Source organism: Ranitomeya imitator, chromosome 4 (genome assembly GCF_032444005.1).
Source record: "Ranitomeya imitator isolate aRanImi1 chromosome 4, aRanImi1.pri, whole genome shotgun sequence".
NCBI lineage: Eukaryota > Metazoa > Chordata > Amphibia > Anura > Dendrobatidae > Ranitomeya > Ranitomeya imitator.
Genome location: NC_091285.1, coordinates 252,955,302 through 254,108,734, shown reverse-complemented (window position 1 = coordinate 254,108,734; position 1,153,433 = coordinate 252,955,302). Strand labels below are relative to the sequence as shown.

At 44.1% G+C, this 1,153,433-nt stretch overlaps 2 protein-coding genes across 8 annotated transcripts; one reads left to right on the top strand and one right to left on the bottom strand.

Moving 5' to 3' along the window:
* Nucleotides 1–106,731: 106,731 nt before the first annotated feature.
* On the bottom strand, nt 106,732–234,640 carry USP15 (ubiquitin specific peptidase 15). 6 transcript variants are annotated; one of them, XM_069764510.1, is made up of 22 exons: nt 234,487–234,624; nt 216,306–216,433; nt 214,027–214,157; nt 176,472–176,598; nt 168,234–168,379; nt 167,317–167,375; nt 161,486–161,572; nt 157,779–157,923; nt 156,404–156,577; nt 153,444–153,602; nt 149,377–149,601; nt 148,661–148,744; nt 148,476–148,570; nt 144,932–145,123; nt 144,646–144,761; nt 140,428–140,700; nt 135,285–135,355; nt 130,227–130,342; nt 125,074–125,223; nt 121,712–121,815; nt 110,512–110,600; nt 106,732–109,881 (listed from the first exon to the last, which is right to left on the bottom strand). In XM_069764510.1, exons 1-22 carry the CDS (start codon nt 234,573–234,575, stop codon nt 109,696–109,698), a joined length of 2,946 nt encoding a protein of 981 aa, XP_069620611.1. In that variant the 5' UTR covers nt 234,576–234,624; the 3' UTR covers nt 106,732–109,695. The 6 variants fall into 6 exon arrangements, 5 of the variants coding, with proteins under 5 accessions (XP_069620611.1, XP_069620607.1, XP_069620608.1 ...); XM_069764506.1 differs by lacking the exon at nt 161,486–161,572 and having other exon boundaries at nt 214,027–214,169; XM_069764507.1 differs by lacking the exon at nt 161,486–161,572.
* Nucleotides 234,641–334,897: 100,257 nt separating this feature from the next.
* Nucleotides 334,898–857,938, top strand: TAFA2 (TAFA chemokine like family member 2). Of its 2 annotated transcripts, none has more exons than XM_069764505.1 (6): nt 334,898–335,663; nt 692,830–692,884; nt 738,462–738,568; nt 825,231–825,383; nt 833,980–834,104; nt 856,319–857,938. In XM_069764505.1, exons 3-6 carry the CDS (start codon nt 738,463–738,465, stop codon nt 856,328–856,330), a joined length of 396 nt encoding a protein of 131 aa, XP_069620606.1. In that variant the 5' UTR covers nt 334,898–335,663; nt 692,830–692,884; nt 738,462; the 3' UTR covers nt 856,331–857,938. The 2 variants fall into 2 exon arrangements, with proteins under 2 accessions (XP_069620606.1, XP_069620605.1); XM_069764504.1 differs by having other exon boundaries at nt 334,964–335,663; nt 738,446–738,568.
* The last annotated feature ends 295,495 nt before the right edge of the window (nt 857,939–1,153,433 follow it).

Here is a 1,153,433-nt window from a genome sequence, read left to right as displayed (position 1 = left end):
ACAGTAAGGAGCATCATGTGTGGCTATTATACAGTAGTGAGCATCATGTGTGGCTATTATACAGTTTTGAGCATCATGTGTGGCCATTATACAGTGTGGAGCATCATGTAGAGCCATTATACAGTATGGAGCATCATGTGTTGCCTTTATACAGTATGGAGCACTGTGTGGCTAATATCCAGTATGGAGCACTGTGTGGCCATTATACAGTATGGAGCATCATATGTGGCCATTATACAGGATGGAGCATCATGTGTGGCTATTATACAGTATTGAGCATCATGTGTGGCCATTATACAGTGTGGAGCATCATGTAGAGCCATTATACAGTATGGAGCATCATGTGTTGCCTTTATACAGTATGGAGCACTGTGTGGCCAATATACAGTATGGAGCACTGTGTGGCCATTATACAGGATGGAGCATCATGTGTGGCTATTATCCAGTATCAGTGATCGCACATCAGAGGGGAGAGAAATAGAGTCCCCCGAGCCCCCCACGGTACCTATTAGTCCAGGTGATATCCCCCGGTCCTCGGTCCCTGATCCCCAGCCCACAGCTCCCGGCCCCCCTTCTTCTTCTCTGCTGGAAGAGAATGGCGGGCACATGCACAGTGCGCCCACCAAGATCTGCCAGCAGACACCCAGCAACCAGAGAGAATTTTCTCATTGGCTGCTGGGTTTTGATTACTGTGATATGTCCTATCACAATGATCAAAACCCCTAATATTTGATAAATATGGCAGCACTTGGGCTGTACCTCTCTCTTCTCTCCTTGTAGTTGTTTTGGGAGAGAAGAGAGAGACTACATTTCAAGTGCTGCCCTGTCAGTGATCAAAAACATAATTTCTGCATCCGCCAGCATCCCATTTACCCACCCCCGTTCTCCGTAATCCCTGCATCATCAGCAGAGGATTATAAAAAAAAATTATAATTTTTTTTTTCTAATAATTTTTTTAAAAATTTTTAGGGTTAGGGTTACGCATATTAGGGTTAGGGTTGCGCATCTTAGGATTACGCATATTAGGTTTAGGGTTACGCATATTAGGGTTAGGGTTACGCATATTAGGGTTACGCATATTAGGGTTAGGGTTACGCATATTAGGGTTACGCATATTAGGATTAGGGTTACGCATCTTAGGGTTACGCATATTAGGTTTAGGGTTACGCATATTAGGGTTAGGGTTACACATTAGGGTTAGGGTTACACATATTAGGGTTAGCAGAGGAAATAAATAAAATGGCCCGCAGAACTTTCAGCGCGGAGCAAGCTTACAGCCTGCTTTGCTCCGGCAGTGAAACAGAATCTGCCTCTGAAGCTGAGCAGCTTTCAGACAGTGATGACGACTCTTCCTCCACGGGATCCCCCAGCCCGGTCGTAGCGGAGTCGGTCGTCACTGCTGAAGCTTCAGAGGCAGGACCAAGTACCGCAGTCCCCCCACCGCTGTGGTATAATGACACCTCATTTTCCCCTCAAATTTCCCCTTTTTCTGCAGTCCCTGGAATAACAGTAGATGTCGCCAATTTTACCCCCCTTGATTTTTTTCAAATTTTTATTAGCCCCGAAGTCCTGCAATTAATCGTCCACCAAACAAACCTATATGCCCGGCAATATATTTCACAAAAAACCACTGCCTTTCATTCCCGTTCCTAGATCCCCACAAATGTCCCCGAAATAAAAAAATTCTTAGGCCTCACCTTGAATATGGGTTTAGTAAAAAAAAAAACACACTCCGATCTTACTGGGCAACAAAAGCTATCCACAGCACCCCTGTATTTGCAGCCGTCATGCCCAGATTCCGTTACGAAGCCCTGATGAGATTCCTCCACTTCAGTGACAATTCCCAAGCCCCCCCAAGAACTGACCCCAACTATGATCGGCTAAATAAACTGAGACCCCTAATTTCCCTCCTAAAAACTTAATTTCTAAATTCCTATACCCCAGAGCAAAATGTGGCAGTAGACGATTCCTTGATGAGCTACAAGGGCCATCTGTCATTCCACCAATTTATTCCCTCCAAGAGAGCCAAATACGGCATAAAATTATACAAAACTTGAGAGAGCTCATCAGGGTACACGTCCACCTTCCTAATTTATGAAGGTAGGGACCGCCAAATAAACCCCCCAAACTGCCCCCAGACAATTGGTATCCCAGGCAAAATTGTCTGGGAGCTAATGATGCCCTTTCTCCATCAAGGGTACCACGTGTATACTGACAACTACTACACGAGCATCCCCCTATACAAATCCCTCCATGATGCAAATACAGGGGCCTGTGGGACAGTCAGGAAAAATAGAGTGGGGTTTCCGTCACAGTTGGTGTCCAGACATTTGGAGAGGGGGGCGTCATTCTCACTCGCAAGTGACCAACTTCTTGCAGTGAAGTGGAAAGACAGGAAGGACGTCTACATGCTTTCCACACTGCATGTGGACACCACTGTGACGGTCAGAGAGAGGGGTGCCACCAGGGACAAGGAAAAACCAGTCTGCGTCACAGACTATAACAAATATATGGGTGGCTTAGACTTGTCAGACCAGGTTCTGCAACCATACCTGGTCAAGAGGAAGACAAGGGCCTGGTACAAAAAGGTGGCAATCTACCTTTTTCAAACTGCCACATATAACAGCTTTGTCCTGTATAAAAAGTCCCAAGGACCACTTACGTTCCTGCACTTTCAGGAAAAAGTTGTAGAGAGCCTCATATTTGAGTCAATGGCACCGGGGGAAACCTTCGAATCTGAGGATTCCCGGAGACTTGCAGAACGCCATTTTCCTCACCCTGTCCCTGTCGCTCCCACCCAAAGGTATCCTCAAAAAAGTTGCCGAGTTTGCAGAAAGCATGGCAGACAGAGTGATTCCCGATTCTATTGCCCCCACATGCCCATCCCAACCAGGCCTTTGTATCTCCCCCTGTTTTGAGACCTACCACACCACCTACAATTATTAGTTTTTGTTTTTTTTTCAATAATTTTTATTTTCTGCTTAGTGGCTCCAGTAGAACAATTTGGAACAATTGATGAAGAATATTTTAATTAGTAGATCCCATTTTACCCCATTTCACAATTAATTCCAGAACTTGATCAATCCCATGCCAAACTACTATCCCAACAAATTCTCATCCACGTACCCACGTCTGTACGCTCTAGAGTGTGGACCCTGCAAATGTTCTTGCAAAGTCAGGACATTTGAAAATTCTAGGACTCGATCAATCCCATACCAAACTACTATTCCAACAAATTCTCATCCACGTACCCACGTCAATAAGCGTTAAAATGTGGACCCCAGAAATGATCTTGAAAAGTGAGATCATCTGAAAATGAATTCTAGGATTTGATTACTCACAAACATTTTTGACCATTTATCTAACTTTGACTGTTTTTACGACTGTCTTGCTACACAAAACTTCCATTTATATTACTTATATTTATGTTGATGATACGGGCATGATCATTTTATGGTAGGATTTCTAAAAAATTAGGAAGTTCCTTACTTATACACTATGGGCTTTACTTTATGGTTCTTGCCGAACCTCTGGTACCAACCAGACAATACTTTCTATAGAGAACTGGTTGTTTTGTGCCTATAGCGGTTCTGACCTTGGCGGGTGGGAGCTTGTTATGGTGTACCACGTCTATTGGCACATTCGTCTCTCATATAGGGATTGATGGAGCTAAAAGGATGTTGTACGACCAGTCTCTGAAAGTGTCTGCCATTCTAGTCCTGATGGTGTTCTTTCATCTTTGGAACAAACTCCGCTTTGCCACATAGTTGGCTGCATTTTCCTCCACATTTTGCCCTTCATTCCAGTACAGTTTATTCTTCCTGCTACAATATACGCAAATGCGGGACAACTGTTTTGTTAGCAAGACCAATTTTATAATCAGCCAATGTGTTTTAGGAGCATGCCTCCCTCTGTGAGTAATAATTCCTGGAAGGATTTTCTTGCTTGCTCAATGTCTCTAGAAGCTTTGAATGGGTCCTGGATCTTCAATTTCACCCTAAAGACCAAATGGTGTGCCATCTATTATAGACACTGCTTTGTCACCAGTACTCACATTGGTGTCATATTGGATATATTTCTGAACACTTAAAGACTATGAATGTTATGAACTGGTGATTCAGAACGACAATGGACCTGGTGAATACGAGCACAGAAAATGACCTGATAGTTGCTAATCACATAGGACGAGCTCTGAGACGTGGGAACTCTGCTGACCGCAATCCCTAATCCTATCACACCACACTAGAGGTAGCCGTGGAGCGCTCCTGACCAGACCTAGGCGCCTCGGGCACAGCCTGAGAAACTAGCTAGCCCTGAAGATAGAAAAATAAGCCTACCTTGCCTCAGAGAAATTCCCCAAAGGAAAAGGCAGCCCCCCACATATAATGACTGTGAGTAAAGATGAAAATACAAACACAGAGATGAAATAGATTTTAGCAAAGTGAGGCCCGACTTACTGAATAGACCGAGGATAGGAAAGATAGCTTTGCGGTCAGCACAAAAACCTACAAACAACCACGCAGAGGGCGCAAAAAGACCCTCCGCACCGACTAACGGTACGGAGGTGCTCCCTCTGCGTCCCAGAGCTTCCAGCAAGCAAAACAACCAATATAGCAAGCTGGACAGAAAAAATAGCAAACAAAAATAATACAAGCAGAACTTAGCTTATGCAGGGCAGACAGGCCACAAGAACGATCCAGGAGAGAGCAAGACCAATACTGGAACATTGACTGGAGGCCAGGAACAAAGAAATAGGTGGAGTTAAATAGAGCAGCACCTAACGACTTAACCTCGTCACCTGAGGAAGGAAACTCAGAAGCCGCAGCCCCACTCACATCCACCAAAGGAAGCTCATGGACAGAACCAGCCGCAGTACCACTCATGACCACAGGAGGGAGCCTGACCACAGAATTCACAACAGTACCCCCCCTTGAGGAGGGGTCACCGAACCCTCACCAGAGCCCCCAGGCCGACCAGGATGAGCCAAATGAAAGGCACGAACCAGATCGGCAGCATGAACATCAGAGGCAAAGACCCAGGAATTATCTTCCTGACCATAACCCTTCCACTTAACCAGGTACTGGAGTTTCCGTCTCGAAATTCGAGAATCCAAAATCTTCTCCACTATATACTCCAACTCCCCCTCAACCAAGACTGGGGCAGGAGGATCAACGGATGGAACCACAGGTGCCACGTATCTCCGCAACAATGACCTATGGAATACATTATGGATGGAAAAAGAAGCTGGAAGGGTCAAACGAAAAGACACAGGATTAAGAACCTCAGAAATCCTATACGGACCAATGAAACGAGGCTAAAACTTAGGAGAGGAAACTTTCATAGGAATATAACGAGACGACAACCAAACCAAATCCCCAACACGAAGTCGGGGACCCACACAGCGCCTGCGGTTAGCGAAACGTTGAGCCTTCTCCTGGGACACCACAGTATCCACACCAGGACAGTCCGAAGACTTAACCTGCCCTGAAGAGAAACGAGGATGGAAACCAGAATTGCAGAAAAACGGCGAAACCAAAGTAGCCGAGCTGGCCCGATTATTAAGGGCGAACTCAGCCAAAGGCAAAAAGGACACCCAATCATCCTGATCAGCAGAAACAAAACATCTCAGATATGTTTCCAAGGTCTGATTGGTTCGTTCAGTTTGGCCATTTGTCTGAGGATGGAAAGCCGAGGAAAAAGACAAATCAATGCCCATCCTAGCACAAAAGGCTCGCCAAAACCTCGAAACAAACTGGGAACCTCTGTCAGAAACGTTCTCCGGAATGCCATGTAAACGAACCACATGCTGGAAAAACAATGGCACCAAATCAGAGGAGGAGGGCAACTTAGACAAGGGTACCAAATGGACCATCTTAGAGAAGCGATCACAAACCACCCAAATGACCGACATCTTTTGAGAGATGGGGAGATCCGAAATAAAATCCATAGAGATATGTGTCCAGGGCCTCTTCGGGACCGGCAAGGGCAAAAGCAACCCACTGGCACGAGAACAGCAGGGCTTAGCCCGAGCACAAATCCCACAGGACTGCACAAACGAATGCAGATCCCGCGACAGAGACGGCCACCAAAAGGATCTAGCCACCAAATCTCTGGTACCAAAGATTCCAGGATGACCAGCCAACACCGAACAATGAACCTCAGAGATAACTCTACTCGTCCATTTGTCAGGGACAAACAGTTTCTCCGTTGGGCAACGGTCAGGTCTATTAGCCTGAAATTTTTGCAGCACCCGCCGCAAATCAGGGGAGATGGCAGACAAAATTACCCCCTCTTTGAGAATACCCGCCGGCTCAGGCAACCCCGGAGAGTCGGGCACAAAACTCCTAGACAGGGCATCCGCCTTCACATTTTTAGAGCCCGGAAGGTACGAAACCACAAAGTCAAAACGGGAGAAAAACAGCGACCAACGAGCCTGTCTAGGATTCAACCGTTTGGCAGACTCGAGATAAGTCAAGTTCTTGTGATCAGTCAAGACCACCACGCGATGCTTAGCTCCTTCAAGCCAATGACGCCACTCCTCGAATGCCCACTTCATGGCCAGCAACTCTCGATTGCCAACATCATAATTACGCTCAGCAGGCGAAAACTTCCTGGAAAAGAAGGCACATGGTTTCATCACCGAGCCATGAGAACTTCTTTGCGACAAAACAGCTCCTGCTCCAATTTCACAAGCATCCACCTCGACCTGGAACGGGAGCGAAACATCTGGCTGGCACAACACAGGGGCAGAAGAAAAACGACGCTTCAACTCCTGAAAAGCTTCCACAGCAGCAGAAGACCAATTGACCACATCAGCACCCTTCTTGGTTAAATCAGTCAACGGTTTAGCAATACTAGAAAAATTATTGATGAAGCGACGATAAAAATTAGCAAAGCCCAGGAACTTTTGCAGACTCTTCAGAGATGTCGGCTGAGTCCAATCATAAATGGCCCGAACCTTAACAGGGTCCATCTCGATAGTAGAAGGGGAAAAAATGAAACCCAAAAATGAAACCTTCTGAACACCAAAGAGACACTTTGACCCCTTCACAAACAAAGAATTCGCACGCAGGACCTGGAACACCATTCTAACCTGCTTCACGTGCGACTCCCAATCATCCGAGAAGACCAAAATATCATCCAAGTATACAATCAGGAATTTATCCAGCTACTCTCGGAAGATGTCATGCATAAAGGACTGAAATACTGATGGAGCATTGGAAAGCCCGAATGGCATAACCAGGTACTCAAAATGGCCCTCGGGCGTATTAAATGCTGTTTTCCATTCATCGCCCTGTTTAATACGCACAAGATTATACGCACCACGAAGATCTATCTTGGTGAACCAACTAGCCCCCTTAATCCGAGCAAACAAATCAGACAGCAGCGGCAAGGGGTACTGAAATTTGACTGTGATTTTATTTAGAAGGCGGTAATCAATACAAGGTCTCAACGAACCATCCTTCTTGGCCACAAAAAAGAACCCTGCCCCCAATGGCGACGACGACGGGCGAATATGACCCTTCTCCAAGGATTCCTTTACGTAACTCCGCATAGCGGCGTGCTCAGGTACAGACAAATTAAACAGTCGACCTTTAGGAAACTTACTACCAGGAATCAAATCGATAGCACAATCACAATCCCTATGCGGAGGTAGGGCATTGGACTTGGGCTCATCAAATACATCCCGGTAATCTGACAAGAACTCTGGGACCTCAGAAGGGGTGGATGATGAAATAGACAGAAATGGAACATCACCATGTACCCCCTGACAACCCCAGCTGGACACAGACATAGATTTCCAATTCAATACTGGGTTATGGACTTGTAGCCATGGCAACCCCAACACAACCACATCATGCAGATTCTGCAACACCAAAAAGCGAATATCCTCCTGATGCGCAGGAGCCATGCACATGGTCAGTTGGGTCCAATACTGAGGCTTATTCTTGGCCAAAGGCGTAGCATCAATTCCTCTCAATGGAATAGGATGCTGCAAGGGCTCCAAGAAAAACCCACAGCGCCTAGCAAACTCCAAGTCCATCAAATTCAGGGCAGCGCCTGAATCCACAAATGCCATGACAGAATAGGATGACAAAGAGCAGATCAAAGTAACAGACAAAAGAAATTTCGACTGTACCGTACCAATGGTGGCAGACCTAGCGAACCGCTTAGTGCGCTTAGGACAATCGGAGATAGCATGAGTGGAATCACCACAGTAAAAACATAGCCCATTCTGACGTCTGTGTTCTAGCCGTTCAGCTCTGGTCAAAGTCCTATTACATTGCATAGGCTAAGGTTTATGCTCAGATAATACCGCCAAATGGTGCACAGTTTTACGCTCACGTAAGCGTCGATCGATCTGAATGGCCAAAGACATAGACTCATTCAGACCAGCAGGCATAGGAAATCCCACCATGACATCCTTAAGGGCTTCAGAGAGACCCCTTCTGAAAATTGCTGCCAGAGCACATTCATTCCATTGAGTGAGCACAGACCACTTCCTAAACTTCTGACAATATATCTCTACCTCATCCTGACCCTGACACAGAGCCAGCAAGATCTTCTCTGCCTGATCCACTGAATTAGGTTCATCATAAAGCAACCCGAGCGCCAGAAAAAACGCATCAATATCACATAATGCAGGATCTCCTGGCGCAAGGGAAAATGCCCAGTCTTGAGGGTCGCCACGTAATAAAGAAATAATGATCTTTACTTGATAAACTGGGTCACCAGAGGAGCGGGGTTTCAAAGCCAGAAATAGTTTACAATTAATTTTGAAATTCAGAAACTTAGCTCTATCTCCAGAAAATAACTCAGGAATAGGAATTTTAGGTTCTAACATAGGATTCTGAACCACCAAATCTTGAATGTTCTGTACACTTATAGCGAGATTATCCATCAAAGAGGACAGACCCTGAATGTCCATGTCTACACCTGTGTTCTGAACCACCCTGATGTAAAGGGGAAAAGAAAGACAAAACACAGTGCAAAGAAAAAAAAATGGTCTCAGAACTTCTCTTTTCCCTCTATTGAGAAGCATTAGTACTTTGGGCCTCCAGTACTGTTATGAACTGGTGATTCAGAACCACAATGGACCTGGTGAATACGAGCACAGAAAATGACCTGATAGTTGCTAATCACATAGGACGAGCTCTGAGACGTGGGAACTCTGCTGACCGCAATCCCTAATCCTATCACACCACACTAGAGGTAGCCGTGGAGCGCTCCTAACCAGACCTAGGCGCCTCGGGCACAGCCTGAGAAACTAGCTAGCCCTGAAGATAGAAAAATAAGCCTACCTTGCCTCAGAGAAATTCCCCAATGGAAAAGGCAGCCCCCCACATATAATGACTGTGAGTAAAGATGAAAATACAAACACAGAGAAGAAATAGATTTTAGCAAAGTGAGGCCCGACTTACTGAATAGACCACGGATAGGAAAGATAGCTTTGCGGTCAGCACAAAAACCTACAAACAACCACGCATAGGGCGCAAAAAGACCCTCCGCACCGACTAACGGTACGGAGGTGCTCCCTCTGCGTCCCAGAGCTTCCAGCAAGCAAAACAACCAATATAGCAAGCTGGACAGAAAAAATAGCAAACAAAAGTAATACAAGCAGAACTTAGCTTATGCAGGGCAGACAGGCCACAAGAACGATCCAGGAGAGAGCAAGACCAATACTGGAACATTGACTGGAGGCCAGGAACAAAGAACTAGGTGGAGTTAAATAGAGCAGCACCTAACGACTTAACCTCGTCACCTGAGGAAGGAAACTCAGAAGCCGCAGCCCCACTCACATCCACCAAAGGAAGCTCATGGACAGAACCAGCCGCAGTACCACTCATGACCACAGGAGGGAGCCTGACCACAGAATTCACAACATATGAAATAAAATTTGAGGTGTGTTCCTCAGAACTTGCAAAAAAGAATCATAAAAAAGACAGTGAAAAAAATGCAAATTGTAAATGTTCAAGCTTGTGTTGCATCAACTGCATAAAAAATGGTGGCATCAAACTACTCATTACCTCCCTAGATAAATAGATTAGAGGGTACAATTTATGAAAAAAAGACATTTATGGGGGATTTCTGTTGCTCTTGAACCATGCAGGCTCTGCCAGTATAACAATCTATTTCAGATAAAGTCAAATTTGTCACATTGTGCCCCTTTCTGTCCAAGCCCTGCCATTTGTCCAAACAGAACTTTTTGACTACATATGGGATAATGGGTAAAGAATTGTGGGGTCCACTTTTTGATGTTATTTCTGAAAAAAGTGAGAAATTCAGGTCTAAAACAAGATTTTCGTGGAAAAAAATGAATTTTTTCAATATGACGACCTAATGTTATCAAACTATGTGTCGTACATGTGGGTTCAAATTGCTCAATATATCCCTGATTAAAATCTTTGAGGGGTGTAGTTTCCAAAATGGGGTCAGTTGTGGGGGGTTTCTGCTGTTAGGCACATCTACAAACCCAAAATGGCGTCCGCTCTCACAATTAAGAAATTAAAAAGTCAAACGGCACTCCTTCCCTTCCGAGCTCCACAGTGTGCCCAAACAGAGGTTTACCCCCACATATGGCATATCGACATACTTAGGACAAATTGCACAACAACTTTTGGGGTCCAATTTCTCTTGCTACCCTTGGGAAAATAAAATATTGGGGGTGAAAAGATCATTTTTGTGAGAAAAAAAAAGATTTTTAATTTTTTCGGCTCTACGTTATAAACTTGTGTGAAGTACTTGGGGGTTCAAAGTGTTGACCACACACCTAGATAAGTTCCTTAGGGGATCTAGTTTCTAAAATGGGGTCACTTGTTGGGGGTTTCCACTGTTTAGGCACATCAGTGGCTCTCCAAACGCGACATGGTGTCCGATCTCAATTCCAGGGAATTCTGTGTTGAAAAAGTCAAATGGCGCTCCTTCCCTTCTGAGCTCTCCTGTGCACCCAAACAATGGTTCACCCCCACGTATGGGGTATCAACATACTCAGGACAAATTGCACAACAACTTTTGGGGTCCAATTTCTCTTGCTACCCTTGGGAAAATAAAAAATTGGGGGTAAAAAGATCATTTTTGTGAAAAAAAATGATTTTCAATTTTTTCGGCTCTACGTTATAAACTTGTGTGAGGCACTTGGGGGTTCAAAGTGTTAGCCACACACCTAGATAAGTTCCTTGTGGGGTCTAGTTTACAAAATGGCGTCACTTGTGTGGGGTTTCCACTGTTTAGGCACATCAGCGGCTCTCCAAATGCGACATGGTGTCCGATCTCAATTTTAGGGAATTCTGTGTTGAAAAAGTCAAATGGCGCTCCTTCCCTTCTGAGCTCTACTGTGCACCCAAACAATGGTTCACCCCCACATACGGGTATCGACATACTCAGCACAAATTGAACAACAACTTTTGGGGTCCAATTTCTCTTGCTACCCTTGGGAAAATAAAAAAATTGGGGTTGTAAAAATCATTTTTGTGAAAAAAATATGATTTATAATTTTTTCAGCTCTACGTTATAAACTTGTGTGAAGCACTTGGGGGTTCAAAGTGTTGACCACACACCTAGATAAGTTCCTTAGGGGGTCTAGTTTCCAAAATGGGGTCACTTTTGGGGGGTATCCACTGTATAGGCACATCAGCGACTCTCCAAATGCGACATGGTGTCCGATCTCAATTCCAGGGAATTCTGTATTGAAAAAGTCAAATGGCGCTCCTTCCCTTCTGAGCTCTACTGTGCACCCAAACAATGGTTCACCCCCACATACGGGTAACGACATTCTCAGGACAAATTGCACAACTTTTGAGGTCCAATTTCTCTTGCTACCCTTGGTAAAATAAAAAATTGGGGGTGAAAAGATCATTTTTGTGAAAAAAATATGATTTATAATTTTTTTGGCTCTACGTTATAAACTTGTGTGAAGCACTTGGGGGTTCACAGTGTTGACCACACACCTAGATAAGTTCCTTGGGGGGTCTAGTTTCCAAAATGGGGTCAGTTGTGGGGGGTTTCCACTGTTTAGGCACATCAGCGACTCTCCAAACGCGACATGGTGTCCGATCACAATTCCAGGGAATTCTGTGTTGAGAAAGTTAAATGGCGCTCCTTCCCTTCTGAGCTCTGCTGTGCACCCAAACCGTGGTCCCCCCTACATATGGGGTATCGGCATTCTCCGGACAAATTGCACAACAAATTTTGTGGTTCATTTTCTCTTTTTACACTTGTGAAAATAAAAAAAATTGGTTCTGAAGTAAAATGTTTGTGAAAAAACGTTAAATGTTAATTTTTTCCTTCCACATTGCTTCAGTTCCTGTGCAGCAACTGAAGGGTTAATAAAGTTCTTGAATGTGGTTTTGTGCCCCTTGAGGGGTGCAGTTTTTAGAATGGTATCATTTTTGGTCATTTCCTGCCATATAGACCCCTAAAAATGACTTCAAATGTGAGGTGGTCCCTAAAAAAATGGTTTTGTAAATTTTGCTGTAAAAATAAGAAATTGCTGGTCAAAGTTTAACCCTTATAACTCCCTAATAAAAAAAATTTTGTTTCCAAAATTGTGGTTATGTAAAGTAGACATATGGGAAATGTTATTTTTTTGACCATTTTGTGTGACATATCTCTCTGATGTAACAGCATAAAAATTCAAAGTTTGAAAATTGCAAAATTTTCAAAATTTGCGCCATATTTCCATTTTTTTAATAAATAAATGCAAGTAATATTGAAGAAATGTTACCACTATCATGAAGTACAATATGTCACGGAAAAACATTCTCAGAATCAGCAGGATCCGTTGAAGCGTTTCCAAGTTATAACCTCATAAAGGGACAGTGGTCAGAATTGTAAAAATAGGCTCGGTCATTAAGTACCAAATTGGCTCTGTCACTAAGGGGTTAATACAGTCTGTTATGTCACCCTGAGGCCTGGTGTATCTGTGATGGAAAAATCATTGTTTCACAGGCATAAGTGCATAGTTCTCTGTGCTAGCCTTGTTCTACTGTTTCTATTTTTTATTTGTTTTTTAAATTCACCAAAAACCAAAGACATATTTAATAAAGTCTGTTATGTCAGGCTGAGGACTGGTGTTTCTGTGTTTGAAAAATCGTATTTCCCTAGGCATAAGTAGCATAGTTCTGTGTGCTAGCCTGGTTCTACTGTTTTTTTTTTTTTTAATTCACCAAAATGCCCAAAATTTTTTAATACAGTCTGTTTTGTAAGGCTGAGGCCTGGTGTTTCTGTGTTTGAAAAATCGTAGCTTTGCAGGCATACTGATCAGATATAATTTAGCTCCAAATAAATACATTTGTGTTGAACTTTTGAAATAGCGCAGTAGTCCATTTAAAATGGGCAAGGCAAGGGGCAAGGGATGGGGAAGTGGATGTGATGCTGATGGTGCATGCAGAGGACGAGGATGTGGCCAAGCTGAAAGTGGGCCACAACAAAGACCCACATCTTCTCGCTCGACCTTCCTGTCCTGTAGTTTCTACGGGACCGCAGCACACCACTATTGAAGCCAGAGCAGTGTGAAATGGTTGTTGGTTCGATAGCGGATAATGCTTCCAGTCACTTAGCCACAACCACCACCACCATGTCTTCCACACTGTCAAGTGAGAGTAGCTGTGAGTGTGGACCGGATATTCCTCTCCCTGATCCTCCTTCCTCCCACCATGCTGAGTGCCATGAGACAACTGATCCCACACTTGGATACTCCGAAAAGCTGTTCAGTTTTCCCTTTCAAGATTCCGAACTCTCAGCCTGTCAACTTGAAGTGGGGCCAGATGAGATTGCATGTAGCGATGCCCAAAGCTTTGAACAGCCACGGTCACGCAAAGGCGATAGTGGGTATGTGTCACAAGAGGTGGATGATGATGAGGCACAATTGCCAGAAAGTCAGGAGGAGGAGCAGGGTGCAGATGTGGAAGACGAGGTGGTGGATGACATAGTGACTGACCCAACCTGGCAGGAGGACATGCATAGCGAGGACAGCAGCACCCATGGGGAAGTAGGCATATCACCCCAACAGGTAGGAAGAAGCAGTGTGATGGCCACAGACAGAAGGCGCGTATCCGTTCCCTGTAACACCAACATGAGGGAAGATGCCATTCCAACTGTTAGATCTTCCCGAGTCTGGTTATTTTTAAAGACTCTGCCGATAACCCCAAACAGGCCATTTGCAGCACCTGCCATGCCCGCATCAGCAGGGGTAGCAAAACAACGAGCTTGACTACCACCAGCATGATCAGGCACATGGCAGCAAAGCAACCGACTTTGTGGGCCGAACCCCAGGCTACAGGAACACTGCCTGCAGGTGACACCACTGCTTCTTCCACTGTTTTGCGTAGAAGCCAATCCCCAGTCCACCGTGCATGTGAAGATGCCTCTAGCCTTGCACCTGTTATTGCCCACAGTCAAGCAGCACCATCATCAAGCCCGTCCTTGTCCCAGCACAGCCTTCAGTTGTCTATACTCCGGTCATTGGAACGCCAGCAGAAATACCCAGCCAACGCCCCACAAGCCACAGTTCTAAATTCTAACATTTCTCTTCTGCTTGCGCTCGAAATGTTGCCTTTTAGGCTCGTTGAGATGGAAGCTTTCCACAACCTGATAGTGGCGGCCGTCCCAAGGTACTCGGTCCCCAGTCACCACTTTTTCTCACAGTGTGCCATACCGGCATTACACCAGCATGTGTCCCGCAACATTACCCATTCCCGCAGCAATGCTGTTACTTGGAAAGTCCACCTAACCACTGACACGTGGAGAAGTGCTTGTGGGCAGGAACGGTACATCTCAATGATGGCACACTGGGCTAACATAGTGGAAGCCGGGACCCAGTCAGATTTTGGGATGGAACACATCCTCCCCACGCCGAGGATTGCTGGCCCTATGTCAATCAGGGTTGCCCCCACAGTCTATAGCTCCTGCACCTCCTCCTTCTCTTCTGCCTCCATCTCTGAAATCAACACATCAGTCAGAAATTGGAAGCACTGCAGCACTGCCTCAGCCAAGCAGCAACAGGCTGTGCTGAAGCTAATCTGCATAGGTGACAAACCGCACAATGCAGAAAAGTTGTGGACAGCGCTGAAAGAGCAGTCAGATATTTGGATGACACCGCTGAACCTACAGCCAGGCATGGTCATGTGTGACAATGGCTGGAACCTAGTGGAGGCTCTGAGGCAAGGTGAGATCACACACGTACCTTGCCTGGCCCATGTGCTTAACCTCGTGGTTCAACGTTTTCTGAAAAGCTGCCGGGTGCGGTCAGATCTGCTAGTGAAAGTACACCGTCTGTTTGCCCATTTTAGAAAGTAATCTACAGCTTCAGCCACCCTTGCCGTGCTTCAGCAGCGTTTGCAGCTTCCGGCTCACGAACTGGTGTGTGATGTCCCCACGCACTGGAACTCTATGCTGCATATGTTGGAAAGGATTTGTGAGCAGAAGAGGGCAGTTGTTGACTACCAACATCAACAAGGCCGTTGATATTCAGTTCAGACTCCACACATAAGACATATGTACCATCCTCCAAAACTTTGAGGACTGCACCAAGATGGTGAGTGGAAATGGCGCCATAATTAGCGTCACCATCCTGCTTTTCATTGCATTCTGAAAACCTCTCTGCTCACAATTAAAGAGGATGCATTGCAGGCAGATCACGAGGATATGGATCAAGGAACAATGCAGGGGGATTACACTCACCCCAGCTCATGTCTTCCCAACGTGGATTGGTAGGCAATGAGGAGGAGGAGGAAGAACAGGAGCTACTTTCATGCACAATAGATGGTACTACAAGCATAGCTATCATAGCATCTGTTCAGTGGGGATGACCTGAGAACAGGGAGGAGGAGGATGAGGATGAGGAGGAGGAGGACAGCATGGTTAGTCGTCCTGTTGGTGAGGACTCGGAAGTCTTGCCTGTCAGCAGTCTGGCACCCATGGCTGACTTTATGTTGCGCTGCATTTCATGTGACATACAGTATTACATATTACATGGGTATCCATGCTTTTGTATGTCTTCTTGCTTTTTGGTTTCGTAAGCGTTTCACGTGACCCTCGCATTATAAAACTTTTTGGGGACACTCATTACTGGATGGTGACACTTCTAGACCCACGCTACAAGGAGAATTTTCAATCTCTTCTGCTAGAGGCAGAGAGGTGTACTAAAATGTTGCAGTACCAGAGGGGCCTTGTAGCGGAATTACTTAGAAAATTCCCATGTGAGAACGCTGGCAGCAGACGTCAGAGTTTGTTGTAGAACCAACGGGTCCAAGCGAGGGAGACAGAAGTACAATCCAGCTCAGGCAGGGGAAAAATGGCAAAGTTTTGGGACAGTTTTCTCAGACCTTCCCATCGTGCCGGCACAGAGGCAAGGGGTGCTGTCACAAGAAGTGCAGTGTTTAGGAAGATGCAAAGGGAGTACCTTGCAGATCGTACAAACGTCCTCCGGGATTCCTCTGTGTCTTTTAATTATTGGGTATCCAAGCTGGACACATGGCATGAACTGGCTCTCTATGGCTTGGAGGTCTTGGCCTGCGCTGCTGCTAGCGTTCTGTCAGAGCGGGTTTTTAGTGCCGCTGGTGGAATCATTACAGATAAACACATCCACCTGTCAACTGAAAATGCTGACAGGCTGACTCTTATAAAAATGAACAAGGGCTGGATTAGGCAAGACTTCTGTACACCACCAAGTGAAAACAGTGAAATATAACCTCTAATACATTTTCTGTTTTGGGGAGGTATATTCTCATGCACCTCTTCACAACTACATATGGGTATACACTTCCAGATTTGGTCTGTTTGTTGTTATCCTCCTCCTTATCATCATCCTCATCATCCACAACTAGTAGAACACCCGGATGAATGGATTCTGTGATGCCAAAGTCACAAATTTTTGTTATGCAAGGGTGTTTTTATGATGCCCGTTACTAATTGGAAACCAAAAAGATTTAATTCCAAAGGGGAAATGTCATAAAAAAGATATGTAAGTCTATTATTCCCATTTGTTCTTACATTTTCCATTTTCCCTATCTCTGGTCAGTCCTCTAATGAGGTAGTGTATACCTCTACAATAGAAAATTATCCAAAGACTTTTATACTTGGCCTAGGACAACTCATAAAGTCTCATGGATTCAAATACCAGCTTTATGCTGATGACACTCAGATCTACCTTTCTGGCTCAGATGTCAACTCCATGCTGTCCAGAATCCTGGAGTGTCTATCAGCCATATCCTCCTTCTACTCCTGTCGCTTCCTCAAACTCAATGTGGACCAATCTGAACTCATCATCTTTCCTCCATCTCATAGATCTTCCTTACCTGACCTATCTATCGCAATGAACAACGGGCCTACCTGATAATACCCTTGCACCTCTCCAGTCCATCCTTAACTCTGCTACCCGATCAATTAATCTCTCTCCTCGCTACTCCTTTGCTTCCCCCCTCTGCAAATCTCTTCACTGGCTCCCATTCCCTCAGTGTATCCAGTTCAAATTACTAATACTGAGCTACAAAGCCATCCATAACCTGTCTCCTCCATATATCTCTGAACTAATCTCCTCCACACTTATTCGCTCCTCACCCAACCGCCTCCAAGACATCTCCCGAATATCCCCCATCCTCTGGAATTCTTTACCCCAACACGTCTGACCATCAACCACACTCGGATCCTTCAGACGGAACCTGAAAACCCACCTATTCAAGAAAGCCTACAGCCTGCAATGACCCTAATGCCTCCCCACCACTACCGAAGCTACCGCCTCACCAACAGCGGAGCTCCTGCAACCCTCATCCTATTGTCTCCATCCCCACCATCCTGCAGAATGCAAGCCCGCAAGGGCAGGGTCCTCGCCCCTCTGTATCAGTCTTTAATTGTTAGTTTGCTTACTGTAAGTGACATCTGTAATTTGTATGTAACCCCTTCTGATTTACAACACCATGGAATCAATGGTGCTATATAAATAAATAATAATAATATTATATTTTTATTTATAGCCATGTCTGTGAGCTGTTGCTAGGGACAAACATATGTCATTGGACACATTCTGGAGTCAAATCTATGAACCTGTGTTCGCCCCTCCCTTTTGTTATTTACTTTCATCGGTGGATTCACATTTTGTATTTATTTGTTTGATTTCATTTTGATTTATATATATGTCTCCTCATTCTCTACCTCTAGATCACCAGGCTTAAAGTCTTCTGTGCTGCTACAGGCAGTCCAAGTTTTGGCAAGGGTGTCCCATAGTATATTTTGTGTCTAGGAGACACACTCCTTTACATTGGGCCTAGATTTAATGAGGCCTTCAGCAATGTCTCCTCATTCTCCACCACTAGATCACCATGCTGAAAGTGTTCTGTGCTGCTATAGGCAGTCCATTTTTTGGCAAGGGTGTCTATGATGCCAATAGTATATTTTCAAAAAATGTATCCCCCTTGGAGAAATGTTTGTCAGCCCATGCACTGCGTGTATGGGCATTACAAGTCTAGGAGACACAGTCCTTTACATTGGGTCTAATTTTTAATGAGGCCTTCAGCAATGTCTCCTCATTCACCACCACTTGATCATCACGCTGAACGTGTTCTGTGCTGCTAGTGCAGCGCCCCAGAGACCTGGTCGTTGCAGTATGACACTCTGCCACTAAGGGGAGTGATGGTACGTCTGATGGCACAAAGAGTTCTCCTGACCAGGTATCACCAGAACACATTACACTTCACACTCCGGCCACTAGGGGGAGAAAAAGGCTTTATTTATTGGGCCACTCCTCACACTGGTAAAACTAGGGGTTGGGGAGGAAGTTAGTCAGAAGCTGACTGGGTTGGATTCAGGTAACATCCTGTGGCAGGGGGTGTTGCAGGGAGAAGACACAGGGGGGTCCCTGTCAGGCGTGGGAACCTGGCAGGTGCCTAGCGAACAGAGCAGAGCGTTACGGAACGTGTTTTGAATTCTGCTCCTGGGTTCCCTCTAGTGGTTGTTGATGGGAATGCAGTTGTCTCTGACTCGCAGTCCTGGCCAGGTGTATCGAATAATTACAATTCTGACTGGGATATTTAGGTGTGCAGGATCCTTTAGCCCTTGCCAGTCCTCAATGTTCCTTGTGAAGTGTTGGATCTCTTTCTGGCTTCTCCTGCTTGCTGCCAAATTCAGCAAAGATAAGTGTTTTGTTTTTGTATCTGTGGCACACTGCTGTGTGCTTGTTTCAGTTTTATTCCTGCTCTGTTTGTAGGATTCACTGGAGTTGCAGATGTACGCTCCTACATCTTTAGTTAGATGTAGGAAGTTTTTTGTATATTCTGCTGTGGATTTTTTTAATACTGACCGCACAGAACTCTGTCCTATCCTGTCCTATCTAGCTAGAGTGGCCTCCTGTGTTAAATCCTGTTTTTCTGCCTGTGTATGTTTTTTCCTCTCTGACTCACCGCCAATATTTGTGGGGGGCTGTCTATCCTTTGGGGATTTTCTCTGAGGCAAGATAGTATTCCGATTTCCATCTTTAGGGGTATTTAGTCCTCCGGCTGTGACGAGGTGTCTAGGTTTGTTAGGTACACTCCACGGCTACTCCTAGTTGCGGTGTTAAGTTCAGGACTGCGGTCAGTATAGTGGCCACTTTCTCCAGTGAAAGTTCTCATGCAGCTCCAAGGTCACCGGATCATAACAGGAACCACGCCTGCACTATCTTGCGGCAGTATCCTAAGGAAGAGACACGAAGGGAAGGATATTGTGGAACAGTGTAAACAAGATCAAGCACAAAGGAGTACCAGTAGGAGTCATGCCGTGAGACCGAGGCAACATCCTACTGAGGCACGTAGCCGGTGGCCAGAACACCGCGGGATTAACTGACTCTAGGCCTTACTTCGAACTCCGCAGGACAGTTAATTATAAGTTGGCTGTCTACCTTAAATTTCCTAAGAAGACATAGGGGGCAACAGTGGGAGAGGGGCATCTCTAGGGTCCCGGAAGACCTCCAGGCCTTCCCGTCATACGGGTGCGTCCTAGCCATAACATACCTGGGGGACGAGAAACTAGTAACATCTGGAACTAAAAAGAGAGAGAGCTGTAGAGAACGAACGAACGAGAACAGCAGTTGTGAGGACTATTCCGAATGCTCAGCAGGGTAGGACTACAACACACAGGCGCTAGTGGTAGGCAACGATTTCCATCTGCGAATGAAACTCTGGATGTGCCCATCGGACCGGCCGGTCTCTGATAGCCCTGTTAAATGTGCTCTTTATTGAGGATCCTGAAGTCTTCAGTAAAGAGGTAAAGAGACTGCAACCTTGTGTCCTCGTTATTGACTGCACCTCACACCATTACCATCTACCTTACTGGGAAGCCCTGGGGACATACTTCACCTGTGGGAAGGTATACCATCCAGCTGCCATTCCATCACCCCACCGGACCCCACAGCAGCGTCGGTCACCCTGACCGAACACCACAGGTGGCGTCACGAACCCCTGACAGACTGCATCACCTTTATTGGACGCCCCTTAGCAGGGTCGCGGACCGGGTCTAGCCACCGTGACAGCCTCAGAACCGAACCAGAGAGGCCCGGTACTGAGAACTCGTGGCCCTGTGTCTGGGGGCGCTCTAACTTGGCGTCACGAACAGGATCCTACTTAAGCCTGGGAAGCAGGTCATGTGTGCCTTGGAACTGTGATTGAAACGTGTTGGACTGTGATTTATTGCAAGGACTGTGTATTGCTATCTGCCGCAAGATTCCCGCCAAAACTGCCACCATTATAGCGCCACGAGGAGCGCAAGAGAAGAAGAAGGGCGTGGAAGTGGGCGTGAGTAAGCTGGAGAGCGCGAAAGATAATGGCCGCCCAGTCTAAGTATTGTTGTATCCTTAGGGCGGGCCCGTCAGCCGCTGAGGTCCGCCTTCTCATCCTTTATGGAGGGTGGGGACAGTGGGGACGGAGCCGCCCCCGAAAAAGAGCCCGGGAAAAAGATCCAGAGGAGGGGACGAAGATGGTGACTTCCAGGCCACCACATGGAGACGACCCAGCCAGGCGCAGGCCTGTACCACCCGCAGCGACCCTGGAGTCACCGCCACTGCAGAGATCGACCGCTGTGGAGCTGCCTGAGTGAAAACCCGGCGGACGGATGCCTGAAGGCTGGGTGGCCGCCGCTGAGGCTCGGTGGCTGGCGCGCTGCCTGGAGGCCCATGCTCGGGTGAGTTCCCGGTTGGGCCACCCGACGGAGATTCGTCTCTCCCCCGTGTCCCCTCCTCTACCCACTCCGGCCGCGTCAGGTCCCTACACCCAACCAGGGAGTCGCGCTCCGCAGGAGCCGAACCTGAGGGTCCTGACGGTGAAAGAGCACCAGCGACACCTAGTGGCGGCATGGAGGAAACAGCCTCGACCTGTGACCATGATAGACCTCACAGAAGAGGAGAAAGTCCCACCGTCACAGTGGGGAGTGGTGGTGTTCTATAACCCCAAGGAGGAGAGGGGGGTCATACAGGAGATTGGAGAGCCCTCGCAGGTCCGTGTCGATTGGAACGAGGTGGAGCCCTGCTATGGAACGGTTGAGGAGGACCGTGACCTGAGACCTGGGGATGCTGTGACTTACACCTGGTGGCGGAGGGAGACCGGCTGGGTGGCCAGGGGTGTCCAGCGATGCGCAGTCCTACAGGTTGCCGCTGAGGTTCCAGAGGGAGAAGCCCATGCTGCGGACCACCAGACTGACCAGGCCCCGCATGCGACTGTGGGTCCCACCCGTTCTCAACGGAGAGGAGTGATCTGCAAGGTAAGACCACAACCTTCCCAGAACTAAACCTCGAAACCCCGACATATGTACATAGTTAACTGTTTCCTGTTCGCTGCTTTAAACCCGTCCAGGGTTAACTCCTAGGGATCCCTTTGTTTACCCGGGATCCCTCTTCTTTTTGTTTGTTTATCATTGTTTCCAAAGACTGCGGGATCATGGACGGTGAATGATTCAAAACTGTTTTGTATATAGTTTGCACCTTCTTAAAGGTGCTCCCTACTGGTTTTACAAGCGAAAGAAGACTTTGCGAAGATAATGCTGGACATGACGCAGAAGGTCTTGCTTTCGGTGGACTTGCAGACAGAGAGAATCTGCACTATTTTCTAGAGACTTGGTTCCCTCATAAAGGGAATGTTGACATGAAACGTTAATAATGTTGAAAGTTGGTAAAGTTTGATAATGTTAATAAAGATTGAGGACAGAAAAGCTTGAAGTGAACCCGTGGGGGTTAGAGAGAGAGAGAGTCCTCCTGAGAACCGGAGAATGATGGTCGGTACAATCACAGTAGGCCCAGCCAAGGAGCTAGGCGGTCCTGCATTGGGGAAGCTAGAACGGAAAGAAAAGTTGAGTTATTTATATAGTACTTTACAGTAGGCCTTTAGTGGGTTCAGCTTATACGCCCTTAAAGCAAAGTTAAATTATTGTTCAGAGTTTGCACTTGGTAGAATACCTGGCTGGGTACTGAGAGTTATTTATAGTCAGAATGTTATTTAAAAATATTTAACCTTGTTTTTGTTTGTAACGTTCAAGTGTCCTCACCTCCCATAAAGGGAAGCATTATTCTAATTACCTGTTTTAAGCATTTCAAAATTTTGTATGTCTTTTGCTGCAATCTATTGTTGTTCTTCTTCCCAGTCCAGGAGTACTGGATTTAACCGGGGGGGAGTGCAGCACCCCAGAGACCTGGTCGTTGCAGTATGACGCTCTGCCACTAAGGGGAGTGATGGTACGTCTGATGGCACTAAGGAGTTCTCCTGACCAGGTATCACCAGAACACATTACACTTCACACTCCGGCCACTAGGGGGAGAAAAAGGCTTTATTTATTGGGCCACTCCTCACACTGGTAAAACTAGGGGTTGGGGAGGAAGTTAGTCAGAAGCTGACTGGGTTGGATTCAGGCAACATCCTGTGGCAGGGGGTGTTGCAGGGAGAAGACACAGGGGGGTCCCTGTCAGGCGTGGGAACCTGGCAGGTGCCTAGCGAACAGAGCAGAGCGTTACGGAACGTGTTGTGAATTCTGCTCCTGGGTTCCCTCTAGTGGTTGTTGATGGGAATGCAGTTGTCTCTGACTCGCAGTCCTGGCCAGGTGTATCGAATAATTACAATTCTGACTGGGATATTTAGGTGTGCAGGATCCTTTAGCCCTTGCCAGTCCTCAATGTTCCTTGTGAAGTGTTGGATCTCTTTCTGGCTTCTCCTGCTTGCTGCCAAATTCAGCAAAGATAAGTGTTTTGTTTTTGTATCTGTGGCACACTGCTGTGTGCTTGTTTCAGTTTTATTCCTGCTCTGTTTGTAGGATTCACTGGAGTTGCAGATGTACGCTCCTACATCTTTAGTTAGATGTAGGAAGTTTTTTGTATATTCTGCTGTGGATTTTTTTAATACTGACCGCACAGAACTCTGTCCTATCCTGTCCTATCTAGCTAGAGTGGCCTCCTGTGTTAAATCCTGTTTTTCTGCCTGTGTATGTTTTTTCCTCTCTGACTCACCGCCAATATTTGTGGGGGGCTGTCTATCCTTTGGGGATTTTCTCTGAGGCAAGATAGTATTCCCATTTCCATCTTTAGGGGTATTTAGTCCTCCGGCTGTGACGAGGTGTCTAGGTTTGTTAGGTACACTCCACGGCTACTTCTAGTTGCGGTGTTAAGTTCAGGATTGCGGTCAGTATAGTGGCCACTTTCTCCAGTGAAAGTTCTCATGCAGCTCCAAGGTCACCGGATCATAACAGGAACCACGCCTGCACTATCTTGCGGCAGTATCCTAAGGAAGAGACACGAAGGGAAGGATATTGTGGAACAGTGTAAATGAGATCAAGCACAAAGGAGTACCAGTAGGAGTCGTGCCGTGAGACCGAGGCAACAGCCTACTGAGGCACGTAGCTGGTGGCCGGAACACCGCGGGAGTAACTGACTCTAGGCCTTACTTCGAACTCCGCAGGACAGTTAATTATAGGTTGGCTGTCTACCTTAAATTTCCTACAAAGAAATAGGGGGCAACAGTGGGAGAGGGGCGTCTCTAGGGTCCCGGACGACCTCCAGGCCTTCCCGTCATAGGGGTGCGTCCTAGCCATAACATACCTGGGGGACGAGAAACTAGTAACGTCTGGAACTAAAGAGAGAGAGAGCTGTAGAGAACGAACGAGAACAGCAGTTGTGAGGACTATTCCGAATGCTCAGCAGGGTAGGACTACAACACACAGGCACTAGTGGTAGGCAACGATTTCCATCTGCAAAGGAAACTTTGGATGTGCCCATCGGACCGGCCGGTCTCTGATAGCCCTGTTAAACATGCTCTGGATTGAGGATCCTGAAGTCTTCAGTAAAGAGGTAAAGAGACTGCAACCTTGTGTCCTCGTTAGTGACTGCACCTCACACCATTACTATCTACCTTACTGGGAAGCCCTGGGGACATACTTCACCTGTGGGAAGGTATACCATCCAGCTGCCATTCCATCACCCCAGCGGACCCCACAGCAGCGTCGGTCACCCTGACCGAACACCACAGGTGGCGTCACGAACCCCTGACAGACTGCATCACCTTTATTGGATGCCCCTTAGCAGGGTCGCGGACCGGGTTTAGCCACCGTGACAGCCTCAGAACCGAACCAGAGAGGCCCAGTACCGAGAACTCGTGTCCCTGTGTCTGGGGGCGCTCTACTATAGGCAGTCCATTTTTTGGCAAGGGTGTCTATGATACCCATAGTATATTTTTTAAACATGTATCCCCCTTGGGGAAATGTTTGTCAGCCCATGCACTGCATGTATGGGCATTACAAGTCTAGGAGACACAGTCCTTTACATTGGGCCTAGTTTTTAATGAAGCCTTCAGCAATGTCTCCTCATTCTCCACCACTAGATCACCAGGCTTAACGTCTTCTGTGCCTCTACAGGCAGTCCATTTTTTGGCAAGGGTGTCTATGATTGCCATAGTATATTTTTAAAAAATATATCCCCCTTGGGGAAATGTTTGTCAGCCCATGCACTGTGTGTATGGGCATTACAAGTCTAGGAGACCCACTTCTTTAAATTGGGCCTAGTTTTTAATGAGACCTTCCTTCACCTCTCATCATTTTCCACCACTAGATCACCTGAGTTGACATGTTCCATGCTGTTACAGACAGTCAATTTTTTGGCAAGGGTGTCTATGATGCCCATAGTATATTTCTAAGAAATGTAACCCCCATGGGGAATTGTTTGTCAGCCCATGCACTTAGTATATGGGCATTACGAGTCTAGGAGACCAGCTCATCTGTAATGGGACTTTTTTTTTAATGAGGCCCTCCTCCATGTTTCTTCCAAGGGGTGATTGGTGTGCGTGCAAATTTGGGTCAAGGTGGACATTGCATTCAATGCATAAGGAAACAGTATGGCAGGACCAACTGAAGAATGTGAAGTGGGTTTTCATGTGGCCATCCAGTACGTATAAGTTCAAAGGCTTATTGGGGTGCATATTTACCTCTATACAAGTCACTAGTTCGACCACACGTAGAATACTGTGCACAGTTCTGGTCTCCGGTGTATAAGAAAGACATAGCTGAACTGGAGCGGGTGCAGAGAAGAGCGACCAAGGTTATTAGAGGACTGGGGGGTCTGCAATACCAAGGTAGGTTATTACACTTGGGGCTATTTAGTTCGGAAAGATGAAGGCTAAGGGGTGATCTTATTTTAGTGTATAAATATATGAGGGGACAGAACAAAGACCTTTCTGATGATCTTTTTAATCATAGACCTGAGACAGGGACAAGGGGGCATCCTCTACGTCTGGAGGAAAGAAGGTTTAAACATAATAACAGACGCGGATTCTTTACTGTAAGAGCAGTGAGACTATGGAACTCTCTGCCGTATGATGTTGCAATAAGTGATTCATTACTAAAATTTAAGAGGGGACTGGATGCCTTTCTTGAAAAGTATAATGTTACAGGTTATATATTCTAGATTCCTTGATAGGGCGTTGATCCAGGGAACTAGTCTGATTGCCGTTTGTGGAGGCGGGAAGGAATTTTTTCCCCAATATGGAGCTTACTCTTTGCCACATGATTTTTTTTTGCCTTCCTCTGGAACAATATGTTAGGGCATGTTAGGTTAGGCTATGGGTTGAACTAGATGGACTTAAAGTCTTCCTTCAACCTTAATAACTATGTTACTATGTTACTATGTATATGACTTGTTAGCAGGGCAGGCCTTGCATTCAATGAAACATTTTATCAGGAGACCCTCCTGTACCTCTCATGAAAGGGGTATAGGGGTGCTTTGTAACTCTTGGCAGCCCAGCCTCTCACTGCATAGGCAATACCAGCATAGGAGACCCACTGTTTAATAATGGCCCTTTAAGAATATTAATGCCGCCTGATGCTCTTCTAAAAATAGGCTTTGTGACTTTAAGAGTCCCTCCTTCAGAAATGAAACAAGATGTGTCTGATTATGTGTCACACACCACATGGCCAGCTAGGGTTGTTAAATGTTACAATGACATTTCCCAGTGAATGCATTTGTATTGGTTGAAAGCAATGTTAAAGTTGAAAAATGCATAAAAAACGTTATGTGTGAACATAGCCCAAGCGGTGGAGGAACATTTTGGTCTGGGGTAAATTATTTTGCCTTATATACAAGTCATTGGCCTGGAAAGGATGTACCTTAACATATTTCCCGGCAAAATCCATTTTGGTTTCGTTTTTGTATGTTTTTGGGTGCACCAGTAAAAATGGCGTAAAAATCTGATAACATTGCTTACAGCTGTTACCTAGGAGTCAGAAATGTATCCAGGGGCGATCCCCATGATGTTCCTGTGTCATTTGAACTGTGTTTCCATCATTTTCTGAAGTTTTTAGACCTTAAAAGGACCCTCAGGGAGGATCGCGGTAAAAATACTCAGGTTTCCCATAGACTTACATTGGGCTCGTTGCTCGAGTCGAGTAATCTAATATATAATTGCCTAGAATACTACTTCCTGCAATTTGTGCCAACTTCCGTGGCTTTGTCCGGAGCTAATGTCCGGAGCTAATGTCCGGAGCTAATGTCCGGAGATTAATTGCCTAGAATACTACTTCCTGCAATTTGTGCCAACTTCCGTGGCTTTGTCCGGAGCTAATGTCCGGAGCTAATGTCCGGAGCTAATGTGCGGAGATAATGTCCGGAGCTAATGTCCGGAGCTAATGTCCGGAGCTAATGTCCGGAGCTAATGTCCGGAGATAAGTGACGTCAACAGTGTCCAGTGTCTGATTGGTTGCCGCCTGCTGCGAGCGACCAATCAGAAACGTGCCGTACTGTGACACACTCCGCCCGCCATTTTGGTGTGATTTTTGAATTTTTACCTCACAGCAAGTTTCTACTGCGTTGAGGCGGGCCCAGTGACGTTGCTCTTTAAGCTCCTGCCGAATTTCGTCAAAAAAATGATAATACCATTTACCAAAACTATATATATTTAGTTGTGAAGTGGTTCAGTGACATTTTCACACCAATTTTGAACTTTTGTTTGGTGTTTTCTCCATATACTGCCTATTATTTTTGTTCTTTCTTACTATTATTTATTAATTGTATTATTCTTACATTTGAATATATAAAGTATATATGGATTCTAGACTCCCGATTCTTTAGAATCGGGCTGCCATCTAGTAATAATAATAATAATTTTTATTTATATAGCGCCAACATATTCCGCAGCACTTTACAATTAAGCGAAGACATGTACAGACAATAAATTCAGTACAAGTTAAGACAATTTAAACAGTGACATTAGGGGTGAGGTCCCTGCTCGCAAGCTTACAATCTACATGGAAATGGGGGGACACAATAGGTGAAAAGTGCTTGTTATTTCAGGTCTGGTAATTATAATAAATAGGGATTTTCATATAAAGCTGCATGATCCGGTCATCAGCCCATGTGTTTAAGTGCGATAGTCAAGTATCAAATGCAGTTATCGTGTGCATGGAGGGTGTGGAGACAGATGAATAGTAGGGTGCAGATTCACATGCAGATAATATTTGGAAGGAGGGAACAGGATAAAGTTAGTTTACTGAGTAGTTGATGTGGTAGGCTTGTTTGTAGAGATGGGTTGTTAAAGCGCACTTGAATAGGTCGGGTCTAGGTATCAGTCTGATCGTCTGGGGAAGTACATTTCAGAGAGCTGGCGCAGCACAAGAGAAGTCTTGGAGACGGAGGTGCGAGGTTCGGATTACGGGGGATGTTAGTCTTAGGTGATTTATAGAACGGAGGGCACGTGTAGGGCGATAGACGGAGATGAGAGAGGGGATATAAGGCGGTGCAGAACTGTGGAGAGCTTTGTGGGTGAGAGAGACGAGTTTATACTGGACCCTGTAGCAAATGGGTAGCCAGTGTAATGACTGGCACAAAAAGGAGACATCGGTGAAGCGGCTGGACAGAAATATGACCCTGGCTGCCGCATTCAAGATGGATTGGAGAGGAGAAAGTTTGGAAAGAGGGACACCGATCAGAAGAGAGTTGCAGTAGTCCAGACGAGAATGAATAAGAGCGACAGTAAGAGTCTTAGCAGTTTCAAAGGTGAGAAAAGGTCGGATTCTGGAGATGTTTTTAAGATGCAGGTGACAGGAGCGAGTGAGTGATCAGATATAGGGAGTATAGTAAAGTTCGGTGTCGAATATGACCCCAAGACAGCGGGCATGCTGCTTGGGAGTTATGTTTGAACCCTCCAGGGTAATTTCGATGTTGGGTAGAGTAAGGTTAGTAGAAGGGAGAAACACAAGTAGTTCCGTTTTGGAGAGATTTAGTTTCAGATAGAGGGAGGACATGGTGTTAGAGACAGCAGACAGACAATCCTTGGTATTTTGAATTAGGGTAGGGGTGATGTCAGGGGAAGAAGTGTATAATTGGGTGTCATCAGCATAGAGATGATACTGGAACCAAAATCTGCCGATTGTTTGTCCAATAGGGGCCGTGTAAAGAGAGAAGAGGAGGGGGCCTAGGACTGAGCCTTGCGGAACTCCGATAGTAAGGGGACGAGGAGAGGAAGAGGAGCCGGCAAAAGATATAGTGAAGGAGCAGTCAGAGAGGTAGGAGGAGAACCAGGAGAGGGCTGTGTCCTTGAGGCCTATGGAGCGGAGCATAGTATGAAGGAGCTGGTGATCCACAGTATCAAATATGGCAGATAGATCCAGGAGAATCAGCAGAGAGCAATGACCTTTGGATTTAGCTGTTATTAGATCATTAGAGACTTTAGTGAGGGCAGTTTCAGTGGAGTGTAAAGAGCGGAAACCAGATTGTAAGGGGTCAAGAAGAGAGTTATCCGAGTACCCGAAGCATTCCAATTTGCACGACCCGAGCAACGAGCACCCGAGCATTTTAGTGCTCGCTCATCACTTGTGACCATGCTACCCTTGCTATAAATTATTTAAGGGTGTTTATGATGCGCACGTTAACAATTTTTAGAAGCTTACATCGAACGTTATTTTATATATATGTATACTTCCCAGAGGTAAATGTTTTTCAGTCCATGCGCTTAGTATATGGGCATTACCAGTCTAGGATACCCACTCTTTAATAATGGGAAAAAATGTTTTATGTGCCCTCCACTACGTCTCTTCCAAGGGATATTGGAGTGCCTCCTTCTAATTTTTGGTATCCCTTACACTTATTGCATACACTTTACCACTGTAGGAGATCTTCTCCTTAGTAATGGGAAAAAATGCTTTTCTGAGGATCCACCTTCTAGTTAAGGGAATTTTTTTTTACACCAAATGAGCCAATGGGTTCTATTAGTATATGATCCAGTGCCTTGTTGTCGGCTGTCAGATGGTTGTCACATAGGGAGTTCTCACACTGCATACAGGATTTCACAGCTCAGAAAGGAGACTTTGTACAGTAAGTACAGAAGATCCTGGTCTCCTCAGTATGAAGCTGAGTAGATGCAAAACGCTCCGCTATAGTCCTCAGCAGGGTTGATGAAATAGCAGTCCTTGATGTTGCTACATTAAACTAATCGCTTTTTTCAGGGCTAATTCAAATAAATTCTATTCTGTTATAATAATACCGCTGTTATCTGCACTTCGTCTACAGTGAGGTGTGGCAATAGTGATGGTGTATGATAGGCCATTTAGTTAGGGATTATTGCCTTATAAATTATAATCCTTGCTGCTGCTTTTTTCCATGGACTCATTGACCAATTCATGTTTTTTACGGTGATCTGTACTCAGAAATTCATCAAAGTTACCAGTGTTACCTGCATTCCTCCAGAGTTTGTTCCTGCCACATAGAACAAAAAATCTTTTCAGGGCCAGTTCAAATCCCTTCTATATTCTACAATAATACCACTCTTATCTGTACTTCATCTACGTTGAGGTGTTGCAGTAAGTATAGTATATGACAAGTATCTAGTCAGGGAATATTGCCTGATATATTTTAAACCTTGCTGTTGCTTCCTTCCATGGACTCATTGATTGATTCATGCTTTTATGATAATTTGTACTCAAAAGTTCATCAAAGCTGGCAGTGTAACTTGCGTTCCTTCACAGTTTGTTGCTGCCATGTATAAGAAAAAATATTTTCAGTGCTGGTTCAAATCCCTTTTTATATTCTACAATAATGCCTCTCTTATATGCAATTTGTCTACGGTGAGGTGTTGCAGTAGGGATAGCGTATGACAGGCATCTAGTCAGGGATGATTACCTTAAAAATTCTAAGCATTGCTACTGCTTTTTTTTCCACCGACTCATTTACCAAATCATGTTTTGTATGGTGTTCTGTACTCAGAAATTCATCAAAGCATGCAAAATTAACTGATTTAATATGTCCATTCATAGTATCTGTATGTAAGAGGTAATGGTGGGACACTTTACGCTACTGGAGTTGGAATTACCACTTCTGAACTCTTGAGTGCTTTGTTTCCATCTGTTTCTTTAAATATATTTGGTGTTATTTTCCAACTGGTAGACCGATAGCATAGGATGCAAACCCAACTTTCAGACCTCGGGCCCTACATTGCAACCCAAAAATCTTTGAGAATCTTCACAATTTATGATGCCTTACACACAGTCAAGGCACCCAAGGCCAGAGGCAGAAAAACAACTCCTAAATTTCTTTGAACGTCCACCATGTTTGACTATAACTACTATATTTTATTTGTAGGCCTCATTTCATTTACAGTAAACAGTAGAATGATGTGTTTAACCAAAAAAACTCTATCTTGAGCTCATCTGTCCACAAGACACATGCTGGCCCTCTAAAAATAGTGGGGGCCGCCTGCTGTCCCTCTATAAATTGTGAGAGCCAGCTGCTGGCCCTCCAAGTTTCAAACTTTACAGTATTATTACGAAAAAGAAAATTTCCCCACCTCAGATGCATAAATTATATTGCAATAGCAATATACAGCTATTCAAAGCATAACCATCTGTTGGCCCTCCAAAAATGTTTAGTGAGGTCTGGCTGCTGGCCCTCTAAAATTAGAGTGAGGGCTGACTGATGGCTCTCTGACAATAGTAAGGTCTGCATGAGGGCCCTCTGCAAATAGTGATGGCTGCCTAATGGCCCTGAAAAAAAAATTGTGGCTTTCAGTGTCCCTCCTTCATAAATTATGCAGGATGTGTCTGATCATGTCTCACGTACCACATAGATGGATAAGATATTGAAATGATAAAATTATATTTCCTGTAGAATGTTTGTTTTTCTCACTGTTGAAAGCAAAGCAAACATGCAAAAATGCAGCAAAAACATTACCTATGAACTATGAACTATGAACTGACTACTACTTAGTCAAGGTGTGAAGGAGTATTTTTTTTAGATTTTTTTTTTACTTAAATACAAGCCATTATCCTGGAAAGAATGTTTCTTAAATTTTTTTCCAGTCAAACCCATTTTAATTGCGGTTTTGTATGTTTCGTTGTCAGTCTGTAAGAGTGGTGTAATGCGCTGAGAACATTGTTCCCAGCAGCGAGCTGGAATTCAGAGATGCTTCCAGGGGTCTTCCCTATGCTGTTCCCATGCCATTTCAGTGCTGTTTCCATTGTTTTCAGCAATTTTTAGACCCCCCCTTCAGACTTGAAATGAGCGAACCTTTCAAGGTTCAGTCCGATTGGCGAACGTCCCGATGTTCGCCAAACGGTTCGACGAACATACCCAAAACCAATTAACTTCAATGGGAAACAAACCACACACAGACAACATCTTCAGGAGGGGCAAAAAGCTGCCAAAACAGCTAAAAATTAAGGGTAGACAACAGGAAAAGTGGCATAAATTGACCCATCAATTACGCTATATATAAATATTTGAGATATATATTTTTTTTTCAAATTGATTTGGGTTCCCCTGTATTTTACTAACCAGCCAGGCAAAACTGACAGATGGGGGTTGGTATTTTCAGGCTAGTAAGAGGACATGGATATTGCCCTCCCCAGCATAAAAATATCAGCCTGCAGCAGCCAAGAAAAGGTGCATTAGATGCAACAATTCTGTCTCTTTGCCCGGCACTTCACACTTACCCTGTGGCAGGTGGGGTTCATATTTGTGGGTTTGATATCACCTTTGTATTGTCTGGTGACATCAAGCGCATGGCTTAGTAATGGAGAAGCATCTGTAAGATGCCTATCCATTACTAATCCTATAGTTATATTGTAAATAAACACATACCCAGAATAAAGTTCTTTAATTGAAAAAATGACACAAATTCCTTTAATTAATCTAAATTAAACCATACTCACTTCATCACTCATTTAACTGAAGTCATCATCTCATGTAATAAAACTAAAATAAAAAACAACCATATCCCTCACCTGCCTGTCGTTCTGTCCCACACTGTAATTCTCTTTCCCAGAATATTAACTTCAGCCCCCAGCCGTTGGCTTTTCCTCTGCTGATTGTGAAAATTACAGGGGACGCCCACGCGTTCTTTTTCAATTACTTTTTGAATTGTCAGCAAGAACAGTAAGTTCATAGCGTCTGTTTCTCTTGCTCTGCAAGTGCCAGTGACAGACTGATGAACAGCCGCGAGTCTGGGATTCAACAGTTCGATACGGGAGCTACTGTGAAACCCAGTGGCTTGAACTCAGGTAACCTTTACCAGAGTTCAAACCACCGGGTCTCCCGGCAGCTGTGAGGCTCGGAAGCCTCATATGAAACTTTGAGACACATTTTAAGATTACTGAAGTTTCCAGCTGTTTGAACATCTGAAGTCTGTAAACTGAGCTTACCTTGGGTGTGTATTTCATTATACTTGTTAATAAATAAAAAACAAAACAAAAAAAACGAGCGGGGTCTCCCATAATTTTCATAAACAGCTGGGGGAAAGCAGACGGCTGGGGGCTGAAGTTAATATTCTGGGAAAGAGACAATATTCATAAAGTTTCCTAGGATATTAAAATCAGCTCAAAGCTGTACACTTAGCCTTTCCAGGTTGTTAAAATGAGGGACCCCCACGAAAAATCATGTAGGGTCTCCCTATATTTACTAACCAGCAAAGACTAGGCACACAGCTGCGGGCTGATATTAATAACCTAGGAAGGGGACAAGGACTAAAAACACCAGCTCTCAGCCATCACAGAAATGGCGCATCCATAAGATGTGCCAAATCTGGCACTTAGCCTTGCTCTTCCCACTTGCCCTGATGCGGTGGCAAGTGGGGTGATAGTTGGAGGGTTGATGTCACCTTTGTATTGTCAGGTGACATCAAGCCCGGAGGTTAGTAATGGAGAGGCATCTATAAGACGCCCCCATTACTAGCCCCATTACTAGCCCCATTACGAGTCCTATTTATTAAAAAAAATACACCCAGAATAAAGTCCTTAAATTGAAAGAATGACACAGACTTCTTTAATTAATCTAAATTAAAGCATAATCATGTGAACTTCTATGACCTCACTGATGTCACCACGAGCATGAGAAAGTTTTCATTTCTCATGCTTGCGGTGCCATCAGAAAGGTCTTGGGAGTTCACAGCCAATGAACTCAGTTCAACTCACTGACATCAGCACCGTTTCAACTTTTCCCATGGCAATCGCACTGATGTCAGTGAGTTGAACTGAGTACTAAATCAGCAGTTTGACCCCAGATATAGAGAGAGCCCATGAGTTCATGTCTTTTCAGTCTCTGCCCTCCCAGCCTGACTAACTGTGGCAGCTTGTATTGAGCAGTGTGAGAATTCAACAGCAGGGAGGAGAGACACTGAGGAACTGTCAATCAGATATTGTGGCCAGATATATAGTTTAACCTTTCAAAATGGATTTTACAACTATTCTGAGAATGGTTATCAAAGTAAATAGTGAATAATGGTATGCGGCTTGTATTGTTAAAGTCGGTGATTGATCTACTTACATTTTATGTTTAAAAACAAATAATATGCACTGCCCTGTGAGCTAAATACATCAGCCAATGCTTTACAAATATATTTGACAGTTATCTGCAAGTTGTAATGTATCCAAACAATTGGTGATAACTTACAGATCGGTGAGGGTCCGACCACTCGTACTGTCACTGATCAGCAGAACAGGGAATTTATCCCCAATGGGGTTCTTTATCAAATGGAGCAGCAGGTCAGATGCCCGACTGATGATCCATTAATTCTCTATGGAGCTGCCGGAAAAAGCTGAGCATAGTGATTGACACGCCAAGAGAGGAGTAAAAAGAGCTGTGGTCAGACATGTGCTGCTCCATTCTAACAGGTTACAAGTTCAGCTAATTGGTACAGGTCCCAGCTGTAGGACCGCAATCCTATAATATAATTGCCTAGAATACTACTTCCTGCAATTTGTGCCAACTTCCGTGGCTTTGTCCGGAGCTAATGTCCGGAGCTAATGTCCGGAGCTAATGTCCGGAGCTAATGTCCGGAGATTAATTGCCTAGAATACTACTTCCTGCAATTTGTGCCAACTTCCGTGGCTTTGTCCGGAGCTAATGTCCGGAGCTAATGTCCGGAGCTAATGTGCGGAGATAATGTCCGGAGCTAATGTCCGGAGCTAATGTCCGGAGCTAATGTCCGGAGATAAGTGACGTCAACAGTGTCCAGTGTCTGATTGGTTGCCGCCTGCTGCGAGCGACCAATCAGAAACATGCCGTACTGTGACACACTCCGCCCGCCATTTTGGTGTGATTTTTGAATTTTTACCTCACAGCAAGTTTCTACTGCGTGGAGGCGGGCCCAGTGACGTTGCTCTTCAAGCTCCTGCCGAATTTCGTCAAAAAAATGATAATACCATTTACCAAAACTATATATATTTAGTTGTGAAGTGGTTCAGTGACATTTTCACACCAATTTTGAACTTTTGTTTGGTGTTTTCTCCATATACTGCCTATTATTCACTGACTGTTATACTGAGAGACTGCCGTTTATTAACCTCTTCTTTGCCACATTGGGTATATTGCTCTATTATTTGCCACATAAGGACATTGTCCATTATTGCCCAGCAATTTCTCTGCAATATAAACTGCCTATTTATTAATATCTGCATTCCTGCAAAGAACTATTGCCTATTATTAACTGGCTATTTTCCTACTACCTGACACTGCCTCTTATTAACCTGTTGTTTGCCACCACCACGCTTAAAGCTGTTTAGCTTAGCCAACATGAGCTCTAATAGTAAGGATACTAATGACATAGAGCTAACAAGAATTGTCAAGAGCTGGTGAGTGCAGCCATTTTTTGTTCTTTCTTACTATTATTTATTAATTGTATTATTCTTACATTTGAATAAATAAAGTATATATGGATTCTAGACTCCCGATTCTTTAGAATCGGGCTGCCATCTAGTTTAATAATAAGTAATTACCAAATCTATGAATTGATGATTAGGAGTTGAGATGTAACTAAAAAACGCCTTTCCATTACAATGAAAATTCATGATGCTACTTTTGCATGTTATAAATATAGCTTATAGATTGGTTTATCAAAAGCTACAAATTATGTAGTATTTAAAATGAATGAACTACTTCTAGGTATCAAGCAAAGTTTGTGTATGCAGTTCACAATATACAAACATCCAAGCTTTATACAAGATACAGTGGGGCAAAAAAGTATTTAGTCAGTCAGCAATAGTGCAAGTTCCACCACTTAAAAAGATGAGAGGCGTCTGTAATTTACATCATAGGTAGACCTCAACTATGGGAGACAAACTGAGAAAAAAAAAATCCAGAAAATCACATTGTCTGTTTTTTTAACATTTTATTTGCATATTATGGTGGAAAATAAGTATTTGGTCAGAAACAAAATTTCATCTCAATCCTTTGTAATATATCCTTTGTTGGCAATGCCAGAGGTCAAACGTTATCTGTAAGTCTTCACAAGTTTGCCACACACTGTTGTTGGTATGTTGGCCCATTCCTCCATGCAGATCTCCTCTAGAGCAGTGATGTTTTTGGCTTTTCTCTTGGCAACACGGACTTTCAACTCCCTCCAAAGGTTTTCTATAGGGTTGAGATCTGGAGACTGGCTAGGCCACTCCAGGACCTTGAAATGCTTCTTACGAAGCCACTCCTTCGTTGCCCTGGCGGTGTGCTTTGGATCATTGTCATGTTGAAAGACCCAGCCACGTTTCATCTTCAATGCCCTTGCTGATGGAAGGAGGTTTGCACTCAAAATCTCACGATACATGGTCCCATTCATTCTTTCATGTACCCGGATCAGTCGTCCTGGCCCCTTTGCAGAGAAACAGCCCCAAAGCATGATGTTTCCACCACCATGCTTTACAGTAGGTATGGTGTTTGATGGATGCAACTCAGTATTCTTTTTCCTCCAAACACGACAAGTTGTGTTTCTACCAAACAGTTCCAGTTTGGTTGCATCAGACCATAGGACATTCTCCCAAAACTCCTCTGGATCATCCAAATGCTCTCTAGCAAACTTCAGACGGGCCCGGACATGTACTGGCTTAAGCAGTGGGACACGTCTGGCACTGCAGGATCTGAGTCCATGGTGGCGTAGTGTGTTACTTATGGTAGGCCTTGTTACATTGATCCCAGCTCTCTGCAGTTCATTCACTAGGTCCCCCCGCGTGGTTCTGGGATTTTTTCTCACCGTTCTTGTGATCATTCTGACCCCACGGGGTGGGATTTTGCGTGGAGCCCCAGATCGAGGGAGATTATCAGTGGTCTTGTATGTCTTCCATTTTCTAATTATTGCTCCCACTGTTGATTTCTTCACTCCAAACTGGTTGGCTATTGCAGATTCAGTCTTCCCAGCCTGGTGCAGGGCTACAATTTTGTTTCTGGTGTCCTTTGACAGCTCTTTGGTCTTCACCATAGTGGAGTTTGGAGTCAGACTGTTTGAGGGTGTGCACAGGTGTCTTTTTATACTGATAACAAGTTTAAACAGGTGCCATTACTACAGGTAATGAGTGGAGGAAAGAGGAGACTCTTAAAGAAGAAGTTACAGGTCTGTGAGAGCCAGAAATCTTGATTGTTTGTTTCTGACCAAATACTTATTTTCCACCATAATATGCAAAAAAAAATGATAAAAAAACAGACAATGTGATTTTCTGGATTTTTTTTTCTCAGTTTGTCTCCCATAGTTGAGGTCTACCTATGATGTAAATTACAGACGCCTCTCATCTTTTTAAGTGGTGGAACTTGCACTTTTGCTGACTGACTAAATACTTTTTTGCCCCACTGTATGATTTAACCCCTTTCTGACATTAGATGTACTATCCCGTCGAGGTGGTATGGGCCTGTATGACCACCGACGGGATAGTACATCATCACCGATCAGCGGCTGATCGCAGCCGGGTGTCAGCTGACTATCACAGCTGACATCGGGCACTATGTGCCAGGAGCGGTCACAGACAATCACATTAACCTCCGGAACACTGCGATCAAACATGATCGCAGCGTTCTGGCGGCATAGGGAAGCATAGCGCAGGGAGGGGGCTCCCTGTGTGCTTCCCTGAGGCCCTCGGAGCAACGCGATGTGATTGCGTTGCTCCAAGCATCTTCTCTGTCCTCCTCCTTGCAAGCTCCGGACCCAAGATGGCCGCGGGGCTCATTCCGGGTCCTGCAGGGAGGTGACTTGCAAGCCCCTGCTCAGAGCAGGCGCCGGCAAGCCTCCTGCAGTGCCTGTCAGATCGCTGCTCTGACACAGTGCATTGCAGTGTCAGATCAGTGATCTAACACTATATAGTCTTGTCCCCCCCTGGGACAAAGTAAACAAGTAAAAAAAAATATTTACATGTGTAAAAAAAAAAATCCTAAATAAATAAAAAAATATTGTTCCAATAAATACATTTCTTTATGTAAATAAAGAAAAAAACAATAAAAATACACATATTTAGTATCACCGCATCCGTAACAACCCGATCTATAAAACGGTCTCACTAGTTAACCCCTTCAGTGAACAGCATAAAAAAAAATTAGGCAAAAAACAATGCTTTATCATCATACCACCGAACAAAAAGTGGAATAACACGCGATCAAAAAGACGGATATAAATAAACATTGTACTGCCGAAAACACCATCTTGTCCCCCAAAAAGAGCCAAGATACAGCGTCATCAGCGAAAAAATAAAAAGTTATAGCTCTCAGAATAAAGACACGCAAAAATAATTATTTTTACTATAAAATAGTTTTTATTGTATAAAAGCGCCAAAACATAAAAAATATATAAATGAGGTATCGCTGTAATCGCACTGAACCGAAGAATAAAACTGCTTTATCAATTTTACCAAGCGTGGAACGGTATAAACACCCCCCAAAAGAAATTCATGAATTGCTGGTTTTTGTTCATTCTGCTTAAGAAAAATCAGAATAAAAAAGCGATCAAAAAATGTCATGTGCCCGAAAATGATACCAATAAAAACATCAACTCGTCCCGCAAAAAACAAGACCTCACATGACTCTGTGGACCAAAACATGGAAAAATTATAGCTCTCAGAATGTGGTAACGCAAAAAATATTTTTTGCAATAAAAAGCGTCTTTTAGCCTGTGACAGCTGCCAAACATAAAAACCCGCTATAAATAGTAAATCAAACCTCCCATTATCACTGCCTTAGTTAGGAAAAAATAATAAAATTAAAAAAATTATTTATTTCCATTTTTATTTGGGGTTAGGGTTGGAGTTAGAATTGGGAGGTTTCCACTGTTTAGGCACACCTTGGGCTCTGCAAACGCAACATGACGTCCGATCTCAATCCATACAATTCTGCATTGAAAAAGTAAAAAGGTACTCCTTCCCTGCTGAGCTCTGCCATGTGCCCAAATAGTGGTTTACCCCCACATATGGGGTATCAATGTACTCAGGACAAATCATAAAACAACTTTTGGGGTCCAATTTTTCCTGTTACCCATGGGAAAATAAAAAAATTGGGGGCGAAAAATCATTTTTATGAAAAAAATAAGATTTTTTTATTTTACGGCCCTCTATTATAAACTTCTGTGAAGCACTTGGGGGTTCAAAGTGCTTACCACACATCTAGATAAGTTCCTTAGGGGGTCTACGTTCCAAAATGCCATGAGCCTAAACAGTGGTTTGCCCCCACATATGGGGTATCGGCGTACTCAGGACAAATTGTGCAACAACTTTTGGGGTCCAATTTCTCCTGTTATCCTTGGTAAAATAAAACAAAATGGATCAGAAGTAATTTTTTTGCGAAAAAAAGTTAAATGTTCATTTTTTTTAAACATTCCAAACATTCCTGTGAAACACCTGAAGGGTTAATAAACTTCTTGAATGTGGTTTTGAGCACCTTGAGGGGTGCAGTTTTTAGAATGGTGTCACTTTTGCATATCTTCTATCTTCTGGTCCCTAAAAAAAAATAACCCTTACAACTCCCTAATAAAAAAAAATGTTGGTTCCAAAATTGTGCTGATGTAAAGTAGACATGTGAGAAATGTTACTTATTAAGCATTTTGTGTGACATATCTCTGTGATTTAAGGAATGAAAATTCAAAGTTGGAAAATTGCAAAATGTTTGCCAAATTTCCATTTTTTTCACAAATAAACTCAAATAATGTCAAGGAAATTTTACCACTAACATGAAGTACAATATGTCACGAGAAAACAATGTCAGAATCACCGGGATCCGTTGAAGCGTTCCAGAGTTATAACCTCTTGAAAGGACAGTGGTCAGAATTGTAAAAATTGGCCCGGTCATTAACATGCAAACTACCCTTGGGGGTAAAGGGGTTAAGCATATTGGCAACTTGGTATATTATTACTAAATTTTGTGGAACTTCTCCTTGAGCCAGAACTGACCTTGTTGGATTTTTTGGCACTAACCTGGGCAGGACTTAAAATGTGATTTAATTGTGCAAACAAATATTGACATACTGGGCAATTAAAGAGCCCTGCTTACATGGTGATCGCCATATTTTACTTAGTTTATGGGGCATTAAACATAAGAATACAGGATGTGACTTCTATAAACTGCAACATGTTCAGGAATTGGTCTTAAAGGGTTTATTCGACTAAAAACATTAATCACCCATACTTATAATAAATATAATAGAAACTATATGTGAATTCCCTGGGTGCAAGGAGCGATAATGCACATAATGACTAGTACTCCATTTACAACTATGGGACTAAGGTCATGTTCAAATTAGCATCTTTTCCAAAGCCAAACTTACAGCCTCATAATGTGGCCAGCTATCAGTCCAGGCACTGCGGTTCATATACGTACTATGAAATATGCCTGTCTGAACCTGGCATAAGGCAGACAGGATCAATGATTGATATACTAAATATCCCTTGCCCAAATGTTGACCTGCTGTTGTACCATCTTGGAGCATGAAATCCTTTAAGTGGCTCATACTGCTTTTTTTTGTAGGCTAAAAAGAGCTCTGATGGCTTCAACAGTGGTAGTCTTCTGCCACCAAACATTTTTGAAAAAATAAAATAGGAATGTGATATTTAAGGGTTCTCTTAGTGGTGTAGAAGATCTATTACATTTTTAGAAGATTACATTGGAAAATCAGAGCTGCCACTGTGTTTCCAGACTCAAAATGTAAATTTTACAGTTTGACCCAATGCCACGAGCTAATGAGCAAATAAATACAATGTCGATTGCTGTGGCAGTATGGAAAAATGCATCACTGACCATTTCAAATAAAGCAAAGGACAATGGAACCACTTCACTGCCTTTCTTTTCATGCTTCTAGTGCATAACTAAAAATGTCTAAGTCACTTGGAAAAAACAAAAGACAATCTGGTGTCTTGGACCTGTTCCTGGAAATAATGATATCATAGTCAAGTTGCCTTCCTTCTGCTGGCTCTGGAAAAATATCAGAAGCGGGAAGGATACGTTTTACAAGCATGACATTCTGCGTGCTCGATAAAGAATATGATGTATGAAACTTAATGGCAGCTATTATTGTGCTATCTATGCCATCTACACAACACAATATGTGACTCTGTACTCAATTCACTCCTTCTCATGTGCCTTCACCCTAGCAAAGCATACAGATCCACACAATGCAAGCCAATTCATCTGTCAGTATGTTATTAAATTGTGGAGGATCAGAGGAATACTAAAAAGTCCATGCGATTATGGCTGACAAAAGCACGCACTTTCTTTACCAGATTATAACCCTTGGCCCCAAAAAACAGAGGAAACCACAGTGATGCCATGCCACAGTCATCTCTATGACTGAATGCTTTTGGTGATTTCTCAAAAATACCATTAAAGTCAGTTATCTACAGTATTTGCAGCAGTAGTGGACACAGACAGGAGAAGGCCCTTGTACATGAAAAATATATGAGCGCTTTACAGTCCAATAGTTCATCATAATGCAGAATTCCATGGATACAGGTAATTAAAATATTGTGTTGAACTATTTAATGTCAATGATAGGGAAGAAAGTCACCAGAGTGTATATGAAAATAGTATATTGTACACAATTACATTCACAGACATTTGCTGTACATATATACACACATTCAGTGTACTGTATACATTCACCCATGCGCACATATCCTGTACACCCATATACACATGTACTGCACACAAATGTAAGGGATGTGCCGGGATTGTGCACACATCCCTTATATTCTCATGATGTTGTTTATATGTGCATTACTGCTGTGTATTTACATTTACTGGTTAGTAGGGAAAGTGAGTTACCTCAGATTGACCATTAGACGGAGGTAGTGAGCATAATATAGGATAAATAGTGTAAATAGTTAACTGTAGGAGGGGTCACTTTGGTTAGAGGAGGATAGCTTCCTGGTTGTAGTCAAAGGAGCCTGGGCACCCACAAAGTGTAGAAGGGCTTATATGCCCAGGAGCCGGTTAGATACTCTGCAATGTTGGTGCTTAAGCTTAATGCCCAGCCATCCAGCACCTTCATTACCAGCTTGGTCAGAAACATGTCAGCATCAGCAGCTACTAGACAAAGGCTATATTTTACAGTGGACACGACAGGAAAGATGGGCAGGTCGCTTGCCATGTGGCAGATGATTGCGTGGGCTGATGCCCTCGGAGCTGAGGCGAAGCAGCTGTTGAGGGAACTCCCACATGAGGCAAGGAATCTGGACAGGGAAGACACTATAATGTCGTATGAGACGGTAGGACCCAGGCTCAAGCCGTGTGAGGAGGAAAGAAAGAGAAAGCTGAAGTAACGTATATTGTTAAACCCAATGTATCTGTTGTAATGGAACTGGATGACCGTTCATTCCTCAACCAAGAATCTGCAAAAACCCTAGTCCATGCCCTCATCATCTCTCGCCTTGAGTACTGCAACCTCCTGCTCTGTGGCCTCCCCTCGAACACTCTTGCACCCCTCCAATCTATTCTAAACTCAGCTGCCCGACTAATGCACCTGTCCCCCCACTATTCCCCAGCTTCTCCTCTCTGTCAATCCCTTCACTGGCTCCCCATTGCCCAGAGACTCCAGTACAAAACCCTAACCATGACGTACAAAGCCATCCACAACCTACCTCCTCCATACATCTGTGACCTCGTCTCCCGGTACTTACCTACATGTAACCTCCGATCCTCACAAGATCTCCTTCTCTACTCCCCTCTTATCTCCTCTTCCCACAATCATATACAAGATTTCTCTCGCGTATCACCCCTACTCTGGAACCCTCTACCCCAACATATCAGACTCTCACCTACCATCGAAACCTTCAAAAAGAACCTGAAGACCTACCTCTTCCTGCAAGCCTATAACCAGCAGTAACCACCGATCGACCAAACCACTGCAGACCAGCTCTACCCTCACCTACTGTATTCTCACCCATCCCTTGTAGATTGTGAGCCCTCGCGGGCAGGGTCCTCTCTCCTGCTGTACCAGTTATGACTTGTATTGTTTAAGATTATTGTACTTGTTTTTATTATGTACACCCCTCCTTACATGTAAAGCACCATGGAATAAATGGCGCTATAACAATAAATAATAATAATAATAATGAGCTACAAAGAAACGAAAGTAAACTGTTGTGTTTTATAGTTAAACTTGGACTGTGTCTCAGTTATTCCCAAAGGGACTGGAGCAGTCTCTCTGGCGCCGAACGGGAGTTCAGCCTGTGCGGAGAATGGAACAGCAGGTGAGCTGTTAAAGGGACATGATGTTTATGTAGAGGGAGGCCAGGGCCTGGAAAGCCTAAAGGTACCGTTACACTAAACGACTTACCAACGATCACGACCAGCGATACGACCTGGCCGTGATCGTTGGTAAGTCATTGTCTGGTCGCTGGGGAGCTGTCACACAGACAGCTCTCTCCAGCGACCAATGATCAGGGGAAAGACTTCGGCATCGTTGAAACTGTCTTCAACGATGCCGAAGTCCCCGGGTAACCAGAGTAAATATCGGGTTACTAAGCGCATCCCTGGTTACCATTGTAAAAGTAAAAAAAAAAAAAAAAACAGTACATACTCCCATTCCGATGTCTTTCACGTCCCCCGCCGTCAGCTTCCCGCACTGACTGTGTCAGCGCCGGCCGTAAAGCAGAGCACAGCGGTCCTAGATGCAGAAAGATGCAGAGAGCTACATTTTAGTTGCTTAATCAGCATTCATATGTGAATTAATCACAATATTCCATATATATTTAGATAACCAATAACAGAGGAGCTAGACAATATGGTAATGAATTAACCACCCCTTTCTATATGCAATTATAAATCCATGTATGTACAATAAATCATCAGTATTGATGGAATGTTTTTCTGTCACAATGGTGTACAGTCCATTCTTGATGAGCGCTCAAAATACTCAGTCTTATTGGGAACGGCCGCAGAACACACAGGGATAGATTTATCCAAACCAAATTTCCATAACAGTGGCTCTTGAATCAATGACTCCAGCAGCAGTCCACTGTGAATGTCCCCCAAATTTTCGAATGGCCATTTCTTAACAATGCTTTCAAAGCTGCAGTTATCCCGGTTGCTTGTGCACCTTTTTCTACCACACTTTTTCCTTCCACTCAACTTTCCATTAATATGCTTGGATACATACAGCACTCTTTAAACAGTCAGATTCTGTAGCAATGACCTTTTGTGGTGTTTTCTCCTTGTGGAGTGTGTCAATGACTGCCTTCTGGACATGTGTCAAGTTAGCAGTCTTCCCGATGATTGTGGAGCCTACTAAAACAGACTAAGGAAACTTTTAAAATGCTTAGGAAGCTTTTGCAGGTGTTTTTTGATAATTATTCTAATTTACTGAGATAATTACTTTTGGGTTTTCATTGGCTGTAAGCCATAGTCATCAATATTAACAGAAATAAACACTTGAAATAGATCACTCTGTTTGTAATGACTCTATATAATATGATTTTCACTTTTTGCATTGAAGAACTGAAATAAATTAACTTTTTGATAATATTGTAATTTTGTGACAAGCCCCTGTATCATGATGGAGAAAACACTTATGGCTTTCTCATCAGGAAAGCAACCTTTGCAACACATATCTCCCTTCACGTACGGTACCAGTGACCCTGTCACATATCCCCACCTCTGCCAAAAGCCGGGGACTTTGACATTTTCAGACACTAAACAGGGAATTCGGGAGAGGTCATCTGCATTCCCGTGTATCTTCCCAGGCCTATGTTCTATGTGGAACCTGAAATCTTGGAGGCCAAAGAACTACCTAGTCACCCAGGCATTCTTACCCTTTTTACATAGTAACATAGTAACATAGTTAGTAAGGCCGAAAAAAGACATTTGTCCATCCAGTTCAGCCTATATTCCATCATAATAAATCCCCAGATCTACGTCCTTCTACAGAACCTAATAATTGTATGATACAATATTGTTCTGCTCCAGGAAGACATCCAGGCCTCTCTTGAACTCCTTGACTGAGTTCGCCATCACCACCTCCTCAGGCAAGCAATTCCAGATTCTCACCACCCTAACAGTAAAGAATCCTCTTCTATGTTGGTGGAAAAACCTTCTCTCCTCCAGACGCAAAGAATGCCCCCTTGTGCCTGTCACCTTCCTTGGTATAAACAGATCCTCAGCGAGATATTTGTATTGTCCCCTTATATACTTATACATGGTTATTAGATCGCCCCTCAGTCGTCTTTTTTCTAGACTAAATAATCCTAATTTCGCTAATCTATCTGGGTATTGTAGTTCTCCCATCCCCTTTATTAATTTTGTTGCCCTCCTTTGTACTCTCTCTAGTTCCATTTTCTCCCTTAACCATCTCAGAGGGGCATGATTGGACACGAGTTTGAACTGCTGGCCAAGTAGATAATTCCTCAATGTATCCACTGTCCATTTTATGGCTAGACACTCTTTCTCCACAATGGCGTAATTTTTTTCGCATGATGAGAGCTTCCAGCTCAGATACAGGATGGGATACTCTTCCCCATTTATTTCCTGAGAAAGCACGGCTCGCAAACCGACATCTGAGGCATCCGTCTGGACCACAAACTCTTTGCTGAAGTCTGGTGTAACCAGAACCAAATGTTTACACAGAGCCTGCTTCAGCTCCTGGAGCACCATCTCTGTGTCAGCAGTTCATTTAACTATGGTCGACTTTGTACCTTTGAGAAGATCCATCAATGGTGCGGCGATCATAGCAAAACTTATGAACCGCCAGTAATAGCCCACTATTCCAAGAAATGCCCTTACTTGCTTCTTGGAAAGTAGTTGCGGCCACTCCTCAATCGCCTCGATCTTATTTATCTGCGGTTTAGTTTCGTGTTTTCTGAGGACATAGCCTAGATACTTGGCCCCTTCCTTCCCTATGGCACACTTTTTCGGATTTATAGTGAACTCTACACTTTTTAAAGCATCCAGAACCAACCGTACCTTTGGCAGGTGACTAACCCAGTCAGGGCTAAAGACCACAATGTCATCGAGGTACGCTGCGGCATACTTCTTATGCAGAGCCAGGATCCGATCCATCACCCTATGGAAGGTGGCTGGGGACCCCAGTGGACCGAAGGGCATCCTGGTGTATTGAAAACACCCATCAGACGTCAAGAAAACTGTCTTCTTCTTTGCCATTTGGGACATGGGGATCTGCTAATAGCCCTTCATCAGGTCCACGTTTGTAATGTACCTCGCAGGTCCAAGTCTCTCAATGAGTTCATCCACACGAGGCATTGGGTAAGCATCAAAACTAGAGACTTCATTCAGCCTGCAGTAGTTGTTACAAAACCTTCACTCACTGTTGGGTTTTGGAATGAGGTTCATGGGACTTGACCATAGACTTTTAGACTCCTCTATCACCTCGAGGTCTAGCATCCTCTTCACCTCATTTGATATCACTTCTCACCGTGCTTGCGGAATTCTATAGGGCTTGAGGTTTACCCTTACATGCATAAATATAAAGATATTGGCCTGCACTCTGTATTAGGTCGGGGTGCTGGTGCGACAGACCATAGGTCTCATGTCAATATAGTGTAAAATCCACCGCACTCCCTTATGTGGAATATCTTTAGAACAGAAATGTAACTCTTTTGAAATTTGCTAATTTATTCAAGTAAATCAATAACATCGGATCAAACATAAGGCAATTGTTACAAATTGTGCATGCGACTCAGAATGCCATTTTGAGTCGCATACACAATTTGTAACAATTGCCTTATGTTTGATCCGATGTTATTGATTTACTTGAATAAATTAGCAAATTTCAAAAGAGTTACATTTCTGTTCTAAAGATATTCCACATAAGGGAGTGCGGTGGATATTACCCTTACATGCAGTTCTGTCAACATGTCATGCTCCACCACCTGCGTATGCCCCGGCAACCAGGAGAATAGGTCACAGTTCCTCAGCAACAGCTCCCTACACTGTTGAGTCTGGGCTGGCGTCAGAGTCTCTGCAATGGTGACATCATCCACTGTGGCTTTCGGACTGGCTCCCAGGCAAGGGGTGTCCAGCGATTCTCAGTCTCACCAGGGTTTGAGCAAGTTCACATGGTAGACCTGGTACAACTTCCTTTGTCCCAGCTGATGTACCTTGTAATTAACTTTGCCCAGTTTTTCCACCACCTCATATGGGCCTTGCCACTTGGCTAGGAACTTGCTCTTCATGGTGGGCACAAGCAGTAACATGCGGTCCACGGACTGGAACTGCCTCAGCCTCGCTGATCGGTTATACACCCTTGACTGTGCCTCCTGTGCCTGGTGAAGATGCTCCTTCACGATAGGCATCACTTTCACCATTCTCTCCTGCAGCTGGGCGACATGCTCTATGATGCTCTGGTGTGGCATGGCCTCGGCTTCCGACATTACAGGGCATGATTGCCGCCCCTCTCCAGGCTGATAGTCCACAATGCAGGCTGGGTAGGCATAATACGAGCAGCACCTGGCCAGCCTACAATCCATCTGTTCGGAATACATAGGATAATGGGCTGCTATGTGTCCAGGACCGTGACACCGCCAGCAGATCAGGTCTTTATGAGCAGCCCTTGGTAGCCCCTCAGTGGCTCCTGGGGACCTCGTACTCCCCCCAGTTGTGGCACTGTTACCCCTCTTGGGTACCCCAGTTTGGAGATGTACCACCCCCCGTCTTCCTTTTGGACCTCTTGAACACCTGGTACCTTTCTACGAGGCCCACCAGAGATCTCCCTGGGCAACCCAAGTCTGCACCGGGCTGGGGAGCGAGTGAATAAACCGGTCTATTACCACCCACTCGACCACAGTCAAAAATGTATCCACATCATCCTCTGGGGTCACCTTTTGCATGGCTTGTCTTACTGCTTTCCGGATGCAGAAGTCATTACCTTGATGTGGGGGAGGTGCGGTTTTTCTGCTGCGGACATCTCCCACCAGGAGTTCCATCTGCCTTTGTTGTTGTTGAAGTTAGTGTTTCAGTAGTTTATTAGTCTCCTGCTGTATCTGGTGCTGCTGCTGTTGGCTCAAAATCAGGTGCTTGATTAGCTCCTCCATTTTGTCTGACAGCTGTTCCATCCCTGTAGCCACCATCACCCAGGACATACGGTTTATCCACCGCTGCTACCCATGTTCCTGCAATGTTGCCCGCATCCGAAACACCACTTGTGGAAGATTGATTCACTTAGCTGCTCCTCGAGGTAGACAAGGGCACATGTGTGGTTAAAGTCTCTGGGTGGTTTATTGCATCATAAACCAAAAGCCCAAACTGGTAACAGAAAAACAGCCTTTCTGGCTCAAATGAAAATATAAAGTTCACATAACATCCTGCCCAGTACCTCTGGGAAAACACATATAGCAACTCTTGCAGAAGCTGCAAGTCTGGAGGCATCCTCTCCTCCACAAAAAGCAGACAGAGGAAAAAAACTGGCTGGATATTTAACTCCCTCCAGCCACACCCTGGAGGTGGAGATATGGTGGGTAGGTGTCCTGCCCATCTCTGACCTACCCACCATGACAGCTAGGCCCAAATATTGACTGGATTGCTCTCAGCACATATCATGCTGGAGAAAACACTTATGGCTTTCACATCACGCAGGAAAGCAACCTTTGCGACACCTATCTCCCCTCACGTACTGCACCAGTGACCCTGTCACAACACACATACACATGTACTGTACACACATGCACACATTTCCTGTACACACTCATACACATGTATTGGACACACACATACACATGTACTATACACACATATCCTGTACACACATACATAAGTACTGTACACACATGCACACATATCCTGCACACACACATACACATGAACACATACTGTATATCCTGTACACACATACACATGTACTGGACACACATGCACATATCCTATGCACACATACCTATGTACTGTAAACACAAACACACATATCCTGTACACACATACACAGGGGCTCTTTCCCTGTCCCTAATGCTAGGGGCGCCCTAGCTTGCCCTGTTCCCTGGATTACATCTGATGGTGAATACACCAGGGCAACGTACCTTGCCTTATCTCCTGAATCCGCCCTCAGTCTGTACCCTTCCTCCACCCAGGGAAGAGGAGAATTGTAGTGTACCGTAAAACATCAACCAGACTAACAAGTTAATACGAACAGGGATAACAAAAAATACCAAACATACAAATGTACTCACTCAGACAAGAGCGGAATGCTCCGGGGAGTGGAGGATGGGGCTAAACCAAAGTAGGAGAGAAAGAGTAATTATCACACACTCAAAACCTAGCAACAGTCACAGATAAATCCACCAAACACCTTCTCCAATAACAACCAACAACCTCCAGCCATGCAGCATAAGCTACTCTGACAATGAGTGCTAGCTAGGGTCCAGTTTATATAGGAGATGGGAGTAGCTAACAGTGCACAGCTGAGAGCCTTAACACTCAAGAAGCTCACAACTGAGCAGATTAACCCCTGCACTGCTAAAATAATTTTACACCATTTAATATGAAGTTGAAGTGCTTCTAGTCAGTGCAGGAATAGGAGAAATCAGACGCTGCGGTCTTCTGGGTCCTCTGTTGTGAATTCTGTTTTCGAACTCCCTCCTGTGGTCATGAATGGTACTTCGGCGAGTTCTGTCCATGGACTCCCTCTGGTGGCTGTGAGTGGAGCTGCTGCTTCTGAGGTTCCTTCCACAGGTGACGTAGTTTATTCTTTGTCTGGCTGTTCTATTTAACTCCACTCAGATCGTTACTCCATGCCAGCTGTCAATGTTCTTGTACTGGTTCAGTTCGCTCTTGGATCTTTCTGGTGACCTGTCTACTCCAGCAGAAGCTAAGTCCCTGCTAGTTAATTATTTGTTCATTGTTTCCTTGTCCAGTTGGCTATCATGATTTTGTCTTGCTAGCTGGAAGCTCTGGGATGCAGAGTGGCACCTCCGCACCGTGAGTTGGTGTGGAGGTCTTTTTGCACACTCTGCGTGGTCTTTTGTAGTTTTTTTTGTGCTGACCGCAAAGATACTAAACAGACTGAGGATAGGAAAGGTAAGTCTGGCCTCCCTTTGCTGAAACCTGTTTCATTTCTGTGTTTGTGACTTTCATCTTAACTCACAGTCAATATATGTGGGGGGCTGCCTTTTCCTTTGGGGAATTTCTCTGAGGCAAGGTAGGCTTTATTTTCTATCTTTAGGGCTAGTTAGCTCTTAGGCTGTGAAGAGGCGTCTAGGTCGTGTTAGGTACGCTCCACGGCTATTTCTAGTTGTGTGATAGGATTAGGGGTTGCGGTCAGCAGAGCTCCCACTTCCCAGAGCTTGTCCTGTGTGAGTTTAACCATCAGGTCGTTCCTGGTGCTCCTAACCACCAGGTCCATAACAGTACAGCTGGCCCAAAGTATTAATGCATCTCAATAGAGGGATAAGAGGAGTTCTGAGACCATTTTTTTTCTCTGCAGTGTGTTTTGTCTTTCTTTTCCCCTTAACCTCTGGGTGGTTCAGGACACAGGTGTAGATATGGACATTCAAGGTCTGTCCTCTTGTGTGGATCATCTCACTGCAAGGGTACAAAACATTCAAGATTTTGTGGTTCAGAATCCGATGTTAGAGCCTAGAATTCCAATTCCTGATTTGTTTTCTGGGGATAGATCTAAATTCCTGAATTTCAAAAATAATTGTAAACTGTTTCTAGCTTTGAAACCCCGCTCCTCTGGTGACCCCGTTCAACAAGTAAAAATCATTATTTCTTTGTTGCGTGGTGACCCTCAAGACTGGGCATTTTCCCTTGCGCCAGGAGATCCTGCATTGCGTGATGTAGATGCGTTTTTTCTGGCGCTTGGATTGCTTTATGATGAACCAAATTCAGTGGATCAGGCAGAGAAAATCTTGCTGGCTTTGTGTCAGGGTCAGGATGAAGCGGAGGTGTACTGTCAGAAGTTTAGAAAGTGGTCTGTGCTTACTCAGTGGAATGAGTGTGCCCTGGCGGCAATTTTCAGAAAGGGTCTTTCTGAAGCACTTAAGGATGTCATGGTGGGATTTCCCACGCCTGCTGGTCTGAACGATTCTATGTCCTTGGCCATATCAGATCGATCGGCGCTTGTGTGAGCGCAAAGCTGTGCACCATTTGGCGGTATTTTCTGAGCATAGGCCTGAGCCTATGCAATGTGATAGGACTTTGACCAGAGCGGAACGGCAAGAACACAGACGTCGGAATGGGCTGTGTTTTTACTGTGGTGATTCCACTCATGCTATCTCCGATTGTCCTAAGTGCACTAAGCGGTTCGCTATGGTGCCACCATTGGTACGGTACAGTCTAAATTTCTTTTGTCCGTTACTCTGATTTGCTCTCTGTCGTCCTATTCGGTTATGGCATTTGTGGATTCAGGTGCTGCCCTGAATTTGATGGACTTGGAGTTTGGAAAGCGCTGTGGTTTTTTCTTGGAGCCCTTGCAGTATCCTATTCCATTGAGAGGAATTGATGCTACGCCTTTGGCCAAGAATAAGCCTCAGTACTGGACTCAATTGACCATGTGCATGGCTCCTGCACATCAGGAGGATATTCGTTTTTTGGTGTTGCATAATCTGCATGATGTGGTCGTTTTGGGGTTGCCATGGCTACAGGTCCATAATCCAGTATTGGATTAGAAATCTATGTCTGTGTCCGGCTGGGGTTGTCAGGGGGTACATGGTGATGTTCCATTGCTGTCAATTTCGCCTTCCACTCCTTCTGAAGTCCCTGAGTTTTTGTCAGATTACCGGGATGTATTTGAAGAGCCCAAATCCGGTGCCTTACCTCCTCATAGGGATTGCGATTGTGCTATTAATTTGATTCCTGGTAGTAAGTTTCCTAAGGGCCGACTGTTTAATTTATCTGTGCCAGAGCACGCCGCTATGCGGAGTTATATAAAGGAATCCTTGGAGAAAGGTCATATTCGCCCGTCGTCATCACCGTTGGGAGCAGGGTTCTTTTTTGTGGCCAAGAAGGATGGCTCTTTGAGACCTTGTTGATTACCGCCTTCTTAATAAGATCACAGTCAAATTTCAGTACCCTTTGCCGCTGCTGTCTGCTTTGTTTGCTCGGATTAAGGGGGCTAGTTGGTTCACCAAAATAGATCTTCGAGGGGCGTATAAACTTGTGCGAATTAAACAGGGTGATGAATGGAAAACAGCATTTAATACGCCCGAGGGCCATTTTGAGTACCTGGTTATGCCATTCGGGCTTTCTAATGCTCCATCTGTGTTTCAGTCCTTTATGCATGACATCTTCCGAGAGTACCTGGATAGATTCATGATTGTATATTTGGATGATATTTTGGTCTTTTCGGATGATTGGGAGTCGCATGTGAAGCAGGTCAGAATGGTGTTCCAGGTCCTTCGTGCGAATTCCTTGTTTGTGAAGGGGTCGAAATGTCTCTTTGGGGTTCAGAAGGTTTAATTTTTGGGTTTAATTTTTTTCCCTTCTACTATCGAGATGGACCCTGTTAAAGTTCAGGCCATTTATGATTGGACTCAGCCGACATCTGTGAAGAGCCTGCAGAAGTTCCTGGGCTTTGCTAATTTTTACCGTCTCTTCATCGCTAATTTTTCTAGTGTTGCTAAACCGTTGACTGATTTGACCAAGAAAGGTGCTGATGTGGTCAATTGGTCCTCGGCGGCTGTAGAGGCTTTTCAGGAGTTGAAGCGTCGTTTTTCTTCTGCCCCTGTGTTGTGCCAGCCAGATGTTTCGCTCCCGTTTCAGGTTGAGGTTGATGCTTCTGAGATTGGAGCAAGGGCTGTTTTGTCGCAAAGAAGTTCTGATGGCTCAGTGATGAAACCATGTGACTTCTTTTCTAGAAAATTCTCGCCTGCTGAGCGCAATTATGATGTTGGCAATCGAGAGTTGTTGGCCATGAAGTGGGCATTCGAGGAGTGGCGACATTGGCTTGAAGGAGCCAAGCATCGCGTGGTGGTCTTGACGGATCACAAGAATTTGACTTATCTCGAGTCTGCCAAACGGTTAAATCCTAGATAGGCTCGATGGTCGCTGTTTTTCTCCCGTTTTGATTTTGTGGTTTCGTACCTTCCAGGCTCTAAGAATGTGAAGGCTGATGCCCTGTCAAGGAGTTTTGTGCCTGACTCTCCGGGTGTTCCTGAGCCGGCGGGTATTCTCAAAGAGGGGGTAATTTTGTCTGCCATCTCCCCTGATTTGCGGCGCGTGCTGCAGAAGTTTCAGGCTGATAGACCTGACCGTTGTCCAGTGGAGAAACTGTTTGTCCCTGATAGATGGACTATTAGAGTTATCTCTGAGGTTCATTGTTCGGTGTTGGCGGGTCATCCTGGAATCTTTGGTACCAGAGATTTGGTGGCTAGATCCTTTTGGTGGCCTTCTTTGTCACGGAATGTGCGTTCTTTTGTGCAGTCCTGTGGGACTTGTGCTCGGGCTAATCCCTGCTGTTCTCGTGCCAGTGGGTTGCTTTTGCCCTTGCCGGTCCCGAAGAGGCCCTGGACGCATATTTCCATGGATTTTATTTCAGATCTCCCTGTCTCTCAAAGGATGTCGGTCATTTGGGTGGTTTGTGATCGCTTCTCTAAGATGGTCCATTTGGTACCCTTGTCTAAATTGCCTTCCTCCTATGATTTGGTGCCATTGTTTTTCCAGCATGTGGTTCGTTTGCATGGCATTCCGGAGAACATCGTCTCGGACAGAGGTTCTCAGTTTGTTTCGAGGTTTTGGCGGTCCTTTTGTGCTAAGATGGGCATTGATTTGTCTTTTTCTTCGGCTTTCCATCCTCAGACAAATGGCCAAACCGAACGAACTAATCAGACTTTGGAGACATATCTGAGATGCTATGTTTCTGCTGATCAGGATGATTGGGTGTCCTTCTTGCCTTTGGCTGAGTTCGCCCTTAACCCCTTAATCCCATATGACGTACTATCCCGTCCAGGTGACCTGGGACTTAATTCCCAGTGACGGGATAGTACGTCATATGCGATCGGCCGCGCTCACGGGGGGAGCGCGGCCGGGTGTCAGCTGACTATCGCAGCTGACATCCGGCACTATGTGCCAGGAGCGGTCACAAACCGCTCCCGGCACATTAACCCCCGGCACACCGTGATCAAACATGATCGCGATGTGCCGGCGGTACAGGGAAGCATCGCGCAGGGAGGGGGCTCCCTGTGGGCTTCCCTGAGACGATCGGTACACGGTGATGTACTCACCGTGTACCGAGCGTCTTCTCCCTGCAGTCCCCGGATCCAAAATGGCCGCGAGGCTGCATCCGGGTCCTGCAGGGAGCACTTCCGGGTCGCATGCAGGCACTTGGTAATGCTGCAGCGATGAATGAGATCGCCGATGTTACAGAGTGCTGTGCAAACTGTAAGATCGGCGATCTGTGATGTCCCCCCCTGGGACAAAGTAAAAAAGTTAAAAAAAAAAACTTCCACATGTGTAAAAAAAAAAAAAAAATTACTAAATAAATAAAAAAATAAATAAATATTATTCCCATAAATACATTTCTTTATCTAAAAAAACCCCCCCAAAAACAATAAAAGTACGCAAATTTAGTATCGCCGCGTCCGTAATGACCCGACCTATAAAACTGTCCCACTAGTTAACCCCTTCAGTGAACACCGTAAGAAAAAAAAAAAAACGAGCCAAAAAACAACGCTTTATTATCATACCGCCGAACAAAAAGTGGAATAACACGCGATCAAAAAGACGGATATAAATAAGCATGATACCGCTGAAAACGTCATCTTGTCCCGCAAAAAACGAGCTGCCACAATGCATAATAAGCAAAAAATAAAAAGTTATAGTCCTGAGAATAAAGCGATGCCAAAATAATTATTTTTTCTATAAAATAGCTTTTATCGTATAAAAGCGCCAAAACATAAAAAAATGATATAAATGAGGTATCGCTGTAATCGTACTGACCCAACGAATAAAACTGCTTCATCCACTCTACCAAACGCGGAACGGTATAAATGCCTCCCCCAAAAGAAATTCATGAATAGCTGGTTTTTGGTCATTCTGCCTCACAAAAATCGGAATAAAAAGTGATCAAAAACTGTCATGTGTCCAAAAATGTTACCAATAAAAACGTCAACTCGTCCCGCAAAAAACAAGACCTCACATGACTCTGTGAACCAAAATATGGAAAAATTATAGGTCTCAAAATGTGGAGACGCAAAAACTTTTTTGCTATAAAAACGCGTATTTTAGTGTGTGACGGCTGCCAATCATAAAAATCTGATATAAAAAACGCTATAAAAGTAAATCAAACCCCCCTTCATCACCCCCTTAGTTAGGGAAAAATAATAAAATTAAAAAAATGTATTTATTTCCATTTTCCCATCAGGGCTAGGGTTAGGGCTAGGGTTAGGGCTAGGGTTAGGGTTGGGGCTAGGGTTAGGGCTAGAGTTAGGGCTAGGGTTAGGGCTAGGGTTAGGGCTAGGGTTGTGGTTGGGGCTAGGGTTAGGGTTAGGGCTAGGGTTAGGGCTAGGGTTGGGGCTAGGGTTGGGGCTAGGGTTGGGGTTAGGGTTGGGGCTAGGGTTAGGGCTAGGGTTGGGGCTAGGGTTAGGGTTGGGGTTAGGGTTGGAGCTAAAGTTAGGGTTAGGGTTGGGGCTAAAGTTAGGGTTAGGGTTGGGGCTAAAGTTAGGGTTAGGGTTGGGGCTAAAGTTAGGGTTAGGGTTTGGATTATATTTACGGTTGGGATTAGGGTTGGGATTAGAATTAGGGGTGTGTCAGGGTTAGGGGTGTGATTAGGGTTACCGTTGGGATTAGGGTTAGGGGTGTGTTAGGGTTAGGGTTTCAGGTAGAATTGGGGAGTTTCCACTGTTCAGGCACATCAGGGGCTCTCCAAACGCGACATGGCGTCCGATCTCAATTCCAGCCAATTCTGCATTGAAAAAGTAAAACAGTGCTCCTTCCCTTCCGAGCTCTCCAGTGCGCCCAAACAGGGGTTTACCCCAACATATGGGGTATCAGCGTACTCAGGACAAATTAGACAACAACTTTTGGGGTCCAAGTTCTCTTGTTATCCTTGGGAAAATAAAAATGTGGGGGGCTAAAAATCATTTTTGTGGGAAAAATAAGATTTTTTTTATTTTTGCGGCTCTGCGTTGTAAACTGCAGTGAAACACTTGGGGGTTCAAAGTTCTCACAACACATCTAGATAGGTTCCTTGGGAGGTCTAGTTTCCAATATGGGGTCACTTGTGGGGGGTTTGTACTGTTTGGGTACATCAGGGGCTCTGCAAATGCAACGTGACGCCTGCAGACCAATCCATCTAAGTCTGTATTCCAAATGGCGCTCTTCCCCTTCCGAGCTCGGCCATGCGCCCAAACAGTGCTTCCCCCCACATATAGGGTATCAGCGTACTCAGGACAAATTGGACAACAACTTTTGGGGTCCAATTTATCCTGTTACCCTTGTGAAAATACAAAACTGGGGACTAAAAAATCATTTTTGTGAAAAAAAAAAGAATTTTATTTTCACGGCTCTGCGTTATAAACTGTAGTGAAACACTTGGGGGCTCAAAGCTCTCAAAACACATCTAGGTAAGTTCCTTAGGGGGTCTACTTTCCAAAATGGTGTCACTTTTGGGTGGTTTCAATGTTTAGGCACATCAGGGGCTCTCCAAACGCAACATGGCGTCCCATCTCAATTCCAGTCAATTTTGCATTGAAAAGTCAAATGGCACTCCTTCCCTTCCGAGCTCTGCCATGCGCCCAAACAATGGTTTATCCCCACATATGGGGTATCAACGTACTCAGGACAAATTGTACAACAACTTTTGGGGTCCATTTTCTCCTGTTACCCTTGGTAAAATAAAACAAATTGGAGCTGAAATAAATTTTGTGTGAAAAAAAGTTAAATGTTTATTTTTATTTAAACATTCCAAAAATTCCTGTAAAACACCTGAAGGGTTAATAAACTTCTTGAATGTGGTTTTCAGCACCTTGAGGGGTGCAGTTTTTAGAATGGTGTCACACTTGGGTATTTTCTATCATATAGACCCCTCAAAATGACTTCAAATGAGATGTGGTCCCTAAAAAAAAAATGGTGTTGCAAAAATGAGAAATTGCTGGTCAACTTTTAACCCTTATAACTCCCTAACAAAAAAAAATTTTGGTTCCAAAATTGTGCTGATGTAAAGTAGACATGTGGGAAATGTTACTTATTAAGTATTTTGCATGACATGTCTCTGTAATTTAAGGGTATAAAAATTCAAAGTTGGAAAATTGCGAAATTTTCAAAATTTTCGCCAAATTTCCATTTTTTTCACAAATAAACGCAAGTTATATCGAATAAATTTTACCACTACCATGAAGTACAATACGTCACGAGAAAACAATGTCAGAATCGCCAAGATCCGTTGAAGCGTTCCAGAGTTATAACCTCATAAAGGGACAGTGGTCAGAATTGTAAAAATTGGCCCGGTCATTAACGTGCAAACCACCCTCGGGGCTTAAGGGGTTAATAATTGGGCAAGCTCGGCTACCTTGGTTTCGCCTTTTTTCTGTAATTCTGGTTTCCATCCTCGTTTCTCTTCAGGGCAGGTTGAGCCTTCGGACTGTCCTGGTGTGGATACGGTGGTGGACAGGTTGAAGCAGATTTGGACTCATGTGGTGGACAATTTGACATTGTCCCAGGAGAAGGCTCAATGTTTCGCTAACCGCCGGCTCTGTGTTGGTCCCCGACTTCGTGTTGGGGATTTGGTTTGGTTGTCATCTCGTCATGTTCCTATGAAGGTTTCCTCTCCTAAGTTTAAGCCTCGTTTCATTGGTCCGTATAAGATATCTGAAGTTCTTAATCCTGTGTCATTTCGTTTGGACCTTCCAGCTTCTTTTGCCATCCATAATGTGTTCCATAGGTCGTTATTGCGGAGATACGTGGTGCCTATGGTTCCCTCCGTTGATCCTCCTGCCCCGGTGTTGGTCGAGGGGGAGTTGGAGTATGTGGTGGAGAAGATTTTGGATTCTCGTATTTCGAGACGGAAACTCCAGTACCTGGTCAAGTGGAAGGGTTATGGTCAGGAAGATAATTCCTGGGTTTTTGCCTCTGATGTTCATGCTGCCGATCTAGTTCGTGCCTTTCATTTGGCTCGTCCTGATCGGCCTGGGGGCTCTGGTGAGGGTTCGGTGACCCCTCCTCAAGTGGGGGGGGTACTGTTGTGAATTCTGTTATCGAACTCCCTCCTGTGGTCATGAATGGTACTTCGGCGAGTTCTGTCCATGGACTCCCTCTGGTGGCTGTGGGTGAAGCTGCTGCTTCTGAGGTTCCTTCCACAGGTGACGTAGTTTATTCTTTGGCTGGCTGTTCTATTTAACTCCACTCAGATCGTTACTCCATGCCAGCTGTCAATGTTCTTGTACTGGTTCAGTTCGCTCTTGGATCTTTCTGGTGACCTGTCTACTCCAGCAGAAGCTAAGTCCCTGCTAGTTAATTATTTGTTTATTGTTTCCTTGTCCAGTTGGCTATCATGATTTTGTCTTGCTAGCTGGAAGCTCTGGGATGCAGAGTGGCACCTCCGCACCGTGAGTCGGTGCAGAGGTCTTTTTGCACACTCTGCGTGGTCTTTTGTAGTTTTTTTTGTGCTGACCGCAAAGATACTAAACAGACTGAGGATAGGAAAGGTAAGTCTGGCCTCCCTTTGCTGAAACCTGTTTCATTTCTGTGTTTGTGACTTTCATCTTAACTCACAGTCAATATATGTGGGGGGCTGCCTTTTCCTTTGGGGAATTTCTCTGAGGCAAGGTAGGCTTTATTTTCTATCTTTAGGGCTAGTTAGCTCTTAGGCTGTGAGGAGGCGTCTAGGTCGTGTTAGGTACGCTCCACGGCTATTTCTAGTTGTGTGATAGGATTAGGGGTTGCGGTCAGCAGAGCTCCCACTTCCCAGAGCTTGTCCTGTGTGAGTTTAACCATCAGGTCGTTCTGGGTGCTCCTAACCACCAGGTCCATAACAGTCCTCTCTGTCGCAGTAAACCTGTGACACATGTACTGTACACATATGCACACATATCCTGTACACACACACATACACATGTACTGGATACTCATGCACATATTTGCACATACAAATATCACATGTACTGGACACACATGAACATTCTGTTTACAAACTTTTAATGTACACTCATAGACCGGCATCTATATGCATCCTATAATCCTATACTTTGCTGATGAGCAACCGAAATCGTATTAGTTCTTGGGCCAGAGGCTTTATTAAAGTGTAACTAAACTTTGGGGCCTTTTTATATTTTGTAGATCTTTTAAGGGTATTCTCAAGTTTAAATGTTTAAAATATATTCCTTATCCATGGGATGGCAGATAACTTCCCAATCGTTGCGGGTTCGACCACTGAGAGTTACACTGATTCTAAGAAATGGAGCACTGAAGGGCCTCATGTAGATGGAGCGGTGGTCGTTATGTGCTCTGCTTCTCCATTCATTCTTAATAAAACTGGTCAGCATTCCCACATGATTGAATAGAGTTACAATGTTTAGTGATCGACCATGATCAATTCACATGGGATTCTTCAGGACCCTGGTTCTCGGAAACTGATTGGGTCCCAGTGGTCGGGCCCCAACGGTCAGGATATTATCCCCTATCCAATGAATACAGGATAAGTTCCAAAGTTCCAAATTTTAGTATACCCCTTTAAATGTTCTGCAGTCCTAGAGACTCCTAGTATTCACGCAAAATACTGTTTACAATCATGCAGCTCAAAAGACTGAAGCTCTACGCTCTTGCCTGAGCACATACATATATATATTTCCAGACCCGTAGGCAGATTCATTAAAATCAGCGTTTTTCACGCCAGCCTTGATGAGGAGCATGTTGGAGTCAGATTCATTAAGAAGCACATGCAAGTATCATGCATCTCACCTCAAATCTTACTCCAGTCAGGGACTAGAGTAAGATGTGTGGCGTAAGGAATGAATTTGACTAGTGGGGGAATTTCACCGCAGCCTCGCGTTGTGCCAAAAGTTTGCATCTTTTTTTGATAAATGTTTACAACAGAATTCTGACATATAAAATTTGATGAATAGACGATAGACCCCCATAAAAAAAGGTAGTGCCCCCTTGACTTAAGAAACATATTGTGACATTTGCACATAAACCTAAGACCACCCTTCGCAAAAACGTAAAAGGTATACACAAACAAAAATTAAAAACAAAGATCGTGAAATGGGATTCTGCCAAGCCATGTAAAAAAAATGCTAAGAGTCAGAATGTAGAGGGTGCGCTGTGGGGTCATAAAACAAGTATTAAAGGGTCACATTTAGAATGTTCTCTGTGTATGAACACATCAAAGCCATTCATATAAAATATTACTAAGATCAAGACTAGAAAAATATATTGCCTTACAGCTATTGTAAATATAGTTTTTTTTTACATTTGCAGAAATGTAATAACATAGAGTCTGAATCTCCTCACACAATCTTATGACCTACCCTTTGAACTACAGCCTGGGAACATTTTACTGGATACTGTACAAGTTTAGTCGGTGAAGTTTAGTGGAATGGCAGGCAGCTCCTACCAAAATAAGACGATTGTGAACTTATTAATATCTCAACACAGATACAATTGATACAAAAACTTTGAGCTTATTTTACTGAATAAGAATGCAAAATATTTACTGTATTATTGTTACCTTGCAATGAATGCCACATTTATTAAAACGGACATATAATCAGCAAAAAATGTGTCAACCACAGATACCCACAGGCTAAAAATGTATCCTATGTACACAAAGTCGCATCAGTACGGCACAAAATAGCAAACACCACTGAGGTCATTGGCCAGAGATTGCTAGCTATCATTACTACCATTACAAACTACCATTACTAGAGGGCAGACTTCAGAGGCCGCTGAGGCACCGGAAGCAGAGGCAAAAAAGCGGCAGGGAAATGATATCACTATTTTAAAGAGTAACAAGAATTTTTTTCTAATAAATTTTGTCCACTAAATTTTGTCCACCATTGAAAATGTGCAAATCACTTTATTAAGGAATTTGGAAGTCACACTCATGCATTATTTTTAGACGAATACAGAGAAATCTCCTAATAAGGTGATTTGAAAAGTTCAAAAAATATTAAACACAGCTTAAAGAGTGGCTAAAGGGTTTTTTGACAGAAAACACATTTTGCTAGAAAATTGTCAATTTAGTAGACTGATTATATAGATGGGATTCTGTCAAAGAGATCAGTATTCATATTGCGATAGATTTACTAATCGAAATGCAGCAGTCTCTTGTTCACATTGAGCCAGAAGGCTGGTGCTTGTGTCTGGTGTCACACTTATAAAGTGCTTTGGAGCTCAACATTTTAAGATGCACCACATTGTACTTATTTGTGGGTGCAAACAAAACATTGGTCTAAAGTAGGTCAAAAAAGGGGTGATATAAATTGACTGATCTAATACTGAAGACAAAAGAAGTGTTGAAGTAAGATGAGGTTATTCACACTGCTGTTGGCCATGTCTTTCTGATCTAATTTTGAAGATACCAGAGGTGCTGAGGTAAGAAGAGGCTTCTCACACTGCTGTTCACTACATCTTTCTGATCTAATACTGGAGTGGAGATACTAGAGGTGCTGAGGTAAAAGAGGCTTCTAACACTGCTGTCCGCCATGTCTTTCTAATCTAATACTGGAGATACCATAGGTGCTGAGGACAGAAGAGGTTTCTCACACTGCTGTCCGTCATGTCTTTCTGATCTAATTTTGAAGATACCAGAGGTGCTGAGGAAAAAAGTGGCATTTCATACTGCTGTCCGCCATGTCTTTCTGATCTAATACTGGAGATACAAGAGGTGCTGAGGTAAGAAGAGGTTTCTCACACTGCTGTTCACTCAGAGGTGCTGAGGTAAGAAGAGACTGCTCACACTACTGTCCACCCTGTCTTTTTGATCTAATACTGGAGATACCAGGTGTGCTGAGGAAAGAAGAGGCTTCTCACACCACTGTCCACACTGTCTGTCTAATCTAATACTGGAGATACTAGAGGTGCTGAGGTAAAAAGAGGCTTCTCACACTGCTGTCCGCCATGTCTTTCTGATCTAATACTGGAGATACCAGAGGTGCTGAGGAAAGAAGAGGCTTCTCACACTGCTGTCCACCATGTCTTTCTGGTCTAATACTGGAGATACTAGATGTGCTAAGGTATTAAGAGGCATCTCCCACTGCTGTCCGCCATGTCTTTATGATCTAATGCTGGAGATACCAGGGGTGCTGAGGTAAGAAGAGGCTTCTCACACTGCTGTTCACTACGTCTTTCTGATCTAATACTGGAGATACTAGAGGTGGTGAGGTAAGAAGAGGCTGCTCACACTACTGTCCACCCTGTCTTTTTGACCTAATACTGAAGATACCAGCTGTGCTGAGGTAAGAAGAGGCTGCTCTCACTGCTGTACACTATGTCTTTCAGAATGCTGAATGGCTGCAGTGACCTGGAGAAGGCCTAACGGACGTGGTATGAGCTATTTTGAAGTCTCATCAGCAGAGCTTTCTACTGAACATGATCACAGACACCTATGCAATTAACATTCCAGGACAGGTTTGGATGTACTACAGTCGTTATCTTCCTATAGAAAACAAATATGATTTGCTAATCACAGGTATTTCATATTTATTTATTTATAGGGGCATTCTTTTTTTTCTATTCCCGTGGGAACACTTGTAAAGCGGTATTCAGCAGTAAGAAAAAACAGCAGCGACACAGAGCTGTGTGAACACAGCCTAACAGAGCACAATACCTGCAGGTAATTTTTTGAGCTGCTTGAAGCCGTCTTTCATAATAATAATAATAATAATAGGAATAATAATAACAATGATAGTAATTCACTTTTGGGGGATCCAAGGTGAAGACATGGAGTGCTTCTGAGTCAGCCAGTGTTAATTTGGTAGTGGTATTGCTTTCTGCCCCTTATGCAACTTGGGTACTGCCCATTGGTATACCTCTTATTTGCGTTACAACACATGCATAGCAACTCATGTTTTTTGCTCTGTGTCATTCTGCCCAGTTGATCTGTAAGCTGGTTGTTTGAATGTAATAGCACAGACAATGAGGAGACAGTGGTACTTAGCCAACATTATTTGACTAACACAGAAGGGAGATCTACTGTATTTATAAGTATATATATACCGTATATACTCGAGTATAAGCCGAGATTTTCAGCCCACTTTTTTGGGCTGAAAGTCCCCCTCTCGGCTTATACTCGAGTCATACCCAGGGGTCGGCAGGGGACGGGGAGCGGGGCTGTCTAATTATACTCCCCTACTCCTGGCGCGGTCCCTGCACGTCCCTGCTTCTTCCAGCGCTGCAGCTTTTTCCTGTAGTGAGCGGTCACATGGTACCATTCATTACAGTAATGAATATGCGGCTCCACCTCCCATTACTGTAATGAGCGGTAACGGTGACCGCTCACTACAGGAAGAAAATGCGGCGCCGGGGAACAGACATACAGGGACGGCGCCAGGAGCAGGTAAGTGACGGAGGCAGTGCGCGATATTCACCTGCTCCTCGTTCCACCGTCGGCGCCGCTGTGTCTTCCGCAGTGATGCTCGGGTCAGAGGGCGCGGTGACGTGATTAGTGCGCGCCGCCCTCTTCCTGAACGTCGGTGCAGAGGATGGGGAAGACACAGCGGCGGTCAGTGGTGGAACGGGAAAGGTGAGTATAGCAAGTGCCGGGGGACTGAGAGGTGAGTATGTCACCTGAGAGGTGAGCATTATATGGGGGCAAATATATGTATGGGGCATCTTATGGGGTCATAATCAACATTTGTGGAGCATTATATGGGGCAAATATCTGTATGGAGCATCTTATGGGGCCATGTGCTGCATTATATGGGGCAATTATCTGTATGGAGCATCTTATGGGGCCATAATACACATTTGTGGAGCACTATACGGGGCAAATGTCTGTATGGAGCATCTTATGGGGTCATAATCAACATTTGTGCAGCATTATATGGGGCATATTTTAATATTAAGCATCTTATGGAGCCCATCATAAACAGTATGGAGCATTATATGGGGCTCCTGATTCAATATGGATATTCAAAAACACTTAAACTACTGATGTCTCAATTAATTTTACTTTTATTGGTATCTATTTTTATTTTTGAAATTTACCAGTAGCTGCTGCATTTTCCACCCTAGGCTTATCTATCGAGTCATTAAGTTTTCCCAGTTTTTGTGGCAAAATTAGGGGGGTCGGTTTATACTCGGGTCTGCTTATACTCGAGTGTATACGGTATATATATATATATATATATATATATATATGCAGTATATGCAGTATATATACAGTACAGACCAAAAGTTTGGACACACCTCATTTAAAGATTTTTCTGTATTTTCATGACTATGAAAATTGTAAATTCACACTAAAGGCATCAAAACTATGAATTAACACATGTGGAATTATGTACTTCACAAAAAAAGTGGAAAACAGCTGAAAATATGTCTTATAATCTAGGTTCTTCAAAGTAGCCACCTTTTGCTTTGATGACAGCTTTGCACACTCTTGGCATTCTCTTGATGAGCTTCAAGAGGTAGTCACCGGAAATGGTCTTCCAACAATCTTGAAGGAGTTCCCAGAGATGATTAGCACTTGTTGGCCCTTTTGCCTTCACTCTGCGGTCCAGCTCACCCCAAACCATCTTGATTGGGTTCAGGTCTGGTGACTGTGGAGGCCAGGTCATCTGGCGTAGCACCCCATCACTCTCCTTCTTCGTCAAATAGCCCTTACACTGCCTTGAGGTGTGTTTGGGGTCATTGTCCTGTTGAAAAATAAATGATAGTCCAACTAAATGCAAACCAGATGGAATAGCATGCTGCTGCAAGATGCTGTGGTAGCCATGCTGGTTCAGTATGCCTTCAATTTTGAATAAATCTGCAACAGTGTCACCAGCAAAGCACCCCCACCATCTCCTACATGCTTCATGGTGGGAACCAGGCATGTAGAGTCCATCCGTTCACCTTTTCTGCATCGCACAAAGACACGGTGGTTGGAACCAAAGATCACAAATTTGGACTCATCAGACCAAAGCTCAGATTTCCACTGGCCTAATGTCCATTCCTTGTGTTCTTTACCCCAAACAAGTCTCTTCTGCTTGTTGCCTGTCCTTAGCAGTGGTTTCCTAGCAGCTATTTTACCACGAAGGCCTGCTGCACAAAGTCTCCTCTTAACAGTTGTTGTAGAGATGTGTCTGCTGCTAGAACTCTGTGTGGCATTGACCTGGTCTCTAATCTGAGCTGCTGTTAACCTATGATTTCTGAGGCTGGTGACTTGGATAAACTTATCCTCAGAAGCAGAGGTGACTCTTGGTCTTCCTTTCCTGGGGCGGTCCTCATGTGAGCCAGTTTCTTTGTAGTGCTTGATGGTTTTTGCAACTGCACTTGGGGAGACTTTCAAAGTTTTCCCAATTTTTCAGACTGACTGACCTTCATTTCTTAAAGTAATGATGGACACTCATTATTCTTTACTTAGCTGCTTTTTTCTTGCCATAATACAAATTCTAACAGTCTATTCAGTAGGACTATCAGCTGTGTATCCACCAGACTTCTGCATAACACAACTGATGGTCCCAGCACCATTTATAAGGCAAGAAATCCCACTTATTAAACCTGACAGGGCACACCTGTGAAGTGAAAACCATTCCCGGTGACTACCTCTTGAAGCTCATCAAGAGAATGCCAAGAGTGTGCAAAGCAGTCATCAAAGCAAAAGGTGGCTACATTGAAGAACCTAGAATATAAGACATAATTTCAGATGTTTCACACTTTTTTGTTAAGTATATAATTCTACATGTGGTAATTTATAGTTTTGATGCCTTCAGTGTGAATTTACAATTTTCATAGTCAAAGAAAAATCTTTAAATGAGAAGGTGTGTCCAAACTTTAGGTCTGTACTGTATATATATATGTATATATATATATATATATACATATATATATATACATATACCCACACATATATAAACACACACAAATAAGCACTATATGGCAAGTTACAGTAACAGGGTCAGTAGAGTATATTATGACACAGCAATGCGACTAAATACAATATTTATGCGGTGTTCTATTACATACACTGTTCTTGTTATCTAGCAGTTAAACAACTGTTAATGCCTTTATGTCTCAACATAATGCACGACACTCTCAGCAAAAGGTCTGTCCCCAGTTTCTGTAAACACTGGCTCAGACGTCCTTGTTGCTTGCATGGGTGCCCTCTGTTCTGGGGGCTTAGCTACAGTATTTCACACTTCCGGCACTTCTGGCAATCTTCTTCCACCACATGGTATAGATGAGGCCAATACACAAGCTGCTGCAGTCATTAGAAGGTCCTCTCTGTTCCAAAGTGTGTGCCCCTCTCACGGGCCTCTTTTGCCACACTAGGCACCATTCTTTCCATGATCACTACTTGCCATGTAGCTCCAAACTCCCTGGGCAACAATATCCACCAGTACAACAGGCCATTCTGCAAACAGAGCTGCTCCCATTGTTGTAGCATCTGTAAGGCATCAATGGACAAAGCTACTCTCTCCTCCCTGTTAGGCTTCTGGCATAGGGTCACTTACTTCCGTAGCTCTGATAGTTCTATGGCTGACTGCCGAAGCTGAATGGATTGCCCCCAGACACAGGGCCACGGGTTCTCGGTACCGGGCCTTTCTGGTTCGGTTCTGAGGCTGTCACGGTGACTAGGCCCGGTTCAGCAACTGTGCTAAGGGGCGTCCAATGGAGGTGGTGGTACAGTCTGTCAGGAGTTCGTGACGCCACCTGTGGTGTTCGGTCAGGGTGACCGATGCTGCTGTGGGGTCCGCTGGGGTGATGGAATGGCAGCTGAATGGTATAACTTCCCACAGGTGAAGTGTGTCCCCAGGGCTTCCCAGCTAAGGTGGATGGTGATGGTGTGAGGTGCAGGCAATAACAAGGACACAGGGTTGCAGTCTCTTTACCTCTTTACTGAAGACTTCAGGATCCTCAATCCAGAGCACGTTTAACAGGGCTATCAGAGACCGGCCGGTCCGATGGGCACATCCAGAGTTTCCTTCGCAGATGGAAATCGTTGCCTACCACTAGCGCCTGTGTGTTGTAGTCCTACCCTGCTGAGCATTCGGAATAGTCCTCACAACTGCTGTTCTCGTTCGTTCGTTCTCTACAGCTCTCTCTCTCTTCAGTTCCAGATGTTACTAGTTTCTCGTCCCCCAGTGTGTTTTGGCTAGGACGCACCCATATGACAGGAAGGCTTGGAGGTCTTCCGGGACCCTAGAGACGCCCCTCTCCCAATGTTGCCCCCTATGTCTTCTTAGGAAATTCAAGGTAGACAGCCAACCTATAATTAACTGTCCGGCGGAGTTTGAAGTAAGGCTTGAAGTCAGTAACTCCTACGGTGTTCCAGCCACCAACTACGCGCCTCAGTAAGATGTTGCCTCTCTCTCTCGGGACGACTCTTACTGGCTCTCCTTTGTGCTTGATCTTGTTTACACTGTTCCACAATATCCTTCCCTTTGTGTCTCTCTCCTGGATACCGCCGCAGGGTGTGCAGGCGCGGTTCCGTTACGTTCTGTTCTGTTCGCTAGGCACCTGCCAGGTTCCCACGCCTGACAGGGACCCCCTGTGCCTTCTCCCTGCAACACCCCCTGCCTTTTTCTCCCCCTAGTGGCCGGAGTGTGAAGTGTAATGTGTTCTGGTGATACCTGGTCAGGAGAACTCCTTAGTGCCATCAGACGTACCGCCACTCTCCTTAGCGGCAGAGTGCCATACTGCAACGACCAGGTCTCTGGGGCGCTGCATGAACCCATTCATCTCTTGGGCGTCCCAGCACTCGATTTGGTCAGTGTATTTCTTCCAATCCTATAGAGGTCACAAGAGCTGTCGAAAAGCATCTGAAATGGGGGGGTTTCATTACCTTCCAACTCTTCGTCCACAACCCGGGCAAGTCGTTCACGGGCCACTCTGGATAGTGCACCCACGTGGTGTTTTCAGCCTTCGCTCAATAAGCTATCTTGTACACCGATACTTGCACATCCTGAAGATCCACCATTGTTCCAATGCTCCCAGCTTTGCATTTTCTAAATGTGCAAGTGGGATGTTGTCAGTCCGCACATTAACTTCAGACCCTGATAGATACTTTGCAAGCTTTTCAGTCATGGCCCACACCACACAATTCTAGTTTAAGAATCTGATCGCTCTCAGACCCTTATGTGGTGATGGTGGCTATAAGCTCACCTAGCAATCACACGACCTGTCCTGTTATAGGTTCTGCCTTGTCTCGACCCGGCCAGGCCTTTTATAATTAGTACCTGTTACACAGGTGTCACCTGACCTGGTGTCATCATCAAAACTCTTCCTGTGAGAACATGGTTTCCAACTATTAGCTTCCTACTGCTGTAATTCTTTTATTTTTAATTTTGCCCTTGACCAGCAGATGGCGATGTTCACTTGCAGTTACACAGCTAAGCTTCACCTCTACTCTTCTCTTGTTCACTTCTTTGCACGTCTGCCTCCATGTAGGTGGCTAATTACCCAAGTCACAAGCTATTCCTTGGAAACGGGCTCTGTTACTTATGTTTTTTGCATTCTACTATTTTGTCCGAAGCAGCTGTTTCCATGTGCTATTTCCACTACTAAAGAGTTATTACTTATTACCCAGGTCATAAGTTATCCACAGGAAACGGGCATTGCAGAGCCCCATCTTGGTTGCCGAAATGCATATACTTAACTTCTGATCCATTCATGGTCTATAGTACTTCCAGAGAAAGAAGAGTACAATGCTCACCCATTTCTGGCAGTCCCATAGACAATGAACAGAATGGAGGTCGAGCTTGTGCACCTCCAAATCATTAAAAACAGAGCTTTGTATAACCCGATTCCTGGGATCTAAAGCCCCATTCTCAGGATTGCTGGTGGTCTCAGCAGACATCTTGAGATTAGGGGAACAGCACTTTACACATGACACTGCCAATAAACACTACTTACAATTTATATTTACATATATTGTAAACTATATATAAGATTAATTAACCTTATAAAACCATTGCTTTACTTAACTTTTACTGTTCTGAAGAAAAATTCTGTATTATCCTGTCTTTATGGCTCTATTTGTTTCCAGTTGGAAATAAGAAACTTGTTCATCTATAATATAGTATGAAATTTATTTGTTTCTTTGTCAGAAGACTACAGGGTTGGACATTTATATGGATACACCTAAATAAAATGGGAATGGTTGGTGATATCAATTTCCTGTTTGTGGCACATTAGTATATGGGAGGGGGAAAACTTTTCAAGATGGGTGGTCACCATAGTGGCCATTTTGGATCCAACTTTTTTTTCCCAATGGGAAGATGGTCATGTGAAACATCAAACTTATTGAGAATTTCACAAAAAAACAACAATGGTGTGCTTGGTTTTATTACTTTATTTTTTCATGAGTTATTTACAAGTTTATGACCACTTATAAAATGTGTTCCAAGTGCTGCCCATTGTGTTGGATTGTCAATGCAACCCTCTTCTCCCACTCTTGACACACTGATAGCAACACTGCAGAAGAAATGCTAGCACAGGCTTCCAATATCCATTGTTTCAGATGCTGCACATCTCGTATCTTCACAGCATAGACAATTGCCTTCAGATGACCCCAAAGATAAAAGTCTAAGGGGGTCAGATTGAGAGACCTTGGTGGCCATTCAACTGGCCCACGACGACCAATCCACTTTCCAGGAAGCTTCATGTAGGAATGCTCGGAACTGACACCCATAATGTGGTGGTGCACTATCTTGCTGAAAAGTCTCAGGGAACGTGCCATCTTCAGGGAATGTGCCATCTTCAGGGAACGTGCCATCTTCAGTGCATCTTCAGCCACTGATGTTTCTTCATTAGTAACAGTTTTCTTGCATCCACATTTTGGCAAATCCAACACTGAACCTGTTTCCCCAAATTTGGCAAACAGTTTGCTAACTGTGGCATGGGAGATGGGTGATCTCGTAGGGTGTCTTGCATTGAAATCTGCTGTAATGACCCGGGTACTGCATTCACCAGACATCAACACAATGTCTATCCTCTCCTCACGTGTTAACCTCTGCGACATGTCAATGGCTGTAAACAAAGAGAAATTTGTAAGTAACTCATGAAAGAATAAAGTTATTTTAAAACCAAGCACACCATTGTTTTTTTTGTGAAATTCCTAATAAGTTTGATGTGTCACATGACCCTCTTCCCACTGAAAAAAATAAAGTTGGATCCAAAATGGCCAACTTCACAATGGCCACCATGGTCACCACCCATCTTGAAAAGTTTTCCCCCTCCCATATACTAATGTGCCACAAACAGGAAGTTGATATCACCAACCATTCGCATTTCATTTAGGTGTATCCATATAAATGGCCCACTCTGTCTTTAAAGTTGGGGTGGGCTTCAAAAATTTAAAATCAATGTAGCAGAGTCTGTTTAGTCATTAAGTCAGGGATTACACAGTGTGACGTGACAGTCAATCTTAGGGAAGTCCAAAACATCTATGCAACTCGTCTGTGACTTGCCATCACCCAATTATTGCAGGTGTTGAAGGCAGTGACTCTGCAGCGCTATCACATATGAAATGGAAGGCATTCTTCAAATAATTTTTTTGCACTCCTATTCCACATTACTTACAGGAATCAGTGAGCCCAAACAGGCCGTATAAACTAAGTAGCTCTTACAAAAATCTCACCTTTAATGCTCGAACCATAGTCTCAATTATGCAGAAACTGAAGTTTAATCATACATGCTGATTAGAGTGCTGTGTACTCCTTTGGTGGGGCACCATCCCACCCTATAGTTTTACATGCCCCCTCCACCTCTATTCCTAGTGAGTGAAAGCACTAGCTTGCTCCGGCCTTCTCTGCGGACAGTGCATGTTCCAGACAAACCAAAGCTGTCAATCATCAGTGAGGACTAGTGAGACGAGCACATGCAGAGAGGGCTTAGCACATCTATAGATCAATGTCAGAAAATGGATCGCTGCCAGATCTGTTACAGACCTTAAGCTTCACAATTATGATCGATGGAATAACAACACATCCATATAATGCAAAATCACAGAATCTTCTTTATTAGAATAGGAATCAATTAAAAATGTAAAAGCAAAAAATTGATTCCTGTGATATCCATGATTTACATGCTTCTGACTACTGTTTCACTCTTAGGGCAGAGACAGACTGCCATATTTCTCCTGCGAGAATCGCATCGCACTTCACGGACTGGGCCCGCACCTCCGCTGACCTGAGCAGGACAGCGTGATGGATTACGATGCAGCTGTCAAGCTCAGTCAGGAGAGCCGACAGCCAGTACCAGGTTTACGATGCAATTCTCGCAGGAGAAATAAGGCAGTGTGTCTCTGCCCGTAGTCGTAGTCTATACTGGATTATCAAGAGAATTTATATAAAATAAAAAAGTAGTGTGTGCATACGCAATAAATTGCGGTTGTAGCATTTAAGAGCAGACAGACAAGAACCATATATGGGCCCTTTGCAGTCCAATAGCTCATCATAATGCACATTACCACCTGTTTTGGAGTTGAAAGTGGCCCCTTTACCTCTCGGCCCTGAATGTATGCCCCTGATAGCATATACAGGTCCTTCTCAAAAAATTAGCATATAGTGTTAAATTTCATTATTTACCATAATGTAATGATTACAATTAAACTTTCATATATTATAGATTCATTATCCACCAACTGAAATTTGTCAGGTCTTTTATTGTTTTAATACTGATGATTTTGGCATACAACTCCTGATAACCCAAAAAACCTGTCTCAATAAATTAGCATATTTCACCCATCCAATCAAATAAAAGTGTTTTTTAATATCAAACAAAAAAACCAACAAATAATAATGTTCAGTTATGCACTCAATACTTGGTCGGGAATCCTTTGGCAGAAATGACTGCTTCAATGCGGCGTGGCATGGAGGCAATCAGCCTGTGACACTGCTGAGATGTTATGGAGGCCCAGGATGCTTCAATAGCGGCCTTAAGCTCATCCAGAGTGTTGGGTCTTGCGTCTCTCAACTTTCTCTTCACAATATCCCACAGATTCTCTATGGGGTTCAGGTCAGGAGAGTTGGCAGGCCAATTGAGCACAGTAATACCATGGTCAGTAAACCATTTACCAGTGGTTTTGGCACTGTGAGCAGGTGCCAGGTCGTGCTGAAAAATGAAATCTTCATCTCCATAAAGCATTTCAGCCGATGGAAGCATGAAGTGCTCCAAAATCTCCTGATAGCTAACTGCATTGACCCTGCCCTTGATGAAACACAGTGGACCAACACCAGCAGCTGACATGGCACCCCACACCATCACAGACTGTGGGTACTTGACACTGGACTTCAGGCATTTTGGCATTTCGTTCTCCCCAGTCTTCCTCCAGACTCTGGCACCTTGATTTCCGAATGACATGCAAAATTTGCTTTCATCAGAAAAAAGTACTTGGGACCACTTAGCGACAGTCCAGTGCTGCTTCTCTGTAGCCCAGGTCAGGCGCCTCTGCCGCTGTTTATGGTTCAAAAGTGGCTTTACCTGGGGAATGCGGCACCTGTAGCCCATTTCCTGCACACGCCTGTGCACGGTGGCTCTGGATGTTTCCACACCAGACTCAGTCCACTGCTTCCTCAGGTTCCCCAAGGTCTGGAATTGGTCCTTCTCCACAATCTTCCTCAGGGTCCGGTCTCCTCTTCTCGTTGTACAGCGTTTTCTGCCACATTGTTTCCTTCCAACAGACTTACCATTGAGGTGCCTTGATACAGCACTCTGGGAACAGCTTATTTGTTGAGAAATTTCTTTCTGGGTCTTACCCTCTTGCTTGAGGGTGTCAATGATGGCCTTCTTGACATCTGTCAGGTCGCTAGTCTTACCCATGATGGGGGTTTTGAGTAATGAACCAGGCAGGGAGTTTATAAAAGCCTCAGGTATCTTTTGCATGTGTTTAGAGTTAATTAGTTGATTCAGAAGATTAGGGTAATAGGTCGTTTAGAGAACCTTTTCTTGATATGCTAATTTATTGAGACAGGTTTTTTGGGTTATCAGGAGTTGTATGCCAAAATCATCAGTATTAAAACAATAAAAGACCTGACAAATTTCAGTTGGTGGATAATGAATCTATAATATATGAAAGTTTAATTGTAATCATTATATTATGGTAAATAATGAAATTTAACACTATATGCTAATTTTTTGAGAAGGACCTGTATCTGCACATGCATGTTAATATATAGATGTCAGACCTAATTTAGAAAATCATAACATTAGGTTGTGCGATATAACGGCAATCTATTTAATGTTCTTCCCTTAAAAAATGTAGCTGTCACGTAAGAACTGTGGGTGATTTGTAAACTCTTTTAACTTTCAATTCCATGAAAGTAAATGAATGGACATTTCCATCATGCCTCTCAATGACTTGTTTGACAGCTCTGGAGTATGATGAATTTTTTTACCAATATTAGACGTATGCTCTGCAATCTTTTTTTTTGCGAATGGTGCAACCTACACATCTTAACCCATGGGTATTGCAATTCATACAGTAATGGGGCATGGTGCGTGTTGGAGTTGATATATTGTTGAATCTTGTGGTCCAAGCCATGTGGCACAATGAAAGTTTTCTTTTTCTCTGTTGCAAAACAAACACTGCATCTATTACGTCAACATTTATAAAATTCTTTGAGTGCCTTCCATGTGTCAGTAGTGTTTTTAAAGCATACAAACTAGGTGACAGAGTATTACCAAGTGATTTACCTTTTGTCACAACAGAATGGCAACTTTTACCATCAATCTCTTGTAAAAGGGTTGTCCACTACTTCGACAGCACCTTCCCACATAAAAAAGAAACGCGTTCTACTCTGGTTCACTTTGGGTACAAAACTTATCCATTCAAGTAAAAGAGTCAGTGACTAAGTGAATTTATCCATTCTCTGTTCCTTTTTACAGGAGAGTTTATGGTGAAACCTACATTGATTTTTTTTTTTTTTTTGGGGGGGGGCATTTAAACATAAACGAAAACTAGATGAAAAATAAATCCAGCACACTGATGGAAAATGGTCCATTTTTACAGCCATGACAAAAAAAATTCAATGATGTATGAATAAGACTGGTGCTTGGGACATTACTTTAAGTGCTGACATCCTATCTATGGATGACAGCAGTCAAGGAGTCAGGACCCCAGCAATAATGTCACATACTTAGCAGTGAAGTGTATAGGTCTTCTGACAGATTCCGTGTTCCTACCTAAAGGGAAATGTCGTTCCAGTGTCAGGCTAAAACTGCACAAATGCCTCCAAAACCAAAAGTGGTGCTTGTGTAAATCTGTGCAGAAACGGAAGGAAGATAAAAGTAAAAAAAAGGGGAAAAAAGTTTTCCGGCACTTTCGAACCTCCTCCTAACCTACCGGCATCACTGATGCCTCTTCTGGTTAGCAGCCCGATACATCGTTAATTTTTTGCTCGGGTCTGAGTTATTTTCCCACACATGGAAGCAAAAGTAGCACGTAGCAGCTTGCCAATCCTTTGTCCTGTTAGGTTGTATATCCTTTTAGCTTTTTAAATTTAATCAAATAAAAACCCCAAAGTCACAGAATTTTATATTGTTTCTGTTGTACTGTCATGCAATGTCTTCTAATGTTTCCACACTTGTCTAGCACTTTGTCTTGCCATGCACCTGAAATATAAAGTAATCTTTCCAACACTCATCTAAGATTCAGATGCAGGTTTAACTTAGTTGTGTTTGAGAAATGATTGACTTATGCTTACTTTAAATAGAAAAGGGACATACCAGAATAGATTTTATCCCACTCACTTTTTAAAATAATGTGCCATCTGGCAGAAGATAAAACTTGTCCATCGACTGTCAGCTCCTTCAGGTTATCGCTAGCTTCCACACATCTATTCTGGGAACACTAGTGTAACCCATTGCTGTCCATGGGTCAACTCAGATTCATGATAAAAGGTTACAACTTCAGGATAAGTAACAAAACAAGAAAACACAAATAGCAGAAGTCAAGGCATGTGGGCAGTTACAGTTTTTAAACAACTGGAGGGCAGATGTTTGTCCAGATGGAACTTTCCCTAGAGATAGCAATTGACTATCATGGATCACAGGTAGGGACGAGCGACCCCGAATTGAAAAATTCAGGGGTTCGTGCCGGACAAACCGCAAATGTGGCCTTTTTCCTAATGTCCGTTTTCCTTTTTGGGTTTGCCATTCTAATAAAGCTTTTTGAAAGGCTGCAGCAGAGCCAATCAACAAGCTTTTAGACTGTGGGCACTTCCAGAGCCATTACAGCCATGCCAAGTATTGGCATTGTTGTGATTGGCCGGCGCAGCACATGACCCGGCCTGAATAAAGGTGAGATCATGATTGCTGCTGCCATTATGTTCTCATTAGTGTAGGGATAGGACACGTCTGGAGTGAGGGACAGATAATGACTGCGCACTCAACAAAAAAAACGCTGTATGTATTCTGCAACCCATATCTCTGTTAATGCTGTGCCAGTACTGTGCTAAAAGCCGCTGTGTGTACTTTGCAAACCCGTCTGTGGGAGTACTGTCCTTTAAGCCACTGTGTGTACTCTGCACCATCTCATCTGTGGGCGTACTCTCCCTTAAGCTGCTGTGTGTACTCTACACCCATACCTGTGGGAGTACTGTTCTTTAAGACACTGTGTGTACTCTGCACCATCTCACCTGTGGGCGTACTCTCCCTTAAGCCGCTGTGTGTACTCTGCACCCCTTGCCTGTGGGAGTACTGTCCTTTAAGCCACTGTGTGTACTCTGCACCCCTTTCCTGTGGGCATACTGTCCTTTAAGCTGCTGTGTGTACTCAACACCCCTTGCCAGTGGGAGTACTGTCTCTAGGCTGCTGTGTGTACTTTAGACCCATATCTGTGGGAGTATTGTCCTTTAACCCCTTCATGACCTTGGGATTTTCCGTTTTTCCGTGTTCGTTTTTCGCTCCCCTCCTTCCCAGAGCCATAACTTTTTTATTTTTCCGTCAATTTGGCCATGTGAGGGCTTATTTTTTTGCGGGACGAGTTGTACTTTTGAAAAAGATCATTGGTTTTACCATGTCATGTACTAGAAAACAGGAAAAAAATTCCAAGTGCGGTGAAATTGCAAAAAAAGTGCAATCCCATACTTGTTTTTTGCTTGGCTTTTTTGCTAGGTTCACTAAATGCTAAAACTGACCTGCAATTATGATTCTCCAGGTCATTACGAGTTCATAGACACCTAACATGACTGGGTTATTTTTTATCTAAGTGGTGAAAAAAAATTCCAAACTTTGCTAAAAAAAAATAAAAAAAAAATGCCATTTTCCGATACTCGTAGCATCTCCATTTTTCGTTATCTGGGGTCGGTTGAGGGCTTATTTTTTGCATGCCCAGCTGGCGTTTTTAATGATAGCATTTTGGTGCAGATACGTTCTTTTGATCGTCCGTTATTGCATTTTAATTCAATGTCGTGGCGACCAAAAAAACATAATTCTGGGGCTTCGATTTTTTTTTCTCGCTACGCAGTTTAGCAATCAAGTTAATGCTTTTTTTTATTGATAGATCGGGCGATTCTGAACGCGGTGATACCAAATATGTGTAGGTTCGATTTTTTTTTATTGATTTATTTTGAATGGGGCGAAAGGGGGGTGATTTAAACTTTTATATATTTTTTTTTTTTTCACATTTTTTTTACTTTTTTTTAACTTTTGCCATGCTTCAATAGCCTCCATGGGAGGCTAGAAGCAGGCACAACGCGATCGCCTCTGCTACATAGCAGCGATCTGATGTTCGCTGCTATGTATCAGAAATGCAGGTGTGCTGTGAGCGCCAACCACAGGGTGGCTCTCACAGCTACCGGCGATCAGTAACCATAGAGGTCTTAAAGACCTCTATGGTTACTATTCAGAAGCATCGCCGACCTCTGATCATGTGACGGGGATCGGCGATGTGATCATCTCCGGCTGCCCGGCCGGAAGCGGTAGTTAAATGCCGCTGTCTGCGTTTGACAGCGGCCTTTAACTAGTTAATAGGCGCGGGCAGATCGCGATTCTGCCCGCGCCTATTACGGGCACATGTCAGCTGTTTAAACAGCTGACATGTCCCGGCTTTGATGCGGGCTCACCGCCGGAGCCCGCATCAAAGCGGGGCTTCTGACCTCGGACGTACTATCCCGTCCGAGGTCAGAAAGGGGTTAAGCCGCTGTGTGTACTCTGTATCCCCCGCTTGTTAGAGTTCTGTCCTTTAAGCAGCTATCTGTACTCTGCACCCCCCTCCTGTGGGACTATTGTCCTTTAAGCCACGGTGTATACTCTGCACCCTCCCACCTGTGGGAGTACTGTCCTTTAAGCCACTGTGTGTACTCTGCACCCTCCCGCCTGTGGGAGTACTGTCCTTTAAGCTGCTGTGTGTACTCCTGTGGGAGTAGTGTTAATTTAAGCCTCTATGTGTTTTTTATTAGTCTCGGAAATAAATAATTGGCATCAGCCGTCTTGTTGCCATTTATAGGCCAAAAGAATTAAATTTATAGCACTGTTGCAAATAAATCTGCTCTTCTGCCATCTCTTTGTGATTAGTGTTTAGAAAATCAACTGCCAAAAATGAGAACTACAAGTAAGAGACGTGGGCGTGATGGTGCTGGTGTAGTTGCTAATTGTTCTGGTTGTGTAGCTGATGTAGGTAGAAGATGTTGTCATTCTGTACCTTCTACGTGCCCAAATACAACTCTGTTGTACGCAGGTGACAGGGCGTTATACATCCTTTCGTAGGCCCGAATACCGCTGCACGAATCTTGAGGCTACAAGATGTTGAAAAGATGTTAGATTGGATGGTTGAAAGTGGCTCCAGTTCCTTTGCATTATCTTCCATCCTGTCCAGTGCAAAAAGTGCACACTTGACACCTGAAGACCATGATCATCCGGCTTCCACCTCACCCCTTTGCAAATCAGCCAAGCAGTCTGAGCCCCAAGTCATACAGCAGTCTCTTCTGCGGTTTGATTACTCTGCTGGCTGGGGTTCTGTGGCCTATCCACCTGCCCCTGCTCCAGAAGTGGAAGAGACTGAGTACACTGATGTCCAACCACTTGTTAGGTTCAATGATGAGTACGTGGGAGGGATAGTGCATATGTTCAGTGGACAACTGCAGCACATGTCAGATGATGATGAAACTCAGTTGTCAACTGCAGCATCTTTATGCAGTGTGCAGGAGGACAGGGTTGAGAACTCAGTGGAAGATGATGCGGGGGGTGATGAGGTTCTAGACCCAACATAGAGGGGAGGACATCCTAGTGATGTGCTTGGAGGAAGAGGAGGTGGCCATGCTCCCACACAAGTACAGCAAAAGAGGGAGCAGGATGCAAAGGCACAGCGGGCAGCCCCTAGCCAGTACATAGGCTGCTAGTGCCCACTGATATAAGCACACCAAAGACAGCTCAAAAGAGCTCCCTGGCGTGGTATTTCTTCAAGGAATGCGCTGCCGACAAGTGACAAGTGGTTTACACTGTGTGCTGTCAGACCCTGGAGCGAGGCATAAATGTCCAGAACCTGACCACCACCTGTATGACAAGGCATCTGAATTCCAAGCACAAGATGCAGTAGAGTACACACCTTGAAAAGCATGACAGATCTGAGCTTCCTCCTGCTCCGTCTTCTGTTTGCAGTCTCAGCCTCTTCCTCCAGATCACGATCAACAGGGCTACCTGCCTCCCCGCAAAGAGATGATGTGACAGCATCACCATCACCAATGTCAAAGAGCTTCTCCCCATCATCTCATGGAAGTGTTCAGCTTTCTATCCCCAAAATTCTAATGAGAAAGAGGAGATACCAACCTAGCCACTCACAAGCCATGGTCCTGAATGATTGCATATCCAAAATAATGGCCTTTGAAATGCTACCGTTTCAGCTGGTGGCGACTTACAGTTTTAAAAACTGATGTCGCTGGCTGTCCCACTGTATGTTGTTCCCAGCCGCCACTACTTTTCCAGGCAGGCCATCCCTTCTTCTCCCCCACTGCATCATCTTCTTAGGCTAGCAGCTGATTTCAGCATTCAAGCGACAGGAAGGGCATAATGTCACTGTCTTGCCCACAGTCCAGTCCCATATACTCCGATTTTAGCTGCTGGTCTCTGACTGACCAGCAGAATGTATTGCGGTGCAAGGATCCGACAAGGACATGCGCTACAATACACTTCAGCTGGGTGTGTGTCCAAGGATGGAGATCCAGCTGAAGTAAGGGCTGGCATCGCTGGGTTCCTCACCCGCCGGCCTTGGTCCACTGATACGGAACCGTGATGGCACACATGCCCACAGTGTCAGAGAGCAGACCATCAGCTCCACAAGTCCTACAATATAAAAAATGGAAACTATGTATATTTATTTGCCTTAGAATTACTGATACTTAATAATATCTGTATGAAGAAAAGTCCAGATCATGTCCTTTCCATATATAATTTTATCAAAAGTCCCAATACAATCTTGTGCCCACCTCAAAATAATCATTATATTCCAAAAAATTCTCAGTATGTATATAGGGAAATAAAAAGAGGCATAAGCAATCGGTTCAAATTCATTAAAAATATCTCTTTAATAGATCAAATTAAAATATATAACATGTACATAACAGGGGAATACTCAAAATACATATAGCTGGGAACAAAGATCCAAACTAAATGGAGCCACAATACTAATAGCAGTCCTATCCAATAGCAGCAAACAATCAGCACTGTAAAATAACATATAACTCTAACTGGTGAAAGAGTGTATTGCACATATTCCGTTACCATGGAACTAAATTCCTAAAGTGCTATTCATGCGGTCCTATCTAATAGCAGCAAACAATCAATAACTAGTGAAAGAGTGTATTGCACATACTCCATTACCATGGAACTAAATTCCTAAGGTGCTAAGTATAATCCAAATTAAATGGTCCGCACTATCTTACAAAGTGCATTGTGCATTCACAATATATATATATATATATATATATATTTTGTGGGAATATAGCTCATCAGGGATCTCTGCTTTGGCCCAAGCAGGTGGCTATGGAGTCACAACGAACAATAGCAGGCTAGCGAGTTCCACACAGGTATGTGTCAGGTGTATTTATTGTACACATTTGCCGTACAATGTTACACGTGCCAAACATAAAATAAAATGTCTAAGGCCGTCTGGCCACTAACTGCAAAATAAACCTATACAACAAGAAAGAAGTTTGTGCAACCTTACTGTGTCAGCTTCCCAGACCAGCAGATGAGAGACTGAGATCCCAGCAGTTCCTTGATTATATCAGCTGAAGCAAAAGCTGGATCTTATGTGTGGAAGGGAAGCACCAGAGCTTTCAGGCTGATCACTAAAGAAACCAGGACCGGATTACAGAGAAATAAACAGCTTCACAATCAATACCGTGATACATATGAAATGAAACGGGGAGAAACATATCTGTTTTCTAGTACTTCTCCCCTTGGCACCTCACAATATATATGTATATATACAGGTCCTTCTCAAAAAATTAGCATATAGTGTTAAATTTCATTATTTACCATAATGTAATGATTACAATTAAACTTTCATATATTATAGATTCATTATCCACCAACTGAAATTTGTCAGGTCTTTTATTGTTTTAATACTGATGATTTTGGCATACAACTCCTGATAACCCAAAAAACCTGTCTCAATAAATTAGCATATTTCACCCATCCAATCAAATAAAAGTGTTTTTTAATAACAAACAAAAAAACCAACAAATAATAATGTTCAGTTATGCACTCAATACTTGGTCGGGAATCCTTTGGCAGAAATGACTGCTTCAATGCGGCGTGGCATGGAGGCAATCAGCCTGTGACACTGCTGAGATGTTATGGAGGCCCAGGATGCTTCAATAGCGGCCTTAAGCTCATCCAGAGTGTTGGGTCTTGCGTCTCTCAACTTTCTCTTCACAATATCCCACAGATTCTCTATGGGGTTCAGGTCAGGAGAGTTGGCAGGCCAATTGAGCACAGTAATACCATGGTCAGTAAACCATTTACCAGTGGTTTTGGCACTGTGAGCAGGTGCCAGGTCGTGCTGAAAAATGAAATCTTCATCTCCATAAAGCATTTCAGCTGATGGAAGCATGAAGTGCTCCAAAATCTCCTGATAGCTAGCTGCATTGACCCTGCCCTTGATGAAATACAGTGGACCAACACCAGCAGCTGACATGGCACCCCACACCATCACTGACTGTGGGTACTTGACACTGGACTTCAGGCATTTTGGCATTTCCTTCTCCCCAGTCTTCCTCCAGACTCTGGCACCTTGATTTCCGAATGACATGCAAAATTTGCTTTCATCAGAAAAAAGTACTTGGGACCACTTAGCGACAGTCCAGTGCTGCTTCTCTGTAGCCCAGGTCAGGCGCCTCTGCCGCTGTTTATGGTTCAAAAGTGGCTTTACCTGGGGAATGCGGCACCTGTAGCCCATTTCCTGCACACGCCTGTGCACGGTGGCTCTGGATGTTTCCACACCAGACTCAGTCCACTGCTTCCTCAGGTTCCCCAAGGTCTGGAATCGGTCCTTCTCCACAATCTTCCTCAGGGTCCGGTCTCCTCTTCTCGTTGTACAGCGTTTTCTGCCACATTGTTTCCTTCCAACAGACTTACCATTGAGGTGCCTTGATACAGCACTCTGGGAACAGCCTATTTGTTGAGAAATTTCTTTCTGGGTCTTACCCTCTTGCTTGAGGGTGTCAATGATGGCCTTCTTGACATCTGTCAGGTCGCTAGTCTTACCCATGATGGGGGTTTTGAGTAATGAACCAGGCAGGGAGTTTATAAAAGCCTCAGGTATCTTTTGCATGTGTTTAGAGTTAATTAGTTGATTCAGAAGATTAGGGTAATAGGTCGTTTAGAGAACCTTTTCTTGATATGCTAATTTATTGAGACAGGTTTTTTGGGTTATCAGGAGTTGTATGCCAAAATCATCAGTATTAAAACAATAAAAGACCTGACAAATTTCAGTTGGTGGATAATGAATCTATAATATATGAAAGTTTAATTGTAATCATTACATTATGGTAAATAATGAAATTTAACACTATATGCTAATTTTTTGAGAAGGACCTGTATATATATATATATATATATATATATAAACGCTGATGTCTGCAGTGCAAGTACAATTCATAAGCTTACATAACTACTTCTCCTGGAGTGGAACATTCCACAGCAACCCCGACAGCGCCGTTTCGCCTGACTGGCTTCCTCAAATAGAGGGCCTTTCCATATATAGATGTATGGAAAAAAGTAAGCCCTGATTGCTGCTCTGGGTCCTATGTGGAGAGGCCCAGGTTAGATTACTCCACGTGAGCCCCATTATAATTGGTGGTGTGAATCTGCACAGGACTCCCCATCTCCAGACCATGCAATGCAGGCAAAGATATATGCTTTCAAGGATTTGCTGTTTTTTTTCTCTAAATAGAAGACGATGAGGAAGTATTGAGATCAAGATGTAACAATTAGAACCAGTATTGGGCTGGTATATGGCATAATACACATTCTCTTCACCCTGAGTTTAGCTGGGAGTCTCGCAGCAGGTCTGGAGAGCATGGTCTGTACTCAGATTGTAAAGATGTATATGTGAAAGCAACCTCAGAAATGGAGGCTAAGAAAGAGAGGAACAGGTGCAGAATGCCTAAGCTAGTTGTACTAACTGTTGTCAGCCTCTCAGTACTATAGTCTACACTGGTGGTCTCTTCTCTGACATGCAAGGGATAGCATAACAAAAAACTGTAATGCATGCGCATGACCCAGCTGTCACGGCGTCACTCAGCGCCGCCGCTCCGCCACGCGCTCGCCGACATACTTACCCTCTCTGGCGCGCTCCTCATGCAGGCACGTGTTCTTCCTTCTTCTCCTGATTCACCGCAGCTTCCTGGTGTCTGTCGGTTGCGCATGCACACTCCATCTCCCTCTGCGCATGCGCTATTCCTCTTTGATATGCTGGCGCGCCGTTTCTCCTCTCTTTGACCCTGGAGGACCCTGACCCGGAAGTCCTTCTGCGTCTCTTCTCTTTAAGGTAACTCCTTGCTCTGCTCCATGCCTGATTGTTATTTGTCCTCATTTGACCCAGGTCACTCTGTACCTTGCTCTGTCCTGTGCATTCGCCATACCTTGCTCTGTCCTGTGCGTCCATCATACCCTGCCTGTCCTGTGCGTCCATCATACCCTGTCTGTCCTGTGTTTCCGCCATACCCTGCCTGTCCTGTGTTTCCGTCATATCCAGACCGTCCTGGGCCTCCACCATTTCCTGTCTGTCCTGGGCATTCGCCATAACCTGCCTGTCCTGTGTTTCCGCCATACCCTGCCTGTCCTGTGTTTCTGCTATATCCAGTCTGTCCTGAGCGTCCGCCATATCAACCAATTCTTAGTCTCAGTCATTGCTAGTCTGTCCTGTGTCTCCGTTATATCCAGTTCTGCGTCTTTTCCGCTCCTACTTCTTGTCCCTGGGTATCAGCTTCTGCGGCAATAGTCTCCCTCGGGCCTGCCCCTAACACTCCCTGTATTGGGGGTGGTCCACCTGGCCAGCTCACCCTTGGGAGGTTTTTTGTCATGGTTCTGCGGGATCACCTTAGGAGTTCCAAAAGAGCTGACACCGACTTTACTTCTGGTATATAGGTACTCTTTGGCCTCTCCCTACTAATTCTCATTACAGTAATTTGCTCAGCAGGGTAGAGAGAAATAAGCATGCGCAGGAGTGTGATTGGAGGCCACTGGGTGGATGAGGTAGGACGCATCATCCACATGAAGAAAGTGGGTGGATGGAGATTGTGACGAGACAGGAGGTGCCGGAGCAAGACCAGTGACTCTCATCGGACCGTATTGGGGTATAAAAAAGGTATTTTTTGTCCAGAGGGGGAGTGGGGCTTACATACTAGAATACTGTAAAAGAGTCATTAAAGCTGGAAGACAAATTTACATTGGGAAGACCTGGTGAAAGGTCATAGAATCATAGAATGTTAGAGTTGGAAGGGACCTCCGGGTCATCTGGTCCAGCCCCCTGCTCAAAGCAGGATTCACTAAACCATCCCAGACAGATGACTGTCCAGCTTCTGTTTGAAGACTTCCATTGAAGGAGAACTCACCACCTCTCGTGGCAGCCTGTTCCACTCATTGATCACCCTGTCAGAAAGTTTTTTCTAATATCTAATCTGTGTCTCCTCCCATTCAGTTTCATCCCATTGCTTCTAGTCTTTCCTTGTGCAAATGAAACTAAAGATGATCCTTCTACAATGTGACAACTGTTGAGATATTTGTAGACAGATATAAAGTCTCCTCTCAGTCTTCTTTTTTGCAAGCTAAACATTCCCAAATCCTGTAAACGTTCCTTATAGGACGTGGTTTGCAGACCGGTCACCATTCTGGTCGCTCTTCTCTGAACTTGCTCCAGTTTGTTGATGTATTTTTTAAATTGTGCCTAAAACTGGACACAGTATTCCAGATGAGGTCTGACCAAAGAGGAGTAGAGGGCAATAATGACTTTGCGTGATCTAGGCTGTATGCTTCTGTTAATACATCCCAGAATTGTATTTACCCTTTTTGCTGCTGCATCACACTGTTGACCGATGTTCAGTCTGTGATCTATTAGTATACCCAAATCTTTTTCACATGTGCTGTTGCTTAGCCCAATTCCTCCCATTCTGTATATGCTTTCTTCATTTTTATTGCCCAGATGTAGTACTTTGCATTTTTCCTGTTAAAAATCATTCTGTTAGTTGCTGCCCACTGCTCCAGTTTCTTTATATCTTTTTGAATCCTCTCTCTCTTCTCTAGTATTAACTATCCCTCCTAGCTTTGTGTCATCAGCAAATTTAATCAGTTTACCCTCAATTCCTTCATCTAAATCATTGATAAAGATGTTGAACAATATAGGGCCCAGGACAGAGCCTAGTAGGTACCCTACTTGAGACATTCTTCCAACTGGATGTGCAGCCATTTACGACCACTCTTTGTGTCCGATCACTAAGCGAGTTATGAATCCACCTAACAGTTGCCTTGTCCATTCCATACTTAGTCAGTTTTTCAATAAGGATTATGTGAGATATTTTGTCAAATGCTTTGCTGAAGTCAAGATATGCTATATCTACAGCATTTCCCTGATCCACCCAGTCAGTGATTCTGTCATAGACAGAAATTAAATTAGTCTGACATGACCTTTTACTTACAAACCCATGCTGACTCTGTTTAATCACTTCATTCTTATCCAGGTACTTACATACATGTTGTTTAATAATTTGTTCAAAGATCTTTCCTGGTATAGACGTCAGATTCACCGGCCTATAGTTCCCTGGGTCCACCTTCTTCTCCTTTTTGAAGATAGGAACAACATTTGCTCTTCTCCAGTCTCCAAGAATTTGACTTCTCCTGTTCTCCAAGAATTTCAAAGATTATGGAGAGTGGTTCAAAAATTTCTTCTGCAATCTCCTTCAGTACTCTCGGGTGTAATTCATCTGGACCCGGAGACTTGAATTCATTTATGTTAGGCTGGTTTCACACTTGCGTTTCAAAACGCATGCATTTAAAAAAAAAACGCATGGTGAAAAAACACATGTAAACGCGTGCAAACGCTGCGTTTTTTTTGACGCATGCGTTTTTGCATGTGGTGAAAAAAACGCGGCGTTTTGTGCATTTACATACGTTTTTCATGCGTTTGCGTTTTTTAAACGCATGCTGAGAAATGTGTTACAGCTGCCAATCATCAAAATAAAGTAAAAAACCCACTATAAACAGAAATAATTAGGGTTAGGGTTAGGGGTAGGGTTAGGGATCATAACCCTAACCCTAACGGGATCCTAACCCTAACCCTACCCCTAACCCTAAAGGGATCCTAACCCTAACCCTAAAGGGATTAGAGTTAGGGGTAGGGTTAGGGATCATAACCCTAACCCTAACGGGATCCTAACCCTAACCCTACCCCTAACCCTAAAGGGATCCTAACCCTAACCCTAAAGGGATTAGGGTTAGGGTTAGGGGTAGGGTTAGGATCCATTTATCACTTTTATGGTGGGGGGTGGCATATCAGTGTGTTTTCTGTTTTTTTTAAATAAAAACGCATGCGTTTTTAATGCAAACAAACCCATGTGCTTAAAAACGCATGCGTTTACATAGACCTCAATAGGTTTTTTTGCCGTGAAAAAACGCATGCATTTTTTTGCGGCAAAAAAAAGCCGAAAAAAATACTACATGTTGCATTTCTGCAACACAACGCATGCAGAGAAAAAACGCATGCGTTGCAAAAACGCGTCAAAACGCATGCAAAACATGCATGCGTTTTTAATGTTAAATATAGGGGGGAAAACGCATGTCTGGAATGGTGGCCCAAAAAAAGGTGACAAAGCCTTAGCTTCAATATCGTCATAAGCTTCGACTCAAGTTTGCAAAAAAGTACGAAACTGGACAGTAGAAAATTGGAAACGGGGGATTTGGAGTGAGGAGACGAAAGTCAATAGACTAGGCTCTGATAGGTGAAAATGGGTCTGGAAGAAAAGGGGCTAACAGATTGAGAAATTGAAGAAACTGTCAAGTTTGGTGGAGAAAGCCTGATGATATAGGGTTGTTTCACAGCCAAATGCGTTAGATACATGACTAAGATCGATGTTGGTCTCAATGCTGAACTATATGCAAGTATCCTACAAGATGAGTTATTGCGTACACTCGGGTACTATGGGTATGAAAAGGATGACATAATGTTCCAGCATGACTGAAGAATAAGCTGTACCAACTTTGGGAACGCGTAGAAGAGACCTGAAATCAGATTTCGGTCGAGACATGTTTGAATCTGATCGAGAGCATGCCCAGGCAGTACTGAAAGCCAAATGGGGAAATATAAAACACTTACTAAATTATTTAAAAACTAGATGGTGGCCCGATTCTAACGTATCGGGTATTCTAGAATATGTAGGTAGCATATAGCACAGGCTACGTACTATACTGCACAGTGACTTAGTATATAACACAACCGACGTAGTATATAACAGGGCGATGTAGTATGTAACACAGCGTACGTAGTACATAGCACAGCTATGTAGTATATAACACAGCCACGTAGTATATAGCAGAGCCACGTAGTATATAGCAGAGCCACGTCATATATTATAGTATATTGCACTGCCACGTAGTATATAACAGCCACGTAGCATATTGCACAGTCGACGTAGTATATAACAGAACCGACACAGCCACATAGTATATTGCACAGAGCACGTAGTATATTGGACAGTCACGTTGTATATTGCCCAGCGACATAGTATATAGCATAAAGATGTAGTATATAACAGAGCCCACGCAGTATGTAACACAGCCCACGTAGTATATAGCAATGTGGCCACTATATGCGTGGTTAAAAAAAGACTTAAAATAAAAAATAAACATATACTCACCTTCCGAGGGCCCCTTAAAGTCCTGGCGCCTGTGCGCTGTGCACGCGGTAGCTTCCGTTCCCAGGGTTAGTATGAGCGCAGGACCTGTGATAACATTGCGGTCACATGACCATGACGTCACGGCAGGTCCTTCTTGCATAGCATCCTTGGCACCGGAACCTGCCGCTTGCACTGCCGAGGACAGCAGGCGACGTCGGAGGGTGAGAATAACCTTTTTTTAATTATTAATATTTTTATCATTAGATCGTTTTACTATTGATGCTGCATATGCAGCATCAATAGTAAAAAGTTGGTCACACAGGGTTAATAGTTGCGTTAGCGGAGTGCATTACACCGCGGTCCGTTAACTCTGGCATTAACCCTGTGTGACCGCTCAGCGCTGACTGCAGGGCAGTAAAGCAGCGGCCATTTCGCTGCCAGACTCTGGCCATCGCTGATTGGTCATGGCAATGGTCGTGGGCGTTTTGCCACGACCAATCAGCGACTTGGATTTCCATAACAAACAGAGGCCGCGACCAATGAATATCCGTGACAGACAGACAGAAGGAAAGACAGACAGACGGAAGTGACCCTTAGACAATTATATAGTAGATAAAATTTAGATTTTAGGAGCAAAACAGTAACAATGCACTGACATGACAAGAATCTGCAAAACTAATCATATGCTAAATAGTTGCAAGTCAAATATATGTATAAGATATTCAGGATGATTGTCTATAAAATGATGGTAGACTCACGTTTGAAGCAGTAGTGGATGGTGAGATATGGAGCATGAAATTCAAAAGGTCAATTCATTATTACCCTATTGATCATCAGTGTAAATAAAATTAAACACTATAAACATATAATTATACAATCCATATTTGGATTTCTTATTTTGTCTCTGGCTCCCTTTGGTAGTTCTAATAATCATAAATAATGACCAATCGTGAATATCTCCATATGTTGTATAAAACAGTATTGTGTATTCATATTTCAATCACTTCTAACTGATGTGACAGTAAAAAAAATTGGCTTATTTCTCCAAACCTCCTGGGTGAAGCCTTTTATTTGCAAATGTCACTTCCGCGGTTCGATATTTTTGGTCTTAGTAGTGATGCGCTGGTATAATAAATTATATTTTAGAGGATATATGGTCAGAACAGGCTGGGATTTGTTTTTGTCTGGTTGCTGACAACAAATCAAAACAAGAGATTCCACATGTTAGCGCGCTGGTGTGAACATGAAATATGTTGAGACCATTGGCCAAATGCATTAACAAGAGGTCGAGAGGCACCTTCTTTATTCATGCTTTCTTTTTATATATTGTGAAACTATAATTTCATCTTGATGTGGATCTTGGGCAATAATTTTACTTGTAGGTCCACCAATCTGTTGGTTTAGGCATCCCATAAACTGTTTATACTCTTAAGATAAGATCCCTTGTAGAGGAGATAACTGTAGGCTGAAATCATTATTGTGTCTGTAAAGGTACCATCACACTGAACGATATCGCTAGCGATCCGTGACGTTGCAGCGTCCTCGCTAGCGATATCGTTCAGTTTTGACAGGCAGCAGCGATCAGGATCCTGCTGTGCCATCATTGGTCAGAGCAGAAAGTCCAGAACTTTATTTCGTTGCTGGACTTCCCGCAGACATCGCTGAATCGGCATGTGTGACGCCGTTTCAGCGATGTCTTCACTGGTAACCAGGGTAAACATCGGGTTACTAAGCGCAGGGCCGCGCTTAGTGACCCGATGTTTACCCTGGTTACCAGCGTAAACGTAAAAAAAAAAAACACTACATACTTACATTCCGCTGTCTGTCCTCCGGCGCTGTGCTTCTCTGCACTGTGAGCGCCGGCCAGCCGGAAAGCAGAGCACAGCGGTGACGTCACCGCTGTGCTTTCCGGCTGGCGCTCACAGTCAGTGCAGAGAAGCACAGCGCTGGGGGACAGACACCGGACGGTAAGTATGTAGTGTTTTTTTTTTTTTTACGTTTATGCTGGTAACCAGGGTAAACATCGGGTTACTAAGCGCGGCCCTGCGCTTAGTAACCCGATGTTTACCCTGGTTACCAGGGGACCGGCATCGTTGGTCACTGGAGAGCTGTCTGTGTGACAGCTCTCCAGCGACCAAACAGCGACGCTGCAGCGATCGGGATCGTTGTCTGGATCGCTGCAGCATCGCTAAATGTGACGGTACCTTAAAGGGACACTGTCAATCTTCAGCCATGGAGGCGGGGTTTTTGGGTGTTTGATTCACCCTTTCCTTACCCGCTGGCTGCATGCTGGCTGCAATGTTGGATTGAAGTTCATTCTCTGTCCTCCATAGGACACGCCTGTACAAGGCAAGATTGCACTGTGCAGGCATGTACTACGGAGGACAGAGAATGAACTTCAATCCAATATTGCAGCCAGCGGGAAAGGAAAGGGTGAATCAAACACCCAAAAACCCCGCCTCCATGGCTGAAGATTGTTCCCTCCAAATTCAGGTGACAGTGTCCCTTTAAGTGGTTTATTCTCTGCTATCTATTAACCCCTTAGCCCCCAAGGGTGGTTTGCATGTTAACCCATTATCTACCAATGTCCTTTTTTTGGGACGCCTAATCTTTAGCTTCTAGCAACTAAGATTTTATAATTTTTATTAGGTACAATTTTTTGTGTTGTGTTTGTAAAATGAATGTTTTCAAAATAGGAAATCATGTCATTGTCATTTTTAATTGAATATTGGGACGCCCTTTTCTGAAAAATCTGTACTTGTAAAAATTTTAATTTGGCAAGTAATAGGTTAATGGCCAATTTTTACAATTCTGACCACTGTCCCTTTATGAGGTTATAACTCTAGAACACTTGCATGGATCCTGGTGATTCTGACATTGTTTTCTCGTGACATATTGTACTTCATGTTAGTGGTAAAATTTCCTTGATATTACTTGCGTTTATTTGTGAAAAAAACAGAAATTTGGTGAAAACTTTTAAAATTTTGCAATTTTCCAACTTTGAATTTTCATGCCCTTAAATCACAGAGATATGTCACACCAAAAATTTTTTTTGTTAAGAAGTTATAAGGGCTAAAAGTTGACCAGCGATTTCTCATTATTACAACACCATTTTTTTTAGGGACCACATCACATTTAAAGTCACTTTGAGGGGTCTATATGATAGAAAATACCCAACAGTGACACCATTCTAAAAATTGCACCCCTCAAAGTGCCCAAAACCACATTCAAGAGGTTTATTAACCCTTCATGTGCATCATAGGAATTTTTGGAATGTTTAAAAAAAAAAATGAACATTTAACTTTTTTTCACAAAAAATTTATTTCAGATCCAAAAAAATTGGACCCTAAAGGTTGTTGTGCAATTTGTCCTGAGTACGCTGATACCCCATATGTTGGGGTAAACCACTGTTTGGGTGCATGGCAGAGCTCGGAATGGAAGGAGCGCCGTTTGACTTTTCAATGGAAAAGTGACTGGAATTGAGATTAGATGCCATGTCACATTTGGATGTGCCTAAACAGTGGAAACCTCACTATTCTAACTTCAACCCTAACCCCAACACACCTCTAACCCTAATCCCAACCCTAACCATAAACACACCCCTAACCTGAACATTCCCCTAAACCTAATTCCAACCCTAATCACACCCCTAACCACAACAAACCCTTAACCCCAACCACCCCTAACCCTAATCCCAACCCTAACCATAACCCTAACTAGATCCCTAACCCTGACACACCCCTAACCCTAATCCCAACCCTAATCCCTACCATAAACGTAATCCAAACCCTAATCCATTCTCTAGCCCCAATCCTAACCTTAACTTTAGCCCCATCCCTAACCCTAACTTTAGCCCCAACCCTAACCCTTAATTTAGCCCCAACCCTAACTTTAGCCCCAACCCTAATGGGAAAACAGAAATAAATACATTTTTTATTTTATTATTTTTCCCTAACTAAGGGGGTGATGAAGGGGGGTTTGATTTACTATTTATAGCGGGTTTTTATAGCGGGTTTTTGTTTGGCAGCCGTCACACTAAAAGACGCTTTTTATTGGAAAAAATATCTTTTGCGTTACCACATTATGAGAGCTATAATTTTTCCATATTTTGGTCCACAGAGTCCTGTGAGGTCTTGTTTTTTGGCGGACGAATTGTCGTTTTTATTGGCACCATTTTCGGGCACATGACACTTTTTGATCCCTTTTTATTACGATTTTTGGGGGGCAGAATGAACAAAAACCAGCAATTCAGGAATTTTTTGGGGGGGCGTTTGTACCATTCCACGTGTGGTAAAATTGATAATGCAGTTTTATTCTTCGGGTCAGTACGATTACAGCGATACCTCATTTATATCTTTTCTATGTTTTGGCGCTTTTACACAATAAAAACTATTTTATATAAAAAATAATTATTTTTGCATCGCTTTATTCTGAGGGCTATAACTTTTTTATTTTTTTGCTGATGATGCTGTATAGTGGCTCGTTTTTGCGGGACAAGATGATGATTTCAGAGGTATTGTGATCATTTATATCCGTCTTTTTGATTATGTGTTATTCCACTTTTTGTTCGGCGGTATGATGATAAAGCATTGGTTTTTGCCTCGTTTTTTTTTTTGTTACGGTGTTCACTGAAGGGGTTAACTAGTGGGACAGTTTTACAGGTCAGGTCGTTACGGACGCGGCAATACTAAATATGTGTACTTTTATTTTTTTTTACACAAAAATGTATTTGTTGGAACAATATTTAAAAAAAATATGTGACTGCTCCTGGCACATAGTGCCGGATGTCAGCTGTGATAATCAGCTGACACCCGGCCGCGCTATCCACGTGAGCGCAGCTTATTGTGTATGACGTACTTTCCCGTCCATGGGAATTAAGTTCCAGGTCACATGGACGGGGTAGTACCTCCGATGGCAGAAAGGGGTTAAAACAAATATGAACACTTACTGAAGCAATAAAAAACATTTATTTCTACAAATCTTTTCCACTTCTGGCATAGAAGAATTGGATTTTATAAAAATGAAGTCTTGGGGTATTGAAGCATATTAAACTGATGGCAGCTTCCACTACAATTGGTTTGACCAACATTAATGAAGAATATTGGCTCATTTTAAAGGGAATCTGTCAACAGGTTTTTGCCGCTTAATTTATGAGCAGTATAAGGTCTTGCTGTAGATTTGATAAAATCAGCAGGAGATAAATACTAGAGGACTACTAAACCTGCTGTGATGTGTTCCTCATGTATAACCCACCCCCATCACTGACTGGCAGCTTTCTGCCTATGCACAGTATGCACAGAGGCATTCAGAAGAACTGGTAGATCTGTCGCAGAAAAAACAGTGATTTCATAAAAACTGTAACAAGCAGTAAGTGATATGATATGTTGAGCTACAGTAGCAAACACCTGCTGACAGATTCTCAATAAAGTGACGTTTGACTTTGTAACCAATATTCTTTTTGTTCCATATGCATCTACACTTACTTAGAGGTCTCCATTATAAAAACAACACCCTCCCCTCCCCCACCCCTCAAAAAAAAATCCTGTATTATCTCATCGCAAAGCTACCGTAATTTGCCACATATTCAACTCTTACATCTTAACTTAACAAAATATATTTAAGTCATGTTCATTTCACTCTGCCGATGAATACTTTAAATGCACAACCGTATCCATTTAACAGACACAGCGTGAGGTTTTAATGATGTGTCCGGTAAATTGATGCCACTATAGCCTATGGGCGATGAATGCACTGGTATGCATCAGTTTTCCACATCCATCACCCTTTGGATGTAATTACACACTTTTAACTGTAGAGTCATGAAAAGCTATTGAAAAGTTCATGACGTTTCCATTTAATGCATACATGTGACAGATCCATACAATGGCATGTGTCACTCATATATGTCGAAATGAGAGAGGGGTAGAAAAAAAGAATTATGGTTATGTGGTTTCTCTGTGATTGATTTACAACAAATGGAATTTTTGTTAGTGTTTTCGTGAAACTAAAATATAAGAGTCGAGAAGGTGCCATTCTCTTCAAGTCTGTAAATATGCAAATTGCCTCTTCTGAGAAAAAGAGGACTTAAACTCTATAGCGCCACCTGTTGGAAGTAGCGATCCTACAAGTCACAATCAACCCTCTAACGAGTCGTGCAATTGACTTAGGATAAAAGCCAAACCAGTATCTCAATGGAACGGCACAAGCCAGTGCCAGCTCCAGGTTTGAGTAACGTTGCTGTCTCATTTGGTCTTCTTCCCCTGTCGAATTGTAAATTAAAAGGTGGCTGCATGATCATGCAAAAGATCCTTTACTTGCAACAAATATTATAGCTACATTTTGGTTCATGAGCGTAGCAGAGTCTTTTTGCTTCAAAAAAAGTTATGCTACTATTATAGGCTAAAACATTACACAATAGGTTGAAAAATCAAGGATTTTTTTCATGATATCAACGTATTGTCTACCAGTCTGTAAAATTGTACAGTAATGATAGATCTTGGCAGAACTAAAATTTCAGTTTTGTTTCTTTAATGTTTTGTTTTATGACTTTTCCTGTATCTAAACTTCAATATGATGGAAAATTCAAAATACCAAGACTTTCTCTGCTATACTGATCAGCTGAACAGAGTAAGGCTATGTGCACACGTCAGGATTTTCTGCAGAATTTTCCTGAACAAATCCGGACTTGTTCTGCAGGAAATCCGCATGCGTTTTTTTAGTGTTTTTTTCCGGAGCTTCCCAATGCATTAAATAGCGGGAAAAATGCAATAAATCCGCAAAATTAATGAACATGCAGCTTTTTTTTACTGCGATGCGTTTTTTCGCAGAAAAAAAACGCATCATGTGCACAAAAAATTGCAGAATGCATGAAAAATGATGGGATGCTTATGTATGCATTTTTTTAAGCGTTTTTCCTGCGGAAAACGGCTGAAAAAACGTGAAAAAAATCCTGAACGTGTGCACATAGCCTAAGACGTGTTTCCTTGCATCAGTCAGTATGCATGTTAGGTTCCTCGTTATATGTCTTTGGTTAAATATGCTCAAATGACCCATCATGAGTCTGCAAAAATACTGTCTTGCTAAGTCTTATAGTTACAGATCATTTCCATGAAATGAAAAAATTCCCAAAGCATATAAAACATTGAAAAGATCCCATATAACATACCCTAGCTATGAACTTATTTAATACTGCCACATCCTGGAGAACATGAAAAAGACAGCTAACAAGTAAAGTACATAACGATGCAAAATCCTTATAAACTGCACCAGGGTCGGACTGGGGTGCTAAGGGCCCACCAGTAACTGACTTTGGGGGCCCATATTTCACTTGCATACAAATATTACTACCCTCGTTCACAAATTTACCTATATCTCTATATAATAATAAACTGGGCAGGTTGGATAATGAATGATGAGATGCTGCTTTTTTATGTACAGAGAGAATCAATTGAATTATGCCAAATAATGCCCATATAGTGGGGTTGGGAATACCAGATTTGCACAGGGGCCCACCCGGGGATTCCCCTGTTACCCTATGGGCCAGTCCGAGCCTGAACTGCACTGACTGCAGATCAGTAACTGAATAATTACACATGACAGATTTATTATAAATTTTTCTAAAACAAATTCAGAGAGAAATGCACATGTTCCAGGAATAACTCCAATAATAACCAATCTACCAAACAAAACAGCATAGAATCAGTAAAGGACAAAAAAGGTTATCCTCAGCAGCCAAACTGATTCCAGATAGCACAGCTAAATGGTAAAATCTAAAGGTTAGTATACATTCATAGTACTGCCCCACCAATCACGTGAATTATCATAGAAAAAGTGATGGCACTAAGTATGTGGATTTGCAGCCACTTGTTCTTGGTCCAAGAATGGAGACAACACCTTTCAGAAATGTTGCCAAGATGATTAGCTGATTGTCATGGGTCTGGCTTCCAGTCCAAGTAGACCACAGCCAGACAGACATTATCTCTGTTGTGGCCACTGAACAAATTGGCCAATTCATGAGAGCTCACCAGCCACGACAAGGTATGCAATTGAAATCTGAAGTTTACATACACTATATAAAAAGACACATATGAATGTTTTTCTCAATATCTGACATGAAATCAGAATGCAACTTTCAGGTTTAGGTCAATTAGGATTACCATAATTATTAATATTTGCCAAATGCCAGAATAATGAGAGAGAGAGAGAATGTTTTAAGGCATTTTTACTACTTATTGCAAAGTCAAAAGTTTATATACATTTCATTAGTATTTGGTACCATTGTCATTAAAGTGAATGACTTGGGTCCAACGTTTTCGATATCCTTCCACAAGCTTCTCACAATAGTTGGTCAGAATTTGGGCCCATTCCTTCTGAAATAATCTTCTTTTCTCATGATGCCATCTATTTTATGAAGTGCACCAGTCTCTCCTGCAACAAAACATCCCTACAATGTGATGCTGCCACCACCGTGTTTCACAGTTGGGATGGTGCTCTTAGGCTTCCAAGCTTCTCCCTTTTTCCTCCAAACGTAACAATGGTCATTATGCCCAAAAAGCTTAATTTTTAGTTTAATCGGACCACAGGACATGTCTCCAAAAATTAAGGTCTTTGTTTCTGTGTGCATTTGCAAACATTAATCTGGCTAGTTTATGTTTCTTTTGGAGTAATGGCTTCTTCCTGGTAGAGTGGCCTTTCAGCCCATGTTGATAAAGTACTCATTTCACTGTGCATATTGACAGTCTTACCAGCTTCTGCCATCATCTTCACAAGGTCTTTTGTCTTTAGGTTGATATGCACATGTCGGACCAAAGCACGTTCATCTCTGGGGCACATAACCCATCTCCTTCCTGAGCGGTATAATGGCTCAACATTCCTGTCTTGTTTGTATTTGCGTATAATTGTTTGTACAGATGAACGAGGCACCTTCAGATATCTAGAAATTGTACCCAATGATGAGCCAGACTTGTGCAAGTCTACAATTCTCTTCCTGATATCTTGGCTGATTTTTTTAGACTTTCCCATGATGCTACAGAAAAAAAGCAGTGTGTCTCAAGTGTGCATTAAAATACATCAACGGGTGTGTCTCCAATTAACTAGATGTTGCCAAAAACCTATCAGAAGCTTCCAAACACAAGACATCATCATATGGGCAATACAGAATTGTTTAAAGGCCTAGTAATCTTAGTGAAATACTGAGAAAAATATTCATGCGTCTTTTTATATAGTCTATGTAAACTTCTGGTTTCAACTGTACCTTTCTTTGATGCAACCCTAACGTAATTTTTACCAAACATATCTCTATTGGGCTATAAGCCTACAAATATAAAGGGCAGAAAGGAACCAGAACTGGCTAAAAACAGCCTTAGGCCAGAGTCACACTTGCGAGAAACTTGCACTAGTATCGCGTCTCAATACCAGACACTGCCGCGGGCACTCGGGACCGGAGTGTGCGGCTGCATGCATTTCTATGCAGCTGAACGCTCCGGTCCAAGTGACGACAGCAGTGCTGGATATTGAGACGTGAGACTCGTGCGAGTTTCTCGCAAGTGTGACCCCGGCCTTAGGCTAATGTGAGGCGTGCTCAGTCAGAAAAGTAGGCATTCAAAATCTTGCCATCCAGTATTGGGGCTGCTAATCCACCATCTGGACTATCCTGCGTTGCAACCTTTCATTAATTTGTTTTGCCGTCCGCATCCAGGGTGATTAGCTACAGTGCAATGAGTTGTAAACGTCTTGATTATGTTGCACACCGTGGACAAAGGAACATCAGGATTTCAGGAGATGGACTTGTAACCTTGAGACTGTTGATGTTTTTCAACAATTTTGGTTTTAAAGTCCACAGACAGTTCTCTTCTCTTTCTGTTCTCCATGCTTAGTGTGGCACAGAAGGACACACAATGCAAAAATTTAATCAACTTCTCCCCTTTTTGGCTATGTGCACACGTCAGGTTTTTTTCCTGACAAAATCCTGAGATTTCTGCCAGAAAACCGCGTTTTTTTTGCGCGGATTTCTCGCGGAATTTGCGCGGATTTTTTGCGTTTTTTTTTTTTCCCGGAATGTCATTTTTGCTATGAAAACCGCAAAAAATCCGCAAAAAGAATGAGCATGTCCGTTCTTTTTGCGGAATGCGTTTTTTTTTGCGGAAAAAAAACGCTAACATATGCACAAAAAATGCGGAATGCATTCTAAAAGATAGGATGCATAATGTTAGCTTTTTTTTACCGGATTTATAGCGTTTTTATTGCGAAATTCCGCAAAAAAAACGCAAAAAATCCGGACGTGTGCACATACCCTTTATCTGGTTTCAGGTGGGATTTTCATATTGCCCACACCTGTTTCTTGCCACAGGTGAGTTTCAATGAGAATCACATACTGTTGCCAAAAATCTGTCTTGCCCAGTTGGGGTTTTTGTATGATGTTATGTCCAATTTGCCTTTATTCCTCTGTTTTTTTTGTGTTGTTCCAATACACACAAAGTAAAAAAAAACATGTTTAATTGCAATAATTTCCATAATTTATTTATTGGAACAATTTCAAGGGTGCCAATACTTTTGGTTATGACAGTGTATGTGTATAATATACGTATATTACATGACACAACCAAATCAGTTCTCTCAAGTGCCTTTGAGTGCCATATGTATTTTTTGGAAATCTAGCAACCTCATATTTTATTTACAACAGAACATACAGTAGAACACGTATCACAGGTTGAAAATAAGATTTTTTCCATTTCATTTGAAAAAATTAACTAATTTAGTTATTGTTAGCAGCAAATCACATTTCAAAAAAGTGGTGTCAGAGCCAGGTCTACCATTCTATAGCATCCCATCTTCTATTCAGAACAGTCTGTAAGCTACTCTTATGTAAAGAGACTAATCGCTTGAGTTTTGTTAGATGATTGTTGTCCAATTCTTGTCTGATGTACAATTCCAGCTGTTCAACAGTCCTGGGTCTTTGCTAGATGTTTTGTTTCAAAATGCGCGAAATGTTTTCTTCTGGTGAGAGGTCTAGACTGCAGGGAACAGGTCCATCACCCGAACACTTCTGTGAAGCCATGTTGTTGTGATGGATGCGTATGTGGTTTGGCATCATCTTGTTGTAATATGCAAGGCCTTCCCTAAAAATATATGTTGACTGGATTTGAATATTGTTTTTTTATAATGCTTAACACTGAAAGTAGCTTGATAAGATGTGTAAGCTGCCAATGCCATCAGAGGTGCAGGCTTTGAATGGTGTGTCAATAAACTCGATGGTCTCTCATGTCCGAAAGGTCAGTTTCCATAAAAAAAATTCTAACAGGTAAGGTAAGTAACAGGACAGGTAAGCTAGTCTCAGAGCTGATAGGAAGGTGGATGGAGAGAAATGCCTGGCGATCCTGGAGTAAAACGTGTTAGAGGCTGCAAAGGAGGAGACAGGTGAGTAGGTTCACCTTACAGCAGGACAAATACCCTGACCATACTACTACCAGAGCTACCATGGAATGGTTTGGATCAAAACATATTCGGTGTGTTTGAATGGCTCAAAGTTCAGACCTAAATTCTAGAATCTGTGTAAAGACTTGAAAATTGCGGTTCACAGACGATCTCCATCTAATCTCAATGAGCTTGAGTTAGTTTGCAAGGGATAATGGAGAAAAAAAACAGACTCTATATGTACAAAACTGGTAAAAACTTACCCCAAAGAAGTTGCAGCAAAAGGTGGTCCTACAGAGTATTGATTCAGGGAGGCTGAATATAAATGCAAGTCACAATTTTCAGATTTATATTTTTAAAATATTTATAAAACCATGCATCATTTCCTTTACATTTCACAAATAAATAAAATACATTTAAAGTTTGTGGGTGTAACATGAAAAAGTTGACGGGGTATGAACACTTTCATTGAACTCGATTTGTCAAAAAGAAATAGATGGACAGACTCAATTCCCAATTGCTGAAAATGGTTTTCTCCCCATGTTTACTTCCTCCATCTTGGTTTTAGAGGCAGTTTCTTTCAAATTTACAGGCGATTCACACCTCCAGTGCATTCTATCCACATCAGTCCCTCTCTTCTCCCCTCGCCTATGTATAGATCACATGCTCCACGCACATTCGTAAAACACTCAAAACCATCCTCTCTCACTGTAGACACACTCCCAAAACACTTTGGAGTAGCATGTAAGAACCTCCCTTACATTAAAAGTTTCTTTATTTTAAATTCTCTAAACCTTCTGGCTCTCACTGAAACCTGGATCAAACAGTCGAACACTACCTCTCCTGCTGCTTTCTTGTATGGGGGTGCTATATTTTTATCAAACAAGCTGGATGTGTAGGCCTGCTTCTTTCTTCAAATTGTTTCTTTCAGGACATTCTCCGCAGTACTCTTACTTGTTGTTCTCTTTTGAGGTCCGTAATATCAGTCTCTTCCACCTTCTCCCCAGGAGTGGCAGTTCTGTACTGCACTCCAGGTCAACCACACCAATTCCTGAATCACTTTGCAATCTGGCTTCTATATATTCTATTCTGTGTCATATCCATATTCATCAAAAGGGACTTTAAAATCCCCAGTGATAATCCAATATCTTCTTCTGGAGCTCATCTTCTATATATCAAACCTATTCTCCAAGTTATTGTCAACTTATTAAATGGAATCGGTCATGTAAAAAACCTATTAACCAGCAGATATTGGGTTAATCTGCAGGTTAATAGTGCTGGGAACCTGTCCAGCACTAAGAGCACCGCTGCCAGAAGAGAAATGAACTTTATTCCTCTGGGCAGACTCGGCTTTCAGTTATAGGGGCTGGCTGGCGCTTTTCCAGTCACTGATCAGCACATAGTGAGTAGTTGTAACCGTGCTTCTGGCACTGATTGACAGACAGCTCTAATGCTGAGCATGGCAATACACTGGAACTGGACTTGTTCAGGCTCTGCTCCTTGTATGACTTTACTTTCTCTCCTCTTTTGCTCTCTCACCACAGATTCGGCGGGCGCACTGCGCATGCGCCCGCCATTTTGCAAGATGGCGGCACCCAGGGAGAAGACGGCCAGACGGACAACGGGAGGCCGGGTAAGCATAAGGGGGGGAGATTAGGGCGGGGGGGGCATCGGAGCACGGGGGGGGGGGGCATCGGAGCACGGGGGGTGGGCATCGGAGCATGGGGGGGTGGGATCGGGGCAGCCACACTCCGCCCACGCACTTCCGCCCGCTTCCCCGCACTTCCTGCTGCAGCGGTTCGGCACCACAAACCGCAATAAAAACCGCAGATATATTTTTGATCTGCGGGTTTTACTGCGGGTTTGACCTCACAATGGAGGTCTATGGGTGCAGAACCGCTGCGGCTCCGAAAAAAGAAGTGACATGGTACTTCTTTTTTACCGCGGCTATTCAGCGCGGCTTTTTTTCCAGATTCCCGCATCATGTGCACAGTGGTTCCTGTTTTCCATAGGGTACATTGTACTGTACCCTGCATGGAAAACAGCTGCGGAACCGCAGCAGCAAAAACGCTGCGGTTCCGCAGAAAAAAACGCACTGTGTGAACATGGCCTAATACATTCTATGTTTATACTTAAAACATACAACCATACACATCACTTTGTCAAGCAAGCCTACCTCACCACACTCATCACCTTACTATCAAATTATCCTAAACAACTCTTTGAAACTTCAATCCATCCTTATTCCTAAAGTGCAGGTTTCCATCACAAAATCTCAGAGTTTTGGCCACTTATTTAAAAAAAATGACAATATCCACTCTCCCAAACGCTTAGTAGCATGAATCTCCTTCCCTCCCATACTTCATCCAGTTCACTTTCTACATTGGATCTAGTCACAGAATAAGTTACCAGGCTCATTGCATCTTCTTGCTCTACTCTCTGCACCAGTGACCTTTTCCCCTAAAACCTCCTTCAGTCCATCTCCTGGCCATCACTACCCGAACTAAAATATTTAGCTTCTCTCTTTCTTCTAGTATGTTTCTTTTCAGTCTCAAACTTGCGGTCATAATGCATTACTTGAAACAACAACAAAGGAAATCTCTTGACCCATCCTGTTGTGCCAATTACAGATGTCTTTAATCTTCCCTTTAACTCTAAGGCCATGTGCACACGTTCAGTATTTTTCGCGTTTTTCGCTATAAAAACGTGATAAAAACGCGAAAAAAACGCTTACATATGCCTCCTATTAATTTACAGTGTATTCCGCATTTCTAGTGCAAATGTTGCTTTTTTTTCCGCGAAAAAAATCGCATTGCGGAAAAAAAAGCAACATATTCATTAAAAATGTGGAATTGCGGGGATTCCGCACACCTAGGAGTGCATTGATCTGCTTACTTTCCGCATGGGGCTGTGCACACCATGCGGGAAGTAAGCAGATTATGTGCGGTTGGTACCCAGGGTGGAGGAGAGGAGACTCCTCCACGGACTGGGCACCATATAATTAGTAAAAAAAAAAAAAAAAGAATTAAAATAAAAAATAGTCATATACTTACCCTCTGATGGCCCCGGAGTCTTCCCGCCTCTCAGCGGTGCCGCTTCTGTTCCTATAGATGGTCTGTGTGAAGGACCTGCGATGACGTCGCGGTCCTGTGATTGGTCGCGTGACCGCTCACGTGACCGCGACGTCATCGAAGGTCCTGCACACACACACCATCTATAGGAATGGACGCCGCTGAGATCGGCTGTCTGCAGGGTGAGTATAACCATTTTTTAAATTATTTTTAAACATTCTATCTTTTACTATAGATGCGGCATAGGCAGCATCTATAGTAAAAAGTTGGTCACACTTGTCAAACACTATGTTTGACAAGTGTGAACTACCTGTCAGTCAGTTTTCCAAGCGATGCTACAGATCGCTTGGAAAACTAGCATTCTGCAAGCTAATTACGCTTGCAAAATGCTAAAAAAAACGTGAAAAAAAAACGCAAAAAAAAAAAAAGCGGATTTCTTGCAGAAAATTTCCGGTTTTCTTCAGGAAATTTCTGCAAGAAATCCTGATGTGTGCACATACCCTAAAGGCTTGGGTTACTCATCTAATCGGTTATCTTTCAGATAACTCTTTTTGACCCTTTACAATACAGTTTCTGCTCTTTACACACTACAGAACTGTCCATTACTAAAGTCTCTAATGATCTACTAATAGCTAAATCTAATGGTCAGTACTCACTTCTCCAGCTCTCTGAAGCATTTGACACTCTGGATCACCAACTCATCCTCACTATTCTATCTATCGGTCTCATGGATACAGCTTTTTCTTGGTTCTCGTCCTACCTCTCTGACTGCTTCTTGAGTGTATAATTTTCTGGCACTTCTTTCTATCCTCTTTTTCTTACTATTGGGGTTATTAAAGGTCCAGTTTTAAAGGGGTTGTCCAGTCCAAATCAATAAGTTTGTAGTAACTCTGCGTGACTGCAGACTTATGAATCCCCCCAGTGCACGCACTGGGTGCTGCGGGGATTCACCGCTTTCTGACCGGGGACTGGAGGGTATGTTTGAGTTAAACATACTGCTGGCCAGTGGGCATGGTCTCACTTCCATACAGTTGCATGGAGCAAGGCCCCACCTTTTTTTTTAGTCGTTCATGCCCACTGGACAGTCTTGTCACTAGATGGGGCACGGCTATGCCCACTAGACAAGCCTTGACCAGGGGTATGTAAAATGCATACAATGGCATGTAAAAGTTTGGGCACTCCTGGTTAAAATTACTGTTATTTTGAACAGTTAAGCAAGTTGAAGATAAAATTATCTCTAAAAGGCCTAAAGTTAACGATAACACATTTCTTTTGTATTTTAGGCAAAAAAAAATTATATTGTCATCTTTTACATTTTAAAAATTACAAAAGGGAAAATTGGCCGATGCAAAAGTTTGGAGAATTATGTGCTCAGATAGCTTTGACCTGTTAGGATTATCGTTTATTCACTATCATTGTTAGGAAAGGCCAAGTGATGCATGTTTACCAGCTTTATAAAATCCCAGTCTGCTCTAACTTTGTGCTAGCAAAGAGCTGCCTTGCACTCTTAAAATAAAAATGATGAAGGCCCACAAAGTAGGAGATGGCCATAAGAAGATGGCAAAGCGTTTTCAAGTTGCTCTTTACTCAGTTCGAAATTTAATTAGGAATGGCAGTTTGCAGGAACAGTGGAGGTCGAGATAAGGTCTGGAAGATCGAGCAAAATTTCAGTGATAACTGCTCGCAGCATTGTTAGAAAGGCAAATTAGAACCCCCACTTGACTGCAAAAGACCTTCAAAAAGAGTTAGCAGACTCTGAATGTGTGCTACATTGTTCTGTTGTTCAGAGACACCTGCACAAATATGGCCTTTGCGGAAGAGTCATCATAAGAAAACCTCTCCTGTATACTCACCATAAAATGCAGCATGAGAAGTATGCAAGAGAACAAATAAACAAGCCTGATATGTTTTGGAAACAAGTCCTGTGGACCGATGAGGTTAAAATAGAACTCTTTGGCCACAATGATCAAAGGTATGTGTGGAGGAAAAAGGGCACAGAATTTCATAAAAAACATCTCGCCAACCATTAGGCAAGGGGGTGGATCGATCATGCTTTGGGGTTGAGTTGCAGCCAATGGCAGGGGGAACATTTCACAGGTAGTAGGAAGTGGCTTCTTTGTGCCAGTCAGTACCCATCCACTCCAGAATCCAGTACAAAACTACTACCCTCATCCACAAAGCACTCCATGGCTCAGCACCACCCTACATCTCCTCTCTGGTCTCAGTCTACCACCCTACCCGTGCCCTCCGCTCTGCTAGTGACCTGAGGTTAGCATCCTCAATAATCAGAACCTCCCACTCCCGTCTCCAAGACTTTACACGTGCTGCGCCGATTCTTTGGAATGCACTACCCAGGTTAATACGATTAATCCCCACAGTTTTAAGCGTGCCCTAAAAACTCATTTGTTCAGATTGGCCTACCGCCTCAACGCATTAACCTAACTATCCCTGTGTGGCCCATTAAAAAAAACAAAACAAAAAAACTTAAACCATAATCAGGTTCCTCGCATCATGTTCTCATACACTTTATACTGTTAATAGACTCTGTCTGTACTGCTACATACTTAGGCTGTTAACTGGTACATGCAGCTTTACATGAACACCTGAGCCTTACACTATGGCTGGTCCGAATAACTAAAGCAATTGTTACCATCCACCTCTGGTGTCTCCCCTTTTCCCCATAGTTTGTAAGCTTGCGAGCAGGGCCCTCATTCCTCTTGGTATCTATTTTGAACTGTGATTTCTGTTATGCTGTAATGTCTATTGTCTGTACAAGTCCCTTCTATAATTTGTAAAGCGCTGTGGAATATGTTGGCGCTATATACCGTAAATAAAATTATTAATATTATTATTATAACAATGGATTCAATGAAATTTCAACAAATTTCTTAATGCAAACATAACACCATCTGTAAAAAAGCTGAAGTTGAAAAGAGGATGGCTTCTACAAATGGATAATGATCCTAAACACACGTCAAAATCCACAACAGACTACCTCAAAAGGTGCAAGCTGAAGGTTTTACAATTGCCCTCACAGTCCCCTGATCTGAACATCACTAAAAATCTGTGGATAGACCTCAAAATAGCAGTACATGCAAGATGACCCAGGAATCTCACATAACTGGAAGAATTTTCCAAGGAAGAATGGAAGAAAATCCATCAAACAAAAATTGAAAAAATCTTGGCTGGCTGCAAGAAGCGTTTACAAGCTTTGATGCGTGCAAAAGCGGGTGCTACTAGGTACTAACCATGCAGGGTGCACAAACTTTTGCATCGGCCAATTTATCTTTTTGTAATTTTTAAAATGTAAAAGATGAAAATGTTTAGATTTTTTTTTGCGTAAAATACAAAACAAATGGGTCATCTTAAACTTTAGGCCTTTTGGAGAGCATTTCACTGTCCACTTGCTTAACTTTTTATAATAACAATTTTGACAAGGGGTGCCCAAAATTTTACACGCGACTGTACATACCCTCTGGCCCAGGGCCAGAAACCGACGAATCTCCGCAGCGCAGTGCGTGCGTGCTCTGGGGTGATTCATAAGTCTACAGTCACACAGAGAGACTGCAAACTTATCGATTTGGATCTGACATCCCCTTTAAGTACTCTTCTCTTTACTTTCTACATAGCTCCAACTGGAAAACCTAACAGCAGATTTCGATTTCAGTACCAGCTGTATGTGGATGACATCCACTGACATCTTCTCATGACTTCACTCCTACACTAACACTATTACTAAAAACCAGTGATTGTCAGCTGTCTCTAACTTAATGTGCTCCGTGTATTTGCAACGGAACTTCTTGTGTTTCTTCCCTATAAGAACCTACCTAAACATGAAATTTCCATTTCCGTGTGTAGTACTACTATGACTTCCCAGCAGCCCACTCGCTATCCTAGGACATGTGACTCAAATCTTTCATGTCACCTGCACCTCAAAAACATTTCCAGAATCTGTCCTTTTCTTATCTTTCAAACTGCAAAGTCTCGCATCTTCCTAGATTGCACTGATAGCTGAGAATCACTACTACTCAATCTTCCGCTCACTAAACTCTCCCCTTTCCAATCTATTTTGAGTGCAAAAGTCAGGCACATATTTCTGCTCAGCTGCTACACTGATGTGTCCACACTGTCATTTATTACACTGGTTGCCCATCCACTACATAATACAAATTTAACGAATGATCCTCACCCACTAAACCCAAAGTTTTTCAGTACTCTACATCCCCTCCCTCATCTCGACCACCCTACTCGTGCTCTCCATTCTGACACTGATCTATGGCTAACAACCCCTCTAATTCGAACCTTCCCCTCTTGCTTACAAGACTCTACTCACGCTGCAACAGTTTTCTGGAATCCGCTACCCCGGATAGTATGAGTAATTCTCAGTGTCCAAGCAGTTGATTAAAGCAGTAATAACTATGAATCATGATATTTATCCTGTGAGACCTAAATCAAGGAATGTGTAATTGGTATATGTATTATCTAACAATAATAATGCATACCTGGCCATTGTAATCTATTTTGCACCTGTATCTCCGTGAGAAAAGATTTTATTAGATTCTTCTATGTTTAATAAAGGTAAATAATATTTTATAAATACTTGGCAGTTGACTTCCCTTTATCTGTAGGATTAAATATAAAATAAAAGGTATGCTTTCATTTTGGTCATGTACTTGAGAATAACATTTTCCTAGAATGTAAAATCCCATCCACGGTATATCGAAAATAAATAAGAACTCAGACTACATAAGGCCTTCAACAACTTTATTTAAATTTATATAAATAAATTAATCATGCACATTTTAAATGTAAACCCAAGTGAACGTAAAGTGCAGACAAACCCGTAACCTTCGTCATGCAGAAGGTTAACATTTGACATTATAAAATGAAAAACAAAAGCAGCTTTAAAATACCAGGATATAATCACATCAGCTTTAATATCGAGCTAGGAAGCAAAGCCAAACCCTTAAGTCTCCTGGTCTTATACATTTATCTGTATTCTTAATGCTAATGTATAAATAAAATAATTTACCAAAATGTGCACTCACAGAGTGAACTCGTATTTACAATACACAATTTAAAACCTATTGTAGTTTTATTACATTGGTTCAAGTGAAGAACGTTATACTTTTTCGTTTTTTTCTTCTAACTCTTTTTCTCAACTAGTTTTCCTCTGCCGGGACAGTGAAGAAATTTGTCAGGTAGTAGATATGTAAAGCATGTCCCACCATTTACAGAGTCCTCTCGTAGGCAGTGTACAAAACAACGATACATTCTTCAAACAAGATAACAGGTAAAGCAGCAAAAACAACTTGTCTTACAAAATGTTCAATGTTTTCTAGGTTTGCTTGTTTTGGCATCCTGGACCCTTGAATGCAGTTAGCCAACAGTAAATCCAAGGCTTGTTTGCAATATACACAGTACAAGTTCGGATAGTTGAACATGCAAATGTCAGTTTTCCTTATCTTTTAGAACAATTTACCCTTTGAGATGAGTTGTAAGGCCATGGTGACTTAAGAGGGAGCACACGAACTTCCACAAACCTACCTTGGATAAAGTCATACATTGTCAAAGTCAAAAGGAACTAAAAAAAAAAATATCATCCCATTAAAGATTATTCCAGAGTCATTGTCAGCGGCACAAAGTGCCATTGTAAATGGTCTTTTTTTTACATTTACAATGTACAACCAAGAGCTCAAATATTCCTCTAAATGAAATATATTGGATGGGTCGAGGTTACAACACAACAGCTGACTGGCAGAAGCTCCGAAAATGTACCAGTTTTAAGCAAATATAACAGGAATTCAACAAGTAACAGGGGAAACTTACATTCAATCCAACCTATTTCATGACACAGCATTGTGAACTCCAACACACAGCTTTAAATAAACCCCAAACTAGATCTTAAAAGGCTAAAACACCTTTGCTATCCCCCATTTCATTATTCAGATGGTGGTTTACACCAATTCCAGAGTGATTCAAAGACATTAACTAAATATATAGTGGAAATAACTGACCTATATATCAAGCAGAACCTCTAAAGAAAAAAAAAACATCAAAAGTGGCTCTAGTTTTGAAAGTAAAGAAAAAAAACCTATCTAGAAATAAACACTAGAGAAAAAAAATATATGGCTCTTCCTACCCTCAAGGGCTCAGCAGATCACATGCCGCCCTCGTAGCATCCAGCCCGGCGAGCCTCTGCTCGCAGCATCCAGCCCGGCGAGCCTCTGCTCGCAGCATCCAGCCCGGCGAGCCTCTGCTCGCAGCATCCAGCCCGGCGAGCCTCTGCTCGCAGCATCCAGCCCGGCGAGCCTCTGCTCCTAGCATCCAGCCCGGCGAGCCTCTGCTCCTAGCATCCAGCCCGGCGAGCCTCTGCTCCTAGCATCCAGCCCGGCGAGCCTCTGCTCCTAGCATCCAGCCCGGCGAGCCTCTGCTCCTAGCATCCAGCCCGGCGAGCCTCTGCTCCTAGCATCCAGCCCGGCGAGCCTCTGCTCCTAGCATCCAGCCCGGCGAGCCTCTGCTCCTAGCATCCAGCCCGGCGAGCCTCTGCTCCTAGCATCCAGCCCGGCGAGCCTCTGCTCCTAGCATCCAGCCCGGCGAGCCTCTGCTCCTAGCATCCAGCCCGGCGAGCCTCTGCTCCTAGCATCCAGCCCGGCGAGCCTCTGCTCGTAGCATCCAGCCCGGGGAGCCTCTGCTCGTAGCATCCAGCCCGGCGAGCCTCTGCTCGTAGCATCCAGCCCTGCGAGCCTTTGCTCGTAGCATCCAGTCCTGCGAGCCTCTGCTCGTAGCATCCAGCCCGGCGAGCCTCTGCTCGTAGCATCCAGCCCGGCGAGCCTCTGCTCGTAGCATCCAGCCCGGCGAGCCTCTGCTCGTAGCATCCAGCCCGGCGAGCCTCTGCTCGTAGCATCCAGCCCGGCGAGCCTCTGCTCGCAGCATCCAGCCCGGCGAGCCTCTGCTCCTAGCATCCAGCCCGGCGAGCCTCTGCTCCTAGCATCCAGCCCGGCGAGCCTCTGCTCCTAGCATCCAGCCCGGCGAGCCTCTGCTCCTAGCATCCAGCCCGGCGAGCCTCTGCTCCTAGCATCCAGCCCGGCGAGCCTCTGCTCCTAGCATCCAGCCCTGCGAGCCTTTGCTCGTAGCATCCAGTCCTGCGAGCCTCTGCTCGTAGCATCCAGCCCGGCGAGCCTCTGCTCGTAGCATCCAGCCCGGCGAGCCTCTGCTCGTAGCATCCAGCCCGGCGAGCCTCTGCTCGTAGCATCCAGCCCGGCGAGCCTCTGCTCGTAGCATCCAGCCCGGCGAACCTCTGCTCGTAGCATCCAGTCCTGCGAGCCTTTGCTCGTAGCATCCAGCCCTGCGACCCTTTGCTCGTAGCATCCAGCCCGGCGAGCCTTTGAGGATTTAAGAGATGTCATAACAGCATAAACTAGTAACAGCAGCAAACATTACTTTTTTTTGTAGCTCCGTAGGTCACAGAAATAAATCTACATGGAGCAGAGATTGTTCCGTCATAGTATCTACTGCACTGTTCTGTCATTGAACATTGCAATAAAGGGTTGAAAAAATAAAATCCGCAAAACCACACAAAAAGTTTACATTTTCCCAGCTGTGATTCACCTTTTTATTTATAAAAAAAAAAAAAAAAAAAAACAACAACGGTGGCTTTTTACTAAAAGTGATTGCCATTGCCATGGATGTGATCACCGGCCCCTTTAAGTTAGTTGGTATGCATACAGTTTTCATTCTCTACGTCGTTTTCATTCTCATTCGTCTCCTCGTCGCTCTCCAGTGCGACTCCAGTGGCGGCTGAAGCACTTTGCTTGACTTCTCTGTCTAGAGGAAAGAAGCCAGTCCCGCTAATGGTATCTTGCCGTTGATAGAAAAGAACGTATGCTGCTTTGGACTATGCAAATAAAAAACAAACAATTTTTAGAATATACCACGGTCTTAAAGGAGTTTTCCCGTGTTTAAATATTATATTTCTCAGTTACATCATGCAACACAACACGTAAGCATTTCTGGTACTGGTAGTACTGGTCAGAAGAAGCTTCCTCTACTAGCCCAGTTTTTCTTAAAGGGAATCTGTCAGCAGGCTTTTGCTATGTAATCTGAGCACAGCATGAGGTAAGGGTTAGAACACTGAACTCAACGATGTGTCATATGTCAGGCTGTGTGGTGTTGTCTACTTACAATGAAAGTTTTATCACCTGGTGATTATCAATGCTGTGAATAACTGGCAAAGGGGCTCTCATCCAATTCTGCCCCTTCTGTGATGAGCAGCTCATAGGCAATGTACATAGAGAGCCTGGTGTGGGCAGGGTTAGCTTTCTCAACACTGCTACATTGCTAAATCCAAATACTCTGTGTCAGGACTGCTGCACCCAGTAAACTAAGTGATACATCGTTGGATTCAGAGTCTCTTTCTCTGACAGATTCCCTTTAAGTGACCCGCACAAAAGCAGGAATGGGCATTGGACACATTAGGTAAATGCTTATGAGCATGCAGAAATTAGTTTGTGCACACAATACTCACCACTATCTGGTCTTCAGATGCAGTAGAAACACTGCTGTCATCAAAATAATACCATTTCCCATCATCTTTATTTTTTGCAAAAGCGGTGTCTAGAAAAAAAGTAAAATAAGTTAATTTCCCCCATTTTCAGGATTATCCTTTATGTCTGGGAGATAGTATTTCCATGTTATTCATAGGGTTTAAGACTTGGGAGAATTAAAGGGGTTGTCCACAAACCTTGCTATACTCACCTTTCCCAGGTCCACCGTTTCTGGTATTTGGCATTGGCTGCAGGGTTGTCCTCATATTAACAGCGAGTGAGCTCAGCGGCTCTGAATGGGATATTCAACACTGGCAGAGTCGCTAAGCTCAAGCACTGGTTGCCACGCTCTTGACATGCAGTCTTCGCCACAGCCAATGCCAGACACCTGGACCAGGTAGACATAGTAACATAGTAACATAGTTAGTAAGGCCGAAAAAAGACATTTGTCCATCCAGTTCAGCCTATATTCCATCATAATAAATCCCCAGATCTACGTCCTTCTACAGAACCTAATAATTGTATGATACAATATTGTTCTGCTCCAGGAAGACATCCAGGCCTCTCTTGAACCCCTCGACTGAGTTCGCCATCACCACCTCCTCAGGCAAGCAATTCCAGATTCTCACTGCCCTAACAGTAAAGAATCCTCTTCTATGTTGGTGGAAAAACCTTCTCTCCTCCAGACGCAAAGAATGCCCCCTTGTGCCCGTCACCTTCCTTGGTATAAACAGATCCTCAGCGAGATATTTGTATTGTCCCCTTATATACTTATACATGGTTATTAGATCGCCCCTCAGTCGTCTTTTTTCTAGACTAAATAATCCTAATTTCGCTAATCTATCTGGGTATTGTAGTTCTCCCATCCCCTTTATTAATTTTGTTGCCCTCCTTTGTACTCTCTCTAGTTCCATTATATCCTTCCTGAGCACCGGTGCCCAAAACTGGACACAGTACTCCATGTGCGGTCTAACTAGGGATTTGTACAGAGGCAGTATAATGCTCTCATCATGTGTATCCAGACCTCTTTTAATGCACCCCATGATCCTGTTTGCCTTGGCAGCTGCTGCCTGGCACTGGCTGCTCCAGGTAAGATTTACCCAGTGGTTTCCCGTTCAGTGTGTAATGGTGATATTGATTCCTTCTTCCCATGTGTATAACCTTACATTTATCATTGTTAAACCTCATCTGCCACCTTTCAGCCCAAGTTTCCAACTTATCCAGATCCATCTATAGCAGAATACTATCTTCTCTTGTATTAACTGCTTTACATAGTTTTGTATCATCTGCAAATATCGATATTTTACTGTGTAAACCTTCTACCACATCATTAATGAATATGTTGAAGAGAACAGGTCCCAATACCGACCCCTGCGGTACCCCACTGGTCACAGCGACCCAGTTAGAGACTATACCATTTATAACCACCCTCTGCTTTCTATCACTAAGCCAGTTACTAACCCATTTACACACATTTTCCCCCAGACCAAGCATTCTCATTTTGTGTACCAACCTAGACCTATGGAAGGTAAGTACAGCAAGGTTTGGTTATTTTTTAACAATCTGCAGCTGGGGCTGAACACTTTCTGAAAGAGGACAAACCCTTTAAGTAAGTAGATTCACTGTGAATTTCATCTTCTGCATTGCAAAAAATGTAAATTGTACTTTCTGCCCACACATTTAAAGGTCTGCAGCGTGCTCAGAATTCGGTGTGGATTTCTGCTAAATGTGGATTGCATTGTGAAAACCACATCCATTTGCATTCTTAAAGAAAACCTCTCACCCCCCCAGGGCGTTTTTAAGTAGAGAGCCACCTTCAGCAGCATTATGGCTGCATTCCGTGAAGGTGGCTCTTATGTTTAGCATCCCTAGGAATGCTGAAATAATCACTTTTATAAACTGCCCACCATACCTCTATTGTATCCAGGAGGTGTTTTCTCCCCCCGTGTCAACCGCCTCAGAGCCGTCAATCATCCCCCTGTGTCCTCCGAGCAATGCCTCCTCGTGACATCACCGGCGAATTCGTGTAGCGGAGGCCCCAGATCCGGCCTCACAGAGTTTTATGATGTACTAGATGGTGGCCCAATTCTAACGCATCGGGTATTCTAGAATATGCATGTCCACGTAGAATATAGCACAGCCACGTAGTATATTGCCCAGTTACGTACTATATTGCCCAGCCACGTAGTATATTGCCCAGCCACGTAGTATATTGCCCAGCCACGTAGTATATTGCCCAGCCACGTAGTATAATGCACAGTTCAAAGAGACAAACGGCACCAGGACTCAACAATGCAGTATTGGGAGTGCTGAATCAAATACACGTCTTTAGACCCACAGCGTGCGGTATCCATGCAGTACTGGAGCGTGGTGCTCAGCATCAATAGCCATAACAGCACAGTAAAACTTTGCACAAGAAAGTAGAAGAATGCGGCACTCACCCAGGTTGCGAAGTGAATATCTTTAATCTGTCTTTAATTCATGTACAGACCTTGCATAAAAGACAAGCGGAGACGTCGAGGGTGCGAAGAGAGTGAGCTGGTCGACGGCCGTTTCGCACAATTAGTGCTTCCACGTGTACATGGACCCGTGGAAGCACCAATTGTGTGAAACAGCCGTCGTCCAGCTCACTCTCCCGCACCCTCGACGTCTCCGCTTGTCTTTTATGCAAGGTCTGTACATGGATTAAAGACAGATTAAAGATATTCACTTCGCAACCTGGGTGAGTGCCGCATTCTTCCACTTTCTTGTGCAAAGTTTTACTGTGCTAGTATATTGCACAGCCCACGTAGTATAAAGCACAGCCCATGTAGTATATTGCACATCCCACGTAGTATATTGCCCAGCCCACGTAGTATATTGCCCAGCCCACAGATTATATAGCAGTGTGGGCATCATGTCCATGCTAAAAAAAAAATAATTAAAATAAAAAATAGTTATATACTCACCTTCCGGAGCCCCCGGATCCAAGCGAAGCGGTTACCGACGCCGAGTCCTCGCATAGGCAGCATCAATAGTAAAACGTTGGTCACACAGGGTTAATAGCAGAGTTAACCAAGTGCGTTACACCGCGGCATAGCGTGGTCGGTTAACGCTGCCATTAACCCTGTTTGAGCGGTGACCAGAGGGAAGTATGGAGGGGGCACTGACTGTGGGAAGGAAGGAGCGGCCATGTTGCCGCCGGACTGTGCCCGTCGCTGATTGGTTGTGGCTGTTTTGCCTCGACCAATCAGCGACTTGGATTTCCATGATAGACAGAGGCCGCGGCCAATGAATATCTGTGACAGACAGACAGAAGTGACCCTTAGACAATTATATAATAGATTCACACTGCGGGGCTGGGAATCTGGCGCCTGCGCAGTGGAGCGGGTCACCGTACTCCACTGAAGATAGTACCGAAGTCTCGCGAGATTTGTGAAGTCTGGCGAGACTTCGGCACTATCGTCAATGGGGCAATATCCTGATGTAAGTTCCCAGAGAGCGCGCACGGCGCATGCCTGAGAAATAATTGCAGAGCGCAGGCGTCCGGCATGTATTTTGAACACAGGAGCGCAGTGCCCGAAAGACACAGGGGGATAATTGACGGCTCTGAGGCGGTTGACAAGGGGGAGAACACACACCTCCTGGACACAATAGAGGTATGGCAGGCAATTTATAAAAGTGAATATTTCAGTATTCCTAGGGATGCTAAACATAAGAGCCACCTTCACAGAATGCAGCCTTAGTGCTGCTGAAGGTGGCTCTTTTACTTAAAGATGCCCGGGGGGGGGTGGGGGGGGTGGGGGGGGAAGGAGGGGGGACAGGTTCCCTTTTAGCAAATTGCTGCGGTTTTGTGAGTGGAATCCATAGCACAATTCCGCCACATCTAAACACAGCCATACTGTAAAAGTTGATGTAATTAAAACCTAACCCATGTGAGGCAGTGAGAGGGATCATATGCAAGGGTCGATATGTGTCCCCCAGGATGCGGAAGGAGTCCTATTAAGCCTGCTTGAGTGCCTTGTGTTCTCAGCAGGACACCTGTGAGTATCAAGGCAAAATAAAAGAAAGTGTGGATTGGGTCCAAGTAGTGACTCAGTCAGATTCTTAGGAACACCAGTTAAGGGCTTTTATTTTTAGAGGGATTTGCAGGTTTGGTAGTGGGACGAATCCCTCTCTCCACGTCGGGTTTTGGAAGTGACTCTATGGCCACGGTTCCATTTAAATCTGTCAGTTTTGCTTTGTGTGTGTCAGTTTGGAGTTTGGAAGCTGCAGAGCAGGTGGCTCTGGGCAACCCAGGACTGTGAGGAGCTAACAGAGCCAGGGACTTCCAGGCGGCTGATGCACCCAAGAGACATGGAGGTGTTATTGTCCACAGCAACAGGTTCTGAGTTCTCGACTGTGTTTACGGAAACCCGGTTGCGATCATTCCTTTGTGTGAGTTTTTTTTGGACATAACACATTTGCTTTGAAAATCCTGCGGTCCCTGCCTGTCTCACTGCACCTACCCCGCTGCACTACATATGGTGGAGAATGCAGACAGTGTGAACTGAGGCATACCCAAAGCCCGATGCATGTCAGTAATTAAGCCTGCAATGCTACAGCTGAAGCCTGCCGAGAAGATGGAGGAAATACTCAAGCAGTTGGCCCTCACGCAGCAGCAGCTGCAAGAACAGCAGCTGCAGTTTCAGCGGCAACAAGAGCAACACCAGCAGCTTCAGCACCAAAGGCAGCAGGAGCAGCAGCAATGGCAGCAGGAGCAGCAGCAACAGCAGCAGCACAATCATCATCATCAGCTGCTGTATCAGCAGCAGCAGCAGAAGAGTAATGAGCTGATTCTACAGCAGATTGCGGCCCTGAGAGGCTCCATCACCAGCAACACCGGTCCATTCTGAGGCCCAGTACAAGGTTCAATCAGCACTGAGGACGATGAGTCCCGAGGACGATTTGGAGACTTTCATCACCGTAATCGAGCGCACAGCAGGGCGAGAGAGCTTGCCGATGTCCCAGTGGGCTGAAGTGGTGGCTCCCTTCCTGACGGGAGATGCCCAGAAGGCCTACTTGGATCTCAGTTGGGATGATGCCCTGGACTATGAGAAACAGAGGTGAGATCCTACACCCGACTGAGGGTTAATACGTATGTACGGGCCCAATGAGTGTTTCAGTGGTCCTTTGCAGAGTCTGGCCCCGCCAGGTCTGACTTACAGCAGCTGGTAAATGGCTGCAGCCTGAGACCTTAACCCCCTACCAGATGGTAGAGAGGGTGGTCGATCGGCTAGCAAGAACTCTACCAGCCGCTATTCAGCGTTGGATGGACCAGGGGGTTTCTGGCACCTTAGACCAGGTGGTCAGTCTGATTGAGCGGTATACGGCCACTAAGGACTTTATGCGGGACTCTGCTCCTCTATGGTTATCACATCAGGCCCCGCCAGCTCACGAGCCTGGGAAAGGTCCCCGACCCTCTGCTGGGGCCAAACAAGACCGAGCCCATACTGGGGGTATCCCGATGTGAGAGTAACAAGGGTCCCATTTCCCCTAAACTGGCCCCGAGGTCCAGTCGTGCCACAGCTATTAAGTGTTGGCAGTGCCAAGGGCCAGAACATGTGGCTGCCAACTGCCCCCTGACAGCTGAACTTCTGGACTGCGGTTATACTCGCCGTATGTCAATGTACACCCAGGCAGTTTTCAATGTGGATCAATTCGTCCCAGTGGGTGAACCACATCTGTGCCACGCGTGCGTCAACGGACACCAGGCCGAGGCCCTCCTGGACTCAGGGAGCCTAGTGACACTTGTGCATGGGTCATTAATCTCAGGCTTAGAACCCACTGGGAAAAATGTGGATGTTGTGTATATACATGGTGAACTCCACGAGTACCCAACAGTGGAGGTCTCATTTGTTACGCCTTGCGGGGAGATTACACATGTGGTAGGGGCAGTGAAGACCCTTCCTTATGGGGCTGTCCTGTGAAGGGATTTGCCCCTCTTCTGGTCTCTGTGGAAAAATAAAATTAACCCTCCCAGGGTAAATGTTATTGCAGGCATGGAACCCAAAGTTCTCGAGTCAGGGATACCTGCCATAGGGGTCGCCAACCTAGGGACAGAGTGTAACCCCGATAGGATTCCCTTAAGATATTGGCAGGAGAGGTCGAGGAGACCCCATCGATCCCCGAGCTGGAAGTGTCCCCTGGTATGTTTCGGACAGCTCAGCTCCAGGATCCCACTCTGACCCGGGCACGGAAAAGAATAATCGTGGTAAATGGGGTGGCTCAGCAGCCAGGTGCTGAGACGGCGTTCCCACGTATATAGATCAACTAGGAGTTACTATACAGGGTTGATAAAATCCAGGACGAGGTGGTAGAACAACTAGTAGTGCTCCGATCCTACCGTCGGTGCTCAAAATGGCTCACACGAATATGCTGGGAGGGAACTTGGAGGACAAAAAGAAGCAGGAGTGCATATTGCAGTGTTTTTTTTTTTGCCTGGAATCTACACTGAGGTGCAAAAATTCTGCGAAATGTGTCCTGAGTGCCAACTAACCTCACCCACCACAAACTACCGGAATTAGTTTGTATCTCTATCCATTAAAGAGGTACCTTTCGAGCATATTGCGATGGATCTTGTAGGGCCGAGTGTAAAATCCACCCGGGGCCACCAACACATATTAGTGGTCGTAGACTACGCCACCTGGTACCTGGAGGCCATTCCACTTCGGCACACATCGGCTGAGCTTATCGCCCAGGAGTTGATTGGGCTGTTCTGTCGCCTTGGGCTACCGAAGGAGATCCTTACTGATCAGGGGACTCCTTTTATGTCCAAGGTGATGAAGGAACTGTGCAAGCTTCTCAAAACAAAACAGTTGTGCACGTCGGTGTATCACTCCCAGACCAATGGACTTATTGAGTGCTTCAACAAAACTATCAAGTCCATGTTGAAGAAGGTAGTTTCCATGGATGGAAGGGATTGGGACATGTTGTTGCCCTACTTGATGTTCGCCATTCGCAAGATACCGCAGACTTCCAGGGGATTTTCACCCTTTGAGCTACTGTATGTCAGGCATCCTAGGGGTCTGATGGACATAGCCAAAGAGATGTCAGAGCAGGAACCTACGCCACATAAGAGTGTAATTGAGAATGTGGCCAATATGCAGGACCGGATTGCAGCTGTTACGCCTATAGTGAAAGAGTATTTGGTGGACACCCAGGCAGCGCAGAGCCGCTTATATAACAAAAAGTCCACGGTACACTCCTTTAAAGCAGTATATCGGGTTTTCGTCTTGTTACCCATCACCCAAAAACAAGCTTATGGCCACGTGGCAAGGGCCATATGAAGTTCGGGAAAAAGTGGGGGAAGTGAACTACCGAGTTTACCAGCCCGGGAAAAGAACACCCAAACAGTTTTATCATGTAAATCTGTTGAAAGCGTGGAAGAGTGGGAGTGTATGCCTATGCATGCGACTCAGATATCGGCGAAGATGGAGGCCAAGAGAGAGGTAAAGATAGACGACACTCTAGCAACAGCAGCGTCGAGAGGTACGGAAATTAGTTCAAGAGAATATGGATGCATTCTCTGAACTACCTGGCCGTACCTCAGCCATCCAGCATGACATTGTCACTGAGCCTCACGTAAGAGTGCGAATGAAACCGTACGGTTTTAAATAATTTTGCAGATTGGCACATAGAGAATGTGATTGGATAGCTATTGTAATGTCACCATTTCCCCTATCCTCTTCCCTTCCCTAATCCCCATAACATTATGTTAATCATTAAGAATTTACTGTCAATAAGATGTAATGCTCAACACAATTTGTAAATAAATAAAAATGTATGTTTAACCCCTTAGTGACCGAGCCAAATTTTTGAAATCTGACCAGTGTCACTTTATGTGGTAATAACTCTGCAACGCTTCAACAAATCCCAGTGATTTTGAGATTGTTTTTTCGTGACACATTATACTTTATGATAATGGTAAATTTAGTTCAACATTTTTTGTGTTTATTTATAAAAAATATAAAAAATTTGAGAAAAATGTTAAAAAATTAGCAATTTTCTAAATTTGAATGATTATCCCTTTAATCCAGATAGTCATACAACAGCAAACCATTAATAAATAACATTTCCCACATGTCGGCTTTACATCAGCACCATTTGTAAAATGTTATTTTATTTTGTTACCATTTTAGGAGGTTTAAAAATGTAGCAGCAATTTTTCATTTTTTCAAAGAAATTTACCACATTTTTTTTTTTAGGGACTTATCCATGTTTGAAGTGACTTTAGGGGTCCCATATATTGGGAAACCCCCAAACGTGATGCCATTTTAAAAACAGCACCCCCTAACATATTGAAAACTGCTGTCAGGTAGTTTATTAACCCTTCAGGTGCTTTACAGGAATTAATGCAAAGTGGCATGACAGAAATGAAAATGTGTATTTTTACCACCTAAATGTTGCTAACTTCTAAACAGATTACTATAGCCGTCAGACTCTAAGGCCGCTATTTGGTCATGAATTGCCATCGCAAACATCAGGACAACAAAATCATGATCTGAGGGCACCAATTGGGATAAAGAAGAAGCCCCCACACTCTGTTAACCATTTGTAATGATGTAGTCACTATTGACAGCAGCATCTAAGGGGTTAAACAGATTTAGAAGGTGCAAATACTGATCGTGGCTGATACAGCAAGTTGTCAGCTATAGTGTACAACCAACAGATGCTGGATTGTCATCTGTATGGGGAGGCTATTCTCTTATATCTCAGGTCAGTTAAAAGACGTATTGGCGGTCATTAAGGGGTTAAGAAACCTTACCGTTTGCCTGAGGCCCGGAGACAAGCCATCGCGAGGGAGGTAAGATAAACGCTCCAGTAGGAGTAAGTGAGAAGTCCCAGAGTGACTAGAGTAGCCCCACTGTGCTTACACCGAAGCCATACGGATCACTACGGTTCTGTAATGACTTCCGTAAATTGAATGAGGTGTCGAAGTTCAGCCTTTATCCAATGCCCCGGGTGGACGAGCTGATTGAGTGACTGGACAGGCCCAGTATTTTACCACACGGAATCTGATCAAGGGTTACTGGCAGGTACCTCTCACGGAGTCAGCAAAAGAGACGACCGCCTTTATAATACCGGAAGGTCTGTACCACTATGTCATCTTGCCCTTTGGACTACATGGGGCACCTGCCACATTCCTGAGGCTGATGGACATAGCACGTGCTAGAACGCTATCGGAAGTATGCGTCAGCATACTTGGATGACATCATCATCTTTAGTACTGATTGGCAAACCCACATGTCACGGGTACAAGCGGTAGTGAATTCGCTCAGAGCCGTGGGCTTGACGGCAAATCCCAAGAAATCTGTGATAGGGCTCGAGGAAGCCCGGAACAGGATACGTGATAGGCCGTGGGGTTACCAAACCCCAAACAAATAAAATACAGGCCATACAGAACTGGCCCTGACTTGTTACCGGCAGACGGGCAAGAGCATTTCTCGGCATCGTTGGGTTTTACCAGAGGTTTATACATAACTTCTCTGGGAGAACACCACCCCTGACCAATCTCCTCAAGAAAAAGAAATCAGTCATGGTGCGGTGGCACCCTCAAGCGGAGGAAGCCTACCAGTCTATGAAGGTGGCGCTGTGCGGACAGCCTGTCCTCATCATCCCCAACTTCAAGAGAGACTTCGTCGTGCGCACGGACGCCTCTAATCATGGCTCAGGAGTGTTCCTGTCGCAGGTGAACGGAGAAGGACATCCGGTCACCTACCAAGTTGGAAAAATTATAGTGTAGTGGAGAAGGAGTCCCAACACTATTATTTGCTCAGTCGACCGTTTCACTTGGTGACATCATTCACCCTTGGTCTGGATGAGAAATGCCAAGGAGAGGAATGCTCGTGTGACTCCTGTCTGCAAAATTTAAATTTCATCGAGGAACATCATGCAGGTAAGGCACAAGGGAATGCAGATGCCCTGTCATGGGCACCCTGTATGGTGACAAGTGTTCAACCCCACAAGTTTGAACAGAGTGGGGGGATATGTGAGGCAGTGAGGGGGATCATATGCAAGGGTTGATATGTCCCCCAGGATGTGAACGGAGTCTTATTAAACCCGCTGGAGTGCCTTGTGTTCACGGCAGGATGCCTACGAATCACAAGGCTAAAAAAGAATGTGGATTGGGTCCAAGTAGTTGACCCAGTCAGGTTCTTAGGAAATCCCGTTAAGGGCTTTTATTTTTAGAGGGATTTGCAAGTTTGGCAGTGGGAAGAATCCCTCTCTCCACGCTGGGCTTTGGAAGTGGCTCCATGGCCACGGTTCCATTTAATTGTGTCAGTTTGGAGTTTGGAAGTTGCAGAACAGGTGGCTCTGTGCAATCCAGGACTGTGTGAGGCAACACAGAGCCAGGGAACTCAAGGCGGGTGACGCACCCAAAAGGCACGGCGGTGTTATTGTCCACAGCAACGGGTTCTGAGTTCTGGACTGTGTTTAGGGAAACCTGGCTGCAACCTGGAGGACATCATTCCTTCGTGAGAGTTTTTTTTAGGACATTAAAGACAATTGCTTTGAACTTTCCTGTGGCCTCTGTCTATCTGTCGCACTGAACCTACCCCGCTGCACTACACCCATGAAAATCAAAGAAAATATTGCTTCACTGTCCTCTTGTGATTCTTGGTATCAGTGATACACAACAGCTAAGCAGGAGAGAAAATCTTGCAGAATAAAACTGATGTAATACTGAATACCTTTTACAATGTATGAAAAAGTATTTCTGTTATATAGTGTATATAACCCAATTATTTTTATGAGAAATACATTTTTCATCTGTATAAATAAAACCACACATAACCGCTAGTGTGTGCAACATGGAGGCTTGGTGTGCTAATGGTGGCAGTGTGATTGAAGCTTCAGGCATTTATGAGATATACATATGAAAGCTTAAAAAAAAATCCATGGCGTGCTACATTGGCCACTGTATAATGCCATATGGTGCACCATATGCCAGCATACAGTGCCCCAGGCTTCATAGCACGGAGCCAAAGGCACTGTGTGTACGCCATACAGCTTCCAGGCACACCGTTCTGCCATATGTACAGGATCAGTCAGCAAGTGATGTATTACAAGATGCTGTAACTTTCTGCTAAGCTTCTGCATTTCCTACAATGTACTATTTCAGTTTAATCAATGGCGACAATATAAAGGTCTGTGACTTACAATGCCCGCCTCCCATTCCTCCATAGTGGTTTGATACAGCAATTAAGTTGTAGCAAGAGGGGCCAGCGTTTGGATTGATGAGGAATTTTGACATGTCCAAATCACTGTTGAGGAGAAATTAAAAAAGAAAAAGTAAAATATATGAGTACAAAACTGTAGGGAACCGTGAACGAAGGGCAGCACGGTAGCTCTTTGCAGCGATGTGGCTCCTTGGTTCATATCCCACCAAGGACAAAATCTACATGGAGTTTGTATGTTCTCTCCGTATTTGTGTGGGTTTCCTCTTGGTACACTTGTTTCCTCCAAAAACATAGTGATGGGGAATTTAGACTGTGAGCCCCATTGAGGACAGAGATGATAATGTATGTAAAACGCTGGGAATATGATGGCAGTATAGAAGTGAGCATAATACAATTTATACTCGAGTATAAGCGGAGTTTTCCAGCACATTTTTAGTGCTGAAAAAGCCCCCTCAGCTTATACTCGAGTTAGGGTCCCAGAAGACTGAGGGGGAGTAGCAGCAATGGGGAAGCGGGTGACAGGAGGCAGGCGCTCACTCCTGTGCCCCCAGCTAAAGAGAGATGAATAGTCACTGCGCAGACAGTGAATATTAATTTCTCTGTAATAGCGGAGGGCGCAGTGTCAACAGCAGCCGCCGACTTCCAGCAGCTGCTCAGCGATCACGTGTGTCGGCTACTTAAGGGAATGAATATTCACTGCAAGCGATTGCCCCGCCGCTGTAGCTGGTGGCATTGGAACAAGACGCTGCGAGGGAGCGCAGGGACGTTAAGTAGGATGGTTAATTTTTTTATGCTTTTCTGATGGGGGCCATGCATACCAGGAAAGGGATGAAGAGCCATGCATACCAGGATAGGGATGAGGAGGAAATGCACACCAAGATACGAATGAGGAGGCCATGCATGCCAGGATAGGGATGAGGAGCCATGCATACCAGGATAGGGATGAGGAGCCATGCATACCAGGATAGGGATGAGGAGCCATGCATGCCAGGATAGGGATGATGAGGCCATGCATACAATGATGGGGATGAGGAGCCATGCATACCAGGATAGGGATGAGATGGCCATGCATACAAGGATGGGGATGAGTAGCCATGCATACCAGGATAGGGATGAGGAGGCCATGCATACCAGGATAGGGATGAAGAGCCATGCATACCAGGATAGGGATGAAGAGCCATGCATACAAGGATGGGGATGAGGAGCCACGCATACAAGGATGGGGATGAGGAGCCACGCATACAAGGATAGGGATGAAGAGCCATGCATACAAGGATAAGGATGAGGAGGCCATGCATACCAGGATAGGGATGAGGAGACCATGCATACAAGGATGGTGATGAGGAGCCATGCATACAAGGATGGGCATGAGGAGCCATGCATACCAGGATAGGGATGAGGAGGCCATGCATACCAGGATAGGGATGAGGAGGCCATGCATACCAGGATAGGGATGAGGAGCCATGCATACCAGGATAGGGATGAAGAGCCATGCATAACAAGGATGGGGATGAGGAGCCATGCATACCAGGATAGGGATGAGGAGGCCATGCATACCAGGATAGGGATGAGGAGCCATGCATACAAGATATGGATGAGGAGCCATGCATACCAGGATAGAGATGAGATGGCCATGCATACAAGGATGGGCATGAGGAGCCATGCATACCAGGATAGGGATGAGGAGGCCATGCATACCAGGATAGGGATGAGGAGGCCATGCATACCAGGATAGGGATGAGGAGCCATGCATACCAGGATAGGGATGAAGAGCCATGCATACAAGGATGGGGATGAGGAGCCATGCATACCAGGGTAGGGATGAGGAGGCCATGCATACCAGGATAGGGATGAGGAGCCATGCATACCAGAATAGGGATGAAGAGCCATGCATACAAGGATGGGGATGAGGAGCCATGCATACAAGGATGGGGATGAGGAGGCCATGCATACAAGGATGGGGATGAGGAGGCCATGCATACAAGGATGGGGATGAGGAGGCCATGCATACAAGGATGGGGATGAGGAGCCATGCATACCAGGATGGTGATGAGGAGCCATGCATACAAGGATGGGCATGAGGAGCCATGCATACCAGGATAGGGATGAGGAGACCATGCATACAAGGATGGTGATGAGGAGCCATGCATACAAGGATGGGCATGAGGAGCCATGCATACCAGGATAGGGATGAGGAGGCCGTGCATACCAGGATAGGGATGAGGAGGCCATGCATACCAGGATAGGGATGAGGAGCCATGCATACCAGGATAGGGATGAAGAGCCATGCATAACAAGGATGGGGATGAGGAGCCATGCATACCAGGATAGAGATGAGATGGCCATGCATACAAGGATGGGCATGAGGAGCCATGCATACCAGGATAGGGATGAGGAGGCCATGCATACCAGGATAGGGATGAGGAGGCCATGCATACCAGGATAGGGATGAGGAGCCATGCATACCAGGATAGGGATGAAGAGCCATGCATACAAGGATGGGGATGAGGAGCCATGCATACCAGGGTAGGGATGAGGAGGCCATGCATACCAGGATAGGGATGAGGAGCCATGCATACCAGAATAGGGATGAAGAGCCATGCATACAAGGATGGGGATGAGGAGCCATGCATACAAGGATGGGGATGAGGAGGCCATGCATACAAGGATGGGGATGAGGAGGCCATGCATACAAGGATGGGGATGAGGAGGCCATGCATACAAGGATGGGGATGAGGAGCCATGCATACCAGGATAGGGATGAAGAGCCACGCATACAAGGATAGGGATGAGGAGCCATGCATACAAGGATCCATGGGGATGAGGAGGCCATGCATACAAGGATGGGAATGAGGGGACAATGCATACCAGGCTTATACTTGAGTCAATAAGTTTTCCCAGGTTTTACACAGCAAGCAAGTTATAGGCTACAGAAGTAAAATGGACCTAGAAATAAACATCTAGTGGAGGTGGTATAATGGCTATAGGAAAGTGATACTAGTGCTGCTTGTTTCTTAAGGCCCCTGCTCACATTACATAAAAGTTGGCAATTTTTGCAGGATCAGCTGATGATCTAATATGGATGGGGGCCTCCAGATTCTTCTCCGGACAGATGATGAATTTCAGTGACTGATGCCAGACAAGTCTGTCAGCATCTCTTTTATAGAGAACACAGGAGAACTCGGCAGAATAGAGCATTACTGTATATGGGGGAACTGGGAAAGAAAGCTGATGCCCGACCAACATCCAGTTAACAGCTATCTAATGCGTATGCCCAAGGCTATAGATATGGTAGTAAGAATCCATTATTAATCATCCACAAAACATTTCAATGGATCTTACCTTACAGGAAAATCAACTAATGTGTCCAGTTTATCCCTCATGTATCTACTATACGAAAAGCGTTTCAAGTGCACCACAAGAACAGGAGGCAAAGACCAGAGATCTAATTTTTTGGTTGCTTGCTGATGTTCCTTGCAATTTGGACAATACCTGTTAAAAAAAAAAAAAAAAAGATTACATTCCACTTCTTCCACAATATGCCAGAATAATCTACACAGAGGTTACAAATACTGGCAGATCCCCAGGCCTAACATGTGGTAAATAGTGGTATGTGAGCTCTCAAAGGATGAAGCAGGACTAGGTCTAAATTCTTCAGAGATGGTGAGCGGAGTGCAAACTATGTCCTAGGAGGAACGGTTAAAGGATCTGGGAATGTTTAGTTAGAAAAAAAAGAAGGCTAATAGGAGACTTAATAGTTTTCTACAAATATCTGAAGGGATGTCACAGTGTAGAGGGATCATCATTATTCTCATTTGCTCATGGAAACACGAGAAGAAATGGAATGAAACTGAAAGGGAGAAGATACAGATTAGATATTAGAAAAACTTTCTGACAGTGAGGGTGATCAATGAGTGGAACAGGCTGCCACAAGAGGTGGTGAGTTCTCCTTCAATGGAAGTCTTCAAAGACAGACATGTCTGGGATGGTTTAGTGAATCCTGCATTGAGCAGGGGGTTGGACATGATGACACTGGAGGTCCCTTCCAACTCTAACATTCTATGGGTCTATGATTCTATGATTCTTCATCAAAATTGGAATAGTGACTAAATGATATAGGACATAAGCATTAGAATAATAAAATGACCAGACATTTTCAGGTTATTACATTTTCAATGCTATGAACTTTTTTATGGAGTCCTAAAACTATTTTCATGTCAAATTATATCAGTGTAGTCTATGATACAATTCACTTGGGTAAACACAATTTACAAAAATATACAGTGACGGGCTAAATAAAAAAAATAAAAAGTAAAAAGGGCACAGAATAGTCAGCCTAATTTGGAAAAAAAGAAGATACTGTTACCTATATTAATGGCGATAATGCACATTGCCAAAGGGATCCACATTCCTGCAGGAGCACAACAAGGTCTTGATGACCTCTTCTAGCATTACACGGGCTCCCGCACACATTCCTCTACAAAGAACCAACAAGCCCTAGAATTCATAAATCCGCTATCATAGAGCAAAGGCTGATCTAAGGCCATGCTCACACGTTCAGTACTTGGTCAGTATTTCACATCAGTATGTGTAAGCCAAAACCAGGAGTGGGTGATAAATACAGAAGTGGTGCATATGTTTCTATTATACTTTTCCTCTAATTGTTCTACTCCTACTTTACATCAATACTGATGTAAAATACTGAACGTGTGAACGTCGCCAAAGGATGAGAGGAGACGCGCAAAATGTTCTTTTAATGCTTGCGAAATGCATCCAGAACCACTAGATCAGCGGTCCTCAGGCTGCCGCCTGAGAGAAGACATACTGATAGGGGATTTAGATTGTGAGCCCCATTGGGGACAGCGTTGATAATGTATATAAAGGGCTGTGGAATATGATAGCGCTATATAAGCAAAGCATAATAAATCAATAATAATGGTTAGAGTTGTAGTTCTGCAGCTACTTAAAAGCTGCAGGTTGGGGCAGCAGTGTTTTTCAGTCTAAGTCACGCCACCCCAAATAAAAATATGGACCATCTCAATCCTACGCCAACGTACTAAACTGCCAGAATAACTTATTTTTAAGTTTGGCAGCTTTGAAAATCCATGCATAAAGAAACCACAAATAATGAAACAAAAATAAAAAAAAAAAAAACACAAGAAAAAATTATTGTCCAGGTGAAAGCTCAGTTTTTACTCAATTGATACGACCATACAGTGCCTACTCAGTCCCCCATATAGTGCTCAACTAATATCCACTACACAGTTGTTTCCGAATTATAAAGGAACCCGTCATCCGATGCCCAAATGAATCAGATTCTGGCTTTGTGGGATCAGTCTCTCCCATCTAAGAGACCGGGGCGGGGAAAAGGGCAGGACGGGATACAGTTTCAGGACGGGTTTTCAAAGTAGAGCATAAAGAGCTGCAATAATGCATATAGGTTCCGATTCAGGCGGCCCATGGTTCGTAAGGATGAATCAGGCCACATGTTTGTTCCCTTTAATGTTGCCACTCAGTATCTAAATAATGCCGTAATCCACTAGTGTTCATGGTGCAATTAATGTGGATATTAATTTGTCAATTTATAATGATATAATATAATTATACACAATGGGAGAAATTTTGCAAGCTAAACTCATGGCAAAAACTTTTTTTCCATGACTTACACCATATTTATTATGAGTTTTAGACATTGTTTGTACCTTGCATGTCTAGGGATGTGGCCTCGCTGAAAGAAGGTGTGGTTTATCAGGAAAGTGGACATGGACTTGCGTGCAACACTGTGTCCCAAAAAATGCACCAAAATCGCAATGCAAAATTTCAACGCAAAATTAGGTAACCAATAGGTGGGGGAAACCTAGAGTAGAAAACCAAAAAATCTGAGAGATTTACAAAACCGCATATTCTACTTTGGTAAATCTGAGCCGAGAAAAAAGAAGAAAAATAAGCAGCCATATAGTCCCATAAAATATAAACTTTATTAAACAGCATTAAAAATCACCAAATCAAATACAATGATGCAAACAGGGGAATAAACGTGCGTTCCAATGACTATAGCTAACGGGCCAGATCACCAACAAAGCCCTACAATAACATAGTATTAAGCCTCATTATGATAGATATCCATAGCTGCAAAACAAATATTGGACAAGTGCCACAGCTTTAGTAAAAATGATGTCAGCCATCAGGCATAGAGACATACCTAATATGTGCAGGATAGAGAGGTGACCAAGCCCGACCCCAACGCGCGTTTCGGAGCAAGCAGCTCCTTCATTAGGTGTTGAAGGAGCTGCTTGCTCCGAAAAGTGCGTCGGGGTCGGTCACCTATTTATCCTGCACATAATAGGTATGTATCCATGACTGATGGCTGACATCATTTTTACTAAATTTGTGGCATTTGTCCAATATTTGTTTTGCAGCTATGGATATCTATCATAATGAGGCTTAATACTATGTTATAGAAGGGCTTTGTTGGTGATCTGGCCCGTTAGCTATGGTCATTGGAACGCATGTTTATTCCCCTGTGTGCATCATTGTATTTGATTTGGTGGTTTTTAATGCTGTTTAATAAAGTTTATATTTTATGGGACTATATGGCTGCTTATTTTTCTTCTTTTTTCTTGGCTATAATTGTTGCCAGCTGGTCTCTATAAGTCCTCCATGCATGTTTGCTATCTCATATCTCTATTGTGGCAAATTTTACATATTTAGATATATTTAACATGCTTGCTTCAATACTATTATATTTGGTAAATCTGGCAGATTATCAGACTGTCCAGTCGTATTTTGCACTAAGTGGCAGATATTATTGGTATATCTGCTGCTATGGCTCCACAGGTAATGGTATATATATTTGATCAGTAGGAGTCTGATGGTAGAATCCCCAGAATTGTAAGAACATTTTCACAGAGGTCACTTATTCTAAGAACATGTTCACTGATTCTTTCACGATTTACGAAAATATTTATTTTAAAGTCAATAAAGAGTGTTAAAACTTTCTTGGCTGTTTCGGTTACTCCATATTAAGGCATAGATCAAGTGTGGCCATAGACGAAAATCAGGAGTTGAAAACCACTGATACAAAGTAGGACACATGCATAGTGTACCATTAAAGAGCCATTTATTTCATACCCATTTTTGAGGTCTGTTTAAACCATGATTGAAAGACTTGGACATGGCTTCAGTGACGTAGTAATAGTCCAATCTAAAAAATGTTACGGCATCGTCTTACAACAAATGAGGATCCCTATCAGACTCTTAAGGCAAGTATCGTGGGCACCCAATAAATGCTACCCGACCACCCACATTTCACAATTTTGTTTCCGCATTGTATTTTCTTGCATGCATTCTGTCCAGTCTAACTATTCGCTCAGTTTATTACAATCTCTGAGAGCAAAGTCCATTTCCAGTGGGGGAAACTATTTCAGACACATCTGTGCCAAGTTCCAATGACGGGCCTGACAATAATAAGGTGGACAATTCTCTCCCGATGTCCTTTTGTTATTCCAGCAAAGCTTTTAGAGACAGGATGTTGGACAGAACCACAAAGCTTTGTGACCTTCCTCCACAGTGGGATACATCGTCATTATATTAATTAGAAACTTCAAAGACATACTGCTTCTATGCAGGGGAAAAAGTACTTAAAAGTGGATTACTATAGGAAACAGTGAACGGAAATCTTTAAAAGAAAAAATAGGAAAGGAAAAAATACAGTGTTCCCATTTCCAAAGAACAGATCTGAATAGTTCTAAAAGAAATAGACTTCGACTTTGTGTACAGAAGCATTTCAAGGATGTTCTCCCCATGACTGCACCCTCATCTAATTGTCACACTGTACTTTTATACCTGCTGTATATACTGTAAGGAAATCCAAGTACACACTCGGAGAGACTGAACTGAACAGTCATCATCTTCATTATGAATGTGCAACAGGAGCTGTCTAATCATCATCATGTTTGGCATGAAAGTCTGCAGGTACTGTATGTGACTGCAAATTTGTGAAACCTCACGGCACTCTCTTAGGAGCCGACGGTGAGACCGGGCAAGTCAACTGACCTCAAGTATGCGATATGCACACTTTCGGCCACATTCCGACTAAACGTGCATGTCCCCTTCCTCAATACACTTGCATTAGGTGAGGCTACGGGCGTCTAGTCGGAATGTGGCCTAGAGTATGCAGATTGCATACTTGCAGTGACATGACCTCCCGCAGCTGCCTGCACGAGAGAACCCAAACAACGTGCACTGTACACGAAGTGTGGAATTAACATGGCGTGATTGCAGACTATCGCGCCAAACCTGGACAACCAGTTTAAGAGTTTCTGCCCCTCACTTGGAGAACTTGTGTAGTACATTCCAAGTGGGTTCATCATACAGGAGGTGTGATCCGATATGCAGCACACTGATAAACATTGCTAAATAATGAAGACTAGACCGTCTTAGCCAAAGTATTCTTCCATGCCACAAACGATCCCTTTTAACCCTGTTAAACCTACCATGGATCCTCAGCACCCAGTTTTTCCTTTGTGGTAAAAAGTTCAATGCAATCTTTTAATTTCATGAAGGACTTTTTCTGGGGAGTGAAATCCACACTTTCGTGCTTTTCAAAGTCCTGAAAAATATAAAGCAAATGGGATCCCACATCATAAAAGTTCACAAAAGCTTTTGTGTTTATTATTTTGAACAGTAATTATAATTTTAAAAAAAGGGGTCTGTAACGATCTCCTAATGAGCAGGTTGTATATATATATGTATGTATGTATGTATGTATGTATGTATGTATGTATGTATGTATGACACACACACACACACACACAGTGGGGCAAAAAAGTATTTAGTCAGTCAGCAATAGTGCAAGTTCCACCACTTAAAAAGATGAGAGGCGTCTGTAATTTACATCATAGGTAGACCTCAACTATGGGAGACAAACTGAGAAAAAAAATCCAGAAAATCACATTGTCTGTTTTTTTAACATTTTATTTGCATATTATGGTGGAAAATAAGTATTTGGTCAGAAACAAAATTTCATCTCAATACTTTGTAATATATCCTTTGTTGGCAATGACAGAGGTCAAACGTTTTCTGTAAGTCTTCACAAGGTTGCCACACACTGTTGTTGGTATGTTGGCCCATTCCTCCATGCAGATCTCCTCTAGAGCAGTGATGTTTTTGGCTTTTCGCTTGGCAATACGGACTTTCAACTCCCTCCAAAGGTTTTCTATAGGGTTGAGATCTGGAGACTGGCTAGGCCACTCCAGGACCTTGAAATGCTTCTTACGAAGCCACTCCTTCGTTGCCCTGGCGGTGTGCTTTGGATCATTGTCATGTTGAAAGACCCAGCCACGTTTCATCTTCAATGCCCTTGCTGATGGAAGGAGGTTTGCACTCAAAATCTCACGATACATGGCCCCATTCATTCTTTCATGTACCCGGATCAGTCGTCCTGGCCCCTTTGCAGAGAAACAGCCCCAAAGCATGATGTTTCCACCACCATGCTTTACAGTAGGTATGGTGTTTGATGGATGCAACTCAGTATTCTTTTTCCTCCAAAAACGACAAGTTGTGTTTCTACCAAACAGTTCCAGTTTGGTTTCATCAGACCATAGGACATTCTCCCAAAACTCCTCTGGATCATCCAAATGCTCTCTAGCAAACTTCAGACGGGCTCGGACATGTACTGGCTTAAGCAGTGGGACACGTCTGGCACTGCAGGATCTGAGTCCATGGTGGCGTAGTGTGTTACTTATGGTAGGCCTTGTTACATTGGTCCCAGCTCTCTGCAGTTCATTCACTAGGTCCCCCTGCGTGGTTCTGGGATTTTTGCTCACCGTTCTTGTGATCATTCTGACCCCACGGGGTGGGATTTTGCGTGGAGCCCCAGATCGAGGGAGATTATCAGTGGTCTTGTATGTCTTCCATTTTCTAATTATTGCTCCCACTGTTGATTTCTTCACTCCAAGCTGGTTGGCTATTGCAGATTCAGTCTTCCCAGCCTGGTGCAGGGCTACAATTTTGTTTCTGGTGTCCTTTGACAGCTCTTTGGTCTTCACCATAGTGGAGTTTGGAGTCAGACTGTTTGAGGGTGTGCACGGGTGTCTTTTTATACTGATAACAAGTTTAAACAGGTGCCATTACTACAGGTAATGAGTGGAGGGAAGAGGAGACTCTCAAAGAAGAAGTTACAGGTCTGTGAGAGCCAGAAATCTTGATTGTTTGTTTCTGACCAAATACTTATTTTCCACCATAATATGCAAATAAAATGTTAAAAAAAACAGACAATGTGATTTTCTGGATTTTTTTTTCTCAGTTTGTCTCCCATAGTTGAGGTCTACCTATGATGTAAATTACAGACGCCTCTCATCTTTTTAAGTGGTGGAACTTGCACTATTGCTGACTGACTAAATACTTTCTTGCCACACTGTGTGTATAGTGTGTATAATATATATATATATACATATACATATACACACACACATACACACACACTGTGTGCAGAATTATCAGGCAAGGTGTATTTTCATCACATGATACTTTTTATACATGTTGTCCTACTCCAAGCTGTTCAGGCTTGAGAGCCAACTACCAATAAAGTAAATTAGGTGATGTGCATCTCTGTAATGAGGAGGAGTGTCGTCTAATGACATCAAAACCCTATATAAGGTGTGCTTAATTGTTAGGCAACTTCTTTTCCTTTGGTAAAATGGGTCAGAAGAGAGATTTGATGGGTTCTGAAAAGTCCAAAATTGTGAGATGTCTTGCAGAGGGATGCAGCAGTCTTGAAATTGCCAAACTTTTGAAGCGTGATCACCGAACAATCAAGCGTTTCATGCCAAATAGCCAACAGGGTCGCAAGAAGCGTGTTGGGCAAAGAAAGGCGCAAAATAACTGCCCATGAATTGAGGAAAATCAAGCGTGAAACTACCAAGATGCCATTTGTCACCAGTTTTGCCATATTTCAGAGCTTCAACGTTACTGGAGTAACAAAAAGCACAAGGTGTGCGATACTCAGGGACATGGCCAAGGTAAGGAAGGCTGAAAAACGACCAACGAACGAGAAACATAAGACAGGGCCAAGAACTATCTTAAGACTGACTTTTCAAAGGTTTTATGGACTGATGAAATGAGATTGACTCTTGATGGCCCAGATGGATGGGCCAGAGGCTGGATCAGTAAAGGGCAGAGAGCTCCACTCTGACTCAGACGCCAGCAAGGTAGAGGTGGGGTACTGGTATGGGATGGTATCATCAAAGATGAACTTGTGGGACCTTTTCGGGTTGAGGATGGAGTGAAGCTCATCTCCCAGACCTACAGCCAGTTTCTGGAAGACAACTTCTTCAAGCAGTGGTACAGGAAGAAGTCGGTATCGTTAAAAAAAAAACATGATTTTCATGCAGGACAATGCTCCATCACATGCCTCCAACTACTCCACAGCGTGGCTGGCCAGTAAACGTCTCAAAGAAGAAAAAATAATGACATGGCCCCTTTGTTCACCTGATCTGAACCACCACAGAGAACCTGTGGTCCCTCATAAAATGTGAGATCTACAGGGAGGGAAAACAGTACACCTCTCGGAACAGTGTCTGGAGGCTGTGGTGGCTGCTGCACGCAATGTTGATCGTAAACAGATCAAGCAACTGACAATCTATGGATGGAAGGCTGCTGAGTGTAACCATACAGAAAGGTGGTTATATTGGTCACTAATTTTTGGAGGTTTTGGTTTTGCATGCCAGAAATGTTTATTTCTAAATTTTGTGCAGTTATATTGGTTTACCTGGTGAAAATAAACAAGTGAGATGGGAATATATTTGGTTTTTATTAAGTTGCCTAATAATTCTGCACAGTGATAGTTACCTGCACAAACAGATATCCTCCTAAGATCGCCAAATCTAAAAAAAAACCACTCCAACTTCCAAAACTATTAAGCTTTGATATTTATGAATCTTTTGGGTTGATTGAGAACATAGTTGTTGATCAATAATAAAAATAATCCTCTAAAATACAACTTGCCTAATAATTCTACACACAGTGTATATATTGTAGTGATGTATCCCAATATGCCTGATAATAGGCCTTACTGAAAGTCCTAAGCTCTCAGCATAAGGTCGAGTTCAGACAAAAAAAAACAGGTGTGCCTGTGGCCACCAGAAACTTTATGCACACACACACCAATGGTGTGAAATTAACCACAACATTCAGCAGTACGGTCCATTTTACAGAACAGACCAGTGCATATCAATAGCACGCCCCTCTGTGGATGAGCACAGGAGCTGCACATAGAGTCACTCACATCCACAACTTGCAGGCATGACTGGCCCAAGTTTTAGCTAGGTCGTCTGAATCTGGCCTACCCATCTGAGAGCAGCATAATGTTATTTTGATAAAATCCCAGTTCTAAGTGCTGCAGATCTAGCAGTTATCTGACTGCTGAGCTCTATATAGCCCCGCCCCCACCACTGAGTGACACCATTCTGCCCATGTACACTGACAGCTGCCAAACAGTGGTGGGGGCGGGGTTATACAGAGCTCATGAGTATGGAGGGCTACATGGCAGCAGGTTTACTAGTCCTTGAGTTATAATCGCCTGCTGATAAAACAGTGATTTTATCAAACTTACAGAAAGCAGCCCAGAAAGGGATACCTTTCTTGACATCTGTCTCTACATTGTGCTGCTCTCAGATTAGGTGGCAAAAACCTGGTGACAGATTCCCTTTAAATGATAAACCCAGGCCTAGGTTTAAAATTCTTTAAAACAAAAAAATACAGAACACATAGAAACATTCTTTCCAGGAAAACAGTCTTAACTTATTTATGGCATAACACAATAGAAAATATCTTTCAGCATTACATGGAATGTAATTATATTACGCACCTACTGGAGTATGGTGGAAGGCATTAGCGGCAGCAGTTGTCATTTTGGCCAATACTAGTGTCTAATATACAACCATATAATGTTAGCATATCATACAACCGGCCCGAACCCTTAAAGGAATTGTCGTGCCTTATGACATCCGTGATAGGCCATCAATATGGGAATGGTGAAGGTCCAACTGATCAGCTGTTTTCTGTCTGGGGCTGGCCAAATCTAAATAGGTAATAGAGACTCAGCTGAGATCTAGTCTCTCGGATAGGAGCTGGTGTGCAGTTCTTGGTGAACGGAGCCATGCTGTTCTGATTTCGCTCACTGAATCTACTCAACCTGAAAACAGCTGATCGGTGGGGAAGCCGGCTGACAGGCGCCCACCAATCTGATATTGAATATGCAGGAAACAAAAAGCCTGGAAAGGCCAAAGCGTTACAAAATGTTTCAACACCCAATGAATTGGAGCCCCAAATACATGCATTAAAAAAAAATGTCCCCAGAGGTGGACAAACCCTTTAACCACATATAATAAACAATAAAGGGGATCTAAAAATGTTGTAAAGCTCATTTATACCAAATAACCAACAGAGCTGCCATCTAATTTGTTGGGCATCACCTTCAATTTACTTTCATTAACAAACAGACCCTTCCAGACATAATGGAGTAACATACGGTCCTACAGGGGAACACTTACCTCTGCGGCATTCTCATCAAAGTACTTTTTCTTCATTTTGGGATCCCAGTCCAGTGCAAGGTAAGAGCTTTCTATGATAACAACAGATAGTGAGTCCATTATACAGATCTTTCTACATGTAAGGCATGTATGACCAATAACTATACGTCAGCAATATATAAACGAGCTCTCACTAAGTATCTTACAGCAGGGTAAAAAGACTCCTCTCTACATTTCTAAGGAGTATTTATGGGGCTAGGAGAAGTATATAATTTGCAAACTTTTACATTTGTAATACTGACGAATACATAATGTTAAGATCGGAATATTAAGGCATGGAAACATGGCATCTCAGGACGATGGTTCCATGCGTAAATAGAGAATCATTATATACCATACAAAGACTAGATGTCATACTTAGAATGAATATGGACGGAAGCAGGCGGGGCGTCCTCACAAATATAACGGTAAACCGGCGCAGCTTGGAACAGAAGCAGATGGGGTGTCCTCATAATTAGAACGGTAAACCAGCACTGTTTGGGACAGATGCAAGCAGGGCGTCCTCACAAACACAACCGTAAACTGGCGCTGATTGGGATGGAAGCAAATGGGACGTTGTCATACACTGCGGCCTGTTGTATTCTATCAAACAGCTTTATAGTATTCCATATCCAGTTAGGATATGATCTGGTGGGTTCTCCCATTACAAAATATGATGGTATATCAACAGGATAGGTCAAGTCGATCAGATCTATAGCCATAGAATAGAAAAATCCCTTAAAGTTGTGCAGCAATTAAATCCACTCTACATAGGTCTGTTTATAACCTTATATACCCTGCAATATTTTAGCCCCAATGTTCCTTTCATACCGTCAGCTAGACACAAACCAGACAGAGTAGTCACTACATACAGTGATGCACAAAGACATTTTTCCAACACACATGGATGCACTCATACGCACATTCATCACACACATGGACACACTACTCTCTACATTCACCACACATACCTACATTCATCACACACATGGACGCACACATACCTACATTCACTACAAACGCACACATACCCACATGCACCACACATACAGCTTTGGCAAAAATTAAGAGACCACTGCACAGCTTTATAAAAATCACCATCTCTACATGTCTGACAGCCACTCCATTCCAGTGTCAGTTCAATTCCCACCAGAGTACGCCTCATTCTACTTAATGTGCTTCTGATTAGGAGATCACCTGAACCAAATCTTATTTAGCAATGGAAAGTATAGAAAACCCTGCTGTGGTCTTCACAATCCTCTTACAATAGGACAAGCTGGATGGCAAAACAAGTACTAGTAATATCCCAAAAGTAATAGGAATGAAAAAATAACTTAACCGTGCCAAATGAGTTGAAAAGAAAAGTCTTAAGTGACGAAAAGAAGGGCTCAATTTTGGCTTTACTAGCAGACGGACACTGCGCGTCATGTTGCCTCCATCCTTAAAATTTCTAAGACGGCAGTCCATTACAACAAGGTCAAGCAGCAGACATCGGGAACAACAAAGCTACAGACTGTCAGAGTGCGAAAACGACTGACCGTAAAATACCTTTGATATGACTTGCGCTTATTTGTTAAAAAAATTGGACATTTGGCAAAAATGTTGAAAATTTCGCAATTTTCAAACTTTTGATTTTTATGCCCTTAAATCAGTCATATCGCACAAAATAGTTAATAAATAACATTTCACATGTCTACTTTACATCAGTACAATTTTTGAAACATTTTTTTTTTTTTCATAGGAAGTTATAAGGGTTAAAAATTGACCAGCGATTCCTCATTTTTCCAACAAAATTTACAAAACCATTTTTTAGGGACCACCTCACATTTGAAGTGAGTTTACAGGGTCAATATGATGGAAAATACCCAAAAGTGACAGCATTCCGAAAACTGCACCCCTCAAAGTGCTCAAAACCACATCCAAGAAGTTACATGCTTCACAGGGACTGAAGCAATGTGGAAGGAAAAAATGAACATTTAGGGTATGTGCACACGTAGAATGGTCCACTGTGGATTTTTCCCGCAACAGATTTGATAAATCCGCAGTGCAAAACCGCTGCGGTTTTTACTGCGGATTTATCGCGTTTTCTATTGCGGATTCCTGCAGTTCTGCAGTTTTCTATTGGAGCAGATGTAAAAACGCTGCGGATTCCACAAAAAGAATTGACATGCTGTGGAAATAAAACGCTGCGTTTCCGCGCATTTTTTTCCGCAGCATGGGCACAGCGTTTTTGGTTTCCCATAGGTTTACATTGTACTGTAAACTCATGGGAAACTGATGCGGATCCGCAGCTGCGCAAACGCTGCGGATCCGCAGCAAAATCCGCATCGTGTGCACATACCCTTAACTTTTTTTTACAAACATTTTACTTCAGAACCAATTTTTTTTATTTTCACAAGTGTAAAAAGAGAAAATGAACCACAAAATGTGTTGTACAATTTCTCCGGAATACGCTGATACCCCATATGTGGGGGTAAACTACTGTTTGGGCGCATGGCAGAGCTCGGAAGGAAAGGAGGGCCGTTAGACTTTTCAATGCAGAATTGGCTGGAATTGAGATCAGATGCCATGTTGCGTTTGGAGAGCCCCTGATGTGCCTAAACAGTGGAAACCCCCCACAAGTGACCCCATTTTGGAAACTAAACCCCCCAAGGAACTTATCTAGATGTGTGGTGAGCACTTTGAACCCCCAAATGTTTCACTAAAGTTTACAATGTAGAAGGGTAAGAGGAGAAATTGGACCCCAAAAATTGTTTTCCAATTTGCTGTGAGTACGCTGGTACCCCATATCTGGGAGAAAACTACTGTATGGGCACACGTTGGGGCTCGGAAGGGAAGTAGTGACGTTTTGGAATGCAGACTTTGATGGGATGGTCTGCGGGCGTCATATTGCGTTTGCAGGCCCCTGATGCTCCTAAACAGTAGCAACCCCCCACAAGTGACCCCATTTTGGACCATCCAAGGAACTTATCTAGATGTGTGGTGAGCACTTTGAACCCCCAAGTGCTTCACAGAAGTTTATAACGTAGAGCCATGAAAATAAAAAAATTATATTTTTTCCACAAAAATGTTTTCACCCCCAATTTTTTTATTTCCCCAATGGTAATAGGAGTAATTATTCCCCCAAAGTTGTTTTGCAATTTGTCCTGAGTATGCAGATACCTCATAAGTGGGGGGGGGGGTAAACCACTGTTTGGGCACACGGCAGAGCTCGGAAGGGAAGGAGCACCGTTTGACTTTTTCAACGCAGAAGTGGCTGGAATTGAGATCGGACGCCATGTCGCGTTTGGAGAGCCCCTGATGTACCTAAACAGGTGAAACCCCCCCAATTCTAATCCCAACCCTAACCCCAACACACCCCTAACTCTAATCCCAACCATAACGCTAACCACAACCCTAACATCAAAACACCCCAAACCTAATCATAACCCCAACACACCTCTAACCCTAATCCCAACCCTAACCCTAATTTTAGCTCCAACCCTAACTTTAGCCCCAATCCTAACCCTAATTTTAGCCCAACCATAACCATAACTTTAGTCCCAACCCCAACTTTAGCCTAACCCTAACTTTAGCCTAACACTAACCCTAACTATAGCACTAACCCTACCCTGCTTTATCAGTTTTTTATTTTATAACAAGATCGCTGACTGGCACAGCTGTTGGCAGCAGCACTTGTCACACTACTTCTCCTCTAATCTCTCACTGACAGGAGATCAGAGGAGAAACAGCGTTATTATGAGGCAGATCGCTTGGGAGTTTGTTGCTACAACAAACTTTCCCCAGTGATTTGCCTCATTGGCTGGTGTGATGCTACCGTCATCCGGACCTGTACCAATCAGGTCTCGATGAGGTCGGGGGTTATAGGAGGCATCGTGCACCAGAATCCCCACATCATAAAGGTATGTGGGGGGTCCCGGTGAGCACAAAACCGCTGACCGTAGACAAATGTCGGCGCTAGCAGGGCTTTGTGCATTTATCTAACGTCGGCAGTCACAAAGTGGTTAATTGTTTCCAGAGCTGTATCTACATTCATCACACACAAAACGCACACATAGACACATTCCCCACACGCACATGGACATACTCCTATCTACATTCACCACACACATATGGATTGCACACATACCGACATTCACAACGCACATTGGAGCACTGATCGCTAAATTCAGCACACCAGCATGGATGCACAAATATCTACATACACCACACACCTACAGTACCTACATTCACTACACGCATGCCTACATTGACGCACCGCTACGAATATTCATCACACACATGGCTGCACTAGCAAATATTCACCACATACATCGATGCACAAACACAATCACCACAGACATGAATGCTTTTATACAGATGCTCCCCATGATCAATAACAGTGGTGGAACCCCTCAGCCCTCCACTGTCTGCAGTGACAGACCAGTAAACCGTCCATAAGTGAAAGATGCAGACCCTGGCACCTCAGCTAGCATTTTGCTGACTGTAGTAAACAGCTGAAGGCCCCAACCACCATAACGACCGTGACCATGGCATATTTATCCAGGGTTTGGACTAGATGACAAATCAGCCTCTTCCACAGTCAACAGTGATAATAATTAGAAGGAAAATGGGGGTCACAGATGCACCTAAGCTCAGTCCCAGCATGCTCAATCTCAGCCTGCAGGAGTGGTGGGATCAATAAATCCCCCCATATATATGGGATTAGACGGGTACAGTTTATAGTATCTCTAAGCCAAAGCTCACTGCTAGGAAGCAATGCTTTAAGGAACAGGTTAAGGAGCCAGTCTCATAGTTTGGGAAGTTTCAGGCATCTCCCACCCACCCCTGATATATTCGCCCGTGAAGCGCACTAGACAGGAGAATACAGGGGCGAGGAGTTTGGGTAGCACAACACACTGTATTACGCAGCAGAGGAAAGTCATTCCTCTATTATAAATAGGAGCTGTTTGACAGTCCACAATTATCATCACGAATAAAAAGCTTTTATAAAAACGGATTTCCTCTTTTGAATACCGGCCGCAGTACTAAAGAGGAAAACACCCTGCACAAACAAGGATGACTCCTATGCAGGAGTTAACTGCAACCACTGCGTAATACTGAAAAAAAAAAACACGGAACTTACCATCTAGCCTGAGTTGTCTGTCATCAAATCTGATGTATCGAGTGTCATCTTTGATATAACTGATGTCCGCGTTGCCCAAGTTAGTAAACTGGAATGTAAACAGGCGTTTTTTCTGCCCCGTGGCCGATTGTCCTTTGCAGGTGTCTTCGCACAATCCATTTTCGGAGTCATTATCTCCTCCCACAGAGTCTTCTGACTGACTGTTCTCATTCTCTGAAGGAAGCTCCTGATCCTGGCTAGACTCGTCATCGGGTTCATCAGTTTCCATTTCACCTTGGAAAACATTCACGGTTTGATCACAATACTGATAACATGGCCCTTTGTACTGAGTACACGACAAAACATGGGAGTATTCAGACGAAGGAAAAGCTGTGCAGTGTACAACTAATAATAATAATCGGCAATGACTACAGCATTCTACATTGCATTTAGCTATAACATTTATCGAAAATAAAGACAGATGTAGATTAAAAAAAAAACAAACATAAAAAGTCCTGGAAACATTAAGCTATGAAAGGTAAATGGCTCATCAATTTGTTTGGGTGCCTCATGACTTGTATTACGCTCTTTTCTCACAGAGAAACCCAACATACTGGGGGCTTCACTAAACAGCACACGTTATGTGACAACTGAACACCTACCTAAGCTGACTGAGCACATTCATATCACCTTTCATACTACTATGCTATGGATTCTCACACATACTGTCACGTTTTAACCTGCTCCAAGCAGAAGGTCCCTCAGTGGGCCCAGGAGCATCCACATGCTTGTTTATCTCAGGGCACTTGTTAGATACCCCAAGTTGTATTCTGACAATTGATTGAAAATGCAATCAGAAAAAAAAATACCACTGAAATAACAGGTTTATAAAGGGAAATATTTCAATAAAAACGACATCTAAATATTGTAGTTTGACAAGTGCTTAAAAGGAATCATGTGCGTCATTAGATTCATCTCACCAATCAGCAATCTTAAGGTACCGTCACACAACGATATCGTTAACGATATCGTTGCTTTTTGTGACGTAGCAACGATATCGTTAACGAAATCGTTATGTGTGACAGCGACCAACGATCAGGCCCCTGCTGGGAGATCGTTGGTCGCTGGGGAAAGTCCAGCACTTTATTTTGTCGCTGGATCTCCCGCTGACATCGCTGAATCGGCGTGTGTGATGCCGATTCAGCGATGTCTTCACTGGTAACCAGGGTAAACATCGGGTTACTAAGTGCAGGGCCGCGCTTAGTAACCCGATGTTTACCCTGGTTACCGTTGTAAATGTAAAAAAACAAACACTACATACTTACATTCCCGGTGTCTGGTCATGTCCCTCGCCTTCAGCCTCCCGCACTGCCTGGTGAGCGCCGGCCAGCCGTAAAGTACAGCACAGCGGTGACGTCACCGCTGTACTTTTCGGCCGGCGCTCAGTCAGTGCGGGAAGCTGAAGGCGAGGCACATGACCAGACACCGGGAATGTAAGTATGTAATGTTTGTTTTTTTACATTTACAACGGTAACCAGGGTAAACATCGGGTTACTAAGCGCGGCCCTGCGCTTAGTAACCCGATGTTTACCCTGGTTACCCGGGGACTTCGGGATCGTTGGTCGCTGGAGAGCTGTCTGTGTGACAGCTCTCCAGCGACCAAACAGCGACGCTGCAGCGATCGACCGTTGTCGGTATCGCTGCAGCGTCGCTTAGTGTGATGGTACCTTTAGGCTATGTGCACACTTTGCAGATTTCACTGCGGATTTTTCCGCAGTGGAATTCCAAAATCCGCAGTGAAAACCCGTCACGGTTTTTAATGCGGATTTATCGCGGTTTTTACTGCGGTTTCTTCTGTGGATTTTCATCTGCAGTTTCCTATTGGAGCAGGTGAAAATTCGCAGAAAAGAAGTGACATGCTGCGGAACGTAAACCGCAGTGTTTCCGCGCGTTTTTTTCCGCAGCATGTGCACTGCGTTTTTTGTTTCCCATAGGTTTACATTGTACTGTAAACTCATGGGAAACTGCTGCAGATCCGCAGCAAAATCCTCAAAGTGTGAATATAGCCTTACTCTACAAACAGATTGCAGGTCTTATGCTCCTGATCTGGTGTGCAAGGGTTCATTCAGTGGGTGCATTCAGTTGACAGCGAACGAAAAGGGTTATTGCACCTTAGTCCCATAAATAACTCAAAGACTCCCCTCCAGACTCATACATACTTCTAAGCAGGGGTGGGATTCTGAGCTGCTTCGTCCCATGCAGTTGTTAAAATAACAGCCAGATCCCAAAATCAGTTGCTGGCTAAATTGTAATCTGCTGCTCTCAAGGCAGTCTTTTATTGGCAGCAGTATAGACCACCTTTAACATGGCCGAAACCTCTTCCTTAATGGCGGCATGAATGCTCTTGCTCAGCTGCGACTCAACATTCCTTCATGTAATCATTCCGTCTGCGTGCCACCACCAGAGACCTAAAGTTCTGCCTCAGCGTGCCAAAAAGAGCCCTCTACTACCACCAGAGACCTAAAGTTCTGTCTCAGCATGCCACAAAGAGCCCTCTACCGCCAGAGACCTAAAATTCTGCCTCAGTGTGCCACAAAGAGCCCTCTACTACCACTAGAGACGTAAAGTTCTGCCTCAGCGTACCACAAAGAGCCCTCTACCATCAGAGACCTAAACTTCTGCCTCAGTGTGCCACAAAGAGCCTTCTACTACCACCAATGACCTAAAGCTCTGTCTCAGCGGCACAAGGAATGTCAAGTAGCTGCATGGGAGGTGCAGAGAAAAAAAAGAGAAAACAAGAATGATTTCAGAATAATTTTTGAGATATATACCGGTATATGTACGAATGCGTGCGTGTGTGTCAAGTTAATTGGATACTTCGTGACTATTCGTTCCAGTATTATTCTCTCTCCACAGACCCTATCTCATATAAACAGTGCTTGTGTATATGCTTGTAGAATATATACTGTATGACAGACCTTGACATTGTACTGATCCATGGGCCTTACTGACAGCCAAAGGGTGGATTCAATAGCGTCCCACACTATGCAGCCGCCTCCTTCCTGGCATCTACAATTAATTTATTCTAATTCACAGTACACTGTGGGAAGTTATAGGGACATCAAGCTGTGCCGTAACGGACATGTATGGGGACATCACACTGTATATAAGGTTTTTATGGGGGGCTGTGTGGAGATATACTGCATGAGGGCATCATACAGTGTGGTGGGCTGTGTGGGAACATCATACGGTGTGAGGGTACATTGAACAGTGACAGTGTAAGAGGGTTTGTGGGGACATCATTTTGTGCTGTGAGCTGTTGATTATGGTTCAAAGGCTGAGTAACAGGAGCAGAATAATTTGCCACTTTCTATAAACTTTATAAAAAGCAGTAAATTAGATGGGACATTTTATAAGTATTAACAGTAGCAGCGAGTCACCAGACTTAATTCTGCTCAAGATTAAGTGCTAAAAATTTATCTAAAACATTAATATAAAAACAATAATAATACTGAGCAAAAATAAACTAGGTCGGTTGGATTGGCCCTCCACAACAATCATGGTCTTCGGTGTGGGCCCTTGGGAATATAAATACCTGACCCCTTCTTAAGGATGTATATGTGAAACATGTAGATGGTGTGTGTATGTGTAGTGATGTAGTTTTTATGTATAAAGTTGTGTATAAGCGATTTGTGTGTAACATATTGTACTATATATATATATATATATATATATATATATATATATATATATATATATATATATATATATATATATACACATATATATATATACACACACACATACATATACACACACACATCTATAGCTATGTATCTATATATCCATCTAATCAATCTATATATATATTTATATATATCCATATAGAATACATGTGTAGATTTATACATGTCGGATGTATGTGTCTTTATGTGCACCTAATAACAGCAGATTCTTTGTATTTGTGTCCTGACACTGCATACCTTTTTGTTCCTCAATTTTGGAAAAAAAAAATTTGAATATTTGAATCCCATCCCTACTTCTGGAAACCTGGTCATGTTACATGATGAACACCACGGGCATTCACTCTAGAATTTATTTTACAATCATTCCAGAAATGTAGTAATAGTAAGTCATGGAAATGACAAGAAATGTATCCATGAATCCCGTACATTCCCAGTGGCGTTTGTCGGCTTCCTTTCTTAGTGACAGTTGTGTCCCTTCATTGACATTACTTACTTGGGGAACCCTCTTCATGGATACCATTTGGGCCATTGCCGTTTATGGTATGTTCTTTATTACAGTGTAAAGGGCCATCACTTTCCTCACTGTCGTTTGTGATTTTTACATATCGGCTACACACAGTAGAAAATAAAAGGAGAAAGTAAAGTCACACACGAGAAGTAATAGATCGCCACATCTACATAGTCCATCCACAGCACAGCACAAGAGATGGATATTTGGAAACAAGACAGCACTACATAAATCTGCTTAAAAAACGAGGTCTGTTTCTTGGAATACATACCACATCCTCACTAAGAGCAAGTTATACAGCTTATCTTCAGTGATGTTTCTAGGCACGGTTAGAAGAAAAGGTTGGCCAAACAACGTTGATCCATGGTGATGGCTGTAACTGGTATGACGGAACTTCTCTCGGAGATAAATAGGAATTATCACCTGCTCTGTTTCTTCTGTCCTGTTGATGGACGTTTCAAATCTATAAGAATAAAGTATACAGTTACATACAGATATATAATGTATACAGGATTAGCAGCTCACCAAGATGAAGACCTCGGTTCTAAGCAGGAGTTCAGACGGAGGGTGCCGTATCCGCTGGTCATAGCAGCCATGTTCAGAAGGAAAAAAAAAAAAAAAAAAAGATTCCATTGGGACAATCCAATCCGATAATAAAACTATTCTTTATTGGAGAAGTTTAAAAAAGTTTAAAAAGTCCCCGAAGCCTATTAGGGCCGATGGAATCTCATTTTTTCTTCTGCTTTCTGTACACCGTTTACAAGCAGTTAGCATATACTGTGCATTAGGCAGCCCCCGACTTCAGATCTACCTTTTGAGGAGGTCACGCAAAAAAGTCCATGTGAAGAGGGCCATCGGGGACTTTCCTTGGGTCGTTCACTGACACTTTACTATGGGGGAGCACCTCATACTATCTACTGTTGTCGTGGGTTAACTGCCTTTTGATAAGTGATACACACATGTAGCTAGAGGTCAATTGCCATGAAAGGGCTGTCAGTATTATTTATCACCCCAGCCAATCAGCTGAATGAAGGGACCATGGTATCAGAATCGTTCCCCTCTCCCTCCCTCCCAAGAATAAGCTAAATGAAGAAACCATAGCATCAACATCGTTCCCCTCTCCCTCCCAAGAATAAGCTGAATGAAGGGACCATGGCATCAGCATCGTTCCCCTCTCCCTCCCAAGAATAAGCTGAATGAAGGGACCATGGCATCAGCATCGTTCCCCTCTCCCTCCCTCCCCAAGAATAAGCTGAATGAAGGGACCATGGCATCAGCATCGTTCCCCTCTCCCTCCCTCCCCAAGAATAAGCTGAATGAAGGGACCATGGCATCAGCATCGTTCCCCTCTCCCTCCCAAGAATAAGCTGAATGAAGGGACCATTGCATGAGCATCGTTCCCCTCTCCCTCCCAAGAATAAGCTGAATGAAGGGACCATTGCATGAGCATCGTTCCCCTCTCCCTCCCAAGAATAAGCTGAATGAAGGGACCATGGCATCAGCATCGTTCCCCTCCCCCTCACAAGAATAAGCTGAATGAAGGGACCATAGCATCAGCATCGTCCCCCTCTCCCTCCCAAGAATAAGCGGAATGAAGGGACCATGGCATTAGCATCGTTCCCCTCTCTCTCCCTTGCCCCCTCCCAAGAATAAGCTGAATGAAGGGACCATGGCATCAGCATCGTCCCCCTCTCCTTCCCTCTCCAAGAATAAGCTGAATGAAGGGACCATGGCATCAGCATCGTTCCCCTCTCCCTCCCTCCCCAAGAATAAGCTGAATGAAGGGACCATGGCATCAGCATCGTTCCCCTCTCCTTCCCAAGAATAAGCTGAATGAAGGGACCATGGCATCAGCATCGTTCCCCTCTCCCTCCCTCCCCAAAAATAAGCTGAATGAAGGGACCATGGCATCAGCATCGTTCACATCTCCCTACCAAGAATAAGCTGAATGAAGGGACCATGGCATCAGCATCGTTCCCCTCTCCCTCCCTCCCCAAGAATAAGCTGAATGAAGGGACCATGGCATCAACATCGTTCCCCTCTCCCTCCCAAGAATAAGCTGAATGAAGGGACCATGGCATCAGCATCATTCCCCTCCCTCCTCCCAAGAATAAGCTGAATGAAGGGACCATGGCATCAAAATTGTTCCCCTCTCCCTCCCTCCCAAGAATAAGCTGAATGAAGGGATCATGGCATCAGCATCGTTCCCCTCTCCCTCCCAAAAATAATATGAATGAAGGGAACATGGCACCAGCATTGTTCCCCCTCTCCCTCCCAAGAATAAGCTGAATGAAGGGACCATGGTATCAGCATCGTTCCCCTCTCCCTCCCAAAAATAATATGAATGAAGGGACCATGGCATCAGCATCGTTCCCCTCTCCCTCCCTCCCCAAGAATAAGCTGAATGAAGGGACCATGGCATCAGCATCGTTCCCCTCTCCCTCCCTCCCCAAGAATAAGCTGAATGAAGGGACCATGGCATCAGCATCGTTCCCCTCTCCCTCCCAAGAATAAGCTGAATGAAGGGACCATTGCATGAGCATCGTTCCCCTCTCCCTCCCAAGAATAAGCTGAATGAAGGGACCATGGCATTAGCATCGATCCCTTCCCCCTCACAAGAATAAGCTGAATGAAGGGACCATAGCATCAGCATCGTCCCCCTCTCCCTCCCAAGAATAAGCGGAATGAAGGGACCATGGCATTAGCATTGTTCCCCTCTCTCTCCCTTGCCCCCTCCCAAGAATAAGCTGAATGAAGGGACCATGGCATCAGAATTGTTCCCCTCTCCCTCCCTCCCAAGAATAAGCTGAATGAAGGGACCATGGCATCAGAATCGTTCCCCTCTCCCTCCCTCCCCAAGAATAAGCTGAATGAAGGGACCATGGTATCAGCATCGTTCCACTCTCCTCTCCTTCCCTCCTCCCAAGAATAAGCTGAATGAAGGGACCATGGCCTCAGAATCGTTTCCCTCTCCCTCCCTCGAATAAGCTGAATGAGAAACCATAGCATCAGCATTGTCCCCCTCTCCCTCCCAAGAATAAGATGAATGAAGGGACCATGGCATCAGCATCGTCCCCCTCTCCCTCCCAAGAATAAGATGAATGAAGGGATCATGGCATCAGCATCGTCCCCCTCCCCCTTCCAAGAATAAGCTGAATGAAGGGACTGTGGAGTCAGAATTATTTTTATCCCCCCTTCCAGCCAATGAATGAATGGACCATGGCTTTAGCATTGTCCCCCTCTCTCTACCCCAGCAATAAGCTGAATAAAGGGTCTGTGGGGTCAGCATTGTTTACTCATCACATCCTGGCCAATCAGCTGAAAAAAGGGACCATGGCATGGGCATTTTTACCCCCCTCCTGTCCAACCAGCTGAACGAAAGGACAGTGGTGTCAGCATGATTTTCCACTCCCTGCTAATCCCCTGAATGAAGGAGCCATGGCATCAGCACCGTGCCCCTCTCCTCCTCCACCACCACCAATAAGCGGAATGAAGGGACTGTGACACAAGCATTATTTAACCCTCTCTGCTAATCAGCTGAATAAAGCCACCGTGGCGTCAGCATTGTTTTCCATGGCTTGGTGTCATACATGGTTCTGCAACTGTACTTGAACCAAGCTCTGACAACCATTTTTACCACGCTGTGCTTTCATAAACAACAAAGACGAACATGCGGTTTTGAAATTATGATGGCTTATCCCATGTATAGAATTCTGGAAATTCTATTATCTTTTATTTGGTTTCTTATACTTCTGTTACATTTTACACTTCGCTCTGGGTACACGTCACTTCTCAGATGATACTCATAAACCTACACATAGATGTCATCCCGCTCCATAATGCTACTCAAGTTTTCATCCATAGCAAATATCCTGTGAAATCGATGATTGTAAATATCTGTGACTACCATCTGAAAAGAAAAACAAAACAAAAAACGTTCAGTCAGTTCCTTAAGAAGATGAAGAAAGCACAGGACAATCCTTCACAATACAGACTGTACCTTCTCTGGAGGAATATCAGATAGAGAAGAAAGGGCTGTGCAAAGGTCCATAATGTTTCCAATCTTTGGAACAACTACTTTGTACTAAAAGAAAAAAATACAAAAAAATAAAACTCTTTAATAAAATATTTATCCTTTTGTAATATATTGATTGTAATTAACCTCTTAAAGGGGTTTTTCCCCAGGAACATAGTACACTTTAATCAGCAGATCTTGGAATAATAATAATCTCCACAATTGGATGTGTTTACATAAAATGTCCCTGTGCTGAGATAATCTTATAAATGTTCCCCTGCTGTGTACTGTGTAATGGCCGTGTCTGACCGTACAGGGACATGGTCTGATCATACCACAGCTCCTGGGCAGGGGAGGAAGCAAAAGATCATTTTTTTTCTTTTTATATATATATCCATTCGGACTTGAACTCAATGATGAATTTTCAATAAAGCCCTCTCTTTAATTGCATAAGATCTATATCCCGCCACATAGCACCAGAAAACTCTCCTGATTTCCGACCATAAATTCATTAAAGACCATTATAATTCAGACAATTAAAAAAAAAAAAAAAAAAAGTTCATGCAGCGGAAAACAAAAATATTCTCATATGCTGAAGTGAAAAGAGTTCTGCAAAATGACCATGAAAAAAGGTACTGATGCATCACCAGGATACTGAACGGCTAGGGCTCTCAGTCCAGTTACTGTGTCTTGTATCTTACCTGCATAGGTTTGGCAAGAGGGTCCATTCTAACAAGGTATACTTCCAGCGTGCGCTCTTTTTTCATCGGTAGTGGAAGTGTTAAGTAACAAAAAGGATCAAACGTCACAGAAATTTTAGCACATTCAGGACAAACTAAGGTGGACTTAAATAAACCATGAAATATATCAACAATAATGGAGTCATTTCTTTTTATATGGTTCTCCCAGGCCTCTTCAGCAACTACCTGTAATACAAGAACATCTAGTGTAAGGGTTAAAACAGAGTAAAAGTCATATGCTTTCCAGGTAAATATGTATACATACAGTACAGACCAAAAGTTTGGACACACCTTCTCATTTAAAGATTTTTCTGTATTTTCAGGACTATGAAAATTGTACTTTCACACTGAAGGCATCACAACTATGAATTAACACATGTGGAATTATATACTTAACAGAAAAGAGTGAAACAACTGAAATTATGTCTTATATACTAGGTTCTTCACAGTAGCCACCTTTTGCTTTGTTGAGTGCTTTACACACTCTTGGCATTTTCTTGATGAGCTTCAAGAGGTAGTCACAGGGAATGGTCTTCCAACAATCTTGAAGGAGTTCCCAGAGATGCTTAGCACTTGTTGGCCCTTTTGCCTTCACTCTGCGGTCCAGCTCACCCCAACCATCTTGATTGGGTTCAGGTCTGGTGATTGTGGAGGCCAGGTCATCTGGCGTAGCACCCCATCACTCTCCTTCTTGGTCAAATAGCCCTTACACAGCCTGGAGGTGTGTTTGGGGTCATTGTCCTTTTGAAAAATAAGTGATCGTCCAACGCAAACCGGATGGAATAGCATGCCGCTGCAAGATGATGTGGTAGCCATACTGGTTCAGTATGCCTTCAATTTTGAATAAATCCCCAACAGTGTCACCAGCAAAGCACCCCCACACCATCACACCTCCTCCTCCATGCTTCACGGTGGGAACCAGGCATGTAGAGTCCAACAGTTTATCTTTTCTGCGTCGCACAAAGACACGATGGTTGGAACCAAAGATCTCAAATTTGGACTCATCAGACCAAAGCACAGATTTCCACTGGTCTAATGTCCATTTCTTGTGTTCTTTAGCCCAAACAAGTCTCTTCTGCTTGTTGCCTGTCCTTAGCAGTGGTTTCCTAGCAGCTATTTTACCATGAAGGCCTGCTGCACAAAGTCTCCTCTTAACAATTGTTGCAGAGATGTGTCTGCTGCTAGAACGCTGTGTGGCATTGACCTGGTCTCTAATCTGAGCTGCTGTTAACCTGCGCTTTCTGAGGCTGGTGACTTGGATAAACTTAACCTCAGAAGCAGAGGTGACTCTTGGTCTTCCTTTCCTGGGGCAGTTCTCATGTGAGCCAGTTTCTTTGTAGCGCTTGATGGTTTTTGCCACTGCACTTGGGAACAGTTTCAAAGTTTTTCCAATTTTGCGGACTGACTAACCTTCATTGCTTAAAGTAATGATGGCCACATGTTTTTCTTTACTTAGCTGCTTTTTTCTTGCCATACTACAAATTCTAACAGTCTATTCAGTAGGACTATCAGCTCTGTATCCACCAGACTTCTGCACAACACAACTGATGGTCCCAACCCCATTTATAAGGCAAGAAATCCCACTTATTAAACCTGACAGGGCACACCTGTGAAGTGAAAACCATTCCCGGTGACTACCTCTTGAAGCTCATCAAGAGAATGCCAACAGTGTGCAATGCAGTAATCAAAGCAAAAGGTGGCTACTTTGAAGAACCTAGAATATAAGATATAATTTCAGTTGTTTCACACTTTTTTGTTAAGCATATAATTCCACATGTGTAAATTCAGTTTTGATGCCTTCAGTGTGAATGTACAATTTTCATAGTCGTGAAAATACAGAAAAATCTCTAAATAAGGTGTGTCCAAACTTTTGTTCTGTACTGTATGTCACAGGCTTTTAATGCAGGAAAGAAACATAGCTTTGTACCATGTTAGCCAGTAGGTAGAGAAATATTAAGATTTCAGAGTCCTCATTAGTTGATACCTTTAATGGCTAACTGGAAAGTTGGTAACAAATAGCAGCTTTCGAGACTACTATGCCTGGTGAAGAGACCTGAGTAGTCTTGAAAGCTGCTATTTGTTACCATCTTTCGAGTTAGCCATTAAAAAGGTATCAACCACTGAAGACTCAATTCTTAAGGCTTTTAATGGACATTTTATCCAAATAAGCTTGGTCAATGGTAATGAAAACGTGTACCCTGATGTCAAACAACCTGATCCACTTATTTTTGCATTGTTTTTTTTTTTATTTTACTTATATAGCACCAATGTTTCTGCAGCTCTACACAAAATTGCGTTCAATAGTGTTCACTAATAAATTAAATTTGTAATTAAAAGGAGTTTTTGACAGATTTTTTTTTTTTACTGCATGGACTGATTAAACATATACCATACGGTACTTCTTTTCCTGCGTCCCCGCAGATGCAACTTGGCTGTTCTAAGGAATCTCAGCACCACAGCAGCAGTAATTGGATTCAGCAGTGCTGTGATTTCCAAACAGTGGTGAAGAGCCGATGGAGTCTTTAGTGGCTCGCGTAGATCCGCAGTAGCGCTAGAAGGTGAGTAAGTCTCTGTTCATTCGTTTTAATCAATCCATGACTTAAAAAAATATTATATAATATTATTATTAATTTACTTTTAGGCAACCCATTTACAGCAGAAAAAGTAGTAGTCTTAGCCATTTTTTTCCCTAATCCCTACAAAATGTGTGCAATGTAACGCAAGAGTCACAGCTCTGTTGTCAGGTGTCCCTGGACCATAGGCGCCCTAGCTAGCCCTGTTGGTGAAAACGGTGGGGCCACATACCTTGCCTTAGCTCCTGATTCCACCCTCAGTCTGTACCCTTCCACCACCCAGAGAAGAGGGGAGTAGTAGTGTACTGTAATACACCAACCAGACTAACAAGGTAATACAAACAGGGATAAAGGAAAACCAAACATACAAATATACTCAGGCAAACAACAGAAGAATGTACCATGGAGTGGAGGATGGGGTTAAACCAATGTAGGAGAAGAAAAGGAATCATCCCACACCAAGCAAAAGTCAAAGATCCACCAAACACTTTCTCCAAAAACAACTACCTACAACCACCAGCCATGCAGCATAATCTAGCTCTGACAATGAATGCTAGCTGGAACCCAAATTATATAGGATATGGAGTGGCCAACAGTGAACAGCTGAGAGCATTAATGCAGGAAAGCTTCCAGGAGCTCTCCACTCAGCAGATTAACCCCTGCACTGCTAAAAGAAACCTGCACCGTTTACTATGAAGGTGAAGTGCTTCTAATCAGCGCAGCAGTAGGAGAATTAAACCGTGACATCAAGTACTTACAGACTGCCGTCTCCCCGTTTCTAGAGCCACCTCAGTCCTCTCCCATACCACATGAACGCTCTTCAGATTTGCCAGTTCACACTATGTGCTGCGATGTTTCTTTTGCAATGTACGCCTTTGAGAACCAAAACAAGGCTCGATAGACTCACATTGAGAAAACGACTTTTGCTCCACAGAAACTCCAGAGTGAGCTTGCTAGTTTGATTTCAGGTCACGTGGGCCAGAAGAGGACCAGAATGGTGCTGGAAACTTGAGATGTCTGTGATCTTCTTTAACCTATTCAGATGTTTTCTAGAGGATGAGAAGATCCACACAAAAAACCTTAAGAGAACACACTAACTCCTTGCAGATGTTCATGGTTTAAACCCCAAACTTCTGCACTTTAAAGGGAACCGGTCACATCAGATAATGATTACCTACAGATCTAGGGATAATCTACAGGCTAGTAGTGTTAGAAAGGTGCCCAGCAGCCTTACTAAAAAGCGACGCTCCCGGGAGAAAATGAACTTTATGCCTCACAGGAGTCTGACAGCTTTCAGTCCTGTATTGGTGACAGCATGGCTTCAATCACCGCTCAGTATACTGTCAGCACGCCTCGTCACCATGACTGACAGCTGGCTCTCCACTGCTGCACTGCAGAATAGGCTGTCACTCCATGTTACAGCACTTAGTGATGGAATCCACAAGAGACAAATACCTTGTCTGGCCTCCCATCTGCATCCTTGAGTTGGATATAAGGCTTCTTTCGAATTCGATTTAAATCTTCATGTAAGCCATCTAATAAGAAAGCGAGTAGTTCTTGGCAATCTTGCTGCTGATACCCAGAGAATTGAGGTGCAAATCGGCCTACCTGAGTCTGCAAGATTGAAAAAGAATGATTTCTGCTACCGGTAAGAGAGGGGAATACATGTGACTAAACTTACAGCCCATTAACAGAGTAGTGGAAGCAGTTTGCACGGTGTCTAAAACGTGGAGCAGTATCGATTAGACTTATACAATACATGCATTTGTCCAGCAAAGTAAACTGGCAGATAGTATGTAGAACAGATAATAATGAGCAAACTTTAAGGTTAAAGGTTAATTGTTCTTTTCAGAATAAGTTGTCATTTGTGTACATAAGGTAAAAACACTACTTCTGACTATTCTAGATCTTGTATCCTACATTTTCACCACCAGTTATCACCTCTGCATGCACCATTTCTAATTTGAAATCCGACGTGAGCTGTTCCATACACAGCACAGCACACAGAGAAGGACTCCTTCTCTCCATTCATTATTAACAAACAGACAAGCTGCATCAGTATGGAGAAAATTATACAGGTACTAAGCTTTGTGGATGTTAATCATGCTTTGGAGTGAGGTAAAAGACTTGTAAGAAAGCTCAACATGATTTTTGTGTACCCTGTACATGGGCAGAAAGTTTCCAATAAGCGGTGGGGTTATACAGAGTTCATGAATATGATTGACTGCATGGCAGCAGGTCTACTAGTACTCCAGTGATAATCTCCTGCTGATAAAATAAAGATTTTGTGAAAATTACTCTAAGCAGTCTCGTAAGTGACACGCCGCTGGAATCAGGGTTTCTGCCTCTGCATCATGCTGCTCTCAAGTTAGGTGACAAAAAACGTGAAGACAGATTCCCTTTAATATGGTATGCTGCAGCTGCAAGGTACATCCCCGACAAAGATTGACGTGCAACGCACGTTGGGTGCATTTTCTTGATAGGTGAGGTCTGTCAGACGCAACTGTGCATTACTAGAGCTATCTGATAACATTACTTTTAGTTTGCCTCACTTTGTATATTAATTTTACTGTATTTAATCATTAATAAAATACATATTGTTTGTGTGTTGAGCCTTGCGCAATCTTGGTATAAGTATTCAAGGTGCAACACTATTTGAGCGCTATTGTAACACAAAGACGATTCAGCACTGAATTTGCAACTCTATTAGGCTATGTGCACACGTTCAGTATTTCTTGCAGAAATTTCCGGAGCAAAACCGGACATTTTCTGCAAGAAATCCGCATGCGTTTTCTTCGCGGTTTAGACGCGTTTTTTGACGCGCTTTTGCGCATTTTTGATGCTTTTTTTCCGGAGCTTCATAATGCATTAAATAGTAGGAAAAACGCGAATAATCCACAAAATTAATGAACATGCTGCGTTTTTTACCGCAATGCTTTTTTTGCGGAAAAAAACGCATCATGTGCACAAGAATTGCGGAATGCATTCTAAATGATGGGATGCATAATGTATGCGTTTTTATAGGGAAAAAGCCTTAGTGATTTCCCACACAGGCAATTTTCTGGATTTTTTTTCCCCTCCACTTCTTTCAAGAGCCCTAGCTTGTTTATTTTTCCATAAGCATCAACCGTATAGTGCTTATTTTTTGCAAAATGAGCTGTGATTTTGAGTGACACCACCTACGTAACAATGCAATATACTGGAAAACGGGGGAAAAATTGCAGATTCGTAAATATATATTCGCTTGTATCACCATTTCCCTGAGACTTGCAACGTTTTCTTTTTATGGTCGATGGGGCAGTGCGAGGGCTTGTTTTTTTGTGTGACGAGCAGTTTTTTATTGATACATTGGGTACATAGATGCAATGTTTTAATCTCTTCAAGCATTTTTTTGCAGTGCTGCGGAGGGCAAAGACTGCAACTCTGATGCTTTGTTTATTTTTTTTCTCTAGTTTTGTGGACACAGCAACACAAAGTGTATTTTTTTATGGTAAAAATAATTCATATCATAAAATATAGTAAAACACAATTTTTTTTAATACTACATTTTAATGGGGCAAAAGGTGGCTTATTAAGAATTTCTAAACTTTTTTTTCATTCTCCCTATGAACTTTGACCTGCGATCATATGATTGATTTATGTAAAACAGATGGACTGCAGTATGTAGGTAAAATCATGGTCTCCTATGACCTCCTAGCTCCTCCATTACATGTGCACAAATATGGCAGCCAAGGGGGCCTTCAACGAGACCTTGGCTTCCATTGGCAGCACTTTATGTTATCACAAGGCTTGGTAGGGGGACAATGGGTGCCGGGAACAGCGCACCCATCGGGGTAGTGCCTTAATTGACAGCAGCATTCAAAGGGCTAATAGAAGGGACAAGAGCTTAGCTCAGATTGCTGGTGACACAATCAGATGTCAGCTCTGTAGTACAGCCGGCATCTGCTGTATATGGTGTGGGCCCCGCTTCTGAGCTCACTCCATACACTCTCACCCGGCGTTTCACATAGAAGTATGTCACATGTTGGGGAAGGGTTGAAGGACCGCCTTTTTGGTGAGTTTTCGACGTTGCAGATTTTCATTACCATTAGTAAAACAGGTTACAGTCATTGTTTTGTAATGTACCTCATCAAAAAATTATCAAAAACTCATTGTGGGTGCAAAACAAAAGTAAAAAAAAACATCTTTGAAATTGTGCATAATTCAAACATTGCGTGATAATTTGATGAATTTGGTATAAAATCTGCCAGGGCAAAAAGAAATCGAGATTAAGTAAAAGAAAAAAAAAGACAAAACGCAAATGATGAATTGTGGTGAAGGTGTATTAGAAGTTACTGTATGCAAAGAGCGTAAGTGCACGACTCTACATCCGTATCTCAATAGCCATTTACATTTGGTATTTTGGAGAAACTAACCTTGAATGCTCGGGGAGTTACGTAGCTGTATTTCCCTGACCACATTTGCTTGATGAGCTCTGCATAAGACTTGGCAATTTCTCCTCTCATTCCTAAGGGGTTGTCCAGGTTCAGCTCATCTTGATACTTATCATTAAGGAAGTACTCTGTTAGTGGCGGGGTATTGCTCAAACACTGGGGAAAAGGGACATGATGAGGTCAATTCACACAGCTGATACATGTATTATTACAAGTGAATGGCTACTGAACACAACGGACTGTTTAAATGGAATCTGACGAGCCAATCAGGCGAATGCCACTGGACGACTCTAGCCCAGACTTTCTGCTTCTGCGGAAGAGGGTCCAGCAGGTAAGGTTTCTCCTTGTGGAGAGTAACAAGCCAAGCCTGGTATGTCAGAGTGGGGGGACTTAGAAGCCATGCATGCTCCTCTGGAAAATTAAATATGCAAATTGTTTCTTCAGAGAGGAAGAGAACTAAAACTCTAGTGCCACCTATTGGAAGCAGCGATCCCAAAAGTCAATACCGACTCGTTAATGAGCCTCGCAATGAGACTAAGGATTAAAGCCTAATCAAAAACTCAATTTGCAGACACAGTGTTTGGGGTGTTGACCCTCATCAGTGCAAAGTATGAGATCTGATTTGGCTCGGTGAAAGGCTCTGGACTGGGGTCGAATGGGAAAAGTTTCTCCTTGTGGAGAGTGACAAACCAGGCCTGGCATGTCAGAGTGAGGAGACTTACAAGCCATGCAATGCTCCTCTGGGAAATTACTGTAAATGGTTTCTTGAGGGAAGAAGATAACTAGAACTCTAGTGACCACTGCTTCCAATAGGTGGTGTATAGTTCTAGTCCTCTCTGAAGAGACAATTTGCACATTTAGCTTCTGCGGAAGCAGGATGTATAACGCCTTACATTTGTCTTCCAAAAGAATAGGCATTCATAAATTGCATGTAGAGGCTCGGGCTGAAAGAGGGGGAGACGCACCTCTCTTTCCCAACTCGTAAAAGGGGTGCTTAACAAGGAGCCCATATGTTTGTGCCTCTCTCATACATGTGTTATACAATCATACACAGAGTGTGTCTTTCTGGTACTTTGGAGAACAGTCGCAGTATGACGAATTACCGATACGTTGTCAAACTGTACCGATCAAATTCTTGTGCCTACAGATCAACCACAAGGACAATTTCAAACTTTTACCGATACCCTTGGGTCCATCCCGCCACCACTTCCACTTCTTTGCAGTTTGTTACATTTTATTATCCCGATTCATAGACAGTGGATGTGCCCTAATAGCCGAAATCCAAGCCGAAAATGCCTTTCCCAGGTAAGCACTAGTGATATTATCCGATATTAAGATGAAGCGACCGATATTTTACCTGGATTGCAGAATTCATAAAACAAGTGTTCCCCAGGTTACTTAGGCCACAAAGTCCTGGCTGCTCGTTGTGTCTTCCCGGCTCAGAGTACTCATAGTTCTTGTAGGCAGCATATGAAGGCAGGCAATAGTTGGAATTTTTCACACTGGAAAAAAGAAACAACAAATACATTGCTACATGCAAATGGATTTAGGTCATCAGGAATCCTAATAATTTCTCCTAGAACATTTTATATACCCAGAAATGTGTGTAGATTCACTGCTCCCTCGGTTTTCTACAGGCACATGCAATTTTAAACATTTAATATCAAAACATATCCAGCAGCATCTGATCACTGCACCTCATGAGCAATGCTCTGGGTGTGGGTGTTCTGGTTTGCACAGTTTTACTATTCAATATTGGCTAATTAATTACAGAGGATCCAGCGAAATTCCTAGGACTGCGGATGTATCTCAGAGCCCATGCCATAAGAACAAGGACTATTTATAGCCATTCCTAAGGACAGTGTGATCTGGAGTGTACAAGCCCATAACCGAAAAGACCAAGGAAGGATGCGGAAACGTGTCCTAGTAAGGTCATCTATACAGTGTGGCCCGGCGGGGAAGCTTTCCAGAGCGCACGGCTTATCTCATCACAACATTCTTACATACATCATGACGAAGCATTAAAAATGCAGACAGAAATACACTGTACAAAATAATGGCAGCGAAGAGTGAGAGACAAGGACTCACTGCAAAAAAATGAATAATCCAAAAATATTATTCAGCTACATAAATCGTAAGACTCAAAAATAATAGTGTCTGGGGAAATGGTGGAAGAGAATGAGGGAAAGGACAACTAAAGGGTTAAAATCGATAAGTCTGCAGTCATTCCGTGAATCTGCAGTCATTCTGTGTGACTGCAGACTTATGAATCCCCCCAGTGTCAGACCCAGGACCGGAGGGTATGTATGAGTTACACATACCCCCCGGTCAGAGGGCACTGCCTCTCTCCATACACTTGTATTGAACAGAGGCCGCGCTCTGTCTAGTGATGCAACCGACCAGTGGGCGTGGCCAACTAGAGGGGCGGCCTCAGCCCAATACAAGTGTATGAAAGCAAGGCCACGCCCACTGGCCATGGGTATGTATAATTCATACTCGCAGTGTGCAGTGCAGGGGGATTAGGTCTGCAGTCAAACAGAGTGTATGCAGCATTATTGATTTGAACCGAACAACCCCTTTAAACGCCACCTTATCTATAGTAGTAACACACTAAAATCATATCAGCCTTCAGCTTTATGTGTATCAGAAATGCACATCTGCTATGAGCGCCGGCCACAGGATGGCGCTCATAGCAGATCAGCAATGACAACCACATGAGTCTCCTGCAGACCCCTGCCAAGAGATTATCAATGGCATTTAACATGTTAACAGCCGCGGGTGGATTGCAATTACACCCGAAGCTGTAAGGGGCACATGACAGCTGATGGAATCAGCTGTCATGTTACGGGAAATATGCGGGCTCAGCGCCAGAACCCGCATCAAAGGTGGATAGATGATGTATATAGGTCATATGTCATGAAGGGGTAATACTAATTCCAGTTTCCTCGCCTCTGACTCATTTCCCATTACACACTGCCCTGGCACAGTCTCAGGTTCAATAAGGAGACTTCTAATATCCCATTTATGATGCCATGGGCGCAAGCAACAAACTATTAGCACAAAGGTATTTTAAAGATGAAGCTTTGGACACTGAAAAGATGGACAAATATGTATAAAATACACATGACGCAAATATAAGATGTGTGCAAGCCTAGTCATCGGTATTCCTAGCTAGGCAGTAGATTACTGGAGGAATAGTCTGCTGGAAATGACTAGCAAATGCAAGTGGTCACACGCTTTGAAGTAAAGCATCAATGGTGCTATATAAAATAATAATAATAATAATAATAAAGAGCACAAGCAACAAAACCAATAGACATGCTGGTGCAAATCATGGCATTTTCAGTACTTTTGAAAAATAAAATCTACAGCACACACATGCAGAATATTGCATATTCTGGTTATTATGAAATTGGCAAAGGAAGATTAGACAGGAATTTACACCTTTTCATTCATTGGAGAACTAAACTATTTGGATGTGGAGCTTTGTTTCCTTTGCATCTTAGAACGCCAGAAACATACAGGGATCATAACAAGTTATGTTTTATACCAAACCCAGTGACGGCCATTGGCCAAGTTACAAGATGCTCCCACTTTCGGCTGGCTCCCTACAGTCTCAATAAGAAACCCACCTGCTCACATTGGCCTGTGCAATAGTACCAGACTGTTTCCACCTGGGAGCTGTGCACCTGAATACAGCTGCGCTTGTATCTGAAGGTCTTTATTTTTAGTCTATTTAGGGCTTCTGTTCAGTGGAAAATATATTATATTATTGGGTGGGTTCATGAGCTCAGGCTTAGAAATGTCGTTTTTAAATCCAAAGCCAAGTATGGCTTCACAATGGAAGTCTCAGCCTTCCTTTAATGGTGGGATACCATCGGATACTGGTTTTGGATTAAAAAAAACTACATCAAAAACCTTAAAGAGGAAATGAAAAGTCTGCAGTCACTCTATTTGACTAAAAACTTGCGAATCATGACAGTGTGCGATTCCCCTGTATTCCCCATGCGGGTGGGCACTCACGTGACTGCATGTATGCCATTTACGTTCTTGCAGTCACACACCGACTAGACTCCTGCACTTCTCAATGTGTTAGCAGATAAGTCTAGTAGGCATGTGACAAATGGCATAGATATAGTCATGTGACAGTGGGAAAACAGTAATCGTGACACCCGCACATAGCGCACTGTCACAATTCAGCAGTCAAATTGTGTGAATACAGAGCTTTAATTTCAGCCTGGACAGCCCCATCAACATGGTAACTCACCCTAAGAGAGTTGTCCAGCTAGAAAATAGAACTTACTAATATACTTTTAATAGCAAACCTCCACCGATGTCCTGCGGCCAGCACCTTAACAGGGTCCCAGCAGCTTAATTTCCACATTTGCTTCACAAAGGGATATAAGTTACTGCCCCACTCTCTCTTGGTGACATGTTTAAAGGGGACATCAACTTTTTGCATTGAAACAGCCCACTTACAGAACGTCAAACAGAAAGAGGGGTGGGAAAGCGCTTTGCCTATGCCATAACGAATGCAGAAGAGGAGGTTCTGGGACAGCAAGACAAACATAGAACTTTGATAATTAAGCCATTAGTAAATTGTTGTCATTTTAATCTAGCGGGAGAACCCCTTTAAAATTAGCACATTTGTATTTTTGAATCAGTGAAAATACACAGTTAAATAAAAAGTGATCTGATGGGCTGCTCTGGGATGACGGAGAACATGAGCGGTAGATGGAACCTTACCGTTGACTATACAAGACCACCTCTAACAAAAGGTAGCGCTTTACTTCAAAGAAATATTGTGAGATTGATTTCTCGAAGGCGATATAGTTAGTTGCTTTAATTAGAAAAACTTTGATCCGAGTATTACCTGTGTTATATGTAAAAATTAAGACACACAGATCGATACATAATCATGCAAGGCATTAGAGAGATCAGGCCTAAATTGTGGAGCAAAAAACCTAGATGAAGAGGAGGAAAACTTGACTTGCAGTAAGTAAAGGGAGCTTGGGACAAGTCATGATTTATTTAGGACGACACACTCCAGGACACACGGCTTACTTTCTGGTGCTGAAGTTGCTATAATTATTTGACAGAGATGGAGCAGATATCTTTGGTAAAGCTGAACATTGTGGTGTACCTGTAGACCTTCAAAACATGGAGACAGTGAGGAGCAATGGTGGGTTATGACAGTGGAGAAGTGAAAATCGTGAAGCACACACACAAGACCAATAATATTTGTTTTGGATTCTAGATAAAGACAGTGTTGGGATAATAGGATAAGAAGCTAATCTAGGAAAGTCCTAAGGGTACCGTCACACTATACGATTTACCTACGATCACGACCAGCGATATGACCTGGCCGTGATCGTAGGTAAATCGTAGTGTGGTCGCTGGGGAGCTGTCACACAGACAGCTCTCCATCGACCAACGATGCAGAGGTCCCTGGGTAACCAGGGTAAACATCGGGTAACTAAGCGCAGGACCGCGCTTAGTTACCCGATGTTTACCCTGGTTACAAGCGTAAAACTAAAAAAAAACAAACAGCACATACTTACATTCTGGTGTCCGTCAGGTCCCTTGCAGTCTCTGCTTCCCGCACTGTGACTGCCGGCCGTAAAGTGAAAGTGAAAGCACAGCCGCTGTGCTCTGCCTTCACTTTACGGCCGGCAGTCACAGTGCTGGAAGCAGACGGCAAGGGACCTGACGGACACCAGAATGTAAGTATGTGCTGTTTGTTTTTTTTTAGTTTAACGCTTGTAACCAGGGTAAACATCGGGTAACTAAGCGCGGTCCTGCGCTTAGTTACCCGATGTTTACCCTGGTTACAAGCGAACGCATCGCTGGATCGCATCGCTAGATCGCTAGATCGGTGTCACACACACCGATCTAGCGATGACAGCGGGAGATCCAGCGATGAAAGAAAGTTCTAAACGATCTGCTACGACGTACGATTCTCAGCAGGATCCCTGATCGCTGCTGCGTGTCAGACACAGCGATATCGTAACGATATCGCTGGAACGTCACGAATCGTACCGTCGTAGCGATCGAAATGTTATAGTGTGACGGTACCCTAACACAGAACCTTTCAGTGCGAGTACATAGAGGTAGAATTATCTACGGTGGGGCAAAAAAGTATTTAGTCAGTCAGCAATAGTGCAAGTTCCACCACTTAAAAAGATGAGAGGCATCTGTAATTTACATCATAGGTAGACCTCAACTATGGGAGACAAACTGAGAAAAAAAAATCCAGGAAATCACATTGTCTGTTTTTTTAACATTTTATTTGCATATTATGGTGGAAAATAAGTATTTGGTCAGAAACAAACAATCAAGATTTCTGGCTCTCACAGACCTGTAACTTCTTCTTTAAGAGTCTCCTCTTTCCTCCACTCATTACCTGTAGTAATGGCACCTGTTTAAACTTGTTATCAGTATAAAAAGACACCTGTGCACCCCCTCAAACTGTCTGACTCCAAACTCCACTATGGTGAAGACCAAAGAGCTGTCAAAGGACACCAGAAACAAAATTGTAGCCCTGCACCAGGCTGGGAAGACTGAATATGCAATAGCCAACCAGCTTGGAGTGAAGAAATCAACAGTGGGAGCAATAATTAGAAAATGGAAGACATACAAGACCACTGATAATCTCCCTTGATCTGGGGCTCCACGCAAAATCCCACCCCGTGGGGTCAGAATGATCACAAGAACGGTGAGCAAAAATCCCAGAACCACGCAGGGGAACCTAGTGAATGAACTGCAGAGAGCTGGGACCAATGTAACAAGGCCTACCATAAGTAACACACTACGCCACCATGGACTCAGATCCTGCAGTGCCAGACGTGTCCCACTGCTTAAGCCAGTACATGTCCGGGCCCGTCTGAAGCTTGCTAGAGAGCATTTGGATGATCCAGAGGAGTTTTGGGAGAATGTCCTATGGTCTGATGAAACCAAACTGGAACTGTTTGGTAGAAACACAACTTGTCGTGTTTGGAGGAAAAAGAATACTGAGTCGCATCCATCAAACACCATACCTACTGTAAAGCATGGTGGTGGAAACATCATGCTTTGGGGCTGTTTCTCTGCAAAGGGGCCTGGACGACTGATCCAGGTACATGAAAGAATGAATGGGGCCATGTATCGTGAGATTTTGAGTGCAAACCTCCTTCCATCAGCAAGGGCATTGAAGATGAAACGTGGCTGGGTCTTTCAACATGACAATGATCCAAAGCACACCACCGGGGCAACGAAGGAGTGGCTTCGTAAGAAGCATTTCAAGGTCCTGGAGTGGCCTAGCCAGTCTCCAGATCTCAACCCTATAGAAAAACTTTGGAGGGAGTTGAAAGTCCGTGTTGCCAAGCGAAAAGCCAAAAACATCACTGCTCTAGAGGAGATCTGCATGGAGGAATGGGCCAACATACCAACAACAGTGTGTGGCAACCTTGTGAAGACTTACAGAAAACGTTTGACCTCTGTCATTGCCAACAAAGGATATATTACAAAGTATTGAGATGAAATTTTGTTTCTGACCAAATACTTATTTTCCACCATAATATGCAAATAAAATGTTAAAAAAACAGACAATGTGATTTTCTGGATTTTTTTTTCTCAGTTTGTCTCCCATAGTTGAGGTCTACCTATGATGTAAATTACAGACGCCTCTCATCTTTTTAAGTGGTGGAACTTGCACTATTGCTGACTGACTAAATACTTTTTTGCCCCACTGTATATGGTGGGGAGTATGATATGCATGTGTGTAAGTATTATACAAGAAATACAGTTAAGTTTGTGGGTGTAACGTGGAAAAACTCACAGGGTACAAATACTTTTTCAAGGCACTGCAAATTACTTGTTATTAACCCGTTTCCGACATCGAGCGATGTCTGACACCTTCCCTTTGAGGTGCGCTCCGGCAGTGAGACCACATATTTTCCAGGCACACGCCAGTTATTTGGAACAGCTGACATGTGCCGCTAACAGCTGCGGGAGGAATCGCAATCCTCCCACGTCTGTTTACCTGCTAAATGCTGCTGTCAGACTGACAGTGGCATTTAACACACGCTTCTGACAAGTGCGCTGGAAATCCCACCCATTAGTGACCACTGTCACGTGATCGCAGGTCACCGATGGGTCAGCATGACAACCAGAGCTCTCTAGCCGACCTCTATGGTTGTCACTGCCGCACTGCTATGAGCCCGTGGTCGGTGCTCATAGCAAGTGAGAAATTCAGCTACTTACAGGTGATCTGGTCATCGCCTGTATGTAGCAGAGCAGGTCAGGTTATGGCAGCTTTTAGCCTCCCATGGAGACTATTGAAGCATGACAAAAGTAAAAAAAAGTTTTTAAAAATATAAAAAAAAATAGAAAAATATATAAAAGTTCAAATCACCATTCTCCCCATTCAAAACAAAACAATAAAAAAATCAAATATACACATATTTGGTATTAAAACGTTCAGAATCACCTGATCTATCAATTTAAAAAAAAGAATTAACCCGATCGCTAAAAGGCGTTACTAGAAAAAGTCAAAAAGCCAGATTTACGTTTTTTTGGTTACCGCAACATTGCATTAAAATGCAATAATGGGCGATCAAAAGATTGTATCTGTGCCAAAATGGCATCATTAAAAATGTCAGCTCGGCGCGCAAAAATGAGCCCTCACCCAACCCGAGATCACGATAAATGGAGAAACTACGGGTATCGGAAAATGGCATTTTTTTTTATTTTTTTTTTTAACAAACGTAATTTTTTTTCATAACCTGGAGAATCATAATGACCGGTCAGTCATAGCATTTAGTGAACCTAGCAAAAAAGCTAAACAAAAAATAAGTGTGGGATTGCACTTTTTTTGCAAATTCACTGCACTTGGAATTCTTTTCCCATTTTCCAGTACACGACATGGTAAAACCAATGGTGTTGTGTTATACAAAAGTACACCTCGTCCCGCAAAACAAAAAAAGAGACCTCACATGGCCATATTGATGGAAAAATAAAAAAAAGTTATGGCTCTCGAAAGGAGGGTAGCGAAAAACGAAAATACCTCCGGTCATGAAGGATTTAAAAATCCTCTTAGTTCAGAAGGAAAAGATGTTTATTTACAGTTTGTTGCCTAGGTTACCAACCACTGTTGCAGTCTAGCTGAAGTGACCGAACATGTGCAGTGCTTACAAGCGCTTTTCTATAGAGCTTGTAACCACTGCTCTAAAGCTGGGTATGGATCACTGCTTGCTCCCGACCAGGCCAGCTTCAGTGCTCCACGGACACTGCAGAGGCAAAGCTGCCCTTTATAGTAACATTGGAGAAGCAAGAGTTTGGGCCAGCTGGAATGATACATCTGGTTGGAATTGTCAATCAGGTGTGAATCTGAATAAAGAACATAAGACTTCCCCCATTATCCCTTCCTGGCCAGTTGATTTTCAGTTTTTGTGTTCTCATTATTTCCTCCCCTTCTTCCAAGAGCCATAACTTTTTTTTATTTTTATGTCCTCATGGCCACTTAAGGGCTTGATTTTTACAGGTCGAGTTCTAGTTTTGAATGGCACCAATCATTTTCCTATTACAGGGTTAAAGTGGTATTCCCATCTCCAAGATACTATCCCAATATGTAGTAGGTCTAATAATAATATTAGCAAATAGTATATAGTTCTTCTGATTCGCTATGACTCTTTCCTAATGTACAGGCATTGCAGGACCTTAGGTATCCATGGTTATGACCACTGATATTGTGACAGCGAATTGCTAGTGGTCGTAAACATGTATAGGCAGATGATCGCAAGAGCCAGAGGGAATGATTGAAACAAGCTCAGAAGCTGAACTTCTAAGTCAAGAACCCGACATATGGCTTAATAGTATGTCATATGCCAGGGAGGAGATGATTAAAGTAATACTGAAATACTTATATTAAAAGATATAAATTTTTTTCGTTATTTACAATTATTTACAGATTTCTTTCAAAACTACTATCCATCTGATTATAATAATATCTAATATATTAAATTGTCAGGGCAATTGATGTGCGCCATTGGAAAAAAAAAATTAAAAATCAAATGTGAATTGCTTAAAGCGATTGTCTCCTTTCAGATTGGTGCCTCCTAATGTATTTTGTTAAAAACTAAAACTGCACTTCCGTGGGTCCACTGGTAAGCCTCCACTGCTGCTTCCGGTATCTGGCATTGACTGCGGCACTGACAACAGGCAATTAGTGAGCTTGGCGGCTGTGTCCGTGTAGACTGAATGCCCCCTTCAGAGCCGCTGAGCTCCCTGATTGGCTGGTGAACGGTCAATGTGACACCCATGCCGCAGCCAATGCCAGATACCGGGAGCAGTGGCCAAGACACGCACTTTGACCCCGGGAAGGCGAGTACAGAGAGGTTAAAAAGTGTCTGAAAGGGAACAACCCCTTTAATGGGAATGTACCATCTACATTTTTTTACATAATCAATACCAGATAGTAGGACCTATTCTTTTTTTATTATAGATTTTATTTTCCGTACATGGGTCACCTCTAGTCTGAGCTTCTGTTATTTTGAGATATGTTTTACAACAGCTAAGTGAGTCATAAAAGGCACTAAATGGGGTTGGCAACATTTTAGGATTATTTTATTTGCATAACAAATAAGAGAATTAAAAAAAATGAACATTAAAAAAAAATATTTACCATAAAAATGTTTAGTAAGTTTCACACTAGTTTATTTTCTGAGGATACAATCACTTTAAACAGTATAGACTATAAACAGTTCTTTTTACGTAACCGTGAGCTTCCGTTGTGACTCCCCTGTTGCTTTTCATTTTTAGTTACGTTAATTTTTATTCGACATATATGCAGTTAAACATATTTAATGAAAAACAAACAAACAAAAAAAAAAAGACTAGAAAAAAAAAAAGCAACTTACTTCGGCACTGAACCTCTTGGCCACTGACCGTCTTGGTTTCTCTGTTCAATTACCAGCATCTGTGCAAAAAAAAAAAAAAATAGAAAAACAGAAGTTAATCTTAAAAGCTTAGACTTAAAAAGTGCGTTCCCCAAAGTGGCTGCTACGCTGAGCACCGGCATTGCATCGTGGCCATTCAAATGAATGGCACTCCTTTCAGTGCAGGGACTAGACAGCAGTGGTGGACGGTCTCCTTGGCAACAAGATGTAAGAAAAAGTAGTGATGATATCTTTAGAATGGCTGAAAATTATAACAAGAACATTAAATTGCAAAACTGTTTTTACAATGCCATCTTAAAATACCGCCTCTTAGAAGGTAGGAGTGCCCCTTTAAAAAAGGTTTTAACTTTTAAACAAAACGAAAAATAAACACTCAACTAGATAAAAGATCAGTGTCCCGAACAAAGACCCCCTTCCTTTTCTTTTGTACTATCAAAACAGGATAATAGTTAGTCCAGATTATTTTGCCATTTTATTGTTGGGAGTATTATCACTGTATTTTCAGAAATCATAAGTACCCACTAATATAAGGACTTGTTCACACATTGTGCTTTTTCTGTGCATTAAGCAAAGCAAAAAACGCAGCATTTTACAGTACTGACAAAATGAATGAGATTTCTGAAATCTCATGCTGATTATTTTTTCCTTGCAGATTTGAAGCAATTTTCTAAACCTGCAGCCTATCAATTCTTTCAACTTTTTCACTCATTCAAATTATTGAAAAAAAAACCACATCAAAAGAAGAATGCAAAAACGCACGCATTTCACAGTGTTTTTCCTGTTACCACTGAGTTACAAGATGCTAGAATCTGCCTTTCCTTAATTATCAGCAGAAAACTATCCCGGGTAGGAGAACACATGGCAGGTCAGTACTCTACCTGTCCTTGATACAAGCCAGCGTCCTGTATAGTGCTCTCGGGTTTATTTAGAGGTTCAAACGTATTGCTCATATATTTGTTCCACAGTCTGGTCTCTTTTTCATCTGGAATAGTGAAGATTTTTCTCATCTCCTTTTCAATCATATCTGAATGTAGTAATAAAAGAATTTAGAGAATAAATAAGACGTAATTCACGAGGATATTAATAGCTTCATGCTGATCAGTGATACACATAGCGTTATGAATGAGCATTTACAAATATCTGTTAGACATACTAGGTCTAAATATGCTAACCTAAGAATGTATGTCTCCTTCACCAGAAAGTTTTTCTCCATTTTCTATGTCAACTGCAAATTCGAAAACAAGTAAAATCTGAATAGCTTTAGGGTAAGTTCACACAGGGCGTTTTTGCTGCGTATTTTTGCTGCGTTTTTATACGCTAATTTTCAGCTGCTTTTTAAGGTACCAGCAAAGCCTACGAGATTTCAGAAATCTCATGCACACACATTGGTTTTTTGCTTGATCAGTATTTTGTGCTTTGCTGTGTTTTTTTTACATAGAGCATGTCACTTCTTTGAGCGTTTTTGCTGCATTTTTTAACCCATTAACATGAATTTGTTAAAATGGTGTTGAAAAAAAACACAGCAAAAACGCAGGTATCATTATTTGCTGCGTTTTTGCTGCTGAAAATCCAAGGACATTAGCATGGACAAAGAAAAAAAAAATGCACCAAAAACACATTAAAAAAAACTCACCAAAACCGCAAATACGCCACGAAAAACACCCCAAAAACGCACCTAAACCTGCGTTTTTGACGCAGCTTCTTTCCTGCCAAGATGATCAGGTTTTGATGCAGAAAAAAAAAAAGCAGCAAAAACGTCCTGTGTGAACTTACCCTTAGTTTATTAACTAAAAATAAAATAATTGCAGGATAAACTCCTAAAGTGTAACAAATAAGTCATTTTCCATTACAGAAATGTTTTACTACAGAAAAATAATTAAGACAATGTGCATAGATGTCCATAAATTAAGTTCTGTGTAATAATGAGAAATGACACAGGGAAAGAGTACTGAACACATGAAGAAAGAGGTGCAAAAAGCCATGACACCTGCTGAGATCTATCAGTAATAAGCAATCCTGCCACGTAGTGAAAAATAATATCATCTGGTTCAACTGATGGCCTATAAAAAGATGTCTCATTACCTAGGGGCGCATAAGAAACATTTCATGATGGGTAAAACCAGTGAGCTGTCTCAAGACCTTCACAACCTTATTGTTTGAAAACATATTGATGTCATTGGTTAGAACAACTCTTCTAAAAAAGAATTTCTATACTATTGAAGGTTCCAGTTAGCACTATTGAGGCCATAATCCGGAAGTGTAAAACAACAGTTTCACCATAAACCGGGCATGTCCAGGAGCTGCCTGCAAGATTTTAGACAGAAGAGTGAAAAGAATTATCAGAAGAGTTACCCAAAAACCAAGGACCATCTGTGGAGAGCTATAGAAAGATCTGGAATCAGTAGGTACAATTGCTTCAAAGAAAACTAAAAGTAATGCACTCAACCTGTATGCACACACACCACACAAAACTCCACTGTTGAACAAAAAGCATGTTCAAGAACTTTTAAAGTTTACTCAATAACATTTAGAGGTGAGACCTATGCTGTTTAGGTTATAAGGACCAATATGTATGCAACATTTAGACAAGCCTGTGAAATACTGCGAAAATATAGCCTGGTCAAATTAAACCAAAATTGAACTCTTTGGATGCCATAATACACCTCATGTTTGGAGGCCAAAAGACACTGAATATCACCCCAAAAACACCACTCCAACCGTAAAATTTGGAGGTAGGAACATCATGATCTGGGGCTGTTTTCAGCATAAGGCACTGGCAAACTTAATATAATTGAAGAAAGAATGAATCTACAAATGTACAGAGATGTTGATAAAAATCTGACGACATCTACCAGGATGATGAAGATGAAACGCGTGTGGGCATTTCAGCAAGACAATGATCCCAAACACATAGGCAACGAAACTCAATTGGTTTCAGAGAAGAAAAAAAAAATAGAGCTTCTAGAATAGTGCAGCCAATCATCTGACCTGAATCCAAAAGAAAATTAATGGAAGGAACTAAAGCTCAGAGTTCGTATAAGGAACCAACAAACCTTGAGAATTTTGAAGTGTTTGTGTGGAAAAAATGGGCCAAAATCACACCTGAGCAATGCATGGCACTAGTTTCTCCATACAGGAGGCATTTTGAAGTGGTCATCACCAACAAAGGCTTTTGTACGAAGTATTAAATACATTTCAGTAAGCGCGTTCAATACTTTTTCTCATTATTACACAATGTAATTTAAGGAAATCTATGGTTCAATTTCTTTGCCTGTGTTAAATGGATGTTTCGTTTACGAATTTGGTGAGAATTTCATGTCAATAGCACCATTAGAAATATATTTACTTAGAAAATTGTTGACGTGTTCAATACTTATTTCGTCTGTAGTGTTTTGCTCCTTCCACCTTGAATAAACAGGAATCAAAAGTGATCAAAAAAGTCTTTGGCAGCACAAAATGGTACCAATGAAAATTACGAGTTGTCATCAAGCCCTCCAAACAACATCCACAGAAAAGAAGCGGATTCGTAGGCCACGTTCACCTCCTACCTGACGGCATCGGTGGCCCTTCATCTGATTAGCCGTTATCACTTCACACGTGCAACAATAAATTATCACCAGGCTAGCTAATCAAAAGAAGAGCCACGGATATATTTGGATTATGAAATGCACTTTTTAGGAAGAACAAAATCTTGCTAAAAAAGAAATGTATGTGTTATAGTCAGGTGGCAGCTTCCAATGATTGAGGAGGGCCCTAACACAATGTCCTTCCCCATCACTGAGATCTATGCAGCGGTGCAGCTCTATCCTCCAGCCCAACAATGATCAGTCTGACTGGTGCATGGCAGGAAAACAAACAACTAGGTCCTGTGAATTAGTAAAGCTGCAAAGATGCGGCAGTCTTGAGTAACTGAAGGACTATTCAGTGACCAGCCACATGCCTGAAAGAATTTCAAAATGTTGCAATGCAGCAGAGGTGTGCATTTGAGAGTAGAGATGTAGCAGAGCTGTGCGCGTCTATATACAGCAGAGTGTGAATGTACTGCATATGCAGCAGTGTTGTGTACGGGTGCATTGCAAAGAGTGTACATAATGTGCATTGTGTAACACTATATGTGTATAACAGAAATACTGCAAAGTAACACAAATAGAACAATCACCCCCCTAGTGTATGAAAATTACCGATATTGAGCCTTCCACGTCTTAAAACTTCTCTGGTGTTGTAAAAGTGAACCTGTTGGGTCCACCATGCCCCCAGAGCCACCGACACTTGTGTCTGCATATATAAAACACCCTGCCTAACTGCCTCTGTATTACATACATAAACTGGTATTTACAGGTCCTTCTCAAAAAATTAGCATATAGTGTTAAATTTCATTATTTACCATAATGTAATGATTACAATTAAACTTTCATATATTATAGATTCATTATCCACCAACTGAAATTTGTCAGGTCTTTTATTGTTTTAATACTGATGATTTTGGCATACAACTCCTGATAACCCAAAAAACCTGTCTCAATAAATTAGCATATTTCACCCATCCAATCAAATAAAAGTGTTTTTTAATAACAAACAAAAAAACCATCAAATAATAATGTTCAGTTATGCACTCAATACTTGGTCGGGAATCCTTTGGCAGAAATGACTGCTTCAATGCGGCGTGGCATGGAGGCAATCAGCCTGTGACACTGCTGAGATGTTATGGAGGCCCAGGATGCTTCAATAGCGGCCTTAAGCTCATCCAGAGTGTTGGGTCTTGCGTCTCTCAACTTTCTCTTCACAATATCCCACAGATTCTCTATGGGGTTCAGGTCAGGAGAGTTGGCAGGCCAATTGAGCACAGTAATACCATGGTCAGTAAACCATTTACCAGTGGTTTTGGCACTGTGAGCAGGTGCCAGGTCGTGCTGAAAAATGAAATCTTCATCTCCATAAAGCATTTCAGCCGATGGAAGCATGAAGTGCTCCAAAATCTCCTGATAGCTAGCTGCATTGACCCTGCCCTTGATGAAACACAGTGGACCAACACCAGCAGCTGACATGGCACCCCACACCATCACTGACTGTGGGTACTTGACACTGGACTTCAGGCATTTTGGCATTTCCTTCTCCCCAGTCTTCCTCCAGACTCTGGCACCTTGATTTCCGAATGACATGCAAAATTTGCTTTCATCAGAAAAAAGTACTTGGGACCACTTAGCAACAGTCCAGTGCTGCTTCTCTGTAGCCCAGGTCAGGCGCCTCTGCCGCTGTTTATGGTTCAAAAGTGGCTTTACCTGGGGAATGCGGCACCTGTAGCCCATTTCCTGCACACGCCTGTGCACGGTGGCTCTGGATGTTTCCACTTCTCCACAATCTTCCTCAGGGTCCGGTCTCCTCTTCTCGTTGTACAGCGTTTTCTGCCACATTGTTTCCTTCCAACAGACTTACCATTGAGGTGCCTTGATACAGCACTCTGGGAACAGCCTATTTGTTGAGAAATTTCTTTCTGGGTCTTACCCTCTTGCTTGAGGGTGTCAATGATGGCCTTCTTGACATCTGTCAGGTCGCTAGTCTTACCCATGATGGGGGTTTTGAGTAATGAACCAGGCAGGGAGTTTATAAAAGCCTCAGGTATCTTTTGCATGTGTTTAGAGTTAATTAGTTGATTCAGAAGATTAGGGTAATAGGTCGTTTAGAGAACCTTGTCTTTAATGCTAATTTATTGAGACAGGTTTTTTGGGTTATCAGGAGTTGTATGCCAAAATCATCAGTATTAAAACAATAAAAGACCTGACAAATTTCAGTTGGTGGATAATGAATCTATAATATATGAAAGTTTAATTGTAATCATTACATTATGGTAAATAATGAAATTTAACACTATATGCTAATTTTTTGAGAAGGACCTGTAGAAAAAGTATTTTCTCAAGTTAGTTTACGATACGTAAATGAGGCCTTTGTCTAGTCAAGGGGCCACTAGTTTTCCCATTCTAGTTGGCCCACTTAGTATGTTATCACGCCACAGTGGGAATGATAACATGGTTAACGAGCGCCTGCATCATTGCAAGCGCTATACTACTTACCGAAACTTCCAATCATGCGCAGTGTGCCTGTCTGACACTGGGACGTGTACACCTGTCTTCAGAGCATCAATGAGGAGAGAGAAAGAAGCCGTGCGCATGCGTGAGATAAGTATAGCACTGGCGCACAGGGGCGTGATAACATGCTAAATGGGCTGATTAGTCTGGGGACACTAACGGCCCCTCCACTAGAAAAAAAAGCCTATTTACATATATCATACATATGTATCATGAATGGACTTGAGAAATACTTTCCAAAGATCTGTTTATGTATGTACAGTCATGGCCAAAATTTTTGAGAATGACACCAAAATTATATTTTCACATGATCTGCTGCCCTCTGGTTTTTATTAGTGTTTGTCTGATGTTTATATCACATACAGAAATATAATTGCAATCATATTATGAGTACCAATAGGTTATACTGACAGTTAGAATGAGTTAATGCAGCAAGTCAATATTTGCAGTGTTGACCCTTCTTCTTCAAGACCTCTGCAATTCTCCCTGGCATGCTCTCAATCAACTTCTGGACCAAATCCTGACTGATAGCAGTCCATTCTTGCATAATCAATGCTTGCATTTTGCCAGAATTTGTTGGTTTTTGTTTGTCCACCCGTCTCTTGATGATTGACCACAAGTTCTCAATGGGATTAAGATCTGGGGAGTTTCCAGGCCATGGACCCAAAATCTCTATGTTTTGTTCCATGAGCCATTTAGTTATCACCTTTGCTTTATGGCAAGGTGCTCCATCATGCTGGAAAAGGCATTGTTGGGCGCCAAACTGCTCTTGGACGGTTGGGAGAAGTTGCTCTTGGAGGACATTCTGGTACCATTCTTTATTCATGGCTGTGTTTTTAGGCAAGACTGTGAGTGAGCCGATTCCCTTGGCTGAGAAGCAACCCCACACATGAATGGTTTCAGGATGCTTTACAGTTGGCATGAGACAAGACTGGTGGTATCGCTCACCTCTTCTTCTCCGAATAAGCCGTTTTCCAGATGTCCCAAACAATCGAAAAGGGGATTCATCAGAGAAAATGACTTTGCCCCAGTCCACTCCCTGTACCTTTTGCAGAATATCAGTCGGTCCCTGATGTTTTTTCTGGAGAGAAGTGGCTTCTTTGCTGCCCTCCTTGAAACTAGGCCTTGCTCAAAGAGTCTCCGCCTCACAGTGCGTGCAGAAGCACTCACACCAGCATGCTGCCATTCCTGAGCAAGCTCGGCACTGCGGGTAGTCCGATCCCGCAGCTGAAACAGTTTTAAGATACGGTCCTGGCGCTTGCTGGTCTTTCTTGGGTGCCCTGGAGCCTTTTTGACAACAATGGAAGCTCTCTCCTTGAAGTTCTTGATGATGCGATAGATTGTTGACTGAGGTGCAATCTATGTAGCTGCGATACTCTTCCCTGTTAGGCCATTTTTGTGCAGTGCAATGATGGCTGCATGTGTTTCTTTAGAGATAACCATGGTTAACTGAAGAGAAACAATGATACCAAGCACCAGCCTCCTTTTAAAGTGTCCAGTGATGTCATTCTTACTTAATCACGATTGATTGATCGCCAGCCCTGTCCTCATCAACACCCACACCTGTGTTAATGGATCAATCACTAAAACGATGTTAGCTGCTCCTTTTAAGGCAGGACTGCAATGATGTTGAAATGTGTTTTGGGGGTTAAAGTTCATTTTCTGGGCAAATATTGACTTTGCAAGTACAGTAATTGCTGTTAAGCTGATCACTCTGACATTCAGGAGTATATGCAAATTGCCATTAGAAAAAAATGAAGCAGTAGACTTTGGAAAAATTAATATTTGTCTCATTCTCAAAATTTTTGTCCATGACTGTACTGTAAGGCCATGTTCACACGATCCTTTTTTTCATGCGGAATTGCCGCGATTTTCCCGCTGCGGGTCCGCAGCTGTTTTCCATGCAGGGTACATTACATTGTACCCTATGGAAAACAGGAACTGCTGTGCCCACAATGCGGAAAATAAAAAAAAAAGCCGCGCTGAATAGCTGCGGGAAAAAAGAAGTACCATGTCACTTCTTTTTTCGGAGCCGCAGCGGTTCTGCACCCATTGACCTCCATTGTGAGGTCAAACCCGCAGTAAAACCCGCAGATGAAAAAAATATCTGCGGGTTTTACTGCGGTTTGTGGTGCAGAACCGCTGCAGCAGGAAGTGCGGGGAAGCGGGCGGAAGTGCGTGGGCGGAGTGTGGCTGCCCCCCCGTGCTCCGATCCCGCCCCCCCGTGCTCCAATCCCACCGCCCCGTGCTCCGATGCCCCCCAGTGCTCCGATGCCCCCCCCGTGCCCTAATCTCCCCCCCTTATACTTACCCGGCGTCCCGGTGTCCGTCTTCTCCCTGGGCGCCGCCATCTTGCAAAATGGCGGGCGCATGCGCAGTGCGCCCGCCGAATCTGCCGGTCGGTAGATTCATTCCAAAGTGCATTTTGATCACTGAGATATAATCTCTCAGTGATCAAAATAAAAAAAAAATAGTAAATGACACCCCCCCCCTTTGTCACCCCCATAGGTAGGGACAATAAAAAAAAATTAAGAATTTTTTTTTTTTTCCACTAAGGTTAGAATAGGGTTAGGGGTAGGGTTAGGGTTAGGGGTAGGGTTAGGGTATTTTCAGCCATTTTAACCCTAAAAAACTTCCTAGAAAACACACAGACTCTGCATAGAAAACTGCATAAAAAAAGGATAAAAAAAAGGATCAAAAAACACATCAAAAAAGGACAAAAAAAGGACCTGTGTTTTCTGCCAAGAGCTGCAGTTTTTTAAAAAACAGTCCTGAAAAAAAAAGGATGGAAATCAGGAACGTGTGAACATACCCTAATACAGGGGCTGTCATGCAGAAGATTTATATATGCAGACACAACTGCCGGTGGTTCTGGGGGCGCGGGGGACCTGACCGGTTCCCTTTAATTAGTAAAAAATGTTTTTTTCCCGCCCATTTTCTACAGTCTAAACCTAGGGGGGGATTTTATAGTTCAAAGAATGCAGTAACTCGGTCAATTAAATTGCAGTCAAGCAAATATGAAAAAAGGCATACCTATAGTGTCAGCTTTACTAAATCTTCTTGTTACCACATTGTTCATATTCCCATTCTCACACAGCTTTAATTCAGTTAGGTAAACTTCGACTTTACAGTGCTTTACAAACATACCCTGTTCAACGACCTGGAAATGGAAACCCACAGGAAAGGTCAGTATAGTATGTAGCAAATACAAGAGGAACTCAACAGGAAATTAAAGGGAAACAGTCAGGTCCCCAACCCAACAGCATTCACCTGTGTATGGTCAAACTCCCTCCCTAACTAGCAGTTAAATGCTTTAAAAAAAAGCATTTAAAACCTCGCTTTTCTTATGCTAATGAGGGCTTTGACTAGCCGTTGGGACAATCTTTGCCTCAGACTAGTCAGCCCTCTTTCCATGTTATCACGCCCACATGGGGGTGATAACCTAATTTGCAAGAAATCAAATCTAGTACATCGCACGCTCATTCCAACAGCGTCACTGTGTCTCTGAAGAGGAGTGTACACTTCCTGGCATCACAGGCGAGCCCTGCATATGACCAGAAGGTCAGAAGATGGCTTCCAGTCATGCTCAGTGCGCCTCTGATGCCAGCATGCATACACCCAGCTACAGAGATGCAGTGACACTGCCCAAATGAGTGTTGCGCATGCGCTAGATTTGCATACGCTGGCGAAGAGGCTGCTTGTGCAAATTAAGTTATCACGCCCACAGGGGTGTGATGACATTGAAAGTGGGCTGACTAGTCTTGGGCAACAAAGGCTCCATCGATTAGTCAAAGCCCTCATTAGCATAGGACACAGGGACATTATAGTTAACAGGGACATTATAAATGCTTTTTTTTTTTTTTTTTAAAGCATTTATGTAACTGAATTATGTTATACGTTATAAAGGGCCAATCAGGTAGAGAGTTTAATCATACACCGGTGAATGAGGTTGGGTTGGAGGCCATGGGGGAACGGATAGGTTCCCTTTAATGTTTTATACAATAAAGGGTTTTTTCACAACATCCTTATATTAAAATATAGACTAATCGGGGTCTTAAAAAAAAAAAGTCTGTAGTAAGCATGCACACACGCCTAGGAAACTGCGATGTAAAATCTCATAGATTCGGGTTAAAAAGGTTAAAGTGAAACAAAAAGTGGCTTACAAGGGTTGTTGTGCCTTTGGGTACACGTCTGCAGTCACTGAGTGCACACTGTGAGGCTTCTCCTGTGCCAGGAGCACGGAAGCATGTACCCGCAAGCATGTGATTAACTAGAAGTGGGCAGCCTTGTTTAAAACAAGTGAATCGAGTGAGACCGGACACGTCAAGCCGCAATGTGGCTGTAGTATGCAAATTGCATACCTGTGATTACATGCTCACGGGGCCGGCCCAGAGATTCCCCACAGTGAGCAGTTTGCATACTGTAGTGATTCACAAGCGTACAGTCTCAGAGTGACTGCAGACTTGGACCCTAAGGCCGGACAACTCATGTTACACTGCTTGTACACAGATTGCACCCCTTTACAGTAAAAAGGATGATATAAGCATTCATGACTCAAAATATACTATATCCAGGGGTAAGATTGTCTTATCCGCAAAATACGGTACCAACAGGATTATAAAATGCACCCCGAATTTTGAGGAGAAAAATAAGGAAAGAAAACTTTAAAAAAAAAATGGTGGTGCTTCTTATAATCCATGCGTCTTATTGCTTACTGAGGGTGGTGGCTGCGGTGAAGCGGGGTCCCAGGGTCGCTGCTGAAGGAGGCAAGAGTGGAGCGTTGCTACATGCCACAGGGTGAGATGAGGGGGTCTACGGATGTGCGCCGCTGCAGGTGAGATCTCATCCCCCGAGATCTTGGTGCCAAGATTTCCATCTGTGCATGCCCCTCCCCCGGTAGCCATTTTCCCGCAGTCAACCGCATAGTGAACCATGTAAGTGCGGGGGTTCTGGTCTTTCACAAAAAGTCAGCAGAGCCCCTGCACCACCGAACACCCACAGCGCACACATCCGAACACCCCTTCATCCCAGCCTGCGGCCTGCAGAAACGCTACGCTCTTAGATGGTTTCCTCTGTTGAACAGAAATCTTCAAGTCTGACCACAGATTCTCAATTGGATTAAGGTCTAGTCCACTCCAAAACATTTACACGTTTCCCTTAAACCACTCGAGTTACTTTAGCAGTATGCTTGGGGTCATAGTCTTGTTGGAATGTGAACCTCTGCCCAGTCTCAAATCACTGACAGACTGAAACAGGTTTTGCTCAAGAATATCCTGGTATTTCACACCATCAATCTTCGCCTTGACTCAGACCATTTTCCCTACCGAAAAACATCCCCAGAGCATGATGCTGCCACCACCACGTTTCACTGTGGGGATGGCGTTTTTGAGGTAATGAGCTGTGTTGATTTGGCACCAAATACAGTGTTTACCTTGGTGGCCAAAAAGTTTAATTTTGGTCTCATCTAACCACAGCGCCTTCCTCCATAGATTTGGGGAGTCTCCCACATCTATTAGCAAACTCAAAACAAGCCTTACAATATTTCATAAAGGCCACCTCTAATGGAGTGTATGGCTTATTGTGGTCATATGGACAGATACTCCAATTTCTGTTTAGGAACTCTGCAGCTCCTTCAGGATTACCTTTGGTATCTGTGCTGCCTCTCTGATTAATACGCTCCTTGCCCGGGCTGAGAGTTTTGGTGGTCGGCACTCTCTTGAGAGGTTTGTGGTGGTACCATGTTCTTTCCATCTGATAATGATTTGATAGTGCTCCGGGGGTTCATTAGAGATTGGGATATTATTATTATTATTACTTCTTTTAATAACCCAACCCTGACTTGTACTTCTCAACAAATGTGTGCCTGGCTTGTTTGGAGATCTCCTTGGTCTTCATGGTGTCTGGTTAGTGATGCCTCTAGCTTCATGGCATTGCAGCCCCTGTGACCTTTCAGAAAAGTTGTGTATATACACGGACAGACCATGTAACACTTAGATTGCACACAGATGGACTTTATTTCACCAAGTATGTGACTTATGAAGGGAATTGCTTGCACCAGAAACTTTTAGGGACTTCATAGCAAAAGGGGTGAATAGATATGCACATGAAAATGTTTAGTTACTTGATCCCCTAAATTAATACCTATATTTTTCTCACTTCAACTTAGACTATTTAATGCGGATACATCACACACAAATCAGATTACAACCAGTGTTTAAATATTTTTGTAATGTAAAAAAAAAAAATTAGGTAAAAAGTCATGGGGTGAACACTTTTGCAAGCTACTATATAATGTTATATTTTTCTCATTAGAAAAAAATAAATAAGGCAATATTTTTAATTTTGGCCTGGAAGTTATCCACCAGTGATGCCTTGATATGAGCAAAATCATGATGGCGACACTCTGGTAGAAAGAAAGCTTGAGAAAATCTGCTGTAACATAGTACTGGGACATCAGCAAAGAGACAACATTCAGCAATAATTTAGTCCATGGACTTTCAAACTGGATGAAAGAGCAGATACAAATGGTTGGTTCAATTTGTAAAATTGTTCATCTACAGTGCTTCTTCAGCATAGATCAGAGATTGTAAAAGGTTATGTCCATAAAAAAAATAAAAAATGAAACAGATTTTTTTAAATTTATGCTTAACTCCACCAATGCCTCCCCTTTCATCCGTTTCTTGGATCTCCATTTCTAAACTACGGTGTTCTTATGGTGTTGCATAAACAACAATATGTATGAAGGGGGCAGGCTGATTGTTCATTTCAACAGCGGAGTCAGCAAACTTTTCTAAGCAATGACGGAGAAGAGAGTGGCTTAGCTATTGAAACACGCAGCCAGTCCTCTTGATACAAAGCAACAATGATCTTGCGTTGAATTAAAAAAAACCAAAAAAAACACAGCCCTGGGTGAAAGGGAAGAGCTTTTCTGAAAGAAGCAAAATGAACAAGTTGTATATTGCAAACACAACAAATCTAAATAGCTTTCTTATAGTGGTCAACCTCTTTATTTAATAGAAGACCCATGTGTGCTAAGATAGATCTTTAGAAAAACAAAAAACTGAGCTGGAGTATGACTTGAAAGCATGCATGATATAAAAGCATGTTCACACTGGCCATAGAAACAAACAAAACCAAAGAAAAGCAATGTGTGCATATACATATACCCTAATAAAAATAAATAATTTTAAAAGCAAGTGCATTAAATAATTAACATAGGGTATTTAGTAAACACTGTTTTTGTTAAAAAAAAAAAAAAAAAAAAAAAAAAAAAAAGTATAAGGGTATGTGTCCACGTTCAGGATTGCATCAGGATTTTCCATCAGTTTTTGTAAGCCAAAACCAGGAGTGGGTGATAAATACAGAAGTGGTGCATATGTTTCTATTATACTTTTCCGCTAATTGTTCCACTCCTGGTTTTGGCTTACAAATACTGATGAAAAATCCTGACCAAATCCTGATGCAATCCTGAACGTGGACACATACCCTAAAACTGTCCCACTGCGACAAGGTATACCCAATTGGGACAGTACCTACAACTGGGACAGTACAAATAGGGTGTGGCCCCCTTTTCACTGAGCTGGGCAGTTCATATGTAGTCCCTCCAAACCTGGGTGTCCGGTTGGGACCCTGTGACTGCCACTATTCACACTAGGTAGGTTTTAACATTAGAGAGTGTAGTTACTGTCCCAATTGGGTACACCTTGTCGCGGTGGAACAGCTTTATTCTTCTTTTTTTAAAAAAAAATCAAAAACAGAGTTTACTAAATACTCGATGTTAATTTAATGCACTTGCTTTTTCACTTATTTATTTTGGTTAGGGTATATGAACATATTGTCTTTTCTTTGGTTATGTAAGATCGATCTTTGTAGCACATATTATGAATATTTTAATATCATATCGTATAAAATGTGAACGGAAAATGGAGATGAGGACCAGATAACCAAGAGCAGCTCCATTCCCAGTGCTTCATTGGCAATGGACTCGGCCTCGCACACCACTGAATTACCTTTTGAAATAAAATGTATTATGTGTCCAGGATAAAAAAAAACCCATCACAATTAACTGGGGCGATATCCTGAGACACAAAAATACACAAAGAAAATGGGAGACGTTTATTAGCATCCTGGATAGGACCTGTGCACAGTATATACCATATGGGAATAAACATACTAGAAATAGGAGGAAACCAATATGGCTAAATAGAGCTGTAAGGGGCCCAATAAGTGACAAAAAGAAAGCATTTAGAGAATTAAAGGAAGTAGGTAGTGAGGGGGCATTAAATAAATACAAAAAATTAAATAAATTCTGTAGAAAGCAAATCAAGGCAGCAAAGATTGAGACAGAGAGACTCATTGCCAGAGAGAGTAAAAATAATCCAAAATATTATTTAACTACATAAATAGTAAGAAACTAAAAAATGATAGTATCAAAATACAACAAGAGCCGGAGAAACAACACGCCGAGTGGCACTATCCTCGATGGCTTAAAACATCTGACAGGCTGTGTCAACAGATCCGACAAATAGAAGCACAACTCCAACGAATCCTGACTTCGGGTGCTCCTCAGAAAAAAACAGTGTTCATTACGATCCAATACAAGAAATGAGGGCACTCACCAGTCTTCACCGTGATTCGTACTTTATTAATAGATTCAACTTGTTAAAAATCCATGGCCGAAGTTGAATGAGCCGTAGCTCGTGTGAGCAGGGGGGGTCAGGACGACGATCGTTTCGCGCTGTGCTTGCGCTGTTGAAGCGCAAGCACAGCGCGAAACGATCGTCGTCCTGACCCCCCCTGCTCACACGAGCTACGGCTCATTCAACTCCGGCCATGGATTTTTAACAAGTTGTATCTATTAATAAAGTACGAATCACGGTGAAGACTGGTGAGTGCCCTCATTTCTTGTATTGGATCGTAAAAAATGATAGTGTTGGCCCCCTTAAAAATAGTCTGGGTGAAATGGTGGATGAGGATGAGGAAAAAGCCAATATGCTAAATGACTTTTTTTCATCAGTATTTACACAAGAAAATCCCATGGCAGACAAAATGACTAGTGATAAAAATTCCCCATTAAATGTCACCTGCTTAACCCAGCAGGAAGTGCGGCGGTGTCTAAAAATCACTAAAATTGACAAATCTCTGGGCCCGGATGGGATACAATTCAATTCAATTCAAATGAGCTTTATTGGCAGGACTAAGTACATGTTAGCATTGCCAAAGCATATGGTAAAAATACGGGGGTGGGGGAGGGAGGCATATAGAGGTCCAGGGTATATCAAATTCCTTTTAGAGGATAGGGGATGTTTCCAGGGTGGGGTATAGGAGTCCATGACATATCAGGCTCTTCAGTCGGGGGGATAGGGATATGTCCAGTGTTGGGGTACGGGAGTCCGTGAGATATCAGGCTCCTCTTAGTTTGTGGCAGGCACTGACATATTACGCTGCTATGTCCACTGCACTTTCCTCTTCCCCCAGTATTATCGGTAGTTTCTCTTCCTCCTCCTTGGAGGTGAAGTCTGGGAGGAGATCAGACAGTCTCTTGAAGTGAGTGTCCCTCACTGCGGAGTATTTGGGGCACCTCAGCAGGACGTGGGCCTCATCCTCCACGGCCTCCTGGGGGCACTGCTGGCAGAGTCTGCTCTCTCGGGGCTTGTAGTTCTGTCGGTGCTGCCCGGATTCGATGAGTAGGCTGTGGGCGCTCAGTCTGTACCGGCTCAGGATCTGTCGATCTTTAGGGTTTTCTAGTTTCTATAGATATGGGGCCAGTTTGTACTCCCTCTGTAGATTCCGGTATATTGTCAGTTTCTGGGATTTGTTTATGTTGTTCCTCCAGATGCTGAGATATTCCTCTTTGACTTTGTGTACCATTTTCTGGATTTCACCTTTTGTCAGGCCATGGAGGTTGATGGCTTGGTCAGACTGGCTTTGGGTACATTTTGTTGGGAGGCTTCCTGGTGTAGGAGGGCTTTGTGATGGTAGGAGCTGGGACTGCTACTTTGTAGATGAGCCTTGAATGACAGTGCCTTCTTTATTGCGATGTGTAGTGGGAATCTGCCCAGCTCTGCTCGGCAGGCGCTATTTGATGTGCTCCGATGGACTTGGAGAAGATGCTTGCAGAACTCTAGGTGGAATATTTCTGTCGGCCCAGCGTCCCACTTTGACCAGTTTGGGTATGAGACTGGGCCCCAGACCTCACTACCGTATAGAAGGATTGGGGCAATGATGGAGTCAAAATTTTTTAGCCATACGGTTACTGGTGCCTTGAGGTGGTACAGACGCCTTCTGATGGCATAGAAGGCTTTGGACGCCTTGTATTTTAATAACTCTATGGCTTGCTTGAAGCTCCCTGACTGGCTGAGTTCTAGGCCCAGGTAGGTGTACCTGTTGGTTTCAGTAAGTGGACGGTTGTCTATCATAAAGGTAGGATTGCCAGTGGGTTTCTGCTTTCTTTTCTGGAACACCATGATATTAGTTTTTTTTTCTTGTTGATTGGCAGTGCCCATGTGCTGCTGAAGGTCTCTAGGATTTTCAGATGATCTTGGAGGCCTTTCTCAGTTGGTGATAACAGCACGAGGTCATCTGCATACAGCAGAAATTTCACCAGGGTGTCAGATGGGATACACCCCCGGGTACTGCAGGAATTAAGTACAGACATTGATAGACCATTATTTTTAATCTTTAAAGACTCCATAATAACAGGGTCTGTACCACAGGACTGGCGTATGGCAAATGTGGTGCCAATATTCAAAAAGGGGACAAAAACTGAACTTGGAAATTATAGGCCAGTAAGCTTAACCTCTACTGTGGGTAAAATCCTGGAGAGCATTCTAAGGGATGATATACTGGAGTATCTGAAGAGGAATAACCTCATGACCCAGTATCAGCACGGGTTTACTAGAGACCGTTCATGTCAGACTAATTTGATCAGTTTCTATAAAGAGGTAAGTTCCGGACTGGACCAAGGGAACCCAGTGGACGTAGTGTATATGGACTTTTCAAAAGCTTTTGATACGGTGCCACACAAAAGGTTGATACATAAAATGAGAATAATGGGGATAGGGGAAAATATGTGTAAGTGGGTTGAGAGCTGGCTCAGGGATAGGAAACAAAGGGTGGTTATTAATGGAGCACACTCGGACTCGGTAGCGGTTAGCAGTGCGGTACCACAGGGGTCAGTATTGGGCGCTCTTCTTTTTAACATATTTATTAATGACCTTGTAGGGGGCATTCAGAGTAGAATTTCAATATTTGCAGATGACACTAAACTCTGCAGGGTAATCAATACAGAGGAGGACAACTTTATATTACAGGATGATTTATGTAAACTAGAAGCTTGAAGGGAACCTGTCACCCCGTTTTTTGAGATTGAGCTATAAATACTGTTAAATAGGGCCTGCGCTGTGTGTTCCTATAGTGTATGTAGTGTAACCCGATTCCCCACCTATGCTGAGAAATAACTTACCAAAGTCGCCGTTTTCGCCTGTCAATCAGGCTGGTCAGGTCGGGAGGGCGTGGTGACATCGCTGGTTCTTCCTCAGCTTTACGTTGGTGGCGTAGTGGTGAACAAGCAGCGCGCGATCTGCGCTGTAATCCCTTGCATCGGTGGGGGCGGCGCGTGCGCAGATCGAGTGCTCTGCTGCACGGGGCTTCAGGAAAATGGCCGCGGGATGCCGCGCGTGCGCATTAGAGATCGCGGCGGCCATTTTCCCAAAGCCGAGTTTGCATCTCGGCTTTGGGAAAATGGCCGCCGCGATCTCTAATGCGCACGCGCGGCATCCCGCGGCCATTTTCCTGAAGCCCCGTGCAGCAGAGCACTCGATCTGCGCACGCGCGGCCCCAGGAAGATGGCCGCCCCCACCGACGAAAGGGATGACAGCGCAGATCGCGCGCTGCTTGTTCACCACAAACACCAAGAAAAAGATGTCATGCTATGTAAAGGGGACCACCAAGAGGTAACAATAATATATAAATGAATACTTTATCATAGCGGCCAAAAACACAAAACAACACACTACAATTAAAAACATTTAAAACAGAAGTAACAACATAGATTCCTCTAGGGAACCTCCCCCTGGACACATAATGTATAATACAATAAGAATACAGAATAACAAAATAGTCATTAGATCACGGGTACCGCTGCTCTAAGTACATATTTGGACAAATGGTAAAGCTAAGCATAGCACGTCAATACAGTGTAAAGATGAAATAGAGGACATATACCTGGCCCAGCTCGCAGCACACAATGATAGGTTCTATTGAAAACCCCAAATACCACATAATATACCCATGTAAGCGAGTAGTAACTAATATAAAAATGTACAATTAGCAAATATAACCCTTATTAAGAGGTAGTGACCAAGGGTTAGGTATAATAGCTACATAATATCTATGACCAATAAGGTATAACAATTAGAGTCCCCTCACAGATATGTCGGGTAGATTGTCAATCAAGAGGTGATCAGCCTCTGATACAAAAACAAACTAAAGCTAAATTAGCATTTGTCCCATATACGAAAGGACCTTAGAGAATATGATAGTAACCCTCAGCCTGAATGTATATATGTCAATCGAGCACACTGGTGCTGTTCCTGGGAAGTGTCCGGAATAAATATACAGCCCCAATACACAATGTGTGCAGTATATACCAAAAGAGGCCCACTAAATGGGGCAAGGTGCTGAAAGTATAGAGCAGCTATACCAATAGAGCATGACCAGAATACCCATCCCTATGGAAGTCCAGGGGGCAAGAGCCCAACGCGTGTCGCCACCGGAGTGGCTTCGTCAGGAGCAGGTGCCATACTGTGTGGCCGCCGACTATTTATACAGATCCACGCTTACCCTAATGAAAACATCCCCGTCAGCTGTGGATAGACGACAAGAGATTACACAGTGTGGCAGGGAGCATCCGCATACACAGCGCCGGAAGCGGCGCCGCACATACGTACATCCGGGAGTGCCAACATGGCCGCGAGGGCGCTAAGTGCGCATGCCCGGGCCCCATATCCCAGAATGGCCAAAGCAGAGCACTGGAGAGCACCAACATGGCTACACAAGGTGCAAATGCGCACGCGCAAGTAAGATACTCCGCCCCCCCACACACATGCAATGGAGAGGGACGTATGTCCAGGTATATAATACACAAAAGAGAGTGACGATGCCCAGAAATCACACCATAACATTGTGGTAGTACCCCACTAAAGGTGACAAGGGTACTGCAAATTTAACAATATTTCCTAATACCAAAAAATAGTAATGAAAAAATAAATTAAAAATAATGAATAACAAATACATAGTAATGCGCAACAGTATATACAGATGGTCATAGGAATACTGCAATATTGACAATGGTTCCTGATATCAAAAATTGACACTGAAAAATACATGGTAATAAGCAAAGGCTTATATATGTATAGTTGTAGATATACTACAAGGATGCTGCCATGTTTGCAGTACTTCCTAATATCTAAGGCAATAATGGAAAGAACATAATGATGAGGAAGATATATACATGGTTATAAAGGTACAGATGGATGTATCACAGTAACGTATAGGGATACAGGAGCCAAAGTCTCTCATATCACTCCCCGTCCAGTATAAGCCAGAATGGGGTACAAGATATATGCCTAAAAGGCAGAAAGAAAGAGGTTCACCCTATCATTCCCTTACAGCCGGACAAGGATCCTACCCAACGCATATATCCACCTATAGATCATACAGCGGATGTTCACCTCCACTCCAAAAAAGCGTCCCATAGGGGCATAATGTGAGGAGGAGAACAAAAAAGGGGAGGGGAGGGGCAAAACCACAAGGCAGTTAACAAAATAGACAAAATAGTATTTAATGCCCACAATAGACACAATGGAAGGCACTCAAATGATGAACCCATTATCAATGTCCGCACATATCATAAAGCCACTTCCAAATAAAGTACCATTATTCTTTGAGAGGACCCGGCTCCCCCGGTGGTGACAACTATATCTCCCACCGATGGTGCCAATACCGGTCAAAGTTGTCCTAATCAATTGACCACAGGGATACCTGGGGGAAACCAAAGGAACCAGTAGAAATAATACCCCTAGATGTGAAGAGTTATATATACAGGCATGCGAGCTGGTGCCAGGCCATGATAGAGAGGTACAAGACCAAAAAATGCCCATAACCGATAAACATTATCAACAATCCTCCCATATACAAATCACACCACATATTCAAAAATAGAACATGGTTGAAAATGGGCAGCAAACATCCTGCTCATAGTTGTTTGTAGAAGCCGGTGAAGAGAAACTCTTCATTGAGTCCCCTCGGTGTCATGCTCTGTAGATCGCAGATCCATTTTGTTTCACAACACAAAAGCCGCTTGACAATGTCTCCACCCCTTATACTCAGATGTATTCCTTCCAGTCCCATAACTTTGAAGTTAGAGGTTTTACATTGGTGATAGTCCAAAAAATGCGCCGCCACAGAGGATAGAGTCTTATTTTTCGCCCGGTCCCTTACTGCCGTGGAGATGCTTGAAAGGTGCTGTTGCATTCTCCTCCTTAGCTCCTGCGTGGTCTGCCCCACGTATACCTTTGGACAGTCACAGAAGATAGCATACACCAGATTCTTGGATCTACAATTGAAGAATTCCTTCGGCTGTATTCGAAAAGGGACTGTGGAGATAGAGAAGCCATCTTGTGAAATCATAAATTGGCAGATGTTACATCCCCCACAGGGATAAGACCCAAAAGTTCTAATCCCTCGATTAAGCCTCACAACTGGGCGCTGATAATGGCTATGACAGAGGTCATCCCTAAGATTCTTTGCCCTTCTTGCCACCATACAGGGTGAGTTGGAAACCACTGGTGGAATTCGCTTATCAGTCGTAAGGATACCCCAATTGCGATTTAACAGGTTTCGTATATCTGCCCACTGGTTATTAAAGGTGGTAATGAGGGCTAGGGGGCGTGTAGACCCACGTACCTTTTTTTCAAATAGATGCTTCCGATCCTGTTGGTGGGCATGTTGGAAAGCCCCAGAAATGAGTCTCTGAGGGTACCCTCTTTTCTTGAAGCGGGCAGATAAATCCTTTGCTTGATATCTGAATTCTTCATCGGTGCTGCAATTTCTTCTAACACGAAGAAATTGGCCCTTAGGGATGCCTTTTCTAAGATGGAACGGGTGGAAACTGGTGAAATGAAGAAGACTATTGGTAGCTGTAGTTTTTCGATGCAGTCCACTTACTATCCTCGAGTCCATAACCGAGAGTCTCAAATCCAAGAAGTCAATGCTGGTTGCTGAAATCACAGATGTTAGTTTGATATTTAAACTATTTACATTGAGATCCCCAATAAATTGGTTACACTCATCAGCAGATCCAATCCATATCATCAGGATGTCATCGATATACCTTTGCCAGGTATGTACCATGGACTTGAACAAATGATGTTGATAGACTACTGTCTCCTCCCACCAACCTAAAAATAGGTTGGCGTAGGCAGGGGCACAGCGAGCCCCCATGGCAGTGCCTGACACCTGTCTGAAAAATCTCCTATCAAAGACAAAATAATTTTTGTCCAAGATAAAATATAACAGTCTGAGGATGAATCTATCATGTTCTGCAGATCTCTCTGTTGATTTTTCCAAAAAGAAAGAAACCGCCTGCATACCTGATTGGTGTGCGATGCTGGTGTACAGGGATTCCACGTCCATACTAATCAGCAAGGTATTCGCGGGGATTTCACATTCCTCCAGACGCCGCAACAGGTGGGTGGAGTCTCTGGTAAAAGATTTCAGGGAGGTGACCATTGGCTGCAAGAAATGGTCAACATAGATACATGGACGCTCAAAAATACTGCCTATCCCAGAGACTATAGGCCTACCTGGAGGTTCTACAAGAGACTTGTGGATTTTCGGCAGGGCATAGAAGGTGGGGATAGTTGGTACCGGTGTTATGAGAAAATCCGCTTCCTTTTTGGTCACCACATGATCCCGAAGAGCCCCTTTAATAATGCCGTCAAGCTGACTCTTAAAGAAGCCAGTCGGATCTGAGGGTAGAATAGTATAACAGTTGTCATTGTTAAGCTGTCTCATTATTTCCTTGAGGTATTGTTCATGTGGGCACAAGACCACATTTCCCCCTTTGTCCGCTTCGCGTACCACAAATTCTTTGTTTTTCTTTAGATCCTGAAGTGCCTTGAGCTCTTCTCTACTGAGATTGTTCGCCTTATGGGGATCAGATCTTAAGTTCTCAATATCACGACACATCTTGTCAAAAAATATCTGAACTGCAGGAAATAAAGAAAAAGACGGAGTCGCCTGCGATGGAAGACGTCTGGTGAATCTACCCCCAGGGTGCGAGGTTTCATTCTCTTGCAAAAGTTCCAAAAGGTCTTGAAAGACCTGTCTCTCATTGTCAGAAAAAGTATCCAATAACGAAGGCTGATGGTAAAGAAGCCTAAAAGTGAGTTGACGACAAAAGAGGTAAAGGTCCTTCACCAATACAAATTTATTTAGAGTGTTCATTGGTGAGAACGAAAGACCTCTAGAGAGAACCTTGGTTTCAGGTATCGACAGTACATATGATGACAGGTTGACAATTTGTAGATTACCTGCTTGGGCCACATCCAGTGTATTACCAGTTATCTCCTCCTGTTGAGTCTCGTCTCCCTCCTGTATGTTGGCGACCAGTTCCTGTATCCTCTGCCTTTTCTTTTGTTCAGTCCTTGTTTTTCTACGACCCCTCCGACTGCGCCTTCTCCGTCGCTGGGGTCTGAAGATAAAAAATCGCTGGAAGACATCTCTGGGCCCACTTGACTCTCAGGTATCCTATTGAGATCATCTAGGAGGGGTCTTTTATTCCCCCGGTGAGACCACCTGTAGGCTCTCCCATTGTTGAAATCAGATTTATCCCTATGGAATTTGTTCCTTTTACGGGTAATGATCTCCTTCTCAAAGGTATCAATTAGATTTTTTAGTTTCAATTGAAAGGGGTTTACTAGAGCATCCCTATCAAAGTCAGTGAGCCTGTTTTCACAGGTCTTGATTTCGCTCTTGATTTTGTTCAATAAAGTTTGGTCATGTTCTATGAGCATGTCTATCAAAATGGTGGAACATTTAGCCAAGCCAATCTCCCAAATGCCACGAAAATCCGGGGCAGCCTCCCAAGCCGGGAAGATCTGTACCCGTAATCCCCGTGGTATAAGGTTGGCTTTTTTGTATTCTTCAAGGCTCCTAATGTTCCACCATGTTTTTGTTAAAGACTTATGTAAGCCCAGAATTTTAGAAGTCAGATTATGAAAATCCGTATCCTTGCCAACATCTCCAGCTATGGCATTTGAATCATTATCAAACAGACCCAGAGCCCTATTGCTCCATGCCGTCTCCCTACTAGACAGATCCATATCGGGTAGCGAAAAAGTAAACTTTCTATAATACGCAATTAAACCAAAAATTAGCTCAATGTGATGTGCCACTACTCCGGAAAAAGGAGGAACAAGAGCCCCCTACAGAGACAATTTGTACAACAAAGAAATGGAGGGCACCATCCAATATAATAACACAAGGTTGGGGTTCAACCCAAAGCACGACCTATAGTAAGATCCATAAACACCAAGAAAAAGATGTCATGCTATGTAAAGGGGACCACCAAGAGGTAACAATAATATATAAATGAATACTTTATCATAGCGGCCAAAAACACAAAACAACACACTACAATTAAAAACATTTAAAACAGAAGTAACAACATAGATTCCTCTAGGGAACCTCCCCCTGGACACATAATGTATAATACAATAAGAATACAGAATAACAAAATAGTCATTAGATCACGGGTACCGCTGCTCTAAGTACATATTTGGACAAATGGTAAAGCTAAGCATAGCACGTCAATACAGTGTAAAGATGAAATAGAGGACATATACCTGGCCCAGCTCGCAGCACACAATGATAGGTTCTATTGAAAACCCCAAATACCACATAATATACCCATGTAAGCGAGTAGTAACTAATATAAAAATGTACAATTAGCAAATATAACCCTTATTAAGAGGTAGTGACCAAGGGTTAGGTATAATAGCTACATAATATCTATGACCAATAAGGTATAACAATTAGAGTCCCCTCACAGATATGTCGGGTAGATTGTCAATCAAGAGGTGATCAGCCTCTGATACAAAAACAAACTAAAGCTAAATTAGCATTTGTCCCATATACGAAAGGACCTTAGAGAATATGATAGTAACCCTCAGCCTGAATGTATATATGTCAATCGAGCACACTGGTGCTGTTCCTGGGAAGTGTCCGGAATAAATATACAGCCCCAATACACAATGTGTGCAGTATATACCAAAAGAGGCCCACTAAATGGGGCAAGGTGCTGAAAGTATAGAGCAGCTATACCAATAGAGCATGACCAGAATACCCATCCCTATGGAAGTCCAGGGGGCAAGAGCCCAACGCGTGTCACCACCGGAGTGGCTTCGTCAGGAGCAGGTGCCATACTGTGTGGCCGCCGACTATTTATACAGATCCACGCTTACCCTAATGAAAACATCCCCGTCAGCTGTGGATAGACGACAAGAGATTACACAGTGCTTGTTCACCACTACGCCACTACGCCACCAACGTAAAGCTGAGGAAGAACCAGCGATGTCACCACGCCCTCCCGACCTGACCAGCCTGATTGACAGGCGAAAACGGCGACTTTGGTAAGTTATTTCTCAGCATAGGTGGGGAATCGGGGTACACTACATACACTATAGGAACACACAGCGCAGGCCCTATTTAACAGTATTTATAGCTCAATCTCAAAAAACGGGGTGACAGGTTCCCTTTGAGCTTTAAATGGGGATAAATGTGAGGTCATGCACTTGGGTAGAAGTAACAAGATGTATAATTATGTGCTTAATTCTAAAACTCTGGGCAAAACCGTCAATGAAAAAGACCTGGGTGAATGGGTGGATGACAAACTCATATTCAGTGGCCAGTGTCAGGCAGCTGCTACAAAGGCAAATAAAATAATGGGATGCATTAAAAGAGGCATAGATGCTCATGAGGAGAACATCATTTTACCTCTATACAAGATACTAGTTCGACCACACTTAGAATACTGTGCACAGTTCTGGTCTCCGGTGTATAAGAAGGACATAGCTGAACTGGAGCAGGTGCAGAGAAAAGCGACCAAGGTTATTAGAGGACTTGGGGGGGTCTGCAATACCAAGATAGGTTATTACACTTGGGGCTATTTAGTTTGGAAAAACGAAGACTAAGGTGTTATGATCTGGTGGCCTAGGAACAGCATGTGACGTACTCTGGAGAAGGTGGTACCTGTACTGACCGCAGACCCTGAACTTAGCACCGCAACTAGAAGTAGCCGTGGGATGTACCTAACACTCCCTAGACACCACGACACAGCCTAAGGACTAACTTCCCCTAAAGATAGAAACGGGAAAACTATCTTGCCTCAGAGAAAATCCCCAAAGGATAGACAGCCCCCCACAAATATTGACTGTGAGAGGAGAGGGAAACGACATATGCAGACTGAAATCAGGATTTAGCAAAGGAGGCCTTTCTAGCTAAAAAGAAACAAAAGGACAGAGAACTATGCGGTCAGTATTAAAATACTAGAAAATATTCACCACAGAAAATACAAAACTCCACATCTGACTAAAGACATGGAGGGTATATCTGCATCTCCAGAGATACAGCTTGGCTCCAAAAAATCCTAACACAGACAAAGCTGGACAAGACAAAACATGAAAATGCACAGAACTATAAGGCCCACAGCATGTGGACAGCAAAAACAAAGCCAGAACTTATCTTTGTTGAAAAGAACAGCACACAGGAGAGACCAGTCAGGGATGTGAATCCTCCAAAAACAATGGACAACTGGCACTGACTAAAGGATCAAGCAAGACTAAATAGCCCAGTCCAAATTGCAATTTGTCCAAGTGGACACACCTGATAAATGCTGCGATCCAAAGACAGCAGCACTACCACTCATAACCACCGGAGGGAGCCCAAGAGCAGAATTCACAACACTAAGGAGTGATCTTATTTTAATGTATAAATATATGAGGGGACAGTACAAAGACCCAAAGACCTTTCTGATGATCTTTTTAATCATAGACCTGAAACAGGGACTAGGGGGCATCCTCTACGTTTGGAGGAAAAAAGGTTTAAGCATAATAACAGACGTGGATTCTTTACTGTAAGAGCAGGGAGACTATGGAACTCTCTGCCGTATGATGTTATAATGAGTGATTCATTACTTAAATTTAAGAGGGGACTGGATACCTTTCTTGAAAAGTATAATGTTACAGGGTATATACACTAGATTCCTTGATAGGGCGTTGATCCAGGGAACTAGTCTGATTGCCGTATGTGGAGTCAGGAAGGAATTTTTTTTCCCCCAAGGTAGAGCTTACTCTTTGCCACCTGGGTTTTTTTTTGCCTTCCTCTGGATCACCATGTTAGGGCATGTTAGGTTAGGCTATGGGTTGAACTAGATGGACTTAAAGTCTTCCTTCAACCTTAATAACTATGTAACAATAACACAGCAGATGTGTGGCTTTTCGATATAGTATTATTCGGGCAGTACACCAATAGTAAAGATGAAAACACAGCAGAATGGAAATATACGGAGATTTTGAGGCTTAGAACATGTTCACTATTCTTGTTAAAAGGGAACCTGTCTGATGGTCTGTGGTGCCTAAATCACCAACCGCATGAATCGGACACCGGCTGAATTATGACAGTGATGTATGGCTAAAGGTACTTTCACACTAAGCGAGGTCGCTAGCGAGATCGCTGCTGAGTCACAAGTTTTGTGACGCAACAGCGACCTCAGTAGCGATCTCGCTATGTTTGACACGTAGCAGCGACCAGGCCCCTGCTGTGAGATCGCTGGTCGTGTCAGAATGGCCTGGACCTTTTTTTGATCATTGAGGTCCCGCTGGGTAGCACACATCGCTGTGTTTGACACCTTACCAACGACCTCATTGACGACTCAGACACCGACACATAGGCGTGCATTTGCGTTGCCTTTTCCGCACCTCTCCGCTCCGATTGGTGGTCGCTACTGCGTTCTGATTGGCGGTCATGCCTTCAACAGAAGGCGACATAGTAGCGCTTCCATCCTAGGTGTCAGAAGAACCGTTGAAGAATAGATAAATCGAAGAGGAGTCGCAGGCCGGAGAACTCTACAACGATCTGCAAACCACCACGCGGTCAGGAACAAAGGACGGAAGGGCTATTGTGTCGCCTCATAAGGCAAGGCCGCCACCAATCAGAACGCAGTAGCGACCACCAATCGGAACTGAATGGGCGCGGAAAAGGCAACGCAAATGCACGCCTGTGTGACTACGTCGTCACACAGGACGTCCCTCATCGAGGTTTGAATCGGCATAATAGCTGCCATGTGACAGGGTCACAACGACCAACGACATCATTGTACAGGTCGCCGCATCGCTGCTGCGTCGTTGGGAAGATCTCACTGTTTGACATCTCACCAGTGACCACATAGCGACGCAGCAACGATCTCTGACAGGTCGTATCGTTGTCGGGATCGCTTTAGCGTCGCTAAGTGTGATGGGGCCTTAACTCTGAAATGCTGCTGTATTTCTCTTTGAAAAGCCGGCCGTGGACTAGGTGTCTCGAATGACTACACTGTGTTCCAAATTATTATGCACATTGGATTTAAGTGTCATAAAGATTTAATTGTTTTGTTTTTCAAATAAACTTGTGTATGGTATTGTGTCTCAGGGCTCAATAGATAACTGAAATCAATCTTAAGGCCCCTTCACATTAAGCGACGCTGCAGCGATACCGACAACGATCCGGATCGCTGCAGCGTCGCTGTTTGGTCGCTGGAGAGCTGTCACACAGACAGCTCTCCAGCGACCAACGATGCCGAGGTCCCCGGTAACCAGGGTAAACATCGGGTTACTAAGCGCAGGGCCGCGCTTAGTAACCCGATGTTTACCCTGGTTACCAGCGTAAAAGTAAAAAAAAACAAACACTACATACCTACCGCTGTCTGTCCCCGGCGCTCTGCTTCTCTGCACTCCTCCTGCACTAACTGTGAGCACAGCGGCCGGAAAGCAGAGCGGTGACGTCACTGCTGTGCTTTCCGGCTGACCAACGCTCACAGCCAGTACAGGAGGAGTGCAGAGAAGCAGAGCGCCGAGGACAGACAGCGGTAGGTAAGTATGTAGTGTTTTTTTTTTTTTACTTTTACGCTGGTAAGCAGGGTAAACATCGGGTTACTAAGCGCGGCCCTGCGCTTAGTTACCCGATGTTTACCCTGGTTACCAGTGAAGACGTCGCTGGATCGGTGTCACACACGCCGATCCAGCGATGTCCGCGGGAGATCCAGCGACGAAATAAAGTTCTGGACTTTGTTCAGCGACCAACGATCTCCCAGCAGGGGCCTGATCGTTGGTCGCTGTCACACAACGATTTCCTTAACGATATCGTTACTACGTCACAAAAAGCAACGATATCGTTAACGATATCGTTATGTGTGAAGGTACCTTTAAACACATGTGATAATTAGTTTTCCAGGTGATTCTAATTAAAGGAAACTAATTAAAAATGATGTTCCACATTATAAGCAGGCCAAAGATTGCAAGCAATATGAAAAATAAAAAAGATCTCTCTGCTGCTGAAAAGCGTTAAATAGTGCAATGCCTTGGACAAGGTATGAAAACATTAGATACTTCACAAAAACTTTGTGATCATCATACTGTGAAGAGATTTGTGACTGAAACAGAGCACAGACAGAGTTCATGCAGATAAAGGCATAATGAGGAAGGTTTCTGCCAGACAAGTTCATTGGATTAAGAGAGCAGCTGCCAAAATACCATTACAAAGCAGCAAACAGTTATTTGAAGCTGCTGGTGCCTCTGGAGTCCCTCGAACCTCAAGGTGTATGATCCTTCAAAGGCTTGCTGTGGTGTATAAACCTACTATTCGGCCACCCCTAAACAGTGTTCATGAGCAGAAACGGTTGCAGTGGGCCCAGACATACATGAAGACTAATTTTCAAACAGTCTTGTTTACTGATGAGTGTCGAGCAACCTTGGATGGTCCAGATGGATGGAGTAGTGGATGGTTGGTGGATGGCCACCATGTCGCAACAAGGCTGCGACGTCAGCAAGGAGGTGGAGAAATAATGTTTTGGGCCGGAATCATGGGGAAACAGTTGGTGGGGCCCTTTAAAGGGCCACTGTCACCCCCCTCCAGCCATTATAAACTAAAAGAGCCACCTTGGGCAGCAGTAATGCTGCATTCTAACAAGGTGGCTCTTTTAGTTTTTTGTTCATGTATTCCCAAAATAAAGCGCTTTGAAATTTATCCAAAATACCTCCCTTTGTCCATGGAGGCGGGTCCTCACTCCCCAGCTTGAACCGGTACTCTGCCGTCACTCCAATCTTCAGGGGCTTTCGGCGCCGCCCCCTCCGCGCTGTTTTCGCTTCAAAACCTGCGCCTGCGCTGTGTACAAACGTGTGGAGCAGGCGCAGTAAGCTGCGTGTGTCAGCCTGTCACCCAGGTCCCCCGCCTTACAGCGTCTGTATATTCAGCTGATCGTGCCTAATACTAGCAAGCGCCGGGAAAGAATTGCTAGGAGGAGGCACGATCAGCTGAATATACAGACGCTGTAAGGCGGGGGGACCTGGGTGACAGGCTGACACACGCAGTGCGCATGCCCAGGAATCCTAGCCCCGCACTGTGCATAATGCATAACACACTGCGGGGCTGGGATTCCCAAGGTGGGTGGCTGCACTGCCCGCACAGGCGCAGTCTGTAAGCCTGGCTGGCACGTCAGACGGCCAGAGCTTACTGCGCCTGCCCCACACAGTTGTACACAGCGCAGGCGCAGGTTTTGAAGCGAAAACAGCACGGAGGGGGCGGCGCCGAAAGCCCCTGAAGACTGGAGTGACGGCAGAGTACCGGTTCAAGCTGGGGAGTGAGGACCCGCCTCCATGGACAAAGACGTATTTTGGATAAATTTCAAAGCGCTTTATTTTGGGAATACATGAACAAAAAACTAAAAGAGCCACCTTGTTAGAATGCAGCATTACTGCTGCCCAAGGTGGCTCTTTTAATTTATAACGGCTGGAGGGGGGTGACAGTGACCCTTTAAGGTTCCTGAAGATGTGAAAATGTCCTCTGTAAAGTAAATAGCGTTTCTGACTGACAACTTTCTTCCATGGTCTAAAAGCAGAAACGTGCCTTCAGGAGCAAAGTCATCTTTATGCATGACAATGCCCCATCTCATGCTGCAAAGAATGCCTCTGAGTCATTGGCTGCTATGGGCATAAAAGAAGATAAACTCATGGTGTGGCCACCATCTTCCCCTGACCTCAACCCTATAGAAAACCTTTGGAGTATCATCCAGCACAAGATCTATGAGGGTGGGAGGTCATTCACATCAAAACAGCAGCTCTGGGAGGCGATTCTGACTTCATGCAAAGACGTACAAGCAGAAACTCTCCAAAAACTCAAGGATGCAAGAATTGTGAAGGTGATATCAAAGAAGGGTTCCTATGTTAACCTATAACTTGGCCTGTTAGGATGTTTTGGAGTTAAATGGCTTTTTTGTTCAGTGAATGTGACCTCCTAATGCTGCAAATTCCACAAATGAGCATTTTCAGTTCTTTAAAACATATCAAATGTATAGAAATTCTACTGTGCCTAATAATTTGGAACAGTGCATTTTGAGTTTTTATTCATTTTGGAGATTATACTGTTATCATTGGGAGGTTTCTTCAATAAAATTTGATGTATACTCTAACGGGTGATGACTTTTATTAGACTGACTGTCATTTGCACCGACCATTTAGGAAAATCCGAGAAAAAGGTCATCTGCATAATAATTTGGAACATAGTGTAGTCTGAATGAGACAAGTCCACGATAGTGTCTCCTTATTCCAAGGCAGGTTCTGGAGGCTTCTTTTTGCACCAAAGCAGGTCCCCGACTGCTTCTGTGCCATGTGTGACCTGTCAACCTTAGGGGGTGGAGAAGCCGCTGAGAATGGTCCTAAGTTGTCCTCAACCACCTTGTGTACTCAGGTAGGCCATTCAACCCAAGCCATTTCTGAAATGCCACAGCGTTTCAGACTAAAACAAACAAGGATGCAATAATGCAACCAGGGGCTCATTCACGCTGCCTATAATGGGTGGGAGCGAGCATGAATCTATAACCTATGCTGGAATAACATATAACTAAAAAGTGTCTATAGGGAAGCCGTACTGCCACACCCATAAGGAGTTAACTTTACTTTGTATGGAAACGGTTAAATTCCTTTAACCCCTTAGTGACCGAGCCAAATTTTTGAAATCTGACCAGTGTCACTTTATGTGGTAATAACTCTGCAACGCTTCAACAAATCCCAGTGATTTTGAGATTGTTTTTTCGTGACACATTATACTTTATGATAATGGTAAATTTTGGTCAACATTTTTTGTGTTTATTTATAAAAAATATCAAAAATTTGAGAAAAATGTTAAAAAATTAGCAATTTTCTAAATTTGAATGATTATCCCTTTAATCCAGATAGTCATACAACAGCAAACCATTAATAAATAACATTTCCCACATGTCTTCTTTACATCAGCACCATTTGTAAAATGTTATTTTATTTTGGTAGCATTTTAGGAGGTTTAAAAATGTAGCAGCAATTTTTCATTTTTTCAAAGAAATTTACAAAATTTATTTTTTTAGGGACTTATCCATGTTTGAAGTGACTTTAGGGGTCCTATATATTGGGAAACCCACAAACGTGGTACCATTTTAAAAACAGCACCCCAAAACATATTGAAAACTGCTGTCAGGTAGTTTATTAACCCTTCAGGTGCTTTACAGGAATTAATGCAAAGTGGTATGACAGAAATGAAAATGTGTATTTTTACCACCTAAGTGTTGCTAACTTCTAAACAGATTACTATAGCCGGCAGACTCTAAGGCCACTATTTGGTCATGAATTGCCATGGCAAACATCAGGACCACAAAATCATGATCTGAGGGCACCAATTGTGACAAAGAAGAAGCCCCCACACTCTGTTAACCATTTATAATGATGTAGTCACTATTGACAGCAGCATCTAAGGGCTTAAACAGATTTAGATGGTGCAAATACTGATTGTGGCTGGTACAGCAAGTTGTCAGCTATAGTGTACAAACGACAGATGCTGGATTGTCACCTGTATGGGGAGGCTATTCTCTTATATCTCAGGTCAGTTAAAAGACGTATTGGCGGTCATTAAGGGGTTAATCTGATGGTTTTACAGGAACAGAAGTACAAACAGTGAACTATTAGGGCTTGTTCACATGTTGAGTTTTTGCAGTGTATTTTTTTCAATTCACATAAAAAATGCAGCGTTTTACAGTCCCAGCCTAAAAAATGGAATTTCCAAAATGTTATCCACATGCTGCCTTTTTACACCTTGCAATTTTAAACCGTCAATGCATTTGTCAAATCTGCACAATTCAAATTCTGCAAAAAGCGTTGTTTTTCACCCATTCAAATGAATTCCTTGAAAAGCGCAACTAAAAACTCAATGAAACACAACAACTAAATACGCATTCAAAAAATTTATTTTTTTTCTGTTAATTTTTTTTCATGTTCTCTGAACATGCTTGCTATAGTAAAGACAATTCTCAAACATCTTTTCATTTGTAACAAATGGAAGATTTGTGGTCTGTATCCGCACTGCAAGGTGATGAAGAAACATCCAATGCCGGAGACAATGAAAAAAAGGTTTGTTTTTTTAAAAAAATTTCTATGGGTTTCGATGTGTAGCCCAGCCCACTACTTCTTCAGGAAACAAAAACCAAAGACCTTTGCACGTAGACCACAGGAATCAACACGTTACGCAAGTTGTCAACTTGACATTCCTCAGCCGACCTTTTGGAAGATTCTGCGACTATGGCAGAAACCATATCGTATACACCTATAGCAACATTAACAGCCAGCCAATCAAGGCATCCGATCCGAATTATGTGCATTATTGAAGGCAACATTGGAAGATGACAAATTCACTTCCTGGCCTAGTCTTCAGTGTCGAGGCAAGCTCCCACTTAAGTGGAAAGGTGAACCGTCACAATGTTCGAATATGGGGAAGGAACATCCCAATCCCACTGAGGAAACCAAAAGAGAATCTCTGAAAGGTGCAATCTCTGTGCAATCTCAAAAACAAAAGGTGTACGGACCCTTTCTTTTGCTGAAGAGACTGTGACGGGTACATTGTACCTCAAATTACAGTCAAGGTTGTATCCACAACTGATAACTGATTCCAGAAACTTTACTTTCCAACAAGACGGAGCTCCATCCTACTGGCATTTAGAGGGTAATTATTGGCTATATATCTGGGCTGTGCCCTTAATTACATCCCCGTGCTTTTCGTTTTGCCTGCATTTACCATACATTTTATAGGAGGAATAACAGAGGAATGGCACAATGTAGAATTGTAAGAAAATACTATTCTTAATTCATCAGAAGGAATGTTTAGTAGAGCTGAAGGTGGTTTGAAATGTTACATTTTTGGTTGTCATGTTGAAAATTCTCCGCCCTTACCAGTTAGTTTTATATTGTCTATACTTTATCTATAAGGATGTTACCAAGCTTCTTCACTGATCAAGCCTAGCCGCCGTGTGGATCACTTGGGAGCCATCAATACTCATCAGTTCATTATTCAATCTGACTATAGAGTTCATAATTTATGGGCTATACATTGTTCAAGAGCAGCGCAGTCATCATACTATGTTACCGTTTATAACAACATAGTAGAATAAACTATTAGCCCAAACATAGTGTGTATTTGGTGCTGTATTTAGAGGGGGAATAGTGGTAGAGTGAATGTGTTCGGATAAGGTGTTATCCGAGCATGCCCGTGTGCTAACCGTTTCTTTGGCATGCTCGGGAAAACAAATTTGAATCCCTGCGCCTGCATGTCTCGCGGCTGTTTGCCTAACAAACAGGCAATCCATGAATGTGCCGAAGCCGAACAGCTACGAGACATGGAGCCGCAGGGATTCAAACTTATCTCTAATAACATATTTTTCGAGCACTCCGAAGTCACTCGGTTCCCACACGAGCATGCTCGGATAACACCTTCGCTTATCACTAGGGGGGAACACTCCTCATGCTCTGTTGCTGCTGTGTAGCCACCGAGCATACGTATGGCAGCCATCAATCACTGCTGAGTGAGAGACCAGAGAACACTGCCTGATGAATACAGTACACTTCTAAGCATATTCGGCTCTATTACCTGTGCAGACCTGTCTCCGGATGACAGAGCCATTCTAGCTGTCTCGTTAGTCTCCAACCTGGGGCTCTCTCCAGCTACAGTCAAGCTCCAAGTCCCGGCACGTCAGGACAGTCTGCAGCTTTCACATTATTTTGAACATGTATTTTCAGAATAAGATCAAACTACAGACCTGTGATGTAGATGTGTAAGATATATGCATCCCTCTCGCACCTAATCTGCGGACTAATATGGGCATATGGGCAACAGTATTCAGAAGACCAGTCAAGTTATTTTCTCTATCGCCTTTCATTGGGGGACACAGGAACCATGGGTGTATGCTGCTGCCACTAGGAGGCTGACACTATGCAAATAAAAAAGTTAGCTCCTCCTCTGCAGTGTACACCCTACCGACAGGAAGTAGGATATTCAGTTTAGCTTAGTGTCAGTAGGAGGTGGACACGGGTCTTTCATTAGACCCTTATCTACCTCAATGTGCGTCGTTTCTTTTCAGGTTTTTCCGGAGGGATACAGGGTGAACAGTCACACCTGTACTCCCACAATACGGACTATGAGTACGGCATGTACTGCCACCCCGTATCCTCATAGATCCCTCACCAGGACCAAGATCCTAGCACACAAGCGTGCTTAGAAGTCCGGTCCTGGCTCCGTCCCCCACCCACTCGCCCACCAGAGCCTGTCTGTTGCGGAGACGAGGACGTCCATCAGCTCCCTGGACGTCTCATTCCTCTTCAGGTTAGTAACGACGTGGGATATTTAAGGCCCTAAGGAGGTTGGTTGCAACATCGGAAGCAATTTTCCCTTCGCCCGTTTCATTCAAGACTTCTTCAGCAGGCTATCCTATCACAGGGGACAGGTCTGTCTTTTCCCTGCATCGTCCGATCCGGCTTTCTCCCGGGTCAAACGGTTCCTCGACTGGTGGCCGAGGTCACTTCTCTTATCCCAGAGTAGATCCTTCACAGCATATCCTTCCTTCCAGTTCCATGGCAGGTGGTGACGACGGACGCCAGCCCGCTCGGCGGAGGCGCGGGGCTTTCTCCCCTGTTCTTTCAGGGTTGTTGGTCGGCGCAGGAGTCCTCTTGGCCGATCAATGTCCTCGAGTTCCGAATCATCTTTCTGTCTTTCCTTCACTGGGTAAGGATTCTCAGCAGCCTGCCAATTCGAATCCAGACAGACAATGACACAGCAGTGGCATATGTCTACCACCAGGGGTGGACTCGGCATTCCCTGGCCTCGGCCGAGATTCCAGGATCCTCCTTTGGACAGAGGCAACTGTCCTGGTGAGCTCCGCAGTGCATGTCCCCGGCATGGACTTTTAGGCCGCCGACTTCCTCGGCCGCGAGGGCCTCGCGGCAAGGGAATGGTACTTCAGGAGGTTTCCTATCGGATTGCCCTTCGATGGGGGACTCCAGAGGTGGACCTCATGGTGTCCCGATTGAACAGGAAGGTCCCTCGGGTCAGCCCAGGGTCCCGTGATCCTCACAGTGGTGTTGTCACTCTGGCCATTCCTTGGTCGCAGTTCGTGCTCCCCTATCGGTTCCCACGCCTTCCCTTGCTTTCCAAGCTGTCGAAAAAGATCAAGGCGGGATAGGTGGCGGTCATTCTGATCGTCCTGGATTGGCCCAGGAGGTCTTGGTCTGCAGACATCGTCAATCTTCTCGCGGACACCCCTGGTGCCTTCCAAACAGACCCGATCTGCTGTCTCTGGGTCCGATCTGCCACCCGAATTTTCGGTCGCTCAGTTTAACGGTGTGGCTGTGGACTCCACAGTTCTAAGAGCGTCTGGCCTTTCGGCCCAGATGAGCCACTCTATAATCCAGGCTGGGAAGCCTTCGTCTTCTTGCAGGATTTACTATCCTACCTGGAGGGCATACTTTCGTTGATGCGAGTCCAACCGCTTTTGACCTATGTCCTATTTCCCTGCCTTCCATTTGGTTTTCCTTCAGGCAGGACTGGATTCGGGCTTCGCTTTCAGTTCCCTAAAGGGCCAGGTTCCTGCGCTTTTCTTCCCTTTAAGAAGGCATTATCTTCTCAGCCACAGGTTACGACCTTCCTTCAAGGAGTAGCCCACACTGTCCCTCCGTATAGGGCCTCTGTGGATTCATGGGTTTTAAAGGTTGTGTTGGTTGTTCTTACGGGTTCCCCCTTTGAGCCTCTCAGGGAGTTTTCCCTGTCAGTTCTATCTCGGAAGGTGGCTTTTCTCAGGTGCATCTCTTCGATCCGCCGCGTTTTCGAGTTGGCGGCCATTTCTTGCCGACCTCCTTTCTTGATTTTCCACCAGGACAAGGTGGTCCCAGGCCTCCGCCTTCCTTCCTTCCTTTCTTTCTTGAGGTGGTTTTCATCTTTCCACCTCAACGAGGACGTCGTTCTACCTTTCCTTTGTCCAGCTCCAACTCATCCTCTGGAGCGATCGTTGAACAGGCTGGGCCTCGTCAGGGCAGTGAGGATCTCCCTGGCTAGCACAGCCGCTTTCCGAAAGATGGATTCTCTTTTCGCCATCCCTGATGGCGTGCGTAGAGGCCTGCCGGTTTCCAAGGCGACTATTGCTCGCTCTATCAGAACGGCAACTTTGGAAGCTTACCGGGTCAAGAACAAGAGTGCCCCCTCCTGAGATAAGGCTCACTCTACCCGGGCAGTCGGCGCTTCCAGTGCGGTACGTCACGGGGCTTTTGCCGACGGCTTTGCAAAGCGGCAACCTGGTCTTCCATCCACACGTTTCGCCGAACTACGGCGGACTCCAGCCTGGGCAGAAGGATCCTGCAGGCAGCAGTGGTGAGTCCTCGGACCTGATGGAAGTCTTTTTCCCACCCCAGGGACTGCTTTGGGACGTCCCATGGTTCCTGTGTCCCCCAATGAAAGGCGATAGAGAAAACAGGATTTTTGGTTGCTTACCGTAAAATCTGTTTCTCGGAGCCTTCATTGGGGGACACAGCACCCTCCCAAGTTGAACAGCTCTGTTTACTGTATACGTTTGAGTTCTTTGAACACTCTTTGAGTGTTTGAAACTGTTAATCTATGGAGCGCCGTGGAATTTGTTGGCGCTATGTAGATAAAGTTTATTATTATATTATTCTCTCTTTTTTACATGTTGCTTCTCCTACTGCTTTCTCACTAACTGAATATCCTACTTCCTGTCGGTAGGGTGTACACTGCAGAGGAGGAGCTAACATTTTTTATTTGCATAGTGTCAGCCTCCTAGTGGCAGCAGCATACACCCATGGTTCCTGTGTCCCCCAATAAGGCACCGAGAAACAGATTTTACGGTAAGCAACCAAAAATCCTGTTTTTGCACTGTAGCAGACAGAAGACGGACAGCCCAGGATTATAGCGGCAGGGAGAACACTGAAGAATAATGTAGAGAGAAAGCATTAAGCTACTTACTGGTAGCGGCATTTTTCGGAGGCCCATGACAGCACTACGAGAGAGGGGATCCGCCCTTCAGGAACAGGAAACCTACAGATACAAAAGGGCGGTACCTCTCCCCATGCATCAGTTGTATATTAGAGCCTGAGAGGACTACCGCGGTTAGTAGCACACAAATATACATTATATACAGTTTATGTACAAAAATAATCCATCATATTGAACTATATACTACACGTGAGATCTATCTATCTCATTATATATACTATAGGAAGTGCAACCCCCACGTGAATAGGGAGGGAACTAAGGGTGCTGTCATGGGCCTCCGAAAAATGCCGCTACCAGTAAGTAGCTTAATGCTTTATTCGGACTCCCATGACAGCACTACGAGAGAATTACAGAGATGTAAACTACCTTAGGGAGGGACTATAGCCTGCAGCACTCTTAACCCGAAGGTGAGATCAGAAGAGAACCCCAAGTCCAACCTATAGTGTTTGAAAAAGGTGGAAGGGGATGACCACGTAGCCGCCTTACATATCTGGTCGATGGAGACTCCAGATCTCTCAGCCCAGGATGCAGCCATGGCCCGAGTGGAATGTGCCCTCAGATTCTGCGGAACAGGACCTCCACCTGCAGTATAAGCCAGAGAGATAGCCTCCCTAATCCACTTTGCTAACGTGCACTTTGACACTCTAAGACCTTTCCTGGGACCTTGGAAGGATAGAAACAACGCCTCCTCTCTCTTCCAAGCATCAGTGACTGATATATATTCTAAGAGACATCTCCTAACATCTAACGTATGGAGTAACTCCTCTTTGGAATTTGAAGGATTAGGGAGAAATGATGGTAGAACTATCTCCTGAGATCTATGAAAATCTGAGACCACTTTAGGTAAATAAGCTGGATCTGGTCTGAGGACTACTCTGTCCTGTAGAAACTCTGTATAGGGGGAGAGCCTAGAAAGAGCCTGTATGTCTCCTACCCTACGAGCAGATGTAATTGCCACCAAGAATGCTGTTTTGAGGGATAGTAATTTAAGTGAGGCTGAATGTAAGGGCTCAAACGGTTCTTTAGTCAAGGCTGAGAGGACTAGGTTGAGATCCCAAGGCATTGACCTATTCCTGTGTATAGGTCTGGATCTACTAGCTGCTTTGATGAACCTTGATACCCAATAATTACCAGCAATGTTACAAGAAAATAGAGCCCCCAGGGCTGAGACTTGTACTTTTAGAGTACTTGTGGATAGATTTAGCTCTAGCCCCCTCTGCAGGAATTCTAGAATCTGGTTAATTGGTAAACCCTCTTCGATATTAAAATTTGAAGAGGCCAGAAACTTCCTCCAAGTTCTAGAGTAGATTTTAGTTGTTATGAGTTTTCTACTCTTCATAAGGGTATCAATGAGATTTGGAGAAAATCCTCTGTTTTTTAACAGTGACCTCTCAAAGACCATGCCGTCAAATGGAGACCCTTCACTTGTGGATGGTTGATCGGACCTTGATGAAGTAAGTCCGGAATGTCCGGCAGTACCCAGGGGTCTTCCACCGACATGGTCCTGAGCCAGGAGAACCAAGCCCTTCGGGGCCAGAACGGAGCGATCAGTATGATTCTCGCTTGATCCTCCCTTATCTTTCTGAACACCAGAGGCAACAGGTTTAGCGGGGGAAACGCATAAGCCAACCGGAAATCCCATCTGATCAGGAAGGCATCCACTGCCAGCGGATATTCCCTGGGATTTAAGGAACAGAATTTTTTCACTTTCCTGTTGTCCTTGTTGGCAAATAAGTCCACCTCTGGATGACCCCACCTGCGAACAATCTGGTTGAAGATCTTTGTGTTCAGAGACCATTCTCCTTGTCTTAAGGTGTTTCGACTTAGAAAGTCCGCCCTTATATTTTCCTTCCCTTTTATATGTACTGCTGTTAAAGATAGAAAATGGTTTTCCGCTATCTGGAGCAGGCGGTCCGCTATTTCCATCAGGGACTCGGAGCGTGTTCCACCTTGGTGATTCACGTAGGCAACTGCCACCTGATTGTCGGAGAGGATTTTGACATGGTGACCCTGTAGATACACGAGGAGTTCCTTAATTGAGAATTCAATTGCCATCAACTCCTGATTGGAAGAGGCCGATGTCTGGGAGTCCCATAGACCCTGGACTACAACGTCACCCATGTGTGCCCCCCACCCCGTGGGGCTGGCGTCTGTTGTGATTACCCGAGTCACCTGAGTCACCCAGGGAACTCCTGCTGACAGATTGTCTTCCTCTAGCCACCATCTAAGAGATGCAAGAACCCCTGAACTCAATGTCATCTGACCCTGCAAGGAACCCTGTAAGACTCTATCATAATGTAGTACGTTAAACTGTAAAGGCCTGGAGTGGAATTGGGCCCAACGGACGGCGGGGATACAGGAAGTTAGGGAACCTAACAAAGACATAGCCTGTCTAAGGGTCATGGATGGTTTATTAATTGCTTTTAACACCTGTTGTTGGATATGAAGTTATTTATCAGGTGGAAGACAGCATTGTTGAGACTCGGAATTTAACAGCAGCCCTAGGAACCTCTGGGTCTTTAGGGGTTGCAAACGGGACTTATCGTAATTTACGATCCAGCCCAGATTTTCCAGTTTAAATATAGCTGTTTTAACCTGAGCCAGGCAATGGTCTACTGAGTTCCCCACTATTAGGAAATCATCCAGATACGGGACAATGAGGATATCGGATTCACGTAAGTGCGCCATAACCTCCGCAACTACTTTAGTAAATACCCGGGGAGACGCTGAGAGGCCGAAGGGAAGGGCTCTAAATTGAAAATGGCGAACAATACCTCCCATAGACACCGCCACACGTAGAAACCTATGAAAGTTTTCGTGGATAGGAACATGATAGTATGCATCCTTTAAGTCCACAACTACCATGAAGCAGTGTTTAAACAACATCTTTATTGCAGAACTGATTGACTCCATTTTAAACGTGGTGTTAACCAGGTATTCATTAAGGGATTTGAGATTGATAATAGTCCTGAACGACTTGTCTGGTTTTTGAATCAGAAAAAGAGGAGAGTAGAATCCTCTTCCTCTTTCTGACTCCGGAACCTCAATCAGTACATTTTTACGGCATAAAGTCATGACCTCTGACTCTAGGGCCGTCTGCTCAATAGTGGAGGAACGCAAGGGGGTTAGCATAAATTTATCCCGAGGCCAGTGAACAAATTCCAATTTTAGGCCTTCCGATATAATACCTCGGACCCAGTCACTATCCGTGATGTTAGTCCATGCAGAAGAGAAGGTTGACAATCTCCCTCCCACAGGGATTGCTAGTCATTGGTCTGGTTTCTTACGTTCTTTTGAGGAACGGCGAAACATGTAACCCGTACCTTTCCTGCGTCTATCCTCCCATCTAAAATTTTCTCTAGAGGGTGAGGACGCGCGCTTCCTTCCACGACCAAATCTCCTCCTGTTGAATGGACGCCGGTAAGAAGCTGATGACAAATTAGGGAATTTTTTCTTATCATCCCCAGCCTTTTCGAGCAGCTCATCCAAAGTTGGCCCAAAGAGATATTCCCCTTTACATGGGATAGCGCATAACTTGGATCTTGACTGGATATCCCCCGACCAACACTTCAACCATAAGGCTCTACGAGCCGCGTTGGAGAGTCCTGCTGCTCTGGCTGCCATTCTGACCGAGTCCACCGATGCATCCGACAGGAAAGCCGCAGCATCCTGAATCACTGGAAGCGCACCTAGAATAGAATTCCTGGAAGCGCCTTCTTTAAGCTGGAATTCCAACTGTTCCAGCCAGACCACCAGGGATCTGGCTGTACAAGTCGCAGCCACTGCTGGCCTCAAAGATCCGGCTGCCATCTCCCAGGTACCTTTAAGGAAGGTATCCGCCTTCCTGTCAAGGGGGTCTTTAAGGGAACCCATGTCCTCGAAAGGTAATACTGCTTTCTTAGATGCTTTCGCCACCGCAGCATCTAATTTAGGGCCTTGTCCCAGGTATCCACAGCCGCATCCTCAAAGGGATACCTGCGCTTTAAAGCCGGTGGCAAAGAACCTTTCTTCTCCGGTTTTTTCCATTCCCGGAGAATCAGGTCTTGAATTTTATCATTCACCGGGAAAGATCTGCGTTTGTGTTCCAAGCCGCTGAACATTAGCTCCTGACGGGAAGGCTGAGTCTTAGGCTCTTCTAGGCCCATCGTGCCTCTGACCGATTTGACTAGTTTATCCACCCGGTCTAGAGGCAGACAGAATCGGCCAGAGTCCTCTTCTGATGACGAGGAAGAGAGAATCGAGCCATAAGAACCCTCCTCTTTATCTTCCTCCAAAGAGTCTGAGATCACTGAAGCTCTTTGTTTTGAACTTCCCGCCTGGGACAAAGACCGCAGGGATTCCTTAACTTCCATACGGATCATCTCCTTTAGACTAGCCGTAGAAGCAGATTCTTCCGCTACCTAGGGGAGGACAATAAGGGAGATACCATCTATCTAGCCTGATGTCACTCAACCCCTCCACTCCTGTAGACCTCACCGTCTGTTGTATACAGGAGGCACACAATTTTTTAGGGTAGGAATCTGGTAAAGGAACTTCACATAGGGCACACTCCTTATGTTTCGACTTTGCACTTCTCTTCCCCTAGAATGACAAAGTATAAGGGGCCCGCGTCACTGAGTGAACATTCACGTAGATCACTTACCAGTGTACGCCAAAGAAAAAGGTACCGGAACACGAGGGGGCTCCTTGCCAGTCGAAGCTCTAGATCCTTGCCTGGACGAGCTTTTACGGCTGGACTGGTCACTTCTGATATGCTCCTTTCCCACGGCTTCCTGCCGCACTTTATCCAGAAGCTGAGGCTGCTGCTGACCATCATCTGCCATGATGAGACTGTGGCCAAAAGCAGGGTTCTATCGCCAACACCTGCTTATATCCCCTGTATTCCGGTCAGCAGGCCACCTGGCGTGTTCCCCATTGGTTCCTGATGATCAGGCTGCAGCTGGGATGTTAGCGGTGGTAATGCAGAAGAAACCGGCGACCGGACCATGGGCGCCGCCATTTTGGAAAAGACCGCGCATGCGCAGCCCCCCGCAAACTGGAAGCGCCTGCCGGCTCCACCCCCCGGCGCCCCAGCGTTCCGGAAACGCTCAGTGAGCGATGCAGGACGCCGGGAATGCCCAGCAGTGCTCCGGACAGCGCTCCACTTCCGACGCCGCAACTGTACCACCGCACCTCACCGCCGCCGCCTGACCCAGGGGGGGGAAATGAAACATACCAACGCCGGCTTCCGGAGACAAGGAATCCTCCGGACCCTGCTCCCTGCTGCCAACGCCACTGACGTGCAGTCCAGCCTGGACCACCGTGGCGTCTCCAGGACTTTCCGCACCGGTCGAGGTAGGAGACCCCCCCGCTACCAGATTCGACCGGCCGGCCTGGGCTCCTTACGAGATGAAATCTGTAGGATCCTGTCCCTCCAGGAACAGGAAACCAACTGATGCATGGGGAGAGGTACCGCCCTTTTGTATCTGTAGGTTTCCTGTTCCTGAAGGGCGGATCCCCTCTCTCGTAGTGCTGTCATGGGAGTCCGAATAAATATACATTGTAGGTACATACACTGCATTGTATTCCCAAGATAGTAAGTTATTCCAGGACCACAGAATTGGAGATAACGGAATGATCACTGGTGGACCGGCCGCAGGGTTCTCCACCCATCCACTGAAAAGGGGTCTGCAATGTGAGAACAATGCTCTGCAGGGCATGTCTTGAAAGGAGCGGAGGTGGGCATACTCAAACTCCACGCCAGTCATCATTATAATAAATAGGGGTTTTCATATTAAACTGCATGATCCGGTCATCAGTCAGTATATGTCTAAGTACAGTTACCGAGTGCATGGAGACGGATTTATAGGAGGGACCAGACGCTGAGGAAATTTTAAAAAGTGGGAACAGGAAAGAGTTAGATTAGTGAAGTGAGGTAATAGACTGGTCTAAAGGGATGTGCTTAAAAATGTGGGGGCTAGGTATTAGCCATATTGTCTGGACAGTCAATTCTAGAAAACTGGTGCAGCACAAGAGTATTATGGAGTATGTTAGTCTAAGAACAGTTGCAGAAGGAAGAGCACAGGTAGGGTGATAGACAAGGATGAGAGAGAAGGCATAGCGTGGTGCAGAACTGTAGAGAACTTTGTGGGCAAGACATAAGTTTGTATTGCATTCTGTAGCGAATGGGCAACCAATGTAATGACTGGCACAAGGTAGAGGCATTGGTGTAATGGCTGGACAGAAAAACAAACCTGGCTAGTGCATTCAAGAGGGGTTAGAAAAGAACAAGTTGGGTTAGAGGTATACTCATCAGTATAGAGTTACAGTAGTCCAGAAGAGTGAGTAAGAGCGACAGTAAAAGTGTTTTCATTTTAAAAAGGTGAGAAAAAGTCGGATTCTGGAGATGTTTTTAAGATGCAGGTAACATGAGTGAGTGAGCAATTGGATATACGGAAGAAAGGAAAGTTCTGTGTAATATATAACTCCAAGACCGAAAACATGCTGCTTGAAAGTTATGGTTGAACCAGCCAAGGCATTTTCAATATCGGGTGTAGGTAGGTTACCAGAGGGAGGAAAGAAGAGATGTTACATTTTGGAGAAATTCATGATGTTAGAGACAGCAGAGAATACAAAATACCAGGGATTGTCAAAGTTAATGGTGATGTCAGGTGAAGAGGTGCATAATTGGATGTCAACATAGAAATGATACTGGAACTCAAATCTGCTGATTGTCTGTCCAAAAACAGCAGTGTATATAGAGGCGGAGGGGCCTAAGACTATACCCTGAGGAACCCCAACAGTAAGGGGAAGAAGAGCCAGCAAAAAGATACAGTGAAGGAGCGATCTGAAAGGCAGGAAGAGAACCTGTAGAGAACGGTGCCCTTGAGGCCAATAACGTGGAACAAAGTGAGGAGGAGCTGGTGATCCATAGTGTCAAATGCTGCTGAGAGATCAAGGAGAATCACCCGGGAGTAGTGGCCATTAAATTTAGCTGTTAGTAGATTGTTAGAGACTTTAGTAAGGGCAGTTTCAGTAGTGTAAAAAGCAGAAACCAGATTGTAAATGTTCACAAAGAGCGTCAACAGAGATAGAGGATTAAAGGAGAGTGGACAAAGCGTTCCAGGAGTTTAAAGATGATGAGAGGATTAAAGATAAAACTGTAGTTAGCAGTGCAGTTATGGTTAAGAGATTTTTTTTTTTTTTTTTAGTAAATTGATAATACCGGCATGTTTTAATGAAGAGAGAAAGGCACTAGAAGAAAGAGAAAGGTTAATTTTAGTTAGATGGGCAAGGTATAGGGTCAGTGGCGCAGGTTGGAAGGCGAGAAGAAGCATAGAGCCTGGTAACTTCTTCTTACGTAACAGGTGGAAAGCGAGCTTGAGGTGCGGGAGGGAAGGTGATCCAGGTTCTGAGCAGATTCTACAAAAATGTCCTGAAGGATATGGTTGATTATTTCTAAGAAAATAGGGGCCAGATTATCAGTGCTGAGGTTGGTAACAGAGGTCTGAACTTTAGGGCTCAGGAGGGAGTGAAAAGTTTAAAAGTCGTTTTGGATTGTCAGCTAGTGATGTAATAATGATGATAAGGTAAAAACACACTTGTTTGGACAGGTGGAAAGCACAAGTAAATGTTTTGCATGAACTTATAGTGGATGAAGTCTTGTGCTGAAAGTGATATTCTCCACTGACGCTAGGCACACCTTGCGCAATGCTGGAGAAAACTTGTTTGCAGCGTGTGCCAGGGTTGGATCGTTTTGTGTATAGCAGGTGCTGCTTCATCCAGAGCTCTCTGCAATGTATTATTATAATGTAACAATGCTGAGTCTAGACAGGAGAGGAAAGAGATTGGAGCTAAAGATGATGGTAGATTGTTCATAAGCTGCTTGATATTGATGGCACCTTTATTTTTCTGTATGTGCGCTAAGTGAGGGTGTCCTGAGAGATGAATCAGTTCTTGACAGAGAAAAAGTTGTGGTCACAGTGCAGGAAAGGGGAATTAGTCAAGTCATACACTGAGCTGAGCCTGGAGAAGACCAGGTCCAGAATATTCCCATCCTAATGAAAGGCCGAAGGAGGAGGTGAAAGAAAAAAAAGGAAAGATGAGTGGCAGATGAAGAGAGTGGATTATACCAATTGCTTGTAAGCAAACTAAAAACCTTTTTGAAAAAAAAATCTGACATACCTACATATCTAAGCTAAAGCTGAATACGCCCTGATCTAAAAGTAAAGCAAGGGAAATGCAAGTTGGCTATAAAGACTCTTCTGTACCATTCGCCTTTTGACTTTCCTTTTTATTTGACACACTTTCAATGGAATTTTCAAAAAGTGTTTGTTTTTCTTCCATTATCCATCTCTCGAGGTTGATTCTATTTTTTAACTGGATGTTACCTGCAAACGTGCACGACACTCAAGGATGACAGACGCGTGCTATTCTAAATGTGGAGTGAGCTGCCCATACTTTTGTCTTGGAGCACAACTGAATTGAAAGCTAGGATCTTACATGAGAAGGTAGCTGTCACAATTGGCAAAAGTTGCCCTGAAATGTACATTATGTGCCACTCAAATTCCTATGGTGGAACTACTAAATCTTCATGTAACCCAGGCAATCGTCTTGCTCAGCAAAAGCAGGGGTGACGTGCAAGTGTGAAAGATTTGGACATGGACAATTGCAACGGAGAAGTAATTGGGTTTCGTAATGAAGGATACAGACAGAAGTAAACACAACAGAATAGAAAAATTGCTAGGGCCAAGCTCCAGAAAGTGTTGGAACTGTGGCCAAAGGAAAGTTAGAGTAGTACTTGGCAACAAAGACTATAAGATTAAGGGTGAACTGCCGGTAGAAGTTCTAGACCAACGTTGGCCCTTCACAGCCCAGCATACTAGCTTAGCTTACTCTGGTGCCATGTGATGGAATATAAAACAGAAATGAAATACTGCACCTTGCGAGCTATGGGTTCCTGATTCTCCATAACGGTGTACCAGCTGACCAGCTTGTTCCAGCCCTCGGTAGGCAACAGAATGTAATCAAGTTCATCAATAAGATGCTCCTTGAGAGACTGCGTATCAGTGTCTGTGAAAGAGACTGTCAGTATTTAACCATGAGAAACCAAACCGGTAACAGATTATAAATATATACAGTGGGTATGGAAAGTATTCAGACCCCCTTAAAAGTTTTCACTTTTTGTTTCATTGCAGCCATTTGGTAAATTCAAAAAAGTTCTTTTTTTTCCACATTAATGTACGGTACACTTTGCACCCCATCTTGACTTGAAAAAAAAAAAAAACAAATGTAGAAATTTTTGCAAATTTATTTAAAAAGAAAAACTGAAATATCACATGGTCATAAGTATTCAGGCCCTTTGCTCAGTATTAAGTAGAAGCACCCTTTTGAGCTAGTACAGCCATGAGTCTTCTTGGGAATGATGCAACAAGTTTTTCACACCTGGATTTGGGGATCCTCTGCCATTCTTCCTTGCAGATCCTCTCCAGTTCTGTCAGGTTGGATGGTGAACGTTGGTGGACAGCCATTTTTAGGTCTCTCCAGAGATGCTCAATTGGGTTTAGGTCAGGGCTCTGGTTGGGCCAGTGAAGAATGGTCACAGAGCTGTTCTGAATCCATTCCTTTGTTATTTTATCTGTGTGCTTAGGGTCATTGCCTTGATGGAAGGTGAACCTTCAGCCAAGTCTGAGGTCCAGAGCACTCTGGAAGAGATTTTCATCCAGAATATCCCTGTACTTGGCCGCATTCATGCTTAATTCAATGACAACCAGTCATCCTGTCCCTGCAACTGAAAAACATTCCCATAGCATGATGCTGCCACCACCATGTTTCACTGTTGGGATTGTATTGGGCAGGTGATGAGCAGTGCATGGTTTTCTCCACACATACCGATTAAAATGATCACCAAAAAGGTCTAGCTTCATCTCATCAGACCAGAGAATTTTATTTGTCATAGCCTTGGAGTCCTTCATGTGCTTTTTAGCAAACTATGCAGGCTTTCATATGTTTTTCACTGAGGAGAGGCTTCCATCAGGCCACTCTGCCATAAAGGCCCGACTGGGGGAGGGCTACAGTGATAGTTGACTTTGTGGAACTTTCTCCCATCTCAGCCACAGTGATCTTGGGGTTCTTCTTTACCTCTCTCACCAAGGCTCTTCTCCCACGATTGCTCAGTTTGGCTGGATGGCCAGGTCTAGGCAGAATTCTGGTGGTCCCAAACTTCTTCCAGTTAAGGATTATGGAGGCCACTGTGCTCTTAGGAACCTTGAGTACTGCAGAAATTCTTTTGTAACCTTGGCCAGATCTGTGCCTTGCCACAATTCTGTCTCTGAGCTCCTTGGCTAGTTCCTTTGACCTCAGGATTCTCATTTGGTCTGACATGCACTGTGAGCTGTGAGGTCTTATATAGACAGGTGTGTGCCTTTCCAAATCAAGTCCTATCAGTTTAATTAAACACAGCTGGACTCCAATGAAGGAATAGAACCTTCTCAAGGAGGATCACAAGGGAATGGACAGCATGTGACTTAAATATGAGTGTCTGAGCAAAGGGTCTGAATATGTATGACCATGAAAAAATGTCTACATTTCTTTTTTTTTTTTTTTCAGTCACGATGGGGTGCAGAGTGTACATTAATGAGAAAAAAATGAACTTTTTTGAATTGTCCAAATGGCTGCAATGAAACGTGTGAAAAATTTAAACAGGTCTGAATACTTTCCGTACTCACTGTATATACACACACATACACAAACTAACAATCCGAAAACTTCATGTATTACATTAATTTATATCACGAGAGAAGCCGATACTGCACGCTATGGGATGAAGAGTTTTAGTATATTTTCATTAAAAAAGTATTTTGCAAAAGATCCCAGAGACACCTATACAGTAACATGCTATTGCCATTAGCTTCCATTGTGAAAAAAAAAATAAGACTTCTGGAAAAGTGAATCCTGATGTGCATTTCTATTCTGTTAAATACACAGGAAAAAAAACAGTATTCATACGTATGTCAGCCTGTATTCCGATGTCAATGCAAGTCTATGACAATGCTACTGTAAAGACCTTCATTTTTTGCAGTATACTTTGGAAAGAAGCCAACGAGCAAGTATCAATATTGCAAGCACATGGTGCAATATTCTAATATATATGCACACAAACACACATATAATATGTATATGGCTAGGTATTGTCTCACATATTCAAAAATAGGGAATGACCTTTAAGGAGTCCAGAATTATCAATAGGACCTGGATACACATTCTGATCTCCCATCTGGTACTTGTCCCAGCTGTCAAACCCCACATATTTCTTCCACTGCTTGAACCAGCGACTATCAATCAAGTACCTAAAATTATAAAAGAATACAAAATAAAAGTTGGAGCAAATAATAAATCAGATGGGCTACAGTGGAAAAGAACATTAAAAATAAACCACTTGACATGATAAAAAGTTCTCTAGAAATGTTAAAATGTAAAAGCAATAAAACTTACTAATGTACTTTAATCCTGAATACTGCCCTTTGGTCTGATGTCAGTGAGCTGGCTGTCTGGCTCAGTTCATAAACTAAGCCAGCCCCCTTCTAAGTCTCTGCAAAAGACCCAGAAACTATAATACAAATATTACCATTGCAGCACACTTAATTATGAAAATGGATAGAACATAATGAAGAGGTTAGTTATGCACGTTATCCAACAACTTAAAGAAACTAGGATTTGGAAGTCTGCATCACAAAATCAGAGTCCTGCACCTATAAAAAGCATTAGCTGAGATTACATTAAATACCACTAGAAGATCACACAGTATCCGCCTTCCCTGGGCTTTGCCTTAACACCTTCTCTAAAGTCTTCTTACAGTATCTTGATTTGCATATAGGGAATCTGTCAGTAGAATCAACCCTCCTAAACCAATTATGTGGGCTTCAGGTCATAGAAAGCTGAATAAAATGATACCTTGATAGCTGCAATCCGATGTCTTATTACAGAGAAAGTCATGTTTTTCTGATATGCAAATGAGCTGTTAAGATCTATGGGCTGGACACAGATCTCCCCGAGTATCTGCTTCCACAGCTTATTTTATATGAAAAGGGACGTTACCAATGTGAGAAACATAGAGAGCAGACTGTCAGTCATTACAAGTCTCACACTGGTAATGTCTTCTTTCATTTAAAACAAGCTCTGGAGGCAGATTCTCATGGAGATCAGTGTCCGGCCCATAGTCTTGAACAGCTCATTTACACATTAAATATGGACATTTCTCTGGAACAAGACATCAGATCACAGATCCCAAGAAAGCATTTTTTGCAGTTTCCTATGACCTATATGTCCCTACAGACAGCTTAGGAGGGTTGATCCTAATCACAGATGCCCTTTAAAGGAAACCTGTCAGCAGGGTTATGCACAGTAACCTACAGGCACTGTCAGGTCGACGTCGTTATACTGATTAAAATAATTCCTTGGTTGATGAAATCCGTCTTGTGGTTGTTTCTTAATCTTTATTTTCAGTTTTGAGTTAATGATATGCTCGTGCTCCGATGCGGCCTCTGGGGGACTTCATGTGGTGCTCTGATTATGTATTCAGGTGTATGGCTTCTGACGGGTCACTGATCCCTCACTGACCTGCCCCCTATTTTGCATAATGAATATTTTTGATAGTTTGGAAAAAAACCTTTTGTAGTGACCCATCAGAAGCCATACTGATGAAAACCTAATCAGAGCACCACGAAGACCCCCACAAACCGCCCTGGGGCACGAGCATATCATTAACTCAAAACTGATGTCAAAGGGAAGAGGGAAATCTAGTATAATGAGAGAGGAGGCAGTCTTATCTTCTGGGCATAATATGCTCCATAGCCTGGAAGATCAAAATGAAAAAAATATATTTTTAATCAACAAGGCATACAGGTATGACTAGTGTCAGCTTCATACAACCTGTATGACCAGAATATTAGCTAAAAAACGCTCAAAAAGGGAGATAGATACCCTTTGAAGTGAATCTAAATTTCCATTATGTACATCTACAATATAATTGTCTAAGTGTCACTTCCGTCTGTCCCTCTGTCTGTCACGGATATTCATTGGTCGCGGCCTCTGTCAGTCATGGAAATCCAAGTCGCTGATTGGTCGTAGCAAAACAGCTACGACCAATCAGCGACGGGCACAGTCTGGAATAAAATGGCCGCTCCTTCCTCCCCTCCGGTCACAGCTCCCGCTCCGTACTCCCCTCCGGTCACAGCGCCCGCTCCGTACTCCCCTCTGGTCACAGCGCCCGCTCCGTACTCCCCTCCGGTCACAGCGCCCGCTCCGTACTCCCCTCCGGTCACAGCGAAATCTGAAGCATCTCAATCTCAATCGTGGTAATGCATTTTTTTCTGGATTTTCCTCATAGATTTAAAGGAAGTGCAGAAAATCTGTAGGTAAAAATGTAAATGCATTTTTATTGCGTTTCCACTGCAGAAAGACAAGAAAAAAAAATGTGCGAGCCACACTCATTGAATAATCTGTATGAATACTAGGATAGGGAGCAAACGGGAAGTTTCTAAAATCTAGTATTCTTTAAATCTTGACCAACCAAAAAGACAAAAAAAAAAATACTGCAGCTGAAAAATGCAGAAAGTGTAGGTGCACATGACCGCTTTCGCTTAGTCCAATTATTCTGATCAGAATGGTGTAACTTATTCTTGTAGGTGGAGAGATAAAATGACGTTTCTCCACCCTCTCCATTGTCAGTCCATGAAAATCACAGCAGGCATGGCAGTCAGTATATGGAGGATTCCATTCGCTTGTGTGAACTAGGCCTTGTCCAGCCCATTTTGATGTTCCCTATTCAGGATGTTCATCACTAAGGCTAGTTTCACACTAGCTTTCGGCAGGGCTGCGGACTGCCTCCGTTAAGCCCCGCCCACTGCCGCGCCTCTTCCTTCAGCTCCGCCTGCGGCTGCATGTATCCCCTATTTTTAACACTAGGTACGCAGGCCATGCGGATGCCTCTGCATGCGTCGCTTTCACGCCGCGCCAACCGCAACAAGAGGCGCGGCAGTGGGCGGGGCCTCACAGAGGACGTCCGCAGCCCTCGGCAGACCTGCCGAACGCTAGTGTGAAACTAGCAGAACTATGCCACGAAAAGCTCTCAATCTGGAGCACAGAGTATCTTTATTCATTACACATGCAGCCCCTTGATGACAATGTGATACTTCATTTCTCCTGCATTAACCCCTTTACCCCCAAGGGTGGTTTGCACGCTAATGACGGGCCAATTTTTACAATTCTGACCACTGTCCCTTTATGAGGTTATAACTCTGGAACGCTTCAACGGATCCCAGTGAATCTGACATTGTTTTCTCGTGACATATTGTACTTCATGACAATGGTAAAAATTCTTTGATAGTACCTGCGTTTATTTGTGAAAAAAACGGAAATTTGGCGAAAATTATGAAAATTTCGCAATTTTCCAACTTTGAATTTTTATGCAATTAAATCACAGAGATATGTCACACAAAATACTTAATAAGTAACATTTCCCACATGTCTACTTTACATCAGCACAATTTTGGAACCAAAATTTTTTTTTGTTAGAGAGTTATAAGGGTGAAAAGTTGACCAGCAATTTCTCATTTCTACAACACCATTTTTTTTTAGGGACCACATCTCATTTGAAGTCATTTTGAGGGGTCTATATGATAGAAAATACCCAAGTGTGACACCATTCTAAAAACTGCACCCCTCAAGGTGCTCAAAACCACATTCAAGAAGTTTATTAACCCTTCTGGTGCTTTACAGGAATTTTTTGAATGTTTAAATAAAAATGAACATTTAACTTTTTTTCACAAAAAATTTAATTCAGCTCCAATTTGTTTTATTTTACCAAGGGTAACAGGAGAAAATGGACCCCAAACGTTGTTGTACAATTTGTCCTGAAAACAGGAACACATGGGCTACTTGCACAGTGAACAAGTCTGTATGATCATGTTCACACACCACCAAGAAACCTGAAGACACAAAAGAGAATAGTAAAACCAAAAACACTCAGTTTGAAAAAATGTTGCAGTAATCCGCAAGTGCTAGTAAAAGATGTAAAAAACAGGGTATTTGGTTGATACGTTTTTTGCAAAAAATGTATACTAAGCTGCTCTACCAATCTTCACGGTATACCCTTATCAGAGCAGTCCTAACTAATGTATGCAATCCCTATCTGATGTATTTAAAAACCTGATCATCTGTATATAACCTGTGTGAACAGGGTTCAGAGAGGAAAAATCCATGTGTGCATACAGGGTAGAACAGCTTTTGTGCAGATAGCCCAAGAGGAGTGGTGGAACTCCCCAGTCTTGTTGCAGTAATCCGCAAGTGCTAGTAAAAGATGTAAAAAACAGGGTATTTGGTTGATACGTTTTTACCCTGTTTTTTACATCTTTTACTAGCACTTGCGGATTACTGCAACATTTTTTTAAACTGAGTGTTTTTGGTTTTACTATTCTCTTTTGTGTCTTCAGGTTTCTTGGTGGTGTGTGAACATGATCATACAGACTTGTTCACTGTGCAAGTAGCCCATGTGTTCCTGTTTCCATAATTGTTCTCTTGTGTCTACAAGACTGGGGAGTTCCACCACTCCTCTTGGGCTATCTGCACAAAAGCTGTTCTACCCTGTATGCACACATGGATTTTTCCTCTCTGAACCCTGTTCACACAGGTTATATACAGATGATCAGGTTTTTAAATACATCAGATAGGGATTGCATACATTAGTTAGGACTGCTCTGATAAGGGTATACCGTGAAGATTGGTAGAGCAGCTTAGTATACATTTTTTGCAAAAAACGTATCAACCAAATACCCTGTTTTTTACATCTTTTACTAGCACTTGCGGATTATTGCAACATTTTTTCAAACTGAGTGTTTTTGGTTTTACTATTCTCTTTTGTGTCTTCAATTTGTCCTGAGTACGCTGATACTCCATATGTGGGGGTAAACCACTGTTTGGGCAGATGGGAGAGCTCGGAAGGGAAGGAGCGCCGTTTGACTTTTCAATGCAAAATTTACAGGAATTGAGATGGGACGCCATGTTGCGTTTGGAGAGCCACTGATGTGCCTAAACATTGAAACCCCCCACAAGTGACACCATTTTGGAAAGTAGACCCCCTAAGGAACTTATCTAGAGGTGTGGTGCGCACTTTGACCCACCCAGTGCTTCACATAAGTTTATAATGCAGAACCGTAAAAATAAAAAATCATATTTTTTCACAAAAATTATCTTTTCGCCCACAATTTTTTATTTTTCCAAGGGTAAGAGAAGAAATTGGACCCCAAAAGTTGTTGTACAATTTGTCCTGAGTACGCTGATACCCCATATGTGGGGGTAAACGACTGTTTGGGCGGATGGGAGAGCTCGGAAAGGAAGGAGCGTCGTTTGACTTTTCAATGCAAAATTGACAGGAATTGAGATGAGACGCCATGTTGCGTTTGCAGAGCCCCTAATGTACCTAAATAGTAGAAACCCCTCACAAGTGACACCATTTTGGAAACTAGACCCCCTAAGGAACTTATCTAGATGTGTGGTGAGCGCTTTGACCCACCAAGGGCTTCACAGAAGTTTATAATGGAGAGCCGTAAAAATAAAACAAAAAATTTTTCCCACAAAAATTATTTTTTAGCCCCTAGTTTTGTATTTTCCCGAGGGTAACAGGAGAAATTGGACCCCAAAATTTGTTGTCCAATTTGTCCTGAGTGCGCTGATACCCCATATGTGGGGGGGAACCACTGTTTGGGCGCATGGGAGGGCTCGGAAGGGAAGGAGCTCCATTTGGAATGCAGACTTAGATGGAATGGTCTGCAGGTGTCACATTGCATTTGCAGAGCCCCTAATGTACCTAAACAGTAGAAACCCCCCACAAGTGACACCATTTTGGAAACTAGACCGCCTAAGGAACTCATCTAGATGTGTTGTGAGAGCTTTGAACCCCCAAGTGTTTCACTACAGTTTGTAACGCAGAGCCGTGAAAATTAAAAAAAAAATCTTTCCCCCCAAAATTATTTTTTAGCCCCGTTTTGTATTTTCCCAAGGGTAACAGGAGAAATTGGACCCCAACAGTTGTTGTCCTATTTGTCCTGAGTACGCTGATACCCCATATGTTGGGGTAAACCCCTGTTTGGGCACACGGGCGAGCTCGGAAGGGAAGAAGCACTGTTTTACTTTTTCAACGCAGAATTGGCTGGAATGGAGATCGGACGCCATGTCGCTTTTGGAGAGCCCCTGATGTGCCTAAACAGTGGAAACCCCCCAATTATAACTGAAACCCTAATCCAAACACTCCCCTAACCCTAATTCCAATGGTAACCCTAACCACACCTCTAACCCAGACACACCCCTAACCCTAATCCCAACCCTATTCCCAACTGTAAATGTAATCTAAACCCTAACTAACTTTAGCCCCAACCCAAACTGTAGCCCTAGCCCTAACCCTAGCCCTAACCCTAACGGGAAAATGGAAATAAATACATTTTTTTAATTTTTCCCTAATTAAGGGGGTGATGAAGGGGGGTTTGATTTACTTTTATAGCGGGTTTTTTAGCGGATTTTTATGATTGGCAGCCGTCACACACTGAAAGACGCTTTTTATTGCAAAAAATATTTTTTGCGTTACCACATTTTGAGAGCTATAATTTTTCCATATTTTGGTCCACAGAGTCATTTGAGGTCTTGTTTTTTGCGGGACGAGTTGACGTTTTTATTGGTAACATTTTCGGGCACGTGACATTTTTTGATCGCTTTTTATTCCAATTTTTGTGAGACAGAATGACCAAAAACCAGCTATTCATGAATTTCTTTTGGGGGAGGCGTTTATACCGTTCCGCGTTTGGTAAAATTGATAAAGCAGTTTTATTCTTCGGGTCAGTACGATTACAGCGATATCTCATTTATATCATTTTTTTATGTTTTGGCGCTTTTATACGATAAAAACTATTTTATAGAAAAAAATTATTTTGGCATCGCTTTATTCTCAGGACTATAACTTTTTTATTTTTTTGCTGCTGATGCTGTATGGCGGCTCGTTTTTTGCGGGACAAGATGACGCTTTCAGCGGTACCCTGGTTATTTATATCTGTCCTTTTGATCGTGTGTTATTCCACTTTTTGTTCGGCGGTATGATAATAAAGCGTCGTTTTTTGCCTCTTTTTTTTTTCTTACGGTGTTTACTGAAGGGGTTAACTAGTGGGCCAGTTTTATAGGTCGGGCCGTTACGGACGCGGTGATACTAAATATATGTACTTTTATTGTTTTTTTTTATTTAAAGAAATGTATTTATGGGAATAATATTTTTTTTTTTTCATTATTTAGGAATATTTTTTTTTATTACACATTTGGAAAAATTTTTTTTAACTTTTTTACTTTGTCCCAAAGGGGACATCACAGATCGGTGATCTGACAGTTTGCACAGCACTCTGTCAGATCACCGATCTGATAGCAGTGCAGGCTGCTTCACAGTGCCTGCTCTGAGCAGGCTCTGTGAAGCCACCTCCCTCCCTGCAGGACCCGGATCCGCGGCCATCTTAGATCCGGGCCTGGAACAAGCAGGGAGGGAGGTAAGACCCTCGCAGCAACGCGATCACATCGCGTTGCTGCGGGGGGCTCAGGGAAGCATCTTCTTCATCATCTTTGATCGCGGTGTGCCAGGGGTTAATGTGCTGGGGGCGGTCCGTGACCGCTCCTGGCACATAGTGCCGGATGTCAGCTGCGATAGGCAGCTGACACCCGGCCGCGATCGGCCGCGCTCCCCCCGTGAGCGCCGCCGATCGCGCTGGACGTACTATCCCGTCCGTGGTCATGGGGGCCCACCCCACCTCGACGGGATAGAACGTCCCATGTCAGAAAGGGGTTAAAGGGAACCTGTCACCAGTTTTGTCCTGTGTCTACTAAAACTAGGACATTAATCAGCGCTAATGCTGCAGCCCATCAATGGTCTCCATCCCTCCTCCCGACTGCTGATAACCGTCCTACTGCTGGAGGGGCAGAGGGGCCCGGGAGGAGGGGCGGAGGGGCCCGGGAGGAGGGGCGGAGGGGCCCGGGAGGAGGGGCGGAGGGGCCCGGGAGGAGGGACGGAGATCGCAGATACCATCCCTATCGGACAGGATTAACATACAGTGCGGGAGAACTTCAAAAGGTGTTTTTTGGGAGGTATACAGGGGGCTATATTACCATTGATGGACTGCAGCACAGGCGCTGATTATGATTTAGCATTGCGTCGGGCCGAGATTCCGACGCTAGCGTTTGATGTGCCGCACAATGGGTGCAGCGGATGCATTTATCCGGCGCATCCACTGCGCCATTGTGAGGTGCGGGGAGGTGGGGGCGGAGTTCCGGCCGCGCATGCGCGGTCGGAAAAAGCGGTCCGTCGGCAGCAAAAACCGTTACATTTAACGTTTTTTGCTCCCGGCGGTCCGCCACAACACGGCGCAACCGTCGCACAACGATTGCGACATGTTTCAATACGTCGGTAATGTTACTCCATGGGGCAAAAACGCATCCTGCAAACAACTTTGCAGGATGCGTTTTTTCCCCTAAACGACGCGTTGCGACGTATTCAAAAAAACGCCAGTGTGAAAGTAGCCTAACACAGGAGAAAACTGATTACAGGTTCCCTTTAAAGCTATGGGGAAACTAAACACTGCATAGACCATAATGAGGGAGGTGCGCACATGTTGATACGTTCTGATAAGAGTGGTTGTCACTAGGCACCTGGCTTTGAGTAACAGTTCTCAACAAATCTATAAGAACTCTAATGGCATTCACAGCACAAAACATTTCACAATAACCGTCCCGAGAACAGCATGACATTCCTTGACTTGAGAGCCCACATCATCTTAGGGTATGTGCACACGTAGGAAAAGAGGTGCAGAATTTTCTGCACAAAATTCGCATCTCCTGGCAGAATCCGCAGCTGCGGATTTGCTGCGTTTTTATGCGGAATTGATGCGGATTTTCTGCGGTTTTTGCCACTGCGGAATTTTAACATGGAGCGGTGCCGAAACGCTGCAGATCCGTACAAAAGAAGTGACATGCACTTCTTTGAAATCCGCAGCAATTCCACACTGATTTTTCTGCACAGCTTTTTTTTTTAGACTAACATTATACTGTACATCACAGTGCGGAACCGCAGCGAATCCGCATCGTGTGCACATAGCCTTACAGCTATAAAAGAACCAGGATTTCTACCTAACGAATAGTAGAACCAGAAAAATCTCATTTGCATAAGTAAAAATGTTTTATCCCGCTGAACACACGCTAACGGTACCACTGGATGAAGTACAGGCGCAGGACCTGAGCCATCACTTCTGGGTGCTGGCTCCATTATACAGCTGATGCTCTAATCTATCAGCTGGGATCAGAGGTAACTCCAATCCCGGCCATTAACCCTTTGATGACAGTGCCACTGATGACTGTGGCATCAGTACGACATTCAGTATGCGAGGAAAAACCTGTCTACTACTTCAACGCTTACACGCAATTCATGATGGGAATCAGATTTTCTAAATCGTGAAGTTAAAATTTCAGTAACTTCCTTATTAGAACCCAAGTACATTAACCTCTGGGAAATGCCAAAGACATTGTCACTGGCCGTGACACGTGTAGCTTTACATATTTACTCACTGAAAGAATATTACCATCATTTGACTAGTAAAGTTGGGGAAACTATTACCAACCCCGGTAACCGCCACGATTGACAGAACAAGGCACTTTTATATCAGAATTTCCAACTCTTTATTCATTGCTGCATAAGTAGGCAAATTCTAGAGGACCGGCCATCCCATTTGAGTATAGTATGTGAAATCCCTGCTTTACAGTCCAACTTTTTTCAGTCTTCTCTGGGTTGCAGGAATTTTCACCTCTCCCTCCCAGAGGCGGACAATCACAACTCGGCAGCGTGCAAGACTGCAGGATCAGCTGCGATTGAGGGGTGAAAGAGCATGCTCGCAGAGAAAAACTCTGAAGAAAAGGACAGTTGCACTATAAGCAGAAATTTCACATACTGAGTTCCAAAAGCAACAAACGTAAATATCTCTGCAATGGAACAATGCAGTGCGAAAGTGGAGAAGAGTGGCGGAATCAGGGAAGCTCAAGGTTTTTTTTTTTACAAGATGTTTAACTATTTTGTTGAGCAAGTGACAAGTGCTCTATAAATAATAAAAACATACAAAAGCTAAAATTTGCCATAAAACAACCAAAGTCGTTAATCCATTTGGCACTGAAAATATAGCCATAGCTCTGTAAGTAGTAACGTGTTCCATTCTTGTTTCTGAACTTCAATCTTAAAAGACAATCTGTCAGTAGGATCAACCCTCCTCCTAAAGCCGTCTATATGGGCACCTTGATATCTGCGATTCATGTTTTTCTTATATGTAAATGAGCTGTTTAAACCTATGGGCCAGACACTGATCTGCATGAGGATCTGCCTCCAGAGATGATGATAAATGAAAGGGGACGATACCAGTGTGAGACATGTAATGACTGACAGTCTGCTCTCCTGATCTACAGGACTTACTCTGGTAACTCCCCTTTCATTTACAAGCTCTGGAGGCAGATCCTCATGCAGATCAGTGTCTGGCCCATAGGTTTAAACAGCTCATTTACATATAAGAAAAACATGAATTGCGGATATGTAAATGAGCTGTTTAAACCTATAGGCCAGACACTGATCTGCATGACGATCAGTGTCCGGCCCTGAACAGCTCATTCACAGATATGAAAACATGGATTTCTCTGGAATAAGACATCAGATCGCAGATATCAAGGTATCATTTTATTCAGCTTTCTATGACCTACATGCACACAGATGGCTTAAGAGCTAAATCCTTCTGAAAGATTCCCTAATCAAAGAGCAATAACCACAAAGCGGGCAGAATTAATTCCATACATGTAAACTGGTCATTAAATTCTTCTACTTTACACTGCAGACTGGTCCCCAGAGGATACAAACATGTTTCTAATTCGAGAGGTTGGTTATATATGGCAGCTAGTGCTGTGAAGCTGAACTGATAAGAGCTTATCTCTTCTGTAAGTGACAGCAGCCGCATGCAATGTGCTGCACATGGCCAAGAGCAGGACTGGTAAAATAATGCAGGACACAGAAAAACCGGACGAAATTAGCACTATATAGGTTCAGCTACTACAATGTACTCACTACATTACTATGGTGTCCAGGGACCAGAAAATACAGATTTGAGTTTTAAAAAAACCTTTAAAGGCGTTATCCAGTTTCAGAAAACCCATCTCCAGTGTGCAAAGAACTACTTTACAGATTCTCTCCAAGTCCAGCGCTGAGTTTCGTCCGTTTCTTCTAGTGTACTATAGTGATGAGCGAACGTGCTGGGATAAGGTGTTATCTGAGCATGCATGAGTGCTACCTGAGTGACTTCAGAGCACCTCTCCCCACACCTGCATGTCTCTTGGCTGCCACAACACATGCGGGGATTGCCTGTGTGTTAGGAAATCCTGCATGTGTGCGGCGCTGACGAACAACAGAGAGACACGCAGGTGCGGGGACTTGAGCATGCCGAAGTCACCCGGTTAGTACCTGAGCATGTTCGCCCCTCACTACTAGTAAACCTTCTGCATGGTTATACAGGCCTCCATATTCATGAACTCTACATAACCTCACCGCCACCAATTATTGGCAGCTTTCTGCCTATGCACAGTGAACATAGAAAGATGTCAATCAGGGGTGGTGGTTAGGTTATACAGAGCTCAGCATTCAGAGAATGGGTAGATTTGCTGCAGATAAAACAGATTTCTTCAAAACTGCAGCCAGCAGCCCAGTAAGTGTCTGCCCCTACATCAAGGTCTCTGCCCCTACATCATATTGCTGTAAGATGAGTGGCAATAACCTGGTGACAGGTTCCCTAATAAAAGGGAGCCGGACAGCTGAGGTATGCTGCTGCTGAAATGGCAATTACAGGGAAATACACCCTATAAAATCAGGCATTGTACTCCCTCTCTATATTAGAGATAGAGGAATGCACGGAATGTATGAAAGCAGACAGAGGAAGATATCAAGTGTGCCCAGCCAGAGTAATCGCACCCATGTTATGCCTCTGCCTGCCTATAATTGCCAGTTCACGATGGGAATATTTATGGGTTATATGTGCTGGCACGGGATATTTGTCCTGATATATCTACGGCTCAGCTGTATGGGATATTTTGATACTACACATCATCTGTTCTTCACAGTTATGGGACTCTGCTCCCCTTAGCCTGTTATATGTAGTGTTTTTTTGCTATATGACCTATTTTAATTGTCATATTTTGTATGGCAGCCTGTCCTTTTGTGCGATATCTCTTTTTGTGGACATCAGCTTCATGGGCATTGCAGGGATTAATAGTTTAGGAGGGTCCATGTGGACTATTGATCTTGGCCATCTATTTCAGGCGCTTGGCCATGGGAGAAACCACTGACTTATGTTTCTAGCTTGGATGATACTGATTATATGTCATAGCAAAGTTGCACTTTGAGTAAAGGAATCTATAAATTGATGATCCATGATCAGTCAGATGAGACAAAGCGCTGGACTGACCCTCACACAGGATTTGGGGGTGCTGCTTGCTGCGCTAAGAATTTCGGAGAAAATGATCTAGGCATGGCACTTAGGGAAGAAATCCAGTCATGGCCATTAGCTGTGCCAGCTACAGTACTTGTAGGAACTTGCTGGTATGCGAGGACAGTGAGCTTACTATATTGTGGTTACCCTTATGCCAGGACAGAGCCCCACGGCATTGTGCTTCTCTGAGGCACAGCGCTCTCGCCTACTGCAGAAGGTGTATATACATTTGGGCTAATCAGGTTATGTTAAATATCATTTAAAGCTGTGTTTGATATCCAACATAACCGATAGGTGCAGTCTAAAGCCCCTTTCACACGTCCGTTTATTTCTGGTACCGGTGATATCAGTGTGTGTACGTGTGGCAACCGTGTGCCGCATCAGTACCACATGGACGGCTGCCAGGGAACAAGCACTACAGTAAGCGCTGTTCCTCGGCAGCTGGTGCTGAAGCCGGCTGTCATCATTCTCACCTGCACTGCCGGCGAGCAGAGGAGGATGATGAGCGTTATATTAAAGTCCGAACGACAGCAGGTGATGGCTTTTGGGACTGTTACCCTATCATCCGACACCTGCTGTCGCTAATACATACCAGTGACAGTAGTATTCCACAGCCGCCAGCTGCGATTGTTCGGAAATAAATGAATGAAAAACCCGACGTGGGATTCCCACTATTTTATTGAACCAACCAGACAAAACTCACAGCAGGGTGCTGCAACCCCCAGCTGTTAGCTTCTGCAAGGTTGGTCACCAAGAATAGACGGGTCACCACGCTGTTTTTTTAAATTTAAATGAATAATTAAAAAAAAACGTCATGCTCTCCCCCATTTTTGACAACCAGCCTTGCTATAGCTCACAGCTGGGGGGGCTGCTATTCTCAGGCTGGTAAAGGGCCATTGATATAGGCCCCCCAGCCTAAAAACAGCTGCCCGCAGATGCACAGAAAAGGGGCATCTATTAGATGGGCCTTTTCTGGCACTTTGCCTGGCTCTTCCCACTTGCCCAGTAGCAGTGGCAAGTAGGGTAATATTTGTGGGGTTGATGTCACCTTTTCAGGTGACATCAAGCCCACGGCTTAGTAATGGAGAGGCGTCTATAAGACACCTATCCGTTACTAATCTTATAGTTGTAATGTTAAATAAAGACACGGCCAGAATAAAGTCTTTTATTTGAAAAAAATTACACAGAAACCTTTAATGTTCTAAATTAAACCATACTTAGTGCCACACAATTCCCCAATGCCCTCAATCTCCTGTAATAGAAGTAAAATAATAAACCAACAATATACCATACCTGTCTGTCGTCGTATCCCACGCCATAATCCATATCTGGAGGATATACAGCTTTCAATCAGGACGGTGCCAAGATACGACAGTCTTGGCTGAAAAACCACTGGTGAATGAGATGCTGAGATCGCAGCATCATTCACCAGCAGTGACGTCATCACCGTCTTTTTCCCACGATCCAGAGGTCACCTTAGTTCAACCTGGCCTTGATGATGTCACCAGCATCACCAGTGGGTTTTCAGCCAAGACTGTCACATCTTGGCAAAGTCCTGGTTAAAAACTGTATATCACCTAGATATGGATCACGGCGTGGGACACAATGACAGACATGTATGGTATATTGTTGGTTTATTATTTTACTTTTATTACAGGAGATCGAGGGCATTGGGGAATTAAGTGTGGCAGTAAGTATGGTTTAATTTAGAACATTAAAGGTGTCTGTGTACTTTTTTCAAATAAAAGACTTTATTCTGGCTGAGTCTTTATTTAACATTACATCTATAAGATTAGTAATGGATAGGTGTCTTATAGACGCCTCTCCATTACTAAGCTGTGGGCTTGATGTCACCTGAAAGGTGACATCAACACCACAAATATTACCCCACTTGCCACCACTACAGGGCAAGTGGGAAGAGCTGGGAAAAGCACCAGAAAAGGCGCATATAATAGATGCACCTTTTCTGGGCAGCTGCAGGCTGCTGTTTTTAGGCTGGGGGGGGGCTATATCAATTGCCCCTTCCCAGCCTGAGAATAGCAGCGCCCAGCTGGGAGCTTTAGCAAGGCTGGTTGTCAAAAATGGGGGAGGCCCCACGCCGTTTTTTTAAATTATTTAATTAAAAAAACAGCATGGGGACCCCTCTATTCTTGATATCCAACCTTGCAGAAGCTGACAGCTAGGGGTTGCAACCCCCAGCTGTGAGTTTTGTCTGGTTGGTTCAATAAAATAGGGGGGGGGGACCCATGTCGGGTTTTACATTCATTTATTTCCGAACGATCACAGCCGGCGGCTGTGGAATACCCCGATCATCCGCACCTACTGTCACTGTTATTAGCGGCAGCAGGAGTGAGATGATAGGGGTAACAGTCCCAAAAGCCCCCAACTGCTGTCGTTCGAACCTTAACATATCATCATCATCCTCCTCTGCTCGCCAGCAGAGCAGGGGAGAATGTTCAGAGTCAGCTTCAGCACCTGCCGCCGAGGAACAGCCCTTACAGTACAGGACATCAACGTGTGTTCTCCGTGTGCACGTGGGCGGGACGTTTTGCCGTCTGTGCTGACGCTATAAAACGGACATGTCAGCATGTTTTGCCCACGGACACATGGTCCGTGGAAATACACTGATATGTGCACAGACCCATTCATTTGAATGGGTCTACGTGTGAAAACTGTCACCACACGTACCAGAGGCACTGATGTGTGAAAAGGCCTTAAAGGGATTGTTCAGAATATATATAAGTGACAGTTTAAAAAAGCAAAAAGTTGCAATATGTTTGTTGCACTCTGGTTTGCCCTAAAGTTTTGTGACTTTGTAAAGAAAACTGGCATAAAGTGCTTGATGAATACCGTATTATTTTAAAGTAAAATAATGTTTTCTCTAAGCTGTAGTCATAATACTGAAATGACATAACTCATTCATTGCTGTATTACACAGGGATGTGTGGGTCACTGTACCAGTATCAACAGTTAAAGCCACTGAGAACTGGTGACAGTGATAACATGACATTATGGTAGGTGTGTGATGTATGTAGTACATGGTGACAGCAGTTTAAGTGAGCTGTAGTACCAGGATAGCAGGTGTATTCAAGTGTGACAGCGGTGTAGGTGAGCTGTATTACTGGGGTGGGGTGACAGCTGTAGCCTTTGGTGACAGCAGTATGGGTGAGCTGTAGTACAGAGGTGACTGGTGTAGCCTTTGGTGACAGGAGTGATGGTGAGCTAAAGTACCGGGGTGACCATTGTAATCTATGGAGAGAGTAGTGTAGGATTGGGTGAGCTGTAGTCTATTGTGACAGCAGTGTAGGTGTGGGTTAGCTGTAGTACTGGGGGTGACAGCAGAGCTGGTGAGGTATAGTAGCAGGGTGACAGGTGTAGTCTACGGTGACAGCAGTGTAGGTGTGGGTTAGTAGTCTATGGTGACAGCAGTGTAGGAGTGAGTGAGCTGTAGTACAGAGTTTCTGCAGTGTAGGAGTGGGCAGGCTGTAGTACTGGGGTGACAGATGTAGTCTATGGTGACAGTAAAGTAAGAATGGGTGAGCTGTAGTATCGAGTTTCAGCAGTGTAGGAATGGGTGAGCTGTAGCACCGGGGTGACAGGTGTAGTGTATGGTGACAGCACTGTAGGAGTGGGTGAGCTGTAGTGCAGGGGTGACAGGTGTAGTGTATGGTGACAGCAGTGTAGGAGTGGGTGAGCTGTAGCGCTGGGGTAACAGGTGTAGCGTATGGTGACAGCAGTGTAGGAGTGGGTGACAGGTGTAGCGTATGGTGACAGCAGTGTAGGAGTGGGTGAGCTGTAGTACCGGGGTGACAGGTGTAGTGTATGGTGACAGCAGAGTAGGAGTGGGTGAGCTGTAGCGCAGGGGTGACAGGTGTAGCGTATGGTGACAGCAGTGTAGGAGTGGGTGATCTGTAGTACCGGGGTGACAGGTGTAGCGTATGGTGACAGCAGTGTAGGAGTGAGTGATCTGTAGTACCGGGGTGACAGGTGTAGCGTATGGTGACAGCAGTGTAGGAGTGAGTGACAGGTGTAGTGTATGGTGAGTGACAGCAGTGTAGGAGTGGGTGAGCTGTAGTGCAGGGTGATAGGTGTAGTCTATGGTGAAAGCAGAGTAGGAGTGGGTGAGCTGTAGTACCGGGGTGACAGGTGTAGTGTATGGTGACAGCAGTGTAGGAGTGGGTGAGCTGTAGTACCAGGGTGACAGGTGTAGCGTATGGTGACAGCAGTGTAGGAGTGGGTGAGCTGTAGCGCAGGGGTGACAGGTGTAGCGTATGGTGACAGCAGTAGTGTATGGTGACAGCAGTGTAGGAGTGGGTGATCTGTAGTGCAGGGGTGACAGCAGTGTAGGAGTGGGTGACAGGTGTAGTGTATGGTGACAGCAGTGTAGGAGTGGGTGACAGGTGTAGTGTATGGTGACAGCAGTGTAGGAGTGGGTGACAGGTGTAGTGTATGGTGACAGCAGTGTAGGAGTGGGTGACAGGTGTAGTGTATGGTGACAGCAGTAACATAGTAACATAGTTAGTAAGGCCGAAAAAAGACATTTGTCCATCCAGTTCAGCCTATATTCCATCATAAGTGTAGGAGTGGGTGACAGGTGTAGTGTATGGTGACAGCAGTGTAGGAGTGGGTGACAGGTGTAGTGTATGGTGACAGCAGTGTAGGAGTGGGTGACAGGTGTAGTGTATGGTGACAGCAGTGTAGGAGTGGGTGAGTTGTAGTGCAGGGGTGACAGGTGTAGTCCATGGTGACAGCAGTGTAGGAGTGGGTGACAGGTGTAGTCTATGGTGACAGCAGTGTAGGAGTGGGTGACAGGTGTAGTCTATGGTGACAGCAGTGTAGGAGTGGGTGACAGGTGTAGCATATGGTGACAGCAGTGTAGGAGTGGGTGACAGGTGTAGCATATGGTGACAGCAGTGTAGGAGTGGGTGACAGGTGTAGTCTATGGTGACAGCAGTGTAGGAGTGGGTGACAGGTGTAGCATATGGTGACAGCAGTGTAGGAGTGGGTGACAGGTGTATTCTATGGTGACAGCAGTGTAGGAGTGGGTGACAGGTGTAGTCTATGGTGACAGCAGTGTAGGAGTGGGTGACAGGTGTAGTCTATGGTGACAGCAGTGTAGGAGTGGGTGACAGGTGTAGCATATGGTGACAGCAGTGTAGGAGTGGGTGACAGGTGTAGTCTATGGTGACAGCAGTGTAGGAGTGGGTGACAGGTGTAGTCTATGGTGACAGCAGTGTAGGAGTGGGTGACAGGTGTAGTCTATGGTGACAGCAGTGTAGGAGTGGGTGACAGGTGTAGTCTATGGTGACAGCAGTGTAGGAGTGGGTGACAGGTGTAGCATATGGTGACAGCAGTGTAGGAGTGGGTTAGCTGTAGCGCAGGGGTGACAGGTGTAGTCTATGGTGACAGCAGCGCAGGGAAGGGGTGACAGCAGGGCAGCGCAGGGGTGACAGCAGGGCAGCGCAGGGGTGACAGCAATGTAGCGTATGGTGACAGGTGTAGCGTATGGTGACAGCAGTGTAAGAGTTGGCAGCTGCGGCATGTGACGGGTGTAACACACCGTGGCAGGCTGTAGTGACAGTCCCGCAGGCCTCTCGGCACAGTGTAGGGCACTGACGGCGGACAGGCACCGGCTGCCCCAGGCCGCGGCACGGGATACAGAAGAGTGACAATGAACAGGTGACCCCGGTGCCGGCATGATACAGATGTTTTCTCTATCACTCACGACCCGTCCTGGACACCCACGCCCCCGGCAGCGCGTCGCCCCTCATTGTGCACCTTCCCGGGCCCCTGCACCCTTGAGCGCCTCTTACCAGGTGTCCCCTCTCCGAAGCGGGGTCTTCAGCAGCGCGGACACTTCGGATCTCTGAGTCTCCAGATCAACCACTCCGCCCTCCGCCATCTTCCTGCACTGACAGCTGCGCGCTGCATCCTGGGACTGACGTCACTGCTGGGAAGTAGGGGAACTTGGGAAGCGTCGACAGCGGCTGCGTGCGCCTGGGAAACGCTGCAGCCAATCATTGGAGACGCGAGCTGTAACCCCCAGGGCAGGGCACGGGGGAAGCTGATGGCTGCAGCTCACCCGTGTGTGGGCACATAGCTGTGCCCGGCAGCACCAGGGCTAGCAGTGAGGGATGGGCGCTGCTGTGTGGGCGGCACTGTACCGACAGGAATGAGCCGTACAGCCGGGTGTGGCGGGCAATAACAAACATTTTTAGATGAGTTATTATTCTGTCATTAAGCCTTAATGACCTGTATAGTTTTCTTTCTTCCCGTTACTTCTGAGGGTTTGTTTGCAGGGTGAGAAGCAGTTGTGAGTGACAACATTCACCTCACCTGTCACTGGGGGCACGCTGTCCGGTCACTCAGAGCTCACACTTGTTTTTGACCAACTTTTGTCTTTTGGATCCTAAAATGACCCCAGTTTTTCTCCACCATAATAATAACTTTTTCATGTTCAGGATCCCCTCTCCCCCCCTTTGTCTCTAAAACCATGCAGCATGCACATACAATGGAAAAGTATGCGAAAGATAACCTGAATGCAGAGGCGTAGATAGGGCTTTGGTTCAAGGGGGCGAAGCTTCTGAGTGGGCCCCTAACCAGGTAACCTTGATTACAACTGGGGGACGCGCCCTAATACTGGAGGAGAACCTCAGCAGATGACCGCGCTGTTACTGAAGATAATCTCTATACAAAGACCAATATGGATATTACCGCCATATGGTGACTAGATATTGGTAGATATTAGTTCTGCAGAACAGTTACAGATGGTGACTTACCGCTGACGTTCTTTCTGATTGGGGTTGTTCTCTTTTTCCGTCTGGCCCAAACCGACATGACAACTTCTCCAGCTGCAATAGGCACATTTATTCACATTTCAGGCACCGTCCCCATCCTCAACCTGCACAAACGCTTCATCCTACTGATACCTCAATACTGAGCCACTGTTGCTGTATGTGTCCTTATTAGTGCACCAGCTGTGTGGTTTTGTGCCCTCTACATGGTAAAACAGGCCTCTAGAATACATTAATGCCGTGTGCAAGTGCCCTAGAAAACAACCCACATTTTTCCCCATACAAGGTAATAATGGCCTCTGTGTGCATCTTTGACAGTCACAATAACCAGATTGCCCCTATAACAATAAGTGCCCACTTTACATTTAATAATGTTCAGTCTACCCAAGTACAGCTCCCCTCTACACAGTATGATGCTCCACTATACACAGTATAATGACCCCACTCAGTATACTGACCCCTTAGTAGCCCCCAAACTGTTCGATGACTCCAACACCCTATGATGGCCCCCACACTGTATGATGGCCCACTAAATAGCCTCAAGATAGTATAATGGACCCATAGTCCTCCATATAGTATACTGCACTCCTTATAGACCTCTATATAGTATAATACACTCCCCATAGGCCTCTATATAGAATACTTCACTCCCCATAGGCTTCTGTATAGTATAAAGCACTCCCCATAGGCCTCTATGTAGTATAATACACTCCCCATAGACCTCCATATAGTATAATGCATTCCCCATAGGCTTACATATAGTATAATGCACTCCCCATATGCCTATATATACTGTAGTATAATGCATTGCCCATAGGCCTCCATATAGTATAATGCACTCCCCATATGCCTATATATACTGTAGTATTATGCATTGCGCCTAGGCTTCCATATAGTTTAATGCGCTCCCCATAGCCCTCCATATAGTATAATGCACTCCCCATTGGCCTATGTATACTGTAGTATAATGCACTCTCCAAAGGCCTCCATCTATTATATAATTGTCTAAGGGTCACTTCCTTCTTTCTGTCCGTCTTTCTGTCATGGATATTCATTGGTCACGGCCTCTGTCTGTCATGGAATCCAAGTCGCTGATTGGTCGTGGCAAAACGCCCACGACCATTGTCACGACCAATCACCGATGGGCGCAGTCCGGCGGCAACATGGCCTCTCCTTCCTCCCCACAGTCAGTGACCGCTCTATACTCCCCTCCAGTCAGCGCTCACACAGGGTTAATGGCAGCGCTAATGGACAGCGTTGTGCCGCGGTGTAACGCACTCCATTAACGCTGCTATTAACCCTGTGTGACCAACTTTTTTACTATTGATGCTGCCTATACAGCATCAATAGTAAAAAGATCTAATGTTAAAAATAATACAAAAAATAAAAAATCATCATATACTCACCTCGCGAGACCGCTACGTCATCATCTCGCGAGACCGCAATGCACTCTTGAGACCGGAGCGAGCGAGGAGCGTCGGTAAACGCTTCCAGGGTCCAACGGAAGGTGAGTATATAACAATTTTTTATTTTAAATCTTTTTTTTAACTGGGATATGATGCCCACATTGCTATATACTACGTGGACTGTGCAATATACTACGCGGGCTGGGCAATGTACTACGCGGGCTGGGCAATATACTACGCGCGCTGGGCAATATACTGCGCGGGCTGTGCAGTATACTACGCACGCTGTGCAATATACTAAGCGGGCTGGGCAATATGCTACGTGGGCTGTGCAATATACTACACACGCTGGGCAATATACTATGTGGCTGGGCAATATAGTACGTGGCTGGGCAATATAATATGTGGCTGGGCAATATACTACGTGGCTGGGCAATATACTATGTGGCTGGGAAATATAGTACGAAATTGGGCAATATAGTATGTGGCTCGGCAATATAGTACGTGACTGGGCAATATAGTATGTGGCTGGGCAATATAGTACGTGACTAGGCAATATAGTACATGACTGGGCAATATACTATGTGGCGGGGCAATATAGTACGTGGCTGGGCAATATACTATGTGGCTGGGAAATATAGTACGAGACTGGGCAATATATTATGTGGCTCGGCAATATAGTACGTGACTGGGCAATATAGTATGTGGCTGGGCAATATAGTACGTGACTGGGCAATATAATACATGACTGGGCAATATACTATGTGGCTGGGCAATATACTACGTGGCTGGGCAATATACTTCGTAGCTGGGGAATATAGTACGTGACTGGGCAATATACTACGTGACTGGGCAATATAGTACGTGACTGGGCAATATACTACGTGGCTGGGCAATATACTACATGGCTGGGCAATATACTACATGGCTGGGCAATATACTACATGGCTGGGCAATATACTACGTGGCTGGGCAATATACTACGTGGCTGGGCAATAAACTACATGGCTGGGCAATATACTACGTGGGCTGTGCAATTTACTACGTGGACATGCATATTCTAGAATACCCGATGTTAAGGACCGGCGGAACGCACCAAGTATAGATGATATGAAACTAGGTGCGTTCGCAGTCCGATGTCCACCGTGCAGGTAAAGACCCTGCTGCTAGTAAGACGGACTATATGGCAGTACTAAGTATACACACATGGGTTAACTTCACCCTGCGTGAAGGAAGCGATCCTGTTGCGTCACAGGACCGCAGTACCGCACATAGAGCGCGAGCAAGAAGTCAGCGAACTCAACCCCTACTCAGGATTGAAGTCCGATTAGACACTTGCTGGCACAACACCACAACTGGGTGTGTAAGGAAACTAATAAATAGAATATAAAGGCACGAGAGTGCGTGCGGTGCCGCACTGACGGACGCCACTAACCACCCAGGCTTGGGTAAGGAAAGCGCAGAGGAAGCGCACGGCGCCGTACTGGCGGACACAGCAACTGGACGCTGTGATGTGTGTTACGTGCAGATGGCTAGTCGGGCGCTAGATAGCTACCATCATCCGCGAGCAGTCAACAACACTAGGGAGGGATACTTAGGAGCTTTCATCCATCGACATACATCCATCTACACACACACATTATCAAGACAATACTAGCGCATGGCCGTGCGGTCATGCGCAGTTTATATAGTTGCAGCATGTTTAGGACCTTCCAAGGAAGGACCAATGGAGTGCTGCAGCACCTGAGCATGTGACCTTGGATCTCCACTGAGAGATCTCGCCCTGGGCATGCTCAGAGTGCAAAGCACTAGGGCAGCACGGTGGCGCACGGTGGCGCAGTGGTTAGCACAGCAGCCTTGCAGCGCTGGGGTCCTGGGTTCTAATCCCACCCAGGACAACATCTGCAAAGAGTTTGTATGTTCTCTCCGTGTTTGCGTGGGTTTCCTCCGGGCACTCCGGTTTCCTCCCATATTCCAAAGACATACTGATAGGAATTCTAGATTGTGAGCCCAATCGGGGACAGTGATGATAATGTGTGCAACCTGTAAAGCGCTGCGGAATATGTTAGCGCTATATAAAAAAAAAAAAATAAAAATAAAGAAAGCAGGATTTAGTCCTAGCAGCTACAAGGACCTTAGCTGCAGTATCTGATCATGTGACCCTCGATCTCCACTGAGAGATCTTACTCTGGGCATGCTCAGAATGTAAAAAGCAGGACTTAGCCCCAGAAACGTCCGCTCGCCGCTGCCCAGCACTGACTTCAATGGGAGAAGCAGGAAATGCAGCAGTAACTCTAAGCACAGAGTCAGACTGAGCGAGACACTGGGATCGACGTCTCTGCTGAGCAAGCTCCACTGCGGCAGGAGAAGAATGGGAGACCGCAGTGGAGATGGCCCGAGATTCCCCCTGTGCAGAGGCAGGATCTCGACCTCCAACACCCAATACGTTAGAATCGGACCACCATCTAGTTTAATATAATGCAATACTCACCAGTCACCTATCCTCGTTCTAATCAACCTCCTTTTGCCCCATTCAAATTAAAACAATAACAAAAATAATTAAAAAAATATACATATTTGATATCACTGCTTTCAGAAATATCCAATCTATCAAAATATAAACTAAATTAATCTGAACAGTAAACACCGTAACAAGAAAAAAAATCGAAAAGCCAGAATTACGTTTTTTTGGTCACCACAACATTGGAATACAATGCAATAACAGGCGATCAAAAGACTATATCGACACCAAAATGGTATCGATAAAAATGTAAGCTCATCCAGATTCCAAAAAATGGAGATGCTACGCGTGTTGGAATATGGCAGCATTTTTTTTTTTTCCTTACAAACTTTGGATTTTTTTCACCACTCAAAAAAGAACCTAGACATGTTTGGTATCTGCAAACTCATAATGACATGGAGAATCATAATGGCAGGTCAGTTTTAGAATTTAGTGAAGTTCACCGCACTTGTAATTTTGTTCCCGTTTTCACACTATATGTTAAAACCAGTGGTGTCGTTCAAAAGTACAACTCGTCCTGCAAAAAAACAAGCCTTCACATGGCAATATTGACTGAAAAATAACAAAGTTTTGGCTCTGGGAAGAAGGGGAGCAAAAAATGAAAACTGAAAATCTCAAGTTCGTGAAGGCGTTAAAATAGAAGTGTACACTTCTATGTAGAAGATCGTTGGGTACAGCCGGGACCAGCTGCTTCGAAAGCATCACCAAACCAGGGATTCAAGCTTCAGGAGGCTAATTTGCATATTCCAGGTGCCTTCTGGGAGAAGCGAAGTCTCCCTAAGCTAGAAGATCGTTGGGTACAGCCGGGACCAGCTGCTTCGAAAGCATCACCAAACCAGGGATTCAAGCTTCAGGAGGCTAATTTGCATATTCCAGGTGCCTTCTGGGAGAAGCGAAGTCTCCCTAAGCTAGAAGATCGTTGGGTACAGCCGGGACCAGCTGCTTCGAAAGCATCACCAAACCAGGGATTCAAGCTTCAGGAGGCTAATTTGCATATTCCAGGTGCCTTCTGGGAGAAGCGAAGTCTCCCTAAGCTAGAAGATCGTTGGGTACAGCCGGGACCAGCTGCTTCGAAAGCATCACCAAACCAGGGATTCAAGCTTCAGGAGGCTAATTTGCATATTCCAGGTGCCTTCTGGGAGAAGCGAAGTCTCCCTAAGCTAGAAGATCGTTGGGTACAGCCGGGACCAGCTGCTTCGAAAGCATCACCAAACCAGGGATTCAAGCTTCAGGAGGCTAATTTGCATATTCCAGGTGCCTTCTGGGAGAAGCGAAGTCTCCCTAAGCTAGAAGATCGTTGGGTACAGCCGGGACCAGCTGCTTCGAAAGCATCACCAAACCAGGGATTCAAGCTTCAGGAGGCTAATTTGCATATTCCAGGTGCCTTCTGGGAGAAGCGAAGTCTCCCTAAGCTAGAAGATCGTTGGGTACAGCCGGGACCAGCTGCTTCGAAAGCATCACCAAACCAGGGATTCAAGCTTCAGGAGGCTAATTTGCATATTCCAGGTGCCTTCTGGGAGAAGCGAAGTCTCCCTAAGCTAGAAGATCGTTGGGTACAGCCGGGACCAGCTGCTTCGAAAGCATCACCAAACCAGGGATTCAAGCTTCAGGAGGCTAATTTGCATATTCCAGGTGCCTTCTGGGAGAAGCGAAGTCTCCCTAAGCTAGAAGATCGTTGGGTACAGCCGGGACCAGCTGCTTCGAAAGCATCACCAAACCAGGGATTCAAGCTTCAGGAGGCTAATTTGCATATTCCAGGTGCCTTCTGGGAGAAGCGAAGTCTCCCTAAGCTAGAAGATCGTTGGGTACAGCCGGGACCAGCTGCTTCGAAAGCATCACCAAACCAGGGATTCAAGCTTCAGGAGGCTAATTTGCATATTCCAGGTGCCTTCTGGGAGAAGCGAAGTCTCCCTAAGCTAGAAGATCGTTGGGTACAGCCGGGACCAGCTGCTTCGAAAGCATCACCAAATTTTTGCCTGTAGGACATTATTGCAAGAGAGCTTGGCTGAGTAGATTACATAAGAAGGAAAACACACAGCAAGTCAGCAGGATCTAGGAGCAACATGGCAGATGTGACAACCTACATGGTGAGCTGCAGCATGTGCTACATGTTCACAGATCGACCAGAAGAAGAATCCAATTTCACCTGTCAGAAGTGTAGACTAGTGGCCCTTTTAGAAGAAAAGGTGCGGGGTCTGGAAGAAAGAATAGCAACTTTGAAACTCATCAAAGAGAATGAAGACTTTCTAGACAGAACAGAAGCATCTCTACTGGTCACAGAAGGTGCAAAAAGTGTCAGAGAACCTCCAAAAGCAGATGAGTGGAAGCATGTGACCAAAAGAAGCAAGAAGACCGTGGAGAAATCACCAACCACACAACTGAAGAACCGATATCAAATCTTTGTAGAGGATGAAGATGGCACACCTAAGAATGAAGCAATACCAGCAAGCAAAAAAGAAAAGGGCACACAGCAACAAGTGACAGCAAAAAGTACAGCCAAGAAGCAACGAAGAGTGGTGGTGGTGGGAGACTCACTACTGAGAGGCACCGAAGCAGCCATCTGCAGACCGGACATAACTGCAAGAGAAGTATGCTGCCTTCCAGGTGCGATGATCAAGGATGTGACCGATAGGATACCAAAGCTCTTCAGCTCCAAGGACGTCCACCCATTTCTTCTGATACATGTTGGCACCAATGACACGGCAAGGAAGGACCTACCGACAATCTGCAAGGACTTTGAAGAGTTGGGGAAGAAAGTAAAGGAACTGGATGCACAGGTAGTTTTTTCTTCTATCCTTCCAGTAGACGGGCATGGCACCAGGAGATGGAACAGGATCCTTGATGCAAACAACTGGCTAAGACGATGGTGCAGACAACAAGGATTTGGATTCCTGGACCACGGTGTGAATTACTGGTATGATGGACTCCTCGCCAGAGACGGACTACACCTCAACAAACCTGGGAAACACACATTCGCCAGAAGACTCGCTACACTCATCAGGAGGGCGTTAAACTAGAAGAAGAGGGGACGGGAAGAAAAACATTAGACTCGAACAAAGACGACCCAGGAAAACATACTCAGAAGGGAGGTAAGAACATTTCTAAAACAATCCACAGTGAGGAGATTGGAACAAAACAAAATCCTCTAAACTGCATGCTCGCAAACGCCAGAAGCCTGACAAACAAGATGGAAGAACTAGAAGCAGAAATATCTACAGGTAACTTTGACATAGTGGGAATAACCGAGACATGGTTAGATGAAAGCTATGACTGGGCAGTTAACTTACAGGGTTACAGTCTGTTTAGAAAGGATCGTAAAAATCGGAGAGGAGGAGGGGTTTGTCTCTATGTAAAGTCTTGTCTAAAGTCCACTTTAAGGGAGGATATTAGCGAAGGGAATGAGGATGTCGAGTCCATATGGGTTGAAATTCATGGAGGGAAAAATGGTAACAAAATTCTCATTGGGGTCTGTTACAAACCCCCAAATATAACAGAAAGCATGGAAAGTCTACTTCTAAAGCAGATAGATGAAGCTGCAACCCATAATGAGGTCCTGGTTATGGGGGACTTTAACTACCCGGATATTAACTGGGAAACAGAAACCTGTGAAACCCATAAAGGCAACAGGTTTCTGCTAATAACCAAGAAAAATTATCTTTCACAATTGGTGCAGAATCCAACCAGAGGAGCAGCACTTTTAGACCTAATACTATCTAATAGACCTGACAGAATAACAAATCTGCAGGTGGTTGGGCATTTACGAAATAGCGACCACAATATTGTGCAGTTTCACCTGTCTTTCACTAGGGGGACTTGTCAGGGAGTCACAAAAACATTGAACTTTAGGAAGGCAAAGTTTGAACAGCTTAGAGATGCCCTTAATCTGGTAGACTGGGACAATATCCTCAGAAATGAGAATACAGATAATAAATGGGAAATGTTTAAGAACATCCTAAATAGGCAGTGTAAGCGGTTTATACCTTGTGGGAATAAAAGGACTAGAAATAGGAAAAACCCAATGTGGCTAAACAAAGAAGTAAGACAGGCAATTAACAGTAAAAAGAAAGCATTTGCACTACTAAAGCAGGATGGCACCATTGAAGCTCTAAAAAACTATAGGGAGAAAAATACTTTATCTAAAAAACTAATTAAAGCTGCCAAAAAGGAAACAGAGAAGCACATTGCTAAGGAGAGTAAAACTAATCCCAAACTGTTCTTCAACTATATCAATAGTAAAAGAATAAAAACTGAAAATGTAGGCCCCTTAAAAAATAGTGAGGAAAGAATGGTTGTAGATGACGAGGAAAAAGCTAACATATTAAACACCTTCTTCTCCACGGTATTCACGGTGGAAAATGAAATGCTAGGTGAAATCCCAAGAAACAATGAAAACCCTATATTAAGGGTCACCAATCTAACCCAAGAAGAGGTGCGAAACCGGCTAAATAAGATTAAAATAGATAAATCTCCGGGTCCGGATGGCATACACCCACGAGTACTAAGAGAACTAAGTAATGTAATAGATAAACCATTATTTCTTATTTTTAGTGACTCTATAGCGACGGGGTCTGTTCCGCAGGACTGGCGCATAGCAAATGTGGTGCCAATATTCAAAAAGGGCTCTAAAAGTGAACCTGGAAATTATAGGCCAGTAAGTCTAACCTCTATTGTTGGTAAAATATTTGAAGGGTTTCTGAGGGATGTTATTCTGGATTATCTCAATGAGAATAACTGTTTAACTCCATATCAGCATGGGTTTATGAGAAATCGCTCCTGTCAAACCAATCTAATCAGTTTTTATGAAGAGGTAAGCTATAGACTGGACCACGGTGAGTCATTGGACGTGGTATATCTCGATTTTTCCAAAGCGTTTGATACCGTGCCGCACAAGAGGTTGGTACACAAAATGAGAATGCTTGGTCTGGGGGAAAATGTGTGTAAATGGGTTAGTAACTGGCTTAGTGATAGAAAGCAGAGGGTGGTTATAAATGGTATAGTCTCTAACTGGGTCGCTGTGACCAGTGGGGTACCGCAGGGGTCAGTATTGGGACCTGTTCTCTTCAACATATTCATTAATGATCTGGTAGAAGGTTTACACAGTAAAATATCGATATTTGCAGATGATACAAAACTATGTAAAGCAGTTAATACAAGAGAAGATAGTATTCTGCTACATATGGATCTGGATAAGTTGGAAACTTGGGCTGAAAGGTGGCAGATGAGGTTTAACAATGATAAATGTAAGGTTATACACATGGGAAGAGGGAATCAATATCACCATTACACACTGAACGGGAAACCACTGGGTAAATCTGACAGGGAGAAGGACTTGGGGATCCTAGTTAATGATAAACTTACCTGGAGCAGCCAGTGCCAGGCAGCAGCTGCCAAGGCAAACAGGATCATGGGGTGCATTAAAAGAGGTCTGGATACACATGATGAGAGCATTATACTGCCTCTGTACAAATCCCTAGTTAGACCGCACATGGAGTACTGTGTCCAGTTTTGGGCACCGGTGCTCAGGAAGGATATAATGGAACTAGAGAGAGTACAAAGGAGGGCAACAAAATTAATAAAGGGGATGGGAGAACTACAATACCCAGATAGATTAGCGAAATTAGGATTATTTAGTCTAGAAAAAAGACGACTGAGGGGCGATCTAATAACCATGTATAAGTATATAAGGGGACAATACAAATATCTCGCTGAGGATCTGTTTATACCAAGGAAGGTGACGGGCACAAGGGGGCATTCTTTGCGTCTGGAGGAGAGAAGGTTTTTCCACCAACATAGAAGAGGATTCTTTACTGTTAGGGCAGTGAGAATCTGGAATTGCTTGCCTGAGGAGGTGGTGATGGCGAACTCAGTCGAGGGGTTCAAGAGAGGCCTGGATGTCTTCCTGGAGCAGAACAATATTGTATCATACAATTATTAGGTTCTGTAGAAGGACGTAGATCTGGGTATTTATTATGATGGAATATAGGCTGAACTGGATGGACAAATGTCTTTTTTCGGCCTTACTAACTATGTTACTATGTTACTATGTTACTTAGGCCGGTGTCAAACTTGCAAGTGCAATGCAAGAAACTCACCTCAATACCTGGCACTGCCACCAGAACTCGTGACCAGAGTGTGCGGCTGCATGTATTTCTATGCTGCTGAGTGCTTCGGTCCCGAGTGTGTTCGGCAGTGCCGGGTATTGAGGTGAAAGACTCGCGCAAGTTTCTCGCATTGTTACAAGTGTGACACCGGCCTTATAGCTTTTCCTGGAGTGCTCAATCTGTGGATAATCTCACATGATGCGCCAACAATAGTCAGCCATCATATGTACAGTACATCCCTTCTACTTTGATACCATCCTTCAAATTGTGGTGGAATCATTTACTATGTTCGTCATTAACTGCAACCTAGGTTTTTAGGGAAGTTAGTAAGAAGCTATACAGAATGCAAGCAAGAATTTTGTAGCTTTCCAAGGGTTTCTGGACAATTTTGGTGTAATTGCTTGTGTATTTGTAGAGAGATGGACAAGGGAAACAGAGTAACTGTAAGCTAACTCTGCCATCTGCTAGATAAAACTGAAAGTGAAAGTAAAAAATAAATAATTGTGTTAGCAGGAACCAAGAAGGAAGTACATGGTCCTCAGGGAATGAGTTTAAACAACACCACCAGGTCAGGTGACACCTGTGTCTCAATGACTAAACATAAAAGGCCTGGCCAGGCCGAGAAAAAGCAGTTGGTGCCAAGAGTAGTTACAGTTGGTCCTGCTGTAACTCCAGCAGCCGTTACAGTTGGCCGCAGTCATGTGTATTAGCAAAGCACAGACTCAAATGACGATGGTCAAGCACTGAAGATGAGAGCTACGCCAGTCAAGCTCTAAACTCCATCTGTCGACGGTCATGCATTGAAGACTCAAACAACGCCGGTCAAGGCTCCCGACCCAGATGACCCTGGTCAACAGCCAAGGACCAGCCCCCATTTATATGGACAAAGGAAACATTCATTGGCGGTCAAGAACTGTAGAGGTCCTGAGGACATCCAACCAGAGATCCGAACCTGGGAAGAGCTTCTTTGCAGTAGTCTTTGCTGACTGGTTCCTCACTGGGAAAGCTTCTGGCCATCCTGAGAACACGACCACAAGGGCATATTCAAATCCTCCACTTGGCGGCATCTTGATGTGGTCTATCTGGATCCTCTGGAAGGGGTACAGTGGTCAGGCAAGTTGATGTGTGAGAACTTTCTCCATTCTTCCAGGGTTGCATTTGCCGCAGGTCAGACAGCTGCTAGTGAATTTGGCTGTTAGGGTGGAGATCCCTGGAGCGAACCAGTAGGCATCTATCAGATCATTCATCTGTGTCTTTGATCTGTGTGTGTGCCCATTGAACCACCATAGGGTACATGCTTCAGGGTAAACAGGGTTTGTAGTCCATTGAGTATACCCTTCCTTCGTCATGTGTTGCTCCCTTCCGCATCCAGCATTCCTTCTTGCCCTTTTGGGGCTTGCGCTTGCAGCTTTTTAAGCAGAATCCCAGGATGCCATCTGGTTAGGTTTCTTGTCTTCAGTCGTCATGTAGTAGCCGTCTGGCTCTACGACCTCTCCCACTTCTCCATATTGTCTTCCTTGAGCTGCCATATCCGCCATGTTATTACCCCATGCCTCTACTGTGTTCAATTTTCCATGTGCTTTGACTTTGCCACCATTTTTGGAAGTTGGAGTGCGTCCAGCAGGTCCTCGATGGCTCCATGATGCTTCATGGTTGTTCCACTTGCTGTGATGAAGTCCCTTGCAGCCTAGATTGGTCCAAAGTCGTGTGCTATGCCATGCGAGTACCTTGAACCGGTATACATGTTCGCAGTCTTGCCTTCTGCAATCTGACAGGCCTTCGTCAGCACTTTCAGTTCTGCTTCCTGGGCTCACAGAGTAGGCGTCAGACTTCTGGATCACAGGATCTCTTGATTGCTGGTCACTGCACATCCCGTGTGGACTCTTCCTTCATCATCTGCAAATCTGGAGCCATCTACGCAGAGGATCAACTCTGGGTTGGCCAGTGGCACTTCTGCCACATTGGGTAGTCCTGCTGTTTCCTGTTGCATGATACTGAAGCAATCATGGTCATCCGTCCAGAGCAAATCCAGATCCCTGCGGAAGGTATCATGCAGATTTTGATCAGACTTATGATCTGAAGGTCCATATCTGTATCCCCCCTTGGGAGTGGGAGTAGAGTGGACGGGTTGAGGACTGTGCATCTGGAGATGTTGACATCGGGCAGGAGTGGAGAGAACTGGATGCAAAGATGCCTGGCGGTGGAGAGATGTTTTGGCTGGGTTTGGTTGAGGATTGCTGAGATGTCATGCGGAGCCAGGATTTCCAATGGATATCCAAGAATGATGTCAGCAGTCTTGTCCAGGAGGGCATGTGCTGCAAATGCTGCTCTCATGCAGGAAGGGCTTCCCTTGTAACTGGATCCAAGCAAGCTGAAAGTAGCCCAAAGGTCTGTGCTTTCCCCCCTGAAGCTGCATCAGGACTCCAGTAGCAAGGCCTTCTTTTTCCATCAGGCAGAGACGGGATGGCTTCTCGTAGTCAGGTATAGTGATAAAACTCGGCACACACCAATAAGTTGCAGTGAAATAAAGGTGGGGTTTATTAAATGAGGTTGAGTACATACAGTAGACGTTTCGGTCTAATCAATAGACCTTCATCAATGTACTGAAACAGAATATGACAAAATATAAGTAAACAAAGTATATACAAAAATTGGAGGGTCACTTCATAATCGTAGGTACAGAAACAATGTTTTACAACTGGAATTGCCGGAGTATAAGCAAGGTAGATGTTACACCCACAGGGCATGGGGAAATATAGTGGACTCACTAGACCACTGATAGAGCAGTGGTAGCTGTATACCCGGTACACAAGAGACAGGAGAATGGCTTCAAAATGCAAAAGTATTTAATTAAATGAAGTTTTAAACAAACAGAAAGAGGTGCCTGAGAGAAGAACCCTCTGGACCACAACAATGAACCGGGCAAGGTGTACCCCTATACAGGGATTCCCCCGTCACAACACCAGATGGCCTAAATGCCGCAGTACCCGGACCAGAGAGACGACCCGTACAGACCATATAAACAAGACGGTGGAATTCAGGCTCTATCAGTGAAGAGGATCCTGGAAGCTCTGTGTAGTTTCGGAAAGGCTGATCCAGCCGGCAACAATATCTGGATAGTTCTGCGAGGAGGAGCTCAGTCAGCCTGGAGTGGAAACTGGGGAGTCCAGAAGGATCCAGAATAGTGAACTGCCAGCGGAGGATACTGAGGAGACAGAGGGATTAGAAAACCAAAAGTAAACTACACTTTGCAGAGCACAGCAGAGTGTGGACTGAGCAGAGGGCCATAAACAATAGAATGAACACATGGGAGAGCATAATAGCACAGAGAGCCTTAATAGAGAACAGGTGCTCTGCTGTTATAAGTATGTGCAGGAAGCGGGGCGCGCCTCCAAAGAGCATTTCCAGGAGACCTGCCAAGAGGATGCAGGTTCTTAGCAGAGAAAGGAGCCGCTGATCGACTGGAGCCACGGACAGCGTGAGTAGTACCAGTGGAGCTGTGTGAAAGGTGCCGGTCTCCCTTCACAGCAGAGACCGAACCTGCAGCTGAGGGCATGATAGTAGAAAACATCAAAATATTGCAGCAGCAAGGAATAAGGCCATGAGGACATACAACAGAATGGCCCAGATAGATGTATACATGATCAATTCGTTAACGTATGTTTGCTAAAAAGAAAATTGAACCGCACCTACCCTCACTTAGTTTGTTAATAGGGTACACCCCTACAGAGGGATCCCACTAATACTGTGAGGGACATGATTCAACACACACTCAGAAAATATACGAATCTGGGCGTTCTGGATCAAAAAACGGGTGAATACTTAACTAAACAACACCCCATCACTCCTGTCTTTTATGTGCTCCCTAAGATCCACAAACACTTGGACAATCCACCGGGGAGACCCATTGTCGCCTCCACAGAGTCAAATTTCCATATATGTAGAAAAAATCTTAACGCCCCTCATCAAACAAACTACCTCTTTCCTATTAGATACAGGAGCCTTTTTGAACCTCATTGAAAACATAAAAACCATTCCCAAGGGAGCATATCTAGTGACATTCGATGTCAAGGACTTATATACTTCCATACCACACTCACAAGGGATAAAAATCAGTCAGGAAACTGCTCGAAGCATCAAACAGGACCCCAGAACAGGTGAATTTAGTGTTTGATTTACTTACCATAGTACTCACGCAAAATTTTTTTCTTTTTGAGGACAATTTTTACTTACAGGTACTGGGCACAGCAATGGGCTCGAATGCTGCGCCCCCTTATGCAAATAGCTACATGGTAGATTATGAAGACAGCATTATCTACATCAATGACCTCTTCCGCACACATGCTATACTGTGGAAGAGGTACATTGATGACATTTTCTGCATCTGGGACGGCCCACTTGACACTTTGCAAACCTTCAATTTTCTAAAAACCTCTTGGCCTGGCCTAGACTTTACCATGACATACAGTCTGGAACAGGTCAATTTCTTGGATACTTTGGTAGTGAGAAATGACATAGGTGAGTTGTTTACAGACATCTACTCAAAACCTACAGATAGAAACAGCCTGCTTCACTACCAGAGCTTTCATCCAACTAGGATGAAAGATTCCATACCTAAGTCACAATTCAAAAGGGTACATAAAATTGTCTCCAGACAGGATCTACGCACAAAACGCCTTGATGAGATGCGACTGAAATTTGTAGAGAGGGGCTATCCCCCCATGTTTTGAACCCTACAGAAACCACCAGTGCCACACAGTCTAAGTCCAAACAGGAGAATTGTATCCCTTTTGTCCACAGTTACCATCCCATGGCCTACCTAATACACAAGTCAATACGGCGACATTGGCACATCCTCGGTACAGCCCATCCACAGGTAAAGGAATTTAACTACCCTTTCCTTCCTTGCTTCAGAAGACCAAGCAACATTAGGGACAGATTGATTAAAGCTGACATAGGTCCCTCACGGACACCGAAACAACGGTTTCTGATTAATCCAAAGTTTGGTACCTTCCCCTGTCTAAGATGCACACAATGCAATAATATACAACGGGGCGGAGTTTACCATCATCCCTTCACGGGTAAAGAATATACGGTCAACGGATACTACACATGTGACTCAGCCTTCGTAATTTACCTTATAAAATGCCCATGTGGTCTCGGTTATGTGGGTGAAACCACACAACCCATACGAGATCGCATTTCGAAGCATAAGTCCACAATTAGGTGTAAGAACCTCCTCTTACCCGTCCCCAATCATTTCGCTACCCACGGACATACCGTAGCACAATTAAGATTTTAAATCATTGATGCAGTGGCACAACCACGCAGGGGAGGGGACAGGATTCGCCTCCTTAAGAAACGGGAAGCTTACTGGATACATGAACTCCAGACATTAGCCCCACGAGGCCTGAACAGGGAATATGATATCCAGTCGTTTCTACCATAACTGATTCAATTACTACGTTCGTCCTATGTTATGCTTTTTCTATAGCTATTTTTCCGTGCATTTTATTCTGTTTAACAATTGCCTGGTTACTAGGAACATGTTATGTTTGCACATTATACTAACATATTTGTGCCTTCCTTCACAGAACCACCTCTACTAAGGTTTACTACTGCACTATCCTTAGGATCTGCCCGCAGGATCACGTCTCCACTGCTCCTATCCCTTATAACAGCACCAGCGCCTGAGGATACACAATTCAAAGTACACTTCCTCCCAGTGCGCATGCACGCTAGGTGGAACGCACTTCCGGCCGCACACGCTAAGGAACACAGAGGACGCTATAAGAGGCACACCACCTGGGCACCCGGACACACTGGACAAGCGGTGGATACTGCGTCCACGGTCCACAGACACAGGTCTCTTCTCTCTTTGGTAAGTCCACCTTAGCTCACGTCCAGTTCCTACGTCACTTAGTCGGCACTGACAGACGCTTCATTTACTGTACCACTCTCTTTAACCTTACAGCGGTCTGCTCCCTCTCAACCTGCAGGAGCTATTCCTCCTTTACAGGGTATGTGTAATACGATCCCACTAAAGCACTTTAGTCCATGCAGGGAGCACATACCACATTTTCCCTCCTCCTTTCTTTTAGGACTTCTTGTCCACCACATTCATTGGGGCACCCTATTAACAAACTGAGTGAGGGTAGGTGCAGTTCAATTTTCTTTTTAGAAAACATACGTTAATGAATTCATCATGTATACATCTATCTGAGCCATTCTGTTGTATGTCCTCATGGCCTTATTCCTTGCTGCTGCAATATTTTGATGTTTTCTACCTTGCTTATACTCCGGCAATTCCAGTTGTAAAACATTGTTTCTGTACCTACGATTATAAAGTGACCCTCCAATTTTTGTATATACTTTGTTTACTTATATTTTGTCATATTCTGTTTCAGTACATTGATGAAGGTCTATTGATTAGACCGAAACGTCTACTGTATGTACTCAACCTCATTTAACCCTAGAACGCATGACATTAAAAATATACATATTAACGTATTGAGGGCCTTTTAGGCCCCCATGCACATAATGTAGAAAAACACACTTCAATAACTTTCACAAGTTTATTTCAAAATTGCTCAATAAAATATGAATAGTGGACAAAATTTTAATTATAGTTTTTCACAGAAAACACCCAAAAATCTTTTTTTCCCCAAATTTCACACAAAGACATGAAAACACACAAAAACGCATAGAAATCTATAGCAAACTAGCTGCAGCTACATTTTTATTCTACCTTTCTTTTCTATTAGCACGGTGGCGCAGTGGTTAGCACAGCAGCCTTGCAGCTCTGCAGTCCTGGGTTCAGGCCCCACTAAGGACAACATCTGCAAAGAGTTTGTATGTTCTCTCCGTGTTTGCGTGGGTTTCCTCCGGGTACTCCGGTTTCCTCCCACATTCCAAAGACATACTGACAGGGAATTTAGATTGTGAGCCCCAATGGGGACAGCAATGATAATGTGTGTAAAGCGCTGCGGAATATGTTAGCGCTATATAAAAATAAAGATTATTATTATTATTACTATTATATTAGTCTTCCAAACAATTCTGACATGTTATTTTTTCAGAAGTTTTGTGCAATTTTTGATAAATGTGTTCCAGATATAACTGATAGGGGCTAATTTGTCTGTTTCAAACCTCGCTGCACGAGTTCGCTTATCATCAAAGCGAATGATTCTTCTAATTTCCTCATATCTGCCCACTGACATTGTCGCCTTATAGTGTGGATCAGAAAGTGGGTCCAGAAATAATTCTCGTATTGGGACATCATACGATTTTTAAAGGCACAGATGATTGGCCTCGGGGAGACTAAAACATCCAACACCGCGGAGACACCATCACGTGTTTCTCAACACAGTGATTCCAGAACACTGCCCCCATTGTCATGATCCCAATGGCAGGGGATCACAAAAGGATAAGCACAAAAGCAAAACAAGCTCTAGGGTGATGGAACCTGAGCTGACCGCGATACTGAACCTAACACACAACTAGCTGTAGCCGGGGAACGTGCCTACGATGATTCTAGACGTCTCGCGCCAGCCGAAGAACTAACTTCCCCTATTAGAAGAAACACAGACCTCTCTTGCCTCCAGAGAAACACCCCACAGAAATAGCAGCCCCCCACATGTAATAACGGTGAAATGAGAGGAAAGCACATACGTAGTTATGAAAACAGATTCAGCAAAATGAGGCCCGCTAAAGCTAGATAGCAGAGGATACAAAAGTGAACTGCGCGGTCAGCGAAAAACCCTTCAAAAAACCATCCTGAAATTACTTGAACTCATGTGCCAACTCATGGAACATGAGGAGTAATTTCAGCCCACAAGAGCAACCAGCAACAAGAAATCACATATCTGCAAGCTGGACAAGACAAAAATAAAGCAAAACGTGGAACAGGAAAATCAAAACTTAGCTTGTCCTGAAGATTACAGAAGCGGGTAGCAGAGGTAAAAAGACACACTGATTACATTGATAGCCGGCAAGGAAATGACAAGAAAGCCAGGCTAAATAGGAAACTCCCATATCCTGATGGAACAGGTGGACACCAGAGACCGCAGAGAACACAAGTCACCCAGTACCACCAGTAACCACCAGAGGGAGCCCAAAAACAGAACTCACAACAGTACCCCCCCCTTGAGGAGGGGTCACCGAACCCTCACGAGAACCACCAGGGCGACCAGGATGAGCCCTATGAAATGCACGGACCAAATCGGCAGCATGAACATCAGAGGCAACCACCCAAGAATTATCCTCCTGACCATAACCCTTCCACTTGACCAAATACTGGAGCTTCCGTCTGGAAACACGAGAATCCAAGATCTTCTCCACAACATACTCCAATTATCCCTCCACCAGCACCGGAGCAGGAGGCTCAAGCGAAGGAACAACAGGTACCTCATACTTCCGCAACAACGACCGATGGAACACATTATGAATAGCAAACGATGCCGGGAGATCCAAACGAAACGACACAGGGTTAAGAATTTCCAAGATCCTATAGGGACCGATGAACTGAGGCTTGAACTTAGGAGAAGAGACCTTCATAGGAACAAAACGAGAAGACAACCACACCAAGTCCCCAACACGAAGACGAGGACCCACGCGGCGACGGCGATTAGCAAAATGCTGAGCTCTCTCCTGGGACAACTTCAAATTGTCCACCACATGACTCCAAATCTGATGCAACCTATCCACCACCATGTCCACTCCAGGACAATCAGAAGGCTCCACCTGACCAGAGGAAAAACGAGGATGAAACCCCGAATTACAAAAGAAAGGAGAAACCAAGGTAGCAGAACTAGCCCGATTATTAAGGGCAAATTCGGCAAGCGGCAAAAAGGTAACCCAGTCATCTTGATCAGCAGAAACAAAACACCTTAAATAAGTTTCTAAGGTCTGATTAGTTCGTTCAGTCTGGCCATTCGTCTGGGGATGGAATGCAGACGAAAAGGACAAATCAATGCCCATCTTAGCACAGAACGTCCGCCAAAATCTAAACACAAACTGGGATCCCCTGTCAGAAACGATGTTCTCCGGAATACCATGCAAATGAACCACGTTTTGAAAAAACAGAGGGACCAACTCAGAGGAGGAAGGTAACTTAGGCAAGGGTACAAGATGAACCATCTTAGAAAAGCGGTCACACACAACCCAGATGACGGACATTTTTTGAGAGACAGGAAGATCCGAAATAAAGTCCATGGAAATGTGCGTCCAAGGCCTCTTTGGGATAGGCAAAGGTGACAACAATCCACTGGCCCGAGAACAGCAAGGCTAAGCCCGAGCGCAAACTTCACAAGACTGCACAAAAGAACGCACATCCCTCGACAAGGAAGGCCACCAAAAAGACCTGGCCACCAAGTCTCTAGTACCAAATATTCCAGGATGACCTGCCAACGCAGAAGAATGGACCTCGGAGATGACTCTACTGGTCCAACTATCCGGAACAAACAGTCTTTCAGGCGGACAACGATCAGGTTTATCCGCCTGAAACTCCTGCAAAGCACGTCGCAAGTCTGGAGAGACAGCCGACAAAATCACCCCATCCCTCAGGATACCAGTAGGCTCAGAATTTCCAGGGGAGTCAGGCACAAAACTCCTAGAAAGAGCATCCGCCTTCACATTCTTTGAACCTGGCAGGTATGAAACCACAAAATTGAAACGGGAGAAAAACAGTGACCAACGAGCCTGTCTAGGATTCAGACGCTTGGCAGACTTAAGGTACATCAGATTTTTGTGATCAGTAAAGACCACCACACGATGTCTAGCACCCTCAAGCCAATGACGCCACTCCTCAAATGCCCACTTCATGGCCAAAAGCTTCCGATTACCAACATCATAATTCCGTTCAGCGGGCGAAAATTTTCTAGAAAAGAACGCACATGGCTTCATCACTGAGCCATCAGAACTTCTCTGCGACAAAACCGCCCCCGCTCCAATCTCGGAAGCATCAACCTCAACCTGAAAAGGAAGCGACGCATCTGGCTGACGCAACACAGGAGCGGAAGAAAACCGGCGCTTAAGTTCCTGAAAGGCCTCCACAGCCGCAGGAGACCAATCCGCAACATCAGCACCCTTCTTAGTCAAATCCGTCAAAGGTTTAACAACACTAGAAAAATTAGCTATGAAACGACGATAAAAATTAGCAAAGCCCAAGAACTTCTGTAGACTCTTAAGAGATGTAGGCTGCGTCCAGTCACAAATAGCCTGAACCTTGACGGGATCCATCTCAATAGTAGAAGGGGAAAAAATATACCCCAAAAAAGAAATCTTCTGGACTCCAAAGAGACACTTTGAACCCTTTACAAACAAAGAATTGGCCCGCAGGACCTGAAACACCTTCCTGACCTGCTGAACATGGGACTCCCAGTCATCAGAAAAAACCAAAACATCATCCAAATACACGATCATAAATTTATCCAGATATTCACGGAAAATATCGTGCATAAAGGACTGGAAGACAGAAGGAGCATTAGAAAATCCAAAAGGCATCACCAAATACTCGAAATGGCCCTCAGGCGTATTAAATGCGGTTTTCCACTCATCACCCTGCTTTATCCGCACAAGATTATACGCACCCCGAAGATCAATCTTAGTGAACCATCTAGCCCCCTTAATGCGAGCGAACAAATCAGTCAACAATGGCAAAGGATACTGATATTTGACTGTAATCTTATTCAAAAGACGAAAATCTATACAAGGCCTCAAGGAACCATCTTTCTTGGCCACGAAAAAAAAACCTGCTCCCAAAGGGGACAAAGATGGACGGATATGTCCCTTTTCCAAGGACTCCTTAACATAATTCCGCATAGCAGCATGCTCTGGCACTGACAGATTGAACAAACGACGTTTAGGAAACTTACTGCCAGGAATCAAATCTATAGCACAATCGCAATCCCTGTGAGGAGGAAGCGAACTGAGCTTAGGCTCCTCAAAAACATCCCGATAATCAGACAAAAATACAGGAACCTCAGAAGGAGTAGATGAAGCGATAGAAATCGGAGGTGCATCATCATGAACCCCCTGACATCCCCAGCTTAACACAGACATTGTTTTCCAGTCCAGGACTGGGTTATGAGTTTGTAACCATGGCAGACCAAGCACTAAGACATCATGTAAATTATACAGTACCAGGAAGCGAATCACCTCCTGATGAACGGGAGTCATACGCATGGTCACTTGTGTCCAGTACTGAGGTTTATTCATAGCCAAAGGTGTAGAGTCAATTCCTTTCAAAGGAATAGGAACTTCCAGAGGCTCCAGACTAAACCCACAGCGATTGGCAAATGACCAATCCATAAGACTCAGGGCAGCGCCTGAATCCACATAGGCATCGACGGAAATGGATGATAAAGAACAAATCAGAGTCACAGACAGAATGAACTTAGACTGTAAAGTACCAATGGCAGCAGACTTATCAACCTTTTTTGTGCGTTTAGAGCATGCTGATATAACATGAGCTGAATCACCACAATAAAAACACAACCCATTTTTCCGCCTATAGTTTTGCCGTTCACTTCTGGACTGAATTCTATCACATTGCATTGTCTCAGGTGCCTGTTCAGAAGACACCGCCAAATGGTGCACAGGTTTGCGCTCCCGCAAACGCCGATCAATCTGCATAGCCATAGTCATGGACTCATTCAGACCTGTAGGCGCCGGGAACCCCACCATAACATCTTTAATGGCCTCAGAAAGGCCATCTCTGAATTTTGCAGCCAGAGCGCGCTCATTCCACTGAGTAAGCACCGACCATTTCCGAAATTTCTGACAATATATTTCTGCTTCATCTTGCCCCTGAGAGAGAGCCAATAAAGCTTTTTCAGCCTGAATCTCTAGGTTAGGTTCCTCATAGAGCAAACCCAATGCCAGAAAAAAGCATCCACATTAAGCAACGCAGGATCCCCTGGTGCCAATGCAAATGCCCAATTCTGAGGGTCACCCCGCAGGAAAGATATAATAATCTTGACCTGCTGAGCAGGGTCTCCAGAGGAACGAGATTTCAATGAAAGAAACAACTTGCAATTGTTCCTAAAATTCAGAAAACTAGATCTATCTCCAGAAAAAAACTCTGGGATAGGAATTCTAGGTTCAGACATAGGAGCATGTACAACAAAATCTTGTATATTTTGAACCTTAGCAGCAAGATTATTCAGGCTGGAAGCCAAACTCTGGACGTCCATGATAAACAGCTGAGGTCAGAGCCATTCAAGGATTAAGAGGAGGATAGAAGCAGCCAGGCTGCAATTAAGGCTAGGCAGCAACCTCTGGGAGAGGAAAAAAAAAAAAAAAATTTCCTCAGACTACTTTTCCTCCTACTTCAGCCAATACGATTACCACTTTCTGGCCGGCTATACTGTCATGATCCCAATGGCAGGGGATCACAAAAGGATAAGCACAAAAGCAAAACAAGCTCTAGGGTGATGGAACCTGAGCTGACCGCGATACTGAACCTAACACACAACTAGCTGTAGCCGGGGAACGTGCCTACTATGATTCTAGACGTCTCGCGCCAGCCGAAGAACTAACTTCCCCTATTAGAAGAAACACAGACCTCTCTTGCCTCCAGAGAAACACCCCACAGAAATAGCAGCCCCCCACATGTAATAACGGTGAAATGAGAGGAAAGCACATACGTAGTTATGAAAACAGATTCAGCAAAATGAGGCCCGCTAAAGCTAGATAGCAGAGGATACAAAAGTGAACTGCGCGGTCAGCGAAAAACCCTTCAAAAAACCATCCTGAAATTACTTGAACTCATGTGCCAACTCATGGAACATGAGGAGTAATTTCAGCCCACAAGAGCAACCAGCAACAAGAAATCACATATCTGCAAGCTGGACAAGACAAAAATAAAGCAAAACGTGGAAAAGGAAAATCAAAACTTAGCTTGTCCTGAAGATTACAGAAGCGGGTAGCAGAGGTAAAAAGACACACTGATTACATTGATAGCCGGCAAGGAAATGACAAGAAAGCCAGGCTAAATAGGAAACTCCCATATCCTGATGGAACAGGTGGACACCAGAGACCGCAGAGAACACAAGTCACCCAGTACCACCAGTAACCACCAGAGGGAGCCCAAAAACAGAACTCACAACACCCCATCCCTTATGGGAAATATGCAGATGCATGTAAAGAAGCTGCGGAGACGCCATCACGTGTTTCTCGACGCAAGCAGTGAATTGCCAGGCCTTTCCCCGGGAAGGAACAACCACGGGAAGGGCAGCATCCTATGAAGGAAAGCCACCTATGCCAAGCATGGTATCCATCCACAGACAGCTGTTTCGGGGTTTTTGCCCCTCATCAGTGTGGAGTAGGAATCTGGCTATTAGGAGCAGTGCCTAGTAAAAAGGCTATAAAGGCACAGATGATTGGCCTCGGGGAGACTAAAACATCCAACACCGCGGAGACACCATCACGTGTTTCTCAACGCAGTGATTCCAGAACACTGCCCCCATCCCTTATGGGAAATATGCAGATGCATGTAAAGAAGCTGCGGAGACACCATTACGTGTTTCTCGACGCAAGCAGTGAATAGCCAGGCCTTTCCCCGGGAAGGAAGAACCACGGGAAGGGCAGCATCCTATGAAGGAAAGCCACCTATGCCAAGCATGGTATCCATCCACAGACAGCTGTTTCGGGGTTTTTGCCCCTCATCAGTGTGGAGTAGGAATCTGGCTATTAGGAGCAGTGCCTAGTAAAAAGGCTATAAAGGCACAGATGATTGGCCTCGGGGAGACTAAATCATCCAACACCGCGGAGACACCATCACGTGTTTCTCAACGCAGTGATTCCAGAACACTGCCCCCATCCCTTATGGGAAATATGCAGATGCATGTAAAGAAGCTGCGGAGACACCATCACGTCTTTCTCGATGCAAGCAGTGAATAGCCAGGCCTTTCCCCGGGAAGGAACAACCACGGGAAGGGCAGCATCCTATGAAGGAAAGTCACCTATGCCAAGCATGGTATCCATCCACAGACAGCTGTTTCGGGGTTTTTGCCCCTCATCAGTGTGGAATCACTGCGTTGAGAAACACGTGATGGTGTCTCCGCGGTGTTGGATGTTTTAGTCTCCCAGAGGCCAATCATCTGTGCCTTTATAGCCTTTTTACTAGGCACTGCTCCTAATAGCCAGATTCCTACTCCACACTGATGAGGGGCAAAAACCCCGAAACAGCTGTCTGTGGATGGATACCATGCTTGGCATAGGTGACTTTCCTTCATAGGATGCTGCCCTTCCCGTGGTTGTTCCTTCCCGGGGAAAGGCCTGGCTATTCACTGCTTGCATCGAGAAAGACGTGATGGTGTCTCCGCAGCTTCTTTACATGCATCTGCATATTTCCCATAAGGGATGGGGGCAGTGTTCTGGAATCACTGCGTTGAGAAACACGTGATGGTGTCTCCGCGGTGTTGGATGATTTAGTCTCCCCGAGGCCAATCATCTGTGCCTTTATATCCTTTTTACTAGGCACTGCTCCTAATAGCCAGATTCCTACTCCACACTGATGAGGGGCAAAAACCCCGAAACAGCTGTCTGTGGATGGATACCATGCTTGGCATAGGTGGCTTTCCTTCATAGGATGCTGCCCTTCCCGTGGTTCTTCCTTCCCGGGGAAAGGCCTGGCTATTCACTGCTTGCGTCGAGAAACACGTGATGGTGTCTCTGCAGCTTCTTTACATGCATCATACGATTTTTGACTCCCTACCAGTAGTAAAAGTCCAATATATGCATAAAGTTCCTCTTTTGAGATAATTTTCCAGGACTTATTTTTTGCAGAAGCGATAAGTCTTCATTCTAGGTTTGAACATAATAGGACCTCTTTTGCAATATTGTCAGAAAAATAAGTACAGAATACATCTTTAGGGGTAAAGTAACTGGGACTTCCCACAGCTCCTTGAGCCTGTCTCACAATATTGTGTGTTGGAGTACGTCCGACTAATGTAGGATTACTGTCCCAAAAAACATTCGTTTTGGATGTTCTGCTTATCACTTCTTGAGGATCCACTAGATTCACTTCTTCATCATCAGAAGAATCACTGGATGAGGATGTTTGATTAGCTGGTGGCAGACATTCTTCATCAGACAAAGATAGTTCACTTTCATCATCGCTTTGAAACATAATCGCTTCAATCTCTTGGTCAGTCAGACACTTGGAGGAAGAGTGTGCCATTGCTGACTAGATTTTAGCAAACTAAAAGAAAAAACAATGAACAGAATCAGGGTTGTCCACTCTTTGCTTGTGTGTGACACACTGTAAGTGTAATGTCCCCCCTTCTTCCTCTCACCCTCAGCAGCTCTTACCTTTTATACTTTTAGGTGGTGTACAATTCTCTGGATTTTTGTGGCTCACAAGCTCTAGCCTTTGCAAGCTTCTTAGAAACAGAAACTGAAAATGAATCAGATTTCCTCTCAACAGCTTATCTTATCACAGGTCCTTCAGCAATTAGCTCACAGTGTATACTGTCCTCAGTACTCTATACACAGCTCATTACTGTGTTCCGAAGGACCCGAGGTGATGTCATGGCCTTATCACTCCCTCCAAAAATCACATGACATCCTCACATGTTATTATCCACACCCTGGCCCCTCCACCAGCATTACTGAGTACAAATAAAGTAACTTGAGACACAAACACTACTGAGAACATGATAAAAATAGCGGGGGCCTAAAAGGCCCCCAATTCGTACAGATGTAGTTTTCACCAAACAAGCATTGTTACACCATAATGCCTATGAAAAAAATTATATGAACAACTGGATATTATCAACAACGACATACTTGAGAAATACCTGGAGTTTCAAAATTATAACTAAAGTAATTTTGCAGATAATAGCAAAAATGTAAGCATGGGGAGCTAAAAGGCCCCCAATATGCGTTCTAGGGTTAATAAACCCCACCTTTATTTCACTGCAACTTATTGGTGTGTGCCGAGTTTTATCACTATACTCAATACGGCTTGGGCCCCTACTTGAGCACCACCCCTTCTAGTGGTGCCTACGTTTACACTTAAATCTCGTAGTCAGGTAGACCTAGTGCTGGCGCTGAGACTACAGAGCCCTTTTAACTTCTTTAACGAGCTGAAGGCTGCATCTGTCAGGAGGAATGGGGTTACGTTGACGCAATCATACAGAGGCTGCATTTGGACTGAGGCATCAGGGATCCAGGCTCTGCAATACGTAACTAGACCAAGGAAGGCCTGTAGCGCCTTTGGAGTTGTTGGAGGAACCGTCTTCTCCACTGTGGTCGTCCGGTCATCTGACTGGTGTTTCGTCTGGCAAGCAATACAGTGTCCCTGGAACGTAACTCGCTTCAGACACCACTGGACTTTGTTCTTTGAGACCTTGCAGTGCTGCTCCGCCAGGTAGAGTAGGAGAGACAAGGAACGGGCTTTACACGTGTCAATGTCAACTGCACAAAGGAGTACATCATCCACGTATTGTAGCAGGGTTAATTCTGCATGTTCTGTGACCCAGTTGGTGAGGACTGTGGACATTGCTTTGCTTAACTGTGAAGGGCTGTTCTGGGCCCGCTGTGGCATCACTGTTCATGTGTGCTGTCCCCCCGGTGCTTTAAGGCAAACAGGTACTGGTCATCCGGGTGAAGGCGAACACTGAAGAAAACATTAGCCAGTTTGGTCACTGTGAACACTTTTGCTGTGGCAGGCACATTTGAGAGCAGAGTGTGCAGATTCGGCACAATTGGAGTTTCAAACACCGTGGCGTCATTCACATCTCTCAGGTCATGTACCATTTTGAACTTCACTGGCTCTCCTTTTACAGTCTTTTTCTTGACCGTGAAAAGCGGGGTACTGCAAGGCGATGTGCAAGGAACAATGATTCCTATTTCCAGGTAGATTTTCAATTGGTCAGAGACAGCTTGACTGTGGGCGATGGGCAGGGGATACTGGGCCTTACGAGGATATGGAGTGCCTGGCTTGAGTGATACCCGCACTGGGGCAACTTGAAGTTTTTTCCACGTCTTGGGGTCCCTTAGACCATAGACTTTCTGGTACTACATCCAGTACCTCCTTGGGTAGGCCTCCGTCGGTTGTTTGAGGTTCCTGTAGGGCCGCCAGCATGATTCTTCTTGGGTCAGGGATGAAGAAAGCGTCACAGTCCCATCTTCCTGGAACACTGTGGTTGCCTTCAGCTTCTGCAGTAGATCCGCTCCCAGCAGGTTGAGTGGCAGGTCCCTGATACCACAAAAGGGGACAGGATAGAGTGTCCTGGCTGAGTGCACATGCTCAGAGGCTTTGTAGGTTGGCAATCTCTGACTTGACCATCAATACCCATGCGAGACACAGAGGATTCTGATAGGCAGGTGGGATCGGGGAGTTCCACATGTCTCATCACACTTCTGGCTGCACCGGTGTGAAGAAAAAAAGATCTGACAACGCCACTCACTTTCAGGGTAATTTGAGGTATTGGTCCTGCAGATGGGGTTTTACATGTCAGGAGCATATTGTCTTGCACACCTGGCTTGCTTGCCTCTGTCCTATGGACGGGGTACTTCGGTACTTCACTGCCTTCTGTACTTCCTCCTTGACCTGTTTCTCTGGACGAACTCTTGGGTTGCATGGGTGCGCTGCGCTGGTTCCGGAAATGGCCAAACTTGCCACAATTGCAACACTTGACACTTCTTCTGTCTTTGTAGGGTGGTTGCGCTTCCAGGTCAGTGGTCACCATGAGAGAGGCCGTCTTCTGCACTCCTGGTTGGGACTCAATCCCTTTGGCTACTGTGAACAACAGCATGATGGGCACTGTAGCGGCAGCGGGGTCCGGCCTGCTGATTAAAGCTGCAGGGCCTGGTGGTAAGATGGGGCCTGCAGGTGCATCCGTGGCGAGGCCCGGGGGTGCCATGAGACCGGTGGCTGCATCCAACCCGAGGTCTTAGGGCATTACAGGGGCTGCGGCTGCATCTGCCACCACTTCTTCCCCCTGGTTTGACATAGCTTCTCCCCTTTGCTAACCTTATTGAGGTCAGTGTCTCCTCTCCGGAGTCTGCAGCGGTTCTTCCGGTGTGTCGCTCGACACTTTGCAGCATCTTCACTTCTGGCTCCCCTTCTGGCGTTCTCAGCAGCGCGGCACTCGTTTCCTTTTTCCCGCTCTTTATGGCGCTATAATTGCGGCAGTTTTGGTGACAATTGGCAATAAACAGTCTCCTAGATGCACATAACCCGTTTTGCTGGGTCAGTCCACTGCTATTGACCTGTTCCCGGGCCTAGCCACTATCAGTGGTTTCCTGATTGGCTGTCTCAGTCCATGCACAAAGGCCTGTGCCCACATTTGCCTGTGTATCTGGTCATGAATGGTGAAGCCCAGGTCTTGGAAAACTTACATTACTCTGCCATGAAACGTATCCACAGTCTCTGTCTTGTCTTGGCCCATGTCATGTAAGCTGAGGGCTTGTCCTGCCAATCTGCCCACTCTCTGAGCTGTTCAATTAGCTGTGGCCCTGACTCCCAAGTGTGTACATCTAATTCTGCTGGAAGTTTGAATTGTTCCTTCATGATTGGCCAGAGTGCATCACCTGCTTTTATTTCCATTTATGGCCCAGAGATCATTCCAGGTGGCTGCATATGTTCGCTGGTTCTGCTACCTTCTTCGGTAAAATGGCATGGGATGCATCCCTGGGTCTGGAAGATTGTTGAGAATGCTGGTCACCTGACCTGGGGTGAAGTTTACATAATATAATGGTGGTACCTCTATCTGCCCCTGCATTCTTGGTGCCTGTGGGTTTCTTTTCCTAGTACTAGGCAGCATGTATGATGTTCCCTCCTCATCTTCATCAGAGGAATAGTTGTGATAGCATGTGCTGGGGTCATACACTGGCTGATTTTTGGACTTAGAAGTTGCCTTTATATGTGAGGATGCCCCTACCCCCCCCTTGCTGAAGCTGTGGCTTATAGTTCTATGTTGATGTGAATGTAGGCAGCTCTGACCGGTGCTGAAGTTATACAATATCAGCAGATGATGATGATGTCAGTCCTCCCCCCTCTGCACCCAGGGCTGAGCTGTCTGCTGCCTGATGTGTCTGGGGGTTGCCTGTTGCATTGTGTGTAGGGGGATTTTCACCTTCTTCCCCCGATATCATAACTGTCAGTGGCTGGACTGTGCCAGGGACATAGAAGGTTTCACGCTCGCGCCCAGACTGGTTGGCGCGGGCGTGCGGGGGTGTGGCCCCACTGGACCACAGGGGCGTAACTAAGTAGCTTCCTAGGTGTTCGCTGGAGCCTCTGATGGTGAGGTCAGACTTGTGCAATAGGAAGCTACCAGATACCACTCCAGGGTGGTGTCTGGCTGTGGCTGCTGATCCCACCGGGGAACGGAACATACAGGCAAGCGGGCACGGCTGGCACTGTGGCAGACAGGCGGGCACGGCTGGAACACAAGCAGACAGACTGGTACAACAGAGACACAGGCAGGCGGGCACAGCTGGCTCTCTGGTAGGCAGGCAGGTACGGCTGACTCTCTGGAAGGACAGGCGGACAAGGCTGGTACACTGGAAGAACCGGTAGGGACCGGTCTGCAGACAGGTATGTAAAACAGGTAAGAACCTGTTCAGACAGGAGGACTTAAGAAAAGGTAGAGGAAGACCGCAAGAGCGGATGCAGAGCGAAAGCACAGGAGCTAGAGCCAATAACAGAGATGCCAGAGGCGGAGCCAAAAGCAGGAGGCGAATCCAAGAGCTGGAGGCGGAGCTAAGTGCAGAATCGCAGGAGGCGGATCAAAGAGCAGGAAAAGTAGAACCGCAAAGAGCAGAGCTAGGTAGAACCGCAAGGAGCGGAGCCTCAGAGCGAAGCCACAGAGTGCAGAACAGGTCAGAGTGCAGAGCAAAGTTACTGAGAGCAGAGCTAGAGCTAAGCCACAGAGTGCAGAGCTGAGTGCAGAGCAAGACACAGAGTGAAGAGCTGAGAGCAAAGCCACAGAGTGCAGAGCTGAGAGCAAAGCCACAGAGTGCAGAGCAAGGTAACAGAATACAGAGCAAGGAGCAAAGCAAGGTCGCAGAGAGCGGAGCCAAAAGCGGAGCAAAGCAAGACAGGGATATAAACGAATACAGGAACAGGACTAGACTAAGACAGAGTCAGGAACGAGACAAGGCACAGAGACATGGACACAAGCTAGGGTACGACACCCCTCTGGGTGGCGGACATAGGCCAGGGTACAAAGCCCCGCTGGGTGGCTACACAAGGATATAGGCCAGGGTACAAAGCCCCACTGGGTGGCTACACAGCACACAGACCAGGGTACGCCCCCCTGGGTGGCGGAACACAAGAGTCACAGAGACAAGGCTAGGCACTTCAGCAGCTAAGAACTGACTGAAGGAGTAAGTTGCACAGGCCCCCACCAATGGGTGGGGATGTCTTAAAAACGGGAAGCCTCATGGCGATTGGCCAGGGACACCTTAGCAAGGTGCACACAGTCTCTATAAGAAGCAGGAGTTGCTGGCACCGCCCCTCTATGCACACAGACAGAGCATGCAAAGAGCAAACAGCAGACATGAGGCACACAGCATGGAGCTGGCAGCAGAGAGAAGTCACCACAAGGCCCAGAGAAGTAAGTGAGTTTGAGTGTAATGCAGGTGGGGGATGGGAGGCCATGCAGTGATGCCAGCAGGGTTGTTACAGTACCCCCCCTTAATGGCCCCTCTTCTTCAAGCTTGCCAGGATGATCTGCAGAAGAAGAATAGGTTCACACACAGTCCAGGCCAACATGACATCTTCAGGGTAGAATAAGGCAGGCGGGTCACCAGGGATCTCAGGAAACAAAGTCTCTTGGTGCTCAACAGGGTTAGCTTCCACAATGAGCTGGACCACCTCCTCCAGATACATACGTAGGTAACAGGGACTTGAATGCTGCTGTCTTAATATCTTCACCAGCCGGACACATGGAAACTGCAAACCTTCTCATAGGGTTCAACTTTTGCCCGACAGGTAGCAGAGATGTTCTTAGGTACGGAACACAAAAAAAATCATTGGTGATGAGTGTGGAGAACAACTCCACTGGGTCAGAGAAAAATTGAGGTGAACAAACTTCTGTTTTGAAATCTTCAGCAGCCGGCCAAAAGGACACTGAAGGTATCCACATAGGAACCATCTTCTGCCCGTTATCCAGAAGAAATCGTCCAAGCGGCGGGGATGTTCCTAGGAACGGATTACAGGTATAGTCGTTGGAGATGTGTGGAGAGATCGTCACCATTTCCCCATCTTCGGTGACGTCAGCACACCTTGACTCGATGACTAGCAGACCAGCTGAAGAAGATGACACTGCTGAGTGTCTTTGACGCATGGGAACCAGACACTTCTCAAGACTGGGTAAGTTCAAACGAAGCACTTTACTGGAACTCTTGACCAGAGCAGGTGGTAGAGTCCTTGGCTCAGAATGACATAAGGGCATAACAGAGAGCATACAAAAAAAAGCTTCTTCGTGTATAAGGCTCCAACTTGGAGCTGTAGTTGTCCTTGCAGGACTGGACTGCTCTTTAGCAGGGCTCGGCCATTATCAGGCAACGCCCACACCGGGTTCTGGAGCTGTAGAACGGAGACCATACACCGACTCCATATGACAGGCGGCTTAAACACACCAAAGCTCCCAGAAGGCAGAGATAGAGTCATTAACTTTGATGGAGGGGAAGTACTCTCGCCAGGGGCAGCCTCTCCTACTGGCCCAGGGTTTTGGAGTACAGGCTTCACAGGGCAGAGACCATCTGAATGTTCTTTACAACCACAGGGATACCATATTTCAACCTCAGCACAAGATTCAGGCTGCAGATTTGCCAGCCCCCTTTTATTAGACCTCTTGGATCTTGCTCGGGTGGCTGCTTCGGCAGGTTGTGGAACAGGTGAGTCTTGGACGGTCATGAATGGAACTGACGGTTTACCCACAGGTTTCTTTGTGTCTGGACCGTCTCTGAGCTTGGAGGGGAAGACTTTTCAGGAGATGCAGTACTTGGCTTATAGAAGGCTTTACAGAAGGCCACCAGGAAGGCCGGCAGATTCGAGATGATGGGGTCCCCTGCTTCCCAGAGGGGGTCGCACCACATCAAAGCATCTCCTCTTAGGTAGGTCATTAACAAACCTACTTTCAACCAGTCTGTGGGGAATTGGGGAGCATGCCACTTGAAATAACGCAAGCACCGCGCCAAGAACACACGACATTGCTTTGGGTCCCCATAGTAGCATGGAGGATCTGCTGGCATGGATTCGTCATTAGGAGCGCAGGCTTGAAGTTGATCAAACAGCTCGTTGGAGATGAGAATTGGGGATGGAGCAGTGAAGGACTGGCTTTCAGACTAAGTAAACATTTTCCTCGGAGGCCAATACTGGCAAGAAGAGAGTTCATCTTGCTCCGAGAGCGAAGGCACATGGGACTCAGCGGGGACCATGGCCTGTGCAAGCTGTCACGCTCGCGCCCAGACTGGTTGGTGCGGGGGTGTGGCCCCACTGGACCACAGACCAAACTTCCCTGGAAGGGGCGTAACTAAGCAGCTTCCTAGGTGTTCGCTGGAGCCTCTGATGGTGAGGTCAGACTTGTGCAATAGGAAGTTACCAGGTACCACTCCAGGGTGGTGTCTGGCTGTGGCTGCTGATCCCACTGGGGAACGGAACATAGATAGGCAAGCGGGCACAGCTGGCACTCTGGCAGACAGGTGGGCACGGCTGGGACACGGGCAGACAGACTGGTACAACAGAGACACAGGCAGGCGGGCACTGCTGGCTCTCTGGTAGGCAGGCAGGTACGGCTGGCTCTCTGGCAGGACAGGCGGACAAGGCTGGTACACTGGAAGAACCGGTAGGGACCGGTCTGCAGACAGGTATGTAAAACAGGTAAGAACCTGTCATGCCTCTCATGCATCAAGCCCCATCCCCGAACTCCCAGACCCCACTACCTTAATTGCCCCTTCTCTTGCCACCCCTGCATCTTCCACAGTTAGCCAGGCCTCACAGCTGCACACCCCCCATTTCCGTCTCTCTACCCCAAGCAGGCGCAGTTAAATTAATTGTTTTGTTAAAAAATAAATAATAATGTTTTTTGCCCCCAATAATGTTTGGCTAATTGTGTACTTCGCCGCCGGCAACACGCACCGTGCGCCGAATAAAACACTGCACCGCACACTTTATTTTTTGGCCAACTCATAACTCCAGTAGTTATTAAGTAGAACACTGCACCTTTGTGTGTTTGGGATAGAGCTATGAGGTGGCAAATAAAACCCCCAAATTACTTGTATTTTCTCCATAATCTCTTCCGTCTGATTAATCTGTGTCGCAGATTGAAGATAAAATGGCAGTGATACAAAGCAGAACTATACTCAACAGGTCATGTTTCAAAAAAATAATTATTTATTACACCTGACCTGGTGAGTAGAGAACTGCTGTATATAACCTCCATTTTTGTACGTAATCTATTTCACACAAACGGAAGAGACGATGGAGGTCATACAAGGCATATCTATACTCACCTGGACATGTGTCAGAAATAGTGAATTCATGAGGCTGTTATTTGTGCATCATGAATTCATTATTTCTGACACCTGACTTGATGAGTATAGATCTGTTTTGTATTAAACCTCCATCGTCTCTTCAGTCTGCGTCCAATAGATACTGCAGAACAGAATCAGAATGTAATAACGTCAACTGCCTTACCACTAACAACCTAAGTGGTTTCTAGAGGAAATACATAGGAGACTCGGTCAAGATATCAAAACACGTTTATTAACAAAAAATATTAGTAACATTTAAAACATAACTGGTACAGACCCAAACCCAACAGGACATTTTACACAATATTGTCTTGCCATGCCACACGTCCAGTATCAGAATCAAAATAGGCAGCAAATTGGTTCCGCATGTGGCCAACTTCAACAGTTGACCGCAGCGAGTGATGCTGGTAATCTGGCAATGGGTTTGCAACTGGTTTATCCAGTTCAATGTTGGGTCGCCTCTTAGCCATTATGTAATTGTGGAGAACCACACAGGCTTTGACAACCTCATCGACTGTCTCCATTTTTAGATTAATGGCTGTCCCAAGAATGCGCCATTTTGAGACTAGAATCCCAAAGGTACACTCTACTGTTCTTTGGGCCCTGGTCAGTCTGTAGTTATAAATCCTTTTAGTGTGGTTCAAGTCCCGACTGGAATATGGCTTCAGTAGGTTTTCACAAATCTGAAAGGCCTCATCCCCAACCATAACAAATGGCATCGGTGGATCGGTGGGCCTTGAGTGTTGGGGAGAGGTCGTGGCAGTGGAAAATTAAAATTTTTGCCATACACACATTGGCCCATATCAGAGTTCTTGAAAGTCTGGGAGTCATTGACGCGGCCAGAAGCTCCAATGTCCACGGTGATGAAGCAACAGTCCGCATCTGCTATTGCCATGAGCACAACAGAAAAATATTTTTTGTAGTTAAAGTACTCTGATCCCGTTCTGGCGGGTTTGATAATGTGTATGTGCTTTCCCTCCACCGCACCCAAACAGTTGGGGAAATCACACACACTCCAGAATTTCTCTGCAATTTCCATCCACATGTCCTCGGTGGGTAGGGGTATAAATTCATCCCAGAGAACGTTCCACAAAGCCCGGCAGGTGTCCGACACTATACCAGACAGGGTGGAAATTCCAAGCCAGTACTGGAAGTGGAGGGATGATAAGCTCTCTCCGGTTGCCAGAAATCTGAAATAAAAAATAAAATTACATTCAATTCTATTTATCGTGGTGTTCTGCTAAATACATAAAGGAAAATACAAATAATACATGGCAGACCAACAATAATTATGACTAATTTGTTTAGAATTATTACGTACCTTAATATAACCAGGAGACGTTCCTCTGCTGGAATCGCTCTACGGAGCTGGGTGTCCTGTCTCTAGATGGTTCCTTGGACACGACCAAGCAAATCCCGGAAAGAGTCTTGAAATCCTGGTATATTCCGGAAATTTCTCCGGGTTGGCATTAAGCTTGCCATATAGTGTGTAGTAGGCTTCATGGCTCTCCCGGAGTTCAATAATGGGGTGTCTCCAAGAACACCTACGCCGTGTCCTTCTCTGTTGTTCTCTATTTCTTTGTTGCTCCCAAGCAAACGAACAGGCAAGAAATAGCTTGATGCTTAAATCCATGTTGAAATAAAAGCTCTCCATGCAAAGATCCATCATGACACAGGATACAGTAGCAAACTGTTAAGGTTTCAGCAGTCCAAGGGTCTATATATAGATATCCCATAATACACGCCCACTGTAGTCCCATTGGCGGTGTCTGTTTATCTAGATTTTTCTCCTGTTAATTTTTTCACCATGCATAAAGAAAACGCAAACGCATGCAAAACGCATGGAAAAGCGTGAAAACGCCGCGATTTTTAAACGCATGCGTTAACGTATGCCTCTAAAAAATGCAGAGTTTGTAAGCGTTTCCATGTGTTTTTTCCTGCATTTGCAGTTGTGGATTAAACGCTGTGGATTCTAACGCAAATGTGAAACTAGCCTTAGATACCTTTCTTTGGGGTTTTGAAAAAACCTGCAAGCAATAACATATGCCTCGTGATCAGTGGGCACAGTATTTAACTCCACGGCTGAAAGACAAAGCCTTGGAAGTTATCGCTGACCTTTCACAAGAGCTGGATGGGGTCTATGACTATATAAAAGAGGCATTGGTCAGGAAATACAACCTCACCCAAGTGGAATATCATAAAAAGTTCTGGAATCTGCAGCAGGGATCAACTGACAGCTATGTGGATGTCATGAGCACCTTGAGGACCACGTTCTGTCAATGGATTCGAGGAATTTCCATTGTCAGCTTTGAGGAACTAGAGGATCCTGTGGTTAAGAATCAATTCCTCTTCATATGTCCCATGTATGCTCGACAATTTGTGTGTGATCGAGAACCAAAGGCTACTGATCAGGCTGCAAAGATTGGTGACTCTTATGTTACTACCAGGATGCCAAAAGCCCAGAATCGGGATTCGGCTGAAATCCAGTTGGAGACCCCTCTTCCTCTGGCAGCTGGTCCCCAGGGCATTCTACATCTATTTCTTCAGGGGCCCCTGGGATCAGACATTCTTCTGTTGATATACGTCAATGCTTTACGTGTAATAAAGTGGAATATGTTAGTGTTGCTTGCCGTGATAGGAAGAAAGGCCCCAGTATAACCACCAAGCTGCCGAGACACTTGCCTTCTATCTTGTTTGTAGCTAGCTCTGATGTGAGCAATAATGAGAACTATCACTGTGGGCAGAAAAGTTACCATTGGCTACAGAGATGGAGCAGAAGAAACCCTGGACAGTATACTGCTAATGCAGAGGGACACTAACGCCCAATATGTCCACAGCTGATCCTATGTCCATATACATGTACAAGAATGGCCACATATATTACCTGGATATTTACCTGAAGTGCTCCCCTCTGCTGGCGCACTTCAGGTAAATATCCGGGTAATATATGTGGCCATTCTTGTACATGTATATGGACATAGGATCAGCTGAGGACATATTGGGCGTTAGTGTCCCTCTGCATTAGCAGTATACTGTCTGTTTAGGTCCATTGCTGATTCCTGTAGGTCATCACTTCTTGATATTATTTCTGTAGGCCCATACTCCCGTACACATTATGTGCTTTAGACTACTTTATTCCTGTGTGTGTGTGTGTGTGTGGGGGGGGGGGGGTACCATGTAGCCCTTCGTGTATGATGGTGTTGCAATACAGTTGGTCTTACCAGCCCCATTTTACCGTATGTACTTGTTCCTCTGTTATGTTTTATATATGTATTTAATAAAGGTTGATATTTTATGGGACATAGTGACTGTGCTCTTTCCGTGATATATTAGGATTCTCACACATGTATGTGTAGGAAGGGGGAAAGAAAAGGCAGGTAAGGATGAGGAATTTCCAAGCGAACAAACCAAGCAACAATCGTACAATAAACTCCTCCAGACACCAGCTTCTCCCTCTCCAGATCTTTGTAGCAAGTGCTAACTCAGACAAGGACCTGCCCAGCAGGCCTAGCTTTTATAGGAGAGAGGAGTGGTTAATCGAGCACAGCTGAATGCAGGGATTTCCACATGGCCGATTAACCCCTGTCCCGCTGAAAGAAAACAAACACATTTAATACACCGGAGAAGTGCTTCTCAGCGGCAAGACAGTAGCTATCAGACGCTGCGGTCTTCTGGCTCTGCTCTGTCGCAGTATCCACGTGACATATGGCATGCAGATGTGCATGCCATTTAGGCTATGTGCACACGTCAGGATTTTATGCAGAAATTTCCTGAACAAAACCAGACTTTTTCCGCAGGAAATCTGCATGTTTTTCTCACGTTTTTTTCATGGTTTTTTCTCGCGGTTTTTGTGCGTTTTTGGTGCGGATTTTTTTGCGTTTTTTATGGAACTTCAAAATGCAATAAATAGCGTGAAATCCGCAAGAAATCCACAAAATTAATGAACATACTGCGTATTTTTCCACAATGCGTTTTTATCCCGTCACTTGAAGGGGATTTCCACTATTTAGGCACATCAGGGGCTCTCCAAACGCGACATGGTATCTGATCTCTATTCCAGACAATTTTGCGTTGAAAAAGTCAAATTGCACTCCTTCCCTTCCAAGCTTTGCCATGCGCCCAAACAGTTGTTTACCCTCACATAGGCACAATAACGTTTGGGTCCTGTTACCCTTGGGAAAATTTAAATTAGGGGTGAAAAGATAATTTTTGTGGAAAAAATATGATTTATTCGGACTCCCATGACAGCACTACGAGAGAGGGGTTCCGCCCTTCAGGAACAGAAAACCTACAGATACAAAAGGGCGGTACCTCTCCCATGCATCAGTTGGTTTCCTGTTCCTGAAGGGACAGGAACCTACAGATGAATCTCGTAGGAATGGATCCCAGGCCGGCCGGTCGAATCAGGTAGCGGGGGGTCTCCTACCTCGGCCGGTGCGGAAGCCCCTGGAAGACGTCACGGTGGTCCTGGCTGGACTGCACGTCAGTGACGTAGACAGCAGGGAGCAGAGTCCAGAGGATTCCTGATCTCCTTCAGCGCCGGCGCCGGTAAGTATAGCGCTCCTTTGGTCCATGTGGGGTGCAGCGCGGTGGTGAAGTAGCGGTGCCAGGAGGGGAACGCTATCCGGAGCGCTGCTGCGTGCTCTTCGGCGTCCTGCATCGCTCTCAGCGTTAGTTGGAGCGTTTCCGGGTGCAGTGACGTCGAGGGGGCGGAATCAGCAGGCGCTTCCGGGTCACTGGGTGACTGCGCATGCGCAGTTCATCCAAGATGGCGGCGCCCATCAATCCTGAACGCCGGACTCCTCACACACTGCGCTGACCCCCCAGCTGTAGCCTCATCAGCAGGAACCAATGAGAGTGGTGCCAGGCAGCCTGCTGACCGGATCTGAGGGGGATTTAAGCAGGAGCCAGATTTAGAGCTCTGCCTTTGGTCACATCTACATCATGGAGAGTGATGGTGAGCGGCAGCTTCAGGTGCTGGAGGAGGTGCGACAAAAGCCCACGGAGAAGGAGCATGCCAGGAGTGACCAGTCCAGCCGTAAAAGCTCGTCCAAACAGGGATCTAGAGCATCGACTGGCAAAGAACCCCCTCGTGTTCCGGTACCTTTTTTGGCGTACACTGGTAAGTGATCTACGTGAATGCTCATTCAGTAACGCGGGCCCCTTATACTTTGTCATTCTAGGGGAAGAAAAGTGCAAAGTCGAAACATAAGGAGTGTGCCCTGTGTGAAGTCCCGTTACCAGATTCTTACACTAAAAAATTATGCGCCTCCTGTATACAACAGACGGTGAGGTCTACAGGAGTGGAGGGATTGAGTGACATCAGGCTAGATAGATGGTATCACCCTTATTGTCCTCCCCTAGGTAGCGGAAGAATCTACTTCTACGGCTAATCTGCGTGAGATGATCCGTACGGAAGTAAGGGAATCCCTGCGGTCTATGTCCCAGGCGGGAAGTTCAAAACAGAGAGCCTCGGTGATCTCTGATTCATCAGAGGAAGATAAGGACGAAGGTTCTTATTGCTCAAATCTCTCTTCCTCATCATCAGAAGAGGAATCTGGCCGATTCTGTCTGCCTCTGGACCGGGTGGATAAATTAGTTAAGTCGGTCAGAGGTACGATGGGCCTAGAAGAACCTAAGACTCAGCTTTCCAGTCAGCAGCTAATGTTCAGTGGCTTGGAACACAAGAAGCGTAGATCCTTCCCGGTGAATGATAAAATTCAAGACCTGATTCTCCGGGAATGGAAGAAACCGGAGAAGAAAGGCTCATTACCACCAGCTTTAAAATGCAGATATCCCTTTGAGGATACGACTGTGGATACCTGGGACAAGGCCCCTAAATTAGATGCCGCGGTGGCAAAGGCATCAAAGAGAGCCGCATTACCTTTCGAGGACATGGGATCCCTTAAAGACCCTCTTGACAGGAAGGCGGATACTTTCCTTAAAGGTACTTGGGAGATGGCAGCCGGATCCTTGAGACCGGCAGTGGCTGCGACTTGTACAGCCAGATCCCTATTCCTGGGATCTGGAATCCCAGCTTAAAGAAGGCGCTTCCAGAAGTTCTATTCTAAGTGCGCTTCCGGTGATTCAAGATGCTGCGGCTTTCCTGTCGGACGCGTCGGTTGATTCGGTCAGAATGGCGGCCAGAGCAGCAGGACTCTCCAAGAAGTTGTGAGTTTATGCCTTAAAAACGTGCTGATTGAGGTCCCAGAGTCAGAAAGAGGGAGTGGATTCTACTCTCCTCTATTTCTGATTCAAAAACCAGACAGGTCATTTAGGACTATTATTAACCATTTTCTATCTTTATCCGCAGTTCACATAAGAGGGAGAGAATATAAGAGCAGACTTTCTAGTCGAAGCACATTAAAACAAGGAGAATGGTCTCTGAACACAAAAATCTTCAACCGGATTGTCCGCATGTGGGGTCATCCAGAAGTGGACTTATTTGCCACCAAGCACAACAGAAAGACGATAAATTTCTGTTCCTTAAATCCCAGGGAATATCCACTGGCAGTGGATGCCTTCCTGATCAGGCCACATTTAAAATGGAGTCAATCAGCTCTGCAATTAAAATGTTGTTCAAACACTGCTTCATGGTAGTTGTGGACTTAAAAGATGCGTATTATCATGTTCCTATCCATGAAAACTTTCAGAGGTTTCTACGTGTGGCGGTGTCTATGGGGGGTATTGTTCGACATTTTCAATTTAGAGCCCTTCCCTTCGGCCTCTCAACGTCTCCCCGAGTATTCACTAAAGTTGTTGCGGAGGTCATGGCGCACTTACGTGAATCTGATATCCTCATAATCCCTTATCTGGATGATTTCCTGATAGTTGGAAACTCAGCAGACCATTGCCTTGCTCAGGTAAAAACAGCTATGTCTAAACTAGAACATCTGGGCTGGATCATAAACTATGAAATATCCCGATTACAGCCCCTAAAAACCCAGAGATTTCTAGGGCTGCTGTTAGATTCCGAGTCCCAACAATGCTGTCTTCCACCTGATAAACTGCTCCATATCCAACAACAGGTATTAAAAGCAATTAATAAACCAACTATGACTCTTAGACAGGCTATGTCTTTGTTAGGTTCCCTAACTTCCTGTATTCCCGCCGTCCGTTGGGCACAGTTCCACTCCAGACCTTTACAGTTTGACGTACTGAATTATGATAGTCTTACAGGGTTCCTTGCAGGGTCAGATGACATTGAGTCCAGAGGTTCTGGCATCTCTTAAATGGTGGCTAAAGGAAGACAATCTGTCAGCAGGAGTTCCCTGGGTGACTCAAGTGACTCGGGTAATTACGACGGACGCCAGCCCCACGGGGTGGGGGGCACACATGGGTGACGTAGTAGTCCAGGGTTTATGGGATCCCCAAACATCAGCCTCTTCCAATCAGAGGAAGTTAATGGCAATTGAATTCTCAATTAAAGAACTCCTCGTATATCTACAGGGTCACCATGTCAAAATCCTCTCCGACAACCAGGTGGCAGTGGGCTATGTGAATCACCAGGGTGGAACACGCTCCAGGTCCCTGATGGAAGTAGCGGATCGCCTGCTCCAGACAGCAGAAAACCATTTTCTATCTTTATCCGCAGTTCACATAAGAGGGAGAGAGAATATAAGAGCAGACTTTCTAGTCGAAGCACCTTAAAACAAGGAGAATGGTCTCTGAACACAAAAATCTTCAACCGGATTGTCCGCATGTGGGGTCATCCAGAAGTGGACTTATTTGCCACCAAGCACAACAGAAAGACGATAAATTTCTGTTCCTTAAATCCCAGGGAATATCCACTGGCAGTGGATGCCTTCCTGATCAGATGGGATTTCCGATTGGCATATGCGTTCCCCCCGCTCAATCTATTGCCGCTGGTGGTCAGAAAGATAAGGGAGGATCAAGCGAGAGTCATACTGATCGCTCCGTTCTGGCCCAGAAGAGCTTGGTTTTCCTGGCTCAGGACCATGTCCGTGAAAGACCCCAGGGTACTGCCGGACATTCCGGACTTACTTCATCAAGGTCCGATCAACCATCCACAAGTGAAGGGTCTCCATTTGACGGCATGGTTTTTGAGAGGTCACTGTTGAAAAGCAGAGGTTTTTCTCCAAATCTAATTGATACCCTTATGAAGAGGAGGAAAAACATAACAACTAAGATCTACTCTAGAACTTGGAGGAAGTTTCTGGCCTCTTCAAATTTTAATATTGAAGAGGGTATACCAATCAACCAGATTCTAGAATTCTTGCAGAGGGGGCTAGAGCTAAATCTATCCACAAGTACTCTAAAAGTACAAGTCTCAGCCCTGGGGGCTCTATTTTCTTGTAACATTATACATAGTAACATAGTAACATAGTTAGTAAGGCCGAAAAAAGACATTTGTCCATCCAGTTCAGCCTATATTCCATCATAATAAATACCCAGATCTACGTCCTTCTACAGAACCTAATTGTATGATACAATATTGTTCTGCTCCAGGAAGACATCCAGGCCTCTCTTGAACCCCTCGACTGAGTTCGCCATCACCACCTCCTCAGGCAAGCAATTCCAGATTCTCACTGCCCTAACAGTAAAGAATCCTCTTCTATGTTGGTGGAAAAACCTTCTCTCCTCCAGACGCAAAGAATGCCCCCTTGTGCCCGTCACCTTCCTTGGTATAAACAGATCCTCAGCGAGATATTTGTATTGTCCCCTTATATACTTATACATGGTTATTAGATCGCCCCTCAGTCGTCTTTTTTCTAGACTAAATAATCCTAATTTCGCTAATCTATCTGGGTATTGTAGTTCTCCCATCCCCTTTATTAATTTTGTTGCCCTCCTTTGTACTCTCTCTAGTTCCATTATATCCTTCCTGAGCACCGGTGCCCAAAACTGGACACAGTACTCCATGTGCGGTCTAACTAGGGATTTGTACAGAGGCAGTATAATGCTCTCATCATGTGTATCCAGACCTCTTTTAATGCACCCCATGATCCTGTTTGCCTTGGCAGCTGCTGCCTGGCACTGGCTGCTCCAGGTAAGTTTATCATTAACTAGGATCCCCAAGTCCTTCTCCCTGTCAGATTTACCCAGTGGTTTCCCGTTCAGTGTGTAATGGTGATATTGATTCCCTCTTCCCATGTGTATAACCTTACATTTATCATTGTTAAACCTCATCTGCCACCTTTCAGCCCAAGTTTCCAACTTATCCAGATCCATCTGTAGCAGAATACTATCTTCTCTTGTATTAACTGCTTTACATAGTTTTGTATCATCTGCAAATATCGATATTTTACTGTGTAAACCTTCTACCAGATCATTAATGAATATGTTGAAGAGAACAGGTCCCAATACTGACCCCTGCGGTACCCCACTGGTCACAGCGACCCAGTTAGAGACTATACCATTTATAACCACCCTCTGCTTTCTATCACTAAGCCAGTTACTAACCCATTTACACACATTTTCCCCCAGACCAAGCATTCTCATTTTGTGTACCAACCTCTTGTGCGGCACGGTATCAAACGCTTTGGAAAAATCGAGATATACCACGTCCAATGACTCACCGTGGTCCAGTCTATAGCTTACCTCTTCATAAAAACTGATTAGATTGGTTTGACAGGAGCGATTTCTCATAAACCCATGCTGATATGGAGTTAAACAGTTATTCTCATTGAGATAATCCAGAATAACATCCCTCAGAAACCCTTCAAATATTTTACCAACAATAGAGGTTAGACTTACTGGCCTATAATTTCCAGGTTCACTTTTAGAGCCCTTTTTGAATATTGGCACCACATTTGCTATGCGCCAATCCTGCGGAACAGACCCTGTCGCTATAGAGTCCCTAAAAATAAGAAATAATGGTTTATCTATTACATTACTTAGTTCTCTTAGTACTCGTGGGTGTATGCCATCCGGACCCGGAGATTTATCTATTTTAATCTTATTTAGCCGGTTTCGCACCTCTTCTTGGGTTAGATTGGTGACCCTTAATATAGGGTTTTCATTGTTTCTTGGGATTGCGGGTAACTACTGGGTATCAAGGTTTATCAAAGCAGCTAGTAGATCCAGACCTATACACAGGAATAGGTCAATGCCTTGGGATCTCAATCTAGTCCTTTCAGCCTTGACTAAGGAACCATTTGAGCCCTTACATTCAGCCTCACTTAAATTACTATCCCTCAAAACAGCGTTTTTGGTGGCAATTACATCTGCTCGTAGGGTAGGAGACATACAGGCTCTTTCTAGGCTGTCCCCTTATACAGAATTTCTACAGGACAGAGTAGTCCTCAGACCAGATCCAGCTTATTTACCAAAAGTGGCCTCAGATTTTCACAGATCTCAGGAGACAGTGTTACCGTCATTTCTCCCTAATCCTTCTAATTCCAAAGAGGAGTTACTCCATACATTAGATGTTAGGAGATGTCTATTAGAATATATATCAGTCACTGATGCTTGGAAGAGAGAGGATGCGTTGTTTCTATCCTTCCAAGGTCCCAGGAAAGGACTTAGAGTATCAAAGTACACGCTAGCGAAGTGGATTAGGGAGGCTATCTCTCTGGCTTATACTGCAGGTGGAGGTCCAGCTCCGCAGAATCTGAGGGCACATTCCACCCGGGCCATAGCTACATCCTGGGCTGAAAGATCTGGAGTTTCGATCGACCAGATATGTAAGGCAGCTACGTGGTCATCCCCTTCCACCTTTTTCAAGCACTATAGGTTAGACTTGGGGTTCTCTTCTGATCTCACCTTCGGGTTAAGGGTGCTACAGGCTATAGTCCCTCCCTAAGGTAGTTTACATCTCTGTAATTCTCTCGTAGTGCTGTCATGGGAGTCCGAATAAAGCATTAAGCTACTTACTGGTAGCGGCATTTTTCGGAGGCCCATGACAGCACCCTTAGTTCCCTCCCTATTCACGTGGGGGTTGCACTTCCTATAATGTATATAATGAGATAGATAGATCTCACGTGTGGTATATAGTTCAATATGATGGATTATTTTTGTGCATAAACTGTATATAATGTATATTTGTGTGCTACTAACCGCGGTAGTCCTCTCAGGCTCTGAAATACAACTGATGCATGGGAGAGGTACCGCCCTTTTGTATCTGTAGGTTTCCTGTTCCTGAAGGGCAGATCCCCTCTCTCGTAGTGCTGTCATGGGCCTCCGAAAAATGCCGCGACCAGTAAGTAGCTTAATGCTTTCTTAATTTTACGGCTCTACGTTATAAACTTCTGTGAAGCCCTTGGGGGTTAAAAGTTCTCATCACACATCTAGATAAGTTCCTTGGGGGGTCTAGTTTCCAAAATGGGGTCATTTGTGGGGGGTTTCCACTACTAGGCACATCAGGGGCTCTCCAAACACGACATGGTGTCTGATCTCAATTCCAGCCAATTTTGCGTCGAAAAAGTAAAACGGCGCTCCTTCTCTTCCAAGCTTTGCCATGCCCCCAAACAGTGGTTCCCCCCACATATTGGATATCAGCGTACTCAGGACAAATTTCACAATAACTTTTGGGGTCCAATTTCTCCTGTTACCCTTGGGAAAATTAAAAAATTTGGATCTGAAGTAATTTTTTTGTGAAAAAAAGTTAAATGTTCAATTTTTTTTTTAAACATTCCAAAAATTCCTGTGAAGCACCAGAAAGGTTAATTAACTTCTTGAATGTGGTTTTGCACACCTCGAGGGGTGCAGTTTTTAGAATGGTGTCACTTTTGGTTATTTTCTATCATATAGACCAGTGATTTTCAACCTTTTTTGAGCCGCGGCACACTTTTTATACTTAAAAAATCCCGGGGCACACCACCAACCAAAATGGCACAAAATGACACTAAAACAGTACATATTATACATATAGTTAATAATATAGATTCTAAATGTATTTATACTCACTCAGTGTGAAACCTGGGCCTGTTTCGATAAACACAAAAGGGATATCCTAGCAGGAATGGTGGAAAGACACACACGAAGCTCTTCCTCAACAGTTCTCAGTCTCTCCCTGTTTTTAGTTTTTATCGCAGTCAAGCTTGAGAAGCCCAGCTCACATAGATATGTGGTCGAAAATGGGAGCAATGTCAAAATAGCTTTGTTGGCCAGAATGGGGAACTCCTTGGCAACAGATAACCAAAAACTGTCCGAAGGAAGATCAGCAAACTTTAGTACGGCCCATACTGTCCAGATCTGTGCCCCCATAACATAATGTCCAGATTTGTGCCCCCCATACTGTCCTGATTTGTTGTGCCCCCTTAATGTCCTGAAACACATCCACATTCCACCCCATATCATGATATGTTCCCTCAGACCAGTCTTTCATCCAGCTGAGCTGCCTCACCTGCCCCCTTGGCTAAGGCTTCACAGTGACAGTCGTCAGACTCACATTCTCACAACAGTCTGACAGTCTCCAGAGACAGAGTCACAGGCATAGATACCGTATATACTCGAGTATAAGCCGACCCGAGTATAAGCTGACCCCCCTAATTTTGCCACAAAAAACTGGGAAAACTTATTGACTCGAGTATAAGCCTAGGGTGGAAATGCAGCATTTACCGGTGAATTTCAAAAATAAAAATAGATCATTATTTCCCCATAGCTGTGCCATATAGTGCTCTGCATGTTCATTATTTCCCCATAGCTGTGCCCCATATAGTGCTCTGCACTGTTCATTATTGCCCCATATCTGTGCCATATAGTGCTCTGCATGTTCATTATTTCCCCATAGCTGTGCCCCATGTAGTGCTCTGCACTGTTCATTATTGCCCCATATCTGTGCCATATAGTGCTCTGCACCGTTCATTATTGCCCCATAGCTGTGCCATATAGTGCTCTGCACCGTTCATATTTCCCCATAGCTGTGCCATATAGTGCTGTGCGAGGTTCATATTTCCCCATTGCTGTGCCATATAGTGCTCTGCACCGTTCATATTTCCCCATAGCTGTGCCATATAGTGTTGTGCGCCGTTCATATTTCCCCATAGCTGTGCCATATAGTGCTCTGCACCGTTCATTATTTCCCCATAGCTGTGCCATATAGTGCTCTGCTCCGATCATATTGCCCCATAGCTCTGCCATATAGTGCTCTGCACCGTTAATATTTCCCCATAGCTGTGCCATATAGTGCTCTGCACCATTCATATTTCCCCATAGCTGTGCCATATAGTGCTCTGCACCGTTCATATTTCCCCATAGCTGTGCCATATAGTGCTCTGCACCGTTCATATTTCCCCATAGCTGTGCCCCATATACTGCTCTGCACCGTTCATATTTCCCCATAGCTGTGCCCCATATAGTGCTCTGCACCGTTCATATTTCCCCATAGCTGTGCCATATAGTGCTCTGCACCATTCATATTGCCCCATAACTGCCATATAGTGCTCTGCACCGTTCATATTGCCCCATAGCTGTGCCATATAGTGCTCTGCACCGTTCATATTTCCCCATAGCTGTGCCATATAGTGCTCTGCACCGTTCATATTTCCCCATAGCTGTGCTCCATATACTGCTCTGCACCGTTCATATTTCCCCATAGCTGTGCCCCATATAGTGCTCTGCACCGTTCATATTTCCCCATAGCTGTGCCATATAGTGCTCTGCACCGTTCATATTGCCCCATAACTGCCATATAGTGCTCTGCACCGTTCATATTGCCCCATAGCTCTGCCATATAGTGCTCTGCACCGTTCATATTTCCCCATAGCTGTGCCCCATATAGTGCTCTGCACCGTTCATATTTCCCCATAGATGCTCCACATAAATCTGTGCCGCCGCTGCTGCTGCTGCAGTAAAAAAAAAAATGCCATACTCACCTCTCTTGCTTGCAGCTCCCAGCGTCCGGTCCTGGCGTCTCTCCGCTCTGACTGATCAGGCAGAGGGCGGCGCGCACACTATATGCGTCATCGCGCCCTCTGACCTGCACAGTCAGTGCAGATAGACGCCGGGAAGATGGAGCGGCGCCCGGCGGCTGGAACGGGGACAGGTAAATATGCGATACTTACCTGGTCCCGACGTCCGGCTCCTTCTCCCGGACAGCTGGTCTTCGGTGCCGCAGTTCTTCCACTGTTCAGCGGTCCCACGTGACCGCTGAACAGGGAAAGAGCTGCAGCACCGAAGACAGAGTCAGACTGTGACGTCAGCCGCTGCTGGCGCTTCCCTGATGCGGAAGTGCCAGCGGCGGTCTTAGCGGTTGTCAGGGGCACTGAAGGAAGGGTCTCGCTTGTCTCAGGCAAGCAAGCGAACCGGAGGGGGCACCATAGTTTGGGGAACGTTACCCACGGCACACCCGACCATGTGTCGGAACACTGGTTGAAAATCACTGATATAGACCCCTCAAACTGACTTTAAATGTGATGTGGTCCCTAAAAAAAAAATAGTGTTGGTAAAGAAATCGCTGGTCGAATTTTAACCCTTATAACTCCCTAACAAAAAAAAAATTGGGGTTCCAAAATTGTGCTGATGTAAAGTAGACATGTGGGAAATGTTACTTATTAAGTATTTTGCGTGACATATCTGTGTGATATAAGGGCATCAAAATTCAAAGTTGGAAAACTGCGAAAAATTGAAAAGTTTTGCCAAATTTCTGTTTTTTTCACAAATAAACGCAAGTCATATCAAATAAATTTTTCCACTATCATGAAGTACAATATGTTACAAGAAAACAATATCAGAATTACCGGAATGCGTTGAAGCGTTCCAGAGTTATAACCTCGTAACAGGGACAGTGGTCAAAATTGTAAAAATTGGCCTGGTCATTAACATGCAAACCATCTTTGGGGGTAAAGGGGTTAAAGAGGCTTTAGATTTCCCTGCCCATCTCACTATGTTTGACAAGTCTCTCCTTATATTTTTTAGAACTAACAGAAATATTAAAGTATGTAGTTTTTAACATTAACCCTAGAACTTGCCTTGACCGCCAAAAATATTGGCTATTAACACGTAATCACAAGTGACCACTATGTATAATGAATATCAATACAAACTTCTTAATTATGTTAGACCACAAGACACAGTAGTCATTATCACTAAATTGTTCTAAGTCTCCAGAGATATCTCAGGAATACAAACATTAACCTTTACCCTTGCCTATGTGAATATGTGTCTTAAAGTATGTGGACATTTACTAGAATGTATTTTCAAACAATCCTCTTTTGATTTTGTTAAAGCTGTGCAATGTCTTCCTGGCCTTAAAGCTAAGTACTTAAAAAAAAGAAGCTAAACAAGTTTTAAGATTAGAAGAATATGATTTTTAAGAAATCATATTTTTTTCACAAAAATGATCTTTTTGCCCCCAATTTTTTATTTTCCCAAGGGTAGCAGGAGAAATTGGACCCCAAAAGTTGTTGTGCTTTTTGTCTTGAGTATGCTGATACCTCATGTTGGGGTAAACCACTGTTTTTGCGCATGTCAGAGCTCAGAAGGGAGGGAGCGTCGTTTGACTTTTCAATGCAAAATTGTCTGGAATTGAGATTTGATGCCATGTCACGTTTGGAGAGCCCCTGATGTGCCTAAACAGTGGAAACCCCCCAATTCTAACTCCAACCCTAACCCCAACACACCTCTAACCCTAACCATAACCCTAACACACCCCTAACCCTAATCCCAACCCTAATCCCAATCGAAACCCTAATCCTAACTTTAGCCCCAACCCTAGCCGTAACTTTAGCCCCAACCCTAACCCTAACTTTAGCCCCAACCCTAACCCTAGCCCCATCCCTAATGGAAATAAATAGATTTTTTTTAATTTTATTATTTTTTTTCCTAACTAAGGTGATAAAGGTGGTTTGATTTATTTATTATAGGCTGGAATCAAAAGTAAAAGTCCAGTTTAATTTATTTTCAATTTTCAAAAAGGTGCAAAGTTAGACAAAGAGAAAAAAAAAGAATAGAACACATTAAATTGTCATTGAAGTTCTAAATGAAAAAATAGAAACTTCATGCCCATTTCACAGCAGGTCTGGACAAGTTCTCAGAGATTGCAGAAATTTAACAGAAGCTGATATGCTTGGCAGTGATACTGAACTGGTGTCAGTTTTCAATCTCTTTTTAAGTTGTTGTTTTAGGCTTAATTGACTGAGGAAAACATTTTATCACCTACTCCGAGGATAAATGATAACTTGTTGATTGGTAGGGGTCCAAATGCTGTGATACCCACTAATCCACTGATTGCAGGAATGGAGCACTTTTATCCCAGTTGGTTTGGAACTGCAGTGTCCTTATTTGAACACCACTCCATTTGTCCTTATGGGGCTGCTGAGCGTTGTGCTCATCTTTTTCTGGCAGCCCCATAGAAAATAATTGTCAGTCATCCTGGTATTGATCTATTTTGTGAGGCCAGCTTCATATTGCGTTAGTGCAGTCTGTTCAACGCATGCATTAAACGGACTGCACAACGCAAGTGCCTTTTAAAGATTGCCTTATGCCATTGTGCTAGCGCAGATACTCCATTTGTGCTACCTGTGACGGACCCCGAAACGCTGCATACCGCATCCGAGGGTCCGTCACAGAATGACAGCACAGCACTATCGCATGCCAATTATGACACGCGTTAGAGATGTGCTACATAATGGCAGTCAATGGGTGCGCTAACGCATCCGTTACATAGCATTAGTGCCGCTATGTAGCGGAAGCCATCAGCACTTTTGCAGGATGCGTTTTTTCTGCAAAACGACGCATTGTGACGGATTGCAGTTAACGCTAGTGTGAAAGTAGCCTAAGCCCACCAGCATCAGGGACTTATGTACAGCATTCTGGAATGCTGTAGATAAGCCCCCAATGTATCCTGAAAGATGAGAAAAAGAGGTTAGATTATACTCAACTGGGTGGGCGGTCCATTCCGATGGGTGTCGCGGTCTGGTCCAGGGCCTCTTACATAGGATGATGTCCTCTTCTTGTCTTCACGCTGCAGCTCTGGCGCAGGCGTACTTTGTCTGCCCTGTTGAGGGCAGAGCAAAGTACTGCAGTGCACAGGTGCCGTGGCTCTCTGACCTTTCCAGGCACCTGCGCACTGCAGTACTTTGCTCTGCCTGCGCCAGATCCGCAGCGTGAATACAAGAAGAGGACGTCATCGTAAGAAGATGGGAGGCCCCGTCCCGCGACGCCCATCGGACCGGACCGCAGCGGGACCGCCCCTAGGTGAGTATAATCTAACCTCTTTTTTTCATCTTTCAGGATACATCGGGGGCTTATCTACAGCATTCCAGAATGCTGTAGATAAGCCTCTGCTGCTGGTGGGCTTAGCTCATATTTGATTTTGGGGGTGACAGGCTCCCTTTAACCCCTTTCTGACATATGACGTACTATCCCGTCGAGGCGAGGTGGGCCCGTATGACCACCGACGGGATAGTATGTCATATGCGATCCCCCCCCCCTCCCCCCCCGGGGCAATGTTATAGTGCAAAAAAAAATATTCAGATGTGTAAAAAAATAAATAAAATTCCTAAATAAAGAAAAAAAATATTGCTCCCATAAATACATTTCTTTATCTAAATAAAGAAACAATAAAAGTATAGATATTTAGTATCGCCGCATCCGTAACGACCTGACCTATAAAACTGTCCCACTAGTTAACCCCTTCAGTGAACACCGTAAAAAAAAAAAAAAAACCAAGGCTAAAAACAAAGCTTTATTATCATACCGCCAAACAAAGTGGAATAACGCGCAATCAAAAATACAGTTGTAAATAACCATGGTATCGCTGAAAACGTCATCTTGTCCCGAGCCGCCATACAGCATCATCAGGGGAAAAATAAAAAAGTTATAGTCCTCAGAATAAAGCGATGCAAAAATAATTATTTTTTATATAAAATAGTTTTTATTGTATAAAAGTGCCAAAACATAAAAAAAATGATATAAATGAGGTATCGCTGTAATCGTACTATCCCGAAGAATAAAACTGCTTTATCAATTTTACAAAATGCGGAACGGTATAATGCCCCCCCCAAAAAAAAAGAAATTCATGAATAGCTGGTTTTTGGTCATTCTGCCTCACAAAAATCGGAATAAAAGGCGATCAAAAAATTTCACATGCCCAAAAATGGTACCAATAAAAACGTCAACTCGTCCCGCAAAAAACAGGACCTCATATGACTCTGTGGACCAAAATATGGAAAAATTATAGCTCTCAAAATGTGGAGACGCAAAAACTATTTTGTGCAATAAAAAGCGTCTTTTAGTGTGTGACAGCTGCCAATCATAAAAATCCACTAAAAAACCTGCTATAAAAGTAAATCAAACCCCCCTTCATCACTTCCTTAGTTAGAGAAAAATAATAAAATTAAAAAAAGTATATATTTCCATTTTCCCATTAGGGTTAGGGCTAGGGTTAGGGTTGGGGTTGGGGTTAGGGCTACAGTTAGGGTTGGGGCTAAAGTTAGGGTTAGGGTTGGGGCTAAATTTAGGGTTAGGGTTGAGGCTAAAGTTAGGGTTAGGGTTGGAGCAAAAGTTAGGGTTAGGGTTTGGATTACATTACGGTTGGGATTAGGGTTAGGGGTGTGTCAGGGTTAGGGGTGTGGTTAGGGTTATGGTCGGGATTGGTGTTAGGGTTGTGTTGGATTTAGGGATGTGGTTAGGGTTGGGATTAGGGGTGTGTTGGAGTTAGAGGTGTGGTTGGGGTTAGGGGTGTGGTTGGGATTAGGGTTAGGGGCATGTTCGGGTTAGGGGTGTGGTTAGGGTTATGGTTAGAGTTGGGATTAGGGTTAGGGGTGTGTTTGGGTTAGGGGTATGTTTGGGTTAGATTTCACTTAGAATTGTGGGTTCCCACTGTTTAGGCACATCAAGGGCTCTCCAAATGTGACATGGCATCTGATCTCAATTCCAGCCAATTCTGCGTTGAAAAAGTAAAACAGTGCTCCTTCCCTTCCGAGCTCTCCTGTGCTCCTAAACAGGGGTTTACCCAAAAATATGGGTTATCGGCATACTCAGGACAAATTGGACAACTTTTGGTGTCCAATTTCTCTTGTTACCCTTGGGAAAATAAAAATTTGGGGGGCTAAAAAAGCCTTTTTGTGGAAAAAAAAATGATTTTTTATTTTCACGGCTTTGCGTTATAAACTGTACTGAAACACTTAGGGGTTCAAAGTTCTCACAACACACCTACATAAGTTCCTTGGGGGGTCTAGTTTCCAACATGGGGTCACGTGTAGGTGGTTTCTACTGTTTAGGTGTATCAGGGGCTCTACAAATGCAATGTGACACCTGCAGACCAATCCATCTAAGTCTGCATTCCAAACCGCGCTCCTTCCCTTCCGAGCTCTGCCATGCGCCCAAACGGTGGTTTTTCCCCCACATATGGGGTATTAGCGTACTCAGGACAAATTGAACAACAACATTTGTGGTACAGCTTCTCTTGTTACCCTTGGGAAAATACAAAACTGGGGGCTAAAATATAAATTTGTGAATAAAAAAATTAATTTTATTTTCACGGTTCTGCGTTATAAACTGTAGTGAAACAGTTGGGGGTTCAAAGCTCTCACAACACATCTAGATAAGTTCCTTAAGGGGTCTACTTTCCAAAATGGTGTCATGTGTGGGGGGTTTCAATGTTTAGGCATATCAGGGCCTCTCCAAACCCGACATGGTGTCCCATCTAAATTCCAGTCAATTTTGCATTGAAAAGTCAAACGGCGCTCCTTCCTTTCCAAGCTCTGCCATGTGCCCAAACAGTGGTTTACTCCCACGTATCAGGTATCAGCGTACTCAGGACAAATTGCACAACAACTTTTGGGGTCCAATTTCTTTTCTTACCCTTGGGAAAATTAAAAATTGGCAAAAAATTTTTGTGAAAAAATATGATTTTTATTTTTACGGCTCTGTGTTATAAACTTCTATGAAACACTTGGTGTGTCAAAGTGCTCACCACACATTTTGATAAGTTCCTTAAGGGGTCTACTTTCCAAAATGGTGTCACTTGTGGGTGTTTCAATGTTTAGGCACATCAGGGGCCCTCCAAACGCAACATGGCGTCCCATCTCAATTCCAGTCAATTTTGCATTGAAAAGTCAAACAGCACTCCTTCCCTTCCGAGCTCTGCCATGTGCCCAAACAGTGGTTTACTCCCACATATGGGGTATTGGCATACTCAGGACAAATTGCACAACAACCATTCGGGTACAATTTCTTCTCTTACCCTTGGGAAAATAAAAAATTTGGGGCTAAAATATCAATTTTGTGAAAAAATATAATTTTTTATTTTTACGGCTCTGCATTATAAACTTCTGTGAAGCACTTAGTTTGTCAAAGTGCTCACCACACATCTAGATAAGTTCCTTAGGGGTTCTACTTTCCAAAATGGTGTCACTTGTGGGGGTTTTCAATTTTTATGCACCTTAGGGGCTCTTCAAACGCAACATTTCGTCCCATCTCAATTCCTGTAAATTTTGCATTGAAAAGTCAAACGGCACTCCTTCCCTTCCGAGCTCTGTCATGCGCCCAAACAGTAGTTTACCCCCACATATGGGGTATTGGCGTACTCAGGACAAATTGTACAACAACTTTTTGAGTCCATTTTCTCCTGTTATCCTTGGTAGAATAAAACAAGTTGGAGCTGAAGTAAATTTTTTGTGAAAAAAAGTTAAATGTTCATTTTTATTTAAACATTCCAAAAATTCCTGTGAAACACCTGAAGGGTTAATACATTTCTTGAATGTGGTTTTGAGCACCTTCAGGGGTGCAGTTTTTAGAATGGTGTTACACTTGGTTATTTTCTATCATATAGACCCCTCAAAATAACTTCAAATGTGATGTGGTCCCTAAAAAAAATGTTGTTGTAAAAACGAGAAATTGCTGGTCAACTTCTAACCCTTATAACTCCCTAACAAAAAAAAATTGGTTCCAAAATTGTGCTGATGTAAAGTAGACATGTGGGAAATGTTACTTATTAAGTATTTTGTGTGACATATCTGTGTGATTTAAGGACATGAAAATTCAAAGTTGGAAAATTGCGAAAAATTAAAAAGTTTTGCCAAATTTCAGTTTTTTTCACAAATAAACACAAGTCATATCAAATAAATTTTTCCACTATCATGAAGTACAATATGTTACGAGAAAACAATATCAGAATTACCGGAATGCGTTGAAGCGTTCCAGAGTTATAACCTCGTAACGGACAGTGGTCAGAATTGTAAAAATTGGCCCGGTCAATAACGTGCAAACCACCCTTGGGGGTAAAGGGGTTAAGTTATCACCAATATTTCCTATGCATGTTGTAATTGCTTAATATAGCATAAACAATATGCTTTTTAACCCCTTAATTACCAATGACTGGTATACCATGTCATGAGCAAGTGTCAATTCCCAAATTATGACGTGCTGTTACTGTCATGGATGTAAACTGTCACTGTGTTAAAATACACAGTAACAGCTCCATGCCGGCAGCAGTCACTGACAGCTGACTGGCATGGCTAGAGATGCGGGCTCCAATTGCAGCGGTACCCACTCCCTGATTGCTGTAATCAACACGAAGTGCTGAAACGTCAGCACTTTCCTGCACGATCAGCCTTGGGAGCTCAGTATAGCTGCCAGAATCACTGCGAGCAAATGGTTATCATGGCACGCAGGGGCAAACAATGACCTGGTATGCCAGGAATAGTGGCCTATTAGACCCAGCCATAGAGAGTGTCCAACAGGCTTTCTGCCATTGTAATCTGACCAGTTTCATGCATTGCAGTACATCTGTATTGCAATGCATGAGACCAGTGATCAGACAAAAGTTAAAGTCCCATAGAGGGACTAAAGGTACCTTCACACATAACGATATTGTTAACGATATCATTGCATTTTGTGACGTTGCAACGATATCGTTAATGAAATCGTTATGTGTGACAGCGACCAACGATCAGGCCCCTGCTGGGAGATCGTTGGTCGCTGAAGAAAGTCCAGAACTTTATTTCGTCGCTGGATCTCCCGTGAACATCGCTGGATCGGCGTGTGTGACACCGATCCAGCGATGTCTTCACTGGTAACCAGGGTAACCATCGGGTAACTAAGCGCAGGGCCGCGCTTAGTAACCCGATGTTTACCCTGGTTACCATCCTAAAAGTAAAAAAAACAAACAGTACATACTTACCTACCGCTGTCTGTCCCCGGCGCTATGCTCTGCACTCCTCCTGCACTGGCTGTGAGCGTCGGTCAGCCGGAAAGCAGAGCGGTGACGTCACCGCTCTGCTTTCCGGCCGCTGTGCTCACACAGACAGTACAGGAGGAGTGCAGAGAAGCACAGCGCCGGGGACAGACAGCGGTAGGTAAGTATGTACTGTTTGTTTTTTTTACTTTTAGGATGGTAACCAGGGTAAACATCGGGTTACTAAGCGCGGCCCTGCGCTTAGTTACCCGATGTTTACCCTGGTTACCGGCATCGTTGGTCGCTGGAGAGCGGTCTGTGTGACAGCTCTCCAGTGACCAAACAGCGACGCTGCAGCAATCCGGATCGTTGTCGGTATCGCTGCAGCGTCACTTAATGTGAAGGGGCCTTAAGTAAAAAAGTTAAGAATTGTTTGTTTGTTTTTTAAAAAAAAAGCAAAAAAATCCCACACAAAATAAAGAACAAACAATAGTAGTCAGATAGCTATGCATATTTATGTAAAAGCAAAAATAAATAAAACAAAAGAAGAAACACTTATTTGGCACTGCTGTGACCAGAACAACCCAATCCATAAAACTGTAATACTAGTTAATCCCATCAGTGAACACTGTAAAAAAAAAAAAGTAAATAGAAATGTGCCGAAAAACTATGCTTTTTCATCATACCAAAATAAAGTGGAATAAACATGATCAAAAAGTTTAAAGTAAATAAAAATGCTAAAGTTGAAAACATAATTCTGTCCCGCAAAAAACAAGCTGCAATACAGCTTCAGCAGTGGAAAAATAAAAACAGCTATAGCTCTCAGAATATAGCAATGCAAAAACAGTATTTTTTCTATAAAATTGCTTTTATTATGTAGAAGCAGCAAAACATAAAAAATATATAAATATGGTGTCCCTGTAATTGTAATGACCAGAAGAATAAAATATGCAAATTTCCTCTTCAGAGGAAAAGAGGACTTGAACTCTATAGCGCCACCTGTTCGAAGTAGCGATAGAGTTCAAGTCCTCTATTTCTCTGAAGAGGCAATTTGCATATTAAATTTCCCAGAGGAGCATTGCACGGCGAATAAGCCTCTTTAACTTGACAAACCAGAGCTGGTGTGTCACTCTCCACAAGGAGAAACCTTACCCCTTAGACCAGAAGAATAAAACTATCTTATCAGGTTTACCATATAGTGAACGACATAAAAATCTGAATTGCTGGTCTTTATTTAGTATGCATCCAATAAAGCAGAATAAAAAGTGATAGAAAATATTATGTGCCAGAAAATGGTGCCAATAAAAACTTCATTTCATCCCATAAAGAACAAACCCTCACATGACTCTGTTGGCAGAATTATAGAAAAATTATAATTCATTTTAGTGTGTGATAGTATCCAAACATAAAATAGATATAAATCTGATATTGCTATATAACACCAACCCGAAGAATAAAGTCGTCTAAGCACCGAAACTGCTCTTTGAATGGTGTAGAAAAGAAATAAAACTAATCCTTCACCTCCTGATGATTTGTTTATTCGGCCTCCCAAAGATCGCAGTAAGGCTATTCTCGCATCTCCTGCTCTTTACGCTTAATGCCTATCGGGATTTCTGTATAAATTTCTTAAATACATGATTCAGACAGAACTACTGTGGACACTGTGTAGCCGATGATCCAGCAGTGCCTGTCTTTTTAGGTGTGTATAAAAGTGCGGCCAACCACAGTTTTGTCCAAGTATTCCAGCAAATTTTGTGCTCCAAAAGTCAAAGGGTACTCTTTCCATGGCAAGCCTTGCTGTGCACCCAAACAGTAGTATCCCCCCAGGTATGGGGTATCGGTGTACTCAGGCAAAATTGCACAACAAATTGTAAATTCCAAATTTTAAAAATTTGGAGTAAAGCAATATTTTTGTGGAAAAAAGTACAGTATTAATTTCTTTCAATACTGCTTTAATTTATGCTATGCAGGGTTAATAGGTTAATAAATTTGTTGAATGTGGTTCTGTGATAGAAATATTTATATCATGTAGATCTCACTTGCATGTATACTCCTCTATAATCATATATACTCATATAAACGCAAATATATCTATATACATTATAATCAATTGCTTAAAATGGCTGACATAAACTGATATAAACCAGACAGACTGTTCGATGTTTTCCACCCGAAAACAGAAGAACTCCAGATGTATTAAGTGCTGATGAGATGTCTCAACTTTGTCTCAGATGCAGAGAACTTCATTTTAGTTGCTTAATCAGCAGTCATATGTGCATTAATCACAATATTCCATATATATTCAGATAACCAATAACAGAGGAGCTAGACAATATGTTAATTAACTAACCACACCTAACCACTCCTTTCTATATGCAATTATAAAACTATGTATCAGGAAATAAAGGATCAGTATTGATGGAATGCTTTCCTGTCGCAATCGTGTACAGACTCATTCTTGATGAGCGCTTAAAATACTCAGTCTTATTGGGAACGGCCACAGCACACACGGGATAGATTTATCCAACTCAAATTTCCATATCAGTTCTGACATTTTGAGAGGTACAGTTTTTAAAATGTTGTCACTTTTGGGTATTTTCTATCACCGGGACACCTCGCTATCAGTTCAAATGTGCTATGGTCCCCCCCCAAAAAAAACAGCTTTTGTAAATTTTGTCAGAAAAATGAAAAATTGCTGATAAACTTTTAACCCTTTTGATTTCCTAACAAACAGCAAATCACATTATGTTTCACAAATGATGCAGATGAAAAGTAGACATATGGGAAATGTTACGTATTAACTATTTTGTGTGGTATAACTGATTTATAGGCATAAAATACCAAAGTTTGAAAATTGAAACATTTATTAATGTTTGTGTAAAATTTTCGATATCTTCATAAATAAATGCAAATCATATCAACAAATATTTACCATTTAGGCTACTTTCACACTTGCGTCGGTACGCGTCCGTTGCTATGCGTCGGGCCGACGTACCGACGCACGTTGTGAAATTTGTGCACGACGTGGGCAGCAGATGCAGTTTTACAACGCATCTGCTGCCCATTCTGAAGTCTGGGGAGGAGGGGGCGGAGTTTCGGCCGTGCATGCGCGGTAAAAAATGGCGGGCGCGAAGGACAAAAAAAGTTCACTTGAAAGTTTTTTCGTGCCGACGGATCCGTTGCACGACGGACGCAACGTGTGGCCATCCGTCGTGATCCATCACTAATACCTGTCTATGAGCAAAAAATGCATCCTGCAGGCACATTTGCAGGATCCACTTTTTGCCCAACACGACGGATTGCGACGGATTAAAAAAATTGCTAGTGTGAAAGTAGCCTAACATGAACTACAAAGTGTCACGAAAAAAGCAGTCTCAGAATCACTGGGATATGTTGAAGCATACCAGTGTTATTACCTCATAAAGTGACACATGTCAGATTTGAAAAATAAGGCACGGCCATTACAAAGTGGCTAGGTCCCTAAGGGGTTAAACCCTTCACTCCTGGGTCATTTTTAGTTTTTGCCATTGGGAATGAAAAGGAAAAGAAAAAAAAGCAATTCCACCATGTTTTTTTTATGTTTCATTTTACAGCCTTCATTATGCATTATGAATACAGTGATGCTAAACTTTTATAGTTTTTTTCTGTTACTATTTTAGTGGTAAAAAAAAGTCTGAACTTTGCAAAAAAAATGCTTTACTCTGCCATTTTCTTCGACTTGTAACTTTTTTACTTTTCCATTGATGAAGATGTGTGAGGGCTTATATTTTTGCATAGTAATCTGATGTTTTTATTAATACCTTTTTGGAATGCATACAATATCTTGATTGCCAAGAGAGCAGGCTGCTGCTACATTGGTCAAAGGATGGCTCAAATGTTTGGCCCATAGTTCATTTGGATGGTAACGGAACAGTAATATATGAGTGATTGTTGCAAAACTGATAAATATCTCTAAAATCTATATTCAAGAGGAATAAAGGAGGCATAGGTTAGTGTTTCATCTCAAATGAGGTGAGGTTCATAGAGGAACAAGTTACCTATTGACAGCAATCTAAAACACGGACCCCAATTCACCGATACTGGCACTTTTCATGTTAGTCTTGATGAGCCATCCTCCTCTTAAATAATTTGATACATCTTTGAGCTGCCAAGCGCCACCACCATAAATATACTCCACTAATGGACTTAAGTCCTTTAACCCCTTAGTGACAGAGCCAATTTGGTACTTAATGACCGAGCCAATTTTTGCAATTCTGACCACTGTCACTTTATGAGGTTATAACTCTGGAACGCTTTAACGGATCCCGCTGATTCTGAGATTGTTGTTTCGTGACATATTGTACTTCATGTTAGTGGTAACATTTCTTCGATATTACTTGCGATTATTTATGAAAAAAACGGAAATATGGCGAAAATTTTTAAAATTTTGTAATTTTCAAACTTTGTATTTTTATGCCCTTAAATCAGAGAGATATGTCACAAAAAGTAGTTAATAAATAACATTTCCCACATGTCTACTTTACATCAGCACAATTTTGGAAACAAAATTTTTTTTTGTTAGGGAGTTGTAAGGGTTAAAATTTGACCAGCAATTTCTCATTTTTACAACACCATTTTTTTTTAGGGACCACATCACATTTGAAGTCATTTTGAGGGGTCTATATGATAGAAAATAACGAAGTGTGACACCATTCTAAAAACTACACCACTCAAGGTTCTCAAAACCACATTAAAGAAGTTTATTAACCCTTTACGTGCTTCACAGGAACTGAAACAATGTGGAAGGAAAAAATGAACATTTAACTTTTTTTTGCAAACATCTTAATTCAGAACCATTTTTTTTACTTTCTCATGTGTAAAAACAGAAATGTAACCATAAATTTTGTTATGCAATTTCTCCTGAATACGCCAATACCCCATATGTGGGGGTAAACCACTGTTTGGGCACACCGCAGAGCTTGGAAGTGAAGGAGCGCCGTTTGACTTTTTCAATGCAGAATTGGCTGGAATTGAGATCGGACGCCATGTCACGTTTAGAGAGCCCCTGATGTACCTAAACAGTGGAAACCCCCCACAAGTGACACCATTTTGTAAACTAGACCCCTTAAGGAACTTATCTAGATGTGTGGTGAGCACTTTGAACCCCCAAGTGCTTCACGGAAGTTTATAACGTAGAGCCGTGAAAATAAAAAATCGCTTTTGTTTACACAAAAATGATCTTTTCGCCCCCAAATTTTTATTTTCACAAGGGTAACAGGAGAAATTAGACCACAAAAGTTGTTGTGCAATTTCTCCTGAGTACGTCGATAGCCCACATGTGAGGGTAAACCACTGTTTGGGCGCACCGCAGAGCTTGGTAGAGAAGGAGTGCCGTTTTACTTTTTCAATGTAAAATTGGCTGGAATTGAGATTGGACGCCATGTCGCGTTTGGAGAGCCCCTGATGTGCCTAAACAGTAGAAACCCCCCACAAGTGACACCATTTTGGAAACTAGACCCCTTAAGGAACTTATCTTGATGTGTGGTGAGCACTTTGAACCCCCATGTGCTTCACAGACGTTTATAACGTAGAGCCGTGAAAAAAAAAATCGAATTTTTTCTACAAAAATGATCTTTTTGCCCCCAAATTTTTATTTTCACAAGGGTAACAGGAGAAATTAGACCACAAAAGTTGTTGTGCGATTTCTCCTGAGTACGTTGATACCCAATATGTGTGGGTAAACCACTGTTTGGGCGCACCGCAGTGCTTGGAAGAGAAGGAGTGCCTTTTTACTTTTTCAATGTAGAATTGTCTGGAATTGAGATCGGACGCCATGTCACGTTTGGAGAGCCCCTGATGTGCCTAAACAGTAGAAATCCCCCACAAGTGACCCCATTTTGGAAACTAGACCCCCCATGGAACTTATCTAGATGTGTGGTGAGAACTTTGAATGCCCAAGTGCTTCACAGAAGTTTAGAATGCAGAGTCGTGAAAATAAAAAATATTTTTTTTTTCCACAAAAAAGATTTTTTAGCCACCAAGTTTTTATTTTCACAAGGGTAACAAGAGAAATTGGACCCCAAAAGTTGTTGTCAAATTTGTCCCGAGTATGCTGGTACCCCATATGTGGGGGTAAACCACTGTTTGGGCGCACGGCAGAGCTCGGAAGGAAGGAGCGCCGTTTTGGAATGCAGACTTTGATAGAATGGTCTGCGGGCATTATGTTGCGTTTGCAGAGCCCCTGATGTACCTAACCAGTAGAAACCCTCCACAAGTGACCCCATTTTGGAAACTAGACCCCCCAAGGAACTTATCTAGATGTGTGGTGAGAACTTTGAATGCCCAAGTGCTTCACAGAAGTTTAGAATGCAGAGTCGTGAAAATAAAAAATATTTTTTTTTCCACAAAAAAGATATTGTAGCCCCCAAGTTTTTATTTTTATAAGGGTAACAGGAGAAATTGGACTGCAATAGTTGTTGTCCAATTTATCCTGAGTACGCTGATGTGCCATATGTGGGGGTAAACCACTGTTTGGGCGCACGGCAGATCTCGGAAGCGAAGGAGCGCCGTTTTGGAATGCAGACTTAGATAGAATAGCCTGTGGGCGTTATGTTGCGTTTGCAGAGCCCCTGATGTACCTAATCAGTAGTAACCCCCCACAAGTGACCCCGTTTTGGAAACTAGACCCCCCAAGGAACTTATATAGATGTGTGGTGAGAACTTTGAATGCCCAAGTGCTTCACAGAAGTTTATAATGCAGAGTCATAAAAATAAAAAATATTTTTTTTTCCACAAAAAAGATTTTGTAGCCCCCAAGTTTTTATTTTCACAAGCGTAACAGGAGAAATTGGACCCCAGAAGTTGTTGTATAATTTATCCCGAGTACGCTGATGCCCCATATGTGGGGGTAACCCACTGTTTGGGCGCACGGCAGAGCTCTGAAGGGAGGGAGCACCATTTGACTTTTTGAGCGCAAAATTGGCTGTCGTGTTTGGAGACCCCCTGATGTGCCTAAACAGTGGAAACCCCACAATTCTAGCTCCAACCCTAACCCCAACACACCCCTAACCCTAATCCCAACCCGATCCATAATCCTAATCACTAACCCTAACGATAATCACAACCCTTACCCCAAAACAACCCTAATGTCAACCCTAACCATAACCCTAATCAAAACCCTAAATCCAACACACCCCTAATCCTAATCTCAACCCTAACCTCAAACCTAACCCTAATCCCAATACACCACTAATCACAACCCTAACCTTAACCCTAATCCCAAACAACCCTAATCCCAAGCGTAACCCTAATGCCAACACTAACCCTAATCCAAACCCTAACCCTAATCCCAACTCTAACCCTAACTTTAGCCCCAACCCTAGCCCTAACTTCTGCCCCAAACCTAACTTTAGCCCCAACCCTAACCCTAGCCCTAAGGCTACTTTCACACTTGCGTCGTTTGGCATCCGTCGCAATCCGTCGTTTTGGACAAGAAACGGATCCTGCAAATGTACCCGCAGGATGCGTTTTTTGCCCATAGACTTGTATTGCCGACGGATCATGATAGATAGCCACACGTCGCGTCCGTCGTGCACTGGATCAGTGTTTTGGCAGACCGTCAGCACAAAAAAAGTTCAATGTAACGTTTTTTTGTACGTCGCATCCGCCATTTCTGACCGCGCATGCGTGGCCGTAACTCCGCCCCCTCCTCCCCAGGACATAGATTGGGCAGCGGATGCGTTGAAAAACTACATCCGCTGCCCACGTTGTGCACAATTTTCACAATGTGCGTCGGTATGTCGGGCCGATGCATTGCGACGGCCCCGTACCGACGTAAGTGTGAAAGAAGCCTAACCCTAAATTTAGCGCCAACCCTAACCCTAAATTTAGCCCCAACCCTAACCCTAAATTTAGAGCCAACCCTAACCCTAAATTTAGCCCTAACCCTAGCCCTAACTCTAATCCTAGCCCTAACCCTAACCCTAGCCATAACCCTAGCCCTAACCCTAGCCCTAACCCTAGCCCTAGCCCTAACCCTAGCCCTAACCCTAGCCCTAACCCTAGCCCTAACCCTAGCCCTAACCCTAACTTTAGCCCTAACCCTAGCCCTAACCCTAACCCTAGCCCTAACCCTAGCCCTAACCCTAATTTTAGCCCCAACTGCTCTTCTCCTGCCGGCCGGCCCCCCGAATCATGTTCTCTGGGGTCTCGGCTACCCCCAGCAGCCGAGACCCCGGAGAAAATCAGACTCTGGGGGGCGCTATTTACTTTTTCCACAGCGCCGTTAATTAACGGCGCTGTGGTTTAAGTACCCTTAGCGGCCGCCGTTAAAAGGCGTATCGGCGGTCGCTAAGGGGTTAATGTCCATAATGTATGCCACTTTTGGCGAATAAATTCTGATTTGTTTGCTAGCCGCACCCAGTCATGCCCCCTCACCATAAAGCTCTATCAACTTTTCAAAAAGTGAAAACACCAAAAGTAGTAAAACTGTGGCAACAACATTTTTGTGAAATTTTAAAAAGTTTCACAACAGATTTTGGTCTTAAACTTTTTGATGAATTTTTGGCCATGCATGTGTCTTAGGGCACAATGTTATCACGATCTCCAAAATTTTCCTAATAATTCAGTAAAATTAATAATTAACAGGTCTTTTATTCATGTACTAGTTTTATTAACCATACTAGTTGTACAATTTTATACTCATTACAGTTTTTTAAGAGACCCTGATTTCAGCGATGTGTCACTCCTGGGTTCCTTGCTGCAGTTTTGATAAAATCTTTGTATAACACAGCCGACACCACTGATTGGCAAATGTATGCATAAGCAGAAAGCTGCCAATCATTGGTGGGGTTTACTGCTCTTATGGATAACCTAATGCTGATAAATCAGTGATGTTAGCAAAATTACAGCATGAATTCCAGTGACACGTCGTTGGAAACAGGTTCCCTCTCTTTATATTATGTTGCTCTCAGAATAGGTGACAAGATGATTTTGATAGATGTCCTGTCAAACAAATGTTACCACCTGGATGAAATTGTGAATATTTGTGGATTTATAAAATAGAAAAACAGCACGATTATAAATGTATTGATTTTTCAATGTCTAAAATGCTGTTGGAAGTTATTGCCTCTTTCTTATTGATTAGCCATAAACAATGACAGCTGATGTTCATCTGTGATGTATTGTGTCATGTTCGATGGGTTAGCGGTGGGCATTTGGAGTACTTTTTACAGGCTTACCACTTCTCAAAAACTGACCATTGTTCTAAGGTTTCTCCTTCTGGAATTGATTTCTTTCATAGTGGTTGATATAAGATTACAGTTTCTCATAATAAGAAATATGCTTTTGTTGCAGTACCTCTTAAGAGCTTAACACAGTGTTCTTGTTTACATTAAAGACAATGTCTACGAGTAATTATAGGAAATGTATGGCTGCTATGGATTGTGCAACTAGCTACAGTTACAAGTTTACATGGATGTTGACTCCCTAAAAGTACCACTAAAACTAGAAATGAAGACTTGAACATGATTTTTGAAATTCTGAGAATGGAGGCCAAAAATGAGTGCGACATTTAAACAGTCCAAATCAGGCCATTTTTATTTGCTCCTGACCAGTTTTATCATACATGCTCTTTTAATGGCTAAAAATGTTCCTCATTTGGATGTTCTTTTCATTTTTCGCTCTTTTTTTCAAGATTTTCAAAAATGTTTTATGTTATTTTGAGGAGTATGTAAAGAAAAATAGATATTTATTTTTAATTATCATTTTACAACCACAAAATCCTGCTGAACACATTTTAAATTGAGTTTCCCTTTGCGTATAAATCATGTTTCTATATTGTACATATTTTTATGCTCATTTATTGCTTTTTTAATTTATTTCCCATACTGTGATCCCATAAGGTCTTAAAAGACATTGCTTTTATTGATGATTTCCCTTGTAACTGAACTGTGGCTGATATATTAGCCACATTTACAATGGAAATTAACCCCTTAACCCCCAAGGGTGGTTTGCACGTTAATGGCCGGGCCAATTTTTTCAATTCTGACAACTGTCCCTTTATGAAGTTATAACTCTGGAACGCTTCAACGGATCCTGATGATTCTGACATTGTTTTCTCGTGACATATTGTACTTCATGATAGTGGTAAAAATTTCTTTGATATTACCTGCACTTATTTGTGAAAAAAAAATGGAAATTTGGCGAAAATTTTGAAAAAGTCACAATTTTCCAACTTTGAATTTTTATGCTCTTAAATCACAGAAATACAGTACAGACCAAAAGTTTGGACACACCTTCTCATTTAAAGATTTTTCAGTATTTTCATGACTATGAAAATTGTACATTCACGCTGAAGGCATCAAAACTGTGAAATAACACGTGTAATTACAGTGGGGCAAAAAAGTATTTAGTCAGTCATCAATAGTGCAAGTTCCACCACTTAAAAAGATGAGAGGCGTCTGTAATTTACATCATAGGTAGACCTCAACTATGGGAGACAAACTGAGAAAAAAAAATCCAGAAAATCTCATTGTCTGTTTTTTTAACATTTTATTTGCATATTACGGTGGAAAATAAGTATTTGGTCAGAAACAAAATTTCATCTCAATACTTTGTAATATATCCTTTGTTGGCAATGACAGAGGTCAAACGTTTTCTGTAAGTCTTCACAAGGTTGCCGCACACTGTTGTTGGTATGTTGGCCCATTCCTCCATCAAGATCTCCTCTAGAGCAGTGATGTTTTTGGCTTTTCGCTTGGCAACACGGACTTTCAACTCCCTCCAAAGGTTTTCTATAGGGTTGAGATCTGGAGACTGGCTAGGCCACTCCAGGACCTTGAAATGCTTCTTACGAAGCCACTCCTTCGTTGCCCTGGTGGTGTGCTTTGGATTATTGTCATGTTGAAAGACCCAGCCACGTTTCATCTTCAATGCCCTTGCTGATGGAAGGAGGTTTGCACTCAAAATCTCACGATACATGGCCCCATTCATTCTTTCATGTACCCGGATCAGTCGTCCTGGCCCCTTTGCAGAGAAACAGCCCCAAAGCATGATGTTTCCACCACCATGCTTTACAGTAGGTATGGTGTTTGATGGATGCAACTCAGTATTCTTTTTCCTCCAAACACGACAAGTTGTGTTTCTACCAAACAGTTCCAGTTTGGTTTCATCAGACCATAGGACATTCTCCCAAAACTCCTCTGGATCATCCAAATGCTCTCTAGCAAACTTCAGACGGGCCCGGACATGTACTGGCTTAAGCAGTGGGACACGTCTGGCACTGCAGGATCTGAGTCCATGGTGGCGTAGTGTGTTACTTATGGTAGGCCTTGTTACATTGGTCCCAGCTCTCTGCAGTTCATTCACTAGGTCCCCCCGCGTGGTTCTGGGATTTTTGCTCACCGTTCTTGTGATCATTCTGACCCCACAGGGTGGGATTTTGCGTGGAGCCCCAGATCGAGGGAGATTATCAGTTGTCTTGTATGTCTTCCATTTTCTAATTATTGCTCCCACTGTTGATTTCTTCACTCCAAGCTGGTTGGTTATTGCAGATTCAGTCTTCCCAGCCTGGTGCAGGGCTACAATTTTGTTTCTGGTGTCCTTTGACAGCTCTTTGGTCTTCACCATAGTGGAGTTTGGAGTCAGACTGTTTGAGGGTGTGCACAGGTGTCTTTTTATACTGATAACAAGTTTAAAAAGGTGCCATTACTACAGGTAATGAGTGGAGGAAAGAGGAGACTCTTAAAGAAGAAGTTACAGGTCTGTGAGAGCCAGAAATCTTGATTGTTTGTTTCTGACCAAATACTTATTTTCCACCATAATATGCAAATAAAATGTTAAAAAAACAGACAATGTGATTTTCTGGATTTTTTTTTCTCAGTTTGTCTCCCATAGTTGAGGTCTACCTATGATGTAAATTACAGACGCCTCTCATCTTTTTAAGTGGTGGAACTTGCACTATTGCTGACTGACTAAATACTTTTTTGCCCCACTGTATATATTTAGCAAAAAAGTGTGAAACAACTGAAAATGTCTTCTATTCTAGGTTATTCAAAGTAGCCACCTTTTGCTTTGATGACTGCTTTGCACACTCTTGGCATTCTCTTGATGAGCTTCAATAGGTAGTCACCGGAAATGGTCTTCCAATAATATTGAAGGAGTTCCCAGAGATGCTTAGCACTTGTTGGCTCTTTTGCCTTCACTGCGGTCCAACTCACCCCAAACCATCTCGATTGGGTTCAGGTCTGGCGTAGCACCCCATCGGTTATAGGATGTTTCACCCCCAGCAGTTCGCCCCCAGCAGTTTGCTCCTAGCAGTTCGCCCCCGGGTGCATCCTGTTTGTGACGCCAAGTTGAGTCGCCAGCCAGGGCAGTGGGGTACTCGGTACCAGGGTCGGTACTTGAAGGGGACGTCACGGTGGCTGCGACCCGGTACGTGACCCTGGGTACTCAAATAAAAGGGAAAAGTCTTTTAAGGGTTTGGTGAATAAAGTTTGTGTTCGTGATGCAACCTGTAGTATTCTGTCAGTAGGGACCAACGCTGCTTAAAGGGGTCCTCTAGGGTGATTGTATGGCAGCTGGATGGTATAACTTCCCACAGGTGAAGTAAATGTAAATGTACCCGGGGCGAACTGCTCTGGGCGAATTGTTGGTGCGAACTACTGGGGGTGAACTGCTGGGGGCGAAACATCCAAATCCCCACCCCATCACTCTCCTCTCTTCAAATATCCCTTACACAGCCTAGAGGTGTGTTTGGGGTCATTGTCCTGTTGAAAAATAAATGATGGTCCAACTAAACGCAAACTGGATGGAATAGCATGACACTGCAACATGTTGTAGTAGCTGTTAGGGCTAGCGGAACGCACCAAATAATAAGACAGATAGAGTAAGGTGCGTTTGCAGCCCGGGGTCCACCGTGCAGAGATGGAACCTGCTGCCAAGTAATGACAGACTATATGGCAGTACAATGTGAATACACACACAGGTTAACTTCACCCTGTGTGAAGGAAGCGAACCCTGTTGCGTCACAGGGCCTCAGTACCGCACCAAGAGCACAAGCAAGGAGTCTCAGAACTCAATCCCAAGACACAGGATTTGAGTTCATATAGACCTCATGCGCTCGACACCGCAACTGGGGTGTCAGAGTGACAGAAATAATAATAATAAAGATGCACGAGAGTGCGTGCGGTGCCGCACTGGCGGACGCCACTAACCACCCAGGCTTGAGTCAGGAAAGCGCTGTGAAAGCGCACGGCACCGCACTGGCGATCACAGCAATTAGACGCTGTATTGTGTGTTACGTGCTGATGGCTAAGTCGGGCGCTAGATAGCAATCATCCACCTTCCGCGAGCAGTCATACAATAGGGAGGGGATGTTAAAGAACGACTTTCACTCACAACACACACACGTTTACAAATGTATACTAGCGCATGGCCGTGTGGTCATGTGAAGCTTATATAGCTGCAGCACCTTCAGGACCTTCCAATAAAGGACCAATGGGATTTGCTGCAGTATCTGAGCATGTGACCCTCGATCTCCAACGGGAGATCTTGCCCTGGGCATGCTCAAAAGGGGAAAAGCAGGACTTAGTCCCAAAAGCGTCTGCTCGCCGCTGCCCAACACTGACTTCAATGGCAGAAGCAGGAAAAGCAGCAGTAACCCTATGCACAGAGTGAGACTGGGCAAGACGCTGGGACCGACGTCTCCGCTGAGCAAACTCCACTGCGGCTGGAGAAGAATGGGAGACCGCAGCAGAGATGGTTCGAGATTCCCCCTGTGCAGAGGTGGGAACTCGACACCTAACAGTAGCCATACTGGTTCAGTATGCCTTCAATTTTCCCAACAGTGTCACCAGCAAAGCACCCCGACACCCTCACACCTTCTCCTCCATGCTTCACAGTGGGAACCAGGCATGTAGAGTCCATCCGTTCACCTTTTCTGCGTCACACAAAGACACGGTGGTTGGAACCAAAGATCTCAAATTTGGACTCATCAGACCAAAGCACACATTTCTACTGGTCTAATTTCCATTCCTTGTGTTCTTTAGCCCAAACAAGTCTCTTCTGCTTGTTGCCTGTCCTTATCAGTGGTTTCCTAGGAGCTATTTTACCATAAAGGCCTGCTGCACAAAGTCTCCTCTTAACAGTTGTTGTAGAGATGTGTCTGCTGCTAGAACTCTGTGTGGCATTGACCTGGTCTCTAATCTGTGCTGCTGTTTACTTGCGAATTCTGAGGCTGGTGACTCAGATAAACTTATCCGCAGAAGCAGAGATCTTCCTTTCCTGGGGCGGTCCTCATGTGAGCCAGTTTCTTTGTAGCGCTTGATGGTTTTTGCCACTGCACTTGGGGACACTTTCAAAGTTTTCCCAATTTTTCAGACTGACTGACCTTAATTTCTTAAAGTAATTATGGCCACTCGTTTTTCTTTACTTAGCTGCTATTTTCTAGCCATAATACAAATTCTAACAGTCTATTCAGTAGGACTATCAGCTGTGTATCCACCAGACTTCTGCTCAACACAACTGATGGTCCCAACACCATTTATAAGGCAATAAATCCCACTTATTAAACCTGACAGGGCACACCTGTGAAGTGAAAACCATGCCCGGTGACTACCTCTTGAAGCTCATCAAGAGAATGCCAAGAGTGTGCAAAGCAGTCATCAAAGCAAAAGGTGGCTACTTTGAATAACCTAGAATATAAGACATATTTTCAGTTGTTTCACACGTTTTTGTTAAGTATATAATTCCACGTGTTAATTCATAGTTTTGATGCCTTCAGTGTGAATTTACAATTTTCATAGTCATGAAAATCCAGAAAAATCTTTAAATGAGAAGGTGTGTCCAAACTTTTGGTCTGTACTGTATGTCACACAAAATACTTAACAAGTAGCATTTCCCACATGTCTACTTTACATCAGCACAATTTTTGAACCAAAATGTTTTTTTGTTAGGGAGTTAAAAGTTGACCAGCAATTTCTCATTTTTACAACACCATTTTTTTAGGGACTACATCACATTTGAAGTAACTTTGAGGGGTCTATATGACAGAAAATACCCAAGTGTGACACCATTCTAAAAACTGCACTGCTCAATGTGCTCAAAACCACATTCAAGAAGTTTATTAACCCTTCAGGTGTTTCACAGGAATTTTTGGAATGTTTAAAAAAATAATGAACATTTTAACTTTTTTTCACAAATAATTTGCTTCAGCTCCAATTTGTTTTATTTTACCATGGGTAACAGGAGAAATTCGACCCCAAACGTTGTTGTACAATTTGTCCTGAGTACGCTGATATCCCATATGTGGGGGTAAACCACTGTTTGGGCGTATGGCAGAGCTCGGAAGGGAAGGAGCGTTGTTTGAATTTTCAATGCAAAATTGACTGGAATTGAGATAGGATGTCATGTCGCATTTGGAGAGCCCCTGATGTGCCTAAACATTGAAACCCCCCACACGTGAAACTATTTTGTAAAGTAGACCCCCTAAGAAACTTATCTAGATGTGTGGTGGGCACTTTGACTCACCAAGTGCTTCACAGAAGTTCATAATGTAGAGCCGTAAAAATAAAAAAAATATTTTTTTCACAAAAATGATCTTTTTGCCCCCAATTCTTTATTTTCCCAAGGGTAACAGAGGAAATTGGAACCAAAAAGTTGTTTTGCAATTTGTTCTGAGTACGCTGAAATGCCATATGTGGGGGTAAACCACTGTTTGGGCGCATGGCAGAGCTCGGAAAGGAAGGGCCGTTTGACTTTTCAATGAAAAATTGACTGTAATTGAGATAGGACACCATGTCACGTTTGGAGAGCCCCTGATGTGCCTAAACATTGAAATCTCCCACACAGTCACACGATTTTGGAAAGTAGACCCCCCTAAGGAACTTATCGAGATGTGTGGTGAGCACTTTGACCCACCAAGTGCTTCACATAAGTTCATATTTTAGAGCCGTAAAAATAAAAAATAATTTTTTTTCACAAAGATGATTTTTTCGCCCTCAATATTTTATTTTCCCAAGGGTGACAGAAAAAATTGGAGCCCAAAAGTTGTGCAATTTGTCCTGAGTGTGCTGATATCCCATATGTGGGGGTATCTCACTGTTTGGGCGCATGGCACAGCTCGGAAGGGAAGGAGCGCTGTTTGACTTTTCAATGCAAAATTGACTGGAATTTAGATAGGACGCCATGTCGCGTTTTGAGAGCCCCTGATGTGCCTAAACAGTGGAAACCCCCCCACAAGTGACACCATTTTGGAAAGTAGACCCCCTAAGGAACTTATCTAGATGTGTTGCAAGAAGTTTGAACCCCCAAGTGTTTGACTGGAGTTTATAATGCAGAGCAGTGAAAATAAAAAATATTTTTTTTCCACAAAAATTATTTTTTAGCCCTCAGGTTGGTATTTTTCCAAGGGTAACAGGAGAAATTTGCACCCAAAAGTTGTTTTCCAATTTGTCCTGAGTACGCTGATACCCCATATGTGGGGGAAAACCACCATTTGGGCACATGGCAGAGCTCGGAAGGGAAGGAGTGCCGTTTGGAATGCAGACTTAGATGGATCGGTCTGCAGGTGTCACGTTGCATTTGCAGAGCCCCTGATGTACCTAAAAAGTGGAAACCCCCAAGTGTCCCCATATTGGAAACTAGACCCCGCAAGGAACTTATCTAGATGTGGTTTGAGAACTTTGAACCCCCAAATGTTTCACTAGTTAATAACGCGGAGCCGTGAAAATAAAAAATCCTTTTTACCCACTAAAATTACTTTTTAGCCCCCAATTTTTGTATGTTCCCAAGGGTGCCAAGAAAAATTGGACCCCAAAAATTGTTGTCCAATTTGTCCTGAGTACGCTGATACCCCATATGTTGGGGTAAACCCCTGTTTTGGCGCACGGGATAGTTCAGAAGGGAAGGAGCACTGTTTTACTTTTTCAAAGCAGAGTTGGCTGGAATTGAGATCGGACGCCATGTCGCGTTTGGAGAGCCCCTGATGTGCCTAAACAGTGGAAACCCACCAATTCTAACTCCAACCCTAACCACACCCCTAACTCCAACACACCCCTAACCCTAATTCCAACCATAACCTTAACCATACCCCTAACCCTGACACACCCCTAACCCTAATCCCAACCGTAAATGTAATCCAAACCCTATCCCTAACTTTAGCCCCAACCCTAACCCTAACTTTAGCCCCATCCCTTACTTTAGCCGAAACTATAACCCTAACTTTAGCCCCAACCCTAACTGTAGCCCTAACCCTAACTTTAGCCCCAACCCTAACTTTAGCCCCAACCCTAACCCTAACTTTAGCCCCAACTCTAACCCTAACTTTAGCCCCAACGCTAGCCCTAACATTAGCCCCAACTCTAACCCTAACTTTAGCCCCAACCCTAACTTTAGCCCCAACCCTGTCCCTAACTTTAGCCCAAACCCTAACCCTAACTTTAGCCCCAACCCTAACTGTAGCCCCATCCCTAACCGTAAATGTAATCCAAACCCTATCCCTAACTTTAGCCCCAACCCTAACCCTAACTTTATTCCCAACCCTAACTTTAACCTCAACCCTAACCTTAGCCCCAACCCTAATCCTAACTTTAGCCCCAACCATAACTGTATCCCCAACCCTAACTTTAGCCCCAACCCTAACCCTATCTTTAGCCCCAACTCTAACCCTAACTTTAGCCCCAACCCTAACCCTAACATTAGCCCCAACTCTAACCCTAACTTTAGCCCCAACCCTAACTCTAACTTTAGCCCCAACCCTGACCCTAAATTTAGCCCCAACCCTAACCCTAACTTTAGCCCCAACCCTAACTGTAGCCCTAACCCTAAGTTTAGCCCCAACCCTATCCCTAACTTTAGCCCCAACCCTAACTTTAGCCCCAACCCTAACTGTAGCCCTAACCTTAACTTTAGCCCCAACCCTAACCCTAATTGGAAAATGGAAATAAATACATTTTTTTAATTTTATTATTTTTCCCTAACTAAGGGGGTGATGAAGAGGGGGTTGATTTTCTATTTATAGTGTTTTTTTAGCGGATTTTTATAATTGGCAGCTGTCACACACTAAAAGACGCTTTTTATTGCTTAAAATAGTTTTTGTGTCACCACGTTTTGAGAGCTATAACTTTTCCATTTTTTTTTTACATAAACCGACATATTTAGGACATCAATTAATACCCAATACGGGAAGGATGTCCAAATAATTTCTGGACAGCAGGACAACTCCCATTATCAATTAAACCTATAGAGAACACCGGAGTATGACACCCCAAAAGTATTTTTCAATGTACACATAGTAGTGAAAAACATATATAGCTTTATTAGGTGATCCAAAACATCGTAAAAAGCAGTGAAATGATGGATAGTTGGTGATGACACAATGAAGAAACACAGCGGTACCATAGCAGTCAATATTAGCACTTAGTAGCAACATAGATTTTAATTCATAAAAATGAATGGCCTAAGTATGAAAATCTAAACTGCAAATCATGCAGAGGGACATCTAACAGGCAAATGCCGGGCCCCAGCGTTACCCCAGATAAATACAAAGTATCAACCTGCCGGGAAAACCCATATATTGCCACTAAAGTAAAGTGCCAAGTGCTCAAAGTATATACTACATAAAGTGCTTACCCATGTTGAAATGGTGCCCACTGGCTTCGTGACCCCGACGCACATTTCACAATATTTTGCTTCCTTGGGAGGCTTGCTTTTTCATATTTTGGTCCACATAGTCATGTGAGGTCTAGATTTTTGTGGGACGAGTTAACGTTTGTATTGGTACCATTTTCGGGCACGTGACATTTTTTGATCACTTTTTATTCCGATTTGTGTGAGGCGGAATGACCAAAAACCAGTAATTCATGAATTTCTTTTGGGTGAGGGCGTTTATACCATTCCGCGTTTGGCAAAATGGATAAAGCAGTTTTATTCTTCAGGTCAGTGCGATTACAGCGATACCACATTTATATTTTTTTACATTTTTGGCACTTTTATACGATAGAAACTATTTTATATAAAAAAAATAATTATTTTTGCCTCTCTTTATTCTGAGGACTATAACTTTTTTATTTTTTCACTGATTTGCTGTATGGTGGCTCAATTTTTGCGGGACAAGATGACGTTTTCAGCGGTGCCATGTTCATTTCTATCCATCTTTTTGATCGTGTGCTATTCCACTTTTTGTTCGGCGGTATGATAATAAAGCGTTGTTTTTTGCCTAGTTTTTTTTTTACGGTGTTCACTGGAGGGGTTAACAAGTGGGACAGTTTTATAGGTGTGGTCGTTATGGACGCGGCGATACTAAATATGTGTACTTTTATTGTTTTTTTATTTAGATAAAGAAAGTATTTATCGGAACAATATTTTTTTTTCTTTATTTAGGATTTTTTTTTTCTTTTACACATGTAAATATATATATTTTTTACTTTTTTACTTTGTCCCAGGGTGGAACATCATGCTATAGTGTCAGATCGCTAATCTGACACTTTGCAAAGCACTGTGTCAGATCAGCGATCTGACAGGCAGTGCAGGAGGCTTGCCAGTGCCTGCTCTGAGCAGTCCGTGACCCCTTCTGGCACATAGTGCCAGATATCAGCTGTAATAATCAACTGACAACCGGCGGCGATCAGCTGCGCTCCCCCCGTGAGCGCGGCCGATCGCCTATGATATACTATCCCATCCCTGGGAATTAAGTCCCAGGTGACCTCAATGGGATAGTACGTCATGTGGGATTAAGGGGTTAAGCCTCTTGGATAGCAGAACTGAATGGATCTTCTAGGCCCCAGAAGCTCTTGTTATCGTCTTAAACCCCGGCGAATACATGAGCGCTGTATCCTGAGGAGAAAGCACTGTCTGTGCTTCCTAATGTGATTACTTAAGTGCTGGTTCAGTTTTTTGTGACACATTGTACTTCATGATAGAGGTGAAATATGTTCGATGTGACTTGCGTTTATTTGTGAAAATATCAGAAATTTGTAAAACTTTGTAAAGTTCACAATTTTCAAAATTTTAATTCTTCTGCCATTAAACTAGACAGTTATGTCACACAAAATAGTTAATAAATAACATTTTCCACAATTCTACTTTACGTCAGCACAAATTTTGAAACATAATTTTGTTTTTTGTTAGGAAGTTTGAAGAACTAAAAGTTGATCAGTAATTTCTAATTTTTACAACAAGATTTACAAAACATTTTTTTTGAGGGATCACATCTCATTTAAAGTGACTTTGGTGGGCCTATATGACAGAAAATACCCAAAAGTGGCAGCATTCTAAAAATTGCACCCCTCAAACTTCTCAAAACCACAATCAAGAAGTTTATTAACCCTTCAGGTGCTTCACAGGAATTAATGGAGTGTGGCATTAAAAAATATTACCATTTAATTTTTCTTCACAAAAATATTACTTTAGCCCCCATTTTTTTATTTTCACAAGGGTGACAGGATGATGTGCCTAAACAATAGAAACTCCTGACAAGCGACCCCATTTTTGATGCCTTTAACGAATGTATCCAGATATGTGGTGAGCACCTTGAATTTGAAGTTGATAACGTAGAGCCGTGAAAGTTAAAAAATATAAAATTTTTAATTCCAAAAATGTTCTTTAAGGGTGGTTTCACACTTGCGTTTTTGTCTGCAGCGTTTTTTGTACAAAAAAAGCATACGTTTTTTTCCTATATTTAACATTAAAAACGCATGCGTTTTTTTTTGTACGCGTTTGGTCGCGTTTTGCAATGCATGAGTTTTTTTGCTGCATGCGTTTATTTGCAGAAATGCAACATGTAGTATTTTTGAGAGGCATTTTTTTGACACATAAAAACGCATGCGTTTTCATGCGTTTTTTGTGTCAAAAAATACATTGGAGTCAATGGAAACGCATGCGTTTCAATTTAGATAAGGTGGTCTAAACACTGATAAGCCACCCCCTAGCAGCAGGGTGATAAAAGGGAGGTTGGGGGAAGTTTCAGACTCCCAAGAAGACAAGACACTGCCGGGACGCATTTTGGTGGACAAGACCCAGAGCAATGTGAGTATATCCTAGCCAATGCCTTTATTTTCAATTTTTTGGATCTACATGTCCTAATTTCTTCAATTTTTTTCTTTCAACATGCATCAGAATGTCTTCTGCCGAGTTTTCATCTGATGAGGAGTTTGAGCCACGTCAGTCGGAAGTGGATCATGTGAGTGAGGTGAGTTTTTGGCCCGTCAGCTTGGTAAGTATTCACTGTCACATCGACACATGTGACAATTTGATTTTTCTTTTTTTTAGAGCACTTCTACTGAGGGACAGACAGGGACGGAGCAGCGGAGTCAAGGTCCGGTGGGAAGACGGCAGCGGGTATGTATACAAGGCAGACTGTCCTCATTGTAATATTCTTGAATCTTCCTTTCTTTACCCTTGTATTTCTTTTAATTTTTCTTCTCGAATCCTTTTCTAAGTTGACTTTCATATTCATGCCATTTCTCATCATCTGTTAATTTTTTTTCCCTAATGTGATTGAGCAAACTTAAATGATTTTCTTTTAATTTTAGGTTTCACAACGGGACGATGACCGTATAGATAACGACCTCCTGATAACCCTTGTCCAGGAGCGAGTTCCGTTGTGGGACGGCCGGGATCCACAGCATTCAATAAACAGCACACTACGCCGCTTATGGAGTGAGGTGGCACAAGCGTTGAGGGATGGCTGGGAGAATGCCCCGCCACGGGTCCATAATGCATTTGGTAAGTATTGCACTGCAGTGTGAAACAGCAGACCTTGGCCGTGCTCTCTTGACTGTGTGTGATGAAAGAAACTTTTCGGAGTTTCTTTCATCACACACAGTTGTCTTTGCACAGCCAAAAGTCCATTTTCTGACCATTATATATTATTTTTATTTCACAGTGGAGAAAATAAGAACACGTTGGCGTTCCATGAAGGACCGCTTCAACAAGGACGTGCGCGCAGAGAATCGTGCTGCAAGTGGTTCCGGAGCAAGGCACCGGCTGTACAAGTACCATCGTGTGCTGTCCTTTTTAAGACCGGTCCTTCTCATGAGAACGTAAGTATTTCTCACATGCTTCCGGTTGTATTGCATTGACATAATATGTAATTTCAAATGCAAAGATGTACCGTCTTGTTATATTTTGGTATTAATTTTCTGTTTCCTTTTTTCACAGCACACACAGCACGACTGTCGCCCCAGGTTCTGGAGCGGTCCTTCAGCCGGCAGCCACGGACCCGTCCCAGCCATCCAGCAGCGCAGCAGCAGGTGGGCCTTCCACACTCACTGGAGACCAGGGAGCTGGTCCATCAGGTATTCCCCTTTCGCAGTCCTCTTTCACTGCACCCTTTTTTGTGGGCTCATCCCGACAGCGACAGAGGGCTTCGGATAGGACACTCATGCCCGAGTTTTTGCACTTGAGCTCGGTTTTACACGAAGCAATCAAGGCTTTAGGTGACAGAATGGATGTGTCTCATAACCTATTAAATTGCCGGATCCAGGATGTCACCAAAAGCCGTGATCAAGTTAAAACCGACCTCCAGAGGCCAGCTCATCATTTTTTTAACCAAATAGAGTAGGGCATGTCGGAACACCTTAGCCCTGATCTCCAGCTCAGTGTGATGCAGGCCTGCAATGTTGCTTTTGTGCAGGCTATTGTTGTGAATTCTGTGGCTGAATTCACTCCTGTGGTCACAAGTGGTACTGCAGCTTCTGAGCTTCCTCGCTCAGGTGTTCTGGTGAGCTCGTTAACTGCTTCATTACTTAACTCCGCCTGATGCTGCTATCCTTGCTCCTTGTCAATGTTTCAGTGTTGGATCTGAGCTTCTCCTGATTGTTCCTGTGACCTGCTGCTCTGTATAGCTAAGTGCTTTTTGCTTTTTTTGTTGCTTTTTTTCTGTCCAGCTTGTCTTTTGTTTTGCTGGAAGCTCTGAGACGCAAAGGGTGTACCGCCGTGCCGTTAGTTCGGCACGGTGGGTTTTTTTTGCCCCCTTTGCGTGGTTTTGCTTTAGGGTTTTTTGTAGACTGCAAAGTTCGCTTTACTGTCCTCGCTCTGTCCTAGAATATCGGGCCCCACTTTGCTGAATCTATTTCATCCCTACGTTTTGTCTTTTCATCTTACTCACAGTCATTATATGTGGGGGGCTGCCTTTTCCTTTGGGGAATTTCTCTGGGGCAAGTCAGGCCTATTTTTCTATCTTCAGGCTAGCTAGTTTCTTAGGCTGTGCCGAGTTGCCTAGGTAGTTGTTAGGCGCAATCCACAGCCGCTTTTAGTTGTGTTTAGGATAGGATCAGGTGTGCAGTCTACAGAGTTTCCACGTCTCAGAGCTCGTTCTTGTATTTTTGGGTATTTGTCAGATCACTGTGTGCGCTCTGATCGCTAAGCACACTGTGTTTTTGGATTGCCTTCATAACACCTGTCATTAGCAAACATAACAGTACAAGGAGCCAAACTAATGATTCTCAATAGAGGGAAAGAAAAAGTTCTGACATCATTTTTTTTTTTTTTTTCTGCTCTGTGTTCACTTTTTTTTTTCCCCCTAGACATTTGGGTGATTCTGGACTCAGGTGTGGACATGGATATTCAGGGTCTGTGCTCTTCAATGGATAATCTCGTTATAAATGTACAAAAAATTCAAGATACTATTGATCAGAAATCTATGTTAGAACCAAGAATTCCTATTCCTGATTTGTTTTTTTGGAGATTGAACTAAGTTTCTAAGTTTCAAAAATAATTGTAAGCTATTTCTGGCCTTGAAACCTCATTCTTCTGGTAATCCTATTCAACAGGTTTTGATTATTATTTCTTTGTTGCGCGGCGACCCTCAAGACTGGGCATTTTCTCTTGCGCCAGGAGACCCTGCATTGAGTAGTGTCGATGCGTTTTTCCTGGCGCTCGGATTGCTGTACGATGAGCCTAATTCAGTGGATCAGGCTGAGAAAAATTTGCTGGCTTTGTGCCAGGGTCAGGATGATATAGAAGTATATTGTCAGAAATTTAGGAAATGGTCAGTACTCACTCAGTGGAATGAATCTGCGCTGGCAGCTTTGTTCAGAAAGGGTCTCTCTGAGGCTCTTAAGGATGTCATGGTGGGATTTCCTATGCCTGCTGGTTTGAATGAGTCTTTGTCTTTGGCCATTCAGATCGGTCGACGCTTGCGCGAGCGTAAATCTGTGCACCATTTGGCGGTACTGCCTGAGGTTAAACCTGAGCCTATGCAGTGCGATAGGACTATGACTAGAGTTGAACGGCAGGAATACAGACGTCTGAATGGTCTGTGTTTCTACTGTGGTGATTCCACTCATGCTATTTCTGATTGTCCTAAGCGCACTAAGCGGTCCGCTAGGTCTGCCGTCATTGGTACTGTACAGTCCAAATTCCTTCTGTCCATTACCTTGATATGCTCTTTGTCGTCGTTTTCTGTCATGGCGTTTGTGGATTCGGGCGCTGCCCTGAATCTGATGGATTTGGATTATGCTAAACGTTGTGGGTTTTTCTTGGAGCCTTTGCGGTGTCCTATTCCATTGAGAGGAATTGATGCTACACCTTTGGCCAAGAATAAACCTCAATACTGGGCCCAGCTAACCATGTGCATGGCTCCTGCACATCAGGAAGTTATTCGATTTCTGGTGTTGCATAATCTGCATGATGTGGTCGTGTTGGGGTTGCCATGGCTACAAACCCATAATCCAGTATTGGATTGGAATTCCATGTCGGTATCCAGCTGGGGTTGTCAGGGGGTACATGGTGATGTTCCATTTTTGTCGATTTCGTCATCCACCCCTTCTGAGGTCCCAGAGTTCTTGTCTGATTATCAGGATGTATTTGAAGAGCCCAAGTCCGATGCTCTACCTCCGCATAGGGATTGTGATTGTGCTATCAATTTGATTCCTGGTAGTAAATTCCCTAAAGGTCGATTATTTAATTTATCCGTGCCCGAACACGCCGCTATGCGCAGTTATGTGAAGGAATCCCTGGAGAAGGGACATATTCGCCCATCGTCATCACCACTGGGAGCAGGGTTCTTCTTTGTAGCCAAGAAGGATGGTTCGCTGAGACCGTGTATTGATTACCGCCTTCTTAATAAGATCACTGTTAAATTTCAGTATCCCTTGCCATTGTTATCTGACTTGTTTGCTCGGATTAAGGGGGCTAGTTGGTTCACTAAGATAGATCTTCGTGGTGCGTATAATCTGGTGAGAATCAGGCAAGGAGATGAATGGAAAACTGCATTCAATATGCCCGAGGGTCATTTTGAGTATCTAGTGATGCCGTTCGGACTTGCCAATGCTCCATCTGTGTTTCAGTCTTTTATGCATGACATCTTCCGTGAGTATCTGGATAAATTCCTGATTGTTTACTTGGATGACATTTTGATCTTCTCAGATGATTGGGAGTCTCATGTGAAGCAGGTCAGAATGGTTTTTCAGGTCCTGCGTGCTAACTCTTTGTTTGTGAAGGGATCAAAGTGTCTCTTCGGTGTGCAGAAAGTTTCATTTTTGGGGTTCATCTTTACCCCTTCTACTATCGAGATGGATCCAGTTAAGGTCCAAGCCATCCAGGATTGGATTCAGCCGACATCTCTGAAAAGTCTGCAAAAGTTCCTGGGCTTTGCTAATTTTTATCGTCGCTTCATCTGTAATTTTTCTAGCATTGCCAAACCATTGACCGATTTGACCAAGAAGGGTGCTGATTTGGTTAATTGGTCTTCTGCTGCTGTGGAAGCTTTTCAGGAGTTGAAGCGTCGTTTTTGTTCTGCCCCTGTGTTGTGTCAGCCAGATGTTTCTCTTCCGTTCCAGGTCGAGGTTGATGCTTCTGAGATTGGAGCAGGGGCGGTTTTGTCACAGAGAGGTTCTGATTGCTCAGTGATGAAACCATGTGCTTTCTTTTCCAGGAAGTTTTCACCCGCTGAGCGTAATTATGATGTGGGCAATCGAGAGTTGCTGGCCATGAAGTGGGCATTCGAGGAGTGGCGTCATTGGCTTGAAGGAGCTAAGCATCGCGTGGTGGTATTGACTGATCATAAGAACTTGACTTATCTCGAGTCTGCCAAGCGCTTGAATCCTAGACAGGCCCCTTGGTCGTTATTTTTTGCCCGCTTCGACTTTGTGATTTCGTACCTTCCGGGCTCTAAAAATGTGAAGGCGGATGCTCTGTCTAGGAGTTTTGTGCCCGACTCTCCGGGTTTATCTGAGCCAGCGGGTATCCTCAAGGAAGGAGTCATTGTGTCTGCCATCTCCCCTGATTTGCGGCGGGTGCTGCAAAAATTTCAGGCGAATAAACCTGATCGTTGTCCAGCAGAGAAACTGTTCGTCCCTGATAGGAGGACTAATAAACTTATCTCTGAACTTCATTGTTCGGTGTTGGCTGGTCATCCTGGAATCTTTGGTACCAGAGAGTTAGTGGCTAGATCCTTCTGGTGGCCATCTCTGTCACGGGATGTACGTACTTTTGTGCAGTCCTGTGGGATTTGTGCTAGGGCTAAGCCCTGCTGTTCTCGTGCCAGTGGGTTGCTTTTGCCCTTGCCGGTCCCAAAGAGGCCTTGGACACATATTTCGATGGATTTCATTTCTGACCTTCCCGTTTCTCAAAAGATGTCAGTCATTTGGGTGGTCTGTGATCGCTTTTCTAAAATGGTCCATCTGGTGCCCTTGGCTAAATTGCCTTCGTCCTCTGATTTGGTACCTTTGTTCTTTCAGCATGTGGTTCGGTTGCATGGCATTCCTGAGAATATTGTTTCTGACAGAGGTTCCCAGTTTGTTTCAAGGTTCTGGCGAGCCTTTTGTGGTAGGATGGGCATTGACCTATCCTTTTCCTCGGCTTTCCATCCTCAGACTAATGGCCAGACCGAACGAACCAATCAGACCTTGGAAACATATCTGAGATGTTTTGTTTCTGCAGACCAGGATGATTGGGTGTCCTTTTTGCCGTTGGCTGAGTTCGCCCTTAATAATCGGGCCAGCTCGGCTACCTTGGTTTCTCCATTTTTTTGCAATTCTGGGTTCCATCCTCGTTTCTCTTCAGGACAGGTTGAGTCTTCGGACTGTCCTGGTGTGGATTCTGTGGTGGATAGGTTGCAGCAGATCTGGACTCAGGTAGTGGACAATTTGATCTTGTCCCAGGAGAAAGCTCAACTTTTCGCCAATCGCAGACGCCGTGTGGGTCCCCGACTTCGTGTTGGGGATCTGGTTTGGTTATCTTCTCGTCATATTCCTATGAAGGTTTCCTCTCCTAAATTTAAACCTCGTTTTATTGGTCCGTATAGGATTTCTGAGGTTCTCAATCCTGTGTCTTTTCGTTTGACCCTCCCAGACTCCTTTTCCATACATAATGTATTCCATAGGTCGTTGTTGCGGAGATACGTGGCACCTATGGTTCCATCTGTTGAGCCTCCTGCCCCGGTTTTGGTGGAGGGGGAATTGGAGTATATTGTGGAGAAGATTTTGGATTCTCGTGTTTCTAGACGGAAACTCCAGTATCTGGTTAAATGGAAGGGTTATGCTCAGGAAGATAATTCCTGGGTTTTTGCCTCTGATGTTCATGCTTCCGATCTTGTTCGTGCCTTTCATGCGGCTCATCCTGGTCGGCCTGGGGGCTCTGGTGAGGGTTCGGTGACCCCTCCTCAAGGGGGGGGTACTGTTGTGAATTCTGTGGCTGAATTCACTCCTGTGGTCACAAGTGGTACTGCAGCTTCTGAGCTTCCTCCCTCAGGTGTTCTGGTGAGCTCGTTAACTGCTTCATTACTTAACTCCGCCTGATGCTGCTATCCTTGCTCCTTGTCAATGTTTCAGTGTTGGATCTGAGCTTCTCCTGATTGTTCCTGTGACCTGCTGCTCTGTATAGCTAAGTGCTTTTTGCTTTTTTTGTTGCTTTTTTTCTGTCCAGCTTGTCTTTTGTTTGGCTGGAAGCTCTGAGACGCAAAGGGTGTACCGCCGTGCCGTTAGTTCGGCACGGTGGTTTTTTTTTGCCCCCTTTGCGTGGTTTTGCTTTAGGGTTTTTTGTAGACTGCAAAGTTCGCTTTACTGTCCTCGCTCTGTCCTAGAATATCGGGCCCCACTTTGCTGAATCTATTTCATCCCTACGTTTTGTCTTTTCATCTTACTCACAGTCATTATATGTGGGGGGCTGCCTTTTCCTTTGGGAAATTTCTCTGGGGCAAGTCAGGCCTATTTTTCTATCTTCAGGCTAGCTAGTTTCTTAGGCTGTGCCGAGTTGCCTAGGTAGTTGTTAGGCGCAATCCACAGCCGCTTTTAGTTGTGTTTAGGATAGGATCAGGTGTGCAGTCTACAGAGTTTCCACGTCTCATAGCTCGTTCTTGTATTTTTGGGTATTTGTCAGATCACTGTGTGCGCTCTGATCGCTAAGCACACTGTGTTTCTGGATTGCCTTCATAACACCTGTCATTAGCAAACATAACAGGCTATGCAGCAGAGTCGCAATGTACAGCAGACAGTGGCGGCATATCCAACTGTGCCGTCACTGTCACGATTAACCTCCATTCCTACCTCTGCTGCATACCACTGCACGGCCACCTCTATTCCATCCACAGGTGTACTCCACTACAGCGCCAACACGATGACGAGTGCTGTTGGACATCCCACCGCCACCACCGTGACAACCGCTGCTCTGGCTTGGACCTCCTCCACTGACACCACGATGCTGCAGGACCCTGGCGTGGCTTTTCGGCCCGGCCGCCTCCCGATGCAGCAGGACCCAGGCATGGTGTATTGGACCGCCCCCCCCATGCAGCAGGACCGAGGCATGGCTTTCCGGGCAGGACACCTCCCAATGCAGCAGGACCCAGGCATGGCGTATCGGACCGCCCCCCCGATGCAGCAGGACCGAGGCATGGCTTTTCGGGCAGGACACCCCCCGATGCAGCAGGACCCAGGAATGGCTTTCCGGGCAGGACCAACCCCGATGCAGCAGGACCCAGGCATGGCGTATCGGACCGGCCCCCCCCCCCCGATGCAGCAGGACCCAGGCATGGCTTTCCGGGCAGGACCCACCCCGATGCAGCAGGACCCTGGCAGGGCTTTATGTTCCCCCCCACCAGCAATGCAGCAGGAACCTGGGAGGATTTTATGTTCCCCCCACCAGCAATGCAGCAGGACCCTGGGAGCGGTTTATGTTCCCCCCAACGATGCACCAGGACCCTGGCAGGGCTTTATGTTTCCCCCCCACTATGATGCAGTTGGACTCTGGCGTGGCCGAGCGAACCACAATCGAAATGGACTGTGAGATAGTAGAGTAGTTAATTTGCCGTCAATACACACCAATAAACTTTGCCACACACTTATTCTTTGGGTAAAAACATATCTCCAGTAGTTTAAAATACAAGACTACATCTATATGTGTGTCTTTAGTATACAGATATGAGTTGGCCCAAAAAATATAACAGTTATTTCCATACTCTTTTTTTGTACCTAGTGTGACAGTTAGTGTTGAGCGATACCGTCCGATACTTGAAAGTATCGGTATCGGATAGTATCGGCCGATACCCGAAAAATATCGGATATCGCCGATACCGATATCCGATACCAATACAAGTCAATGGGACATCAAGTATCGGAAGGTATTCTCATGGTTCCCAGGGTCTGAAGGAGAGGAAACTCTCCTTCAGACCCTGGGAACCATAGGGATGTGTAAAATAAAGAATTAAAATAAAAAATATTGATATGCTCACCTCTCCGGCGGCCCCTGGACTTCACGCTGCTAACCGGGAGGCTTCTTTGTTTAAAAAGCGCGCCTTTCGGACCTGTGAATGACGTCCCGGCTTCTGATTGGTCGCGTGCCGCCCATGTGACCGGCACGCGACCAATCAGAGGCCGCGACGTCATTCGCAGGTCCTCAATTCCTAGCATTAGCAGTTTTGTGAATGAGAATGACGTCGCGGCTTCTGATTGGCCGCGTGCCGGTCACATGGGCGGCACGCGGCCAATCAGAAGCCGCGACGTCATTCTCATTCACAAAACTGCTAATGCTAGGAATTGAGGACCTGCGAATGACGTCGCGGCCTCTGATTGGTCGCGTGCCGGTCACATGGGCGGCACGCGACCAATCAGAAGCCGGGACGTCATTCACAGGTCCAAAAGGCGCGCTTTTTAAACAAAGAAGCCTCCCGGTTAGCAGCGTGAAGTCCAGGGGCCGCCGGAGAGGTGAGCATATCAATATTTTTTATTTTAATTCTTTATTTTACACATCCCTATGAATTCGATACCGATACCCGATATCACAAAAATATCGGATCTCGGTATCGGAATTCCGATACCGCAAGTATCGGCCGATACCCGATACTTGCGGTATCGGAATGCTCAACACTAGTGACAGTACAAAGAGAAAATGGTGGAAATCAAGTTCAGTACTCTACTGAACAGGTCAGGTGTCCAAAAACTCATAAGTTAAGACACCTGACCTATTGAGTTGATAACTGCTTTGTATATTCACCATATTCTCTTCTTTATACCTAACAAATGAGGTGACAATGGTTGTCACACGCTACATATCTATGCTCACCTGGCCAGGTGTAAGAAATTGTGAATTCATGAGCATGTATATGTTTATCATGAATTCATTATTTCTGACATTTGACTTGATGGGTATAGATAGCGTGACAGTGATTGTCTCAGTCTTGACGCAATGACGTCAACAAGATTACCAATAAATCAACATGGTTACCAATAAATCAACATGGTTGCCATTATTAGAAGTATGCGGTCAGTGTTTTATATCATTATTTGTAAATCAAAATAGGGAGTGCAACAATATAAGAGGTCAATTATGATATTAAAATAATAACTATTACCTCATCATCTATCACCCACTCCTGGTTTTGGATTACAAAATATGATATACATACATATCTACTTACCGTCTTTGGTAAACCTTTGTTTAGAGAGGAAAAAGATAGGAGACACGGTCAACACAACCAACACTCAAGTTTATTAATTTGAAATATTTTTATCAGTATATAATAATTGGTAAAGATAAACATACAACAGGACATTTACACAACATTGTCCTGCCATGACACCCGTCTAATATCGGAAACAAAATAGGCCGCAAATTGGTCCCGCATAAGACCAACGGCTGCAGTTGACCGCATCGGGTGATGCTGAAAATCAGGCAGTGGGTGTGCAACTGATTCATCCAGTTCAATGTGGGGTCGCTCCTTAGCAATTAGGTAATTGTGGAGAACCACACAGGCTTTGACCACCTCGTCCACTGTTTCCACTTTTAGATTTATGGCCAAAGGTGCACTCTACTGTTCTTCGGGCCCTGGTCAGTCTGTAGTTGAAGATCCTTCTAGTGTGGTCCAAGTCCCGACTAGAATATGGCTTCAGGAGATTTTCACACATCTGGAAGGTCTCATCCCCAACCATAACAAATGGCAGCGGTGGGCCTTGAGTGTTGGGGAGAGGCTGTGGAGTGGGAAATTGTTGCCATACACCCGACGGCCCATATCCGAGCTCTTGAAAGTCTGGGAATCATTGCCATGGCCAAAAGCTCCAATGTCCACGGCGATGAAGCAACACTCCGCATCCGCTATTGCCATGAGCACTACAGAAAAATATTTTTTGTAGTTAATAAACGCCGATCCGGTTCTGGCAGGTTTGATAATGTGGATGTGCATTCCATCCACCGCCCCTAAACAGTTGGGGAAATCACACACATTCAAAAATTTATCGGAAATTTCACGCCACATGTCCACGGTGGGTACTGGTATAAACTCCTCACGGAGTACATTCCATAACGCACGACAGGTGTCCACAACTATTCCGGACAGGGTTGATATTCCAAGGCGGTATTGGAAGTGGAGGAAAGATAAACTCTCTCCTGTGGCAAGAAATCTAGAAGAAAAAGAAACAAAAAAAAACAACATTAAAATCTACTCTTTTTATGGTGTGTTTAAAAATAACAAAAAGAAAAAAACACATAAAATACATGTCATAACCAAAATTTGGACTGTCATTGGTTTAGATTTTGAACGTACCTTAATGTCACAAGCAGACGTTCCTCGGGTGGAATCGCTCTAAGGAGCCGTGTGTCCTGTCGCCGTATGGCTCCTTGGACACGAGACAGCAAATCCCGGAACGATTCTTGCGACATTCTCGTGTAATCCTGGAATTTCTCCGGGTTGGCATTCAGCTCCGCATAGAGCGTGTGATAGGCTCCATGGCTCTCACGCACTTCAATGATGGGGTGCCTCCAAAAACGCCTACGTTGTCTCCTTCTCCATCTTTGACGGTTTCGGTCTTGCTCCCAAGCAAAAGCACAGGCCAGAAAAATCTTGAAGCTGAAATCCAGGTTGAAATAAAAGCTCTCCATGGAAAGATCCATCATGACACAGGAAACAGTAGCAAGCTGTTAAAATTTCTGTACCCCTAGGGTCAATATATAGAGAGCCCATCATATACGCCCTCTCTATTCCCATTGGTGGTGTCAGGTTATCATTTTTTGGCTCTTTGAATTTTTTTTTTGAAATGTTCAAAAAAACGCAAACGCATGCAAAAATGCATGTAAACACGTGTAAACGCTGCATTTTTTGGACAAATGCGTTTAACGCATGCGTAAAAAAACGCAGCGTTTACACACGTTTACATGCATTTTTTCACCATGCGTTTTTTTTTAAAAAAACGCATGCGTTTAAAAACGCAAGTGTGAAAACAGCCTCAGCCCCATTTTTTTTATTTTCACAAGGGTAACACAAAAAAAGTACCCTAAAATTTTTTGTGCAATTTTTCCTGATTGCGCTAATATCCTACATATAATAGGGAATAACGTTTGAGGCACAGTGCAAATCTCAGAAGGGAAAGAGCGCCATATTATAGTGCAGATTTTACTGTTATCGTTTGCAGGTGCCATGACCCACTGAAATAGCCCCTGATGTGCTAGAACAGCAGAACCCCCTCATACAGTAAGTGATCCCATTTTACAAACTACAGCTCTCATTGAATTCATCTTAGGGTGCAGTGATCATATTGACACTACAGAAGTGTCACAGAATTTTATACCATTGGACAGTGAAGAAAAAAAAAAATTACATTTTTACCACAAAAATTTTGTTTTAGCCTCAGATTTTTTTGCAGAAATTGTGGGACAAATTTTGGTTCCATTTTTACCCATTTCCCGTCACGGTCCCCCCGAAGTAGCCTACGTGAAAGGCGCGTAGGGGCTTGCAGTCAGGAGATATCATGTTGACCCTCATGGGTAGGGATCAGTCTGTGACTTTATACTATACTACTTACCGGCTACCGCTTAGGCTACGTTCACATTTGCGTTGCGCGCCGGTGCGTCGGCGACGCAACGCACGCGCACAAAAAACGCGTGCAAAACGCGCGCAAAAACGCTGCATTTTGCGACGCGTGCGTCGTTTTTTGACGAAAATCGGACGCACGAAAAATGCAACTTGTTGCATTTTCTTGCGTCCGACGCTAGCGTCGAAAACGACGCACGTGTCGAAAAACGCAACCAAAAAAACGCACGCGTCCCCTATGTTAAACATAGGGGCGCGTCGCCGCTGCGTCGCCGACGCAACAGCGACGCACATTAGCGTAACGCTAATGTGAACGTAGCCTTATAGGCACATTATATGTGTACAGCAAGGCTTGGTTGCCTTATGAATTTTATCCTACCGGTCATTTACTGGGAACAAGTGATGTTCTCCTGACTCATTAGTTTTCCTGTGTCCTTCGCTAAAATTTACCTGTAATATTCTTGTAATGACTGATTTTATAGATTATTTTGTGGCTTATATCATGTTTTTGTACTAATAAAATGAATTTTTGTATATACCTTATGACAGACTTTATGACTCCAATTTTTTGAATTTTTCATTCATGCACAGTAGTTTTTCTGTCTTTCTTGTTATTTGGAGATTGTCGTTTCTGAGTATATTGTGTTTAATTGCTCTGAATTTGAACTAATTTTTCACAAGTCTTGGCTGTTGGCAGTCTGGCACACATGGATGAGTTTTCCGTTTGCTGCCTTTCCCGTGACCCTTGCATTGTATGAATTTTAGCCAACACAAATTACTAGTTAGTCAGCTTTCTAGATCCATGCTACAAGGAGAACTTTACATCACTCCTTCCCGTGGCGGAGAAGTCTAATAAATAGTAATGAGCGAATATACTCGCTACTCGAGATTTCTCGAGCATGCTCGGGGGTCCTCTGAGTATTTTTTTAGTGCTCGTAGATTTAGTTTTTCTTGCTGCAGCTGAATGATTTACATCTCTTAGCCAGCATAAGTACATGTGGGGATTCCCTAGCAACCAGGTAACCCCCACATGTACTTATGCTGGCTAACAGATGTAAATCATTCAGCTGCGGCAAGAAAAACTAAATCTCCGAGCACTAAAAAATACTCAGAGGACCCCCGAGCATGCTCGAGAAATCTCGAGTAACGAGTATATTCGCTCATCACTACTAATAAAATGTTTCAGTACCAGAAGGCGGCCCTAGTTGAAGAATTATTACAAAAATTCCCATCTAGCAACGCTGGTGGCAGAATTCATGGTTCCATTTACCACAGCAAGATTCCAGGTCGTGAGGCAGGAAAACAGCCCCAGACCATCACACTACAACCAGCATATTTTACTGTAGGTATGATGTTCCTTTTCTGAAATGCTGTGTTACTACTACGCCAGATGCAATGGGACATATACCATATACATATATATCCAAAAAGTTCAATATTTGTGTCGTCAGTCCACAGATTATTCTTCCAAAAGTCTTGAAGATCATCAAGATGTTTTCTGGCAAAACTGAGATGAGCCTTTATGTTTTTATTACTTAGCAGTGATTTTCATCTTGGAAGTCTGCCATGCAGGCCATTTTTGCCCAGTCATTTTCTTATGGTGGGGTCATGAACACTGACCTTAACTGAAGCAAGTGAAGTCTGTGGTTCTTTGGATGTTGTTGTGGGGTCTATTGTGACATCTTGGATGAGTTGTCACTGCACTCTTGTGGTAATTTTGGTCAGCTGGCCACTCCTTAGAAGGTTCACCACTGTTCCATGCTTTCGCTATTTGTGGATAATGGCTCTCACTGCTGTTCGCTGTAGTCCCAAAGCTTGAGAAATGTTTGTTTTTCATTTGTTCCAGAATTTCTTTGGATCGCAGCAAGATGTCTAGCTTTTGGGAACTTTTGGTAAAGTTCATTTTGAGAGATGGCGAGGGAGTGGGGGCGGTGGAGCAGCGGGTGCCAGGAGCTGGCGCACACATCATACTCAACTACCTGTGCGCCCTCGGTGCTGGCACTGCATCTCGTTCTGGCCATCGGCACCTGCCTGCAGCTCTTCCTGTGCTCAGTGATCACGTGGTCATTAACCCCTTCATGACCCAGCCTATTTTGACCTTAATGACCTGGCCGTTTTTTGCAATTCTGACCAGTGTCCCTTTATGAGGTAATAACTCGGGAACACTTCAACGGATCCTAACGGTTCTGAGGTTGCTTTTTCGTGACATATTGGGCTTCATGTTAGTGGTAAATTTAGGTCAATAATTTTTGCGTTTATTTGTGAAAAAAATGGAAATTTGGCTAAAATTTTGAAAATTTCGCAATTTTCAAATTTTGAATTTTTATTCTGTTAAACCAGAGTTATGTGACACAAAATAGTTAATAAATAACATTTCCCACATGTATACTTTACATCAGCACAATTTTGGAAACATTTTTTTTTGCTAGGAAGTTATAAGGGTTTGACCAGCGATTTCTCAAACCCATTTTTTTAGGGACCACCTCCCATTTGAAGTCAGTTTGAGGAGTCTGTATGGCTGAAAATACCCAAAAGTGACTCCATTCTAAAAACTGCACCCCTCAAGGTACTCAAAACCACATTCAAGAAGTTTATTAACCCTTCAGGTACTTCACAGCAGCAGAAGCAACATGGAAGGAAAAAATGAACATTTCACTTTTTAGTCACAAAAATGATGTTTTAGCAACAATTTTTTATTTTCCCAAGGGTAGAAAGAGAAACTGTTTGTCCTGAGTATGCCGATACCTCATATGTGGGGGGCAACCACTGTCTTGGTGCACGACAGGGCTCTGAATGGAAGGAGCGCCATTTGACTTTTTCAATGAAAAATTGGCTCCAATCTTTAGCGGACACCATGTCATGTTTGGAGAGCCCCTGTGTGCCTAAACATTGGAGCTTCCCCACAAGTGACCCCATTTTGGAAACTAGACCCCCCAAGGAGCTTATCTAGATGTATAGTGAGCACTTTGAACCCCCAGGTGCTTCACAAATTAATCTGTAAAAATGAAAAAGTACTTTTTTTTCACAAAAAAATTATTTTAGCCTCAATTTTTTCATTTTCACATGGGCAACAGGATAAAATGGATCCTAAAATGTGTTGGACAATTTCTCCTGAGTACACCGATATCTCAAATGTGGTCACACATCACTGTTTGTGCACACGGGAAGGCTCGGAAGGGAAGGAGCGCCATTTGACTTTTTCAATGAAAAATTGGCTCCAATCTTTAGCGGACACCATGTCACGTTTGGAGAGCCCCTGTGTGCCTAAACATTGGAGCTTCCCCACAAGTGACCCCATTTTGGAAACTAGACCCCCCAAGGAACTTATCTAGATGCATAGTGAACACTTTGAACCCCCAGGTGCTTCACAAATTGATCCGCAAAAATGAAAAAGTACTTTTTTTTCACTATACAGTCATGACCAAAAGTTTTGAGAATGACACCAAAATTATATTTTCACATGATCTGCTGCCCTCTGGTTTTTATTAGTGTTTGTCTGATGTTTATATCACATACAGAATTGCAATCATATTATGAGTACCAATAGGTTATATTGACAGAATGAGTTAATGCAGCAAGTCAATATTTGCAGTGTTGACCCTTCTTCTTCAAGACCTCTGCAATTCTCCCTGGCATGCTCTCAATCAACTTCTGGACCAAATCCTGACTGATAGCAGTCCATTCTTGCACAATCAATGCTTTCATTTTGCCAGAATTTGTTGGTTTTTGTTTGTCCACCCGTCTCTTGATGATTGACCACAAGTTCTCAATGGGATTAAGATCTGGGGAGTTTCCAGGCCATGGACCCAAAATCTCAATGTTTTGTTCCATGAGCCATTTAGTTATCACTTTTGCTTTATGGCAAGGTGCTCCATCATGCTGGAAAAGGCATTATTGGGCGCCAAACTGCTCTTGGACGGTTGGGAGAAGTTGCTCTTGGAGGACATTCTGGTACCATTCTTTATTCATGGCTGTGTTTTTAGTTAAGACTGTGAGTGAGCCGATTCCCTTGGCTGAGAAGCAACCCCACACATGAATGGTTTCAGGATGCTTTACAGTTGGCATGAGACAAGACTGGTGGTATCGCTCACCTCTTCTTCTCCGAATAAGCTGTTTTCCAGATGTCCCAAACAATCGAAAAGGGGATTCATCAGTGAAAATGACTTTGCCCCAGTCCTCAGCAGTCCACTCCCTGTACCTTTTGCAGAATATCAGTCGGTCCCTGATGTTTTTTTCTGGAGAGAAGTGGCTTCTTTGCTGCCCTCCTTGAAACCAAGCCTTGCTCAAAGAGTCTCCTCCTCACAGTGCGTGCAGAAGCACTCACACCAGCCTGCTGCCATTCCTGAGCAAGCTTGGCACTGCTGGTAGTCCGATCCCACAGCTGAAACAGTTTTAAGATACGGTCCTGGCGCTTGCTGGTCTTTCTTAGGCACCCTGGAGCCTTTTTGACAACAATGGAAGCTCTCTCCTTGAAGTTCTTGATGATGCGATAGATTGTTGACTGAGGTGCAATCTTTGTAGCTGCGATACTCTTCCCTGTCAGGCCATTTTTGTGCAGTGCAATGATGGCTGCACGTGTTTCTTTAGAGATAACCATGGTTAACTGAAGAGAAACGATGATACCAAGCACCAGCCTCCTTTTAAAGTGTCCAGTGATGTCATTCTTACTTAATCATGACTGATTGATCGCTAGCCCTGTCCTCATCAACACCCACACCTGTGTTAATGGTTCAATCACTAAAACGATGTTAGCTGCTCCTTTTAAGGCAGGACTGCAATGATGTTGAAATGTGTTTTGGGGGTTAAAGTTCATTTTCTGGGCAAATATTGACTTTGCAAGTACAGTAATTGCTGTTAAGCTGATCACTCTGACATTCAGGAGTATATGCAAATTGCCATTAGAAAAAATTAAGCAGTAGACTTTGGAAAAATTAATATTTGTCTCATTCTCAAAATTTTTGTCCATGACTGTATATATATATATATATATATATACACATTTGTCCTTCATCCTAATATATATACTCTCAATCCTGGTATATATAACCTCCATCCTGGTATATAGTTTCCCCATCCTGTTACATATTGTATGTCCTTCATCCTGGGCCCGTCCTGTTATTGTTTTCCTTGATGCCTGCTTGTTCCCCATCCTGCTATATATGTCCCTTTTCCTGGGCCCCATCTTGGTATATATCCCTTATCCTTGACCCCATCCTGGTATATATATCCCACATTCTGGTATATATGTTCCTTATCCTGGGCCCCATCCTGGCATATATGTCTACTACAGATGAGCAAGAGTAATGGTGGGTATCCGGGACTCGGCGAGTAATGAAGTACTCGCAGTACTCTGAACATTGCAAGTATTTCACTACTCGCCTCGTACTATTTGGATCTCCCACCCAGCATTTGCCATTCACAGTAATGCCGCAGCCTTCTTGGTTGTGGGCGACATTACTATGATTGGCTGGCCGCCTAGCGTCATACATGAGTCATAGCCTATGAGTCCTATCCTGGCCCTATATAAGCCCTGCCTCCACCATTTTCTGCACATTGCATGCAGAACACAGCTAGTGTAGGGAGAGTGTAAACAGCTGCTAAGGAGAGTTGTGTTTGTTTGTGCAAATCGTTACAGAAATCCTCTGTAAAACTCAAAAGCTCTTTTCAGAGCGAATAGGATACACGGTACTGCATAACTGACACGCAGTCAGCACCGCTGTCTTTTGTGGTGACTGGGGTGAGTAATCTCGCCTTAAACCTCAGGGTAATATTTTAGTGGCAGCACCAGTGTCTTGCGTGGTGACTGGGGTGTGTAATCTCGCCATAAACCTCAGGGCGATTTTTTAGTGGCCACACCGCAGTCTTGGGTGGTTACTGGGGTGCGTAATCTCGCCATAAACCTCAGGGCAATTTTTTAGTGGCAGCACCGCTGTCTTGTCTGGTGACTGGAGTGCGTAATCTCGCCATAAACCTCAGGGCAATTTTTTAGTGGCAGCACCGCTGTCTGCAACTACGGCAGAAAAATCCAAAATTCCTAAAAAGGCTGTTGTGAAGGGACAGGAACGTGATCGTGGATGTGGGGTTGTCATTAGTGCCCAACAAGGCACTGAGTCTGGGAGACCAAAGAAGGTTGATGCATCTAGGTTCCTGGTGAAATTTCCCAGTCTGGAACGTAAACGGGTCTGGAAGCCAGAAGAACAAGAGCAGGTACTGTCTTGCATGGCTGATAAGGCCTCAACGAAATTTTCTGGCAGCACCCAATCGTCCATGACAAAATAGTCTCCTGTCCATACAGAGAACGCTGGGATCATAGGAAACATTTGACCCCAACCTTAGCCACTCGAGGATCGGGCAGCATGGTGGCGCAGTGGTTAGCACAGCAGCCTTGCAGCGCTGGAGTCCTGGGTTCAAATCCCACCAACGACAACATCTGCAAAGAGTTTGTATGTTCTCTCCGTGTTTGCGTGGGTTTCTTCCGGGTACTCCGGTTTCCTCCCACATTCCAAAGACATACTGATAGGGAATTTAGATTGTGAGCCCCAATGGGGACAGTGATGATAACGTGTGCAAACTGTAAAGCGCTGCGGAATATGTTAGCGCTATATAAAAATAAAGATTATTATTATTATTGTCTTTTTGGTCCATTTCCTTTCGTTGCCTCTGGCCTCTCACCACGCGACATTGAAGAGGAACTTGAGGAGGTATTGCCTGCTGATGATGGCCAAATATTTGAAACCCCACGGCCAGAAGAAAGTCACTTTCATCCACGTGATATACCGGATGAAGAGATGGAGGCTGATGGTGATGACACAGTTGCCATCTGGTCAGTCGACAATATCAACACGGAAGGAGGATGACATGGACAACGAGGTGAATGATGAGACCACCGATCTGACCTGGACCGTTGGCACGCATAGCCAGCACAACAGCACAGAGGAAGAAGGTGGATATGTAGCACCAAGAAAGGCACCAAGGGCTGCAGAGTGCAAAGTGTGGCAGCTGTTGCCAAGAGCAATCTCTCTGTGCTCCAAGTCAAGGCAAGGGTGTGTTCAGCTGCTGTCTGGAAAAATTTTTTCCGATAGTCCTTCTGAACCAAATGTTGTCATCTGTAGCATCTACGAAGCTGAGCAGAGGCGAGGGCAAAGGCAACCAAAGCACCACCAGTATGCGGAAACATATTGCAGCCAAGCACCCTAGTCGGTGGGCGGAACCACACGGTACCAAATTGGTGTCTGCGGGTCAAACCACTGCCGTGTCGCCTGTGATCCGTACTTCCCAATCTGGGCAGGAAGCAGGTGATCATGCCTCTTGCTCACAAGCTGTGGTTGCACAGACACAGGACACAACAAGCTCATCCACTTGTTTCTCCCAGCCAAGCGTCCAATTGTCCGTGCTCCAGATGTATGAAAGGAGGCGTAAATACCAATCCACGCACCCACAAGCACAAATACTGAACGCGCACATATGCCAAGTTGCTAGCCGTGGAGATGTTGCCGTTGAGGCTTGTGGGGACACAGTCTTTAAATGATCTGTTGGCTGTGGCTGCCCAACGATACTCGGTTCCCAGCCAGCACTATTTTTCCTGGAGTGCTGTCCCTGTTACACCAGCACGTCTTAAACAATCTAAAGCATGCTCTCACCAACGCAGTATAACCGGGAAGGTCCACCTTACAATAGACACATGGACAAGTACTTGTGGCCAGGGACGATAAATTTCTGTCACAGCTCACTGGCTGAACCTGTTGGAGGGTGGGACAAAGTCTCAAACTGGACCATCACATATCCTACCCATGCCACAAATAGTGGGCCCAACCTCAATCAGGGTTTCTGCCTCATCATAAACGTCCTGTCTCCTAGTGGTGCAGAAATTTATAAAAACATACTATGACTTGCTATAACTACTTGAGAAGGTGCGCCGTATTTGCATCCATTTCCGCCATTCCATAACCCCTGTTGCCGGTCGTGCAGCGCTTCAAAAGCTATTTAATTTGCCAAACCACCGACTCATTTGCTACCTGCCAACACAGTGGAACTCAACATATCATATGTTGGCAAGGATAAGTGAGCAGCAGAGGCCACTTGCTGAATACCAGCTTAAACATGCTAGTCAAACTGAGACTCAGCCAAGACACATAACTGTCGAGTGGGTGTGGATTGCTGATATTTGTGAGGTGCTTGATAACTTTGAGTACTGCACCAAGCTTGTGAGCGTTGATCAGGCATTTATCAGCGTAACCATCCCTATGCTATGTCTGCTGAACAAAATTGCTGCAGAATCTAAAAATGGAATCTTTGCTTGCCTAGCAGCTGGGTATGGAGCAAGATTTCACAATGGGTGATCCTACCCAGCCCAGCCAATATCATCAGGCAAGATTGGGGGATGAAGATGATGACGAAATCGAGGAGGGAGAGGACTTCTTTTTCAGTGGTACAGAGAGGACACCTCATGCTACAGAAGGGAATCACAACCCCAGCTTCATGTCTGTCCAACATGGGTGGGCTGGAGAGGAGGAGGTGGAGGAGGAGAGTCAGTGTGAAGAGAGGATGGGTATTGTTCTTCCTTCTGGGGTCACAGAAGATTTGCCTCTTTGCAGATTGGCACACATGGCACACTTCATATCTGACTGTCTGTGACAAGACCCTCGCGTAATCCATATTTTCAATAGCAACCGATACTAGTTGGCCACCTTTCTAGACCCACGGTACAAGGACAAATTTCCTTGGCTACTGTTGCAATCACCAAGGGGTATCACAATTGAATCCTTCAAGAGGGCCGTTGTCGATCATTTGATGGGAACAGCTCCATAAGCCGCCGCTGCTAGCAGAGGTACCAGCTCTGTGCAACATCATGCATTAATGGGGAGAGACACTATGTCTATGCCTGCACATTGGGCACTGGAACTACCGTGCTAGTAGTCTACTTTCATAATTGTCTGGCTCTTGAGGCCTCCTTCCTGCGTCAACCATGATACAGCCCCAAGGGCTAATGTTTTGAAGACACTATGTCTATGCCTACACATTGGGCAGTGGCAGTGGTACAACAAGGACAGTACTCCAAGCTTTATTTTGTGAATCCCTTGTGATGATGATGATGGGTGGCTTCTTCCTGCGTTAACCATCACACAGCCCCTAGGGCAGATCACTCTCTTTACACCATGTACACACTTAGCTGTCAGAAGATCGCCTCCATCATCACTCGCTCTTACGGCACTTCTGATATATCACTGGCACTTCGTAAGTGGCGTACGAGTCCCGCTCTGCCAGCAAAAAATAATAGAATTTCAAATAGTGTTTGTACATTCTAGTGAAGCAGTGCTGTAAAATCACTCGTGCAGCCCCTGACTAGGTGCCCCCATTTAATATACACTTTTTTACATCATACATTTTTTTAACATTTACACCTTTTTTAGCCTTTTCCTCAGCCCCCTGACCGCTTTGTGGGGTCCAGCAGACAATTTCTCGCATTTTCCATTGACTAACATTGGACTCGCTACTCGTACTGAATACCCGAGTATTACGGTATACTCCATACGAGTATAGTGAGTCCGAATATTTCACTACTCGCTCATCCCTAATGTCCACCATCCTTGGACACATCCTGGTATATATATCTCCCATCCTGGTACATATACAGTGGGTACGGAAAGTATTCAGACCCCTTTAAATTTTTCTCATTAATGTACACTCTGCACCCCATCTTGACTTTATATATCTTTTCCTGGGCCCCATCCTGGTATATACAGTTGTGCTCAAAAGTTTACATACCCCAGCTGAATTTTTGCTTTCTTGGCCTTTTTTTAAAAGAATATGAATGATAACACCAAAACTTTTCCTCCACTCATGGTTAGTGGTTGGGTGAAGCCATTTATTGTCAAACTACTGTGTTTTCTCTTTTTAAATAATAAAGACAACCCCAAACATCCAAATGACTATGACCAAAAATTCACATATTCCATTTCTTAATACAACTCTATGTTCCTTATCCTGTACTCCTTCCTGGTATATATATTCCCCATTCTGGTATATGTGGAAATCTGGGACCTATTCTTAATCCTATTCTGTACACTTCCCCTCTAGTTTCACCTTCATGCACTCCATATTAATATATTCGAAGGGTGACTGGTTCTTGCAGATTTATGTGTATTACACTATATACTTTAAAAGATGGTTGGGCCATTGAATATAAAAAGTAATTTTGACCTTTCAAGTCCCCATAGGATGTACTCTTTTGGGAGCCAGGCTTTCAGTATTCTTGTTTGTGTTAATTTTTTGTTACTATGTAATATCTGATTTTGTTTGTAAATGTACCTTCTGAATTGCACAGTGTTGTGGAATATATTCCCACTATATAAAGATTGTTTATTCACATTTGAGAGTGTAGGTGGTTTATATGACAGTATTATTTGCAGATTAATTAATAGATAATGTACTTTCCTCAGTTAGTTCTACATGATACAGAAAGTGAAGAGCAAAGTGAAAAGTCCACCTTCGACCACTGGAGGGAGACACAGTACATATCTTATTATCTGTAGCTTGTATTCTTTTCCCCGTTTTCCATACTAATACAATAAATTGCAAATTAAAATTAAACTAAGTTGAAATTGAGACAACATTAATAGCTAAACAGTATTTACAATGCAATATTCAGTCATATACCCTTTGGTTAAAGAAACATAATCCACCCACATAGCAACAGGGTCGTGCCAATATTAAGGCTTCACCCATCCTTTTGGTGCTGGAAGATTTCTTGGTGTTAATTTGTTGGTGCTTGATAAATCTTTATTAGGTTGCTCAGTGATGAAGTCAGATGGCAATTCTGTTGTTCTGTAGGGGCTGTTATTATATCCCTCCCTCTTGTTCACTAGGTCTGCAGTAGTAAGCCAACTCCTAGACATGCTGTTCCTCCCACCAATGTTCATATAGTTCAGACTTTAGGAAATTCTTGCAGTGAAAGGTAGGAAGAATAGAAGTATACAATGTATCTGATGGCTGCACTTTAATGCTCAAGGCAGACCCAGTGATCTCGAGTGGTTGTGCCAGGACTCCACACCTTGCTCCTGATACTTATCCCAACCATCCTCCCCAAGTCTCAGAGCTGGGATTACACTGCTGCAGGTGGGAGCTGGTCTTTGACGATTTCCTCTGGAGTAAAGGAGCAGAAGCTGAACAGAGCTCATGAGATATCCAATAAGATGATCATTGCTGCAGTAAGACCTATGTCTGGATGCTGCTTGTGACCACACCTGTGTGAGAAGCATCTTGGACAGGTGCTGGGTCTGCAACAAACATTCCTGTGAACAGTTATTAGAGGGGCTGAAACCGACTGCTTAATGGATCTTACAGGACATTGGAGTCCAGAAGGATGCTGCTGAGATAGGACTTGTTTCAGCACACTGGACCCACAAGGAGTCTACAGCTACAGACCTGGAAGCAGGTAGGTACATCCATGTAATGTGGTCAGTGCGGGTCAACACTTTATTATTGGTGGGACATCTGCCTACTTGTGAACGAAGTCAAAGGGGTTTGTCTTAAAAGGGTTAAAGCGTTTAGGTCAAGAGCTCGGTGGGTTAAGTGATGCATTGCAATTCATTTTGTGCTCTTGATTAGTGTGCTTCATTTGGATTGTTGATCGGAGGTGTTGGCTTTGGTTGGTGATTTGCAGTCAATTATTTGGGCATGATTTCACAATTAGCGCTGGAACAGTTGCTGACCTCCTGCAGAATGTGACACTCAAGCAGATGGAGTTCAGAGGACAGAAATTAATTAAGAGATAGAGGAGCATAGGTTTTTTTTTACTATGGTCCCATCTCCCAAACTGAACCTCTACAAGTTTAGGATTCACTTTCTATGTGTGTGTATATATTCATATAAAGAGAGATGTATATATATATATATATATATATATATATATGTGTGTTTGTGTGTATATATATATATGTATATAGATGTATATAGATATATATATATATTTACACTCACAAATGTGTGTATATATATATATATATATATATATATATATATATATGTATATATATACTCAAATCCGCAAAATTTTGCATATATATATATATTATACAGTGCAGAATTTTGCAGGTTTTGTGAGCCTTCTACACATAGCACGTTTGCTAATTCTGCAATGTCTGCAGTATATGATAGTGTGACGAGGAGCTGAATTGCTTTTATCTGAGTTATTATCATCACATTTCTATTCTGCCACCACTGAATAATCTGCAGTTCAGTGATTTGTAACACTTGTTCTGTAATGTAAAAAAAATCAGATAAATGGTCATAACTTTACCCCTGAAATAATTTGTGCAATGGAGCTTTGCGGTGTAATTTATATTTTTCCAAACCATTCTAATTTGATTCCTTTAACATTATTATGCTATTAGTGTACTTAGAAGCCTGGCATTGTTGCTGCACAAGTAAGCATAGGCAACAGGATTATGGACATTCATTGTCTGTTCCTTCGTCATATTGTACCAGCGTGGTAACTACAATTGGGAAAGAAATTGGTTTTTATAATATGTATTTGCCTTGTAATTGTAATTTGAGCATAATCCTCCTTAAGTGACTAAATCCAAATTATGACAGTAACATTGCATGTCCTGCAGATCTTTTCATAGCTGCAGATCACTATTGACAAATTGATGATTTCTTTTTTAGCTCTTGGTATTAACGCTTTTCTTGCCAGTGGATGTTTAAGTTGATAGCAAATGCAGTACTTTCCTTCTGGACAGATAGTTTGTGACCTTCACATTGCCTACAGAATATAACATATACATTAGAAATGTAATGCTCAGTCTCTAGCAAAATATAAAATTAAAATGAGTGGAAATTAGTTTTATGCAGATTATTTTGTGAACACGATTATCAACAAGATAATTGATAAATGTCGGAATGATGAACCCTCACTGATCACATAAATAAGGATCTAACGATGTCCATTTCTCATGACTGCAGGACCTCAGCGAGGAGGAGTTATCATAGAGTGGTGGTCATAGATGTCATCATAGAGTGGTGGTCATGGATGTCATCATAGAGTGGTGGTCTTAGATGTCATCATAGAGTGGTGGTCAGGGATGTCATCAGAATGGTGGTCATGGATGTCATCATAGAGTGGTGGTCTTAGATGTCATCATAGAGTGGTGGTCATGGATGTCATCATAAAGTGGTGGTCATGGATGTCATAGAGTGGTGGTCATGGATGTCATCATAGAGTAGTGGTCATGGATGTCATCATAGAGTGGTGGTCTTAGATATCATCATAGAGTGATGTCCAGGGCTGTCCTCTGCTGTTCCATACTATAGGACGGACAGAAAGATCTGGCTATTTTACAATGCCCCTTAGAAACTGAATGAGGCAGAATTTATATGTGACCACTGCTAAGTTCAAACTGCAATGAGGAGCTCTGGGTCCCCTTTCTAGTGATTAATGGTGGTTCCAGAGGTGGGGGCTACAGAGAGCATGACAATTATGACTTATTCTGTGAATAAGTTATAAATTCCTTTTGTGGGATAGCGCCTTTAATTTTGCCTTTTTTGTTAGAATATAAGGGCTATGACATTGCGCTAAATATGGTCTTTTTGTTTCTTGATTTAGGAAGACCTGTCACCAGGTCAAAAGTTGGCACTTTTTATTATTGTTTTATTCCAGCTGCTCCCATGGATATGCCATTTAGGGTATTTTTTTTTAAATCCATCGTACGGTTCAAAAAATATGGTCCCTTTTATTTAGTTCTACTTTTTAATGTCTTGAAAAAGTAGGCAGTGCTCATGAGATAATAAAGCAGAGCAGTCTAAAGACATACAACTAGAGATTTGAGTCTGTCTCTGCCATTTTGAAAGGCCAGACCATTTTTATTTGTGCTACCTATTTAGGTCCTGGTTCTGGTGGTCCTCCACCAGCTACTGGTGTGCTTAACGGGGGTGTATTGATGCAGGTCCTGACTATTACTTCATATTGCCAACATAGAGAGGGTACAATTTATCTAGGCCAGAGTCATCTAGCGTAGTTTGGTGTAATGTTTTGTCTAAAGCAAGGAGTGAATCTTGACGTGAGGAAAGTAAGAAAGATACAGGTCACAAAAACTACGCAACATCAGACTGTATTGTGTGAGCATCAGTCAGCAAATTTAATTGCTTTGTATAAGCCTTTAAATTCAAGGCCAGTACTGATAGGCTAGTGATGCTTTTTGAGCACCTTCTCACAGTGGACAGGTGCAGGAGCTGCGTACACTTACATGCCCATAAATCTGACCAGTCTATTGCCTGCTGCGAAGGACCTGGGGCTAATATTAGATGTTTAGTCACCACACAGACTCTAAATACGTTTGTCTGATTGTACCTCAAGATGTTTGGTTAGCAGTAAGTCAAGAATCTCTTACTGTGTCGTGGCTGGTAGTCTTTATACATACTGTTGTGCCAAAAAGACAAAATTATTCTGGGAGTGATACCTTATTGGGTGACCAGAAATATGATATTTGCAAGCTTTCTGAGCACACTCCCCCTTCATCAGGTAAACTGGCTGGTATTCAATAGAAATATATTTATCAAGTTTAATAAACTTGCAAGCAAAAGGAGAAGAAGTGATTCAGCATTTAGAAGAATTTAGTGTCTGATATGTATACAGATTAATTTTAGGAGTTTCCTTTAGTTCTCACTCATTTCTATTGCACTTAGCTATAATCATTATGTGTGAATGGTATTGTTGAAATGCATAGGAAATAATGGCAGCTCATTGTAAACTCCTGTAAACGCCAGTCAATGATCTGTTTGCATCTTGTCAAAATGGTCTAATCATACCCAATCATAACACTAATCATCATAGTAATCATTACAAGTCTTCACAGAATTGTAGCCAGGTTTGCGCCCATGCAGTAGGGGAGTTTTGTTAGCAGCACCCATATCACAACAAAAGGGAAATATGCAATAAATTGATTTTTGGGATATGTGATTAATTACCACTGTAATTGATGGGACCACACAGTTATAGGAAATGTTGCAAGAGAATATAACATATTTTGTTTTGTCCTTCATCTGCTATATTATGTTGGGAAAAATAAAGATTAGATTAGAATATGTATGCTATTCCCATGTACGTTAATGTAAACTTATTTTATCTTGATATTATATTGTATTTGTCTGCTACAGCGGCGACTTTATGCCCAAAGGATACTCATGATTATATCAAGCAGGTGCTGCTTATATGAGGTGTTTTATGCAGGTCAATACACAAGCCATCTGCATCAACTGGCGCACATTAAGTAAAGTAAATTGATCAATGCAGTAATACTGGAGCTGTGCCGTCTGTGCGCTGCCCTTAGGCCCCTTTCAGTGCTTAATCTCGTATGTGATAAAACGCTCTGGATTTTATTAGTGTACTGGATCAGATTTCCATCTAATCGTGGTCAATGTTTTATCAGTTTTTTTCATATGCAAAAAAAAACCTGCCAGGGATTTCTCAAGCTTCTTCTAGGCCTAGGCAGATCTAGAATGCAACTAGGATTCCATCAGTGTTATGATGTTGATGAAGAAATAAGAAAAGCGGCACTCACCACATCGGTGCAAATACGGTGCTTTATTCCATATTTCAGGACATGGGCAGGGTATGTAGAAAAGTCAGAGGGGTGAACCCATAGAAGCTTTGGACTAACTGAAACGGCCGTCATCCACACTCTCTTCCCTGCACCCCTTTGAGTTTTCTACATACCCTGTCCATGTCCTGAAATATGGAATAAAGGACCCTATTTGCATCGACGTGGTGAGTGCCGCTTGTCTTATTTCTTCATCAGCATCGTTACATGTTTGATTCCGGCTTGGCCCCATACACAAGTTAATAAGCCTACTGTGCCTTTCAAATCTGACTGATAAAAAGACAATCTGCAGCTGAATCACTGGTGCCGTGACACTTGTGTCTTGTTGCAGTGGATTCCATGAGTGTGCTGTACAAGATTTTCATTTTTGACCAGTGATTCAAATCAAACACGAACACAGCACTTTTTTGTGGATGCTTGGTCAACAAAAAAACAGACATGTGAACAAATCCATAGATTGGAATGGTTGCATGTTTTATCCGAAAAGAGGAGTGGAATGGTTGTACAGGAGGTGACTACAGACCATTTCTCTATTCTCATCTTTTTTGACTGTTGTTTTGGTCACTTTTGCATTTTGTCATTGCTCTCACCCTTAGAGGTACTGAACAGAAGCAGGAGGCTGGTCTATAACTCACAGAAGTTGCTCAGGTAGTGCATCTCCAGGATAGCACATCATTACAAGCTGTGGCAAGAAGGGTAGCTGTGTCTGTCAGCACAGTGCCCAGGGCATGGACCATATAAGCCAGGGAGCTTTCTAGGTAATTTCCCACGATCTATGAACAGCCAGCAGAGGGCGCCTCACCGCAAATGAAGCTAAATATAGATCATTGATCTATTTTTAGCCTCATTCCCTGGGGTTTTGCAGCAAGGAGCAGCCTGCATTAGCACAGCTCCTTGCTGCAAAATGTTTTAACCCCTTCAGAAGGATTTACATCGTTGGACGTTACATATCTGCGGAGGGTAAGTATATTGTTGGTTTATTATGTTTTTTTACTCACAGAACGAGGGTCTTCAGTGACTGGATTGGGCGTTTAATAAAATACTGCAACAACCATTGTTTTTATTTCATTAAAATAATTTTAAAAAATGTGTTTGTGTTTTATTTAACCCTTTACTAGTATTGGATTAATAATGGATAGGTGTCATAATTGACGCCTCTCCATTATTAATTAGGCTTAATGTCACCTTACAATAGCAAGGTGGCATTAACCCTTCATTACCCCATATCCCACCGCTACACGGGAATGGGAAGAGAGTGGCCAAGTGCCAGAATAGGCGCATCTTCCAGATGTGCCTTTTCTGGGGTGGCTGGGGGCAGATATTTTTAGCCAGGGGGGGGCCAATAACCGTGGACCCTCTCCAGGCTATTAATATCTGCCCTCAGTCACTGGCTTTACTACTCTGGCGGAGAAAATTGCGCGGGAGCCCACGCCAATTTTTTCCGCCATTTAACCCTTTATTTTAAGAGCTAGAACGGCCAAATTTTGCAGATACACACTACTGACATTAGTAGTGTAGTGTGGAATCTGCAAAAAAAATGGAGAGAAGACATGGTTTACTGTATGTAAACCATGTCTCAAATCATGTCGGGTTTTAGGAAGGAGAAGGAAAAAGCCGGTAATTGAATTACCGGCTTTCAAGCTGTCTAGCGCTGGAATAAATATTAATATATATACATATATGTGTCTCACTGACATATATATATATATATACCTATTCTATGTGTACACATTTATTCTACCTATTCTACTGTAAGCTGTCAGTGTGATTTTACTGTACACCGCACTGAATTACCGGCTTTTCTCTCTAATATATGTGTCTACTGACATATATATATATATATATATATATATATATAATATATATATATATATATATATATAGACAGTATATATATATTTTCTTTTCTTTTTGGGACACATGGATCACTTCTATAGCGGTATGTTGGTTTTGTTAGCCTGCGAGAAAACCACGCAGTACGGATGCCATACGGATTACATACGGAGGATGCCATGCGCAAAAAACGCTGACACACCCTGCCTACGGAGGAGCTACGGACCACTTTTTTCGGGACTTTTCAGCGTATTACGGCCGTAATATACGGACCGTATTGTTTTACGCTGTGTGTGACGCCGGCCTAAGAGGGGGTTGTTGAGAGACTCCTTTAGCTTGGTAGACAGATATCTACCAGGTAAAAATGAATTGAAATTGCCTTGAACTTCTCTCAGCTTTTGGATTTGCATGAATCCAATTCTTTTGCGGATTTCTTGGGTACAATTTTGCTGGATTCAAAAGGGCTAGTCAAGAACTACAAGTGAAAAATATACTCACCTCTTCTCAGTCTCTCTTCTTTGCACAGCTGCCCTCTTGGTCACAGTTCCAGTGTGGTCCTCAGATATAAAAGAACATTGATCTCTTTTTGGGTCCCTTCTGGGCTACTTGATGTCATGTTCTCACAGAACAACACACATCTTGACATCAGATGATGCATGACATCATGAGTCATGGATGGATGGATGTGCTGAAAACTGGAAAGGACCTGTAAAAAAGACCTGAGAGCTGCTGGGACAGAAGAATGGATTATGCAAGGAGCAGGCTTTTGTGGATTTGTTGATCATTATTACTAGATTATCCTGTGTGCTGTTTACACTTTTCTTGGTGCAGTAGTGGGAAGTAGTCATTGTTATTAATCCCTTACGGACATCTGCTGTACATGCATGCAAGTTGGAAGCAGGTGTATGGAGTCTGCCATCCAGCGCAAAGCTCCATTAAAACCCAGCCTGTGGCTGGGCTTCAACTGAGAGTGAATTTTACTACATGCAGCAATACTATGGTATTGCTGTATATTGCACAAATGATCAGATGTTTGCATATTTTGGACTTATAAATCCATTAAAAAAATGCTTTAAATAATATGAAAACAATAAAAAACATAAAAGTTCAAATGACCCCTTTTTCTCCCCATTAAAATTAAAGATATTGAACAAATAAAACAATACATGTGGTATCACTAAGTTCAGACAAGTCCAATCTATCAAAATGTAAGATTAGTTTACCTGATATGTAAAAAATAATTAAAAAGCGAAAATTGTGTTTTTTCATCACATCAACAAAAAATATAGTAAGAAGTGATCAAAGCATCATATCTATCCCAAAATGGTATCAATAAAAACATCTCACCCTGCAAAAATTAAGCCTTTACACAGCCCCAACGACTGAAAAGTCAAAATGTTACATGTCTCGGAAAATGATGACACAATCCTCAAAAATTTTCTTTTAAAAAATTCAGATTTTTTTCCACCACTAATATAATGAAAATGCTTGACAAGTTTGATATTGCTGTAATTATACTGACCAGGACAGTCATGGAGCCAGGTTAAGTTTGCCACACAAAGTAAGCCATAAAAGCAATTCTCAAAATATAATGTCAAAATTGCATGTTTTTTGCAGTTGGAATTGTTTTTCTTGTGCTCCAGTACAATATGTGGTAAAATGACTAATGTCATTCAAAAGTTAAAAGACAAGCCCTCATATGGCTATGTGAACAGAAAAATAAAAAAGTTATGGCTCTTGAAGGAAGGGGATCAAAAAGGGAAAACAAATACGAAAATTTGTCATGTCATCATGCTTTTTATATAAACCTTTTATTTCTTAAATTATTTTGGAAATATGAAAGCTAAGCCTGATGGGTTGCTGAAACAAAGACGCTTTTACAGTTTTGATAAACGGCTCTTTACCCGCCATCTAGAAATTGCTGGACAGCCTGTGGAAATAGTTAAATTATTTCGGTGTCCTTAAAACATTTTTTTCTGATGCCTCCATGTTTTTTTGGGGTATTTTACGATGGAAAAACTTATACAGAATATTATGACTCTATTTATTATAATTTCACAGCTCATAGTAAATGCAGGTGATGTTATTTTATATCAGAATTATGGCTTGTGGACATATATCACTTAAAATCTTAATAATTTGTTATGGTTCAGCCAATGTGTCAATAAAAATGTTTCCTGTCCATGATGATTTTTTGAAAGCTGTATAGAAAAGTCAAGTTGGCAACCATGACAAGTTTGAATGATGCTGGGTACAAAACAAAAAAATACAAAGTCCGGGGTTACCATTTCTGCAGTCCTGTTTGCCAGTATAGTAGGCAAATGATGGTTTAACCCCTTTCCCACCCAAGACATATCTATACATCCCTGTGACCTGCGACTTATTGACCTGTGCCGTATGGATACATCCCGGTGATACGCCACCGTGTGTCAGCTTATTCTGACAGCTGACACCTGGTACTCGGTGCTCCACTTAAACCCCCTAAATGTTGTTATCAAACTGTATCATTTTGTGAGTAGGCAGCCCCTCTGTCCTTGAATTGAAGACCCCGCGATGTCATCACAGGGTCCCGATCATTGCTCAGAGCATGATCAAGCAACATTGTCAGTGCAACGCTGACAGTTTGGATAGTTTGCACAGAATAGGGATGCTCCTGCATCTCTATGCTATACAAGTGGTCAGCCTGCAAAAAGTGAAAGTTCCATAGTGAGACAAAGTAAAAAAATTGTACAAATCTTAAAAAAACCAAAATATATTGTACAAATAAATAAATATTTTTAAAAACAATAAAAGTAGACATATTTGGTATTGCCGATCTTTAACTCCTTTCTGCCATCGGACGGAATAGTATGTCCGATGGCAGAAACTCCGCTTTGATGCGGGCTTCAGCAGTGAGCCCACATCAAAGCCGAGACATGTCAGCTGTTTTGAACAGCTGACATGTGCTCGCAATAGGCGCGGGCAGAATCGCGATCTGCCCGCACCTATTAACTAGTTAAATGCCGCTGTCAAACTCTGACAGCGGCATTTAACAAGCGCTTCTGGCTATCCGGCCAGAAACGCTCTCACCAGTGATCCCTGTCACGTGATCAAGGGTCATTGGTGCATTGGCATGGCAACCACAGGTCTCCTGAAGACCTGTATGGTTGTTGATTCCAGATTGGTATGAAAGCCACCCTGTGGTCGGCGCTCATAGCAATGCTGTAATTCTACTACATAGGGGTGATCTGAGCATCGCCTCTATGTAGCAGAGGCAATCGAGTTGTGGCAGTTTCTAGCCTCCCGTGGAGGCTATTGACGCATGCCAAAATTAAAAAAAATGGTTTTAAAAATATGAAAAAAATTAAAAAATATAAGTTTAAATCACCCCACTTTCACCCCATTCAAAATATGACAACAAAAATAAAATCAAACCTACACATATCAACAAAAAAAGGATTAACCTGATCACTAAACGGTGAAGTGATAAAAAAAGTAAAAACGCCAGAATTATGTTTTGTTGGTGGCCGCAATGCAATAACGGGCGATCAAAAGAACGTTTCTGCACCAAAATGGTAACATTAGAAATGTCAGCTCGGCACGCAAAAAAATAAGCCCTCACCTGACCCCAGATCATGAAAAATGGAGACGCTACGGGTAATGGAAAATTGTGCTTTTTTTTTTTTTAAGCAAAGTTTGGAATTTTTTTTCACCACTTAGATTAAAAAGAACCTAGACATGTTTGGTGTCTATGAACTCGTAATGACCTGGAGAATCATAATGGCAGGTCAATGTGGGATTGCACTTTTTTTGCAATTTCGCCGCACTTGGAATTTTTTTCCCGTTTTCTAGTACACAACATAATACAACCAATGGTGTCGTTCAAAAGTACAACTCGTCCCACAAAAAGTAAGCCCTCAAATGGTCATTTTGACGAAAAAATAAAAAAGTTATGGCTCTGGGAAGGAGGGGAGCGAAAAACGAAAACTCTAAACTGAAAAAAGCTTTGGTCATTAGGGGCGTAAAACTATCCAACAAGTTAACCCCTTTAGTAAACACCAGAAAAAAATAAATAAAAAAACATGGCAAAAAACAATGCTTTATCATCACACCATGAAACAAAAAGTGGAATAAAACACGATAACAATTTTTTAAAAAATGGTACCACTGAAAATGTTATCTTGTCCTGCAAAAAACAAGCCATCGTACAGCTCCATCAGTAGAAAAGTAAAAACGTTATAGCTCTCAGAATAAAGCAATGCAAAAATAATTATTTTTTTCTTTAAAATAGTTCTTATTGTGTAAAAGTGCCAAAACATAAAAAACTATATAAATGGGGTATCACTGCAATCGTACCGACCTGAAGAATAAATCTTCTTTATCAATTTTACCACATATGGAATGACATAAGAAAAAATTCCTGAATTGCTGGTTTTTGTTCATTCTGTCAAATGCCCCCCTCCCTTCTGAGGCCAACAGTGTACCTAAACCACATATAGCGTCCACATGTTTGGCATTTCTGAAGCGATAAGAGCCCATTACGGGTGCAATTCTCCAGAATCATGAGCTGGGCATAGCCTACTGGTGACTACAACGTACTAGTCATTACAGCGTACTGGTCACTACAGCGGCAGTTTGCAATTTTCACTCGGCAGCATTCATTGCTGCTTGTTTCTGGAAAACACCCATAGAGTCAAAATTATCACTAGACCTCTAGATAAATTCCCAAAGGGGTATAATTTCCCAAATTGTGTCACTTGAAGGGGAATTCTGCTCTTCTAGCAATTAAGGGCTCTGTATATGGAGTCCACAAACTAGGAAAATTTGGGCTCCGTGAGGCAAATAGCACTATGTCCCTCCTGAGTCTTTCAGTATTGCTAAGCAGTACTGTACAGCCATATGTGGTATGGTACAATATGTCACGAAAAAATGATCTCCGAATCAGTGGGATGCATTGAAGCGTTCCAAAGTTATTACCTCATAAAGTGACAATGGTCAGAATGGTAAAAATTGGCTTGGTCAATAATGTGCAAACCACCTTGGGGGGTAAGGGTATGTGCACACGATGCGGAAAACGTTGCGGATCTGCAGCGTTTCCGCAGCTGCGGGTCCGCAGCAGTTTCCCGTGAGTTTACAGTTCAATGTAAACCTATGGGAAACAAAAAACGCTGTGCACATGCTGCGGAAAAAAACGGGCGGAAACGCAGCGGTTTACATTCCGCAGCATGTCACTTCTTTCTGCGGATTCCACAGCGGTTTTACAGCTGTTCCTATGGAAAACCGCAGTTGGAAAACTGCAGTGAAAATAACAGAAAAACAGCGGTAAATCCGCAGTGAATCCGCAATAAATTTTGCCCTGCAGATGTATCAAATCTGCTGCAGAAAAATCCACAGTGGCCAAGAATATGTGTGCACATATCCTAAAGGGTTTAAGGGTAAATGGATGCCACTTTCAGATGCAGACCATCAGCTGAGATACTTTGTATATAGACTATGACTAAGTGCGGTAACATGTCAGAAATGCGTCAGCTTTTTATCATGCGAATGCGTATGTGAAGTTGTGTTTTAATGGAAATGGAATAAAGGAAAGGTTCTATTACCAAACGAGTTTCAATATGCTATATCTTTGTATATATGCAGTATATAACCATGCTACATTGGAATCGGTTGCATTAGACTTTCATACTTAAAGAGTTCCTGATATCATGCAAAACACCTTTTTTCATTTGAATATATTATATACCGTATATACTCGAGTATAAGCCGACCCGAGTATAAGCCGATCCTCTAATTTTGCCACAAAAAAATGGGAAAACTTAATGACTCGAGTATAAGCCCAGGGTGGAAAATGCAGCAACTACTGGTAAATTTAAAAAGTAAAAATAGATACCAATAAAAGTAAAATTAATTGAGACATCAGTAGGTTAAGTGTTTTTGAATATCGATATTGAAACAGGAGCCCCATATAATGCTCCATACAGTTCATGATGGGTCCCATAAGATGCTCCATACAAAATACGCCCCATATAATGCTCCATAAAGTTTATGATGGGCCCCGTAAGATACTCCATATTAAAATATGCCCCATATAATCCTGCATAAAGGTATTAACACATTTGCCCAATATAATACTGCACAAACGTTAATTATGGCCCCATAAGATGCTCCATAAAGATATTTGCCCCATATAATCCTGCACAAAAGTTGATTATATGGAGCACCTGATATACTCCCGCCTTACCCGTTACCTCTCCACTCACTCCCTCCTAGACCCTTCACAGTCCGGTTTCCGCCCCCTACATTCGACAGAAACTGCACTCATCAAAGTGACCAATGACCTTCTGACAGCAAAACGTAATGGTGACCACTCTCTGCTCATTCTTCTCGACCTTTCTGCAGCTTTTGACACTGTTGACCACCCTCTCCTTCTCTCTAGGCTCCAGTCACTAGGCATTAAGGACACTGCTCTCTCCTGGTTCTCCTCCTACCTTTCTGACCGCTCCTTCAGTGTTCTGTTCTCTGGCTCCACTTCATCTCCTCTTCCTCTCACTGTTGGGGTACCTCAGGGCTCAGTCCTTGGCCCCCTTCTGTTCTCTCTCTACACGGCCCCAATTGGACAGACCATCAGCAGATTTGGCTTTCAGTACCATCTTTATGCCGACGACACACAACTATATACGTCATCCCCTGACCTTACCCCCGCTGTACTACAGAACGCCACTGAATGTCTTTCCGCAGTCTCCAACATCATGTCCGCTCTCTATCTGAAACTCAACCTCTCCAAAACTGAACTTCTTCTGCTCCCACCATCTACTAACCTCCCTAAATCTGACATTTCCCTCTCATTGGGTGGCACCATAATAACACCCCGGCAGCAGGCACGCTGTCTGGGTGTTATGTTTGACTCCGATCTCTCCTTCACCTCCCATATACAATCTCTTGCCCGCTCGTGCTGCTTACACCTAAAGAACATCTCTAGAATCCGCCCTTTTCTCACCATGGAGACAGCTAAAACCCTCACTGTCGCCCTGATCCACTCCCGCCTGGACTACTGTAACGCTCTATTAATTGGCCTCCCCCTCACTCGACTTTCCCCTCTCCAGTCTATCCTTAATGCAGCAGCCAGGGTCGTCCATCTGGCTAATCGTTACTCGGATGCGTCCGCTCTTCGCCAGTCGTTACACTGGCTACCCATTCATTACAGGATACAATTCAAAGTACTTGTTCTCACCCACAAAGCTCTCCACAGTGTGGCACCCCCTTACATCTCCTCCCTCATTTCTGTCTATCAGCCTAACAGACCACTGCGCTCTGCAAATGACTTTCGATTAACCTCTGCACTAATCCGTACCTCCCACTCCCGACTCCAAGACTTCTCCCGTGCTGCGCCAATCCTCTGGAATGCTCTACCCCAAGATATTAGGACCATCCATAATTTGCATAGTTTTAGGCGCTCGCTCAAAACACATTTGTTCAGAGCAGCCTATCACGTTCACTAATCAAAGTTACGTTATGTTTGTGTGTGTGTAGCCCATTCACTATCTCCCATCTATTCCCCAACCCCTGAAGATGGCTGGACCATGATTGTAAATACATCATTGTAAATACACACCTGTACTTTGCATCTCCCCCACCTCATTGTAGATTGTAAGCTCTCACGAGCAGGGTCGTCTTATTTTGCTTTAATTATTGTATTGTTAACGTTGTTACTTATGACTTTTGTGTTTGAAACTGTTAAACTGTAAAGCGCTGCGGAATATGTTGGCGCTATATAAATAAAGATTATTATTATTATTATTATGGCCCCATAAGATGCTTCATATACATATTTGCCCCATATAATCCTGCACAAACGTTAATTATGGCCCCATAAGCTGCTCCATAAAGATATTTGCCCCATATATTGCTGCACAAATGTTAATTATGACCCCATAAGATGCTCCATACAGACACTTGCCCCATATAGTGCTGCACAAATGTTAATTATGGCCCCATAAAATGCTCCATAAAGATATTTGCCCCATATAATCCTGCACAAACGTTGATTATGGCCCCATAAGTTGCTCCATATAGATATTTGCCCCATATAATCCTGCACACACATTGATTATGGCCCCATAAGATGCTCCATACAGACACTTGCCCCATATATGTAAAACAACAAATGGCGGTTTGTAGAAGGAGCGCTGGCGGCCGTCCCAATGAGGTGGAAATAAGTGTGCAGGTCCCCGCAGCTCCAGCCGGATACCCCACAATGGGGGAGAAAGACTTGCAACAGGAACAGAATAGCCGGTCTCAGGAGCGCAGAAGGAGAACACAGACACCAGTTAGGGTAAAACCGCAATGCGTTTCAACGGCGTGCGCCGTCTTCTTAAACGTGAAGAAGACAGCGCACGCCGTTAAAAGGCGTTGTGGTTTTACCCTAACTGGTGTCTGTGTTCTCCTTCTGCGCTCCTGAGACCGGCTATTCTGTTCCTGTTGCAAGACTTGCCCCATATAATCCTGCACAAACATTAATTATGGCCCCATAAGCTGCTCCATAAAGATATTTGCCCCATATAGTGCTGCACAAATGTTAACTATGACTCCATAGATGCTCCATACAGACACATGCCCCATATAGTGCTGCACAAATGATAGTTATGGCCCCATAAGATGCTCCATAAAGATATTTGCCCCATATGATCCTGCACAAACGTTGATTATAGCCCCATAAGATGCTCCATATAGATATTTGCCTCATATAATCCTGCACAAACGTTGATTATGGCCCCATAAGATGCTCCATACAGACACTTGCCCCATTTGCTGTTGCTGCGATAAAAAAAAAAAAATCACATACTCACCTCTCGTCGCTCAGGCCCCCGGCACTTTAAATATTCACCTTTCCTCTTTCCGGCCGCTGCTCCATCTTCAGCGTCTTCTGCACTGACGTTCAGGCAGAGGGTGCGCATTAACCACGTCACCGCGCCCTCTGACCTGAGCGTCACTGCAGAAGACGCTGAAGGCGGAACGGTGGCCGGAACGAGTAGAGGTGAATATCGCGCAGCGGTCCCCTCCCCGTTATACTTACCTGCTCCTGGCGCGGTGTCCTTGGTTCCCGGGCGAAGCAGCATCTTCCTGTATTGAGCGGTCACATGGTACCGCTCATTACAGTAATGAATATGCGGCTCCACCCCTATGGGAGGTGGAACCGCATATTCATTACTGTAATGAGCGGTACAATGTGACCGCTCAGTACAGGAAGAAGCTGGGGTGCCGGGAGAACCAGGGACCTGCAGGGACTGCGCCAGGAGCTAGTGAGTATTATTAGACAGCCCCTGCTCCCCCTCCCATGCCGTCCCCCAGGTATGACTTGAGTATAAGCCAAGAGGGGGACTTTCAGCCCCCAAAAATGGGCTGAAAATCTTGGCTTATACTCGAGTATATATGGTATATGCCAATTAGAGCAGAGACCAGTGATAATGATAGACAGCAGTAGCGTAGCTACCGGGGGGGCAGAGGGGGCCATCGCCCCGGGCCCCGCGCTCTGAGGGGGCCCACCGGGAGCTACGCTACTGTAACTGTATCGGCGCGCACAGCGCACTGATGCAGTTACATTCTGCGGCAGAGCAGGGAGAATCGATCTCCCTGCTCTGGCACTATGGGGCCCCTGGGCAGGCAGGGGGGCCCGGTGCCAGCAGTGGGCTCCCCGCCTGTCATGGCATGGTGAGCTGTATCGGCATCTAGCCGATACAGCTCACCGCAGTGATGAGGGAAGGAGCGCTGCACTGTGCTCCTCCCATCATCCCCCACACCGTCTGACAGCGGGCGCAATGACGTCACAGCCCAGCGCCTGCGGTCAGATGAGCAGGAGCAGGAAGCACCGCTGGAACAAGGAGGAGGTGAGTATTTATTTGCTGTGTTTTTATGGGGGCTGCCTCATATACAATATCTGCCTATAGGGGGGGAGTGCTGCCTCATATACAATATCTGCCTATAGGGGGGGAGTGCTGCCTGATATACATTATCTGCCTATAGGGGGGAGTGCTGCCTCATTACAATATCTGCCTATAGGGGGGAGTGCTGCCTCATTACAATATCTGCCTATAGGGGGGGTAGTGCTGCCTGATATACATTATCTGCCTATAGGGGGGAGTGCTGCCTCATTGCAATATCTGCCTATAGGGGGGGAGTGCTGCCTGATATACAATATCTGCCTATAGGGGGGAGTGCTGCCTGATATACATTATCTGCCTATAGGGGGGGAGTGCTGCCTCATATACATTATCTGCCTATAGGGGGGGGAGTGCTGCCTCATATACAGTATCTGCCTATAGGGGGGAGTGCTGCCTTATATACAGTATCTGCCTATAGGGGGGAGTGCTGCCTTATATACAGGATCTGCCTATAGGGGGGGAGTGCTGCCTCATATACAGTATCTGCCTATAGGGGGAAGTGCTGCCTTATATACAGTATCTGCCTATGGGGGGAGTGCTGCCTTATATACAGGATCTGCCTATAGGGGGGGAGTGCTGCCTTATATACAGGATCTGCCTATAGGGGGGGACTGCTGCCTTATTCTACAGGATCTGCCTATGGGGGGAGTGCTGCCTTATACTACAGGGTCTGCCTATGGGGGGTGCTTTAAACTACAGGGTCTGCCTATAGGGGTGCTGCCTTATGCTATATTGAGGACTATCTGGCACATTATACTATATAACGGTTATCTATGGGGCCATCATACAGTGTTATGGGGCCATCATACAGTGTGGGGATTACAGTGTTGGAGCCATCAAACAGTTTGAAGGCTACTAAGGGGTCAGTATACTGTGTGGGTGGTACTATACAGTTAGGGGCATTATAGTGTGTATAAGGGAGCTGTACTGGGGGGTGACTCGGGACATTATTAAATTTAAAGTGGGCACTTATTGTAATAGGGGAACTCAGGTTACTGTGACTATCAAAAGGGCACACAGAAGGCATTATTACTTTCTAGGGGGCAAAATGTGGGCTCTGTTTTCTAGGACACTTGCACCCGGCATTACTATATTATAGAGGGGTGCTTTAGAATTTAGAGGGTACAGAGAACCACAGAGTAGGTGCAGTAATAGGGACACATACGGCAGCAGCGGCTCAGTATTGGGGTATCAGCAGCATGAGGGGTTTGTGCAGGTTGGTAATAGATGGTGATGGGGCAGGAATGTAAGAAGTGAAATGTGTCTTTGTTGTTTTCTCTGCAGACAAGTTGTAGCTGGAAGAAGTTGTCATGTCGGTCTGGGCCAGATGGAAAAGACGGGAAAAGTGATGATTCCATCATGAAGAACGTCAATGGTAAGTCATTATCTATAACTGTGCTGTGATCTCTTATATGTTCTGTAGGGCTGGTATCTACCACTGACCATATGGCGGTAATATCCATGTTGGTCGTTATATAGAGATTACCTTCAGTAACAGCGCTGTCATCTGCTGAGGTTCTCCTCCACTATTAGGGGGCGTCATCGAGTTGTAATCAAGGTTACCTGGTTAGGGACCCACTCAGAAGCTTCGCCCCCCCTGAGCCAAAACCCTAGCTACGCCTCTGATAGACAGTGAAGTACTGTGGAGAGACAGGGAAAAATTTTCTAATGAAGTGAAGCTATGTTCCCGGCAGCAGTAGAGTTTCCTGTTTCTTCTGCCCACGCGTGCGCATTAGAGGCAGACATGGTGCAGAGGGATGAATTAGAACCCGTGCCATCCTCAAGATAGCATCATGCTTCTATTGTAAAATAATTTCATAAATCAAAAGTTTTTAGGTAGATGCTGATTGCTTTGAAACTCAGTACCTATCTAAAACAAGTAAACATACATATACATATGAATGTTAATATTACATTTTTTATTTTTTAATATAAGTGGCTATTTGATGATAGGTCCTCTTTAACTTTCTTATTTTGCTCTCAAACAGCTACGTTGCTATGCATATCTGAAATTTGAATTGATACAATTTACTGAAGCTGTAAAAGTAATTGAATAGCTAATTATTTACATATCATATATATCGCACCCTAGCTACTAGTTACTTCACTTACCTTGCCATTAAAATGTTAGATTAATTATATTGTGCATATATTATGGAAAAACTGTTGCTTGGTGAATCCAGATTGTTTACTCCCTATATTTAATTGCGGTAGCTATTACAATAATGATCCTGTTTTCAATTATAAGCAATTTCCATTGCTCCTTTCAATCCCTTCTGTGCAAAGTTACCAACTTTGTACTTTTATATTTAGTGCTACATGTCATTAAGCTCTCTTGTGCTGTAAAGTTGTGTGCGAAAGTTTTGAGACTGACACCAGTTTTTTGTTTTCACAGTTTTTTGCCTTAGTGTTTTTAGATCTTTTAGTCAGATGTTTCTTTTCGTTACTAAAAGTACAATTATAAGCATTTCATATGTTTTTTTATTGACTAATAGATCAAGTTTATGCAAGGACTCAATTTTTACAGTGCTGTCCCTTATTTTTCAAAAGACTTCTACAATTCACCCTGGCATGCTGGGTATCAGCTTCCGGGCCAAATCCTAACTAATGGCAAGATTCAAGATTCAAAGAAGCTTTATTGGCAGGACCAAATACACATCAGTTTTGCCAAAGCAAGTGTATAAAGGCAATAGGGATAGGGACTGTGGGGATGTTGGGTAGGAGCTGTAGGGAAGGTGGATGGGGGCAGATCCATTGTGGGGGTTATAGTCCATGGCATAGGGGAGGTGGATGGGGCAGGTCCATTGTGGGGGTTCTTGCCTAATCAATCAAATTTATCACAATGTCTATGTTTCTGATTGTCTACTGTACATGCTTTTTGAGGATTTGACCACAAGTTCTAAATTGGACCTAAAATTTCAAAACATTTGTTCAATGTGCCATTTCATTATCACTTTTATTATAAAAATAACTTTGCCACCGTCCCCTGCAGTCTAATACACATACTTCCTGCAGAATATCAGCCTGTACTTGATGTTTTTCTTGGAGAGAAGTTTTTTGCTGCCCTTCTTTACCAAGGTCAGCCTCCATTAGCCCTTGCCATACTGGGCATGCATATGAACAGATACCTGCCTGCTGCCATCCCTTGGCAAGCTCTGTACTAGACTTGAAGCTGTTCCGTAGCTGAATCCTCTTTCAGAGATGGTCCTAACATTTGCTTTACTTTCTTGGATGCCCTGAAGCCTTTTTCACAGTAATTGAATCTCTCCCTTTGATGTTCCTGGTGGACAGATGATGGTTGATTTAGGAACAAACTTACATTCATAAATATCCTTGCCTGTAGAGCCATTTTAATGCAAAGCAATGATGAATGTACCGTATGTTTTCAGTTGAAGGAATTATTTTGAAATTTTGTGAGATTCAACTGATCACTCTTTATAACAGTCTGAAGCTAATGCAAACTGCCATGTAAGAATTGGAAAACAAACTTTTGGAAATCCCAAATGAGTGTCAGTATCAAAATCTTTGGCAACAGCTATATATGAAACCCCTGGAAAAAATTATGGAATCCCCGACCTTGGGGGATGTTCATTCAGTTGTTTATTTTTGTAGAAAAAAAGCAGATCACAGATATGGCACAAAACTAAAGTAATTTCAAATGGCAACTTTCTGGCTTTAAGAAACACTAAAAGAAATCAAAAACAAAAAATGTGGTAGTCAGTAATGGTTACTTTTTTTTAACCAAGCATAGGGGAAAAATTATGGAGTCACTCAATTATGAGGGAAAAAATTATGAAAAACAAACAAAAACACTCCAACACATCACTAGTATTTTGTTGCACCACCTCTGGCTTTTATAACAGATTGCAGTCTCTGAGGCATGGACTTGATGAGTGCCAAGCAGTACTCTTCATCAATCTGGCTCCAACTTTCACTGATTGCTGTTGCCTGATCAGCTTTGCAGGTTGGAGCCTTGTCATGGACCATTTTCTTCAACTTCCACCAAAGATTTTCAATTGGATTGAGATCCGGACTATTTGCAGGCCATGACATTGACCTTATGTGTCTTTTTTTCTAGGAATGTTTTCACAGTTTTTGCTCTATGGCAGGATGCATTATCATCTTGAAAAATTATTTCATCATCCCCAACCATCTTTTCAATTAATGAGATAAGAAAAGTCAAAATATCAACATAATCTTGTGCATTTATTGAAGATGTAATGACAGCCATCTCCCCAGTGTCTTTACCTGACATGCAGCCCCATATCATCACTGTGGAAATTTGCATGTACTCTTCAGGCATTCATCTTTATAAATCTCATTGGAATGGCACCAAGCAAAAGTTCCAGCATCATCACCTTGCCCAATGCAGATTCGTGATTCATCAATGAATATGACTTTCATCCAGTCATCCACAGTCCAGGATTGCTTTTCCTTAACCCAGTGTAACCTTGTTTTTTCTGTTTAGGTGTTAATGATGGCTTTCGTTTAGCTTTTCTGTATGTAAATCCCATTTTCTTTAGGCGGTTTTTTACAGTTCAGTCACAGACGTTTACTCCAGTTTCCACCTATACATTCCTTCCTTATTTGTTTTGTTCCACATTTCCTGTTTGGGAGATATATTGCTTTAAGTTTCCTTGGTCTACCAGTATGTTTGCCTTAACAACCTTCCCATGTGGTTTGTATTTGGTCCAGATTTTAGACACAGCTGACTGTGAACAACCAACATCTTGTGCAACATTGTGTGATGATTTACCCTCTTTTAAGAGTTTGATAATCCTCTCCTTTGTTTCAATTGACATCTCTGGTGTTGGAGCCATGATTCATGTCAGTCCACTTGGTGTAACAGCTCTCCAAGGTGTGATCACTCCTTTGTAGATGCAGACTAACGAGCAGATCTAATTTGATGCAGGTGTTATTTTTTGGTATGAAAATTTACTGGGTGATACCATAATTTTTTCCTCAGAATTGAGTGACTCCATAATTTTTCCTCAGGAGTTGTATATATATACACACAAGTATATGTGTGTATGTATATTATTATTATATATTGTGGAAAATAAATATTTGATATGCTGACAATTTTGCAAGTTATCCAACCTAGAAAGAATGGAGAGGTCTGTAATATTTATCATAGGTGCACTTCAATTGTGAGAGACAGAATCTAAAAATGAAAAACAGAGAACTACCCGGTTATTAACTGGGAAATAGAGACCTGCGAACCCCATAAAGGCAAAAATTATCTTTCACAATTGGTGCAGAATCCAACCACAGGAGCAGCACTTTTAGACCTAATACCAGCTAATAGACCTGACAGAATAACAAATCTGCAGGTCATTTTGCATCTAGGAAATAACGACCACAATATTGTGCAGTTTCACTTGTCTTTTGCTAGGGGGACTTGTCAGGGAGTCACAAAAACACTGAACTTTAGGGAGGCAAAGTTCGACCAGGTTAGAGATGCCCTTAATCTGTTTGACTGGGACAATGTCCTCAGAAATAAGAATACATGTGAGGGAGGGACAGGGAGATAATAGTTGTGGCTGAGGTAAAAGTCTCTTGCACACCCTGACCTCCCTTCACATGCAAATCACAGGTCTCCCTTCCGCTACCTGTCACGTTCTCCAGCTCCCGCTCAGAACTTTCTGCACTGCACTGCACATACTCCTCAGATGATGAAGAATAAACAGTCACAATCCAATTCAACGCTTGAACTGTTAACTTTACTGCTTCTGGTACACAGCGCATATATATTCTTTTCATTATCATCATCAGGGTGGGCATTAGGCAATTTATCCTTTGTCCCAGTGTCCCAATCTTTCTTTCTCTGTCACTAAGAACGCTTCTGGGATGAACCGGCATCTCCACTCTCTCAGCGTCATCTCTGTTCAGTCCTGCTTCAGTAAGGGTACCTATAAACTGTTTTGCCCCGGTCTCGAGTACATCCACACACATGACAAGCTGCCACATTCTGAGTGACCTGCCCGAACTGCTCTGGCAACTGCAGACCCACCTATTCTGCACTGTCAGCACTTCTCCTGGTGTTACTTCCCAATGAGGTCCTGTCCCAGGATACTGTATGACTGTGCTCATATCTTCAACGTTATGGAGCTAACTGCCCTGTCAGAGCGCTCCCGCCAAACTGATTCAATTTTCCAGATGTTTCCCAGGTTACTGGCCGTTAGCTCCTCCCACCTAACTATTTACAAGCTGAGTATCACTCCACCCCATCTAGTGGGCCAACCAGGATACTACGCTCTCCCTAATAAATATTAGAAACAATACAATATTTAAAAACATAAACATTAGAATAAAAGGTCAAGAAATAGAACAAACCCAATGTGGCTAAACAAAAAAGTAAGAGGGGCAATTAACAGTAAAAAGAGAGCATTTAAACTACTAACGCAGGATGGCACAGTTGAAGCTCTAAAAAACTATAGAGAGAAAAATACTTTATTTAAAACAACTAATTAAAGCTGCCAAAAAGGAAACAGAGAAGCACATTGCTAAGAAGAGTAAAGCTAATCCAAAACTGTTCTTCAAAAATCATAAGTGAAAGTGTAGGCCCCTTAAAAAATTGTGAGGAAAGAATGGTTGTAGATGACGAGGAAAAAGCTAATATATTAAACACCTTCTTCCCCACTGTATTCACAGTGGAAAATGAAATGCTAGGTGAAATACCAAGAGACAAAGAAAACCCTAAATTAAGGGTCCCCAATCCAACCCAAGAAGATGTGCGAAACCGGCTAAATAAGATTAAAATAGATAAATCTCCAGGATTCGGATGGCATATACCCACGAGTACTAAGGGAACTAAGCAATGTAATAGACAAGCCATTATTTCTTATATTTAGGGACTCTATAGCGACAGGGTCTGTTCCACAGGACTGGCGCATAGCAAATGTGGTACCAATATTCAAAAGTGGCTCTAAAAGTGAACCTGGAAATTATAGGCCAGTAAGTCTAACCTCTATTGTTGGTAAAATATTTGAATGGTTTCTGAGGGATGTTATTCTGCATTATCTCAATGAGAATATCTGTTTAACTTCATATCAGCATGGGTTTATGAGAAATCGCTCCTGTCAAACCAATCTAATCAGTTTTTATGAAGAGGTAAGCTATAGAGTGGACCAAGGGGAGTCATTGGACGTGGTATATCTTGATTTTTTCAAAGCATTTGATACCGTGCCACACTAAAGGTTGGTACACAAAATTAGAATGCTGGGTCTAGGGAAAAATGTGTAAATGGGTAAGCAACTGGCTTAGTGATAGAAAGCAGAGGGTGGTCATAAATGGTATATTCTCTAACTGGGTCACTGTGACCAGTGGGGTACCGCAGGGGTCAGTGTTGGGACCTATGCTCTTCAACATATATATTAGCAATCTGGTAGAAGGTTTACACAGTAAAATATCGATATTTGCAGATGATATAAAACTATGTAAAGCAGACAATACAAGAGAAAATAGTATTCTGCTACAGATGGATCTGGATAAGTTGGAAACTTGGGCCGGAAGGTGGCAGATTTTAACAATGATAAATGTAAGGTTATACACATGGGAAGAAGGAATCAATATCACCATTACACAATGAATGGGAAACCACTGGGTAAATCTGACATGGAGAAAGACTTGAGGATCCTAGTTAATGATAAAGTTACCTCGAGCACCCAGTGTCAGCCAGCGGCTGCCAAGGCAAACAGGATCATGGGGTGCATTAAAAGAGGTCTGGATACACATAACGAGAGCATTATACTGCGTCTGTACAAATCCCTGGTTAGACCGCACATGGAGTACTGTGTATAGTTTTGGGGATGGGAGCTCAAGAAGGATATTATGCAGCTAGAGCAAGCACAAAGGAGGGCAACAAAATTAATAAAGGGGATGGGGGAACTACAATACCCAGAGAGATTAGCAAAATTAGGATTATTTAGTCTAGAAAAAAAGACGACTGAGGGGCGATCTAATAACCATGTATAAGTATATAAGGGGACAATACATATAGCTCTCTGAGAATCTGTTTATACCAAGGAATGTGATACTCTTTGCATCTGGAGGGGAGAAGATTTTTCTACCAACATAGAAGAGGATTCCTTGCTGTGAATGGAATCAATATTTGATCACTTACCAACCAGCAAGAATTCTGGCTCTCACAGACCTGTTTTTCTTTAGTAAGCCTTCCTACCCTGCATTGCCTGTATTAATTTTACCTGTTTGAACTCGCTACCTGAATTAAAGACATCTGTCCACACCGTCAATCAATCACACTCCAACCTCTCCACCATGGCCAAGACCGAAGAGCTGTCTAAGGAAACCAGGGACAAAATTATAGCCCTGAACAAGGATGGGATGGGCTACAGGACAATAGGCAAACAGGTTGGTGTTAAGGCAACAATTGTTGGCACAATTATTAGAAAATGGAAGAAATACATGATGACTGTCAATCTTCCTTGGTCTGGGGCTCTATGCAGGATCTCACCTTGTGGGGTAAGGATGATCCTGAGAAAGGTCAGGAATCAACCCAGAACTACACAGGCAGACCTGGTCAATGACCTGAAGAGAGCTGGGACCACAGTCTCAAACATTACCGTTAGTAACACATTCTGCTATAATGGATTAAAATCCCGCAGAGCAAACAAAGTCCCCCTGCTCACACGAGCACATGTCCAGGCCCATATGAAGTTCACCGACAACCAACTGGATCATCCAGATGAGGTGTGGGAGAAGGTCATGTGGTCAGATGAGACCAAAACAAAACTTTTTGGTGTCAAGTCGACTCGCCTTGTTTGGGGAAAGAAGAAGGATGAATTCAACCCCAAAAACATGGTCCCAACCAACCATGGTGGGGGAAACATCATTCTTTGGGGGAGCTTTTCTGCAAAGGGGACAGGACGACTGCACCGTATGGAAGGGAGGAGAGCTGGGGTCTTGTAATGTCAGATTTTGGCCAGCAAATTCCTTCCCTCAGTAAGAGCATTGAAGACGGGACGTGGCAGGGTTTTCCAGCATGACAATGACCTGAAACACCAGTCTCCAGACCTGAACCCAATAGAAAATCTTTACAGGGAGCTGAAACTCAATGTTGCTCAACAGCCCGAAACCTGAAAGATCTGGAGTTCTGAATGGAGGAATGGGCCAAAATCCCTGCTGCAGTGTGTGCAAACTGTATATGTGTGTGTATATGTATAAATATAAATATATATATATATATATATATATATAGTCATGGCCAAAAGTATTGACACCCCTGCAATTCTGTCAGATAATACTCATTTTCTTCCTGAAAATGATTGCAAACGCAAATTATTTGGTATTATTATCTTCATTTAATTTGTCTTAAATGAAAAAACACAAAAAGAATTGTCCTAAAGCCAAATTGGATATAATTCCACACCAAACATAAAAAAGGGGTGGACAAAAGTATTGGCACTGTTCGAAAAATCATGTGATGCTTCTCTAATTTGTGTAATTAACAGCACCTGTAACTTACTTGTGGCACCTAACAGATGTTGGCAATAACTAAATCACACTTGCAGCCAGTTGACATGGATTAAAGTTGACTCAACCTCTGTCCAGTGTCCTTGTGTGTACCACATTGAGCATGGAGAAAAGAAAGAAGACCAAAGAACTGTCTGAGGACTTGAGAAACCAAATTGTGAGGAAGCATGAGCAATCTCAAGACTACAAGTCCATCTCCAAAGACCTGAATGAATGTTCCTGTGTCTACTGTGCGTAGTGTCATCAAGAAGTTTAAAGCCCCTGGCACTGTGGCTAACCTCCCTAGATGTGGATGGAAAAGAAAAATTGACAAGAGATTTCAACGCAAGATTGTGCGGATGTTGGATAAAGAACCTCGACTAACATCCAAACAAGTTCAAGCTGCCCTGCAGTCCGAGGGTACAACAGTGTCAACCCGTGCTATCCATCGGCATCTGAATGAAAAGAGACTGTTTGATAGGAGACCCAGGAAGACCCCACTTCTTACCCCGAGACATAAAAAAGCCAGGCTGGATATTGCCAAAACTTACCTGCCCTCAACAGGGCTCTGCCCTCAACGGGGCAGACAAAGTACGCCTGCGCCGGAGCCGTGGCTGAAGATCAGAAGAGGACGTCTTGGAATGAAGATGGGAGGCGCCGCAGCGGACCAGAGACACCCATCCGACCGGACCAGCAGCGGGACCGCCCCTGGGTGAGTATAATCTAACGTCTTTTTCTCCTCTTTCAGGTAACATTGGGGGCTTATCTACAGCATTACAGAATGCTGTAGATAAGCCCCTGATGCCGTTGGGCTTACCTTACCCGCGATTTTCGGGGTGCAGGTTCCCTTTAACAAAAAAGTTCTTCAAAGTAGCCACCTTTTGCTTTGATGACTGCTTTGCACACTCTTAGCATTCTCCTGATGAGCTTCAAGAGGTAGTCAAACTTTTGGTCTGTACTGTATATATGTATATATATATATATATATATATATATATATACAGTGGGGCAAAAAAGTATTTAGTCAGTCAGCAATAGTGCAAGTTCCACCACTTAAAAAGATGAGAGGCGTCTGTAATTTACATCATAGGTAGACCTCAACTATGGGAGACAAACTGAGAAAAAAAAAAACAGAAAATCACATTGTATGTTTTTTTAACATTTTATTTGCATATTATGGTGGAAAATAAGTATTTGGTCAGAAACAAAATTTCATCTCAATACTTTGTAATATATCCTTTGTTGGCAACGACAGAGGTCAAAAGTTTTCTGTAAGTCTTCACAAGGTTGCCACACACTGTTATTGGTATGTTGGCCCATTCCTCCATGCAGATCTCCTCTAGAGCAGTGATGTTTTTGGCTTTTCGCTTGGCAACACGGACTTTCAACTCTCTCCAAAGGTTTTCTATAGGTTTGAGATCTGGAGACTGGCTAGGCCACTCCAGGACCTTGAAATGCTTCTTACAAAGCCACTCCTTCGTTGCCCTGGCGGTCTGCTTTGGATCATTGTCATGTTGAAAGACCCAGCCACGTTTCATCTTCAATGCCCTTGCTGATGGAAGGAGGTTTGCACTCAAAATCTCACGATACATGGCCCCATTCATTCTTTCATGTACCCGGATCAGTCGTCCTGGCCCCTTTGCAGAGAAACAGCCCCAAAGCATGATGTTTCCACCACCATGCTTTACAGTAGGTATGGTGTTTGATGGATGCAACTCAGTATTCTTTTTCCTCCAAACACGACAAGTTGTGTTTCTACCAAACAGTTCCAGTTTGGTTTCATCAGACCATAGGACATTCTCCCAAAACTCCTCTGGATCATCCAAATGCTCTCTAGCAAACTTCAGACGGGCCCAGACATGTACTGGCTTAAGCAGTGGGACATGTCTGGCACTGCAGGATCTGAGTCCATGGTGGCTGTAACAACTCTGCTGGCATCACAGCATGGCCTCACATCTCTCACACAATCTTACCCACTGCTCCAGGCCATGATGTGCTTTCTCTTTAATGCCAGCTCCATGTTCTGTGTCTCTGCTCTCTGCATGCCTCATGGCTATGTGTATAGGGGGCCGGCGCCTGAACTCTCTGGTTCTTATAGGAATCAGGTGCATCTGTAAAATCAGTTCCTGACCAATTACCAAGAGGCCTCCTGTATATAGTGCAGCTCCACCCTGTGGTCTGGGCCTGTGCAATGTGTTAGCTCAGTTAGTGTTTTGCTGCTGAGTTTGCCTGGCCTTGCTCTGAGTTACTCCCTCTGAGCTTTTCTCTGTGCTTTTGCCTTGTTCTTGTAGTCCGCCCTCCAGGAGGCAGAATATCCTGGTCCCTGTGTCTTGTTTTATTGCCTTGTCTGTACTTTGTCTTTTCTCGGTCTCCTTGTCTGTGGCTTCCTTCCCTGCTTTCTTTCCTTGTGTTTTCTGTCTGCTTTCACTCCGCACTCTTGCGGCTCTGCACTCAGACCTTGCTTCGCACTCTCTGGCTTTGCTCTGTGGCTCCGCTCTTTGCGGTTCTATCTGGCTCCGCTCTTGGCGTTACCTCCAGCGTCTCCGCTCTTGGCTCCGCCTCCAGCATCTCCGCTCTTGGCTCCGCCTCCAGCGTCTCCGCTCTTGGCTCCGCCTCCAGCGTCTCCGCTCTTGGCTCCCCCTCCAGCGTCTCCGCTCTTGGCTCCGCCTCTAGCGTCTCCGCTCTTGGCTCCGCCTCCAGCGTCTCCGCTCTTGGCTCCGCCTCCAGCGTCTCTGCTCTTAGCTCCGCCTCCAGCATCTCCGCCCTTGGCTCCGCCTCTTGCGTCTCCGCCCTTGGCTCTGCCTTCTCCTTCTCTTCTCTTAGTTCCACCTTCTACTTGTTACTTGGTCCTCCTGTGTGATCAGGTCCCTACCTGTTTCTTCATACCTCATTCCTTTCTGCTTGTTTCCTTTCCTGCACCTCCTGTGTGAACAGGTCCCTACCTGTTCCTTCATTCTCCTTTCCTTCTGGCTTGTTTCCGTACCTGCATCTTCTGTGTGTACAGGTCCCTACCTGTTCCTTCATCACACTCACAATAGGACTGCACTCGAGTGTCATCTGAGTGCAGCCTGATTCATGCACCACATCAACCAGTCCTGTGTATCCTGTGTTCCTGCCAGTCCTGCCGTTCCTGCCCTGCCTTCCAGTCCTGTGTTCTCTGCAGTGCCTCCCAATCCTGTGTTCCTGCCAGTCCTGCCGTTCCTGCCCTGCCTTCCAGTCCTGTGTTCCTGCTGTCCTAGCCAGTCCTGTTTCCTGCCGTGTCTTTGCCAGCCCTGAGTTCTCTGCCGTGTCTCTGCCAGCTCTGTCTCAGCCGTGCCAGCCTACTCATCTGTGTTCCAGCCGTGCTCTTCTGCCAGTCCTGCCTAATGCCCGCACCAATCCTGGTGTTCCTGTCTCCCAAGTGGGATCAGCAGCCACAGCCAGACACCACCCTGGAGTCGCACCCGGCAGCTGCCTGCTGCACAAGCCTGTCCTCACCATCAGAGGCTCCAGTGAAAACCCAGGCAGCTGTCATAGTCACGCCCCTTACAGGGTAGTCTGGTTTGTGGCACAGTGGGGCCACAAACCCCCCGAGCTCACGCCCACCAGTCAGGGCGCGAGCGTGACAGTGGCGTAGTGTGTTACTTATGGTAGGCCTTGTTACATTGGTTCCAGCTCTCTGCAGTTCATTCACTAGGTCCCCCCGCGTGGTTCTGGGATTTTTGCTCACCGTTCTTGTGATCATTCTGACCCCACGGGGTGGGATTTTGCGTGGAGCCCCAGATCGAGGGAGATTATCAGTGGTCTTGTATGTCTTCCATTTTCTAATTATTGCTCCCACTGTTGATTTCTTCACTCCAAGCTGGTTGGCTATTGCAGATTCAGTCTTCCCAGCCTGGTGCAGGGCTACAATTTTGTTTCTGGTGTCCTTTGACAGCTCTTTGGTCTTCACCATAGTGGAGTTTGGAGTCAGACTGTTTGAGGGTGTGCACAGGTGTCTTTTTATACTGATAACAAGTTTAAACAGGTGCCATTACTACAGGTAATGAGTGGAGGAAAGAGGAGACTCTCAAAGAAGAAGTTACAGGTCTGTGAGAGCCAGAAATCTTGATTGTTTCTGGCCAAATACTTATTTTCCACCATAATATGCAAAAAAAATGATAAAAAAACAGACAATGTGATTTTCTGGATTTTTTTTTCTCAGTTTGTCTCCCATAGTTGAGGTCTACCTATGATGTAAATTAAAGACGCCTCTCATCTTTTTAAGTGGTGGAACTTGCACTATTGCTGACTGACTAAATACTTTTTTGCCCCACTGTATGTATATATATATATTATCTCTATGCTGATGACACACAGATCTACATCTCTGGACCAGATATCACCACCGTACTAACCAGAATCCCTCAATGTCTGTCTGCTATTTTATCCTTTTTCTCTGCTAGATTTCTAAAACTTAACATGGACAAAACAGAATTCATCATCTTTCCCCCATCTCACGCGACCCCCCCAATGAACCTATCCATTACAGTAAATGGCTGCCCACTCTCCCCAGTCCCACAAGCTCGCTGTCTCGGGATAATCCTTGACACTGATCTCTCCTTCAAACCACATATCCAAGCCTTTCTTCTTCCTGCCGCCTTCAACTCAAAAATATTTCATGGATCCATACATTCCTAAACCAAGAATCTGCAAAAACCCTAGTCCATGCCCTGATCATCTCCCGCCTTGACTACTGTAACCTCCTGCTCTGTGACCTCCCCTCTAACACTCTCGCACCCCTCCAATCTATTCTAAACTCAGCTGCCCGACTAATCCACCTGTCCCCCCGCTATTCCCCAGCCTCTCCCCTCTGTCAATCCCTTCACTGGCTCCCCATTACCCAGAGACTCCAGTACAAAAGCCTAACCATGACATACAAAGCCATCCACAACCTGTCTCCTCCATACATCTGTGACCTTGTCTCCCGGTACTTACCTACACGCAACCTCCGATCCTCACAAGATCTCCTTCTGTACTCCCCTCTTATCTCCTCTTCCCATAATTACATACAAGATTTCTGTTGCGCATCACCCCTACTCTGGAGCTCTCCACCACAACATGTCAGACTTTCACCTACCATCGAAACCTTTAAAAAGAACCTGAAGACCCACCTCTTCCGACAAGCCTACAACCTGCAGTAACAACCGATCGACCAAACCACTGCACGACCAGTTCTATCCTCACCTACTGTATCCTCACCCATCTCTTGTAGATTGTGAACCCTCACGGGCCGGGTCCTCTCTCCTCCTGTACCAGTTGTGACTTGTATTGTTCAAGATTATTGTACTTGTTTTTATTATGTATACCCCTCCTCACATGTAAACTGATTTGCAACACCCTGGTCCAACCCCTGTGCTGATAATCCCTTGCGCCCCTTCCTATTAGAATGCCAGCAACAGCTTACTAATAAAAAGAGGTGCACATGATGCTGGGATGTTGTGAGAAGTTTGCAATGCTCTGGTCTGGTCCCATGTCATGGAGCACCTGTCCTGCAAATCATTTTATATATACAATGATAGATAAACACAGCTGATGAAAAATGTAAAAATGTTGATAGCTGGTTATAGAGAACAGGTAATAGCGCCAAGTGAAAACTATAGTTAGTCATAGTGAGAGCTAGATTGTTCATGTAAGTGCATTAATGTAGTAACCGTGACACCTTATAATTAAAATTGTAAATATAAGTCAGTGGCTACAAAGGCTGATTGGCAGATTGAAGACATGTCTGTGTGTTGTACACTAAAGAACTAAGTGTACTTATTCGGAGTGACATCTGTGATAGAAACACACTATTCTGTATGATTGGCTTTGTTTGCACAGTGCTTTATTAGTAATGCCTCATTGAATAACATTATTGTGCAGCTGTTTGTTCATTAAAATACAAGAGTAAGGACGAGCTTATTGAGCCCTGCAGCACTGTAGTCTTTGTTAAGTACTGAAAGCTAAAGAAGTGAATTATTGGGTGATGCTATCATTCTTGTGTCAGCACATTGGCTTCTTATGAGCTATGAATGCCATTTTCAAAGACAAATTACCAATGCAAGTATTAGCACTGGATTCTTCAATTACATAAAAACAAAGAATGGAAAAGAAATAGACCAATTCATGGAAATATAATTAACTTATCTTCTACTTCATCCTTCAGTCTGGCTCCAGTAAAAGACTATAAAACTGCAGCATTTAGTTTTACGGTCACATATTAATCAAAAAGAAGACTATTTTATAATTGTATTGTGCTCTGGGGAGCTCATTTAACTAGTTATATATATGTATGCTTAATATTGTTACTTGTCAGTTCTAGTTTAAAATATAAAGGTCATATAAGGTTTTGTTATACATATATACAGTGGGGGAAATTAGTATTTGATCCCTTGCTGATTTTGTAAGTTTGCCAACTGACAAAGACATGAACAGTCTATAATTTTAAGAGTAGGTTAATTATAACATTGAGAGATAGAATATCAAAAATAAAATCTAGAAAATCACGTTGTATAAATTATATAAATATATTTGCATTTTACAGTGAGAAATAAGTATTTGATCCCTCTGGCAGACAAGACTTAATACTTGGTGGCAAAACTCTTTTTGGCAAGCACAGCAGTCAGACTTTTTTTGTAGTTGATGATGAGTTTTGCGCACATGTCAGGAGAAATTTTGGTCCACTCCTCTTTGCAGATCATCTCTAAATCATTAATATTTTGAGACTGTTGCTTGGCAACTCAGAGCTTCAACTCCCTCCATAAGTTTTCTATGACATTAAGGTCTGGAGACTGGCTAGGCCACTGTATTACCTTAACCCCTTCAAGTCGCGGCCCTTTTTCATTTTTGCGTTTTCGTTTTTTCACTTCCCTCCTTCCCTGAGCCATAACTTTTTTATTTTTCCGTCAATATGGTCATGTGAGGGCTTATTTTTTGCGGGACAAGTTGTACTTTTGAAAGACAACATTGGTTTTACCATGTCTTTTACTAGAAAACGGGAAGAAAATTCCAAGTGCGGTGAAATTGCAAAAAAAGTGCAATCCCACACTTGTTTTTTGTTTGGCTTTTTTGCTAGGTTCACTAAATGCTAAAACTAACCTGCCATCATGATTCTCTAGGTCATTACGAGTTCATAGACACCTAACATGACTAGGTTATTTTTTATCTAAGTGGTGAAAAAAAATTCCAAACTTTGCTAAAAAAAAAAAAAAAAAAAAGTGCCATTTTCCGATACCCGCAGCGTCTCCATTTTTCGTGATCTGGGGTCGGGTGAGGGCTTATTTTTTGCGTGCCGAGCTGATGTTTTTAATGATACAATTTTTGCGCAGATACATTCTTTTGATCGCCCGTTATTGCATTTTAATGCAATGTCGCGGCGACCAAAAAAACGTAATTCTGGCATTTCGGATTTTTTTCTCGCTACGTCGTTTAGCGATCAGGTTAATGCTTTTTTTTAATTGATAGATCGGGCGATTCTGAACACGGCGATACCAAATATGTGTATGTTTGATTTTTTTTTTATTGTTTTATTTAGGATGGGGCGAAAGGGGGGTGATTTAAACTTTTATATTTTTTATATTTTTTCATATTTTTAAAAACATTTTTTTTTTACTTGTGCCATGCTTCAATAGCCTCCATGGGAGGCTAGAAGCTGGCACCACTTGATCGGCTCAGCTACATAACAGCGATCATCAGATCGCTGCTATGTAGCTGAAATGCAGGTGTGCTGTGAGCGCTGACCACAGGGGGGCGCTCACAGCAGGCCTGCATCAGTAACCATAGAGGTCTCAAGGACCTCTATGGTTACCTTCCTGATGCATCGCCGACCCCCGATCATGTGACGGGGGTCGGCGATGACGTCACTTCCGGCCGCCCGGCCGGATGCGGTAGTTAAATGCCGCTGTCTGTGTTTGACAGCGGCATTTAACAGGTTAATAGCGGCGGGTGAATAGCGATTTCACCCGCCGCTATTGCGCGCACATGTCAGCTGTACAAAACAGCTGACATGTCGCGACTTTGATCTGGGCTCAGCGCCGGAGCCCACATCAAAGGGGGTGACACGGCATGCGCAGTACTAGTACGGCGCATGTCGTGAAGGGGTTAATGTACTTCTTTTTGAGTCACTCTTTTGTTGCCTTTGCTGTATGTTTTGGGTTATTGTCTTGCTGGAAGACCCAGCCATGACCCGTTTTTAATCTCCTGGCGGAGGGAAGGAGGATGTCACTCAGGATTTTACGGTACATGGCTCCATCCATTCTCCCATTGATGCGGTGAAGTAGTCCTGTGCCCTTAGCATAGAAACAACCCCAAAACATAATGTTGCCCCCTACATGCTTGACAGTGGGGATGGTGTTCTTTGGGTCATAGGCAGCATTTGTCTTCCTCCAAACATGATGAATTAAGGTAATGCCAAAGAGCTCAATTTTTGTCTAATCTGACCACAGCACCTTCTTCCAAACACTCACAGAATAATCCAGGTGTTCATTGGCAAACTTCAGATGGGCCTGCACATGTGACTTCTTGTTCTTGAGCAGGGGGACCTTGCGGGCACTGCAGGATTTTAAACCTTTACGGCATAATGTGTTAGCAATGGTTTTCTTGGTGATTGTGGTCCCAGCTGCCTTGAGATCATTAACAAGTTCCCCCTGTGTAGTTCTAGGCTGATGTCTCACCTTCCTCATGATCACACACTTAGATAGGAGAAAAAAGGATCATCCCCGCGCTGCCGCAAGAGGAATTTCAAAAATTGTAGAGGTTTTCAACGTGGTTTATTCTACGCGTTTCAGGGTTCAGGTGACCCCTTCATCAGGACATACCACAAATATTGTGGTACAATATTTGTGGTATGTCCTGATGAAGGGGTCACCTGAACCCTGAAACGCGTAGAATAAACCACGTTGAAAACCTCTACAATTTTTGAAATTCCTCTTGCGGCAGCGCGGGGATGATCCTTTTTTCTCCTATCTAAGTGTGTGCTTCAATCAGGTCCTGCACTGACCTGTGGATCTGCAGCAGCCGCCATTCATATATGTCCTTCCTTTAATCTCACCAGGTGAGTAGTTTTCTTGGTGGGCAACTTTGTGTAACGTTTGATAAGACCCTATTTGCGCTTTTGTGTCTCCCTCTTTTCACTGACTTCCTCATGATCAAGGATGCCCCACGAGGTGAGATTTTGCATGGTGCCCCCAATCAATGTTGATTGACAGTCACTTTGTATTTCTTACATTTTCTTACTATTGCACCAACAGTTGTATCCTTCTCACCCAGCATCTTTCTTATGATTATGTAGCCCATTCCAGCTTTTGTGCAGGTCTATGATCTTGTCCCTGACATCCTTATAAAACTCATGGTCTTGTCCATGTTGTAGAGGTTAGGGCCTGACTGATTAATTGAGTCTGTGAACAAGAGTCTTTTACAAAGGTGACTATGTAAGACAGCTGTCTAAAAAGAATGAAGAGGTCTGTAATTTTTATTGTAGGTACTCTTACATCCCTAATATCCCTAAATGCCAATACACCCACATATACAAAGATTATAAAGCAAATTTGAGGAAAAAGTCAGTAATGAGGATTTTTTACAAAACGTTAAGGCTGCAGTAAGAGATACTCCATGATCAGAATCAATAGAATCAAGGATATCTGTGATAAATTAGATATGTTAATAATCACACAATATAACACTCCATAAAGTTTTTGAAGAATATTGCGAAGAAATATTGAGATATTCTGGGGGATGACAAAGTAATAGGATAACTCTTACCATATCATCCCTGGCTTATATATCAAAAAGTATGCAATTATTATTATTATTATTTATTTATATAGACCATTGATTCCATGGTGCTGTACATGAGAAGGGTGTTACATACAAATTACAGATATCACTTACAGTAAGCAAACTAACAATTACGAACTGATACAGAGGGAAGAGGAACCCCCTTCTCTTGCGAGCTTACATTCTACAGGATGGTGGGGAAGGAAAAAATAAGTTGAGGGTTGCAGGAGCTCCAGTGTTGGTGAGGCGGTAGCTCCGATAGTGGTGAGAAGGCAGTGGGGTCAGTGCAGGCTGTAAGCTTTCCTGAAGAGATGGGTTTTCAGGTTCCGTCTGAAGGATCCGAATGTGGTTGATAGTCGTACGTGTTAGGGCAAAGAATTCCAGAGGATGGGGGATATTCGGGAGAAGTCTTGGAGGCGGTTGGGTGAGGAGCGAATAAGTGAGAGAAGGAGGTCTTGGGGGGACCGTAGATTACGTGAGGTAAGATATCGGGAGATTAGTTCAGAGATATATGGAGGAGGTTATGGATGGCTTCGTAGGTCAGTGTTAGTAATTTGAACTGGATACGCTGATGGAATGGGAGCCAGTGAATAGACTTGCAGATGGGGGAAGTGGAGGAGTAGCGAGGGGAGAGATGAATTAGTCAGGCAGCAGAGTTAAGGATGGACTGAAGGGGTGCAAGGGTGTTAGCAGGGAGGCCGCAGAAAAGGATATTGCAGTAGTCGAGGCAGGAGATGATGAGGGCATGCACAAGCATTTTAGTAGATTGACAGTTGAGGAAAGGATGGATTCTGGAGATATTTTTGAGCTGGAGGTGACAGGAGGTGGAAAGAGCTTGAATGTGCGGTTTGAAGGGCAGGGCAGAGTCAAGGGTTACTCCGAGGCAGCAGACTTCTGGTACAGGGGAAAGCGTTAATTGCGATAGATAGGTCAGGTAAGGAAGATCTATGATATGGAGGAAAGATGATGAGTTCAGATTTGTCTACATTGAGGTTGAGGAAGCGAGAGGAGAAGAAGGATGATCTGGCTGTTAGACACCCTGGGATTCTGGACAGCAGAGAGGTAACATCTGTGATGGGGTATGCGACAGAGCAGGAAGAGAGACCAGACCAATAAACAATCCAATAAGATTTATTGGAACAGGGAACTGAGACAACTCAAATGAAAGTAATTCTGCAGCATCCATAAGTAGTCCACAATGAGTTCCCACAATGAGTCCACACAAAGAGAGCAGATCCGGGGGCGCCACCCGGCAATCCGACGCCAGGGAAATAGAAATAGTCCTTGAGTTAATTCAGTGGCTCAAGCAAATGAGGGACACAACACAGTTCCATGTGGCAGCTTCTAACAATACACAAGGTCACCGGGATCTCGCCCAGCATAAGTCACCACACAACAACAGTCTTCAGATTCAGTCCTTAAATCCAGTAGGGTGGTGAGACATCACAATTCCATGTGGCAAAATGATCTTCAATCTTTATACATGATAGCAGGATCCAACTGCAGCTGTAGATCCTTGTCCTTCAAAGCACACATCATCAAATCCCAGAACATGTGGTTTATTGTTCAACCACTCTTAGTATCTCTGCCCAACAAAGGGGCTGATCCCAACACCCACCCCCTTAAACATAACTCCAAGGATTAAGAACGTTCCAGAAACCCTGTCTGCAATCTCTCTACAGGTTTTTTGCATTGGAGATGCCCCCTGCAAAGGGAAACAAAGACAAGCATGCCCCCACCAGATACAGAACAAGGAATGCTAATGTAAGGCTGATTACAGTATGGTCCATGTGTACAGGCTGGGGTGACACTCTGTTACAAAGTCTGGGCCAGAGAGGTAGATCTGAGTGTCATCAGCATAAAGGTGGTACTGGAATCTATGGGACTTTATGAGTTGCCCCAAGCCAAGTGTATAGATTGAGAAGAGTAAGGGTCCTAGAAGAGAGCCTTGGGGGACTCCAACAGAGAGAGAGTGGGATGAGGAGGTCGTGTGGGAGTGGGAGACGCTGAATGTGCGGTTGGAAAGGTATGAGGGGATCCAGGATAGGGCGAGGTCTTTGATGCCAAAGGAGAGGATCTGCAGTAGGAGGCAGTGGTCAACTGTGTCGAAAGCAAAGGACAGGTCTAGAAGGAGGAGCATAGAGTATTGTTCGTTAGCTTTGGCTATAAGTAGGTCGTTAGTAATTTTGGTCAGGGCTGTCTCAGTTGAGTGATGGGGGCGGAAACCAGATTGTAGATTGTCAACGGGCAAGTTAGATGACAGGTGAGAGGAAAGTTCAGCATGGACGTGCTACTCCATGAGTTTGGAAGTGAATGGGAGCAACGATATTGGGCGATAGCTGGACATAGCAGTTGGATTGAGGGTTGGCTTTTTAAGGATAGCCATGATTGTGGCATGTTTGAAAGCAGAATGGAAGCTACCAGAAGTTAGTAATAGATTGAAGAGGTGGGTTAGGGATGGGATAAGAGTGGCGGTGAGGTTGGGGAGGAGGTGGGATTGGATAGGGTCGAGCGCACAGGTGGTGAGGTATGATTTGGAGAGGAGACAATTAAGCTCCCCTTCCCTGTCGAGAATCTGGTTGCTCTCACTGTTCAGCAGTCAGATTCAAGTATTGGAAAAATCACATTGCTTTTAAATAAAAAAAAAAATTTCCATGCAAGAAATTTAAGGCATGTCGCAGTTTAGGCACTAAAAAACACAAAAATTTCACCAATGGGAATGGGAATTTACAATTCAGGGTTACATTACATGCCAAACAAAAGGGGTCATCTATTGCATTGAGTGATCATGCAAGAAAAACTACCTAGGTTTCACCAAAATAACTTTAACTAAGCGAATGGGTGAAAATGTACGAAACATTTTAAATACATTTGAAGAACACCCTTTATCCAGACACTATGCCGATAAACATGGAGGTGCACTAACAGGCAGACACCTACCGGGAATTCAAATAGTAAAAAAAGATTGTCAAGGGTTTTTTTTTAACAAATGTCATGTCAGGAAGTCAGTGGATTTTTGTTTTGAGTTGGACACCTTGAGACCAAATGGCCTTAATAATAAAATAGAAATGTTTGCATTTCAATAAATAATGATAGAAGGATATAAGTATATTCATTCTGGTTTGTAAAACTGATTGCTAGGTTTCTGACAATGTGACCACTTAGCTATATAGGGACTAACCTGTCTATTGTGGACCATCCCTGATGAAGGAAGCCGATAGCTTTCAAAAGGAATTGGTTCATTCAGCCTTCCCTTCTGCTATTGTGATGTCACACAGCATCAGGTCACTGGAGTTCATTGGCATTATCCATCTATCGAGGTCTCCAAGACCACAGGATGTGGATTCCAACGTGCGCTGTAGTCTTCAGGCTTCTCAGGTTTGAGCCACTAACTGTGGTACCCCCCAAAAATTAAGCTGAGAATCTCAGATTACTCTAACAACAGTCTATCGTAAACTATAGAGACCGGCTACTGAAGACACTCAGATACCGGCACTGGAACAATTGGGAATTTGTGTGGTACACATTTTTGTCCAAAATCTTAACGCAAGAGTCAGTGTTTAGCACCAGTTGATTTTCATATATGTGGCTCTATGAGACTTAATTGTTTGAACATCAGAAACAGATGAAAATTATATGATTTATAAAGACACTTTATTTTTAGACATATGGAATTAGTTTGGGCATAGTGCAATATAATATAAAATTAAGTTCTCACAATACTGATCATTCTCCCATGTTGGAATATGAGTTCTAAAGTATCAAGACAGATTATTGAGTGAGAACATGCAGGTAAGACCAATATAACACTAACGTCCAGTGGCCTTAACATCACATGCTATGAAGTCCTTGGAGAGAATGATACTCGCCTACTTGTGTCTGAGGGTGAGGGCTTTTACTGACCCCCTATAGTTTGCGTACCAGCAGAGATTGGGGGTGGATGATGCGGTAGTGTCTCTGATACATAGAGTACATTCATTCTTGGACAATGATGGATCTGTAGCGCATGCCATGTTCTTTGACTTCTCAAGTGCATTCAATACCTTACAGCCGCCCTTACTACATAAGTTGACTGATATGGCGGTAGATGAGGGGATGGTGAACTGGATAAATGACTACCTGACGGACAGGCCGCAGTTTGTAAGGATGGGGGAGGTGGTATCTGGCAGTGTATGGAGCAGTGTTGGAGCCCCTCAGGGTACAGTGCTGTCGCCCTTCCTCTTCACATTGTATACAGCTGACTTTCAGTATAAATCAGATTTTTGTCACCTCCAAAAATTTTCAGATGACTCAGTGATTGTAGGGGGCATTGTGGGGTGCTGGGGGAGGAGGAATATAGAAGGGTGGTTTCTGACTTTGTGGATTGGTGCCGGACTAACTGTCTAGAACTAAATATTAAGAAAACCAAGCAGTTGGTGGTGAATTATAGAAGGAAAAAGGAGACTTACTTACCGATCAATATTGCTGGCCAGGAGGTTGAGATTGTTGATAGCTACTATTTACTATAATATTTGGGGGTTCACCTTGACAGTAAACTCGAATGGAGGTGTCTTATAGAAAAGGTTTACAAGAAGGGAATGAGCAGACTGTACTTTCTTCAGAAGCTCAGGTCATTCAATGTGTGCAGTAAAATGCTGGAAATGTTCTACCAGTCCGTTGTGGCAAGTTCCATTTTTTTGCTATCCTATGCTGGAGCAGTAGTGTGCGAGTATCTGACACTAATAAGCTCAACAAACTTATCAAGAAGGCAAGCGCGGTTGTTGGCCTCCATCTGGACTCTTTTGAGGAGGTATTGGAGAATAGGATTCAGAAGACGTGTAGGGCTATAATGATCAATAATACACACCCACTATACAAGCTTTTCTTGAAGCAGAAGAGCACATTCAGCAGCCGTCTAATCCTACTAAGGTGCAAGAAGGAGAAATTCAGGAAATCGTTTGTAACTTCTACTATTTAGGCCGGCCTCACACTAGCGAGTTTTACGGATGTAAGAGAGGTGCAGAAAATACGGATTGCACACGGTACAATGCATCTCTATGCCCCTGCTCCTATCTGCCGTATTTTACGGATCCGTATTATACGGCCTTCTACGGCCGTAGAAAATCGCAGCATGCTGCGTTTGTCACCGTATTGCGCAAAAAATTCGCCAATGAAAGTCTATGGGTGCGAGAAATATACGGATTACACACGGACCAACAGTGTGACTTGCGTTAAATACGCCAGACATCTCCAGACATCGTCAGGTGCAAGGAATTGAGCCAAGCCCTCAATCATGAAACTCAGACATGCTAATTAGCTCAAAAAGCCACACAGACATCCCGGAAGTCTGGTGCTCGCCTCCACAGAGTTCCAAGCAGCATGACAAACATCATCAATGTTGATATGCTCCTCATCCTGGTCCAAGAAAGGCCTGAAATATGGGACCAGTGGGATCCCAACTACTCCAACCGGGCCAGGAAAGAGGCAGCTTGGAGGGCCATCTGTGGGCTACTATTCCCTGATTATGCCCAACGGCCACGTGCGGAGCAGACAAGTCTATGTAAGTACACTCATGTATTCACAAGATTTAACTTTAAAAGATGCTTTCCCTACATGATTACTTGAGCAATCCTTTTTATCTTTATATGTCATTTATGGCCTTATTTGTCATTTTCTAAAGCTGTGGAACATGCCAAAGTGTTTCTGGACATAGTTCATGTTGATCTTGCCCTGCTAAATATTTTCTTGGCCTCATACCCCGTCCAGAGGGTTGTTGTCCCTTGTCTTATTTTTACATAATTTTGAGCATTATTCTCATTATAGCACAAGTCATTTTCCTTTCCTATCCTATCATATCTTACCTAATGTATGTTTGCAAGAACAGGGTTCTCTCCCCTCTCTACCAGTCTGATACTGTCAAGTTATTACCTTTGGGCGATATATAGCCCTCTGCATGTAACCCCTTTATCATCTGACTCACCATGGAAATTATTGTGCTAGAGCAACTTTTTGCTTAAAAATTACAAATATGTCTGACAACTGGACTAAGCTATGTTCTGAATGATATAGACCATTATTTGTGCCCTTGTAATTGCAGTGGATGATGTTATGACACGATGGCGCAGCATCCGGGACCAATACCGGCGGGAAAGACAGCAGCGGGCTAGGAGTGGGTCAGCAGCCCCACTGAACAAGAGGAAGTATATATACTATGACCGTCTTTCCTTTTTGGATGCCAGTATGGATCTTAGGCAGTAAGTAAAAACTACTCTACACATTTGTAATTAACCCCTCTGTGACCTTAGATGTACTATCCCGTCGAGGTGCCCTGGGCTTATCTGACCCTGGACGGGATAGTACGTCATAGCCGATCGGCCGCGCTCACGGGGGGAGCGCGGCCGATCGCGGCCGGGTGTCAGCTGCTTATCGCAGCTGACATCCGGCACTATGTGCCAGGAGCAGTCACGGACCGCCCCCGGCACATTAACCCCTGGCACACCGCGATCAAAGATGATCACGATGTGCCGGCAGTGCAGGGAAGCACCGCGCAGGGAGGGGGCTCCCTGCGGGCTTCCCTGAGACCCCCGGAGCAACGTGATGTGATCGCGTTGCTGCGAGGGTCTCACCTCCCTCCCTGCTCCCTCCAGCCCCGGATCCAAGATGGCCGCGGATCCGGGTCCTGCAGGGAGGGAGGTGGCTTCACAGAGCCTGCTCAGAGCAGGCACTGTGAAGCCTGCAGCGCTGCATGTCAGATCAGTGATCTGACAGAGTGCTGTGCAAACTGTCAGATCACTGATCTGTGATGTCCCCCCCTGGGACAAAGTAAAAAAGTAAAAAAAAATTTTTCCAAATGTGTAAAAAAAATAAAAAAAAATATTCCAAAATAATGAAAAAAAAAAAAAAATATTATTCCCATAAATACATTTCTTCATCTAAATAAAAAAAAAAAACCAATAAAAGTACACATATTTAGTATCGCCGCGTCCGTAACGACCCGACCTATAAAACTGTCCCACTAGTTAACCCCTTCAGTAAACACCGTAAGAAAAAAAAAAAAAAACGAGGCAAAAAACAACGCTTTATTATCATACCGCCGAACAAAAAGTGGAATAACACGCGAACAAAAGGACAGATATAAATAACCATGGTACCGCTGAAAGCGTCATATTGTCCCGCAAAAAAAGAGCCACCATACAGCATCATCAGCAAAAAAATAAAAAAGTTATAGTCCTGAGAATAAAGCGATGCAAAAATAATTATTTTTTCTGTAAAATAGTTTTTATCGTATAAAAGCGCCAAACCATAAAAAAATGATATAAATGAGGTATCGCTGTAATCGTACTGACCCGAAAAATAAAACTGATTTATCAATTTTACCAAACGCGGAACGGTATAAACGCCTCCCCCAATAGAAATTCATGAATAGCTGGCTTTTGGTCATTCTTCCTCACAAAAATCGGAATAAAAAGCGATCAAAAAATGTCACGTGCCCAAAAATGTTTTCAATAAAAACGTCAACTCGTCCCGCAAAAAACAAGACCTCACATGACTCTGTGGACCAAAATATGGAAAAATTATAGCTCTCAAAATGTGGTATTGCAAAAAATATTTTTTGCAATAAAAAGGGTCTTTCAGTGTGTGACGGCTGCCAATCATAAAAATCCGCTAAAAAACTCGCTATAAAAGTTAATCAAACCCCCCTTCATCACCCCCTTAGTTAGGGAAAAATAAAAAAAATGTATTTATTTCCATTTTCCCATTAGGGCTAGGGTTAGGGCTAGGGTTAGGGCTAGGGCTAGGGTTAGGGCTAGGGTTAGGGCTAGGGCTAGGGTTAGGGTTAGGGCTAGGGTTAGGGCTAGGGTTAGGGCTAGGGCTAGGGTTAGGGCTAGGGTTAGGGCTAGGGTTAGGGTTAGGGTTAGGACTAGGGTTAGGGCTAGGGTTAGGGTTAGGGTTAGGGCTAGGGTTAGGGCTAGGGTTAGGGCTAGGGTTAGGGTTAGGGTTGGGGCTACAGTTAGGGTTGGGGCTAAAGTTAGGGTTAGGGTTTAGATTACATTTACAGTTGGGAATAGGGTTGGGATTAGGGTTAGGGGTGTGTCAGGGTTAGAGGTGTGGTTAGGGTTACCGTTATTATACCGGAATTAGGGTTAGGGGTGTGTTTAGATTAGGGTTTCAGTTATAATTGGGGGGTTTCCACTGTTTCGGCACATCAGGGGCTCTCCAAACACGACATGGCGTCCGATCTCAATTCCAGCCAATTCTGCGTTGAAAAAGTAAAACAGTGCTCCTTCCCTTCCGAGCTCTCCTGTGTGCCCAAACAGGGGTTTACCCCAACATATGGGGTATCAGCGTACTCAGGACAAATTGGACAACAACATTTGTGGACCAATTTCTCCTGTTACCCTTGGGAAAATACAAAACTGGGGGCTAAAAAATAATTTTTGTGGGAAAACAAAAAGATTTTTTATTTTCACGGCTCTGCGTTATAAACTGTAGTGAAACACTTGGGAGTTCAAAGTTCTCACAACACATCTAGATAAGTTCATTGAGGGGTCTAGTTTCCAATATGGGGTCACTTGTGGGGGGTTTCTACTGTTTAGGTACATTAGGGGCTCTGCAAACGCAATGTGACGCCTGCAGACCAATCCATCTAAGTCTGCATTCCAAATGATGCTCCTTCCCTTCCGAGCCCTCCCATGCGCCCAAACGGTGGTTCCCCCCCACATATCGGGTATCAGCGTACTCAGGACAAATTGGACAACAACATTTAGGGTCCAATTTCTCCTGCTAACCTTGGAAAAATACAAAACTGGGGGCTAAAATATAATTTTTGTGGAAAAAAAAATATTTTTTATTTGCATGGCTCTGCGTTATAAACTGAAGTGAAATACTTGGGGGTTCAAAGCTCTCACAACACATCAAGATGAGTTCCTTAGGGGGTCTACTTTCCAAAATGGTGTCACTTGTGGGGGGTTTCTACTGTTTAGGTACATTAGGGGCTCTGCAAACGCAATGTGACGCCTGCAGACCATTCCATCTAAGTCTGCATTCCAAATGGCGCTCCTTCCCTTCCGAGCCCTCCCATGCGCCCAAACGGTGGTTCCCCCCACATATGGGGTATCAGTGTACTCAGGACAAATTGGACAACAACTTTTGGGGTCCAATTTCTCCTGTTACCCTAGGGAAAATACAAAACTGGGGGCTAAAAAATAATTTTTGTGGGAAAAAAATTTTGTTTTATTTTTATGGCTCTGCATTATAAACTTCTGTGAAGCCCTTGGTGGGTCAAAGTGCTCACCACACATCCAGATAAGTTCCTTAGGAGGTCTACTTTCCAAAATGGTGTCACTTGTGGGGGGTTTCAATGTTTAGGCACATCAGTGGCTCTCCAAACGCAACATGGCGTCCCATCTCAATTCCTGTCAATTTTGCATTGAAAAGTCAAATAGCGCTCCTTCCCTTCCGAGCTCTCCCATGCGCCCAAACAGTGGTTTACTGCCACATATGGGGTATCAGCGTACTCAGGACAAATTGGACAACAACTTTTTGGGTCCAATTTCTCCTGTTACCCTTGGTAAAATAAAACAAATTGGAGCTGAAGTAAATTTTTTGTGTAAAAAAGTTAAATGTTCATTTTTATTTAAACATTCCAAAAATTCCTATTAAACACCTGAAGGGTTAATAAACTTCTTGAATGTGGTTTTGAGCACCTTGAGGGGTGCAGTTTTTAGAATGGTGTCACACTTGGGCATTTTCTATCATATAGACCCCTCAAAATGACTTCAAATGAGACGTGGTCCCTAAAAAAAAATGGTGTTGTAAAAATGAGAAATTGCTGGTCAACTTTTAACCCTTATAACTCCCTAACAAAAAAAAAAATTGGTTCCAAAATTATGCTGATGTAAAGGAGACATGTGGGAAATGTTACTTATTAAGTATTTTGTGTGACATATCTCTGTGATTTAATTGCATAAAAATTCAAAGTTTGAAAATTGCGAAATTTTCAAAATTTTCGCCAAATTTCCGTTTTTTTCACAAATAAACGCAGGTACTATCAAAGAAATTTTACCACTATCATGAAGTACAATATGTCACGAGAAAACAATGTCAGAATCACCAGGATCCGTTGAAGCGTTTCGGAGTTATAACCTCATAAAGGGACAGTGGTCAGAATTGTAAAAATTGTCCTGGTCATTGACGTGCAAACCACCCTTGGGGGTAAAGGGGTTAAACTAAATCTTAGTCTTTTGTGTGGATTAGGGTTATGACATTGCAAATTCCATGTAAGGATGTGTCAATATAGTGCAAACAATAATGTAAACAAGCATAAATTCAAAAAGGGTCCTGGAGGAGAGAGGACCCTGGCCGCCAAGCATCCCAAGCTTCAACAAGGGATGGGTGAGAATGTAGTATGCAAGTTTAGAGATGTTCAGGCAGTGTTTTGTGGGATGGGTTGTTACTGCATGTTATCTGATTGTTTGAAGAGGTGGTTGTGCCTGGTTTTTGTGTAGCTTGAAATGGTATGCCACATTATGATGTGTCGTGATAGTGTTTGTTACATTTGTGGGGCTCTCCAAGACAAATCTTGTATATTCTTGTGTGAATATGAGATAATAGGGGAGTAGAGAAGGAGATGTTGTGCTGCTCTGATTTTTTTTTTTTTGTGTTAATATTGCACATTGATGTCTAATTAAACAATGTCAAAAGAATAATTTCCTTTTATTGTTTTCTTAACAGAACACAGTCAAACCTCACAGAGAGGGAAACCGGATCAGAATCAGACCCTATCATTGATCCTGTAAGTGTGGAGGAAGAGGTTGCAGGACCCTCTTTGGCTTCATCAGCATCCATCATTGAGGACCCATCAGCATCATCATCACTGCAGGCAGCAGCAAGTGAGGAAGATGCTGCACCACCACCCTCAGCAGCACATGATGTGGAAAGGCTTGTGGAACATGGCCACAGCAGCAGCCCTACAGGCCCACTGGTGTCATCCCCACAGGCAGCTGGGCCTTTACGGAGATCCTGGCGAAGGAGAGAGCTTGAAGCCAGAAGAAGTGATGTTGATGCTGGGGTCCTCAATTATTTGGCCAGGGCAGCCACAGATGATGGCGAGGAGGCCTTTGCCCGCAGCCTTGCCCGATACCTTAGACCCCTTCCCCGTGAGGTGAGGCTACGTGTGAGAGGGTGTATGCAAATCCTGATTGATTTAAGCACCCCTCCAAATAACCCCTATGAGGTTTTTGAATACCTGGAGCGAAGGCAGCTTGGCCAAACCAACCTCTTGCGCCTTCAATTCCCTCAACAGGAGCCAAATCAATCAGGATTTGCTGCACCTTCTCCACGTATGCCTCCCCTTCAACCCCTCCCATCCCAAAATCTACAAAGGCCATTAGAGTACCAAATGGCAGGCTTCAACCCCCAATCCCAATATGGCCACTTCTCCAGACCCAGTGATGTTGGCTGGTCCCAACCTGGGTTTGGACAACATGGCCATTTTGGGTTGGGGTATGATGCAAGGCAATCTGTACCTCAGCATGATGCACAGAGCCAAATGGCTTATGGTCAACACACATCTGGCCAATATGTACCAGGCCAGTATTCTGGCCCACAAGCCACTGCATCCTCACAGGATGAACTGCCATCGGCCCAACAAAGGCCCCCTGACCAGGACCCAGAGCTGGCAACATCTCCCCCACCAACTTACAGGGATCTGTAATTTATTTATGCTTTTTGTTTTGGTAGCTGGCTACCATGTTAATGTTGTTTTTTCTAAACATTTCCACTTTGTTGTGGATCCTTGGTATAAAGCAACCCATAAAAAATGCTTATAAAAACCATATGGCTAAAATATGGTGTTAAAAACCCAAAAAAAGGGTTGCAAAGATAGTAAAAATTTTCCAAAAAAGCCAATTGATGTTTGTAGACTAATCATTTTTGCATCACACACATATTCAGAAAACAGAAACATATGGTCATTAAGGAAAAAAACACACACAGTACGTTTTCAGTGGTTGATAATAGTATATTACAAAAACATATCTTTAAAAAAAAACAATCACAACTGAGAAACAGCATAATCTTGCCAGGGAGTAGAACCCTGAGGAAAAACAAAATAATTGGTCAATACATCCCTAACTTTGATGCCAGAAAGGGGACGGCGCGGAGGAGGGCCATGTGGTGTTGGACTAATGACACTACGCAACATGTGTTCATCATTACCATCTGAGAAGCAATCATGTATGCGGGTATAGATGTGCAGAATTACTGATGCTTTGATTACTTCATTGACTGTAGCCTCACTGAGCTGCATGGCAGTCTGTAGGACACGCCATTTGGCCACCAGAATACCAAAGGCGCACTCCACCAGTCTGCGCGCCCTAGAAAGGTGCAAATTAAATATCCTCCGACGGTGGTCCAGGTTGCGCCGGGGATAAGGCCTCATGACGTGTCTGGTGAGTTGGAAGGCCTCATCTCCAACCAAAAAAAAAGGCAGTGCTTCTGCAGTGGAGCCTGGGAGTTGTTGTGGTGGTGGGAGGTCTAACTGGTTTTCACGTAGCCGCCAACCCATTATAGACGAATTGAAGACCCTAGAGTCTCTAGTTCGTCCATAGGCCCCAATGTCTACAATTATAAACCTGTAGTTACTGTCAACTACAGCTAACAGAACTACAGAGAAAAACTGCTTATAGTTGTAGAATTGGGATCCAGAGTTCGGCGGCTTACGTACCCTAATATGTTTCCCATCCACCGCTCCAATGCAGTTTGGGAAGTCACAATTGACCTTGAACCCACGGGCTATTTTGAGCCAATCAGCCTGTTTGGGCTCAGGCATCACAAGGTCCTTAAGTCTATCCCATATTTGGCGACAGGTTAACCGCACAATGCCAGAAATGGTGGAGCGGCCAATCAAAAATTCAAGGTGGAGACCCGCAAAGGACAATCCAGTGGACAGAAATCTGTAAGTTAAACAAACACAAAAAATTAGGTATGTTTCAAGAGTGCACACAAAACATGAATAAGCACAATCATATTTGCATTTGTGGGCTACTAAATTAACACTGAAAAGGGAAAAATGGCCTTAAGGGGCTGAAATATAACAGTTACGTCACGTTGTCACATCTGCTTTGGCCTTAATGTCCACATATTATGGGTCAAAATTTAAAAAATACTAAAAATTTAGAAAAAAGGTCATCAACATACAGTATGTGAGGATGGAGAATACATACCGTAACGTGAGGAGAAGACGCTCTTCAGCAGAGATGGCTTTGCGTAGCCTTGTGTCCTGAAATGTTATTCCTGGGCGTAATATCTCCAACAATCTGTCAAATGTTTGGATAGACATGCGACAGTAGAGATAAAACTTGTCTGGATGTTCCCACAGAGCTGTATATAGCCGATGAAAATGGCCTTTAGTGAGGCGTTTAGTCAGAAGAGGATGCACCCACATTCTTCTGCTCCTCCTTCGCGGATCCACAATCACAGGGTATGGGTGGCCAAACCGACGAGACAATAGCCAGTTAAACAAAACACGCTGCGTTGGGGTGAACTGCAGGTGGTCAGACATGGTGCAAATGTTACAACAACACTCCAACAGTTGCAAAACCACAAAATGACCATATGGGAGTGAGACACCTGTTGTAGATAGAGGCCTTAAATAGGGTTGATGAGGGTAATTTAAAGCAATTTCAGCCGCCAAAACCGTTATATGTCCATTTTGTCAGGTTGCGTGAAAAATACGCATTACGGTGGGCATACGGATTACATACGCAACATTACATGCGCAAAAAACGCGACCACACCTTGCCTACGGAGTTCTTACGGACCACCGTATTTCTAATTTTGGAGCGTATTACGGCCGTAAAATACGGACCGTATTTTTCAACGCTGAGTGTGAGGCCGGCCTTAGATGTATAGTAATTTCCTAAGGGTGGTAGACAACAATGACTGATTGCTGGTGTACTAATGTCAATTAACAGTGACTTATATAACTGAACTACCCACATTTATTTGTTATGTAATGTTGGTATACTTGTACAAGATTTGTGTGCTAATATTTTACGTACTGCTGTTTGTATTGCTGCTGTAATACTGTAATTTCCCCCGGGATCAATAAAGTGTATCGTATCGTATCGTAACACAATTCTTTGAAGTGAGTATTCCTGCTCCCATTTATTACGTGTTCATCCCATAGCACGGTTTGGTTTATACTTTAATATAGTAATACTTTTAGCAAACTGTGAATGAGGTATTCTAATTTTCCGCTGGGGATAGAATAAATGCTTAGCATCAGTGTTATTTTTATTTACTATTGAGTTAAATTTGTAAAAATGTTACAAAAATGATCCTTTTTGGAGGCAGATGTCTGTTTTGCTGGTGTTTACACACATGTGGCATACACAGAAGAACTCATGGATTTTAGACAAGTTGTGGCTCAAAGATTATCCTTATTTGGATAGTAGCAAGAGGTTTATTTTTTTATTAAATAATGAAGCTATCATTTTTTAACAAGATCCAAAAATTATCCCTAAATTGTGATCGGAAACAAATTTGCTGAGAAGCAACCATGGCTTTTTGATAAGGCGTGCAAAAGTTATTATTATTATTTTGGAATCAGCAACATGTTTACTGTTTGCAAAATGAAGAAATAATGACTTGGTAATAGGCCAATTTTGATTCTCTTTTGTATGCTGGAAAAACTCCCATTTTGCTTTTGTAGCAAGGGTCTAAAAGCATGACTATCCAGTAGTTATCCCTTTGCTGTATGCATCTATCATCCTACAAACAAGAATACTATTCAACATTTTTTCCTGCACCATGCATCAAGCCCAGTGTCACTGTTTCCAGGACTTCCAGCCTCATCCCTGTTCCCCTTCACATTCACCTACTGCTACTATTCCTCCTCCTTCTTTTCTTCCTTTCCCACCTCTACATCTTGCTACATGTAACATTGACCTTGAGGGTCCCAACAGCCTAAGGATAACCATGTACTTGCTGTTTAACTGTCTCCATCCCCTGTTACATCCTTGTATTTTTTCTTACAAAAACATGACGAGGATGACATAGTTGATGCTGCAATTCTCCCTACTGTCAGTTAGTTGCCTCTATGAAGGACTTCAGTTGGTGAAAAACATCCCTTATTAGCTGTGTATGATGGATTTCAAAGTAAACCAAGCTCCAGTTTGCTTGTAGCATCAAATAATCAGTCACCACTTTACGATACTCATACAGATGCTCAACTACATGCAGCATTAAGTTCGAGCAGGTTGTAATGTTGCAAATCAAGCTGTACTAAGGCAGACCGTTCTATTTTTGCAAAGCCTGGATGGTGCACTTTGCCATAAGAATGGTTGAAATGCCTAGACACATTCCTGACCATTGCCAACTTCCTTCCTAAATGAGCATATTTCTTTAAAAAATGTTGCACCGTGAAAAGTCAAGATGTGTGTTGTGCAGGGAGCATGAGTTTCTTTGCACAGATGAAAGGCAACCAGAATATTCCAGGAATTGTTACTTATAACAATGCCAAATTGCAGTTCCCGGGGAACTATCGAGTGGGAGATTTTTTGTCTAAGGGCGGAGACAGACTGCAGTATTTCTCATGCGAGAATTGCATCGCACTGCACGGTCTGACTTGGCACCTCTCCTGACCTGAGCAGGACAGCGTGACGGATTACTATGCAGTGTCAAGCTCGGGTCAGGAGAGCCGACAGCCAGCACCAGGTTTACAATGCGATTCTTGCGCGAGAAATATGGCAGACTGGCTCTGCCCTAATGCACAGCACCAACTAGCCTGCTGTATGACTTTTTGCACCCATTCCTATAAACTGTAAAACTGCTTTGAAGTGCTTTACTTTGAACAAAAAGAATGAGGGCAAGGATTGAGGCAATCCTGTTGCTGTCTATTGAAGAGGATGCAAAGAAGGTGTATGAAAAGGCAAATAACCACCACCTGCCAGTTGAACCAGAGCGAAAAAACAAGCAGACTTCACCAACTGTTCTGGTTGTTCTTGCAGAGCTTCCACTCCAAACATTAACCCTGTGGGCTGTGGAAGACATGCACTGTCCCATTTCATAGTTGCTGCTCTGAGTGTCTATGGTGCAGTGCACTTGCAAGCTAAAAGACAAGTTGAGTCTAGACTAGGCACCATTTTTTGTGAAAAATAATGTCGGCTGTGTGTCTTTCTCTGAGGCTGAGTACGTGGCATAATTTCTTGCCTGCACCATCAGCAATTTGACAAAGTGAGAGTTGAGTTGGCACACAAGTGATAACTTTCAGCATATGCCTTTTTCCTCAACACATAATCAGGGATGGATTTTCGGCATTGTGATATAAAAGCAGAGGGAGCAGTCAGAGTAGGACATGCAGTAGTTGTGGATAAAGATGTTGGTGGTTATAACACCTACCAGTTACTACTTGATGATGTGGCTGGGCTGGAAGAAAGATGGGTGTGAGGAGAAAGGATAGGAGAACAACTTGATCTTTGGTTTTTCAAAATGAGCAGGCTATGTCATGTCATGCTGCTGAAAAGCTATAGTTCGTAGTCTAGTTGAATGAAGATTTTGACAAATAAAATAATAAAGATTCACAGTATCAATGGGAATTCTTCACTTCATTTAACTTACCACAAGGAGTGGAGTGCTGATCGCCATTTGGATTAACTAGTCTACTTGATTCAGGATTTCTAGACTGCCAATGATTTGTCTTTTGTGAAATAAAAGCCCACAGCCAAAATGCTTGTATTTAGAAATTGCCAAACCCAAATCTTTCAGCCACTGATTAGCCTCCTCAATTAACAGCACATGCGGCATGACCTGTTCCTGAGCTTTTTGAAGAAGCAGATTTTGCCTCAGCAGATATTTTTGCTGTTTATTATCAATGCTGACAACATTTTTCTATGATAATATTATCTTGACATATCGATCTGATTTCCAGGTAAGGTCCACCATAGAGTCACCACAATCATCATCACTTTGCTGACAAGTACTTCAGTGTGGGCAATAACTTGAGTTCCCAGGATTCATAACTCCATATTTGCTCTGCCATTCCCAGTGCCTCTACTCTTCCAGCTGACAAAGTTAGCAACACACTTAGGCATTTAAATACTGTCCTCCATTTCCTACAGCACAGTACTAATCTGCTGTCATGGACAGGAGCCAAAGATGAGAGCCCACAATGACATGTGAGAATGGCTGGGCTCCTGTAATGTTCACTCAGATATGCAGTGCGACTGATTGAGTTCAGAAAGAGCTCTCTTGAGTGCTCTCAATCAAGATATGATAAAGTATTCAGTATGCAAATTGAGGAGGCTTAACAGTACACTCAGCTTTTGGCCACACCAAGGGTGCACCTTAGCCACCTTATTTGCTTACAATATAATCTTTCCATTCTTTAACTAAACCACTCAAATCTATATTGTAGGTATGATTTTTACAGTGTCTAGGTCTCCTACATTCCTGCATAAGTGAATTAGTGTTTTGGGGATGACAGACTACCTTTAAATTTCCTTTCCCTAAGGCTGGTTTCACGCGTCCGTTTATTTCCAGTACCAGAAAAACTAATACTGGAGATATCCGTGTCCGTGTGTCCATGTGTGTAATACTTGCGGCACACGTGTGGTAACTGTGTGCCACCCGTGTGCCGCATCAGTACCACATGGACGGCCGCAGGGGAAGAAGCGTTATAGTAAGCACTGTTCCCCGGTGGTGGGTGCTGAAGACGGCTCTCATCATTCTCCCCTGCTCACGCCGATCGCCAGCCGAGCAGGGGAGAAAGATTAGAGCCATCTTCAGCACCTGCCTCCGGGGAACAGTGCTTCTTCCCTGGTGCCAATGTGTGTCACACGGACGACATCAATTTGTATTCTCCGTGTGCACATGTTCGGGAAGTTTTGCCACCCATGCTAATGGTAAAAAATGGACATGCCTACGTGTGGGGCACATGGACACATGGTCCCTGGAAACACATTGACATGTGCACAGACCCATTCATTTGTCTCCAGTACGTGTGAAAACTGTCACCACACATACCTGAGACATGGATGTGTGATAGAGGCCTAAGAGAATATAACAAAAAGGGTAGATTGGTACAGGGCCAGAAAGAAATATGTCAAGTGGCTACAGTATTGTTGTGAAATTGAACTAGCAAAAGAGGTATGTCAAAAGTTATTTTTGTATCTATTTTTACAATACTATTCTTCCCCCTATGACAAATTGACAAGGGCAATGACAAAAAAATTCTACATTGGTAGGTTTTTTCATGGAAAGGAAAATACATAAACGGCTAAAAATATTATTGGAGTGTGTCTGTTAGCAAATTAGACTATGTTGTAAAACAGGTGTGCAAAGAAAATTCAACCCCTCTTTCCAAAAAATAATGAAACAAGAAATGCTAGTCAGGTACTACATATCCCAAAAGCCAACTCCTGAAATAAGGCACAGTATTAGTGAGAAATGGTATGTACGAATGTCAATTTTGACTCATTAAACAAGTGTGCAAAAAAGCTGCAACATAAGAATTCTTTAACCCCTTCCCAACCTCCGACGTATTATTACTTCGGATGTTGGGTCCCCTGCTTTGATGTGCTGAGCCCACCTCAAAACCGGAACATGTCAGCTGTTTTGAACAGCTGACATGTGCCCGCAATAGCGGCGGGATAAATCGCGATTCACCCGCCGCTGTTAACCAGTTAAATGCTGCTGTCAAACGCGCGGCCGGAAATGATCGCATCGCTGACCCCGTCACATGATCGGGTGTCGGCAATGCATCAGGATGGTAACCATAGAGGTCCTTGAGACCTCTGTGGTTACTGCTGCCGGCCTGCAGTGAGCGCCACCCTGTGGTCGGCGCTCAAAGCAAGCCTGCAATTCAGCTACATATCAGCAATCTGATGATCACTGCTATGTAGCAGAGCCGATCCAGTTGTGCCAGCTTCTAGCCTCCCATGGAGGCTATTGAAGCATGGCAAAAGTAATAAAAAATGTTTTAAAAAATATGAAAATATTTAAAAAAATATAAAAGTTTAAATCACCCCCCTTTTGGCCCATTCAAAATAAAACAATAAAAAAAATTAAACCTACACATATTTGGTATCGCCACATTCAGAATCGCCCAATCTATCAATAAAAAAAGGATTAACCTGATCGCTAAACAGCGTAGCGAGAAAAAAATTTGAAACGCAGGAATTACATTTTTTTGGTCGCCGTGACATTGCATTAAAATGTAATAACGGGCGATCAAAAGAACGTATCTGCACCAAAATGGTATCATTAAAAACGCCAGCTCAGCATGCAAAAAATAGGCCCTCACCTGACCCCAGATCACAAAAAATGAAGACGCTACAGGTAAAGTTTGGAATTTTTCTTACCACTTAGATAAAACGTAACCTAGACATGTTTGGTGTCTATGAACTCATAATGACCTGGAGAATCACAATGTCAGGTCAGTTTTAGCATTTAGTGAACCTAGCAAAAAAAACAAACAAAAAAACAGTGTGGGATTGCACTTTTATTTGCAATTTCACCGCACTTGGAATTTTTTTCTCATTTTCTAGTACATGACATGCTAAAACCAATGATGTTGATGAAAAGTGCAACTTGTCCCGCAAAAAACAAGCCCTCACATGGCCTTATTGATGGAAAAATAAAATAGTTATGGCTCTGGGAAGGAGGGGAGTGAAAAATGAGAACGCAAAAACGGAAAAGGGCAAGGTCGTGAAGGGGTTAAAATATAGTAGTATTGATAGCAGATTGCCTCACAGCATGATCTACAACTATACACATAAATATTTAGATTTTAAATTTACTGCCACACAGTTTTATTTGATTACTTTTAGCTCTTCATATGCTTCCTAATCTGCAATATATAATCAAATATTTGGTTGCTTTTATCATTATTTTCATTGGTGTTTGTAGTCTAGTAGTATATCTATTAAATATTTAAATAGTTTTTTCTCAGTTGTTCATGCATACGAATAGGTGTGTATGTACTACTATTTGCTGCCATTAATCATCTTTATGTGAATAGGCACGGTTGGCATTTTACATTAGTCCAAAAGTGTTAATATAATTTTTTTATCAGTTAATCAAAAAGTGAAAGAATAAAAAAGAAAGCAAAATAAATCATTATGTGGTGTGATTTACCCCTTCCTGACCGGAGGTATTTTCATTTTTGCGTTTTTGTTTTTTGCTCCCCTTCTTCCCAGAGTCATAACTTTTTTATTTTTCGATCACATGACGGGCTCACTGATGTGCGTGATTTCTGGCACGCTTCCAGTAAGTGCAAGTTAAATACCGCTGCCAGAGATTGACAGCAGCATTTAACAGGTCAACAGCCGCGGGTGGATAACAATTTCACCTGCGGTTGTTAGAGGCACATGTCAGCTGAGATCTCGGCAGCCATTTTTCTGAGGCAGAGTGCCGCCGAGATTTCAAACTGAACACACATCAAACTGAACACACACGGCCTCCAGTGGCCATTTTCATGGAGCCTCCGGCAGCCCACGGCTTCAAGAAGATGGCCGCAAGGAAACCAGTGATGCACTCTGCTGACCGTGGACACCGGGCCACGGCAATGCCACATTTCTGCTGCCGACATCCTGATGAAGGGACCCTGCTCAGGTGCATGCCGAACCGCCCTCTGCCACAGCATCGCCACACCTCTGCTGCAGCCCCCCCCCAGTAAGCCTGCATTCGCACTATAAGACCCCCCCCCCCCCATTTTCCTCCCAAATTTTGGTGGGAAAATGTGCATCTTATAGTCCGAAAAATACGGTACTCTTATTGTGAGGTACTTCTTCAGTGCTAAATTATATTCAAAATTAGATAGGGGAGATGTCTCATTTAATAATAATAATAATAATCTTTATTTTTATATAGCGCTAACATATTCCGCAGCGCTTTACAGTTTGCACACATTATCATCACTGTCCCCGATTGGGCTTACAATCTAGAATTCCTATCAGTATGTCTTTGGAATGTGGGAGGAAACCAGAGTGCCCGGAGGAAACCCACGCAAACACGGAGAGAACATACAAACTCTTTGCAGATGTTGTCCTGGGTGGGATTAGAACCCAGGACCCCAGCGCTGCAAGGCTTAGTGCTAACCACTGCGCCACCGTGCTGCTCATTTTGTGAATAATAATCCAAAGATTCATGTGATTTAGGTAAATGCTGTACCTACGTAGCCACTCAATATGACTGTGCATTGATTGATATGAGATATACTGCAGTAACAGCATCTGAATAACAACCTTTTTTAATTTTTCATACACTGTAAACAATAAGGACAGTACCAAACCACTCAGTGCTAATTTTGCTACTAAACCAAAATCCTGAAACCAAGGCTTGTGTATCACACGAAGTGAGCTTAATGCGTTATAAAATAGGTAAGGTGAAATTTTTTATATTTTTCAAATGCCAAAATAAATATCTCTATAATCCAGAAATTTAAACACAGGTGTCTACCTATTTTTGTAAAACATTATCTTTGTATTTTTGCACACTTCCTTGTAGTAGTAGACCAGTATATACCTTCAAAATACTGTTTTTGGTTTTCACTGGCTACCATCTGTTTTCCCCTAGCAAAATAGGTTGAGGTGAATTGGACATTAATTAGGCTGTGTTTGCATTAAAGAGCTCAAAACAGGTACAATACACTTTAACCCCTTTACCCCCAAGGGTGGTTTGCACGTTATGGACCGGGCCAATTTTTACAATTCTGACCACTGTCCCTTTATGAGGTTATAACTCTGGAACGCTTCAACGGATCCCGGTGATTCTGACATTGTTTTCTCATGACATATTGTACTTCATGATAGTGGTAAAATTTCTTTGATATTACCTGCGTTTATTTGTGAAAAAAACGGAAATATGGCGAAAATTTTAAAAAAATGTCGCAATTTTCCAACTTTGAATTTTTATGCAATTAAATCACAGAGATATGTCACACAAAATACTTAATAAGTAACATTTCCCACATATCTACTTTACATCAGCACAATTTTGGAACCAAAATTTTTTTTTGTTAGGGAGTTATAAGGGTTAAAAGTTGACCAGCAATTTCTCATTTTTACAACACCATTTTATTTTAGGGACCACATCTCATTTGAAGTCATTTTGAGGGGTCTATATGATAGAAAATACCCAAGTGTGACACCATTCTAAAAACTGCACCCCTGAAGGTTCTCAAAACCACATTCAAGAAGTTTATTGACCCTTCAGGTGTTTCACAGGAATTTTTGGAATGTTTAAATAAAAATTAACATTTAACTTTTTTTCACAAAAAATTTTATTCAGCTCCAATTTGTTTTATTTTACCAAGGGTTACAGGAGAAAATGGACACCAAACCTTGTTGTACAATTTGTCCTGAGTACGCCGATACCCCATAAGTGGAGGTAAACCACTGTTTGGGCGCATGACAGGGCTTGGAAGCGAAGGAGCGCCATTTGACTTCTCAATGCAAAATTGACTGGAATTGAGATGGGACGCCATGTTGCGTTTGAAGAGCCACTGATGTGCCTAAACATTGAAACCCCCCACAAGTGACACCATTTTGGAAAGTAGACCCCCTAAGGAACTTATCTAGAGGTGTGGTGAGGACTTTGACCCACCAAGTGCTTCACAGAAGTTTATAATGCAGAACCGTAAAAATAAAAGATCATTTTTTTTTTCACAAAAATTATCTTTTCGCCCCCAATTTTTTATTTTCCCAATGGTAAGAGAAGAAATTGGAACCAAAAAGTTGTTATACAATTTGTCCTGAGTACGCTGATACCCCATATGTGGGGGTAAACCACTGTTTGGGCGCATGGGAGAGCTCGGAAGGGAAGGAGCGCCGTTTGACTTTTCAATGCAAAATTCACAGGAATTGAGATGAGACGCCATGTTGCGTTTGGAGAGCCACTGATGTGCCTAAACATTGAAACCCCCCACAAGTGACACCATTTTGGAAAGTAGACCCCCTAATGAACTTATCTAGATGTGTGGTGAGCACTTTGACCCACCAAGAGCTTCACAGAAGTTTATAATGCAGAGCCGTAAAAATAAAACAAAAATTTTTTCCCACAAAAATTATTTTTTAGTCCCCAGTTTTGTATTTTCCCGAGGGTAACAGGAGAAATTGGACCCCGAAAGTTGTTGTGCAATTTGTCCTGAGTGCGCTGATACCCCATATGTGGGGCGCATGGGAGGGCTCGGAAGGGAAGGAGTGCCATTTGGAATACAGACTTAGATGGAATGGTCTGCAGGCGTCACATTGCGTTTGCAGAGCCCCTAATGTACCTAAACAGTACAAACCCCCCACAAGTGACCCCATATTGGAAACTAGACCCCCCAAGGAACTTATCTAGATGTGTTGTGAGAACTTTGAGCCCCCAAGTGTTTTACTACAGTTTCTAACGCAGAGACGTGAAAATAAAAAAATAAAAATTCCCCCCAAAATTATTTTTTAGCCCCCAGTTTTGTATTTTCTCGAGGGTAACAGGAGAAATTGGACCCCAAAAGTTGTTGTCCAATTTGTCCTGAGTGCGCTGATGCCCTATATGTGGGGGAACCACCGTTTGGGCGCATGGGAGGGCTCGGAAGGGAAGGAGCGCCATTTGGAATGCAGACTTAGATGGAATGGTCTGCAGGCGTCACATTGCGTTTGCAGAGCCCCTAATGTACCTAAACAGTAGAAACCCCCCACAAGTGACCCTATATTGGAAACTAGACCCCCCCACGAACTTATCTGGATGTGTTGAGAACTTTGAGCCCCCAAGTGTTTCACTACAGTTTATAACGCAGAGCCGTGAAAATAAAAAATCTTTTTTTTTCCCACAAAAATTATTTTTTAGCCCCCAGTTTTGTATTTTCCCAAAGGTAACAGGAGAAATTGGACACCAAAAGTTGTTGTCCAATTTGTCCTGAGTACGCTGATACCCCATATGTTGGGGTAAACTCCTGTTTGGACACACGGGAGAGCTCGGAAGGGAAGGATTACTGTTTTACTTTTTCAACGCAGAATTGGCTGGAATTGAGATCGGACGCCATGTCGCGTTTGGAGAGCCCCTGATGTGCCTAAACAGTGGAAGCCCCCCAATTATAACTGAAACCCTAATCCAAACACACCCCTAAACCTAATCCAAACGGTAACCCTAACCACACCTCTAACCCAGACACACCCCTAACCCTAATCCCAACCCTATTCCCAACCACAAATGTAATCCAAACCCTACCCCTAACTTTAGCCCCAACCCTAACTGTAGCCTTAACCCTAACTGTAGCCCTAACCCTAGCCCTAATCCTAGCCCTAACCCTAACCCTAACCCTAGCCCTAACCCTAACCCTAGCCCTAACCCTAGCCCTAACCTCAACCCTAGCCCTAGCCCCAACCCTAACCCTAGCCCTAACCCTAACCCTAGCCCTAACCCTAATGGGAAAATGGAAATAAATACATTTTTTTATTTTTTTTATTTTTCTCTAACTAAGGGGGTGATGAAGGGGGGGTTTGATTTACTTTTATAGCGGGTTTTTTAGCTGATTTTTATGATTGGCAGCCGTCAGACACTGAAAGACGCTTTTTATTGCAAAAAATATTTTTTGCGTTACCACATTTTGAGAGCTATAATTTTTCCATATTTGAGTCCACAGAGTCATGTGAGGTCCTGTTTTTTGCGGGACGAGTTGACGTTTTTATTGGTAACATTTTCGGGCACGTGGCATTTTTTGATCGCTTTTTATTCCGATTTTTGTGAGGCAGAATTACCAAAAACCAGCTATTCATGAATTTCTTTTGGGGAAGGCGTTTATACCGTTCCGCGTTTGGTAAAACTGATAAAGCAGTTTTATTCTTCGGGTCAGTACGATTACAACGATACCTCATTTATATCATTTTTTTATGTTTTGGCGCTTTTATACGATAGAAACTATTTTATAGAAAAAACAATTATTTTTGCATCGCTTTATTCTGAGGACTATAACTTTCTTACTTTTTTGCTGACATTGCTGTATGGCAGCTTGTTTTTTGCGGGACAAGATGACGCTTTCAGCGGTACCATGGTTATTGATATCTGTCTTTTTGATCGCGTGTTATTCCACTTTTTGTTCGGCGGTATGATAATAAAGCGTTGTTTTTTGTCTCGTTTTTTTTTTTTTCTTACGGTGTTTACTGAAGGGGTTAACTAGTGGGACAGTTTTATAGGTCGGGTTGTTACGGACGCGGCGATACTAAATATGTGTACTTTTATTGTTTTTTTTTTTATTTAGATAAAGAAATGTATTTATGGGAATAATATTTTTTTTTTTTTTCATTATTTAGGATTTTTTTTTTTTTTTTACACATTTGTAGGATAAAATAAATTGTACACATGTGTCCAGTTGCCATTGATAACCATAGTTTTGATCAAAATTTATATACGGTATATGCTGACTGGTTTGGCTGTAGCGTCCAATAAAGTGACTGTATATTATAAATAAATATGTAAAGGCTACAGTGCATAAATATAGCCACCAATGGCACATAGACAAATAGAATTATATGGACACCACTAACATAACTGGAAATAACATGACACTACAACAGATCACAATATGACAAAATAGTACAATAATAACATGATACTTCATGAAAATGGTACTGCTGTATAAAAACATAAGTAGATAAACAATTATATACAGTGCCTACAAGTAGTATTCAACCCCCTGCAGATTTAGCAGGTTTACACATTTGGAATTAACTTGGCATTGTGACATTTGGACTGTAGATCAGCCTGGAAGTGTGAAATGCACTGCAGCAACAAAGAATGTTATTTCTTTGTTTATTTTTTTTTTAAATTGTGAAAAGTCTTTTCAGAGGGTCATTTATTATTCAACCCCTCAACCCACCAGAATTCTGTTTGGTTCCCCTAAAGTATTAAGAAGTAGTTCAGGCACAAAGAACAATGAGCTTCACATGTTTGGATTAATTATCTCTTTTTCCAGCCTTTTCTGACTATTTAAGACCCTCTCCAAACTTGTGAACAGCATTCATACATGGTCAACATGGGAAAGACAAAGGAGCATTCCAAGGCCATCAGAGACAAGATCGTGGAGGGTCACAAGGCTGGCAAGGGGTACAAAACCCTTTCCAAGGAGTTGGGCCTGCCTGTCTCCACTGTTGGGAGCATCATCCGGAAGTGGAAGGCTTATGGAACTACTGTTAGCCTTCCACGGCCTGGACAGCCTTTGAAAGTTTCCTCCCGTGCCGAGGCCAGGCTTGTCCGAAGAGTCAAGGCTAACCCAAGGACAACAAGGAAGGAGCTCCGGGAAGATCTCATGGCAGTGGGGACATTTGTTTCAGTCAATACCATATGTAACGTACTCCACCGCAATGGTCTCCGTTCCAGACGAGCCCGTAAGGTACCTTTACTTTCAAAGCGTCATGTCAAGGCTCGTCTACAGTTTGCTCATGATCACTTGGAGGACTCTGAGACTGACTGGTTCAAGGTTCTCTGGTCTGATGAGACCAAGATCGAGATCTTTGGTACCAACCACACACATGACGTTTGGAGACTGGATGGCACTGCATACGACCCCAAGAATACCATCCCTACAGTCAAGCATGGTGGTGGCAGCATCATGCTGTGGGGCTGTTTCTCAGCCAAGGGGCCTGGCCATCTGGTCCGCGTCCATGGGAAGATGGATAGCACGGCCTACCTGGAGATTTTGGCCAAGAACCTCCGCTCCTCCATCAAGGATCGTAAGATGGATCGTCATTTCATCTTCCAACAAGACAACGACCCAAAGCACACAGCCAAGAAAACCAAGGCCTGGTTCAAGAGGCAAAAAATCAAGGTGTTGCAGTGGCCTAGTCAGTCTCCTGACCTTAACCCAATTGAAAACTTGTGGAAGGAGCTCAAGATTAAAGTCCACATGAGATACCCAAAGAACCTAGATAACTTGGAGAAGATCTGCATGGAGGAGTGGGCCAAGATAACTCCAGAGACCTGTGCCGGCCTGATCAGGTGTTATAAAAGACGATTATTAGCTGTAATTGCAAACAAAGGTTATTCCACAAAATATTAAACCTAGGGGTTGAATAATAATTGACCCACATTTTTATGTTTAAAATTTATAAAAATTTAACTGAACAACAAAACTTTTTGGTTTGCAAGATTTATGCATCTGTTAATAAATCCTGCTCTTGTTTGAAGTTTGAAGGCTCTAACTTATTTGCATCTTATTAAACCTGCAGGGGGTTGAATACTACTTGTAGGCACTGTACAGGCCCCACACACACGCGCCCTGCACCTGACAAATGCACGTTTCCTCTGAGCTTTGACAAGGGAACTTGAAATTCTCAAAAGCATTCAAAAATGTATCTGGATGAAATTAGTCATCCACAGAATATAACATGTTCCGGCATACATTTAGTTGGTGTGTGTTAGGGGTCGGGTTCCCACCTCTGCACAGGGGTAATCTCGAACCATCTCCTCTGCGGTCTCCCATTCTTCCCCAGCCGCAGTGGAGCCTGCTCAGCAGACACATCAGTCCCAGCTTCTGGCTCAGCCTGATACGGTGCGGATGATTACTGCACAGGTTCAACCATTGTAACCAGTACTTGTCAGCGGCGAGCAGACGTCTCTAGGACTAAGTCCTGCTTTTCCCCTTCTGAGCATGCCCAAGGTAAGACCTCTCATTGGAGTTCGGGGGTCACATGTTCAGATACTGCAGCAGCTCCCATTGGTCCTCTAGGAAGGTCCTGAAGCTGTTCAGGTACTGCAGCAGCTCCCATTGGTCCTCTAGGAAGGTCCTGAAGTTGCTGCAGCTATAAAAGGTTCACATGGCCGCACGGCCATGTGCTAGTATCAACTAACTTATGTGTTCTGCGCCAGTGTGGTCATATGTATGTGGTTTCAGGGTTCGGCTGAAATAAGCCCCTAGAATACCGGCACCTCCGGTGAGGAGTTTTGTGTGAGTGGATTCAGGGCTCGGCTGAAATAAGCCCCTAGAATACAGGCACCTCCGGTGAGGAGTTTTGCATGTGCTATTCTGACTGCATGACCACTGTTCGCTCTATTTGGTAGCTGTGTTCCTCTTTGAGGTTAACAGGGCACAGCGTTCTCTTGTCTTCAGTGACTCTGTGCAGTAACAGAGTTCACTTTTACCGCCATATAGGACCGTCAGTTACTAGCAGCGGGTTTTACTCCTGCACGGTGGACCCTGGGTTGTGAACGCATCGATTACTCTATAAATATATATTTGGTGCGTTCCTCCAAACCTTAACAGTGTGTAACTCTCAAAAAATTTATCAAAAATGTATTGATAATATTGCTCACCCATAGAGTATTACATGTTCTTGGGTACAGTTTGGTGGTATCTAATCCTCCAAAAAATTGTTAAAAAATGTATCGGTATTATATTGCTCATCCATAGAGTATTACGTCTTCTTGGGTGCATTTCAGTGGTATCTATCGCTCTAAAAAATTGTTCTGTGTTACATTGCTCATCAATAGAGTATTACATTTTCTTGGGTACATTTTGGTGGTATATAACCCTCAAAACAAGTTGTCACATTTTTTTTCAGTATTATAATGTTCATCCATACAGTATTACATGTTCTTGGGTACATTTCCTTGGTGTACATATAACACTACAGTAAAGCAGTGAGAAATTTTTCTGGATTCAGTTATTCATCCATACAGTTTTACGTGTTTTGTGTTACATTTTGGTGTTAGATGAAATAGAAAAAACCTTGAAAGAAATGTTTATAGATTCAAGGATTCATTCCTATACTGTATCGTGGTTGTTGTTTTATTTTGCTGGTATATTAAACTCACAAAAAAGCTTCCAAAAATGTGTATGGATTCAATTATTCATCCATACACTGTAACATGGTTCTTGTTACATTTCGCTGGTATATTAAACTCTATAAAAAGGTTCCAAAAATGTTTATGGATTCAGTGATTCATGCATAAAGTCACATTTCGCTGGTATATTAAACTCTATAAAAAGGTTCCAAAAATGTTTATGGATTCAGTGATTCATGCATAAAGTTTAACGTGCTATATGTAAAACTACGCTGGGTTAAAATTTTTAAAAACTGCTTGGCCTGGTATAGTTCACAAAATATTTTTAGTAAAAAAATGACTATTGTCTTATATACTCAAGCTGATTTGTGTGAAATTTTGTTGGTTTAAAATAAAAAACAAAATTGGCCTGCTAGGGTATATATTTTTCTAATATTTGAATGAGGCCGCCCAGTTATTTCTTTCAGGGGTGTTTAGATGGCCCTGCTTGTAGTTTTTGGAAGGCTTTGCACTTTACATAAATTTTAGGAATATAGGAGTACCACAACAATACTTTGCTCACAAAATTTTTGAATGAGATACTACAGCTGATGCTTTCAAGTGTGTATAGATGACCTTGCTTGCAATTTTTGGAAGGCTTTTCACTCAGTGGATAGCCTTTATGAGTTTATGAGAACCACTACATGATAATTTAAACAGAATGCCCTCCTTTATGTCTAATACAGTTCATAAATTACATTGTTCATTTCCAGTTTTTTATAAAAAAAATTCAATGTTGGTTTACATAAATTATTTTTTTTAATCCTTTTTAAAGGTCATTCTATAGGAAAGAATGTTTCTGATTTTTTTTCCCTGTAAACACCTGTCGATTTTGAATGTTTTTTTCAGTCCTTGATGTTGAGTAAATGTGTGACCCCATTATTCTCAGAAGCGATTTGGGTGTTAGAGATGCTTACAGAGGTCTTCCCCATGCTGTTCTCGTTCCATTCAGCACTTTTCCTATCCATTTGAATATTTTTACTGCCCCCAGACCTATTTGTAGGGTCTGCCTGAAAAATGCTTGGATTTTCTATTGATTCCCATTATATTCGGTACGGGAAATGAGCATTCGAGCACTAGGAATTGCAATGTCCGAGTAACGTGCATCCAAGCATTTTAGTGCTATTAAATATGTATAGTGAGTTAGTGACATTTGTTTGAGGACAGTCTTGTGTACAAACACAAGGCCATATATAAGAAGCACAAGGCTTTAAATTAGGTTGGGGAGGAGAAAGCATCATGACTTTTTGAAACCACAGTAGATCTTCTAGCTCCTGAAACGTTACCTCTCAAAAGCCTCTTGATAAACTATGAGCAGAAATGGTGAAACGCTTTGAGGGCATGGCAAACTGGCTGCTATGTGTGGTTTCTATGTTAAGTGATAGGTTGAGACTTGCTACAATTACTATAGATCTATTACTGACATTTTCATATTAGAATGGAGACTATTCCCTATGGGATATCATTTGAGTACAAGTATCACTTTTATTATGGGCATTGAAACTTTGTGGTATTGAGTTTTTCATGATTCATACTGTGATTGGCCCGCCACATCCCGTCATCGGGTCTATCTAAGGCCCTGGGATCCGATGCTCAGTCCACTAGCCTCTGAAATCTGAAGGAAAAATGAATATTCTCTGCTTCCTCCGCCCATCTCTCGGTGCACCAAGAGCATTGTTTTCATTATCAATGTGGACCATGTACGGAGGCAGTTTTAAGTTGGTAAGATTGATCTTTAATGTTGTGAACACTGGTGGAGCCGATCAATTATTTTATTGCAATCACCAGTAGTACACTTGTGTTAAAACTGTTACCAACATTTAGATTTCAGTGTAATACTTGCTCTTGTACATTCTCTGTTTTCTTTGCATTTGTCTCTAGTCCTTGACCAATCATTGATCTCCCGCTGCGCTGTTCATTTTCCATAAGCTGGATACCGGGCTCAGCTGCACAGTACCTTGCTGTGCTTACATTAACTATACCTACAAACCTGTTTTTATTGGAGAAAATTGTTTTGCAAATATTCTTTCAAGATGAAGCTCAGGAGGGAAAAAGGCTTTTCTATTCTGGACAAATCTGTTTGTTGTATATTATTAGCAATGCACATGTGGGTTTGATTTGTATTCTTGTTAAGTTTATTATGTTAAAGACTTTTTTCTCTCCTTTACCAATCCCAAGTAAACCATCTCCATAATCTGCATTATATTACTTCACCTATTATTTTAGAATCTTCCTCAAAACCTCTAAATTTGATCTAAATGTCCTTCATCTAAATGGTTTCATCTTTTTATCTCTTATAAAAATTAAGTTTTCCTGTGAACTTCTGAGAAGTAATCAATCTCTGAAATTTCAACAGATCTGCTATGGATTATACAGTATCTTAAAGGGAACCTGTCACCCCCAAAATCAAAGGTGAGCTAAGCCCACGGGCATCAGGTGGGCTTAGCTCAGGTGCGCAGGCGCCGGACCTCTCTGACCTTTCCCGGGGCCTGCGCACTGCAGTACTTTGCTCTGCCCTCAACAGGGCAGACAAAGTACGCTTGTGCTGGAGCCGCAGCCTGAAGACAAGAAGAGGACGTCATCGTAAGAAGATGGGAGACCCTGGACTGGACCACAACGCCCATATGATATCATACTGTGTGTAGAGGCACTACTTTTCATTGCAATCCTGTCTATGATAACAAAGAGGCTTCTGAAAAGTCTTCCTTGCAGAACAGAAATTTGGTGAGTCAATTATAAAGCCAGTCTAGGGAAGTCTAGTTGTAGCCATTGTAAAAATTGCAAGATTTCTGAATGATTGTGGATAGTGATATAAAAAATTAGAAAAACATTTTTTTTCTCAAAATTTAACATAAAAATGTCATATAAACAATTGGTCATTTTCTGATTGCTTTTAGGAATGTGACCCTTGTCTATTTCACCCATGGTTTGCCAGGCATAAAGTGTGCTTGCCTATATTACCATAGGCATGCGGAGCCCTCAGAATTGTGGTGTCTGTCCAGTTTTTAATAGTGCTGATTTACATACTAAATAGGTCTTGTTTGCTTTCTCCACTATAATAATATGTTTTGTCCACAATGATAATAAGCATTCTTTCTCCACTCTTGTTAAAGCAATGCCATAGTATCAGGTGTTACTTGATATGTTGGCATATTTTCTGTTTATCCCCTTCACTACCTTTGACATACTTGTACATCAAAAGTAGCGTCCCTGCCTCTGATGTGGATTCGCATGCCAAGCCCACATCTTTCTCTGCACTCAATGACTGATTCATTTTGCTCATGTGATCGTGGAGCGCTTATGTGTTGTTATGACAACCGGTGTCTGACCCCTATGCCTGCCATTATGATACTCCAGTGGATGCCGGCCCGTGGTTCATAGGAGATCATGATTTCTGCTACAAATACAGTGGCAGTGCTGAAATATGAAAAAAAAAATTAAAAAAACACAAGTTCAAATCACACCCTTTTGCCCCATTGAAAATAAAACAATTAAGAAAAAAATACGCTATCGGCAACGCTCCCCCTGTGAGCACCGCTGATCGCGTATGACGTACTATCCCGTTCATGAGAATTAAGTTCCAGGTCACATGGACGGTATAGTACATCTGATGGCAGAAAGGGGTTAATGACTTCAATGGCTAGCCAAGCAGTGGAGAATGTTGGTGCATGCAAAGGAGCATTGTCCTGTAAAAAAAATTGTTTTATTGAAAGATGCAGATTTTTTGCTGTACTACTGCTTGAAGAAAGTGTCTTCTAAAAACTGGCAATAGCTTTCAAGCACAAAAAGTCCAACTAGCTTATCCTTCATAATACCAGCCCATAGCAGTACCCAACCTCCATCTTTCTGGCATATGAGCCAAAGTGGAAGTATGTGCCCATTATTGACCTAGCCATCAAGAAACACTCATCTTTATGTCCATAAAACCTTTGGAAAAGCCGTCTTCAGACATTTCATGTCCCACCTCCTCAGCTTATGTGTCTTGTTCAGTGCTGGTCGAGTCTCACATCTCCTTACCTTGGCCATGTCTCTGAGCACTGAACACCTTGTACTTCTGGGTCCTCCAGGGAGGTTGCAGTACTGCAATATGACAATACTGGAGTATAATGGTTTCCTGGTCACTTTACGTTTGATTAATCTCAAATCATTGTCAGTAGGGTTGAGCAAAACGGGTCGTTCATTTTCAAAAGTCGCCGACTTTTGGCAAAGTCGGGTTTCATGAAACCCGATCCGACCCCTGTGCGGGGTCGGCCATGCGGTACGCGACTTTCGCGCCAAAGTCGCGTTTCAATGACGCGAAAAGCGCCATTTCTCAGCCAATGAAGGTAAACGCAGAGTGTGGGCAGCGTGATGACATAGGTCCTGGTCCCCACCATATTAGAGAAGGGCATTGCAGTGATTGGCTTGCTGTCTGCGGCGTCACAGGGGCTATAAAGGGGCGTTCCCGCCGACCGCCATCTTACTGCTGCTGATCTGAGCTTAGGGAGAGGTTGCTGCCGCTTCGTCAGAAGCAGGGATAGTGTTAGGCAGGGTCCATTAACCACCAAACCGCTTGTGCTGTAGCGATTTCCACTGCCCAACACCACCTTCGGTGTGCAGGGACAGTGGAAGCTACATTTTTCTTTTTTTTTTCCCCTCAGCGCTGTAGCTCATTGGGCTGCCCTAGAAGGCTCCCTGATAGCTGCATTGCTGTGTGTACGCCGCTGTGCAAACCAACTGCTTTTTTCAAAGCACAAATCCTCTTGTTCCTTCCTTTCTGCACAGCTATCTTTTTTGTTTGTACACACTTTTTATTTAATTTGTGCATCAGTCCACTCCTTATTGCTGCCTGCCATACCTGGCTGAGATTACTGCAGGGAGATAGTAATTGAAGGACACTCCCTGTTTTTTTTTTTTTTTGTGGGAGATTAAGATTGACATTTCTGCTAGAGTGCCATCCCTGTGTGTGCCATCTCTCAGTCAGTGGGCCATAGAAAGCCTATTAATTTTTTTGCTTGATTTGGGTTATAAAATCTACCTGAAAAAATCACTACATCAATCAGTGGGAGAAAAATATTGGCCTCAGGGCTTGTGTGCCACTCCTGACTCCTGTGTGCATCATCACTCACTCAGTGGGCCATAGAAAGCCCTTTTTTTTTTTTTTTTCTTTATTTGGGTTCTAAATTCTACCTGAAAAAATCAATAAATCAATCAGTGGGAGATTAATATTGGCCTTTGGGCTTGTGTGCCAGTCCTAAGCGTGCCATCTCTCTCTCTCAGATAGTGGGCCATAGAAAGCCTATTTATTATTTTTTTTATTGGGTTTATAAATTTTCCCTGGAACAAAAAAAAAAAAGTGGGAGATTAATATTGGCCTCTGGGCTTGTGTGCCAGTCCTGAGCGTGCCATCTCTCTCACAAATAGTGGGCCATAGAAAGCCTATTTAATTTTTTGCTTGATTTGGGTTATAAAATCTACCTGAAAAAATCACTACATCAATCAGTGGGAGAAAAATATTGGCCTCAGGGCTTGTGTGCCACTCTTGACTCCTGTGTGTGCCATCTCTCAGTCAGTGGGCCATAGAAAGCCTATTTATTTTTTTGCTTGACTTTGGTTCTAAAATCTACCTGAAAAAATCACTACATCAATCAGTGGGAGAAAAATATTGGCCTCAGGGCTTGTGTGCCACTCCTGACTCCTGTGTGCATCATCACTCACTCAGTGGGCCATAGAAAGCCCATTTTTTTTTTTGTTGCTTTATTTGGGTTCTAAATTCTACCTGAAAAAATCAATAAATCAATCAGTGGGAGATTAATATTGGCCTTTGGGCTTGTGTGCCAGTCCTAAGCGTGCCATCTCTCTCTCTCAGATAGTGGGCCATAGAAAGCCTATTTATTATTTTTTTTATTGGGTTTATAAATTTTCCCTGGAACAAAAAAAAAAAAAGTGGGAGATTAATATTGGCCTCTGGGCTTGTGTGCCAGTCCTGAGCGTGCCATCTCTCTCACAAATAGTGGGCCATAGAAAGCCTATTTATTTTTTTGCTTGATTTGGGTTCTAAAATGTACCTGAAAAAATCACTACATCAATCAGTGGGAGAAAAATATTGGCCTCAGGGCTTGTGTGCCACTCCTGACTCCTGTGTGCATCATCACTCACTCAGTGGGCCATAGAAAGCCCATTTTTTTTTTTTTTTGCTTTATTTGGGTTCTAAATTCTACCTGAAAAAATCAATAAATCAATCAGTGGGAGATTAATATTGGCCTTTGGGCTTGTGTGCCAGTCCTAAGCGTGCCATCTCTCTCTCTCAGATAGTGGGCCATAGAAAGCCTATTTATTATTTTTTTTATTGGGTTTATAAATTTTCCCTGGAACAAAAAAAAAAAAGTGGGAGATTAATATTGGCCTCTGGGCTTGTGTGCCAGTCCTGAGCGTGCCATCTCTCTCACAAATAGTGGGCCATAGAAAGCCTATTTAATTTTTTGCTTGATTTGGGTTATAAAATCTACCTGAAAAAATCACTACATCAATCAGTGGGAGAAAAATATTGGCCTCAGGGCTTGTGTGCCACTCTTGACTCCTGTGTGTGCCATCTCTCAGTCAGTGGGCCATAGAAAGCCTATTTATTTTTTTGCTTGATTTTGGTTCTAAAATCTACCTGAAAAAATCACTACATCAATCAGTGGGAGAAAAATATTGGCCTCAGGGCTTGTGTGCCACTCCTGACTCCTGTGTGCATCATCACTCACTCAGTGGGCCATAGAAAGCCCATTTTTTTTTTTGTTGCTTTATTTGGGTTCTAAATTCTACCTGAAAAAATCAATAAATCAATCAGTGGGAGATTAATATTGGCCTTTGGGCTTGTGTGCCAGTCCTAAGCGTGCCATCTCTCTCTCTCAGATAGTGGGCCATAGAAAGCCTATTTATTATTTTTTTTATTGGGTTTATAAATTTTCCCTGGAACAAAAAAAAAAAAAGTGGGAGATTAATATTGGCCTCTGGGCTTGTGTGCCAGTCCTGAGCGTGCCATCTCTCTCACAAATAGTGGGCCATAGAAAGCCTATTTATTTTTTTGCTTGATTTGGGTTCTAAAATGTACCTGAAAAAATCACTACATCAATCAGTGGGAGAAAAATATTGGCCTCAGGGCTTGTGTGCCACTCCTGACTCCTGTGTGCATCATCACTCACTCAGTGGGCCATAGAAAGCCCATTTTTTTTTTTTTTTTGCTTTATTTGGGTTCTAAATTCTACCTGAAAAAATCAATAAATCAATCAGTGGGAGATTAATATTGCCCTTTCTGCTTGTGTGCCAGTCTTGACTCCTGGGTGTGCCATTTCTCTCTCTCTCTCCAATTGTGGGCCATAGAAAGCCTATTATTTTTTTAGCTTGATTTGGGTTCCAAAATCTACCTGAAAAAATCACTACATCAATCAGTGGGAGATAAATATTGGCCTCTGGGCTTGTGTGCCACTCCTGACTCCTGTGTGCGTCATCTCTCACTCAGTGGGCCATAGAAAGCCTTTTTTTGTTTTATTTGTTTTCTAAATTCTCCCTGAAAAAAGCATTTTATTTTATTTGGTTTCTAAATTCTTCCTGAAAAAATCATTTTATTCTATTATTTTTTTTTCCTAAAGTCTCCCTGAAAAAAAAAAAAAAAAAAAACAGTGGGAGATTAATATTTACATTTGTGCTTCAGTGACAGTCCTGCGTGTGTGGCATCTCTCATTTGTTGCCACCAACAACAGAGTGTGTAACATTGTGCCTGATTTTCGTTGTGGTCTCACTCACCTGTAAAGGGGTAGCTAAATCATACTGAAGTTATAGCTCACCGTGTAATTTGTGTGACAGCAACAAATACCGTTAGTTTGTTTACGTTTTTAAAACAATGAGGAAGTCTGGTGGAAGAGGTCGTGGCCGGGGGCGTTCATTGTCAGCTGGTAATGAGGGTAGTGGTAGTGGTGGAGCATCAGCTGGTCGTGGGAAAAAAAATATTGCACCTAAGTCTGGAGCTGTGGAGCCAGGTTCGTCGTCTGGCTACACAAGGCCTCGAACGCTCCCTTTTCTGGGAGTAGGAAAACCGCTTTTAAAGCCGGAGCAGCAAGAGCAAGTTTTGGCTTATCTTGCTGACTCAGCCTCTAGCTCTTTTGCCTCCTCTCGTGAAACTGGTAAATGTCAAAGCAGCGCGTTGTTAGTGGATGTTCACGGTCAGGGACAAGTCGCTTCCTTGTCCTCTTCAGCAAAAACAACAACAGAGAAGAATGCAGCAGGCGACACAACGGGTTACTCCATGGAGCTCTTTACACATACCGTCCCTGGCTTAGAAAGTGAAGCAGTTAACAGTCCATGCCCATTACAAGTTGAATCTGACATGGAGTGCACTGATGCACAGCCACAGCCAGACTACTATGCTGGTCCTTTGACTCAGACCACAACATTGCCCTCGCAGGGTAATGATCAAGAATCAGACCCTGATGAGACTATGTTGCCCCATCACGAACGCTATACCACCGACCGACACGGTGACACAGACGAAGTTGCACACGAGCTACAAGAAGAGGTAATAGATGACCCAGTTCTTGACCCCGATTGGCAGCCATTGGGGGAACAGGGTGCAGGCGGCAGCAGTTCTGAAGCGGAGGAGGAGGGGCCGCAGCAGGCATCAACATCGCAACAGGTTCCATCTGCCGGGCCCGTATCTTGCCCAAAACGCGTGGCAAAGCCAAAACCTGTTGGAGGACAGCGTGGCCATCCGGTTAAAGCTCAGTCTGCAATGCCTGAAAAGGTATCCGATGCTAGAAAGAGTGCAGTCTGGCATTTTTTTAAACAACATGGAATTGATCAGCGCAAAGTCATCTGTCAAAAATGTTCAACTACCTTAAGCAGAGGACAGAATCTGAAAAGTCTCAATACAAGTTGCATGCATAGACATTTAACCACCATGCATTTGCAAGCCTGGACTAACTACCAAACGTCCCTTAAGGTTGTAGCACCCTCGGCCAATGAAGCTAGTCAGCAACGCAACATCCCTTCCGGCAGTGTAGGGCCACCATTTTCCGCACCACCTGCAGTATCTGTGCAGGTTTCTTTGCCAGGCCAAAGCAGTCAGGATCAGGGAATCACCAGTTTTGTAGTAGGAAACACTGCATCTAGGGCACCGGCGGCAACAATACCATCTCCCACCGTCTCTCAGTCTGCCATGTCCACCGGCACCCCCGCTAGTTCCACGATCTCCAGCTCTCCAGTCCAGCTCACCCTACATGAGACTATGGTTAGAAAAAGGAAGTACTTAGCCTCGCATCCGCGTACACAGGGTTTGAACGCCCACATAGCTAGACTAATCTCGTTAGAGATGATGCCCTACCGGTTAGTTGAAAGCAAAGCTTTCAAAGCCCTGATGGACTACGCTGTACCACGCTACGAGCTACCCAGTCGACACTTTTTTTCCAGAAAAGCCATCCCAGCCCTCCACCAGCATGTTAAAGAGCGCATCCTCCATGCACTCAGGCAATCTGTGAGCACAAAGGTGCACCTGACAACAGATGCATGGACCAGTAGGCATGGCCAGGGACGTTACGTGTCCATAACGGCACACTGGGTAAATGTGGTGGATGCAGGGTCCACAGGGGACAGCAAGTTTGGGACAGTTCTGCCTAGCCCACGGTCTAGGAAACAGTTGGCTGTAGCCGTTCGCACCCCCTCCTCCTCCTCTTCGTCCTCCTGCAGAAGCGAGAGCTCGTCCACAGACCGCAGTCGCACAACCACTCCATCCGCAGCTGCCACTGTTGCACACCAGGTCTCCCATTATGGGGCAGCTACTGGCAAACGTCAGCAGGCTGTATTGGCTATGAAGTGTTTGGGCGACAACAGACACACCGCGGAAGTTCTGTCCGAGTTCTTGCAGAAAGAAACGCAGTCGTGGCTGGGCACTGTAGATCTTGAGGCAGGCAAGGTAGTGAGTGATAACGGAAGGAATTTCATGGCTGCCATCTCCCTTTCCCAACTGAAACACATTCCTTGCCTGGCTCACACCTTAAACCTGGTGGTGCAGTGCTTCCTGAAAAGTTATCCGGGGTTATCCGACCTGCTCCTCAAAGTGCGTGGACTTTGCTCACATATCCGCCGTTCGCCCGTACACTCCACCCGTATGCAGACCTATCAGCGTTCTTTGAACCTTCCCCAGCATCGCCTAATCATAGACGTTGCAACAAGGTGGAACTCAACACTGCACATGCTTCAGAGACTTTGCGAACAGAGGCGGGCTGTTATGTTTTTGTGGGAGGATACACATACACGGGCAGGCAGTAGGATGGCAGACATGGAGTTGTCAGGTGTGCAGTGGTCGAACATTCAAGACATGTGTCAAGTCCTTCAGTGTTTTGAGGAATGCACACGGCTGGTTAGTGCAGACAACGCCATAATAAGCATGAGCATCCCCCTAATGCGTCTGCTGATGCAAAGTTTGACGCACATAAAGGATCAGGCGTCTGCAGTTGAGGAAGAGGAAAGCCTTGATGACAGTCAGCCATTGTCTGGCCAGGGCAGTGTACAGGACGAGTTAGCGGGCGAAGAGGAGGAGGAGGACGAGGAGGATGATGGGGATGATTATATTTTTAATGATTAAGCTTTTCCGGGGCCACTGGAAATTGGTGGCGCGGCAAGGCCGGGTTCTGGTTTTTGGAGGGACACAAGTGACGTGGATTTGCCTGAAACTGCCCCTCAACCAAGCACAACCGCAGATTTGAGAACTGGAACTTTGGCCCACATGGCGGATTATGCCTTACGTATCCTCAAAAGGGACACACGCATAACTAAAATGATGAACGATGACGATTACTGGTTGGCCTGCCTCCTTGATCCTCGCTATAAAGGCAAATTGCAAAATATAATGCCACATGAGAACTTGGAACTAATATTAGCAACCAAACAATCAACTCTTGTTGACCGTTTGTTTCTGGCATTCCCTGCACACAGCGCCCGTGATCGTTCTCACACGAGCTGCAGGGGCCAGCAGACCAGAGGAGTTAGAGGGGCAGAAATCAGAAGTGGCGTTGGCCAGAGGGGTTTTCTGACCAGGTTGTGGAGTGATTTTGCTATGACCGCAGACAGGACAGGTACTGCAGCATCAATTCAAAGTGACAGGAGACAACATTTGTCCAGTATGGTTACAAACTATTTTTCATCCCTTATCGATGTTCTCCCTCAACCGTCATTCCCATTTGATTACTGGGCATCAAAATTAGACACCTGGCCAGAATTGGCAGAATATGCATTGCAGGAGCTTGCTTGCCCGGCAGCTAGTGTCCTATCAGAAAGAGTATTCAGTGCTGCAGGTTCAATACTAACAGAAAAAAGGACTCGTCTGGCTACCCAAAATGTAGATGATCTAACCTTCATTAAAATGAACCACAACTGGATTTCGAAATCTTTTGCCCCACCTTGCCCGGCCGACACCTAGCTTTCCTATGAAAAGGTCTTGCCTGTGGACTATTCTGAATGCATTTTCCAATCTCGTAATTTTCTGCACCTGATTGTCCAGCATACGACATGTTTACACCTCACTAAATGGCCAAACTCCCCACACGGGGCCGTGGTATCGACACTTGGCGACAGCACCCGTGAGAGTGCTGTTTGTCTGAAGAGGTGGGTGTGCCCGCTTTTGGTCGACGGCACTGCCACTGGGTCCCTCCTAGTACAATAAAGTGTATCTGGCGGTGGTGGTGCGCACCCAACGTCAGACACACCGTTGTAATATGAGGGGCCCTGGGCCTGTACCGCCGGCCACAAGACAGTTCCCCCCCCAGCTCAAACAGTGCTCTACCACTTGCAAAATTATCTCACAGCTCCACCAATGTTTAGTCTATGCGCTGACATCCTTCAATGCCTGCCACTGACAATACCATTGTATTGACATTTTTGTTATGTTAGGCCTTCGAAGCCTGTCTGCGGTCACTCCTTCCACTATGCCTCCACTGACCACACCACTGCTGCCCGTGTACCCCTGGAACCAATTTAAAATTGCCTACAGCCAGCCCAATTTTTTTATTCTAGGCCTTCGATGCCTGTCTGCGGTCCGTTCTTTCTACTACTACTACACTGACCAGGCCACTGCTGCGCGTGTACCCCTGGAACCAATTTAATATTGCCTACAGCCATGTGTTATTATTTTAGGCCTTCGATGCCTGTCTGCGGTCACTCCTTACAATATGCCTCCACTGACCACACCACTGCTGCCCGTGTACCCCTGGAACCAATTTAAAATTGCCTACAGCCAGCCCAATTTTTTTATTCTAGGCCTTCGATGCCTGTCTGCGGTCCATTCTTTCCACTACTACTACACTGACCAGGCCACTGCTGCCCGTGTACCCCTGGAACCAATTTAAAATTGCCTACAGCCATGTGTTATTATTTTAGGCCTTCGATGCCTGTCTGCGGTCACTCCTTACAATATGCCTCCACTGACCACACCACTGCTGCCCGTGTACCCCTGGAACCAATTTAAAATTGCCTACAGCCATGTGTTATTATTTTAGGCCTTCGATGCCTGTCTGCGGTCACTCCTTCCACTACGCCTCCACTGACCACACCACTGCTGCCCGTGTACCCCTGGAACCAATTTAAAATTGCCTACAGCCAGCCCAATTTTTTTATTTTAGGCCTTCGATGCCTGTCTGCGGTCCATTCTTTCTACTACTACTACACTGACCAGGCCACTGCTGCCCGTGTACCCCTGGAACCAATTTAAAATTGCCTACAGCCATGTGTTATTATTTTAGGCCTTCGATGCCTGTCTGCGGTCACTCCTTACAATATGCCTCCACTGACCACACCACTGCTGCCCGTGTACCCCTGAACCAATTTAAAATTGCCTACAGCCATGTGTTATTATTTTAGGCCTTTGATGCCTGTCTGCGGTCACTCCTTCCACTACGCCTCCACTGACCACACCACTGCTGCCCGTGTACCCCTGGAACCAATTTAAAATTGCCTACAGCCAGCCCAATTTTTTTATTTTAGGCCTTCGATGCCTGTCTGCGGTCCATTCTTTCTACTACTACTACACTGACCAGGCCACTGCTGCCCGTGTACCCCTGGAACCAATTTAAAATTGCCTACAGCCATGTGTTATTATTTTAGGCCTTCGATGCCTGTCTGCGGTCACTCCTTACAATATGCCTCCACTGACCACACCACTGCTGCCCGTGTACCCCTGGAACCAATTTAAAATTGCCTACAGCCAGCCCAATTTTTTTATTTTAGGCCTTCGATGCCTGTCTGCGGTCCATTCTTTCTACTACTACTACACTGACCAGGCCACTGCTGCCCGTGTACCCCTGGAACCAATTTAAAATTGCCTACAGCCATGTGTTATTATTTTAGGCCTTCGATGCCTGTCTGCGGTCACTCCTTACAATATGCCTCCACTGACCACACCACTGCTGCCCGTGTACCCCTGGAACCAATTTAAAATTGCCTACAGCCATGTGTTATTATTTTAGGCCTTCGATGCCTGTCTGCGGTCACTCCTTCCACTACGCCTCCACTGACCACACCACTGCTGCCCGTGTACCCCTGGAACCAATTTAAAATTGCCTACAGCCAGCCCAATTTTTTTATTTTAGGCCTTCGATGCCTGTCTGCGGTCCGTTCTTTCTACTACTACTACACTGACCAGGCCACTGCTGCCCGTGTACCCCTGGAACCAATTTAAAATTGCCTACAGCCAGCCCAATTTTTTTATTTTAGGCCTTCGATGCCTTTCTGCGGTCCATTCTTTCTACTACTACTACACTGACCAGGCCACTGCTGCCCGTGTACCCCTGGAACCAATTTAAAATTGCCTACAGCCAGCCCAATTTTTTTATTTTAGGCCTTCGATGCCTGTCTGCGGTCCATTCTTTCTACTACTACTACACTGACCAGGCCACTGCTGCCCGTGTACCCCTGGAACCAATTTAAAATTGCCTACAGCCATGTGTTATTATTTTAGGCCTTCGATGCCTGTCTGCGGTCACTCCTTACAATATGCCTCCACTGACCACACCACTGCTGCCCGTGTACCCCTGGAACCAATTTAAAATTGCCTACAGCCAGCCCAATTTTTTTATTCTAGGCCTTCGATGCCTGTCTGCGGTCCATTCTTTCCACTACTACTACACTGACCAGGCCACTGCTGCCCGTGTACCCCTGGAACCAATTTAAAATTGCCTACAGCCATGTGTTATTATTTTAGGCCTTCGATGCCTGTCTGCGGTCACTCCTTACAATATGCCTCCACTGACCACACCACTGCTGCCCGTGTACCCCTGGAACCAATTTAAAATTGCCTACAGCCAGCCCAATTTTTTTATTTTAGGCCTTCGATGCCTGTCTGCGGTCCGTTCTTTCTACTACTACTACACTGACCAGGCCACTGCTGCCCGTGTACCCCTGGAACCAATTTACAATTGCCTACAGCCATGTGTTATTATTTTAGGCCTTCGATGCCTGTCTGCGGTCACTCCTTCCACTAGGCCTCCACTGACCACACCACTGCTGCCCGTGTACCCCTGGAACCAATTTAAAATTGCCTACAGCCAGCCCAATTTTTTTACTTTAGGCCTTCGATGCCTGTCTGCGGTCACTCCTTCCACTAGGCCTCCACTGACCACACCACTGCTGCCCGTGTACCCCTGGAACCAATTTAAAATTGCCTACAGCCATGTGTTATTATTTTAGGCCTTCGATGCCTGTCTGCGGTCACTCCTTCCACTAGGCCTCCACTGACCACACCACTGCTGCCCGTGTACCCCTGGAACCAACATCAGAAAATATAAAAATAAGTATTTTGCTTATAAAAAAGAAAATACTGGAGAGATATCAAATGCAGACATTTTAACATTAAAAACAAACACATACAACAAAAATCTGGTACAGTACTAAAAATGGCCACCAGCTACAATCACTTTCTCCTGCAAGTAGTTAACTGAAAGTTTTTTTCAATTTAAAACACAGATATGGCATCCACCGAGTGTTGTCCTGTCGCGTCTTCTTTATATTATTGCCAAGAAGATGCAAAACAATGAAAATAATAAAATCATTATTTACCAAAAAAATAGAGTAAGTCAAAACCACATTGCAAATAAACATTCATTACAAATAAAGAAGCAGGGCGCGTCCGAGGGTGAGTATATACTTAATAAGAATATAATCACCCTCGGACGCGCCCTGCTTCTTTCCGACAGCCTTCCTTCCTAAGAATCAGCCCTTCCATGGTGTAGAGAGAGGGTTTGTTACACTCCAAGGTGTTCCCCAGGTTGCCTTTCCTGAGCTTCGATCTTCATGCTCTCGTTTAGTAGTTGTCGGAAAGTAGGCTGCATTAGGCCTACAAATTGGGTATGGGGTGGAGAGAGATGGTGTGTTACACTCCAAGGTGTTCCCCAGGTTTCCTTGCCATTGCTTCGGTCTTCCGACTCTCGTTTAGTAGTTGTAGAAAACTACACTGCATTAGGCCTAAAAAATGGGTATTGGGTGGAGAGAGATGGTGTGTTACACTCCAAGGTGTTCCCCAGGTTGCCTTTCCTGAGCTTCGATCTTCTGGCTCTCGTTTAGTAGTTGTTGGAAACTACACTGCATTAGGCCTACAAATTGGGTATGGGGTGTAGAGAGATGGTGTGTTCCACTCCAAGGTGTTCTCCAGGTTGCCTTTCCTGAGCTTCGATCTTCCGGCTCTCGTTTAGTAGTTCTTGGAAACTACACTGCATTAGGCCTACAAATTGGGTATGGGGTGTAGAGAGATGGTGTGTTCCACTCCAATGTGTTCTCCAGGTTGCCTTTCCTGAGCTTCGATCTTCCGGCTCTCGTTTAGTAGTTCTTGGAAACTACACTGCATTAGGCCTACAAATTGGGTATGGGGTGTAGAGAGATGGTGTGTTCCACTCCACGGTGTTCTCCAGGTTGCCTTTCCTGAGCTTCGATCTTCCGGCTCTCGTTTAGTAGTTGTTGGAAACTACACTGCATTAGGCCTACAAATTGGGTATGGGGTGTAGAGAGATGGTGTGTTCCACTCCAAGGTGTTCTCCAGGTTGCCTTTCCTGAGCTTCGATCTTTCGGCTCTCGTTTAGTAGTTCTTGGAAACTACACTGCATTAGGCCTACAAATTGGGTATGGGGTGTAGAGAGATGGTGTGTTCCACTCCAAGGTGTTCTCCAGGTTGCCTTTCCTGAGCTTCGATCTTCCAGCTCTCGTTTAGTAGTTCTTGGAAACTACACTGCATTAGGCCTACAAATTAGGTATGGGGTGTAGAGAGATGGTGTGTTCCACTCCAAGGTGTTCTCCAGGTTGCCTTTCCTGAGCTTCGATCTTCCGGCTCTCGTTTAGTAGTTGTTGGAAACTACGCTGCATTAGGCCTACAAATTGGGTATGGGGTGTAGAGAGATGGTGTGTTCCACTCCAAGGTGTTCCCCAGGTTTCCTCGCCAATGCTTCGATCTTCATGCTCTCGTTTAGTAGTTCTTGGAAACTACACTGCATTAGGCCTACAAATTGGGTATGGGGTGTAGAGAGATGGTGTGTTCCACTCCAAGGTGTTCTCCAGGTTGCCTTTCCTGAGCTTCGATCTTCCGGCTCTCGTTTAGTAGTTGTTGGAAACTACACTGCATTAGGCCTACAAATTGGGTATGGGGTGTAGAGAGATGGTGTGTTCCACTCCAAGGTGTTCTCCAGGTTGCCTTTCCTGAGCTTCGATCTTCCGGCTCTCGTTTAGTAGTTCTTGGAAACTACACTGCATTAGGCCTACAAATTGGGTATGGGGTGTAGAGAGATGGTGTGTTCCACTCCAAGGTGTTCTCCAGGTTGCCTTTCCTGAACTTCTATCTTCAGGCTCTCATTAAATTGTGGTTAAACGGAACAACTGCATTTGGCGTACTAGTTGGTTTGGGGCCTACTATCGGTGTCTGCCACTCCTTGCTGTTCTCCTGGTTTCCTGTCCTGAAATTCCGTTTTCAGGAGCTCGTTAAGTAGTTGTTAATGTTAGACTGCATTTGGCCTACTAGTTGGGTTGGGGCCTACTATCGGTGTCTGCCACTCCTTGCTGTTCTCCTCCACTGAACAAAGCTGTGCCGCCTGTTTACTACGGTTGCCAATTTTGAACTGCATTTCGACTACTTACTGATTTGGGCCTACTCTCTGTGTCAGCCTCTCATTCCAGTTGTCCTCCACTGCAATGCCCCCTGGTTATTCCTGTGTTACCAATTTTGAACTGCATTTAGCCAACTTTATTCTTTGGGCCTATATCTGTGTTTCCTCCTCATCCTGCCCATTGCCCAGCCAGTGATAGATGAGTCTGCTGGTACATTGACCCATAACGCAACATTCCCCGTGCACGCTACACAACAACATTGTGACCCTGCTGAAAGTCAGATTGCTCTTCCCGCATACCATACCACCTTACACGGGGACAAAGAGGAAGGTGCAGATGAAAGTGCAGGTTCCTTCATCAGGTGGGGGGAGGAATACTAGTTGGCGACGTCACTGGCACAGGGCCTCTCATAGTACGCAAAAGTGTTGCTGCTGGTGGGAGGCGCCCCCGCCGTGCAAACACACCGCTGTACTTTGAGGGGCCCTGTGCCAGTGCCAATGCCAACGAGTGGGCCCCCCCTGCTTGCTCAGGTTCACAGCACTTGCAAAGTTGAAATACTTACCTCTCCCTGCTCCACTGCCGTGACGTGGTCCAGATTTCCTGGGCCCACTAATTACTTGAACCAGCCCTACCCACCACAACTTTAGCCAAATGACCCCCAATTTCAAATGCCTTCCAATTATTATAAGGTAAATTACGCTTGACAAGCTTCATTAAGAAGAATGGATGGTTTTGACATTAAAATGGGCACTCTAGGTGTTTTCCTGGCCCCCACTCACTGCCGACTATGCTGCCCCATTGACTTGCATTGGGTTTCGTGTTTCGGTCGATCCCGACTTTACGTCATAATCGGCCGATTTCACTCGACCCGACTTTTGAGATAGTCGGGTTTCGCGAAACCCGGCTCGACTCTAAAAAGGTCAAGGTCGCTCAACTCTAATTGTCAGTTTGTCTTTTTTTCTCTAACACATTTTGTGTGACTGCGTTGACTCTTTGAAGCCAAACTTTTTATTGGTTCTGTGATCATGCCCCAATATCTTAGCAATTTCAAGAATGCTGCATCACACAAGTAAGCCTTAACAATTTTTTGACTTTTCATAGTCAATATCTTTCTTTACCCAGATTGCTAGAGGAAAAGAAACTGCCTAATAATTCTACACTTCTTGATAAAGGATGCTGATATCAGTAGTCCACACCCTCCCTCATTACACAAGTACACATGACCTGATCTGCTTCATCCAATAAGCATTCAAGTTTATACGGATTGGCATTGGAAAATCTGCAGAAAAACAATGATATGGTCAAAATGCTCCCTTGTCAAATAATTGCGCACTCATTTTATTATATGGTGGATAAAATTTTGTATGACGTACAGTTCAGCGTCCTGGTGGGAAGTGAGGTAACCATTCACATGATTTGCATTTCAGTGATACGCTGCCATTTGATATGCATTAATGAATTAGTTTCTCACATTATATTAACCATTGAGTCAACATAATGGCACAGTAGGCCAGATTCTGCCATATATGAGCACAAGGCTCTACTTTGCCATTCAGATGTTGTTTAGAATCAGTGTCCTCCCATCAATGTTGGTAACTCCAAGGTAAAAAAAAGAGAATCTCTCTAACCTGAGAGCAGTATAATGTAGACAGAGACATTGATTCCAGTGATGTATCACTTACTGCATTGCTTGCTGCTATTTTGATATAATCACTGGTTTTTCTTTTGCATATCTAGCAGTTCTCTGAATGCTAAGATTTGTAAAATCCTATCTATACCACTGATTGGCAGCTTTCTGTGTACTTTGTTAATCACTTGTGGGGGCGGGTTACACAGAGCAGTAGGACTACATGGCACTAGGCAACTAGTCCATAGGAGAGATTATCTCCTGCTGAAAAACTACAACAAGCAGCCCAATAAGTGACATATCACTGGAATCATCCATCAAACTGCTCTCAATAACATAGAAAAAAAAATGCTGACAGATTCCCCTTAACTAATAAGTTCTCTTTAAAAATGTATGCTAGTTTATTTTCTAATGGTTTTTACAGTAATCAGCTAACAAGAAATATGTTTTTCAAGATAATTATTAACCCCTTACTGACCTCGGACTGGATAGTACGTCCGAGGTCAGCTCCCCTGCTTTGATGCAGGGCTCCGCGGTGAGCCCGCATCAAAGCCGGGACATGTCAGCTGTTTTGAACAGCTGACATGTGCCCGCAATAGCGGCAGGTGAAATCGCGATTCACCCGCCGCTATTAACTAGTTAAATGCCGCTGTCAAACTGACAGCGGCATTTAACTACCGCATTCGGCCGGGCGGCCGGATATGAACGCATCACCGACCCCCGTCACATGATCGGAGGTCGGCGATGCTTCTCCATTGTAACCATAGAGGTCCTTCAGACCTCTATGGTTACTGATCGCCGGTAGCTGTGAGCGCCACCCTGTGGTCGGCGCTCACAGCACACCTGATTTTCTACTACATAGCAGCGAACAGCAGATCGCTGCTATGTAGCAGAGGCGATCGGGTTGTGCCTACTTCTAGCCTCCCATGGAGGCTATTGAAGCATGGCAAAAGTAAAAAAAAGTTAAAAAAATGTGAAAAAAAATAAAAATAAATAAAAGTTTAAATCACCCCCCTTTCGCCCCAATCAAAATAAATCAATAAAAAAAAATCAAACCTACACATATTTGGTATCGCCGCGTTCAGAATCGCTCAATCTATCAATAAAAAAAAGCATTAACCTGATCGCTAAACGGCGTAATGAGAAAAAAAATCAAAACGCCAGAATTACGTTTTTTTTGGTCGCCGCGACATTGCATTAAAATGCAATAACGGGTGATCAAATGAACGTATCTGCACTGAATTGGAATCATTAAAAACGCCAGCTCAGCACACAAAAAATAAGCCCTCAACCGACCCCAGATCATGAAAAATGGAGACGCTATGAGTATCGGAAAATGGCACAATTTTTTTTTTTTTCTTTTAGCAAAGTTTGGAATTTTTTTTCACCACTTAGGTAAAATATAACCTAGACATGCTAGGTGTCTATGGACTCATACTGACCTGGAGAATCAAAATGGCAGGTCAGTTTTAGCATTTACTGAACCTAGCAAAAAATCCATACAAAAAACAAGTGTGGGACTGCAATTTTTTTGCAATTTCACTGCACTTGGAATTTTTTTCCTGTTTTTCAGTACATGACATGGTAAAACCAATGATGTCGTTCAAAAGTACAACTCGTTCTGCAAAAAAATAAGCCCTCTCATGGCCAAATTGACGGAAAAATAAAAAAGTTATGGCTCTAGGGAAGGAGGAGAGCGAAAAACGAACACGGAAAAATGGAAAATCCCAAGGTCATGAAGGGGTTAATACATAGCAAATTTTATTTGAGATACATTGTTGAATTGTGCTTGGTATTTCTTTGACAAAAAAGGATTCTTGGGAAATTTGATCATCTCTAATTTCACGTGACTCAAAAACAGAATGATCAAATGTTTTATTCAAAGCATGGCACTTATGTAGGCAGCTACGAGCATCTCAATGAAGTTATTCAGAGAACTAGCAATGGCAGCCTAACATATTCTCAGTGTTCGTGGCGGGAGACAAATTATATACAGCAGTCTGCAATCTTTTCTAAATGCGTAAGTTTGCAAATTATATTGATAAGTTCCAGTTGCTCCTTTTTTATTCTCCCTAATATTGGCTTAACAACATTCCCGTAAGTGATTTTACTACTTGCGTTCCAAGAATTTAAATGCAAGCTGCTTGGCTGTTCCTTCTATTGTGTAACGATACACGTTATTGTATAATTAATATGCCATTCCTATTGCCAACAAGAATGAATGCCAGTTTAAATCCATTGCAGTAGAATATAATTATAATCAGTTGGGTTGTCAAGCATGGATTATTGGCTTGACTTTTGGTTTTTATTTAAACTAAATGAAGTTATTCAAATTTTTACAATGGGGTTTGGTGTAATCTCTCACTTCTAATTTACACAGTCTTTAAAACTGTTGACTCTCTTTATTTATAGAAATGTTAAATAGTATCAATTTAAATAGACCTGGAATCCTGACCAAGGCTTCTCAAACTGTTTTTTTTTCAATAGGACCTCACTACACAGGTCAAGGTGGCATCGGGGCCTCAACACATGGACCCATGTGATGCTTTGGCCACATCAGGAGTGGAAAATCTTTTATCTTCATAAAAAAATCATAACAAGAAGAATAATTACAGATTTTCCACTTTTAACGGGAACCAGTCACCAAGATTTCACACCCCAAACTATTTATATGTGCATATACAGTTGTGCTCAAAGTTTATATACACCGGCAGAATGTTTGCTTTCTTGGTCTTTTTTTCAGAGAACATGAATGATAAAACCAAAACGTTTTCTCCACTCATGTTTATTGGTTGGGTGAAGCCATTTATTGTCAAACTACTGTGGTTTCTCTTTTTAAATCATAATGATAACCCAAAACATCCAAATGACCCCAATCAAATGATCACATACCCTGGTGATTTTAGCCTGATAAGATGCACAGAAGATGATACAAATGGGTTTGAATGGCTACTAAAGGTAACATCCTCACCTGTGACCTGTTTGCTTGTAATCAGTGTGTGTGCATAAAAGCTTGAGTGAGTTACTGGGATCCAGACAGACTCTTGCATCTTTCATCTAGCCACTGACATTTCTGGATTGTGAGTAATGGGGAAAGCAAAAGAATTGTCTACGAATCTATGGGAAAAGGTAGATGAACTGTATAAATCAGGAAAGGGTTACAAAAAGATATACAAGGAATTGATAATACAAGTCAGCAGCATTCGAAATGTGATTAACAAATGGAAAATAAGGGGCTCTGTAAAAACAAAACCACGGACAGGTAGACAAAAAAAATGTCCACAAGTGCCAGGAAAATTGTTTGCAAAGAAAAACACACGAATAACATCAGCTAAAATAAAGGACTCTCTGCAAAGTAGCAATGTGGCTGTTTCAAGATACACAATAAGTAGACACTTGAAGAAAAATGGGCTGCATGGTCGAGTCACCAGAAGAAAGCCATTATTGCACAAATGCCACAAAGTATCTCGCCTACAATACGCCAAACTACACAGAGACAAGTTTCAAAACTTCTGGAACAAGGTAATTTGGGGTGATGAGACCAAAATTGAACTTTTTGGCCACAACCATAAACATTACATTTGGAGAGGGTTCATCAAGGTCTAGGATGAAAGGAACACCATTCCTACTGTAAAGCACGGAGGTGGATCACTGATGTTTTGGGGATGTGTGAGCTACATAGGCACAGCAAATTTGGTCAAAGTTGATGGAAAGATGAATGCAACATGTTATCAGCAAATACTGGGGTAAATTTTCACTCATCAGCCCGAAAGCTGCACATGGGACGTACTTGGACGTTCCAACATGACAATTATCCAAAACACAAGGCCAAGTAGACCTGTCATTGGCTACAGCAGAACAAAGTGAAGGTTCTGGAGTGGCCATCTCAGTCTCCTGTCCTCAATATCATTGAGTCACTCTGGGGAAATCTCAAGTGCGCAGTTCATGTTAGATAGCCCAGGAATTTGGCTTTTTGCCAAGAAGAGTGGGCAGCTTTACAATCTGATAAAATAAAGAACCTTTTCCAAAACTACCACAAAAGACTTCAAGCTGTCATTGGTGTTAGAGGGGACAATACACAGTATTAAGAAATGGGGCATGTGAACTTTTCATCAGGGTCATTTGGATGTTTTGGATTGTCATTATGATTTAAAAAGTGAAACCACAGTAGTTTGACAATAAATAGCTTCACCCAACCACTAAACATGAGCGAAGAAAAAGTTTTGGTGTTTTCATTCATATTCTCTGAAAAAAAGCCAAGAAAGCAAAAATTCTGCTGGGGTATGTAAACTTTTGAGCACCACTGTAGCTCTTTCAAGACAAATCTAGCAGTACTTTTACATGACCAGCTTGTTCCTCTGCTACTGAGAAATCAGAATTTGAAATAATATGCAAATGGCTATGGTAAATCTGAAGACTCTGTCACTCCAGCTCTATCCCCTCAAGTGTTTCCTCCTCATATTTGACTGACAGCCTCTTTGTTGTGTGAATATAGGAAAGGGAGCAGTCATTCAAATAGGAAGAGGCAGCAAGTAGAGCTAGAGTGACAGAAGCTTCAAATCAATTCAAATGCTGATTTCTCAGTAACAGTAATGGATTGGCCATGTGCAGGTATTTTTGAACTTGTCTTTGAAAGTGAACAAGTGAAATAAATAGTTTGTAATGAGTAAAAAGAGGAGGAAAAAAGAAAAGTGCAAAAAGTAAAATCGTCTGTATCATTAAGGAGTTAGTAATCGGGTTAGCATGTTAATAACTGTATTATATGGTATCCATTCAAGTGAATGGGTGTGCTTGTGAACTTACATTGTGTTGAGTCTGCCAGAGTGACTTCCCAATTCTCTCTTACAGAAACAGCTTCTTAGTAGGGGGTCCACTCCATAGCATCCATATGAAGATCACAATTCTGGCTCAATATACTAGGTTATCCTGAGTAAATGTATATATTCAAAACTTTCTTTCATGCCTTGAGGATAGATTCCAAAAGTCAAGAAAGGTGCTCCTACACATGAAAGCTAAATCAGCTTCCATCAGTCAACCTGCCCATTTTTGGCTAGACTGGCGGACTAACTAGCTAACTTGTGTATCTATATGCATGGGAACATTCCGACTTTCCTGAAAGCTGGTGCTGGGGAATTCTATGGGTATATTGAATTGTAATGCCTAGTCCTTTAATTCTCAGGGAAGATGGGCTGCTGCCAGACTCACATTACCACAAGGAAAGCACTTACACATGTATGAGGAGGTAGAGAGGAATAGCTGTTGGATGAATGGACATTTAGTCAAAAGCTATTAAAGCTGTCTTATCACCTTTGAAACTCTGGATCACTTTTGTAGATAATATTTAGTCATGTCTTTTGTAGATTGAATCCAAAATCAAATCAAAAACATTCTACTTTTTCTAATGAATTGAACAGCACCAATGTTTTGTCATTAGCAGTGGCTAATCTATTCCTATGCATTGTTTATACACTGCATTATAATAGAGTTATATAGCACAATGATGGTTCAGGCCTTGTTACACCGAAACAACAATATTATTGATCACAAAACTTTGAATCTGAAACTGTATTCTACACAGTACTTAGACTGATCAAATACAAGGAATATAGTGTTCCACATCTGGTGCCATGAAACCGCTCTTTCATTTGTTCTCTCTTATGCATTTGAGTGTTGCAGAGTAATTTGCATCGAAACAGTTTGATGATTAATGGGTGTTTATATTTGCATGTAAATGGAAAAGTTCTCTTTTCACTGATTAACATAGAAATGTGTTCAGGGGATAAAACAGCAGTAATTAGCCATTTGGCGCTTTGAACATTTTTATGGCATTTTTTATGTTGGTAAATTTGTGATTTTAACTTATTTTTGTTTTGATTCTCCCAAACTGATTTTATTGAGATGCTGCTAAAATGCTGTAAAGAATACCTGGTAATGCGTAATGGAACTCATGAAGATATTATAGGTACCTTACTATTAACTGTGCACCAATATAAAATTTTCAGATGTTTTGCAGCTTGTCATTATACCCAGCTGTTATTATGTTGCTTTGCAAAGTTTACTCCCCGATTGTGAAATTTTTCTTCTTGATCTGCCCATAAATGAAACAAAAATGATGAAGTTAGAAAGTAACCCAGAGTACAATTGGAAAACATTAGTTAAAGAACATTTCCATCCAGCCTTCGAGTTGCCCTTATCTATCAACATTTTGAGCAGCCATTTCTTGGTTATATCTGATTTTTTTCTTTTGCTATTTTATAAAAGTGACAACTGGTAATGGAAACGATTGCAGCTCCTATGAGGATTGTCATCTCCTAAATGGCAAATCTGCCTAATTATATAGCAATATAGGGCAGACATTTTGCAAATGTATAATGAGGCTGATTTGCCATTCAGTAGTCTAGGGAAGCATGTTGACAAGCCCCATGGGAGATGTAATGGTACCATTTCCTTTTCTGATTTTGTAAAAAGTGAGATATAAAAGCGATATTAAAAATAATTGTTTGAATAAAATTTTAGGAGAGATGAAAATAGTTTGCAAAAGTGCAATGTTACCAGTGATTTATTTAGGTTGAAATAATCTTTTAAGAGAACTTCTTTCTTTTTTATTGTTTTTTATTGTCATTTGAATGTTAAAGTTGTTCAATATAATTCAGAATAACTTTAAAAAGTTTTATGTTGGGTATAAATGTAAATTGTAAAACTTGAAACTCGCTTGCATGCAAGACAGGGACCATATAATATATCATGCATTCTTATTATTTATAACATGAGAGTACTATAACATTAAACCAGGCATTGAAATACTAAAGAAGAGTGGATGGCCTTCACATCTAGCATGTCCAACTGTTAAACTTGTGCGCAAAACATTATTTCTGTAATCTTTTTTGTTTGTTGGGTTTGAAACACCAAATCCCAGATGTCAAACTAAAATGGGCTAATACAACTCAGCTGCAGCTATTTCCATGCTTTTTACGTATGATTTCACATAATCCGTGTACTAGAGATTACAAAAGAAAACATGGAAATGCCTGGCCTATAATCTAGGCTGGAGGAATTTCACTGCACACTTTTATGATTGAAATAATGCAAACGTTTTTATTCTTGAAAGTTAACGCAAAAATTTGTTGTAAACATTTCAGCAAGAAAACGTTTAAAACAGTTCAGGGTCTTTATCAAATTGTCGCTGCAAAGAAAGAAGACAAAATATGAGAAAAAAAATGTGGAAAATGATGGCTCAATACAAATGGGTGTCCCAGGTGATATAAACAAATTAACCATGTGATAAAAAAGGTATACATATATACATTGTATGCAAGCAAAATATAATCAGGCAGCAGACCTGATTTTAGAAAAAGATAAAAAGATAAAGATAAAAAGGCATATAGAGCCAATACATTGTAGAGTGCAATAACATCGTTGAAGCAAATGATTACCACATTTTTTAAACTATAAGATGGGGTGAAGCGGCATCACAGAAGCAAGGAGTCGGCATTGGTGTAGCGGCATCGCAGAAACAGGGAGCCACCGGCGGTGGAGCAGCATCCTAGGAGCAGGGAGCTGCTGGCGGTGGAGTGGCATCGCAGGTCTGTTAGTGCCACCATTATGAATATATTGCAGCCTTGCTGGACAGGACAGTAGGTGCTCTCCCATCCGGTCACGTCCTGCAGTGACGCAATACAGAGGCCAGAGCAGCACAGAACTGTACACCTCGCAGTTTCCCAGGACCTGCATGTTCATTTACGGTAGTCACTGCAGCTTGTGATCTGGATAGGAGAACACCTACTTCCTTTCTAGTGTAGTCACAGAGGGAATCACAGGCTGAATAATTACAGTGAGGTACGGTAGTGTAATTTGTATTAAAGCTAAAAAAAAGTAAAAGCACTATCACTACTGTGGTGAACTGTATCTCCCAGCATGCTATAGGAGCTGCAGGACATGTATGGCACATATGAGATTTTAAAGATATTAAACATGACCTGTCTCTACTGATACAAGCTGTCCAATGCACAGGCAGTGTGTATTAGCATAGGAATGGGCTGTGTGACTTTAGCCACTTTTTTTGCCCTGAACTGCCACACACTGACTGTGCATTGGACAGCCCATACTTTAAAAGTCATCTGGAGACTAGTCAGACAGGTGGGTCCCCAACAACTTCTTCTAATCTTCTCTCAATGAGTGACAATTTTCTTTCTGCGTGCATGTACAGGAAGAGACCTGTCAGTGATAGGAGGGGAGAAGCCAAAGTACGGTACCAGTATGTTTTTCTCTGAAATGCCATAGCATTTCAGAGTGAAGCATTCCATACCTGGCTTAGATCATACAACCAGTGTCTGATACTGTGTATGCTGTCCGTGGATTATGGCAGGCAGCATGTATCAGCTGTCAGGTTCCCTTTATAGTGTTTACGGTACTTCCGAATTGGAAGGTGATAAAACAAAACCATAAATGGCCACATCAGTTTAGAGGTTCCACAAAGACTAAAAACCATGTGGTTGTCTTCAAGATACACCTAGTGGACACTCCTACTTGCATACACATCAACAAGAGAAGAATAGGAGTGATATGTCCAATTGGACGTATCACTCCTATTCTTCTCTTGTTGATACGAATTGGAAGGTGAGCAGCATTCACACGTGGACAGATGCATGATTTGCAAGTGCAGTATCATGCAGGTGTCTTGGTAAGTTCGCTTTGATGGTAGGATGTCAGCACTACTCACTTCCAAATCCAGAAGAAAATGGTGCCAGACAAACCCTTTTAGCTAATCACAAAATACAAGATTTCACCAATCTGTGCACACTTTTCTTTCATCCTGCTGCTTAAAAAAGTGTTTGGAAAATCATAAGTCCCGTACCACAAATTGGTACAAAAAAACTCCAGCTTGTTTCATTAAACAACTTTCAGAACTACAATAGCAAAAAGTAAAATGGGCCTATGAAAAAATGTGGGCACCCTTGGAGATTTGTGTGCTTGGATAACTTTGACCAAGGTTTTAGACCTTAATTAGCCTGTTGAGTTTATGGCATATTGCCTATCATCATTAGAAAAGGCCAGGTGATGCAAATTTCCCAGCTTTATAAAAACCCCGCCTCTAAACTTGTGCCAAAAAGCAGCAGCCATGAGTTCTTCTAAGCAGCTGCCTAGCACTCTGAAAATGAAAATGGTGGAGGCCCACATGCCAGAAGAAGTCTATAAGAATATAGCAAAACAGTTTCAAGTTGCCTTTTTCTCAGTTCGATATGTAATTAAGAAATAGCAGTTAACAGTAACAGTGGAGGTCAAGATAAAGTCTGGAAGACCAAGAAAAATTTCAGTGAGAGCTGCTGTTAGGATTGCTAGAGAGGCAAATCAGCACCCCTGTTTAACTGCGAAAGACAATCAGAAAGATTTAGCAAAAATCACGATCTCTTATCAATCATGAGATGGCATTCACAGGAGATTCACAATGACAGGCAAGGGAATCTTGAGAAGAGCCCCGACTGTCTTGGCAACCCATCTGTGCACTGCGACCATGTGACAGGGGTGTTGATGGGAGGGATTTGTGATGTTCTTCTGGCTGGCGCATGTTAAATCCAGCTTTCAGTGATTAACAGCAGGATTTCACTGGTTCAAAGCTATGACTGGAAAACTGGGGCTTTCAAAGTCACTTGATGGTTGATTAAGGCTTTGCCACTTTTGAGTTAAAAATTACTTAGAAAAATATTATTTTGCATTGACAAACACATCAACTTTAAATAATACATTTTTTTTTACATCTAACTAGTATATACCTGTTGTCACTTTTCAGTTAATAACTACTTTAAAAAAGATTTTTGAGGGGGTCAAATGATACCCATAACTTTTTATTTTCCTGTTGTGAAAGTTGTATGAGGGCTTGTTTTTTTTTTGTGGGACCAGCTGCAATTTCCACTGGTAACATTTTTGGATGTATATTACTTTTTGATCGTTTTTTTTAAATCAATTTAAGTAGATCGCATTAAAGTAAAAAAATAAATCTCAATTTTTTTTTCATTGGGATACATATGGTATTTTGAACACAATTTAATTTTTGTGAAGAAAGATGAACAGAAACAACTCTATCATAGCTTTAAATTTTTTTAATTGACATTCAGCCAGTGGGATAAATGATAATATATTTTTATAGTCTGGTTGTTTTAACCCCTTCATGACCCAGCCTATTTTGACCTTAAAGACCTTGCCGTTTTTTGCAATTCTGACCAGTGTCCCTTTATGAGGTAATAACTCAGGAACGCTTCAACGGATCCTAGCGGTTCTGAGATTGTTTTTTCGTAACATATTGGGCTTCATGTTAGTGGTAAATTTAGGTCAATAAATTCTGCGTTTATTTGTGATAAAAACGGAAATTTGGCGAAAATTTTGAAAATTTCGCAATTTTCACATTTTGAATTTTTATTCTGTTAAACCAGAGAGATATGTGACACAAAATAGTTAATAAATAACATTTCCCACATGTTTACTTTACATCAGCACAATTTTGGAAACAAAATTTTTTTTTGTTAGGAAGTTATAAGGGTTAAAATTTGACCAGCGATTTGTCATTTTTACAACGAAATTTACAAAACCATTTTTTTTAGGGACCACCTCACATTTGAAGTCAGTTTGAGGGATCTATATGGCTGAACATACCCAAAAGTGACACCATTCTAAAAACTGTACCCCTCAAGGTACTCAAAACCACATTCAAGAAGTTTATTAACCCTTCAGGTGCTTCACAGCAGCAGAAGCAACATGGAAGGAAAAAATGAACATTTAACTTTTTAGTCACAAAAATTATCTTTTAGCAACAATTTTTTTATTTTCCCAATGGTAAAAGGAGAAACTGAACCACGAAAGTTGTTGTCCAATTTGTCCTGAGTACGCTGATACCTCATATGTGGGGGTAAACCACTGTTTGGGCGCACGGCAGGGCTTGGAAGGGAAGGAGCGCCATTTGACTTTTTGAATCAAAAATTGGCTCCACTCTTTAGCGGACACCATGTCACGTTTGGAGAGCCCCCGTGTGCCTAAAAATTGGAGCTCCCCCACAAGTGACCCCATTTTGGAAACTAGACGCCCCAAGGAACTTATCTAGATGTATAGTGAGCACTTTGAACCCCCAGGTGCTTCACAAATTGATCTGTAAAAATGAAAAAGTACTTTTTTTTCACAAAAAAATTCTTTTCGCCTCAATTTTTTCATTTTCACATGGGCAGTAGGATAAAATGGATCATAAAATTTGTTGGGCAATTTCTCCCGAGTACGTCGATACCTCATATGTGGGGGTAAACCACTGTTTGGGCACTCGGCAGGGCTCGGAAGGAAAGGCGCGCCATTTGACTTTTTGAATGGAAAATTAGCTCCAATTGTTAGCGGACACCATGTCGCGTTTGGAGAGCCCCTGTGTGCCTAAACATTGGAGCTCCCCCACAAGTGACCCCATTTTGGAAACTAGACCCCCCAAGGAACTTATCTAGATGCATATTGAGCACTTTAAACCCCCAGGTGCTTCACAGAAGTTTATAACGCAGAGCCATGAAAATAAAAAATAATTTTTCTTTCCTCAAAAATGATATTTTAGCCTGGAATTTCCTATTTTGCCAAGGATAATAGGAGAAATTGGACCCCAAATGTTGTTGTCCAGCTTGTCCTGAGTACGCTGATACCCCATATGTGGGGGTAAACCACTGTTTGGGCGCACGGCAGGGCTCGGAAGGGATGGCATGCCATTTGGCTTTTTAAATGGAAAATTAGCTCCAATCATTAGCGGACACCATGTCACGTTTGGAGAGCCCCTGTGTGCCTAAACATTGGAGATCCCCCAGAAATGACACCATTTTGGAAACTAGACCCCCAAAGGAACTAATCTAGATGTGTGGTGAGGACTTTGAACCCCCAAGTGCTTCACAGAAGTTTATAACGCAGAGCCATGAAAATAAAAAAAAAAAATTATTTTCTCAAAAATGATCTTTTAGCCTGCAATTTTTTATTTTCCCAAGGGTAACAGGAGAAATTTGACCCCAAAAGTTGTTGTCCAGTTTCTCCTGAGTACGCTGATACCCCATATGTGGGGGTAAATCACTGTTTGGGCACATGCCGGGGCTCGGAAGTGAAGTAGTGACGTTTTGAAATGCAGACTTTGATGGAATGCTCTGTGGGCGTCACGTTGCGTTTGCAGAACCCCTGATGTGGCTTAACAGTAGAAACCCCCCACAAGTGACCCCATTTTGGAAACTAGACCCCGAAAGGAACTTATCTAGATGTGTGGTGAGCACTTTGAACCCCCAAGTGCTTCATAGAAGTTTATAATGCAGAGCCGTGAAAATAATAAATACGTTTTCTTTCCTCAAAAATAATTATTTAGCCCAGAATTTTTTATTTTCCCAAGGGTTACAGAAGAAATTGGACCCCAAAAGTTGTTGTCCAGTTTCTCCTGAGTACGCTGATACCCCATATGTGGGGGTAAACCACTGTTTGGGCACATGCCGAGGCTCGGAAGTGAAGTAGTGACGTTTTGAAATGCAACCTTTGATGGAATGCTCTGTGGGCGTCACGTTGCGTTTGCAGAGCCCCTGATGTGGCTTAACAGTAGAAACCCCCCACAAGTGACCCCATTTTGGAAACTAGACCCCGAAAGGAACTTATCTAGATGTGTGGTGAGCACTTTGAACCCCCAAGCGCTTCATAGAAGTTTATAATGCAGAGCCGTGAAAATAATAAATACGTTTTCTTTCCTCAAAAATAATTATTTAGCCCAGAATTTTTTAATTTTCCCAAGGGTAACAGGAGAAATTTGACCCCAATATTTGTTGTCCAGTTTCTCCTGAGTACGGTGATACCCCATATGTGGGGGTAAACTACTGTTTGGGCACATGCCGGGGCTTGGAATTGAAGTAGTGACATTTTGAAATGCAGACTTTGATGGAATGCTCTGCGGGCGTCACGTTGCGTTTGCAGAGCCCCTGATGTGCCTAAACAGTAGAAACCCCCCACAAGTGACCCCATTTTGGAAACTAGACCCCGAAAGGAACTTATCTAGATGTGTGGTGAGCACTTTGAACCCCCAAGTGCTTCATAGAAGTTTATAATGCAAAGCCGTGAAAATAATAAATACGTTTTCTTTCCTCAAAAATAATTATTTAGCCCAGAATTTTTTATTTTCCCAAGGGTTACAGGAGAAATTGGACCCCAAAAGTTGTTGTCCAGTTTCTCCTGAGTACGCTGATACCCCATGAGTGGGGGTAAACCACTGTTTGGGCACACGTCGGGGCTCAGAAGGGAAGTAGTGACTTTTGAAATGCAGACTTTGATGGAATGGTCTGCGGGTGTCACGTTGCGTTTGCAGAGCCCCTGGTGTGCCTAAACAGTAGAAACCCCCACAAGTGACCCGATTTTAGAAACTAGACCCCCCAAGGAACTTATCTAGATATGTGGTGAGCACTTTGAACCCCCAAGTGCTTCACAGACGTTTACAACGCAGAGCCGTGAAAATAAAAAATCATTTTTCTTTCCTCAAAAATTATGTTTTAGCAAGCATTTTTTTAGATTCACAAGGGTAACAGGAGAAATTGGACCCCAGTAATTGTTGCGCAGTTTGTCCTGAGTATGCTGGTACCCCATATGTGGGGGTAAACCACTGTTTGGGCGCACGTCAGGGCTCGGAAGTGAGGGAGCACCATTTGACTTTTTGAATACGAGATTGGCTGGAATCAATGGTGGCGCCATGTTGCGTTTGGAGACCCCTGATGTGCCTAAACAGTGGTAACCCCTCAATTCTACCTCCAGCACTAACCCCCCCACACCCCTAACCCTAATCCCAACTGTAGCCATAACCCTAATCACAACCCTAACCACAACCCCAATTCCAACCCTAACCCTAAGGCTATGTGCCCACGTTGCGGATTCGTGTGAGATATTTCCGCACCATTTTTGAAAAATCCGCGGGTAAAAGGCACTGCGTTTTACCTGCGGATTTTCCGCGGATTTCCAGTGTTTTTTGTGCGGATTTCACCTGCAGATTCCTATTGAGGAACAGGTGTAAAACGCTGCGGAATCCGCACAAAGAATTGACATGCTGCGGAAAATACAACGCAGCGTTTCCGCGCGGTATTTTCCACACCATGGGCACAGCGGATTTGGTTTTTCATATGTTTACATGGTACTGTAAACCTGACGGAACACTGCTGCGAATCCGCAGCGGCCAATCCGCAGCCAAATCCGCACAGTGTGCACATAGCCTAATTCTAAAGGTATGTGCACACGCTGCGGAAAACGCTGCGGATCCGCAGCAGTTTCCCATGAGTTTACAGTTCAATGTAAACCTACGGGAAACAAAAATCACTGTACACATGCTGCGGAAAAACTGCACGGAAACGCAGCGGTTTACATTCCGCAGCATGTCACTTCTTTGTGCGGATTCCGCAGCGGTTTTACAACTGCTCCAATAGAAAATCGCAGTTGTAAAACCGCAGTGAAATGCGCAGAAAAAAACGCGGTAAATCCGCCATAAATCCGCAGCGGTGTAGCACTGCGGATTTATCAAATCCGCAGCGGAAAAATCTGCAGAGGACCAGAATACGTGTGCACATACCGAAACCCTAACCCTACCCCTAACCCTACCCCTAACCCTAACCCTACCCCTAACCCTACCCCTACCCCTAACCCTAGCCCTAACCCTAACCCTACCCCTAACCCTACCCCTAACCCTAACCCTAACCCTATTCTAACATTAGTGGAAAAAAAAAATTTCTTTATTTTTTTATTGTCCCTACCTATGGGGGTGACAAAGGGGGGGGGTCATTTATTATTTTTTTTATTTTGATCACTGAGATATAATCTATCTGAGTGATCAAAATGCACTTTGGAACGAATCTGCCGGCCGGCAGATTCGGCGGGCGCACTGCGCATGCGCCCGCCATTTTGGAAGATGGCGGCGCCCAGGGAGAAGACGGACGGGACCCCGGCTGGATCGGTAAGTATGATGGGGTGGGGGGGGACCACGGGGGGGGATCGGAGCACGAGGGGGGGAATCGGAGCGCGGGAGGGGTGGAACGGAGCACGGGGGGCGTGGAACGGAGCACGGGGGGGCTGGAATGGAGCATGGGAGGGTGGAACGGAGCACCGGGGGGGTGGATCGGAGTGCAGGGGGGGTGATTGGAGCACGCGGGGGTGATTGGAGCACGGGGGGGAGCGGACAAGAGCATGGGGGGGAGCGGAGCACTGGACGGAGGGGAGCCGGAGCAGTGTACCGGCCAGATCGGGGGGCTGGGGGGGCGATCGGTGGGGTGGGGTGGGGGCACATTAGTATTTCCAGCCATGGCCGATGATATTGCAGCATCGGACATGGCTGGATTGTAATATTTCACCCGTTATAATAGGTGAAATATTACAAATCGCTCTGATTGGCAGTTTCGCTTTCAACAGCCAATCAGAGCGATCGTAGCCACGAGGGGGTGAAGCCACCCCCCCTGGGCTTAACTACCACTCCCCCTGTCCCTGCAGATCGGGTGAAATGGGAGTTAACCCTTTCACCCGATCTGCAGGGACGCGATCTTTCCATGACACCACATAGGCGTCATGGGTCGGATTGGCACCGACTTTCATGACGCCTACGTGGCGTCATGGGTCGGGAAGGGGTTAAATTGCAGAGATACCAAGCGTGTTGCTATTGCAGGTTTTTTTTCATAGGGGTTTTACACTGAATTTTTTAAATTTAAACTGAGTACCTCCAATTATTTCTGCTCCACTGATTCTGGAAAAGTTGTGCCCAATGGAAATAAAGATGCACCTTTTCCCATCAAATCCCTACCAAATAGGCTTATGCCACAGAACTCACAAGCATGCGATCCTTTTAGACATATTGAAAATGAAAAATATCTCCTGTGTTGTGTATCAATCAATTTACATGTAATTTTCCCATCTCATTTGCTAGTTCTTGAAAACATTAAATCCAAGTGAATTTCTATTAATTCCCTTAGGTAATGCAAAAATGCAAATACTACTTTAATGCTATATTGTTTTTGCCACCATTGTTGAAAAAATGATCAAATAACACTAACGAAATGGCTACATAAATAACTATTAAGCCTACAATATTTGTATTTGTTCGGGTTAGAATTTTCCAAAGCAATATATTTTTTTCTGCAGCACTGCCAAACACATTTAGCAGAGTTGAAGAATTTTTATAAATCATAAATGTATATTGGAATGCATAATCCCTCAAAGGACTGGAGTGAAATAGTGCAGGTGACATGTTTAATGGGTCTCATCCAAGTGACTGATGCTTTCTTTATCTGAATTGGACATAGCATTAAATTATATTTTAAAGTTTGAATTGATAGAGGGTTGATTTTTCTGTCCCACTTCTTTTCTTAAGTGTCACATATGATTAAGTAAAGCACTTTAAAATAAGATTCAAATTGGATTACCATAACTCACAATATCTGTATAGTTGGCAGCCAGTATATAAGTGAATTAGTCACATAGACCATTTTTCTTTAAATATAGTTAGACTTTTGTACGATAGCATGACAGTATAATATACATACAGTGGGGCAAAAAAGTATTTAGTCAGTCAGCAATAGTGCAAGTTCCACCACTTAAAAAGATGAGAGGCGTCTGTAATTTACATCATAGGTAGACCTCAACTATGGGAGACAAACTGAGAAAAAAAAATCCAGAAAATCACATTGTCTGTTTTTTTAACATTTTATTTGCATATTATGGTGGAAAATAAGTATTTGGTCAGAAACAAAATTTCATCTCAATACTTTGTAATATATCCTTTGTTGGCAATGACAGAGGTCAAACGTTTTCTGTAAGTCTTCACAAGGTTGCCACACACTGTTGTTGGTATGTTGGCCCATTCCTCCATGCAGATCTCCTCTAGAGCAGTGATGTTTTTGGCTTTTCGCTTGGCAACACGGACTTTCAACTCCCTCCAAAGGTTTTCTATAGGGTTGAGATCTGGAGACTGGCTAGGCCACTCCAGGACCTTGAAATGCTTCTTACGAAGCCACTCCTTCGTTGCCCTGGCGGTGTGCTTTGGATCATTGTCATGTTGAAAGACCCAGCCACGTTTCATCTTCAGTGCCCTTGCTGATGGAAGGAGGTTTGCACTCAAAATCTCACGATACATGGCCCCATTCATTCTTTCATGTACCCGGATCAGTCGTCCTGGCCCCTTTGCAGAGAAACAGCCCCAAAGCATGATGTTTCCACCACCATGCTTTACAGTAGGTATGGTGTTTGATGGATGCAACTCAGTATTCTTTTTCCTCCAAACACGACAAGTTGTGTTTCTACCAAACAGTTCCAGTTTGGTTTCATCAGACCATAGGACATTCTCCCAAAACTCCTCTGGATCATCCAAATGCTCTCTAGCAAACTTCAGACGGGCCCGGACATGTACTGGCTTAAGCAGTGGGACACGTCTGGCACTGCAGGATCTGAGTCCATGGTGGCGTAGTGTGTTACTTATGGTAGGCCTTGTTACATTGGTCCCAGCTCTCTGCAGTTCATTCACTAGGTCCCCCCGCGTGGTTCTGGGATTTTTGCTCACCGTTCTTGTGATCATTCTGACCCCACGGGGTGGGATTTTGCGTGGAGCCCCAGATCGAGGGAGATTATCAGTGGTCTTGTATGTCTTCCATTTTCTAATTATTGCTCCCACTGTTGATTTCTTCACTCCAAGCTGGTTGGCTATTGCAGATTCAGTCTTCCCAGCCTGGTGCAGGGCTACAATTTTGTTTCTGGTGTCCTTTGACAGCTCTTTGGTCTTCACCATAGTGGAGTTTGGAGTCAGACTGTTTGAGGGTGTGCACAGGTGTCTTTTTATACTGATAACAAGTTTAAACAGGTGCCATTACTACAGGTAATGAGTGGAGGAAAGAGGAGACTCTTAAAGAAGAAGTTACAGGTCTGTGAGAGCCAGAAATCTTGATTGTTTGTTTCTGACCAAATACTTATTTTCCACCATAATATGCAAATAAATTGTTAAAAAAACAGACAATGTGATTTTCTGGCTTTTTTTTTCTCAGTTTGTCTCCCATAGTTGAGGTCTACCTATGATGTAAATTACAGACGCCTCTCATCTTTTTAAGTGGTGGAACTTGCACTATTGCTGACTGACTAAATACTTTTTTGCCCCACTGTATATTTGTTCTTTCCCTGTAACACAACCCCTTGTGTTTTGTCATGGTTGTTTTATCCTTTTGCATTACTTGTTTAATGTTTTTACAATTCTTCTACTCTTCCAGTTTTAAAGACCTAAAACAAAGTTATGTATAATAGACACGTACATTCTTGTTTAGCCGAAAGAACTTGTGATCACAGCAAGTAAAGAATAATTAGGGGTAGGGAAGGAGCCTTGACATTTTGCCTTCAAAGAATATAATAGTTGGTAAACTGTGAATCCAATTACTTACATTTTTGATCTCTTAGAAGCTCAACTTCATATTAATATAAAAATCTGTATAAATAATCCTGATTTTTATTATGTACTATGTACAGAAAACACACTACATAGATATTTCATATTTGTAAAATATTTGGAATTCACATGGAATCATCAATCTACAAGTTACAGTACCTAAACATATGTTTATTTATTTTTTATTACATATATTATTATTAGTGATGAGCGAGTATACTTGTTATTCGTTTTTTCCTAGCACGCTCAGGTGGTCTGTCTCCAAGTATTTGTTAGTGCTCAGAGATTTGGTTTTTGTCAAGCATCTGCATGATTTATGGCTGCTAGACAGCTTGAATACATGTGGGGATTCCCTAGCAACAAGGCAACCCCCACATGTACTCAGGCTGGCTAGCAGCCGTAAATCATGCAGCTGCATCGACAAAAACTAAATGTTCGACCACTAACAAATACTCGGAGACCACCCGAGCGTGCTCGGGAAAACCCGAGCAATGAGTATACTCGCTCATAACTAATCATGATACATCACATACAGTACAGACCAAAAGTTTGGACACACCTCATTTAAAGATTTTTCTGTATTTTCATAACTGTGAAAAGTGTACATTCACACTGAAGGCATCAAAACTATGAATTAACACATGTGGAATTATATACTTAACAAAAAAGGGTGAAACAACTGAAAATATGTCTTATATTCTAGGTTCTTCAAAGTAGCCACCTATTGCTTTGATGACTGATTTGCACACTCTTGGCATTCTCTTGATGAGCTTCAAGAGGTAGTCACCGGGAATGATCTTTCAACAATCTTGAACGAGTTCCCAGAGATGCTTAGCACTTGTTGGCCCTTTTGCCTTCACTCTGTGGTCCAGCTCACCCCAAACCATCTCGATTGGGTTCAGGTCTGGTGACTGTGGAGGCCAGGTCATCTGGCGTAGCACCCCATCACTCTCCTTCTTGGTGAAATAGCCCTTACACAGCCTGGAGGTGTGTTTGGGGTCATTGTCCTGTTGAAAAATACATGATGGTCTAACTAAATGCAAACTGGATGGAATAGCATGCCGCTGCAAGATGCTGTTGTAGCCATGCTGGTTCAGTATGCCTTCAATTTTGGAATAAATCCCCAACAGTGTCACCAGCAAAGCACCCCCACACCATCACACCTCCTCCTCCATGCTTCACGGTGGGAACCAGGCATGTAGAGTCCATCCGTTCACCTATTCTGGGTCTCACAAAGACACGGTGGTTGGAACCAAAGATCTCAAATTTGGACTCATCAGACCAAAGCACAGATTTCCACTGGTCTAATGTCCATTTCTTGTGTTCTTTAGCCCAAACAAGTCTCTTCTGCTTGTTGCCTGTCCTTAGCAGTGGTTTCCTAGCAGCTATTTTACCATGAAGGCCTGCTGCACAAAGTCTCCTCTTAACAGTTGTTGTAGAGATGTGTCTGCTGCTAGAACTCTGTGTGGCATTGACCTGGTCTCTAATCTGAGCTGCTGTTAACCTGCAATTTCTGAGGCTGGTGACTCGGATAAACTTATCCTCAGAAGCAGAGGTGACTCTTCGTCTTCCTTTCCTGGGGCGGTCCTCATGTGAGCCAGTTTCTTTGTAGCGCTTGATGGTTTTTGCCACTGCACTTGGGGACACTTTCAAAATTTTCCCAATTTTTTGGACTGACTGACCTTCATTTCTCAAAGTAATGATGGCCACTCGTTTTTCTTTACTTAGCTGCTTTTTTCTTGCCATAATATAAATTCTAACAGTCTATTTAGTAGGACTATCAGCTGTGTATCCACCAGATACACAACACAATTGATGGTCCCAACCCCATTTATAAGGCAAGAAATCCCACTTATTAAACCTGACAGGGCACACTTGTGAAGTGAAAACCATTCCCGATGACTACCTCTTGAAGCTCATCAAGCGAATGCCAAGATTGTGCAAAGCAGTCATCAAAGCAAAAGGTGGCTACTTTGAAGAACCTAGAATATAAGACATATTTTCAGTTGTTTCACTTTTTTGTTAAGTATATAATTCCACATGTGTTAATTCATAGTTTTGATGCCTTCAGTGGGAATGTACAAATTTCATAGTCATGAAAATACAGAAAAATCTTTAAATGAGAAGGTGTGTCCAAACTTTTGGTCTGTGCTGTATATAATAGTAATCTTTGGCATAGGAGGTATATCATAATGCAAGAACTATGTTTTCTTTTCAACTAAGTTATGCATTTAGATCCAGACTATGCAGTATTTTCCAGATCATCCAGAACAGTGACAACCAACCAAAAGAACCAGTTGTCTCTGGAATTGGCAACCTCCCAAAGAAATCTAATTATTGATTGGACCGAGAACTGAGAGGATATGATTTTGAGCTTCCATTCTACACCAGAGACACCATGCAAGTCTTTAAAGCACCATGTTATTTATTTTTTAATGCATCACTGTCATGGTGCTTTAAATGTAATCCCTCTAGCCCGTTTCATACTCTCTTATTGCTGTCTTCATCCTTTTCCATCATTGCTTCCATCAGTGTCTGGTGAAAAGTGACCTGCCAGCAGCTATAGTGTATCATAGAGCGTGCTGGAGGTTACTTTTCAATAGATTTCGATGAGAGCCTAATTCTGGCTCTCATAGAGTTGCATTGAGAGCTTGTGATGTAACATCTGACTTTCAACGAGTCAGAAGGTACGGGCACCTAATGGCACCGCAGGATCAGAGCGGCATCAGTGGAAGCTGTCAGAAGATGAGTATAAGAATGGAGACAGGAGGCTTACATTTAAAGTGCCACTCTGGTGATGAAAAAGAAACAAAAACTGTTGAGTGGTGCTTTAATAACTGGAAGAAACTAAATTTGGAAATGGAGAAATATTGGCAACATGCCATGTTAAGAGTCAATATGCTAATATAGATCATGGTAAAGGTGTGCAATGGTTCATTACTTCATCTCCAGGAATTTGGAATAAAACTAAGCACTTATAAATGTTTTACTCCATCTTCTGAAATTCATCTTCAAGTACTAATTCCTATTTGAAAAAAAGAGACAAGAGGAAAATGGATGTAGCTCACCACGCTCTATGTCCAGTATATATATATATATATATATATATATATATTGTAGGGCTTGGCTCTGGTGAGCAGAGGTAGGGCCGCAGTAGTGAGGCAACACACAGGCTTACAGTCCAAACTTCAGTGGTTTATTGGCACTTTAAACAGTCCGTGACAGAAAGTAAGAGAAAAACCAAACATACTCCAGCTTGGAGAACCACTGGTCTCAGACTCACCCTTACACGGGACGGGCTTAACTAAGCAGTTGCCAGGTCAGCGGCTCCCGCCAGGTGCCATTCCCAGGGTTGCTAACAGTCATGTCACCAACCTTTGTGACATGTGTGGGAGAGAAAACAGTTCAGGCTCATTCCAGCCTAGCTCCACACCCAGAATAACATGTGCCACACAAAAGAAACTCCATTACATAGCCTATAGTCACACCCACAGGTGAGGTATCCATCACATGGGCTGATCACATGATCATGACATCACTGCAGTTCCTCAACTTTAGGAAAATAACAGACCAAAACTTATCCTGCTGGGAGAAATATATCTTCCGTCCAGCACTACACCTTTTACTGCACCACATACCTCCCCCTTTGTTCAACCCTATGGGGGTGGACATATGACACACAGTGGACTCTGGACAGGGCATCTGCATTCCCCTGTAGTCTGCCTGCCCGATGTTCTACTGAAAATTTAAAATTTTGCAGGGACAGAAACCATCTGGTGACTCGTGCATTTCGATCTTTAGCTTGACTCATCCATGTAAGAGGGGAGTGATCTGTCACCAAGCAAAATTTTCTCCCCAGCAAATAATAGCGAAGAGACTCAAGTGCCCATTTAATGGCCAGGCACTCTCTCTCCACAATACTGTACCTGCTTTCGGCTGGGGTAAGCTTCTGGCTCAGGAAACTAATGGGATGCTCTTCTCCATTAATTTCTTGAGACAACACGGCACCAAGACCTATCTCAGAGGCATCGGTTGCACGATGAACTCTCAGTACACACAGTACTGATTTTAACTTTACAAAGGCCTCTTCGGTTGTGAGTTCCGTTCTGGAGCTCCCTCCTGTGGTTGCTAATGGTATGTTTGCGAGTTCTGCCCTTGGGCTCCCTCTGGTGGTTTCGAGTGGAACCGCTGCTCCGTTAGGTTGCTGTAGCAGCTGCCTTCACTAATCACCTTGCCTGGGTTTGTTATTTAAACCTGCTCTGGGCTTTAGTCCATGCCTGCTGTCAATGTCCTTGGTTGGATTTGATTCTTCCCTTGGATTTCTCATATGGCCAGTCCTCGTCTGCAAAAGATAAGTTTTGCTAGTTTGTTTGTCCATTTGTTTGGACTCTATTGCTTTGCATTTTGTCTCTTTTGTCCAGCTTGTCACTATGTCTTATTTAGGCTAGCTGGAAGCTCTGGGAAAGCAGATTTGCCCCTCCACACCGTGAGTCGGTGTGGAGTTCATTTTTGTAAACTCTGCATGGATTTTGTAGTTTTTAATACTGACCGCACAGTATCCTTTGCTCTCTATCTATCTAGTTTAGTACTGGCCTCCCCTTTGCTGAATTCTAATTTCATTTCTGTGTTCGTCATTTCCCTCTCCTTTCACAGTCAATATTTGTGGGGGGCTATCTTTCCTTTTGGGGGTTTCTCTGAGGCAAGATAGCTTTCTATTTCCTTCTTTAGGGGTAGTTATGTCTTAGGCTGTGACGAGGTGTCAAGGGAGTGTCAGGAACATCCCACGGCTATTTCTAGTTGTGTTGTTTGGATTAGGGACTGCGATCAGTAGAGATACCACCTTCTCAGAGCTCGTTCCATGTTGCGTTTTAGCCACCAGGTCATTTCAGTGTGGCCTCTTAACCACCAGGTCATAACAGTACAGTAGGCCAAGAATGAATTGAATGCGTCTCAAAAGAAGGAAAAAAAAAGAGTTCTGAACCATTTTTTTTTCTGTGCTCTGTTCTGCCTTTTTTTTCATCTTGATATCTGGGTGGTGCTGGATATATGCTCTGGTATGGAGGTTCAGGGTTTGTTTTCTCGTGTGGATCAACTTGCTGCAAGAGTCCAGAGTATCCAAGATTATATTGTTCAGACTCCAGCTCTAGAGCCAAGAACTCCTACTCCTGATTTGTTTTTTGGGGACAGATCCAAGTTTTTGAACTTTAAAAATAGCTGCAAATTGTTTTTTGCTTTGAAACCCTGTTCTTCTGGTGATCCCATTCAGCAAGTGAAAATCATCATATCCTTACTGCGTGGTGATCCTCAAGACTGGGCATTTCCTCTTGAAACAGGGAATCCGGCATTATTGAATGTAGATGCATTTTTTCAGGCGCTCGGATTGTTGTATGACGAACCTAACTCTGTAGAGCATGCTGAGAAAACACTGTTGGCCCTGTGTCAGGGTCAGGAAGCGGCAGAGTTATATTGCCAGAAATTTAGAAAATGGTCTGTGCTCACTAAATGGAATAAAGAGGCGCTGGCTGCTATTTTCAGAAAAGGTCTTTCTGAAACCCTTAAAGATGTAATGGTGGGCTTTCCTGCGCCTGCCGGTTTGAGCGAGTCTATGTCTCTAGCCATTCAGATTGATCGGCGCTTGCGTGAGCGCAAGGCGGTGCACCATATGGCAGTGTCCTCTGAGCGAAGTCCTGAGCCTATGCAATGTGATAGGATTTTGACTAGAGCAGAAAGGCAGAAATTCAGACGTCAGAATGGCCTGTGTTTTTACTGTGGTGATACAGCTCATGCTATTTCTGATTGCCCTAAGCGTACTAGGAGGGTCCCTAGGTCTATTACCATTAGTACTGTGCAGCCTAAATTTCTCTTGTCTGTTACCCTGATTTGCTCATTGTCGTCCTTTTCTGTTATGACATTTGTGGATTCTGGCGCTGCCCTGAACTTAATGGACTTAGAGTTTGCCAGGCGCTGTGGTTTTAACTTGGAACCTTTGCAGAGTCCTATTCCCTTAAGGGGGATTGATGCTACGCCATTGGCCAAGAATAGTTAGAGGGGAAAGGCGTGCACTCTGTTGAAATGAAGCTGGTGCCGGCTGAACCTGGACTGGATCCAGTTCAATCATAAATTCGGACAAACAACCGCACTCAGACAATATTTTAAAGTTGCATCAGAGGTGTGAAGTATTTATTGAGTAACACCACAGTGGTCAATAGAGTTCTGAGGTACCGTTTCGACCCGTAAGGTCTTTATCAAACCTCACTTAATGAATGAACAGTGATGGAAGAGAGAGGAGGAGGACACTTGTCCGATGAATGGAGACAGAAGCTCCACAAATGGTCCAGAGGAACTAAGAAGTGCGAGGGTCCGGAACGGCACGGACAGGGCGCAGCGTCCCTAGAAGGACTGTGGGTCCAGCAGGGAGGAGGGAGGCGGTCCAAGAATAAACCCCAGTACTGGACACAGTCAACCATGTTCATGGCTCCAGCACATCAGGAAAATATTCGTTTTTTGGTGTTGCATAATTTGCATGATGTTGTTGTGCTGGGTTTTCCATGGTTACAGGAACATAATCCAGTACTGGATTGGAGATCTATGTCTGTGACTGGTTGGGGTTGTCAGGGGATACATAGTGATATTCCTTTGATGTCCATTTCCTCGTCCCCTTCTTCTGAAGTTCCTGAGTTTTTGTCGGATTTCCAGGATGTATTTGATGAGCCCAAGTCCAGTTCCCTGCCTCCTCATAGGGACTGCGATTGTGCCATTAATTTGATTCCTGGCTGTAAGTTCCCTAAGGGCCGACTTTTCAATCTGTCAGTGCCAGAGCATGCCGCTATGCGGAGTTATGTAAAGGAGTCCTTGGAGAAAGGGCATATTCGCCCGTCTTCGTCACCGTTGGGAGCGGGATTTTTTTTGTTGCCAAGAAGGATGGCTCCTTGAGACCCTGTATAGATTATCGCCTTCTCAATAAGATCACTGTCAAATTCCAGTATCCGTTACCTTTGCTTTCTGATTTGTTTGCTCGGATTAAGGGTGCTAGTTGGTTTACTAAAATCGACCTCCGAGGGGCGTATAATCTTGTGCGTATTAAACAAGGTGATGAATGGAAAACAGCATTTAATACGCCTGAAGGCCATTTTGAATATCTTGTGATGCCATTCGGGTTCTCTAATGCTCCATCGGTATTTCAGTCCTTTATGCATGATATCTTCCGGAATTATCTGGATAAATTTATGATTGTGTATTTGGATGATATTTTGGTTTTCTCCGATGATTGGGAGTCTCATGTGAAGCAGGTTAGGATGGTGTTTCAGGTCCTTCGTTCTAATGCGTTGTTTGTGAAGGGGTCTAAGTGCCTCTTTGGAGTTCAGAGGGTTTCTTTTTTGGGTTTCATTTTTTCTCACCTCGGCTATTGAAATGGATACTGTTAAAGTCCAGGCCATTCATGATTGGACTCAACCTACATCTGTAAAGAGCCTTCAGAAATTTTTGGGCTTTGCCAATTTTTATCATCGCTTTATTGCTAATTTTTCTAGTGTGGTGAAGCCTCTGACCGATTTGACGAGGAAGGGCGCTGAAGTGGTGAATTGGTCCTCTGCGGCTGTTGAGGCCTTTCAGGAGCTTAAACGTCGTTTTACTTCTGCCCCTGTGTTGCGTCAGCCAGATGTTTCTCTCCCTTTTCAGGTTGAGGTTGATGCTTCTGAGATTGGGGCAGGGGCCGTTTTGTCTCAGAGAAATTCTGATGGCTCTTTGATGAAACCATGTGCCTTCTTCTCCAGAAAATTTTCGTCTTCTGAGCGTAATTATGATGTCGGCAATCGGGAGTTGTTGGCTATGAAGTGGGCATTTGAGGAGTGGCGACATTGGCTTGAGGGAGCCAAGCATCGCGTGGTGGTCTTGACTGATCACAAGAATCTGATTTACCTCGAGTCTGCTAAGCGGTTGAATCCTACACAGGCTCGGTGGTCTTTGTTTTTCTCACGTTTTGATTTTGTGGTCTCGTATATTCCTGGATCTAAGAATGTGAAGGCTGATGCCCTTTCTAGGAGTTTTTTGCCTGATTCTACGGGAGTTCTTGAGCCGGCTGGGATTCTCAAGGAGGGGGTGATTCTTTCTGCCATCTCCCCTGATTTACAGCGGGTACTTCAGAAGTTTCAGGCTGATAAACCTGACCGCTGTCCTGTGGGGAAATTGTTTGTTCCTGATAGATGGACTAGTAGGGTAATTTCTGAGGTTCATGGTTCGGTGTTGGCTGGTCACCCTGGGATTTTCGGTACCAGAAATTTGGTGGCTAGGTCCTTTTGGTGGCCTTCCCTGTCGCGGGATGTGCGTTCGTTTGTGCAGTCCTGTGGGACCTGTGCTCGGGCTAAGCCTTGCTGTTCCCGTGCCAGCGGGTTGCTTTTGCTTTTGCCTATTCCTGAGAGTCCATGGACGCATATTTCCATGGATTTTATTTCTGATCTTCCTGTTTCTCTGAAGATGTCTGTCATCTGGGTGGTTTGTGACCGGTTTTCTAAGATGGTCCATTTGGTGCCGTTGCCTAAGTTGCCTTCCTCTTCTGATTTGGTTCCATTATTTTTTCAGCATGTGGTTCGTTTGCATGGTATTCCGGAGAATATTGTGTCTGACAGAGGTTCCCAGTTCGTTTCTAGGTTTTGGCGGTCCTTTTGTGCTAGAATGGGCATTGATTTGTCTTTTTCTTCTGCATTCCATCCTCAGACAAATGGCCAAATGGAGCGAACCAATCAGACCTTGGAAACCTATTTGAGATGCTTCGTGTCTGCTGATCAGGATGATTGGGTGACCTTTTTGTTGTTGGCCGAGTTTGCCCTTAATAATCGGGCTAGTTCGGCTACCTTGGTTTCGCCTTTTTTTTGTAACTTTGGTTTTCATCCTCGTTTTTCTTCAGGGCAGCTTGAGCATTCTGACTGTCCTGGTGTGGATTCCGTGGTGGACAGGTTGCAGCAAATTTGGACTCATGTGGTGGACAATTTGACGTTGTCTCAGGAGAAGGCTCAGCGTTTTGCTAACCGTCGTCGGTGTGTTGGTCCCCGGCTTCGTGTTGGGGATTTGGTCTGGTTGTCTTCTCGTCATGTTCCTATGAAGGTTTCTTCCCCTAAGTTCAAGCCTCGCTTTATTGGGCCTTATAAGATTTCTGAAATTATCAATCCAGTGTCTTTTCGTTTGGCCCTTCCAGCTTCCTTTTCCATTCATAATGTGTTCCATAGATCCTTGTTGCGGAGATATGTGGTACCTATGGTTCCCTCCGTTGATCCTCCTGCTCCGGTGTTGGTTGAGGGGGAATTGGAATATGTGGTAGAGAAGATTTTGGATTCTCGTTTTTCGAGGCGGAAGCTTCAGTATCTGGTCAACTGGAAGGGTTATGGCCAGGAGGATAATTCTTGGGTTGTTGCCTCCGATGTTCATGCTCCCGATTTGGTTCATGCTTTCCATTTGGCTCGTCCTGATCGGCCTGGGAGCTCTGGTGAGGGTTCGGTGACCCCTCCTCAAGGGGGGGTACTGTTGTGAGTTCCGTTCTGGAGCTCCCTCCTGTGGTTGCTAATGGTATGTTTGCGAGTTCTGCCCTTGGGCTCCCTCTGGTGGTTTCGAGTGGAACTGCTGCTCCGTTAGGTTGCTGTAGCAGCTGCCTTCACTAATCGCCTTGCCTGGGTTTGTTATTTAAACCTGCTCTGGGCTTTAGTCCATGCCTGCTGTCAATGTTCTTGGTTGGATTTGATTCTTCCCTTGGATTTATCATATGGCCAGTCCTCGTCTGCAAAAGATAAGTTTTGCTAGTTTGTTTGTCCATTTGTTTGGACTCTATTGCTTTGCATTTTGTCTCTTTTGTCCAGCTTGTCACTATGTCTTATTTAGGCTAGCTGGAAGCTCTGGGAAAGCAGATTTGCCCCTCCACACATGAGTCGGTGTGGAGTTCATTTTTGTAAACTCTGCGTGGATTTTGTAGTTTTTAATACTGACCGCACAGTATCCTTTGCTCTCTGTCTATCTAGTTTAGTACTGGCCTCCTGTTATGACCTGGTGGTCAGGACAATAATGGACCTGGAGGTTAAGAGCACACGGAATGACCTGATAGTTACTGATAATATAGGACGAGCTCTGGGACGTGGGAACTCTGTTGACCGCAGTCCCTAATCCTATCAACCACACTAGAAATAGCTGTGGATTGCTCCTAACGCTCCCTATGCAACTCGGCACAGCCTAAGGAACTAGCTAGCCCTAAAGATAGAAAAATAAAGCCTACCTTGCCTCAAAGAAATTCCCCAAAGGAAAAGGCAGCCCCCCACATGTAATGACTGTGAGTAAAGATGAAAATACAAACACAGAGATGAAATAGATTAAGCAAAGTGAGGCCCGACTTACTGAACAGACTGAGGATAGGAAAGGTAGCTTTGTGGTCAGCACAAAAACCTACAAAAAGACCACGCATAGGGCGCAAAAAGACCCTCCGCACCGACTCACGGTGCGGAGGCGCTCCCTCTGCGTCCCAGAGCTTCCAGCAAGCAAGACAACAATCCAAATAGCAAGCTGGACAGAAAAATAGCAAACCAGAAAAAACAAGCAGTCACTTAGCTTCTGCTGGGAAGACAGGTCACAAGAACGATCCAGGAGTGAACTAGACCAATACTGGAACATTGACAGGTGGCATGGAGCAAAGATCTAAGTGGAGTTAAATAGAGGAGGCAGCTAACGAATTAACCTCGTCACCTGTGGAAGGAAACTCAGAAACACCCACAGCCACCAGAGAAAGTCCATGGACAGAACCAGCCGAAGTACCATTCATGACCACAGGAGGGAGCCCGACAACAGAATTCACAATAGCCTCCACTTTGCTGAATTCTAATTTCATTTCTGTGTTCGTCATTTCCCTCTCCTTTCACAGTCAATATTTGTGGGGGGCTATCTTTCATTTTGGGGGTTTCTCTGAAGCAAGATAGCTTTCTATTTCCTTCTTTAGGGGTAGTTATGTCTTAGGCTGTGATGAGGTGTCTAGGGAGTGTCAGGAACATCCCACGGCTATTTCTAGTTGTGTTGTTTGGATTAGGGACTGCGGTCAGTAGAGATACCACCTTCTCAGAGCTCGTTCCATGTTGCATTTTAGCCACCAGGTCATTTCGGTGTGGCCTCTTAACCACCAGGTCATAACACTCTTCTATCTGATCATTGCATTGGACCATCGCAGACTTCCTCCCTTTCAAGCAGTCTGTTAACCCCTTCATGACCCAGCCTATTTTGACCTTAAAGACCTTGCCGTTTTTTGCAATTCTGACCAGTGTCCCTTTATGACGTAATAACTCAGGAACGCTTCAACGGATCCTAGCGGTTCTGAGATTGTTTTTTCGTGACATATTGGGCTTCATGTTAGTGGTAAATTTAGGTCAATAAATTCTGCGTTTATTTGTGATAAAAATGGAAATTTGGCGAAAATTTTGAAAATTTCGCAATTTTCACATTTTGAATTTTTATTCTGTTAAACCAGAGAGTTATGTGACACAAAATAGTTAATAAATAACATTTCCCACATGTATACTTTACATCAGCACAATTTTGGAAACAAAATTTTTTTTTGCTAGGAAGTTATAAGGGTTAAAATTTGACCAGCGATTTCTCATTTTTACAACGAAATTTACAAAACCATTTTTTTTAGGGACCACCTCACATTTGAAGTCAGTTTGAGGGGTCTATATGGCTGAAAATACCCAAAAGTGACACCATTCTAAAAACTGCACCCCTCAAGGTACTGAAAATCACATTCAAGAAGTTTATTAACCCTTCAGGTGCTTCACAGCAGCAGAAGCAACATGGAAGGAAAAAATGAACATTTAACTTTTTAGTCACAAAAATTATCTTTTAGCAACAATTTTTTTATTTTCCCAATGGTAAAAGGAGAAACTGAACCACGAAAGTTGTTTTCCAATTTGTCCTGAGTACGCTGATACCTCATATGTGGGGGTAAACCACTGTTTGGGCGCACGGCAGGGCTTGGAAGGGAAGGAGCGCCATTTGACTTTTTGAATGAAAAATTGGCTCCACTCTTTAGCGGACACCATGTCACATTTGGAGAGCCCCCGTGTGCCTAAAAATTGGAGCTCCCCCACAAGTGACCCTATTTTGGAAACTAGACGCCCCAAGGAACTTATCTAGATGCATAGTGAGCACTTTGAACCCCCAGGTGCTTCACAAATTGATCCGTAAAAATGAAAAAGTACTTTTTTTTCACAAAAAAATTATTTTAGCCTCAATTTTTTCATTTTCACATGGGCAACAGGATAAAATGGATCCTAAAATTTGTTGGGCAATTTCTCCTGAGTACACCAATACCTCACATGTGGGGGTAAACCACTGTTTGGGCGCACGGCAGGGCTCGGAAGGGAAGGAGCGCCATTTGACTTTTTGAATGAAAAATTATCTCCATCGTTAGCGGTCACCATGTCGCGTTTGGAGAGACCCTGTGTGCCTAAACATTGGCGCTCCCCCACAAGTGACCCCATTTTGGAAACTAGACCCCCCAAGGAACTTATCTAGATGCCTAGTGAGCACTTTAAACCCTCAGGTGCTTCACAAATTGATCTGTAAAAATGAAAAAGTACTTTTTTTTCACAAAAAAATTCTTTTCGCCTCAATTTTTTCATTTTCACATGGGCAATAGGATAAAATGGATCCTAAAATTTGTTGGGCAATTTCTCCTGAGTACGCCGATACCTCATATGTGGGGGTAAACCACTGTTTGGGCACTCGGCAGGGCTCGGAAGGGAAGGCGCGCCATTTGACTTTTTGAATGGAAAATTAGCTCCAATTGTTAGCGGACACCATGTTGCGTTTGGAGAGCCCCTGTGTGCCTAAACATTGGAGCTCCCCCACAAGTGACCCCATTTTGGAAACTAGACCCCCCAAGGAACTTATCTAGATGCATATTGAGCACTTTAAACCCCCAGGTGCTTCACAGAAGTTTATAACGCAGAGCCATGAAAATAAAAAATAATTTTTCTTTCCTCAAAAATGATTTTTTAGTCTGGAATTTCCTATTTTGCCAAGGGTAATAGGAGAAATTGGACCCCAAATGTTGTTGTCCAGTTTGTCCTGAGTACGCTGATACCCCATATGTGGGGGTAAACCACTGTTTGGGCGCACGGCAGGGCTCGGAAGGGAAGCACGCCATTTGGCTTTTTAAATGGAAAATTAGCTCCAATCATTAGCGGACACCATGTCACGTTTGGAGAGCCCCTGTGTGCCTAAACATTGGAGATCACCCAGAAATGACCCCATTTTGGAAACTAGACCCCCAAAGGAACTAATCTAGATGTGTGGTGAGGATTTTGAACCCCCAAGTGCTTCACAGAAGTTTATAACGCAGAGCTATGAAATTAAAAAAAATAAATTATTTTCTCAAAAATAATCTTTTAGCCTGCAATTTTTTATTTTCCCAAGGGTAACAGGAGAAATTTGACCCCAAAAGTTGTTGTCCAGTTTCTCCTGAGTACGCTGATACCCCATATGTGGGGGTAAACCACTGTTTGGGCACATGCCGGGGCTCGGAAGTGAAGTAGTGACGTTTTGAAATGCAGACTTTGATGGAATGCTCTGTGGGCGTCACGTTGCGTTTACAGATACCTTGATGTGGCTTAACAGTAGAAACCCCCCACAAGTGACCCCATTTTGGAAACTAGACCCCGAAAGGAACTTATCTAGATGTGTGGTGAGCACTTTGAACCCCCAAGTGCTTCACAGAAGTTTATAATGCAGAGCCGTGAAAATAATAAATACGTTTTCTTTCCTCAAAAATAATTATTTAGCCCAGAATTTTTTATTTTCCCAATGGTTACAGGAGAAATTGGACCCCAAAAGTTGTTGTCCAGTTTCTCCTGAGTATGCTGATACCCCATGAGTGGGGGTAAACCACTGTTTGGGCACACGTCGGGGCTCAGAAGGGAAGTAGTGACTTTTGAAATGCAGAATTTGATGGAATGGTCTGCGGGCGTCACGTTGCATTTGCAGAGCCCCTGGTGTTCCTAAACAGTAGAAACCCCCCACAAGTGACCCCATTTTAGAAACTAGACCCCCCAAGGAACTTATCTAGATATGTGGTGAGCACTTTGAACCCCCAAGTGCTTCACAGACGTTTACAACGCAGGGCCGTGAAAATAAAAAATAATTTTTCTTTCCTCAAAAATGATGTTTTAGCAAGCATTTTTTTATTTTCACAAGGGTAACAGGAGAAATTGGACCCCAGTAATTGTTGCGCAGTTTATCCTGAATATGCTGGCACCCCATATGTGGGGGTAAACCACTGTTTGGGCACACGTCGGGGCTCGGAATTGAGGGAGCACCATTTGACTTTTTGAATACGAGATTGGCTGGAATCAATGGTGGCGCCATGTTGCGTTTGGAGACCCCTGATGTGCCTAAACAGTGGAAACCCCTCAATTCTACCTCCAACACTAACCCCAACACACCCCTAACTCTAATCCCAACTGTAGCCATAACCCTAATCACAACCCTAACCCCAACACACCCGTAACCACAACCCTAACCCCAACACACCCCTAACCACAACCCTAATTCCAACCCTAACCCTAAGGCTATGTGCCCACGTTGCGGATTCATGTGAGATTTTTCAGCATCATTTTTGAAAAATCCGCGGGTAAAAGGCACTGCGTTTTACCTGCGGATTTTCTGCGGATTTCCAGTGTTTTTTGTGCGGATTTCACCTGCGGATTCCTATTGAGGAACAGGTGTAAAACGCTGCGGAATCCGCACAAAGAATTGACATGCTGCGGAAAATACAACGCAGCGTTTCCGCGCGGTATTTTCCGCACCATGGGCACAGCGGATTTGGTTTTCCATAGGTTTACATGGTACTGTAAACCTGATGGAACACTGCTGCGAATCCGCAGCGGCCAATCCGCTGCGGATCCGCAGCCAAATCCGCACCGTGTGCACATAGCCTAATTCTAAAGGTAAGTGCACACGCTGCGGAAAACGCTGCGGATCCGCAGCAATTTCCCATGAGTTTTCAGTTCAATGTAAACCTATGGGAAACAAAAATCGCTGTACACATGCTGCGGAAAAACTGCACGGAAACGCAGCGGTTTACATTCCGCAGTATGTCACTTCTTTGTGCGGATTCCGCAGCAGTTTTACAACTGCTCAAATAGAAAATCGCAGTTGTAAAACCGCAGTGAAATGCGCAGAAAAAACGCGGTAAATCCGCCATAAATCCGCAGCGGTTTAGCACTGCGGATTTATCAAATCTGCAGCGGAAAAATCCGCAGAGGACCAGAATACGTGTGCACATACCGAAACCCTAACCCTAGCCCTAACCCTACCCTTAACCCTACCCCTAACCCTAGCCCTAACCCTTACCCTACCCCTAACCCTACCCCTAACCCTACCCCTAACCCTAGCCCTAACCCTAACCCTGACCCTAACCCTAACCCTATTCTAACATTAGTGGAAAAAAAAAATTCTTTATTTTTTTATTGTCCCTACCTATGAAGGTGACAAAGGGGGGGGGGGGGGTCATTTATTATTTTTTTTATTTTGATCACTGAGATATAATCTATCTCAGTGATCAAAATGCACTTTGGAACGAATCTGCCGGCCGGCAGATTCGGCGGGCGCACTGCGCATGCGCCCGCCATTTTGGAAGATGGCAGCGCCCAGGGAGAAGACGGACGGACCCCGGCAGGATCGGTAAGTATGATGGGGTGGGGGGAGCACGGGGGGGGGATCGGAGCATGAGGGGTGGATCGGAGCGCGGGAGGGGTGGAACGGAGCACGGGGGGGTGGAACGGAGCACGGGGGGGTGGAACGGAGCACGGGGGTGGATCGGAGTGCAGGGGGGGTGATTGGAGCACGGGGAGGGTGATTGGAGCACGGGGGGAGCGGACAAGAGCACGGTGGGGAGCGGAGCACAGGACGGAGGGGAGCCGGAGCAGTGTACCGGACAGATCGGGGGGCTGGGGGGGCGATCGGTGGGGTGGGGTGGGGGCACACTAGTGTTTCCAGCCATGGCCGATGATATTGCAGCATCAGCCATGGCTGGATTGTAATATTTCACCAGTTATAATAGGTGAAAAATTACAAATCGCTCTGATTGGCAGTTTCACTTTCAACAGCCAATCAGAGCGATCGTAGCCACGGGGGGGGGGGGGGGGGGTGAAGCCACCCCCCCTGGGCTAAACTACCACTCCCCCTGACCCTGCAGATCGGGTTAAATGGGAGTTAACCCTTTCACCCGATCTGCAGGGACGCGATATTTCCATGACGCCACATAGGCGTCATGGGTCGGATTGGCACCGACTTTCATGACGCCTACGTGGCGTCATGGGTCGGGAAGGGGTTAAAGGTGCGGACAACATTTCAAAGTTGGGAACAAATCGCCTGTAATATCCCACTAGGCCTAAAAAGGCTTTTACCTGCTTTGTTGTGAGGGGACGGGGCCAGTTCTGTATTGCCTCCACTTTTTTTATTTGGGGCTTAAGGACCCCTCTCCCAATGACATAACCCAAGTACCGAGCTTACTCCAACCCTATGGAACACTTCTTTGGATTGGCTGTTAGTCCTGCTTGTCAGAGGGAATCAATCACCGCCTGTACCTTGGGTAAGTGACTTTCCCAGTCTGCACTGTACACAACAATATCATCCAGATAGGCTGAGGCATAACGGCAATGGGGACGGAGAACAATATCCATTAACCGTTGGAACGCCAGTGCACCATGCAAACCAAAAGGTAACACCTTATACTGAAACAGCCCTTCGGGCGTTACAAAGGCCGTTTTTTCCTTAGCTGCCTTTGTTAGGGGCACCTGCCAATACCCTTTTGTAAGGTCAAGGGTTGAAAAATACCGTGCCTGCCCAAACCGCTCTATCAATTCATCCACCCATGGAGTAAGCATTAAATTTTGAAACTTCATTAAGTTTTCTGAAGTCATTACAGAATCTTAGGGTCCCATCAGACTTAGGTATTAGGACTATTGGACTGGCCCAGTCACTTTGTGACTCTTCTATGACCCCTAATTGCAACATTTCCCACCTCCCGGGATATGGCTTGTTGCCGGGCCTCAAGCACCCGATATGGCTTTAATTGGACTTTGGCCTGTGGCTCCGTAACAATGTAATGTTGGACTATGGAGGTACGTCCAGGGAGTTCAGAAAAAACATCCGTATTTCGGCTAACAAACTCCCGGACCTCCTGAACCTGTTTAGGAGACAACGTATCTGGTATTTTGACTACAGACAAGGCTTCTCCTGACTCACTCAGAGGTAATGGAGCCTTCTCTACAGGAAATGCAGGCAGCGGACTATCCCCGCCAAGGTGGTCTCTGTCTTTCCACAGTTTCAGAAAATTAATATGATAAACCTGCTCTGGCTTCCTCCGGCCTGGTTGGTGTACCTTATAGTCCACCAATCCCACCTTCTCCATAATCTCATAGGGCCCCTGCCACCTTGCCAGAAATTTGCTATCCACTCTGGGCACAAGTACCAACACGTGATCCCCAGGACTAAAGGTTCTTACCCGAGCCTCCCGGTTATAGACCCGACCCTGAGACTGTTGTGCTGCTTCCATATATTCCCGGACCAATGGTAGGACTGTCTCCATCCTTTCCTGCACCTCTATAATAGGTAAAGGCACTAAAGGACTCCGAAAGTGTGGCTGGGGACTGGTTACCTGTCACACAGGACAGGAATTACAATACCGTTTAACTTCTTCATGGACCCCTAGCCAGTAAAACCGCTGCAAAATTCGGTCTAGGGTTTTCTTTTGGCCCAAATACCCCCTGAGTACATGCGCATGCGCTAGGTCCATTACCAGCCTACGATAGGCCTGAGGTACCAATAACTCTTCTACCATTTCCCCACGTACTTTCTCAACTCGTTACAACAGGTCTCGGTTTAGCTCAAAGCGTGGCAACTCGGTGGCTGCCCCAGGTTGTTGGGGTTCCCCGTTAATAAACAGTACATTTTCCCTGGCCTGAGTCAAAGTAGGGTCTCGGAGTTGTGCTGTACCAAAATTAACACTCGATACATTTAAGTATAACAATTCAGGTTCTGGTGGCAAGTCTTCCACATCCCCGGCCAACACTTCTATGGGAGAATTTTCCCCCTCCTCCACCGAAGGGGAGGCCAGCCCTACCACCAACACTTCTTCCTCTGGGCTACCAGGTTCATGCCCCACTTCTGGAGAATGTAACCTGGTTGTCACCGGTGTCGGCAGTTTTCCACTGGGTGAGACAACTGCGGGCCAAAATACAGAAAATAAAGGAAAATCTCTACCAAGTATCAATTCATAATGTAAGCTAACCACAACCCCCCACCTTGTGGCACCGCCTCCCCGCTGGCGTGTTTTTCACCACTAGTGTGGCAGGATAGTCTTCTAAGTCCCCATGTATACATAACACCCCAATTTTCCGACCAGTGTACTTGCTGGACTGAACCAGACTGGCTCATACCAGGTAAAAATAAAAAAAATGCGTTAAACCGCACCTTACACCCATACGGCCTTAATAGGCTTAGTGGCGCACGTCACTGCCAGGGGGTCAGCCCAGCTACAAAGTCCAATCCATAACAAAGAAGAAGACAGCGCCACAGCGGTCAGTGAAAAATGACTTACAGATTTAATCTGCCATCTGCGGCGACGTTTCGGTACAATGACCTTGATAAAGGTCATTGTACCGAAACGTCGCCGCAGATGGCAGATTAAATCTGTAAGTCATTTTTCACTGACCGGTGTGGCGCTGTCTTCTTCTTTGTTATGGATTGGCTCATACCAGGGTCACAAGACTCCCTGAGTCCAGTAGGGCCACGGCTGGGGTACCCTCTACATCCACCTTACACAAATGTCCCATATTGGATCCCTCCTGGATACCTGTAGGGCAAATCAGTTTGGCGTAATGGGATTGACGGTACCCAAAGTTTGTCTCCATGGGATCAGCCAGGTGTGGGCAATCAGCTCTCATATGGCCAGGCTCCTGGCACCGCCAGCAGACTATGGGGCCTCTTTGTCCTCAATATAAGTCTTGGGTGGCTTTCCTGGGCTCTGCTCGCTGAGCCAGGGGTGGAGATTTAGGGAACCTTCCGTACACCTTCCGAGGAGTCCCTCCCTGGAGCTCTTTGGTTGCCCCATATCATTCTATCAGGTCCATCATCTGGAGCGCATTAGAAGGGGATGCTTGCCGGACCCATGATTGGAGGGAGTGGGGCAAACCACCTCAAATCAGTCACTATGCGGTCCAACATGGCCACAGGAGACAGAACCTCAGGCTGCAACCATTTCTGAAATCAGTGCAACAGGTCATAATACTGGGAGCGAGCTGGCTTGGAGGGGTTAAACTCCCACTGATGTACCCACTGGGCCCGGACCAACACATTTACCCCAAGACATGCCAGTATCTCACCCTTGATGACTGCGGAGTCCTCCCTCTGCTCAGGGGATAGATCTTGATAGGCTTTCATAGGTCCTGGAGCCAGAAATGGAGCAATGACTTCTGCCCACTGGTCCCGGGGTAGTCTCTCCCGCTCAGCTACTCCCTCAAACATCTCCAAGTATGTCTCGATGTCATCAGATTTCTCCATTTTGGGGATCGCTGTACGAACCGCTTTCCGGACATCATGGATTCCCCGTGAAGCTCCTCTTGTCTGCTACGCTGTAATATGCTGTATCAACAGCTGGTTGGTTTCCTGCTGCTGCGTAGCTTGCTGCTGTTCTCGCATAGCATCCACAAGCACTTTTATTGTGGCCTCCATTTCTGCAGAGTTTCCCGACTGGGTCTGCGCCACTCCTTTCACCCAGGACATAAGCTGGAGTTCAGAGTAAAAATAAGCAAAAATAGCCTGGCCTCACTGCGAGAGGTAGTGGGTTCGATGCCCGCATTCTCCACCAAAATGTAGGTGAGCAGAGGTAGGGCCGCAGTAAGGAGGCAACACACAGGTTTACAGTCCAAACTTCAGTGGTTTATTGACACTTTAAACAGTCCGTGACAGAAAGTAAGAGAAAAACCAAACATACTCCAGCTTGGAGAACCACTGGTCTCAGACTCACCCTTACACAGGATGGGCTTAACTAAGCGGCTGCCAGGTCAGCGGCTTCCGCCAGGTGCCATTCCCAGGGTTGCTAACAGTCATGTCACCAACCTTTGTGACATGTGTGGGAGAGAAAACAGTTCAGGCTCATTCCAGCCTAGCTCCACACCCAGAATAACATGTGCCAAACAAAAGAAACTCCATTACATAGTCTATAGTCACACCCACAGGTGAGGTATCCATCACATGGGCTGATCACATGATCGTGACATCACTGCAGGTCCTCAACCTTAGGAAAATAACAGGCCAAAACTTATCCTGCTGGGAGAAATATATCTTCCGTCCAGCACTACACCTTTTACTGCACCACAATATATATACAGTACAGACCAAAAGTTTGGACACTCCTTCTCATTTAAAATTTTTTCTGTATTTTCATAACTATGAAAATTGTACATTCACACCGAAAGCATCAAAACTATGAATTAACACATGTGGAATTATATACTTAACAAAAAAGTGTGAAACAACTGAAATTATGCCTTATATTCTAGGTTCTTCAAAGTAGCCACCTTTTGCTTTGATGACTGCTTTGCACACTCTTGGCATTCTCTTTATTCTCTTGATGAGCTTCAAGATTTAGTCCAAACCTTTGGTCTGTACTGTATATATCAGTCTGATGGCAACAATGTCAGTGAGTCTGAACAATTTATATCTGATGGTTATATCAGATGGTTCTCTCAGACAAGAGCAAAATGCACTTTTCACGCTACAACAATTAGAGTTTGAGAATGCATTCACCGTTTATCTAAAGATAATGACATTCATATAGTCCTTACAAATCATTCATACTATCCACTACAATCCAGAGCTCCTATATTGGACTAAATTCAAACCCTGGTTGAATGTGATATCAGAAGACTCCACAAATACCCCTGCAGCAATGCATTACACAGAAATTTGTACAGGGAACAGTCTAGAGCTATTAAATTCATACAATCTAACTTCAATATTACCATTCAGCAATACGATAAAGCACGCTGTGTAGTGGTCCTTAACAGTGATGAGCGAGTATACTCGTTGCTCTGGTTTTACCGAGCACGTTCGGGTGACCTCTGAGTATTTATGTCAAACAGAAATCAGTCCCAGGAGCACTGAAGGAAACTCAGACAACATATGTCGTTTGCTACAACGTGTTTCAACGGTAAACACCGTCTTCTTCAGGTGGGAGTTCCCACCTGAAGAAGACGGTGTTTACCGTTGAAACGCGTTGTGGCAAACGACATATGTTGTCTGAGTTTCCTTCAGCGCTCCTGGGACTGATTTCTGTTTGACACACATTCTTATCCTCCTTTGGAGGTATTCAGCTGGAGCTGCGGTGGTGCTCAACAACTCCCTTTCATCTCCCCTTCCCTGGGTCAATTCCTCTGCGCTCCCCTCTGACTGCTTTCTCTTATCTTGCTCTGAGTATTTATGACTGCTCGGAGATTTAGTTTTCATCGCGGCAGCTGAAGGATTTACAGCTACTAGCCTGCTTGATTACATGTGGGGATTCCCTATCAACCAGGCAACCCCCCACATGTACTCAGGCTGGGTAGTATGTTGTGAATTCTGTTTTCGGGCTCCCTCCTGTGGTCATGAATGGCACTTCGGCTAGTTCTGTCCATGGACTTTCTCTGATGCCTGTGGGTGTTTCTGAGTTTCCTTCCACAGGTGACGAGGCTAATTCGTTAGTGGGCTGCTCTATTTAACTCCACTTAGATCTTTGCCCCATGCCAGCTGTTAATGTTGTAGCATTGGTCTAGTTCGCTCCTGGATCTTCCTGGTTACCTGTTTCCTCCAGCAGAAGCTAAGTTTCGCTTTGCTTTTTTCTTGTTTGCTATTTTTTCTGTCCAGCATGCTTATGTGAATTTTGCCTTGCTTGCTGGAAGCTCTGGGACGCAGAGGGGCGCCTCCGCTCCGTTAGTCGGTGCGGAAGGTATTTTTCCCTGCACTCTCTGTGTGGCTTTTGTAGGGTTTTTTGCTGACTGCAAAGTGACCTTTCCTATCTTCTGTCTGTTTAGTAAGTCGGGCCTCTCTTTGCTAAATCTATTTCATCTCTGTGTTTGTGATTTCATCTTTCTCACAGTCAATATATGTGGGGGGCTGCCTTTTCCTTTGGGGAATTTTCTCTGAGGCAAGATAGGCTTATTTTTCCTATCTCTAGGGCTAGCTAGTTCTGAGGCTGTGACGAGGCGCCTAGGTCATGATAGGAGCGCTCCACGGCTATTTCTAGTGTGCGTGATAGGATTAGGGATTGCGGTCAGCAGAGGTCCCACTTCCCAGAGCTTGTCCTGTATTAATGTGCTATCAGGTCTTTTCTGGTGCTCTAACTACCAGGTCCACTATTTGTCCTAACCACCAGATCATAACAGTAGTAGCTGTAAATCGTTCAGCTGCTGGGATGAAAACTAATTCTCTGAGCAGTCATAAATACTCGGAGGTCACCTGAGTGTGCTCGGGAAAACCTGAGCAGCGAGTATATTCGCTCATCACTAGTCCTTAATAAAACACAATATGTGCAATCGGTTTCTTCCATTTTAAATGACGTTTCCACATGCAAACCACTTTCCCGTGACCCAACTTTTTCCTTTCAGATCTGCTTTCTTAAGACACACTGCGTCAGAAAGGCGTTTTATACGGTTTCCTTGGATCCTTGTTTTTAATGACTTGTGAGTAAACTGCATTTTAACATTGGATGGTTGTGCTTGGTTCCTTCCTCCTAATTCATAATTAATGGCCATTTTTATCTGCAGGTTTGTTAAATCATGAATTTTATGTCTTTTGTGGCACCATGTGTTTTTTGCCTATCAGATGTCCAAATTTATTGACAAGATCAATATGTGCTGTCACTATGTCGATGACATACTTCTCATCTGGAGTGGAACTACAGAAGAACAATAGAAATTGCAAGTCTTCCAAATTCATATTACATTGCTCTCAAGATCACACTGTGTGTTCATTGACAGTTCATTCCCTTGCTGGATATACTCATTAGGAGCAATTTTTATGACATCTAAATAGATTTATACAGCAAAAACACATCTTCAGATAGTATTTTGGACGACAGTACTGCCAGGAGCACAATTACATCAATTCCAAAAGGGGAATTTAACTGCATACATAGGTACTGCTCAACTTTGGAATCTTACAAAGCACAATGATGTGAACTTAGAGACAGATTAATTGATATGAAATATCTTAAGAGAGCAATTAAAAAAGCATACAATCTTGCTGTAAGGACAGGCCGACAGAACCTTGTAAACCTAAAGCCGAGGAAGGATGGCTCTAAAGAGAATATCACATTTATTGTGAACTACTTTGCAATGTGAGATGATATGATTCATATTCTTAATAAATACTGGGTGGTTTAAGAATCAGACCCATTTTGAAGGACTGTAACAGAAAGAGCCTCCTGAGTCATAACATGCAACATAAATATTCAATTTGTGATGCTTTTTTTCCCATGCTGCTTATGTAGGGTATGTCAAGTACTTATTACTGTTTAAGAATTCATGGATGGATTTGGAAAAGAATGCCACCTGGAAGAACACAAAATATGCTCATAGGATGGAGTGGTCTATTGCTTGGACTGCCCTTGTGGGCTCAAATATGTGGGTATAACCAGTAGGAAACTTTGGAAAACACTGTGTTAGGGGTCGAGTTCCAGCTTCTGCACAGGGGGAATCTCGAGCCACCTTCGCTGCGGTCTCCCATTCTTGTCCAGCCGCAGTGGAGTCTGCTCAGCAAAGACATCGGTCCCAGCGTCTTGCTCATTCTCACTCTGTTCTGAGAGTTACTCCGCCATTAAAGTCAGTGCTGGTCAGCAGCGAGCGGACTTCTCTGGGACTAAGTCCTTGTCTGCACGTACTGAGCATGCCCAGGGTAAGATCTCCCGTTGGAGATCGAGGGTCATGTGCTCAGGCTCTGCAGCACATTCCATTGGTCCTCTTGGCAGGTCTTGGAAGGGCAAAGGTGCTGTGGCCACTTCCTGTGCTGCAGCTATATAAACTGCGCATGACCGCACGGCCATGCGCTAGTATTGTCTTACAATTGCTAATGTGTGTATGTTGTGAGTGCAAGTCGTCCTTGGATACCCCTACCCTATTGAATGACTGTTCGTGGAAGGTGTATGGCTGCTACCTAGCGCCCGACTTATCCTACAGCACTAGTCACACATTATAGCGTCCAGTTGCTGTGACTGCCAGTACGGCGCCGTGCGCTTGCCTTGCGCTTTCCATACCCAAGCCTGGGTGGTTAGTGGCGTCCGTCAGTGCGGCATCGCACGCACTCTTGTGCTCTTATATTGCAGATAAGGTTCTTTGCACACCCAGTTGCGGTGTTGTGCCAGCAAGGGTCTAATCGGACTACAATCCCTTTTGGGGTTAAGTTCGCTGACTGCTTGCTCGCGCTCTATGTGCGGTACCGCGGTCCTTTGACTTATCAGGATCGCTTTCTTCACGCTGGGTGAGGTTAACCCACACATGTATACTTTAGTGTACCGCCATATAGTCTGCTAATTGCTAGCAGCAGGTTTTCACCTGCACGGTGGACCCCGGACTGCGAACGCATCTATACCATCTGTTTTGGTGCGTTCCGCCAGTCCTAACAGAATACTAGCGCCAGGGTCTGGCTAGTAAAATGGCGGACGACCAGCGTTTACAGCGGTACATCCAGCAGCTGGAGGGAAGGTTGGCGGCTCTTGAGCGTTCAACCTCAGCTGTGGATGTTACTGCTGTCGCTGTTCAGGCTGCAAGTGTGGCTGCAGCTACCTTGTCCACTGCCGCCCCTGTACCGACGCTATCTCGCTTCCCGCTACCAGAGAAATTTTCTGGTGACAGTAAGTCCTGTAGGGGTTTCGTGAGTCAGTGCTCAATACATCTCGAGCTTCTGGCCTCTCGCTTCCCTACAGAGCGGGCTAAGGTGGGCTTTATAATTTCCTTATTGTCGGACAGGGCGTTGCAGTGGGCTACGCCGCTGTGGAAGCGTGGCGATCATGTGGTGCAGAGTGCTCCGTTATTCCTGAGCACTCTGAAACAGGTCTTTCTAGGACCTCGTGTCACCTATGACACGGCGCTCCAACTGTTGGCACTGACTCAGGGCTCGTCCTTGGTCAGCCTTTTTGCCGTCCATTTCCGCACTCTAGCATCTGAGCTGGAGTGGTCGGATAAAGCCCTTATCCCTATATTTTGGAGGGGGCTGGCTGACCACGTTAAGGATGCTCTGGCCACTAGGGAGATTCCCGCCACACTGGAAGAGTTAATAACAGTAGCTACTCGCATTGACCTCCGTTTTCACGAGCGGAGGTTAGAGCGAACCCACTGTAGGCACAGGTTTCGGCTGGCTCCCACCTTCGCCAAACCTTTGGAATCTCCAGTCCAGGCTCCTGAGTTGCAGGAACCTAAGGTGGTGTCACGAGCGGGATCTAAGTCCCAGACCGCTCGTGCACTCCAGGGTTGCCATGTATGCCAACAGTCAGGACATCTTGCCACCAGATGTCATCAGCGGTCGAGGAAACGTCAGCGTCTAGTGGTAGTAGGTGGAGGTGCACTAGACACTGCGACGTTTGCCTCCAAATTGTCCTTTAAGGGGACAATTACCTTTGGCTCATCCTCCCACTCGGTAGACCTCTGCGTGGATTCTGGGGCGGAGGGCAATTTTATGTCTTCTGCCTTTGCTCAACGTCACGCAATACCCCTGGTTATGCTATCTCAACCAGTAACGGTACGAGTGGTGAATGGGTCGACACTCCCCGCACAGATATCACATCAGACCATCCCTGTTACTCATGTCGCCATCAGGAGATTATTTCTCTGCTCATCATTCCTGAGGGTATTGATGAGGTCCTGTTGGGGATACATAGTAACATAGTAACATAGTTAGTAAGGCCGAAAAAAGACATTTGTCCATCCAGTTCAGCCTATATTCCATCATAATAAATCCCCAGATCTACGTCCTTCTACAGAACCTAATAATTGTATGATACAATATTGTTCTGCTCCAGGAAGACATCCAGGCCTCTCTTGAACCCCTCGACTGAGTTCGCCATCACCACCTCCTCAGGCAAGCAATTCCAGATTCTCACTGCCCTAACAGTAAAGAATCCTCTTCTATGTTGGTGGAAAAACCTTCTCTCCTCCAGACGCAAAGAATGCCCCCTTGTGCCCGTCACCTTCCTTGGTATAAACAGATCCTCAGCGAGATATTTGTATTGTCCCCTTATATACTTATACATGGTTATTAGATCGCCCCTCAGTCGTCTTTTTTCTAGACTAAATAATCCTAATTTCGCTAATCTATCTGGGTATTGTAGTTCTCCCATCCCCTTTATTAATTTTGTTGCCCTCCTTTGTACTCTCTCTAGTTCCATTATATCCTTCCTGAGCACCGGTGCCCAAAACTGGACACAGTACTCCATGTGCGGTCTAACTAGGGATTTGTACAGAGGCAGTATAATGCTCTCATCATGTGTATCCAGACCTCTTTTAATGCACCCCATGATCCTGTTTGCCTTGGCAGCTGCTGCCTGGCACTGGCTGCATACCTTGGCTACCTTGGCTACGGTACCACTCTCCTCACATCGAGTGGTCCTCTGGCAGAATTCTGGGATGGGGTGAATCATGTGGGGGTAGGTGTCACCGAGAGTGTGTTCAGGTTGCTACTACTGAGGTACCCGCAGATCTATCCTCTCTCCCCAAGCAATATTGGTCTTACGCAGACGTGTTCTCCAAAAAGGCGGCGGAGACCCTTCCGCCGCATCGCCCCTATGACTGTCCTATCGATCTCTTGCCTGGTGCGGAGCCTCCCCGGGGTCGAGTTTATCCATTATCTCTCCCGGAGACGGAGGTCATGTCTCAGTACATTCAAGAGAATCTGGCAAGAGGGTTTATCAGGAAGTCAGTGTCACCTGCTGGGGCAGGGTTCTTCGTGCAGAAGAAGAATGGGGAACTACGTCCATGCATAGACTACAGGGGTCTTAACGCTATCACCGTTAAGAACAAGTATCCTTTGCCCTTGATATCCGAGCTCTTCGATAGGCTTCGGGGAGCTAGAGTGTTTACTAAATTAGATCTGCGGGGTGCTTACAACCTGATTCGCATCCGTGAGGGGGACGTATGGAAAACGGCGTTTAACACCAGAGATGGGCACTATGAATATCTGGTGATGCCCTTCGGGCTCTGTAATGCCCCAGCCGTTTTTCAAGACTTTGTCAACGACATCTTCCGGGATATGCTTTCCACCTCAGTTGTAGTCTATCTGGATGATATTCTCATCTTTTCTCCAGATATTGACTCCCACCGGAGAGATGTTGGCAGAGTCTTCGACCTCCTACGGGCAAACTCTCTTTACGCAAAGATGGAGAAGTGTATGTTTGAGCAGGAGTCTTTGCCGTTCCTGGGCTATATCATCTCCGCCCAGGGATTGGCTATGGATCCTGCCAAACTACAGGCTGTGATGGACTGGCAAGAGCCCCATTCTCTTAAAGCGGTGCAGCGCTTTATGGGGTTCATTAACTATTACCGCCAGTTCATTCCCCACTTCTCAACTCTGGTAGCTCCTTTGGTAGCCCTCACCAAGAAGGGAGCGAATCCTAAATTGTGGTCGGAAGAGGTCTCCAAGGCCTTCACTTCTATTAAATCCCACTTTGCTAGCACTCCCATCTTACATCGTCCCGATGTGGATAAGCCATTCCTAATGGAGGTGGATGCCTCGTCCGTTGGTGCTGGAGCAGTCCTCTATCAGAAGGATGCTCAAGGTCGGAAGCATCCATGCTTCTTCTTCTCTAAGACCTTCTCGCCAGCGGAGAGAAACTACTCCATCGGGGATAGGGAGCTGCTAGCAATGAAGTTGGCCTTTTCAGAGTGGAGACATCTTCTGGAAGGTGCGCGGTTTCCCTTCCAGGTTTACACTGACCACAAAAATTTGGTCTACTTACAAACAGCCCAGCGGCTAAATTCTCGCCAAGCCAGATGGTCCTTGTTCTTTTCCCGGTTCCACTTTTCTCTTCATTTTCTCGCCGGGGAGAAGAATATTCGTGCTGATGCTCTCTCTCGCTCCCTTATGTCAACTGAAGAGGAGGAAGAGGAGCCTCGGCTTATTGTTCCTTCTGAGAGCCTGAGAACCGTAGCGCCGGTTTCGCTTGAGTCTGTGCCTCCGGGCAAGACTTTTGTGCCCATTAATTTGCGACCGGAGGTTCTCTCTTGGGCTCATTCGTCCAGAGTGGGTGGACACTTTGGGACAAAGAGGACATCTGAGCTACTGGCGAGGACGTACTGGTGGCCGCATATGGTCCGGGATGTCAGGGATTATATTCTGGCGTGTGTCTCCTGCGCCAAAAATAAATCTCCGCGTCAAAGGCCAGCTGGGTTGCTCTATCCCTTGCCGGTGGCAGATAGGCCCTGGGAGATGGTCGGGATGGACTTTGTCGTGGGTTTGCCCAAGTCTCGCGGCTGTACCATCATTTGGGTCATCACCGATCATTTCTCGAAAATGGTGCATTTGGTGCCGCTACCACGGTTACCTTCTGCACGGGCCTTGGCTGCGTTGTTCTTTAAGCACATCTTCCGCCTACATGGTATGCCTGACAAAATTGTCAGTGACCGGGGTCCCCAGTTTGCGTCTCGGTTCTGGAGAGAGCTGTGTCGTCTTCTCAGTATTGAGTTGAATCTCTTTTCCGCTTATCATCCCGAGACGAATGGGTTGGTAGAGAGGGCCAACCAGACCTTGGTCACATACCTGCGACATTTTGTTTCAGCCAGGCAGGATGACTGGGCATCCTTGCTATCATGGGCAGAGTTTGCGCTGAACAACGCCGTAGCCGACTCCACTGGACAAACCCCATTCCTCCTCAACTATGGTCAGCATCCACGGGTACCTGTGCCTATGCCCGTGTCTTCCGCAGACTCCAGGGTGGCAGACTGGGCTGTGGAGGCACGGGATATTTGGGACCGCACTCAGGATGCCATTCGGGCCTCTAAGGAGAGAATGAGGTCCTCCGCCGATGCTCATCAGCGCCCCGCCCCGACCTTTGCTCCTGGCGACTTGGTGTGGCTCTCCGCCCGTAACATCAGGCTGCAAGTTGAGTCCACTAAATTTGCTCCTCGCTACTTGGGTCCCTTCAAGGTCCTCAAACAGGTTAATCCTGTGGTCTACCGTCCGGCCCTTCCTCCACGCCTTGGTATCACCGACACCTTTCATGTGTCCCTCCTTAAGCCCGTATACATGTCCCGGTTTTCTGAGTCATCTGCCGGGACATCGGGTTCGTCTACGGACGATTTCGAGGTGAACGCTATCTTGGGGTGCAAGGTGGTACATGGCAAAAAATTTTTTTGGGTGGACTGGAAGGGTTACGGCCCTGAGGATAGGTCCTGGGAGCCTGCTGAGCACATTCGGGCTCCGCAGCTCATTGCTGCCTTCGAATGTAGCGAGGCCCAAGGAGGGGGGGGGGCCCTAGGAGGGGGGGTAATGTTAGGGGTCGAGTTCCCGCTTCTGCACAGGGGGAATCTCGAGCCACCTTCGCTGCGGTCTCCCATTCTTGTCCAACCGCAGTGGAGTCTGCTCAGCAAAGACGTCGGTCCCAGCGTCTTGCTCATTCTCACTCTGTTCTGAGAGTTACTGCTGCTTCTCCAGTCTCTGCCATTAAAGTCAGTGCTGGTCAGCAGCGAGCGGACTTCTCTGGGAGTAAGTCCTTGTCTGCACGTACTGAGCATGCCCAGGGTAAGATCTCCCGTTGGAGATCGAGGGTCATGTGCTCAGGCTCTGCAGCACATTCCATTGGTCCTCTTGGCAGGTCTTGGAAGGGCAAAGGTGCTGTGGCCACTTCCTGTGCTGCAGCTATATAAACTGCGCATGACCGCACGAACATGCGCTAGTATTGTCTTACAATTGCTAATGTGTGTATGTTGTGAGTGCAAGTCGTCCTTGGATACCCCTACCCTATTGAATGACTGTTCGCGGAAGGTGTATGGCTGCTACCTAGCGCCTGACTTATCCTACAGCACTAGTCACACATTATAGCGTCCAGTTGCTGTGACCGCCAGTACGGCGCCGTGCGCTTGCCTTGCGCTTTCCATACCCAAGCCTGGGTGGTTAGTGGCGTCCGTCAGTGCGGCATCGCACGCACTCTTGTGCTCTTATATTGCAGATAAGGTTCTTTGCACACCCAGTTGCGGTGTTGTGCCAGCAAGGGTCTAATCGGACTACAATCCCTTTTGGGGTTAAGTTCGCTGACTGCTTGCTCGCGCTCTATGTGCGGTACCGCGGTCCTGTGACTTATCAGGATCGCTTTCTTCACGCTGGGTGAGGTTAACCCACGCGTGTATACTTTAGTGTACCGCCATATAGTCTGCTAATTGCTAGCAGCAGGTTTTCACCTGCACGGTGGACCCCGGACTGCGAACGCATCTATACCATCTGTTTTGGTGCGTTCCGTCAGTCCTAACACACTGGAATATAATTAGAATATTTTATTTCTATGGCATACCCTTGTGCAAATGGATTTCTCCAGAATCTCTTAATCTTGATGATATTATATATAGTAGATGGTGTGCTATTCAGAGTCTTTTCAATTTTTATTTGAAGAACATTTTTTTTAAATTATTCCATAATTGTTAGATGCAGTTGTTCATAGATTGGTGAACGGGTGCGGGATCACAGGAGGCAGGGTTGTTACATGAAGCTGACGGTGGCAGGAGTGGGGCGATGCTGCGTGCCACGGGCTGGGAGGAGGGGGTGTCCTGGTGATGTGAGGCAGTAGGCCCTGGGCTGGCAGAAAATGTTGGCACTGAGTCCCCACATTTTCCCATTGCCAGGCAGCACGGTGGTGCAGTGGTTAGCACTGCAGCCTTGCAGCGCTGGAGTCCTGGGTTCCAACCCCACCAAGGACAACATCTGCAAAGAGTTTGTATGTTCTCTCCGTGTTTGCGTGGGTTTCCTCCGGGTTCTCTAGTTTCCTCCCACATTCCTAAGACATACTGATAGGGAATTTAGAATGTGAGCCCCATTGGGGACAGCGATGATAATGTGTGAAAAACTGTGAAGAGCTGCGGAATATGTTAGCGATATATAAAAATAAAGATTATTAGATGTCCCTGCGATGGGTTGAGGTAAAATGGCTGCAGGAGGCGGCACATGCTTAAATTGAAATCTTTTCTCCTGAGATCTCAGCAGACGAGATCTCAGGGAACAAGATCTCAGGAACTGAGACTTCAGTGGCCAATTTCCTAAAGCCCACCAGGGAAATCAATAGGAAAGTAAATTAACTCCACTCAATGTTAACATTTTCTAACAGCTCAGAGCCCTCAGCTTTGCAAAGAAGGGATACCTCCTCCTTCCAACCTGGGGCCTGCAGGATTGCCCAACTCATGCTGTCATCGGCGGTCTCCTTCAGCATCGACCTTGCCACTTGTGATCCTAATTCACTGCAGACGCACCCCCGTGTAAGTTATATTTGGATTATTTTGGTGAAAAAAGTACGTTTTATAATCCGAAAAATATGGTACTTTTTAAAACTTTTGATAACCCTGTCTCAACCGCTATTACTTTCTAAATATGAAACAAATATTCAAACACCACATCATAGTCTAAAAACAGGTATGTCCCATTCAAATTTAATCAATTAGCAAAGAAAGAGAAAGAAGCTTCAGGAATATGGTTGCCGCCTTGTGTGGGGCCCCCATCTAATACTGACATGTGTAAGTGGCTGCCTGCACCTCTTATGATTTTTTACATGTCTTGCAGCACTCATAACACAGATACATATAGGATTCACATGGACATGGTTTTGTTCTTGGCACTTTACATAATTTTGCACTAGCACTCCCCGCTTTTTGGGTATCTAGCATGTAGGCAGATTTAGCCAGTGGGTATTTTATTATAACTATCTTTACTGGGTGCTTCTTTACTCTGTCTAAAGTTTATGGGCTGCCTCGCTGTTTGCTTTGGATGTTCCTCCTTGCTACCTGTGTAATCTTTTTGTAATATAAATGTATGATTTTTTTTAATGATTTTGTATAAATAAAATTTGTTAATATTTTTAACACTTCGTTTTTGTGGTATATGACTACTTTATTTTATTTTCTATTTCTACTTTCTAAAAACAGTTACGTCCATATATATTTGGACAGAGACAACATTTTTCTAATTTTGGTTATAGACATTACCACAATGAATTTTAAACAAAACAATTCAGATGCAGTTGAAGTTCAGACATTCAGCTTTCATTTGAGGGCATCCACATTAAATTTGGATAAAGGGTTTAGGAGTTTCAGCTCTTTAACATGTGCCACCCTGTTTTTAAAGGGACCAAAAGTAATTGGACAGATTAAATAATTTTAAATAAAATGTTCATTTTTAGTACTTGGTTGAAAACTCTTTGTTGGCAATGACTGCCTGAAGTCTTGAACTCATGGACATCACCAGACGCTGTGTTTCCTCCTTTTTGATGCTCTGCCAGGCCTTCACTGCGGTGGTTTTCAGTTGCTGTTTGTTTGTGGGCCTTTCTGTCTGAAGTTTAGTCTTTAACAAGTGAAATGCATGCTCAATTGGGTTGAGATCAGGTGACTGACTTGGCCATTCAAGAATATTCTACTTTTTTGCTTTAATAAACTCCTGGATTGCTTTGGCTTTATGTTTTATATCATTGTCCAACTGTAGTATGAAACGATGATCAATCAGTTTGGCTGCATTTGGCTGGATCTGAGCACACAGTATGTCTCTGAATACCTCAGAATTCATTTGGCTGCTTCTGTCCTGTGTCACATCATCAATAAACACTAGTGACCCAGTGCCACTGGCAGCCATGCATGCCCAAGCCATCGCACTGCCTCCGCCGGGTTTTACAGATGATGTGGTATGCTTTGGTTCATGAGCTGTACCACGCCTTCGCCATACTTTTCTCTTTCAATCATTCTGGTAGAGGTTGACCTTGGTTTCATCTGTCCAAAGAATGTTCTTCCAGAACTTGTGCTGGCTTTTTTAGATGTTTTTTAGCAAAGTCCAGTCTAGTCTTTTTATTCTTGATGCTTATGAGTGGCTTGCACCGTGCAGTGAACGCTCTGTATTTACTTTCATGCAGTCTTCTCTTTATGGTAGATTTGGATATTGATACGCCTACCTCCTGGAGAGTGTTGTTCACTTGGTTGGCTGTTGTGAAGGGGTTTCTCTTCACCATGGAGATTATTCTGCGATCATCCACCACTATTGTCTTCCATGGGCGCCCACGTCTTTTTGCAATGATGAGTTCACCAGTGCTTTCTTTCTTTTTCAGGATGTACCAAACTGTAGATTTTGCTCTTAATATTGTAGCAATTGATGCTTGTATGTATGGCCCCCATGAGAAAAGGATTTAAAAAAATCCTACTTACCTTCCATACGCACCCTCGCAGCATCACGTTCTGGCTTCCAGCAGCTCCTGCGGCCATGCGATCACGTGTCACTGCTCATTAAGGGAATGAATATTCATTCCACTCCAAGCCTATGGGAGTGGAGAGGTGAATATTCATTATCTTAATGAGCGGTGACACGTGATCGCCCGCCCGCAGGAGCTGCTGGAACCCGGAATGAGATGCTGCGAGGGTGCATATGGAAGGTAAGTAGGATTTTTTTTAATCCTTTTCTCATGGGGGCCATACATACAAGGATGGGAATAAGGAGCTATGCATACAAGAATGGGAATAAGGAGCCATGCATACAAGGATGGGAATAAGGAGCCATGTAGACAAGGATGGGAATAAGGAGTCAGGCATACAAGGATGCGAATAAGGAACCATGCATACAAGGATGGGAATAAGGAGCCATGAAGACAAGGATGGGAATAAGGAGCCATGCAGACAAGGATGGGGATGAGGAACCATGCATACCAGAATAGGGATTAGGGGACAATGCATACCCAGCTTATATTCATGTCAATAAATTTTCAAGGTCAACTTATACACCAGTATATATGGTATTTTACTATTATATAAAGTATATAAGGAGGTACTGATAAATAGTTGGCCTTGAATATTGCTAGCAGAAAAACATAAACCCCGTTGCTATGGAAACAAGTATTAACTTTGACAAGTGCACGTGTTAAGTTTTAGCAGAAAAAGTTATGTCATTTAAGAAAATTTAACCATGTCTGGTGAAGTTTGGAACATTAGAAAAAACTGTCCAAAGATGTCTTATTTTTGCAGGATAATGTGCCTCTCCACAAGTCTTGTAGTGCCCTGCAACCTCTCAATGCAATTGATTTTTAACTTGTTGCTCATTTGCCATGTTCTCTTAATTTGGCCCCATCTGATTATTATTTCTTTCTGAAACTCAAAAAATTACTGATGTACTTTCAGTGTCCACTTGGTGATTAAGACAAAATCTGGGTCCCTCATGTGATATGCTCAAGTTGTTCACATGGTCTTCATAACTGATTGAATATCAGGAAAGTGGCTATGCCATTTGCTATTCCCATGATTTGGACAGAAATAAAAAATCATAGTGATGACTGCTACTTTTGTCAAACTGGAGTGCTTTTCTACAAAGAACAAGCATAAGATTAATTACCCTGAACTTGAATCTGCAATTATGCCAGTTCCACATGATGGTACCTTGACATTCCAGTACCACCATTGTCTGGATTGGATGAAAATGAAGTAGAATATAAAGACTATGGAGCTGAAGCTACTGGCGAAGACATGGAGACCTCAAGTCAAGATGAGCATGTACCTGATGGAGCAACCGAGCAGCCAGAACACTTTACTCAACATGAATTAAATGATCTCATCAGAGACCTTTCAATGTCAAAAGATAAAGCTGAACTTCTTGCATCTAGGTTGAAACAGAAGAATCTTCATGATGATGTCAAAGTGTTTTATTACCGAAACAGAAGTAGCACTTTAACACAATTTTTCACAGTTGATGGACCAATGGTGTACTGTAGCAATGTGAATGGCCTCTTTGAAGAACTGAATCAAGAGTATTTTGTTGCAGATTGGCGATTGTTTTTTGACTCATCCCAGAGAAGTTTGAAAGCATTGTTGCTTCACAATGGAAATATGAAACCAACAATCCCTATTGCTCTCTCCTATCATCTAAAGGAAAGTTATGAAAATCTGTCCGTTGTTTTGGATGATATAAAATATGAGCATCATCAAAGGAATATCTGTGAAGATTTGAAAGTGATTTGTCTGCTAATGGGAATGCAAGGAGGTTTCACAAAATATTGTTGCTTCTTGTGTTTATGGGATAGTAGAAATACAGTAGAGCATTATGTTTGTCGTGATTGGGGACAGAAAGAAACATCTATGCTCCAGGTACAGAGAATATTCAGCATAATCTTTTAGTTGCTCCAACAAAAATCTGTCTTCCTCCACTACATATAAAGTTGGGATTGAATAAAAACTTTGTGAAAGCCATGGCAAAGACAAACTCACAAGGGTTTCAGTACATTTCACAGAAATTCTCCAGCATTTCAGCAGCAAAACTGAAAGAAGGGGTATTTGTTGGACCTCAGATCAGAGAGCTATTGAGAGATGATGTGTTTGAAGGAACTCTAAATGATAAGGAATTGAGATCTTGGAAAAGCTTCAAGTGGATATGTGAAAGCTTCTGAGGAAAAAATTTTTCCAGAATATGTTGAAGGTGTTGAGGAACTGCTAAACGCATACCAGTGTCTTGGATGTCGCATGTCTCTGAAAATGTACTTTTTGCATTCTCATTTAGATGTTTTCCATCAAAATCTTGGGAATGTAAGCGATGAACAAGGCGAGCGATTTCACCAGGATATTAAAGTAATGGAACACCGCTACCAGGGTTTTTGGAATGACTCAATGATGGCAGATTACTGTTATATAGGAACTACCCTGAAAAATCGTATCAACAACAGTCTAATATTAAGCACTTTTAATTTCTGCTCATACTTTGGTTTCTATTTTGTGAAATTATTTTGGTTCAATAAAGACTTTTTTGTAAGGTGAAGCATTTTTTTCTGAAATGTAGATGACTGTTTTCTTAATGTCGCCAGTATATTTCCTATACCTTATAATAATGATGCTGCTCCATGGAAACTATACATGCTACAAAAAAACTTTATACATTTTTAAAATCAGAGCAAAAAGATGGTTCAGAAAAGTACAAAGTCATCTGCGATGATTACAAAAAATATATTTTTGTATACCTGTGTAAGGCTACGTTCACATTCGCGTCTTTGGACGCAGCGTCGTCACCGCAAAACAACGCATGCGTCATGCATCCCTATCTTTAACATTGGGGACGCATAGGCATGCGTTGTCATGCGTTTTGGTGCATTTCGCGACGCATGCGTAGTTTCGACGCACCTGGCAGGGCGCGGCAAACGCAACATATTGCATTTTTTCTGCGTCCAAAATTTTTTAAAAAACGCTTGCGTCGCACTTGCATCGTTCATGCATCAAAAACTCCATTGAAGTGTATTGGCAACACAGAAGACGCAAGTACTTGTGTTGTTGTGCGTTGTACGATGCATTCGTTCTTTACTTAAAAAATAGACACCGAAAAGACCCTATATATATAAAAAAAGGTTGAACGCATGCGTCAAAAATGCCTGTGTTTTACTTGCGTCTTTCGTGCGTCGTTCGTTGCGTCCACAACGCTGCGTCCAAAGACGCGAATGTGAACGTAGCCTAATTGATGCTGAGAATTTGTTGTTTCCAGAGCAGGAAGCCATTTTTGTAAAGGTTTAGAATTAGATATGAATAAATCAGGTAAATTTGCCTATTCATGTCGATTTTCCTGTGAAATTTAATTTGCAAACATATAAGTATTATTATCTTCACTGATATTGTCACCTTATCACATATTTTTGGTGTTTACATTTAGTGCACAATAGGTCACAGAGGAAAAGTGCCATATTGCAATACTAGGGTGCCAATCTAGATGGTAAGGTAGGTGTTATGGACTGACCAGATTTGGAGTAGTGGGATTGCAACCACTAGAGGCAGTAGCAGCAGGTAGCATAGTCAGAGATAGCCAGATGTCGGTACATGAAGCAGCACTCTTGGATAAGCAGGGACTGTAGTCAGGGATAGCTAGAAGTCGGTGCACAATAGCAGCAGTAGAATCTTAAGGATAAGCAGCAGGTGGAAGGAAGCTTGACTAGAGGCTGGTAGCTCAATAATCTTGCAAGGAAGGGAGTGCAATGTCAGGTTTAAATAGGGTGTTCAATCAGGATGGAGCCAATCAGAAACTTAGGGTGGTGACCAGCAGAAAGAACATAGGTACAAGTATTTGGGTCCATCGAGCTGAATAGCTCAGAAGGAAGAGCTGTCACCTGGTGCACAATAGCGTTTGAATCCTCACAGTAGGGGAAATGTGTGAGACTGATAGAGTTGCAGGGAGGGGAGGGGACAGTGGAGCTGACCCTATTATATTCTTAAGTCCCTTTTTTATGGTATTAAGAATAAAAGTGTTGTAAATAGTCAGTCAGGGTCTTTTCCGTAAATTTTTTTTTTTTTTTTTTTTACAAAGGTCAGACGTTTCTTGTAGTTCTTGAGCAAGTTGACACACACTGCAGCAGGGTTTTGGCCCACTCCTCCATACAGATCTTTTCCAGATCTTTCAGGTTTCAGTGCTGACGCTGGATAACATTGAGTTTCAGCTCCCTTCAAAGAAACCTCTATGGTTACTGATACCGGTTTACTGTGAGCGCCACCCTGTGGTCGGCGCTCATTGCAAGCCTGTAATTAAGCTACATAGGAGTGATCTGATGATCGCTGCTATGTAGCAGAGCCGATCAGGCTATGCCAGCTTCTAGCCTCCCATGGAGGCTATTGAAGCATGGCAAAAGTAAAAAAAATGTTTTAAAAAATATTAAATAAATTAAAAAACTATAAAAGTTTAAATCACCCCCCTTTCGCCTCATTCAAAATAAAACAATAAAAATAAAATCAAATATACACATATTTGGTATCGCCACATTCAGAATTGCCCGACCTATCAATAAAAAAAAGGATTAACCTGATTGCTAAACAGCGTAGCGAGAAAAAAAATTGAAACGCCAAAATTACGTTTTTTTGGTCGCTGCGACATTGCATTAAAATGCAATAACGGGTGATCAAAAGAACATATCTGCACCAAAATGATATCACTAAAATTGTCAGCTTGGCATGCAAAAAAATAAGCCCTCACCTCACCCCAGATCACAAAAAATGGAGATGCTACGGGTATCGGAAAATGGCGCAATTTTTATTTTAGCAAAGTTTGGAATTTTTTTCATCACTTAGTTAAAAATTACCCTAGACATGTTTGGTGTCTATGAACTTGTATTGACCTGGAGAATCATAATGTCAGGTCAGTTTTAGCATTTAGTGAACCTAGCAAAAAAGCCAAACACAAAACACGCATGGGATTGCACTTTTTTGCAATTTCACCGCACTTGGAATTTTGTTCCCATTTTCTAGTACATGTCATGGTAAAACCAATGATGTCATTCAAACGTACAACTCGTCCCGCAAAAAATAAGCTCTCACATGGCCATATTGACAGAAAAATAAAAAAGTTATGGCTCTGGGAAGGAGGGGAGTGAAAAACGAACACGGAAAAACAGAAAATCCCACGTTCATGAAGGGGTTAAAGAATAAGCATATCTCAAATATCAAAAGGAGTGAGGGCCCTGCTCGCATACTTACGAAAGGTAAATGGTAAAATGTGCTTATATTGTACAATACAGCCATAATATACTAAATAGAGTATTCACATGACACTGCATGAACTAGTCGCCAGCCATTATGTGTACAGTACAGCGAAAAGTCTTGGAGACAAAAATGGGAGGTTCAAATTAATGAGAATTTTAGTTTTATGTCACTAGCAGAATGGAGGAAACAGGCAGGGTGGTAGACTGAGATGAAGGAGTAGATGTAGGGGTGGTGCCGCACTGTAGAGCGCTTTGTGGGTGAGAGTGAAGTTTATATTGAGCTCTGTATCGGATCGGCAACTAGTGCAATGACTGGCACAGGGTAGAGGCATCGATGTAGCAGTTGGAAAAGAATATGATCCTGGCTGCTGCATTCAGGACAGAGTGGAGAGGGGAAAGTTTAGTAAGAGATTGACTGATTAGTAAAGAGTTGCAATAGTCCATAAGTGAGGGTGCTGGGGGGATGACTTTAAAAGTACATTTTGTGGAATGGAGCAGGCCAACACCTCCACCTAATCTGTTGTCAGTTCTCAGGGTATGAGGAAAGTGTAGGCGACCAAATGAGAGAGAAGCAGCGGTGGTGTCCGACTGCTGGATCCCAGCTTCAGTAACAGTAAGAAGACTAACTGAATATGAAAGGAAAAAGTCATGGATATAGGCGAGTTTGTTGCATGTGACCTCTCATTCCAAAGAAAACTGTTGAAGGAAAGAGCACAAATAGTGTCTTATATGAGAAGGTTAAAAGGCTCATCCATAAGATTGCACTCTCCAGATGTAGCTGAGTTGAAGCACTGAAAGGATTCGCTGCAGCAGATTCATGAGTCCAGTAAGTACCAGCCGTTAGATACATGTTCCTGTGGTGCTTCCTGATGAAGGAGTCTTGAACTCTGAAACGCGTAGACTAATAAAGCCACATGTACTAATAATTCTGGAATGCTAGTGATTCAGCAGCGCAGAAATTTACCACAATTTTCCCAATCCATTCATTCCAAAGGGAACAACTAAAAGAGACAGAAGGCATGCAAGGAATAATATTAAGATTAGCAGGGCTTCTGAGTGTAGCAGGAAAGGACTTAAGGTACCTTCACACTGAGCGACTTCATAACGATAACGATAGCGATCCGTGACCTTGCAGCGTCCTGGATAGCGATATCGTTGTGTTTGACATGCAGCAGCGATCAGGATCCTGCTGTGACATAGCTGGTCGGAGCTAGAAGGCCAGAACTTTATTTCGTCGCTTGATCACCCGCTGACATCGCTGAATCGGCGTGTGTGATGCCGATTCAGCGATGTCTTCACTTGTAACCAGGGTAAACATCGGATTACTAAGCGCAGGGCCACGCTTAGTAACCCAATATTTACCCTGGTTACCTAAAAAAAACAAACACTACATACTTGCATTCCGGTGTCTGTCGCGTCCCTCGCAGTCAGCTTCCCGCACTGACTGTGAGTGCGGGAAGCTGACTGCGAGGGACGCAACAGACACCGGAATGTAAGTATCTAGTGTTTGTTTTTTTAGGTAACCAGGATAAATATCGGGTTACCAAGAGCGGCCCTGCGCTTAGTAACCCGATGTTTACCCTGGTTACCCGGGGACCTCGGTATCGTTGGTCGCTGGAGAGCTGTCTGTGTGACAGCTGTCCAGCGACCACACAGCGACGCTGCAGCGATCGGCATCGTTGTCTATATTGCTGCAGCGGCACTTAATGTGACGGTACCTTTAGTCATACAGTTAGTATCATGCAAATGGATCATCAAAAAATATCAAATATTATGCGTTTCAGGTCTACACTAGCCTTTTTCAAACATTTCAAGTGTCAAACATCTTGTATTTCATGTCTTTTGATGATCTGTTGAAATGTATATTCGAATACTACTTCAATACAAGAGAGTGTCAGTCTTTCCATTAATAATTGCAATTTTATGGTATGTGTATACATTTTTAGATATTGGGGAGGATCCCTTTTTCATAAAAGGCCCGAAAGTCTACAGGGCCTCACTTGTTTTCAAGCTAATACTGTTGTTATAAGAGATAACATAATACTGAATTTGATACAAGAGGTGACAGAATGTTGGTATTAATTACAGCTGAGTGCATCAAGCTACATTTTTATTCACCTGTTTGCAAAATTCGATTAGCGGAGAAGTTATTCTCCATGAATTTAATGTCTCTGCAGACCCCAGAGCATGAAATATAAAAAATTAAAACAATTCTAATACTTTCTTCACTGCTCTGGCCCCTCTACTTCTCACAGTCACCCATCGGGTCTTTACAGCATCTTCTAATCCCTGCTGCTTAAACTGAAGTCCCCAAGGTTCTCACACTGAGCCAGGACTTCCAGCTCTAATGAGGTCTCGGAGGGTTCTGTGCATGCGCATGAAACGTCACAATGTCATGTTGTTATAAAGTGCATTGTGATCTTGCATGCACATGCACAAAACCTATTTAACTACACTCAAATGTATTCACTCATTTCTAGTTTTAATCCATTACTGAATCTCTGCCTACAATCTGATGACACTATTCTGTATTTCACATGCTATAACTGTAGAAAAAAAACATGCATTACACATCTAAAAATACATGGTTTTTACATCTTTCTCTTCTCCCCCTCCCTATATATACTATTATTTTTAGTGGTGTACACCTTTGTGATTGTTTCATTTATATGTTATTTGTATCATTACTAGGGCTATTAACAGTATAGTTTTTCAAGTCTTCTGGGCTGGTTATGGTGATCCATAACTACCACTACAATTTTATCATTTACAACTAAGTGCCACGTGTTGCTGCTGTGTACATTAACAGTTTGTCATTTGTGAATTAACATTATCACCCGGTTATTAACTATACATAACCCCTGGGGCTAAAGGTAGAGAAAGAAATAATTCTACATAGAAATTAAAGTAGTCATGAAAGTAATTAATAAGAGATAAGTGAATTTTCTGACATTCAACTCTTTAAAAAAATAAAAGATGTGTATAACAATATTAGGTCTACTAGAACTTTATCTATCAACTCTCTAATGCAAAAACAGACTCTCTATTGCTAAGTTGTGTGCTATAACATCCTCTTGCTAATCAGATTCTCTCCAAAATGGCTGCTGTATTCCCTGCTTTCTGCTTTTATACAGGCTACGATAATCCCTCCTAATTGTCTCTGCTATACCATGTGATGTTATAGATGTAAGGCATTATACGTAGCCTGCACCACTGTGCTTGAAGTCATCTATGCCTTCTCTGAGTCATTTTTGGCTATTTTCATGGAGCAAATTGCTCAAATTTGGTGAGATCAGCAAATTCCTGAATATTTGACACAAATTCAATTCATTCATCTCTATAGGTAACAGTCAGTGTTAATTTTTATAAATGCTAACTTACTTGCAGGCCATCATTATTATGATGTGTCTTGACAGTTATAGATTAATTTTCTGAGTCTTAAGGTAAGTTCTGTCAAGTAATAGATATATAGGAACATTTCTAGCATACAATATCTTAGAACATTTACTACAGTATGTACTGAAGTGTTTTATAAGATGGCTATTACTAATGTAAGCATGGCACCTGCTGCCTCAGTCATATGGCAAGAAATGTGTTTTCACTTTTTTAAATGACTGTCATCTGAGGAAAGTTCTTTGTCTTCAGCTATGAAAATGCGTGTAAGTAAATACATCTGATTTCATATTCTTACAGTATTATGAGGAGCTGCTTTGTCGGCAATCGGCAACTAAAGGTGCTCATGCACCCTATATAGCTGTTGGCTAAACACTTGATCAGCGAAAAGTAGAGATGAATGAATGTTTTGAAATTTAAATTCGTCAGCTTCTCTGAATTTACCGGTAAGATTTAATTTGGTGCAAATCTCAATACTATAAAGAATCTAATTGCCCAGTAAAAAGGGCTCATGAAAAATGGTCCAAGCATAGACTGGCTGTGGCTCTCACGAGACAAGCGTCTCAGCCTCATTTGCATATAAGAAGCTATGAATTCAGGTCGGGAGAGTCGCAGCCAGTTTATGCATTGTAGTAGAGTTTAACCCCTTTCTGCCATTAGACGTACTATTGCGTCCATGTGGGGTGGGCTTTACTTCCCAAGGACGCAATAGTACGTCATATGCGATCGGCAGCCTAATAGATTATACATGGATTACAGGTTGACTTCCTACTACAGAAAGGTAGATTATGCATTGACTGCCCAATAGGTAGATTTTACATAAATGACTGGCTGGGCTGATATCCCTGTTTGAAAATATTAGATATATCTTGCACTGACTATAGGTAGTTCTATGCCAAAACATTTCAGTAGTCTCATATGAGCTTTTGCAATAATTGATAAATGACTGCTGTCCAAATATTTCTGTGCTAGTAGCAACCCTTCCAGTGAAATTGCTGTCGTGTTTCTTAGCTTATTGGGTTTATTGACCTGTTGGTAACTGTTCAGTGTTATCTACAATTATACGTGGTTTAAGCAAGATGTTGGAGGGCTAATAAGAAAAAGCATAATTTGCTTTATAGCATAATTTTTTTATCAATTAAATTTGGTTTTAGTTAAAATGAATTTGCTCATCAGGGGACAACGCTAACAGTATAGGAAGGTGCTGACTTTTGCTTTACCTTTTAGGAGTCACTAATTTCAGAAATATGACCTATTTGGGTTCTGCTGGTAAAATCATGATTAGGCAAGAGCTGTGCAAAACTTTTTTAACCCCTTCACATCCTTAGACGTATCCATACATCCTGCTTTGGAAGGTATTCCTGACCTAGGATGTATGGGTATGTCCTGATGATCATGCTGCCATCGTGACTGAAGGCATGGTGATTGCATGAATGTGCCTGCTTTTTTTACAACACTGCACCTGCGCTGATCACGACGGGGATTTTGCACAGGTCTTATTATTTGACCTGAGCCTATACCTTTTGTTTTAGGGGGCTTATTTATGGCTCTAGGGCTTATGGTTATGTCTACTAAATGCTTATATTAAGATATAAATATTAGCATAATTTTCTGATGGATATTTAACTGTACTTTATCTCCATTTGCCCTCTTCCTTGGTTAGGCCACTCTATGACCTTAATGTGCTTCTTTTTTAGCCACTCCCTTGTTGTCTTGGCTGTATGTTTTGGTTCATTGTCTTGCTGGAAGACCCAGCCATGACCCGTTTTTAATGTCCTGGTGGAGGAAAGGCGATTGTCACTCAGGATTTATGGTACATGGTTCCATCCATTCTCCCATTGATGTAGTGAAGTAGTCTTGTGCCCTTAGCAGAGAAACATCCCCAAAACATAATGTTTCCAATTCCACCTCCATGCTTGACAGTGGGGACTGTGTTCTTTGGGTCATAGGCAGCATTTCTCTTCCTCCAAACACGGTGAGTTGGGTTAATGCCAAAGACCTACATTTTTGTCTCATCTGACCACAGCAACTTCTCCCAATCACTCTCAAAATCATCCAGGTGTTCATTGGCAAACTTTAGACGGGCCTGCACATGTGCAGGGGGGACCTTGCGAGCAATGCAGGATTTTAAATCTTTATGGTGTAATGTGTTAGCAATGGTTTTCTTGGTGACTGTGGTCCCAGTTGCCTTGAGATTATTAACAATTTCCTCAGTGTAGTTTTAGGTTCATCTCTCACCTTCCTCATGATCAAGGATACCCCACAAGGTGAAATTTTGCAATGTGCCTTAGATCGATGTCGATTGACAGTAATTTTGTATTTCTTCCATTTTTTACTATTGCACCAACAGTTGTCTCTGTTGTGAATTCTGTGGCAGAGCTCCCTCCTGTGGTCACAAGTGGTACTTCGGCTGATTCTCTCTGGGAGCTTCCGTTTGTGGAGGAAACTGGTACTGCTGCTTCTGAGTTTCCTCCCTCAGGTGATCTGGTGAGGTCGTTAGGTGCTTCTCTACTTAACCCCACCTAATGCTTTGATTCATGCTTCCTGTCAATGTTCCAGTGTTGGACTAGTGTTTCTCTGGATCATTCCTGTGGCCTGCTGCTCTGCATAGCTAAGTGCTTCTTTGCTATTTGTTGCTATTTTTTCTGTCCAGCTTGTCTATTTGTTTTGCTGGAAGCTCTGGGACGCAAAGGGTGTACCTCCGTGCCGTTAGTTCGGTACGGAGGGTCTTTTTGCCCCTTTGCGTGGTTTTCTTTAGGGTTTTGTGTAGACCGCAAAGTTATCTTTCCTATCCTCGTTCTGTCTAGAATATCGGGCCTCACTTTGCTGAATCTATTTCATCCCTACGTTTGTCTTTTCATCTTAACTCACAGTCATTATATGTGGGGGGCTGCCTTTTCCTTTGGGGTACTTCTCTGAGGCAAGGTAGGCTTATTTTTTCTATCTTCAGGCTAGTTAGTTTCTCAGGCTGTGCCGAGTTGCATAGGTAGCGTTAGGCGCAATCCACGGCTGCCTCTAGTTGTGTTTGGAGAGGATCAGGGATTGCGGTCTGCAGAGTTCCCACGTCTCAGAGCTCGTTCTATTATTTTGGGTTATTGTCAGATCACTGTATGTGCTCTGACCTCCATGTCCATTGTGATACTGAATTGCCTATCACAACAGTACAGTCAGCCAAAAGTACTAATGATTCTCAATAGAGGGAAAAAAGAAGTTCTGAGACCATTTTTTTTTCTTGGCTTTGTGTTTTGTCTTTTTTTTCCCCTAGACATTTGGGTGGTTCAGTACACAGGTGTAGCGATGGACATTAGAAGTCTGTCTTCATTTGTGGATCAGCTCTCGGCAAGAGTACAAAAGATTCAAGACACTATTGATCAGAAATCTATGTTAGAACCAAGAATTCCTATTCCTGATTTGTTTTTTGGAGATAGAACTAAGTTTCTGAGTTTCAAAAATAATTGTAAGTTATTTCTGGCCTTGAAACCTCGTTCCTCTGGTGATCCAGTTCAACAGGTTTTGATTATTATTTCTTTTTTGCGCGGCGACCCTCAGGACTGGGCATTTTCTCTTGTGCCAGGAGATCCTGCATTGAGTAATATCAATGCGTTTTTCCTGGCGCTCGGATTGCTGTACGATGAGCCTAATTCAGTGGATCAGGCAGAAAAGAATTTGCTGGCTCTTTGTCAGGGTCAGGATGAGATAGAGGTATATTGCCAGAAATTTAGAAAATGGTCAGTGCTCACTCAATGGAATGAATCTGCGCTGACAGCTATGTTCAGAAAGGGTCTCTCTGAAGCCCTTAAGGATGTCATGGTGGGATTTCCTATGCCTGCTGGTTTGAATGAGTCTATGTCTTTGGCCATTCAGATCGGTCGACGCTTGCGTGAGCGTAAATCTGTGCACCATTTGGCGGTATTACCTGAGTTTAAACCTGAGCCTATGCAGTGCGATAGGACTTTGACCAGAGTTAAACGGCAAGAACACAGACGTCTGAATGGGCTGTGCTTCTACTTTGGTGATTCCACTCATGCTATCTCTGATTGTCCTAAGCGCACTAAGCGGTTCGCTAGGTCTGCCGCCATTGGTACGGTACAGTCAAAATTTCTTCTGTCCGTTACCTTGATCTGCTCTTTGTCATCATATTCTGTCATGGCGTTTGTGGATTCAGGCGTTGCTCTGAATTTGATGAACTTGGAATATGCTAAGCATTGTGGGTTTTTCTTGGAGCCCTTGCAGTGTCCTATTCCATTGAGAGGTATTGATGCTACGCCTTTGGCCAAGAATAAGCCTCAATACTGGACCCAGCTGACCATGTGCATGGCTCCTTCTGAGGTTCCAGAGTTCTTGTCTGATTACCGGGATGTATTTGATGAGCCCAAGTCCGATGCCCTACCTCCGCATAGGGATTGTGATTGTGCTATCAATTTGATTCCTGGTGGTAAATTCCCAAAAGGTCGACTGTTTAATTTATCCGTGCCTGAGCACACCGCTATGCGCAGTTATGTGAAGGAATCCCTGGAGAAGGGGCATATTCGCCCGTCATCGTCGCCATTAGGAGCAGGGTTCTTTTTTGTAGCCAAAAAGGATGGTTCGCTGAGACCTTGTATAGATTATCGCCTTCTTAATAAGATCACTGTTAAATTTCAGTACCCCTTGCCTTTGTTATCTGATTTGTTTGCTCGGATTAAGGGGGCTAGTTGGTTCACCAAGATTGATCTTCGTGGTGCGTATAATCTGGTGCGAATCAGGCGAGGCGATGAATGGAAAACTGCATTTAATACGCCCGAGGGTCATTTTGAGTATCTAGTGATGCCATTCGGACTTGCCAATGCTCCATCAGTGTTTCAGTCCTTTATGCATGACATCTTCCGAGAGTACCTGGATAAATTCCTGATTGTGTACTTGGATGACATTTTGATCTTCTCGGCTGATTGGGAGTCTCATGTGAAACAGGTCAGAACGGTTTTTCAGGTCCTGCGTGCTAACTCTTTGTTTGTGAAGGGATCAAAGTGTCTCTTTGGTGTGCAGAAGGTTTCATTTTTGGGGTTCATCTTTTCCCCTTCTACTATCGAGATGGATCCTGTTAAGGTCCAAGCCATCCATGATTGGACTCAGCCGACATCTCTGAAAAGTCTGCAAAAGTTCCTGGGCTTTGCTAATTTTTATCGTCGCTTCATCTGCAATTTTTCTAGTATTGCCAAACCATTGACCGATTTGACCAAGAAAGGTGCTGATTTGGTCAATTGGTCTTCTGCTGCTGTGGAAGCTTTTCAAGAGTTGAAGCGTCGTTTTTCTTCTGCCCCTGTGTTGTGTCAACCTGATGTTTCTCTTCCATTCCAGGTCGAGGTTGATGCTTCTGAGATTGGAGCAGGGGCTGTTTTGTCGCAGAGAGGTTCTGATTGTTCAGTGATGAAACCATGCGCTTTTTTTTACAGGAAGTTTTCGCCTGCTGAGCGAAATTATGATGTGGGCAACCGAGAGTTGCTGGCCATGAAGTGGGCATTCGAGGAGTGGCGTCATTGGCTTGAAGGAGCTAAGCATCGCGTGGTGGTATTGACTGATCATAAGAACCTGACTTATCTCGAGTCTGCTAAGCGTTTGAATCCTAGACAGGCTCGTTGGTCGCTGTTTTTCGCCCGTTTTGACTTTGTGATTTCGTACCTTCCGGGCTCTAAAAATGTGAAGGCGGATGCTCTGTCTAGGAGTTTTGTGCCCGACTCTCCGGGTTTATCTGAGCCGGCGGGTATCCTCAAGGAAGGAGTAATTGTGTCTGCCATCTCCCCTGATTTGCGGCGGGTGCTGCAAAAATTTCAGGCTAATAAACCTGATCGTTGTCCAGCGGAGAAACTGTTTGTCCCGGATAGGTGGACAAATAAAGTGATCTCTGAGGTTCATTGTTCGGTGTTGGCTGGTCATCCTGGAATCTTTGGTACCAGAGAGTTAGTGGCTAGATCCTTTTGGTGGCCGTCTCTGTCGCGGGATGTGCGTTCTTTTGTGCAGTCCTGTGGGATTTGTGCTCGGGCTAAGCCCTGCTGTTCTCGTGCCAGTGGGTTGCTTTTGCCCTTGCCGGTCCCGAAGAGACCTTGGACACATATCTCTATGGATTTTATTTCAGATCTTCCCGTCTCTCAAAAGATGTCAGTCATTTGGGTGGTCTGTGATCGCTTTTCTGAGATGGTCCATCTGGTACCCTTGTCCAAGTTGCCTTCCTCCTCTGATTTGGTGCCATTGTTCTTCCAGCATGTGGTTCGTTTGCATGGCATTCCAGAGAATATCGTTTCTGACAGAGGTTCCCAGTTTGTTTCGAGGTTTTGGCGAGCCTTTTGTGGTAGGATGGGCATTGACTTGTCTTTTTCCTCGGCTTTTCATCCTCAGACTAATGGCCAGACCGAACGAACCAATCAGACCTTGGAAACCTATCTGAGATGCTTTGTTTCTGCCGATCAGGATGACTGGGTGTCCTTTTTGCCTTTGGCTGAGTTCGCCCTTAATAATCGGGCCAGCTCGGCTACCTTGGTTTCGCCATTTTTCTGCAATTCTGGGTTCCATCCTCGTTTCTCTTCAGGACAGGTTGAGTCTTTGGACTGTCCTGGTGTGGATACTGTGGTGGACAGGTTGCAGCAGATTTGGACTCATGTAGTGGACAATTTGACCTTGTCCCAGGAGAAGGCTCAACGTTTCGCTAATCGCAGACGCCGTGTGGGTCCCCGACTTCGTGTTGGGGATCTGGTTTGGTTATCTTCTCGTCATATTCCTATGAAGGTTTCCTTTCCGAAGTTTAAACCTCGTTTCATTGGTCCTTATAGGATTTCTGAGGTTCTTAATCCTGTGTCTTTTCGTCTGACCCTCCCAGATTCTTTTTTCATACATAACGTCTTCCATAGGTCATTGTTGCGGAGATACGTGGCACCTATGGTTCCATCTGTTGACCCTCCTGCCCCAGTTTTGGTGGAGGGGGAATTGGAGTATATTGTGGAGAAGATTTTGGATTCTCGTGTTTCAAGACGGAAACTCCAGTATCTGGTTAAATGGAAGGGTTATGCTCAGGAGGATAATTCCTGGGTTTTTGCCTCTGATGTCCATGCTTCCGATCTTGTTCGTGCCTTTCATGTGGCTCATCCTGGTCGGCCTGGGGGCTCTGGTGAGGGTTCGGTGACCCCTCCTCAAGGGGGGGTACTGTTGTGAATTCTGTGGCAGAGCTCCCTCCTGTGGTCACAAGTGGTACTTCGGCTGATTCTCTCTGGGAGCTTCCGTTTGTGGAGGAAACTGGTACTGCTGCTTCTGAGTTTCCTCCCTCAGGTGATCTGGTGAGGTCGTTAGGTGCTTCTCTACTTAACCCCACCTAATGCTTTGATTCATGCTTCCTGTCAATGTTCCAGTGTTGGACTAGTGTTTATCTGGATCATTCCTGTGGCCTGCTGCTCTGCATAGCTAAGTGCTTCTTTGCTATTTGTTGCTATTTTTTCTGTCCAGCTTGTCTATTTGTTTTGCTGGAAGCTCTGGGACGCAAAGGGTGTACCTCCGTGCCGTTAGTTCGGTACGGAGGGTCTTTTTGCCCCTTTGCGTGGTTTTCTTTAGGGTTTTGTGTAGACCGCAAAGTTATCTTTCCTATCCTCGTTCTGTCTAGAATATCGGGCCTCACTTTGCTGAATCTATTTCATCCCTACGTTTGTCTTTTCATCTTACTCACAGTCATTATATGTGGGGGGCTGCCTTTTCCTTTGGGGTATTTCTCTGAGGCAAGGTAGGCTTATTTTTTCTATCTTCAGGCTAGTTAGTTTCTCAGGCTGTGCCGAGTTGCATAGGTAGCGTTAGGCGCAATCCACGGCTGCCTCTAGTTGTGTTTGGAGAGGATCAGGGATTGCGGTCTGCAGAGTTCCCACATCTCAGAGCTCGTTCTATTATTTTGGGTTATTGTCAGATCACTGTATGTGCTCTGACCTCCATGTCCATTGTGATACTGAATTGCCTATCACAACATGTCTCCTTCTCACCCAGCGTCTTACTTATGGAATTGTAGCCCATTCCAGCTTTGTGCAGGTCCATGATCTTGTATCTGACATCCTAATAAAGCTCTTTGGTCTTGCCCATGCAATATAGGTTATAGTCTGACTGATTAATTGAGTCTATGGATGGGAGTCTTTTATAAAGGTGACTATGTAAGACAGCTGTCTTTAATGCTGGTAACGAGTCGATTAGGAGCATCTAACTGGTCTGTAGAAGCCAGAACTCTTAATGGTTGGTAGGAGATAAAATACTTATTTCTCACTCCAAAATGCAAATAAATTTATATAGCTTATAGAATGTGATTTTCTGAATTTTAGTTTTGATATTCTATCTCTCAATGTTACAATTAACCTACCCTTAAAATTATAGACTGCTCATGTTTTTGTCACAGGGCAAACTTACAAATTCAGCAAGGGATCAAATATTTATTTCCTCCACTGTACATGCACCCTATAGCCACTGAACACTGATCAGTGACACACATCACTGATCGACATCCGGTTGTTGTTTTTTTTTTCAATAAATGTAAAAAAATCAAATAAAAAAATAATTTAGATTGGCTGATAGGGCTAGATTAGGGACAGTAAAACTTCACTGTATTAATCGGCATCTACTACACTATTTTAAACTGGATATAGTCACTGTTAGTGTCAGATAGTTGTGGAGGCTTAGTAATATTTTGTTGCACTCACTCAGTAATTGTTTTTACTGTCATCCTTTTAATAAGTTTGTTCTTTAGATTGCCAAATTTTTATATTCTCCTTTTTATTTTATTTTTATCTTTTTATTTGTAGATTCTTTTCTTCTATCCTTTTTTGGTACACCCAGTTCTGGATCAGGGTTATCACCTTTACGTAGATAACTTTTATACCACTCCTTAAGTCCCTCTATGCCACCACAAAATAAAATTCACATACCAGGAAAACACTACATTAATTCCAATATAGGGTCACATGTGGGGTTTCCCCTTTTTAGGCGTATCAGGGGCACTCGATTCTATCAAAGTCTGCATTCCAAAATGTCACTCCTTCCATTCAGAGCTCGACAATGTATCTAAACATTAGTTGTACATTACATATTTGTATCAGCATACTAAGGAGAAAATGTACAACAAATTTTGGGGTCCATTTTCTCCTGCTAGCCTTGTGAAAATGAAAAAATTTTGGGCTAAAATATTTTTAAGCAAAAAATCTAATTTTTTAATATTATCTGTTCAATGTTGTAAAATTCTGTGATGTGTGGGTTCAAGGTGCTCACCACTCATCTAGATAAATTCCTTGAGAGGTCTTATTTCCATAATGGGGTATCTTATGGGGAGTCTCCACTGCTTAGTCACATAAGGGCTCTCCAAACGCTACATGGTATCCGCTAACGGTTACAGACAATTTTCCTTGCTCACAAACAGTAGTTTTCCACAACATACTGAGTATCAGCATACTCAGAACAAATTTCCCAACAAATTTTAAGATGGAAATTAGTTTGTTACCCTTGTGAAAATGAAAAAAATTGGGGCTAAAACAACATTATTATGGGAAAAATAGAATTTTTCATTTTCATTGCTCAATGTCATAAAATTCTGTTAAGCGCCGGTATGGCTTCAAAGTGCTCACCACACATCTAGATAAATTTCTCAAAGGGTCTAGTTTCATAAATGTAATCACTTGGGGGTTTCCACTGTTTTACTACATCTGGGGCTCTCCAGATGTGACATAGTGTCTGCTAATTATTCCAGCCAGTTTTGCGTTCCAGTAGTCAAATTCCCGTCTAAGCCCTGGAATGCGTCCAAACAATAGTTTTCCACCACATTTGGGGTATCGGTGTACTCAAGAGAAATTGCACAACAAATTGTGTGGTGCATTTTCTACTGTCTATTACCCTTGGAAAAATTCAAAACTTGGGGCTAAAGTAACATTTTTGTGGGAAAAAGTAAAACTTTTCTTTTTTGCTTCCACATTGCTTTAGTTCCTGTGAGGCACCTGAAGAGTTAACAAACGTTTTGGATGTAGGACATTTTATGTCATATAGGCCACTCAAAGTCACTTCAAATGTGATGTGGACCCTCAGAAAATGGATTTGTAAATTTTCAAATGAGAAATTGCTGATAAACTCTTAACCCTTCTAACTTCCTATAAAAAAAAGTATGTTTAAAGTAGTCTTGTGGTAAATGTTATTTATTAACTAATTTGTGTGGCATTAAATTCACCACTAGCATGAAGTACAATGTGTTGCAAAAAAATAAGTCTCATAATTACTGGGATCTGTTGAATAGTTCCAGAGTTATTACCTCATAAATTGACACTGGTCAGAATTGAAAAAAATTGGCCTGATCAGGAAGATGAAACAGTCTGTGTGGTGAATGGGTTAAAAGTGGACAACCTCTTTAATTAGCTTAATAAAAAAGGGGTAAATATTAAAATGTGATTCCCCACTGGAACTGTGACCCAATCAAATTATGTTGCATATCTTACACATTCATATTTTAGGAAAAAAAATATTCAGAGCATGTACCGTAATTCATATTTTATGGTGCTATATTTTCTTTTTTTCCAGCTGTATTATTTTCTTAAGCTCTTTTAAAATGTTCTTTAAACCCAACAGTTGTAATTATAAATGGCAATAGGTTTACTTTGAGGTCAGAACAGCAACACAACTGTAAAGATGTTATTTAGAGCTACATAATAAATTATTTATAGTGCTAAATAACATTTTATAGCAATCAATAATAAAGAGAATATGTAAATTTTTGTTCACTGATCTCTCCAAGCTCAGTCAGGTGAACTATGTTTGAAAAAATATGGTGTATAACCTCAGCTATCAATTGTAAGTGGTAGCATGAAGACATTTAGGTGACCGAAAGGTTGTATTTATAATATCTACCTCTCATTAAGTCAAAGTACTGGAGGACATTTGCTAGAAATCTTTGATTAACCATTAAACATTAAGAAGGAATAGGGGGTATTCGGGTCTTTTGCATTTTCATATTTTGTATTTTGCTTTGAACTTACAGGCAGGTAGTTTTAAATATGTGCCTGTACTACCTGATGCCAGTCTTTGCTGGCTCAGTGTGGTCTCAGAATGCTCCTGCAATTCCGCGACTTTCGTTGACGTTACTTCGACAGAGCGGTGTCTTCTCTTACGCTCTGTTCTGTCGACAGAATGTCCCTGCTGATCTCATGCTGATTGACAGTCAGATTTCCACTGCCTAATTGTGGGTAGCTACCTGTTAATCATAATTACTTGGGCAATGATGCCCAGTCTATAGAGAAGACTGGAAGAGGAAGAACTGCTTTGTTGACGTGAGGTGAAATGAAGCAGCATATTCACCACCGGAAATTAGCTCTGGGAAGAACAGACTGATAATAATTACCTGCTTATATGTTCCTAGCCCCACTTGAAAAAAATAAAAAGTCTTAGATAAGCCCGTTAAAGTAGCTCTCCATTTATTTGCATCCCCACCTGAATGCATATCACATTTTTCACTATTAGTGAATTTCTATTCACCGTACTTCAAACTCCTGTTTTTCTTCTCTTCAGGGTCCAATATGAATTTCAGACTTCACTATGCTTTTTCTCCTCAAAGCTCTGCTATTGAATATTGATGCATGAATAAAATATCACATCACAACTTTTTTTCACATTTTAGGACACAGGCCATGATCTATGTCTGGGATAGTTCACTGTGCAAGTAGCCCATGTGTTCCTATGTCTGGGATAGTGTTGTGAATTCTGTGGCAGAGCTCCCTCCTGTGGTCACAAGTGGTACTTCGGCTGATTCTCTCTGTGAGCTTCTGTTGGTGGAGGGAAGTGGTACTGCGGCTTCTGATTTTCCTCCCTCAGGTGATCTGGTGAGGTCGTTAGGTGCTTCTCTACTTAACTCCACCTAATGCTTTGATCCTGGCTTCCTGTCAATGTTCCAGTGTTGGACTTGCTTTTCCCTGGATCATTCCTGTGGCCTGCTGCTCTGCATAGCTAAGTTCTTCTTTGCTATTTGTTTGCTATTTTTTCTGTCCAGCTTGTCTATTTTGTTGCTGGAAGCTCTGGGACGCAAAGGGTGTACCTCCGTGCCGTTAGTTCGGTACGGAGGGTCTTTTTGCCCCCTTTGCGTGGTTTTCTTTAGGGTTTTGTGTAGACCGTAAAGTTACCTTTTCTATCCTCGATCTGTTAAGAAAGTCGGGCCTCACTTTGCTGAATCTATTTCATCTCTACGTTTGTCTTTTCATCTTAACTCACAGTCATTATATGTGGGGGGCTGCCTTTTCCTTTGGGGTATTTCTCTGAGGCAAGGTAGGCTTATTTTCTATCTTCAGGCTAGTTAGTTTCTCAGGCTGTGCCGAGTTGCCTAGGCAGAGTTAGGCGCAATCCACGGCTGCCTCTAGTGTTTTTTGGAGAGGATTAGGGATTGCGGTCTGCAGAGTTCCCACGTCTCAGAGCTCGTTCTATGATTTTGGGTTATTGTCAGATTACTGTATGTGCTCTGACCGTTATGTCCATTGTAGTACTGAATTGCCTTTCATAACAATACAGGAAGCCAAAAGTACTAATGATTCTCAATAGAGGGAAAAAAGAAGTTCTGAGACCATTTTTTTTTCTTTGCACTGTGTTTTACCTTTTTTTTCCCCTAGACATTTGGGTGGTTCAGTACACAGGTGTAGCGATGGACATTAGAAGTCTGTCTTCATTTGTGGATCAACTCTCGGCAAGAGTACAAAAGATTCAAGACACTATTGATCAGAAAGCTATGTTGGAACCAAGAATTCCTATTCCTGATTTGTTTTTTGGAGATAGAACTAAGTTTCTGAGTTTCAAAAATAATTGTAAATTATTTCTGGCCTTGAAACCTCGCTCCTCTGGTGATCCAGTTCAACAGGTTTTGATTGTTATTTCTTTTTTGCGCGGCGACCCTCAGGACTGGGCATTTTCTCTTGCGCCGGGAGATCCTGCATTGAGTAATATCAATGCGTTTTTCCTGGCACTCAGATTGTTGTACGATGAACCTAATTCAGTGGATCAGGCAGAGAAAAATTTGCTGGCTCTTTGTCAGGGTCAGGATGAGATAGAGGTATATTGTCAGAAATTTAGAAAGTGGTCCGTGCTCACTCAATGGAATGAATCTGCGCTGGCAGCTATGTTCAGAAAGGGTCTCTCTGAAGCCCTTAAGGATGTCATGGTGGGATTTCCTATGCCTGCTGGTTTGAATGAGTCTATGTCTTTGGCCATTCAGATCGGTCGACGCTTGCGTGAGCGTAAATCTGTGCACCATTTGGCGGTATTACCTGAGCTTAAACCTGAGCCTATGCAGTGCGATAGGACTTTGACCAGAGTTAAACGGCAAGAACACAGACGTCTGAATGGGCTGTGCTTCTACTTTGGTGATTCCACTCATGCTATCTCTGATTGTCCTAAGCGCACTAAGCGGTTCGCTAGGTCTGCCACCATTGGTGCGGTACAGTCAAAATTTCTTCTGTCCGTTACCTTGATCTGCTCTTTGTCATCGTATTCTGTCATGGCATTTGTGGATTCAGGCGCTGCCCTGAATTTGATGGACTTGGAGTATGCTAAGCGTTGTGGGTTTCTCTTAGAGCCCTTGCAGTGTCCTATTCCATTGAGAGGAATTGATGCCACGCCTTTGGCCAAGAATAAGCCTCAATACTGGACCCAGCTGACCATGTGCATGGCTCCTGCACATCAGGAGGTTATTCGCTTTCTGGTGTTACATAATCTGCATGATGTGGTCGTGTTGGGGTTGCCATGGCTACAAGCCCATAATCCAGTATTAGATTGGAAATCCATGTCGGTGTCCAGCTGGGGTTGTCAGGGGGTACATGGTGATGTTCCATTTCTGTCAATTTCGTCATCCACCCCTTCTGAGGTTCCAGAGTTCTTGTCTGATTACCGGGATGTATTTGATGAGCCCAAGTCCGATGCCCTACCTCCGCATAGGGATTGTGATTGTGCTATCAATTTGATTCCTGGTAGAAAATTCCCAAAAGGTCAACTGTTTAATTTATCCGTGCCTGAGCACGCCGCTATGCGCAGTTATGTGAAGGAATCCCTGGAGAAGGGGCATATTCGCCCGTCATCGTCACCATTAGGAGCAGGGTTCTTTTTTGTAGCCAAGAAGGATGGTTTGCTGAGACCTTGTATAGATTACCGCCTTCTAAATAAGATCACGGTTAAATTTCAGTACCCCTTGCCATTGTTATCTGATTTGTTTGCTCGGATTAAGGGGGCTAGTTGGTTCACCAAGATAGATCTTCGTGGTGCGTATAATCTGGTGCGAATCAGGCGAGGAGATGAATGGAAAACTGCATTTAATACGCCCGAGGGTCATTTTGAGTATCTAGTGATGCCATTCGGACTTGCCAATGCTCCATCAGTGTTTCAGTCCTTTATGCATGACATCTTCCGAGAGTACCTGGATAAATTCCTGATTGTGTACTTGGATGACATTTTGATCTTCTCGGATGATTGGGAGTCTCATGTGAAGCAGGTCAGAACAGTTTTTCAGGTCCTGCGTGCTAATTCTTTGTTTGTGAAGGGATCAAAGTGTCTCTTTGGTGTGCAGAAGGCTTGATTTTTGGGGTTCATCTTTTCCCCTTCTACTATCGAGATGGATCCTGTTAAGGTCCAAGCTATCCATGATTGGACTCAGCCGACATCTCTGAAAAGTCTGCAAAAGTTCCTGGGCTTTGCTAATTTTTATCGTCGCTTCATCTGCAATTTTTCTAGTATTGCCAAACCATTGACCGATTTGACCAAGAAGGGTGCTGATTTGGTCAATTGGTCTTCTGCTGCTGTGGAAGCTTTTCAAGACTTGAAGCGTCGTTTTTCTTCTGCCCCTGTGTTGTGTCAACCTGATGTTTCTCTTCCGTTCCAGGTCGAGGTTGATGCTTCTGAGATTGGAGCAGGGGCTGTTTTGTCGCAGAGAGGTTCTGATTGCTCAGTGATGAAACCATGCGCTTTTTTTTTCAGGAAGTTTTCACCTGCTGAGCGAAATTATGATGTGGGCAACCGAGAGTTGCTGGCCATGAAGTGGGCATTCGAGGAGTGGCGTCATTGGCTTGAAGGAGCTAAGCATCGCGTGGTGGTATTGACTGATCATAAGAACTTGACTTATCTTGAGTCTGCTAAGCGGTTGAATCCTAGACAGGCTCATTGGTCGCTGTTTTTTGCCCGTTTTGACTTTGTGATTTCGTACCTTCCGGGCTCTAAAAATGTGAAGACGGATGCTCTGTCTAGGAGTTTTGTGCCCGACTCTCCGGGTTTGTCTGAGCCGGCGGGTATCCTCAAGGAAGGAGTAATTGTGTCTGCCATCTCCCCTGATTTGCGGCAGGTGCTGCAAAAAATTTCAGGCTAATAAACCTGATCATTGTCCAGCGGAGAGACTGTTTGTCCCTGATAGGTGGACCAATAAAGTTATCTCTGAGGTTCATTGTTCGGTGTTGGCTGGTCATCCTGGAATCTTTGGTACCAGAGAGTTGGTGGCTAGATCCTTTTGGTGGCTGTCTCTGTCGCGGGATGTGCGTGTTTTTGTGCAGTCCTGTGGGATTTGTGCTCGGGCTAAGCCCTGCTGTTCTCATGCCAGTGGGTTGCTTTTGCCCTTGCCGGTCCCGAAGAGGCCTTGGACACATATCTCTATGGATTTTATTTCTGATCTTCCCGTTTCTCAAAAGATGTCAGTCATTTGGGTGGTCTGTGATCGCTTTTCTAAGATGGTCCATCTGGTACCCTTGTCTAAATTGCCTTCCTCCTCTGATTTGGTGCCATTGTTCTTCCAGCATGTGGTTCGTTTACATGGCATTCCAGAGAATATCGTTTCTGACAGAGGTTCCCAGTTTGTTTCAAGGTTTTGGCGAGCCTTTTGTGGTAGGATGGGCATTGACTTGGCTTTTTCCTCGGCTTTCCATCCTCAGACTAATGGCCAGACCGAACGAACCAATCAGACCTTGGAAACATATCTGAGATGCTTTGTTTCTGCCGATCAGGATGACTGGGTGTCCTTTTTGCCTTTGGCTGAGTTCGCCCTTAATAATCGGGCCAGCTCGGCTACCTTGGTTTCGCCATTTTTCTGCAATTCTGGGTTCCATCCTCGTTTCTCTTCAGGACAGGTTGAGTCTTCGGACTGTCCTGGTGTGGATACTGTGGTGGACAGGTTGCAGCAGATTTGGACTCAGGTAGTGGACAATTTGACCTTGTCCCAGGAGAAGGCTCAACGTTTCGCTAATCGCAGACGCCGTGTGGGTCCCCGACTTCGTGTTGGGGATCTGGTTTGGTTATCTTCTCGTCATATTCCTATGAAGGTTTCCTCTCCTAAGTTTAAACCTCGTTTCATTGGTCCGTATAGGATTTCTGAGGTTCTTAATCCTGTGTCTTTTCGTCTGACCCTTCCAGATTCTTTTTCCATACATAACGTATTCCATAGGTCATTGTTGCGGAGATACGTGGCACCTATGGTTCCATCTGTTGATCCTCCTGCCCCGGTTTTGGTGGAGGGGGAATTGGAGTATATTGTGGAGAAGATTTTGGATTCTCGTTTTTCTAGACGGAAACTCCAGTATCTGGTTAAATGGAAGGGTTATGCTCAGGAAGATAATTCCTGGGTTTTTGCCTCTGATGTCCATGCTCCCGATCTTGTTCGTGCCTTTCATGTGGCTCATCCTGGTCGGCCTGGGGGCTCTGGTGAGGGTTCGGTGACCCCTCCTCAAGGGGGGGGTACTGTTGTGAATTCTGTGGCAGAGCTCCCTCCTGTGGTCACAAGTGGTACTTCGGCTGATTCTCTCTGTGAGCTTCTGTTGGTGGAGGGAAGTGGTACTGCGGCTTCTGAGTTTCCTCCATCAGGTGATCTGGTGAGGTCGTTAGGTGCTTCTCTACTTAACTCCACCTAATGCTTTGATCCTGGTTTCCTGTCAATGTTCCAGTGTTGGACTTGCTTTTCCCTGGATCATTCCTGTGGCCTGCTGCTCTACATAGCTAAGTTCTTCTTTGCTATTTGTTTGCTATTTTTTCTGTCCAGCTTGTCTATTTTGTTGCTGGAAGCTCTGGGACGCAAAGGGTGTACCTCCGTGCCGTTAGTTCGGTACGGAGGGTCTTTTTGCCCCCTTTGCGTGGTTTTCTTTAGGGTTTTGTGTAGACCGCAAAGTTACCTTTTCTATCCTCGATCTGTTAAGAAAGTCGGGCCTCACTTTGCTGAATCTATTTCATCTCTACGTTTGTCTTTTCATCTTAACTCACAGTCATTATATGTGGGGGGCTGCCTTTTCCTTTGGGGTATTTCTCTGAGGCAAGGTAGGCTTATTTTCTATCTTCAGGCTAGTTAGTTTCTCAGGCTGTGCCGAGTTGCCTAGGCAGAGTTAGGCGCAATCCACGGCTGCCTCTAGTGTTGTTTTGAGAGGATTAGGGATTGCGGTCTGCAGAGTTCCCACGTCTCAGAGCTCGTTCTATGATTTTGGGTTATTGTCAGATCACTGTATGTGCTCTGACCGTTATGTCCATTGTAGTACTGAATTGCCTTTCATAACAGGATAGAATGAAACGTACTGCTTTACCAATAAAATTCTAACTTTAATTGCAAATCCATTTATGTGCCATTGTCTTAAACTAGTGTTTTCTGGGTTGACATCTACTACTGAGCTCCTCCATTGAACTAATGTGAGTGCCGACTTGACCTTAATCTACTGTATTTTGCGTTGGTAACAATTTGATGATCCTCCCTACTATGTTCTTACGTTCTCCTAAATGAGCTAATAGATTATCAGTATATTATACATTATGTGTGTAACACAGAACACATGGTTGGCAAGATGTTATTTTCCAGAAATTCTGTCACCTTTTTTCTCCACACATACCTTTGGCCATTGTGACCAAAGCTTTCTATTTTAACCTCATCGGTTCATAGGACTTGTTTCCAAAATGCATCAGCCTTGTTTACCTGTCCTTTTGCATAGTTTTGGTGCTGACTTTGATGGAGAGGACGCAAGAGAGGTTTTCTTTTGATGACTCTTCCATTATTTCCATATTTGTTTACATTTCAAACTAAAGAAAGGGCAGTTTGAAAACGCATTGCTTACTTTTTATAACCTTCTCCTGCTATGTGGTCCTCCACCATTTTCAGAATGCTAGACCGCTGCTTAGAAAAATCATGGATGCAGTTTTTGGCACAAGGTTAAAGGAGGCAGGGTTTTTTAAAGTTGGAAAATTTGCATCACCTGACCTCTCTCAGTGATAATGAACAAGCCATAACCTTAACAAGCTAATTAAGGTCTGAAACCTTGGTCAAAGCTATCTAAACACACACGTCTCCAAGGGTGCCCAAACTTTTGCTTCAGCCCATTTTTCTTTTTCTAATTTTTAAAATGTAAAAAAATTACAATATTTTTTTTGCCTAAAATACAAATGAATTTTTATCTTTAACTTTGAAGAAGAGGTATTGGCCTGCACTCTGTCACTTAGCGAGGTACTGGTGTAAGAGGCCAGGTGACCCTTAGTCCACACAATCAAAATGCACCGCACACTCTGTCTTTTGGGTGATGCAAGAAAATTATATTTATTTCAATCGGTGGGAACAGAAAAATAAGCAAAGCGCAGTAAAAAATTCTAGAGCGATTGTATTCAATTGTGATGTTTTGACCGTTCCATGGCTTACTCATTATGCCGCTTTAAAACGCGATAGTGGCGGCACTCCTGCGCCTTGCCTCCTGATTCTGGCCTTGCCAACGCACCACGGCAAGAGGGAAGAGCCAAGACTAAGCATTAGAATTGGCACATTTTCCTTTTGGGTCCCCCTTGTTATTAACCAATAAAGGCTATGCAGACAGCTGTGAGCTATTATTAAATAGCATGGGAACCTTTATGGTAATTGGCCCTTTCCCAAAATAACAACACCAGCCCCCAGCTGTCTGCTATACCTTAGCTGGTTAATAAAAATTAGAGGGACCTCACTCCATTTTTTAAATGTATTTATTAAATAAATACAAATTCAGAAAACTGCACGTGCAAAGCAATGATTATACTGTTTATCACACTGACATATGTCTATCTATGTTCATCATCGCCATCTCTATCTTTGTACATCTTTAATATATAACACGATTTACTTTCTATGCTGCATTTCATTGCATACACGTCACACTAACAGAACACTAAAAGCACACTGACAATACATGGACACACGGAAATGGACAACACATGGACACACGGATGTCACACATGTACACAGGTATGGCACACAGACACGGTCAATGGATCTCACCAGTAGTGGGTCTTGCAGTACTGGAAACACCAGGACATTTTAAGGGGACTAAGAGAGGGTAGCTCAGCCCAGTAGACACTGTTTCTTTCTAATAAGTGTTTATCTTAACCTTGTGCAGGATTCACAGCCATATTGCTCAGTATGATTATATGATGTGCTCCATGCTGCTGCTTCTGAATGGTAAAGCTAAAGTAATAGTTGCAAGTAAGCAAGAGCAGATGGTGCTGTCTGAACTAAGTTTTTGTCACATGGATCTTCATAAAAGGTTCTGTTTATTTATATAAGGTGCATACAGTATATAGATTACGGGACACAAGTGTACAATAGAAGCAAGGACCTGATAATTGGTTCACGTCTTCAGATATTTTCTCAAAGCTTACTGGGAACCCATGTAACAACTCTTATGTTCTCTGCTGCACTAATCAATCAATACAACATTGAAAAAGACATACGGTAAATGCAAATAATTCAAAAAGAACAAAAACTACAAAAATAGAACATCACAATTCTTCACATAATATAACTTTCATAATGCAATTTACCCTGCTTTATTGTGATGCGCATCATGTATGGTTATTAAGACAACAACAATAGGACCATGTAGTCTGAATGAAAGAAATGATCTTTCTCTATTTTTGTAATAAAGATCTAGTAATATAAATGGATTATACTGTTATGTATAATTTTATGAAAATTATGTTACATGTGGTGTATTGAAATGTTTTTGGATTTATTTTTTCTATTCTTTATATTTATGTCTTTTTAAATGTTGTATTGATTGATTAATGCAACAGGGATTATAAATGCTGTTATGTGGGTTCCCAGTAACCTTTGAAAAAGTGTCTGAGAATGTTAAACGATTGTCAACTGCTAGCTGCTATTGCTCACTTGTCTACCATAATCTATATCTTGCATGCAACTTATGTAAAAAAAACTAGCAGAAAACAGCACTCAGTAACACTTTCTTCAACAGGGCAGCACATGTCAAAGCAGTACTGGAAAGTCAAGACATTATTTTCTTCGGAAAACTTTTACCAGATTGTAGCATCAAAGATCATTCTAGGTCCAGTGTGTTGCTGAAGACAACCAAGAATGTCTTACTTTGACAATTTTTTTTCTGAGGGCATTTCAAGACCGAGGTCAGCTAGACTTAATGTACTGCCCAACTGAGAAGACATTCAAAGCTGATGAATAAGTCAGGTGTAATGGACTAAGCTTTAGATATTGAGAAGGGATGTTGGAGTTATAGCAATAGCTACAGCTATGGTGGAGAGAGGTGGTGATCCTGTGCGCAATTAGAGGTTTTGGATATGCCGTTCTGAATGACCACACTGTCTGGTTTGTGTTTGATTTTCTCTTCTAATGAGCCATATTGTGGTTATGTAAGTCCTAAATAAAATAGTTGATTCTGCCACAATGTGCTGATAATTCAACTCAAAGCAGGAAATTTGCATAGCTTAATATTTGCTTCACAGACACAGGAGGGCAGGTATTCATCATGTCCTCATGTTTGTTGCATAGGAGACCACATATCAAGTAGTCTCTACCGACAAGTTCAGAGAAAAATAGCATGGAGAGGGGAAACTGGTGAAAAATGCCATCATCAAGTCATATATTAATCAGAAATAGTGTAATTACTAATGTACAAATAGGCGGTAGCTTTTCCGATATTCTGACAAGTCATGTGAAATCACATACACTCCCTGACAGAAGTTATGTCCCTTATCCATGTTATGTAAATAAAAGCTTATAACCTGATGTTAAATTCATCCATTGGTTGTATAAATTATTCTTTTGAAAGCTGAAACCCTCCGAAATGTGGTTTAGGTTAATAAAATAAATTGGCATCAATGCAAAAATATTGATCAGTTAATGGACACAGAATGGTCAGATTTTGGCAAGAAAAAAGTTTTGTCACTTGGTCATGTAATGCACCCAATCCTAGTTTACATCCTCACCTGTGCTCAGTAAATGATTGGTTAATTAGTGTGTGTGTATAAAAAGAAACCCAGTACCCCAGACCTTCACTTGAACTGCAACTTGACCTCTGACAACATGCCAAAAATCCACCCTGTGACCAAAGCCTGGATTATCAAGAGGCTGAAGACCAGATCCCCTGCAGAGGTGGCTGGCACCTTTAATGTGTCTCAGCATCAAGTACAAAGAATTAAAAAAAGATCTGAAGAGACAGGAGATGTGTTTGACAAGCCCAGGTCCGGCAGACCCCGCAGGACAACTGCTCAGGAGGAACGTTTGTTAGTTAGAAAATCCAAAACAAGCCCCTCTTCCACTGCAGCAGAGCTCCAACAGGCCTGGTCACCTCAAGTTTCTGTGTCAGCTAGAACAGTTTGTAGGATTCTGTCTTGAAATGGCCTCCACGGTCGAATCAGTGCCCAGAATCCAGGACTAAACTAAAGGCAAATAAAAAACGTGTGGCATTTGCAAAGTCCCACAGCCTGCTAAACAGTTGGACGCTGGAAAAGTGGCAGAAGGTGGATTTCTCTGATGAATCTTCAATAAAATTACACCACAGAGGCTGCAAATACTGCAGGAGACCTACTGGAGCCCATATGTGTTGTGAGTTCTGTTTTTGGGCTCCCTCTGGTGGTTACTGATGGTACTGGGTGACTTGTCTTTCCTGGGTTTCTGGGTTCCACCTGTTCCATCAGCATATGGGAGTTTCCTATTTAACCTGGCTTTGCTGGCATTTCCTCGCCGGTTATCAATGTATCCAGTGTGTCTTGTTTCCTCTGCTCCCTGCTCCTAGAACCTTCTGGACAAGCTAAGTTTGGATTTTCCTGTTTTGTGTTTTGCTTAATTTGGTTTTTAGTCCAGCCTGCAGATATGTGATTCTCTGCTGCTGGTTGCTCTAGTGGGCTGAAATTGCTTTTCATGTACCATGAGTTGGCACATGAGTTCAAGTAATTTCAGGATGGTTTTTTGAAGGGTTTTTCGCTGACCGCGCAGTTCACTTTTGTATCCTCTGCTATCTAGCTTTAGCGGGCCTCATTTTGCTGAAACTGTTTTCATTCTATGTATGTGCTTTCCTCTCATTTCACCGTCATTATATGTGGGGGGCTGCTATTTGCTGTGGGGTATTTCTCTGGAGGCAAGAGAGGTCTGTGTTTCTTCTAATAGAGGAAGTTAGATCTTCGGCTGGAGCGAGACGTCTAGGATCATCGTAGGCACGTTCCCCGGCTACATTTATTTGTGTGTTAGGTTCAGGGTCGCGGTCAGCTCAGGTTCCATCGCCCTAGAGCTTGTTTGTATCTGTGCTTGTCCTTTTTGTGATCCCCTGCCATTGGGATCATGACAGTATAACCGGCCCACAAAGTGTTAATTGTATTGGCTGAAGTAGGAGGATAAGTAGTCTGAGGAAGTTTTTTTTTTTTTTTTTTTCCCCTTTCCCTCAGAGTTTGCTGCCTAGCCTTATTGCAGCCTGGCTACTTCCTCCTCCTCTTAATCTTTGAATGGCTCTGATCTCAGCTGTTTATCATGGACGTCCAGAGTTTGGCTTCCAGCCTGAATAATCTTGCCGCTAAGGTTCAAGATATACAGGATTTTGTTGTACATGCTCCTATGTCTGAACCTAGAATTCCTGTCCCAGAGTTTTTTTCTGGAGATAGATCTCGTTTTCTGAATTTTAGGAACAATTGCAAGTTGTTTCTTTCTTTGAAATCTCGCTCCTCTGGAGACCCTGCTCAGCAAGTCAAGATAATTATATCTTTCCTGCGGGGTGACCCTCAGGATTGGGCATTTGCATTGGCACCAGGGGACCCTGCGTTGCTTAATGCGGATGCGTTTTTTCTGGCATTGGGTTTGCTCTATGAGGAACCTAACCAAGAGATTCAGGCTGAAAAAGCTTTGTTGGCCCTCTCTCAGGGGCAAGATGAAGCAGAAATTTATTGTCAAAAATTTCGGAAGTGGTCGGTACTTACTCAGTGGAATGAGTGCGCTCTGGCTGCAAAGTTTAGAGATGGCCTTTCTGAGGCCATTAAAGATGTTATGGTGGGGTTCCCTGCGCCTGCTGGTCTGAATGAGTCTATGACTATGGCTGTTCAGATTGATCGGCGTTTACGGGAGCGCAAACCTGTGCATCATTTGGCGGTGTCGTCTGAACCGTCACCTGAGATAATGCAATGTGATAGAATTCAGTCCAGAAGTGAACGGCAAAACTATAGGCGGAAAAAAGGGTTGTGCTTTTATTGTGGTGATTCAGCTCATGTTATATCAGCATGCTCTAAACGCACAAAAAAGGTTGATAAGTCTGTTGCCATTAGTACTTTACAGTCTAAGTTAATTCTGTCTGTGACTCTGATTTGTTCATTATCATCCATTTCCGTCGATGCCTATGTGGATTCAGGCGCTGCCCTGAGTCTTATGGATTGGTCATTTGCCAATCGCTGTGGGTTTAGTCTGGAGCCTCTGGAAGTCCCTATTCCTTTGAAGGGAATTGACTCTACACCTTTGGCTATGAATAAACCTCAGTACTGGACACAAGTGACCATGCGTATGACTCCTGTTCATCAGGAGGTGATTCGCTTCCTGGTACTGTATAATTTGCATGATGTTCTAGTACTTGGTCTGCCATGGTTACAAACTCATAATCCAGTCCTTGACTGGAAATCAATGTCTGTGTTAAGCTGGGGTTGTCAGGGGGTTCATGATGATGCACCTCCGATTTCTATCGCTTCATCTACTCCTTCTGAGATCCCTGTGTTTTTGTCTGACTATCGGGATGTTTTTGAGGAGCCTAAGCTCAGTTCGCTTCCTCCTCACAGGGATTGCGATTGTGCTATAAATTTAATTCCAGGCAGTAAATTTCCTAAAGGTCGTTTGTTCAATCTGTCAGTGCCAGAGCATACTGCTATGCGGGATTATGTTAAGGAGTCCTTGGAAAAGGGACATATCCGTCCATCTTTGTCCCCTTTGGGAGCAGGTTTTTTTTTCGTGGCCAAAAAAGATGGTTCCTTGAGGCCTTGTATAGATTATCGTCTTTTGAATAAGATTACCGTAAAATATCAGTATCCTTTGCCATTGTTGACTGATTTGTTTGCTCGCATTAAGGGGGCTAAATGGTTCACTAAGATTGATCTTCGGGGTGCGTATAATCTTATACGAATAAAGCAAGGTGATGAGTGGAAAACCGCATTTAATACGCCTGAGGGCCATTTTGAGTATTTGGTAATGCCTTTTGGACTTTCTAATGCTCCTTCAGTCTTCCAGTCCTTTATGCACGATATTTTCCGTGAATATCTGGATAAATTTATGATTGTGTATTTGGATGATATTTTGGTTTTTTCTGATGACTGGGAGTCTCATGTTCAGCAGGTCAGGAAGGTGTTTCAGGTCCTGCGGGCCAATTCCTTGTTTGTAAAAGGCTCAAAGTGTCTCTTTGGAGTCCAGAAGATTTCTTTCTTGGGGTATATTTTTTCCCCTTCTACTATTGAGATGGATCCCGTCAAGGTTCAGGCTATTTGTGACTGGACGCAGCCTACATCTCTTAAGAGTCTACAGAAGTTCTTGGGCTTTGCTAATTTCTATCGTCGTTTTATAACTAATTTTTCTAGTGCTGTTAAGCCTTTGACGGATTTGACTAAGAAGGGTGCTGATGTTGCTAATTGGTCTCCTGCGGCTGTGGAGGCCTTTCAGGAACTTAAACGCCGGTTTTCCTCTGCTCCTGTGTTGCGTCAGCCAGATGTTTCGCTCCCTTTTCAGGTTGAGGTTGATGCTTCCGAGATTGGAGAGGGGGCGGTTTTGTCACAGAGAAGCTCCGATGGCTCAGTGATGAAGCCATGCACGTTTTTTTCTAGAAAGTTTTCGCCGGCTGAGCGGAATTATGATGTTGGTAATCGGGAACTTTTGGCCATGAAGTGGGCATTTGAGGAGTGGCGTCATTGGCTAGAGGGTGCTAGACATCGTGTGGTGGTCTTGACTGATCACAAAAATTTGATTTACCTTGAGTCTGCCAGGCGTCTGAATCCTAGACAGGCTCATTGGTCACTGTTTTTCTCTCGTTTCGATTTTGTGGTTTTGTACCTGCCAGGTTCAAAGAATGTGAAGGCGGATGCTCTTTCTAGGAGTTTTGTGCCTGACTCCCTTGGAAATTCTGAGCCCTCTGGTATCCTTAAGGATGGGGTGATTTTGTCTGCTGTCTCCCCAGACTTGCGACGTGCTTTGCAGGAGTTTCAGGCGGGTAAACCTGATCGTTGTCCGCCTGAGAGACTGTTTGTTCCGGATAATTGGACCAGTAGAGTCATCTCCGAGGTCCATTCTTCTGCGTTGGCAGGTCATCCTGGAATATTTGGTACTAGAGACTTGGTGGCCAGGTCTTTTTGGTGGCCTTCCTTGTCGAGGGATGTGCGTTCTTTTGTGCAGTCTTGTGAGGTTTGTGCTCGGGCTAAGCCTTGCTGTTCTCGGGCCAGTGGATTGTTGTCACCTTTGCCTATGCCGAAGAGGCCTTGGACGCACATTTCCATGGACTTTATTTCGGATCTCCCTGTCTCTCAAAAAATGTCCGTCATCTGGGTTGTGTGTGATCGCTTTTCTAAAATGGTTCATCTGGTACCCTTGCCTAAGTTGCCTTCCTCCTCTGAGTTGGTCCCTCTGTTTTTTCAGAATGTGGTTCGTTTGCATGGGATTCCTGAGAACATCGTTTCTGACAGGGGATTCCAGTTTGTGTCTAGATTTTGGCGGACGTTCTGTGCTAAGATGGGCATTGATTTGTCCTTTTCGTCTGCATTCCATCCTCAGACGAATGGCCAGACTGAACGAACTAATCAGACCTTGGAAACTTATTTAAGGTGTTTTGTTTCTGCTGATCAGGATGACTGGGTTACCTTTTTGCCGCTGGCCGAGTTTGCCCTTAATAATCGGGCTAGTTCTGCTACCTTGGTTTCTCCTTTCTTTTGTAATTCGGGGTTTCATCCTCGTTTTTCCTCTGGTCAGGTGGAACCTTCTGATTGTCCTGGAGTGGACATGGTGGTGGATAGGTTGCATCGGATTTGGAGTCATGTGGTGGACAATTTGAAGTTGTCCCAGGAGAAGGCTCAGCAGTTTGCTAATCGCCGTCGCCGCGTGGGTCCTCGACTTGTTGTTGGTGACTTGGTGTGGTTGTCTTCTCGTTTTGTTCCTATGAAGGTCTCTTCTCCTAAGTTCAAGCCTCGGTTCATCGGTCCCTATAGGATCTTGGAAATTCTTAACCCTGTGTCGTTTCGTTTGGATCTCCCGGCATCGTTTGCTATTCATAATGTGTTCCATCGATCGTTGTTGCGGAAGTATGAGGTACCTGTTGTTCCTTCGCTTGAGCCTCCTGCTCCAGTGCTGGTGGAGGGAGAATTGGAGTATGTTGTGGAGAAGATCTTGGATTCTCGTGTTTCCAGACGGAAACTCCAGTATTTGGTCAAGTGGAAGGGTTATGGTCAGGAGGATAATTCTTGGGTGGTTGCCTCGGATGTTCATGCTGATGATTTGGTTCGCACTTTTCATAGGGCTCATCCTGGTCGCCCTGGTGGTTCTCGTGAGGGTTCGGTGACCCCTCCTCAAGGGGGGGGTACTGTTGTGAGTTCTGTTTTTGGGCTCCCTCTGGTGGTTACTGATGGTACTGGGTGACTTGTCTTTCCTGGGTTTCTGGGTTCCACCTGTTCCATCAGCATATGGGAGTTTCCTATTTAACCTGGCTTTGCTGGCATTTCCTCGCCGGTTATCAATGTATCCAGTGTGTCTTGTTTCCTCTGCTCCCTGCTCCTAGAACCTTCTGGACAAGCTAAGTTTGGATTTTCCTGTTTTGTGTTTTGCTTAATTTGGTTTTTAGTCCAGCCTGCAGATATGTGATTCTCTGCTGCTGGTTGCTCTAGTGGGCTGAAATTGCTTTTCATGTACCATGAGTTGGCACATGAGTTCAAGTAATTTCAGGATGGTTTTTTGAAGGGTTTTTCGCTGACCGCGCAGTTCACTTTTGTATCCTCTGCTATCTAGCTTTAGCGGGCCTCATTTTGCTGAAACTGTTTTCATTCTATGTATGTGCTTTCCTCTCATTTCACCGTCATTATATGTGGGGGGCTGCTATTTGCTGTGGGGTATTTCTCTGGAGGCAAGAGAGGTCTGTGTTTCTTCTAATAGAGGAAGTTAGATCTTCGGCTGGAGCGAGACGTCTAGGATCATCGTAGGCACGTTCCCCGGCTACATTTATTTGTGTGTTAGGTTCAGGGTCGCGGTCAGCTCAGGTTCCATCGCCCTAGAGCTTGTTTGTATCTGTGCTTGTCCTTTTTGTGATCCCCTGCCATTGGGATCATGACACATATGGATCGAAAATACACCCAGAAAACAGTTACATTTGGTGGTGGAAAGATCATGGTCTGGGGTTACATTCAGTATGGGGGTGTGTGAAACATTTACAAGGTGGAAGGCAATATCAATAGCCTAAAATATCAAGAAGTATTAGCTACCTCTTATATTTCAAATCATAAAAGTGGTCAAATTCTGCAGCAGGATGGTGCTCCATCTCATACATCCATCTCTGCAACAAAGTTCCTCCAGGCAAAAAAGATCAAGGTGCTCAAGGACTGGCCAGCCCAGTCACCAGACGTGAACATCATTGAGCATGTTTGGGGTAGGATGAAACAGGAAGCTTGGAAGACAAAACCAAAGAATCTAAATGAACTCTGGGAGGCATATAAGACTGCATTCTTTGCTATTCCTGATGACTTCATTAATAAAATGTATGAATCATTGTTGAACTGCATGGATGCAGTCCTTCAAGCTCATGGAAGTCACACAAAATATTAAACATGACTCTAATAGCACCACAACTTTGTTCACCAATGTTGTGCAACATATATTTGTATTTTAAGTTAATTACCATATTTGTTTGAATATCACATTACTTTCTGTGGGAGACAAAATTTTTGTCTTGCCAAAATCTGACCATTCTGTGTCTATTAACTGATCAATATTTCTGCATTGATGCCAATTTATTTTCTTAACCTAAACCACATTTCGAAGGGTTTCAGATTTCAAAAGAATAATTTATACAGCCAATGGATGAATTTAACGTCAGGTTATAAGCTTTTATTTACATAACATGGATAAGCGACATAACTTCCGTCAGGGAGTTTGTGCTTTAACAAAATGTTTTGTACGAAAGGCCGCTTCAAATGCTGAAAGCGTTCTATAATTCATTAAAAAATTAAGTTAAAATATTACAAAATGAATAAAAGTCTAAATTGTAAAAAAAAATTGAATAATTTATAGATAGAATCCCTTATATGAAAATAGAAACATATTAACCACAGAACCCACGGAGAAAAAAACACCTGAAACATACTTTTTTTTACTTCCTGATACTTTCCTGTCATTTTGTAGCTGATTTCGGTCACCGTACCCTGTAACCCGAAAGTTTTCGCTATAACTTTTCTTTAAAACTACATAATGTGAATTTTATTTTTTGTTAAGAAAGGAAAGTGGATATTATTTATATGCTTAGTCTTCCTTTAAGAACCAAAGTGTAACAGGCTGTACTTGTACAAAGAATACAGTACATGTTTGAAATACAATGGCTTTACCCCAGTTTTTCTACTTGCTTAAATGATCTTTGCTGATATATGTCAATACTAAAATAATCTTGATTAACAAGAAAATATAACATCTTCTGTGTAAAGGCATTGTGACCTAGCAGTATTGAATGAGATTATTCAATATAGAAAAAGATGTGATCACACGTTTCTGAATGATTTGTTTTACATCCCTGCTCTTTCATGCTGCCAAGATGTAAAAGTTGGCAGCATAAATCGAGTGACAGTTTTGTTAATTAACTTTACAATTCCTACTCAGTGACACGCATTCCATTAGCTTCTAAAATTGTGATGTAGATAATGAAGAAAACCTACAGTATGATGGGCAGAAATCTGATCGTTTGTTTGAAATATTTCTGTATATTAATAATATACTGCACCATATTTTTTTTATTTATTATACATTTGTATTTGATGTGATAATTAAATACCATTGCCTATTAAATCGAGAGTATTATCGCGGCTGGTAGCTTTGGTGATGTGAGCTTGGAAAGCATGCTCCAGCACTTATAGTGCTGAGAGAGTTATTAGGCCATTCCAGGGCTGGTTTTACGAGCAGTCAAAAGAGATGGATGGAAATGACTGCTTACATATCCCTACCCCAGAGGCGTGGTTTGGCAGATAAAATGGAGACCGAGTGTCTCATTAAGTGTCTGGGTCTGGAGATGTGTGGATCTTCTGTGTGTTGGTCTGTGTTAATGCTTAAAGAACCAAACACTATCCTGAGCAGGTGGACCCGCAATATTATATGGACTTTTTACTTTGTGCCAGAAAAGGCCGTTCTTTTGTTTGGTTCCCTGAGCGGTTTATGGAGTCTTAATAAATCCACCTGAACATTTTTCATGAAACCACTTCCCATGCCCACCTTGGCCGCCACACAGTGAGGATTCGAAACCCTGATTTTATATATATATATCTATATATATATAATTATCTAAGGGGTACTTCCGTCTGTCTGTCCCGAAAATCCTGCGTCGCTGATTGGTCTCGCCAGCTGCCTGTCCTGGCTGCCACGACCAATCAGCGACGGGCACAGTCCTGCCGAGAATAAGTCCCTCCTTACTCCCGTCCAGTCAGTGCCCGGTGCCCGCTCCATACTCCCCTCCAGTCAGCGCTCACACAGGGTTAATGACAGTGTTAACAGACCGCATAATTCCGTGGGTAACGCACTCCGTTAACGCTGCTATTAACCCTGTGTGACCAACTTTTTACTATTGATGCTGCTTATGCAGCATCAATAGTAAAAAGATCTAATGTTAAAAATAATAAAAAACAAAAAACCTGCTATTCTCACCTTCCGTCGTCCGTCGAGGCGTGCGCGGCTGCCACCAGCTTCCATTCCCAGAGATGCATTGTGAAATAACCCCGAAGATTTTATCGTCTCGCGAGACCGCTAAGTCATCTGGGTAATTTCGCAATGCATCGCTGGGAACGGAAGCTAGCGGCAAATTGTAGCCCTGCACAAGGCTGGGAAGCCTGAATCTGCAATAGGCAAGCAGCTTGGTGTGATGAAATCAAGAAAATGGAAGGCATACAAAACCACTGATAATCTTCCTCGGTCTGGGGCTCCACACAAGATATCACCCTGTGGGGTCAAAATGATCACAAGAACGGAGAGCAAAAATCCCAGAACCACACGGGGGGACCTTTTTAATGACCTGCATAGAGCTCGGACCACCGAACAAAGGTTACAATCAGTAACACACTATGCCGCCAGGGACTCAGATCCTGTAGTGCCAAACGTGTCCCCTGCTTTAGCCAGTACATGTCCAAAGTTTGCTTGAGAGCATTTGGATTATCCAGAAGAGTATTGGTAGAATGTCATATGGTCTGATGAAATCAAAGTAGAACGGTTTGGTAGAAACAAAACTCATCATGTTTGGAGGAGACAGAATGCTGAGTTGCATCCAAAGAACACCATACCTAATGTGCAGCATGGGGGTGGCAGCATCATGCTTTGGGGCTTATTCTCTGCAAAGGGACCAGGACTACTGATCCGTGTACATGAAAGAATGAATGGGGCCATGTATCGTGAGATTTTGAGTGCAAACCTTCTTCCATCAGCAAGGGCATTGAAGATGAAACGTGGATGGGTCTTTCAGCATGATAATGATCCCAAGCACACCACCAGGGCAATGAAGAAGTGGCTTCATAAGAAGAGTATAAAGGTCCTGGAGTGGCCTAGCCAGTCTCCAGATATCAAACCCATAGAAAACCTTTGAGGGAGTTGAAAGTCTGTGTTGCCCAGCAACAGGCCCGAAACATCTCTGCTGCAGAGGAGATCTGCATGGAAGAATGGGCCAACATACCACCAACAGTGTGTGCCAACCTTGTGAAGACTTACAGAAAACGTTTGACCTCTGTCATTGCCAACACAGGATATATAACAAAATATTGAGATGAACTTTTGTTAATAACCAAAAACTTATTTTCCACCATAATTTGCAACATAAATCTTGCCAAATCAGAAAAGGTGATTTTCTGGAGTTGTTTTCTCATTTTGGCTCTCATAGTTGTGGTCTTCCTATGATGTCAATAACAGGCCTCTCTCATTTTTTAAGTGGGAGAACTTGCAAAATTGATTGCTGACTAAATACTTTTTTTCCCACTGTATGTGTCACTGCGCATATTGGCTTCTGTGATGTAAAACCGATGGTGGGTGTCTTGGGAGAGAAGGTACTCCCACATAGCTCCAAGTAGGAGCTGAGGACAGTGTGTGGTGTCTGCAGGTTGAAACCTGCATAGAAAGGACTCTGTTATACTTTGTTTTGTGTTCCATTAAGCCTTGGTGTATGCTAATGTAATGTTAATAAACCAGCAGGTGTTTCACCACCAAAGTGTTCCTGTGTCTATTTGAAGAAGCAGCTGAGCATGACAACCCCTCACACATGGTATTATACTTTCTTGTCACTCTGGAGTTTTGTCTGTTACCTGTCTGCGTTTCCATGTTGCCTTCTGTTTGCCTACATTCTTCAGTAACTCTGCCATCTGTTCGAGGTCTTCTGTAATTCTGCAATCTGTCTTAGGTCATCAGTAACTGCATTGTCACCAAGGTCTTCATTATCTCTGTAACCTGATCAAGGTCTTCATTAACCTTGCAACCTGACCGAGGTCTTCAGTAACTCTGCAACCTGTCTGAGGTCTTCAGTGTCACACTAGACGATATCGCTAGCGATCCGTGACGTTGCAGCGTCCTCGCTAGTGATATCGTCCAGTGTGACAGGCAGCAGCGATCAGGCCCCTGCTGGGAGATCGCTGGTCGGGGAAGAAAGTCCAGAACTTTATTTCGTCGCTGGACTCCCCGTAGACATCGCTGAATCGGCGTGTGTGACACCGATTCAGCGATGTCTTTGCTGGTAACCAGGGTAAACATCGGGTAACTAAGCGCAGGGCCGCGCTTAGTAACCCGATGTTTACCCTGGTTACCATCCTAAAAGTAAAAAAACAAACAGTACATACTTACCTACAGCCGTCTGTCCTCCAGTGCTGTGCTCTGCTCTCCTCCTGCTCTGGCTGTGAGCGTCGGTCAGCCGGAAAGCAGAGCGGTGACGTCACCGCTCTGCTTTCTGGCTGCCCGGCGCTCACAGCCAGACCAGAGAAGCAGAGCGCCGAGGACAGACAGCGGTAGGTAAGTATGTAGCGTTTGTTTTTTTACTTTTTAGGATGGTAACCAGGGTAAACATCGGGTTACTAAGCGCGGCCCTGCGCTTAGTTACCCGATGTTTACCCTGGTTACCGGGGACCTCGGGATCGTTGGTCGCTGGAGAGCTGTCTGTGTGACAGCTCTCCAGCGACCAAACAGCGACGCTGCAGCGATCCGGATCGTTGTCGGTATCGCTGCAGCGTTGCTATGTGTGACGGTACCTGCTATCTCTCCAGGGTTTTCAGTAAGGGTACCGTCACACAGTGGCATTTTGATCGCTACGACGGCACGATCCGTGACGCTCCAGCATCGTAACAATATCTCTCCAGCGTTGTAGACTGCTGTCACACTTTGCAATGTACGATGCTGGAGCGATAATTTCATGACGTATGTGCGATGTAGAAGCCGTTGGTTACTATGCGCACATCGTATACAATATCGTGCACACCTTTGTTACACCATGCGATCATGCTGCCACAGCGGGACATTAGACGACGAAAGAAAGTTTCAAACGATCTGCTACGACGTACGATTCTCAGCGGGGTCCCTGATCGCAGGAGCGTGTCAGACACTGCGAGATCGTAACTATATCACTGGAACGTCACGAATCGTGCCGTCGTAGCGATCAAAATGCCACTGTGTGACGGTACCCTAACTCTATCTGCCCGAGGTGTTCAGTTACTCTGCTATCTGTGGTTTCTAAGACTATATTAAACTTCTAGTTTGCATTCTACTTGTTCATGTTCTGGCTACTACTTGACGATCACCTCAATGTAACAGAATATCAAGACCATGGATCCAAACTATTCATTAGTACAATACAGTTGCCGTAGGTTACGGATAGTAATGAGCAAATGTGCTTGGATAAGATGTTATCTGAGCATGCTTGTGAGCTAACCGAGTGTCTTTGGTATACTCGAAAAATATATTTGGGTCTTCGGCTCTGCATGTCTCACAGCTGATAAACAACCACAGCACATGCAGACAATGCCTGTTTATTAGTCAAATCCCTGCATGATTTGCACGTGACATGCAGCCGCGGAGACTCGGATAACTTTAGAAGTGTATAAATTAGCTGCATATGCAGCTTGAAGATTTTTCATCTGGTTAATCTGAAAAGTTGATTCTAGAGATGAGTAAATCTGACATAATTTGAATTTGCCAAATCACATGGATTTTACTGGGAAATTTAATTTGCTGCAAAATTATTCTCCAAGAATTGAGAAAATCTCTTACCACTCACGTCTCCAACCCTCCCCATTGCTCCCTGCCTACTAACCGTTTATCTTCACTTTCATCGTGCAGCATCTCTGGCCCGTTGTTTACTCTAAGATGGGACTTCCGGCCACAAGTAGTCCTGCAGGTCACTGCGCATGTGCAATGACCTCACAAAGCTTGCTTGTGGCAGGAACTCTTGGCCTAGAATGAAAACCTTGGAAGTTGTGCAAAATTATTGTGACAATTAGCATTTACACTCCATTCCTGGCCAGGTAAGCCAATATGGGTGTAGAATAGGTGGGATGGGAAATGGCTATACCTGTCCGTCAAAATCATGATAAGTTAAACCATTTTTGTGGCATAATTTACGCCAGAATTGTACTCCATTCATTGACTGTGGTTAATTTAATTAAGCTTTTCCTATAATACTCTCCTGCACAGTAAAAAGACCCTCATAGTTTGATGGCTTCTACCCAGACTATGATGGACCTATAGCCACCAGTACAATATGATGATCCTTCAAACAGTGTGATGGCCCCAACAGCCTCACACATAGTATAATCACCCCCATGCACAGTATCATGGCCGTCAGTATTCCACAGTTAAATGGCCCTCCTTCCCTACAAATACTGACTAAAAAAATACTACATATTTACCTAATCTAGGATCCTAGAGATTCCAATGATACAGTTAATTTCCTAGCTTTATTATATAGTACTGAGCTCAGTGATCAATGGCAACATGCCAGAAATGCGTCTGAACGGTACTCTATCCTCCACCATGGACCATAATATTTTTGTTCTTTATAATAAATCATTAAATGTCTTAAGTGGTCACAATCATGAATTTTCTTCCATTTAATTTTACTTGCCATTAGTCAAGTGGATTTCTGGAGCTGCTGCATTTTGATATGAACAGTCACTAAGCATTTCACACGGTGAGGCAAACATTTATTTTTGTATATTTGGGTCTAGTGTTTGAATGACATCCATGTTGTAACTGGCGTTGTTGTGGTATGTGTCTAGTGCATTTATATGGCATGTGTCTTGTGTGTAACTGGCATTTATGTGGCATCCATCTAACGAATGACTAGAGTCTAAGGGTCCCAGTGTATAACTAGCGTCTGATGGGTCCTGGTGCAAAGTTTGGACCTGCCCACCTGCTTGTTGATTAGATGCATGAACCCTTGTAGCGTTCAAGACCCTGTGGAGACATACGTATTCACCCTGTCATGTAACTGTGTCCCCATTACTGTAATAATGTTCCCCATCCTGTGCCATTTCCCTGTAATAATGTACTCTCATCCTTGCCCCGTCTTGAAATAATGTCCTCCATACAGACCTCTTCCTATAATGATGTCCCCATCCTGTGCCCCATCCTAGTATAGTGTCTCAGTTTCCTGGTATAATGTCCTCCATAATGAGATGCTTCCTGGTATATTGTTTCCCTCTCCTGTCATAATGTCCTCCATCCAGACCCCCTGCACAGTATAATGTCCTCCATGCTGGGCCTCTTCCTGGTATAATGTCCCACGTACTGGGCCCCTCTGAATAATACATGACCTCTTTTGTGGTATAATGACCTCCATACTGGGCGCCTTCCAGTAATATGTGTCCTCTATCCAAGTACAATGCCCCCCCATCCTGACCCTTTCAGTAATATATGTTCCCTATCCTGATATAATATGCCCTGTTCTGGGTTTCTTCCAGTAATAATGTTCTTGTTATGCAACTCTTCTCCAACAAATGTAAAAAAAAATAAATAAAGAATTCTACTCATCTTTCTCCACTCCCACGATGTGCAGCATCCTCTTCCATAGCCAGCGCATAAGTCAGCAACTGACCTCATCATGCAAGTGACGGGCTGTCATTGATGTCACTGCCATGCTCCACAGTGACTTGACGTCTCCTGCCAGCCTCTGATTGGCTGACAGCAGGAGCTGGCTGGAAAATTTTGACTGCGGGGCAAGCACAAAGTAGTGGCCCATGTTTAGCAAACTATACTTATTGGCTGTGATTCATTAAAGGGGTAGTTCAAAACTAAGTTTTATTTTACTTTTAAATCTCTAGCTATTTAAAGGGATTGTCCACTACTAGGGCAACCCTTTCTTAAACTAAATGTTTAGCCCCGATAAAATTTTAAAGCCTATACTCACCTCCTGTCCCGGCTCCATTCCAGCAATGTCGGCACTTGCTCTCCCCAGGGCTGTGATGCGGTGTTGTGACATGTGACCCTGATGCCCCAATCAGTGCTGGTGTCACTGTCTCCGCCTTAGTACGAACTGAACATGAAGAGGATTCCAGGGCTGCAGCTCTTCCTGGACTTCCTCTTCATGTTCAGTTTTCCCAGCGCTGACTTGGCGTCACCTGTCATTCCGCCGCATCACAGTCCCAGAACTGCATGTGCTGTTACCACTGAAACAGAAGGGGTTGTTCTAGTAGTGGTCAAGCCTTTAATATCATAATTTGATTTTTTTTTCTAATGTACTTTAATTTAAAATTCCCTATCTTTCCCTCTCTACTCGTACCTCTTTATTTTTTGTTTACTACTTCCTCTTTGAAGAAGCATCATTTGAGCATCCCAGTGCATGTTGGGATACTCATATGGATCATCATCAGGCAGAGGCTGTGGTCACTGCTACAGCCTTTGCCCTTTCCTGAGATGAAGCATCATCAGTGATATCCATTTCAGGGCTGGGCTGCTCACTGCTCTACTAAGCATGTGTTGGATGTCAATTCTGGCGGATGCTCAGTAGTTCCACTGTGCACTGTTCTTCTCAGTGCACAATGACAATGCGCTCTCTCACCGGCTGTGGTCAGAAGTGATGAGTTAGCAACAGAGTGCACTGCCATTGCACATAGTAAGTAAAGGGTGAGTGAGCAGAGACCAGTGCTACCCACCAGGGCCGGACTGGGACTAAATTCAGCCCTGGCATTTGAAGTTACACAGGCCCACTCGTCACAGGATGACTGTATAATATCTTTGTACACTTGTAGGTTACAAGAAGTGAGGGGAGTGTAACATGACTATATAACATATAATTACAGCTGTATCCGGTATTACAGCTCAGTCCTATTTATTGCTTTTAGTTGCAGTAGATACAAAAATTGGAAGGAACAAATGGCACACACCGGTTAAAAAACTTCTTTATTCAAATACTTTAAAACATCGGCGTCGGGAGGATGGGATCAGGAGTGGAATGGACAACAGCGGTTTGACGCTGTAGTGGCGCTTCTACTGGTCACACAGGTAAGTGAGACTGACATCACCTCTTAACAGAGGGAGGCAGCTAAACCCCACCCCTGGTGCTTGAACACATGTGCAGCAGCTATACATAAGAATTAAAATGCATTTGAAAAACAAATGAAAACAATACAAAAACACAATAAAACCGGCTTATTACAGGAAAATGGACGTATCAAATCTTTCATTCAAACCAGTGGATTGTTGCGCTCGAGTGCACATAATCCTTATGGCCTCTGTTAGGGGTCGAGTTCCCGCTTCTGCACAGGGGGAATCTCGAGCCACCTCCGCTGCGGTCTCCCATTCTTGTCCAGCCACAGTGGAGTCTGCTCAGCAAAGACGTCGGTCCCAGCGTCTTGCTCATTCTCACTCTGTTCTGAGAGTTACTGCTGCTTCTCCAGTCTCTGCCATTAAAGTCAGTGCTGGTCAGCAGCGAGCGGACTTCTCTGGGACTAAGTCCTTGTCTGCACGTACTGAGCATGCCCAGGGTAAGATCTCCCGTTGGAGATCGAGGGTCATGTGCTCAGGCTCTGCAGCACATTCCATTGGTCCTCTTGGCAGGTCTTGGAAGGGCAAAAGTGCTGTAGCCACTTCCTGTGCTGCAACTATATAAACTGCGCATGACCGCACGGCCATGCGCTAGTATTGTCTTACAATTGTTAATGTGTGTATGTTGTGAGTGCAAGTCGTCCTTGGATACCCCTACCCTATTGAATGTCTGTTCGCGGAAGGTGTATGGTTGCTATCTAGCGCCCGACTTATCCTACAGCATTAATCACACATTACAGCGTCCAGTTGCTGTGACCGCCAGTACGGCGCCGTGCACTTCCTCTGTGCTTTCCTTACCCAAGCCTGGGTGGTTAGTGGCGTTCGTCAGTGCGGCACCGCATGCACTCTTGTGCCTTAATACTGTTATTCAGTTTCCTTACACACCCAGTTGCGGTGTTGTGCCAGCAAGGGTCTAATCGGACTTCAATCCTAGTTGGGGTTGAGTTCGCTGACTACTTGCTCACGCTTTAGGTGCGGTACCGCGGTCCTGTGACTTAACAGGATTGCTTCTTTCACGCTGGGTGAGGTTAACCCACGCGTGTATACTTTAGTGTACCGCCATATAGTCTGCAATTGCTAGCAGCAGGTTTTCACCTGCACGGTGGACCCCGGACTGCGAACGCATCTATATCATCTGTCTTGGTGCGTTCCGCCAGTCCTAACAGAATACTAGCGCCAGGGTCTGGCTAGTAAAATGGCGGACGACCAGCGTTTACAGAGGTACATCCAGCAGCTGGAGGGAAGGTTGGCGGCTCTTGAGCGTACAACCTCAGCTGTGGATGTCACTGCTGTAGCTGTGCAGGCTGCAAGTGTAGCCGCAGCCAGTTTGTCCGCTGCCACCCCTGCTCCGACTTTATCCCGTCTCCCGCTTCCTGACAAGTTTGCTGGCGACAGTAAACATTGTCGCGGATTCGTGAGCCAGTGCTCTATACATCTTGAGCTCCTGGCGTCACGTTTTCCTACGGAGCGGGCGAGAGTGGGATTTATCCTATCTCTCTTGTCGGGCAGGGCGTTGGAGTGGGCAACGCCACTCTGGGAGCGAGATGATCATGTGGTACAGAGTGCTCCTCTCTTCTTGGACACTCTGAAGCAGGTCTTTTTAGGGTCTCGGGTTACCCATGACACCGCACTCCAATTGTTGTCTATTACACAGGGTACGTCCGTGGTCAGCCAGTTTGCCATCCAGTTCCGGACTCTAGCTTCAGAGTTAGAGTGGCCAGACAAAGTTCTTATTCCGGTGTTCTGGAGGGGACTGGCAGACCATGTGAAGGACGCCTTGGCCACTAGGGAGATACCGGCCACACTGGAGGAACTTATTTCTGTGTCTACCCGCATCGACCTCCGTTTTCACGAGCAGAGGTTGGAGCGGACCCAGTGTAGGCAGAGGTTTCGGCTGGCTCCAACTTTTGCCAGACCTCTGGAATCCTCTGTCTTGGCGTCAGATTCCCATGAGGCCATGGAGGTTTCTCGAGCGGGACCTAAATCTCTAGCCGCTCGAGTACCCGTGGTTTGTAATAACTGTCAACAACATGGACATTACGCCAATAAATGTCCGCGGCGGTCGGGAAACGATCGCGTCTAGTAACCATTGGGGGAGGTTCACTAGACACAGCAGCATTCTCCTCCAAACTATCCTTTAAAGGGACTATCCTGTTAGGCTCCTCCACTCTAACAGTCGAGCTTTGTGTGGATTCAGGAGCAGAGGGAAACTTCATGTCCTCTGCTTTTGCTACACGTCATGCTATACCACTAGTCATGCTCGCCAAACCAATAACGGTTAGAGTTGTGAATGGGGCGACACTCCCACTGCAAATCACACACCAGACAGTTCCATTCTCGCTGTCCATATCTCCTTCCCACCAGGAGATTATTTCCCTTCTTGTCCTTCCTGAGGGAATGGATGAGATTTTGCTGGGAATACCCTGGCTCCATTTCCACTCCCCACATATTGAGTGGTCCTCAGGGAGAATATTAGGTTGGAGTAAGTCTTGTTTGGGCAGGTGTGTGAGTGAGTGTGTACAGGTCTCTACTACCGAGGTACCCGCAGATCTTTCATCACTTCCCAGGTATTATTGGTGTTATGCAGACGTGTTCTCTAAAAAGGCTGCTGAGACTCTACCGCCCCATCGCCCTTACGACTGTCCTATCGACCTCTTGCCTGGAGCCGAACCTCCTCGGGGAAGGGTATATCCCCTCTCTCTCCCTGAGACAGAGGCTATGTCTCAATACATTCAGGAGAATTTGGCAAGAGGGTTTATAAGGAAGTCAGTGTCTCCGGCAGGGGCGGGATTCTTCTTCGTGCAAAAGAAGAACGGGGAGTTACGTCCTTGCATCGATTACAGGGGTCTCAATGCTATCACTATTAAGAACAAATACCCGTTGCCCCTGATATCGGAGCTCTGACAGATTAAGGGGAGCTAAAATATTCACCAAATTAGATCTGCGGGGTGCCTACAATCTGATTCGCATCCGTGAAGGGGACGAGTGGAAAACTGCTTTCAATACCAGGGATGGGCACTATGAGTACCTGGTGATGCCTTTCGGGCTCTGTAATGCCCCAGCCGTTTTTCAGGACTTTGTCAACGATATCTTCCGGGATATACTTTCTACCTCGGTCGTAGTCTATCTGGATGATATTCTCATCTTCTCTCCAGATATTGACTCCCACCGGAGAGATGTTGGCAGAGTCTTCGAACTCTTACGGGCGAATTCCTTATATGCAAAGTTGGAGAAGTGTGTGTTTGAGCAGGAGTCCTTGCCTTTCCTGGGCTATATCATCTCGGCCCAGGGATTGGCTATGGATCCTGCCAAACTACAAGCAGTGATGGACTGGCAGGAACCCCATTCTCTTAAAGCGGTGCAGCGCTTTATGGGGATCATAAATTACTATCGCCAGTTCATTCCCCACTTCTCAACTTTGGTAGCTCCCTTGGTATCCCTCACCAAGAAGGGAGCGAATCCCAAATCGTGGTCCGAAGGGGTCTCCAAGGCCTTCACTTCTATAAAGTCCCATTTTGCTAGCGCTCCCATCTTACATCGTCCCGATGTGGGTAAGCCATTCCTTTTGGAGGTGGATGCCTCATCCGTTCGTGCTGGAGCAGTCCTCTATCAAAAGGATGCTCAGGGTCGGAAGCACCCATGCTTCTTTTTCTCAAAGACCTTCACACCAGCGGAGAGAAATTACTCCATCGGGGATAGGTAGTTGCTGGCAATGAAGTTGGCCTTTTCGGAGTGGAGACATCTCTTGGAGGGTGCTCGGTTCCCATTCCAAGTTTTCACGGATCACAAGAATTTGGTCTATTTACCAACAGCCCAGCGGCTGAATTCTCGTCAGGCCAGATGGTCCTTGTTTTTCTCCCGGTTCCACTTTACCCTACATTATCTCGCCGGGGAGAAGAACATTCGTGCTGATGCTCTCTCTCGCTCCTTCGTGTCAGCTGAGGAGGAGGAGGACGAGCCTCGGCTCATTGTCCCTTCCGAGAGTCTGAGAACTGTAGCTCCGGTTTCGCTAGAGTCTGTGCCCCCGGGCAAGACTTTTGTTCCCATCAATTTGCGTCCGGAGGTTCTCTCTTGGGCTCATTCGTCCAGAGTGGGTGGACACTTTGGGGCAAAAAGGACATCTGAGTTACTGGCGAGAATGTACTGGTGGCCACATATGGTTCGTGACGTCGGAGACTACGTTCAGGCATGTGTCTCTTGTGCCAAGAATAAGTCTTCCCGACAACAGCCAGCTGGTTTGTTATACCCTCTGCCGGTGGCAGACAGGCCCTGGGAGATGGTCGGGATGGATTTTGTTGTGGGTCTGCCCAAGTCTCGTGGATGTACCATTATTTGGGTAATCACCGACCATTTTTCTAAAATGGTGCATTTGGTGCCGCTTCCCCGGTAACCTTCTGCACGGGCCTTGGCAGCGTTGTTTGTCAAACACATCTTTCGTCTTCACGGTATGCCAGACAAAATTGTCAGTGACCGAGGTCCCCAGTTTGCGTCTCGGTTCTGGAGAGAGCTTTGTCGTCTTCTCAGTATCGAGTTGAATCTCTCTTCGGCTTATCATCCCGAGACGAATGGGTTGGTAGAGAGAGCCAACCAGACCTTGGTCACATATCTGCGACATTTTGTCTCTGCTAAGCAGGATAACTGGGCATCTTTGCTACCGTGGGCGGAGTTTGCTCTTAACAATGCTGTCGCTGATTCCACTGGACAGACTCCATTCCTCCTTAACTATGGTCAGCATCCGCGGGTACCTGTGCCCATGCCCGTGTCTTCCGCCGATTCCAGGGTGGCAGACTGGGCTGTGGAGGCACGGGACATTTGGGATCGCACTCAGGATGCCATTCAGGCTTCCAAGGAGAGAATGAGGTCCTCCGCCGACGCACATCGGCGCCCCGCTCCAACCTTTGCTCCTGGCGACTTAGTGTGGCTCTCCGCCCGTAACATCAGGCTGCGAGTTGAGCCTACCAAGTTTGCACCTCGCTACTTAGGTCCTTTTAAGGTCCTCGAACAGGTTAATCCTGTGGTTTACCGTCTGGCCCTTCCTCCACGCCTAGGTATCACCGACACCTTTCATGTGTCCCTCCTTAAGCCCGTCTACATGTCCCGGTTTTCTGAGTCATCTACTGGGACGTCGGGTTCGTCTACAGACGATTACGAGGTGAACGCTATCTTGGGGTACAAGGTGGCTCGTGGCAAAAAATTTTATTTGGTGGACTGGAGGGGTTACAGTCCTGAGGATAGATCCTGTGAGCCTACTGAGCACATTCAGGCTCCGCAGCTCATTGCTGCCTTCGAGCGTAGCGAGGCCCAAGGAAGGGGGGGCCCTAATGTTAGGGGTCGAGTTCCCACTTCTGCACAGGGGGAATCTCGAGCCACCTCCGCTGCGGTCTCCCATTCTTGTCCAGCCGCAGTGGAGTCTGCTCAGCAAAGACGTCGGTCCCAGCGTCTTGCTCATTCTCACTCTGTTCTGAGAGTTACTGCTGCTTCTCCAGTCTCTGCCATTAAAGTCAGTGCTGGTCAGCAGCGAGCGGACTTCTCTGGGACTAAGTCCTTGTCTGCACGTACTGAGCATGCCCAGGGTAAGATCTCCCGTTGGAGATCGAGGGTCATGTGCTCAGGCTCTGCAGCACATTCCATTGGTCCTCTTGGCAGGTCTTGGAAGGGCAAAAGTGCTGTAGCCACTTCCTGTGCTGCAACTATATAAACTGCGCATGACCGCACGGCCATGCGCTAGTATTGTCTTACAATTGTTAATGTGTGTATGTTGTGAGTGCAAGTCGTCCTTGGATACCCCTACCCTATTGAATGTCTGTTCGCGGAAGGTGTATGGTTGCTATCTAGCGCCCGACTTATCCTACAGCACTAATCACACATTACAGCGTCCAGTTGCTGTGACCGCCAGTACGGCGCCGTGCACTTCCTCTGTGCTTTCCTTACCCAAGCCTGGGTGGTTAGTGGCGTTCGTCAGTGCGGCACCGCATGCACTCTTGTGCCTTAATACTGTTATTCAGTTTCCTTACACACCCAGTTGCGGTGTTGTGCCAGCAAGGGTCTAATCGGACTTCAATCCTAGTTGGGGTTGAGTTCGCTGACTACTTGCTCGCGCTTTAGGTGCGGTACCGCGGTCCTGTGACTTAACAGGATTGCTTCTTTCACGCTGGGTGAGGTTAACCCACGCGTGTTTACTTTAGTGTACCGCCATATAGTCTGCAATTGCTAGCAGCAGGTTTTCACCTGCACGGTGGACCCCGGACTGCGAACGCATCTATATCATCTGTCTTGGTGCGTTCCGCCAGTCCTAACAGAATACTAGCGCCAGGGTCTGGCTAGTAAAATGGCGGACGACCAGCGTTTACAGAGGTACATCCAGCAGCTGGAGGGAAGGTTGGCGGCTCTTGAGCGTACAACCTCAGCTGTGGATGTCACTGCTGTAGCTGTGCAGGCTGCAAGTGTAGCCGCAGCCAGTTTGTCCGCTGCCACCCCTGCTCCGACTTTATCCCGTCTCCCGCTTCCTGACAAGTTTGCTGGCGACAGTAAACATTGTCGCGGATTCGTGAGCCAGTGCTCTATACATCTTGAGCTCCTGGCGTCACGTTTTCCTACGGAGCGGGCGAGAGTGGGATTTATCCTATCTCTCTTGTCGGGCAGGGCGTTGGAGTGGGCAACGCCACTCTGGGAGCGAGATGATCGTGTGGTACAGAGTGCTCCTCTCTTCTTGGACACTCTGAAGCAGGTCTTTTTAGGGTCTCGGGTTACCCATGACACCGCACTCCAATTGTTGTCTATTACACAGGGTACGTCCGTGGTCAGCCAGTTTGCCATCCAGTTCCGGACTCTAGCTTCAGAGTTAGAGTGGCCAGACAAAGTTCTTATTCCGGTGTTCTGGAGGGGACTGGCAGACCATGTGAAGGACGCCTTGGCCACTAGGGAGATACCGGCCACACTGGAGGAACTTATTTCTGTGTCTACCCGCATCGACCTCCGTTTTCACGAGCAGAGGTTGGAGCGGACCCAGTGTAGGCAGAGGTTTCGGCTGGCTCCAACTTTTGCCAGACCTCTGGAATCCTCTGTCTTGGCGTCAGATTCCCATGAGGCCATGGAGGTTTCTCGAGCGGGAACTAAATCTCTAGCCGCTCGAGTACCCGTGGTTTGTAATAACTGTCAACAACATGGACATTACGCCAATAAATGTCCGCGGCGGTCGGGAAACGATCGCGTCTAGTAACCATTGGGGGAGGTTCACTAGACACAGCAGCATTCTCCTCCAAACTATCCTTTAAAGGGACTATCCTGTTAGGCTCCTCCACTCTAACAGTCGAGCTTTGTGTGGATTCAGGAGCAGAGGGAAACTTCATGTCCTCTGCTTTTGCTACACGTCATGCTATACCACTAGTCATGCTCGCCAAACCAATAACGGTTAGAGTTGTGAATGGGGCGACACTCCCACTGCAAATCACACACCAGACAGTTCCATTCTCGCTGTCCATATCTCCTTCCCACCAGGAGATTATTTCCCTTCTTGTCCTTCCTGAGGGAATGGATGAGATTTTGCTGGGAATACCCTGGCTCCATTTCCACTCCCCACATATTGAGTGGTCCTCAGGGAGAATATTAGGTTGGAGTAAGTCTTGTTTGGGCAGGTGTGTGAGTGAGTGTGTACAGGTCTCTACTACCGAGGTACCCGCAGATCTTTCATCACTTCCCAGGTATTATTGGTGTTATGCAGACGTGTTCTCTAAAAAGGCTGCTGAGACTCTACCGCCCCATCGCCCTTACGACTGTCCTATCGACCTCTTGCCTGGAGCCGAACCTCCTCGGGGAAGGGTATATCCCCTCTCTCTCCCTGAGACAGAGGCTATGTCTCAATACATTCAGGAGAATTTGGCAAGAGGGTTTATAAGGAAGTCAGTGTCTCCGGCAGGGGCGGGATTCTTCTTCGTGCAAAAGTAGAACGGGGAGTTACGTCCTTGCATCGATTACAGGGGTCTCAATGCTATCACTATTAAGAACAAATACCCGTTGCCCCTGATATCGGAGCTCTGACAGATTAAGGGGAGCTAAAATATTCACCAAATTAGATCTGCGGGGTGCCTACAATCTGATTCGCATCCGTGAAGGGGACGAGTGGAAAACTGCTTTCAATACCAGGGATGGGCACTATGAGTACCTGGTGATGCCTTTCGGGCTCTGTAATGCCCCAGCCGTTTTTCAGGACTTTGTCAACGATATCTTCCGGGATATGCTTTCTACCTCGGTCGTAGTCTATCTGGATGATATTCTCATCTTCTCTCCAGATATTGACTCCCACCGGAGAGATGTTGGCAGAGTCTTCGAACTCTTACGGGCGAATTCCTTATATGCAAAGTTGGAGAAGTGTGTGTTTGAGCAGGAGTCCTTGCCTTTCCTGGGCTATATCATCTCGGCCCAGGGATTGGCTATGGATCCTGCCAAACTACAAGCAGTGATGGACTGGCAGGAACCCCATTCTCTTAAAGCGGTGCAGCGCTTTATGGGGATCATAAATTACTATCGCCAGTTCATTCCCCACTTCTCAACTTTGGTAGCTCCCTTGGTATCCCTCACCAAGAAGGGAGCGAATCCCAAATCGTGGTCCGAAGGGGTCTCCAAGGCCTTCACTTCTATAAAGTCCCATTTTGCTAGCGCTCCCATCTTACATCGTCCCGATGTGGGTAAGCCATTCCTTTTGGAGGTGGATGCCTCATCCGTTCGTGCTGGAGCAGTCCTCTATCAAAAGGATGCTCAGGGTCGGAAGCACCCATGCTTCTTTTTCTCAAAGACCTTCACACCAGCGGAGAGAAATTACTCCATCGGGGATAGGTAGTTGCTGGCAATGAAGTTGGCCTTTTCGGAGTGGAGACATCTCTTGGAGGGTGCTCGGTTCCCATTCCAAGTTTTCACGGATCACAAGAATTTGGTCTATTTACCAACAGCCCAGCGGCTGAATTCTCGTCAGGCCAGATGGTCCTTGTTTTTCTCCCGGTTCCACTTTACCCTACATTATCTCGCCGGGGAGAAGAACATTCGTGCTGATGCTCTCTCTCGCTCCTTCGTGTCAGCTGAGGAGGAGGAGGACGAGCCTCGGCTCATTGTCCCTTCCGAGAGTCTGAGAACTGTAGCTCCGGTTTCGCTAGAGTCTGTGCCCCCGGGCAAGACTTTTGTTCCCATCAATTTGCGTCCGGAGGTTCTCTCTTGGGCTCATTCGTCCAGAGTGGGTGGACACTTTGGGGCAAAAAGGACATCTGAGTTACTGGCGAGAATGTACTGGTGGCCACATATGGTTCGTGACGTCGGAGACTATGTTCAGGCATGTGTCTCTTGTGCCAAGAATAAGTCTTCCCGACAACAGCCAGCTGGTTTGTTATACCCTCTGCCGGTGGCAGACAGGCCCTGGGAGATGGTCGGGATGGATTTTGTTGTGGGTCTGCCCAAGTCTCATGGATGTACCATTATTTGGGTAATCACCGACCATTTTTCTAAAATGGTGCATTTGGTGCCGCTTCCCCGGTAACCTTCTGCACGGGCCTTGGCAGCGTTGTTTGTCAAACACATCTTTCGTCTTCACGGTATGCCAGACAAAATTGTCAGTGACCGAGGTCCCCAGTTTGCGTCTCGGTTCTGGAGAGAGCTTTGTCGTCTTCTCAGTATCGAGTTGAATCTCTCTTCGGCTTATCATCCCGAGACGAATGGGTTGGTAGAGAGAGCCAACCAGACCTTGGTCACATATCTGCGACATTTTGTCTCTGCTAAGCAGGATAACTGGGCATCTTTGCTACCGTGGGCGGAGTTTGCTCTTAACAATGCTGTCGCTGATTCCACTGGACAGACTCCATTCCTCCTTAACTATGGTCAGCATCCGCGGGTACCTGTGCCCATGCCCGTGTCTTCCGCCGATTCCAGGGTGGCAGACTGGGCTGTGGAGGCACGGGACATTTGGGATCGCACTCAGGATGCCATTCAGGCTTCCAAGGAGAGAATGAGGTCCTCCGCCGACGCACATCGGCGCCCCGCTCCAACCTTTGCTCCTGGCGACTTAGTGTGGCTCTCCGCCCGTAACATCAGGCTGCGAGTTGAGCCTACCAAGTTTGCACCTCGCTACTTAGGTCCTTTTAAGGTCCTCGAACAGGTTAATCCTGTGGTTTACCGTCTGGCCCTTCCTCCACGCCTAGGTATCACCGACACCTTTCATGTGTCCCTCCTTAAGCCCGTCTACATGTCCCGGTTTTCTGAGTCATCTACTGGGACGTCGGGTTCGTCTACAGACGATTACGAGGTGAACGCTATCTTGGGGTACAAGGTGGCTCGTGGCAAAAAATTTTATTTGGTGGACTGGAGGGGTTACAGTCCTGAGGATAGATCCTGTGAGCCTACTGAGCACATTCAGGCTCCGCAGCTCATTGCTGCCTTCGAGCGTAGCGAGGCCCTAGGAGGGGGGGCAATGTTAGGGGTCGAGTTCCCGCTTCTGCACAGGGGGAATCTCGAGCCACCTCCGCTGCGGTCTCCCATTCTTGTCCAGCCGCAGTGGAGTCTGCTCAGCAAAGACGTCGGTCCCAGCGTCTTGCTCATTCTCACTCTGTTCTGAGAGTTACTGCTGCTTCTCCAGTCACTGCCATTAAAGTCAGTGCTGGTCAGCAGCGAGCGGACTTCTCTGGGACTAAGTCCTTGTCTGCACGTACTGAGCATGCCCAGGGTAAGATCTCCCGTTGGAGATCGAGGGTCATGTGCTCAGGCTCTGCAGCACATTCCATTGGTCCTCTTGGCAGGTCTTGGAAGGGCAAAAGTGCTGTAGCCACTTCCTGTGCTGCAACTATATAAACTGCGCATGACCGCACGGCCATGCGCTAGTATTGTCTTACAATTGTTAATGTGTGTATGTTGTGAGTGCAAGTCGTCCTTGGATACCCCTACCCTATTGAATGTCTGTTCGCGGAAGGTGTATGGTTGCTATCTAGCGCCCGACTTATCCTACAGCACTAATCACACATTACAGCGTCCAGTTGCTGTGACCGCCAGTACGGCGCCGTGCACTTCCTCTGTGCTTTCCTTACCCAAGCCTGGGTGGTTAGTGGCGTTCGTCAGTGCGGCACCGCATGCACTCTTGTGCCTTAATACTGTTATTCAGTTTCCTTACACACCCAGTTGCGGTGTTGTGCCAGCAAGGGTCTAATCGGACTTCAATCCTAGTTGGGGTTGAGTTCGCTGACTACTTGCTCGCGCTTTAGGTGCGGTACCGCGGTCCTGTGACTTAACAGGATTGCTTCTTTCACGCTGGGTGAGGTTAACCCACGCGTGTATACTTTAGTGTACCGCCATATAGTCTGCAATTGCTAGCAGCAGGTTTTCACCTGCACGGTGGACCCCGGACTGCGAACGCATCTATATCATCTGTCTTGGTGCGTTCCGCCAGTCCTAACAGAATACTAGCGCCAGGGTCTGGCTAGTAAAATGGTGGACGACCAGCGTTTACAGAGGTACATCCAGCAGCTGGAGGGAAGGTTGGCGGCTCTTGAGCGTACAACCTCAGCTGTGGATGTCACTGCTGTAGCTGTGCAGGCTGCAAGTGTAGCCGCAGCCAGTTTGTCCGCTGCCACCCCTGCTCCGACTTTATCCCGTCTCCCGCTTCCTGACAAGTTTGCTGGCGACAGTAAACATTGTCGCGGATTCGTGAGCCAGTGCTCTATACATCTTGAGCTCCTGGCGTCACGTTTTCCTACGGAGCGGGCGAGAGTGGGATTTATCCTATCTCTCTTGTCGGGCAGGGCGTTGGAGTGGGCAACGCCACTCTGGGAGCGAGATGATCGTGTGGTACAGAGTGCTCCTCTCTTCTTGGACACTCTGAAGCAGGTCTTTTTAGGGTCTCGGGTTACCCATGACACCGCACTCCAATTGTTGTCTATTACACAGGGTACGTCTGTGGTCAGCCAGTTTGCCATCCAGTTCCGGACTCTAGCTTCAGAGTTAGAGTGGCCAGACAAAGTTCTTATTCCGGTGTTCTGGAGGGGACTGGCAGACCATGTGAAGGACGCCTTGGCCACTAGGGAGATACCGGCCACACTGGAGGAACTTATTTCTGTGTCTACCCGCATCGACCTCCGTTTTCACGAGCAGAGGTTGGAGCGGACCCAGTGTAGGCAGAGGTTTCGGCTGGCTCCAACTTTTGCCAGACCTCTGGAATCCTCTGTCTTGGCGTCAGATTCCCATGAGGCCATGGAGGTTTCTCGAGCGGGACCTAAATCTCTAGCCGCTCGAGTACCCGTGGTTTGTAATAACTGTCAACAACATGGACATTACGCCAATAAATGTCCGCGGCGGTCGGGAAACGATCGCGTCTAGTAACCATTGGGGGAGGTTCACTAGACACAGCAGCATTCTCCTCCAAACTATCCTTTAAAGGGACTATCCTGTTAGGCTCCTCCACTCTAACAGTCGAGCTTTGTGTGGATTCAGGAGCAGAGGGAAACTTCATGTCCTCTGCTTTTGCTACACGTCATGCTATACCACTAGTCATGCTCGCCAAACCAATAACGGTTAGAGTTGTGAATGGGGCGACACTCCCACTGCAAATCACACACCAGACAGTTCCATTCTCGCTGTCCATATCTCCTTCCCACCAGGAGATTATTTCCCTTCTTGTCCTTCCTGAGGGAATGGATGAGATTTTGCTGGGAATACCCTGGCTCCATTTCCACTCCCCACATATTGAGTGGTCCTCAGGGAGAATATTAGGTTGGAGTAAGTCTTGTTTGGGCAGGTGTGTGAGTGAGTGTGTACAGGTCTCTACTACCGAGGTACCCGCAGATCTTTCATCACTTCCCAGGTATTATTGGTGTTATGCAGACGTGTTCTCTAAAAAGGCTGCTGAGACTCTACCGCCCCATCGCCCTTACGACTGTCCTATCGACCTCTTGCCTGGAGCCGAACCTCCTCGGGGAAGGGTATATCCCCTCTCTCTCCCTGAGACAGAGGCTATGTCTCAATACATTCAGGAGAATTTGGCAAGAGGGTTTATAAGGAAGTCAGTGTCTCCGGCAGGGGCGGGATTCTTCTTCGTGCAAAAGAAGAACGGGGAGTTACGTCCTTGCATCGATTACAGGGGTCTCAATGCTATCACTATTAAGAACAAATACCCGTTGCCCCTGATATCGGAGCTCTGACAGATTAAGGGGAGCTAAAATATTCACCAAATTAGATCTGCGGGGTGCCTACAATCTGATTCGCATCCGTGAAGGGGACGAGTGGAAAACTGCTTTCAATACCAGGGATGGGCACTATGAGTACCTGGTGATGCCTTTCGGGCTCTGTAATGCCCCAGCCGTTTTTCAGGACTTTGTCAACGATATCTTCCGGGATATGCTTTCTACCTCGGTCGTAGTCTATCTGGATGATATTCTCATCTTCTCTCCAGATATTGACTCCCACCGGAGAGATGTTGGCAGAGTCTTCGAACTCTTACGGGCGAATTCCTTATATGCAAAGTTGGAGAAGTGTGTGTTTGAGCAGTAGTCCTTGCCTTTCCTGGGCTATATCATCTCGGCCCAGGGATTGGCTATGGATCCTGCCAAACTACAAGCAGTGATGGACTGGCAGGAACCCCATTCTCTTAAAGCGGTGCAGCGCTTTATGGGGATCATAAATTACTATCGCCAGTTCATTCCCCACTTCTCAACTTTGGTAGCTCCCTTGGTATCCCTCACCAAGAAGGGAGCGAATCCCAAATCGTGGTCCGAAGGGGTCTCCAAGGCCTTCACTTCTATAAAGTCCCATTTTGCTAGCGCTCCCATCTTACATCGTCCCGATGTGGGTAAGCCATTCCTTTTGGAGGTGGATGCCTCATCCGTTCGTGCTGGAGCAGTCCTCTATCAAAAGGATGCTCAGGGTCGGAAGCACCCATGCTTCTTTTTCTCAAAGACCTTCACACCAGCGGAGAGAAATTACTCCATCGGGGATAGGTAGTTGCTGGCAATGAAGTTGGCCTTTTCGGAGTGGAGACATCTCTTGGAGGGTGCTCGGTTCCCATTCCAAGTTTTCACGGATCACAAGAATTTGGTCTATTTACCAACAGCCCAGCGGCTGAATTCTCGTCAGGCCAGATGGTCCTTGTTTTGCTCCCGGTTCCACTTTACCCTACATTATCTCGCCGGGGAGAAGAACATTCGTGCTGATGCTCTCTCTCGCTCCTTCGTGTCAGCTGAGGAGGAGGAGGACGAGCCTCGGCTCATTGTCCCTTCGGAGAGTCTGAGAACTGTAGCTCCGGTTTCGCTAGAGTCTGTGCCCCCGGGCAAGACTTTTGTTCCCATCAATTTGCGTCCGGAGGTTCTCTCTTGGGCTCATTCGTCCAGAGTGGGTGGACACTTTGGGGCAAAAAGGACATCTGAGTTACTGGCGAGAATGTACTGGTGGCCACATATGGTTCGTGACGTCGGAGACTACGTTCAGGCATGTGTCTCTTGTGCCAAGAATAAGTCTTCCCGACAACAGCCAGCTGGTTTGTTATACCCTCTGCCGGTGGCAGACAGGCCCTGGGAGATGGTCGGGATGGATTTTGTTGTGGGTCTGCCCAAGTCTCGTGGATGTACCATTATTTGGGTAATCACCGACCATTTTTCTAAAATGGTGCATTTGGTGCCGCTTCCCCGGTAACCTCCTGCACGGGCCTTGACAGCGTTGTTTGTCAAACACATCTTTCGTCTTCACGGTATGCCAGACAAAATTGTCAGTGACCGAGGTCCCCAGTTTGCGTCTCGGTTCTGGAGAGAGCTTTGTCGTCTTCTCAGTATCGAGTTGAATCTCTCTTCGGCTTATCATCCCGAGACGAATGGGTTGGTAGAGAGAGCCAACCAGACCTTGGTCACATATCTGCGACATTTTGTCTCTGCTAAGCAGGATAACTGGGCATCTTTGCTACCGTGGGCGGAGTTTGCTCTTAACAATGCTGTCGCTGATTCCACTGGACAGACTCCATTCCTCCTTAACTATGGTCAGCATCCGTGGGTACCTGTGCCCATGCCCGTGTCTTCCGCCGATTCCAGGGTGGCAGACTGGGCTGTGGAGGCACGGGACATTTGGGATCGCACTCAGGATGCCATTCAGGCTTCCAAGGAGAGAATGAGGTCCTCCGCCGACGCACATCGGCGCCCCGCTCCAACCTTTGCTCCTGGCGACTTAGTGTGGCTCTCCGCCCGTAACATCAGGCTGCGAGTTGAGCCTACCAAGTTTGCACCTCGCTACTTAGGTCCTTTTAAGGTCCTCGAACAGGTTAATCCTGTGGTTTACCGTCTGGCCCTTCCTCCACGCCTAGGTATCACCGACACCTTTCATGTGTCCCTCCTTAAGCCCGTCTACATGTCCCGGTTTTCTGAGTCATCTACTGGGACGTCGGGTTCGTCTACAGACGATTACGAGGTGAACGCTATCTTGGGGTACAAGGTGGCTCGTGGCAAAAAATTTTATTTGGTGGACTGGAGGGGTTACAGTCCTGAGGATAGATCCTGGGAGCCTACTGAGCACATTCGGGCTCCGCAGCTCATTGCTGCCTTCGAGCGTAGCGAGGCCCAAGGAAGGGGGGGCCCTAGGAGGGGGGGTAATGTTAGGGGTCGAGTTCCCGCTTCTGCACAGGGGGAATCTCGAGCCACCTCCGCTGCGGTCTCCCATTCTTGTCCAGCCGCAGTGGAGTCTGCTCAGCAAAGACGTCGGTCCCAGCGTCTTGCTCATTCTCACTCTGTTCTGAGAGTTACTGCTGCTTCTCCAGTCTCTGCCATTAAAGTCAGTGCTGGTCAGCAGCGAGCGGACTTCTCTGGGACTAAGTCCTTGTCTGCACGTACTGAGCATGCCCAGGGTAAGATCTCCCGTTGGAGATCGAGGGTCATGTGCTCAGGCTCTGCAGCACATTCCATTGGTCCTCTTGGCAGGTCTTGGAAGGGCAAAAGTGCTGTAGCCACTTCCTGTGCTGCAACTATATAAACTGCGCATGACCGCACGGCCATGCGCTAGTATTGTCTTACAATTGTTAATGTGTGTATGTTGTGAGTGCAAGTCGTCCTTGGATACCCCTACCCTATTGAATGTCTGTTCGCGGAAGGTGTATGGTTGCTATCTAGCGCCCGACTTATCCTACAGCACTAATCACACATTACAGCGTCCAGTTGCTGTGACCGCCAGTACGGCGCCGTGCACTTCCTCTGTGCTTTCCTTACCCAAGCCTGGGTGGTTAGTGGCGTTCGTCAGTGCGGCACCGCATGCACTCTTGTGCCTTAATACTGTTATTCAGTTTCCTTACACACCCAGTTGCGGTGTTGTGCCAGCAAGGGTCTAATCGGACTTCAATCCTAGTTGGGGTTGAGTTCGCTGACTACTTGCTCGCGCTTTAGGTGCGGTACCGCGGTCCTGTGACTTAACAGGATTGCTTCTTTCACGCTGGGTGAGGTTAACCCACGCGTGTATACTTTAGTGTACCGCCATATAGTCTGCAATTGCTAGCAGCAGGTTTTCACCTGCACGGTGGACCCCGGACTACGAACGCATCTATATCATCTGTCTTGGTGCGTTCCGCCAGTCCTAACAGCCTCTCTTTTTAGTAGAAGCTTGTGCAGATCTCCTTGTACTGGAAGAGACACCCTTTCTAGGCCAGCAAAAGAAAGCACCTCTGGGTTTCCTCCATGGAATTCCCTAACATGTTTGATCAAACGTGGAACCCCCTTGCCTGAACCGATCAAGTTGTCATGCTCTCTGAACCTCATATAGAGGGGGTGAATGGTCTTGCCAATATAGAAGGACTTACAACAACATAAAACCACATAAATCACATGGGTCGTTTTGCACGTGATGAAATCTTTGACAGTATGAGACACACCTCCACTGCAAAGTGTTTGACTTACATCATGGTAATTACAAAAAGGACAATGTCCACACACAATTACCACGAGGAACACTTTTACTTAACCAAATACCTTGTTGATCACCATCCATTTTTTCACTATTATGTCACCCAGAGTGGTACTGCATCGATTAGAAATAATGGGACCCCTTGCTGCCACCTCTGCAATATCTTTATCACGTTCTAGAATGTGCCAATTCCTGCGAATAGCAGACCATATGATACCATCCATAGGGCCTAATTTAAAACAAAAACAAATCTTTTATCGCATTTGTTGGCAGAACCACGATTATTGTCTGTTGCCTGATTAACCCTAATGTTAGCCTCATTCAAAAGTTCATTGGGATAACTCCTACAGCGGAACCTGTCACACAACTCTGCATAAGCATAGTGAGGAGGAGCTGGTGATCCACAGTGTCAAATGCTGCAGAGAGATCCAGGAGAATCAGCACGGAGCAATGACCTTTGGATTTAGCTGTTATTAGATCATTTAGTGAGGGCAGTTTCAGTGGAGTGTAAAGAGCGGAAACCAGATTGTAAGGGGTCGAGAAGAGAGTTTTACGAGAGATAGTGGATTAGACCACAGTGGACCAAGTGTTCCAGGAGTTTAGAGATGAAGGAAAGGTTAGAGACAGGTCTGTAGTTAGCAGTGCAGTTCTGGTCCAGGGATGGCTTTTAAGTAAAGGGGTTATGATGACATGTTTAAATGAGGAGGGAAAGATACCTGAAGAAAGAGAGAGGTTACATATTTACATATTTTAGTCAGGTGAGTGGTGACCACTGGTGAGAGAGACTGCAGGAGATGTGAAGGAATGGGGTCACTTTTGCAGGTTGTAGGCCGAGCAGTAGCGAGGAGCTTGGAAACTTCTTCTTCTGAAACAGGCTCAAAGATGTCTAGTGAGCTTGAGGGGTGGCAGGGAAGGGGATCCAGGCACTGAGGAGATTGGGCTGAGATATCCTGATGGATGTGGTTTTTTTTTTTTGTAGGAAATTAGTGGCCAGATCCTTACCGCTGAGGTTGGTGATGGGGCCTGTACTTTCGGTTTCAGGAGGGAGTTTAAGATTTCAAAAAGTTGTTTTGGGTTGTTGGACAGTGAGGTGATGAGGGTGGTGAAATAGGATTGTTTGGCCAGATGAAGGGTAGAGTTATAGGCTTTGAGCATGAACTTATAGTGGATGAAGTCTTCTGCTAAGAGCGATTTTCTCCACTGCTGCTCTGCACACCTTGAGCAGCGCTGAAGAAAGCGTGCTTGCATAGTATGCCAGGGCTGCCATTGTCTGTGTTGAGTCTTTCTGCGTGTAGAAGGTGGTGTTTCATCTAGGGCATTCTTCAGTGTATTATTGAAGTGGGACAGTGCCAAGTCTGGACAGGAGAGGGAGGAGATGGGGCTAAAGATGTGTGGAGATTGTCCATAAGCTGCTGGGTATTAATGGAACGTGTATTCCGATAAGCGTGGTAAGTGGGGGTGTCCCAGGTGAGGAGACAATTCTTGACAGAAAAGGAAATAAGGTTGTGGTCCGAAAGTTGGCAGCGAGCCGGGATGAGAGAAAACCAGTAATTAGTAAACTGCTTTGCTCCTATGTACCAGAGCCGATCAGGCTATTCCAGTTTTTAGGCTATTGAAGCATGGAAAAAGTAAAAAAAAGTTTTAAAAAATATGAAAAAAATAAAAAAAATATAAAAGTTCAAATCACCCCACTTTCGCCCCATTCAAAATAAAACAATAAAAAAATCAAACATACACATATTTGGTATCGCCGCATTCAGAATCGCCCGATCTATCAATAAAAAAAGGATTAATTTGATCGCTAAACGGCGTAGCGAGAAAAAAATTAAAAACGCCAGAATTAATTTTTTTGGGTCGCAGTGACATTGCATTAAAATGCAATAACAGGCGATCAAAAGAACATATCTGCACCAAAATGCTATCATTTAAAATGTCAGCTCAGCATGCAAAAATAAGCCCTCACCCAACCCCAGATCACGAAAAATGGAGACGCTACTGGTAACGGAAAATTGCGTATTTTTTTTCTTTTTTAGCAAAGTTTCGAATTTTTTTACCACTTAGATAAAAAATAACCTAGACATGTTTGGTGTCTATGAACTCATACTGGCCTGGAGAATCATATTGGCAGGTCAGTTTTAGCATTTATTGAAGTGTGGGATTGCACTTTTTTTTGCAATTTCACCGCACTTGGATTTTGTTTCCCATTTTCTAGTGCACGACATGCTAAAACCAATGATGTCATTCAAAAGTACAACTCGCCCTGAAAAAAATAAGCCCCACATGGCCATATTGATGAAAAAGTAAAAAAGTTATGGCCCTGGAAATAAGGGGAGCGTAAAACGAAAGCGCAAAACCAGAAAAAGCTGTGGTCATTAAGGGGTTAATTACATTTTGAACTGAAGAAACGGCAACTTGAAATCTCTTTTCTATCTTCTTTTAACCTTCTCCTGCTTTGTGGGCCTCCACCATTTTCAGAGTGCTAGGCAGCTGCTTAGGTTAGAGAAGGCTTGGTTTTTATAAAGCTGGGCAATTTGCATCACCTGGCCTTTCCTAATGATGATAGTGAACAAGCCATAGCCCTAGCAGGCTAATTAAGGTCTGAAACCTTGGTCAAAGTTATCTGAGCACACAAATCTCCAAAGTTGCCCAAACTTTTATATCGGTCTTTTTTCCTTTTTGTAATTTTGAAAATGTAAAAAATAACAATATGTTTCATTGGCCTAAAATGTAAATGTAATGTGTCATCTTTAACTTTAGGCATTCTAGAGATCATTTCATCTTCAACTTGCATAACTGCTCACAATAAGTAATTTTGACCAGGGGCACCCAAACTTGTACATTCCACTGTATCTTGTTTTATGTAAATTAAACAAAATTATAGTTAAGAATACTTAACCACTTTCACTGATACCAGACAGGTATAATCAATCACCTTACGGAGGCCAAAAGGTTTTCTAAACTTGATCTTAGTGTATAATCTTATAATCTGATAGGCATCCGGTATGGTAATGAGTGGAAAACAACATTTTTAATGTCTGAGGGTCTATTTGAAAACCTTGTCATGCCACTTGGGTTCACAAATGGGCCAGTAGTTTTCCTAAACTTCCTCTGTCTCTTCGTGTCACAAATCTCTGATAAAAGAATTTATCCCTTTGGTGTAGTCTGCGGCTTCCGCACCTGTTTTTTGGCATAAGGTTAGAGAAGGCTGGGTTTTTATAAAGCTGGGAAATTTCTGTTGATGTTTTCTCTGGTTTCTGTTGATGAAGGTTTAGTGTAAGATAAGGAGAAGATTGTAGATTCTCAGAGCATTCGTAATTCCCTCCAGTATCTCGTTCATTGGAGGGGTTACGGAACCAAGGAGAGATCCTGGTTTCCAGTTTGTTCTTTGAAGGCTGATTGTTTGGTCAGGGCCTTTCATCATAGGTTCCCTGAGAAACCTGGGGGTCCGGTGGCCCCACTAGATGAGGGTACATTGTTATGATTCCTCCAATCAGAGTGGTAAGTGTCAGCTCAGACATTTTGTCTGGGGCAGGGGCATACTGAGCTGTCATTGTTGCAATATACAGCTCTGCCGACCAGTCTGAATCTTTGGCTTGCTGAACTGTCAGTGTTTTGAGTGACAGTTTAGTCGCCCAATCAGGGGTGAGGCATACTGGGTTTCCTACAGATGTCTACTGTTCTGAATGATTCCCTGGTTATTAAGCTGGTTGTCTGCCTCTGGTTACTGCCAGTAGTAGTTTTAGCTCTGTGGTGCATATGTGCCTTGTTCTTCAGTGTTCTGCCTCTTATCTGTTGCTGCAAGACCTTGCCTCTGACCATCCATTTGCCTAGCCCCTTTCTATTGATCCGCTACTTTCCTTGAATTTTAAGCTCAGACTATGATTTTACTAAGCTTTTGCTTTACCCCTTGTTTATGACTGGCCCTCATGATGTCTGACCACTGACCTCTTGACTACCCAGCTTTACAGCTTGTCAATGAGTAGTGACTAGCATCACATATGTGCTACTTGTTTTTTTTTCTTTGGTGTTATAGAAGGATGAGGGACACATTTTTATGCAGGAGCCTCAAGCTGTCAGTGTCTGCCCTTGTTGTAACGGTTCGCTCAAAAGATAAGAGAAGCCAATGCAATGTAGCATTACATGCCTCACTTATCTAAGTATGGCATATAGCAGAAGGCCACAAGCAGGGCTCTACTCTCTATGAAGTCCATAAGCCCTTGTAGGCAACAGATCATGAGTTGGTACGACCCCTTTAGGGGCATTTACATATTTATTGGGGCAAAAATTTACCATTGTACTGTTACTTTCAAAAGCCACAGCAAAAATGCTGAGGCTTTAGAAGGTATATGACACTAGGCTTTTGCTGTCTAATCTGAGAGTAGCAAAATGTAAAGACTGAGTCCCTGATTCCAGCAATGTATCACTTACTGGACTGCTTCCCGTAGTTTGATTGAAATCACTGTTTTATCAGCAGAATCAATAGAGGAGTAGTAAACCTGCTGCAATTTGGTCCTTAACCTTCATGGGCTTTGAATGACCCCACCTCCACCACTGATTGGCAAATTTCTGCCTATGCACAGAAAGCTTTAACTTAGTGGTCTGGGCATGGTTATATAGAGTCCAGCATAAAAATAAAAAATAATAGATTTGCACCAGCAGATGAACCAATAATTTTATCAAAACTGCAGCATGCAGCCCAGTTACCGACGCATTGCAGGAATTAGGGTATCTACCCCTACATTCAGATGAGGTAGCAAAAATCTGGTGACAGGTTTCCTTTAACTTCATCATGTCAACAACGTATAAGCACAGCTTTGCAATGCAGACCTATCCCTCTTAGAAAATCTTTTTGGACAAATGTTTTTTCATTCACTCACTGTTAGGACTGGCGGAACGCACCAAGAGAGATGATATAGATGCGTTCGCAGTCCGGGGTCCATCGTGCAGGTGAAACCTGCTGCTAGGAAATGACAGACTATATGGCGGTATCCAAAAGTATACACGCGTGGGTTAAACCTCACCCAGCGTGAAGAAAGCGATCCTGTTGCGTCACAGGACCGCAGTACCGCACATAAAGCGCGAGCAAGTGGTCAGCGAACTTAACCCCAACAGGGATTGTAGTCCGATTAGACCCTTGCTGGCACTACACCGCTACTGGGTGTGTAAGGAAATATATAATTATAGCACCGAAGTGCGAACTGTGCCGTGCTGGCAGGTACCACTAAGCACCCAGACGTGGGTCAGGAAGCGCACTACTGGCGCGTGGCACCGCACTGGCGGTCACAGCAATAGACGCTGATACGTGTGTGACACGTTGAGTGATTAGTCGGGCGCTAGATAGCAGCCATACACCATACGCGAACAGTCATACAATAGGGTAGGGGTATTTAATGAACGACTTGCACTCACAACAAACACACGTATTCAATTGTACACTAGCGCATGGCCGTGCGGTCATGCGCAGTTTATATAGTTGCAGGACAGGAAGTGGCCACAGAAACTTTGCCCTTCCAAGACCTGCCAAGAGGACCAATAGAATGCGCTGCAGAGTCTGAGCACATGACCCTCGATCTCCAACGGGAGATCTTGCCCTGGGCATGCTCAGTGTGCGCAGACAAGGACTTAGTCCCAGAGAAGTCCACTCGCTGCTGACCAGCACTGACTTTAATGGCAGGAGCTGAAGAAGCAGCAGTAACTCTCTGAACAGAGTGAGACCGAGCAAGACGCTGGGACTGACGTCCCTGCTGAGCAGGCTCCACTGCGGCTGGATAGGAATGGGGGACCGCAGCGGAGACGGCTCGAGATTCCCCCTGTGCAGAAGCGGGAACTCGAGACCTAACATTACCCCCCCTCCTAGGGCCCCCCCCTCCTTGGGCCTCGCTACGCTCGAAGGCAGCAATGAGCTGTGGGGCCCGAATGTTTTCAGCAGGCTCCCATGACCTGTTCTCTGGACCATAACCCTTCCAATCCACCAGATAGAACTTTTTGCCGCGTACCACCTTACACCCCAAAATAGCGTTCACCTCGTAATCGTCCGTAGACGAACCCGATGTCCCGGCAGATGACTCGGAAAACCGGGACATGTATACGGGTTTCAAGAGGGACACATGAAAGGTGTCGGTGATACCCAAGCGTGGAGGAAGAGCCAGGCGGTAGACCACAGGATTAACCTGTTCGAGAACCTTGAAGGGACCCAAGTAGCGAGGAGCAAACTTAGTGGACTCAACTCGCAGTCTGATGTTACGAGCGGAGAGCCACACCAAGTCGCCAGGAGCAAAGGTCGGAGCGGGGCGCCGATGAACATCGGCGGAGGACCTCATTCTCTCCTTGGAAGCCCGAATGGCATCCTGAGTGCGATCCCAAATGTCCCGTGCCTCCACAGCCCAGTCTGCCACCCTGGAATCGGCGGAAGACACGGGCATGGGCACAGGTACCCGCGGATGCTGACCATAGTTAAGGAGGAATGGAGTCTGTCCAGTGGAGTCAGCTACAGCATTGTTAAGAGCAAACTCCGCCCATGGTAGCAAAGATGCCCAGTCATCTTGCTTAGCAGAGACAAAATGTCGCAGATATGTGACCAAGGTCTGGTTGGCTCTCTCCACCAACCCATTCGTCTCGGGATGATATGCCGAAGAGAGATTCAACTCGATACTGAGAAGGCGACAAAGCTCTCTCCAGAACCGAGACGCAAACTGGGGACCCCGGTCACTGACAATTTTGTCTGGCATACCGTGAAGACGAAAGATGTGTTTAACAAACAATGCTGCCAAGGCCCGTGCAGAAGGTAGCCGAGGAAGAGGCACCAAATGCACCATTTTAGAAAAATGGTCGGTGATAACCCAAATGACAGTACAGCCACGTGACTTGGGCAAACCCACAACAAAGTCCATCCCGACCATCTCCCAGGGCCTGTCTGCCACAGGCAGAGTGTATAACAACCCAGCTGGCCGTTGACGGAGAGACTTATTTTTGGCACAAGAGACACATGCCCGAACGTAGTCTCCTACGTCACGAACCATATGTGGCCACCAATACATTCTCGCCAACAACTCAGATGTCCTCTTTGCCCCAAAGTGTCCACCCACTCTGGACGAATGAGCACACGAGAGAACCTCCGGACGCAAATTGATGGGAACAAAAGTCTTGCCCGGAGGCACAGACTCAAGCGAAACTGGAGCTACGGTTCTCAGACTCTCTGAAGGGACAATGAGCCGAGGCTCGTCCTCCTCCACAGTTGACACCAGGGAGCGAGAGAGAGCGTCAGCACGAATGTTCTTCTCCCCGGCGAGATAATGTAGAGTGAAGTGGAACTGGGAGAAAAACAAGGACCATCTGGCCTGACGAGAATTCAGCCGCTGGGCTGTCTGTAAATAGACCAAATTCTTGTGGTCCGTGAAGACTTGGAATGGGAACTAAGCACCCTCCAAGAGATGTCTCCATTCCGAAAAGGCCAACTTCATTGCCAGCAGCTCCCTATCCCCGATGGAGTAATTTCTCTCCGCTGGTGAGAAGGTCTTTGAGAAGAAGAAGCATGGGTGCTTCCGACCTTGAGCATCCTCTTGATAGAGGACTGCTCCTGCACCAACGGATGAGGCATCCACCTCCATTAGGAATGGCTTATCCACATCGGGACGATGTAAGATGGGAGCGCCAGCAAAGTGGGACTTAATAGAAGTGAAGGCCTTGGAGACCTCTTCGGACCACAATTTAGGATTCGCTCCCTTCTTGGTGAGGGATACCAAGGGAGCTACCAGGGTTGAGAAGTGGGGGATGAACTGACGTTAGTAATTTATGAACCCCATAAAGCGCTGCACCGCTTTCAGAGAATGGGGTTCCTGCCAGTCCATCACTGCCTGTAGTTTGGCAGGATCCATAGCCAATCCCTGGGCCGAGATGATGTAGCCCAGGAAAGGTAAAGACTCCTGCTCAAACATACACTTCTCCAACTTGGCATAGAGGGAGTTTGCCCGTAGGAGGTCGAAGACTTTGCAAACATCTCTCCGGTGGGAGTCAATATCTGGAGAGTAGATGAGAATATCATCCAGATAGACTACGACCGAGGTGGAAAGCATATCCCGGAAGATATCGTTCACAAAGTCTTGGAAAACGGCTGGGGCATTACAGAGCCCGAAGGGCATCACCAGATATTCATAGTGCCCATCCCTGGTGCTAAAGGCCGTCTTCCATTCGTCCCCCTCACGGATGCGAATCAGGTTGTAAGCACCCCGCAGATCTAATTTAGTAAATACCCTTGCTCCCCGAAGTCTATCGAATAACTCAGATATCAAGGGCAAAGGATACTTATTCTTAACGGTGATGGCGTTAAGACCCCTGTAGTCTATGCATGGGCGCAATTCCCCATTCTTCTTCTGCACGAAGAAGAACCCTGCCCCAGCAGGTGACACTGACTTCCTAATGAATCCTCTTGCCAGATTTTCCTGGATGTACTGTGACATTGCCTCCGTCTCCGGGAGAGATAGCGGATAAACTCGACCCCGGGGAGGCTCAGCACCAGGCAAGAGATCAATAGTACAGTCATAGGGGCGATGAGGCGGAAGGACCTCCGCCGCCTTTTTGGAGAACACGTCTGCATAAGACCAATACTGCTTGGGGAGAGAGGATAGATCTGCGGGTACCTCAGTAGTAGCAACCTGAACGCACTCCCTCTGACACCTACCCCCACAAGATTCACCCCAACCCAGAATTCTGCCTGAGGACCACTCGATATGAGGAGAGTGGTACCGTAGCCAAGGTATTCCCAACAGGACCTCATCAATTCCTTCCGGAATGACGAGCAGAGAAATTATCTCCTGATGAGATGGCGACATGGACAGAGTAAAAGGGATGGTCTGGTGTGTTATCTGTGAGGGCAATGTCAACCCATTCACCACTCGCACCGTTACTGGTTGAGCAAGCATTACCAGGGGTATTGCGTGACGTTGGGCGAAGGCAGAAGACATAAAATTGCCCTCCGCCCCAGAATCCACGCAGAGCTCTACCGAGTGGGAGAATGAGCCAATAGTAATTGTCCCCTTAAAGGACAACTTATAGGCAAACGTCGCCGTGTCTAGTGTACCTCCACCTACTACCACTAGACGCTGACGTTTCCTCGACCGCTGAGGACATCTGGTGGCTAGATGTCCTGACTGCTGGCAAACATGACAGACCCTGAGTGCACAAGCGGTCCGGGACTTAGATCCTGCTTGTGACACTTCCCTGGCCTCATGTGGCTCAGGAACCAGGACCGGAGATTCCAGAGGTTTGGCGAAAGTAGGAGCCAGCCGAAACCTCTGCCTACACTGGGCTCGCTCTAACCTCCGCTCGTTAAAACGGAGGTCAATTCGAGTGGAGACAGTTATTAACTCCTCCAGTGTGGCAGGAATCTCCCTAGTGGCCAGAGCGTCCTTTACATGGTCAGCCAAGCCCCTCCAAAATATGGGGATAAGAGCTTTATCCGACCAATCCAGCTCAGATGCTAAGGTGCGGAATTGGACGGCAAAATGACTGACCAAGGACTCACCCTGAGTTAATGCCAGCAATTGGAGCGCAGTATCATGGGTGACTTGAGGTCCTAAAAAGACCTGTTTCAGAGCGCTCAGAAACAGCGGAGCACTCTGCACCACATGATCGCCACGCTCCCACAGCGGCGTAGCCTTTTCCAACGCCCTGTCCGACAATAGAGACAGAATAAATCCCACCTTAGCCCGCTCTGTGGGAAAACGTGCAGCCAGGAGCTCGAGGTGAATAGAGCACTGACTCACAAATCCCCTACAAAACTTGCTATCACCAGAAAATTTTTCTGGCAGCGGGAGGCGAGATAATGTCGGAACAGGGGTGGCAATGGACATAGTAGCTGCAGCCACGCTGGCAGCCTGTACAGCTACTGCAGTAACATCCACAGCTGAAGTCACGCTCTCGAGAGCCGCCAACCTACCCTCCAGCTGCTGGATATACCGCAGAGATTGCTGTTTGTCTGTCATCACTAGCCAGACCCTGGCGCTAGTGTAATGTTAGGACTGGCGGAACGCACCAAGAGAGATGATATAGATGCGTTCGCAGTCCGGGGTCCACCGTGCAGGTGAAACCTGCTGCTAGGAAATGACAGACTATATGGTGGTATCCAAAAGTATACACGCGTGGGTTAAACCTCACCCAGCGTGAAGAAAGCGATCCTGTTGCGTCACAGGACCGCGGTACCGCACATAAAGCGCGAGCAAGTGGTCAGCGAACTTAACCCCAACAGGGATTGTAGTCCGATTAGACCCTTGCTGGCACTACACCGCTACTGGGTGTGTAAGGAAATATATAATTATAGCACCGAAGTGCGAACTGTGCCGTGCTGGCAGGTACCACTAAGCACCCAGACGTGGGTCAGGAAGCGCACACTGGCGCGTGGCACCGCACTGGCGGTCACAGCAATAGATGCTGATACGTGTGTGACACGTTGAGTGATTAGTCGGGCGCTAGATAGCAGCCATACACCATACGCGAACAGTCATACAATAGGGTAGGGGTATTTAATGAACGACTTGCACTCACAACAAACACACGTATTCAATTGTACACTAGCGCATGGCCGTGCGGTCATGCGCAGTTTATATAGTTGCAGGACAGGAAGTGGCCACAGAAACTTTGCCCTTCCAAGACCTGCCAAGAGGACCAATAGAATGCGCTGCAGAGTCTGAGCACATGACCCTCGATCTCCAACGGGAGATCTTGCCCTGGGCATGCTCAGTGTGCGCAGACAAGGACTTAGTCCCAGAGAAGTCCACTCGCTGCTGACCAGCACTGGCTTTAATGGCAGGAGCTGAAGAAGCAGCAGTAACTCTCTGAACAGAGTGAGACCGAGCAAGACGCTGGGACCGACGTCCCTGCTGAGCAGGCTCCACTGCGGCTGGATAGGAATGGGGGACCGCAGCGGAGACGGCTCGAGATTCCCCCTGTGCAGAAGCGGGAACTCGAGACCTCACAATCACATTTTTAAAGACTTTACAGAAAATACCCAGAGTATACGTAGCTGTGTGTGAGATCAGCATGTGTTGGCTTATTTATATTGCGTTACTTTCACACAGCGATGTAGAATATGCATGGACTCCACATGTCAGAAATTTTAATTAGCAAATGATTGGTAAACAGATTAATTTAATGTGTTCCCAGTTTTTCAAAGCAATTCGCTTTAATAACCTGTTTCAATTTAATTGGATCCTTTTCTCTCTTATCATAATAAGTGTTATTACTGTATAATTTCAGTTTAAAGGCTGATGTTTCAGGAAATATGTATTTTCAAAAAGGAAATGCTTTAAATTAATATGCTTACATTTGATTTGACAACAACCTTTACTAATATTTATAACATAATACACTATGCATGATAAGACGTAAATGCACAATATGGCCTAAACTTGACCATTACACTATAGAGATTTTTGTACATATTATTTCAAAAAGTGGGAATTAGCACTAAATTTAAAAAGCATTTGTAACACCCCAATGTCCTGGTTGTTACAGTAGCATTGCTTTTGGAGCGCCCTCATGGGGCCGTGGGGTACTCAGTACCGTGTCCTTCGGTTCACAGGGGGATGTCATGGTGGCTGACCTGGTCCGTGGCCCTGGGACATCCATGTAAAAGGGAAAGGTCTTTAAAGGGGTGACCGACGCTGCTTTAAGGGGTCTGCTGGGGTGATGATATGGCAGCTAGATGGTATACCTTCCCACAGGCGAAGTATGTCCCCAGGGCTTCCCAGTGTGTAGATGGTGGATGGTGAGAGGTGCAGTGAAGACTGAGGACACAAGGTTGCAGTCTCTTTACCTTTACTGAAGATTTCGGCATCCACAGTCCAAAGCACCAGATCACAGGGCAGTCAGAGTCCGGCCAGTTTGGAGGCAAGTCCAGAGTCCCCTTGTCCAAGTGGAAATCAGTAGCCTTCCTCTAGCGCTGCAGTGTTGTAGTCCCTTACTGCTAAGCTTCTCATAAGGTCCTCACAGATGTTGTAGATGTTATGTCTCTCTCTCTCTGTCCCCCGGTTAGAATAAGACAAACCCGTATGATTGGTGGCTTAAGGCGGTTTATAGGGACTCTTGTTGTGAATTCTGTGGCAGAGCTCCCTCCTGTGGTCACAAGTGGTACTTCGGCTGATTCTCTCTGGGAGCTTCCATTTGTGGAGGAAACTGGTACTGCTGCTTCTGAGTTTCCTCCCTCAGGTGATCTGGTGAGGTCGTTAGGTGCTTCTCTACTTAACCCCACCTAATGCTTTGATTCATGCTTCCTGTCAATGTTCCAGTGTTGGACTTGTGTTTCTCTGGATCATTCCTGTGGCCTGCTGCTCTGCATAGCTAAGTGCTTCTTTGCTATTTGTTGCTATTTTTTCTGTCCAGCTTGTCTATTTGTTTTGCTGGAAGCTCTGGGACGCAAAGGGTGTACCTCCGTGCCGTTAGTTCGGTACGGAGGGTCTTTTTGCCCCTTTGCGTGGTTTTCTTAGGGGGTTTTGTGTAGACCGCAAAGTTATCTTTCCTATCCTCGTTCTGTCTAGAATATCGGGCCTCACTTTGCTGAATCTATTTCATCCCTACGTTTGTCTTTTCATATTACTCACAGTCATTATATGTGGGGGGCTGCCTTTTTCTTTGGGGTATTTCTCTGAGGCAAGGTAGGCTTATTTTTCTATCTTCAGGCTAGTTAGTTTCTCAGGCTGTGCCGAGTTGCATAGGGAGCGTTAGGTGCAATCCACGGCTGCCTCTAGTTGTGTTTGGAGAGGATCAGGGATTGCGGTCTGCAGAGTTCCCACATCTCAGAGCTCGTTCTGTTATTTTGGGTTATTGTCAGATCACTGTATGTGCTCTGACCTCCATGTCCATTGTGATACTGAATTGCCTTTCATAACAGTACAGGAAGCCCAAAGTACTAATGATTCTCAATAGAGGGAAAAAGAAGTTCTGAGACCATTTTTTTTTCTTGGCATTGTGTTTTGTCTTTTTTTTCCCCTAGACATTTGGGTGGTTCAGTACACAGGTGTAGCGATGGACATTAGAAGTCTGTCTTCATTTGTGGATCAGCTCTCGGCAAGAGTACAAAAGATTCAAGACACTATTGATCAGAAATCTATGTTAGAACCAAGAATTCCTATTCCTGATTTGTTTTTTGGAGATAGAACTAAGTTTCTGAGTTTCAAAAATAATTGTAAGTTATTTCTGGCCTTGAAACCTCGTTCCTCTGGTGATCCAGTTCAACAGGTTTTGATTATTATTTCTTTTTTGCGCGGCGACCCTCAGGACTGGGCATTTTCTCTTGCGCCAGGAGATCCTGCATTGGGTAATATCAATGCGTTTTTCCTGGCACTCGGATTGCTGTACGATGAGCCTAATTCAGTGGATCAGGCAGAAAAGAATTTGCTGGCTCTTTGTCAGGGTCAGGATGAGATAGAGGTATATTGCCAGAAATTTAGAAAATGGTCAGTGCTCACTCAATGGAATGAATCTGCGCTGGCAGCTATGTTCAGAAAGGGTCTCTCTGAAGCCCTTAAGGATGTCATGGTGGGATTTCCTATGCCTGCTGGTTTGAATTAGTCTATGTCTTTGGCTATTCAGATCGGTCGACGCTTGCGTGAGCGTAAATCTGTGCACCATTTGGCGGTATTACCTGAGCTTAAACCTGAGCCTATGCAGTGCGATAGGACTTTGACCAGAGTTGAACGGCAAGAACACAGACGTATGAATGGGCTGTGTTTCTACTGTGGTGATTCCACTCATGCTATCTCTGATTGTCCTAAGCGCACTAAGCGGTTCGCTAGGTCTGCCACCATTGGTACGGTACAGTCAAAATTTCTTCTGTCCGTTACCTTGATCTGCTCTTTGTCATCATATTCTGTCATGGCGTTTGTGGATTCAGGCGCTGCTCTGAATTTGATGGACTTGGAATATGCTAAGCGTTGTGGGTTTTTCTTGGAGCCCTTGCAGTGTCCTATTCCATTGAGAGGAATTGATGCTACGCCTTTGACCAAGAATAAGCCTCAATACTGGACCCAGCTGACCATGTGCATGGCTCCTGCACATCAGGAGGTTATTTGCTTTCTGGTGTTGCATAATCTGCATGATGTGGTCGTGTTGGGGTTGCCATGGCTACAAGCCCATAATCCAGTATTGGATTGGAAATCCATGTCGGTGTCCAGCTGGGGTTGTCAGGGGGTACATGGTGATATTCCATTTTTGTCAATTTCGTCATCCACCTCTTCTGAGGTTCCAGAGTTCTTGTCTGATTACCGGGATGTATTTGATGAGCCCAAGTCCGATGCCTTACCTCCGCATAGGGATTGTGATTGTGCTATCAATTTGATTCCTGGTGGTAAATTCCCAAAAGGTCGACTGTTTAATTTATTTGTACCTGATCACACCGCTATGTGCAGTTATGTGAAGGAATCCCTGGAGAAGGGGCATATTCGCCCGTCATCGTCGCCATTAGGAGCAGGGTTCTTTTTTGTAGTCAAAAAGGATGGTGAGCTGAGACCTTGTATAGATTATCGCCTTCTTAATAAGATCACTGTTAAATTTCAGTACCCCTTGCCTTTGTTATCTGATTTGTTTGCTCGGATTAAGGGGGCTAGTTGGTTCACCAAGATTGATCTTCGTGGTGCGTATAATCTGGTGCGAATCAGGCGAGGCGATGAATGGAAAACTGCATTTAATACGCCCGAGGGTCATTTTGAGTATCTAGTGATGCCATTCGGACTTGCCAATGCTCCATCAGTGTTTCAGTCCTTTATGCATGACATCTTCCGAGAGTACCTGGATAAATTCCTGATTGTGTACTTGGATGACATTTTGATCTTCTCGGATGATTGGGAGTCTCATGTGAAACAGGTCAGAACGGTTTTTCAGGTCCTGCGTGCTAATTCTTTGTTTGTGAAGGGATCAAAGTGTCTCTTTGGTGTCCAGAAGGTTTCATTTTTGGGGTTCATCTTTTCCCCTTCTACTATCGAGATGGATCCTGTTAAGGTCCAAGCCATCCATGATTGGACTCAGCCGACATCTCTGAAAAGTCTGCAAAAGTTCCTGGGCTTTGCTAATTTATATCGTCGCTTCATCTGCAATTTTTCTAGTATTGCCAAACCATTGACCGATTTGACCAAGAAGGGTGCTGATTTGGTCAATTGGTCTTCTGCTGCTGTGGAAGCTTTTCAAGAGTTGAAGCGTCGTTTTTCTTCTGCCCCTGTGTTGTGTCAACCAGATGTTTCTCTTCCGTTCCAGGTCGAGGTTGATGCTTCTGAGATTGGAGCAGGGGCTGTTTTGTCGCAGAGAGGTTCTGATTGTTCAGTGATGAAACCATGCGCTTTTTTTTCCAGGAAGTTTTCGCCTGCTGAGCGGAATTATGATGTGGGCAACCGAGAGTTGCTGGCCATGAAGTGGGCATTCGAGGAGTGGCGTCATTGGCTTGAAGGAGCTAAGCATCGCGTGGTGGTATTGACTGATCATAAGAACCTGACTTATCTCAAGTCTGCTAAGCGTTTGAATCTTAGACAGGCTCGTTGGTCGCTGTTTTTCGCCCGTTTTGACTTTGTGATTTCGTACCTTCCGGGCTCTAAAAATGTGAAGGCGGATGCTCTGTCTAGGAGTTTTGTGCCCGACTCTCCGGGTTTATCTGAGCCGGCGGGTATCCTCAAGGAAGGAGTAATTGTGTCTGCCATCTCCCCTGATTTGCGGCGGATGCTGCAAAAATTTCAGGCTAATAAACCTGATCGTTGTCCAGCGGAGAAACTGTTTGTCCCGGATAGGTGGACAAATAAAGTGATCTCTGAGGTTCATTGTTCGGTGTTGGCTGGTCATCCTGGAATCTTTGGTACTAGAGAGTTAGTGGCTAGATCCTTTTGGTGGCCATCTCTGTCGCGGGATGTGCGTTCTTTTGTGCAGTCCTGTGGGATTTGTGCTCGGGCTAAGCCCTGCTGTTCTCGTGCCAGTGGGTTGCTTTTGCCCTTGCCGGTCCCGAAGAGACCTTGGACACATATCTCTATGAATTTTATTTCAGATCTTCCCGTCTCTCAAAAGATGTCAGTCATTTGGGTGGTCTGTGATCGCTTTTCTAAGATGGTCCATCTGGTACCCTTGTCCAAGTTGCCTTCGTCCTCTGATTTGGTGCCATTGTTCTTCCAGCATGTGGTTCGTTTGCATGGCATTCCAGAGAATATCGTTTCTGACAGAGGTTCCCAGTTTGTTTCGAGGTTTTGGCGAGCCTTTTGTGGTAGGATGGGCATTGACTTGTCTTTTTCCTCGGCTTTTCATCCTCAGACTAATGGCCAGACCGAATGAACCAATCAGACCTTGGAAACCTATCTGAGATGCTTTGTTTCTGCCGATCAGGATGACTGGGTGTCCTTTTTGCCTTTGGCTGAGTTCGCCCTTAATAATCGGGCCAGCTCGGCTACCTTGGTTTCGCCATTTTTCTGCAATTCTGGGTTCCATCCTCGTTTCTCTTCAGGACAGGTTGAGTCTTCGGACTGTCCTGGTGTGGATACTGTGGTGGACAGGTTGCAGCAGATTTGGACTCATGTAGTGGACAATTTGACCTTGTCCCAGGAGAAGGCTCAACGTTTCGCTAATCGCAGACGCCGTGTGGGTCCCCGAATTCGTGTTGGGGATCTGGTTTGGTTATCTTCTCGTCATATTCCTATGAAGGTTTCCTCTCCGAAGTTTAAACCTCGTTTCATTGGTCCTTATAGGATTTCTGAGGTTATTAATCCTGTGTCTTTTCGTCTGACCCTCCCAGATTCTTTTTTCATACATAACGTCTTCCATAGGTCATTGTTGCGGAGATACGTGGCACCTATGGTTCCATCTGTTGACCCTCCTGCCCCAGGAAGGGTTATGCTCAGGAAGATAATTCCTGGGTTTTTGCCTCTGATGTCCATGCTCCCGATCTTGTTCGTGCCTTTCATGTGGCTCATCCTGGTCGGCCTGGGGGCTCTGGTGAGGGTTCGGTGACCCCTCCTCAAGGGGGGGTACTGTTGTGAATTCTGTGGCAGAGCTCCCTCCTGTGGTCACAAGTGGTACTTCGGCTGATTCTCTCTGGGAGCTTCCGTTTGTGGAGGAAACTGGTACTGCTGCTTCTGAGTTTCCTCCCTCAGGTGATCTGGTGAGGTCGTTAGGTGCTTCTCTACTTAACCCCACCTAATGCTTTGATTCATGCTTCCTGTCAATGTTCCAGTGTTGGACTTGTGTTTCTCTGGATCATTCCTGTGGCCTGCTGCTCTGCATAGCTAAGTGCTTCTTTGCTATTTGTTGCTATTTTTTCTGTCCAGCTTGTCTATTTGTTTTGCTGGAAGCTCTGGGACGCAAAGGGTGTACCTCCGTGCCGTTAGTTCGGTACGGAGGGTCTTTTTGCCCCTTTGCGTGGTTTTCTTAGGGGGTTTTGTGTAGACCGCAAAGTTATCTTTCCTATCCTCGTTCTGTCTAGAATATCGGGCCTCACTTTGCTGAATCTATTTCATCCCTACGTTTGTCTTTTCATCTTACTCACAGTCATTATATGTGGGGGGCTGCCTTTTCCTTTGGGGTATTTCTCTGAGGCAAGGTAAGCTTATTTTTCTATCTTCAGGCTAGTTAGTTTCTCAGGCTGTGCCGAGTTGCATAGGGAGCGTTAGGCGCAATCCACGGCTGCCTCTAGTTGTGTTTGGAGAGGATCAGGGATTGCGGTCTGCAGAGTTCCCACGTCTCAGAGCTCGTTCTGTTATTTTGGGTTATTGTCAGATCACTGTATGTGCTCTGACCTCCATGTCCATTGTGATACTGAATTGCCTTTCATAACAGACTCTATCATGCCCCAGCCTCTAAGGGGTGCCACCTTGCCTCCTGGGTATAGGGCGGGCAGGTAACATGAAATTAGCTGTCCTGCCTGTCTCTGGAGCAAGGTATAAATGGTCGTTGCTCCCTCAGTGTTCCGGCTACCGGGATCCTGCACCACAGAAGGAGGCAGCCTGTGTTTGGCTGATCCCCTCCTGGTATCCACTCCTTTGCTATGACTTCTTTCACCCTCTCTGCAATACAGTTCTCCTTCAGTGTCTCGGTGAGCTGCAGCTCTCAGGGCATGCACAGCTCCATGTCCTTCTGTCTTGATCTCTGACAGGATCCCATACCTGCCAGGGACCAACTACCTGGGCGAAGCTCAGCTAGCAACTAACTAACTTTCCCTACAGGTAACCAGTTTTACCAAAGTGTGGGGCGTGACCTAATAAATAGTAGCAAGAGTTCCCCCTGGTGGCCTGGAGTTTGAAATGTGTTACATGTTTGTGATACCTGGATGCAGTTTTCCTTCTTTGCCTCCAAACGTAACATCACTCTCCCCTAGAGGAAAATGACATTACTGCAATGACCAGGACCCTGGGGCACCCTCACCCTCTCTGCAATACAGTTCTCGTTCAGTGTCTCGGTGAGCTGCAGCTCTCAGGGCATGCACAGCTCCATGTCCTTCTGTCTCGATCTCTGACAGGATCCCATACCTGCCAGGGACCAACTACCTGCGCGAAGTTCAGCCAGCAACTAACTAACTTTCCCTACAGGTAACCAGTTTTACCAAAGTGTGGGGAGTGACCTAATAAATAGTAGCAAGAGCTCCCCCTGGTGGCCTGGAGTGTGAAATGTGTTACATGTTTGTGATACCTGGATGCAGTTGTCCTTCTTTGCCTCCAAACGTAACATCACTCTCCCCTAGAGGAAAATGACATTACTGCAATGACCAGGACCCTGGGGCGCTGCACTTTCCTCACGGGGAGAGTGATATCACACTTGGAAGCGAAGGAAGATCTCTTTCATCAGGTAACCACAAAGCACACAACATGCTCACACACCAGGCCAGAAAGGGGAGATCTGATCCTGCTTATGGGTGGCTCCCCTATAAATACATTCTGGTCTGGAGGGAAAGGAAGTTGGTGAGAAGAGACAGTTGGTGCCAGACAGCAGACTGGAGCAGTCTGAGGCAGAGAGACGTGTGAGGGGCCGTGCAGCCAGAGGTGCTACAGCTCCTGGACAGTGATATACAGAAGGAAAGAATAGCATTTAGTGAGCATGCAGGAGATGGATGCACAGGAGAGTGACCTTTGGGGAGGACCGATGCGACTGGGCTACCTCTCTGGCAGAGCGCAGACATCGGTAGCCAGAAGACAGAGGTTGTGTTGGACTCTAGGAGGCACAACAGAAACCGGCAGGACAGCTGGACTATACGTTACCTGTCTGCCCTAATACTCAGGAGACACAGTGTCGCATAGAGCCTGGGTCGTGATAGAGACCCTGTAAAAAGGCTCGAGCCACTTGTCATAGGGGTTAGTGTCCCACCTTTATGGAGGACAGAGAGAACTGTGAGGACATTGTCAGGAGTCATAGGCAGCAAGGGACTACATCACCACGCTAGTAGGAAGGCTTTTAACTCCACCTGGTAAAGGGGACTCTGAATTCGCTTCCAAGCCGGCCAGACCCTGCCTGTACCTGTGATCTGGTGCCCTGGACTGTGGCTGCCTAAAGTCTTCAGTAAATCAGGTAAAGAGACAGCAAACCCGTGTCCTCAGTTCTTTACTGCACAACTCACCATCTTCACTTATATACCGGGAGCCCTGGGGATCTACTTCACATGTGGGAGTTGTACCATCTTAGCTGCCATAACATCACCCCAGAGGACCCCTTTAAGCAGCGTCGGTCCCCACTGACGAATACAACAGGTGGCGTCACGAACATAAACTTTAATACAACTCCCTTAAAAGACATTTCCCCTTTTACTTGGGTGCCCAGTGCCACAGAGCGGGTCGCCACCACCATGACATCCCCTTTAAGTACCAAACACAGTACTGAGTACCCCACGGCCCTGGCGGGTGTTTTTCATTCATACCCTGAAAACTATTTTCAATTTTTTTCATGTTACACCCATCTAGAGGCTGACATTTTTGCCCATTATTTTTTGTAAACTAGCTCTAGCTCAGTGAGCTTGGATGGAGGCTTCTGTGAACAGCAAATTTCAAGTCTTACCTCAAATTCTCAATGGCATTTTGGTCTGGACTTTTGACTGCGAAATTCTAGCACATGAATATGCTTTGATCTAAACCATCCATTATAGCTCTGCTACATTTAAGTTTGTGAGTGAAATGTGAAAAATGTGGAAAAGTTCAAGGCACCGTATATGAAGTTAAGTCCAATATTGCCAGCATAACTGCTTTAACTTTTTTTGGAAATCTTTACACATGATTTTGGAGTATGTTTATGAGGATTTGTGTACATTCAGCCACTGCAGACTTTAAGAAATTAAGTACTAATGTTAGTCAAGATGGTCTCCCTTGCAATCTTCTTTCAATTAATCTCAAAGGTGCTTTATGGATTTAAGATCAGGGTTCTGGGCAGAACACTTAGGTTCCTCCATAAAAACTTTGGTTGAGTTAAAACAATCATCTTTCTATTCAGAAAACAACCCCACACACAGTTCAATCGACAGTAACATTTTATGTTACAATATTCTGATTTTTATTCTCCACCTAAATGAAAAAAATGTTTGCAAGTTTTTAATATTTGTATAGCTGCAGTAATTGTACTGACCTGGAAAATCATGACTCAGTCACTTTTTTCTCAAAATGAATGCCTTAGAAAGCAAATCCCCCCAAATGGCAAAAATTGCAGTTTTCACAATGTCACCACGCTTTAATTTTTTTTTCAGTTTACAGTACATTGAATGTTAAAATGAATGGCGTAATTTAAAACTACAACTCATCCCACAAAAAAACAAGCACTCATATGGATATGTCAATGAAAACTAAAAAGTTTTAAAGTTCTTGGAAGAAGAGGAGAAAAAACAAAAGGACAAAAATGATCTTAAAGTGGTTAAGGGAAACAATGCCAGATAAAATGGAGAAGAGAGCTGGAGAGAAAACATCTTTATTCCTTTTTGGGAGGGATGTGAAAAATACACCATGTTCCAAATTATTATGCAAATTACATTTTTCTCGGATTTTCCTAAATGGTCGGTGCAAATGACAGTCAGTCTAATAAAAGTGATCACCCGTTAGAGTATACATTGAATTTTTATTGAAGAAACCTCCCAATGATAACAGTATCATCGCCAAAATGAATAAAAACTCTAAATGCACTGTTTTAAATTATTAGGCACAGTAGAATTTCTAAACATTTGATATGTTTTAAATAGAGTTGAGCGACCTTGACCTTTTTAGAGTCGAGCCGGGTTTCGCGAAACCCGACTATCTCAAAAGTCGGGTCGAGTGAAATCGGCCGATTATGACGTAAAGTCGGGATCGACCGAAACACGAAACCCAATGCAAGTCAATGGGGCAGCATAGTCGGCAGTGAGTGGGGGCCAGGAAAACACCTAGCGTGCCCATTTTAATGTCAAAACCATCCATTCTTCTTAATGAAGCTTGTCAAGCGTAATTTACCTTATAATAATTGGAAGGCATTTGAAATTGGGGGTCATTTGGCTAAAGTTGTGGTGGGTAGGGCTGGTTCAAGTAATTAGTGGGCCCAGGAAATCTGGACCACGTCACGGCAGTGGAGCAGGGAGAGGTAAGTATTTCAACTTTGCAAGTGCTGTGAACCTGAGCAAGCAGGGGGGGCCCACTCGTTGGCATTGGCACTGGCACAGGGCCCCTCAAAGTACGGCGGTGTGTTTGCACGGCGGGGGCGCCTCCCACCGGCAGCAACACTTTTGCGTACTATGAGAGGCCCTGTGCCAGTGACGTCGCCAACTAGTATTCCTCCCCCCACCTGATGAAGGAACCTGCACTTTCATCTGCACCTTCCTCTTTGTCCCCGTGTAAGGTGGTATGGTATGCGGGAAGAGCAACCTGACTTTCAGCAGGGTCACAATGTTGTTGTGTAGCGTGCACGGGGAATGTTGCGTTATGGGTCAATGTACCAGCAGACTCATCTATCACTGGCTGGGCAATGGGCAGGATGAGGAGGAAACACAGATATAGGCCCAAAGAATAAAGTTGGCTAAATGCAGTTCAAAATTGGTAACACAGGAATAACCAGGGGGCATTGCAGTGGAGGACAACTGGAATGAGAGGCTGACACAGAGAGTAGGCCCAAATCAGTAAGTAGTCGAAATGCAGTTCAAAATTGGCAACCGTAGTAAACAGGCGGCACAGCTTTGTTCAGTGGAGGAGAACAGCAAGGAGTGGCAGACACCGATAGTAGGCCCCAACCCAACTAGTAGGCCAAATGCAGTCTAACATTAACAACTACTTAACGAGCGCCTGAAAACGGAATTTCAGGACAGGAAACCAGGAGAACAGCAAGGAGTGGCAGACACCGATAGTAGGCCCCAAACCAACTAGTACGCCAAATGCAGTTGTTCCGTTTAACCACAATTTAATGAGAGCCTGAAGATAGAAGTTCAGGAAAGGCAACCTGGAGAACACCTTGGCGTGGAACACACCATCTCTCTACACCCCATACCCAATTTGTAGGCCTAATGCAGTGTAGTTTCCAAGAACTACTAAACGAGAGCCGGAAGATCGAAGCTCAGGAAAGGCAACCTGGAGAACACCTTGGAGTGGAACACACCATCTCTCTACACCCCATACCCAATTTGTAGGCCTAATGCAGTGTAGTTTCCAACAACTACTAAACGAGAGCCGGAAGATCGAAGCTCAGGAAAGGCAACCTGGAGAACACCTTGGAGTGGAACACACCATCTCTCTACACCCCATACCCAATTTGTAGGCCTAATGCAGTGTAGTTTCCAACAACTACTAAACGAGAGCATGAAGATCGAAGCATTGGCGAGGAAACCTGGGGAACACCTTGGAGTGGAACACACCATCTCTCTACACCCCATACCCAATTTGTAGGCCTAATGCAGCGTAGTTTCCAACAACTACTAAACGAGAGCCGGAAGATCGAAGCTCAGGAAAGGCAACCTGGAGAACACCTTGGAGTGGAACACACCATCTCTCTACACCCCATACCCAATTTGTAGGCCTAATGCAGTGTAGTTTCCAAGAACTACTAAACGAGAGCTGGAAGATCGAAGCTCAGGAAAGGCAACCTGGAGAACACCTTGGAGTGGAACACACCATCTCTCAACACCCCATACCCAATTTGTAGGCCTAATGCAGTGTAGTTTCCAAGAACTACTAAACGAGAGCCGGAAGATCGAAGCTCAGGAAAGGCAACCTGGAGAACACCTTGGAGTGGAACACACCATCTCTCTACACCCCATACCCAATTTGTAGGCCTAATGCAGTGTAGTTTCCAACAACTACTAAACGAGAGCCGGAAGATCGAAGCTCAGGAAAGGCAACCTGGAGAACACCTTGGAGTGGAACACACCATCTCTCTACACCCCATACCCAATTTGTAGGCCTAATGCAGTGTAGTTTCCAAGAACTACTAAACGAGAGCCGGAAGATCGAAGCTCAGGAAAGGCAACCTGGAGAACACCTTGGAGTGGAACACACCATCTCTCTACACCCCATACCCAATTTGTAGGCCTAATGCAGTGTAGTTTCCAACAACTACTAAACGAGAGCCGGAAGATCGAAGCTCAGGAAAGGCAACCTGGGGAACACCTTGGAGTGTAACACACCATCTCTCTCCACCCGATACCCATTTTTTAGGCCTAATGCAGTGTAGTTTTCTACAACTACTAAACGAGAGTCGGAAGACCGAAGCAATGGCAAGGAAACCTGGGGAACACCTTGGAGTGTAACACACCATCTCTCTCCACCCCATACCCAATTTGTAGGCCTAATGCAGCCTACTTTCCGACAACTACTAAATGAGAGCATGAAGATCGAAGCTCAGGAAAGGCAACCTGGGGAACACCTTGGAGTGTAACAAACCCTCTCTCTACACCATGGAAGGGCTGATTCTTAGGAAGGAAGGCTGTCGGAAAGAAGCAGGGCGCGTCCGAGGGTGATTATATTCTTATTAGGTATATACTCACCCTCGGACGCGCCCTGCTTCTTTATTTGTAATGAATGTTTATTTGCAATGTGGTTTTGACTTACTCTATTTTTTTGGTAAATAATGATTTTATTATTTTCATTGTTTTGCATCTTCTTGGCAATAATATAAAGAAGATACGACAGGACAACACTCGGTGGATGCCATATCTGTGTTTTAAATTGAAAAAACCTTTCAGTTAACTACTTGCAGGAGAAAGTTATTGTAGCTGGTGGCCATTTTTAGTACTGTACCAGATTTTTGTTGTATGTGTTTGTTTTTAATGTTAAAATGTCTGCATTTGATATCTCTCCAGTATTTTCTTTTTTATAAGCAAAATACTTATTTTTATATTTTCTGATGTTGGTTCCAGGGGTACACGGGCAGCAGTGGTGTGGTCAGTGGAGGCCTAGTGGAAGGAGTGACCGCAGACAGGCATCGAAGGCCTAAAATAATAACACATGGCTGTAGGCAATTTTATATTGGTTCCAGGGGTACACGGGCAGCAGTGGTGTGGTCAGTGGAGGCCTAGTGGAAGGAGTGACCGCAGACAGGCATCGAAGGCCTAAAGTAAAAAAATTGGGCTGGCTGTAGGCAATTTTAAATTGGTTCCAGGGGTACATGGGCAGCAGGGGTGTGGTCAGTGGAGGCCTAGTGGAAGGAGTGACCGCAGACAGGCATCGAAGGCCTAAAATAATAACACATGGCTGTAGGCAATTTTAAATTGGTTCCAGGGGTACACGGGCAGCAGTGGCCTGGTCAGTGTAGTAGTAGTGGAAAGAATGGACCGCAGACAGGCATCGAAGGCCTAGAATAAAAAAATTGGGCTGGCTGTAGGCAATTTTAAATTGGTTCCAGGGGTACACGGGCAGCAGTGGTGTGGTCAGTGGAGGCATATTGTAAGGAGTGACCGCAGACAGGCATCGAAGGCCTAAAATAATAACACATGGCTGTAGGCAATTTTAAATTGGTTCCAGGGGTACACGGGCAGCAGTGGCCTGGTCAGTGTAGTAGTAGTAGAAAGAATGGACCGCAGACAGGCATCGAAGGCCTAAAATAAAAAAATTGGGCTGGCTGTAGGCAATTTTAAATTGGTTCCAGGGGTACACGGGCAGCAGTGGCCTGGCCAGTGTAGTAGTAGTAGAAAGAATGGACCGCAGACAGGCATCGAAGGCCTAAAATAAAAAAATTGGGCTGGCTGTAGGCAATTTTAAATTGGTTCCAGGGGTACACGGGCAGCAGTGGTGTGGTCAGTGGAGGCGTAGTGGAAGGAGTGACCGCAGACAGGCATCGAAGGCCTAAAATAATAACACATGGCTGTAGGCAATTTTAAATTGGTTCCAGGGGTACACGGGCAGCAGTGGTGTGGTCAGTGGAGACATATTGTAAGGAGTGACCGCAGACAGGCATCGAAGGCCTAAAATAATAACACATGGCTGTAGGCAATTTTAAATTGGTTCCAGGGGTACACGGGCAGCATTGGCCTGGTCAGTGTAGTAGTAGTAGAAAGAATGGACCGCAGACAGGCATCGAAGGCCTAAAATAAAAAAATTGGGCTGGCTGTAGGCAATTTTAAATTGGTTCCAGGGGTACACGGGCAGCAGTGGTGTGGTCAGTGGAGGCATATTGTAAGGAGTGACCGCAGACAGGCATCGAAGGCCTAAAATAATAACACATGGCTGTAGGCAATTTTAAATTGGTTCCAGGGGTACACGGGCAGCAGTGGCCTGGTCAGTGTAGTAGTAGTAGAAAGAATGGACTGCAGACAGGCATCGAAGGCCTAAAATAAAAAAATTGGGCTGGCTGTAGGCAATTTTAAATTGGTTCCAGGGGTACACGGGCAGCAGTGGCCTGGTCAGTGTAGTAGTAGTAGAAAGAATGGACCGCAGACAGGCATCGAAGGCCTAAAATAAAAAAATTGGGCTGGCTGTAGGCAATTTTAAATTGGTTCCAGGGGTACACGGGCAGCAGTGGCCTGGTCAGTGTAGTAGTAGTAGAAAGAATGGACCGCAGACAGGCATCGAAGGCCTAAAATAAAAAAATTGGGCTGGCTGTAGGCAATTTTAAATTGGTTCCAGGGGTACACGGGCAGCAGTGGCCTGGTCAGTGTAGTAGTAGTAGAAAGAATGGACCGCAGACAGGCATCGAAGGCCTAAAATAAAAAAATTGGGCTGGCTGTAGGTAATTTTAAATTGGTTCCAGGGGTACACGGGCAGCAGTGGTGTGGTCAGTGGAGGCGTAGTGGAAGGAGTGACCGCAGACAGGCATCGAAGGCCTAAAATAATAACACATGGCTGTAGGCAATTTTAAATTGGTTCCAGGGGTACACGGGCAGCAGTGGTGTGGTCAGTGGAGGCATATTGTAAGGAGTGACCGCAGACAGGCATCGAAGGCCTAAAATAATAACACATGGCTGTAGGCAATTTTAAATTGGTTCCAGGGGTACACGGGCAGCATTGGCCTGGTCAGTGTAGTAGTAGTAGAAAGAATGGACCGCAGACAGGCATCGAAGGCCTAAAATAAAAAAATTGGGCTGGCTGTAGGCAATTTTAAATTGGTTCCAGGGGTACACGGGCAGCAGTGGTGTGGTCAGTGGAGGCGTAGTGGAAGGAGTGACCGCAGACAGGCATCGAAGGCCTAAAATAATAACACATGGCTGTAGGCAATTTTAAATTGGTTCCAGGGGTACACGGGCAGCAGTGGTGTGTTCAGTGGAGGCATATTGTAAGGAGTGACCGCAGACAGGCATCGAAGGCCTAAAATAATAACACATGGCTGTAGGCAATTTTAAATTGGTTCCAGGGGTACACGGGCAGCAGTGGCCTGGTCAGTGTAGTAGTAGTAGAAAGAATGGACCGCAGACAGGCATCGAAGGCCTAAAATAAAAAAATTGGGCTGGCTGTAGGCAATTTTAAATTGGTTCCAGGGGTACACGGGCAGCAGTGGTGTGGTCAGTGGAGGCGTAGTGGAAGGAGTGACCGCAGACAGGCATCGAAGGCCTAAAATAATAACACATGGCTGTAGGCAATTTTAAATTGGTTCCAGGGGTACACGGGCAGCAGTGGTGTGGTCAGTGGAGGCATATTGTAAGGAGTGACCGCAGACAGGCATCGAAGGCCTAAAATAATAACACATGGCTGTAGGCAATTTTAAATTGGTTCCAGGGGTACACGGGCAGCAGTGGCCTGGTCAGTGTAGTAGTAGTGGAAAAAATGGACCGCAGACAGGCATCGAAGGCCTAAAATAAAAAAATTGGGCTGGCTGTAGGCAATTTTAAATTGGTTCCAGGGGTACACGGGCAGCAGTGGTGTGGTCAGTGGAGGCATAGTGGAAGGAGTGACCACAGACAGGCTTCGAAGGCCTAACATAACAAAAATGTCAATACAATGGTATTGTCAGTGGCAGGCATTGAAGGATGTCAGCGCATAGACTAAACATTGGTGGAGCTGTGAGATAATTTTGCAAGTGGTAGAGCACTGTTTGAGCTGGGGGGGGGGAACTGTCTTGTGGCCGGCGGTACAGGCCCAGGGCCCCTCATATTACAACGGTGTGTCTGACGTTGGGTGCGCACCACCACCGCCAGAGACACTTTATTGTACTAGGAGGGACCCAGTGGCAGTGCCGTCGACCAAAAGCGGGCACACCCACCTCTTCAGACAAACAGCACTCTCACGGGTGCTGTCGCCAAGTGTCGATACCACGGCCCCGTGTGGGGAGTTTGGCCATTTAGTGAGGTGTAAACATGTCGTATGCTGGACAATCAGGTGCAGAAAATTACGAGATTGGAAAAGGCATTCAGAATAGTCCACAGGCAAGAGCTTTTCATAGGAAAGCTAGGTGTCGGCCGGGCAAGGTGGGGCAAAAGATTTCGAAATCCAGTTGTGGTTCATTTTAATGAAGGTTAGATCATCTACATTTTGGGTAGCCAGACGAGTCCTTTTTTCTGTTAGTATTGAACCTGCAGCACTGAATACTCTTTCTGATAGGACACTAGCTGCCGGGCAAGCAAGCTCCTGCAATGCATATTCTGCCAATTCTGGCCAGGTGTCTAATTTTGATGCCCAGTAATCAAATGGGAATGATGGTTGAGGGAGAACATCGATAAGGGATGAAAAATAGTTTGTAACCATACTGGACAAATGTTGTCTCCTGTCACTTTGAATTGATGCTGCAGTACCTGTCCTGTCTGCGGTCATAGCAAAATCACTCCACAACCTGGTCAGAAAACCCCTCTGGGCAACGCCACTTCTGATTTCTGCCCCTCTAACTCCTCTGGTCTGCTGGCCCCTGCAGCTCGTGTGAGAACGATCACGGGCGCTGTGTGCAGGGAATGCCAGAAGCAAACGGTCAACAAGAGTTGATTGTTTGGTTGCTAATATTAGTTCCAAGTTCTCATGTGGCATTATATTTTGCAATTTGCCTTTATAGCGAGGATCAAGGAGGCAGGCCAACCAGTAATCGTCATCGTTCATCATTTTAGTTATGCGTGTGTCCCTTTTGAGGATACGTAAGGCATAATCCGCCATGTGGGCCAAAGTTCCAGTTCTCAAATCTGTGGTTGTGCTTGGTTGAGGGGCAGTTTCAGGCAAATCCACGTCACTTGTGTCCCTCCAAAAACCAGAACCCGGCCTTGCCGCGCCACCAATTTCCAGTGGCCCCGGAAAAGCTTCCTCATTAAAAATATAATCATCCCCATCATCCTCCTCGTCCTCCTCCTCCTCTTCGCCCGCTAACTCGTCCTGTACACTGCCCTGGCCAGACAATGGCTGACTGTCATCAAGGCTTTCCTCTTCCTCAGCTGCAGACGCCTGATCCTTTATGTGCGTCAAACTTTGCATCAGCAGACGCATTAGGGGGATGCTCATGCTTATTATGGCGTTGTCTGCACTAACCAGCCGTGTGCATTCCTCAAAACACTGAAGGACTTGACACATGTCTTGAATGTTCGACCACTGCACACCTGACAACTCCATGTCTGCCATCCTACTGCCTGCCCGTGTATGTGTATCCTCCCACAAAAACATAACAGCCCGCCTCTGTTCGCAAAGTCTCTGAAGCATGTGCAGTGTTGAGTTCCACCTTGTTGCAACGTCTATGATTAGGCGATGCTGGGGAAGGTTCAAAGAACGCTGATAGGTCTGCATACGGGTGGAGTGTACGGGCGAACGGCGGATATGTGAGCAAAGTCCACGCACTTTGAGGAGCAGGTCGGATAACCCCGGATAACTTTTCAGGAAGCACTGCACCACCAGGTTTAAGGTGTGAGCCAGGCAAGGAATGTGTTTCAGTTGGGAAAGGGAGATGGCAGCCATGAAATTCCTTCCGTTATCACTCACTACCTTGCCTGCTTCAAGATCTACAGTGCCCAGCCATGACTGTGTTTCTTTCTGCAAGAACTCGGACAGTGGCAGCTGCGGATGGAGTGGTTGTGCGACTGCGGTCTGTGGACGAGCTCTCGCTTCTGCAGGAGGATGAAGAGGAGGAGGAGGGGGTGCGAACGGCTACAGCCAACTGTTTCCTAGACCGTGGGCTAGGCAGAACTGTCCCAAACTTGCTGTCCCCTGTGGACCCTGCATCCACCACATTTACCCAGTGTGCCGTGATGGACACGTAACGTCCCTGGCCATGCCTACTGGTCCATGCATCTGTTGTCAGGTGCACCTTTGTGCTCACAGATTGCCTGAGTGCATGGACGATGCGCTCTTTAACATGCTGGTGGAGGGCTGGGATGGCTTTTCTGGAAAAAAAGTGTCGACTGGGTAGCTCGTAGCGTGGTACAGCGTAGTCCATCAGGGCTTTGAAAGCTTCGCTTTCAACTAACCGGTAGGGCATCATCTCTAACGAGATTAGTCTAGCTATGTGGGCGTTCAAACCCTGTGTACGCGGATGCGAGGCTAAGTACTTCCTTTTTCTAACCATAGTCTCATGTAGGGTGAGCTGGACTGGAGAGCTGGCGATCGTGGAACTAGCGGGGGTGCCGGTGGACATGGCAGACTGAGAGACGGTGGGAGATGGTATTGTTGCCGCCGGTGCCCTAGATGCAGTGTTTCCTACTACAAAACTGGTGATTCCCTGACCCTGACTGCTTTGGCCTGGCAAAGAAACCTGCACAGATACTGCAGGTGGTGCGGAAAATGGTGGCACTACACTGCCGGAAGGGATGTTGCGTTGCTGACTAGCTTCATTGGCCGAGGGTGCTACAACCTTAAGGGACGTTTGGTAGTTAGTCCAGGCTTGCAAATGCATGGTGGTTAAATGTCTATGCATGCAACTTGTATTGAGACTTTTCAGATTCTGTCCTCTGCTTAAGGTAGTTGAACATTTTTGACAGATGACTTTGCGCTGATCAATTGGATGTTGTTTAAAAAAATGCCAGACTGCACTCTTTCTAGCATCGGATACCTTTTCAGGCATTGCAGACTGAGCTTTAACCGGATGGCCACGCTGTCCTCCAACAGGTTTTGGCTTTGCCACGCGTTTTGGGCAAGATACGGGCCCGGCAGATGGAACCTGTTGCGATGTTGATGCCTGCTGCGGCCCCTCCTCCTCCGCTTCAGAACTGCTGCCGCCTGCACCCTGTTCCCCCAATGGCTGCCAATCGGGGTCAAGGACTGGGTCATCTATTACCTCTTCTTGTAGCTCGTGTGCAACTTCGTCTGTGTCACCGTGTCGGTCGGTGGTATAGCGTTCATGATGGGGCAACATAGTCTCATCAGGGTCTGATTCTTGATCATTACCCTGCGAGGGCAATGTTGTGGTCTGAGTCAAAGGACCAGCATAGTAGTCTGGCTGTGGCTGTGCATCAGTGCACTCCATGTCAGATTCAACTTGTAATGGGCATGGACTGTTAACTGCTTCACTTTCTAAGCCAGGGACGGTATGTGTAAAGAGCTCCATGGAGTAACCCGTTGTGTCGCCTGCTGCATTCTTCTCTGTTGTTGTTTTTGCTGAAGAGGACAAGGAAGCGACTTGTCCCTGACCGTGAACATCCACTAACGACGCGCTGCTTTGACATTTACCAGTTTCACGAGAGGAGGCAAAAGAGCTAGAGGCTGAGTCAGCAAGATAAGCCAAAACTTGCTCTTGCTGCTCCGGCTTTAAAAGCGGTTTTCCTACTCCCAGAAAAGGGAGCGTTCGAGGCCTTGTGTAGCCAGACGACGAACCTGGCTCCACAGCTCCAGACTTAGGTGCAATATTTTTTTTCCCACGACCAGCTGATGCTCCACCACTACCACTACCCTCATTACCAGCTGACAATGAACGCCCCCGGCCACGACCTCTTCCACCAGACTTCCTCATTGTTTTAAAAACGTAAACAAACTAACGGTATTTGTTGCTGTCACACAAATTACACGGTGAGCTATAACTTCAGTATGATTTAGCTACCCCTTTACAGGTGAGTGAGACCACAACGAAAATCAGGCACAATGTTACACACTCTGTTGTTGGTGGCAACAAATGAGAGAGATGCCACACACGCAGGACTGTCACTGAAGCACAAATGTAAATATTAATCTCCCACTGTTTTTTTTTTTTTTTCAGGGAGACTTTAGGAAAAAAAAATAATAGAATAAAATGATTTTTTCAGGAAGAATTTAGAAACCAAATAAAATAAAATGATTTTTTCAGGGAGAATTTAGAAAACAAATAAAACAAAAAAAGGCTTTCTATGGCCCACTGAGTGAGAGATGACGCACACAGGAGTCAGGAGTGGCACACAAGCCCAGAGGCCAATATTTATCTCCCACTGATTGATGTAGTGATTTTTTCAGGTAGATTTTGGAACCCAAATCAAGCTAAAAAAATAATAGGCTTTCTATGGCCCACAATTGGAGAGAGAGAGAGAGAGAGATGGCACACCCAGGAGTCAAGACTGGCACACAAGCAGAAAGGGCAATATTAATCTCCCACTGATTGATTTATTGATGTTTTCAGGTAGAATTTAGAACCCAAATAAAGCAAAAAAAAAAAAAAATGGGCTTTCTATGGCCCACTGAGTGAGTGATGATGCACACAGGAGTCAAGAGTGGCACACAAGCCCTGAGGCCAATATTTTTCTCCCACTGATTGATGTAGTGATTTTTTCAGGTAGATTTTATAACCCAAATCAAGCAAAAAAATAAATAGGCTTTCTATGGCCCACTATTTGTGAGAGAGATGGCACGCTCAGGACTGGCACACAAGCCCAGAGGCCAATATTAATCTCCCACTTTTTTTTTTTTTGTTCCAGGGAAAATTTATAAACCCAATAAAAAAAATAATAAATAGGCTTTCTATGGCCCACTATCTGAGAGAGAGAGATGGCACGCTTAGGACTGGCACACAAGCCCAAAGGCCAATATTAATCTCCCACTGATTGATTTATTGATTTTTTCAGGTAGATTTTATAACCCAAATCAAGCAAAAAAATTAATAGGCTTTCTATGGCCCACTGACTGAGAGATGGCACACACAGGGATGGCACTCTAGCAGAAATGTCAATCTTAATCTCCCACAAAAAAAAAAAAAAACAGGGAGTGTCCTTCAATTACTATCTCCCTGCAGTAATCTCAGCCAGGTATGGCAGGCAGCAATAAGGAGTGGACTGATGCACAAATTAAATAAAAAGTGTGTACAAACAAAAAAGATAGCTGTGCAGAAAGGAAGGAACAAGAGGATTTGTGCTTTGAAAAAAGCAGTTGGTTTGCACAGCGGCGTACACACAGCAATGCAGCTATCAGGGAGCCTTCTAGGGCAGCCCAATGAGCTACAGCGCTGAGGGGAAAAAAAAAAAAAAATGTAGCTTCCACTGTCCCTGCACACCGAAGGTGGTGTTGGGCAGTGGAAATCGCTACAGCACAAGCGGTTTGGTGGTTAATGGACCCTGCCTAACGCTAACCCTGCTTCTGACGAAGCGGCAGCAACCTCTCCCTAAGCTCAGATCAGCAGCAGTAAGATGGCGGTCGGCGGGAACGCCCCTTTATAGCCCCTGTGACGCCGCAGACAGCAAGCCAATCACTGCAATGCCCTTCTCTAAGATGGTGGGGACCAGGACCTATGTCATCACGCTGCCCACACTCTGCCTTCATTGGCTGAGAAATGGCGCTTTTCGCGTCATTGAAACGCGACTTTGGCGCGAAAGTCGCATACCGCATGGCCGACCCCGCACAGGGGTCGGATCGGGTTTCATGAAACCCGACTTTGCTAAAAGTCGGCGACTTTTGAAAATGAACGACCCGTTTCGCTCAACCCTAGTTTTAAAGAACTGAAAATGCTCATTTGTAGAATTTGCAGCATTAGAAGGTCACATTCACGTAACAAAAAAAGCTATTTAACTCTTAAATATCCTAACAGGCTAAGTTACATGTTAACATAGGAACCCTTCTTTGATATCATCTTAACAATACTTTAATCCATTGAACTTGTGAGTCTTTGGAGAGTTTCTGCTTGTATTTCTTTGCATGAAGTCAGAATAGCCTACCAGAGCTGCTGTTTTGATGTAAACTGCCTCCCTCCCTCATATATCTTTTGCTTGATGATTCTCCAAAGGTTCTCTATAGGGTTGAGGTCAGGGGAAGATGGTGACCACACCATGAGTTTATCTCCTTTTATGCCCATAGCAGCCAATGACTCAGAAGCATTCTTTGCAGCATGAGATGGTGCATTGTTATGCATGAAGATGATTTTGCTCCTGAAGGCATGTTTCTGCTTTTTATACCATGGGAGAAAGTTGTCAGTCAGAAACTCTATATACTTTGCAGAGGTCATTTTCACAACTTCATGAACTTTAAAGGGCCCTATCAGCTGTTTCCCCATGATTCTGGCCCAAAACATGACTACTCCACCTTCTTTCTGACGTCGCAGCCCTGTTGGGACATGGTGGCCAACCACCAACCATCCACTACTCCATCCATCTGGGCCATCCAGGGTTGCTCGACATTCATCCGTAAACAAGACTGTTTGAAAACTAGTCTTCATGTATGTCTGGGCCCACTGCAACCGTTTCTGCTTGTGAACACTGTTTAGGGGTGGCCGAATAGTAGGTTTATGCACCACAGCAAGCCTTTGAAGGATCTTACACCTTGAGGTTCGAGGGACTCCAGAGGCACCAGCAGCTTCAAATAACAGTTTGCTGCTTTGTAATGTTTTTTTAGCAGCTGCTATGTTACACAATGAATTTGCCTGGCAGAAACCTTCCTCATTATGCTTTATCTGCATGAACTCTGCCTGTGCTCTGTTTCAGTCACAAAACTCTTCACAGTATGATGATCACTCTTAGGTTTTCGTGAAATATCTAATGTTTTCATACCTTGTCCTAGGCATTGCACTATTTAACGCTTTTCAGTAGCAGAGAGTTCCTTTTTATTTCCCATATTGCTTGAAACCTGTGGCCTGCTTAATAATATGGAACATCATTTTTAAGTAGTTTTCCTTTAATTAGAATCACCTGGAAAACTAATTATCACATATGTTTAAGATTGATTTCAGTGATCCTTTGAGCCCTGAGGCACAATACCATCCACAAGTTTATTTGAAAAAACAAAACAATTAACTCTATATGACACTTAAATCCAATTTGCATAATGACTTGGAACACAGTGTAGGGATGTCTGTATGAGATGTTACATTTATTTCCATCTCCAAAAAGCTTGCCGGCATAGGGAAGCATGAAGTGCTCTAAAATTTCCTGGTAGATGGCTGCGCTGACTTTGGTCTTGATAAAACACAGTGGACCTACACCAGCAGATGACATGGCTTCCTAAACCATCACTGATTGTGGAAACTTCACACTAGACCTCAAGCTGCTTGGATTGTCTGTCTCTCTACTTTTCCTCCAGACTCTGGGATCTTGATTTCCAAGGTCTAGCGTGAAGTATCCACAATCAATGATGGTTTCAGAGCCATGTCATCCTCTGGTGTAGGTCCAGTGTGTTTTATCAAGACCAAAGAGAGCACAGCCACCTACAAGGAATTTTTACAACACTTCATGATTCCCTCTGCTGACAAGCTGTTTGGAGATGGAAATTTAATTCTCAAGCAGGACTTGGCACATGTCCACACTGCCAAAAGTACCAATCCCTGGTTTTAACAACATTATCACTGTGATTGATTGGCCAGTAAGCTCGTCTGACCTTAACCCCATAGTGAATCTATGGGATATTGTCAAGAGGAAGATGAGAGACACCAGACCCAACAATGCAGATGAGCTGAAGGATGCTATCAAAGCAACATGGGCTTCCATAACACCTCAGTAGTGCCACAGACTGATCGCCTCCGTGCCACACTGCATTGATGCAGTAATTGATGCAAAAGTAACCCCACCAAGTATTGAGTGCATTTACTGAACATACATTACAGTAGGCCAACATTGCAGATGTTAAAATCATTTTTTCAAGCTGGTGTTATAAAGTATTCTAATTTACTGAGATAATGACTTTTGGGTTTTCATTGGCTGTAAGCCATAATCATCAACATTAACAGAAATAAACACTTGAAATACATCACTCTATTTGTAATAACTTTATATATGAGCTTTACTTTTTGCATTGAAGAACTGAAATAAATAAAGTATTTGATTATATTCTAATTTTTTGAGATGCACCTGTATTGTGTGGAAGAAAAAGAAAACATGGGATTATATTGTAATTATTATTGTCATCCTAAATAGAATATTCCTGACTTAAACAATATTTTATTTAAATGTCCTTGTATCACACCTTGCCTGTGCTCATTACTGTATATAATTAAGTGTCTTCAAATACTTTGTTATACCAGCCTGATGAAGAGACGCAAGCCGTCTCGAAAGTTTGCTTTGTAACATCATTCACTATATTTTGTTAGCCATTAAAAGGCATTACACCCACAAGATTAATATTTTGTCTCTCCCACTGAGAGCAGCTCATCTTGCTTTATCTAACTTTTTTTTATTACTAAATTCTTATTCCTTAAACATTGTATCGCATTGATCTGAGCTTGCAATAAATTACCAAGTATTTATACCTACTGAACCTGTAATGTTTTCATATCAATTTGAATTAACTTTTCAAAGAGATCTAAAGTAGGAATATGAGGCTTTGTAGGATTTCATGAAGTGTTAGATAATTTAACCTTACATATTTTTCATCAATAAAATTATCTTCTGTGTTTTCTTTATGCAATTTATTAAGTGCAATTATAGCATTTTGTTCAGAAAATCTAGAGATCAGCAAACTCATTTTTCTGTAACGAAAGTTAATTATTATCATCATATTCCTCATTATTGTTCAGTGAAAAAATGCCTCCTTACATTAAGAACTCCGAACAACCTGTTCACATCAAGTAAAGTTTGAAATAGAGTCTCTTAGCCATAACCTCTGCTCTCATTTTGGGAATCTCCTGATGGTTTCTTCTCTGATTCGCATGCACCACCACCTTTTGTTTTGTTCATCCATTTTATTATAATTCCTTTAATAAGAAGATTTTTAAGAGTCCAAAATATCAAAAATATGAGGCGTCAGCTTCAGAAAAGGAAAAATCAACATGCTTTTTGTTATGTTTTCCAAATCTGTTGATTTTTTTCAGTATCAATTTTGGTACATTATTGCATTTGAACATTGTTGTAATTCCACTGGTATACTTGATTATGTTTATGATTTAGTGAGTATCTGTGAAGCTTCCTTTTTTTTCTAGACATAATGACCTCCTACGATTTTACTCTATACATAGCTAATCCTTTCTGTGAAGAGTTGAGCAAAGTCTATCACAACCAAATGGACATAGCACTAGGCTGAACCCTTCTGCCCCTTCATTTTAGTGATTGGTAGTGTTGAGCGATACCGTCCGATACTTGAAAGTATCGGTATCGGATAGTATCGGCCGATACCCGAAAAATATCGGATATCGCCGATACCGATATCCGATACCAATACAAGTCAATGGGACATCAAGTATCGGAAGGTATTCTCATGGTTCCCAGGGTCTGAAGGAGAGGAAACTCTCCTTCAGGCCCTGGGATCCATAGGGATGTGTAAAATAAAGAATTAAAATAAAAACTATTGATATATTTACCTCTCCGGCGGCCCCTGAACTCAGCGCGGGTAACCGGCAGGCTTCTTTGTTCAAAATCAGCGCTTTTAGGACCTGAGAATCACGTCCCGGCTTCTGATTGGTCGCGGGCCGCCCATGTGACCGCCACGCGACCAATCACAAGCCGCGACGTCACCGCAAGCTATTAACGCGCTCATTTTTAAAAATGATATCCAAATGGTGGTACTAGGGAGCAACATCGCGTGAGTAAACTACTGTAAACACTCACTGTTGCTCACTTTCCGGACTAATAACCGTACCAGTCGTAACTGTATAATACAGAGAGGATGTGGAAACCACAAAAGAAACGACCAACAAGGGTAGCTATAATGAAAATAAAAACAAACTCTTTATTAAATACATATCTGTACAACATATTTAGGACATAAATAGAACAGAGATACAGAAACGGAAGGTGCAACAATACAGGTACACTACTATAGGAAACAAAAACGTGCGGGCTAGGTCCTGACTCCCTAATAAAAAAAGATCTTTGTAGTGGGAGATGACACCAAAAGAACGGATTGGCTATGAATAGTAGGAAGCTCTCTACATATACTTTAGTACTATGCCCCAGAAGTCGTGGTCATAAGATGTACCTAAATCTCTAAAGTGCCAATATAATAACAGTTACCAACTATATAAAGTAGGGCACAGAGAACTAAACGATCACCAAGACATCCCCAGTGTCCACTAAAGCCGGGCATGTAGAGTGTAGGTATAAACAAGTAACTCATCAACCAATGCCATATCCGAACGCACTAAACCCAGCCCCAGGAACCGTACCAGGGAGGTGCCAATGCACCCATATGGAGCGAAATCCAAAGCGTGAACCAAACACTATTACCTGGTCCTGGGCGGTAAGCAGGTGTACAGCAGGAGAGAAGCCGGCTTTGGATTTCGCTCCATATGGGTGCATTGGCACCTCCCTGGTACGGTTCCTGGGGCTGGGTTTAGTGCGTTCGGATATGGCATTGGTTGATGAGTTACTTGTTTATACCTACACTCTACATGCCCGGCTTTAGTGGACACTGGGGATGTCTTGGTGATCGTTTAGTTCTCTGTGCCCTACTTTATATAGTTGGTAACTGTTATTATATTGGCACTTTAGAGATTTAGGTACATCTTATGACCACGACTTCTGGGGCATAGTACTAAAGTATATGTAGAGAGCTTCCTACTATTCATAGCCAATCCGTTCTTTTGGTGTCATCTCCCACTACAAAGATCTTTTTTTATTAGGGAGTCAGGACCTAGCCCGCACGTTTTTGTTTCCTATAGTAGTGTACCTGTATTGTTGCACCTTCCGTTTCTGTATCTCTGTTCTATTTATGTCCTAAATATGTTGTACAGATATGTATTTAATAAAGAGTTTGTTTTTATTTTCATTATAGCTACCCTTGTTGGTCGTTTCTTTTGTGGTTTCCACATCCTCTCTGTATTTTTAAAAATGAGCGCGTTAATGACTTTCAAAGACGTAGCGGCTTGTGATTGGTCGCGTGGCCGCGACCAATCACAAGCCGCGACGTCACCGCAAGCTATTAACGCGCTCATTTTTAAAAATGCGGTGACGGCGACCAATCACAAGCCGCTACGTCTTTGAAAGTCATTAACGCGCTCATTTTTAAAAATGAGCGCGTTAATAGCTTGCGGTGACGTCGCGGCTTGTGATTGGTCGCGGCCACGCGACCAATCACAAGCCGCTACGTTTTTGAAAGTCATTAACGCGCTCATTTTTAAAAATGAGCGCGTTAATAGCTTGCGGTGACGTCGCGGCTTGTGATTGGTCGCGGCCACGCGACCAATCACAAGCCGCTACGTCTTTGAAAGTCATTAACGCGCTCATTTTTCAAAAATGAGCGCGCTAATAGCTTGCGGTGACGTCGCGGCTTGTGATTGGTCGCGTGGCGGTCACATGGGCGGCCCGCGACCAATCAGAAGCCGGGACGTGATTCTCAGGTCCTAAAAGCGCTGATTTTGAACAACGAAGCCTGCCGGTTACCCGTGCTGAGTCCAGGGGCCGCCGGAGAGGTAAATATATCAATATTTTTAATTTTAATTCTTTATTTTACACATCTCTATGTATCCGATACCGATACCCGATACCACAAAAGTATCGGATCTCGGTATCGGAATTCCGATACCGCAAGTATCGGCCGATACCCGATACTTGCGGTATCGGAATGCTCAACACTAGTGATTGGTGTAATGACTAGTACACGTGATGGTGTCTCCGCAGCTTACTTTACATGCATTTGCATATTTCCCATAAGGGATGGGGGCAGTGTTCTGGATCACTGCGTTGAGAAACACGCGATGGTGTCTCCGCGGTGTTGGATGTTTTGGTCTCCCCGAGGTCATTCATCTGTACCTTCAGAATCCAAACACAAGCCTGTAGTACACAATTCTGGTTTATTGTTCAGACACAGGGGTGTGTATAAACAAGCCTTAAGGCCAAGTGTCCATGTTGAATACCTCAGTATTTGTAAGCCAAAATCAGGAGTGGGTAAAAAGTGCATATATTTCTACTATACTTTTCCTCTGATTGTTCCACTCCTGGATTTGGCTTACAAATACTAAGGTAAAAGACTAACCAAACATTCAACGCGTTAGGCTGTGTGCACACGTTGCGTTTTTTCACGTTTTTCACTATAAAAATGCATAAAAGGCGCATACATATGCATCCTATCATTTAGAATGCATTCTGCAATTTTTGTGCACATGATGCATTTTTTTCCGTGAAAAAAACGCATCGCGGTAAAAAACGCAGCATGTTCATTCATTTTGCAGTTTTTTTTGCATTTTTCCCGCTATATAATGCATTAGGAAAGCTCCGGAAAAAAATGTCCGGTTTTCTTCAGGAATTTTCTGCAAGAAATTCTTACGTGTGCACATACCCTTAATGTGGTCTAAAAGGCTTGTAATTGTGTATGTAGCAGGTAACTACACCACCACCACTACGGCCACGCCCCTTATTTGATTGTCTCCTCCTTTTTGGAAGTTAATTTTGTAAACACTACTCGCAAAAAGATGTCAAAAGAATAGATTTATTTATTTGCAACAGTATTTGTGACCACCGGGTTTGTTTTGCAGAGGCATTTACATTTAGTGCTTATCCATATTCAAGAAACCTACAGAAACATGTAATGCTTCACCGTAACCAAATAAGACCTTCAGATTTCTACTTTAATCATTTGTCACCATGTCCAGTTTATTTTTAATCTTTTTAATATTTTTAAGCTTTCATTTCTTCCTTTATAGATTCTAGAAAATCCTGCTTAATGATTTTTGCAAATCACTGTCCCAACAGGAAAAATTCAATAGTACATGTTAGTGTATCTACAGAAAGAAAATGTGATAATTTGTTTCAAGAATTTTTAATGCGTACACCGAGTGTTTCCTACTGGTGAGATTAGCACCTGCGACTCACTTTCAAAGGAGTTTTTTGTTAAATTGGTACACCAGTTACATCTATAATTTAATTTCAGTCAGCAAGGATAGTGGCTCAAATGGATAAAATAATTAATCTATTTATAGGCATGAAACTATTTAATTCCTGCCAATTTCATTTGTGGTTCTCAGTATGAAAGAGGAGTGTAACAAAAGCTTTTACTAATTCATAGGCCTCACAGATGAGTAATTTCTCGTTTTACTTTGTAAAATGAAATAAAAAAATACAATCACAATTGAAAAGGTTTATTTATCTAAGTATGTGACCGCAATCATAATGGTTAGTCTTCACAAACGATCTGTCATGATTCTCTTATTGATTACTTAATATTTTGATTATCACAAATATGTGATCTGCAGATCTGTAGATTCTTTAATGGTATAGTCACATGAGTGGAAGTTTCTGCAACTATCCCATTCATTTGTAGAAATCTATAAACATGGTGCACAAACAATCAGATTCCTATAACTTAAGTCGGATTTCAGTAGCAAATATTTCTGCAACAAATTTGCTATTTATGATTTTGTGCTCCAAGCATTGTCGTTAAAAATGTGCCGATAAGGCCTCTTTCACACTTCAGTTGTTTGGCGTCAGTCTAAAACCGCCATTTTCCTCAAATAACGGATCCGTCAATTTTTTTTTACGGATCCGTTATTTTCCCATAGACTTGCATTAGCGACGGATTGTGACGAATGGTCGTCCGTTCCATCCGCCATGCGACGGATCCGTCGAAATTTGGCGGACGTTTTCTGGACATAGACGGACATTGAAACGTTTTTTGTCAACGCCGAAATGGCTGATCGCGACGGATCCGTCGCGTCCGCCATTCCATAAAATGGCCACCTATGGGCGACGGATCCGTCGCAACCGTCATTTTGGCGGATCCGTCGCCCCAATCTGTTTTTTCAATTGCGCATGCTCCAAAAAGTAGATACTTTTCCCAGACAACCCCCAAGTAACGGATCCGTCAAAAAAACGGATCCGTTAGAACCGTTTTCTCAACAATTGTGATGGATCCGTCAATCCGTCACTATGTCGGTAGTGACTGACGCCAAACAACTGAAGTGTGAAAGAGGCCTAACAGATAAACATGGAGACTGGTTAGTATAAGGCTTGAGGAAGGGAACTTAGATTAGTAGCCCAACTCCAGTGCTGCCATGAAAAATAACACTGGAGTGGTGCTTTAAGCATTATGTTGAATATTTTCAGGCTTTTTTCGTAGTATAATTTTTAGGCTACCGCCCATGAGGGACATTTGATGAGGTTTTGATCTTGCAGCATTTCTGCACCTATTAAGTAAATTAGATTACTCGTGTTTTTCATTGCATTTTTGGTGAGTTTTTTACTCGCATTTTTATAGTATTTTTTGTCTCTGGTGTGTCATGTATTAAAGAAAGCTGTTTTCTGTTTGATAATTTCTAGTATTTAGCTTTGAATAAAATTTATTGATATAGTCATGGGCAGATTAAATTTTTTTTACGTATTTTAGTAGCAGAAATGCATTAAAATGCATGTGCGTTTTTTATCTGTGCATTTCCTGTATCTAATGCAAGTCTATGGAAAAAATCTGCACATAAAGCTCAGTGTACCGCAAGATTAAGTGACATGTTGTTGATTTGATACATGTACCACAGGTCAGTTTCCAGTGAGTAAAATAAACACAGTGGGCATGAGATTTCAATAAATCACATCCACTTTGCTGGAACTGTAAGACGTTGTGATATTGATGCAGAAAAATACACTGCTCAAAAATTCACCAAAAACTCATTGTGGACACACTGCCTTAATATAATAGGGGAACTTTGCCAAAAAATGTTGTTCTGCAGTGCCACTGGATCCAATAGATATAAAATGATAATGAAAAGCTCCTGAAAGATAATACAAATTTTCATATGTTTGCCTTTGTAGAACAAAAATAATGTGATAACAACCCCTTCCTGACACTTGACAAAAACTATGCATGTATCACAAAATTGTACCAATAAAAATTACAACTCATCTCACAAAAAACAATCCCACGCATATCTACATTCTATGGAAAAATAAAAAAAGCTATGGGTCTCAGAAAACAATGAACTTAGCTTTCTTACTAAAATAAGTGTCATGCCCGTCCACAGATCTTGAAGGGTATTGCAGATTAGCTTCTTTGAATTAATTACAAGAAGGCTGCTTTCACTTGTGTTCTTGTCCTAATTTTTTGTGTAAGAAGTACAGCATTTTTGCCGCGTCTTTGGAAAATGAGTTTGCAACTTGTGAATGCAGCTTCATAGTCATAACTCTTTAACAAGTTTGTATCTAGGTATGGAAAAATTGGCAGCCATGTTTTTTCTAACTCTCAACAACATAATAAAGAGTAATAGTCATTTTAATTCTTATTTCATAAATCAATAGTAGACACGAAAATAGGCAACTTAGTAATATATCTTATCAGAGAAATCTGCTTCTTTATCTTTCTTGACTTCTATCAATCTCAATTCATGGATAAAATCTGTGAAACCTGTATTCAATAAACATCGATTTACCCATTGCTGAGATAAGAGAAAACACTTGGAATGTTTAAAATTCTATATAGGGATCAATGAGGAAATATGAGCAATAGACAGACACAGACATTCTGTAATGCTGTGGCCTCCAAGAAAATGGCTGCCAGAGGCGGTGCATGTGCAGATTGAGATCTCGGGAGACGAGATCTCGATGTCCTGGGATGGATGTGTGGGAGCTCGGGGCTTTCACAAAATGTTGGCGAAGCCCCCACACCACTGAACCTGCCGCACCAGACTGGGAGGAGTCAGATCATCGCCAGGACACCGAACACCTCCTGTAACCCCGCTCCACTAGCACTCCCGATCACACCCTACCCCCCAGTAATCTGAATTCAGACTGCAAGATGGACCCTCATTATATGCATTCATTTTTTTTTCCTATTTTTCTTCTGAAAATTTGGGGTGCGTATTATGGTCCGGTGCATCTTATAGTCCGAAAAATATGGTAATTCCATAGGACTTTTGTGAGCACAAACTGCCATCTCCTATCTCAGTAATGGGAAAGTCTGTCTTCACTAAATACAAATGTAACTTATGAATTGATGAGAATGAATGATCAGTCCTTGAGGAAAAAGAAGTGGCTTTCTCTGATAAGATATATTTCACAGTTTCCTATTTTCATGTATATTATTGATTTATTTAATAAAATGTTAACGACTGTTATTTTAACTTTTTTTTTTGCATTTGCTGGTTAAAAAATTTGTACCTCATCAGAAAATTATTAGCATTCTGTTTTCTTCCCAAAAAAGTGTCACAGATATTTGTGGGCTGTATCTATATTCTCTTTGATTGCGATTAGCTACAATACCACACACAACTGAGGGGTATGGGTGATACTGTTTATGGGACAAATAATCCTTATTTTTTAGAATCACATATTTTTCTAATCCTGTTTAACTCCTCTACTCTAATTAGTAGTCTATGTCGTAACGGCAGTGTCATGGAGATAAAATCACAGGCGATCAACCAGTGTTAAGACTGTAATGTTCTGGTTACTGATAAGAAAGATGGAAATGTGAGAGCAGGAGGCAGGTCAGGTGTGTTCAAATCTATTATCTTGCATAATACTTGCTAGTTATGTCATCAGGATTGAGTGGAGAAGCGTAAACAGGTTTGAATCCTAAAGGTATTTTACTGCTGCTATATACACAGTTCATCGATGTTAGAAGAACATGAGTCAAATGAATATTTTACAGCAGTTCTATATTTAAAATATAGATTATATTTTATTCTATTATGCTGCAAAACTCTTGCTATAAATAAAAGGAATTTATTTAACATTTTAGGTCAAATTTTAAAATTGACACCTACTCTATGCAATGTTATGATCCTCGTCAAGGGCAAGTGTAAGGTTGCTGATGCATTTAAAATAATAGTCTGTGAAGGGGCTTAGGCCTTAGGGTTAGTGCTGCACTAGAAAACACAAGGTCACAAACTTTCCATTTGGATTCCTAAAGCAATTTTAAAGAGACCTTTCTAGTTCTACCTGTGGGAATTACACTTCTCAGTGGCTGCTGTTGCCTTCAGCAAGCCCTGCGCATCCAGTAGTACTTTATGATTACAAATCTGACTTCATTCTCACAGCTAGGTTATATTTTTATCAGGCAAAATAGGACTTTCTGTAAAGAGGTTAGTGAATGAGTGCACAAGTCTTCAGACACAAGGAAAATATTGCTTTTTAAGCTAATTTGCCGCAGTGCAAATTTTGAACCTGCAGATTTTTTTTTTGTTTCATTTTTACACCGATTATCTAATTTACAAATTGGGCTACTTGTGTTTCCAATTGCACTTTTTTAGTGCCCTTTTTTATACACTACTTTTATAAGGCTACGTTTCCATGACGGAAATAAATGAAATATACGGCAGATAGGAGCTGCCCCATAGAAAATCATTGATCCGTGTGCAATGCGTAGTTTTTGTGCCTCTCATACGTCCGTAAAACTCTCTAGTGTGACCCCGGCCTAATGACTTGGAAGAATTTTTTTTTTTGTTCCCTTCTGACTGATAATATTCAATCATGCGATTTCTCTTCTGTGTTGTAAGCAACGTACATACTATTGTTGTAGATGCGTAGAGAGATAGATGAAGGTGGCACTCACCCGAGAGTTGCTGCGTAAAGATGTCCTTTATTCAAAGAAATACATGGACACACAAGCGGTGGAGCAGCGGCTGGTAGCGGTTAGGGTGCGGGAGGAAGGTGCACCTTCCTCCCGCACCCTAACCGCTACCAGCCGCTGCTCCACCGCTTGTGTGTCCATGTATTTCTTTGAATAAAGGACATCTTTACGCAGCAACTCTCGGGTGAGTGCCACCTTCATCTATCTCTCTACGCATCTACAGCAGTATTCGACTTTACGTGTTGCACCTCCCGGTGATTGCTAATTCTGAACTGTGCCACTTAGCGTCCTAAATTGAATCCAGCGTGAAAGAAGATCTTCTATGTAAGCTTAATATACCTAGTGCCTTCTGACTCTTCTCTTTTGCATGGTACATACTATTGTTTTTGCTATAAAATGCAACTAAAATGTCAGGAAAATCCCACTAGAATAGCAAAAACCTTATAGGGGGTTAATTAGAATCAAATGATGTCCTTTGTGTACTGCCACACATTTGCAACCTCAATGTTTTCATTATATATTTTCCCTTTCAAAATGATTTTCATTTGTTTCTCACTGGTTTTGTACAAATGATGCGTGACATTAAAGGGAACCTGTGAGCAGTATTAGCCGATATAAGATGCGGCCACTGCCTTTCATGGCATTCTATAATGATAAGAAAAATAAGTTTTATTATATTCACCTGGGGGGTGGTCCGGGCCAAGGGGTGTCGCAGGTCCCGGTCCGGTGCCTCCCATCTTTTGGCAATGCCGCCCTCCTGCTTGCTTCATGGCTCCCTGGCATTGCGCTCCTGCGCAGGCATACTACTCTGCCCTGGTGAGGGCAGACCAAAGTACTGCAGTGTGCAGGTGCCGGGAAAGGTCAGAGAGGCCCAGCGCATGCACACTGCAATACTTTACTCTGCACTCAACAGGGCAGAGAAGTATGCGTGCGCAGGAGCAGAATGCAGGGGAGCAATGAAGAAGCAGGAGGGCGGCGTTGCAACACCCATCGCATCGGACCGCCCCCCGGGTGAGTATAATAAAACATATTTTTCTTCACTTGCAGGTCAGACCGGGGGCTTATCTACAGCATTATAGAATGCTGTAGATATGCCCTGAAAGGCGGTGGCCATATCTTATAGTGGCCAAAACAGCTGACAGGTTCCCTTTAAAGGTGGGAATATTTCTGAAATGATTCATCCTGATATGATTTTTTAACGTGACAAAAACCTGTAATATCAAAAGGGGTGTGAAGCTCTGATATTTCGACTGTATTTTACAAAGTTTCTTTTCATGTGAACTATTGGTTCAAAAAAATAAAATGACAGTAAGGGCTCATACTCACTTGCGTGAAATATGGCCGAGTCTCGCATGTTAAAACCTGGCTTTGCCGCCGGCACTCCCGAGCGGAGCATGCGGCCATATAGCAATACATGCAGCTGCACACTCCGCTCCCAAGTGCCGGCGGCAGAGCCGGGTGTTACCATGCGAGACTCAGCCGTATTTCACGTAAGTGAGTATGAGCCCTTACTCTTTAAATGGGATGTCCACTACTAGGATAACCACTTCTCAATCTGAATGCTTGCCCCCAATAAAATAAAAACATCCATACTCATCTCCTGTGTCATCGCCATTCAACATGCAAATACACAGCTGAAAAAAAATGCAGCTTTTATGCATCATAAACACTTAGCCTTAGGCCTCATTCAGTCATCTGATTTTCACAAACTAGTGCTATCGATGGTTTTCATGGATAGCTCTCGTACCTGTGATAGTCTATGCAGCAATTCACATGTCCCAGCCGTCCACGGGAAATCATGGAGACGTCCAATTTTTATCTGATTGTCAGATCAAAATTAGCAATGCAAGTCTATGGGTCAGATTTTCACAGACTGTCAAAAATACGAGAAAAATGGATGACATTTGCACCAGACTCTGATCAAAGTATGATCAAAATAATTGGGCTGTTTTCCCCCTACATGATAAAAACGGACGTCTGCAGAGTTTGTTTTTTTCCGAAATTCTGTGTATAGGAAGTTATTTAGTACTATTTTATCAATCCTGATAGTCGTACCTATGGTGTTCTACATTTTTTTTATTACTAATATTTGTAGTATAGGAGCTCCGAGGCTACAGCTCTCTTTTGGTGTTTTAGGAATTCACAAAACTAGTGTGGAATATTTTATCAAAATTTAAAAAATGTCACTTAAAAAAGCTTTACATTATAAGATATACATTGTAGCCTTCTGACAAAAACAGTGCAACATTTGTACAGGGTATGTTGGGAATATTCCCATCATGAATATGCCTATATGTCTATAGATTATGATAGCCAAACCTCTGCTCAAGCGGTATCAATTATATTTTGGGATTACACAGCCTCAACAGTATTAAAATGCATAGATAATTGTGGTACAAACACTCTTGAAATTGTTGTGCACCCCAGATTTAGAGTATGCTCACACTAGCGTATAGAGCATACTCTAAATCTGGGGTGCACAACAATTTCAAGAGTGCTCGGCCGAGTGCTATGTGATATTTTGTCGGATACTACTCGGCCCACTATTATACTATGGGTCAGTGCAGATCTGCAATCACAGCAAGTGCAACCAATTGGATTATGTGCACTTATACAAGTCTATGGATGTGTAACACCCCAGGGTCCTGGCTGTTACAGTGGCATTGCTTTCCTCACGGGGAGAGAGATGTCATGCTTAGAAGCCAAGGAAGATCTCTTTTATCAGGTGAACATAATGCACACAACATGTTCACACTCCAGGCCAGAAGGGGGAGCTCTAAACCTGGTTTAGGGGGAACTCCCCTATAAATACATTCTGGTCTGGAAGGAAAGAGAGTTTTTTTCAGTCAGTTAGTACCAGACAGCAGACTGGAGCAGTCTAAGGCAGAGAGACATGTTTGGGGCTGTGCAGCCAGAGTTGCTGCAGCTCCAGGATTAAGAGATACCGAAGGAAGAACAGTGTAAAGTGAGCGTGCAGGAGAGTGGAGCACAGGAGAGAGACACCAGGCGAGAATAGCAGCATTTGGGCTACCTTCCTGGCCAAGCGCAGATTCCGGTAGCCAGAAGACCGAGGTTGTGTCGGATTCTAAGAGGCACAGCAGAAACCGGCAGGACAGTTGGATTACATATCATCTGTCTGCCCTAATACTCAGGAGGCATAGTGGCACATAGAGCCCGGGTCGTGATAGAGACCCTGTGAAAAGGCACAAGCCACCTGTCATTCTGGTTAGTGTCCTAACCTTCATGGGGGACAGAGAAAACTGTGAGGACCTTGCCAGAAGCCATAGCTAGTAAGGGACTACAACATCACCATGCTACTAGGAAGGCTTCTAACTCCACATGGTAAAGGGGACTCTGAATATGCTTCCAAGCCGGCCGGATCCTGCCTGTACCTGTGATCTGGTGCCCTGGACTGCGGTTGCGTGAAGTCTTCAGTAGACCAGGTAAAGAGATTGCAAATCTGTGTTCTCCATTCTTTACTGCACCACCCACCATCCTTGCCCACTCCACTGGGAGCCCTGGGGACCTACTTCACCTGTGGGAAGTTATACCATCTAGCTGCCATAACATCACCCAGAGGACCCCTTTAAGCAGCGTCAGTCCCCACTGAACGAATACCACAGGTGGTGTCATGAATACAAACTTTATTCTAAATCCTTTTTAAAGACCTTTCCTTTTATTTGGGTGCCCAGGGCCACGGACTGGGTTGCAGCCACCGTGACATCCCCTTTAATTGCGACCAGACCCGGTACCAAGTACCCCACTGCCCTGGCGGGCAACTCAGGTGAAACATTAGACTGCAGTCCGATATCCGCATTCACAGACAATGGAGAAGATGGAGAAATTACGTTCTCCTCCTTTTCTGCACCTGTGATACGATTCTTGCATGTGAGAGAATTGAATCACAGTAAACTGACATTCAGCTCAAAATCCGATCGAGTTTGAGTTGAATGTCATTACAATAATCAATCCGATTCTTTCACGTGAGAGAATCGACAGCCGCGTAAGTCCTTGGAATAATGAGTCCACTGTGCATAATCTTGGGAGATGTTGGCCATGTTCAGTCTTTTATACAAGAAGACCAGCTGGTAATATAGTACTTAAAATGTGAAAAATATGTAATTTTCTTTCTCTTTTGGGAACATAAAGCCTTGGCTTTTCACTTGAGTGTTCACATAACAATTTTAATATTGATTAAAATGCACCAAGTATAACTTTTTGTTTCTACCTTTGTGAAAAGCAATAGATATTGTGTCAGTGACAGACATTTTCATTATTGACAAGTGACAGTCATTTCAAGATCTAGTCAATATGTCCATAAATTACCTTGTCATCACAAATACCCTAGGGTGTTGGGCTTTTATAATTGAAGCAAAGTTATTAAAGGGAATCTGTCACCTTATATTTCATATATAAACTGCGGCCACCGCCATCAGGGGCTTATCTACAGCATTCTGTAATGCTGTAGATAAGCTCCCGATATAACCTGAAAGATAAGAAAAACAAATTAGATTATACTCACCCAGGGGCGGTCTGGGTCCGATGGGCGTCACGGTCCGGGTCCGGCACCTCCAATCTTCATACGATGACGTCCTCTTCTTTGCTTCATGTTGCGGCTCCTGCACAGATGTACTTTATCTGCCCTGTTGAGGGCAGAGCAAAGTACTGCAGTGCGCAGGCGCCGGGCCTCTCTGACCTTCCCGGCGCCTGCACACTGCAGTACTTTACGCTGCCATCAACAGGGCAAATCAGTATGCCTACTCAGGAGCCGTGACAGAAGCAATGAACAGGATGAAATTGTATGAAGATGGGAGGCGCCGGACCCGGACCGCGATGCCCATTGGACCGAACCAAACCGGGACCCCCCAGGTGAGTATAATCTAACTTGTTTTTGTTATCTTTCAGGTTACATCGGGGGCTTATCTTCAGCATTACAGAATGCTGTAGATAAGCTCCTGATGCCGGTGGCCTTAGATTATAGGCGAAAAACGGGGTGACAGATTCCCTTTAAATCTCTCCTTTTTCTCTTTTCATGAGTACTTAAAGAGGAGCTGTCACTTCCCAAAGATATGTAATTTTTTTTATTTGGTGTACTGTAAATTCAGCTTTTCTCTTGAATCTGGTATTGGTTTTCTTTTGTTCTTGTGCATCTCTGTTTTTGAGATGTCCACCTTTTCTCTGTATGTATGTAATTTTTGTAGCCAAGTGGGCATGACACTCCACTGTGGTCTGCTGGCTAAGGCTACTTTCACACTAGCGTTGTGTGATGTACGTCGCAATGCGTCGTTTTGGAGAAAAAACGCATCCTGCAAAGTTGCCTGCAGGATGCGTTTTTTTTCCATAGACTTGCATTAGCCGACGCATTGCGGCGTATGGCCACACGTCGCATCCGTCGTGCGATGGATGCGTCGTGTTTTGGCGGACCATCGGCACAAAAAAATGTTGCATGTAACGTTTTTTTGTGCGTTGTGTCCGCCATTTCCGATCGCACATGCGCGGCCAGAACTCCTCCCCCTCCTCTCCGTACCTTACAATGGGGCAGCGGATGCGTTGTAAAACTGCATCCGCTGCCCCGTTGTTCATTTTTTTTGCAGTTTGCGTCGGTACGTCGGGCCGACGCATGGCGACGGCCCCGTACCGACGCTAGTGTGAAAGTAGCCTAAGGCCATGTGCACATGTTAAGTATTTGGTCTGTTTTTTACCTCCGTATTCGTCAGCCAAAACCAGGAGTGGGTGATAAATACAGAAGTGGTGACGTGTTTCTATTATACTTTTCCTCTGATTGTTCCACTCCTGGTTTGGGTTGACAAATACTGAGGTAACAACTACTGCAATAAATCATATAGCAACAAATCAAATATCACCCATAGTAACTAATAATACCTCCTCACAAAAAGGGTGAAATAAATTAAATATCCAAAACCAATATGGTAAAAATATAAATTTTTATTAAATAATTGTTAAAAGACATATTTAAAAAAGGGGAAACACGAAACATCAAAACAATACAGAAAAATCCCCATAGTGCAATTATTGGAGTGGGCTCAAGGACATAATAGTCTGCACATAAAAGGGTAGAAGAAGAAATAAATCCTCAAACAAGTAGCCTACATTTCCTTTGCAAACATGCATTCAAAAAAATAAAGTAGAGCAAAAGAAGAGGAGAAAAATAACATGAATACCCTAAAGCATTAAACTGTCCATACCCAATATGATCCTGCTAACTCCACGCACGTTTCGCCTGGACGTGGCTTTTATTAATTGCGGTGTCAAGCGCAAGTGGTCTGAACATACTCTAATCCGGTGTCTTGGGATAGAGTCCTGAGACACCTTGCATGCGCTCTTGGTGCGGTACTGCGGCCCTGTGACGCAACAGGGTTTGCTTCCTTCACACTGGGTGAAATTAACCCGTGTGTATCCACATTGTACCGCCATATAGTCCGTCATTACTCGGCAGCAGGTTCCATCTCTGCACGGTGGACCCTGGGCTGCGAACGCCAGCCCTAACAACAGGTCTCCAAATTTCCATGCAATAATTTTTTTTTTCTGAAAAGGAGAAATAGTCAAAATTTAAAAAAAAAACCCTGTGCTTTCAGACCTCAAATAATGCAACGAAAACAAGTTCATAATAATTTAGAAACAACAATACTAGAGTTTTAACTCAGGAAGAGTTCAGAAATCAATATTTTGTGGAATAACAACGTCTTGGCATGCTTTCCACCAGTCTTTCACATTGCTTATGGCGCAAAAATTTAAGCAGTTCTCCTTTGTTTGATGGCTTGTGACTATCCATCATCCTCTTGATTACATTCCAGAGGTCTTCAATGGGGTTCAGGTCTGGAGATTGGGCTGCCCATGACAGGGTTTTATGTGATAGTCTATTAATTTTTGCCAGAGCTGTATATAACATATGGAGTGGATAAAATATCCATAGCCAAAAACATTAAAGTATGGTAGGTAAAGGACTATAGACACACAAAGTAGCAGGATGTGATGTCATATATCTCTGGGTAAAATGGCAGCATATGTGTAAGTAGACAGCAGCTGAATAAAAGTGCCTGCAGCTGAAGGATAGAGTGGGGTAATGAACCCTAACATGTTTGTGAAGGTATAAACCTCAATGTGTAATATACGCCATCACAGTGGGTATGAAAATTTTTCAGACCCCTTTAAATTTTTCACTCTTCTCATTAATGTACACTCTGCCCCCATCTTGACTGAAAGGAAAACCCAGAAATGTAGTTGTTTTCGCAAAATTATTAAAAATGAAAAACTGAAATATCACATGGTCATAAGTATTCAGACCCTTTGCTCAGTATTGAGAAGCACCCTTTTGAGCTAGTACAGCCATGAGTCTCCTTGGGAATGATACAAGTATTTCACCCCTGGATTTGGGCATCCTCTGCCATTCTTCCTTGCAGATCCTTTCCAGTTCCATCAGGTTGGATGGTGAACGTTGGTGGACAGCCATTTTCAGGTCTCTCCAGAGATGCTCAATTGGGTTTAAAGGGAACCTGTCACCCCAAAAATTGTATCTGAGCTAAGCCCACTGGCATCAGGGGCTTATCTAAAGCATTCTGTAATGCTGTAAATAAGCCCCCCGATGTAACCTGAAAGATAAGAAATAAAGGTTAGATTATACTCACCCTGGGGTGGTCCCGCTGCGGTCCATTCCGATGGGCGTCACGATCCGGGTCCAGCATCTCCTATTTTCATTCGATGACATCCTCTTCTTGTCTTCTTGCAGCGGCTCTGGCGCAGGCATACTTTGTCTGCCCTGTTGAGGGCAGAGCAAAGTACTGCAGTGCGCAGGCGCCGGGAAAGGTCAGAGAGCCCCGGCACCTGCGCTATCCCTGTCCCCAATGGTAATTCTGATGTTGAGGAGGTTTGGGCCACATGCCTTACTGTACTCCTGTTATAACCTAAGCTGTGCCTTTACCCTACCCCAGGAATGTACAAACCAAATAGGAATAGGACAATGAGGAAACTATACACCCAAAAACAGCATACAACAATCTCCAGCAACAATAATTATCTCCAACTCCACACAGCAACTCCAGGGAACCAGGAAGTAAACTTTCACTGGTGAGGAAGCAAAGGTCTAGCCAGATTTTATAGAGAGAGTAAATGACCAGATCAAGAGCAGATGTGAAATGGAGCTGCATTTTCCTAGCCAATCGTTAACCTCTTCAGCACCAAAGGAAACAAAATTCATTTAATATGGGACACGAAACAGGCTAAATAAACCTGTGATTCACAATACATAATGATTTTCTTACCCCGAATCTCCCACGAGGACCAAGCTCACTTGTAACATGTATTCCAAAGGAATTATAATTCGTTCCAGTGGGAGAAATTTCCCATGTGTTCAGAAAACGATCCGCATTTAAAGCTTGAAGAAAACACAATGCTTCATTTGGAGATAAAATCCTCAAAATTTTGTTCTGAGAATAGATCTGAAGAATTGCCGATTGCGACCATTTATATTTAATTTTCACACAAATAAGCTGTCTTGTAAAACTTTGAAAGGGCTTCCTAGCTTGGATAGTTGATTTACATAATTCATGGAATAGTAAAATGGAACTGTGTGGACTATGGAGCTTCTTTGAATTATTTGATAAGGCTAGTAGTTTGTTTCTTACATAGTAGGAGAGAAAAGTGAAAATTGTATCTGTTGGAATTTCTTTAGATAAATAATGAGGTTTGGGAATCCTGTGAATGAATGTTAGCAATGATTTCCTTTTCGGATACTTCCCATAACAATTATTTCGTCATTGTCGAAATACAGTATTTTAAGTATGGTGGCATCACTGATTCTGGCACCCTTCTAATTTTTAAGTTATTCCGTTTTGAATAGTCTTCGCAATTTGTAATTCGTAGATTAAATGAAAATATTTCCTTGTGCTTTGAATTAAGGGAATTTGTCAAAATCTAATTTTTTGGTTGTAAGTCTGATATCACACCATCCATCTTGTCAATTGTAGTGTTGGTGTTTAAAATTCCTGATGATTGCTCTTTGATTTGAGGTGTCATAATTTGTTTAATAAAGACATCAGCTCATTTATTATAATTTTAACAAACAGTTCTGAGACTGGCGTATTAATATCTGTGATATCTTCAATAACTGTATTTTCAGTAGAATTAGGAGAATTGCATGAAGAGTAGTTGCAAGGGTTGTCGTTCGTCTTTATTAAAGAAATGTCAGTTTCAGAGGTATAACATCTTATTATTAATACGATTGCATCAGAAATCTTTTTCGTAAAAGCTTCAGAAGCAGATATGTCGGAAGCATGGATCTTGTCTGTAAAATTATAATTGTCCGAGGAACATTTGTTGACTATATTTAACCCCTTAACCCCCAAGGATGGTTTGCATGTTAATGAGCGGGCCAATTTTTACAATTCTGACCACTGTCCCTTTATGAGGTTATAATTCTGGAACACTTGCATGGATGCCGGTGATTCTGACATTGTTTTCTCGTGACATATTATTATTTTTTTCTTTTTTTTTTCTTTTTTGCGGCAACCGTATCTGTATTTGGCATGAATTATCATTGAAATCAGCAGTATATTATGGACTTGGCGTTATAATTTTATCCATTCTGCGTTATATTCTGTATTCTATATTTATCCGCTATTTACATGCTCTATTATATTCTGCTGTTGTTTGCATATTATGTCCTGCCTTCCCTTGTTACCCACAATGAATATGGCTACCACGTTACTTCCTGCCACGGGTTGCGCATGCACACGGTTGCCTCTTCCTTCATCCCCTACGGTGTCTGCATGAAGCGGTGAGTCTATATGTTGTCACGGAAACTGATTCCCAGCACTCACCACTTTTTGATGCCTGACGCGATGATAGGTTGGTTTGTGCCCCACCCCCATGTGCTTGTCAGATGCGGCCGGTAGTAACCTCCCCCCATTGCAGGGGATTGGTTCTTGGCTCCACAGAGGGATATTTAACCTAGCGATATGGCACATTTACACACTGCCCCCCGAAGAAGCAGCAGCGAAACGCGCATTGGGGAATCTGTGCAGCGGCTCTTGGCATCCTATGGGTAAGAAACGCATGTCCTTGACTTACATGCACTTTAGGTACATTTCTTTTGACTCTTAGGAAGTGTGGTGTTCATGCCACACTATCTGTTTACTGAAGACTATGTTTTTGGAGAGAATGCATATATCTTACCCATATATATATATATGGTATTTATGAGGCCACTCTTTGTTATATTCACACTTGTGTGGTTATTTAACTCAATATTTTGATTGGGGAATATTGTTGTTTACATTGAGTGCTCTCAATTTATGGATTGCCTGCCCCTGCCAGATTGCACCATGGCTCACCGATCCAGTAATTTTTAGCTTTACTATGTGCACTTGTTTGCCTTTTTTGTATTGAATCATTAATAAAGATATATACTTTTATATAATAAATTTTGGGCACTAGTCATTATTTATCTACTATGATAGAGTGATAATTGGGAATGTTAAGCTCTTGTTTTTTTTCTTATGTGTATCATACAGCTAATTTAGTGTATTCCTTATGAATATGATTATTACGTATAATCAGTTCTGGTATGTTTATATATTTCTCGTGACATATTGTACTTCATGTCAATGGTAAAATTTCCTCTACATTACTTGCATTTATTTGTGAAAAAATGGAAATTTGGCAAAAATTTAGAAAATGTCGCAATTTTCCAACTTAGACTTTTCATGCCCTTAAATCACAGAGATATGTCACACAAAATACTAGCATTTCCCACATGTCTACTTTACATCAGCACAATTTTGGAACCAACATTTTTTTTGTTAGGGAGTTATAAGGGTTAAAGGGAACCTGTCACCTGAATTTGGCGGGACCGGTTTTCGGTCATATGGGCGCAGTTTTCGGGTGTTTGATTCACCCTTTCCTTACCCACTGGCTGCATGTTGGCCACAATATTGGATTGAAGTTCATTCTCTGTCCTCCGTAGTACACGCCTGCACAAGGCAAGATTGCCTTGCGCAGGCATGTACAACGGAGGACAAAGAATGAACTTCAATCCAATATTGCGGCGTGCATGCAGCCAGCGGGTATGGAAAGGGTGAATCAAACACCCGAAAACTCCATCCATATGACTGAAAACCGGTCCCACCAAATTCAGGTGGCAGGTTCCCTTTAAAAGTTGACCAGCAATTTCTCATTTTTACAACACCATTTTTTTAGGGACCACATCATATTTGAAGTCAGTTTGAGGAGTCTATATGATAGGAAATACCCAAACGTGACACCATTCTAAAAACTGCAACCCTCAAGGTGCTAAAAACCACATTCAATAAGTTTATTAACCCTTCAGGTGTTTCACAGGAATTTTTGGAATGTTTAACCCCTTTCTGCCAATGGACGTACTATTCCGTCCATGTGGGGTGGGCCCTACTTCCCAAGGACGGAATAGTACGTCCAGAGCGATCGGCCGCGCTCACGGGGGGAGCGCGGCCGATCGCGGCCGGGTGTCAGCTGCCTATCGCAGCTGACATCCGGCACTATGTGCCAGGAGCGGTCACGGACCGCCCCCGGCACATTAACCCCCGGCACACCACGATCAAACATGATCGCGATGTGCCAGCGGTACAGGGAAGCATCGCGCAGGGAGGGGGGCTCCCTGCGGGCTTCCCTGAGCCCCCCACAGCAACGCGATGTGATCGCGTTGCTGCGAGGGTCTCCTCACCTCCCTCCCTGCTCCAGACTCGGATCCAAGATGGCCACGGCATCCGGGTCCTGCAGGGAGGGAGGTGGCTTCACAGAGCCTGCTCAGAGCAGGCACTGTGAAGCCTGCAGTGCTGAAAGTCAGATCGGTGATCTGACAGAATGCTGTGCACACGGTCAGATCACTGATCTGTGATGTCCCCACCTGGGACCAAGTAAAAAAATTTAAAAAAAAATTTCCACACGTGTAAAAAAAAAAAAAAAAAAAAAATTCCTAAATAATAATAATAAAAAAAATATTATTCCCATAAATTCATTTTGTTATCTAAATAAAAAACGAAAACAATAAAAGTACACACATTTAGTATCGCCGCGTCCGTATCGACCCCACCTATAAAACTATATCACTAGTTAACCCCTTCAGTAAACACCATAAGAAAAAAATTAAAAAAAACGAGGCAAAAAACAATGCTTTATTATCACCAAACAAAAAGTGGAATAACGTGCGATCAAAAAGACAGATATAAATAACCATGGTACCGCTGAAAGCGGCATCCTGTCCCGCAAAAAACGAGCCACCACACAGCATCATCAGCAAAAATTAAAAAAGTTATAGTCCTCAGATTAAAGCGATGCAAAAATAATTATTTTTTCTATAAAATAGTTTTTATCGTATAAATGCGCCAAAACATAAAAAAAATATAAATGAGGTATCGCTGTAATCGTACTGACCCGTAGAATAAAACTGCTTTATCCATTTTACCAAACGCAGAACAGTATAAACGCCTCCCCCAAAAGAAATTCATGAATAGCTGGTTTTTGGTCATTCTGCCTCACAAAAATCGGATCAAAAAATGTCACGTGCCCGAAAATGTTACCAATAAAAACGTTAATTCGTCCCGCAAAAAACAAGACCTCACATGACTTTGTGGACCAAAATATGGAAAAATTATAGCTCTCAAAATGTGGTAACGCAAAAAATATTTTTTTGCAATAAAAAGCGTCTTTTAGTGTGTGATGGTTGCCAATCATAAAAATCCGCTAAAAAACCCGCTATAAAAGTAAATCAAACCCCCCTTCATCACCCCCTTAGTTAGGAAAAAATAAAAAAAATTAAAAATGTATTTATTTCCATTCTCCCATTAGGGTTAGGGCTAGGGTTAGGGTTAGGGTTAGGGCTAGACTTAGGGCTAGGCTTAGGGCTAGGGTTAGGGTTAGGGCTAGGGTTGGGGCTAGGGTTAGGGTTGGGGCTAGGGTTAGGGCTAGGGTTAGGGTTAGGGCTAGGGTTAGGGTTAGGGTTAGGGTTGGGGCTAGGGTTAGGGCTAGGGTTGGGGCTAGGGTTAAGGCTACAGTTAGGGTTGGGACTAAAGTTAGGGTTAGGGTTTGGATTACATTTACGGTTGGGAATAGGGTTGGGATTAGGGTTAGGGGTGTGTCTGGGTTAGAGGTGTGGTTAGGGTAACTGTTGGGATTAGGGTTAGGGGTGTGTTTGGATTAGGGTTTCAGTTATACACTTGGGGGTTCAAAGTTCTCACAACACATCTAGATAAGTTCCTTGGGGGGTCTAGTTTCCAATATGGGGTCACTTGTGGGGGTTTCCACTGTTTAGGCACATCAGGGGTTCTCCAAACGCGACATGGCGTCCGATCTCAATTCCAGCCAGTTCTGCATTGAAAAAGTAAAACAGTGCTCCTTCCCTTCCGAGCTCTCCCGTGTGCCCAAACAGGGGTCTACCCCAACATATGGGGTATCAGCGTACTCAGTCAGGACCAATTGGACAACAACTTTTGGGGTCCAATTTCTCCTGTTACCCTTGGGAAAATGCAAAACTGGGGGCTAAAAAATAATTTTTGTGGGAAAAAAAAGGATTTTTTATTTTCACGGCTCTGCGATATAAACTAGTGAAACACTTGGGGGTTCAAAGCTCTCACATCATATCTAGATGAGTTCCTTAAGGGGTCTACTTTCCAAAATGGTGTCACTTGTGGGGGGTTTCTACTGTTTAGGTACATTAGGGGCAATGCAAACGCAATGTGACACCTGCAGACCATTCCATCTAAGTCTGCATTCCAAATGGCGCTTCTTCCCTTCCGAGCCCTCCTATGTGCCCAAACGGTGGTTCCCCCCCACATATGGGCTATCAGCGCACTCAGGACAAATCGGACAACAACTTTTGCTGTCCAATTTCTCCTGTTACCCTCGGGAAAATACAAAACTGGGGGCTAAAAAATAATTTTTGTGGGAAAAAATGTTTGTTTTATTTTTACGGCTCTGCATTATAAACTTCTGTGAAGCCCTTGGTGGGTCAAAGTGCTCACCACACATCTAGATAAGTTCTTTAGGGGGTCTACTTTCCAAAATGGTGTCACTTGTGGGAGGTTTCAATGTTTAGGCACATCAGTGGCTCTCCAAATGCAACATGGCGTCCCATCTCAATTCCTGTCAATTTTGCATTGAAAAGTCAAACGGCGCTCCTTCCCTTCCGAGCTCTCCCATGCGCCCAAACAGTGGTTTACCCCCACATATGGGGTATCAGCGTACTCAGGACAAATTGTACAACAACTTTTGTGGTCCAATTTCTTCTCTTACCCTTGGGAAAATAAAAAATTGGGGGTGAAAAGATAATTTTTGTGAAAAAAAAGGATTTTTTATTTTTACGGTTCTGCATTATAAGCTTCTGTGAAGCACTTGGTGGGTCAAAGTGCTCACTACACCTCTAGATAAGTTCCTTAGGGGGTCTACTTTCCAAAATGTTGTCACTTGTGGGGGGTTTCAATGTTTAGGCACATTAGTGGCTCTCCAAACGCAACATGGCATCCCATCTCAATTCCAGTCAATTTTGCATTGAAAAGTCAAATGGCGCTCCTTCGCTTCCCAGCTCTGTCATGCGCCCAAACAGTGGTTTACCCCCACATTTCGGGTATCGGCATACTCAGGACAAATTGTACAACAACGTTTGGGGTCCATTTTCTCCTGTTACCCTTGGTAAAATAAAACAAATTGGAGCTGAAGTAAATTTTTTGCGAAAAAAAGTTAAATGTTCATTTTTATTTAAACATTCCAAAAATTCCTGTGAAACATCTGAAGGGTTAATAAACTTCTTGAATGTGGTTTTGAGCACCTTGAGGGGTGCAGTTTTTAGAATGGTGTCACACTTGGGAATTTTCTATCATAAAGACCCCTCAAAATGACTTCAAATGAGATGTGGTCCCTAAAAAAAAATGGTGTTGTAAAAATGAGAAATTGCTGGTCAAACTTTAACCCTTATAAATCCCTAACCAAAAAAATTTTTGGTTCCAAAATTGTGCTGATGTAAAGTAGACATATGGGAAATGTTACTTATTAAGTATTTTGTGTGACATAGTAACATAGTAACATAGTAACATAGTTAGTAAGGCCGAAAAAAGACATTTGTCCATCCAGTTCAGCCTATATTCCATCATAATAAATCCCCAGATCTACGTCCTTCTACAGAACCTAATAATTGTATGATACAATATTGTTCTGCTCCAGGAAGACATCCAGGCCTCTCTTGAACCCCTCGACTGAGTTCGCCATCACCACCTCCTCAGGCAAGCAATTCCAGATTCTCACTGCCCTAACAGTAAAGAATCCTCTTCTATGTTGGTGGAAAAACCTTCTCTCCTCCAGACGCAAAGAATGCCCCCTTGTGCCCGTCACCTTCCTTGGTATAAACAGATCCTCAGCGAGATATTTGTATTGTCCCCTTATATACTTATACATGGTTATTAGATCGCCCCTCAGTCGTCTTTTTTCTAGACTAAATAATCCTAATTTCGCTAATCTATCTGGGTATTGTAGTTCTCCCATCCCCTTTATTAATTTTGTTGCCCTCCTTTGTACTCTCTCTAGTTCCATTATATCCTTCCTGAGCACCGGTGCCCAAAACTGGACACAGTACTCCATGTGCGGTCTAACTAGGGATTTGTACAGAGGCAGTATAATGCTCTCATCATGTGTATCCAGACCTCTTTTAATGCACCCCATGATCCTGTTTGCCTTGGCAGCTGCTGCCTGGCACTGGCTGCTCCAGGTAAGTTTATCATTAACTAGGATCCCCAAGTCCTTCTCCCTGTCAGATTTACCCAGTGGTTTCCCATTCAGTGTGTAATGGTGATATTGATTCCTTCTTCCCATGTGTATAACCTTACATTTATCATTGTTAAACCTCATCTGCCACCTTTCAGCCCAAGTTTCCAACTTATCCAGGTCCATCTGTAGCAGAATACTATCTTCTCTTGTATTAACTGCTTTACATAGTTTTGTATCATCTGCAAATATCGATATTTTACTGTGTAAACCTTCTACCAGATCATTAATGAATATGTTGAAGAGAACAGGTCCCAATACTGACCCCTGCGGTACCCCACTGGTCACAGCGACCCAGTTAGAGACTATACCATTTATAACCACCCTCTGCTTTCTATCACTAAGCCAGTTACTAACCCATTTACACACATTTTCCCCCAGACCAAGCATTCTCATTTTGTGTACCAACCTCTCACAGACATATCTCTGTGATTTAATTGCATAAAAATTCAAAGTTCAAAAATTGCAAAATTTTCAAAATTTTTGCCAAATTTCCGTTTTTTTCACAAATAAACGCAGGTAATATTTAGTTTTACCACTATCATGAAGTACAATATGTCTCGAGAAAACAGTGTCAGAATCACCAGGATCCGTTGAAGTATTCCAGAGTTATAACCTCATAAAAGGACAGTGGTCAGAATTGTAAAAATTGGCCCGGTCCATAACGTGCAAACCACCCTTGGGAGTAAAGAGGTTAAAAAAAAATGAACATTTAACTTTTTTTTCACAAAAAATTTACTTCAGATCCAATTTGTTTTATTTTACCAAGGTTAACAGGAGAAAATGGACCCCCAAAGCTGTTGTACAATTTGTCCTGAGTACGCAGATATCCCATATGTGAGGGGGAACCACTGTTTGGGCGCATGGCAGTGCTTGGAAGTGAAGGAGCGCCGTTTGACTTTCCAATTCAAAATTGAATTGGCTGGAATTGAGATCGGACGCCATGTCGCATTTGGAGAGCCCCTAATGTGTTTTTTTTTCCACAAAAATGATATTTTAGCCCCCCGTTTTGTATTTTCCCAAGGGTAACAGGAGAAAGTGGACACCAATAGTTTTTGCCCAATTTGTCCTGAGTGCGCTGATACCCAATATGTGGGGGGGGGAACCACCTTTTGGGCGCATGGCAGAGCTCGGAAGGGAAGACGCACCGGTTGGAATATAGGCTTAGATGGAATGGTCTGCGGGCATCACATTGCGTTTGCAGAGCCCCTGATGTACCTAAACAGTAGAAACCCCCACAAGTGACCCCATATTGGAAACTAGACCCCCCAAGGAACTTATCTAGATGTGCTGTGAGAACTTTGAACCCCCAAGTGTTTCACTACAGTTTATAACGCAGAGCCATGAAAATAAAAAATCTTTTATTCCCACAAAAATTATTTTTTCAGCTCCCAAATTTTTATTTTCCCAAGGTAACAAGAGAAATTGGACCCCAAAAGTTGTTGTCCAATTTGTCCTGAGTACGCTGACGCCCCATATGTTGGGGTAAACCCCTGTTTGGGTGTACGGGAGAGCTCGGAAGGGAAGGAGCACTGTTTTACTTTTTCAACACAGAATTGGCTGGAATTGAGATCGGATGCCATGTCGCGTTTGGAGAGCCCCTGATGTGCCTAAACAGTGGAACCCCCCAATTCTAACTCCAACCCTAACCCGAACACACCCCTAACCCTAATCCAAACCCTAACCATAACCCTAACCACACCCCTAACCTGAACATGCCCCTAACCCTAATCCCAACCCTAACCACACCCCTAACCCCAACACACCCTTAACCCAACATACCCCTAACCCTAATCCCAACCCTAACCACACCCCTAACTCCAACACACCCCAAACCCTAATCCCAACCATAACCCTAAGCACACCCCTAACCCTAATCCCAACCCTAATTCCAACCATAAATGTAATCCAAACCCTAACCCTAACTTTAGCCCCAACCCTAACTCTAACTTTAGCCCCAACCCTAACTGTAGCCCCAACCCTAACTTTAGCCCTAACTAGTGTTGAGCATTCCGATACCGCAAGTATCGGGTATCGGCCGATACTTGCGGTATCGGAATTCCGATACCGAGATCCGATACTTTTGTGGTATCGGGTATTGGTATCGGATCCATAGGGATGTGTAAAATAAAGAATTAAAATAAAAAATATTGATATGCTCACCTCTCCGGCGGCCCCTGGACATCACGCTGGTAACCGGCCGGCTTCTTTGTTTAAAATGAGCGCCTTTAGGACCTGCGAATGACGTCGCGGGTTCTGATTGGTCGCGTGCCGCTCATGTGACCGCCACGCGACCAATCAGAAGCCGCGACGTCATTCTCATTCACTAAACTCCTAATTCTAGGAATTAAGGACCTGCGAATGACGTCGCGGCTTCTGATTGGTCGCGTTGCGGTCACATGGGCGGCACGCGACCAATCAGAACCCGCTACGTCATTCGCAGGTCCTAAAGGCGCTCATTTTAAACAAAGAAGCCTGCCGGTTACCAGCGTGAAGTCCAGGGGCCGCCGGAGAGGTGAATATATCAATATTTTTTATTTTAATTCTTTATTTTACACCTTAATATGGATCCCAGGGCCCGAAGGAGAGTTTCCTCTCCTTCAGACCCTGGGAACCATAAGAATACCTTCCGATACTTGGTGTCCCATTGACTTGTATTGGTATCGGATATCGGTATCGGCGATATCCGATATTTTTCGGGTATCGGCCGATACTATCCGATACCGATACTTTCAAGTATCGGATGGTATCGCTCAACACTAGCCCTAACCCTAATGAGAAAATGGAAATAAATACATTTTTTAATTTTATTATTTTTCTCTTACTAAGGCGGTGATAAAAGGGGGTTTGATTTACTATTTATAGCTGGTTTTTATAGCGGGTTTTTATATTTGGCAGCTGTCACACACTAAAAGACGCTTTGTATTGCAAAAAATAGTATTTGCATCACCATATTTTTAGAGCTATAATTTTTCTATATTGTGGTCCACAGAGTCATGAGGGGTCTAATTTTTTGCGGGACGAGTTGATGTTTTCAATGGTATCATTTTCGGTAATGTGACATTTTTGATCGCTTTTTATTCTGATTTTTGTGAGGTAGAATGAACAAAAACCAGCAATTCATGAATTTCTTGGGGGGGGGGGAGGCATTTATACCCTTCCCGCATTTGGTAAAATTGATAAAGCAGTTTTATTCTTCGGGTCAGTATGATTGCAGTAATATCTCATTTATTTTTTTTATGTTTGACACTTTTATACAATAAAATCTATTTTATATAAAAAAATTTCCATTGCTTTATTCTGAGGGCTATAACTTTTTTTTTTTGTCGCTGATGATGCTGTATTGCAGCTCGTTTTTTGCGGGACAAGATGACGTTTTCAGCGGTACCATGTTTATTTATATCTGTCTTTTTGATCGCGTGTTATACCATTTTTTCTTCGGCGGTATGATGATAAAGCATTGTTTTTTGTCTTTTTTTTTACAGTGTTCACTGAAGGGGTAAACTACTGGGACAGTTTTATAGGTCGGGTCATTACGGATGCGACGATACTAAATATGTGTACTTTTATTGTTTTTTTTATTTACATACAGAAAAATATTTATTGGAACAATATTTTTTTTTCTTTATTTAGGATTTTATTATATAAATTTTTACACAGTGTAATCTTTTTTGTTTTTAACTTTTTTACTTTGTCCCAGGGTGGGATATCACGGTATAGTGTCAGATTGCTGATCTGACACTTTGCAGTGCACTGTGTCCGATCAGCGATCTGACAGACAGTGCAGGAGGCTTGCCGGAGCCTGCTCGCAGCAGTCGCTCGCAAGCCACCTCCCTGCAGGACTTGGAAGGACCCCCGTGGCCATCTTGGATCTTGGGGAGGAGACGCTGGGAATAACACGATCACATCACGTTGTTCCGAGGGTCTCAGGGAAGCATGCAGGAGCCCCCTCCATGCGCGATGCTTCCCTATGCCACCGAAATGCTGCGATATTGTTTGATTGCAGTGTTCCGGGGGTTAATGTGCTGGTAGCGGTCCGTGACCACTCCTGGCACATAGTGTCGGATGTCAGCTGACACCCTGCCACGATCGGTCACGCTCCCCCTTGAGCACAGCTGATCGCCTATGATGTACTATCTTGTCCATGGGAATTAAGTCCCAGGTCACATGGACAGGATAGTATGTCCAATGGCAGAAAGAGGTTAATAACTGAGAATTAGAGTTATTCCCACTGTTTTTGGAAAGAGTAAAATTGTCATAAAATTCTGTCTCCTTTTTTTGTGTCTCCCTTATTTTGAGCTCTTCAATATTAAAGACATTTGTATCTAAAGCTCCTACCAAACTACAGACTGGTCTCATCATAGAGGATGGAAAATCACCATCAGGGTTGGAAGAGTAAGCATGAAATGAATAGCCATCCATGTTCCCATTTAAATTGCTCTCCATTCTACAATTATGAACCCCGATTTTTTAGATATAGGAACCTCTTGTACATATCTAAGGGAGTCCGCCCTGCTGTTTAAACCCACAGTGAGAGGGCTATTGCTAGATACAAAATATATATTAAACAGGTCATAATCAGTTAAATATTTGTTTGGTACTGCAGATAGATCTTATAGAATCATAGAATGTCTTGGCAGGTCCTTCTCGCACAGGCGCACAGGGCCTGTGATGACATCGCGATCACATGACCGTGACGTCATGGCAGGTCCTTCTCCCATACCATCGTTGGCACCGGAACCTGCCGCTTCCATGGAGAGGTGTTAGGTCTCGAGTTCCCGCTTCTGCACAGGGGGAATCTCGAGCCATCTCCGCTGCGGTCTCCCATTCTTATCCAGCCGCAGTGGAGTCTGCTCAGCAGGGACGTCGGTCCCAGCGTCTTGCTCAGTCTCACGCTGTACAGAGAGCTACTGCTGCTTCTTCAGCTTCTGCCATTAAAGTCAGTGCTGGTCAGCAGCGAGCGGACTTCTCTGCGACTAAGTCCTTGTCTGCACACACTGAGCATGCCCAGGGCAAGATCTCCCGTTGGAGATCGAGGGTCATGTGCTCAGGCTCTGCAGCACATTCCATTGGTCCTCTTGGCAGGTCTTGGAAGGGCAAAGTTTCTGTGGCCACTTCCTGTGCTGCAACTATATAAACTGCGCATGACCGCATGGCCATGCTCTAGTGTACTATTGTTAATGTGTCAAAAGGAGAGCAATTCAGAGCAATGATTTATAAAACAAACTTTAATTGTCATAAATAATACAAAAACATATATCAAAATATTACACTATCTAATGACTAGAGCACAGGATGAATGTCCCAGGAATGCTGGAAAAGCGCCCATCCCCCCGCTCCCCCAGATGTAAATACCCTTGTAATGGTATGCATAAGAAAAAGCACCTACACTATCCAACCAAAGTCACCCCAAAGCAGTGGGACTCTATAGTAATGCCATTAAGTATGGTGGTGGAAAAAGGGTGCTAGCACTTACCACTACACAGAGGTAGGGGGGGGCGGTCAGGCGATGGTCCCCAACGCACGTTTCGTGGCCACCAGTGCCACTTCCTCAGGGGGATAACCATGTACTGCCTAACAGGACCTTAAAATAGCCCTTGGCCCCGGTCACATGGTACACAGCAGCCAATCACAGTGGCGCCATCGGCACATGTGCATTGTGTCCGGCAAGTCCCAGCAGTGGAAATCAGCGTCAGACCAGGTGCGCACACCCAGGACAGGCGTGCGCACCTGGCATTACTATAGAGTCCCACTGCTTTGGGGTGACTTTGGTTGGATAGTGTAGGTGCTTTTTCTTATGCATACCATTACAAGGGTATTTACATCTGGGGGAGCGGGGGGATGGGCGCTTTTCCAGCATTCCTGGGACATTCATCCTGTGCTCTAGTCATTAGATAGTGTAATATTTTGATATATGTTTTTGTATTATTTATGACAATTAAAGTTTGTTTTATAAATCATTGCTCTGAATTGCTCTCCTTTTGGCATGGTTTGTTTTGAGCTGATTTGGTGAGGTCGGGGTCTTTTGGCGTATTTACTGCCCGACCCCGTGCGCTCACAATATGTATTTGGGAGTTTTGTATTCATTATTGTTAATGTGTGCATGTTGTGAGTGCAAGTCGTCCTTGGATACCCCTACCCTATTGAATGTCTGTTCGCGGAAGGTGTATGGTTGCTATCTAGCGCCCGACTTAGCCTACAGCACGAATCACATATTACAGCGTCCAGTTGCTGTGACCGCCAGTACGGCGCCGTGCACTTCCTCTGTGCTTTCCTTACCCAAGCCTGGGTGGTTAGTGGCGTTCGTCAGTGCGGCACCGCATGCACTCTTGTGCCTTAAAATCGTTATTCAGTTTCCTTACACACCCAGTTGCGGTGTTATGCCAGCAAGGGTCTAATCGGACTTCAATCCTAGTTGGGGTTGAGTTCGCTGGCTACTTGCTCGCGCTCTATGTGCGGTACCGCGGTCCTGTGACGCAACAGGATCGCTTCCTTCACGTTGGGTGAAGTTTAACCCACGTGTGTATACTTATGAGTACCGCCATATAGTCCGTCGTTACTTGGCAGCAGGTTCCATCTCTGCACGGTGGACCCCGGGCTGCGAACGCACCATACTCTATCTGTCTTAATATTTGGTGCGTTCCGCTAGCCCTAACATTACACTAGCGCCAGGGTCTGGCTAGTAATGACGGACAAACAGCAATCCTTGTGGTATATCCAGCAGCTGGAGGGTAGGTTGGCGACTCTTGAGAGCGCAACCTCAGCTGTGGATCTTACCGCGGTTGCTGTACAGGCTGCTAGCATGGCTGCAGCAACCCTGTCCATTGCCACCCCTGCTCCGACATTTTCTCGCCTCCCGCTGCCAGAAAAATTTTCTGGTGATAGCAAGTTTTGTAGGGGATTTGTGAGTCAGTGCTCTATTCACCTCGAGCTCCTGGCTGCACGTTTTCCCACAGAGCGGGCTAAGGTGGGATTTATAGTGTCTCTCTTGTCGGACAGGGCGTTGGAATGGGCTACGCCGCTGTGGGAGCGTGGTGATCATGTGGTGCAGAGTGCTCCGCTGTTTCTGAGCACTCTGAAACAGGTCTTTTTAGGACCTCAAGTCACCCATGATACGGCGCTCCAACTGCTGGCATTAATTCAGGGTGAGTCCTTGGTCAGCCAATTCGCCGTCCAATTCCGCACTTTAGCTTCTGAGCTGGATTGGTCGCATAAAGCTCTTATCCCCATATTTTGGAGGGGCCTGGCTGACCACGTTAAGGACGCTCTGGCCACTAGGGAGATTCCTGCCACACTGGAGGAGTTAATAACTGTCTCCACTCGAATTGACCTCCGTTTTAACGAGCGGAGGTTAGAGCGAGCCCAGTGTAGGCAGAGGTTTCGGCTGGCTCCTACCTTCGCCAAAACTCTGGAATCTCCGGTCCTGGTTCCTGAGTCACATGAGGCCAGGGAAGTGTCACAAGCGGGATCTAAGTCCCGGACCGCTTGTGCACTCAAGGTCTGTCATGTTTGCCAGCAGTCAGGACATCTAGCCACCAGATGTTCTCAGCGATCGAGGAAACGTCAGCGTTTAGTGGTAGTAGGTGGAGGTACACTAAACACGGCGACGTTTGCCTCTAAATTGTCCTTTAAGGGGACAATTACTATAGGCTCATTCTCCCACTCGGTAGAGCTCTGCGTGGATTCTGGGGCGGAGGGCAATTTTATGTCTTCTGCCTTCGCCCAACGTCACGCAATACCCCTGGTTATGCTAGCTCAACCAGTAACGGTACGAGTGGTGAATGGGTCGGCACTGCCCTCACAGATAACACACCAGACCATCCCTTTTACTCTGTCCATGTTGCCATCTCATCAGGAGATTATATCTCTGCTCGTCATTCCTGAGGGAATTGATGAGGTCCTGTTGGGAATACCTTGGCTACGGTACCACTCTCCTCATATCGAGTGGTCCTCTGGCAGAATCCTGGGATGGGGCGAATCTTGTGGGGGTAGGTGTCAGAGGGAGTGCATTCAGGTTGCCACTACAGAGGTACCCGCAGATCTTTCCTCTCTCCCCAAGCAGTATTGGTCTTATGCAGACGTGTTCTCCAAAAAGGCGGCGGAGATCCTTCCGCCTCATCGCCCCTATGACTGTCCTATTGATCTCTTGCCTGGTGCTGAGCCTCCCCGGGGTCGAGTCTATCCGCTATCTCTCCCGGAGACGGAGGCAATGTCACAGTACATCCAGGAAAATCTGGCAAGAGGATTCATTAGGAAGTCAGTGTCACCTGCGGGGGCAGGGTTCTTCTTCGTGCAGAAGAAGAATGGAGAATTGCGTCCATGCATAGACTACAGGGGTCTTAACGCCATCACCGTTAAGAACAAGTATCTTTTGCCCTTGATATCTGAGCTCTTCGATAGGCTTCGGGGAGCAAGGGTATTTACTAAATTAGATCTGCGGGGTGCTTACAACCTGATTCGCATCCGTGAGGGGGACGAATGGAAGACGGCTTTTAACACCAGGGATGGGCACTATGAATATCTGGTGATGCCCTTCGGGCTCTGTAATGCCCCAGCCGTTTTCCAAGACTTTGTGAACGATATCTTCCGGGATATACTTTCCACCTCGGTCGTAGTCTATCTGGATGATATTCTCATCTACTCTCCAGATATTGACTCCCACCGGAGAGATGTTTGCAAAGTCTTCGACCTCCTACGGGCAAACTCCCTCTATGACAAGTTGGAGAAGTGTATGTTTGAGCAGGAGTCCTTACCTTTCCTAGGCTACATCATCTCTGCCCAGGGATTGGCTATGGATCCTGCCAAACTACAGGCTGTGATGGACTGGCAGGAACCCCATTCTCTTAAAGTGGTGCAGCGCTTTATGGGGTTCATTAATTATTATCGCCAGTTCATTCCGCACTTCTCAACTTTGGTAGCTCCCTTGGTTGCCCTCACCAAGAAGGGGGCGAATCCCAAATTGTGGTCTGAGGAGGTCTCCAAGGCCTTTAACTCTATAAAGTCACACTTCGCTAGCGCTCCCATCCTACATCGCCCCGATGTTGATAAGCCATTTATCATGGAGGTGGATGCCTCTTCTGTTGGTGCTGGAGCAGTCTTCTTCCAAAAGGATGCTCAAGGTCGGAAGCATCCTTGCTTCTTTTTCTCCAAGACCTTCTCACCAGCAGAGAGGAATTATTCCATCGGGGACAGGGAGTTGCTAGCCATGAAGTTGGCTTTCTCGGAGTGGAGACATCTCTTGGAGGGTGCACGTTTTCCCTTCCAAGTCTTCACAGACCATAAAAATTTGGTGTACCTGCAGACAGCCCAGCGGTTGAATTCTCGCCAGGCCAGATGGTCCTTATTCTTCTCCCGGTTTCATTTCACCCTCTATTTTCTTTCTGGGGAGAAGAACATTCGGGCCGACGCTCTCTCTCGCTCCATTATGTCATCTGCGGAGCAGGAGGAGGAGCCTCGGCTTATTGTCCCCACCGAGAGCTTGAGAACTGTGGCCCCGGTTTCGCTAGAGTCTGTGCCCCCGGGCAAGACTTTTGTTCCATCCAATTTGCGACCGGAGGTTCTCTCTTGGGCACACTCGTCCAGGGTGGGTGGACATTTTGGTACCAAAAGGACATCTGAGTTACTGGCGAGGACGTACTGGTGGCCGCATATGGCTCGTGATGTCGCAGAGTATGTTCGGGCGTGTGTCTCTTGCGCCAAGAACAAGACTCCTCGGCAACGGCCAGCTAGTTTGCTTTATCCTCTGCCGGTGGCGGACAGGCCCTGGGAGATGGTCGGGATGGACTTTGTGGTGGGCTTACCCAAGTCTCGTAACTGCACCATTATCTGGGTGATCACCGACCATTTTTCCAAAATGGTGCACTTGGTGCCTCTTCCACGGCTACCTTCTGCACGGGCGTTGGCTGTCTTGTTCGTCAAGCATATCTTTCGCCTACACGGTATGCCAGACAAAATTGTTAGTGACCGGGGTCCTCAGTTTGCGTCTCGATTCTGGAGAGAGCTTTGTCGTTTACTCAGTATTGAGTTGAATCTCTCTTCGGCATATCATTCCGAGACGAATGGGTTGGTAGAGAGGGCCAACCAGACCTTGGTTACATATTTACGACATTTTGTTTCTGCCAGGCAGGATGACTGGGCATCCTTGCTACCGTGGGCAGAGTTTGCACTTAACAATGCTGTAGCCGACTCTACCGGTCAGACTCCATTCCTCCTAAATTACGGCCAGCATCCGCGTGTTCCTGTGCCCATGCCTGTGTCTTCTGCTGACTCCAGGGTGGCAGACTGGGCTGTGGAGGCACGGGACATTTGGGACCGCACGCAGGATGCCATTCGGGCCTCCAAGGAGAGAATGAGGTCCTCCGCCGATGTTCATCGGCGTCCCGCTCAGACCTTTGCTCCTGGCGACTTGGTGTGGCTCTCCGCCCGTAACATCAGGCTGCAAGTTGAGTCCACTAAGTTTGCTCCTCGCTACTTGGGTCCCTTCTAGGTTCTCGAACAGGTTAATCCTGTGGTCTACCGTTTGGCTCTTCCTCCACGCTTTTGTATCACTGACACCTTTCATGTGTCCCTCTTGAAACCCGTATACATGTCCCGGTTTTCCGAGTCATCTGCCGGGACATCGGGTTCGTCTACGGACGATTACGAGGTGAACGCTATTTTGGGGTGCAAGGTGGTACGCGGCAAAAAGTTCTATCTGGTGGATTGGAAGGGTTATGGCCCAGAGGACAGATCATGGGAGCCTGCTGAAAACATTCGGGCCCCACAGCTCATTGCTGCCTTCGAGCGTAGCGAGGCCCAAGGAGGGGGGGCCCTAGGAGGGGGGGTAATGTTAGGTCTCGAGTTCCCGCTTCTGCACAGGGGGAATCTCGAGCCATCTCCGCTGCGGTCTCCCATTCTTATCCAGCCGCAGTGGAGTCTGCTCAGCAGGGACGTCGGTCCCAGCGTCTTGCTCAGTCTCACGCTGTACAGAGAGTTACTGCTGCTTCTTCAGCTTCTGCCATTAAAGTCAGTGCTGGTCAGCAGCGAGCGGACTTCTCTGGGACTAAGTCCTTGTCTGCACACACTGAGCATGCCCAGGGCAAGATCTCCCGTTGGAGATCGAGGGTCATGTGCTCAGGCTCTGCAGCACATTCCATTGGTCCTCTTGGCAGGTCTTGGAAGGGCAAAGTTTCTGTGGCCACTTCCTGTGCTGCAACTATATAAACTGCGCATGACCGCACGGCCATGCGCTAGTGTACTATTGTTAATGTGTGTATGTTGTGAGTGCAAGTCGTCCTTGGATACCCCTACCCTATTGAATGTCTGTTCGCGGAAGGTGTATGGTTGCTATCTAGCGCCCGACTTAGCCTACAGCACGAATCACATATTACAGCGTCCAGTTGCTGTGACCGCCAGTACGGCGCCGTGCACTTCCTCTGTGCTTTCCTTACCCAAGCCTGGGTGGTTAGTGGCGTTCGTCAGTGCGGCACCGCATGCACTCTTGTGCCTTAAAATCATTATTTAGTTTCCTTACACACCCAGTTGCGGTGTTATGCCAGCAAGGGTCTAATCGGACTTCAATCCTAGTTGGGGTTGAGTTCGCTGACTACTTGCTCGCGCTCTATGTGCGGTACCGCGGTCCTGTGACGCAACAGGATCGCTTCCTTCACATTGGGTGAAGTTTAACCCACGTGTGTATACTTATGAGTACCGCCATATAGTCCGTCGTTACTTGGCAGCAGGTTCCATCTCTGCACGGTGGACCCCGGGCTGCGAACGCACCATACTCTATCTGTCTTAATATTTGGTGCGTTCCGCTAGCCCTAACAAGAGGTCACCGGAGCGTCGCGAGGAGTGGGAAAGGGGAGTATATAATAATTTTTTATTATTTTTAACATTAGATCATTTTACTCTCGACGCTGCATAGGCAGCGTCAATAGTAAAAACTTGGTCACACAGGGTTAATAGCGGCGGTAACGGGGTGAGCTACCCACGGCATAATGCGGTCCATTACCGCTGGCATTAACCCTGTGTGAGCGGTGACTGCGGGGAGTATGGAGCGGGCACTGACTGCAGGGGAGTAGGGACGGACTTATTGGACTGTGGCCGTCGCTGATTGGTCGCGGCAGCCATGACAGGCAGCTGCCGAGACCAATCAGCGAATGAATATCTGTGACAGAAAGAAAGAAAGAAGGACAGACGGAAGTGACCCTTAGACAATTATATAGTAGATAGGTATTGCTGACTGTTGTCAGTGTTATTTATCATGAAACTGACAATGTTGGAAAAATACCACCACTGCAATCTTGCAGTATAATGAACCAATCGTGTATATATTCTACAGGTTTTGCTTACATGGATCATGAAAACGGTAAAAAAGCAATTAAGACTGTCAATCCTTTTAAGTAATGGGAAGGGTGACATTTCAAGCTCGCATAGGCATCTGTATACAAAATATGCACATTTTACGAGCCATTAGATGTTATTTAAAGAACTACTAATGGCATAGAGCTGAGAGCCATATCTATAAACCATGCAACCTGACATGTTGGAGAAAGAGCACTGGGATTGTTGTCAGAATGCCGCAATATCTGCTGTGTCATACTTAAATAAATCTGAAAAAGGAAAGACAGTAATTGTTGTTCTCTATGCCACATAGACATTTCTGCAACATTTCTATAAACTGTTATTTATTTTTTGACATTTTGGAAATGTGTCCATCTCACTATTTACAATAACATAATAATATTTACTGTATATTAAAAATTATTAGATGTGAAAACAAGGTAAAAAATCCAGTATTGATAAATAAATAGATTTCTTCATTTGTAAATGTTCCCAGAACCATTTATAAGTATACTGAGGTACTGGAGTGAGTGAAAATGTAATAAATGCATTACCACCCACTTGTGGAAAAATAACATACTTTATTAAAGTCATCAGTACTGGATACTGTCATGAAATGTCGATCTCCAAAAAGGCAGAGGGAAGCATGAAGTGCTCTAAAATTTCCTGGTAGATGGCTGCGCTGACTTTGGACTTGATAAAACACAGTGCACCTACACCAGCAGATGACATGGCTCCCCAAACCATCACTGATTGTGGAAACTTCACACTAGACCTCAAGCAGCTTGGACTGTGGCCTCTCCACTCTTCCTCCAGACTCTGGGACATTGATTTCCAAATGAAATGCAGTTATTTTTTTCTTTGTCCCAGGTAAAACGCTTCTGTTGCTGTCTATTGGTAATGAGTGGCTAAACACAATGAATGTGGCACTTGTAGCCCATGTCCTGGATAAGTCTCTGTGTGGTGGTTCTTGAAGCAATGACGCCAGCAGTAGTTTACTCCATGTGAATCTCCCCCAAATTTTTGAATGGCCTTTTTTTATCAATCCTTTCAAGACTTTGGTTACCCTGGTTGCTTCTGCACCTTGTTCTACCACAGTTTTTCCTTCCACTCAACTTTCCATTAATATGCTTGGATACAACACCCTGTGAGCAGCCAGCTTCTTTAGCAATGACCATTTGTTCCTTACCCTCGTTGTGGAGTGTGTCAATGACTGCCCTCTGGACATCTGTCAAGTCAGCAGCTTTCCCCATGACTGTGGAGCCTACTGAAACAGACTATTGACTTTTGAGTTTTCATTGGCTGCAAGCCATAATCATCAACATTAACAGAAATAAACACTTACAATAAATTACTCTGTTTGTAATGACTCTATATAATAAATGAGTTTCACTTTTTGTATAGAACTGAAATAAACTAACTTTTTAATGAATGATATTCTAATTTTGTGAGAAGCACCTCTATCTTTGTTCTCAGCAATAAATTGTCCTGTGTACACGTGCTGCAGTGAACAATGGTTTTCTATGAGCACAGGACAGTCATGTTAACGATTGTTCTGTGCATATGAAAGTGAGGTCATATCCGGTTTAAACAGGCTATTAAGCCTTCATATAGCAGGTCAGCAATCATTTAAAGGCTGCAACTGACTAATGTAAATTCACTTTCGATATAAGTACCTGACTCAATGATAACTTCTCACAGCCACAAATCGTTTCTGCAGGCTTCCATCTTCTCTGGTCTTGTGCAGCACATGCCGAAATGGTGCCCTTAAAAAAATAACAGTGTAATTACTATGTTCTTGAATAAAAACAAAAACATATGCTGTGCCCTAATTAAACCCTTTGCTGTGTCCCTGAATAATTAATTACCCCAAACTGTGCTCTATATGCACAAAAATGACCCCACACTGTCTCACTTATAGTAGATGGCCTCAACACTATTTTCTCCTATAAAATATTCCCACCACACTGTCTGCCCTAGAGAAATATGACAGTCACATCGCCCCCTCAAAAACAAAAACAACTACACAGTCCTTTCCATTTTCCATACCGAGATCCCCCATGTTCTCCATACAGAGTTCCCCACCCTGTTCTTCATATCGAGCCCCCTGCCCATGTTCTCCCCACAGAGCTCCCCGCCCATGTTCTCCACACAAAGCTCCCCGCCCATGTTCTCCAAACGGAGCTCACCACCAATGTTTTCCACACAGTGCCCCTGCCCATGTTCTCCATACAGAGCCACCACCCGTGTTCTCCACACAGAGCGCCAATCATGTTTTCCACACAGAGCTCTGATCATGTTCTCCACACAGAACCACCCACTCATGTTCTCCAGAGTTCCCCCATGTTCTCCAGAGTTTCCTTCACCTGTTCTCGATATTGAGCCCACACCCATGTTCTCCACACAGAGGACCCTGCCCATGGTCTCCACACAGCTCCGCCCATGTTCTCTAGTGTCCCCCACGACCTACAGAGTTTCCCCATGATCTCCATAGTTGACCCATGTTCTCCAAAGTTCCTCCATGTTCTGCAGAGTTTCCCCTGTTCTCCAGAGTTTCCCATGTTCTCCAGAGTTCCACCATGTTCTCCAGAGCTCCTTCCCATGTTCTTGAGAGTCCCCTCATGTTCTTCATTCAGCGTCCCCCCACCCATATCTTTGGCTCTGTGAGCACTTACCTGCTCCAGGTTCCAGCTTGTCCTCCTCTGCAACCCTCTGCATTGATATCGACTGCATGATTCTTTGACGTCAACTGCATGCGCACGCCACTGTACGTGGGTTCACAAAGTTGATTAGAGCTCTATTGACCCCGACAGGGAAGGCGAGCACATCTTAAAGACATGAATGCAAATAAGTGCGCTGCTCCCCCTCTCCTCCAGAAAGACGCTAGTTTTCTTAAAGAGGTAGGAGGAAAGAGGATGATTTAACATATAGATTTTTTTTCTTTATTTTTATCTGGGCACCGCCCACTGTAACCTGCAGCCCTAGGTACAGGACCTCTGGTGCCTAGTGGCAAATATGGGCCTGCCCGTATGTATATTGTACTCAAATGGTTCGGCTGTCAACATACTGTACACTCTTTACACACATTACATGCAATCCCATTTCCAACCACTTTTGGCAACAGTGATGTGAATGCATGTAATGTGAGCTCAGTAGAGCTGTATTTGCAAAGTTCAGACAGCAGAAGAATGTATTTAATATGGTATATAAGCAACAGACTGCACATTGCAAGTACATAGCTCTGCTGTACATACATTGGGTCCTATACTAGTTCCTCAGACATCCTCTTCCTCCTATTTATGAACTGCACATTCCTTCCCTGGACCTGTGTCCTCATATATGAATGATATATGCAAGTCAAAGTTTAGTTTCAGCATTCAGGTCAGAGCGGGAGCATTTCACCATTGTGATAGAAGACATGGGAACAGTCAGGCAGTAACACAAAAATGAACCAAAAAACAATCTTACTCTTCTGTCTCACTTGTTCTGCCTGTAGGAATAAGGTGTAGTGTAGCTTCTCCTGCAATGACTCTAGCCAACCATTCATCAAATCAGGATTTCATTTCTGTTGAGTAATTCTAGATGGCAACTCTAATTGTATTAGCCACCAGTGGGGAAATGCTATAAAAGTAATCAGCTCTGGTCATGCAACTTGGGGCTCCTGTCAGCACAGCCCACAATTCCTTATACCTCAACTGGTCATCTGAGACTGAGAGGCTGCAAACTATGTGGTTTTGCGGCAATAAGAAACTCTGCTGCTCAGTTTTGCAGGAGCAGGACCCTGATAGACAGCCTTCGCTCCTGCTCCACAGAATATCTGACTAGCATCAGGAGGAGAATCTACCCTGGTGTAACAGTGATGGACTTCTATGTTGTGTTCCTACCTGTGATGACACCACTGTTAGCACAGCCCACAATCAGTTATACCTGAACTGGTCATTTGAGACTGAGAGGCTGCAAACTAGGTGGTTTTGATCTGGCTTTGAGGAGATGAGAAATACTGCTGCTCAGTTTTGCGGGAGTAGGACCTGAAAGACAGCTTTAGCTCCTGCTCCACAAATCATCTGACCAGCATCAGAAGGATGATCTATCCAGGTGTAAGAGAAGTGTTCTGCCCTGCTAGGTCCCTGCCTCTGAAGACAACATTCGCATCAATATTGTGTAATGTGTACAGTGTTATGCATCTTTTATATATTTGATGATATGGTAACGTGTAACATATAATGTGTGTTATTACAATATATAGGGTATAGGAAAAGATACAGTTAATGTTTGGGACTAGCCCACAGAGGGAGGAGGTTAGTTAGGTTACAAAATGCACTCACTTCTTGATAGTTGACCGATAGGGAAGTACATTTAAAAGGTCAAGTTCAAGTACAGTGGTGTGCTAAGGCCAGCATGCATCTTTACTCAAGGCAGTGGGAGGCCATACCGGAATCACGGGCAGACATTCTGGTAATGGGATTCTTGGGCTAAAGGGTACATTGTGACTCTAGGGCACAGGGGAAAATGGATGAGAAACTGTGTGAAGGGAAGGTAGCGGATCCTGGGTGGACTGTTGAACTGGACAGCAAATCCTTGGGACTGATGGAGCCAGTGGGCATAGGAGGAATGAAGGGTAGGGCTGAAGGGTTGTGCTAAGGAATTAAGGAATAAGTGTTGTGCCCTATCCCACATGTCACAATCTGATGAACTTGAACTGTCCAGTAATCTTCTGTTGGTTGAGATGAATTTGGTGTCCCTTGAGATATGTGCGGTGGCCCATGACGATGAATAAATAAATCGGATAGCACTCGTCCAATGTATGCGCTGGTGTGAGTGAGCCCTTCCACTGGTGGGCACACCAAATATTGATTTCTCTTTTGTGCACTCACTTTGCATTACGTTTATTGATAAAAATAAATTAACACTTTTTTGAAAAGTACTGTTTGCTGCATTTTTTTATTTTACACACTTGCCTAAAACTTTTGCACAATACTGTCTATAATATAATTTCCTCAAATTTATTTTTAATATCAGACTTGTGAAACAGAGCAGGGATGCCATTTAGATAGGTCATTTAGTACGTAAAGTACTGTTTTGCCATTATTTTACGTAATTTATGTAGGACAGATACTTTTGTGCAATGGGCAATTTATTATTGCTCTATATTTTGATAAATGTATTGGCTTTGGTTCAAGTGTGAAATGATTACTATCATGATGAAAATCAATCTTTGCCCAAAGCATAAGGAAGGCGCTTAATATGTATCGTAGAGGAATTGCAGCTTCTCCAGTGAGCGCAGGAAGCTGCATATTTTACGAGACAGGTCTGACAGGTTTATGTATTGTTTTAATACAGTTTAGAATTGTAAATGCCGATTGTGTATTTATTAATGTGTAATTATGAAGAGGATTTGCATTACAACCCTTCATATATCATTCAGTTTTAAAGACCTGGCTACCCTGAAAAATGCCCTTTTTTGCAAGAATAATTCACAATAAAGTAAATACAAATTTCTTAGTTTTACCAAACTGTACCTATAAAACCGTTCTGGACTCTTTTGGCCTAGGGCAATAAAAAGCAAGAACTTTCTGTACTATTGAAATACCTGCATAATTAAGCTATATACTATCTGTAAAGCATGTGCTTTCACATTTCTGAAGAGTAATATACTTTAATTTTCTCACCTTACTGTTTTCTCACCATGCCATTATCGTTGTCCCTAGCCTCCTAAATAAGAAAAAAAGGATATTCCTTTACATCATTCAAGCTTAAACATTCCCACCTTATCCTTAGCTTTTCCCATGGGGGTATCGCTTGGAAAGATGTCGGCACCAACAAGCCATATCTAGATACCAGGCTAAGGCATGGTGACAACCAAGCGATAGCTCAGTCTCCTAGAATTGCTCTTGGCTGTAGTTGATTTCGTCCCCACTTTTTTTCATTATTAGTATAACCAAATTAATATTTAATTTATATTTCTTTTATTTTTCTATGACTCTTTTTATCATTTATAGTTCTTTTTTCACATTTTACATATTTTTTTTTACATATTTTCGAATTATATTTTTATTAAACGACATAAATACAATAAATAAATAAATAGCACATACTAATAAAAACCATCTTACACAGTAGTTCACTAATATAGATTAACTTAGGGTGTTAATATAGCAGATAACATACCGTAATTATAAGCAACTTAAAATATTACTAAGGTGAGATAATATAGCAATATATTGTGTGTTACAAACCATAAATACCATTGAAGTATACCTTTAGAGTGTTGACAGAAGACAGACTAGGAAACTATTTTTTTTACCTAATACTTCTTACCCAGAAGGTTTGTATTCTAGCAATAGTGTTAAAGGGGTATTCCCATGTAAAAAATCCTATCCCAATATGTATTAGGTGTAATAAAAATAATATTAGGAAATACCTCAAATTAGAAATGTAGTATAGTCTTTCTGATTTGATATGTCGCTTACCCCATGATGCATGTGGCTTTGCAGTAGCTTGTAGCTAACAACTAGCAAACTGTCACTATCTGAGTGGTCATAACCGTGGATATATCATCTACTGCACTGCCCTGTACATGGGATAATTGAAATAGCGAATCAGAAGAACTATACTACATTTCTAATTGGAGGTATTTGCTAATATTATTATTTTTACACCTACTACATATTGAGATATCATTTTGGGGATGGGAATACCACTTTAATTTCTTCATTATACTTTTGGGGGGCTAGTAAAGGTCATAGTAGGTGAAAAGGTCATGTATTTACTTTGCCATGCTTTCATGATGGTTAATTCTGCCAGCCGTTAATGACTTTTTCCACATTCATGGCAGAGATGTTGGGAAGCACATGAGTAGTTCTGTGAGCCATTCAGCCTGTTGCTCTAAGGGAAAATCCAACTAACTGGTCAATAAGGAAAGAAAGAGGAGTTGAAAAGTCAGCAAACCTATCACCAAGCCCAGTGTCTAATGAGTTGACTTTCATGTAGTCATTTATCAGTTATTGTATTTAAGATACTTTCAGATTTGCCAATTTTTAATTAGTCCTATACATTAATCCTTAATGTTAAACCAATCACCAGAACTATAGAGCAGAACCCAAGGAAGCACTAGCAAGGATATAGAATTAAATAAGCTTTATTTGCAACAGTTAAAATACAACAGGCATTGTGTGCACATATTTTAGGACAAGGAATAATAAAAGCAAGCATGATTAAAATCATTGATACAGTATATTTAAACCTAAGTAGGAATAAGAAGCACCCAGAGAGCATATATAATATATATATAAGCATATATATATATATATATATATATACTAGCTATTGAACCCGTTCTACGCCCGGGTGGCGAGCATTTATATTGGTATATGGTCTCCATCCTGGTATGTACTGCTCCATCCTGCGTCCCCATCCTGTCATGTGCTGCTCCATCCTGCGTCCCCATCCTGTCATGCGCTGCTCCATCCTGCGTCCCCATCCTGTCATGTGCTGCTCCATCCTGCGTCCCCATCCTGTCATGCGCTGCTCCCATCCTGCGTCCCCATCCTGTCATGCGCTGCTCCCATCCTGCGTCCCCATCCTGTCATGCGCTGCTCCCATCCTGCGTCCCCATCCTGTCATGCGCTGCTCCCATCCTGCGTCCCCATCCTGTCATGTGCTGCTCCATCCTGCGTCCCCATCCTGTCATGCGCTGCTCCATCCTGCGTCCCCATCCTGTCATGTGCTGCTCCATCCTGCGCATCCATTCTGTCATGTGCTGCTCCCATCCTGCGTCCCCATCCTGTCATGCGCTGCTCCATCCTGTGTCCCCATCCTGTCATGCGCTGCTCCCATCCTGCGTCCCCATCCTGTGATGCGCTGCTCCCATCCTGTGATGCGCTGCTCCCATCCTGCGTCCCCATCCTGTCATGTGCTGCTTCATCCTGCGTCCCCATCCTGTCATGTGCTGCTCCATCCTGCGTCCCCATCCTGTCATGCGCTGCTCCCATCCTGCGTCCCCATCCTGTCATGTGCTGCTCCCATCCTGCGTCCCCATCCTGTCATGCGCTGCTCCCATCCTGCGTCCCCATCCTGTCATGCGCTGCTCCCATCCTGCGTCCCCATCCTGTCATGCGCTGCTCCCATCCTGCGTCCCCATCCTTATGTACTGCTCCCATCCTGCGTCCCCATCCTTATGTGCTGCTCCATCCTGCGTCCCCATCCTTGTGTGCTGCTCCATCCTGCGTCCCCATCCTTATGTGCTGCTCCATCCTGCGTCCCCATCCTGTCATGTGCTGCTCCATCCTGTGCCCCATCCTGTCATGTGCTGCTCCATCCTGCGTCCCCATCCTGTCATGCGCTGCTCCCATCCTGCGTCCCCATCCTGTCATGCGCTGCTCCCATCCTGCATTACCATCCTTATGTGCTGCTCCCATCCTGCGTCCCCATCCTTATGTGCTGCTCCATCCTGCGTCCCCATCCTTATGTGCTGCTCCATCCTGCGTCCCCATCCTTATGTGCTGCTCCATTCTGCGTCCCCATCCTTATGTGCTGCTCCATCCTGCGTCCCCATCCTTATGTGCTGCTCCATCCTGCGTCCCCATCCTTATGTGCTGCTCCCATCCTGCGTCCCCATCCTTATGTGCTGCTCCATCCTGCGTCCCCATCCTTATGTGCTGCTCCCATCCTGCGTCCCCATCCTTATGTGCTGCTCCATCCTGCGTCCCCATCCTTATGTGCTGCTCCATCCTGCGTCCCCATCCTGTCATGTGCTGCTCCATCCTGCGTCCCCATCCTTATGTGCTGCTCCATCCTGCGTCCCCATCCTTATGTGCTGCTCCATCCTGCGTCCCCATCCTTATGTGCTGCTCCATCCTGCGTCCCCATCCTTATGTGCTGCTCCATCCTGCGTCCCCATCCTTATGTGCTGCTCCCATCCTGCGTCCCCATCCTTATGTGCTGCTCCATCCTGCGTCCCCATCCTTATGTGCTGCTCCATCCTGCGTCCCCATCCTTATGTGCTGCTCCATCCTGCGTCCCCATCCTGTCATGTGCTGCTCCATCCTGCGTCCCCATCCTTATGTGCTGCTCCATCCTGCGTCCCCATACTGCCTCTGACCCGCCCGGCGCCGAGTGCTGGGGGGCCTGAGCAGGCGGGGACACCGGCGCGCTGTGGGGGTCAGGTGCCGGTATCGCCGCCTGCTCAGGCCCCCCAGCACTTCCTATACTCACCTGTCTGTCCCGTTCCAGCGCTGCGCGCCGCCATCTTCCCGGTCTCCTGGCTGTGACGGTTCAGTCAGAGGGCGGCGCCTGCGTGCATTAAGCGTGTCATTGCGCCCTCTGAACTGAAGGTCACAGGCCGAAGACCGGGAAGATGGCGGCGCTCAGCGGTGGAACGCAGGACAGGTGAATATGGCCGATACTTACCCTCCTGGCGGTCCCTGCTTCTCTATTGGAGATCGCGGTGTGCGTTCAGTGTGAACGCACACCGCGATCTCCCGGGAGCGTCACTCTGTGAGGCCCAGACTGCGCCGGCGCTTGCGCCTGCGCAGTCTATAAAGGCTTCGGACAGAGTGACGCTCCCAGCGTTATATTATAGATATATATATATATATATATATGTATATATATATATATATATATATATATATATGTACAGTTATATGAAAAAGTTTGGTCACCCCTATTAATCTTAAGCTTAATGTTTTATAATGTTTTTTTTTGCAACAGCTATTTCGGTTTCATATATCTAATAACTGTTGGACACAGTAATGTTTCTGCCTTGAAATTAGGTTTATTGTACTAACAGAAAATGTGCAATCTGCATTCAAACAAAATTTGACAGGTGCATAAGTATGGGCACCCCACCAGAAAAGTGACATTAATATTTAGTAGATCCTCCTTTTGCAAAAACAACAGCCTCTAGTCGCTTCCTGTAGCTTTTAACCCCTTCATGACCTTGGGGTTTTTCGTTTTTCCGTGTTCGTTTTCACTCCCCTCCTTCCCAGAGCCATAACTTTTTTATTTTTCCGTCAATTTGGCCATGTGAGGGCTTATTTTTTGCGGGACGAGTTGTACGTTTGAATGACATCATTGGTTTTAGCATGTTGTGTACTAGAAAACAGGAAAAAAATTCCAAGTGCGGTGAAATTGCAAAAAAAAGTGCAATCCCACACTTGTTTTTTGTTTGGATTTTTTGCTAGGTTCACTAAATGCTAAAACTGACCTGACATTATGATTCTCCAGGTCAGTACGAGTTCATAGACATCAAACATTACTAGGTTATTTTTTATCTAAGTTGTGAAAAAAAATTCCAAACTTTGCTAAAAAAAAAAAAATTGCGCCATTTTCCGATACCCGTAGCGTCTCCATTTTTCATGATCTGGGGTCGGTTGAGGGCTTATTTTTTGCGTGCCGAGATGACGTTTTTAATGATAGCATTTCGGTGCAGATACGTTCTTTTGATCGCCCGTTATTGCATTTTAATGCAATGTCGCAGCGACCAAAAAAACGTAACTCTGGCATTTCGCATTTTTTTCTCGCTACGCCGTTTTGCGATCAGGTTAATGCTTTTTTTTAATTGATAGATCGGGCGATTCTGAGCGCGGCGATACCAAATATGTGTAGATTTGATTTTTTTTTAATTCATTTATTTTGATTGGGGCGAAAGGGGGGTGATTTAAACTTTTATATTTTTTTTAATTTTTTCACATTTTTTTTTACTTTTTTTTTTTACTTTTGCCATGCTTCAATAGCCTCCATGGGAGGCTAGAAGCAGGCACAACGCGATCGGCTCTGCTACATAGCAGCGATCTGCTGATCGCTGCTATGTAGCAGAATTGCAGGTGTGCTGTGAGCGCCGACCACAAGGTGGCGCTCACAGCTGCCGAGGATCAGTAACCATAGAGGTCTCAAGGACCTCTATGGTTACCATTCTGAAGCATCTCCGACCCCCGATCATGTGACGGGGGTCGGCGATGACGTCATTTCCGGCCGCCCGGCCGGAAATGGTAGTTAAATGCCGCTGTCTGCGCTTTGATGCGGGCTCACTGCGGAGCCCTGCATCAAAGCAGGGGATCTGACCTCGGACGTACTATCCCGTCCGAGGTCAGAAAGGGGTTAATGAGTTCCTGGATCCTGGATGAAGGTATTTTTGACCATTCCTCTTTACAAAACAATTCCAGTTCAGTTAAGTTTGATTTTCGCTGAGCATGAACAGCCCTCTTCAAATGTTCCCACAGATATTCAATGATATTCAGGTCTGGGGACTGGGATGGCCATTCCAGAACAGTGTAACTGTTCCTCTGCATGAATGCCTAAGTAGATTTGGAGCAGTGTTTTGGATTATTGTCTTGCTGAAAGATCCATCCCCTGCGTAACTTCAACTTTGTCACTGATTCATGAACATTATTGTCAAGAATCTGCTGATACTGAGAGGAATCCATGCGTCCCTCAACTTTAACAAGATTCCCGGTGCCGGCATTAGCCACACAGCCCCAAAGCATGATGGAACCTCCACCAAATTTTACTGTGGGTAGCAAGTGTTTTTCTTGGAATGCTGTGTTTTTTGGCTGCCATGCATAACGGCATTTTGTATGACCAAACAACTCAATCTTGGTTTCATCATTCCACATGACCTTCTTCCAAAAAGAAATTGGCTTCTCCAAATGTGCTTTTGCATACCTCAGCCGACTCTGTTTCTGGCGTGCTTGCATAAAAGGCTTCTTTCGCATCACTCTCCCATACAGCTTCTGCTTGTGCAAAGTGCGTTGTATAGTTGACCGATGCACAGTGACACCATCTGCAGCAAGTTGATGCTGCAGCTCTCTGGAGGTGGTCTGAGGATTGTCCTTGACTGATCTCACCATTCTTCTCCTCTGCCTTTCTGATGTTTTTCTTGGCCTGCCACTTCTGGCCTTAACAAGAACTGTACCTGTGTTCTTCCATTTCCTTACTATGTTCCTCACAGTGGAAATTGACAGGTTAAATCTCTGAGACAGCTTTTTGTATCCTTCCCCTGAACAACTATGTTGAATACTCTTTGTTTTCAGATCATTAGACAGTTGCTTTGAGGAGCCCATGATGCCACTCTTCAGAGGAGATTCAAACAGGAGTACAACTTGCAAGTGACCACTTTAAGTAGCTTTTCTCATGATTGCATACACCTGGCTATGAAGTACAAAGCTCAACGAGGTTAGAAAACCAAAAAAAGTGCTTTAGTAAGTCAGTAAAAAGTAGGTAGGAGTATTTAACTTTGTAGAAAGGAACATAAACCAGCTCACCCGTGATGCAAGAACCAAATCTCGGGAGCACGGACCCGCTGTGTCAGGCGTACAAGATCCAAAAAAAAAGGAATGTCCAGCTTCACCGATTCCGTAAAAAAGAGTTTTCTTTATTCACATACTTTAAACTTGGAGGATACAGACTAGGATTAAGGGAGCCTAGTCTCCAGAAACGCTTTGAGATTCTTACCCATATGGTTGTGCTGAAGTCTGTATCCTCCAAGTTTAAAGTATGTGAATAAAGAAAACGCTTTTTTACAGAATCGGGGAAGCTGGACATTCCTTTCTTTTTTAGGAGTATTTAACCCCTTCATGACCTTGGGATTTTTCGTTTTTCCGTGTTCGTTTTTCACTCCCCTCCTTCCCAGAGCCATAACTTTTTTATTTTTCCGTCAATTTGGCCATGTGAGGGTTTATTTTTTGCGGGACGAGTTATACTTTTGAACGGCATCATTGGTTTTAGCATGTCGTGTACTAGAAAACGGGAAAAAAATTCCAAGTGCGGTGAAATTGCAAAAAAAGTGCAGTCCCACACTTGTTTTTTGTTTGGCTTTTTTGCTAGGTTCACTAAATGCTAAAACTGACCTGCCATGATGATTCTCCAGGTCAGTTCGAGTTCATAGACACCTAACATGACTAGGTTATTTTTTACCTAAGTGGTGAAAAAAAATTCCAAACTTTGCTAAAAAAAAAAAAAAAAATTGCGCCATTTTCCGATACCCGTAGCATCTCCATTTTTCATGATCTGGGGACGGTTGAGGGCTTATTTTTTGTGTGCCGAGATGACATTTCTAATGATAGCATTTTGGTGCAGATACGTTCTTTTGATCGCCCGTTATTGCATTTTAATGCAATGTCGCGGCGACCAAAAAAACGTAATTCTGGCGTTTCGAATTTTTTTCTCGCTACGCTGTTTAGCGATCAGGTTAATGCTTTTTTTTAATTGATAGATCGGGCGATTCTGAGCGCGGCGATACCAAATATGCGTAGATTTGATATTTTTTTATTGATTTATTTTGATTGGGGCGAAAGGGGGGTGATTTAAACTTTTATATTTTTTTTATTTTTTTCATATTTTTTTTAACTTTTTTTTTTACTTTTGCCATGCTTCAATAGCCTCCATGGGAGGCTAGAAGCAGGCACAGCACGATCGCCTCTGCTACATAGCAGCGATCTGCTGTTCGCTGCTATGTAGCAGAAAATCAGGTGTGCTGTGAGCGCCGACCACATGGTGGCGCTCACAGCTACCGGCGATCAGTAACCATAGAGGTCTCAAGGACCTGTATGGTTACAATTCTGAAGCATCGCCGACCCCCGATCATGTGACGGGGGTCGGCGATGCCGTCATTTCCGGCCGTCTGGCCGGAAGCGGTGGTTAAGTGCCGCTGTCTGCGTTTGACAGCGGCATTTAACTAGTTAATAGGCGCGGGCAGATCGCGATTCTGCTCGCGCCTATTACGGGCACATGTCAGCTGTTCAAAACAGCTGAGATGTCCCGGCTTTGATGCGGGCTCACCGCCGGAGCCCGCATCAAAGCAGGGGATCTGACCTCGGACGTACTATCCTGTCCGAGGTCAGAAAGGGGTTAAAACAAGAAAATGATAAGGGTGCCCATACTTATGCACCTGTCAAATTTTGTTTGAATGCAGATTGCACATTTTCTCTTAGTACAATAAACCTCATTTCAAGGCAGAAACATTACTGTGTCCATTACTGTGTCAGTGAAACTGAAATAGCTGTTGCAAAAAAACAATTTTTATAAAACATTAAGCTTAAGATTAATAGGGGTGCCCAATCTTTTTCATATAACTGTATATATATACTAGATATTGGCCCGATTCTAACGCATCGGGTATTCTAGAATATGCATTTCCATGTAGTATATTGCCCAGCCACGTAGTATATTGCCCAGTCACGTAGTATATTGCACAGCTACGTAGTATATTGGCCAGTCACGTAGTATATTGCCCAGTGACGTAGTATACAGCACAGAGCCACGTAGTATATTGCACAGCGAAGTAGTATACAGCGCAGAGCCACGTAGTATATTGGCCAGTCACATATTATATTGCCCAGCTATGTAGTATATTGCCCAGCCAGGTTTGTCACAGTTTAAAAAATAAAAAATAAACATATACTCACCTTTCCGAGTGCCCCTTGTAGTCCACAGCAGCTTCCGGTCCCAGGGTTGGTATGAGCGCAGGACCTGTGATGATGTCGCGGTCACATAACCGTGACGTCATGGCAGGTCTTTCTAGAGCAGGCGCGCAGGGCCTGTGATGACTTCGCGGTCACATGACCGTGATGTCATGGCAGGTCCTTCTCCCATACCATCTTTGCCACTGGAACCTCCAATGGAAGATGGCGGCCGGCGCGAGCGACTACGGAGGGTGAATATAGCAGTTTTTTTTTTTATTATTATTATTTTTAACATTACATTTTTTACTATTGATGCCGCATAGGCAGCGTCAATAGTAAAAAAGTTGGGGACACAAAGGGTTAATAGCGGCGGTAACGGAGTGCATTACCCGCAGCATAACGTGGTCCGTTACCGCCGGCATTAACCCTGTGTTAGCGTTGACCGGAGGGGAGTATGCGGGCGACAGGCACTGACTGCGGGGAGTAAGGAGCGGCCATTTTCTTCCGGACTGTGCCCGTCGCTGATTGGTCGCGGCAGCCATGACAGGCAGCTGGCGAGACCAATCAGCGAATGAATAACCTTGACAGACAGACAGACAGACAGAAGGACAGATGGGAGTGACCCTTAGACAATTATATAGTAGATATATGTGCAGATCTCCTCTGAAACTAGATGCGATCAAAAAAACTACACGAGTGATCCCATTGACCCCTAGATTAACTAACAGATCATGTATCACTATTGCGAAAAATCAATAAAGAGGCGTGATCAAATGAATCAAGCAGCAAAAAGCCCATACATAGGGCAACAGTGTGCAAAAGTGCAAAGTGCTGACAAATGGAAAATAATTAGCAGAATCTGTACCTTATAGGTAATGACAATGCGCACACCCCGTTCTCTTTAACTCTGCTCTAGCCCCCTAAAAATCCTGTTTTTTTCTTTTCTCTCCTCCTTTCAACCATCTATTGATCCCACAGCGATGTAGGTCTAAGGGCTCATCTCCACTTGTGTGAGAAAAAAACGGTCCGATCTACGGACCGAAAAAACTGATGTAACGTCTGCGAGTGCCATGCGAGTGCCATGCGAGTGTCATGCGAGTGTCATGCGATTTTTTTATCGCAACATCCGTATGACATCCGTATTGCTGTCCGATTTTTACGCACGGGTCTCCTTTGAAAAGCCGGTAATTCAGCGCAGAGTACAGTAAAATCACACTGACAGGTTAGATTAGAGTAGATATATACACATAGAATAGGTATATATACATATATATATGTCAGGGAGACACCTATATATATATATTTATATTTAATGCAGCGCTAGATAGCTTTAAAGCTGGTAATTCAATTACCGGCTTTTGCTTTCTCCTTCCTAAACCCGACATGATATGAGACCTGGTTTACATACAGTAAACCATCTCATATCACCATTTTTTTGCATATTCCACACTACTAATGTTAGTACTGTGTATATGCAAAATTTGGGCGTTCTAGCTATTATATTTAAGGGTTAAATGGCGGAAAAAATTGGCATGGGCTCCCGCGCAATTTTCTCCACCAGAGTAGTAAAGCCAGTGACTGGGGGCAAATATTAATAGCCTGGAGATGGTCCATGGTTATTGGCCCCCCCCTGGCTAAAAATACCTGCCCCCAGCCACCCCAGAAAAGGCACATCTGGAAGATGCGCCTATTCTGGCACTTGGCCACTCTCTTCCCATTCCCGTGTAGCAGTGGGATATGGGGTAATGAAGGGTTGATGCCACCTTGCTATTGTAAGGTGACATTAAGCCTAATTAATAATGGAGAGGCGTCAATTATGACACTTATCCATTATTAATCCAATTGAATGAAAGGGTTAAAAAAACACACACACATTATTAAAAATTATTTTAATGAAATAAAAACAAAGGTTGTTGTAATATTTTATTTAACGACCAATCCAATCACTGAAGACCCTCGTTCTGTAAAAGAAAAAACATAATAAACCAACAATATACTTACCTTCCGAGGATCTGTAAAGTCCAACGATGTAAATCCTTCTGAAGGGGTTAAAATATTTTGCAGCCAGGAGCTTTGCTAATGCAATGCTACTCCTCGCTGCAAAACCCCGGAGAATGAAGCTAAATATAGATCAATGAGCTATATTTAGCTTCATTTGCGGTGAGGCGCCCTCTGCTGGCTGTTCATAGATCGTGGGAACTTTCCTAGAAAGCCTGGGAGCTTACAATAGCAAGGTGGCATTAACCCTTCATTACCCCATATCCCACTGCTACACGGGAATGGGAAGAGAGTGGCCAAGTGCCAGAATAGGCGCATCTTCCAGATGTGCCTTTTCTGGGGTGGCTGGGGGCAGGTATTTTTAGCCGGGGGGGGGGGCAATAACCATGGACCCTCTCCAGGCTATTAATATTTGCCCCCAGTCACTGGCTTTACTACTCTGGCGGAGAAAATTGTGCGGGAGCCCACGCCAATTTTTTCCGCCATTTAACCCTTAAATATAATAGCTAGAACGCCCAAATTTTGCATATACACAGTACTAGAGTTGAGCGACCTTGACCTTTTTAGAGTCGAGCCGGGTTTTGCGAAACCCGACTATGTCCAAAGTCGGGTCGAGTGAAATCGGCCGATTATGACGTAAAGTCGGGATCGACCGAAACACGAAACCCAATGCAAGTCAATGGGGCAGCATAGTCGGCAGTGAGTGGGGGCCAGGAAAACACCTAGAGTGCCCATTTTAATGTCAAAACCATCCATTCTTCTTAATGAAGCTTGTCAAGCGTAATTTACCTTATAATAATTGGAAGGCATTTGAAATTGGGGGTCATTTGGCTAAAGTTGTGGGGGGTAGGGCTGGTTCAAGTAATTAGTGGGCCCAGGAAATCTGGACCACGTCACGGCAGTGGAGCAGGGAGAGGTAAGTATTTCAACTTTGCAAGTGCTGTGAACCTGAGCAAGCAGGGGGGGCCCACTCGTTGGCATTGGCACTGGCACAGGGCCCCTCAAAGTACAGCGGTGTGTTTGCACGGCGGGGGCGCCTCCCACCGGCAGCAACACTTTTGCGTACTATGAGAGGCCCTGTGCCAGTGACGTCGCCAACTAGTATTCCTCCCCCCACCTGATGAAGGAACCTGCACTTTCATCTGCACCTTCCTCTTTGTCCCCGTGTAAGGTGGTATGGTATGCGGGAAGAGCAACCTGACTTTCAGCAGGGTCACAATGTTGTTGTGTAGCGTGCACGGGGAATGTTGCGTTATGGGTCAATGTACCAGCAGACTCATCTATCACTGGCTGGGCAATGGGCACGATGAAGTGGAAACACAGATATAGGCCCAAAGAAGAAAGTGGGCTAAATGCAGTTCAAAATTGGTAACACAGGAATAACCAGGGGGCATTGCAGTGGAGGACAACTGGAATGAGAGGCTGACACAGAGAGTAGGGCCAAATCAGTAAGTAGTCGAAATGCAGTTCAAAATTGGCAACCGTAGTAAACAGGCGGCACAGCTTTGTTCAGTGGAGGAGAACAGCAAGGAGTGGCAGACACCGATAGTAGGCCCCAACCCAACTAGTAGGCCAAATGCAGTTTAACATTAACAACTACTTAACGAGAGGCTGAAAATGGAATTTCAGGACAGGAAACCAGGAGAACAGCAAGGAGCGGCAGACACCGATAGTAGGCCCCAAACCAACTAGTACGCCAAATGCAGTTGTTCCATTTAACCACAATTTAATGAGAGCCTGAAGATAGAAGCTCAGGAAAGGCAACCTGGTGAAAACCTTGGAGTGTAACACAACCTGTCTCTACACCCCATACCAAATTTGTAGGCCTAATGCAGCGTAGTTTCCACCAACTACTAAACGAGAGCCGGAAGATCGAAGCTCATGAAAGGCAACCCGGGGAACACCTTGGAGTGTAACACAACCTCTCTCTACACCACGAAAGGGCTGATTCTTAGGAAGGAAGGCTGTTGTAAATAAGCATTGCGCGTCCGAGGGTGATTATATTCTTATTCGGTATCTACTCACCCTCGGACGCGCCATGCTTCTTGATTTGTAATTAATGTTTATTTGCAATGTGCTTTTGACTTACTCAATTATTTTTTTAATTATTGATTTTATTAAATTAATAGTTTAACATCTTATTGGAAATAATTTAAAGGAGACGCGACAGGACAACACTCGGTGGATGCCATATCTGTGTTAACAACTCCAAAAAACTTTCAGTTAACTTCTTGCAGGAGAAAGAAATTGTAGCTGTTGGACCTTTGTAGTACAGTTCCAGATGTTTGTTGTGTGTTTGTTTTGATTGTTAAAATGTCTGCATTTGAGATCTCAACACGATCTTATTTTTTATAATCAAATTAATTTTTTAAATATTTTATTAGGTTGGTTCAAGGGGTACACGGGCCGCAGTAGACAGGTCAGTGGAGGCCTAGTGGAAGGAGGGACCGCAGATGCGCCACTGTTTCACCCATACACAATTAGTAGGCCTAATGCAGCGTAGTTTCCAACAGCTACTAAACGAGAGCCGGAAGATCGAAGCTCAGGAAAGGCAACCTGGGGAACACCTTGGAGTGTAACACAACCTCTCTCTACACCACGGAAGGGCTGATTCTTAGGAAGGAAGGCTGTTGTAAATAAGCATTGCGCGTCCGAGGGTGATTATATTCTTATTCGGTATCTACTCACCCTCGGACGCGCCATGCTTCTTGATTTGTAATTAATGTTTATTTGCAATGTGCTTTTGACTTACTCAATTATTTTTTTAATTATTGATTTTATTAAATTAATAGTTTAACATCTTATTGGAAATAATTTAAAGGAGACGCGACAGGACAACACTCGGTGGATGCCATATCTGTGTTAACAACTCCAAAAAACTTTCAGTTAACTTCTTGCAGGAGAAAGAAATTGTAGCTGTTGGACCTTTGTAGTACAGTTCCAGATATTTGTTGTGTGTTTGTTTTGATTGTTAAAATGTCTGCATTTGAGATCTCAACACGATCTTATTTTTTATAATCAAATTAATTTTTTTTATATTTAATGATGTTGGTTCAAGGGGTACACGGGCAGCAATAGACAGGTCAGTGGAGGCCTAGTGGAAGGAGTGACGGCAGACAGGCATCAAAGGCCTAACATTGGGCTGGCTGTAGGCAAGTTAAAATTGGTTCCAGGGGAACACGGCCATCAGTGGCCTGGTCAGTGTAGTTGTAGTTGAAAGAACGGGACGCAGACAGGCTTCGAAGGCCTAACATAATAACATAGGGCTGGCTGTAGGCAAGTTAAAATTGGTTCCAGGGGAACACGGCCATCAGTGGCCTGGTCAGTGTAGTTGTAGTTGAAAGAACGGGACGCAGACAGGCTTCGAAGGCCTAACATAACAAACTTGGGCTGGCTGTAGGCACTTTTAAATTTGTTCCAGGGGTACATGGGCAGCAGTGTATGGTCAGTGGAAGTCTAGTGGAAGGAGTGACCGCAGACAGGCTTCCAAGGCCTAACATAACAAACTTGGGCTGGCTGTAGGCACTTTTAAATTGGTTCCAGGGGTACACGGGCAGCAGTGGTCTGGTCAGTGGAAGTCTAGTGGAAGGAGTGACCGCAGACAGGCTTCGAAGGCCTAACATAACAAACTTGGGCTGGCTGTAGGCACTTTTAAATTGGTTCCAGGGGTACACGGGCAGCAGTGGTCTGGTCAGTGGAAGTTTAGTGGAAGGAGTGACTGCAGACAGGCTTCCAAGGCCTAACATAACAAACTTGGGCTGGCTGTAGGCACTTTTAAATTGGTTGCAGGGGTACACGGGCAGCAGTGGTCTGGTCAGTGGAAGTCTAGTGGAAGGAGTGACCGCAGACAGGCTTCGAAGGCCTAACATAACAAAATTGGGCTGGCTGTAGGCACTTTTAAATTGGTTCCAGGGGTACATGGGCAGCAGTGTATGGTCAGTGGAAGTCTAGTGGAAGGAGTGACGGCAGACAGTCTTCGAAGGCCTAACATAACAAAATTGGGCTGACTATAGGCACTTTTAAATTGGTTCCAGGGTAACACGGCCAGCAGTGGCCTGGTCAGTGTAGTAGTTGTAGAAAGAAGGGACCGCAGACAGGCTTCGAAGGCCTAACATAACAAAAATGTCAAAACAATGGTATTGTCAGTGCCAGGCATTGAAGGATGTCAGCGCCTAGACTACACATTGGTGAAGCTGTGAGAGATAATTTTGCTAGTGGTAGAGCACTGTTTGAGCTGGGGGGGGGAACTGTCTTGTGGCCGGCGGTACAGGCACAGGGCCCCTCATATTACAACGGTGTGTCTGACGTTGGGTGCGCACCACCACCGCCAGAGACACTTTATTGTACTATGAGGGACCCAGTGGCAGTGCCGTCGACCAAAAGCGGCCACACCCACCTCTTCAGACAAACAGCACTCTCAAGGGTCCAAACGCAAAGTGGCGATAGCACGGCCCCGTGTGGGGAGTTTGGCCATTTCGTGAGGTGGAAACATGTCGTATGCTGGACAATCAGGTGAAGAAAATTACGAGATTGGAAAAGTCATTCAGAATAGTCCACAGGCAAGACCTTTTCATAGGAAAGCTAGGTGTCAGCCGGGCAGGGTGGGGCAAAAGATTTTGAAATCCAGTTGTGGTTCATTTTAATGAAGGTTAGATCATCTACATTTTGGGTAGCCAGACGAGTCCTTTTTTCTGTTAGTATTGAACCTGCAGCACTGAATACTCTTTCTGATAGGACACTAGCTGCCGGGCAAGCAAGCTCCTGCAATGCATATTCTGCCAATTCTGGCCAGGTGTCTAATTTGGATGCCCAGTAATCAAATGGGAATGACGGTTGAGGGAGAACGTCGATAAGGGATGAAAAATAGTTTGTAACCATACTGGACAAATGTTGTCTCCTGTCACTTTGAATTGATGCTGCAGTACCTGTCCTGTCTGCGGTCATAGAAAAATCACTCCACAACCTGGTCAGAAAACCCCTCTGGCCAACGCCACTTCTGATTTCTGCCCCTCTAACACCTCTGGTCTGCTGGCCCCTGGAGCTCGTGTGAGAACGATCACGGGCGCTGTGTGCAGGGAATGCCAGAAGCAAACGGTCAACAAGAGTTGATTGTTTTGTTGCTAATATTAGTTCCAAGTTCTCATGTGGCATAATATTTTGCAATTTGCCTTTATAGCGAGGATCAAGGAGGCAGGCCAACCAGTAATCGTCATCGTTCATCATTTTTGTAATGCGTGTGTCCCTTTTGAAGATACGCAAGGCATAATCCGCCATGTGGGCCAAAGTTCCCGTTGTCAAATCTGCGGTTGTGCTTGGTTGAGGGGCAGTTGCAGGCAAATCTACGTCACTTGTGTCCCTCAAAAAACCAGAACCCGGCCTTGCCACGCCACCAATTTCCCGTGCCCCCGGGAAAGCTTCCTCATTAAAAATATACTCATCCCCATCATCCTCCTCATCCTCCACCTCCTCTTCGCCCGGTACCTCGTCATGTACACTGCCCTGACCAGACAATCGCTGACTGTCATCAAGGCTTTCCTCTTCCTCTGGTGCAGACGCCTGATCCTTTATGTGCGTCAAACTTTGCATCAGCAGACGCATTAGGGGGATGCTCATGCTTATTATGGCGTTGTCTGCACTAACCAGCCGTGTGCATTCCTCAAAACACTGAAGGACTTGACACATGTCTTGAATCTTCGACCACTGCACACCTGACAACTCCATGTCTGCCATCCTACTGCCTGCCCGTGTATGTGTATCCTCCCACAAAAACATAACAGCCCGCCTCTGTTCGCACAGTCTCTGAAGCATGTGCAGTGTTGAGTTCCACCTTGTTGCAACGTCTATGATTAGGCGATGCTGGGGAAGGTTCAAAGAACGCTGATAGGTCTGCATACGGCTGGAGTGTACAGGCGAACGGCGGATATGTGCGCAAAGTCCACGCACTTTGAGGAGCAGGTCGGATAACCCCGGATAACTTTTCAGGAAGCACTGCACCACCAGGTTTAAGGTGTGAGCCAGGCAAGGAATGTGTTTCAGTTGGGAAAGGGAGATGGCAGCCATGAAATTCCTTCCGTTATCACTCACTACCTTGCCTGCCTCAAGATCTACAGTGCCCAGCCACGACTGCGTTTCTTGCTGCAAGAACTCGGACAGAACTTCCGCGGTGTGTCTATTGTCGCCCAAACACTTCATAGCCAATACAGCCTGCTGACGTTTGCCAGTAGCTGCCCCATAATGGGAGACCTGGTGTGCAACAGTGGCAGCTGCGGATGGAGTGTTTGTGCGACTGCGGTCTGTGGACGAGCTCTTGCTTCTGCAGGAGGACGAGGAGGAGGAGGAGGAGGAGGGAGTGCGAACGGCTACAGACAACTGTTTACTAGACCGTGGGCTAGGCAGAACTGTCCCAAACTTGCTGTCCCCTGTGGACCCTGAATCCACCACATTTACCCAGTGTGCCGTGATGGACACGTAACGTCCCTGGCCATGCCTACTGGTCCATGCATCTGTTGTCAGGTGCACCTTTGTGCTCACAGATTGCCTGAGTGCATGGACGATGCGCTCTTTAACATGCTGGTGGAGGGCTGGGATGGCTTTTCTGGAAAAAAAGTGTCGACTGGGTAGCTCGTAGCGTGGTACAGCGTAGTCCATCAGGTCTTTGAAAGCTTCGCTTTCAACTAACCGGTAGGGCATCATCTCTAACGAGATTAGTCTAGCTATGTGGGCGTTCAAACCCTGTGTACGCGGATGCGAGGCTAAGTATTTCCTTTTTCTAACCATAGTCTCATGTAGGGTGAGCTGGACTGGAGAGCTGGAGATCGTGGAACTAGCGGGGGTGCCGGTGGACATGGCAGACTGAGAGACGGTGGGAGATGGTATTGTTGCCGCCGGTGCCCTAGATGCAGTGTTTCCTACTACGAAACTGGTGATTCCCTGACCCTGACTGCTTTGGCCTGGCAAAGATACCTGCACAGATACAGCAGGTGGTGCGCTAAATGGTGGTCCTACACTGCCGGAAGGGATGTTGCGTTGATGACTAGCTTCATTGGCCGAGGGTGCAACAACCTTAAGGGACGTTTGGTAGTTAGTCCAAGCTTTCAAATGCATGGTGGTTAAATGTCTATGCATGCAACTAGTATTGAGACTTTTCAGATTCTGACCTCTGCTTAAGGAAGTAGAACATTTTTGACAGATGACTTTGCGCTGATCAATTGGATGTTGTTTAAAAAAATGCCAGACTGCACTCTTTCTAGCATCGGATACCTTTTCAGGCATTGCAGACTGAGCTTTAACCGGATGGCCACGCTGTCCTCCACCAGGTTTTGGCTTTGCCACGCGTTTTGGGCAAGATACGGGCCCGGCAGATGGAACCTGTGGCGATGTTGATGCCTGCTGCGGCCCCTCCTCCTCCTCTGCTTCAGAACTGCTGCCGCCTGCACCCTGTTCCCCCAATGGCTGCCAATCGGGGTCAAGAACTGGGTCATCTAATAACTCTTCTTGTACCTCCTGCGCAACTTCGTCTGTGTCACCGTGTCGTTTGGTGGTATAGCGTTCGTGATGGGGCAACATAGTCTCATCAGGGTCTGATTCTTGATCAGCACCCTGCGAGGGCAATGTTGTGGTCTGAGTCAAAGGACCAGCATAGTAGTCTGGCTGTGGCTGTGCGTCAGTGCACTCCATGTCAGATTCAACTTGTAATGGGCATGGACTGTTAACTGCTTCACTTTCTAAGCCAGGGACGGTATGTGTAAAGAGCTCCATGGAGTAACCCGTTGTGTCGCCTGCTGCATTCTTCTCTGTTGTTGTTTTTGCTGAAGAGGACAAGGAAGTGACTTGTCCCTGACCGTGAACATCCACTAACGACGCGCTGCTTTTACTTTTACCAGTTTCACGAGAGGAGGCAAAAGAGCTAGAGGCTGAGTCAGCAAGATAAGCCAAAACTTGCTCTTGCTGCTCCGGCTTTAAAAGCGGTTTTCCTAATCCCAGAAAAGGGAGCGTTCGAGGCCTTGTGTAGCCGGACGACGAACCTGGCTCCACAGCTCCAGACTTAGGTGCAATATTTTTTTCCCCACGACCACCTGATGCTCCACCACTACCACTACCCTCATTACCAGCTGACAATGAACGCCCCCGGCCACGACCTCTTCCACTAGACTTCCTCATTGTTTTAAAAACGTAACCAAACTAACGTTATTTGTTGCAGTCACACAACTTACACGGTGAGCTATAACTTCAGTATGATTTAGCTACCCCTTTACAGGTTGGTGAGACCACAGCGAAAATCAGGCCCAATGTTACACACTCTGTTTTTGGTGGCTGCAAATTAGAGAGATGCCCCACACGCAGGACTGTCACTGAAGCACAAATGTTAATATTAATGTCACACTATTATTTTTTTTTTATTTTTATTTTTTTCAGGAACACTTTAGAAACCCCAAAAAAAAAAAAAAAATAGATTTTTGCAGGGAGAATTTAGAAAACAAATGTAACAAACTATATGCTTTCTATGGGCCACTGAGTGAGAGATGACGCACACAGGAATCAGGAGTGGCACACAAGCCCAGAGGCCAATATTTTTCTACCAATGATTGATGGAGTTATTTTCTCTGGTAGATTTTGGAACCCAAATCAAGGAAAAAAAATATAGGCTTTCTATGGACCACAATTGGAGAGAGAGAGAGAGAGAGAGAGAGAGAGAGAGAGATGGCACACCCAGGAGTCAAGACTGGCACACAAGCAGAAAGGCCAATATTAATCTCCCATTTTTTGGGGGGGTTTTTTTTTTTTTTTTTTTTTTTTTTCAGGGAGACTTTAGAAAAAAAAATAATAAAAAAAATATGATTTTATCAGGAAGAATTTAGAAACCAAATAAAATAAAATGATTTTTTCAGGAAGAATTTATAAAACAAATAAAACCAAAAATAGGCGTTCTATGGCCCACTGACTGAGAGATGACGCACACAGGAGTCAAGACTGGCACACAAGCAGAAAGGCCAATATTAATCTCCCACTGTTTTTTTTTTTTTTTTTTCAGGGAGACTTTAGAAAAAAAAATAATAAAAAAAATATGATTTTATCAGGAAGAATTTAGAAACCAAATAAAATAAAATGATTTTTTCAGGGAGAATTTATAAAACTAATAAAACAAAAAATAGGCGTTCTATGGCCCACTGAGTGAGAGATGACGCACACAGGAGTCAAGACTGGCACACAAGCAGAAAGGCCAATATTAATCCCCCACTGTTTTTTTTGTTTGTTTTTTTTTTTGTTTTGTTTTTTTCAGGGAGACTTTAGAAAAAAAAATAATAAAAAAAATATGATTTTATCAGGAAGAATTTAGAAACCAAATAAAATAAAATGATTTTTTCAGGGAGAATTTAGAAAACAAATAAAACCAAAAATAGGCGTTCTATGGCCCACTGACTGAGAGAGAGAGAGAGAGAGATGGCACGCTTAGTACTGGCACACAAGCCCAAAGGGCAATATTAATCTCCCTTTTTTTTTCAGGGAGAATTTCTAAAACCCCCCCAAAAAAAAAAAAAGGCTTTCTATGGCCCACTATTTGTGAGAGAGATGGGACGCTCAGGACTGGCACAGATGGCACGCTCAGGACTGGCACAGAAGCCCAGAGGCCAATATTAATCTCCCTTTTTTTCTGGGAGAATTTATAAAACCAAAAAAATATTTAAATAGACTTTCTATGGCCCACTATTTGTGAGAGAGATGGCACGCTCAGGACTGGCACAGATGGCACGCTCACAACTGGCACACAAGCCCAGAGGCCAATATTAATCTCCCTTTTTTTCAGGGAGAATTTATAAAACCAAAAAAAAAATTAAATAGGCTTTCTATGGCCCACTATTTGTGAGAGAGATGGCACGCTCAGGACTGGCACAGATGGCACGCTCACAACTGGCACACAAGCCCAGAGGCCAATATTAATCTCCCTTTTTTCAGGGAAAATTTATAAAACCAAAAAAAAAATTAAATAGGCTTTCTATGGCCCACTATTTGTGAGAGAGATGGCACGCTCAGGGCTGGCACAGATGGCACGCTCACAACTGGCACACAAGCCCAGAGGCCAATATTAATCTCCCTTTTTTCAGGGAAAATTTATAAAACCAAAAAAAAAATTAAATAGGCTTTCTATGGCCCACTATTTGTGAGAGAGATGGCACGCTCAGGACTGGCACAGATGGCACGCTCACAACTGGCACACAACCCCAGAGGCCAATATTAATCTCCCTTTTTTTCAGGGAGAATTTATAAAACCAAAAAAAAAAATTAAATAGGCTTTCTATGGCCCATTATTTGTGAGAGAGATGGCACGCTCAGGGCTGGCACAGATGGCACGCTCACAACTGGCACACAAGCCCAGAGGCCAATATTAATCTCCCTTTTTTCAGGGAAAATTTATAAAACCAAAAAAAAAATTAAATAGGCTTTCTATGGCCCACTATTTGTGAGAGAGATGGCACGCTCAGGACTGGCACAGATGGCACGCTCACAACTGGCACACAAGCCCAGAGGCCAATATTAATCTCCCTTTTTTTCAGGGAGAATTTATAAAACCAAAAAAAAAATTAAATAGGCTTTCTATGGCCCACTATTTGTGAGAGAGATGGCACGCTCAGGGCTGGCACAGATGGCACGCTCAGGACTGGCACACAAGCCCAGAGGCCAATATTAATCTCCCTTTTTTTCAGGGAGAATTTATAAAACCCAAAAAAAAATAAAATAGGCTTTCTATGGCCCACTATTTGTGAGAGAGATGGCACACTCAGGACTGGCACACAAGCCCAAAGGCTAATATTAATCTCCCACTGTATTTTTATCAGGGAGAATTTATACACCCCACAAAAAAAAATACAGAAAAATGAAAAGGCTTTCTATGGCCCACTATGTGAGAGAGATGGCACACACAGGGATGGCACTCTAGCAGAAATGCCAAATTGCCAATCTTAATCTCCCACCAAAAAAAAAAAAAAACAGGGAATGTCCTACAATTACTATCTCCCTGCCTGCAGTAATCTCAGCCAGGTATGGCAGGCAGCAATAAGGAGTGGACTGATGCACAAATCAAATAAAAAGTGTGGACAAACAAAAAAGATAGCTGTGCAGAAAGGAAGGAACAAGAGGATTTGTGCTTTGAAAAAAGCAGTTGGTTTGCACAGCGGTGTACACACAGCAATGCAGCTATCAGGGAGCCTTCTAGGGCAGCCCAATGAGCTACAGCGCTGAGGGGAAAAAAAAAAAAAAAACTTCCACTGTCCCTGCACACCGAGGGTGGTGTTGGACAGTGCAAATCGCTGCAGCACAAGCGGTTTTGTGGTTAATGGACCCTGCCTAACGCTATCCCTGCTTCTGACAAAGCGGCAGCAACCTCTCCCTAAGCTCAGATCAGCAGCAGTAAGATGGCGGTCGGCGGGAACGCCTCTTTATAGCCCCTGTGACGTCGCAGACAGCAAGCCAATCACTGCAATGCCCTTCTCAAAGATGGTGGGGACCAGGACCTATGTCATCACGCTGCCCACACTCTGCGTTTACCTTCATTGGCTGAGAAATGGCGCTTTTCGCGTCATTGAAACGCGACTTTGGCGCGAAAGTCGCGTACCGCATGGCCGACCCCGCACAGGGGTCGGATCGGGTTTCATGAAACCCCGACTTAGCCAAAAGTCGGCGACTTTTGAAAATGTTCGACCCGTTTCGCTCAACCCTACACAGTACTAACATTAGTAGTGTGGAATATGCAAAAAAAAATGGTGATATGAGATGGTTTACTGTATGTAAACCAGGTCTCATATCATGTCGGGTTTAGGAAGGAGATAGCAAAAGCCGGTAATTGAATTACCAGCTTTAAAGCTATCTAGCGCTGCATTAAATATAAATATATATATAGGTGTCTCCCTGACATATATATATGTATATATACCTATTCTATGTGTATATATCTACTCTCATCTAACCTGTCAGTGTGATTTTACTGTACTCTGCGCTGAATTGCCGGCTTTTCTAAGGACACGGGTGCGTAAAAATCGGACAGCACTCGCATGGTGCGAGTGCTGTGCGTTTTTTTTCTCGCACCCATTGACTTGCATTGGCGAGTCTCGTCCGAGAATCTCAGCAATACGCAGCATGCTGCGATTTTTTTCTCAGCCGACACAGATTTTTCTCAGTCCGTTTTCGGCTGAGAAAAAAATCGCTAATGGAATGTCACCTATTGATTAACATTGGTCCGAGTGCAATCCGATTTTTTATCGGATTGCACTCGTCCGTTTTTCTCACAAGTGGAGATGAGCCCTCACTAGAATATAATCGTGAGTCAATCTCCCTATGTTCAGGAAGGCTAAAGGGAGAAAATGAGGTTGAAGGTTCTAACTCTCCTGTGGTCTTTGGTCCATGTCATCTAGTGTCTGTGGGTTCCCTGACCTATGAATCTATCACATGCCATTTTTTTATCCTTTCCTCCCTTTTTTTAGGTCGCAGGAAATACAATTAAATGAAAGCAGTGAATGGGGCCTACTTAAGACCTTGGAACTTTGGATGTTCATTTGCATCTATACTGTGGAAGAACATGCTAAACAGCCATAGTGCATCTATCTTTTGTGGGAAGGTGTTTTTGGTCCATATTTGGTTAAGGACATTGTGAATCATTGAGATGGAATAATATGCTGCATTCCCAAACAAAGGTATACCGCTCTGTCGGAGATTGGCAATGTAGACATTGGAATTAGCACCTTAGTTTATAGTACATAGTCTTCGTTGCCATAGGAACAAAGCGTCCTTAGTTCTGGGTACTGACGGTGAGTGTACCGGATGTGCCTCTGCGTTCCACCTTGGAGCGCAGATGAGACATCATAGGGGCACTTCCGGTCTTTTGGTGAGCATGCGCGACAGGTGCTTGGCAATGCCAGTGTGGGAACAAGGTGCTTTCTGCTCCGTTTCATGACGGTGAGTGTACATTTTATACTTCTGCATTCCGGTTTGGAGTGCAGATTACACGTCACAGAGGCACTTACGGTCTCCAAAAAACACTTGTGACCGGTTCCTCATAATATGTGCCTGAAAGTGACGGAGATAGATGCACAGCTCGTAGGGGTTAAAGTAAGTCATGCCCCAATAAGTACTGGCATAACTTATTTAAACCGTTGAGACAGTATGAGGCGGCAGACCGCAGAATTATTTGGCACATTAAGGATGTTCATTCTTTGTTAAGAGAACACCTTCTTTTCAACTGGGACTTTCTTTCCCTCCCCTGATGATTTTACAAAATGAAACGCGTTGGGAGGCAATAGGGATACAGTATGAGTACCTGAATCTGTGAAGGAGGGCTCATGATGTATATGGGGACTCTGGTATACCCACCCTCCTCCTTACATCCAGATTGCTGGGATTATATTGGAACCCATCTCTGAGACCGGTGATGATATATGTGATGAAGAAATGAACATATACCCGGGTGAGATTGTTCCATTTTTTCTTACAGGCTCCTTTTATAGAATACAAGTATAGGAGTAGTGCAGTGAAAAAGGATGCAGATTATTGCACTACCTAGCATGCACACAAATGTTGATAATATGATGTGACAAGGATATACTGTTTTGCATTTCAGGGTTATTGGCACTAAATAGTGTGCACACATGTTGATAAATGATCTAATAAGATTATATTGTGTGCATCTAGGTTTTTGCACCTTAGATTTCTATGAGCCTGAAGTGTTTGTTTTTATGTTGTATGTTGGTATGTTGTTCACTGTCATCTGTTTTTTTAAAGAATATATTAATAAAAGGTATATTTTAATATTTTCACCACTACCTTGCTACATACAAAGCCAGTTGAACCGTACATTGTCCCAAGAAGTAAGCAAATCCTATATTGGTTCTTGTGCTTGCTGTGTTTGCTCACCTTCCCTGGCAGTTCTCCATTAAGGAAACAGGGCACTGGGTGAGGCACCTCTTTGGCATTTGATTGTGCTCAGATGCTGTTTGTCAGAAATAGCAAACCAGTGCCTCCAATTTTCAGGGAGATCACGAAGATATCCCTCCGCTTGCCAACAATAGTCAGGACAATAATATAATTGACTGACGTTTGATGGATGATGCAACGGCTGCTTTTGCAACAAAGTTGGTTGCTGGGCACTTACCAGTGAACGTATGGTATATACTCATCTGATTCTAATACATTGACAAATATATACACTTTCGGTATATAACCACTAGCTGCCACTACCAATCATTTATTACAAATGAATTGAACATTCATTGCAGGTAACGTTGAGCCTCATGAGGATTCAGGGGTGAGGTTCATAGAGCAAGAGGAATGAAGCTATTAAATTTTATATATTTAATATAACAATTACTCAGTGCTTATAAAAATATACAAATGATGTTGCAAAAGGGGACAAGAAAATACGGTTTATACAGTCACATAGAAATAAAACAGATAAACAAAAGAAAGTTAAAAGGCCTGTTGTCATACGAATGGTGCAGATCTTGCAAAGGGGAGCACTTTTTTGGAAAATGGTACAGTACTGCACTTCTTACAGCAAACTATATCTCCCAGCACTGAATATGTGTTCTAAGTCAGGGGCTGGAGATAATTCCATATTTCCAATTTTGATTATAAGCTTCTGTACATATGAGACACAGCATATACAACTTTATCCACCTGGCCAATATTAATTCTGGGCTCATGTGCATCCTGAACAGCAATGTAAGTGAATATGTTGTGTTCGCCACAGTGCCACAATGCCGAAAATATGTTAGGAGTTGGTGGATTGCACTAAATAAAATATAAAATGAAGTGCAATCATAACCTGGGGTCCACCTTGCAGAGAAGAACCCTGCTGCTAGTGAACAATGATGGAACACAACAGGAAGCATTACCTTGAATGCACTGAGTTAACGCCAGTCAGTGTGAATGGAACGTTGAGTACCAAGCTCAGTTACTTCACCGAGAGGTACGGCACGAGTATGCGAAGTGCTATACCCTGTTAGCGTCACAGGGATTAGGCTAGCTCTGCAACTAAATGGTGCTAACCGCACACACGAATGAAACAGATGCTAAGCCAAGCAGCTAGTTACCCTATCACTACTAAACCTGTGCCTGACTGGCACCCTAAGCATGTAGCAGGCTACAGACTCAGGCGCTGAGCCAAGGGAACAAAACCACATAAGTGTGCAACCTGCCTGCCAATGTGTACGGTCTCAGAGCATAGACACACACAAATGTGCAGACAGAGTGGTAGAGTATCCACCCACACACGAAACATAAATGACATTTGCGTGACCGTGTGTGCCACTGAGAGCCGTTTATACACTAGGCTCCACCCCAAACACTCATGGTAATATTGTGTCTAAAAGAAATTACAGCTATTTTACTAAAAAATCACATCCAGATTTCTGCAGAAAGATAAAACATTATGGCTGGTGCAGCTATGAATGTCCTTGGGTACATGTATATGTAAAATCCTTGGGAACATGTATATGTAAATATCTGCATATACATGTATTTGGTGAATATGCATATTTTATTGATGCCATTGAGGAATGAAATAGCATTCCGAATATGACTAGCTTGTGACTAGGGTTGAGCGACTTTTAGTTTTTTAGTTTTTTAGGGTCGAGTCGAGTCGAGTGAAATCGGCCGATTATCGCAAAAAGTCAGGGATCGACCGAAACATGAAACCCAATGCAAGTCAATGGGGAAGCATAGTCGGCAGTGAGTGGAGGCCAGGAAAACACCTACAGTGCCCATTTTAATGGCCAAAACATCCATTCTTGGTACTGAAGCTTGTGAATCTTAATTTACCTTGTAATAATAGGCATTGGACATTGGGGGTAATTTAGCAAAATTTGTGAGGGGTATGGCTGGGTCAAGTATTTAGTGGGCCCAGGAAACGTGGACCACGTCATGGCAGTGGAGCAGGGGGAGGTAAGTATTTCAACTTTGCAAGTGCTGTGATCCAGAGCAAGCATGGGGGGGCCCACTCGTTCGCATTGCCACTGGCACAGGGCCCCTCAAAGTACGGCGGTGTGTTTGCACGGTGGGGGCGCCTCCCACCGGCAGCGACACTTTTGCGTACTATGAGGGGCCCTGTGCCAGTGGCAATGCGAACGAGTGGGCCCCCCCCTACCTGATGAAGGAACCTGCACTTTCATCTGCACCTTCCTATTTGTCCCCGTGTAAGGTGGTATAGTATGCAGGGAGGGGAACCTCACTTTCAGCAGGGTCAGAATCTGGCTGTGTAGCGTGCAAGGGGAATGCACTGGCTGGGCAATGGGCAGGATGAGGAGGAAACACAGATCTAGGCCCAAATAATAAAGTGGGCTAAATGCATTTCAAAATTGGCAACAGGACTAACCAGGTGGCATTGTTTTGTTCAGTGGAGGACAACTGTAATGAGAGGCTGACACAGAGAGTAGGCCCAAATCAGTAAGTAGTCTAAATGCAGTTCAAAATTGGCAACAGTAGTAAACAGGCGGCACAGCTTTGTTCAGTGGAGGAGAACAGCAAGGAGCGGCAGACACCGTTAGTAGGCCCCAACCCAACTAGTAGGCCAAATGCAGTGTAACATTAACAACTAGTTAACGAGAGCCTGAAGATCGAAGTTTAGAACAGGAAACCAGGAGAACACCTTGGAGCGGCATACACAGTTAGTAGGCCCCAACCACACAAATAGGCCAAATGCAGTGTAATATTAACAACTAGTTAACGAGAGCCTGAAGATCGAAGTTTAGAACAGGAAACCAGGAGAACACCTTGGAGCGGCAGACACTGTTAGTAGGTCCCAACCAAACTTGGAGCCCCACTGCATTTCTTCCATTTAACAACTATTGAACAAGAGCCTGAAGATAGAAGGTCAGGAAAGTTAACCTGGAGAAAACCTTGGAGCGGCAGACACTGTTAGTAGGCCCCAACCAAACTTGTAGCCCCAGTGCCCCACTGCAGTTTTAAAATTCCGATAGGCTGAAAACCTGACAATTGCAGGTCCTTTTTTTTAAGAGGACAGCTGTATTGAGTGGCACAGACAGACACTCCTAGTAGGCCTTACACCACAAAGTTGGCTCGACGCAGGTTTAAAAAAGGTTACATGGGTACACGGTCTGCATTGGGGTGCTCAGTGGAGGACAATTGGAAGGAGGGACCGCAGAAAGACTTAGTAGGCCTAAAATTAAAAAGTAGGCTCTATGCACTTTTAAATAGGTTCCAGGGGTACAAAGGCAGCATTGGTGTGGTCAGTCGAGGACTATTGGAAGGAGGGACCGCAGACAGACTTAGTAGGCCTAAAATAACAAAATAGGCTCTATGCACTTTTAAATAGGTTCCAGGGGTACACACGCAGCATTGGTGTGGTCAGTGGAGGACTATTAGAAGGAGGGACCACAGACAGACTTAGTAGGCCTAAAATAACAAAATAGGCTCTATGCAGCTTCGATTATGTGGCAACCTGGAGAACACCTTGGAGCGTCAGACACCGTCTCTCCAACCCAGACCCAACTTTTAGGCCTAATGCAGTGTTGTTTCAACAACTACTTAACAAGAGCTTCAAGATAGAAGCCAGGGAGAGGGAACCTGGAGAACACCTTGGAGCGAGAGACACCGTCTCTAGAACCCAGACCCAACTTGTGGGCCAAATGCAGTGTTGTTTCAACACCTACTTAACAGACTTAGTAGGCCTAAAATAAAAAAAATAGGCTCAATGCAGTTTGAATTATCTTGCAGGGGTACACAGGCAGCATTGGTGTGGTCAGCGGAGGACAATTTGAAGGAGGGACCACAGACAGACTTAGTAGGCCTAAAATAAAAAAATTAGGCTCAATGCAGTTTGAATTATCTTGCAGGGTTACACAGGCAGCATTGGTGTGGTCAGCGGAGGACAATTTAAAGGAGAGACCGCAGACAGACTTAGTAGGCCTAAAATAAAAAAATTAGGCTCAATGCAGTTTGAATTATCTTGCAGGGGTACACAGGCAGCATTGGTGTGGTCAGCGGAGGACAATTGGAAGGATGGACCGCAGACAGACTTAGTAGGCCTAAAATAAAAAAAATTAGGCTCAATGGAGTTTGAATTATCTTGCAGGGGTACACAGGCAGCATTGGTGTGGTCAGCGGAGGATAATTTGAAGGAGGGACCACAGACAGACTTAGTAGGCCTAAAATAAAAAAATTAGGCTCAATGCAGTTTGAATTATCTTGCAGGGGTACACAGGCAGCATTGGTGTGGTCAGCGGAGGACAATTTGAAGGAGGGACCGCAGACAGACTTAGTAGGCCTAAAATAAAAAAAAAATAGGCTCAAAGCAGCTTTGATTATGTGGCAGGGGTACACAGGCAGCATTGGTGTGGTCAACGGAGGATGATTGGAAGGAGTGTCTGACACAGTTAGTACTCCCAAAAAAGAAATAGATGTTAATGTCTCGCAAAACAACAAAACCAAAAAAAAAGGGTGGCATACTTAGGTACAGGGGTGGGCTCCTCTGCTGAGTTTCAGTCATAGTAATTTGGCGCTAAGTATTTACTGGTGTCAATATAGGACACTGACCCTGACTATTTTAACTAGCATCATACATGTCAACAAATTGGTATTGTCAGTGCCAGGCATTGAAGGATGTCAGCGCATAGACTAAACATTGGTGGAGCTGTGCGAGATAATTTTGCAAGTGGTAGAGCACTGTTGGAGCTGGGGGGGAACTCTCTTGTGGCCAGCGGTACAGGCCCAGGGCCCCTCATGTTACAATGGTGTGTCTGACGTTGGGTGTGCGTGCCACCACCGCCATAGACACTTTATTGTACTATGAGGGACCCAGTGGCAGTGCCGTCGACCAAAAGAGGGCACACCCTCCTCTTCAGACAAACGGCACTCTCACGGGTGGCGAGACCACGGCCCCGTGGGCGGAGTTAGCCCATTTAGGGAGGTGTAAATATGTTGTATGCTGGACAAACAGCAGCTGCAAATTAAGAGATTGGAACAGTCTGTAAGACCAGTCCACAAGCAAGACCTTTTTATAAGAAAGCTAGGTGTCAGCCGGGAAAGGTGGGGCAAAATAATTTGAAATCCTTGAGTGGTTCATTTTAATGAAGGTTAGATCATCAACATTTTGGGTAGCCAGACGAGTCCTTTTTTCGGTCAATATTGAACAATATGGCCCAGTGTTACACACTAGGTTTTATGTGGCACAAAATGAGAGACAGATGTCACACACAGGACTGGCACTGAGGCAGAAATGCCAATCTTAATCTCCCACTATTTTTTTTTTCTGGGAGAATTGTCAAAAAACCTGCCCAGTGTTACACACTAGGTTTTCTGTGGCACAAAATGAGAGACAGATGCCACACACAGGACTGGCACTGAAGCAGAAATGCCAATCTTAATCTCCCACTTGTTTTACTTTATTGTGGGAGAATTGTCAAGAAATCAGGCCCAGTGTTACACACTAGATTTTCTGTGGCACAAAATGAGAGACAGGTGCCACACACAGGACTGACACAGAGGCAGAATGGCCAATCTTTATCTCCCACTATTTTTTTTTTTGGGAGAAGTGTCAAAAAATCTGGCCCAGTGTTACACACTAGGTTTTCTGTGGCACAAAATGAGAGACAGATGCCACACACAGGGCTTGCACTGAGGCAGAAATGCCAATCTTAATCTCCCACTTGTTTTTCTTTATTGTGGGAGAATTGTCAAGAAATCAGGCCCAGTGTTACACACTAGGTTTTCTGTGGCACAAAATGAGAGACAGATGCCACACACAGGACTGGCACTGAGGCAGAAATGCCAATCTTAATCTCCCACTATTTTTTTTTCCTGGGAGAATTGTCAAAAAATCTGGCCCAGTATTACACACTAGGTTTTCTGTGGCATAAAATGAGAGACAGATGCCACACACAGCACTGGCACTGAGGCAGAATTGCCAATTTTAATCTCCCACTATTTTTTTTAATTTATGGGAGAAGTGGCAAGAAATCAGGCCCTCTGTTAGACTGCATGTTTTTTGCACCAGAAAATGAGACACAGATGCCACACACAGGACTGTCACTGATGCAGATTTGCCAATTTTAATCTGCACCCTTTTTTTTTTTTCTTCAGGGAGACTTGTGAATAAATCTGGGCCACTGTATTAGAGTATATTTTCTGTGGCAGAAAGTGGCTTGAAGAGATATAACGAAAAAAAAAAAAAAAAGGGACTGTACTGCAATTACTATCTCCCTGCAGTAATCTCAGCAAAGTATGGCAGGCAGCAATAAAAAGGAGTGGACTGCTGCACAAAAAAGTCAAAAGTGTGGACAAACAAACAAGATAGCTGTGCAGAAAGGAAGGAGCAACAGGATTTGTGCTTTGAAAAAAGCAGTTGGTTTGCACAGCGGCGTACAAACAGCAATGCAGCTATCAGGGAGCCTTCTAGGGCAGCCCAATGAGCTACAGCGCTGAGAAAAAAAAAATGTAGCCTCCACTGTCCCTGCAAACAAAAGGTGGTGTTGGACAGTGGAAATCGCTACAGCACAAGCGGTTTGGGGGTTAATGTACCCTGCCTGAAGCTATCCCTGCTTCTGACGAAGCGGCAGCAACCTCTCCCTATGCTCAGATCAGCAGCAGCAAGATGGTGGTCGGCGGGAACGCCCCTTTATAGCCCCTGTGACGCCGCAGAAATCAAGCCAATCACTGCCATGCCCTTCTCTAAGATGGTGGGGACCAGGAGCTATGTCATCACGCTGACCACACTCTGCATCCACCTTCATTGGCTTAGAAATGGCGCTGAACGCCACTCTGCATCCACCTTCATTGGCTTAGAAATGGCGCTGAACGTGTCATCGAAACGCGACTTTGGCGCAAAGGTCGCCGACCGCGTGGCCGACCCCACACAGGGATCGGGTCGGGTTTCATGAAACCCGACTTTGCCAAAAGTCGGCGACTTATGAAAATTACCGATCCGTTTCTCTCAACCCTACTTGTGACTATTAGGATCCAGCAAAAATTGTTAACAGACATGATTTTTGGTGAACACATGACATTTTGATGCACACAAATACTGGCAATAGTGATGAATGCACAGGAAATATTGTGGAACAATGAGTGGCAGCACCTCCATTTAATCAAGGAAGAATCATCTGCATGTGAACAAGCAAAAACCTGGACTGCTCTCAGCAGGGCTGCTTTCAGGAATTTCAATGCCCCCTTGGGACTTCTCCCAGGCTCCACCCCAACTCCGCCTTTACCCCTTGAACCTTCCACAGTCCCACCGCACACTCTTGGACAAGCTCCTCTTCAGCACCACTTCCTCATCAATCATACATTAACATTTCCCATCAAACACCATATCACATACATAGTCATCAGTTCTTGTTTTGGCCAAAATATTTTTTAAGCTGCCACCACAACAAGGTAGACTCTTTTAGCAGGGCCCAACTCTTCTCTAACCTATTAGAGAAGAGTCTAAATATTCAATATTCTTTTCAGGTATATTTTATTTATATTTATTCAAGGGAATGTATCACATACATTTTTTAATTGACCAATAATACCACATACAAGGTACAAATACCACCACACAGTGACCAACTACATATTATCAACACATAATGGCAGAATAATGCCACATACAAGGAACAAATACTGTCACTCCATGACCGGACCATATATTACCACTGCATAGTGACCAATTAATTCCACATTCAGGGGATAAAAACCATCAAATCATGACCAGATCAGATATTACCACCACATACAAGGAACAAATACCGTCACACCATGACCAGATCAATACTACAATACTAATTATTAATAAAAAAACATAATACTAATATTACCATATGTGCCATTATACAATGGAGCTTTGTACATAGTATACACTTTATAGTGTCAGTGCACAAGTAATAGAGTGATCACCAGTGACATTTTACACAGGAGCTCTATACATAGTATATAGTGTAAGTGTACAGGTAGCACACTGATTCACCAGTGACGTCTCTAGTTGCAGTGCATTATCTGCGCTTTTGTTCATCATCAAGAACAGACCACCATCACTTCTTCCAGCCAGGACTTGTGTCTGCAGAAAATAACACACTGTTATCTAGAGCACCACTTTTAGAGCACATTCCCCACTTTTCCTCCAACTTCTTTACTACATCAGACAAAGTAAAAAGTGACATAAGGCCGCCATGTACAATAACAGGACTACCCCTCAATTCATCATTTGCTCTCTCCACCTTCAATGCAGCATCATTTGCGCTCCCACACCCACATTTCATAATCGTTTGCTCTCCCCGACCCCCAGTGCAGCATTATTTGCTCTCCTTCTCCTTCAATACATCATTAACTCTCTCCTGCCCCCAATTCATTATTATTTTGTTTACCCCACCTCAAATTCATTATTTGCTCTTCCCTGCCCTCAATTAATCAACATTTGCTCTCCTCCATCCTCAATTCATAATTTTTTCTCTCCTACACTTCAATTCATCAATTGCTGTCCCCGTCTCCCTCCCTCAATTCATCATTTCCTCTCCCCCACTTTCAATACAGCATCATTTGCTCTCCCCCACCCACAAATCATCATTATTTGCAATCCCCCACCATCAATATATTATCATTTGCTGTCCCTCACCTTCAGACATTTTGTCTTTCCTTTCCAGTCCTAGATGCTTTGTCACTGTCATTGCAGATTTCTCTGTTGCAACAGTGGCACATACAATGGTACGGAAGGTATTCAGAACCCTTTACAATTTTCACTCTTTGTTTCATTGCAGCCATTTGGTAAATTCAAAAAAGTTCATTTTTTTCACATTAATGTACACTCTGCAGTCTGCACCCCATCTTGACTGAAAAAAATAGAAATGTAAAAATATTTGCAAATTTAATAAAAAAGAAAAAGTGAAAAATCACTTGGTCATAAGTATTCAGACCGTTTGCTCAGACACTCATAATTAAGTCACATGCTGTCCATTTCCTTGTGATCCTCCTTGAGATGGTTCTACTCCTTCATCGGAGTCCAGCTGTGTTTAATTAAACTGATAGGCCTTGATTTGGAAAGGCCCACCCCTGTCTATATAAGACCTCACAGCTCACAGTGCATGTCAGACCAAATGAAAATCATGAGGTCAATGGAACTGGCCAAGGAGCTCATAGACAGAATTGTGGCCAGGCACAGATCTGGCCAAGGTTACAACAGAATTTCTGCAGTACACAAGGTTACTAAGAGCACAGTGGCCTCCATAATTCTTACATGGAAGATGTTTGGGACCACCAGAAGTCTTCCTAGACCTGGCCATCCAGCCAAACTGAGCAATCATGGGAGAAGAGCCTTGGTGAGAGAGGTAAAGAAGAACCCCAAGATCACTGTGGCTGAGCTCCAGAGATGCAGTAGGAAGGTGGGAGAAAGTTCCAAAAAGTAAACTATCACTGCAGCCCTCCACGAGTCGGGCCTTTATGGCAGAGTGGCCTGACGGAAGCCTCTCCTCAGTGCAAGACTGTTGTGAATTCTGTGGCTGAGTTCACTTCTGTGGTCACAAGTGGTATTGCAGTCTCTGGGCTTCCTCCCTCAGGTGTTTTGGTGAGCTCGTTGGCTGCCTTGCTATTTAGCTCCACCTGAGTCTGTCTTTTTTGCTCCTTGTCAATGTTCCAGTGTTGGATCTGAGCTACTGCATCTTTCCTTGGGCCTGCTGCTCTGCTAGATAAGTGCTTCTAGTTTGTTTTCTGTTTTTTTCTGTCCAGCTTGCTATTGTCTTTTGCTGGAAGCTCTGAGAAGCAGAGGGGTGCACCGCCGTGCTGTTAGTTCGGCACGGTGGGTCTTTTTGCCCCTTTGCGTGGTTTTCGTTTTAGGGTTTTTTGTAGACTGCATAGTTCTCTTTGCTATCCTCGCTCTGTCTAGAATATCGGGCCTCACTTTGCTGAATCTATTTCATTCCTACGTTTGTCTTTTCATCTTGCTAACAGTCATTATATGTGGGGGGCTGCCTATTCCTTTGGGGTATTTCTCTGAGGTAAGTCAGGCTTGTATTTCTATCTTCAGGCTAGTCAGCTCCTCAGGCAGTGCCGAGTTGCATAGGTAGTTGTTAGGCGCAATCCACTGCTGCTTATAGTTGTGTGAGGATAGATCAGGTACTGCAGTCTACAGAGATTCCACGTCTCAGAGCTCGTCCTATTGTTTTTGGTTATTGCCAGATCTCTGTATGTGCGCTGATTACTGCACGCTGTGTTGCCTGATTGCCAGCCATAACAGTACAAGGAGCCACACCAATGATTCCCAATAGAGGGAAAAAAGAAATCCTGACATCATTTTTTTTTCTTAGCTCTGTCTTCAGTCTTTTTTTTCCCCTAGACATTAGAGTGCTTCAGGACACAGCTGTGGACATGGATATTCAGGCTCTGTGCTCCTCAATGGATAATCTCGTTGTAAATGTACAAAAGATTCAAGATACTATTGATCAGAAATCGATGCTAGAACCAAGAATTCCGATTCCTGATTTGTTTTTTGGTGACAGAACTAAGTTCCTGAGCTTCAGAAATAATTGTAAGCTATTTTTGGCCTTGAAACCTCATTCTTCTGGTAATCCTATTCAACAGGTTTTGATTATTATTTCTTTTTTGCGCGGCGACCCACAGGACTGGGCGTTTTCTCTTGCACCAGGAGATTCTGCATTGAGTAATGTTGATGCATTTTTCCTGGCGCTCGGATTGCTTTACGATGAGCCTAATTCAGTGGATCAGGCTGAGAAAAATCTGCTGGCTTTATGCCAGGGTCAGGATGATGTAGAAGTATATTGTCAGAAATTTAGGAAATGGTCAGTACTCACTCTGTGGAATGAATCTGCACTAGCGGCTTTGTTCAGAAAGGGTCTCTCTGAAGCTCTTAAGGATGTAATGGTGGGATTTCCTATGCCTGCTGGTTTGAATGAGTCTATGTCCTTGGCCATTCAGATCGGTCGTCGCTTGCGCGAGCGTAAATCTGTGCACCATCTGGCGGTACTGCCTGAGAGTAAACCTGAGCCTATGCAGTGCGACAGGACTATGACTAAAGTAGAACGGCAAGAACACAGACGTCTGAACAGACTGTGTTTCTATTGTGGTGATTCTACTCATGCTATTTCTAATTGTCCTAAACGCACTAGGCGGTTCGATAGCTCTGCCGTTATTGGTACTGTACAGTCCAAATTCCTTTTGTCCATTACCTTAATGTGCTCTTTGTCATCATATTCTGTCATGGCGTTTGTGGATTCAGGCGCTGCCCTGAATCTGATGGATTTGGATTATGCTAAACGTTGTGGATTTTTCTTGGAGCCTTTGCGGTGTCCTATTCCGTTGAGAGGAATTGATGCTACACCTTTGGCCAAGAATAAGCCTCAGTACTGGGCCCAGCTGACCATGTGCATGGCTCCTGCACATCAGGAAGTTATTCGCTTTCTGGTACTGCATAATTTGCATGATGTGGTCGTGTTGGGGTTGCCATGGCTACAAACCCATAATCCAGTATTGGATTGGAACTCTATGTCGGTAACCAGCTGGGGTTGTCAGGGAGTACATGGTGATGTTCCATTTTTGTCTATTTCGTCATCCATTCCTTCTGACATCCCAGAGTTCTTGTCGGACTTTCAGGATGTATTTGAAGAGTCCAAGTCTGATGCCCTACCTCCGCATAGGAATTGTGATTGTGCTATCGATTTGATTCCTGGTAGTAAATTCCCTAAGGGTCGTTTATTTAATTTGTCCGTACCTGAACACACCGCTATGCGCAGTTATGTGAAGGAGTCCCTGGAGAAGGGACATATTCGCCCATCGTCGTCACCATTGGGAGCAGGGTTCTTTTTTGTAGCCAAGAAGGATGGTTTGCTAAGACCGTGTATTGATTACCGCCTTCTTAATAAGATCACTGTTAAGTTTCAGTATCCCTTGCCATTGATTTCTGACTTGTTTGCTCGGATTAAGGGGGCTAGTTGGTTTACTAAGATTGATCTTCGTGGTGCGTATAATCTGGTGAGAATCAGGCAGGGAGATGAATGGAAAACGGCATTTAATACGCCCGAGGGTCATTTTGAGTATCTGGTGATGCCGTTCGGACTTGCCAATGCTCCATCTGTTTTTCAGTCTTTTATGCATGACATTTTCCGTGAGTATCTGGATAAATTCTTGATTGTTTACTTGGATGACATTTTGATCTTCTCAGATGATTGGGAGTCTCATGTGAAGCAAGTCAGAATGGTTTTCCAGGTACTGCGTGCTAATTCCTTGTTCGTGAAGGGATCAAAGTGTCTCTTCGGTGTGCAGAAAGTTTCATTTTTGGGGTTCATCTTTTCCCCTTCTACTATCGAGATGGATCCGGTTAAGGTTCAGGCCATCCAGGATTGGACTCAGCCGACATCTCTAAAAAGTCTGCAGAAATTCCTGGGCTTTGCTAATTTTTATCGTCGCTTCATCTGTAATTTTTCTAGCATTGCCAGACCATTGACCGATTTGACCAAGAAGGGTGCTGATTTGGTTAATTGGTCTTCTGCTGCTGTGGAAGCTTTTCAGGAGTTGAAGCGTCGTTTTTGCTGTGCCCCTGTGTTGTGTCAACCTGATGTTTCTCTTCCGTTCCAGGTCGAGGTTGATGCTTCTGAGATTGGTGCAGGGGCGGTTTTGTCACAGAGAGGTTCTGGTTGCTCAGTGTTCAAACCATGTGCTTTCTTTTCCAGGAAATTTTCTGCTGCTGAGCGTAATTATGATGTGGGCAACCGAGAGTTGCTGGCCATGAAGTGGGCATTCGAGGAGTGGCGTCATTGGCTTGAGGGTGCTAAGCATCGCGTGGTGGTATTGACTGATCATAAGGACTTGACTTATCTCGAGTCTGCCAAGCGCTTGAATCCTAGACAGGCCCGTTGGTCGTTATTTTTTGCTCGTTTTGATTTTGTGATTTCATACCTTCCGGGCTCTAAAAATGTGAAGGCGGATGCTCTGTCTAGGAGTTTTGTGCCCGACTCTCCGGGGTTATCTGAGCCGGCGAGTATCCTCAAGGAAGGAGTCATTGTGTCTGCCATCTCCCCTGATTTGCGGAGAGTGTTGCAGAAATTTCAGGCTAATAAACCTGATCGTTGTCCGGCCGAGAAACTGTTCATCCCTGATAGGTGGACTAGTAAAGTTATCTCTGAACTTCATTGTTCGGTGCTGGCCGGTCATCCAGGAATCTTTGGTACCAGGGAGTTGGTTGCTAGATCCTTCTGGTGGCCATCTCTGTCACGGGATGTGCGTGCTTTTGTGCAGTCCTGTGGAATTTGTGCTAGGGCTAAGCCCTGCTGTTCACGTGCCAGTGGGTTGCTTTTGCCCTTGCCGGTCCCGAAGAGGCCTTGGACACATATTTCGATGGATTTCATTTCTGACCTTCCCGTTTCTCAAAAAATGTCGGTCATTTGGGTGGTCTGTGATCGCTTTTCTAAAATGGTCCATCTGGTGCCCTTGGTTAAATTGCCTTCCTCCTCTGATTTGGTGCCTTTGTTCTTCCAGCATGTGGTTCGTTTACATGGCATTCCTGAGAATATTGTTTCTGACAGAGGTTCCCAGTTTGTCTCGAGGTTCTGGCGAGCCTTTTGTGGTAGGATGGGCATTGACCTATCTTTCTCCTCGGCCTTCCATCCTCAGACTAATGGCCAGACCGAACGAACCAATCAGACCTTGGAAACATATCTGAGATGTTTTGTTTCCGCTGACCAGGATGATTGGGTGTCATTTTTGCCGTTGGCTGAGTTCGCCCTTAATAATCGGGCCAGCTCGGCTACCTTGGTCTCTCCATTTTTCTGCAATTCTGGGTTCCATCCTCGTTTCTCTTCAGGACAGGTTGAGTCTTCGGACTGTCCTGGTGTGGATTCTGTGGTGGACAGGTTGCAGCAGATCTGGACTCAGGTAGTGGACAATTTGACCTTGTCCCAGGAGAAGGCTCAGCTTTTCGCTAATCGCAGACGCCGTGTGGGACCCCGACTTCGTGTTGGGGATTTGGTTTGGTTATCTTCTCGTCATATTCCTATGAAGGTTTCCTCTCCTAAATTTAAACCTCGTTTTATTGGTCCGTATAGGATTTCTGAGATTCTCAATCCGGTGTCTTTTCGTCTGACCCTCCCAGACTCCTTTTCCATACATAATGTATTCCATAGGTCGTTGTTGAGGAGATACGTGGCACCTATGGTTCCATCTGTGGAGCCTCTTGCCCCTGTTTTGGTGGAGGGGGAATTGGAGTATATTGTGGAGAAGATTTTGGATTCTCGTGTCTCTAGACGGAAACTCCAGTATCTGGTCAAATGGAAGGGTTATGCTCAGGAAGATAATTCCTGGGTTTTTGCCTCTGATGTCCATGCCCCAGATCTTGTTCGTGCCTTTCATGTGGCTCATCCTGGTCGGCCTGGGGGTTCTGGTGAGGGTTCGGTGACCCCTCCTCAAGGGGGGGGGTACTGTTGTGAATTCTGTGGCTGAGTTCACTTCTGTGGTCACAAGTGGTATTGCAGTCTCTGGGCTTCCTCCCTCAGGTGTTTTGGTGAGCTCGTTGGCTGCCTTGCTATTTAGCTCCACCTGAGTCTGTCTTCCTTGCTCCTTGTCAATGTTCCAGTGTTGGATCTGAGCTACTGCATCTTTCCTTGGGCCTGCTGCTCTGCTAGATAAGTGCTTCTAGTTTGTTTTCTGTTTTTTTCTGTCCAGCTTGCTATTGTCTTTTGCTGGAAGCTCTGAGAAGCAGAGGGGTGCACCGCCGTGCTGTTAGTTCGGCACGGTGGGTCTTTTTGCCCCTTTGCGTGGTTTTCGTTTTAGGGTTTTTTGTAGACTGCATAGTTCTCTTTGCTATCCTCGCTCTGTCTAGAATATCGGGCCTCACTTTGCTGAATCTATTTCATTCCTACGTTTGTCTTTTCATCTTGCTAACAGTCATTATATGTGGGGGGCTGCCTATTCCTTTGGGGTATTTCTCTGAGGTAAGTCAGGCTTGTATTTCTATCTTCAGGCTAGTCAGCTCCTCAGGCAGTGCCGAGTTGCATAGGTAGTTGTTAGGCGCAATCCACTGCTGCTTATAGTTGTGTGAGGATAGATCAGGTACTGCAGTCTACAGAGATTCCACGTCTCAGAGCTCGTCCTATTGTTTTTGGTTATTGCCAGATCTCTGTATGTGCGCTGATTACTGCACGCTGTGTTGCCTGATTGCCAGCCATAACACAAGACATGTGAAAGCCCGCATAAAGTTTGCTAAAAAACACATGAAGGACTCACAGACTATGAGAAATAAGTTTCTCTGGTCTGATGAGATGAAGATAGACCTTTTTGGTGATTATTCTAAGCGGTATTTGTAGAGAAAACCATGCACTGCTCATCATCTGCCTAATACAATCCCAACAGTGAAACATGGTGGTGGCAGCATCATGCTATTGTGGTGTTTTTCAGCTGCAGGGACACGATGACTGGTTGTCATTGAAGCAACCATGAATGCGGTCAAGCACAGAGTTATCCTGGATTAAAACCTCTTTTAGAGTGCTCTGGACCTCTAGACTTGGCCAAAGGTTCACCTTCCAACAAGACACACACAGCTGTGATACTTCAGTTTTTCTTTTTTAATAAATTTGCAAAAATTACTACATTTCTGTTTTTTTTCAGTCAAGATGAGGTGCAAAGTGTACAGTAGATTAATAAGAAAAAAATGAACTTTTTTGAATGTACCAAATGGCTGCAATGAAACAAAGGGAGAAAAATTTAAAGGGGTATGAAATTAATACTTTCAGTACCCACTGTATATAGGGACTATAGGATAGACAGGGTGATGTTAGATATTTCAAGGGGTCTCTGCTCCGGCTTCCCTAGTGTTGAGTCCCACTTCCCCTTATCCCTTTGTGTTGCACTTAGTCTATCCTACACTGTGCATGACATTATCACCCACCGTCAGGTTGGTAAAAGAAAAAAAAACCTGACACCTGGTTTTTTATTGGTGTGTTTTTTCTGTGTGTTTTTTTTCTTGCTGGGTTCATGGATCCCATTGCTGTGCTGGCAGAGCAGCGGCAGAGGTTGTCACTGGAGGTGACTGACCATTGTTCTTAGCTTCAACAGCAATGGGATTGGCTTCAGGCTCCTATTGGTGGGGACATTGCAGGTAGGCGGGTCCAGCTTGAAGCCAAAATTGCCCTCCCGGACAGGTCTTCTGGGGGTAGGGACAAGTTTTTTGAGTTTAAAGAGGCATGCAAATTGTATTTTAAACTGTGTTCTTACTCCTCCGGAGATGAGGAGCAACGAGTAGGAATTGTTATTTCACTGTTGCAGGGGGAACCTCAGTCCTGGGCCTTTTCTCTACCACATGATTCTATGTGTCTGCAGTCTGTGTAAGAGTTTTTCAGAGCCCTAACCCTTATCTTTGACGATCCTGACCATATTTCCTTGACTGAATCCAGGTAATGTCGCATCTAGCAAGGAAATCGTTCAGTAGAGACGTATAGCTTTGAATTCCGCAGGTGATCTACTGACACCAAATGGAATGACCCGGCTTTCAGAAGCCAATTCATACTGATCTCACTGAAAGGTTAAAGGACACATTTGCAGTGTATGAAACTCCTGTGTCAATGGAGGCTGGCATGTCCTTGGCTATTCGGTTGGATAGATGCCTGAGGTACAGATGGGTAAGACCACCTGCTTCTGAGCCCTTTTTGGAGGAAAGGTCTTGGGGTAAACCTATACTTGCGGAATTAGAGGAACCCATGCAGATGGGAGGGACATTCACTTTGCATGTTTTCCCCGACATTTGTAAGGAAAAGTGTGTGTATGTTTTTTTGTGGGAAGAAAAGACATTTTACTGGGGCATGTCCTGCAATTCCAAAGCAAAAAGAGACTCAATTAGCACTTGAGAGCCTTGAACTTGATAATCAAGGGGTGTGTTTGTCTTCAACCTGCAATTCTTGATTTGTCCTGATAGCAGAAGTGGTGCTAAAGAGCAGAATTGAAAAAAATTCTGCGTAGACAGTGGAGCTGGAGTAAGTATGGCAGATGCTGAGTTTGCTAGAACTCATGGTTTTGTCTGCTCTTAGGCTATGTGCACACGTTGCGGATTTACTGCGGATCCGCAGTGTTTTTTTCCGTGCAGAAACGCTGCAGAACCGTAAGTGATTTACAGTACAATGTAAATCAATGGGAAAAAAAATGGTGTGCACATGGTGTGGAAAATTTCACACGGAATCCGCAGCGGATTTAAAAAAAAGACCATGTCAATTCTTTTTGTGGATCTGCAGCGTTTCTGCCACTATTGACTTCCATTGATTCAGTCAAATCCGCAGCAAAACCGCAGGTTTAAAAAGATTTGTGGTTTTGCTGTGGAGTTGCGTGCGAGAAACGCTGCAGATCCGGAGGGGGAAGAGTGTGTGGGTGGAGTCTATGTGTGTGGGTGGAGACTATGTGTGTGCGGAGAAGATGTGTGTTTCTGTGTGTGGGTGTTTGTGTGTGTCTGTGAGTGTATGCGGTGGTCTGCGGGTGTCTGCGGGGCTGTGTGTGTATGTGTTCAGAGGTCTGCGGAGCTGTGTGGGGATGTGCGGGGGTCTGCAGGGCTGTGTGGGTGTGTGTGTCTGTGTGCCTGGGTCTGCGGAGCTGTGCAGGGATGTGCGGGGGTCTGCAGGGCTGTGTGGGTGTGCGTGGGTCTGTGTGTGTGCGAGTCTGTATGTAGACAAGCATTGTCCGTTGGGACTTCTAGTCCCATCTGGCTATGCCTGCTACAGTGGCAGCTAGACAGATGATGGGATAATATATTCCATCATCCGGCTACTGTGTTCGTGTTAAAAAAAAATAAACACATACACATATACAGTACATACATATAGACATACAACATACAACATACAGTACATACTCACCGTACAGCTAATCCCCGAAGTCATCGATCACTGGTAAGAAATATAAAAATAATAAGCCAACAATATACTCCCTGATCTGCAGTAATCCATGTAATAATGAGTGTTCCACGGTAATCTCCCGCAGAGAGCTGTCACATCAGCAGATGCGACCGCTCTCCAAGGGCAGCGGCGATACAATGATGGAAGGTATCCTTCCGCACTGAATCCCTCAGCAGCTGTGAGCACAGTATAGTTCATACTGTCACTTGCGGCCCAGCTGTGTGGGCAAATTCTCACGCAGCAGTGTCGTAAAGTGAGCAATTAACTCATTGAACCCTCAGTGATAACACTGCAGGGGCCATTGTCTCGTGTCAGTGTGTCACTGGAGGCCTATAGAGCTTATTTTTTATTTTTTGCAGGCGATCGATGGCTTTGGGGAATTAGTCGTGGTTGTAAGTATGGTGAAATTAAGAATATTAAAAAACTTTTTTCTGGCTGTGTCTTTTTTTAACTCTTTCACTACTATAGGATTAGTAATGGATAGGTGTCTTATTGATGCCTCTCCATTACTAACCAGGCTTGATGTCACCTTACAATCAAAGGTGACATTAACCCCTTATTACCCCATATGCCACCGCTACAGGGCAGTGGGAAGAGAGAGGCCAATCTTACAGATGTGCCATTTCTGGGGCAGCTGGGAGCTGGTATTTGTAGCTGGGGGGACAATATCCATGGCCCCTTCCTACGCTATGAATATCAGCCCGCATATGTCTGCGTAGCCTTTCTGGCTATTAATTATAAGGGGACCCCACATCATATTTTTTGGGGGTCACCCTATTTTAATAGCCTGTAAAGGCTAAATATACAGCTGCAGGCTGATAATCATAGCCTGGGAAGATCCATGGATATTAACCCCTTCCCATGCTACAAACATCATCCTCTAGTTGCTGGCTTTCTCACTCTGGATTTGAAAATTGAATGGGAGCCTACGCAATTTCTTTTTCATTTCAAGGCCAGGGTCACACTTGCAAGAAACTCACACGAGTCTTGCACCTCAATACCCGGCACTGCCACCGGCACTCGGGACCGGAGTGTGTGGCTGCATGTATTTCTATGTAGCTGAACGCTCCGGTCCCGAGTGCCAGCAGCTGTGTCGGGTATTGAGGTGCGAGACTCGTGCGAGTTTCTCGCAAGTGTGACCCTGGCCAACGCAGATTTTGTGTGTGTGTTTATCTTTATTTAACTCTTTATGTACCATGTTATTATGTTTATTACAAAACATCGGTCTTGGTATTATCTATCTATCTATCTATCTATCTATCTACAGTGGGGCAAAAAAGTATTTAGTCAGTCAGCAATAGTGCAAGTTCCACCACTTAAAAAGATGAGAGGCGTCTGTAATTCACATCATAGGTAGACCTCAACTATGGGAGACAAACTGAGAAAAAAAAATCCAGAAAATCACATTGTCTGTTTTTTTAACATTTTATTTGCATATTATGGTGGAAAATAAGTATTTGGTCAGAAACAAAATTTCATCTCAATACTTTGTAATATATCCTTTGTTGGCAATGACAGAGGTCAAACGTTTTCTGTAAGTCTTCACAAGGTTGCCACACACTGTTGTTGGTATGTTGGCTCATTCCTCCATGCAGATCTCCTCTAGAGCAGTGATGTTTTTGGCTTTTCGCTTGGCAACACGGACTTTCAACTCCCTCCAAAGGTTTTCTATAGGGTTGAGATCTGGAGACTGGCTAGGCCACTCCAGGACCTTGAAATGCTTCTTACGAAGCCACTCCTTCGTTGCCCTGGCGGTGTGCTTTGGATCATTGTCATGTTGAAAGACCCAGCCACGTTTCATCTTCATTGCCCTTGCTGATGGAAGGAGGTTTGCACTCAAAATCTCACGATACATGGCCCCAGTCATTCTTTCATATACCCGGATCAGTCGTCCTGGCCCCTTGGCAGAGAAACAGCCCCAAAGCATGATGTTTCCACCACCATGCTTTACAGTAGGTATGGTGTTTGATGGATGTAACTCAGTATTCTTTTTCCTCCAAACACGACAAGTTGTGTTTCTACCAAACAGCTCCAGTTTGGTTTCATCAGACCATAGGACATTCTCCCAAAACTCCTCTGGATCATCCAAATGCTCTCTAGCAAACTTCAGACGGGCCCGGACATGTACTGGCCATATCAGTGGGACACGTCTGGAACTGCAGGATCTGAATCCATGGTGGTGTAGTGTGTTACTTATGGTAGGCCTTGTTACATTGGTCCCAGCTCTCTGCAGTTCATTCACTAGGTCCCCCCGCGTGGTTCTGGGATTTTTGCTCACCGTTCTTGTGATCATTCTGACCCCACGGGGTGGGATTTTGCGTGGAGCCCCAGATCGAGGGAGATTATCAGTGGTCTTGTATGTCTTCCATTTTCTAATTATTGCTCCCACTGTTGATTTCTTCACTCCAAGCTGGTTGGCTATTGCAGATTCAGTCTTCCCAGCCTGGTGCAGGGCTACAATTTTGTTTCTGGTGTCCTTTGACAGCTCTTTGGTCTTCACCATAGTGGAGTTTGGAGTCAGACTGTTTAAGGGTGTGCACAGGTGTCTTTTTATACTGATAACAAGTTTAAACAGGTGCCATTACTACAGGTAATTCGTGGAGGAAAAAGGAGACTCTTAAAGAAGCAGTTACAGGTCTGTGAGAGCCAGAAATCTTGATTGTTTGTTTTTGACCAAATACTTATTTTCCACCATAATATGCAAATAAAATGTTAAAAAAAACAGACAATGTGATTTTCTGGATTTTTTTTTCTCAGTTTGTCTCCCGCAGTTGAGGTCTACCAATGATGTAAATTACAGACGACTCTCATCTTTTTAAGTGGTGGAACTTGCACTATTGCTGACTGACTAAATACTTTTTTGCCCCACTGTATCTATCTATCTAGCTGAGTGTGTAAACATTGTTCTTCAATGGAGTATGGAAATGAAGAGGTTGGATAAGAAATGGATAGATAATATATCTTTATTTAGCTTTCAAAAAACGCATACAAATCCGAATGAAAAAACGCATCAAATCCGTATAAAAAAACGCACCAAAAATGCACGGATTTTTGGCTGCATTTTCCAGCAAGAGATGCAGAAAAATCCGCAGGCAAATCCGCAATGTGTGCACATAGACTAACTTGGCTAAACCTATTCCTATTTGCACCTTCGACTACACTTGCACAGAGAACACTGACACAAATATTTCATAACATAAGACTGAAGCTGGGGCCTTTTCATTATAAAGTAATCCCTTGTTATGTCCTGAAGGGTCTCCACACTCCAATGGTTCTGGGTTTGCCCTGGTAGGTGAAGCATAATCCAATTGTGGATTGGCAATAGTGATGAGCGAGTATACTCGTTGCTCGGGTTTTCCCAAGCATGCTCGGGTGGTCTCCGAGTATTTGTTAGTGTTCGGAGATTTAGTTTTCATTGCCGCAGTTGAATGATTTACAGCTATTAGCCAGCTTGAATACATGTGGGAATTCCCTAGCAACCAGGCAACTCCTGGTGGTCTGCATTGAAATATGTATTCTGATTACCTAAAATTGATGTGGCTGTGTTAAAAACAATCTGCTAGCTAGTTTTTCCCAATGTAATCTGACAGCACCATGAGATAGGGAAAGTTGTTCTCCCATTTTTTTATGTGATTATTCATATTTTACACATGCTTGTGTATATATGTCTGTATACTATATATATGCCTGTCTACTTCTGTCTACAGAGAAGCACATTGCTAAGGAGAGTAAAACTAATCCCAAACTGTTCTTCAACTATATCAATAGTAAAAGAATAAAAACTGAAAATGTAGGCCCCTTAAAAAATAGTGAGGAAAGAATGGTTGTAGATGACGAGGAAAAAGCTAACATATTAAACACCTTCTTCTCCACGGTATTCACGGTGGAAAATGAAATGCTAGGTGAAATCCCAAGAAACAATGAAAACCCTATATTAAGGGTCACCAATCTAACCCAAGAAGAGGTGCGAAACCGGCTAAATAAGATTAAAATAGATAAATCTCCGGGTCCGGATGGCATACACCCACGAGTACTAAGAGAACTAAGTAATGTAATAGATAAACCATTATTTCTTATTTTTAGGGACTCTATAGCGACAGGGTCTGTTCCGCAGGACTGGCGCATAGCACATGTGGTGTCAATATTCAAAAAGGGCTCTAAAAGTGAACCTGGAAATTATAGGCCAGTAAGTCTAACCTCTATTGTTGGTAAAATATTTGAAGGGTTTCTGAGGGATGTTATTCTGGATTATCTCAATGAGAATAACTGTTTAACTCCATATCAGCATGGGTTTATGAGAAATCGCTCCTGTCAAACCAATCTAATCAGTTTTTATGAAGAGGTAAGCTATAGGCTGGACCACGGTGAGTCATTGGACGTGGTATATCTCGATTTTTCCAAAGCGTTTGATACCGTGCCGCACAAGAGGTTGGTACACAAAATGAGAATGCTTGGTCTGGGGGAAAATGTGTGTAAATGGGTTAGTAACTGGCTTAGTGATAGAAAGCAGAGGGTGGTTATAAATGGTATAGTCTCTAACTGGGTCGCTGTGACCAGTGGGGTACCGCAGGGGTCAGTATTGGGACCTGTTCTCTTCAACATATTCATTAATGATCTGGTAGAAGGTTTACACAGTAAAATATCGATATTTGCAGATGATACAAAACTATGTAAAGCAGTTAATACAAGAGAAGATAGTATTCTGCTACAGATGGATCTGGATAAGTTGGAAACTTGGGCTGAAAGGTGGAAGATGAGGTTTAACAATGATAAATGTAAGGTTATACACATGGGAAGAGGGAATCAATATCACCATTACACACTGAACGGGAAACCACTGGGTAAATCTGACAGGGAGAAGGACTTGGGGATCCTAGTTAATGATAAACTTACCTGGAGCAGCCAGTGCCAGGCAGCAGCTGCCAAGGCAAACAGGATCATGGGGTGCATTAAAAGAGGTCTGGATACACATGATGAGAGCATTATACTGCCTCTGTACAAATCCCTAGTTAGACCGCACATGGAGTACTGTGTCCAGTTTTGGGCACCGGTGCTCAGGAAGGATATAATGGAACTAGAGAGAGTACAAAGGAGGGCAACAAAATTAATAAAGGGGATGGGAGAACTACAATACCCAGATAGATTAGCGAAATTAGGATTATTTAGTCTAGAAAAAAGACGACTGAGGGGCGATCTAATAACCATGTATAAGTATATAAGGGGACAATACAAATATCTCGCTGAGGATCTGTTTATACCAAGGAAGGTGACGGGCACAAGGGGGCATTCTTTGCGTCTGGAGGAGAGAAGGTTTTTCCACCAACATAGAAGAGGATTCTTTACTGTTAGGGCAGTGAGAATCTGGAATTGCTTGCCTGAGGAGGTGGTGATGGCGAACTCAGTCGAGGGGTTCAAGAGAGGCCTGGATGTGTTCCTGGAGCAGAACAATATTGTATCATACAATTATTAGGTTCTGTAGAAGGACGTAGATCTGGGTATTTATTATAATGGAATATAGGCTGAACTGGATGGACAAATGTCTTTTTTCGGCCTTACTAACTATGTTACTATGTTACTATGTTACTACTGTGTGGGTAATGTGCCTGCAAAATTATAAAAAAAAAATTGGGGAGCTTTGGTTAAAGTCGCCATTCGTTGAAATTTCTGTTTCATGGTTCTATCTCTAAAGGTATGTGCCCATGATCAGGAAGTGCTACGGGTTGTGATGCTATGTATTTATACAGCATCAAACCCGCAGCGGCCAGTTGTGACAGCATAGTGGATGGGATTTCAGGAAATCCCATGTCCTCTTTGCGTCCACAGATGCCTGTGTCTCACCCGCGAAGACTGACATGCGGTGCATCTTTCCAGTCCACAGCATGTCAATTTCTCTTGCGGAGATGCTAGTCTCAGAAAGATAAATTACATAAATAGAATGTATTGGATGTGGTAAATCCGCATGGTTCAGTGAACACATGCGGATTTACCTGTGTTCAATAAAAGGCAGTGCTTTGGACAAAGCAAACATACACGGTGTCCAAAGCGCTACTAGTTACGGATCGTGGGCACCCAGCCTAACAATTGCATGAGAAATATTTTTCTTAATAAAGGACTTTTGTAAACTTTTTAATTAACTATTTTAAACTATGCTGTTTTTTCTTTTAACGCCTGACTTTAGTCGTAATAGAATGATACTGTTTGCAAATATAACTTTTTGAATTGCCACGTGTTGCAGAACATTTTGATGCTATATAAATGAAAAATTATTCTTAATACTTGTAATAAAAAATAACAAAACTCAATAACCAAAAAATAGAATATAATTCCAATGGCAATCTGTGGAACACACCCTATATAGCTCTGGCAAAAATTAAGAGAACATTGAAAAGTTTGTCTGATTTTTCTCTTTATAGGTATATTTTTGAGTAAAATGTAAATTGTTCATTTACTCTATAAACTTCTGACAACATGTCTCCGAATTTCCAAGCAATAAATTTTGTATTTTTTTTCCGAAAAGGAGAAATGGTCAAAATGAAAAAAATACCCAGTGCTTTCAGACCTCAAATAATGCAAAGAAAACAAGTTCATAATCATTTAGAAACAACAATACTAATGTATTAACTCAGGAAGAGTTCAGAAATCAATATTTTGTGGAATAACCATGATTTTTAATCACAGCTTTCATGCATCTTGGCATGCTTTCCTCCAGTCTTTCACACTACTCCTGGCGCAAAAATGTAAGCAGTTCTTCTTTGTTTAATGGCTTGTGACGATCCATCATCCTCTTGATTACATTCCAGAGGTTTTCACTGGGGTTCAGGTCTGGAGATTGGGCTGCCCATGACAGGGTTTTGATGTGGTGGTCTCTTAATTTTTGACAGAGCTGTATGTTGCAAACTATTACTGTATGTAAGAACATTAGATTCTTAAATAAATACTTTGAATAAAGCCAGAAATGTATTTTCACAGTCAAATTTTTAAAATAAACTAGCATAATATTTTCAGTGTGATTCTTCATAATCTCGAATATTTTTATTGCATACATTTAAATGTATTGTTACTTTAACCATGCATCCCTTTGCATTTATAAAACATAAATGTTGGTTCTAGAAACTTTGAAAAATGAGTCTAGCAGTGTAGTTTCTTTATTTTAGTGTTTGTACCAGGGAACAAGGCCGACTTGGCTGTGACTTCTGTGATAATTCATGTTGCACAGATGGGTAATGGTTTATTAGTACAGATGGTATTCAGGGAACACCAAATCCATTGGCATTTCCACTGTACATACAGAATTACTTATTATATAAAGAAAACAAAAACAACCAGCAAGTAAATGGAGAAAGTTTGCTTCTATGCTTTATTAACAGTGGAATGTAGTATAATTAGGTACATTGGAATACAGTAATATGATTTTAAGGGCTGGTCCGGCACCTGAAATTTATTTTTTAAATATCTATCATTACACCTTAATCACTTTTGTCATTTGCCCTACACTTTTCTTTATCCACCTAATCCCTAAATGTTTTTTTTTAACTTTTTTTCCCTGTGAAATTTTGTTTGAGAGGAGTCTCCCCTCTCACTCCCCGTAGTGTCCATCACCTGTCCTGGATCAGGACAACACAGGGTGCAGCGCTGCAGGTTCTCACTAGTTTCTTGACATATTGCCACCACTGAAGATATTCTCGATTGTGGATGATGGAAGCTGTGCTGGCACTCTGCTTCAATTTACACTGACTCCGTAGCTTCTAACTGAATGAAGATGTCTTTCATATCAATCCTTAACAGTCTAGTGAACCCCAATAATTAACCACAATAGACCTCTTGATAAAATGATCATTTCAAACCACTATGAGATATCAATATTTAATTGCAAAAGAGAAAGTAATAAAGAAAATCAAATCATGAATAAAAAAAAAAAAAATTTTGAGACCGTAAAATTATTTAAAGGTAACCAAGTGAAAAACAGCAGGTAAGTATTATAATGAAGAGAGAAAGGAAAGTATTGCACATAAATATATAAATATATAAAAAAATAGTTATGGGAGCAGTGAACAAAATAAGGGAGCTGATCTCAATTTCAGTCAGCAGTGTTACATAATGTCACAAACCCCTATACAAAATATATTGTGGTCATTTATATTCAATGGGATTTAATGTGTAAACAAAATACAGTGGTTTGCGAATGTATTCACCCCCTTGTTTTTTCTACCTATTTTGCTACATTACAATCCTGTGTTTAAATATTATTGTAATCCGTTTGTGTGATGCATCAGCACTATGTGGTCTAAGTGGTTAAAGTGAATTGAGAAAAATATAGGCAAAATTTTTAATTTATGGGATAAAATAACTAAAAATTGGCATGTGCAAGTTATTTCAACTCTTTTGCTGTGAAGACCCTAAAACGTTATGGCGCAAAGAATTACATTTATAAGTCAGATGCTTAATGAAAGTAAGTCCACCTGTGAGCAATGTCACATGTTCTGTCAGTGTCACATGGTCTGTCAGTATATATACACCTTTTCTGAAAGGCCACAGTGGCTGCAAAACAATTAAGCAAGAGGAACCACTAACCAATCAACACCATGAAGACCAAGGAGATCTCTAAACAAGACAGGGACAAAGTTGTTGAGAAGTACAAGTCAGGGTTGGGTTATAAAAGATATCCCAATCTCCGATGATTGAACTGATTCAATTAGTTATACGTTTATATAGGAATGTCAATGAGCCATCACCTTGGGTAACACATTTTTGCTCCATCTAATGTTCCATGCTTCACAAAAGAAATATAGTCCAATAGCATGGATCACATGCAACTTAATTGTTCGTGAGTGTTCTTACCCAAGTAAAATGTCGAACAAAAAGAATACTTCATCTGAAAGAAAAGTAGTCGGAGGTGGGAGAAGGGGCAGGGCAGTACCTGCCTTATGTGAATCCTGCCTTACAGTAGTAGACTTTAATCATGTTAACATATCTTTCATTTATTTCACTCATCTTCATTCAGTCGCTGATGCCAATCACAGTGTCTATGGTGGAAACTTCCTTCCATCCTTGTTGGCTGCCGCCAGGTTACGGAGTCCTGTTAGCATGTATATTGATAACTTATAGAGATGAATGAATATAGTTGAGAGGAATTTAAAAATTCTCATTTGCCAAAATGCATATTTTTTGTAATTTGCTTCCGCGCAAATTTAACAAAATAACGGCCATTTTGCTGATTTGTAGAGGTTAATTAAAAGGTTAATAAAAATAAATAAATTCTTGTACTCACCTTACAGGTCACTTCTCCGGCCACACTGTTCTTCACTATCACCTGTCCTGTCCTTGGCGCATCTTGTTAGTATTAATTCAAGTGCTGAATCCTCAGGCCTCTTGACACTAGGCTGGAACTTCCAGTATGATGAGGCCTGTCATGACCTTGTTCTCGCTTGCACAGAACTGTCCCTGGCCTCATGAGAGCTGGAAGTCCCAAACTAGCATGAAAAAGCTGCTTATCTTTTGTAACTTATCTTGGTATATACACTAAGCAGAGGCCAATGACACTATGTGAATCCTGCCTAAATAGTTAGAATTAAGTCTTAAAGTCAGATACTTATTTATCAAATTAATGTACATTATCAGCAAATGGTTACAAATCAGAGTTCCTTGATGCCCATTTCTGGTTACTGTTCTTTATTCCTTGTCTTTTAAGACAGATGGTGCATGATTCATTATACTGTCATGCTAAGAAAGCAAAAAGCATTTATTTCTTCACACAGGCCTGCCTTTTATTCAGTATAGTTGAGTACAAGGTGCTCTGATCCTGCAACCCAAATCAAAATGCATAACAATTCTGTAAAACTATTATTGAGTGGGCATCGTTAGAGCAGCATGATATGGCACCTATCCTAGACTCGTGATATGTCATGCTGATACACTAACTTCATAGTGTGATATTTGGAATTGTTCCTCTTACAGGATACTTATTATTTTAAAATCCAGTGACAGTTCTACAAAAAATAACAGCTTTATATTGGCCATCACTGAAGTTTATGTCTCCCCTTTCTTCTCCAGAGGCTCTGCAGCAGTTGGGGTAAAATACTGCCCTTTGTCTTATTATGTATACCTTAGCTACAGCAGAATAATATTTTTTTAAAAAGGGTTCTGCAGCAGCTGAGATGTATATTAAGAGGATTTTTTTTCTGGCTTCCCCAAATCCCAAGAAAGGTAACACTAGAAGGTGCGGTGCTTCATAAGGCTTCCATAAGGTCAGAAAGTGGTGATCCTGGTGACTGCTAGTCTAAATATAACTAAATACAAACTCTTCATACAAAATACAATGACATCTAAGGTTTGGGGCTTCAGTATGGTTACTTTTTATATTGTGCAGGGTGTCCCATTTATATGAAGCAAAAGAAAAAAGTAGCTGAACGGCACTGTCCAAAAACTTATTTCACATGAAGCCGGTGTATCAATCTTAGTCCAAAACAGTCATAATTAAGAAGATCACGGGTGCAACTCCACTGTGAGTGTAGTAGTCCATGAGATAAAAAGAAAAAACTGGAATGCACTCACCAATCTTCTGTAAATAGCAGCTTTATTTGAGTCTTCATGGTTAAAACATCATAACCGGGGGAAGAGGAGTGGGGCTCGATCGAGCAGGAGGAGACTGCTCCACTCCTTATTTGAAGACTCAAATAAAGCTGCTATTTACAGAAGATTGGTGAGTGCGTTCCAGTTTTTTCAGGGTATATGATCATTTTGTTTCTGTTTTGTATTTTGTCCATATTACAGATGTAGCTTGATAGATGGACACTTATTCATTATATATACTCAGGGTGTCCCATTTATATGGTTACACCTAAATAAAATGGGAATGGTTGGTGATATCAGCTTCCTGTTTGTGGCACATTAGTATATGGGAGGGGGGAAATTTTTCAAGATGGATAGTGACCATGGCAGCCATTTTGAAGTCTGCCAATTTGGATCCAACTTTATTTTTTTCAATGAGAAGAGGGTCATGTGACACATCAAACTTATTGATAATTTCACAAGAAAATTAATGTTGGTAAGAATAAAGTTACATTAAAACCAAGCACACCATTGTTTTTCTTGTGAAATTCTCAATAAGTTTGATGTGTCACATAACCCTCTTCCCATTGAAAAAAATAAAGTTGGATCCAAAATGGCAGACTTCAAAATGGCCGCCATATTCACCACCCATCTTGAAGTTTCCCTTCTCCCATATACTAATGTGCCACAAACAGAAAGTTGTTACCACCCACCATTCCCATTTTATTTAGGTGTATCCATATAAATGGGACACCCTGTATAGATATATAATGAATAAGTGTCCATCTATGAAGCTACATCTGTAATATGGACAAAATACAAAACAGAAACAAAATGATCATATACCCTGCTGTAAGTAAATAAGTAAAAGCAGTAGTGAATATAAATAATATAAGGTGCTTACTAACAACTTTTTTTCAGTTTCTTTTACTTAGTGCAGGTAAGGGTGCAGACTCCCTTTCTTTGAGCTAGACAGAACATTTATATAGCTTCCCTTTGTTGGGCATCCATTTGGGACCCGGTACTGCTCAGCCTTTTTTCACACTGACATCAATTTGATGCATGGTAACGTTTTGATACTAGAGATGGCTTATACCCTTTTTTAATCTAAACAGTGTTTACTAAGTACCCAATGTTATTTATATGCACTATTACTTTTACTTATTTGCTTACAGCAGGGTATATGTTCATTTTGTCTCTCTCTTTGGTTTTGACTGTTTAGTGGCCAGTGTAAACACGCTCCTATTTTGCATGCATACCAATTTATACTCCAGTTCATTTTTTCAGTTAAGAATCTGCATTATGGAGAAATACTTCAAGCTGAACAGTCTCCTTGTAGCCTCCAACATTTGAGCTCATTTCAAGGCTGAGATCAAAAGAACCCTTAAAGCAGCTTTATAGCAAAGTTTTTGCAAAGTATCAGTCAGCAGATAGAAACATGAAAATTACAAATCAGTAAATATCCTTCAGCAAACCGTTAGTTATTTGACAGAAACTAAAAATCCAATATCCCCCTGTAATGGTGGATTCATACTTAGCATAATTTTACACCATGGAAAAATATGCCGAAAAAAATGCATGCCATACATATCAATTTTGATACACATTTGCTGTAGATTTCACCACTGCAAATTCCCCATCAATTCTGTATCAAAATCTGAAAACTATGCTGTGTGGAATCCAACTTAATAAATATGGGTGGTAGCATGTCTGCCACTTGTTCGGAAAGATTTTGTAGCTAGAAGGTAAAATGAATGAAGCACTGGTGGATGCACATAGAAGGAACCACTGTGCAAGTACAATATATGGGCCCTTTGAAGTCTAATACCTCATCATAATGCGCAATTCTACCTTCTGAGGAGGTTGAAAATGGCCAATTTACCTCTTGGGCCTTTGTGCAGTAGCACATGGTGCACCAATGATATGTGCACCCCTGGAATTAAAAAATATAGAGAAATCTTTGATGAATTTGGGAGGATAATTATTTCCCTGTAACACAGTTGCACAACATAAACAGGTATCACAAATGCTGCCAAGTTAGATAAAAAAAAACAAGCAGGGGAAGGAGTAATTTTATATAAGTAATCATCATGGTAGAGACCTGGTCAGTGGTGTTAGTACTGTATTTTCACTTATCCTTTTAACTTTTGTGAGATCAGTATGATGGTATAATAAATGAAGATTCAGTCACTGCCTTCATGTGGGCGACTATGCAAGGAGCACCATTGTATGCTTATTTTAGTGATATCTCAACATCACAACATTTTGTGCTTAATTTTCTTTGATCTATTGTTTAAAGTAGGAGTCCCCAACTTAAGGTACCGTCACACATAGCGACGCTGCAGCGATACCGACAACGATCCGGATCGCTGCAGGGTCGCTGTTTGGTCGCTGGAGAGCTGTCACACAGACAGCTCTCCAGCGACCAACGATCCCGAGGTCCCCGGTAACCAGGGTAAACATCGGGTAACTAAGTGCAGGGCCGCGCTTAGTAACCCGATGTTTACCCTGGTTACCATCCTAAAAAGTAAAAAAACAAACGCTACATACTTACCTACCGCTGTCTGTCCTCGGCGCTCTGCTTCTCTGGTCTGGCTGTGAGCGCCGGGCAGCCAGAAAGCAGAGCGGTGACGTCACCGCTCTGCTTTCTGGCTGACCGACGCTCACAGCCAGAGCAGGAGGAGAGCAGAGCACAGCGCTGGAGGACAGACGGCTGTAGGTAAGTATGTAGTGTTTGTTTTTTTACTTTTAGGATGGTAACCAGGGTAAACATCGGGTTACTAAGCGCGGCCCTGCGCTTAGTTACCCGATGTTTACCCTGGTTACCAGCAAAGACATCGCTGAATCGGTGTCACACACGCCGATTCAGCGATGTCTACGGGGAGTCCAGCGACGAAATAAAGTTCTGGACTTTCTTCCCCGACCAGCGATCTCCCAGCAGGGGCCTGATCGTTGCTGCCTGTCACACTGGACGATATCGCTAGCGAGGACGCTGCAACGTCACGGATCGCTAGCGATATCGTCTAGTGTGACAGTACCTTTATGGCTGGAAGCCACATGTGGTTCATTGGGGTCTACCAGCTTAGTACAGTAGCACCAGGTCTAGCAGACAGCTATGAAAGAGCAGACTTCCATAAGTGACTTTTGTGGGTAGCCAGGCACAGAAGAGTAAAAATGGATGTGCATATATACCAGCCATTGGGAGTGAAGAAACAAATGAGGTAGCAATGAGTAGCCAAGCTTTTTTGGTGATCAGGATCATTTAGCCTTTCTCACTAAAAAAAGCTGACTTTTTTGGATCCAATATGGATTCATATTAAAGGGAACCTGTCACCAGGTTTGGCCATAAGAGATATTGCCATCACTTTTCTGGGCTGATATACAGCATTCTATAATGCTGTATATCTGCCCTCAACCTGATCTGAAAGAGAGGAAAAATAACTTTTATTATACTCACCTGTGGGGTGATCCGGTCTGATGGGTGTCGCTCTTCTTCATCCGGCACCTCCCTTCGTCTTTGGATGCCGCCCTCCTGCTTGCATCATATGGATGATGCATCTCCTTGGCACCGTGCTCCTGCACAGGTGCACTTCTCTGCCCTGTTGAGGGCAGAGAAAAGTACTGCAGTGTGCAGGTGCCGGGAAAGGTCAAAGAGCCCCAGCGCATGCGCACTGCAGTACTTTGCTCTGCCCTCAACAGGGCAGAGAAGTATACCAGGGCAGGAGCACTGTGCCTAGGAGACTGTGTGGATGATGAAGGAACTTGTCATCCACTCGAAGCAAGCAGGAGGACAGGGATCGTAAGGAGATGGGAAACCCCAGACCAAGACCAGTGACGCCCATAGGACCGGACCGCCCCACAGGTGAGTATAATAAGTTATTTTTCTTGTCTTGCAGGATAGAATGCTGTATATCCGCAATGAAAGGTGATGGCCGTATATCTTATTTAAATATATGTTCACCCATATTTAATGTAAAATTTCCACTGTTCAATTTCATGAAAACTTTGCTGACCTGCAGCTAGACAATGAATAAGCTGAGTGCAGCGCCCCAGGGTCCTGGTCGTTGCAGTAATGTCATTCTTCCACCAGGGGGAGTGATGTTACCACACAACACACTTCACACTCCAGTCCACCAGGTAGAGCTATGCTCCCATTTATATAAATCACAAAGATGTCCCAAAAAATAGCATTATTGGTACTTCTCAACACGTACAACACCAGAGTGACCATAAATAAAGTGGTCAACTCAATGAAGCTCACCAATCAGAGAATCCTTTAAAATATAACATTTATTAAAGACTTATATAAAAAAGATCCAAATAGTCACATACAAAGAATATTAGAGCACGAACAATAACCCCATAACAGAGGGGGACATCCACTCATAAGCCAACACACATGTACATATAAAGATGGTCTATAATTGTACCGGCAGGGAAAGCTATCACATAAAATATGCCCAGGCTGAAGCACAAAATGTGCAAAAGAATATCATGCCCATCGGAGCTCTGTATATAATGAGTGCAAAAAACCGCATCCCAATATTACCACACCGACGGGAAACCCCTATAAGTGCCAAGGGATCAGCATGAAAAAAACCCAGGGTAAATAAAGCAGTAAATACCTTACCAGGTACGTGCCCATATAGTGGATTTCCTCCTCCGGCGCCCCGACGCACGTTTCGCCCTCAGCTTCTTCCGGGGGCGTGACTAAGGAGGTCAGGAGGGTTTATTTAACTGGGAATGTGGCCAATGAGGAGTGCCGAAAGAGTGCGGAGGGCATGAAGGGCGGAAGTCCGTGGAGTACTAATAAAGATATATTTGTGCCGTACAAAATCTGCAAATAGCGCATGCGTGCCCGCAACAGTAGAAGTTTATAGATGCTAAAATAACCAATCGTGGGATTTGTTTAAAAAGAATGAGAAAAAGAAAAAAAACAAGGAAGTGCATTGATAAAAACATATACAGTGCTACAAAAGTGCCGAAAAATTATATGAATAAATAACATAGTGTGAGTGCTATATTACGCAAAAAAGAAGAAATGTGAAAAAAAGGGGAGACAAAGTGTAAAGAAACAAGAATGTTTAATATGGAATAATAAAAACCCCTGAGGATGATGTATAAATATATATATATACCGCAATAAAACTAGGGGCACCTATAAATAATGTGATATACACCAACATATACTAAAAGATAAACTTACAGCAGCAATAAGGCCAATAAAGCCACAGCGCATGTATAAAGAAACCCCCTAAGTGCTTATAAAAAAAGCACCAAGTCCCAAATACACTATTAAACATAACGAAAAAGGAAGAAAAAAAAAATTAAAAAAGGAGAATTTTCCCCCGCTCACCCCGGAAATATAAAACACCACCCCACATAATAATTATTATACATAAAATACATGTGTAGAAAAGTTACATATCAGATCAAAACCATACAATAAATACGATATAAAAAACTCGTTGATGAAAGACAGAGAGAAAAACTCCAGCTGTATTCCTTAATTCTTCCACATAGATGGAATAAACAAGTCCTCCACACCTATATGCTCCACATAAGACGGCAACCCAGATGACAAGACCACGAACCTCTCAAAATAATGGAAACTAGTGAAAAAAATTAGATAATTAGTACAGTAAAACAACACAGATAAAGACAAATTAGTAAGGGAATAAAAACGACCCAACCACCCCTAAAAGGATAACCATTCCCCCCTCAGGGATATAATGTACAATAATAGAAAGCCTCAAAACTACCACAAAACCCTAGAACAGCCACATCCATTTACAGGAAAGCTGAAAAGCCCAAGGTTTCATTCAAACCCTGGGGACTTAAAGTACCCAGCCGGTCGATCCATCTAGTGCCCCTAGTTTTATTGCGGTATATATATATTTATACATCATCCTTAGGGGTTTTTATTATCCCATATTAAACATTCTTGTTTCTTTACACTTTGTCTCCCCTTTTTTTCACATTTCTTCTTTTTTGCATAATATAGCACTCACACTATGTTATTTATTCATATAATTTTTCGGCACTTTTGTAGCACTGTATATGTTTTTATCAGTGCACTTCCTTGTTTTTTTTTCTTTTTCTCATTCTTTTTAAACAAACCCCACGATTGGTTATTTTAGCATCTATAAACTTCTACTGTTGCGGACACGCATGCGCTATTTGCAGATTTTGTACGGCACAAATATATCTTTATTAGTACTCCACGGAGGTGGTGCGCATGCGCTATCTGCCCGTACCCCGTACACTTCCTGCGGCGCCTGCTTTGGGCCTGCATGCGTTCCACATGCGGTCCGTTTGGTGCAGGTCAGGAAGTGTCCTTTACTCACGGCGGTGAGTGGCAGACGCATGCGCCATCACACACCTCTCTGGACTTTCGCCCTTCATGTCCTCCGCACTCTTTCGGCACTCCTCATTGGCCACATTCCCAGTTAAATAAACCCTCCTGACCTCCTCAGTCATGCCCCCGGAAGAAGCTGAGGGCGAAACGCGCGTCGGGGCGCCGGAGGAGGACATCCACTATATGGGCACGTACCTGGTAAGGTATTTACTGCTTTATTTACCCTGGGTTTTTTCATGCTGATTCCTTGGCACTTATAGGGGTTTCCCGTCGGTGTGGTAATATTGGGATGTGGTTTTTTGCACTCATTATATACAGAGCTCCGATGGGCATGATATGCTTATGCACATTTTGTGCTTCAGCCTGGGCTTATTTTATGTGATAGCTTTCCCTGCCGGTACAATTATAGACCATCTTTATATGTACATGTGTGTTGGCTTATGGGTGGATGTCCCCCTCTGTTAAGGGGTTATTGTTCGTGCTCTAATATTATTTATATGTGACTATTTGGATCTTTTTTATATAAGTCTTTAATGAATGTTTTATTTTAAGGGATTCTCTGATTGGTGAGCTTCATTGAGTTGACCACTTTATTTATGGTCACTGTGGTGTTGTATATGCTCCCATTTAGTAGGGCACTCCTCACAATTACCGTAGGTAAAACTGATGGTCTGGATAGGAAGTTAGGCAGAATCTGACTGGGCTTCACCCAGGCAGCACCTCTCAGACAGACAGGGGAAAGGAAGAACATCAAACAGCTGCAGACAGAGAGGTCCCTGACAGGGGTGGGATCCTGTCAGAGACCTAGATAGAAGGCCACGGAGCTGCGCCTGCCCCACGTGCAGCAGCATCCTAAGAAAGGACACAAAGGGAATTGCATTGCTGAGAGTGAGAAACAAAGTCATAGCGAAAGGAGAGAAAACCAGAAGGAGTTCTGCCCTGTAAAAGGCTGCCTCCTTTTGAGGCACAGAAGCCAGTAGCCAGAACACCGAGGGAGCAATCGTCTCCAAGACTTGCTTCAGAGACTGGCAGGACAGCTAGTTCCATATTAGTTGCCTGACCCATACCCAGGAGGCACAGTGGCAACTTGTGGGGGCGGGGGCGTCGTAGGGTCCCTGTAAAAAGCCTCAGGCCATCAGTCATACGGGTTTGTCCTATCCATACAATCTGGGGGACAGAGAGAAAGAGACATAACATCTAGAACACCAGCATCAGTTGTGAGGACCTCACAGAGAAGCTCAGCAGGGAGGGACTACAACACTCAGGCGCTAGAGGAAGGCTACTGATTTCCACCTGGATAAGGGGACTCTGGATTTGCCTTCAGACTGGCTGGACTCTGCCTACCCTGTGATCTGGTGCTCTGGACTGTGGACGCTGAAGCCTTCAGTAAAGGTAAAGAGACTGCAACCTTGTGTCCTCGTTATTCACTGCGCCTTACAACATCCACCATCTACACACTGAGAAGCCCTGGGGACATACTTCACCTGTGGAAAGGTATACCATCTAGCTGCCATAACATCACCCCAGTGGACCCCTAAGCAGCGTCGGTCACCCTGACCGAATACCACAGGTGGCATCACGAACATTTCCCCTTTAAAGACCTTTCCCTCATTTATCAATGGACGTTCCCCTAGGGCCACGGATCGGGTCAGCCACCGTGACATCCCCCTTGAGAACCGAAGGACCCGGCTCCAAGTACCCCATAGCCCTACTGGGGGGGGGCGATTCACTGAGCAGGAGGGATTTCAGTGGCATGATTGAGGTTTTGGTTGCATTGGCAGCCAAACATCAGCATTTTAACTGCAGTTAGAACCATTCAGAAACTGCAAGTGGCTTTCACTGCAGTTTTGGCTTCCATTATTTGGCCATTAAATGCTAAGCTGGAAACAGAATGATACTGCATGATAGAGAAGGTGATTGAAGCTAGATATGATTCGGTGGTGCAATGCTTGATGCGAGAATACTGAAAGGAGGTAAGATGGGTACCCCTAGATGTAAGTGTACTGCATTGGTATAATATCTGTGTGGAAACGCTAGCTATTATTATACGGATAATGAGGACTATGGATGTCATTACTGTGGGGGCCTTTAGATGTGACTCACAACCCTGCACTCTAAGTTGAGTGCTTACATCGGGATTTCCGTGTAAATCTCTAAAATACGTGATTGAGACAGAACCCCTGGTGGACGATTCCCTATAATAAGGCAGATGGAGATACTGTGGACGTTGTCTGGTCTATGATCTGGCAGTGTCGGTCTTTTTAGGCGAGCATAAAAGTGCTGTCAAACACAGTCTGTTGCTTTACCACCTACCCCCAACCTTTTTTTCCCTTTCCAACACGACTATTCCCCTTTCCACCAGCAGCAGGCCTTTTCCCACTCATTTTGGTGCTTAACTAATTGGCAACTCTGTATCTGTAGTTGTTGGCACAAAAAACGATGGATGAAAACCGAGCAGAGCTGAGTGTTCAGACACTGCTCCTAGGCCCAAAACAATTTACTGGGTTACATGCAGTAAAAATTTAGATACACAGGCGATGTAGTTAGCTTCACAGGAGGGCTACTCCGCTGACGTGCAGACACTGCTCCTAGGCCCAAAACAATTTACTGGGTTAGATGCAGTAAAAATTTAGATACACAGGCTGTGTAGCTAGCTTCACAGGCGGGCTACCCATATGACTATCAGACAATGCTACTAGCCCAAAAGGATTGGATGAGCTAGATTACACCAAATGCTATGAAAAACACTTGCACAGCACTGGCACAGAACTGCCTGGCAAAAAGTGCTATGAACTGCTGTAACCTACCCTGAAAAGGGCTCATATTACAACTAGTTCTGACTCCCTAAACCTATCTCTCAGAAAATTTGCTCGCAAAAAAAGACTCTTTGACTGTATAGCACCCACAGCAGCAGTGGTGCCGTCTAACACTAAGCTGCAGCAGTGAGGAAATGGTGGCGATGGGGAAAATGACTGGTTCTTATAGGGCAAGGACATGTGACATACACAGCCAATGACACATGCCCTTGCTTGTGTGCATCACATGCACATTGCTGTGTGTGTGTGCACTGCTGATAGGCTGAGAGACTGCACTGCCCCATTGTAAATGCGGGAAAAAAAAAATGGAGATCGGCATTATTTCAGCACAGATCTATCCCCCGCCTCACCCGCCCACTATATACTGAAACAGTCTATTAACAATGATAAACAGTTTTAATGTGCAAATCAAGTTAGGCTTTTGGTGAATGAACAGTTATCGAACAGAAACTCGAACAGCCGAATTTTAAGCAAATTGTTCGAGTTCGATGAACGACTCGAACACCGCCCAAAACAGCTCGAATTTGAAATTGGCGAACTGTTCAACTTGAACACCGCTCATCTCTATTTAAGAGCATAAAAATTTTAAAATTGCAAAATGTTCAAACTTGTCAAATTTCTGTGTGTTTTTCACAAATAAACCCCCCAAAAATCGAAGAAATTTTAACACTATCATGAAGGACCATAAGTCACAAAAAAAACAACCTCAGAATCAGTGGGATCCATTGAAATGTTCCAAAGTTGTTACCACACAAAGTGACAGTGGTCAGAATTGTAAAACTTGGCCTGTTCATGAAGTTGAAATCAGGCTTGTGGGGTTAAGAGGTTGAGATGGTTTGATTTTCAATGTTGTGTACAATGTGTGATGTGAATGTCCTTATGTTGATATTTTTAGTCTTTCAGGATTTCATTGCTTATTACTAGTAATCATTATTATAAAATGTAGAGATGAAAGAATCATCAAATTGTACACATGACCTGCAATTCTGCAAACCAATTCACAATTCATCTGGCGTTAAGTTAATAATTTTTTTTCAAATATTTGCCAAATTATAAAGAAAAAAAGAATTCACCTATTGTATTATATGTCTTATTAGCTGGTTTGTAAACTAAGTGCATTATTACACTCATTTGTAGTGGTATCGAAAGGGCACACATGGAAAATGTCTTTGTTAGCGTTCTAACTGTTTAATGCATTTCAACTGGATTTTAATAAAATAAATTACTAAAAAAGTAAATGTACTTTGCGAAATGGCAATATGTAATTCCTTCATTTTTCTAAATAAATGATTTATGAATTATATTCCGCAACATATCATTATAACTCTCGGTCTTCGAATATCATACTCCTAGGATAATCCTTTGATTCCTGCTCTTTTCACATTTATTTCATTTAGTGCTATTTTCATTCTTGTTTAACCTTGTGTGAAAGAAAAATCTCATAAATATATTTTCAAACTGAATCCATTCAGTTACAACAAGGCATTTACATGCCATTATGCATATACATTGCATACAAACAGCTCTAAAGACAAAAAAATAAATTGCTTTGTAAATTTAAAACTACAAAATGACAGAATAACAAACGAATGAAACAGACACGTGCATATTGTATTTTTTCATGGTCACATACACTTACAGCAGATTGAAGGGATAGCATTGAAATAATGGCAGGCAGAGTCAGCAAAAAAAATTCTCACAATTAAAGATGAGTGCATCAATCTGAAGAAAAGCCAATTCAAGTCAAATTTCTTGAAATTTGAGATTTTACGCAAATTTGAACATTTTCACATTCAATTCGCTGTTTGAAAAAAAAACTTGCAAGGTGTCAGCTAATCAAAATAATAATAAATATGACATATAAAATATGCACATTGCGGACAACTCTTTTAAATATTGAAGCATTTGAAGTTGGGAAGGAACCAATAAATTAGAAGTACTGTTACATGTTTAAAGATTTATAAGAAAGACTTTTGGTTTTGATGGAGAGAGTCACTCATAATGGCAGGCAGAGTCAGCAACAAAATGTTCTCACTATTAAAGATGAGCACATTGATGTGTGGAAAATCCAATTCAAATCAAATTTCTTGAAAATTGAGGTTTTACCTAAATTTGAACATTTTGACATTTAATTCGCCGTTTGAAAAAAAACCTGCAATGCACCATTTCCCACAGTGCTAAAACATCAAAGAGCTGGCTAATGTAATTTTGAATTGCTGCGTTGGATGCCCCGCAATGCGATGCAGTTATGACTAGGTGATTATCATACCTTGCACAGTGGTGGTCATTATCTGGGCCATTAGAGATCAGTTGTTCCCACAGGAGCACAGTGTGTTTGGCAGAGTGATTTTCTCTGTCCAGAGTCACTAGGTAAGTCTCTCTTTCCTGTAGACTGTACGCTCTTATAGACAGCTGTGTTCTTTGTCCCTCCTCTCAACCACGTGTATTTCCCAAGCAATTACAAGCTTTCCAGTATTAAGATTCGTGTGAATTATTTTTGCCAAAAATTCGATTTTTGTGGCGAACTCAGTGCAGTTTTTGAAACCAAATTTCAAAACTTCTCTACTCTTGCACCTAGGCATGGCAGTTCCTCAATTTACACTTATTGAAGAATTATAGTAGATGTCTCTAAATATGAGAATGCCTTTAACTTAAGAGTCTGCAATAGATCTAAAAGCCACAACGGGTTTCATGAACAGTCCTAAATGCTCTACAAAGTCCAGCAGCACCACTTTAAGGCTCACAATCAAGGGTCTCCAAGTAAGTCTTTGTCTCCTTTTGGCATACAACTCACACTCATTTGCAGCTACCAGATGCTGTTCTACTTCTGCAGGTGTATGCCCATATCATGCCCACAGTAAACATCACTGCTGTCATGCCTTCTTTTCCAGGTTGAATCAAAGTTGGGCTCAGGACACAACATAGAGTAGCAGGGTAATTAAGATGCACAACACTATCCCTATATTAGCACAGTAACTAGCTGGACAGACACAAAGGTTAGCTGTAAACCGGCTGTGCTGATGCACTGCTGAGGCGGCTGTCAGTCTGTGCTGAGGCATGGTTATAGCTGCTGCTCAATATGTACTGATTGGTAACTGAAACTGAGCTGACAGCACCTCTATGACTGAAAGCTGGAGGATGCCGGGAGGAATACATTTCATATCCTCCCTGTAGCCGGTCTTTCAGTGCAGCGGTTGGGCAACTTTGGAATGCTATTAACTTGCAGATAACCCCAAAAAATGCAGGTTAGTAATGTTTGGGATGTGACATGTTCCCTTTAAGTTATATTTTTTTTTGCTGGCATGAAAGAAGGATTTTTGTGCTCTTGTTTTCAAGGGCATTGTTGATACACCATTATTTATCACAATCCTTCATTATCTAATCATACAATGGTGGAGAAAATAATTTCCACAATAAATAAAATCCATTTTAAAGCATCCACATCAATTGGGAGAAACGCATTTTCTTCAATCATTTACATATTTTACATTATCGTCTCTTCAGCTCAGTGCTTTTCTAATGTTACATTCATAATGAAGCTTGAGACAAGTCTGCTTACGTTTAAAAAATAGGGAAAGACTATTGTCAGAAGTTCTTATACTTTCAGTGCTCACAATAATATTTGTTGCTTCTATCCTTAGGTCATTTTTTTTTTCTTGACTGATTCAGATTTTGCTAAGTGCAATAACACACAGAGAATAATATGCTATGAAGGTACATTTTATTTTGTTTTATATAAAAAGATACATTTTATTAGTTTGATGCATAGCATGGTAAATAGGATCGGAGGTGCAAAGAAGAATGAAAAATGTAAAAATGCAATTTTGTTATATTAAATAGCAATTATCCTGAAAACCAAAAGGTCACTTGAATTGTCCTTTTCCATTAGAGACATATTTTGCAATAACCTTGCAGAGGGCTCCTGCTTTCCCATTATTAACCCTGTGGCTCCCACTTATCAAACATTTTTTAAATAATTTTCTAACATATGCACGTTTGCAACCTTCTTTCTATTTTTCATACTTAGGTCTTTAGTTAGTAATAAAAAATGGGATTTTACTTATATAATCTCATGTTTACAAACCAGGGAGGAAAAGAAAATGGTTATACCCAATGATATGGCTCCTGTAGAGTAAAAACAATAAAATGGTTTTCAAGCCATGGAGGCTCATTTATTTTATTTTATTTTATTTAAACCATTCTTAAGGAGATCTGGCATTCATTTTAACCTGTATATTTTTTTAAAGAATACATGACTCTTATATTTTTTAGACTTGTGTTTCTACAAAAAGAATAAAATTTAACTGAATCATTTTTATGAACATTTTTCAATAAAAATAATAATAACATTTCTATTTAATATAGTACTAACACTGATCAACAAAGCCATCCACAACCTGTCCCCTCCCTATATCTCTGAACTAATCTCCCAATATCTTCCCTCACGTAATCTCCGATCCTCCCAAGACCTCCTACTCTCCTCCACACTTATTCGTTCCTCACACAACCGCCTCCAAGATTTCTCTCGAATATCCCCCATCCTCTGGAATTCCATGCCTCAACACGTCCGACTATCGACCACCCTCGGCTTCTTCAGATGGAACCTGAAAACCCATCTCTTCAGGAAAGCCTACAGCCTGCAATAACCATTCTGCTGCCTCGCCATCACCATAGCCGCTGCCTCACCATCACCTCGCCCCTACCTTCTGCCTCTTCCCCACTATCCCATAGAATGTAAGTCCGCAAAGACAGGGTCCTCTCCCCTCTGTACCAGTCTGTCTCTGTAACTTTGTTTACTGTAAACGATATCTATAACTCTGTATGTTTCTCATGTAGAGCACCATGGAATTAATGGTGCTATATAAATAAATAATAATAATAATAATACCCTATTTGTTATACTAACTAGATGGTGGCATGGCTCTAATGCATCGGGTATTCTAGAATATGCATGTCCACGTAGTATATTGCACAGCCCACGTATATATTGCCCAACCACATAGTATATTGCCCAGTAACCGGTGTAACGCACTCCGGTTACGCAGCTATTAACCCTGTGTGACCAACTTTTTACTATTGATGCTGCGTATGCGGCATCAATCGTAAAACAATCTAATGTTAAAAATAATAATAATAATTAAAAAAAGGTTATTCTCACCCTCCGACGTGGTGCACTGTCCTCGGCAGTGCAAGCGGCAGGTTCTGGTGCCAAGGATGCTATGCGAGAAGGACCTTCTATGACATCACGGTCATGTGACCGCGACATCATCACAGGTCCTGCGCGCATACCAACCCTGGGACCGGAAGCTGCCTCGTGCACCGCACACAGGTGCCAGGACTACAAGGGGCCTTCGGAAGGTGAATATATGTTTATTTTTTATTTTAAGTCTTTTTTAACCTGTTTCATATGTGGCTGGGCAATATACTACGTGACTGGCCAATATACTACGTGACTGGCCAATATACTACGTGACTGGGAAGTATACTACATGTCTGTTCTGTATACTGCGTGGCTCTGTGCTGTATACTACGTCACTGTGCAATATACTACATGGCTGGGCAATATACTACGTGGCTGGGCAATATACTACATCGCTCGGCAATATACTACGTGACTGGGCAATATACTACGTGACTGGGCAATATACTACATAACTGGGCAATATACTATGTGACTGGGCAATATACTATGTGGCTGGGCAATATACTATGTGGCTGGGCAATATACTTCGTCACTGGGCAATATACTACGTAGCTGGGCAATATAGTACGTGGGATGTGCAATAAACTATGTGGCCATGCATATTCTAGAATACCTCATGCATTAGAATCGGGCCACCATCTAGTAGATCATAAGTAAGGATGGGTGAACCTGAACTGAAAATGGTCCCGATCGCGGGTTTCCATCGGAAACCCGTGTTACAATTCGGGTCCAGTTCGGGCTGTAAAAAAAGCAGAAAATTAATAATAAACATTAGAATTATACTTTCCTGTCCAGCGACATGTCCTACTTTCCCACTATCTCCCAGCCGCATCTGCTTCCGGGGCCACTCATTACCTTTTGCTGGTATTCACTGCACTCGGCAGTCTTCGGCTTTTTCCGGCAGTGTTCGTGCAGTGACGTCACTGCATGAACGATGCCAGAAAAAGCCGAAGACTGCCGAGTGCAGTGAATACTGCTGGCAGTTAATGACCAGCCCCGGAAGCAAATGCGGCCAGGAGACAGTGGGACAGGAGGATGCGTCGCTGGACAGGTAAGCATAATTCTAATGTTTATTTTTAATTTTCTGCTTTTTTTACAGCTGCCCCTCCCCATCCCATATATATAAAGTCCGAGTTTGGGGTTCGGATGCAAGTTCGTGTCATCTCCGGCCCCGAACTCGAACTTTACAAAAAACTCGGGTGAACCCTCCGATTTCAAACATCGGGAGGTTCGCCCATCACTAATCATAAGATCTTGCGAGTAGAGATCAGCATATACAGCACTGGCAACAATTAAGAGACTGCTGCAAAATGTTCAGTCTGTCTGATTTTTCTCTTTATAAGTATATTTTTGAGTAAAATCTAGATTGTTCTTTTAGTCTATAAACTTCTGACAACATGTCTCCGGAATTTCCAAGCAATAAATTTTGTATCTTTTTTCTGACAAAGAAAAATGGTCAGAATAAAAAAACAGTGCTTTCAGACCTCAAATAATGCAAATAAACCAAGTTCACAATCATTTAGAAACAAGAATACTAAAGTTTTAACTTAGGAAGAATCAATATTTTGTGGAATAACCATGATTTTTAATCACAGCTTTTATGCTTCTTGGCATGCTTTCCACCAGTTTTTTGCACTGCTTCTGACGCAAAAATGTAAGTACCGTATTTTCCGGCATATAAGATGACCTTTTAACCCCTGAAAATCTTCTTAAAAGTCGGGGGTTGTCTTATACGCTAGGTGTCGTCTTATAGTGCGGGTGCAGACCAATGTGCATATGGTGGGGGGAGTGGTTCCGATGACGAAGAGGGAGTGAGAGGGGGCGTCTCACAGGGAAGGTGTAAGTGGAGTATCCCCCTATTACCTCATTGAGGCAGCGATGCTCTCTGTGGGTCTCTGTGCTGGTGGCGGTGGTGGCGGCTCCTCTTTGTGCAGCATGGGGGCTCTGTGCTGGGGCGGTGGCGGTGGCTCTTTGTGCAGCATTAGGGATCCGCTGGCATTTCCTCAAATCCCGGAAGCCCCAGGAGCTCCATTGCTGCGATGTGGTGGCTTCTGGGAAAATGGCTGCTGGGAGCGGCGCATGCTCAGATTCAGATCTTGTCCTGAGATCTTGGGAGACAAGATCTGAAACTGAGCATGCACCGCCCCCAGCGGCCATGTTTCCCGGAGGCCACCACATCACAAAAATGGAGCTTCCGGGGCCTCTGGGTTTTGAGGAAATGAAGGCAGAGCCCCGACACTGCACAAAGAGTCACGGCCTCTGCCCCAGCACAGACCCCAACACTGCTGAAAGAGGAGCCGCCACCGCCGCCCCCCAGCCAGAGACCCGCAGAGAGCATCGCTGCCACAATGAGGTAATAGGGGGATACTCCACTTACACCTTCCCTGTGAGACGTCCCCTCTTTCCATCATCTGGACCACTCCCCCACCATATGCAGATTGGTCTGAACCCACCCTGTAAGATGACACACGGCATATAAGAAGAACCCTGACTTTTAAAAAGATTTTATATTTTAACTAGAAAAGTTGGGGGGTCATCTTATACTCCCAGCCGTCTTATACGCCGGAAAATTTGGTAGTTCTTCTTTGATGGCTTGTGACTATCCATCATCCTCGTGATTACATTCCAGAGGTTTTCAATGGGGTTCAGGTCTAGAAAATGGGCTGCCCATGACAGGGTTTTGATGAGGTGGTCTCTTAATTTTTGCCAGAGCTGAATTTCAATATTCAGTTCAAATTACAATTGTTGTATTTGCATTATTCACCTAACATAGCTGAACACTTTTGGAGTCAGCGGGAGTACAGATGAGCGAATATGTTCAGAAACGATCTTAAAACATAACTTTGGCACAAATATAGTATGAATGTGTCAAATTCGGATTCGGCGATCGTTTTCCATATTCGCTCTTTTCTACTTGCTAGCATGCTCCACTTGATAATCGTTACTTTTGTTTGATATTGGCTGTTCAAGTGCCGTGGAATATGTTGGGATTACAGAAATAAAATAACTGTTATTATTTTAAATATTCTTTATGGGAACAAGCATGGAAATAAAGGTTTATGCTCTAAATGCTTCGTACAACCTCCAATATGTAAGGAGCTGTAATTAATTTATTCCATCAAAAAACAATTGAGGCATTCTATAGTCTAGAGTTTTACTTCATTTAAGATCCACTCCTAACTTTTGTAAAAAGTGCATCAAGAATTTGGAATTCTAAATGTGTTTCATTAGAAATCCAACAAACAAAATCCCTTGACCATGATTGCCTGCTATATAAATTGCATTTTAACTACCGTACTCTCAAATTATTCCCAATACATACTGCATTAGGTATGTATGGTAGGTAATTAGTGGAGAACAGGCATTTGCCTTGACTAAATGAATGTTATTTTTAACTTTGAAGAGTATATGACTTTCTAATGAAATTACTCAGTTCTTTAGTTCCGTGTATGTGTCTTTTCCCCTTAAGTGATTTATATTCAGGCTGCCTTTGATCAGTGCTGTTTCTGCAATCTAAAACACCTGCTGTGGATTAGCATGAGTAACACAGAGGTAATTTCAATTTATGCAGGTAGGGAAGCAATCCAGTCATTGGAGCATGGCGAGCCTTTGTTGGCTTTTCTAATCGCACTGACATTTTACATGAAGTATGAAACATAAATCAACAGTTAAATCGATAAATACAACTGATCTTTGTATTTATAACTTAAACGTGAATAACTTCAGTTTTCTATAATGCATGGACAATGATTATATATGGTATATTGTAGAGAATACATATACAAGTCACAGTAAGTGAATAGGTGATCAAGAAATGGATCCTATGAAGGTTACTATCTGTATGGCATTTTTTTTTATTATCAGTCCATTGCAATTAACATAATAAATTGTATGTGGCCTTGTATTATTTATTAAATTAAAACCTAAAGAGATGAACTGGAATATAAGTTGGTATCTACACAACGTGTAAGTGTATGTTCACACTGCCCACTAAGCAAACAAAAGACAAGATAAACAGAAAAGAAAGCAAATACCCTACAGTAAAATGTTTTATGTCAAGTGACGTAAATGTGAATAAGGTCCTGCTCAGTCCTTATTCACATTTACTTGACAAATCGTAAGGTTTTAATACTAGAGGTCCGGACTGTCCCAAATAGAGTCACCTCGATGTGGTGAGATGCCTTTTACTTTTTTACCAAAATTATGTTAACTAAGTACCCTATATTAGGGTTGAGCAAAACGGATCGGACAAATTAAAAAATCGCCGACTTTCGTCAAAGTCGGGTTTCATGAAACCCGACCCTAGTGTGGGATCGGCCATGAGGTCGGCGATCTTTGTGCCAAAATTGTGTTTTGTATGACGCTTTCAGCGCCAGTTTTCAGCCAATGAAGGAGGACGCAGAGTGTGGGCAGCGTGATGACATAGGTCTCGGTCACCACCATCTTAGAGAAGGGCATGACAGTGATTGGCTTGCTTTCTGCGGCATCACAGGGGCTATAAAGGGGGTGCACGCCAACCACCATCTTACTTCTGCCGATCGTAGCATAGGGAGAGGTTGCTGCAGCTTCATCAGAAGAAGGGATATAGTTAGGGAGGGAAGATTAACCCCCAAACTGCTTGTGCTGTAGCGATTTCCACTGTCTAACACCACCATTTGTTTGCAGGGACAGTGGAGGCTATATTTTTTGTGCAACAGCTCTGTAGCTTATAAGGCTGCCTTATAAGGCTCCTTGATAGCTGCATTGCTGTTTGCACGCCGCTATGCAAACCAACTGCTTTTTTAAAAGCAAAAATCCTGTTGCTCCTTTCTGCACAGTTATCTTGTTTATTTGTCCACACTTTTGTGTGCAGCAGTCCTTTTTATTGCTGCCATACTTGTCCTGAGATCCTTCTAGGGAGATTGAAATTGTACTACAGCCCTTGTCTTTTTTCATATATCTTCTAGCCACTTTCTGCCACTTACATTATGTTGTGTTATGCACAGGGCCTGAGGTTTGGTTTAGTCTCCCCCCAAAAAAAGTGAGATTCAAATGATCACAAAGTGGATATATTTCAGTCCTGTTAGTTTGTGGTATATCAGCCTGCCACTTTCTGCCACTTACATTGTGTTGTTTTATGCACTGGGCCTTAGGTTTGGTTTAGTCTCCCCCCAAAAAAGTGAGATTCAAGTGATCACAAAGTGGATATATTTCAGTCCTGTTAGTTTGTGGTATATCAGCCAGCCACTTTCTGCCACTTACATTGTGTTGTTTTATGCACAGGGCCTGAGGTTTGGTTTAGTCTTCCCCCCAAAAAAGTGAGATTCAAATGATCACAAAGTGGATATATTTCAGTCCTGTTAGTTTGTGGTATATCAGCCAGTCACTTTCTGCCACTTACATTGTGTTGCTTTATGCACAGGGCCTGAGGTTTGGTTTAGTCTCCCCCCCAAAAAAAGTGAGATTCAAATTATCACAAAGTGGATATATTTCAGTCCTGTTAGTTAGTGGTATATCAGCCAGCCACTTTCTGCCACTTACATTGTGTTGTTATATACACTGGGCCTAAGTTGTGGTTCAGTCTCCCAAAAAAAGGGGAGATTCAAATTATCACAAAGTGGATATACTTCTGTCCTGTTAGTTTGTCGCATATCAGCCAGCCACTTTCAGCCACTTAAATTGTGTTGTTTTTTGCACAGGGCCCCCAAAAAAAGGGAGATTTAAAATCTCAACACGTTTATATACACCTTCTACCTTGTTTTACAGTACCATATAATGGTTGTTATTTTGGTTAGATTTTCCAAAAAATGAGGAAGTCAGGTGGAAGAGGCCGTGGGCGGTGGTTGCGAGCTGGTACTGATGGTGGTGGTGGTGCATCTGGTGGTAGTGGCAAAAGCACAATAGCACCTAAGGCTGGAGGTGTTGAGCCAGCATCATCGTCTGGCTACACAAGGCCTCAAAGGCTCCCTTATGTGGGAGTAGGAAAACGGCTTTTAAAGCCGGAGCAGCAGGAAAACGTTTTGGCTTTCCTTGTTGACTCAGCCTCTAGCACTTTCGCCTCCTCTTCAGAAAGTTCCAAATATAGAAGCAGCGAGTCATCAGTGGATGCTCCCGGTCACGAACAAGACATTTCCTTGTGTCCTTCAACCAAACCAAAAGTGAAGGATGCGGCAGGCGACACTACAGGTTACTCCATGGAGCTCTTTACATATACCGTGCCTGGGTTAGAATGGGAAATTGTTAACTGCTCATCACAAGATGAATCGGACATGGAGTGCAGTGATGCACAGCCACAGCTAGATTATAATGCTGTTCCATTGACTCAGATCACTACATTGCCCTCGTAGTGTACTGAGCCAGAATCTGACCCTGATGAGACTATGGTGCCCTGTCCCGAACGCTATAGCACCTTACACGGTGACACAGAGGACAGTGCACATGACATTGAAGAGGAAGTGATAGATGACCCAGTTGTTGACCCAGGTTGGCAGCCATTGGGGAAAGAGGGTGTCGCTGCCAGTAGCTCAGAAGCGGAGGAGGATGATCCGCAGCAGCCATCTACATCGCAACAGCTGTCATCTGGCAGGCCCGTATCAGGCCAAAAACGTTTGTCAAAAACAAAAACAGTTTTAGGACAGCATGGCCATCCGGTGAAAGTAGCACAGCGTGCAATGCCTGAAAAGGTATTCCATAGTATGAAGAGTGCAGTGTGAGAATTTTTTAACCAAGATCCGAATGATCAGTGCAAAGTCATCTGTAAGAAATGCTCAAAGACCTTTAGCAGAAGGAAGAATCTTCAAAATTTAAATACAACGTGCATGCTTAGACATTTAACCAGCATGCACTTGCAAGCCTGGACTAACTATCAATCATCCCGTACCGTTGGTGCACCTGCTCAGAATGAAGGTAGTCAGCAATGCTACATTGCTTCCCTCACTGTAAGCCCACCGGTTAGGACACCACCAGCAGCAAATGTGGAGGTATCGTCGCAAGGCCAAAGCAGTCAGGGAATCACAATGTTAATGGTAGGAAACACTGTATGTAGGCCAACATCAAGAATACCATCACCAACCCTCTGTCAATCCGCCATGTCCACCACCACCACTGCTTGTTCCACCATATGCACCTCTCCAGTCCAGCTCACCCTACAAGAGACTCTCATTAGGTACTCATCCTCTCATCCGTGTACACAGGGTTTGAACGCCCACATTGCTAGACTAATCTCATTAGAGATGATGCCCTACCGTTTGGTTGAAAGCAAAGCTTTCAAAGCCCTGATGGCCTACGCAGTACCACGCTATGACCTACCCAGTTGACACTTCTTTGCAAGAAAAGCCATCCCAGGCCTCCACCAGCATGTCAAAGATAGAAATTGTCCATGCACTGAGGCAATCAGTCAGTAGAAAGGTGCACCTCACAACAGATGCATGGACCAGTAGGCATGGCCAGGGACGTTACGTGTCCATCACGGCACACTGGGTTAATGTGGTGGATGCAGGGTCCACAGGGGACAGCCATAGTGGGACAGTCCTGCCTTGCCCACGGTCTAGGAAACAGTTGGCTGTAGGTGTCCGTCACCCCTCCTCCTTCTCCTTCAGAAGGGAAAGCTCGTCCACAGAGTACAGTCGCACAACCACTCCATCCGCAGCTGCCAGTGTTGCACACGAGGTGTCCCATTATCGAACAGCTAGTGGCTAGCGGTAAGCGTCAGCAGGCTGTGTTAGAAATGAAGTGTTTGGGTGACAACAGACATACCGTGGAAGTACTGGCCGAGTACTTGCAGCAACAAACTCAGTCATGGCTGGGCAGTGTACATCTTGAGACAGGCAAGGCAGTCAGTGATAGCAGAAGGAATTTTATGGCTGCCATAGCCCTTTCAGAACTTAAACACATACCTTGCCTGGCTCACACCTTGAACCTGGTGGTGCAGTGCTTCCTCAAAAATTATCTGGAGTTACCAGCCCTGCTCTTGAAGGTGCGAAGACTTTGCTTGCACATCCGCCGATCACCCTTACATTCCAGCCGTATGCTGAACCATCAGCGATCACTGAATCTTCCCCAGCACCGCCTAATAATCGACGTTGCAACAAGGTGGAACTCCACACTGCACATGGTTCAGAGGCTGTGCGAACAGAGGCGTGCTGTAATTAATTTGTGGAAGGATACACATACATGGGCAGGCAGTTGGATGGCAGACGTGGAGTTGTCTGGTGTGAAGTGGTCGAAGCTCCAAGTCCTCTGTCAAGTCCTTCAGTGTTTTGAGGAATGCACATAGCTGGTAAGTGCAGACGACGCCATCATAAGCATGAGCATCCCACTAATGCATCTGCTGATGCAAAGTTTGATGCACATTAAGGAGCTGGCATCTGCAGCCGAGGAGGAAGGAAGCCTTGATGACAGTCAGCCATTGTCTGCTCAGGGAACTCTCCTAGACAAGGTGGCAGATGAAGAGGAGTAGGAGGAGGATGATGCTTCACAGGAGGCAATAGAAACTGGTCGCATTGCAAGGTCAGGTACAGGGTTTTTGCGGGACAAAAGTGATGTTGATTTGCAAGAAAGTGCTCCTCAACCCAGCACAAGCAGTGAATTGACACCTGGAACATTGGCCCACATGGCTGAGTATGCCTTGCGTATCCTAAAAAGAGACCCCCGCATTATCAAAATGATGATCGATGATGATTACTGGTTGGCCTGCCTCCTGGATTCACGTTATAAAGGAAAATTACAAAATATCATGCCACATGAGAACCTTGAGCAAATATTGGCTACCAAGCAAGCAACTCTTGTAGACCGTTTGGTTCAGGCATTCCCAGCACACAGCGGCAGTGATGGTTCTCACATGAGCCATAGGGGGCAACATGGCAGAGGTGTTAGAGGTGCACAAATCCGAAGTGGCATTGGACAGAGGGGTGTTATGACCAGGTTGTGGAGCGATTTCACAATGACCGCTGACACGACAGTTAGTGCTGCATCGATTCAAAGTGATAGGAGACAGCATTTGTCCAGTATGGTTACAAACTAATTTTCCTCCCTTAGTGATGGTCTCCCTTACAGGTCATTCCCCTTTGATTACTGGGCATCTAAAATAGACACCTGGCCTGAATTGGCAGAATATGCATTACAGGAGCTCGCTTGCCCTGCTTTTAGTGTGCTATCAGAAAGAGTCTTCAGTGCTGCTGGTTCAATACTGACCAAAAAAAGGACACGTCTGGCTTCCCAGAATGTTGATGATCTAACCTTCATTAAAATGAAGCAATCATGGATTTCAAATTATTTTGCCCCACCTTCCCCTACTGACACGTAGCTTGCCTAAAAAATGTCTTGCTTTTGGCCTCCTCTTACTGACTTCTCCAATTCCGCCATTTGCAGCTGCTGAATGTCCACCATAGGCCATTTTTATACCTCCCTAAATGGGCTGACTTCCCCCACAGGGCCGTGGTCACCACCAGGCACAAGCACCCGTGCGAGTGCCGTTTGCCTGGACAGGTGGGTGCACCCACAGGTTCCCTCATAGTACAATGAAGTGTCTCTAACGGTGGTGGTGCACAACCAACGTCAGACACACCATCGTAATATGAGGGGCCCTGTGCCAGTATCGCCGCCCATGAGAGAGTCTTCTCCCCAGCTCGAACAGTGCTCTACCACTTGCAATACTTACCTCTCCCTTCTCCACCACTGTGTAGTCTGTACTGTTAAATCCTTCAATGGCACTGCCAATACAACTTTGTTGAAATGATAGATGATAGTTAAAATATACAGGGGCCCTGGCCTCCATTTAGACCAGTTAATACTTTGCGCCTACTACCACTGTCTGCTACTCAGCTGAGGAGCCCACCCCAGTACCTAGCTATGCCGCCTGTTTAGTCCTGTTATTGTGGGCCTACTAACTGTGTCTGTGCCACTCATTACAGTTGTCCTCCACTGAACAAAGCAATGCCGCCTGTTTAGTCCTGTTACCAATTTTGAACTGCATTTAGCCTACTTTTTTATTGGGGGCCTACAAACTGTGTCTGCGCCACTCATTACAGTTGTCCTCCACTGAACAAAGCTATGCCGCCTGTTTAGTCCTGTTACCAATTTTGAACTGCATTTAGCCTACTTTTTTATTTTGGGCCTGCTAACTGTGTCTGCGCCACTCATTACAGTTGTCCTCCACTGAAAAAAGCTATGCCGCCTGTTTAGTCCTGTTACCAATTTTGAACTGCATTTAGCCTACTTTATTATTTGGGCCTATATCTGTGTTTCCTCCTCATCCTGCCCATTGCCCAGCCACTGCTAGATGAGTCTGCTGGTACATTGACCCAGACAATTACATTCCCATTGCACTCTACACAGCCAGAATCTGACCCTGCTGAAAGTCAGGTTCCCATTCCCGCATACTATACCACCTTACACGGGGACAAAGAGGAAGGTGCAGATGAAAGTGCAGGTTCGTTCATCAGGTGGGGGGCATACTCGTTGGCGACGTCACTGGCACAGGGCCCCTCATAGTACGCAAAAGTGTCTCTGGCAGTGGGAGGTGCCACCCGCCGTCAAACACATCGCTGTTCTATGAGGGGCCCTGTGCCAGTGCCAAGTGCCAATGAGTGGGCCCCCCCTGCTTGCTCAGGATCACAGCACTTGCAAGATTGAAATACTTACCTCTCCCTGCTCTACCGCCGTGACGTATTCCGCGTTTCCTGGGCCCACGAAAATCTTGAGCCAGCCCTACCCCGCCACAAGTTTAGCCAAATGACCCCGTTTTCAATGCCTAACTATTATTATAAAGTAAATTAAGATTGACAAGTTTAAGAAATAAGAATTGATGTTTTTGGCATTAAAATGGGCACTGTAGGTGTTTTCCTGTCCTCCACTCACTGCCGACTTCGATTCCCAATTGACTTGCATTGGGTTTCTTGTTTCGGTCGGCCCCCGACTTTTCGCAATAATCGGCCGATTTCACTCAACCCGACTTTTGACAAAGTCGGGTTTCGCGAAACCCGACTCGATCCTTAAAAAGTAAAAGTCGCTCAACTTTACCCTATATTATTTCCATGCACAACTGCTATTTATTACCTGCAGGGCATTTGCTCACTTTGTTCTTATCTTGAATTGTATTTATTTATGAAATTATTGATATAAAAACCAGATCCTATATGAGTGCTATACAGATGTCATACACAAGAAGGAAATGGACATAAGGATGGCATAAGGATCAGTTTTCTCAGGATGAAAGGGGTAATGTTTCTCTCTGTGTAGAGTGTCATGCAGGACTGGCTTGTCAGAGTGATCAGAAAAATACTCCATGCATGCTGCTCTGGGAAATTAAATATGCAAGTTACAAATTCAGAGAGGAAGAGGACTTGAACTCTAGTGCCACCTATTGGAAGTAGCAATATTGACCCTTTAACAAACCTTGCCATATATATGACTTAGGGTACCGTCACACTATACGATTTACCTACGATCACGACCAGCGATATGACCTGGCCGTGATCGTAGGTAAATCGTAGTGTGGTCGCTGGGGAGCTGTCACACAGACAGCTCTCCAGCGACCAACGATGCCGAGGTCCCTGGGTAACCAGGGTAAACATCGGGTAACTAAGCGCAGGACCGCGCTTAGTTACCCGATGTTTACCCTGGTTACAAGTGTAAAACTAAAAAAAAACAAACAGCACATACTTACATCTGGTGTCCGTCACGTCCCTTGCAGTCTCTGCTTCCCGCACTGTGACTGCCGGCCGTAAAGTGAAAGTGAAAGCACAGCCGCTGTGCTCTGCTTTCACTTTACGGCCGGCAGTCACAGTGCTGGAAGCAGAGACGGCAAGGGACCTGACGGACACCAGAATGTAAGTATGTGCTGTTTGTTTTTTTTTTAGTTTAACGCTTGTAACCAGGGTAAACATCGGGTAACTAAGCGCGGTCCTGCGCTTAGTTACCCGATGTTTACCCTGGTTACAAGCTAACGCATCGCTGGATTGCATCGCTAGATCGCTAGATCGGTGTCACTCACACCGATCTAGCGATGACAGCGGGAGATCCAGCGATGAAAGAAAGTTCTAAACGATCTGCTACGACGTACGATTCTCAGCAGGATCCCTGATCGCTGCTGCGTGTCAGACACAGCGATATCGTAACGATATCGCTGGAACGTCACGAATCGTACCGTCGTAGCGATCGAAATGTTATAGTGTGATGGTACCCTTAGGATAAAAGCCAAACCGAATTATCATATCTTCTACAGTGGTGGTGAGTACCTTGGCAATCACAGATAGGCAGTTTCCAGTGGACCCCAGCGCTTACAGAGCTGTCTATCTCCATAGTCACAGGATAATGCTCTCTATCTTCTGTAGTGTATGCTCTTATGAACAGCGAGGTCCTCTCTCTCCTCTAGAGTGTAACCTCTTGTGGTCAGTTGGATCGTATGTCGCTCTATCTTCTAAAGTGTAAGCCCTTATGGTCAGAAGGGATCACTCTCTCTTTCCTCTCCCCCACTTTTATTTCCGGAGCAATTACAAGCTTTCCAGTTTTGAGATTTGCACAAATTAATTGGCTGCAAATCACATTTTTGGCAAAAATTTGACACAGTTGGCGAGTTTGAATTTCAAAAGATTCACTTACCTGTAGTTAAGATGAATCTGTCAGTAATCTCATTCTGAAGGCAGAATTTTTAATGTTATGTCTCTTCTCTTGAACAATCTTCTAATCTGATCTATGATCACAATGACAGTAATGTAGTAGCAGCTAAAGGGATCGTCTGGGACAGAGAGGATATCAGCTGATTAGTAGAGATGCCAGGTGATAGCTAATCAAAAAAATAATAAAATTATATATAAAATATGCAAGTTTCAGACTACTCTTTTAAACATTGAAGCATTTGAAGTTGGGAAGGAACCAATAAATTAGAAGTACTATTACATGTTTGAAGATTTACAGCTCTGACAAAAATTAAGAGACCACTGCAAAATTTTCAGTTTGTCTGATTTCTCTTTATAGGCATATTTTTGAGTAAAATGTAAATTGTTCTTTTATTCTATAAACTTCTGACAAGCAATAAATTTAGTATTGTTTTTCTGAAAATGAGAAATGGTCACTTTTTAAAAAAAAAAAAAACAGTGCTTTCAGACCTCAAATAATGCAAATAAAACAAGATCACAATCATTTGGAAACAACAATACTAATGTTTTACCTCAGGAAGAAGTTCAGAAATTGATATTTTGGGGAATAACCATGATTTTTAATCACAGCTTTCATGCGTCTTGGCATGCTTTCCTCCAGTCTTTCACACTGCTTCTGGTGCAAAAATGTAAGCAGTTGTTTAACCCTGCTGTTCTGTTGGTCAAAAATGACCGACTTTGAACTTCAATATTCTTTAAAATATTCAAGATGCGGCTCTGAAACCCGTGGCCGACCGACCCATCCTCATTTAAGTCAATCAACCACAAGTTTCAGAACCGCATCTTGAACACCCCAAAAAATACCAAAGTTGAAAATAGGTCTCCCCAGACCGAACAGAACAGCAGGGTTAATGGCTTGTGACTATCCGTCATCCTCTTGATTACATTTCAGAGGTTTTCAATGGTGTTCAGGTCTGGAGATTGTGCTGCCCATGACAGGGTTTTGATGTGGTGGTCTCTTAATTTTTGCCAGACCTTAATGTTAGTAATTTGTGACCTGAATTCTTTCTAGAATATAATATGGTGCATAAAAAGCTGACAACTAATAATTTACTATTTATTTTGCAGATGTTAAACTGTATTCTTGTGTGCCTGGGGGGAATCTGGATTTTGAATGAAGGAGGTAAGAACTTTTTTTAACTTAGAAAATATTTGTTTGAATGATAATATACTGTAACATTGCTCCTACTTTCTACTTCTGACCTATACATTTTTTTGATAGCTTATGAAATCCTATTAATTTTAGAATATTATTGCTTACTTAAGAAAACTGACCATTTTCACTGTCATTTTGAGTGGTTATGAAAAAAAGAGTTGTTTTTTAATAAACTGAACTGGAGATTAAAATTGGCCATATACCTTAGGTAATTATCCCTTAATGCTCATATGGGATACAGCTATTTCGGTTTAAACTCCTTCAATGCATTTCCAGTCAGTGTGTGCTTATGTTGTCAATGGAGAGAAGGGAAGAAGCCAGACTCAAAGGGCCGGAAGCATGATAAAATACAACGTGTCCGATTATTCCTTCTTACATCTGTCATCAAGAGAGAGGCTGAGCTGGTTCATTTAGTATGACTTACAATGTTAATGACAGGAAATATATATATCTTGGTACCATGTTAGCCAGTAGATAGAAAAATGTTAACGACAGTATTTCCTAGATAACATATATGTGTAGACATATGTGGCATATCTCTACACAGTAAGGGTCCATTTACATGAACAACAAGCTGCACTAACTGATCACCAATCGGTAGCCCTTTACTCGACAAGGGTCATGATGCACACTTAGCGATCTGTACTAATTCACTCAGTGCACATCTCTCAGCAGGGCTGGTCCTGTTTCCACAGAACAAAGCAGCACAATAGATAATTTCATCCCATGAAAGCTCTTTTTGCACATTCATTAGGTGATTGGCAGCCTGTTTACACTGCAAGATAATTGTGAAGCAAATGTTTATTTAAGAATGCGTCTTCACTATTGTCTTTCAGTGTAAATTCAGCTTAATCCCTTAGTGATCAAACTAATTTTTAGCGATGCTGCAGCGATCTAGACAATGATGTCGATCGCTGCAGCGTCGCTGTTTGGTCGTTGGAGAGCTGTCACACAGACAGCTCTCCAGCGACCAACGATCCCGAAGTCCCCGGGTAACCAGGGTAAACATCGCCTTCAGCTTCCCGCACTGACTGAGCGCCGGCCGTAAAGCACAGTGGTGACGTCAACGCTGTGCTTTGCTTTACGGCCGGCCGGCGCTCACAGTCAGTGCGGGAAGCTGAAGGCAAGGGACGTGACCAGACACCGGAATGTAAGTATGTAGTGTTTGTTTTTTTACATTTACAATGGTAACCAGGGTAAACATCGGGTTACTAAGCGCGGCCCAGCGCTTAGTAACCTGATGTTTACCCTGGTTACCAGTGAAGACATCGCTGAATCGGCGTCACACACGCCGATTCAGCGATGTCATCGGGAGATCCAGCGACGAAATAAAGTCCTGGACTTTCCCCAGCGACCAACGATCTCCCAGCAGGGGCCTGATCGTTGGTCGCTGTCACACATAACGATTTAGTTAACGATATCGTTGCTACGTCACAAAAAGCAATGATATCGTTAACGATATCGTTATGTGTGACGGTACTTTTAATGACCAGACCAAATTTTAGAAATCTGACCAGTGTCACTTTATGTTGTAATAAGTCTGGAACGCTTTAATGTATCCCAGTTCTTCTAAATGTTTTTTTCCTGACATATTGTAAGCCATGATAGTGGTAAAAGTTGTTCTATATGACTTGTGTTTATTTGTGAAAATATTGCAATGTTGTGAAAAATGTTGAAAAAAATAAAAAATTTTAATATTTCAATCCTTATATCCTTAAACCAGTCAGTCATGCAGTACAAAATAATTAATAATTAACATTTCCCATATCTCTACTCTACAGCTGCATAATTTTTCAAATGTCATTTTATTCTGTTAGGATGTTAGAGGGGTTAAAAGATAAGTAGCAATTTCTAATTTTTTCAACAAATTTACAAAACCTGTTTCTTTAGCTACCTATCTAGATTTCAATAGACCTTGAGGGGCCTATCTATTGGAAACTCCACAAAAGTGAGGCCATTTTAAAAACCGCGCAGCCCTCAAATACTTCAAAACTGTTGTCAGGATTTTTTTTAACCTTTCATGGACTGCACAGGATTTAATGCAAAGTGGAGTAAAAAAATAATAATTACAATTTTACCTCTAAAAGGTTGTTTAGGCCCCAATTTTTTTTCACTTTTTCATGAGGTAACACCAATGAGTGGACCCTACAGTTTGTTTCCCACTTTCTTTTAAGCGCAGCAATATGCCACATGTAGTCAAAAAGTTCTGTTTGGACAAACGGCAGGACTTAGAACAAAAGGAGCAATATTTGAATTTTGGAACACAAATTAGATGAAATAGATTACAAGCACCATGTAACATTTGCAAGGTCCCTAAGGTGCCTAAGCAGCAGAAATCTCCCACGACTGATCACACGTTGTAAACTACATCCCTCAAGGATTTTATCCAGGGGTAAAGTGAGGATTTTCAACCCAAAGGTACTACACAGACATTGATAACATTTGGTCGTCATATTGAAAATGTCATTATATCGTCATTTTTTTCTGTAACGTTTGAAAAAATTCCAACAATAAGCCAAGCCCTACCCTAATTCTAACCATAAGCCTAAACCTAAAGAAAAAGAATGAAAGAAATAAAACTATAAAATAAAAAAACGTAATCTTACTAAGGGGTTGACACAGGTCGGGGTGATTTACTAATTCCCCCATACTCTGGAACTCTCTACCACAACACATCAGACTCTCGCCTTCCATAGAAACCTTCAAAAAGAACCTGAAGACTCACCTCTTCCGACAAGCCTACAGCCTGTAGTAACATAGTAACATAGTAACATAGTAAGGCCGAAAAAAGACATTTGTCCATCCAGTTCAGCCTATATTCCATCATAATAAATACCCAGATCTACGTCCTTCTACAGAACCTAATAATTGTATGATACAATATTGTTCTGCTCCAGGAAGACATCCAGGCCTCTCTTGAACCCCTCGACTGAGTTCGCCATCACCACCTCCTCAGGCAAGCAATTCCAGATTCTCACTGCCCTAACAGTAAAGAATCCTCTTCTATGTTGGTGGAAAAACCTTCTCTCCTCCAGACGCAAAGAATGCCCCCTTGTGCCCGTCACCTTCCTTGGTATAAACAGATCCTCAGCGAGATATTTGTATTGTCCCCTTATATACTTATACATGGTTATTAGATCGCCCCTCAGTCGTCTTTTTTCTAGACTAAATAATCCTAATTTCGCTAATCTATCTGGGTATTGTAGTTCTCCCATCCCCTTTATTAATTTTGTTGCCCTCCTTTGTACTCTCTCTAGTTCCATTATATCCTTCCTGAGCACCGGTGCCCAAAACTGGACACAGTACTCCATGTGCGGTCTAACTAGGGATTTGTACAGAGGCAGTATAATGCTCTCATCATGTGTATCCAGACCTCTTTTAATGCACCCCATGATCCTGTTTGCCTTGGCAGCTGCTGCCTGGCACTGGCTGCTCCAGGTAAGTTTATCATTAACTAGGATCCCCAAGTCCTTCTCCCTGTCAGATTTACCCAGTGGTTTCCCGTTCAGTGTGTAATGGTGATATTGATTCCCTCTTCCCATGTGTATAACCTTACATTTATCATTGTTAAACCTCATCTGCCACCTTTCAGCCCAAGTTTCCAACTTATCCAGATCCATCTGTAGCAGAATACTATCTTCTCTTGTATTAACTGCTTTACATAGTTTTGTATCATCTGCAAATATCGATATTTTACTGTGTAAACCTTCTACCAGATCATTAATGAATATGTTGAAGAGAACAGGTCCCAATACTGACCCCTGCGGTACCCCACTGGTCACAGCGACCCAGTTAGAGACTATACCATTTATAACCACCCTCTGCTTTCTATCACTAAGCCAGTTACTAACCCATTTACACACATTTTCCCCCAGACCAAGCATTCTCATTTTGTGTACCAACCTCTTGTGCGGCACGGTATCAAACGCTTTGGAAAAATCGAGATATACCACGTCCAATGACTCACCGTGGTCCAGTCTATAGCTTACCTCTTCATAAAAACTGATTAGATTGGTTTGACAGGAGCGATTTCTCATAAACCCATGCTGATATGGAGTTAAACAGTTATTCTCATTGAGATAATCCAGAATAACATCCCTCAGAAACCCTTCAAATATTTTACCAACAATAGAGGTTAGACTTACTGGCCTATAATTTCCAGGGTCACTTTTAGAGCCCTTTTTGAATATTGGCACCACATTTGCTATGCGCCAGTCCTGCGGAACAGACCCTGTCGCTATAGAGTCACTAAAAATAAGAAATAATGGTTTATCTATTACATTACTTAGTTCTCTTAGTACTCGTGGGTGTATGCCATCCGGACCCGGAGATTTATCTATTTTAATCTTATTTAGCCGGTTTCGCACCTCTTCTTGGGTTAGATTGGTGACCCTTAATATAGGGTTTTCATTGTTTCTTGGGATTTCACCTAGTATTTCATTTTCCACCGTGAATACCGTGGAGAAGAAGGTGTTTAATATGTTAGCTTTTTCCTCGTCATCTACAACCATTCTTTCCTCACTATTTTTTAAGGGGCCTACATTTTCAGTTTTCAGTGATCCTCAACCTCCCTCCTTATGTACCTGTGTGCTTTGTTTTTTGCTTATGTTTAATTGTATTTGTCACTAAACAACTGCTGTTTTCCCCTCAAGCTTTAAACATGCCTTCATCACACCTATCCTCAAAAAGCCCTCTCTTGACCCATCCTCTGTATCTAGCTATCGCCCTATATCACTGCTCCCCTATGCCTCCAAGCTACTGGAACAACACGTCTACCTTGAACTGTCCTCTCATCTCTCTTCTTGCTCCCTCTTCGACCACTTACAATTTGGCTTCCGGTCACACCACTCCACTGAAACTGCCCTAACTAAGGTCACCAAAGACCTCTTAACCGCCAAGAGCAAGAGACACTACTCTGTCCTCCTCCTCCTGGACCTGTCAGCTGCCTTTGACACAGCGGACCATTCCCTATTATTACAGACCCTCTCATCCCTTGGCATCACAGACTTGGCCCTATCCTGGATCTCATCATACCTAACAGACCGGACATTCAGCGTCTCCCACTCACACACTACCTCCTCACCTTGCCCCCTATCTGTCGGAGTCCCACAAGGTTCAGTCCTAGGGCCCATGCTCTTCTTTATTTACACCTTGTCCTGGGACAGCTCATTGAATCTCATGGCTTTCAGTATCATCTCTATGCTGATGACACACAGATCTACATCTCTGGACCAGATATCACCTCCCTACTAACCAGAATCCCTCAATGTCTGTCCAATATTTCATCCTTCTTCTCCACTAGCTTTCTGAAACTTAACATGGACAAAACAGAATTCATTGTCTTTCCCCCATCTCACGTGACCCCCCCAACGAACCTATCCATTACAGTAAATGGCTGCCCACTCTCCCCAGTCCCACAAGCTTGCTGCCTCGGGGTAAACCTTGACGCTGATCTCTCCTTCAAACCACATATCCAAGCCCTTTCCACTTCCTGCCGACTTCAACTCTAAAATATTTCACAAATCCATTCATTCCTCAACCAAGAATCTGCAAAAACCCTAGTCCATGCCCTCATCATCTCTTACCTTGACTACTGCAACCTCCTGCTCTGTGGCCTCCCCTCGAACACTCTCGCACCCCTCCAATCTATTCTAAACTCTGCTGCCCAACTAATCCACTTGTCCCCCCACTATTCCCCAGCTTCTCCCCTCTGTCAGTCCCTTCACTGGCTCCCCATTGCCCAGAGACTCTAGTACAAAACCCTAACCATGACGTACAAAGCCATCCACAACCTGTCTCCTCCATACATCTGTGACCTCGTCTCCCAGTACTTACCTACACGCAACCTCCGATCCTCACAAGACCTCCTTCTCTACTCCTCTCTTATCTCCTCTTCCCACAATCGTATACAAGATTTCTCTCATGTATCACCCCTACTCTGGAACCCTCTACCACAACACATTAGATTCTCACCTACCATCGAAACCTTCAAAAAGAGCCTGAAGACCCACCTCTTCCGACAAGCCTATAACCTGCAGTAACCACCGATCGACAAACCGCTGCATGACCAGCTCTACCCTCGCCTACTGTATCCTCACCCATCCCTTGTAGATTGTGAGCCTTTGCGGGCAGGGTCCTCTCTCCTCCTGTACCAGTTATGACTTGTATTGTTTAAGATTATTGTACTTGTTTTTATTATGCATACCCCTCCTTATATGTAAAGCACCATGGAATAAATGGCGCTATAAAAATGTATAATAATAATAATAATAAAATAATAATAATTGCGGTTTTGATCACTGTGATATGACCTATCAAAGTGATCAAAACTCAGAAACCAATAATGCTGTTGCTGGATGCCGGTCGGTAGATCTCAGTGGGCACACTGCACATGCTTTTGCCATTTTCCTTGATGAATAGGAGACAAATGGCTGAGAGTCATAATTTCTCTCTCCTCTGAAACCCCGGTAGCTTGAGACTTCTGAGATATTTGTACTCTGGGGGGGACGCTATTAAATTATTCCCGATTGCTATTTTAAAACGGCGATGAAAGCATAAGGCCCTTTAACAACCGACGTTGTATTGCGTATTAGCGGTCGTTAAGGGGTTATTCATAACAAGTGGGTAATGGTTGTTTTTGTTGTATTGATTGAGGAGCTAACAGAAGAAGTGGGAGGGCAAGCCTAGAACACTTTCATATAGTCTAATGCTTGTAGGCACTGTGCTTGGTGGACTGACAGAATTATTAGTCTCATTAGAGCTAGTATAACTGAAAGAAAGTAGCAACTTTTTTTTTATCAGAAACAAATTAATGACAAAACCTAAAACACACAAATGCTAAACTTACAAGAGCAGGTCTCTGATTTTAAAAAGAAATCTTGAAGAAAGAGTGCTCACCGGTAGGGTTGAGCAAAACAGATCGGACAAATTCAAAAATCGCCGACTTTCGGCAAAGTCGGGTTTCAAGAAACCCGACCCGATCCTAGTGTGGGATCGGCCATGAGGTCGGCGATCTGCGCGCAAAAGTTGCGTTTCGTATGATGCTTTCAGCGCCATTTTTCAGCCAATGAAGGATGATGCAGAGTGTGGGCAGCGTGATGACATAGGTCTCGGTCCCCACCATCTTAGAGAAGGGCATGACAGTGATTGGCTTGCTTTCTGCGGTGTCACAGGGGCTATAAAGGGGTGTGCACGCTGGCCGCCATCTTACTTCTGCCGATCTTAGCATAGGGAGAGGTTGCTGCAGCTTCATCAGAAGAAGGGATATAGGGAGGGAAGATTAACCCCCAAACTGCTTGTGCTGTTGCGATTTCCAATGTCCAACACCACCATTTTTTTGCAGGGACAGTGGAGGCTATATTTTTGTTCATCATCTCTGTTGCTTATTAGGCTGCCTTATAAGGCTCCCTGATAGCTGCATTGCTGTTTGCACGCTGCTGTGCAAACCAACTGCTTTTTTAAAAGCAAAAATCCTGTTGCTCCTTTCTGCACAGTTATCTTGTTTATTTGTCCACACTTTTGTGTGCAGCAGTCCTTTTCATTGCTGCCATACTTTTCCTGAGATCATTGTAGGGAGATTGAAATTGTACTACAGTCCTTGTATTTTTTCATATATCTTCCAGCCACTTTCTGCCACTTATATTGTGTTTTTTTATGCACTGGGCCTGAGTTTTGGTTCAGTCTCCCCCCAAAAAAGTGAGATTCAAATTCTCACAAAGTGGATATACTTCAGTCCTGTTAGTTTGTCGTATGTCATCCAGCCACTTTCTGCCACTTAGATTGCGTTGTTATATACACTGGGCCTGAGTTTTGGTTCAGACTCCCCCCAAAAAAAGGGAGATTCTAATTCTCAAAAAGTGGATATACTTCAGTCCTGCTAGTTTGTCGTATATCAGCCAGCCACTTTCTGCCACTTACATTGTGTTGTTTTATGCACAGGGCCTGAGGTTTGGTTCAGTCTCCCCCCAAAAAAGTGAGATTCAAATTCTCACAAAGTGGATATACTTCAGTCCTGTTAGTTTGTCGTATATCAGCCAGCCACTTCCTGCCACTTACATTGTGTTGTTTTATAAACTGGGCCTGAGTTTTGGTTCAGTCTCCCCTTAAAAAAGTGAGATTCAAATTGTCACAAAGTGGATATACTTTAGTCCTTTTAGTTTGTCGTATGTCAGCCAGCCACTTTCTGCCACTTAGATTGCGTTGTTATATACACTGGGCCTGAGTTTTGGTTCAGTCTTCCAAAAAAAGGGAGATTTAAATTCTCAATAAGTTTATATACACCTTCTACCTTGTTTTACAGTACCATATAACGGTTGTTATTTTGGTTAGATTTTCCAAAAAATTAGGAAGTCTGGTGGAAGAGCCCGTGGGCGATGGTTGCCAGCTGGTAATGAAGGTGGTGGTGGTGCATCTGGTGGTAGTGGCAAAAGCACAATAGCACCTAAGGCTGGAGGTTTTGAGCCAGCGTCATCATCTGGCTACACAAGGCTTCGAAGGCTCCCTTATCTGGGAGTAGGAAAACAGCTTTTGAAGCCGGAGCAGCAGGAAAAAGTTTTGGCTTTCCTTGCTGACTAAGCCTCTAGCTCTTTCGCCTCCTCTTCAGAAAGTTCCATTTTTATACCTCCCTAAATGGGCTGACTCCCCCCACAGGGCAGTGGTCGCCACCTGGCTCAAGCACCCGTGCAAGTGCCGTTTGCCTGGACAGGTGGGTGGGCCCACTCTTGGGCGACGGCACTGGCACAGGGTCCCTCATAGTACAATGAAGTGTCTCTGATGGTGGTGGTGCACAACCAACATCAGACACACTGTCGTAATATGAGGTGCTCTGTGCCAGTACCGCCACCCATGAGAGAGTGTTCCCCCCAGCTCGAACAGTGCTCTACCACTTGCAATACTTACCCCTCCCTGCTCCACCACTGTGTAGTCTGTGCTGTTAAATCCTTCAATGGATATCCAGAGCAAGAAAGGTAACAGCGCACTCACCGGTGTTGAGCAAAAAGCGATTTATTCACATGCAATCATGCGGTGCAGAGAGGGTGGTGAACACATGCGGATGACAGCTGTTTCGTGCTGCAAGCACTTCAACAGATCCAGATTTGACTGGATCTGTTGAAGTGCTTGCAGCACGAAACAGCTGTCATCCGCATGTGTTCACCACCCTCCCTGCACCGCATGATTGCATGTGAATAAATCGCTTTTTGCTCAACACCGGTGAGTGCGCTGTTACCTTTCTTGCTCTGGATATCCTTATACAAATTTTTTTTTTTCATGAAGCAGCACCCAGGTGAAGCTTGTATAGCGATTACTTTTTTCCTATTGTGACTAAAGGCTTATACGGTGTGGCATTCAATAGCCCTGAAGCAGAAAGGGTCTTACGTATAACGGCTGTGCGATTGCAATATTTCTGGACTGTGAAATCCTTCAATGGCACTGCCAGTACAAATTTGTTGAAATGATAGATGATAGTTAAAATATACAGGGGTCCTGGCCTCCATTTAGACCAGTTAATACTTTGCGCCTACTACCACTGTCTGCTACTCAGCAGCAGAGCCCACCCCTGTACCTAGCTATGCCACCTGTTTATTTATGAACAATTTTTTGGCAGACATTTAGCCCACTTTATTATTTGGGCCTATTAACTGTGTCTGCTGTTGTGAATTCTGTTGTCAAGCTCCCTCCTGTGGTCATGAATGGTACTTCGGCTGGTTCTGTCCATGGGCTTCCTCTGGTGGTTGTGAGTGGAGCTGCGGCTTCTGAGTTTCCTTCCACAGGTGACGAGGTTAATTCGTTAGCTGGCTGCTCTATTTAACTCCACTTAGATCATTGCTCCATGCCACCTGTCAATGTTCCAGTATTGGTCTAGTTCTCTCCTGGATCGTTCTTGTGACCTGTCTTCCCAGCAGAAGCTAAGTTCCTGCTTGTTTTTCTCTGGTTTGCTATTTTTCTGTCCAGCTTGCTATTTTGATTTTTGTCTTGCTTGCTGGAAGCTCTGGGACGCAGAGGGAGCGCCTCCGCACCGTGAGTCAGTGCGGAGGGTCTTTTTGCGCCCTCTGCGTGGTCTTTTTGTAGTTTTTTGTGCTGACCGCAAAGTTACCTTTCCTATCCTCTGTCTGTTCAGTAAGTCGGGCCTCACTTTGCTAAATCTATTTCATCTCTGTGTTTGTAATTTTCATCTTTACTCACAGTCATTATATGTGGGGGGCTGCCTTTTCCTTTGGGGAATTTCTCTGAGGCAAGGTAGGCTTTATTTTTCTATCTCTAGGGCTAGCTAGTTTCTTAGGCTGTGTCGAGTTGCATAGGGAGCGTTAGGAGCAATCCACGGCTATTTCTAGTGTGTGTGATAGGATTAGGGATTGCGGTCAGCAGAGTTCCCACATCTCAGAGCTCGTCCTATATTATTAGTGACTATCAGGTCATTCCGTGTGCTCTTAACCACCAGGTCCATTATTGTCCTTACCACCAGGTCATAACAGTACAGGTGGCCCAAAGTATTAATGCATCTCAATAGAGGGATAAGAGAAGTTCTGAGACCATTTTTTTTCTTTGCAGTGTGTTTTGTCTCTCTTTTCCCCTTTACCTCTGGGTGGTTCAGGATACAGGTGTAGATATGGACATTCAAGGTCTGTCCTCTTGTATGGATAATCTCACTGCAAGGGTACAAAACATTCAAGATTTTGTGGTTCAGAATCCGATGTTAGAGCCTAGGATTCCAATTCCTGATTTGTTTTTTGGGGATAGATCTAAGTTTCTGAAATTCAAAAATAATTGTAAATTGTTTCTTGCTTTGAAACCTTGCTCCTCAGGTGACCCTGTTCAACAAGTGAAAATCATTATTTCTTTGTTACGTGGCGACCCTCAAGACTGGGCATTTTCCCTTGCGCCAGGAGATCCGGCATTCAGTGATGTTGATGCGTTTTTTCTGGCGCTCGGATTGCTTTATGATGAACCTAATTCAGTGGATCAGGCAGAGAAAATCTTGCTGGCTCTGTGTCAGGGTCAGGATGAGGTAGAAATATATTGTCAGAAGTTTAGGAAGTGGTCTGTACTCACTCAGTGGAATGAATATGCCCTGGCAGCAATTTTCAGAAAGGGTCTATCTGAAGCCCTTAAGGATGTCATGGTGGGATTTCCCATGCCTGCTGGTCTGAATGAGTCTATGTCTTTGGCCATTCAGATCGATCGACGCTTGCATGAGCGTAAAGCTGTGCACCATTTGGTGGTATTATCTGAGCATAGACCTGAGTCTATGCAATGTGATAGGACTTTGACCAGAGCTGAACGGCAAGAACACAGACGTCGGAATGGGCTGTGTTTTTACTGTGGTGATTCCACTCATGCTATCTCCGATTGTCCTAAGCGCACTAAGCGTTTCGCTAGGTCTGCTACCATTGGTACGGTACAGTCGAAATTTCTTTTGTCCGTTACTCTGATTTGCTCTTTGTCATCCTAATCTGTTATGGCATTTGTGGATTCAGGCGCTGCCCTGAATTTGATTGACTTGGAGTTTGCTAGGCGCTGTGTTTTTTTCTTGGAGCCCTTGCAGTATCCTATTCCATTGAGAGGAATTGATGCTACGCCTTTGGCCAAGAATAAGCCTCAGTACTGGACCCAATTGACCATGTGCATGGCTCCTGCACATCAGGAGGATATTCGCTTTTTGGTGTTGCATAATCTGCATGATGTGGTCGTTTTGGGGTTGCCATGGCTACAGGTCCATAATCCAGTATTGGATTGGAAATCTATGTCTGTGTCCAGCTGGGGTTGTCAGGGGGTACATGGTGATGTTCCATTTTTGTCTATTTCGTCATCCACCCCTTCTGAAGTCCCGGAGTTTTTGTCGGATTACCGGGATGTATTTGATGAGCCCAAATCCAGTGCCCTACCTCCTCATAGGGATTGCGATTGTGCTATCAATTTGATTCCTGGTAGTAAGTTTCCTAAGGGCCGACTGTTCAATTTATCTGTGCCAGAGCACGCCGCTATGCGGAGCTATGTAAAGGAATCCTTGGAGAAGGGTCATATTCGCCCGTCGTCGTCACCATTGGGAGCAGGGTTCTTTTTGTGGCCAAGAAGGATGGTTCTTTGAGACCTTGTATTGATTACCGCCTTCTTAATAAGATCACAGTCAAATTTCAGTACCCTTTGCCGCTGCTGTCGGAATTATTTGCTCGGATTAAGGGGGCTAGTTGGTTCACCAAGATAGATCTTCGTGGTGCGTATAATCTTGTGCGTATTTAACAGGGCGATGAATGGAAAACAGCATTTAATACGCCCGAGGGCCATTTTGAGTACCTGGTTATGCCATTCGGGCTTTCCAATGCTCCATCAGTATTTCAGTCCTTTATGCATGACATCTTCCGAGAGTACCTGGATAAATTCCTGATTGTATATTTGGATGATATTTTGGTCTTCTCGGATGATTGGGAGTCTCACATGAAGCAGGTCAGAATGGTGTTCCAGGTCCTTCGTGCAAATTCTTTGTTTGTGAAGGGGTCAAAGTGTCTCTTTGGAGTTCAGAAGGTTTCATTTTTGGGTTTCATATTTTCCCCTTCTACTATCGAGATGGACCCTGTTAAAGTCCAGGCCATTTATGATTGGACTCAGCCGACATCTGTGAAGAGTCTGCAAAAGTTCCTGGGCTTTGCTAATTTTTATCATCGCTTCATCAGTAATTTTTCTAGTGATGCTAAACCATTGACTGATTTGACCAAGAAGGGTGCTGATGTGGTCAATTGGTCTTCTGCGGCTGTGGAAGCTTTTCAGGAGTTGAAGCGTCGTTTTTCTTCTGCCCCTGTGTTGTGCCAGCCAGATGTTTCGCTTCCTTTTCAGGTCGAGGTTGATGCTTCTGAGATTGGAGCAGGGGCTGTTTTGTCGCAAAGAAGTTCTGATGGCTCGGTGATGAAACCATGTGCCTTCTTTTCTAGAAAGTTTTTGCCTGCTGAGCGCAATTATGATGTTGGCAATCGAGAGTTGTTGGCCATGAAGTGGGCATTCGAGGAGTGGCGTCATTGGCTTGAAGGAGCCAAGCATCGCGTGGTGGTCTTGATGGATCACAAGAATTTGACTTATCTCGAGTCTGCCAAACGGTTGAATCCTAGACAGGCTCGTTGGTCGCTATTTTTCTCCCGTTTTGATTTTGTGGTTTCGTACCTTCCAGGCTCTAAGAATGTGAAGGCTGATGCCCTGTCTAGGAGTTTTGTGCCCGACTTTCCGGTTGTTCCAGAGCCGGCGGGTATTCTCAAAGAGGGGGTAATTTTGTCTGCCTTCTCCCCTGATTTGCGGCGGGTGCTGCAAAAATTTCAGGCTGATAGACCTGACCGTTGCCCAGCGGAGAAACTGTTTGTCCCTGATAAATGGACTAGTAGAGTTATCTCTGATGTTCATTGTTCGGTGTTGGCTGGTCATCCTGGAATCTTTGGTACCAGAGATTTGGTGGCTAGATCCTTTTGGTGGCCGTCTTTGTCGCAGGATGTGCGTTCTTTTGTGCAGTCCTGTGGGACTTGTGCTCGGGCTAAGCCCTGCTGTTCTCGTGCCAGTGGGTTGCTTTTGCCCTTGCCGGTCCCGAAGAGGCCCTGGACGCATATCTCTATGGATTTTATTTCGGATCTCCCTGTCTCTCAAAAGATGTCGGTCATTTGGGTGGTTTGTGATCACTTCTCTAAGATGGTCCATTTGGTACCCTTGTCTAAATTGCCTTCCTCCTCTGATTTGGTGCCATTGTTTTTCCAGCATGTGGTTCGTTTACATGGCATTCCGGAGAACATCGTTTCGGACAGAGGTTCCCAGTTTGTTTCGAGGTTTTGGCAAGCCTTTTGTGCTAGGATGGGCATTGATTTGTCTTTTTCCTCGGCTTTCCATCCTCAGACAAATGGCCAAACCGAACGAACTAATCAGACTTTGGAAACATATCTGAGATGCTTTGTTTCTGCTGATCAGGATGATTGGGTGTCCTTTTTGCCTTTGGCTGAGTTCGCCCTTAATAATCGGGCCAGCTCGGCTACTTTGGTTTCGCCGTTTTTCTGCAATTCTGGTTTCCATCCTCGTTTCTCTTCAGGGCAGGTTGAGTCTTCGGACTGTCCTGGTGTGGATACTGTGGTGGATAGGTTCCAGCAGATTTGGACTCATGTGGTGGACAATTTGACATTGTCCCAGGAGAAGGCTCAACGTTTCGCTAACCGCTGGCGCTGTGTGGGTCCCCGACTTCGTGTTGGGGATTTGGTTTGGTTGTCGTCTCGTTATGTTCCTATGAAGGTTTCCTCTCCTAAGTTTAAGCCTCGTTTCATTGGTCCGTATAAGATTTCTGAGGTTCTCAATCCTGTGTCGTTTCGCTTGACCCTTCCAGCTTCTTTTGCCATCCATAATGTATTCCATAGGTCATTGTTGCGGAGATACGTGGCGCCTGTGGTTCCATCTGTTGATCCTCCTGCCCCGGTGTTGGTTGAGGGGGAGTTGGAGTATGTGGTGGAGAAGATTTTGGATTCTCGTATTTCGAGATGGAAACTCCAGTACCTGGTCAAGTGGAAGGGTTATGGTCAGGAAGATAATTCCTGGGTCTTTGCCTCCGATGTTCATGCTGCCGATCTGGTTCATGCCTTTCATTTGGCTCGTCCTGGTCGGCCTGGTGGCTCTGGTGAGGGTTCGGTGACCCCTCCTCAAGGGGAAGTACTGTTGTGAATTCTGTTGTCAAGCTCCCTCCTGTGGTCATGAATGGTACTTCGGCTGGTTCTGTCCATGGGCTTCCTCTGGTGGTTGTGAGTGGAGCTGCGGCTTCTGAGTTTCCTTCCACAGGTGACGAGGTTAATTCGTTAGCTGGCTGCTCTATTTAACTCCACTTAGATCATTGCTCCATGCCACCTGTCAATGTTCCAGTATTGGTCTAGTTCTCTCCTGGATCGTTCTTGTGACCTGTCTTCCCAGCAGAAGCTAAGTTCCTGCTTGTTTTTCTCTGGTTTGCTATTTTTCTGTCCAGCTTGCTATTTTGATTTTTGTCTTGCTTGCTGGAAGCTCTGGGACGCAGAGGGAGCGCCTCCGCACCGTGAGTCGGTGTGGAGGGTCTTTTCGCGCCCTCTGCGTGGTCTTTTTGTAGTTTTTTTGTGCTGACCGCAAAGTTACTTTTCCTATCCTCTGTCTGTTCAGTAAGTCGGGCCTCACTTTGCTAAATCTATTTAATCTCTGTGTTTGTAATTTTCATCTTTACTCACAGTCATTATATGTGGGGGGCTGCCTTTTCCTTTGGGGAATTTCTCTGAGGCAAGGTAGGCTTTATTTTTCTATCTCTAGGGCTAGCTAGTTTCTTAGGCTGTGTCGAGTTGCATAGGGAGCGTTAGGAGCAATCCACGGCTATTTCTAGTGTGTGTGATTTTCATCTTTACTCACAGTCATTATATGTGGGGGGCTGCCTTTTCCTTTGGGGAATTTCTCTGAGGCAAGGTAGGCTTTATTTTTCTATCTCTAGGGCTAGCTAGTTTCTTAGGCTGTGTCGAGTTGCATAGGGAGCGTTAGGAGCAATCCACGGCTATTTCTAGTGTGTGTGATAGGATTAGGGATTGCGGTCAGCAGAGTTCCCACGTCTCAGAGCTCGTCCTATATTATTAGTAACTATCAGGTCATTCCGTGTGCTCTTAACCACCAGGTCCATTATTGTCCTTACCACCAGGTCATAACAGTCTGCCACTTATTACAGTTTTCCTCCACTGAACAAAGCAATGCCGCCTGTTTAGTCCTGTTACCAATTTTGAACTGCATTTAGCCTACTTCCTTATTTGGGCCTATATCTGTGTTTTCTCTTCATCCTGCCCATTGCCCAGCCACTGCTAGATGAGTCTGCTGTACATTGACCCAGACCATTACATTCCCCTTGCACTCTACACAGCCAGAATCTAACCCTGCTGAAAGTCAGGTTCCCCTTCCCGCATACTATACCACCTTACACGGGGACAAAGAGGAAGATGCAAATGAAAGTGCAGGTTCCTTCATCAGGTGTGTGGGGCATACTCGTTGGTGACGTCACTGGCACAGGGCCCCTCATAGTATGCAAAAGTGTCTGCCAGTGGGAGGCGCCACCCACCGTCAAACCCACTGCCATACTATGAGGGGCCCTGTGCCAGTGCGAACGAGTGGGCCCCCCTGCTTGCTCAGGATCACAGCACTTGAAAATTTGAAATACTTACCTCTCCCTGCTCCACCACCGTGACGTATCCCATGTTTACTGGGCCCACGAAAATCTTGAGCCAGCCCCCCCCCCCCACAACTTTAGCCAAATGACCCCAGTTTTCAATGCCTAACTATTATTATAAAGTAAATTAAGATTGACAAGCTTAACTAATAAGAATTGATGTTTTTGGCATTAAAATGGTCCCCGTAGGTGTTTTCCTGTTCTCCACTGACTGCCGACTTTGATTCCAAATTGACTTGCATTGGGTTTCGTGTTTCAGTCGGCCCCTGACTTTTCGCAATATTCGGCCGATTTCACCCGACCCGACTTTTGAGAAACCCGACTCGATCCGAAAGAAGTAAAAGTCGCTCAACTCTACTCCCTGGTGTTAGGTGTCAAGATCCTACCTCTGCACATGGGGAATCTCCATCCATCTCCGCTGCGGTCTCCCTTTCTTCTCCAGCCACAGTGGAGTCTGCTCAGCGGAGACGTTGGTCCCAGCGTCTAGCTCAGGCTGACACTGGACGACTGGTTACTGCTGCCTTTCCAGCTTCTGCCATTGTAGCCAGTACTGGGTAGTGGCGAGGAGACGTGTTTGGGACTAAGTCCTGCTCTTCCCTTTCTGAGCATGCCCAGGGCAAGATCTCTCATTGGAGATCAAGGGTCACATGCTTAGATACTGCAGCAAATCCAATTGGTCCTATAGGAAGGTCCTGAAGGTGTTCTTCTGTGGCTGACTCCCATTGGTCCTTCTGGGAAGGTCCTGTTCTTGCTGCAGCTATAAAAGGTTTGCATGGCCTCACGACCATGTGCTAGAGCACATTTGGAATCGTGTGTGTGTTGAAGAGTGCAAGTCGTTCTTTAAAATCCCCTCCCTTGTGTATGACTGATCGCAAAAGGTGGATGCTTGCTGTCTAGTGCCCGACTAAGCTGTCAACATAAAGACACACGATACAGCATCTATTGCTGTAACCGCCAGAGCGGTGCTGTGCACTTATAGAGCGCTTTCTTATCCCAAGTCTGGGTGGTTAGTGGCATCCGCCAAAGCGGCACAGCACACACTCTTGTGCTTTAAGTTATATTTTCTCTTACTTTGACACCCCAGTTGCGGTGTCGAGCGCAAGTGGTCTGTACGTACTCTACTCCTGTGTCTTAGGATAGAGTCCTGAGACTCCTTGCTTGCGCTCTTGGCGCGGTACTGCGGCCCTGTGACGCAATAGGGTTTGCTTCCTTCGCACAGGGTGAAGTTAACCCGTGTGTGTATCCACATTGTACCGCCATATAGTCCGTCATTACTCAGCAGCAGGTTCCATCTCTGCACGGTAGACCCCGGGCTGCGAACGCACCTTACACCATCTCTCTTATAATTTGGTGCGTTCCGCTAGCCTTAACAACCGGTGCCATATACTGTATATTATTATATATTTGGTTGTAAATTTTGGATATCAGGTAAAAGTCCTCTAAATCTGTCCACTTTGTACAAGGTGCCAGCCAAATGAATAAAATAAAATTAATTGATCTCATCATATATTTAAGAAAATTCATTTAGTCAAGACATCACAATCTATACCTCTCTATTTGAATTAGGGAAAACCACAAAAGAAAATAAATCACAATATTCTGATGAAAAGACAATATATATTAAAATCTGAGTAACACTAAAATTAAAATAGTAAGGCTTTCTTAGCTTCACTACTGTAATAACTGAAGATAACCAATAATTTGTTCAGTTCATGTTTTACAAAAATTTGAACCGGTTAACTTTTTTTGCATTAAAGGGGTTGCCCATTCTAAATTGAAAAGTTCCCAGTCACTTTGTGTGACTGCAGAGTTATAAATCCCACCAGCACACTGCAGGGATTCACTGGTTTCTTGGTTGGAATCGGCTGGTATGTATGCTTTATGCATACTCAAGTCAAGAACTCGACTAGTATTGAGTGAGGCCGTGCCCTCTGGACAACCACACCCACTGGATGGCAGGAGAGGTGCCATAAGTGAGGTCACCAGGGGTCAGCAGCTGATGAACTCCGGTGAACTTTCTCACTGCAGCTCAGCGCTACACACTGCAGTAGTGATTACAGCTCTTTTCAGTGTGTCACCGGCTACTGGGTAGAGCAGTTACATTATTGATTGCTGTCAAAGTGATCAGGATCGTTGTGGGACATTAAGGATTATCTATTCATTTTGGACAGGTGAAGGATATGGTTGTTTATTATTGTAATTCATTTGCAGTGAACATTGGCTTCACTGAACTGGGCGATGATGTGAGTAGGGTTTAATTTAGAGTCAATAAAGGAATCTGTATCATTCTTTCAATTAGCGCACTTCTGGGTGTGTGTTTTTTAATACACTATCAGGTTAGTAGTAGGGGTGTCTTGTAGACGCTTTTCAATTACTAACCTCTGGACTTGATGCCACCGGACAATACAAAGGTGACATCTACCCCACAAAATATGAACCCTTTTGACACCGCCACAGGGCAAGGGGAAAGAGACCGACAATGCACCACAATTGAGGCATCCAATAGATGTGCCTTTTCTGGGGTGACTGCTGGCTGCTATTTTTAGGCTGGGGAGGCAATATCCATGGTCCCTTACCAGCCAGAAAATACCAGCCTCCATCTGTCAGCTTTAGCTTGGCTGGTTGTCAATAATGGGGGACCTCATGCCATTTTTTTAAATTATACATTGGTTGTTAGGTAAGTATCATGGTTGTTTATTATTTTCAGTTTGTTTACAGGTGGCAAAGGCTTCAATGGAATGGGTGTAAGGTGAGTATAACTTTGTTTGCTATTTTGAAATAAATTTGCAAAATGGAGTGTGGACTTTTATTTCAAATAGACGACTTTATTCTGGTTGTTTTTAATTTACAATATGACTATTGGGCTAGTATTATATAAGCGTCTAATAGATGCCTCTCAATTACTAACTGCTGGGCTTGATGTTACCTGGCCATACAAAGGTTACATCAACTCCACACATATTACCCCACTTGCCATCGCCACATGGCAAGTGGGAAGATCCAGGGAAAGTGCAAGAATTGGCGCATATAATAAATGCAACTTTTCTACTATTTTTGAGTCTGGGGTGATCCAATATCCATGTCCTCTTACTAGCCTGAGAATACCAGCCACCAGCTGCCAAGCTTTAGCTTGGCTGGTTATTAATTATTAAATAATTAAAAAAACAGCTTGGGGTCCCCTGTACTCTTGATAACCAGTCTTGCTACAGCTGACAGCTGAGGGTTGCAGCCCACAGCTGTCAGTTTTCCCTGGCTGGTTATCAAAAATATAGGGGATCCCATGTCAACTTTTTTAAATTATTTATTTATAGCGCAATTGATGGGTCAATTGATGCCACTTTTCCTGGTGTCTGCCCCTAATTTGAGCTGGTTTGGCAGTTTTCAGGCCCCCCTGAAGGTGTTGTCTATGTGTTTGGTTTTACCTTTCTATTGAATTCAATGGCGTTCTCTTATGTTTGGCTTACATTGAGAAGTTTGCTGAACATAGCTAAACCGAACCTTAAAAGGTTCATTCATCTCTAATAAAGACTAACAAACCTGTGACTCAATGAGTAAGTAAATCAGATCCAATATTTCACTCATCTCTACCATTAACTTTTTACATTAGCATCTTTGTGTTATTTTATTTGAATATCTGTTACAAGATGTAAATTTAATTTCCATAAATTTAGAAATGATACACTTGATTTGGAGTGCTCTCTTGACATTTGGATTATAAATTCTCTCATCAAGTTTTTAAACTGTAAATATGTTTTAACCTTTAAATTATATTCAGCTGTATCCTTTGAATGACAGGTGGGGGAAGAAGCATATACCGAGAGGCAGAACACATACCGAGAGGCAGAACACATACCCTATATCCTCTGTTAAAGATTTTTCTAATATTTGTGCTCTTAATTTGTGCTGGCTTTGGGCAAGGTTTATGTTGTACTTGGCTTCTCGTCTTATGATACTTGCTCTGGTACTTTTCTGTTGATCAAGATGTGCAAGATATGGGTTACGCATCAGTCAGAATAGGATCAAAACACATTTCCTCTCCTATTGGGAAACAGGCACTTTGTTGAAATCTATCCTTCACAACAGTGCTCTAGGGAAATTACTGTTTCACCGCAGCATCACATTTAGTGTGGTACAGTTTTCTTGCAGATCTCTAAGATGTGCAGTTGAGATGGATAAAACATTTACTTTTCAGTATGGGAAATGTGAGCTATTTGCTTGTGCCCATGGCCCTTTGAGCATGAGTGGAAGATCAGGAAATGTGAGAACAATAGTAATTCTATTCCTATTTCCTAAAAATATATATACTTTTGGAGTAAAAAAGAAGCATGACATTTTACACCCTTATATTATGTTTCACTGATATAAGGTTTTAGAAAAGATAGAACTATAAAATAATAAACCAGTATTTGATAAGCCTTAAAAATGTTGTTTTATTCCATGTAGCTTGATAAACAGTCAAAACCTGTCAAACCTACATGTTTCAAGTAGGTATACTACTCTTACGCACTGTCAATTCAAGCTTTTTAGTAAATAACACTATCATTTTCCAGCACACTTGTAAGAGTTTAATGGTCATTATCATTTCAACAAACTTTGCCTAGATCAATAATACAAAAAAATAAGAAACTTTTAAAGTTTTCATTTAAGAAAAATATGCTTCTTTCTTCACACATAAGCTCCTTCTTCCTCTGCACTTAGATAAATTATGTATTGGTGAAGAGTGGACAGACTACAAGCTCACTGAGGGATCAGATTGCAGTTGCATATTGAAGACTTTAGAATGGGTAGTGGGGGTAGTAGTGTAATGGGGGCCAGAGTGAAAGTCATGGTGAGGGCCCACTGCTGTTCTGGGACAACAATGTTTTTCTAAATATAAAAAAGCATAAAAATCACCTTCCTTTTCTCCATTAAACTTAAAAATTAAAAAATAAACATATTTAGTATCACCACATCCATAAAAATGAGCAGGTATAAGAAATAAATGCGGCACTCACCATCTGTCTTCAGCTAAATATGTCCATTATTTAGTACTTTGCCGCCTCATGTTTGTGAAGGCTTAAGTGCTAAATAATGGACATTTTTAGCTGAAGACAGATGGTGAGTGCTGCATTTCTTTCTTATACCTGCTCACTTTGATTCCTGGATTCTGTATGCAGAGCACCACCTGGATCTCATCAGAGGCCAGTAGCGTCCACTCCATGTAAGATCACATGTAAAATTGCTTTGATACACAGCTTTTCAGTGCCGGTCACATTTTTTCTCTATCGATTGTGGACATCCATAAAAATGCAATCAAAATATAAAATAACTTAACCTGATAAGTAAACTCTATAATGAGAATAAAATCGAAAGGGTATTATTGGGTCTTTTTTTATCGCCACAACACAAAGTGTAATTTCTGTCCCAAAATGGTCTTAATTAGGGTTGAGCGACTTTTAGTTTTTTAGGGTCGAATCGGGTTTCGCGAAACCCGACTATCTCAAAAGTCGAGTCGAGTGGAATCGGCCGATTATCGCGAAAAGTCGGGGATCGACCGAAACACGAAACCCAATGCAAGTCAATGGGGGAGCATAGTCGGCAGTGAGTGGAGGCCAGGAAAACACCTACAGTGCCCATTTTAATGGCAAAAACATCCATTCTTGTTACTGAAGCTTGTCAATCTTAATTTACCTTATAATAATAGTAAGGCATTGGAAATTGGTTGGCTCAAGTATTTAGTGGGCCCAGGAATTGTGGACCATGTCACGGCAGTGGAGCAGGGAGAGGTAAGTATTTAAACTTTGCAAGTGCTGTGATCATGAGCAAGCAGGGGGGCCCACTCGTTGGCATTGGCACTGGCACAGGGCCCCTCAAAGTACGGTGGTGTGTTTGCACGGCGGGGGCGTCTCCCACCAGCAGCGACACTTTTGCGTACTATGAGGGGCCCTGTGCCAGTGACGTCGCCAACGAGTATTCCCCCCCCACCTGATGAAGGAACCTGCACTTTCATCTGCACCTTCCTCTTTGTCCCCGTGTAAGGTGGTATGTTATGCGGGAAGGGGAACCTGACTTTCAGCAGGGTCACAATCTTGCTGTGTAGCGTGCATGGGGAATGTTGCGTTATGGGTCAATGTACCAGCAGACTCAGCTATCACTGGCTGGGAAATGGGCAGGATGAGGAGGAAACACAGATATAGGCCCAAAAAATAAAGTGGGTTAAATGCAATTCAAAATTGGTAACAGGACTAACCAGGGGGCATTGCTTTGTTCAGTGGAGTACAACTGTAATGAGAGGCTGACACAGTGAGTAGGCCCAAATCAGTATGTAGGCAGTTCAAAATTGGTAACAGAAGTAAACAGGCGGCACTGTTAGTAGGCCCCAACCAAACTAGTAGGCCCACTGCAGTTGTTCGATTAAAAAACTATTTAACAAGAGCCTGAAGATTGAAGCTCAGGAAAGGCAACCAAGAGAATACCTTGGAGCGGCAGACACTGTTAGTAGACCCCAACCAAACTAGTAGCCCCACTGCAGTTGTTTGATTAAAAAACTATTTAACAAGAGCCTGAAGATTGAAGCTCAGGAAAGGCAACCAGGAGAACACCTTGGAGCGGCAGACACTGTTAGTAGGCCCCAACCAAACTAGTAGCCCCACTGCAGTTGTTTGATTAAAAAACTATTTAACAAGAGCCTGAAGATTGAAGCTCAGGAAAGGCAACCAGGAGAACACCTTGGAGCGGCAGACACTGTTAGTAGGCCCCAACCAAACTAGTAGCCCCACTGCAGTTGTTTGATTAAAAAACTATTTAACAAGAGCCTGAAGATTGAAGCTCAGGAAAGGCAACCAGGAGAACACCTTGGAGCGGCAGACACTGTTAGTAGGCCCCAACCAAACTAGTAGGCCCACTGCAGTTGTTCGATTAAAAAACTATTTAACAAGAGCCTGAAGATTGAAGCTCAGGAAAGGCAACCAGGAGAACACCTTGGAGCGGCAGACACCGTCTCTACAACCCAGACCCAACTTGTAGGCCTAATGCAGTGTTGTTTCAACAACTACTTAACAAGAGCTTCAAGGTAGAAGTGAGGGAGAGGCAACAGAGAGAACACCTTGGAGCGGAAGACTCAGTTTGTAGACCACAACGAAACTTGTGGCCCCAATGCAGTTTTATAACTCTGACAAGCTGAAAATCAGCCTTTTTTTTTTTTTAGAGCAGGACAGCTGTATTAAGTGGCGCAGACAGACACTGCTAGTAGGCCTTACACCACAAAGTAGGCTCACTGCAGGATGAAAAAAAGTTACATGGGTACACGGTCGGCATTGGTGTGCTCAGCGGAGGACAAATGGAAGGAGGGAGAGCAGACAGACTTAGTAGGCCTAAAATTTTAAAAAATAGGCTCAAAGCAGTTTGAATGATCTTGCAGGGGTACACAGGCAGCATTGGTGTGGTCAGCGGAGGACAATTGGAAGGAGGGACCACAGACAGACTTAGTAGGCCTACAATAAAAAAAATAGGCTCAATGCAGTTTGAATTATCTTGCAGGGGTACACAGGCAGCATTGGTGTGGTCAGCGGAGGACGATTGGAAGGAGTGTCTGACACAGTTAGTACTCCCAAAAAATAAATAGATGTTAATGTCTCGCCAAACAACAAAACCAAAAAACAAAGGGTTGCATACAGGGGTGGGCTCCTCTGCTGAGTTTCAGACATAGTAATTTGGCGCTAAGTATTTACTGGTGTCAATATAGGACACTGACCCTGACTATTTTAACTAGCATCATACATGTCAACAAATTGGTATTGTCAGTGCCAGGCATTGAAGGATGTCAGCGCATAGACAAAACATTGGTGGAGCTGTGAGAGATAATTTTGCAAGTGGTAGAACAGTGTTTGAGCTGGGGGAAGGGAAACTCTCTTGTGGCCGGCGGTACAGGCCCAGGGCCCCTCATGTTACAACGGTGTGTCTGACGTTGGTTGCGCGCCACCTCCGCCAGAGACACTTTATTGTACTATGAGGGACCCAGTGGCAGTGCCGTCGACCAAAAGCGGGCACACCCACCTCTTCAGACAAACGGCACTCTCACGGGTGCTTGCGCCAAGTGGCGAGACCACGGCCCCGTGGGGGGAGTTAGCCCATTTAGGGAGGTGTAAACATGTCGTATGCTGGACAAACAGCTGCTGCAAATTAAGAGATTGGAACAGTCAGTAAGACCAGTCCACAAGCGAGACCTTTTTATAGGAAAGCTAGGTGTCAGCCGGGAAAGGTGGGGCAAAATAATTAGAAATCCATGAGTGGTTCATTTTAATGAAGGTTAGATCATCAACATTTTGGGTAGCCAGACGAGTCCTTTTTTCGGTCAATATTGAACCAGCAGCACTGAATACTCTTTCTGATAGCACACTAGCTGCTGGGCAAGCAAGCTCCTGCAATGCATATTCTGCCAATTCAGGCCAGGTGTCTATTTTGGATGCCCAGTAGTGTTGAGCGATACCGTCCGATACTTGAAAGTATCAGTATCGGATAGTATCGGCCGATACCCAGAAAGTATCGGATATCGCCGATACCGATACCCGATACCAATACAAGTCAATGGGACACCAAGTATCGGAAGGTATCCTGATGGTTCCCAGGGTCTGAAGGAGAGGAAACTCTCCTTCAGGCCCTGGGATCCATATTAATGTGTAAAATAAAGAATTAAAATAAAAAATATTGATATAATTACCTCTCCGGAGGCCCCTGGACATCACCGCTGGTAACCGGCAGCCTTCTTTGTTTAAAATGAGCGCGTTTAGGACCTGAGAATGACATCGCGGCTTCTGATTGGTCGCGTGCCGCTCATGTGACCGCCACGCGACCAATCAGAAGCCGCGACATCATTCCTCAGGTCCTAAATTCCTAGAATGAGGAGTTTAGGACCTGAGGAATGACGTCGCGGCTTCTGATTGGTCGCGTGCCGCTCATGTGACCGCCACGCGACCAATCAGAAGCCGCGACGTCATTCCTCAGGTCCTAAATTCCTAGAATGAGGAGTTTGGGGCCTGAGAATGACGTCGCGGCTTCTGATTGGTCGCGTGGCGGTCACATGAGCGGCACGCGACCAATCAGAAGCCGTGACGTCATGGGAGTCCCTAAACGCGCTCATTTTAAACAAAGAAGGCTGCCGGTTACCAGCGGTGATGTCCAGGTGCCTCCGGAGAGGTAAGTATATCAATATTTTTTATTTTAATTCTTTATTTTACACATTACTATGGATCCGATACCGATACTCGATACCACAAAAGTATCGGAACTCGGTATCGGAATTCCGATACCGCAAGTATCGGCCGATACCCGATACTTGCGGTATCGGAATGCTCAACACTAATGCCCAGTAATCAAATGGGAATGACGGTTGAGGGAGAACATTGATAAGGGATGAAAAATAGTTAGTAACCATACTGGACAAATGTTGTCTCATGTCACTTTGAATTGATGCTGCAGTACCTGTCCTGTCTGCGGTCATTGCGAAATCACTCCACAACCTGGTCAGAAAACCCCTCTGTCCAACGCCACTTCTGATTTGTGCAACTCTAACACCTCTGCCCTGTTGCCCCCTGCAGCTCGTGTGAGAACCATCACCGGCGCTGTGTGCTGGGAATGCCTGAATCAAATGGTCTACAAGAGTTGCTTGTTTGGTTGCTAATATTTGTTCGAGGTTCTCATGTGGCATGATATTTTGCAATTTGCCTTTATAGTGAGGATCAAGGAGGCAGGCCAACCAGTAATCGTCATCGGTCATCATTTTAACCCCTTCATGACCCAGCCTATTTTGACCTTAATGACCTGGCCGTTTTTTGCAATTCTGACCAGTGTCCCTTTATGAGGTAATAACTCAGGAACGCTTCAACGGATCCTAGCGGTTCTGAGATTGTTTTTTCGTGACATATTGGGCTTCATGTTAGTGGTAAATTTAGGTCAATAAATTCTGCGTTTATTTGTGATAAAAACGGAAATTTGGCGAAAATTTTGAAAATTTCGCAATTTTCACATTTTGAATTTTTATTCTGTTAAACCAGAGAGTTATGTGACACAAAATAGTTAATAAATAACATTTCCCACATGTCTACTTTACACCAGCACAATTTTGGAAACAAAATTTTTTTTTGCTAGGAAGTTATAAGAGTTAAAATTTGACCAGCGATTTCTCATTTTTACAACGAAATTTACAAAACCATTTTTTTTAGGGACCACCTCACATTTGAAGTCAGTTTGAGGGGTCTATATGGCTGAAAATACCCAAAAGTGACACCATTCTAAAAAATGCACCCCTCAAGGTGCTCAAAACCACATTCAAGAAGTTTTTTAACCCTTCAGGTGCTTCACAGCAGCAGAAGCAACATGGAAGGAAAAAATGAACATTTAACTTTTTAGTCACAAAAATTATCTTTTAGCAACATTTTTTTTATTTTCCCAATGGTACAAGGAGAAACTGAACCACGAAAGTTGTTGTCCAATTTGTCCTGAGTACGCTGATACCTCATATGTGGGGGTAAACCACTGTTTGGGCGCACGGCAGGGCTTGGAAGGGAAGGAGCGCCATTTGACTTTTTGAATGAAAAATTGGCTCCACTCTTTAGCGGACACCATGTCACGTTTGGAGAGCCCCCGTGTGCCTAAAAATTGGAGCTCCCCCACACGTGACCCCATTTTGGAAACTAGACGCCCCAAGGAACTTATCTAGATGCATAGTGAGAACTTTGAACCCCCGGGGGCTTCACAAATTGATCCGTAAAAATGAAAAAGTACTTTTTTTTCACAAAAAAATTCTTTTAGCCTCAATTTTTTTCATTTTCACATGGGTAACAGGATAAAATGGATCCTAAAATGTGTTGGGCAATTTCTCCTGAGTACACCGATACCTCACATGTGGGGGTAAACCACTGTTTGGGCACATGGTAAGGTTCGGAAGGGAAGGAGCGCCATTTGACTTTTTGAATGAAAAATTATCTCCATCGTTAGCGGACACCATGTCGTGTTTGGAGAGCCCCCGTGTGCCTAAACATTGGAGCTCCCCCACAAATGACCCCATTTTGGAAACTAGACCCCCCAAGGAACTTATCTAGATGCATATTGAGCACTTTAAACCCTCAGGTGCTTCACAAATTGATCTGTAAAAATGAAAAAGTACTTTTTTTTTCACAAAAAAATTCTTTTCGCCTCAGTTTTTCATTTTCACATGGGCAATAGGATAAAATGAATCCTAAAATTTGTTGGGCAATTTCTCCCGAGTACGCCGATACCTCATATGTGGGGGTAAACCACTGTTTGGGCACACGGCAGGGCTCGGAAGGGAAGGCGCGCCATTTGACTTTTTGAATGGAAAATTAACTCCAATTGTTAGCGGACACCATGTCGCGTTTAGAGAGCCCCTGTGTGCCTATGCATTGGAGCTCCCCCACAAGTGACCCCATTTTGGAAACTAGACCCCCCAAGGAACTTATCTAGATGCATATTGAGCACTTTAAACCCCCAGGTGCTTCACAGAAGTTTATAATGCAGAGCCATGAAAATAAAAAATAATTTTTCTTTCCTCAAAAATGATTTTTAGCCTGGAATTTCCTATTTTGCCAAGGGTAATAGGAGAAATTGGACCGCAAATGTTGTTGTCCAGTTTGTCCTGAGTACGCTGATACCCCATATGTGGGGGTAAACCACTGTTTGGGCGCACGGCAGGGCTCGGAAGGGAAGGCACGCCAATTGGCTTTTTAAATGGAAAATTAGCTCCAATCATTAGCGGACACCATGTCACGTTTGGAGAGCCCCTGTGTGCCTAAACATTGGAGATCCCCCACATATGACCCCATTTTGGAAACTAGACCCCCAAAGGAACTAATCTAGATGTGTGGTGAGGACTTTGAACTTCCAAGTGCTTCACAGAAGTTTATAACGCAGAGCCATGAAAATAAAATAAAAATTTTATTTTCTCTAAAATGATTTTTTAGCCTGCAATTTATTATTTTCCCAAGGGTAAAAGGAGAAATTTGACCCCAAAAGTTGTTGTACAGTTTCTCCTGAGTACGCTGATACCCCATATGTGGGGGTAAACCACAGTTTGGGCACATGTCGGGGCTCGGAAGTCAAGTAGTGACATTTTGAAATGCAGACTTTGATGGAATGCTCTGCGGGCGTTACGTTGCGTTTGCAGAGCCCCTGATGTGGCTAAACAGTAGAAACCCCCCACAAGTGACCCCATTTTAGAAACTAGACCCCGAAAGGAACTTATCTAGATGTGAGGTGAGCACTTTGAACCCCCAAGTGCTTCACAGAAGTTTATAACACAGAGCAGTGAAAATAATAAATACGTTTTCTTTCCTCAAAAATAATTTTTTAGCCCAGAATTTTTTATTTTCCCAAGGGTTACAGGAGAAATTGGACCCCAAAAGTTGTTGTCCAGTTTCTCCTGAGTACGCTGATACCCCATATGTGGGGGTAAACCACTGTTTGGGCACACGTCGGGGCTCAGAAGGGAAGTAGTGACTTTTGAAATGCAGACTTTGATGGAATGGTCTGCGGGCGTCACGTTGCGTTTGCAGAGCCCCTGGTGTGCCTAAACAGTAGAAACCCCCCACAAGTGACCCCATTTTGGAAACTAGACCCCCCAAGGAACTTATCTAGATATGTGGTGAGCACTTTGAACCCCCAAGTGCTTCACAGACGTTTACAACGCAGTGAAAATAAAAAATCATTTTTCTTTCCTCAAAAATGATGTTTTAGCAAGCAATTTTTTATTTTCTCAAGGGTAACAGGAGAAATTGGACCCCAGTAATTGTTGCCCAGTTTGTCCTGAGTACGCTGATACCCCATATGTGGGGGTAAACCACTGTTTGGGCACATGTCGGGGCTCGGAAGTCAAGTAGTGACGTTTTGAAATGCAGACTTTGATGGAATGGTCTGCGGGCGTCACGTTGCGTTTGCAGAGCCCCTGGTGTGCCTAAACAGTAGAAACCCCCCACAAGTGACCCCATTTTGGAAACTAGACCCCCCAAGGAACTTATCTAGATATGTGGTGAGCACTTTGAACCCCCAAGTGCTTCACAGACGTTTACAACGCAGAGCCGTGAAAATAAAAAATCATTTTTCTTTCCTCAAAAATGATGTTTTAGCAAGCAATTTTTTATTTTCTCAAGGGTAACAGGAGAAATTGGACCCCAGTAATTGTTGCCCAGTTTGTCCTGAGTACGCTGATACCCCATATGTGGGGGTAAACCACTGTTTGGGCACATGTCGGGGCTCGGAAGTCAAGTAGTGACGTTTTGAAATGCAGACTTTGATGGAATGGTCTGCGGGCGTCACGTTGCGTTTGCAGAGCCCCTGGTGTGCCTAAACAGTAGAAACCCCCCACAAGTGACCCCATTTTGGAAACTAGACCCCCCAAGGAACTTATCTAGATATGTGGTGAGCACTTTGAACCCCCAAGTGCTTCACAGACGTTTACAACGCAGAGCCGTGAAAATAAAAAATCATTTTACTTTCCTCAAAAATGATGTTTTAGCAAGCAATTTTTTATTTTCTCAAGGGTAACAGGAGAAATTGGACCCCAGTAATTGTTGCCCAGTTTGTCCTGAGTACACTGATACCCCATATGTGGGGGTAAACCACTGTTTGGGCACACGTCGGGGCTCGGAAGGGAAGGAGCACCATTTGACTTTTTGAATAAAAGATTGGCTGGAATCAATGGTGGCGCCATGTTGCGTTTGGAGACCCCCTGATGTGCCTAAACAGTGGAAACCCCTCAATTCTAACGCCAACACACCCCTAACCCTTATCCCAACTGTAGCCGTAACCCTAACCACAACCCTAACCGCAACACACCCCTAACCACAACCCTAACCCCAACACACCCCTAACCCTAACCACAACCCTAATTCCAACCCAACCCTAACCCTAAGGCTATGTACCCACGTTGCGGATTCGTGTGAGATTTTTCCGCACCATTTTTGAAAAATCCGCGGGTAAAAGGCACTGCGTTTTACCTGCGGATTTACTGCGGATTTCACCTGCGGATTCCTATTGAGGAATAGGTGTAAAACGCTGCGGAATCCGCACAAAGAATTGACATGCTGCGGAAAATACAACGCAGCGTTTCCGTGCGGTATTTTCCGCACCATGGGCACAGCGGATTTGGTTTTCCATAGGTTTACATGGTACTGTAAACCTGATGGAACACTGCTGCGGATCCGCAGCAAAATCTGCACCGTGTGCACATAGCCTAATTCTAAAGGTATGTGCACACGCTTCGGAAAACGCTGCGGATCCGCAGCAGTTTCCCATGAGTTTACATTTCAATGTAAACCTATGGGAAACAAAAATCGCTGTACACATGCTGCGGAAAAACTGCACGGAAACGCAGCGGTTTACATTCCGCAGCATGTCACTTCTTTCTGCGGATTCCACAGCGGTTTTACAACTGCTCCAATAGAAAATCGCAGTTGTAAAACCGCAGTGAAATGCGCAGAAAAACCGCAGTAAATCTGCCATAAATCCGCAGCGGTTTAGCACTGCGGATTTATCAAATCCGCTGCGGAAAAATCCGCAGAGGACCAGAATACGTGTGCACATACCGAAACCCTAACCCTAACCCTAACCCTACCCCTAACCCTACCCCTAACCCTACCCCTACCCCTACCCCTAACCCTACCCCTAACCCTAACCCTAACCCTAGTTCTAACTCCAACCTTAGTGAAAAAAAAAAAAAATTCTTTATTTTATTATTGTCCCTATCTATGGGGGACAAATGGGGGGGGGTCATTTACTGTTTTTTTATTTTGACCACTGTGATAGATTATATCACAGTGATCAAAATTCACATTGGAACGAATCTGCCGGCCGGCAGATTCGGCGGGCGCACTGCACATGCGCCCGCCATTTTGGAACATGGCGGCGCTCGGGGAAGAAGACGGACGGGACCCCGCCAGGATCGGTAAGTATAAGGGGGGGAGATCAGGGCACAGGGGGGGGAGATCAGGGCACGGGGGGGCGTCGGAGCACGGGGGGGAGGGATCGGAGCATGGGGGAGAGTGATCGGTGTGCAGGGGGGGTGGATCGGTGTGCAGGGGGGGTGGATCGGTGTGCAGGGGGGGTGGATCGGTGTGCAGGGGGGGTGGTTCGGAGCACGGGGGGGGATCGGAGTGCGGGGGGGTTTGATTGGAGCATGGGGGGTGTGATTGGAGCACGGGGGGAGCGGGCAGGAGGACGGGGGAGCGGAGCACAGGACGGAGGGGAGCGGGCCACAGATCGGGGGGCTGGGGGGGCGATCGGTGGGGTGGGGTGGGGGCACATTAGTATTTCCAGCCATGGCCGATGATATTGCAGCATCGGCCATGGCTGGATTGTAATATTTCACCATTTTTTTAGGTGAAATATTACAAATCGCTCTGATTGGCAGTTTCACTTTCAACAGCCAATCAGAGCGATCGTAGCCACGAGGGGGTGAAGCCACCCCCCCTGGGCTAAACTACCACTCCCCCTGTCCCTGCAGATCGGGTGAAATGGGAGTTAACCCTTTCACCCGGCCTGCAGGGACGCGATCTTTCTGTGACACAGCATATGCGTCACAGGTCGGATTGGCACCGACTTTCATGACGCATACGCTGTGTCACAGGTCGGGAAGGGGTTAATAATGCGTGGGTCCCTTTTGAGGATACGTAAGGCATAATCCGCCATGTGGGCCAAACTTCCAGTTGTCAAATCTGTTGTGCTGGGTTGAGGGGCAATTTCAGGCAAATCTACGTCACTTGTCTCCCTCGAAAAACCTAAACCAAGCCTTGCAACGCCACTAGTTTCTATTGGCCCCGGAGAAGCTTCCTCATTTAAAAAATACTCATCCCCATCATCCTCCTCGTCCTCCTTCTCTTCGCCCGCTACCTCGTCCTGTAGATTGCCCTGACCAGACAATGGCTGACTGTCATCAAGGCTTTCCTCTTCCTCGGCTGCAGACGCCTGCTCCTTTATGTGCGTCAAGCTTTGCATCAGCAGACGCATTAGGGGGATGCTCATGCTTATTATGGCGTTGTCTGCACTAACCAGCCGTGTGCATTCCTCAAAACACTGAAGGACTTGACACAGGTCTTGTACCTTCGACCACTGCACACCTGACCACTCTATGTCTACCATCCAACTGCCTGCCCGTGTATGTGTATCCTCCCACAAATACATAACAGCACGCCTCTGTTCGCACAGTCTCTGAAGCATGTGCAGTCTGGAGTTCCACCTTGTTGCAACGTCGATGATTAGGCGATGCTGGGGAAGGTTCAAAGACCGCTGATGGTTCTGCATACGGCTGGAGTGTACGGACGAACGGCGGATATGCGTGCAAAGTCTGCGCACTTTGAGGAGCAGGTCGGTTAATCCCGGATAACTTTTCAAGAAGCACTGCACCACCAGGTTTAAGGTGTGAGCCAGGCAAGGAATGTGTTTCAGTTGGGAAAGGGCTATGGCAGCCATAAAATTCCTTCCGTTATCACTCACTACCTTGCCTGCCTCAAGATGTACAGTGGCCAGCCATGACTGAGTTTCTTGCTGCAAGAACTCGGACAGAACTTCTGCGGTGTGTCTGTTGTTGCCGAAGCACTTCATTGCCAATACAGCCTGCTGACGCTTGCCACTAGCTGTCCCATAATGGGACACCTCGTGTGCAACAGTGGCAGCTGCGGATGGAGTGCTCGTGCGACTGCGGTCTGTGGACGAGCTCTCGCTTCTGCAGGAGGATGAGGAGGAGGAGGAGGGGGGGCGAACGCCTACAGCCAACTGTTTCCTAGACCGTGGGCTAGGCAGAACTGTCCCAATATTGCTGTCCCCTGTGGACCCTGCATCCACCACATTAACCCAGTGTGCCATGATGGACACGAAACGTCCCTGGCCATGCCTACTGGTCCATGCATCTGTTGTCAGGTGCACCTTTGTACTCACAGATTGCCTGAGTGCATGGACGATGTGGTCTTTTACATGCTGGTGGAGGACTGGGATGGCTTTTCTCGAAAAGAAGTGTCGACTGGGTAGCTCGTAGCGTGGTTCAGCATAGTCCATCAGGGCTTTGAAAGCTTTGCTTTCAACTAACCGGTAGGGCATCATCTCTAATGAGATTAGTCTAGCAATGTGAGCGTTCAAACCCTGTGTACACGGATGCGAGGATGAGTACTTCCTTTTCCTAACGAGAGTCTCATGTAGGGTGAGCTGGACTGGAGAGCTGCAGATCGTGGAACTAGCAGGGGTGCCGGTGGACATGGCAGACTGAAAGAGGGTTGGAGATGGTATTCTTGCTGGTGCCCTACATGCAGTATTTCCTACTACGAAGCTGGTGATTCCCTGACTGCTTTGGCCTGGTGACAAAACCTGCACATTTACTGCAGGTGGTGCGGGAAATGGTGGGCTTACAGTGAGGGAAGGGATATAGTGTTGCTGACTAGCTTCATTGGCCGAGGGTGCTACAACCTTAAGGGATGTTTGGTAGTGAGTCCAGGCTTGCAAATGCATGGTGGTTAAATGTCTACGCATGCAACTTGTATTTAGACTTTTAAGATTCTGACCTCTGCTTAAAGTAGTTGAACATTTTTGACAGATGACTTTGCGCTGATCATTTGGATGTTGTTTAAAAAAATGCCAGACTGCACTCTTTCTACTATCGGATACCTTTTCAGGCATTGCAGACTGAGCTTCTTTAACCGGATGTCCACACTGTCCTACAACTGGTTTTGGTTTTACCACGCGTTTTTGGCCAGATACGGGCCTGGCAGATGGAACCTGTTGCGATGTTGATGCCTTCTGCGGCTCCTCCTCCTCCGCTTCAGAGCTACTGCCGCCTGCACCCTGTTCCCCCAATGGCTGCCAATCGGGGTCAACAACTGGGTCATCTATGACCGCCTCTTCTATCTCGTGTGCAACTTTGTCTGTGTCACCGTGTAAGCCGGTGGTATAGCGTTCGTGACGGGGCACCATAGTCTCATCAGGGTCTGATTCTTGATCAGTACACTGCGAGGGCAATGTTCTGGTCTGAGTCAAAGGAACAGCATAGTAATCTGGCTGTGGCTGTGCATCTGTGCACTCCATGTCCGATTCAACTTGTAATGGGCATGGCCTGTTAACTGTTTCACTTTCTAACTGAGGAACGGTATGTGTAAAGAGCTCCATGGAGTAACCCGTTGTGTCGCCTGACACATCCTTCTCTGTTGTTCTTGGTGAAGAAGACAAGGAAGCGACTTGTCCCTGACCGTGAACATCCACTAACAACGCGCTGCTTTTACATTTAGCAGTTTCAGAAGAGGAGGCGAAAGAGCTAGAGGCTGAGTCAGCAAGGAAAGCCAAAACTTGTTCTTGCTGCTCCGGCTTTAAAAGCGGTTTTCCTACTCCCAGAAAAGGGAGCGTTCGAGGCCTTGTATAGCCAGACGACGAACCTGGCTCAACAACTCGAGACTTAGGTGCTATATTGCTTTTCCCACGACCACCTGATGCTCCACCACCACTACCATCGTTACCAGCTGGCAATGACCGCCCACGGCCACGACCTCTTCCACCAGACTTCCTCATTGTTTGAAAAACGTAACCAAACTAACGGTATTTGTTACTGTAAAACCAGTTACAAGGTGAACTCAAACTTCTGTTGGATTTATATATCCCTTTATAGATGGGTGAGACTGCAGGGAAAATCAGGCCCAATGTATAACAGTACACAGCTTCAGTGGCAGACAGATATGCCACTAACAGGACTGACGCTGATGCAGACACTACCAATAAAAATCTCCCCCTATTTATTTTTTCTGGCAGAATATTGAAGAAATGTGGCCCACTCTTATACTGTACAGTATAGGTTCTGTGGCACAAAATTAGAGACAGATGCCACACACAGCACTGGCGATGAGGCAGAATTGCCAATCTTAATCTCCCACTATTTTTTTTTCTGGGATAATTTAAAAAAAAACTGGCCCAGTATTACACACTAGGTGTAATGTGGGACAAAATTAGAGACAGGTGGCACACACAGGAGTGGCACTGAAGCAGAAATGCCAATCTTAATCTCCCACTATTTTTTTTTTCAGGGAGAATTTAAAAGAAATCTGGCCCAGTATTACACACTAGGTTTAATGTGACACACAATTTGAGACAGGTGGCACACACAGGAGTGGCACTGAAGCAGAAATGCCAATCTTAATCTCCCACTATTTTTTCTTTTCAGGGAGAATTGAAAAGAAATCTGGCCCAGTATTACACACTAGGTTTAATGTGGCACAAAATTTGAGACAGGTGGCACACACAGGAGTGGCACTGAAGTAGAAATGCCAATCTTAATCTCCCACTATTTTTTTTTCAGGGAGAATTTAAAAGAAATCTGGCCCAGTATTACACACTAGGTTTAATGTGGCACAAAATTTGAGACAGGTGGCACACACAGGAGTGGCACTGAAGCAGAAATGCCAATCTTAATCTCCCACTATTTTTTTTCAGGGAGAATTTAAAAGAAATCTGGCCCAATATTACACACTAGGTTTAATGTGGCACACAATTTGAGACAGGTGGCACACACAGGAGTGGCACTGAAGCAGAAATGCCAATCTTAATCTCCCACTATTTTTTTTCAGGGAGAATTTAAAAGAAATCTGGCCCATTATTACACACTAGGTTTAATGTAGCACAAAATTTGAGACAGATGGCACACACAGGTGTGGCACTGAAGCAGAAATGCCAATCTTAATCTCCCACTATTTTTTTTTCAGGGAGAATTTAAAAGAAATCTGGCCCAGTATTACACACTAGGTTTAATGTGGCACAAAATTTGAGATAGGTGGCACACACAGGAGTGGCACTGAAGCAGAAATGCCAATCTTAATCTCCCACTATTTTTTTTTTTCAGGGAGAATTTAAAAGAAATCTGTCCCAGCATTACACACTAGGTTTAATGTGGCACAAAATTTGAGACAGGTGGCACACACAGGAGTGGCACTGAAGCAGAAATGCCAATCTTAATCTCCCACTATTTTTTCTTTTCAGGGAGAATTGAAAAGAAATCTGGCCCAGTATTACACACTAGGTTTAATGTGGCACAAAATTTGAGACAGGTGGCACACACAGGAGTGGCACTGAAGCAGAAATGCCAATCTTAATCTCCCACTATTTTTTTTTCAGGGAGAATTTAAAAGAAATCTGGCCCAATATTACACACTAGGTTTAATGTGGCACACAATTTGAGACAGGTGGCACACACAGGAGTGGCACTGAAGCAGAAATGCCAATCTTAATCTCCCACTATTTTTTTTCAGGGAGAATTTAAAAGAAATCTGGCCCAATATTACACACTAGGTTTAATGTGGCACACAATTTGAGACAGGTGGCACACACAGGAGTGGCACTGAAGCAGAAATGCCAATCTTAATCTCCCACTATTTTTTTTTCAGGGAGAATTTAAAAGAAATCTGGCCCAATATTACACACTAGGTTTAATGTGGCACAAAATTTGAGACAGGTGGCACACACAGGAGTGGCACTGAAGCAGAAATGCCAATCTTAATCTCCCACTATTTTTTTTCAGGGAGAATTTAAAAGAAATCTGGCCCAATATTACACACTAGGTTTAATGTGGCACACAATTTGAGACAGGTGGCACACACAGGAGTGGCACTGAAGCAGAAATGCCAATCTTAATCTCCCACTATTTTTTTTCAGGGAGAATTTAAAAGAAATCTGGCCCATTATTACACACTAGGTTTAATGTAGCACAAAATTTGAGACAGATGGCACACACAGGTGTGGCACTGAAGCAGAAATGCCAATCTTAATCTCCCACTATTTTTTTTTCAGGGAGAATTTAAAAGAAATCTGGCCCAGTATTACACACTAGGTTTAATGTGGCACAAAATTTGAGATAGGTGGCACACACAGGAGTGGCACTGAAGCAGAAATGCCAATCTTAATCTCCCACTATTTTTTCTTTTCAGGGAGAATTGAAAAGAAATCTGGCCCAGTATTACACACTAGGTTTAATGTGGCACAAAATTTGAGACAGGTGGCACACACAGGAGTGGCACTGAAGCAGAAATGCCAATCTTAATCTCCCACTATTTTTTTTTCAGGGAGAATTTAAAAGAAATCTGGCCCAATATTACACACTAGGTTTAATGTGGCACACAATTTGAGACAGGTGGCACACACAGGAGTGGCACTGAAGCAGAAATGCCAATCTTAATCTCCCACAGTTTTTTTTTTTTCAGGGAGAATTTAAAAGAAATCTGGCCCAGTATTACACACTAGGTTTAATGTGGCACAAAATTAGAGACAGATGCCACACACAGCACTGGCACTGAGGCAAAATTGCCAATCTTAATCTCCCACAATTTTTTTTTTATGGGAGAATTGGCAAGAAATCAGGCCCACTGTTAGACTGTATGTTTTCTGTGCCAGAAAATGAGACACAGATGTCACACACAGGACTGCCACTGATACAGATTTGCCAATTTTAATCTGCACCCTTTTTTTTTTTTTTCTTCAGGGAGACTAGTGAATAAATCTGGGCCACTGTATTAGAGTATATTTTCTGTGGCAGAAAGTGGCTTGAAGAGATATAACGAAACAAAAAAAAAAAGGGACTGTCCTGCAATTACTATCTCCCTGCAGTAATCTCAGCAAAGTATGGCAGGCAGCGATAACAAGGAGTGGACTGCTGCACAAAAAAAGTCAAAAGTGTGGACAAACAAACAAGATAGCTGTGCAGAAAGGAAGGAGCAACAGGATTTGTGCTTTGAAAAAGCAGTTGGTTTGCACAGCGGTGTACAAACAGCAATGCAGCTATCAGGGAGCCTTCTAGGGCAGCCCAATGAACTACAGCGCTGAGGAAAAAAAATCTAGCCTCCACTGTCCCTGCTAAGAAAAGGTGGTGTTGGACAGTGGAAATCGCTACAGCATAAGAGGTTTGGGGGTTAATGTACCCTGCCTAACGCTATCCCTACTTCTGATGAAGCGGCAGCAACCTCTCCCTATGATCAGATCAGCAGCAGTAATAAGGCGGTCGGCGGGAACGCCCCTTTATAGCCCCTGTGACGCCGCAGAAAGCAAGCCAATCACTGCAATGCCCTTCTCTAAGATGGTGGGGACTGAGACCTATGTCATCACGCTGCCCACACTCTGCGTCCACCTTCATTGGCTGCGAAATGGCACTTTTCGCATCATTGAAACGCGACTTTGGCGCGAAAGTCGCGTACCGCATGGCCGACCCCACACAGGGATCAGGTCAGGTTTCATGAAACCCAACTTTTCCAAAAGTCGGCGACTTATGAAAATGACCGACCCGTTTCGCTCAACCCTAGTCTTAATAAAAACACCAGTTTGCATTGCACAACAACAGTCGCCCAGTTTCATTAACTTAAAAATGAAACTGTTATGGGTCTTGGAAAATAGAGAAATTTTAATTTTACAAATTTCATTTTTTTTTACCACTTAAATAAAAAAACAATACAATTTTGGTACAGCTATAATAATACTGGCCTGCTGAATTTTCTTTCAAGTCATTTTTTTCATACAATAACAACTGTAAAGGGAAATCGCACAAAAAACTGGCGAAATTCAGCTTTTATTTTTTGCAATTTCAACACATGTGGGATTTTTTTTCCATTTTCCAGTACATTGAATGATGCATTCAAAACGAATACTTGTCTTGAAAAGATCTAATTTGGCTATGTCGAAGACAAAATTAAGAAGGTATAGCTTTTTAAAAAGTGGAGGAAAAAATGAAAACGTATAACTGAATATCGTCATGTTGATAAAGGGTTAAAATTTAATTTCCATGTCATTTAAAAATATATCATATTAAACATGAAAGAAATCTAAAGGTGTATTAGGTGTCAAGTTCCCGCCTCTGCACAGGGGGAATCTCAAACCATCTCCCTTGCGGTCTCCCATTCTTCTCCAGCCGCAGTGGAGTCTGCTCAGCAGAGACATCAGTCCTAGCGTCTAGTTCATGCTAATACTGGATGACTGGTTACTACTGCTCTTCCAGGCTCTGTCCTTGTAGCCAGCAATGTTCAGCAGCGAGCAGGTCTTTCTGGGACTAAGTCCAGATTTTCCCTTTCTGAGCATGCCCACGGGACAACCTCCCATAGGATGTCGGGGGTCACATGCTTAGATACTGCAGCTAATCCCATTGGTCCTCTAGGAAGGTCCTAAAGGTGTTTTTCTTCTGTGGCAGACTCCCATTGGTCCTTCTCGGAAGGTCCTGTACTTGCTGCAGCTATAAAAGGTTTGCATGGCCACACGGCCATGCGCTAGTATACATTTGAAAACGTGTGTGCGTTGATGAGTACAAGTCGTTCTTTAAACATCTCCTTCCTTGTGTATGACTGCTCGCGAAAGGTGGATGTCTGCTATCTAGCGCCCGGCTAAGCTATCAGCACAAAGCCACACGTAAACAGCGTCTAACTACTGTGACCGCCAGTGCAGCGCCGTGCACAATTAGAGCGCTTACCTTACCCAAGTCTGGGTGGTTAGTTGCATCCTCTAGTGTGGCACAGCATGCACTTCTGTGCATATTAGTTACTCTGATACCACAATTGTGGTGTTGATCGCAAGAGGTCTACACGAACTCTAATCCTGTGTCCTGGGATAGAGTTCTGTGGTTCCTTGCTTGCGCTCTCTGTGCAGTACTGCGACCCTGTGATGTAACAGGGATCGCTTTCTTCATACAGGGTGAAGTTAACCCATGTGTGTATTCTCATTGTACCGCCATATAGTCCGTCATTACTTAGCAGCAGGTTCCATCTCTGCACGGTGGACCCCGGGCTGCGAACGCACCTTATTCTGTCTATTTAATTATTTGGTGCGTTCCGCTAGCCCTAACATTGTGTGCTTTCAATTTTGGGTAACAGAATTTTTTTCCCCTCTTTTGTCGCCATGCAAATTGGTCCAAGCACGTAACTCAAATATACGGACTGGCCGTGGGTCTCCTCACCCGAAAATGACAGCCTCATCTATAATATAACACTGGGAGCGTCACTCTGTCCGAAGCCTTTATAGACTGCGCAAGCGCAAGCGCCGGCGCAGTCTGGGCCTCACAGAGTGACGCTCCCAGGAGATTGCGGTATGCGTAAAAACTGAACGCACACCGCGATCTCCACCGGAGAGTCAGGGACCGCCAGGAGGGTAAGTATATTCACCTGTCCCCCGTTCCAGCGCTGCCTGCGGCTCCGTCTCTCGGGTCCTCTGCTGTGACGTTCCCAGTTCAGAGGGCGCGATGACGCGCTTAATGCGCACCGGTGCCGCCCTCTGACTGAACAGTCACAGCAGAGAACCCAGAAGATGGCTGGAACGGGCCAGACAGGTGAGTATAGCAAGTGCTGGGGGCCTGAGCTAGCGGTGACTCCGGCACCTGACCCCCACAGCGCGCCGGTGTCCCCGCCTGCTCAGGCCAGGCGCCCAGCGACGATAGGTGAGTATGGTATTTTTTTTTTATATATGGCAGCAGCATACGGGGCATATATAATGGAGCCTCTTATGGGGGGCATATAATACAATGGTGGCGCAGGATGGGAGCAGCACATGACAGAACGGGGGCGCAGGATGGCAGCAGCACATGACAGAACGGGCGCAGGATGGCAGCAGCACATGACAGAACGGGCACAGGATGGCAGCAGCACATGACAGAACGGGCACAGGATGGCAGCAGCACATGACAGAACGGGCGCAGGATGGCAGCACCACATGACAGAACGGGCGCAGGATGGCAGCAGCACATGACAGAACGGGTGCAGGATGGCAGCAGCACATGACAGAATGGGCACAGGATGGCAGCAGCACATGACAGAACGGGCGCAGGATAGCAGCAGCACATGACAGAACGAGCGCAGGATGGCAGCAGCACATGACAGAACGGGCGCAGGATGGCAGCAGCACATGACAGAACGGGCACAGGATGGCAGCAGCACATGACAGAACGGGCGCAGGATGGCAGCACCACATGACAGAACGGGCGCAGGATGGCAGCAGCACATGACAGAACGGGCGCAGGATGGCAGCAGCACATGACAGAACGGGCGCAGGATGGCAGCAGCACATGACAGAACGGGCGCAGGATGGCAGCAGCACATGACAGAACGGGCACAGGATGGCAGCAGCACATGACAGAATGGGCGCAGGATGGCAGCAGCACATGACAGAATGGGGGCGCAAGATGGGAGCATCACATGACAGAACGGGGGCACTGGATGGCAGCAGCACATGACAGAACGGGCGCAGGATGGGAGCAGCACATGACAGATCAGGGGCGCAGGATGGGAGCAGCACATGACAGAACGGGGGCGCAGGATGGCAGCAGCACATGACAGAACGGGGGCACAGGATGGGAACAGCACATGACAGAACGGGGACGCAGGATGGGAACAGCACATGACAGAACGGGCGCAGGATGGGAGCAGCACATGACAGAACAGGGGCGCAGGATGGGAGCAGCACATGAAAGAACGGGGGCACAGGATGGGAGCAGCGCATGACAGAACGGGGGCACAGGATGGGAGCAGCACATGACAGGATGGGAGCAGCAAATGACAGAATGGAGGCGCAGGATGGGTGCAGAACATGTCAGAATGGAGGCGCAGCATGGGTGCAGCACATGTCACAATGGGGGCGCAGGATGGGAGCAGCACATGACAGAATGGGGGCGCAGGATGGGTGCAACACATGACAGAATGGGGGCGCAAGATGGGTGCAACACATGGCAGGATGGGGGCGCAGGATGGGTGCAGCACATGACAGGATGGGGACGCAGGATGGAGCAGCACATGTCAGAATGGGGGTGCAGGATGGGAGCAGCACATGTCAGAATGGGGGTGCAGGATGGGTGCAGCACATGTCAGGATGGAGAAGCAGGATGGGGCAGCCCATGACCGGATGGGGATGCAGGATGGAGCAGCACATACCAGGATGGAGACCATATACCAATATAGATGCTAGCCACCCGGGCGTAGAACGGGTTCAATAGCTAGTAGAAATATATGAAGCTATCAAGCTTGGAAAGCAGTTGCCAGTCACATTTTGGTTTGAAATTGGACCAAGATCCATAGACGTCTGCACGAACCCATAAAGTGTCTTATTATGCAAGGTCTTGCCTCTTGCCTGTGTTTGAGTCACAAGTCTTCTGTAAACATGGCCACCAGCCTCCAGCAAAACACATAAACATATCAGTACAAGAAATCACAGTTTCAATATTTTAAGTAAAAAAATATTGTAGGTCAGTAGCATGTTCTCTGAGAAGAAACTTACATTGCTCTTAACAGTATAAAGTATATCAAGATAGTAAACAAAATAGTTTTGTCAAGATTCATATGTAGTTTACTAGTAAAGTATAAGAAAACTCGATATAATTTTTTTACCGCATGTAGAAACAATGTTTCTGTGCAGTAAATTCCAAGTAGATAATCCACTAAAGGATGCTTATATGGAGGAGATTAAACTTTTTTTACTGCCAGTCTTCAGGAATTTTTTTTTTTACTTTTATATACTGCATATTCTGCTGGTGTTTTATAGAGTAGGCTTTAACGATTTCTATTTGTATTACATGCTATAAAAGCTGCTAGAAATACTCCAGTAAACCTTTACAATATAATTCTGACATATGTATTTAACGTTTTTAAGGATTATCCAAAAGATACGGATGGATTATTATTCCGCTGAATCAACTCCTTAATTACTTCTGTCACAGATTCAGACCTAGTAAAACCTGATTAATTTTCCATATACAGTAAGTTGCTTAAAATGTTTTTCACAGATAATCATTAAAATATTGAAATACATTCAGGATAATAACTGAAATAATTGAAGTCACTTCTCATGCAATGCACGGCTGCCCAAATATTATTTATCTTTTGGCACAAATTTTAAGATTTGAGTATGAATAGAGTGGGAGAAAATGAACAAAATCTGTCAAAAAAAGCACAACTGTCAATAGAAAGAGTTACAATTATTTCAGTTAACCACTCAATAGTTTTCATGAACCAGAGTTTAATTTCTTCTCCAAAAATGAAGTTTAACTACCTAAAAAATTCAGTTATGAGTAAATATTGTTTGCAACAAATCATAATAATCAAAATTTTGATTAGATGTAAATGACATTTTAGATTACATTTGTTTTACATATAAATGTAAACAATGTAATAATCTACCACTCATGGGAGAATTATGCCAGGAATTCTCTTCTTTCCTGCAGCTGATACATTTGGTAAGATTATAGCCCCTGGTACCGGTAATTCCAGTTCAGAGTGGACTTCTTTACAACATGTTTAAGGAATAACAGAGTGATCTATGTGCTTGTCCTTCATATTATGTTGATTATTTTCCTAAACAAAAGCAAAGCAAAAGAACACCAAAAAATCCAAAAACATAGTAGAAAAAAGGCTACCATATTAACTAACCAAGGTCACAAAACTAATGCACTACAGCAGCGTTTCCCAACTCCAGTATTCAAGAACCAGATCATGTTTAACGTCGGTGTCCCTGCATACCTCTGTCTCTCTCTCTCAGCATTGGCGTTGACTTACTCACAGCCCGGGCCGCCCTGTTGTGTCCCCTACTTTGGCTCCCGCATCCCAGCCTCGGTGCGCACCACTCTGCTCTCCTGGCGGCACACTTAGGGTGCGTGCAAGCAAACTCTCGGTCTCTTAAAGAGACAGCACAATACTATGTGTCTCCAGCAAATAGCTGGGAGGTACTTAGTACTTAAGGCACCTCCACCTGTAGGCAGGTGCCCGGTCAACAATTAAATTTTGGCAGTCTCCTAGCTGCAAGTCTGTTGTCAGGTCCCTGAATCTGCATCTGTTCTAGTAACTGTTCCAGTCTGATCTTTAATTGCACTTTAAAACCAGAAACAGTATCTGCCATACCTGAGCCTGCATCTGCTCTGGTTATACCTGAATCTGAAATTGCTCCAGCAGTACCTGAACCCGATTTGGTTGTATGTGAACATGACACCACGCCTGCAATATCTGAGCCTAAAACTACGCCGGTGGTACCTGAACTTGAAACTGCTCTGGCGGTAAGTGAAGCTGAAACTGCACCTGTGGTATACAAGCCTGAATCTGCTCCAGTGGTACATAAACATGTACCTGTGCTTACTACCCTGTCGTATCTGTCTTAGCACTACTATTTGTTCTACCAGTATCCAGTCACACCTTGCACTCCTAGTCTGTCTACTTTCCTAACCCTTGGGGTCAGCTGCAGGTGTACCAGGATCTGACCTAGAGTACCAGGATCTGAGACCTGACCTGGTGTCCACCTGTGGTGCAAGTCTAACCACACCATCCGGGACTCTAGTGAAAACTTAGGTAGTCACCTAGTTACGCTCCTCCAGGTTATTCCCAGTCCGTGGCGAGTGGGACCACGATACACGTGTATTACAGTTTGCTCCAGCCATGGACCGCCTTGATTCCAAGACCTCTCCACTCTTGGAGCTATTCTAAGAGATATTAGGGTCAGTAGGAAAAGCCTCCCTGGTCGAAAGTAATTCTTCTCCATTGTAGTTCTGTTAATGTTGATATCTTATGGAGGTTCATGGTTTGTTGAAACAGCTTACCTAGATTCTGGTGCCCCTGGACATTTCATGCAGCAAGAAGTGGTAGATAGGTACTAAATTTTCATATTTTCAGGATTTCCTTACTATTGCATGGTTTATGGAATTATTGTCCAAAAATAAGGGGATTCTAAAAGCATGATCTATTGGTGGCTCTTAAGGACTGAAGTTGGGGAACATTGCACTACAGAATGCAACAGCCTCCTTGGATAAAGACGGAGGTATCAAAAGTGCAAAATACTGATGAAATAACCACTCACATGCCTACCATTCATGGAGGGGGTGATTGCCTAGTTTTAGAATTGCACAGGTAAAGCTAGTATAGGGTGTTTTTCACATAGATCTAGTGCACAGTGTCAGTGTCTTTCTTACAGCCTATTGAATATTTTGCCAGTTCAAATGAAAATTGGATAATGTAAAAATAATCTGAATTTATGAAATATATAATCCACTATTAACATCTTAAAAGCCTTATTGGAGTAGGAGTATAGTTAGAAGTTGTATTGAATCATGGATGAACTTACATGAAAATGAACAATATTCACTTCTCTTGCCATCACTTTTTCTTTTGATGCTTATTCATATAAGTATAAAGGCAAAGTAATCAACACTACTAGGCAGTAAAAATATGCCATTAGCCTATGGATGGAGCATAGCAGTCTCTCTTCTATATATAATATCAGAATCAACTTCTCAAGTCAACATTCACAACAAATAATGTTCACCTGTATTTAAAAAAAACTATCATAAAAAAATACCTAGCATAGTAAGAAAAGGGTGATATTGAACAATAATCATTTTGCAGTTTATTTTTGTAACAGAATGAATAGAAGATATCTGCAGAAGGCAACAAAACGGACATTTCTCATAATAATATTTATTGGAAGTCTTTGGGGCAAGTTATCGGTTGGGGCAGTTCATCAAAGAGGTAAGCTGTCTCTTCATATGAAAACAGATTTGTCTTAAATATAAAGGTAATTTATAAGTAAGATATTTATTTTTAATATAGAAAAAATGGATGGATGGGGCATTGTTTTCTGATTTAAAAATATGTTTTGTTATAACTACTACAAGAGTAGAGCAACATTACATTTAGGAGGAGAAATAAATGAAATGAATGGAATTGAAAATCTTAGAGTTTTTATTTTTAAGAATTACAAACACAACTTTTCAAATGGTTATATTTGGAGCTATATAATTATTCATATTGTATACATTTGGTGTTTGCATGTTACCATATGCTAAAATGTAACATTTTTATATATTTTTAGAGGCTATGTAGACCTTTGGAAATATTTTTTTCTATTGCCCAATTGTGTCTTAAGTGTAAATTTAAGCAACTTAACAAATAGTTTTTATTAAAAATGTTATACCATTTGGGTACTGCAGTGTCTGTAAATCCATCATCTAGCTGCTTGTTTTTCAAACCAGATTACAATCCATCACAAAGTCTGCTCCTGGCTCTGACACCTCTCTCTGCTCTCCTTCACCATTCTTGCAGTGTTAGAGCTAGCAGAGTGGACAATGGTTTTACACTGTTTTCTGCAATGTCTGTGAGGACAGAGAACATAGTAGAATAGTTATTAAGGTTGAAGGAAGACGTTAAGTCCATCTGGTTCAACCCATTGCCTAACCTTACTTGCCCTAACATATTGAAAGCAAAGGTAAGGAGGAAAGGACGTGAAAATTAAATTATTGCTTCAATAGGGCTGTGTGCAGTATCAGTCTGGGGTTTCAATGGCCCACCAGTAAGCTCAGCTCCAGGGCCCCACTTTATTGTCATTCATAAATTTCTATAGTAATAAACTTAGTAGATTGTTAAATGATTTAGAAGCTGCCTTTGTCTGTACAATGTGAGTCAAATATAGAGTGCTGCTCAGATAAAAGGCTGTTAGCCCACTCATCCATGGGGGCCCACCGGATGATCCTCCTGTTCTCCTGTGGGCCAGTCCAAGCCTGGCTGTGCTGATTTATAAGCTGCTGTGCACCCTGGATACACACAGAGCTCACATCCATCCTATGCTACTAGAAAGGACACTCCCACAAGAGAAAAATCTGCAAGTTAGAGCAGGCTGTAAGGCTACGTTCACATTTGCGTTGTGCGCCACTGCGTCGGCGACGCAACGCACAACGCAAATAAAAACGCACCAAAACGCACGCAAAAACGCTGCATTTTGCGACACATGCGTCCTTTTTTGCCGAAATTTGGACGCAAGAAAAATGCAACTTGTTGCGTTTTCTGCGCTCGACGCTTGCGGCAAAAAAAACGCATGCGTCGCACAACGCAGCACAACGCATGTCCATGCGTCCCCCATGTTAAATATAGGGGCGCATGACGCATGCGTCGCCGCTGCGTCGCCCGACGCAAACACGCAAAACGCTAATGTGAACGTAGCCTTAAGGATCTAACAAAAATGAATGACTGAACACTGCAGACTGAAACGGAGTGCACTTGTTTTAACTAAAAGCAACCACTAATGTGTAAAAATATTTTTTCCAAATCAAAGTTGTCCATAATGTCCATAGTTGTTGTTGTTAAGAGAAATAAGACATACAATTAACATATTTAGCTGTGAAATTTTGTAAAGTACAGAAAGAAAAAAGTCAGCAGTGTATATTTTCTTAATAGTTAGAAATGTGGTTCTAAAGTAAATTCAGAGTCTTTATATTTAAATCCTTTGTGAATCCTTTGTGCTTGTGGAGGAGATGACATACTAGTCCTCTTTATACTCACTTTAACAAGATTTTTTTTCATGTATTGCATTAACTATTTCTACATAAAATGTTTTAAGGGTTCGTGGTTCTAGAAAGTACTGAGCTAAATGATAAAAGTCGGCCTGATAGCACCACAAGAATGAACTTATGCATAATGATTTTTAAGGTTTTCATTGCTTTATTAATCTGTATGTAATGGGGCTTCTGAATAATTTGACATTTTATTCTTACAATTCTTTGTGTGGCTATATGTCTTTTGCCCCAGAGAGGATCCCCTCACCTACTATATCTACACCCAGGTTTAATAGTATATTATCCTCAGCATGCAGTAGCCATAGTTTTCACATGTTAAAAGAGTTGCTAAAAGTTGTGTTTGTCTTAGCTAAATGCCATGGATGCTGACCAGTGATTGTTTCCACTAATAAAATCTCCTGAATAAGTTAAATTCTCCTGTTTTTGCAACACAGTTTGCTTTCCACTCTTGCAATTTACACCTATTTATTCCTACTTCTTTTTTATTTATTGTGCCATTCTATTGTCCTTCTAAAATTTTAGTCCAGAATTTTGAAGGAGTAATTATTTTATTATCTAGTAACAGTGTTTTAAATAGCAAAGGCATTACTGCATTTGCTTGAACTAAATTGACTCTGATTCAGTCAGCAATACATTTGCAATAGAAATTACTCCTGAGTAATATATATGGTGAATATATTTTACTTCTAATTCTCTAGCATCTTGTCTTTAAATTTTAATGGCAATTTTAATGCGGAACTTAGCTTTTGGCTTAGATACCATTTTGTTTGGTTCACAGTCATTAGGATAGACATAACTTACAATACATTCCTAGTATTGTGTCTTAATGCTTAAATAGTGATCAACAATTAATACAGGTCAATGAGACATACCAAAAGAAAGATGGTGCTGCAAAATGTTTCACAAATGTATCAACTCACGGGAGGGCTATCAACAAACATCCCAAGGCAATGAACAGTTTACGATTAGTGTACCCACATGCCTATCTATATATATAATTGCCTAAGGGTTTTTCCGTCTGTCTGTCTGTCTGTCCTGGAAATCCCGGCTCTCTGATTGGTCGAGGCCGCCAGGCCTCGACCAATCAGAGACCGGCACAGTAACGACGTAGAAATCCCGCGTTTCTGATTGGTCGAGGCCGCCAGGCCTTGACCAATCAGAGACGAGCACAGCGACGATGATGTCATAAAGGACGTAGAAATCCCGCGTCTGATTGGTCGAGGCCGCCAGGCCTCGACTAATCAGCAACGGGCACAGCGACGATGATGTCATAAAGGACGTAGACATCTCACGTTTCTGATTCAGCGACGGGCACAGTATCGACGTAGATGTCATAATGGTTGCCATGGCGACGATGATGTCATAAAGGTTGCCTCGACCAATCAGCGACGGGCACAGTGTGCCGCGAATTCTGGAATCATCATTGTCCATATACTACGGGGACATGCATATTCTAGAATACCCGATGCGTTCGAATCGGGCCGCCATCTAGTCTACTATATAATTGTCTAAGGGTCACTTCTGTCTGTCCTTCTGTCTGTCTGTCATGGATATTCATTGGCCGCGGCCTCTGTCTGTCATGGAAATCCAAGTCGCTGATTGGTCATGGCAAAACGCCCATGACAATTGCCACGACCAATCAGCGACGGGCACATTCTGCCGCAAAATGGCCGCTCCTTCCTCCCCGCAGTCAGTGCCCGCTCCATACTCCCCTCCAGTCAGCCCTCACACAGGGTTAATGGCAGCGTTAATGGACCGCGTTATGCCACGGTGTAACACACTCCATTAACGCTGCTATTAACCCTGTGTGACCAACTTTTTACTATTGATGATGCGTATGCAGCATCAATAGTAAAAAGATCTAATGTTACAAATAATAATAATAAAAAAAGGTTATTCTCACCTTCCGACGTGGCGCGGTGTCCTCGGCAGTGCAAGCGACAGGTTCCGGTGCCAAGGATGCTATGCGAGAAGGACCTTCCATGACGTCACGGTCATGTGACCGCGACGTCATCACAGGTCCTGCGCTCATACCAACCCTGGGACCGGAAGCTGCCGCGTGCACCGCACACAGGCGCCAGGACTTCAATCGGACTTCGGAAGGTGAGTATATGTTTATTTTTTATTTTAAGTCTTTTTTAACCACGCATATAGTGCCCACATTGCTATATACTACGTGGGCTATGTTACATACTGCATGGGCTGCATTATATACTACATGGCTGCTATGTACTACGTGGGCAGTGTTATATACTTTGTGGGCAATGTTGTATACTGCGTAGGCTGCGTTATATACTACATGGCTGCTATATATTATGTGGGCAGTGTTATATACTGTGTGGGCTGCGTTATATACTGTGTGGGCTGCTTTATATACTGCATGGCTGCTATATACTACGTGGCCAGTGTTATATACTATGTGGGCAATGTTATATACTGCGTGGGCTGTGTTATATACTGTTTGGCCTGTGTTATATACTGCGTGGCCACTGTTATATACTGCGTGGCCACTGTTATATACTGCGTGGCCTGTATTAATGCATCGGGTATTCAAGAATATGTCGTGGCCTGTGCTATATACTATGTGGCTGCTATATACATACATATTCTAGAATACCCGATGCGTTACAATTGGGCCACCTTCTAGTTGTAGTATATTCCCTATTAGTTAACATAAACATCAAATAGAAGAGTAAGGGGTATAGGAAGCAAACTTGCATGCAATAATGTGGGGCCCTTTTAGGTGTGTAGTCTAAATTTTGATGTATGAATTAAAAATGAAAACAATGTTTTTTCTTTAAGTACTTTTTTTAAACTCCATTAATTTCACTTTGAGAACAGATCATAGAAAACAAACTGCCTGCTTACAAATGTCAAGTGACAAAATGTCTCGTAACCCCTTAGTGACCTAGCCAAGTTTGACCTTAATGACCAGGCAAATTTTTTAAAATCTAACCAATGTTATATCATACGGTAATAACTCTGGAATGCTTCAATGTATCTCAGTGATTTCGAGTTTGCTGTTTTAGTGACACATTGCGCTTTATTAGTGGTAAATTTAGATCAATTTCAATTTTGATATCCTTAAACTAGTTAGTTTAATGCTGTACAAAATAATTAATTAATAACATTTCCAATATGTCGACTTTACACTTTCAAGCTCCATATCTCACCATCCACTACTACTCTGAACATGAGACCACCGTCATTTCATAGACAATCATCTTGGCTATCTAGTACATAAATTTGAGTTGCAACTGTTTAGCATATGATTAGTTATGCAGATTCTTTTCATGTCACAGCATATTTACTATTTTGCTCCTGGTGGTGGAATAATCTTTTTCTTCCTGCATAACACCAAATTACAACCTGTTCTCACATTCCCTAATAGCACATTGTGTTATTAAGTTGATTCCCAAGTGAACTAGTTTTAGGAGCATCCATGAAGAAGATTTCCCATAATAAGAGAAACAGCATTATCCAGCTCATCAAAAGTGGTCTCTCTGCCAAGAAAATTTCCAGACTGCATCATGTGAGTGCCATTACAGTTGGAAGAATATGAAATGAAGTACTTCTTTCCATTCAAAAGCCAAGAGGTGGACGTCCAGGAAAAATATCGGAGTCATCAAGTTGGCTCATCACAATATCTATCCGTGACAAACACAGCAGTGGAGGTGGCTCATGTGCTTCATAATAGTGAGATCACATATGTCCCTTCAAGCGCAGTGCAACACACATTACACAAGTCTGGAATGTTGGCCCAAAAAGATGGTGAAGATGATTCACCTCATGTAAAGCGCCATGGACTAAATAGCGCTATAATAATAATAAATAATAATAATAATAACTTCATCATCATCATAAGAACCGTCATCTCGAATTTTCAATAAAGTATTAAAAGTGGACAGTATAAGATTGGAAACAGGTGATTTAGAGCAATGCAATGAAAGTCAATAGACTAGGCTCTGATGGGTGCAAATCGATCTTGAAGAAAAAAAGAAAAAAGGGGATAATAGATCGATAAATTAATGGAAATGTCAGGTTCAGTGGAGGAAGCCTAATGATATGGGTTTGTATCACACTCAAAGGCGTTGGATACTTGACCAGGATCAATGGTGGTCTCAAAGCTAAGCTATATGTGAGTATCCTACAAGACGAGTTACTTTGTACACTCGAGTACTATGGATATGAAAAGGATGACATAGTGTCCCAGCAGGTCAAGGGCCAGACGCATATGTCGAGATTGACAAAGAAATGGTGGAACGACAATGAAGTAAAGGGCTGCAGTAGCCCCCTCAGTCCCCAGACCTCAACCAAATCGAAAACTTGTGGTTAGAGTTGAGAAAAAGCCTTATACATACCCAAATGAGTTGACCAGTATGCACCAATTTTGGGAACGTGCAGAACAGACCTGGGATCAGATTTCAGTTGAGACTTGCTTGAGTCTGATCGAGAGCATGCCCAGAAGGATTCAAAAGTGGATTTACACAATACAAATGTTAAAAATCGTTATTGCGCAAAAATATCTAATCAAGACTTAACCAGGTGCGTTATTCTTAAAAGAAAAATGTCATGATATTCTGACGAAAGTATAGTGGTTTATTGAGTTATCCACCATCGCAGCAAAAACATAAAAGGTAGATGAAACAATTACAAACAGAGTGTCCATGTGTAAATATCAGCGCTTGTCTTGTTATTCATCTTTCCCAAGGTCCTGAATGGTAAAAGTCATCTGTCTGTGTGAAGTCTGAAGGTCATCATGGCATGGTGTAGCTAACAGCTGTTGTTCCTCGTGTCTTGTCTTATGTCCATGGAGAATGATGGTGAAGGCAGGGAGGTGACCGTCCCACGTGACAAAAGCCCCCACACCCTCCTAAGAGACGTTTATATATGTTCAACACTGATCACGTGTCTTCTGTATATGGCATTAACTTATACTCTGAGCTACATACACAGAAATAGCTTTTGATAGTGTCAGCAAGAAACCATGTGCTCGGTACAGAATAAGAATAAGAATAATTAATATTTAACAATTCCCCCTTTTGAGGGTGATAGACATTGATTGGAACCCTCAAATTAATAAGATCTACTTTCTTCTTTGGTAAAATAATGTAATAAATAGTAATATCAATAATAATATTGCTATATGTTCTCAATAATATAATGATATGTAAATTCATGTTATGGTAGGCCGTGACTAATATTCATATAAAATTATATAGATTATTATACTTCCCTATATCTACTTGAAGCATCTCAGGTCTGATGTCATCTGGTCTTCATATTGATGTCTTCTTGGTTCTTTTAAACAATCTTTATTATAAGTCTTTTGTAATAGATGATAGCATGTAGATATGTAGAGACTGTGTGTCATGTGTCAATCAAAGTCCATAAAATCAAATGTTGATAAGAAAACAAAGTTCATAGATGAAATGTAGCTTTAATATCTGTGCAGTATCACCTTTAGAGACCTGGACTTACATTGGCTCGCCTTGGAAATCATCTGGAATCCTCATATCATCCGCACTGGTCTTGGGACAGGTGTGACGTCTTTGGTCAGCACAGCAAGGGGTACATTGACTCTTCCTTGCCAAACATAGCACCATAACCAGTCCTTAGTGCACAGGACACATGTCAGGGTTGTAGCGTCCTGACAATTACCTGAGTGTTCACCAGCTTTCATGGAAGTCTTATAGGTGATAGGAAACCACTGGATCGTGATCAGAACATAATAACACAGTTCATCTTTGATACTGTACTCATAGTCAGTGACGGATGCTGTAGTTGTAAATGGTGACATGAATTGTATTTGACACAGTCTATTATTACTCAGAAATCAGAGCATTGTTACCTTGTGGCATTTCTTCTTGCAACTTTTTAGAATCAATTGAATTTAGAAAAATGTAAAGTCTTTATTAACATAACGTCAGTATCTTGATTGAAGTCTTCATTCCCTATTCTATACCAAATCTGGTAATTTTCCTAACTTATAATATCACAGCGTACCATAGCAATCAATAATATCCATATAATTATTAAATGATATTAAAATGGAGTTTATATTTAGAAAAATAAAATAATAATAATAATAATAATAAATGATAGTATATTATTAACCATATTCTTCATGTGATTGGACATTTTTATGTCAGAGGTGTAATTTCTTTTTGAACCCATAGATGTCAGTGTGTCTTTTATGTAACAAGTGCTGATATTTAGTATTAAAACTTTATTAAATTATGTTCAGTAGACCAATAATATGTAAGTATGTATAGCCATGAACCAAAATAAGTATATATATATGAATGAATGAATGAGTGAAAGAATTGTTGTATTTAACTTAGAATTGAAACATTTCTTATATAATGAAACCATATGATCACTATATTTGATAAAGCAATATGCTTGTAGACATTACTTTATTAAATATTGATTTTTTCTTAAGATGAAAAATAAAAATGAAAAATAAAAATGAAGAAAAAATTAAAAATGAAAAATTAAAATAAGGCCTTCATTTGTTGATGAAAAAAAATTAAAAATTAAAAATAAAAATGAGAATAAAAAATAAGAATAAGACCTTTATATGTTGATGACAAATGCTGAGATTATGTCTCAGTAACACATTCCCTTAATATTTTCCTCATGTAGATGTTGTCATAACCTTGGATCACCAAAATATTGAAATTATGCAACTTTGCATATAATACCCTTAATTGAGGAAAAAAAATGACATTTATAATATATATTGTTATTATACCCAATAATACCTTATTAATATTTCTTCTTTATTAAAATGTGTGAAGAAGAGGTATTGATGAAATGTGATGATGTGATCAAGATCAAAAACACATTTCCCCCTTAATATCAAAAAATATTATTTTATGAAAAAATTAATTTGTAAAAACTCAAGTGAAAAATCATTATTTTTATAACTGTCATATCAGCTTTATGACTTATATTTGTTTGAAGATGTGTACTCATCTATGTAACCATAAAAAAACACTGAATATCATAAAATTATCATTTGGGAAAATGTTCTAAATGTAGGTTTTCTAGAAAAATCATATTGATGTATTATTGTACTTATTAAATAATAATCACTCAAGAAATATATGTTGAATAATATTTAAATATATCTTAATATTCTAATAATTTAACGGAATGCTATTATTAAATTAAACACAAAGGTTTTTTTTTTTTTCTTTCAAACATACCATAAATCATGAGGCCTCAGTCAAACTGTGCATACACATTCCACATTCCACATACCACGCTCTGGTCACTCTTACATTGGATTCACCCTTAGCAGCTGCCCATACACTTCTGTCATCTGTCACATGTGACACACATAGACGTTCACAATGTATTTCACATACAAAGAATACACATATATTAACCCAAAATATTGTATCCTAATTATTAATCAATGCGCATTGTAATCTATTAAATTTAGTATTCTAATATTCCTTTGAATATTCCCCAAATATTATCTAACACTATGTTTTAACCTATAGAAAGGACTGGACCCATTTACAAGAAACCCGAGTTGAATGTTTCACAGCTAATCCTGGAACAAGCCTGTAACTGAATCCGGTTGAATGCAAAGCCTGAGGAAAATTTCTAAAACTAAAACAAGGCTATATGATATCCCTTAACTCACATATGTCACACCATGCAGTGGGAGGAAAAAAACACGTTTTAGATTATTACAGAAAGAAAATTTACATGTAGTACACACATTTTTAGGTTGTTAGATATATATTATTTATTTTTAAGTGTTAAATATATAAAAATCATGCAGTTAATATAACTTCCTGTGTGAATAAGACATAAATTCATGAAACAGGTATTTTTTTGTTCAATCCTCGCTTTGAAAGTAAAATTCTAAGGGAAAATGAAAGATAAAGGTTAATTTCATATTTATTTCAAAACAAAATAATTTAGATATCTTATACATATGTATATATTTAATAAATGTATTTAATTGTAATTCTAAATATTTTTTACTGGAGTAAATTTTAATTATTTCACTATATATATAAAAATGCAGTTAATATAATCTCTACTTATACAAATATGCTACAGTATTTACTGTATATTATATTAATATATGTAACTGCAGAATTATATAGAATAAAATAATTACATTAATAAATAATACATTGTATAACTCATCATATAATATACCAGTAATTACATTTTTAGCCAATCCCTATCCCAAAATTTACCTCTCTGTTGATAATTTGTTGAAAACCTAAAACTGCCATCTTTAGTCTTATGAGCTGTGAAAACGGAGTGTTCAGCTCGCTCCCTATGCTGTTGCACACCTGCTTCCATCTGTCAATTTCCGACAGATCTGAGCCTTCAGATTTTAACCCTTTCAAAGGAATTTCTTTAATAGATTCCTGAATCGTTTCATAGGGTTTGTAGCAAATATGTAATTTTCTTCGTACTTCATAGATTTGATTTTGGATCAGATTTGAAGATTTTGATTTTGGCTTTTGATAAGATTGAATTCTGCCTGGTTTCAAAAACTTAGTAAAATGTGTTTTCCTTTCAAGATTCTCGTGTTTTCTAGAAAAATCAAGGGATTTTGCGCATTCGTATAAAGAATCTTTCTGTGAAGCAATTGCACGAGATACAGGATTTAAGAATTTAAACTTGTTTACAAAACAATTTATCATGGATTGTTGATTCAAATTCGTACAGACCAATTTATAAGTCCTTTCAAAAATGGCCATAAAAGTAAAAGTACATTCTTCCCGGCCAATCTTCAATTTTAGAAGAATATGAAGATCTGGATAATTTTCTTTCAATCCACAGAAAATCAAAATTCTTAATCTTTCTACATCAGTCATCTTTTCGTGGAACTCATCAGTCTGCATTTTTAGTGAGAGTCTTCTGGAGAAGATTACCGGAAGCCAAATTTTAAACAAATTATTTCTCTGCACATTAGTCAAATCAAACTTATCAGCAAAACTCTCAAATATCTCTGAATTTGTGCACACATGGATTTTGTCATCATATGCAGGAATGATTTTGCATAATTTTAGCAGGATTTTCCTAGATTTAAGTTGGAGTTCTTGGGACTCTGAGTCGTCTTCTATTTTTAGTGGCCCTTGTACATCTGTCCCTCGTAGATCATCTTTGTCAATTGTCATGACTCCTACACTTCCTCCATCTTGTTTTTCATCTTGTGTCACAAAGTCAATGTCACTTTGGGTGGTCATCGTCATTACAGATACGTGTGTCACATCTTCCTCACTCTTCCCATTACAGTCAATCTTGGGAACATCATTAGTTTCCTTAGAAATTCTTTCTACGCTGTCTTTTTTGGACTTCTCTGTCACAAACTCGTTAAATACATAAACCATATGTAAAATATTTTTCAGTTGCTCTTTTTCTTTTTTCCTAAACATTAGCTTAGAATCTAATTTCAAATTTGAATTCGCTATTCTGCATTCTGCAAATAAATTAGACCAAAATATTTCTAAGCTAGATCCATACAAACTTACAAATTCTATCTGACTTGATTTAGCATATGAATTAATCAAATCCATTTGTCTTACCTTGAAATCTCAGCTTGTAATCCCTTTGCTTTTACAACGCTGGGCTCCGGACTTCAGCACGGCTATTTTTAGCACATCTATCTTCAGCACTACCAGTGCTTGCTGTCAATCCGTCTGACACCTGTTAAAGTCTCCGTAATTCGTAGGTTCTTGTATGAGTTCTTTGTGACTTGAAGTTTTGAAGTGGAATTCCTGAATACTTGCACAATCTAGCGGAACTCGTCTGTCTTCCCCCGTGTGCAAGATTGAAGGAAATTCACGCAAAAATAGCACAAAAAATCAAAACTGGCTGGCTAGGCCAAATGTTAAAAATCGTTATTGCGCAAAAATATCTAATCAAGACTTAACCAGGTGCGTTATTCTTAAAAGAAAAATGTCATGATATTCTGACGAAAGTATAGTGGTTTATTGAGTTATCCACCATCGCAGCAAAAACATAAAAGGTAGATGAAACAATTACAAACAGAGTGTCCATGTGTAAATATCAGCGCTTGTCTTGTTATTCATCTTTCCCAAGGTCCTGAATGGTAAAAGTCATCTGTCTGTGTGAAGTCTGAAGGTCATCATGGCATGGAGTAGCTAACAGCTGTTGTTCCTCGTGTCTTGTCTTATGTCCATGGAGAATGATGGTGAAGGCAGGGAGGTGACCGTCCCACGTGACAAAAGCCCCCACACACTCCTAAGATACGTTTATATATGTTCAACACTGATCACGTGTCTTCTGTATATGGCATTAACTTATACTCTGAGCTACATACACAGAAATAGCTTTTGATAGTGTCAGCAAGAAACCATGTGCTCGGTACAGAATAAGAATAAGAATAATTAATATTTAACAACAAAAAATTAAATTTTTATTATTAGAAGCAAAACAGTAACAATGTAGTGACATGACAAGAATATACATAGCTAATCATATGCTAAAAAGTTGCAAGTTAAATTTATGCATGAGCTAGCCAAGAAGATTGCCTATAAAATGATGGTAATTTCATGCTGGAAGTAGTAGTGGACGGTTACTTATGGAGCATGAAAGTCAATAGTTCAATTCATTGTCACCCTTTCACTTGTCCTGACTGTAAAACTTGGTGAATGAATAGAATGCAGGGGAATGTACTGTAGTTACCTAGAGTCATGGTGATGCACCCTCTGCTGGATGAACTCATATAAACTTGAGCGTGGGAAAATATTCTGAAAAGTTCCCAGGCTCGAGTTCATATGAGTTCATCCAGCAGAGGGTGCATCACCGCGACTCGAGGTAACTACAGTACATTCCCCTGCATTCCATTCATTCACCAAGTTTTACAGTCAGGAGCACAGCTGCATTAGCAGAGCTCCTGGGTGTAAAATGATTTAACCTCTTCAGATGGATTTACAGCGTGGGACAAAACTGTAACGACGGAAGGTATGGAATATTGTTGTTTGTTTCTTTAACTTTGTTTCAGGTGACAAGGGTCTTCAGGTGGATTAAGAGTATAATAAAATATTAAAACACCATGTGTCATTATTTCATTAAAATACTTTTTATTAATGTGTGTGTTTTATTAACCATTTCGTACTATTGGATTAATAATGGATAGGTGTCATAATTGACGCCTCTCCATTATTAACCTGGCTTAATGTCACCTTACAATAGCAAGGTGACATTAACCCTTCATTACCCCATATTCCACCTCTACACGGGAGTGGGAAGAGAGTGGCCAAGTGCCAGAATAGGCGCATCTTATAGATGTGCCTTTTCTGGGATGGCTTGGGGCAAATGTTTTTAGCCAGGGGGGGAAATAACGATGGTCCCTCTCTAGGCTATTAATATCTGCCCTCAGTAACTGGCTTTACCACTAAGGCAGAGAAAATTGCGCGGGAGCACACGCCAATTTTTTCCGCGATTTAACCCTTTATTTTAACAGCTAGAGCGCACAAATTTTGCACATACACACTACTACCATTAGTAGTGAGGAATATGCAATAAAAAAGGGATATGAAAAGGTTTACTGTATGTAAGCCATGTTTCATATTATGTCGGGTTTGGGAAGGAGATAGCAAAAGCCGGCAATTGAATTACCGGCTTTTCTGTTATCTAGCGCTGTATGAAATATACACATATATATATATATATATATATATATGTGTGTGTCTCACTGACATATATATATATATATATATACCCCTATATTATGTGTAGACATTTATTTTAGCTATTCTAGTCTAACCTGTCAGTGTGATTTTACTGTACACCACACTGAATTACCGGCTTTTCTATAGAACACCGCTGCGTATTTCTCGCAAGTCACACTGTTGGTCCGTGTGTAATACGTATTTTTCTCACCCCCATTAACATTCATTGGTGGATTTTTTGCGCAATACGCTGACAAACGCAGCATGCTGCGATTTTCTACGGCCGTACAAGACTGTATAATACGGATACGTAAAATACGGCAGATAGGAGCTGGGCCATAGAGAATCATTGTACCGTGTGCAATCCGTATTTTCTGCGCCTCTCATACATCCAAAACTCGCTAGTGTGATGCTGGCCTTAGGCCGGTGTCACACTTGCATGTGCAATGCGAGAAACTCGAACGAGTTTCTCGCATCAATACCCGTCACGGCCGCCGGCGGTTTGGACTGGAGCATTCATCTGCATAGAAATACATGCAGCGGCACATTCCAGTCCCAAGTGCCGGCGGTAGTGCTGGGTATTGATGCGAGTTTCTGGCATTGCACATGCAAGTGTGACAAAGGCCTTAGGGTATGTTCCCACGGTTACTAAACGGCAGCGCTGGCAGCTTTTGAACACAGGTGAGTCTGCATGTGTTCATTAAACCATGTGGAATCACCGTATCCAATACATTGTATGGGTGAGATTTATCTTGCGGAGGCTCGTGTCTTTACAAGATAAATAGACATGCTGCGGTCTGGAAAGATGCACTGCAAGTCCGTCTCTGCAGGTGAGTCGGTGCACACATAGCGGGCATGGGATTTATTGAAATCCCATCCACTATGCTGTAACATCTGGCCTCTGTGGGTTGGATGCTATGCAAGTATGCAGCATTTACTGACCTTGGGAACATACCCTCATGGATCAGATATTCATCAAGGTTTGAACAAAGTGTCAGTTTTACCATCAGTGTTTCATCACTTTTTTTATTAACCTACATTGGCAACTTTGACTCGGATCAAAATTAAACATGTCTCTGTTTTGGTGTGAACCACTCAGTCTGCATGTGAACAGCTCCATAGATTATAATAGGTACGAGTTCTAAACATGAAAAACACAGATAGAATTGTCCATTCTTCAGAGTGATGGATTAAAATCACACAGAAATATCTATAGGTCCATGAAAATCACAGACAGCATATGGATACCATCAGTGTGCAATCCATTTTCTGTCCCTTTTTAAGGCCTGTTTCACAAATCCGTGTCTCCGGTACGTGTGGTGACAGTTTTCACATGTCCCGGAGACACTGACACACATAGAAACTAATGGGTCTGTGCACATGTCAGTGTATTTCCACGGACCATGTGTCCGAGACCCCATATGTAGACCTGTCCATTTTTTACCATCAGCATGGGCGGCAAAACATCCCGCACACGTGCATATGGAGAACACAAATTGATGTCATTATGTATGACACACATCTGCGCCAGGGAAGAAGCGCTACAGTAAATGCTGTTCCCCAGTGGCAGGTGCTGAAGATGGCTCTCATCATTTTCCCCTGCTCTGCCGGTGATTGGCGCAAGCAGAGGAGAATGATGAGAGGTATAATAAAGTCAGAACGATGACAGCATGTGGTGGCTTTTGGGAATCTTACTCCCATCATCCGACACCTGCTGCCACTAATAACAGTGACAGCAGGAGCAGATAATCGGGGTATTCCTCAGCCACCGGCTGCGATATAGCAAAATAAATGGATGAAAAACCCGAGAAGGGTTCCCCCTATTTTCTTGAACCAACCAGGCAAAACTCACAGCTGGACACTGCAACACTCAGCTGTCAGCTTCAGCAAGGATGGTTATCAAGAATAGAGGGGTCTTTATGCTGTTTTTTAAATTATTCTTGACAACCAGCCTTAGTAATGCTCACAGCTGGGGGCTGTTATTCACAGGCTAGTAAGGTGCCATTGATATAGGCTCCCACCTAAAAACAGCAACCCGCAGCTGCCCAGAAAAGGCGCATGTAATAGATGCGCCAATTCTGATGTTTGCCCAGCTCTTCCCACTTGCCCTGTAGCGGTGGCAAGTGGGGGTGATATTTGTGGGGTTAATCTCACCTTTGTATTGTCAGGTGACATGAAGCTTAGGGCTTAGTAATGGAGAGGTGTTTATGAGATACCTCTCCATTACTAATCCTATAGTTTTATGTAAATAAAGAAACAGCCAGAATAAAGTCCTTTAATTGAAAAAATTACACATACTCCTTTATTAATTTCAATTAAACTATACTTACGACCTCACCTAAAAAGCCCCCACCTGCTGTTATCATTCTGACTTTAATATAACTCTCATCATTCTCCTCTGCTCGCGACGATCAACAGTAGAGCATGGAAGAAGGATGAGAGCTGTCTTCAGCACCAGCCACTGAGGAACAGTGCTTACTGTAGCGCTTCTTCCCCGGTGGCTGTCCGTGTTTTACTGATTAAGCACATGGCGGCACACGGTTGCCACACATGTGCTTCAAGTATTACATACACAGACACACGGACATGGATATCTCCAGTACCATTTTTTCTGGTACTGGAAATTAACAGATATGTGAAAGCGGCCTAACATTGCAATTGATAGAAGAAACTATGCATTTTTTGCATACGAGCATATCACAGAATCAGTGATTTTTCTAGTACAGAAAAAAACAGTTCTGGTTTCATCAGTGTTTTTGACCCAATTTTCATCAGTGTTTGATAAATTTCATCAGTGATTTTCCCTTATGCAAAAATCTAATATATAAAGCTGAATGTGTGTATGTGTGTGTGTGTGTATGTGTGTATGTATGTCCGGGATTGACATCTGCACCGTCGCAGCTACAGCCACAAAATTTTGCACAGTCACACGTCTGGACCCTGAGAGCGTCATAGGCTATATTGTGAGGCGAAATTTTAACCCCGCGCGTTCCAATTCACCAAACAATTTTGCCCCTATCTACATAATGGGGAAAAAAGTGAAAGGAAAAGTGTTGGAGGCGTCGCAGCTACAGAAACAAAATTTTGCACAGTCACACGTCTGGACCCTGAGAGCGTCATAGGCTACGTTGTGAGGTGAAATTTTAACCCCGCGCTTTCCAATTCACCAAACAATTTTGCCCCTATCTACATAATGGGGAAAAAGTGAAGTGAAAAGTGTTGGAGGCGTCGCAGCTACAGCCACAAAATTTTGCACAGTCACACGTCTGGACCCTGAGAGCGTCATAGGCTATGTTGTGAGGTGAAATTTTAACTCCACTCTTTCCAATTCACCAAACTATTTTTCCCCTATCTACATAATGGGGAAAAGTGAAAGCAAAAGTGTTGGAGGCAAATTGACAGCTGCCAGATGTGAACAAGGGGGACTTAAAGAGTGAGAGCGATGGCGCCAAAGAGTATATACCGTACAGTTGCTAAGGTAGGGCCCCGACATGAGATACTCACCACACATGGGGATATGAACACACACACAAAATGCGCCACACACTACCACGTGCTTGAACACATATACCACCCTGAGCACACATTTCACCACACATACACCAACCTCGCCACATAAAAGTCGAAACACAAAAGTCGCCGCTCAAAACTCACCACGCGCAAAACTCGCCACATGCAAAAACTAGGCTCACGCAAAACTCGCCACAAGTGCAAAACTCACCTCATGGAAAACTCGCCACACGCAAAACTTGCACACGCGGAAAAATTGCCACATGCACAAAATTTGCAACACATGCAAAAGTTGCCTCACACAAAACTTGCACATACTCAAAAGGCACCAGACATAAAACTCACCACGCGCAAAACTCGCCATGCGCAAAACTTGCTGCACACAACTTGCTACACTAACCTGTCACATGCAACTCGACACACAAAAAGTTGCTACACGCATGTTGCCACACAAAACTCATCTCACAAAAGTCGCTACATGCATGTCGCCACACACAACTCAACACACACAACTTGACAAACGAAACTCGCCCTAAAACACACACAAGTCTGGTATTAGCCTTCAAAAATAAAAATCTGATTAATAAGCAGACAAACTACAAGAGCAACAAATGTACCATATAGGAAATACAGCAGCTGTCAGTCACATGACCTGTCTATTATGTGTATGTGTGAGCTAATATATACTGCCAGGGGGAGGGCTTCCTGTTGGCTGGGGATTTATCAGGCTGCCAATTTATCTTACAAATACTGAGGTAAAAATACTGAGCAAATAACGTGTTAACGAGGTCTAATACAGGAGATCACACAGGTAGATACTATATACAGGGGAGATGACACACAGATATATACTATATACAGGAGAGATGACACACAGGTATATACTATATAGAGGAGGAGATGACATACAGGTACATACTATATACAGGAGGAGATGACATACAGGTATATACTATATACAGGAGGAGATGACACACAGGTATATACTATATACAGGAGCAAATTACCTACAGGTATATACTATATACAGGAGGAGATGACGTACAGGTATATGCTATATATAGAAGATAACATACAGGTATATACTATATACAGGAGGAGATGACACACAGATATATACTATATACAGGGGAGATGACACACAGGTATATACTATATACAGGAGGAGAAGACATACAGGTATATACTATATATAGGAGGAGATGACATACAGGTATATACTATATATAGGAGAAGATGACATACAGGTATATACTATATATAGGAGGACATGACATACAGGTATATACTATATACAGGGGAGATGAGACACAGCAGGTATATACTATATACAGGGGAGATGACATACAGGTATATACTATATACAGGAGATGACATACAGGTGTATACTATATATAAGGGAGATGACAAACATGTATATACTGAGGTGAAAATGAGGTGTGAGGTGAAAATGAAAAGGTGTGAGTGCAAAATGAGAGGAGTGAGGGAAAATAGTGTAGTGATCGGAAAATGACAGATGTGAGGTCGAAATGACAAGTGTTAGGCGGGAATGAGAGGAGTGAGGGAGAAAATGAGTGGAGTGAGGGAGAAAATGAGAGATGTGAGGGGGGAAAATGAGAGATGTGATGGGGAAAATGAGAGATATGAGGGGGAAAATGAAAGATGTGATTGGGAAAATGAGAGACGTGATGGGAAAATAAGAGACATGAGGTGCTATAACTAACCACAGATATTTACTATGCCCAGGCAATGCCGGGCTCTTCAGCTAGTAAAGAATAAATCGCTACTTTTCTCCAACCCATTGTAATGTTAATAACGGACATTTGTGTGCTGCTCCTGATTTTTACGAACCCTTAGACTTACATGAATAATTATTCTCAGATCAAAAATAGACATGCCCCCTTTAAAAATGAGCCTATTTTTTTATTTGAATTATCCAAAGTCGTAAAATATTCCCCCCATATTTTCTTTCTCTGATGTTTCAGCCGTAAGGCCGGGATCACACATGCGAGAAACACGTCCATGTCTCGCATGTGAAAACCAAGCTCTGGCACCGGCATTTCAAACATGTCCATTTGAATTTTGGGCATCGCCCGCTACCATCACAATGTCCACCGCCATGTCATTATGAGGCCCTCGCTTACAATTTGCAGAGTGCCAGCAATTGCCATGAAACCTGAGTTTCGCAAGGGCCCTCAGATGGCCCTGTATCATACATTTTGGAGCGCTCTTACTCCTACATTTGGGAGGTCTCTCCTTCACGTAAAATACAGGTGTATCTCACAAAATTAGAATATAATCAAAAAGGTAATTTATTTCAGTTCTTCAATACAAAAAGTGAAACTCATATTATTTAAAGTAATTACAAACAGAGTGATCTATTCCAAGTGTTTATTTCTGTTAATGTTGATGATTATGGCTTCCAGCCAATGAAAACCCAAAAGTCATTATCTCAGTAAATTAGAATACTTTATAACACCAGCTTGAAAAAATGATTTTAAAATCTGAAATGTTGGCCTACTGAAATGTATGTTCAGTAAATGCACTCAATACTTGGTCAGAGCTCCTTTGGCTTCAATTACTGCATCAATGTGGCTTGGCATGGAGGCGATCAGCCTGTGGCACTGCTGAGGTGTTATGGAAGCCCAGGTTTCTTTAATTGCAGCCTTTAGCTCATCTGCATTGTTGGGTCTGATGTCTCTCATCTTTTTCCTGACAATACCCCATATAGATGTGGTTAAGGTCAGGCGAGTTTGCTGGCCAATCAAGAACTGTGATACTGTTGTTTATAAACCAGGTATTGGTACTTTAGGTAGTGTAGACAGGTTCCAAGTTCTGCTGGAGAATGACATTTCCATCTCCAAAAAGCTTGTCGGCAGAGGGAAGCATGAAGTGCTCTAAAATTTCCTGGTAGACAGCTGCGCTGACTTTGGTCTTGATAAAACACAGTGGGCCTACACCAGCAGATGATATGGCTCCCCAAACCATCAGTGATTGTGGATACTTCACAATAGACCTTGGAAATCAATGAGGCCACTGATCCAAACTGGCATTGTGGCATGCATAGCGAGCACAGCAGTGCAGACAGGGATGGATCCATAGCACAAAAACAGGCAAGGAGAGGTAATGGTTTGACCAGAGGGAGAACTCGGTCAACTGTTCCATAGAGACTTTCACACTTGGCTAGATAACATGTCATGGGTGCGTTGTTCCCCTGTATGGCAGTTTTTTTCTGAAATTCATTCAGACAAATAAACTGTAATTTGTATCACATGCCAAAACAAGCTAAGAAGAGGCAAGAACACTATGTTAGGGTTGGCGGAACGCACCGAGTATATATATATATGTATAAATAGGTGCGTTCGCAACCCGGGGTCCACCGTGCAGGAGAGGAACCTGCTACTGGCAAATGGCGGCGCTATATGGCGGTATAAGCGAACTCTGTTAACTCCACAGAGTCACTAGAAATAAGATGCTGTGCCCTGTTAGCGTCACAGGGGAACACAGCTAACTGCTGAGCTGGAAGCAGTCAGTGGTCACGCACCAAGAAAAGCATACAAACACTCCTCACCGGAGGAGCCGGTATTCTAGAAGCTTATTTCAGCCGGGTCCCTGAATACATACATGCAATACTCCTCGCCGGAGATGCCAGCATTCTAGGGGCATATTTCAGCAGGGTCCCTGAATACACACATACAGGCGCAACCACAATTAAACAAGCTCATGACATGAGGTGATACTAGCGCATGGCCATGCGGCCATGCAAACCTTATTTAGCTGCAGCATATACAGGACCTTCCTAGAAGGACCAATGCAAGTTTGCTACAGTACCTGAGCAACTTCAGGGCCTTCCTAGAGGACCAATGATAGCCGCTGCAGTACCTGAGCATGTGACCCTTGACCTCCAATGAGAGGTCTTACCCTGGGCATGCTCAGTGTGTGCAAAGCTGAACTTAGTCCCAGAAAAGCCTGCTTGCCGCTGACCAGTGCAGGCTACAACAGCAGAGCCTGGAAAGGCAGCAGTAACCCTTTGCACAGTATCAGGCTGAGTGAGACGCTGGGACCGATGTCTCTGCTGAGCAGGCTCCACTTTGGCTGATGCAGAATGGGAGACCGCAGCAGACACAGCTCGAGATTCCCCCTGTGCAGCGACGGGAACTCGACTCCTAACATTACCCCCCCTCCTAGGGCCCCCCTCCTTGGGCCTCGCTACGCTCAAAGGCTGCAATGAGGAGCGGAGCCCGAATGTGTTCCACAGGTTCTCAGGTTCTGTCCTCTGGGCCGTGACCCTTCCAGTCCACCAGATAATATTTCTTGCCACATACCACCTTGCACCCCACGATAGCATTCACCTCAAACTCATCCGTGGATGAACCCGATGTCCCGGCAGATGACTCGGAAAACTGGGACATATAGACAGGCTTTAAGAGAGAAACGTGAAAGGTGTCGGTGATACCAAGGTGCGGAGGAATAGCCAAACGGTAGACCACAGGGTTGACCTGCTCCAGAACCTTGAAAGGCCTATGTAGCGAGGCACAAATTTAGTGGACTCAACTCGCAGTCTGATGTTATGGCGGAGAGTCACACTAAGTCGCCAGGAGCAAAGGTCAGAGTGGGGCGCCGGTGTGCATCAGCAGAAACCCTCATTCTCTCCATGGAGGCCCAGATGGCATCCTGTGTGCGGTCCCAAATGTCACGTGCCTCCACCGCCCAGTCTGCCACCCTAAAATCGGTGGATGACACGGGCATGGGCACAGGAACACGCTTATGCTGGCCGTAATTAAGGAGAAAAGGAGTCTGCCCGGTAGAGTCGGCTACGGCGTTGTTCAAAGCAAATTCTGTCCAAGGTAGCAAAGATGCCCAGTCATCCTGCCTGGCGGTGACAAAATGTCGTAAGTATGTGACCAGAGTCTGGTTGGCCCTCTCTACCAACCAATTCTTCTCGGGATGATAAGCAGAAGAGAGATTCAGCTCAATGCTGAGTAAACATTAGAGTTCTCTCCAGAACCGAGACGCAAACTGAGGACCTCGGTCACTGACAATTTTGTCATGCATGCCATGTAGACGGAAAAGGTGTCTGACGAACAACGCCGCTAAAGCCCCTGCAGACGGTAACCGTGGCAGCGGAACTAAGTGCACCATCTTAGAAAAATGGTCGGTGACTACCCAGATAACTGTACAGCTATGAGACTTGGGTAAGCCCACCACGAAGTCCATCCCGACCATCTTGCAGGGCCTGTCTGCCACCGGCAGGGGGTAAAGTTGCCCAGCAGGCCGTTGCTGAGGAGACCGATTCTTGGTGCTGGAGACACGCCCGAATATAGTCCCCGACATCACGGGCCATATGCGGCCACCAGTACGTCCTCGCCAAGAGCTCAGATGTCCTTTTGGTCCCAAAATGTCCACCCACCCTGGACTAGTGAGCCCAAGAGAGAACCTCCGGTCGCAAATTAGATGGAACGAAAGTCTTGCCTGGTGGCACAGACTCCAGCGAAATCGGAGCCACATTTCTCAGCCTCTTCCTCCTCCTCTGATGACACTACAGAGCGATAGAGAGCGTCGGCATGAACGTTCTTCTCCCCGGAAAGAAAATGGAGGGTGAAATGGAACCGGGAGGAGAACAGGGACCATCTAGCCTGACGAGAATTTAGCCGCTGGGCTGTCTGTAAATATACCAAGTTCTTGTGGTCTGTGAACACCTGGAAGGGAAAGCGAGCTCCCTCCAGAAGATGTCTCCACTCTGAGAAAGCCAACTTCATAGCTAGCAACTCCCTGTCCCCGATGGAATAATTCCTCTCCGCTGGTGAAAAGGTCTTAGAGAAGAAGAAGCAAGGATGCTTCCGACATTGAGCATCCTTTTGGAAGAGGACTGCTCCAGCACCAACGGATGAGGCATCCACCTCCATAATAAATCGCTTATCTACATCGGGGCGATGTAGGATGGGAGCGCTAGTGAAGTGTGACTTAATCGAGAGAAAGGCCTTGGAGACCTCCTCCGACCACAATTTGGGATTTGCCCCCTTCTTGGTGAGGGCAACCAAGGGAGCCATCAAAGTTGAGAAGCGAGTAAAGAACTGGCGATAATAATTAATGAACCCCATAAAGCGCTGCACCGCTTTAAGAGAATGGGGTTCCTGCCAGTCCATCACAGCCTGTAGCTTGGCAGGATCCATAGCCATTCCCTGTGCAGAGATGATATAACCAAGCAAAGGCAAGGACTCCTGCTCAAACACACACTTCTCCAACTTGGCATAGAGGGAGTTAGCCCGTAAGAGGTCGAAGACCTTGCAAACATCTCTCCGGTGGGAGTCTATATCTGGAGAGGAGATGAGAATATCATCCAGATAAACTACGACCGAGGTGGTAAGCATATCCCGGAACATGTCATTTACAAAGTCTTGGAAAATGGCTGGGGCATTACAGAGCCAGAAGGGCATCACCAGATATTCGTAGTGCCCATCCCTGGTGTTAAAAGCCGTCTTCCATTCGTCCCCTTCACGGATGCAAATCAGGTTGTAAGCACCCCGCAGATATAATTTAGTAAAAACACTTGCTCCCCGTAGCCTATCAAAAAGCTCAGATATCAGGGGTAGTGGATACTTATTCTTAACGGTGATGGCGTTAAGACCACTGTAGTCTATGCATGGACGCAGTTCTCCACTCTTCTTCTGTACGAAGAAGAACCCAGCCCCTGCAGGTGACACTGACTTTCTAATTAATCCTCTTGCCAGATTCTCTTGGATATACTGTGATATTGCCTCCGTCTCTGGGAGAGACAATGGAGAGACTCGACCCCGGGAAGGCTCAGCACCAGGCAAGAGGTCAATAGGACAGTCATAGGGGCGGTGAGGCGGAAGGGTCTCCGCAGCCCTTTTGGAGAACACGTCCGCATAGGGCCATTATTGCTTGGGGAGAGAGGATAAATCTGCAGACACCTCAGTTGTAACAACCTGAACGCTTTCCCTCTGACATCTACCCCCACAAGATTCACCCCATCCTAAAATTCTGCCTGTGGACCACTCGATATGAGGAGAGTGATACCGTAGCCAAGGCATCTCTAACAGGATCTCATCAATTCCCTCAGGAATGACGAGCAGAGATATTATCTCCTGATGACATGGCGACATGGACAGAGTGAAAGGGATGGTCTGGTATGTTATCTGTGAGGGCAGTGTCGACCCAATCACCACTCGTACAGTTACTGGTTGAGCTAGCATTACCAGAGGAATTGCGTGACGTTGGGCGAAGGCAGAAGACATAAAATTGCCCTCCGCCCCAGAATCCACGCAGTGCTCTACCGAGTGAGTGAATGAGCCTATTGTAATTGTCCCCTTAAAGGACAATTTGGAGGCAAACGTCGCCGTGTCTAGTGTACCTCCACCTACTACCACTAGACGCTGACGTTTCCTCGACCGCTGTGAACATCTGGTGGCAAGATGTCTTGACAGCTGGCAAACATGGCAGACCTTGTGTTCAGGAGCGATCCGGGACTTAGATCCCGCTCGTGACACTTAATAATAATAATAATAATCTTTATTTTTATATAGCGGTAACATATTCCGCAGCGCTTTACATTTTGCACACATCATCATCACTGTCCCCAATGGGGCTCACAATCTAAATTCCCTATCAGTATGTCTTTGGAATGTGGGAGGAAACCGGAGAGCCCGGAGGAAACCCACGCAAACACGGAGAGAACATACAAACTCTTTGCAGATGTTGTCCTTAGTGGGGCTTGAACCCAGGACTCCAGCGCTGCAAGGCTGTAGTGCTAACCACTGCGCCACCGTGCCGCACTTCCATGGTCTCATGTGACTCAGGGACCTGGACTGGAGATTCCAAAGGTTTGGTGAAGGTGGGAGCCAGCCAAAACCTCTGCCTACACTGGGCCCGCTCCAACCTCCGCTCGTGAAAACGGAGGTCAATATGGGTAGACACAGCTATTAACTCCTCCAGTGTGGCAGGAATCTCCCTTGAGGCCAGAGTGTCCTTCACGTGGTCAGCCAGCCCTCTCCAAAATATAGGGATAATGCCTTTATCCAACCACTCCAGCTCAGATGCTAGGGTACCGAAGTGGACGGCAAAATGGCTGACCAAGGACTAGACCTGAGTCAATGCCAACAGTTGGAGCGCTGTATCATGGGTGACTTGAGGCCCTAAAAAGACCTGTTTCAGAGTGCTCAGAAACAGCGGAGTACTCTGCACCACATGATCGCCACGCTCCCACAGCGGCGTAGCCCACTCCAACGCCCTGTCCGACAGGAGAGACACAATAAATCCCACCTTTGCCCGCTCTGTGGGGAAACGTGCGGCCAGGAATTCAAGATGTATAGAGCACTAGCTCACGAAACCCCTACAAGATTTACTATCACCAGAAAATGCAGAATTCTCCAGCCACCCACAGGCCAAAACGCTAAACACTGGCAGATTGGTAGCCCTGGAAATGTTGCTGTTTCAAATTGTGGGAACTGAGTCTTACCGTGACCTCTTGGCAGTAGCAGCCCCACAGTTCTTGATTACTATCCAACACTATTTTTATGTGTTACACAATATCAGCTGTGCTCTGGCCAGCGCAGTCATTGGGAAGGTCTACTTTACCACAGACATGTGGACAAGTTTTTATGGATTGGGATGCTACATTTCCATTATGGCACACAGGCTTAACCTGATGGAGTCTTGGACAGAGACAGAGGCTGGGATATCATACATCTTATCCACACCAAGAACAGTGGGCCCAACTTCAATCAGGGTTTATGTCTTCTCATATCACAGTTCCTGTCTCTCATCCTACTCCTCATCCTCACCTAAGCTAGCCTCCCCATCACTCCCCAGCTGGGAGTCTGTAGCATTGCCCTGGCAAAGTGGCAGCACGCTGTGCTGAAGCTAAACTGTTTAGGTAATAAAGCTCATAACGCAGTCGAGCTGTTGAAGGGGATAAAAGATTAGACCGATCAGTGAACCTCCAACCCGGTCTGGTTGTGTGCGATAATGGGTGTAACTTGGTGGCGGCTTTAAAGCTCGACAAGCGGGTAAACAGGTTCCATTCATGGCTCACGTGATGAAGTTGGTCGCACAGCATTTTTTAAAAACATACTCTGACTTGCCAGACCTACTTGCCAAGATTCGGCGTGTCAGCGCACATTTCTGAAAGTCTTCTCAGGCTTTGGCCGGACTAGCTTTCCTGCAGCAGTGCTTTAATTTGCCTCATCACTGACTGATTTGTGAACTGCCCACATGATGTAATTTGACTTTTCATAATAATAATAATAATAATAATAATAAAAAATAATATTGTTATTTTTATGGGGCCAACATATTCTGTAGCACTTTACATTTTAGAGGGGATTTGAACAGACAATAAAAGACATTGCAGAGTAACAGTAATCACATAAACAACAGATACCATGATGAATGAAGGTCCTGATCGCAAGCTTACAATCTATGAGGAAATAGGGGAGACACGAAAGGTGGATGGTAACAATTGCTTTCATTGTTCTGACCAGCCATAATGTAATAAAACGGATGTTCTTGTAATGCTGCATAAACCGGTTACCAACCATTATGTGTAAAAGTACAGGCACAGAGGGCTATTAAATGCATAAAACGTGTGAGAACATGATACAAGGATCCTGGTTATGAAGATGAAGATGCTGCCGATGCCGCATCATGTTTGTGAAGGCTTAAGTGCTAAATAAAGGACATTTGTAGCTGAAGACAGATGGTGAGTGCCACATTTCTTTCTTATACCTGTTCAATTCATATGTTGGCAAGGCTTGTGAGCAGCAGAGAGCAGTGTCTGAATTCCAGTTTTTTAATGCCCGTCAGAGTAACACTCAGCCTCCACACATAACAACTGCTGAATGGGTGTGGATCGATTACATATGTGAGGTGCTTTGCCCGGCTCTTCCCACTTGCCCTGTAGTGGTGGTAAGTGGGGTTCATATTTGTGGGGTTGATGTCACCTTTGTATTGTCAGCGTGGGGAACACCGTTGTTGCGCTTCTGATCGGTGGTGAAATCCTCCTTATCAGTCAGGGAGATATGGTTCCAATGCTGTCAAAAGACAGTTTGAGTGCTCAGCTTTGATAGGAGGTATATAGTTTACCTCTGGTCACTGATGTCAGCTTATTGGACCACTGCTCATATCAGCTGACACCTGCTGACACTATTCACAGTGATAGCAGGAGCTGTGGATTGGAGTATTCATCAGCCACTCCTGCACTGTAAATAAATAATAAAAAAAAAACCTGTGTGGTTCACCTATATTTTTGATAACCAGCCAGGCAAAACTCACACCTGGGGGCTTCAACCCTCAGCTATCAGCTTCATCAAGACTGATTATTAACAATACAGGGATCCCATGCCTTAATTTTATTATTTAAATAAATAATTTTAAATAAACTGCATGGGGTCCCCCTCATTTTTGACAAACAGCCTAACTAAAGCAGACAGCTGGGGGCTGGTATTCTCAGGTTGGTAAGGGGCCATGGATATAGGCCCCTCAGCCTAAAAATAGCAACCCGCAGCTGCCCAGAAAGGGCGCATCTATTATATGTGCCAGTTCTGGTGCTTTGCCTGGCTCTTCCCACTTACCCTGTAGCGGTGGCAAGTGGGGTTCATAATTGCGGGGTTGATGTCACCTTTGTATTATCATGTGACATCAAGCCCACGAGTTAGTAATGGAGAGGCATCTGTAAGATACCTATCTATTACTAATCCTATAGTTATATGGTAAATAAAGACACAGGTAGAATAAAGTCCTTTATTAGAAATAAGACTAAACACAGTTTTCCAATTCTATTTAAAAATAACAAACACAATATTCCTCACCTGTCCGTCGTTCAGTAAGACACCGTAATCCATGTCTGGGGGATTAATAGTTTTCAACCTGGTGCCAAGATGCGACCATCCAGGCTGAGAACCACTGGTGATTGAGCTGATGCGAGCGCAGTGTCAGTGACCAGCGGTGTCGTCATTGAGGTTGCATCTGGTCACTGAGGCTACTTTCCCAGCTGGGCTGAAATGCCATAACCTAAGCACCATGGGAAAAATGTCAGTGATGAGGTCACCGTAGCTCAGGCTCAGAGACTTCACCGCAGATTACGATGAGAAATTCTCACGGTGATCTGCTGTGAAGTCACTGAGCTTGAACTGCGGTGAACTCAGTGAATTTTTTGCCACGGTGCTAGCAGGGATCTTACCGAGGTTACAGCAGTTCAAACCAGCTGGGAATGCAGCCTCAGTGACCAGACATAACCTTGATGATGTCACTGCCAGTCAGCTACTGTCAGGCTGCTGCAGTGCAGTACAGCGCAACCTCCACCAGGGGGAGCTTGGTAGGGAAGCCAGACTGCACACACAGAGCAACAGAACAGATGCCACCTAGTGGCGAGAGCGAGGTCAGGACTGCCAAGTCAGAGCATAAGACAGCACAACCATACAAACGGATTTAGACAGAATGGATAGTCAAAACGTATGAAAGTTTTATTACAGGAGAACGAGGGCTTTGGTGGAATAATAATAAATAATAATAATAATTTTTATTTATATAGCGCCAACATATTCCGCAGCGCTTTACAAATTATAGAGGGGACCTGTACAGACAATAGACATTACAGCATAACAGAAATACAGTTCAAAACAGATACCAGGAGGAGTGAGGGCCCTGCTCGCAAGCTTACAAACTATGGGGAAAAGGGGAGACACGAGAGGTGGAATAGGCATTAGGTGAATATAACTGCATTTATTATTTTTAAATACAAAAGAAAAACTGTGTTTAGTCTTATTTCTAATAAAGGACTTTATTCTGGTTATGTCTTTATTTACCATGTAACTATAGGATTAGTAATGGAAAATGCAAATGCCTCTCCATTACTAACCTGTGGACTTGATGTTACCTGACAATACAAAAGCGACATCAACCTCACAAATATGAACCCCACATGCCACCGCTACAGGGCAAGTGGGAAGAGCTGGGCAAAACGCCATATGTGAAGAACCTCACATTTGTCATCGATCCACACACACTCAGCAGTTGCTATGTGTGGGGGCTGAGTGTTATTCTGACGGGCATTGAGAAGCTGGAATTCAGACACTGCTCTCTGCTGCTCTCCAAGCCTTGCCAGCATGTGAACTGCCTACCGCTTCAACACATTTATCTAACTATCCCTGTGTTGCCACTTCAAAAAGGTGATAGAGAGAAAGGCCATGCCTCCTTTGTTGTCTATTCTGGGTAGCACCAATATTCTTCAGAACCATCTTCTCCCTTGTTCTTGGACCACAAGTCTTCTTCAGATTAACTCTGACTCTAAGCTTCAATTTTTTTGTCTTACATTATGACAACTTGAAGGTTCATTAGACACAATTGATTTTGGTCTGAGAATTGAATTCAATCTTGTCCTGCATTATTGCTTATCTCTCATGTATTTTTTTCATTTTTTTTTTCATTTTTTATTTATTTCATTTTTATTTTCTCTTTTTTTTCCAGTTTTTTCATACCTCTTTCACAGCACCATATCATTTAATAGGACTATTCATAGACATGGAGTTCAGGATTTACTTATGCCTCATATTTTCTATATACTCTACCTGGTAAGCCATTCCATCGCTTGGTAGAGGATTTCCTGGGACATATGGTTAATTATTTTCCATGTGTGGCAAATTAATTTGAATTGTATCTTTTGCGCACTGTTTGAGTTCCACATTTTTGGGCACTCATGAAGAGATATGTTTCCATAAGGACTCACTAGGGTTCTTTATCCTTCCTCCTTTTTTTGTTGCATCTTATAGCGGTATAAACTAACAATGCAATATGAATGTTGGAAACAATGCAATACTTATGAGGAGGACGTGTCTCAAACAGTCACATCGGTATGCATTACGGATCAGTATTCCTTGCATCAGCATTTTGAGTGCATTTTGCTACCTAATAATATAATGTATTCTGGTTTTATATTAATAAATAGTGTATTTCAGTATTGCAGTAATGTTAATCTTTATTCAAAGGTATTAATTATTTTCACACAACTTCATTTTTCTCACATTTTTGCACTTGACTATTCACACCCCTAACAAATATTCCCTTTCACACTTTTTTTCTCTCAGACAGTATCAGCAACACATTCTGCTTAGTCATATAGACACTTATCACGTATTCCACTCACTCATTACTTCGTCTTTTATTCTGCATACACTTTATTTATAATCACTTTTTTCACATTTACTGAATTTTTATCTTCTAATTTGCATATACTCATTCATAATCACTTTTTTCACATACTCAATTTTTTTGTTCACTTTACATACTTTAATTCATTCATTCTGACGCATTTGTCTTTTTAATCTTACACACATTTCTCGTATGACACAATCTATAATCTTTAGACAAACTTGATGTGGCTGGGAAGTTGTGACACAATTGAAGAAATTATTAATTGCTTGATATTTTATGATTTTGTGCACTTGTCTCTTAAATTGTAACTTGCTTCATTAGTGGGTTTCTTTCCTTTGTTCAATTAACACGAGTGCACCCTAATTAGGAAATAATTACTTTTTATATACTTTTTCCATTTCATATGGATTTCTAGCATATATTGGTAGAAAGCTTCTGACTTAGGAGCCTGATAGGCTATATCTCAAAGCCGGCTGTTCCCTGTGCGCTAGCACATGGGTTTTATGTGTGGGCCCCTGTGCACTGGTGCTTTAGACTTGTGCAGGGGTCCTGGTGCAGGTGCATCATCGCTTCCAATATGGCGGATGCTTGGTAGAGTTTACCAGGATATGGTTGTATACGTCTACCAAGTTCGGCAACTTCTCTGGCCATCGGTTGCTCTCTTCCAGGAGCAAGGTCTTCAACAGGTCAACTACCACCTGGTTCATTTTCTCACACATGCCATTTGTCTGTGGATGGTACGGCGTTGCCCTGATTTTCTTGCAGCGGTACAGGTTACACAACTCCTGGAACACTTCTGCCGCAAAGGCTGGGCCTTGGTCGGTGAGCACTTGTTCAGGGTAACCGTGCAGTCGACAAAAGTGTTCTTGGAACACTTTGGCTGCTGTCTTTGCAGTTTGATGTTTGGCAGGCACGACAACCAGGAACCTTGAGTAATGGTCTACTACTGCTCAGGTTGCAGTAACCATACTCTCAGCACCACTTCTCAATGGCTCTTCTCATGCCAATCCAGTAAAATCCTTCATGAGTAGGACCTCCAGCTTCTTCCACCCGAAATGTCCTGCTCCATCGTGGTATGCTCCCAAGACCATTGGGACATCCTGCTCCGGGACTACCTCCTGCCAAACCAGTCCATGAGTGCATGGGTTGATGTTCCTCTGACACATATTACCCTCATAGATGAACACATCCCTTTCTCTTTCCACAACTGTTGGGTCTTTTGTGGGGCGTTTGGACCAGGGTGTGAATCAGCTTGGGTCAGTAGCTCCTTTACTAGGTGGACTGCTGGATCGCTATCCAGTGTCTCTGCCCACTCATAGTGGGGCAATTGCTAGAATCTGTTTAGTTTGTGACTATCTGCCATTTTCTTGTGGAGTTCTGGCTGCTGGTCTTTTTCCTCTGGTGCTGGGTTTGTCTTGGGTCAGGTGTTTGTATCACTCTTTATTAACCAGCACCTGCCTCCCAGTCCTTGCTGGACAACAGTGTTAATCTGCTTGAGCTCTAAGTCTAAGTTCACATTTGCGTTGTGCGCCGCAGCGTCGTCGCCGCAACGCACAACGCAAACAAAAACGCAGCAAAACGCATGCACATGCGGCCCCATGCGGCGCCTATGTTAAAGATAGGGCCGCACGACGCATGCGTTTTTTAAAAGGTCAGCGCCGCACAAAAAATCCAACATGTTGCGTTTGCCGCGCCCAGACAGGTGCGCCCTAACGCCGCATGCGGCGTAAAACGCAACACAACGCATGCACATGCGGCCCCATGCGGCGCCAATGTTAAAGATAGGGCCGCACGACGCATGCGTTTTGTTGCGGCGGCGACGCTGCGGCGCAAACCGCAAATGTGAACGTACCCTAACTTGGTGCTTTGCTTTGTCTTCTGTGTGTGTTATTTGTGCAGTGCTGGTAACTCTGATTCTGCTAGCCTTTGTTTCTGTTTTCTATTGGTTTCTGCACCCTTCTCTGTGTTTTCTATTAGGAGGTGACCCGTTTTTGTACCCAGTCCTTAGTTCCTTTAGGGAACCCCTTCCCCATATCTATAGGTCTTCGCTTGAGATTAACCTAGGATCGTCGGTGGGTCTATTCCCAAGGAATGGGTAGCCCACTCCATCATAGGGTTTCAGCCTAGTCATAGTGCAGGGTCAATTTTCCCCCTTCTACCTTAGTCCTGTGTTGCAGATCCGCAACAGTTTGTCCGGCCAGAAAGAAGTATTGAAAAAAAAAAAACCTCCCGGATTTCCGCAATATGTACAGCGTTCAAGATCTTGCTCAGAGTCTGCAAGGGTTGACGTTGGAAGATGCCAGCTTACAACAGCACGTGAGTAATTACCCTGGCATCCGCTCTGAAGAACCTAAGGTGAGTTTGCCTGATTGTTTTTCTGGTAAACGGCAGGAATTTTTTAAATTTAAAAATGCATGTTTACTTTATTTTTGGCTTAGACCCAGGTCTTCAGGGGCTGAATTACAGCGTGTGGGGATTATTATGTCGTTATTGTGAGGTGAGCCGCAAGTTTGGGCATTTTCATTGCATCCGGATGACCCTTGTTTGATGTCAGTAGAAGCGTTTTTTTCTGCTATGGGGGTATTATATGATGATCCTGATCGGGTCACTACAGCCGAGGCAGAACTGTACCCAGTTCAGATGATGGTCTGTAGAGGTCAGCTGGAATGATCCAGCACTCAAGAGTCAGTTTTTAGCAGGTTTGAATGACAGGGTTAAAGATTTGCTCATTGCATATCCTGCACCTGCTACTCTTGAGGCTGCTATGCAATTAGCTATCCGGGTGGATAGAAGATTGAGAGGTGGACAGAATTAGGAGAAGGTTTCAATTTTGCTGGAGAGCCCTGTTGACTGTGGGGAGCTGATGGAACTTGGGGCGATGTCCTCTCATTCCCAGGAAATGCAGAGAAGATTCTCTGAGGGGCTATGCCTTTATTGTGTTAAGGCTGACCATTTTATTAAGCAATGTGAAGGATGCATAAACAAGGAAAAGAGAAAAAAAGGTCAATCAGAATAACCCTCCCTTTCGCATTGCATTTTTACGATCGGCAGGAGTTTCTTTTTCTGGTAGTTCTCCCTGTCGTGGTCATTCAATTGATTTTCAAGTGATGGTGGACTGTAGTTCTGCACTTAATTTGATTGATCAACAATTTCTAGACACGTATAAGATTGATTCTGTACCTTTATCATGCCCTTTTCCTGTAGTGGCGATTGATAACACTCCTCTAGAGCATGGGTGCATTTCTCAAAAGGTCACCGGTTTTCCACTCACTGTGAATATGGAACACCAGGAATCTTTAGATTTGTTTGTACTTGATAAATTGCCTTTTCCAGTTGTCCTGGAGTTACCCAGGTTGAAAATGCACAATCCTGTACTGGACTGGTTGTCAAGTACGATAAGATCCTGGGGTCAGGAGTGTTATGGGAAATGTTGTGATGTACACATTGCTGCTGTTGTGAAAAATGAGCTACCTGAAGCCATTCAGGAATTCTGGAAAGTATTTTCAGAAGTGGAGTCACAAGCTCTACCACCCCATAGAGATTACGATTGCGCTATTGAGTTCGTCACAGGTGCTAGTCTCCCTAAGAGTCGTCTATTTAATCTGATAATTCCCGAGAGAGAGGCCTTAAAGGAATACCTGCAAACTAGTCTTGGTCTTGCTGCAGGTCATATAAGACCCTCCATATGGGAAATTATTTGTGCCTAAAGGCCCGAGGAGAGCTTTGTTTACGGAATGTCATGAGTCTTGTTTGGCAGGTCATCCAGGGATTGCTGAAACAAAAAAGTCGATCGGTCGGAGTTTCTGGTGGCCTGGGTGGCTAAGAGAAATTTTCAAGTGGGTGCTTCAGTGTACCGCGTTCGCTAGGTCTAAGGCTTCTCATGCTCCAGCGGCAGGGTTTCTTTGCCCATTAGAGGTTCCTAGTTCTCCATGGCCACATCTTGCAATGGATTTTATCACCGACCTGCCGGTCTCTGAGGGTTTTTCTGTTATCTGGGTTGTTGTGGACCGGTTTAGTAAGATGTGTCATCTGGTCCAGTTCAATAAATTACCCTGCGCTAAGACACTTGCCAGGGTATTTGTGAAAGAGATTGTCAGACTCCATGGTGTTCCCACGGATATTGACTCCCATAGGGGAACCACAGTTTGTGGCTCTCTTTTGGCATGCCTTTTGTGACAGACTTAAGGTTCATTTGTCATTTTCATCAGGCTATCATCCACAGTCCAATGGACAGACCGAGATTGAGAACTAGGACGTTTAGCAGTTTTTGAGATGTTTTGTAGCGGACAATCAGGAGATGTGGTCGGAATATCTACCATTAGCTGAGATTGCTCTCAATAATCATACGACTTTTTCGGCTGGGTGTTCTCCTTTCTTTTGTTGTACTGGGAAGAATCCATCTTATGGTGCTTTTTCTAGGATTGGGGCGGCGGTGCCTGAGGGGGAGAGTTTTTCTGGAAATTTGGAAAGGGTTTGGACCAGTGTGCGCCATAATCTTAAACAGGCTAATAGGAGGTCTAAGAAATATTTTGACAAGAGAGGAAGGGAGGCGAGGTTTGTTGTTGGGGAAATGGTTTGGTTGTCCTCTAGGAATCTGCATTTGAAGATCCCTTCTAAAAAGTTGGGGCCGAAGTTTGTAGGACCTTTCAAAGTGGTTCACATTGTCAACTCGGTACCGGTGAGATTAGACATTCCTTCGTCCTGGAAAATTTAGTTTTTCATTTATCTTTGCTGAAGAAGGTTGACAGACCAGATAAGGTGGCTACGCTGTCTGCTTCTCCAAGTGATGAGTACTGAGAGTTTGAGGTTTCACGCATTCTTGATTCCAGCTGGCATAGAAGAGGGTTACAGTATCTTGTGTCCTGGAAGGATTTCGGTCCCGAGGACAATTCCTGGTTGAAAGCTGTGGACGTCTCAGCCTCAAGGTTAATTAAGGCTTTTCACAGGAGATTTCCGAATAGGGCCTGGCCTAGAGGATAATGATAATAATAATCTTTATTTTTATATAGCACTAACATATTCCACAGCGCTTTATAGTTTTGCACACATTATCATCACTGTTCCCGATGGGGCTCACAATCTAAATTCCCTCTCAGTATGTTTTTGGAATGTGGGAGGAGACCGGAGTGCCCAGAGGAAACCCACGCAAATACGGGAAGAACATACCAAGGTGGGATTAGAACCCAGGACTTCAGCGCTGCAAGGCTGCAGTGCTATCCACTGAGCAGCCATGCTGCCCTATCCGGGGGATCCTCGTTAAAGGGGAGGTACTGTTAGATTCTGTTTAGTTTGTGACTATCCACCATTTTCTTGTGGAGTTCTGGCTGCTGGTCTTTTTCCTCTGGTGCTGGGTTTGTCTTGGGTCAGGTGTTTGTATCACTCTTTATTAAAAAAAAAAAAAAAAAAGAAACACCAAATAATGTCCCTAACAGGGTCATGAAGGGAATAACATAATACTACCGAAAAAGGACCTTCACACAATGACCAATAAGTAAAAAAACATATATAATCTTTATTGAAATAATCATTAAAAACATAAATAAATAATGCGACAGTAACCACTGATGCAGGACAAAAACAGTGGGACCCACGCAGGAACCAACCTCAAAAAGAACAGTAGTACAATAAAAGGTAACAGGCTAGGTATAAATCAATGAACATATAAAACTAAGTAAAGTGCACATGAATAGATACAAGCCCTATATAAAAGTTAGGCATGTGTATAACAATAGAAAGAAACACCTATGATAATCTTATATAGTGCAATAAAGTGCAAATCTAAGGTAAACCCAGCCGGATGGTGGAAATACAGACTACTGCAAACAAAGTAATATGAGGTATAATTACCTAGAGGAGGAACCCAGGGACCCACCACACCCGACGCGCGTTTCGCAATGAATTGCTTCGTCCAGGGGTGGTTGGGTACTGGCCAGATCTGGGTTATAAGGCGGTCATGACCAATGAACAATGAGAAACAATAATCATTATAAGCGGCACCTGATGTTATCCTGTAGAGACCGGACATGGATGAGTGAGCGGCGTAGCAAAAAGAAACCGGAAGTAACAGAAGCAAAGAATGACATGGACGGCGCGTGCGCACAAAAGGTAAGCAACTGTTGCTACAACACAGGCCCCGGTGAATCAAACTTAGAAGTTAGTGAATAGCAGGGACAAACGCAGGCACGTCCTACCCCAAGTAACGATGTGAATGGTGCAAAATAAAGATGCAGAATAGCCCAGATCAAAACCATGGTGCACTGTATAAAGAGTACAAAAGTTGAAAAGCGTCAGAATAGAGACTTAATTAGGACCATACAGCGCCGCAAAAAATGAAACGCAAGAGCGTAATACCAAAAACCACCGTAGGTAAGATATAGGGCGATGACATAAGGCAACAGAAAAAAACACAGAGAGCGCATGTACACTAAAAGTAGGTAACAGTTGCTACAGTGAAACCTTGCAACACTAAAACTGTGTGTGGACCAGAAGGGATAAAGGACGCACGGTAAAAACGACCCACTAACCCTAAGGCGGTGCTAAATATTGCAAAATACAGTATATGAGGAAGCCCAGGTATGTAATGACTAGAGTTAAAGAAAGACGCAGGATAGCCTGGATATAAGGAATATCATAACCGTGGTGCGTTTCATAAAACATACACAAAGAATGGTGAAAAGCGCCAGAGTAAGGACTTAGTTGGGACCATAAAGCGCCGCAGATAGAAAAAATAGACCGCTAGAGCGTAATACCAAAACCAACATGGAAAAGATATAGGGCAATGAAATAGGACATAAACAGAGCATGCGCACTAAAAATAGGCACCAGTTGCTGCAGCAACTAGAACGGCACTGCGTACGAACCTCAAAAATAGAAAAATTATTATATTGGGATGAGTAAAACAAAACAAAAAATAAATAAATAAATAAATAAATATGTATATATAATAAGTATAAGTTTTTGCGGCGCTGTATGGTCCTAATTAAGTCTCTATTCTGACGCCATTCTTTGTGTATTTTTTATGAAACGCACCACGGTTATGATATTCCTTATATCCGGGCTATCCTGCGTCTTTCTTTAACTCTAGTCATTACATACCTGGGCTTCCTCATATACTGTATTTTGCAATATTTAGCACCACCTTAGGGTTAGTGCGTCGTTTTTACCGTGCGTCCTATATCCCTTCTGGTCCACACACAGTTTTAGTGTTGCGAGGTTTCGCTGTAGCAACTGTTACCTACTTTTAGTGTGCATGCGCTCTCTGTGTTTTTTTCTGTTGCCTTATGTCATCGCCCTATATCTTACCTACGGTGGTTTTTGGTATTACGCTCTTGCGTTTCATTTTTTGCGGCACTGTATGGTCCTAATTAAGTCTCTATTCTGACGCTTTTCAACTTTTGTACTCTTTATACAACGCACCATGGTTTTGATCTGGGCTATTCTGTGTCTTTATTTTGCACCATTCACATCGTTACTTGGGGTAGGACGCGCCTGTGTTTATCCCTGCTATTCACTAACTTCTAAGTTTGATTCACCGGGGCCTGTGTTGTAGCAACAGTTGCTTACCTTTTGTGTGCACGCGCCGTCCACGTCATTCTTTGCTTCTGTTACTTCCGGTTTCTTTTTGCTACGCCGCTCACTCATCCATGTCCGGTCTCTACAGGATAACATCAGGTGCCGCTTATAATGATTATTGTTTCTCATTGTTCATTGGTCATGACCGCCTTATAACCCAGATCTGGCCAGTACCCAACCACCCCTGGACAAAGCATTTCATTGCGAAACGCGCGTCGGGTGTGGTGGGTCCCTGGGTTCCTCCTCTAGGTAATTATACCTCATATTACTTTGTTTGCAGTAGTCTGTATTTCCACCATCCAGCTGGGTTTACCTTAGATTTGCACTTTATTGCGCTAGTTAAGATTATCATAGGTGTTTCTTTCTATTGTTATACACATGCCTATCTTTTATATAGGGCTTGTACCTATTCATGTGCACTTTACTTAGTTTTATGTGTTCATTGATTTATACCTAGCCTGTTACCTTTTATTGTACTACTGTTCTTTTTGAGGTTGGTTCCTGCGTGGGTCCCACTGTTTTTGTCCTGCATCAGTGGTTACTGTCACATTATTTATTTATGTTTTTAATGATTATTTCAATAAAGATTATATATGTTTTTTTACTTATTGGTCATTGTGTGAAGGTCCTTTTTCGGTAGTGTCACTCTTTATTAACCAGCACCTGCCTCCCAGTCCTTGCTGGACATCAATGTTAATATGCTAGAGCTCTAGCTTAGTGCTTTGCTTTGTCTTCTGTGTGTGTTATTTTTGCAGTGCTGGTACCTCTGGTTCTGCTAGCCTTAGTTTCTGTTTTCTATTGGTTTCTGAAGCCTTCTCTGTGTTTTTTCTATTAGAAGGTGACCCGTTTTTGTACCCAGTCCATAGTTCTTTTAGGGAACCCCTTCCCCTTTTCTATAGGTCTTCGCTTGAGATTAACCTAGGATCGTCGGTGGGTCTATTCGCAAGGAATGGGTCGCCCATTCCATTGTAGGGTTTCAGCCTAGTCATAGTGCAAGGTCAGTTTTCCCCCTTCTACCTTAGTCCTGTGTTGCAGATCGGTAACAGCAGTGGGTTTAACATGGCCTCTTGCATGATGCAGCGCTTGTTCCTTACCCCCTGGGAGCGTTGGGTCACAACTGGGCGGTGGAAAGCTGGTAACTCAATTTCTTCGAGTGCTTCCGGATCTTCTTCCTCGTCTGGTAAATTGGGCATCCTGGAGAGCGCATCAGCATTAGTGTTCTTATGTCCCACTCGGTACTTGATGGTAAACTCGTAGTTGGACAGCCAGGCCATCCATCGCTGTTCTAGTGCACCTATCTTTGCAGTTTCCAAGTGTGGCAGTGGATTATTGTCCTTGAAGACGGTAAACTTCGCTGAAGCCAGCTAGTGTTTGAATTCCTTGGCCACAGCCGAGACTATGGTGAGAAACTCCAACTTAAAGGAACTATAGTTGCCAGGGTTCCTTTCAGTGGGATGAAGCTTCCTGCTGGTGTAGGCAATCACTCTCTCTCTCTGCGTTTCTGTAATTGGGACAACACTGCTCCCAATCCCACATTGCTGGCATCTGTGTAAAGTATGAATTGTTGATCATAGTCAGGATAGGACAGGACTTCATCTTCTGTAAGAGCCAACTTCAACCGAGTGAAGGATTCTTATAACCTGTCGTTCCACTCGAACGGAAGACCCTTGTTCTTAGTCTTCTTGGATTGGCCGACTAGGAGGTCTTGCAGAGGTGCAGCTATCTTGGTAAAGCCCATGATGAATCTCCAGTAGTAGTCTACCAACCCAAGGGACTGCTGCACTTCAAGAATGTTCTTGGGTTTTGGTCAATCCCTGATAATGGTGGCTTTGTCAGAGTCTGGTGCCATACCTTCGGCACTTACCAAGTGGTCTAGGTACTGCACCTTGGGATTCAGCATGTGGCATTTGGACCGCTTCACTTTCAGGCCAAAGTTGGACAGGGCTTCAAACACATCAGCCGGGTGCTTCAAGTGGTCTTCATAGGTCTTGGCAAAGACAATGACCAATGACGTCATCCAGGTACAACAGAACAGTTTCAAAGTTCTTGCGCCCGAGGCAACACTCCATCATCCTCTGGAATGTCTCTGGTGCATTGCAAAGCCGCAATGGCATGTAGTTGAACTCGGAGAGGCCCATTAGTGTCATCAAGGTGGTCTTCTCTTTATCCGCCTCTGGCATGGGAACCTGCCAATGTCCACTAGTGAGATCTAAGGTGGAGGAATAGTTAACGGATCTCAGTGCAGGTAGTGACTCCTCAATTCTAGGTAATGGGTAGGCGTCCTTGTGTGTAATGCTGTTAATTCGCCTGTAGTCAGCACACATTCTCATGGTACCACCTTTCTTTTTAACAAGGACTAACGGAGTTGCCCAGGGGCTACAAATATCTCTGATTATCCCAGCCTCATTCATCTCTCGCAACATATCCTTGGCCTGTTGATAGTGTGCTGGGGATACAGGCCGGTACCTTTCTTTAATGTGCAGATGATCTCCAGTGGGGATATGGTGTTGGACCCTTTTTAGCTGCCCAAAATCTAGTGGGTGTTTGCTGAATACCCGCTCATATTTCTGGACCACTCGGTAAGCCCCATGCTTTTGCTGCAAAGGAGTGGCATCAATGCCTACGTGCAACTTCTGACACCAATCCTCCAGTTGTTCTAAAAAGCCATTGTCCTCCGCCTGGTCGGACAGGAACAGCGGTTCTGCTGCTTGTATTTCATTGTCACTGACAGTGAACAACTTAACAAGGGCGGCATGTTGGGGTAAATGGACCTCTTTTCCCCCACAATTCATGATGTGCATTGGTTCTCTCCCCTTGCGGACATCGACTACCCCACCTGGCTGTCAGGACAATGGGCCTACTATCAGAGCACACTGGTTCTACCAGGGCCTGGTAATCTTGACCCCTGAGGCCTATTGCTGCCCGACACCAAATTAACATTTCACTCCTTGGGGGTACTGCAATGGGGAATGGATCCCTCACTCTAGAAAAAAAGGAGAAAGAGCCACTCTAAGAAGACCGCACACCACAAAATATAAATGTACAAAAGGTAAACTTTTATTGATGCAAAATATTAAAAACATCTAAAATATACCCACAAAAAAAAAAAAGATCCTGCCAGACATATTTAAACATGAAACTGTATGGTAACAGCAAACATAGTATAACTCCCAGCCAAATATGAAATATATAGTCTTGGCTAAATATGGTGACCAAATCACTAATGATATAACAGAGAGGAAACCAACATTATATATAGTATGGTGAAAAACAGCCTATATATCAAAACATAATGTAATAACCTACCCTCTATCTAAAAGAAAGCTACAACCTGTATGCCAGGTAGAAAAAAGCGAACCAGCAGGCAAAAAGGACATATGGAAGATCATGTGAAATCCCCTGATGAAGCCGTCCTTGTAACGGCGACACGCGTAGGGTTCCACCCCACGCTGATCCTTGCCACCTCTATTCTCCCAGGTGACCGCTTGTTTGTTTTTCTGGGTCACATGTTTGGCCCAGGTGTTATGCTACAGCTCCAGTGGCAATTAGTCTTTCTGTGCTGGGACCTTTGCGGTCATTGCCGCCAATAGGTGATCTAACCATTTGTTTCAACCGGATTTCACATGATCTTTCTCCTTTTTTTCTGGTTCATGTTGTTTGTCACTTCTCCGCACCCCTGATACCATTTAATTTATTACAGTGTTGTGCGTCGACATTTGCTTCTTGGATCCCTCACTCTGACACTGCCGACTTCTCCACCAGAGAGCTCTACCTGTTGTCTCTGCATCAGTGCTTTGATCTCCTTTTGCTGGACCCGCTGCTGACTGAAACTGGTCGTCTCGGCTACCTGCTGCAACAAAACAATTATTTCTGCAAGACAATGTTCTATTACATTGGTGCCTAAAGTGATCATAGGATGGCATTCTTGTTTGTCAATATCAACTATAATCAAACCTTGTGACTGCAATTCTACTTGACCAATCCTAATGGTCACCTCTTTATGCCCTACTTTTGGAAAAACTGACCATTGCTTGTGACTATGGTCAGATCATTATCTGGGCCACGGGTAATATCAGAGTCAGCCCAGTACTGTTTGTAAAGAATATATGGCATAGTCGTCTGTTATGCTGAGATAATTCAGTACCACAATGGACATAAAAGTCAGAGCACATACAGTGATCTGACAATAACCCAAAAAACATAGAACAAGCTCTGAGACGTGGGAACTCTGCTGACCGCAATCCCTAATCCTCTCAAACCACAATAGAGGCAGCCGTGGATTGCGCCTAACGCTCCCTATGCAACTCGGCACAGCCTGAGAAACTAGCTAGCCTGAAGATAGAAAATAAGCCTACCTTGCCTCAGAGAAATACCCCAAAGGAAAAGGCAGCCCCCACATATAATGACTGTGAGTTAGATGAAAAGACAAACGTAGAGATGAAATAGATTTAGCAAAGTGAGGCCCGACTTACTAAACAGAGCGAGGATAGGAAAGGTAACTTTGCGGTCAACACAAAACCCTACAAACAACCACGCAAAGGGGGCAAAAAGACCCTCTGTACCGAACTAACGGCACGGAGGTACACCCTCTGCGTCCCAGAGCTTCCAGCTAGCAAGGAAAAACAAATAGACAAGCTGGACAGAAAAAAACAGCAAACAAAATAGCAAAGCAGAACTTAGCTATGCAGAGAAGCAGGCCACAGGAAAGATCCAGGAGGAAACAGGTCCAATACTAGAACATTGACTGGAGGCCAGGATCAAAGCACCAGGTGGAGTTAAATAGAGCAGCACCTAACGACTTCACCACATCACCTGAGGAAGGAAACTCAGAAGCCGCAGTACCACTCTCCTCCACTAACGGAATCTCACAGAGAGAATCAGCCGAAGTACCACTTGTGACCACAAGAGGGAGCTCTGCCACAGAATTCACAACAGTACCCCCCTCCTTGAGGAGGGGTCACCGAACCCTCACCAGAGCCCCCGGGACAACCAGGATGAGCCATATGAAAGGCACGAACAAGATCGGGAGCATGGACATCAGAGGCAAAGACCCAGGAATTATCTTCCTGAGCATAACCCTTCCACTTAACCAGATACTGGAGTTTCCGTCTTGAAAGACGAGAATCCAAAATCTTCTCCACAATATACTCCAACTCCCCCTCCACCAAAACCGGGGCAGGAGGATCAACAGATGGAACCATAGGTGCCACGTATCTCCGCAACAATGACCTATGGAATACGTTATGTATGGAAAAAGAATCTGGAAGGGTCAGACGAAAAGACACAGGATTAAGAACCTCAGAAATCCTATACGGACCAATGAAACGAGGTTTAAACTTAGGAGAGGAAACCTTCATAGGAATATGACGAGAAGATAACCAAACCAAATCCCCAACACGAAGTCGGGGACCCACACAGCGTCTGCGATTAGCGAAACGTTGAGCCTTCTCCTGGGACAAGGTCAAATTGTCCACTACATGAGTCCAAATCTGCTGCAACCTGTCCACCACAGTATCCACACCAGGACAGTCCGAAGACTCAACCTGCCCTGAAGAGAAACGAGGATGGAACCCAGAGTTGCAGAAAAATGGCGAAACCAAGGTAGCCGAGCTGGCCCGATTATTAAGGGCGAACTCAGCCAAAGGCAAAAAGGACACCCAGTCATCCTGATCAGCAGAAACAAAGCATCTCAGATATGTTTCCAAGGTCTGATTGGTTCGTTCGGTCTGGCCATTTGTCTGAGGATGGAAAGCCGAGGAAAAAGACAAGTCAATGCCCATCCTACCACAAAAGGCTCGCCAAAACCTCGAAACAAACTGGGAACCTCTGTCAGAAACGATATTCTCTGGAATGCCATGTAAACGAACCACATGCTGGAAGAACAATGGCACCAAATCAGAGGAGGAAGGTAATTTAGACAAGGGTACCAAATGGACCATCTTAGAGAAGCGATCACAGACCACCCAAATGACTGACATCTTTTGAGAGACGGGAAGATCTGAAATAAAATCCATAGAGATATGTGTCCAAGGCCTCTTCGGGACCGGCAAGGGCAAAAGCAACCCACTGGCACGAGAACAGCAGGGCTTAGCCCGAGCACAAATCCCACAGGACTGCACAAAAGAACGCACATCCCGCGATAGAGATGGCTACCAAAAGGATCTAGCCACCAACTCTCTGGTACCAAAGATTCCAGGATGACCAGCCAACACCGAACAATGAACCTCAGAGATAACTTTATTCGTCCACCTATCAGGGACAAACAGTTTCTCCGCTGGGCAACGATCAGGTTTATTAGCCTGAAATTTTTGCAGCACCCGCCGCAAATCAGGGGAGATGGCAGACACAATTACTCCCTCTTTGAGGATACCCGCCGGCTCAGATAAACCCGGAGAGTCGGGCACAAAACTCCTAGACAGAGCATCCGCCTTCACATTTTTAGAGCCCGGAATGTACGAAACCACAAAGTCAAAACGGGCAAAAAACAGCGACCAACGAGCCTGTCTGGGATTCAACCGCTTGGCAGACTCGAGATAAGTCAAGTTCTTATGATCAGTCAAGACCACCACGCGATGCTTAGCTCCTTCAAGCCAATGACGCCACTCCTCGAATGCCCACTTCATGGCCAGCAACTCTCGATTGCCCACATCATAATTTCGCTCAGCAGGCGAAAACTTCCTAGAAAAGAAGGCGCATGGTTTCATCACCGAGCAATCAGAACTTCTCTGCGACAACACAGCCCCTGCTCCAATCTCAGAAGCATCAACCTCGACCTGGAATGGAAGCGAAACATCTGGTTGACACAACACAGGGGCAGAAGAAAAACGACGCTTCAACTCTTGAAAAGCCTCCACAGCAGCAGAAGACAAATTGACCACATCAGCACCCTTCTTGGTCAAATCGGTCAATGGTTTAGCAATACTAGAAAAATTGCAGATGAAGCTACGATAAAAATTAGCAAAGCCCAGGAACTTTTGCAGACTTTTCAGAGATGTCGGCTGAGTCCAATCATGGATGGCTTGGACCTTAACAGGGTCCATCTCGATGGTAGAAGGGGAAAAGATGAACCCCAAAAATGAAACCTTCTGAACACCAAAGAGACACTTTGATCCCTTCACAAACAAAGAATTAGCAAGCAGGACCTGAAACACCGTTCTGACCTGCTTCACATGAGATTCCCAATCATCCGAGAAGATCAAAATGTCATCCAAGTACACAATCAGGAATTTATCCAGGTACTCTCGGAAGATGTCATGCATAAAGGACTGAAACACTGATGGAGCATTGGCAAGTCCGAATGGCATTACTAGATACTCAAAATGGCCCTCGGGCGTATTAAATGCAGTTTTCCATTCATCGCCTCGCTTAATACGCACAAGATTATACGCACCACGAAGATCTATCTTGGTGAACCAACTGGCCCCCTTAATCCGAGCAAACAAATCAGATAACAACGGCAAGGGGTACTGAAATTTTACCGTGATATTATTTAGAAGGCGGTAATCTATACAAGGTCTCAGCGAACCATCCTTCTTGGCTACAAAAAAGAACCCTGCTCCTAATGGTGACGATGATGGGCGAATATGCCCCTTCTCCAAGGACTCCTTCAGATAACTCCGCATAGCGGCGTGCTCAGGCACAGAAGAATTAAACAGTCGACCTTTTGGGAATTTACTTCCAGGAATCAAATCGATAGCACAATCACAATCCCTATGCGGAGGTAGGATATCGGACTTGGGTTCATCAAATGCATCCCGGTAATCAGACAAGAACTCTGGAACCTCAGAAGGGGTGGACGACGAAATAGTCAGAAATGGGACATCACCATGTACCCCCTGACAACCCCAGCTGGACACAGACATGGATTTCCAATCTAATACTGGATTATGGACTTGTAGCCATGGCAACCCCAACACGACCACATCATGCAGATTATGCAACACCAGAAAGCGAATAACCTCCTGATGTGCAGGAGCCATGCACATGGTCAGCTGGGTCCAGTACTGAGGCTTATTCTTGGCCAAAGGCGTAGCATCAATTCCTCTCAATGGAATAGGACACTGCAAGGGCTCCAAGAAAAACCCACAACGCCTAGCATACTCCAAGTCCATCAAATTCAGGGCAGCGCCTGAATCCACAAATGCCATGACAGAATACGATGACAAAGAGCAGATCAAGGTAATGGACAAAAGAAATTTTGACTGTACCGTACCAATGGTGGCAGACCTAGCGAACCGCTTAGTGCGCTTAGGACAATCAGAGATAGCATGAGTGGAATCACCACAGTAGAAACACAGCCCATTCAGACGTCTGTGTTCTTGCCATTCAACTCTGGTCAAAGTCCTATCGCACTGCATAGGCTCAGGTTTAAGCTCAGGTAATACCGCCAAATGGTGCACAGATTTACGCTCACGCAAGCGTCGACCGATCTGAATAGCCAAAGACATAGACTCATTTAAACCAGCAGGCACAGGAAATCCCACCATGGCATCCTTAAGGGCTTCAGAGAGACCCTTTCTGAAAATAGCTGCGAGCGCACCTTCATTCCATTGAGTGAGTACGGACCACTTTCTAAATTTCTTTCAATATACCTCTATATCATCCTGAGCCTGACACAGAGCCAGCAAATTCTTCTCTGCCTGATCCACTGAATTAGGTTCATCGTACAGCAATCCGAGCGCCAGGAAAAACGCATCGATATTACTTAATGCAGGATCTCCTGGCGCAAGAGAAAATGCCCAGTCCTGAGGGTCGCCACGTAAAAAATAAATAATAATCAAAACTTGTTGAACTGGGTCACCAGAGGAGCGAGGTTTCAAGGCCAGAAATAGTTTACAATTATTTTTGAAACTCAGAAATTTAGTTCTATCTCCAAAAAACAAATCAGGAATAGGAATTCTTGGTTCTAACATAGATTTTTGATCAATAGTGTCTTGAATCTTTTGTACTTTTGCTGAGAGCTGATCCACACATGAAGACAGACCTTTAATGTCCATCGCTACACCTGTGTACTGAACCACCCAAATGTCTAGGGGAAAAAAAAGGCAAAACACAGTGCAGAGAAAAAAAAATGGTCTCAGAACTTCTTTTTTCCCTCTATTGAGAATCATTAGTACTTTTGGCCTCCAGTACTGTTAAGCTGAGATAATTCAGTACCACAATGGACATAAAAGTCAGAGCACATACAGTGATCTGACAATAACCCAAAAAACATAGAACGAGCTCTGAGACGTGGGAACTCTGCTGACCGCAATCCCTAATCCTCTCAAACCACAATAGAGGCAGCCGTGGATTGCGCCTAACGCTCCCTATGCAACTCGGCACAGCCTGAGAAACTAGCTAGCCTGAAGATAGAAAATAAGCCTACCTTGCCTCAGAGAAATACCCCAAAGGAAAAGGCAGCCCCCACATATAATGACTGTGAGTTAGATGAAAAGACAAACGTAGAGATGAAATAGATTTAGCAAAGTGAGGCCCGACTTACTAAACAGAGCGAGGATAGGAAAGGTAATTTTGCGGTCAACACAAAACCCTACAAACAACCACGCAAAGGGGGCAAAAAGACCCTCCGTACCGAACTAACGGCACGGAGGTACACCCTCTGCGTCCCAGAGCTTCCAGCTAGCAAGGAAAAACAAATAGACAAGCTGGACAGAAAAAAACAGCAAACAAAATAGCAAAGCAGAACTTAGCTATGCAGAGAAGCAGGCCACAGGAAAGATCCAGGAGGAAACAGGTCCAATACTAGAACATTGACTGGAGGCCAGGATCAAAGCACCAGGTGGAGTTAAATAGAGCAGCACCTAACGACTTCACCACATCACCTGAGGAAGGAAACTCAGAAGCCGCAGTACCACTCTACTCCACTAACGGAATCTCACAGAGAGAATCAGCCGAAGTACCACTTGTGACCACAAGAGGGAGCTCTGCCACAGAATTCACAACAGTCGTCACCTGAGAGCTTGTGTCCAGTAAAGCGTTCATTGGGATGCCGTCAATCACAACTGGGAGAACCGGTCGTCCTACGACATACTTGTCTCCCTAGCTTCGTGGGTCTGGTCGTCCTACTCCTGGGGGTCGACCCTCTGCCCCAGGAGTCTCTTATTTATATTGAAGAATCTTGGGAGATGCCCCACTGTGCTGCATTGGCGGCAAATGGATCGACCGTTCTGGTCGTAGCGATCGTTGTCTCTCCCTCTGGTCGGTGGGATCCTCTCCTTCCATCGTCACAGAACGTCATCTGGACTGGAGGCCAGCTGGATTTTCTCCTTTGAGGACACTTGCATGTACTGCACGGTTTTGGTTAGTGCAGCCACACTTTTGTCAGCGCCTGGACCTTGAGACGTAGTTCTGCAGTGGAGTCATTATCTTGCGTTGGCGTGTCGACCCCAACAGGGGTCTGGGGAAAAGATGCTGCCTCCCGCTGGTATATAATTGCTGGGCGCCGAGGGGGCGCGATGCTGCTAGTATTCACGCAGCACCCGGATGGCTCTATCCTTAAAATGCACAAAGTCCAGGTCAAGATTTTGTAGGGCTATAATGCTCAGCTGTGTCCTTTGGGTGTTAGACAGGAGTCACTCTATAAACTGTTCCGTTAACAACTTATCTTCATCTTGCATGCTGTCAGGGTCAACCTGCTTTACAGCCCATAGTGCCTCCTGGAGGTTAAGAGCATATTCCCGTATCCTGTCCTGTACCCTTTGTTTGCACCCAAAGAATCTCATTTTTATTTCTACTGCAGTGTGGATATCAAAGGTGTCCTTCAACCCAGCCAAGATTTGTTTGACTGTCCCTTTACCAGGGTCTGGCCAGGACTTTGCTTCCCTCTGGGCCGTACCAGTTAACTGAGCTATGAGGATGTTGACTTTTTGCTCCTCAGAGAGGGGGTTCCCTTTGAAAAAACTGCATAGTCTCTCCTTGAAATCGCTCAGGGTGTGCGACTCCCGTGAGTATTGCGGTAACCAGGCCACTCCCAGTATGTACAACATTGATAGCGGCATTATGGGTACTGCAGAGGTGGTCACCAGATCTTGTGGCACTCTGGAGGCTGCGGCTGCTGCCAGATTCTGCTGTACTATGGAGGCTGTGGCTGCCACTGAATCTTGTGGCACTATGGGGGCTGCGGTCTGTGGCCGCCACTAGATCTCCACCTGAGTTGGACATGTCTTTCCCCCCAGTGAACCTCAGCCAGGCTCTGGGTATCGTTACCGTGATCAGCAGCTGCTCCGCCGTCGGGCTGGATGAACCCCTTCTGGTCTCCAAGTTGGGGCTTCCTGCTTTTCACCCGCTTACAACAGAATGTGCCAGAGCTTCACTTTATTAAACACAGTTCAATAAAGTCTATGGCACAAAACACCCAGTGATGCCGGGGTACGAATCCTGTTTGTGACGCCAAAATGGAGCGCCCGTCAGGGCCGTGGGGATGCTCGGTACCAGGCCAGTTCTTAAAGGGGAAGTGTCACGGCAGCAGTGACCCGGTCCTTGACCTTGGGCATCCAATAAAAGAGTCAATGTAATGAAAGGGGAATAGTTTATAGGGGAATAGTTCATGATGCCACCTGTGGTATTCGGCAAGGGATAGCCGATGCTGCTTAAAGAGACCACTGGGGCTGATGGTGATGCAGCAGACTTAGTACAGCTATCCACAGGTAGAGCTAAGTCCCTGGACACTTATGATGTGAAAGATAGTAGTGATTAGTGATGAGCGAGTAGCATTGTTGCTCTGGTCTCCCCGAGCAGGCATACAAGGAGAGTTTGGGCTAAATGTGGAGCTTGGACAACCATAGTTAAATGGCACTGAAGTATAAGGAAGGACGCTGGTATAGTCATAGTGAAACCCACAGATTGCCTTTGCTCATGGGACATTGTCATGAAAATGGCCCAGTTGGTGGACATTCTCTCACCCCCTGGGTTTCACCTGGGGTTTGTGGCCCTACCCTGTAATTCTTGTGGGTGAAAAGAGTCGGTACCTCTGCCAGCTGCGCTGTCTAAGGGTAATTTTTTTTAGCAAGTCTTCCACAAAGGATCCCGGGCATGCATGAACTGAAAATGGCACCTCTGCCTCCGACATGAGAGACGGAAATTTATCCTTGTACCATGTGTGAGGGTTGGCGGAAAGCACTAAATAAAATATAATAATAAAGTGTGTTCACCACCCGGGGTCCACCGTGCAGAGATGTAAAACTGCAGCTAATGTGTACAATGACGGAGTACGCAGTGATTTATTGCTAGCTCTCACTGAGTTAGATGTCACTCAGTGAAAAACACATGCAGTAGTGTCACTCGCACACAGTAACAAGGCAGATGCCCTGCAATAGAGCTGTGTCACTTGCACACAGCACCTGAGCAGATTCTCTGCAGTAGAACTGTGTCACTCTCATATAGTAATGAAAGATATGATGCTAGACATGATCCCTGTTAATCTCACAGAGGATTGAAGCTCACTAACGGAGCAGGTAGCATACACTCAAAACTACTCCTCTCCAGAGGTGCCGGAGTTCTAGTGGCTATACGCTAGCCCTGAATTCATACAAAATCACTCCTCTCTAGAGGTGCCGGAATTCTTACAGCTTACAGCCGACCCTGAGAAGATGCTGACACAGACCACACAGTAGCAAAGTTCATACACACATGAACATAAGTTGATACTAGCGCATCGGCGTGCGCTTCTGAAAACCTTTTACACCTTAACCTTATGGATATGCTCTGAATAGTGAAATCTGGACTTATGCTCCAGAGCATAATGATGCACGTGTATACCAGTAGTCACCATAGGCTTAGCTGGAGAACCAGCAATAACTACACATACAGCATGAGTCTGGGCAAGGTGCCAGGACCGACATCCTTGCTGAGCAGCACTCACAGTGGTCAAAGCTGAATGGGAGACCGTAGAGGCGACAAGGCTTGGGATCCATTCTGAGCAGTGGGAGAATCTCAGCGCCTAACATTACCCCCCTCTAACACCCCCTCCCTGGTGACATTTGCCATGCTTAAAAGCTGCCATACACTGGGAGACATGGATGTGTTTTTACTGATTGGCTAAAGCTCCAGTTGGTACATAGAACTTGCCCGGGGGTACCTGGGCCTTCAGACAATGCTTCCCATTGCCCAATCAATCTGGGGGGAATGGAGACGCAGCCAAGGTACCCCAGAAGTACCTCATTTATGCGTCGGAGACACGTGAGAGTAAGTGGTACAGTCCGATGGGAAATTGGGGTTTGCAAAACGGACCCATTAGCTACCCGAAAAGAATAGGCTTAGGTAGCATTATTATGGGATAGCATGCTGTTGGGCAAATGTAGTGGCCATGAAATTGCCCTCAGCCCCAGAGTCCACGCAAGCCTGTGCTGTGATAGTAGCCAACCCAAACATCAGAGAAACCCCAAAAGCCAACTTGGATGACACCTCAACAGGAACTAGCGAACCTTGGGCCTGCTCCTAACATTCCCTGTTTAGGGGGTGGTCCCATCTGGTTCGCTCACCCTTGGGGGCTCTGGAGCCACGACCCAGAGGGTTCACTTTTGGGTTCCATCTCTTAGTTTCCCATTCGTGACATTATGCTTGGAAGCGATGAAGGATATCTCTTTATCAGGTAATCACAATGCACACAACATGTTCACACTCCAGGCCACAAGGGGGAGCTTTTGATCCTATTCCTAGCCGACTCCCCTATATATATATATATACATATATATATATATATAGTGGTTTGGAGGGAAAGTGGGTTCCTGTCAGAGAGACAAGGGAGAGGGCAGACCGACATAGAGTGTCAGAAGGGCTGGAGGGGTCCTGTAGCCGAGGTCCTACAGCATTGGAGAAAGAGACATACAAAAGGAAAGAACATTGTTCATTGAGTGTGCAGGAGAGCGAAGCACAGGAGAGTGATATCAGGGGAGACCAGCTGTGAATGGGCTGCCTCCCTTTGAGGCACAGATAACCGGTAGCCAGAATACCGAGGTTGTAAGAGACTCTACAACTTACAGCAGAGACTGGCAGGACAGCTGAACTGCAAGTGACCTGTCTGCCACACACACCTGAAGACACAGTAACACATAGAGCCCAGGACGTGATAGGGTCCCTGTAAAAAGGCTCGAGTTACCTGTCATACAGGTATTGTCCTATCCTATATGGGGGACAGAGAGAAGAGCTGTGAGGACCTTATCTGAAGCCATAGGCAATAAGGGACTACAACACCACCGTGCTAGAGGAAGGCTTTTAACTCCACCTGGTAAAGGGGAACTCTGGATTCGCTTCCAAGCCAGCCGGACTCTGCCCAGTGATCTGGTACCCTGGACTGTGGCTGCCTGAAGTCTTCAGTAAACCAGGAAAAGAGACTGCACTCCTGTGTCCTCGTTCTTTACTGCACTATTCACCATATTCCATCTACACACCGGGAGCCCTGGGGATATACTTCACCTGTGGGAAGTTATACCATCTAGCTGCCATATCATCACCCCAGAGGACCCCTTAAAGCAGCTTCGGTCCCCTCTGACCAAATACCACAGGTGGCATCACGATAATAAATTTTAATCAATTTCCCTTTTATATTGGCCCCCAGGGCCATGGACTGGGTCGCCGCCACCGTGACATCCCCCTGTGAACACCGGACCTGGTACCGAGTTCCCCACGGTCCTGGCGGGCGACCTATACACTTGTGGTTATGTACTCAGGAAGAGGTAATTTGAACTTTGAAACGCGTTGAATTAAACCACTTTTGTTTATTTGAACACCTTGACTTTTTATCATTATCGGCAGCACGGACTAAATCCATAAAATCCTCTATCTTGTCATATTGATACGGGCTCTTCCGTGGATCTGCTGTAGCTGGAATCCTCATTGTAATCTATATGCCTTACCAATAGATCTATCTGGTTAGTGCAATTTGAATTAAATGAAATTTGTGTCGATCGGATAAGACCCTATTGCGCTGATCTCTCCTATAGTTTATTCCCAACACGTGCTTATGTAATGCGGGGACAGCACACCAGAACAAAAGTGTTGGCTGGAAATTGAGTACCATGGGGCTACCACCGCCATGAGATCATAGAAAGACTCAGTTCCCACAAGTTGAAACAGAAACATTTCCATCTGGCAATGTGGGTGTTTAGCGTTTGGGCCTGTGGGTGGGTGGCTGGATATTTCTGCTTTTCAGTAAATGTCTGGGGCATGAACAACTGAATGTTGTGCTGGGACAATAAAGTGGATGTGATTACGATACGATACGATACGATACACTTTATTGATCCCGTGGGAAATTATGGTATCACAGCAGCACAACTTAAATCATAAAAAACATTATTATTATTATTGACTGTTGATTATTGACTGTTGTGTGTCTGCAACGTCTGGTTGTGGGCAGGAGGCATCAGCCCCTGCTTCACAGTCAGCAGTTTGGGAAAGCCGTAACACAGGTAGTGGTTTGACCCTCAAACACAGATTTGGTACCAATGCATTTTGCCCACCTACTGGGGTGATTGGCTGCCATGTGCTTTTCCATGCTGGTGGTGCTCATGTTGGCAGTGTTTTTGCCTCTTCTTAGCTTTGTTTGGCAGATGCTGCAAATTACAGTTGTTTTATCTGAAGGACTTTAAGAAAAAAACTGCCATACAGGGGAACAGCGCACCCTTGGCATGTTATCTAACCAAGAGGGGGGCTCTGTGAAACAGTTGACCGTGTTCTACTTCTGGGCAAACCACTACCTCTACTTGCCTATTTTCTTGGTATGGATCCATCCCTCTCTGCACTGCTGTGTTAACTAGGCATGCCACTTTGCCAGGTTGGATCAGTTGCCACTTCATTGACTACATCGGTTTCCAGTGCCTGAATCTTATCCTCCTAAGATGCGATTTGAGGCTGACCTGATGACAACTGTGCTTAATGATTATCTTCCACCTCTTCAGACTTGAATTGACCTTCCCCAGCGTGGCTTTCTCCTTGCCGTGGGTGCTCAAATGTTTTGGCATCACTGCACTCCACCTCCTCATGACCCTCTTTAACAGTGCACATTGCGAGTCCTGACTGTCATGATACATTCCGGAGTTTAGTCCTGTCTGCTTTCTCTGGGTGGATCATGTCAAGGGTTAACTTTGATCTGCCTCATTCTGGGCTCGGGTTTGCTATTTAGCTCCCAGGTATCCTGAGGGTGGTGTCAGCTATAGCTCTGTCTTTGGCATGTGAACCTGACTCTGGAAGCCCTTGGTTTGTCCTACTGTGAACCCTGACTTGTCCTGTGTGTCACGTCCGCTGCACATACTTACCCGGCTTCTTCCATCCCTCGGCGCACTCTCGATCCTGTCCCTCGCCGCTCTGCCTCCTCTTTCGCCAGCTCACGGCGTCCGGTCTCTCTGCGCATGCGCGGTCGCGTCTCCTCCATCGCTGAGCCCTCTGGGAGGTCGGGACCCGATGGCTCCGCCCCAACATGGCGGCGCCCATCGGGTATTTCTTCCCGGCGTCTTTCCAGGCAAGACGTCTTTGCTTTGTAGGTGCACTGTCTGCCGTCAGTGTCCCTATGCCCTAGGCTCCCCAGTGTCTGTATCTGTTCTCTGCTTAGTTCTCGCTTTGTCTCAGTGTTGTGTCCTGCCTAGTCCCGTGTTCCTGCTGTGTCCTGCCAAGTTCCGTGTTCCTGCTGTGTCCTGCCAAGTTCCGTGTTCCTGCTGTGTCCTGCCAAGTTCCGTGTTCCTGCTGTGTCCTGCCAAGTTCCGTGTTCCTGCTGTGTCCTGCCAAGTTCCGTGTTCCTGCTGTGTCCTGCCAAGTTCCGTGTTCCTGCTGTGTCCTGCCAAGTTCCGTGTTCCTGCTGTGTCCTGCCAAGTTCCGTGTTCCTGCTGTGTCCTGCCTAGTTCCGTGTTCATGCCGTCTCCTGCCAAGTCCTGTGTTCCTGCCATGTCCTGCATCCTCTCGTGTTCCTGTCATTATCAGTTAAGTCCTGTTTTCCTATTATTCCCCGCCATTCCAATAGCTCTGTGGTCACCTTCTTTCTCTTGGGTCGCCCCTTTGGCTCTAGCTGTTGTGTCTCCATTCCCCCGAGGTCCTGCTCCTAACACTCCCTGTATAGGGGGTGATTCCATCTGGTCCGCTAGACCCCGGGAGCTCTAGAGTCACGACCCGGAGGGTCCACTCTCGGATTTCTGTCCGAATCCCTACACTGTGTCTGTTATCTCCCCCTGCCTGCCCTTTCCCATTGTCTCTTTGTTTGTATGTATATCTGCTTGACTCCCTGGTTATGATCTCTTGGCTTGGCTCTTTGACTCTGTTTCAGTTTGTTGCTATTGCACCTTATTTTGTCCGTCCTGGTTTACTTATCCCTTGCTATGTCCTGACTATTCATTCTGTCTAACTCCGTTTGCACTATTGTGCTGTCTTGTAATCTGACTCAGCTTTCCTGACCTCGCTCTCGCCACTAGGTGGCGTCTATTCAGTTGCTCTGTGTGTACAGTCTGGCTTCCCTACCAAGCTCCCCCTGATGGAGGTTGCGCTGTACTGCACTGCAGCTGCATGACACTGACAAATTACAAGGGAATGTAAACAGTTCCTCAAAGTGGCCAGCATTGGGGTCATATGTCTTCTGGGACTCTTAATGGTGGAAGGAAGAAGGACTAGGTTGAGGATTCAGAGGCCCAGTCTTTTGACTGCTGACACTGGACCATGTGGAAGACTTCGTAGTGCTGCTTGTTAGTACACTAGAGAATTTGTCTGCCATCCACCCCACATCATCCTCGCACTTGTCTGGGTTTGTTAGTGGTGTAGCGCGCTGACCAAATTTTGACATCCCCTATGACGCTGGACGGCCAGGCAGTCATAGTAATGCCACACCGAAGATGGCTCTGGCATTACTGTGATTGGCATGCCAGCCCAGCATGTTCATTGAGGATCATGGAGGTTGCGCTGTACTGCACTGCAGCTGCATGACATTATAGCTGACCAACACATTTAAAGGGATTTCTGCATTTTTTTCTCTGCTCTGTTTGCTATGGATCCGCTCCATACCTTGGCGGATCAAATGGATAGCTTGACTGTTATGATACAAGACCTGTTTGTGGAACACAGGGCCTTGTCCTCTTCTCATAATCACCTGCAAAGGGAGCTTTCAGACACAGTTAAATCATTGCAGACTGACTTTAAACGATCAGACACTGTTGATGTCTCTTTGCACTCTCCTGAACCTACAGTCAAGCTCCCAGAAACCTTCTCTGGGGAGAGGGAGAGATTTTTTACTTTTAAGGAGAGTTGCAAGCTATTGTTTTTTCTCTTAGACCCAGATCTTCTGGAGATGAGAGTCAGCGAGTGGGGATAATTATTTCCTTACTGCGGAAGGGACCTCATTCATGGGCCTTCTCTTTACCTGCTTGTGCCCCTGAACGTGCGTCTGTGGACAAATTCTTTGAGGCTTTGGGACTGATTTATGACGAACCAGACTGGGTCAGGGTAGCAGAGGACATGATCATGAGTCTCTCCCAGAATGAACTCACCGCTGAACAGTATTGTTCTGAGTTTAGGCGGTGGTCCGTTGAGGTGTCTTGGGGTGACTGCTATGAAGCGCCTGTTTGAGAGAGGACTTTCAGATCATCTCAAGGACGCGCTGGCCCTTCATACGCCACCCAGTTTCCTGGTAGAGGCCATGACTCAGGCCATTTGTATGGACCGGAGGTTACGGGAGAGAAGAATTATCCAGCGTGAGATTCCTGTTTTGCCTGCCAAGTCTGAGGTGATGTCATTCAAGGAGACTATGGAAGTTGGTGCCATCAATTTCAACGAGAAGGAGAGGAAACGGCAACGTGATGGGAAACTATGTTTTTACTGTGGAGATCCGGGACATTGGAAGAAGGACTGCCCCTCTTGTCCATCGAGTAACAAGCTGCCGAGTCTGGGTGATGGTCTAGGAGGTCATCCAGACTCACAGGTACCATTTTCATCATTTCAAAAAGTTTTGTTAGAGCTGGAACTGTGTTATGGAGGTGTTTTTGCATCCACTTCAGCGTTTGTGGACTGTGGATCTTCCATGAACTTCATTGACTATACTCTGGTGTCCAAGTTAAAGTTAGGGACTGTTAGGCTAGAGACTCCCATCAATATCGTTGCCATTGATAAGACACCGTTGGCTCAAAATGTCCTTAAATTTGTCTCTGAGGAGTTCCTCCCCAAGGTGGGTTCTTTGCACCAGGAACGAATTTCATGTTATGTTATGAATAATCTTCCTGAGGGACTGGTGCTGGGGTTCCCCTGGTTGCAGAGACATAATCCTGTTATAGACTGGGGATCTCGTGATATTGTTAAATGGGATCCTAATTGTTCCAATGGTTGTCTTTCTGCTGTGTTTGTGTCCACCATTAGTCCGGAGGGTATTCCAGAGTACCTAAAGGACTTTGGTGATGTGTTCTCCAAAAAAGAGGCTGAGGTCTTACCACCCCATCGTCCTTATGATTGTACCATCAGCCTTATTCCGGGTTCTAAGTTGCCCAAAGCCCGTTTGTACAATCTTTCTGGCCCAGAACGTACTGCTATGAAAAACTATATCTTTGATAGTCTACACAAAGGTCACATCCGTCCCTCTGTCTCACCTGTGGCCGCGGGTTTTTTTTGTCAAGAAAAAAAGATGGTGGTTTACACCCATGCCTCGATTTCCGGGAACTAAATAAAATTACGGTGAGAAATACCTACCCTCTCCCGCTCATTCCTGATCTCTAAAACCAATTGTCTGGGGCTAAGTGGTTTTACAAACTCGATCTTAGGGGAGCATATAACCTTATCCGCATTCAGGAAGGGGATGAGTGGAAAACGGCATTTCTCACCTCCGAGGGCCTGTTTGAAAATTTGGTCATGCCTAGAGTTGAGCGACCTTGACCTTTTTAGAGTCGAGCCGGGTTTCGCGAAACCCGACTATCTCAAAAGTCGGGTCGAGTGAAATCGGCCGATTATGACGTAAAGTCGGGATCGACCGAAACACGAAACCCAATGCAAGTCAATGGGGCAGCATAGTCGGCAGTGAGTGGGGGCCAGGAAAACACCTAGAGTGCCCATTTTAATGTCAAAACCATCCATTCTTCTTAATGAAGCTTGTCAAGCGTAATTTACCTTATAATAATTGGAAGGCATTTGAAATTGGGGGTCATTTGGCTAAAGTTGTGGTGGGTAGGGCTGGTTCAAGTAATTAGTGGGGCCAGGAAATCAGGACCACGTCACGGCAGTGGAGCAGGGAGAGGTAAGTATTTCAACTTTGCAAGTGCTGTGAACCTGAGCAAGCAGGGGGGGCCCACTCGTTGGCATTGGCACTGGCACAGGGCCCCTCAAAGTACAGCGGTGTGTTTGCACGGCGGGGGCGCCTCCCACCGGCAGCAACACTTTTGCGTACTATGAGAGGCCCTGTGCCAGTGACGTCACCAACTAGTATTCCTCCCCCCACCTGATGAAGGAACCTGCACTTTCATCTGCACCTTCCTCTTTGTCCCCGTGTAAGGTGGTATGGTATGCGGGAAGAGCAACCTGACTTTCAGCAGGGTCACAATGTTGTTGTGTAGCGTGCACGGGGAATGTTGCGTTATGGGTCAATGTACCAGCAGACTCATCTATCACTGGCTGGGCAATGGGCAGGATGAGGAGGAAACACAGATATAGGCCCAAAGAATAAAGTTGGCTAAATGCAGTTCAAAATTGGTAACACAGGAATAACCAGGGGGCATTGCAGTGGAGGACAACTGGAATGAGAGGCTGACACAGAGAGTAGGCCCAAATCAGTAAGTAGTTGAAATGCAGTTCAAAATTAACAACCGTAGTAAACAGGCGGCACAGCTTTGTTCAGTGGAGGAGAACAGCAAGGAGTGGCAGACACCGATAGTAGGCCCCAACCCAACTAGTAGGCCAAATGCAGTCTAACATTAACAACTACTTAACGAGCGCCTGAAAACGGAATTTCAGGACAGGAAACCAGGAGAACAGCAAGGAGCGGCAGACACTGTTAGTAGGCCCCAAACCAACTAGTACGCCAAATGCAGTTGTTCCATTTAACCACAATTTAACGAGAGCCTGAAGATAGAAGCTCAGGAAAGGCAACCTGGAGAACACCTTGGAGTGGAACACACCATCTCTCTCCACCCCATACCCATTTTGTAGGCCTAATGCAGTGTAGTTTTCTACAACTACTAAACGAGAGTCGGAAGACCGAAGCAATGGCAAGGAAACCTGGGGAGCACCTTGGAGTGTAACACACCATCTCTCTCCACCCGATACCCATTTTGTAGGCCTAATGCAGTGTAGTTTTCTACAACTACTAAACGAGAGTCGGAAGATTGAAGCAATGGCGAGGAAACCTGGAGAACACCTTGGAGTGTAACACACCATCTCTCTCCACCCCATAGCCAATTTGGAGGCCTAATGCAGTGTAGTTTCCAACAACTACTAAACGAGAGCATTAAGATCGAAGCTCTGGAAAGGCAACCTGGAGAACACCTTGGAGTGTAACACACCATCTCTCTCCACCCGATACCCATTTTGTAGGCCTAATGCAGTGTAGTTTTCTACAACTACTGAACGAGAGTCGGAAGACCGAAGCAATGGCAAGGAAACCTGGGGAACACCTTGGAGTGTAACACACCATCTCTCTCCACCCGATACCCATTTTGTAGGCCTAATGCAGTGTAGTTTTCTACAACTACTAAACGAGAGTCGGAAGACCGAAGCAATGGCAAGGAAACCTGGGGAACACCTTGGAGTGTAACACACCATCTCTCTCCACCCGATACCCATTTTGTAGGCCTAACGCAGTGTAGTTTTCTACAACTACTAAATGAGAGTCGGAAGACCGAAGCAATGGCAAGGAAACCTGGGGAACACCTTGGAGTGTAACACACCATCTCTCTCCACCCGATACCCATTTTGTAGGCCTAATGCAGTGTAGTTTTCTACAACTACTAAACGAGAGTCTGAAGACCGAAGCAATGGCAAGTAAACCTGGGGAACACCTTGGAGTGTAACACACCATCTCTCTCCACCCGATACCCATTTTGTAGGCCTAATGCAGTGTAGTTTTCTACAACTACTAAACGAGAGTCGGAAGACCGAAGCAATGGCAAGGAAACCTGGGGAACACTTTGGAGTGTAACACACCATCTCTCTCCACCCGATACCCATTTTGTAGGCCTAATGCAGTGTAGTTTTCTACAACTACTAAACAAGAGTCGGAAGACCGAAGCAATGGCAAGGAAACCTGGGGAACACCTTGGAGTGTAACACACCATCTCTCTCCACCCGATACCCATTTTGTAGGCCTAATGCAGTGTAGTTTTCTACAACTACTAAACGAGAGTCGGAAGACCGAAGCAATGGCAAGGAAACCTGGGGAACACCTTGGAGTGTAACACACCATCTCTCTCCACCCGATACCGATTTTGTAGGCCTAATGCAGTGTAGTTTTCTACAACTACTAAACGAGAGTCGGAAGACCGAAGCAATGGCAAGGAAACCTGGGGAACACCTTGGAGTGTAACACACCATCTCTCTCCACCCGATACCCATTTTGTAGGCCTAATGCAGTGTAGTTTTCTACAACTACTAAACGAGAGTCTGAAGACCGAAGCAATGGCAAGGAAACCTGGGGAACACCTTGGAGTGTAACACACCATCTCTCTCCACCCGATACCCATTTTGTAGGCCTAATGCAGTGTAGTTTTCTACAACTACTAAACGAGAGTCGGAAGACCGAAGCAATGGCAAGGAAACCTGGGGAACACCTTGGAGTGTAACACACCATCTCTCTCCACCCCATACCCAATTTGTAGGCCTAATGCAGCCTACTTTCCGACAACTACTAAACGAGAGCATGAAGATCGAAGCTCAGGAAAGGCAACCTGGGGAACACCTTGGAGTGTAACACACCCTCTCTCTACACCACGGAAGGGCTGATTCTTAGGAAGGAAGGCTGTCGGAAAGAAGCAGGGCGCGTCCGAGGGTGATTATATTCTTATTAGGTATATACTCACCCTCGGACGCGCCCTGCTTCTTTATTTGTAATGAATGTTTATTTGCAATGTGGTTTTGACTTACTCTATTTTTTTGGTAAATAATGATTTTATTATTTTCATTGTTTTGCATCTTCTTGGCAATAATATAAAGAAGACGCGACAGGACAACACTCGGTGGATGCCACATCTGTGTTTTAAATTGAAAAAAACTTTCAGTTAACTACTTGCAGGAGAAAGTTATTGTAGCTGGTGGCCATTTTTAGTACTGTACCAGTTTTTTGTTGTATGTGTTTGTTTTTAATGTTAAAATGTCTGCATTTGATATCTCTCCAGTATTTTCTTTTTTATAAGCAAAATACTTATTTTTATATTTTCTGATGTTGGTTCAAGGGGTACACGGGCAGCAGTAGACAGGTCAGTGGAGGCCTAGTGGAAGGAGGGACCGCAAACAGGCTTCGAAGGCCTAACATAATAAATTGGGCTGGCTGTAGGCAATTTAAAATTGGTTCCAGGGGAACACGGGCAGCAGTGGCCTGGTCTGTGTAGTAGTAGTGGAAAGAACGGGCCGCAGACAGGCTTCGAAGGCCTAACATAACAAAAATTGGGATGTAGGCAATTTACAATTGGTTCCAGGGGAACACGGACAGCAGTAGACAGGTCAGTGGAGGCCTAGTGGAAGGAGGGACCGCAGACAGGCTTCGAAGGCCTAACATAATAAATTGGGCTTGCTGTCGGCAATTTTAAATTGGTTCCAGCGGAACACGGGCGGCAGTAGCCAGGTCAGTGTAGTAGTAGTGGAAAGAACGGGCCGCAGACAGGCTTCGAAGGCCTAACATAACAAAAATTGGGCTGTAGGCAATTTAAAATTGGTTCCAGGGGAACACAGGCAGCAGTAGACAGGTCAGTGGAGGCCTCGTGGAAGGAGGGACCGCAGACAGGCTTCGAAGCCCTAACATAATAAATTGGGCTTGCTGTCGGCAATTTTAAATTGGTTCCAGGGGAACACGGGCAGCAGTGGCCTGGTCAGTGTAGTAGTAGTGGAAAGAACGGGCCGCAGACAGGCTTCGAAGGCCTAACATAACAAAAATTGGGATGTAGGCAATTTAAAATTGGTTCCAGGGGAACACGGGCAGCAGTAGACAGGTCAGTGGAGGCCTAGTGGAAGGAGTGACCGCAGACAGGCTTCGAAGGCCTAACATAAGAAAAATGTCAATACAATGGTATTGACAGTGCCAGGCATTGAAGGATGTCAGCGCATAGACTAAACATTGGTGGAGCTGTGAGAGAAAATTTTGCAAGTGGTAGAGCACTGTTTGAGCTGGGGGGGGGACTGTCTTGTGGCCGGCGGTACAGGCCCAGGGCCCCTCATATTACAACGGTGTGTCTGAAGTTGGGTGCGCACCACCACCGCCAGACACTTTATTGTACTATGAGGGACCTAGTGGCAGTGCCGTCGACCAAAAGCGGGCACACCCACCTCCTCAGACAAACAGTACTCTCACGGGTGCTGGCGCCAAGTGGCGATACCACGGCCCAGTGTGGGGACTTTGGCCATTTAGGGAGGTGTTAACATGTCGGATGCTGGACAATCAGGTGCTGCAAATTACGAGATTGGAAAAGTCGTTCAGAATAGTCCACCAGCAAGACCTTTACATAGCAAAGCTAGGTGTCAGCCGGGCAAGGTGGGGCAAAAGATTTCGAAATCCAGTTGTGGTTCATTTTAATGAAGGTTAGATCATCTACATTTTGGGTAGCCAGACGAGTCCTTTTTTCTGTTAGTATTGAACCTGCAGCACTGAATACTCTTTCTGATAGGACACTAGCTGCCGGGCAAGCAAGCTCCTGCAATGCATATTCTGCCAATTCAGGCCAGGTGTCTAATTTTGATGCCCAGTAATCAAATGGGAATGACGGTTGAGGGAGAACATCGATAAGGGATGAAAAATAGTTTGTAACCATACTGGACAAATGTTGTCTCCTGTCACTTTGAATTGATGCTGCAGTACCTGTCCTGTCTGCGGTCATAGCAAAATCACTCCACAACCTGGTCAGAAAACCCCTCTGGCCAACGCCACTTCTGATTTCTACCCCTCTAACACCTCTGGTCTGCTGGCCCCTGCAGCTCGTGTTAGAACGATCACGGGCGCTGTGTGCAGGGAATGCCAGAAGCAAACGGTCAACAAGAGTTGATTGTTTGGTTGCTAATATTAGTTCCAAGTTCTCATGTGGCATTATATTTTGCAATTTGCCTTTATAGCGAGGATCAAGGAGGCAGGCCAACCAGTAATCGTCATCGTTCATCATTTTTGTTATGCGTGTGTCCCTTTTGAGGATACGTAAGGCATAGTCCGCCATGTGGCCCAAAGTTCCAGTTCTCAAATCTGTGGTTGTGCTTGGTTGAGGGGCAGTTTCAGGCAAATCCATGTCACTTGTGTCCCTCCAAAAACCAGAACCCGGCCTTGCCGCGCCAACAATTTCCACTGGCCCCGGAAAAGCTTCCTCATTAAAAATATAATCATCCCCATCATCCTCCTCGTCCTCCTCCTCCTGTTCGCCCACTACCTCGTCCTGTACACTGCCCTGGCCAGACAATGGCTGACTGTCATCAAGGCTTTCCTCTTCCTCAGCTGCAGACGCCTGATCCTTTATGTGCGTCAAACTTTGCATCAGCAGACGCATTAGGGGGATGCTCATGCTTATTATGGCGTTGTCTGCACTAACCAGCCGTGTGCATTCCTCAAAACACTGAAGGACTTGACACATGTCTTGAATCTTCGACCACTGCACACCTGACAACTCCATGTCTGCCATCCTACTGCCTGCCCGTGTATGTGTATCCTCCCACAAAAACATAACAGCCCGCCTCTGTTCACACAGTCTCTGAAGCATGTGCAGTGTTGAGTTCCACCTTGTTGCAACGTCTATGATTAGGCGATGCTGGGGAAGGTTCAAAGAACGCTGATAGGTCTGCATACGGCTGGAGTGTACGGGCGAACGGCGGATATGTGAGCAAAGTCCACGCACTTTGAGGAGCAGGTCGGATAACCCCAGATAACTTTTCAGGAAGCACTGCACCACCAGGTTTAAGGTGTGAGCCAGGCAAGGAATGTGTTTCAGTTGGGAAAGGGAGATGGCAGCCATGAAATTCCTTCCATTATCACTCACTACCTTGCCTGCCTCAAGATCTACAGTGCCCAGCCATGACTGCGTTTCTTTCTGCAAGAACTCGGACAGAACTTCAGCGGTGTGTCTGTTGTCGCCCAAACACTTCATAGCCAATACAGCCTGCTGACGTTTGCCAGTAGCTGCCCCATAATGGGAGACCTGGTGTGCAACAGTGGCAGCTGCGGATGGAGTGATTGTGCAACTGCGGTCTGTGGACGAGGTCTCGCTTCTGCAGGAGGACGAGGAGGAGGAGGAGGGGGTGCGAACGGCTACAGCCAACTGTTTCCTAGACCGTGGGCTAGGCAGAACTGTCCCAAACTTGCTGTCCCCTGTGGACCCTGCATCCACCACATTTACCCAGTGTGCCGTGATGGACACGTAACATCCCTGGCCATGCCTACTGGTCCATGCATCTGTTGTCAGGTGCACCTTTGTGCTCACAGATTGCCAGAGTGCATGGATGATGCGCTCTTTAACATGCTGGTGGAGGGCTGGGATGGCTTTTCTGGAAAAAAAGTGTCGACTGGGTAGCTCGTAGCGTGGTACAGCGTAGTCCATCAGGGCTTTGAAAGCTTCGCTTTCAACTAACCGGTAGGGCATAATCTCTAACGAGATTAGTCTAGCTATGTGGGCGTTCAAACCCTGTGTACGCTGATGCGAGGCTAAGTACTTCCTTTTTCTAACCATAGTCTCATGTAGGGTGAGCTGGACTGGAGAGCTGGAGATCGTGGAACTAGCGGGGGTGCCGGTGGACATGGCAGACTGAGAGACGGTGGGAGATGGTATTGTTGCCGCCGGTGCCCTAGATGCAGTGTTTCCTACTACGAAACTGGTGATTCCCTGACCCTGACTGCTTTGGCCTGGCAAAGAAACCTGCACAGATACTGCAGGTGGTGCAGAAAATGGTGGCCTTACACTGCCGGAAAGGATGTTGCGTTGATGACTAGCTTCATTGGCCGAGGGTGCTACAACCTTAAGAGACGTTTGGTAGTTAGTCCAAGCTTGCAAATGCATGGTGGTTAAATGTCTATGCATGCAACTTGTATTGAGACTTTTCAGATTCTGCCCTCTGCTTAAGGTAGTTGAACATTTTTGACAGATGACTTTGCGTTGATCAATTGGATGTTGTTTAAAAAAATGCCAGACTGCACTCTTTCTAGCATCGGATACCTTTTCAGGCATTGCAGACTGAGCTTTAACCGGATGGCCACGCTGTCCTCCAACAGGTTTTGACTTTGCCACGCGTTTTGGGCAAGATACGGGCCCGGCAGATGGAACCTGTTGCGATGTTGATGCCTGCTGCGGCCCCTCCTCCTCCGCTTCAGAACTGCTGCCGCCTGCACCCTGTTCCCCCAATGGCTGCCAATCGGGGTCAAGAACTGGGTCATCTATTACCTCTTCTTGTAGCTCGTGTGCAACTTCGTCTGTGTCACCGTGTCGGTCGGTGGTATAGCGTTCGTGATGGGGCAACATAGTCTCATCAGGGTCTGATTCTTGATCAACACCCTGCGAGGGCAATGTTGTGGTCTGAGTCAAAGGACCAGCATAGTAGTCTGGCTGTGGCTGTGCATCAGTGCACTCCATGTCAGATTCAACTTGTAATGGGCATGGACTGTTAACTGCTTCACTTTCTAAGCCAGGGACGGTATGTGTAAAGAGCTCCATGGAGTAACCCGTTGTGTCGCCTGCTGCATTCTTCTCTGTTGTTGGTTTTGCTGAAGAGGACAAGGAAGCGACTTGTCCCTGACCGTGAACATCCACTAACGACGCGCTGCTTTTACTTTTACCAGTTTCACGAGAGGAGGCAAAAGAGCTAGAGGCTGAGTCAGCAAGATAAGCCAAAACTTGCTCTTGCTGCTCCGGCTTTAAAAGCGGTTTTCCTACTCCCAGAAAAGGGAGCGTTCGAGGCCTTGTGTAGCCAGACGACGAACCTGGCTCCACAGCTCCAGACTTAGGTGCAATATTTTTTTTCCCACGACCACCTGATGCTCCACCACTGCCACTACCCTCATTACCAGCTGACAATGAACGCCCCCGGCCACGACCTCTTCCACCAGACTTCCTCATTGTTTTAAAAACGTTACCAAACTAACGGTATTTGTTGCTGTCACACAACTTACACGGTGAGCTATAACTTCAGTATGATTTAGCTACCCCTTTACAGGTGGGTGAGACCACAACGAAAATCAGGCACAATGTTACACACTCTGTTGTTGGTGGCAACAAATGAGAGAGATGCCACACATGCAGGACTGTCACTGAAGCGCAAATGTAAATATTAATCTCCCACTGATTTTTTTTTTTTAAAAGGGAGACTTTAGAAAAAAAAAATAATAAAAAAAAAAGATTTTTTAAGGAAGAATTTATAAACCAAATAAAATGAAATGATTGTTTCAGGGAGAATTTAGAAAACAAATAAAAAAAAAATAGGCTTTCTATGGCCCACTGAGTGAGAGAGGACGCACACAGGAGTCAGGAGTGGCACACAAGCCCAGAGGCCAATATTTATCTCCCACTGATTGATTTAGTGATTTTTTCAGGTAGATTTTGGAACCCAAAGCAAGCAAAAAAATTAATACGCTTTCTATGGCCCACAATTGGAGAGAGAGATGGCACACCCAGGAGTCAAGACTGGCACACAAGCAAAAAGGGCAATATTAATCTCCCACTGATTTGATTTTTTTTTTTTTTTTTCAGGGAGACTTTAGAAAAAAAAATACAAAAAAAATGATTTTTTCAGGAATAATTTAGAAACCAAATAAAATAAAATGATTTTTTCAGGGAGAATTTAGAAAACAAATAAAACAAAAAATAGGCTTTCTAGGGCCCACTGAGTGAGAGATGACGCACACAGGAGTCAGGAGTGGCACACAAGCCCAGAGGCCAATATTTATCTCCCACTGATTGATTTAGTGATTTTTTCAGGTAGATTTTGGAACCCAAATCAAGCAAAAAAATAAATAGGCTTTCTATGGCCCACAATTGGAGAGAGAGAGAGATGGCACACCCAGGAGTCAAGACTGGCACACAAGCAGAAAGGGCAATATTAATCTCCCACTGATTTGTTTTTTTGTTTTTTTTTCAGGGAGACTTTAGAAAAAAAAAATACAAAAAAATGAATTTTTCAGGAAGAATTTATAAACCAAATAAAATGAAATGATTGTTTCAGGGAGAATTTAGAAAACAAATAAAAAAAAAAATAGGCTTTCTATGGCCCACTGAGTGAGAGAGGACGCACACAGGAGTCAGGAGTGGCACACAAGCCCAGAGGCCAATATTTATCTCCCACTGATTGATTTAGTGATTTTTTCAGGTAGATTTTGGAACCCAAATCAAGCAAAAAAATTAATAGGCTTTCTATGGCCCACAATTGGAGAGAGAGAGAGATGGCACACCCAGGAGTCAAGACTGGCACAGAAGCAAAAAGGGCAATATTAATCTCCCACTGATTTGATTTTTTTTTTTTTTTTTCAGGGAGACTTTAGAAAAAAAAAATACAAAAAAAATGATTTTTTCAGGAATAATTTAGAAACCAAATAAAATAAAATGATTTTTTCAGGGAGAATTTAGAAAACAAATAAAACAAAAAATAGGCTTTCTAGGGCCCACTGAGTGAGAGATGACGCACACAGGAGTCAGGAGTGGCACACAAGCCCAGAGGCCAATATTTATCTCCCACTGATTGATTTAGTGATTTTTTCAGGTAGATTTTGGAACCCAAATCAAGCAAAAAAATAAATAGGCTTTCTATGGCCCACAATTGGAGAGAGAGAGAGATGGCACACCCAGGAGTCAAGACTGGCACACAAGCAGAAAGGGCAATATTAATCTCCCACTGATTTGTTTTTTTGTTTTTTTTTCAGGGAGACTTTAGAAAAAAAAAATACAAAAAAATGAATTTTTCAGGAAGAATTTATAAACCAAATAAAATGAAATGATTGTTTCAGGGAGAATTTAGAAAACAAATAAAAAAAAAAAATAGGCTTTCTATGGCCCACTGAGTGAGAGAGGACGCACACAGGAGTCAGGAGTGGCACACAAGCCCAGAGGCCAATATTTATCTCCCACTGATTGATTTAGTGATTTTTTCAGGTAGATTTTGGAACCCAAATCAAGCAAAAAAATTAATAGGCTTTCTATGGCCCACAATTGGAGAGAGAGAGAGATGGCACACCCAGGAGTCAAGACTGGCACAGAAGCAAAAAGGGCAATATTAATCTCCCACTGATTTGATTTTTTTTTTTTCAGGGAGACTTTAGAAAAAAAAAATACAAAAAAAATGATTTTTTCAGGAATAATTTAGAAACCAAATAAAATAAAATGATTTTTTCAGGGAGAATTTAGAAATCAAATAAAACAAAAAATAGGCTTTCTAGGGCCCAATGAGTGAGAGATGACGCACACAGGAGTCAGGAGTGGCACACAAGCCCAGAGGCCAATATTTATCTCCCACTGATTGATTTAGTGATTTTTTCAGGTAGATTTTGGAACCCAAATCAAGCAAAAAAATTAATAGGCTTTCTATGGCCCACAATTGGGGAGAGAGAGAGAGATGGCACACACAGGAGTCAAGACTGGCACACAAGCAGAAAGGGCAATATTAATCTCCCACTGATTTGATTTTTTTTTTTTTTCAGGGAGACTTTAGAAAAAAAAAATACAAAAAAATGAATTTTTCAGGAAGAATTTAGAAACAAAATAAAATAAAATGATTGTTTCAGGGAGAATTTAGAAAACAAATAAAAAAAAATAGGCTTTGTAGGGCCCACTGAGTGAGAGAGGACGCACACAGGAGTCAGGAGTGGCACACAAGCCCAGAGGCCAATATTTATCTCCCACTGATTGATTTAGTGATTTTTTCAGGTAGATTTTGGAACCCAAATCAAGCAAAAAAATTAATAGGCTTTCTATGGCCCACAATTGGAGAGAGAGAGATGACACACCCAGGAGTCAAGACTGGCACACAAGCAGAAAGGGCAATATTAATCTCCCACTGATTTGATTTTTTTTTTTTTTTTCAGGGAGACTTTAGAAAAAAAAAATACAAAAAAATGAATTTTTCAGGAAGAATTTAGAAACAAAATAAAATACAATGATTGTTTCAGGGAGAATTTAGAAAACAAATAAAAAAAAAATAGGCTTTGTAGGGCCCACTGAGTGAGAGAGGACGCACACAGGAGTCAGGAGTGGCACACAAGCCCAGAGGCCAATATTTATCTCCCACTGATTGATTTAGTGATTTTTTCAGGTAGATTTTGGAACCCAAATCAAGCAAAAAAATTAATAGGCTTTCTATGGCCCACAATTGGAGAGAGAGAGATGGCACACCCAGGAGTCAAGACTGGCACACAAGCAGAAAGGGCAATATTAATCTCCCACTGATTTGATTTTTTTTTTTTTTCAGGGAGACTTTAGAAAAAAAAAAATACAAAAAAAATGATTTTTTCAGGAATAATTTAGAAACCAAATAAAATAAAATGATTGTTTCAGGGAGAATTTAGAAAACAAATAAAAAAAAAATAGGCTTTGTAGGGCCCACTGAGTGAGAGAGGACGCACACAGGAGTCAGGAGTGGCACACAAGCCCAGAGGCCAATATTTATCTCCCACTGATTGATTTAGTGATTTTTTCAGGTAGATTTTGGAACCCAAATCAAGCAAAAAAATTAATAGGCTTTCTATGGCCCACAATTGGAGAGAGAGAGATGGCACACCCAGGAGTCAAGACTGGCACACAAGCAGAAAGGGCAATATTAATCTCCCACTGATTTGATTTTTTCTTTTTTTTTTCAAGGAGACTCCAGAAAAAAAAATACAAAAAAAATGATTTTTTCAGGAATAATTTAGAAACCAAATAAAATAAAATGATTGTTTCAGGGAGAATTTAGAAAACAAATAAAAAAAAATAGGCTTTGTAGGGCCCACTGAGTGAGAGAGGACGCACACAGGAGTCAGGAGTGGCACACAAGCCCAGAGGCCAATATTTATCTCCCACTGATTGATTTATTGATTTTTTCAGGTAGAATTTAGAACCCAAATCAAGCAAAAAAATTAATAGGCTTTCTATGGCCCACAATTGGAGAGAGAGAGATGTCACACCCAGGAGTCAAGACTGGCACACAAGCAGAAAGGGCAATATTAATCTCCCACTGATTTGATTTTTTTTTTTTTTCAGGGAGACTTTAGAAAAAAAAAATACAAAAAAATACATAGTAACATAGTAACATAGTAACATAGTTAGTAAGGCCGAAAAAAGACATTTGTCCATTCAGTTCAGCCTATATTCCATCATAATAAATACCCAGATCTACGTCCTTCTACAGAACCTAATAATTGTATGATACAATATTGTTCTGCTCCAGGAAGACATCCAGGCCTCTCTTGAACCCCTCGACTGAGTTCGCCATCACCACCTCCTCAGGCAAGCAATTCCAGATTCTCACTGCCCTAACAGTAAAGAATCCTCTTCTATGTTGGTGGAAAAACCTTCTCTCCTCCAGACGCAAAGAATGCCCCCTTGTGCCCGTCACCTTCCTTGGTATAAACAGATCCTCAGCGAGATATTTGTATTGTCCCCTTATATACTTATACATGGTTATTAGATCGCCCCTCAGTCGTCTTTTTTCTAGACTAAATAATCCTAATTTCGCTAATCTATCTGGGTATTGTAGTTCTCCCATCCCCTTTATTAATTTTGTTGCCCTCCTTTGTACTCTCTCTAGTTCCATTATATCCTTCCTGAGCACCGGTGCCCAAAACTGGACACAGTACTCCATGTGCGGTCTAACTAGGGATTTGTACAGAGGCAGTATAATGCTCTCATCATGTGTATCCAGACCTCTTTTAATGCACCCCATGATCCTGTTTGCCTTGGCAGCTGCTGCCTGGCACTGGCTGCTCCAGGTAAGTTTATCATTAACTAGGATCCCCAAGTCCTTCTCCCTGTCAGATTTACCCAGTGGTTTCCCGTTCAGTGTGTAATGGTGATATTGATTCCCTCTTCCCATGTGTATAACCTTACATTTATCATTGTTAAACCTCATCTGCCACCTTTCAGCCCAAGTTTCCAACTTATCCAGATCCATCTGTAGCAGAATACTATCTTCTCTTGTATTAACTGCTTTACATAGTTTTGTATCATCTGCAAATATCGATATTTTACTGTGTAAACCTTCTACCAGATCATTAATGAATATGTTGAAGAGAACAGGTCCCAATACTGACCCCTGCGGTACCCCACTGGTCACAGCGACCCAGTTAGAGACTATACCATTTATAACCACCCTCTGCTTTCTATCACTAAGCCAGTTACTAACCCATTTACACACATTTTCCCCCAGACCAAGCATTCTCATTTTGTGTACCAACCTCTTGTGCGGCACGGTATCAAACGCTTTGGAAAAATTGAGATATACCACGTCCAATGACTCACCGTGGTCCAGTCTATAGCTTACCTCTTCATAAAAACTGATTAGATTGGTTTGACAGGAGCGATTTCTCATAAACCCATGCTGATATGGAGTTAAACAGTTATTCTCATTGAGATAATCCAGAATAACATCCCTCAGAAACCCTTCAAATATTTTACCAACAATAGAGGTTAGACTTACTGGCCTATAATTTCCAGGTTCACTTTTAGAGCCCTTTTTGAATATTGGCACCACATTTGCTATGCGCCAATCCTGCGGAACAGACCCTGTCTCTATAGAGTCCCTAAAAATAAGAAATAATGGTTTATCTATTACATTACTTAGTTCTCTTAGTACTCGTGGGTGTATGCCATCCGGACCCGGAGATTTATCTATTTTAATCTTATTTAGCCGGTTTCGCACCTCTTCTTGGGTTAGATTGGTGACCCTTAATATAGGGTTTTCATTGTTTCTTGGGATTTCACCTAGCATTTCATTTTCCACCGTGAATACCGTGGAGAAGAAGGTGTTTAATATGTTAGCTTTTTCCTCGTCATCTACAACCATTCTTTCCTCACTATTTTTTAAGGGGCCTACATTTTCAGTTTTTATTCTTTTACTATTGATATAGTTGAAGAACAGTTTGGGATTAGTTTTACTCTCCTTAGCAATGTGCTTCTCTGTTTCCTTTTTGGCAGCTTTAATTAGTTTTTTAGATAAAGTATTTTTCTCCCTATAGTTTTTTAGAGCTTCAATGGTGCCATCCTGCTTTAGTAGTGCAAATGCTTTCTTTTTACTGTTAATTGCCTGTCTTACTTCTTTGTTTAGCCACATTGGGTTTTTCCTATTTCTAGTCCTTTTATTCCCACAAAGTATAAACCGCTTACACTGCCTATTTAGGATGTTCTTAAACATTTCCCATTTATTATCTGTATTCTCATTTCTGAGGATATTGTCCCAGTCTACCAGATTAAGGGCATCTCTAAGCTGTTCAAACTTTGCCTTCCTAAAGTTCAATGTTTTTGTGACTCCCTGACAAGTCCCCCTAGTGAAAGACAGGTGAAACTGTACAATATTGTGGTCGCTATTTCCTAAATGCCCAACCATCTGCAGATTTGTTATTCTGTCAGGTCTATTAGATAGTATTAGGTCTAAAAGTGCTGCTCCTCTGGTTGGATTCTGCACCAATTGTGAAAGATAATTTTTCTTGGTTATTAGCAGAAACCTGTTGCCTTTATGGGTTTCACAGGTTTCTGTTTCCCAGTTAATATCCGGGTAGTTAAAGTCCCCCATAACCAGGACCTCATTATGGGTTGCAGCTTCATCTATCTGCTTTAGAAGTAGACTTTCCATGCTTTCTGTTATATTTGGGGGTTTGTAACAGACCCCAATGAGAATTTTGTTACCATTTTTCCCTCCATGAATTTCAACCCATATGGACTCGACATCCTCATTCCCTTCGCTAATATCCTCCCTTAAAGTGGACTTTAGACAAGACTTTACATAGAGACAAACCCCTCCTCCTCTCCGATTTTTCCGATCCTTTCTAAACAGACTGTAACCCTGTAAGTTAACTGCCCAGTCATAGCTTTCATCTAACCATGTCTCGGTTATTCCCACTATGTCAAAGTTACCTGTAGATATTTCTGCTTCTAGTTCTTCCATCTTGTTTGTCAGGCTTCTGGCGGTTGCGAGCATGCAGTTTAGAGGATTTTGTTTTGTTCCAATCTCCTCACTGTGGATTGTTTTAGAAATGTTCTTACCTCCCTTCTGAGTATGTTTTCCTGGGTCGTCTTTGTTCGAGTCTAATGTTTTTCTTCCCGTCCCCTCTTCTTCTAGTTTAATGCCCTCCTGATGAGTGTAGCGAGTCTTCTGGCGAATGTGTGTTTCCCAGGTTTGTTGAGGTGTAGTCCGTCTCTGGCGAGGAGTCCATCATACCAGTAATTCACACCGTGGTCCAGGAATCCAAATCCTTGTTGTCTGCACCATCGTCTTAGCCAGTGTTTGCATCAAGGATCCTGTTCCATCTCCTGGTGCCATGCCCGTCTACTGGAAGGATAGAAGAAAAAACTACCTGTGCATCCAGTTCCTTTACTTTCTTCCCCAACTCTTCAAAGTCCTTGCAGATTGTCGGTAGGTCCTTCCTTGCCGTGTCATTGGTGCCAACATGTATCAGAAGAAATGGGTGGACGTCCTTGGAGCTGAAGAGCTTTGGTATCCTATCGGTCACATCCTTGATCATCGCACCTGGAAGGCAGCATACTTCTCTTGCAGTTATGTCCGGTCTGCAGATGGCTGCTTCGGTGCCTCTCAGTAGTGAGTCTCCCACCACCACCACTCTTCGTTGCTTCTTGGCTGTACTTTTTGCTGTCACTTGTTGCTGTATGCCCTTTTCTTTTTTGCTTGCTGGTATTGCTTCATTCTTAGGTGTGCCATCTTCATCCTCTACAAAGATTTGATATCGGTTCTTCAGTTGTGTGGTTGGTGATTTCTCCATGGTCTTCTTGCTTCTTTTGGTCACATGCTTCCACTCATCTGCTTTTGGAGGTTCTCTGACACTTTTTGCACCTTCTGTGACCAGTAGAGATGCTTCTGTTCTGTCTAGAAAGTCTTCATTCTCTTTGATGAGTTTCAAAGTTGCTATTCTTTCTTCCAGACCCCGCACCTTTTCTTCTAAAAGGGCCGCTAGTCTACACTTCTGACAGGTGAAATTTAATTCTTCTTCTTCTTACGGCGCGCGGTTTGGTGATGCTTTCGAAGCAGCTGGTCCCGGCTGTACCCAACGATCTTCTAGCTTAGGGAGACTTCGCTTCTCCCAGAAGGCACCTGGAATATGCAAATTAGCCTCCTGAAGCTTGAATCCCTGGTTTGGTGATGCTTTCGAAGCAGCTGGTCCCGGCTGTACCCAACGATCTTCTAGCTTAGGGAGACTTCGCTTCTCCCAGAAGGCACCTGGAATATGCAAATTAGCCTCCTGAAGCTTGAATCCCTGGTTTGGTGATGCTTTCGAAGCAGCTGGTCCCGGCTGTACCCAACGATCTTCTAGCTTAGGGAGACTTCGCTTCTCCCAGAAGGCACCTGGAATATGCAAATTAGCCTCCTGAAGCTTGAATCCCTGGTTTGGTGATGCTTTCGAAGCAGCTGGTCCCGGCTGTACCCAATGATCTTCTAGCTTAGGGAGACTTCGCTTCTCCCAGATGGCACCTGGAATATGCAAATTAGCCTCCTGAAGCTTGAATCCCTGGTTTGGTGATGCTTTCGAAGCAGCTGGTCCCGGCTGTACCCAACGATCTTCTAGCTTAGGGAGACTTCGCTTCTCCCAGAAGGCACCTGGAATATGCAAATTAGCCTCCTGAAGCTTGAATCCCTGGTTTGGTGATGCTTTCGAAGCAGCTGGTCCCGGCTGTACCCAACGATCTTCTAGCTTAGGGAGACTTCGCTTCTCCCAGAAGGCACCTGGAATATGCAAATTAGCCTCCTGAAGCTTGAATCCCTGGTTTGGTGATGCTTTCGAAGCAGCTGGTCCCGGCTGTACCCAACGATCTTCTAGCTTAGGGAGACTTCGCTTCTCCCAGAAGGCACCTGGAATATGCAAATTAGCCTCCTGAAGCTTGAATCCCTGGTTTGGTGATGCTTTCGAAGCAGCTGGTCCCGGCTGTACCCAACGATCTTCTAGCTTAGGGAGACTTCGCTTCTCCCAGAAGGCACCTGGAATATGCAAATTAGCCTCCTGAAGCTTGAATCCCTGGTTTGGTGATGCTTTCGAAGCAGCTGGTCCCGGCTGTACCCAATGATCTTCTAGCTTAGGGAGACTTCGCTTCTCCCAGAAGGCACCTGGAATATGCAAATTAGCCTCCTGAAGCTTGAATCCCTGGTTTGGTGATGCTTTCGAAGCAGCTGGTCCCGGCTGTACCCAACGATCTTCTAGCTTAGGGAGACTTCGCTTCTCCCAGAAGGCACCTGGAATATGCAAATTAGCCTCCTGAAGCTTGAATCCCTGGTTTGGTGATGCTTTCGAAGCAGCTGGTCCCGGCTGTACCCAACGATCTTCTAGCTTAGGGAGACTTCGCTTCTCCCAGAAGGCACCTGGAATATGCAAATTAGCAAATTAGCCTCCTGAAGCTTGAATCCCTGGTTTGGTGATGCTTTCGAAGCAGCTGGTCCCGGCTGTACCCAACGATCTTCTAGCTTAGGGAGACTTCGCTTCTCCCGGAAGGCACCTGGAATATGCAAATTAGCCTCCTGAAGCTTGAATCCCTGGTTAAATGAATTTTTCAGGAAGAATTTAGAAACAAAATAAAATAAAATGATTGTTTCAGGGAGAATTTAGAAAACAAATAAAAAAAAATAGGCTTTGTAGGGCCCACTGAGTGAGAGAGGACGCACACAGGAGTCAGGAGTGGCACACAAGCCCAGAGGCCAATATTTATCTCCCACTGATTGATTTAGTGATTTTTTCAGGTAGATTTTGGAACCCAAATCAAGCAAAAAAATTAATAGGCTTTCTATGGCCCACAATTGGAGAGAGAGAGATGGCACACCCAGGAGTCAAGACTGGCACACAAGCAGAAAGGGCAATATTAATCTCCCACTGATTTGATTTTTTTTTTTTTTCAGGGAGACTTTAGAAAAAAAAAATACAAAAAAAATGATTTTTTCAGGAATAATTTAGAAACCAAATAAAATAAAATGATTGTTTCAGGGAGAATTTAGAAAACAAATAAAAAAAAAATAGGCTTTGTAGGGCCCACTGAGTGAGAGAGGACGCACACAGGAGTCAGGAGTGGCACACAAGCCCAGAGGCCAATATTTATCTCCCACTGATTGTTTTATTGATTTTTTCAGGTAGAATTTAGAACCCAAATCAACCAAAAAAATAAATAGGCTTTCTATGGCCCAATATTTGTGAGAGAGATGGCACGCTCAGGACTGGCACACAAGCCCAGAGGCCAATATTAACCCCTTTACCCCCAAGGGTGGTTTGCACGTTAATGACCAGGCCAATTTTTACAATTCTGACCACTGTCCCTTTATGAGGTTATAACTCCGAAACGCTTCAACGGATCCTGGTGATTCTGACATTGTTTTCTCGTGACATATTGTACTTCATGATAGTGGTAAAATTTCTTTGATAGTACCTGCGTTTATTTGTGAAAAAAACGGAAATTTGGCGAAAATTTTGAAAATTTCGCAATTTTCAAACTTTGAATTTTTATGCAATTAAATCACAGAGATATGTCACACAAAATACTTAATAAGTAACATTTCCCACATGTCTCCTTTACATCAGCATAATTTTGGAACCAATTTTTTTTTTTGTTAGGGAGTTATAAGGGTTAAAAGTTGACCAGCAATTTCTCATTTTTACAACACCATTTTTTTTTAGGGACCACGTCTCATTTGAAGTCATTTTGAGGGGTCTATATGATAGAAAATGCCCAAGTGTGACACCATTCTAAAAACTGCACCCCTCAAGGTGCTCAAAACCACATTCAAGAAGTTTATTAACCCTTCAGGTGTTTAATAGGAATTTTTGGAATGTTTAAATAAAAATGAACATTTAACTTTTTTACACAAAAAATTTACTTCAGCTCCAATTTGTTTTATTTTACCAAGGGTAACAGGAGAAATTGGACCCAAAAAGTTGTTGTCCAATTTGTCCTGAGTACGCTGATACCCCATATGTGGCAGTAAACCACTGTTTGGGCGCATGGGAGAGCTCGGAAGGGAAGGAGCGCAGTTTGACATTTCAATGCAAAATTGACAGAAATTGAGATGGGACGCCATGTTGCGTTTGGAGAGCCACTGATGTGCCTAAACATTGAAACCCCCACAAGTGACACCATTTTGGAAAGTAGACCCCCTAAGGAACTTATCTAGAGGTGTGGTGAGCACTTTGACCCACCAAGTGCTTCACAGAAGTTTATAATGCAGAACCGTAAAAATAAAAAATCATATTTTTTCACAAAAATTATATTTTTGCCCCCAATTTTTTATTTTTCCAAGGGTAAGAGAAGAAATTGGACCTCAAAAGTTGTTGTCCAATTTGTCCCGAGTACGCTGATACCCCATATGTGGCAGTAAACCACTTTTTGGGTGCATGGGAGAGCTCGGAAGGGAAGGAGCGCCGTTTGACTTTTCAATGCAAAATTGACAGGAATTGAGATGGGACGCCATGTTGCGTTTGGAGAGCCACTGATGTGCCTAAACATTGAAACCCCCCACAAGTGACACCATTTTGGAAAGTAGACCCCCTAAGGAACTTATCTGGATGTGTGGTGAGCACTTTGACCCACCAAGGGCTTCACAGAAGTTTATAATGCAGAGCCATAAAAATAAAACAAAATTTTTTTCCCACAAAAATTATTTTTTAGCCCCCAGTTTTGTATTTTCCCTAGGGTAACAGGAGAAATTGGACCCCAAAAGTTGTTGTCCAATTTGTCCTGAGTACGCTGATACCCCATATGTGGGGGGGAACCACCGTTTGGGCGCATGGGAGGGTTCAGAAGGGAAGGAGCGCCATTTGGAATGCAGACTTAGATGGAATGGTCTGCAGGCGTCACATTGCGTTTGCAGAGCCCCTAATGTACCTAAACAGTAGAAACCCCCCACAAGTGACACCATTTTGGAAAGTAGACCCCCTAAGGAACTCATCTTGATGTGTTGTGAGAGCTTTGAACCCCCAAGTATTTCACTACAGTTTATAACGCAGAGCCATGCAAATAAAAAATATTTTTTTTTCCACAAAAATTATATTTTAGCCCCCAGTTTTGTATTTTTCCAAGGTTAGCAGGAGAAATTGGACCCTAAATGTTGTTGTCCAATTTGTCCTGAGTACGCTGATACCCGATATGTGGGGGGGAACCACCGTTTGGGCGCATGGGAGGGCTCGGAAGGGAAGGAGCATCATTTGGAATGCAGACTTAGATGGATTGGTCTGCAGGCGTCACATTGCGTTTGCAGAGCCCCTAATGTACCTAAACAGTAGAAACCCCCCACAAGTGACCCCATATTGGAAACTAGACCCCTCAATGAACTTATCTAGATGTGTTGTGAGAACTTTGAACCCCCAAGTGTTTCACTACAGTTTATAACGCAGAGCCGTGAAAATAAAAAATCTTTTTGTTTTCCCACAAAAATTATTTTTTAGCCCCCAGTTTTGTATTTTCCCAAGGGTAACAGGAGAAATTGGTCCACAAAAGTTGTTGTCCAATTTGTCCTGAGTACGCTGATACCCCATATGTTGGGGTAAACCCCTGTTTGGGCACACAGGAGAGCTCGGAAGGGAAGGAGCACTGTTTTACTTTTTCAACGCAGAATTGGCTGGAATTGAGATCGGACGCCATGTCGTGTTTGGAGAGCCCCTGATGTGCCGAAACAGTGGAAACCCCCCAATTATAACTGAATCCCTAATCTAAACACACCCCTAACCCTAATTCCAACGGTAACCCTAACCACACCTCTAACCCTGACACACCCCTAACCCTAATCCCAACCCTATTCCCAACTGTAAATGTAATCTAAACCCTAACCCTAACTTTAGCCCCAACCCTAACTGTAGCCCCAACCCTAACCCTAACCCTAGCCCTAACCCTAGCCCTAACCCTAACCCTAACCCTAGCCCTAACCCTAACCCTAGCCCTAACCCTAGCCCTAACCCTAACCCTAACCCTAGCCCTAACCCTAGCCCTAACCCTAGCCCTAACCCTAACCCTAGCCCTAACCCTAACCCTAGCCCTAACCCTAACCCTAGCCCTAGCCCTAACCCTAGCCCTAACCCTAGCCCTAGCCCTAACCCTAGCCCTAACCCTAGCCCTAACCCTAACCCTAATCCTAGCCCTAACCCTAGCCCTAATGGGAAAATGGAAATAAATACATTTTTTTTTATTTTTCCCTAACTAAGGGGGTGATGAAGGGGGGTTTGATTTACTTTTATAGCGAGTTTTTTAGCGGATTTTTATGATTGGCAGCCGTCACACACTGAAAGACCCTTTTTATTGCAAAAAATATTTTTTGCAATACCACATTTTGAGAGCTATAATTTTTCCATATTTTGGTCCACAGAGTCATGTGAGGTCTTGTTTTTTGCGGGACGAGTTGACGTTTTTATTGAAAACATTTTTGGGCACGTGACATTTTTTTATCGCTTTTTATTCCGATTTTTGTGAGGAAGAATGACCAAAAGCCAGCTATTCATGAATTTCTATTGGGGGAGGCGTTTATACCGTTCCGCGTTTGGTAAAATTGATAAATCAGTTTTATTCTTTGGATCAGTACGATTACAGCGATACCTCATTTATATCATTTTTTTATGGTTTGGTGCTTTTATACGATAAAAACTATTTTACAGAAAAAATAATTATTTTTGCATCGCTTTATTCTCAGGACTATAACTTTTTTATTTTTTTGCTGATGATGCTGTATGGCGGCTCTTTTTTTGCGGGACAATATGACGCTTTCAGCGGTACCATGGTTATTTATATCTGTCCTTTTGATCGCGTGTTATTCCACTTTTTGTTCGGCGGTATGATAATAAAGCGTTGTTTTTTGCCTCGTTTTTTTTTTTTTTTCTTACGGTGTTTACTGAAGGGGTTAACTAGTGGGACAGTTTTATAGGTCGGGTCGTTACGGACGCGGCGATACTAAATATGTGTACTTTTATTGGTTTTTTTTTTTTATTTAGATGAAGAAATGTATTTATGGGAATAATATATTTTTTTTTTTTTCATTATTTTGGAATATTTTTTTTTATTTTTTTTACACATTTGGAAAATTTTTTTTTTACTTTTTTACTTTGTCCCAGGGGGGGACATCACAGATCAGTGATCTGACAGTTTGCACAGCACTCTGTCAGATCACTGATCTGACATGCAGCGCTGCAGCCTTCACAGTGCCTGCTCTAAGCAGGCTCTGTGAAGCCACCTCCCTCCCTGCAGGACCCGGATCCGCGGCCATCTTGGATCCGGGGCTCGAGCAGGGAGGGAGGTGAGGAGACCCTCGCAGCAACGCGATCACATCGCGTTGCTGCGGGGGGCTCAGGGAAGCCCGCAGGGAGCCCCCTCCCTGCGCGGTGCTTCCCTGCACCGCCGGCACATCGCGATCATCTTTGATCGCGGTGTGCCAGGGGTTAATGTGCCGGGGGCGGTCCGTGACCGCTCCTGGCACATAGTGCCGGATGTCAGCTGCGATAAGCAGCTGACACCCGGCCGCGATCGGCCGCGCTCCCCCCGTGAGCGCGGCCGATCGGCTATGACGTACTATCCCGTCCAGGGTCAGATAAGCCCAGGGCACCTCGACGGGATAGTACGTCTAAGGTCACAGAGGGGTTAATCTCCCACTTTTATTTTTTTTTCCAGGGAAAATTTATAAACCCAATAAAAAAAATAATAAATAGGCTTTCTATGGCCCACTATCTGAGAGAGAGAGATGGCACGCTTAGGACTGGCACACAAGCCCAAAGGCCAATATTAATCTCCCACTGATTGATTTATTGATTTTTTCAGGTACAATTTAGAACCCAAATCAACCAAAAAAATAAATAGGCTTTCTATGGCCCACTATTTGTGAGAGAGATGGCACGCTCAGGACTGGCACACAAGCCCAGAGGCCAATATTAATCTCCCACTTTTTTTTTTTTTTCCAGGGAAAATTTATAAACCCAATAAAAAAAATAATAAATAGGCTTTCTATGGCCCACTATCTGAGAGAGTGAGATGGCACGCTTAGGACTGGCACACAAGCCCAAAGGCCAATATTAATCTCCCACTGATTGATTTATTGATTTTTTCAGATAGAATTTAGAACCCAAATCAAGCAAAAAAATTAATAGGCTTTCTATGGCCCACTGAGTGAGAGATGGCACACACAGGAGTAAGGAGTGGCACACAAGCCCTGAGGCCAATATTTTTCTCCCACTGATTGATGTAGTGATTTTTTCAGGTAGATTTTAGAACCCAAATCAAGCAAAAAAATAAATAGGCTTTCTATGGCCCACTGAGTGAGAGATGACACAGACAGGGATGGCACTCTAGCAGAAATGCCAATCTTAATCTCCCACAAAAAAAAAAAAAAGGAACTGTCCTTCAATTACTATCTCCCTGCAGTAATCTCAGCCAGGTATGGCAGGCAGCAATAAGGAGTGGACTGATGCACAAATTAAATAAAAAGTGTGGACAAATAAACAAGATAGCTGTGCAGAAAGGAAGGAACAAGAGGATTTGTGCTTTGAAAAAAGCAGTTGGTTTGCACAGCGGCGTACACACAGCAATGCAGCTATCAGGGAGCCTTCTAGGGCAGCCCAATGAGCTACAGCGCTGAGGGGAAAAAAAAAAATGTAGCTTCCACTGTCCCTGCACACCGAAGGTGGTGTTGGGCTGTGGAAATCGCTACAGCACAAGCGGTTTGGTGGTTAATGGACCCTGCCTAACGCTATCCCTGCTTCTGACAAAGCGGCAGCAACCTCTCCCTAAGCTCAGATCAGCAGCAGTAACATGGCGGTCGGCGGGAACGCCCCTTTATAGCCCCTGTGACGCCGCGGACAGCAAGCCAATCACTGCAATGCCCTTCTCTAAGATGGTGGGGACCAGGACCTATGTCATCACGCTGCCCACACTCTGCGTTTACCTTCATTGGCTGAGAAATGGCGCTTTTCGCGTCATTGAAACGCGACTTTGGCGCGAAAGTCGCGTACCGCATGGCCGACCCCGCACAGGGGTCGGATCGGGTTTCATGAAACCCGACTTTGCCAAAAGTCGTCGACTTTTGAAAATGAACGACCCGTTTCGCTCAACCCTAGTCATGCCCTTTGGTCTCACAAACGCGCCTGCGGTGTTTCAGAACTTCATGAATGATGTGTTTTCTGATTTTATCGGGCGCTTTATGGTTGTATACCTGGATGATATCCTTTTTTTCTCACCTGACATGGAATCTCACATCGGTCATTTACGTGCTGTTCTTCAAAGGTTACGGGGAAATTCTTTATTTGCTAAACCAGAGAAATGTTTGTTTTGTGTCCAGGAGCATTCTTTTCTGGGGATCATCCTTTCTGCGAATGGGTTTCAGATGGATCCCGGAAAGGTACAGGCCATTGTTGATTGGGTGCAACCCAGAGACCTCAATGGGTTGCAACGTTTTCTGGGTTTTGCCAATTATTACCAAAAATTAATCAAAGGGTTTTCTCCGGTAGTCAAGCCACTCACCGATCTCACTTGCAAAGGGGCTGATCTCAAAGTTTGGTCATCCTTGGCAGTTGAAGCATTTATCACATTAAAAAAATGTTTTATGTCTGCTCCTGTATTTGTTCAGCCCAATCCATCTAAACCATTCATTGTAGAGGTGGACGCATCAGAGGTGGGAGTAGGGGCGGTGTTGTCTCAGGGACCCGTTACTTTGACCAACTTGAGACCGTGTGCCTTTTTCTCCAGTAATTTTTCTTCTGCTAAGAGGAACTATGATGTTGGGAACCGGGAGTTATTGGCCATAAAATTGGCTTTTGAAGAATGGAGGCATTTTTTGGAGTGGGCGGTTCATCGGATCACGGTGATTACTGACCACAAGAATTTGTCTTATATTGAAACCGCCAAACGGTTAACTCCTAGACAGGCTAGGTGGTCGCTGTTTTTCTCTCGTTTTCATTTTTCAATCACTTTTCAGCCTGGTTCCAAGAATGTCAAGACTGATGCCTTATCTCGCAGTTTTGATCCGATATCACCCCGAACCTCCTTCCTCCATTCTTCAGCATGGGGTGGTTGTTGCAGGAGTATCCTATGAATTGGAGCAGGAGATTCGAAAGGCTCAGTCTCTTGCTCCTCCCTCTTTGGCTGACAATAAGCTTTTTTGTCCCAGTTCAGTATCGATTGAGGATTCTCCGGGAGTTCCACGATTCTGCTCTTATTGGTCACCCGGGGATGTCTGCCACCCGGAAAGCTATTACTAGGCTGTTTTGGTGGCCCTCCATGAATTATGATATTATTGAGTTTGTGTCTGCTTGTGATACCTGTGCCCGTGCTAAGAGCTCCCATAACCGGCCGGCTGGGGATTTGGTGCCATTGCCAATTCCAGATAGACCTTGGACTCATTTGTCCATGGATTTTATCACTGATCTCCCTCCTTCCAATGGCAAAACTGTAATCTGGGTAGTGGTTGACAGATTCAGTAAGCAAGCGCATTTTGTACCTCTGGCAGGATTGCCTAATGCTGAGACATTATCTAGATTGTTTGTTGAGCACGTTTTACCGCTGCATGGCGTGCCTTTGAGTGTGGTTTCTGATAGAGGAGTATAATTTGTGTCCAAATTTTGGAGGGCATTTTGTAAAAGATTGGGTATTTGTTTGACCTTCTCCTCTGCATCCCATCCTGAGACCAACAGGCAGACGGAGAGGACCTATCAGTCACTTGAACAGATTTTGAGGTGTCTTGCTACATCTCAGCAGGATGATTGGTGTTCTTCATTGCCCGTGGCTGAATTTGCATTTAATAATTGGATTAACCAGTTCACGGGCACCTCTCCATTCTTCTGTAACTACGGTTTTCATCCCCATTTTGGTGAATTTTTTAGGCTGGATTCAGGATGTCCAGGGGCTGATACGGCAGTGCAACATTGGGGGAGGTGTGGAGGGAGGTCCAGAAGAACATTGGGAAGGCTCAGGGCAAACATAAACTTTTTGCTGATAAGCGACGGTCTGTAGGACCTATATTCCTGGTAGGAGATAAAGTGTGGTTGTCTACCAAGAACATTCGTCTAAAGATTCCTTCTCCTAAGCTTGGTCCCAGGTTTATTGGTCCTTATGAGATCATTGAGGTGGTCAATCTAGTTGCCTTTCGTTTACGCCTTCCTTAGTCGCTTCGGATCTCCAATGTGTTCCATAAATCTCTTCTTAAGTCCTTTGTACCATCTTCCGCTGGGCCTCCATCCCCTCCGCCTCCTGTCTCTGTGGATGGTCAGACCAAGTTTGAAGTAGAACACATCGTGGATTCTCGCATTGTCCGTAGTTCTCTTCAGTATTTGGTCAATTGGAGGGGTTATTGTCCTGAGGATCGATCTTGGGTCCCGGTGCGATCTGTCCATGCTGATCGATTGGTCCGGGCATTTCATGCATGTTATCCTGGGAAACCTGGGGGTCCGGTGGCCCCCCTTGAGAGAAGGGTACTGTCATGATCCGTTCCAGAGTTTAGCCCTGTCTGCTTTCTCTGGGTGGATCATGTCAAGGGTTAACTTTGATCTGCCTCATTCTGGGCTCGGGTTTGCTATTTAGCTCCCAGGTATCCTGAGGGTGGTGTCAGTTATAGCTCTGTCTTTGGCGTATGAACCTGACTCTGGAAGCCCTTGGTTTGTCCTACTGTGAACCCTGACTTGTCCTGTGTCTGTTATCTCCTCCTGCCTGCCCTTTCCCAGTGTCTCTTTGTTTGTCTGTATATCTGCTTGACTCCCTGGTTATGATCTCTTGGCTTGGCTCTGTGACTCTGTTTCAGTTTGTCGCTATTGTACCATATTTTGCCCGTCCTGGTTTACTTATCCCTTGCTATGTCCTGACTATTCATTCTGTCTAACTCCGTTTGTACTATTATGCTGTCTTGTAATCTGACTCAGCTTTCCTGACCTCGCTCTCGCCACTAGGTGGTGTCTGTTCAGTTGCTCTGTGTGTGCAGTCTGGCTTCCCTACCAAGCTCCCCCTGATGGAGGTTGCGCTGTACTGCACTGCAGCTGCATGACACTGACAAATTACAAGGGAATGTAAACAGTTCCTCAAAGTGGCCAGCATTGGGGTCATATGTCTTCTGGGACTCTTAATGGTGGAAGGAAGAAGGACTAGGTTGAGGATTCAGAGGCCCAGTCTTTTGACTGCTGACACTGGACCATGTGGAAGACTTCGTAGTGCTGCTTGTCAGTACACTGGAGAATTTGTCTGCCATCCACCCCACATCATCCTCGCACTTGTCTGGGTTTGTTAGTGGTGTAGCGCGCTGACCAAATTTTGACATCCCCTATGACACTGGACGGCCAGGCAGTCATAGTAATGCCACACCGAAGATGGCTCTGGCATTACTGTGATTGGCATGCCAGCCCAGCATGTTCATTGGCTGTAAATAAAGCACCAAACATACTGGGTGGGTCACTTGAATATGCCTATTTACTTGACGAGTAATGAATAGCCCGAATACCGTACTATTCGTGCGAGTAACGAATAGTGCCGAATGTATTCGCTCATCACTAATAATAGTCTATGCATTTATTTTTTGTGAAATCTGCTGATAGATGCTCTTTAAGTACTGCACTAAAAGGGCTGTAAAGCTTTAGCAAGCATCACAACTCTATAGTTTTGCTTGGGTTTGACCTCTATTAATCATTCAGTGATGTCAGATTATAAGGATAGACCAGCAATATTAAAAAAGACCTGTCACTAGGGCAAAAGTTGCCAATTTTTGCTCTTATAATCCTGCTGCTCCCCTTAGTACGAATGTAAGAAATTGCATACAGGATAAAAATGCACAGGATAACAATGCAAGGAATCTTAAAGACATGAACCTAGAGAATCCTTTGAGCCATGCCACATTGGTAAAGACCATAACATTTAGCACCAAACAAAAATGCCCATATCTCTGGAACTATATTGCAGAATTAAAAACTAAACAAAAACTAAATGAAAAAACAAAACAAAACAAGAATACTCAGGACAGGGGAGGAGCATAAATAAAATAAAAGCAAAAACTACAAATTTTTGACCTGGCGTCATCATTAAGACCCAAAAACCTCTTTTATTGTTGTATTGTGCTTTTTAAAACGAAGGACTTGTCTGATGTAAATATGGCTGAAGTTCGAGAGAAATGTGTAATTTCACAGCTGCCTTTCTCTGCAGACTGAACAGCTTAGTTTTCATGCAAGAATCATGTTTTGAAATATATTAGCTTTCAGTCATTAGATGTGAATAGCCACCTCTTATATTATGTTCTTAACAAAGGTGAGTATGCAAATAAATTATTAGACGTTTGTCTCCCCATAAATGTCAGATATGATCTCGATAAAGTAATATTTATAATTATTTTTTATGGATAGCGGATTTCCTCATCACTCATAAATTTCCAATGTCTAAATTGCTAGAAATAAAAAAAAAACATTGGTCTTATTAAAAACAAATGTGTTAGGTCTAATACAAACATGTTACTACCTTCCATCTGCTTTTTCTTCTGTTGTCTGTTGGGTATAAAGGGAGCTTTGTAAGAATAATGTGACATTTTAGAACCTCTGAAAGACTATTTTATTGTTTTGTTTTATTTTGCTCTACTTTGGGATACATGTTCTCTAGTTATGAGTCACCACAGAGATTATTTCAACTGTAAATAAAATGTTTTATTTTTTTTTTAAAGCCACTTATCTTCTTTCCTCTTCAGCTCATCATGTTAAAACTGGGACATGTGAAGTTGTGGCTCTTCACAGATGCTGTAATAAGAACAAGATAGAGGAAAGGTCACAGACAGTAAAGTGCTCATGCTTCCCAGGACAAGTGGCAGGAACAACAAGAGCTACTCCATCTTGTGTAGATGGTATGTATCTTGACTTTGCTAAGTGTTGTGATCTGGTCTATAATAATTACTATGACAAAATGTTTTCCGTCATACTTTAATCCAGAATTTTGATGACTAAATAAAATACTAAGGAAGAGACTTATTTATTGTGTGACTATTTAGACATGAAATACACCAAAATTATCACAGTGGTTCATCCACTTTAAAGGGAACCTGTCACCTGATTTTGGCGGGACTGGTTTTGGGTCATATGGGTGGAGTTTTCGGGTGTTTGATTCACCCTTTCCTTACCTGCTGGCTGCATGCTGGCCGAAATATTGGATTGAAGTTCATTCTCTGTCCTCCGTTGTACACGCCTGCGCAAAGTAATCTTACCTTGCGCAGGCGTGTACTATGGAAGACAGAGAATGAACTTCAATCCAATATTTCGGCCAGCATGCAGCCAGCAGGTAAGGAAAGGGTGAATCAAACACCCGAAAACTCCGCCCATATGACCCAAAACTGGTCCCGCCAAATTCAGGTGACAGGTTCCCTTTAATAAATTGGTGGAACTTTATCCAAGGTGATGCCAATTGTGGGCAAACATTTTTATAAAAAGGCCAAATAAGTTATGATTACCTATTGTGTCATTATACAGTATATAGTCATGACCAAACATTTTGAGAGTGACATATTTTTCACAAAGCTTGCTTCAGTGTTTTTACATCTTTTGGTCAGATGTTTCTATGATACACTGGAGCACAATTCTAAGCATTTTATACATTTTAAAACTTCTATAGTTAAATGTAAAATCAAGTTTATGCAAAGACTCAATATTTACAAATTGCAATTTTTATCAAAACTTCTACAATTAGCCTTGGTATACTTGATAGCTTCTTAACCAAATTCTGACTGATGGCAACCCATTCTTGCCTAATCACTGCTTGAAGTTTATTATATTTATTGTGTTTTGTCTATCCACTTTTTGAGGACTGACTATATGTTATCAATTCGATTGAGATCTGGGGAATGTCCTCACCATGGACAAAAAAGTCAATGTTTTTCTCACAAAATCACTTAGTTATCATTTTTGCCTTATGACATGGTCTTCATTATGCTGGAAAAGGCATTGTTCATTACTAAATTGCTTCTGAATCATGGTGAGAAGTTGGTCTTGTAGGTTCTTTTGATACTATTCTTTATTCATGGTAGTGTTCTTAGGCAAAATTGTGAGTGAGCCCAGTACTTTGGAGAATAAGCAGCCCCACACAAGATTAGTCTCAGAATGCTTTACCGTTGACATAACCCAGGACTTACGGTCATTTCTTCTCTAGAAATTAATCCTTCCTGATACCCCAAACAGTCTGAAATAGCCCTCATCAGATATAATAACTTTACTCCAGTTCTCTTCACTTCTGCAGTCTGATTCCTGCTCTTGCTGGAGATTTGCATTCTGTCCATGCTGTTTTTCTTGATGAGAAGAGCTTTCATTACTGTCCATCCTGGCACCAGACCAGCCTCCATTGTATGTACAGATGCACTCACACCTGTCTGCTGATATTACTGAGCATGCTCAGCACTGGTGTTGAAACAATTTCATAAATTTATCCTGAGACGGTCCTGGCACTTGCTGGACTTTCTTGGGCACCATGAAGCCTTCTTAGCAAATTAATTTTCTTTTTGAAGTTCTTGATAATTCAATAAAAGGTTGATTTAGGTGTAGTCTTTCAAGCAACTTGCTTTAAAGTCCATTTGATGCAAAGCAATGATGACTTCAAGTTTCTTCTTGGAGAAAATTGTGGCTAACAGAAGAAGACAATGATTACAAGCACCACCCCCCTTTTAGAAGCAGCAAGTCTGCTCTTAAAAGTCTGATAAAAAACTAGTGAGTTGAAAAGAATATACCTATTGACCCCAAAGACTGCTCAAGTGGGTACAGAATAAACAATCAACTGATATTTAAAAATACAGTTAGGTTTTTATAACACATTATCACTATACAATTGTATGCTTTTTTGATAACCTGGTTAGCTTAGTTGTTGATAATTGTGGCAGTCCTCCCATGGACTGATTTCTTTCCTAATAGGAATATACTCACCCTCGAACACGCCCTGTTTCTTTCCGGCAGCCTTCCTTCCTGAGAATGAGCGCGTGAAGGACCTTAGATGACGTCGCGGCTTGTGATTGGTCGCGTGACCGCCTATGTGACCGCTCACGCGACCAATCACAAGCTGCGACGTCACCGCAGGTCCTTCACACGCTCATTCTTAGGAAGGAAGGCTGCCTGTTAGTACCAGGGCGCGTCCAAGGGTGAGTATATCAATATTTTTTATTTTGATTCTTTATTTTACACATTAATATGGATCCCAGGGCCTGAAGGAGAGTTTCCGCTCCTTCAGACCCTGGGAACCATATTATCCCATTGCACTGCACTGGGTTTCGTGTTTCGGCCGACCCCGACCCCGACTTTTTTATAGGATCGGCCGATTTCACTTGACCCGACTTTTTAGAAAGTCGGGTTTCGAGAAACCCGACCCGATCCTATAAAAATAAAAGTCGTTCAACCCTAGCGGTAACTATTATGCACAGAAGTGCATGCTGTGCCACACTAGCAGACGCCACTAACCACCCAGACTTGGGTAAGATAAGCGCTCTAATAGCGCACGGCGCTGCACTGGCGGTCACAGCAGTTAGACGCTGCTTCGTGTGTTAAAGCTGTGAGATCAGCCGGGCGCTAGATTGCAGCCATACACCTTACGCGAACAGTCATACAAAAGGGATGGGTTTTTTAAGGAACGACTTGCACTCATCAACACACACACGATAACAATTGTATACTAGCGCATGGCCGTGCGGTCATGCGAAGCTTATATAGCTGCAGCACGTTCAGGACCCTTCAAAGAAGGACCAATGGATTTGCAGCAGTGCATGAGCATGTGACCCTAGATCTCCATTGAGAGATCTTGCCCTGGGCATGCTCAGTGTGTGCAAAGCAGGACTTAGTCCTAGCACCTACAGGACCTTCCTGAGCATGTGGCCCTAGATCTCCACTGAGAGATCTTGCCCTGGGCATGCTCAGTGTGTGCAAAGCAGGACTTAGTCCCAGAAAAGCCTGCTCGCTGCAGATCAGTGCAGGGTACAATAGCTGAGCCTGGAGAGGCAGTAGTAACCCTTAGCACAGTACCAGTCTCAGCGAGACGCTGGGAGCGACATCTCCGCTGAGCAGGCTCCACTGCGGCCGATGCAAAATGGGAGACCGCAGCAGAGACGGATCGAGATTCCCCCTGTGCAGCAGAGGAAACTCGACTCCTAACATTACCCCCCCTCCTAGGGCCCCCCTCCTTAAGTCTCGCTACGCTCAAAAGCTGCAATGAGCAACGGAGCCCGAATGTGCTCCACAGGCTGCCAGGTTCTATCCTCTGGGCCGTGACCCTTCCAGTCCACCAGATAAAATTTCTTGCCACGTACCACCTTGCACCCCACAATAGCATTCACCTCAAACTCATCCGTGGATGAACCCGATGTCCCGGCAGATGACTCAGAAAACCAGGACAAATGAACGGGCTTTAAGAGGGAAACGTGAAAAGTATCGGTGATACCAAGGCGTGGAGGAATAGCCAAACGGTAGACCACAGGGTTGACCTGTTCCAGAACCTTGAATGGACCAATGTAGCGAGGCGCAAACTTAGTGGACTCAACTCGCAGCCTGATGTTACGGGCGGAGAGCCACACTAAGTCGCCAGGAGCAAAGGTCGGAGCGGGGCACCGGTGTGTATCAGCCGAAACCCTCATTCTCTCCTTGGAGGTCCGGATGGCATCCTGAGTGCGGTCCCAGATGTCACGTGCCTCCACCGCCCAGTCTGCCACCCTAGAATCGTTGGATGACACGGGCATGGGCACAGGGACATGCGGATGCTGGCCGTAATTAAGGAGAAGAGGAGTCTGACCAGTGGAATCGGCTACGGCGTTGTTCAATGCAAATTCCGCCCAAGGTAGCAAAGATGCACAGTCATCCTGCCTAGCAGAGACAAAATGTCGCAAGTATGTCACCAGAGTCTGGTTGGTTCTCTCTATCAACCCATTCGTCTCGGGATGATATGCAGAGGAGAGATTCAGCTCTATGCTGAGTAAACGGCAGAGCTCTCTCCAAAACCGAGACGCAAACTGGGGACCCCAGTCCCTGAAAATTTTATCAGGCATTCCATGGAAGCGGAAAATATGTTTTATGAACAACACCGCCAAGGCCCGTGCAGAAGGTAACCGTGGAAGCGGCACCAAATGCACCATCTTAGAAAAATGATCGGAGACTACCCAGATAATGGTGCAGCTACGAGACTTGGGTAAGCCCACCACGAAGTCCATCCCAACCATCTCCCAGGGCCTGTCTGCCACCGGCATGGGGTAAAGTAACCCAGCAGGCTGTTGCAGAGTAGACCTATTCTGGGCGCAGGAGACACACGCCCAAATATAGTCCCTGACGTCACAGGCCATATGCGGCCACCAGTACGTCCTCGCCAAAAGCTCAGATGTCCTCTTGCTCCCAAAATGTCCACCCACTCTGGACGAGTGAGCCCAAGAGAGAACCTCTGGTGGCAAATTCGCTGGTACGAAAGTCTTGCCCGGGGGCATGGACTCTAGCGAAACCAGAGCCACAGTTCTCAGGCTCTCTGAAGGGACAATAAACTGAGGCTCCTTCTCCTTCTCCTCAGATGACACTACGGAGCGAGAGAGAGCGTCGGCACGAATGTTCTTCTCCCCAGAGAGAAAATGGAGAGTAAAATGGAACCGGGAGAAGAACAGGGACCATCTAGCCTGGCGAGTATTCAGCCGCTGGGCCGTCTGTATATATACCAAGTTCTTGTGGTCAGTGAACACTTGGAAGGGAAAGCGAGCTCCGTCCAAGAGATGTCTCCACTCAGAAAAAGCCAACCTCATGGCTAGCAACTCCCTTTCCCCGATGGAATAATTCCTCTCCGCTGGTGTGAAGGTCTTGGAGAAGAAGCAAGGATGCTTCCGACCTTGAGCATCCTTTTGGAAAAGGACTGCTCCAGCACCAACGCATGAGGCATCCACCTCCATGATAAATTGTTTATCTACATCGGGGCAATGTAGGATGGGAGCGCTAGCGAAGTGTGACTTAATTGAGAGAAAGGCTTTGAAGACCTCCTCTGACTACAACTTGGGATTTGCTCCCTTCTTGGTGAGAGCAACCAAAGGAGCCACCAAAGTTGAGAAGTGTGGAATGAACTGGGGATAGTAATTAATGAACCCCATAAAGCACTGCACAGCTTTAAAAGAATGGGATTCCTGCCAGTCCATCCCAGCCTGTAGCTTGGCAGGATCCATAGCCAAACCCTGGGCAGAGATGATATAACCAAGGAAAGGCAAGGACTCCTGCTCAAACACACACTTCTCCAACTTGGCGTAGTGGGAGTTTGCCCGTAAGAGGTCGAAGACTTTGCGAACATCACTCCGATGGGAGTCAATATCTGGAGAGTAGATGAGAATATCATCCAGATAGACTACGACCGAGGTGGAGAGCATATCCCGGAAGATGTCATTGACAAAGTCTTGGAAGAAAGCTGGGGCATTACAGAGCCTGAAGGGCATCACCAGATATTCATAGTGCCCATCCCTGGTGTTAAAAGCCGTCTTCCATTCATCCCCCTCACGGATGTGAATCAGGTTGTAGGCATCCCGCAGATCTAATTTTGTAAATATCCTTGCTCCCCGTAGCCTATCAAAAAGCTCAGATATCAGGGGTAATGGGTACTTGTTCTTAACGGTGATGGCGTTAAGACCCCTGTAGTCTATGCATGGACGTAAGTCTCCAGTCTTCTTCTGTACAAAGAAGAACCCAGCCCCTGCAGGTGACACTGACATCCTAATGAATCCTCTAGCCAGATTCTCTTGAATGTACTGAGACATTGCCTCTGTCTCCGGGAGAGATAACGGATAGACTCGACCCCGGGGAGGCTCAGCACCAGGCAAGAGGACAATAGGACTGTCATAGGGGCGGTGAGGCATAAGAGTCTCTGCAGCCCTTTTGGAGAACACATCTGCATAGGGCCATTAGTGCTTGGGGAGAGAGGAAAGATCTGCGGGTACCTGTGTTGTAGCAACCTGAACGCACTCCCTCTGACATCTACCCTGACAGGATTTACTCTATCCCAAAATTCTCCCTGAGGACCACTCTATATGAGGAGAATGATAGCGTAGCCATGGTATCCCCAACAGGACCTCATCAATTCCCTCAGGAATGACTAATAGGGAGATAATCTCCTGATGTGAAGGAGACACAGAAAGCGTCAAAGGAATGGTTTGGTGGGTAATCTGTGAGGGTAGTGTCGACCCATTTACCACTCGAACGGTTACTGGCTTGGTGGGCATCACTAGGGGTATTGCGTGATGCTGGGCGACTGCGGATGACATAAAATTACCCTCCACCCCTGAATCCGCGCATAGCTCTACCATAAGAGTGGATGGGCTTATGGTAATTGTCCCCTTGAAGGACAACTTTGAGGCAAACATCACCGTGTCTAGTGTACCTCTTCCTACTGCCACTAGACGCTGACGTTTCCCCGACCGCTGAGGACACTTGGAGGCAAGATGTCCTGACTGCCGGCAAACATGACAGACCTTATGTGACTCGGACGCCTGGACTGGAGATTCCAAAGGTTTGGCGAAGGTGGGAGCCAGCCGCAACCTCTGCCTACACTGGGCTCGCTCCAACCTTCGCTCGTGAAAACGAAGGTCTATGCGAGTTGATACAGATATGAGCTCCTCTTGTGTGGCGGGAATCTCCCTAGTGGCCAAAGCGTCCTTCACATGGTCAGCCAGCCCCCTCCAAAATACGGGAATGAGGGTTTTGTCTGGCCATTCCAACTTAGACGCTAATGTCCGGAAGTGAACAGCAAAATGGCTGACCATGGTTGAACCCTGAGTCAAAGCCAGCAGTTTGAGCGCTGTATCATGGGTGAATTGAGGTCCTACAATGACCTGTTTCAGAGTGTCCAGAAACTGAAGAACACTCCGCACTACATGATCGTTGCGCTCCCACAGCAGCGTAGCCCACTCCAACGCCCTGTCCGACAAGAGAGATATTATGAATCCCACCTTTGCCTGCTCTGTGGGAAAACGTGCAGCCAGGAGCTCGAGATGTATACCACACTGGCTCACGAAACCCCTACAGGACTTACTGTTCCCAGAGTATTTCTCAGGCAAAGGGAGGTGAGATAGAGTCGGAACAGGGGTGGCAGTGGGTAAAGCTGCTGCAGCCACGCTAGCAGCCTGAACAGCAATTGCGGTAACATCCACCGCCGAGGTTGCACGCTCAAGAGATGCCAACCGGCCCTCCAGCAGCTGGATGTACCCCTGCAATCGCTGTTCGTCCACCATTACTTAGCCAGATCCTGGCGCTAGTATAATGTTAGGGTTGGCGGAACGCACCGAATATATTTATTAACTAAGATTGGTGCGTTCGCCAACCGGGATCCACCGTGCAGGAAAGAACCTGCTGCTAAGTGAATGGTGGCACTATATGGCAGTACAATGTGATTACACACACAAGTTAACGTCACCCTGTGTGAAGGAAGCGATCCCTGTTAAGTCACAGAGAGCGCAAGCATGGAACCACAGAACTCTATCCCAGGACACAGGATTAGAGTTAGTGTAGACCTCTTGCGATCGACACCACAATTGGGGTATCAGCGGTAACTATTATGCACAGAAGTGCATGCTGTGCCACACTAGCGGAAGCCACTAACCACCTAGACTTGGGTAAGGTAAGCGCTCTAATAGCGCACGGCGCTGCACTGGCGGTCACAGCAGTTAGACGCTGCTTCGTGTGTTAAAGCTGTGAGTTCAGCCGGGCGCTAGATTGCTGCCATACACCTTACGCGAACAGTCATACACAAGGGATGGGTTTTTTAAGGAACGACTTGCACTCATCAACACACACACGATAACAATTGTATACTAGCGCATGGCCGTGCAGTCATGCGAAGCTTATATAGCTGCAGCACGTTCAGGACCCTTCAAAGAAGGACCAATGGATTTGCAGCAGTACCTGAGCATGTGACCCTAGATCTCCATTGAGAGATCATGCCCTGGGCATGCTCAATGTGTGCAAAGCAGGACTTAGTCCTAGCACCTACAGGACCTTCCTGAGCATGTGGCCCTAGATCTCCACTGAGAGATCTTGCCCTGGGCATGCTCAGTGTGTGCAAAGCAGGACTTAGTCCCAGAAAAGCCTGCTCGCTGCAGATCAGTGCAGGGTACAATAGCTGAGCCTGGAGAGGCAGTAGTAACCCTTAGCACAGTACCAGTCTCAGCGAGACGCTGGGAGCAACATCTCCGCTGAGCAGGCTCCACTGCAGCCGATGCAGAATGGGAGACCGCAGCAGACACGGATCGAGATTCCCCCTGTGCAGCAGAGGAAACTCGACTCCTAACACAAGGTTTGTGGAAACCAAAATTTGTGTCAGTCTCAAAAATTCTGGGCCATGATTGTACAGTGCATAATATTAATACCAGAAGAGATTAGATTATCTATCATGTTTGTGGCACAATTTACTTATAATCATGTTAAATCTAATAAATGTCATTGTCTAGATGTTCATTTTGTTAATTTCAGCATCGATAGTGGAACAGAAATGGTGGTGTCAAATGCATCCGTGTCTTGATGGAGAGGAATGTAAAGTCCTTCCAGACCAAAAAGGATGGAGTTGTGCCTCAGGTACTAAAGTGAAAACCACAAAGGTAAGTTTAGCTAATTCATATACAACTTTAATACCAGTATTAATACTGTTAGCTATATTAGCAATTCAATAATAAGCAATGTAAAAACATAATGAATACCTTTTTGCAAGACTACTGTATATTTGCAAAGGCTTCCTAAACATTTAAAAAGGTCCCTTAGTATGTTTCAGTATGCTCCAACATCATGGAAAGACTGCTGACTTGACAGATGTCCAGAAGGCAGTCATTGACACACTCCACAAGGATGGTAAGCCCCAAAAGGTCATTGCTAAAGAAGCTGGCTGTTCACAGAGTGCAGTATCCAAGCATATTAATGGAAAGTTGAGTGGAATGCAAAAGTGTGGTAGAAAAAGCTTTACAAGCAACCGGGATAACTGCAAACTTGAAAGGATTGTTAAGAAAAGGCCATTCAAAAATTTGGAGACCATTCAAATTCAGTGGACTGCTGATGGAGTCATTGCTTCAAGAGCCACCATATACAGAAGTATCCAGGACATGGGCTACAAGTGTTGCATTCCTTGTGTCAAGCCACTCATGACCAAGTTTGGACTGTTGCTCAGTGGTCCAAGGTGTTGCTTTCAGATGAAAGTAAATTTTGCATTTCATTTGGAAATCAATGTCCCAGAGTCAGGTGGAACAGTGGAGAGGCACACAGTCCAAGCTCCTTGAGGTCTAGTGTGAAGTTTCCACAATCAGTGATGGTTTGGGGAGCCATGTCATCTGCTGGTGTAGGCCCCTGTGTTTTATCAGACCAAAGTCAATGCAGCCATCTACCAGGAAATATTAGAGCACTTCATGGTTCCCTCTGCCGACAAGCTTTTTGGAGATGGAAATTTCATTCTCCAGCAGGACTTGGCACCTGTCCACACTTCCAAAAGTACCAATACCTGGTTTAAAAACATCAATATCACTGTGCTTGATTGGCCAGTAAACTCACCTGACCATAACCCCATAGAGAATCTATGGGGTATTGTCAAGATGAAGATAAGAGACACAACACCCAACAATGCAGATGAGCTGAAAGCTGCTATCAAAGCAACTTGGACTCCCATAACACCTCAGCAGTGTCACAGGCTGACCGCTTCCATGCCATGCTGTATTGATGCGGTAATTGTTGCAAAAGGAGCCCTGACCAAGTATTGAGTGCATTTCAGTAGGCCAACATTTCGGATTTTAAAATCATTTTTCAAGCTAGTTTTATAAAGTATTCTAATTTACTGAGATAATGACTTTTGGGTTTTCATTGGCTGTAAGCCATAATCATAAAGATTAACAGAAATCAACACTTGAAATAGATCACTCTGTAATTACTTGAATGATTTTTGATGATATTCTAATTTAGTGAGAAGCACATGTATGTACTTTATAATAAGACTCTGTACTGTAATTTTACTGAGTATCAGGGATGGAGTTTAGTTAGAACAAATGATATTAGGTTTAGGAAATTTTTTGACTCTTAAGCACAGCAGCAGCTACACAAAGCTGGCTTCATTTTTGCTACTATGGCCATGATTCATCAAGACTGGCATTGTCCATAGGGGCCTTGATGAGGTGGCTTGTTGAAGTCAGAGGTGCCCAATTCATTAAGAGGTACACGCATCTTAATGAATCAGGCACATCTGAAAAGTGGCAATGCCTCACCACAAATTTTATTCCAGTAAGTTACAAAACAGATGAGCTATGGAATCACCACCCCATTCCACCCCATCCTACCACAGCTTCACCCTTCTTGCTTGAAGATGCAAAAAGTTGCAAAAAGTTGCCACATTTTTTATCAACATTGTGTTACTAAAATTTTTTGCAACTAATCAAAGTTTTTATGCAAGATTTCTGGTGAAAACTTTGCTGAATTGGTGCCACAGTGTCAGTCTGGAGTCCAGGCTTTGAAGCTTGCAGAACTCTGTCCAGACTTCATATTCACTTCTTACTTGAGAGTAGGACTAAAATTGTTAGGCCTTTCTGCCTCTGAATGCAATCAAGAAAAATTTCAATCATTGGCAGCAAACAAATATCTTAAAAATAATGAGCAGTTGGAACACAAAGTAGGTAAGAAAATTGTACAACTGTTCATGCTCATGATTATTACTCCTTAACACAATACCACGACCATGTATTACATAGCCAGCATCTCTCTAACAGATGCAGTTTTATCTGAAGTGTACCACAATGGTCACGTCTCTTCATACTGATAAGCCAAGCTTTGTCTATGACCTAATTTAAAAATAACAAATCCATCCTTTCTGATGTTGGAAAACCATTACTTTGTGAGAATCGGCCATCGCAGAGACAGAATTTTTTAAGCACCATCGCAAAATTAACCTTATATTTCAACCTATAATATCATGCAATAATGTCTGTATTCATATAAAGAAAGGATGGTGTAATAGTGTTAAAAATATCTATTATCTATGGTTGAATAAACATATACTGTGAGTTATATATGGCTCTGTACCCTGATAAAAGTTTTAATGCAAACACTTTTTTTGTTTTACTTTTGAGGCAACTCAAGTGAGTAAACTGGTTAAAAATATGAACATTAGAAAGATGTAAATCCAAAAATAAGTGGTGGCAAAGAAAAAGTTTCTGAAAACCTATAATTCATATAAATGGGAGAAACGATTTGATTGACAAAGGCTGAATATAAATATTACATTTCTAGATGCATGTAGAGACTGATTATGTGAAAAATACCAGTTCTACGACCACAACGTTTTAGAAAAGATCTAAATATAAATTCACCAGATGAATTGACTTGTACGTAGACTCGCAACTCCTACTGCTGAGAATTCTAAATTCCCTTCCATACTGACTGACTTTAAAACACATCATAATTTCAACAGCCGGTGTGCTCCTCCGGGGAGTCTTGATTACACGACTGTGAATGGTGTTTCCATAATGATGATGAAAGTTAGTTCTGCTTTTGGTTGCAAATTGGAAATGTTGAAAACAAAATAAAATGAAAATCAGTACACATGTCTGATATATCCTTTTGAGTCATCCACCACAAGATTCGAGCACATGGTATACACATGTAATAACTGTGCACATGAAATGTGTTTGCAATAAGAATTCAAAAGACATGCCTTTCCCTAGTGATGTGAAGGAAGTCACCTGAGATATGTACACCTGTCCTGCATATGGTAAGAGAAAGTGAGCATATTGCAGTCTTACTTCTTTGAAATCCTTTGCTAATTGTCATATATTTGAACATTAGTCTGTTTAATATGCACAAAAATACTATTTAAAGGTGTATGATATAATAGGTTATTGATAATAATAGCACTGATTGACACTATTTTACAATAATTTAAAAAGGAAAAATTTGTAAAAAGGCCTTCACGAGCTGCATGCCACTTATAATACTGTCAACAGTTCCTGGGTGTGCATGCTACACATTAACCCCTTAGTGACAGAGCCAATTTGGTACTTAATGACCAAGCCAATTTTTGCAATTCTGACCACTGTCACTTTATGAGGTTATAACTCTGGAACGCTTCAACGGATCCCGCTGATTCTGAGATTGTTTTTTCGTGACATATTGTACTTCATGTTAGTGGTAACATTTCTTCGATATTATTTGCGATTATTTATGAAAAAACGGAAATATGGCGAAAATTTTTAAAATTTTGCAATTTTCAAACTTTGTATTTTTATGCCCTTAAATCAGAGAGATATGTCACGAAAAATAGTTAATAAATAACATTTCCCACATGTCTACTTTACATCAGCACAATTTTGGAAACAAAATTTTTTTTTGTTAGGGAGTTATAAGGGTTAAAAGTTGACCAGCAATTTCTCATTTTTACAACACCATTTTTTTTTAGGGACCACATCACATTTGAAGTCATTTTGAGGGGTCTATATGATAGAAAATAATGAAGTGTGACACCATTAAAAAAACTACACCCCTCAAGGTTCTCAAAACCACATTCAAGAAGTTTATTAACCCTTTACGTGCTTCACAGGAACTGAAACAATGTGGAAGGAAAAAATGAACATTTAACTTTTTTTTGCAAACATCTTAATTCAGAACCATTTTTTTATTTTCACAAGTGTAAAAACAGAAATGTAACCATAAATTTTGTTATGCAATTTCTCCTGAATACGCTAATACCCCATATGTGGGGGTAAACCACTTTTTGGGCGCACCGCAGAACTTAGAAGTGAAGGAGCGCCGTTTGACTTTTTCAATGCAGAATTGGCTGGGATTGAGATCGGATGCCATGTCACGTTTAGAGAGCCCCTGATGTGCCTAACCAGTGGAAACTCCCCACAAGTGACACCATTTTGGAAACTAGACCCCTTAAGGAACTTATCTAGATGTGTGGTGAGCACTTTGAACCCCCAAGTGCTTCACAGAAGTTTATAACGTAGAGCCGTGAAAATAAAAAAATCGCATTTGTTTACACAAAAATGATCTTTTCGCCCACAAATTCTTATTTTCACAAGGGTAACAGGAAAAATTAGACCACAAAAGTTGTTGTGCGATTTCTCCTGAATACGTCGATACCCCATATGTGAGGGTAAACCACTGTTTGGGCGCACCACAGAGTTTGGAAGTGAAGGAGCGCCGTTTTACTTTTTCAATGTAGAATTGGCTGGAATTGAGATTGGACGCCATGTCGCGTTTGGAGAGCCCCTGATGTGCCTAAACAGTGGAAACCCCCCACAAGTGACCCCATTTTGGAAACTATACCCCTTAAGGAACTTATCTAGATGTGTGGTGAGCACTTTGAACCCCCATGTGCTTCACAGAAGTTTATAATGTAGAGCCGTGAAAAAAAAAATCGCATTTTTTCTACAAAAATGATCTTTTTGCCCACAAATTTTTATTTTCACAAGGGTAACAGGAGAAATTAGACCACAAAAGTTGTTGTGCAATTTCTCCTGAGTACGATGATACCCAATATGTGGGGGTAAACCACTGTTAGGGCGCACCGCAGAGCTTGGAAGAGAAGGAGTGCCGTTTTACTTTTTCAATATAGAATTGGCTGGAATTGAGATCGGACGCCATGTTGCGTTTGGAGAGCCCCTGATGTGCCTAAACAGTAGAAATCCCCCACAAGTGACCCCATTTTGGAAACTAGACCCCCTATGGAACTTATCTAGATGTGTGGTGAGAACTTTGAATGCCCAAGTGCTTCACAGAAGTTTATAATGCAGAGTCGTGAAAATAAAAAATATTTTTTTTTCCACAAAAATGATTTTTTAGCCCCCAAGTTTTTATTTTAACAAGGGTAACAAGAGAAATGGGACCTCAAAAGTTGTTGTCCAATTTGTCCTGAGTATGCTGGTACCCCATATGTGGGGGTAAACCACTGTTTGGGCGCACGGCAGAGCTCGGAAGGAAGGAGCGCCGTTTTGGAATGCAGACTTTGATAGAATGGTCTGCGGGCATTATGTTGCGTTTGCAGAGCCCCTGATGTACCTAAACTGTAGTAACCCCCCACAAGTGACCCCATTTTGGAAACTAGACCCGCCAAGGAACTTATCTAGGTGTGTGGTGAGAACTTTGAATGCCCAAGTGCTTCACAGAAGTTTAGAATGCAGAGTCGTGAAAATAAAAAATATTTTTTTTTCACAAAAAAGATATTGTAGCCCCCAAGTTTTTATTTTCACAAGGGTAACAGGACAAATTGGACCACTAAAGTTGTTGTCCAATTTATCCTGAGTATGCTGATTCCCCATATGTGGGGGTAAACCACTGTTTGGGCGCACAGCAGAGGTCGGAAGGGAAGGAGCGCCGTTTTGGAATGCAGACTTAGATAGAATGGTCTGTGGGCGTTATGTTGCGTTTGCAGAGCACCTGATGTACCTAAACAGTGGTAATCCCCCACAAGTGACCCCATTTTGGAAACTAGACCCCCCAAGGAACTTATATAGATGTGTGGTGAGAACTTTGAATGCCCAAGTGCTTCACAGAAGTTTATAATGCAGAGTCATAAAAAAATATATATATATATATTTTTTTTTCCACAAAAAAAGATTTTGTAGCCCCCAAGTTTTTATTTTCACAAGGGTAACAAGAGAAATTGGACCCCAGAAGTTGTTGACGAATTTATCCCGAGTACGCTGATGCCCCATATGTGGGGGTAACCCACTGTTTGGGCGCACGGCAGAGCTCAGAAGGGAGGGAGCACCATTTGACTTTTTGAGCGCAAAATTGGCTGTCGTGTTTGGAGACCCCCTGATGTACCTAAACAGTGGAAACCCCCCAATTCTAGCTCCAACCCTAACCCCAACACACCCCTAACCCTAATCCCAACCTGATCCATAATCCTAATCACTAACCCTAACCATAATCACAACCCTTACCCCAAAACAACCCTAATATCAACCCTAACCATAACCCTAATCAAAACCCTAAATCCAACACACCCCTAATCCCAATCTCAACCCTAACCTCAAACCTAACTCTAATCCCAATACACCCCTAATCACAACCCTAACCTTAACCCTAATCCCAAACCTAACCCTAATCCCAAGCGTAACCCTAATGCCAACCCTAACCCTAATACCAACCCTAATCCAAACCCTAACCCTAATCCCAACTCTAACCCTAACTTTAGCCCCAACCCTAGCCCTAACTTTAACCCCAAACCTAACCCTAAGGCTACTTTCACACTTGCATCGTTTGGCATCCGTCGCAATCCGTCGTTTTGGACAAGAAATGGATCCTGCAAATGTGCCCGCAGGATGCGTTTTTTGCCCATAGACTTGTATTGCCGACGGATCGTGACGGATGGCCACACGTCGCGTCCGTCGTGCACTGGATCAGTTGTGTTTTGGCGGACCGTCGGCACAAAAAAAGTTCAATGAAACGTTTTTTGTACGTCGCATCCGCTATTTCTGACCTCGCATGCGTGGCCGTAACTCCGCCCCCTCCTCCCCAGGACATAAATTGGGCAGCGGATGCGTTGAAAAACTACAGCCGCTGCCCACGTTGTGCACAATTTTCACAACGTGCGTCGGTATGTCGGGCCGACGCATTGCGACGGCCCCGTACCGACATAAGTGTGAAAGAAGCCTAACCCTAAATTTAGCCCCAACCCTAACCCTAAATTTAGCCCCAACCCTAGCCCTAACCCTAACCCTAGCCCTAACCCTAGCCCTAACCCTAGCCCTAACCCTAGCCCTAACCCTAACCCTAGCCCTAACCCTAACCCTAGCCCTAGCCCTAACCCTAACCCTAGCCCTAACCCTAACCCTAGCCCTAACCCTAGCCCTAACCCTAACCCTAGCCCTAACCCTAACCCTAGCCCTAGCCCTAACCCTAACCCTAGCCCTAACCCTAGCCCTAACCCTAACCCTAACCCTAACCCTAATTTTAGCCCCAACTGCTGTTCTCCTGCCGGCCAGCAGATGGAGACAGATGGCGGGCGCACTGCGCATGCGCCCGCCATTTTCTTTTGCCGGCGGCCAGGAGGAACAGCAGGAGGATCCAGGGACACAGGTGAGTATGATAGGGTCCCCGAATCCCCCTATTTCTCTGTCCTCTGATGTGCGATCACATCAGAGGACAGAGAATTACACTTTACTTCTTTTTTTTTGCGATCGCCGGTAAACAGTTAATTACCGGCGATTGCAAAACAGGGGTCGGTAAAACCGACCCCGATCATGCTCTTTGGGGTCTCGGCTACCCCCGGCAGCCGAGACCCCAAAGATTCTCGTGGGGCTGGCCGGCGGGCGCACTGCGCATGCGCCCGCCATTTTCTTTTTTTTTTTGCGATCGCCGGTAAACGGTTAATTACCGGCGATCGCAAATGCGGGGTCAGTAAAACCCCCCCCGAATCATGTTCTCTGGGGTCTCGGCTACCCCCGGCAGCCGAGACCCTGGAGAAAATCCGACTCTGGGGGGCGCAATTTACTTTTTCCACAGCGCCGTTAATTAACGGCGCTGTGCTTTAAGTACCCTTAGCGGCCGCCGTTAAAAGGCGTATCGGCGGTCGCTAAGGGGTTAAAACTGAACCTTTGCTTTTTAAAATAGAAGTAACAAGTAATATTTGTGTCTATAGCTTCACTATTTTATTTCTACCACCACAACCCATACACTATTATGACAATATTATCTTTTTAAAATTATCACCAAGTAGTGTTAATTTTAGGAAGCAAAATAAATTAAAAAAACTAATTAAATTCCCGGACTCAATGACCCATCTCTATAAATTGATACCCATAGCTTGCAGTATAGTCTTTTTCTTTTTAACCCATATACAAATGTCCATCAAAACATGGTCAAAGTATGGACTGCAATGGCCAAGGGCCTCCTGACCCAAACTCCACAGCCTCATGGGCATATATGAAGCTGTTGAGTTTGGCTCAGTTGTGAAGTCATGGTCCTTACTTGTATCATGATATACAGATTTCATAATTCATCCTTGTAGTCACAAAACCTCATCTGTAAGGTAGATTTATTTCCTTTACGCATAGCTGATGCCTAATTATGTTTATCCACACCAGCATTCCATAATTCAGAAGTGTCAGATCTCTGACATGATGACCAACAGGAGAACTTCACAGACAGTATTGACTATGATGGGATCTGTCAGGTTTCCTTCATATTGTCTAGCATTTTACAGAATAAAATAGCGCAGCATGCTGAACTTTTGTATCCTGTATTTTTGGCTGGATCTGCGATGGAGGTTCAAAAAGGAGACTATGGATTTCTGGATTTCTATGGATTTTATGCCTAGACTTTTCCTTGATGATGTGCAGTTAAGTGTTACATCTTTGTTTTTCATTCCAAATGAAATTTCTCCGCTCACAGGCAAAACAATATATTTTTTGTGTTTTAGATATGTTTTTATGAGAGTAAATATGGTGGGCTGTAAAGATCACTATTGGATTATATACATACTGTGTTTTGGATAGATGTGGTCAAATAAAATCTGTACCCAAAATCACAGTGTGTAAATCCACCTTGTTCACGGAAAGAAAATTCTTAATGAGGCTGTGAATAAAAAAACAAGACTGTAGTGTTGCTCTCTTGAGACATATGACATGATTGTTGTGCAATTATGTAATTGTGTAATAAGCACTGTATCTCCTGAGAATAGTAATACAGCTGAAAATAAAAGAAAGGTATTGCACTCGGTCTTTGAAAAATACATTTTCTTATTTACTAAGTAGCCACCTGTAGTTTTCTACTGTGAAGAATATATAATATTAACAAATAATGGTAATTTTAAAAATTGACCTTTATTCTTAACTATTATTAACCATGAACACAACAAACTAATAATTAGTGTTGAGCGATACCGTCCGATATTTGAAAGTATCGGTATCGGATGGTATCGGCCGATATCCGAAAAATATAGGATATCGCCGATACCAATATCCGATACCAATACAAGTCAATGGGACACAAATATCGGAAGGTATCCTGTAATGGATCCTAGGGTCTGAAGGAGAGGAAACTCTCCTTCAGGCCCTGGGATCCATATTCATGTGTAAAATAAAGAATAAAAATAAAAAATATTGATATACTTACCCTCTGACGCGCCCTGGTCGTCACAGCTGCAACCACCTTGCTTTCGTTCCGAAGAATGAGCGCGTAAAGGGCCTTCAATGATGTCATGGCTTGTGATTGGTCGCTGAGCGGTCACGTGACCGCTCACACGACCAATCACAAGCCGCGACGTCATCAAAGGTCCTTAACGTGCTCATTCTTAGGAACTAAAGCAAGGCGGTTGCAGCGGTGACGACCAGGGCACGTCAGAGGGTAAGTATATCAATATTTTTTATTTTTATTCTTTATTTTACACATTAATCTTAATCCCGATACCGATTCCCGATATCACAAAAATATTGGAACTCGGTATCGGAATTCCGATACTGCAAATATCGGCCGATACACTACTAATAATACAATGATGTCAAAAAGTATACTTGAAATTAAATGCCATATGTGTACTGTATGACCCCTATAAAATTCCAGTCCTTTCACAGCAGAAAATAGTCACGTGAGAAATTCTGATTTAGGTTAGAACAAACTATCATATTACTGTAAAATTTAACACAATATAAAAGGAGACAACACAATAATGGTACATGAGGACGTTCACACATAAAGATGCACATATTGGAACGATCTCACCAGTAGAAGTCTAAAGTATAGCGTCGCCTTGTCTGCTGGATTCATGTAAAGGTACTTTTAGGCCATCACCATGTCCAGGGTTAAGTACATTGCTCCCAACTTGTTTATTATTTTAAGACTCTTCAGGGAGACTATATAGCTGGTATAATCTCATAGCACCATGCTTAAAGGGAATCTGTCACCTAATTTTGGCCCTGTAAACTGCGGCGACAGCCATCAGGGGCTTATCTGCAGCATTCTGTGGTCCGCCCCTGGGTGAGTATAATCTAACGTGTTTTTATTCTCTTTCAGGTTACATCGGGGCTTATCTACAGGATTACAGAATCCTGTAGAAAAGCCCCTGATGGCGGTGGCCCCAGTTTATAAGGGCAAAATTAGGCGACAGATTCCCTTTAAAGAATTATACCACAAGTCATATATTTGATACTCTGTACAACCCTGGCAGCGTGTTTAATGATTTTATATCCTTTCATACCGTGGTTACCTAGGGGTTTTACCCCTTTACCCCCAAGGGTGGTTTGCACATTAATGACCGGGCCAATTTTTACAATTCTGACCACTGTCCCTTTATGAGGTTATAACTCTGGAACACTTCAACAAATCTTGGCAATTCTGACATTGTTTTCTCAAGACATATTGTACTTCATGAAAGTGGTAAAAAAATTTTGATATATCTTGCGTTTATTTGTGAAAAAAATGGAAATTTGGCGAAAATTTAGAAAATTTTGCAATTTTCCAACTTTGAATTTTTATGCCCTTAAATCACAGAGATATGTTATGTAAAATAATTAATAAGTAACATTTCCCACATGTCTACTTTACATCAGCACAATTTTGGAACCCAACATTTTTTTTGTTAGGGAGTTATAAGGGTTAAATTTGACCAGCAATTTCTCATTTTTACAACACCAATATTTTTCAGGGACCACATTACATTTGAAGTCATTTTGAGGGGTCTATATGATAGAAAATAACCATGTGTGACACCATTCTAAAAACTGCACCCCTTAAGGTGCTCAAAACCACATTCAAGAAGTTTATTAACCCTTCAAGTGTTTTACAGGAATTTTTGGAATGTTTTAAAAAAAATTAACATTTAACTTTTTTCACAAAAAAATTTACTTCAGCTCCAATTTTTTTTCCCCAAGGGTAAGAGAAGAAATTGGACCCCAAAAGTTGTTGTGCTATTTGTTCTGAGTACGCCGATACCCCACATGTGGGGGTAAACCACTGTTTGGGCGCATGGCAAAGCTCGGAAGGGAAGGAGCTCTGTTTGACTTTTCAATGTAAAATTGACTGGAATTGTGATGGGACACCATGTTGCATTTGGAGAGCCCCTGATGTGCCTAACCATTGAAACCCCCCACAAGTGACACCATTTTGGAAAGTAGACCCGCTATGGAACTTATCTAGATGTGTGGTTAGCACTTTAACCTACCAAGTGCTTCACAAAAGTTTATACTGCAGAGCCATAAAAATAAAAAAACATTTTTTTTCACAAATATGATATTTTTGCCCCCAATTTTTCATTTTCCCAAGGGTAAGAGAAGAAATTGGACCACAAAAGTTGTTGTGCCATTTGTTCTGAGTATGCCGATACCCCACATGTGGGGGTAAACCACTGTTTGGGCGCATGGCAGAGCTCAGAAGGGAAGGAGCGCCGTTTGACTTTTCAATGCAAAATTGACTGGAATTGAGATGGGACACCATGTCACTTTTGGAGAGCCCCTGATGGGCCTAGACATTGAAACCCCCCACAAGTGACACCATTTTGGCAAGTAGACCCCCTTAGGAACTTATCTAGCTGTGTTTTGACAGCTTTGAACCCCCAAGTGTTTCACTACAGTTTATAATGCAGAGCTGTGAAAATAACATTTTTTTCACATAAATTATTTTTAGCCCCCAGTTTAGCATTTTCCCAAGGGTAACAGGAGAAATTCGACCCCAAAAGTTATTATCCAATTTGTCCTGAGTACGCTGATACCCCATATGTGGGGGAGGAACCACCGTTTGAGTGCATGGCAGAGCTCGGAAGGGAAGGAGCGCCATTTGGAATGCAGACTTAGATGGATTGGTCTGCAGGCGTCACGTTGCATTTGCAAAGCCCCTGATGCACCTAAACAGTAGAACCCCCAGAAGTGACACCATTTTGGAAACTAGACCCCCAAGGGAACTTATCTAGATGTGTTGTGAGAACTTTGAACACCCAAGTGTTTCACTACAGTTTATAACGCAGAAACACACAAGAGACAGTAAAATAACTGTCACTTCAAAGAAGCAAAAACATCCATATTACATCTCAATTTCTTTTATTAAAGATATAACAAAAAAAGTTAAAATTAGCCACATATTCAACATCACAATATATAACCCCAAGGAGTGTAAACAAACCAGCCTGTTTACATGAAGGAAACAAAATAAAGAATTTTTTTTAAAAAAATATCTCTGTATATTTATATTTTCTTTCTAGCACAAAAAACACTTGCAGAGCAGTTGCATCTCATATTATGCTAAATAAATATCCCAGGTGCTATATAGCATCCTAAAAAATTAATAGCCATACATGACTGCAGGGAAACAAATGCCCTAAAGAATGTGTGTTTAAACCCATGATAAAAAAGAGGACAAGTAGACCTAATCCAATAAATAAGACAAATGAGAACGAGTGAGTCAAACAGGTTCCCTAATATGATAATCAAAGAATGTCCGTATACTGTACCTCCAAAATAGCCGTAATAGAAAGAAAGGTGCCGGTGTGTGACCCTCCATGCCCCGACGCGCATTTCACCCACTTGCTTCTTCTGGGGCGTGCCTGATGGTGTTAGGGAAGTCTTTTTATGTCCGCAAAGGACCAATGAGTGAGCCGATAGGATTTGTTTATGCTTGCGTGCCCAGTCGTTGCTATGGAGCTCTGTGGCATATGCGCAAAATCCAATGTAGATGTAGATGTAGAAAATAATTCCTTCCTGACATGGGCCGTGTGGACCGCATGTATTACACATGCCGGTTTCACTGTTGGCGCCGTCAGGAAGGCTCAGAGCATGGATGATGCGCGCATGCGCACTACTCCCAGGAAGGACAAAATCAAAAGTGCGCAGTGCCGGAATTATTAGAGCTGTTAAAGAGGGACAGAAATAAAGAGGGCATATCCAAAATACTAATAACGCTTACTAATATAAAGTGCCGCAAAGTGAGGAGGATAACAAAGTGCTGAGAATGAATTAATAAATTAATAAATGTAAAATATACATAAATATATAAAAAAGAAACGTGATTAACCTCATCATGTAAGCTTGGATCCTAAAAAGGATCTAGGACTAAAGGTGCATTGTGTTAAAGTGACCTAGTGATAAATAATATCATATCCAATAAATAGTCATACAAACAATATTATCCCCACTGTACATAGTATATAAAAACCAATACCATTAAAATAAGCTACATGCCAAATACAAAAATGCTATAAAAAAGAACAAAATACAAAAATTAAGCTAAGACAAATAGTGAAAGCAACCATAGTACATCATACAATAAATAGATTATACATGTGATATATATTGTCCATAAAACATGATAGTAATAATAATAGTAATAGTTCCTCTTTTTTCTCTTTTCTTTTCTTTTTTCTTCCTTCTTTCTTCTTCCCCCCCCCCCGACACTCCTTCATTCTTCCCTCTTGAGTAAGTCCTTCAAACAGCATACCAAGCAAGCGTAACTGACAAAGAGATGAATTTCCAAGAAGGCCCAATGGAATATAAACTATAGAAATAAATGTTAAAGATTAAAAACACATGAAGACAATTAAATGCAATTAAAACCTTAAAACAAAAAAACCCCACCCCTAACCTCTAAAATATACCTCCATGAAAAATACAGATATACTAATTGACTTCAGGGCAAGATTAAGATAATACATGGGAATAATAACTATAGGAATGAAGAGAAGCCCACAGTGAAACCGGCATGTGTAATACATGCGGTCCACACGGCGCATGTCAGGAAGGAATTATTTTCTACATCCGGATTTTGCGCATGCGCCACAGAGCTCCATAGCAATGACTGGGCACGTAAGCATAAACAAATCCTATTGGCTCACTCATTGGTCCTTTGCGGACATAAAAAGACCTCCCTAACACTATCAGGCAAGCCCCCACTATCATACACTCAGGAACAGACATCGTATTCCACTTTGACAGTGTAACTTTACTTGATAACAAATATTCCATGGCAGTTTCAGTAGAGCAAAAGTTCATGTTTTCAGCCTGAGCTTTCCCTCTCAATGCTGGCTCCTCTAGCCTCTGAGATGCCCATTCTGGCTCTACAGTCCTATACTCAGCCTGAGCTTTCCTTCTCAATGCTGGCGCTAGCCTCTGAAATGCTCATCCTGGCTCTGAGGTCCCCATATTCCTGCGCCCACTTTCCCATACTGGTTCCCACTCCGGCTCCCCTTCACTGGGAGATGAAAAGGGTGCCTCTGTCCTCAATCGAGCCATAGGCTCTGTATTCTCTAAGGGATACCATCATAACAAGTGGATGCCAACTTCATTCTGCTTTTCCCAAGCCTTCTATGCCTTCTCCTGAATCACTCTCCAGCACTTTCTTAACATTACAAATATAATGCACTGCTGTACACTGCTCCCACTGACCGACTGAGAATAAGGAAGTGTCCCACTGACAAGCTCACTCACTCACTCTTACCCCTCCCAACTTGGGTACCCCCTTATTTCCTTAAGTATACTGGCACCCTAGTTTTCCTGACTCTATTGTGCCCCACTATACTAAACCCAATCCTATCCTAATTTATAGATACCCTCTTATCTTATTCTTTACATCTTTCCCTAATCATTATGCATAAATGACATTTAATCACTATATAATAACATCAAGCAAATACAGTAATGTTCATAAAATTCTATGCAGCAGCACAAAGTGTAACTGACTATTAGCACACATTTAATACCTACACTGTTTAGAGAGATAGAGGCACATGACAGCCTCTGTCACACTCTTACATACCTCCCTCCTAAAATATGGTTGTCCCTGACCATATAATACCAGTAAGACACCAATTTTCACTTAAAACATTAGGCAACTACTTTTAATACTCATAAACCAACACTTTATTAACCTGGCTCTTTGGCCAACAATACATATTTTCCTGAAGAAGCATGGGCACAGTCCCTTTTAACCTAGCAGGACCCTCGGGTTGTCCATCCAATGGTATGAGTCCAATTGACCATGGTCCCTCTGCCATGGGGACCATGACACAACATGTCTAAGTACCTTTGCAAGCATGGGCCCACATGACCCCAGTCCTTTTTCCTGGGGACAGCAACACAGAGTATTCGAGTCCCTTTTACATGGGACTGACTGACCACAGTCTGACCCTCTCCGTAGGGACCTTGACACAAAGTGTCCGAATTCTTTTCCTTAATCCTGGGTCTGACTGACCCCGGTCCCCTTGCTCCTGGGACCCAGACATATCTTGCTCACATAAAATATTCCAGGCCCATTGGCCAGTCCTTCCCTGCTCCAGGTGTCCAAACACAGGAAGTCAATGTAAACAAACACAATGGCCCAGTGGCCAACTCACCACACCTCCAACAGTCCACGAGCTTTCACAGACCATGTGGTCCTGACTCGGCTCACTCCTTGGGTCTTCCTGTTCAGGCTTTCCCCTCCCTCCTTTTTGCAGAGTATGGCTCCTTTGAAACAAGTGTGCTGCTCTGAGCTCCTGGGAAGAAAGTTCACAATCAAGGAGCACAATCCAGAGAGCAGCCACACACACAGTCCTTTTTCTCAAAGGATGATTGACCCCCCCATCAGGGTCTTAGTCCTGTAATCTAACAGGGGAGTGCACAACCATACACAAAAGAACTTGGAGGGGGAAAACAATATAAAAACTTTTAACAAGATTTTGACCACACTGGCCTACTCCGGCTGTTTCTGGTTACTTGGGCTCCTGCCCTCAGGGACACAGAACAGTCCCATTTGTTTTTTTTGTGCAACTAGCACAACAGAAAAAATTTAAAGGAGCTGCCTTCACTCAGTGTCCTTGTGACTGATGTATTGAGCTGTTCCAGGACACTGCATTTTAATAAAAGTATGGTATGAAGATCTGCTGGAGGAGGACTTTCTGCTGCTTCTCCTGCTCCTTCCTCCAGCAGACAGTTGGACTGGCGACCTTAGAGCCACCCACTCCTGTGGCCCTGCTGTGACCACCATTTTGTTTGCAGGTGTTGTCGCTCTTTGGGATGTGAGTCCCTCAGGAATAGGGGTGGCCACTTGAGCTGAAGCCTTAACAGGTGACTGCACAATATGTTGGGCCTCACTCACCCGCTGCTCTTCCATACTGAAGATCATGGTGACGGCGACTGCACATGGTCCCCTGGGCTTCTCCTCTTTTATAAAGATCACTTGGTCACACACCTGCAAGGGACCCTCATACCAAATGGACCCAGCATTCACATTAACCTTCTCACCAGTCCCAGCCTCTTGGATGAACCCGTACACTTTTATAGAAGTTGGGTCATGTGGCCACTCATGGCTCCACCTCCAGTATACTGCAGCTTTTGCCTAATGCAATACTCCCACTGTTTCTTCTCTTCCATAACCCCGATACCATCTAGCTTCCCCAATGGCGAGGACCCAGGACTCTCCTTGGTATCTGATGGGTTGTAGGGCAGGAGCTTAGGTGGATGTTGGACTCACCACCCATGATGTGTCTGAACAAGATGATTCTTCGCTCCATACGACCGCTTCATGGCCGCTCGATCTGGATATCCTGACCACTTCGTCCTCCTTTTGCTGCATTTGTGTAGACTGTGTGCTGAGTAATGGCACCGCTCTGTTCTCCATGTTAGCCTCTCCTTCTGGACTCCGCCCATTCATGGGTGGAGCCTCTTCCAGTTGCTCCACTCGTTATGATTCTGAACCCTCCCATTCTTCAGGAATCTGCTGCAGGGGACGCAGCAGGTCCCCTGCTGCAGGTGGCTTCTTTGCCACGCCCACACCAAGGGTGGGCACCATTCACAAGGGGATGTGACCTGGGAATCAGGCCATTGTCTCTGTCAAGCAGACTTTTGCACCATTTTACTTGCAGGACAACCATGATGGGTGGAGCTGTTAGGAATCAGGTTTCTCCTGTTGCACAGGGTAGATACAAAGCCTTGCCTACATCTGCAGTCTCCCATCCAGCTTTGGCCGCTGTGGGTGCTGCTGAGCATAGACGTCAGTCCCAGCATCTTACTCAGGCTCTTGCTGTTCATCTGGTTACTGTTGGCTCTTCAGCCAAGCCTATGGTAACCAGCGGTAGGCAGCGATGAGCAAACACTCTGGATACTAAGTACAGAAATCACCCTACTGAGCATGCTCATGATGTTGCAACGTCTCTTTGGTGGTCGGTCATCAGCTGATCTGGTGATGTAACAGCTCTGGATTTGTTCGGGAGTAAGTTCTTGTCTGACTGGACTTGAGCTGGATATATGAAAGGGTCTCAGAGCCGCACACGGGCACGTTAGTATCAACCTCTTTCCTTGTGTGAATCAGACATTGCAACAGTGTGGCCTTTGTCAGCATGTGCTTACATTCCGGCACATCTGGAGAGGAGTTTGTCTGTATGGATTCAGGGCTGGTGTCTAGCCATTAGAATTCCGGCACCTCTGGAGAGGAGTTGGTTGAGTGCTTTTGCTGGTTGTGTGACCTCTGTTTGCTTCTTACCCCTTAGTGGGCTTCGATCCCCTGTGAGGTTAACAGAGATCGTATCTTGTGTCATATCTACTTCGTTACTGGGTGCCAGTGACACACTTCTAGTTCAGAGCATCTGCTTCGTTACTGTGTGCAAATGACACAGCTCTATTGCAGTGCATCTACTTCGTTACTGTGTGCGAGTGACGTCTAACTCAGTGCCTGCTAGCAATCGCTCGCTGTCTGTTCCACCACTGTACACAATACAGTGCCTTGCGAAAGTATTTGACCCCCTGGAACTTTTCAACCTGTTCCCACAAATCATTCTTCAAACATAAAGATACCAAATAAATACAGTAATCATCATGCACGTACTTATATAAGTGGCCAAGAGCATATTCAGTAGTTTTAGCGCTCCCTAACATCAAAGGGAGTATATTTACATAGGTGCACTATTCCAGATTAAAACATTTGAAAACCAGTGAAAGGGAATATCCACACCAAATCATAATAAAATATAAACTTCTATTCTGATATTAAAATTGTAATACAAAAAAATCACACATGACAAAACATATATAAAATATCCGACATGCAAAGAAGAGGAAAGAACCAACCGATACACTAGAGGTAGGACATAGGTCTTCAGTATGACCAGGGTGAGTAAGCAAGACTGCTTAAATAACAATAGTAATGATACAATACTCCATCTATCAAACACCATAAACCCATGTAACCATCTGATCTTATATGTCCCATATTCACATATGTTAATGGAATAAAGTGTATGCTCACCCATAGTTGGTCCGGAATACTATGTGGCCTTCCCACAGCCCCTGACGCGCGTTTCACCTGATCGCTTTCTCAAAGGGGAAGATACCAAATGTAAATTTTTGGTGAAGAATCAACAACAAGTGGAACACAATTGTGAAGATGAATGAAATTTATTGGTTATTTTACCTTTTTGTGGAAATTCAAAAACTGAAAAGTGGGACGTGCAATAATATTCGGCCCCTTTACTTTCAGTGCAGGAAAATCACTCCAGAAGTTCATTATGGATCTCTGAATGATCCAATGTTATCCTAAATGCCTAATAATGATAATATAATCTGCCTATGTGTAATTAAGTCTCCATATAAATGCACCTGCTCTGAGATAGTCTCAGGGTTCTGTTTGAAGCACAGAGAACGTCATGAAGATCAAGGAACACAACAGGCAGGTCCGTGATACTGTTGTGGAGAAGTTTAAAGCCGGATTTGGATACAAAATAATTTCCAAAACTTTAAACATCTCAAGGAGCACTGTGCAAGCAATCATGATGAAATAGAAGGAGTATCATACCACTGCAAATCTACCAAGACCCGGCTGTCCCTCTAAGCTTTCATCTCAAGCAAGGAGAAGACTCCTCAGAGATGCAGCTAAGAGGCCATGATCACTCTGGATGAACTGCAGAGATCTACAGCTGAGGTGGGACAGTCTGTCCATAGGACAACAATCAGTCATACACTGCACAAATCTGGCCTTTATGGAAGAGTGGCAAGAAGAAAGCCATTTCTCAAAGATATCCATAAAAAGTGTAATTTAAAGTTTGCAGCAAGCCACATGGGAGACACACCAAACATGTGGAAGAAGGTGCTCTGGTCAGATGAAACCAAAATTTAACTTTTTGGCAACAATGCCAAACAATATGTTTGGTGTAAAGGCAACACAGCTCATCACCCTGAACACACCATCCACACTGTCAAACATTGTTTGGGCCTGCTTTTCTTCAGCATGGACAAGGAAGATTGTTAAAATTGATGGGAAGATGGATGGAGCCAAATACAGGACCATTCTTGAAGAAAACCTGTTGGAGACTGCAAAAGACCTGAGACTGGGATGGAGATTTAAAAATCTACAAGGGAATGGTTCATAAATAAACATATCCAGGTGTTAGAATGGCGAAGTCAAAGACCAGACCTCAAGCCAATCGAGAATCTGTGGAAAGAGCTGAAAACTGCTGCTCACAAATGATCTCCATCAAACCTCACTGAGCATGAGCTGTTTGCCAAGGAAGAATGGGCAAGAATTTCAGTCTCTCAATGTACAAAACTGATAGAGACATGCCCCAAGCGACTTGCAGCTGTAATCGCAGCAAAAGGTGGCGCAACAAAGTATTACGTTAAAGGTAGGGTTGAGCGAAACGGGTCGGCCATTTTCAGAAGTCGACGACTTTTGGCAAAGTCGGGTTTCATGAAACCCGACCCGACCCCTGTGTGGGGTCGGCCATGAGGTCGGCGATCTTCTGAATCTGATATCGGAATTCCAATACCGAGTTCCGATATGTTTGCAATATCGGAAATCGGTATTGGAATCCATATTTAAGTGTAAAATAAAGAATTAAAATAAAAAATATTGCTATAATTACCCTCTGACGTGCCCTGGTACTAACCGGCAGCCTTCCTTCCTAAGAATCAGCGCTTGAATGACCTTCGGTGACGTCGCGGCTTGTGATTGGTCGCGTGAGCAGTCACATGGGCGGTCGCGCGACCAATCACAAGCCGCGACGTCATCTAAGGTCCTTCACGCGCTGATTCTAAGGAAGGAAGGCTGCCGGTTAGTACCAGGGCGCGTCAGAGGGTAAGTATAGCAATATTTTTTATTTTAATTCTTTATTTTACACTTAAATATGGATCCCAGGGCCTGAAGGAGAGTTTCCTCTCCTTCAGACCCTGGGAACCATAGTATCCCATTGCACTGCATTGGGTTTCGTGTTTCGGCCGACCCCGACCCCGACTTTTCTATAGGATCGGCCGATTTCACTCGACCCGACTTTTGAGAAAGTCGGGTTTCGTGAAACCCGACCCGATCCTATAAAAGTAAAAGTCGCTCAACCCTAGTTAAAGGGGCCGAATAATATTGCATGCCCCACTTTTCAGTTTTTGAATTTCCACATGAATTTAAAGCCAATAAATTTCGTTCAACTTCACAATTGTGTTCCACTTGTTGTTGATTCTTCACCAAAAATTTACATTTGTTATCTTTATATTTGAAGCATGATATGTGGGAAAGGGTTGAAAAGTTCCAGAGGGCCGAATACTTTCGCAAGGCACTGCAGCTGCAGTTTTACATCTCTGCATGGTGGATCCCGGGTTGCAATTGCACTTCTTTATTAAATTTATTTAGTGCAATCCACCAACCCTAACATGAGCTTTCACCTGGCTCTGCTCTATCACCAGCCATTTTAGTGTCTCTAACGGCCTCCATCTTTGTCATCCCAAGGATTCCTCCACTTTTCAAACACCAGGAATCTAAATCATGCCGACTATGCCAATTTTGTGAGGTGGCCAGTGTGGTAATCATGACAAGAGGCTGTTATGTTCCCACACACTGGATCTGAGAGGTCGATACCAGAAGTGACGTGACCATGATTAGCAACTGCGGTATGAAGGGATTTAAAATCATTAAACACGCTGTCAGGGTTACGCAGAGGGTCAAACAGATGACAGCTGGTATAATTGCTATGAGGATTGCACCAGCTATATGATCTCCTCTGAAGAGTCTTACAAGAGGAAAAGCATCGGGAGCAATGTGCCTAATCCTAATATGGTGATGGCCTAATAGCAGCTCAACATTAATCCAGCAGTCAAGGAGACTCTACACCTGAGACTTTTAATGGTGAGATCTTCTAATATGTAGATCTGTATGTGTGAAAATCCTCACATACCATTATTATGCTGTCTCCTGTTATATCATGTTAAACTTTCCAGTAATTTGATAGTTTGTTCTTACCTGAATCAGACATTCTCACGTGACTATTTGCTGCCGTGATAGGACTGGATTCCTTTAGGGGGCATAGGACACATATGTTATTTTATTTCAAATATACTTTTTGACCTTATTGCATTATTAGTTCCTAGGTATTTTTTCTTATTGTTGTGTTCATGGTTTATGATAGTTAAGAATAAAGGTTAAATTTTAATATTACCACTATTTGCTAACAGTATCTATTGGACCAGTGGTATTCTATATACTCACTTTTTTACTTTATGAAATATATAATATTAACTTTAACAAGTTCTGTAAGAAAGTTATGAAATAGATATGTAAAAAACAGTTTTTAAAGAGTTTTTAGATGTCTTAGCTGACAGTAGTAAAAAGAGGTTTGAACACGGGAGGAATCCAGATAAAAAAATGTAAACATACAGTAAGTGAACTTCATATAGGACTTTGTTATTCATCACTTTTATCACATTTTATCTGTTACAAATGAATTATTGCATTTGAGTAGTGTTTACAATAGATTGTGAATTGTACACAGTGTTTTATGGATTCAAGAAAATGAACTTTTAATAATAACTATATCATTGTAGAATAGTTGGTCCAAAAATATATTAAAAACAATTTTTGAACCAATCGTAAGTCTAATGATTCTATTTTTTTCATCCCTTAGGTAACTCGGTAGCTGTGTGAATGAATATAAAAACAGAGGTTTTCTTTATGAAAGACTAATGAAGAAAGCTCTAAACATCCAAGCATTTGTAGAGACAATGTCTAACAGAACTTGAGCCAACTGTTATGTACAAAAAGGATACGAGCACAATCCCTCCCGAATTTCTGGACTGGACTGCACTGCGAATGTTAGAGCTGTTGAGTGCATGACTGCAGTAGCTCAGTGTGGAAACAAAAAGTGATATCCTTATGTTATTTCAGACACACCACTTTACAGTAAGAAGAAGCTTGACCAACCACATTTTATAATTTGTGTACAGCTGATAATACTGAATATGCTGATCAGACTTTTTTCTGTATGCCGTAATTTTTAGGTTTACTTATTTGTAGTATTTGCCTCCATAACATTTGGGTCCATTCAAAGTTTCATTATTTTTTAATAATACAAGTTATCACCATATTTATGGGCCCCAAAATGTATATTGTAGCAATACACACTTTATAAAATGTACTCAAATAGACGCAGCTCACAATATAATTGTTCCTAGTTTACCGTAATAAATGCGAAAAAGGAAAATCATGCAGAAAAATGAATAAGTATGTTCTCAATTTTATGTTATTACCATATGCATTTCTTTGTTTGCTTTTATACATTTTAGTGCTTTTTCTTTTACATCATTTTTTATATTTGTGAGCAGTAATTGGCTAAGAGTGATCTGTGCTTAGAATAGTATTTTATACTTCTAAAGTGAGGGCTTTGTAAGCATATGGGTGATTGTGTCTATGTTTAAGATGCTGTAAAGTAAATTTTTTTTCAAGTCTTCAACAAAAAACGACTATTTTATTGGTGTCTGCACTTTAGGATTGTTATTTTAATTCTATGTATCTTTTGCTTTATTATGCTTTTATCTCAAAAAGCCTTAAAATGATGATTTTGCTTTTGTCAGAAATTCAGAGATTTAGAGATGAAGTATGAATTTGAGAATAGTCTATTTTTAAATAAATGAAAATGATAACTTGGAAGTCTGACTGATCACGATACAAGATAAAGAAATAATGATATGTAATATTCATAAAAAATTATAGACTAGTTTTGAAAAACAAACCTGTTAGTATGAGAATATTCAATGTATTTTCTGGAAATAACTTATTTAGGATAATTCACACGGTGTAGATTTGGTTTGTTTTTTTATCTCTTTTTATGGCCAAAATCAAAACAGGGTCATAAAGTTAAACACGCGCAATGAAAACATTTATGCTCTTTAATTTATGCACCACTTATTTTGGATTAAAAATGTATTCAAAATACTGTTGAATTTGGTACTTTGTGAGTATCCCAATTCTCCAACCACAAATCACATTTAAGGTATTTGCACTAGGCAGATTTATTTCTACAGAAATCTGTGCAAGTAAATTTCAGTCATACTCATCTGATTACGTCTGTTGCAGACATTTTTGCAAAAAATCTGCAATGTACAAGATTGTCTTAAATGGAATGTGTAATCACAAAATTATTTATTGCTTATATCAGGTATATGTAATGTATTTTTTATTTTGCCATTTTCTTTGTTCATATCACACTTTGCATTAAAAATAAGAATGAGAAATATTGCAACTTTTACATTGGCCACGAAGTCTATTTTAAAGTCCTACTTCCTGTTGTTTTAAGAAACTCACATAGATTTTCAGCAACAACCTATCTACTGTATGTATTGAAGCACCTAATGAATGTGTTCAAAGGTGATTGTGCAGAGAGAGGGAGCAGAGTCAGCTGTTACATCCCGTATTAGGAATGGTGGATCGTGTGTTATCAGCTGTGTATAGAATTATTCCCTGTCATTTTAATCCTGCCACTGCCGACAATGAGATTTCTGAACACTCCTCCTCTAAGGACAGAAAGTATAAGTCTAAAATATCCCCAGTGGGCAGTGTGAAAATTGAAAGATTACTAATTTAGTTTTTTTTTAAACAAAAATCATTTCTAGCATTTACATAAAATATATGTAACACAAAAACCAGATTTAGAAATAGGTACTTTTCTGATGACACATTCTTTTTAACAGATCTTTGGGAAGCTGAGATATAATGATTTTGTCAGGATTCGCCCATAATGGTTACCATTAACTATTATTCTTGTTAAAATTATCTCATTTTTCATAAATAAAAACAATGGTAACACTATGGGGTCAAAACAATCTATATTTAACCCCTTCCCGACCTGTGACACAGCATATGCGTCATGAAAGTCGGTGCCGATCCGACCTGTGACGCATATGCTGTGTCACAGAATGATCGCATCCCTGCAGATCGGGTGAAAGGGTTAACTCCAATTTCCCCGGATCTGCAGGGACAGGGGGAGTGGTAGTACAGCCCAGGGGGGGGGGTGGCTTCACCCCTCCGTGGCTACGATCGCTCTGATTGGCTGTTGAAAGTGAAACTGCCAATCAGGGCGATTTGTAATATTTCACCTATTAAAACTGGTGAAATATTACAATCCAGCCATGGCCGATGCTGCAATATCATCAGCCATGGCTAGAAACACTGGTCTGCACCCCCCCACCGCCACCGATCCCCCCAGTCCTCCGATCAGTCCGGTATACAGCTCCGCTCCCCTCCATCCTCCTGTCCACTCCCCCGTGCGCTTGTCCGCTCACCCCCGTGCTCCAATCCCACCCCCGTGCTCCAATCCACCCCCCCTGCACTACGATCCACCCCCCCTGCACTCCGATCCACCCCCGTGCTCCAATCCACCCCCCCATGCTCCAATGCACCCCCCGTGCTCCGATCCACCCCCCGCTCTCCGATCCACCCCCCCGCGCTCCGATCCACCCCCCGCGCCCTGATCCACCCTCCCCATGCTCCCCCCCACCCCATCATACTTACCGAGCCTCCCGGGGTCCGTCCGTCTTCTCCATGGGCGCCGCCATCTTCCAAAATGGCGGGCGCATGCGTAGTGCGCCCGCCGAATCTGCCGGCCAGCAGATTCGTTTCAAGTGCATTTTGATCACTGTGATAAAACCTATCACAGTGATCAAAATAAAAAAAATACTAAATGACCCCCCCCCTTTGTCACCCCCATAGGTAGGGACAATAATAAAATAAAGAAATTTTTTTTTCTTCCACTAAGGTTGGGGTAAGAACTAGGGTTAGGGTTAGGGTTAGGGTTAGAGTTTCGGTATGTGCACACGTATTCTGGTCCTCTGCGGATTTTTCCGCAGCGAATTTGATAAATCCGCAGTGCTAAACTGTTGCGGATATTTCGCGGATTTACCGCGGTTTTTCTGCGTATTTCGCTGCGGTTTTACAACTGCAGTTTACTATTGGAGCAGTTGTAAAACCGCTGCGGAATCCGCAGAAAGAAGTGACATGCTGTGGAATGTAAACCCCTGCATTTCCATGCAGTTTTTCCGCAGCATGTGTACAGCGATTTTTGTTTCCCATAGGTTTACATTGAACTGTAAACTCATGGGAAACTGCTGCAGCGTTTTCCGCAGTGTGTGCACATACCTTTAGAAATAGGCTATGTGCACACGGTGCCGATTTGGCTGCGGATCCGCAGCGGATTGGCCGCTGCGGATTCGCAGTAGTGTTCCATCAGGTTTACAGTACCAAGTAAACATATGGAAAACCAAATCCGCTGTGCCCATGGTGCGGAAAATACAGCGCGGAAACGCTGCGTTGTATTTTCCGCAGCATGTCAATTCTTTGTGCGGATTCCGCAGCGTCCTGTTCCTCAATAGGAATCCGCAGGTGAAATCCGCACAAAAAACACTGGAAATCTGCGGTAAATCCACAGGTAAAATGCAGTGTCTTTTACCCGCGGATTTTTCAAAAATGGTGCTGAAAAATCTCACACGAATCCGCAACGTGGGCACATAGCCTTAGGGTTAGGGTTGGAATTAGGGTTGGGGTTAGGGTTGTGGTTAGGGGTGTGTTGGGGTTAGGGTTGGAATTAGGGTTGTGGTTAGGTTGTGATTAGGGTTATGGCTAGAGTTGGGATAAGGGTTAGGGGTGTGTTGAGGTTAGTGTTGGAGGTAGAATTGAGGGGTTTCCACTGTTTAGGCACATTAGGGGTCTCCAAACGCAACATGGCGCCACCATTGATTCCAGCCAATCTTGTATTCAAAAAGTCAAATGGTGCTCCCTCACTTCCGAGCCCCGATGTGTGCCCAAACAGTGGTTTACCCCCACATATGGGGTACCAGCATACTTAGGACAAACTGCAAAGCAATTATTGGGGTCCAATTTCTCCAGTTACCCTTGTGAAAATTGCTTGCTAAAACATAATTTTTGAGGAAAGAAAAATGATTTTTTATTTTCACGGCTCTGCGTTGTAAACGTCTGTGAAGCACTTGGGGGTTCAAAAGGCTCACCACATAGCTAGATAAGTTCCTTGGGGGTCTAGTTTCCAAAATGGGGTCACTTGTGGGGGGTTTCTACTGTTTAGGCACACCAGGGGCTCTGCAAACGCAACGTGACGCCCGCAGACTATTCCATCAAAGTCTGCATTTCAAAAGTCACTACTTCCCTTCTGCGCCCCGACGTGTGCCCAAACAGTGGTTTACCCCCACACATGGGGTATCGGCGTACTCAGAAGAAACTGGAAAACAACTTTTGGGGTCAAATTTCTCCTGTTACCCTTGGGAAAATAAAAAATTGTAGGCTAAAAATTCATTTTTGAGAAAAGAAAAATTTTTTTTATTTTCATGGCTCTGCGTTATAAACTTCTGTGAAGCACTTGGGCGTTCAAAGTGCTCACCACACATCTAGATTAGTTCCTTTGGGGGTCTAGTTTCCAAAATGGGGTCATTTGTGGGATTTCTGCAATGTTTAGGCACACAAGGGCTCTCCAAACGCGACATGGTGTCCGCTAATGATTGGAGCTAATTTTCCATTTAAAAAGCCAAATGGCACGCCTTCCCTTCCGAGCCCTGCCGTGCGCCCAAACAGTGGTTTACCCCCACATATGGGGTATCAGGGTACTCAGGACAAACTGGACAATAACATTTGCGGTCCAATTTCTCCTATTACCCTTGGCAAAATAGGAAATTCCAGGCTAAAAAATAATTTTTGAGGAAAGAAAAATTATTTTTTATTTTCATGGCTCTGCGTTATAAACTTCTGTGAAGCACCTGGGGGTTTAAAGTGCTCAATAAGTTCCTTGGGGGGTCTAGTTTCCAAAATGGGGTCACTTGTGGGGGAGCTCCAATGTTTAGGCACACAGGGGCTCTCCAAACACGACATAGTGTCCGCTAACAATTGGAGCTAATTATCCATTCAAAAAGTCAAATGGCGCGCCTTCCCTTCCGAGCCCTGCCGTGTGCCCAAACAGTGGTTTACCCCCACATATGAGCTATCAGCGTACTCGGTAGAAATTGGCCAACAAATTTTATGATCCATTTTAACCTATTGCCCATGTGAAAATGAAAAAATTGAGGCGAAAATAAAAAATTTTGTGAAAAAAAGTACTTTTTCATTTTTACGCATCAATTTGTGAAGCACCTGAGGGTTTAAAGTGCTCACTAGGCATCTAGATAAATTCCTTTGGGGGTCCAGTTTCCAAAATGGGGTCACTTGTGGGGGAGCTCCAATGTTTAGGCACACAGGGGCTCTCCAAATGCGACATGGTGTCCGCTAATGATGGAGATAATTTTTCATTCAAAAAGTCAAATGGCGCTCCTTCCCTTCCGAACCTTACCATGTGCCCAAACAGTGGTTTACCCCCACATGTGAGGTATCGGTGTACTCAGGAGAAATTGCCTAACAAATTTTATGATCCATTTTATCCTGTTGCCCATGTGAAAATGAAAAAATTGAGGCTAAAAAATTTTTTTTGTGAAAAAAAAAGTACTTTTTCATTTTTACGGATCAATTTGTGTAGCACCTGAGGGTTTAAAGTGCTCACTATGCATCTAGATAAGTTCCTTGGGGCGTCTAGTTTCCAAAAAGGGGTCACTTGTGGGGGAGCTCCAATTTTTAGGCACACGGGGGCTCTCCAAACACAACATGGTGTCCGCTAAAGAGTGGAGCCAATTTTTCATTCAAAAAGTCAAATGGCGCTCCTTCCCTTCCAAGCCCTGCCGAGCGCCCAAACAGTTGTTTACCCCCACATATGAGGTATCAACGTACTCAGGACAAATTGGACAACAAATTTTGTGGTTCAGTTTCTCCTTTTACCTTTGGGAAAATAAAAAAATTGTTGCTAAAAAACATTTTTGTGACTAAAAAGTTAAATGTTCATTTTTTCCTTCCATGTTGCTTCTGCTGCTGTGAAGCACCTGAAGGGTTAATACACTTCTTGAATGTGGTTTTGTGCACCTTGAGGGGTGCAGTTTTTAGAATGGTGTCACTTTTAGGTATTTTCAGCCATATAGACCCCTCAAACTGACTTCAAATGTGAGGTGATCCCTAAAAAAATGGTTTTGTAAATTTCGTTGTAAAAATGAGAAATCGCTGGTCAAATTATAACCCTTATAACTTCCTAGCAAAAAAAAATTTTGTTTCCTAGATTATGCTTATGTAAAGTAGACATGTGGGAAATGTTATTTATTAACTATTTTGTGTCACTTAACCCTCTGGTTTAACAGAATAAAAATTCAAAATGTGAAAATTGCTACATTTTCAAAATTTTTGCCAAATTTCCATTTTTATCACAAATAAGCGCAGAATTTATTGACCTAAATTTACCACTAACATGAAGCCCAATATGTCACGAAAAAACAATCTCAGAACCGCTAGGATCCGTTGAAGCGTTCCTGAGTTATTACCTCATAAAGGGACACTGGTCAGAATTGCAAAAACGGCCAGGTCATTAAGGTCAAAATAGGCTTGGTCATGAAGGGGTTAAATTAAACTCAACTTCATCCTGAGGGGCTTAATTTTTGTTTTTGTATGTATTATTTTTTATACCCCTTCTTTCAAGAGCCATAACCTTTTTGGTTTTCCATTGACTCATAAATCAACATTAGATCTTGTTTTTGCAGAACGATTGTATTTGCATGGCACCTATTTCTCAAATCATTTACTAAAAAAAGTAAAAAAAAAATCAAAGTTGGGTGAAAAGGTGAAAAAGTCATAATGCCACCATTTTATTATTTTTTATGCCATTCTCCAGGTCAGTACTATTATACATTACCAAACTTATATTATTTTTTTAAGTTTAGGGATCCAAAAAAGTTTTTGTAAAAAAAACTTGTTTGTGTCTTAATTTTATGAGACACATATCTATTTTTTTCCGTTGATAAAGTAGTATGAGGGCTCATTTTTTTGTATATCATGTTGTAGTTTTTATAGGTACCATTTTGTGATACAGATCGTATCTGTAAACGTCTCCTTTTTAACTCAGTGATCTTCAGAGATCATAACAAGAATGTGGAGGTGAATAAACAATATACATAGAAAGAAAAACAATGGAGGGCAACGTAGGTTTGGAACTGACATGTCTCATTGTTATAGTCAAAACATGTAAACCAGCATCTTGAGGCGGCTGAGACTTGTATGAATAATCTACAAATGGTATGTAGATTCTTATTAAGCATTACTTTGTACAAATGTTCTCATTTTTGTTTAAGGGTAAAATAGACAGCCCCTTCCCGCTGTGGCTAATTTTAATATTTTGCAATTTAGCTTTCTCCTCCTCTTCTTCCAAAAATTATAACTATTTTATTTTCCATTAATGCAGCCATATGAGAACTTGTTTTTTGCAGTACAAGTTCTATTTATAAATGATCGATTAATTTTACCATATAAATGATTAAAAAAAACTATTTCATTTTTAGAAAAATTATAAAAAAAGTGCAATTTTATCATTTTTATTCAGTTTTATTTTCTATGCCATTTATGTTCATAAAAAAGACTTAGCAACATGATTCTCTAGGTCAGTACAGTTGCAGCATTACCAAGCTTGCATTTTTTACTTTAGTAGTGAAAAGAAATTCAGAATTTTGTAGTAAAAAAAAAGATTTGGTTTGTGTAGCCATTTTTTGAGATGTGTAACTTTTTTATGTTTCCATATATTGGGAACTTTATATGGGCAGTGGGTATGATTATGTGTATCCAAAGCTGAAGATTTTTTGTACTATTTTTATTGCTCTTTATTGCATCTTGTGGAATATGTGACAAAAAACTCTGCATAACTCTGAATTTTCCTTATTTTCCCTGTGGTACTCAAACGAAGGGTTAAACCATTTTATATGCTGATAGATTGGTCTTTTATGGACGTGATGATACCATATATCTTTGGCTTATATTTTTGTATTTATTTTTAACTAGTGATTGGTCCCACCCTGCTTTACTCACAAATTTTGGATCTGTGGTCATAGCTTTATTTTGATTTATTTTTAACTAGGAAAAATGGAGGGAGGAATTCTAAATTATTAAGTTTCATTTTATTATTTTAGTAATTTTTTTTACTGTATATTTTGTTTTCAAGTCCTTTTAGCTTACTAGAACCTGTGAACTTAAGTATTGCGCTATGTATTTAAAATCATGTTCTGATATGAAGCCTGAGTAGCCTATGGCAACCCATTAGTACCCCATTATTATGTCACGGATTGCTATGGGCAGCCAAACAGGTGCACAACTGAGATCTCCTTATTTAAATGCTGCTGTTGGAGTTTGGCAGAGGCATTTAAGTAATGAAATAACAGTGATCAGAGCTTGCTCCGTTTGCTGCTGTTAGCGGCAGGTGCTGACTGTATAACACAATCGGCACCTCCTTGTGCGAAAAAGGTTCACCTCCCAAACCCACTCTAAAAAACCCTGCACTGACTTGTGACATACATGTATGTTACATGTCAGGACAGGGTTAAGATTTTTTTTTGAAAGAGTAAAATACTAATTCATAGACATTGTCAACCATCATTCATAACTCAGCTGCCTGAACTGTTTTTACACATGAATTTAAAGTTACTTGTGCCTTTATTTAAAAAAGTACTCCAGCTTTGTGTCATAGATATCAGCTATAAAAGAGTAAAAAAGTGAAGAAAAAAAATTAAGTATGTATATAAAAGAAATCTATTTCTTTGTCAGAATATACATCAGATACATCTGTTCCTTGAATAGGTGGGTTTGCATCAAGCGTATACATATACTTTCTGCATTTTGGCCAATATATTGCACACATTTAACATGATCTGATGTTTCACTGATATCAGTGATTTGTCTCGCTAACCCTTTAACTTGCTCCTTATGGGTCCCACTCAAGCAAATACAAAATTACCAAACTTTGGTCTGTTATGCCTAGCATTGATTGCTATTTATGAATTAGAATCTACTAGTATTATGTTATTATTCTAGATTATATTAAAGTAAACATTTCTTAGTTCTGCATCCTTTTTCATTAGGTTTACATTTTCCATAATTGCTTGATACAGTATTTCTAACGTTTCCACATGAATGTGTGTTATTTTGAGAGGTCTAGTGACTATGGTAATAGTTTTTTCAAAACCTGAAAGGCAATTGTAAAAGATAATTGATTTAATTCTATATTTGAATAAAAGTACATGTCACACTTTCAACAATGCTTGATTGTGTCTATTTTAATTCATTTTAAATTTCAATATTGAGTAAATCACTCATTTATGTATACTGAGTTTGAGCTCATGACATTAATTTACCATTCAGGATACCCTACCATTTAATCAAAAGGCTTAAATGGAAGGCATAATTGGAAAACAGCCTATTATTTAAATCAGGTTTTTGTATTAAATGTATTTAGTTTTTTTTTTTTACTGTTGGTAGCGTTATTTTTTTCATATCTTTTTTTCACAATCTTTATTAAAAAAGTAATAATTTATAAATTTTCACACTGGCCACTGGGGCTTTTCTAAACTGTTTCGTAGACTTCCTGTCCTTTCAAGAAGGTTCTCAGATTTCTCACAATAATGAAAGGCAGGATTACAAGGACAATTAACACCCCTTTAAACAGCTGATAACACAGGATTCTCCATTTAGAATAAACAATGTTACAACTGACCCTGCTTCTTATTGCTGTACTTTTATACACATTTATAAGATGCTTCAAAGCAATAGACATGGTCTCAGTCAGTAGAGAAACCAGATTAGTATCCTTAAAGAATGGGATGCGAGATGGTATAAGATAGTTTCATGAAATTAAAATAAGAAGGTAACCGCATCCAAAGTATAGGACTGTATATAGATAGTTCTACGTAAATAGATATAAGCATGTAAAGAAAAAACGTAAGATGAACAAAGTAGAAAACTTTATTGAAAACAAGAACAGCAAATACAAATATAATGATTAAAAAGTAGCCAATGGTGCAGGTTTAGGTGGCACCACCCTGGGCAGGCAAGTCTGGAAGTAACAACTAGATGGCATAAAGTAGCGGCACTGAATTAAATGTCTATACCAAATTCAAGTGAATAGACGGGGACACTAATAGTCCATAGCATTTAGTCAAACAAATAGAATCATGTAGCATGCCTATATAGATACAACAGATAATAATAAAGAAAAGCACCAAAACTGCCATAAAAGGTTTAACAAAACCCCTACAGGTACATATGCAAACAACTTACCTAAGCCCAGGTGATGGTGCCACTTCCCCTATGCGCGTTTCGGCGGCGTGCCTTCGTCGGGGGGAGTCTCAGTCAGTCTATTCCTGCTAATTAACAAGCTGTACTTTCCTGAAACAATACAAAATGGGACTCTAAAATATCCCCAATGACCAGCGTGAAAATTTCAAGATTTCTAAATCATATTTTTAATACAGGTTATAATGTGCAAAAAAATTTGCCACAAATGAAAAATACATAAAACACAATAATCTGATTTAAACAATAAGTCATGTTTACTGATCATTTCTAGAAGAGTTCTCAGATGTCTCATTATGATCGAAGGCAAGATTACAATGACCACTAATGCATATATACATAACTGAAAACACATGATCCTCTGATCATAATTGCTGATGGCCCTCTTCCCTTCACAATTATCTTAGCATATGCTCATTAGTTGCTTCAAAACAAAAGATAGGGTCTGAGTCTCTTTATTGCCGCAACAGTACAAGAAGAGGTTACAGACTAAAAATGCACCTTTGGCTAATATGGAAATTGCAAGATTACTAGCTTTGTTTTTTTTCTTTAAGATTGTGTTATGAATAAAAAACCCATTGGCAAACATTTTTAACCCTTTAGTGACTGAGCAAATTTTGACCTTAACACCTTGATCCCATTGATTGTATTGTCCCATCGAGTTGACCTGGGACTTAATTTCCAGGGACGGGATAGTACATCATAGGCGATCGGCCGTGCTCACAGGGGAGCACCGCCGATCGCCACCGGGTGTCAGCTGATTATTACAGCTGACATCCGGCACTATGTGCCAGGAGCAGTCACGGACCGCTCCCGACACATTAACCCCCGAAACACTGCGATCAAACTTGATCGCAGCGTCCTGGTTGCAAAGGGAAACATTGCAAAGGGAGGGGCTCACTGCGTGCTTCCCTGAGACCCTCGGTACAATGTGATGTGATCGCGTTGTACCGAGCGTCTCCTACCTGCAGGACACGGATCCAAAATGGCCACGGGGCTCCTTCCGGGTCCTGCAGGGAGGTGGCTTGCAAGTGCCAGCTCAGAGCCTCAGAGCAGGCATCGGCAAGCCTCCCTGCAGTGCCTGCCAGATCGCTGATCTGACACAGTGCTGTGCAAAGTGTCAGATCATAGATCTGACACTGTACTGTGATGTTCCCCCTGGGGAAATGTTTTAAAGTAAAAAAAAATATTTACATGTGTAAAAAAAAGAAAAATTCCTAAATAAAGAAAAAAAATATTGTTCCAATAAATACATTTCTTTATCTAAATGAAAAAACAAACAAAAAAGTGCACATATTTAGTATCGCCGCGTCCATAATGAGCCGACCTATAAAACTGTCCCACTAGTTAACCCCTTCAGTGAACACCGTAAAAAAAAGAGGCAAAAAACAACGCTTTATTATCATACCGGCAAACAAAAGGTGAAATAACAAGCGATCCCAAAGATGGATATAAATAACCATCATCTTGTCCTGCAAAAAACGAGCCACCATACAGCATCATCAGCGAAAAAATAAAAAGTTATAGTCCTCAGAATAAAGCGATGCAAAAATAATATTTTTTTATATAAAATAGTTTTTATCGTATAAAAGCGCCAAAACATAAAAAAATATAAATGAGGTATCGCTGTAATCATACTGACCCGAAGAATGAAACTGCTTTATCAATTTTACCAAATGTGAAATTCAAGAATAGCTGATTTTTGGTCATTCTGCCTCACAAAAGTAGGAATGAAAAGCTATCAAAAAATGGCACATGCCTGAAATAGGTACCAATAAACACTTCAACTTGTCCTGCAAAAAACAAGACCTCGCATGACTCTGTGGACCAAAATATTGAAAAATTATAGCTCTCAAAATGTGGAGACGCAGAAACTATTTTTTGCAATAAAAAGAGTCTTTTAGTGTGTGACAGCTGCCAATCATAAAAATCCACTAAAAAACCCGCTATAAAAGTAAATCAAACCCCCTTCATCACCCCCTTAGTTAGGGAAAAATAATAAAATTAAAAAATGTATTTCCATTTTCCCATTAGGGTTAGGGTTAGGGTTGGGGCTAAAGTTAGGGTTGGGGCTGGGGCAAAAGTTAGGGACAGGGCTATATTAAGGGTTGGAGCTACAGTTAGGGTTGGGGCTGCGGTTAGGGTTGGGGCTAAAATTAGCGTTAGGTTTGGGGCTAATTTTAGGGTTAGGGTTGGGGCTAAAGTTAGGGTTGGGGCTAAAGTTAGGTTTAGGGTTGGGCTAAAGGAAGGGTTAGGGCTACAGATAGGGTTGGAGCTACAGGTAGGGTTGGGGCTAAAGTTAGGGTAAGCATTGGGGCTAAAGTTAGGGTTTGGATTACATTTATGGTTGGGATTAGGGTTGGGATTAGGGTTAGGGGTGTGTTGGAGTTAGGGGTGTGTTGGGGTTAGGGGTGTGGTTGGGATTAGGGTTATCGGCATGATCGGGTTAGGGGTGTGGTTAGGGTTATGGTTTGGGTTGGGATTAAGGTTAGGGGTGTGTTTGGGTTAGGGTTTCAGTTAGAATTGGCGGTATCCACTATTTAGGCACATCAGGGGTCTCCAAACGCGACATGGCATCCGATCTCAATTCCAGCCAATTCTGCATTGAAAAAGTAAAACAGTGCTCCTTTCCTTCCGAGCTCTCCCGTGACCCCAAACAGGGGTATTCCCCAACATATGGGATATCAGCGTACTCAGGACAAATTTGACAACAACTTTTGGGGTCCAATTTCTCCTGTTACCTTTGGGAAAATACAAAACCGGGGGCTAAAATATAATTTTTGTGGAAAAAAAGGATTTTTTTATTTTCACGGCTTTGCGTTCTGAACTGTAAGTTCTCACAACACATCTAGATAAGTTCCTTTGGGGGTCTAGTTTCCAATGTGGGGTCACTTGTGGGGTGTTTCTACTGTTCAGATACATCAGGGGCTCTATAAATCCAACATGACGCCTGCAGACCAATGCATCTAAGTCTGCATTCCAAATGGCGTTCCTTCCCTTCCGACCTCTGCCATTCATGCAAACGGTGGTTTCCCCACATATGGGGTATCAGTGTACTCAGGACAAATTGCACAACAACTTTTGGGGCCAATTTTTTCTGTTACCCTTGGAAAATAAAAAATTGGGGCAAAAAGATCATTTTTGTGAAAAAATATGATTTTTTATTTTTACGGCTCTACATTATAAACTTCTGTGAAGCATTTGGAGGGGTCAAAGTGCTCACCACACATCTACATAAGTTACATAGGGGATCTACTTTCCAAAATGGTGTCACTTGTGGGGGGTTTCAATGTTTAGGCACATCAGGGGCTCTCCAAACTCGACATGGCGTCCCATCTCAATTCCAGTCAATTTTGCATTGAAAAGTCAAATGGCGCTCCTTCCATTCTGAGTTCTGCCATGCACCCAAACAGTGGTTTACACCCACATTTGGGGTATCAGCGTACTCAGGACAAATTGTACAACAACTTTTGGGGTCCAAAATTGGCAAATTGGAGCTGAAATAAATTTTAGTGAAAAAAAGTTAAATGTTCATTTTTTTTTAAACATTCCAAAAATTCCTGTGAAACACCTGAAGGGTTAATAAACTTCTTGAATGTGGTTTTGAGCACTGTGAGGGGTGCACTTTTTAGAATGGTGTCACACTTGGGTATTTTCTATCATGTAGACCCCTCAAAGTGACTTCAAATGTGATGTGGTCCGTAAAAAAAAGGTGTTGTAAAAATGAGAAATTGCTGGTCAACTTTTAACCTTTATAACTCCCTAACAAAAAAAAGTTGATTCCAAAATTGTGCTGATGTAAAGTAGACATGTGGGAAATGTTACTTATTAAGTATTTTATGTGACATATCTCTGTGATTTAAGGGCATAAAAATTCAAAGTTGGAAAATTGCGAAATTTTCAAAATTTTCGCCAAAATTTCTTATTTTCACAAATAAACACAGGTAATAGCAAAGAAATTTTACCATCATGAAGTACAATGTCACAAGAAAACATTGTCAGAATCATCAGGATCCGTTGAAGCGTTCCAGAGTTATAACCTCATACAGGGACAGTGGTCAGAATTGTACAAATTGGCCCATTAACGTGCAAACCACCCTTGGGGGTTAAGGGGTTAATGACCTAGCCAATTTTTACAATTCTGACCACTTTCACTTTATGAATTTATAGCACTGGAAAGCTTCAATGGATCCCACTGATTCTGAGAACATTTTTTCGGGACATATTGTACTTCATGTTAGTGGTAAAATCTCTTTGATATGACTTGGGTTTACATATAAAAAAATGGAAATTTGGCAAAAATGTTGATAATTTTTCAATTGCAAACTTCTAATTACTCTGTCGCCTCATTGGGGGACACAGGACCATGGGTGTTATGCTGCTGTCCACTAGAAGGCGACACTATGCATAATCTGAAAAAGATTAACTGTGGCTCCTCCTCTGCAGTATACACCTCTGGACGGCGTCAGCCTTCTCCAGTTTTTGCTTAGTGTCGCATAGGAGGCACACCTAAGATTTTTTTTTTTACTCCATTTTTTCCAACGGATTACAGATGGCTCCTTCCTCGGCCCCCTATTACGGGGTGCCCAGTTGAAGTAGAGATGGCTATATCCCCATGTTGCTCCTTCCCCAGTCCCTCGGGTGCTGGTTCGAAGTTGAGACCCCCCTCCTTCCCCAATTCCTTTTGGTTTCTGGGTTGAGGTCGAGGTGAGGATAAAGGCCCCTGAAGGTGTGACAACAGCACCCTCCCTAATCCCCCTCTGGGGTATTAGGTTGAGACACCTCAGGTAGGGCCTGTACAGGCAGCACTCTACAGCTCCCAGCAATGGGCCAGCACACTGGGAGAATTTCTCTGAGGCAAGGTAGGCTTTATTTTCTTCTCTAGGGCTAGCTAGCTCTGAGGCTGTGACAAGGCGCCTAGGGAGCGTCAGGAGCGCTCCACGGCTATTTTTAGTGTATGCGATAGGATTAGGGCTTGCAGTCAGCAGAGCTCCCACATCCCAGAGCTCGTCGTGTATGAGTTTAACTATCAGGTCGGGTGCTCCTAACCACCAGGTCATAACAGCAACCGTTCACCACACAGGGACAACTCACGGTCGACGCAAAGGTCGGACAAGACCTGGCAGTTAAAAGCAGGCCAGTCAAAGACCAAAGAAGGAAAACCTCAGACTTTTTTCCTCCTCATGACTCAGGGACCTTGGAAGACATCCCACCCGCAGGCGACTTTGCTCCTTTCAGCAAGTCTGTATGCCTACTACTGAAGACAGGTGGATCGGGGAACTAGTGTCTTCCAGATACAAGATAGTGTACAACCTCCAACCACGAACCGATTCTTCCTCTCGGCACCCCCCCCCCCCCAAAACCATCAGCCAAGGCTCGTGCCTTCGACCAAGCGGTTTCCTCGCTTCTTCAAGCAGGAGTCATAGTACCAGTCCCCACGGCCGAGCGCTTCCGAGGGTTCTACTCCAATCTATTCGTAGTACCCAAGAAAGGAGGCAGTGTGCGGCCCATACTGGACCTTAAACATCTCAAGAAATATGTACGGGTCCGTCACTTCCGCACGGAGTCTCTTCGGTCCATCATTGCGTCCATGGAGAAGGGAGAATATCTCGCCTCCATGGACATACAAGACGCATACCTGAATATACCTATTGCACCGGCCCATCAGAGGTTTCTCAGGTTCGCAATCGACCAGGACCACTACCAGTTTGTGGCTTTCCCGTTCGGACTCGCCATGGCTCCCAGAGTGTTTACCAAGGTCATGGCAGCCACCATGGACATCCTGCACTCCAGACGCAGCCACCATGGACGTCCTACACTCCAGAGGCATAGTAGTCATTCCATACCCAGACAAGGCAGCCACCATGGACGTCCTGCACTCCAGAGGCATAGTACTCGTTCCATACCCGGACGATCTACTCATCAAGGCTCCTGCCTTCAATGACTGCGAGCTCAGCGTCTCAATCACAAATGACACTCTGAGTCACATGGGCTGGTTAGTCCACCTACAAAGGTCATCACCAAACCTGAGTCAGTCTCTGACCTTCCTGGGAATGCTAGACAACACCTCCAGGGGTCTAGTGCCCTTTCCCAGGTACAAGGCACTGGCTCTCCGCCTAGAAGTTGGCATCCTCCTCCGCAAACCCCTCCGATCTCTCCAGTTTGCTATGAGAGTCCCTGGCAGGATGGGGGCAGCAATAAAGCGGTCCCATTTGGCCCAGTTTCACCTCAGGCCTCTCCAACTAGCCATTCTCAAGTCCTGGGACAGGAATCCTGTTTCCTCTCGACAGGGAATTCCAGCTAATGTCGTCAACCAGGAGGTCCCTGCACTGGCTGCTCAAGCCAACCTTGCAAGCAAAGGAAAAATCCTTTCTCACAGGTCAATGGAAGGTTCTGACCACCGACACAAGCCTGACGGGTTGGGGTGCAGTGCACCTACAACACAGGGCAAGTGGTCCCCAGTGGAAGCAACCATGCCCATCATCAAAATTCGTGCCATCCTCCTGGCATTGAGGGCCTTCCATCACTTACTGGCAGCCTCTCACATCAGATTAAAATCACACAATGCCACAACTGTGGCATAGGTGAATCACCAAGGGGGGACCCACAGTACCCAGGCGATGCGAGAAGTGTCGCACATCCTCCACTAGGTGGAGGACACAGGCTCGATTCTCTCGGCGGTCCACATTCCGGATGTGGACAACTGGGAAGCAGTCTTCCTCAGACAAAGAATAGATTTGGGACAGTGGTCTCTCCATCCCGAAATTTTTTGCCAGATCTGACATCGTTAGGGGACCCCAGATGTGGACCTAATAGCATCCCACTTCAATGCCAAGGTCTCCAACTTCATGGCTAGAACACACGATCCGTGGTCGCTCGGAGCAGATGCTCTAGTTCAGGACTGGACCCAGTTCCAGCTTCTGTACTTTTTTTTTTCCACCTCTCCCCCTGTTATCCAGAGTAGTGAGGAAAATAAAACAAGATGGAATTCCAACCATCTTAATCGCACCGGTCTAGCCCAGACGTACATGGTACGCTGACATCGTACAACTTACAGCAGACGCCACCTGGTGCCTCCCCGACCGCCCAGATCTTGGATCACAAGGCCCGTTCTACCATCAGAACTCAGGGGCTCTCACTTTGATGGCGTGGCCCTTGAGACCTGGGTTCTAACCCAGTCAGGGCTCTCGACGGACGTCATTGGAACCATGATCAGGGCATGGACGCCAGACTCTGCCAAGATCTATTACCATACCTGGAATGCTTTTTTTACCTGGTGCGAATCTAGTGGCCAGACCCCACTCCCTTATTCCTTACCCAAAGTACTTGGTTTTCTCCAATCGGGTCTGGAGGCCAGGCTGTCCCTGGGCTCGCTTAAGCCCTCTCAGTGCTTTTTTCAAAGGTGCATTGCTACCAAGCCGCAAGTAAGGACTTTTCTTCAGGGGGTTTCCCGATTGGTTCCTCCCTACAGACGACCACTAGAAACGTGGGACCTCAACCTGGTCCTGACAGCATTGCAGAAACCACCCTTCAAACTCCTTAAGGAGGTCCCGCTCTGCCTTCTATTCCAGAAGGTTTTTTTTCCTGGTGGCAATCACCTCGCTACGCAGGGTCTCTGAACTGACAGCACTCACCTGCAGACGGCCCTTCCTGGTGTTTCACCAGGACAAGGTAGTTCTCCGTACCGTCCCATCCTTCCTTCCGAAGGTTGTATCCCACTTCCACCTCAATGAGGAAATTTCACTGCCATCCCTTTGTCCGGTCCCGGTTCATAGAGTGGAGAAGGCTCTGCATACGCTTGACCTTTTCAGGGCATTGCGTATATATGTATCTAGGACTGCGTCCTTCCGGAGGTCTGACTCTCTTTTCCTTCTTCCGGAAGTCTGCCGCAAGGGTCTGCCAGCTTCCAAAGCTACCCTTGCCAGGTGGATCAAATCCACCATACAAGACACCTACCGCCTTAAGAATTCTCCTCTTCCAGCCGGTATTACGGCACACTCTACACGGGCGGTAGGGGCCTACTGGGCCATTCGTCACCAGGCTTCGGCACAACAAGTGTGTAAGGCGGCCACTTGGACTAGCCTACACACGTTTACTAAACACTACAGGGTTCATACCCAGTCCTCAGCGGACGCGAGCCTGGGTAGACGTGTTCTGCAGGCGGCGGTGCCCCAAGTGTAGCGGCCTGTCTGCACAATATTCGTCCATTGCTTCCCACCCAGGGACTGCTTTGGGACGTCCCATGGTCCTGTGTCCCCCAATGAGGCGACAGAGTAAAGGAGATTTTTGTGTACTCACCGTAAAATCTCTTTCTCTTAGCCTCTAATTGGGGGACACAGCTCCCACCCTGTTGCCCTTCCGGGCCGTTGTTACTGTCGAGTTCTCATATTGTTTGCTTGAGCTCGCACATAGTTGCCTTCTTATAGGCATGGTTATGTTATTCATGTCACGTTCCTCCTACTGCTTTTGCACAAAACTGGAGAAAGCTGACGCCGTTCAGGGGTGTATACTGCAGAGGAGGAGCCACGGTTAATCTTTTTCAGATTATGCATAGTGTCGCCTCCTAGTGGACAGCAGCATAACACCCATGGTCCTGTGTCCCCCAATTAGAGGCTAAGAGAAAGAGATTTTACGGTGAGTACACAAAAATCTCCTTTTTTGTGCCCCTAAATCAGAGTTATGTCATAAAAATAGTTCATAAATAACATTTCCCACAAGTGAACATTACATCAGCACAATTTTGGAAACATAGTTTTTTTTAGGACATTATAAGGGTTAAAAGTTGACCAGTGATTTCTCATTTTTCCAACAAAATTTACAAAACAATTTTTTTAGGGGCCACATCATATTTAAAGTTACTTTGGGTGGTTAATATGCCAGAAAATACCCAAAGTGACACCATTCTAAAAACTGCACCCCTCAAGGTGCACAAAACCACATTAAAGAAGTTTATTAACCCTTCAGGTGCTTCACAAGGACTAAAGCAATGCGGAAGGAAAAAAGTTAACATTTTACTTTTTGCACAAAAAAATTACTTTAGACCCAAGCTAAATTATATCAGAGGAGAGAGAAATGTATGGAAAATCTGATTTTTTTTTAAATTTGGCGAATAATGATGATCAAGTGACAGGGGATGGCAAAAAACAACCTGAATCATGTTCTCCGGGGTCTCAGCTACTCCTGGTAGCCAAGACCCCAGAGATTTTCTGATGCTCGGGGGTGCTATACACTTATTTTGCAGTGCTGTTAAAAAGCAGTGCTGAGGAATAAGGCCCCTTAACTGCTGACGTTAAAAGGTGTATCAGCAGTTTTTTAAATTCCTATTTTGCATCTGTCTTCTCTAACAAAGCAACTGTAACATCAACTGATCTTCATGGTGCCATCAAAGGAATAAAAGAATCCACACAAAAAAACAGAGTTGGTGAGGGAACGCTTAGCTAACTTAAATGAACTGTAATCTCCGGGTCAAGGGGAATTCTATCAAAGGGTACTGAAAGTGTTAGCATAGTAAACTGAAGAACCACTAGCCAGAATCAAGCAAAAATCATGGAAAACAGGATAAGTCCCAGAAGATTGAAGAAGGGCAAATTCTCCAATCTTGGGATTGTAGCAAACAAGTTACGCCAGACCAATCTATTTTACTTCTATGATGGAATCACTGACTGGGTGGATCAGGGGAATGTGGTAGAGTATATCTCGATTTCAGCAAAGTATTTGATAAAGTATTTCATACTATCCTTATTGATAAAAACACCAAGTATGGAATTGATAAGGCTAAGGTTAGGTAGATTCATAACTGGCTCTGTGATCGTGCTCAAAGAGTGGTAATAAATGGTTGCACATCCAATTGGAAGAGTATTTCAAGAGGGTGTACCACAAGGCTATGCTATGCCCCCAGTGTTTTACACCATTTTTATAATGATCTAGATAAGAGAACTGAAGGTATACTGATCAATTTTGCAGATGATGCAAAGCTGGGAGGGAAAGCTAACACTAGAGAAAACAAAGCAATTGAAAGAATGGCATTTTATAAGGAGAAATGCAAGATTCTACACCTGGGCAAGAAAAATGAAAATTACATCTACAAAATCAATAGAATAAAACTAATCAACAGCTTGTGTGAAAACAATGGGTATACTAATATATCACAGACTGCACATGAGTCAACAGAGTGATGCGGCAACTAAATAGGCAAACACAGTTCTAGGATGTATTAAGAGAAGGAAAAAGTTTAGATCACGTCAAGTATCTAACCCTCTCTGCTCCTCCTTGGTCAGGCCGCATCTGTAATACTGTCTCCAGATCTGGGCAACACTTTTTTTTAAAAAAAACATTGAAAGCTGGGGAAAGTTCAGGGAAAAGCTACCAGGATGATAAGGAAACTGCAAAGTATTTACTACGAGGAATGGTTAAAGGACCTGGGAGCATTTAGCTTGCCAAAAAGAAGGCTAAGAGGAGTCTTAATAGCTGTCAACAAATATCTGAAGTGCTGTCACAGTGTAGAGGGATCAGCCTTATTCTCATTTGCACATGGAAACACAAGAAGCAATGGAATAAAACTGAAAGGGGGAAGATACATATTAGATATTAGAAAAAAATTTTTGACAGTGAAGTTGCCATGAAAGGTGGTGAGTTCTTATTCAATGCCTGAAAACAGCTTACATCTAAGGGATCTCATTGTTGAAAGTTACCAGTCGGGACATAGTTAAACATTTTTTTCCAAGGCATTACACATACCATGAAGTACTATGAAGCCTCTCAACAAGAAGCGGCTTATATATGGAACAACAATGATATTTCCTATAACTCAAGGTCCTTAAAAAATCATGAAAAGATATAATTCAAGTGACAACAATCTCCCGTAGTCTTCATATGTCTGGCCTATGGGTTATAGTGGCAAGACGGAAGCATTTTCTTACAAAGAAAAATATCCACTATGGTTACCAAAACCTACATCTAGTTTGCAAAAAGGATGTGGGAAAATGTGGTATAGTCTGATTAGCTCAATAATGTGTTTTAACTATAAAATGCGAAAGGCAACACTGCGCTTCACCAATAGAACACCATACCCAAAATGAAGTACGGTGGTGGCAGCATTATACTTGGGGCTGCTTTTCATCAGCTGGTACTTACTTAGGCTTTAGTTAAAGTGGAGGTCATTATAAACAATTCCAAATATTAGTCACTTTTGCAACAAAATTTTCAGGCCCCTGCTAAAAAGCTGAATATGAAGGGGGATTTTCCCTTTCAGCAGTTATTTTTATTTTTCCCCTCTAAATTATTTTAGTTTATTTCCTAAAAGATGGGTACAGATTATGAGTGACATTAAAGGTAGAAAACGTGTTGAAATTATTCTTCTTGATAGACAGAAACCTTACATTTTAACAGTCTGTATAATTTTGATATCAACAGTAGACACGTGTCCCATTGCGACGGTTCTTGATTAGGGAAAAGTGCCCTGAACCGGCCCTAGGACTTGGTCCCTAAATATCCCTGCTCTGAAGTGTACCTCTAAAGGTGAAGAGGTTTGGGCCACCAGCCTTACTGTTCTCCTGTTATTCCCTAAGCTGTCACCTCCACCTACCCCAGGAGGCCTGGGGCAGAAATGCTAGTGTATCAATATGTAAGACAGACATGGATAACAGAAAGCAACAAATGTATAAACACTCACTGAAGGTAGAGTGGTATACAGGGAAGGATAGGAATTTACTGACAAAATGAGAATAGGACAATGAGGAAAGAATACACAAAAAACAACATGCAACAATCACCAGCAGCAACAACAATCTCTAATTTAGCACAGTGTCTCCAGGGAGCTAGGAAGCAAAGCGTTTGTTGGTAAGGAATAGAAGGTCTGGCTAAGTTTTATACGGAGAGGTAATGACCAGATCAGAAGCAGCTGAAACAGAGCGGCATGTTTCTGACCAGCATAGAAAGGGTCATCAATCTCTTCAGCACGAAAGGAAACCAAATACATTTAATTTTGGGACACAAACATGCAAGGTTCATGGAAGAGCTAAGAGTCAAAATAGTGATCTTCTAACTCAAAATCTCCCAGGAGGATGTGACACACTCGTGACAACACTATTCAGTTTAGTTATTTGTATATGTACATAAATATAAAACAAAAATGAAAAAAAAAACACTATTTCTTTTCTATCTTACAGAGTTTTAGTATTTTGAAATAGCAGAGAACTTTTTACTTTCTTTTTATTGTGTCATATTTCTTACTAACAAATGTATTAATAAATTGACAATTAAGCAACCTGATAAATAGTAATACTCAGTTGTTAATTCATTAGCTTCAAGGAGGTAAAACAGAAGCTTCACACAATGCAGACTTCTCTGAAAAGATACAGTGGGTACGGAAAGTATTCATACTCATTAAAATTTTTGACTCTTTGTTTCATTGCAGCCATTTGGTATGTTCAAAAAAGTTCATTTTTTTCATTAATGTACACTCTGCACTCCATCTTGACTAAAAAAAACAGAAATGTAGAAATTTAATGAAAAAGAAAAACTGAAATATTTAATGGTCATAAGTATTCAGACTCTTTGCTCAGACACTTATATTTAAGTCACATGCTGTCCATTTCCTTCTGATCCTCGTTGAAGTGGTTCTACTCCTTCACTGGAGGCCATCTGTGTCTAATTAAGCTGATAGGACTTGATGTAGAAAGGCACACACCTGTAAGACCTCATAGCTCACAGTGTATGTCAGAACAATTTGAATCATGAGGTCAAAGGAACTGGCCAATGAGCTCAGAGACAGAATTGTGGCAAGTTGCAGATCTGGCCAAGGTTACAACAGCATTCTTCAGTACTCAAGGTTCCTAAGAGCATAGTGGCCTCCATAATCCTTAAATGGAAGAAGATTGGGACCAACGGAAGTCTTCCTAGACCTGGCCATCCAGCCAAACTGAGCAATTGTGGAAGAAGAGCCTTGGTGAGAGAGGTAAAGAAGAACCCCAAGATTACTGTGGCTGAGCTCCAGAAATGCAGTAGGGAGATGGGAGAAAGTTCCACAAAGTCAACTACTGCAGCCCTCCACCAGTCATGACTTTATGGCTGAGTGGCTTGACGGAAGCCGCTCCTCAGTGCAAGACATGAAAGCCCGCATAGAGTTTAGTAAAAAACACATGAAGGACTACCAGACTGTGAGAAATAAGATTTTCTGGTCTGATGAGATGAAGATAGACCTTTTGGTAATAATTCTAAGTGGTATGTGTGGAGAAAACCAGGCACTGCTTATCACCTGCCTGCCCAATACAATCCCAACAGTGAAACATAGTGGTGGCAGAATCATGCTATGGGGTGTTTTTCAGCTGCAGGCACAGGACGACTGGTTCTCATTGAAGGAAACATGAATGCGGCCAAGTACAGAGATATCCTGGATGAAAATCTCTTCCAGAGCGCCCTGGACCTCAGAGTAGGCCAAAGGTTCACCTTTCACCTTCTGAGTGGCTTCAGAACAACTCTGTGACCATTCTTGACTGGCCCAGCCAGAGTCCTGGCCTAAACCCAATTGAGCATCTCTGGAGAGACCTCAAAATGGCTGTCCACCAATGTTTACCATCCAACCTGATGGAACTGGAGAGGATCTGCAAGGAAGAATAGCAGAAAATCCCCAAATCCAGGTGTGAAAAATTTGTTGCATTGTTCCCAAGAATACTCATGGCTGTACTAGCTCAAAAGGGTGCTTCTACTCAATACTGAGCAAAGGGTCTGATATTTATGACCATGTGATATTTCAGTTTTTCAGTTTTTCTTTTTTAATACATTTGCAAACATTACTACATTTCTGCTTTTTTCTGTCAAGATGGGGTGCAGAGTGTACATTAATGAGAAAAAAAATTAACTTTTTTTAATTTACCAAATGGCTGCAATGAAACAAAGAGTACTTTCGTATTTTTTCAAGTGGAATACAAGTAAAAATTATAGGTGCTTTTGAAAGAAAATCAATCAATAGGATGGTCAACTTCTGCTAAATGCTCATATAAAATTGTACTTTTTGGTGCATTTGTATCCACTTACAGCCGGGAAAATAATTTTCTAAGTAAATATATTTCTAAAGGCATTGTAGACATGAAATGTTCACCATATGTCGGTAACAACCCATCCAATCCACACAGGTAAAGAAACAAAACAGCAAATGTACACAAAATAAGTTGTGCACAATAATAGAGAAATGACACAGGGAAAAAAGTATTGAACAGATGAGGAAAGAGAGGTATGGAAAGTCATGACACTACGGAATTTGCTTATTTCTGAATTGCTCTATGGAGTTGGTTCCTTTCTACTATTTCAGGGAAGACTTTGACCAATACTGTTAATTGGTAATTAAATATTTTTTTTCTGTGGGAGGGCATGAGAATTGTAATTTTGGTGATCTTTCCATAGGCTAGGTCATAAATATCAGATTAATTGAGATTTGACTCTCAGCATCCAACTGATCGGCTGATTGAAGAGAACATACTGTAGTGAACAGAGCTGTGCCTACTCCAGGCCCCTTTAGCCAGCTGATTAATGTTGGTGAGGAAACCCCTATCAATCCGATATTGATGACTTGTTCTAAGTATCAGTCACCAATTGAAAAGTTGCAGAAAAAATCTTGAAATTGAAGTTACATGATAAGCCATTCAACTTATTGATCAGTCAACTAAGGAGTAGTGATGAGCAAGTATACTCGTTGCTCGGATTTTCCCGAGCATGCTCGGGTGATCTCCGAGTATTTGTTAGTGTTCGGAGATTTAGTTTCCATCTCTGCAGCTGAGTTATTTACAGCTATTAGCCAGGTTGAATATATGTGGGGACTCCCTAGCAACCAGGCAACCCCCACATGTACTCAGCCTGGCTAATAACTGTAAATCATTCAGCTGCCGCGATGAAAACTTAATCTCTGAACACTAACAAATACTCAGAGATCACCCCAGCGTGCTCAGGAAAACCTGAGTAACCAGTACACTCGCTCATCACTACTAAGGAGGCTAAAAAGGGACAACATTTCTGATGAATAACTTCGTTATACCAAGAAACAGAAAGATGATCGGCACAGAGCTTCACTATAGCGCAATTGGAGATTCGCTTAAACGATCTGTTTCAGAAGGACAGATGAGGTCTCCCTTGCTGTGAGCTGCGGGTGGTGCTATGCAATCGTCAGAGTTTTGTACAAGACCATATAATGAGAAGAAAAATGATGCAGCACTCACCCTTGCGCTTCTTCCAAGTGTGCTCTTTATTCAGCAAAACATACTATGCATAGTATGAACCGGCATACGCAGTGATCTGTGAGGGAGCGGGAGTGAGGAGAGACCGGACGATGGCCGTTTCGCGCTACGGCGCTTCTACGGGTCCATGCTAAAAACAGGTGATGTCATTTCCTTTTTAAAGGTTTTTTTTTTTTTTTTTTTTTTTGACTCACCTGATTCTATTAATTGCAATTGTGCAAGTTAAAAACAATGAGATCTCTTATTACAGAATGAACATTTACAAGTATAATACAAAATGAACATTTACAAATGTATTATAAGAACACCGCCATGTCAAGTTTGTCGTTAAGACCCCCTGGGCCCTGTGCGTTTGCTTGTAGGATCCATTTCGCTTCACGCTGCAGCAGTAGGCGGTCATTATTACCGCCGTTTTGTGAACATTTAACTATTTCCAAACCTGCAAACCGCAATTGATCTGGATCACTATTATGTGTCTCTGCCATATGTTCTACAAAACGCACACGTCCCTTTCCTGTCCGAATTGAGTTATAATGCTCTCGTATTCGGACTGTGAGAGGTCTAATAGTCTTACCTATATAAAACCGTTGACACGGACAGAAAATTACGTTAACCAGAAATTTACTCTTGCAGGTTATGAAGTCTTTCACAAAATGCTCAATTATACCTATTTGCAAGGGGTTCTCAATTTTATGCAGATGGCATATGCTACAATTGCCGCATCTGTGGTTACCTTGCGGTATGGTTTTTGCTAACCAATTATTTGTTGGTGGTGATACTTTATTTTTTACAACAAGGTCTCCTATATTAATTGATCTTTTATATGAGAATAGAGGACATGTATCCGGGAGATTTCTAAAGACCACGTCTTTCTGCAGCACATGCCAATTTTTTCGTATTGCTGTTTGTATATCTCTATCTAAAGGGCTATGTTTAAATGTAAATGTGAATCTGCGATTTTTATTTTGATATTCGTTTGCATCTTTTCTTTTTCCAATGTTTTTTCATTTTTTGCCCTTTTCTAACAGCTGAACTTGAGATAATTTGGCTGCTCTAATTTCTGCTTGTTGGAGAACATCTGTTGGATATCCTCTGTTTGAAAGGCGTGTTTTTAATTCTTCTACCTGAGTTTTATAATTTTCTTCATTATTGTTGATTTTACGTATTCTCACCATTTGACTATATGGAATACTGCGCTTCGTGTGATTCGGGTGGTCACTTTTAAAATGTAAAATGTTGTTCGTCGCTGTGCTTTTTCTGTGGACTTTCGTTACTATATTTTCATTTACAATTTCTATTTTTACATCTAGGAATTCCAATTCTTTTTTATTGAACACTGAAGTAAATTTCATGTTTTCTTTATTATTATTGTTCAGGAAAGTAACGAATTCGTTAAATTTAATTTCTTCGCCATCCCACACCATAAAAATATCGTCAGCAAATCTTAAAAAAAGCCGTATGTGCCGAAGGTATGGGTTCTGGGGTCCGGTGACGTACCTCTCCTCAAAAGCTGCTAGAAACAGATTTGCGAAGACGCACGCGACCGGAGTACCCATCGCGGTACCAACTTTTTGCAGATACCATCTCTCCATGAACTTGAAAGCATTGTGTGATAAAACGAACTCCAGACTATCCAGCACAAAAGAAATAAAATTGGTGTCTTTATTTGTATTCATTAGAATGTGATGGACTGCCTCCAAGCCTTTTTGTTGTGGGATTCTAGTGTAAAGGTTTACAATATCTATTGATGCCAGAGCAAATGTAGGTTGCCATTGGAAGTCTTTAAGGGCCAGGAGAAAATCTCCTGAATCCTTTACAAAAGAGGGAATTTTTAACAGCAGAGGTTTTAGTAACCAATCTAAAAACTGTGATAAAGGTTCGGTCAGTGATTCTTTGCCCGAGATTATTGGGCGTCCTGGCGGTTTTTCCGCATTTTTGTGAATTTTGGGGATGCTGTACCACTCTGCGAATTTAGGAAGCTCTGGCATTAATTTTTCCGCTCTCCCTCTTGTTAAAGTCCCCTTTTCCACATATTTTCTTAATAGGCTCCTCAATTTTTCTTTGAATATATTTGTGGGGTTGCCGTCTAATTTAATATAGGTTTCTGTGTCATCTAGTTGGGATAGTGCTTCTTCTATATAATAAGATCTTTCTAATAGAACAATGTTTCCGCCTTTATCCGCCCTCCTAATGATGGTATCATTCCACATTTGTATCTCTTTTAGGGCTTTTTCTTCCTGTGTTGTTAAATTTTTTAGTGGTTTTTTATATAATATTGCCTCTATATCTTTGATTACCAGGTCTTGGAATAGATCTATTGTATTCCCTGGTGAGATTGGCGGCATCCATTTTGATCTAACTCCTCCCTTGAATGGATCAAATTCTGTACTAGTCGGGGGTATTGGGGCTCCTTCATCTGAATCCTGACCGTTCCCACTTAAATTCATTAATAAATGTGTCATTTCTACGTCCCTCGGATCCATGGTAGAATAAGCCATGAAACCTAGGGAACTAATCTCTGCAGGACTATCTGTGGCAACCGACATAGAATCTCTCTCGAAGCTGTTTTTGTAAAAGTATTTATATAAATGTAACTTTCTTATGCTTTTAAATAAGTCCACTTTGAAGTCGCATAAGTCGAAGGATTCTGGAAGGCAGAAGTTCAAGCCTCTTGACAGTACTTTCTCCTGATGTATTGTCAGTGATTTTTTTGTTAGATTTATAATATGTAGGGCTTCTTCGTTGTCCTTTGTGGCGCTTTGTTCATTCATCGTCTCCACGAAACTTGTTTGCGTTTTTTTACCGCGCTTTTTTCTCCCTCCCCGTCTGATTTTTTTCTTTCTAAAGGGATGATAGGATTCAGGGTGGGCTTTGAGGTAGATGGTAACTCTTCATTAAAGTCCTCAGCTGTACTGGAATCAGAGTCAGTGATCCAGCCATCTTTCACTATTTTCGATTTTTTTGTGGTGAATTTTCTGGAGCGATTTTTATTACATAGTTATTAAGGTTGAAGGAAGACTATATGTCCATCTAGTTCAACCCATAGCCTAACCTAACATGCCCTAACATGTTGATCCAGAGGAAGGCAAAAAAAACCCATGTGCAAAGAGTAAGCTCCACATTGGGGAAAAAAATTCCTTCCCGACTCCACATACGGCAATCAGACTAGTTCCCTGGATCAACGCCCTATCAAGGAATCTAGTGTATATACCCTGTAACATTATACTTTTCCAGAAAGGTATCCAGTCCCCTCTTAAATTTAAGTAATGAATCACTCATTACAACATCACATGGCAGAGAGTTCCATAGTCTCACTGCTCTTACAGTAAAGAATCCGTGTCTGTGAACAGTTTTTTAGTACCATTTCTATTCCATGAGAAAATCTGCCCCATTTCGAAGTCCCTCTTATCAAGGAGGAATTTTTCTTTTTTCTTTTCTTTGGTTTCCATTTGAATCACAGTTAGCTTTTTTTCCAATTTTTTTTCAAAGTTTTTAAAATTTTCCTTACTAATACGGGAGGATAATTCCTGTTTCGATTTTTTCAATTGTTCGCATATCAAATCATAGTCCTTTTCATTTTGTTTCACCACCAGCAACAGTAATTTTTGTGAGCACTCTAGATGAATTTCTTCCCAAGCTTTTAAGAATGTGGGGTCATCTTTGAATTGTGAGATGTCTTTATAGACTCTGAGTCCTCGTGGGACTCGATTACATTCAGTATATGATTTTAAAGATTTTATTGTCCAATATAAACGAATTTCTCTTTCTGCCAAAGAGTATATCTTGGATTCCAGCGTTTTTGTGCTGATTAATTCTAGTTCATCCTTGTAGTTACATTCTGTAAAAAACTCGACTGCTCCCTCTCTGCCTGCTAATAATGCACTTGGAGCCTCTCGATCCTCAGTTAGATCTGTAGCACTCTCCATGTTTATTTCCATATTGGAACGATGATGCTTGCTGCGAAACTCGTGCTCTGATCTTTAGAATACAGTGAATGAACAACTTCGTTATACCAAGAAACAGAAAGATGATCGGCACAGAGCTTCACTATAGCGCAATTGGAGATTCGCTTAAACGATCTGTTTCAGAAGGACAGATGAGGTCTCCCTTGCTGTGAGCTGCGGGTGGTGCTATGCAATCGTCAGAGTTTTGTACAAGACCATATAATGAGAAGAAAAATGATGCAGCACTCACCCTTGCGCTTCTTCTAAGTGTGCTCTTTATTCCGCAAAACATACTATGCATAGTATGAACCGGCATACGCAGTGATCTGTGAGGGAGCGGGAGTGAGGAGAGACCGGACGACGGCCGTTTCGCGCTACAGCGCTTCTACGGGTCCATGCTAAAAACAGGTGATGTCATTTCCTTTTTAAAGGTTTTTTTTTTTTTTTTTTTTTTTGACTCACCTGATTCTATTAATTGCAATTGTGCAAGTTAAAAACAATGAGATCTCTTATTACAGAATGAACATTTACAAGTATATTACAAAATGAACATTTACAAATGTATTATAAGAACACCGCCATGTCGATTCTATGTCGGTTGCCACAGATAGTCCTGCAGAGATTAGTTCCCTAGGTTTCATGGCTTATTCTACCATGGATCCGAGGGACGTAGAAATGACACATTTATTAATGAATTTAAGTGGGAACGGTCAGGATTCAGATGAAGGAGCCCCAATACCCCCGACTAGTACAGAATTTGATCCATTCAAGGGAGGAGTTAGATCAAAATGGATGCCGCCAATCTCACCAGGAAATACAATAAATCTATTCCAAGACCTGGTAATCAAAGATATAGAGGCAATATTATATAAAAAACCACTAAAAAATTTAACAACACAGGAAGAAAAAGCCCTAAAAGAGATACAAATGTGGAATGATACCCTTGGAAGAAGCGCAAGGGTGAGTGCTGCATCATTTTTCTTCTCATTTTTTTTTCTGATGAATATCAGAGTAGTTATTTTGAAAAATAAATTGTAGACACTTTAAAAGAACATAATGTAAGCAAACTAAAGAGGGTAATAACTCTCAGCAATATTATATGAATACAAATAGGGATATAGCTAAAGAGAACTAACAATTTCGTGCTGTGGGTACTGGGTGACAAAAATGACTTGAGCAAGCCATTTTGGCTTAGTGAACATATTTAGGTTTAGTGGTGGGATCAGCAAACAACCTTTGCCATGGTAAAATGCTAACTATAGTTCTGATAACAAATATGTTTAATAAAACAAACTCTAGATCTAAACAATTTCATAGTATATGTTTGGTTTAGGAAGTGGTTTTGCAAGGACAAAACATGTTTATTATAGGCTTGAACTCCAATAGCTAACAAACAATCAAGATTTCAATCTCCTATCACTGCAGATACTTAGAGCAGAGCAAGAGAAGCAATAACAAAACAAGAAAACACCTGCTCCCGTGATAGTTTCCATTATCCTGTTTGAAACCAACCAATACATATCCCAGCCTGAAATCACCAGTAACATTCACTTAATATTGTCGGAAATTATCAAGGTTTCCAGCTCTGGAGAACTGTTGGAAAATAAAATGAAGGAATGCAATGGTAGGTTTGTAAATAGATTGCTGAAAAAACACTGAAGCTTCTTCATACATTTTTAGAATACAAGTTCCAGAAATATGGTCAATACTTCAAATGGCATTTTTAGGTAGTTTTTGACTGTTATGAACCATTAAGACTATAGTAAACAGATCTTAAAAGCAAAAGGATATGAACACAACCGTGATGTGGAAAAATTATTTTACGTGTGTTACAGGTTACATTTTGCTTATTAAATAATAAAAGTACACTAAGCTCTTGTCTGTGATCTTCATTCCTTCATTCATTTTTAGACTTCCTGATATGCAGTTTGCAGCTTGATTCAAGTTCCAAATGTTCACCTATGGTAACATAGGGTGGTTGTGAGCTCAGTGTATATTTATGTTGCTGCTGTCTTCATTTTCCTTGATGTATTAGCAGAGCTTCTATCCTGCACTTATTTATTCTTTATTTGATCTCTGCATTAAAAAAGCACTCCCATCAAAGTTTTTATCCTCTTAATATATTATACTCATAACCATATTATATGGCACTGTGTAAATACAATTTCTCATTTTGCCTTTCAGCACATTCGTCTTTTTCCTGTTTTCTGACAATGACATCACGTGATTAAAAACTGACTAGCTGAATCCTTCAAAGCTCTATGTCGAAACAGGAGGTCAATTAAAAACTGTATGGGTCATAAGTTACTGCAAAGGTTCTTGGCAGGGGGGAGGAGCAGAGTAGCTGGGTTAGGCGTTGAAGAGGGGAATAATTTTTGCAGGGAAAATAAACTTCCTGTTTTTACAAAAAAGCAGAGTAAAGAAAATAATTAGCTGGGTAGAAGGGCAAAATGGGCAATTGTATGTAGACTGTGCTATATAATATAATAATTGCAATATATTAAAAGGATAAAATCTTTGATGTGAGTGCTTATTTAATTATACTATTATATTATGATGAGGGTCAACAGCCTGAAACACCGTGTCTGCGAATTGAGATACTGGGAGCCACAGCTTCATAGGAAGCATACCCATAAAACAAGTAAGAAAAAATCACATAAAGTCAAATCCTACATATGGACCATAATGGATACATCTACGGGATAATTGCTACCATAACCAAAAAGATAACTCCGGCACACAATAGAAATCAAATGCAATTTCATGAAAGTTTATTGAAAAATTTCCAAACGTTGAAAATGACGTATTTGAATGACATTAATTCACCGCACACGTATTAGAAAAAAGAATAATAATATCCATCACTCCACAGGTAATTTTTCGACGTTTCGGCTTATGAGCCTTTTTCAAGTAAACCTGTACATGTATCTGTAATGATATTAAACAGATAAAAACACTTAAATACATATGACCAAACATGACCAAAACTTTTGGAAAAAAGGCCAACGCCTCAAATACATAGGATATATAATATAGAATAATCCCTATTTGGAAGAAAAAGGACCATACATTTGAACTGGGATATACTACATACATAGGACTGACAGACAAAATAGCCACCAGTCAAACTAGAAAACCAACCTAAACGGAAAAAAAAGAGGAAAATCAGAGAAAAAGAAAAAAAGAAAAAAGGAAAAAGGAAAGTGAAGGGAAAACAGAAAATACAACCAAGAGAAATGAGAAAAATGAGAATATAAATTCACACACTACCATATATACAAACGCATATACAAGCACACATACACATTCACACACCAATCACAAAGCCCCCAGAAACATGCACACTAACATGTACACACATATAAACTGTCACCCCTATATATACATCCAGAACTACCATACATAAGCAGAAAAAGGGGGTATGAGGACACAGGTAAATAAGAAAATAAGTCTATGTAAGAAAGAAAAGGATATAAAACAAAAAGCCAGAGGAAAAGTAATGTGAAAACACTATAGCCAACAAGGGCCCAGGGAAAAACAACATGTGGCAAGAAACCAACGGCATAGATACAAGATAACACCAGAGGACCCAGAAGGCTGCGTGAAGAAACATACACAGAGAGACCTTACCAGTGGTGGTGATCCGGCTAAGCGAGGTCCGTGGTGCGGTGGGGGAGAGAGCGCAGTGCGCGCTTATATGTGCCCGCCGACCGCAGTGAGTGGATGGGAAGAAAAGAACTTCCGGGTGCCCAGAAGGTCAGGATACAAAGTGCGCAGGCGCTAGACAAAAGTAAAGAGCCGAAGGGAGCAGAAGAAAGCCGAGTGCAGAGCGCCCCCGGACATATGAAGATCAGAAATAATCTATCTTAGGAGGAGTATAAATCTCTCCTTGAGATTAAGAACAATAAGGACCTAATCATTAAGCCCGCCGATAAAGGGGGAGCGATAGTGGTGCTAGACAGGTCGTATTACATGGAAGAGATACGGATGCAATTAAGGGATAATACGACCTATACCCCAATACCCTACAACCCTACCTTCGAGATAACAAAACAGATTCAACGAGTTGTCACTCATTACCAGGGGTTAGGGATTATTGACTCTAGGTTGGGGGATTTTCTTATCAACAGGCATCCAGTAACACCAGTTTTCTACACACTTCCTAAAGTGCATAAAGACTTATGGAAACCTCCCGGCAGACCTATAGTCGCGTCCACCAATTCCCTATTATCCCCTTTGGCCATTACATTGGAAAAAATTCTATCTCCGACTGTGCCAAATATGAGATCTTTCACAAAGGACACAGCACATTTTCTAAAGCTATTGAGGGACCTGGGCCCCCTACCCCCACAATCGGTTCTTGTCACCATGGACGTGACAAGTCTGTACACCAGTATTGGGCACCAACAAGGTATTGAGGCTGTCATGACTTACCTGCAACAAAACACGACCTTCACCACTGACAAATTGTCCTTCTGTCGTGACCTACTTGGATTGGTCCTTACAAAAAACTTTTTCCTGTTTGAGGACCAATACTATATGCAGCAGAAGGGGACCGCGATGGGGTCTAACGTCGCGCCCCCCTACGCGAATATATTCATGGATTTTTTTGAAAATACCTTTGTCTACTGTCATCCTCTGTTCATTTCCCATGTATTTTTTTGGCAGCGTTATATAGATGACGTGTTCCTGATTTGGACGGGAGATGTGGAGACACTTATTGGCTTTCACAATGATTTAAATTTGTGCACATCCAACATTGAGTTTTCTATTCAATATGATCATGGTTCTATTAACTTCTTGGACACATTGGTATTGATAAAACCGGGCGGCCTAGTCAAGACAGATCTGTATGTAAAACCAACAGATAGGAATAGTCTTCTTTTATATACGAGCAGCCACCCCCATCATGTAAAAAGGGCCTTACCCAAATCCCAGCATGAGAGGATTAGGAGGATAGTTTCGAACCCATTAGTTCGGTTCCCTAGACACCTCGAGATGGATTTAAAATTCCGGGAGAGGGGTTATCCCTCATTTATTTCAGGGTTATCAGAAAATACTGATATATCCACACGAGACAGAAACAAGACTCCTCGGATAGCCTTTGTGAATATGTTTCACCCCTTCAAGCGGCCCATACACCAAAGCATATTCAGACACTGGAATATCCTGCAGACCTCGTATCCCGATATCCCTGAATTTAACTCTCGACCACTAATTTGTAATACCAGATCTGATAATCTCAGGAACCATCTTGTTAGAGCAGATGTCGGCTCAGCAATAATTACACCACGACAACGGATCTTGAGTACCCCACGGAGAGGGACCTTTCCTTGTTTGGGGTGCCGCCAATGTTCGAATATCATAAAGGGGGACTCCTTTACACACCCACGGACTGGGCACAGATTTCAGATTAAGGGCCACTTCACATGCGATTCCACATATGTGGTGTATCTCATTAAATGCCCGTGCGGTCTCGGATATGTTGGGGAGACTACCCAGCATATCCGGGACCGCATTTCTCAGCACAAATCAACCATTAGGTGTTCACGCAGCTTACTACCCATTCCTGCCCATTTTTTGGAACATAGACATACTATTGCACAATTGCGTTATCAGGTGATTGACAGTGTTCCGTTAGCCAGGAGAGGTGGCGATAGGATTAAAAAACTCAAGGCCCGTGAATCCTACTGGATCCATAAGCTGCAAACACTTTTTCCCTTTGGCCTCAACAGGGATTATGACATTGTCTATTGATACACAAACTATTCTGCCATCTATCATTTTGTCTGGCTCTCTTAGAATTGCGGGAAAGTACTTCCTCCTATGGACTTCACTTGATATGTGGAGGTTTGTTATCTCCCTCTATTTTCATTTCAGTGATTGGGATTATTATTATTATTATCGTTATTTTTGTTGTCTTATCTTTGAATATGTTTTTTTCTTCTTTCTCTCCTCTCCCTTAGGTCTTCCCCCCCCCCCTTTTCTTTCTGATCGCTTATATGTTATTTTATCTTTTCTGCCATATACTCATTTTATTTCCTTTCTTACAGGCTGGCTCCGATCTGCGCTAAATGCGCATGCGCCGGGGACGCTCTGCACTCGGCTTTCTTCGGCTCCCTTCGGCGCTTTACTTTTGTCTAGCGCCTGCGCACTTTGTATCCTGACCTTCTGGGCACCCAGAAGTTCTTTTCTTCCCATCCACTCACTGCGGTCGGCGGGCACATATAAGCGCGGCACTGCGCTCTCTCCCCCACCGCACCACGGACCTCGCTTAGCTGGATCACCACCACTGGTAAGGTCTCTCTGTGTATGTTTCTTCACGCAGCCTTCTGGGTCCTCTGGTGTTATCTTGTATCTATGCCGTTGGTTTCTTGCCACATGTTGTTTTTCCCTGGGCCCTTGTTGGCTATAGTGTTTTCACATTACTTTTCCTCTGGCTTTTTGTTTTATATCCTTTTCTTTCTTACATAGACTTATTTTCTTATTTACCTGTGTCCTCATACCCCCTTTTTCTGCTTATGTATGGTAGTTCTGGATGTATATATAGGGGTGACAGTTTATATGTGTGTACATGTTAGTGTGCATGTTTCTGGGGGCTTTGTGATTGGTGTGTGTTAGGAGTCGAGTTTCCTCTGCTGCACAGGGGGAATCTCGATCCATCTCCGCTGCGGTCTCCCATTCTCCTCCAGCCGCAGAGGAGTCTGCTCAGCAGGGACGTCGATCCCAGCGTCTCGCTCAGTCTGACTCTGTGAGAAGAGTTACTGCTGCTTCTCCAGCTTCTGCCTTTAAAGCCTATACTGGTCAGCAGCGAGCGGAGTTCTCTGGGACTAAGTCCTTATCTGCACACACTGAGCATGCCCAGGGCAAGATCTCCCGTTGGAGATCGAGGGTCATGTGCTCAGGCTCTGCGGCACATTCCATTGGTCCTCTTGGCAGGTCTTGGAAGGGCAAAAGTTCTATAGCCACTTCCTGTGCTGCAGCTATATAAACTGCGCATGACCGCACGGCCATGCGCTAGTATCAAGTCATATGTGCTTTGCGCCAGTGTGGTTAGCATAAGTGTGTTCAGGGACCCGGCTGAAATAAGCCCCTAGAATACCGGCACCTCCGGTGAGGAGATTGTATGAGTGTGTTCAGGGACCCGGCTGAAATAAGCCCCTAGAATACCGGCTTCTCCGGTGAGGAGATTGCGTGTTGCTTAACCACAGACTGCTATCAGCTTGGCAGTAAGCTTGTGCTCCTGTGAGGCTAACAGGGCGCAGTGCTTTCCTCTCGCGGCTGCTCTGTGAGGTAACAGAGCTAGTCTACACCGCCATATTGTGCCACCATTCACTAGCAGCAGGTTCTTCCTGCACGGTGGACCCCGGGCTGCGAACGCACCATTAATAATAAATATCTATTTCTACTCGGTGCGTTCCGCTAGCCCTAACATAATACTAGCGCCAGGGTCTGGCTAGTGAATGGCGGACGGTCAGCGTCTACAGCAGTACATCCAGCAGCTGGAGGGTAGGTTGGCGGCTCTCGAGCGCACAACCTCAGCTGTGGACGTTACTGCTGTCGCTGTTCAGGCTGCAAGTGCAGCTGCAGCCAGTTTGTCCGCTGCCACCCCTGCTCCGACCTTATCCCGTCTCCCGCTTCCAGACAAGTTTGCTGGTGACAGTAAGCTATGTCGGGGATTCGTGAGCCAGTGCTCCATACATCTCGAGCTGCTGGCTGCACGTTTTCCTACGGAACGGGCGAAAGTGGGATTCATTATATCTCTCTTGTCGGGCAGGGCGTTGGAGTGGGCAACGCCGCTTTGGGAACGTGGTGATCGTGTGGTACAGAGTGCTCCTATCTTCCTGGACGCTCTGAGGCAGGTCTTTCTGGGACCCCGTGTCACCCACGATACCACGCTCCAATTGTTGGCAATTACTCAGGCTTCGTCCATGGTCAGCCAGTTTGCCATCCTATTCCGGACTCTAGCTTCTGAGCTGGAATGGCCGGATAAAGTCCTTATTCCGGTGTTCTGGAAAGGACTGGCAGATCATGTGAAGGACGCCTTGGCCACCAGGGAGATTCCCGCCACACTGGAGGAGCTTATTACTATAGCTACCCGCATCGATCTCCGTTTTAACGAGCGGAGGTTGGAGCGGACCCAGTGTAGGCAGAGGTTTCGGCTGGCTCCCACCTTTGCCAAACCTCTAGAATCTCCTGTTATGGCGTCCGACTCCCATGAGGCCATGGAGGTTTCTCGAGCGGGACCTAGGTCTCAGACCGTTCGAGTACCTGTGGTATGTAAAAATTGCCAGCAACCGGGACATTACGCTAATAAATGTCCACGGCGGTCGGGAAAACGATCGCGTCTAGTGTCCATTGGAGGAGGTTCACTGGACACTGCGGCATTTTCCTCAAAATTGTCCTTTAAAGGGACAATCCTGTTAGGCACATCCACTCTTACAGTAGAGCTTTGTGTGGATTCAGGAGCAGAGGGAAATTTTATGTCTTCTGCTTTTGCTCTGCGCCACGCAATACCTCTGGTAATGCTTGCCAAACCAGTAACTGTTAGAGTGGTGAATGGGTCGACACTTCCATTACAGATCACACATCAGACTGTCCCTTTCACGTTAGCCATGTCCCCATCCCACCAGGAGATTATTTCCCTTCTTGTCCTTCCCGAGGGAATGGATGAGATTCTGCTGGGAATACCCTGGCTCCGTTTCCACTCCCCACATATTGAGTGGACCTCTGGGAGGATATTGGGTTGGAGTGAATCCTGTAAGGGCAGATGTGTGAAAGAGTGCGTTCAGGTTTCCACCACTGAGATACCCGCAGATCTCTCTACTCTCCCCAAATACTATTAGTCTTATGCAGACGTCTTCTCCAAAAAGGCCGTGGAGACCCTTCCGCCTCACCGTCCCTATGACTGTCCTATAGATCTCTTGCCTGGAGCAGAACCTCCTCGGGGACGTGTCTATCCCCTCTCTCTCCCGGAGACGGAGGCTATGTCCCAATACATCCAGGAGAATTTGGCAAGAGGATTTATTAGGAAGTCAGTGTCACCAGCAGGGGCAGGGTTCTTCTTCGTACAGAAGAAGAATGGAGAATTGCGTCCTTGCATAGACTACAGGGGTCTTAACGCCATCACCGTTAAGAATAAGTACCCGCTGCCCCTGATTTCTGAGCTTTTTGATAGGCTACGGGGAGCTAAGGTATTTACCAAATTAGACCTGCGGGGAGCTTATAACCTGATTCGCATTCGTGAGGGGGACGAATGGAAGACGGCGTTTAACACCAGAGATGGGCACTATGAGTATCTGGTGATGCCCTTCGGGCTCTGTAACGCTCCAGCCGTTTTCCAAGACTTTGTCAACGACATCTTCCGGGATATGCTTTCCACCTCGGTCGTAGGCTATCTGGATGATATTCTCATCTTCTCTCCAGATATTGACTCCCACCGGAGAGATGTTGGCAGAGTCTTTGACCTCTTACGGGCAAACTCTCTTTACGCAAAGTTGGAGAAGTGTGTGTTTGAGCAGGAGTCTTTACCTTTCCTGGGCTATATCATCTCTGCCCAGGGATTGGCTATGGATCCTGCCAAACTACAGGCTGTGATGGACTGGCAAGAACCTCATTCACTTAAAGCGGTGCAGTGCTTTATGGGGTTCATTAATTATTACCGCCAGTTCATTCCCCATTTCTCAACTTTGGTAGCTCCCTTGGTAGCCCTCACCAAGAAGGGAGCAAATCCCAAAGTGTGGTCTGAAGAGGTCTCCAGGGCCTTTTCTTCTACTAAGTCTCATTTTGCTAGCGCTCCCATCCTACATCGTCCCGATGTCGATAAGCCGTATATAATGGAGGTGGATGCCTCTTCCGTTGGTGCTGGAGCAGTCCTCTTCCAAAAGGATGCTCAAGGTCGGAAGCATCCGTGCTTCTTCTTCTCCAAGACCTTCACACCAGCGGAGAGGAATTATTCCATCGGGGACAGGGAGTTGCTAGCGATGAAATTGGCTTTCTCTGAGTGGAGACATCTCTTGGAGGGGGCTCGTTTTCCCTTTCAAGTATTTACAGACCACAAAAATTTGCTATATTTGCAAACAGCCCAGCGGCTAAATTCTCGCCAGGCCAGATGGTCCTTATTCTTCTCCCGATTCCACTTCACCCTCCAGTATGTCGCTGGGGAGAAGAACATTCGAGCTGATGCTCTTTCTCGCTCTGTTGTGTCATCTGAGGAGGAGGAAGGAGAGCCTCGGCTTATTGTTCCTTCTGAGAGCTTGAGAACCGTGGCTCCGGTGTCGCTTGAGTCTGTGCCTCCGGGCAAGACTTTTGTGCCCATAAATTTGCGACCGGAGGTTCTCTCTTGGGCTCATTCCTCCAGGGTGGGTGGACACTTTGGGACAAAAAGGACATCTGAGCTGCTGGCGAGGACATACTGGTGGCCGCATATGCTGCGAGATGTCAGAGATTACGTTCTGGCGTGTGTCTCATGCGCCAAAAATAAGTCTCCTCGACAACGGCCGTCTGGGTTACTCTATCCCTTGCCGGTGGCAGACAGGCCCTGGGAGATGGTCGGGATGGACTTTGTAGTGGGTTTGCCCAAGTCTCGCGGCTGTACCGTCATTTGGGTTATTACCGATCATTTCTCGAAAATGGTGCACTTGATGCCGCTCCCACGGTTACCTTCTGCACGGGCCTTGGCAGCGTTGTTCATAAGACACATCTTCCGCCTACACGGCATGCCAGACAAAATTGTCAGTGACCGGGGTCCCCAGTTTGCGTCTCGGTTCTTGAGAGAGCTTTGTCGTCTTCTCAGCATTGAGTTAAATCTCTCTTCCGCATATCATCCCGAGACGAATGGGTTGGTAGAGAGGGCCAATCAGACTCTGGTCACATATCTACGACATTTTGTTTCTGCCAGGCAGGATGACTGGGCATCTTTATTACCATGGGCAGAGTTCGCCCTTAATAACGCTGTAGCCGACTCCACCGGTCAGACTCCTTTCCTCCTTAATTACGGCCAGCATCCGCGGGTTCCTGTGCCTATGCCCGTGTCCTCTGCTGACTCCAGGGTGGCAGACTGGGCAGTGGAGGCACGGGACATTTGGGACCGCACTCAGGATGCCATTCGGGCCTCGAAGGAGAGAATGAGGTCCTCCGCCGATGCACATCGGCGCCCTGCCCCGACCTTTGCTCCTGGCGACTTGGTGTGGCTCTCCGCCCGTAACATCAGGCTGCGAGTTGAGTCCACTAAATTTGCTCCTCGCTACTTGGGCCCATTCAAGGTCCTCGAGCAGGTTAATCCTGTGGTCTATCGTTTGGCCCTTCCGCCACACCTGGGTATCACCGACACCTTTCATGTGTCCCTCTTGAAACCCGTGTATATGTCCCGGTTCTCCGAGTCATCTGCTGGGACATCGGGTTCGTCTTCGGACGATTATGAGGTGAACGCTATTTTGGGGTGCAAGGTGGTGCGTGGTAAAAAATTTTATTTGGTGGACTGGAAGGGTTATGGTCCCGAGGACAGGTCCTGGGAGCCTGTTGAGCACATTCGGGCTCCGCAGCTCATTGCTGCCTTCGAACGTAGCGAGGCCCAAGGAGGGGGGGGCCCTAGGGGGGGGGGGTAATGTTAGGAGTCGAGTTTCCTCTGCTGCACAGGGGGAATCTTGATCCATCTCCGCTGCGGTCTCCCATTCTCCTCCAGCCGCAGAGGAGTCTGCTCAGCAGGGACGTCAATCCCAGCGTCTCGCTCAGTCTGACTCTGTGAGAAGAGTTACTGCTGCTTCTCCAGCTTCTGCCTTTAAAGCCTATACTGGTCAGCAGCGAGCGGAGTTCTCTGGGACTAAGTCCTTATCTGCACACACTGAGCATGCCCAGGGCAAGATCTCCCGTTGGAGATCGAGGGTCATGTGCTCAGGTTCTGCGGCACATTCCATTGGTCCTCTTGGCAGGTCTTGGAAGGGCAAAAGTTCTATAGCCACTTCCTGTGCTGCAGCTATATAAACTGCGCATGACCGCACGGCCATGCGCTAGTATCAAGTCATATGTGCTTTGCGCCAGTGTGGTTAGCATAAGTGTGTTCAGGGACCCGGCTGAAATAAGCCCCTAGAATACCGGCACCTCCGGTGAGGAGATTGTATGAGTGTGTTCAGGGACCCGGCTGAAATAAGCCCCTAGAATACCGGCTTCTCCGGTGAGGAGATTGCGTGTTGCTTAACCACAGACTGCTATCAGCTTGGCAGTAAGCTTGTGCTCCTGTGAGGCTAACAGGGCGCAGTGCTTTCCTCTCGTGGCTGCTCTGTGAGGTAACAGAGCTAGTCTACACTGCCATATTGTGCCACCATTCACTAGCAGCAGGTTCTTCCTGCACGGTGGACCCCGGGCTGCGAACGCACCATTAATAATAAATATCTATTTCTACTCGGTGCGTTCCGCTAGCCCTAACAGTGTGTGAATGTGTATGTGTGCTTGTATATGCGTTTGTATATATGGTAGTGTGTGAATTTATATTCTCATTTTTCTCATTTCTCTTGGTTGTATTTTCTGTTTTCCCTTCACTTTCCTTTTTCCTTTTTTCTTTTTTTCTTTTTCTCTGATTTTCCTCTTTTTTTTTCCGTTTAGGTTGGTTTTCTAGTTTGACTGGTGGCTATTTTGTCTGTCAGTCCTATGTATGTAGTATATCCCAGTTCAAATGTATGGTCCTTTTTCTTCCAAATAGGGATTATTCTATATTATATATCCTATGTATTTGAGGCGTTGGCCTTTTTTCCAAAAGTTTTGGTCATGTTTGGTCATATGTATTTAAGTGTTTTTATCTGTTTAATATCATTACAGATACATGTACAGGTTTACTTGAAAAAGGCTCATAAGCCGAAACGTCGAAAAATTACCTGTGGAGTGATGGATATTATTATTCTTTTTTCTAATACGTGTGCGGTGAATTAATGTCATTCAAATACGTCAGTTTCAACGTTTGGAAATTTTTCAATAAACTTTCATGAAATTGCATTTGATTTCTATTGTGTGCCGGAGTTATCTTTTTGGATGTTCTACTTTTTTCTCCTGAGCACCAACTAAACAGTGAGCAGCCCTTATCTTTTTCTATATAATTGCTACCATAAGATACAATACCATAGAAGAACTACGATCAAAGACACCCAACAACAAAATTTAGAAAAAATTGACAAAATCTTTATTAGATAAATATATAAAACAGGACATTTGGTAAAGCTAGGAGGAGAGGAAAAAAGTACTCAAGCCACAATGTGCACAGGGAAACGGCAGGGGTACAGGCATGAGGACTATCACAGTAGTAACAAAATATCAAAGTCCCAATAGGGGACTCAAATAGAGTCAAATTCGTTGTACCAAAAAGGAGGGACATACAGTGTTGCAATCAGCCATGCCAGGAAAGATATAGCCCATATAAATAATATATCTAGTGAATGCCACACAATGGCTAACCTTTAATACTACATAGTTACCTGAGCAGGCACTGGAAAGCGATAGTCCACAACGTGTACCCACCAATTGAGATACTGGTTTGGCTCTTATCCTAAGTCATATTGCAAAACTCGTTAAAGGGTTGATTGTGACTTGTAGGATCGCTACTACCAAGAGGTGGCACTATAGAGTTCAAGTCCTCTTTTTCTCTGAAGAGGCAATTTGCATATTTAATTATAGCATTTCTCCTTTAAGCTAAAAGAGATACTGTCTCCCTTTCCATGATGGAGAGATTTGTGTACAATCCCTTCATGCTAGAATTAAAGATGATCACATAATTTCATGAGATTCAAATTTGAATTTGCTGAGATTTTAGAATTTCATAACATTTGGCACAAACAATTTGTCAATCTACTTATGCAAATCATCAAAACAAATGCTTGCTGCCTATTTACACATGGCATACAATTACATCAGTCACAGAAAGCTTACATGTTGTCAGGTAGTATTCTGCAAAGAACAATGTGCCTAATCAGAGACAAATAAGAGGAATAATTCTTGGATTTTTTTGATTAAAAAAACATGAAAAATCTGTTAGTGCACTGTGTTATTAAATAGGCAGTTGTTTACCACCAGGTTACCATTCATTTCTATAAGAGCTAAGCAGTTTCCTTGTGAGATGCTGCTTTGCCAAATCCACTGGCAAACCAATTCTCATCTCACATTCAAAGCTCAGTGTCCCGTGCATAGTCTCTGGCACTTATTTAGGGACATCTTAGTTGTGGGGCTAGTCCTGGCGTAGAGTGCTCATTGTAAGGTCATGAAACATGTCCTAATGGTAAAACATCCCATGATGGAAGTCTCAGCCTAGCATCAAGAAGACCTGGATTTCAGGGCTTGGTGGTGGAAAGAAGGAGCGTCAAGGACCTAATTGGGTAAGTTCTGCAGAGGTAGCTAATAGGTGAGTACTGAGGGGAGTATTAGCTTTTTAATTTTTTTAACCTTTTGCAGGCCCTTTATGTTAGGTGTCAAGGTGCCGCTGCGCAAGGGGAATCTCGAACCAACTCCGCTGCAGTCTCCCATTCTCCTCCAGCCGCAGTGGAGCCTGCTCAGCAGAGATGTCAGTCCCAGCGCCTGGCTCAGGCAGATACTGTGCTTTTGGTTACTGCTGCCCTTCGAGGGTCAGTCATTGTAACCAGCACTGATCAGCACCGAGCAGGCGCTCCTGAGACTAAGTCCTGCTTTTCTTCTTCTGGGCATGCCCAAGGGACGACCTCTCATTGGAGGTCGGGGGTCACATGCTCAGGTCCTGTGGCAGCTCCTATTGAACCACTAGGAAGGTCCTGGAGAGCTACAGCTATAAAAGGTTCACATGGCGGCATGGCCATGCACCAGTAAAAACCTGTTATCATGTGTGTGTGGATGTATTCCTGTTCTGGTGATTGCTCCTTAATCATTCCCATTTTTCTCATTTCCCATTTTTCAGATAAGTCAATCAATACCTTGCTCTAGTTTTCAGCCCTATACTACTCTCTTGTCCACAGCGCTATCTTCCCCTGTTCCCCCTGGGATATACCAAGCTACACAGGGACCACACAGCCTGACGTGTACCCCTGATTCTATATGCAAGACAGGTATTCGATTGGTTTCCATGCACCCATATGTTGGTAATCCGTGATACCTTCCTCCTGCCTTTTTACAACCGTATTACAGCCATAGGTTCTTTCCCAGCTGGAGCTACGTCTATATTGCACTGGCAAGTTGAGCGCTTAGACCATACCAGTTTGGTTAGTATTTTAAGCTTTTTAGCACATAGCTCATCCTTATGGTTTCCTCAGACATGCACACCCATACCCAGGGCACTAATCTTGTCCTCCTCACTCCAGATAAGTGAGGCCTTTTGTTCTAGCCAATATGCAGTATCTCCACATAACATCTCATCCCTGGGGGCAGATCGCTGGGTAGCATTCCTACATGCACTATCTATATATACAGTTTTTTCTTTGCAATTTTATTTTGTATTATCCCTTGCAGGTTACACAACTGCGTCCTTTATCAGACTCCCCAGCCACACAGTGTTCTTATTTTAACAACAAATTCTGTTTGGGGTATGCTCATTCGCCTTATCCGTTTTAATACCATATACTCTGCTTCTTTAAACCACTCTCTCTGATCTCAAGTCCTTCTGAGTTACTAATTTCATTTATCAGATGTGATATATGTCTTTTTTTTGGGGGGTATGCCCTACCATGGCTACTATTTTTTGACATGCATTCATTAATGTAAATATGTAAATATGTATGTGTATGTTTGTCTGTTTTTGAAATTTAGTTTGTTTCTCTGCTTGTTACAGCGATATTGTGATCAAGGCCACGGGCTGGCCGAAACGTTATTCTCGCCTATCGCTTTACCACAAATTCTAGCCGAATAAACTTCTGATATAAGCAACTTTAAATATACGAGTGCAGTGATTCCTTTACTCTATGATTTATGGGACTCCTGGCCCCATTCAATGGCACGAAGAATCACAGTGATTGAGTGCTAGCTTTCTATGTTCTCTACAAACTAGTGGCAAGTTGGAAATCAAAGAGCATTAGTGATCTGGGTGAGCAATCATCCCTGTGAATAAAACTTGCATGATCCCTGCAATGATTCTGTGCAGAGTTTTGAGCATTGGACTATTGTTTATATCTACCCAGGACAATACTGTATGTGTAACAATTACACCCTTCCCCCTCTGTTGTTTTTCTGTTCAATCTTTTATTTGGAGATTGACTGCTAAGATGGTAGCTGCTTATAAGAAGCATTAGAAAGCTGTGATCTGTTTGTGTGAGGAATGAGGTCTTGATGGGTCAGACAAGACCAAAGAGATGTTGATCTGTGCCTTGGTGGAGGATGATGCCAGACACGAACACGATGTGGAGCCAGGTCCTGAAACCAGTGGAGCACCAGGATGTCCAGTTGTCGATCCCGTTCTAGTACTGTTCTACTCAGAAAGAGCCAGCACCAGCCATAGCTCCCAGAGTGGAATGGACTCTTGCTTGACACTCATTGTGCAGCAAATGGAAGGATGTGACTCACAAATGCAGATGCAGCTTTTGCTACAAGAACAAAGGGCAAAGTGGAAGCTTTCAGAGCGACATGCCCAGGATGAGTAAGAGACTACAGTGCGACAGGCTGAGTGTGAGTTTACAGATCACCTGTGCAAGAGCCGAGAAAGGTCAGAGAGGCCCAGCACCTGCACACTGAAGTACTTTGCTCTGCCCTCAACAGAGCAGAAAAAATATGCCTGCTCTGGAGCCATAGCTGGAAGACAAGAAGAAGACATCATCGTATGAAGCTAGGAGGCGCCGGACACGGACCGCGATGCCCATCGGACCGGACCACAGTGGGACCATCCCTAGGCGAGTATAATATAACCTGTTTTTCTTACCATTCAGGTTACATCGGGGGCTTATCTACAGCATTACAGAATACTGTAGCTAAGCCCCTAATGCCAGTGGCCTTAGCTCATAAACGATTTTTGGGGTGACATATTCCCTTTAAGCTGCGACTGATGAAGCAGTTTGTGAAAGCTCTACCAAAAGAAGGAGTGACTTCTAAGTACCTGTATACCAAATTTCTGGGACTGTCCAAAAGAAAACTGAAGGAATGCATATTTTGTTAGCCCAGATGTACGGAAGCTCATGAAGGATGATGTGTTCAAAACAAAAATGAAAGCTGTTAAGAAAAGGGCTTAGGATTCTTTTGTGAAGGAACAAATTATGAAAGATTCTCCATTTTGTGCTTTGACTCCATTTTGTTGTTGGTTAAAGATAAATTCTGTTATTTACTTAGGTAGAAGGTTACAGCTGCTATGAAATAACTCTGTCCTGTTTCTCACGAAGATAACATTTTGTTATTCAGCTAGTCTATGGTTCATAATTGGTATAAAGACCTTGAGTATTCTAACTCGAGTGAGCCAGATAAGAGACTCGTGGGTGTATCGCTATACAAGACTGAGGCATCTGTTAATGTTTTTTATGCCAAAAAGACATGACCATATCTGTAGTTTCCATTTTTCCTGTATCCTCATGGGTTAAGTTTTTCCTGTATTCTTATAGGTTAAGAACTGTGAGCGTATTCTTATGCTGATTGGTTGAAGTATAATTTCTATGACTATGAAAACTCATACACAATAAACGGGGGCCCAGAGATCTGCTCGATACCCCACACAGAGGCACGAGTCTCCGTCTGGTCATTTCAGTTTCCGGCAATGCCCTTTAGATTAATTTGGAAATTACTGAGTCAACCGTGAAGGATCACTTTAGATCCTCCCTCAACAGCTTGGCACCCGAAAACTTGGGGCCCCAAACAGGAACGCCTCTGCCCCCTGAGGACAACAAGACAAAGGACCCTCGGAGCGGACGCAGGCACTGGAAAATTGGGACTGATCATCCCCCACAACAACCACGGTAAGTTGGCAGTTATACTGTCCAGACTGACCGTTTGGTGTGGTTTTCCTGTGTTTGTTGCTGCAAAGAGGATCTGAGGTTTGTCCCCGATGGTGGGTGATTTTTGGGTGGAATCATATAGAGGTGTAGTTCCGTTGGGAGCCCAGTGCTCGAACCGTACCTCATAAGGGACGGACACCCCGGATTGACCAGCGATGTAATTCTCTTTATAGTCAAAATATCCTGAATTCCTGATCATTGTTAGAATCAGGCGTGGTGAGGTGATCGAAGATTGGGTAGGATACGTAACTCAGGAATATATAGAAGTATACAGTGTTAGGAGTCGAGTTTCCTCTGCTGCACAGGGGGAATCTCGATCCGTCTCCGCTGCGGTCTCCCATTCTCCTCCAGCCGCAGTGGAGTCTGCTCAGCAGGGACGTCGCTCCCAGTGTCTTGCTCGCTCTCACTCTGTACAGAGAGTTACTGCTGCTTCTTCAGCTCCTGCCATTAAAGTCAGTGCTGGTCAGCGGCGAGAGGACTTCCCTGGGACTAAGTCCTTGTTTGCGCACACTGAGCATGCCCAGAGCAAGATCTCCCGTTGGAGATCGAGGGTCATGTGCTCTGGCTCTGCAGCGCATTCCATTGGTCCTCTTGGCAGGCCCTGGAAGGGCAAAGTTTCTGTGGCCACTTCCTGTCCTGCAATTATATAAACTGCGCATGACCGCACGGCCATGCGCTAGTGTACAATTGAATACGTGTGTTTGTTGTGAGTGCAAGTCGTTCATTAAATACCCCTACCCTATTGTATGACTGTTCGCGTATGGAGTATGGCTGCTATCTAGCGCCCGACAAATCACTCAACGTGTCACACACGTATCAGCGTCTATTGCTGTGACCGCCAGTGCGGCGCCATGCGCCAGTAGTGCGCTTCCTGACCCACGTCTGGGTGCTTAGTGGTGCCTGCCAGCACGGCACAGTTCGCACTTCGGTGCTCTAATTATAAGAGTTGCCTAACACACCCAGTTGCGGTGTTGTGCCAGCAAGGGTCTAATCGGACTTCAATCCTAGTTGGGGTTAAGTTCGCTGACTGCTTGTTCGCCTTCTATGTGCGGTACCGCGATCCTGTGACGCAACAGGATCGCTTCCTTCACGTTGGGTGAAGTTTAACCCATGCGAGTATACTTATGAGTACCGCCATATAGTCCGTCATTACTCAGCAGCAGGTTCCATCTCTGCACGGTGGACCCCAGGCTACGAACGCACCGTACACTATCAGTCTTATTATTTGGTGCGTTCCGCTAGCCCTAACATACTGTATATATATCCAGAGGTATTCGGAGGGAAGTCTAAGACGCCCTCCTCCTTTCACTGAGTACCGCGTTTTTGGGTTGTCCCAGCCGGGGACAGAGAGACCCAGTGGAACAAACCGTAAAGGCCTCTCGGTATTGTGCACAACTAGGTAAGGATATTTAGCTCTAAAGGAGAATCATGTTTCCATGGAAGTAAGAGAAGACTTTGAATTTTTGTGTTGAATCTGATACTGCTAGCCCAAAGATGAGGAAAATATTCTCAATCAGTGGTTTTTCTAAGGTGTTCTGGCATATGAATTGTGTGATGAAGGTTTTGTAGAAATTAATTAAGTCTGAGAACTGCTATATTCTGTTTCTGTGTATAGATTTCCAAAATATCCGATGGGAGGGGTCAAACAGCTGCGCTATTGCTTTCTTTTGTGTTGAGGAATGCTGTGATGTTCTTATCTGTTCTGTGTTTCTGGTATGGAGGGGGCACAATGCTGCGTCCTCTCTGAATTTTCTACCCTTGTGTAATATGTACTGGAAGATCTGTGCTTTATTTAAAGCAATAGTACAATATTGTATTGAAGTAGAAAGAAATATTGCAAGTTTAAAGTAAAAAATGGCGCCTAGTTTTAGAAGGAATGTAAAAGTTTAGCACTCAACTTCAGTAACCGTAGACACAATCATAACCGTGAAAACGATTTATTAGTAGCACCAGAAACGTTTCAGTCCCTTAGGACTTTCATCAGTCGCTACAACATAAAAAAGAGTGAAATAACAAAAAAGAAGTACAACCTGTACAAAAATAACTAAAGTATATACAAAAAATACTAATGAATAGACAGACAAGGTATACATGAAGTTTAGGTCAAACATAATATATAGCATAATGCATAGGAGTAATCAGGGAAACTAATATCCAGGCCAAGTGTTACTCCAATGAAAAGGGCGTGATGAAGCCAGTGGACGGGACCAAGGTAAGAATGAGGTGGATCAAGCCGACATGCAAATCATGCTCATGAAGAGACTATCTAGAAAGTCGAATAAATAGTGGCTAAGAGTGGATAAACTAGCCAAGTGTGGTATAGCTATTATGGACAAGCGTGTAGATACGTTGTACCAGGAGGTGATAAAGGGTGGTGTCCGAGTAGATAGAAAGAAGAGAAGAAGAAAGAAAAAACAAGCACAAAGTAGATCAAAATTAAGCAGACACACATACCGTGCCTATGAAGATCCAAGCAGGCAAATATAGAATAGCTGGAAAATTATGAGAATAACCAGCGCCTGAATGAGAGGGGAGCAATCAAAAATAGATATGAGACTCCAAGCTCCAGAGAATGAAGGGGCAAAAGAGAATATTACGGATACTCACATATAGGTGAAAGCGCCCCAATGTAAAGGGGATGTACTAGAAAGATAATGTAAAAAGGGGGAGGGAAGATTAGACACGAACAATACACCCCGCCAGTCCCAGAGTGAATAATGAAATAGGTACCTAAAATGTATATGAAAACGATATATAAGTAGCACCAGATGGTGGAAGCTGTCCACCTAACGGGTGAATCACCCGTGACTATGGGAGAGAAAGAGACCATAATCAAATATATAGGACCAGGGAGAGAGGTATGAAATTCCGGAACAGATACCCCCGAAAACAGATTACCTTGAGAATGCTGGGGAGAGGGAGAGGAGAGCCACCTCTGGACACGGCGTCCACCGCAAGTCTGTGAAGCGGTGGTAAACGCCGGTTTAAATGGCGCCAGACGCCGGCCCTGAGACTAGGGGGCGGAGACGCCAAACCGGAAGTGACGTAGCGTGGCGTCAGCCGAGGTGGAACGGAAACAAGATGGTGAAGCGGTTCACCTAGTCTGTGCGTTCCACCTGGCAGCCATACACATGCAGAAAACAGAGGAGCTAACAAAGAATGAGGACTAGATGAAAGAAAAAAGAGAAAAAAAAGGAAATGGCATAACGAAACGGACATCCCTAGGTGTAATATAAGGGGAACATATGGAGAAATTATAAAAAAAGGAGAAATATATAAGGGAGAAAAAAAGGGGGGATCTGTCGCATAAGGGTAGGGATCCAGGGCTAACCTGGATAACAAGAGCCATAACCCAAGAGGGTAATATGGTTAGAGAACATCAATGATAAGCCAGAAAAGAAGAGGAAAGGGGATATAGAAATATGCAGATAAATGGGGAGTATAGTAACAAGTGATGTATGTGCCCCTCTTACCCAGGTCAAATTAAGACCAACATGCAGGCCATAGTAAACTATACAGATATTAACAGTCGTGAGATGAGTGAGCTGTTGAATTATAGAGAGAGCCGTGATGAGGGGTCCTCCGGTGGGTGTTGGTAGTTGACGTGAGAGGTATACAGTGCCCACCATTTAATAGAGACGATTCTATGAGAAATAGAAACACGTGTTAATATGGGATACACTAAATACAGTTAACAAACAGCATACATATATTTTACTAAGTAAAAACCGACAACTCGTATTCTCTATTAAGACCCTTCGGTGTCAATGTGTCCAGTGTGTGGATCCAGTATGCCTCGCGTTATTTTAGGGTGAGAATCCTATTTCCACCTCGACGTGGTGGTGGTATCTGTTCAAGAATTAGAAATTTGAGCTGTGAGATGTTATGACCTACAGCAGCAAAATGGTGGGGTACAGGTAGGAGGAGGTTATTGCATCGGATGGTGGATTTATGCTTCGATATTCTGTCACGGATGGGTTGCGACGTTTCACCTACATAGAGAAGGCCACAAGGGCACTTGAGGACATAGACTACATAGGACGAGTTACACGTGAAGAAGCCATGAATTTTGTGGACTTTACCCGAGTGTGGGTGTGCAATGGTGTCACCTTTCTGGACATTATTGCACTGTGCGCAATGAAGGCACGGGAAGGTGCCTTTTCTCGGGGTATTTAAAAAGAGTTGCCGTGTAACAGTGCTAGAACCTATGTCAGCTTTAACCAAGGTATCACGGAGGTTCGGAGCCCGTTTAAAACAGGGTAGGAATGGTTGTTTGAACTCAGGGACATCTGGATGTGCCGTAGTGAGCAATGGCCAATGTCTGCGTATGGCTTTATGTAAGATATATACAGATGGATGAAACCCATGTACAAATGGGATGCGTTTCGTGTTGTCCATCCTAAAGGTGTTGGTTACCGTTCGAGAATTTTCCAGCAGAGCAGGAGGATAGCCCCTAGCCAGAAATTTCTTTGTCATGCCATCAATACGCGACTCTCTAATCTCGGTATTGGATACAATCCTTTGCACTCTTTGGTATTGTGCTCGTGGAATAGATTTTTTGGTTGAGGGAGGGTGTAAGCTGTCATAGTGTAACAGACTATTACGGTCTGTATCCTTAAAGTATAAATCAGTGCTCAACCTGCCATCACTATCCTTAATAACAAGTGTGTCTAGGAAGTTAATCTTGTCTTGACTAGTGTTGATAGTGAATTCAATGCCAGGCCATGAGACATTAAGGAACCCAAAGAATTTTTCAAGAGTGTCAGGTGACCCGTGCCAGATACAAAACACGTCGTCGATGTATCTTTTCCAGATGATTACATGATCCTGAAAGAGGGAACTCTTGTAAATCACATTCTCTTCGAAATCTATCATGTAGGCGTTAGCGTATGGAGGCGCTACGTGTGACCCCATGGCTGTCCCCCTTACCTGTAGATAGAAGGTGTCTTGAAATAAGAAAAAATTCGAAGTTAGAATTAATCTCAGTAATTCAATGCAAAGTGATACTTGGACTGGGTCCATCCCAGCGCCCTCCAAGAGGCGGCGAGTGGAGTCCACACCTTCTATGTGTGGAATAGAAGTGTATAGGTCCCTAACGTCGAGCGTCACCAAAAGGGCTTCTGAGGGTATCTGATGTATTTCCCGGATGAGATGGAGAAAAGAACCTGTATCAAGGAGGAAGGACTTAGATCCCTTGATGAGTGGTGTTAATATTTTTTCAAGATATCTCGCTATGGGGGATAGCAGAGAATCAGTGGAGGCCACAATAGGCCTACCTGGAGGGTTTTCGAGATTTTTATGGATTTTGGGTAATGTGTAGAAGACCGGTGTGATAGGGTTGGGGTTCGTCAAAAACTCGCACGTTTTTTGGTCCAGGACCCCCAGACTCGTATATTTGTGTAGAATATCAACAATCTCCTGATAAATACGGTGTGAGGGATCCCTATCCAGTATCTTATAAATTGAAGTGTCACTCAGTTGGCGAGTTATCTCAGATAGGTATTTAGTTTTATCCATTATGACTAAAGCCCCCCCCTTATCAGCTGGTTTAAATATGATGGATTTATCCTCCTGTAGGTTCCTAAGGGAATGTCTCTCCTCCACTGAAAGGTTTGATGGATAGAACAGAGTGCCTCTCACTACATCCTCCTTAAAAGAGGAAAATGAGTCCTGTATGAACCCGATAAAGGTTTCAACCGCGTGTGATGACTGTGGGGGCCTAAAGTGGCTCTTCTGGCGCAACCCCAGAGAAGTGGAAGACAAAACCTTCGGATTACTAACTTCAGTGCCCTTCTCACTAAGGGGTGGTGTGGTGGCAAAATAGGCTTTTAATCTAATCTGACGGAAAAACCGCTGGAGATCCATGTCCAGATCAAATGTTCGACAGCGATAAGACGGACAAAATGAGAGTCCCTTTTGTAAGAGGGAATGTTCCGCCACACTCAAAGTCCTGGAAGAGATGTTAATCACCAAATTGTCCGTACCTTGGATCTGGTTGTCCGGTTTAGGTCTTGAGTTCTTCTTGGATCCCTGTCCCCGTCGAGTTTTCTTCTTGGATAACGGCGAGGGCCTAAAAAAGAAGAAGGAGGAGGAATAGAAGAGGAGGATCCTAGTTCGTGGTCCGAACCCGAGGTGGAGACATCTGATGAGATGGGTTGAGTTCCTCGTGTGCTGGTGCGCCATGAATTGTCCTGCCATCGATACACTTGGTTGTTTCTGTAGTCCTCCGCGTCCCTTGCAAATTTATTACGCTTTCTTGTTTCGATGTCCCTTTTATGTCGATTGATGCGGTCCTGTATCTCGGTTTTCAGGGAGACGAGTTCTTCAGGTGTGCCTGTCGAGGATAGCTGGGCCTCTATCGATTTAATTTTCTCTGAGTTATCAGAGATAGCCCGCTGGAGATGTTCCACTGTCAACGTGATCAGATCCACTTGTTAAGAATATGTTCAAATCTAACACAAAATTCAGGTGAATCTCTAAACAAAGTGGGGCGCAGAGGAACCCGTAAACCTCTAGGGATGCGTTGCACCCGAAGATATTCAGTTAGGGTGGCGCAATGTAATTCGAGGTTGACCAGAGATCTAAGTTCACGCTCAAGATCCCTACCTCGGGTTTCCCGTGGTGGTATAGAGAGGAAATCACTGGACAATTTAGACTGGGCGAGGATATTTGCAGTTTCCTCTGCATTATATGAGAAGGTCGGAAGGGTGGACATGACCTAGTGGCGTGCCACACGTATAGGAATACACGTGAGAAGAAAAACACCGTGTGCACAGCTCACAAATTGGTGCTAAAACTTAGGTTCCCAAACCGTCAATACATGTAATGTAAAAGTTTAGCACTCAACTTCAGTAACCGTAGACACAATCATAACCGTGAAAACGATTTATTTCTAATTCTTGAACAGATACCACCACCACGTCGAGGTGGAAATAGGATTCTCACCCTAAAAAAACGCGAGGCATACTGGATCCACACACTGGACACATTGACACCGAAGGGTCTTAATAGAGAATACGAGTTGTCGGTTTTTACTTAGTAAAATATATGTATGCTGTTTGTTAACTGTATTTAGTGTATCCCATATTAACACGTGTTTCTATTTCTCATAGAATCGTCTCTATTAAATGGTGGGCACTGTATACCTCTCACGTCAACTACCAACACCCACCGGAGGACCCCTCATCACGGCTCTCTCTATAATTCAACAGCTCACTCATCTCACGACTGTTAATATCTGTATAGTTTACTATGGCCTGCATGTTGGTCTTAATTTGACCTGGGTAAGAGGGGCACATACATCACTTGTTACTATACTCCCCATTTATCTGCATATTTCTATATCCCCTTTCCTCTTCTTTTCTGGCTTATCATTGATGTTCTCTAACCATATTACCCTCTTGGGTTATGGCTCTTGTTATCCAGGTTAGCCCTGGATCCCTACCCTTATGCGACAGATCCCCCCTTTTTTTTCTCCCTTATATATTTCTCCTTTTTTTATAATTTCTCCATATGTTCCCCTTATATTACACCTAGGGATGTCCGTTTCGTTATGCCATTTCCTTTTTTTTCTCTTTTTTCTTTCATCTAGTCCTCATTCTTTGTTAGCTCCTCTGTTTTCTGCATGTGTATGGCTGCCAGGTGGAACGCACAGACTAGGTGAACCGCTTCACCATCTTGTTTCCGTTCCACCTCGGCTGACGCCACGCTACGTCACTTCCGGTTTGGCGTCTCCGCCCCCTAGTCTCAGGGCCGGCGTCTGGCGCCATTTAAACCGGCGTTTACCACCGCTTCACAGACTTGCGGTGGACGCCGTGTCCAGAGGTGGCTCTCCTCTCCCTCTCCCCAGCATTCTCAAGGTAATCTGTTTTCGGGGGTATCTGTTCCGGAATTTCATACCTCTCTCCCTGGTCCTATATATTTGATTATGGTCTCTTTCTCTCCCATAGTCACGGGTGATTCACCCATTAGGTGGACAGCTTCCACCATCTCGTGCTACTTATATATCGTTTTCATATACATTTTAGGTACCTATTTCATTATTCACTCTGGGACTGGCGGGGTGTATTGTTCGTGTCTAATCTTCCCTCCCCCTTTTTACATTATCTTTCTAGTACATCCCCTTTAAATTGGGGCGCTTTCACCTATATGTGAGTATCCGTAATATTCTCTTTTGCCCCTTCATTCTCTGGAGGTTGGAGTCTCATATCTATTTTTGATTGCTCCCCTCTCATTCAGGCGCTGGTTATTCTCATAATTTTCCAGCTATTCTATATTTGCCTGCTTGGATCTTCATAGGCACGGTATGTGTGTCTGCTTAATTTTGATCTACTTTGTGCTTGTTTTTTCTTTCTTCTTCTCTTCTTTCTATCTACTCGGACACCACCCTTTATCACCTCCTGGTACAACGTATCTACACGCTTGTCCATAATAGCTATACCACACTTGGCTAGTTTATCCACTCTTAGCCACTATTTATTCGACTTTCTAGATAGTCTCTTCATGAGCATGATTTGCATGTCGGCTTGATCCACCTCATTCTTACCTTGGTCCCGTCCACTGGCTTCATCACGCCCTTTTCATTGGAGTAACACTTGGCCTGGATATTAGTTTCCCTGATTACTCCTATGCATTATGCTATATATTATGTTTGACCTAAACTTCATGTATACCTTGTCTGTCTATTCATTAGTATTTTTTGTATATACTTTAGTTATTTTTGTACAGGTTGTACTTCTTTTTTGTTATTTCACTCTTTTTTATGTTGTAGCGACTGATGAAAGTCCTAAGGGACTGAAACGTTTCTGGTGCTACTAATAAATCGTTTTCACGGTTATGATTGTGTCTACGGTTACTGAAGTTGAGTGCTAAACTTTTACATTACATGTATTGACGGTTTGGGAACCTAAGTTTTAGCACCAATTTGTGAGCTGTGCACACGGTGTTTTTCTTCTCACGTGTAGTTTTAGAAGGAAACTTGAAAGAGATTGTTTGGTTATCAGTGTGATTGAAAGATTGGTAAAATATTCACCTGCTTCAAGTTAAGTGGTTGATATATAGCAAATTAAGGATTAACAGAGAAAGTGAATCCTGATATGTTTTTGTTACGTTGAAAAAGGAAAGTTGACTATTACTATGACAAAAACTGGATGTTTGTGGTGCAAGAAGGAACTGAGAAAGTGATTGAGGGTAATGTGTTAGAAAGACAAACAATTAAAAATAATAATCTGAAACAGGGGGGCTCCCTGCTAGATGATACGGTCCCTCCCCAGGAAATCAAGCCTCTTCTCCCGACTGTAAGCTCTGTGCCCCTTAACCCCAAAGCTCCAATATATCCTGGGTTGCCAAAACTTAGTGCGCCCCCACCCTATGATCCTGCCGGGTGGATTTGTGATGTATACAGAGTTACTAATTCTCAGTGGAGACAGGTCTGTTACAATTGTGAAGCAAGAAGACCCGGAGTTGTAGCCCCCACCTTTCCCTTGGCAAACACTGACAGCACTTATTATCAGCCACCGCCAGCACCAGTCCCTGGTATGCTTAGTATTGCTAGTGGTTATGAGTATCCACCCCCTCCTACTTTAGCTCCCCAATTCAGAAACATCCCCCATGGCCTTCTATAGACAAATAGCAGCGAATCGAGAGATTTATTCCACTCCCCGGAAAGATCTGTTACACTTACTCCATGTGAAGGCTGGAGAGGGGTATTTTCCAATTATTGAGGGTGGCATAATGTATAATGTGAACGGGGGAACCTATGAGAGTGATGTTGATTTCTGTAATGCTTTAAAGGTTTGGGCACAAGATAGACTAGCGGACCAAACTACCTCCCTCACAGATGTCACACAGGACAAGGGGGAGACTGCCGAGAAGTTATATGGGCGTCTTATGGTAGTACTTAAAGATTTGGGGTTTTCACTGTATAATAAAGCCCATTCACACCTTTTTGCAGTAGCTTTGATGTCCGGCCTAAATCTGAATTGAAAGAGGCAATAATGTCAATGAGACCCGATACTGAGACTTCCATCCTGGACGATGCATTGAAAAAAAAAAAGTAGTACAAAGTTTTCAGAAGAACTTAACCCCCTCTGCATCAACAGTGAGATCAAGGGTTAAATCAGTAGCTGCAACGATTTCTGCTCCAATCTCAGCCCCCCCCACAGCTGCAAGGACACAGCTCCGTTCCTTATCAGTGGCCCACTAGACTCCAGCTCCTGACCTCCTCCCACCTTACACAAATCCAGTCCCATACTCCAATATCCATTTTAATTCTATATCTGGGAATCTCCCTCGCCATGTCAATTCTCAGATCAAGAGTTTGTTTTAATTAGAGTAGATGGCAGACCCAATAAATATACTCTCACAAAACCCATCCCTGTGGGACCTTTCCCTGAAGTTACTGCTCAGTTTGTAATCTCTCCCTCATGTCTGGTAAATTTACTGGGGGCAGATTTATTGTCACAGTTCCGCTCCAGAATATAATTCCAAGATGCTGGTCAAATGGTATTAACGTTATATAACCCCTATGCAGATGAACATAATGAGATGTATATCTTACATGCCCTTCCCACGGTTATGATGGCCCTGATAGGCCCAGATTCACCCCAATAATGCCTGTAGAACCAGTAAAAGTGTTTCTCAAACCTGGTGCCCCTTTTCCCAAAGTCCATCAGTACCCTTTGAAACATGATCAGGAGCGGGGCCTCAAGGGGCAAATACAAACGTTACTCGATAATGGTGCCCTGGTACCCTGTGTTTCCCCATGTAACACGCCCTTGTTTCCCGTTAAGAAAAAGACCCCACCCGGCCAACCCCCTGTGTACCGGCTGGTACAAGATCTATGGGCAGTTAATGCAGCTACTGTTCTAGAAACTCTGGAGGTGCCTAATCCACATACTCTCTTGTCCCAGATACCTCAGGATGCTGCTTGGTTCACAGTCATCGACCTTGCCAATGCCTTCTTCAACATTCCATTACACCCAGATTGCCAGTTTCTGTTTGCATTCACTTATCAGGGACGACAATTGATGTGGACAGTTATTCCACAAGGGGCCCAAAACAGTCCCAATCAGTTTGCAAAAAATATGGGCCAATGTCTTTTACCCTGGCAGTTAGAATATCCTTATGTCACGCTGCTTCAGTATGTGGGTAACCTTTTGTTGTGTGCACAGACAGAGCAGGAAGCCATTGTTGCCACTGTTCGCCTCCTCAAGTATCTGGCAGATCTGAACTGTCGGGTTTCGGCCTCGAAACTTCAGTTCTGCCTTGGTCAAGTGATATTTTTGGGTCACTGTCTCCTTCAGGGTGCCAGACACCTCACAGAAGAAAGAAAAATAGCCGTCAGCTCCCTTCCTTTCCCAAAAGATGAGACTGCACTCCAGCGTTTTCTTGGACTATGTACTTATTGGTGTCAGTGAATACCCGACGCATCCCGCATAATGCAACCTCTCTACAATGCCCTGAAAGACGGTTCAAGATATGGTGATGATTTTGGCAAATTCCACACCGGATAAGCTGTTACTACGGAAGACACTGTATTGCCCGGAGCTGCACTCCCTCCCTCACTGTCAGCACAAGAAGCAGAACTTCAGGCTCTGTCTACTGCATGTGTTCTGGCCAAAGACAGGCGGGCTAATATATACACGGACTCACAGTATGCATTTGGTATTGCTCATGATTTTGGAGCCCTATGGGCCAATCGAGGGTTTGTTACTACTGCCGGGACTCCAGTGAAGAATGCTGAAGCTGTTAAAACCCTTATGGACTCAATCAAATTACCTACCCAGGTGGCCATTATCAAAGTTAAGGAGCACGGTACTATGGAACAGTCCACAGACTGTTGGTAACACCTTTGTGGATATGCAAGCAAAAGCTGCTGCTCTCCTACCCGTTGAACAGACCATACCAACTATGGTGACCACACGCTCTCAGCGTAAACAGTTACAAGAAACACTGACTCTACAGGAACCTGATGATCTATGCCAGACTGAGGTTTTCTGCCGGACCCCGCGAGACCGCTTAATGACGATGCAGAGAATGTTTCCAAAGGAAGAAGTGAAGCAGTGGAAGGCTGATGGAGCATGTATGGATAATGGTCACTGGAAAAAGGACCAACTTGTGTGTCTCCCTAAGCGGATGTACCCCGCTATTGCCACGTGGGCACATGGGCCCACATATCGAGGAAAAAAAAAAAAAAACAGGCCCTAACCCTGGTACAAAAATTCTACTGGGCTCCAGGTATTTCTACAGTCCTGACAGCACTCAACCGTATTTGTAGTATCTGTCAGACCTGCAATCCCAGTCAACTTCAACGTGTACCCCCGAAGCACCTTGCTAAGCCCGACTATCCTTTCCAAAGGCTCCAGGTGGACCATATCACGTTGCCTAAGTCCGGAAGGTGTGAATATTGTCTGGTGGTTGTCGACATGTTCTCCAGTTGGCCCGTTACCAACGTGACTGCAAAGACCACAGCAAAGAAACTGGTGATGGAAGTTATATGCAGATATGGTGTTCCAGAAGTCGATGAAAGTGACCAAGGCCCGGCCTTTTCTTCCCATGTGTATCAGGAGGTTCTGACAATGCTTGGATCCACTGTAGCCCTCCATACTCCGTACCATCCACAATCCAGTGGGAAAGTTAAGAGGCTGAATGGCACACTGAAGGGACAATTGACCAAAATGATGCAGGAGACTACGGCTCCATAGCCAGGGCTCTTACACATTCGTACTACCCGTATTGCAAAACATGGCCTGTCCCCATATGAGATATTGTTTGGTGCTAGGCCCTCAGTTACAAATTTCCAGCCTCAGTAGTTATCAGAAGAAACTGACCGTGCTGTTCAATATGTTATTCAGTTTAGTAAAAATCTTGCTAACACCCATGTTTTAGATTATTCTTCCCTTCCAGATTCAGCAGAAACCGACACTTGTCACAATTTGAAGCCTGGTGGTTTTATGGTCGTGAAAAGCTATGTCAGAAAACACGGACTAGAACCCTTGTATGACGGTCCCTACCAAGTCCTCCTCATTATTCCTATGTCAGTAAAGCTGGAAGGAAGGCCGACGTGGATCCACGTATCGCACTGCAAGCTGGTCAAACAGACTAGTAGCAAATAAGGGGACATAATGTTTTGGTTTTTCGTATTTCCATATAATAATATTGATAACCGAATGGGACAGCCTAAATTCTCCAACATCCTTGAATAATAAGTTTGTACAATATCATGAAAGATTAATAGTACAGATGGGTATAGCCAATAAAATTCAGTTCTATTTTCATTTACCCTATGATTACACAAATGTGGGATAAATTGCTTAGGGCCACAGATAATCCAGATGATCAAATTTGGGATATATTGAATATACTATACTTAATACTACTGTCGCTGTCCAAAACCAACTTATCATAGTCACTAATCAATATACTGTAGTACTGGATTACTTAACAGCAGCACAGGGTGGTATGTGTCAGGTTATTGGAGCCGCATGCTGTTATTATACAGATCCGAATAGTACTCTAAAGTTAAAGTTAGAAGATATTCAAAAAGTCAGAGATCAATATGATAAAGACAATGACCGTAATAAGGACAGTTGGTGGGCAGACACCTTCTCCTTTCTTAATCCAGCCAATTGGTTTGAGGGACTTGGGGGCTGGATAGCTGGAATCTTACAAAGTTTGTTACACATCGCTGCCTTTATCCTTGTCATGTATATAATACTAAAATTTGTTCTTTGGTGTATTTCTGTATGTATTAGGAAATTCTGCACTAAGACAACTAATGATGAAACCAAAAGCGTTGCCACCCCTGCTCTTCTCTACACCGATTTCACAAAGTTACCTGATGAAGATGTTGAAGCCAAGCGTATGGCTATCTTCAAAAGATCCCCACCACCGTCATCAATAATTGTTATTTGTAAATTCTAGTATACAGGGGGGACGGGTACGCCGCAACAGCCATGGCTGGTAACATGGCCCCAGTCATGTGAAGACCAGTACCCCTCGAGCTTATAGCTTGGGATAGTACCTCTGATGCTGGACATTAATTAACAAAATTTATCTAGGGGGGAATGTGAAGGAACAAATTATGAAAGATTCTCCATTTTGTGCTTTGACTCCATTTTGTTGTTGGTTAAAGATAAATTCTGTTATTTACTTAGGTAGAAGGTTACAGCTGCTATGAAATAACTCTATCCTGTTTCTCACGAAGATAACATTTTGTTATTCAGCTAGTCTATGGTTCATAATTGGTATAAATAAGTAAATAAGGCAGCACACTGCAGCGCTGAAACATGCAAACTTGAAACACGAAATTTGAACCGCATTACTGCACTAGAAATATGAAAAATGAGAGCGTTTAGCGCATAAAAACGGCCAATTTTATGTGTACCTGGTAGCCCCTTTACGGCATCTCTCTTATACCAGGTCCTACACTTGCCTTACCTCGCTGAGAATAAACGTCTCCATCTGAATGGGTACATGTGAAACCTCTTCCTAGACTAAAATTCTCTCTCTCTGTGGAGGGGTATTGGACCTGCTGTAATTAAAACACCTGTGGCTAGGAGGCGGAGTGCACGATCAGAAGGCTAAAGAATACATTTCAAAAACCTGACCGGCACATCCAAACATAGACTAAGTGTGAACAGGTGCTGAACCTAGAGTCGCCAACTCGTATATAGTTAAGTAAATAAGGCAGCACACTGCAGCGCTGAAACATGCAAACTTGAAACACGAAATTTGAACTGCATTACTGCACTAGAAATATGAAAAATGAGAGCGTTTAGCGCATAAAAATGGCCAATTTTATGTGTACCTGGTAGCCCCTTTACGGCATCTCTCTTATACCAGGTACTACACTTGCCTTACCTCGCTGAGAATAAACGTCTCCATCTGAATGGGTACATGTGAAACCTCTTACTAGACTAAAATTCTCTCTCTCTGTGGAGGGGTATTGGACCTGCTGTAATTAAAACACCTGTGGCTAGGAGGCGGAGTGCACGATCAGAATGCTAAAGAATACATTTCAAAAACCTGAACGGCACATCCAAACATAGACTAAGTGTGAACAGGTGCTGAACCTAGAGTCGCCAACTCGTATATAGTTAAGTAAATAAGGCAGCACACTGCAGCGCTGAAACATGCAAACTTGAAACACGAAATTTGAACCGCATTACTGCACTAGAAATATGAAAAATGAGAGCGTTTAGCGCATAAAAACGGCCAATTTTATGTGTACCTGGTAGCCCCTTTACGGCATCTCTCTTATACCAGGTCCTACACTTGCCTTACCTCGCTGAGAATAAACGTCTCCATCTGAATGGGTACATGTGAAACCTCTTCCTAGACTAAAATTCTCTCTCTCTGTGGAGGGGTATTGGACCTGCTGTAATTAAAACACCTGTGGCTAGGAGGCGGAGTGCACGATCAGAAGGCTAAAGAATACATTTCAAAAACCTGACCGGCACATCCAAACATAGACTAAGTGTGAACAGGTGCTGAACCTAGAGTCGCCAACTCGTATATAGTTAAGTAAATAAGGCAGCACACTGCAGCGCTGAAACATGCAAACTTGAAACACGAAATTTGAACCGCATTACTGCAGTAGAAATATGAAAAATGAGAGCGTTTAGCGCATAAAAACGGCCAATTTTATGTGTACCTGGTAGCCCCTTTACGGCATCTCTCTTATACCAGGTCCTACACTTGCCTTACCTCGCTGAGAATAAACGTCTACATCTGAATGGGTACATGTGAAACCTCTTCCTAGACTAAAATTCTCTCTCTCTGTGGAGGGGTATTGGACCTGCTGTAATTAAAACACCTGTGGCTAGGAGGTGGAGTGCACGATCAGAAGACTAAAGAATACATTTCAAAAACCTGACCGGCACATCCAAACATAGACTAAGTGTGAACAGGTGCTGAACCTAGAGTCGCCAACTCGTATATAGTTAAGTAAATAAGGCAGCACACTGCAGCGCTGAAACATGCAAACTTGAAACACGAAATTTGAACCGCATTACTGCACTAGAAATATGAAAAATGAGAGCGTTTAGCGCATAAAAATGGCCAATTTTATGTGTACCTGGTAGCCCCTTTACGGCATCTCTCTTATACCAGGTCCTACACTTGCCTTACCTCGCTGAGAATAAACATCTCCATCTGAAAGGGTACATGTGAAACCTCTTCCTAGACTAAAATTCTCTCTCTCTGTGGAGGGGTATTGGACCTGCTGTAATTAAAACACCTGTGGCTAGGAGGCGGAGAGCACGATCAGAAGGCAAAAGAGTACATTTCAAAAAAGCGCTGCAGTGTGCTGCCTTATTTACTTAACTATATACGAGTTGGCGACTCTAGGTTCAGCACCTGTTCACACTTAGTCTATGTTTGGATGTGCCGGTCAGGTTTTTAAAATGTATTCTTTAGCCTTCTGATCGTGCACTCCGCCTCCTAGCCACAGGTGTTTTAATTACAGCAGGTCCAATACCCCTCCACAGAGAGAGAGAATTTTAGTCTAGGAAGAGGTTTCACATGTACCCATTCAGATGGAGACGTTTATTCTCAGCGAGGTAAGGCAAGTGTAGGACCTGGTATAAGAGAGATGCCGTAAAGGGGCTACCAGGTACACATAAAATTGGCCATTTTTATGCGCTAAACGCTCTCATTTTTCATATTTCTAGTGCAGTAATGCGGTTCAAATTTCGTGTTTCAAGTTTGCATGTTTCAGCGCTGCAGTGTGCTGCCTTATTTACTTAACTATATACGAGTTGGCGACTCTAGGTTCAGCACCTGTTCACACTTAGTCTATGTTTGGATGTGTCGGTCAGGTTTTTGAAATTTATTCTTTAGCCTTCTGATCGTGCACTCCGCCTCCTAGCCACAGGTGTTTTAATTACAGCAGGTCCAATACCCCTCCACAGAGAGAGAGAATTTTAGTCTAGGAAGAGGTTTCACATGTACCCATTCAGATGGAGACGTTTATTCTCAGCGAGGTAAGGCAAGTGTAGGACCTGGTATAAGAGAGATGCCGTAAAGGGGCTACCAGGTACACATAAAATTGGCCATTTTTATGCGCTAAACGCTCTCATTTTTCATATTTCTACTGCAGTAATGCGGTTCAAATTTCGTGTTTCAAGTTTGCATGTTTCAGCGCTGCAGTGTGCTGCCTTATTTACTTAACTATATACGAGTTGGCGACTCTAGGTTCAGCACCTGTTCACACTTAGTCTATGTTTGGATGTGCCGGTCAGGTTTTTGAAATGTATTCTTTAGCCTTCTGATCGTGCACTCCGCCTCCTAGCCACAGGTGTTTTAATTACAGCAGGTCCACTACCCCTTCACAGAGAGAGAGAATTTTAGTCTAGGAAGAGGTTTCACATGTACCCATTCAGATGTAGACGTTTATTCTCAGCGAGGTAAGGCAAGTGTAGGACCTGGTATAAGAGAGATGCCGTAAAGGGGCTACCAGGTACACATAAAATTGGCCATTTTTATGCGCTAAACGCTCTCATTTTTCATATTTCTAGTGCAGTAATGCGGTTCAAATTTCGTGTTTCAAGTTTGCATGTTTCAGCGCTGCAGTGTGCTGCCTTATTTACTTAACTATATACGAGTTGGCGACTCTAGGTTCAGCACCTGTTCACACTTAGTCTATGTTTGGATGTGCCGGTCAGGTTTTTGAAATGTATTCTTTAGCCTTCTGATCGTGCACTCCGCCTCCTAGCCACAGGTGTTTTAATTACAGCAGGTCCAATACCCCTCCACAGAGAGAGAGAATTTTAGTCTAGGAAGAGGTTTCACATGTACCCATTCAGATGGAGACGTTTATTCTGAGCGAGGTAAGGCAAGTGTAGGACCTGGTATAAGAGAGATGCCGTAAAGGGGCTACCAGGTACACATAAAATTGGTCATTTTTATGCGCTAAACGCTCTCATTTTTCATATTTCTACTGCAGTAATGCGGTTCAAATTTCGTGTTTCAAGTTTGCATGTTTCAGTGCTTCAGTGTGCTGCCTTATTTACTTATCTATATACGAGTTGGCGACTCTAGGTTCAGCACCTGTTCACACTTAGTCTATGTTTGGATGTGCCGGTCAGGTTTTTGAAATGTATTCTTTAGCCTTCTGATCGTGCACTCCGCCTCCTAGCCACAGGTGTTTTAATTACAGCAGGTCCAATACCCCTCCACAGAGAGAGAGAATTTTAGTCTAGGAAGAGGTTTCACATGTACCCATTCAGATGGAGACGTTTATTCTGAGCGAGGTAAGGCAAGTGTAGGACCTGGTATAAGAGAGATGCCGTAAAGGGGCTACCAGGTACACATAAAATTGGCCATTTTTATGCGCTAAACGCTCTCATTTTTCAAAATTTATAGTGCAGTAATGCGGTTCAAATTTCGTGTTTCAAGTTTGCATGTTTCAGTGCTGCAGTGTGCTGCCTTATTTACTTAACTATCTACGAGTTGGCGACTCTAGGTTCAGCACTTGTTCACACTTAGTCTATGTTTGGATGTGCCGGTCAGGTTTTTGAAATGTATTCTTTAGCCTTCTGATCGTGCACTCCGCCTCCTAGCCACAGGTGTTTTAATTACAGCAGGTCCAATACCCCTCCACAGAGAGAGAGAATTTTAGTCTAGGAAGAGGTTTCACATGTACCCATTCAGATGTAGACGTTTATTCTCAGCGAGGTAAGGCAAGTGTAGGACCTGGTATAAGAGAGATGCCGTAAAGGGGCTACCAGGTACACATAAAATTGGCCGTTTTTATGCGCTAAACACTCTCATTTTTCATATTTCTAGTGCAGTAATGCGGTTCAAATTTCGTGTTTCAAGTTTGCATGTTTCAGCGCTGCAGTGTGCTGCCTTATTTACTTAACTATATACGAGTTGGCGACTCTAGGTTCAGCACCTGTTCACACTTAGTCTATGTTTGGATGTGCCGGTCAGGTTTTTGAAATGTATTCTTTAGCCTTCTGATCGTGCACTCCGCCTCCTAGCCACAGGTGTTTTAATTACAGCAGGTCCAATACCCCTCTACAGAGAGAGAGAATTTTAGTCTAGGAAGAGGTTTCACATGTACCCATTCAGATGGAGACGTTTATTCTCAGCGAGGTAAGGCAAGTGTAGGACCTGGTATAAGAGAGATGCCGTAAAGGGGCTACCAGGTACACATAAAATTGGCCATTTTTATGCGCTAAACGCTCTCATTTTTCATATTTCTAGTGCAGTAATGCGGTTCAAATTTCGTGTTTCAAGTTTGCATGCTTCAGCGCTGCAGTGTGCTGCCTTATTTACTTAACTATATATGAGTTGGCGACTCTAGGTTCAGCACCTGTTCACACTTAGTCTATGTTTGGATGTGCCGGTCAGGTTTTTGAAACATAATTGGCATAAAGACCTTGAGTATTCTAACTCGAGTGAGCCAGATAAGAGACTCGTGGGTGTATCGCTATACAAGACTGAGGCATCTGTTAATATGTTTTTTTTATGCCAAAAAGACATGACCACATCTGTAGTTTCCATTTTTCCTGTATCCTCATGGGTTAAGTTTTTCCTGTATTCTTATAGGTTAAGAACTGTGAGCGTATTCTTATGCTGATTGGTTGAAGTATAATTTCTATGACTATGAAAACTCATACACAATAAACGGGGGCCCAGAGATCTGCTCAATCCCCCACACAGAGGCACGAGTCTCCGTCTGGTCATTTTCAGTTGCCGGCAACGCCCTTTAGATTAATTTGGAAATCACTGAGTCAACCGTGAAGGATCACTTTAGATCCTCCCTCAACACTTTTAAACCCTTAGTGACAGAGCCAATTTTTACAATTCTAACCATTGTCATTTTATGGAATTATAACTCTGGACACTTTAACAGATCCCAGTGACTCTGAGACTATATTTTCCTGACATATTGTACTTCATGCAAGTGGTAAAGTTTCTTTGATATTACTTGTGTTTATTTATGAAAAAAATGGAAATATGGCAAAAATTTTTAAAATTTTGCAATTTTCAAACTTTAAATTTTATGCCCCTAAATAAGAGCGATATGTCACGCAAAATAGTAAATAAATAACATTTCCCACATGTCTACTTTACATCAGCACAATTCTGTAAACAATTTTTTTATTAGGAATTTATAAGGGTTAAAATTTGACCAGCGTTTTCTCATTTTTACAATAAAATTTACAAAACCATTTTTTTTTTACGGACCATCTCACATTTAAAGTCAGTTTGAGGGGTGTTCATGACAAAAAATATCCAAAAGTGACACCTTTCTAAAAACTACACCCCTCAAGGTGCTCAAAATCACATTCAAGAATTTTATTAACCCTTTACTTGCTTCACTGGAAGTGAAGCAATGTGGAAGGAAAAAATTAACATTTAACTTTTTTTTTACAAACATTTTACTTCAGAACCAATTTTTTTTATTTTCACAAGTGTAAAAAGATAAAATGAACCTCAAGATTTGTTGCTAAATTCCTCTAGAAAAAGACGATATTCCATATGTGGGGGTAAACCATTGTTTGGGCGCACGGCAGAGCTTGAAAGAGAAGGAGTGCCGTTTGACTTTTTCAATGCAGAATTGTCTGGAATTGAGATCGGACGCCATGTTGTGTTTAGAGAGCCCCTGATGTGCCTAAACAGTGGAAACCCCCAACGAATGACACCATTTTGGAAACTAGACCACTTAAGGAACTTATCTAGATGTGTGGTGAGCACTTTGAACCCCCACGTGGTTCATAGAAAATTATAACATAGAGCCATTAAAATAAAAAATAATATTTTTTCCACAAAAGTGATCTTTTCGCCCCAAAATTTTTACTTTCACAATGGTAACAGGACAAATTACTGTAGACCACCAAAGATGCTGTGCAATTTGCTCTGAGTACACCGAGACCACATATGTGGAGGAATATCACTGTTTGGGCGCACGGCAGAGCTCGGAAAGGAAAGGAGCATCGTTTGACTTTTTCAATGCAGAATTGGCTGGAATTGGCGTGCCTAAACAGAGGAAACCCCCCACAAATGACACCATTTTGGAAACTAGACCCCTTAAGGAGCTTATCTAGATGTGTGGCGTGCACTTTGAGCACCCAAGTGCTTCACAGAAGTTTTTAGCTTAGAGCCGTGAAAATAAAAAATCTATTTTTGCCACAAAAATTATTTTCCACCCACAAATTTTTTTTTTACAAGGGTAACAGGAGAAATTGGACCCCAAAAGTTGTTTTCCAGTTTGTCCTGAATACGCCAATACCCCATATATGGGGGGGAACAATGTTTGGGCACACAGCAGGGCTCGGAAGGGAAGTAGTGATAAGCATCGGAGCATTTTAGTGTTTGCTCATCTCTAATTATTACATGATCTGGGATGAATGTCTTTGGCACATAAAACACCAAAAATGCATTAACAAATTTTTGCGTACAGTGCCGGCAAAAAAAATCTTTACACTTGCGCAGCAAAAAAAAACTTTACATATAAAATCCACATCATAATAAAAGTGTACACAATGGAGGAGATAATAAAAAACTGTCTAATATTAAAGCTGGCTTTGTTGCAAATATCAACCATTTAACGCTCAGTTTTCACTTCATTGGTAAATCGAAAGCTGCACTCTGATTGGTTGTTATGTGCAGCTCAGCCAGTTTTGCTATTAGGCAGTCTTTTATTATCTCCCTCAGTTTTTTATTATCTCCCACAATGGGTCGAAAGAAGCTTAAAATGGAAGAGAAATCCCGTGCCTTGACTCTGCTCGAGAAGGGGGATTCGGTGATTGCCGTAGTTAGAGATCTGGGAGTGTCAAGAGAAGCAATTTATCAACTAAGTTGATAATTTGTTGATAAGTTGTTAATTAACAGTTGATAAATTGCTTCTCTTGACACTCACAGATCTCTAGCTACAGTAATCACCGAATCCCCCTTCTCGAGCAGAGTCAAGGCATGGGATTTCTCTTTCATTTTAAGCTACTTTCGACCCATTGTGGGAGATAATAAAAAACTGAGGGAGATAATAAAAGACTGCCTAATAGCAAAACTGGCTGAGCTGCACATAACAACCAATCAGAGTGCAGCTTTCGCTTTACCAATGAAGTGAAAACTGAGCGCTGATTGGTTGATATTTGCAACAAAGCCAGCTTTAATATTAGAGAGTTTTTTATTATCTCCCCCATTGTGTTCACTTTTAAAAAGTGAAATTATGATGTGGATTTTATATGTAAAGTTTTTTTTGCTGAGCAAGTGTAAAGATTTTTTTTGCCGGCACTGTTTCATATTACTCATGCATAGAGTATTGTGTGCTTTTTGTTACATTTTGGTAGTATGTAACTGTATGATGCTAGCAGGTGCGTAGGATGCAGTGACACACGGGAGACAGAGCAAGGGTTAACATGGATTTTCTATAACACAACAATAGATCAAGCAGGGGGTATTATAATAAAGGTAACAACAGTTCAACTTATGAGTCTCTGGGCCTTGGTAGGAGGTGGCTGAAAGATCCCTCGGTGGCGCCACAGGCAGAGCGAGAAGTCTCCAATCCGGTCCCGCAGAAAGGCGATGCACTGTCTCCTTGCGGTGGTGAATCCTCCGGGTCCTTCGGCATGTGGTCTCCTCGTATGGGCACGAGATGTTGTTGAGGTGTAGGTCCGTGGCTGCGGATGTAGCAAACAGTTCAGCAGACAAGGCCGCACAAGTAGTATGCAGTCCAGCGGTTACAGCCACAGGAGTAGGCCAGCATTCAGTAAGCGCCGCAGGGATAGGACTCAGCGGTGCCTCTGCGGTGGTGAGCGGAACGATGCTCTTAAGTCCGTACTGGTCATTGTGCAGTGCGGAGATCTCTCTGGGCTCTGTGTTGTCAGTCGAGATGGCACTGCTAACAGAGTGGGAAGGCACGGATAGCTGGCGTTGGTAAATCGAAAGGGAGTGAACCGTCTCTGAGCTCTCATGCTGGTTCCCCACCAAAAACCCTGTCTTCCTGCGCACACCACTATTTAAGTCAGACCCGCCCCCCTCCATCAGGTGTCCTGAACTGCTTCTGCCAGAAATCTCTTCCCCTGGAATAATGGTGACAGCTCTGACAGTTCCAGCCCATACACGTAAGAGGGACCGTTAGCCTGGCTCTCCTCCCTACATAACACTCCTAAAAGGCCTTAAAAATTTTTTGGTATTCAATTACTCATCCATAGAGTATTACGTGCTTTAGGCTACTTTCACGCTAGCGTCGCTCGACGCACATCACAATGCGTCGTTTTGAAGAAAAAATGCATCGTTTTGAAGAAAAAATGCATCCTGCAAAGTTGCCTGCAGGATGCGTTTTTTCACCATAGACTTTCATTAGCGACGCATTGCAACGGATTGCCACACATTGCATCCGTCTTGCGACGGATGCGACGTGTTTTTGCAGTCCGTCGGGACAAAAAAAGTTGCTTGCAATGTTTTTTTGTCCATCGGGTCCGCTTTTTCCGACCACGCATGCGCGGCCGGAACTCCGCCCCCTCCTCATCAGACCTTACAATGGGGCAGCGGATGCATTGTAAAGCTGCTTACTCTTGCATGCAGTATAGCATTACTTCCTTTGTGTTAATATTCTGTGATATATAAGACTTCAAAAAAGCATTGAAAAATTTGTCTGTATTCAATAAATCATCCATAGACCATTAGGTGCTTTTTGTGACATATCAGTGGTATGTAAGATTCCAAACAAGTGTTTAAAATGTTTTGGGGATTCAATTAGTCAATTAGTCATATAAACAGAATTAGGTTGTTTCGGTTAAATTTCGGTGGTATATGAAAAAACGTGTTGAAATTTGTCTGTGTTCAATTTTTCATCCTTATAGTATTTGGTGCTTTCTGTGACATTTATATGGTATAAAAGACTCCAAAAAAGCATTTAAAAATTGGTCTTGATTCAGTTAGTCATCCATACAGTATTAGGTGCTTTCTGTTACATTTCGGTAGTAAATACCACTCCAAAAAAGCATTGAAATTTTTTTTGGTATTTAATTACTCATCAAGAGTATTAGTTTCTCCAAGGTGCATTTTAGTTGTAGATAGCACTCAGAAAAAGTTGAAACACTTAAAAGAAGAGTTATTTTTTCTTTCCTTATTCAATTACTTATCCATTGAGTATTACATGCTCTGAGGTACATTTATGTCAGATACAACATTCAAAAAATAGTGTTCAAAATTTCTTCTAGATTGAATTAGGTCTGCATTGTCAGGTCTGCAACAAAAAATTTTTCAAGAGCTGTTTTGGTTATTCCACGTAATCTTTATCTGAAAATGACCTCCGTTTTGTCATAGGACATCATGTTTTCTGACAATTTAAGTAACTATGTTAAGGACAATACCTCAAAATAAATGAAAATAGACTCATAAAATTAATTTTTTATTACAAATGTTTCATGAAAATCATTTTTTAACTGCAATGAGCTCACTAACACACACTAAAATCGATTTTTCTTCCCTGTGAGGCTTCTCTTGCTACATTTACGCTTGTGAGTAGCATCTGGAATGTCTCTCTGAAGTGTCCAACCGTAGTCTGCCATCATTATAATGCTCCATCTTCCCTGGTATCTTCTTTCCATCTCTTTAATGTCCTGATGGAATCGTTCACCTTGCTCTTCACTCACAGCTCCCAAATTTTCAGGAAAGTTGTCAAGGTGGGAATGGAGGAAATGCATTTTCAAACTCATCAGGCAACCTAAAGCTTGAAATGCTTTCAGCATTCGTCCGACGATTTTTTTTAGTCAGAGACTTGTATAAATTCAATGCATTGATGTGAATTAATTAATAGTAATTTTGACTTTCAAAACTCTAAGATAAAAAAAATACCAAAAATTGAGAAAAATATACTAAATTTGAAGAGAATATTGCATTTTGTGGCAAATCCTAACGTCCAGAATTTTTTTCAATATTTTTTTCGTTTTCAGCACACCAAAATACATGGAAATTAGATGAAAATAATCAAACAGCTTTTTAGTCGCAGACCTGTGTAATCCATACAGTATAACGTACTTAGAGGGCGACAAAGAAATGCTAGGTGAAATCCCAAGAAACAATGAAAACCCTATATTAACGGTCACCAATCTAACCCAAGAAGAGGTGCGAAACCGGCTAAATAAGATTAAAATAGATAAATCTCCAGGTCCGGATGGCATACACCCACGAGTACTAAGAGAACTAAGTAATGTAATAGATAAACCATTATTTCTTATTTTTAGGGACTCTATAGCGACGGGGTCTCTTCCACAGAACTGGCGCATAGCAAATGTGGTGCCAATATTCAAAAAGGGCTCTAAAAGTGAACCTGGAAATTATAGGCCAGTAAGTCTAACCTCTATTGTTGGTAAAATATTTGAAGGGTTTCTGAGGGATGTTATTCTGGATTATCTCAATGAGAATAACTGTTTAACTCCATATCAGCATGGGTTTATGAGAAATCGCTCCTGTCAAACCAATCTAATCAGTTTTTATGAAGAGGTAAGCTATAGGCTGGACCATGGTGAGTCATTGAACGTGGTATATCTCGATTTTTCCAAAGCGTTTGATACCGTGCCGCACAAGAGGTTGGTACACAAAATGAGAATGCTTGGTCTGGGGGAAAATGTGTGTAAATGAGTTAGTAACTGGCTTACTGATAGAAAGCAGAGGGTGGTTATAAATGGTATAGTCTCTAACTGGGTCGCTGTGACCAGTGGGGTGCCGCAGGGGTCGGTATTGGGACCTGTTCTCTTCAACATATTCATTAATGATCTGGTAGAAGGTTTACACAGTAAAATATCGATATTTGCAGATGATACAAAACTATGTAAAGCAGTTAATACAAGAGAAGATAGTATTCTGCTACAGATGGATCTGGATAAGTTGGAAACTTGGGCTGAAAGGTGGCAGATGAGGTTTAACAATGATAAATGTAAGGTTATACACATTGGAAGAAGGAATCAATATCACCATTACACACTGAATGGGAAACCACTGGGTAAATCTGACAGGGAGAAGGACTTGGGGATCATAGTTAATGATAAACTTACCTGGAGCAGCCAGTGCCAAGCAGCAGCTGCCAAGGCAAACAGGATTATGGGGTGCATTAAAAGAGGTCTGGATACACATGATGAGAGCATTATAGTGCCTCTGTACAAATCCCTAGTTAGACCGCAAATGGAGTACTGTGTCCAGTTTTGGGCACCGGTGCTCAGGAAGGATATAATGGAACTAGAGAGAGTACAAAGGAGGGCAACAAAATTAATAAAGGGGATGGGAGATTTACAATACCCAGATAGATTAGCGAAATTAAGATTATTTAGTCTAGAAAAAAGATGACTGAGGGGCGATCTAATAACCATGTATAAGTATATAAGGGGACAATACAAATATCTCACTGAGGATCTGTTTATACCAAGGAAGGTGACGGGCACAACGGGGCATTCTTTGCGTCTGGAGGAGAGAAGGTTTTTCCACCAACATAGAAGAGGATTCTTTACTGTTAGGGCAGTGAGAATCTGGAATTGCTTGCCTGAGGAGGTGGTGATGGCGAACTCATTCGAGGGGTTCAAGAGAGGCCTGGATGTCTTCCTGGAGCAGAACAATATTGTATCATACAATTATTAGGTTCTGTAGAAAAACGTAGATCTGGGGATTTATTATGATGGAATATAGGCTGAACTGGATGGACAAATGTCTTTTTTCGGCCTTACTAACTATGTTACTATGTTACTATGTTAAAGAAGGCAGAATCCCATGAGACTTGCAAAGGAGCAACTGAAGGAATATAGAAGCCACACTAAGCTGGTGTGACAGTGGATGTGGCAGTAGCTTGTGGTCCAGAGTAAGCCACTTTCTCAGAACCATCAAGGCCCAAATCCAGGCCTCGGCCTTCATTGCTGAGGTTCTTGCCGACTGCAGATGGGAGAGCAAGGATCTAGCAACTAATGAACCTACTGCAGAGCCTAGGTTGGTTGGAAGAGAAAAGGAGTTGATCCAAGACCAGGGCTGGTCTTGGTTGGAAGAGAAAAGGAGTTGAGCCAAGACCAGGGCTGGAGAAATGCTAGTGGGCCCTGAGCAAGTGGAGTAGCCCACTCACCATCAAGGACATCGGCATGCTACAGGGCCCATGAGTCAGGGGGCCTGGTGCCAGTGCAGGCCCTGACACTAACCCCATGCTGTTTGCAATACTCACCTCTCCTCGTTCCCCACTGGCTGCTGTTCCAATCTCTTCCAAGAGATAAGTTTTTGATTATTTATTTTTTATTTATGGAGCATTATATGGGACCCATTCTGTATAGAGCATTGTATGGGGCCCATTCTGTATGGAATATTATATGGGGCCCATTCTGTATGGAGCATTATATGGGGCCCATTCTGTATGGAATATTATATGGGGCCCCTTCTGTATAGAGCATTATATGGGGCTCATTCAGTGTGGAATATTATATAGGACCCATTCACTATGAAGCATTATATGGGGCCCATTCTGAATGGAACATTATATGAAGCCCATTCTGTATGGAGCATTATATGGGACCCATTATTCTGTATGGAGCATTACACAAAGCTCATTATTCTGTATGCAGCATTATATGGGGTCCATTATTCTGCATCCAAGTAAAAGGAGGAAAACACAGCAGATGGCGAGGTTGATAAAAAATTAGCTTTTATTCCTTATAGATAAAAAGGTATATGGACCACCATACGGCATCTAGCACTGTAACACACTAGCAGACAGAACTAGCAATCAACGCATTTTGACTTTCAGTCTTATTCACAATCTGCTTAAAGATTGAATGCATCTCAACTATATAGTTTTTCCCATAGTCTTCATTGATCTACTTCTTTAGGTCATTAGCGGGGAAATGTGCAAGTTCATTAAGGATCATTATGCATACATATGTGTTGAGTATACGAAACATATAAAAACACAGAAAATAATTAAAATTATTCACTCAATTTCATCGTGTATATGGAAAGGAAGGAAATAAAGGACTACTTAATAAAAGTTATTTCAAAATAAATTTTATTATTGTGTGATGAGTAGTGTTGAGCCACCTCCCTAGTGTTTGGGTTCGGTTCCTCGAACAGGGACGTGTTGAAACCAATGGCAGGCAAACACAAACACATACAAACACATAGAAAACACATAGAAAACACCTTAAAAGGTGTCCAAAAGCTGACAAACTGCACAAACACATGGAAAAGTCATAACTACATATAGTCATCCGAAAAGGAAAGAGGTGGAGGAATAAAAGGAGGAGGAGACACAGATATAGGCATGCCATGCCCTTCTAAAATCAAGAAAGGTTGGAAAAAAATCTAAAATCACTCTACCAACACCCAGATGTCTTGACAAAAAAAATAAAAAAATAAATATCTTTAGGTAGAATGGCGGCGGGTACATTCAGAACACTTTCCTTAGAAGACATAGTGCCAAAAAATGAACCCAATACATTCAGACTAATCCACCATTTGTCATATCCAAGGGGCAGGTCAGTAAACGACAACATCGACGCGGAACCAAGTAGAGTACTATGTACTGTTCCTCCTTTGACGAGGCAATCAGACGGGTCAAGAAGTTGGTAAGGGGCACCCTAATGGCCAAAACAGACATTGAGGGGGCGTTCCAGTTACTACCTGTGCCTCCGAATAGTGTCCTCCCATTGGGCTGCTTCTGTGAAGGAGAATATTACATAGATCGCTATTTGCCCATGGGGTGCTCCATATCCTGCTCACTATTTGAGGCGTTTAGTTGCTTCTTCGAATGTGTCGTCATGGATGTTTGTAAGGCAGCACATATTATCCATTACCTCGACGACTTCTTATGCCTGGGCCCAAAAGATTTGCCACAATGTGAAAACACGCGGTAGTCTACCTGTGAGAAGGAGAGAGCTGGAGGGAGAGTAGACATCCCAGAGCCGAGGGGTTAGATTGAGAAAGGAAGAAGGCAGCGTAGCTTCCTTCATGGGTGGGGTACTCTGCTAAGTAGCAGAAATTGCTATTAGGCCCAAAAGGATTTCCTGGGCCAGATGCCGCTAGAAAATAGTACTTAGGTAAACAGGCGGTGTAGCTTGCTTCATGGGTGAAGTACGCTGCTGAGTATCACCAAATTCTACTAGGCCCAAAAGGATTTCCTGGGCTAGATGCCTTTAATAATAGTTCTTAGGTAAACAGACGATGGGCGGCTGGGCTACTCTGCTGACTAGCAGACACTGAAGCTTTGGAGCAGACCTCTGAATCCCAGGCCATAGTATGAGTAAACAACTTTGCAGACGACCCCACCCACCATGAATTGACGATGGCAACGTCATGTAAAACTCAGCAAGGGTACTAAATAAAGAGTCTCCATCTTTTCCAAAAATTCGGCCACAGACACCACTTAAGTGGCATCAATTTCAGAGTTTTTTAAAATGGTTGGTGAGGTGATTTTGAAAAATCATCAAGCTTTTAGTCTTTGCATTGTAGCACAGTGAGATTCCCACTGTAAATTATGCCTCTTATCCATGTGACGGTTTATGCATGAAGTACTCAAGCTAGTAATTTTTTGTCCTCTACTGAGATTTTGTTGACAAATCTTACAGACAACATGAGTTGGGTCATCCTTTGCAATGTCAAAAATTGCCCAGGCTATGCAAGGCTTAGAGCCCGTGCGACCTGAAGAGCCACCACGACTTCTGGTCTGAGGAACAGTTGGGGTTGAGGATGCAGTTGTTGATGTGCTTCCAGTACTCCGTCTCTGTCCAGGAAGGCACAACGTTACCTCGTTGTCAGACTCGTCACTAGCATCCTCCACCTCCTCTGCTGACCTTATGGACTGGCAAACTGGGGGTTGACAGTAAGTGGGGTCTACAACCTCGTCATCATCATCCTGTGTGTTCTCACACCCGTCGTCCTCAGAGCCAACCTCTTCTTGCCCTGACCGAAAGCTCAAGTTTTCGTTCCAATCAGGTATCTCAGTCTCATCATCATCTTCCTCATTGTCTCCACCAACAGGAGTTACATTTTGGGAACGAGGGGCTACATTATGCTTAGAACCTTCTTCATCTGGGCCTGGATCTGACTCACAAAGATTCTGGGCATCAGTGCAGATCATTTCCTCGACTGGATTCACAATAGCTCTGGAGCGAACCACTGATTCCAAGGCTATAGTATGTGTAAACAGCTCTACAGACTCAACCATGTGTGTTACCCCATGCTCAGACGGGCGGCTGGAGACTTGGGAGTTGTGAGGAAGCAAGTGTGATTGGGGTGACAACTCTGAGGACTGGAGTAGTTGTGAAGTTGAAATTGACATGGAGAAGAGCCCACTTTAACGAGCACTTGATATCCGTTCAAGCACCTGCTGTTTTTGTGCCTCATCTGGAATTTTTGGCGATGCTTGTAGCGATGGTCGTAAGAAAGGGATCATATCAGATTGTCCATGAAAAGAAGTAGACATATTACTTTGGCTGGAAGATGGTCTTTCTTCTGCAGATGTTACTGTTGCTTTACCACCTACCCCACGGACTCAAACTTTCTTTCCCTTTCCAACAAGCCTATTGCCCTTTCCACCAGCAGCAGGCCTTTTGCCACTCATTTTAGTGCTTAACTAATTGGCAACTCTGTATCTGTAGTTGTTGGCACAACAACCGATGGATGAAAACCGAGCAGAACTGAGTGGCCAAACTGTGGTACTAGGCCCAAAACTATTAACTGGATTAGATGCAGTAAAAATAGAGATACACAGGCGGTATAGTTAGTTAGTTAGTTTCACAGGCGGGCTACTCTGCTGATGTGCAGACACAGCACCTAGGCCCAAAAATATTAACTGGATTAGATGCAGTAAAAATTTAGATACACATGCGGTATAGTTAGTTTCACAGGCAAGTTACTCTGCTGACGTGCAGACACTGCTTTTAGGCCCAAAACTATTAACTGGATTAGATGCAGTAAAAATTTAGATACACAGGCGGTATAGATAGTTTCACAGGCGGACTACTCTGCTGACGTGTAGACACTGCTCCCAGGGCCAAAAATATTAATTGGATTAGATGCAGTAAGAATTGAGATACACAGGCGGTGTAGTTAGTTTCACAGGCAGGCTACTCTGCTGACGTACAGACACTGCTCCTAGGCCCCAAAATATTAACTGGATTAGATGCAGTAATAATAGAGATACACAGGCGGTGTAGTTAGTTTCACAGGCAGGTTACTCTGCTGACGTGCAGACACTGCTCCTAGGCCCAAAACTATTAACTGGATTAGATGCAGTAAAAATTTAGATACACAGGCGGTATAGATAGTTTCACAGGCGGGCTACTCTGCTGACGTGCAGACACTGCTCCTAGGCCTCAAAATATTAACTGGATTAGATGCAGTAAATATTGAGATACACAGGGGGTGTAGTTAATTTCACAGGCGGGCTACTCTGCTGACATGCAGACACTGCTTCTAGGCCCAAAAATATTAACTGAATTAGATGCAGTAAAAATTGAGATACACAGGCGGTGTAGTTAGTTTCACAGGTGGGCAACTCTGCTGACGTGCAGACACTGCTCCTAGGCCCAAAAATATTAACTGGGTTAGATGCAGGAGAAATTGAGATACACAGGCGGTGTAGTTAGTGTTATGGAGAAGCGGGGTCAGTGGGTGCTCTTGTCCGCTGGCCCGGCTGTCTTTAGCAAGACTGCATGGACCACGACTCATACCACTGAACGCCCGCTCTATCTCCCAGAGGGCAATACACTACACAGACAACACAGGATTAGGGTAAAACAGGGTGGCAATACTTTATTGAACCAAAGCACACAATAGCAAACAGAGCATTCCCAACATGCCTGGAATTGTATGGGTACATGGGCGCATATAAAATATCACTGCGTCTCCTTGTGTTTTCAGTATGACATGATGTCAGAGCTCCCAGGGTTGCTACTCCATCTGTGGATGAACGCACAGAGAAGGGGTAACGACAAGCATAGGGAGATGACCAAGAACTGTCCATAGAGTCCATACAAGGTCCAAAGCCAGTTGACATGATGTCAGAGCTCCCAGGGTCGCTACTCCATCTGTGGATGAACGCACAGAGAAGGGGCAGCGACAAGCATAGGGAGATGACCAAGAACTGTCCATAGAGTCTATACAAGGTCCAAAGCCAGTTGACATGATATCAGAGCTCCCAGGGTCGCTACTCCATCTGTAGATAAATGCACAGAGAAGGGGCAGCGACAAGCATAGGGAGATGACCAAGCACGGTCCATAGATTCTATACACGGTCCAAAGCCAGTTGACACGAGAGTCACCACCTGTCTTATCGGACCATCTCCATGGAACCAGGCGACCAGCGGGTCCCAACCCTGGCTTTCTCCAAACATATCCATGGTGCAGAGATGGTCACTGGATCAAATCTGTGTCCTTCCAACCGGAGCCGAAAACCCCTAGGTTGTATCCTATAGAATCCTAGACCAGTGTCCCTCGTGATGGTGCCATGATGAATTGGCTGCAGTCCTTTCTCTTGTCTGTTGGGGTGGTTTGCAGAATGTCTGGCTGGTAGCTCTGTGTTACTTCAGACTCCCAGGATGTGATCTCTGAGTCAATTTATACCCAAGGCATGTAAGCTATTTTTAGAATTACCCAGGGTCTTTCAGTCCAACATCAAGATAAGGTAAACAATGGTGATGGGATTAAGTAGCACTATTAGCATATAAGCACACATCAATAAACAAAGCTTAACCCACTCAATGTACAGTCACTATTACAGACTTAGGGTACTGTCACACAGTGGCATTTTGATCGCTACGACGGCACGATTCGTGACGCTCCAGCATCGTAACAATATCGCTCCAGCGTCGTAGACTGCTGTCACACTTTGCAATGTACGACGCTGGAGCGATAATTTCATGACGTATGTGCGATGTAGAAGCCGTTGGTTACTATGCGCACATCGTATACAATATCGTGCACACCTTTGTTACACCATGCGATCATGCCGCCACATCGGGACACTAGACGACGAAAGAAAGTTTCAAACGATCTGCTACGACGTACGATTCTCAGCGGGGACCCTGATCGCAGGAGCGTGTCAGACACAGCGAGATCGCTGGAACGTCACGGATAAATCGCTGGAACGTCACGGATCGTGCCGTCGTAGCGATCAAAATGCCACTGTGTGACGGTACCCTTACACAGTATGTTAGATAGTATATCAGAGGGCAGTCTGTCTTTTTGACCCACCAGACATAAACACTTAAATTCACAAACCAATATACAGAAAAAAAACAGTTCTTTTGTTTATGCAAAAACGTAGCTGTCTGGGTAATTAAGATACAATCTGGTTTCTTCACATTCCTCCCCCATCTTAATTAACCAGACATGATAGACTTCAGATCATCCAGTTTCCTTAGAGCATATTCCATATGCTCCTTACGAAAAAACAAACTCCATACGTAATTGAAGAGTAACAACTGGTATCCATTGGGTCCACGCATGGCTTCTTCCACATTCCGTAGCTCCTGCATTAAATTCTATTCAATCCGTTGAAGCTGGAACATCTCCTGTAGTTTCCATTTCTTGTTGAGATCATATAGCCACTCTGGTCCTCTTCCCAAGGCTGATTTGATGGGGTTGGATGTAGTGGCATCCAAAACCTGCTGTAAATGCCTCATCAATGGTCTGCTGGGTCTGTTTGTATACCTCCCTTGTTGTGGAGCCCTGGATAGTGTGTGAGAACATCAGCCTCCTGCAGCTCCCCTGGTTCCGCCGGGCTGAGTAGTGTCCCACTGCTGCCACCAGTGTTACGGAGAAGCGGGGTCAGTGGGTGCTCTTGTCCGCTGGCCTGGCTGTCTTTAGCAAGACTGCATGGACCACGGCTCATACCACTGAACGCCCGCTCTATCTCCCAGTGGGCAATACACTACACAGACAACACAGGGTTAGGGTAAAACAGGGTGGCAATACTTTATTGAACCACAGCACACAATAGCAAACAGAGCATTCCCAACATGCCTGGAATTGTATGGGTACATGGGCGCATATAAAATATCAGTGCGTCTCCACGTGTTTCCAGTATGACATGATGTCAGAGCTCCCAGGATCGCTACTCCATCTGTGGATGAACGCACAGAGAAGGGGTAATGACAAGCATAGGGAGATGACCAAGAACTGTCCATAGAGTCCATTCAAGGTCCAAAGCCAGTTGACATGATGTCAGAGCTCCCAGGGTCGCTACTCCATCTGTGGATGAACGCACAGAGAAGGGGCAGTGACAAGCATAGGGAGATGACCAAGAACTGTCCATCGAGTCCATACAAGGTCCAAAGCTAGTTGACATGATATCAGAGCTCCCAGGGTCGCTACTCCATCTGTGGATGAACGCACAGAGAAGGGGCAGCGACAAGCATAGGGAGATGACCAAGCACGGTCCATAGATTCTATACACAGTCCAAAGCCAGTTGACACGAGAGTCATCACCTGTCTTATCGGACCACCTCCATGGAACCAGGTGACCAGCGGGTCCCAACCCTGGCTTTCTCCAAACATATCCATGGTGCAGAGATGATCACTGGATGAAATCTGTGTCCTTCCAACCGGAGCCGAAAACCCCTAGGTTGTATCCTATAGAATCCTAGACCAGTGTCCCTCGTGATGGTGCCATGATGAATTGGCTGCAGTCCTTTCTCTTGTCTGTTGGGGTGGTTTGCAGAATGTCTGGCTGGTAGCTCTATGTTATTTCAGACTCCCAGGGTGTGATCTCTGAGTCAATTTATACCCAAGGCATGTAAGCTATTTTTAGAATTAACCAGGGTCTTTCAGTCCAACATCAAGATAATGTAAACAATGGTGATGGGATTAAGTAGCACTATTAGCATATAAGCACACATCAATAAACAAAGCTTAACCCACTCAATGTACAGTCACTATTACAGACTTACACAGTATGTTAGATAGTATATCAGTGGGAAGTCTGTCTTTTTGACCCACCAGACATAAACACTTAAATTCACTAGCCAATATACAGATAAAAAAACAGTTCTTTTGTTTATGCAAAAACGTAGCTGTCTGGGTAATTAGGATACAATCTGGTTTCTTCACAGTTAAGGTACCTTCACACTAAGCGAGGTCGCTAGCGAGATCGCTGCTGAGTCACAAGTTTTGTGACGCAACAGCGACCTCAGTAGCGATCTCGCTATGTTTGACACGTAGCAGCGACCAGGCCCCTGCTGTGAGATCGCTGGTCGTGTCGGAATGGCCTGGACCTTTTTTTGATCGTTGAGGTCCCGCTGGGTAGCATCGCTGTGTTTGACACCTTACCAATGACCTCGTTGACGACTCAGACACCGACACATAGGCGTGCATTTGCGTGGCCTTTTCCGCACTCCTCCGCTCCGATTGGTGGTCTCTACTGCGTTCTGATTGGTGGTCATGCCTTCAACAGAAGGCGACATAGTAGCGCTTCCATCCTTTGTTCCTGACCGCATGGTGGTTTGCAGATCGTTGTAGAGTTCTCCGGCCTGCGACTCCTCTTCGATTTATCTATTCTTCAAAGGTTCTTCTGACACCTTTTGTGCACGGTAGGTATCGTTTGGGGTCTCAAATGCGTTCCCACCGAAGGGCTATTGTGTCGCCTCATAAGCCAAGGCCGCCACCAATCAGAATGCAGTAGCGACCACCAATCGGAACTGAATGGGCGCGGAAAAGGCAACGCAAATGCACGCCTGTGTGACTACAACGTCAAACAGGACGTCCCTCATCGAGGTCTGAATCGTCATAATAGCTGCCATGTGACAGGGTCACAACGACCAATGACATCGTTGTACAGGTCGCCGCATCGCTGCTGCGTCGTTGGGAAGATCTCACTGTTTGACATCTCACCAGCGACCACATAGCGATGCAGCAACGATCCCTGACAGGTCGTATCATTGTCAGGATCACTTTAGCGTCGCTAAGTGTGACGGGGCCCTAAGTTTCACAGGCGGGCTACTCTGCTGACATGCAGACACTGCTCCTAGGCCCAAAAATATTAACTTGTGTGTCAAACAGAAATCAGTCCCAGGAGCGCTGAAGGAAACTCAGACAACATATGTCGTTTGCCACAACTCGTTTCAACGGTAAACACCGTCTTCTCCAGGTGAGAGTTTCGACGGTCCAATCCTACAAAACTCCATGGAGTAAGAAAGTCCCATGTACTCATATTAAGAAAATCGATAATTTTATTAATAATAACACATACGAATTAAATAACTACAGACTAACGACACAAAATCCAGAAATGATGCTTATACATAGAATACAGACAACTGTAGTAACACCATGGGCTTAAAGAGCTATTAGCCTCATAATTAGATGAAATACAGTATGAAACGGAAAAGTGCTTAGTGCAGTAATAAAGTGCCAGAATATATATAACTGAAATCCTATCTGGGTTAAACGGCTCCGTATGCAGTGTATCACCTATAAGGCCAACAGGTAAAAAACTGGGCAAAGTGCACCGCTCATCTTACCCATATCATCTGTGCCAGTGTCTGTCTCTTCAGCAGCCACGACGCGCGTTTCGCGTTGGGCTTCCTCGGGGGGCTGTAGAAATGTGTGTGCTGAGTGTGTATTTATGTAGTGTAGGCACCTGTGTATGATAATCAGCGCCATTGTCGGCGCATGCGCGGCGTCACGCAGGCCCGTGCTCTCCGCATCAAGTCCTGCTCTTCCTGTGACCAGGCGGGGGGAGGGAAATCCCTCGTGACATCACAACCCCGCCTCGTCACATCCTGGATGCAGGAGAGGATGCGTGCCGGAGTCTGCCACACTGCGCATGCGCGCGCGCCGCGGTGGCCATTTTGGAAGAGGGCGAACATATAGGATGATAGGTATGTAGTGTGTGATGTGAATAGAAGAAGAAAAAAGGAAAAATAACAAGTGAATGTACAAGTGTTATCTCACTAACTCATCTATTAAGATGGCAGACTAAAGTGACGTTTTTTTTTTAGAGTTTCGACGGTGTTTACCGTTGAAACGCGTTGTGGCAAACGACATATGTTGTCTGAGTTTTCTTCAGCGCTCCTGGGACTGATTTCTGTTTGACACACATTCTTATCCTCCTTTGGAGGTATTCAGCTAGAGCTGCGGTGCTGCTCGAAAACTCTCTTTCATCTCCCCTTCCCTGGGTCAATTCCTCTGCGCTCCCCTCTGACTGCTTTCACTTATCTTGCAAAAATATTAACTGAATTAGATGCAGTAAAAATTGAGATACACAGGCTGTGTAGTTAGTTTCACGTTTCGCGTTGGGCTTCCTCGGGGGGCTGTAGAAATGTGTGTGCTGAGCGTGTATTTATGTAGTGTAGGCACCTGTGTATGATAATCAGCGCCATTGTCGGCGCATGCGCGGCGTCACGCAGGCCCGTGCTCTCCGCATCAAGTCCTGCTCTTCCTGTGACCAGGCGGGGGGAGGGAAATCCCTCGTGACATCACAACCCTGCCTCTTCACATCCTGGATGCAGGAGAGGATGCGTGCCGGAGTCTGCCACACTGCGCATGCGCGCGCGCCGCGGTGGCCATTTTGGAAGAGGGCGAACATATAGGATGATAGGTATGTAGTGTGTGATGTGAATAGAAGAAGAAAAAAGGAAAAATAACAAGTGAATGTACAAGTGTTATCTCACTAACTCATCTATTAAGATGGCAGACTAAAGTGACGTTTTTTTTTTAGAGTTTCGACGGTGTTTACCGTTGAAACGCGTTGTGGCAAACGACATATGTTGTCTGAGTTTTCTTCAGCGCTCCTGGGACTGATTTCTGTTTGACACACATTCTTATCCTCCTTTGGAGGTATTCAGCTAGAGCTGCGGTGCTGCTCGAAAACTCTCTTTCATCTCCCCTTCCCTGGGTCAATTCCTCTGCGCTCCCCTCTGACTGCTTTCACTTATCTTGCAAAAATATTAACTGGATTAGATGTAGTAAAAATTGAGATACACAGGCGGTGTAGTTAGTTTCACAGGTGGGCTACTCTGTTGACGTGCAGACACTGCTCCTAGGCCCAAAACTATTAACCCCTTTCCGACCTGTGACACAGCTTATGCGTCATGAAAGTCGGTGCCAATCCGACCTGTGACGCATATGCTGTGTCACAGAATGATCGCGTCCCTGCAGATCGGGTGAAAGGGTTAACTCCAATTTCACCCGATCTGCAGGGACAGGGGGAGTGGTAGTACAGCTCAGGGGGGCTTCACCCCCCCGTGGCTACGATCACTCTGATTGGCTGTTGAAAGTGAAACTGCCAATCAGAGCGATCTGTAATATTTCACCTATTAAAACTGGTGAAATATTACAATCCAGCCATGGCCGATGCTGCAATATCATCGGCCATGGCTGGAAATACTGATGTGCCCCCACCCCACCCCAACGATCGCCACCCCCAGTCCTCCGATCAGTCCTGCACACTGCTCCGCTCCCCTCCATCCTCCTGTCCGCTCCCCCCATGCTCATGTCCGCTCCCCCCATGCTCCAATCCCACCCCCCGTGCTCCAATCCAACCCCCTGCACTCCGATCCACCCCCGTGCTCCGATCCATCCCCTCGTGCTCTGATCCACCCCCGCGCTCCGATCCATCCCCCATGCTCCAATCCACCCCCCATGCTCCGATCCACCCTCCCGTGCTCCCACCTACCCCATCATACTTACCGAGGCTCCCACAGTCCGTCCGTCTTCTCCATGGGCGCCACCATCTTCCAAAATGGCGGGCGCATGCGCAGTGCGCCCGCCGAATCTGCCGGCCGGCAGATTCGTTCCAATGTGCATTTTGATCACTGTGATAAAACCTATCACAGTGATCAAAATAAAAAAATAGTAAATGACCCCCCCTTCCTTTGTCACCCCCATAGGTAGGGACAATAATAAAATAAATAATTTTTTTTTCCACTAAGGTTGGGGTAAGGGTTAGGGCTAGGGTTAGGGTTAGGGTATGTGCACACGTATTCTGGTCCTGATTTTTCCGCAGCGGATTTGATAAATCCACAGTGCTAAACCGCTGTGGATTTATCGCGGATTTACCGCGGTTTTTCTGCGCATTTCACTGCGGTTTTACAACTGCGATCTTCTATTGGAGCAGTTGTAAAACCGCTGCGTTTCCGTGCAGTTTTTCTGCAGCATGTGTACAGCGATTTTTGTTTCCCATAGGTTCACATTGAAATGTAAACTCATGGGAAACTGCTGCGGATCCGCAGCATTTTCCTCAGCGTGTGCACATACCTTTAGAATTAGGCTATGTGCACACAGTGCGGATTTAGCTACGGATCCGCAGTGGATTGGCCGCTGCGGATTCGCAGCAGTGTTCCATCAGGTTTACAGTACCATGTAAACCTATGGAAAACCAAATCCGCTGTGCCCATGGTGCGGAAAATACAGCGCGGAAACGATGTCAATTCTTTGGGCGGATTCCGCAGCGTTTTACACCTGTTCCTCAATAGGAATCCGCAGGTGAAATCCGCACAAAAAACACTGGAAATCCGCGGTAAATCTGCAGGTAAAACATAGCGCCTTTTACCTGCGGATTTTTCAAAAATAGTGCTGAAAAATCTCACACGAATCCACAACGTGGGCACATAGCCTTAGGGTTAGGGTTGGAATTAGGGTTGTGGTTAGGGGTGTGATTAGGGTTACGGGTGTGTTGGGGTTAGGGCTGTGATTAGGGTTATGGCTACAGTTGGGATTAGGGTTAGGGGTGTGTTGGGGTTAGTGTTGGAGGTAGAATTGATGGGTTTCCACTGTTTAGGCATATCAGGGGGTCTCCAAACGCAACATGGCGCCACCATTGATTCCAGTCCCCATGGACTCAACGAGAACCTCTCCTTTGCCCCCTTTTTGTAGTCGCCCTGCCTCTGCGCACCTGCCATGTTTATAGTCTTGTGCTACGTTGCCTTTTTTCTTTTATTTTGTTTTTAACAAGTGTGTTTCCTTTTTAGTATTGCTATACCGTTTGTGGGCTCATGCCTGAAATTTTATCCTTGAGTTGATAATGACATTGGACACGACGGCGGATTTTGCTTGGATCAACTATTGTCATTTTCCTGATGGACCATTTCTACGTCTGGACATTATATTTATTTATATGCGCAATATGTGGTGACATTCTTCATACTGTTTTCTTTGATCTAAGGTTCCATATATACAGTTAGGTCCATATATATTTGGACAGAGACAACATTTTTCTAATTTTGGTTATAGACATTACCACAATGCATTTTAAACAAAACAATTCAGATGCAGTTGAAGTTCAGACTTTCAGCTTTCATTTGAGGGTATCCACATTAAAATTGGATGAAGGGTTTAGGAGTTTCAGCTCCTTAACATGTGCCACCCTGTTTTTAAAGGGACCAAAAGTAATTGGACAGAGTCAATAATTTTAAATTAAATGTTCATTTTTAGTACTTGGGTTGAAAACCCTTTGTTGGCAATGACTGCCTGAAGTGTTGAACTCATGGACATCACCAGATGCTGTGTTTCATTCTTTTTGAAGCTCTGCCAGGCCTTCACTGTGGTGGTTTTCAGTTGCTGTTTGTTCGTGGGCCTTTCTGTCTGAAGTTTAGTCTTTAACAAGTGAAATGCATGCTCAATTGGGTTGAGATCAGGTGACTGACTTGGCCATTCAAGAATATTCCACTTCTTTGCTTTAATAAACTCCTGGGTTGCTTTGGCTTTATGTTTTGGGTCATTGTCCATCTGTAGTATGAAACGACGACCAATCAGTTTGGCTGCATTTGGCTGGATCTGAGCACACAGTATGGCTCTGAATACCTCAGAATTCATTCGGCTGCTTCTGTCCTGTGTCACATCATCAATAAACACTAGTGACCCAGTGCCACCGGCAGTCATGCATGCCCAAGCCATCACACTGCCTCTTCCATGTTTTACAGATGATGTGGTATGCTTTGGATCATGAGCTGTACCACGCCTTTGCCATACTTTTCTCTTTCCATCATTCTGGTAGAGGTTGATGTTGGTTTCATCTGTCCAAAGAATGTTCTTCCAGAACTGTGCTGGCTTTTTTATATGTTTTTTAGCAAAGTCCAGTCTAGCCTTTTTATTCTTGATGCTTATGAGTGGCTTGCACCGTGAAGTGAACCCTCTGTATTTACTTTCATGCAGTCTTCTCTTTATGGTAGATTTGGATATTGATACGCCGACCTCCTGGAGAGTGTTGTTCACTTGGTTGGCTGTTGTGAAGGGGTTTCTCTTCACCATGGAGATTATTCTGCGATCATCCACTACTGTTGTCTTCTGTGGGCACCCAGGTCTTTTTGCATTGATGAGTTCACCAGAGCTTTCTTTCTTTCTCAGGATGTACCAAACTGTAGATTTTGCCACTCCTAATATTGTAGCAATTTCTCGGATGGGTTTTTTCTGTTTTCGCAGCTTAAGGAGGGCTTGTTTCACCTGCATGGAGAGCTCCTTTGACCACATGTTTACTTCCCAGCAAAACCTTCCAAATGCAAGCACCACACCTCAAATCAACTCCAGGCCTTTTAGCTGCTTAATTGAGAATTATATAACGAAGGGATTGCCCACACCTGTCCATGAAATAGCCTTGGAGTCAATTGTCCAATTACTTTTGGTCCCTTTAAAAACAGGGTGGCACATGTTATGGAGCTGAAGCTCCTAAACCCTTCATCCAATTTTAATGTGGATACCCTCAAATGAAAGCTGAAAGTCTGAACTTCAACTGCATCTGAATTGTTTTGTTTAAAATTCATTGTGGTAATGTCTATAACCAAAATTAGAAAAATGTTGTCTCTGTCCAAATATATATGGACCTAACTGTATGTAACACTGTTGTTTGATATACTATGTGCTACTGTCTGGAGTATATATGGATCCTCTTTGTTGTTTTGTTACTCATGTATATTGAGCTTAGATCCCAGCTTCCGTCCGTTCGTTATCCACTGTATTTATATTGTTATCTGTAATGGTCTATCTCTCATCGTGACATGCTGTCCTACATTCGGTATTTGTTTATATTTGTCTTTTCCACTGTTCGTCCTGTAATTACTCATACCGCTACTGCCATTCTGCCCATTCCTGCATCTTTTGCCATGGACGCACTGTGGTGCGGGTGCTCCGCCCCCTGCGGTCGGTCTGTAGCTTGGTCACGTGGGGCCCCATGTGCTCCGGCGTCAGCTGACCGGGTGGTGTCGTACCTGCACGCCACGGTTGCTGTCATGGTAACGTTTCCTTACTTCCGGGGTGTGAGCGTCCCTCAGGTTTTTAGTGGACGCGGCAGCGTCATGATGTGCTGGTATGGTCGTTGCTATAACGACGCACTGGCGACGCCCCCCTATTTCCAGCGCTACATCGCTGTGGGCTCTGAGCCTGTTGCTATTGCAGCGTGGTTTTTTACTTCCGGTTGGTGCGGTTACATTCCCACTATATAAGACGGCACATGTGGACTCTCGGCACGCCCCCTGAGGAAGGTTTATATAACCGAAACGCGCGTCGGGGTCAGCGGTGTACGGCGTGGTGACGGGCACATATACCTGGGTATGTTTTTTACGTCTGTTTACATGCTATATTGCAATATGCCCTATATCCTTGTGTCATTTGAATAAGCCGACTATGGCTATATATCTGGCTACGCTGTGACATGTTTATTTCACCTATGCATTGTCCATTTATACTATTGAGATATGCCGTCCACGGCTCTTAGTGGGCACGTTCTGTGCTGCACTGTTGCATGTTCCCCCATGTTCCCCCTTTACCTGTTTTTATCTTATTATCTTTAATAAAGTACTACTTACTATTTTGGACATAAAAGCTGTTGTTGGTGCTTTTTGGTTTGGTCTCAGTGTAATGTTGCAGCTTGTCCTGCCTACGTCCATATTAGTGGTGGGGACTATTATTTCGTTCCATTGTTGGACCATATATATAGTTATCCTTTCCCCACATGTTTAGGATGTCATTTGTTGTGTATTCATTCCAGCCAATCTTGTATTCAAAAAGTCAAATGGTGCTCCCTCACTTCCGAGCCCCGACGTGTTCCCAGTGGTTTACCCCCACATATGGGGTACCAGCATACTCAGGACAAACTGCACAACAATAACTGGGGTCCAATTTTTCCTGTTACCCTTGTGAAAATAAAAAATTGCTTGCTAAAACATCATTTTTGAGGAAAGAAAAATGATTTTTTATTTTCACGGCTCTACGTTGTAAATGTCTGTGAAGCACTTGGGGGTTCAAAATGCTCACCACATATCTAGATAAGTTCCTTGGGGGGTCTAGTTTCCAAAATGTGGTCACTTGTGGGGGGTTTCTACTGTTTAGGCACACCAGGGGCTCTGCAAATGCAACGTGATGCCCGCAGACCAATCCATCGAAGTCTGCATTTCAAAAGTCACTACTTCCCTTCTGAGCCCTGACGTGCGCCCAAACAGTGGTTTACCCCCACATATGGGGTATCACCATACTCAGGAGAAACTGGACAACAAATATTGGGGTCAAATTTCTCCTGTAACCCTCGGGAAAATTAAAAAATTCTGGGCTAAAAAATTATTTTTGAGGAAAGAAAACGTATTTATTATTTTCACGGCTCTGCGTTATAAACTTCTGTGAAGCACTTGGGGGTTTAAAGTGCTCACCGCACATCTAGATAAGTTCCTTTTGGGGTCTAATTTCCAAAATGGGGTCATCCGTGGGGGGTTTCTACTGTTTAGCCACATCAGGGGCTTTGCAAACGCAGCGTGACGCCCGCAGAGCATTCCATCAAAGTCTGCATTTCAAAACGTCACTACTTCACTTCCGAGCCCCGGCATGTGCCCAAACAGTGGTATACCCCCACATATGGGGTATCAGCGTACTCAGGAGAAACTGGACAACAACTTTTGGGGTCAAATTTCTCCTGTTACCCTTGGGAAAATAAAAAATTGCGGGCTAAAAAATCATTTTTGAGAAAAGAATTTTTTTTATTATTTTCATGGCTCTGCGTTATAAACTTCTGTGAAACACTTGGGGGTTCAAAGTGCTCACCACAGATCTAGATTAGTTCTTTTGGGGGTCTAGTTTCCAAAATGGGGTCATTTGTGGGGGATCTCCAATGTTTAGGCACACAGGGGCTCTCCAAACGCGACATGGTGTCCGCTAATGATTGGAGCTAATTTTCCATTTAAAAAGCCAAATGGCGTGCCTTCCCTTCCGAGCCCTGCCGTGCGCCCAAACAGTGGTTTACCCCCACATATGGGGTATCTGCGTACACAGGACAAACTGGACAACAACATTTGTGGTCCAATTTCTCCTATTACCCTTGGTAAAATAGGAAATTCTAGGCTAAAAAATCATATTTGAGGGAAGATAAATTATTTTTTATTTTCATGGCTCTGCGTTATAAACTTCTGTGAAGCACCTGGGGGTTTAAAATGCTCAATATGCATCAAGATAAGTTCCTTTTTGGGTCTAGTTTCCAAAATGGGGTCACTTGTGGGGGGGCTCCAATGTTTAGGGACACAGGGTCTCTCCAAACGTGACATGGTGTCCGCTAAAGAGTGGAGCCAATTTTTCATTCAAAAAGTCAAATGGCACTCCTTCCCTTCCAAGCCCTGACGTGCGCCCAAACAGTGGTTTACCCCCACATATGAGGTATCAGCGTACTCAGGACAAATTGGACAACAACTTTCGTGGTTCAGTTTCTCCTTCTACCATTGGGAAAATAAAAAAATTGTTGCTAAAACATCATTTTTGTGACTAAAAAGTTAAATGTTCATTTTTTCCTTCCATGTTGCTTCTGCTGCTGTGAAGCACCTGAAGGGTTAATAAACTTCTTGAATGTGGTTTTGTGCACCTTGAGGGGTGCAGTTTTTAGAATGGTGTAACTTTTGGGTATTTTCAGCCACATAGACCCCTCAAACTGACTTCAAATGTGAGGTGGTCCCTAAAAAAAATGGTTTTGTAAATTTCATTGTAAAAATGAGAAATCGCTGGTCAAATTTTAACCCTTATAACTTCCTAGCAAAAAAAAATTTTGTTTCCAAAATTGTGCTGATGTAAAGTAGACATGGGGAAATGTTATTTATTAACTATTTTGTGTCACATAACTCTCTGGTTTAACAGAATAAAAATTCAAAATGTGAAAATTGCGAAATTTTCAAAATTTTCGTCAAATTTCCATTTTTATCACAAATAAACGCAGAATTTATTGACCTAAATTTACCAACAACATGAAGCCCAATATGTCATGAAAAAACAGTCTCAGAACTGCTAGGATCCGTTGAAGCGTTCCTGAGTTATTACCTCATAAAGGGACACTGGTCAGAATTGCAAAAAACGGCCAGGTCATTATGGTCAAAATAGGCTGAGTCATGAAGGGGTTAACTGGATAAGATGCAGTAATAATAGAGATACACAGGCAGTGTAGTTAGTTTCACAGGCGGGCTACTTTGCTGACATGCAGACACAGCTCCTTGGCTATGAACTGGTGTAACCTACCCTGAAAAGGGCTGATATTACAACTAGTCCCGACTCCTCCCGACTCCCTAAAGCTATCTCTCTGAAAATTTCTTCCAAAAAAACACTCTTAGACTGTATAGAGCCCACAGCAGCAACGGTGCCGTCTAACACTAAGCTGCAGCAGTGAGGAAATGGTGGTGACGGGGCAAATGGCTAGTTCTTATAGGGCAAGAACATGTGACATAGACAGCCAATGACACATGCCCTTGCTTGTGTGCATCACATGCACATTGCTGTGTGTGTGTGCCCTGCTGATAGGCTGAGAGACTGTACCGCCCCACTGTAAATGCGGGAAAGAAAAAAAAAAAGGAGATCGGCATTATTTCAGCACAGATCTATCCCCGCCTCCCCCGCCCCACCACCCACTATACACTGAAATAGTCTATTAACAATGATAAACAGTTTTAATGTGCAAATTAAGTTAGGTTTTTGGTGAACGAACAGTTATCGAACAGAAACTCGAACAACCGAATTTTAAGCAAATTGTTCGAGGTCGTCGAACGACTCGAACACCGCCTAAAACAGCTTGAATTTGAAATTGGCAAACAGTTCGATTCGAACACCGCTCATCTCTAGTGATGAGATCATGTCTTGCATGAAAGCCATTCGAGGTACGAGTGTCCAACATAAAGATCCAATAAGATTCTCTATTTTCTTATAATTGCCACCCCTTGATCATTTATATACTTTTCTATTCCTGTGAATTTGAAATGTGCTAAGTTACCTTTATGTTGTTATACCCGGTTCAGTTTCTGTACCTTTGCAGGGTTCCCATTGGGACTCCCGCTCTGTTCTGGCTCCACTCTGTCAGGATACAGCCGCTGCCTCTCCCTCCTCTCGTGCTTCCTGGCGTGCTGCCAGCAGGTTCTCAGGCAGAGTGCTTAGGTCACGTGCGCGCTCACTCCCGGTCTCTTAAAGAGACAGCACGCATTTTTAAAAAAGATGCTTCTGGCTAATGGCGTGATTGTTCATTGCTATTTCTAGCTCCTCCACCATAGGGAGGGCGCCAGAACAACAAGTATCCACTGTTGCTTCTTCCGGTTTCTGTCAGCATGTGCTTCTGTTTCAGAAGTTCTCTGCCAGTGCTCTGCTTATACTCTCTGTCTCCACAGATCCTCAGAAACCGGTTACCTGGCTATCTTGGACGACGTTCGCTCTGTCTACGCCAGATCTATCTCGTCCCGCAAATCTGCCATCCTCATCTCTGGACAATGCCAGTACCGCTGGAACCTGCTTCTACCCATCCACCTGCTATCACCTGGTTAGCTCCACGTCTCCCGCTAACCCTGTTTGTCTGTTTGTCCCGCTGGGATAGCTGCTACGAGTTCGGGGTCTAACTGGAGGTAGCACCCGTGTCCCCCAGGCATTTCATTCTGACCCTGTTTGAGGGGACTTACCACGGGTGTCTGGGGTTCACGTAGTCATGCCCCCTTCGGAGCCCCCTGGACCGTGGTCCGGAGGTTCCACTTTAAATCCTTATAAAAACAAATGTGAACTTCAACTTCTGTGCCTCCATTTCCATTCTTTACATATGTTTGAACAATATTTTGATGCTGCCGATATTGCAATCACTGTAGGGTTGATCGCATCTGAGAGGTGCCGCCAAATGCAAACTTTCAATGGACTGGTTGTACAGCCAACGTATTATAGTTGCACTCTGTGCATTCTTTTACATATACTACATAACAACTGTTACAGTATTGCGTATAGGGTAAGTTGAGGAATTATGGATTGAGTGAAAACTATTATATTTTTGCGCATATTTACATGCTTTGCAATTATTAGCTCCATATTTATAGAAACCTTTTGCATGAAGTCAGGTTTCTGAATGAGATATTTTTTATATTACTGGTAAATAGACTAAGAGATAGAATAGAGCCTAAAGTGGGAGCACTTTTTGCTACAAATCGAATATTATTTTTAAAATTTCCTTTAATTTTGCATCTTGATTTAACATAGCTACATATTTTTTTAATAATATTGACCATGTCCTTATATTGTGGACTATAGTCTGTCGTGAATGTAATTATGTGCTCTTTTTTAGGTTTATTTTTATTAGTGAGTAGTTTTTCTTGATCTATGTTGGAAACAATTTTCTGCGACTTATTTAGATTCCAGTGTGAATAACCTCTTTGTTTTAATCTGGCACAGGTTTTTTCTGCCTCTATTTTAAATGAGTCTTCTGTGGAGAAATTTCGTTTTTGTTCTATTTAGTTCCCCGAATGAGGAGGATGGCATGATTTAGCTGTCAGTATAGTATTACTTGCTGTTGATTTCCTGTATGGAGTAATAATTCCTGTTTGGTTGTTATTATCACCTGTGAGTGAAACATCCCAAAAATTTGATGAGAGAAAGTAAATTTCAAATTAAAATTGTTTTTGTTGATGTGATTGGTAAATGCAATGGCCTCCTCTGGTATACCCTGCCACACTAGGAGGAGGTTGTCGAAGGGACCATACCATATAATATTGTGACTATATATGTTGTCATAATTATATAGAAAAAGTTCATCCCATCTACTCATGACTATATTCGCTGAGGATGGTGAGAACTTAGCTCTCATGCTAACTCCATTTCTCTATAACACGAAAGAAAAAAAGAGCACAAAAAGTCCTAGATAAAATCCCAATAATAATTTATTCAAAAATACAGGCAGACATTACAAAATAGCAAAAGGAAAATCAAAAAAAGACAAAGTGGAATAGATGACTAAACAGGTATTAAACCCAGGAACAGCATACATTAAAGTGGATGGGTGGACATAGAATAACAATCCCACAATCAATGAAACACACTATCTCATTAGATAACAGTGCCACTGATAAAAAGTGTCAAAGTACTAAATATGGTAAATAGGTGGAGCTTCTAAAGTAGTATATGCATAAAAATAGTATCCAAATACAAAGTGCTGCTAGTCAAAATTAAGAAGCTATGGAATAGCCAATCGGTAAAAATAGTACTAGGCCAATAATTAGGTATATATCACTTTAAGATAATTTCACATTGCTAGGGGTGTCAAAAAATCCTTACCCATGGTCTCCACTGCTATCACCTGAGTAGTGCTAGATTAAATAAACTAGCTTCCATACTCAATGATGATGCTCCCGTGAATACTTGTGAATCAGATGATTTGAAACATCTAATGTTACAACTAGAAAGTAAGATGGCAAAAGAAATGCACATCTGGTGGGATTACACCACATTGAAATTCTATGACTCCAAGAATATGATCCCGAGAGGACTACGTCTTTATAAAACAGCCACAAAAATATATAATGAAGATTTTAAAAAAGAATGGCATGACATTTTACATTCATGTTCTCTCAAACTAATATCTCTGATCATAAAATATGAGGAACTTGAACTTACTAAAACAAGAGAGGAAATAAAACTGTTGCAAATAAATTTGCAAGAGACACTGAGGACTATACTTTGAATCAAGTCTACAATTGGAAAAATAAAGAAAAAGAACCCAGCACTCAACTGATGCTTTAGTGCAATTTTAATCGTAGTAGTACCCAATAAACGTTTCGGTCCTTGAATGGACCTTCGTCAGTAACTACATGTGAAAACCAAAAACAAGTGTAAACAAAAATTACAGAAAATAAAGTTGCATACAAAATAAAGTATATACAAGGTATTTTGGAAAAGGACAATAGCATAGATACAAAACTCTGGTCAATCTATACATAGAGTATATGCTGGGGAGAAAATAACCCGAATATCTAGGCTGAATTATGTTCCACTCAGGATGAAATAAGGAGAGATACACCAGAAAGATGATAGTGGGAGAGGAGGTACATACCGTACTGTAGAATAATAGAATAGACTGTATGGTCATAGGGTACAAAAAAGCAGCGTCTGTAAGTGTAAGAAAGTCCCATAAAATTCCCATGGACCGGTAAGCACAGGGTGTCAGGGGATATAAGGTAAAACCTACCTTATGTGTGAGTCAGATAGGAGCGGTACTGTGGGTGGATAATGAAAAAGAAATTACATACCGAAAAAAAAAAAAAAAAAAAAAAATTACATACAGCAAAAACCGGCCGATCAGAGAAACGCTCTAGTGCAGGGGATTTACCTGAGGAGACCGAGCTGGATGGTGGTGCTGTCAGACGCGGTGTCCACCGCTAGTCTGATCAGAAGTAAGTGCGGCCGCCATCTTATAAGAAAGGGGCGGGACAAGCCAGCTCCAACAGCCAATCAGCGGCTGTGTGGCAGACAGGAAGTGACGGCGCGCTGTGAGGACTACCTCAGTGTGCAGCTCAATGAGAGTTCCTGTGTATGGTGACCGGAAGTGACATCACGTTGTCATAGGGATAGGGCAATACAATGGAAAAAAAAAAAAAAAACAAACACGAGCGCTGCGGAAAGCGCGGCAAGGAGAAAGTAGAAAAGGAATGAAAATACAGGCAACATAGGACAAGTGATATGGAGCTGAAGTGCCTATACGGAGATGATATGCTGGGTGAACAATCTCCATGGTGATAGGTGCTCCTATGGTCTATAGGTCTGATTAGTGATATGATCAGCTAGGTGAGGATAACCAGCTTGGTCCAGTGAGGTGTGCGGGTAGACCGAAGTGATCAGTACAGACGACTCTAGAGGTAAAAGAAAGGAAGAATTAGACAATGGTAAAAATTGCATCAATGACTTACAATGGTAAAAATAACAAAACCAGTAAGATAGAAGAAGTCCGTAATGACCTGTGGGAAAATAACATGATACCACATTGCAGGGCAAATCACCCGATAGTACCATACAGTCTCAGAGAAAAGAGGCTAAATCATAGTCTCTATTGAGTCCCAATGGGTGGAGGGTCTCCAATGTGTGGATCCAAAACGCTTCCCTCCGCTTTAGGCGAGCAACCCGATCACCACCCCGCCGGATGGGGGGGATATGTTCTATTACCTGGAACTGTAGCTGTGAGATATTATGACCCAAATTATGGAAGTGGAGGGGGATGGGTAACAACAGGTTCTTACAGCGGACCGTGGATTTATGTTTGGAAATCCGATTGCGAATAGGTTGCGTTGTTTCACCTATGTATAGAAGTCCACAGGGACATTTGATTAAGTATATAACCCATGATGAAGCGCATGTGAAATACTCCGGGATTCGGAATGACTTTCCAGAGCGAGGATGATGGAAGCGGGGTCCTTTAAGGACATTATGACATTGAGAGCAGTTCAGGCATGGGAAGGTCCCGGTACGTGGACTCTGTAAGAACCGTTGGCGGGGGGATGGAATACCTGATCCCAAGTCTGCCCTGACCAACGAGTCCTTTAAGTTGGGTGGACGTTTGAAACAGGGAAGAAAAGGGTTCTGAAACTCAGTAACGTTGGGGTAACCCTTGGACAGCAGGTGCCAATTCCGGCGTATTGACCTATGTAGAATGTACGCAAACGGGTGATATGAATGAACAAACGGGATCCGATTAGAGGCTCTATTGGGTCGTGGGGTAGGGGGGGCAGCGGCTTTTTCCAGTATCGCTGGCGGGTAACCCCGTTGAGTGAACTTAGAAGCCATTTCCTGGAGGCGGATCGATCTAAGCTCTGTGTCAGACACAATCTTAGAGACCCGATAAAATTGGGACTTAGGTACTGAATTTTTTGTGGCCGGAGGGTGGAAACTCGTAAAATGTAACAAACTGTTACGGTCAGTGCTTTTAGTGTAGAGGTCGGTAGTGAAAGAGCCATCAGGTTGTAGAATGACTAAGGTGTCTAGGAAATTGATCTGTGTAGTACTGTAAGACATGGTGAAAGAGATACCTGGCCAGGCCGTGTTCAGCCAATCGAAGAAGAACGCGAGGGCTTCCAACGAGCCCCCCCATATGCAAAAGACGTCATCGATGTAACGTTTCCATACAAGGACGTGGTCACGAAATAGTGGGTGAGGGTATATCTGACTCTCCTCAAAATCGGCCATGTAGCAATTAGCATACGGGGGTGCTACGTTGGAGCCCATCGCGATACCACGGATTTGTAGATAAAAGTCATCCTGGAACAAAAAATAATTACGGGTAAGAATGATGGTTAGTAGGTCAATACACAAGTTGATCTGGTTGGGTAGCAAGCCGGACTGGGTCAGGAGTTTATGGACCGAATTGATGCCTTCTATATGGGGGATAGATGTATACAAGTCTTTTACATCCATTGTTACCAGAATTGAGTGTGGAGGAATGGGACTTATGTCTTTCAGGATGTTAAGGAAGGATCCTGTGTCCAGGATAAAGGATTTTGATGTCCTAATCAATGGGGTGAGAATTTTTTCTAGGTAAATGGCCAGTGGGGAGAGGATAGAGTCGGTAGAGGCGACTATGGGCCTCCCTGGGGGTTTCTCTAAGTTTTTGTGGATTTTGGGAATGGTATAAAATACTGGGGTGATAGGGTGTAGTTTGGTGAGGAAGTCCCGTGTCTTAGGGTCTAAGACCCCTAACTCAATATATTTCAAAAGAGTGTCCGAGATAATTTGACGAGTCACGGATAGGGGGTCATGTGGTAATTTAACATAGATCGTGGGATCACCTAGTTGGCGTTTGATTTCAAGAAGGTAGTCCGATCTATTCATAATCACAAGGGCGCCCCCTTTATCTGCAGGTTTGAAAATGAGGTTGTTGTCGTTTTGTAGGCCCCGTATGGCTTGTCGTTCCATGGGAGAGAGATTGGGGGGAAAAAACAATTTACCCTTTCTGATATCCTCACATAGTAATTTAAATGATTCTTTCACGAAACCTATGAAAGATTCCATGGCGTGTGAGCCTTGGGGAGGTCTGAAATGACTTTTGGTGTAGAGCCCTAGGCTCCGTGAAGAGAGAGGACCGTCAGATGAGCCCGTGGAGGGTAGGGTAGAAGATGATTCGGGAGATGTGGAGAAAAAGGCCTTAAGTCTAAGTGATCGAAAGAATCTCTGAAGATCCATTTCAAGATCAAATGTATGACATTGGTATGATGGACAAAAAGACAAACCCTTCTGCAGGACTTTGTATTCCGCTACACCAAGTAATCTATCAGAGATGTTAATTACCAATGGATTGGTACCTGAGATCTCGTTATCCTCCCTTGGGCCGAGTCTCCTCCTATGTCCGTGGCCGCGCCTCGTGGTCTTCTTCTCGGGAAGCGTTGTCGTTGGCCTAAAAAACGGGGTGGAAGTGTGGCAGGGGTACCCAACTCCTGTTCTGAGCCTGATGTTGAGTAGTCGAGGGAGGTACGCTGGGCCTGGCGAGATGGGTTTCGACGTCCGGCATAATTGTCCTGCCATCTGTATACCTGTTGGCGCTCGTAGTCCTCCGTGTCCCTATTGAATTTGCTACGTTTTCTGTCCTCTGTCTCCCGTCGGTGCTTCTCGATGTTTCTGGATATTTGGTCCTTGAGGGTAATCAGTTCCTCGGGGGTCCCAGATGAAGACAGTTGAGCCTCGATGAATTTGATGGTCTCGGAGCTTGTGGAGATCGCTTTCTGCAGGTGCTCAATCGTCAGGGTAATAATGTCGAAAGAACATTTATTTAATATTTGTTCATATCTGGTGCAATACTCGGGAGAGTCCCGAAACAGTGTGGGACGTAGTGGAACCCGTAGACCCCTAGGGATCCGTTGTGCTCGAAGATACTCAGAGAGTGTGGCACAGTGAAGTTCGATGTTGGTAAGGTGACGGAGTTCCCTTTCTAGATCTCTCCCCCTTGCTTCCCTAGGAGGGATTTTTAAAAAATCGCTACTGAAAGTGGAACGTGCCAGGATATTCGAGGTCTCCTCAGCATTATAGGAGAATGTGGACATGACCCGTCAGTGTGCAATCACGTAGGGGAAGATTGGAAAAAAACACCACCATCTATACTGAAAAAGCAATTTCACCCACATCGGCAAAGTGGAGGAAAAGTTAGTTTTAGAGAAGAGGAATCTTACGCAGAAACCTCATGCCCTTCAACTTCAAAAGATCTCTCAGATTCATCAGCAAGTTCTTCAACCAGCACCACATTTTTTCAATATAACAAAAACAAAAAAACAAACATTACTTTGAATCAACATGCAGGAGTATCAAAAAATGGAGAAGAAGGGCGGGTCGAAAGCACAGGAGAGGGAAGATACCAAACCCGCCACAAAAAGCGCCATCACTCTATCAGATTCTCAAATCTCAGTCCTTAGCAAAGGCTTAGTTTTCTTCCCCACCAATGAATTCGATATTTTACAAACTCTGATGGACATAAATAAACTGGCACGAAATTTAACTATCTAATGCCAATTTTTCTCATCGAATAAGGACAATATAACACAAACTGATGATGCTCCTCATGACATACAGGATGGTTATAGATCCTTTGAAGAGCAAGAGACTTTATTAAATCTAAAACTAATGGTAAATGAAGCGACAATAGGAACTGCATCTTTAAATAAAGATTTAAAGATTTTACAATGGGAAATCCATATTTCTATCCCCTTCAATCACGTCCATAGATATTAGATCAATTTCAATATCTCATAGAACAAGATCTTCTAGAACTGAATAAATGTGGCACTTGAGCACCCACGATAATCTAGTAACGAGCGTGCCTGAACAATTTGATCCTTGATCAAGTATTGATCAGTGCCAAGGACATTTGCTCATCACTAATAAATAATCTTATAAATATGCCCCTGCTATGTAATGTCTGTGTCTGCCTATGCAGGAACATGGTCTATACATACTGTACCACATCTCCTGGGCAGAGGAGGAGACCAAAGGGAGTAAACAGACAGAGCAGCATGAGATCACAGCTGATTCTTGGAGGTAAAACTATGCTTAAAAACAGGCAGTGAAAGGTTTTGCTTTACAAAAAGAATCAGTTCTAATGTCTTTATACTTTTAAGCTTCCCCCTTGCCCAGGAGCTGCGGTATGATCAGACCATGTCCCTGTGAGGTCAGACGCGGCCATTACACAGTACACAGCAAGGGCACATTTATAAGATTATCCCAGAACAGAACCATCTTTAAACACTTCCAATTGTGGAACTTATTTTTATTCCAAGATCTATTAATGAAAATGTACATTCTTTGCAGGAAACCTTTAAAGAAGGAGAAAAACAGCACCAATGTGAACTAGCTGACTGCCATTTGGCTAAAAGCGAATTATTTTTTTAAATGAGGAGCATTAAAATTTTGCCAATTTAAAATTTTTCCAAATTGTTTGCAAATTTATTTATTTTTTAATAAACTTATAACATATTGACCTAAATTTGTTATAAATGTAAAGTATTATCTCAAAACAAAATCACTTTCATAATTCCAAAAGGAGATTCCAACATTGTTTTCAAGTGGCAAAATAGGGCTTCGTCCTAACTTGAGATGAGCGAATATGTACGAGTCCCTCCTTATCTGAATAGCTGTAGCGCTTACCGAATAAGCTGCAGAGGGATCCCAGCTACCTGGATCGCTCCAGTCGATCAGCTCTCCGATGCCGCAGTGGCTGTTTCACTGTCACAACACACAGGATCTCCATGTGGGTGCTGTGACACAGCCGCGTACACAGGGACCCGTACATATTCGCTCATCTCTAGTACTAAGATCTCGAATAGTCCATATCATTAAACAAAGTAGTGATTACACAGTAAATACATGGTATGACAGTGCTGCAGTTAGACTTTCTTTTTAGCCAGGAAATTAAGTTTAATTTGTTGCTACTATTCCTGTATCAAAATAACCTTTCAAAGGCAAACTGGCTTGTTGGCAACCCACAGGACTTAGCACCTGGTACACAATACCCCTATTTCCCTTCTACTAATGCCGAAGTGGTCAGATATAAAACGTATATTTGTAGTGATTATTCATGTGCTGTAGTTCTAAATTGATTTTTAAAATTAATGCAGATATTGTCATTTTGATACAATATCTGGAATCATTTCAATATAACCTCTTAATCCTCTGGAGATTTTCTTTCACAATAGTCACTTGGAGCTTTACGAAGAAACTAATTAGTCAGCAAATGATAGCCTATGTGAAGAAGCATCACAAATTAGGTATTTGTTTACCGATTCTTTGCTGTAGCGTATAATCTTTTTCGTAATTAAAATGTGAAGCTACATTGTTAAATTAAAAGGGTATAATTCAAAGATAATAGCTGCATTTTACACAGGGCAACTGAGGCGTATGTTGACATATTTATTAGCCATTTAGCTTGTCAAAGTAAAATAGATCTAGAATTTGAATTTGCTAGAAAGTGAAAACAAGTTTAATCTGTCAAGATAGAATAAATAAAATAATATTTTAAATCTTCACTACTTTTTATTTAAAGAAGGTTGGTCATTAGGGTTGATTGAATATCTTCAGATAGGTGCTTATCCAAATAGCTATAGCGCTTACTGAATAGCCGCATTGGTAATCTGGGTACCTGGAGGGCTCCCAATAATCAGCTATTTGGTGCCCCAGCTTCATGTGTCGTGGCTGTTTCAATGTCACCACACAGACATGGAGAACCTGTGTGTTGGGCTCTCCATGCATGTGTTGTGACTGTCACACAGCCGCGACACATGCAGCTGCGGCGCCGAACAGCTGATTATCGGGAGCACTCCAGGTATCCAGGTTACCGATGCCACTATTTGGATAAGCACTTCGATCAACCCTATTGGTCATCACTTGAAAAGTGCTATTTTAGACTATTAATAAATATCATTGGACATCTTAAATAAGGCTAGAGCCTGTATTTTTCATATTCATCTCCTCTGCTACAGATTACCTGCTGTAATAGTTATTATTCTGCTTTCAGGGCCATATTTGGCATTCATGCTGTATTAGGCACTTTAAGTTGTCATGCCCCTACTCATCAATCAGACTAAGGGTATGTGCACACATTACCTCCGTCATTAGAGTAATACATCACCAGAACCACTGTCAATAAACTAATACACTGGCCCCCAGGCTCACCCACCCACTTCCTGGACCACTTCTCAGCCTGGCTGCCGCACTTCATGTCGTCAGAATTACCAACACTTATCCTGGGAGACTTCAACATCCCGATTAACAGCCCCACTTCCACATCTGCATCCCAGCTTCTATCACTAACCACTTCTCTAGGCCTCTCACAGCTCTCAACCTCTGAAACACACAAAGACGGTAACACCCTGGACCTGGTCTTTGTCTGGCTCTATTCAATCTCCTACCTAGATAACGCACCGCTTCCCCTCTCTGACCACAACATTCTATCCTGCACACTCACAATTCCTCGCCCACCCCAGCACTCTCCTACCTACCACACATTCTGAAATCTACATGCTATTAACCCTCATACATTTTCAGAATCCTTACACTCATCATTGTCCCCAATCTCTTCTTTTTCCTGTCCTGATCTGGCTGTACATCACTACAATGACACTCTTAGAAGCACCCTTGACCAAGTAGCTCCCCTCACCCTCAGAACCTCCAAACACAGAGTGAAACAGCCCTGGCTCACATCGCAAACCCAATTTCTCCAGCGATGCTCTAGGAGTGCTGAACGCTTATGGAGGAAAACTCACACACCAGAATACTTCATACACTTCAAATTTATGTTAAGGACCTTTAACTCTGCCCTTCACCTCGCCAAACAGTCCTACTACGCCACCCTGATCTCCTCACTATTCAACAACCCCAAGAAACTTTTTAACACCTTTCACTCCTTCCTCAGGCCAAAAGCACAAGACCCTATCACAGACATTTGTGCTGATGACCTGGCTTCCCACTTTATAGAGAAAATAGACAATATATATGCAACCTGTAAAGCGCTGCGGAATATGTTAGCGCTATATAAAAATAAAGATTATTATTATTATTATCCTTCAGGAAATCCGCTCCCAGACACCAAGGGCAATGACTCCCATCCCTCCCTGCATCTCCCCTTGCTCACTCTCCACATTCGATCCCATCACAGAAAAAGAAGTCTCCAGGCTCCTCTTCTCGTCCAACTACATGCACCACTGACCCCATTCCCTCACACCTCCTCCAGTCTCTCTCTCCAGTTGTCACAAATCACCTAACTACAATTTTTAATCTCTCCCTCTCCTCTGGCATTTTACCCTCCTCCTTCAAACACTCTATCATTGCTCCATTACTTAAAAAAACCTACCCTCGACCCATCCTGCACAAACAACTACAGACCGGTCTCCAATCTCCCCTTCATCTCAAAACTCTTGGAGCGCCTGATCTACTCCCGCCTTACCCGTTACCTCTCCACTCATTCCCTCCTAGACCCTTAACAGTCCATTTTCCGCACCCTACATTCGACAGAAACTGCACTCATCAAGGTGACCAATGACCTTCTGACAGCAAAATGTAACGGTGACCACTCTCTGCTCATTCTCCTTTCTGCAGCTTTCAACACTGTTGACCACCCTCTCCTACTCTCTAGGCTCCAGTCACTAGGCATTAAGGACACTGCTCTCTCCTGGTTCTCCTCCTACCTTTCTGACCGCTCCTTCAGTGTTCTGTTCTCTGGCTCCACTTCATCTCCTCTTCCTCTCACTGTTGGGGTACCTCAGGGCTCAGTCCTTGGCCCCCTTCTCTTCTCCATCTACATAGCCCCAATTGGACAGACCATCAGCAGATTTGGCTTTCAGTACCATCTTTATGCTGATGACTAACAACTATACACGTCATCCCCTGACCTTACCCCCGCTGTAGTACAGACCTCCACTTACTGTCTGTCTGCAGTCTCCAACATCATGTCCGCTCTCTATCTGAAACTCAACCTCTCCAAAACTGAACTTCTTCTGCTCCTGCCTTCTACTAACCTCCCTAAATCTGACATTTCCCTCTCTGTAGGTGACACCATAATAATACCCCGGCAGCAGGCACGCTGTCTGGGTTTTATGTTTGACTCCTATCTCTCCTTCACCTCCCACATACAATCTCTTGCCTGCTCGTGCCACTTACACCTAAAGAATATCTCTAGAATCCACCCTTTTCTCACCATGGAGACAGCAAAAACCCTCACTGTCGCCCTAATCCACTCCCGCCTGGACTACTGCAATGCTCTATTAATTGGCCTCCTCCTTACTCGACTTTCCCCTCTCCAGTCTTTCCTTAATGCGGCAGCCATCGTTATCCATCTGGCTAATCGTTACTCAAATGCGTCCGCTCTTCGCCAGTCATTACACTGGCTGCCCATTCATTACAGGATACAATTCAAAGTACTTGTGCTCACCCACAAAGCTCTCCACAGTGCAGCACCCCCATACATCTCCTCCCTCATTTCGGTCTATCGGCCTAGCCGACCACTGCACTCTGCAAATGACTTTTGAATAACCTCTGCACTAATCCGTACCTCCCATTCCCAACTGCGCCAATCCTCTGGAATGCTCTACCCCAAGATATTAGGACCATCCACAATTTGCATAGTTTTAGGCGCTCGCTCAAAACAAATTTGTTCAGAGCGGCCTACCACGTTAACTAATCAAAGTAATTCTATGTTTGTGTGTGTGTGTGTAGACCATTCACTATCTCCATCTACCCCCTACCCCCTGAAGATGGCTGGACCATCATTGTAAAAATACACCATTGTAAACACACACCTGTACTTTGTATCTCCCCCACCTCATTGTAGATTGTAAGCTCTCACGAGCAGGGTCATCTTATTTTGCTTTATTGTATTGTTAACGTTGTTACCTATGACTGTTGTGTTTGAAACTGTTAAACTGTAAAGCGCTGCGGAATATGTTGGCGCTATATAAATAAAGATTATTATTAATATTATTAATACACCACCAGAACCACCGTCAGGGCAGTAATGCACCCACAAAACCACCAACAGTGCAGTAAAACAAAATCAGAACCACTGTCTATAGAGTAACACATCACTAGAACCTCCATCAGTACATGAATATATTGCCAAGTTTAGTATAGCACACAATTGTAATGTCAGGTTAGTACCATTTTTATTGCATTAACCTACAACTTCCAATATGTCCTTAACAGAGGCGTAGCTAGGGGTTCAGCTCAGGGGGGGCGAGATATCTGAGTGGGCCCCTAACCCCTGACTACAACTACGGTGTGGCACTGTAATTGCGTGTATAAGACCCTCAGCCGATGATCCCCCTGTAACTAAAAAAAACTCCACAAAGACCATCACTACCAGTCCTACGGAACATAGATCACTGCACAGTTACAGATGGTGACTTACCACTGACGTTCTTTCTGATGGAGTCGTCACTTTTCCCGTCTTTTCCAACTGACCCAGACCGACATGACAACTTCTTCCAGCAACGACTCGGCTACAGAGAATACAACAAAGACACATTTCACTTCTCATATTCCAGCCCCATCACCATCTACTGAGCTGCTGCTGCCGTATGTGTCCTTATTACTGCCCCTGATACCCCAATACTGAGCCACTGCTGCCGTATGTGTCCCTATTACTGCACCCGATACCCCAATACTGAGCCTCTGCTGCCGTATGTGTCCCTATTACTGCCCCTGATACCCCAATACTGAGCCACTGCTGCCGCATGTGTCCTTATTACTGCACCTGATACCCCAATACTGAGCCGCTGCTGCCGTATGTGTCCCTATTACTGCACCTGATACCCCAATACTGAGCCGCTGCTGCCGTATGTGTCCCTATTACTGCACCTGATACCCCAATACTGAGCCGCTGCTGCCGTATGTGTCCCTATTACTGCACCTGATACCCCAATACTGAGCCGCTGCTGCCGTGTGTGTCCCTATTACTACACCTGATACCCCAATACTGAGCCACTGCTGCCGTATGTGTCCCTATTACTGCACCTGATACCCTAATACTGAGCCACTGCTGCCGTATGTGTCCCTATTACTGCACCTGATGCCCCAATACTGAGCCTCTGCCGTATGTGTCCCTATTACTGCCCCTGATACCCCAATACTGAGCCGCTGCTGCCGTATGTGTCCCTATTACTGCACCTGATGCCCCAATACTGAGCCGCTGCTGCCGTATGTGTCCCTATTACTGCCCCTGATACCCCAATACTGAGCCACTGCTTCCGTATGTGTCCCTATTACTGCACCTGATACCCCAATACTGAGCCGCTGCTGCCGTATGTGTCCCTATTACTGCACCTGATACCCCAATACTGAGCCTCTGCCGTATGTGTCCCTATTACTGCACCTGAAGCCCCAATACTGAGCCTCTGCCGTATGTGTTCTTATTACTGCCCCTGATACCCCAATACTGAGCCGCTGCCGTATGTGTCCCTATTACTGCACCTGATACCCCAATACTGAGCCACTGCTGCCGTATGTGTCCTTATTACTGCACCTGATACCCCAATACTGAGCCACTGCTGCCGTATGTGTCCCTATTACTGCCCGATACCCCAATACTGAGCCGCTGCTGCCGTATGTGTCCCTATTAATGCACCTGAAGCCCCAATACTGAGCCTCTGCCATATGTGTCCCTATTACTGCACCTGATACCCCAATACTGAGCCTCTGCTGCCGTATGTGTCCCTATTACTGCACTTGATGCCCCAATACTGAGCCACTGCTGCCGTATGTGTCCCTATTACTGAACCTGATGCCCCAATACTGAGCCTCTGCTGCCGTATGTGTCCCTATTACTGCACCTGATACCCCAATACTGTGCGGCTGCTCCGTATAGGTCCCTATTACTGCATCTGCTGTGTGGTACAAAAGCATTGTTCCTCATACTGCTTCACATAGTAATGCCACCATTGTGCTCTTACATACTAAAATGTCTATGTGCCTTCACAGTAGCCCCAAACCCTTTACAGCCCCCACAGTGGTCCCAACACTGTATATACGCCCCTGCACTGTATGATGGCCCGACAGCAGCTTCCAAACTGTATAACGGCCCTTGCATTATCTCTCACACTGTATAATGACCCCCGCAGTAGCTCCCATGCTGTATAATGGAACTTGCAATAGCTCCCACTCCTTAGAATCTGGTCACTGTCTGTCCCTGTCTGTGGGCTGCTACTTTTACAGGCCTGATATACTTAACAAAAAGCTAAATAGAAGAAAATAGAAACAGCCAGTGGGTGCGTATAGAGGCCAGTGTATTGGTATAGCTTCCAGAATTTATCCAGGTAAGGCTACTTTCACACTTGCATCGGTACGGGGCCATCGCCATGCGTCAGCCCGATGTACCGCTGGACAGTGTGTTAAATGTAGCACAACGTGGGCAGCGGATGCAGTTTTACAACGCATCCCCTGCCCATTGCGATTAGCGGGAAGGAGGGGGCAGAGTTTCGGCCATGCATGCGCGGTCGAAAATGGCGGTCACGACGCACAAAAAAAGTTACATTGAACATTTTTTGTGCGTCGGGTCCGCCAAAAACACTACGCATCTGTTGCACGACGGATGCGATGTGTGGCCATACGTCGCAATGCGTTGCTAATGCAAGTCAATAGAGAAAAAACGCATCCTGCGGGCAACTTTGCAGGATGCGTTTTTTCTCCAAAACGACGCATTGCGATGTACGCCTAATAACGCAAGTGTGAAAGTAGCCTAACCCTAAAAAAATACTGTTGTCTGGACAAGATCCCAAAGAGGGAAAAGGAAAGTAGCCAACCAGAAGAAAGAGGGGGGGGTAGAATATTACTTCTAAAGAAGAAAGTACACCCCTCTTTTTCCCTTCTCCCCCTTTGGGGTCTTGTTGTCTAGACTGAGTATATGTTCAGGGGCCCGCACCCATATGTGATTTTCTATACACACTTACTTATGATGCTTTTTTCTTCTGTCTGGCTATTTATCACACTGTAAACTCACTGAAACTTTTATTTTAATAAAAGGTTTTATAATGGGGGTTTTGTGTTTACAACCTTGGATTTACTGATATGAGATCATACAGACACTGGACTGATAGATCCTGACCCCGGCTATAGGACTGCATTATATATATATATACAGTGGGGCAAAAACGTATTTAGTCAGTCAGCAATAGTGCAAGTTCCACCACTTAAAAAGATGAGAGGCGTCTGTAATTTACATCATAGGTAGACCTCAACTATGGGAGACAAACTGAGAAAAAAAAATCCAGAAAATCACATTGTCTGTTTTTTTATCATTTTATTTGCATATTATGGTGGAAAATAAGTATTTGGTCAGAAACAAACAATCAAGATTTCTGGCTCTCACAGACCTGTAACTTCTTCTTTAAGAGTCTCCTCTTTCCTCCACTCATTACCTGTAGTAATGGCACCTGTTTAAACTTGTTATCAGTATAAAAAGACACCTGTGCACACCCTCAAACAGTCTGACTCCAAACTCCACTATGGTGAAGACCAAAGAGCTGTCAAAGGACACCAAAAACAAAATTGTAGCCCTGCACCAGGCTGAGAAGACTGAATCTGCAATAGCCAACCAGCTTGGAGTGAAGAAATCAACAGTGGGAGCAATAATTAGAAAATGGAAGACATACAAGACCACTGATAATCTCCCTCGATCTGGGGCTCCACGCAAAATCCCACCCCGTGGGGTCAGAATGATCACAAGAACGGTGAGCAAAAATCCCAGAACCACGCGGGGGGACCTAGTGAATGAACTGCAGAGAGCTGGGACCAATGTAACAAGGCCTACCATAAGTAACACACTACGCCACCATGGACTCAGATCCTGCAGGCCAGACGTGTCCCACTGCTTAAGCCAGTACATGTTTGGGCCCGTCTGAAGTTTGCTAGAGAGCATTTGGATGATCCAGAGGAGTTTTGGGAGAATGTCCTATGGTCTGATGAAACCAAACTGGAACTGTTTGGTAGAAACACAACTTGTCGTGTTTGGAGGAAAAAGAATACTGAGTTGCATCCATCAAACACCATACCTACTGTAAAGCATGGTGGTGGAAACATCATGCTTTGGGGCTGTTTCTCTGCAAAGGGGCCAGGACGACTGATCCGGGTACATGAAAGAATGAATGGGGCCATGTATCGTGAGATTTTGAGTGCAAACCACCTTCCATCAGCAAGGGCATTGAAGATGAAACGTGGCTGGGTCTTTCAACATGACAATGATCCAAAGCACACCGCCAGGGCAACGAAGTAGTGGCTTCGTAAGAAGCATTTCAAGGTCCTGGAGTGGCCTAGCCAGTCTCCAGATCTCAACCCTATAGAAAACCTTTGGAGGGAGTTGAAAGTCCGTGTTGCCAAGCGAAAAGCCAAAAACATCACTGCTCTAGAGGAGATCTGCATGGAGGAATGGGCCAACATACCAACAACAGTGTGTGGCAACCTTGTGAAGACTTACAAAAAACGTTTGACCTCTGTCATTGCCAACAAAGGATATATTACAAAGTATTGAGATGAAATTTTGTTTCTGACCAAATACTTATTTTCCACCATAATATGCAAATAAAATGTTAAATAAACAGACAATGTGATTTTCTGGATTTTTTTTTCTCAGTTTGTCTCCCATAGTTGAGGTCTACCTATGATGTAAATTACAGACGCCTCTCATCTTTTTAAGTGGTGGAACTTGCACTATTGCTGACTGACTAAATACTTTTTTGCCCCACTGTATATATATATATATATATATATATATCTATCTCCTATAGCCGGGGTCAGGATCTATCAGTCCAGTGTCTGTATGATCTCATATCAGTAAATCCAGGGTATATATACTGACAAGACTGGTCAGTGATGTGCACTGATAGACGTGACCCCGACTGCAGGACCCCACAGATGAAGATATGTTTATTTCCTATATATAAAAAGGAGACGTGTATCCTCATCTGTGGGGTCCTGCAACCAAGGTCACGTCTATCAGTGCACATCACTGACCAGTCTTGTCTGAGGAACCATTAGATCCAGGTGGGCCCCTGTGAGCTGTAGGCCCGGGGCGGCCGCACCCCCTGCACAGCTCAGGAGACCAGACTATGGCTTTCTACTCACTGGATCCACTCTGCACTGTCTGCATGCTTTCATGTCTCCTCAGCTGCAGTCTTCTAGGAGGTCTTTGTTTAGCGGCTGGTGGGGGTCTCAGAACTGGAAGAACCATTGATCTGTTGAGAATGGGTGTAAACTATAAAAAGTATTACAAAAGTTTAGATTCTCTTTAAAATGGATATCTGAAGTTTGAAAGTTATTCTTTATCCATGGGGTAGGGAATTATTATCCAATCACTGGGGGTCCAACCACCATGTTTCCCACCGGTCCAGGGAACCGAAGATCTGAAGAGCTCCAGTTGAATGGAACAGAGGTATCCGCACTACTGCTCCATTCATTCTAATAGGAACACCAAAGATCAGCAGAGCGCTGCGCTAAGTAATCTCCAGCATTCCCATTGCGAATGAATGGAGCAGTAGCGTTAATGATCGACCTCTGCTCCAATTTTAAAAAATACTGGGGGTCCAGTGACCTGCGAATAGGGGATATCTTTCCATCTTGAAATAACCACTTTAATGGTCCTTAAAGGGGATGTCCAGTCTAAAACTACAACTCTGCAGTCACTCCATTTGATTGCAGAGTTGTGAAACCTCCCAGTGCACACGCTGCTTGCTGTGAAGATTTTCCTGTGTCGGTGCCGGGAACGGTAGTCATGTGACAGCAAGTATGCAATATGCATTCTCCCAGTGAGAACCCGATGATAGATGGGTGCGGCCTCATTCAATTTATTTGCATAGTTGGATTGTAGCAGGAAGTATGCAAATCACATACTTGCAGTCACATGACTGCCATTCCCAATGCTCAAGAAAAGCACATCCAGCCCATGAATGGCAGCGCTTCCCAGGACTCACATTCAAAGATGATATTTCATATTTTTTTATTTCATAACTTTTATCCCAGTCTCAGAAACTTGATTTGGGGTGTGGACCAAGTTCAGGAAAACACCCACTGATTGATTCCCAATGCTGACAATGGATATTCCTCACAGCAAGCAGTGCATGGTGTGAAGGTTGACAAGTCTACATTCACATAGAGTGACTGGAGATTTTTAGACCAGACAACCCCTTTAACACTACAGCTGATAATGGGAAACTGATTATCAATCTACCTATACAGGCTGTAAATTAACCAATGCACAAGCAAAATGTTCATTTGTTGTGTGAAATGAATTTTAAGCTTTTAACTTGAATGAATTTTAATTGAAAGGAAGTCTGTCACAACAAAATGACAATTAGATCACATAATGATTTATATAACAGATGTAGCCTGTTGTGAATTCTGCTTTTGGGCTCCCTCCGGTGGCTGTAAATGGTAATGCAGTTGTCCCTGGGCTGCAGTCTTGCACAGGTGTATCTGCGGATTGCAATTCTGACTGGGGTATTTAGGTTTGCTGGACTCTTTACTCCTGGCCAGTTGTCAATGATTCTTGGGAAGTGTTGGATCTCTCCTGGCCTCTCCTGTCTAGCTGCCAGTTCAGCAAAGATAAGTGTCTGTTTCTTTTCCTGTGGCACACATGCAGTGTGCTTATTTTCAGTGCTGTTCGTTTGTTTTTCTATTGTCCAGCTTAGACTGTCAGTGTTTTCTCAGTCTGGTTGGATTCTCTGGAGTTGCAGATATACGCTCCACACCTTTAGTTAGGTGGTGGAGTTTATTTTTGTATTTTCTGCTGTGGATATTTTGTAAGGATTTTAATGCTGACCGCTTAGTGTCCTGTCCTATCCTTTCCTATTTAGCTAGAAGTGGCCTCTTTTGCTAAAGCCTGTTTTCTGCCTGAGTTTTGTCTTTTCCTCTACTACTCACAGTCATTATTTGTGGGGGGCTGCTTAATCTTTGGGGTTCTGCTCTGAGGCAAGATAGTATTCCTATTTCCATCTTTAGGGATATTTAGTTCTCCGGCTGTGTCGAGGTGTCTAGGTTTTGTTAGGCACACCCCACGGCTACTTCTAGTTGCAGTGATAAGATCAGGGTTTGCGGTCAGTATAGTTACCTGTTATGAATAGGTAATTCAGAACCACAATGGACCTTGAAGTTCAGAGCACACAAGTGACCTGACAAAAACCACAAAACATAGGACGAGCTCTGAGACGTGGAAACTCTGCTGACCGCAATCCCTAAACCTATCAAACCACACTAGAGGTAGCCGTGGATTGCGCCTAACGCTCCCTATGCAACTCGGCACAGCCTGAGAAACTAGCTAGTCCTGAAGATAGAAAAATAAGCCTACCTTGCCTCAGAGAAATTCCCCAAAGGAAAAGGTAGCCCCCCACATATAATGACTGTGAGTTAAGATGAAAATACAAACACAGAGATGAAATAGATTTAGCAAAGTTAGGCCCGACTTACTGAATAGACTGAGGATAGGAAAGATAGCTTTGCGGTCAACACAAAAACCTACAAACAACCACGCAAAGGGGCAAAAAGACCCTCCGCACCGACTAACGGTACGGAGGTGCTCCCTCTGCGTCTCAGAGCTTCCAGCAAGCAAGCCGAACCAAAAAAGCAAGCTGGACAGAAAATATAGCAACAAAAGGACACAAGCAGAACTTAGGTTATGCTGAGCAGACAGGCCACAGGAACGATCCAGGAGGAAGCAAGACCAATACTAGAACATTGACTGGAGGCCAGGATCAAAGCACTAGGTGGAGTTAAATAGAGCAGCACCTAACGACTTAACCTCATCACCTGAGGAAGGAAACTCAGAAGCCGCAGTACCACTCGTAACCACAGGAGGGAGCTTGATCACAGAATTCACAACAGTACCCCCCCCTTGAGGAGGGGTCACCGAACCCTCACCAGAGCCCCCAGGCCGACCAGGATGAGCCATATGAAAGGCACGAACAAGATCGGCAGCATGGACATCAGAGGCAAAGACCCAGGAATTATCTTCCTGACCATAACCCTTCCACTTAACCAGATACTGGAGTTTCCGTCTCGAAACACGAGAATCCAAAATCTTCTCCACTATATACTCCAACTCCCCCTCCACCAAAACCGGGGCAGGAGGATCAACAGATGGAACCACAGGCGCCACGTATCTCCGCAACAATGACCTATGGAATACGTTATGGATGGAAAAAGAATCTGGAAGGGTCAAACAAAAAGACACAGGATTAAGAACCTCAGAAATCCTATACGGGCCAATGAAACGAAGCTGAAACTTAGGAGAGGAAACCTTCATAGGAATATAACGAGATGACAACCAAACCAAATCCCCAACACGAAGTCGGGGACCCACACAGCGTCTGCGATTAGCGAAACGTTGAGCCTTCTCCTGGGACAAGGTCAAATTGTCCACTACATGAGTCCAAATCCGCTGCAACCTGTCCACCACAGTATCCACACCAGGACAGTCCGAAGACTCAACCTGCCCTGAAGAGAAACGAGGATGGAACCCAGAATTGCAGAAAAACGGTGAAACCAAGGTAGCCGAGCTGGCCCGATTATTAAGAGCGAACTCAGCCAACGGCAAAAAGGACACCCAATCATCCTGATCAGCAGAAACAAAACATCTCAGATATGTTTCCAAGGTCTGATTGGTTCGTTCAGTCTGGCCATTTGTCTGAGGATGGAAAGCCGAGGAAAAAGACAAATCAATGCCCATCCTAGCACAAAAGGCTCGCCAAAACCTCGAAACAAACTGGAAACCTCTGTCAGAAACGATGTTCTCTGGAATGCCATGTAAACGAACCATATGCTGGAAGAACAATGGCACCAAATCAGAGGAGGAAGGTAACATAGTAACATAGTAACATAGTTAGTAAGGCCGAAAAAAGACATTTGTCCATCCAGTTCAGCCTATATTCCATCATAATAAATACCCAGATCTACGTCCTTCTACAGAACCTAATAATTGTATGATACAATATTGTTCTGCTCCAGGAAGACATCCAGGCCTCTCTTGAACCCCTCGACTGAGTTCGCCATCACCACCTCCTCAGGCAAGCAATTCCAGATTCTCACTGCCCTAACAGTAAAGAATCCTCTTCTATGTTGGTGGAAAAACCTTCTCTCCTCCAGACGCAAAGAATGCCCCCTTGTGCCCGTCACCTTCCTTGGTATAAACAGATCCTCAGCGAGATATTTGTATTGTCCCCTTATATACTTATACATGGTTATTAGATCGCCCCTCAGTCGTCTTTTTTCTAGACTAAATAATCCTAATTTCGCTAATCTATCTGGGTATTGTAGTTCTCCCATCCCCTTTATTAATTTTGTTGCCCTCCTTTGTACTCTCTCTAGTTCCATTATATCCTTCCTGAGCACCGGTGCCCAAAACTGGACACAGTACTCCATGTGCGGTCTAACTAGGGATTTGTACAGAGGCAGTATAATGCTTTCATCATGTGTATCCAGACCTCTTTTAATGCACCCCATGATCCTGTTTGCCTTGGTAAAGGTAAAGGTAATTTAGACAAGGGTACCAAATGGATCATCTTAGAGAAGCGATCACACACTACCCAAATGACCGACATTTTTTGAGAGACGGGGAGATCCGAAATAAAATCCATAGAGATATGCGTCCAAGGCCTCTTCGGGATCGGCAAGGGCAAAAGCAACCCACTGGCACGAGAACAGCAGGGCTTAGCCCGAGCACAAATCCCACAGGACTGCACAAAAGAACGCACATCCCGCGACAGAGACGGCCACCAAAAGGATTTAGCCACCAAATCTCTGGTACCAAAGATTCCAGGATGACCAGCCAACACCGAACAATGAACCTCAGAGATAACTTTTTTCGTCCACCTATCAGGGACAAACAGTTTCTCTGCTGGGCAACGATCAGGTTTATTAGCCTGAAATTTTTGCAGCACCCGCCGCAAATCAGGGGAGATGGCAGACACAATTACTCCCTCTTTGAGAATACCCGCCGGCTCAGGCAAACCCGAAGAGTCGGGCACAAAACTCCTAGACAGGGCATCCGCCTTCACATTTTTAGAGCCCAGAAGGTACGAAACCACAAAGTCAAAACGGGAGAAAAACAGCGACCAACGAGCCTGTCTAGGATTCAACCGTTTGGCAGACTCGAGATAAGTCAAGTTCTTGTGATCAGTCAAGACCACCACGCGATGCTTAGCTCCTTCAAGCCAATGACGCCACTCCTCGAATGCCCATTTCATGGCCAGCAACTCTCGATTGCCAACATCATAATTACGCTCAGCAGGCAAAAACTTCCTGGAAAAGAAGGCGCATGGCTTCATCACCGAGCAATCAGCACCTCTTTGCGACAAAACAGCCCCCGCTCCAATTTCAGAAGCATCAACCTCAACCTGGAACGGAAGCGAAACATCTGGTTGACACAACACAGGGGCAGAAGAAAAACGACGCTTTAACTCTTGAAAAGCTTCCACAGCAGCAGAAGACAAATTGACCACATCAGCACCCTTCTTGGTCAAATCGGTCAATGGTTTAGCAATGCTAGAAAAATTACAGATGAAGCGACGATAAAAATTAGCAAAGCCAAGGAACTTTTGCAGACTCTTCAGAGATGTCGGCTGAGTCCAATCATAAATGGCCTGGACCTTAACAGGGTCCATCTCGATGGTAGAAGGGGAAAAAATGAACCCCCAAAATGAAACCTTCTGAACACCAAAGAGACACTTTGATCCCTTCACAAACAAAGAATTAGCACGCAGGACCTGGAACACCATTCTGACCTGCTTCACATGAGACTCCCAATCATCCGAGAAGACCAAAATATCATCCAAGTATACAATCAGGAATTTATCCAGGTACTCTCGGAAGATGTCATGCATAAAGGACTGAAATACTGATGGAGCATTGGCAAGTCTGAATGGCATAACTAGGTACTCAAAATGGCCCTCGGGCGTATTAAATGCAGTTTTCCATTCATCGCCCCATTTAATACGCACAAGATTATATGCACCACGAAGATCTATCTTGGTGAACCAACTAGCCCCCTTAATCCGAGCAAACAAATCAGATAGCAGCGGCAAGGGGTACTGAAATTTGACCGTGATTTTATTTAGAAGGCGGTAATCAATACAAGGTCTCAGCGAACCATCCTTCTTGGCCACAAAAAAGAACCCTGCTCCCAATGGTGACGACGACGGCCGAATATGACCCTTCTCCAAGGATTCTTTTACGTAACTCCGCATAGCGGCGTGCTCAGGTACAGATAAATTAAACAGTCGACCCTTAGGAAACTTACTACCAGGAATCAACTCGATAGCACAATCACAATCACTATGCGGAGGTAGGGCATTGGACTTGGGCTCATCGAATACATCCCGGTAATCAGACAAGAACTCTGGGACCTCAGAAGGGGAGGATGATGAGATAGACAGAAATGGAACATCACCATGTACCCCCTGACAACCCCAGCTGGACACAGACATAGATTTCCAATCTAATACTGGGTTATGGACTTGTAGCCATGGCAACCCCAACACGACCACATCATGCAGATTTTGCAACACCAGAAAGCGAATATCCTCCTGGTGCGCAGGAGCCATGCACATGGTCAGCTGGGTCCAATACTGAGGCTTATTCTTGGCCAAAGGCGTAGCATCAATTCCTCTCAATGGAATAAGACACTGCAAGGGCTCCAAGACAAACCCACAGCGCCTAGCAAACTCCAAGTCCATCAAATTCAGGGCAGCGCCTGAATCCACAAATGCCATGACAGAATAGGAAGACAAAGAGCAGATCAAAGTAACGGACAAAAGAAATTTCGACTGTACCGTACCAATGGTGGCAGACTTAGCGAACCGCTTAGTGCGCTTAGGACAATCGGAGATAGCATGAGTGGAATCACCACAGTAGAAACACAGCCCATTCTGACGTCTGTGTTCTTGCCTTTCAGCTCTGGTCAAAGTCCTATCGCACTACATAGGCTCAGGTTTATGCTCAGATAATACCGCCAAATGGTGCACAGATTTACGCTCACGCAAGCGTCGACCGATCTGAATGGCCAAAGACATAGACTCACTCAGACCAGCAGGCATAGGAAATCCCACCATGACATCCTTAAGGGCTTCAGAGAGACCCTTTCTGAAGATTGCTGCCAAAGCACATTCATTCCATTGAGTGAGCACAGACCACTTTCTAAACTTCTGACAATAAATCTCTATCTCATCCTGACCCTGACACAGAGCCAGCAAATTTTTCTCTGCCTGATCCACTGAATTAGGTTCATCGTACAGTAATCTGAGCGCCAGAAAAAATGCATCAATATTACATAATGCAGGATCTCCTGGTGCAAGGGAAAATGCCCAGACTTGAGGGTCGCCACGTAATAAAGAAATAATAATCTTAACTTGTTGAACTGGGTCACCAGAGGAGCGAGGTTTCAACGCCAGAAACAGTTTGCAATTATTTTTGAAACTCAGAAATTTAGCTCTATCTCCAGAAAACAAATCAGGAATAGGAATTCTTGGTTCTAACATAGAATTCTGAGCCACAAAGTCTTGAATATGTTGTACTCTTGCAGTGAGAAGATCCACACATGAAGACAGACCTTTAATGTCCATCACCACACCTGTGTCTTGAACCACCCAAATGTCTAGGGGAAAAAAAAGGCAAAACACAGTGCAAAGAAAAAAAAATGGTCTCAGAACTTCTTTTTTCCCTCTATTGAGAAGCATAGTACTTTGGGCCTCCAGTACTGTTATGAATAGGTAATTCAGAACCACAATGGACCTTGAAGTTCAGAGCACACAAGTGACCTGACAAAAACCACAAAACATAGGACGAGCTCTGAGACGTGGAAACTCTGCTGACCGCAATCCCTAAACCTATCAAACCACACTAGAGGTAGCCGTGGATTGTGCCTAACGCTCCCTATGCAACTCGGCACAGCCTGAGAAACTAGCTAGTCCTGAAGATAGAAAAATAAGCCTACCTTGCCTCAGAGAAATTCCCCAAAGGAAAAGGTAGCCCCCCACATATAATGACTGTGAGTTAAGATGAAAATACAAACACAGAGATGAAATAGATTTAGCAAAGTGAGGCCCGACTTACTGAATAGACCGAGGATAGGAAAGATAGCTTTGCGGTCAACACAAAAACCTACAAACAACCACGCAAAGGGGCAAAAAGACCCTCCGCACCGACTAACGGTACGGAGGTGCTCCCTCTGCGTCTCAGAGCTTCCAGCAAGCAAGCCGAACCAAAAAAGCAAGCTGGACAGAAAATATAGCAACAAAAGGACACAAGCAGAACTTAGGTTATGCTGAGCAGACAGGCCACAGGAACGATCCAGGAGGAAGCAAGACCAATACTAGAACATTGACTGGAGGCCAGGATCAAAGCACTAGGTGGAGTTAAATAGAGCAGCACCTAACGACTTAACCTCATCACCTGAGGAAGGAAACTCAGAAGCCGCAGTACCACTCGTAACCACAGGAGGGAGCTTGGTCACAGAATTCACAACAGTACCCCCCCCTTGAGGAGGGGTCACCGAACCCTCACCAGAGCCCCCAGGCCGACCAGGATGAGCCATATGAAAGGCACGAACAAGATCAGCAGCATGGACATCAGAGGCAAAGACCCAGGAATTATCTTCCTGACCATAACCCTTCCACTTAACCAGATACTGGAGTTTCCGTCTCGAAACACGAGAATCCAAAATCTTCTCCACTATATACTCCAACTCCCCCTCCACCAAAACCGGGGCAGGAGGATCAACAGATGGAACCACAGGCGCCACGTATCTCCGCAACAATGACCTATGGAATACGTTATGGATGGAAAAAGAATCTGGAAGGGTCAAACAAAAAGACACAGGATTAAGAACCTCAGAAATCCTATACGGGCCAATGAAACGAAGCTGAAACTTAGGAGAGGAAACCTTCATAGGAATATAACGAGATGACAACCAAACCAAATCCCCAACACGAAGTCGGGGACCCACACAGCGTCTGCGATTAGCGAAACGTTGAGCCTTCTCCTGGGACAAGGTCAAATTGTCCACTACATGAGTCCAAATCCGCTGCAACCTGTCCACCACAGTATCCACACCAGGACAGTCCGAAGACTCAACCTGCCCTGAAGAGAAACGAGGATGGAACCCAGAATTGCAGAAAAACGGTGAAACCAAGGTAGCCGAGCTGGCCCGATTATTAAGAGCGAACTCAGCCAACGGCAAAAAGGACACCCAATCATCCTGATCAGCAGAAACAAAACATCTCAGATATGTTTCCAAGGTCTGATTGGTTCGTTCAGTCTGGCCATTTGTCTGAGGATGGAAAGCCGAGGAAAAAGACAAATCAATGCCCATCCTAGCACAAAAGGCTCGCCAAAACCTCGAAACAAACTGGGAACCTCTGTCAGAAACGATGTTCTCTGGAATGCCATGTAAACGAACCATATGCTGGAAGAACAATGGCACCAAATCAGAGGAGGAAGGTAATTTAGACAAGGGTACCAAATGGATCATCTTAGAGAAGCGATCACACACTACCCAAATGACCGACATTTTTTGAGAGACGGGGAGATCCGAAATAAAATCCATAGAGATATGCGTCCAAGGCCTCTTCGGGATCGGCAAGGGCAAAAGCAACCCACTGGCACGAGAACAGCAGGGCTTAGCCCGAGCACAAATCCCACAGGACTGCACAAAAGAACGCACATCCCGCGACAGAGACGGCCACCAAAAGGATTTAGCCACCAAATCTCTGGTACCAAAGATTCCAGGATGACCAGCCAACACCGAACAATGAACCTCAGAGATAACTTTTTTCGTCCACCTATCAGGGACAAACAGTTTCTCTGCTGGGCAACGATCAGGTTTATTAGCCTGAAATTTTTGCAGCACCCGCCGCAAATCAGGGGAGATGGCAGACACAATTACTCCCTCTTTGAGAATACCCGCCGGCTCAGGCAAACCCGAAGAGTCGGGCACAAAACTCCTAGACAGGGCATCCGCCTTCACATTTTTAGAGCCCAGAAGGTACGAAACCACAAAGTCAAAACGGGAGAAAAACAGCGACCAACGAGCCTGTCTAGGATTCAACCGTTTGGCAGACTCGAGATAAGTCAAGTTCTTGTGATCAGTCAAGACCACCACGCGATGCTTAGCTCCTTCAAGCCAATGACGCCACTCCTCGAATGCCCACTTCATGGCCAGCAACTCTCGATTGCCAACATCATAATTACGCTAAGCAGGCAAAAACTTCCTGGAAAAGAAGGCGCATGGCTTCATCACCGAGCAATCAGCACCTCTTTGCGACAAAACAGCCCCCGCTCCAATTTCAGAAGCATCAACCTCAACCTGGAACGGAAGCGAAACATCTGGTTGACACAACACAGGGGCAGAAGAAAAACGACGCTTTAACTCTTGAAAAGCTTCCACAGCAGCAGAAGACAAATTGACCACATCAGCACCCTTCTTGGTCAAATCGGTCAATGGTTTAGCAATGCTAGAAAAATTACAGATGAAGCGACGATAAAAATTAGCAAAGCCAAGGAACTTTTGCAGACTCTTCAGAGATGTCGGCTGAGTCCAATCATAAATGGCCTGGACCTTAACAGGGTCCATCTCGATGGTAGAAGGGGAAAAAATAAACCCCCAAAATGAAACCTTCTGAACACCAAAGAGACACTTTGATCCCTTCACAAACAAAGAATTAGCACGCAGGACCTGGAACACCATTCTGACCTGCTTCACATGAGACTCCCAATCATCCGAGAAGACCAAAATATCATCCAAGTATACAATCAGGAATTTATCCAGGTACTCTCGGAAGATGTCATGCATAAAGGACTGAAATACTGATGGAGCATTGGCAAGTCTGAATGGCATAACTAGGTACTCAAAATGGCCCTCGGGCGTATTAAATGCAGTTTTCCATTCATCGCCCCATTTAATACGCACAAGATTATATGCACCACGAAGATCTATCTTGGTGAACCAACTAGCCCCCTTAATCCGAGCAAACAAATCAGATAGCAGCGGCAAGGGGTACTGAAATTTGACCGTGATTTTATTTAGAAGGCGGCAATCAATACAAGGTCTCAGCGAACCATCCTTCTTGGCCACAAAAAAGAACCCTGCTCCCAATGGTGACGACGACGGCCGAATATGACCCTTCTCCAAGGATTCTTTTACGTAACTCCGCATAGCGGCGTGCTCAGGTACAGATAAATTAAACAGTCGACCCTTAGGAAACTTACTACCAGGAATCAACTCGATAGCACAATCACAATCACTATGCGGAGGTAGGGCATTGGACTTGGGCTCATCGAATACATCCCGGTAATCAGACAAGAACTCTGGGACCTCAGAAGGGGAGGATGATGAGATAGACAGAAATGGAACATCACCATGTACCCCCTGACAACCCCAGCTGGACACAGACATAGATTTCCAATCTAATACTGGGTTATGGACTTGTAGCCATGGCAACCCCAACACGACCACATCATGCAGATTTTGCAACACCAGAAAGCGAATATCCTCCTGGTGCGCAGGAGCCATGCACATGGTCAGCTGGGTCCAATACTGAGGCTTATTCTTGGCCAAAGGCGTAGCATCAATTCCTCTCAATGGAATAAGACACTGCAAAGGCTCCAAGACAAACCCACAGCGCCTAGCAAACTCCAAGTCCATCAAATTCAGGGCAGCGCCTGAATCCACAAATGCCATGACAGAATAGGAAGACAAAGAGCAGATCAAAGTAACGGACAAAAGAAATTTCGACTGTACCGTACCAATGGTGGCGGACTTAGCGAACCGCTTAGTGTGCTTAGGACAATCGGAGATAGCATGAGTGGAATCACCACAGTAGAAACACAGCCCATTCTGACGTCTGTGTTCTTGCCTTTCAGCTCTGGTCAAAGTCCTATCGCACTGCATAGGCTCAGGTTTATGCTCAGATAATACCGCCAAATGGTGCACAGATTTACGCTCACGCAAGCATCGACCGATCTGAATGGCCAAAGACATAGACTCACTCAGACCAGCAGGCATAGGAAATCCCACCATGACATCCTTAAGGGCTTCAGAGAGACCCTTTCTGAAGATTGCTGCCAAAGCACATTCATTCCATTGAGTGAGCACAGACCACTTTCTAAACTTCTGACAATAAATCTCTATCTCATCCTGACCCTGACACAGAGCCAGCAAATTTTTCTCTGCCTGATCCACTGAATTAGGTTCATCGTACAGTAATCCGAGCGCCAGAAAAAATGCATCAATATTACATAATGCAGGATCTCCTGGCGCAAGGGAAAATGCCCTGTCTTGAGGGTCGCCACGTAATAAAGAAATAATAATCTTAACTTGTTGAACTGGGTCACCAGAGGAGCGAGGTTTCAACGCCAGAAACAGTTTGCAATTATTTTTGAAACTCAGAAATTTAGCTCTATCTCCAGAAAACAAATCAGGAATAGGAATTCTTGGTTCTAACATAGAATTCTGAGCCACAAAGTCTTGAATATTTTGTACTCTTGCAGTGAGAAGATCCACACATGAAGACAGACCTTTAATGTCCATCACCACACCTGTGTCTTGAACCACCCAAATGTCTAGGGGAAAAAAAAGGCAAAACACAGTGCAAAGAAAAAAAAAATGGTCTCAGAACTTCTTTTTTCCCTCTATTGAGAAGCATAGTACTATGGGCCTCCAGTACTGTTATGAATAGGTAATTCAGAACCACAATGGACCTTGAAGTTCAGAGCACACAAGTGACCTGACAAAAACCACAAAACATAGGACGAGCTCTGAGACGTGGAAACTCTGCTGACCGCAATCCCTAAACCTATCAAACCACACTAGAGGTAGCCGTGGATTGCGCCTAACGCTCCCTATGCAACTCGGCACAGCCTGAGAAACTAGCTAGTCCTGAAGATAGAAAAATAAGCCTACCTTGCCTCAGAGAAATTCCCCAAAGGAAAAGGTAGCCCCCCACATATAATGACTGTGAGTTAAGATGAAAATACAAACACAGAGATGAAATAGATTTAGCAAAGTGAGGCCCGACTTACTGAATAGACCGAGGATAGGAAAGATAGCTTTGCGGTCAACACAAAAACCTACAAACAACCACGCAGAGGGGCAAAAAGACCCTCCGCACCGACTAACGGTACGGAGGTGCTCCCTCAGCGTCTCAGAGCTTCCAGCAAGCAAGCCGAACCAAAAAAGCAAGCTGGACAGAAACTATAGCAACAAAAGTACACAAGCAGAACTTAGCTTATGCTGAGCAGACAGGCCACAGGAACGATCCAGGAGGAAGCAAGACCAATACTAGAACATTGACTGGAGGCCAGGATCAAAGCACTAGGTGGAGTTAAATAGAGCAGCACCTAACGACTTAGCCTCATCACCTGAGGAAGGAAACTCAGAAGCCGCAGTACCACTCGTGACCACAGGAGGGAGCTTGATCACAGAATTCACAGCAGTACCCCCCCTTTGAGGAGGGGTCACCGAACCCTCACCAGAGCCCCCAGGCCGACCAGGATGAGCCATATGAAAGGCACGAACAAGATCGGCAGCATGGACATCAGAGGCAAAGACCCAGGAATTATCTTCCTTACCATAACCCTTCCACTTAACCAGATACTGGAGTTTCCGTCTCGAAACACGAGAATCCAAAATCTTCTCCACTATATACTCCAACTCCCCCTCCACCAAAACCGGGGCAGGAGGATCAACAGATGGAACCACAGGCGCCACGTATCTCCGCAACAATGACCTATGGAATACGTTATGGATGGAAAAAGAATCTGGAAGGGTCAAACGAAAAGACACAGGATTAAGAACCTCAGAAATCCTATACGGGCCAATGAAACGAGGCTTAAACTTAGGAGAGGAAACCTTCATAGGAATATAACGAGATGACAACCAAACCAAATCCCCAACACGAAGTCGGGGACCCACACAGCGTCTGCGATTAGCGAAACGTTGAGCCTTCTCCTGGGACAAGGTCAAATTGTCCACTACATGAGTCCAAATCCGCTGCAACCTGTCCACCACAGTATCCACACCAGGACAGTCCGAAGACTCAACCTGCCCTGAAGAGAAACGAGGATGGAACCCAGAATTGCAGAAAAACGGTGAAACCAAGGTAGCCGAGCTGGCCCGATTATTAAGAGCGAACTCAGCCAACGGCAAAAAGGACACCCAATCATCCTGATCAGCAGAAACAAAACATCTCAGATATGTTTCCAAGGTCTGATTGGTTCGTTCAGTCTGGCCATTTGTCTGAGGATGGAAAGCCGAGGAAAAAGACAAATCAATGCCCATCCTAGCACAAAAGGCTCGCCAAAACCTCGAAACAAACTGGGAACCTCTGTCAGAAACGATGTTCTCTGGAATGCCATGTAAACGAACCATATGCTGGAAGAACAATGGCACCAAATCAGAGGTGGAAGGTAATTTAGACAAGGGTACCAAATGGATCATCTTAGAGAAGCGATCACACACTACCCAAATGACCGACATTTTTTGAGAGACGGGGAGATCCGAAATAAAATCCATAGAGATATGCGTCCAAGGCCTCTTCGGGATCGGCAAGGGCAAAAGCAACCCACTGGCACGAGAACAGCAGGGCTTAGCCCGAGCACAAATCCCACAGGACTGCACAAAAGAACGCACATCCCGCGACAGAGACGGCCACCAAAAGGATCTAGCCACCAAATCTCTGGTACCAAAGATTCCAGGATGACCAGCCAACACCGAACAATGAACCTCAGAGATAACTTTTTTCGTCCACCTATCAGGGACAAACAGTTTCTCTGCTGGGCAACGATCAGGTTTATTAGCCTGAAATTTTTGCAGCACCCGCCGCAAATCAGGGGAGATGGCAGACACAACTACTCCCTCTTTGAGAATACCCGCCGGCTCAGGCAAACCCGAAGAGTCGGGCACAAAACTCCTAGACAGGGCATCCGCCTTCACATTTTTAGAGCCCGGAAGGTACGAAACCACAAAGTCAAAACGGGAGAAAAACAGTGACCAACGAGCCTGTCTAGGATTCAACCGTTTGACAGACTCGAGATAAGTCAAGTTCTTGTGATCAGTCAAGACCACCACGTGATGCTTAGCTCCTTCAAGCCAATGACGCCACTCCTCGAATGCCCACTTCATGGCCAGCAACTCTCGATTGCCAACATCATAATTACGCTCAGCAGGCGAAAACTTCCTGGAAAAGAAGGCGCATGGCTTCATCACCGAGCAATCAGCACCTCTTTGCGACAAAACAGCCCCCGCTCCAATTAAAGAAGCATCAACCTCAACCTGGAACGGAAGCGAAACATCTGGTTGACACAACACAGGGGCAGAAGAAAAACGACGCTTTAACTCTTGAAAAGCTTCCACAGCAGCAGAAGACAAATTGACCACATCAGCACCCTTCTTGGTCAAATCGGTCAATGGTTTAGCAATACTAGAAAAATTACAGATGAAGCGACGATAAAAATTAGCAAAGCCAAGGAACTTTTGCAGACTCTTCAGAGATGTCGGCTGAGTCCAATCATAAATGGCCTGGACCTTAACAGGGTCCATCTCGATGGTAGAAGGGGAAAAAATGAACCCCCAAAATGAAACCTTCTGAACACCAAAGAGACACTTTGATCCCTTCACAAACAAAGAATTAGCACGCAGGACCTGGAACACCATTCTGACCTGCTTCACATGAGACTCCCAATCATCCGAGAAGACCAAAATATCATCCAAGTATACAATCAGGAATTTATCCAGGTACTCTCGGAAGATGTCATGCATAGAGGACTGAAATACTGATGGAGCATTGGCAAGTCCGAATGGCATAACTAGGTACTCAAAATGGCCCTCGGGCGTATTAAATGCAGTTTTCCATTCATCGCCCCATTTAATACGCACAAGATTATATGCACCACGAAGATCTATCTTGGTGAACCAACTAGCCCCCTTAATCCGAGCAAACAAATCAGATAGCAGCGGCAAGGGGTACTGAAATTTGACCGTGATTTTATTTAGAAGGCGGTAATCAATACAAGGTCTCAGCGAACCATCCTTCTTGGCCACAAAAAAGAACCCTGCTCCCAATGGTGACGACGACGGCCGAATATGACCCTTCTCCAAGGATTCTTTTACGTAACTCCGCATAGCGGCGTGCTCAGGTACAGATAAATTAAACAGTCGACCCTTAGGAAACTTACTACCAGGAATCAACTCGATAGCACAATCACAATCACTATGCGGAGGTAGGGCATTGGACTTGGGCTCATCGAATACATCCCGGTAATCAGACAAGAACTCTGGGACCTCAGGAGGGGTGGATGATGAGATAGACAGAAATGGAACATCACCATGTACCCCCTGACAACCCCAGCTGGACACAGATATAGATTTCCAATCTAATACTGGGTTATGGACTTGTAGCCATGGCAACCCCAACACGACCACATCATGCAGATTTTGCAACACCAGAAAGCGAATATCCTCCTGGTGCACAGGAGCCATGCACATGGTCAGCTGGGTCCAATACTGAGGCTTATTCTTGGCCAAAGGCGTAGCATCAATTCCTCTCAATGGAATAAGACACTGCAAAGGCTCCAAGACAAACCCACAGCGCCTAGCAAACTCCAAGTCCATCAAATTCAGGGCAGCGCCTGAATCCACAAATGCCATGACAGAATAGGAAGACAAAGAGCAGATCAAAGTAACGGACAAAAGAAATTTCGACTGTACCGTACCAATGGTGGCAGACTTAGCGAACCGCTTAGTGTGCTTAGGACAATCGGAGATAGCATGAGTGGAATCACCACAGTAGAAACACAGCCCATTCTGACGTCTGTGTTCTTGCCTTTCAGCTCTGGTCAAAGTCCTATCGCACTGCATAGGCTCAGGTTTATGCTCAGATAATACCGCCAAATGGTGCACAGATTTACGCTTACGCAAGCATCGACCGATCTGAATGGCCAAAGACATAGACTCACTCAGACCAGCAGGCATAGGAAATCCCACCATGACATCCTTAAGGGCTTCAGAGAGACCCTTTCTGAAGATTGCTGCCAAAGCACATTCATTCCATTGAGTGAGCACAGACCACTTTCTAAACTTCTGACAATAAATCTCTATCTCATCCTGACCCTGACACAGAGCCAGCAAATTTTTCTCTGCCTGATCCACTGAATTAGGTTCATCGTACAGTAATCCGAGCGCCAGAAAAAATGCATCAATATTACATAATGCAGGATCTCCTGGCGCAAGGGAAAATGCCCAGTCTTGAGGGTCGCCACGTAATAAAGAAATAATAATCTTAACTTGTTGAACTGGGTCACCAGAGGAGCGAGGTTTCAACGCCAGAAACAGTTTGCAATTATTTTTGAAACTCAGAAATTTAGCTCTATCTCCAGAAAACAAATCAGGAATAGGAATTCTTGGTTCTAACATAGAATTCTGAGCCACAAAGTCTTGAATATTTTGTACTCTTGCAGTGAGAAGATCCACACATGAAGACAGACCTTTAATGTCCATCACCACACCTGTGTCTTGAACCACCCAAATGTCTAGGGGAAAAAAAAGGCAAAACACAGTGCAAAGAAAAAAAAAAAGGTCTCAGAACTTCTTTTTTCCCTCTATTGAGAAGCATAGTACTTTGGGCCTCCAGTACTGTTATGAATAGGTAATTCAGAACCACAATGGACCTTGAAGTTCAGAGCACACAAGTGACCTGACAAAAACCACAAAACATAGGACGAGCTCTGAGACGTGGAAACTCTGCTGACCGCAATCCCTAAACCTATCAAACCACACTAGAGGTAGCCGTGGATTGCGCCTAACGCTCCCTATGCAACTCGGCACAGCCTGAGAAACTAGCTAGTCCTGAAGATAGAAAAATAAGCCTACCTTGCCTCAGAGAAATTCCCCAAAGGAAAAGGTAGCCCCCCACATATAATGACTGTGAGTTAAGATGAAAATACAAACACAGAGATGAAATAGATTTAGCAAAGTGAGGCCCGACTTACTGAATAGACCGAGGATAGGAAAGATAGCTTTGCGGTCAACACAAAAATCTACAAACAACCACGCAGAGGGGCAAAAAGACCCTCCGCACCGACTAACGGTATGGAGGTGCTCCCTCTGCGTCTCAGAGCTTCCAGCAAGCAAGCCGAACCAAAAAAGCAAGCTGGACAGAAACTATAGCAACAAAAGGACACAAGCAGAACTTAGCTTATGCTGAGCAGACAGGCCACAGGAACGATCCAGGAGGAAGCAAGACCAATACTAGAACATTGACTGGAGGCCAGGATCAAAGCACTAGGTGGAGTTAAATAGAGCAGCACCTAACGACTTAGCCTCATCACCTGAGGAAGGAAACTCAGAAGCCGCAGTACCACTCGTGACCACAGGAGGGAGCTTGATCACAGAATTCACAACAGTACCCCCCCCTTGAGGAGGGGTCACCGAACCCTCACCAGAGCCCCCAGGCCGACCAGGATGAGCCATATGAAAGGCACGAACAAGATCGGCAGCATGGACATCAGAGGCAAAGACCCAGGAATTATCTTCCTTACCATAACCCTTCCACTTAACCAGATACTGGAGTTTCCGTCTCGAAACACGAGAATCCAAAATCTTCTCCACTATATACTCCAACTCCCCCTCCACCAAAACCGGGGCAGGAGGATCAACAGATGGAACCACAGGCGCCACGTTTCTCCGCAACAATGACCTATGGAATACGTTATGGATGGAAAAAGAATCTGGAAGGGTCAAACGAAAAGACACAGGATTAAGAACCTCAGAAATCCTATACGGGCCAATGAAACGAGGCTTAAACTTAGGAGAGGAAACCTTCATAGGAATATAACGAGATGACAACCAAACCAAATCCCCAACACGAAGTCGGGGACCCACACAGCGTCTGCGATTAGCGAAACGTTGAGCCTTCTCCTGGGACAAGGTCAAATTGTCCACTACATGAGTCCAAATCCGCTGCAACCTGTCCACCACAGTATCCACACCAGGACAGTCCGAAGACTCAACCTGCCCTGAAGAGAAACGAGGATGGAACCCAGAATTGCAGAAAAACGGTGAAACCAAGGTAGCCGAGCTGGCCCGATTATTAAGAGTGAACTCAGCCAACGGCAAAAAGGACACCCAATCATCCTGATCAGCAGAAACAAAACATCTCAGATATGTTTCCAAGGTCTGATTGATTCGTTGAGTCTGGCCATTTGTCTGAGGATGGAAAGCCGAGGAAAAAGACAAATCAATGCCCATCCTAGCACAAAAGGCTCGCCAAAACCTCGAAACAAACTGGGAACCTCTGTCAGAAACGATGTTCTCTGGAATGCCATGTAAACGAACCATATGCTGGAAGAACAATGGCACCAAATCAGAGGAGGAAGGTAATTTAGACAAGGGTACCAAATGGATCATCTTAGAGAAGCGATCACACACTACCCAAATGACCGACATTTTTTGAGAGACGGGGAGATCCGAAATAAAATCCATAGAGATATGCGTCCAAGGCCTCTTCGGGATCGGCAAGGGCAAAAGCAACCCACTGGCACGAGAACAGCAGGGCTTAGCCCGAGCACAAATCCCACAGGACTGCACAAAAGAACGCACATCCCGCGACAGAGACGGCCACCAAAAGGATCTAGCCACCAAATCTCTGGTACCAAAGATTCCAGGATGACCAGCCAACACCGAACAATGAACCTCAGAGATAACTTTTTTCGTCCACCTATCAGGGACAAACAGTTTCTCTGCTGGGCAACGATCAGGTTTATTAGCCTGAAATTTTTGCAGCACCCGCCGCAAATCAGGGGAGATGGCAGACACAATTACTCCCTCTTTGAGAATACCCGCCGGCTCAGGCAAACCCGAAGAGTCGGGCACAAAACTCCTAGACAGGGCATCCGCCTTCACATTTTTAGAGCCCGGAAGGAACGAAACCACAAAGTCAAAACGGGAGAAAAACAGCGACCAACGAGCCTGTCTAGGATTCAACCGTTTGGCAGACTCGAGATAAGTCAAGTTCTTGTGATCAGTCAAGACCACCACGTGATGCTTAGCTCCTTCAAGCCAATGACGCCACTCCTCGAATGCCCACTTCATGGCCAGCAACTCTCGATTGCCAACATCATAATTACGCTCAGCAGGCGAAAACTTCCTGGAAAAGAAGGCGCATGGCTTCATCACCGAGCAATCAGCACCTCTTTGCGACAAAACAGCCCCCGCTCCAATTTCAGAAGCATCAACCTCAACCTGGAACGGAAGCAAAACATCTGGTTGACACAACACAGGGGCAGAAGAAAAACGACGCTTTAACTCTTGAAAAGCTTCCACAGCAGCAGAAGACCAATTGACCACATCAGCACCCTTCTTGGTCAAATCGGTCAATGGTTTAGCAATACTAGAAAAATTACAGATGAAGCTACGATAAAAATTAGCAAAGCCAAGGAACTTTTGCAGACTCTTCAGAGATGTCGGCTGAGTCCAATCATAAATGGCCTGGACCTTAACAGGGTCCATCTCGATGGTAGATGGGGAAAAAATGAACCCCCAAAATGAAACCTTCTGAACACCAAAGAGACACTTTGATCCCTTCACAAACAAAGAATTAGCACGCAGGACCTGGAACACCATTCTGACCTGCTTCACATGAGACTCCCAATCATCCGAGAAGACCAAAATATCATCCAAGTATACAATCAGGAATTTATCCAGGTACTCTCGGAAGATGTCATGCATAGAGGACTGAAATACTGATGGAGCATTGGCAAGTCCGAATGGCATAACTAGGTACTCAAAATGGCCCTCGGGCGTATTAAATGCAGTTTTCCATTCATCGCCCCATTTAATACGCACAAGATTATATGCACCACGAAGATCTATCTTGGTGAACCAACTAGCCCCCTTATTCCGAGCAAACAAATCAGATAGCAGCGGCAAGGGGTACTGAAATTTGACCGTGATTTTATTTAGAAGGCGGTAATCAATACAAGGTCTCAGCGAACCATCCTTCTTGGCCACAAAAAAGAACCCTGCTCCCAATAGCGACGACGACGGCCGAATATGACCCTTCTCCAAGGATTCTTTTACGTAACTCCGCATAGCGGCGTGCTCAGGTACAGATAAATTAAACAGTCGACCCTTAGGAAACTTACTACCAGGAATCAACTCGATAGCACAATCACAATCCCTATGCGGAGGTAGGGCATTGGACTCGGGCTCATCGAATACATCCCGGTAATCAGACAAGGACTCTGGGACCTCAGAAGGGGTGGATGATGAGATAGACAGAAATGGAACATCACCATGTACCCCCTGACAACCCCAGCTGGACACAGACATAGATTTCCAATCTAATACTGGGTTATGGACTTGTAGCCATGGCAACCCCAACACGACCACATCATGCAGATTTTGCAACACCAGAAAGCGAATATCCTCCTGGTGCGCAGGAGCCATGCACATGGTCAGCTGGGTCCAATACTGAGGCTTATTCTTAGCCAAAGGCGTAGCATCAATTCCTCTCAATGGAATAAGACACTGCAAGGGCTCCAAGACAAACCCACAGCGCCTAGCAAACTCCAAGTCCATCAAATTCAGGGCAGCGCCTGAATCCACAAATGCCATGACAGAATAGGAAGACAAAGAGCAGATCAAAGTAACGGACAAAAGAAATTTTGACTGTACCGTACAAATGGTGGCAGACTTAGCGAACCGCTTAGTGCGCTTAGGACAATCGGAGATAGCATGAGTGGAATCACCACAGTAGAAACACAGCCCATTCTGACGTCTGTGTTCTTGCCTTTCAGCTCTGGTCAAAGTCCTATCGCACTGCATAGGCTCAGGTTTATGCTCAGATAATACCGCCAAATGGTGCACAGATTTACGCTCACGCAAGCGTCGACCGATCTGAATGGCCAAAGACATAGACTCACTCAGACCAGCAGGCATAGGAAATCCCACCATTAGGGTTGAGCGAAACGGGTCGAACATTTTCAAAAGTCGCCAACTTTTGACAAAGTCGGGTTTCATGAAACCCGATCCGACCCCTGTGCGGTGTCGGCTATGCGGTACGCGACTTTCGCGCCAAAGTCGCGTTTCAATGACGCGAAAAGCGCCATTTCTCAGCCAATGAAGGTAAACGCAGAGTGTGGGCAGCGTGATGACATAGGTCCTGGTCCCCACCATCTTAGAGAAGGGCATTGCAGTGATTGGCTTGCTGTCTGCGGCGTCACAGGGGCTATAAAGGGGCGTTCCCGCCGACCGCCATGTTACTGCTGCTGATCTGAGCTTAGGGAGATGTTGCTGCCGCTTCGTCAGAAGCAGGGATAGCGTTAGGCAGGGTCCATTAACCACCAAACCGCTTGTGCTGTAGCGATTTCCACTGCCCAACACCACCTTCGGTGTGCAGGGACAGTGGAAGCTACATTTTTTTTTTTCCCCCTCAGCGCTGCAGCTCATTGGGCTGCCCTAGAAGGCTCCCTGATAGCTGCATTGCTGTGTGTACACCGCTGTGCAAACCAACTGCTTTTTTCAAAGCACAAATCCTCTTGTTCCTTCCTTTCTGCACAGCTATCTTTTTGGTTTGTACACACTTTTTATTTAATTTGTGCATCAGTCCACTCCTTATTGCTGCCTGCCATACCTGGCTGAGATTACTGCAGGGAGATAGTAATTGAAGGACACTCCCTGTTTTTTTTTTTTTTTTGTGGGATATTAAGATTGACATTTCTGCTAGAGTGCCATCCCTGTCTGTGTCATCTCTCACTCAGTGGGCCATAGAAAGCCTATTTATTTTTTTGCTTGATTTGGGTTATAAAATCTACCTGAAAAAATCACTACATCAATCAGTGGGAGAAAAATATTGGCCTCAGGGCTTGTGTGCCACTCTTGACTCCTGTGTGCATCATCACTCACTCAGTGGGCCATAGAAAGCCTATTTATTTTTTTGCTTGATTTTGGTTCTAAAATCTACCTGAAAAAATCACTACATCAATCAGTGGGAGAAAAATATTGGCCTCAGGGCTTGTGTGCCACTCCTGACTCCTGTGTGCATCATCACTCACTCAGTGGGCCATAGAAAGCCCTTTTTTTTTTTTTTTTTTGCTTTATTTGGGTTCTAAATTCTACCTGAAAAAATCAATAAATCAATCAGTGGGAGATTAATATTGGCCTTTGGGCTTGTGTGCCAGTCCTAAGCGTGCCATCTCTCTCTCTCAGATAGTGGGCCATAGAAAGCCTATTTATTTATTTTTTTTTAATGGGTTTATAAATTTTCCCTGGAAAAAAAAAAAAAGTGGGAGATTAATATTGGCCTCTGGGCTTGTGTGCCAGTCCTGAGCGTGCCATCTCTCTCTCTCACAAATAGTGGGCCATAGAAAGCCTATTTATTTATTTTTTTGGGGTTTTATAAATTCTCCCTTAAAAAAAAAGGGAGATTAATATTGGCCTTTGGGCTTGTGTGCCAGTCCTAAGCGTGCCATCTCTCTCTCTCAGATAGTGGGCCATAGAAAGCCTATTTATTTATTATTTTTTTTAATGGGTTTATAAATTTTCCCTGGAAAAAAAAAAAAAAGTGGGAGATTAATATTGGCCTCTGGGCTTGTGTGCCAGTCCTGAGCGTGCCATCTCTCTCACAAATAGTGGGCCATAGAAAGCCTATTTATTTTTTTTTTTTTGGTTTTATAAATTCTCCCTTAAAAAAAAAAGGGAGATTAATATTGGCCTTTGGGCTTGTGTGCCAGTCCTAAGCGTGCCATCTCTCTCTGTCTCTCAGATAGTGGGCCATAGAAAGCCTATTTATTATTTTTTTTATTGGGTTTATAAATTTTCCCTGGAACAAAAAAAAAAAAGTGGGAGATAAATATTGGCCTCTGGGCTTGTGTGCCACTCCTGACTCCTGTGTGCGTCATCTCTCACTCAGTGGGCCATAGAAAGCCTTTTTTTGTTTTATTTGTTTTCTAAATTCTCCCTGAAAAAAATCATTTTATTTTCTTTGGTTTCTAAATTCTTCCTGAAAAAATCATTTTATTCTATTTTTTTTTTCCTAAAGTCTCCCTGAAAAAAAACAAAAAAAAAAACAAATCAGTGGGAGATTAATATTGCCCTTTCTGCTTGTGTGCCAGTCTTGACTCCTGGGTGTGCCATCTCTCTCTCTCTCTCTCCAATTGTGGGCCATAGAAAGCCTATTATTTTTTTAGCTTGATTTGGGTTCCAAAATCTACCTGAAAAAATCACTACATCAATCAGTGGGAGATAAATATTGGCCTCTGGGCTTGTGTGCCACTCCTGACTCCTGTGTGCGTCATCTCTCACTCAGTGGGCCATAGAAAGCCTTTTTTTGTTTTATTTGTTTTCTAAATTCTCCCTGAAAAAATCATTTTATTTTCTTTGGTTTCTAAATTCTTCCTGAAAAAATCATTTTATTCTATTTTTTTTTTTCCTAAAGTCTCCCTGAAAAAAAACAAAAAAAAAAACAAATCAGTGGGAGATAAATATTGCCCTTTCTGCTTGTGTGCCAGTCTTGACTCCTGGGTGTGCCATCTCTCTCTCTCTCTCCAATTGTGGGCCATAGAAAGCCTATTATTTTTTTAGCTTGATTTGGGTTCCAAAATCTACCTGAAAAAATCACTACATCAATCAGTGGGAGATAAATATTGGCCTCTGGGCTTGTGTGCCACTCCTGACTCCTGTGTGCGTCATCTCTCACTCAGTGGGCCATAGAAAGCCTTTTTTTGTTTTATTTGTTTTCTAAATTCTCCCTGAAAAAATCATTTTATTTTCTTTGGTTTCTAAATTCTTCCTGAAAAAATCATTTTATTCTATTATTTTTTTTCCTAAAGTCTCCCTGAAAAAAAAAAAAAAAAAAAAACAAATCAGTGGAAGATTAATATTGCCCTTTCTGCTTATGTGCCAGTCTTGACTCCTGGGTGTGCCATCTCTCTCTCTCTCTCCAATTGTGGGCCATAGAAAGCCTATTATTTTTTTAGCTTGATTTGGGTTCCTAAATCTACCTGAAAAAATCACTACATCAATCAGTGGGAGATAAATATTGGCCTCTGGGCTTGTGTGCCACTCCTGACTCCTGTGTGCGTCATCTCTCACTCAGTGGGCCATAGAAAGCCTTTTTTTGTTTTATTTGTTTTCTAAATTCTCCCTGAAAAAATCATTTTATTTTATTTGGTTTCTAAATTCTTCCTGAAAAAATCATTTTATTCTATTTTTTTTTTCCTAAAGTCTCCCTGAAAAAAAAAAAAAAAAAAAACAAGTCAGTGGGAGATTAATATTGCCCTTTCTGCTTGTGTGCCAGTCTTGACTCCTGGGTGTGCCATCTCTCTCTCTCTCTCCAATTGTGGGCCATAGAAAGCCTATTATTTTTTTTTAGCTTGATTTGGGTTCCAAAATCTACCTGAAAAAATCACTACATCAATCAGTGGGAGATAAATATTGGCCTCTGGGCTTGTGTGCCACTCCTGACTCCTGTGTGCGTCATCTCTCACTCAGTGGGCCATAGAAAGCCTTTTTTTGTTTTATTTGTTTTCTAAATTCTCCCTGAAAAAATCATTTTATTTTATTTGGTTTCTAAATTCTTCCTCAAAAAATCATTTTATTCTATTTTTTTTTCCTAAAGTCTCCCTGAAAAAAAAAAAAAAAAAACAAATCAGTGGGAGATTAATATTGCCCTTTCTGCTTGTGTGCCAGTCTTGACTCCTGGGTGTACCATCTCTCTCTCTCTCTCCAATTGTGGGCCATAGAAAGCCTATTATTTTTTTTAGCTTGATTTGGGTTCCAAAATCTACCTGAAAAAATCACTACATCAATCAGTGGGAGATAAATATTGGCCTCTGGGCTTGTGTGCCACTCCTGACTCCTGTGTGCGTCATCTCTCACTCAGTGGGCCATAGAAAGCCTTTTTTTGTTTTATTTGTTTTCTAAATTCTCCCTGAAAAAATCATTTTATTTTATTTGGTTTCTAAATTCTTCCTGAAAAAATCATTTTATTCTATTATTTTTTTTTTCCTAAAGTCTCCCTTAAAAAAAAAAAAAAAATCAAATCAGTGGGAGATTAATATTTACATTTGTGCTTCAGTGACAGTCCTGCGTGTGTGGCATCTCTCTCATTTGTTGTCACCAACAACAGAGTGTGTAACATTGTGCCTGATTTTCGTTGTGGTCTCACTCACCTGTAAAGGGGTAGCTAAATCATACTGAAGTTATAGCTCACCGTGTAATTTGTGTGACAGCAACAAATACCGTTAGTTTGTTTACGTTTTTAAAACAATGAGGAAGTATGGTGGAAGAGGTCGTGGCCGGGGGCGTTCATTGTCAGCTGGTAATGAGGGTAGTGGAAGTGGTGGAGCATCAGCTGGTCGTGGGAAAAAAAATATTGCACCTAAGTCTGGAGCTGTGGAGCCAGGTTCGTCGTCTGGCTACACAAGGCCTCGAACGCTCCCTTTTCTGGGAGTAGGAAAACCGCTTTTAAAGCCGGAGCAGCTAGAGCAAGTTTTGGCTTATCTTGCTGACTCAGCCTCTAGCTCATTTGCCTCCTCTCGTGAAACTGGTAAATGTCAAAGCAGCGCGTCGTTAGTGGATGTTCACGGTCAGGGACAAGTCGCTTCCTTGTCCTCTTCAGCAAAAACAACAACAGAGAAGAATGCAGCAGGCGACACAACGGGTTACTCCATGGAGCTCTTTACACATACCGTCCCTGGCTTAGAAAGTGAAGCAGTTAACAGTCCATGCCCATTACAAGTTGAATCTGACATGGAGTGCACTGATGCACAGCCACAGCCAGACTACTATGCTGGTCCTTTGACTCAGACCACAACATTGCCCTCGCAGGGTGCTGATCAAGAATCAGACCCTGATGAGACTATGTTGCCCCATCACGAACGCTATACCACCGACCGACACGGTGACACAGACGAAGTTGCACACGAGCTACAAGAAGAGGTAATAGATGACCCAGTTCTTGACCCCGATTGGCAGCCATTGGGGGAACAGGGTGCAGGCGGCAGCAGTTCTGAAGCGGAGGAGGAGGGGGCGCAGCAGGCATCAACATCGCAACAGGTTCCATCTGCCGGGCCCGTATCTTGCCCAAAACGCGTGGCAAAGCCAAAACCTGTTGGAGGACAGCGTGGCCATCCGGTTAAAGCTCAGTCTGCAATGCCTGAAAAGGTATCCGATGCTAGAAAGAGTGCAGTCTGGCATTTTTTTAAACAACATCCAATTGATCAGCGCAAAGTCATCTGTCAAAAATGTTCAACTACCTTAAGCAGAGGACAGAATCTGAAAAGTCTCAATACAAGTTGCATGCATAGACATTTAACCACCATGCATTTGCAAGCCTGGAATAACTACCAAACGTCCCTTAAGGTTGTAGCACCCTCGGCCAATGAAGCTAGTCAGCAACGCAACATCCCTTCCGGCAGTGTAGGGCCACCATTTTCCGCACCACCTGCATTATCTGTGCAGGTTTCTTTGCCAGGCCAAAGCCGTCAGGGTCAGGGAATCACCAGTTTCGTAGTAGGAAACACTGCATCTAGGGCACCGGTGGCAACAATACCATCTCCCACCGTCTCTCAGTCTGCCATGTCCACCGGCACCCCCGCTAGTTCCACGATCTCCAGCTCTCCAGTCCAGCTCACCCTACATGAGACTATGGTTAGAAAAAGGAAGTACTTAGCCTCGCATCCGCATACACAGGGTTTGAACGCACACATAGCTAGACTAATCTCGTTAGAGATGATGCCCTACCGGTTAGTTGAAAGCGAAGCTTTCAAAGCCCTGATGGACTAGGCTGTACCACGCTACGAGCTACCCAGTCGACACTTTTTTTCCAGAAAAGCCATCCCAGCCCTCCACCAGCATGTTAAAGAGCGCATCGTCCATGCACTCAGGCAATCTGTGAGCACAAAGGTGCACCTGACAACAGATGCATGGACCAGTAGGCATGGCCAGGGACGTTACGTGTCCATCACGGCACACTGGGTAAATGTGGTGGATGCAGGGTCCACAGGGGACAGCAAGTTTGGGACAGTTCTGCCTAGCCCACGGTCTAGGAAACAATTGGCTGTAGCCGTTCGCACCCCCTCCTCCTCCTCTTCGTCCTCCTGCAGAAGCAAGAGCTCGTCCACAGACCGCAGTCGCACAACCACTCCATCCGCAGCTGCCACTGTTGCACACCAGGTCTCCCATTATGGGGCAGCTACTGGCAAACGTCAGCAGGCTGTATTGGCTATGAAGTGTTTGGGCGACAACAGACACACCGCGGAAGTTCTGTCCGAGTTCTTGCAGAAAGAAACGCAGTCGTGGCTGGGCACTGTACATCTTGAGGCAGGCAAGGTAGTGAGCGATAACGGAAAGAATTTCATGGCTGCCATCTCCCTTTCCCAACTGAAACACATTCCTTGCCTGGCTCACACCTTAAACCTGGTGGTGCAGTGCTTCCTGAAAAGTTGTCCGGGGTTATCCGACCTGCTCCTCAAAGTGCGTGGACTTTGCTCACATATCCGCCGTTCGCCCGTACACTCCAGCCGTATGCAGACCTATCAGCGTTCTTTGAACCTTCCCCAGCATCGCCTAATCATAGACGTTGCAACAAGGTGGAACTCAACACTGCACATGCTTCAGAGACTGTGTGAACAGAGGCGGGCTGTTATGTTTTTGTGGGAGGATACACATACACGGGCAGGCAGTAGGATGGCAGACATGGAGTTGTCAGGTGTGCAGTGGTCGAAGATTCAAGACATGTGTCAAGTCCTTCAGTGTTTTGAGGAATGCACACGGCTGGTTAGTGCAGACAACGCCATAATAAGCATGAGCATCCCCCTAATGCTTCTGCTGATGCAAAGTTTGACGCACATAAAGGATCAGGCGTCTGCAGCTGAGGAAGAGGAAAGCCTTGATGACAGTCAGCCATTGTCTGGCCAGGGCAGTGTACAGGACGAGGTAGCGGGCGAAGAGGAGGAGGAGGACGAGGAGGATGATGGGGATGATTATATTTTTAATGAGGAAGCTTTTCCGGGGCCACTGGAAATTGGTGGCGCGGCAAGGCCGGGTTCTGGTTTTTTGAGGGACACAAGTGACGTGGATTTGCCTGAAACTGCCCCTCAACCAAGCACAACCACAGATTTGAGAACTGGAACTTTGGCCCACATGGCGGATTATGCCTTACGTATCCTCAAAAGGGACACACGCATAACTAAAATGATGAATGATGACGATTACTGGTTGGCCTGCCTCCTTGATCCTCGCTATAAAGGCAAATTGCAAAATATAATGCCACATGAGAACTTGGAACTAATATTAGCAACCAAACAATCAACTCTTGTTGACCGTTTGCTTCTGGCATTCCCTGCACACAGCGCCCGTGATCGTTCTCACACGAGCTGCAGGGGCCAGCAGACCAGAGGAGTTAGAGGGGCAGAAATCAGAAGTGGCGTTGGCCAGAGGGGTTTTCTGACCAGGTTGTGGAGTGATTTTGCTATGACCGCAGACAGGACAGGTACTGCAGCATCAATTCAAAGTGACAGGAGACAACATTTGTCCAGTATGGTTACAAACTATTTTTCATCCCTTATCGATGTTCTCCCTCAACCGTCATTCCCATTTGATTACTGGGCATCAAAATTAGACACCTGGCCAGAATTGGCAGAATATGCATTGCAGGAGCTTGCTTGCCCGGCAGCTAGTGTCCTATCAGAAAGAGTATTCAGTGCTGCAGGTTCAATACTAACAGAAAAAAGGACTCGTCTGGCTACCCAAAATGTAGATGATCTAACCTTCATTAAAATGAACCACAACTGGATTTCGAAATCTTTTGCCCCACCTTGCCCGGCTGACACCTAGCTTTCCTATGAAAAGGTCTTGCCTGTGGACTATTCTGAATGCCTTTTCCAATCTCGTAATTTTCTGCACCTGATTGTCCAGCATACGACATGTTTACACCTCACTAAATGGCCAAACTCCCCACACGGGGCCGTGGTATCGACACTTGGCGACAGCACCCGTGAGAGTGCAGTTTGTCTGAAGAGGTGGGTGAGCCCGCTTTTGGTCGACGGCACTGCCACTGGGTCCCTCCTAGTACAATAAAGTGTCTCTGGCGGTGGTGGTGCGCACCCAACGTCAGACACACCGTTGTAATATGAGGGGCCCTGGGCCTGTACCGCCGGCCACAAGACAGTTTCCCCCCACCCCAGCTCAAACAGTGGTCTACCACTTGCAAAATTATCTCACAGCTCCACCAATGTTTAGTCTATGCGCTGACATCCTTCAATGCCTGCCACTGACAATACCATTGTATTGACATTTTTGTTATGTTAGGCCTTCGATGCCTGTCTGTGGTCACTCCTTCCACTAGGCCTCCACTGACCACACCACTGCTGCCCGTGTACCCCTGGAACCAATTTAAAATTGCCTACAGCCATGTGTTATTATTTTAGGCCTTCGATGCCTGTCTGCGATCACTCCTTCCACTAGGCCTCCACTGACCACACCACTGCTGCCCGTGTACCCCTGGAACCAATTTAAAATTGCCTACAGCCATGTGTTATTATTTTAGGCCTTCGATGCCTGTCTGTGGTCACTCCTTCCACTAGGCCTCCACTGACCATACCACTGCTGCCCGTGTACCCCTGGAACCAATTTAAAATTGCCTACAGCCATGTGTTATTATTTTAGGCCTTCGATGCCTGTCTGCGGTCACTCCTTCCACTAGGCCTCCACTGACCACACCACTGCTGCCCGTGTACCCCTGGAACCAATTTAAAATTGCCTACAGCCATGTGTTATTATTTTAGGCCTTCGATGCCTGTCTGCGGTCACTCCTTCCACTAGGCCTCCACTGACCACACCACTGCTGCCCGTGTACCCCTGGAACCAATTTAAAATTGCCTACAGCCAGCCCAATTTTTTTACTTTAGGCCTTCGATGCCTGTCTGCGGTCACTCCTTCCACTAGGCCTCCACTGACCACACCACTGCTGCCCGTGTACCCCTGGAACCAATTTAAAATTGCCTACAGCCATGTGTTATTATCTTAGGCCTTCGATGCCTGTCTGCGGTGACTCCTTCCACTAGGCCTCCACTGACCACACCACTGCTGCCCGTGTACCCCTGGAACCAATTTAAAATTGCCTACAGCCATGTGTTATTATTTTAGGCCTTCGATGCCTGTCTGCGGTCACTCCTTCCACTAGGCCTCCACTGACCACACCACTGCTGCCCGTGTACCCCTGGAACCAATTTAAAATTGCCTACAGCCATGTGTTATTATTTTAGGCCTTCGATGCCTGTCTGCGGTGACTCCTTCCACTAGGCCTCCACTGACCACACCACTGCTGCCCGTGTACCCCTGGAACCAATTTAAAATTGCCTACAGCCATGTGTTATTATTTTAGGCCTTCGATGCCTGTCTGCGGTCACTCCTTCCACTAGGCCTCCACTGACCACACCACTGCTGCCCGTGTACCCCTGGAACCAATTTAAAATTGCCTACAGCCATGTGTTATTATTTTAGGCCTTCGATGCCTGTCTGCGGTCACTCCTTCCACTAGGCCTCCACTGACCACACCACTGCTGCCCGTGTACCCCTGGAACCAATTTAAAATTGCCTACAGCCATGTGTTATTATTTTAGGCCTTCGATGCCTGTCTGTGGTCACTCCTTCCACTAGGCCTCCACTGACCATACCACTGCTGCCCGTGTACCCCTGGAACCAATTTAAAATTGCCTACAGCCATGTGTTATTATTTTAGGCCTTCGATGCCTGTCTGCAGTCACTCCTTCCACTAGGCCTCCACTGACCACACCACTGCTGCCCGTGTACCCCTGGAACCAATTTAAAATTGCCTACAGCCATGTGTTATTATTTTAGGCCTTCGATGCCTGTCTGCGGTCACTCCTTCCACTAGGCCTCCACTGACCACACCACTGCTGCCCGTGTACCCCTGGAACCAATTTAAAATTGCCTACAGCCAGCCCAATTTTTTTACTTTAGGCCTTCGATGCCTGTCTGCGGTCACTCCTTCCACTAGGCCTCCACTGACCACACCACTGCTGCCCGTGTACCCCTGGAACCAATTTAAAATTGCCTACAGCCATGTGTTATTATTTTAGGCCTTCGATGCCTGTCTGCGGTCACTCCTTCCACTAGGCCTCCACTGACCACACCACTGCTGCCCGTGTACCCCTGGAACCAATTTAAAATTGCCTACAGCCATGTGTTATTATTTTAGGCCTTCGATGCCTGTCTGCGGTGACTCCTTCCACTAGGCCTCCACTGACCACACCACTGCTGCCCGTGTACCCCTGGAACCAATTTAAAATTGCCTACAGCCAGCCCAATTTTTTTACTTTAGGCCTTCGATGCCTGTCTGCGGTCACTCCTTCCACTAGGCCTCCACTGACCACACCACTGCTGCCCGTGTACCCCTGGAACCAATTTAAAATTGCCTACAGCCATGTGTTATTATTTTAGGCCTTCGATGCCTGTCTGCGGTGACTCCTTCCACTAGGCCTCCACTGACCACACCACTGCTGCCCGTGTACCCCTGGAACCAATTTAAAATTGCCTACAGCCATGTGTTATTATTTTAGGCCTTCGATGCCTGTCTGCGGTCACTCCTTCCACTAGGCCTCCACTGACCACACCACTGCTGCCCGTGTACCCCTGGAACCAATTTAAAATTGCCTACAGCCATGTGTTATTATTTTAGGCCTTCGATGCCTGTCTGCGGTCACTCCTTCCACTAGGCCTCCACTGACCACACCACTGCTGCCCGTGTACCCCTGGAACCAATTTAAAATTGCCTACAGCCATGTGTTATTATTTTAGGCCTTCGATGCCTGTCTGCGGTAACTCCTTCCACTAGGCCTCCACTGACCACACCACTGCTGCCCGTGTACCCCTGGAACCAATTTAAAATTGCCTACAGCCATGTGTTATTATTTTAGGCCTTCGATGCCTGTCTGCGGTCACTCCTTCCACTAGGCCTCCACTGACCACACCACTGCTGCCCGTGTACCCCTGGAACCAACATCAGAAAATATAAAAATAAGTATTTTGCTTATAAAAAAGAAAATACTGGAGAGATATCAAATGCAGACATTTTAACATTAAAAACAAACACATACAACAAAAATCTGGTACAGTACTAAAAATGGCCACCAGCTACAATAACTTTCTCCTGCAAGTAGTTAACTGAAAGGTTTTTTCAATTTTAAACACAGATATGGCATCCACCGAGTGTTGTCCTGTCGCGTCTTCTTTATATTATTGCCAAGAAGATGCAAAACAATGAAAATGATAAAATCATTATTTACCAAAAAAATAGAGTAAGTCAAAACCACATTGCAAATAAACATTCATTACAAATAAAGAAGCAGGGCGCGTCCGAGGGTGAGTATATACCTAATAAGAATATAATCACCCTCGGACGCGCCCTGCTTCTTTCCGACAGCCTTCCTTCCTAAGAATCAGCCCTTCCGTGGTGTAGAGAGAGGGTTTGTTACACTCCAAGGTGTTCCCCAGGTTGCCTTTCCTGAGCTTCGATCTTCCGGCTCTCGTTTAGTAGTTGTTGGAAACTACGCTGCATTAGGCCTACAAATTGGGTATGGCGTGTAGAGAGATGGTGTGTTGCACTCCAAGGTGTTCCCCAGGTTTCCTCTCCATTGCTTCGATCTTCCGGCTCTCGTTTAGTAGTTGTTGGAAACTACGCTGCATTGGGCCTACAAATTGGGTATGGGGTGTAGAGAGATGGTGTGTTCCACTCCAAGGTGTTCTCCAGGTTGCCTTTCCTGAGCTTCGATCTTCCGGCTCTCCTTTAGTAGTTGTTGGAAACTACGCTGCATTAGGCCTACAAATTGGGTATGGGGTGTAGAGAGATGGTGTGTTCCACTGTAGAGAGATGGTGTGTTCCACTCCAAGGTGTTCCCCAGGTTTCCTCGCCAATGCTTCGATCATCATGCTCTCGTTTAGTAGTTGTTGGAAACTACGCTACATTAGGCCTACAAATTGGGTATGGGGTGTAGAGAGATGGTGTGTTCCACTCCAAGGTGTTCCCCAGGTTTCCTCTCCATTGCTTCGATCTTCCGGCTCTCGTTTAGTAGTTGTTGGAAACTACGCTGCATTAGGCCTACAAATTGGGTATGGGGTGTAGAGAGATGGTGTGTTACACTCCAAGGTGTTCCCCAGGTTTCCTCTCCATTGCTTCGATCTTCCGGCTCTCGTTTAGTAGTTGTTGGAAACTACGCTGCATTAGGCCTACAAATTGGGTATGGGGTGTAGAGAGATGGTGTGTTACACTCCAAGGTGTTCCCCAGGTTTCCTCTCCATTGCTTCGATCTTCCGGCTCTCGTTTAGTAGTTGTTGGAAACTACGCTGCATTGGGCCTACAAATTGGGTATGGGGTGTAGAGAGATGGTGTGTTCCACTCCAAGGTGTTCTCCAGGTTGCCTTTCCTGAGCTTCGATCTTCCGGCTCTCGTTTAGTAGTTGTTGGAAACTACGCTGCATTAGGCCTACAAATTGGGTATGGGGTGTATAGAGATGGTGTGTTCCACTGTAGAGAGATGGTGTGTTCCACTCCAAGGTGTTCCCCAGGTTTCCTCGCCAATGCTTCGATCATCATGCTCTCGTTTAGTAGTTGTTGGAAACTACGCTGCATTAGGCCTACAAATTGGGTATGGGGTGTAGAGAGATGGTGTGTTCCACTCCAAGGTGTTCCCCAGGTTTCCTCGCCAATGCTTCGATCATCATGCTCTCGTTTAGTAGTTGTTGGAAACTACGCTGCATTAGACCTACAAATTGGGTATGGGGTGTAGAGAGATGGTGTGTTCCACTCCAAGGTGTTCTCCAGGTTGCCTTTCCTGAACTTCTATCTTCAGGCTCTCATTAAATTGTGGTTAAACGGAACAACTGCATTTGGCGTACTAGTTGGTTTGGGGCCTACTATCGGTGTCTGCCGCTCCTTGCTGTTCTCCTGGTTTCCTGTCCTGAAATTCCGTTTTCAGGCGCTCGTTAAGTAGTTGTTAATGTTAGACTGCATTTGGCCTACTAGTTGGGTTGGGGCCTACTATCGGTGTCTGCCACTCCTTGCTGTTCTCCTCCACTGAACAAAGCTGTGCCGCCTGTTTACTACTGTTGCCAATTTTGAACTGCATTTCGACTACTTACTGATTTGGGCCTACTCTCTGTGTCAGCCTCTCATTCCAGTTGTCCTCCACTGCAATGCCCCCTGATTAGTCCTGTGTTACCAATTTTGAACTGCATTTAGCCCACTTTATTCTTTGGGCCTATATCTGTGTTTCCTCCTCATCCTGCCCATTGCCCAGCCAGTGATAGATGAGTCTGCTGGTACATTGACCCATAACGCAACATTTCCCGTGCACGCTACACTGCAAGATTGTGACCCTGCTGAAAGTCAGGTCCCCCTTCCCGCATACCATACCACCTTACACGGGGACAAACAGGAAGGTGCAGATGAAAGTGCAGGTTCCTTCATCAGGTGGGGGGAGGAATACTAGTTGGCGACGTCACTGGCACAGGGCCTCTCATGGTACGCAAAAGTGTTGCTGCCGGTGGGAGGCGCCCCCGCCGTGCAAACACACCGCTGTACTTTGAGGGGCCCTGTGCCAGTGCCAATGCCAACGAGTGGGCCCCCCCTGCTTGCTCAGGTTCACAGCACTTGCAAAGTTGAAATACTTACCTCTCCCTGCTCCACTGCCGTGACGTGGTCCAGATTTCCTGGGCCCACTAATTACTTGAACCAGCCCTACCCCCCACAACTTTAGCCAAATGACCCCCAATTTCAAATGCCTTCCAATTATTATAAGGTAAATTACGCTTGACAAGCTTCATTAAGAAGAATGGATGGTTTTGACATTAAAATGGGCACTCTAGGTGTTTTCCTGGCCCCCACTCACTGCCGACTATGCTGCCCCATTGACTTGCATTGGGTTTCGTGTTTCGGTCGATCCCGACTTTACGTCATAATCGGCCGATTTCACTCGACCCGACTTTTGAGATAGTCGGGTTTCGCGAAACCCGGCTCGACTCTAAAAAGGTCAAGGTCGCTCAACTCTACCCACCATGACATCCTTAAGGGCTTCAGAGAGACCCTTTCTGAAGATTGCTGCCAAAGCACATTCATTCCATTGAGTGAGCACAGACCACTTTCTAAACTTCTGACAATAAATCTCTATCTCATCCTGACCCTGACACAGAGCCAGCAAATTTTTCTCTGCCTGATCCACTGAATTAGGTTCATCGTACAGTAATCCGAGCGCCAGAAAAAATGCATCAATATTACATAATGCAGGATCTCCTGGCGCAAGGGAAAATGCCCAGTCTTGAGGGTCGCCACGTAATAAAGAAATAATAATCTTAACTTGTTGAACTGGGTCACCAGAGGAGCGAGGTTTCAACGCCAGAAACAGTTTGCAATTATTTTTGAAACTCAGAAATTTAGCTCTATCTCCAGAAAACAAATCAGGAATAGGAATTCTTGGTTCTAACATAGAATTCTGAGCCACAAAGTCTTGAATATTTTGTACTCTTGCAGTGAGAAGATCCTCACATGAAGACAGACCTTTAATGTCCATCACCACACCTGTGTCTTGAACCACCCAAATGTCTAGGGGAAAAAAAAGGCAAAACACAGTGCAAAGAAAAAAAAAATGGTCTCAGAACTTCTTTTTTCCCTCTATAGAGAAGCATAGTACTTTGGGCCTCCAGTACTGTTATGAATAGGTAATTCAGAACCACAATGGACCTTGAAGTTCAGAGCACACAAGTGACCTGACAAAAACCACAAAACATAGGACGAGCTCTGAGACGTGGAAACTCTGCTGACCGCAATCCCTAAACCTATCAAACCACACTAGAGGTAGCCGTGGATTGCGCCTAACGCTCCCTATGCAACTCGGCACAGCCTGAGAAACTAGCTAGTCCTGAAGATAGAAAAATAAGCCTACCTTGCCTCAGAGAAATTCCCCAAAGGAAAAGGTAGCCCCCCACATATAATGACTGTGAGTTAAGATGAAAATACAAACACAGAGATGAAATAGATTTAGCAAAGTGAGGCCCGACTTACTGAATAGACCAAGGATAGGAAAGATAGCTTTGCGGTCAACACAAAAACCTACAAACAACCACACAGAGGGGCAAAAAGACCCTCCGCACCGACTAACGGTACGGAGGTGCTCCCTCTGCGTCTCAGAGCTTCCGCAAGCAAGCCGAACCAAAAAAGCAAGCTGGACAGAAAATATAGCAACAAAAGGACACAAGCAGAACTTAGCTTATGCTGAGCAGACAGGCCACAGGAACGATCCAGGAGGAAGCAAGACCAATACTAGAACATTGACTGGGGGCCAGGATCAAAGCACTAGGTGGAGTTAAATAGAGCAGCACCTAACGACTTAGCCTCATCACCTGAGGAAGGAAACTCAGAAGCCGCAGTACCACTCGTGACCACAGGAGGGAGCTTGATCACAGAATTCACAACAGTACCCCCCCCTTGAGGAGGGGTCACCGAACCCTCACCAGAGCCCCCAGGCCGACCAGGATGAGCCATATGAAAGGCACGAACAAGATCGGCAGCATGGACATCAGAGGCAAAGACCCAGGAATTATCTTCCTTACCATAACCCTTCCACTTAACCAGATACTGGAGTTTCCGTCTCGAAACACGAGAATCCAAAATCTTCTCCACTATATACTCCAACTCCCCCTCATCCAAAACCGGGGCAGGAGGATCAACAGATGGAACCACAGGCGCCACGTATCTCCGCAACAATGACCTATGGAATACGTTATGGATGGAAAAAGAATCTGGAAGGGTCAAACGAAAAGACACAGGATTAAGAACCTCAGAAATCCTATACGGGCCAATGAAACGAGGCTTAAACTTAGGAGAGGAAACCTTCATAGGAATATAACGAGATGACAACCAAACCAAATCCCCAACACGAAGTCGGGGACCCACACAGCGTCTGCGATTAGCGAAACGTTGAGCCTTCTCCTGGGACAAGGTCAAATTGTCCACTACATGAGTCCAAATCCGCTGCAACCTGTCCACCACAGTATCCACACCAGGACAGTCCGAAGACTCAACCTGCCCTGAAGAGAAACGAGGATGGAACCCAGAATTGCAGAAAAACGGTGAAACCAAGGTAGCCGAGCTGGCCCGATTATTAAGAGCGAACTCAGCCAACGGCAAAAAGGACACCCAATCATCCTGATCAGCAGAAACAAAACATCTCAGATATGTTTCCAAGGTCTGATTGGTTCGTTCAGTCTGGCCATTTGTCTGAGGATGGAAAGCCGAGGAGAAAGACAAATCAATGCCCATCCTAGCACAAAAGGCTCGCCAAAACCTCGAAACAAACTGGGAACCTCTGTCAGAAACGATGTTCTCTGGAATGCCATGTAAACGAACCATATGCTGGAAGAACAATGGCACCAAATCAGAGGAGGAAGGTAATTTAGACAAGGGTACCAAATGGATCATCTTAGAGAAGCGATCACACACTACCCAAATGACCGACATTTTTTGAGAGACGGGGAGATCCGAAATAAAATCCATAGAGATATGCGTCCAAGGCCTCTTCGGGATCGGCAAGGGCAAAAGCAACCCACTGGCACGAGAACAGCAGGGCTTAGCCCGAGCACAAATCCCACAGGACTGCACAAAAGAACGCACATCCCGCGACAGAGACGGCCACCAAAAGGATCTAGCCACCAAATCTCTGGTACCAAAGATTCCAGGATGACCAGCCAACACCGAACAATGAACCTCAGAGATAACTTTTTTCGTCCACCTATCAGGGACAAACAGTTTCTCTGCTGGGCAACGATCAGGTTTATTAGCCTGAAATTTTTGCAGCACCCGCCGCAAATCAGGGGAGATGGCAGACACAATTACTCCCTCTTTGAGAATACCCGCCGGCTCAGGCAAACCCGAAGAGTCGGGCACAAAACTCCTAGACAGGGCATCCGCCTTCACATTTTTAGAGCCCGGAAGGAACGAAACCACAAAGTCAAAACGGGAGAAAAACAGCGACCAACGAGCCTGTCTAGGATTCAACCGTTTGGCAGACTCGAAATAAGTCAAGTTCTTGTGATCAGTCAAGACCACCACGCGATGCTTAGCTCCTTCAAGCTAATGACGCCACTCCTCGAATGCCCACTTCATGGCCAGCAACTCTCGATTGCCAACATCATAATTACGCTCAGCAGGCGAAAACTTCCTGGAAAAGAAGGCGCATGGCTTCATCACCGAGCAATCAGCACCTCTTTGCGACAAAACAGCCCCCGCTCCAATTTCAGAAGCATCAACCTCAACCTGGAACGGAAGCAAAACATCTGGTTGACACAACACAGGGGCAGAAGAAAAACGACGCTTTAACTCTTGAAAAGCTTCCACAGCAGCAGAAGACCAATTGACCACATCAGCACCCTTCTTGGTCAAATCGGTCAATGGTTTAGCAATACTAGAAAAATTACAGATGAAGCGACGATAAAAATTAGCAAAGCCAAGGAACTTTTGCAGACTCTTCAGAGATGTCGGCTGAGTCCAATCATAAATGGCCTGGACCTTAATAGGGTCCATCTCGATGGTAGAAGGGGAAAAAATGAACCCCCAAAATGAAACCTTCTGAACACCAAAGAGACACTTTGATCCCTTCACAAACAAAGAATTAGCACGCAGGACCTGGAACACCATTCTGACCTGCTTCACATGAGACTCCCAATCATCCGAGAAGACCAAAATATCATCCAAGTATACAATCAGGAATTTATCCAGGTACTCTCGGAAGATGTCATGCATAAAGGACTGAAATACTGATGGAGCATTGGCAAGTCCGAATGGCATAACTAGGTACTCAAAATGGCCCTCGGGCGTATTAAATGCAGTTTTCCATTCATCGCCCCATTTAATACGCACAAGATTATATGCACCACGAAGATCTATCTTGGTGAACCAACTAGCCCCCTTATTCCGAGCAAACAAATCAGATAGCAGCGGCAAGGGGTACTGAAATTTGACCATGATTTTATTTAGAAGGCGGTAATCAATACAAGGTCTCAGCGAACCATCCTTCTTGGCCACAAAAAATGAACCCTGCTCCCAATGGCGACGACGACGGCCGAATATGACCCTTCTCCAAGGATTCTTTTACGTAACTCCGCATAGCGGCGTGCTCAGGTACAGATAAATTAAACAGTCGACCCTTAGGAAACTTACTACCAGGAATCAACTCGATAGCACAATCACAATCCCTATGCGGAGGTAGGGCATTGGACTTGGGCTCATCGAATACATCCCGGTAATCAGACAAGAACTCTGGGACCTCAGAAGGGGTGGATGATGAGATAGACAGAAATGGAACATCACCATGTACCCCCTGACAACCCCAGCTGGACACAGACATAGATTTCCAATCTAATACTGGGTTATGGACTTGTAGCCATGGCAACCCCAACACGACCACATCATGCAGATTTTGCAACACCAGAAAGCGAATATCCTCCTGGTGCGCAGGAGCCATGCACATGGTCAGCTGGGTCCAATACTGAGGCTTATTCTTGGCCAAAGGCGTGGCATCAATTCCTCTCAATGGAATAAGACACTGCAAGGGCTCCAAGACAAACCCACAGCGCCTAGCAAACTCCAAGTCCATCAAATTCAGGGCAGCGCCTGAATCCACAAATGCCATGACAGAATAGGAAGACAAAGAGCAGATCAAAGTAACGGACAAAAGAAATTTCGACTGTACCGTACCAATGGTGGCAGACTTAGCGAACCGCTTAGTGCGCTTAGGACAATCCACATGAGTGGAATCACCACAGTAGAAACACAGCCCATTCTGACGTCTGTGTTCTTGCCTTTCAGTTCTGTTCAAAGTCCTATCGCACTGCATAGGCTCAGGTTTATGCTCAGATAATACCGCCAAATGGTGCACAGATTTACGCTCACGCAAGCGTCGACCGATCTGAATGGCCAAAGACATAGACTCACTCAGACCAGCAGGCATAGGAAATCCCACCATGACATCCTTAAGGGCTTCAGAGAGACCCTTTCTGAAGATTGCTGCCAAAGCACATTCATTCCATTGAGTGAGCACAGACCACTTTCTAAACTTCTGACAATAAATCTCTATCTCATCCTGACCCTGACACAGAGCCAGCAAATTTTTCTCTGCCTGATCCACTGAATTAGGTTCATCGTACAGTAATCCGAGCGCCAGAAAAAATGCATCAATATTACATAATGCAGGATCTCCTGGCGCAAGGGAAAATGCCCAGTCTTGAGGGTCGCCACGTAATAAAGAAATAATAATCTTAACTTGTTGAACTGGGTCACCAGAGGAGCGAGGTTTCAACGCCAGAAACAGTTTGCAATTATTTTTGAAACTCAGAAATTTAGCTCTATCTCCAGAAAACAAATCAGGAATAGGAATTCTTGGTTCTAACATAGAATTCTGAGCCACAAAGTCTTGAATATTTTGTACTCTTGCAGTGAGAAGATCCTCACATGAAGACAGACCTTTAATGTCCATCACCACACCTGTGTCTTGAACCACCCAAATGTCTAGGGTAAAAAAGAGGCAAAACACAGTGCAAAGAAAAAAAAAATGGTCTCAGAACTTCTTTTTTCCCTCTATTGAGAAGCATAGTACTTTGGGCCTCCAGTACTGTTATGAATAGGTAATTCAGAACCACAATGGACCTTGAAGTTCAGAGCACACAAGTGACCTGACAAAAACCACAAAACATAGGACGAGCTCTGAGACGTGGAAACTCTGCTGACCGCAATCCCTAAACCTATCAAACCACACTAGAGGTAGCCGTGGATTGCGCCTAACGCTCCCTCTGCAACTCGGCACAGCCTGAGAAACTAGCTAGTCCTGAAGATAGAAAAATAAGCCTACCTTGCCTCAGAGAAATTCCCCAAAGGAAAAGGAAGCCCCCCACATATAATGACTGTGAGTTAAGATGAAAATACAAACACAGAGATGAAATAGATTTAGCAAAGTGAGGCCCGACTTACTGAATAGACCGAGGATAGGAAAGATAGCTTTGCGGTCAACACAAAAACCTACAAACAACCACGCAGAGGGGCAAAAAGACCCTCCGCACCGACTAACGGTACGGAGGTGCTCCCTCTGCGTCTCAGAGCTTCCAGCAAGCAAGCCGAACCAAAAAAGCAAGCTGGACAGAAAATATAGCAAAAAAAGGACACAAGCAGAACTTAGCTTATGCTGAGCAGACAGGCCACAGGAACGATCCAGGAGGAAGCAAGACCAATACTAGAACATTGACTGGAGGCCAGGATCAAAGCACTAGGTGGAGTTAAATAGAGCAGCACCTAACGACTTAGCCTCATCACCTGAGGAAGGAAACTCAGAAGCCGCAGTACCACTCGTGACCACAGGAGGGAGCTTGATCACAGAATTCACAACAGTTACCACCTACTCCAGTGAAAGTTTTCATGCTGCTCCAAGGTCACCTGATCATAACAGTAGCCCCTATTAAAATAATACCAGGCACATACAGTTTAGCATAATATTTATTGAAAAATCAAAATTTATTTATTATGCACATGAAGACACTTCTGTGCACCCTTGGCCTAAGCCTTGGTAGACCGTTCTCACTAAACATTTGAAAATTAAAGGGAATCTGTCATCGGGTTTTCCCCATTTAAAGTGCGGCCAGCACTTATAAGCCTTTGTTACAGTATTCATATCAGAGATGCCCACCAGACCAGATCACACCATCTGTGAGGGTAATCAAGTCTAATTTTTGTACCTTGCATGGGAGATTGAGGACATCCAGACAACGTACCAGAATGCTGTAACAGAGTGCTTATATGTGCTGACTGTACTTTATATCGGGAAAGCCTGGAGACAGGTTCCCTTTCAAGACAGTCGTTTGTCTTGATAGTCACCATTGGTAAGAGCGAGCCAAGTGTAACATCAGTTCACCTATCTGCACTACATTGGAGGACCAAATCATACACGCCAAGTGTCTGCGCACACAATGTGACAGTGGCTGCATTCTGATGCCTGTATCTTGTCTGTCTGCGGCTGCCACTCAGTGTACCTGGAAGTAATGAGCGAGTGGCTTCAGTGAGGAGGGGCAATGCATTGTGATGTGTTGTCTGCTCACTTCAATGCCATTCCTCCTCATTGAATACGTAGTAAAAAGCAGGCAGCAACCCAGTACCAGAACATGCCTGCAGTCACATTGTGTGTCCCACACTGTCATCTCCATTCTCCATACCGAGTCCCACTCATGTTCTCCATACAGAGCTCCCCCCATGCTCTCTATAGAGAGCTCCAACACGTTCTCTATAAAGAGTTCCCCCCATGCTTTCTATAGATAGTTCCCCCATGTTTTCCATAGAGAGCTCCCCCTATGTTCTCCATGCAGAGCTCCCCCCATGGTCTCCATGCAGAGCTCCCCCATGTTCTCCATACAGATCTCCCCCTCATGCTCTCCATGCAGAGTTCCCACCATGTTCTCCATACAGAAATGCCCCCATGTTCTCCACACAGAGTCATCCCCATATTCTCCACACAGTTTCCTCCATCTTCTCCATGCAGCACTGTTGATAATCTTCATAGAGTCCTACCCCCATGTTCTCTATACTGTGCCCTCATGTTCTTTATACCAAGTCACCCCATGTTCTCCATACAGAGTCCCCACCCCACCATGTTCTCTGTACAGAGTCATCATCCTTTGTTTTACATACAGAGTTTCTTCCAGACCCCTCCATGTTCTTCATACATTGTTAAGCCCCCCTTTTGCTCTCCTCCCCATGTTCTCCATACTGCATCTCTCATGTCCTCCATACAGTGCCACCACGACTCCCCATGTTCTTCATACAGTACAATCCCCCCATGTTCTCCATACAGACTTCTCCCCTGACCTCCCATGTTCTCCATATAGCACAATCCCCCCATGTTCTCCATACAGAGTTCTCCCCTGACCTCCCATGTTCTCCATAACACACAATCATCCCTTCTCCTCACTTCCATGTTCTCCACACAGAGTTCTCCCTGACCACCCATGTTCTCCGTATAATGCAATCCTCCCTCTCTTCCCCGTATCTTTGGTTTTGTGAGCACTTACCTGCTCCAAACTTCAGCTTTAGCAATGAGCTAACCTTTCATGGTTCGGTTCTGTTCTTTTAGCCAAACATTTAAATGTTCATCAAACCCAAATAGATTCAATGGAAGGCCACACCAAACAAATACACAACACCTTAAGGGGTGACAAAAGCTTCCCAAATATGTAAAATTAGGAGCAGACACCATGGAACATGGCATCAATTGACCCACAGTACAAATTTACATGGGTCACTCATGAGGTATCAGGATCTGAGCCAGCATTAATAGCCTGGAATTGAAGTTTTAATGAGTACCTGGTGATTAAGGGAGCATTGTAAGCATTCTTAGATGGGAGCCCTGATACCTCATGCATCACCTCCACTTTTCTTTTCCCAGCCACACTCAGATGGCACAAACATCAGTTTCATGCAGTACTATTGGTAGAACAATGTAAGGAAAGTAACACAGGTTGTTGACTGGTCATTTGACCACAGAAGAACCTTTTATAATGGCACAGAAGCAGGCAGCCATGGGCCAAGCAAGAGCTATCAGGGTCTGGCCCAGCATTTACAGTTTTGAATTGAAGTTTCAATAAAGACCTAATGGTTAAGACAATGGTGTAAGTCTTCTTAGGTTGGAGCCCTGATACCTCATGCAACACTTCTATTTTTTTAGCCACACTCAGATGACACAAACATCACAATAGTATTGCTAGAAAAATGTAAGGGAAATAACACAGGTACTTGTCTGAAAATAAGTGCAGACCTGCCTGTCAGAAAGCCCTACTTATGCAGGCAACCCATCAGATGGAGACCCAAGTTGGAGTGTCCACATTTCAAAAAGTTATTGTCACACATCACTAAAGTATTATCAATTTCCACAGAGTAGGAACAGTATAACAGGCCTCTGACACAAATTCTATTGCAGGCAACGCACCAGATGGACACCCAACATTGAATCTCCACAGTTAAAAAAAATTATTGCCGCACACCACTACAGTGTCATCAATTTCCACAGAATAGCAACAGTATAATAGGCCTCTGACACACCATCTACTACAGGCAATCCATCAGATGGAGACTCAGCTTGGAGTCTCCACATTTCAAACAATATTGTCACACACCACTAAAGAGGCATCAATTTCCACAGAGTAGAAATATTATGAATGGTATCTGACACACCTTCCACCATGGGCAACCCACCAGATGTAGACCCAACTTGGAGTTTCTACATTTCAAAAAATTGATTGCAGTATCAGCAGGCACTGAAGCCACCATAAAGGTGTCACATGCTGCAATAACGAGAGATGGCTATTGTGCTGAGAGAAGTTGGAGTAGGGAGAGCAGGACAAACTGCTGGACTGTGAATGAGGTGCAGTCAGAGATGTTATGGTGGATTGAGAAAGATGTGTTGTGCTAGATGGCACAAAAACAGCAGCCTGTCCTCTTCCGTAACAGCTGAGTGGCGCTAACTAACCCCAACTGTAAGTGGAAAAGAAGTGGAGTTTCTGGGGCTTGAGACCTGTGTGAGAAGACTTGGCATGATGACAAGGAGGAAAATGCAGCAGATATGGTTAATGGCATGGCCAGTGGTTGGCGAGGCCCGTTAGTCCACATTTTAGCGCAGTGAGATTCCCACACTAAGGCATGATGATCGTGCATGCTCTGGTTCATGCTTGTAGTTGTCAAACTATTGAAAATTTTGCCTTTACTGATTTTTTTTGCAAATTTGGCAGATAAACTGAGTTGGATCATCCTTTGCGGTTTCAAAATGGGCCCAGGCCAGAGAACCCTTGCTGCGCTTGTAAACACTTGCAACCATTGCTGGCCACAGCCAGATTTGGGGCTAAGACTTCAGTGCTTGTGATAGTTGCATCACTTTGGGTCTGTGTTGTGAGTCGCACATTAACCTCCCCATCTTCCTCCTCCTTCATCTCCTCTGCTGAACTACTCAGGTGTGTACCTCTGGGTTCACACCAAGTGAGATTTACAACCTCATTGTCATCCTCTCTCTTCTCACAGTCCTCACTCTGAGATTTACACTCCTCCTCTTCTTGCGCTGACAGTACAGTACAGTCAGCATGTGCCTGTGGTATCTGAGTCTCGTCAGGATAACCTCCACTGCCAGTGGTTAACATCTAGTTAAAAAGGTCTGGATTCTGCTCGACCCTTCTTCTTCTGGCCCCAGATCCAACATGAAAAAATATGGGGCATTCGTGCAGATGCTTTCCTTCTCTGGATTCTGTGAATCTTTGGAGCAGACCTCTGATGCCCATGGAATAGAATGTGTGAACAGCTTTGCAGAATGGACCATCTGTGGTTCCCCACAGTCATTTGGAAATTTGCTACATGGGGGAAGCAAAGATGATTGGGGTGCCACCTCTGAGGATTGTACTTTGTGTGTTGTTAAGGTTGAGGAAGGGGAGGAAAGGCCACTTGATGCAGCACTTGCCATCCACTGGAGCACATTCTCTTTCTGAGCATCATCTACAAGGTGTTCCGCTGTGCGATAGCCAGAGAAAGGGAGTCTAGTAACAAATGTTGTCAGTGGTCTTTAGATAGGAGGAGACGATGTTTGTTCAGTTGAGTTTTCATTAACAATGACACCTAACCCAAGTACATGTCGAATACCAAGTCTATTCCCCCTTCTACCATGACCTCGCTTTTTCCCACTCATTTTGTATGTAGCTTTTCTCTTTTGTAACCTGCTATTTCACAACTTTAGGCCCTCAGCTGTCAGTCACCTGTCACTAAATGAAAAATCACTATGTCAGTATTCCGGGTTTTCCAAGTCACCTTGTGAATTATCTTGCCCTTTGTTAAGATGGAGTTTGCTGTTTTTGTCTTCCCTACTTCCTGCTCGTTTGTTTAAAACCCGGATCAGGTGTCAGCTTCCTTTCTGGAGTATTCTGCTTCCGTTCCCCTTCAGCTCAGCTGCATATTCTTAGTGTGCTTCTATCCCTGGCTCTGGACATTCTCTGCATGTTATCTTTAGTCTGTTGACTTTGGAACTTAACCCTTGGTTCACTCCTCCAGGTAAGAACTGTGTTTTTGAACTGTGTTTCTGAACTGTGTCTCTGGACTGTGTGTTGCTACTTAATCCTTCATTACTCCCCCCCGGTGGGAGCTGCTGGAATCAACACCAGTATAATACTTTAATGTGAACCTGTTTCTGGACTTACCCGTGTTCATGCCACATCTGGGATTAACTTATGAACTAGTTTCTGGACTTATCCGTGTTCATGTCATACCTGGGATTAACCTGAGGACTTGTTCTGGACTTCCCTGTGTTTAATACATACCTGGATTTGAGTCTTTCTGCAACTCCAGTGTTTTGATCCGCACCACGTCACCAGTCACACTCACCTTTTGATCACCTTGCTGAAAACTCTGTCTTAAGAACTCCGCTGTTTTGCTCTACATGCTTCAAGGACTTGTTTCATTGCAGGTCACTGCGGGTTATCGTTATATTGTTTTGTGTGTTATCTGCTGTTGTACAAATACACTTTTTGCACTAAAGAAACGCGTCTCTGTCTGTTCATTGCCCCACCCTATCAGAATCCTCGAGTTCCTACAATATTACAAATATATTTACTACTAAAAATACTATTTATTTTCTTAGATAGTGTGCCCAGGGCTGTATTGGCCATCTGGCAATTCTGGAAAATTCCAGAAGGGCCTGTCTTCTTATGGGCTGCTAAGTTGTTAACAGAATCAGTATTCTGAAGACACTCATACTGTTACGAGTTGTGACGGAGTACAAAGTCGCTGACTCCATCACTCATCCCAGCAGGCCACGGGAATCATTAGAAATATTATTCTTGTAGAAAATCTTCCTTTCCTTCATCCAAGGTAATATTAGTAATTAGTGTTGAGCGATACCGTCCGATACTTGAAAGTATCGGTATCGGATAGTATCGGCCGATACCCGAAAAATATCGGATATCGCCGATACCGATATCCGATACGAATACAAGTCAATGGGACACCAAGTATCGGAAGGTATCCTGATGGTTCCCAGGGTCTGAAGGAGAGGAAACTCTCCTTCAGGCCCTGGGATCCATATTAATGTGTAAAATAAAGAATTAAAATAAAAAATATTGATATATTCACCTCTCCGGCGGCCCCTGGACATCACGCTGGTAACCGGCAGGCTTCTTTGTTTAAAATGAGCGCGTTTAGGACCTGCGAATGACGTCGCGGCTTCTGATTGGTCGCGTGCCGCTCATGTGACCGCCACGTGACCAATCAGAAGCCATGACGTCATTCGCAGGTCCTAAATTCCTAGAATTAGGAGTTTAGTGAATGAGAATGACGTCGCGGCTTCTGATTGGTCGCGTGGCGGTCACATGAGCGGCACGCGACCAATCAGAAGCCGCAACGTCATTCTCATTCACTAAACTCCTAATTCTAGGAATTTAGGACCTGCGAATGACGTCATGGCTTCTGATTGGTCGCGTTGCGGTCACATGAGCGGCACGCGACCAATCAGAAGCCGCGACGTCATTCTCAGGTCCTAAACGCGCTCATTTTAAACAAAGAAGCCTGCCGGTTACCAGCGTGATGTCCAGGGGCCGCCGGAGAGGTGAATATATCAATATTTTTTATTTTAATTCTTTATTTTACACATCCCTATGGATCCGATACCGATACCCGATACCACAAAAGTATCGGATCTCGGTATCGGAATTCCGATACCGCAAGTATCGGCCGATACCCGATACTTGCGGTATTGGAATGCTCAACACTATTAGTAATATATTCCATCTGGTTCATAGGGACGGGGACAATATGGGCCTGTGTGATTTCAAATGCAAGGGCTGAATTTCAGCCACAGTCCATAACTAAGTGTGCCTGAACAACACTGTAATACCTAATGATTTTTAACTGCAAATCTGGCCTTCTGATTGGTCACTGAAACACAGTTTTTTCACAAACTATTTGGATTAGCTAATTGGGCCTCGTGGCTGAACCGCAATTTTAGGTCTAACGATTATTAAGTGGAAATCTGACCTTCTAATTTGTCTCTGAAACACTGTTTTATCACAAATGATTTGGACTAGCTAATTGGGCCTCCTGTCTACACCCTAATATTAGATCTAACGATTTTTAAGTGGAAAAGTGGCCTTCTGATATGTCACTGAAACACAGTTTTAATGAACAAAAAAAGTTGCACACTGTAGTGCCAATGCATATCAATATGAAATATATGAAATATTAATAGCAATACTGCTTCTGGATACAAGGAAAAAACAGATGCTTAGCACACAATTTGACCAATTCATGTATGCCCAGCATATAAGGACAAGGCAGTCTTAGATCTGCTGGGTCCTACGTGTCTAGTGTGAATACCTCTCTAAGCACGAAGACTGAATTTCTTGGTAAATGTGAATACCTTTCTTCAAAGCCTGAATTTATGGGTAGGTAGGATCCTTCTGCAATTAAAATCTGCCACATGCAGGAGGCCGGAGTGCTCTGTCAGAGAACTAATTGAAGTGATTGTACTCAATCAGGCGCGTCAGTAGAAAGACAAGAGGCATGTTCCTTTCAAAGTCCATATGGGTTTATTTGCTTCTTAACCCCGGAAACACCAACAGAAAGGAAAATAACAGCCTGTAGGGCAGGCAAAAACAAAGCATCAGGGTCCATAGCACAGTCCTCTAGCTCCTCTGAGAGCTATGTGGGAGTTCCTCTTCTACCAAGACACCAACAGTCACTAACTCACATGGCCAGGTCACATGACCCTGACCTCACAAAGGTCCTGGCAGGATCTTGCTCCCTCAGGCCTGTGGGCACACTGGCTGGGGTAATGTCCAGCACTCAGACTCAGGTAATGTCCAGATACACAGGAAGACTTCTACCTCTCTGCACACAGACCATAGAGGTCTCCACACCTCCAGCCACAGCCCCTGCGCCAAACAACAGCCTCCATTACATAAGCTGTAACCACACCCACAGGGGAGGTATATGGGTAGCGAGACCCACCCATCTCTCATAGCTACCCACAACCCAGACTCAGGTGCACTGAACGACATGAGAAATGCACTAAAATGTAAATGCTGTAGATATAGTATATCTTGACTTCAGCAAAGCATTTGACAAAGTATCTCACACAATCCTTATTGAAAAAAAGACTAAGTATGGAATGGACAAGGCAACTGTTAGGTGGATTCATAACTGGCTTAATGATCGGACCCAAAAAGTGGTCGTAAATGGCTGCACATCCAGTTGGAAGAATGTCTCATGTGGGGTACCACAGGGCTCAGTCCTGGGCCCTGTATTGTTCAACATCTTTATCAATGACTTAGATGAAGGAATTGAGGGTAAACTGATTAAATTTGCTGATGACACAAAGCTAGGAGGGGTAGCTAATACTAAAAAAGATAGAGAGAGGATTCAAAAAGATATAAAGAAACTGGAGCAGTTGGCAGCACCTAAAAGAATGATTTTTAACAGGGAAAAATGCAAAGTATACATCTGGGCAATAAAAATGAAAAAAGCATGTATAGAATGGGAGGAATAGGGCCAAGCAGCAGCACATGTGAAAACGACTTGGGTATACTAATAGATCACAAACTGAACATGAGTCAACAGTGTGATGCAGCGGCCAAAAGGGCAAATACAATTTTGGGATGTATTAACAGAAGCATACAGTCTAGATCACGTGAAGTCATTATTGCCCTCTACTCCTCTTTGGTCAGAACTCATCTGGAATACTGTGTCCAGTTTTGGGCACCACCTTTTTTAAAAAGACATCAGCAAACTGGAGCAACTTCAGAGAAGAGAAACCAGAATGGTGACTGGTCTGCAAACCATGTCCTATGAGGAACATTTACTGGGAATGTTTAGCTTGCAAAAAAGAAGATTGAGAGGAGACTTAATAGCTGTCTACAAATATCTCAAGGGCTGTCACATTGTAAAAGGATCATCTTTATTCTCATTAGCACAAGGAAAGACTAGAAGCAATGGGATGAAACTGAATGGGAGGAGACACAGATTAGATATTAGAAAAAACTTTTTGACAGGGTGATCAATGAGTGGAACAGGCTGCCACGAGAGGTGGTGAGTTCTCCTTCAAAGGAAGTCTTCAAACAGAGGCTGGACAGACATTTGTCTGGGATGATTTAGTGAATCCAGCTTTGAGCAGGGGGTTGGACCAGATGACACAGGAGGTCCCTTCCAACTCTAACATTCTATGATTCTATGATTCCATGATTCTACATCTTAGTGCTCACATGCACTAAAACAAAATACTCCGGGTTGCATCGCAGGGAGCAGCCATCTCTGTGACACATACTCCACATTAATTATACCGCCATCAGCCTTTACATAATATACAAATGACAAAAGACTTACTGACACTTCCAAGCTAGTGTGAACAGGTGCATACTAGGAGCAGCAATCTCCATATACAATAAACAAAAAAAGTTGCACTGCGTAGTGCTAAAGCATGTAAATGTGAAATATATGAAATATGAATAGCAATACTGCTTCTGGATACTAGCAAGCAACTGAGATACTTAGCACATAAGTTGGCCAATTCATGCATGCCCAGCAGCCAATGACAAGGCGGTCTCAGATCTGCTGGGTCCTACGTGCCTAGTGTGAATACCTCTCTAAGACTTAAGTCTGAATTTCTAGGTAGATATAAATACCTCTCTTCAAAGCCTGAATTTATAGGTAGCTAGGAGCCTGTTGCAAATTAAAATTGACCATATGATGGAGGGCATAGAGATTGGTCAGAGAGCTAATATACAAATGGTAAAAGACTGACTGGTACTTCCAAGTTAGTGTGAACAGGTGCATACTAGGAGCAGCCATCTCCATATACAATAAAGAAAAAAGTTGCACTCTGTAGTGCTAAAGCATGTCAATATGAAATATATGAAATATAAATAGCAATACTGGTTACCCCCTCCCCTCATCAAACATGTCACCCTGCCTCCTCGATCATCATACTGCACCACTTTCCTAGCCAAAGTAGTAACAAAAGCAATGATTTACCGAACTGTGACCAAATTTTGCCGACTTTGAGTAAAAATGCTTGTGAAACCGATCACGAATTCGAATGTGCTACATTTGTGCTGAATTTGAGATTGGCGAATGTTTTCTGAACAAGTTCGCTCATCTCTAGTCTTCAGAAGCCTGCAAAATGGTGCAGGGCACATATAAATATATATTTTTTTTAACTAACCTTGCAAACTGAATCACTAATTGTTTGAATTGGCATGGAAAAGCGAATTTCAGGAACTTTGATTGAAGCTCGATCCTTTGCGGATTGATCCACTCATGTCCAATATATATAGAAATAATTTTATATGACTGTGAATATAAGTGTGTATAAGTATAAAGAAATCAAGGGGTTCAGTACTGCTAATAGAGCCCAGGGATGTCACTTTCCCTGGCACAGCTAGGGGGTATTTTATGCTGCATGGCTTTGTTCTCTTGGATAAAAGAATTTTATGCAACTTTGGGGAATTTGTTTAGTTGCTGTTAGGTGTCGAGTTCCCGCTTCGGCACAAGGAGAATCTCTAGCCATCTCCGCTGCGGTCTCCCATTCTTATCCAGCCGCAGTGGAGTCTGCTCAGCAGAGACGTCGGTCCCAGCGTCTTGCTCAGTCTCACTCTGTACAAAGAGTTACTGCTGCTTTTCCTGCTTCTGCCATTGAAGTCAGTGTTGGGCAGCGGCGAGCAGATGCTTTTGGGGCTAAGTCCTGCTTTTTTCTTTCTGAGCATGCCCAGGGCAAGATCTCCCATTGGAGATCGAGGGTCACATGCTCAGGTACTGTAGCACATCCCATTGGTCCTCCAGGAAGGTCCTGAAAGGGCAAAACTTTGGTAGCAGCTTCCCATTGGTCCTTTATTGGAAGGTCCTGAACGTGCTGCAACTATATAAGCTGCGCATGACGGCACGGCCATGCGCTAGTGTACATTTGTAAATGTGTGTGTGTTGTGAGTGAAAGTCGCTCTTTAAATAACCCTCCCTATTGGATGACTGTTCGCGGAAGGTGTATGTTTGCTATCTAGCGCCCGACTTAGCCATCAGCACGTAAACACACAATACAGCGTCTTATTGCTGTGACCGCCAGTGCGGCGCCTTGTGCTTTCACAGCGCTTTCCTGACCCAAGCCTGGGTGGTTAGTGGCGTTCGCCAGTGCGGCACTGCATGCACTCTCGTGCTTCTATTGCTGTCACTCTGATACCTCAGTAGCGGTGTCGAGCGCATGAGGTCTATGTACTCAAATCCTGTGTCTTGGGATTGAGTTCTGAGACTCGTTGCTTGCGCTCTTGGTGCGGTACCACGGCCCTGTGACGTAACAGGGTTCGCTTCCTTCACACAGGGTGAGGTTAGCCCATGTGTGTATTCACTTTGTACCGCCATATAGTCCGTCATTACTTGGCAGCAGGTTCCATCTCTGCACGGTGGACCCCGGGCTGCGAACGCACCATACTCTATCTGTCTTATTATTTGGTGCGTTCCGCTAGCCCTAACATTACACTAGCGCCAGGGTCTGGCTAGTAATGACGGACAAACAGCAATCCTTGCGGTATATCCAGCAGCTGGAGGGTAGGTTGGCGGCTCTCGAAAGCTCAACCTCAGCTGTGGATGTTACCACAGTTGCTGTACAGGCTGCTAGCGTGGCTGCAGCAACCTTGTCCATTGCCACCCCTGTTCCAACATTTTTTCGCCTCCCGCTGCCAGAAAAATTTTCTGGTGATAGCAAATTTTGTAGGGGATTCGGGAGTCAGTGCTCTATTCACCTCGAGCTCCTGGCTGCACGTTTTCCCACAGAGCAGGCTAAGGTGGGATTTATAGTGTCTCTCTTGTCGGACAGGGCGTTGGAATGGGCTACGCCGCTGTGGGAGTGTGGCGATCATGTGGTGCAGAGTGCTCCGCTGTTCCTGAGCACTCTGAAACAGGTCTTTTTAGGACCTCAAGTCACCCATGATACTGCGCTCCAACTGCTGGCATTAACTCAGGGTGAGTCCTTGGTCAGTCATTTTGCCGTCCAATTCCGCACTTTAGCTTCTGAGCTGGACTGGTCGGATAAAGCCCTTATCCCCATATTTTGGAGGGGCCTGGCTGATCACGTTAAGGACGCTCTGGCCACTAGGGAGATTCCTGCCACACTGGAGGAGTTAATAACTGTCTCCACTCGAATTGACCTCCGTTTTAACGAGCGGAGGTTAGAGCGAGCCCAGTGTAGGCAGAGGTTTCGGCTGGCTCCTACCTTCGCCAAACCTCTGGAATCTCCGGTCCTGGTTCCTGAGTCACATGAGGCCATGGAAGTGTCACAAGCGGGATCTAAGTCCCGGACCGCTTGTGCACTCAAGGTCTGTCATGTTTGCCAGCAGTCAGGACATCTAGCCACCAGATGTCCTCAGCGGTCGAGGAAACGTCAGCGTCTAGTGGTAGTAGGTGGAGGTACACTAGACACGGCGACGTTTGCCTCTAAATTGTCCTTTAAGGGGACAATTATTATAGGCTCATTCTCCCACTGGGTAGAGCTCTGCGTGGATTCTGGGGCGGAGGGCAATTTTATGTCTTCTGCCTTCGCCCAATGTCACGCAATACCCCTGGTTATGCTAGCTCAACCAGTAACGGTACGAGTGGTGAATGGGTCGACACTGCCCTCACAGATAACACACCAGACCATCCCTTTTACTCTGTCCATGTCGCCATCTCATCAGGAGATTATATCTCTGCTCGTCATTCCTGAGGGAATTGATGAGGTCCTGTTGGGAATACCTTGGCTACGGTACCACTCTCCTCATATCGAGTGGTCCTCAGGCAGAATTCTGGGATGGGGCGAATCTTGTGGGGGTAGGTGTCAGAGGGAGTGCTTTCAGGTTGCTACTACAGAGGTACCCGCAGATCTATCCTCTCTCCCCAAGCAGTATTGGTCTTATGCAGACGTGTTCTCCAAAAAGGCGGCGAAGATCCTTCCGCCCTATCGCCCCTATGACTGTCCTATTGATCTCTTGCCTGGTGCTGAGCCTCCCCGGGGTCGAGTCTATCCGTTATCTCTCCCAGAGACGGAGGCAATGTCACAGTACATCCAGTAAAATCTGGCAAGAGGATTCATTAGGAAGTCAGTGTCACCTGCTGGGGCAGGCTTCTTCTTCGTGCAGAAGAAGAATGGGGAATTGCGTCCATGCATAGACTACAGGGGTCTTAACGCCATCACCGTTAAGAATAAGTATCCTTTGCCCTTGATATCTGAGCTCTTCGATAGGCTTCGGGGAGCAAGGGTATTTACTAAGTTAGATCTGCGGGGTGCTTACAACCTGATTCGCATCCGTGAGGGGGACGAATGGAAGACGGCTTTTAACACCAGGGATGGGCACTATGAATATCTGGTGATGCCCTTCGGGCTCTGTAATGCCCCAGCCGTTTTCCAAGACTTTGTGAATGACATCTTCTGGGATATGCTTTCCACCTCGGTCGTAGTCTATCTGGATGATATTCTCATCTACTCTCCAGATATTGACTCCCACCGGAGAGATGTTTGCAAAGTCTTCGACCTCCTACGGGCAAACTCCCTCTATGCCAAGTTGGAGAAGTGTATGTTCGAGCACGAGTCCTTACCTTTCCTAGGCTACATCATCTCCGCCCAGGGATTGGCTATGGATCCTGCCAAACTACAGGCTGTGATGGACTGGCAGGAACCCCATTCTCTTAAAGCGGTGCAGCGCTTTATGGGGTTCATTAATTATTATCGCCAGTTCATTCCGCACTTCTCAACTTTGGTAGCTCCCTTGGTTGCCCTCACCAAGAAGGGGGCAAATCCCAAACTGTGGTCTGAGGAGGTCTCCAAGGCCTTTAACTCCATAAAGTCACACTTCGCTAGCGCTCCCGTCCTACATCGCCCCGATGTTGATAAGCCATTTATCATGGAGGTGGATGCCTCTTCTGTTGGTGCTGGAGCAGTCCTCTTCCAAAAGGATGCTCAAGGTCGGAAGCATCCTTGCTTCTGCTTTTCTAAGACCTTCTCACCAGCAGAGAGGAATTATTCCATCGGGGACAGGGAGTTGCTAGCCATGAAGTTGGCTTTCTCGGAGTGGAGACATCTCTTGGAGGGAGCACGTTTTCCCTTCCAAGTCTTCACAGACCATAAAAATTTGGTGTACCTGCAGACAGCCCAGCGGTTGAATTCTCGCCAGGCCAGATGGTCCTTATTCTTCTCCCGGTTTCATTTCACCCTCCATTTTCTTTCTGGGGAGAAGAACATTCGGGCCGACGCTCTCTCTCGCTCCGTTGTGTCATTTGCGGAGGAGGAAGAGGAGCCTCGGCTTATTGTCCCCACCGAGAGCTTGAGAACTATGGCCCCGGTTTCGCTAGAGTCTGTGGCTCCGGGCAAGACTTTTGTACCATCCAGTTTGCGACCGGAGGTTCTCTCTTGGGCACACTCGTCCAGGGTGGGTGGACATTTTGGTTCCAAAAGGACATCTGAGTTACTGGCGAGGACATACTGGTGGCCGCATATGGCTCATGATGTCACAGAATATGTTCGGGCATGTGTCTCTTGCGCCAAGAACAAGTCCCCTCGGCAACGGCCAGTTGGTTTGCTTTACCCTCTGCCGGTGGCGGACAGGTCCTGGGAGATGGTCGGGATGGACTTTGTGGTGGGCTTGCCCAAGTCTCGTAACTGCACCATTATCTGGGTGATCACCGACCATTTTTCCAAAATGGTGCACTTGGTGCCTCTTCCACGGCTACCTTCTGCACGGGCGTTGGCTGTCTTGTTCATCAAACATATCTTTCGCCTACACGGTATGCCTGACAAAATTGTTAGTGACCGGGGTCCCCAGTTTGCGTCTCGATTCTGGAGAGAGCTTTGTCGTCTACTCAGTATTGAGTTGAATCTCTCTTCGGCATATCATCCCGAGACGAATGGGTTGGTAGAGAGGGCCAACCAGACCTTGGTCACATATTTATGACATTTTGTTTCTGAAAAGGCAGGATGACTGGGCATCCTTGCTACCGTGGGCAGAGTTTGCGCTTAACAACGCAGTAGCCGACTCCACCGGTCAGACTCCATTCCTCCTAAATTACGGCCAGCATCCGCGTGTCCCTGTGCCCATACCTGTGTCTTCTGCTGACTCCAGGGTGGCAGACTGGGCTGTGGAGGCACGGGACATTTGGGACCGCACTCAGGATGCCATTCGGGCCTCCAAGGAGAGAATGAGGTCCTCCGCCGATGCTCATCGGCGTCCCGCTCCGACCTTTGCTCCTGGCGACTTAGTGTGGCTCTCCGCCCGTAACATCAGGCTGCGTGTTGAGTCCACTAAGTTTGCACCTCGCTACTTGGGTCCCTTCAAGGTCCTTGAACAGGTTAACCCTGTGGTCTACCATCTGGCCCTTCCTCCACGCTTGGGTATCACCGACACCTTTCATGTGTTCCTCTTGAAACCCGTATACATGTCCCGGTTTTCCGAGTCATCTGCCGGGACATCGGGTTCGTCTACGGACGATTACGAGGTGAACGCTATTTTGGGGTGCAAGGTGGTACGTGGCAAAAAGTTCTATCTGGTGGATTGGAAGGGTTATGGCCCAGAGGACAGGTCCTGGGAGCCTGCTGAAAACATTCGGGCCCCACAGCTCATTGCTGCCTTCGAGCGTAGGGAGGCCCAAGGAGGGGGGGTCCTAGGAGGGGGGTAATGTTAGGTGTCGAGTTCCCGTTTCTGCACAAGGGGAATCTCGAGCCATCTCCGCTGCGGTCTCCCATTCTTATCCAGCCGCAGTGGAGTCTGCTCAGCAGAGACGTCGGTCCCAGCGTCTTGCTCAGTCTCACTCTGTACAAAGAGTTACTGCTGCTTTTCCTGCTTCTGCCATTGAAGTCAGTGTTGGGCAGCGGCGAGCAGATGCTTTTGGGGCTAAGTCCTGCTTTTCTCTTTCTGAGCATGCCCAGGGCAAGATCTCCCATTGGAGATCGAGAGTCACATGCTCAGGTACTGCAGCACATCCCATTGGTCCTCCAGGAAGGTCCTGAAAGGGCAAAACTTTGGTAGCAGCTTCCCATTGGTCCTTTTTTGGAAGGTCCTGAACGTGCTGCAACTATATAAGCTGCGCATGACGGCACGGCCATGCGCTAGTGTACATTTGTAAATGTGTGTGTGTTGTGAGTGAAAGTCGCTCTTTAAATAACCCTCCCTATTGGATGACTGTTCGCGGAAGGTGTATGTTTGCTATCTAGCGCCCGACTTAGCCATCAACACACAATACAGCGTCTTATTGCTGTGACCGCCAGTGCGGCGCCTTGTGCTTTCACAGCACTTTCCTGACCCAAGCCTGGGTGGTTAGTGGTGTTCGCCAGTGCGGCACTGCATGCACTCTCGTGCTTCTATTGCTGTCACTCTGACACCTCAGTAGCGGTGTCGAGCGCATGAGGTCTATGTACTCAAATCCTGTGTCTTGGGATTGAGTTCTGAGACTCGTTGCTTGCGCTCTTGGTGCGGTACCACGGCCCTGTGACGTAACAGGGTTCGCTTCCTTCACACAGGGTGAGGTTAGCCCATGTGTGTATTCACTTTGTACCGCCATATAGTCCGTCATTACTTGGCAGCAGATTCCATCTCTGCACGGTGGACCCCGGGCTGCGAACGCACCATACTCTATCTGTCTTATTATTTGGTGCGTTCCGCTAGCCCTAACAGTTGCACTCAGAATGTATTTTGTGTTTTGCTGTGGTGTTTGGTTGGTAGCTCTAAGAACCCCCAATTCATGTGGTGGTGGTGTTGATGCTGCTTTGAGAGGGGGCTATTTTACACTGCATTTTGATACTTATTTTTGCTGCTAGCGTGTTTTATGCTCCCTTTTAGTAAGTTATGTTGGAATGGTCATAGGGGCCCTCATTTTTGAACTGTAAAATTTTAACATTTTCTAATGGCTGTTCTGCCTCCGATACTCCAATTTCATGCTGCACTCCAAAGACATAATGCAATTTAGACTTTAGAATAAAGATTTCTGTAATGTGCTGAAGAATATAATGGTGCCAATTAAGCAAGTATAATAAATAATAATAAATTCTCTCATACTTGTTTGTGAAGGCGGATTGCATAGCAAAGTGCTGGATTTTATACACATGTGGGATTAGGACTGAATTCAACAGTTAAGAGGTGTGTACCAATAATTTTGTCCATGCTGAGTATCCTGAAAAATATGGAAGATTTACAATAGCTCGCAAAATGTTTTGCATCTTTGTCTATGAATATTTTTTTCCAATATCACAACCAAATTGGCTTTGTCAAGCCATTACACAATAAGTTTATACCCAACTTTGCACTCAGAAATTAATACATGGTTAATTAAATGTTACAAGCTACAATCTGTTTTATTGCCTGTAGGTTGATTAATTTTGATATTTTATATAGTAACTTTAGTGTAAAAAATTAATCACATGACACATTATACAGTTTTATCTCTGTTTTAAATTAGGTACCCTGCATTTTAAAGATACTGTTCTAAACTGTTTTTCTTCTTAAGAAAGTGTTTAGCTTTTAAGGATTTGTATGAGATCCCAAGTGTGTAATTGTTCCCTCCTATGAAGGTTATTCCTGCTGAAAGAACACTCTGCTTATAGAAACATTTTTCTCTAGTCCCCATGGTGTTTTTATAGAGAGAATTCTCTACATCCTGAATTTAGCATTTTGTCGTACAGTACATTTTTGTTCACAAAATGCACACATTGTATCTTTGTGAGAATGTTCAATTATCTGCTTGAAAGATAGTTGAACAATTTTCATTACTTTTCTTATTTTATTTTTTTTCCTATGCAATATTGAATTTTAAATTAATAGAGACAGATACTTTGAAATATGTACAATGATAATGCTAAGGAAAATAAAATAAACGTACTGTATATAATTAATAGTGATATTAAAAGCAAAATCAAAGCATACTGAATTGGGGTACTTTACATAACCAGATAGGTATTTTTTAGGCCCCAACCACTCCAATGAAACTGCCCTAGAAAGTTCAAATGACTAGTTGTCTGCCAAAGCCAACAGCAAACACTATATACTCCTCCTCCTTAAAGCGCCACTGCAGCACTTTTTTTAATGCAGCACTGGCGTGGTGCTTCTAACCTAAGTTCCCTGCCCCACAACTTAATGTAAATCTATGAGACCTAGATTGAGTATCTCATAGACTAAAGGTACCGTCACACTAGACGATATCGCTAGCGATCCGTGACGTTGCAGCGTCCTGGCTAGCGATATCGTCCAGTGTGACAGGCAGCAGCGATCAGGCCCCTGCTGTGATATCGCTGGTCAGGGAAGAAAGTCCAGAACTTTGTTTCATCGCTGGATCTCCCGCTGACATCGCTGAATCGGCGTGTGTGACGCCGATTCAGCGATGTCTTCGCTGGTAACCAGGGTAAACATCGGGTTACTAAGCGCAGGGCAGCGCTTAGTAACCCGATGTTTACCCTGGTTACCATCGTTAAAGTAAAAAAAACAACCACTACATACTTACCTACCGCTGTCTGTCCCCGGCGCTCAGCTTCTCTGCTCTGGCTGTGAGCACAGCGGCCGGAAAGCAGAGCGGTGACGTCACCGCTCTGCTTTCCGGCTGCCCGGCCTCACAGCCAGAGCAGAGAAGCTGAGCGCCGGGGACAGACAGCGGTAGGTAAGTATGTGGTGGTTGTTTTTTTTACTTTAACGATGGTAACCAGGGTAAACATCGGGTTACTAAGCGCGGCCCTGCGCTTAGTAACCCGATCTTTACCCTGGTTACCAGCATCGATGGTCGCTGGAGAGCGGTCTGTGTGACAGCTCTCCAGCGACCAAACAGCGACGCTGCAGCGATCCGGATCGTTGTCGGTATCGCTGCAGCGTCGCTTAGTGTGACGGTACCTTTACACTGAGAGCTTGTCCGGTCAGTCAGAAGTTGTTGTCACAAGGTGGAGTAATAAAGTCAGAGTGGCACTGGGAAGAGCTGGAGATGGCGGCTGGTAACTACTGACAAGCAAAAGGGTAGCACTTTTTGAACTTTTGACTTTCAAGCTCCATATTTCACCATCCAAAAGTGCTACGAAAATGAAACTACCATTATTTTATAGACAATTATTTTGGCTTGCTACTATTTTGCATATGATTAGCTATTCAGATTCCTGTCATGTCACTGCATTGTAACTGTTTTGCTCCTAAAAGTCAAAATTTGCATTTTTATTATTTTGTTAGTATGTTGTAAATCCCCCTTTGGCTTTCCACATTACTTGCATTCTTCTGGGCTTGCTTTCAATCAGATTCAAGCAAGTCTCGACCAAAATCTGATCTCAGGTCTGTTCTACACATTCCCAAAGTTGGTGAATGCTTGTCGACTCACTTGGGTATGTACAGCTCTGGAAAAAAATTAAGAGACCACCACATCAAAACCCTGTCATGGGCAGCCCAATCTCCAGACCTGAATGAACCCCATTGAAAACCTCTGGAATGTAATCAAGAGGAAGATGGATAGTCACTCACAAGCCATTAAAGATGGACTTCAATTTTTGCACCAGAAGCAGTGGGAAAGACTGGTGGAAAGCGTGCCAAGACGCATTAATGCTGTGATTAAAAATCATGGTTATTCCACAAAATATTGATTTCTGATTTTTTTCTGAGTTAAAACTTTAGTAGTGTTGTTTCTAAATGATTATGAACTTGTTTTCTTTGCATTATTTGAGGTCTGAAAGCACTCTTTTTTATTTTGACCATTTTTCTTTGTTAGAAAAAAAATATTGCTTGGAAATTTGGAGATATTTTGTCAGAAGTTTATAGAATAAAAGAACAATTTACATTTTACTCAGAAATATACCTATAAAGAGCAAAATTAGGCAAACTGAACATTTTGCAGTGGTCTCTTAATTTTTGCCAGGGCTGTACTGTATATAGCTTTTTCTTCAACTCTACCCACAAGTGTTCAATTGAGTTGAGTCTGGGGAGTATGGGTGCCAAACTAGCACTTCTACTTCATTGTCATTGAACCATTTGTTCCCCAAACTTGATGTGTGCTTCAGGTCCTTGTCTTGTTCAAACACTATGTCATGCTTTTCATACCCATAGTACTAAAGTGTACGCATATAGCTCTGCATTGAGACCACCATCAATCCTGGTCAAGTATCCACACCTTAGGCTTTGAAACAACCGCATATCATCAGGCTTCCTCCATCGAACTTGACAGTTCCTTCAAATTTCTCAATTCAGTTTTCCCTTTTTCCCTTGTTTCTTCCAGACCCATCTACAGGAAGCTTAAGAATAGGGATAAGCCAATTACAACATATGTCTACATATGCAATCTGTCCATGATAGACAAATGATTGGACCCAGCCATTTAGATATATTACAAACCAAATATCTGATCTTTTTCATTTCTTTTATCATCTTTCTCTTTCCCCTGCATCACAAACAGGGCCGACAGCGCCAGCAGGGTGAGCCATCGACGAGCGGGGGTGCCATTGTGCAGGATCTAGGGTGCCAACCTCCGCAGTCAGGTAGGGTAACTTTAGAAAAGTGTAGGGATAAGTGCCTCCCGAGTTGTTCTTTTAAGTGTCTTCTGACACTTTGGTGGTGGTATGTTCATTGTTCATGATATTGGATAATTTTATTAAAAATATTAAAAGTTATATTTTGCATAGTATATTGGAGTATTTTTGTTTTGATGGATTTTCTAGTTTATGTGGATACTCCCCTACCTTCTTTCTCTGTGAATTCAAACCTTCAAACACAGCTTCAAAACATACATACTTGGAAAAGTCTACAGACTGCAATAACCCCACAGACTTTTTCTGATTTTTAAAAATAAAAAACTGTCCGAAAAAAAGATCTTTCTCAGTCTATTCTGATCAGGCACTCCATTCTGTCACTGACTGTAAGTCCATGAGAATGACTGAAATTTCCTACATTGGGACCAACTTAGAATTCACCTGCATAGGCCTGGGGTCTATGCTAAACTAGATTGATCATGCAATTCATAACCATTACAAGCAGAGTCCTACACCTGATGACAGTTGTTTAGTCAGTGGGTGCTCTCATCCATTGGCCCGGCTGATTTAAGACAAACAGCATAGAACAGGGCTTAAACCCCTGAAAGCCATCTCCCCTTTCCCGAGGGCCGAATGCTACTCAGACAACACAGAATGAGAGGGTAAAACAGTGTGACAATACTTTATTGAACCACCAACAGACAATAATAGGTATAGTCCCAGCAAATGCACAAATGGTCCAAATTACAGAGTCTTACCATCCGCTGGTTCACCGTGAATAGAGCAGCGACTTCAGGACTTCCAAGGTTGACTACCTCTGCCAGTGGCACCCACCTTTTGGCGAGCACCCACAGAGTGGAGGTAATGACAAACTTAAGAAGCTGAGAGCTGACAGTATATTGAGGTATGTGGCCAGTTGACCTGATTGTCCGCACCTCAATTGTGCAAACATTTTTGAAGGTTCAATGATGGTCAATGAAGTTCTGTATTCTTTCAACCAGGGCCATGGTCCATTAAGCTGGCATTCTGTAGAATTGACCTGGGAACAGAGGCATATCGTCTTTTTATGGTTCACAACTGTTTCGGGCAGCATCCACAGGTCAGGGGGGAGGTGGGATGAGAATAACTCTCATTGTTTGAGTAATTAATCAATGTGCATTGTATGTTCTTAACTTTTTGCAGATCAACAAGCTACATGGGTTTATACAATGAATAATCAACATATTATCAAACATCAATTGTTCAATGACCCTGCGTTCTTGTCTTGCAAAGATAGCTGACAATAACCTGTAGGACCTGATGTAAGAGAAATACAGGAGCCAATCATCAATTCAAAAACAACAAAACATTCAAACAATAGTCTATGAATCTTGACCCACCGAAGAGAGACACGTCTTTCATAACTAAGATTAAATGCTGTGTCATCGCAACGGCCATCAATTCTTGTGGCAACAGCACTATGTCTGTGTGTCCTATCAATTTTAGATTGTACTTTTGGTAATGCTGAATGTTGCTAACCTGATTTTGGATAAAATGTTTTAGCGATCTTCCCAATGAAAAGTGAATAACTTCTGTTGCTTATTGTGGGCAACTGATCCAAGATAGTTATGATCAGTGTCAGACTAATAACAAATTAACTTTCTATTACATAAGGAGTATTATCAGTCAGCTGTTTAATAGAGTCTTGGTCTATGCCTTACTCAAGATTTATATTGCATGAAGATAATAGGTTGCATTTTATGGAGTATTTTTCTTTTCAACATTACTATTTATGTAACTGTGTATATTTTAGTTCTTAGGTCATTGAAGGACAACAGCAGATTCTCTTTTACTGTCACTACTAACTTGAATTCAAGATCTCAGCATAAACAATATTTGTAATGATGCAATGTTTCCACTACTTGTAAATGTGATGTTAAAAGCTGCAGAGAATGTCATGTCTAATTGCAAATGCATCTCTTCATATCTTCACATATATGGAACCTTCCAAGAAATGCGTTCACTGACCTGACAAAGCAACTGAAGGCTTGACAAATGTCATTGCAAGTATGTCTTATACAAACTCAGACATAGCTATGCGAATACAATTTTCTCCGCAAATAAATGCACACTAATTATTTCAGCATCAATTTACTTTATGGAGACATTTAGAAATGTGTACACTAAATCTGCCAAAAACCGCTTGTTGAGAAAATACATTGATTTGCCAATCAGTTATAATCAAATGTTTGAATTTATATGTACTGTATATAGACTATGAAATACTGTTTTGTACTGTTTGTACTTACAGCTAAAAGTGAGATGTAAATGTTTAAACCATCTGCTGGTCTACAATCTGTAAAATATAGGAATAATTTAACACAATTCAAAATTTAACAGAGTTTTCACTATTGTGAATAGCAAAGAAAGACATGTGAAAGAAGGAAAATAAAAAATGGCTCTTATAATAAACAAGACAATGATGATCAATTCTCAGTGAACACCAAAGCTAAATAAATGCGCAGCAAAGTTTGCATGCGGCAAAGCACTAGGGAGAGGATGACTGAGTAACATTGGAATAGCAAGTGTAGAAAAGATTTCCAAGTTGCTAATACTTACCATATAAAACACATTATTACTGCCCTTGAGGTCATTAAGTGGGCACCCATTTCTCTAATAATAGGGCATTTGAAGGATTTTCCATCCGCTGTGTTGCCCACATTGCTTACAGTTTTGAGCAACTAAACTACATTTTACCTTCTTGTTACATCTACAGTGTGTGTATGTTAATGCTACCAAGGGGTTAACAGTATATGATGTGAGTGTCAACTGTATATTACAGGAGGTGTAACAAAAGGAGAACTGGGTCTTAGGGATACAAATAGGTGGAACCCAGGATGGGTAGCGGTGTGAATCACAAAGCATCATTCTGGGTGCTGAATTGGGTTTAAAGGGATATTCCCACCTCCAAGATCCTATTCCAATATGTAGTAGGTGTATTGATAATAACATTAGCAAATATCTCAAATTAAAAATGTAGTATAGTTCTTCTGATTAGATAGGTTGCTTACCCCATCTGCAGGGCAGTGCAGGATCTAGGGTACCTTTAAATACTGAAAATAAAAAAGAAAAGTAGATACAGTTATATGAAACATTTTGGGCACCCCTATTTTTCTTAAGCTAACTTTTTATAAAAAATTTTTGAAACAGCTATTTCAGTTTCATATATCTAATAACTGTTGGACACAGTAATGTCTCTGCCTTGAAATGAGGTTTATTGTACTAACAGAAAATGTGCAATCTGCATTCAAACACAATTTGACAGGTGCATAAGTATGGGCACCCTTATCATTTTCTTGTTTTAAATACTCCTACCTACTTTTTACTGACTTACTAAAGCACTTTTTTTGGTTTTCTAACCTCATTGAGCTTTGAACTTCACAGCCAGGTGTATGCAATCATGAGAAAAGCTACTTAAAATGGCCACTTGCAAGTTGTTCTCCTGTTTGAATCTCCTCTGAAGAGTGGCATCATGGGCTCCTCAAAACAACTGTCTAATGATCTGAAAACAAAGATTATTCAACATAGTTGTTCAGGGGAAGGATACAAAAAGCTGACTCAGAGATTTAACCTGTCAATTTCCACTGTGAGGAACATAGTAAGGAAATGGAAGAACACGGGTACAGTTCTTGTTAAGGCCAGAAGTGGCAGGCCAAGAAAAACATCAGAAAGGCAGAGAAGAAGAATGGTGAGATCAGTCAAGGACAATCCTCAGACCACCTACAGAGAGCTGCAGCATCAACTTGCTGCACATGGTGTCACTGTGCATCGGTCAACTATACAACGCACTTTGCACAAGGAGAAGCTGTATGGGAGAGTGATGCCATTTCTGCAAGCACGGCACAAATAGAGTCGGCTGAGGTATGCAAAAGCACATTTGGAGAAGCCAATATCTTTTTGGAAGAAGGTCCTGTGGACTGATGAAACCAAGATTGAGTTGTTTGGTCATACAAAAAGGTGTTATGCATGGCGGCCAAAAAACACAGCATTCCAAGAAAAACACTTTCTACCCACAGTAAAATTTGGTGGAGGTTCCATCATGCTTTGGGGCTGTGTGGCCAATGCCGGCACCGGGAATCTTGTTAAAGTTGAGGGATGCATGGATTCCTCTCAGCATCAACACATTCTTGACAATAATGTTCATGAATCATTGACAAAGTTGAAGTTACGCAGGGGATGGATCTTTCAGCAAGACAATGATCCTAAACACCGCTCCAAATCTACTCAGGCATTCATGCAGAGGAACAATTACACTTTTCTGGAATGGCCATCCCAGTCCCCAGACCTGAATATCATTGAATATCTGTGGGTCTGTGGGATCATTTGAAGAGGGCTGTCCATGCTCGGCGACCATCAAACTTAACTGAACTGGAATTGTTTTGTAAAGAGGAATGGTCAAAAATACCTTCATCCAGGATCCAGGAACTCATTAAAAGCTACAGGAAGCGACTAGAGGCTGTTATTTTTGCAAAAGGAGGATCTACTAAATATTAATGTCACTTTTCTGGTGGGGTGCCCATACTTATGCACCTGTCAAATTTTGTTTGAATGCAGATTGCACATTTTCTGTTAGTACAATAAACCTTATTTCAAGGCAGAAACAATACTGTGTCCAACAGTTATTAGATATATGAAACTGAAATAGCTGTTGCAAAAAAAAAACAATTTTTATAAAACATTAAGCTTAAGATTAATAGGGGTGCCCAAACTTTTTCATATAACTGTAAATGAAATGACAGTGTAATGGAGATAGATTAGGACAAGTCATAGCGAAGTGTTAGCTTCTTCATTTACCTCCATCCCCTATTGTTGCAGCAACCACCATGGATGGGCCTCCCAAAGTCAGAGGTCACACAGATTGAGAGATGAATGTAAGGCGTTCAGGAAATCCTGACATGTGCACATACCCTAAGAGTTGACAGAAAGCTTCAAAATATTCAGCAGTACCAAGTGGTGGATTTAAGTTTAATCTAGTGAATTGTGTATTTTCCTAAACCAATAAGGATAGAGACTGAACAACGAAAGCGTATTGAAAAGAAAAAAGGATATCAAAATTTCTACATCTTAATGAACTCTTATTCTAGTCACTGAATGTAATGACTCGTATGTGAGGGAAAAGTGAGTGATAACTAAAACACAAACTTTATTTAATATTATACAACACATCATATAAAATATGTTTGCAGTCGCATACAGAACAAAAAATACCACATTTAAAAGATCATTTAACCAGTCAGAAAGTCAAGAAAAATGCAATGTCCACAATGCTAAATTTAGACAAAACAAAGATAGATTATCCCCTTAGTGACCAAGCCAATTTTGACCTTAATGACCAGGCCAATTTTTTACAATTCTTACCACTGTCACTTTATGAAGTTATAGCTCTGGGACGTTTTAACAGATTCCACTGATTCTGAATTTTTTTTTTCATGACATATTGTACTTTGTGATAGTGGTAAAATGTCTTCGATATGACTTGCATTTATTTATGAAAAAGATGGAAATTTTGCAAATATTTTGAAAATTTTGCAATTTTCAAAGTTTTAATTTTTGTGTCCTTAAATCAGAGAGTTGTGTCACACAAAACAGTTAATAAATAACATTTCCCACATATCCATTTAAATCAGCACAATTTTGGAAACATAATTCTTTTTTGTTAGCACGTTATAAGGGTTAAAATTTGACCAGCGATTTCTCATTTTTCCAACAAAATTTGCAAAATCATATTTTTAGGGACCACCTCACATTTGGAGTGACTTTGGAGGGACAATATGACAGAAAATAATGAAAATTGACACCATTCTAAAAACTGCACCCCCCAAGGTGCGCAAAACCACTTTCAAGAAGTTTATTAACCCTTCACGCGCTTCACAAGAACTAAAGCAATGTGGAAGGAAAAAATGTACATTTAACTTTTTTCACAAAAAATTTAGTTTTAGACCCAAACTTTTTTATTTTCACAAGGGTATCAGGAGAAAAAGGACCACAAAATTTGTTGTGCATTTTCTCCTGAGAATGCCGATACCCCATATGTGGGGAAAACCACTGTTTGGGCACAAGGCAGGGCTAAAAATGGAGTGGACATCATTTGACGTTTTGAATGCAAAATTGCATCGATGGAATCCATGGTGGACACCATGTCATGTTTGGAGAGCCCATGATGTGCCTAAACAGTGGAAACCCCCAATTCTAACTACAACCCTAACACCGCCCTAACCCCAATCCTAACCCCAACACATTCCCAACCATAAGCACAAGCCTACCCAAACACAACCCTAACCCTAACCACAACCCTAACTCCAACTCAACACCACAACCCTACCACAACACAACCATAACCCCAACACATCCCTAACCCCAGCACCACCCTAACCTCAACCCTAACCCTAGCCCTAACCCTAACCCTAGCCACAACCCTAACCCTAACTGCAAATAATGGAAAAAATTAAAACATTTTAATTTTATTATTTTTATCTAACTAAGGGGGTGACAAAGGGGGGTTTGAGTTACTATTTATTTTATTTTGATCACTGTGATAGGGTCTATAACAGCTATCAAAATTAACCAATAGAAAAAATCTCCTATTGTTGCCAGGTACAGGCTGGCAGATCTTGGTGGGTGCACTGCCATTTTTTTTCAGGAAGATGATGTGGAGGGCCAGAGAAAAGAGCCAGAGGGTCCTGGGATGGTGGAGATATGGGGTGCTCGGAGGACCCCATTTTTCTCTCCTCTGGTATGCTAGATCATAGAGGAGAGAGAAATGGAAAATCAGACTTTTTTGTGATCGCTGTTATTCGGTGAATAACAGCGATCACGTTACTGGGGATAATAAAAATGGATCTGAATCATGTTATCCAGTGTCTCAGCTACCCCCGGTAGCCGAGACCCCAGCAATTTTCCAATGCTGAGGGCGCTATACACTTATTTCTCAGTGCCATTAAAAAGCAGCGCTGAGGAATAAGTACCCTTAACTACCGTCAGTAAAAGGCATAACAGCGGTCATTAAGGGGTAATTACAAGTGGTATAAATGGATAACAATATTATATTGACAGTAGTGAGTTATATACAGGTGGTCAGCAGGTACAGAGGACCCATCTAACCTAATGAAGTCAATGATGATGTTTAATGATGTAAAAAATTAACATGTCATCCTAACAGATCAATAGATACACCGGTATACAGAAGGAGATGAAAAATGAAACAATCTCACCTCTGTGTCAGTCCAGAAAAGTTCTTGTATATTAATCCATGCTTCAATGACTCATGTTACCAGTATCACAGTAGCCTGGTGGTGACCCTATTAGACCCTCTAGTGGCTATTTGGCTGGGCTGCTTTTGACAGGGACAGCCAACAGCCAATACCAACATAAAAGATGAACTAAATCTTTTCTACGTGTCTCCCGACGCATTTCTACCATTGGGTTCATCATGGTAATTATAATGCACGCGTAGATCTACAGAAAATATCCAGTGCAATAGTGCTAGCATTCCGGTTGTGGTATGTGCATCTATAAGAATGGCACAAATGAAATAAGGTGAGTAGGGTATTTAAATTATATCACAATCAAAATATCTCTCTAAAATGCTAACTTATTTACATACCAAAGGGCAGATGTTATATTTTTTTTATTCCTCATCATGTGTTTGACAGAGGTGTCCCTCTTCCAGTGTATGTTACATGCAGCAGGGGTGTCAAATCCGGAATCAGTGGTGCGAAACCATGTATTTGGGCACATGATAAGAGAGGATAATAGAAGAGAACATGTCACTTCGAAATTGATGACATGTACCTATGGGTCATCTGGTCATCAGACATGCCTGGTAATCATCACTTTTGGCAGATCACATGATCAGGAGAACTGCTCAACCTAAGCCCTCACGTAAAGCTGCAACATCACATCTGGTCAAATGGAAGATATGTATTCAGGAAGGTTTGGTGCATATAATCCCAGTCACATGACAAAGAAAAGTCACATTACCCATAAGTTAGCAATGTGCATGTATACATCATAAGTTATTAGCAAATATTTTACAGCCTAAGGCCCGCTTCATACGTCCATTTTTTGTGTCCATATATGGTCCGTTTTTTTAAGGATCGCACATACGGACACACGCACACCCATTGTAGTCAATGATGGTGCGCATATTGTGTGGGAAGAAGCAATACACTCTTATTATTGTCATCTGGCCTCCATGTGATCAGCACAACCAGGCCCCAATGATGGGAGTTGTAATCAGTACCTCATGGTTAAAATAAACTAAATTTAAAAAATGGTGTAGGCTCCCGCATAATTTTCATAACCAGCAGAGAGAAGGTCCACTGCTAGGGGAAGATATTAATAATCTAAGAAAAGAGAAAATATATCCCAAAAAGTACCAATGATATTGATAACAGCTTACAACTGTTTGCTTAGCCTTTACTGGTTAATTTACAGAAGACCCCAGAAAAAAAATAACATAGGGTCCATCTATAACATTAAATCAGCAAAGGATAAACAGACAGCTGTGGATTGATATTAATAGCCTGGGAATGTGCCAGAGATATTGTCCATTCATAAGACAAGTTCATAACATTGTGAAGTCCTGATGTGAACTTACTAATGCATATGTAGAATTTTCTCGGGCCTCATCAGAGCTAGAAGTCTTAGCATCAAGATGTCCAGGGATTTAGCGCATAGCAGCGTTAAAAAGATGGCCAAGGACTGGACGTGGATGGTGCAGAGAGCAGGGGATGAAGAGGTGAGCACTAAAGTGTATATAACTGTTATTCTTAGTTTTTAACCATTTGATTGCCATCTACAGTTCGGCAAAATGGGAACCAGCTGGCTTTCCTTGTGCTGAATCCACGATAAAAGCAATTTACAAAAAAATCTGCATTTTGCCAAATTCAGATTTTTGTAATATTTAAGTAGAGTTTAATTCTAGTGATGAGCGAGTGTGCTCGTTACTTGAGTTTTACGAGCATGCTCAGGTGTTTTCAAAGTATCTTGGGCGGCCTCGTGGATTATGTTTGAGTCCCCGCAGCTGCATGATTTGCGTCTGCCAGACAGCGTGAACACGTGAAAGGATTGCCTGTTTGTTAGGGAATCTCCACATATATTCAGGCTGCCTTGCAGCCGCAAATCATGCAGCTGCGGGACACAAACATAATCTACGTGCACTCCCAAGATACTCGGGGAACACCCAAGCATGCTGGAAAAACTCGAGTAATGAGTACACTCGCTCATCACTATTTAATTCCTCTCAAATATATTTGATCAACTCAAGTAGTAATCCAAGATGTTTGGAACAAGCTACCGTCAAAAACATTATGCAAGAGTACCCAGAAGAATTGATGCTTTGATACCTTTTTAAAAGGTGGTCTCACCAAATATTAATTTGACCTAGATTTCTCTTTTGTTCTTTCATTTGCATTTTGCTAATTGATAAAAATAAACTATTAACACTTCTATTTTTTAAATACTTAATGCTTTGCCCATTTTTTTCACCCCAAACTGTTGCACAGTACTGTACATTACTTTTTATTACTTTTTTAATAGTTTACTGATGAACTTCATATGACCTCAGTGATTGACTTTAAACATATGGCACTTGTAAGGAGGGAAGTGAATAGATTTGTTCAGAAGTAAGGATTTCTTCCTCAGATAGCTTTTTAAGCGAGCTTAGGAAGGATTAAGAGAAGCTAGGTATACTTTTCCTAATGAGGGACTTTAATGAAATTCAAATCAAATGTCCTGAAGTTACTTCTTACTGACATTTATTACTGCACAGCTCCATTACAAACAAAAAGGAAACATCTGTCCCTAGAATATTACATCAATATCTGTGTCACTACAGTTATTATTCTGTTATTATCATTTAAAAGTTATATATTAGGCTGTGACAAATGTATATGCTGCATTAAATAAACAATTTTGCAATTTTTTACTTGATTTAGTGTCAATCTATGAAGTTGCTATGAGATCTTTGTGTAGGAAAGCCAAGGACAATTTCCTTTACCATAAGCATCCTTTACTATAAGCACAAACTGTGTTAGGAAATTAAATGAGTGACCTTTTCACTATTATTAATCACTAGATGGCAGCCCGATTCTAAAGAATCGGGAGTCTAGAATCCATATATACTTTATTTATTCAAATGTAAGAATAATACAATTAATAAATAATAGTAAGAAAGAACAAAAATAATAGGCAGTATATGGAGAAAACACCAAACAAAAGTTCAAAATTGGTGTGAAAATGTCACTGAACCACTTCACAACTAAATATATATAGTTTTGGTAAATGGTATTATCATTTTTTTGACGAAATTCGGCAGGAGCTTGAAGAGCAACGTCACTGGGCCCGCCTCCACGCAGTAGAAACTTGCTGTGAGGTAAAAATTCAAAAATCACACCAAAATGGCGGGCGGAGTGTGTCACAGTACGGCACGTTTCTGATTGGTTGCTCGCAGCAGGCGGCAACCAATCAGACACTGGACACTGTTGACGTCACTTATCTCCGGACATTAGCTCCGGACATTAGCTCCGGACATTAGCTCCGGACATTATCTCCGCACATTAGCTCCGGACATTAGCTCCGGACATTAGCTCCGGACAAAGCCACGGAAGTTGGCACAAATTGCAGGAAGTAGTATTCTAGGCAATTAATCTCCGGACATTAGCTCCGGACATTAGCTCCGGACATTAGCTCCGGACAAAGCCACGGAAGTTGGCACAAATTGCAGGAAGTAGTATTCTAGGCAATTATATATTAGATGGAGAGCAGAAGTAAGGATATAGAGCCTAAGAGGTGAGCATAAACTTTGGCCAAACTTATAAGAGCTCTCTTGATCTGAAGTCAAAAATTATAAAATGAGCCATAATATTCTTGGTCCCTGAGATCAATATTATATCTGTCAGATGGACACCATTTATTGTAATTTATCCTCCTGAGACATTAATCATTTGAGTTCTCATTTATAATATAGATTCTCTTTTAAGGGGTTGTCTTGGACTGAGATATTGATTCCTTATTTATGAGATATGTCTGTAATATCAAATTGGTGGAGGTTCGACACCCAGCATCACCAACAATCAGTTGTTACCAGCCCCTGCAGCAACAGCAATGACACAGTGAACAGAACCAGAACATTACAGCTCCAAACACTGTGTAGTTACTGTTCTAAGGAATTGAATTTCCACTCTCTTTCACTTCAATAGGAGGAAAGCTAAAATGACTGAAAATTTAACACGAATTTGATTGACATCCAATCAATTTGCTCATTTCTAGTAAGTAGGCATAAAGTAGGCATAAAAAATATTTATGTGATAAAGGAAATACATATTTCTATGTTAAATTTTAATTCTGACAAATAGCCTATCAGGAACCTAGAGTGTCCCGAGAGTATGTGAGGAGAGTTGCGAAAGGCTTATCTGCCGGCACGCAGGACCTCAGGCACATGACGTCTGGGGAGATGGCCGGAGGTGGGGCCAGACGCTGCGTAGCAGTGGTGGCTGGCAATGCCAAAGGGTAGTCAGAACGTGCCAAAGTCAAGCCGGTAAAGTCGGAGCAGTACCAAAGGGTGAAACGCAGAGACATAGCCAGAGGTCAGAAAGCCAAAGATAGCGGTACAGTACAAACGGGGCAGACAGGAGAGAGATGCGATTACCAAACCAAAGGTCAGAACCAGAAACAAACCATAAACTCAGAGTCACAAGGCAATGCACAGAAAGAGGAATCAGAACAGAACATACACAGGAAGGCAAACGGACTAAACAGTATGCAGGAAGGCAAACGGACTAAACAGTATGCAAACACACCAGGGGTCAGACACTCCGCAAAGATGAATGTATCACTGACAAGGAACCCCAGGCAGAGGCGGGTAAATATAGTACCCTCGAACCAAAAGGAGGCCATGCAAAATTAACCCTGTTCAGGCAGGAAAAAGAACCCAGTCCACAACCATGACAGTACCTCTCAATGAGGGGGGCACTGGACCTTCAGGCTTCTAAGGATGCCTGGTGTGAAAAGCCCTAACCAACCGATTGGCATGCACAGAAACGGCCGAGACCCAAGACCGATCTTCTGGACCACACCCCTTCCAGTGCACGAGATTCCAGCGCACCCACTGAAAATCCACAATGCGCCCCACCTCATACTCCAGATGGCCCTCCACCAATACAGGAGGAGTGAGGGATGAGGAATCCTCCTTGATCGCTCCAAATGGCTTCAAAAGGGACCTGTGAAAACTTTGGATATTTTGTAGGAGCCAAGATGCTGTAACCTGTAGGCCACCAGATTGATGACCTCCAAAATTTGATATGGGCCAATGAACTTAGGACCCAGTTTGGCCGAGGCAACCTTGAGCTTAACCCTTTTACCCCAAAAGTCATTTGCACATTATGGACTGGGCCAATTTTTACAATTCTGACAAACTGTCCCTTTATGAGGTTATAACTCTGGAACGCTTTAACAGATGCAGGTGATTCTGACATTGTTTTCTCGTGACATATTGTACTTCATGACAGTGGTAAAATTTCTTTGATATTACTTGCATTTATTTGTGAAAAAAATGGAAATTTGGCGAAAATTTTGAAAATTTCACAATTTTCCAACTTTGAATTTCTATGCAATTAAATCAGAGATATGTCACAGAAAATACTTAATAAGTAACATTTTCCACATGTCTACTTTACATCAGCACAATTTTGGAACCCAAATTTTTTTTTGTTAGGGACTTATAAGGGTTAAAATTTGACCAGCAATTTCTCATTTTTACACCACCATTTTTTTTAGGGACCACATCTCATTTGAAGTCATTTTGAGGGGTCTATATGATAGAAAATACCCAAGTGTGACACCATTCTAAAAACTGCACCCCTCAAGGTGCTCAAAACCACATTCAAGAAGTTTATTAACCCTTCAGGTGTTTCACAGGAATTTTTGGAATGTTTAAATAAAAATAAACATTTAACTTTTTTTCACAAAAAATTTACTTCAGCTCCAATTTGTTTTATTTTACCAAGGGTAACAAAAGAAAATGGACCCCAAACATTGTTGAACAATTTGTCCTGAGTACGCCGATATCCCACATGTGTGGGTAAACCACTGTTTGGGCGCATGACAGAGTTCGGAAGCGAAGGAGCGCCATTTGGCTTTTCAATGCAAAATTGACAGGAATTGAGATGGGACACCATGTTGAGTTTGGAGAGCCACTGATGTGCCTAAACATTGAAACCCCCCACAAGTGACACCATTTTGGAAAGTAGACCCCCTAAGGAACTTATCTAGAGGTGTGGTGAGCACTTTGACCCATCAAGTGCTTCACAGAAGTTTATAATGCAGAACCGTTAAACTAAAAAATCATTTTTTTCACAAAAATTTTCTTTTCACCCCCAATTTTTTATTTTCCCAAAGGTAAGAGAAGAAATTGGACCCCAAACGTTGATTTCCAATTTGTTCTGAGTACGCTGATACTCCATATGTGGGAGTAAACCACTGTTTGGGCGCATAGGAGAGCTCGGAAGGGAAGGAGCGCCATTTGACTTTTCAATGCAAAATTGACAGGAATTGAGATGGGACGCCATGTTGGAGAGCCCCTGATGTGCCTAAACATTGAAACCCCACAAAAGTGTCACCATTTTGGAAAGTAGACCCCCTAAGGAACTTATCTACATGTGTGGTGAGCACTTTGACCCACCAAGGGCTTCACAGAAGTTTATAATGCAGAGCCGTAAAAATAAAACAAAAATTTTTTCACACAAAAATTATTTTTTAGCCCTAAGTTTTGTATTTTCCCAAGGGTAACAGGAGAAATTGGACCCCAAAAGTTGTTCTCCAATTTCTCCTGAGTGCGCTGATACCCCATATGTGGGGGGAAACCACCGTTTGGGCGCATGGGTGGGCTCGGAAGGGAAGGAGTGCCATTTGGAATGCAGACTTAGATGGAATGGTCTGCAGGCATCACATTGCATTTGCAAAGCCCCTAATGTACCTAAACAGTAGAAACCCCCCACAAGTGACATCATTTTGGAAAGTAGACCCCCTAAGGAACTTATCTAGATGTGATGTGAGAGCTTTGAACCCCCAAGTGTTTCACTACAGTTTATAACGCAGAGCCGCGCAAATAAAAACTTTTTTTTTCCACAAAAATTATTTTTTAGCCCCCAGTTTTGTATTTTTCCAAGGGTAAGAGGAGAAATTGGACGCTAAATATTGTTGTCCAATTTGTCCTAAGTATGCGGATACTTGATATGTGGGGGGGAGCCACCGTTTGAGCGCATGGCAGAGCTCAGAAGGGAAGGAGCATCATTTGGAATGCAGACTTAGATGGATTGGTCTGCAGGCGTCACATTGCGTTTGCAGAGCCCCCAATGTACCTAAACAGTAGAAACCCCCCATAAGTGACCCCATATTGGAAACTAGACCCCAGAAGGAACTTTTCCAGATATTTTGTGAGAACTTTGAACCCCCAAGTGTTTCACTACAGTTTATAATGCAGAGCCGTGAAAATAAAAAATCCTTTTTTTTCCCACAAAAATTATTTTTTAGCCCCCAGTTTTGTATTTTCCCAAGGGTAACAGGAAAAATTGGACCCCAAATGTTGTTGTGCAATTTGTCCTGAGTACACTGATACCCCATATGTTGGGGTAAACCCCTGTTTGGGCACACAGGAGAGCTCGGAAGGGAAGGAGCACTGTTTTACTTTTTCAACCCGGAATTGGCTGGAATTGAGATCGGATGCCATGTCGCGTTTGGAGAGCCCCTGATGTGCCTAAGCAGTGGAAACCCCCCAATTATAACTGAAACCCTAATCCAAACAAACCCCTAACCCTAATTCCAACGGTAACCCTAACCACACCTCTAATCCAGACACACCCCTAACCCTAATCCCAACCCTATTCCCAACCGTAAATGTAATCCAAACCCTAACCCTAACTTTAGCCCCAACCCTAACCCTAACTTTAGCCCCAACCCTAACTGTAGCCTTAACCCTAGCCCCAACCCTAACCCTAGCCCTAACCCTAGCCCTAACCCTAGCCCTAGCCCTAACCCTAGCCTCAACCCTAACCCTAGCCCCAACCCTAACCCTAGCCCTAACCCTAACCCTAGCCCTAACCCTAACCCTAACCCTAACCCTAGCCCTAACGCTAACCCTAGCCCTAACCCTAAAGGGAAAATGGAAATAAATACATTTTTTAAATTTTTAAATTTTTCCCTAACTAAGGGGGTGATGAACCGGGGTTTGATTTACTTTTATAGCGTTTTTTTAGCGGATTTTTATGATTGGCAGCCGTCACACAGTAAAAGACGCTTTTTATTGCAAAAAATATTTTTTGTGTTACCACATTTTGAGAGCTATAATTTTTCCATATTTTGGTCCACAGAGTCATGTGAGGGCTTGTTTTTTGCGGGACGAGTTGACGTTTTATTTGTATTATTTTCGGGCATGTGACATTTTTTGATCGCTTTTTATTCCGATTTTTGTGAGGCAGAATGACCAAAAACCAGCTATTCATGAATTTCTTTTGGGGGAGGTGTTTATACCGTTCCACGTTTGGTAAAATTGATAAAGCAGTTTTATTCTTCGGGTCAGTACGATTACAGCGATACCTCATTTATATCATTTTTTTATGTTTTGGTCCTTTTATATGATAAAAACTATTTTATAGAAAAAATAATTATTTTTGCATCGCTTTATTCTGAGGACTATAACTTTTTTATTTTTTTGCTGATGATGCTGTATGGTGACTCGTTTTTTGTGGGACAAGATGACGCTTTCAGCGGTACCATGGTTATTTATATGTCTTTTTGATCGCGTATTATTCCACTTTTTGTTCGACGGTATGATAATAAAGCGTTGTTTTTTGCCTCGTTTTTTTTTTCTTACGGTGATTACTGAAGGGGTTAACTAGTGGGACAGTTTTATAGGTTGGGTCGTTACGGACGTGGCGATACTAAATATGTGTACTTTTTTATTATTTAGATAAAGAAATATATTTATGGGAATAATATTTTTTTTTCATTATTTAGGATTTTCTTTTTTTAATTTTTTTACATGTGTGGAAAAAATTTTTTTTCAACTTTTTTACTTTGCCCCAGGGGGGACATCACAGTTCGGTGATCTGACAGTTTGCACAGCACTCTGTCAGATCACCGATCTGACTTACAGGGCTGCAGGCTTACCAAGCGCCTGCTCTGAGCAGGCACTTGGTAAGCCACCTCCCTCCCTGCAGGATCTGGGATCCGGGCCTGAAGCAGGGAGGGAGGTAAGGAAGCCCGCAGGGAGCCCTCTCCCTGCGCGATGTTTCCCTGTACCGCTGGCACACCGTGATCATGTTTGATCGCGGTGTGGCGGGGGTTAATGTGCCGGGGGTGGTCCGTGACCGCTCCTGGCACATAGCGCCGGATGTCAGCTGCGTTAGGCAGCTGACACCCGGCCGCGATCGGCCGCGCTCCCCCCGTGAGCGCGGCCAATCACGCTGGACGTACTATTCTGTCCATGGGAATTAAGGCCCACTCCACATGGACGGAATAGTTTGTCCAATGGCAGAAAGGGGTTAATATTGCGGGTGGATAACCACACCTTCTCGCCCACAAAGAACGCAGGACCTGACCATCTAATCTTGTCCAAAAAAAGTGTACCTTTCCTGGGCCTTGGTGATGTTTAGCTGAACCTCCACCCACAGAGACTTCAAGCATTGCACAGCATCCTCCGTCGCCAGACAACCTGAGTCCATACGATAAAACTCCCCAAAATGGGGGGTCATAGTTGACCAGGAAAGGAGACATTCCTGTGGACTGATTCACATGACCTTTGAAAGCAAACTCTGCCATGGGCAACGCATCACACCATTCATCGTGTCTGGAAGATGCTCAACCCCTCAGAATCTGCTCCAGGGACTGGTAAGTGCATTTGGTCTGCCCATTAGACTCTGGATGGTAGGCAGAGAAAAAAGACAGCGTGATTCTCTACTTCTTACAAAAGGCCCTCCAAAACTTGGCCACAAACAGCACACTTCTGCCAGACACCACGTTCACAGGCAAACTATACAGACAGACAACATGCTGAACAAACAACCTAGCCAAGGTTTCAGTAGATGGTAAAGCAGGCAAAAGTACAAAGTGAGCCAGTTTGGAAAATCTATCCACCACCACCCACACCATGGTGTTGCCCCTGAATGTGTCCATGGTCTATCTGGAATTGGTAGAGGCACTAATTCCCTGGCCGGCTGGCTGGCTGTGAGAATTTTTTGAACGGGCACAAACCCCATATGCAGAGACAAACCTCTTACCATCTGCTACCAAAGAGGGCCACCAGAAAACTCTAGTAACTGCCACCCAGGTGGCCAAAATTCCAGGATGAGCACTTAACACAGACTCATGAAACACTTGCAGGAGTCTAAGATGGAAATGTTCCGGGACAAACAATTTACCCACAGGTTTATTACTGGGAGCCAGAGTCTGAGCCTCAAATATTTCTCTCCAAATCAGATTTCAAAGAGAAAAAAAAACTCCAAGTAAATGTGGCGCTAAGCACCTACAGATTTTTTGAATTCATCCACTTCAAGTGAAAAATGTTAAAAAATTCATTTATTTTCTCAGAATAAAAAATAAAATATATTTGTAAATTTTTTAAAAAACAGTACAACGCGTTTCGGCTGCTATTTTTACAGTGCAGCCTTCATCAGGTAGTAAAAAAAACAAAAAGAACAAACAATACAATAAGCACTATAAAATGATGTTACAACCTCCAAGTTCTCTTATTTATGAGGGTTCCTAGAAGGGATTAGCAGGGCGGGACCGGGAAACAGGTTCTCCTTTCCTGATGACTAACTACATGGTAGCCTCTAAAGAGACACATTTATCTTATATATATAAAAGAGCAGTTTAGTACTTCTATTCTATCCAAAATGAGCTTTTAAATACATGGTATTACACTGTTACGAACAAACACAACATTAAAAATATAGGTATATACACAATCATAAATATGATTCATTCCAATACCTCATCAATAACATTACTATCAATTCATCCCATAAAATACATTTAAAAAAATATATATTTAAAAAAAAAAAGGGAAATTTTTTTGTTTTTTTTTGTAGTTGTTGTATTGACACATGCGCGAACGACTGAGCTATTTATGACAAACCCTTACACATTCTCTACTACATCATTAAGTCCATTTGGATAAAGGCTTTGTAACCTATATATCCAATATGACTCCTTGCGGTTTAATAATTTGTTCCTGTTATTAACCCCTTTTGGTACATGCTCCAGCGGTGTGACAGTAATGCAGAAGCATTTATTGTGCTTCAGCAGGAGATGACGGGACAGACTATGTTTAATCTGCCCGTTCTTTGCATTATAGCGGTGATTATTCATCCGGGCACTCAATTCCTGGGAAGTTCGTCCCACGTATTGGAGCCCGCATTTGCAAGTCACTACATAGATGACAAAATCCGTTCTACATGTGAGTCTCTGCTTAATCTTAATTGTTTCCCCAGTAGTATTAGATTGAATACTCCGAGCTCCATGGTTAATGATCTTACAACATTTACATTTGTTTGAAGAGCATCTATATACTCCTGTGTTCATCTTCCCTCCATTCACATTGGTATTGTTTCCTATCATGTTTTCTATTTTTGGAACCTCTCTTAATTTACTCTGAGCTACAATATTTTTCACTGTCGCCCCTCTCCTAAAAGTTACTCCCGGTTCCCTTGGAAGCATTTTCCCAAGAATCACATCTTTTTTTAAAATATACCAATATTTTTTTTAAATTCTCCTTATCAATACATTCCCTTTATTATAAGTTGTTATAAAATTAAATTCCAAAGATTTCTCTTATTCTCCTCATTGCTTGCTGGCCGTTCTTTCCCTCTAGTTTCCTCTGCATTACAATCTTTTCTCTTCCTACTTGGGAGACAATCCTCCTGTACTTTGTCCAAATTCTTTCTGTATGCTGCCTCGATTAATTTTTTTGGATACTTCTTATCACTGAACCTTTTCTTCAGTATCGCTGATTGGGTCACATAATCTTTAGTGTTTGTACAGTTTTTTCGTATCCTTAAGAACTGGCTGAATGGTACATTAGTTTTCCATTTTTTATAATGCGCACTTCTAAAGTCCACGTAGCCATTCGTATCACAGCTTTTGAAGTGCGTTTTTGTTATAATTTTCCCCGCTTCATGCCCCAATTCCAGGTCCAGGAACACGATTTTGTCCCTTCTGATGCATGACGTAAAGGAGATGCCCCAGTTATTGCTATTAATCTATTAATCTATTAATCTACTAATCTATTAATCTACATCATCTACATCATCTACATTAATTTACAGCCTTCTTCCTCCATCCCGGCCCAGAAAATGATCAAATCATCTATATATCTACGGTATAGTAATATTTTTTCTTTGTATTCAGATGCATACAACAGCGATGAGGACTCGAAACGTCCCATGAAGAGATTTGCGAAACTTGGCGCTACCCGAGTCCCCATCGCTGTACCAAGGCGCTGTAAATAGAGTTTACCCTGGAACTCAAAGATATTGTGCGTTAATATGAATTTCAACCCTTCCAACAAAAATGTTTTTTGTTCCTCCCGCAGTCCTGATACTGATGATAAATAATGATCTACTGATCTGATGCCAAGTGTGTGATCAATGTTGGAGTACAATGAATTTAGATCCAGTGTGATAAAGCTGTAATTCTCCTGCCATTCTATATTCCTACATTCCTCAATCAGTTGTGCAGAGTCTTTCAAATATGAAGGAAGGGTAGTTACAATTTCTTGAAGAAATAAATCAATGTAATGCGATAATGAACTTTTTAAGGAATCAATACCAGATATAATTGGGCGACCAGGGGGATTAGTGGAATTTTTATGCATCTTTGGAAGATGATAAAAATGTGCTATTGTTGGTGTATTGTTGGTCAAAAATTTCTTTTCTTTTTTATTTATTATATTCTCTTTATGGGCTTTGTTTATAAAACCATGATATTCCTTATTAAAATTGGCTGAAGGACCATTTTTTAAAATTACATAATATTTAGTATCAGATAGAATGTTATAGGCTTCTTTCAAGTAATCAGACCTATTCTGAATCACTACCCCTCCCCCCTTATCTGCCTGTCTTATCACAATCTCTGTGTTGTTTTTCAAGGAATTCAATGCATTTTTTTTTTGCTGTGTGATATTCTCTTTGTAAACATAATGGTTTTTTTAATTTTTTGTTTTTATCCTTTTATTCTTACAAAAAACTTTTTGTTCCTCAAACTTTACGTCATGTATCAGAAGGGACAAAATCGTGTTCCTGGACCTGGAATTGGGGCATGAAGCGGGGAAAATTATAACAAAAACGCACTTCAAAAGCTGTGATACGAATGGCTACGTGGACTTTAGAAGTGCGCATTATAAAAAATGGAAAACTAATGTACCATTCAGCCAGTTCTTAAGGATACGAAAAAACTGTACAAACACTAAAGATTATGTGACCCAATCAGCGATACTGAAGAAAAGGTTCAGTGATAAGAAGTATCCAAAAAAATTAATCGAGGCAGCATACAGAAAGAATTTGGACAAAGTACAGGAGGATTGTCTCCCAAGTAGGAAGAGAAAAGATTGTAATGCAGAGGAAACTAGAGGGAAAGAACGGCCAGCAAGCAATGAGGAGAATAAGAGAAATCTTTGGAAGTTTAATTTTATAACAACTTATAATAAAGGGAATGTATTGATAAGGAGAATTTTAAAAAAATATTGGTATATTTTAAAAAAAGATGTGATTCTTGGGAAAATGCTTCCAAGGGAACCGGGAGTAACTTTTAGGAGAGGGGCGACAGTGAAAAATATTGTAGCTCAGAGTAAATTAAGAGAGGTTCCAAAAATAGAAAACATGATAGGAAACAATACCAATGTGAATGGAGGGAAGGTAAATACAGGAGTATATAGATGCTCTTCAAACAAATGTAAATGTTGTAAGATCATTAACCAAGGAGCTCGGAGTATTCAATCTAATACTACTGGGGAAACAATTAAGATTAAGCAGAGACTCACATGTAGAACGGATTTTGTCATCTATGTAGTGACTTGCAAATGCAGGCTCCAATACGTGGGACGAACTTCCCAGGAATTGAGTGCCCGGATGAATAATCACCGCTATAATGCAAAGAACGGGCAGATTAAACATAGTCTGTCCCGTCATCTCCTGCTGAAGCACAATAAATGCTTCTGCATTACGGTCACACTGCTGGAGCATGTACCAAAAGGGGTTAATAACAGGAACAAATTATTAAACCGCAAGGAGTCATATTGGATATACAGGTCCTTCTCAAAAAATTAGCATATAGTGTTAAATTTCATTATTTACCATAATGTAATGATTACAATTAAACTTTCATATATTATAGATTCATTATCCACCAACTGAAATTTGTCAGGTCTTTTATTGTTTTAATACTGATGATTTTGGCATACAACTCCTGATAACCCAAAAAACCTGTCTCAATAAATTAGCATATTTTACCCATCCAATCAAATAAAAGTGTTTTTTAATAACAAACAAAAAAACCAACAAATAATAATGTTCAGTTATGCACTCAATACTTGGTCGGGAATCCTTTGGCAGAAATGACTGCTTCAATGCGGCGTGGCATGGAGGCAATCAGCCTGTGACACTGCTGAGATGTTATGGAGGCCCAGGATGCTTCAATAGCGGCCTTAAGCTCATCCAGAGTGTTGGGTCTTGCGTCTCTCAACTTTCTCTTCACAATATCCCACAGATTCTCTATGGGGTTCAGGTCAGGAGAGTTGGCAGGCCAATTGAGCACAGTAATACCATGGTCAGTAAACCATTTACCAGTGGTTTTGGCACTGTGAGCAGGTGCCAGGTCGTGCTGAAAAATGAAATCTTCATCTCCATAAAGCATTTCAGCCGATGGAAGCATGAAGTGCTCCAAAATCTCCTGATAGCTAGCTGCATTGACCCTGCCCTTGATGAAACACAGTGGACCAACACCAGCAGCTGACATGGCACCCCACACCATCACTGACTGTGGGTACTTGACACTGGACTTCAGGCATTTTGGCATTTCCTTCTCCCCAGTCTTCCTCCAGACTCTGGCACCTTGATTTCCGAATGACATGCAAAATTTGCTTTCATCAGAAAAAAGTACTTGGGACCACTTAGCAACAGTCCAGTGCTGCTTCTCTGTAGCCCAGGTAAAGCGCCTCTGCCGCTGTTTATGGTTCAAAAGTGGCTTTACCTGGGGAATGCGGCACCTGTAGCCCATTTCCTGCACACGCCTGTGCACGGTGGCTCTGGATGTTTCCACACCAGACTCAGTCCACTGCTTCCTCAGGTTCCCCAAGGTCTGGAATCGGTCCTTCTCCACAATCTTCCTCAGGGTCCGGTCTCCTCTTCTCGTTGTACAGCGTTTTCTGCCACATTGTTTCCTTCCAACAGACTTACCATTGAGGTGCCTTGATACAGCACTCTGGGAACAGCCTATTTGTTGAGAAATTTCTTTCTGGGTCTTACCCTCTTGCTTGAGGGTGTCAATGATGGCCTTCTTGACATCTGTCAGGTCTTACCCATGATGGGGGTTTTGAGTAATGAACCAGGCAGGGAGTTTATAAAAGCCTCAGGTATCTTTTGCATGTGTTTAGAGTTAATTAGTTGATTCAGAAGATTAGGGTAATAGGTCGTTTAGAGAACCATTTCTTGATATGCTAATTTATTGAGACAGGTTTTTTGGGTTATCAGGAGTTGTATGCCAAAATCATCAGTATTAAAACAATAAAAGACCTGACAAATTTCAGTTGGTGGATAATGAATCTATAATATATGAAAGTTTAATTGTAATCATTACATTATGGTAAATAATGAAATTTAACACTATATGCTAATTTTTTGAGAAGGACCTGTATAGGTTACAAAGCCTTTATCCAAATGGACTTAATGATGTAGTAGAGAATGTGTAAGGGTTTGTCATAAATACCTCAGTCGTTCGCGCATGTGTCAATACAACAACAACAACAAAAAAATTCCCTTTTTTTTTTTTTTTTAAATATATATTTTTTTAAATGTATTTTATGGGATGAATTGATAGTAATGGTATTGATGAGGTATTGGAATGAATCATATTTATGATTGTGTATATACCTATATTTTTAATGTTGTGTTTGTTCGTAACAGTGTAATACCATGTATTTAAAAGCTCATTTTGGATAGAATAGAAGTACTAAACTGCTCTTTTATATATATAAGATAAATGTGTCTCTTTAGAGGCTACCATGTAGTTAGTCATCAGGAAAGGAGAACCTGATCCCCGGTCCCGCCCTGCTAATCCCTTCTAGGAACCCTCATAAATAAGAGAACTTGGCGGTTGTAACATCATTTTATAGTGCTTTTTGTATTGTTTGTTCTTTTTGTTTTTTTACTACCTGATGAAGGCTGCACTGTAAAAATAGCAGCCGAAACGCGTTGTACTGTTTTTTAAAAAAAAATTACAAATATATTTTATTTTTTTATTTTGAGAAAATAAATGAATTTTTTTACATTTTTCACTTGAAGTGGATGAATTAAAAAAATCCGTAGGTGCTTAGCGCCACATTTACTTGGAGTTTTTTTTTTCTCTTTGAAATCGCCACCTATGTGGATCTGAAGCAGGATCAACACATAGTTCTCCAAAGTGAGCTGCACACCTTATTGGATTATACAACATACGAAGAAGAGTTGCCTAAAGAATTGATTCCTTGAGAATCTCAACATGCATTTCTTACTGATAGAAGGTGAGCATAACTACAAATAAAAGAAATGTTTTTAACTTGTTGGTAAAAACGTATTACGCTCAGAGGAAGCGCCGCACTTGTCTCTTTTTTTCCCCTCTTTCCCTAAACCAGGGTATTTCTAAAGTCTCCAAATCAGATGACATTTCAGCTACCACCACCCCAGGTTGAAGAATGGAGGATGGGGGTCCAGAAGGAGACACCGGATCAAAGCTTCGGGACAACACATCTGCCTTAACACTCTTAGACCCTGGATGAAAAGTGATGGAAAAATGAAATTGGGGAAAAAAAGCAACCAGTGGGCCTGCCTGGGGGTCAATCTTTTGGCAGAATGGATATAAACTACATTTTTGTGATCGGTAATCAGTGATAGGATGAACGGCCCCCTCCAAAAAATGCCTCCATTCTTCAAAGGACAACATAACAGCCAAAAGCTCTCTATTACCTACATCATAATTTCTCTTGGCAGAAGAGAATTTCCTAGAAAAGAAGGCACAAGGTTTGAGGTTGGTTAGAGTAGCAGGACCCTGAGACAACACCGACCCCACTCCCACCTCAGGAGAATCCACCTCCACAATAAAAAGTCTAGACGGTTCTGGCTGGACCAATGCTGGGGCAGAAATAAAACATAATTTTTTGCAGACATTGACCAATTTTTAACATCGGCCCCCTTGAGTGTAAGATCAGTCAGCAGCATAACCACCTACGAAAAACCCTTAGTGAACATTTGATAGTAATTTGCAAAGCCCAGGATACATTGCAAACCCTTTAAATCATGGGGCTGAACCCATTCAATGATAGCCTGGACTTTTTTTCTGATCCATACGAAATCCTTCACAAGAAACAATCAACCCCAAAAAAGACTATTCCTGTACAAAGAATGCAAACTTCTCCAACTTAGCATGCAAATGGTTTTCTCATAAGTCTCATAAGAACCGTTTGCATATTATGCAAGTGAGCTTGACTACCAGGGGAGTACACTAGAATGTCATCAAGATAAATGACCACAAAGCACACGATCAGATCAGAAAAAATTACATTAATAAAATTTTGAAAAACCACAGGAGCGTTAGTCAAACTGAAGGGCATGACCAGGTTCTCAAACAGTCCTTAAAATGAGAGAAATGCAGTTTTCCCACTCATCCCCTTCAGGAACCCTCATCAGGTTACTGGCCCCCCATAAAACAAGCTTGGAAAACCATTTGGCCCAAGAAAGTTGGTTACATAGATCCAGAATAAGGGGGAGTGGATATGTGTTTCTCGCAGTAATGTTTTTGAGTTCCCGAAAGTCGAGATAGGGCCGCAAACCACCATCTTTTTTCTTAGCGAAGAAAAACCCAGTGGCTACTGGTGAGACAGAAGAGCGAATATGCCCTTTGCGGAGACTCTCGATAATATACTCCTTTCAGAGAACATGCCTTCAAAGTCTTTTAGGTACTCTCGAATACCCTCCAGACGGACAGATGACACAGATACAGATTTTAAAGGGATAGATAATGGCATGGAATTGCAACACAAACTGGTACAATTGGACCCCCATTGAACAATTTCCCCAGAAACCCAATCAATGACAGGGTTATGGCGTTGGAGCCAAGGCACACCTAAGACCAGACCCGCAAGTAAATTATTCAAGACATAACAGTGCCTTGTGAAAGTATTGGGCCCCCTGGAACTTTTCAACCTTTTCCCACATATCATGCTTCAAACATAAAGACACCAAATGTAAATTTTTGGTGAAGAATCAACAACAAGTGGAACACAATTGTGAAGTTGAACGAAATTTATTGGTTATTTTAAATTTTTGTGGAAAATCAAAAACTGAAAAGTGAGGCATGCAATATTATTTGGGCCCTTTACTTTCAGTGCAGCAAACTCACTCCAGAAGTTCATTGTGGATCTCTGAATGATCCAATGTTGTCCTTAATGCCTAATGATGATAAATATAATCCACCTGTGTGTAATCAAGTCTCCCTATAAATGCACCTGCTCTGTGATAATCTCAGAGTTCTGTTTGAAGCACAGAGAGCATCATGAAGACCAAGGAACACAACAGGCAGGTCCGTGATACTGTTTTGGAGAAATTTAAAGCCTGATTTGGATCCAAAATGATTTCCAAGACTTTAAACATCCCAAGGAGCACTGTGCAAGCGATCATATTGAAATGGAAGGAGCATCATACCACTGCAAATCTACCAAGACCTGGCCGTCCCTCTAAACTTTTATCTCAAACAAGGAGAAGACTGATCAGAGATGCAGCCAAGAGGCCCATGATCACTCTGGATAAGCTGCAGAGATCTACAGCTGAGGTGGGACAGTCTGTCTACAACAATCAGTCGTACACTGCACAAATCTGTTCTTTATGGAAGAGTGGCAAGAAGAAAGTCATTTCTCAAAGATATCCATAAAAAGTGTGGTTTAAGTTTGCAACAAGCCACCTGAGAGACACACCAAACATGTGGAAGAAGGTGCTCTGGTCAGATGAAACAAAAATCGAACTTTTTGGCAACAATGTCAAACTATATGTTTGGCATAAAGGCAACACAGCTCATCACCCTGAACACACCATCCCCACTGTCAAACATGGTGGTGGCAGCATCATGGTTTGAGCCTGCTTTTCTTCAGCATGGACAGGGAAGATGGTTAAAATTGATGGGAAGATGGACGGAGCCAAATACAGGACCATTCTTGAAGAAAACCTGTTGGAGTGTGCAAAAGACCTGAGACTGGTACGGAGATTTCAAAATATAAAGAGTTAAACTGCACCCTATAAAGTGTCCAAGTCTACAAAGAGAAAAAAGCGCACGTCAAAACCAGGGAGTCCATACCAGAGCGTATTCCATGACAATAGATCAAATGACAGGGCCTCAAACCGTGGTGAAAGACAAGTCTTACATTTTATTCTGCCCCCTGTGGCGACGTTTTGGTCCGAAGACCTTTTTTCAAGCACAGGAGGCAGAATAAAATGTTAATGTTGTCTTTCACCACAGTTTGAGGCACTGTCATTTGATCTATTGTCATGGGATGGAGATTTGTCTTCCAACAAGACAATGATCCCAAACATAAAGCAAAATCTACAATGGATATGGTTCACAAATAAACGTATCCAGGTATTAGAATGGCCAAGTCAAAGTCCAGACCTCAATCCAATCAAAAATCTGTGGAAAGAGCTGAAAACTGCTGTTCACAAAGGATCTCCATCAAACATCACTGAGCTCGAGCTGTTTGCCAAGGAACAATGGGCAAGAATTTCAGTCTCTTGATGTACAAAACTGATAGAGACATATCCCAAGCGATTTGCAGCTGTAATCGCTGCAAAAGGTGGCACAACAAAGTATTAAGTTAAAGGGGCCTAATAATATTGTATGCCCCACTTTACAGTTTATGAATTTCCACCAAAATTTAAAAAAAAAATACATTTTGTTCAACTTTACAATTGTGTTCCACTTGTTGTTGATTCTTCACCAAAAATGTACATTTGGTATCTTTATGTTTGAAGCATGATATGTGGGAAAAGGTTGAAAAGTTCCAGGGGGCTGAATACTTTCGCAAGGCCCTGGAAGTTTTCCACATGAGTAGGGCCCACTCTTAGTGAAAAAACTTCAGACACAAAACAGATTCCCTCTCGGGTGAGAGAAGAGGAGTCAATGGCCACCGCCTTGACTGAGGACTCAAGCCTAACTGTCCCTATCTTATAAAGAGTCACAACATGAGAACATGAAAGTCAATTAAATTGATGGTAGATCCACAGTCAATAAAAACGGTAGTCAAAAATGGACCACCAGTAACCTTCAACTCCACCTGGAGAAGGACTTTAGCAAATGAGGAAAATTGTACCTGGGAGTCAGGGCAACCTCCTCATTCGTTACCCAGACCTAGATGTTTCCTGACATCTTAGATGAGGAGGGTCAAGAAGGACAGTCTTTTGTCCAATGTCCTGAGGCTCCACAATAAAAACACAGCTGGTTATCTCCTCTCTCTTTGACCGAGATGGCTCCCACCTCAATGGGCTCTGAAGATGAAAGAGTGTCCCCAAAGCTTGAGTATAACAGGGTTTCCTGTTGCATCACCCCTCTAGCATGAAGCCTATGGTCCATTCGAACAGCCTGTGTGATGGCGTCCTTCAGAGTATCTGGAGGAGGATGCAACACCAGTGCAAATGGTTGGACAGGCCTTTGTGGAACAATCCTCTTAAAGCGGCATCGTTCCAGGCAATATTGGCTGCCCAGCATCTAATTTTGGAACAAAACCACTCCACTGTAGTGCTTACCCTGCATCAAACTCATCACCATATCCTCAGCCAAGCGCACTCTTTCAGGATCATCATAAATGTGCCCAAGAGCCTCATAGAACAGATCCACAGAGATATGTTCCAGGGTGGAAGGGTAAAGAGAAAAAGCCCAAGCCTGTGGAGCCCCCCTTAATAAAGAAATTATTGTTCCCACCCTCTGGCTTTCATTCCCAGAGGCACGCTGTCAAAGTGAAGAAAACAATTTGCACCCCTCTTTGAACACTCTGAATAATTTTTTTTCACTAGAAAAGGTGTCGGGTAAGTTAATAGGTGGATTGGGGAAAACTAGGGAAACATCTGTGACACTGCCATCCCAAGAACCAGAAGGAAAAGAACCCTGCATGGCATCAGCAACCTCTCTCTGAACTTGTTGGTGCGACTGAACCAGGGTTCTCTGCTCAAATGACAGCTCTTGCATAGTTTGAGTGAGGTTACCCCCTTGCTCAGAAAGTGCATGCAACAGATCCATGGCAAAGCAGAACCCTCACATCAGAAAGGAAGATATACTGTGTGGTCAGTGATAATATCAGGAACCTAGCTGCAGACTTAATGCTGGAGTCTGCGCACGTGTCCCGAGAGTGTGTGAGGAGAGTTGCGGAAGGCTTACCTGACGGTGCACAGGACCTGAGGCACATGACCTTTGGGGAGATGGCTGGAGGTAGGGCCAGATGCCGAGTAGCGGCGTCGGCTGGCAATGCCAGAAAGTAGTCAGAATGTGCCGAAGTCAAGCAGGGAAGGTCGGAGCAGTACCAAAGGGTGAAACGCATAGAGTAGTCAGGACGTAGCCAGAGGTCAGAAAGCCGAAGACAGCAGAACAGTACAAACAGGGCAGACAAGAGAGAGTTACGATTACCAAGCCAAAGGTCAGAACTAGAAACAAACCATAAACACAGAGTCACAAGGCAATGCACAGAACAAGGAAACAGAATGGGTCATACACAGGAAGGAAAAAGGACTAAACAGTATGCAAACACAACAGGGGGTCAGACACTCCGCAAAGACAAATGTATCACTGACAAGTAACCCCAGGAAGAGATGGGTAAATATAGCCCTCCCCAAACCAAAAGGAGGCAATGCAAAATTAACCCTGTGCAGGCAGTAAAGAGAACCCAGTCCAAACCATGACATAGCCACTCTATAAAAAGGAACTATATTGTCACTTATTGGAGGTAGCAACCTAAAAGTCAATATTGACCCTTTAATAAACCTTGAAATATGACTTAGGATAAAAAGCCAAACCAGACGCTCTATTAGCAGACATTTGTTTTTAGTTGTTTGCGACTCATCAGCGCAAAGTATGAGCTCATGCACAGAAAACAGAATATAAATATTACATCAGAAAACATAATGAAATTACAACATGGTGAGATGCAGGAAGAGGGAGAGAGACGAAGGAGCTTACAATATGGAGAATGTGTAGCTGGAAATTTGGCCAGAAGTTCTTCTTGAGGGTGCCGTTTCCACTGGTGATCACAGGAAGGTAGACAAAAAAAAATAGGGAAAGATTCGGGCACAAACATCCAGGGATAAAATGAATTCTTTATTCAAACGTACTTAAAACATTAAAAGGCGCGGCATCGTACTTAATCAGATTACAATAACAATAGAATGCTTATCAGTATTATGATTCATTTATTAGAGAAGAAAATAGGTGACTTGCTACAAATTTTCCAAGAACCGAATTCCAAAAGAATTCTTTTACAGGTAACGTTTTTTTGAGCAAATATTTTTAAATAACTTTTTTTGATTCCATAAACCAAAATAGGTCAACTATAAAGATAATTGGCAGTTAAGGGAATTGATATAGTTGTTTTCCAAAACCAACAGGACTCCAAATTTCTTCTATGAACATAAGGGACCTTAGGGTAAAATGATTTGTGACTTTGCTTTACAATTAAGTGGAGCACCTTTGTAAGGTTAACATAAAACTCTATTGTTTTCTGCTGAAAAAGAAAAGGAAGAACTATTAATCAAATAGAATTTTATGATCTAAAAAACCCATTTAATTTCTTTTTAGTGAGTTTTCACTTGTGGAAATTAATGGATTTTAAATGAAAATTACTGGTCAGTAGGGTTGAGTGAACCTATGCATGTTCGGGTTCGTCGGGTTCAGTTGAACTACAGTTCAAACTTCGGTTCGTCATCTGAACGTGACCCCGAACTTGATCCCGAACCTGAAACCTAAAGAAATCAATGGCGACCCAAACTTCGGTGCTTTAAAATGGCTGTAAAATGTTAATTGTAATTGCTAGGGGCCTGCAAAAGGAAGTTAAATAAGTGTCAGAGGAGGACAAGTGAACTGCAAACAAATATATATATAAATAAATTACTTAAAATAACATTGAATCCCCCCAAAAAGGACATTTTGGGATTAATTTAAACATTTTGTGAAGTGGATTAGATTTTAAAAAAATTTGAAGATGAGGCCTTGTACCACGACAACCTTGTACCTACGGATGATACAGTGAAATTGCTAAAGGCCATTAAATCAGTCAATTTGGATTACATGGCATGTAAGGGGTATTTTCTCTCTGCTTGCCACTTCTGGACCTTCCCGCACAGCAAGCCGTTCTCCCTTCTGACCACTCCCATCCTGTGCTGCACAGGCTCCGTTACAGGCTGGTGTCCTTGGAGTACAATGAATCGGGTTTTGAATCTGAAGAGAGAGCCTGCTAAAATGGCTACCACATCCAAGGAGGCAGTCATCAAGCAAATTAACCACTCATCACCTGAGTCTGCAGTTGATGTTGCGGGAGGCAGCCTGATAATCGAGTACTACATCCAAGGAAGGCAGCCATAAAGCAAATTAACAACTTATCACGTGAGTCTGTAGTTGATGTTGCAAGACACAGTAGCCATCCATGGCAAGTTACAGACTCTGTAACTGCAATGAGTAATTAAATAATTTAATGATCATCTATTGGAGGACAAATCTGGTGCCACAAGTCACGGTAATTCCAACTCCAGTAGCATACACTAAGGCCTCAAGCCACTATTGTGCATGCGTGGGTGGTACAGTGAAACTGCCATTGGTCATTAAGTTAATTGAGTTAATTGTGTCTGCCCATTGACTCAGAGGTTAGTACTTCAACTTTGAAGTGCTGAAGTGCTGGGGTCCTGGGTTCAAATTTTATCAAAGACAACATCTGCAAGGAGTTTGTATGTTCTCCCCGTGTTTGCATGGGTTTCCTCCTCGTACTACGGTTTCCATCTACACTCAAAATACACACTGATAGGTAATCTAGATTGTGAGCCACAATAGGGACAGTGCTGATAATGTCTGTAAAGCACTATGGAAGTAAAATAAATAAATACATGCACTACAGATTACCTTAAAAAAACATGAATCTGTCAAAGAATGTGTGGAAGAAAGCTATCCAGATAAAAACTGTGGAATGGATGCATGTGACCAGGATGAACACTCATTGATACAGATATGACAGAAGAAGAAACAGCAAGATGTCAAAAAGCAAGTATTTGAATTGGTCTATGAAAAATTTTGGGATGAATTTTAAAAGACTGTGAAGTGGAAATTTGGGAAGATGAAGCCCTGTTCCACAACTACTGCGTACGCTCGAATGATACAGTGAAACGCTAATGGTCATTAAAGAGTTAATTTTTCCTGCTTTGACAAATTTCTGACTACCGATCACCGTAAAAAACATGAATCTGTCAGTGAATGCATGGAAAGGAGCTGTCGTGTTGTGGACTGTGGAAGACATTTATGTAATCAGAATGAACACTCATTTCCAGCAGATGATACTGATATGATGCAACAAGAAAGAGAACAAGATGGCAAAAAAACAACAACTTGATGGCCACGTCCACATTCCTTATTTGATGCTCTCCTCATTTTCTTAAGTGGTTTTTAGGCAAAATTTTCCCACAAACTCGGTACATACTAGAAAAATTAGATTTGACTCACAGTACTATTAGAAAAATGGGTGCATAAGAGTAGAAAAATGTGTTTGTTTAACCCCTTTACCCCCAAGGGTGGTTTGCACGTTAATGACCAGGCCAATTTTTACAATTCTGACCACTGTCCCTTTATGAGGTTATAACTCCGAAACGCTTCAACGGATCCTGGTGATTCTGACACTGTTTTCTCGTGACATATTGTACTTCATGATAGTGGTAAAATTTCTTTGATAGTACCTGCGTTTATTTGTGAAAAAAACGGAAATTTGGCGAAAATTTTGAAAATTTCGCAATTTTCAAACTTTGAATTTTTATGCAATTAAATCACAGAGATATGTCACACAAAATACTTAATAAGTAACATTTCCCACATGTCTCCTTTACATCAGCATAATTTTGGAACCAATTTTTTTTTTTGTTAGGGAGTTATAAGGGTTAAAAGTTGACCAGCAATTTCTCATTTTTACAACACCATTTTTTTTTAGGGACCACGTCTCATTTGAAGTCATTTTGAGGGGTCTATATGATAGAAAATGCCCAAGTGTGACACCATTCTAAAAACTGCACCCCTCAAGGTGCTCAAAACCACATTCAAGAAGTTTATTAACCCTTCAGGTGTTTAATAGGAATTTTTGGAATGTTTAAATAAAAATGAACATTTAACTTTTTTACACAAAAAATTTACTTCAGCTCCAATTTGTTTTATTTTACCAAGGGTAACAGGAGAAATTGGACCCAGAAAGTTGTTGTCCAATTTGTCCTGAGTACGCTGATACCCCATATGTGGCAGTAAACCACTGTTTGGGCGCATGGGAGAGCTCGGAAGGGAAGGAGCGCTATTTGACTTTTCAATGCAAAATTGACAGGAATTGAGATGGGACGCCATGTTGCGTTTGGAGAGCCACTGATGTGCCTAAACATTGAAACCCCCCACAAGTGACACCATTTTGGAAAGTAGACCCCCTAAGGAACTTATCTGGATGTGTGGTGAGCACTTTGACCCACCAAGTGCTTCACAGAAGTTTATAATGCAGAACCGTAAAAATAAAAAATCATATTTTTTCACAAAAATTATATTTTTGCCCCAAATTTTTTATTTTTCCAAGGGTAAGAGAAGAAATTGGACCTCAAAAGTTGTTGTACAATTTGTCCTGAGTACGCTGATACCCCATATGTGGCAGTAAACCACTGTTTGGGCGCATGGGAGAGCTCGGAAGGGAAGGAGCGCCGTTTGACTTTTCAATGCAAAATTGACAGGAATTGAGATGGGACGCCATATTGCGTTTGGAGAGCCACTGATGTGCCTAAACATTGAAACCCCCCACAAGTGACACCATTTTGGAAAGTAGACCCCCTAAGGAACTTATCTGGATGTGTGGTGAGCACTTTGACCCACCAAGGGCTTCACAGAAGTTTATAATGCAGAGCCATAAAAATAAAACAAAATTTTTTTCCCACAAAAATTATTTTTTAGCCCCCAGTTTTGTATTTTCCCTAGGGTAACAGGAGAAATTGGACCCCAAAAGTTGTTGTCCAATTTGTCCTGAGTACGCTGATACCCCATATGTGGGGGGGAACCACCGTTTTGGCGCATGGGAGGGCTCGGAAGGGAAGGAGCGCCATTTGGAATGCAGACTTAGATGGAATGGTCTGCAGGCGTCACATTGCATTTGCAGAGCCCCTAATGTACCTAAACAGTAGAAACCCCCCACAAGTGACACCATTTTGGAAAGTAGACCCCCTAAGGAACTCATCTTGATGTGTTGTGAGAGCTTTGAACCCCCAAGTATTTCACTACAGTTTATAACGCAGAGCCATGCAAATAAAAAATATTTTTTTTTCCACAAAAATTATATTTTAGCCCCCAGTTTTGTATTTTTCCAAGGTTAGCAGGAGAAATTGGACCCTAAATGTTGTTGTCCAATTTGTCCTGAGTACGCTGATACCCGATATGTGGGGGGGAACCACCGTTTGGGCACATGGGAGGGCTCGGAAGGGAAGGAGCATCATTTGGAATGCAGACTTAGATGGATTGGTCTGCAGGCGTCACATTGCGTTTGCAGAGCCCCTAATGTACCTAAACAGTAGAAACCCCCCACAAGTGACCCCATATTGGAAACTAGACCCCTCAATGAACTTATCTAGATGTGTTGTGAGAACTTTGAACCCCCAAGTGTTTCACTACAGTTTATAACGCAGAGCCGTGAAAATAAAAAATCTTTTTGTTTTCCCACAAAAATTATTTTTTAGCCCCCAGTTTTGTATTTTCCCAAGGGTAACAGGAGAAATTGGTCCACAAAAGTTGTTGTCCAATTTGTCCTGAGTACGCTGATACCCCATATGTTGGGGTAAACTCCTGTTTGGGCACACAGGAGAGCTCGGAAGGGAAGGAGCACTGTTTTACTTTTTCAACGCAGAATTGGCTGGAATTGAGATCGGACGCCATGTCGTGTTTGGAGAGCCCCTGATGTGCCGAAACAGTGGAAACCCCCCAATTATAACTGAAACCCTAATCTAAAGACACCCCTAACCCTAATTCCAACGGTAACCCTAACCACACCTCTAACCCTGACACACCCCTAACCCTAATCCCAACCCTATTCCCAACTGTAAATGTAATCTAAACCCTAACCCTAACTTTAGCCCCAACCCTAACTGTAGCCCCAACCCTAACCCTAACCCTAGCCCTAACCCTAGCCCTAACCCTAGCCCTAACCCTAACCCTAGCCCTAACCCTAGCCCTAACCCTAGCCCTAACCCTAGCCCTAACCCTAGCCCTAGCCCTAGCCCTAACCCTAGCCCTAACCCTAGCCCTAACCCTAACCCTAGCCCTAACCCTAGCCCTAACCCTAGCCCTAACCCTAGCCCTAATGGGAAAATGGAAATAAATACATTTTTTTTTTATTTTTCCCTAACTAAGGGGGTGATGAAGGGGGGTTTGATTTACTTTTATAGCGAGTTTTTTAGCGGATTTTTATGATTGGCAGCCGTCACACACTGAAAGACCCTTTTTATTGCAAAAAATATTTTTTGCAATACCACATTTTGAGAGCTATAATTTTTCCATATTTTGGTCCACAGAGTCATGTGAGGTCTTGTTTTTTGCGGGACGAGTTGACGTTTTTATTGAAAACATTTTTGGGCACGTGACATTTTTTGATCGCTTTTTATTCCGATTTTTGTGAGGAAGAATGACCAAAAGGCAGCTATTCATGAATTTCTATTGGGGGAGGCGTTTATACCGTTCCGCGTTTGGTAAAATTGATAAATCAGTTTTATTCTTCGGGTCAGTGCGATTACAGCGATACCTCATTTATATCATTTTTTTATGGTTTGGCGCTTTTATACGATAAAAACTATTTTACAGAAAAAATAATTATTTTTGCATCGCTTTATTCTCAGGACTATAACTTTTTTATTTTTTTGCTGATGATGCTGTATGGCGGCTCTTTTTTTGCGAGACAATATGACGCTTTCAGCGGTACCATGGGTATTTATATCTGTCTTTTTGATCGCGTGTTATTCCACTTTTTGTTCGGCGGTATGATAATAAAGCGTTGTTTTTTGCCTCGTTTTTTTTTTTTTTTCTTACGGTGTTTACTGAAGGGGTTAACTAGTGGGACAGTTTTATAGGTCGGGTCGTTACGGACGCGGCGATACTAAATATGTGTACTTTTATTGGTTTTTTTTTTATTTAGATGAAGAAATGTATTTATGGGAATAATATTTTTTTTTTTTTTTTCATTATTTTGGAATGTTTTTTTTTATTTTTTTTACACATTTGGAAATTTTTTTTTTAACTTTTTTACTTTGTCCCAGGGGGGGACATCATAGATCAGTGATCTGACAGTTTGCACAGCACTCTGTCAGATCACTGATCTGACATGCAGCGCTGCAGGCTTCACAGTGCCTGCTCTGAGCAGGCTCTGTGAAGCCACCTCCCTCCCTGCAGGACCCGGATCCGTGGCCATCTTGGATCCGGGGCTGGAGGGAGCAGGGAGGGAGGTGAGACCCTCGCAGCAACGCGATCACATCGCGTTGCTCCGGGGGTCTCAGGGAAGCCCGCAGGGAGCCCCCTCCCTGCGCGGTGCTTCCCTGCACCGCCGGCACATCGCGATCATCTTTGATCGCGGTGTGCCAGGGGTTAATGTGCCGGGGGCGGTCCGTGACCGCTCCTGGCACATAGTGCCAGATGTCAGCTGCGATAAGCAGCTGACACCCGGCCGCGATCGGCCGCGCTCCCCCCGTGAGCGCGGCCGATCGGCTATGACGTACTATCCCGTCCAGGGTCAGATAAGCCCAGGGCACCTAGACGGGATAGTACGTCTAAGGTCACAGAGGGGTTAAAGAGTAAACTCCTCTTCTGGAATGAAGGTAAATGTGCGTACTCTGCCAGTCTCTGGTGGCCAAACTCAATAAAACAAATTGTACACTAATATATGTCTCATTGCAGGAGAATGACAGGAGATAGCAAAATAGAAATAAAGCTTGCTTATTTTCATGCTAACTAAAGAAGTTATAGAGAATATCCCTTTAAGCTACATAAAATAGAAAATACCAATCTATATGCCTTATTGGGGAACATGGGTAAATACATAGAATTCCTAGCTGAGGACATCAATTTTAGACATATCACAATGACACTGCAAAGAGTTAGTTTTGCTCTGAAAAACTAAGTGCAAACCTTTATGGTTGTCTACATATTTCCATGGATATCATGTGATATAGTGTTTCATTTGCAGAAATTATGCAACCATCTGCAGTCTTCCATTATATCAACTTAATCTGTGAATTTCAGCAGCTGGACTTATTGTATTAAAATTTTTAGATTTCTGTGATGTGCCCGTGTTTTCAATGGCTGTCCTGTTAAAACATAAATCAGTTGCTGGCATAGAAAATTATTATTACTTGCAGTGGTAAATAAACTGGTAATAAATTGGTAATACGTGAAGATACATCATTGTTTGATAATATGTTGATTGACCATTGTGGCTTGTTGACCTGCAAAACAGAGAAGGCCAAACTATGAATAATGATTATATACTCAAATAATGCGAGTTAATCTCATCACACCTTTCTCTTGACCTCTGGATGATGGCTTGAAGGTCAACAGTTGTAAACTATATAAATGGGATATGCCTCTGTAATAAGAGATTCAAAGAACCAGAGACTCTTTTCAAAACCACACCCAGGAACACTCGACACGACAGCAGCCAGGACATCATGGCTCCAACATGAAGGATGCAGATTTGACATTCAACAGGATGCCAGCTTAGTGGACCACAGTCCTGGCTGAAAGTATACAGATCTGCTCCTTTGACTAACATGTAACCCACTGATATATTTTGGAAAGTCAGGATTGGGACCCACCGGTCATCTGGCTCAATGGAGATAACTGGAGAAGCCAGGTTGTGATTTTCTGGTCACCTGGGCTCATACCTTAATACACTGTCAGCTTCCTAAGCTTGTCATTACCTCCTCTCTGTGGGTCTCACAGGTGGGGGTAGTTAGCCCCGGAAGCTCATAATTCACAGCTGCTCTTATCATGGCAAGTCAGTGGAAGGGTGAGATTGTGTAAATTTGTACCATTTTAGATATTCTATCTATTTTTGATAGTGTGTCTAGTTTTCTTTCCTGCAGTCTAATATTAGACATTACTTTTTCTGTCAATTCAGCATTGTTGACTGCACCACATGTCTGAATGCATCCATGTGTTGATCCAAAAAATACACATATATGGTGAATTCCACTCTGTTGTTATATATAATCTTATAATCTAAAAATAGATGGCAACATTTACAAATAAAGGTATATAAAGTGTAGCCCATTAAACTGAAGCCTCTCTAATCCTGGCCTTGAAAGAATTAGGAGATTGTCCATCCTCAGAGAATGATGGTTGACTTCTGTTTATCCCTAAAAGCAGTGTATTAGTAATGACCTAGTTCTTAAATACAGACCTTTGTCAAACAGATGTTGTATATATAGGGACAATCACCACAAAAATAAAGGCTTGGATATGTCATTCCTTTAAAAAATAAAATCCACCTTATTGCATACCTCCTCTACCCAGTAAGCACTCTATACATATGAAAGTGCATAAAATATCACTTTCTCAATTCCTTCTACTGGATTTAGAAATTTCTGCTAAAAAAGAAGCAATTTATTGATAAAGCACAAAGTTTATGAATATAAATAATAATTCTCCTCCTTTACCCTTCATTTACTGTATTATTAAAGGTAAGCTTTTCAGTAACATAATATAATACTCACAGGAAAAATAGTCCAATAATATGTTCATGAAATGATGTAAAATCACATGTTGTGAGGACCTAAATTCTCATGCATAAAATCTTATACAGTATGTAGCATAAGCAGTAATATGTGACAAGAACAATATACAACATGTCAAAGTGATTTATATTTTGGAGAAACAATGGACAGCACAATCCAAAAGATTTGGCCACTTCTTCACTTTATGATAAACAGTGTAAATGTAATCATTGCTAGCAAAGCCGCATTTGCTTCTATTAGAAAAAAAACATTATTTTCATGTTAATACGAGCATTTCCTAAACAAAACATGAATTTGGTAGTATGAAAATATAAAAAAAAGCTTTGTACCTGTTACCTACTGTATATACAGCTCTGGCAAAAATTAAGAGACCACCACATCAAAACCCTGCCATGGGCAGCCCAATATCCAGACCTGAACCCCATTGAAAACCTCTGGAATGTAATCAAGAGGATGATGGATAGTCACAAGCCATCAAACAAAGAACTGCTTACATTTTTGCGCCAGAAGCAGTGTCAAAGACTGGTGGAAAGTATGCCAAGACGCATGAAAGCTGTGATTAAAAATCATGGTTATTCCACAAAATATTGATTTCTGAACTCTTCCTGAGTTAAAACATTAGTATTGTTGTTTCTAAATGATTATGAACTTGTTTTCCTTGCATTATTTGAGGTCTAAAAGCACTGTTTTTTTAATTTTGACCATTTCTCCTTTTCAGAAAAAGTAAAAAATGTATTGCTTGGAAATTCAGAGACATGTTGTCAGAAGTTTATCCCCTTTACCCTCAAGGGTGGTTTGCACGTTAATGACCGGGCCAATTTTTACAATTCTGATCACTGTCCCTTTATGAGGTTATATCTCTGCAATGCTTCCACGGATCCAAGTGATTCTGACAAAGTTTTCTCGTAACATATTGTATTTCATGATTGTTAGGGATAGCAGAATGCACCAAATAATTAAATAGATAGAATAAGGTGTGCTCGTAGCCCGGGGTCCACCATGCAGAGATGGAACCTGCTGCTAAGTAATGACGGACTATATGGCAGTACAATGAGGATACACACATGGATTAACTTCACCCTGTATGAAGAAAGTGAACCCTGTTGGGTCACAGGGTCGCGGTATTACACAGAGAGCGCAAGCAAGGAATCACAGAACTCTATCCCAGGACACAGGATTAGAGTTCGTGTAGACCTCTTGCGATCGACACCACAATTGGGGTATCAGAGTAACTAATATGCACAGAAGTGCATGCTGTGCCACACTAGCGGACGCCACTAACCACCCAGACTTGGGTAAGGTTAGCACTCTAATAGCGCACGGCACTGCACTGGTGGTCACAGCAGTTAGACGCTGTTTACGTGTGGCTTTGTGCTGATAGCTTAGCGGGGCGATAGATAGCAGACATCCACCTTTCGCGAGCAGTCATACACAAGGCAGGGGATGTTTAAAGAACGACTTGCACTTATCAACACACACATTTTCAAATGTATACTAGCGCATGGCCGTGCGGCCATGAGAACCTATTATAGCTACAGCAAGTACAGGACCTTCCCAGAAGGACGAATGGGAGTCTGCCACAGAAGAAGAACACCTTCAGGACCTTCCTAGAGGACCAATGGGATTTGCTGCAGTATCTAAGCATGTGACCCCCGACCTCCAATGGGAGGTCGTCCCGTGGGCATGCTCAGAAAGGGAAAAGCTGGACATAGTCCCTGAGAGACCTGCTCGCTGCTGAACATTGCTGGCTACAAGGAAAGAGCCTGGAAGTGCAGTAGTAACCAGTCGTCCAGTATTAGCCTGAGCTAGACACTGGGACAGATGTCTCTGCTGAGCAGACACCACTGTGGCTGGAGAAGAATGGGATACCGCAGCGGAGATGGTTCGAGATTTCCCCCGTGCAGAGGCAGGAACTCGACATCTAACATTACCCCCTTCCTTGGACCTCGCTACGCTCAAAGGCAGCAATGAGCTGTGGAGCTCGAATGTGTTCAGCAGGCTATCAGAACCCGTCCTCTGGGCCATAGCCCTTTCAATCCACCAAATAGAACTTTTTGCCACGTACCACCTTGCACCCCAAAATAGCGTTCACCTCGTAATCGTCCGTAGACGAACCCGATGTCCCGGCAGATGACTCGGAAAACCAGGACATGTATACGGACTTCAAGAGGGACTCATGAAAGGTGTCGTTGATACCCAGGCGTGGAGGAAGGGCCAGATGGTAGACCACAGGATTAACCTGTTCAAGGACCTTGAAGGGACCCAAGTAGCGAGGTGCAAACTTAGTGGACTCAACACGCAGCCTGATGTTACGGGCGGAGAGCCACACCAAGTCACCAGGAGCAAAGGTCAGAGCGGGGTGCCAATGTGCATGGGCAGTGGTCCTCATTCTCTCCTTGGAGGCCCGAATGGCATCCTGAGTGCGGTCCCAAATGTCCCGTGCCTCCACAGCCCAGTCTGCCACCCTGGAGTCGGCAGAAGACACGGGCATGGGCACAGGGACACGCGGATGCTGGCCGTAATTTAGGAGGAATGGAGTCTGACCAGTGGAGTCGGCTACGGCGTTGTTAAGCGCAAAGTCTGCCCACAGTAGCAAGGATGCCTAGTCATCCTGCCTGGCAGAAACAAAATGTCGTAAATATGTGACCAGGGTCTGGTTGGCCCTCTCAACCAACCCATTTGTCTCGGGATGATATGCCGAGGAGGTATTCAACTCAATGCTGAGTAGACAACAAAGCTATCTCCAGAATCGAGATGCAAACTGGGGACCCCGGTCACTGACAATTTTGTCTGGCATACCGTGTAGGCGAAAGATATGCTTGATGAACAACGCTGCCAGAGCCCGTGCAGAAGGTAGCCGTGGAAGAGGCACCAAGTGAACCATTTTGGAAAAATGGTCGGTGATCACCCAGATAATGGTGCAGCTACGAGACTTGTGTAAGCCCACCACAAAGTCCATCCCCACCATCTCCCAGGGCCTGTCCGCCACCGGCAGGGGGTAAAGCAACTCTGCTGGCCATAGCCGAGGAGACTTGTTCTTGGCACAAGAGACACACGCCCGAACATAGTCTGCGACATCACGAGCCATATGCGCCCACCAGTATGTCCTCGCCAGTAACTCAGATGTCCTTTTGGACCCAAAATGTCCACCCACCCTGGACGAGTGAGCCAAAGAGAGAACCTTCGGACGCAAACTGGATGGTACAAAAGTCTTGCCCGGAGGCACAGACTCTAGTGAAACCGGGGCCACAGTTCTCAGGCTCTTGGTGGGGAAAATAAGCCAAGGCTCCTCTTCCTCCTCCTCAGATGATACAACGGAGCGAGAGAGAGCGTCGGCACGAATGTTCTTCTCCCCAGAAAGAAAATGGAGGGTGAAATGAAACCGGGAGAAGAACAAGGACCATCTGGCCTGTCAAGAATTTAACCGCTGGGCTTTCTGCAGGTACACCAAATTCTTGTGATCTGTGAAGACTTGGAAGGGAAAACGAGCTCCCTACAAGAGATGTCTCCACTCTGAGAAGGCCAACTTCATGGCTAGCAACTCCCTGTCCCTGATGGAATAATTCCTCTCTGCTGGTGAGAAGGTCTTAGAAAAGAAGAAGCAAGGATGCTTCCGACCTTGAGCATCCTTTTGGAAAAGGACTGCTCCAGCACCAACAGATGAGGCATCCACCTCCATTGTAAATGGTTTATCTACATCTGCGCGATGTAGGATGGGAGCGCTAGCGAAGTGTGACTTAATGGAGTTAAAGGCCTTGGAGACCTCCTCAGACCACAATTTGGGATTTGTGTTGTGAATTCTGTTGTCGAACTCCCTCCTGTGGTCGTGAATGGTATTTCGGCGAGTTCTGTCTGTGGGCTCCCTCTGGTGGCTATGAGTGAAGCTGCTGCTTCTGAGGTTCCTTACACAGGTGACGTGGTTTATCCTTTGGTTTGCTGCTCTATTTAACTCCTCTCAGATCGTTACTCCATGCCAGCTGTCAATGTTTTTGCATTGATTCAGTTCGCTCCTGGATCTCTCTGGTGACCTGCCTTCTCCTGCAGAAGCTAAGTTCCTGATAGTCATTATTTGTTCACTGTTTTCTTGTCCAGCTGGTTATCATGATTTTGTCTTGCTAGCTGGAAGCTCTGGGATGCAGAGTGGCCCCTCCGCACCGTGAGTCGGTGCGGAGGTCCTTTTTGCACACTCTGCGTGGTCTTTTGTAGGTTTTTGTGCTGATCGCAAAGTTACCTTTCCTATCCTCTGTCTATTTAGTAAGTCTGGCCTCCCTTTGCTGAAACCTGTTTCATTTCTGCGTTTGTGACTTTCATCTTTATTCACAGTCAATATATGTGGGGGGCTTCCTTTACCTTTGGGGAATTTCTCTGAGGCAAGGTAGGCTTTATTTTCTATCTCTAGGGCTAGATAGTTCTTAGGCTGTGACGAGGCGCCTAGGTCTGGTCAGGAGCGCTCTACGGCTATTTCTAGTGTGTGTGATAGGCTTAGGGCTTGCGGTCAGCAGAGCTCCCACATCCCAGAGCTCGTCCTGCATGAGGTTTAACTATCAGGTCATTCCGGGTGCTCCTAACCACCAGGTCATAACAGATTTGCTCCCTTCTTGGTGAGGGCAACCAAGGGAGCTACCAAAGTTGAGAAGTGTGGAATGAACTGGCAATAGTAATTAATGAACCCCATAAAGCGCTGCACCGCTTTAAGCTAATGGGGTTTCTGCCAGTCCATCACAACCTGTAGTTTGGCAGGATCCATAGCCAATCCCTGGGTGGAGATGATATAGCCTAGGAAAGGTAAGGACTCTTGCTCGAACACACACTTCTCCAACTTGGCATAGAGGGAGTTTGCCCGTAGGAGGTCGAAGACTGTGCAAACATCTCTCCGGTGGGAGTCAATATCTGGAGAGTAGATGAGAATATCATCCAGATAGACTACGACCGAGGTGGAGAGCATATCCCGGAAGATGTCATTCACAAAGTCTTGGAAAACGGCTGGGGCATTACAGAGCCCGAAGGGCATCACCAGATATTCATAGTGCCCATCCCTGTTGTTAAAAGCCGTCTTCCATTCGTCCCCCTCACGGATGCGAATCAGGTTGTAAGCACCCCGCAGATCTAATTTTGTAAATACCCTTGCTCCCCGAAGCCTATCAAAGAGCTCAGATATCAAGGGCAAAGGATACTTATTCTTAACGGTGATGGCGTTAAGACCCCTGTATTCTATGCATGGACATAGTTCCCTATTCTTCTTCTGCACGAAGAAGAACCCAGCCCCAGCAGGTGACACTGACTTCCTAATGAATCCTCTTGCCAAACTTTCCCTGATGTACTGTGACATTGCCTCCATCTCTGGGAGAGATAACGGATAGACTCGACCCCGGGCAGGCTCAGCACCAGGCAAGAGGCCAATAGGACAGTCATAGGGGCGGTGAGGCAGAAGGGTCTCCCCAGCTCTTTTGGAGAACACGTCTGCATAGGGCCAATATTGCTTGGGGAGAGAGGATAGATCTGCGGGTACTTCAGTAGTAGCAACCTGAACACATTCCCTCTGACATCTACCCCCACAAGATTCACCCCATCCCAAAATTCTGCTTGTGGACCACTCAATATGAGGAGAGTGGTACCGTAGCCAAGGCATCCCCAACAGGACCTCGTCAATTCCCTCAGGAATGACGAGCAGAGATAAAATCTCCTGATGAGATGGCGACATGGACAGATTGAAAGGGATGGTCTGGTGTGTTATCTGTGAGGGCAGTGTCGATCCATTTACCTCTCGTACAGTCACTGGTTGAGCTAACATTACCAGGGGAATTGCGTGACGTTGGGCGAAGGCAGATGACATAAAATTGCCCTCTGCCCCAGAATCCACGCAGAGCTCTACCGAGTGGGAAAATGAGCCTATAGTAATTATCCCCTTAAAGGACAATTTGGAGGCAAACGTCGCCGTGTCTAGTGTACCTCCACCTACTACTACTATATGCTGATGTTTCCTCGACCGCTGGGGACATGACAAACCTGGAGGGTACGAGCGGTCCAGGACTTAGATCCCGCTCATGACACTATCATAGGCTCATGTGACTCAGAGGCCTGTACTGGAGATTCCAAAGGTTTGGCGAAGGTGGAAGCCAGCCGAAACCTCTGCCTACATTGGGCTCGCTCTAACCTCCGCTCGTGAAAACAGAGGTCAATACGAGTGGATACTGCTATTAACTCTTCCAGTGTGGCAAGAATCTCCCTAGTGGCCAGAGCATCCTTCACGTGGTCAGCGAGCCCCCTCCAAAATATGGGAATAAGGGCTTTATCCGACCACTCCAGCTCAGATGCTAGGTTGCAAAAGTGGACGGCAAAATGGCTGACCAAGGATGAGCCCTGAGTCAATGCCAACAGTTGGAGCGCTGTATCATGGGTTACATGAGGTCCTAAAAAAACCTGTTTCAGAGTGCTCAGAAACAAAGGAGCATTCTGCACCACATGATTGCCACGCTCCCACAGCGGCGTAGCCCACAATAAATCCCACCTTAGCCCGCTCTGTGGGGAAACATGCGGCCAGAAGCTTGAGATGAATAGAGCACTGACTCACGAAACCCCTACAAGATTTACTATCACCAGAAAATTTTTCTGGCAGCGGGAGGCGAGATAGAGTCGGAACAGGGGTGGCAGTGGACAAGGTTGCTGCATCCACGCTAGCAGCCTGAACAGCAACTGCGGTTACATCCACAGCTGAGGTTGTGCGCTTGAGAGCCACCAACCTACCCTCCAGCTGCTGGATGTACTGCAAAGATTGCTGTTTGTCCATCATTACTAGCCAGACCCTGGTGCTTGTATAATGTTAGGGCTAGCGGAGCGCACCAAATAATTAAATAGATAAAGTAAGGTGCGTTCGCAGCCCAGGGACCACCATGCAGAGATGGAATCTGCTGCTAAGTAATGACGGACTACATGGCGGTACAATGAGGATACACACATGGGTTAACTTCACCCTGTATGAAGAAAGCGAACCCTGTTGGGTCACAGGGTCGCAGGACCGCACAGAGAGCGTAAGCAAGGAATCACAGAACTCTGTCCAAGGACACAGGATTATAGTTTGTGTAGACCTCTTACGATCGATACCACAATTGGGGTATCAGAGTAACTAATACGCATAGAAGTGCGTGCTGTGCCACACTAGCGGACGCCACTAACCACCCAGACTTGGGTAAGGTAAGCGCTCCAATAGCGCACGGCGCTGCACTGGTGGTCACAGCAGTTAGACGCCGCTGTTTACGTGTGGCTTTGTGCTGATAGCTTAGCGGGGCGCTAGATAGCAGACATCCACCTTTCGCGAGCAGTCATACACAAGGGAGGGGATATTTAAAGAATGACTTGCACTCATCAACACACACACGTTTTCAAATGTATACTAGCGCATGGCCATGCGGCCATGCGAACCTTTTATAGCTGCAGCAAGTACAGGACCTTCCCAGAAGGACCAATGGGAGCCTGCCACAGAAGAAGAACACCTTCAGGACCTTCCTAGAGGACCAATGGGATTTGCTGCAGTATCTAAGCATGTGACCCCAGACCTCCAATGGGAGGTCGTCCCATGGGCATGCTCAGAAAGGGAAAAGCTGGACTTAGTCCCAGAACGACATCCTCCCTGCTGAACATTGCTGGCTACAAGGACAGAGCCTGGAAAGGCAGTAGTAACCAGTTGTCCAGTATTAGCCTGAGCTGGATGCTGGGACTGACGTCTCCGCTGAGCTGACACTACTGTGGCTAGAGAAAAATGGGAGACCGCAGTGGAGATGGTTTGAGATTCCCCCCGTGCAGAGGCAGGAACTCGACACCCAACAATGATAGTGGTAAAATTTCTTTGATATTACTTGTGCTTATTTGTGAAAAAAACAGAAAATTTAGCAATTTTCCAACTTTGAATGTTCATGCCCGTAAATCACAGAGATGTGTTACACAAAATACTCAATAAGCAACATTTCTTACAAGCCTACTTTACATCAGCACAATTTTGGAACCAACTTTTTTTTGTTAGGGAGATATAGGTTCAAAATTGACCAGCGATTTCTCATTTTTACAACACTATTTTTTTTTACCACATCACATTTGAAGTCACTTTGAGGGGTATACATGATAGAAAATACCAAAAAGTGACACCATTCTAAAAACTGCACCCCTCAATGTGCTCAAAATCATATTTAATAAGTTTATTAACCCTTCAGGTGCTTATCAGGAATTTTTGGAATGTTTAAAAAAAATTGAACATTTCACTTTTTTTCACACAAAAATTGCTTCAGATCCAATTTGTTTTATTTTACTAAGGGTAATAGGAAAAATTGGACCCCAAAAGTTGTTGCACAATTTATCCTGAGTACACCGATACCCCCCATGTGGGGGTAAACCACTGTTTGTGCGCATGGCAGGGCTCAGAAAGGAAGGTGCGCCATTTGACTTCAATGCAAAATTGGCAGGAATTGAGATAGGACGCAATGTCGCGTTTGGAGAGCCCCTGATGTGCCTAAACAGTGGAAACTCCCCACATGCAACACGATTTTGGAAAGTAGACCCCCTAAAGAACTTATCTAGATGTGTGGTAAGCACTTTTAATCCCCAAGTACTTCACAGAAGATCATAATGTAGAGCCGTAAAAATAAAATATCATTTTTTTTCACAAAAATGATCTTTTCTCACCCCAATTTTTTATTTTTCCAAGGGTAACAGAAGAAATTGGACAACAAAAGTTGTTGTGCAATTTGTCCTGAGTACGTTGATATTCTATATGTGGGGGTAAACCACTGTTTGGGCGCATGGTAGAGCTCAGAAGGGAAGGAGCACTGTTTTACTTTTTCAACGCAGAATTGGCTGGAATTGAGATTGGACGCCATGTCGCGTTTGGAGAGCCCCCGATGTGCCTAAATAGTGGAAACCCCCAACAAATGACACCATTTTGGAAACTAGACCACCTAAGGAACTTATCTAGATGTGTGGTGAGTAGAGTTGAGCGACCTTGACCTTTTTAGAGTCGAGCCGGGTTTTGCGAAACCCGACTATGTCCAAAGTCGGGTCGAGTGAAATCGGCCGATTATGACGTAAAGTCGGGATCGACCGAAACACGAAACCCAATGCAAGTCAATGGGGCAGCATAGTCGGCAGTGAGTGGGGGCCAGGAAAACACCTAGAGTGCCCATTTTAATGTCAAAACCATCCATTCTTCTTAATGAAGCTTGTCAAGCGTAATTTACCTTATAATAATTGGAAGGCATTTGAAATTGGGGGTCATTTGGCTAAAGTTGTGGGGGGTAGGGCTGGTTCAAGTAATTAGTGGGCCCAGGAAATCTGGACCACGTCACGGCAGTGGAGCAGGGAGAGGTAAGTATTTCAACTTTGCAAGTGCTGTGAACCTGAGCAAGCAGGGGGGGCCCACTCGTTGGCATTGGCACTGGCACAGGGCCCCTCAAAGTACAGCGGTGTGTTTGCACGGCGGGGGCGCCTCCCACCGGCAGCAACACTTTTGCGTACTATGAGAGGCCCTGTGCCAGTGACGTCGCCAACTAGTATTCCTCCCCCCACCTGATGAAGGAACCTGCACTTTCATCTGCACCTTCCTCTTTGTCCCCGTGTAAGGTGGTATGGTATGCGGGAAGAGCAACCTGACTTTCAGCAGGGTCACAATGTTGTTGTGTAGCGTGCACGGGGAATGTTGCGTTATGGGTCAATGTACCAGCAGACTCATCTATCACTGGCTGGGCAATGGGCAGGATGAGGAGGAAACACAGATATAGACCCAAAGAATAAAGTTGGCTAAATGCAGTTCAAAATTGGTAACACAGGAATAACCAGGGGGCATTGCAGTGGAGGACAACTGGAATGAGAGGCTGACACAGAGAGTAGGGCCAAATCAGTAAGTAGTCGAAATGCAGTTCAAAATTGGCAACCGTAGTAAACAGGCGGCACAGCTTTGTTCAGTGGAGGAGAACAGCAAGGAGTGGCAGACACCGATAGTAGGCCCCAACCCAACTAGTAGGCCAAATGCAGTCTAACATTAACAACTACTTAACGAGAGGCTGAAAATGGTATTTCAGGACAGGAAACCAGGAGAACAGCAAGGAGTGGCAGACACCGATAGTAGGCCCCAAACCAACTAGTACGCCAAATGCAGTTGTTCCATTTAACCACAATTTAATGAGAGCCTGAAGATAGAAGCTCAGGAAAGGCAACCTGGGGAACACCTTGGAGTGTAACACACCATCTCTCTCCACCCCATACCCATTTTGTAGGCCTAATGCTGTGTACTTTTCTACAACTACTAAACGAGAGTCGGAAGACCGAAGCAATGGCAAGGAAACCTGGGGAACACCTTGGAGTGTAACACACCATCTCTCTCCACCCCATACCCAATTTGTAGGCCTAATGCAGCCTACTTTCCGACACCTACTAAACGAGAGCATGAAGATCGAAGCTCAGGAAAGGCAACCTGGTGAAAACCTTGGAGTGTAACACAACCTGTCTCTACACCCCATACACAATTAGTAGGCCTAATGCAGCGTAGTTTCCAACAGCTACTAAACGAGAGTCGGAAGACCGAAGCAATGGCAAGGAAACCTGGGGAACACCTTGGAGTGTAACACACCATCTCTCTCCACCCCATTCCCCATTTTTTAGGCCTAATGCAGCCTACTTTCCGACACCTACTAAACGAGAGCATGAAGATCGAAGCTCAGGAAAGGCAACCTGGGGAACACCTTGGAGTGTAACACACCATCTCTCTCCACCCCATACCCATTTTGTAGGCCTAATGCTGTGTACTTTTCTACAACTACTAAACGAGAGTCGGAAGACCGAAGCAATGGCAAGGAAACCTGGGGAACACCTTGGAGTGTAACACACCATCTCTCTCCACCCCATACCCAATTTGTAGGCCTAATGCAGCCTACTTTCCGACACCTACTAAACGAGAGCATGAAGATCGAAGCTCAGGAAAGGCAACCTGGTGAAAACCTTGGAGTGTAACACAACCTGTCTCTACACCCCATACACAATTAGTAGGCCTAATGCAGCGTAGTTTCCAACAGCTACTAAACGAGAGCCGGAAGATCGAAGCTCAGGAAAGGCAACCTGGGGAACACCTTGGAGTGTAACACAACCTCTCTCTACACCACGGAAGGGCTGATTCTTAGGAAGGAAGGCTGTTGTAAATAAGCATTGCGCGTCCGAGGGTGATTATATTCTTATTCGGTATCTACTCACCCTCGGACGCGCCATGCTTCTTGATTTGTAATTAATGTTTATTTGCAATGTGCTTTTGACTTACTCAATTATTTTTTTAATTATTGATTTTATTAAATTAATAGTTTAACATCTTATTGGAAATAATTTAAAGGAGACGCGACAGGACAACACTCGGTGGATGCCATATCTGTGTTAACAACTCCAAAAAACTTTCAGTTAACTTCTTGCAGGAGAAAGAAATTGTAGCTGTTGGACCTTTGTAGTACAGTTCCAGATATTTGTTGTGTGTTTGTTTTGATTGTTAAAATGTCTGCATTTGAGATCTCAACACGATCTTATTTTTTATAATCAAATTAATTTTTTAAATATTTTATTAGGTTGGTTCAAGGGGTACACGGGCCGCAGTAGACAGGTCAGTGGAGGCCTAGTGGAAGGAGGGACCGCAGATGCGCCACTGTTTCACCCATACACAATTAGTAGGCCTAATGCAGCGTAGTTTCCAACAGCTACTAAACGAGAGCCGGAAGATCGAAGCTCAGGAAAGGCAACCTGGGGAACACCTTGGAGTGTAACAACAACCTCTCTCTACACCACGGAAGGGCTGATTCTTAGGAAGGAAGGCTGTTGTAAATAAGCATTGCGCGTCCGAGGGTGATTATATTCTTATTCGGTATCTACTCACCCTCGGACGCGCCATGCTTCTTGATTTGTAATTAATGTTTATTTGCAATGTGCTTTTGACTTACTCAATTATTTTTTTAATTATTGATTTTATTAAATTAATAGTTTAACATCTTATTGGAAATAATTTAAAGGAGACGCGACAGGACAACACTCGGTGGATGCCATATCTGTGTTAACAACTCCAAAAAACTTTCAGTTAACTTCTTGCAGGAGAAAGAAATTGTAGCTGTTGGACCTTTGTAGTACAGTTCCAGATATTTGTTGTGTGTTTGTTTTGATTGTTAAAATGTCTGCATTTGAGATCTCAACACGATCTTATTTTTTATAATCAAATTAATTTTTTAAATATTTTATTAGGTTGGTTCAAGGGGTACACGGGCCGCAGTAGACAGGTCAGTGGAGGCCTAGTGGAAGGAGGGACCGCAGATGCGCCACTGTTTCACCCATACACAATTAGTAGGCCTAATGCAGCGTAGTTTCCAACAGCTACTAAACGAGAGCCGGAAGATCGAAGCTCAGGAAAGGCAACCTGGGGAACACCTTGGAGTGTAACAACAACCTCTCTCTACACCACGGAAGGGCTGATTCTTAGGAAGGAAGGCTGTTGTAAATAAGCATTGCGCGTCCGAGGGTGATTATATTCTTATTCGGTATCTACTCACCCTCGGACGCGCCATGCTTCTTGATTTGTAATTAATGTTTATTTGCAATGTGCTTTTGACTTACTCAATTATTTTTTTAATTATTGATTTTATTAAATTAATAGTTTAACATCTTATTGGAAATAATTTAAAGGAGACGCGACAGGACAACACTCGGTGGATGCCATATCTGTGTTAACAACTCCAAAAAACTTTCAGTTAACTTCTTGCAGGAGAAAGAAATTGTAGCTGTTGGACCTTTGTAGTACAGTTCCAGATATTTGTTGTGTGTTTGTTTTGATTGTTAAAATGTCTGCATTTGAGATCTCAACACGATCTTATTTTTTATAATCAAATTAATTTTTTAAATATTTTATTAGGTTGGTTCAAGGGGTACACGGGCCGCAGTAGACAGGTCAGTGGAGGCCTAGTGGAAGGAGGGACCACAGACAGGCATCGAAGGCCTAAAATAAAAATATTGGGCTGGCTGTAGGCAATTTTAAATTGGTTCCAGGGGTACACGGGCAGCAGTGGTGTGGTCAGTGGAGGCCTAGTGGAAGGAGTGACCGCAGACAGGCATCGAAGGCCGAAAATAATAACACATGGCTGTAGGCAATTTTAAATTGGTTCCAGGGGTACACGGGCAGCAGTGGTGTGGTCAGTGGAGGCCTAGTGGAAGGAGTGACCGCAGACAGGCATCGAAGGCCTAAAATAATAACACATGGCTGTAGGCAATTTTAAATTGGTTCCAGGGGTACACGGGCAGCAGTGCCCTGGTCAGTGTAGTAGTAGTTGAAAGAATGGACCGCAGACAGGCATCGAAGGCCTAAAATAATAACACATGGCTGTAGGCAATTCTAAATTGGTTACAGGGGTACACGGGCAGCAGTGGTGTGGTCAGTGGAGGCCTAGTGGAAGGAGTGACCGCAGACAGGCATCGAAGGCCTAAAATAATAACACATGGCTGTAGGCAATTTTAAATTGGTTCCAGGGGTACACGGGCAGCAGTGGTGTGGTCAGTGGAGGCCTAGTGGAAGGAGTGACCGCAGACAGGCATCGAAGGCCTAAAATAATAACACATGGCTGTAGGCAATTTTAAATTGGTTCCATGGGTACACGGGCAGCAGTGCCCTGGTCAGTGTAGTAGTAGTTGAAAGAATGGACCGCAGACAGGCATCGAAGGCCTAAAATAAAAAAATTGGGCTGGCTGTATGCAATTTTAAATTGGTTCCAGGGGTACACGGGCAGCAGTGGTGTGGTCAGTGGAGGCCTAGTGGAAGGAGTGACCGCAGACAGGCTTCGAAGGCCTAACATAACAAACTTGGGCTGGCTGTAGGCACTTTTAAATTGGTTCCAGGGGTACACGGGCAGCAGTGGTCTGGTCAGTGGAAGTCTAGTGGAAGGAGTGACCGCAGACAGGCTTCCAAGGCCTAACATAACAAAATTGGGCTGGCTGTAGGCACTTTAAATTGGTTCCAGGGGTACATGGGCAGCAGTGTATGGTCAGTGGAAGTCTAGTGGAAGGAGTGACCGCAGACAGGCTTCGAAGGCCTAACATAACAAACTTGGGCTGGCTGTAGGCACTTTTAAATTGGTTCAAGGGGTACACGGGCAGCAGTGGTCTGGTCAGTGGAAGTCTAGTGGAAGGAGTGACCGCAGACAGGCTTCGAAGGCCTAACATAACAAACTTGGGCTGGCTGTAGGCACTTTTAAATTGGTTCCAGGGGTACATGGGCAGCAGTGTATGGTCAGTGGAAGTCTAGTGGAAGGAGTGACCGCAGACAGGCTTCCAAGGCCTAACATAACAAACTTGGGCTGGCTGTAGGCACTTTTAAATTGGTTCCAGGGGTACACGGGCAGCAGTGGTCTGGTCAGTTGAAGTCTAGTGGAAGGAGTGACCGCAGACAGGCTTCGAAGGCCTAACATAACAAACTTGGGCTGGCTGTAGGCACTTTTAAATTGGTTCCAGGGGTACATGGGCAGCAGTGTATGGTCAGTGGAAGTCTAGTGGAAGGAGTGACCGCAGACAGGCTTCCAAGGCCTAACATAACAAACTTGGGCTGGCTGTAGGCACTTTTAAATTGGTTCCAGGGGTACACGGGCAGCAGTGGTCTGGTCAGTGGAAGTCTAGTGGAAGGAGTGACCGCAGACAGGCTTCGAAGGCCTAACATAATAACATAGGGCTGGCTGTAGGCACTTTTAAATTGGTTCCAGGGGTACACGGGCAGCAGTGGTCTGGTCAGTGGAAGTCTAGTGGAAGGAGTGACCGCAGACAGGCTTCGAAGGCCTAACATAACAAACTTGGGCTGGCTGTAGGCACTTTTAAATTGGTTCCAGGGGTACACGGGCAGCAGTGTATGGTCAGTGGAAGTCTAGTGGAAGGAGTGACCGCAGACAGGCTTCCAAGGCCTAACATAACAAACTTGGGCTGGCTGTAGGCACTTTTAAATTGGTTCCAGGGGTACACGGGCAGCAGTGGTCTGGTCAGTGGAAGTCTAGTGGAAGGAGTGACCGCAGACAGGCTTCGAAGGCCTAACATAACAAACTTGGGCTGGCTGTAGGCACTTTTAAATTGGTTCCAGGGGTACACGGGCAGCAGTGGTCTGGTCAGTGGAAGTCTAGTGGAAGGAGTGACCGCAGACAGGCTTCCAAGGCCTAACATAACAAAATTGGGCTGGCTGTAGGCACTTTAAATTGGTTCCAGGGGTACATGGGCAGCAGTGTATGGTCAGTGGAAGTCTAGTGGAAGGAGTGACGGCAGACAGTCTTCGAAGGCCTAACATAACAAAATTGGGCTGACTGTAGGCACTTTTAAATTGGTTCCAGGGTAACACGGCCAGCAGTGGCCTGGTCAGTGTAGTAGTTGTAGAAAGAAGGGACCGCAGACAGGCTTCGAAGGCCTAACATAACAAAAATGTCAAAACAATGGTATTGTCAGTGCCAGGCATTGAAGGATGTCAGCGCCTAGACTACACATTGGTGAAGCTGTGAGAGATAATTTTGCTAGTGGTAGAGCACTGTTTGAGCTGGGGGGGGGAACTGTCTTGTGGCCGGCGGTACAGGCACAGGGCCCCTCATATTACAACGGTGTGTCTGACGTTGGGTGCGCACCACCACCGCCAGAGACACTTTATTGTACTATGAGGGACCCAGTGGCAGTGCCGTCGACCAAAAGCGGCCACACCCACCTCTTCAGACAAACAGCACTCTCAAGGGTCCAAGCGCAAAGTGGCGATAGCACGGCCCCGTGTGGGGAGTTTGGCCATTTCGTGAGGTGGAAACATGTCGTATGCTGGACAATCAGGTGAAGAAAATTACGAGATTGGAAAAGTCATTCAGAATAGTCCACAGGCAAGACCTTTTCATAGGAAAGCTAGGTGTCAGCCGGGCAGGGTGGGGCAAAAGATTTTGAAATCCAGTTGTGGTTCATTTTAATGAAGGTTAGATCATCTACATTTTGGGTAGCCAGACGAGTCCTTTTTTCTGTTAGTATTGAACCTGCAGCACTGAATACTCTTTCTGATAGGACACTAGCTGCCGGGCAAGCAAGCTCCTGCAATGCATATTCTGCCAATTCTGGCCAGGTGTCTAATTTGGATGCCCAGTAATCAAATGGGAATGACGGTTGAGGGAGAACGTCGATAAGGGATGAAAAATAGTTTGTAACCATACTGGACAAATGTTGTCTCCTGTCACTTTGAATTGATGCTGCAGTACCTGTCCTGTCTGCGGTCATAGAAAAATCACTCCACAACCTGGTCAGAAAACCCCTCTGGCCAACGCCACTTCTGATTTCTGCCCCTCTAACACCTCTGGTCTGCTGGCCCCTGGAGCTCGTGTGAAAACGATCACGGGCGCTGTGTGCAGGGAATGCCAGAAGCAAACGGTCAACAAGAGTTGATTGTTTTGTTGCTAATATTAGTTCCAAGTTCTCATGTGGCATAATATTTTGCAATTTGCCTTTATAGCGAGGATCAAGGAGGCAGGCCAACCAGTAATCGTCATCGATCATCATTTTTGTAATGCGTGTGTCCCTTTTGAGGATACGCAAGGCATAATCCGCCATGTGGGCCAAAGTTCCCGTTGTCAAATCTGCGGTTGTGCTTGGTTGAGGGGCAGTTGCAGGCAAATCTACGTCACTTGTGTCCCTCAAAAAACCAGAACCCGGCCTTGCCACGCCACCAATTTCCCGTGCCCACGGGAAAGCTTCCTCATTAAAAATATACTCATCCCCATCATCCTCCTCATCCTCCACCTCCTCTTCGCCCGGTACCTCGTCATGTACACTGCCCTGACCAGACAATCGCTGACTGTCATCAAGGCTTTCCTCTTCCTCTGGTGCAGACGCCTGATCCTTTATGTGCGTCAAACTTTGCATCAGCAGACGCATTAGGGGGATGCTCATGCTTATTATGGCGTTGTCTGCACTAACCAGCCGTGTGCATTCCTCAAAACACTGAAGGACTTGACACATGTCTTGAATCTTCGACCACTGCACACCTGACAACTCCATGTCTGCCATCCTACTGCCTGCCCGTGTATGTGTATCCTCCCACAAAAACATAACAGCCCGCCTCTGTTCGCACAGTCTCTGAAGCATGTGCAGTGTTGAGTTCCACCTTGTTGCAACGTCTATGATTAGGCGATGCTGGGGAAGGTTCAAAGAACGCTGATAGGTCTGCATACGGCTGGAGTGTACAGGCGAACGGCGGATATGTGCGCAAAGTCCACGCACTTTGAGGAGCAGGTCGGATAACCCCGGATAACTTTTCAGGAAGCACTGCACCACCAGGTTTAAGGTGTGAGCCAGGCAAGGAATGTGTTTCAGTTGGGAAAGGGAGATGGCAGCCATGAAATTCCTTCCGTTATCACTCACTACCTTGCCTGCCTCAAGATCTACAGTGCCCAGCCACGACTGCGTTTCTTGCTGCAAGAACTCGGACAGAACTTCCGCGGTGTGTCTATTGTCGCCCAAACACTTCATAGCCAATACAGCCTGCTGACGTATGCCAGTAGCTGCCCCATAATGGGAGACCTGGTGTGCAACAGTGGCAGGTGCGGATGGAGTGTTTGTGCGACTGCGGTCTGTGGACGAGCTCTTGCTTCTGCAGGAGGACGAGGAGGAGGAGGAGGAGGAGGGGGTGCGAACGGCTACAGACAACTGTTTACTAGACCGTGGGCTAGGCAGAACTGTCCCAAACTTGCTGTCCCCTGTGGACCCTGAATCCACCACATTTACCCAGTGTGCCGTGATGGACACGTAACGTCCCTGGCCATGCCTACTGGTCCATGCATCTGTTGTCAGGTGCACCTTTGTGCTCACAGATTGCCTGAGTGCATGGACGATGCGCTCTTTAACATGCTGGTGGAGGGCTGGGATGGCTTTTCTGGAAAAAAAGTGTCGACTGGGTAGCTCGTAGCGTGGTACAGCGTAGTCCATCAGGTCTTTGAAAGCTTCGCTTTCAACTAACCGGTAGGGCATCATCTCTAACGAGATTAGTCTAGCTATGTGGGCGTTCAAACCCTGTGTACGCGGATGCGAGGCTAAGTATTTCCTTTTTCTAACCATAGTCTCATGTAGGGTGAGCTGGACTGGAGAGATGGAGATCGTGGAACTAGCGGGGGTGCCGGTGGACATGGCAGACTGAGAGACGGTGGGAGATGGTATTGTTGCCGCCGGTGCCCTAGATGCAGTGTTTCCTACTACGAAACTGGTGATTCCCTGACCCTGACTGCTTTGGCCTGGCAAAGATACCTGCACAGATACAGCAGGTGGTGCGCTAAATGGTGGTCCTACACTGCCGGAAGGGATGTTGCGTTGATGACTAGCTTCATTGGCCGAGGGTGCAACAACCTTAAGGGACGTTTGGTAGTTAGTCCAAGCTTTCAAATGCATGGTGGTTAAATGTCTATGCATGCAACTAGTATTGAGACTTTTCAGATTCTGACCTCTGCTTAAGGAAGTAGAACATTTTTGACAGATGACTTTGCGCTGATCAATTGGATGTTGTTTAAAAAAATGCCAGACTGCACTCTTTCTAGCATCGGATACCTTTTCAGGCATTGCAGACTGAGCTTTAACCGGATGGCCACGCTGTCCTCCACCAGGTTTTGGCTTTGCCACGCGTTTTGGGCAAGATACGGGCCCGGCAGATGGAACCTGTGGCGATGTTGATGCCTGCTGCGGCCCCTCCTCCTCCTCTGCTTCAGAACTGCTGCCGCCTGCACCCTGTTCCCCCAATGGCTGCCAATCGGGGTCAAGAACTGGGTCATCTAATAACTCTTCTTGTACCTCCTGCGCAACTTCGTCTGTGTCACTGTGTCGTTCGGTGGTATAGCGTTCGTGATGGGGCAACATAGTCTCATCAGGGTCTGATTCTTGATCAGCACCCTGCGAGGGCAATGTTGTGGTCTGAGTCAAAGGACCAGCATAGTAGTCTGGCTGTGGCTGTGCGTCAGTGCACTCCATGTCAGATTCAATTTGTAATGGGCATGGACTGTTAACTGCTTCACTTTCTAAGCCAGGGACGGTATGTGTAAAGAGCTCCATGGAGTAACCCGTTGTGTCGCCTGCTGCATTCTTCTCTGTTGTTGTTTTTGCTGAAGAGGACAAGGAAGTGACTTGTCCCTGACCGTGAACATCCACTAACGACGCGCTGCTTTTACTTTTACCAGTTTCACGAGAGGAGGCAAAAGAGCTAGAGGCTGAGTCAGCAAGATAAGCCAAAACTTGCTCTTGCTGCTCCGGCTTTAAAAGCGGTTTTCCTAATCCCAGAAAAGGGAGCGTTCGAGGCCTTGTGTAGCCGGACGACGAACCTGGCTCCACAGCTCCAGACTTAGGTGCAATATTTTTTTCCCCACGACCACCTGATGCTCCACCACTACCACTACCCTCATTACCAGCTGACAATGAACGCCCCCGGCCACGACCTCTTCCACTAGACTTCCTCATTGTTTTAAAAACGTAACCAAACTAACGTTATTTGTTGCAGTCACACAACTTACACGGTGAGCTATAACTTCAGTATGATTTAGCTACCCCTTTACAGGTTGGTGAGACCACAGCGAAAATCAGGCCCAATGTTACACACTCTTTTTTTGGTGGCTGCAAATTAGAGAGATGCCCCACACGCAGGACTGTCACTGAAGCACAAATGTTAATATTAATGTCACACTATTATTTTTTTTTTATTTTTATTTTTTTCAGGAACACTTTAGAAACCCCCCCCCAAAAAAAAAATTGATTTTTGCAGGGAGAATTTAGAAAACAAATGTAACAAACTATATGCTTTCTATGGGCCACTGAGTGAGAGATGACGCACACAGGAATCAGGAGTGGCACACAAGCCCAGAGGCCAATATTTTTCTACCAATGATTGATGGAGTTATTTTCTCTGGTAGATTTTGGAACCCAAATCAAGGAAAAAAAATATAGGCTTTCTATGGACCACAATTGGAGAGAGAGAGAGAGAGAGAGAGAGAGATGGCACACCCAGGAGTCAAGACTGGCACACAAGCAGAAAGGCCAATATTAATCTCCCACTGTTTTTTTTTTTTTTTTTTTTTTTTCAGGGAGACTTTAGAAAAAAAAATAATAAAAAAAATATGATTTTATCAGGAAGAATTTAGAAACCAAATAAAATAAAATGATTTTTTCAGGGAGAATTTATAAAACAAATAAAAACAAAAATAGGCGTTCTATGGCCCACTGACTGAGAGATGACGCACACAGGAATCAGGAGTGGCACACAAGCCCAGAGGCCAATATTTTTCTACCAATGATTGATGGAGTTATTTTCTCTGGTAGATTTTGGAACCCAAATCAAGGAAAAAAAATATAGGCTTTCTATGGACCACAATTGGAGAGAGAGAGAGAGAGAGAGAGAGAGAGAGAGAGAGATGGCACACCCAGGAGTCAAGACTGGCACACAAGCAGAAAGGCCAATATTAATCTCCCACTGTTTTTTTTTTTTTTTTTTTTTTTTCAGGGAGACTTTAGAAAAAAAAATAATAAAAAAAATATGATTTTATCAGGAAGAATTTAGAAACCAAATAAAATAAAATGATTTTTTCAGGGAGAATTTATAAAACAAATAAAAACAAAAATAGGCGTTCTATGGCCCACTGACTGAGAGATGACGCACACAGGAATCAGGAGTGGCACACAAGCCCAGAGGCCAATATTTTTCTACCAATGATTGATGGAGTTATTTTCTCTGGTAGATTTTGGAACCCAAATCAAGGAAAAAAAATATAGGCTTTCTATGGACCACAATTGGAGAGAGAGAGAGAGAGAGAGAGAGAGAGATGGCACACCCAGGAGTCAAGACTGGCACACAAGCAGAAAGGCCAATATTAATCTCCCACTGTTTTTTTTTTTTGTTTTTTTTTTTTCAGGGAGACTTTAGAAAAAAAAATAATAAAAAAAATATGATTTTATCAGGAAGAATTTAGAAACCAAATAAAATAAAATGATTTTTTCAGGGAGAATTTATAAAACAAATAAAACCAAAAATAGGCGTTCTATGGCCCACTGACTGAGAGATGACGCACCCAGGAGTCAAGACTGGCACACAAGCAGAAAGGCCAATATTAATCTCCCACTGTTTTTTTTTTTTTTTTTTTTTTTTTCAGGGAGACTTTAGAAAAAAAAATAATAAAAAAAATATGATTTTATCAGGAAGAATTTAGAAACCAAATAAAATAAAATGATTTTTTCAGGGAGAATTTAGAAAACAAATAAAACCAAAAATAGGCGTTCTATGGCCCACTGACTGAGAGAGAGAGAGAGATGGAACGCTTAGTACTGGCACACAAGCCCAAAGGGCAATATTAATCTCCCTTTTTTTTTCCAGGGAGAATTTCTAAAACCCCCCAAAAAAAAAAAATTGGCTTTCTATGGCCCACTATTTGTGAGAGAGATGGGACGCTCAGGACTGGCACAGATGGCACGCTCAGGACTGGCACAGAAGCCCAGAGGCCAATATTAATCTCCCTTTTTTTCTGGGAGAATTTATAAAACCAAAAAAATATTTAAATAGGCTTTCTATGGCCCACTATTTGTGAGAGAGATGGCACGCTCAGGACTGGCACAGATGGCACGCTCACAACTGGCACACAAGCCCAGAGGCCAATATTAATCTCCCTTTTTTCAGGGAAAATTTATAAAACCAAAAAAAAAATTAAATAGGCTTTCTATGGCCCACTATTTGTGAGAGAGATGGCACGCTCAGGACTGGCACAGATGGCACGCTCACAACTGGCACACAAGCCCAGAGGCCAATATTAATCTCCCTTTTTTCAGGGAAAATTTATAAAACAAAAAAAAAAATTAAATAGGCTTTCTATGGCCCACTATTTGTGAGAGAGATGGCACGCTCAGGACTGGCACAGATGGCACGCTCACAACTGGCACACAAGCCCAGAGGCCAATATTAATCTCCCTTTTTTTCAGGGAGAATTTATAAAACCAAAAAAAAAATTAAATAGGCTTTCTATGGCCCACTATTTGTGAGAGAGATGGCACGCTCAGGGCTGGCACAGATGGCACGCTCAGGACTGGCACACAAGCCCAGAGGCCAATATTAATCTCCCTTTTTTTCAGGGAGAATTTATAAAACCCAAAAAAAAATAAAATAGGCTTTCTATGGCCCACTATTTGTGAGAGAGATGGCACACTCAGGACTGGCACACAAGCCCAAAGGCCAATATTAATCTCCCACTGTATTTTTATCAGGGAGAATTTATACACCCCACAAAAAAAAATACAGAAAAATGAAAAGGCTTTCTATGGCCCACTATGTGAGAGAGATGGCACACACAGGGATGGCACTCTAGCAGAAATGCCAAATTGCCAATCTTAATCTCCCACCAAAAAAAAAAAAAAAAAAAAAACAGGGAATGTCCTACAATTACTATCTCCCTGCCTGCAGTAATCTCAGCCAGGTATGGCAGGCAGCTACTATCTCCCTGCCTGCAGTAATCTCAGCCAGGTATGGCAGGCAGCAATAAGGAGTGGACTGATGCACAAATGAAATAAAAAGTGTGGACAAACAAAAAAGATAGCTGTGCAGAAAGGAAGGAACAAGAGGATTTGTGCTTTGAAAAAAGCAGTTGGTTTGCACAGCGGCGTACACACAGCAATGCAGCTATCAGGGAGCCTTCTATGGCAGCCCAATGAGCTACAGCGCTGAGGGGAAAAAAAAAAAAAAAAAACTTCCACTGTCCCTGCACACCGAGGGTGGTGTTGGACAGTGCAAATCGCTGCAGCACAAGCGGTTTTGTGGTTAATGGACCCTGCCTAACGCTATCCCTGCTTCTGACAAAGCGGCAGCAACCTCTCCCTAAGCTCAGATCAGCAGCAGTAAGATGGCGGTCGGCGGGAACGCCTCTTTATAGCCCCTGTGACGTCGCAGACAGCAAGCCAATCACTGCAATGCCCTTCTCTAAGATGGTGGGGACCAGGACCTATGTCATCACGCTGCCCACACTCTGCGTTTACCTTCATTGGCTGAGAAATGGCGCTTTTCGCGTCATTGAAACGCGACTTTGGCGCGAAAGTCGCGTACCGCATGGCCGACCCCGCACAGGGGTCGGATCGGGTTTCATGAAACCCCGACTTAGCCAAAAGTCGGCGACTTTTGAAAATGTTCGACCCGTTTCGCTCAACCCTAGTGGTGAGCATTTTGAACCCCCAAGTGCTTCACAGAAGTTTATAATGTAGAGCCGTAAAATAAAAAAATCATATTTTTTTCACAAAAGTTATATTTTATCCCCAATTTTTTATTTTTCCAAGGGTATCTGGAGAAATTTGACCCCAAAAGTTGTTTTGCATTTTATCCTGAGTACGCTGATACCCCTTATGGGAGGCAAACTACTGTTTTGTCACATGGCAGAGCTCGAAAGGGAAGGAGCACCGTTTGACTTTTTCAGTGCAGAATTGGCTGGAATTGAGATCAGATGCCATACCGCATTTGGAGAGCCCCAGATGTACCTAAACAGTAGAAAACCCCCACAAGTTACCACATTTTGGAAACTAGACCACCTAAGGAACTTTTCTTGATGTGTGGTGTGCACTTTGAACCCCCAAAAGTTTATAATATAGAGCCGTGAAAATTAAAAAATCATTTTTTTCCACTGAAATAATATTTTGCCCCCAATTTTTTATTTCCCAAGGGTATCCAGCGAAATTAGACCCCAAAAGTTGTTGTGCACTTTGTCCTGAGTATGCTGATACCCCATATGTGAGCGGGAACCACCATTTTGGTGCATGGCAGAGTTCGGAAGGGAAGGAGCGCCATTTTGGAATGCACACTTTGATGGAATGGTCTGCAGGCGTCACATTTCGTTTGCAGAGCCCCTGATGTACCTAAACAGTAGAAACCCCACACAAGTGACCCCATATTGGAAACTAGACCCCAAAGGAACTTATCTAGATGTGTTGTGAGAACTTTGAACCCCCATGTGTTTGACTAAAGTTTAAAACGCAGAACTAAGAAAATAGAGATCATTTTTTTTCCACAAAAATGATCTTTTCGTCCCCAGTTTTGTATTTTCCCAAGGGTAACAGGAGAAATTGGAGTGCAAATATTGTTGTCCAATTTGTGCTGAGTATGCTGATACCCCATATGTGGGAGAAAACTACTGTTTGGGCACAACTCAGGCTCAGAAGGGAAGAAGTGGCGTTTTGGAATGCAGACTTTGATGGAATAGTCTGCGGGCGTCACATTGCGTTTGCAGAGTCCCTGATGTTCCTAAACAGTAGAAACCCCCCACAAGTGACCCCATATTGGAAACTAGACCTCCAAAGGAACTTATCTAGATCTGTTACGAGAACTTTGAACCCCCAAGTGTTTCACTAAAGTTTATAACCCAGAGCCGTGAAAATAAAAAAATCATTTTTTTTTACAACAAATGATTTTTTAGCCCCAAATTTTTATTTTCTCAAGGGTAACAGGAAAAATTGGACCACAAAAGTTGTTGTCCAATTTGTCCTGAGTATGCTGATACCCCATATGAGGGGGTAAACCACTGTTTGGGTGCACGTCTGGGCTCGGAAGTGAAGAAGTGGCATTTTGTAATGCAGACTTTGATGGAATGGTCTGTGGGCATCAGGTTGCATTTGCAGAGCCCCTGATGTGCCTAAACAGTGGAAACCCCCCAATTCTAACTCCAACCCTAACTCCAACACACCCTTAACCCTAATCCCAACCCTAGCCACACCCCTAATCCCAACACACCCCTAACCCCAACACACCCCTAACCCTCATCCCAACCCTAACCATAACCCTAAGAATCACCCCTAACCCGAACACACCCCTAACCCTAATCCCAACCCCAACACACCCCTAACCCTAATCCCAACCCCAACACACCCCTAACCCCAACACATCCCTAACCCTAATCACAACCCTAACCATAACCCTAACCACACCCCTAGTCCTGACACCCCTAACCCAACCGTAAACATAATCAAAACCCTAACCCAACTCTAGCCCTAACCCTAACCATAACTGTAGCCCCAACCCTAACCCTAACTTTAGCCCCAACCCTAACCCTAACCCTAATGGGAAAATGGAAATAAATACATTTTTTTTTATTTTAATAGAAAAATCAGACAAACTGAACATTTTTCTCTTAATTTTTGCCAGAGCTGTATATTTCTCACCAGTTCTACCAGTATTGTTCACACTATCTTTTTTAATTACCTGAATCCTTAGTTGTTAATGCACTACATTTATTGTTCCCATGTCATCTAAAAGTATGTAGACTGAGAGGAAATCAGATACAGAAAGCAAAATCACATACTCAGAGTCACCGTTCTCCATGGTGCCTAGGGTGTTGTAACTTCCCTCTCCTAGTGTATCCTCACCCACCCCCTGCAGACTGTGAGCCCTCGCGGGCAGGGTCCTCCCTCCTTATGTACTCGTGTGCCTTGTTATCTGCTCATGTTTAATGTATTTGTCTATATTTGCCCCGTATTCACATGTAAAGCGCCATGGAATAAATGGCGCTATAAAAATGTATAATAATAATAATAATAATAATAACACCTCTGCCTTTGTGACCCTTAGAAAAGCACACAGCTAATTCCAACTAGGGATTGAAACAAGTCTAATCTGATTGTGGTGTTCAACTTTCAATGCTCAAGCAGATTGTAAATGGGAGCGCAAATGTCAGTATGTGAATATGAATCCATATTTTCAAGTGATGTATAGGTACAATAAGTGCTGTACCTGTATTATCACTCAGTGTGGTAGAGATTTATTGCAGTAACAACACATTTAAAACAGCCTTTTTTGTTTTTCAAACATTGCAAAGGAGGGCAGTATTAAACCTCTCAATGATATTTTTGCAACTAAAACAAATAAATCTAACGCTAGCACAGATAAGTTGCCTGCATTGTAAGATGTACAAGCCATTATTTTTTGTACATTCTAAAGAAAGATCTCCATAATCCAAAAATGTAAACACAACTGTCTACTGAATAGTACAGTATTAATACTATACATATGCCATCTGAACATAGCAGCCTGTTTCAGGTGCATGCTTTTGGGACATGATAAGTTTTGAAAAGTGTTATTGTGTTATATATTGGGGCAAGCCACACATCGGACACAGGATTAACATGCCCAATGAGGTTGAATCTTATTTAGAAATGTACGTGCTTAATTTTGATAGTGGCTAGTTGTCACGATATGGTATGAAATATCATATAAGTAGTTTCTCTTGTTAGCCAGGCTGCGGGCTAAAAAGCCCCTTCCCGTTCACTCAGCCAAGAGCTTTCCTTTCCAAGGTATGGGGGAAGAAGAGTTTATTACCTCTAGCTCGGAGAACAAAGGTATTTACGACCGGCATCCCAGCTGTGGAAAGTGACCAGAACTGGATTATAAGTCTCTAGAATCCATGAAAGTTCTTTGTTCTGTTTTTGTAAGATATTATGCAAACCATTTAAGATAGGAACAGGAAAATACATATTCTTAATCTCCCTCGGTGGATCTATCCACCACGGTAAACCTGAGCTGTTAACTCCATCTGGTAAAGAAGTAGGGATTTCTCTGTAAATATGTATCACAGATCGGACATATTTGATCTCATTAGAATGCCCACGTTAATCCGAGATGAATGCTGGGTTTGTTATGACTATGACATGTTTTGTAGCAGAGTTATAGAAATTAGATAAAAGTTAGAGTAAAATTAGTTAACTGAAGAGGTAGGAGGGACGAGGTGATCCAACCCCTTTCTGGGATGTCACAGGCTGCAGCTATAACTGTCTGCCCAGATCCCAGCAGTCACTTCTTGTCTTTTTCCTGGAGAGCCCGGAGCACGTCCAATGAACTGGGACGTATGGAAGCTCCACTAGCCTGGTTGCCTGCAATGCTCTGAGAACATGTGAGTGTTATATTTTCTCCTGTAATCCCTTTATGTTATAATTACCTTGTACATATTTGCAATTGTCTCATTTGTAACATCTTTGTAAAATATTTTGATAAAGCACTGCCTAAATTTTGTGGGGTATATTATTTAATACTAGTTCTTTCTCCATGCTCTAAAAATGTACCCTAAGTCTCCTGAAGGGAATTACGCTACTGTTTTGGGTTAGCTTTGGACCCGTTTAATCGAAGCTGGTGGCAGCGATACCGTGTGCAGGCTTTTGGGTGATGTTGTAGCGACTGCGGCGTTGATAATTATTGTTCCTGCCTGAGTGGGAGTAGTTTATCGCGTCGCTGCAGCATGCCCAATAGCCAGGACATAGCAGGCAGCCTTTCTGGCGACTAATTGCCCAGGTGCAATACCCAATCTGACCTGAGAATAAGGAGGGTGCCAGAGAGCTGCAAGTTTTAAGTGGAACTGTAAGCGGGATATACATAAATCCCTGACTAAGAGGTCAATAGCCTTGTGTGTGTTTTTTCATCACATTGTCGAGTGGAGGGATAACTAAGATAAGCCCCCCTGCACATGTGATAGCCGTCTGTTGGCCTAAAGTCACCCCGATCCGTAGGGGTTACCGTCACGGTGTGAATCGTGACAAAATGGTGGCAAGGCAGTGGGATATTAGAGCATTAGTGATTTGGTTTGAGCAATCATTCCCCTCACTAAAAACTTGCAGAAAGTTCGTGCGAGGACTCTGCGCAAATAAGTTTGGAGAACGAACTCAGTGTTTATTAGTCTTGAGACAAATGTGTACTGGTAATTATCCCCTCCCTTTCTCCTCATTTTTCTGTCCTATCTTTTATTTGGCAACCATGGCTGCGAAAGGAGAAGCCTGGTACGCACAGCAGAAGAGGGACGCTCTTGCTGGAATATGCACGTACCATGGCCTGAACTCCCAGGGTAAGACCAAGACTCAAATGGTCGCTGAACTGGTGCAATTTGAAACAGATCAAGCCAGGCCACAGAGCCCAGAGGCCGCAGAAGCCAGCACAAGCGAACATGGTGCTGCAGCAGAGGTCCAACCACTGAATACGGGCCCTACTGGCAACCAGGGGGGTGCAGACCTCCTCCTGCAGCTGGCTCTGCAACAATGTTCCGCAGATGACCTAGAGAGACGTCTGCAGCTGATCCAGCAATACCAGGAGCGAGCAGCAAGCGAAGCGGGAGTACCAGCTGCAGATGGCTCAACTGCAAATGCAGGGGTCGCCCAGTCCAGCCGTGAGCCCAGCAGCGCTCAGATACCAAAGCCCCGGCCCGATCACTTCCCTGTTATGGAAAAAGACGGGGACTTGGACACTTTTCTTCGGGCCTTTGAGAAAGCCTGCAGACAGTACCAGCTGCCTGCACAAGAATGGGAACGATACCTGACACCAGGGCTGAGAGGCAAAGCTCTGGAAGCATTTGCTGCCCTCCCTCAAGAACAAGATGGAGACTATGAGGCATCAAGCAGGCCCTTATAGCAAAGTACCAGCTTACACCCGAGGTGTACCGTAGAAAGTTCCGGACCCTCCAACGTGGCCCACACGACAGTTACAGTGATGTGGTGCAAGGACTGGGGACCCACTTTGACCAGTGGACACAAGGACTGTCAGTGACCACCTTTGCCCAGCTGCGAGACCTGATGATCAAAGACCAGTTCTTTCATCTTTGCCCAGCTGAGGTGCGACAGTTCGTGTTGGACAGAGAACCCAAAGACGTGACGAAAGCAGTGCAGATTGCCGATGTCTATGAGGCCAACCGTAGATCGGAAGCGTGGAAGTCACCACCAGCTGGAGAGGGGGTAAGCCTGCACCCTAAGCCAGTACCCCTGCCAGCCAACACCCCAGAGGTCCTGGCCCTGTGGCCAACAACACCAGACTTACCACCGAACCCCGCAAGTGTTACTTCTGCAATCGGCCTGGTCATATCAGTACCAACTGTCCAGACAAGCAGAAGAACCTCCCAGCCAAGGCCCCAGGGCCTAATGCAGCAGTTCTTTTGGTGGGTGGTGTGGTTGGGAGGGTGTGTGACAACGTACAGCACGTCACTGTGGGAGGCCATGTTACTATAGGCCTCAAGGACACCGAGGCTGAACGAACCCTCATCCGACCCAAACTGGTGGCCCCTGAAGACATCATTCCGGGGAAAACCCTAACTGTCACTGGGATTGGGGGCATCAGCTGTCCCTTACCAATGGCCCGGGTTTATATTGATTGGGGTGCCGGGAGCGGGGTGAAGGAAGTGGGGCTGTCTGATAATTTGCCCACTGATGTTTTGTTGGGGACTGATTTGGGGAGGATGGTTGCATACTACATCCCTGACACCCCTCCCCAAGCTACTAATGAGGGTAAAGTTAACCCTGATGATGATGATGATGGGAAATCGCATGTGTTACCTGACCATGCTTTATCTTATAATGATGCATGTAATAACCATTTTTTCCTAGGATTGATGGTGAAAATGTTGTACCTGTGCCAACTGAACCTGATAATGATTTTTCTGTGAAGGTTAATGTGTCCATAGGTACAGGCGTGCCCAGCCACGTTGCTCTGCGGAGTGAGACGGCTGAGGAACCCCTAACAGGGGTAATTGTCGGTGCTACAGGAAATGGGGAGATGAATGGGAAAGCATGAGGAAGGTGATGCCATGAAAGTGACCAGTGCCACCGAGGAAGGTAACTGGCCCATAAGTAGCACTGCCCCTGGAGTGTTGGGGGTGGATGGGTCTGTAGAACCCCCCAGGGAGACAGCCTATGTAGCTGCTGTCACCCGCAGTCAGAGTGCCCGGAACACAGATAACTGTCGGCCTTCCGGACCCTCCTCAGTCATCAGTGTGACTGAACCAGAGGTGGACCCAGAACAGGTCGAAGAGGGTTCCTGTGGAGAAGGGACCCTGACATCGCTTCTGGCTTCCCCTAGCCAGGAGTTCCAGGCCACTTTGCGCACAGATGCAAGCCTAGAGAGTTTGAGACAACTCGCCAAGACGCCCACCTCTAAGACTGATAAGGAGATGGTGTTCTGGGAACGAGGAAGGTTATACCAGGAGACAGTACCCGGAGAATCGCAAAAGGAGTGGTTGAAGGAAAGACAGCTGGTCGTCCGGCAGCAATTCTGGGGTGAGTTGTTACAGATCGCCCATGAGATCCCGCTACCTGGACACTTGGGGATCAGCAAAACTAAGGCCTCGGCTGTCTCAACACTTCTATTGGCCTAAGATGGGGACAGATGTGTCAAACTACTGTCGCTCCTGTATCACTTGTCAAAGAGTGGGGAAGGCGGGGCCTGCTCTTAAGGCTCCCCTGATCCCTTTACCAGTGATAGAGGAGCCTTTCCAGAGAATCGCGGTGGAAATTGTGGGCCCGCTGGCCGTCTCCAGCAGCTCTGGAAAGCAATACATCCTTACTGTGGTAGACTATGCTACCCGGTACCCAGAGGCAGTAGCTCTGTCGTCAACTAGGGCAGATAAGGTGGCAGATGCCCTGTTGGCCATCTTTTCACGTGTTGGATTTCCCAGGGAAATGCTTACTGATCAAGGGACCCAATTTATGTCTCGCCTAATGGAGGCTCTCTGTAAGAGAATGCAGGTGAAGCACCTGGTATCGAGTGCGTATCACCCACAGACCAATAGCTTGTGTGAACGCTTCAATGGTACCCTCAAACAGATGCTATGCATGCTGGTTGAGACCCAAGGGCGCGACTGGGAGTGGTACCTCCCACACCTGTTATTCGCTTACCGAGAAGTTCCGCAGGCCTCGACGGGGTTCTCCCCCTTTGAGCTCCTGTACGGCAGGTGAGACCGGGGACCCCTTGGGTTAGTAAGAGAATCCTGGGAAGAGGAGCCGAACCCTTCTGAAGTGTCCATAGTGGAGCATGTCATGCGCTTCCGTGACAAGATGCAGACCTTGATGAAGTTGGTGCATGACAACATGACGCAGGCTCAGGCTGACCAGAAGCACTGGTACGACCAGAACGCCCGAGACCGGACCTACCACCTGGGCCAAAGGTGTGGGTGCTGGTCCCCGTACCAGAGGATAAGCTTCAGGCAGCCTGGGAGGGCCCGTACGTCGTCCACCAACAGCTCAACCCGGTCACCTACGTGGTCACACTTGACCATGCTCAGGGTAGGCGAAAGGCCTTTCACGTCAAAAAGATGAAGGCTCATCACGAACGTGAACCTTTCGTCCTACCGGTCTGCAGCTTGCCTGAAGACAGGGAGGAAGACACCCTCCTGGACATGCTGGCCCAAGCCAAGGCCAATGGGTCCATTGAGGACGTGGAGGTAAGCGCCTCGTTAACTGAACCCCAGCGGTTGCAGTTGCAAACCACACTGGAACCTGTTGTGAATTCTGTGGTCAAGCTCCCTCCTGTGGTCATGAGTGGTACTTCGGCTGGTTCTGTCTATGAGCTTCCTCTGGTGGATGTAAGTGGGGCTGCGGCTTCTGAGTTTCCTTCCTCAGGTGACGAGGTTAAGTCGTTAGGTGCTGCTCTATTTAACTCCACCTAGTTCTTTGTTCCTGGCCTCCAGTCAATGTTCCAGTATTGGTCTTGCTCTCTCTCCTGGATCGTTCTTGTGGCCTGTCTGCCCTGCATAAGCTAAGTTTTGCTTGTGTTACTTTTGTTTGCTATTTTTTCTGTCCAGCTTGCTTTATTGGTTTTTCTTGCTTGCTGGAAGCTCTGAGACGCAGAGGGAGCACCTCCGTACCGTTAGTCGGTGCGGAGGGTCTTTTGCGCCCTCTGCGTGGTTGTTTGTAGGTTTTTGTGTTGACCGCAAAGCTATCTTTCCTATCCTCGGTCTATTCAGTAAGTTGGGCCTCACTTTGCTAAAATCTATTTCATCTCTGTGTTTGTATTTTCATCTTTACTCACAGTCATTATATGTGGGGGGCTGTGTTGTGAATTCTGTGGCAGAGCTCCCTCCTGTGGTCACAAGTGGTACTTCGGCTGATTCTCCCTGTGAGCTTCTGTTGGTGGAGGGAAGTGGTACTGCGGCTTCTGAGTTTCCTCCCTCAGGTGATCTGGTGAGGTCGTTAGGTGCTTCTCTACTTAACTCCACCTAATGCTTTGATCCTGGCTTCCTGTCAATGTTCCAGTGTTGGACTTGCTTTTCCCTGGATCGTTCCTGTGGCCTGCTGCTCTGCATAGCTAAGTTCTTCTTTGCTATTTGTTTGCTATTTTTTCTGTCCAGCTTGTCTAATTTTTTGCTGGAAGCTCTGGGACGCAAAGGGTGTACCTCCGTGCTGTTAGTTCGGTACGGAGGGTCTTTTTGCCCCCTTTGCGTGGTTTTCTTTAGGGTTTTGTGTAGACCGCAAAGTTGCCTTTTCTATCCTCGCTCTGTTAAGAAAGTCGGACCTCACTTTGCTGAATCTATTTCATCTCTACGTTTGTCTTTTCATCTTAACTCACAGTCATTATATGTGGGGGGCTGCCTTTTCCTTTGGGGTATTTCTCTGAGGCAAGGTAGGCTTATTTTCTATCTTCAGGCTAGTTAGTTTCTCAGGCTGTGCCGAGTTGCATAGGCAGAGTTAGGCGCAATCCACGGCTGCCTCTAGTGTTGTTTGGAGAGGATTAGGGATTGCGGTCTGCATAGTTCCCACGTCTCAGAGCTCGTTCTATGATTTTGGGTTATTGTCAGATCACTGTATGTCCATTGTGGTACTGAATTGCCTTTCATAACAGTACAGGAAGCCCAAAGTACTAATGATTCTCAATAGAGGGAAAATAGAAGTTCTGAGACCATTTTTTTTTCTTTGCACTGTGTTTTGCCTTTTTTTTCCCCTAGACATTTGGGTGGTTCAGTACACAGGTGTAGCGATGGACATTAGAAGTCTGTCTTCATCTGTGGATCAGCTCTCGGCAAGAGTACAAAAGATTCAAGACACTATTGATCAGAAATCTATGTTAGAACAAAGAATTCCTATTCCTGATTTGTTTTTTGGAGATAGAACTAAGTTTCTGAGTTTCAAAAATAATTGTAAATTATTTCTGGCCTTGAAACCTTGCTCCTCTGGTGATCCAGTTCAACAGGTTTTGATTGTTATTTCTTTTTTGCGCGGCGACCCTCAGGACTGGGCATTTTCTCTTGCGCCAGGAGATCCTGCATTGAGTAATATCGCTGCGTTTTTCCTGGCGCTCGGATTGCTGTACAATGAACCTAATTCAGTGGATCAGGCAGAGAAAAATTTGCTGGCTCTTTGTCAGGGTCAGGATGAGATAGAGGTATATTGTCAGAAATTTAGAAAGTGGTCCGTGCTCACTCAATGGAATGAATCTGCGCTGGCAGCTATGTTCAGAAAGGGTCTCCCTGAAGCCCTTAAGGATGTCATGGTGGGATTTCCTATGCCTGCTGGTTTGAATGAGTCTATGTCTTTGGCCATTCAGATCGGTCGACGCTTGCGTGAGCGTAAATCTGTGCACCATTTGGCGGTATTACCTGAGCTTAAACCTGAGCCTATGCAGTGCGATAGGACTTTGACCAGAGGTGAACGGCAAGAACACAGACGTCTGAATGGGCTGTGTTTCTACTGTGGTGATTCCACTCATGCTATCTCTGATTGTCCTAAGCGCACTAAGCGGTTCGCTAGGTCTGCCATCATTGGTACGGTACAGTCAAAATTTCTTCTGTCTGTTACCTTGATCTGCTCTTTGTCATCGTATTCTGTCATGGCATTTGTGGATTCAGGCGCTGCCCTGAATTTGATGGACTTGGAGTATGCTAAGCGTTGTGGGTTTCTCTTAGAGCCCTTGCAGTGTCCTATTCCATTGAGAGGAATTGATGCCACGCCTTTGGCCAAGACTAAGCCTCAGTACTGGACCCAACTGACCATGCGCATGGCTCCTGCGCATCAGGAGGATATTCGCTTTTTGGTGTTGCATAATCTGCATGATGTGGTCGTGTTGGGGTTGCCATGGCTACAAGTCCATAACCCAGTATTGGATTGGAAATCAATGTCTGTGTCCAGCTGGGGTTGTCAGGGGGTACATGGTGATGTTCCATTTCTGTCTATTTCATCATCCATCCCTTCTGAGGTCCCAGAGTTCTTGTCGGATTACCGGGATGTATTTGATGAGCCCAAGTCCAGTGCCCTACCTCCGCATAGGGATTGCGATTGTGCTATCGATTTGATTCCTGGTAGTAAGTTTCCTAAGGGCCGACTGTTTAATTTGTCTGTGCCTGAGCACGCCGCTATGCGGAGTTACGTAAAGGAATCCTTGGAGAAGGGTCATATTCGCCCGTCGTCGTCGCCATTGGGAGCAGGGTTCTTTTTTTGTGGCCAAGAAGGATGGTTCGCTGAGACCTTGTATTGATTACCGCCTTCTAAATAAAATCACAGTCAAATTTCAGTACCCCTTGCCGCTGCTGTCTGATTTGTTTGCTCGGATTAAGGGGGCTAGTTGGTTCACTAAGATAGATCTTCGTGGTGCGTATAATCTTGTGCGTATTAAACAGGGCGATGAATGGAAAACAGCATTTAATACGCCCGAGGGCCATTTTGAGTACCTGGTTATGCCATTCGGGCTTTCTAATGCTCCATCAGTATTTCAGTCCTTTATGCATGACATCTTCCGAGAGTACCTGGATAAATTCCTGATTGTATACTTGGATGATATTTTGGTCTTCTCGGATGATTGGGAGTCTCACGTGAAGCAGGTTAGAATGTTGTTCCAGGTCCTGCGTGCGAATTCTTTGTTTGTGAAGGGGTCAAAGTGTCTCTTTGGTGTTCAGAAGGTTTCATTTTTGGGTTTTATTTTTTCCCCTTCTACTATCGAGATGGACCCTGTTAAAGTTCAGGCCATTTATGATTGGACTCAGCCGACATCTCTGAAGAGTCTGCAAAAGTTCCTGGGCTTTGCTAATTTTTATCGTCGCTTCATCAATAATTTTTCTAGTATTGCTAAACCGTTGACTAATTTAACCAAGAAGGGTGCTGATGTGGTCAATTGGTCTTCTGCTGCTGTGGAAGCTTTTCAGGAGTTGAAGCATCGTTTTTCTTCTGCCCCTGTGTTGTGCCAACCAGATGTTTCGCTCCCGTTCCAGGTCGAGGTTGATGCTTCTGAGATTGGAGCAGGGGCTGTTTTGTCGCAAAGAAGTTCTGATGGCTCGGTGATGAAACCATGCGCCTTCTTTTCCAGGAAGTTTTCGCCTGCTGAGCGTAATTATGATGTTGGCAATCGAGAGTTGCTGGCCATGAAGTGGGCATTCGAGGAGTGGCGTCATTGGCTTGAAGGAGCTAAGCATCGCGTGGTGGTCTTGACTGATCACAAGAACTTGACTTATCTCGAGTCTGCCAAACGGTTGAATCCTAGACAGGCTCGTTGGGCGCTGTTTTTCTCCCGTTTTGACTTTGTGGTTTCGTACCTTCCCGGCTCTAAAAATGTGAAGGCGGATGCCCTGTCTAGGACTTATGTGCCCGACTCTCCGGGTTTTCTCAAAGAGGGGGTAATTTTGTCTGCCATCTCCCCTGATTTGCGGCGGGTGCTGCAAAAATTTCAGGCTAATAGACCTGACCGTTGCCCAGCGGAGAAACTGTTTGTCCCTGATAAATGGACGAGTAGAGTTATCTCTGAGGTTCATTGTTCGGTGTTGGCTGGTCATCCTGGAATCTTTGGTACCAGAGATTTGGTGGCTAGATCCTTTTGGTGGCCGTCTCTGTCGCGGGATGTACATTCATTTGTGCAGTCCTGTGGGATTTGTGCTCGGGCTAAGCCCTGCTGTTCTCGTGCTAGTGGGTTGCTTTTGCCCTTGCCGGTCCCGAAGAGGCCCTGGACGCATATCTCTATGGATTTTATTTCGGATCTCCCCGTCTCTCAAAAAATGTCTGTCATTTGGGTGGTTTGTGATCGCTTCTCTAAGATGGTCCATTTGGTACAATTGTCTAAATTGCCTTCCTCCTCTGATTTGGTGCCATTGTTTTTCCAGCATGTGATTCGTTTACATGGCATTCCGGAGAACATCGTTTCTGACAGAGGTTCCCAGTTTGTTTCGAGGTTTTGGCGAGCCTTTTGTGGTAGGATGGGCATTGATTTGTCTTTTTCCTCGGCTTTCCATCCTCAGACAAATGGCCAGACTGAACGAACCAATCAGACCTTGGAAACATATCTGAGATGTTTTGTTTCTGCTGATCAGGATGATTGGGTGTCCTTTTTGCCTTTGGCTGAGTTCGCCCTTAATAATCGGGCCAGCTCGGCTACTTTGGTTTCGCCGTTTTTCTGCAATTCTGGTTTCCATCCTCGTTTCTCTTCAGGGCAGGTTGAGTCTTCTGACTGTCCTGGTGTGGATACTGTGGTGGATAGGTTGCAGCAGATTTGGACTCATGTGGTGGACAATTTGACATTGTCCCAGGAGAAGGCTCAACGTTTCGCTAACCGCAGGCGCTGTGTTGGTCCCCGACTTCGTGTTGGGGATTTGGTTTGGTTGTCGTCTCGTTATATTCTTATGAAAGTTTCCTCTCCTAAGTTTAAGCCTCGTTTCATTGGTCCATATAGGATTTCTGAGGTTCTTAATCCTGTGTCTTTTCGTTTGACCCTTCCAGCTTCTTTTTCCATCCATAATGTATTCCATAGGTCATTGTTGCGGAGATACGTGGCACCTGTGGTTCCATCCGTTGATCCTCCTGCCCCGGTTTTGGTTGAGGGGGAGTTGGAGTATATAGTGGAGAAGATTTTGGATTCTCGTATTTCGAGACGGAAACTCCAGTACCTGGTTAAGTGGAAGGGTTATGGTCAGGAAGATAATTCCTGGGTCTTTGCTGCCGATCTGGTTCGTGCCTTTCATTTGGCTCATCCTGGTCGGCCTGGGGGCTCTGGTGAGGGTTCGGTGACCCCTCCTCAAGGGGGGGGTACTGTTGTGAATTCTGTGGTCAAGCTCCCTCCTGTGGTCATGAGTGGTACTTCGGCTGGTTCTGTCTATGAGCTTCCTCTGGTGGATGTAAGTGGGGCTGCGGCTTCTGAGTTTCCTTCCTCAGGTGACGAGGTTAAGTCGTTAGGTGCTGCTCTATTTAACTCCACCTAGTTCTTTGTTCCTGGCCTCCAGTCAATGTTCCAGTATTGGTCTTGCTCTCTCTCCTGGATCGTTCTTGTGGCCTGTCTGCCCTGCATAAGCTAAGTTTTGCTTGTGTTACTTTTGTTTGCTATTTTTTCTGTCCAGCTTGCTATATTGGTTTTTCTTGCTTGCTGGAAGCTCTGAGACGCAGAGGGAGCACCTCCGTACCGTTAGTCGGTGCGGAGGGTCTTTTGCGCCCTCTGCGTGGTTGTTTGTAGGTTTTTGTGTTGACCGCAAAGCTATCTTTCCTATCCTCGGTCTATTCAGTAAGTCGGGCCTCACTTTGCTAAAATCTATTTCATCTCTGTGTTTGTATTTTCATCTTTACTCATAGTCATTATATGTGGGGGGCTGCCTTTTCCTTTGGGGAATTTCTCTGAGGCAAGGTAGGCTTATTTTTCTATCTTCAGGGCTAGCTAGTTTCTCAGGCTGTGCCCGAGGCACCTAGGTCTGGTCAGGAGCGCTCCACGGCTACCTCTAGTGTGGTGTGATAGGATTAGGGATTGCGGTCAGCAGAGTTCCCACGTCTCAGAGCTCGTCCTATGTTATTAGTAACTATCAGGTCACTTTGTGTGCTCTTAACCACTAGGTCCATTGTGGTTCTGAATCACCAGTTCATAACAGGAACCCTTCCGGGTCGTGTTCTCCAACTGACCTGGGAGAACTGCGTTAGCAGTCCACTAGGTGGACACCGGGAATCACGCCCTACTACGGCGAACACCCTATCGAATCTCTGACCAGGTGCAGCAGATTATGCGCCAAAAGATCGATGAGATGTTACAGCTGGGGGTGATTCGACGGTCAAAGAGCGTGTGGGCATCACCTGTAGTTCTTGTGCCAAAGAAGGACCGGACCACCCGGTTCTGCGTGGACTACAGGGGCTCAACGCCATCACAGCCTCTGACGCGCACCCAATGCCGCGCATCGAGGAGCTGCTGGATAAGTTAGCTGGCGCAGATTACCTAACAATAATGGATCTGAATAGAGGATACTGGCAGATTCCCGTGAGCCCCGAGGCGCAGGAGAAGTCCGCCTTTATCACGCCCTTCGGACTGTACAAGTCCACGGTCATGCCCTTCGGCATGAAGAATGCCCCTGCCACTTTCCAGCGGATGGTCAACCTCCTGCTTCAGGGACTGGAGAAGTACGCCGTGGCGTACTTGGATGACATTGCCATCTTCAGTTCCTCCTGGGAGGAACACCTGCAGCATCTTGAGGAGGTGCTCAGGCGAATTCACCAGGCAGGACTGACTATCATGCCGGGAAAGTGCCAGATGGGCATGAGGGAGGTCCACTACCTGGGGCACCGGGTAGGCGGAAACACCCTAAAGCCAGAGCCTGAGAAAGTGGGCGCGATCGTGAACTGGCCCACTCCCGTGACCAAGAAACAGGTGATGTCCTTCCTGGGCACTGCAGGGTACTATAGGCACTTCGTACAGCATTATAGTAGCCTGACAAAACCTTTGACGGACCTCACCAGGAAGAAGCTACCCCACATTGTCAACTGGACAGATGGCTGTGAGGGGGCCTTCCAGGCGTTGAAAACCGCACTGTGTTGAAAGCAGTCGACAGCAGTCGACCGTTCTTGGTGCAGACCGACACCAGCGAGTTTGGCCTTGGTGCTGTGCTCAGCCAGGTTGACTCGGAGGACCAAGAGCACCCCGTGTTATACCTGAGCCGGAAACTTTTGCGAGGGAAGTGGCCTACTCCACCATCGAGAAGGAGTGCCTGGCCATAGTCTGGGCCCTGCAGCGCTTGCAGCCCTACTTGTACGGTCGCCCCTTCACTGTGGTGACTGACCACGACCCTCTGCGCTGGCTAAATGCCATGTGTGGAACCAACGGCAGGTTGCTATGCTGGAGCCTTGCCCTTCAGCAGTTTGACTTCACCATTGAAGACAAAACGGGCAAAGAGCATGGGAATGCAGATGGACTGTCCCGCCAGGGTGAACCCACTGAGGTGTGCATGGAGGCATACCGTGGGGTTCTACCTCCCTAGCGCACACCAAAAGGGGGAGGTGTCACGATATGGTATGAAATATCATATAAGTAGTTTCTCTTGTTAGCCAGGCTGTGGGCTAAAAAGCCCCTTCCCGTTCACTCAGCCAAGAGCTTTCCTTTCCAAGGTATGGGGGAAAAAGAGTTTATTACCTCTAGCTCAGAGAGCAAAGGTATTTATGACCGGCATCCCTGCAGTGGAAAGTGACCAGCTAGAACTGGATTATAAGTCTCTAGAATCCATGAAAGTTCTTTGTTCTGTTATTGTAAGATATTACGCAAACCATTTAAGATAGGAACAGGAAAATACATATTCTTAATCTCCCTCAGTGGATCTATCCACCACGGTAAACCTAAGCTTCTAACTCCATCTGGTAAAGAAGTAGGGATTTCTCTGTAAATATGTATCACAGATAGGACATATTTGATCTCATTAGAATGCCCACGTTAATCCGAGATGAATGCTGGGTTTGTTTTGACTATGAGATTTTTTGTAGCGGAGTTATAGAAATTAGATAAAAGTTAGGTTAAAATTAGTTAACTGAAGAGGTAGGAGGGACGAGGTGATCCAACCCCTTTCTGGGATGTCACAGGCTGCAGCTATAATTGTCTGCCCAGATCCCAGCAGTCACTTCTGTGGGGTATATTATTTAATACTAGTTCTTTCTCCATGCTCTAAAAACGTACCCTAAGTCTCCTGAAGGGAATTACGCTACTGTTTTGGGTTAGCTTCGGACCCGTTTAATCGAAGCTGGTGGCAGCAATACCGTGTGCAGGCTTTTGGGTGATGTTGTAGCAACTGCGGCGTTGATAATTATTGTTCCTGCCTGAGTGGGAGTAGTTTATCGCGTCACTGCAGCGTGCCCAATAGCCAGTACATAGCAGGCAGCCTTTCTGGCGACTAATTGCCCAGGTGCAATACCCAATCTGACCTGAGAATAAGGGGGGCGCCAGAGAGCTGCAAGTTTTAAGTGGAACTGTAAGCGGGATATACATAAATCCCTGCAGTTCGTGGTATATTGAAGAGCAGTGGGATACCTAGAATAAGCCCCTGCTGTAAACTAAGAGGTCAATAGCCTTGTGTCTGTTTTTCATCACATTGTGGAGTGGAGGGATAACTAAGATAAGCCCCCCTGCACATGTGATATCCGTCTGTTGGCCTAAAGTCACCCCGATCCGTGACGTAGGGGTGACGGTCACGGTGTGAATCGTGACACTGGTGACTATATGATCTCACAAACTCTAAGAATTACGAAAAGTGTTTTTTTTTGCAAAATAATGTGATAACGTAGGGTCTGCCAGAAGAATTAGCCATGATTTTTAGGTCAATCCCTCATTTGTGACTCTTGGGAATGGTAGTTGGTGAGCAAGTGTCTTTGGTTGGAGGGAGATGTGGTTTTGAAGGAATACAGTAGCTCACATCTAGAAGTGTTTTTACTCTGTGATATGTGCGTTTAATGCACCGATGGTGGCCTGCACGTTGACTGAATCTCAATTTAAGATCTATTGCCTGTAATTCAAAATCTGTGTCAATGGCCCATAGTTGTCTTAACTGTAAAAATTGACCCACTGGTATGAAACGTATTGGTGGGTCAGGATGGGAGGAAGACGCATATAGTAAGGAGATGACTCATGTAGGTTTTCAGAAAATAATTGTTTTTAATGTGTTTTCAGGTCTTGTTTAATAGTAACATCTAAAAATACTGCTGTCCTGCTAGGGCAGTGTGACCACCTCCTCTTCCTCCAAACTTTATTGTTCGAAACGCATATGGTTCTTCTTATACATCACCACCTATTTTATATTTGCAATGTTGTCTGAGACATCCTAATTGATGTTGTACCCTTTTAAAAAGATTTCTTCCAAATAAAGCCGAATGAAAGATTTTTATCATCACCCTTGTGTGTGAGCTGGATCCATTTTCACACTGTTCACATTTTTTATAAACATTGGTTATTTTTCTGGATTAAATATAAAATTGTTATAGTTCTTTTCCCTTTTTTCTGTAAACCGCATCCCAAACCCATGATCTACATGTATGGGCATCCAATCGACCTGTAAACGATTGATGGTGGCAACTAATAATCTCTCTTGGGTTATTGTGAAGCTTGGAAGTTACCATACTGTGGTTTATAGTTATATATTCCATGTGTTGGAATCAGGTGTGTATATACAATTTGCTCACTGTTAATTCTCCAATAACCGGCCTATTAGTGAAACCAGCTGCGGCCTACTACGTTAATTGTCGGTCAATTGTGTAATTGTCCTGTTGATATAGGGGCAGAAGAGGACTGTGTCAAAAAGGTAACAGGATGGTGGGTTCATCGTGACATGCCCAGTTGTGATCTTTGACATCTGATGGCAAATGGTGGGATATTACAGGACATCAGTGACCTGGTTTGAGCAATCATTCTGGTCACTGAAAACTTGCACCAATCTTGCGAGATTCTGTGCAGAGTTTTGAGGATTAGACTCAGTGTTTCTATTATTTTTAACTGGGATAATACTGTACGTGTACTACTTACACCTCTCCCCCCTCTCTTGGTGTTCTGTCCTATCTTTTGTGTGGCAATTTTGCTTGGTAAGGCCTGGTAAAACCAGCAGAAGATTGAGACTCTTGCTGCCTTCTGTTTGGTCAGACAGATTGACTCCACTGGCAAAAACAGACAGCAGATGATCACTATGCTGGTGCAATATGATGCAGAGCAAGTCCATTACTAGAACCCTGATGAAGGGGAGACCAGCGTCGGCGTAGATAACACTGCTGCAAAGGTCCCACCTGTAGAAGCTAACCATATCTGCAACCAGGGAGACGTGGACCCCCATCTGCAGATGGTTTTACAGTAACTTGGTGCAGATGATCATGAGGGACATTTGAACCTGATTCTGCAATACCGACAGAATGAGAGAGCCGAGTGACAGGCCTGGAAAGGTAAGCAAGAACGAGAATACCAGCTGAAGTTAGAGCAAATGAAGGATAAGCCATCCACCACACTGAGCAGTGAGTCCATCAACGCCAACAGATTTGAACCCTGTCCTGAGTATTTTCCTGTCATGGAAATTGACGAGGACTTGGATATATTTTTGTGGTGGTTTGAAAAAGGCCTGCAGACAGTGCTAACAGTCTCATGCCTGTTTTCTGGTAGGTTTGCAAATCAATATATCGTATCAGCTATGTCATTGCCTTTCTAGTAGCTTTGCAAATCAATACATTGCATCAGCCTTCTTGTTGTTATCTCTAGGCTCCAAAAATAATTTTTAAGACCTGTTGTGTGTTTTCTAGTAGTTTTGCAAATTAATATATCGCATCAGCTGAATTGTTGCCATTTCTAGGCCATAAAAATACTTTTTTTATGGCTGGTGTGTGGTTTTTTAGAGTCTGGGAAATAAATAATTTGCATCTGCTGTCTACTTGCCATTTTAGGCCAAGTACATACTGTAAGTTTTCAGGATCACTGTGTTTTTTCCAGTACTGTTGCAAAAAATTATTCTACACTTCCGTCATCTGTTTGTGAATAGAGTTTCAAAATCAGCTTCCAAAAATAAGGAAAACATCAAATAAACGATGTGGACATAGCGGTAGTGGTGCTGGGGTAGCTGCTGATGGTGGTGGTGGGATATCTGATGCAAGGAGAGGATGTGGTCATGCTGTACCTGCTACGTGCACCATTACAACATCTTCCTCCGCTAGATGCAGGCAACAGGACACTATGCATTCTTTCATAGGCCCGAATACCGCTGCACAAATGATGAAGCCACAAGATGTTGAAAGCTGTTAGATTGGATGGGTGAGAAAGACTCCAGTTCCTTCACATTATCTTCTACTAGGTCGAGTGCAGAAAGTGCATAGTTGGCACCTGAGGATGATGGTTATCCGACTTCCACCTCCACCCTTTGCAAGTCAGAAAAGCAATATGAGCCCCAAGTCATGCAGCAGTCTTTCTGCTTTTTTATGATTCTGCTGACTGCGATTCCGTGGCAGATCCACCTTCCCCTGCTCCAGAAGTGGAAGAGAATGAGTGCACTGATGCCCGTCCACTTGTTAGGTTGTATGTGTTTAGCATGGCAGGAGGGGGTCATCACAGACATGCTCATCCGCCTGTCCATGTTCAATATTGGTAACTTAACATTCATTAAAATGAATCAGGCGTGGATCTCACACGACTTGTCCTTTGGTTGACTAGACAACTATAACTGCCGCACTCAGAAAGACTTCAACTCTATTTGTCATTCATTTCATTAGGGGGCTTCTTCCACAACTAAAAACACAAAAAACTATGTTGGCTACCTTCTCCATCTCTTCCCCCTATATCACCACGTCCACCTTCTCGTCCTTGGACCTTTTCCTCCTGGTTCAAGTTTCTTATTTTTTATCTCTACTTTGTTTTAGCCTAGGAACATAACACAGCTGTAGTGAGGGACGGTATTTAGTTTTGCTTGTGCGCAGTTTTAAAAAAACACACTCTATGCGTACTCTGCACCTTTCTTTCTGATAGTACGACGCCTACCCAAAACCTTTTAAAATCTGCAACTCGGTGGGAGTGATGTGTTTGTCAATTTTTTTTCTACTCTTAGGCAACCATGTCTGTCATAGTACTGTAGCAAAAGGCGCTGTCTGTATTCTTGGACCCATATCTGTGGGATTACTGTGTCAAATTCCACTGTGTGTACTCTACAATCCAGCCTGTGGGAGTGCTGTGCTAAAAGCCACTTTGTGTACTCTGCACCCCAGCCTGTGGAAGTACAATGCCTTTAATAAACTGTGTGTACTTTGCACTCATATCTGTGGGAGTACTGTGCCAAAAAGCCACTGTGAGTGCTCTGCAACTCTCCTCCCTGTGAGTGCTCTGCGACCCTGCCTTTTGGCAACCCTCTGGGAAAACTGTGCCAAAAGGCGCTGTATGTACTCTGCAACACTGCCTGTGGGAGTACTGTGCCTTTAAGGAGCTGTATGCACTTTGCAAACATATGTGTGGGAGCACTGTGCCAAAAGCAGCTGTGTGTATTCTGTAACCCTGCCATTGGGAGTATTTTGCCAAAAGCCGCTGTGTGTACTCTGTAACTCAGCCTGTGGGAGTAATGTGCCAAAAAACCACTGTGTATTCTGCAACCCCACCTGTAAAACTACTGTGCCGAAAGCCGCTGCGTGTACTCCGCACTGCCTCCTGTAGGAGTACTATGCTTCTAAGGCACTGTGTGTACTCCCATATCTGGGAGTACTGTGTCAAAAGCCGCTGAGAGTACTTTCCAACCCCACCTGTAATATTACTGTGCCAAAAGTGACTCCCCTTGGTGTACAGGAGTAAGGTCTAACTTGTAAATAAGAATTCCACACTGTTACTTATTTATACATGTTACTGGATTTCAGAATCTCTATATTTTTAGGTTTATTACAGTATGAACCTTATTCAGTTACAGGTCATGCTAATGTGTTTCTAAGTGTCACACAATTCCTTAAAACCTCAATAAAGAACTCAGCAGCAGGAGGGTATTTATGTGATCTCACAGTAAAAGTCACTATCTTATACAGCACAATAGGGGTCTTGGTACTATGCAGTACTGATAAATAACATGAAGACATAACAGGGAGATAACACATTTAAACTTTCTATTATGGCACCTTTGATTATGACTTCTTCGAAGACAGTTGTATGTTGTGCACTGCATGGCTCCTGCTTATTTATTTATATAGGGAGCATTATCGGTATTTTTATAGCTTTTTGTTGCTATGCATAGAAAAATACTTTTTTTCGTATAAGCAATCCATGTAATACAGTGTTTTGATTTTTCAGAAATGTTTTATTTGCTTTCTGATAATGTTGCCTTATGTTAACTGAAAATAATTGTAAGCAATAGGGCATATTTATCAATACTGTTTAATACATAGACAGTGTACTATTAAATCAGTCTTAAAATGTGCAAGATTTATGATTGTGGTTGTTGCTGCTTAAAAAATCTGGCATATTTTAAGACCATTTAGATTAGATTGACACCACTTATTAATTGGCTTATTTTGTGCCAGAATTCTGCACCCAATTTTGCAATGTTTTTTTTTTATAAACAGCACCTCTTTATAGCTAGTCCACACCCTTTTGTCAAACAAGGCATGTAAAGTATCTATAACACATTATAAATATGGTGCATATCTACTGTACAATACACTTTTTAGATTTACATTTCACCAGAATTCGGGCACCTTTTCTTTGATTAATCTCCACTCATGGCTAAGCATCTAACAGGCTGTACTGATAGCATTTTCATCAAACACTATCACTTGCATGCTACGTCTCTTAAATCAATATACTTTTTTAGAAGTCGAAAAACAAAGAAGCCCTCCTGATAGCCTGTGAGAGGGAAAGGGCAGTATAGCAGTTTTTTGTCATGGGGTTACTGCGACAGTGTGGAGCCAGAAAACTAAAGCGTCTGATTGATCCTACTCCGGCGCTGAGAAGAAGCACTTCTCCTTCATTTTAAATTTGTTTATTCCTTCTGGCAGAACAGGAGTTAATCGGCCATAATCTGGGCTCTGTTAAAAATCGTTGTCAGAGCTAGCATTTGCTGCATTGGCTAATGGAGGGGGAGGAGTTCATATGAGAAGGAGAGTTGGAGGAGATATCAGTGACTGATGCATGGTTTGTATGTGTGGTAATTCCCTATCCTTCTCTAATTTGGTTTATTTCCCTACCTCCATGCCCCAATGCATTCCTCTGTTCTATGTGAATTAATATTTTGTATGCCTGGAGTTTTCTGTTAAACCCTTGCTTGTGTTGCATTGTTTGTCGGGTTGGTGTACTACATTGCAAATGCAAATTTGGTGTAAATTCATAAAGAACGTTTTGGTAGCAACCAAACTTCTTAGGCTAAGTTCACATTGCGTTAACAGCAGCCCGTTCAACCCATGAGTTAACGGGCTGCTGTTAACGCAAGTGCCAAATTTTGCTAGTGCTAGCGCAGATAGAGCTAGCAGATGCTCTATCTGTGCTAGCAGTGATAGACCCGGAAATGCTGCAGCCCACGTCCCAGGGTCCGTCACTCAATGATGGCACATTGCTAGCGCACGCCCATTGTGGGCGTGCACTAGCGATGCATCTGACATAGGGATTAATGGCGGTGTTAACGGACTGCGTTACACCGCGTTATGCCGCGGTGTTACGCAGTCCGTCTAACTGACTGCCAAAACGAAATGTGAACCCAGCCTTACGGATATGACCATGAAGGGGATGGACTTCTCCAAATGTAAAGTGCTGCAGAATATGTCGATGCTACTGAAATAAAATTATTATTATTATTATTAATATTAAGTGGTCCAGTCCTGCCAGGGAGGCATTTGATATGTTGAAGAGGTGTTTTTCTTCTGCGCTGATTCATATACAGCGTGACGTCTCTCAGCCTTTTATTGTTGAGGTCGATGCGTCTGAGGTGGGAGTGGGGGCTGTATTGTTGCAGGGGGCATCTCCTGGTAAAAGACAATCATGTGCTTATTTTTCAAAAAAACTGTCACCTGCTGAAAAAAAATATGATGATGGTAAGAGTAAACTCTTAGCAATCAAATGGATTTTTGAAGATTTGCGTCATTTTTTGGAAGGAGCGGTTAACCCAGTTATGGTAATCATGAAAGAATCTGGTATATTTGGAAATGGCCAAATGTCCAACACCTCAATAGGCAAGATTGGCATTGTTCTTTACCAGGTTTAACTTTTTTATCACATATAGGTCAGGGAACAAAAACATTAAGGCAGATGCCTTATCCCATTTCTTTCATGGGGAAAGATATAAGTGTGAACTGGTACTTATTCTTCAAAAAAGGGTAGTTATGGTGTCTATATGATCTGATTTGGAAAGAGAAGTTGTTGATGCTCAGGGGACGCCCTGCTGCCTATCACTTGGTACATTTTTGCTTCCTGTTAATCTCCATCTTCAAGTCATCAGCAAACATTAAGATTAACTGTTGGCTGGACACCCTGGTAATAAAGCCATGGCTGATCTGCTTACTAACTGTTTTTGGTGGCAAGGTGCTCATTAGGATGTCCGGGAGTATGTAGCTGCCTGCAGTGTCTGTGCACATTCTAAGACCTCTCATACTCACCCGTCGGGGGCTCTACAACCATTGGAGATTCCCAGTAGACCTTGAACTTATTTGTCAGTTGATTTTATCATGGATCTCCCCGGGTTGAAGGGAGTACTGTAATACTGGTGGTGGTAGACAGAGTCAGTAAAATGTCTCATTTTATCGCTTTACTAGCTTTACCAAGCGCCAAATCCTTGGCTCAAGTTTTAGTCAGGGAAATAATTAGATTGCATGGGATCTAGACTGATATAATTTCTGATCGGGGGTGCAGTTTATCTCCAAGTTTTGGTGGTCATTTTGCACCCATCTGGGATCCGCTAGTCATTTTCTTCCACTTTTAATGGGCAGACTGAACGGGTTAACCAGAATCTAGAGACGTACCTCAAATGTTTTGTATCTAAAAATCTGGAGGACAGGGTTACTTATTTACCATTGGTTGAATTCACTGTAAATATTCGTTGTCAGGAATCGACCAGTAAGATCCCATTTTCGGGGTATATGGGTTCCATCCTCAGTTTAGTTCATTTAATAGTAATCACTAGAGTTGAGCGACTTTTACTTTTTTAGGATCGAGTTGGGTTTCCCGAAACCCGACTTTGTCAAAAGTCGGGTCGGGTGAAATCGGCCGATTATTTCGAAAAGTCGGGAGCCGACTGAAACACGAAACCCAATGCAAGTCAATGGGGAATCAGAGTCGGCAGTGAATGGAGGACAGGAAAACACCTACAGTGCCCATTTTAATGCCAAAAACATCAATTCTTATTTTTTAAGCTTGTCAATCTTAATTTACTTTATAATAATAGTTAGGCATTGAAAACAGGGGGTCAATTGGCTAAAGTTGTGGGGGGGTAGGGCTGGCTCAAGAATTTCGTGGGCCCAGGAAATGCAGAATATGTCACGGCGGTGGAGCAGGGAGAGGTAAGTATTTCAACTTTGCAAGTGCTGTGATCCTGAGCAAGCAGGGGGGGCCCACTCGTTTGCACTTGGCACTAGCACAGGGTCCCTCATAGAACGGCAGTGTGTTTGACGGATGGTGGTGCCTCCCACTGCCAGAGACACTTTTGCGTACTATGAGGGGCCCTGTGCCAGTGACGTCGCCAATGAATATGCCCCCCCCCACCTGATGAAGGAACCTGCACTTTCATCTGCTCCTTCCTCTTTGTCCCCGTGTAAGGTGGTATAGTATACAGGAAGGGGAACCTGACTTTCAGCAGGGTCAGATTCTGGCTGTGTAGAGTGCAAAGGAAATGTAGTGGTCTGGGTCAATGTACCAGCAGACTCATCTAGCTGTGGCTGGGCAATGGACAGGATGAGGAGGAAACACAGATATAATAAAGTAGGCTAAATGCAGTTCAAAATTGGTAACAGGACTAAACAGGCGGCATAGCTTTCTTCAGTGGAGGACAACTGTAATGAGTAGTAGGCCCAAATACAAAAGTAGGCTAAATGCAGTTCAAAATTGGTAACAGGACTAAACAGGCGGCATAGCTTTGTTCAGTGGAGGACAACTGTAATGAGTGGCGCAGACACAGTTCGTAGGCCCACAATAAAAAAGTAGGCTAAGTGCAGTTCAAAATTGGTAACAGGATAAAACAGGTGGTATAGCTTTGTTTAGTGGAGGACAACTGTAATGAGTGGCGCAGACACAGTTAGTAGGCCCAAATACAAAAGTAGGCTAAATGCAGTTCAATATTGGTAACAGGACTAAACAGGTGGCATAGCTTTGTTCAGTGGAGGACAACTGTAATGAGTGGCACAGACACAGTTTGTAGGCCCACAATAAAAAAGTAGGCTAAGTGCAGTTCAAAATTGGTAACAGGACTAAACAGACGGCATAGCTTTGTTCAGTGGAGGACATCTGTAATGAGTGGCGCAGACACAGTTAGTAGGCCCAAATACAAAAGTAGGCTAAATGCAGTTCAAAATTGGTAACAGGACTAAAGAGGTAGTTTAGCATTGTTCAGTGGAGGACAACTGTAATGAGACACAGTTTGTAGGCCCACAATAAAAAAGTAGGCTAAATGCAGTTCAAAATTGGTAACAGGAGGCATAGCTTTGTTCAGTGCAGGATAACTGTAATGAGTGGTGCAGACACAGTTAATAGGCCCAAATAATAAAGTAGGTGTTAGGAGTCGAGTTTCCTCTGCTGCACAGGGGGAATCTCGATCTGTCTCCGCTGCGGTCTCCCATTCTCCTCCAGCCGCAGTGGAGTCTGCTCAGCAGGGACGTCGCTCCCAGTGTCTTGCTCGCTCTCACTCTGTACAGAGAGTTACTGCTGCTTCTTCAGCTCCTGCCATTAAAGTCAGTGCTGGTCAGCGGCGAGCGGACTTCCCTGGGACTAAGTCCTTGTTTGCGCACACTGAGCATGCCCAGAGCAAGATCTCCCGTTGGAGATCGAGGGTCATGTGCTCTGGCTCTGCAGCGCATTCCATTGGTCCTCTTGGCAGGTCTTGGAAGGGCAAAGTTTCTGTGGCCACTTCCTGTCCTGCAATTATATAAACTGCGCATGACCGCACGGCCATGCGCTAGTGTACAATTGAATACGTGTGTTTGTTGTGAGTGCAAGTCGTTCATTAAATACCCCTACCCTATTGTATGACTGTTCGCGTATGGAGTATGGCTGCTATCTAGCGCCCGACAAATCACTCAACGTGTCACACACGTATCAGCGTCTATTGCTGTGACCGCCAGTGCGGCGCCACGCGCCAGTAGTGCGCTTCCTGACCCACAACTGGGTGCTTAGTGGTGCCTGCCAGCACGGCACAGTTCACACTTCGGTGCTCTAATTATAAGAGTTGCCTAACACACCCTGTTGCGGTGTTGTGCCAGCAAGGGTCTAATCGGACTTAAATCCTAGTTGGGGTTAAGTTCGCTGACTGCTTGCTCGCCTTCTATGTGCGGTACCGCGACCCTGTGACGCAACAGGATCGCTTCCTTCACATTGGGTGAAGTTTAACCCACGCAAGTATACTTATGAGTACCGCCATATAGTCCGTCATTACTCAGCAGCAGGTTCCATCTCTGCACGGTGGACCCCGGGCTACGAACGCACCGTACACTTTCAGTCTTATTATTTGGTGCGTTCCGCTAGCCCTAACATTACACTAGCGCCAGGGTCTGGCTAGTGATGACGGACAAACAGCAATCCCTGCGGTATATACAGCAGCTGGAGGGTAGGTTGGCGGCTCTCGAGAGCGCAACCTCAGCTGTGGATGTTACCACAGTTGCTGTACAGGCTGCCAGCGTGGCTGCAGCAACTTTGTCCATTGCCACCCCTGTTCCGACATTTTCTCGCCTCCCGCTGCCAGAAAAATTTTCTGGTAATAGCAAATTTTGTAGGGGATTCGTGAGTCAGTGCTCTATTCATCTCGAGCTTCTGGCTGCATGTTTCCCCACAGAGCAGGCTAAGGTGGGATTTATTGTGTCTCTATTGTCGGACAGGGCGTTGGAATGGGCTACGCCGCTGTGGGAGCGTGGCGATCATGTGGTGCAGAGTGCTCCTCTGTTTTTGAGCACTTTAAAACAGGTCTTTTTAGGACCTCAAGTCACCCATGACACTGCGCTCCAACTGCTGGCATTAACTCAGGGTGAGTCCTTGGTCAGTCATTTTGCCGTCCAATTCCGCACTTTAGCATCTGAGCTGGATTGGTCGGATAAAGCTCTTATCCCCATATTTTGGAGGGGCTTGGCTGACCATGTAAAGGACGCTCTGGCCACTAGGGAGATTCCTGCCACACTGGAGGAGTTAATAACAGTCTCCACTCGAATTGACCTCCGTTTTAACGAGCGGAGGTTAGAGCGAGCCCAGTGTAGGCAGAGGTTTCGGCTGGCTCCTACTTTCGCCAAACCTCTGGAATCTCCGGTCCGGGTTCCTGAGTCACATGAGGCCAGGGAAGTGTCACAAGCGGGACCTAAGTCCCGGACCGCTTGTGCACTCAGGGTCTGTCATGTTTGCCAGCAGTCTGGACATTTAGCCACCAGATGTCCAGAGGACAGGTCTTGGGAGCCTGCTGAAAACATTCGGGCCCCACAGCTCATTGCTGCCTTCGAGCGTAGCGAGGCCCAAGGAGGGGGGGTGTCATGATCCCAATGGCAGGGGATCACAAAAGGACAAGCACAAAAACAATACAAGCTCTAGGGTGATGGAACCTGAGCTGACCGCGATCCTGAACCTAAACACACAACTAGCAGTAGCCGGGGAACGTGCCTACGATGATTCCTAGACGTCTCGCGCCAGCCGAAGGATTAACTTCCCCTATAAGAAGAAACACAGACCTCACTTGCCTCCAGAGAAACACCCCACAGAAATAGCAGCCCCCCACATGTAATAACGGTGAAATGAGAGGAAAGCACATACGTAGTTATGAAAATAGAATCAGCAAAAATGAGGCCCGCTAAAGCTAGATAGCAGAGGATACAAAAGTGAACTGCGCGGTCAGCGAAAAACCCTTCAAAAAACCATCCTGAAATTACTTGAACTCATGTGCCAACTCATGGAACATGAGGAGTAATTTCAGCCCACTAGAGCAACCAGCAGCAAGGAATCACATATCTGCAAGCTGGACTAAGACAAAAATTAAGCAAAACGTGGAACAGGAAAATCAAAACTTAGCTTGTCCTGAAGATAACAGACGCAGGGAGCAGAGGTAAAAAGACACGCTGATTACATTGATAGCCGGCGAGGAAATGACAAAAAAGCCAGGTTAAATAGGAAACTCCCATAACCAGATGGAACAGGTGGACACCAGAGACTGCAGAGAACACAAGTCACCCAGTACCATCAGTAACCACCAGAGGGAGCCCAAAAACAGAACTCACAACAGTACCCCCCCCTTGAGGAGGGTCACCGAACCCTCACGAGAACCACCAGGGCGACCAGGATGAGCCCTATGAAAAGCACGGACCAAATCGGCAGCATGAACATCAGAGGCAATCACCCAAGAATTATCCTCCTGACCATAACCCTTCCACTTGACCAAATACTGGAGTTTCCGTCTGGAAACACGAGAATCCAAGATCTTCTCCACAACATACTCCAATTCACCCTCCACCAGCACCGGAGCAGGAGGCTCAAGCGAAGGAACGACAGGTACCTCATACTTCCGCAACAACGACCGATGGAACACATTATGAATAGCAAACGATGCCGGGAGATCCAAACGAAACGACATAGGGTTAAGAATTTCCAAGATCCTATAGGGACCGATGAACCGAGGCTTGAACTTAGGAGAAGAGACCTTCATAGGAACAAAACGAGAAGACAACCACACCAAGTCCCCAACAAGAAGTCGAGGACCCACGCGGCGACGGCGATTAGCAAACTGCTGAGCCCTCTCCTGGGACAACTTCAAATTGTCCACCACATGACTCCAAATCCGATGCAACCTATCCACCACCATGTCCACTCCAGGACAATCAGAAGGCTCCACCTGACCAGAGGAAAAACGAGGATGAAACCCCGAATTACAAAAGAAAGGAGAAACCAAGGTAGCAGAACTAGCCCGATTATTAAGGGCAAACTCGGCAAGCGGCAAAAAGGAAACCCAGTCATCTTGATCAGCAGAAACAAAACACCTTAAATAAGTTTCTAAAGTCTGATTAGTTCGTTCCGTCTGGCCATTCGTCTGGGGATGGAATGCAGACGAAAAGGACAAATCAATGCCCATCTTAGCACAGAACGTCCGCCAAAATCTAGACACAAACTGGGATCCCCTGTCAGAAACGATGTTCTCCGGAATGCCATGCAAACGGACCACGTTTTGAAAAAACAGAGGGACCAACTCAGAGGAGGAAGGTAACTTAGGCAAGGGTACCAGATGAACCATCTTAGAAAAGCGGTCACACACAACCCATATGACGGACATTTTTTGAGAGACAGGGAGATCCGAAATAAAGTCCATGGAAATGTGCGTCCAAGGCCTCTTCGGGATAGGCAAAGGTAACAACAATCCACTGGCCCGAGAACAGCAAGGCTTAGCCCGAGCGCAAACTCCACAAGACTGCACGAAAGAACGCACATCCCTCGACAAGGAAGGCCACCAAAAAGACCTGGCCACCAAGTCTCTAGTACCAAATATTCCAGGATGACCTGCCAACACAGAAGAATGGACCTCGGAGATGACTCTACTGGTCCAATTATCCGGAACAAACAGTCTTTCCGGCGGACAACGATCAGGTTTATCCGCCTGAAACTCCTGCAAAGCACGTCGCAAGTCTGGGGAGACAGCCGACAAAATCACCCCATCCCTAAGGATACCAGTGGGCTCAGAATTTCCAGGGGAGTCAGGCACAAAACTCCTAGAAAGAGCATCCGCCTTCACATTCTTTGAACCTGGCAGGTATGAAACCACAAAATTGAAACGGGAGAAAAACAGTGACCAATGAGCCTGTCTAGGATTCAGACGCTTGGCAGACTCAAGGTACATCAGATTTTTGTGATCAGTCAAGACCACCACACGATGTCTAGCACCCTCAAGCCAATGACGCCACTCCTCAAATGCCCACTTCATGGCCAAAAGCTCCCGATTACCAACATCATAATTCCGTTCAGCGGGCGAAAATTTTCTAGAAAAGAACGCACATGGCTTCATCACTGAGCCATCGGAGCTTCTCTCTGACAAAACCGCCCCCGCTCCGATCTCGGAAGCATCAACCTCAACCTGAAAAGGAAGTGACATATCTGGCTGACGCAACACAGGAGCAGAAGAAAACCGGCGCTTAAGTTCCTGAAAGGCCTCCACAGCCACAGGAGACCAATCAGTAACATCAGCACCCTTTTTAGTCAAATCAGTCAAAGGCTTAACAACACTAGAAAAATTAGCTATGAAGCGACGATAAAAATTAGCAAAGCCCAAGAACTTCTGTAGACTCTTAAGAGATGTAGGCTGCGTCCAGTCACAAATAGCCTGAACCTTGACGGGATCCATCTCAATAGTAGAAGGGGAAAAAATATACCCCAAAAAAGAAATCTTCTGGACTCCAAAGAGACATTTAGAACCCTTTACAAACAAAGAATTGGCCCGCAGGACCTGAAACACCTTCCTGACCTGCTGAACATGAGACTCCCAGTCATCAGAAAAAACCAAAACATCATCCAAATACACGATAATAAATTTATCCAGATATTCACGGAAAATATCGTGCATAAAAGACTGGAAGACAGAAGGAGCATTAGAAAGTCCAAAAGGCATCACCAAATACTCGAAATGGCCCTCAGGCGTATTAAATGCGGTTTTCCACTCATCACCCTGCCTTATCCGCACAAGATTATACGCACCCCGAAGATCAATCTTAGTGAACCATTTAGCCCCCTTAATGCGAGCGAACAAATCAGTCAACAATGGCAAAGGATACTGATATTTGACTGTAATCTTATTCAAAAGACGATAATCTATGCAAGGCCTCAAGGAACCATCTTTTTTGGCCACAAAAAAAAAACCTGCTCCCAAAGGGGACGAAGATGGACGGATATGTCCCTTTTACAAGGACTCCTTAACATAATTCCGCATAGCAGTATGCTCTGGCACTGACAGATTGAACAAACGACCTTTAGGGAATTTACTGCCAGGAATCAAATCTATAGCACAATCGCAATCCCTGTGAGGAGGAAGCGAACTGAGCTTAGGCTCCTCAAAAACCTCCCGATAATCAGACAAAAATACCGGAACCTCAGAAGGAGTAGATGAAGCGATAGAAATCGGAGATGCATCATCATGCACCCCCTGACATCCCCAGCTTAACACAGACATTGTTTTCCAGTCCAGGACTGGGTTATGAGTTTGTAACCATGGCAGACCAAGCACTAAGACATCATGTAAATTATACAGTACCTGGAAGCGAATCACCTCCTGATGAACGGGAGTCATACGCATGGTCACTTGTGTCCAGTACTGAGGTTTATTCATAGCCAAAGGTGTAGGGTCAATTCCCTTCAAAGGAATAGGAACTTCCAGAGGTTCCAGACTAAACCCACAGCGATTGGCAAATGACCAATCCATAAGACTCAGGGCAGCGCCTGAATCCACATAGGCATCGACGGAAATGGATGATAATGAACAAATCAGCGTCACAGACAGAATGAACTTAGACTGTAAAGTACCAATGGCAACAGACTTATCAACCTTTTTTGTGCGTTTAGAGCATGCTGATATAACATGAGCTGAATCACCACAATAAAAACACAATCCATTTTTCCGCCTATAATTTTGCCGTTCACTTCTGGACTGAATTCTATCACATTGCATTATCTCAGGTGCCTGTTCAGAAGACACCGCCAAATGGTGCACAGGTTTGCGCTCCCGTAAACGCCGATCAATCTGAATAGCCATAGTCATGGACTCATTCAGACCTGTAGGCGCCGGGAACCCCACCATAACATCTTTAATGGCCTCAGAAAGGCCATCTCTGAATTTTGCAGCCAGAGCGCACTCATTCCACTGAGTAAGCACCGACCATTTCCGAAATTTCTGACAATATATTTCTGTTTCATCTTGCCCCTGAGAGAGAGCCAATAAAGCTTTTTCAGCCTGAATCTCTAGGTTAGGTTCCTCATAGAGCAAACCCAATGCCAGAAAAAATGCATCCACATTGAGCAACGCAGGATCCCCTGGTGCCAATGCAAATGCCCAATTCTGAGGGTCACCCCGCAGGAAAGATATAACAATCTTGACCTGCTGAGCAGGGTCTCCAGAGGAGCGAGATTTCAAGGAAACAAACAACTTGCAATTGTTCCTAAAATTCAGAAAACTAGATCTATCTCCAGAAAAAAACTCTGGGACAGGAATTCTAGGTTCAGACATAGGCGTATGTACAACAAAATCTTGTATGTTTTGAACCTTAGCAGCAAGATTATTCAGGCTGGAAGCCAAACTCTGGACGTCCATGATAAACAGCTGAGGTCAGAGCCATTCAAGGATTAAAGGTACTGTCACACTAGACGATATCGCTAGCGATCCGTGACGTTGCAGCGTCCTCGCTAGCGATATCGTCCAGTGTGACAGGCAGCAGCGATCAGGCCCCTGCTGGGAGATCGCTGGTCGGGGAAGAAAGTCCAGAACTTTATTTGGTCGCTGGACTCCCCATTGACATCGCTGAATCGGCGTGTGTGACACCGATTCAGCTATGTCTTTGCTGGTAACCAGGGTAAACATCGGGTAACTAAGCGCAGGGCCGCGCTTAGTAACCCGATGTTTACCCTGGTTACCATCCTAAAAGTAAAAAAACAAACACTACATACTTACCTACAGCCGTCTGTCCTCCAGCGCTGTGCTCTGCTCTCCTCCTGCTCTGGCTGTGAGCGTCGGTCAGCCGGAAAGCAGAGCGGTGACGTCACCGCTCTGCTTTCTGGCTGCCCGGCGCTCACAGCCAGACCAGAGAAGCAGAGCGCCGAGGACAGACAGCGGTAGGTAAGTATGTAGTGTTTTTTTTTTTTTACTTTTTAGGATGGTAACCAGGGTAAACATCGGGTTACTAAGCGCGGCCCTGCGCTTAGTTACCCGATGTTTACCCTGGTTACCGGGGACCTCGGGATCGTTGGTCGCTGGAGAGCTGTCTGTGTGACAGCTCTCCAGCGACCAAACAGCGACGCTGCAGCGATCCGGATCGTTGTCGGTATCGCTGCAGCGTCGCTATGTGTGACGGTACCTTAAGAGGAGGAAAGAAGCAGTCAAGCTGTAATTAAGGCTAGGCAGCAAACACTGAGGAGGGGGAAAAAAAAAAAAAAAAACTTCCTCAGACTACTTATCCTCCTACTTCAGCCAAAACGATGACCAATTTTTTTTCGGGCTGGCTATACTGTCATGATCCCAATGGCAGGGGATCACAAAAGGACAAGCACAAAAACAAAACAAGCTCTAGGGGGATGGAACCTGAGCTGACCGCGATCCTGAACCTAAACACACAACTAGCAGTAGCCGGGGAACGTGCCTACGATGATTTCTAGACGTCTCGCGCCAGCCGAAGGATTAACTTCCCCTATAAGAAGAAACACAGACCTCACTTGCCTCCAGAGAAACACCCCACAGAAATAGCAGCCCCCCACATGTAATAACGGTGAAATGAGAGGAAAGCACATACGTAGTTATGAAAATAGAATCAGCAAAAATGAGGCCCGCTAAAGCTAGATAGCAGAGGATACAAAAGTGAACTGCGCGGTCAGCGAAAAACCCTTCAAAAAACCATCCTGAAATTACTTGAACTCATGTGCCAACTCATGGAACATGAGGAGTAATTTCAGCCCACTAGAGCAACCAGCAGCAAGGAATCACATATCTGTAAGCTGGACTAAGACAAAAATTAAGCAAAACGTGGAACAGGAAAATCAAAACTTAGCTTGTCCTGAAGATAACAGACGCAGGGAGCAGAGGTAAAAAGACACACTGATTACATTGATAGCCGGCGAGGAAATGACAAAAAAGCCAGGTTAAATAGGAAACTCCCATAACCAGATGGAACAGGTGGACACCAGAGACCGCAGAGAACACAAGTCACCCAGTACCATCAGTAACCACCAGAGGGAGCCCAAAAACAGAACTCACAACAGGGGGGGCTCTAGGAGGGGGGGTAATGTTAGGAGTCGAGTTTCCTCTGCTGCACAGGGGGAATCTCGATCCGTCTCCGCTGCGGTCTCCCATTCTCCTCCAGCCGCAGTGGAGTCTGCTCAGCAGGGATGTCGCTCCCAGTGTCTTGCTCGCTCTCACTCTGTACAGAGAGTTACTGCTGCTTCTTCAGCTCCTGCCATTAAAGTCAGTGCTGGTCAGCGGCGAGCGGACTTCCCTGGGACTAAGTCCTTGTTTGCACACACTGAGCATGCCCAGAGCAAGATCTCCCGTTGGAGATCAAGGGTCATGTGCTCTGGCTCTGCAGCGCATTCCATTGGTCCTCTTGGCAGGTCTTGGAAGGGCAAAGTTTCTGTGGCCACTTCCTGTCCTGCAATTATATAAACTGTGCATGACCGCACGGCCATGCGCTAGTGTACAATTGAATACGTGTGTTTGTTGTGAGTGCAAGTCGTTCATTAAATACCCCTACCCTATTGTATGACTGTTCGCGTATGGAGTATGGCTGCTATCTAGCGCCCGACAAATCACTCAACGTGTCACACACGTATCAGCGTCTATTGCTGTGACCGCCAGTGCGGCGCCACGCGCCAGTAGTGCGCTTCCTGACCCACGTCTGGGTGCTTAGTGGTGCCTGCCAGCACGGCACAGTTCGCACTTCGGTGCTCTAATTATAAGAGTTGCCTAACACACCCTGTTGCGGTGTTGTGCCAGCAAGGGTCTAATCGGACTTCAATCCTAGTTGGGGTTAAGTTCGCTGACTGCTTGCTCGCCTTCTATGTGCGGTACCGCGACCCTGTGACGCAACAGGATCGTTTCCTTCACGTTGGGTGAAGTTTAACCCACGCGAGTATACTTATGAGTACCGCCATATAGTCCGTCATTACTCAGCAGCAGGTTCCATCTCTGCACGGTGGACCCCGGGCTACGAACGCACCGTACACTTTCAGTCTTATTATTTGGTGCGTTCCGCTAGCCCTAACAGTAGGCTAAATCCAGTTCAAAATTGGTAACAGCACTAAACAGGCGGCATAGCTAGGTACTGGGGTGGGCTCCCCTGCTGTGTACCAGACAGTGGTAGTAGGTGCAAAGTATTAACTGGTCTAAATGTAGGCCAGGGCCCCTGTATTTTTTAACTGTCATCTATCATTTCAACAAATTTGTATTGGCAGTGCCATTGAAGGATTTAACAGCACAGACTACACAGTGGTGGAGCAGGGAGAGGTAAGTATTGCAAGTGGTAGAGCACTGTTCGAGCTGGGGGGAACACTCTCTCGTGGTCGGCGGTACTGGCACAGGGCCCCTCATATTACGACGGTGTGTCTGATATTGGTTGTGCACCACCACCATCAGAGACACTTCATTGTACTATGAAGGACCCTGTGCCAGTGTCGTCGCCCAAGAGTGGGCGCACCCACCTGTCCAGGCAAACGGCACTCGCACGGGTGCTTGCACCAGGTGGTGACCACGGCCCTGTGGGGGGAGTCAGCCCATTTAGGGAGGTTTAAAAAATGGCCTATGGTTGACATTCAGCAGCTGCAAATGGCAGAATTGGAGAAGTCAGTAAGAGGAGGCCAAAAGCAAGACATTTTTCAGGCAAGCTACGTGTCAGCAGGAGAAGGTGGGGCAAAATAATTTGAAATCCATAATTGGTTCATTTTAATGAAGGTTAGATCATGAACATTCTGGGTAGTCAGACATGCCCTTTATTCTCTTTCTCTTTCTGATAGCACACTATAAGCAGAGCAAGCGAGCTCCTGTAATGCATATTCTGCCAATTCAGGCCAGGTGTCTATTTTAGATGCCCAGTAATCAAAGGGGAATGACCTGTGAGGGAGAACATCGATAATGGAGGAAAAGTAGTTCATAACCATTCTTGACAAATGCTGTCTCCTGTCCCTTTGAATCAATGCAGCAGTACCTGTCGTGTCAGCGGTCATTGTGAAATCACTCCACAACCTGGTCATAAAACCCCTCTGTCCAACGCCACTTCGGATTTGTGCACCTCTAACACCTCTGCCATGTTGCCCGCTACGGCTCGTGTGAGAACCATCACCGCCGCTGTGTGCTGGGAATACCTGAACCAAACGGTCTACAAGACTTGCTTGTTTGGTAGCCAATATTTGCTCAATGTTCTCATGTTGCATGATATTTTGTAATTTTACTTTATTTTCCGTGGATCCAGGAGGCAGGCCAATTAGTAATCGTCATCGGTCATCATTTTGATAATGTGGGGGGGTCCCTTTTTAGGATATGCAAGGCATACTCAGCCATGTGGGCCAATGTTTCAGGTGTCAATTCACTGCTTGTGCTGGGTTGAGGAGCACTTTCTTGCAAATCAACATCACTTTTGTCCCACAAAAACCCTGTACCTGACCTTGCAATGCGACCAGTTTCTATTGCCTCCTGTGAAGCATCATCCTCCTCTACTCCTCTTCATCTGCCACCTCATCTAGGAGAGTTCCCTGAGCAGACAATGGCTGACTGTCATCAAGGCTTCCCTCCTCCTCAGCTGCAGACGCCAGCTCCTTAATGTGCATCAAACTTTGCATCAGCAGACCCATTTGTGGGATGCTCATGCTTATGATGGTGTCGTCTGCACTTACCAGCCATGTGCATTACTCAAAACACTGAAGGACTTGACAGAGGTCTTGGAGCTTCGACCACTGCACACCAGACAACTCCATGTCTGCCATCCAACTGCCTGCCCGTGTATGTGTGTCCTCCCACAAATTAATTACAGCACGCCTCTGTTTGCACAGCCTCTGAACCATGTGCAGTGTGGAGTTCCACCTTGTTGCAACGTCGATTATTAGGCAGTACTGAGGAAGATTCAGTGATCGCTGATGGTTCAGCATATGGTTGGAGTGTACGGGCGACCGGAGGATGTGCGAGCAAAGTCTTCACACCTTCAGGAGCAGGGCTGGTAACTCCGGATAACTTTTGAGGAAGCACTGCACCACCAGGTTCAAGGTGTGAGCCAAGCAAGTTATGTGTTTAAGTTCTGAAAGGGCTATGGCAGCCATAAAATTCATTCCATTATCACTGACTACCTTGCCTGCCTCAAGATGTACACTGGCCAGCCATGACTGAGTTTGTTGCTGCAAGTACTCAGCCAGTACTTCCGCGGTGTGTCTGTTGTTGCCCAAACACTTAATTTCTAACACAACCTGCTGACGCTTACCACTAGCTGTTTGATAATTGGACACCTCGTGTGCAACACTGGCAGCTGCAGATGGAGTGGTCGTGCAACTGCGTTCTGTGGACGAGCTTTTGCTTCTAGAGGAGGAGGAGGAGGAGGGGTGGCGAATGCCTACAGACAACTGTTTCCTAGACCGTGGGCTATGCAGAACGGTCCCACTATGGCTGTCACCTGTGGACCCTGCATCCACCACATTAACCCAGTGTGCCGTGATGGACACATAACGTCCCTGGCCATGCGTACTAGTCCATGCATCTATTGTGGGGTGCACCTTTCTACTGGCTGATTGCCTCAGTGCATGGACCATGAGGTCTTTGACATGCTGATGGAGGGCTGGGTTGGCTTTTCTCACAAAGAAGTGTCGACTGGGTAGGTCATAGCGTGCTACTGCGTAGCTCATCAGGGCTTTGAAAGCTTTGCTTTCAACCAACCGGTAGGGCATCATCTCTAACAAAATTAGTCTAGCAATGTGGGCGTTCAAATCCTGTGTACGCAAATGAGAGGATGAGTACTTTCTTATCCTAACGAGAGTCTCTTGTATGGTGAGCTGGTCTGGAGAGGTGCATATGGTGGAACTAGCGGTGTTGGTGGTGGTTGATATGGCGATTGAGAGTGGGTTGGTGATGATATTCTCGATGTTGGCCTACATACAGTGTTTCCTACCAATAACCTTGTGATTCCCTGACTGCTTTGGCCTTGCAATGATACCTCCACATTTGCTGCTGGTGGTGTCCTAACCGGTGGGCTTACAGTGAGGGAAGCAAAGTAGCGTTGCTGACTACCTTCATTCTGAGCAGGTGCACCAATGGTACGGGACGTTTGGCAGTTAGTCCAGGCTTGCAAGTGCATGCTGGTTAAATGTCTAATCATGGACGTTGTATATACATTTTGAAGATTCTTCCCTCTGCTAGAGGTCTTTGAGCATTTCTTACAGATAACTTTACGTGGATCATTCGGATCTTGGTTAAAAAATTCCCACACTGCACTCTTCCTACTATCGAATACCTTTTCAGGCATTGCACGCTGTTCTCCTTTCACCGGATGGCCACGCTGTCCTAAAAGTGTTTTTGGTTTTGTCAAATGTTTTTAGCCTGATACGGGCCTGCCAGATGAAAGCTGTTGCGATGTAGATGCCTGCTGCGGATCATCCTCCTCTGCTTCAGAGCTTCTGCCAGCGGCACGCTGTTCCCCCAATGGCTGCCAATCTGGGTCAACAACTGGGTCATCTATCACCTCCTCTTCAATGACATGTGCACCTTCCTCTGTGTAACCGTGTAAGGTGCTATAGCGTTCGGGACGGGGCACCATAGTCTCATCAGGGTCAGATTCTGGCTCAGTACACTGCGAGGGCAATGTAGTGATCTGAGTCAATGGAACAGCATTATAATCTAGCTGTGGCTGTGCATCAGTGCACTCCAGGTCTGATTCATCTTGTAATGGGCAGTTAACAATTTCCCGTTCTAACCCAAGCACGGTATGTGTAAAGAGCTCCATGGAGTAACCTGTAGTGTCGCATGACGCATCCTTCACTTTTGGTTTGGGTGAAGGACAAAAGTGGATCGCCCCCAGACACAGGGCCACAGGTTACTTGGTACCGGTCCTTTCTGTCTCAGTTCTGGGGTTGTCACGGTGGCTGAACCCAGCCCGTGACCCTGCTAAGGGGCGTCCAATAAAGAGTGATGGTGCGTAGTGCGAGGAATAACGAGGACACAGGGTTCAGTTTCTTTACCTTTTACTGGAGGTTTCAGGATCCTCAATCCAGGGCACTTTCAACAGGGCTGTCTGAGACCGGCCGGTCCGAAGGCACATCCAGAGTTCCCTTTGCAGGTGGAAATCAGTGTCTACCCACTAGCGCCTGTGTGTTGTAGTGCTTCCCTGCTGAGCATTCAGGATAGTCCTCACAACTTCTGTTCTCGTTCATTCTAGATCTTTCTCTTCTCCATCCCCCAGGTATGTTATGGCTAGAACGCACCTTTATGACAGGTAGCCCTGGAGTTATTCTGGAACCCTAGTGTCGCCCCTCTCCCACGATTGCCTCCTATGTCCTTCTTAGGTGTTGTATGGTAGACAGCCAACCTGTAATTAACTGTCCTGCCGCTGTTTGAAGTAATGTGTGGAGACTGTTACTTCTTCGGTGCTCCGGCCACCGGCTATGCGCCTCAGTAAGATGTTGCCGTTCTCGGGGCACGACTCCTACTGGATCTCCTTTGTGCTGATCTCGTTTCTCACTGTTCCACAATATTCTTCCTTTCTTGCCTCTTTCTTAGGATACCGCCGCAAGGTAGTGCAGGCTCGGTTCCGTAACAATCTGTCCTTTCGCTAAGTACCTGCCAGATTTCCCAGTTCTGATAGGTCCTCCCTGGAACTCTCCCAGTCTTCGTTGTGACTAACTTCCTGTCCGACCCCTAGTTTTACCAATATGAGAAGTGGCCCAATAAATAAGCCTTTTGCTCCCCCTAGTGGCCGGAGTGTGAAGTGTAGTGTGTGCTTGGTGATACCTGGTCAGTAGAACTCCTTTAGTGCCATCAGACGTACCATCACTCCCCTTAGTGGCAGAGCGACGTTACTGCAACGACCAGATCTCTGGGGCGCTGCACTCCCCCCCGGTTAAATCCAGTACTCCCGGACTGGGAAAAGAAGAACAACAATACATGTTAATAGAAAACGCACAAAAATTCTTATACATATACTATGAACAAATAAACATAACAGTGCTTTCCGTTATGGAAGGTAAGGACGCTTGAACGTTGCAAAAGATTGGTCATGCACATTCCATGACTCCCAGTTCTGTAGGTGTAACCATAAAATAGCAGGGACCCCGGGTAAACAAAGGGGCCCCTGTGAAAGTTTTGGAGTGATTCACTGTCCATCACACCATTGTCCATTTTTAACCTATAACACAAATATTTACACAAGCATTTTCACCCAAATAACAACTATCGTTAATATCGTCACGGTCTATAACGAAGTGGAGTCTGATTCTTGGTGCTACTGGGTTGCGCAGGGGTTGCTACTGGCCTGACAGGACCCGCTACGCTTGCTATCGCTAGTGTAGTGCACTGTCTTCTAGCTACACTTCTAGTGAGTCTGGGCAGCACTGGCATACTGGTGTCCTCAGTGCTACCACTATTAGTGGTGGGCTTGGCAGATTCACCGATGACAGAGGGAGGACCCACTAGTTCGACCGTTGGCATCGCATCTCCTGGCGGGGTCGGCTGTGCTGGCGGGTCCAGCTGCCCTGGCACCACATTTAGTTCTGGCGGTCTCGGTTGATGGAACGTTAGGACAGGTACCACAATGGCATGATTTATTTGAGTCCAGGACTGGGGAAAATCGCCAAGAACAGTGTGTATCATCTTCTCTTCTTCCATGGGCGGAGAAATCCTGGGATCTGTTTCCCCACCTTTCAGCTTATCCGGGCATATTTTCAAGTGGTCTCTGGATATGGCCGCTGAGGTCTCCCCTCCGTCCTTACGGATGAGACTGACATTTGTATTGTCGAAGTCGGAGGGGAGAATGGTATACGGTTCAGCTTCCCATTGATCATCCAGCTTGTGTAGTCTCCTCTTTCTTTTGAGTACTTGCTCATCAGGTGCCAATGGAGCCGCGGGAGCATGCTGGTTGTAGTCCCTTTCTTGCTTCTGTCTGGCCTGAGCGAGACTCTTTTCCACACTTTCCTGTACTTTGCGGTACCTCTGCTGCCTTTCGGTATCCCAATCCGCATCTGGTGATATATCTTCGGGGGTCAGAACCCCCATGTCCAGATCGACAAGTAACTTGCTAGACCTTCCTCGCATCAGGTACGCTGGGGTGCAGTTGGTGGAATTCACCGGAATGTGGTTGTACATGTCCACCAAGTCTGGTAACTTTGTGGGCCACAAGTTCCGCTCCTCTACAGGTAAGGTTTTCAGTAAGTCGATCACCACTTGATTCATCTTTTCTCACATCCCGTTGGTCTGTGGATGGTACGGCGTGGTTCTGATCTTCTTACACCCGTACAAATTGCAGAACTCCTGGAACACCTCCGCTTCAAATGCCGGCCCCTAATCGGTCAACACCTTCTCTGGGTACCCATGGGGTCGACAGAAGTACTGCTGGAAGGTTTTGGCAGCTGTCCTAGCCGTCAGATCTTTAACTGGTACGACTACCAGGAATCTGGAATAGTGGTCTACAATGGTGAGAGCGTAGATATACCCTGACTGGCTAGGTGTTAGCTTTACGTGATCCAGCGTGACCAACTCGAGCGGTCGTTTGGTGATGATGGGCTGTAGGGGAGCCCGTTGGCTGTCCCGATCCTTCCGGCGTAGGCTACAGGGGCCACACTCTCGACACCACTTCTCGATGGCCTTCCTCATGCTGACCCAGTAGAACCTCCCACGGAGTAGCCTCTCCAGCTTTCTCCATCCGAAGTGTCCTGCCCCATCGTGGTATGCTCCCAGGACCATGGGCACATCTTGTCTGGGGACCACAATCTGCCACACTAATTCGTGAGTGCGAGGGTCGATGTTCCTTCGGCACAGCTTGCCATCATGAGGAAACAGTTTGCCCCTCTCCTTCCACAACTGTAATGTCTCCGGTGGATCATCCGGGCCAGGATGCAGACCTGCCTGCGTCAGGAGCTCCTTCACCCGACGGACCGCAGGGTCACCATCCTGGTTCTCTGTCCACCCGTGGTGGGGCAGGGGATTCAACGGGGCGCCCTGTTTTTTTCTGCGCCTGTTCTCCACCTGATGGGAACACTGAGTTGCCTTGGGACGATGGAAAGCGGGCAGCTCCACTTCTTCAAATGCTTCTGGGTCTTCCTCCATTTCGGGTAGGTGAGGCATTCGGGACAATGCATCGGCATTCGTATTCTGTTGCCCCGCCCGGTACTTGATGGTAAAATCGTAATTAGACAACCGGGCCATTCACCGCTGCTCCAAGGCGCTGAGTTTTGCCGTGTCCAAGTGCGTAAGTGGATTATTATCCGTGAAGACGGTGAATTTCGCTGAGGCCAGATAGTGCTTGAACCTCTCCGTCATGGCCCAAATGACTGCGAGGAATTCCAGCTTAAAGGAACTGTAGTTGTCTGGGTTCCTTTCAGTGGGGCGAAGCTTCCTGCTGGCATAAGCGATTACTCGTTCCTTGCCCTTCTGGACCTGGGACAGCACCGCTCCCAGCCCCACGTTTGCTGGCGTCCGTGTACAATACAAATGGTTGGTCGTATTCCGGGTAGGCTAGTACTTCCTCTCCCGTTAATGCCGATTTAAGGCAAGTGAACGATCCTTCCAGTCCGTCGTTCCAATCCAACGGGGTATTCTTACACTTGGGTTTCTTGGGCTAGCCCACCAACAGGTCTTGCAACGGCGCGGCCTAATTGGTGAAGTCCTTGATAAACCTCCGGTAGTAACCCACCAACCCGAGGAACTGCCGGACCTCATGAATGTTACTGGGCTGCGGCCAGTCCCTGATCACCGTGACTTTGTCAGGGTCTGGGGCCACTCCTTCGGCACTCACCACATGGCCCAGGTACTGTACTTTGGGTTTGAGCAGATGGCATTTGGATGGTTTCACCTTTAAGCCAAAGTTGGACAGCGCTTCAAAGACCTCGACCAGGTGCTTCAGATGGTCTTCATAGGTCTTAGAGAAGACAATGACATCGTCCAGATACAGCAGCACGGTCTCAAAGTTCTTGTGTCCCAAACAGCACTCCATCATCCTCTGGAACGTCCCTGGGGCGTTGCACAATCCGAAGGGCATGTAGTTGAACTCGCGGAGACCCATCGGTGTCATGAAGGCTGTCTTTTCTTTGTCCGCCTCTGCCACGGGTACCTGCCAATACCCACTGGTGAGATCTAAAGTAGAGAAGTAATTAGCAGACTTTAACGCAGCCAAGGACTCCTCTATCCTAGGCAGGGGGTATGCGGTAATGTGGTTTAATTGCCTATAATCCACACACATCCTCATGGTGCCATCCTTCTTTCTAACGAGGACTAATGGAGCTGCCCAGGGGCTACAGCTGTCTCTCACTACCTCAGCCTCCTTCATCTCTCGCAACATGTCCTTGGCACACTGATAATGAGCTGGGGGTACAGGACGGTATCTTTCTTTTACGGGCGGGTGATCTCCTGTGGGGATGTGATGTTGAATCCCTTTTACCCGCCCGAAATCAAGGGGGTGTTTGCTGAATACCCGCTCATACTCGTGAACCACCCTGTAGGCCCCCTGTATCTGGTGAGAAGAAGTAGCATCAGTGCCCACATGTAATTCTTGGCACCAATCTTTTGATTGCTCTGCAGAGCCGTTGTCCTTCGCCGACTTGGACGGAGCCAAGGGCCCGGGTGCCTGTATCACACTATTATTAACAGTAAACAGCTTGGCAAGTGTGACATATTTAGTTAGGTGGACTTCCTCCTTCCCGCAGTTAAGAACACGTACCGGCACCCTCCCCTTGCGGACATCAACCACCCCTCTGGCTGTCAGGAGGGTAGGCCTATTCTCCGAATACACAGGTTCTACCAGGGCCTGAAAGTCTTTACCCCCGAGACCTATGGCTGCCCGACACCATATTAACATTTCACTCCTGGGGGGTATTGCAATGGGGTTCGAATCACTCACTGTGACCCGGCCAATTTCACCAACAGTCAGCTCCACTTGCTGTCTCCGCATTAGGGCTCTGATTTCTTTCTGTAAGGCACGTTGTTCACTGTGACCAGCTGTCTCTGCTACTTGCTGCAACAAAACAATAACTTCTGCAAGACAATTTTCTATGACATTAGTGCCGATGGTCATCATGGGGTTACGGTCACGCCGGTCAATATCAACAATGACAATTCCTTGGGCCTCCAATTCTACCCGCCCCACCTTAATAATGACCTCTTTATATCCCACTTGCGGCAGTGGCTGACCATTGCTAGCTATTATGGTGAAATCATCATCAGGGGCACGGGTGATGTCAGTGTCCTCCCAATAACGCCTATAAAGAATGTAGGACATAGTTGTCACCTGGGAAAAGGTGTCCAGCAAAGCGTTCATGGGGATACCGTCGATCACGATGGGGAGAACAGGACGCGCCCTGACGTATTTGTCTCTCCAATTTTTCGGGCCTGGGCATTCTACTCCTGGGGGTTGGCCCTTAGCCCCAGGGGTTGCTCGTTTAACTGACAGTACCTTGCAAGATGGCCCACCTGATGGCAGCGGCAGCAGATAGGTCGTCCATCCTGATGAAAACGATCGTCGTCTCTGCCTCTGGTCGATGGAACCCTCCTTGGTCGTTGCCAGGGGACATCCTCCGGTCTGGAAGCCAGATGGATCTTCTCTTTGGGGGCCTCCTGTAGGGACTGGATGGTCCGTGCTAGGGCAGCAACGCTCCTGGTCAGTTCCTGTACCTGGAGGCGCAGTCCTGCAGGGGAGTCGTCGTCCAGGATCTGGGCATCGGCTTCGGTGGAGACAGGTGCATCCGGCGCCACCTCCTGGTGGTATGTGAGGGCTTGCCGCCTGGGAAGTGTGGCACAGCTGGGCTGCCGCTCCAGTAGCGCCTGGATAGCTTTATATTTGAATTGCGCGAAAGTCAGGTCAGGATTCTGCATGGCCAGGAAGTGTAGCTGGGCCCTTTGGTTACCGCACAGGAGCCCTTCGATGAACCGCTCTTTCAGGAGTTTATCTTCATCTTGCATGCTGCTTGGGTCACTTTGTTTGATGGCCCGCAGCGCCTCCTGCAGATTAAGGGCATAGTCCCGTAAGCTAGCCTGCGGCCGCTGCTTGCACCCATAGAACGTCAATTTAATTTCCGTAGCGGTGCGGGTGTCAAAGGTGGCTTTAAGCTTGGCAAATAATTGTTGCGCAGTTTTCTTGTCCGCAGCGGGCCAGGACATTACTTTCCTCAGTGCCGCTCCAAAGAGTTGGCCGATTATCATATGAACCTTCTGAGGCTCCGTCAAGGTATAAAACTCGAGCAGGCTACAAATCCCTTCTTTAAAGTCAGTTAACGTATGAGCTTCTCCAAAGTATCGCGGGAGCCAGGCGGCCCCTGGTAGGTACGGCATAGAGAAGGGCATTATGGCTGCTGTAGCGGCGGCACTATCCGGCTGGTTGGTGGGAGCGGTAAGCCCCGCGGCTTCTAGCGGTGATACCGGGTTTGTGGCTGCGCTTACCGCGGATTCCAGAAGTGCTCCTGAATCTGCAGCTGTGGCCGCCGCCTCCGCTCCTCCGGGGTCCGACATGGCTGTTCCTCCCCCTTGCTAATCGGTCGGGGTTCTCCTTCCGGGGTCGGCGCCTCACTGCGTCTTCTGCTCCGCGCGCTTTTCCAGCCGGCTCCACCCACGAAGCTATGGCTCCTCCCTTCGCGCTCCACACGGCGCGGCAATGGCAGATTTTTGGCGGCAAATAGCGGTACACAGTCTTTGCAATAAGTTACAGTTCCAAGGCACACATGACCTGATTCTTCAGGCTTAAGTACAATCTTGTTCGTGACGCCAAGTTGGATCGCCCCCAGACACAGGGCCACAGGTTACTTGGTACCGGTCCTTTCTGTCTCAGTTCTGGGGTTGTCACGGTGGCTGGACCCGGCCCGTGACCCTGCTAAGGGGCATCCAATAAAGAGTGATGGTGCGTAGTGCGAGGAATAACGAGGACACAGGGTTCAGTTTCTTTACCTTTTACTGAAGGTTTCAGGATCCTCAATCCAGGGCACTTTCAACAGGGCTGTCTGAGACCGGCCGGTCCGAAGGCACATCCAGAGTTCCCTTTGCAGGTGGAAATCAGTGTCTACCCACTAGCACCTGTGTGTTGTAGTGCTTCCCTGCTGAGCATTCAGGATAGTCCTCACAACTTCTGTTCTCGTTCGTTCTAGATCTTTCTCTTCTCCGTCCCCCAGGTATGTTATGGCTAGGACGCACCTTTATGACAGGTAGGCCTGGAGTTATTCTGGAACCCTAGTGTCGCCCCTCTCCCACGATTGCCTCCTATGTCCTTCTTAGGTGTTGTATGGTAGACAGCCAACCTGTAATTAACTGTCCTGCCGCTGTTTGAAGTAATGCGTGGAGACTGTTACTTCTTCGGTGCTCCGGCCACCGGCTATGCGCCTCAGTAAGATGTTGCCGTTCTCGGGGCACCACTCCTACTAAATCTCCTTTGTGCTGATCTCGTTTCTCACTGTTCCACAATATCCTTCCTTTCTTGTCTCTTTCTTAGGATACTGCCGCAAGGTAGTGCAGGCGCGGTCCCGTAACAATCTGTCCTTTCGCTAAGTACCTGCCAGATTTCCCAGTTCTGACAGGTCCTCCCTGGAACTCTCCCAGGCTTCGTTCTGACTAACTTCCTGTCCGACCCCTAGTTTTAGCAATGTGAGAAGTGGCCCAATAAATAAGCCTTTTGCTCCCCCTAGTGGCCGGAGTGTGAAGTGTAGTGTGTGCTTGGTGATACCTGGTCAGTAGAACTCCTTTAGTGCCATCAGACGTACCATCACTCCCCTTAGTGGCAGAGCGACGTTACTGCAACGACCAGATCTCTGGGGCGCTGCACTAGGAAACGTCTTGTTCCTGACCGGGAGCATCCACTGATGACTCGCTGCTTTTATATTTGGAACTTTCTGAAGAGGAGGCGAAAGAGCTAGAGGCTGAGTCAGCAAGGAAAGCCAACACTTTTTTCTGCTGCTCCGGCTTTAAAAGCCATTTTCCTACTCCCAGATAAGGGAGCCTTTGAGGCCTTGTGTAGCCAGACGATGACGCTGGCTCAACACCTCCAGCCTTAGGTGCTGTTGTGCTTTTGCCACTACCACCAGATGCACCACCACCACAATCAGTACCAGCTCGCAACCACCGCCCACGGCCTCTTCCACCTGACTTCCTCATTTTTTGGAAAATTTAACCAAAATAACAACCGTTATATGGTACTGTAAAACAAGGTGGAAGGTGTATGTAAACGTGTTGAGAATTTAAATCTCCCTTTTTTTGGGGAGATTGAACAAAAAATCAGGCCCTTTTTTGGGGGGAGACTAAACCAAACCTCAGGCCCTGTACATAAAACAACACAATGTAAGTGGCAGAAAGTGGCTGGCTGATATACCACAATCTAACAGGACTCTTTACTGATCACCCAGCAGGGCGACGGCAGCACATTATATACATGCTCTCTGCATGTACATACAATCTAACAGGACTGCAGTATATCTACTTTGTGATAATTTGAATCTCACTTTTTTTGGGGGGAGACTAAACCAAACTTCAGGTCCTGTGCATAAAACAACACAATCTAAGTGGCAGAAAGTGGCTGGCTGATATACCACAAACTAACAGGACTGCAGTATATCCACCTTGTGATAATTTGAATCTCACTTTTTTTTTGGGGGGGAGACAAAACCAAACCTCTGGCCCTGTGCATAAAACAACACAATGTAAGTGGCAGAAAGTGGCTGGAAGATATATGAAAAAATACAAGGACTGTAGTACAATTTCAATCTCCTTATAATGATCTCAGGACAAGTATGGCAGCAATAAAAAGGACTGCTGCACACAAAAGTGTGGATAAATAAACAAGATAACTGTGCAGAAAGGAGCAACAGGATTTTTGCTTTTAAAAAAGCAGTTGGTTTGCACAGCTGCATGCAAACAGCAATGCAGCTATCAGGGAGCCTTATAAGGCAGCCTAATAAGCTACAGAGCTGATGCACAAAAATATAGCCTCCACTCTTCCTGCAAACAAATGGTGGTGTTGGACAGTGGAAATCGCTACAGCACAAGCAGTTTGGGGGCTTAATCTTCCCTCCCTAACTATATCACTTCTTCTAATGAAGCTGCGGCAACCTCTCCCTATGCTACGATCGGCTGAAATAAGATGGCATTCGGCATGCAAGCCCCTTTATAGCCCCTGTGATGCCGCAGAAAGCAAGCCAATCACTGTCATGCCCTTCTCTAAGATGGTGGGGTCCGAGACGTACAGTCATGGCCAAAAGTATTGACACCCCTGCAATTCCCAGCTGAGGGAGACCCAGCTTTCTCACACTGGGCTCTACATTATGCTGCAAAATTTGTTGGTAGTCTTCAGAATTCATAATGCCATGCACACGGTCAAGCAGTCCAGTGCCAGAGGCAGCAAAGCAACCCCAAAACATCAGGGAACCTCCACCATGTTTGACTGTAGGGACCGTGTTCTTTTCTTTGAATGCCTCTTTTTTTTCTCCTGTAAACTCTATGTTGATGCCTTTGCCCAAAAAGCTCTACTTTTGTCTCATCTGACCAGAGAACATTCTTCCAAAACGTTTTAGGCTTTTTCAGGTAAGTTTTGGCAAACTCCAGCCTGGCTTTTTAATTTCTCGGAGTAAGAAGTGGGGTCTTCCTGGGTCTCCTACCATACAGTCCCTTTTCATTCAGATGCCGACGGATAGTATGGGTTGACACTGTTGTACCCTCGGACTGCAGGGCTGCTTGAACTTGTTTAGATGTTAATCGAGGTGCTTTATCCAACATCCGCACAATCTTGCGTTGAAATCTCTTGTCAATTTTTCTTTTTCGTCCACATCTAGGGAGGTTAGCCACAGTGTCATGGGCTTTAAACCTCTTGACACTGCGCACGGTAGACACAAGAACATTCAGGTCTTTGGAGATGGACTTGTAGCCTTGAGATTGCTCTTGCTTCCTCACAATTTGGTTTCTCAAGTCCTCAGACAGTTATTTGGTCTTCTTTCTTTTCTCCATGCTCAATGTGGTACACAGAAGGACACAGGAAAGAGGTTGAGTCAACCTTAATCCATGTCAACTGGCTGCAAGTGTGATTTAGTTATTGCCAACACCTGTTAGGTGCCACAGGTAAGTTACAGGTGCTGTTATTTACACAAATTAGAGAAGCATCACATGATTTTTCAGAAGTGTCAATACATTTGTCCACCCCCATTTTTATGTGTGGTGTGGAATTATATCCAATTTGGCTTTAGGACAATTCTTTTTGTGTTTTTTCATTTAAGACAAATTAAATGAAGATAATAATACCAACTAATTTGTGTTTGCAATCATTTTCAGGAAGAAAATGAGTATTATCTGACAGAATTGCAGGGGTGTCAATACTTTTGGCCATGACTGTATGTCATCACGCTGCCCACACTCTGCGTCATCCTTCATTGGCTGAAAAATGGCGCTGAACGCGTAATACGAAACGTGACTTTGGCACGAAGATCGCCGACCTCATGGCCGATCCCATACTAGGATCGGGTCCGGTTTCATGAAACCCGTCTTTGCCGAAAGTTAGCGATTTTTAAATTTGTCCGATCCGTTTCCCTCAACCCTAGTAATCACCCTTCTGGCTTACCGGAAGAAGAATGGTTTTCATCTTTTATTACTGCCATATGGTAAGGGGTTATGAATAATTTGAGGAAGATGAGATCCAAATATAAGAGTGTGACTGATCGGAGATGTTTGGTGGGTCCAGACCTGTGTGTTGTTGACTTGGTGTTGCTGTCATCCAAAAACATTAAGTTGAAAGTCCTTATAAGATCATAGCAATCGTAAAACCCACAGCACTTTGCCTTGCTTTACTGCCTACCTTTAAGATCCATAATGTATTTCATTGATCCCTCCTCAAAAAATACATTGCATCATCAGTACCATCACCTCTACCACCATCTCATGTCACTGTCGATGGAAACTTGGAGTTTCAGATAGTGAAGATCTTGGAGTCTCGTCTTGTTGTAGGTTGCTAGTACATTGGAGAGGGTACAGTCCTGACTAGAGGATGTTGGTACACTCTGATAGGCCTGTGTTATGACCTGGTGGTCAGGACAATAATGGACCTGGTGGTTAAGAGCACACAGAATGACCTGATAGTAACTGATAATAACGGACGAGCTCTGGGACGTGGGAACTCTGCTTACCGCAATCCCTAATCCTATCAAACACACTAGAAATAGCCGTGGATTGCGCCTAACGCTCCCTATGCAACTCGGCACAGCCTAAGAAACTAGCTAGCCCTAAAGAAGGAAAATAAAGCCTACCTTGCCTCAGAGAAATTCCCCAAAGGAAAAGGCAGCCCCCCACATATAATGACTGTGAGTAAAGATGAAAATACAAACACACAGATTAAATAGATTTAGCAAAGTGAGGCCCGACTTACTGAACAGACCGAGGATAGGAAAGGTTACTTTGCGGTCAGCACAAAAACCTACAAAAAGACCACGCAGAGGGCGCAAAAAGACCCTCCGCACCGACTCACGGTGCGGAGGCGCTCCCTCTGCGTCCCATAGCTTCCAGCAAGCAAGACAACAATAATAATAGCAAGCTGGACAGAAAAATAGCAAACCCAAGAAATACAAGCTGGAACTTAGCTTCTGCTGGGAAGACAGGTCACAAGAACGATCCAGGAGTGAACTAGACCAATACTGAAACATTGACAGGTGGCATGGAGCAAAGATCTAAGTGGAGTTAAATAGCGCAGCCTGCTAACGAATTAACCTCGTCACCTGTGGAAGGAAACTCAGAAACATCCACCAGAGGAAGTCCATGGACAGAACCAGCCGAAGTAACATTCATGAACACAGGAGGGAGCCCGACAACAGAATTCACAACAAGCCTGTTCCTGAGGTCCCTCATAGAAGAGGGGGTACTGTCACGGGGTTACCGCGACAGTGTGGAGCCAGAAGACTACAACGTTTGATTGCTCCTGCTTCAGTGTTGAGAAGAAGCACTTCTCCTTCATTTTAAATGTGCTTATTCCTACTGGCAGAACATGAGTTTATTGGCCATGTTAGAATTCCCTTTGCTCACAGCTGAGCTCGGTTAGCCACTCCTTTCTCCTTTATAATCTGGGCTCTGTTATAAATTCTTGTCAGAGCTAGCATTTGCTGCATGGCTATTGGAGGGAGAAAAGTTCATATGAGAAGCAGAGTTGGACGAGCTATAGCGACTGTGGTGTGGTTTGTATGTGTGGTAATTCCCAATCCTTCACAAGAAAACTCCACATCTCAGGTAAGTAATTTCTTAGATAAATTATTCAACAAATGTCAGAAATTTCCCCCAATAAGCATGTGTCCAGCCATAGAGGTTTTTACCAAAATCGTTACCTCAGAGATCAAAGCCCTGACACAAAAACCATCCTGACATCCAATTTAAACAGGGAAGAAAAACAAGCCCTAGTCAACCTGCAGGCACTCAATGACGTAGTGTTCAAAACTGACAAGGGGGGTAACCTAACATATAAATTACTCAATGTTCTTCAATGTTACCGCAAATTGACATACAACCCCCTCCCTTAATTCCAGACTGAACTTTTACAAATTATTGAGAAAGCTTTTCAACAGGGCATTATTCCTAAAAATATGGTTGACACCATTCGTAGTCTTTATCCTAAACTACCAACATTCTACTTGGTCCCCAAACTTCATAAGGATCCATTCGATCCATTCGATCCCCCGGGTAGGCCAATTATATCGGGCAACGGGGGTCTCTGTGAAATCATCTCAAATTTTATTGATTTTTACTTAAAACCGCTGGTGTTTACACTCCCGTCCTACATACAGAATACAACTGCTGTGTTACAAAAAGTAAACCACCTCTGCCTAGTCAAGCATATGATAATGGTCACAGCTGATGTAGAGGCATTATACACCTCCATCAGACATGAGGATGGCCTTAAGGCAGCCGCATGGCACTAAAAGATCAGAAATTTGGAGCCCACAATGACTGATTTAATCTTGATCCTCTTGGAATTCATCTTAAAACATCTTCATGTTTAAAGGACATACTTACCTTCAAACTCAGGACACGGCTATGGGGGACTCTTGTGCCCTTTCGTATGCCAATCTTTTTCTAGGGGTTTGGGAAAGGGAAATCTTTCAAGGGGACACTATTACTGAAGTACAATGGGTGCATGGATGGATGAGGTATTCCGACAATGCTTGGTTTGTGTGGGTAGGGACAGTAGATACTCTCCATAATTTGATGGCGAAACTCAATAACATCAGCCTTAACATCACCTGTTGTGAATTCTGTGGCAGAGCTCCCTCCTGTGGTCACAAGTGGTACTTCGGCTGGTTCTCTCTGTGAGCTTCCGTTGGTGGAGGAAAGTGGTACTGCGGCTTCTGAGTTTCCTTCCTCAGGTGATGTGGTGAAGTCGTTAGGTGCTGCTCTACTTAACTCCACCTAGTGCTTTGATCCTGGCCTCCAGTCAATGTTCTAGTATTGGACCTGTTTCCTCCTGGATCGTTCCTGTGGCCTGCTGCTCTGCATAGCTAAGTTCCTCTTTGCTATTTGTTTGCTGTTTTTTTTCTGTCCAGCTTGTCTATTTGTTTTTTTCTGCTTGCTGGAAGCTCTGGGACGCAGAGGGTGTACCTCCGTGCCGTTAGTTCGGTACGGAGGGTCTTTTTGCCCCCTTTGCATGGTTTTTGTAGGGTTTTGTATTGACCGCAAAGTTACCTTTCCTATCCTCGCTCTGTTCAGAAAGTTGGGCCTCACTTTGCTAAATCTATTTCATCTCTACGTTTGTCTTTTCATCTTAACTCACAGTCATTATATGTGGGGGCTGCCTTTTCCTTTGGGGTATTTCTCTGAGGCAAGGTAGGCTTATTTTCTATCTTCAGGCTAGCTAGTTTCTCAGGCCGTGCCGAGTTGCATAGGGAGCGTTAGGCGCAATCCACGGCTGCCTTTAGTGTGGTTGGAGAGGATTAGGGATTGCGGTCAACAGAGTTCCCACGTCTCATAGCTCGTTCTTGTTTTTTGGGTTATTGCCAGGTCACTGTATGTGCGCTGACCTCTATGTCCATTGTGGTACTGAATTACCTTTCATAACAGTACTGGAGGCCCAAAGTACTAATGATTCCCAATAGAGGGAAAAAAGAAGTTCTGAGACCATTTTTTTTTCTTTGCACTGTGTTTTGCCTTTTTTTTCCCCAAGACATTTGGGTGGTGCAGGACACAGGTGTAGCAATGGACATTAAAGGTCTGTCTTCATGTGTGGATCAGCTCACGGCAAGAGTACAAAGTATTCAAGACTTTGTGGTTCAGAATTCTATGTTAGAACCGAGAATTCCTATTCCTGATTTGTTTTTTGGAGATAGAACTAAATTGCTGAGTTTCAAAAATAATTGTAAACTATTTCTGGCTTTGAAACCTCGCTCCTCTGGTGACCCAGTTCAACAAGTTAGGATCGTTATTTCTTTTTTGCGTGGCGACCCTCAGGACTGGGCATTTTCTCTTGCGTCAGTTCTCTAGCGGTTCGCTAGGTCTGCCACCATTGGTACGGTACAGTCAAAATTTCTTCTGTCTGTTACCTTGATCTGCTCTTTGTCATCGTATTCTGTCATGGCATTTGTGGACTCAGGCGCTGCTCTGAATTTGATGGACTTGGAGTATGCTAGGCATTGTGGGTTTTACTTGGAGCCCTTGCAGTTTCCTATTCCATTGAGAGGAATTGATGCTACGCCTTTGGCCAAGAATAAGCCTCAGTACTGGACCCAGCGGACCATGTGCATGGCTCCTGCACATCAGGAGGTTATTCGCTTTCTGGTGTTGCATAATCTGCATGATGTGGTCGTGTTGGGGTTGCCATGGCTACAAGTCCATAATCCAGTATTAGATTGGAAATCCATGTCTGTGTCCAGCTGGGGTTGTCAAGGGGTACATGGTGATGTCCCATTTCTGACTATTTCGTCATCCACCCCTTCTGAGGTTCCTGAGTTCTTGTCTGATTACCAGGATTTATTTGATGAGCCCAAGTCCGATATTCTACCTCCGCATAGGGATTGTGATTGTGCTATCGATTTGATTCCTGGTAGTAAATTCCAAAAAGGTCGACTGTTTAATTTATCTGTGCCTGAGCACGCCGCTATGCGGAGTTATGTGAAGGAGTCTTTGGAGAAGGGGCATATTCGCCCGTCATCGTCGCCATTAGGAGCAGGGTTCTTTTTTGTAGCCAAGAAGGATGGTTCACTGAGACCTTGTATAGATTACCGCCTTCTAAATAAGATCACGGTCAAATTTCAGTACCCCTTGCCATTGTTATCTGATTTGTTTGCTCGGATTAAGGGGGCTAGTTGGTTCACCAAGATAGATCTTCGTGGTGCGTATAATCTTGTGCGTATTAAGCGAGGCGATGAGTGGAAAACTGCATTTAATACGCCCGAGGGCCATTTTGAGTATCTAGTAATGCCATTCGGACTTGCCAATGCTCCATCAGTGTTTCAGTCCTTTATGCATGACATCTTCCGAGAGTACCTGGATAAATTCCTGATTGTGTACTTAGATGACATTTTGATCTTCTCGGATGATTGGGAGTCTCATGTGAAGCAGGTCAGAACGGTGTTTCAGGTCCTGCGTGCTAATTCTTTGTTTGTGAAGGGATCAAAGTGTCTCTTTGGTGTTCAGAAGGTTTCATTTTTGGGGTTCATCTTTTCCCCTTCTACTATCGAGATGGACCCTGTTAAGGTCCAAGCCATCCATAATTGGACTCAGCCGACATCTCTGAAAAGTCTGCAAAAGTTCCTGGGCTTTGCTAATTTTTATCGACGCTTCATCTGCAATTTTTCTAGTATTGCTAAACCATTGACCGATTTGACCAAGAAAGGTGCTGATTTGGTCAATTGGTCTTCTGCTGCGATGGAAGCTTTTCAAGAGTTGAAGCGTCGTTTTTCTTCTGCCCCTGTGTTGTGTCAACCAGATGTTTCGCTTCCGTTCCAGGTCGAGGTTGATGCTTCTGAGATTGGAGCAGGGGCTGTTTTGTCGCAGAGAAGTTCTGATTGCTCGGTGATGAAACCATGCGCCTTCTTTTCCAGGACGTTTTCGCCTGCTGAGCGAAATTATGATGTGGGCAATCGAGAGTTGCTGGCCATGAAGTGGGCATTCGAGGAGTGGCATCATTGGCTTAAAGGAGCTAAGCATCGCGTGGTGGTCTTGACTGATCATAAGAACTTGACTTATCTCGAGTCCGCCAAGCGGTTGAATCCTAGACAAGCTCGTTGGTCGTTGTTTTTTGCCCGTTTTGACTTTGTGATTTCATACCTTCCGGGCTCTAAAAATGTGAAGGCGGATGCTCTGTCTAGGAGTTTTGTGCCCAACTCTCCGGGTGTATCTGAGCCGGCGGGTATCCTCAAAGAGGGAGTAATTGTGTCTGCCATCTCCCCTGATTTGCGGCAGGTGCTGCAAAAATTTCAGGCTAATAAACCTGATCGTTGCCCAGCGGAGAAACTGTTTGTCCTAGATAGGTGGACGAATAAAGTTATCTCTGAGGTTCATTGTTCGGTGTTGGCTGGTCATCCTGGAATCTTTGGTACCAGAGAGTTAGTGGCTAGATCCTTTTGGTGGCCATCTCTGTCGCGGGATGTGCGTACTTTTGTGCAGTCCTGTGGGATTTGTGCTCGGGCTAAGCCCTGCTGTTCTCGTGCCAGTGGGTTGGTTTTGCCCTTGCCGGTCCCGAAGAGGCCTTGGACACATATGTCTATGGATTTTATTTCAGATCTTCCCGTCTCTCAAAAGATGTCAGTCATTTGGGTGGTCTGTGATCGCTTCTCTAAGATGGTCCATTTGGTACCCTTGTCTAAATTGCCTTCCTCCTCTGATTTGGTGCCATTGTTTTTCCAGCATGTGGTTCGTTTACATGGCATTCCAGAGAATATCGTTTCTGACAGAGCTTCCCAGTTTGTTTCAAGGTTTTGGCGAGCCTTTTGTGGTAGGATGGGCATTGACTTGTCTTTTTCCTCGGCTTTCCATCCTCAGACTAATGGCCAGACCGAACGAACCAATCAGACCTTGGAATCATATCTGAGATGCTTTGTTTCTGCTGATCAGGATGACTAGGTGTCCTTTTTGCCTTTGGCTGAGTTCGCCCTTAATAATCGGGCCAGCTCGGCTACCTTGGTTTCACTGTTTTTCTGCAACTCTGGGTTCCATCCTCGTTTCTCTTCAGGACAGGTTGAGTCTTCGGACTGTCCTGGTGTGGATACTGTGGTGGACAGGTTGCAGCAGATTTGGACTCATGTAGTGGACAATTTGACTTTGTCCCAGGAAAAGGCTCAACGTTTCGCTAATCGCAGACGCTGTGTGGGTCCCCGACTTCGGGTTGGGGACTTGGTTTGGTTATCTTCTCGTCATATTCCTATGAAGGTTTCCTCTCCTAAGTTTAAACCTCGTTTTATTGGTCCGTATAGGATTTCTGAGGTTCTTAATCCTGTGTCTTTTCGTCTGACCCTTCCAGATTCTTTTTCCATACATAACGTATTCCATAGGTCATTGTTGCGGAGATACGTGGCACCTATGGTTCCATCTGTTGATCCTCCTGCCCCGGTTTTGGTGGAGGGGGAGTTGGAGTATATTGTGGAGAAGATTTTGGATTCTCGTGTTTCAAGGCGGAAACTCCAGTATCTGGTTAAGTGGAAGGGTTATGCTCAGGAAGATAATTCCTGGGTCTTTGCCTCTGATGTCCATGCTCCCGATCTTGTTCGTGCCTTTCATATGGCTCATCCTGGTCATCCTGGGAGCTCTGGTGAGGGTTCGGTGACCCCTCATCAAGGGGGGGGGGTACTATTGTGAATTCTGTGGCAGAGCTCCCTCCTGTGGTCACAAGTGGTACTTCGGCTGGTTCTCTCTGTGAGCTTCCGTTGGTGGAGGAAAGTGGTACTGCGGCTTCTGAGTTTCCTTCCTCAGGTGATGTGGTGAAGTCGTTAGGTGCTGCTCTATTTAACTCCACCTAGTGCTTTGATCCTGGCCTCCAGTCAATGTTCTAATATTGGACCTGTTTCCTCCTGGATCGTTCCTGTGGCCTGCTGCTCTGCATAGCTAAGTTCCTCTTTGCTATTTGTTTGCTGTTTTTTTTCTGTCCAGCTTGTCTATTTGTTTTTTTCTGCTTGCTGGAAGCTCTGGGACGCAGAGGGTGTACCTCCGTGCCGTTAGTTCGGTACGGAGGGTCTTTTTGCCCCCTTTGCGTGGTTTTTGTAGGGTTTTGTGTTGACCACAAAGTTACCTTTCCTATCCTCGCTCTGTTCAGAAAGTTGGGCCTCACTTTGCTAAATCTATTTCATCTCTACGTTTGTCTTTTCATCTTAACTCACAGTCATTATATGTGGGGGCTGCCTTTTCCTTTGGGGTATTTCTCTGAGGCAAGGTAGGCTTATTTTCTATCTTCAGGCTAGCTAGTTTCTCAGGCCGTGCCGAGTTGCATAGGGAGCGTTAGGCGCAATCCACGGCTGCCTTTAGTGTGGTTGGAGAGGATTAGGGATTGCGGTCAACAGAGTTCCCACGTCTCAGAGCTCGTTCTTGTTTTTTGGGTTATTGCCAGGTCACTGTATGTGCGCTGACCTCTATGTCCATTGTGGTACTGAATTACCTTTCATAACAATCACCCTTGCATATAAATTTGGAAGAGAACTTGATTTCCTTGATCTAAAGATAAGTGTGTCAATGGAAGGTATGGTTATTAACAACCCATACAGAAAACCATGGCCAATAATACATTATTAAATGCAAAGTCATCCCATCTGCCTGCAACCATTAAAGATATAGTCACAAGCCAATTCCTGAGGGCTAAGCAAATTTGTTCAGAAAATTTGGACTTTGAAAGTCAGGCAGTAGACCTGATGAAAATAGCAAACATAGCATTAAATACAGGTATAGGAAGGCAAAAAAAGCTTCCAGGGAACACTTACTGTACTTTGTTTTATCAAGCACTGTGATAAAAATGACGACCAATTAAGATTTGTCTCAACTTTTAACAACCAGTGGGATGATATTAAAATACTGCTCAAAAAACATTGGAACGTATTTATAATGGTTCCCACCCTACAGAAAATTCTCCATCCTTTTCCCTCCCTGGTGGCGAAAAGAAGTCGCAATTTAAGGGACTTAATTTTAGTGCATAGTCACTATGACCCTACTCCTGAGTCTTCATACAAATCTTTACCCCAAGGCTTTTTTCCATGTGACTTTTGCAAAGCTAACATGAAGAAATCTTGCTTTTCTCAAACACTGACGGATCAAGGAAGTTTGATATTAGAATATATTTAAATTGTTCCTCTCAGGGGGTGAAATATCATGCCACATGTCCCTGCAACCTGATTTACATTGGATTAACCACTCAGGAGCTCAAAATTAGGGTGTGAGAGCACATCCATGATATCGAAAAAGCAAAACTATTGATGACCTCTCACTTTTATAAACCTTGCCTCGCCATTTTAAAACCCATCATAATTCCAACCCCAATGGTCTTACCTTTAAAGGGATTGACCAAATAGATTTGGGTATTTAGGAGGGAATTTGGGTAAATCCCTTGCACAGCTCAAAAGTAAGTGGATATACCATCTAGGCACCATTACTCCACATTGCCTTAACGAAAGTTTTGGTTTCAATTATTTTCTATAACTGTGTCTTCTGGACCAGGTTTTAAAAGGTGTTTTATTCATTTGTGTGTTTTTACAATGTATATAAATTTTCCATTTTCTATCATGTTCTGTATTTTATTTTATGTACTCTTATTTATCCCAAGGGTGCATACCCAAATATGGTGCTCCCCTTCAGTTTCCAGAGGACGATATTTTCCTGATGACATTTTTTGGGGGCATCATGGCTCGAGCCGGGATCCACCTTGAAAACGACCAGTATGGACACAAAATGTGGATTTCAATTAAGGAATAAGCTTTATGGACTTGATCATTTACAATGACTTTTTCTTCCAATTTAATTATCCTTTTCTAGTAATATTGTGGGTAATATTGTGGATGATCCTGGGATCATTACTTGGTAGGGTTTATTTCCCACCTATTTCTTTTTTATGGAACCAGATAAGTTAATGCATTAATAATTTCACGCATTATCTATATAGTACTCCTACACCTTTATTGCTTATTCCACTTAAAGGGAACCTGTCACACACAAAATGGAAGTTGAGCTAAGCCCACCAGCATCAGGGGCTTATCTACAGCATTCTGGAATGCTGTAGATAAGCCTTCGATATATCCTGAAAGATGAGAAAAAGAGGTTAGATTATACTTACCCAGGGGCGGTCCCACTGTGGTCTGGGTCCGATGGGTGTCACGGTTTGGGGCCTCCCATCTTCTTACGATGATGTCCTCTTCTTGCATTCACGCCGCGGCTCCTGCACAGGCATACATTGTCTGCCCTGTTGAGGGCAGACCAAAGTACTGCAGTGCGCAGGAACCTGGCCTCTCTGACCTTTCCCTGTCATGAATGCAAGAAGAGGACATCATCGTAAGAAGATGGGAGGCCCCGGACCGGACCGTGACAGGCATCAGACCCAGACCGCAGCGTGACCTCCCCTGGATGAGTATAATTTAACCTCTTTTTCTCATCTTTCAGGATACATTGGGAGCTCTGCATTTTAAAAAGGATATTCATAAGTTAGTCAGTTCAAAGGCGGGCTACTAGATTATTTCAAGGGATGGAAGGCCTCGCATATCATAAGAGGTTTGAAAAGTTGAGCTTGTTTAGCTTAGAAAAAAGACATGGGTGGAAGAAATTCATTTAAAGGAGCTCCATAGCAAAGAGTTCTTTACAGTTAGAGCAGTCACAATGTGGAATGCCCTACCATGAGAGGTAGCAATGGCAGACACTAAACAGCTTTTAAAAAAGGGCTGGATTATTTCCTCGATACACATAATATTGTGGGTTATAGTTCATTTAGTGACAAAATGGATAATTGGTGGAGAGTAGAGTTGAGCGACCTTGACCTTTTTAGAGTCGAGCCGGGTTTCGCGAAACCCGACTATCTCAATAGTCGGGTCGAGTGAAATCGGCCGATTATGACGTAAAGTCGGGATCGACCGAAACACGAAACCCAATGCAAGTCAATGAGGCAGCATAGTCGGCAGTGAGTGGGGGCCAGGAAAACACCTAGAGTGCCCATTTTAATGTCAAAACCATCCATTCTTCTTAATGAAGCTTGTCAAGCGTAATTTACCTTATAATAATTGGAAGGCATTTGAAATTGGGGGTCATTTGGCTAAAGTTGTGGTGGGTAGGGCTGGTTCAAGTAATTAGTGGGCCCAGGAAATCTGGACCACGTCACGGCAGTGGAGCAGGGAGAGGTAAGTATTTCAACTTTGCAAGTGCTGTGAACCTGAGCAAGCAGGGGGGGCCCACTCGTTGGCATTGGCACTGGCACAGGGCCCCTCAAAGTACAGCGGTGTGTTTGCACGGCGGGGGCGCCTCCCACCGGCAGCAACACTTTTGCGTACCATGAGAGGCCCTGTGCCAGTGACGTCGCCAACTAGTATTCCTCCCCCCACCTGATGAAGGAACCTGCACTTTCATCTGCACCTTCCTGTTTGTCCCCGTGTAAGGTGGTATGGTATGCGGGAAGGGGGACCTGACTTTCAGCAGGGTCACAATCTTGCAGTGTAGCGTGCACGGGAAATGTTGCGTTATGGGTCAATGTACCAGCAGACTCATCTATCACTGGCTGGGCAATGGGCAGGATGAGGAGGAAACACAGATATAGGCCCAAAGAATAAAGTGGGCTAAATGCAGTTCAAAATTGGTAACACAGGACTAATCAGGGGGCATTGCAGTGGAGGACAACTGGAATGAGAGGCTGACACAGAGAGTAGGCCCAAATCAGTAAGTAGTCGAAATGCAGTTCAAAATTGGCAACAGTAGTAAACAGGCGGCACAGCTTTGTTCAGTGGAGGAGAACAGCAAGGAGTGGCAGACACCGATAGTAGGCCCCA

Excerpts from the sequence above, each read along its gene's own strand:
- USP15 (XM_069764510.1), bottom strand. The coding sequence starts at position 234,575 with ATGGCGGAGGGCGGAGTGGTTGATCTGGAGACTCAGAGATCCGAAGTG. Across the intron at positions 145,124-148,475 it reads GAGCGGGATGACATCTATGT|ATTTGAAACGTCCATCAACA; the intron begins GTAGGTTTATGA and ends TTATTCTTATAG. Across the intron at positions 110,601-121,711 it reads AGGAATGGGAGGCGGGCATT|ACACCGCTTTTGCAAAAAAT; the intron begins GTAAGTCACAGA and ends CTTTTTTTCTAG.
- TAFA2 (XM_069764504.1), top strand. The coding sequence starts at position 692,830 with ATGTTAAACTGTATTCTTGTGTGCCTGGGGGGAATCTGGATTTTGAAT. Across the intron at positions 738,569-825,230 it reads TGGGGCAGTTCATCAAAGAG|CTCATCATGTTAAAACTGGG; the intron begins GTAAGCTGTCTC and ends TTTCCTCTTCAG. Across the intron at positions 825,384-833,979 it reads TACTCCATCTTGTGTAGATG|CATCGATAGTGGAACAGAAA; the intron begins GTATGTATCTTG and ends TGTTAATTTCAG.